General features: G+C 43.9%; 1 protein-coding gene across 1 annotated transcript; it reads left to right on the top strand.

The window, feature by feature from the left end:
* Positions 1 to 82,994: 82,994 nt before the first annotated feature.
* LOC147674007 (uncharacterized) lies at positions 82,995 to 723,159 on the top strand. Its single transcript, XM_086945549.1, has 18 exons — positions 82,995 to 83,120; positions 115,480 to 115,587; positions 138,443 to 138,550; positions 210,243 to 210,353; positions 213,224 to 213,334; positions 245,940 to 246,050; positions 247,964 to 248,074; positions 262,525 to 262,635; positions 318,894 to 319,004; positions 327,301 to 327,411; positions 354,584 to 354,646; positions 357,487 to 357,597; positions 388,000 to 388,110; positions 445,613 to 445,708; positions 485,663 to 485,890; positions 551,682 to 551,909; positions 631,588 to 631,797; positions 722,875 to 723,159. Exons 1-18 carry the CDS (start codon positions 82,995 to 82,997, stop codon positions 723,157 to 723,159), a joined length of 2,451 nt encoding a protein of 816 aa, XP_086801675.1.
* Positions 723,160 to 1,153,433: the final 430,274 nt, after the last annotated feature.

Consider the following 1,153,433-nt stretch of genomic DNA (forward strand, 5'->3'; position numbering starts at 1 on the left):
AGGGTGGTTCGTCTGCCGTGGCTGCTCCTGGCTCCATGGATAGCTTAGAAGCCGGAATCCAAGAGAAGGCCCTTGACTGGACCACGTCCTTCCTCTCCGGCAGAACCCAGAGCGTCCGCCTCCCACCTTTCCGAACCGAAGCCACCGACATCATCTGCGGCATCCCCCAGGGCTCATCTCTCAGCCCGACGCTGTTCAACGTCTACATGGCCCCCCTCGCACAAGTGGCCCGCCATCACAACCTCAACATCATCTCCTACGCCGACGACACCCAGCTCATCCTCTCTCTCACCAAGGACCCACACACCCCCAAAACCAACCTCCATGAGGGAGTGAAGGCCGTCGCTGACTGGATGAGGAGCAGCTGTCTGAAGCTGAACTCGGACAAGATGGAGGTCCTCATCCTGGGACACACCCCCTCAGCCTGGGATGACTCCTTGTGGCTGACCACACTGGGAACAGCACCAACACCCACTGACCATGCACGCAACCTAGGATTCATCCTCGACTCCTCCCTCTCCATGTCTAATCAGGTCAACGCCGTCTCCTCCTCCTGCTACAACACACTCTGCATGCTCCGCAGGATCTACAAGTGGATCCCGACCGAAACAAGAAGAACGGTGACACAGGCCCTCGTCAGCACAAGACTGGACTACGGCAATGCACTCTATGCATGAATCGCAGCCAAACACCTACGACGACTACAATGCATCCAAAACGCCTCAGCCCGACTGATCGTCAACGTCCCCCGCCGCAGCCACATCACCCCCACCTGAGAGACCTACACTTGCTCCCCTTTGACAAGAGGATCACCTTCAAGCTCCTCACCCACGCACACAAAGCATCCCACAACGCCGAACCAGCCTACCTGAACAGCAAACTCAGCTTCTACACCCCCACCCGCCAGCTCCGCTCCGCCAGCCTCGCCCTCGCCGCTGTCTCCCGCATCCAACGAACGACCTCTGGTAGCAGATCCTTCTCCTACCTCACCGCCAAGACCTGGAACACCCTCCCTACTCACATACAGCAGACTCAAGACTTACTCGCCTTCAGAAGACTCCTCAAGACCTGGCTCTTCGAGCAGTAGCAGCACCCCCCCTCCCCATAGCGCCTTGAGACCCTCACGGGTAAGTAGCGCGCTTTACAAGTACTCTGATTGATTGATTCATTGATTGATTGATATAGCTTCTGGTTCTGGAGGGGCACTTCGTTCTTTGGATGTCTTACAACAGATGATTAATTCTGCGGTGGCTGCTGCTTTGCAGGATAAGGTGGCTGTTCCTGGAAGCCTAAAGCTGATGCTGCTCCTGCTCTTGATTCGGAAACAAAGGAGGATGGGGATGCCAAGGGACGTTTTGTGCAGGGTGCCGACCTTAAGGTGGTGCTTAGTCACATTCGCAAGAATTTGGTTTTTCCTGATTCTGTTGTGAATTTGGAGGATGATTTATTTGCGCAGTATCAGCGTCCTGAGCCTGCATCTTTGCCACTTATTCTTCTGTTTTGAAGGTTTTGGAGACGGAATGGAAGGATGTGGCCAAGGGCACTTTTCCATGTTTTTTGAATAAACGTTATCCTTTGCAAAACTTTTCTGTGAAGTTTCCTTCTTCAGTTAAGGTTGATTCCTTGATGGCTAGTATGTCGTCTCATGGGGCCGTTCTTTCTGAGGATTCCTCTCCTGCTGACCCAGTGGATCGTAAGGTTGATAGTGCGTTGAAGCGCAATTTTGGTGCTGCTAATATTTCCATACGGGCGGCGGCCTATTCTTCTTACGCCATCCAATCTTTACTTAAAGACTTTCAATAGTTGGCAGAATTGATGGACCAGGGGGAAGATGTGTCTTCTAGGCTGGCTATGATGGAGCAGCAGGTTCGTCTGCTTTCTGACGTATCATTTGATTCTTTGGGGGCGGCTGTTGTGGCTCTGCTCGTGGAAGGCTAATGCTGCACAGAAGGGTCTGTTGATGAAAATTCCCTATACTGGTGTGAAGCTGTTTGGTTCCCTGTTGGATGATATGGTTAAGAAAACGACGGAAGACTGTAAGCTACTTGCACCTGACCGGGCTGGTCGCTTCCGTGCCTTTGGGTCACAGCAGGCTTTTGGTCCTTCAAGGAGGGGCCTTGCGTCTCAGCCCTTTCGTGAGAAGGGATGTGGCCAGGGAGCTCTTTCCTCAGACAGATCTCGGTTCTCCAGAGCTTCTACCTTCTCCTCTCCCGCTGCGAAGTCATGACTGGGTTGCTCCTGGAGTGGGTACGGTTCGGGGTTGTCTGAGTTTCTTCTGGGACTCTTGGAACAAAACTTTTTCGGATCAATGGGTCCTTCAGGTGGTTTCCGAAGGTTTTCATCTTGGATTTACCCGGACTCCCCCAGACTGTTTCAGGTCCACTCCTTGTCCCAGAGACGCTCTGAAGAGGGATGGCACTTTTGGAAGGCATTGATTCCCTAGTGCGAAAAAGAGCGGTGATTCCCGTGCCAGGGGATCAGTTGGGGTTGGGAGTTTATTCTATTTTGTTCCTGGTGTCCAACCGCACAGGGGATCTCAGACCTGTGATGGATTTGAAATGGGTGAATACTTTCATTCCTCATCAGAAGTTCAAGATGGTTTCTCTCCAGGTGATCCTTCCTCTTTTTCTCAAGGGGATTTTCTGGCCTCAATAGACCTACGGGATGCGTATCTCCATGTGCCTGTACACCCCAACTTTCAGAGGTTTCTCAATTTTGCGTCCTGGGTCGGCATTATCAGTTTCAGGTATTGCCTTTTGGACTATTGCCTTTTGGACCCAGAGTTTTTACTAAAGGTCTGGCTCCTCTTGTTGGCCATTTACATGGGGAGGGCATTAGTGTTTTTCCATATCTGGACGATATTTTGATTTCTGCTTCTTCTCTTTCTAAGGCGGAGTTGCATGTCCGGAGGGTGTGCCATGGCCTGGAAAATCACGGATTCCTGGTGAATGTCCCAAAGTCCTCCCTGGTTCCTACACAGGACTTGACTTACATCGGAGCACTTTTCAGGACTTAATTGGGGATGGTGTTCCTGCCCCCTGCTCGGATTTTGACTCTGATCTCTGCTGTTCGATCCCTGTTGTTGGGTCCTTCTCATCCTGTGAGCCTGTGGTTGAGGGTGCAGGGTCTAATGTCAGCATCTTTGTTGATGGTACCTTGGGCTCGCCTACACATGTATCCGGTGGTGTCCCACATTTTGTTGCATTGGGTCCCCTGTTCTCTAGATGTGAGTGTGTTGGTCCCTGTGCCGACCGAGATTCGGGTGGTCCTGGGTTGATGGTTGGAAGACGTTCATCTGTCTCAGGGTCGCCCCTTTCTGGTTCTTCCGTCTTGGATTCTCACTACCGATGCCAGGCTGCTGGGCTGGGGTGCTACTCTAGGGGATTCGACGACGCAAGGGGTTTGGTCTCACTCTGATATACTGTTCGTTGAACTACAAAGAACTTAGGCGGTTCAGTTGGGCCTGTTGGCCTTCTCAGATCTTCTGTTGGGTCACCATGTACAGGTCCGGACAGACAATCAGGTGGTGATGTCGTATATCAACCATCAGGGGGGTTGCAGAGTTCTTTCCCTCGGTTGCCTCAGTCGTTAGATTTGTTCTTGGGCGGAGTTGCACCTGGCATCCATGTCTGCAATTTATCTGCCTGGTCGGGAGAACACTGTGGCTGACTGTCTGAGCCGTGTGTTTCCCTCCATGGGTTCATTGTCCCTGACGCACTTGATGTTCATGAGGTTGAGGCAGATGTTTGGGTCTCTGATTGTAGACCGCTTTGTGTCCCAGTCCAATGCCAAGGTCCGCTGCTTTTGCACAATTATGCCTTGCCGGGATGCTTGGAGGGTGGATGCTCTGTCATTCCAATGGCTGCGAGGCCTCTTGTATGCCTTTCCCCCTGTTCCCCTGATTCCAGCTGTCTTGCAGAAAATCAAAAGGGAGGGGTCCTTTGTCCTTCTGATTGTTCCGGGGTGGAGTCGTCGCCCATGGTTTCCCCTGGTATTGGAATTGGCTGTGACACCGGGGTGGGCGTTGCCATTCGTGCCTTTCCCTCTGTTGGGCCCTCTGCTTCCGCTTCCGGTGTTCCAATCCCTGGGTCTGCGGGCCTGGCTCTTGAGAGGGATTCCCTGATCCGTGGTGGTTGTTCGGTGACTGTTGCTGGTGTTATTCAGCAGTCCCGGAGGCCTTCTAAGTTGAAATCCTATGCTTGGCATTGGGACAACTTTTCTTCTTGGTGTCTTCGTCACGATTTGTCTGTGGATTCTTTGGAACCGGCTCGTATTCTTGATTTTTTTGAATGAGGGTTTTGAATTGGGTTTGGCCATTTCTACTATTCGTGCTCAATGGGCCGCCATGCGGGCATTTCATGTCCTTCCTTTGGTTTCAGTGGCTCAATTGGTGGCGCAGCTTTTTAGATCTGTCTTTCCAGTGACCGCGTCCTATCCTATATCCTCCTCCTTGGGACCTTCCTTTGGTCTTGCGTTCTTTGCAATCAGTTCCTTTCGAGCCTTTGGAAACGGTTGATTTAAAATTTTTGACGCTTAAGTTCGTATTTCTTGTTGCTATTGCTTCTGACAGGCGTATTGGGGAGTTGGGGGCTTTCCTCCGGCCTGCTCCTTTTTTGGTTGTATTGTTGGATCGTGTGGTCTTGCGCCCTCATCCTACGTTTGTACCGAAGGTTGATTCCTTCTTTTATCGGTCTACGGAGGTGGTTCTTCCTGTTCTTTACCTGATCCTTCCTCGTATGAGGAGGCTCTTTTACATCTTTTGGATGTTCGACGTGCCTTGTTGATTTATTTGTCCCGCACGTCTTCCTTCTGTAAGGTGGACAATTTATTTGTCAATTTTGGTTTGTACCATCAAGGTTTGAAGCCTTCCCTTTTCACGGTCAGTCGTTGGATCAAGGAGACTATTTTGTTGGCATATGAATCTGTTTCCGAGGTTCCCTCTCTTCCTATTCAGGGACGTTCCACCAGGTCTGTTATGGTCTCCTGGGAGGCGTTTAAAGGGGTTTCCATGGAGGATGTTTGCCGGGCTGCCACTTGGTCATCACCTCATACCTTCATGACCCATTACCGTCTTCAGGTTTCAGGCTTGATCTCCTTTGCCTCTTCTGTGCTGACTGCTGGTGTTCCTTGAGGGGATTTCTTTTGTTTATCTGCCTAGTGTTATTAAACTTGTTGTTATACTGCCTTCCTGGTGTGGGCTGTTTTTCTTTCATGAAGCTGATATGCTTTTTAAATCGGCTCAATGGTGATTACTGTGGCGAGGAAGAGGGACGAGGAGGTAATGCCCCGGGTACTTACCGGTAATCTTCATTACTCCGAGTCCTTGTCTTCCTCGTTACAGTATAGTTTCCCTTCCCTCCCGGCCCTCTTGGTGGCTTCATGTATGCGGCTTAGGTTTCAGATAATTTTGCTATTTATGTGTCCCTTTATGGGATTGGCTGTCACCACCGGAGGCCATGTTGGGAGAGGGAGAGGGAGACTAGAATGATAACTTTTACTTGGAGTTTCTGTGGGAACCAGAGGCTCAATGGGGATTACTGTGGCGAGGAAGACAAGGACTTGGAGTAATGAAGATTACCGGTAAGTAACCGGGGCATTTAGCATGATTTAAATCTCCCACTTCAAAGTACATGTGAAGTTGAATTCACACACTGCCGATGAGCCAGCATTACCCGCTGCGAACACCATTCATCCCGTCATTACTGCCAGCCTCAATACCAATACCAATCGGCAAAAACTCCATATGATGAAAATCCGTTTGTCTCAATACTACCATTGATGTCAGTGTTGATGGCAGTTCATCTTACTACCAGCCTCACCGGCTCCACTTTGCTTCGCTTGAAAACTGCAATACACTTAAATAACAGATACATGCCCTGGGCTATACCGGACAAAAGGACACTGGTGGGGCACAGGACGTTCTGTTTCTTTCAGGCTTTTGATTTATATCTTCAGTAGTTTCTTCAGTGCAGTTTCTTGAATAGTTACTTCATGTTGATCCTCACGTGTAGTTTCTGTTCTCAGAATCCTTGCCAAAATGTAATAATGAAGTCCATTAGCCGAAGTGTAAGTTACATAAGATGATCTATTAATCTTAGTTACAGGTATGTATATTTATAGGTTTTTAGCTTAGATCTTAGGATCTCCCTCCCTCCCTGCTGCTAAGCCCATACTCCAACTGACACTCTGAACTTCGCAGGCACCTAAACATTCTATTGCATCACCATGCACTCCAACATTCCACACGGCACATTCAGACTGGCTGAGCAACAAGGACCAGAGTACATGGGAAGATGCATAGTACCATACAACAGCACATGTGTGGGTTGATTTTGTTTTAAGGTCTTCTCGTGTGTAAGAACAGTTTCATCGTGTGCTGAAGGCCAGGAAGGTATGCAGGAAGGTTGTATTTATATACAGACACTGACTGCTTTGGTATACATTTTTGATTGATGTTCGGTTATCAATTGTAAGTTTACTTTGTGTTTTATTTTGTTTTTGTTTGTTTTCATTTTCACCACCAATTCTGTATGTGGTAATCCACCACCATCATTTTTTAAGGGGCCGAATCAACCTGGTATGAAGTGGTAAAAATAGTTATGACATTTTAAGAACTAATTGTTAGCGATTAATGGGAAAGCATTTAAAATGCTCAAAGGTTTAGTGTTGAATTTAATGTGCACTGATGCAGAGGATATTTCTGAACCTTTCCCTCTGTTACTGACCCCACAGGGAACGGGGGCAGGTAATTACGATTGTTTCACGGAGGTGCTAGATAGACTTAAAAACTGATTTGTGGAGGAGCCACACATTGTCTCAGAAAGGTTTCATTTTTACACGCAGCATTAATTAATTGATGAGTCAGTTGCTTCTTACATATCTATTTTAAGAATACCTGCTTCTGATTGTGAGTTTGGCGCAAAAGTAGAGACATATATCAGGGATCAATTAATAATACTTTGATCCAACAAAAAGATTCAGCAACAGCTTCTTCAGCAGCATAATCCAAACGTTGCAGGAAGCTATGGAAATTGCAAAACTGTCCATTACCTCTTTTAATACAATTATGGGCACATGCATCAAGCTAAGGAATTGCGATTCCTTAATAGCGATTTGTAAGGAGTCGCTAATAAGGAATTGCAATTCCTTATGCATGTAGGGTTTGCTCAAATATTAGCGATTCCTAACCATTCTCTGATAGCAAATCGCAAAGTGCGATTTGCTATTAGGGAATGCTTTCCCATTCATTTCTATGGGCCTAGAGGCCCATAGGAATGAATGGGAAAGCATTCACAATTTGCAATCACCAAATAGGTAATCACAATTTGCGAATGAAATTTCAAGGGTGCTAGGGGGCCATAAGGCCCCCCTGATGCACCCCCCAAAACGGTATGTGTGCACATGTGGCACACACATGCCCTAAGGGCATGTTGTATGCGCCACATGGCGCTTAGAAAAACACATTTTTGTGCATTTTTCTAAGGAATTGCAAATTACCATCAACTAGAAGTTGATGGTAATTTGTGATTCATTCATGCAAAGTTGTATTCTGAAAATGCTTCTTACATTGCATTTAGGAAATCTCAATTTGCAAGTCCACTTTCGGGGTCTGTGTTTGACCTCATGGTCACAGGTTCAGATCCCGGCGGGTCCACTCCGCCTTCCTACCAGTCATCCTTCTGAGGATGAAAAAATTAGTAGAGCTGGGTAACGATAAACATTGGTGATTGCGCACAAAGATACCCTTCTGGGTGACCATGTGCTTTACAAACACACATTATGTTAGGTGGTTTGGAAAAAGAGTTATTCTGTCATATTTAATGTATATTTTTTATGTATGCTCTGCTTGCTGAAGGGAATTAACATGTATTGTTTTGTGTGTAATACAACCTGTTTGATAAATAGAATGAGACTGAAGTATTAACCACTTTATGCTTTTTAGAAAAGGAGTATTTCTGTCATATTTAATTTTCACTTGAATTGACGATGAATGTCCTGTGAATTTATATCTGTTAAAACTTGTGATGCTGGCAAATTATATGCACGGTTGCCATAGATTGATCTGTTTAAGATGACCACCATTTTAGACATAGGTCCTTATTCACAAAGGTAAAATTATACTTTTGGTGTAAGTTTACTATTTTTTTGCTATTCACATACAACTATTGTAGTACCTTTACGACTGCAGAGAACTCTGCACATGGAAAGATAGGACAATCTCAAGCTACGATCTGATAGGCTGCCAACACATCAACAAAGATATGGCAGCAGCCATTTTAGGATTCTGGAAACTCTCCCTGAGCAATTAACAAGCTGTATCACAGGCCACCTTACATTTTAAGGGGGGAGGAGGTGCGGCTCCCCTCCCTAGGTCATTAGGAGGCCCTACCGACCTCATCCATGGGGTCACAACACTTCTAATAATTTCACGGCTGCCCCAGAACCCACCAAGGACACACACAGCATTTGCTGCACATGGGGCCGCAGTGGGAGCCCCACAGCCTTTGCTAACTCTCCTGCCTGCATTCATCTCAGGTGTGGCAGGAGCCAGCTACATGTGTTCGCTTTCGCCTGGCAGAAGCAGCTTTTCCCTGCTTCTACAGGGCGGGAGCCAAGCTGTGCTCCCTGCCTGCAACGGTGCATGCAGGGAATGGAAGTTCTTCCTGCCCATGCTCTTGCAGGCAGGGAACGTCAGTCTCCTGGGTGATGAAGTCCCCGGGAAAATGCTACCATCGGGCCACAGGGGGTGGGGTCCTTGGGACCACTGGATGGCTCAGGGAGGTGGGTCCCATGCCCCACCCCCTACAAAATAATTTGTCCCTGGTGGATGGGGTCCCTGTGGCTCTTTGGAGGCTTGGGGAGGGGTCCCCATGCACCCCTCCACTAAAAAGAAAAATTGGCCCTGGGGGATGAGGTCCCTCCGGCCCTTAAGTGGTCCCATAATCCATTCCTCCAAGAAAAGGAACCTGTAGAGGGGGTCCCCTGGACCTTTAGATAGATCCGGGTAGGGGGCTGCATGCCCAAAAATAAATGATCTGCTACGGGATTTGAGGTCCTTAGGGCCCTTAATTGGCTTGGAGAGGGGTTGCATACCCCCTTCCCAAAAAAATAAACATTGGTACAAGGAAATATGGTCCCCGGGCCCTTTTGTTGTATGGGGAGGGGGGCAGCCCGCCCCTCCCCATTAAAAGGAGCAATCAGCCCCTCAGGATGGGGTCCCAATGGCCATGAACTAGCTCAGGGAGGGGGGGGGGCACACACTGTTTACCCTAATAAAAATGAAAAATTACAGTGAATGTGAAATGAGCAGATGAGCTCCTCATTTTACTTTCATTGCTCCAGCTGGGGAGTTCTCCACATTGCCCTGCAAGAGCTCTTTTTAAAATATTTTATTAGCTGATAGTGGTGCTCCTAGAAGCGTTTTTGTTTTGTTGAGGAGGGCTGTAGGGAGTGCAGCAGCACCCCAACAACAATAAAAAAGAGGGTGTCTCCTGGGTCATTGAATTCATGACCCTAGAAGAGCTTACATCACATAGTCAGCCGTGCACTACCGAGGAGGGTGAGCGTAGGACCTGGTCTGCGGTCAATTGCATACCACTCACTGCCAAAGACTGTGCGCAGAGGGGGGTAGGGTGCCCATATAGGTTGGGTTTATAAAAGGCAGTGAACTTTATTTACATATTTTATACACATTCCTAAATAATTGAATAGATACTGTGCTAGTACTTAGTAAGTAAAGTATGCATTATTGCATTTATCTTTTTTAAACAATGTTTACGTTGAGTTGTATTTTTTAGGTATTTATGTGGAACTGCATACAGCTTTTTCCAGACTTAAATGTGTAAATATTGAAAACATACTGTACTAAACGATATTTGTTAATCTCCTTGATATTACCACAAATCCATGCAGCCTGTCATGCCTTGAAAAACACGTAGGTCCTTATAATGAGTTTGGTGGTCTTGTAGCGAGCTGCCGTGCGAGCGTTCCGCTCTAAAACCGCCAAACCCATAAAGAGACCACCTGCTGGATTCTGACTGAAATCCAGGTTGGGCGGTCCTGCCGCGGTTGACCCGCGGTAGTGCAGTGCGATGGCTCATATGTGAGCCTTAGTTAGGCATGGCAATGGGACCATTGCATGTTCTTGCAGGGCATGGACTGTTAAGTCCATGCCCTGCAGGAACTGGAGGTGCATGCATACGGGGGGCACATCATGTGCCCCCCTCCTTGCATTCCCTGGCTCTGAACCCTTCACCACATAGGAAAAAGCACCCCTTTTTTGCCATACATGTAAACACATAAGTAAACACATCGTACCACCCCCTGTAGGGCCCCCTTAGTTTCCTCGCTGCCACACTTTTCATGGCTCTTGCCACCATGAAACCTCTGGCAGTGAGCAAACTAGTGATATGGTTGGTGGTGCTGCAGTGGCCCTGCCAGTATAATACCAGCCTGACACCCCTGCAAGACCGCCAAGGATCACGGATCCTTAGCGGTAGCAGTGGTTCTGTGGCAGTCCAACTGTGATAGTCAGAATATGGCAGATGGACCCCCAGTCTGGTGTTCCATGGACCACTACCACGACTACGGCAGTCCAATGGACCACCTTACTCATAATAAGGCTCTTATACAGCGTGTCTTTACAAGTTCAAAACTGCCCCATTTGCAAACATAGGCTGCTTTTTTTTAGCTCAATTGGTTTTATTAATTCGCTAATGGGGGCCACTTTTATTCTGGTACCCAGGCATACTTTCCGTCCAAGTCCAACTTTGTAAGTAAACACATCATACCACCCCCTCAAATGCTCTGAAGGGCAAGAAGGAACATCTCAGTTTCACATGAGGTGTGTCCATGCAAATATCTACAGTCTATACATATGTTAAGGTGTTGAATGTTAAATATTGCTAGTCCGGTGTCCGACTGCATTTGTTGAAGTACCAGCTTTCAGTCACCGTGTTTATATACTACGTTGATGATCATAGGTGCCGTATCCGTGCAGAGCCAGAATTCCGGCAGGTTTACATACTGGATGGATTCAGAACTGCTGATACCCTCGCCCGTCCCCTTCTGACTGATGCCCGACTAATCTAGAATGGTGATGCGTCACTGCGCTACGTTGTGATGTCAGTACGTGACGGAATACTTGCACAGTTGGAGCGCCGACAGAATTGTTGTTCGAAAAGCCTTAAAAGACCCGGTGTTCAAGATAACGTGATGCTAACTTCACAAATGGATCTCATAGGGCCACATTAACCGAGAATGGAGGAAGGAGGGGTAAGTCAAAGCTGGTGTGGGGGTCAGTCAATGGCTTGAATGGTCGAAGGATTTTTGTAGAGTGACATTTTACACTTCTCATTTAATGGACGTAGCTGGCCATGTGGGGTGAGTTTTCATCTCACAAATCTTCACCCTCGTCAACCAATCCCCTTTACTTGTCTTCGAGAGGGGTCATTGTTTTCTAAATTCACCCAATATCAGTATCAGTAGTGCAGCCCGTGCCCGGGGGTGAGAAAGGTCCTCTGGACTCCAATAATGCCGTGTTTTTGACACTCAACTGGCTACGGGACCCATTTTCATTTACTGCACGAGGGCAAGCCCATGACCCCGTACTAGGTCACAAGCTCCCAATTGAAATAAATGTAGAGTGCACATATGTCCAGGGAAGTTAATCCTAATCTAGAGTGCAGCAGAGAAAAAAAATATCATGCTTTTGTAGTACAGAACAAAACACTAAATACGATAGACGCGATTTTGAATTACACCAAACCAAAGATGGCCTGGCGCTTATCATATCTGGCTGCCTTGAAGTATCGCCACAATGTAAGAAGATCGTGGGAGGAGCAAAGATGGAGTGGGTAGTGCAAGGTACCGCCAACTGAAATGTCGATGTCATGTTGTTACCCCGTTTCAATCATTAATTACGAATCATATGGATACACTGCTCAATTTTGGAGTTCGGATGACATTCTGCTATTACGATACTCCATGGTTAGATCATTTTTACTGATAAGATATTGAAACTGTTAAAATAGTATGTGTTATTATTTTACTTTGATATCGTGTATGAAAATATGTTTTAACCTGGCTATGTTTCTTGAATGTTGAAACGGCTATTTAATCCAAATCAGCTTAATCTTTATTCGGATTTAACAAAGAATCCATAAAAGAATAAAAGCAATACAACACCAAGCCGAAAAATACATTATTAGCAGCTCTCTCATATGGGACCATAGTCATAAATAACTAAATTAAAACACTTACAGGCAGATGCATCAAAGAAAATACCAGGAGCAAACGGGCAGATTCTCAGAATCTGCCCGTTTGCTCCCGGTATTTTTGCATTTGGGATGCATCATCCCAAATGCAGAAATCGCAATTTAAGGAATCTCTAAATAGAGATTCCTTAAATTGCTCTTGCATTTAAGGAATCCCAAAATGAGATTCCTTAAATGCAATGCATGAAACCCCAAAAAATAGCGATTTCGCTAATAGGGGGAGCAAATTACCATGAAGTTGAACTTCGTGTTAATTTGCTAAAACTTTGAAAAATGCACTTTTGTGCATTTTTCAAAGTTACATGTTGTGCGCACACATGCCCTTAGGGCATGTGTGTGTGTAACATTTGTGCACAGGTCCATTTCAGGGGTGCAACAGGGTGTCCCTGGCACCCTTGAAATAGCGGAACATTACCGATTCGGTAATAGCTAATCGCTAATAAGGAATGGCTTTCCCATTCATTCCTATGGGCCTTTAGGCCCATAGGAATGAATGGGGAAGCAATTCCTTATTAGCGATTAGCTATTACCGAATCGGTAATAAGGAATCATAAGGAATCGCTAATAACATTGCGATTCCTAGATGCATCCCGTTTTGCGAGTCTTTATAGCGATTCCTTAAAATTCGCTATTAAGGACTCGCAAAACATTACTTTGATGCATCTGCCAGTTAGTAAATTGCATCAGAAAGTACATTAGAGGCATGATCTATAACACTTGGGATCAAAGGATACTCTGTCTAAAGGGCAAGTAGTCACAAAAGAAAAATCAAAGGAGATACAAATATACAAAAATAAAGAATAAACCGTTGTGCAGAGGTCTCTTATGTACAAACACAAAGGGTAATAGTCCAAATCTTATTTTAGTCTTCCTCATGGCGTAGTAGTTCTAAATAAGTAATTAACTTCTGCCTCCTGATTGTGGACTTAATGTATGTCAAGATTGCACAGCAAGTATAATCATCATTCAAATTACATAAAAAAGTAAAAGCATGTTGATAATGGATAAGTCTCTTCGATAAGAATAAGGGAAACAATACATATAATGTAAACGTAAAATTTACAAAACAACATGAAATGTATAGTGAATTGACTAGCTTTCCCATCACAGGGATACTTAGCGGATTTGCTGCCTTTTCAGCCGTGAGGGGAACGGCTTTCTTCTTCCTTGCCGGTGTGTGTCAGGAGCGGAGGGGCCAAACCGCGGACCGGGGAGTGAGGTATCACAACGCCGTGAGGGGAACGGCTTGACTAAACTACAGCCTCCAGAGTCCCCAGCTCGGCGCAGACCTGCCGAGGTCACAACAGCGACGCCCTTGCACCACTTAAGCGCTCCTGCCCCACGCAACGCGGGACACGCTTACCTTAGTGGATTTGCTTCCTTTTTAGCCGTGAGGGGAACGGCTTTCTTCTTCTTCCTTGCCGGTGTGTATCAGGAGCGTAGGGGCCAGACCTGGGAGTGAGGCATCACAACGCTGTGAGGAGAACGGCTTGACTAAACTACAGCCCCCAGAGTCCCCAGCTCGGCGTAGACCTGCCGACGTCACAACAGCGTCGCCCTTGCACCACTTAAGCGCTCCCGCCCCACGCAACGCGGGACGCGCTTACCTTAGCGGTATTGCTGCCTTTTCAGCCGTGAGGGAAACTGCTTTCTTCTTCCTTGCCGGTGTGTGTCAGGAGCGGAGGGGCCAGACCGCGGACCGGGGAGTGAGGCATTATGACGCCGTGATGGGAGCGGCTTGATTAAACTACATCCCCCAGAGTCCCCAGCTCTGCGCAGACCTGCGGACGTCACAACAGCGACGCCCTTGCACCACTTAAGCCCTCCCGCCGCCACGCAATGCGGGACGCGCGCCGACGGACCCGGGCGAAGCCTGGGCCAAGGTGGGCCCATCTTGGTCCGTCGCTGCCCGGAGGTGGCTGGGCTGGGCCACCCTTCTTTCGTCTGGCACCCACTGAATTAAGGTAAATACACGCAGGAGAAACGTGCATGTGCCTTAAAACGGACTCGCCCACAACCAGACAGACCCTCGCCTAATCTCTCCACAGCTATTGACCTAATGCTTCAGAAGGCGATTGGGGCAGTTACCTCGGAAATCGAATTCACTGAAAGACGTCTATCCATTACCCCTGATTTTCCTCCATTGACATTGTCACCTGTACCTATCTGTATAAACTCTCCAGAACCCCTAGTACATGGAAACAATCTTTTGCCGGACTCACCCTCAGTCTCTGTGTCTTGTACAAAAGCCAGTGTAGAGGGTTATCCTACTGCAATCAAGAAACCCAGAATAAGGAAGCAGGGGAGTTGCAAGGGTGCCAAGAGAAAAAAGGTAGAGGGGGAGAATGCGATAGGCGTGGTAAAGAGAACCATTAGTGAATCTCATAGGGGTAACATTCAACCTCCCACACTAACTCCTCTGTACCCAGTTTGGGCCCAAACCCTCCTAGCAGATCTCATTGCCCAATGTAGAACAATTGTAAAGGAAGAGGTCGCTTCCATCCTTGAATACATTCGGAAGTTAGTACCCACTGGGAGTAAAACACAAGTACTTGTACAACAGAAGCCTAATATTTGCATACCATCTTGCTGCCACCAAAAACTACTTCAGAATCCCCAAAATATACCTGAGACTTGAGTGTTTCAGTGACATACGGCAGCCACACCAGCCCGAGAACAACTAAATTGTAGCAGTTTGCCAGCCACCGCAAAAACTCCAGAAAAGATTACACCAACACTAGTTGGGCAAACACAGCTAAGTCCACAGGGGCAGATTTAATATCACCCCACCCAGGGAGTGAGGCACCAAAACATAATCGATGCATAGAGATAAACACAACTGGTAATGCTGCAATGTCTAGCGGAGCAGTCGGTAGCAGTGGGGTTGATACCTCGGCAGGAGAAATCCAAGCACCCCGCTCCCAACTATTAACCTACCTCCAGCGGCAGTGCCATATGTGATTATACTGGCTGGAATCCCTGAACGTAAGTATGGCCAGAAGGAATCACAATTAAATCTTAGAAACAAAATTTTATTCTGGATGGCCACACACAAACAGTTTCCCTATAACAGGGCTGGCGAGATTCTGATGGTACGGAGGGTGGCATGGGTAGGTCCTACAAAAAAATCAATACCAGGGGACTGTGTCATTGTAAATTTTAACAACCCAGTGGTGGTAAATCGATTAGTATCAAATAATCTCGATGCTATGGAACAAAAAACAGCTATTAGGGTGGTAACACTTGATTTCTTCTATCCCGCCGTCGGAAATAGGGGTGAAACTGACTTGGGTCATGGTAGGTGGCGAATGCATTACAATAAAACCTCTACTACCACCTACCTGCATCATACATCCTTATTTAATATCCCAGTGGCAAATCGCTTTGGGCCACTGGAGGATGTAGATTGACTGGGGGGTCCTGAAGTCCTGAAACACGATAATGTGGGATCACGGGACCCCGATATACTTCCCCATCCAAGACAGATTTACCAACATTGCACACCCAGTAATAGGACGGGGTTGGAGTTCCAAAACCGGACTATTCTAAACTGTAATAAAATGGGGAGAGAGTTGGAAAATGACGGTTCCATCCGATTGATTGGTCATAGACCAACTGAGGCACACACTGGGATGAAAACTATTAATGTATGTGGGGAAACTAGTGTCGGGGAAATTAGTACTGGTCTCCCCGCTTTAACTGTCCTGCCAAACCTTGCCACCCTGAGGGGGGAGATGAACCCGGCAAATAATCTAAGAGTTCTGTCAAGGAATGTGGCGGACTTAACTAAAAAAATAGCCTGCCCTGATTGGGGGGAATTTATAGATCAGTTCGATGTCTGTCTACTGCAAGAGACATCGGCAAGGGAGGAGATAGTTAGGCAGGGTTTTCCGTCCTATAATAACTTGGTGTCCATAGGAGACTGGGGCAGACCCTATGGGGGACTACTGCGTTTGGTGGCCTCCCATTTGGGCTGCGTAGTGAAGCAACTAAATACTCCAACTACAGACCTCCAATGTGTCACACTTAAGTTCCCGTCCAACTTAATGATCACTTTTATAAATGTTTATTCTCGCCCGGTTAGGCTGGGGACTGAATCCATTACTCTGGCCCTGTTGGATACTCTTATTCCTACTGTAATGGGAGGATCTAGAGTGTTCATTGCGGGAGACATCAATTGCCAATATGAGCCTTTACCCGGTATTGGTAACTCACTCACCAGAGAGGAAGATGAACAATGGTCAATCCCGGAGCTTCAGATTCCCCCAACTAGGGCCTGGTCTTCACTGGCTCTCCAGGTAAATTCCATAACAATGGCTTATTCTTTGAGAGCCTGCAATGGTTGAGCCCCCTCAGATCGGGACGGGAAACCCACATTTAATTGTGTTGGCCAGTCCTCCAGGATAGACTATATCATGGTAGAAAGAAGGTCATGGTCCTGGGTTGTTGACTTTGAGGTCCTTCTACGCCACGATAGTGACCATAATGCCCTAGCCCTCACCCTAAGACTTCCTGCGACAGGTATCGCTGTAGGGAGCAAAACCAGGGAGGGAAATGATTTTACACTCACTAATGACAGAAGAAGGCTTAAATGGCCCATGATAAAACAATCCCCAGATAAAATGTGTGCCCTTTACTCTACTGTCCAAAAGTATCTGGGGGAAATGAGTGTCTCTATTGAGTCTGGCCAGGAAAATTTGGTGGACACAATGAATAGAATTCATAAGGGTCTGGTGGCTGACCTAGCAGGCATACTTAATCCAATAGTGACGAAGCATAAGGTGAAACAGAAATCCCAAACATGGTTTGATTCCAACTGTAAGAAGGCAAAGTCTGCATTAATTAAGGCAATTAAAGCACACAACAGCACTCTAACAAAAATTAAGAGGCAGGAGTATAAGCAAGCCACAACAGAGGCCAGGCAAAGATGGGATAACTCTAAATAGGATAGCATAAAATCTGCGCTGGGGAATAGGAACATGCGGGAATTCTGGGCAATAGTGAGAACTGGATGTGGACATGGTCAGGTGGCGTATGAGCTGAGTATTGCACTCGAGATGTGGATTCAACACTTCCGGACGCTCTACTCGACCGAATCTGCTAATGCCAAGGTACTGAATAATTACTCTGTACAACACACCAGTTTCCTAAATTCCCCTGCATATGAGCAGGTACTGCCCAGAATGGAAATTGAGCGAGGGAGAACAATAACCCTGCTAGAGATGGATGGTGCGATTAAGAGACTCCCAATGGGCAAGGCACCGGGCCTCGATAAAATCCCCGGGGATCTTTTTAGGGACCAACCACAAATATGGATTCCATACCTTTGTATGATGTTTAATGCCATACTTCAGGGGTCAGCAATACCAGAAACCTGGTTGGGGGCTGAGATTGTCCTAGTGTTCAAAAAGGGCTCTCCACTAATCCCCCTAATTACCGTCCGATTAGTCTGATTGACGTTAGTCAAAAACTTTTCGCACGCATCATTCTTGACCAACTCCAGGCATGGATGGTGGAGTATGAGATACTGAGCCCATACCAAGGGAAAAACATCTACCGTGGACCAATTGCTTAGATAGCAACTTTTGTACAGGAAAATGGTCAAAGTAGAGGGTGGCAGCCTCTACTTGATTTTCGTTGACCTAAAGACAGCATTGGATCTGGTCCCCTGGGAACTCCTATGGGTGGTTTTGGAGGATATAGGGGTCCCTACGTACCTCCTTGATACTATCAAAAGGATGCATCTTATTAACTTTGAACAAGTTAGGAGTGGCAAAAGTGGCGCCTTAACATCCAGGTTCTCAGTAAACCGAGGAGTCAGACAGGGGTGCGGTCTCGCCCCCACCCTCTTTTGTCTTTTTATCAATGCGCTTCTCTCCCATCTGAGGGGAGTCAAAGATATCGATGCCCCGAAATTAGGAGATGAACAGGTAGTGGCATTGATGTTTGCCGATGACACCCTTTTATTATCAAAATCCCAGATGGGTATTCAGCGTGCCCTGGACAGCTTTTTTACCTTCTGTAAGAACAGGGGGCTTGAAATTAACACACAAAAGACAAAGTACATGGTCTGCAATCCACCCAAGACCACTCGCCCCAACCCCTCCTTAAATGGCACTACTTTGGAGAGGGTTACGATATTTGAATATCTGGGTGTCACGCTTACAGATAGTATTGACTGGGGCCCCCAGATTGCTAAGGCCAAACTCAGATTGACACAGATATCTGGGGGAGTACTAAAATTACATAGGGAGTCCACCTCCAAAGCAGTTGCCTCCATTCTTGAAATTTATAAAGCTCAGGCCAGAGGAGCTATAATCTATGGGGCTGTGCTGTGGGGCCATTCCTCATCAGACTCCATTCTTAAGGCAGAAAATTGTTTTATAAGATCGTTACTGGCTCTACCCGCCAGTACTCCCCTGGTTCCCTTGAAAATGGACCTAGGATTAACACCAATAGATGAACAAGTTGGTCTACGCCCACTAACATACTGGCGCAGACTGTGCGTCCCCCCAGAATTTTATCATTTCAGAATGGAAGTAAAAGAATTTATGGGTTTGCCTGGGACAGAAAGACTGCAGTGGTTTGCCTATATAAAGTACCAGAGCAAGAGGTTGGGCAAATTGGAATTATGGAGCAACCCTGAAGTAGCCTGTGCAGAGTTGTGACGTGCTGACCTGGTGAGACTCCATTGAAAACATCAGATGATGGATACCCTAGGCAACTCTGCGATGGGCTCTCTAACTACAAAGTTCCTTAATTAATTAATTAATTAAAGAGGAGTATAGAATGGAGCCCTTTCTGGATATGATCTTGCCCATTCCAGCAAGGAAACTCTATGTACAGTTCAGGCATGGTACATTACCACTCATGGCTCTCTCACATGAATGGTCCCAATCCAGGCTCCTCGAATGCCCAGCCTGTGGAGAATTGGAGGAAACCGAGCCCCATGTTTTCTTTTTCTGTCCTCATTACAAGCTTGTAGGACAGCGCTGGCTAGTCCAGCTATGTAGGAACCTGGGGTTCAAACATTATCACCAGGCCTTTAGAATTTTGAAATTTGAGACTACTCCGCCAATTGTATTTTCAGTTTCCAGTTTTTTGCTCGCCATGTGGCGCAGGCGCTGGTCTTTTATGAGTAATATTCCCTGATGAAATTGCTACCCTCAGCCCATTTTCTGGTTTGCTATATCTGTAATGCTCATTTTGCACAGTCTAGCCTGTTCCTCCTTTTTAATCATTTTAATATTTTTAATTTTTTGTATAATGCTTTTTAAACATTATCTTGCTATTTATGATCTCCACTCGCATGTTTTTAAATGGAAGAGGAAATGTGTTAAATGCTGTTTTATTGATTAAATGTCTGCATCTTTTATGGTCTATGACCGAAATAAAGATTATTTGAACTGAACTGATACTTAGGTAACTTTTGTAACCATGCCTCTGATTTTGGGAATGTGACTAAGTAATGAAGCATCATTAAACGTAGTCTGGTTAAATAAAATCTGTCCTAAGCATTTGTCACATTAATCAGGTACCCTTGTACTCCCTGTAGGCAGCAACTATCCACGTCCGACTTCACTCTTTTGCTCAATTGTCTATCAGCCTCCTTTTTTCCCATAAAGATGGTTCTTAATTCTTTTATTGCTATATTGCAGGTCGCTGATGGGGGAGTGATGCTCATATTATCGTCAATGTCCTCAAATAAGTTCTTTGCATACCGCAACCATGGGATTTTGTTATAATGTTCGAGTTCAAGTCAATCCCTAATTATGAGCCTAGTAAACTTAGTGTCCATCCTACTTCAGATGCTATCTCATTTGGCTATTGTGATAATATGGATAGAATCTTCTATGTGAAGTACAGCCAATTCTTTATGGGTAATATAAAAGGTGGTCCAAGAGGGACGTGGCCAAGACATCAAACATGGTGGACGTGTGATCTCAGAGCTCCATTCCGGTCCACAGGAAATCCTGACAATATTGCGGCATCCATTGACACACATGCGCTGGAACAGATCCCCACACCACACTACAGCATGGGGGGCACACCGGTGGTCCGTGACTGCCTCAGAGCAGCTCCAAAGAGCAAAACCAGGAAGTGAAGAGAGCACGGTCCAGCCCGTGAACATGCTCAACGTGAGGGGTGGAAGCACCATCCCGGCCAGCAGCAGCCCCGGAAATTCTCAGCCGTGTAGTGAGCTCCGCGATCCCCCAGGGAGGAGGTGCACGCTCAGAGCAATAGCGGAATGGAAGAGGAAGGTACCCTGCTTCAGATCTGCAGCAGGTGAGACCGGGAGCGTAAAAGCATTGGATCGAGCTAGCAGCACTAACACAGTGGGAGTACTCGATTGAGAAAGAGGCCTGAGGGAGTGGAGGAGACTGCAAAGAGAGAGGCCCGGAGACCGTGCCCTGCCTCCTGCGCTGGGTGTATTTCTCTAGACTCTGCCTAAAGCTGGGACAAGTGATTGAAGGCCATTGGGGTTCGGATTGAAGATTGGAAGGGGGGAGAGGGGCTTGCTGCTTTTCGCCTCCCGCTGGTCCGTGCCTGCGGCTGCAGAGTGGATCCAGGTGGTAGGGCCCAGGGAGAGCCCGTGAGCAGCAAGGAATGGTCTGAGGCCCCCAGGCACCATCATGCAATGGTGTGGTGATTGAGCCAGTGTGAGATGCCCTGCGAGATAACAGCAGCGGGGACCGCAACAACCCTGAGCTTGAACGCAGATCTGTGCAACAGTCGAATGGCGGCTGTACTGCGCTGGAAAGCCGAAAGGCCCAGGATTGGCCACCTGGAAGTGGCAACCCACAGCTGAGAGGGAGTTGTAATTAGTGGCGGTGCCACCATAATTGCTGTTGGGCATGGGCACACCGTGTCTCAGTGGCTGACTTGTCTGGGGGCAGCAGAAGAGGTCTTCCTCGGCAGAGAGGGCCTGAGGTGCAACAGTCTGCGCGGGGAGTGCCTGGATCTCCTTGGAGCTGGTAATGGGATGAGGCCAGACCAGAAGTTTTCACTCGTCCTAGGAAAACGTCGCCCCTTCGAGATATACCTGGGAACAGGCAAAGAATGGTGACGACTTTTCAGGGGTGCCCGCTGAGATCGTGGCCAAGTAACCAACAGAGTTCTGGGGAGAGTTGGAGATGGCGCCCTGGACTGGGCAGCCTAGGGTTCTACTATAGCCCTCACCCGACTCCACGGAGTAGCCCGAAATGAGGAGCAGCGGCACCCTCCCCCCACACTCAGTCAAGCCTAGATCAACACTGCAGGTGGCGCGTCTGAGCGCACTGTACGGGGAGAGGGGAAAAGCCCACCCAGAAGTAACCCAGCTGTGAAGCTGAGAGACATTGGTGCCTCACTTAGACCTTGGGAGGTCCTCTCGCCATGCCCCAGATGTGACAGCCATCACAAAAGGACCTACCAGAAGATAGGATGCCTAAGCCAATGCAGAAGTTGGGGGGACCCAATCTTCCACCAGGGAACCTTCACCTGTAGCGCAGGAGAGAGAAGATAATGAGAATACTGGCGAGGATGATTCCCTCCACTCACACCTAGATGGGGTACTGGCGACCCTCGCCAATACCAAGAACAGCCTACAGCAAGACATTGGGGCGGTCTCTGTGGGTCAGTCACTCTTACAAGCAGAGCATCGAAAGTTGGCGGACAGAGTCCGGGAAACTGAATCCGCACTAACTGAGATCGCGCTGGAGCAAAGAACACACACTGCCAAGATAGATGATCTCTCCACCTGAGTGGCAATCGTTGAACTGCGGACGGAGGACACAGAAGGCGGCAACCATAGAAATAATATCAGGCTCATAGGGATTCGGGGGTGGGTGGAAGGATCTAATATAGTGAAATTCCTGGAAACATGGCTACTCTCCGTGGTGGCCCCAGAACTCTTGTCTCAGTTCTTCGCACTTGATAGGGCGCATAGAGTGCTGGGCCGACCTCCTGCCCCGGGGGGCTCCCCCCAACTGGTAATTGAAAGGCTTCTTCATTTTAGAGACCGTAACACGCTCCTCCGGCACTCACGCAATCATGGCCCGTACGTCATAAAAAACAGCAAGGTGTCCATATATCCAGATTTTACGGCTAGGGTGCAGGCCTAACGGGAATCCTTTCTTGAGGCCAAAAAAGCCCTCAGGAATGAAGGAATACAATACTCCCTAATATTCCCGGCCAAGCTGAAAATTATGCTCGATGGCACTTCGCACTCCACTTCGGCAAATCCCTAGAACATGGATGGAGGCGTATAAGAAAGGTGCGTCTATGCCTAAGAGATCGCTATGTACAGAGACAGGGCTAAAGCCATGCAGACCGGACAAAAGCGAAGCCTTAAGGCAACGCAAATTCAAAAGCCCACGGTCTCGCAAACCTACCAAGACAGACAGGCTGCACTGCAGGCAGTTGCACAAATCATTTCGCCCCTGCTTCAAGATAAAACCTCAGCGACATTGGTTGTATCCGCTGATGCATCGGCTGGATCTGTGGACTCCCTCAAAACTGCCCCCCCTGCAGAAACTCACTACCCGATTAGCAGATGACATCTCCTAGCGGAGGCGGATCTCTGGGACAACCCCTGAATTGACATATGTCCTATACCCCCAAAAATACATGCAGGAGAGGCAGGACCATCATCGGAATCGGTAGTGGGGGTGCTGCAAGTTGGCGATATGAATTAGAGACTAAGTACCGCTGCCTGAGGCCACAAGCACGTGATGGAGCTGGGACGAGGCGCTCCTACCACACCCGAATTCTGCACTCACCTCAACCAGAAGGCTTTGCCTACCGATTCAGAGGCGGTGTTCTGACTTCACGTACTGTTTGATTCGTAAGGTTGGGCGGTTAGCGGTTGCGCTGCTGCCCTCATGTGGGGGTGTTGGGTGTTTATATGAGCGCTTAGGTAACAAGACATAATCGCAAAAGTTTATGGCAAACAGTTCACAATACTAGGCTCACATGACAGATATAAGCGTAGGCCCTAGAGGGATCAAATTCCTTACCTGGAATGTTGGGGCATGGGCTCACCAGCAAAATGCCATGAATATACTCAGTTACATTAGTCACAGAGGGGCACAAGTAGTCATGCTACAAGAGACCCACCTGACCCGCGTGGAAGGACATTGACTCAGGAGTAGATGAAGAGGCCAATTATATATGCCACATCATTCTCTGTCTTTTCCAGAGGGGCCCTGGTGTTGGTACTTCCCAGAACCCCCTTTGAGGCGGTACAGACCCTAATCGAGTCCGAAGGCAGATGCACGTGTATTAAGGGGAAGTTATTTGACAAAGAGATAACAGTGGACTGCATCTAGGCCCCTAACCAAGAGCAACAAACATTTTCTTCGTACACTCTCCAACCCGCTTGCAGAGTTGGCTACACAAGATGTGGTGTTGGGGGAGACTATAACTGTGTAGTAGATATCACCATGGACCAATCCACACCACCATTGAATGGTGCACTGGTTAAATTCCAACGCGAAAGCCCTTAGAACATGGATAAAATACTGCGCCATGACCGGGTTAGGGACTACTCGTGTTATTCCTCCCTGTACCATCTACTCACTAGGCTGGATATGTTTCTCTGCTCCTCCCATATTAGCACGAAAATATCTATCTCAAAATATCTAGGACGCGCACTATCTGACCATAGTCCCTTGCTCCTGACGCTCTCCCTAACACCCGAAACAACAGCTATTCCGACTTGCCGCCTCAATGCCACTATGCTGGAAGACACATTCTTTAGACAATCTTTGCAAACCGCTATAACTGACTATTTTTCCAACAATCCGGACACGGCCAGCTCCTCGCTGGTGGAGTGGGATTCTTTTAATGTGGTCATCAGATGATACTGTATGGGGGCAATTGTGGGGGCTAGACCGGAGATCATGAATGAACTCCAGAAACAAGACCCTGAGATCCATGCGCTTGAGCTCAAGTTGGGGCCTTCAGCAGACACCCACATGCAACAAAACTGAGCCAAGAGCACCTACAATAAGTCACTGGACAGACTGCGGCTTCTAGATTGTAAGGAATATCGGAAGAAACAACACATTGAGGGTGGGAAATCAGGTAGGCTAATGGCCTGGCTCATTCAACCGGAGACTAGGGGCTCCCCTATAACTAAACTGCAGACCAAAGATGGCTTAACAACCTATTCCCCTAAAATAATAAATGCATGCTTCCTACATTATTATAAGTCTCTATATGAGCGCCGACCGGCTATTCCGGAGAATCAGATCTAGGACTACCTGGACAGGACCCCTACTACAGGCCATTGACATTGCGGCCCGGGAAGACCTGGGGGGCGCCATAAATATACACAGAATCAGAGCAGCGTTTAAGGAATTGGCAAAAGGGAGACCACAGGCCCAGACAGCCTTCCAGCCGAATTTTATGCGGCATAAAGCAACCAGCTTGCACCCCACCTCAGGAAGCTATATGCTGACTTTCTGGACAGTGGCCACTTGCCTACATCGACTAGAGAGGCCCTGGTAGTGCCCATTCCTAAGACTAAAATGGACACCCCTAGGGTCACAGAATTCAGGCCACTCTCCCTGTTAAACCTGGACTTTAAAATACTGAGTAAAATATTAGCCAGCAGGCTGCTCCCGCACAAGCGGGTATTAGTCCACACAGGACAAAATGGGTTTTTCTCCACTAGATCCACATCGGACAGCCTTAGACAGCTATACTATGCACTGTTTCACCCAGGCTTCTCAAACTACCCGAACGCAGTGGTCATGGCAGTGGACCCCAAAAAAGCTTTTGATTTCTTGCGCTGGGACTTCCCTCTGAAGGTAATGCAACCCATGGGGCTGGGGGAGGGATGGATAAGGTTGGTGGAGCTACTCTACACTCATATTAGTTAGAGTTAAGACAGGTGGCATCATCTCAAACTCCTATGAGGTATACAGAGGAACCAGGCAGGGATGTCCCCTGTCACCCCTCCTATTCGAGCTGGCTATGGAGCCACTAGCTGTGGAGTTCAGGGCAGAGTGCGTCCGCCTCGGCCTGATACTGCACAGGAGGGAGTACAGATATCCCTTTATGCAGATGACATCCTCCTGTATCTGCGGAATGGCGAGTGAGGGGATAACGGATTCAATAGATATTCTGAATGCCAATATTATTTTAACTGGTTTGAAAGTAAACCGTCACATATCTTCCCCCTAGTCCCTACAGCCCCCCTGCCCCCTGACACTCCCGGTGTGCACCTGGTGGACCCTCATGGTTTTTCAGATACCTAGGTATCCAAATATTCCATGACCAAAACAACCTCCTAGAAGGTAACCTAAACCCAGAACTTTGCTAACTCAAATCAACAGTGGCATTCTGGTGTTCCCTCAAACTTCCCACCATGTCGAGAATAGCGCTCTCTAAAATTGTCATGCTACCATGCCTCCTTTATTTCATTGCAAACCTAACGGTGGTCATCCCGAAGTCCTGGTTTAACACCTTCGACGCTTACGGTGCTAGTGTGCTCATGACGAGCTGAGCTCGTCATGACCGTTGGAACGCTCGCATGCTGGGCTAAGTCCCCTGCTATGCGAGTGTTCTACAGGAACGGGTGTGGTGAGTGGTGATGACGAGTTCAGCTCGTCATGAGCACACGAGCACCGTTGATCATGACGAGCTCAGCTCGCATGAGCCGCGGGCGTGTGTGCCCTCCCCCCTCCCCCCAGCCCAGCGGGGGAATCAGCCCCGCATGCAAGGGGTGAAAGAATTGGACATGCTACTGAGAGACTTGATCTGGGACAGGGGCCGAAACAGTGTCCTTAGCCATTGTCCAGACATTGCTAGAAAGCGGAAGTTTGGGAGCCCCAGGTTTTGAGGCATACTATTTGGCTGTCCAGCTGCAGTGGTTGGCTCACTGGCTTGAGGGGATTGGGCTGGAGTCACTTGACTACCCGCCCAACACTGACCTAAAAGAGAAACTGCTGGCTCTGATGATGCTCCCTAGGAAGCGGGTCCGGCCTCAGGGCGCCCTGGTCACAGTGGTCTTGAAATGCTGACGAAGGAGCCTTGTGCGAACACCAGGAATCACAATGTACTCACCTGACCTCCTGCTAGTGAGACTGCCGAGAGGGGGTGCCAAAACCTACTTCTTTACTGCGAACAAACTAAGGGAGCGGGAAAACGTGGGGCTATCAAGGGAGGGGGACCTGTATCTGGAGGGAGCACTGATCTCTTTGGAGGACCTGATTGCCCAGTCCGATTTGCCCAGTGGGCAATTCTTGACCTACCATGGGATGCAGAAAACTCTCCAATATTCATGGGGATCGGGAATACACGCACCAAAAACACACAGGCTTCTTCATGTCATGACCACATTGGGAATGGCAAGGCACCTTATTTAAAGGCTCTATCGGGTCCTGAGAGGAATGGTTGAGAATCAACTACCTATAATAGGACGGAAATGGGAACTAACCATAGAGCGCATCATCTTCGAAGCAGAATGGAAACGAATGCTGAGTCTACTAAAACGATCCCCAGAAACAACATTCTAGTATCAATATTCAAAAATGTAGATAGAGGAGGTATTATCATCCAATAGCTTTATTAGACAGTTAGGCAGGGTTTTCCGTCCTATAATAACTTGGTGTCCATAGGAGACTGGGGCAGACCCTATGGGGGACTACTGCGTTTGGTGGCCTCCCATTTGGGCTGCGTAGTGAAGCAACTAAATACTCCAACTACAGACCTCCAATGTGTCACACTTAGTTCCCGTCCAACTTAATGATCACTTTTATAAATGTTTATTCTCGCCCGGTTAGGCTGGGGACTGAATCCATTACTCTGGCCCTGTTGGATACTCTTATTCCTACTGTAATGGGAGGATCTAGAGTGTTCATTGCGGGAGACATCAATTGCCAATATGAGCCTTTACCCGGTATTGGTAACTCACTCACCAGAGAGGAAGATGAACAATGGTCAATCCCGGAGCTTCAGATTCCCCCAACTAGGGCCTGGTCTTCACTGGCTCTCCAGGTAAATTCCATAACAATGGCTTATTCTTTGAGAGCCTGCAATGGTTGAGCCCCCTCAGATCGGGACGGGAAACCCACATTTAATTGTGTTGGCCAGTCCTCCAGGATAGACTATATCATGGTAGAAAGAAGGTCATGGTCCTGGGTTGTTGACTTTGAGGTCCTTCTACGCCACGATAGTGACCATAATGCCCTAGCCCTCACCCTAAGACTTCCTGCGACAGGTATCGCTGTAGGGAGCAAAACCAGGGAGGGAAATGATTTTACACTCACTAATGACAGAAGAAGGCTTAAATGGCCCATGATAAAACAATCCCCAGATAAAATGTGTGCCCTTTACTCTACTGTCCAAAAGTATCTGGGGGAAATGAGTGTCTCTATTGAGTCTGGCCAGGAAAATTTGGTGGACACAATGAATAGAATTCATAAGGGTCTGGTGGCTGACCTAGCAGGCATACTTAATCCAATAGTGACGAAGCATAAGGTGAAACAGAAATCCCAAACATGGTTTGATTCCAACTGTAAGAAGGCAAAGTCTGCATTAATTAAGGCAATTAAAGCACACAACAGCACTCTAACAAAAATTAAGAGGCAGGAGTATAAGCAAGCCACAACAGAGGCCAGGCAAAGATGGGATAACTCTAAATAGGATAGCATAAAATCTGCGCTGGGGAATAGGAACATGCGGGAATTCTGGGCAATAGTGAGAACTGGATGTGGACATGGTCAGGTGGCGTATGAGCTGAGTATTGCACTCGAGATGTGGATTCAACACTTCCGGACGCTCTACTTGACCGAATCTGCTAATGCCAAGGTACTGAATAATTACTCTGTACAACACACCAGTTTCCTAAATTCCCCTGCATATGAGCAGGCACTGCCCAGAATGGAAATTGAGCGAGGGAGAACAATAACCCTGCTAGAGATGGATGGTGCGATTAAGAGACTCCCAATGGGCAAGGCACCGGGCCTCGATAAAATCCCCGGGGATCTTTTTAGGGACCAACCACAAATATGGATTCCATACCTTTGTATGATGTTTAATGCCATACTTCAGGGGTCAGCAATACCAGAAACCTGGTTGGGGGCTGAGATTGTCCTAGTGTTCAAAAAGGGCTCTCCACTAATCCCCCTAATTACCGTCCGATTAGTCTGATTGACGTTAGTCAAAAACTTTTCGCACGCATCATTCTTGACCAACTCCAGGCATGGATGGTGGAGTATGAGATACTGAGCCCATACCAAGGGAAAAACATCTACCGTGGACCAATTGCTTAGATAGCAACTTTTGTACAGGAAAATGGTCAAAGTAGAGGGTGGCAGCCTCTACTTGATTTTCGTTGACCTAAAGACAGCATTGGATCTGGTCCCCTGGGAACTCCTATGGGTGGTTTTGGAGGATATAGGGGTCCCTACGTACCTCCTTGATACTATCAAAAGGATGCATCTTATTAACTTTGAACAAGTTAGGAGTGGCAAAAGTGGCGCCTTAACATCCAGGTTCTCAGTAAACCGAGGAGTCAGACAGGGGTGCGGTCTCGCCCCCACCCTCTTTTGTCTTTTTATCAATGCGCTTCTCTCCCATCTGAGGGGAGTCAAAGATATCGATGCCCCGAAATTAGGAGATGAACAGGTAGTGGCATTGATGTTTGCCGATGACACCCTTTTATTATCAAAATCCCAGATGGGTATTCAGCGTGCCCTGGACAGCTTTTTTACCTTCTGTAAGAACAGGGGGCTTGAAATTAACACACAAAAGACAAAGTACATGGTCTGCAATCCACCCAAGACCACTCGCCCCAACCCCTCCTTAAATGGCACTACTTTGGAGAGGGTTACGATATTTGAATATCTGGGTGTCACGCTTACAGATAGTATTGACTGGGGCCCCCAGATTGCTAAGGCCAAACTCAGATTGACACAGATATCTGGGGGAGTACTAAAATTACATAGGGAGTCCACCTCCAAAGCAGTTGCCTCCATTCTTGAAATTTATAAAGCTCAGGCCAGAGGAGCTATAATCTATGGGGCTGTGCTGTGGGGCCATTCCTCATCAGACTCCATTCTTAAGGCAGAAAATTGTTTTATAAGATCGTTACTGGCTCTACCCGCCAGTACTCCCCTGGTTCCCTTGAAAATGGACCTAGGATTAACACCAATAGATGAACAAGTTGGTCTACGCCCACTAACATACTGGCGCAGACTGTGCGTCCCCCCAGAATTTTATCATTTCAGAATGGAAGTAAAAGAATTTATGGGTTTGCCTGGGACAGAAAGACTGCAGTGGTTTGCCTATATAAAGTACCAGAGCAAGAGGTTGGGCAAATTGGAATTATGGAGCAACCCTGAAGTAGCCTGTGCAGAGTTGTGACGTGCTGACCTGGTGAGACTCCATTGAAAACATCAGATGATGGATACCCTAGGCAACTCTGCGATGGGCTCTCTAACTACAAAGTTCCTTAATTAATTAATTAATTAAAGAGGAGTATAGAATGGAGCCCTTTCTGGATATGATCTTGCCCATTCCAGCAAGGAAACTCTATGTACAGTTCAGGCATGGTACATTACCACTCATGGCTCTCTCACATGAATGGTCCCAATCCAGGCTCCTCGAATGCCCAGCCTGTGGAGAATTGGAGGAAACCGAGCCCCATGTTTTCTTTTTCTGTCCTCATTACAAGCTTGTAGGACAGCGCTGGCTAGTCCAGCTATGTAGGAACCTGGGGTTCAAACATTATCACCAGGCCTTTAGAATTTTGAAATATGAGACTACTCCGCCAATTGTATTTTCAGTTTCCAGTTTTTTGCTCGCCATGTGGCGCAGGCGCTGGTCTTTTATGAGTAATATTCCCTGATGAAATTGCTACCCTCAGCCCATTTTCTGGTTTGCTATATCTGTAATGCTCATTTTGCACAGTCTAGCCTGTTCCTCCTTTTTAATCATTTTAATATTTTTAATTTTTTGTATAATGCTTTTTAAACATTATCTTGCTATTTATGATCTCCACTTGCATGTTTTTAAATGGAAGAGGAAATGTGTTAAATGCTGTTTTATTGATTAAATGTCTGCATCTTTTATGGTCTATGACCGAAATAAAGATTATTTGAACTGAACTGATACTTAGGTAACTTTTGTAACCATGCCTCTGATTTTGGGAATGTGACTAAGTAATGAAGCATCATTAAACGTAGTCTGGTTAAATAAAATCTGTCCTAAGCATTTGTCACATTAATCAGGTACCCTTGTACTCCCTGTAGGCAGCAACTATCCACGTCCGACTTCACTCTTTTGCTCAATTGTCTATCAGCCTCCTTTTTTCCCATAAAGATGGTTCTTAATTCTTTTATTGCTATATTGCAGGTCGCTGATGGGGGAGTGATGCTCATATTATCGTCAATGTCCTCAAATAAGTTCTTTGCATACCGCAACCATGGGAATTTGTTATAATGTTCGAGTTCAAGTCAATCCCTAATTATGAGCCTAGTAAACTTAGTGTCCATCCTACTTCAGATGCTATCTCATTTGGCTATTGTGATAATATGGATAGAATCTTCTATGTGAAGTACAGCCAATTCTTTATGGGTAATATAAAAGGTGGTCCAAGAGGGACGTGGCCAAGACATCAAACATGGTGGACGTGTGATCTCAGAGCTCCATTCCGGTCCACAGGAAATCCTGACAATATTGCGGCATCCATTGACACACATGCGCTGGAACAGATCCCCACACCACACTACAGCATGGGGGGCACACCGGTGGTCCGTGACTGCCTCAGAGCAGCTCCAAAGAGCAAAACCAGGAAGTGAAGAGAGCACGGTCCAGCCCGTGAACATGCTCAACGTGAGGGGTGGAAGCACCATCCCGGCCAGCAGCAGCCCCGGAAATTCTCAGCCGTGTAGTGAGCTCCGCGATCCCCCAGGGAGGAGGTGCACGCTCAGAGCAATAGCGGAATGGAAGAGGAAGGTACCCTGCTTCAGATGTGCAGCAGGTGAGACCGGGAGCGTAAAAGCATTGGATCGAGCTAGCAGCACTAACACAGTGGGAGTACTCGATTGAGAAAGAGGCCTGAGGGAGTGGAGGAGACTGCAAAGAGAGAGGCCCGGAGACCGTGCCCTGCCTCCTGCGCTGGGTGTATTTCTCTAGACTCTGCCTAAAGCTGGGACAAGTGATTGAAGGCCATTGGGGTTCGGATTGAAGATTGGAAGGGGGGAGAGGGGCTTGCTGCTTTTCGCCTCCCGCTGGTCCGTGCCTGCGGCTGCAGAGTGGATCCAGGTGGTAGGGCCCAGGGAGAGCCCGTGAGCAGCAAGGAATGGTCTGAGGCCCCCAGGCACCATCATGCAATGGTGTGGTGATTGAGCCAGTGTGAGATGCCCTGCGAGATAACAGCAGCGGGGACCGCAACAACCCTGAGCTTGAACGCAGATCTGTGCAACAGTCGAATGGCGGCTGTACTGCGCTGGAAAGCCGAAAGGCCCAGGATTGGCCACCTGGAAGTGGCAACCCACAGCTGAGAGGGAGTTGTAATTAGTGGCGGTGCCACCATAATTGCTGTTGGGCATGGGCACACCGTGTCTCAGTGGCTGACTTGTCTGGGGGCAGCAGAAGAGGTCTTCCTCGGCAGAGAGGGCCTGAGGTGCAACAGTCTGCGCGGGGAGTGCCTGGATCTCCTTGGAGCTGGTAATGGGATGAGGCCAGACCAGAAGTTTTCACTCGTCCTAGGAAAACGTCGCCCCTTCGAGATATACCTGGGAACAGGCAAAGAATGGTGACGACTTTTCAGGGGTGCCCGCTGAGATCGTGGCCAAGTAACCAACAGAGTTCTGGGGAGAGTTGGAGATGGCGCCCTGGACTGGGCAGCCTAGGGTTCTACTATAGCCCTCACCCGACTCCACGGAGTAGCCCGAAATGAGGAGCAGCGGCACCCTCCCCCCACACTCAGTCAAGCCTAGATCAACACTGCAGGTGGCGCGTCTGAGCGCACTGTACGGGGAGAGGGGAAAAGCCCACCCAGAAGTAACCCAGCTGTGAAGCTGAGAGACATTGGTGCCTCACTTAGACCTTGGGAGGTCCTCTCGCCATGCCCCAGATGTGACAGCCATCACAAAAGGACCTACCAGAAGATAGGATGCCTAAGCCAATGCAGAAGTTGGGGGGACCCAATCTTCCACCAGGGAACCTTCACCTGTAGCGCAGGAGAGAGAAGATAATGAGAATACTGGCGAGGATGATTCCCTCCACTCACACCTAGATGGGGTACTGGCGACCCTCGCCAATACCAAGAACAGCCTACAGCAAGACATTGGGGCGGTCTCTGTGGGTCAGTCACTCTTACAAGCAGAGCATCGAAAGTTGGAGGACAGAGTCCGGGAAACTGAATCCGCACTAACTGAGATCGCGCTGGAGCAAAGAACACACACTGCCAAGATAGATGATCTCTCCACCTGAGTGGCAATCGTTGAACTGCGGACGGAGGACACAGAAGGCGGCAACCATAGAAATAATATCAGGCTCATAGGGATTCGGGGGTGGGTGGAAGGATCTAATATAGTGAAATTCCTGGAAACATGGCTACTCTCCGTGGTGGCCCCAGAACTCTTGTCTCAGTTCTTCGCACTTGATAGGGCGCATAGAGTGCTGGGCCGACCTCCTGCCCCGGGGGGCTCCCCCCAACTGGTAATTGAAAGGCTTCTTCATTTTAGAGACCGTAACACGCTCCTCCGGCACTCACGCAATCATGGCCCGTACGTCATAAAAAACAGCAAGGTGTCCATATATCCAGATTTTACGGCTAGGGTGCAGGCCTAACGGGAATCCTTTCTTGAGGCCAAAAAAGCCCTCAGGAATGAAGGAATACAATACTCCCTAATATTCCCGGCCAAGCTGAAAATTATGCTCGATGGCACTTCGCACTCCACTTCGGCAAATCCCTAGAACATGGATGGAGGCGTATAAGAAAGGTGCGTCTATGCCTAAGAGATCGCTATGTACAGAGACAGGGCTAAAGCCATGCAGACCGGACAAAAGCGAAGCCTTAAGGCAACGCAAATTCAAAAGCCCACGGTCTCGCAAACCTACCAAGACAGACAGGCTGCACTGCAGGCAGTTGCACAAATCATTTCGCCCCTGCTTCAAGATAAAACCTCAGCGACATTGGTTGTATCCGCTGATGCATCGGCTGGATCTGTGGACTCCCTCAAAACTGCCCCCCCTGCAGAAACTCACTACCCGATTAGCAGATGACATCTCCTAGCGGAGGCGGATCTCTGGGACAACCCCTGAATTGACATATGTCCTATACCCCCAAAAATACATGCAGGAGAGGCAGGACCATCATCGGAATCGGTAGTGGGGGTGCTGCAAGTTGGCGATATGAATTAGAGACTAAGTACCGCTGCCTGAGGCCACAAGCACGTGATGGAGCTGGGACGAGGCGCTCCTACCACACCCGAATTCTGCACTCACCTCAACCAGAAGGCTTTGCCTACCGATTCAGAGGCGGTGTTCTGACTTCACGTACTGTTTGATTCGTAAGGTTGGGCGGTTAGCGGTTGCGCTGCTGCCCTCATGTGGGGGTGTTGGGTGTTTATATGAGCGCTTAGGCAACAAGACATAATCGCAAAAGTTTATGGCAAACAGTTCACAATACTAGGCTCACATGACAGATATAAGCGTAGGCCCTAGAGGGATCAAATTCCTTACCTGGAATGTTGGGGCATGGGCTCACCAGCAAAATGCCATGAATATACTCAGTTACATTAGTCACAGAGGGGCACAAGTAGTCATGCTACAAGAGACCCACCTGACCCGCGTGGAAGGACATTGACTCAGGAGTAGATGAAGAGGCCAATTATATATGCCACATCATTCTCTGTCTTTTCCAGGGGGGCCCTGGTGTTGGTACTTCCCAGAACCCCCTTTGAGGCGGTACAGACCCTAATCGAGTCCGAAGGCAGATGCACGTGTATTAAGGGGAAGTTATTTGACAAAGAGATAACAGTGGACTGCATCTAGGCCCCTAACCAAGAGCAACAAACATTTTCTTCGTACACTCTCCAACCCGCTTGCAGAGTTGGCTACACAAGATGTGGTGTTGGGGGAGACTATAACTGTGTAGTAGATATCACCATGGACCAATCCACACCACCATTGAATGGTGCACTGGTTAAATTCCAACGCGAAAGCCCTTAGAACATGGATAAAATACTGCGCCATGACCGGGTTAGGGACTACTCGTGTTATTCCTCCCTGTACCATCTACTCACTAGGCTGGATATGTTTCTCTGCTCCTCCCATATTAGCACGAAAATATCTATCTCAAAATATCTAGGACGCGCACTATCTGACCATAGTCCCTTGCTCCTGACGCTCTCCCTAACACCCGAAACAACAGCTATTCCGACTTGCCGCCTCAATGCCACTATGCTGGAAGACACATTCTTTAGACAATCTTTGCAAACCGCTATAACTGACTATTTTTCCAACAATCCGGACACGGCCAGCTCCTCGCTGGTGGAGTGGGATTCTTTTAATGTGGTCATCAGATGATACTGTATGGGGGCAATTGTGGGGGCTAGACCGGAGATCATGAATGAACTCCAGAAACAAGACCCTGAGATCCATGCGCTTGAGCTCAAGTTGGGGCCTTCAGCAGACACCCACATGCAACAAAACTGAGCCAAGAGCACCTACAATAAGTCACTGGACAGACTGCGGCTTCTAGATTGTAAGGAATATCGGAAGAAACAACACATTGAGGGTGGGAAATCAGGTAGGCTAATGGCCTGGCTCATTCAACCGGAGACTAGGGGCTCCCCTATAACTAAACTGCAGACCAAAGATGGCTTAACAACCTATTCCCCTAAAATAATAAATGCATGCTTCCTACATTATTATAAGTCTCTATATGAGCGCCGACCGGCTATTCCGGAGAATCAGATCTAGGACTACCTGGACAGGACCCCTACTACAGGCCATTGACATTGCGGCCCGGGAAGACCTGGGGGGCGCCATAAATATACACAGAATCAGAGCAGCGTTTAAGGAATTGGCAAAAGGGAGACCACAGGCCCAGACAGCCTTCCAGCCGAATTTTATGCGGCATAAAGCAACCAGCTTGCACCCCACCTCAGGAAGCTATATGCTGACTTTCTGGACAGTGGCCACTTGCCTACATCGACTAGAGAGGCCCTGGTAGTGCCCATTCCTAAGACTAAAATGGACACCCCTAGGGTCACAGAATTCAGGCCACTCTCCCTGTTAAACCTGGACTTTAAAATACTGAGTAAAATATTAGCCAGCAGGCTGCTCCCGCACAAGCGGGTATTAGTCCACACAGGACAAAATGGGTTTTTCTCCACTAGATCCACATCGGACAGCCTTAGACAGCTATACTATGCACTGTTTCACCCAGGCTTCTCAAACTACCCGAACGCAGTGGTCATGGCAGTGGACCCCAAAAAAGCTTTTGATTTCTTGCGCTGGGACTTCCCTCTGAAGGTAATGCAACCCATGGGGCTGGGGGAGGGATGGATAAGGTTGGTGGAGCTACTCTACACTCATATTAGTTAGAGTTAAGACAGGTGGCATCATCTCAAACTCCTATGAGGTATACAGAGGAACCAGGCAGGGATGTCCCCTGTCACCCCTCCTATTCGAGCTGGCTATGGAGCCACTAGCTGTGGAGTTCAGGGCAGAGTGCGTCCGCCTCGGCCTGATACTGCACAGGAGGGAGTACAGATATCCCTTTATGCAGATGACATCCTCCTGTATCTGCGGAATGGCGAGTGAGGGGATAACGGATTCAATAGATATTCTGAATGCCAATATTATTTTAACTGGTTTGAAAGTAAACCGTCACATATCTTCCCCCTAGTCCCTACAGCCCCCCTGCCCCCTGACACTCCCGGTGTGCACCTGGTGGACCCTCATGGTTTTTCAGATACCTAGGTATCCAAATATTCCATGACCAAAACAACCTCCTAGAAGGTAACCTAAACCCAGAACTTTGCTAACTCAAATCAACAGTGGCATTCTGGTGTTCCCTCAAACTTCCCACCATGTCGAGAATAGCGCTCTCTAAAATTGTCATGCTACCATGCCTCCTTTATTTCATTGCAAACCTAACGGTGGTCATCCCGAAGTCCTGGTTTAACACCTTCGACGCTTACGGTGCTAGTGTGCTCATGACGAGCTGAGCTCGTCATGACCGTTGGAACGCTCGCATGCTGGGCTAAGTCCCCTGCTATGCGAGTGTTCTACAGGAACGGGTGTGGTGAGTGGTGATGACGAGTTCAGCTCGTCATGAGCACACGAGCACCGTTGATCATGACGAGCTCAGCTCGCATGAGCCGCGGGCGTGTGTGCCCTCCCCCCTCCCCCCAGCCCAGCGGGGGAATCAGCCCCGCATGCAAGGGGTGAAAGAATTGGACATGCTACTGAGAATCTTGATCTGGGACAGGGGCCGAAACAGTGTCCTTAGCCATTGTCCAGACATTGCTAGAAAGCGGAAGTTTGGGAGCCCCCGGTTTTGAGGCATACTATTTGGCTGTCCAGCTGCAGTGGTTGGCTCACTGGCTTGAGGGGATTGGGCTGGAGTCACTTGACTACCCGCCCAACACTGACCTAAAAGAGAAACTGCTGGCTCTGATGATGCTCCCTAGGAAGCGGGTCCGGCCTCAGGGCGCCCTGGTCACAGTGGTCTTGAAATGCTGACGAAGGAGCCTTGTGCGAACACCAGGAATCACAATGTACTCACCTGACCTCCTGCTAGTGAGACTGCCGAGAGGGGGTGCCAAAACCTACTTCTTTACTGCGAACAAACTAAGGGAGCGGGAAAACGTGGGGCTATCAAGGGAGGGGGACCTGTATCTGGAGGGAGCACTGATCTCTTTGGAGGACCTGATTGCCCAGTCCGATTTGCCCAGTGGGCAATTCTTGACCTACCATGGGATGCAGAAAACTCTCCAATATTCATGGGGATCGGGAATACACGCACCAAAAACACACAGGCTTCTTCATGTCATGACCACATTGGGAATGGCAAGGCACCTTATTTAAAGGCTCTATCGGGTCCTGAGAGGAATGGTTGAGAATCAACTACCTATAATAGGACGGAAATGGGAACTAACCATAGAGCGCATCATCTTCGAAGCAGAATGGAAACGAATGCTGAGTCTACTAAAACGATCCCCAGAAACAACATTCTAGTATCAATATTCAAAAATGTAGATAGAGGAGGTATTATCATCCAATAGCTTTATTAGACACATCTAACAAATTAATGGACATAATATTACAAAGGTTAGAAACTTATCCTTGAGAAATGGAAAGTTAACGATTTTCCAAAACACAGTGGAATCACCATTTTCAGCCGCTTGTTTAAAGCTAGCCCATGAGTCTTCTTGAAGGTATTTTTTCCTTATGGCTATAGCTAGTTTATTGATCTGTCTTTGACCTTCTATCTATTTCTTTGATTTGCCTGTAAAACGTTTCTTAGATTCTGGTTTGCCCTGGTACAATAGTTGTCAAACCATCCACTGATCTTTTTAGTTTTGCTTAGTTCCTTATACAGGGCTCTTAATTTGTCGGCGATAGCTGATGTAATATTATGAAAAGCCGCCAATAGCCTGTTGAGCTTCACATCCCATTCTATGCAAGTAATGAAGGCCTCAAGGTTTTCCTTAACTACTGTTTCTAGAAGTTTAGTTCCACTGATACCTGCCCATTTCAGCCTTACTCCATTACTGACTACTATTTCATTGAGTTGTGCTAATTTATGCCCCTCCCTTTGATTGGTAGTGATATTAAGGGTGAACTTTAGCATAGAGTAATTACTGAAATTAGAATGTTCTGTTTTAAGGGATTGAAGCAGGTTCAGTTCTTTAACAGATTAGAATGCCATCAATTATACAACAATGGGAGGGCGTGGCTTAGGGACCGAGGAAGATGGCGACTCGTTAGAGGGTCATCCGGCTCCGGGTCCAGGATGTAGCCTGAATATCCGTACATTCATCCGGTCAATCCACCCATTGTACCGGCGAAAACACTTAGGAAAAGCGGGGGCATAAATTGAGACAAGCGCCACCCGTGGGACGCGAGGATTGTGCAGAAACGCGGATCCGAGGGAAGTAAGGCCTGTCACCAAGAATCTGCATGACTGTCTCCATTTGGCTGGCAGCGGCTGCAAAGTGACCACAATGTGAGGTAGGAGCAGGCAACGGTGGAGCCACCTTTGTAGATAGGCGAAGAAGTGAGCAGGATTTCCCCCTCACGGCGATTGGTGCTGGATACCTGGGACTGGTGCGGAGGACAAGGGTAGCTGAGGGAGGAAATCGCGGCAGGCCGCCAAGGCCTGGCAGTGTCCACAGCAACATCTTGGAAAGGGGCAGCAGCAGATGTGAGTACATCTCTGAGGAGAGAGTGGTGAGCTGCGGTAGAGCGTCCCACGGTGCAGACGACAGAGGAGTCAGTGGCGGCCACTGCGGGTCCCTGAATCAGAAGGAGAGGAGCGCAACGGTTGAGCCTACAGCGTAGGTGACATCTATCCCTGGGGTCTGGGCAGCTGTATAGGCAGTTGTGTGCCCAGAAAGTGAAGGCAGGCCGCTGGGGCAATCTCCGGAGGCAGAGTGGTGGTCCCATTGAATACTGAGTGGCAAAACAGGGGATTGTGGACCTGAAGGATAAGCCACTGCAAATAGAGACAGAGCAGCAGAGTGCCAGACGGTTCCCAGTGGAGGGGGGAAAGCACTGATGTGCCGATTCACAGCATCCACAACCCAGTGAGGGGGTGAATGATATATATTATATCAAGGAGGCGCCAAGTGGGAGACGTGGTGGAGGCAAGAGATCCGTGGCTGAGCGCCATGAAGAAGGGGGATAGAACAGGGCCACCGTCTGTCGGACACCCTGGGGTGCCATTGAGAACGCGCACTTAGGGTGCCCATGCCCAAACTTAAGCCCGGAGCCCCACCCAGAACAATTATTGTCCATATCCTTAATTTCAGGGACAGGTCCGCTAGCCTGCAGGCAGCACGCACACATGGAGACCTACAACACGAAAACGCAGTGATTTGTTTCTTTCCGGACTTTACCTTACAGGTCTAGCGCTAAGGCAAACATTTGAGGGTGTCAAAAGAGAACTGCGCAGCAAGGAGATCAAGTATTAAATGCTGTTTAACTATACCGGCACCCGCTCAGCTGCATAAAATGGGCCTCTCCCCTAGCGACAGATTCTTGCGCTGCTCCGCTTCTGCGGCAGATTTCTCCCACCCCGCTTGGCTGTGCCCTAAGGTCTCAGGATATTGGCGCGACGTGTACACCAGTATCACTGAGATTACCTCTACGCCTGTCGTGCCGGACCCACTGCTATGTCTCCTAGGCTTTGTGAAATTCTGCCCAGATGCTACTAGCCTGCTGACTGCAATGGTTCTCGTTCTCGGAAGGTGCTGGGTCTCCATGCGCTGGGGTCGCAGGTCTCTGCCCAAGGTTAGCGCTTGGCTCAAGGATGCTTCACGCTGTCAGACACTCCAGTCGGAATTTTGGGACTTGGTGCGAGCCACTTGCCGCCCGATCGATATTTGGGGTCCCCTAGTCTCTTATCTCCAGCGCCGAGATGCCTTGCCCTCTGCAGCCTCTCCCGTGCTCCACCGCCGGCACCCCCCGTCCGCAGCGGCCGCCGGAGTTGGCTCGTGAGGTGCTGCCTCCCTGCCCACACACTCTCCAGGCCCCCTGCACCCTCTTCCATCTGCATGGGGCCTCCCCCAGGTGCTCCCCCCTGCTCCCCCTGCTTCACCTCAGAATTTCTCTTTTTGGGTAATGCAATGGGTTTCTTGCATATGTATAATGTATGTAACAGATGTGATCTCCTCTGTGATTGCGGACCTTCTACCTGCATATACTGTAATTTGAAGTGCAATTTTTTTCCACAATAAAGGTTTTCAAAAATCAAAGAAAAGAAAGTATTTAATGCTGTTTCCTGTAAAGCTGAGAGTGGTCGCTGAAGGGAATTTTTTTTATTTTAGCACAGCAGAGGAGGCCTTGGAGTGGCTGAAGGGATGGTGCACAGTGGGTCTCTACTCCCAAAACGACAGGCAGAAAGGACCATAGAAAGAGAAGCCAGGAAGATCGGAGGCAGAGGGGACTCATAGTTCGGAATAGGACAGGCACAAGAGGGAGGGGATGACCTAAGACTACACCGAGCATGGGTGGCAATGGGATCTACTGGTGTAAGATTAAACAGCATGCAATGAACAGGAGGTGGAGATAGAACATTGTGATTGAGGCTGCACCCACAGAAAGAGGTATTTTACCATTGTTCTGATGCAATGTCGGTGGACTTGGTATCGAACTCAGGGAGGGATGGGGTATGTCGGGAGCGGGGTTACAGATTGCTCGGCATCTGCCAACCTAGTTTAGTTCTCTAGTTCAAGAGCAACAGGCACTCTGCGAGTTGGGGTGGTGGGGTGTTGTTGAACCCGCCAGCAGTGTAGTGGGGAGGGGGGAATACATATAGTTGGGAAATGCAGTGTTTTTGTTGTCATTTTAGATATGTTTATCATCTATGGTTTAGATGTTAGATTGCAGTATTAGTGCGGATGTTAGGGTGCGTAGAGACAGGAATGATCCCTATATGGTCATGTGTACAGCAGCTATACCTCAAATGGGGGATCAAAGTGTAAAAAGGCAGAACCGGGGGAAGATAAGCAAGATAGCCACCTTAAAGTACTTTCTTGGAATGTGAATGTTCTGGGCAATCGAATTAAACATACAATTGTTTTGCAGTATTTGCATAGACATGCCCCCGACCTGGTATTGATTCAAGAAATACACCTGAAGGGCAACAGACATAAAGCGTTGGATAGATATGGATACAAGCTAATAGCTAATTCAGGGTACACAACAGAATTGCAAGGAGTAGGGATAGTAATTAAGACAACTCTCTTCTTGGTGGTGAAGAGGATCTGGCATGACCCGTTGGGACAATATGTAGTGCTTACAGGGACATGGGAAGGACAGACTCTAAACATTGTCTTATGTTATATACCACCAGCTATGCACATGGGGGCACTGTCAGCGGTGGGAGCTCTGTTGGTGGACCTACTGTCAGGTCTCGGGATATTAGGGGGTGACATGAATTCCACCATGAACCCAGAGAGGGATAGGGAAACTAGGACACATAGGAGACGTGAGGTGGAGCCACTCCAATCATTTGTAGAGGCCATAGGTTTAATAGATTTATGGTGTTTGCACAATCCTCAAGAGCAACAATACGCCTTCTATTCTGCAGCACATGGTACTTACTCTCATATTGACAATATGTTAACACAGAGGAGAAGTGAGGGATGGTTCTGGAGCGCCCATATAGGACCACGGGGAATATCAGATCATTCACCAGTAGAGGTGACTGTGCCGGCCCGACTCAGATCAATGTACTGCCACCCAGAATAAACCTGTGGGTGTTCAAGGATAAGCAACTTACCAGCCAAATACAGGAAGGGGCTCAAATTTATTTTCAGGAAAATGAGGGATCGGTGGAATCGGCTTGCACCTTATAGGAAGCATTCAAGCCAGTAATAAGAGGGCACATTCAGGACCTCCTCGGGCCACAAAAAAAAAAAACAAATTCAGTTTGACGAGAAAGAGGTAACATCACTGGAGGCTAGGGTATTAGCAGGGGAGCGGGCTGATCTACCGCTCGTGCACCGCCTTGACATTAAAAGACAGGAAATTAAGGACTTGCGGACAACACCGCTAGGTCGGCAGCCTTAGCAACACATAGGATGATATATGATTTAGGTGATAAAGCAAATTAAATGATTGCATGGTTGGAAAAAAGGGACAGGGAACGAACCTTGGTGGCTGGAGTATATGATCCTCAGGCAGTATTGCACACCTCTGGCGCTGGGATAGCGAGGGCCTTCGTGGATTATTATGAGGGGGTCTATGCCTTCTACTCTAACAGAACAGACACGGATTGTTGGGAATTATTGGAGGCTGTTCCTCTCCCCACACTGTCCGATGAGGATAGGGAAGATATGGAGAAGAACATAACAGAGGAGATAGTGGGTGCCATTCAAGATTTGCAGGCGGGCAAGGCCCCGGGGCCAAATGGTCTCCCAACTTAATTGTTTAAGGGCACAGGAATATACTGGTGCTGTATCTCCTGGCAACGTTTGGTGAAGCTAGAGAAAGGAGCTGTCTACCGCTAGACCAATGAATAGCCACCATTGTGGTAATACCCAAGGTGGGTAAGCCACCGGATCAATGTGGTTCATAGAGGCCCATATCCTTATTAAACTTAGAAGTTAAAAATCTGGCTAAAGTTCTGGCGAGCCGTCTAGTGGGGTCGATCACGTCACCCGTACACCCCGACCAGTCAGGATTTATTCTGCGCCGGTGCACCAGACGAAATCTAAGGTGCTTGAATGGCGTGATGCATTTGACCAAATCCCGTGGAGGAGGAAGCAGTACGGCTGTCATTGGACACACGGATGGCGTTCAACAGCATCGAATGGCACTACCTACTAGCAGTTTTAGAACGATTCGGATTTGGACCTCAGTTTCAGTCCTGGAACAAGTTGCTATATAAGAACCCGCTGGCTAGAGTACAGGCGAATGGCTCTGTCTCCCGGTCCTTCACCCTCCACAGGGGATGAGACAGGGATGCCCACTGTCTCCCATGCTATTTGCCCTGGCGTTGGAACCGCTAGTGGCGTGGGTAAGGGGAGAATCCGATAGTGTCAGGAATTGTGGGGGTGGACAGTGGAAGAGCTTTGTATGCGGATGATGTCCCTCTGTAAGCAGTGAGGCCTTGATTTACTATTAGCTGGCTACTGCAAATCTTTCACCTAATTGAGAGGTATTCAGGATACCAGATTAATTGGGATAAATCCCCGGAGTTCATGCTCTCAGATGGGCCGGCGTCTGCTCTCCCTGCAGGGATGCAACTCCAGTTTAAGGACTATTTCAAATACTTAGGTATAAATATCACTAAGACGGAAGCAGATTTTATGGAAGGAAACCTGGTGCCACAGCTGGAGCGTCTGCGTAGGGATGTGCTCATTGGAGGACTCTGTGGATCTCCCTGATGGGGAGAACGGTATTGTTCAAGATGATGTCATTACCACAGATGTTATATGTTCTCCAAAATACTCCATATGCGGTGTCTGATTTTTTAGAGAAGAGGACAGTGATTGCGGAAACTGCAGTGGGACAGAGGTGGGGCTAGAATAGCACTTGTCAAACTCCAAAAAGGAGTGTATGAGAGCGGCCTTGCCGTACCAGACCTCAAAAAATATTATTGGGCATCACAATTAATAACAATTAATGACTGTTTTTCACAGATAGAAACGAACCAGCATTCAGGGTAGACTACTTGGCAATGGGGTTGAAAGGATACCCAAATGCATTGTATAGATGAAAGGCTGGAAGGTTCATGCCCCCGCACACAAAGACAGTCCTAGAAGTATGGGAGAAGGCAAATAGGCTCCTTTGGTGGAATAATAAGTTGACAGAGCAGACCCTGTTATGGCACAGTGACTTGCTGGAGGAGGTAGGCAACCTGCAGGATTTTAATAAATGGAAGCTGCTGGATATAGTACATCTGGAAGACATATGGAGGGGTCTGGCTAAAATGTTGTTTAAAGATCTACAGAAAGAGTATCAATTAGCAGACTCAGAAAGATATAAGTACATGCAGCTGGGGCATGTGCTTTGTAGACATATCAGAGAAGGGGAACGAACTGCTGAATATAGCCCACTGGAGGATAGAATCCTATTAGATCGAATCCCAGAGAAAATGATATCATTCACATATAGGAAAATCATTAATAATACACCTGATCCCCTGAAAAAGTTGTGCGAAACCTGGGAGCCTGATATTGGCCTATTGGAAAATGTTGATTGGGCGGAGGCCATACAAAGCCCAAGAGAAGTAGCAATTAGGGCAAGATTTAGATTGATACAGCTAAGGATTCTATATAGATCATACTCCACGAGCAAAGGTATGCACAAGTTACTACGCAAACACACAGATAGATGCTTATGCAGCTGCGTCCAAAAAGGTACCTTCTTCCACATCATTTGGGAATGCCCAGTTATACAACAATATTGGGGAAAGGTAATACGAGTAATGTCAGACGTCTTGGGACTGGAAATCCCCCTGGATGCCAGATGGCGTATACTATGTGTCACCTGGGAGGAGACGTGGCCTAGATCTCAGAAAATTTGGCTGCTAGTGGCGGCCATGGTGGCCAAGAGGAACATCGGCAGGGCGCGGGGGGCAATAGTTCCCCTGAAGGTGGGTCAATGGAAAACCGATCTTGATTGGTACAGTGCAGCAGAAAAGGTAGTATATGAGAGTAGGGGTTGCCCACGCAAATGGGAGAAAGTATGGCATCAATGGAGGGCATATAGGGGTCTGTGAGGGAGGAGGCTTGGGAAACACTCGGGTCAATGAGGGGGGATGATGGCTGTCAACTAACATAGGGGAAGGGAAAGTATGATTTGGAACAATCGCTAGAAACAGGAATCATAGAAATGTATGCGTCGACCTATGTATGTATGTGTACAAATGTCAGTCGAAATCAAACTGTACACTGTAACTGGCATAGGTTTAATAAAAAGATGGTTTTAAAAAAATTATACAACAATGGCCATTACCATTCGAAGTGGTCAACAGGGCTCTATTATCCTACTTATCCTGCTCGATCAGTTCTAGGTTTAACTTATACCTTAATTAATTTATGGGCTCACCATGTGTATCATTAGGAAAGAGTGGCTGTCCTCTCCCAAAACAATCTATATAGCCCAAACCACACTGGATGTGTATTGACATTTACTAATGTTAAAATCCCCCACCGATATGTACACATAACCAGTGCAATTTCTCTTAACAAATTGTTCTAATTCTTTTCCCAACTTCATGACAACCAAGCTTCTTGTAGTATAAACATTTTTATTATAAACATTTATCAAAATTAGCTTGTATTTCTGGTCAATTTTATAAAAAAGACCAGCTGAAAGTAGGGAGAACTAGTGAATGATTTCCTATTAATGATGGGGGCTAAGGTTGACATAAATGTCTCCAGACCCCCTTTTCTCGCACACAAATCAAGGAGGTAGCTGGAGGGAGTATAGGCACATAACCATCAATATGACAACTTTCTGTTTGCCAAGTTTCCTGTAAACATATCAGTTATGCGGAGCTTATGGTGGTTACCCAATACAAATTCTCTAATTTGTCTTTTACTCCTGCAACATTCCAGGATTTTATTGCCATAATATTCTCAAGATTATTGATGTTTACAGGTATATCCCCTTCATATTGTTGGCGCTCCTCAGGAGCTGCATCCTTGGATACAGTGTTCGTCCTTATGAGCACCAGCCGTCCATCATGTTAATTTAGGTTAGACAGGGGAGCAAATCTGTTCACTGTGGCTAGAGGGTTCAAAGTGACAGGAACTAGGTGTCTGGTGTGCTACGTGGTGACAGCTAAGTGTCTGACGAGCTATTAGGTGTTCCAAATAGATTCGGTCTATGTGGGTACACAATGCCAGAGTCATCAACCTGGGGGATTTATAAGGTCTATGAAAATACCGTAATGGGAGTGCCCTGATTTTACTTGTTGGAAATGTCATTCTAGCAACATGAAGATAAAGATTATTGTTACACTGCCCCTGCAGGGTCTCTTGATGAATGCCCAGCCAGGGGGCCCTTCTTACATGCACTACTCCCTGAGCTTGGTTCTCTGTTCAGCTAGAATTCGTTTTAAGCCAGAATATTGACTTCTTTCCCATGGCCATATAGTCTTCTCCTTTCTGTGGTGGTAGCACAGGGACGGCCTTAATAATTATTGGGTACGGTGTACATTCCAGAAGCAATTGGGGATAAGTGATAGAAAGGCAACCAATGGAGTTAGATGTATTTCTAATGATGGAGTCCTCCATAGTTTGTTCATTCCCAAGGCACAGAACTCAAACCACTAAGTTTTCATTAGCTGCCTGACATTTGGAGCTTGAGGTATGTTTGATGGATCTACTGGATTGGTTGGAACCTTTATTATTTTGGGCTACCTCACATGCTGCACCTGCTCCAGGAACACCTGAGGTAACTGACAGGTTGCATGCATTCTCCTAGGTGACAACAAGGTTTTTAGGGCCACATATTGAGACTTTACGGAGTAAAGCTATGCAAGGAGGGGAGAGAGTACCAGCTTTATTAAATTCTTGATGCGTTCAAGGAATAGTTGATTAGGAAATAAAGGCCCGTACTCCCAACAGGAGATGGAGGAGAGGTGGAGATGGTTTTATGCGACCTCTGCGTTGCTGACTGAAGTTTATTCTGCAATTTTTTGGATGCTCTCTGTACGTTACCGGTTTATTTGATCCACACAATAAAGCAATTAAAATTAACTGGATAAAGACAGTACCCAGGATGGAGATGGTGTTTGCGTTCAGTCTGCCTACTTGTGAAAAGATAGTGGCGAATTTAGGCAATGTTCACGAATGGAACAATATCAATTAAAATAATTGATTTGTTGCACTTTAGAGTATCCATAATTTCTGGTTGTTTTTACCTCTTTCTAAAAATGGGGGAGGGGGTACAAGGAGCTGGATATAGGTCCAGTGACTCGTGCTCCCGAAAAATCGTATCGTCACTGAGTGGAGTCACAGTTCCTAAGAAGGAGTAAGGAAAAGAGATAGGGGAGTGCCGTTCTTTAAAGACAATGGTAGGAGACAGTGTGTTCTTTACTTGATGCCCTCACACACCCCAAAAGATGTCATGCTTCATAATGGGACAGTGCGCCTCGTCGGGCCTGCGCTGCAATGCCCTACGGATCCCCCGAAGGGTCAATTTGTCGGAGATCTTTTGAGTGATCTAGCCATATGTGTGTGTGCAGGTCTGAATATAAAGTGGTGTAAAGAGAAAATATTAAAAGATGGCTAGAGGGGAGTCAGGGTAGTACAGTTTAATAGAAAAAGTCCAACAGTCATCATTAAAAAAACAGAAGGTTGTGTGCTGCTCGAGGGTTATAATGGACAAGTGTGGAGTCTGTTTTTGGACAGGGGTAGCGTCGACATCTCACGCCCAATGTCATCGTCTCAGGAAGAGATCCTTCGCGCTTCTTTAGGTCCAGGAAGGTAGTGAAGTGAGTGCTAGGGTGATGTAGTAGCCTAGTGAAATTTAGTAGTGCCACTTGTTGGAATTGTAGAATGATCCTTTCTCGAACGACAAAGAAACAAGGAGAAACACATACAGTAAATGTAAAGAAACCCAACATGGGGTATTATCTCTGGGCCTCATTTATGAGGTTTTGCAGTAGGGAAGCACAGCAGGCCTTCCTGCTGCGCTTCCCTGCGGCAAAAGAAAAGGGCAGAATGTGAGGTATCTATAAGATACAGCGCATTCCTGTCCTTTTCCCTGGCGCCGGCGCACAATGGGCTGCCTGCGCCACTGCAGGCACCTTTGCACCATGGTGTAAGGGTGCCTGCTTTGCGGGGATGAATATTTTTGTACAGGAAGGAAAACCTTTCTGTACAAAAATAATCACAAGAGGCTTTTCCTCTTTCTAAGTGTGCTGCAGAATGCAGCACACATAGAAAAAGGAAAAACGGGGAGAAATAAAGATATTTCTCCCCGTTGCGCCTCCCTTACGACTCCTCTCGGGAGGCGTAAGCTTTTGGCACTGCCTCAGATTTACGATTTCTGGTAAATCTGGGGCAGTGTCAAAAGGTCATGGATGTTGCAGGGAACGACCCTATTAACTCCCATTGCACGCCCCTTTAACACAGAACACTGCGATAAAGGGACTGATATTTACCAGGCAGCATTAAGCCAAAAAAGTGGCTTAGTGCTGCCTGATAAATATCATGCAGGCTTCTGCTCCAGGGAACGTCACAAAAAGTGACGTTCCGATGGCGCAAGGGGCCTCATAAATGAGGCCCTCTGTGTATAGCGAAGGTTCCCCATTGGTTGACCATATGTGCTCAAAACAGCCAACTACTCATCACACCCAATCATTCTGTTGCTGGGTGAGAAGTGTGGGCTGGTTAATAGATGGGTGAGTGATGAACGAACTAAAACATTGGTTAAGTTGCAATTATTGCTGTAAAATGATACTGGTATTGCCAGGCACACATCACAAGAAATACAGCATGTTACTCTCAAAATGTCGCATAGTAGGTAGAGAGAGCGTGCCCACATTTTTATCTGGTGATCATGAAAGTATCGAGAGTGAAATTACGCAGTGGTTACCCTTTGATGGCAAATCTTCAAGACACAATATGCTGACTAAGGTTGAGTGGGAAAGAGCCGCTTACCTATTTAATGTGTGCCTAATGTCCCATAAGGTTCGGCTGAGGGTTATGCAGTCACAATAGTTGCGTCGGTTTGTGCAGGTGCTTGTACCTACCCAGCCTCTCGCCGCATTGGGAGGTGTTCAGTGCGGCTCCTTCGGTATTTGTGCTAAGCGGCCGGTCAGGCAGGGGGGCATGGCTGGGCACACATGCATTCTGATGCGGTGTCATGTGTGTATGGGTGTGATTCAAGGCGAAAAGTCCCAACATAGCTGAGCCTTCTTGTAATGGTCTCAGAATCAAGGTGTATCTATGTGAAAACTCAGTTTGTTTTCAATGCGATATACCGTATAGCGTCAGGATTTACAATAGGTTACCACATTACATATGTGGTTGGGGTAAGAGTAAAGCTGATTGTGTGAATGTAGGCCATAATAGCATGCATAATTTATGGGTTCACTGTCAAAAAGGGGGGGTTGTAATGTGGTAATGGTAGAATACAATGTTAATAGTCATAATCAGTTGGATAGTGGAGGTCGGTAACAGTATATGTTGGGAAAGGATGTCACTGGAAAGGACAGATTTGAGGATCAACTCTGTAATTCTATCCAGGGAGTCTCATCGTTCAATCCATTGATGTTAGAACATAGTCGGAACACTCAACGTTGCTCTTTTCGGAACAAAGGGGAGGCGTTCAAAGCGGGATTGGCCTCCAAAATAGTCCATGTGAGTTGGTCAATGATGTGGCATTGTTCAATGAAATGATTGCTAATTTTGCGTATATTGCTTTTGCGTTCATTGATTCAAATTTTTACTGGTCTGGTGGTCATTCCTAAGGAGTACAGGTTGCATGGGCATCTGATTAGCCCCTTCGATGCTCATGACGAGCAGCTCGTCATGAGGTACACCTCTCTCCAACCCCAGCACCGGCAACAACGACATCACCTCCTCACAAGATCTCTGCGACTCCCTTGCCTCGTTCTTCCACCGCAAGATTGCCGACATCCACAACAGCTTCGGCACACCATCCTCGCACCCAACCGTCAAACCAACGCACCCCATTGCCACTCCGGATCTCCGACTGACCCCTGCCCCCACCACGTCTTCAACAAGGCCGACTCCACCATCGCACCCCAAATCCGAGACGTCATCAACACCTCCTTCGACACCGCCACCTTCCCGGAGAGCTGGAAGCATGCCGAGCTCAGCTCCCTACTGAAGAAACCAACAGCGGACCCCACCGACCTCAAGAACTTCCGCCCCATCTCGCTCCTCCCTTTTCCTGCCAAAGCCATCGAGATGATCGCCAACAGACAGCTTGCCGCCTTCCTCGAGACCAATGGATCCCTCAACCCCTCGCAGTCCGGTTTCAGAGCCAACCACAGCACCAAGACCGCCCTCATCGCAGCCACCGACGACATCCGAGCCCTTCTCGACAACGGGGAAACAGCGGCACTCATCCTCCTGGACCTCTCCGCTGCGTTCGACACTGTCTGCCACTGCACCCTAGTCCAACGCCTCAGCAACACCGGCATCCAAGGGAAGGCACTGAAGTGGATCATCTCGTTCCTCACTGGAAGAACACAGAGAGTCCGCCTCCCCCCGTTTTGTTCTGAGGCCACCGAAGTCATCTGCGGCGTCCCGCAAGGATCATCACTCAGCCCCACCCTCTTCAACGTCTACATGAGACCTCTCGCAGCCATCGCACGCCAACACAACCTCAACATCATCTCCTACGCCAACGACACCCAGCTGATCCTCTCCCTCACCAGAGACCCCGACACCGCCAGAACCAGCCTCCACGAAGGGATGAAAGACGTCGCCGAGTGGATGAAGAACAGCCGCTTGAAACTGAACTGACAAGACGTAAGTCCTCATCCTTGGGCCATCACCCACCGCCTGGGACGACTCCTGGTGGCCCCCAGCCCTGGGCACCGCCCCCAAGCCGACAGACCACGCACGCAACCTGGGCTTCATCCTGGACTCCTCCCTCTCGATGACCAGACAAGTCAACGCCGTCTCCTCTTCATGCTTTCACACCCTCCGCATGCTCCGCAAGATCTTCCGATGGATCCTGATCGAAACCAGGAAGACGGTCACTCAGGCCCTCGTCACCAGCTGGCTGGACTACGGAAACACCCTCTACACCGGAACCACAGCCAAGCTACAGAAAAGACTACAACGCATCCAGAACGCCTCCGCCCGACTCATCCTAGACATCCCTCGTCGCAGCCTCATCTCCGGCCACCTGAGGAACCTGCACTGGCTCCCCGTCAACAAGAGGATCACGTTCAGGCTCCTCACCCACGCACACAAGTCTCTCCACAACCTGGGCCCCAAGTACCTCAACGACCGCCTGACCTTCCACACGCCCACCCGCCAGCTACGATCCGTTAGCCTCGCCCTCACTGCCGTACCACGCATCCGAAGAGCCACCACAGGAGGCAGATCCTTGTCCTACCTGGCGACCAAGACATGGAACTCCCTCCCCATCCACCTTCGGCTGACCCAGGACCACCTCGCCTTCAGGAGACAACTCAAGACCTGGCTGTTCGAGCAGTAGCACCCCCCCTCCTCCCCCAAGCGCCTTGAGACCCTTTCGGGTGAGTAGCGCGCTATACAAGTGTTATGATTGATTGATTGATTGATCTCGTACACTCATGACAAGCTGAGCTCGTCATGAACAATGGGAATCAATCATTGTCAGCGCACAGGATAAATCTGCACCTCACCGATGGTGTTAGGTAAACACAACTCTTTGTGTTGCAATTGGTATGTGTTGTTGGGGCCAGGTCAGGTTGCCTATCTTGAGGTTTTTGGTGTGGCTGGTGGTGGCGCATGCATTGCAATTGACATACGGGTAGTAACCCCGGACGTGGGGAAGGTCACATAAAGTAGTCTGGGTAGTTGGTCTTCTTGTCTGGGTCGAGGGTGAACCAGCATGCCTTTGAGATTATGAGTTCTTTAGAAGACAAATCTGGGAAGTTCCAATTAGAGTTCTCCTGTGTTGAGAATGTTCCAATGTTTGAGAATAATGTTCGTCACTTGACTGGATGTGGGGGTGAATGTTGTGACACATGTCATGGTGTCTTCTTGTGTTTTCGTGATCGTTTCCAAGAGTGCTTTGAGGGGATTATTTCGGGCTCCCTTCCTTGCATTTACAATGACCTTTTTTGGGTAGCTTTTCTTATGAAGAGTGTTACTGAGAGTATCCGCTTGAGCCTCATAGTCGCTAGTGCTACTGCAGTTCCTTCTTAGTCTCAAGAATTGTCCGTATGGCAAGTTCTTGCGCTGTGCCTTGGGATGATGACTGTTGAAAGGAAGGAGGCTATTGCAGTCAGTTATTTTTTTTGTATGTTTTGGTTTTTAGAGTTCCTTGATCCAGGGAAATAAGGAGGTCCAGGAAAGGGATCTCCTTGTTGGTTTTGGAAAGGGTAAACTTAAGGTAGGGGTCCTTGGTGTTGATCCAAAGGTGGAATTCGTCGCCCAAAAAATCTGAATATCGTCAATGTAGCGTTTCCATTGCACAATCTCTATCAGGTATGGATTAGTGTCCGTATGCACGTGAGGATTCAGAATTCGCCATATATAGGCAGGACAGGCTGGGCACGAAAGTGCTGTCCATGGATGCTCCATGTTTTTGATGACATAGTTGGTTTTTATATTGAAGAATTAGTTCTTGAGGGCTATACCAGCACACTCCATGATGAACTCTACAGGTATGGATGAGGCTGTCGTAGATGACCGCAGGAGCTCGTCAGTGACCCTGATGGTGGCATCCTGAGGAATGTTTGTGTACAGTGCCTCCACATCCAATGTGACAAAGAAGGTTATCTCATGTTGATTGGAAATATTGTAGATGAGGCAGAGTGTTTCTTTGCAGTTTCTTGGGCGGAAGCGCAGTACCTTTAACCTATTTTAGATGCTTTTTAGACATTGTTTTATTGAAAATTGAATATTTTAAATTTAATTCTTTGCGACCTTGAGCACACTCACACCGACACTCTGTCTCACCTGTTATCACTACATCCTCCATCCAGCAGCTTCCTACCGCCCCGCTCCCTGGTCCATCGCGGGATGACCCGTTTGTGTGGAGGGAGCAGGTGACAATTTGGAGCGGCACTTCCGGGCTGGAGGTAGGGGGCGGAGCCTATGGTTAGCAGTTCATAAGGGGCCATAGACCCTGCCCATTTTTCTACAGGTAAACGCGTATAGGTCCCTAAGTATCTCCATTTCCTCAGAGGTATTGTACCTGAAAATTGTTTTCATTCTTTATGCCCATCCAAGAATGATAATACCTGTTCATACTGATTATATTTACACCCTCTCTTAAAGCTCAATCTGTAAATAAGGAACATGCACTTTATAGAATGTACCTTTTAAATTGTAGATCTTTGACAAAACATGCAATGGAAATTTCCATTCTCCTAGAGGATGAGCTCCCTGACGCCTTATTCTAAACCGAAACCTGGCTTACTGATGAGTCTGACCCAGTTCTCGCACAAACTCTTCCTTCTGGCTACCTCATCCAGAGATCAGACCGCAAAAGTGGTAAAGGGGAAGCGATCACTTTTATGTATAAAGATTGGTTCAAATGCTGCATTACAACCGACCTGCTACCTAACTGTGAGTACTTCGCATTCTCAATCAGCTTTTCACCTACTTACACATTTTCAGGATTCTTGATTTACCGCCCCCCACGGAACACCGGGACAAATTCTCAAAGCATTTGGCGAAAATGTTGCCAACTTAACCAGTTATCTCTCCAATTTCACGGTTTTGGGAGATCTCAATCTGCACTTAGACTACCCCAATAACTCTGTTGTGTCCGAGTTAGTCGAAAAAGTGTCGGAAGGTACTCATATTAAAAGCCATCTCTTGGACCCGATCTTCACTAACAATGAGGAACTCTCAGTAGGGGCACCAACTCAACTTCCATGGTCCGATCACTTCTTGATCCTCCTGTCATGGGCCACCAATTAGTCAGGAATGTCCATGGTCCAAACCTTCCCTCGAACAGTGGATCTGAGCTCCTGATGCCACAAACCTTCTAATGATTCAAACCCGACTGTGGCCAATGATATGTTTAACAAATGGATTGAGCTTTCGTTAGATCATGCTCTCCCTAAACAATCATGCCTCAAAAAGTCAGGTCTAAGATTTTGCCATGGTACTCCCGAAGCTCAGTGAACTTAAACAAGCTAGTAAAAAATTAGAAATAGAATAGAGAAAGGACTATGCAGCACCTAGTAAACCAAAATATAGAGAGGCTATTAAAATTTATCAAGCCGAACTTAAAAGGGCACAAGCTGCATACTATGGCGAAAAATGTGTTCTTGCCTCCAACGCATCGTGGGAAATCGTCCGTATTTCTAAAACCCTCATTAAACCCCTGAGGTTCCGTGACGGTTCCGTGACGACTTGAACCCGTGTTTTCAAGTTTGTCGGAAATACATAAAATTAGTATCAGCGAACCGCAAATGATCCATTTAGTATATCCTAGTGTTTTCGCTACGCTACGAGCAAGAGCACTCCTTCCACTGACACATTTCTGATATACACACGGCATCCATCTTAGATCGTGGCCGCCATTTTGTGGTTCCTTGCCCTCACATATGCAATAGCCTCTGATCATTTCATTCACTTCACTTTGATTAAAGACACGTAGCCTTAGCCGGAGATTCACCTCTTACATGACACGTGCACCTTAAACCAGATCACGCTGAAGCTGCATGACTCGACAAAGGCTGCCTCCTCTGCCCGAGGCCAGCCCACCTGAACTGGTTTTCCTGTCCATTGTATCTGATCATGATTAGGCGGCCGAAGCCGGTAGCCTTGCCCATTTACAACCCACAAACATCTCTTATCCCGCTTTTCTATCTTCTGCACCTGGCTCTGCTCCTTTCCTTCTGGGCCTTTATTAGGGGGAGGTAACGAACTTTACGATGAGGCGGTCCGGGTCTTGAATGCAATATTGACAAGGGATTGTGATGGACTGGTGGGAACCCCTCTTCGTGATGTTTGGTATCAGATATTATCGACAGTTCCTGTGTAACGCCAAATATTTATTGTTTAGAGACACAAAAGGTTTGGGAATGTACCGACATGTGAAATATTTGCCTAGAGCACAATTTTTGGTATATAAGGAGCAACCCACTTTGTACAAATCGAACAGTCTCCTAGATTCTGCCCGTGTGTAGATTCTGTGACTTCTGTGTCCCTGCAGTAATAAACCTTTGGTCTTTGACGCCACCATCGAGAAGCCCGTGTTTCTGTTCATTTGTGCACCAAGGCAGGTGGGACTCCGGGGTCTTTGGGTGTTGTACCCTGACACCTCTGGACGGAACCAAAAAGTCCAGAACTCCAATTGGCGCCCAACGTGGGGCGACGTCATTCGGTACCGGTCCAAAAGCCTGAAGAGTTCGAGAAGCTTCGTGTGAAGATTCCTGAGGGAGGCGCCCCACTTCATCGATCCCGGCATATCGCAAAAGTGGCCCTGAAGTTCTCTTCCGCGAGGGTTCCCGTTCAGGACGGCTGCAGTGGGCCGTTGCCTTGACCGTCGCCCTGTCTTGGACCCGAAGTGGTGCAGTCCTTAGTACGGCGAAACGTGACGGGTTTCTCCTTGGTGACGTCTTCAGTGCCTCAGTTAAGTATTTAGTGATAGCTAGCTGGTTACTTTTGTGAGGATTGTTAAAAATCCTTGATCGGTTCTTGGTTTGGTTTGGTTTCGTAAGATTATCACTAGTTGTTCTGGTTACGATAATCTATTTGGTTCAGTTTTGGGTATCGATACATCAGTTCGTTTTTGGTAGGCCTAAGTTCTTGGTTCGAGTGCACAATTTGTTCCGTGTTTGTTTGTTTTGTGTTCCAGACTGAGAATGGTAAGTCGGAAAATGTTGTCTTGTTTTAGTTGCAACAGTGACTCACAATTAGAGGATTCCTGTCTGGTTCCTCCGATTGGGACTCCCCTATATGACCTATATTGTAAGTATGGTGTGGGTCCTATAACTTATAATGAGATATGGGTCCGTTATTGTAAGAAGGATGGTGTCCTTAGCTGGCCACTGCATGGTAGTTTTGAACAAGAGATTCTCGACAATTTAGAAGCGAAATTGTTTAGGAAGAAAGCCCGGCCGGCAATGTTTGACTCTTTTCGTTATTGGCGGAAAGAATCCAAACAGAGAGAAATGAAAAGGTTGAAAAAAGAGCAAAAAGAACTAGAAGAGTTAACTCTAGAGCAAGCGACTAAGCAGTTGCAGGCTGACGAGTGTGAGAAAGCCATAGATGTAGCCATTAGAGAGCGTAACTTAGCGATTGACAAGTGCTATCCTGCCTTGCCATCGAAAATGGCTAAGATACTGGAGGATTCCGAAAACGATCCTCTGCTATCTTATCTGTTACGGTCGCCTCCACCGTACGCACAAGGTGCTGCGGCTCCACTTATACCGGATGTTCAATTGCCGGTTGCTGGACAACCTGGTGTTCCTGTTCCTCAGAATCAAGTTCCTTTACCTCCTGTGGTGAATGTAAATGTTCCTACAGCTCCTCCTCTTCCCGCACTGCCCGCTCCTATATCTACCACTGTACCTATTGGTCCTCAAACTATTTTCCTCGATACTCCTACTGTTTCGTCATCTATTCCTACCTCTACTGCGTTCTCTATGTCTGCGAGTGTACTAACTCCACTTTCTGTTCGTCGAAGAATTACTGATTCTGTTACTAATATGCTGTCTCCTATATATAAAACCTTGATTAAGACTCCTACTCCTGACTCTGTTCAGAGACGGAGTCAGCTTCCAAGTACTGAGGAACGGGGAGTTTTAGACTCCACAGCTCTCAGATGGATTACAAAAGTTAGAAGATATAGTACGAAAGATGTGTTAGAGACATTTATGCAATGGGGAGAGCCAACGCAGCGATACGTCTTCGACGAGATGTGCTCGTTGTTGCGTGAAGAGATAGAAGAAGACGATGTCGAATCAGATTTGGAAGATTTAATTAAAATTCAAAAAGAGTTTGCTGCTGGAATGATAGTGGGCGATAATATAAAGGAAGCGATGGAACTCATTTTGAGTTTTAGGATTGATCCATCTCTTCGTTCCCCGAGAGATTTAGAGAAAGGTAGAATGAAGCCAAGTCGCCAATATCCTATGAGGGAAGTTCCTCCAATTTGGCGCGAGGCAGTACAACGTGATGATAATGCGGGAATTGCAGCTGCTCCAGCACAGTTCCAAAGAGTATGGATACATCTTCCGTGGAAGCGAGCAGAAGTGTTAGCAGTGAAACAGGCCTTGCCAGATCCACGTAAGAATCCAGCCGGATATTACAAGGAATTAACACAGACAGTTGAGGCTTGTATAATGAACTTAGCCGACATTGATATGTTGTTTGGTAATGTAGTTCCACAACCAGTGTGGGCTAAAATTCGTAGAGAGGATCATCAGGCTGCTTTAGGTGGTGATTGGGCAGCTATCACTGCAGCAGATGCTCAACAAACAGGTGGTGCGAAACCCGAACCCCTAATTGCTAATCTTCCAGGTAGAATAATAGATTTAATGAAGACTCTGATGCCAGCATTGCGTGTTAATTGGGATAAATTATCCGCATGCAAGCAGAAGAAAGACGAAAGTGTCTCCGACTTCTTCACGAGGTTCGAAGAGACTTTTGTAGACCATAGTGGTCAGGATATGAGCACTGAAGGAGGACAGAGATTGTTTGTCGATAAATTTGTGCATAATTTGTTACCCGAATTATGCAATAAATTGAAAGACTCAGAAAGTGCGTGGGCTGTATCTACGACAGCGCAAATACTTGCGACTGCACAGTACTATGAAAATAGGGATAAAGAGGAAAAGGAGAAATCAGAGAAGAAAACGAAAGATTTAAAGACTAAAGTTCTTTTACAGCAGGCGTATCCGCCTCGCACGAACCAGACTAATATGCAACAGAATTCGTATCAAAGGACAGATTATAGTACATCAAGGCCTCAATATCAGTGGAATCAGTGTGCGTACTGTAAGAAAGAGGGTCACTATAAAAATGATTGTCAGATTTTAGCGCAAAATAATGCGGCAGCAGCTCAGAGAGGTCGTGGTGGTTTTGCACAGAATTCTAGAGGACGAGGACGAGGTGCTATGCCTCCACAAACGAATGATCGTCCTTCTAATCACTTTGATCAACAAAATGTACAGTCAGCTCAACAGAATAGATCTCAGCAATATCTTGTTGAGGATTATTGTGAAGTTGAAGAGGGATTTCAACAAAATGGGTACTAGGACAGCCATGGACAGAGAGAGGGAGTAGTATCAGTTCCAGTGGATCAGAGTGGGCCTTATGTCGCAGTAGCAACATCAGGTGTAGTCGAACCGTTTCTGTTGGATACTGGTGCCGCAAAAAGTTCTATCATGCATGCGAAACTCCCTGGCGCACCTTTGTCTGGCTCAACAAATGTTTCCGTAGGTTTTTCAGGCGCCCCTGTGTACAACCCGATATCTGGTCCTTTGTCTATTTCTGTTGGACCGTGTCAATTGAAAGCACCCTTAATTTTGACGACAGGTTGTAATGAAAATCTGCTTGGTTTAGATTTGTTAAAACGACTATATGCGACATTGTACTGTTCTCCGGAAGGAGTACAGCTTACTTTGGGTAAAAGACTCACCTCTCCGATGTACTTGTCAATGGACAAACTCCCGCCGGAGCTACGTTCACTCCCTGATTCTCTTTGGGCGACTGGTCCCAATGATGTAGGTCTACTAGAGATTCCACCGTATGTAGTAACTTTGAAAGCGAATGTGAAATTTCCAAGAATTCCTCAATATAAAATATCGAATGAAGGTGAGCGTGCACTCTTATTGATTGTGCAAGATTTGATTAAAAAAGGTGTGGTTGAAGAAACGCGAGGAAATGTTTGTAATAGTCCTGTATTGCCGATTTTGAAACGAACAGATCCTACAAAGCCTCCAGTCTATAGGTTTGTCATAGACCTTAGAGAAGTTAATAAGATTGTAATTCCGCAGTTTCCTGTAGTGCCAGACATTACTGCCTTGCTAACATTGATTCCTGCTACAGCCAATTGGTTCTCAGTCATCGACTTGAAGAATGCCTTTTTCAGCATTCCGATAGCCGAGGAAAGCAGAGATATTTTTGGCTTCTGTTTAGGAGGTCGCAGTTTCAGATTTAAACGCGCTCCACAAGGCTACTGTGAGAGTCCATCTATTTACAGTCAAGCTTTAAAAAGCCAGTTAGATTCTTTTGTCCTTCCTCCAGGTTCTGCCCTAGTACAGTACGTAGACGATCTTTTGGTGGCTGCCGATGACAAGGAAACTTGCAAGGCAGCTACAATTTCACTATTGCATCATTTGTCTAATTTGAATCATAAGGTGTCACCTTCCAAAATGCAATATTGCTGCCAAGAAGTAACCTACTTAGGTCATCTCTTGTCAAAGGAGGGAAGGAAGTTGACCCCAGAAAGAATAAAAGCAATTACGCAGATGAGTGTTCCACGCACACAGAGGGAAGTACGTGCCTTTCTAGGTATTACCTCTTACTGTAGGCAATGGATCCCAAATTTTTCACTTTTAGCAAAACCGTTGGTAGCTTTGACTGGGAAAAATGTTCCGAGTCCGGTGCCATGGTCTGATGAATGTCAAAAGAGTTTTGCTGAATTACGAAAAGCTTTGTGTTCAGCTCCTGTATTGGGCACACCTGATTACAGTAAGCCATTCACGCTCTACGTTCACGAAAGAGAAGGTTGCGCGTTGAGTGTCTTGACACAGAAGTTTGGTGATAAACAACGCCCTTGTGCGTATTTCTCATCAACATTAGATCCGGTAGCTAGAGCATTGCCTAGTTGTTTGAGGGCTACAGCGGCAGCTGCAGCTTCCATTCGACAATCTGCTGGTTTGGTGATGAACAATATGCTAGTGGTCATGGTTCCTCATGCAGTGGACACACTCATGAACCGAACGAAGACACAACACCTTACTAGTGCGAGATTATCTGGTTACGAGCTGACGTTATTAGCGAGTCATATTCAGATCAAAAGATGCAATGTATTGAACCCAGCAACATTGTTGCCGACTGATCAAGAGTCGAGTGATTCTGAGCCACATGACTGTTATTTCAAAACGGAGGAAGAGACAAAAGGTCGTATCGACTTGAGAGATACTCCTCTATCCGACCCAGATGGTACGCTGTATGTGGACGGGTCATGTTTTAAATTGGAGAATGGTGATGTGACTGCTGCCTACGCGGTAACGACTTTGAAGACGATTGTGGAGACTGCAAGAGTGAGTCAGAATTCTGCCCAAGCAGCAGAATTAATAGCTCTTACGAGAGCGTGTGTTTTAGCTGAGGGAAAGAGAGTGAATGTGTTTACAGATAGTCAGTACGCATTTGGCGTGGCCCATAGTTTTGGCCGGTTGTGGAGAGAAAGGGGTTTCATTACGTCCCATGGGACTAAGATTCAACATGGTCAGCTAGTTAACGACTTGTTAGAATCTCTAACCTTACCGACTGAAGTTGCGATTGTGAAGTGCAGTGCTCATAAAGCAATCACGGATGATGTTGGTCGGGGAAATGCCTTTGCTGATGAAACCGCTAAACAGACAGCTAGAGACATGATGAGTAGAATGTATGTTGCTACGTCTGCAAGATGGATTGCTGAGTCTGGAATGTGTGAGGACACAATGGAAAGTGTGAAAGAGATTCAGAAAGAAGCGACTGAGGAAGAGAAACGCGTATGGAGAGAAAGTACGGGCAAATTGGACTCGAATGGATGTTGGATCGATTTGACAGAACAGCAGCGTTGGATGTTGCCTGATGCGTATGTGCTTGCAGTAGTGACGATGGCGCATGGAGTGGCGCACATAAGTTCTAAAGGGATATGTAAGATGTTAGCTCCGGTTTGGAAGAATGAGGGAATCAGTAAGTGTGCAGAGAGAGTGGTGAAAAATTGTATGGTGTGCTTGATGCATAATCCTGGCAAGGGAACTCCAACTCCAGCTGGTCATTTTGCTCCTCCTTCCTGTCCCTTTGAAGTAATACAGTTAGACTTCATTCACATGGAACGCTGCAACAATTTAAAATACGTCCTGGTGGTAGTTTGTGCTTTTTCCAGGTGGATAGAAGCATACCCACTAAAGGACAACACTGCTTTATCAACTGCCAAAATTCTTCTCAAAGAATTTTTCCCTAGGTTTGGAATGCCACGGATTGTATGGTCAGATAACGGAAGTGAGTTTATAGGGAAAGTTATGCAGAGTGTGTGTGCTGGTCTAGGATTGAAACAAAAATTTCATAGTGCGAACCATCCCCAGTCTGCTGGTTTAGTCGAGGGTTACAATGGCACCCTCAAGCTTAAAATAGCCAAAATTCAAGCATCCACAGGTTTGGCTTGGCCAGACGCACTTCCTTTGGCCTTGTTATCAACGAGAGCAACAGTGCATTCTAGAATAGGGCTTTCTCCATATGAGATTGTATTTGGCCGCCCGGCAAATGTCTGGGGTGTGCCAAGGCCTAAACAATTCTGCTCCATTGAATATCCTATGTTGATAGACTATCTTTATGACTTGACTGCTAAATTAAGTCTTATTCATCAACAGGTCTTTGATGCTTTGCCAAAACCTCCGGAGAGTCCAGGGCATCAGCTGAAACCCGGCGACCACGTGGTGGTCAGAAATTTTGCGAGGACAAAGAATCTTCAGCCTCGCTACATCGGCCCCTTCCAGGTCCTGCTGGCGACGAGGACAGCTGTACGTGTTGCTGGTCGCAAGCACTGGATCCACGCTTCTCACGTAAAGCGTGTTCCACTGCCGCTGCCCTACGACGACTGGGTGAAGAAGGGAATTGGTGCCTCCGAATCTGAAATAACTCCGAAATTTGTCCCTTTCAGCGATGCCGATTTGATTTCTGACACTTTGAAACGTGACTCTCCTCTTGAAAAGACTACTTTGAACATTGAACATTTGTCTCCAGCATCAAAAGAAACTTTGCTATCTGCGAACTTAAACTCTGCAACAGCTGCTAGTGATACACTATTTTCCGATCAAACAGTACCAGCAAGGAAAAGATACAACCTTAGAAGCCATAAAACGAACTTATAAAGCAGGCAACTGCATATTGTGATTTTGATATTTATATACATTGGACTTTTTTGCTTTTCAGCCAGGAAGTTTGCTATTGTTTATTGTTTTTAATAAATTGCCTTGCCGTCTGGGTAGCCGTAGGGTCGTGGCTGTGTGCCTAGTTTGAATTTGCAGGGGTCTGACACAAGGTCGATCTTTCTGTTAGTACTGGGAACTCCCAGGGCTGACAGAGGCATTTTCATCTACGTACACATCATCAGTGGTCGCGAGCGGATTGTAGAAGATGGAACTTCCTGCGCTGCAACGAGAAAATGTGATTTACGTTCGCAGAAACAGACTAAATAGAATTCTTCATAGCAAATGTTTCTTGATGCAATGTGCCATTACATTTTTGATTGTTTTAGCAACACTGGTGGGTGGAATTGTCTTTAGCATAAATTTGATTTTTGTGCCAGTATCTACAGTACCTCCCCTTGATCCTGCTATTTCTACTGTTTCTTCTATACACTCTTTTCACTCGTTTCCGGAACATGAGCAAGCTCGACGCTCAGAATTCATTAATAATACTTTTGTACAGCTCTTGCACCAACACCAACTGGTAGTTAACACGACAGACTGTTGGGTGTGTGGCTTGATACCCCACACTATGGATAAAGGTATTCCCTATTTGGTTTTGCCTTACAGCTATAATGGATCATTTCAGGCCCTTCAAACCATCTTTGCTTATGCTCTTGAGACCTATCCTCCACGTCCACCACGCTCCACTAAATATAACTCTGCCAACAAAGCTTTAGTCCAGGGAATTATTGACATGGTCAAAGACGTCAATAATACTCCATCTTACCCTAGAGACGAATTGCGAGTATATTTAAGTTGGAATACTTCAGAGTATCGCCTTAGTTTAGGAGAAAGCAAGCGTAAAAGCTCAACTCCAATCTGGGTCGTACCTCACCGAGGTCAGGTCTGTTTGCAAGGTAATGGGAGAAATCCGAGAGCTCAGCTAGGGAGGAGTGAGTGCGTAGAGACTTATGTGTTTCCGGCTAACTCTTCCCCTGCCTTTCTTACTGCTAGGGGTACCTATTTCATTTGTCGAGACAGAGCTTATACATGGTTGCCTGCCGACTTTTCAGGTTCATGTTATATTGCTCGATTGTTGCCTCCGACATACACTGCTTCACCGGATTACCACAGAATAAGAGTAGCTAGAGGTGTTTTCAGTAAAGAAGATACCGCTGGTCAGGAAGCTGGAGACTTCTTCAAAGGCTTCCTTCCGTTCTGGGGGCCTATGGCCAATAGTAGAAACATACGTCAGCTAACACGGGTAGTTGAATCTACTATTACCGAAACTGCTGGTGCCCTTAGCAATCTGACAGCTGAGCTTCAGGCGGATAGGCTCATGACATTGCAGAACCGTATGGTTCTAGATGTTATACTTGCAGATCGAGGTGGGGTATGCAGAATGATCCAATCGAGCTGCTGTGTCTTTATTCCTAATAATGCTCCAACAGTTTACGAGGCGATCTCTAAGTTGCACAAGATTTCGGACTCCATACATGTAGATGAGGGAAACTGGTCCTTTATGGAGTGGGTTTGGACTCTGATCTCGGCGTGGGGATGGAAGGTTCTAATGGTCATTGGTGTCATCTTAGTATTACTATTCTCATGTTGTCTGATTATCCAGTGTGGTCCTGCTCTGTGTAGTCTTTGTGCTACAACCTGTTTTAGGAAACCACCTGCATTTGGAGAAAAGACACGAGAAAGGATGATGATACAACAACATGTCACTGACCTGATGAGCATAGAACTAGATTCTGACATAGATTGAGTAATTGCCTATGTAAGGGCAAAAGGAGGGTCTGAGGTTCCGTGACGGTTCCGTGACGACTTGAACCCGTGTTTTCAAGTTTGTCGGAAATACATAAAATTAGTATCAGCGAACCGCAAATGATCCATTTAGTATATCCTAGTGTTTTCGCTACGCTACGAGCAAGAGCACTCCTTCCACTGACACATTTCTGATATACACACGGCATCCATCTTAGATCGTGGCCGCCATTTTGTGGTTCCTTGCCCTCACATATGCAATAGCCTCTGATCATTTCATTCACTTCACTTTGATTAAAGACACGTAGCCTTAGCCGGAGATTCACCTCTTACATGACACGTGCACCTTAAACCAGATCACGCTGAAGCTGCATGACTCGACAAAGGCTGCCTCCTCTGCCCGAGGCCAGCCCACCTGAACTGGTTTTCCTGTCCATTGTATCTGATCATGATTAGGCGGCCGAAGCCGGTAGCCTTGCCCATTTACAACCCACAAACATCTCTTATCCCGCTTTTCTATCTTCTGCACCTGGCTCTGCTCCTTTCCTTCTGGGCCTTTATTAGGGGGAGGTAACGAACTTTACGATGAGGCGGTCCGGGTCTTGAATGCAATATTGACAAGGGATTGTGATGGACTGGTGGGAACCCCTCTTCGTGATGTTTGGTATCAGATATTATCGACAGTTCCTGTGTAACGCCAAATATTTATTGTTTAGAGACACAAAAGGTTTGGGAATGTACCGACATGTGAAATATTTGCCTAGAGCACAATTTTTGGTATATAAGGAGCAACCCACTTTGTACAAATCGAACAGTCTCCTAGATTCTGCCCGTGTGTAGATTCTGTGACTTCTGTGTCCCTGCAGTAATAAACCTTTGGTCTTTGACGCCACCATCGAGAAGCCCGTGTTTCTGTTCATTTGTGCACCAAGGCAGGTGGGACTCCGGGGTCTTTGGGTGTTGTACCCTGACACCTCTGGACGGAACCAAAAAGTCCAGAACTCCACCCCGCACCAAAAAGCTACCACAGATGCTGCACTCACCCATTGCAATAACCTGGCAGAATTCTTCTGCAAGAAAATTCACAATATATGTCTTACATTTCCTTGCGCAACCACTCACAAGGAATTGTATTACATGGAGATGCACCCCTCGGGTACTCAAGCAACGCTGAATCATATCCCTTTATCTGATCTTAACTCTGTAGAATCCATCCTGGCCCAGGTTAAATCTGCCCCCCCCCACATATGTTCTGAAATTAGTGTCTGGTACAATTCTCCCAGTGATCCGAGAATTGATCAACACCTCCATCTCGAAAGTGGTTTCTCCACCATGGTAATATGCCATGGAAAAGGCGTTAAAAAAAAACAATCTGGACCCAGGGACCCTGAGGAATTATCAGCCTATTTACCTCCTTCCAGTGATCAGCAAAATCCTTGCGAGGCATGTTAACTCAGTGCTATCAGGGTTTCTAGAATCAAATAACTTGCTTCACTCTTCACAGATGGTTCCCGGCTTGTACATGGGATGGAGACAGCACTCCTAGCAGTGGTTGAAGAATGCAGGAGGATCTTGGTCAGGGTGGCATAGCGGATATCATTCTCCTGGATCTCAGCGCCCCATTTAATACCGTCAACCATAATATCTTGACCCTCAGACTCACAAAACTGGGAGTGTTAGGGGGTGTTATTACTTGGCTATAATCCTTCTTAGAAGAGAGATCCTTTCAGGTCTTCGAAGGAGAAGTTGTGTCTAAGTGTATGGCCCTCAGCTGCGGTGTGCCACAGGGATCCTCCCTGAGCCCCACGTTATTTAACGTATACATGTGGCCGCTGGCTGAGCTAGTCTAGCCATTTGGCATAAAAATTGTAGCATACATCGATGATACACAACTTGTCAAGGCCTTAAACCGCCCAGAAAATTAATCTGCAAGCTTAGGCCCTTGCTTAGAGTAGGTTGACAAATGGATGTAGCTCTCTTGCTTATAATTGAACGGAGGCAAGACGGAGCTCATGCTCCTAGGAAACTCCCCAACTTCTAATCCAGGGTTACTGTGGCCAAATTGTTTTGGTCCTGTCCCACCACCAAAGAATCAGATTGAAAGTCTTGGCATGTGGCTGGATTGCTCCCTGACTCTTGGGTACCAAACAGCGAAACTGTCTGCAACATGCTACTGCATCATGAGGATGCTTCAGAAAGTTCTTCCTCTCCTCCCGTTCCTGGCAAGAAGGATAATGATCCAGGCTTTGATTCTCTCATGCATGGGCTATAGAAATGTGCTCTGTCTAGGAGCTCCTAATGCTACAACAACCAGAATACAGAGCATTCAAAATTGTGCAGCCCGTTTGCTCCTAGATTTCCCTTATCGGCAAACGACCACACCTGCATTGAAAACTGTACACTGGCTGCCAATATTAGAGAGAATCAAATTCGAAGCACTCTGATTGATTGCTGGTCCCTTCCCCCAGAAAGACTTATGGGTAATACAATCTATGATCATTCTTTACTACCCTAACAGAAGCCTCAGCTCAGCGAACATGTCCCTCGCCACAGTGCCAAAAATAAAGAGAGCAAGAAGCGGCGGCTGCTCTTTCTCCTATAATGTGGCTAGTTTGGGGAATACCCTTCCACCCCACATACATCAGGAATCCAACCGTCTGTCTTTTCGGAAATTATTTAAAACGGGGCTTTTCAAATTCACTGTTCAGTAAAGGTGTTGTCTTGGTCTGCACCTGCAAACAGGGCTGGGATGCCTTAGGGTAGCTATGCGCTCTATAAATGTTTCTTTCATTTAATTTTGTGTCCTTGAGGAATGATGGGGTGCTCCGGGCCAAGAGTTGTAAAAAATGGTCACAGTATTGGCTTAGGGGTTTTAGCAGGGAGTTAATGCCAGACACAATGGGTCTATCCGGTGGTGATTGTATGTTTTTATGAATCTTTGGTAGGATGTAGAAGTAAGGGGTAGTGGGTGTTGTTTTTACCAAGAAATCTGTTTTGTTCCTAGAGATTCAGCCATTGGTGTACGCTTCATTGTCAGTGATACTTATTCTCTTGGTCAGGGATTCAATGGGGTCTGAGTCCAGTTTCTTGTAGTATTTTGTGTCAGCTAGTTACCTGTGGCATTCAGTGTCATAGTCGTCAGCATTGAGAAGGACAATGGCCCTGCCTTTGTCAGCTGGATTTGTGCCAATGTGGGGGTCGTTGTTAAGATCCATGATGTCTCTTCTTTCTCTTGCCGGTAGGTTGTCAAAAGGAGTTGTGGATGTGAGGTGGTTTATAGCCTTAAGAATGGCCTTCTCGAAGGTGAGGATCTTACTGGGAGTCATGACCGCGTTAGGTGTGAACCTGGATGGGTTCCTAAGTCCAGAGAGTGATGTAGTTGCATTCTCACGATTATTAAAAAACTAGGGCAATTAAATTTTCTGAAAAAAATGTGGAGTTCTCCAGTGAGTTTAAAATGATCTTCTTTTGGAGTCGGTAGGGTGTTAAAATATCGATAACAAAAATATAGCTGACATAAATATCGTTGCAAAAATATCGTTTACAAAAATATCGACACCCTATACTTAAACAGGTAAGTACATAAATATCGACTCCAAAATATCGTTGTAATTAATATAGATGTAAAAAATATCGACTTTTTAAAATAATTAAAATTACATTAAATAATAAATAAATATAAGTACTATTAACAAAATACATTACATTACTTTTATTTTTTAACTATTTCAAACAAATTTACTACACTTTTTAATTATAAACTTAATAAATGTGGACATATAAATTAATTTTACACATTACTTTATATAACAACAATAATACATATATATAATTAAAATACCCCTTTACCCAAAAACCCAAAACTGACCCTGAACCCTAAAAATACCCCTTTACCCAAACACATTTTCACTAAAAAAATCCTGTACACACACCTAAAATTAATTAAAAAATTTACATAATTAATGACATAATTATTATTCAATTAACTAATTAAAATTAATTAACTATTATTTATTACACTATTTATATTTATTCAAAACATTAATTAATCTATTATTTCATTATATTTAAAAACCCCTTTACCCAAAAACTGAAAACTGACCCTGAACCCAAAAAATACCCCTTTACCCAAAAACTAAAAACTGACCCTGAACCCTAAAAATACCCCTTTACCCAAAAACTAAAAACTGACCCTGAACCCTAAAAATACCCCTTTACCCAAAAACTGAAAACTGACCCTGAACCCAAAAAATACCCCTTTACCCAAAAACTGAAAACTGACCCTGACCCCTAAAAATACCCCAATACCCAAAAACTGAAAACTGACCCTGAACGCTAAAAATACCCCTTTACCCAAAAACTGAAAACTGACCCTGAACCCTAAAAATACCCCTTTACCCAAAAACTGAAAACTGACCCTGAACCCTAAAAATACCCCTTTACCCAAAAACTGAAAACTGACCCTGAACCCTAAAAATACCCCTTTACCCAAAAACTGAAAACTGACCCTGAACCCTAAAAATACCCCTTTACCCAAAAACTGAAAACTGACCCTGAACCCTAAAAATACCCCTTTACCCAAAAACATTTTCACTAAAAAAATCCTGTACACACACCTAAAAATAATTAAAAAATTAACATAATTAATTACATAATTATTATTCAATTAACTAATTGAAATTAATTAACTATTATTTATTACACTATTTATATTCATTTAAAACATTAAGTAATGTATTATTTCATTATATTTAAATTACTTCCCACCCTACTCCCCTATAAACCCACAACCCGCTACGGAACTATTAATACTAAATTCAACTGAAAATACATTATTAAATAATAATATACTACTAAAAATAGTACTTTGACTAAAAATAATCATTAAAAACACTACATTACTTATAATTATTTAAAAAACGATATTATTGTAAACTATGTTTTTGTAAACGATATTTATTACAACTATATTAATGTTAACGATATTACTTACCTGTCTGTCGATATTTTGGTCAGACGATATTTTTGTCATCGATATTTCTTCCTGTAGATATTTTTGCGGCGATATTTATGTTAGGCGATATTTTTGCGGCGATATTCCTGCTCTGTACCTTTGGAGTCGTGATAAAGCCTAGTACCCTCCGTAGTACCGCTATCTTGTCGGTAGTCAGTTGTCTTCTGAACATGTTGACGACTAGTTTTTCTTCGTTGTCTGGCTCCTGGGTTGCCGTTGATTTCCAGGGTCCATCCATTGGACCTGTTTCTGGTCATTTCTCCTTCTTCCTCTTCCTCTGCCCCTGCCTCTGTTCCAAAAAGGTGGGGGTTGCTGGTGGTTGGTAGAATTGTTGAGACGGAGGTGGTGGTACATGGAAGCCGGGATACCACAGTGATGGTGCCTCTGGGTATCCTGGTTAATGGTAGCCAAACATTGATGGTGTGGGTAGAAGTCCTTGTCCTCCCTGGTTGCTTCTCCAGCTTCCATTGCTGGACGTACTGTTTGACCTGCTAGACCTAGTGGCAGTGGAGGTGTTGTCACCCGAAGAGGTGTTGTTGGTTGATGTCAGGTAGTCCTATTTGGTGTTGGGGTAGATCTTTTCTTTCTCGAAGTTCCTAATATCATTTTGAAGTTTGTTGATCTTTTTTCTGCATGAGATAGTCCTTATGCTCATTTCTTTCTGTGTTGCTTTCTGAGAGTTGAGACGAATGCTTAGATGCTGATGCTGGTCTTAAGAGCATTCTCGGCTATGTTGACTGTTATGATGAGTGCCTCAGACAGGCGTTTTTTTTTTTTAAGGAGAAAGGAGTTAGGTCCTTAGAAAATGGGGAAGGCTGGACCTTGTAAATACTTTGACACAAAAATTGCCGCCCCACTTGTTCCGTTAGCCCTTGGTTATAGGCAACACATCAACTTTGGTTGGATATGTTAGGTATTTTATTTACCTTTGTTTTCAAATCTTTTTATGAAAAAAATCATAACTTCTCATGACAGAGAAGGAGCACTGCACGTATAACACATAAGTACATCAACTAGAATACAACATTTATCAAATGAAAGAAATCACAAAGTGAAACATACAAAACAACTGTACCAGTTTCAGACTGTTCAAAAAAGGCAAGTCAAATTTACAAGCCTCAATAACCATCAATGAACGAAATTTTAAGAACAGTATTAGACAGAATCACATTAACAAGGAGATATCACAGTGCACAAATGATATGAGTCTAAAGCTCTCAATGATCATGGATTTCATCTCCTTTCATGCCGCTCTCAATGATCATGAATTTCATCTCCTTTCATGCCGACGCGTTTCGAACTCCAAACAGTAGTTATGGGTTCTCTTCAGGGCCTTGTCACTTTCTGTCTGTATGTATATAAGAGAAAGGTAACAGTGTGTAAGTGTGACTGGCTATGGCCTCATTGTTTTATACTGCTAGTGGTATCCCACATTCAAATACCATAGTACCTTATTTGTAGCTGTAGTTATCCTATGGGTGTTTGTGCATCTTTGGAACTGCCGTCTAAAGGAAATTAAAATCAAATTGTCATTTTCAAGTAGCGTTCAACGCTAGCTCTGCGGTATCCTCGTACCAAAACACTGCTGAACGTACCTTTCAATATTTTTTGGTCCGTGTGTGGGCCATCCCTATGGTGCGGTGAAGTTTTTGAACCTAGGGGGAAGGCGGGGATAGGGTTACTATCATTGTGCTTATAACGTAATCTCACTGGGTATAGTAGATTGTGGAAACAATCCTACCTTGATCGCGTACACCGCGGGCTTAGGGAGCCGCTGGCTCCATTATCAGCTGGTAGCGCTCGGGTTCTGTTTAAACGGATCCCGTGTTTAGTCCCGTAGTATCCTTTCGAGTCGCGCACTGTTAAAAGACAGGGGAATGAGTTTGTGTCCCTGTAGCGGGAAGCATTTGTATCTAAAACCCTCTATTCAGCTCACCTCGTTTGCCGCGACTTGCTCTCACTCGGACTCCGTTCGCTATGGAAGGCGGCGGCCCGGTTGCCTAGTGACTAAAAGCAATTCCAGGACCGTGGGTGTTCTGGGATATGTAGTTGGTTGGGAATGCGCTAAGCCCAGCAGACTACGAGAGCATTATTGTGATGTCCCCAATGTTCTACCCTTCAGTCAAGGGGGCCATAACACCCCCCGTGGAGCCCCACGCAATTATGGCATTATAACCTAGACACTTCGGAGAGCGAGTTTAATCCGTTTTGTGTGCTGTTGAATTTTAGAATGAGGTATGCCTCTTTCCTAAGAAGTGTTTCTTCAATGTCAATTGGACCTTTATTGCCAATCGGCGCTATTGTCCAGAGTACAGTCCACTTGAAGTCCATTTCACTGTGGTTTAAATCCAGGAAATGTTGGACCATAGGAGCGCTTACAACTTTCCTCTTAATTCTTGATCCGTGTTGAGTAACTCGGCTGTTAACCTGTTGGGTAGTTTTTCCTATATAGATCTTCTGGCAGGCGCAAATGATCGCGTAGACCACATTTCGTGTTTTACAATTAGAAAAACTGGCATGTTTACATTTGACTCCCCTATGGTCAAACTCGGACCCTTCAATTGTGGAGTCACATGATATGCAATTTCCACACTTGTGGTGTCCTTCAATTGGCTTAAGGCCCCATATTGATAGTAAATCGCTTTTGGGCTTTGGAGTTGACACGTCTGCTCTGATGACGTCCTGGCCAATACTTTTGTTTTTCTTATATGCGAACAACGGTCGCGGAAAGGGGCATTCACGTCCTTCAAGTAGGTGCCAGTTTCTCAGGACCATTTGTCTTACTTTATGTGTGTCTGGTCCAAACGTTGTCACACAGACTAGCCGGTCCATATCTTGTTTAACCGTTCTCTCAAGTAAGCACTCCCGGGGGGTATACTGTGCCCTTTTCTTAGAATTATTTAGTAATCTCTTAGGGTAACCCCGATTCTTCATCTCGTTGCAGAAACGAGTTGCATGTTTTTCATATTCTGTCACCTCCGAGCAGTTTCTTCGTATCCGAAGCAACTGCCCGTAGGGCAGATTGTCTCTCAAGCTTCTTGGATGTGCACTTCGGTGGTGGAGGATAGTATTTTTGTCCGTCTTCTTTCGAAAAAGAGAAGACTTCAAAAGCCCATCCGTGCAACTTATCTCAAGGTCTAAGAATGTCATCTTCTCATTGCTGGACTCCAGTGAAAACTTAATATCACGATGTCTGCCATTAATCCAAAGGTGGAAGTCCACCAACTCTGCGCGGCTCCCCTGCCACAGGAGCCACACGTCGTCGATGTACCTCAACCATTGTTTAATGTGTTTGCTGAAGGGGTTGTTGGAGTAGATAAATCTATTCTCATACTCCGCCATGTAAAGTATGGCCATCTCCGGCGCATACGGACAGCCCATGGCCGTACCTTTGATCTGCATAAAAAATTGGTCATTGAACCTGAAGTAGTTCTTTTTGAGCGTTAGTTCAGCTAATTTCAGGATAAACGAGGTGGGGACCTGGTGGGGCCTGTCTCTTTTCTCAAGGTATAATTCTAGCACTTCTAGTGCTTCATCTTGAGGAATTTGGGTGTACAAGGACGTCACGTCCATTGTCACCATAAATTCCGTCATTGGGTCAAATTGTGTTCCCTCAACTTTTAGTAAAAAGTCGGTGGTATCCTTCAGATACGATTTTACACCACCGACAAAGGGCTTCAAAAAGAAATCAATGTATTTCGAGAGGGGTTCCAAGCAAGACTCGCACCCGGAGACAATTGGTCGTCCTGGGGGCTCCTCCGGGTTCTTGTGGATTTTGGGTAAAAAGTATCAAATCGGCGTTCTAGGAAATTTCTTTATCAAGAACTCACTTTCTTTTTGTCCCACAAATCCATCTTCAACACCACATTTTATTATTTCACAGATTTGTCCCTGGATGGCCCGAACCGGGTCCTCTGGGAGTTCTCTGTACCATTCAGAATTGTTAACCTGTGTCGCACCTTCCTTGAGATATTTATCCTTGGACCAGATCACCACCGCTCCGCCCTTATCCGCGGGTTTGATGATGACCGACGGGTTACATTTCAAGTTTTTAATGGCTATGCGTTGGCCTTTGGTGATGTTTGGTTTAGTATATTTCTTATTCTTTTCTAGTTTGTTGATTGCTGAAAGCATGACCTGTTCAAACGCCACCACCTGCTTCGGGATATTTTGGTAGGGAACAAAAGTGGATTTGTTCCTCAAGCCTGTTACCTCTGTGTCCGTACTTGGTGGTTTATTTGCAAAAAAGGCTCGCAGACGGATCTTCCTACAAAAGGCAATGGTGTCTAGTTTAAGTCTGGTGAAGTCTGTTCGCTGACTGGGGACAAATTTCAGACCAAGGTTAAGGACAGCTTCCTCATCTCTAGTAAGTACTTTGGTGGAAAGGTTCACTATTGTCGATGGTGTGGGTTCTAGGACTTGTAAAAGTTTCTGCGGGTGCGCATTTCCCATTGTGGTTTGAACCGAGTTTTTGCCTGTGGGCCTTGTCTAAAAAAGGCCCTTTCTTGTTTGGATTATTCCCTCTCTCCTCAGGACCTGATGAATTTGAGGAGGATGATGTATCAGAGAATGTTTTATAGCGATTTCTTGATCGACCCTGGAAATTGTATAGGGCTCCACGTGACTCTGTTTGAGTGTAATAATCCTCCTTGAGGAATGGGTAGGCCCTCTCTAGTGTAAACGCTTTTGAATCCCTCTCGTATTGTGCAGATTTAGAGTTTATAGTTATGTCTCTAAAGGTTTGAATATCTTTCTCAATTTTTTCGAGCAGTGCTTTGGCATCAGAAACCGCTGGGCTTTCCTGAAGACTTTTAGTAAGAACCTCGATTTCTTCTAATTCCTTCGCACATAGTCTTTGAGCCGTTTCGATGGTATGGACCATCAGGTCCCGGCTACACTTACTGTTGATGCAGCTAAAACCTTTTTTATATTCACTGTCCTCCGTAAATATAACAGGGACGTTTTTAACCTGAAGGCCCCATGGGATGGTCCCACCCCTGAGGTGTTTCAGGAGAAAATGTCCGTGAAGTTCGGTTCGGATATGTTTTTTCTTAAGTCTGATAAGTTTATCTGACTCGTTCTGTTGTTGGGCGGAGGTGCTCAAGGTAATATTGTCAAAAGCAGATGAGGCACATAGGTTCTGAATATGTGCTTCAGAGAAGGATAAAGTGTCTTTCTCTGCCATCACCTTGGGAGGACCTCAAGATCCCCCCACAATTATTATGATGGGTAGTTAGGGCGTGACTTGTAATGCCCGTATTCTACTCTCGCGAGTATGCACCCGCTCTCAATTTTTAAGGAGAAAGGAGTTAGGTCCTTAGAAAATGGGGAAGGCTGGACCTTGTAAATACTTTGACACAAACATTGCCGCCCCACTTGTTCCGTTAGCCCTTGGTTATAGGCAACACATCAACTTTGGTTGGATATGTTAGGTATTTTATTTACCTTTGTTTTCAAATCTTTTTATGAAAAAAATCATAACTTCTCATGACAGAGAAGGAACACTGCACGTATAACACATAAGTACATCAACTAGAATACAACATTTATCAAATGAAAGAAATCACAAAGTGAAACATACAAAACAACTGTACCAGTTTCAGACTGTTCAAAAAAGGCAAGTCAAATTTACAAGCCTCAATAACCATCAATGAACGAAATCTTAAGAACAGTATTAGACAGAATCACATTAACAAGGAGATATCACAGTGCACAAATGATATGAGTCTAAAGCTCTCAATGATCATGAATTTCATCTCCTTTCATGCCGCTCTCAATGATCATGAATTTCATCTCCTTTCATGCCGACGCGTTTCGAACTCCAAACAGTAGTTATGGGTTCTCTTCAGGGCCTTGTCACTTTCTGTCTGTATGTATATAAGAGAAAGGTAACAGTGTGTAAGTGTGACTGGCTATGGCCTCATTGTTTTATACTGCTAGTGGTATCCCACATTCAAATACCATAGTACCTTATTTGTAGCTGTAGTTATCCTATGGGTGTTTGTGCATCTTTGGAACTGCCGTCTAAAGGAAATTAAAATCAAATTGTCATTTTCAAGTTACTAAATAATTCTAAGAAAAGGGCACAGTATACCCCCCGGGAGTGCTTACTTGAGAGAACGGTTAAACAAGATATGGACCGGCTGGTCTGTGTGACAACGTTTGGACCAGACACACATAAAGTAAGACAAATGGTCCTGAGAAACTGGCACCTACTTGAAGGACTTGAATGCCCCTTTCCGCGACCGTTGTTCGCATATAAGAAAAACAAAAGTATTGGCCAGGACGTCATCAGAGCAGACGTGTCAACTCCAAAGCCCAAAAGCGATTTACTATCAATATGGGGCCTTAAGCCAATTGAAGGACACCACAAGTGTGGAAATTGCATATCATGTGACTCCACAATTGAAGGGTCCGAGTTTGACCATAGGGGAGTCAAATGTAAACATGCCAGTTTTTCTAATTGTAAAACACGAAATGTGGTCTACGCGATCATTTGCGCCTGCCAGAAGATCTATATAGGAAAAACTACCCAACAGGTTAACAGCCGGGTTACTCAACACAGATCAAGAATTAAGAGGAAAGTTGTAAGCGCTCCTATGGTCCAACATTTCCTGGATTTAAACCACAGTGAAATGGACTTCAAGTGGACTGTACTCTGGACAATAGCGCCGATTGGCAATAAAGGTCCAATTGACATTGAAGAAACACTTCTTAGGAAAGAGGCATACCTCATTCTAAAATTCAACAGCACACAAAACGGATTAAACTCGCTCTCCGAAGTGTCTAGGTTATAATGCCATAATTGCGTGGGGCTCCACGGGGGGTGTTATGGCCCCCTTGACTGAAGGGTAGAACATTGGGGACATCACAATAATGCTCTCGTAGTCTGCTGGGCTTAGCGCATTCCCAACCAACTACATATCCCAGAACACCCACGGTCCTGGAATTGCTTTTAGTCACTAGGCAACCGGGCCGCCGCCTTCCATAGCGAACGGAGTCCGAGTGAGAGCAAGTCGCGGCAAACGAGGTGAGCTGAATAGAGGGTTTTAGATACAAATGCTTCCCGCTACAGGGACACAAACTCATTCCCCTGTCTTTTAACAGTGCGCGACTCGAAAGGATACTACGGGACTAAACACGGGATCCGTTTAAACAGAACCCGAGCGCTACCAGCTGATAATGGAGCCAGCGGCTCCCTAAGCCCGCGGTGTACGCGATCAAGGTAGGATTGTTTCCACAATCTACTATACCCAGTGAGATTACGTTATAAGCACAATGATAGTAACCCTATCCCCGCCTTCCCCCTAGGTTCAAAAACTTCACCGCACCATAGGGATGGCCCACACACGGACCAAAAAATATTGAAAGGTACGTTCAGCAGTGTTTTGGTACGAGGATACCGCAGAGCTAGCGTTGAACGCTACTTGAAAATGACAATTTGATTTTAATTTCCTTTAGACGGCAGTTCCAAAGATGCACAAACACCCATAGGATAACTACAGCTACAAATAAGGTACTATGGTATTTGAATGTGGGATACCACTAGCAGTATAAAACAATGAGGCCATAGCCAGTCACACTTACACACTGTTACCTTTCTCTTATATACATACAGACAGAAAGTGACAAGGCCCTGAAGAGAACCCATAACTACTGTTTGGAGTTCGAAACACGTCGGCATGAAAGGAGATGAAATTCATGATCATTGAGAGCGGCATGAAAGGAGATGAAATTCATGATCATTGAGAGCTTTAGACTCATATCATTTGTGCACTGTGATATCTCCTTGTTAATGTGATTCTGTCTAATACTGTTCTTAAGATTTCGTTCATTGATGGTTATTGAGGCTTGTAAATTTGACTTGCCTTTTTTGAACAGTCTGAAACTGGTACAGTTGTTTTGTATGTTTCACTTTGTGATTTCTTTCATTTGATAAATGTTGTATTCTAGTTGATGTACTTATGTGTTATACGTGCAGTGTTCCTTCTCTGTCATGAGAAGTTATGATTTGTTTCATAAAAAGATTTGAAAACAAAGGTAAATAAAATACCTAACATATCCAACCAAAGTTGATGTGTTGCCTATAACCAAGGGCTAACGGAACAAGTGGGGCGGCAATTTTTGTGTCAAAGTATCAGACAGGCGTTTGGCAGTGCTAATGATAAGGGTGAGCCAATCTCGCGTACATATCCATGCGATTTGGCTCCATTCTTTCCTGAAGATCAGATCTTCTAGGAAAATCCGGGGGTTGCTGTTACAAGAAGTCCATTGAAAGCTACGTTGGCCCATAAATATTCAGTCATGATAGCCCCATGCATGGCTATCTTGACTTGTTGTTTTTTGAGTGAGGATATATAGTTCCAGTCTCCTTGGGGTGTACTGGTGGAGGCTGTACCATCTGCCCCAAGGGGATGGTGTGCCTAATATTTCGGAGACTATGTTCTCACCGTAGCTAAGTCTGAGATGCTCATCCAAGTTAGAGGGGGAGAGGGTAGACAGAATAAAAGAATAGAGGTGTCCCTCGGTTGAACAGCCGTACTAAATCACAAAAAATGGGGGAGGGGGGACTAGGGGCTAGATATAGGTTCAGTGTCTCATGCTCCCAAAAAATTGTATATTCATAGAGGAGAGTCACAGATCCTCAGAAAGAGTGAGGAAAAGAGATAGAGGAGTGTCATTCATTAAAGACAATGCTAGGGGACAGTGTGTCCTTTACTTGATGCCCTCACACACCCCTAAGGATGTCATGCTACATCATGGAGTGATGCTCCTCATCGGGCCGGCCCTGCAATGCCCTACAGGTCCCTCGAAGGGTCACTTTGCCAGAGATCTTTTGAGTGATCTAGCCCTATGGGTGTGTGTGGGTCTGAATATAAAGTGGTGTAAAGTGTAAATGTTAAAAGACGGCCAGAGGGTAGTCGGGGTAGTACAGTTTAATGGAAAAAGTCCCTCTGTCATCATGAAAAAAACAGAAGGTTGTGTCCTGCTTGAGGGTTATAATTGCCCTCAGTAGCTAGACAAGTGTGGAGTCTGTTTTGGACAGGGGAAGGGTCGACATCTTTCGTGCAGTGTCGTAGTCTCAGGGGGAGATCCTTTGTGCTTCTTCAGGACCAGAGGCAAACACAAGGAGATAATGGCAGTACGGGCTGGACTGTTCCCATGAGGGACAAGGTCAAGACTGATTTGCATATAGCTGTGTCTGAACTGGGGTGGCAAAATGAGCTAAAGAACGATGATAGATTCAACCCAGATCTGTGACTGGGGGTGAGTGTCTGAAAAGTTTAAGCACTCCGTCCATCATCTCCTGTGTTAGCTCTGTAAACTATAACTGGTAAATCTCAGTGTTTTATTTTGATGTTGAAAGTTTAGTTTCTGTTTTGTTTCAACACCTAACTATAACTTCAGTTTACCCTTTGATTTTTCCATTGACATTATATAAATATTACAAAGTGGCGGTCACTACTGTGTAGTTATAATGAGGTCAGTGTAAAAATGCAAACACACAAAGGAAAACAATGATCCTGGTAAGTTTATTAAGCAGCAATTAATGGAGGCCACAAATGCACATTCTGCTCTGCCGGCGTCTGTGAGTAACTGAGCAACAGTCACACTGAACACAGGCAAGGCAGGAAGCAGAACTTGGAATCCAGATTGTGCATCAAAATACAGCATGAGACAAAACAGCAACATAAAGCATGAGAACAGACTGCAAGAGTTAGTTCAAGTTTATTACATCACCTTTCACCTTCCAAAACAAAACAAAACAAATGTCCCAAAATGACAATAACAAAATGCAATAAACAGCAGTCATACCAAATGTGAAAACAACTAAATATTCATTATAAACCGATAAAGTTCAAAGCATGTAATAAGTTCAAAGCATGTAATAATCTTTAAACTTTACAGGAGCATACACATTGTGAGTGGGTCCAGCAACATTTACCTGAGGGACAATTGCATTCCAGAAATCAATGGTTACATTACCCATTGAGGCCCCACTTGAAACTGGAACCGAATTAGAAAGAGAAAAGGTATCTCAAACCACTTCTTCAGAACCATTAGAAAAATCACACAAATCAGCTGCCTAGTGGGATCTTTACAACACATCCCTAATAGAACAAGCAGGACCACTCTCTTCAACAATCCTTCAACAACTATCAGTATGAGAATCTTTTGATCTTTTCACACACATACTTTTTTAGCTTTACAACACTCCGCCTTCTCCACCAACTCTTCCACTCCAACAACACTGCTCCTTTGGAAACTTTGCTCACTCAGACAGACAACATAAAACTGGAGTCTGCTTTTCTGAACCTGTTGGCTTTCTTAATGAGCACACAATCCCCAATTTCCATAGCCAAACTCTCTGTGACATTTGTTTTCACAAAATTAGATTTCATGACAAAGTGTTTGCTTTTAACTCTGTCTCCAATATAAAATCTGAACTCCAGATTAGAAGAACCACTTTTAAGATCTTTAAACCAAGAAGGGCGTAAGGTAAATCTAGGAATTCATATGTCTAATTACTTGAATGGGGAGTCACCAGAGGTACTGTGAGGATTCATCAAATAATTCCATATCCTTTTCCTCAAGGACACCTCTATGGCAACACCTGACTACAAAGCTGACTGTACCCATTTTTCTACAAATCTATTCATGCACTCAACTAAACCTTTAGAAGAGGCAACCTGGAAATGCTTGATCTGAAAACATTCTATGAAACTCTTCATTGTAAAGGATTTTAAATTTGTACAATTATCAGTATTTAATTGCCTGGTTGGCCCTGCAGTGTTGGAAATCCTCTATAAAAAAATAATACAGAAGATATATTTGGAGAAGGATGAATTCAAAATAAACCCACTTCGAAAAGAAATCAACAAGGACTAACATATACTTTTTGCTAATTGGCAACAAATCAAAAGGCCCATCAAAATCAAGTGCCAGTTTAACCCATCCACCTTCTGGCAACAGACCCAAGTGTAGGGAGTCTTAAAGGTCTTCTAGTGCTTATCCCAAACCAAATATGTTAAATAGGTAGACACCCAATTTTTGACTTGAGAATCTTTGGATGGCCACCCACCAATAAAACTGTTTAGGATTGCAAATGGTAGCAGAAACACTAAGATGACCCTCATGAGCCACTTTTAGTAATATGGCCCTTAAATCCACATGTTGAACAAGAACATCATGGCGTAATAGAACCCCATTCACTAATGCTAATTCACAAGTAACTTGAGCAAAATGCTTTAAACTGCTCTACAGGGTAGAATTACGGAACGTGGCCCAGATAGTGAGCAGATATGAAATGCTTTGCTTCGTCTCCCCGCTTTCAGGTGCCCAAATCTGCCCTGAATTGAATTTTTCGCCTCCCGAAAGCATGGAAACGCAGGAGACATCAACCCCCAGCCCAATAGCAGCTTTGAAACTGTGCTCAATGTGGCTGGGGGCCAGAGAGCTTAACTAACCTCTACACAGCGAGCTATGATGCAGTATGTCGGAAATGGTGCCCGGATCCACTTGCTCTAACAAAGGCAGCTGAGACGCACTGGGAGCATCACGGGCGAAGATGTGACAGTTCAGAGCCCGTCGGAGGCTGGGATACAGCAAAGGAAGGTGGGCTGGTCGGCGAGGGCGGGCCCCAGTGACGAGGCACCAGAAGCGGAGGACGAGAGCCGGCCGGTGGAAAGGAGCCTAACAGGCCGAACAAGGCCTACGCCACAAGTAGCTGGGTCGGTGCGGGGAAGCGGCGGTCCGCCAGCGAGGGGCCTTGGCCAGACTCATCGACTGGCGCCCTCAGCGCTGACACAACGCAGAGAGCGGGCTATCCTCCCGTCTATCACTGAATCAACGGGATTACGCTGCTTGTCGAAACCTGGGCTGAACCGGAGAACTGCAAGTAATCACTGATGCTGTAAGATGGGCACTGTGCTGGCCGGTGGGGAAGATCAGCGGCGCAGGGGGTTATCGGAAAGATTTATCGGCTGGCTCCCAAGAGGAGATGTTGCGGGCCTGTAGCAGCAACCCCAGAATCGGTAACCCACACCATACCTTCCGCCACCGGGGGGCTCAACATAGAATAGCCAGGCATGGGGGGTGGAACCCCCTGTGAGCAAGGCCCTGCTGAGCTGCGAAGTCCACCCTGATAGAGTGCGGCCGTAGGCACTGCGCTGCAGGAACCTGTAGGGGGGAATCCAGAGGCGACGGTTGGACAGGAAGAGATAGTGAAGCCTGGTAGGCTGCAAGACGTTCTGACGCAAAGGGCCCGGGGTCCCACACTATCTAACAGTCGCACGAACACGGCCTTAAGGGAGCACCGGCCTTGGAAGCAACTGGCACCTTGGACTGGACACTCTGCTGCCTCGCCCTCGCGGCGGATGTGCCCCAATAGCTGTTGGGTGGGCACGGCAGAGGCCAGATCCCTCAGAGAGGCTGTATAGTAGTTCCTATATCCCTGATAGGCTCTGCACATTGGAATAATATACACTATAGTTTTGACATAGGACTGAGGTCAGTATGTCTCTATTGAGTACATTACAACTGAATTACTTATGTGCGCCAGTTAACTCAGAGGTCACTAGAAACTTCTTGAATGAACAAGAAGGGATTAGTTTCTGACAACCACATAAACATGACAACTTCGTTTCCCTTAGAATCGGAACAATCTTAGAATCGTGGAAACAATAGATAACCGTTTCACTCAGTCAATCGTGCATGCTTTGTTTCTACAGAATTGCACAGAAATAGATAGATGGGCGTTTCAAAAAAAAGGGTTTATTGAACAGTCTTATTTCTCAAGCAGGAGATATGAACTGCTACAATTATAAGACAGAATGCAAAGTACAATATGTACAGCATTTGCAGTAATATAAAATAATACTGTAATAGCATGGTTTGTAGATATGACATATATTCATAAAAATACATACATAAATAACACAGGCTAAAAAAATCATCTGGTGCTTATAAAATAATCCTACCCCAGTGTACCTAACCTAAGTGCAGTACGAGGGAAGAAGTAGGTGCTGTATAGTTATAGTCTAGTTTAGCTGTAGTTGCCAAGAGTCCCTCTAGGTTTTAGTCTGCTACATACCTTAGAATGAGAGAGGTTGGAATCTCTTTCCCAGGTCTCAATCTCTAACACCCCGCAAGCGGAGTCAGAAACACTGGAGCTGGATTCTCTAAGAGGAGGATGGCAGCGTCTGGTCAGTGCATCAGTTAGGGACTTGACTTCCTTCCGAACTTGCCGTGGTGAGCCGCGTTGTGTAAGTAGGCAGTTGAACCATGGACCGAACTATCGTTTGTCATGGCAAGTGAAGGTATATTTATACTTTGAAGGTGTTTAGGATTGTCAGTATTGACGTAAAAGTCGGGAATAAGAACATCATGAATGAACCCCTAAGGAATAGATGTTCATGCATAATAAATGAGTTCTTGGAGAAATCAATATCCAAGCAAGGGGAAGTCCTGATGGCTTAAGAGTCTGGTTTTCCAAAAACTCGTTGTGACGTAGAGGAATGGATATAGGTGGCCATGCCTGTATTTGGTAAGCATGAGCAATGCCTATATAAGGGCTGGATTTCTATGCCTAAATAAGGGCAATGTGAATTGTACCTATATAAGGGCATAAATCGGGAAATCTATAGGGAATCTAAATCAACACACAACAAGGCCTTACGGGGGACAAGGATTGCAGAGGGAGGCAGACAGGGCAGCGTGGCGACCCGCCATGCACAGACAGGCATCTAAAAGGGATCGAGCTAGGTGAATCTGCAATAAGGAATATTAGTGGACAGACCAGAAAACCAGCAGACAGCAGAGGCGGCTGGCATTATTGCGCCCGAGAAGTGGAGAGAGATCCGGGAAGCGAATGGGCCCGGGGTTCCCAGGCGAGTCGACCCGTGAGCGGGGGCAATAAGGCAACAAGGCATAACTTGCGGATAGGCAGCAGGCTCAACAACAGGGTGACTGAGACACAGGAGACAAGGGAAAGGCTCACTCACCGGGAGCAGAGGGGCATCATCCAGGTCCACCGACTGGCGCCCATGAGTCTCCGGGGGCTTGGAAAGTCATCCTGACAAGTACAGGGGGGGAGCCAGTCGCCCATCGAGGCGAGCAATCCACACACGCAATATACCACACAGCAGCACCAGCGCGGGAGCGCCATTTTACATCATTCAGAGCTCATAGGGGCCATCTGACTCTTCCCACGCTGGAGGACCCAACTCCCGAGACAGGTAGCTACGTGCTGTGGCACAGGCCTGTTCAGAGCTAAATCTGCCCAACGTTTGCATCTCAGAAAGTGGGACTGCATACTGCACAGTGGACCCCCAGGAGAGAGATCTTCCAACTCAGAAAAGCAATTCTTAAGGGCCTGACGATAATACACTCACGCCCAAGGTACAGGGGCAGACGGAGGCACACAAAGACCTACTCCAAGGGTGGTACGTACATTCCCGAGGACCCCACATTGCAGGCATGACCGTACAGCAGGCGAAGAAAGACATCATTAAAAGACATGCTCATCAAACCTCCACAAGGGAGTCCCAAAACGGATGAGAAGGAGGCCCTGATCACACAAGCTTTCTTAGAGACATTGTTCAAAACCCTCCGAGATGACTTCCACACCCAGAAAAGTGAAGTGGTGGGTGAGGTGAAAGAGATCCGGTGAGACGTAGACAAGCTGGAAGATCGAGTGGCCGCGATCAAAGACCAAGATCAGGCAAGAGAGGATGAGATAACACAACTCCAACAGGAGGTGATCTGCTTGAAGGACCAACAAATTGATCTCCAGGCCCGCTCGAAGGATCTTGAAAACCGCTCTCGGCGGAACAACATTCACGTACCGGCGGTTCCAACGAATGCAGAAGGAACTGATATAGTCCAATATTTACAAGACATGTTTCGGGAGATCCTCGAGGCCCCACCAGAACTGGAGATCCGCATTGATAGGGCCCATATAGTGGGGTTGTGGCGGAGGGCCCTCGCCCCTACCGAACATCTTAGCCTTTTTGCCAGACTACCCCCTCAAGGAACGCATCCTCTGGGAAGCCAGAACTCAACAAAAAATTAAATACCAGGGCCAACACATTGCTCTCTACCAAGATTTAGCAGCCATCACCTTACAGAAACAAAGGGACTTTCGAGCAATGACCTCCCATCTGCTAGTCAAGGGTGTGGCATACTCCTGGGGTCATCCCTTCCTGCTAATTTTTAAATGGGACGGCAAATTACAACAGCTTAGATCTGTACAGGAGGCCTGCAAACTACACGGCCTGCCATTTCAAAGCCCTGAAGATAAGACCAATTCAAGTCAACAGCTGTCACAAGAGCGCTGGCAGAAAGTCAGAAGGAGATGTCTCTTTGATACTACGCGGGGGCCCGACCCCTCAACTCAGGCACAGGAGAGATAGGCAGCGCTAGAGACAGTCCTCAAGGATACTGCGGTTCAAGATGGCTCCTGATTTGGGAGGGATGAACTGAGATCTAGTGTGAAATGAGGGGCGGGGGCATGGGAGTGGGGAGACGGGGTTTATTTTTCCTTGCTTTATTTATTGCTTTATGCAAAGGACACGGACAAGAAAATGATCTCTGAATTGTATGACATGCTACGCCCTCGGGGCCCCAAGGAACCCACTGCCAGGCAAAGACGTTGGGCGAGGGATCTGTGAAGGGATCTCACAACAAAGGAATGGACAGATATCTATTATCATCCTAATCACACTGCGTGAAACACTGCCAGCAGAGAGGCTGCAGTCAAGATGACTATGTATTGGTACTTGACTCCGGTCTACCTTAATAGGGGGAATTCTGATTGTCGCGGTTGTGGGGAAGACGGCACGCTAGTACACCTGTTGTGGGAGTGCAACGAGTTAGCGGACTATTGGACAGCGATCCTAGATGATGTCGACCGACAATTTGAAACTCAGATCCCAAGGTTCCCTGACTATGTAGTGCTGGGATTACCCAACCCCTTGACATATCTATTAAGATGTCAGAGGGGAAAACAAAAGGGACAGACATTGGGGGCGGCACTCCAACACATCTTACTGCATTCGAGAACAAAGGTGAAGCAGACATATTTAGGGTGGTTACATAGATTATGAATACAGGCCTCTCTCACTGAGGTTTTGTAATTCTCGAGTCTGACTCCATGTTTTTCTGTGCCACCATTTTGTGTTGCCCTCACGTAAGCTGGTAAAGGTAGCCTGGCGAACAAAGTGGCCTGGCCTTCCTAGTTCATGCATAAATTAACTAGTTTTCTTTTTGACTCTGAAATGAACTATAAGAAACTGACCTCTTCACCTGAAACTGACCTTGCAAAGCCAATTTCCCTGATCGATCTTTGTCTGACATTGCCAATCAATGTTCAGGACATCATTCACTTTTATTTTCCTTGCACACGCCTTATCTTGTTCAGCATCTGTTACTGTTTCTTTTTTATGTTTCTTCATTACGTGGGTTATGCTTTCAATTATAGGTTTGTCCGGCTTGTGGAGACTGAATCTGGGACATTCCTAATAATTAACTTTTGGGTTGGTATACTGTAAATTGAGTTTTTGTTATGTGATACTTTGTTTGAAAATGTACCTTATTGGCTAGAATTTTGTGCAGTGGGTGTACATTTATAATGTGAATATTGGGTATAAAAGGAGACGTCTCGCCTTAGTAAAATGAGCAGTCTCCTGAGAATTTACACCGTGATGTATTTCTAGGATCACTGTTACTAGCTGCAGCTAATAAACTTGGTCTCTGATGCCATCCAGAAGTATTCCGTGTCTCTGTATACCAGGACAGGTGAACTCGAAGATCTTAGGCGTGCCCCTGACGCCGCTGGGTTAAACCCCGGTTCTTCAACTGGTGCCCAACGTCGGGCGACTTCAGCGGTACTGGTCCAAGCCCGAAGATTGTGAGGAGCCCCGTGAGGAAATTCTGGAGGACGGCCGCCACTTCATCGACCCCTGCATGTCAACGTGGACTTAAGGTTTTTTCTGCGAGGCTTCCCCTTTCCGACGGCTGCGAAGGACTGCTGCCCTGACTGTCGCCCTGTCTTGGACCCTCTTGTGATGATTTGTAAGGCGAGATGTTAGACGGTCTTCTGGTGGCGTGACAGACATTTTGGTTAAGTATAAGTGGGGTCGCTCCCACAACTTTGTTTTGTTTTTTGGTTTTGATTCGGCCATTGCAATAGTCGAAGCCGAGGGGTTTGTATATTTGCGAGTGTATAATTTTTGATAACCATTTGAAGTTTGAAGCAAGACTAGTGAGCTAAAAGATGCCTGGTTTTAGCAAATTTAGGAAATGGTTTTGTTGTAGTTGTAATAGGGATTCTCGATTGGAGGACTCGTGTCTGATACCTCCGGTTGGAACTCCAACTTATGAGCTCTATTCAAAGCATGGTGTAGGTCCCAATACCTTTAATGAAGTGTGGGTCCGTTATACAAGGAAAGATGGTGTTTTACGATGGCCCCAACATGGTAGTTTTGAATGAGATGTTTTAGATAACCTAGAAGTTGCGCTATTTAAGAAGAAAGCCCGGCCAGCGATGTTTGACTCTTTCCACCTTTGGCGTAAGGAAGCCAAACAGCGAGAAATTAAGCAAGCTAAGAGAGATAGGAAGGAAAGGAATATATCGGTAATGCAAGCTGCTAGGCAGTTTAAGGAAGATGAAGAAGATCGTGGGATTGAAGTGTCAGATAGACAACATTGCATGGCCATTGACAAATGTTACCCGGCCTTGCCCCCCCCCTTTCAAATGTGACAGAAGACCCTGAAAAGGATCCTTTGATGTCACATTTACTGAGATTACCACCCATGTGCAGGGTGCTACTGCACCTCCGTTACCTCCAGTTGTTGCACCCCTTGTTGTCGTTCAACCCCCTGTTGTTGTTCAGCCACCCGTTGCTTCACAGGTGGTTCTTCCTCCCCCGGCGCAGCCCCCTCCAGGGCCGCCAGCCTTGCCACCAGCCTCGCCTCAAACTCCTTTGCCTTACACCCCTTTATCTTCGACTTCTCTTATTTCTGTCCCAACGTCTCTGTCGCCTCAAAACACTTTGTCCCCTGTCCTCATGTCAACTTCTTCTCCTTCTGCTTGGCAACGAATGACTGAGACTGTCACTAGTCTTTTATCTCCTTTCTTTTGCTCACTGAATATGATCCCTGTTTCTGAACGTAAGCAGAGACGTAGTCAGCTCCCTGGTCCCGAAGAGCGGGCAGTGTTAGATCGCCTTGCTCGTAGATGAGTTTCGAATACCTCCAAGTGCAGTCCACAAGTGGTTATGGATATCTTCCTACAGTGGGAGGCACCAAAACAAAGGTATGTTTTTGATGTCATGTGTACCTTCCTTCGCCAGGAGTGGGAAGATAATGAGTTGGGTTCAATTCCACTGAAATTGCTTAATGTTCAGTCTGAATTTGCTAAAGGGACGATAGTGGGTTCCGATGTTGAGGAAGCGGTAGAGACACTACTCACTTTTAGGTCTAGACTTCCACCTCGGTCATTGTTCGAACCTGACCCTTCTGTTAGAAGAAAAGTGAAGCAGTATCCTATGAGAGAGGTTCCCCCTGTATGGAGAGAGGCAGTTGTGGCTGATGCCGCTCATGGTATTGCGGCTGCATTTTCAGCGAGTGTGGGTGCATGTCCCTTGGAAGAGAGCTGAGGTCCTGGCTTTTAAGCAGACCTTGCCTGACCCCCATAAAAATCCTGCTGGTTATTACAAGGAGTTGTCTCAGACAGTTGATGCATGTGTTATGAATTTAGCTGACATAGATATGTTGATGGGTAATGTAGTTCCTCAACCCTTGTAGGCGAAGATCCGTCACGAGGATCACGCGCCAGAGTTAGGAGATATGTGGGTTAATAGTACTGCTGCAGATGGCCGGCAGGTAGGAGGTGCCAAACCTGAACCCTTAGTTGCAGAACTACCTGGTAGGATTATTAATTTAATGAAAACTATGATGCCTCCTCTGCGGGTGAATTGGGACAAGTTAGCAGCATGCAAACAAAAGAAAGACGAGAGTGTGTCTGATTTCTTCACAAGGTTTGAGGAAACATTTATTGATCATAGTGGTCAGGACATGAGTACTGAAGGTGGTCAGAGGTTGCTTGTAGATAAGTTTGTTTTTAATTTACTTCCTGAACGTTCTAATAAGTTAAAGGACTCTGAGAGTTTATGGGCTGTTTCTTCTTCGGCCCAGAATTTGGCTACTGCACAATACTATGAGAATAGAGATAAAGATGAGAAGGATAAAGTAGAGAAGAAGACTAGAGAATTAAAAACGAAAGTTCTTCTGCAGCAGCCTTATCCGCCTCGCCCTAATCAGCGTCAGTTTCAGCAACCTTCCCAGTTTCAGCAACCCCCACAGTTTCAGAAACTGTTGCAGAAGCCTGAGTCTTTTGCTTCGCGACTCCCGCTAGGCCCTAATCAGTGTGCTTATTGTAAAGAAGAAGGTCACTTCAAGAATAGTTGCCCGATTTTGCTACAGCGTGTGAATGGTATGTCTGGTCTGAGAGGTCGTGGTGGTTTCCAACAAGTACCTAGGGGTAGGGGACGTGGTACGTTTCCCCAGAATGAACGTTTCTTTTCCCCTCAGAATTCTATGAATTATTTTGACCAACAGAATGTTCCGACCGTCCAGTCCGCTCAGTACTACACTGATGATTATTATGTTGGAAGTGAGAGTGCTGGTTTTAATGATAGTTAGGACAGCCATGGACAAAGGGAGGGAGTAGTGTCAGTTCCAGCAGACCAGAGTGGACCTTATATTGAAGTGATTACATCAGGTGTGGCAGAACCTTTTCTTTTGGACACTGGTGCAGCAAGGAGTTCTATCATGCACTCTAAACTCCCTGGCACACCTTTGTCTGGCTTGACCAATGTTTCAGTAGGATTTTCTGGCGCCCCAGTTCGTAACCCAGTTTCTTGTCCTTTGCCCCTTTCTATTGGTCCGTGTGAATTGGAGGCTCCCCTTATTCTAACGACTGGCTGTGGCGAGAATCTGTTGGGTTTGGACTTGTTGAAAAGATTGCATCAACATTATATTGTTCTCCTTCGGGAGTACATCTTACGTTGGGTAAGAAAGTGATTTCCACGATGTATTAGTCTAAGGATCGCCTTCCACTGGAACTGCATTCTCTCCCTGATACACTTTGGGCTACAGGTCCCAATGATGTTGGTTTCTTGCAGATTCCACCCTACGTTGTTAACTTAAGTCGAATGCTAAGTTACCTCGCATTCCTCAGTACAAAATTTCCAGTGATGGCGAAAGAGCTCTTTTAGCGATTATCTATGATTTGGTTGAGAAAGGTGTGGTTGAAGAAACAAGAGGTAATGTGTGTAACAGTCCTGTTCTGCCTGTCCTTAAGAGTACTGACTCCTCTCAGCCACCTGTGTATCGGTTTGTGATCGACCTCCGAGAGGTCAATAAGATCGTTGTGCCACAGTTTCCTGTTGTCCCGGACATTACTGCTTTATTGACTGTGATCCCTGCCTCAGCTGCTTGGTTTTCTGTTATTGACCTGAAGAACGCTTTATTCTGATTGCTGAGGAAAGTAGGGATATTTTTGGCTTCTCTTTAGGAGGCAACGATTGACCCCAGAGCGTATTCAAGCGATTGCCCAAATGACTGTGCCATGCACACAGAGAGAGGTGCGTGCCTTCTTAGGTATCACCTTGTATTGTAGACAGTGGATTCCGAATTTTTCTTTGCTAGCGAAACCTTTGTTGGCACTTACTCTTAAGGACACACCACACCCTCTTCCTTGGTCTGACGAATGTCAGAAGAGTTTTTCTGAATTGCGTGATGCATTGTGTTCTGCTCCGGTGTTGGGTACCCCCGACTACAGTAAACCTTTTACACTATATGTACACGAGAAAGAAGATTGTGCGTTGTCAGTGTTGACGCAACAATTTGGAGACACGCAGCGTCCATGTGCGTATTTTTCAGCTACTTTAGATCCTGTAGCAAGGGCGTGGCCTAGTTGTCTAAGAGCTACAGCAGCAGGGGCTGTTTCTGGTTTGGTATTGGATAATACATTGATTGTGATGTTCCCACATGCAGTGGATACCCTATTAAATAGAACGAAGACTCAACATCTTACCAGTGCGCGTTTGTCAGGTTATGAGTTGACGCTTTGGCTAGCCATGTGCACATCAAGCGGTGCAACACATTGAATCCAGCTACATTGTTGCCGATTTTTGTAGAGACAGATGCTCAGGAACAGCATGATTGTTTTCTCCGGACAGAGGAGGAAACGAAGGGTAGAGCTTGTCGTAATTGGCCCGATCGGATTAGCGATTAGCTGAACCTACACGTTTCGCTTCTTAACTTGGCTATATACGATAAACGCCATTTTGAATGTTGCAGCGGCCATCTTAGACCATGAGCGGCCTCGTGGCCGACGTGCCCTTTAGTCCTTTGTCCGTTCCACTGACCACTCTCATCTGCCCAGCAACAGGCTATTTTTAGTACTGGTCAAGCCACACATGCGCAGTTCTCACTGACCCGTAAACCTTCAGGAATGTGCCGCTAACTGACCAGTGGGTTTGAAACTCTCCAATGAGCTGGCAGTATTCCAAAACATGACCATATATGTCTCTAAAACTGTGTCTTAACTTATGCCGCCTATCTTTTATTGCCCCAAAATTGTATATAAACGGGGTCACACCGGTGTTCGGTGTGATACCTCTTGCATTACCGAAGGGTGCTGTTTGAGTGTACCACCACCCCATGGGGTCCTAATAAACTTGTTCTTTGCATTTTACAGTTTCCGTGCCAACAGTTCTTGTGTAAGTGGGTAATCTCTGGAGCGTGTAGGCCTTGGGAACCCCGAAATACTTCAATTGGCGACCACGAAGGGACTCATCGGCGACTCGGATGCCCGAAGGAGAGGTCGTGACGAAGGCTTGGAAATCCGCCATGGGCGCGCGCTGCCACGAGTGACCCGAGTCTTGGCTGCCATGGTGTTTTTTCCTTTCCTTCCGATCTGACCTTCCAGGTGGCGCCGGTCTCCGACTGAGTTTCCGAAGTGCCCGCATCACTGAGAGAGTGCCGTTTGGCTGATTTGGCTTACAAGACCTTGGCAGTTGGAACCTGGACAGTTGAGTATTTGGTAAGAATTGTGTTCGGTAAGGTAGTCTTCGGACGCTTACTGAAGTTCTACGAATTGTGTTCGGTAAGGTAGTCTTCGGACGCTTACTGAAAAATCTGTGCTTTGTGACCGGTGAGGACGCTTGCCGAATTCTATGAACTTTGATTTGAGTTAGCTAACATTGTGAATTTGTGATCTTTGAACTTATATGTGTAGTGCACTTCACATAGGCAGGCATGTAGAGATGTTTCTCTAACTTTGTTTTTTCCCTTGAGCGGCACGATCGTGTGGAGAATTGTAAGTGCCATTTTTTTCTTGGTATCACGCTTTCGTGATACTTTTTCGAACATGCCTGTTTTTAGCACACTCCGAGGAATGTGTTGTTTTGGAGAAGGTGCCTCAATCAGGTTAGCGGAATCACAGCCGGCTCCCCCAGAGGGGACTCCAAATAGGGAAATGTATATCAAGTTCGGCCTCCCCCCTATTATGTACAGTAAATTGTGGCATAAGTACACTAAGGCCGATCCCGAATTGCAATGGCCCCTACACGGGTCATACGATTTGAGTAAAATCCAATTTGTGGAGCAATGTATGTTTCAGCGCAGGTCTAGACAAAACATGTTTGATTGTGTGCGAATGTGGGAGAAAGCGGCGCGTGAACGAATGAAGCGTGAGGTTGCCTTGGCGGACAAAGAGCAGCGCAAGGCTGCTCGGGATAAGGCTTTACAGCTTGAGGAAAAGGAGGCTCAGGAGAAGAAAGAAAGGGAGGAACGGGAACGTAATTTGCAAACTGCTGGTCAGTTTCCTATTCGCCGACCACTTTATCCTGTCCTTAATAATGAAGTTGATGATTTTTCTTTGTTAGATCGGTCACCGCCTCCGTATGTTACGCCGACGGCTCCAGCTGTGGACTCTGACGATGACGGACGGGATAAGTCGGGCAAGAAGGGTGTATCGGCTCTCAGGTTTACTGCGGAGAGGTCCGCTCATTTACGTAGTTGGGCTCGCAAAGTGAATAAGCATAGTGTTACTCAGGATCAATTGATATCAGAGAAAGCAGGGTGGACGGATCTTGAAGTGATGTATTTTTTGTCTTCCTTGGCTGATGAGGTTGTAAGCGCATATCGAGATCTTTCTGATACGTTAGAGCCAAAAGTGTTGTCGGTGTACCGTGAAAATTTAGCTAAAGGTGACTTTGATCTTTCAGATGTTGACGACCTGTTCAAGCAATTGATCAAGCTGCGAGACGAGACAACCCATTTGAGGCAGGAACGGAAACGGAGGCAAAAAGAGTCCGAGCCGGGAAATGACGGGGCGGTTAAGGAGTGTTCTCTCCGTGGTTCAGATAAGAGCTCTGCGTTGCATGTTATGCCTATGCGTGAAGCCGCGCCTTTGTATGTTCCACCAAAAGGGGAAGGTACGGATGATGATAAGTTGTCGAAGGATGCGAAAGGGTATTTTGTGTATAATTGGGTATATACGCCATGGAATAGGGCAGATGTCATGGCACTGAAAAATTCTTTACCTGATCTCCGAAAGAACCCAGCGGCATTTTATGAGGGGGTGGAAGGAGCTATATCGTCTTGTGTGATGACTCTTGTAGATATAGATTTGTTTTTTGGGCTAATTTTACCACCTGATATGTGGAGGCAAATTCGTAAAAATAATGACGAAACGATTTTGGGGGGGACATGGAAAGAGATAAATGCTGCAGATTTAGATAGAGAACCAGCATGTAAGCCTTGTCAGCTAATTCTAGATCTTCCGGCAGCTATTTTGCATAAATTGAAAACGCTTGTTCCCGCCAAAAAGATAGATTGGACCATGTTAACGTCGTGCAAACAGAAACCCGATGAAACGGTCTCAGATTTCTTTACCCGCTTCGAGGAGGCATTTCATGATTACAGTGGTCAATCTTTAACTGACGATACGGGTCGGCATTTGTTTGTAGATAAGTATGTGGCTAATCTCCTACCAGAGATTGCAAAGCGATTGAAGTCGAGTGAGAGTTCCTGGGCCACGGCGACCCCTGCGTCCTTGTTAACTATGGCTCAGTATTATGAGCGGCAGGAAGTGGAGGCTAAAGAAAGTGTAGAGAAAAAGACGAAGGAATTGAAAACGAAGGTGATGTTGGCGCAGGTTCGGGGAACACAGGGTAGAGGGAATGAGAGAGGTAGACGAGGTGGAGGTAACGCATCATATGGTCGTACGGACATTGCGGAGGATCAGTGTGCTTATTGTAAGGAGTTTGGGCATTGGGCCGACGATTGTCCGGTACTTCGTGAACAGCGTAGTCAGCGTGGTCGAGGTAGTGGAAGGTCAAGAGGAGGTTATACTGGAACAAGAGGTGGTGGAGGTGATCGTAGACAGGCTGAGGAGAGGGGCCGTGGCCAGGACGAACGAAATACGTTTGATAGACGGAATCAATATCAGATTTCAGAAGGAGAGAACGTGGAACATCAGGATTATGTGCATGCATAGGATTGCGTAGGATGGGGTAAGGAATCAGTTGAAGTGCCAGTAGATCAGCAAGGTCCATATGTAACAGCGGGTATTTTGGGTTCTACTGATCAGTTTCTAGTCGACACAGGAGCTACTCGTAGCGCTCTGTCGAAAAACTTGGTTCCGAGGGCTCCCCTGTCTGGCGAAATGATTACGTGTGTAGGGTTTGATGGCACACCCTCCCCCAGCCCATTGTCCAGGCCCCTTGCACTATGCATTGACAAATATTTTAGTTTTGGCCAATTTTTGTTATCGCCCCATACCCCGGATAATATCTTGGGCATTGACTTGCTTAAATATTTTCGAGCAACAATACGCTGCGCTCCAGAAGGAGTGCGGGTTATTCTGAATGACAACTACCCTGACCCTGACGATTGCCCCGACCCTGACAGATTTTGTGTCATTTTAGATATTCCTGCTCTGGCCTCTCTGCCGCACACGTTGTGGGCGACATCAGATACGGATGTGGGAGAGATGCGCATTCCACCAATACACATTACTGTTAAGGAGGGGGCCCCCCTACCACGAGTGCCACAGTATAAGATCTCGAAGGAAGGTGAAATTGCACTGACGCATATTGTTCAGGATTTGATTTCCGCAGGGGGGGTGGAGGAGGTCCCTTATAATGTTTGTAACAGCCCTATTCTACCGATTCTTAAAAGAGACTCAGATGGCAAGATCTATCGATTTATTATTGATTTGCGTGAAATAAATAAAATTGTCATTCCCCAATACCCGGTGGTGTCTGATATTACGACCTTGCTTACCTTGGTTCCACCGACAGCCACCACCTTTAGTGTTATTGACTTAAAGAATGCGTTCTTTTCCATCCCTGTTCACCCAGATAGCAGATATCTGTTTGGTTTTACGCTCAATAATAAATCGTATAGATTTTGTCGTGTTCCCCAAGGTTATACTGAGAGCCCTAGCATCTACAGCCAGGCTTTGAAACGTCAACTAGATTCCTTTACATTGCAGTCTGGCGTGGCACTCATCCAGTATGTGGATGACCTTCTGCTCGCCGTCGACTCCTATGCACAATGTGAACAGAGTACGCTTGCGTTGCTTTCCTTTTTGGCACACAACAATCACAAGGTTTCCAAGAAAAAGCTTCAATACTGTAGACCCCAGGTGACCTACCTCGGTCATCTGTTGTCTAAGGAGGGGCGGGCATTAACATCTGATCGAATTCAGGCAATTTTAGACACACCAGTCCCCCGCACGCAGAGAGATGTGCGTGCCTTCATAGGGTTGACATCTTTTTGTAGACAATGGATCATGGGTTTTTCACATATCATAAAACCTTTGCTAGCATTGTTGTCCAAAACTACACCGATGCCTCTTGAGTGGACAGACGAATGTCAGAAAGCCTTTGAGCAGTTGAGACAGGCTCTTTGTTCTGCACCTGTGCTAGGAACACCAGATTACACGAAACTTTTCACACTGTACGTGCACGAGAATGATGGGTGCGCATTGTCAGTGTTAGTGCAGTTACACGGGGATAAGCAGAGACCATGTGCATACTTCTCTGCCATTTTGGATCCTGTAGCACGAGGGTTGCCTGGGTGTTTTCGGGCGGTAGCGGCAACAGCAGTAGCCATACGACAGAGTGAGGGCATAGTGTTATCACACAAACTATTGGTGTTAGTTCCCCACGCAGTAGATGCCCTGTTAAACCAAACAAAGACCCAATATCTTACGAGTGCACGACTTACAGGATATGAGCTGACGCTTTTAGCGCCTCACATAACATTGAAAAGATGCGCTACTTTGAACCCCGCGACTTTATTGCCCTATCCGGCCGAGGAAAGTCAGGAAGAAAAACATCATGACTGTGTTTTCCTGACTGAGGAACAGACAAAGGGTCGTGTTGACTTACAGGATGTGCCACTTCCTGATGTGGATGGGGAACTGTGGGTTGATGGATCGTGTTTGAGGCTGCCAGATGGTACGACTTCCGCAGCCTACGCAATAACGACGCTTAAGACAGTGGTAGAAACATCTAGAATACCACAAAAATCGGCTCAGGCAGCAGAGCTGATAGCCTTAACAAGAGCCTGCGAATTGAGTGCTGGCCTATGTGTGAACATATACACAGACAGCCGGTACGCCTTTGGAGTGGCCCATGACTTCGGACTTCTCTGGAGGGAACGCGGGTTTCTGACATCACACGGAGAGCACATTATGCACGGAGAGTTAGTGCGTGATCTCCTAAACGCGTTGCTTTGCCCCAAGAAAGTAGCAATAGTGAAGTGCAGTGCCCATAAAAAGATCACGGATAAAGTGGGTCAAGGAAACGCCTTTGCAGACAACATAGCAAGGCAGACGGCCATGTCCCGAACTAGCTCCCCTATGTACGTGGTACAATCACAGGCCGAGAGATGGAGTGATGCTAGAGCAGAGATACGGGATATTCAAAAATCAGCTACAGAATCTGAGTTTGCGGCTTGGGCAGCAGATGGGGTGCTAGATGACGAAGGTTGTTGGAGAAGCAAAGACATGGAGAAGTGGAAATTGCCTGTGGCTTACTTACAGGCGATGGTCCAGATGACTCATGGACTGGCCCACGTCGGAGCTCTTGCAATAACTCGGCTTTTAACACGAGTTTGGGAACATCCCGAGATTGCGAACACCGCAAAGAGAGTAGTGCAGACCTGCCTGGTATGTTTGCAACACAATCCTGGAAAGGGGGCCTATACTCCGAAAGGAGGGTTCGTTCCACCTTCTGCACCGTTTGAAGTGCTTCAAATGGATTACATCCAGCTCGAGCGCTGCAATAACTTGAAGTACGTCTTAGTGGTGGTGTGTGCTTTTAGCAAATGGGTTGAGGCCTACCCCACGAAAGACAATACGGCTTTGACAACAGCTAAGGTGTTGCTTAAGGAATTCTTTCCTCGCTTTGGAGTTTGCAAATTTTTGTGGAGCGATAATGGGCCCCATTTTGTTGGGAAGATTGTGGAATATGTACTGAAGGGGTTAGGGATTCAGCAAAAGTTCCACGCTGTATTCCACCCTCAGTCAGCAGGTTTGGTCGAGCGGTACAATGCCACCTTGAAGCTTAAGCTGGCCAAAATCGTGGCGTCTACATCGTTGAAGTGGCCAGATGCATTGCCGCTAGCACTGCTCTCTCTTAGATCAGTACCCCACTCACGAACAGGCCTTACGCCCTATGAGGTGGTGTTTGGCCGCCCCATGAATATCTGGGGGGTGCCCAAGCCGCGATTAATACATGATGTGCCTTGTGTTATGATGAATGATTATTTGGCACGATTAACAAATGATTTGCTCTCTATTCATCAACAGGTTCGAGAAGCGCTCCCTGATAACTCCACTGGAGAAGGCCACAATCTTCGTCCTGGGGATCATGTGATGATCCGCTCGTTTGAGAGAGCAAGCAGTTTGGAGCCCAGGTGGAAGGGCCCCGAGCAGGTCCTCTTGGCGACCCGCACCGCAGTACGAGTGACGAACAGAAAGCGGTGGGTGCATTCGACCCATTGTCGCCGTGTCTCTCCGGACCTGGTGACTCCTGCTGTGCTGACTGATTACAAAGAGATCTTGGAGAAAGAAAAGAGCCCAGCTGTGACGTCGGCCGAAGTGGAGGGAGTCTTCCCGGACCAATCTGCTACTGGAAGAGAGCGCTACAATCTACGACCGCGATAAAGAAGATTTTTGTTCCTTTTTAGACTGGTTGGTAACCGCTCCAGGTTTGTGAAACGGAAACCGGGAATTCCAAGGGGGGGGGATCAGTTCTGCCAGAGTAGCGACACCCGTCTTGGCCCGGAGAAGAAAACAACGGCTACCTCGGAGTTCAGCACCGTATTTTTTTTCTTTTTTTTAGGGTATACACGTACGTGTATCAGAGATTATTTGTGAAAAACTGTGAACAATTTGTGTCGTTCGAGACTTTGCACAGACTTCCTTGAACTATGGCATCAACGGCATCGCGTGATAAGAAAATACTGGGTGCCTTTCTTTTTGTTTTCACGATTGTGGTGATAGCTGTTATAGCTTGGGTAGTTGAACTTGTGGTGCCTGTACGAGAACACTTGCTGCCGACTACCCCGGCACCGTCTGAACATTTCCATTTTACATTGCCAAACGTACTTAAATAACAGCTTCATTCAGATTCTTCACCACACGCATAATATGACCAATACCTCTAACTGCTGGGTGTGTGGAATGTTGCCTGGGCACCAGAAGAGAGGGGGCACCCCACTTATTCCACTCCCGTTTTCGCACAATGGGTCATGCAATGCCTGGTACACCCTCCTCTTTACTTTGAGATGGCCAACCAAAGGGGGGGTGCTTTTCCGTTTGAATAAAGTATGTTCCCATGATAAGGATGGGTTTCCCCGGGCTGAGGGTACACGCTTTGAGTGGGAAGAGTATAGGCCTGATAATGTATCTGCTCCACGAATATATAGCAATCAGCGAAATGTGAATGTATCCAGTGCTCATGTCATAAATGTCATTGCCACAAAGGCCGATTTATGTATCCGAAACAAGGGCACGATTGCGGTGGGGAAAAGCGAATGTAATATTACTCTCACGTTTGATAGCCCGAATGGCATTTCATTTGTTGCATCTCGAAACACCTACTTCATCTGTGGAACGAAGGGGTACCATCAGCTTCCAGTGGGGTGGTTGGGCACATGTTATGTATCGTTTGTGCTACCTCCTGTATTCATTGCCCCTCCGATGTACCACAACGACTATACTCTGTATCACGATTTTGTTCTGAATAGAGTTAAGCGAACTGTTGCTCTAGAGGATATTGATCAAACGGACACTGCTTTACAACAATATGTGGATTTCAATCTGGGACTATTCTCCTTTGTGGGGGCTGCATTGAACAGCCGGAAAATCAGACGGCTGACTCGCGTTGTCGAGGCTGTTGCGAATGACACTGCTGTTGCCCTGGGGAATATTACCGAAGAACTGCAGATTTCTAGAATTGTCACCCTCCAAAACCGGATGGTGCTGGATGTTGTTTTGGCTGATCGTGGGGGGGCATGTAGAATCATCGGAAGCAGCTGTTGTGTCTATGTCCCTGATAATTCTCCATCTGTGTATGATGCGATTTCCAAGCTGCATAAAATCGCTGCCGAAATACACCCGGACAATGGAACTTGGACACTTTCTGGATGGTTCTGGTCCATGATTGCAACTTGGGGCTGGAAACTGTTGACAATTCTTTGTATACTTGTGGGAGCAATGTTCTTTATATGCTTGTGTATCCAATGTGGCCCTGCCTTATGTTCAATGTGTCTATCAGCTTGTTCACCATCGAGACGAGCTCTTGCTCAGGATAAAATGATGCTACACACAGAGGTGACAAAAATTATGTTAATAGACATCGAGGACGAACATCCAGACTATGTTCATTATGAGGTAGATTCAGCTAAACGCTAAAAGGGTCGTCTGTCGTAATTGGCCCGATCGGATTAGCGATTAGCTGAACCTACACGTTTCGCTTCTTAACTTGGCTATATACGATAAACGCCATTTTGAATGTTGCAGCGGCCATCTTAGACCATGAGCGGCCTCGTGGCCGACGTGCCCTTTAGTCCTTTGTCCGTTCCACTGACCACTCTCATCTGCCCAGCAACAGGCTATTTTTAGTACTGGTCAAGCCACACATGCGCAGTTCTCACTGACCCGTAAACCTTCAGGAATGTGCCGCTAACTGACCAGTGGGTTTGAAACTCTCCAATGAGCTGGCAGTATTCCAAAACATGACCATATATGTCTCTAAAACTGTGTCTTAACTTATGCCGCCTATCTTTTATTGCCCCAAAATTGTATATAAACGGGGTCACACCGGTGTTCGGTGTGATACCTCTTGCATTACCGAAGGGTGCTGTTTGAGTGTACCACCACCCCATGGGGTCCTAATAAACTTGTTCTTTGCATTTTACAGTTTCCGTGCCAACAGTTCTTGTGTAAGTGGGTAATCTCTGGAGCGTGTAGGCCTTGGGAACCCCGAAATACTTCAAGCTGATCTGAAAGATTCTCCTCTTTCGAATCCTGATGGTACTCTATGGGTAGATGGTTCATGCTTTAAGCTTCCGAATGGAGAGACGACTGCAGCATATGCTGTCACAACTTTGCACACGATTGTTGAAACAGCACGTATTGCACAGAATTCAGCGCAAGCAGCGGAGTTGATAGCATTGACTAGAGCGTGTGTGTTGTCAAAAGGAAAGAGAGTGAATGTTTATACTGATAGCCAATACGCATTTGGCGTGGCTCACAGTTTTGGTCGCTTGTGGAAAGAGAGAGGATTTCTTACTTCCCATGGTACGAAAATTCAGCATGGACAATTAGTGAGTGAACTTCTTGAATCGCTTACTTTGTCGACCCAAATTGCGATAGTGAAGTATAGTGCGCATAAGAAGGTTACGGATGATGTGGGTCGAGGGAATGCGTTTGCAGATGAAGTAGCGAGAGAAACGGCGAAAGATGTGACGAGTCGGAGGTATGTTGCAGGTCCTGCCAGATGGGTTGTGGAAGGAGGAATGTGTGAAGATACAACAGAAAGTGTGAAGATGATTCAGGCAGAAGCTACTGAGAAAGAATTGAGTATGTGGAGAGAAGGTACGGGAATGTTAGATTCAACAGGCTGTTGGGTTGAGTTGTCAGATCACCAGCGATGGTTGTTGCCGAATGCATATGTGCTTCCGGTGGTTACTATGGCTCGTGGGTTGGCTCGCATTAGTTCAAAAGGGATATGTAAGTTGTTGGCTCCGGTATGGCAGAGTGGTGGAATTCCTAGGTGTGCTGAGAATTTGGTTAAACACTGCATGATTTGCTTGATGCATAATCCTGGAAAGGGAACCCCAACTCCAGCGGGTCATTTTGCTCCTCCAACGTATCCGTTCGAGGTGCTGCAGATAGACTACATTCATATGGAAAAATGCAATAACTTGACGTATGTCCTTGTGGCTGTTTGTGCCTTTTCCAGATGGATAGAGGCCTACCCCCTAAAGGATAATACTGCCTTGTCTACAGCCAAGGTTTTGCTCAAAGAATTATTTCCCAGATATAGCTTGCCAAGGATGGTATGGAGTGATAATGGAAGTGAATTTGTGGGTCAGATTATGAAGAAAGTATGTGCGGGTCTGGGCATCAAACAGAAATTTCACGCTGCAAATCACCCCCAGTCAGCAGGCCTGGTCGAGTGCTATAATGGCACTCTGAAGCTGAAGTTGGCCAAGTTGCAAGCGAGCTGTGGTCTTAAATGGCCCAATGCCTTACCATTGGCACTTTTGTCCATGAGAACGACAGTACATTCTCGCGTGGGACTTAGCCAATACGAGATTGTTTTTGGACGTCCGGCGAATGTCTGGGGTGTGCCAAGGCCTAAGAAGTACAGTGATATTGAGTACCCTATGTTGGTTGACTACTTACATGATTTGACTGCTCAATTGCGTGTTCTTCACCAACAGGTCCATGACACTTTGCCTTCAGTTTCTGTAGACGCAGGCCACATGATTCAACCTGGTGACTGTATTCTAACAAGGAATTTCCAGAGGTCAAAGAACTTGGAACCAAGATGGACGGGTCCATACCAAGTCCTGTTATCAACTCGGACTACTATTAAGGTGTTCGGCAAGAAAAACTGGGTACATGGTACCCATTGCAAGAAGATACCTTTGCCCTTACTGTACGATAAGTGGGTCCGGGAAGGTGTTGCCGATTCCAAGAGTGAAAGGGTTCCGAGATTTGTACCTTTTAGCGATGCACATCTGGAATGGACTCAGTCAGAACGTGCGGATGATGAAGTCTTGCAAGAAGCTTTGCCGCCGTGTTTGAGACTTGATACTACGCACCCAGAGACACTCTTTCAGGATCAAACTGTGCCTGGTAAAGAACGCTACAACTTAAGGCCTAAAAAGGACAAATAAAATCTGATTTGTTTTGCGAATTACACTCTTTCAGACAAGAGACTATTTTTCTTTTTCTTTTTCGAACCACCATCCGGGTTCAGCTGCAGGGTCGCGGTATAAGACTTAAGGGGTGGCCCGCGTATTGACGAAAGGTCTGCGGTTCTAGGGACGTCTAGGATGCCTGGACGCACACTTAAGTGAAGAAGAAAAATTGCAGCGAGCAGCACGTTAGAGGACGGAGTCTGTTGTAACTGAAAGAGATGTTGAGAGAATAGATCTTAAGACAAGATTTTGTACATTGATACATAGCAAATGTTTTATAATATTGTGCTTTTTGATGTTTTTAAGTATCACATTAGCTTGTGTGGGTTGGACTGTCTATGCTACACAACAGACATCTGCACCCACCTCCCAACCTATGCTTTCTTTCACTACTGTTTCTTTGCACCAGTTTTATACGTTGCCTGAACATGAACAGACAAGGAGATCAGAATTTGTCAACAACTTGTTCATACAGTTGTAGCATCATCATCAGTTAGTAGTAAATACCACTAATTGTTGGGTTTGTGGTCTTATGCCTCATACGGCAGATAAAGGTATGCTATATTTGGTTTTGCCTTTTTCTTTTAATGGGTCTGTGTGGGCTTTTCAGACCATGTTTATCTATGCAAATGAGGTACGCCCCTTACGTTCCCTTAAAGATAACTCGAGCAATAGTGCATTGATAAGGGAAATAGTAGCTATGATCCAAGATATTGATGCATATAATGCTATCCCTAAGGATGAGGTGCAGGCTTACGTTGGTTGGAACGTGACTGGATATAGTACCAGCTTGACAGAGAAGGAGAGACGAAAAAGGTCTCCCCCTATTTGGATTGTACCCCACGGAGGCCATATTTGTTTGCAAGGTAATGGCCGAAATCCGAAAGCTCAGCTAGGTAAGAGTGTGTGTGCTCAAACCTATGTCTATTCACCTCAGACTTCTCCACCGTTTTTAACAGCTACAGGCAGATATTTTGTTTGTCATGACAGAGCCTACACATGGTTGCCACCTGATTTTTCAGGAACGTGTTATGTGGTTTTTATGCTTCCCCCTACAAACACTACTGCTTCAGACTATCATAGAACGAGATATGGTAGAGGTGTCTTCAATCAGGAAGATACTGCAGCACACGAAGTAGGAGATTTCTTCAAGGACTTCCTGCCCTTTTGGGGTCCTATGATCAATAGAAGGCATATTCGACAGCTTGTCCGCGTTGTTGAAGCTACTATTAATGAGACAGCAGGTGCTCTTAGTAATGTTACAGCTGAGCTACAAGCAGACCGCCTTATGACTTTGCAGAACCGTTTGGTATTAGACATCATACTTGCAGATCGAGGAGGAGTATGTAAATTGAATGGATCCAGTTGCTGTGTTTACATACCAGATAATGAGATAATGCCCCTACAGTGTACCAAGCCATCTCTAGGTTGTATAAAATCTCTGAGTCTATCCATGTAGACGAAGGAGACTGGTCAATGACGGGATGGTTTTGGGGACTGCTGTCCAAATGGGGATGGAAGACTCTGACATTCCTTGGTATGGTTTTAATCATCCTTTTCTCTTGTTGTCTTTGCATCCAGTGTGGTCCCGCTATTTGTAGTCTTTGTGCTACTATGTGTGTTCGGAGACCTGTCCCGAGAGAAGTAGAGAATAATAAGATGATGCTACAGCAACACCTTGATGACCTAATAAATATCGACATAGACCTAGATTCAGATTCACATGAGTCTTAGGTTATTGCCTACGTAATGGCAAAAGGAGGGTCTGAGGTTTTGTAATTCTCGAGTCTGACTCCATTTTGTTCTGTGCCACCATTTTGTGTTGCCCTCACGTAGGCCTGTGAAGGTAGCCTGGTGAACAAAGTGGCCTGGCCTTCTTAGTTTATGTATACATTAACTATGTTTCTTTTTGACTCTGAAATGAACTATAAGAAACTGACCTCTTCACCTGAAACTGACCTTGCAAAGCCAATTTCCCTGATCGATCTTTGTCTGAGATTGCCAATTAATGTTCAGGACATTGTTAACTTTTAGTTTCCTTACACATGCCTTATCTTGTTCAGCATCTGTTACTGTTTCTTTTTTATGTTTCTTCATTACATGGGCTATGCTTTCAATTTTCGGTTTGTCCGGCTTGTGGAGATTGAATTTGGGACATTCCTAGAAATTAACTTTTGGGTTGGGATACTGTAAATTGAGTTTTTGTTATGTGATACTTTGTTTGAAAATGTACCTTATTGGCTAGAATTTTGTGCAGTGGGTGTACATTTATAATGTGAATATTGAGTATAAAAGGAGACGTCTCGCCTTAGTAAAATGAGCAGTCTCCTGAGAATTTACACCGTGATGTATTTCTAGGATCACTGTTACTAGCTGCAGCTAATAAACTTGGTCTCTGATGCCATCCAGAAGTATTCCGTGTCTCTGTATACCAAGACAGGTGAACTCGAAGATCTTAGGCGTGCCCCTGATGCCGCTGGGTTAAACCCCGGTTCTTCATCACCAACTCTATGACAAGCTTTGATGACACCTGGCAACCGTTAATTTCATTGCTGCCATCTGAAATGAATGAGATCACTTGTCCGAAATACCTCTGCCTCCTTCGTCTCACAGGCCCGGATACACCATCTCAACCAGATTGAACTACACCTTGGCCTGCGCAGCCCATGGCGATTTGATCAGCTAGACCTCAAGCACACCAGTTCAAGGGAGGGGGGAGGAGAAGGGGGGGTATTCTGGTACTGTTGTCACCTTTTCATAATCTTTCCTGTGTTTTTAATCGGCATTGCTGTATAAAAGTGTTGGTATCAGACTTCTGCGCGCATAGAGACTTTAAGGACACCATAGTGAGCCCCTTCGGGGATACAGAGGGCGCTACTCACATTTAGCCCACCACATTATAGACATCTGGTACAAAAGGGGACGCATTGCGGAGGTAATGGAACTATTTTTGGAAATGCATGTTGTATTATTGCAGAATGCCAATAAAAACAAAGTTAAACCTACACTGCTCTTCAGATTTTTTCCTTCTTAGCCAACCAGTCTTCACATACTTCAACAGGAGGCCAGATTTATCAAACTTTAACGCAATGTAACAGAGCAAGACACCTCACTGCGCTGCGCTGTGTGAAAGGGAGAGGACAGGAATGTGCCATATATAACATTATGTGGCTCATTCCTGTCCTTTCCTTGTGCAGGTGCAAAATGGGCTGCCTTGTGCCAAAGCAGTCACCTTTGCAGCATGTTGCAAGGGTGCCTGCATTGCAGGCAGGATTGTTTTGTGCAGAAGGGGGCACCTTCCTTCACTCAAACAATCCTCTGAAACGTTTTCCTCTTTCTATCTGGGCTGCAGAATACACCAAACGTAGCAGGAGGAAAAAAGAAGGAAAAATAGGCATATTTCTCCTTGTTACACCTCCCCTGGGAAGGCGTAGCATTTTTATGCATACCACTAATGGTAAATCTGGGCATGCACCAAAATCCATGAGTGGATGTATGGGAACATCCACCCTACACCCATGGAACACCTCCCTGGGGCAGAGTAACAATGCAGCAACTGGCACTGCCTTGCGTTGCTCCAGATTTACCAACCACTGCAAGGCCATGCAAGGTGGCCTTGCATTGCTTGGTAAATTGGACTTTAGTGTTGCTTTTCTATGGTAAATCTGGCCCAGGCTGTTTAATGGTGTGCACTGCTCCTACTGTTTATACAATGCTTGCTAGACCTGGCATCTTTTGGTGTGTTTCTCCTGTCTTTGTGCTTTCTGACCTCCCAAATTTGACTCTGTTTTTGCTGGTTTAGTGTCTCTGCGCTCTTTCTCACTGCTGTTCAGTGTTAAAGTGCAAGTGCTCCTATTGTAAATTGTTATTATGGATTGGTGTTTCCATGATTGGCATATTTGATATATTGATAAGCCCATAGGAAAGTGCACTGAGTGTGCCAGGGCCGGTAAATCAAATGCTACTAGTGGGCCTGCAGCACTGATTTTGCCACCCACATGAGTAGCCCTGAAAAGGTATTTCAGACCTGCCACTGCAGGGTCTGCATGCAGTTTGTAACTACCATGTCGACCTGGCAAATGCATTCACTTGCCAGGCCCTAATTTCCCCTTTTCTTACACAAACCTCACCCCCTAAGGTAGGCCCAAGGTACCCCTGTGGACAGGGTGCTGTGTATGTTAAAGGTAGGGCATGTACTGGTGTGTTTGACATGTCCTGGTGGTGAATTAAAGTGAATTTCGTTTTTCACCACTGCAAGGCTGTCTGTCCCATAGGAAAGAATGGAAGTTTTACTTATAACGTCTTAAAAGCATAACTTCCCATTGGGACCAGATAGGGAAATGGAGTTTAGTATGTCTTGACTCAGAGTGTAAATTCACATCTTTTAGTGAAGATGATTTTCAAGTTCTGTGTTTGAAAATACCACTTTTAGAAAGTAGGTATTTTCTTGCTTAGCCATCCTGTGTCCCTCTGCTGGGTTTGTGGAGTGACTTTCTGGCTTTGGAGTGACAGGGGCCGGGGATGTGTATTCTCTTCAGACATCCACTTGGGGGGGGGGGTCGAGTTGTGTTCTGCCTTTCTTGTATGAGTCAGGGCTAGACAGAAAATACCTGGGTTGCATTTAGAGTAGTGGGAGGAGATTTCCTTGCACCTTAATGGGTCTGGTCTGACTTGAACAATGCTGTCTCCGTCTCCTGCCAGGAAGCTAGGCCAGAGAGGACAGAACTGGTTTGGACTAAGCACAGACACTCACTGCCTGAGAGAACAAAGGAATTGTAAGTATAAATATTGGGGCCCAGACCCCAGAACTTTAGAAGTCACTGGAATCAAGGAACCTGCCAAGAAGAGGAGCTGGAAGACCTGCCAGGTGGAGTACTGCCCCTTTGCTTTGTTGTTGTTGCTTTGTTGGGTTGGCCTGCAGTTGCTGCTTCCGCCATTGGCAGTGAAAGGACTAGACTTAACATTCTTTACTTGTTCTGAGTGTTTCCAAGGGCTTGAAGTAGAGCTTGCTTCCTGTTCTGAAGTCTCAGGGACTGCAACAACTTCACCAACCTCTGGGTACTGCTTCTGGAACCGCTGTTTCAGTTGTCACGAAGAAGAAAAACGCAACCGACTCCATCACCGACTCCGTCGCCAGGTCTGTGTCCTGACGGGACTGCAGAAGGCACCCTCTGCATCTCACACCACAACCCTGGTCTCACCGCCGCTGAGGACCACTGCCGCCGCCACCTAGCCACTGCTTGCACCATGACCTGTGGGCACCACACTCTGTACTGCCTTGCTTCACTTCGCCATCCTGTTCTCACTGACGCCGTCGTTGCTGCTGACTTCGACACCCTTGACGGCAACGTGGCTGGGGTTACCACTTGTAAGTTTCACAACACACAGCCTCATCCCTCACGGCAGTCTGGGCCGACCGACGCCAGCTCCCACTAACCAGATCTGTCGCTTGCACTGCAACCTACCAGCAACGCATCGAGCACCGCCTCGCCCTGCATCGTAAGCCCTGGTCTCACCAATGTCATCTGGACAACCTTCACAGGGCTGCTCCTTGCACCGCATTGTGAGGGCACCGCACCCTGCACCGCTTTCATTTTGCAATGCAACAGCAATGGTTGCCATGGCCGGCTCACACCAACGTGCAAGCCACAATGAGAAAGCTACGGTTCATGAGTCTGTCCACACTTTCACTGGCCTCTACCGAATTCAGATTCAAATTCAAATAAAGCTTTATTTCAATATGAAATTACATATCATAAAAGCATACATTTAAAAATACATCGAAATCACCATACAGATTTCACTATATATCACAAAAAGCCAGTATCATTACAATTATGGATGAGAAAATGGGAGATAATAATCATATTCATACACAAAAAGTACAATAAATACTTTAAAAGATTATTTGAGATTATGCAGTTCAGAGAGCCCTATGGGTTAAAACATTTATATATAAAAAGATATATACAGTCAATTCATTGAATTTCTAAATTTCACCAATAGTTTCAAAAATTCAATTAGAGTAAAAATAATTTTCGGTGTTTCCATTCTTTGTAGTTTAAGAAATGCCTCTCGGCAAGAACGGATCCCCCACTCTTTAACAATTGGTCTTAACAGGATTTTTCTAGGAACATGATAACATTTGCAGAATAAAGTGCAGTGCAAATTTGATTGGAGGGCCACATCATCAAAAGGACAGGGCAGGATTTGTCTCAACCAATCATTACAAGATGGAAATGTGATCAGTCGAAAGAAGGAACCCATTCTGAATCTGGATAAAAGCATTCTAGCGTAGCTATTAATATCACTATTAAGATATAATTGTGGACCCCGCTCGGGAGTTATATTTTGATAGGCTAGGACAGACTTTTTTAGTTTCTCCGTCTTCCATCTTTTATTCTCTAGATGGTCCATAACCATTTTGCGTAGCCCTTTCCTTCATATTGATTCCATGGTAGAGGGGTTCTTGAAAAACTCTGGATGCCCAATGTCACTCATCATATTTTCAACTGTCGATAGCCACTTAACACGCTTAACGCCATCCAATTGTAAACAGTCGGATATGATGTTGCGATTAAAGGCAGTTTCAGTGGTCAGCCAGAGTTTATGCCATAGAAGGATGGGTTCCGTCATAATAATGTCCGAGATGTATGCAAGGCCGAGTTCTATGTGTATAAAATAGTTTGGGGTGGATTTTGGTACCCCTAGGAGGTACCGGAGAAAACGATTCTCTGTCTGTTGTATACAAAGTGCCGAATCAATTCCCCACACCCCTGAACCATAAATCGCCGTAGACACACATTTGGCTTTATAAATGACAATCAACTCTTTGAAAGGTCTTCCACCAATTTTAATTGCAAAATTCTGCAAGGCACCAATGGCCTTGGAGAAAGCTAATTTTCTCGCTAAAATAGCTTGTTTCCAGGTGGATTTACGATGAAAACAAATCCCCAAGTACGAGAATTGGTCTGTAATCTCTATTTTTTAAATTATCTATGAAGACAGGGCAGGGTCTTTTCTTTATTCCCTGTCGACAAGACATAGAGTAAGTTTTACTAATGTTGACCTTCAATCCTTTCTCCCTCATAAAAAGAGTGAACTTAGAGACTGCCCTCTGAAGGCCCAGTCTGGTCTGCGATAAAATTGCGGCATCATCCGCATATAAGAGGATGGGGACAGGGGAGCCCTGCACAACAGGGTAGTCATAAGGAAAGCTGTTGAGGTGATCACCAATTTCATCGATATAGAGTGAAAAGAGCAGGGGTGCCAAAATGCACTCCTGTCTTACCCCCCTCCTAATCGAAAATCTTGATTAGCACTCTCCCTGTTGTCCAAAGCGAACCCTCGCTCCAGCATCTTTATATAATTCTTTAATAAAATTGAAAATGGAAGGATCCAGATCGAGACTTTTAAGGGCAGCCCATAGTTGTTTGTGTTCAACGGAATCAAATGCTGAACTTAAATCTATAAAAGTAATAAAAAGGTTCCCTTTTTTTGCTATGGTGTATTTAGAAGTTAAAAGATGTAAATTGAGGATCTGCTCAACCGTCCCCATGCCTTGACGAAAACCATACTGAAAAATCGAGAGGATATTCGATTCTTCAATCCAATTTTGCATACGTTTTAAGATAATTCGCCCCGCTACTTTCATTAGAGCATCAATCAATGAAATTGGACGGTAGCAGGACGGATCGTGCCTGTCCCCTTTTTTAAAAATGGGGACTACTATAGCTTCTGACCAAGTTTGTATTAGGCCATGGGTATTAGCACAGTTCTTCACTAAAGCTAACAGTGGGGCCCAGAAATCTAGAATAGCTTTAAAAACATCTACTGGTATGCAGTCTGGACCCGGTGCCTTACTGGCCGGGCTTTCTCTAATAGCCAGACTCACCTCTTCACATGAGAAAACAAGATCCAACGGAAGATTATTCATGTGAGATTCGGAGATAGGAGGAAGTATAATGCCACCCTCAGGAGCAATAAATTGAAGCTCCTGTCCCTCGTACAAATTTTTAAAGTGAGCGACCCAGGTATCCCCGTCAATGGCAAGATCTATCATTTCCGGTTGGTTGCCTCGCCAAAAGGGGGCATTTACTGCCTTCCAAAAAGCTGTGGCATCTTTATTTCTTGAGGCAGAGATTAGAGTTTCCCAGGCCTTTTGTTTCAAGGCTTTTTCTTTGTTCTTAATAGCCCTGCGATAATTACATCTTGCCTGTCTAATAGCCTCTGTAGATCGCGGGGTGGTATGTAACGCCTTTTTCAGATTTTTTAAGGCAGCGGTACAATATTTATCAAACCAACCTCTCTTGTTATTAATTCCAGGTTTAGGTTGCCGTGTCAATAGGGATTTAAGGGTTTGCTAAATTTTGTTAAACGAGTCTAATATTTTTTGCGGGTCTTCTAATGGAGATAGGCATATGTTAATCTCCGTACTTCTCTCAGATAATAAATTTCTAAAAAGTGTTTCAGGGATGACTTTATCCCATTTAATAGTATAGCCATTTGTCCGTCCCATGGAAATAACCGGTTGATAGTTAATAGTATTTGTATTCGTTTGTGACCTCTCTATATGTTTTCCTATGTTAAACCTTAGAGCGTAATGGTCTCCATACACCTCATCCAATGTTTTCCATGAGGAGAGCAAAGTGGCATGTGATTTAGAAAAAAGGGTAAAGTCAATCACAGAACTTGAGTCTCTTCCGTGGAAGGTAGTTTGAAAAGGTAGTGACGGTGAGCATAATTCGTTTACAAAATCTAAGTTAAAAAAGAAAAGAAAACTATTTAAACTATCCCCTAGTTTTGAATGACTAAAATGATTCGGGGTTTCATCCATTATACAATCTAGGCCACAGAGTTCCTTTGGCCCATACTGGCAGGGATTGCAATTAAAATCACCCAACCAGGCAATCATACATTCCTTGTTGGTACGTTCTTTCAAAGTGACAACTGCCTGAGTTAGATCATTTAAAGCTTGGTTTAAAGCTTCAGGAGCTAAATTATTATAAAAATGTATTAGGATAAGATTAAGGGAGTTACCCCATCCAATCATAACTATCTGGTAGGAATCTTTTGGGATGTGTGTCAGCACAGTTAGTCCACTATTAATACTAAGATATGTTACCAAACCGCCCTTGCTTCTGCCATGGTTTGTCGCCAAGGCCGGAGCATGGAAGGTCTGGTACCCTAGTAAATGCACAGTGTTTAAAGCCCAGGTTTCTTGAAAACAGAGGATTGAGTGGGTGTTCACCATATCCAACCATGGTTGTGATGCAATTTTACTTGCAAGGCCGGCCACATTCCAACTAAGTATGGAATATACAATATAAGCAGGGGTAGGAGTGGAGATATTAGAAAGGGCCTCTACATTGATCTGACCACCAGGAATACATTTTTCAGGAAGGGATACAGTGTCAACAAGTTATTCATTTCTACCGATACCCTCCATGTCACTTGCCGTAGAATTAGTAGGAAAAATTAAGCACTTTCCACTATCCAAATGGATACAATTAAACATCATTGGTGAGGCATCGTGCAATGAACCCTCCGCCCCACCCCACTCAACCTTTGTGTCACTGGAAGTGGGAGTTGTATCCATATCGTGCAAATTCCGTGAACAAAGATTGACATCATTACTAATTCCACTTTTCTCCACTAAAGGAACATAGGTTTTCTCCCACATATTAATATTTGACTCGGCGGGACTACTTATTAATGGAGAAGTGACAATAGAAGGGGCAGTTTTGTTGGCTTCATCTGATGTAGGAGAAACACTCAAGCAATCGCGGGTATCCACTTTATCGAAAGTTGTCTTATCCAGTCATTCATTGGAGTCGAACCCAGAGATTGGTTCATACAGGTTCTGTAAGGGGATGTTCCAGAACTTGTTAGGATTAACAGGGCGGCCAAAATTGGTATTCGGAGGAAAATATCTGGGGTGAAATTTACGTCCAAGAAAAGGGGAAAAGTTAGTTGTATAATTAGCAGAAAAAGAAGGATGTAAAAGATGGTGTCCCAAATTTAAAGGATATGGAGCACAATGTACTACATTTAAGGGGTTAAAGTGTTGACGATTTGGTGGTTGGTTGGGGGGAATTAACAGAGCTTCAGGGTAAAAATAACTTAGATTACGAGTAGAAACACCTCCCTCCGTTCTTCCTGGAAACCAATCACTAATGTGCGTGACCACTCTGTGATCCCTAAAGTTAACTATCACGACATCCCCCTCGATGTCTTTAGGTCTGGGGCCCACCCACTCACATCATCTAACGGAGATTATGTCTCCGTTTAGGTGTGGGGGAAGGGGCCTATTTTTTCCCAACCAGAAAATAACTTTGTTTTTAAGATTAGCGTTATGTTCGATGTTTCCGTTTGGAACGGTTGGGACTCCAGTAAGAACTATCACAAAATTGGCTGACTCTGGTGGCAAGTCCACTGTATTCCTAGAGTTTGCTCTCTGCCTTATTGTTGTCACAGGCTTCGTACTTGGAATCTTTGTGGGAGGGAGCGTTTTTTTGGAAGCCGGCATTACCTTCTCTTTATGTATAGCCTGTGCAACTGTTGGGGTGGACGGGTTTGTTTTATTTTTCAATACAGAGTTTTCTTTCTGGGGGATCTTTGCATTCGCCTTATTAGAGGTTAACTGGTTATTTACTGTAGAAAGTGCCTTAAGATTACTGGTATTGGGATTTACGGTAAGGTTGGAGGCTGCCATGATGCAATCCATTTTTTCCCCCAACCTTTTGATTCTTTCCGTAAGTGGGAGCAAAAGAGATTTTAGGAGATGTTCAAACATCTCCATAGTCTCTTTGGTCAACGAAATTTGTTCCCCTGAAATTGATGATATTTGAGGCCCTTCTAAAGCATCCCTCTCCGGTTGACCAGATGGTTTATCAGTAGAGTCAGCCGGAGGGGGAGTGACACGTGAACTGATTTCTCCTTTTTTAACCCCACCCTTTCTCCTTCTTTTCCTTGGTGGAGAAAAGTGTACCCTCAGAGGTTTCTTAGAATTGACTTTACTCCTGCTGACAGTAACTGATGGAAGTGTCTCTGTCGGGATGTCAGCATTAGGTAGTGGATTAGGGGAGGTTAAGTGTGATTGAGAAACAAGGTCCATGACTACCGGAGAGTTTAAGTCTATTAAACAACTAGGAGTAGCCGATGGGCCATTTACAGTACCATCATTAGTAATATCAATAGATATAGGTGAGGAGTTGTGCTCTTGAAAAATGAGGGGAATATTATCGGTACTAAATAGCTCAGCATCTTCGTTCGAGTTACTTAAATTGTCAGGTAGTGACTGCGTAGATGCCTTCGGGGGGGGGAAAGTAATGGTGTCTTTTTAAGTAAATCAATTGAGAAGCGGCGCTCCGCACGTTTCTCTGCTAACAGCAGTTCTTTATCTATTTCTTTGGTTGCCCTTGCAAAATACTTATCCAAGGGACCCAGTATAAAAACCCCAACAGCGGCGGGTAGTGAGTTAGGTACCTCTGTAGCCATCCTTTCCGTTTATACTAAGCAGAAGACAGCTCCCTAAACCGTGTGCTCAGATCTATGGATCGTGTTCTCAATCAGAAAGAGAGTGCCACAGCCAAATTGCTAGTATGATTTAAACAAGAATAGAAGCACCGATATCCCACCCCCCAAACTCCCACCAAATAACAAGTAAATGGCGAATGAATACCAAGGAGTAAACGTTAGGGGATGGGCCCAGCCCAGCCTCCTGCAGCCCCCGACGGCCACAGACGGCCCGCCCCTTGCCCGGGCTCTGCCCGGCGCACTCCTGCGCGCGCCCCGCGTGCGCGTGAGTGGGTGAGGCTAAATAGGACAAACAGCTTCCACAATCCACAAGCCTCGAGCGGCTCCCACGAAGCGGGGGCCGCGAGGCGCTAAGAACTGGAGAGAGGCGGGCGGGAAGAGGGGCCAGGTGCGGCTGATGACTCGCCGCTAGGCAGCCTGGCCCTCGCAGTCCCGTTAGCGCCGGTAGTTCAATGCCCCTCGTGTCAATGTCCCGAAATCAGGAGACAAACAAACAGCTTCCACAATCCACAAGCTTCGAGCGGCACTTTTGTTCTCCTCCAACTTTTCCAATTCATCACTAATTCTCCAAGTTGGGGCAGAAGGAATGAGGGAATGAAGAATTACTGGTCTTTACAGTCCCCGTATCAGCTTACTCCACCTCCCCAGCTTGTGTACTCCTCTCCCCCACAGATTAGGTCACTTGAATCTAAAGATGTAAAGATATTAATGTACCTTTTGAACTAACAAGCAACCAAAGAACTGCAGGATCCTGGAGCACCAGCCGTCAGGGTTAAGCAGTGGAGGCTGGTAGAGACCGAGTGGCGTTAAACGTTTAGGCGATCAGCATTCTCCACTCTCCTCTCTTTCACTGGGCCACCGCTCCTGTAGCTCCTATAGCTTCTGTTGCGGTCGCATTCGCGGTGAGACGCTGGAGAGCTAGGGGGGGAACGGTCAAGCCCCTTACTTCTTACTCGCGCAGCTCAACTGACCACTGGCACTGGCACTGGCACTGGCCGCCAGCAGCAAAACATGGACTGGAGACGAGTAAGGACTGTAGATGCTGCTTCTAGAATGCTCCTTTTGCTATGTAGCCTCGCTGGAGTCACTGCCTCCCTGCAATCCCCCACTGCCTTCAGAGCTGCCACAAAGTTTTTCCAGGAGCTCCTGTGCCCCTAGCCGTCTGGTTGCAGTAAAGCCTGCAAAGAGCCTTGCAGAGCAGAACCTCGCAGAAAGCCTCGCAGCGGCTCCCGCCGCTACCGGGCCGCTCCTGTTTTTTTGTTTGTTTGTTTGTTTGTTTTTTAGTGCCCACTAAGGAGACTGCAAACTCAGTCAGCCTCCTGCATTCACGCCCCCCGCGCTCCGCACCTCGGGGCAGGAACAGGCTTCTGCTACGGATGTACCATGTTACAACGCATACCATTACAACTACCTACCGTTACAACGCGACCATTACAACGCATACCATTACAACGCATAGCGCTTTGAGGTGCTGGATAGTGGTAAGTATAATTTACTATTCTAACTCCAGTCCCCGTGGACCCTAGGGAAGGTGTTGGATAGTAAATTATACTTATTCCCTATCCTAGAGCGCCCCCAGCGCCATGCGTTGTAATGGTATGCGTTGTAAAAGTCGCGTTGTAACAGTAGTGCTTTGTAACAAATGCGTTGTAACAGGTGTATACCTTCTGCTACGTTCAATTCCAGCGGCGGTAGCCGCGTTTGACAGGCAGCTTTAAATCCACATTTCACAAGCGGATTCTGCCGGGATTCAAAAATCCAGGCGATGCGTAGAATCCAGATGTCGTCAATCCATCAACAGGACTCTCTGCTAGCACACCAGCCTACCACACGCCGAAAGCACCGTTGTTGGAGAGGGGGCACCTTGGCAGAGCACAGCAGAGCTTTTTTAAGGGCTCGGCAGGCGGCAGGGCACAGCAGGGTAGGGGATGGGCAGAGGTGGGTGAAAGCAGGCAAAGCAGCGAGGTACAGCGCGGCGTCCTCCTCGTGCTGCTCAACTCTCACTCTCAGCGTCTGTCAACAGGCCTCTACCGATGCAGTCGGCTGAAACTGTTGGACTCCGTTGTTTTCAGCGTCGCAGTAGCCCCGGATCGAGCTACCGACTCGTATGAACTGTGTTTTTGAGATATCTCTTCAATTTTGAGGATATCTTGCAAAGTATAACTTTTTAAGCACTGTATGTTGGATTCTTATCGTTTCGGTCTTGTTTTGGATATATACAAACATTGGATCTTTTTCTAAACTGGTGTTGCTTACTTTTGTAGTGTTTTTACTGTATTACTGTTGGTTATGTGCAAATGCTTTACACACTGCCTCTGAGATAAGCCTGACTGCTCGTGCCAAGCTACCATGTGGTTGAGCAGGGGTTATTTTCGGAGTGTAACTCCCTTATCCTGACTACGAAGAAGGGTCCCTACTTGGACAAAGGTGCAAACCATTGCCAACTAGAGACCCCCATTTCTAACAGTGCTATTATCATACCCACCTCCTCACAGGTCACCCCTTGACTTGCATCTTCACATTGTCCAGTCTATGCACTTTGACCCTGGCTGTCATCATCCTATCCCACAAGCAGCCCCTGTACATAACAGATACATAGGTATATTCATATGTACTGTCCAGAAACATCATTACTGCTCACTCAAACCCCTGAAATTGATTAAATCTCATTGTTCCCCTCCTTCATTTGCCCATTCCCCGCATTCAGTTACATTTCCCACGTTTTAGACATACCTCACGTTTTGCAGTTGTGTACATGGACTAATGCAAAACCATCTTTTTTAGAGCCTTGCTTTTTGGCACCTTCAGGTACTGTGGTTTTCTCTCTACAGCAAACACTTCTAAAGAAAGAAATTGATTTATGAATTATATATGGACATTTGCAAGCTGAATGCAGAACATTGTACACAGTGAGCCTTTAGTGTTTACTTCTCTTCCTGCAGGTGTGTTGTCCAGAGTCAAGTCCTCATTCAATACAGAACAGTGACAGTTTCGAAGAGCTGTTTGAAAGTTTTGACTTCAGCAGTGATGAGGAATGCAAAGAAAAAGAGGTATGGTGTTAACAACCTGATATATGGAAACCATGTTAGTGTGAAGTGTGTGAGATTATCAGTGACCAGTGCAGCCCCAGCATGTAGGAAGCTTGCAAGGATCAAAGATTAAAGAGACTGGAGAGGTAAAACTGCCCTTGACGCACCATGACTTTAACCGAGAAAGGAACTTCCTGTGAGTCAAGATTAGGGCGAGGGTGCTCTCTACAGGGAGCTTGACCAGACATAATGCGATGTGATGACAGACAGGGGTGCCATTTTATATTTTACTGGATGGATGTTTGGCAGTCAGGGCTACACCTCCGCTCGCCAAAATATGAAATGACCACCAAGTCAACAGTAATTTCTTATTCATTGCCAGGAAACTGCCTTCACAGCAGTTCATATCAATGCTTTTTGCAGTTTGACACTCTGCTCCATCAAGCATGATGGAGCCATAGAGTGAACTATTTTCTATTTTCTTTTCAAAAAGTAAATTATGGAGCGAGAAGTTTAAAATAAAATGTTTAAAGAAAAAGACAATTCTCCCCTCACCCTGGGAGTCCTTTCCTCTGGCGATGGGATTTTATTTGCAGTTTTCACTGCCCCTTACCAACAGGATTTTCCTGGTGGTGATAGGAAGTGAACACTGACCTCTAATTCCACCCATCTAAATTAGTTGGGTGGAGTTAGAGGTCAACCTCTGATAGCCCTTACTCTGTCAGGCTGTCAGAGGGTTTTAACCATGGAAGAGACGGAGTAGTCTCTGCTGTGATTAAACGAAAGGTCCGCCTGCATTTACATTGGGTGGGTGTATCACAGTCTTGGCGATATGGATACCCCGTTGTGACAGAGTATCCATACCACCATGATATAAATCAGGCCAAGATTGGAATAGAATGGTGAGAATTCCTTAAGCACATAGAGAAAGTAACAGAGGCGTGGTGTTTCTGAGGAAGGTTTTATTGGCGTCTGTAAGGAGCTTGGCCTATGTAAGATGCATATGTAAGATGCCTTTGAAAAGGGCTGTCTTTGTGAGGGTGATTTATGTGCGAGGGCAAGGTTTCTGAAAGTAGGATGTCTCTGTGTAAAAGGCTCTGTTTAAGGATGCATGTGTGAAGGATTGAGTGTGCTCAAGTGAAAAATGTGTATATGAGGGCGGTATATGTGTGGGATGGGGGAGGTAATTTCAAACTTCACAAGCTTTGCACTGTGCTGGGCTCATGAATTGTAAAACAAATTGCAAAATTGCAATTCAGTAGATTTTACAACTTCTCACACCCCATGAAAGGATTCCCTGAGCATTTGCAGCTCAAATTTAAAAGATGGTTTAGCACATAGAGGCTATCAGCTGAAAAGCTGCCTCTATTATCCATGCCTGTAGGAACCAAACAAGTCTTTAGTTTAGTCTATCTACACAGTAAAGGTCTAGAGGAGAAACTGGAGAATGCTGGCTAGATGTCAAGAGCAGAACATAGCTATGCAGAGGCAATATGAACATGGTGTTTAATGGTGTGCACTGCTCCTCATGTTTATTCAGTGATGTGATCCTACCCGCCTTCTCCCGGGTTCCCCCTGACTTGCACACTCACATTTTCCAGGCTATGCCCTCAGGCCCTGGCTGTCATCAACTTAATCTCTAAGCAGCCATAGTAAAACAATAGAAATGAGTATATTCAAATTTACAGTTCCAGAAACATCATTCCCACTCACTCTGACCCTTGAAATAGATAAATGTCCATGTTCCACTGATCCAGCGGGACACCAACCTGCAGACAATTTTCACTAAATACTCATTCGGGCCCATAATTCACACACACTCACAATCTGGTCAATGAAACCCTGCTGGGGATCAATTTTACGACTAAATCTATATGTCCGTTTACCTCTCAGCCTTGAGCCTATTTAATACTAAGCTCTTTTCTATACAATTGGATCCATTAGTTGATTATGTTTGGTAATTTTGACATTGCAGCGTTTATGTTATGTAATGTTATCTGGTATTTATAGAACGCGCAGTTACTCCCAAGAATGTCCCGGCGCTGAGAGAAAAAGACCGCACAATCGCAAACCGAAAACCCGCCCTCGCCGTAGAATCGGATAGGCCTAGAGCTGGAATAGCCATGTTTTCAGATTCCACCTAAAAGTTAGGAGGTACGGGATCTGTCTCAGAGGGAGAAGGAGTACATTCGGTAGTCGAGAAGCTACTGCTTGAAAATATCTTCCCACTACCCGTTCTGTTCATTAATAGCCACAGACTCGTATAAGATTTAAAGGTTTTATCTGAATTTACTTTAGTATATCAAAGACAAATTACAGTGTTAACTCCATCATTCTGAAGAGGTAAGATTCAATTTATGTAAATAAATTATACATTTCAATGACAAGTACCTCAGGAAGAGAGGATAGAGAGAAAAGGCACATTGACACAATACACAGAGTTATATTTACCTAGGATGCTGCAAGATCGGACCCCTCTGGCCAAGAAAACGGACCTCTTAAAAAATTCAGATTATAGGTTCAGGACAGGTAGCCTCTTCTGGATTCGACTCCTGCGTCTCACCCCTCTCTGATACTAATTTCCTCCTCGATTCTTCCTCGCTCTTCTTTCTAATTCAATTGCCTCCTCGATTCTTCCGCGATCTCCTTTCTAATTCTATTTGTTTGACAATTTTTATTCTGTTATTTATATTATATTGTGGCACAACTTGATTTTCTTCGTCTTCTGAATCCCTCTCTAGTTGACCGAGTTCAGGACTTCTTGAAGTGCTACCATTCACCTGAACATGTTCCGCATTGTCTATCTGTTCCTGTTCTAAGTCTTATTTAGTCTATTCCTCTTCCTGAACTTGTTTCTCTATTTGTAACTGGTCCTGCTCAGGTCTTAATGTACTTGACTTGTTTTCTGCCTAAACTTGTTCTTCTACACCTATCGGTCCCTCCTCAGATTTGTGAAAATCCATGCTCATCTGAGTGTATTTTTCATTCCCTATCTGTTCGTGCTCAAGGTCTTCAACAACCTCGAATTCTGTTTCTGGAGCTTGATCTTCCATACCTGTCTGGTCCTTACTAGTTTCTAGCTTCTCTAATTTTGTTTTGCTTCTGGTTCTTATTTCTATAACAGGTTTGTTAATTTCTGGTACCCAGTCCTCCTGACTAGTGCTTGGTTGTTCTCGATCAGCTACTTCAGAGTATGTTATTCTAGGCTCTTCAGCAGTATAACCTTCTGCACCCTCAACTCCAATTTCCTGTCAAAGGGTTTCCTCATCAGGGGCTGGTATTCTTTTGGTATGGCGGGCTTATATTCAGTCAGGCAATCCTGCACATTTCACCTGCCGTTGTTGTGACCAGTATAACATGTTTTGAGGTACTCCACCTGGGTGCCAGACACGTCTCTCAGGTGTGATTCTTTATCACCACCCAGTCTTCAGGGTTTAGATCATGTGCTTGATCTGGCTGCCTGGCCTCTGCATCCTCTCCAACTAGTGAGAGACAGAACACACTAGGTCAGCCAATCTTTTACAATAGTCCAATACCAGAACATCAGTTATGCTTAACAGTCTGTGTCCAATTACGAAGGCTAATCTCATTGTTTTTCCCAAGAGTACTGCATGAGGACTTAACCCTGTGTTTCTGTCAGGATTGTTTCTGAGTCCCATCAGAACAAGAGGCAATGCAGCTGGCCAACACAGTGATGTAGATGCGCACACCTTTGCCAATCTTGATTTTATTTTGCCATGCAGTTGTTCCACCACCCCAGAAGCCCTTGGGCCGTAAGCACAGTGCAATTTGTGTTCAACCTTGAATGCTTCACATATCAGTTGAATTATTTCATTATTAAAGTGAGATCCTCTATCTGATTCCATAATTACTTGAAAACCAAAACGTGGTATGAGTTCTCTCAATAATAATTTGGCAACTATTAAGCTGTTATTTCTCCTGGTGAGAACAAACACACTATGACAAGGATGTACTTCAGTCTTGAACTGAATGAAATCAACCTGGAGCCTTACAAATGGTCCTTCTGCCTTTCCAATTCTTCCCCAGCTGACCACTGTCTTCCTACCTGGGTTATTCTGTTGACAAATTAAGCACCTCTGGCACAGGCTCTCTGCGATAGCCCTAAACTGCGGATTGAACCAGTCCTGTTTAAAAAGTCTGATGATAGCATCTCTACCTATGTGGGTATCTCCATGGTACATTCTTGCTTGTGAGAGTAAACAGTCTGGCATGACTGGCCTGCCATCTGGATACATCCAAACACTATCTTCTTCCCTCCTTTGACATCCTGTTTTAATCAACTCTTCTTTTTCACTTACTGCTACCTCATCCGGTAAATGTCTCACTTCATCCCAAGTTTCTATGGCTGAGATAAGCATAAGTTGGCATCTGATTCCTGTAGTTTAAATTTTCTTGTTTATTGCAATTTAGTTTTGGCACAATACTGAGCAATTTGGTCAGCATAACGATTACCAGCAGTCACATAGTCATTCCCTGACTGATGTGCAGCACATTTGACCACAGTCATTTCTTTTTGTCAATTGTATTGCTTCTAAAAGCTCTTTTACATATTGTCCATTTTTGATAGGGGTTCCTGAGGAAGTCATGAAATTCCTTTGCATCCAAAGTCATGCACAACCTCATAACCATACTGACTATCAGTGTAAATGGATACTCTCCAATTTTTCCCAATTGTACATAATTTAATTATACCAATCAATTTGGCTATTTGTGCAGACTTGACTCCAGGTAAATATGATGCTTTGACTATTCCAGAGAATGTACAAACAGCATAAGCAGCACTCAGTCCTCCTTCCTCGTGCCTCATGCACGAGCCATCTACAAATAGTTCATTTCCACAATTGTTATGGGGCTCTTCCTGTATGTCTGGGCGAGGTTTGGTACAATATTCAGTAACATCCAGGCAGTCATGTTGAACGGCATCCCTCACTTCTTCTCCATACACATGAGGTAATAAGGTTGCTGGATTCAGATCCGTACACCTGATTACTGTTACATTTTCTGCTCCCAAAATAATTCTTTGATATTTTGTCATTCTACTTGGGGTAAGATACTGAGATCTTGTTCTGGTCAAAAGAATTTCCACTGAATGAGAGGCATATACTTTCACAGGATGTCCCGTTACAATAGATTCACTTTGTTCAAGACTTGTGTACACAGCAGCCACTGCTTTCAAACAACCAGGTAATGCAGAAGCTACAGGGTCCAAAGTAGCAGAACAATATGCCACTGGACGTCGCATCAAAACATGTCTCTGGGTTAGCACTGATCGTGCACAATTATCTCGTTTTCAACAGAATAATACAAACTCTTTCGTGTAATCTGGCATTCCAAGAGCAGGGGCTTCACACAGACAATTTCTTAATTTTACAAAAGCTCCCTTGCTTTCGCTATCACACTCTACAGGATAATTCTGATTTCTTCCTGGGTCCGAGGTAACTGCATCTGTTTTATTATTCTAATCCTTTCAGGTGTCACTTTCCTCACTCCTCTTTCTAATTGATGTCCCAAATATTTACCTCGGTTTTGACAAAATTGTAGTTTTTCTGGTGACACCTTATGCCCTTCATCGGCCAAATGGTTTAACATTGCAATAGAACCTAGGACAGAGTCTTCTCGTGTTTTTGAGGCGACTAATAAATCATCTATATATTGGACTAAAACTGAACTTTTGGGCATCAGTAATGTTTCTAGACACTTTTTCAAAATCTGATTAAAGACTGAAGGGCTTTCTGTGTACCCTTGAGGAAGTTGATTCCACACATAGATACGATTTTCAAATTAAAATGAAAAGAGATATTGACTGTCTGGGTGTAACGGAATGGAGAAAAATGCATGTCACAAATCAATAACTGTGAACCATCCTGCATTCCATGGTATTTGATACAGAATTACTGCTGGGTTTGGCACTACAGGACAACAAGGCACCACTATTTTGTTTATTTTTCACAGGTCCTGCACTATGCAATATTTCCCGTTAGGTTTCTTACTGCCAATTATGGGTGAATTACAAGGACTGCTCATTATTTCTTTTTTTTTAAAGACCTTTATTGACTTCATTTAGAACTGACACAGCAAAGTGCCTACATCCCAGCGGGCTGGCATTGCAATTTGATTGTTTTCACCGAAGGTGGTGAGGGACGGAACACAGCCAGCCGCCTACAACCTCATCAGGCCGGCCGCATCAGGGGGGCATACATTATTATTTGCTAGCAACTCACGTCTCAAACAGGTACAACTTAATATTAAGATCAAATAGCCACTTTAATCACGCCAACGGTCGCCCATTATGATCAACCGCTGCCAACTACTCTTTCAGTCATTATTCTTCACCTAATTCTATTCACCCATCGTGTGCAAGCAAAAACACACCACATATCAGATTAATCAGATCGCTCCGATCCCTGGGGGAATCCTCTGCCGTGCTATGTCCTTCCCCATCGTGTGTATCATCCTCTTCAGGGCAAGGGCAAGGGCCAGGGACCAAGTCCTCGGTGTCCGAGCGTTTCAAGAGGTATGTTTGAAGAGGAGTCCAAATATCTCGTGGGCGGGAGGAGGGTGGAATAAGATCAGCATGGATGTGTAACTGTTCCTGGCAATATATAAGGTCGTTTAGCCAGTCTTTGAACTTGGGGGCCCCCGGCTTCTTCCCCATCAGCAGGCAATGCGTTGTTTCACCAAGAGGAGAGCCAGGGAGGCGTATCTCCATATTTTGGTGGGAAGCTTTTCTGTGTAACCCAGGAGAGCGGTGAGGGGGTCATCAGGCTCGTGTTTATCCGTCATGCCACCTATGGCGTTAAGAACTTCCCTCCAGTATTCATGGACAGAAGGACAGTCCCAGGCCAAGTGCCCAAACCCAGCACCCCCCGCTCTGCATCTATCACAGCAGTCATTATCTCCCTGATGCAAGCGGTGTAAGCGAGCTGGTGTATAGTACAGTCGATGCAGATATCTATAATGTAGGAGGCGTAGTCTGCTATTGGTGGAGATTTTGCCAGTCTGGTGGCAGCAGAATGACCACTGCTAGTCAGTGAGGGGATGTCCCAGTTCCTCCTCTTACTTACCCCTGGATGGGGCAGGGTCTCTTTCCCATTCCCTTTGAGTGGTGCAATAAAGCAGTGACACAGGTGCGAGAAAAATTCCTAGGACATCTAGGTGTATGAGTGTACAATTAGGTCAGACCAGTTATCAAGAGGGAATAATCGATAAGTTTTTAAACTTGTTTCATTATTTCTGTGATTATTCCTATGCCCTTGTCTGTTTATTCTTTTACCTTGTATAATATGAGTTTGATGTAATTTTTTACTGTAATTGTATGTAACTGTGACAAGAGAATTTTAATACCCATCATATTGTTTGACCCCTTGGTCACTCCTAATATGATTTTTAATTATATTGAATAAAAATTTACTTTTTATATAATCTTGACAACGTCCCCCTTTTTTTCGATTATTCCCTCTTGATAACTGGTCTGACCTAATTGTACACTCATACACCTAGATGTCCTAGGAATTTTTCTCGCACCTGTTGCTACCCTGCCCTAGGAGTCTACAAATCTTCACTACCCAGGGGGTCCTTGTTGCTTTCATTTATAAAGCAGTGACACTACATGCTCAGGGGAGGTCTCCTGTAAGAGAGTGTGAAAGGGGAGCATTACGGGGAGTTCAAGTGTGAAGCATTGTGTGAGGTATCGCATTTCCTGTCTGAGTCTCACATAATAGAAGCGCTCCAAGGGAGTAGAGGAAGTAGCACCGAAGAATTCCTCACTAGTGTGGAATTTCCCATGCGTGTATAGTTTACCCAAGGTAAGGCAGGATAGTTTACGCAGCATGTGGCGGCAACCCCCCTTCCTGTGTGACTGGTAGGTAGTGTCTCCCCTGTAGCGACGCTAGCGGTGAGTAGAGTACGGGCCATTGGAGTCTATGCGCCAGATCGCGCCAATCGCTGGTGGTGCATTGTACAGTGGTAGAGGCTAGGTGTCTAGGGACTGCGGGGGTGCTTAGGTAAGCTGTGTAAGGTGTGGGAGCCATGTACCCATCTTCTATCACCAAATGAGGCATGTGAGGGGGGTGCATCCAGTAGGCTGCAAAGTGAGCCTGGGCACAGATGAAGTAGAGTTCCAGAACAGGGACCTCGAAACCGCCAGCGTCAAAGGGACGTGTGAGGACATCCCATGTCAGCCTGGGCAGCTTACCACCCCACACCAAAAGGATTAGCTGGGTTTTAATACTTTTTAAAAAATGCCGGCTTGCAGCATGAGGGATGTTAGTGAAAAAGTAAAGCAATTTGGGCAATAGTACCATTTTGATCAGAGACCCTCTGGCAGCCAAGGATAAGGGGAACACAAGCCATGTTGTTATCTTATCTGTCAGTTGGTCAAGTGCGCTTCCATAATTGGCCTGCATCAGCTCCTCTCGGAAACGGGAGATTCTGATGCCCAGGTATGTGATTGTATCTGCACACCATGCAAGTGGGTATTCCGGCTCAAACCATCTGGTGAAATCTGTAAGGGGGAATATCTGGGATTTCCCTCAGTTCATGCTGACCCTAGAAAGTCGTCCGAATAGGATGAGTAATCGGAGATTTGGGTTAAGGCTAACGACGGGGTCTTGCAAATACAACGTCAGATCGTCTGCATATAAAGAGATTAGAATCTGTCTCTCTGGGTAAATTAAGGCATAGTTCTGGTAATGTTGTCGGACCTTGGCTGCCAAGGGCTCGATTGGTAGAGCAAAAAGGAGGGGTGAGAGGGGGCACCCCTGACGGGTACCTCTTGTTATCGCGAAGGGGGATGATTGAACCCTGTTGATCAGAACTTTATCTTATAATCCTGAGTATATCAGGTTAATCCAGGCCAGGAAGTGGGCGGTAAATCCCATACGTTGTAGGACAAAGGCGAGGTAATCCCACTCCAGGGTATCGAACGCCTTAGTGGCATCCAGAAATATAGCTGCAGTGTTCATGACGGGGTCGATGTCCTGCAGCATCGCGAACAATGTGCACAGATGGTGAGAGGTGCCTCTGGTGGGCACGAAGCTCGAATGGTCGGGGAGCACTAGCGCAGTCATGAGGGGACTGATACGGTTGGCTATTAATTTCGCTCAGATTTTTGCATCAACGTTTATTAAGGAGAGATGTCTGTACGAGTCGCAGTATAAGGGCGATTTCCCTGGTTTAGGCAGGGAGATGGTGTGCGCCTCTCGCATAGAGGGGGGAAGTATCCCAGTTTTGCGAGCCTCTTCATAGACGTGCCTTAACACCGGGATGAGTAAGTGATGGAATGTTTTATAGAATTCGACCGGGAGGCTGTCCGGCCCGGCGCTTTTCCAGATTGCAGTTGCATTATGGCAGCTATCTTTTCTTCATCCTCCTGATGTTCCAAGATAAATTTTCTCTGGCCATTCCCCTTCCAAGTCCGAAACAAGCCTCTCCACCTCCTTCAGTCGGTCTTCATGTTTGCCCACTCTATGCGTGACGCCATCTAGTCTTGCATTTATGGAGTCCATTTTGGATTCTATGGAAGTCAGGCTGGAATGCATAACTACTAGCAGGTCCTTCAGGTCTGAAGTAGAGGGCGCCGGTGACTCAGTAGGGTCATCTTTGGGGACCATCTGGGAGCGAGTGTTCTTCCATGCTTCAAAGTTGATCTTTTGACGCCCATCCGGTTTCCCCATGACGTCTGGGAAGTAGGTTCTTCCCAAAGGGGCCAAGCTAGGGAGCTACTGCGGAGAGCCCATATGAGCGGCAAAGAGTGTATGGGATAGTGATAAAAGCCGCAGTCGGTGCCGCTGGTCAAGAGCGGGGTTGTCTCGGGCCACTCGCCTTCCTCTTTGTGTGTTCCTCAGGCACCCCTATGAAAGAGTTATCCTTCTCACGTTTTAAAGGGAGATTCTTCTCCTATTCCCTAGTATCGTTGGCTGAGGTACCACTGTGAAATGCCCACGTTCAATTAGCAGCACTCCTATTGGTTCCAACCAGTACTAATTTGTTATGGTCAAGCTACTTTCACCCTAATTGTACTGATACAGACAGCTGGAATGTATGTATCCTGCACAAGCTGCTGTAATGGGTGCCGGGCACACACTTCAGCGTATGATGCGTGGGAAGGGTTGTATGGCTGGGCCCCAGAATGCAGGCGTCAGTTCTCCCGGAATCTGCAAAGTATGCCTCAGCCCCCCGACAGTGAGACAGGGCATGCAGCAGGCCCAGGCAGGCGCACACGGTGATCCTTACTTTCTCTGCGTCAGTACCTCAGCGCGAAGGAGTGGAGAGCTGGTGTCAAAGTATCTGGAAATCAGAGCGGGATTCTCTGGGCCGACCGCATCCCGCCAGGCCAGTCACGGCAGCAGCGGGGCAGCCGCCGCTCACGGGTCAATGAGCCCTGGGGCCCGCCAATCACTCACCGCCTCTCCTCCGCTCCACCAGGTCTCCCGTTGGTTGTCAGTGCAGGCGTGCAGGGGCACCGGTTGCGTGTCACGGCAGCCGCCGCTCATGGGGTCAGTCAGTCCCGATGCCTGCGAAGCACTCACCGCCTCTCCTCCGCTACGCTAGTCTCTCCGTTGGTTGGCAGGGCAGTCAGACGCCCGCCCCCGCGGGGGTCCGGACGGCGATCCTCATGCCGAAGCGCCAACCAGGCGTTGGGGTAGAAGAGGGAGCAGTGCCCTCAGTCCTTCCTGGGGGACCCAGCTGGCTGTTCCGTCGAGGCGATCCCAGCAGCACAACAAACACAGGTAGCCAGGTCCAGTAAGTCGCTCCAAATCTGCTTGGTACAGCTCATGCGACCTGCGCAGCCGCAATTTCATGCAGCACGGTCGAGGAAGCCAGGACCTGGATTATAAGACTTCACAGGCTGGAATGTCGTCAGCTTTGTCTGCAGGGTAGCGCAGCTCAATTTTGTCAGCCGATTTTGTGCTTTCAGAGAACTTGTCGCCCAAGATGACAAGGATATCAGCCGGACGATAGCCCGAACTGCAAGAGCCTCACACAAGTGCAGACATCTTGCTTGGCGCCCTCCCGGACTGCTCATTATTTCTTTCAAAATGCCTTACTGAATCATTCATTCTATTTCTGCTATGACACCTGATTTAATTTCTGGGCTCATTTTATACTGTCTAGTATTTGGAAAAATAGCACCTTCTTTTACAGTCATTTTTACTGGGTCTACACCTGCGATCAACCCTACTTCTTTTTCAGTGAAATCCCACACTTTTGGGTTTACTGTCAGCTTTAATTCATTAGGTAGGTCATCCTTTGTCATCACTGAATACATTTCATCTACCACCGTACCCTGTTTTGATAGCATTAATTTGTAAATACTATCTTCATCAGGGGTCTGAATTGTCACACCATCCGGTGTACAATATATTGTACAGTTCGTCTTACATGGTAAATCTCTGCCTAACAAATTTACAGGAGTGGAGTCACAGGCAACAAATTTGTGCATTTCTTAAAAGCTACCAATACACACCTCCATAGGGTCTGTGACTGAAGTTGTAATCTGTCTATTAGAAACTCTAACTACTTGTATGGCTTCACCTGAGAGGGGTGGGTTTGGGATGTCTGCTGTGCTCACAGTAGAACAGGTAGCACCAGTGTCCAATAAAAAGGTAATATCTTTTCCTTCTACTTTTCGATCAATATATGGACCTGACTGATCTACCAGTAAGGATGTGCCAAGTACGCATTCCTCTTCCCCCCTCCTCCAGCACCGTCATAACTCATCCTCCGATGAACTACCGTACTGTAAAAGAAATTGTGAAGTTATTGAATTTAACTTACCACTTTCTCCTTGAAATCCGGCGTCCACACTGTACTTTGCTCTGTTCACCAAATTTTGCATAGAGGCAGGTGGTAACTGACTCTGCGGATTTACAACCAGTTGTGCTTTACTCAATATCACCTCATTCTGCATCTGGGGATTTAAATTTTGATTTGGGCCATTATTAGTTTGAATATTTTTACACTTGTTTTTCTAATGCCCCATTTTTCTGCACCCATGACAAGGAAACTTTTTCTTTGCTTCTTCTCTATTCATTTTCACTCTTGGTTTTCCCCCATTATTTTCATTCTGTCCTGATCCTCTATTTTGTTTATTATTCTGATTATTTAATTTGAGTTCTTTCTGTTCTGCCAATTTTACTTGTGCCCACATTCCCTTTTCTTCTAATTATTTTTGTCTATTATCTATCTCATCTCCACAGTATTTTGCAAACTTTAAGAATTCATCTATGGTTTTCCCTTGCCAACACAACATGTGTGTTTGGATCATCTGACAAATCTCTGGTCTTAATCCGGATACAAATCGATTTAAAAAATGTCTCATACCTTTGTCACCAATATTCTTGAAACCACTATACTGCTTGAATGGTAAACAGTCATAATATTGACTCCAAAATATAGAATGGACATAATATCGAAGTAAAAATATAGAATGGACAAAATATCGAATGGACACAATATAGTGGTTAAAAATATCGAATTTAAGGTAAGTAATATCGATTTTCTAAATATAGAAGTATACAATATAGGCATTAATTATATCGATTTTTTAATAATATCAATTTTTTAAAGTGTTTTGTATGTTAGTATATGTGTGAAAAGTGTATATTAATTTTTGTAATGTATGTTTAATGTATTTTAAGTAATGAATATTATGTTATTTAATTTTTGCGTAATTTAATTCTGTAGCGGGTTGTGGGTTTATAGGGGAATACGGTGGGAAGTAATTTAATTGTAATTAATTAAATATGTTTATTTATTTATTGGTATTCATTTTGAATTTATTGTTATTTTTGAATTGGTAATTAATTTTTATTAATTGCCAATTATTTTGTATTAATTGATTATTTGTTAATTATGTTAATTTTCTAAATTTATTTTCTGTAGCGGGTTGTGGGTTTATAGGGGAATAGGATGGGAGTAATTTAATTGTAATTAAGTAAATATTTTTTTTCATTTATTGGTATTGATTTTAAATTTATTGTTAATTAATTTTTAATTGGTAATTAATTTCTATTAATTGGCAATTAATTTTTATTAATTGGTAATTATTTTGTATTAATTAAATATTTGTTAATCATGATAATTGTATTAATGTATTTTCTGTAGTGGGATGTGGGTTTATAGGGGAATAGGGTGGGAAGTAATGTAATTGTAATTAATTACATATTAAAAATACTTTTTGTGTATTGATAAATAATTTACTGTTAATTTTTAATTGGTATTAATTTTTATTATTAATTAGTTTTTGTTATTGAAAATTAATTAGTTGTTAAATAATTATGAATAGGTTATTAATTTTTAATAACTAATATGTAGTTGTATTTCTAATTAATTATTACATAATATTAAATTGGTTATTAATTTCAATTAATGTTTTATTGGTATTGATATTTAATGCATTTTTAATAATACATTAAATCATTACTTTCCCTACTGTTAAACTCACTGGAGTGGGAATAGTAATTCTTACCCCTACGCTATCCAACGCTTTCCCTACTGTTGCACTCTCTGGAGTAGGAATAGTATTTTTTACCCCTACGCTATCCAACGCTTTCCCTACTGTTGCACTCACTGGAGTGGAAATAGTATTTTTTAACCTCCCGCTATCCAACGCTTTCCCTACTGTTGCACTCTCTGGAGTGGGAATAGTAATTTTTACCCTTACGCTATCCAATGCTTTCCCTACTGTTGCACTCACTGGAGTGGTAATAGTAATTTTTACCCCTACGGTATCCAACGCTTTCCCTACTGTTGCACTCTGGAATGGGAATAGTATTTTTTACCCCTGCGCTATCCAACGCTTTCCCTACTGTTGCACTCACTGGAGTGGGAATAGTATTTTTTACCCCTACGCTATCCAACGCTTTCCCTACTGTTGCACTCACTGGAGTGGTAATATTAAATGTTACCCTCCTGCTATCCTACGGTAAAATGTTGTAAATTTTTTATTAATAACTTAAATTAATTTTAAGTATGTTTTAGTTAATTATATTTATTATTTCATTAATTTTAAATTACTTTTAAGACATTTAAAAAAATTCGATATTTTGACTGACTATATTTTTTACAGACTATATTTTGGATTCGATATTTTTGTACTTACCTGTTTGTAGATAGGAATTCGATATTTTGGCATTCTATATTTTGGTGACTATATTTTGGTAAGTCTATATTTTGTCAGTCTATATTATGTCAGTGATCCTGCTTGAATACCTGTAACAGATGCTTATAGTAAACATGTGCAGTCTAATTTATTTCTTGTTTAGTTCTGTCTATTTGTATCCAATCTGTCTCATTTGGGGGAATTTTCTCTTTCAATGAAGTAATCACCTGGTTATATATATTTTTTTTTCTGATTTCTTGGGTATTCATCACTAGGCCTATCAACTGCAATTTTACATTTTGTCCATAAATGAGCAGGTACCACTATGTCAAACAGACCATCCAAATCTTTCAATAAAACTTTAGAACCTTTCACAAACCTTTCAACCTGTCTGTACCATTCAACTGGTTTCTCTCTTAATTTTGGGAAATCATTTGTAAAGGATAGAATATCTTGCCTAGTCCATTGAACATGTACATATCCTCCCCCTGGTGCTTCTCTCATGGGATATATTCTTTCTGTCTATTTAGGTTCTCTTAATAAATATTCTGATGTCGTTTTGTTTACCTGAGCTTCCTCCTTTTTCTTAGTCCACCTTGTTTTCCACCTGTCTAGTTCTCCCCATTTTTGTAAAATTGTCATTAGTTCTTTAATCTGTAATTTCCTTCCTGACACATTCATATTTTATAAATCGTTGTCAGTAAATTCTTCTCCGTAAGGTTTCTGCAGTACTTTGAATTTCCATATTTCAATTCTCATCTCTGATGCAAGCTCTGTTAATTTCTCATGAAATATTTTTACATTTCTGGTTATACTTCGACATATGATTAATAACTCTTCTTCACAGTACTTATTTAGTCTGTCTATTCTCACATTTCCAGCTATAATTTATTCTAGTTCTACATTTAATTTATAAATGTCCAAAATCTTTGGTTGTGGAACTGCTTAGTCCATGCCCTGTGCCCACCTTTCTAATTCTTCTGGTGACACAATTTTAGCATTTTTAGTTCCTGTGGAGGTTTCCATTCGTATATTTTATGACTAGCTAGGTATAACTCTTCTTGGGGTTTCATTTATCTGTTCTCTTATTGGTAGATCCATCAGTGATATTACTGATTTACATTCACTAGCTTGATCCTCAATTATTATGTTCTCTTTCCTTGGTTCGATTACAGGAGTGGCTATAACTGGTAGGTTTGTACAGCTTCTTTTATCCCCATATAGTGGGACAACAGGACCTATAGTCACTGGTATGGTTAATGCTTCAGGGTGTACACTCAATGGGTTTATTTTCTGAATTAGGTCATCTTTATTTCTATTTATCGCTTCTCTTTCTTTTTCCTATTATATTCTTTCATTTACTTAATCATACAAAATGTGGGGAACTAATGTGATCTCTAAGGCAGGAGCACTCTGTATATTTCTTTTGGGTTCTTCCTGATATGGTGGAGGATTCTTTGTTAAAATATCTTCCATAACCTCATCTTCTGATTCTCCACAACCTGTTATATTTTTAGTCTTCCTTGAACACTTGCCTCCGGACTGCTCCTCTGACATTAATACAGGATACAGTCCTTCTGAAACCATTGCTTGTCTCCATTGTTTCATCTGATTTTCATGTGTATCATTCATTCCTTTGGGATAGGACCGTCTATAACCCCTAGTTCTTCTCGATCTGTCTCGATCAAAAGCCTCCATTTCCCATTCTTCCAAAGCTTCATACTGAGTTAATCTCGGTCTGGGCTCTAACTCAGTCATTTTTGACTGAAGAATTCTCCCATTAAATGTACCATTTTCTGGGAAAGCTAATATTCCGTCACCTTTTGTATATTCAATCCAAAGTTCTTATCATACACAGGTATGATAACCTCTTTCCATCATCATAAATGATGATGGAAATGAGGCAGGAGTTTTTGTCGGTGGGATAAGAATCCGTTCTCTAGTTTTTATGGGTTAATCTTTCTTGAATTCTCTGCATGAACTAAATTTTTCTTTTCTCTCCGTACATTTTAGGATTATATCCTCTTATGTATTCTTGTCTAGCAAAACCTAAATATCTTCTATCTGGGCAATTCCCTATTAAAGTTGGATCGTATTTCCACATATAAACTCCATTGTCTATTATTATTACTGCTTCTAATTTATTAACCAATTAATTTTTTCTTTAGACTCAGGGTTCTCCAATCTTATTGCAGCTTTTATTCTTTAATCCAATCAAGCTCTAGTTTGTCAAATTCGGTTAACCAATACTAGCACGTCTCTAATGTGATGTCAGTATTCACTCCTCACAACTGACATCTCCTTTAAAATCTTCCGTAAATCACACGCCCGCTGTTTCGACCAATCCCAGCGCGGCACCTGATGAGGTCAATGCGACAGCTGACCCCTCCTTTACAATTCCCTGTCTTTGTCACCTACCTGCTGCTTCAACCAATCCCAGCGCGGCACTCTGTGACGTCAGCTCAACTCCAGCAGCTGACCCTCCCTTTACAAGGTAATACAAAACTTACTTTCTTTTACGTTTTTCGCCCAACATTTTTTCATTAATAACAACATAAAACATTTGCTACTCTGTCGATCCTCATAAACCAAAGACTCCTTGCTAACATTTACTCTCACTTATTCACAACTTAATTTCTAGAACTGACAAGAAACCTCACTGCAGTGTGATTTCCATTCATCACCCGCTATATACTTCCCGGAAATTTCCAGACAACAAAAAACAATATACAAACAGGTTTGTTAGTACATAAATCTGTAACTCTATCTTAATTCTATAAATCTATAACCAATAATCACCAATTAATCAATAATAACCATACTTCTGGTACCAGCAAACTGATCCAGCGGGACACCAACCTGCAGACAATTATCACGAAATATTAATTTGGGCCCATAAATCACACACACTCACAATCTGGTCGATGAAACCCTGCTGGGGATCAACTTTAGGGCTAAATCTATATGTCCATTTACCTTCCAGCCTTGAGCCTATTTAATACTAAGCCCTTTTCTTTACAATTGGATCTATTCGTTGAATATTTTTGGTAATTATGACATTGCAGCGTTTACCTGTTCTGTTCAATAATAGCCGCAGACTCATATAAGATTGAAAGGTTTATCTGAATTTTTCTTTAGTAAATCAAAGACAAATTACAGTGTTAACTCCATCAATCTTAAGAGGTAAGATTTGATTTATCTAAATAAATTATACATTTTAATGACAAGTACCTCTAGATGAGAGAATAGAGAGAAAAGGCACATTGACACAATACACAGTTATATTTACCTAGGATGGTGCAAGATTGGACCCCTCTGGCCAAGAATATGGACCCCTTAGAAAATTCAGGTGATCGGTTCAGGACAGGACAGATAGCCTCTTCAGGATTCCACGCCTGCGCTTCACCTCCCTGAGATACTAATTTCCTCCTTGATTCTTCTGTGCTCTTCTTTCTAAGTCTATTGCCTCCTCAAATCTTCTGCGATCTTCTTTCTAATTCTATTTGTTTGAAAATTCTAAGTCTACTTCTTCAGGTATTTTCAATCAGCAATCTCTATCTCTATCTTTCAGCGTTCTGGCAGCAATTGAGCTAACTAATCTAACTAACTACTCCAATTATACCTTTTTAGTGCATGTTCCACCCCTAAATTTTAAACCTTATGAAACTAATAATTCTAATTGGATAAGCCGAGGGGATGATCCTCACACCATGCTAAGTTTAATACTCTTCTTAAGACCATTGTCTTATGTTTGTATTTGTATTTTATTACTTATAAAGGGCTAACAATCATCCAGAGTAGGATATCAGGGCACTATAGCAGCTATGATTCGTGGAGGAAATTCGCATAGGTTGAGCTAGTTTAGTCCGGTTTAGGGAAGAGGAAGGTTTTGAGATGTTTCCTAAATGCCAGGTGGCAGTCAATGAGTCTGAGAGCCGCGGGCAGTTCGTTCCATTTGATTGCGGCTACGTGGGAGAAGGCACGCTCTCCCATCCTAGCTCTCTTCACCCGAGTAGTTCTTGCTCTTGCCGTGAATTGAGAGCGAGGATTTCGGGTTGGAGCATAGAACTGAATCCTGTTTCTAAGAAAAAGTGGACCTGTATTGTGCAGTGCTCTATGTGTTATACACATCATTTTGAAAGTTGCTCTCTGCTTCATTGGCAACCAATGAAGTTCATTTAGGCAGCTCTTGGATGAGTCAAACTTTATTTTCTTGCAAACGGCCTTAGCCACTGCATTCTGCACTATTTGTAATTTGGTGAAGAGATATTCTGCCATGCCTACGAACAGGGAGTTTCCGTAGTCCAGCCTGCTCATTAGTAGTGACTGAACCAGGAACCTTCTCCACTCTATGGGAATCCAAGGGAAGACTCTTTTAAGCATCTTTAATACAGCAAATCATTTGCCGCATATAGAGGATACGTGAGATTTCATAGACAGGGTAGTGTCCATCATTATTCCTAGATTTCCTGCTGTTAGTGTCAGAGTCAGTGGAGTGCCCAGGGATTCAGGCCACCAGCTGTCATTCCACAATTGAGTGTGTCCACCAAACAGCAATATTTCTGATTTGTCTGCATTCAATTTGAGACAATGGTTGTGCATCCAGTCAGACAGTTCTGAAAGACAGTTTAGTAGCCTCTCCTTGGGGTCATTCCTCTCGTCAAGGACTACAGTTAGTTGGGTGTCGTCTGCATACGAGCAGATTTCGACACCCCACTTTCTGCCTATTGCTGCCAAGGAAGACACAAATACGTTGAACAACGTTGGGCTTAATGAAGCCCCCTGTGGGACCCCGTATTTGAAGTTCCGGTGCGGGGATGAGAAATTGCCCATGCGCACAGATTGCGTTCTGTCTGATAGGAAGGATTGCAACCACCCCAGTGCTTTGTCTCGGATGCCTTTTGCTGCCAAAGTTCTTAATAGCAGTTTGTGTGGTACGGTATCAAAAGCCGCCGAGAGATCCAATAGTATCAAGGAAACTGTTTTTCCCTGATCCACATGCATTCTGATGTTGTCCAGCACAGACAGGAGTGTAGTTTCTGTGCTGTTGTTGGCCCTGAAACCTGTTTGTGAGATATCTAATAAGTTATTTGTTTCAAGAAAACTGGCCAGTTGCCTATTAACCAGTTTTTCAAGTACTTTAGATAAATAAGGTAGTTGAGATATGGGTCTGTAATTGGCTGGATTATTGATGTCTAAACCTGTTTTTTTTAGGAGAGGGGTAACTGTGGCGTTCTTCCAGCTGATTGGGAATTCCGCTGTTTCTAGCGAGTGGTTCAGCAATTGAGTCACTGCTGGGCAGATTATTGGGGTGAGTTGCAAAAAGATATGGTGGGGACAAGGGTCCAGAGGGGAGCCTGATTTAATTTCAAGCATGACTTTGCCCACTTCTTCTTCCGAGAATGGGCCAAAACTGGAACAACAGACCAGGGGGAGGGGCGACTCAAGGTCCTCTGAGCCATCCGAATTGAAGTTGGAAAATGAAGAATAAATCGTGTCAATTTTCTCACAGAATTTTATTGCAGCCTACTTGTGAGGGAGTCAGATTTGATGAGAGGCTGGTAGGACTGCATAGTTCTTTGACTATTTTGTAGAGTTCTTTAGACGAGTCTTTATTTTCTGTTATTCTGCGAGAGAAGTATTCCTTCTTTGCTTTCCTAATGGCTTTAGTATATTGTGTGAGTTCCTTCTTATATGCCCTTCTGGTGTCTTGAGTTCTTGTTAGTCTCCAGTTGTGTTCAAGCAGTGTGCATTTTCTTTTTAGTGACTTTATTTCTGGCCCATACCATTTTTCTGACGTGGTACGTCTGGGTTTGGTATTAGAGCGAAGCACTGAGCAATGCTCCAGTGCCTTCGTGATGTGGTCCTGAAGCATATCTGTTTCTTTGTTAATGTTAGTTTTTCCTACATTGGAATAGGTGAAGTGTTGCTGAAAAGTTTCTACATAAAGTGTGCCCAACTCCTTCTTTGGGTCGCTACTGGATTTGAAAGTCTGGTATTTTTAACAGGTAGGTGGATGTTGAACATAATCAGTGAGGGATCCGTCCATGCCATTGACTTTATCTCTTTGATGAAGATTGGATTTATATTGGAAAACACCAAGTCTAGGATATGTCCGGCCTTGTGTGTTGGCTGTTCGATTCTCTGGGATAGCTGTAGGATTTCCATATTCTCTACTAACTGTATGGCAAGGGGGTCATTACTATCATCATAGTGAATGTTAAAGTCCCCTAGGAGCAGAATATTTTTGTTGTGAAGACAGACTGGCATGACTTGCGCAAGGAGTTGAGTATTAAAATCAGACGTGCAGCCTGGTGGGTTATAGATAAAGACCCCACCGAGTAAAATATTGGTGTTAATGGACACTGAGAATGCCATAGCTTCGTGACTGCTAGCCTGAGTAATCACCTCTTGTCTGCAAGTGAGGGAGTCTTTATACAGCAGTGCTACCCCACCTCCCTTTTTTTTCTCCCTGTTCATGTTAAGGATTTTATAGTTATCAGGGAGGGCCGTGGCAATATCCGGGGTGCTGTGGTTGTCAAGCCACGTCTCAGTAATGAAAGCTAGGTCTGGTTTATCAGTGTTCAGAGTATCCCAGATTTCGATTGCATGCTTCGGAAGGGATCTTGCGTTGAGATAAATACATCTCAAAACCAGGTCAGGGGTGCTAGTATTAGTGGGGCAGTGCCGGAGATCACTCTCCCATTTACAGTTCTGGCAACCGACTGGCCCCATAGTATTCAGGGGTCCCAATTGAACACATGACGCTCTGCGCATTGCACCTAATATATTCAACTTCCTAAGCTCACTGCTCGAATAAGTAGTGACATTTGTAGACATAGTTGAAGTTTGGCTGGTCAGTAGGGCAGGGGTTGTGGCCCCTGGTCCCGGCCTGTCGCGGACGGGCATAGACGGGCTTGCCTTTGGCGCGCCCGCTGCGCCCGTCCGCTGCGCTTTCGGGGTAACGGCCATTTTGTAGTGGCGAGGGCGGGAGGACGGGAGGGGCCGAGTACTAGTCTGCTCGCCCTGTTCCTGCTCCTCACCCAAGATGGCGGGCCCCTCAGCAGCACCTGCTCGGCAGCAGTGTGGGTGGTCTGGGAGTGATTCCGATTCAGGGTAGCCACTTCAACTCTGCAGCGGTCCACAGCACGGCAAAGCGCACCGCTGTAGCCCCGTGACAATTGGGTGGCGCGGTGAGTAATAAAGGAGAATATCTGTTAACTCGTTTAAATCAGTAAACAGTTTTAAAAGCGGCGATGAAATTTTTAAAATCACCAAAACAATGAGCAATTGTATCTCCTTACTGGTCCCGGCTTTCTGCCTCAGGACGCTACATACAAACACACCACATGCATTAGCAATCAATGAGGGTGTGAAGAAATGGGCTTTTTGTAGTGGGGAGGGCAGGAGGGGCCGCGCACTAGTCTGCTTGCCCTGTTCCTGCTCCTCACCCAAGATGGCGGGCCCCTCGGCAGCACCTACTCGGCAGCAGTGGGGGTGGTCTGGGAGTGATTCCGATTCAGGGTAGCCACTTCAACTCTGCAGCGGTCCACAGCACGGCAAAGTGCACCGCTGTAGCCCCGTGACAATTGGGTGGCGCGGTGAGTAATAAAGGAGAATATCTGTTAACTCGTTAAAATCAGTAAACAGTTTTAAAAGCGGCGATGACATTTTTAAAATCACCAAAACAATGAGCAATTATATCTCCTTACTGGTCCCGGCTTTTAGCCTCAGGACGCTACATACAAACACACCACACGCATTAGCAATGTTCCCGCCCAATAAATTGTTTCTCCCAAGCTTTATTTCCCACCCATGTTCATAATGCATTATCAACAATGTATACAGTTTGTACAGTTGTCCATTGAGTCTTCAGGATGTTCAGCTGATTCCCAGGACATGTGGATAGGGTGTCCTTGATCGGGTTCCAAATTTGAGCTCATGACTCCGGAGATGTCTCTACCTCGCATGCGGAAGGGTGTCACATGCCTGTCAGCCCTTAGCTCCCTTTAAGGCCCAGATATGAACTAACAGATAAGTAAAAAAGACAAGATGTTAGATTCAAATAAAATGATTTCACTGTATACCACTCATCTCTACTGCAATCCCAGTTAATTATAAAGACTATTTATGCATTAGCACTTAGTATATAACGCGATTTCGTTTCAGCAGAGCAGATGCTTAGCATGTGAATTCTTGAGCAGCCATTTTAACTGTCATTACTCAGAAGCAAAGCTTTCCCTCCAAGAGTTAAGACGTCATGCAGTTGACACATGCTCAATGCATTTTCCTGCATTAGCAGCCATCTTTAGTTGCACTCGGGTTACTTGTTAGTAAAACACATAGGCAAGCTTCCCCCTTTTCAAATAAGTGTAAAAATGTTGTGTAAAATTAGTATTACAAACATTATTAATAATTTATTACGAGGTTATATGAGATAATTTTTTCCGAGCAAGTTGCTTATTTACGAAACCTTGCTTCATCACCACTCCTTTGTTTGCCCATTCCTTGCTTTCATTTGCATTGCACTTGTTTTACATATGCTGCATGTTTTGCACTTGTATACGTGGCCTAGTGCAAAACCAGCATTTTATTTAACTGTGCTTATTGGCACCTTCACACACTGTGCTTTTCTCCCTGAAGCAGACACTTCTAAAGCATAAAAACAGTTTGTGGATTTTATATGGATCTTTGCAAGCGTATTGCAGGGCAGGTACACACAGTGAGAAGCATTTACTTTTCTATCTGCAGGCGTGGCGTCCAGAGTCAAGTATTCCTTCAATGCCAAACACTGACAGTCTTGAGGAGCTGTTTGACAGTTTTGACTTCAGCAGTGAGGATGAATCCAAAGAAAAAGAGGTATGGTACTTCCTAACGTGATAGATGGGAACCATGTTAGTTTGAAGTGTGTGGGGATATGAGTGACCAGCCTCAGCACATAGGAAGCTTTCAGAGATCAAAGATTGTAGAAAAATGGAACCGCACTTGGCACATAATGACCTTAACCAAGATAGGAATGTCCTATGAGTAGGGGGAGAGGGCCCCCTACCAGGAATTTGACCAGATGAGATGTGATAAATGAGTGAATTAGAGATGTAAGAAGCCCCTGGCATATTACTGTGCACAAGATGTAGATGAGATTGTTTTTTTTTAGACAATGGAAGTGCATTGCTGACTTTGCAGAAGCTGAAGGGAGGAGAAGTAGATAGTGAATTGGGGAAAGAGGATACAAAGCTCTTTCAGAAAATCAGTTAGTTTATTTGGCCTTAGAGGGGCTGCTGATTAGTTTGTCTTTAGCATAGCCATTTGTTAGATGGTTGTGGTAAAATGTGGGACTACATTTTCTGATCCTCTTGGTGAGAAGAGTCCTCTAGGTGATGCCTTCCTTTTGTCTCCTTCTTGATCACTGTTCAGCATAGCTGTTGATAACCAGTGCAGAGAGCTCTCGCCTCCTTGTTGTTGGCACCCTTGGTTGGAGACTCAAAGGTTGTGTCTGGAGAACAACCTGGAGAAGACACATGAAAGAAGAACCACTCCAAACCGGTTATGAAAGTGCAGAGAATGTGATACCCTCTCTGCTGTTCCTATATCAATGGCAGGCTCTGACCCACTTGTGGTCCCAGTTTTAAGTTACATTTGACCAAGTATCCTTGTCTGCAAAGTACTCAGAGGAGTGATGTGCAACCAGAGCTTGTGTCTACATGAAAGCCAGCTTCTGGGAGGGAATGGGATATCACCTAGGGTCTTGTCTAGGAGTAATAATCTGTGACCCATGACCAGAAAGGGCCCGAAATCAGCCAGCCTGCTGAGAGAGGGCTTGAGCCTACCAACTCTGCAGGGGATGGGAATCTGAGCAATCTACACAAATGACTACTTGCTAAATTCAAGATTCTGTTTTCCGAAATGTATAGGTTTCCGGTTTTTCCCATGGGCTTTACACCTATTTTCACAACAAACGTCTAGTAGTTTAAAACTGCAAGAAAAATGCAAAAATGAAAAAACTGTAAAAAATATTTTTTTACAAATCTTGCTCATGAGAGCTGGACAGTTGGTGATCTCAGTTGGTGATCTCAGCACAGTAGAATTGTGTTGGTGCCATATTTAGGAAAAAAACATGTTTTCTTGCACAGCACTTTTTTCCATTTTCAAACAAAAACCAGAATATTGCAATATTTTGGTAATTTACCGTCCTGGGGAATCTACAAAGCCTGGATACATTTAGAGAACCAAATACGTCAGGGGGGAAATAAAAAGTTGACCTGGAAACATGTAGGAAAAGAGTTATAAAGACCTATGCTTGAACTGCCTCAAACTTCAAATAAGGGCTAAGAACTGAGGGGTGGGGTGGGGAAGAAAAGCCTCAGCAGCTAAGGGGTTAAAGTCTGATTGACTTCTTGCCTGTTTGATATTCCAATATGTTATCATGTTTCACTGGTAACACTAATAAGGGAGGAAAAATAAAACATTTTAGTTAAATGCGGATAGGCCTACAAAGGCTGTTACTATACAAGATAGCACTGAGGCAACAACATGATTCATCAAAATGGTCAATAATTTAATAAGAGGATTTTTATCCATTCCAGTTATCCACTAATGTAAATTGTGATTTGTTGCAAAACAAGCATTGTTTTACATTGTGTGTGCTGGTGGTCGATCAAATGACGTAGCACATCCAACACATGAATGCTGTTTTTCATGCTTTAGAAGAATATCAAAGTTTAGGACTGTCCTTCCCATGCATATTTCTTCTATCTGAGTTTACCATGTTTACAGCATCAAGGGCGTTGACTTTCGTTGTTGGCAGAAACAAACGGAGGTTTGTCTCTGAAAAAGAAAAAAGAATGCATACTGAGTGAAAATAACATGGAGGGCGGTTTGGCAGACATGCTTTTAGCAATGCCCTCCAAGCATGCAGGGGTCTCTAAATACTGTGGATGGTCTTTCATCTGGTTCAGAGGTAAAGGCCTCTCTGACCTGGTGGGATAACTCACCCCCACCATGGTGTCTATTACCCTTGTAGTTCTACTAATTTACCATAATTACCTCCCACTTCCTATGTTTCATTTTTTTTCAACTGTGAGGAGTCACATTTCGCTTGTGAGTAAATTGTTGAGCAAATTCGTATTGATGCATTTTCCAAAGTAGTCGAGTGTTTTCTGTACAATCTATCAATTAGGTTATTTTTTTAAATATTGATCTACATTTGCTAAATAAAGCAATACCTATAAAATGCTGAAGTACTCTTTTTCATGTTGAGGCTGGACTGAGACTTATCCATAAAATATTAATGGTATGTCCATGTGAAGGGCTTCCTGTAAGACTCACAATTGTATTGTAGGCCCCACATTGTCTTTTTGCAAGCATTATGAAGAGTACACTTTAGACTTTTTTGTCCCAGAAATCTTGGAGGTCAGAATGGTGCTGTATGAAGGAATTTGGATTTTGCCTTGTGATTGCATGCTTTTTGTTGAGGTTTCTTTGATACAGTGTTTTAGTGCAAATATTAAACTGTTTATTTGTTCCTTTTCTAACACTAGCTGTGGAAATCATATTTACATTTAGCATAATCAATTATTGTTTATTTACTTCTTCTTGTAGCCTGAGGCATTTCTGTGTAATTGAAATTGCAGTATTTTTTCAGGCAATATTTATTTAACCTTTTTTTGATATTCATGTAAAGTTGATTAATCAGATTCTAAATTTGGTACATCATTAAACCATAATATTTTGTGAATATGGGGTGCTCCTCATGCCTGACATTCTCTACACAAAAAAGTCTGACTTATCCAAGTGGTTGATATTTTGTTTTAGTGCAGATAAACTTCAACTTGGCGTGATATTTATTTAATAAAAAGTAAACATTTATGGTTCTAAGGGGCATAACTGTGTGAGTACATTGGTTTTTGTTTTATGACATATTAGCATTTGCCTAACATATAAATGCAGGTAATTCATCTCACACTTATTCTGTACAAATTAATGTCACATACAAAGTTCAAGGTACTAAATAATGCAAAAAACTTCATACTGCTTTCGATACCAGTGTTTCTTTTCCTCCAATGTTTGCTAAAACATTACCTATTTTTCTGATAATTCAGTTTTTCATACTGTTGTAGAGTGTCCTATATTTTAAAGTGTGTGCAACTGCATGACACAAAACCAATACCTCTAACATGCACAGTTGAAGAAACATACAAGTTATGGTTTATTGAAGTCTTGTGTCTTTTGAGTACATGTGAGATGGATGATATTCTAAAACTGTTAATGGCAAAGGCCTGCATTGAAGCCTACTAATTTGACCATCACTGGAACATAATCTGGTGCTAATGTCCCCCCCCAAAAAAAAAAATTAAGTGGGTGTTTTTTAACTTTTGTTTATGGATTTCTATTGTATACTAATCATAAATGTTTACCATATTTTCTTTCTTGACTTTTTCAAACTGCCTTCAAGGGTTGTGTTCACAATTTGGTGTTCTAGAAGACAGCACTATTTTAATTTTTGAAAAAGAGACTATGTGCCACTTTTGAGTTCACTGTAAGTGTTGTTTGTTATAGTCTGTTGGAGCCCCATGTGTTAATGTGAACACTTTATCATCAGTACTTGCCAATGCCATTCCTAAACTTTCTGTATTATCATCAGCATCCTGGGGTGGATAGAAACATTGTGATGTTGTGCTTTTATTCCTTAATCAGTATTTTATGTCTATTTGTAATAACATCACAGTTTGAAAAGAGCATGCAATCAGTATCGTGATACTTTTGTGCACAATGTGTTACTAAACAGCTTTCTTGATATTATGGGAACAGTTTTTTTAAAAATTTGAATAACAAAATTTACAGATTGTCTCATAGTTTCTTCAACTGTATTTTCTTAATGATGACGAATCTGTAGCCATCTGATAGTACTTGTTATTTGAATCAAGGCTCATTTGTTCAGCAATTTTATTTTTTGTACTTGTAATGGATGGAAAGCAAATATCTCATGAAAAATAAGAAGCTGAAAGTAAATATTGTTATTTGGAATGTTTCAATTGGCTTCAGTGATATTACTTCCTGGATAAATAGTATAGTACTTTGTGTGATATTTTATTTTTCTGCTACTGTTCTTTTCCTCTAAATAAGTGGTTGTTTCTACTTATTTGTTTTCTTGCACATCTTTTTTGTTCTTTTTCATAAATAATTTCTCAATCTTCACAGATATAGAACTTGTTTTTTTGCATAGTACATCTGACACACTATTGTGCGTGTTTCATCATAGTATGGCATCGTTGCTTAATCAAGCAAGGGAGCATCCTTTTATTCTTCTTATATGCCGGACTATATATTGATCAGTTTTTTATAATATTTGTACGTTTTTTATTTTGGTAGTACTGAAAGCTTTTCTAAAATGTGTTAGTAGTAAAAAGAATGTTTTCCAGTTTTTGCAAATTGAGCTACATATCTGGTGCAATACTGTTGTCCTTCAATCAGAGCCTTTCTTCATCACCTGCTTGTTGTTTGTCCCTTCTAACAATTTCTTCCCCTTTTCTAATTGCATAATAGTGTTTTTTAGAACTTCAACTGCTCTTTTTTATTGAGAACTGAAAAGCAAACTTTTGCTTTGGTTGTGAGTTTCATTTCAGAATTATAGGGCTGAATGTCTGAAAGCCTTTTGTGGTCACAAACCGTGTGATGGGCTAAACCCAGGGGCATGCAAGTACAAAATGCCTCTTTTGATTTTTCCAAATTGCAAAATTGTGCTCCTGACCCACACAGATTCTCAATTTGGAAAGGACAAATATATGGTTTCCATGCGCACTTAGTGTTTATAGTATGTAACAATGGTTTGTAGTTGGATTTCAGTCTCAAGCCATTGATCAGTGCCTCATTCCAAATTTGGGGTGGTAGTTGATTTGCAAAGGGGAAGGGGTCCCTTTTGGTCCCCTTTCTCTTTGGGAATCGTGGTGGCTGCATGGTGGCTGCTACAATGGTGGGGAGCACACAGTGTTCTTTAAATACCCCTCACACACCAAAAGGACCCTTGGTGTCATGCTTCATCATTGGGGTCTTCGCACACCTTTTATTATTTTGGCTATGTGTGGTGCGTGTGTTTTTTTTATCTGTATAAGTGAGTGGTGGGTTCCGAAGGGGGAAAAAGTGAAGTTAAAAAGGCAACTGGCACGTGAGGTCTAGAAAAACTTTAATGGGCCTCCATGCTGGTACTGTTAGAAGGGTGATTGTGATGTATTATGTATGTTAATGTACAACACGTCATGTGTGCGTCACACATGAGGTGTTGTAAATAATAAAAGTGCTCCCACGTAGTCGTCGGTTAGCAGCAAGCCACAGCCCGTAGAGGGGTGCGAAGACCCCAATGATGATGCATGACACCAAGGGTCTTTTTGGTGTGTGAGGGTTTTTTAAAGAACACTGTGTGCTCCCTACCATTGTAGGGACCACTCTAATAACATCTATATGTGGATTCTTTTTGTTCAAATAAATATGCAAAGGGGGAACAAATCCACTTCTTCCCTCCTCTCCCATGTTGTTATATTTATTATGCATGGTGGCTGCTTCAGAGGAGAGGGCAGTGATCCAAATGACCACCGTCTGCTCTCACAGAAGTTTCCCAAAATGGAAAACAATTTTTTAAAACACCCCCAGTTCCTATAAGGAAAACAGTTTTCATTTTAGAATGCAATCACAGAGAAGGTGGCCTGTTGTCACAGGTAAGCCACCATCGCTGTTTTTGTAGTCAATTGCAGTGGGTCACAAATTCCCACCTAAATATTGGAACACATGAACAATAATCTAAAATTGCGATTTCCTAATTGCGATTCTTACTGCATTGCATTTCGGGAATTGCAATCCCTGATGTAAGAAAACATACATAGTATGCAGCTAGGAGGTTTTTAAGTTACCAGAGTAATTAGGCGCACAACCTGAGTGGCCGCAAAGTAAATAGTGATATGAAGTAGATGGTAAAGGCAATAGGGCGAGCGGTAATCCCTCACAACCGCTCAAGGTTGGACCAAGATGATCCACACAAATAGCAAAAAACAACAAAGCCCCTGCACTATACAAAATTAGAACATTCTTGGTAATGTTGGTGTCATTAGAGATGATTAGTTGTGTACATCAACACTTTCGGAGTGACTTCTTGAGAATTACAATCCTCCAATTAGAAATATAAAAGTTCAAGAAAGACGTTCTGTTCTTGGTGTGAGGTGTCATTTTATTGTTCCTTTAATTAGGCCAACACGTGTTTCATCGCAGGGAACACACTGCGAATCTTCAGGGCTGGATAAAAACATAAAAAGTGCATTTGCAACAGGTTCTTGTCTTGTAAGCAGTATTCTAGTGACTTATCGTGCATACCCAAGTGAAAAAGGTAGGCATGCCATAGGTGACTCTGTGTCACTGTGACTCAAGTTCAATGGCTGAGTGACTTAGTGAGCTATGAAGTGTCCGTGTGGTTGGGTGAATCTGTAGTGACTTTTTTAAATATTTTCTATTAATTTTCTTAGTGCAATTGTCCATTAAAAAAAAGGGAATTTGAAGTAAACATAAATTAAGTCTATGTACTGACCGGAAGAAAAATAATGTGACAAAGTGAAGAGAGTGTTGCTGTGTCAGAGAGGGCGGTATCCCCAGGTGACTCACGTGATATTTACATATAGCTAGGTAGCATAGTAGTTGTGAATATTTATATACACTTGTAATCTCATGCTCTAGCTAAATACAACAATGCTTATTCCCGTTAGTATTCCTAAACATCCTTTCGCTCAGATCACTGCAATTATTTTATTCAAGAAATCTATCATAGTTTCCAACTGATTATAATCTTCCAGTTTCCTGGGGTATGTGATGCTTTGTCAGGCGTTTACAGTGTAAAGAAAGACAGTCAGTGGCTAGACTTGGTAGGATGGTTGCAGAGAGATTATGTGAATGGTTATTCTAGAAACGACAAAGGAGGAGAATGTTGGTTGACTATATTATTTTTTTTATTTTTTTTTAAAATTGTTAACACTATTTTTTACGAACTCGGGCTATAGTGATTATATTGTGGAAATTATAGATGGCTCCAAAAATAGCTACACGAGAATGAACATACCTCAAAAACTATACACGCACTCACCCTCATGTGGACACGGGCAAATTCGTGTTGGTTATACCCGTTTAGGGCGGTGCTTCAATTTATTTGTTTTTGGGTAGTCAAAGATTTCGGAAAACGCTGTCCACGTAATGGTTGAATCTGGATAGGAACATGTGTTGTTAGTTCCTACTAAACTGTTATGTTATTGGCAAAGGATTCAAACAAGAGTAAGCAAATCCTACCTTGCTCGTTAGTAGTAGGAGCTGTAACCGGGAGGAGTTGAAAAAATATATATAAAGTAGTAATGCTCTGGTTTCACAAAGGCGGGTACACCTAAATGAAAAAGAAGACATGGGGAATGTATTTGGAAACGTACTGGCTTATTGGGAGAACGTTAGGTCTAAGGTCCTATTTTGCGGGAGAGAGCTCGCTTACCTTGTTTGTGTTATGCTCCCTCTTGAGGTTCCCGGCGCCGTTTGCCAAAAACGGTCACGTGACAGGAAGTCACTCCGAATAAATACCGGTGTTCCGTTTTTGATTACACAAAAAGATAGAACGTTAGTTGCTACCTTGTAGTGACAAGGAATGGCAACGAGAAGAAGAAATACTTAACCCCTTCCATATTCAAAGTGAAGAGAGAGGGTAGATTTGTTAAAAGTCCCGTTTGTTAGGAAAAAGCTCATGATTTAGATTATAATCTGAGCACATTGTAATTTTATAGCCTATAGTAACGTAAGAAAATCTGTTGCGTGGGTGGATTATTTAAAATCATGAGAGCTGGTGTGGGGGTCAGGGAGTACATCCACACTGAAATGGGGTTAAAGATTACTTAAGCCAAAAGTGCGTGTCCATCACCCATGTCTGGCAGAGATAGTGAGAGTATATAAAAGGTAATCACATGGGACAAGGTTGTGATTGGGATGAGTCCGTTCCAAAATTATATTGTCATACTTCATGACAAAGATGGAAGTGTGTATCCTGCTTAATGGTCTTAATTAGTCGTTATGGAGCCATAAGTTTAATTAATACATGACATTTGTGTGTGTTAATATTCTTGGGTTATGAACAAAAATGATAACAAAATGGTTTATGCAGACAACAATATGTCACTACATTATATAAACAGAGCTATCTTAGTATTTATCCAGTATGTGATTGGAAACAAAATGTTTTCGTTATGATGTTTTTGGATTGTTACAGCTAGAAATATCAGCTATTTGTGCAGTTCTAACAAGGAGAGAACACATAGACAGTGATTGTTTCAGGGCTTATTATACTAGGAAAAATTGTAGTTCAGGGTCATAATTGAGCCCATATTCGATGCTGCGGAGACGCATAATCCAGGTGGCTTCTTTTCGTCTTAATGACAGTTCGCGGTTGCCGCCTCTTACATGGACGGGTACTGTTTCAATTCCGTAAAACGAGACACGAAAATCCTCTGTGTTGGCCTGGCATTTAGCTACATGAAGGGCTACTGGATATTTGGGATCCTGTTTTTGGATGGCCCTCATGTGTTCCGATATTCTGTCTTTCAACATCCTGATGGTACTTCCGACGTATTTTTTACCACATTGGCATTCAATTATGTATACCACATATTTCGTGGTGCAGTTGATGTTGACTCTAATGTCATAGTTCTCTTCATTGGGTCCATGGAATTGCTTGGTTTTATGTTTAGCCCATTTACACATAGTGCAGAAGCCACATTTGAAAAACCCGTTACTGCGTTTTGTCAACCAGTCAGGGGTCAGATCTATTCGTGGAACAGTGGGGCTTAGTCTATTTCTCAATGTTCTCCCTTTGCGAAAAATGATTTGAGGAGTTACTGGAATCAATTCTTTAAGTACTGGATCATCTTTTAGCAGACCCCAATGTTTGGTGATGCTGTTTCTGATTAAATGGTGTAGACCATTGTACTCAGTGATCATTCTAACTGTAGAGTCTTTCCCCTTCTTGGAGTTGGTCATTTTCAAAATATCAAGTCTTTTGATTTTATCAAGTCTCTTTTTAGCTGTAGATAGGGTAGCCTTTGGATAACCCTGTTTCGCAAATCTTGATTCCATATCTTTTATAGTGTTTTCAAGATCTGTATCATCACTGCAATTCCGTCTGGCTCGGAGGAATTCTCCGAAAGGTATTGCCCTGATCTGGTGAAAGGGATGAAAGCTATCAGCACGAAGTATAGCATTGCAGGATGTGGGTTTTCTGTAGAGTTTGCTTTCTAGTTTGTTGTCTTTCACATAGAGTTCTAGGTCTAGAAATTCTATGTTAGATTTGCTGGACTTCATGGTAAAGCTTAATTCCCAGTTGTTGTGGTTAAGGTGGTTGGCAAATTGCTGTAGTAGCTCATCTGTCCCTGTCCATAGTAAAATACAGTCATCTATATACCGACCCCAAAATAAGATGGAGTCGGTATATGTGCTGCCTTGGGTGCCCCAAATGTGCTCTGCTTCGAATGCACCCATGAAAAGATTGGCGAAAGAAGGAGAGAATTTTGAGCCCATGGCTACTCCACGTTTCTGTTGGTACCATTGCTTCTGAAAAATGAAAAAGTTATTGTTGAGGATCAAGTTCATCATAGAGATTAGCATTTGGGTGTGTGCCCAAAGGGATGCTGGTCTGTTGGAAAGAACACGGGTAATTGCTTCTACACCTAGTATTGGATTGATACTGGTGTAGAGTGCTACAACATCCATGGTTAATAGGGTGGTGTTTGGTTGCCATTCTAGGTCACTCAACAGGCTCAGTATATGCTTGGAGTCTTGTATATAGGATGGAAGATTTTTGACTAGTGGACCTAGAAACACGTCCACATATTCTGCCAGTCTTTCAGTAGGGCCCCCTATTCCAGAGACAATAGGTCTGCCTGGTGGAAAGGGGAGATCCTTGTGGATTTTTGGGAGGGTGTAAAGCCATGGGTATGTAGGTTTAAGTACCTTGAGGTAAAGATATTTGTCATCATTCAGGAGACCATCCTCTTTCCATTTGCGTAGATGGTCGTTGATGGTCATAGTCAGTGGACCCATAGGGTTATGTGCAAGTGGTTCGTAGCAAGTTGGATCTGCTAATTGATTCGATATTTTGTTGTTGTAGTCATCTGTGTTCATAACCACGATATTGCCTCCCTTGTCTGCTTCACGAATAATCAATATTGTTACCACCAGGTAATGTAGGTGTCCAAGTAGATTTGCATTTGAGACCACTAACAATCCCAAGCTCTGTATCTATATTAAGTTCTTCCAAGAGTTGCCCCATTTCTACAGGGCTATCTTCCAGTTCGGTGATAGACAACAGTAAATGAGTAGCTTGTATATCTTTTATTGTTAGTTCATCATTCAACACAGAATCAGGAATATTTGGCACATTTCTGTTACTAGAAATTTTACCTGCAAAATGCTTTTTCATTTTTAGGCTGCGGACAAATTTAAAGAGATCAATCTTGGTTTGGCAGATGTCCCCAGTGGAGTAAGGATTAAAGTTAAGGCATTTGGAGAGAAGATTGTTCATGTCTGGAGTTAGTGGAAAAGAGGAAAGGTTGATTACTTGAACCTCTTTATTCTCGCTATCTATTTCCTTGTCGTTCCTGATCTTAGTTTTTTGCGGTAATCTTCGTTTACCTCCCCTACTGCCTCTGTGGGTTTTGGTTTTGCGCCACCCTTTGGGGTTGAGTCCTGTTCCCTTTGCGGATTCGTTCCATTTCTACTAAAAAAGGGAGACTGTTGGCATCTAGACTCTCACCTAATTCTAGTTCTGGCTCGCTTGTGCCTGCAGTATTCAAAGATGTATTGCTAGATGAGACAGAACTCGGGGCAGATGCATTGTTTCCGGATTTTTTGGAATTATTAGGCTGAATCATTGCATCATATTTGCGATCATAGGTAAAAATTCTACCATGACGGTAGTCTGCATCGTCTCTTTTAATTTGCCTCGCTTTCCTAGTTTTGATTTCTTCCTGGTGTTTCAATAAGACCTCGTCTAAGATGGTATAGTTTTTAATTGTGGGTTCTGGTAAATTGAGATCCTTGATCTCTTGTTCCAGTATCGCAATTTCACCTAGTAGTTTAACGGATTTGCGATCTGCACTTTCTATTAAGATGTCGTTTCTAGAATAACCACTCACATAATCTCTCTGCAACCATCCTACCAAGTCTAGCCACTGACTGTCTTTCTTTACACTGTAAACACCTGACAAAGCATCACATACCCCAGGAAACTGGAAGATTATAATCAGTTGGAAACTATGATAGATTTCTTGAATAAAATAATTGCAGTGATCTGAGCGAAAGGATGTTTAGGAATACTAACGGGAATAAGCATTGTTGTATTTAGCTAGAGCATGAGATTACAAGTGTAAATAAATATTCACAACTACTATGCTACCTAGCTATATGGAAATATCACGTGAGTCACCTGGGGATACCGCCCTCTCTGACACAGCAACACTCTCTTCACTTTGTCACATTATTTTTCTTCCGGTCAGTACATAGACTTATTTTATGTTTACTTCAAATTCCCTTTTTTAATGGACAATTGCACTAAGAAAATTAATAAAAAATATTTTAAATAGTCACTACAGATTCACCCAACCACACGTACACTTCATAGCTCACTAAGTCACTCAGCCATTGAACTTGAGTCACAGTGACACAGAGTCACCTATGGCATGCCTACCTTTTTCACTTGGGTATACACGATAAGTCACTAGAATACTGCTTACAAGACAAGAACCTGTTGCAAATGCACTTTTTATGTTTTTATCCGGCCCTGAAGATTCGCAGTGTGTTCCCTGCGATGAAACACGTGTTGGCCTAATTAAAGGAAAAATAAACTGACACCTCACACCAAGAACAGAACGTCTTTCTTGAACTTTTATATTTCTAATTGGAGGATTGTAATTCTCAAAAAGTCACTCCGAAAGTGTTGATGTACACAACTAATCATCTCTAATGACACCAACATTACCAAGAATGTTCTAATTTTGTATAGTGCAGGGGCTTTGTTGTTTTAAGAAAACATACATCTTAGATGTAGAAATTCCTAGTGGGTCGGAAATCGACCTACCTTATGAAAATTAAGGAGGTAGGGAGCAATTTGCGACCCATTAGGAATCGCAGCAATCTCAGGGATGCTGGCATGCTGAGTGCTGTCGGGTATAAACAACAGTGATTTATCCAAACAATCCTTTTATACAATTCTCCAAAAAGAACCAACGAACAAACCCCCTCTGAAAAAGAAGAAATCAAGGCAGGTCCTTGCAATAAATGAAAAGGAGAACCTACGTATTACTTTGTATCATCTTTATACAATTCTCTGAGTCAAGAAGTCATTTCTATACATTCTATACAATAACTGTCAATATATCAAATATAGTGCAAAAAATAGTGACAATAGTGAATAGTGAGCAAGTGACATAAACAAAATATATCCAGTTGAAGTAAACTCTAAACATAGAAAAACTATACAAGTATGTACAGAGTCTTATTTCATAAAGGCCATCCGCTGATATAGTTTTTTTAGAACCCTATATTTTCTTCGTTGGAGTTCTAAATTTATGAGGCCTGTGGATAGATGTCGACGTTTCGACCCTTGAGGTGCCATTGTATACGGTCACAGCGGGTCTTTCTCAAGACAGAAATACAAGGCACAACAGTCTACAAAGTGAGTGAAACTAAAGGAATAATCAGGAGGGTTTTTTTGGGGGGATGGTTGGTTCAACTAAAGTTGGGTGTAGTCAAGAGTACTCACCCTAACGTCCAAGTGCATATGAGTCACATGGAAACAAGTGGCGAAACCGTCCTTTCATCTAAAAAGAGGAAGGGAAAGGTGTATAAATCCCTGGAATAGCTTTAAACTTAAGCACAAAAGATTTACTTGTTCTGAGGGACACAGGGTCAATCCCGTTGTTTTTATTAAAAAAAGCGATACAAAAGGGGGATGATGGATGGAGCGTTTTAACAAATCAAACACTCTACCCCAGTCAACTGATCTGGGTTTAATCTATCACCATTCTTTAGCTCACTCAGCCACCCCAGATCAGACATAGCCATGTGCAAATCAGTCTGACCCTGTGCCTCATGGGAACAGTCCAGCCCGAACTGCCAAGCCATGTCTTCCCTGGACTGGAAACAAGCATCCTGGGACCGGTTTCGGATTCATAATCCTCATCAGCCAGGCTATCTTGAATCCAGTGGCCAAGTGAGCAAGGGACTCACGTCTGAGCATACCCTGCCAACTTAGGGTGAACAAAGCGATACAAAAGGGGGATGATGGACCACTTGAGTCAAGCTATCCAGGCTGATGAAGGCTGATAGCCAGAAACCCGTCCTTGGATGCTTGATTCCGGTCTGGGAAAGACATGGCTTGGTAGTTCGGACTGGACTGTTCCCATGAGGCACAGGGTCAGAGCTGATTTGCATATAGCCAGTGTCTAACCCAGGGTGGTGTGGAGTGCAAAAAAACAATGGATTTAGGCCCAGATCCTTGTACTGGGGTGAATGTATGACATTGGTCTACATTCTGCCCATCAACTGTGTTTTTTGCAATTTTCACCCCGAGTGTGCTGGGTATACTCAGACGTGAGTCCCAGGCTCTCCACACCACTGGAGTCAAGCTATCCAGGCTGATGAAGGCTGATAGCCAGAAACCGGTCCTTGGATGCTTGATTCCGGTCTGGGAAAGACATGGCTTGGTAGTTCGGACTGGACTGTTCCCATGAGGCACAGGGTCAGAGCTGATTTGCATATAGCCAGTGTCTAACCCAGGGTGGTGTGGAGTGCAAAAAAACGATGGATTTAGGTCCTGATCCTTGTACTGGGGTGAATGTATGACATTGTTCTACATTCTGTCCATCAACTGTGTTTTTTGCAATTTTCAACCCGAGTGTGCTGGGTATACTCAGACGTAAGTCCCTGGCTCTCCACACCACTGGAGTCAAGCTATCCAGGCTGATGAAGGCTGATAGCCAGAAACCGGTCCTTGGATGCTTGATTCCGGTCTGGGAAAGACATGGCTTGGTAGTTCGGACTGGACTGTTCCCATGAGGCACAGGGTCAGAGCTGATTTGCATATAGCCAGTGTCTAACCCAGGGAGGTGTGGAGTGCAAAAAAACGATGGATTTAGGCCCAGATCCTTGTACTGGGGTGAATGTATGACATTATTCTACATTCTGTCCATCAACTGTGTTTTTTGCAATTTTCACCCCGAGTGTGCTGGGTATACTCAGACGTGAGTCCCAGGCTCTCCACACCACTGGAGTCAAGCTATCCAGGCTGATGAAGGCTGATAGCCAGAAACCGGTCCTTGGATGCTTGATTCCGGTCTGGGAAAGACATGGCTTGGTAGTTCGGACTGGACTGTTCCCATGAGGCACAGGGTCAGAGCTGATTTGCATATAGCCAGTGTCTAACCCAGGGTGGCGTGGAGTGCAAAAAAACGATGGATTTAGGCCCAGATCCTTGTACTGGGGTGAATTATGACATTGTTCTATATTCTGTCCATCAACTGTGTTTTTTGCAATTTTCACCCCGAGTGTGCTGGGTATACTCAGACGTGAGTCCCAGGCTCTCCACACCACTGGAGTCAAGCTATCCAGGCTGATGAAGGCTGATAGCCGGAAACCGGTCCTTGGATGCTTGATTCCGGTCTGGGAAAGACATGGCTTGGTAGTTCGGACTGGACTGTTCCCATGAGGCACAGGGTCAGAGCTGATTTGCATATAGCCAGTGTCTAACCCAGGGTGGTGTGGAGTGCAAAAAACGATGGATTTAGGCCCAGATCCTTGTACTGGGGTGAATGTATGACATTGTTCTACATTCTGTCCATCAACTGTGTTTTTTGCAATTTTCACCCCAATTGTGCTTGGTATACTCAGACGTGAGTCCCAGGCTCTCCACACCACTGGAGTCAAGCTATCCAGGCTGATGAAGGCTGATAGCCAGAAACCGGTCCTTGGATGCTTGATTCCGGTCTGGGAAAGACATGGCTTGGTAGTTTGGACTGGACTGTTCCCATGAGGCACAGGGTCAGAGCTGATTTGCATATAGCCAGTGTCTAACCCAGGGTGGTGTGGAGTGCAAAAAACGATGGATTTAGGCCCAGATCCTTGTACTGGGGTGAATGTATGACATTGTTCTACATTCTGTCCATCAACTGTGTTTTTTGCAATTTTCACCCCGATTGTGCTTGGTATACTCAGACGTGAGTCCCAGGCTCTCCACACCACTGGAGTCAAGCTATCCAGGCTGATGAAGGCTGATAGCCAGAAACCGGTCCTTGGATGCTTGATTCCGGTCTGGGAAAGACATGGCTTGGTAGGTCGGACTGGACTGTTCCCATGAGGCACAGGGTCAGAACTGATTTGCAAATAGCCAGTGTCTAACCCAGGGTGGTGTGGAGTGCAAAAAAAGATGGATTTAGGCCCAGATACTTGTACTGGGGTGAATGTATGACATTGTTCTACATTCTGTCCATCAACTGTGTTTTTTGCAATTTTCACCCCGAGTGTGCTGGGTATACTCAGACGTGAGTCCCAGGCTCTCCACACCACTGGAGTCAAGCTATCCAGGCTGATGAAGGCTGATAGCCAGAAACCGGTCCTTGGATGCTTGATTCCGGTCTGGGAAAGACATGGCTTGGTATTCCGGACTGGACTGTTCCCATGAGGCACAGGGTCAGAGCTGATTTGCATATAGCCAGTGTCTAATCCAGGGTGGTGTGGGAGTGCAAAAAAACGATGGATTTAGGCCCAGATCCTTGTACCGGGGTGAATGTATGACATTGTTCTACATTCTGTCCATCAACTGTGTTTTTTGCAATTTTCACCCCGAGTGTGCTGGGTATACTCAGACGTGAGTCCGGGGCTCTCCACACCACTGTAGTCAAGCTATCCAGGCTGATGAAGGCTGATAGCCAGAAACCGGTCCTTGGATGCTTGATTCCGGTCTGGGAAATACATGGCTTGGTAGTTCGGACTGGACTGTTCCCATGAGGCACAGGGTCAGAGCTGATTTGCATATAGCCAGTGTCTAACCCAGGGTGGCGTGGAGTGCATTTGGGCCCAGATCCTTGTACTGGGGTGAATGTATGACATTGTTCTACATTCTGTCCATCAACTGTGTTTTTTTGTTAATAAAAAAAATGCATGCTGAGTTCAGCAGATCACCATGTCTGTAATTGCTTTTTAATAAAGCAAACTCTTTTTTTCAAATGCAGTCCATTTTCCTTAAAGGAAAATGGGATTGTTTAAAAAGAAAAAAATGAAACTTTGTTGTTTATTTATTTATTTTAAGAGTAGGCAGTGGTCCCTGGGACCACTTCCTGCTCTTAAAATATGTTTTAACATTCTCAAAGAGGAAGGGTGCCCAGGGGACCAGTTTCCTTTTGCAAGTGCAGTACCACCGGTTTTAAACTGGTGGTAAAGTATTACTGTTTTACGACCAGAATCTGGTCGCAAAACAGTAATACTTACTATACCGATTTGGTATTTGGAAGGGACACCCTAAGCATGCCCCTTCAAAATACTGAATTGCTAACACAATTTGTGCTTTAGTACATTTAAAAAGTATTTTTGCGGTCGCAAAGACTCGATTCTGTGAATCGGGTCATTTCTGATCGCAAAAATGCTTTGTACATCTGGCTCATCATTCCTTGATTTGAGAATTCACCTATTACTACATAGGTTAGTTTACACTATAACATTCTGGTTACAAAATGTCAATGTGAAATTTGAGACCAATTTTTGCAACCAGGAGGTTAGTTTGTCTGGCCCATAATTCCGTATTGTCACTGTGTTCCATTTTCTATCTGATAATGTAAGGTTATTCTCATTTAATGTTTTTATTTATTTGGTTTGGGTATCTAAACTCTAAGGCAATGGATTGTGTTACTATTTGTAATGGAATTTCTTACAGTACATGCTGTATGAACAATGTTTTAAATTATTATTAATTTGTTTTCCTTATACATCATACTGAATGTATGGATCCTTTTACATCTTTCATGGAATTAGTTAGGATTCTTTCTTGAAAAGGTTTTCAAATAATTCCTTAATTTGTGAATTTCTTGTGTTGAAATGTCTCTCCCTATTTTGAAGCTTGTGTACAAATTTCTAGTTTTTATGCTATCCTGTGTTTTCGATGCTCTTTTCCTTGTTTGAGGGCTGCATTGTTATTGAGGAGTATTTTTCAGTTTTTTAAATGTGGAGTTGCTTTGGCGTTAGTAATTCTATTTCTTCAGTTTTTGCAAAGTGCAGCATGGTGTTGTTTAAGATTACATTTAAAACAAACATACTCTTATTTTCTTTATTCTAACGGATTTGTTTGGTTGGATTTTCTTTTTTTTTGTTTGTTTACGAATCAGTGAAAGCATAAACATTTGTATTTCCTTTATTTGGCTCGTGTGCATTTTTTCCCTTTATTAGGTTTACAGTAACAGTAGCATTACTGATAGCTAGAGTAAGTGAATATATTAGGTTGTATACTAAGCTACTAAGCACTATATTATGTTACAAGAATGATTACTTTAGGCTGATTTTATGTAAATACAGGATTATTGGTGTTAATTATGAAGATTAAACCTGTTCAGCTAGAGATACTTTAATTAGCATGCAACATACTAAAACAGTACATTGTTGTGTAATAAGTAATGCAACTTATTGTTAGAAGAAGGAACCAGTGTTTTGTTTAGACCTTGTTTGGCTGCTTAATTTGTACTGCAAAACATGTCTAATAGGCACTATGTGCACAATGTATACATACAACAATTTTGTGTTTCCCAAGCCTGCGATTTGCTAACTCACAAGCTTTGTCACTGCAAAAGAGTATTTCAAAATGTACAAAAGTTACTTTCCAACTCACAAAGTACTGATGTGACCCCATCTGAATCTCTATTAGAAGTGGCATGAAACATGTCTCCACATTTATTTGTGATATGCAAACCTTATTTAAAATCTAACACCATTGACAAGTTACTCAGCCCCGTTGGTTTGGTAAATTATTTTCAATGGGGAAGGTGACATTGCCGGGAAACAGACAGTGGCCTAGGCGACACCTGCATGCTCCATGTAAAGATTCTGTCATCCGGCTAGTTGAGGTTACTCAAAGAGGCACTGTGGTATACTTCTTTTAACCTGACCATGTCAGAACATTCTCCAGCACATTGCACACCTTGCTTCACAGTGTAATCCAACCCTGGTTTCCAAATTATCCTCCTGGGGCTTTATGGTACATGTAGTTCATTTTGTTGCCGAACCTTACCCGCTCATGTACAATAGGTGAAGTTTTCCTTAGTATCACTGTTCCTGGCTACTACAAATTCACTGGCTCATTAAGTCATGTTCCCTCAATTTAGGTCACTCTCCGGTCCAATCTACACTCTGTTTTTGGGTTTCCTGTTTCCCTCCTTGTTACTGCTGTTTATGTACACTCTACCCTTCATTAATGATTTGTTGATTCTCTGCACCCGGTTGATGACTCGCACCTGATTTTCACCATCTCTGCTCCTCCCCTGAGCTACCAGCATTTTTGGCCCCATGAGCTCAGTGTGCAACCGCTCACAACAGTCTTCACTGTTGAGACTCCCTTCGTACACATGCGGTATTTGTTTACTCTGATTTCAGACTTGCCCCTTGACTCTGGGTGTATTGATTTTCTTCATTATATGTTCTGCATTTCCTGTTTGGTTCTTTGGCTTATCTGTTTCTGTTCCTTGTAGATAAATCTTTCCTGTCCCTATTGTATGCAAATGTTTCTAGTGATATCTGCATACTTCCAGCCCTGCTATTGTTTCTTGCAGAATTATTTGTCTTGGTTTGCAGCGTTCCGAACTCTGTGTGCTAAGTTTTGCACCTGTCCTTGCATGTGTGTGGAATACTTTATCCTCTACTTCAGTGTGCCTTGATCTGCAAACTTCTAGACCAGCCCTTTTCCTGTGTTTCCCTGAGCCAAGTTACTGTATTCATTGTTTCCTCCACCATTCACTTATGTTATCTCTTGTCTTTGAGTAAAGATCTTGATTATTGTTTTCGAGAGTGTTGGTGAGACTCTGAGCCTCTTCTTCTTTAAGTGGTGTTGGGTGCCTTCCAAGACTCTGTGAGAGTGAGGCTTCTCCTTGCCCATTTTGAAGATATTTTCCCTCCAGAGAGACATCACTTCAAAAAGAGCAAGCAAAGTATAATTTCGGATGATTTATCGATTTTTCTTCTGCATTGTAACTTTGGATTCCCTTCCTATTTTCTGTTGTACAGTATGGGGCACATGCATCATTGTGTAGATTTGCGATTCGTAATTTGCGAAAATTAGAGAATCGCAAATTACGAATCGCAAAATGGAATGCATGATTATTTTAGCAATTTTTTACCGATTCGGTAAAAATCGCATACATTTGCGAATCGCATATATTTTTGCGATTTTATTGCAAATTCGCAATATGCGATTTCGCACATTGCGAATTCGCAAAAAAATCGCATTTTCATGCATCACAGCCAGGACACACCCAGGAAGCCAGGAGCCTGATTGCACACACCTGCGAAGCTGATTCAAACAGAAAACAGGCAGTTGGTGCATTCAGCTCTGTTTGTCTGCAGTGGAGGAGTGTTTTGGAGTGCTGCTGTTGAAGAAATGGAGACAGAAACTGCCAGTCAGGATTTACAAGTCAGAAAACGCAAAATTAAGTTCAGTGAGCAAGAACTTGAGATACTAATTGAGGAGGTGACTTCGCGCCACGACCAGCTGTTTGGGAAGCTGTCTTTAAAGATCCCTGAGACTGTGAAAAGAAAACTTTGGCTAGCCATACAGGCTAAAGTGAATGCAGTGGGGGTTGCCCACCGGGACATCACCAACCTCCAAAAGCGTTGGTACGATTTACGCTCACGCGCTAAAGAAAGTATTGCGACAAGAATGAAGAGTTGCAAGAAGACTGGTGGAGGCTCCCCTAACAACAAACCCACAACTCCCCTTGAGGATTTGGTTGAGGGGACACTTGTAACAGAAGCTGTAGTAGGAGTGACAAACATAGACACCTCTGAGCATGCTGGCACTTCTCAAGGTAAGAGAAATTTGTAAACAAATGCAAAATTTAATGAAATAGGGTTGCAGGATGTATTTAGACATGTATTTGATGCTGTAACATAATTATAATCTTAAGTTACATCCTCACTTGCATGGCACTAGTGTAAAAGGCAATTTCATTGAACTGTGCAATGCATCATGGGAGTTGTAGTTTTTAAGTCAAAATTATTATTCATGAATGCAATATGAACATAGTCAGTTTGCTTAACAATTAATTTTCAAAGACATGGTAAATGAAGATTTAAAAGGCGTCCTTCATCTGGAACACATGTTGTCTTAATTTATAATCTATTATCAGAGAAGACATTACATTGATATCATGCATCATTTTTTCAATTTTAGATTTACAAAAGGAAAATGAAGCAAACGTTTTTGATGATATCAGCATGGATATACATAGCCAATCAGACAATAATACTGTGAGTTCTTCACCCTCTGTGCACGTTAAAAAAAATAGAAAATCAGTGCGTAAAGTACAGGAATTAGAGTCTGAGGAAGATGCAAATGTCACAGAAATGGTGGTTGATGATTCAGAGAAGCCTGCCACTTCAACAAAACAGTTTACTGGTCGTAGAAGAATCCAACAATTCTACAGAAGAAGGCCTCACTCTTCCAATCAAAGAGACTCCACAGTGGATGATGTCCATGCAAGTACAGTTGAGCTCAAATTATTGAAAGTGCAGCGTCTTCAGGGTAAAGATCTGAGAGTAATAAAGGGAAAAATGAGTCATATGGTTGAAGACCTCAGTGGAATAAATAAGACACTGAAAACATTATCAAAGGTCATTGAAGGGGCGCATACTGCCTCAAATCTGAATTTTGAGCGTGTAGCAAATGCTTTAGTGACAATATCTGATGTCTTTCAAAGTCAAAACATTGCCAATTGTAATAGACATTTGAGAACTGTGGCAAGTATGCACACTTATGCCCGGGCTCTGAATAGGATGACCAGCAGCAATGCACGTCTCATCAAACACACAATGCGCATGCAAAAGGAAATTAAAAAGTGTTGTTCAGATCTATGTGAAGGATTTAAAAATATGAAAAGTGGGGTTAATGTGCTGCCACCTGATGACAACCAGAATACTGCTCATGAAGGCAATGTTATCAATGAATCTGCAGGAACCAGTGTTGATGCACACACCAATGAGGTGTGTGAACGCCGTAGCAAAAGAGGAAAAGAAATTAATATTTGCCCTGTCAGGGTTTCTGATTCGGTTAAAAATCAAGCTTTAGGTTTGCGTGGAAGGAAGAAGTGATTACTTTTTATTGTTGCATTTCATATATTACATTTTCTCTGTACAATGATATGGACTAAGGATTACATTAGGCCAATATCTTGTTTTTTTCCTTTTTCAGAAGTCATGCTTTGAATTGTTTTTTCTAAATACTATTGTGTGAAACATGGTATAATAAAAAGTTTATTCTTGAAAGCAAAAAAAAGTATTTCCTACCTTTATTTAAAAATAATGTTGTGTAATTTCGGCACTTCTTCTTCTCCCTTCCGCTGCGTCCGGTCCATGAACTCTTGCATGTGGTTGTTGTGGCTGGTTGAAATTATTTGGTAGCAGATCATCTACATCTAGTTCAAGGCCTCTCCTAGTTGCCAGGTTGTGCAACACCGTGTAAGGCGGCCGCTCCACCCTCCCTCCTGGATTCATAGCTCTGCTTGTGGTATCGTAGCGCTGCTCCCAAACCTCTGGCATCATTGTTATTTAACTAATTGGATCTGCACTAGCTCTATCTGCATAGCGCTCAGCATTACTCTGCTTGTAGTGTGTTGTACATGTGAACTGTGATCTTGCGCATAGTTTAGCCAGATTTGCTTATAGCATTTAAGAAAGGTGTGCATTGCTCTCACTTTATTCAATCTGTTACTGTGCCCGTTTCCCAGCGCCAGCTCGCACTTCCCGGTCCTGTTGTTTATCTCCCCTTCCATTTTGTTGTGCCTGCAGCCCGTCCCTCCCCCTTCGCTCCCGCCTCCCACCTCCCCCTCCCACCCACGAGATACCAGGGACGTCTCAGCTGTTGAACCTTTGTGACTTGCCTGACTCCGTGTGAGGCGGCCGCTCCACCCTCCCTCCTGGATTCATAGCGCTGCTTGTGGTATCGTAGCGCTGCTCCCAAACCTCTGGCATCATTGTTATTTAACTAATTGGATCTGCACTAGCTCTATCTGCGTAGCGCTCAGCATTACTCTGCTTGTAGTGTGTTGTACATGTGAACTGTGATCTTACGCATAGTTTAGCCAGATTTGCTTATAGCATTTAAGAAAGGTGTGCATTGCTCTCACTTTATTCAATCTGTTACTGTGCCCGTGTCCCAGCGCCAGCTCGCACTTCCCGGTCCTGTTGTTTATCTCCCCTTCCATTTTGTTGTGCCTGCAGCCCGTCCCTCCCCCTTCGCTCCCGCCGCCCACCTCCCCCTCCCACGCTCCGCCCCCTCCACCATCCATATATGACTAATGCATCAGCGCGCAGCGTTCACGCGCAGCGACCGCGCCCAATCCGCGCCGAAGGTGCGCCAAAGGTAAGCCCGTCTACGCCCGTCCGCGCCTGGACCGCGCCCAGCGCCAGACCCCCTGCCCCTCGCACTGCCCAGCCCTCCCGCATTACCTACGATGCTACCACGCTCCTAGCCCTTAACCCCGGTCGCGCCCCCAACTGCGTCCAAACCGCTCCTGGACAAACCCATGGACCTTTCTCCTGCTACTCCTGCAAATTCAGCGGCACCGACAACATCTCCGCTACGCCCACACCACTGACTCCCGACCCCAACCACCTACAATGCATCCTTCTCAACACCCGCTCGGTCCACAGACACACCATTGACCTATGGAATCTACTAGACACCATTTCTCCAGACATCGCCTTCCTAACGGAAACATGGATGAACGCTTCCTCCGCACCAGACATCACCATTGCCATCCCTGAAGACTATAAGATCACTCGCAAAGACCGTACCAGCCACACAGGAGGAGGAATCGCTATCGTCCATAAGAAATCAATCCGCATCTCAACCAGCTCTGACGCCAACCTCGCCAACTCCGAACACCTTCACTTCCAGATCCACATCGACCCCAAAACCACACTCAGAGGCACCCTCCTCTACAGACCACCAGGACCCCGCGCAAAATTCAGTGAAGACATCACGGACTTCATCACTCCACACGCGCTCCCCTCCAAAGAATACATCCTTCTGGGAGACCTCAACTTTCACCTTGAAAAGATCAACGACCGCAACACCACCACCCTCCTGGACAACCTCGCCAACCTCGGACTTAAACAACTTGTCACTTCCCCACCCACATCGCAGGTCACACACTCGACCCCATCTTCACCTCCAGCAATCATGTCTCCTTCAGCCACACTACGGATCTCCTCTGGACTGACCACAGCTGCGTTCACTTCACCTACAACAAGCCCAAACCCACCAACCACCTCCAACCAACTCTGCAAAGAAACTGGAACAAAATCACCACCGACCAGATCTCCTCATCGCTCCTTCTAAACACCCCAGCCCACTCCTCGGACCCAAACCTAGCCGCCGCCAACTTCACCCTATGGTTATCCAACACCGCCGACACCTTAGCACCACTGAAAAAACGTCAAAGCAAACCTGGCAACAAGAAGGCCTCATGGTTCAACGATGATCTTAAGAAGTCCAAGAAACTCTGCCGCTCCCTTGAAAAAGCTTGGAAAAAAGACCCAACCACCAGCACCAAGAACGCCTTCAAAAACGCCACCCGCACTCACCACCAACTAATCCGAAAGGCCAAGAAAACAGCATTCGAGGATCGACTTGACAACAACGCCCACAACAGCAAGGAACTTTTCAACATCGTCAAGGAGTTTTCCAATCCCTCGGCCAACTCCAACGACATCACCCCCTCTCAAGCCCTCTGCGACTCCCTAGCCTCATTCTTCCACAACAAGATTGCAGACATCCACAACAGCTTCGACAACCAACCCGGAGTCCAACCCACCCAACCACATGCTGAACACTCTCCCCCCGCGAACACCCTTAACAACTGGAACCCAATCTCCACTGAGGACACCATCCGCCTGATGAACTCCATCCACTCAGGATCCCCCACAGACCCATGCCCTCACCACATCTTCAACAAAGCAGACTCCGTCATAGCACCGCACCTCCGAGACGTCATCAACTGCTCCTTCAACTCCGCCACCTTTCCGGAATACTGGAAACACGCTGAACTCACCGCCCTTCTGAAAAAACCCACAGTGGACCCCACCGAACTCAAAAATTACCGCCCCATTTCGCTCCTTCCATTCCCGGCCAAAGTAATTGAGAAAGCTGTCAACAACCAGCTCGCCGCTTTCCTCGAAGCCAACAAATCCCTCGACTCCTCACAATCTGGCTTCCGAGCAAAACACAGCACTGAGACCGCCCTCATCGCAGCAACAGACGACATTCGAACTCTACTGGACAATGGAGACACAGTCGCCCTCATCCTCCTCGACCTCTCTGCAGCATTCGACACAGTCTGCCACAGCACCCTTTTACAACGCCTCAGCAACATCGGAATACAAGGAAAAGCACTTGAATGGATCACCTCGTTCCTCACCGGAAGAACCCAGAGAGTCCGCCTTCCACCATTCAAGTCCGAGGCCACCGAAGTCATCTGTGGCGTACCACAAGGATCCTCTCTCAGCCCCACCCTCTTCAACGTATACATGAGCCCCCTCGCGACCATCGCCCGCCAACACAACCTCAACATCATCTCTTACGCGGATGACACTCAACTGATCCTTTCTCTCACCAAGGACCCCAGCACCGCCAAAACTAACCTACACGAAGGAATGAAAGAAGTTGCTGAATGGATGAAACACAGCCGTCTGAAACTGAACTCAGATAAAACAGAAGTCCTCATCCTAGGTACATCCTCCTCTGCATGGGACGACTCTTGGTGGCCGGAAGCCCTTGGAAAAGCACCCATCCCGACAGACCACGCACGGAACCTAGGCGTTATCCTGGATTCTTCACTCTCAATGAACAGACAAGTCAGCACCGTATCCTCATCCTGCTTCAACATTCTTCGCATGCTCAAAAAAACATTCCGCTGGATCCCCACCGAAACCAGGAAAACAGTCACCCATGCTCTGGTCACGAGCCGACTGGACTACGGAAACACCCTCTATGCAGGCACTACCGCTAAACTCCAAAAGAAACTCCAACGAATCCAAAACGCCTCAGCCAGAATCATATTAGACATCCCACGCAACAAACACATCTCTGGTCACCTGAAAGACCTCCACTGGCTACCCGTCAATAAGAGAATCACTTTCCGACTGCTAACCCACGCACACAAATCACTCTACGACATCGGACCAGAATGCCTCAACTCAAGACTGTCCTTCTACACCCCCTCCCGCCAACTACGTTCTTCCAGCCAAGCCCTCGCCACTGTACCTCGCATCAACAAGACCACCATGGGAGGCAGATCCTTCTCATACCTGGCTGCTAAAACATGGAACTCACTCCCCAATTACCTTCGCCTTACCCAGAACCACCTAGCTTTCAGAAAGCAACTTAAAACGTGGATATTTGACAAGTAATCCTCCTCCCCTTCCTTAGCGCCTTGAGACCCTCTGGGTATGTAGCGCGCTATATAAATTCTCTGACTTGACTTGACTTGACTATTTCGCAACACACATCTGGCCGATATTGCAAGGCTCCACCAGTCTTATGCAGTATGCGGAACCTGGACTTCATGACCCCAAACGTCCTCTCTATTATGCTGCGGGTTGAGATATGGGCATTGTTGTACAGTTGTTCTTTGCGGGTACTTGGAGTCAGGTATGGGGTGAGAATGTAAGACCTCACTCCATATGCACTATCTCCTAAGTTGAAAGATGATTTATGTAAATAAACACACATTGCAATGGATGTCAGAAACATTACAATTGGCAGTAAACAAAATCAGTTTACCTAATAAATATCCATCTCCAAATTCTCCAGAAAGTAGGCGATCATGAATGGCACTATGTTTGAAAATGTATGAATCGTGGGCACTACCTGGGTAGCTGGCAACTAAGTCAGTGATGATTCCTTTGGAATCACAGATTGCTTGTATGTTTAGAGAGTGGTAATTTTTCCTATTTCTAAAAATGTACTCATTAGCAGCTGGGGGACAAATGGGGACATGTGTTCCATCAATACATCCTATGACATGTGGGAAGTGTGCCACGTTATAAAAGTCTAACTTGGTCTGCAGCAACTCCTGATGCGTTGAGGGAAAAAGTATGTGGTGATTTATCCTATGGAGCATTGCATTCAGGAAGTCATTGAAAAATCTTGACAATGCACTCTGTGAAATACCCCCTGCAACTGCTATTACACCTTGGAAGGAGCCAGAGGCTAAAAGGTGTAGACAACATAAAACCTGCACATGGGTGGGTATAGCTTGAGTTCTACGCGTTTGCCTTTGCAGTATGGGGTCCAACTCTGCAATTAGATCAATAATGGTGTCTGCATTAAGTCTATACTTATCATATATGTCAGCCTGTGTCTGCCCAAGCAAAGTAATGCGCAACCTAAAAACCCTTTCACTGAGTTCTCTTCTCCTCCTCCCTGCTGCTCTCATCCATCCGCCATCTACGTGCTAGGAAAATTGCTGCTGCCATCCTGGAAGAGATCCAGAGTCATTCTGAAGTCCCTTTTATATGTTGCTAATCATTTCCACATGTGTAGTGTAAAAAAAAAAAAAATACCACCTGCTCTCACCTCTTCCTATTTTTACACTTCCTAAATGTGTTTTCTTAGAATTACTGACATGTGCGAAAATTGATGCATTCCGTTTTTCGCTAATTTTTAAGGATTCCTTAGATTTGCGAATTTTTAAGGAATCGCAAACAGGATTGCGAGTTTTTAAGGAATCGCATTTGGTTTTGCGATTCTTTAAGGAATCGCAAAAGTAATTGCGATTCCAAAATGAACAAAAAAATGATGCATCACATTTTCAGATATTGCATTTGCAAACGGCCGAATTTTGCGATTCGCACCATTTGCGAATGCAAAATCTGTTGATGCATGTGCCCCTATATGTCTTGTCCGCCTGGTTTTGCCTTTACAGGTATTACCCACTTCAGGTCAACAGTCTCTATCCCAGTCTGTTACAACCTGTTCCAGTCTCCAGCTTCAGTCCTATCCTTCTATTTCCAGACCTTTATGGACTTCCTTGTGCACTAAATCCTTCCACAGAATTTCCGTGTCCCTGCAGAAGCAAAGTTCTCCCTGTTAGTTAGTCTAGTCTCAACCTTGGGGAGAGGATGTAGCCTTATGGCTAGAGCGGTCGACCTCGGACCTGGGGAACCGGGTTCGGGTCTTGGCATGGAAGCTCATCATCCTGTGATTCTGGGCAAATTACTTAATCTCCACGTGCCTAACAAAAAATGTATGTGTTCCTCTGTAACAAAACTGGTGCTCAAGTAAAGCACTCTGATACCTGAAGTCTCGGGTCTAGTTCATGCAATATATAAATCTCTAAAAAAATTAAAAAACTTACCACATCATTCTCAGTGGGTGTGGGAGGGGGTGGAGGGGTCTAAGAATGTCACCTACCTGATTAATATTCTTTAGGCAGCTGGTTCTTTAATCACCTGTAAAAGAGAAAATGAAATAATGAATGGTACGATCTTTAAAGTGTGACAACCACTAAACTAGAGAATCCCCATAATTAAAGTAGCAATAAAGCAAACATTAGGGTAGTGAAGAGTAAACTAGTTTAGTTTATTTCGGAAGCTCAGCAAAATAGCCACAACTTTGTTTGTGAAATGGAATGTGGTTAGATTCTAGTATGATGCTAGGTGGTAGGCACTCTGCAGTAAGATGCATGGAGCGGCCTCCGATTCAAAATCTTTTCACTCTTGGTATGAGTACCAAGCAGAACGTATAGTGCAATTTGGGCAGTCAGGCAGAATGCAAGGCCTAATGGTAGTAAAGGAAAAGGCAGATAAAGGCTTATGAACAACACACAATGCATTAAAAACAAGCCAGTTCTTTATTGTGAGTAAGTATAGATTATGGTGAGAAATGGAACAATTTGCTTAAACGCCTAACAAAAGCTTGGCTGTGCTATTCTGTATAAAGTAAACTCTGTTACGAAGCTTATTTGTTAGTCCAAGATTAAGTGAGGTACAGTAATGCAGGCAGGGTAGCACCACTGCCTGTATTACTGTTTTATGCTGTTCCATGGGAAGCAAAGATAAACCTTTATGCATCAAGTGTAGATAGTGAGAACATGTAAAGCCTAATTTGTTCATCTGAGGAGCAAAGGAGAGAGCGCTATCAAAAGTCACACCTACATGTTTTGCAGATACTGAGGGTGCTAGTATATGGAACAGTTCTTATAGCTACCAACTATAAGACGAGATGGAGGGAGGCTCACCAAAGATTAGCACATCCGTTTTTATTGCTACTTAACTTCAAGGAATTGCTAGTCATCCATCTTGCTAGCACTAACATGCTAGATCAAAAGTTGTCTGCTATAATCTGACAGTCTTCCTTAAATGAGCTGATATCTGAGTATCATCTGCAAAAGTTAACAATAGAAATTCAAAGCTTTGAATAAAACCAGCAAGGTTTGAAATACACACATTTGGAAAATGTAGGGCTAAAAAAAAGGTCTGTGATAAACACTCTTGTTGGAGCTGCCCCTCTGTGAAGGGTCACCCCCAAACATTTTGCCTGTACCCCTCCTGCTTTGCTAAATTAGTTGTTGTTGGCTTTAGGACTGCTAACCAGTGCTGAAGCGCTTGTGCTCTCACCCTAAAATATAGTATATGTACACAAGGGAAAACCAAAGATCGTAAGGCAGCAAGTGTACTTGAGTAATTCTAGAGACAACGGCCCCTTAACAAAAAATGAAATACAGTCAGTCTGGATACAAGAATCAGTTCCATAAATAGATTCAATGATCACAGTTTTCAATTATATTACTACAATTTGAACAAAAATGTGCATTACTCCAGCCGGAATAATTTCAAAAATCAAAGATCAAGAGAGCAAAAAAATAATAAACCGAAACAAACAATGAGCAAAAAAAAACAATAATGAACAGAAAAACAGGTGTTAAAAACTCACAACAAAAAACATATAGACATAAATAGGCAAGCACACAGTGATCAACATTAATATAACACATTTGGTTCACTTCTTATTAAAAGCAAAACCCTACTGCACCCAAAACAAAAATACTACAAAGCATAGTGTGACGGGTCAGAGTGTATTTCGACAATGTTTTGATCCTGTAAAAATATGGGATCATCATCAGGACTGAGGATCAGTTTCCTGGCATGGTATCAATTGATATATTACATGAAGCACCTGATTTTTCAACAATCCGTAAGTAAGCAAACAAGCTTTTTCAACTCAATTAGTGCCTGTTCATAATTAAGCAAACAACAGGCTTTTTCAACACAATTAGTGCCTGTGCATGTGTATCATATGAAGATGAAGCATCTAAAACAAAAAAGTAGGGAAAAGGAAGGGATGGAAATGAGAATTAATAGAATGAAAAATAATTTTTAGTTTTAAGATATGTATATTAGGGCCATGCACCTAGAGAGATGTGTACTGCAAACGTTTTTCTTGAAGTAGTGGAAGCAAAGGACCAAAAAACAATCATGCATGAACCGTGAGACAAGGGCAACATTCTATCTTGTGACCTGGCAACAAACGATTATTAGTAACACACCAATCAATAATCCATAGCGTAAAGGTGACTGGTAAGAGTGTGATTGCAGTCCCATGAACGTGTGAAGAATTGAAAAATATAAGGGCAGATATACCTGCAACAGTAGTGCATTGTTATATCCCAAGATTGCGGCGGATTTGGTAGAAATTCAAATATACACCCATATAACGATACAAACAATTTCTAAAATTGAGTGAGTATAACGTATATTTTGGTGTAAGAGGCTAGTATAGTAATAATTCTAAAAACCCTTACTAGTGCTGCTTCTATTAATACACGTTTTCAATACAATTCAAGAGTTAACCCCAAGTGGGAATCAATGCCTGTACAGAGATGAATTACACTGATCTAGCATGAGAGCAATGTGTAAAAAATAGCTCCTTCGATTATGGAGAGCGTCTTTTCGGCTGTGGTTATTCAAATTATTGTTCAAATTGTAATAATAAAATTGAAAACTCTGATCATTGAACCTGTTTATGGAAGTGATTTTTGTATCCAGAATGACTGTATTTCATTTTCTGTTAAATGGTTGTTGTTTCACCCTAAAATATGGTACAATTAGCCTGCACCTAATTGGCACTTTAAATTTATTTGCAAGTCCCTTGTAAATGGGTGTTCGAGGCATATGGGCTGCAGATGGTACATTATGAATAGATCGCCATCTGGTGTTGGGCTCGGATGATTGCACTTTGTTTTTCTCTTGGAGAGTCTTTTGTATCTTGGTGACTCCTCCCTTGGTTGGTAGTGCGCATGGGCATCGGCTCCATCCTTAGATTGTTTTTTTCCGCCATCGGGTTCGGATGAGGATCGAGACGCTCCAGATCAACTTCAGAGAAAAGTGATTAATCGGCGCGTATTCCCTTTCCAATTCGACGGTATTGTTATCGAACGCGTTTCATTTCCATTCCGACGCGTTGCAAATTCAAAATCGAAGAAAAAACTTAGACCTACGTCGACGAACAGGAGAACTTTCTCGACGCAGTCAAGCCCGGAGTCCATGGAAAGGACTCCATTCAAGAAATGTCCAACGTGTGGTGCTAAGTTCCCACACAAGGACCTACACGAGGTGTGCAACCCCTGTCTATCGCCTGAACACGAATCCAGGGACTGCGAAGTCTGCGCAGCATTCTCCTCCAAGCTAACGATTAGAAATCGTCGAGCTCGAAGACACGAGGTTTCAAGAATGCAGTCGGAGGCGATCCCGGAGCTGTTCGGAGACGAGCTAATGGAAGAAGAAGAGGATCAGTCGGGGTCGGAAGGGGACCAGTCGGAGGTTGAAGAACTCAACGAGCAACAAACCGTGAGTGACGACGTCCCCTTACCGAAAAACCGACCCCGTGCGGTAACGACCCCGCCTTCGAGCCCGGTCAAACCGCAGAAAAAAGTTTCCGACGCCCCGCCCTCGGGCCCGGCAACGAAACCGAAACTGAAACCGAAACACTCGGACTCCCACCATGTCGGATCCGAGAAAAGGGCGACATCGACTTCGACACCGAGGCTACATACAAGGGAAAGCTCGGTACCAAAACATTCCATGTCGAAACATAAACATGGTTCATCGTCCAAGATTCACTCGATACCCAGGAAGTCGGAATCGAGTAGACACTCGGTGCAGAAAGCACCGAACACTGACGATCGAAAACATAAGCACCTTTCGGAACCAGGGCCTTCGGTACCGATTCAGGAGCAACAGACAGATCCCAAACAAAAGATCTTGTTTATCGATCCGCAAACTGGCAAAGTTGTGACGAAGAAGAGAAAGAATGAACAGACAGAAGATAAATCTCTTCCTTCAAAAAAGAGAACACTGGGGACAAATACAACTCCTCCTACTTCTCCTAGACATAAAGTCACACCCTCTTCTCCTATTCCTCACACTATGCCAAATATTCCTACACCTTCCACACCAAGACCATCTACACCTCAGTCTGATGTAGACAGTGATCTAGGGGAGGGAGAACCTCAAGGGGATGACGAAACCATCCCAGATGAGGAGGACCCATGGGAAAATTATGACGTAGGGTCAGATGAAGACAACGACCCAGAGTTATATCCCTCAAAGCCTTCACCACCTGATGATAACACAGGGTTTGCGCAGCTCATTAATAGGGCAGCAAAATATCATAAGGTAGATATACATACAGAACCCCAAATAGAGGATTTCCTGTTAGAGACGCTACCTAATGCACAAAGAACATCAGGTACTCTTCCTATGTTGAAGGGTCTTCTCAGTCACACAGAAGAAATATTCAAAGACCCAGTGAGGGCTAGGGTGTTAAACCCAAGAATTGATAAAAAATATAAGACGGCTCCAAAGGATCCAATCTTTATTAAAGGACATGTACCCCTGGACTCGCTGGTGGTCTCAAACGCTCGTAAAAGAGCAAACTCATTATCTACAGGAGAGGCTCCTCCACCTGATAAAGAGTCAAAATTAATAGATGCATCAGGCAAAAGAGTAGCATCACAGGCGGCAAATAGCTGGCGTATAGCCAATACACAAGCATTACTCGCACGTTATGACAGGGCACATTATGATGAATTAGAAAAACTCATCACACATCTCCCCAAGGAACATCAGAAAAAGGCAGATCAGTTAATACAGGAAGGTAAAATAATAACTAATACTTCCATTAAGTGCGCCCTAGACGCAGCAGACACTGCAGCAAGATCCATAAACACCAGTGTAATGTTGAGGAGACATGCATGGCTTAGAATCTCAGGATTCAAACAGGAAGTACAAACGGCACTACTGAACAAACCATTTGATCAAAAGACACTGTTTGGTTCAAGCACAGATGAGACCTTAGAGAAAATGAAAAAAGATACAGAAACGGCTAAGTCAATGGGAGCATTGCAACAGCCAACACAAAGAGGTTCCTTTCGTAGATCCACCTATAGAGGGGGCTCAAAGAATACAGGAACAAATCAGCAATCCACCTCTTTCACACCAACATCACCCAGAGGAAATTCAAGAGGAAGTTACAGAGGTAACAACAACAAGGGTAGAGGCCGCGGAAATAATAACAACCGCAACGCCTCAACCCCAAAACAGTGACTTCATAGAACTCCCCCCAGACCACATAACACCGGTCGGGGGACGTCTAGCACAGTTCCTACCTGTCTGGGAAAACATCACATCAGACAAGTGGGTGAGACAAATTATCCAACATGGTTATTGCCTGGAACTCACAGCTACCCCACCAAACATCCCCCCCAAACAGCGTCCAATGAGTCAAGATCATCTGACATTATTAAGAGAAGAAGTACTAGCACTTCTACAAAAGCATGCAATAGAGAAGGTCCCAAAAGATCAACAGGGAACAGGAGTATACTCTCTATACTTCCTAATCCCCAAAAAAGACGGGTCCCTAAGACCAATATTAGACCTCAGACCTCTCAATGCTTACATAAATTCGGAGCATTTCCACATGGTCACGCTCCAACAAGTACTCCCTTTACTGAAGAAAGGGGACTTTCTTTCTACACTGGATCTAAAAGACGCTTACTTTCATATCCCAATTCACAAAGCCCACAGAAAATACCTAAGGTTTGTTTTTAGAAGGACAACACTATCAGTTCAAAGTCCTTCCGTTCGGTGTCACAACGGCACCGAGGGTGTTCACAAAATGCCTAGCTGTGGTGGCAGCACACCTAAGAAGACAACAAATACATGTCTTCCCATACTTGGACGACTGGCTAATAAAGGCCAAGTCAAAAGAGGAATGTCTTCACAACACACAGAAGACAATTCAATTGCTGCACCACCTAGGGTTTACGGTGAACTACAAGAAATCACACCTGCAACCAAACCAGATTCAGCAATACCTGGGGGCTACGATAGACACAGAAAAGGCAATAGCATACCCCAACCCAATCAGGATACAGACAATGGTCGGGTTAATACAAAGATTTCAACCACAACACTCACTACCAGCACGAGTGTTTATGCAACTATTAGGCATGATGTCCTCCTGCATACTGCTAATACCACATGCCAGGTTACAAATGCGTCCACTACAGGAGTGTCTAGCGACACAGTGGAATCAGGCTCAAGGTCAGATTACAGATCTGGTGTTGGTAAACGACCGGACGTATCGCTCTCTGAAGTGGTGGAACACAGAAAACATTTCCAAGGGACGGTCGTTCCTAGAGCCAATTCCACAAGTGATAATAACAGCGGACGCATCGCTCTCCGGATGGGGAGCGCATATGGACAAATACACAGTGCAGGAGAAGTGGAGTGTGCAGCAAAAGAAACTGCACATCAACTACCTAGAATTATTAGCAGTATTTCTAGCACTAAAAGCTTTCCAAATACAGATAACAGGCAAAGCAGTCCTGATCAGAACAGACAACATGACTGCAATGTATTATATTCAAAAACAGGGGGGGACACACTCTCTCCAACTATCCAAACTAGCACAGGACATATGGAGATGGGCCATTCCTCAAAAGATCTACCTGTTAGCGGAACACCTACCAGGAGTTCAAAATCAGATAGCAGACGTCCTAAGCAGACAGTCAGAACAGGTACACGAATGGGAGCTGCATGACCAAATACTGCAGCCATTCTTCCAAAAATGGGGGCAACCAGAGATAGATCTGTTTGCCAATCATCAGAACGCAAAATGCAAAAACTTCGCATCCAGGTACCCACACCAACGGTCCCAGGGCAATGCACTATGGATAAATTGGTCCAACAAATTTGCTTACGCGTTCCCTCCTCTACCACTAATTCCGTTACTGGTTCGGAAACTGCAGCAACACTCAATGACAATGATACTAGTGGCACCCACGTGGGCAAGACAGCCTTGGTTCACCACGCTGCTACAACTCTCACAAGTACCACATCAAAAGCTAAAATTATTACCCATGCATCTTACACAGAACCATGGAGAAATAATGCACCCAGATCCCAAACAACTGAACCTAGCGATCTGGCTCCTGAGGTCTTGGAGTTTGGATATTTAGATTTACCTCCAGAATGCATGGAAATCATTAAACAAGCAAGACGTCCTACCACCAGAGCATGCTATGCAGCAAAATGGAAAAGGTTTGCTATACACTGTAACAGTAAGCACATCAACCCTCTGGACGCATCCACTAAACAAATCATTTGCTATTTACTACACTTGCAGCAATGTAACTTAGCATATACCTCTATCAGAGTTCACCTTGCAGCCATAGCGGCGTACCTACAAAACAGGCAACATCTTTCACTGTTTAAAGTACCAGCAATTAAAGCTTTCATGGAAGGACTCAAAAGAGTCATTCCACCAAGAAGACCACCTTCCCCAGTCTGGAATCTCAACATAGTACTTACCAGACTAATGGGGCCACCATTTGAACCTATGCATAGGTGTGAAATACAATTCCTCACATGGAAGGTGGCATTCCTCATAGCTATCACGTCACTTAGAAGAGTAAGTGAACTGCAGGCTTTTACGATTCAAGAACCATTTATGCAGTTACACCAAAACAAAGTGGTTCTTAGAACAAACCCAAAATTCTTACCAAAGGTAATTTCAGCATTCCACATCAATCAGTCAGTGGAATTACCGGTTTTCTTTCCAAAACCACAAACGGTAGCAGAAAGAGCCCTACATACATTGGATGTTAGAAGGGCCATATTGTACTACATAGAAAGGACACAAACTTTCAGAAAGACAAAACAGCTATTTGTGGCGTTTTCTCCTACACATAAAGGCAACCCCATCTCCAAAGCGGGCATTGCCAGATGGATTGTAAAATGCATTCAAATATGCTACTTAAAGGCAAAGAGAACATTAACTGTTCCTCCTAGAGCTCACTCTACACGTAAACTAGGAGCATCTATGGCATTTTTGGGAAACATTCCACTAGATGACATATGCAAAGCAGCTACCTGGGTTACACCGCACACCTTCACAAAACACTATTGTGTAGATGTGCACACAACACAACAAGCTAGAGTGGGACAAGCAGTATTAAAAACCTTGTTTCAAACAGTTGCAACAGACACGGGCAACCACCGCTAGGGAGAGAACTGCTGTATAGTCTATTCATAATGTACCATCTGCAGCCCATATGCCTCGAACGGAATATGCTACTTACCAGTATGCATCTGTTCTTGGCATAGAGGGCTGCAGAGTGGTACATGCCCTCCCAGCCTCCCCGGAAACCTGTGTCTGTTCCAACATTATCTTATTTAGATACACTTACATGGGCATTCTTATCTGTATTCTACTATACTACTCCATCTAACCCTACTATGGCAAAACAATCTAAGGATGGAGCCGATGCCCATGCGCACTACCAACCAAGGGAGGAGTCACCAAGATACAAAAGACTCTCCAAGAGAAAAACAAAGTGCAATCATCCGAGCCCAACACCAGATGGCGATCTATTCATAATGTACCACTCTGCAGCCCTCTATGCCAAGAACAGATGCATACTGGTAAGTAGCATATTCCATACCCAGAGCCTGTAAATAAAATGCAGCTAGTGGGCCTGCAGCACTCATTGTGCCACCTCCTAAAGTAACAAGTCTTAGGTCTGCCACAGCAGCCTGTAGTGCAGTTTTAAACTGCCAATTGAACCTGGCAAAAACAATTGTGAGGCATAAACCTTCCTTTTTACTACTTACAGGTCACCCCTAAGGTAAGCTGTTAAAGCGGATGTATGATGATACAACGCGTACCATCACAATGCGGTATGTTACATTGCGGTTTTGACAACGCAAGTCGAAGTAACGACTTGCGCTGGAGGGCGCTAGACTTAGGAATAGTGTGAATTACTATTCCAACTGCAGTCTACGTACAGTAGGTAAGGTGTTGGAATAGTAATTCACACTATTCCTTAGTCTAGAGCGCCCTCCAGTGAAAGTCGATGTAATGACTTGCGTTGTTAAAACCACTATGTAACCATAAGGCGTTGTAATGGTTTCGTGGTAAAGCTCATATGCAGGGTGCATGGAATTTAAAAAGTAAGCCAAGTGGGTTTCAGTTTTACATATCCTGGTGGTGAAAATCTCCTAAAGTTGCTCTTTATCTCTCCCATTAACTAATACTGGGTTACCTTATTACATTTAATAAGTTATAACTTTAGATTGGTAGCACGTAGAAATATACTGTTTACATTCAAATACATTGTATGTTAAAATCATCATTAATGGTAAAGTTAAATTTTAGGTCACAATTCTGAAAGTTCCACGTTTAGAAAATTGGCATTTTCTTGTCATAACAATTTTTGCCTTCAGTCAGTGTCCTGGGTTACATGACTGTGGGTGGTTCTGTTCTAACTGTGTGCATATTAATCCCAGACAGTGACACAAAGGGATCTAGACGTTGGCAGGATGGGCCATCTGGCCAGTATGGCTGGGAGCAAAGTTGTGCCCTGCCCCACTTGCACTTCAGAGGGCTTGCCTCTAGCACGCACAAATAAACCCAACACTAGCCTATGGTCACCTCATACTTCTTGGAAACTTGACAGCAAAAAGGAATGTATGTTGCAGAACCAGGGTAGTATATTGAATTCCCCCACACAAAGGCTGGCACCAGGTATAAATAATAGACCACAGAAGCCACTCATCAGTATACACCTGGATTGTGGACATTACATATGGACTGCCCTGCAAACAGGGCACTGACCTGCTGCTACCAGAGGACTGACCTATTGTTTGAGGACCGCCTTCCTCTCTGAGAAGGAAGACTGGCCCTGCTCCCTTCATCTCAGGCTAACCTGAGCAACTTCAAGGGTCAGTTGACTGACCTGCTGTCTGAGCTACAGAGACACAGTAAGCACCAGATGCCTCCCTCCAACTGTCCTGCTAAGCTGCAGCACTGGACCTGCCTGGACCAGCAACTGGACCTGCTTGGCCACTGCTGGCCTCTGCTGGACCGAGTTCCAGATCTTTAAGAGGTGCCTTTGCAGACCCCGGACCGTTGGCTGACATCAGAGTGCACTCCTCCCTGTTTAATTGTGATTTTCATCAGAACCTATGCAGCATGATGTAACTCTGCGCCAGACTTCATATTGCTGCCCCTTGGAATCCCTGATTGGTGCCACATCAGCACCGATGCGGTGTAACACAACTCAGTGCTGGACCTCGCATAACAGCTTCTGATCAGCAGCCAAATCTGAACCGATGCAGCGTGATGCAACTCCACACAGGACTTTATATCACAGTCCTCGCTGCTCCTCATTGGAACCAACACAGCGCAATGCAAAGCCTTGCATCAAGGACATAAGGTACTACAATTCTCAGTGGGACGAACCTGGCCTCTGTATCTGTCCCACACTCCATCGTGGTGAACTTGAATTTGTGACTTTCTCCCTGTCCAGTGTGATCACAGCTAAGCTAAGCGCTATTTTTAACTAAAACTTTTAAGTTACATATCGCTGGGACTACTGATTGGATTTTGTCATTAAAATGTACTCAATTTTTCTAAATTGGTTTGAGATATTTCTTGTGTTGTGTTTTCACTTGATTATTGTTTGTGTGTTGCATGATTACTCTACACATTGACTCTCAGTTACACTTGACTACTTTTTTTTAACCTAGCTACAAGAAGATTACGCACAAGTTAATTTAGTGACTTTTGTGGCTCACCCTGACAAGGATTGTGGTGGTTGCCTGAGTGGAGCTTCCATTCCCTCAACCAATAACCAAATTTCTTACAACCTTACTATGTGGCTCATGGAGAGGAACAAAAAGAGGCCAGATGACCTGACTGAGACTGACTAGATAGATGAAAGCAATGTTAAAGCTTGTTTTAGAATTTCAGGAGTGCTTAGGCACTGTAGTAATAGTGAGAGAAATGGTTTCAAAAACTGCCCCCAGAGCCTAAAGGATGCTTGAAGTTTCACAAAGAATTACTTTAGATTAGAGACAGATAGAAGGGCATGTTCGGTATTATGCGAGTCCCTGAACCTAAATTAAGAGCGGTCTAGCAATTCTTCAGAAACAATGAAAAGTGACTTTTGTGGGTTAAACTCTTTTTTTCTGAATTTTAAAAGGCAGTGGCAATAATGATAAAGGTATAAACTTGAAATAGAGGAGCTACCAAGGCATGCCTTCAAGTAGAGGGAATATCTCTCTTCTTCAATAACTTGATTTCGGTCTCAATGGACCATAAAAGTACATGATAAAATACGAACCTAGCAACAATTAAAATAATAAATACCATTACAAATTCAAATTCAAACACATCATAAAAATACACATAATTAGAGCTTTAAAACTATAACCCCAACCAGTGGCTAAAAACCTGATTAAACATTTTAGTTCTTTATCGAAGTATTTCATTACAGTTTAAAACAGAATATTTCCTAGCGCACGATTGCTGCATCAATGAATTTCCTACGTCTTTTCCCCATACCATTAAAAAAACGCGATACAGCAAAGATGATAGGAGGGTGCGTGTCATACTTAAGGACCCTGGATGCCTGGGCACACTGGCGGAAACCTAGATTTCTACAAATAGGTATCACCCATCTTTTACGTGCAACTAGATACGCTGGGCAGAAAAAAAGGACGTGAGTTTCATTTTCCAAGTGATATTCACAAGCTGGGCAATCAGTGCTCTTGTTGCTGTCCCATTTGCAAGTGAACGCCCTTAATGGAAGAGTACCCAACCTAAATTGCATATATAGTTTTCTTGCTCTAAAAATCCGTCCTGTTTATTCTCTACTTTAACTTGGAGAAACTCAATAGTCAATCTCCCCCTTTCAGAACTCGCATGGAGGGTTGCTAAATTGTGGTCCCTGAACTGGGAAGCCAGATCGGCCTTAGCTAACACTGGGCAGGCTACATCGGGTATTTTCCAAAGTTCTGGTAGGCCAATCTTGATACAAGTAGCCTTAATTGGAATAACCACGAGATTTTCTTACTTTTAAAAACATCCCAGATTTCCCAGAATTCATTCTTATAGCAGACAAGTTTAGGCACAGACCATAGTATTCTCCAGGTCATTAATGTGCGTAGTGCCATTACCTTCTCAATAGGGAGTAGCCCTAGATCCATGTGAAGGGGTACAAGAGAGGTGCTCATTGGAAGACCCAGTAGATTCCTCAAAAATGCATGTTCTACATTCGCAAGGTTGGTGGATTTTTGCTGCCCCCACATTTCGGCCCCATAGGGAGCGGCCGATCTAGCCTACATGTTACAGATTTCAATAACAGGAGCAGTGGGCTTCAACTCAGACCTTCTATGGAGTTTCTGGATCCCCCCACCACTTTAGTTAACTTAAGTGCTGCCTTGGCTATCTGGGTGTCCCATTCCAACTGTTCAACATCTTCATGGCCCCTCTTGCCAGCATTATCCACACCCATGTAATTAATGTATTACTATATGCCAAAGACACCCTGTTCATACTCCAAGAACATGCTGAACATCTGAACCAACTCCTCTCTCTGCATTATAGAAGTCACTGGATGGATGAAAACCAACTGCCTCACACTAAACTCTAACAAGATGGAATTTGTGATCTATGCCAGCCACCTTTCACTGTGTGTTTCCATCTGGTAGCCTGCAGAACTAGAACTAACTCCCCCTCACAACCTATGCCAAGAACCTTGGGATAGTCATCTACAACCAGCTAACCATGACCGACCAAGTAGAAGCAGTCTTCGCCTCCTGCTTCCATGCACTAGAAGATCTCGACCACAAACTACTCATCAAGGTACTTCAAGAAAGGGTCGGAGCTGAAATGGGGGTCTTGCAATGGTGTATCTCCATTCTGCAGAACTACAACCAACGTATACAAATCAAAAACTCCATGTCTGACCTACTCCCCATTAACAGGGGCGTCCTTCAAGGGTCAGTCCTCTCCCCACAACTATTCAACATCTCAAAAAAGCCAATATTCCCTTCCACCTCTATGTGGATGATACTCAGATCTATCTAACTAGAAACGTCCTCCATCTGTGACATTCAGAGACTAAATGACACACTAAAAGAAGTTCAACACTGGCTATCCCCCAGCCACCTGAAACTCAACCAAGATAAGACTAAAATCATCAAATAAAGAGCAGACTCCCAAATCACAGAATGGCTTAAATTTGTTGATGCTCTCAACTGCTGGCTCAGTTAAATCACTGGAAATCATCTGGACCCAAAATTAGACAAGATCAAACATATCAAGAACACTGCAAAGAGCGCCTTCCTCAACCTAAAACTTCTCTACCAAATAAAACCCTTCATCCCTACCAACGACCTCAAACAGGCAACTCAGTCCCTGGTGTTGTCCAGGTTGGACTACGGGAACGCAACCCTCACAGGCACAGCAAAAGCCCACCTTGCTCCCCTCAGATCAACTCTTAATGCAGCATCCAGGATGGTCACCGAAGTAAAGAAATATGAACACATCTCCCCTGCTCTCAGAGAGCTGAAATGGCTCCCAATCGAAATGCGTGCCAACTTCAGAAATGCCTGTCTCACCCACAAAGCTCTGCACACTGAGAAACCTGCCTACCTGGCCACCAACCTCAATAAGGCCGGCCAGACTAGAACCCTCAAGAGTACTAACACTCTACTTCTCATCCCCAAAGACTAGCAAACAAAAAACCCTATCACGCTCCTTCTCTGGAAACGCTCCCAAAATCTGGAACTCCATTCCAGTCCATATCAGGACCATCCCCTCCTTCTTAAAATTCAAAAGTCAGCTCAAAGACCTCTTCTACTACCGTATTCTCCCGAATGGTGAACTGCCCCCAACAGAGAATCATGCAGACCGCAGCATTTAGCAATGTGGATAATGAAGGTTTCCACACCACCTACCTCTCGACGTGCTCCTCTGTTCCCCCTCCTTGAACTGAACTCATCGTGACTCATTGTTTACTAATATTTTACTGTGTGTACGACTGCCATACTATGTGTTCGATTTCTTCCCTATAAATGTTGTAAAGCGCTCCGATATCTCCGAGTCTGGCCAGCGATATATAAAACTCTTAAATAAATAATATTAAATAAATCTTCAAATGGCTCCCCCACCAACTCTTGGAGAACCATCTCTCTAAGCCATTATCTCCAGCATACTGAACTATGGAAAGACCCTATTTGCCAGAAACAACACTCAACAGATTAGACAACTCCATACCATGCGGAACTAGAGGCTAGGCTCATTCTCAACCTCCCGTCCCGCACAAACTTCACTCCGCACCGCAAAGAGCTTGACTGGCTCCCCATCTACAAATGAGCATTTGTCAAACTCCTTGTGCATCCATTTAAAGCTTTATATAACATGGGCCCACAAGCCTCAACAATCCCTCCCTCCTTCCACAAACCTACTAAACACCTGTGCTCTGCCAGACTCCTACTCACACACATCATCCACATATGCAGATCCAGATTCTGCAGATGCTCCTTCTCCTATATCAGTCCTGAAGCCTGGAACCACCTGTCCCTGCACATCAGAACTGCCTCCTCAATCCTTAAATTCCTCAAAAAGCTGAAGACATGGCTCCTCAAACAGGACAGGTCTAGGCTTGGCCCAAACTGCCCCTACAATAGCGCCAGGATACCCTCCCAGGTGATCGGGCGCTCTACAAATACACATAATACAATACACAGTAGCTGTGATGGAGAGATAGTAACTACAAGATGTGGACCGGTGCATAAATTGTAAACAACTTAGAAGATCCGACTATTACGCGTGGACGCAACAAGGATAATACAGGGACTTAGAATGGTCCATTAATGACAAAATCCTCGACTTGCTACTTATTGGACAACGTGTCACTTGAAAACGTGTTTGATGAATCATTTGCAGGCAGAGAGTCTGCCTATATATATTCATTTTTTCACCAATATCTTCATCACGTGAACAAATTTAAAAGTATTAGAGCTTGAAGACCACTTCTCTCCCATCTCTCTGTTGTGAATATCAGTTACGACTGGCATCGGGAGGCTCTCTAAACGAATGATTGGTCTGAGCATTACAAGTCTCTTACAACATTTGGCACAATTTTGAAGTTATAAAACTTGAAACATTGAAAAAGTCACCTTTGCGATGAAACACGTGTCGTCTGTTGTGTATCAACGAACATTTCTACACTAATTGGATTTGGAAAGAATTTTTTAACACCACATTGTGAAAATTGTAACTGATTAGATATATGTTCAGGGGATCATTAAAACTTGAAATATGAATCAATTTTCTGTAATTTGTGAACCAGTGAAAAGTGAAAAATTGTGTTTGGTATCTCTAAATATATATGACTAAATATAAACAACCTGTCTAAGTGCCGGGGATGCTATTTAGAAGATATTTTTTTTTATATTGTGCAAGGGCATTTCTAATACCATTGGGACTTGGGCAGTTTTCTTTCTCCAAGAAATGCTGTTAACTTACATTGTAACAATTGTTTATACAATACTCTAGCTTAATGCAAAAACAAATCCTTCATTGAAACATGAGAACATATTACTCTTTTTTTATAAGTGCCCCACACACCATAATCCTTTTACCACCTAACCAACACCCCTATACATCCACCTTTCGCCACCGCAGTAGGGAGGTGATCACATCAGCCCTGAAACTTCTCTTTCCCATCCTGAAAAATCCAGAATCCAATGAGGAGTGCTCTGTCCAGCAAAGGTCTAGCGGTCTATTACAGCCTTCCCTCCATCCCCTCCTTCACCCACCTAAGTTTTTCACTCTAAAAACATATTGTATGGTCACAAATCACACTGATTTCTTCCATTGGAAAGCAAAACATCCTGTGATGGATCTTTTGGGCAAACGTGCTGGTAAACCACATCACTTTGTTACAATTCTTTCGGCAAGTGTGTGGTCCCTTGGAGCATGAACTTCCTTTGCTAGACATTGAAATACTGACAACCTCTGAAATTCTGGACATTAGACCTAATGAGGGGACCAACGGTGCGAAAGAAGTATGTTAATGCTTGATAAATGTAAAGACAAGTATACATGCCGGAGGTATACTCTGCTGAAAGGGTGGGACTGCCAATGCCCAAAAGAACCTTAACAGAAGAAAGAATAATGTGTGAGTTAATGTAATTGAAGGGCTCTAAGGTCTCCTGTGAAGCTTTAGGTACAACAATCACCCCTCAGGTAGCAAATCCCCAACATAATCTGTCTGTGGACAGCACAGTTATCACTTGGATTACTGAGGTAATACAGACACATGTACCTGACAGCAGCCCTGTGCTTCAGGGGACACAGATTTCACAGGATAAGGCTCTCAGAGCAGAGCTATCTCTAAAGTCACATAGATGTTGAAGGCTGCGGTCATTGAGAGCCCTGTAATCCATTGGGACTATTCATCCTACTGTGAGCTAGATGTTGTTAGTAAAACCCGAACTTCTCACAATCATTGTGAGACACTATTAAGACTGGAAGCTTTTGTAAGCTTTTATATTTTTGTAGAATTGAAGCTTTCTCTACCAATAGGTGAATGTTTACGGCTATTTGTTACAGCATTTTGTTGTGAACCGTTAAAAGCAGTGATCTCCGTTTTCACTTAGAATTCTTATTAATCACTGCTTTAGGAGCAAAATGATGCAGGTGGAATACTGTTGTATACTTTGATCAATTACATTTAAAAATGCATCTTGTTTCCTTTAGATAGTCATTATTAGAAAATTAAAAAATAATAAATATGCGCTTCCAGAGTGGCTAGATCCTATGTAAATAATGCGATTTTAGAAGGTGAGAAATATCTTACTGTTCAATGCACATTAATAAAATAGTAGCCATTTGGCATTTAGTGCTGCATGTAGTTCGGACATAACACTGTTGAAAAGACATAAATGCTACAAAATGCCTCACAATGCAAGTGATACAGTTCCAAACGTACCGATAGAGGAGCCTGTGCGAGGGTCATCTTAATCTTGAAATTATAATCTTTCAGACTCTTAGGAATGTTAGATATTGTCTTTTCACAGAGGCGACCCGGTAAAGTGAAGGTCATGTTTTAATTGGGTAATGCATTGAAGAGCTGTGCCTCTGCCAATCATGTAGAGGTAGCGTGAATGGGGAATTTCAAAAAACTTCATTCACACTCCTAGCAACCACAGAGGAGGGCAGTAGAAGAGTTGAACCCCCCTTCAATGGGGTCTTTGAAAGATGAAGCCCTGGGATAAAGGTGACTTTAACTATTCGTAAAACATCACTGTGCACTCCTGTTTCGTGAGGACTGAATCAAATGAAATTGGAGGAAATGGGTCTCTCCACTTTTGTGAATTAGTTGCATTTCTGCTTGTTTGGCTTCTTTCAAGGGTGTTTACCTGAACTGGTGTCACTCTTCCTGAACGCCCAAGATGTATATAAACAATGCACTCTTTCTTGTCCTTTATTTGTATTTTCCACCCCATAAGTAACTCATCCAGGGTAAACGTGCTTTTTGTGCTTGTAACATATTGCCTTAGCGTAAACATCTATATGCACCTCTCTGTGAATGGTGTCTCATGCTCTTCCCTATGGACGTTGTATCATCTTTCATCAGCTAGTTCATTAAGAAGCAACATATCCTGCAATGGGTTTGAAATCCCTCTGGTGTAATATGTTGGGATTGGGCACCTATAAGCCCCATCACTTTGTTTCAGCCTTATTTGCTGGTGCGTGGTACCTTAGAGAGTGAACGTACCTTGACTGTGCTGATATCCTGTACAAGGGTCTGGACATCAGCCCTGAGACACTGAGGAACAATGGGAAAGAGGTATGGTACTTCATGTCAACAAGTTTCAAGAAAAACATATGGATAGTGTTAGAAACAGGGTAGCATGGTGCGGAGCGGGTAGGCTAAACTCCAGGGTATTGTGTAAAGCATCTGCGCAGCACACTCACAGGCGACACACCGGACTCACTACGAAAGAGACTCCACACCAAATTAGGTGAAAAAACAGCATATGCATTATGCAGAACATGTCATAAGGCAATCACAGTTCTAACACTTTGCCAACTGGCACCGGGTAGCAGTATCCAGGGGACTATTAACAAGGCAGGGCCAATCGGGACGCTGCCAGAATCATCACAAGTCCAGTGAGAAAAAAAATGTAAGCATCAGTAATTAACGTAAAGCAGCCCCTGCCTACTGGTGAATAACTGAATACAGCTCAGCACATTAGCATTAGGCATAAACATCAAACATCATAACATGGCCATAAATCAGAGGGGGCATAGACCTGTGAACCTAGAGGTATCCTTAGTAGCCTAAAAGCATGAACACACATTCGGCGTACCATTCCTTAGCATGAGTCACGTTTGCAGGAGGCCTGGAGTGAAAACATCAGGTCTGATAAACATCATAGCAATAAGCATGCATAAAGTTCACCAGCATTATAGGGCCCACCTTAGTACGCAAAGCATAAAGCATACCCCCTTGACTTAAACCGAGGCCTATCTCAGGCCAGGCATAGGGTAAAAACATTCTTGCATGAAAACATATTGTGCATTCACAGTAGTATAATCCCACTTGGTATAATCACATGAGGTCAAGGACCAAACGTAGGGAGGAAAACACATTAGATCAGGCTTCCGGTGAAACCATCATTGCAGGAATACTCTAGCATGGAAATACATTAGGCCTACGGTTAGAAGGGTGAACCTTGTACATGCACAATCAATACAACAATTGCCACCAATACCCGGAAGTACTGTCTCTCACGTGGGTAGTACTGGGGCACCCAAGACAGTTCTCGACTGTATAAGATTAGGTTCTGCTGGCAAGGTTGGAGACCCTTCTGGGACTCCGGAGTCATGAAGTAGTGTTGCTCACAACGTTGCAACTACCCACTATCCGGTGGGGCACTTGTGGAGACTTAAGTCAACACGGGTCCCACCCATGTGTCCAAATGAGCCCCATCCCTCCGGGACTCCTGTAGACCAAGGTGCCACTATGTTGCAGCTGTGGAACCTAGTGCAGCACTCACAGTGCTTGAAGAGCCCCACTGGGACTCGACAAACAGAATGCCCACCGTGGCAGCTGCCCGTGCTCTCATGGGGTGCAGCTGTGTCCATAGGTCAGCGCGGGCATTCCCAGTGCCTCGCTCACCAACAACTCCTCACCTTGGGGTAGCGCTCTCCTCGGTCTCTGCTTTGATGGCAACAACTCCGCTCTTCACCCAGGTCCCTCTCCTGAGGACCGGGACTTCAACCTGGAGCCGACAGTCTCCAGACTCTTCTGCTCACCACCACAGGGCTCCCTTCACCCGGACCACCTCTTGTGGGGCCCTGGACTTCTGGGTCTACTTGTGGAGGCGGGGTAGGCTCCCGTCCTCCTATCCGCTCCCCTCCAAGCAGCCGTCAAGGTTTCCGTGTCTCGTCGTCGGCGCCTTTTCTCCCCGGGACCGCGGCGTGATTTCCGGGCAGTTTTAAAGCGCGGGGTAGGCTCCCGCTTACATTGGCAATAAACCCGCGGGGTGGGCACCCGCTGGGTTTCTAATTAGGCTGGAACGCGGATAGGCAGCCGCTGCAGTTCCAAGCGGGGTGGGCTCCCGCGTCTTCAGGCCACCAACCGTGCGCACACATGCGGGGTGGGCACCCGCCCAATTCAAAGTAATAAGCGGGTGGGCTCCCGCGGTATTTTTAAATCAGTCGCTCTCCCCGTGGCACACGGGGTGGGCACCCGCTCCTCCGGTACCACAATGCAGGGTGGACACCCACTCAACTCAAGCATGCCACAGTGTTCATAAAGGCAGGAAAGCACGACAGAAATGTGGGATGGGCTCCCGCTGTTTCAAATAAGCGCCCAAACAAGGGGTAGGCTCCCAACGTACTTTTAAGTGAAACCCCTCTCCCTGGCAGCACACACTGCAGGTCCCACGCACCTTCTTATGGGCAGTACACAGAAAGCGCTCTCCTTGTGTAGAAATAAAGGTGCAGCTCTAAGTCCAACAAAAATAAAGTTGCAGCGCTCCTCTTTCCCTGGCACTTTACATGTAGCGCTCCTCTCTCCTGGCAATGTAGGAAATGGTGCCCACACTCATCACCTACTTCTGGGCACAGTCACTGCTGGAATAAAGTTGGAACGCTTCCCAGGCGCTAGGTCCCCCCAACTAAAGTTGTAGCCCTCACAAGGTGCTAGGGCCTCACAAGGCGTTAGGGAGTCAGGCAAGTATAGTCACTGGAGATATAGCGCTCAAGGGGTGCTAGGAGCCTGGAGACAGTTATTGCAGGGTGATATCAGCAGGCAGTAGGGCAGCTCACCAGACCTGAAGCAGCAGTTCCTAGGAGGGGTCATCCTCCATTACGATGGCAATCCTGCTAGCGCAGCAGTCTCCACTCCAGCAGAGTTTCTCCCTAGCCCTGTAGACAGTAGAGGGGTACATATGGGCACAAGGGGCCAGCACATAGGCCCTTGCGTTGGTACCTCCTGGCAGAGTGTCTCCTCTCGATCAAGTCCACGCTCAGTCTGAGCACATGGAGGCACAGCCCCCCTATATATACTCCCTCATCCCACCTATCGGAAAGGGCTAGAACCTTCTAGAATGCTCCTGGCAGTTCCAGTCCCAACTGCCACTGTGGGGGAGGTGTAGGGCAACCTGTCACTTCGAACACTAGACCGTCAACCCACCGCAGGCAGGCGGCACAAAGCACACAGCAATGGCGTCCAGTTTAAAAGTGAAGTTACTTCAATGGTGGAAATAAAGGTGTGTACACCATTACACAGCATTTATTATTTTCTACTCACAACACACATGGCATATACATTTCCTACCATGGGGGAGATGTCCCCTAAAGGGGGAGGGATCCTAATATAAGCCTATGTAAGGCAGAAAGCACACACACTTGGTACTGCTAACCAGCGCCAAAGTGTTGAACGTCCTACAACCACTCATTCCACAACAGTAAAAAGGCTGGGGGGAAAGGTGAATAGTTCGGGATGACCCTGCAAGCTGGGCCAAGTCCAACAGATAGGGAGAACTATTTGTTTAAAAGGGGACATGCCATTGCACAAAGAAACCTTAACCAACAAAAGTGTGTGAGTGTAAACTAAGGAGATATGAGAGGTCTCATACCTCAGGGGAAGGCCTTAGACCCAGGTATCAAGGGGCAGATTTACAAAATTGCCAGGCAGTGCAGGGTAGCAAGCAAAGTTGCTATGATGCGTTACCTGAAAAGGAGACAATAGAACTGCACCATATCTAATAAGATATGGATAATTTCCGCTGCCTCCTAGCACTGGTGCACTGTGTGCTGCCTAGCACCAAAGTAGGCACCCTTGCCCACAGTGCAAGTGTGCCTGCATTATGGCCAGGATTGTTTTTTGTGCAGAAAAGGGCACCTTCCTGTTTTTTTGCAGGAAGGCTCACTTTCCTAGACAAAAGCAATACTTAGAGGCATTTTACTCTTTTTATGTATATTGAAGAATGCAGAGGAAATCATGAAATAACAAGGAGAAATTAAGATATTTGTTACACATTACTTGGTAAAGCGTAGCATTTTGACACATTCCCAGGTTTACAAGTCTTTTTAAATCCATGGGTGGAGGCATGGGAATACCCATGCTTCACCCATGAAACGTCTCAGAAGCAGCAACACCACGCAATTTAGGCCTTGTGTGGCATTATACATAATATTGAAGCTTTTGTCTTGGCTTTAATGACGCAAGTACAACGCAAAGGCTTCATAAGTATGGGCCAAAATGTCCTACAGGTGTTGTCTAGGGACAGCAAAGCTCTTTCCGGTTCTGCATATCTTACAATCTTGGGTATCTGGCAGCAAACATTACGGTTACTCATATCTCACAGAAAAAGCCGCTTACAGTAGGACTATGTGAAAATGACCTAGATCTTGAGATCTGGGTCCAGTGAGAGTACAGCAATCTATTGAATGACAATGCACTTACAGGATCAGGCATCTGCCAATAAACATACCTTCCGCAAATTTACATAGGCCTAGCAGGAGATAGTAATATGAAAGCAAAACTATTGTTGGAAAATGGCCCTCTCTGAAGGGTACCCCAAACCTTTTGCCTTCCTTTTCCTCTTTTTCTGGCCCTCTTTGTGTTGGCTTTAGAACTCTGTGCAGTTTACCACTGCTGACCAGTGCTAAATTGCATGTGCTCTCTCCCCTAAACCTAGTATAATGGGTTTTATTTGGCTTATCTGATTTACTTGTGAGTCCCTTGTAAAGTGGTATACCATTTACTCAGGGCCTAAACATTAAATTCTATTAATGGGTCTGCAGCTCTGATTGTGCCACCCGCAGAAGTATCCTTTCAAACTTGTCTCAGGCCTGCAACTGCATGGCCTGTGTGTGCAGGCCACATTGCCTTGGCATTTAAAACTACTTGCCAAGCTTGAAACTCCCCTTTCAATTACACATAAGTCAACCCTAAGGTAGGCGCTAGGTTGCTCTAAGGGCAGGGTGCTGTGTAAATAAGTGGTAGGAGGACATGTACCTTTGCATGTTCTGGTAGTGAGAAACAGCCTATTTTGTTTTTCACTAATGTGAGACCTACTCTTCTCATAGGTTAGCATTGGGAATTCCTTAATAATCTGTTAAGCTGTTATTCTTGATCTGGGAGGAGTGCTTTTTATTGTTTCATATGTTTGAAATGGTGACATTGGATTTAACATTACTGTTTTAGAAGTGCCACATTTAGAGAGTAGACATTTCTCTGTGCTTAGAAATATATGTGCTTTGCAGGCTGTCTCCAAAACACGTCCAGGATGGTTGATACCTACTCTTTGTGCATTCCCTCTAGACAGCCACAGTGCATGAAGAATAAGTGTGCCTGAGCCCATCTACATACATATGAATTCTGATGGCCTTGACTGGGCAGGATGGAAGGGAGGGGCTTACACTTCACTTGCATAGGTAGTTTCCTGTCCCCACACAATGGACTGATTACCCCCACAGATAGCCTGGCAGACCGGGCTGGGTTGTAAAACGGATACGTGTGCACTTTGGTGAGCTGCTTTGAAGTCATGCCCCACATCAAAAACCAATTTTGGTATAAATACTGGGTCTCTGACCCCATCAAATAGGACATTAATGGACTTGGAACGGAAGCTCTGACAGAAGACCTTCTGTGATACTTAAATTACTCAACTGGTATGCTGATCTGGAAAGCCTGCTTGTCGGCTTGTTGCCCAGCTGCCTGCTGCTCTGTGACTCTGCTGAAGGAGAGCTGGAATCTGACTTTTTTCCAAGTGATCTCTAAGGGCGTGTTGGCTTGCCTCCTGTTTTCTGAAGTCTCAGGGACACAAAAGACTTCCTGTTATTCTGTTGGTGCTGCTGGACTCTGCCCTCTGTGAGCCATGCTGTTACCTGAGGTCCATCCACGTTCTGGGCCTAAGAAGTGGTTTCTTCGTCTGTTTTCCTACAAAATTGATGCATCATCACCACTGTGCCAATTGGAACCGATGTAGTGCCCTTCGACGCTGATGCATTGCAGATCCAGAGAACCCTGCACAGCTCAACAACGACACAGGCCCTGATTGTGAGGTTCGATGATGACGCAGCGGCGATCGAGGGTCCAGACTGTGGGTTCGACGATGCAGCGATGATCCGAGGTCCCGACAGTGAGGCTCGACTTTGAGGCATTGACCCAACTGCATGACTCAGAACGGACGCATTGCCGTCACTGCATGGAGAATATCGACGTATTTTATAGCTTGCGCCAAGGAAAGGTACTTTGTTCACAGGGGCCCTCAGCCGGCTTGTGTTTCCACGAGGTTGGTCCCAACTTTGACTTTACCCCGGTCCACATACCCTAAAGTAGCCTTTTGGCACAACTTACTTCTAAATGCTTTTACTGCATTTATTCCATTAAAATTCAGTATCTCAACTTATATACATTCGATTTTTGCCGTTTTGGTCTTGTTTTGTTTATTATATAATAATCTAATTTTATAAACCTGTGTGGCATCTTATTGTGGTGTATTCATTGTGTTACTGTGTATGTGTGTGTATAGCAAACATTATGTAAAAATGATCCTTTAAAATGTAGTGCCTCAACCTCTATACATTGGATTTCTGTCATTTTGTTCTTGTTTTGTTTACAATATAATAATACATTTTTATAAACCCAAGTGGAGTCTTTTTGTGCTGTATTCATTGTGTTACTGTGTGTGTTGCACAAACACTTTACACATTGTCGCTTCAGACACGCCTGACTACTCTGTGCCAAGCTACCAGAGTGTGAGAACAGATTATCTTTTAGTGTGTATCTAGCTTACCCTAGTGAGAGTGATGGTTCCTGCCTAGCCTGGGTGCATGCCTCAGCCAACCAGAAGTCCCATTTCTAAAAGCTATCCTGCAAATTACTAAGCTGGAAAACTAATCAGCTTCTTTTTTTTTGTATTCAAGCTTGACAAAACATAGGCATTATACAAGAACATAATGAACCGTGGCAAAACATTATACATAGCAGACAAGGCACAAAAAAATGGTAGAAACATCAGAAGAAGGGGGAATAAATACATTTATGATCGTAAACAATAAGGGAAGAAATGGCAGAGGGGACAATAATGAACAGAAGCTAAGATCAAGGGAACAGACGGCATAGCAGGCCAACAAAATACCGGGAGTAAATAATTAAGTATCCTAAGGAGATATAATTCCTTGCTAGTCCCTAAGCCACTCCACCGAAGGGGCCCAGATCTTCTGGCCCATCTCTTGCCTCCTTCTTCCCCATCTCTGAAAGACTGCTGACTCTAGAGTATGAAGGGCCAGGATCCTCGCTCTTCAACTAAAATAAGTAGGAGCATCTGGACTAATGGATTCTGAGGTAATACAGAGCAGGACTAGGGACATAGCAATGATCAGGAGGGCAGAGGTATGCCTCGATCTGTCTGGCGTTTCAAAAGACAGTGGTCCCAAACATTAGCGAGAATAAGACAATCAAAATGTATATAGACCAAAATTGGAATCTATATTTTTGCTGTCCAGCCCGACAGAATTTAATAGTATAAATATTTATATATATGACAAAAGATGGAAAGCAATTACCAAGCGGGACACAGCCTGTGTCCTGCTATCACATATGACATACATGTAAGGCAAAAGGGAGAAAGGGCAGTCTGTGAATACTTCAATTTTGTGACAGACGATGGTAAAAATACACTTTGCGTGATCTTTTCAATACAATATATAAAAACCATCAAGTGTATATTGTCGACGACGTTTCGATCCCTGTTAGTATGGGATCATCATCAGGCCTTATAAATACATGCCTTAAATAATAATTATTGTCCAACAAATAAACAGACCAAAATTACATTTACATCCACATAACATTCAGAATTTGAAAAAGGAAGAAAAAGGGGGGGGGGGGGGACAAAATGACATAGATTAGAAATATTGATAGTTATACCTTTGAAGATGTCTGACTTAGCTCCAAAAAGGAGTTGGAGCATATTGGAGCAACCACACAACCCAAGCAGTTACAAAAATTTGCATAAAAATCCCGTGAAGCCTTGTAGTTTCAAAGTTAGTGCCACACTCAGAAAAGACGCTAGAGAATTTGTTCAGCGTGATGAGAAGATGTTACCACTGTATAACCGATAGTTTAAAGAGCAGAGCACCCGTGAGAGAAATACTAAACTAGGATGGCCGTCATTGTGCAGTATAGTTGGAACACAAAGTACGAGGGACATACCTCGATGTCAAGCGAATTGACAGGGTCGTCAAATTTTAAAATAACTGAAGCATATAGGGACCTATTATGGGAAAAAGAGGAAATTATTTCCCAATCTTACTATTGCTTGAAACGGTAATAGCGTTTCGTAGTCAGGCTTACCGTTTTAATTTTTGCAGATGGAGAACAGGTCCTGAAGACCAATTAGGGAAGATATCAATACGCAATCTACTCAGAAACGGGAGTAGCCTAAGAAATGATTTACAAGTAGGGCGTTTACCCAAAAAAAGGTCTATTGCCGGTCTTGGTGATGCTCGGATACCCTGGGGAGGTAATGATAAGGATTGCTAAGAGGCCCGGTTGCAACAATCAATTTACGTAAGGCCGAGAGCTTCAAAACCAGTATGGTAATCATGGGGCTTACCGGCAAGGAGAACAGGCTCCACCACGATGGGGGTCTGTCAAGTCGGATGAGTGAATACTCGTTCCGCAGAAGCTGACAGAAAGCGCTGGCTATTTAATCAAGCAACAGGAAACAAAGTGCCGAGGTCATGTAACTGATAGGCACGTGATGGCTGTGCAGAAGCGACGGCGGCCATCTTGTAATAGGCAATTCTAATGGCAAAGTCAAGGGCATACCAGTTACGAGGATATGTGGGCTTGCGAGGCTATGTGGGGTTACCAAATCCTTAAGTCCCTTCTAAAACAGACAACAACCATTATAGTCTATTAGCAGATTTGCAAAAAATGTAAATGCTTAACTCAATTCCGCATATATAAAAGAAAGAAACGGCGGCCATTTTTGAGTGGTTAATCTCGGAATCAGAAAGAAAAGAGATTGTAGAAATAGTATAGGAAAACAGAAATCGCATGAATATAACTTTAGAAATTTTCATCCAAAAAGTACATATTTCAGAAAATAAGTACATATTTCAAAAAAGAGAATATAGAACTTTGTGATGTTAGAATGAGTTCATAAATTCTCAACCATATATATGCAGCTGCTATACCAGTTGGTAATATGGGCACAGAAATGGCTTAGCTCATTTGGACAAATCAGTAAAGGACAGCCTCGTGGTAAAACACGAAGTGTCTAGAAAAGAAAAGAGAAAACTCAGATGGGAGGGACGACACCAAAGAAGTTTTTAAGAACCCTCACTCACCAACCTAGTGGTGACATGCTTCATCACTGGGTTCCCACTGGAAAGACCTAGTGTCTTTCCAGTGTGCTTCAACGCCTGTTTACAGCGGAGCTGGTTTTGTGTGTGTTGAAGGTGTATTGTGAAGCCAAATCAAGCTAAGTGAGTGCAAAAGGATGAAAAAAGGATAAAAAGTGCAAGTACGTGACTTTCAAATATTTTATTACTAGTCCGATTTGCACTGGTTAAAAACAAGTGTGAATGGACCCATAGGTGTGGCCTCAGTTATGGTAGACCCCTAGTCCATAAAAGTGAATTTGGTCGACATGTTTCTGCTTATGGCGAGCCCGAGTCGCTCAGCTTTCTTCAGGACCTTAAAAATGTGATCCTCCGGTGGTGTACACACCCTAAGGTGCACCCTGCCGTGAGGAATTTGTGTGAAAAAAGGAAATATTGTCTTTTTTCCAAAAAAGTATGTTGATACATACGGCTGTGAAGCCGTTATCGACCCACGCAGCAATTTTGCTGGAGTCGTGTACCTGTGGGAAAGGAATTTTTTTTATAATTAGAGAGCAATATCCCAAAAAATACAGTGTTACACCTAATTAATATTGGTGTGTCCCGTCACCCAATAGGGAAAACACCTATATAGTGAACTAGTCATAATAAGTGTTTTATAACCTTGGTCGCATTAGTTTAGTAGGTGTAGGGTATCATTCCAGCCTCTAAATAGTTGTATGCGCCACTGTGTCCCAAATTTTAGATGACATCATTATTCTATTTTGAGAATTACATAAATGGGTCTAAATCTAATACGTCCTCAAGACTCATGAGACGATATTTTCAGCCCAACACTTCAAAAATTTTTGGACAGTGAGTGAAATAAGAGTTAACAACAACTACAATTTATAAAGCTGCACTAATCTTATCTTGCGCAAAAAATGGAATATTTGCACATTCCATGGTTTAAAAAGGTATCAGAACCACATGCACAACTGAACAAATGGAAGAACAAAGAACCCTCTTAAAACTCACAGGAGGTACAGTAATACAAAACCTCATGGGCACATAACGCGGTGGGGGGTTATCTTCACGCTGCCAAACTGTGCAAAACGAAAACACAAACCGAGATACTCCGTTTATATATCGGTTCGAAAATCTCGTAGGATCATGATGGCATTTTTAACTATGGGCGTGAGAGGCTTCCTCGGTCACTTACTTTCATGCCAGCGACTCCCCTCTCTGTACCTGATCAAACACCACCGCGGCCCGGACTGAACGCCGAGCTGCCGGTGTTCTCGGTAATAGTTCTTCCTGGTTATACCACGTGACTCAGAAGGTCACGTGGTCTATCCCAACAGAGTGCTAGAATTTTAAAGGGAACGTGTGCAATTACCAAGTATTATAAAATATTCAATTACCCTTCACACGCAATGAAGCTATGCCTAGGACAGCTGTATTAATCATTATACACACGTTATTCAAGGGGGCCAAGTGTGCAATTACCAAGTATTAAAAAATATTCAATTACCCTTCACACGCAATGAAGCTATGCCTAGGGCAGCTGTATTAATCATTATACACACGTTATTCAAGGGGGCCAAGTGTGCTGGGGTCAGATGGTAGGGATCCCCTATGAGCTTCAGAAAGTACTGGACAAGGTATGACCAGTGTCTCAGACAGAACATTGTAAACCAAATCCAAACTAAGGATTTCTGTATTGTTTGGTCAGTATTTTAAGTATATTTATCAGAGCCTACAGATCGCTATGCAAGCTGCAGGATCATTATTGATGAATTACGCTATAATGATGAATAGGTTTTTTTACTTAATTCTGGGTGTATTTCAACAGAGCCCGGAGGTCGCTACGAGCGTTCCAGGATCCATGTTGCTGAGTTTTAGCCGAACTATAGCTATACGGTCCCTCTATATAAAGTTGTTTTTGTAATTCTGGTGGAATTAGTATGGTAAATTCCAAACTCTATGTTTCATATTAGTGTTACTTAAGGGGCCTGTGCAGTAATCTTTAGGGGAGCATATCAGCGTCGTAAGACCAGTCCCCAAGGAATATCATCATTGAGGCCTGAGCAATGGCTGGATAAACGGTGGATCCACCGTTGCTCCTTTTCAAAAAGCATCTTCTCATCACCCAAGACTCGTTCCACAATAGTCCACCGCATGTCGTTCGGTGTGTGATTCTTTTCTATAAAATGGGCAGTCAGCTTGGTGGTGCTCCGTTTGCATCGAATATTGCTGCGATGCTCACAGATTCTGAGCTTCACACGTCTTGTGGTCATACCAACATAATTTAAGCCGCATGTACAGATGATCAGATATACGACATTGCTGGTATTGCAGTTGGTATGGCTTCGTTGTTCCCATTGCTTGCCTGGTTCCAATTCAAATATTTGGTGTGGGTGGTTAGATGGCAGATGCTACAATCGCTGCATGGAAAGTGCCCCGTTACTGGTGGTAATCTCTAGGAGGATAGTATAGTGGATTCCTGTTTGTTCTGTGTCTTCTTGGGACGAGTATGGACTAAAGAGTCCTTTAAACTGGTAGATCTTTTGTAAGAGAAGAGGGGTTTTTCCCAGTTAAGTTGGTTACTCGTCACGATCCTCCAATTCCTTTGGATGCTGCGACTCACTACATTTGACAAGCTATTGTACGTGGTTACACATGTTAGAGGGATTTCCTCGGTGTTCTTTGGGTATGTCTCCAACAGGGCATCCCTGTTCTGATTGGTCGCCCTCTTCCGGCTTTTTTGAAGTATTTTCTTCGGGTAATCTCTGTCTAATAACTTCCCCGTCAGATCATCTGCTTGTTTTTTGTAGGTGTTCAGCTCACTACAATTGCGCCTCAGGCGACGATACTGTCCATAGGGGAGATTCTCCCTTAGAGGACGAGGGTGAAAACTGCTGAACAGCAAGAGATTATTCTTGGTTGTTGGTTTGTAGTAAGTTTGGGTCTTGAGAAGATGTTCATTCTTGTTGATCGTAATGTCTAAGAAAGTGACACTTTCTCTGGCGTATTCAGATGTAAACCTCAAATGTTGATCACAGGTATTCAGCCAAACGAGAAAGGGTTGTAAGGAGGCTTCATCTCCTTGCCATAGCATCAAAATATCATCGATGTAGCGTTGCCATAGAACGATGTTGGTGGAGAATGGATTGGTGGGGGTCAAGATGTGTTTTTTCTCAAAACTGTACACATACAGTCCTGCCACCGAAGGGGCAAATGTGCTGCCCATAGATGTCCCGGTTGTTTGAAGGAATATTTGATTTTCGTATTCGAAGTAATTCCTTTTCAGGGCAAGGGTAGCACAATCCACCACAAAACCCCTTGGAACAGTGAAGTCCCAGGGGGCCTGGTCAAGAGTGTCTGCCACTACCTTGATGGTATCATCCTGTGGTATACAGGTATAAAGGCTCTTGATGTCCATGGTGACTAGAAGTATGGTTTCATCAGGTATCTCAACGGTCTTAAGCAAGGCTAACAGGCTTTTGGTATCCTTGATGTAAGTCTCGGTGGATTGGATTAAAGGCTTCAGGAAGAAATCGCAATATTGCGATAGGGGTTCCAATAGTGAACCAATCCCCGAAACAATCGGGCGTCCAGGTGGAGGTTGGACGTTCTTGTGTGTTTGCGGCAGAGTATAGAAATAGGGTACTCTGCCAGGGGATGATGTTAAAAAGTCAGCTTCTTGTTTTGAAATCCAACCATCAAATTCAGCTTGTGAGACTAGTTCTAGGATCTCATCCCGAAGATTATCAGTTGGGTCTTCATTCAGAATAGCATAGTTATTTGCATTACTCAATAACCGTTTGCATTCGGTGTCATAGGCTTGTTTATCCTGCAGCTTATTAACACACAAGAAGGTCCAACCTCCACCTGGACGCCCGATTGTTTCGGGGATTGGTTCACTATTGGAACCCCTATCGCAATATTGCGATTTCTTCCTGAAGCCTTTAATCCAATCCACTGAGACTTACATCAAGATACCTGATGAACCCATACTTCTAGTCACCATGGACATCGAGAGCCTTTATACCTGTATACCACAGGATGATACCATCAAGGTAGTGGCAGACGCTCTTGACCAGGCCCCCTGGGACTTCACTGTTCCAAGGGGTTTTGTGGTGGATTGTGGTGGATTGTGCTACCCTTGCCCTGAAAAGGAATTACTTCGAATACGAAAATCAAATATTCCTTCAAACAACCGGGACATCTATGGGCAGCACATTTGCCCCTTCGGTGGCAGGACTGTATGTGTACAGTTTTGAGAAAAAACACATCTTGACCCCCACCAATCCATTCTCTACCAACATCGTTCTATGGCAACGCTACATCGATGATATTTTGATGCTATGGCAAGGAGATGAAGCCTCCTTACAACCCTTTCTCGTTTGGCTGAATACCTGTGATCAACATTTGAGGTTTACATCTGAATACGCCAGAGAAAGTGTCACTTTCTTAGACATTACGATCAACAAGAATGAACATCTTCTCAAGACCCAAACTTACTACAAACCAACAACCAAGAATAATCTCTTGCTGTTCAGCAGTTTTCACCCTCGTCCTCTAAGGGAGAATCTCCCCTATGGACAGTATCTTCGCCTGAGGCGCAATTGTAGTGAGCTGAACACCTACAAAAAACAAGCAGATGATCTGACGGGGAAGTTATTAGACAGAGGTTACCCGAAGAAAATACTACAAAAAAGCCGGAAGAGGGCGACCAATCAGAACAGGGATGCCCTGTTGGAGACATACCCAAAGAACACCGAGGAAATCCCTCTAACATGTGTAACCACGTACAATAGCTTGTCAAATGTAGTGAGTCTCAGCATCCAAAAGAATTGGAGGATTGTGACGAGTAACCAACTTAACTGGGAAAAACCCCTCTTCTCTTACAAAAGATCTACCAGTTTAAAGGACTCTTTAGTCCATACTCGTCCCAAGAAGACACAGAACAAACAGGAATCCACTATACTATCCTCCTGGAGATTACCACCAGTAACGGGGCACTTTCCATGCGGCGATTGTAGCATCTGCCATCTAACCACCCACACCAAATATTTGAATTTGGAACCAGGCAAGCAATGGGAACAACAAAGCCATACCAACTGCAATACCAGCAATGTCGTATATCTGATCATCTGTACATGCGGCTTAAATTATGTTGGTATGACCACAAGACGTGTGAAGCTCAGAATCTGTGAGCATCGCAGCAATATTCGATGCAAACGGAGCACCACCAAGCTGACTGCCCATTTTATAGAAAAGAATCACAGACCGAACGACATGCGGTGGACTATTGTGGAACAAGTCTTGGGTGATGAGAAGATGCTTTTTGAAAAGGAGCAACGGTGGATCCACCGTTTATCCAGCCATCGCTCAGGCCTAAATGATGATATTCCTTGGGGACTGGTCTTACGACGCTGATATGCCCCCCTAAAGATTACTGCACGGGCCCCTTAAGTAACACTAATATGAAACATAGAGTTTGGAATTTACCATACTAATTCCATCAGAATTACAAAAACAACTTTATATAGAGGGACCGTATAGCTATACTTCGGCTAAAACTCAGCAACATGGATCCTGGAACGCTCGTAGCGACCTCCGGGCACTGTTAAAATACACCCAGAATTAAGTAAAAAACCTATTCATCATTATAGCGTAATTCATCAATAATGATCCTGCAGCTTGCATAGCGATCTGTAGGCTCTGATAAATATACTTAAAATACTGACAAACAATACAGAAATCCTCAGTTTGGATTTGGTTTACAATGTTCTGTCTGAGACACTGGTCATACCTTGTCCAGTACTTTCTGAAGCTCATAGGGGATCCCTACCATCTGACCCCAGCACACTTGGCCCCCTTGAATAATGTGTGTATAATGATTAATACAGCTGCCCTAGGCATAGCTTCATTGCGTGTGAAGGGTAATTGAATATTTTTTAATACTTGGTAATTGCACACTTGGCCCCCTTGAATAACGTGTGTATAATGATTAACCCCTTCGACACTCATGACGAGCTGGGCTCGTCATGGTGTAGCCCGCTCGCACACTGATGACGAGCCCAGCTCGTCACGCAAAGTGCGATTTTGAAAAACCCAGCGCGCTAGCGGAATTCCGCTAGCGCGCATGCGGTTAATACAGCTGTCCTAGGCATAGCTTCATTGCGTGTGAAGGGTAATTGAATATTTTATAATACTTGGTAATTGCACACGTTCCCTTTAAAATTCTAGCACTCTGTTGGGATAGACCACGTGACCTTCTGAGTCACGTGGTACAACCAGGAAGAACTATTACCGAGAACACCGGCAGCTCGGCGTTCAGTCCGGGCCGCGGTGGTGTTTGATCAGGTACAGAGAGGGGAGTCGCTGGCATGAAAGTAAGTGACCGAGGAAGCCTCTCACGCCCATAGTTAAAAATGCCATCATGATCCTACGAGATTTTCGAACCGATATATAAACGGAGTATCTCGGTTTGTGTTTTCGTTTTGCACAGTTTGGCAGCGTGAAGATAACCCCCCACCGCGTTATGTGCCCATGAGGTTTTGTATTACTGTACCTCCTGTGAATTTTAAGAGGGTCCTTTGTTCTTCCATTTGTTCAGTTGTGCATGTGGTTCTGATACCTTTTTAAACCATTGAATGTGCAAATATTAAATTTTTTGCGCAAGATAAGATTAGTGCAGCTTTATAAATTGTAGTTGTTGTTAACTCTTATTTCACTCACTGTCAAAATTTTTTTTGAAGTGTTGGGCTGAAAATGTCGTCTCATGAGTCTTGAGGACGTATTAGATTTAGACCCATTTATGTAATTCTCAAAATAGAATAATGATGTCATATAAAATTTGGGACACAGTGGCGCATACAACTATTTAGAGGCTGGAATGATACCCTAAACCTACTAAACTAATGCGACCAAGGTTATAAAACACTTATTATGACTAGTTCACTATATAGGTGTTTTTCCTATTGGGTGACGGGACACACCAATATTAATTAGGTGTAACACTGTATTTTTTTGGATATTGCTCTCTAATTATAAAACTTTTTCCTTCTCCACAGGTACACGACTCCAACAAAATTGCTGCGTGGGTCGATAACGGCTTCACAGCCGTAAGTATCAACATACTTTTTTGGAAAAAAGACAATATTTCCTTTTTTCACACAAATTCCTCACGGCAGGGTGCACCTTAGGGCGTGTACACCACCGGAGGATCACATTTTTAAGGTCCTGAAGAAAGCTGAGCGACTCGGGCTCGCCATAAGCAGAAACATGTCGACCAAATTCACTTTTATGGACTAGGGGTCTACCATAACTGAGGCCACACCTATGGGTCCATTCACACTTGTTTTTAACCAGTGCAAATCGGACTAGTAATAACATATTTGAAAGGCACGTACTTGCACTTTTTATCCTTTTTTCATCCTTTTGCACTCACTTAGCTTGATTTGGCTTCACAATACACCTTCAACACACACAAAACCAGCTCCGCTGTAAACAGACGTTGAAGCACACTGGAAAGACACTAGGTCTTTCCAGTGGGAACCCAGTGATGAAGCATGTCACCACTAGGTTGGTGAGTGAGGGTTCTTAAAAACTTCTTTGGTGTCGTCCCTCCCATCTGAGTTTTCTCTTTTCTTTTCTAGACACTTCGTGTTTTACCACGAGGCTGTCCTTTACTGATTTGTCACTCTTCTGTTGTTTATTAATAGTAGGAAAAGGGGTGTGAGAGTGAACATTCAAACCCTTTCTCTCCTGTTGTTCTTGGTTGGTTTAGCTCATTTGGATCCAGATTCACAGGATGAAGTGCGTACTAATATTATATGAGGCCACAGTTGGAAATTCATGTTAATTCAAAGAATTCAGATCTTGAAACAGCGCATAAAAAATCCAGAGCAATGTAGCGAAGTGGAACATCCCACAAGGGCAACCAATTGTCTTTATACCAGAGAAGTCCAGTCCTCCAGTCGATTCAAACCAGTATGGATACTTTTAGTTCTCAGGATCCATTTAAGTTCCTCTTTATTCAACAGGGTGCTCAAATCACCTCCTCTTGGAGGACTTTTTATTGCATCAATAATTGTCCATTTCAATTCAGTTTCGCTGTGGTTTTTTTCAACAAAATGGTCCACAAGCGGTGCGTTAGGAGTCCTGCACCAAATTCTACTCTTGTGTTATCCAATTCGGAGTCTGGCTTTTTGACTAGTTTGTCCTATGTATATTAGTTCACACGGTCAAAAGATAGCATAAATTACATTAGAACTGTTACAGTTTGTAAGATGTTGCCTGTGAAAAATAATCTGTTCAAACAAGAAGTCTTTTCCTTCAATTGTACTAGCACAGACACTGCATGAACCACATTTTACATGCCCAACTACTCGCGGTAGCTCCAATAGATCATCAAGAGTGTTTCTCGTGTTAGCTGTGGGTAATACTGCTCTTACTAAGTGCTCTTTAATGTTTTTAGACTTTTTAAAGGCAAATAGGGGCTGTTCAAGATTTGCTTTTTTTTGAAAGCATTGGAAATGGGTAAAAATGTAGTGACACATACAATACGATTTTGTGTCTTTTTTTCTTTGGGTTCAAGGAGTGTTTCTCTGGGACAATACCAAGCACTTTTGAGAGAACGCCAAATCAACTTTTTAGGGTAACCTCTCGCTGTTAACTTGTTGGTCAAAATATTGGCTTCCCTGAAATAATCTTCCTTATAAAAACAATTCCGTCGGAGACGAAGGAACTGTGAAAATGGAAGTGAGTCACGCAAAGCACGGGGGTGGTGACTCTGATAACTTAAAAGGGTATTCCATTCCGAGGGTTTGCGGTAGAGGCTTGTGACTAATCTCCCATCGCTATGGATAATGTTTAGATCAAGAAACGGGATTTCCTGCTTGTTAGTAGTCAAGGTGAATTGTAGGCAATTAGAATTGTTATTAAGCCAATGTTGAAATTGTAAGAGGAGATCATTAGATTCATGCCATATCAGAAAAATATCATCTATATATCTCCTCCACAATGAAATACCACTATGGAAGGGATTTACAGGTGACAAGATACAGTGGCATTCCAAGTGGTCCATATAGAGAATAGCTAAGCTTGGTGCAAAAACTGCTCCCATGGATGTACCTCTCACTTGTCCATAAAACTGATCATCAAATACAAAGAAATTTTTAGTGAGGCAAATCTCAAGCAACTGCAAAATAAATAAGGTCGGCACTGCATGCGGTCGAGGTCTGGTATCCAGAACTTGTTGAATGACCAACAGTGAATCTCTTTGGAGAATATTTGCATAAAGTGATTCCACATCTACGGTGAAAGCATCTCAGAAGTGGAATCAAAGGGATAGTCCTCTATCAAGTTAATCATACCCATGCTATCCCTTATATAGCACTGTGTTTTTGGCACAAAATCTTTGATAAAATGGTCAACATAATGACCCAAAGGCTCAAGGACAGACCCACAGCCAGAGACTATGGGCCTGCCCGGTGGATTGTCAATATTTTTGTGGACTTTCTGCAGTGCATACAACACTGGCGTCCTAGGTGATTTAGTGTTCAAGAAGTCATACTCCTTTTTGGAGAGATATCCAGAATCAAGAGCCTCAGTGGTAACCTTAGATATTAAGTCCTGAATTTTTATTTCGCAAAAATAAATAAAAAATAAAAAAAGTTCTGAATCTCTCTGGCAGGATTAGACAGGAGTTTACAGTAATGTGCATTATTATTTAGTTGGCGCAAATTCTCATTTTGGTATTTATCTTTTTCTTGAATCACAATACCTCCGCCCTTATCGGCTGGCTTAATAATGACCAAATGATTTTTCTTAAGGTCTGCCAATGCTTGTTTTCCAGCCAAGGAGATATTGTATGGAATAAATAGTCTGCTGTTCTCAATTTTTTCAAAGTCCTTCAATACAAGTTTCTCAAAAGTAATAATTTCCCCAGGTATCATACTTCCAGTAGGTGAAAACGTGGAAGGGGGCCTGAACGGAGTGTTAGCAAATGGAGGATAAGAAGGATTCAGATGGAAAAAGCTGTGAAGTCTAATCTTCCTAAAACATCTCAAAAGTTCAGTTTGTGTTTCTAGGAAGTTAGGTCTAACAGTTGGGACAAATGAAAGCCCTTTATTGAGAATTGATAGCTCATAAGGCGTCAAAGGATGTTTAGTTAAATTAAAGATAGGCAGTACGGCCGTGTTAGGTGTGTCAGTATTGTTCACAATGTCATGGGGATCAATATTCACGATTGGTAGTGCTGTCTGCGAGTGAACCGTTCTCCCAGTGGATTCGGCCATCGTTGTGGTTGTTTGCCTCTTCCCTGTTTGGGTTGTTTTGTTTGGCCTCGCTCTAAAAAAGGAGTTCCGCGGGGAGTATTAGCTCCTTCACTATTATCTGAATTATCAGAAGATTCAGCAGAGCTATCAGAGAAGCCCACAATATTTCTTTTTCTATTGAAACGCCCCCAGGGGCGTTGGGTTTGAGGACCACCGTAAGATCTATTAGAGTAAAAGTCCTTTGAAAGATATGGATAAGCACGCTCAAGTGAGAATTGTTTTCTATCCTTTTTTACTTTAGTGGCTTTTTTATTTGATTCAATTCTGTCCAATTCATCAACAGTATTTTGGACCTCCTCATGAAGTTTTTTAATATCAGCGGGAGGTACTTGCTCTTTAATTTGTTTCTCTAACTCTTGAATTTCTTTGACCACCTTTTTATGTTCCTCAGTAGCAATTTCGATTCCAAGCACCATCCAGTGCCTGGAACAAGTGGTACTGATATGGCTAAACCCCGTGGTATATTTGGGGTTATCTGTAAAAACTCCAGGAATATTACGCATCTGTAGGCCCAGTGGAATAATTTTCGCACGTAAATATTCAGTGAGCAATTTTATCCTTAATTCCAGTCTAACTAATTTCTTTTTGCTCTTTTCTAGCTGTTCCCCTAATGTGCTCTTTGTAGGGTTTGTGACATCTGTAGTGTCTGTAAAAAGTGAGGGTCCTGTCATAAGTTTTTGAATATAATCTTCAGAATACGTGGGTGTATGATCAGACATAACGGGGCGAGAAAGACAGAGGGGCAACACCAACACCACAGTATGGATAGAGGGGTAGGGAGTGAACCCGCTTGGGAAAATCTGTCTAGCGGGCCAAATATCACCACCTCTGGTGAAAGCACAACCGGAATACTGGGCCTAGAATTTATAAATCGCTCTACATCCAGAAGAAAGAGCCCCAATTTTGTACAGCCAAAGAACATATGTACATCATTGGCAGCTAAGAGACTGCATCTCAAACAGCAATGGCCTTCACTGCCCCCCATTTAGAAATTTTGGCCGGCGTATAATACAGATCGAGTAAATCCATGTAGCTTTGAGAACATAAACTTCCAGATACTAACACGCTACTAGCCAGTTCGAGAGCCTGAATAATGTCCACCCCTGTCATACCCAGCTTAGCCTCCCACTTGGCGTTCTGTAGAGAAAGATCATCCGGCAGACCAGAAAGTAAGTGCTTATACACTACACCGATTCTTGACCTCCTCAGGATCAATTCAATCAGTGTGATCCTATCTAACAAAGTAGTAACTTGGCCCTTCATTTTATCAACATAACTTCGGATCTGCATATATTTGAAAAAATCATGTGTATTAAGATGGAACTTAACCTTTAAAAATTTAAAAGAGGCCATTTTCCCATCAAAGCCTAAATCACTCAGAGCTCCTAACCGTAGCGACATCCACGTAAAAGTGGTCTGGTCTTGAAAAATTGTCAGCAAGAGTCTAGCAGCGGTGAGAGGTGTGTTAGAATTAATATTGGGAATCGATCATTTAAGCTGGATCTTGCGCCAAACTGAGAACATTGCCCCAATGACCTTGAACTTAGTCTTCTTATAATGACTGGGTTCGAGAATCTGCAATAAGATCCCCTTAGCATCCTCTCCTAGCCCTATTTCATAAATAGAAGGTCTACAAAACGACAGCACCATCGCCCTGTCCCCAAGCAGTGGCAGACCAAGATGTTGGAGCAGTGCGGACCAGCAATAGAGCAAAAGGTTCGGGACTGAGCAACCCCCCGATCTCTTGGGAGGCACATCCACTTCAATGCCCTACGAGGGCGATGATACCTCCAAAGAAATCTATTACAGGTCCTTTCTGCTCTGGCCAGGCTTAGTTGTGAGAACTCCAGTGGAATGGTTCCGAATTGGTATAAAAACTTAGGTAAAACCAGCATTTTAAGGACGTTACACCTACCATGCAAAGAGAGATGTAGGTTGTCCAATCTTACTAAGGTAGAGTTGACTGAATCAATAACTGGCAAAATATTCAAGTATGGAATATTGCTAACTAGGGAAGTGATTTTAACCCCTAGATATTTTGCAGCTTGAACCACTAGGGCTCGAGAAGGGCCCATGGTGCAGTTTGAAGAACCTGGGTTTTGGTGACTTTAAGCTTGTAGCCAGAGAGCTGACCATACTGTTCTGCTAAGTTCTTTAGGGCAGGAAAAGCAGATGCGACATCCCTGGTCAAGACTAAAATATCGTCAGCGAAAGCCAGCATCTTGTATTCTGTAGCATTGACCCTAACCGGCAGAATATTTAAGGGGCACTCGATTTTACTTAAAAAGGGGTCAATGTACAGGGTAAAAAACAGGGGCGAGCAGGGGCAACCCTGCCTAGTGCCCCTGCTAATGCTAAATGAAGTTGACACTAAGCCGGAGACACATAGAGTGGCCACTGGAGCAGTATAAAGCGATTGGACTGCCTGGATAAACTCAAGACTAAAACCCTTCTAACTGAGAACTGCCCATAAAAACCCCCAAGCGCCCCTGTTGAACGCCTTCTCGGCATCCAACAGGATCGCTCCAAGGGGAGATTCAGTAACCCGAGCCCAATCTAGAAGTGTGAATACCCGTCAGACATGGTCGGCCCTATCCCTACCCAGGATAATGCCATGCTGACGTAATGAAACCAATGGAGAGATCACCGAGGCTAATCTGGTGGACACAATTTTGGAATAAATTTTACTGTCTGTATTTATAAGAGATATAGGGCGAAATGAGGAAGGGTCAAGCTCTGGTTTATCTTTCTTCTTGAAGAGAACGATAGTAGTTTGGCGCCATGAGTCCGGTATGCAGCCGTCCTGTGCCTCTCTTAGAGCTGAGAGAAGATCCACCCAGATCTCCGAGCGGAGCACATAAAATTCCAAAGGGATAGCGTCTGGGCCTGCAGCTTTATCGTTGTCTAATGAATTAACTGCTAGCTCAACCTCTTCCCATTCTGTGGGGGAAGAAAGGACTTCATTCTGTTGGGTCGTAACATGAAGGGTGTTGATGTCCTGAAGGAAAACCCCAGCTTCGGACTCTATGTCTAAACCAATATTTCCCTCTGCATAAAATGTGCAATAGAACTGCTGAAAGACAGCCATGACCCCCTCCGGTGTGTCGTGAACGTGGCCTTGAGAATCTTGGATCTTAGTAATGCAATTGGCCAAACTCCTCTCCTGGAGTCGTTTGGCCAAGACCCTGCCAGATTTTTCACCAAACTCGAACATCATTGTACGAAACTGTAAGAACTTCGCAGCAAGGTCCTGACCAAAGAACTCCAGCAGGCCAGCCCTGGTTTTGGCAACCAGTAGCTGACTTTGAGCTGTGTCCCGACCCTCCTTGATAGCACCTATTAATTGGACCTCTGCAACCCTCAGCTCCTCGATGCGCCTTCTGGTTTGTTCTTGGATTGTCCTCCGTGGAAAGCCGAAAAACTCTTCGTTTCCCCCCGGACAGCAGCCGTAAGTGTATTCCAGACAGTGGTACCAGGGGCAGTCCCCCTATTAATATTTAAAAATTCAGATAACCAGTTCCTCGTGTGATCTAAGTAAGACTGTTCTAATAATAGTTTTCTTTCAAATGTCCAGACCCTTGGGACACTAGGCCCGTGAAAAAAAGGACATTCAACAATCAGGGGATTATGGTCTGACAAAATTCTTGGGGGGGCTGAAATAGAAGTGAGCTCAACAAGCTGATCCGACAAAAGAATAGTCAAGCCGGGCCATTTTATTATGGGGGGCAAAGTAATGTGTAAAGCCATCTTGATTTTTATTATGGCGAAACCAGAGGTCAGTCAGACAGTGCTCTTGAACCAAAGCTTGGAGCGCCCTAAAGACTCTAGGCTTCTTGCCTACGTAGCTTTGGCCCCAGCTAAATTAAAATCAGCAGACAGATTAATATTCATATCCCCACAGAAACAAATAGGATAAGGCCATAATGCCAACTCTACATTCAAATAATGTAAGACTGCCGGGTCGTCTAAATTTGAGCAGTCAGATGTGCAGATGGTTAAAGGTCTGCCGTTGATTGTCAACTCGGTGATTACCCATCTCCCTGCGCTATCTTGACTAGTTTCCCTACATGACCAGGTCCCCAGTCTCAATAAAATTGCCACCCCTCTAATCATAGAGGTCTGGTGGGAACATCCGATTCAATCAAACCCTGGAATTCTCAAATAATTGCGATTGCTCCAGGGGACATGCGCTTCTTGCAAGCATAGTACATCTATTCGTAAAGCCTGAACAATTCTCGAGAACGGGGACCTTTTCTTACCATCGTTCAACCCACATATATTCCAAGAGCCTAGGCAAAATTTACCCTGCACCCTTTGCTTTCATAAGAGAGCCTAACCCAACAAGCACATACAGAACAATTTTAATCCACCCTTCTAGAAATGAACATGCCCTAATGATACCAGTGTCAGCAAAAGTGCCACGATTTTACTGTAAATTCAAGCATTTTGTTATCTTAGAAAGCCAGCCCCTACCCCCCACTCCCCCAGACCACCTCCCAACCCTTGACCACCCTGACCCCACCCCCCTGAAACCCTCCTACCCTACCAGTGATAGAGGCTGCCGAGAGCTTTGGAGATACAAATGCAGGCTGTCCTCGTTTGTTCTTAATGGGTTGCTGTGGCGTCTTATTCTTGTTAGCCTGTGGTTTGAACATAGCCGGGAGGGTCTGTCTGGATTTCACAGTCACTGGGGCCATCGTCTCTACAGGAGCCTGTCGGCTGCCCCCCGCATCCTTACACGTTCCCGCCCCGATACCTGCACTGCTGGGAACTGCTCCACCACGCAGGCTAATTTTGAAAAGCCAGCCCCCCGGGTTGTCGAGGAGCATCCTGCGGTGATGGAGACAGGATTCTCCCCCTAAACGTTAGGCGCATACTTGGGCGTGAAGAACGAAAAAGCTGAGACGCGGAGCCGCAGCCAGAACAGCAGATGGAGAAGTGCATCGAGGGGAGAGAATCCAAATGGTAAGTCGATTCCTAGACACAAGGCGCCACCACAGCATAGCGATTCTTCCCTTTTATTTTTAAAATAAAGTTGCTGAAGTTTGTAGAATAGGTTTGCTGAAATCCCGTCTAATTTCAGTCTTCAGGAGCCATAGTACATCATAGATCAGCGAGTTGACTGGGAGAGAGCGTTTCAACCAGCTTACTCGGCCGAGTGACCTGCCGCCATCTTGCCAACAGCAAGTAAACTAATCAGCTTCCTGGGAGTTAGATATTCTTAGTTATAGTTGAATGGTTAAACCTGTACTGTTGGACACTTTTTTGTAGGGAAAGCTATGAAGGCTTTCTCTTTTCAATGGCTATTCAATTGAAGCAATCTCTATAACTAGGTGAATGTGTCTTTCTATAGGTTTACGCTATTACTATTGTAACTAGCCAAAGGCAGCGAGCTCAGTTTGCACTCATATATTTCGATGTGTAAGAGAGTAATGTAACACTCAATTCGATTCAAAGACTTTATTTCGATCTCTGCGGATCATAAAAGTACACCATAAAAAAGACAATAACAAAAACACAATACAAATAAAATATATCACCCTAAATAAACAATCACAATCTGTCTACAATCTTGATGTTATTAACAAATCAAAGTGCGCTAGTATTTGTGCAAGAGGGAAGTTGCATAGAAGCAGCATAATTATACAATTGCATTATTGTTTATAAAAACAAACTTCATGAATATTCTTTAAAACAGAAAAACCAATTGCATATGTTGCAACTTCTTTTAAAAAGAAATTTAAAATGTTAAAAAATAAAAAATTGTGTGTTACATCTTAGGTACCATTGCATTGTCACTTTCAGAAGAAAACTTGGCACGCCTTAGCCTTCATGCCATTAGAAACTTGCTATGCAAAAAACAATCATGCGTGTCGTGTTGGTATTCATTATTACATATGCCTCCGTATATCTCCTTACTCCCAAATTTCTACAAAGGGGAGCTATCCATTTAAGTCGAAATCGGGAGTAAAGGAGGCAAAAAAATAAAACATGATCAGGAGTCTCAGCAGTCCCTAAACAACAGGGACAACACTCTTCTTCACCACGCTCCCCTTCTCTACTCCAATTTCTTCTAAAGTGGTTTAGAGGAAGACATCCATACCAAAACTGTAAATATAGTTTTCTCGCTAGAAGGGGTTCAATTTCATCCAATGTGGGCTCAAAATGAACAGATTGTTTAAAATTCATAAAATCAATTGAAAGTGACCCCTTACAATTCAATATCAGGTAATTTTCAATAATACCCCAATACATCGTTTTAAGGCTTGATTTATTTATCTGAATGAAACACACTTAGCATACAATTTAACACAATGATTGAAACTAGTTGAAAATGCAAATGGCTCTTGCTGCTTTTAACTGTTCATGATTAGAAAAATGTAAACTAATATACACTTCCAGCTATTTTTTAGGGTGTTGGGAGTGTGAAAAGAAATCAGGGGAATGGTCTACCTGCTCAAAGCTCCGTGGTATTGATATACACATAGCCTTTTTTTGACATGTATTGCTAAATGTAGGGTGTCCAAACATCTCCAAAGAGCGATCAATTAATTTTTCAACTATCCATGCATTAGTGGGACATATCTTTTGGTGGATATTAAATGTACCCTTGTGTGGTTCATTAGGGATGGGTGCACACAAATCTCATTACTTGCTTCTACTCATTTTGCAGGTGTGTGATACCATGGTGGGTACAGTTACTTTGCTGGACTCTGACAGTACTGACAGCCTATCAGACGATCTGGATTCCATGCATGAACAGGGGACAAACAGTGTGACAGAGGTATGGAAACTCCTAGCAAGTTTAAAGGAAAATCATCTGTGTGTGCAGTATAAATTAGTCGGCAGGTAGGATTGTCTTATGCACAGAGAAACCTTATCCAAAGAAAGAACAATATATGAGAGTAGACAGAGGAGACTCGAGTGTTCTAAGATCTAGGGCCAAGGTTTCAGACACAACAACTATCCATCAGGTTACAAAGATCCTATAGAAGCATTATGCGGATAGCAGAGATTTCTTACAGAATCCTGCATATGACATTAAACATATCCTCCAGGTTGCACAGATCTCATTGGCAAGGACCCTCGGAGCAGAGATCTTGCAGACCAAGGTGACAACGGCACACTTAGAGGATGGGCTATAGGGTTCTTACAGATTCAGATATCTGGCCATAAAACTATCCTTCAGTTTACTCAGCATACAGGATTAGGAGTGTGGCAGTAAACCTATGGCTCAGGTTACTACTCTACAATGCTACATGATCTTCTGTGGTGTAGATTGTCTTTAATGTAAAGCAAGGTTTCAAGACTATCATGAGATACTATTATAATTGAGAAGCTTTTGAAGGTTTTTCCTTTTTTTTCAAATCAAACCCCTCTCTAAGAATAGGCGAACACAGCAGCCCTTCGATATACATCACAAAGGCAGTTCATTTTGAACTGTCATCAACACCTCCATGATCTCCACTGGCTCCCCATTGAAAGAAGAATAACCTCAAGCTCCTCGCGCACGCATGCAAGGCCTTCCACAACATCGGACCAGCATACCTAAACAACCTGCTCTACTTCCACGCACACAAAAGAAACCTCAGATAAGCCCAGTTCTCTCTAGCCACCATCCCACACATCTTCAAGATCAGAAAGGGTGGAAAGTCCTTCTGCTACCTCGCAGCCAAGACCTGGAATGACCTCCCTCTCCACCTCCGGCAAAGCCCTACACTGCTGCAGTTCAGAAAGGACTTCAGACCTGGCTCTTCAGATGACCCCAGAACCTAACGGTGCCACCCCCTGCCCCTCCCAGCACCTTGAGACCCTCACAGGTTAGTAGCTGTGATTTACAAACCCCTGATTGATGGATTGATTATCCTTCAATGCATAAAAGAGTAAATTAATGCAAACAACACTTGTTTTACACATTGGTTGATTACAAATCAAACTGTAATATTATTATGCTTCACTGAGATGTCCATAACTGAAAAAGGCATACAACAAAATACACACAAGTGCCTGGTCTTTCAAAGTTTTTCTATAGAAACATAATGTGAGTGAGCATAATGTGTAGTGTCTACCCGCTCAAGGCTTGTTTATTCTGATAAAAAAACACTAGCAGCCTTTGTTGACATTTAGTGCTGGATACAGCACGGAAAAAAACATCCTTGAGAAAGCTTCTATAAGCAAGAAAATGTGTTTCAGTGCAAACAATACTGACACAAACATCCATAGAAAAAAATACTACAAAAGAAAATTAAGGTGTTGTCCATTAGAAAAAAAATTGCTTTCACGAGTGACATATTCACATGGATTCGAGAGATTTCAGCTTTAGCGCACATGAGATTTATTACAGCCAGATTCATCATTGTAAAATCGGCTCGCGAGTGCAATTTTTGCATTTGGGATTCATCATCCCAAATGCAAAAATCGCAAATTGCGAAATCGCTAAATTGCGAGGAATTGCATTTAAGGAATCTCTATTTGAGATTCCTTAAATGCAATTCATGAACCATTTTTGAATTGTGAAATCGCTATTTTTGGCCGCTATTTACAGTGAAGTCTGACTTCGTGGTAAATAGCGAAAAGTTTGAAAAATGCACTTTAGTGCATTTTTCAAAGTTGTATGTTACACACACACATGTCCTTTGGACATGTGTGTGCGCAACAACAGTCTACATTTACATTTCAGGGGTGCTACAGGGTGTCCTTTGGACACCCCTGGCACCCTTGAAATCGCATCCTTATTTGCGATTAGCAAATTGCTAATCGCAAATAAGGAAAGTCTCCCCATTCATTCCTATGGGCCTCTAGTCCCATAGGAATGCATGGGGAGTCATTCCTTATGTGCGATTAGCAATTTGCTAATCGCAAATAGGGAAGCTGTAGAAATCGCAAATAATATTCCGATTTCTACATGAATCCCGTTTTGCGAGCCATTAATAGCGATTCCTTAATAATCGCTATTAAGGACTCCCAAAACGGGACATTGATGAATCTGTCTGATTGTTTCTTTATAAAAGAGACATGCAGAGGTAATGGTGAGTGATTCAACAAATGACATATTGAACATTACTGTACATGTAACACACTCACACAGAAGATCCAGAGTGCATAGGTTGTCTTATAAAGCTTCTTTCACACTCAGGACATTCTGTGGACAGGCAGCATGAAGCTTCTGGTCTTCCTACCTTGGTAAATGTAAGGAGGAGGAATGACATTGATCATGACTTAAATATCACTGCACTGTGGTGTGTTGAAGAGGCAGCCTGTGAACGTTTGAAATTGAAGCTAATACATTGCTCTATTTTTTAGAGAAAGGTGCATTATTGTGGGCTGGGTTTCCTTCAAAGTGATTTCCTTAACCTAGTTTGACTGTTCTTCGACACCACCATTTTATACATAAAATGTACTTCTCTCCTCTCCTTCATTTGCCTGTTCCAAACCATGAGGTTTAGTGCTTGCAGAGGATTGCCCTATTGTAAAACCAATATGCCCCACATTGTCAACTGTTCTTATCAAAATCTCTGTACATGATGCCTTTTTTTTCAGCTGACAATCCAGGAGGCAGCAGGACATCCTGTGATGGATTTTAAACTTCCATGTGTGATTTGCTGATCATGGGTATAGGGGAACCTCATCACTCTATTTCAAATTTTTCTGCAGGTTTGTGCCCCCATAGAGAGCGAACTTACTTTGCTGGACCTTTACAGCAGCAACATCCTGTGCGAGATTCTAGACATCGGTCCTGAAGAGGGGACGTACAATGGGGAAGAGGTATGGTTACTTTTGACTAGTTTATAGAAAACTATATGAAAACGGAGTATGATGAAATAAAAAGAGGTAACTGCCATTGCACACATTATCATTAACTAAATAAACAAATATGTGAGTGCAGACCAGGGCAATCTGAGAGGACTCAAGTCTCAGACGGAGGACCCAGGGATCACACTCGGCAACTCTGGGCATTAGCATGCCTCATCTCTACAACGGCCCCCCACATTCGCCGGGGATGCCTGGTTTCACCTTGGAGATACCCAGTAGGGACCATCTCACAGGGAAAGCCAGGACGGGTTCCCCAGCGGTCTACAGCACCACGACGCCTCAGGTCAGCAGTGCGCTTTACAAGACCACATACATTACATTACATTAACTATGGATCAGGTAGGATATGTCCTACAGAAGCTGATAGTGGACAGCAAAACTGTCGTTCAGGTTACCAATATCATACAGTGTCAGGTATTTGACTGCAAACCTGATCCGGTTACACAGATCTTCACAGAATTAGTGTCTTAGAGTAGAACTATCACTGAAGTGATATAGAAAATGTGGGCCGATGCCAATGCCAGAAGAGCAATCTACTAAGTGACAGTGATCATATGGACTCAGGCATCTGCAGTAAACAGAATCCTTGCCTTAGACAATGCTGTGCTGTGCTTTAGATTTAGATTACTAACTTGGAAAACTAGTCAGCCTTCTGTGAGTTTTTTGATCTTAGTTATACCCAAAGGACTAATAGCTATAGGGCGGATGTATTAAGAAATCCTGCAACGCAGTGCAGCAAGGCAAGCTTGATTAGGAGAGAGATGTAAAGAGCTCTTCAGTTGTCTCCCTGAACTGGTGCACTTGAGGCTGCCTAGCATCAATGCAGGTGCCCTTCCACCCTAGCGCAAGGGCGCCTGCATTACAAGCAGGATTGTTATTGTGCAGGAAGGCACACCTTTCTGCACAAAAACATTCCAAAGAGGCATTTTCCTCGTTCTATGTTTGATGCAGAATGCATCAGACATAGAAAGAGGAAATAACGAGGGGAGAAAATTGCTTTTTATCCTTGTTACACCTCTCTTTGGTAGGCATACCAATTGTAGGCAATTCCAGGCTTATAAACCTTATCATATGTGGAATTGCGAGAAATCCATGGGCGGATGCATGAGAAGTCCTATGCTCCACGTATGAAATACCTACCACTAAAAAATGTAATGCAATGATGTGCAAGCTGGTGCATTGTGTTAAATGTCTCTACAAAGCCATGCAAATCAAAGCTTGCATGGCCTTGTAAATAAAAAATAAGCCTTTGTAATGCCCTTGGTTGCAATAAGGATAAGTAAATCGGCCTCTAAATTCTGGCACACTATTGTGGAATAAAGGGTTTGAAGTGTTTTACTTGTGAAGAGAATTGAAGCAGTCTCTACAATCAGTGCAAGCAGTGTGGCGTGCCGAAATTCCGCCGCTTGCACAACTCAGCGGAATCTTGCTGCGTTTTTACAGAACTTCATGGAATTCCGCACAGTAAAACTCCGCAAAGTCTGCCCACTCCTAATTTTGAACTGATATAATTCATTGTGTATTAGAATTAAATATTGAGATATAGCAGACCTTTTTTATATATTGATTCATTGCAAAACAAAATTCAACAGGACCATGTAGTTTTCAGTTCTTATGACTGGAAATATATAAATCCATAAAAACTAATGTGCACGTATTTTTTTCACAGTAGTTAGTTTACAGAAACCAATGTTTGACCTGGGATCATAGCTATTATCCACAAACTCGAAACACCTTCGTACTGTTATAGAAGAGAAGCCTTTTTTAAAATGTATTCCTGGATGTAATGTGGAGAAAAATTGGTTGAAATAAATTACATTTTAGCAGCAATAAAACGTGTTACAATGAAGGTGATTGTAAATAACCTGTTAAAAGCAGGTTACACGAGGGTAATGCAAATCTGGGATCAAGAGTTTTAGCAGCATGGGTGGCTTAGATAACATTCCTGATTAAGAGAAACATTAAAATGAAGGGAGTATTTTCAATTATTGATGCAGTGCACATTTCAATCACACCAAAGAGGGAATGCCCACGGGGCAACTCAAAACCTTTAATTCACCCTCAGTAAGTTTACAAAGCAGGCATAAGCAGGTCTGTGGTCACAGATATTAGGAGTCCCTGAAATGTGGAGACATGAGCTACACTCAAGTTTGCTTATAAAATAAAATATTATTGTATGCTCCTGTTCAGGAAAGTGAAATTTGGGATCTTGGAAAGTTGGAGCCAATACGTACCTCCACTCGTGTGAATTAGTTGCATGACTATTGATTGGTCTTCTGGCTTCCTTTGTGTTTATTTCAAAAAATTGAGTTGATGTTTCTTTCAAAACCCCTTTTTATACCAAGTCTACATTTTGTGATTGTGACACATTATCTTAATATAAGAAAATGATGTACTTATTTGGGGATTGTTTGTATGGCACATCTCCATGGGTCGTCTATTCTTTTAACCACCTATCCATTAGCAAGCAACATATCCTCTGATGGATATTACATTTTCCTTGTGGGATGCATTGGGCATAGGTACTAGCAAGTCTCATCACTTTGCTCCTTATGCTTTTTGGAGGTGAATGGTCCTGTCGAGAGGACACTTACCTCAATGGACATTGACAATATTGACAGAGTATCAGAGAGTGTAGACACTGGAAATTACAAAGGAACAACTAATGACAAACATTTACAATGCAATAGGTCTCACATTTGCGAGAGTTAGTGCTATTGCCTTTATAAATGACAATATCTTTTATTTATGTGTTTTGGTTTGGAGTGTAGTGGATGTATGTAGTGTGTAGTGGAATTATGTGAGTTTTATTAGAATTGTTAGATGTGGAATTGTGTGGGGTGGAATTTTGTGGTGTGGTGAATAGACAAGGGTGGGAGTTGCACAGAATAGAAATGAAGATAGAGAGGGATAGGTAGTTTTTGCACTATTGGTGAATGAATTCGAGACAGAGGAGCAGAAAGAGTGTGTGAGAAAGATAGAAAAAAGGGGATAGCAGGCCACAGACGCCTAAAGAAGGAGAACCTGTGTACGCAGAAGACACCCTAGAGAAGAGAAGAGCATGGGTTTGAGGGATGGAAACCTTGAAAAGGCATGGGAAAGTAACTGTGCTTAGCATGTGTGAGCAGTCAGTATAGGGAGTGTCTCACTTTTAAGTGTTTAGCTGGAGCTTTTAGCTCTGCCAAAGTGTTAAAGTTATGTTGTAGAGCAGTGAGTATAACGTGTTAATACACGGAGTAAAGCTAGCTCAGCATGTTTGACAAATGGGGTGCACTGAGCACAGCATGGTTGACACATAGTCAAGGCCACTAGCCTTTTTAAACCTTATAAGTGTGTAGCCTTGCAGTATATTCTTCGCCGTCATTCCATTAAATTGCACAGTAATAACATTTCTGATGGATACATCTGCCAGTGGATTCCTCACCTTGTGAATATCCCCCTTTGGCAGCAACATTCGGAAATTCTTTTGTATCTCTTCACACTGACGTTGACGACGTCACAGAAGCACAACATCGCGCGCGGCTCCGCTGACATCACTGACTCCATAATAGGACTCAGTCGGCGTGATGACAACAGTTCCCTTTGTTCCGCGTCGTCTACGCTAACGGTTTTTCTAGGGATCCTCAGTAGCTCGTGGGTAACTCTGTTACTGTTGATTGTTTTGAGTGCTTTCTTGTTTCTTTGTTTCCTGTTGAGATGTCTTCAAAGAAAACTGGATTCAAGCCGTGCGGAGAGTGCTGGAAGATGATGTCCATAGTGGATCTGCACGAAGATTGCGTATGGTGCCTTTCTTCTGACCATGATGTCCAAGGGTGTCCATGCTGTAAGAAGATGAACCCTAAGGCACTGCGAGAAAGAAAGGCTAGGCTTCTTGTGGCGAACATGAAAGGCAAGAAAGATAGGAAGAGTTCGAAGTCCCGCTCGAAGTCGCGTTCAAGGTCCCGCTTGAGGTCACCTTCGAGGTCGTCTTCGAGGCATGCTTCTCGATCCAAGAAGAAGTATAAGCAGAGGAAGCACAGGTCTTGAAGTCATTCTGAGAGGGAGTCGGCCCTGAAGTCGAAGTCTCCAGGTCCTAGACATCGGAAGGATTATGTTTCTCCATCACCTGTTGATCAGGTCCCTGAAGGTGAGCCTTCGCCTGTGGAGTCTCCGAGCATTCTCCGGCTCCGGCATCGAATCCTTCTCTGGCGCCAACACACTCTCCACCTCAAGAGGAGGAAGAGGCTCCATTGCCAGAGGGTCTGGCTGACACAGTTCCTGCACCTCAACAGGAGCAGCCTGTGGGTCAATACCCTCCATTTCCAGGCCCGGGACAGGACCCTACGCATAATTAAAAACAATGTATGGTGTCTTCTCGAGAGCCATGTACCCCTCTGGAGCACCGGCTGGTCCCATGGGTCCGATGGCCTTTAATCTGGCATCCCTCAGGCATATGCACCGGCGCCATTTATGCCTTTTATGCCGACGTCGGTCCAGCTTGGCAATTTCTGGCTCTGAAGTAATCGATGCCGGTTCCATCTTCACCGGCTCCGGTCCGACCTTGTGCGCTCCGGACTGATCCACCGGCTCCGAGTTCGACGCTGGCACCGGCTCCGTCGGAGTCGGTTGTGGCTCCGTCGACGCCGACCCCGAGGATGAGGTCTAGACGTGAGGCTCAAAGGCTTTTGTAGGAGCAGAGATTTAGAGCGGAGGAGGTGGAAGAAGTAGAGCTGCAAGACTCAGATAACTTATTTGATGATCTTAAGGAAGCTAGTGGTTGGGAGCTTTCCTCAGCTCCTAACGTCCCTTTGAAGGATGTAGTGCTATATCACTTGGTTATTAGAAAGGCAGCTGAACTTTTGAATTTGAATCTGCCTACTGCGGAGTTTAAGTCGAACATTTTGACTGAGGTTCTGCTTTCTCCTTCTTCAGTGGTGGAACCGATGCTGCCTTTTAATGAGTGTGGAAAAAGACCTTTTCTTCACCTACTGTATCAAGGGCTGTTGCTAGGAGATATAGGGTGGCTCCTGGAGATCCTGACTTCTTATCAACACATCCGTCTCCAGAGAGTTTAGTTATTCAGGCAACCTGTTCCAAGACATCAACTGGTGCTTTTCCACAGGTACCTGGTGACAAGGAGTCTAAGAAGCTGGACCAATCAGCTAAGAAGGTATTCTCTTCGGCTAGCGTGACTCTCAAGTCCACTAATGCTACGTGCCTTTTAGGATGCTATATACACGGTTTGATGGACTCTGCAAAACAGTTGGTACCAAAGATACCGGAGGAGGACAGGCAGAACTTCAGTGAGGTTCTTCCGGATGCTCAGGCTGCTACTCGCCAGGTGATCCAGAGCGGTTTGGATACAGCTGACTCTGTGGCAAGGGTCATGGGATCATCTGTTGCCCCCAGGAGGGCTGCTTGGTTGAAGTCTTCTGAATTTTCTCCTGATGTACAGGCTACTTTAATAGACCTTCCATTTGATGGTTCCGTCCTGTTTGGAAAAAAGGCGGATGCTGCCTTGGAAAGGTTCAAGGATGGTAAGGCGACGGCTAGGTCTTTGGGTCTTCTGAAGAACCGGGGTTTAACCCAGCGGCGTCAGGGGCACGCCTAAGATCTTCGAGTTCACCTGTCTTGGTATACAGAGACACGGAATACTTCTGAATGGCATCAGAGACCAAGTTTATTAGCTGCAGCTAGTAATAGTGATCCTAGAAATACATCACAGTGTAAATTCTCAGGAGACCTGTCCTCGGATGCTTGATTCCGTTCTGGGAAGGACATGGCTTTTGTAGTTCAGACTGGACTGTTCCCATGGGGCACAGGGTCAGAGCTCATTTGCATATCGCCATTGTCTAACCCAGGGTGGTGTGGAGTGCAAAAAAACGATGGATTTGGGCCCAGATCTTTGGACTGGGGTGAATGTGTGACATTGATCCACATTCTGTCCATCACCTGTTTTGTTTGTAAATTCTCAGGAGACTGCTCATTTTACTAAGGCGAGACGTCTCCTTTTATACCCAATATTCACATTATAAATGTACACCCACTGCACAAAATTCTAGCCAATAAGGTACATTTTCAAACAAAGTATCCACAACAAAAACTCAATTTATAGTATCCCAACCCAAAAGTTAATTATTAGGAATATCCCAAATTCAATCTCCACAAGCCGGACAAATCTATAATTGAAAGCATAACCCATGTAATGAAGAAACATAAAAAAGAAACAGTAACAGATGCTGAACAAGATAAGGCATGTGCAAGGAAACTAAAAGTTAACGATGTCCTGAACATTGATTGGCAATCTCAGACTAAGATCGATCAGGGAAATTGGCTTTGCGAGGTCAGTTTCAGGTGAAGAGGTCAGTTTCTTATAGTTCATTTCAGAGTCAAAAAGAAATCTAGTTAATGTATACATGAACTAAGAAGACCAGGCCACTTTGTTCGCCAGGCTACCTTCACAGGCCTACGTGAGGGCAACACAAAATGATGGCACAGAACAAAATGGAGTCAGACTCGAGAATTACAAAACCTCACTTCAGACCAGAGGAACATCGGGTAAGAGATACAGAGGATTTGGGAGATCTTCCTTTCGCTCTTACAAGAAACCACAGCAGCAGCAACAGCAGCAGAATTCTCTGTACAAATCGTACAGAGGTAGAAACAGAGGCCGCCCTAGAGGTCGTCAATATTCCTCCTCCTCCTCCTCCTCCTCCTCCTCCTCTTCCTCTTCCCACCCCCCTCCAACCACAGCAAAGCAGCCCTAGATCCGCCATTCTGGATCATGTTGGTCCTGTAGGGGGTCGGCTTACTCATTTTCTACGGGATTGGGAATCGGTCACATCAGACCTTTGGGTTCTCAATCTCGTGGAGAATGGGTATGCTCTTCCCTTTCGGGAGTTTCCCCCAAATTATCCTCCTTGCCAAGGATTTTGCACAAAGGACCCCAAAGGACCACCTGCTTCTCCTGCAGGAGGAAGTCCTGGCTTTAATGAGAAAAGGTGCGATAGAGGTGGTTCCGGAGCAGGAAAGGGGTCAGTGATGCTACTCCTGGTATTTTCTGATACCCAAGAAGGATGGCAGACTTCGTCCAATCCTGGACCTCACGGTCTTGAATCTCTTTCTGAAACAGGAAAAGTTCAAGATGCTCACCGTTGCGCAGGTTCTTCAAGCGCTGCTGGAAGACGACTACATGGTGTTGATGGACTTGCAGGATGCGTATTTTCATATTCCCATCCTGAAGTCACACAGGAAGTATCACAGTGGTATCACAACATTACCAGTTTGCGGTCCTTCTGTTTGGTCCTACTACTGCACCTCGAGTCTTCACCAAGGTGATGGCTATGGTGGCAGCACATTTCAGAAGGTCAGGGATACCAGTATTCCCTTATCTGGACGATTGACTGATCAAAGCAGAATCTCCGGAGAAGGTGCTCCATCATCTGCAAGTCACAACTCAGTTGTTGTACAGATTGGGCTTTTCGATAAATGTGCCCAAATCTCACCTGGTGCCCTCCCAGCTCAACCTGTTCCTAGGTGCGGTACTGGATACTACTGTGTGTCGGGCATTCCCTCCTCCGCAAAGGATTCGCAACATACAGGATACAATTCCTTTATTTTACAATGGAGCGGTCCTGAAGCTCCTTCGTCTGCTCGGTCTGATGGCTTCCTGGATTCTGCTGGTCAATCATGCACGCTGGCACATGAGGGCACTCCAGTGGTGCCTCCGCAGGCAGTGGTATCAACACAACTGAGATCTCAGGGAGTCAATCAGGATCTCCAGAGAAGCTGCGGCGGATCTGTCTTGGTGGAGCGTGGAAAGCAATCTGACTCAAGGGAAGCTGTTCCACTTACCTCCATTGGTGGCCACGGTGATAACTGATGCATCCACCCTAGGGTGGGGTGCTCATCTGGGGGATCTGGAGATCAAGGGTCTTTGGTCTCCAGAGGAAAGGTTGTTTCACATCAACCATCAAGAGTTACGGGCGATACGTTTGGCACTTAAGGCCTTCCTCCCTTTCCTTCGCGGTCAGGCGGTTCAGGTCCTGACGGACAAGTCTACCGCGATGTCGTATGTCAACAAGCATGGAGGAGTGGGGTCACAATGTCTCTGCAGAGAGGCTCTTCGACTCCGGTCCTTCTTTCAGGACCATCAGATTTGTCTGATGGCAAACCATCTGGTTGGAGTTCTGAGCGTGTGTGCAGACAGTCTCAGTCGGCAGTTCTTGGCCGACCACGAGTGGAGGCTTCATCCGGAGGTGGTTCGTCATGTCTTTCAGACATGGGGAACTCCTTAGGTGGACCTGTTTGCCACTTACGAGAATGCTCACTGCCCGTCGTTCTGCAGTCTCCAGTATCCGATGCAGGGAGCTTTGGGGGACGCGTTTCAGTTGAGTTGGGACTTAAAACTCCTTCACGCGTTTCCTCCCATACCCTTGATTCCTCGGGTTCTGAGGAAGCTAAGCCAAGACCGGGCCCAAGTCATATTGATCGCCCCGGATTAGCCAAGAAGGGTGTGGTACACAGATCTTTTCCACCTCTCCTCGTGCACGCCGCTCTGTCTCCCTCTCAGGGCAGACCTCCTCTCTCAGTTGGAGGGACAGGTTCTACACCCCCACCTCCAGACCTTACACCTTTGTGCCTGGAGATTGAACGGGACAACCTGAATTCTTTTCCTCTCCCACATGACGTGGTGGATGTCATCTGATCAGCCAGGTATCATTCCACCAAGTCTATCTACTCTTATAGGTGGTCCAAATTTGTCTCTTGATGTGGGGAGAAATCCATTGACCCTTTGAAGGCTCGATTGTCTGACATTCTTCGATTTGCACTTTCTTTTGCTCAGCAAGGGTTTGCTGTAGCTACAGTGAAAGGTGATCTATCGGCTTTGTCAGCATTTCTCTGTCTGCCGGATCAGCCGTCCTTATGTAAGTCTCCTATTGTCTTAGGATTTTTAAAGGGCCTTTCAAATAAATTTCCTCCTACTCCATTTATTGTGTCACAAAGGGACTTGAATCTTGTGCTTGCTTTCTTAATGGGTTCTCCATTTGAGCCTTTGCACAGGTGCCCCTTGAGGCTTTTATCTTTTAAAATGGTCTTTCTGATTGCGATTACCTCGGCAAGGAGGGTAAGTGAGCTTCAAGCTCTGAGTTCAAAACCCCCATTCTTGACCATTCATGGTGAAAGAATGGTACTCAGGACCAGAGCTGCTTTTCTGCCTGAGGCGGTAACTCCCTTCCATCTAGGGCAGTCCATTACCCTCCCTACCTTCTATCTTCCCCCTCACCCTTCCAAGGAGGAGGAGAGACTTCACCATTTGGACCCTAAGAGGGCGGTGAGCTTCTACCTGGACAGAACCAGAGAGTTCAGAGTTGATGACCAGCTCTTCGTGGGTTTTGTTGGTGCCAGAAGAGGCCATTTGCAGGGTGGCAACTTGGGCCTCCCTCCACACTTTTGCAAAGCATTATTGTTTGGATGCAGAGGTGAGGAGGGACGGACACTTTGCTTGTTCCGTCCTTAAGGACTTCTTGGTATAGAAGGGTGGACACCCTCCTCCGGGAGTGGGACTGCTGTAGGAATCTATTCTCAAGGTGAGGAATCCACTGGCAGATGTATCCATCAGAAGAACAAGTTACTTACCTTCGGTAACGCTTTTTCTGATGGATACAGTATCTGCCTGTGGATTCCTCACTGACCCACCCGCCTCCCCATTGTCCAGTCTTCTATACCTGCATTAGTGACATTGTTTTAATGTATATATTTTACTGTCAAAGGAAATGTATTGGTATAATTGCTTTTAAGTATTGACTGCACACTGTGTGTGTTATCTTGGTTATTTGGCACTGTGTACATTGTGTATATATCTACTGTTGACGGTCCGTCCGTGTGCCTCGAGGGCACGGAAAAAAGGGCGGAACTGATGTCATCACGCCGACGGAGTCCTAATATGGAGTCAGTGACGTCAACGGAGCCGCGCACGATGCCGTGCTTCTGTGACGTTGGCCACGTCGGCGTGAAGAGCTACAAAAGAATTTCCGAATGTTGCTGACGCAGGGGGATATTCACAAGGTGAGGAATCCACAGGCAGATACTGTATCCACCAGAAAAAGCATTACTGAAGGTAAGTAATTTGCTCGTCTACATTTATTAAGTGTTTGAAGCGCCCGCTTGTGATCTGGTTTGTGAATAATTCATGCAAAACAAAGGAAAGCTAGGCTAACTTCAAACCCTAGTTAAGAAGGTAACAAAACTTGAATACAGATAAACCAAAAAGTACATTTTTCTCTCTGAAAACAGCCAAGAGTGAGTTTGAAAACAAGTTGTGGATGCAAAAAACACTATTCCGACACGCTAGATAATAAAGGAATTATAATTCCTTTTATTTCCATATAAAGCATATTATTTTTCACTGTGATTATAATAACAAAAGGAACACAGCCAAAAGGTTACTTCCACACATACATTTTCAAAAGTAGCTAACATCTCTTCAATTTGTAACTAAGGTATAAAGTGACAGTGAACAAATTGTGGCTGATAAAAACTATGTACTGTGCACTCTAGTTCTGAGATAAGAAACCCTTTCAAGCTGTTAAACTTTTTGCCGCTCTCTACTCACTTCGCAACTAAAGTAGATGTGAGCGCATTTTAAATAAAGGAAGCCTAAAGCCTTCCTTTAAAATAATTCTGATATTTTAACCATCTGAAGCACCACCCCCCCCACCACGGAACGGAACAACACCAAAGAGCAGACAAAAAGGGGTAGATTTTCAAACATTTTGTGTTACGTCACAAAAGTGTGTTTTTTTTGCAAATTTACTTTCCAGCGCAAAACTTGTTTCACGTTGGAAAGTACCCTACATGTATCACAAAGCAGCCCGAACCATTGCTTTCAGTTACTTAGCGCCATGGGGGGGGGTCGTTACATGGATACTACATGGGCGTTCCCATCCAACCACCCATGCCTTTTGATTCAAAACCCTATCTACAAACAATTGTAGATAGGGTTTAGCGCCCAAACTTAACGACATCTGAAATGAGGCATTAAGAGGAGAAATTTATTCATTTCTCCTTTCTTTTCCTACTTTGCATGTGTGCTGCACTGTGCAGCATACATACAAAATGGGAAAAGTGTTTGAACTTGTCTAGGCATAGTATTTTGTACAGGAAGGATACCCCTCCTGTACAAACCATATGCTAGTCTGAGGCACGCACCTTAGCACTACAGTGCTAAGGTGTTTGCTTGGCGCATAGCAGCTGAAATCAGCGTCGGCGCTAGGGATACGGTAGGAGAGAGTCATATCTCTATAGATATGGCGCTTTCCTGCTGCTCAGTGTGCATAACAAGAATAGTTCGAGGTCAATTAAGCAACTTTATTAGCGCAATGAGTTTACATTAATAAAGCGATTAATTTAACCTGCAACTTCATTTAATAAAACAAGCTAAACGTATTTAGCAGTTTACAAACACACACAAAAGAATAAATCAGTCTTTTCCTAGGTGAAGTTGATTATTTTAAAGAACAGGGTGCCAGGAACCAACACTGAAAGTATACCACTTAAAACTTAAAGATGGCCTAATATGGAGTAACAGTTCAGCAGAGTAATACATAGGAAATAGTTTCCTTATAAGAGGTAAACAGGTACCACTGCCTATATCAGCACGGGTAATATATATATATATATATTCACTGAAAAAACCATAGGTTATAGACCATATATAGTTAGGGATTAGCATTTACAAAACCTTATTTTACTCGCACAAAACCATTGAAATTCGCATATATAGTTAGTTGCACTAACTATATATCGCGCACCCGCAATCCACTGCTGATGATGTCACATATTACATCATTCATGACATGGTCAGTGACATCACTGATGACATCACTGTTGACAACTCAAATGACATCACTGACAACATCACTGATGACATCATTCATGTGATAATACGATGAACCTCTTCAGACTCTAATATAACCTTAGATACACTCAGTGTAAACAGATACTCACAGACTGTCACTCATCCATGGAGTTACTCACACACCTAGTCAGTCATGCAAAGAATCAATCACACCTCCATTTCCTCAACTATACAGTTATACAAACTTTACTTATTCAAACATATACTAACACATATTTACTCTCTTATACAATCCTTGATTGAAGTTCACAATGATCCATACAGCCACTCACACATTCACTGGCTCTTATGCACAGTTATTTATATATGTCAACTCTCACATGTACTGTGTTTTACATATGTACTTACTTTGACATGTAGCACTGAGATATCCATTCACTCACCAATACACTCATGCACACAGTCAACTGCCCATACAGCTGTTTCCACATGCACTTTTGAACCCATACATCTAGAGAATCAACTGCTCACACATCTATGCACAGAGTCATACACCTCCCAGCCACCCACACACATACTCAGTCTCCCATACAAATACTTGGGCAACCAATCAATAACCCATATAGTTACTCATATAGCTACTGATTAACACATGCAGCAGTTTACAGAACAACAGACATAATGCTGCACAAATTAAGACAGTTTAGTCACTAACCCATGCACTCAGTGAGACACATTTAATCACTCTCTCATACAGTCAGTCATGCACCTACTAAATCCTTCATCCAGACACTTATACATCCACTCATTCTTCAATATGTAAGACATATTTTAACTTTACAGAAACATACAGTTACTGGATGATGTCATCAGTGATGTCATCAGTGATGTCACTGACCATGTCATGAATGATGTAATATGTGACATCATCAGCAGTGGATTGCGGTTGTGCGATATATAGTTAGTGCAACTAACTATATATGCGAATTTCAATGGTTTTGTGCGAGTAAAATAAGGTTTTGTAAATTCTAATCCCTAACTATATATGGTCTATAACCTATGGTTTTTTCAGTGAATTTTTAAGGTTTTGTAAATGCTAATTCCTAACTATATATGGTCTATAACCTATGGGTTTTTCAGTGAATTTCAACGGTTTTTTAATAGCAAATATCAAAAGCTGTAAAATGTATTCTTATTTTAATGCAAAAATATATTTTATATGTTTGTAATATAATTTTTTTATTTATATATATTTTTTTGTTTCGCTACCAGTCCGCGCACCGGGTAGCTTCCCGTTAGCTCAATTTGGTTCCACGAACCGGTAAACGTTCCGTTAACGCAACTACCGCCTTAGAAAACAACATCGTGACGCGTCGCGTAAGCGCGACGTATCGCGTTGCCGCGTAGTGCGTCTTATGACACGCCGCGTTAGCGCACCAGGAAGCGCTCCGGAGCGCAAACCGAGGCGCGAAGCGCAGCGCTCCGGGTGCGTAGCGGGACGCGTAACGTAAGGATAACAGGTCATGTGACTTGTTCATAAAACTTTTCATTGGTTCATTTTACTTTTGGTTTCCTAATGATGTAAGGCTAGGTCATATGACCTAAAAATAACACTTTTCATTGGTTTAGAACATTTTTTTTTCCCAAATGATGAAAGGCCCCACCTTTTTTCTCACTCTGACTTTCAACTTTCTGAGAGGAAGACCTATTTTGATTCTAAAGAAATGGCTTCATTAGTAGCTGCAGCTGGTGGGACCCCACCACCACCACCACCTCCTAGGAAGAGAGGACCACCTCCTCAGGTTATCCTTCAGCAAGAGGAGGAACAAGAGGAAGAAGAGGAAGAGCAGCAAGGGACTAGGGAGTTTTTACCTGAACAGCCGAGGAGGTCCCATGTGAAAGAAAACTACACCTGGCAATTTTTCACGTTTCCCCGGGGCCAAAAAAAGGTAAATGCCCGCAATGTTACCTGTCTGATCTGCAAAAAAGATCTGTCAAGAGGGACTGAAAAGAAATACAGCTATGGCAATTATACCATGCATCGGCACATGGACAGGTGGCACCCTATAAATTATAGTGCTGCGCAAGTACGTGACCTGCAGGATAACCCCCCACCTGTGGCCAGTACATCCAATGAAGAGGCACTAACGGGACCAGAGGCGAGGGAGACGGTCCCAAATATCCAACTGAAGTTTGGGAATGTGAAGCATGTGTGCATTTTTTGTGGCCAATTGATTTGCTACAGGGAGAGTAGCATAGATTTAATCAACACAGCTATTGACAATCACAAATGTCCAAAACGCCCCAGAAAATAAATTATCTTTTTTTTTTGCTCCTGTTGAGCCCTTTATAATGAATCATTTTCGTTTCCCCCCCCCCAAAAATACAAAAAAATATAAAACCGTTCAAAAAATACAAAAAAAGTAAAAAAATGTTCAGAAAAATAATAAAAAAAATATAAAACAACAAAAATAATTAAAAAAAAGTTCTTTTCAGAACTACCTCCCATTTATAAGAAATTGCTAGAATGTTTAGCACTCTGGCAACCTCTATTTCTTTTGGTTCACTTCCCGGTTCGCGCGCCGGTACGCGAACCGGAAGCGAACCAAAATTTTTTTTTTTTTAAAAAAAAGAAGAGTAAGTATAAGGGAAGTAAACAGAGAATAATGTTAAAAGAAAGACAGCTAGAGGGAGTAACACAGAGATACTGTTTAAAGAGGGACTGAGAAAAGGAGTGGAAGGAGTAGAGTAAGTAAGTAATAGAAAAAGGAATGAGGGAAGTAGCAAAGGCAGGAAACTGAGGGTTAAAGAAATGAAGCAGTGGAACTAAAAGAAATTAAATGTGATAGAGATGCAACGGAAAGAGTACAAAACACTTACCTTATAATTGTCGTTAACTTAGTCACTTGTTATTTTTATACTTTCAATCTGTGAAAGAAAGAACAAACATTTAAAAATTGATAGAAAGTAGTAAAAGATGAGTGAGCATGAGACAAGATGAGTACATATTAAAAATCACAATTCAAAGTACAGAATTAATTATACATATTAAATGGTTTATTTTTGCTGTTCTCAGAATATATCAAATTTCACTAAAAACAGTGAGTTGAAGGTATTCATCATATAACAGCGGGGAAAAAAAACCCAATCAAAATGATTGTGTTTAAAAAACCCATATAATATAACCCATCAGAAATCAGAACTCCTCAAAAGTAACTTACTTTCCATGACGTCAAAGGATGTCCTATGAACAGCTTATACTCTGTTGTGCTGTTATTATTTTCTGCACGCCACTTTCGGAAAGATAAGCTCCATCGTTTTAAGAAAAATGAGACATACAAAGCAATTTAAAACAGAACACTAAATTACAGCAACACCCAGAATCATTATAATCCAGTTACCTACCCTAAATTCTCACTTCTGAAAACAAGTCAAAAGGCAACATTGCTTCACACTCAAATAGTAATCATTGCCGAAAGACCAGCCTTTTTTACATTTCAAATAAGCTGTGTAATATCCTGATGTTGTCAAAGGACCATCATGTCATTTAATAGCTGCAGTTACAAATGTTCTTCCTGAAATCGACGACTGTGTAGCCAAAACATTTTTAATTAGACTTGACAACTTATTTACATCCGGTTTATATAGTTGGAATTGTGAAATGACATTTCACCCATAAGTTTCCATAAATAATGTGGACAGCATTGCAGACTTACATTACCTCTACTCCTTCTTTTGATCTGCTACTTGAATTAGCTTATTAAAACAAACAATTTTCGCTCTGTGCTACACTTATCCACAAGGCTATATAGTGTAGGAGCCATTAGAACCTCTTGAAATTCCTCTGAACAAATCCCGAGATTCCTTCCCTAAAATTTTGGTTGTAAGAACACCAGGTAAGAATTTTTAAGGTGAAAAGGCAATCTTTTTTTGAAAGTTAAAACAGAATCATTGCAGAATGACCAGCCGTTTCCAGACTTCAAATAAGTTGTGTAATGTCCTGATGTTGTTGAAGGACCCTCATGATATATAATTGCTGCAGTTAGAAAAGTCCTTCCTGATATTGACAACTGAGAAGCCACAAAATTTTTAATTAAAGTGTCAATTTTGTTCCATCAGGCCTACATCGTTGGTACATTAAAATGACATACTGGCCATATCTTCGTATAAATAATGTGGACAGCATTGCAGACTTACATTGGCTACACTCCATGTTTTGATCGGCTGCTTTTACTAGCTTATTAAAGGATACTGATTTAGTGTCTGGCAAAGTTAAATATATAAATCTTTCTGAGTCTACACTAGTAGTACTTGATAACGTACAATACTCGCAGTCATGCTGCCATTGATAAGAAAGGCCAAACAGATGATCTACATCTACACCTTCATCTTGCAATACATTAAGCATATACATTAAAAACTCCTGACAATCTTGCTGAATATTTTGAGAGAATTGTGTTTGACCTGAACATTTGTCTAACAGATTTCGAATTTCAGACACACTTTCTACTCTTGTTCTATCAGCGCTACATTTCTCTAACACAGAATTCAACAAACAGCAAAAACTTTGATCCGAATTGATCACAATCTGTTCTTTTAAAGTTTCTAGAGAAAAGACAACATTAACCACTACATTAGCATAGCAGTTCACACCAGAACTATTTTCAAATTGAAAACCAACAACATCTTCAACAGAATTCATTTTCTTTCTGCTTACAATTTTGAGTTCATCGACTTTTGGTCTTTTTGCTACAACCTCCCTACTATTAGTGACATTTCTACGATTCCGGCCTACTACACGTTTCTCAAACAAAGGATATTGAGGCAAATGTGGAGCATACTCTCTTCTTAACCTATTGTATTCCATAACACAATCTAGATCCGCACAAATGTTTGTGACATCACACTCAATCAAGTACAAACCCGATAAAGTTCTGACTCATGACAATGCTACATAAGCCATACCCTCCTTGAACACAGAACTGCCTATATGCACCAAAGCACTGTCTACACTTAAACCTTGTGATTTATGGATTGTCACAGCATATGCCAAGCAAACAGGAAATTGCTTAGGCAAACATATAAGTCTTTTACAAGCAAAAACCTAGCTGTGCAACGACCAATTAGCTGTACTTCCTCAATGCCATCAAATTTAATTTTTAAAAATTCAATTCCATCTCTATTTCTGTATTTCTCAAAATCAACAACATTACCAATTATTCCTTATTCCAGACCTCTTTCAACATGTAAACTCCTTCTCAAAATGATACGGCAATTTAAGCACACATTCAGAGTCTTTTCAAAACCAGCAGTTTTAGATATAGTCTTCTCTAATGAATCCAATTTAGATTTCAAATTCTCAGACAAAACAATTGTTGCACCCATATGCTCTATTCTGTCAATAGCTTCCAGTTTCACAATCTCTTGGTTTTCTAAATTCAACATTTTGTTGTTGAAGATGGAACATTCTGCAAGAGTTGGCATCAAACATATTCCCGATTTCTTCTCAGTAATTTTATGAAAAATATTCTCTGGCAGAACGTCTTCTTCTGGATACAAATTTGATAGTAATCGTGCATGTAAAGCTTCTTTCCCACCCTCAGTCACTTTCCCGATTCTAACATCTTGTAGAATATTCTTGTAATCTTCATCCTTCGCCTGATGCATATTTTCACGCAGCTCAGCATAATTGAAGTTTAACCATATGTTAACGTTGCCAATGCTCCCTAGGAACCTCCTGGTATCTTCATGCGTAAGCAGTTTAAACACTGGTTGTCCTTTCACTGGTGCCAGCTGCAGAAGATCACCGAAAACAATGTGTTTGCCACCAAATAACACATCATACTCTGTTTTAAGAACTTCCTGCATTCTCAAATGCACAAAGGCAAGCATGACATTGGAAACCATGCTTACTTCGTCAATGATAAGAAGTTTCATCTTCTTCAGGACTCTAGATACTTCACAACAAGCATCTCCCGATAACTTGTGGTATTGTAATTTGTTATCATGCTCCACTGGCAGCATCAGTAGCCGATGCAAAGTAATACCTTTAATATTATGTGCTGCCAGTCCAGTTGGAGCGGTGACAACACAAGACAGTGATGACTCAGTTCTTTTCTGCAGATAACATGAAATTGCTTTAATGAGGAAACTTTTTCCAGTTCCTGCTTCTCCACTCATGTACAGTCGGACAGGCTTCAACGACGTACATGAGCACTCTTTCTTCTCATGACTTAATCCATGATCAATTTGGTTGGTAACTTCGTCATATATTTTCCTCTGCTCAACGTTGAGTTGTCTTTCCAAATCTTCTAAGTTAACCACATCCTCCTGAGCATGAGCCATGGCTCTTTCCACTTCAATCATGGCAGTGGCAGCTTCATTTTCGATAACTGGTCCTCCTAGTGGATCCTGACTCAATGAAACAGAACTCTGACTGTCCTGAGAACTGTCTCTAGCAATCTCGGCTGCTATTGTTGCTTCCTGCTCGATTTCTGCATTCAACATTTCTAGATATTTTGGGAAAACAGGACATTCTATGGACTCCTTGGCTGCATTGAAAGAGTATTCGTAACAGAGGAAATATCCAAGCAGTTCCTCTTCTGCACGCCAAGGCTTGAAAAGTTGCAAAAGAGCTAAATAGAAAAACTCTTTTCTTTCTGGAGATTCGCAATCCAATTTTCAATGATTTACCAATAGACATTTTTTTTGCTTGACCAGACATCCCTCACTTCCAATTACAGCATACACTCCTTTATCAATATATTCTGTGATGTTCCTCTTGAAAATGTAATTTTGTGGAACCTCATACAGACAAACATTCTCCAGGTGACTGCTTCTATTTGGATAATAAGTATCCAACATGTTGGTCTTCAAAATATCTGTACTGCTTGGCTCCTTCCCTGCCAAATACTCAATTTCCCGTACAGGTTTGAAAACTCGATTACGTGTTGCAGCAAGACCAAGACTTTCCCAAATGATACTCCTAGATTTGGCATAGAGACTTGCTGAAGATAACCAGTCAAAACATTCGTAAGCTCCGATTTCTCGATGCGACAACATCTTCAGACTGAAACTGTACAACTTCTTACTGAGGCTCTTTTCATGGGAAATGTCCTCCCACATATCCTTGAGTTCTTTCTTTTCTTTTTTTGTGATGTAAGACGTCACATACCGAGCCACAGCCATACAGTTGTCAGCCACAAACTGTATATCCATGTTAGCATTCCACATGGACAAAATCACTGGGTTGTAGTCATTGATGTTCTTGGACTCTTCGTTTCTCTTCAAATTGTATGTATTTTTGGGTGATTTCCTCGTCACATTATGTCGCAGCGAAGACATCAAATTGTTCACTCTTCCTTTAGATATCACTGATCGTGGAAATCCAAAACGACATTTTGTATAGTACTTGTTCTTGTTTCTGAATTTACGAAGACAGTACTTTCCACAACGATGGCTTTGAAACCGTAAAACTAGTTCTCTTAGACTGTTGTCTTCCTTTGTCTTTGGAACAGCACATGTAGAATACTGTTCTATGAAATTCATCACTAAGTCATCCGGATCAGTTCCAAATTTGGGTGCATCTTTGATCCATAGCAGCATATGTATATGAGGAGCACCTCGTGCTTGATACTCCTTTCTCCAGAAGAAATCCAACACCTCTCCAAGAGGTGGATTTTTCTTGTTCGTGATGAAAGACATCATAGCTTCAAATCTATGATTGAAGTACCTGCATACATTCACTGGAACCAAAGAGCACAGTTCTCCTGGTGTCTTGAATTCAATATTTTCAATGTTTTTATTTGCCTCTCGTAGAAATTCAAGTAAGTCTTCCCAGCCATACTCAGTACAGCTGAGAGTGAGGAACCATGTGGGAGTTCCTAAGTTCCTCAGCATACATTTTAAGTCACCATGACGACGGTACCAATACTCATTAGTACCACGCTGACATACCATCAGATTAATCAGGTGAGAATCCAAAATACTGTCTTGCACATTGACTTTATCCATAAAGTCCCTTGCTGAGATATTTAGCAGTTGTAGACCACTTTTCAGGATGTGGTTTACTGCATAAGACAGTCCAGACAGATCACTTTCAAACAATAGATGAAACAAATAGGGAATGCATTGACGAAACCTAGGATCTTCTGCATACAATCGTAAAGTCCAGTATTCAGAAGCAGAAATTTGATCAGGTCGCTCATCATATCGTCCTCCTCGACCTGTGGGAAATAACTGTGGAAAACACCGAGCTTCCAAACTTTCCTCCCAAACACTAATGGGACTCCCTTTGGCTTGTTTCATTTGAAACCACTCAATAGCATTCCCCATGACTTCCTTGGAATGCAAAGGATGAACACTATAATGTTCATATATTTCTTCATTTTTAGAGGCTTCTACTTTCTCAATTTGTCCAGCACACAATTCGCTGTCTTCTTCTTCACTTACTTCCTCTTCTGCAACACATACATTCTTGTAGTACTCATTGTTTTTTATCAAATACAATGTTGCCTTTTTGACTTTCCTTACATCCACTAAATCTTGCCAGATTTTCTTACTCTTTGTCGGAACCCCATTAACTAGGATAACCAGAGGTTCCTCTTCCACTTTCTCTACTCCAATTGTAATAATGTTTTTCTTCAAATCTAAAGGCAAATAAACAACTCTTCCCTTTAATCCTCTCTGTAAATCTGATGGAGGCAATTTCCCTGTCTTTGGCTCCATTCGTACAATAGCCTGAAAGGGATGCACACTTTGAATCAAAATAGATTCATAAGTATTTAAATCCTTCAATTCAGAAGGAATGTCAACCAATTCCAGATTATTATGAACCGCTCTAGCAGGCATCCGGTTTTGGTTTAATTTGTTAAAACAATAAGTACACATACGTTGGCCCGATCACAAATCAAAACAATTTTCTACCATCAAGTATGTGGCAAAATCCTTCCATTAACTATTGTTTTCCATTTCATTTTTTGCATATAAATCCACTAACTTTGTCTGATTCTAATAATAAGTCCGTCGACAACATACACAAGTGAAATTAGGCCTCTCACTGGATTTCTACTGAAAGATGGAAATTTCCTTGTGAAACTTATCTATATTAGAAATCTGTACACTCTCTTCCACATTACCTTCTTCTACTGGGTCAATTTCAACATTGTTCTCTTTACTAGCAAAGTAACAGAACTCAATTTCTTCACAAATATTTTTCACATGTTGTTCTGAACCATGCAAAAGAGCACTGCTCAATTGTTTAAGCATAATTGCTGGACACTTAGCATAATACAACATTCTCACTAATTTCCTCACTTTATTATGATGCACTGCTAGCATCCTGAAATGATGAAAAACACTCTGGCATACTCTTCTGGAAAGACAAGCCAGTGAATGCCCATGCAAACCTGTTACTTCTCTCACTCTGCAAGGATCTAATTCTTGCAACAACTTCATTTTCTGTTTTAAACTTTTCTTATTAAATGTACGTACAAAATCACAAAACAAATTGATGGAATCCTGTCGCACACTACAAATGCTACTACATTTCCAGGTGTAGACTGGTCCATTAGGACGTCTTCCTAAAACCTCATCACCTAACACCTCTTCTGCATCTGCAGACACAAGTTTTTCTTTTTCAACCGGACAACCATCTTTTACCTCATATGCTCGACCACTGGTGTCAACTGCATGCACCAAATCATTGTCCTGAAAGTAACTCTCCTCATTGAAAAATGCCTCACAACTTGAACTATGCATCCCTTCTCCTGAGAAAACTTTACAAAAATTACTTCGATTAACTACTCTCTTCCATCTACTATTTGATTTGAAATCAGAAATTACCTTGTTTAGTTTCCTAATTCTATTGATTACCAAAATAAATAACTTTCGCTTAATTTCAAAAGCCTGATCAATAATTTTCTCTACATTTTTCTTTTTCTTATAAAATGTCACTTTCTGTTGGCCTTTCTTAAAATTTTTTAACAAATTGACAATTATCCTGTTGCGGAACATTCACCTACGAATGTCCCTGAATTGATTTTCCCTTCTACTGCCATGCACAGACTTATCTCCTGCTCTAGCAGAAACTTTTTTGACTGGCCTTTCCTTTTCCTTTAAATTGTCTCTCTTCTTATGCACTAAAACATGTTCAATACTGGTATTTTTTTGTCTGCAAATTGTTTTTAAAAATGATTTTATTTTCTTACCGGGAGCTTTTTTGGCGACTTGATACGATTTAATAGTAGAGGACTGCTGCAAATCTTTACCAAGATGGAGTGTAAGTCGCTTTGCTTCTTTTTGTTTTCTCTGCCTTGAGGGCATTTTTAAAGTTTTCTAAAGATCTTCAGGTAAATCTGTGGAAATTTTTTTTAAAAATTGATATTAACCACTATTACCAAACAGTAAACCAATAACAGTAGGCAAACAATTAACACACTAGTTGTCAATTCTATCTACAGTAATTTAACAACATAGACAAAGGGGGCATATTTACAAGGCACTTGCACCATGGGGGAAGTGAGTTAAAATTCCAAGAAGACATAGGGTCGTATTTACAAGGACCTTGCACCAGGGGAAAGTGACTTAAAATTGCCAAGCAGACATGAGGGCGTATTTACCATACCCATGCACCAGAGGGAAGTGAATTAAAATTGCCAAGCACACATGAGAGCGTATTTACAAGGCCATTGCACCAGGAAGAAGTGACTTGAAATGGCCAAGCACACATGAGGGCATATTTACCACACCCATGCACCAGGGGGAAGTGAGTTAAAATTGCCAAGCACACATGAGGGCGTATTTACAAGGCCCTTGCACCAGCAGGAAGTGACTTAAAATTGCCAAGCAGACATGACGGCGTATTTACCACACCCATGCACCAGGGGGAAGTGACTTAAAATTGCCAAGCAGACATGAGGGCGTATTTACCACACCCATGCACCAGGGGGAAGTGAGTTAAAATTGCCAAGCACACATGAGGGCGTATTTACAAGGCCCTTGCACCAGGAGGAACTGACTTAAAATGGCCAAGCACACATGAGGGTGTATTTACAAGACCCTTGCACCAGGGGGGAAGTGACTTAAAATTACCAAGCACATATGAGGGCGTATTTACAAGGCCCTTGCACCACCATAAGGTGTGGCCTATCCAGAGGTATGCTGGATTGTCTGTCTGCCATGGTAAAACCAAGAAATATCTAGGAGAAAAAAGGCAGGTCTTGCAGTCACAAAAGTTTGTTTGCGGTGAGGACTACTCAGGGTTGCAGATGAAATTTTGGCTTGTTGAAGAGTACAGAGGACATAATACATGTGCAGGCCAACAGATGAAGTGAGTCATGTCCACTGCACACTTCAACAAAGGCCAGACCTCCTCTGTCTCCCTGGACAGGCCTAAACCTCATCTGCACAATGTGATTAGTAATGTTAGGAAACACAGGTGATGTAATTGAAAAACGTGCAAATATTTTTGCTCATTTCCCAATCACATCACCTGTGTTTCCTCAGCTTAGGTATCTCATTGAGCAGATATAGTCTAGCATATCCAAGAGTACGCAGAAGGTGAGGACTGTATGCAGCAGTGCAATGTACATAATTCTCCTCCAATGACAATTACAGAAGCCTCAGCATATCCATGCCCCCTAAACAGTCCTAAAAGTATATCATAATTATCATAGTGACTAAGAAACTCTAGCAGTACATATTGTGAAACCTAAATGACTTCAAGAAACGAGTTTTTAAACCATCAAACAAGCAAATTATTCTCCCATATTCATGTTGAGAAATGAAATATTTATTTAAAAAAGCAGACCCCTTGTTGTCCTTCTCATAAATGTGAAAAGTATTTCTTTAAAAAAAAAAGATTTTCTGGTCATAATTTCAAAACACAGCACAGCTCCTATGTACAAGCACACCCTAGCTGGCTTCCTTATTTTCTCCAAAAAGCATACTAATCTCTTTCTAAATTAAAGGAATCTTTTCTCACCTTAGCACGATTTTTAAACACATCATGTAAGCAAATTAGTCTCCCAGATTCATGGGAGAAGTACCTTAAAATTGTCTAGCACACATAGGGGCATATTTACAAGGCACATGCACCAGGGGAAAATGACTTAAATTTGCAAAGCACTCATGAGGGTGTATTTACAAGGACCTTGCACCACCTTTAAAGTCACTTTTAAAATGGGGAAAATGACGTGAATGTGTCTCATAAGCCTTGTAAATATGCCCCCATGTTGACTATGTAACTCTTGCAAACATATTGTGAAACCTAAATGACTTCAAGAAACGAGTTTTTAAACCAACAAACAAGCAAATTATTCTCCCATATTCATGTTGGGAAGTGAAATATTTATTTAAAAAAGCACACCCCATGTTATCCGTCTCATAAATGTAAAAAGCATGTCTTTTTGTTAAAAAACGATTTTCTGGTCATAATTTGAAAACACAGCACACCTCCTATGTACAAGCACACCCTGTCAGTACTAATACTTCATATTATCTATAATTATAATTTGTCAAAGAAGCAAAATCTTTTTGGAAAAAATAATGAAAACACTTGACACAAAACAACATTTTAAATGTACAGCTGGCTTCCTTATTTTCTCCATAAACTATACTACTCTCTATCTAAATTAAATGAATTTTTTCTCACCTTATCAAATGCTTTTTGAATTTCAAAACAGTCTCAGAAACACACCAATTTTTCTTTAGCAGAGCAAAAGGTATGCACTCCAGAGGCTGCAACCAACAAAGGCACTGAAATGCTGAAATTCATCACACATATCTCTCATGTGACCCAATCAAAACTCTTCCCTCACTTTTTTCAAATCAACACCCTTCCCCCCTCTGCCCTTTCTGGCCTTTTTCCATAGCAACTACCTCCTGCCAGACCTCTCATGTTTACAAGTTCACACAACAATGTTTCAAATGAACTCTGAACTCTCAGTACACCTGCTAATCCACTGCAATGTTTCTTAAAATCATAATAACCATAATAACCATTCAAATTACATGTTTCAAAGAACACATCCATGCACCCTAACTTTCTGTTTTCAGCAATGGAAATCCACCAATCACTGCTACTGAATCATTAGCACTGAAACTCCACAGTTTTTTTCTTTACAAACTCCTACTGTTTCAACTGCCATTTCATTCCCACACTTCATCTGACTGCAGCAGAACCTCCTCTCACCATGTTTTCTGTCTGGATTGTTAGACATAGTTACATCCACTGGGCTCACAGGTATGCTGATAACAGAAATTTACACAACCTCAATTTACAAAATGTGGAAATCAAATGGATTGGCCAAAGAGGATTGAGATGTCACCAATTGATACCATTGGTGAAAACCTTTTTACATTTGCCAAACCCTGACCTCATAATAGTGCACTGTGGAGGAAATGATTTGGGCACTTTGACTGGGGTAGGTCTGGAAATGCTCTTAAAGGACACCTTTGAGCAATTAATGGCACTTTTCCCTCAAACTGCCTTGGTATATTCCAATATATGCCAAAGACAGAAATGGAGGTGGTCCAATCAAATTTGACCACAAATTGAGAAAGCGAGGAAGCATGTAAATAAGTCTGTTTCAGCTTATATGAGAGACCATGGAATGGGCGCCATCTACAACAATAACTTGCGTTACTATATGCAAGATATCTACAGAGGAGATGGTGTGCACTTCTCAGATGAGGGAAACAGAGTTTTCATACAAAATTTAAGACTGTGTATTGGTACCTACTTATAAGTGCCTAGAACTTACACAGAACCCAAAAGCTCTTTTCAGAGCTACCTTGACTATAATTACTCTTTTAAAATTTCGAATGTACCTTTTTTCACTAATTTTCACTTATGTTCGCTTCCCGGTTCGCTACCCGGTTCGCGAACCGGCAGCTAACCGCGCGAAAAATTAATTTTTTTCCCCGACATATATGAGCCTCCTCAGCTACCCTCAGAAAACCTAGGGGGTCAGGATACGTCTCCCGTGCCCCGTACCCATTTCCCACATTGTTATTCCTCCATCTTGTTATTAAATTTGTCCAAAACACAAAATGGCGAACTCCCGTTACGCTACCGGTAAGCTACCCGGTTCGCGTACTGGGTAGCGCTTCTACCGCGAAAAATCGATTTTTTTTTTATTTTTTACCCCACGGGACCCTTTAATAGCCCCCACATCATTCCTAGGGGGTCAGGAGGGGTCTACCTTGCCCCCTTTCATTAATTTCCCCCTTCGTTTTTCTCCACCTCTTGTCTCTCGATCCTACCGAGAGACAAGATGGCGGCCGATCCGGACTGTTTAGAATGTTGACAGACACCGGAGAGCCAATCAGCTTCACTTCGCGAAGTTCCGTTACGCGTCAGGTACGCGAACCGGGGCGCTAACCGGAGCGCTGTTACAGATATATCTGTTTTTTAAAACGTTAACTTCTCAAAATCCACTGGACCACATATATTGAGACATAGCAAAGGTACGTCGGGCAAACTATATCTACAATTTTGCCAAGTTTCGTGTAAATCCATTCAGCCGTTCGAGCTAAAAGTGATTCCAACCGCCCTATGGAAAAATGAATGGGAAAAACGTGTTTTGGGACCCCCCTTTTTTCTCGGCCCCCTTGACGAAACCCCCCCAAATGCTCAGAAACAAAATGTGCAATTTTTCTGAAAATTTCAGCCAATTCCGTCCACAAACGCCAAAGTTATTCGACATAGAATTTTCAGAAATCCCATAGGAAAAAAATCCTAACTATATATACCTACTGGCGACCGCCAGCAGGTAATATACATATATATATATATTCACTGAAAAAACCATAGGTTTCACACCAGTTATAGTTAGCTGGAAATTTTACTGACATAAAACCATTGAAATTCGCAGGTTATAGTTATTTGGACTCACTATAACTTGCGCGCCTGCAATGCACTGCTGATGACGTCACATATTACATCACTCATTACATGGTCAGTGACATCACTCATGACATCACTGATGACACCATCCAGTGAATGTGTGTCTTTCTGAAAAACATATATGTTTTATATATGTATTTGCAAAGGACGATGGAAGAATAAATGGTTAAATAAGTGTGTAAATGGATGTTTGTTTTTAAAAGAATTGATTGGGTAACTGCCTTATTAAGTGTATTTTAGTGAATACATATATTAGCAAGTAACTTTTAAATATTGAAATGTATGTATCAGTGTTTCACTTTGTGTATAAGTGGCTGTATGGGTTGGTGACTGACTCACTGTTTGTATGTGTTTTGAAGACAGCATATGTACAGGACTGTATGGATGGATGAGTGTGTATATGTGTATGTTAGTGAGTAAACGACTGTCTCAGAGACATTATAGTTAAGTTCCAGTGAAATTCAGGAGTTCTAGTTAGCTGAGCTGACTATAACTTGTGCCCCAGCAATACACTGCTTATGGCCTCACATATTACATCACTCATGGCATGGTCAGTGACATCACTGATGATATCATCCACAGAATCTCTGATGCACCCACATACACCCCAATATAATCTTTCATACACCCACTCCAACATCCACACTACCATTCTCTTTTTTTAAATTATTTTTTATATGATTTTACCAAGAGTCAGAACAGTCAATACAGCCACTTACATATACAAAATATAACAACACGAAAGAATGCAAGAATGCAAGAAAAAAATAAGACCTGGCATTGTAGATTAACCTAACATATCCAAGAATGTGACTACAATCATACAATAAAGTAAAAGAGACAGTCGGTTTGGCCCAATGCCAATGTGACCATATTTTTCCCGCCTTTTTAAACTCACCCACTTGAAGTAGTTGGGATCCATCAACCTATGCAAGAAAAATCTAAAGCCCATGCCTAGTGCTTATTGATACCCATATGCAATCTGCCTAGCCTTACTTCCAACCAATAAATTTGAATACGACCAGAACATGATGCGCCTAAAAATCATTTATAATCCGGTAATTTGAATACGCCCTGCATATAGGCTAACTTCAAAAAGCGAATAGCACGCCTAGGCCTCTTATAGCCTCATATGAAACTACTGACTGCCCCGTCCAAACATTCAAAAAAGGAATCAGGAACTTGTAGCGGTATTGAACAAAATAGATAGAGGAACTTTGGCAATATGTTCATTTTGATGATATTACATCTACCTAATATACCCAAAGGAAGCTTATGTCATTGTCACCGTTTGCTATGTCTAGTTTCAAAAGGGGTTTATACCTAAGTGTGATGATGTTCTCCACATGGCTACGCAAATGTATACTGAGATACATAGCAGTGTCTGTCATGTATATTGTAAAACTAGGTAATTTAACATTTAGAATGACCTGCTTCTTAGAGAGATTTAACTTATACCCAGAGAAGGTACTACATTCATCAGCCTCCTTGAATATTACATTACCAGCATCCCTTGGATTGCTGGCAAAGACTGCTGCATCATCAGCGTAGCCCATTATTTTAAGATCAATACTATTTAACCAGACAGGTTGTATGCCCTTGTTCAGAATAACATGTCTTAAATAAGGTTTAATATAAAGGTCAAACAACAAAGGAGAAAGTAGACACCCCTGGCTTGTGCCTCGACCTATTGAAAAAAAAAGAGCAGTGGCCTCCCATCAGCGCCTTAGCGCCTGGTTCTAATAGAGCATCTGTACTAGTGTTATAAAACAATTAACTAACCCACACATATCTATGATCAGCCAGAGCGCTTCCCAAGTAACTCAATTCAAGGCCTTCTCTGCATCCAGCATAGCATTCCTATGTTATCCTTATTTTTGCCAGCCACATCAAATGCCGCAATTGCAGTATTAATATGTGCCGTAGTATCTCTACCAGGGATGAAACCATGTTGCTGTTCTGAAACCAAATTATGCATGACTGGAGCAAGACACAAAGCTAAGGTTTTAGAGAAGACCATTGCGTCCGCGTTTATCAGGGAAATAGATTGATAAGAGCTCTGTTCCTCAGGAGGTTTATCTTCTTTGGGAAAGACCACGATATTAGTCTGTTCCCATGATAGTGGAGCAGCATCTCCATTACTAATAGAAGTTACCAAATCAAAGACCTCTGGTGCAAGAATATCCATAAAAACTTTATAGAATTCCAAAGGTATGGAATCTTCCCCAGCTGCTTTCCCTTAGAGTAAAGCATTTATAGCTACCTCAACCTCCTTTAAAGTTAACATTTTTCTTCAGGACACATTGCTGCTGGGGATCGAGTCAGGACATACCACTCTCCTGCAGGTACTTACCTGCAGCCTGGTGATTATTACTATCAGGTCTACGATACACCTTTTGATAAAAAATTGCAAATTATTCCATGACTGATTGAGAATTTGCGTATACTACACCACTTTCCACAATAATCTAATGTATAGTATTGTTCGCACTTCTGTCAGAGATCTGGTGAGCCAGCAGACGCCCCACGTTTTCCCTATACTCGTATTGGAATGCCCTATTTTTATAATAACTGGCAGCCACCTTCTCCATTAACCCCCATTGAGCATTTGTCGTCTGTCAATTAGCTTTAGATATAGTAACTGCTCCTGCAGGTCATTTAAAAGAATTGACTGCGAAAGATTTTTTTCCAAATCCAAATACTCCTGCTGGAATAGGGTCTCTTCTTGGTGTTTACACCTATTCTGATTCCAAATAAACGGAAGCGTCACCCCCGTATATGTGCTTTCAAGCAACCCCAGACAGTTGCGACCGAAGCTGTGCCCTTTATTATTTGATATAATTTCTAAAAGAAGGCGCCTCATATGTCCGCGATATTCTATACTAGCAAGCAGGTATCTAGGAAATGTAAATAGTCGTCGACCATTCCTACCCTCAACTGACCTAGGCTGCATATTGAATATAATGGGGTTGTGGTCTGTGGTAATCTTTGGACAAATCTCGATAGATACCCTTCCAACACCTGTACTTGCACCAAAATCAAATTTATGCGAGAATACTGTCTGTCAGATGCAGTATAAGTATAACCAGGTATCAAAGGGAACAAAGTTCTCCAAACGTCAACTAGGCAATGCGATCTCATTATTTCCATAATAGATGCCCTTGTTTTGGCCATCCTAATACTAGCTTGCCGATTAGTAGTTTCTATACGATAGTCCACCACACAAATAAAATCCCCCATTCAGATCAAATTTCCAGGCCAATCCACCGGTCCCCAATTTAAATAATTAAAGACTGCAGGATCGTCCAAATTAGGGCCATACACCACACAAATGGTATATGTATGTCTATTAATTATATGCTGTGGTATATATAGCCCATCTGTCCCTACTATCAGAAACAGTTCTCAGAATCCTAGCGACTAGCTTCCTAGCTTTCATTATGGCAACCCCCGTATAGACACTGTTTGAGAAGTGCATATAAGTGTTTCATACCCCAAACGCTTCAATACTTGCTGATCTTTAAATACCAAATGAGTTCCAGTTACCCTACAATTTGTGGCTCCTAAGTTGCTAGTTCCTCACATATTAGTTGTCACATCCTCGCCTGATTTAGGCCTGCCACATTCCAACACATTAATTTTAAACTAGTAATTGATTAATCCGACTATCAGGCCTTGTAACATAACCACCAACTCAGACGGCCACCCTTCCCCCTCTCTTATGTTGTATACTAAATACAATTTCCAGTTATTCTGACTCTTAAAGCTACCCCCAACCCCACTACCCCATACTGTGTAATTCACATACCATTTGCCACAGCCACCCAACAAGAACCCCCCGAACTCCCCAAACTCCACCCAACCCACCCTGCAACTATGAAAGGGAATCATCCACCCCCCCTTTGCTGTCTGCATTGTGGGGGTGAAGGTTATAGTTAGTGCAGCTAATTTTAACTGCTGAATTTCACTTGGTTTGCAGGAGTGAAACTTGAGCCTAATTATAACGTATCTGTAACCTATGTTTTTTTGAATATATATATTTTAGAAAAGCAATGTTTTTGTCTATATTACATTCCACAATAATTTTTTTCGAATATTTTGGTCATTTCCATTTTAGGAACAGGATATTGTGGCAAATAATATTTTTGACACAATATTCCATTGCAAGGGATAAAATCTATTCAAATAGGAAATTTCAGGCATTTGCAATCACATTTGTTTACTTGGAGGCTGGTACCCTCCATTTATCAGCTAAGTTAGCAAGTTCCTTGCCAAACAAAAGTGTTGTCTGCTTGGCTAATTTGTTATTGCCATCAAAGTGCTGCTTAAGGTTAGGTTTCAGTTATGGTCTTAGTGATAGCGGGAAGGCTAAAAGCATTTTCCTCATGACAAAATACTTTTTTTTCCTCTGAGGAATGTGGATATTCCTTCTAACAGAGATTTGAATACCCCATGGAGAGAGTTCAGCTGCCTAATGGAAGTGGGATTTATGTGGTCATTTTGTGTATTTTTGCATTACTTAAACTGTAGCTTACTTGGCAATGGAAGGCATGGTCAGAGACAATTAGCTTGCTTCTTTTACCAACAGTGAATACAATTGTCTCAACTAGAAAGTGTGTGTTTCAAATACCCAATTGCATAATAAAAAGAAAAAGAAAAAACCCTAAAACGTCAAAACCCATAAAACCCAAGAAAGGACCAACTGCTTGTTAAATCAAACACAATCAAGCATCAAAAATTGGGAGAAATCATCACGAGAGAGCCCAGAAAAAGTCCAAAGAAGCCTTTGACTCATACTAAGATCCAAATTAAGCAAACCTGATCTGTCTTAATCCAGGTTTTTGGGGGTTTTTGATTGGAGGAGATGAGCCTTCCCTTGGCCAAGGCTTTGACCGGACCGAGTTTGCAGCATGACATTCTGCGTGCAGCTCAGATGGGCTTTTAAATAAATGCACTCCACCCCTAGCTGGGAACAGAGAGAGGATCTGGTAGACGCTGGCAGTAAAAAGGTTGTCCGGGATTATAGCACCAATGGTCATCTCCTTCAAATCCACCTGGCGACAATTCCACACACTCTTATTTACAAGGAAGGTGCACAGAGATTGGGCAAGAAACATGTCCCACAATGTCACTCCCTTTAGCACCCAAGGAATGGGTTGCATCAATGATGCACAACACTATAGATGGCCAGGTGGACTTTTCACATCGATAATTCTTGTCTCTAGCTAGACACATGGCCAATTCCATTTGATGCTAATAGTCCTGAAGGTCCTCTTGGACTTGCAGACCTTATCTTCTCTGAATCCAGTCAATGATCCATCCGCACTTTGCCCTTTGCCTTTGAGGTAGGTGGGCAATGGGGTGTCAGTAAAGGTGAGGACACAGTCACTTCTGGGGCTCCCAAAGAGTAGATGGCCTGGGAGAGGCACAACTACCGATCCACCCGAGGTGAGTTTATCCATTTAAAACGCCCACCATTGCTTGGGTTAGCAGGGATAAGTTCCGCCCCTAGTTGGACACAATACAGTTCCCAATTGCAGTTCAGAATTTCTTCTGGGACTTGCAGACACAATGGTTCACCTCCTCTGTAGCCACAAGGCAACACACCCGGACTGTTTGGGTTTGCATCCATTATATATATTGTGCTCCTAACACAGCCCTGACATAAAGCAAGATACACTTCTTTATGAATTCTGCGTTTTGCATAATAGGATCAAAACATTCTGAGAAGTATTTTAATTCACCTTTGTTTGATTTGTTGTGCATATGCATTGGAGTATGTCATTGCTTTGCTTCTTTTCTTTTTACAGGTGTATGGTTCCTTAGAGAGTGAGCTCGCTTTGCTAGACATTGAAAGTGCTGATAATTTGTCTGAGATTATGGAGATCAGACCAGAAAAGGAGAGGAACAGTGGGAGAGTGGTATGATAACCTTTTTCAAGTTTTACGAAAACTACATGTGTATGAATTTTGATAATTTGAAAAAGTGGATTTTCCAATACATAAAAAACCTAAACCACCAATACATAAAATAACCTAAACCAAAGGAAGCATAATGTGGGAGCATAGAATAAGGAAGTTCAAGTGATATGTGGTATCAAGTGTAGATCTCAGACACATAAACTATCCATCAGATGACAAAAATCCTATATAAGCAGTCTCTGGACAGCAAAACTATCACTTAGGTTAAACATATATATTATGGTAGCTGAGGCTGCAGCAAATCAGAGTGCTGCAGCCGCAAAATGTGAGTCCTTTAAAATCAAGGGTGAGCTTCTTTGGAGCACGCCTTTTCCATCACAGTTGTCCACCCTCATTATTTTAAATACTATTTCAAAATCGCTTTAGAGTTCAAGACACAAATTTCTAATGCACCACTCGGTGAATGATATCCATGGTTTTATGAATACTTTGCTCATTACCTTTGGTGTTAATAAAATTTTTTCAAATGTGCACAGCATATCAGGCAAGTCATGCCGTGTCATGGATGCTATTTAGCCATGTAACATTTTTCATTCTGGAACTTCTGGCTACTCTTTTAAATTGTCAGAATAGGCTGAAAAACTCCAGCATGCAACATGCTACAGGATGAAAAGAGGGATTAGCTGAAGGGGTAACATGTGGCATGCAGTCATTTGGCACACAATGGTCTTGGTACATCTGCTTTAATGATCCTGGCAGGACTGTGAAATTAGTCAGTCCTGTGACGTTACCTGTAATTCACATGTACAGTGTCCATAGAAACTCCTGAATTATATTTAGAGTTCTCCCCCCACCCTTTGGTTTTACTTATTTTTTGTATGTGTGTGCTCCGTGTCCGTGAGGCATCTGTTTTAACCAGTGTTTCAGATGGACAGATACTGATACCTGCACTTCTTTAGTTTGTGAGGGAGAGTACCAGCACCTCCCTGCAAAGGTGCATTACTTTTTAATGGGAAAGTACGGCCCTTTCTTAGAAGCAGACAGATACTCTCACATAATGTGAATCTGAACTTTTTATATTTCCATTTCAAGCACTTGTTGTACCATGACTATGGCATGGCAGCAAAATCAGATCCTATAGCGAACAGCCATGTGCTGCCCACAGGCCCTGTGTTCAGGGGGAACAGCTTCGAAGGAGGAGCAGACTTTGCACATTACTGGACCCATCAGACTCACATACTTGGGCCTTCTGGCTGGTTATTGGTGATAATGGTGGAAAATCTGCACTTAGACCTGGACTATTCTGGTGGATGATTGACAAATATGTGTAGCCCAGTGATATACGGCCATATTGTGGTCATGACTATTGGTGTGCAAGCTCTGCTCACACAGAAAAGAGACAACATTCTTTTAATTGACCATCATTACTTTCACAATTCAGGAATAAGCAGATCTGTGGTCATCATATTTAAGGGTTCTTGGAAAGTGGTGGCTAAGGCCTACACACAGCTTTGCCTATGACTTAAAATGTAATTGTAATCTCCTGGTCTGGAAACTGGCATTTGGCGATCTTGTGAAGTTGGAGCCAATGCGTGGCTCCACTTATGTGAATTAGTTGAATGTGGTTGGTCTTCTTCTTTTGTGGTTGTTTCATTAAACTGATTTCCTTTGTCTTTAAAACCCCCTATTTATACCTAGTCTACATTTTGTGACTGTGACAAAATGTCTTCATATAAGAACAGGATGTACCTATTTGAGAATTGTGTATATTGCACATCTCCAGCGGTGGGACATTCTTTTTCAACCACCTATCAATCAGCAATCAACATATGCTTGGATGGATATAACAGTTCCCTTGTATGGTGCAGAGGCACTGGCAAGTCTGATAATTTTGCTCCTTACACTTTTTGCAGGTGTGGGTTCGTGGCGAGAGTACATCTACCTTGCAGGACTTTGAAAGTATTGACACCCTATCAGAGGATGTGGACAGAGGAAAAGACCAGGAGACAAATACTCAAAAAGAGGTATGGAACGTTTTAAGGAGTTTCAAGAAAACCATATAGGTTCAAAGTATAATGGGTTGAAAAGGTAGGACTGTCCTTTTCAGCAAGAAACCTTATCTTAAGGAAGAGTATATGAATGTAGACTAAGGAGATTTGAGAGGTCTAAAGTCTAGTGTTAAGGTCGCAGACACAACAACTATCCATTAGGATACATTGTCCCACAGAATGTGACTGCCAAAGTACAACATAACCATAAACCAAAACAAGACCAATGTGTGAGTGAAGCCTGGGTGGATCTGAGAGGTCTGAGCCTAAGGTCTCAGACAAAATAACTATCTATCAGCTAACAAATGGCTATAGAAGCAGTCTGTAGCAGTGCTTGCTTTAGTCAGTGGTTTCCGGTGCTCAGCACCAGCACTTAATCTTCAACACCAGTGCTTTTCATTAGCACCAGTTGAGGACACATTCATTTATGGAGAACTTATCTGATTTACCCAGAATCACAGGATGTTGAGCAGGTACCAAGACTCAAATCTGGTTCCCCAGCTCCGAAGTCAGCCACTCTGGCCATTACACCACAGCCTCTCCTCACTTTCACGGTTAGCAGTTGATTATGGTTTAGGCAGGGCTAACAGAATGGGCCGGTGAAAGCTGCTTTCTAAGGAGAGCCCCAACACTTCTTTGTTTACAAATTAACCACTGATCTGTAGACAGAAGACCTATCACTTTAGTTGAATATTGCTTGCAGTTTCGGGTATCTGGCAGCAAACTGCAATATTAGACAAATCTCACACAATACGTGTCTCAGATTAGAGTCTAGATATTGCAACCGAGGCCAAAGAACAGCAGAGCAATCAACTCGGTGCCAACATTCTTAAAGGTTCAGCGAACTGGTAGTAAATCTGGTTCTTCAGTTCAAAATCATGAGAACAAATCTATGCTTCAAGTTACTAAACTGGAATTCTCTCTGGCATTGTATGGGATAAATGTCATTAGTTATCACCAGCTTCTTAACTCTTTTGTGTGACATTTGTAAGGATGGAGGTCTTGAAGTGCTTTACGTTTCTATTGAACTAAAGAACTCTCTAGAAAAAAGTGAGTGTGTATGCCTATAGGTTTATATCATTATAACTGTGAAGAGCCAAAGACAGTGAGTTCACTTTACAGTTTGAATTGATACTAATGTGTAAAACAGCAGAATCACATACATAGTATATATTTTCACACATTGATTAAATACACTTCAAACTGGAACAGGAGCTTCCTACCTTTAGATCCTCAAAATTAAAAAGATGTACAGTATCAAATATTCACTTTCATCCATTCTTTCAGGTCAGTTATTTTGTGTGCAACAATATGTGATTTAGGATTTTGAGCCTCAGTTATATACAGTGCTGGATGTAATGTGTACAAAACATTGATGATAAAAAAGTTAACAAAAAGTGTCACAATGCAAGTGGTGCTGATCAAATCAACTCAATATAAGAAATCGTATGAAGGTAATAATAATCTAGGATCAAGAACTGTGAAAATCATTAATGTTTTAGATTAAGAGATGTTACAAGGCGAAGATAAACTTTTTTCACACAGTAGAGGCAGCTCCAATGTGGCAGATAAAAAGCGTAATATACACTCAGAGGATACAAAATGCATTGCCAGATCTCTAGGCATCCTAGTTAGGGGTATCCTGAAAGGAAGGGCCCATGGGTAAGGGGCGACTTTGTCCCTGCCATTTAATGTCACTATGTGCTTCTTTTTGGGAAAGTGGTATTTAGCAATATTTTGAAACTACAGAAAATATGTAGTTGTGAGATGAGCTTCTTTCACAGGTTCCTGTCTAAACTGGCTTTCCTCAAAACACCCTAAAACGCCTCCTATACATGTTGTTGTTGCAATGTAAAAAACAACATGTGCCTGTTTATGATGAAAAGTACATATCGTACATCTCCATGGGTGGTCCATTGTGTTCAGCCATCTGTCCATGAAGCCTAGTGTAGTCTAGCATAATTTCCAGCATTTCGCATTACGCTTCTCAAACTCAATGCCTGAAATTATGGTGTTACACCACATGGCGAAACTGAGGGTTCGTTTTGGTAAAAAACATTTTGTGGGAGCAATGAAGCAATGTGAATTATCTGAACATGAGTGACTGCTGTTCACGTCACATGCAATTTTAATTTTTTTTAGTGCAAAATGTGTCCTTGTATTCAAACTATCCATTGAGGGTTCATTTCACAATTACAAATTGAGTAAAATGCTAGATATATTCAAATCGGATCACTGACATAATATAGAATGACAAAATATAGACTTACCAAAATATAGTCACCAAAATATAGAATGCCAAAATATCGAATTCCTATCTACAAACAGGTAAGTACAAATATATCGAATCCAAAATATAGTCTGGAAAAAAATATAGTCAGTCAAAATATCGAATTTCTTTAAATGTCTTAAAAGTAATTTAAAATTAATGAAATAATAAATATCATTAACTAAAACATACTTAAAAATACTCAAATACCCTTAAAATTAAGATATAATTATTTAAGTTATTAATAAAAAATGTACGATATTTTACCGTAGGATTGCAGGAGGGTAACATTTAATATTACCACTCCAGTGAGTGCAACAGTAGGGAAAGCGTTGGATAGCGTAGGGGTAAAAAATATATTCCCACTCCAGTGAGTGCAACAGTAGGGAAAGCGTTGGATAGCGTAAGGGTAAAAATTACTATTCCCACTCCAGAGAGTGCAACAGTAGGGAAAGCGTTGGATAGCGGGAGGGTAAAAAATACTATTCCCACTCCAGTGAGTGCAACAGTAGGGAAAGTGTTGGATAGCGTAGGGGTAAAAAATACTATTCCCACTCCAGGGAGTGCAACAGTAGGGAAGGCGTTGGATAGCATAGGGGTAGAAATTACTATTCCCACTCCAGAGAGTGCAACAGTAGGGAAAGCGTTGGATAGCATAAGGGTAAAAATTACTATTCCCACTCCAGAGAGTGCAACAGTAGGGAAAGCGTTGGATAGCGGGAGGGTAAAAATTACTATTCCAACTCCAGAGCGTGCAACAGTAGGGAAAGCGTTGGATAGCGTAGGGGTAAGAATTACTATTCCCACTCCAGAGAGTGCAACAGTAGGGAAAGTGTTGGATATTGGAAGGGTATAAATTACTATTTCCACTCCAGAGAGTACAACAGTAGGGAAAGCATTGGATAGCGTAGGGGTAAAAATGACTATTCCCACTCCAGAGAGTGCAACAGTAGGGAAAGCGTTGGATAGCGGGAGTGTGAAAATTACTATTCCCACTCCAGATAGTGCAACAGTAGGGAAAGCTTTGGATAGCGTAGGGGTAAAAATTACTATTCCCACTCCAGAGAGTGCAACAGTAGGGAAAGCGTTGGATAGCGTAGGGGTAAAAAATACTATTCCCACTCCAGAGAGTGCAACAGTAGGGAAAGCGTTGGATAGCGGGAGGGTGAACATTTCTATTCCCACTCCAGTGAGTTTAACAGTAGGGAAAGTAATGATTTAATATATTATTAAAAATAAATTAAATATCAATACCAATAAAACATTAATTGAAATTAATAACCAATTTAATATTATGTAATAATTAATTCGAAATACAACTACATATCAGTTATTAAAAATTAATAACCTATTCATAATTATTCAACAACGAATTAATTTTAATTAACAAAAACTAATTAATAATACAAATTAATACCAATTAAAAATTAACAGTAAATTACTTATCAATACACAAAAAGTATTTTTAACATGTAATTAATTACAATTACATTACTTCCCACCCTATTCCCCTATAAACCCACATCCCACTACAGAAAATACATTAATACAATTATCATAATTATCAAATATTTAATGAATACAAAATAATTACCAATTAATAAAAATGAATTGCCAATTAATAGAAATTAATTACCAATTAAAAATTAATTAACAATACATTTAAAATCAATACGAATAAATGAAAAAAATATTTACTTTATTACAATTAAATTACTTCCCACCCTATTCCCCTATAAACCCACAACCCGCTACAGAAAATAAATTTAGAATATTATTATAATTAACAATTAATCAATTAATACAAATTAATTGGCAATTAATAAAAATTAATTACCAATTACAAAATAACAATAAATTCAAAATGAATACCAATAAATAAATAAAAATATTTAATTAATTACAATTAAATTACTTCCCACCCTATTCCCCTATAAACCCACAACCCGCTACAGAATTAAATTACGCAAAAATTAAATAACATAAAACTCATTACTTAAAATACATTAAACATACATTACAAACATTAATATACACTTTTCACACATATACTAACATACAAAACACTTTAAAAAATGATAATATTAAAAAATCGATATATTTAATGCCTATATTGTATATTTCGATATTTTGACTTCTATATTTTGAAAATCGATATTACTTACCTTAAATTCGATATTTTTAACCACTATATTGTGTCCATTCGATATTTTGTCCATTCTATATTTTTACTTCGATATTATGTCCATTCTATATTTTGGAATAGATATTATGACTGTTTACCATTCAAATCAATGGTGGGGGAGGTAGAAGGAGCTATGATCCATTCAGCTTCCTTATAGTCAGTCAAAATCAATGGCGAATGGATCACTTGTTACTGCAACCAGGGTCTGGATGTTCTAACCGTCCGTACTTAAAAACCCTCATTCACGTAGACAGGTCGTTTGGTGGTTTATCTTGATTCTCCGCCTGTATCAGATATGTGACAGCATCATCATTGGGTCTCTTTTTGTATGCTTCCTCCACCTGGAGGGAACCACTGGTTATTACAGTAGTGATCAGTAATGGATTACGAGTGAAAGTGCTCAAGTGACGTGAGTTGGTTAAAAAGTGATCCTCATATTACCTAAACTGTTACTTATTCAGTTTGGTGCTTGGGGAGAGTTTAAAAACGGTGTTGTGCAGAAGGGACCTATTTATAATAGTTCAATTAAATGGTCGACATGTTTCAGCTCCTTTGGGTGTCCCTAAAGGGTCGGGGCTTCCTTCAGGACCTAAAAATCAATATGGGAAATAGGTGATGTCCTATTCCTAAGGCAAATATTCAGAGTATTGTTTATCTGTATGAGAGGTCAATAGTACCTGGATTGGGCAAAAAAGAGAAACAGATGGAGAAAAAAAGGGGTGATACTGAATGTGAGTTTTTAGAAGGTTAAAAACAGTTTAAAAATGCTCTAATGATGATGGTCATATTGTTCAACTTGAACATGTCATTAGGAAAATAAATAAATAAGAAAAATGGCAATTCTTTATATGCTGTACATTTAAAAAAAAAAAAAACAGTACCACAATAGACAAGCGGGGAGATAAGCTGTCCTATGGCTGTGTAATTTTAACTTATGTGAGCGCGGACTGTAATAGTTAGTATGTATAGCATGCTCTTAGTAATGTGAGCATGATTGGAAGAGGTATTATTAGGAAATGTTTATGCTCAGTTGTTAAATATCAGTATCGCATTGTGGGGCTTGTTATGGGCAATGCCATGATGCATACATACAGCGTGACATTGTGCGAAGTTATAAGGCATTGCGTAGCTTTTTTTGCCACCATTGTTTGAAAGTGCGTGTCTCATCAGTGTTAGCGCGGAGTTGAAAGGCTCAATGGCGTGTGAGTGGTCAACGTGCAAGTTATAGAGATCTGCATATAAATGAAGCAAGTGGGAATAGTGTGGCACGCCATATTAAGGCATGAATTCTGTATCAGCGGCATCTAGCATGAGTACAGCTTATTTGCTCGAGAAATAGGTAAGGGTACTGATATTTGCACAATGTGGCGCGTGTACTTCAACCACAAGTTTTATGGCATTCAAATTGTCAATGCAGCCTCATTATTGAGACAAACAGGGGTTCGCACAGTGTGGCGTGTGTGTTCAGAGTGCGAGTTCTAAGCGAGGTACAAGTCGCGTTCAAGTTTTGAGTAAGGCGTTTGTATTAAGGAGACAATCAAGAATACACACAGCGGGGCACGTGTCATTGAGGTGTGAGTCCTTTGTGCATACCTTACGGAGTCCTAATTAGTGCTTCATCGGGCGACTGACAGCGCTGGGCCCTGCTGAGAGGTTTAAAAAAGGTTACCAACTAGCGGTGATCAGGGCATAATACATTACGTGCGCTCTGGTGAAGTCCTTCAGCTTTCCATACCTAATTCAGCAGGCTACATGACTTGTGCTGACTCTTCTGTCTGGCTCGAGAGTTGTTGCGAGCGGCCATTAAATAACAGAACTTCCAGTTATTAGTGAGAAAGAATACTAGAATATCCGAGCACCAGTTGTTAGTGAGTAAAGACTCCAGAAAAGAGACTGCTGGCTAAATTTAAATGTAATTTTGAAAATAGTTATCTTGGGTCTAAAGTATTGGGTAAAACAGGGGTGTCTCCATCTGTTTCCCAAAGGGGCTGAAACATGTTCCATATTGATTTTTAGGTCCTGAAGAAAGGCCCCAACCCCTTAGGGTCACCCAAAGGGGCTGAAACATGTTGCCCATCTAATTGGACTATTGAGTGCAGTGGACTCATAAATAGGTCCTTTCTGCACAACACTTTTTTAAAACTCTCCCCATACACCGAACTGAATAAAGTTACAGTTTAGGTAATGTGAGGATCACTTTTAACCAACTCACTTCACTTGAGCACTTTCACTCATCGCCCATTACTGATCACTACTGCAATAACCAGTGGTTCCCTCCAGGTGGAGGAAGCATACAAAAAGAGACCCAATAATGATGCTGTCATGTATCTGATACACGCGGAGAATCAAGATAAACCACCAAACGACCTGTCTATGTGAATGAGGGTTTTTTACCTACTGACGGTTAGAACACTCGGACCCTGGTTGCAGGTACAAGTGATCCATTCCCCATTGATTTTGACTGACTATAAGGAAGCTGAATGGATCATAGCTCCTTCTACCTCCCTCCACCCTTGATTTGAATACATTTAGCAGCGTGCAGCTGTGGGAGCATTTTCCGACTTGGAATTTCGAAATCCAGTCTGGAGACCTTTCTCTATACAAGCCACCAAATAGGTTGGCGGTACCCTAAAAAGATTAATAATGGATGAGAACTTAGGTCTAAGTTACTTAGCAGATGAGATTAATGCTATTCTTTCCCTGCCCTCACTACTACAAGATAGCAACCTATGTCAAACTCTTGCATAAAATAATGACTGTTAAGATCTGTCAGAAACTAAGAAAGAACAAGTGCAAACTGCTATTCATGGCGTAATCATGACTGAATATCTTCACGCGAATGCAGCACCCAGAAGCCTCTGGGTACACAATGCTCCACCCATCTTCCTTCAAGATCTAGCATTCCGCAAAGATTGGCCAGCCATCTCCTGGAAATGCACCAGAGACTACCTAGTTCTGATCATAAAAACTGTGACTAGATTAACAGAATAGTATGTATAGCATGCTCTTAGTAATGTGAGCATGATTCGAAGAGGTATTATTAGGAAATGTTTATGCTCAGTTGTTAAATATCAGTATCGCATTGTGGGGCTTGTTATGGGCAATGCCATGATGCATACATACAGCGTGACATTGTGCGAAGTTATAAGGCATTGCGTAGCTTTTTTTGCCACCATTGTTTGAAAGTGCGTGTCTCATCAGTGTTAGCGCGGAGTTGAAAGGCTCAATGGCGTGTGAGTGGTCAACGTGCAAGTTATAGAGATCTGCATATAAATGAAGCAAGTGGGAATAGTGTGGCACGCCATATTAAGGCATGAATTCTGTATCAGCGGCATCTAGCATGAGTACAGCTTATTTGCTCGAGAAATAGGTAAGGGTACTGATATTTGCACAATGTGGCGCGTGTACTTCAACCACAAGTTTTATGGCATTCAAATTGTCAATGCAGCATCATTATTGAGACAAACAGGGGTTCGCACAGTGTGGCGTGTGTGTTCAGAGTGCGAGTTCTAAGCGAGGTACAAGTCGCGTTCAAGTTTTGAGTAAGGCGTTTGTATTAAGGAGACAATCAAGAATACACACAGCGGGGCACGTGTCATTGAGGTGTGAGTCCTTTGTGCATACCTTACGGAGTCCTAATTAGTGCTTCATCGGGCGACTGACAGCGCTGGGCCCTGCTGAGAGGTTTAAAAAAGGTTACCAACTAGCGGTGATCAGGGCATAATACATTACGTGCGCTCTGGTGAAGTCCTTCAGCTTTCCATACCTAATTCAGCAGGCTACATGACTTGTGCTGACTCTTCTGTCTGGCTCGAGAGTTGTTGCGAGCGGCCATTAAATAACAGAATTTCCAGTTATTAGTGAGAAAGAATACTAGAATATCCGAGCACCAGTTGTTAGTGAGTAAAGACTCCAGAAAAGAGACTGCTGGCTAAATTTAAATGTAATTTTGAAAATAGTTATCTTGGGTCTAAAGTATTGGGTAAAACAGGGGTGTCTCCATCTGTTTCCCAAAGGGGCTGAAACATGTTCCATATTGATTTTTAGGTCCTGAAGAAAGGCCCCAACCCCTTAGGGTCACCCAAAGGGGCTGAAACATGTTGCCCATCTAATTGGACTATTGAGTGCAGTGGACTCATAAATAGGTCCTTTCTGCACAACACTTTTTTAAAACTCTCCCCATACACCGAACTGAATAAAGTTACAGTTTAGGTAATGTGAGGATCACTTTTAACCAACTCACTTCACTTGAGCACTTTCACTCATCGCCCATTACTGATCACTACTGCAATAACCAGTGGTTCCCTCCAGGTGGAGGAAGCATACAAAAAGAGACCCAATAATGATGCTGTCATGTATCTGATACACGCGGAGAATCAAGATAAACCACCAAACGACCTGTCTATGTGAATGAGGGTTTTTTACCTACTGACGGTTAGAACACTCGGACCCTGGTTGCAGGTACAAGTGATCCATTCCCCATTGATTTTGACTGACTATAAGGAAGCTGAATGGATCATAGCTCCTTCTACCTCCCTCCACCCTTGATTTGAATACATTTAGCAGCGTGCAGCTGTGGGAGCATTTTCCGACTTGGAATTTCGAAATCCAGTCTGGAGACCTTTCTCTATACAAGCCACCAAATAGGTTGGCGGTACCCTAAAAAGATTAATAATGGATGAGAACTTAGGTCTAAGTTACTTAGCAGATGAGATTAATGCTATTCTTTCCCTGCCCTCACTACTACAAGATAGCAACCTATGTCAAACTCTTGCATAAAATAATGACTGTTAAGATCTGTCAGAAACTAAGAAAGAACAAGTGCAAACTGCTATTCATGGCGTAATCATGACTGAATATCTTCACGCGAATGCAGCACCCAGAAGCCTCTGGGTACACAATGCTCCACCCATCTTCCTTCAAGATCTAGCATTCCGCAAAGATTGGCCAGCCATCTCCTGGAAATGCACCAGAGACTACCTAGTTCTGATCATAAAAACTGTGACTAGATTAACAGAAGCACTGACAATTAAAATACAACTGAGTGAGGCAAAATTGAAAAATATTGTACACATAACTGTCTAAAAAAAAAGACTAGAGGAAATCAACCATGAAATGAATGAGACGAAAGAATACATAAGCTAGAACAAGATACAGAAATTGGGCAGAGAACTCAAGCGGTTCTCCATGGAGAAAATGCATCCATACAGCAAGGATGACTACAAAGCACCTGAAAACTAAACAGATAATGATACCAGTGGCAACTCAACAGCCAATTCAGACTGGAGTGGTGATGAAATAAGACAACCAAGGAGAAATAGAGGAACAAACAGACATCAACAATGCTGCAGACCTAACAAATGGCGCAACCCACAATATGGAGGCCAACCGCCACCCCCTTTCCAACCCTTTTCACTGAATTACTATGGATGGATAAACCCATGCACCGCAGGACCACCACCAAAGGGACCATTTATGGGACCATACATGTATTAACCGCCTTTTATAGGGAGAGGCCAACCCAACCAAAGGGGACGAAGAAAAGGAGTCACCTGGACAGATCAAGAGAGACAAGTCCTAACCAGAAGCATGTCGAAAGAAAAACCAGGAACAAGCACAACCCACTTGTAATCAATTTGACGGACCTAACCCTGACTGAAGAACAAGAGAATGTACTAAACAAAGGTTTAGGTTTCGTGACAATGCCGACACTTGGCATCTTTAAAATACAATGTGAGGATGCGTAATTCTGCAGGAAGCTAAAACTAAAGGCCTTTTTCAATGGCAAAGAGGAGAGAACCACAGATGGCGACACAACACTACAACCCAAATCCACTTTTTGCCCACTGAATCATCAAATTCCAATAGAAATCCAAACTTTCGAACAGGCTGTTATGAAGGAGGTGGAAGATATCAGGAAACAAACCAAAAAACTGTTCATGAGTACTACCAGGGCTGAGATACAAGCCTTAGAGGAAGTCAGACTACACAAGGACCATACAATCAAACCTGCCAACAAGGGCTGAGGGATTGTCCTTCTAAGCAAAGACGGCTATGACCAACAATGCCTTGAACTTCTTTCTGATGAAAATTTCTCAGAATCGTCAAAACTGACCCTACTCCTAGTCTACAACAAACAATCAAAATGATGGTGGAAGAAGCAGAAGTCAAAAAGTGGATCCCCAAAAATGAGGCAGACTTTTTAGGACAAATTCACCAAATGCACCCTACTTTAATTCGCTCACCTAAAATACACAAGACAAGGAGACCACCGCCTGGCCGCCCTATTGCGTCAGAGATAGGATCAGTCCTCGAACCCCTTTCCCAATTTGCTGAACAATACCCGAGACCTATGGTACAAAAAACATCAACTTACCTGAAGGACACGCATGACTTACTCAATCTCCTGAAAGAAGAGACTTTCTGGAACAACACCATGCTCCTTGTCAGATTAGACGCAGAGAGCCTATATACTAGCTTGTCCAACAGAAAACAATGGAGACATAGGAGAAAGTGCTCTTTGAACAAAACTGGCCTTACCAAACACCCAGACACTTGGTCCTGGAATGTTGCAAAGTCGCTCTTACAGAAAATTACGTTGAGTACAATGGGACAATGTACCAACAATGCCACAGAACATCCATGGGAAGCACATTTGCCTCTAGTGTGTCTGGACTCTATGTGAGCAGCTTCGAGAAAACATTCATACAGAATGCCAACAACCCCTACCTGTCGAAGATCCAATTCTGGAAGCGTTAAATAGATGACGTCATTGTGATCTGGGAAGGCAATGAAGACAGTCTACACAGTTTTCATGACTGGCTGAATAAATGGGACCAATTCCTCAAGCTCACTTACACCACTGACAAAAAAACTACTGGACTTCCTGGACCTAACCATTTACGTGGAGCATAACATCATCAGAGCCAAGACTTTCTTCAAACCAACTAATAAGAACAGCCTCCATTCCTACTACAGCTTCCACCTGCGCCCACTCAGAGACAATCTACCTTACACCCAGTTTCTTTGCCTCAAAAGAAACTGCAGCGAACTAACAGATTACAAAATGCAAGCCAATGATCTCTGCTCAAAACTATCAAGAAGGGACTACCCAGCCAAAACAGTGGCAAAATGTCAAAAGAGGGTGAGGAACCAACCAAGAGAAAGTATCCTCGAAACAAGACCCCAAACCTCTACACAGAACACATTGACCTGCGTCACCACATACAGCATAGCGAGCAACGCAGTCAAAAATATAATAAATAAAAACTGGCGCATAGTAACATCAGGCTCACCAGACTGGCCAAAACCAAGATTCGCCAACAGAAGAAAAGACATATCAAAGATATCCTTGTGCATACACGACCCCAAAAGCCTAAAACGAATGAAACCTTCAACACACAATGGAATATGCACCAGTCACTGGCCACTACCCCTGTGGACATTGCTCAGTGTGCAAATTAACCACCACCACAAAATGCATCCAACTAACACCAGAACTTAAATGGACAATTAGGCAACACACTAACTGTAACTCAATGCATGTTGTCTACATGATTACTTGTCCCTGCACCCTCAGGTACATTCAAATGACTTGTCGCAAAATAAAGCAGAGGATTTGTGAGCATGGGAGTAATGTAAAGTGCAAGTGTGGACCGACCAAAATGAGTAACACTATATTGAACAAGAGCACTTCATTGACGACCTACACTGGGTTGTCATTGAAACACTAATCGGTACTACCCAAAATGCAGAAAGAATTCTCTTTGAGAAAGAGCAGAGATGGGTACACTGCTTGAAGACAGACTCAACAGGATTAAATGACAATATTCCCTGGCTCAGCATAAAATAAACTTTGACCAACCCCCAACCTACCACATTTGGTTAAGGTAATAATATTCATCTTACTGACCTAACAACTAGGTTATTACAGATTCATTACCTATTACCCAATACTTTAGACCCAACATAACAATTTTCAGTATTACATCTAAATTTACCAGCAGTCTCTTTTCAGGAGTCTTTTCTCACTAACAACTGGTGGTTCAGATATTCTGGTAGTCTTTCCTCACTAGCAACTAGAAGTTCTGTTATTTCATGGCCGCCCGCAACAAGTCTTGAGCCACCCAGGATCCTGACAGAAGCGTTAAAGTCGTGCAGCCTGATGAATTAGGTATGGAAAGCTGAAAGACTCCACCATCACCAGAGAGCACGTAAAGTATCATGCCCTGATCACCCATAACTGGTAACCTTTTTTAAACCTCTCAGCAGGGCCTAGCGCGGTCGGTCGTCCAATGACACCCTAATTAGGACTCCGTAAGGTATGCACACAGGATTCACGCCTCGATGACACGTGCTGCGCTGTGTGTGTTCTTAATGTCTTCTTAATACAAACGCCATATTCAAAACTTGAATGCAACTTGTACCTCCTTTAGAACTTGGAACACACATGCCACACTGTGCAAACCCCTGTTTGTCTCAATAATGACGCTGCATTGACAATTTGATCGCCATAAAACTGGCGTTTGGAGTACACATGCCATATTGTGCAAATACCAGTACCCTTACCTATTTCTCCAGCAAGTACACTGTACTCATGCTATATGCCGCTAATGCAGAATTCACACATTGACATAGCGCGCCACGCTATTTCCACTTGCCTCATTAATATACAGAACTCTATAACTTGCATGTTGACCACTCACGTGCCATTGAGCCTTTCAAGGCCTTGCTAACACCGATCAGACACGCACTTTCAAAGGCAAAAAAGCCATGCAATACCTTACAACTTCGCACAATGCCACACTATGTGTATGTATATTGGCATTGCCAATAACAAGCCCCACAATGCGATACTGATTTTTAACAACTGAGCGTGAGCATTTCCTATTAATACCTCTTCAAATCATGCTCACATTACTAAGTGCATGCTCTACATACTACCTATTACAGCGTGCACTCACATAAGTTAAAATGACACAGCCATGGGACAGCTTATCTCCCCGCTTGTCTATTGTGGTACTTTTTGTTTTGTATTTGTAGTATGTACAGCGTATAAAGAATGCAGTTTATCTTATTTGCTTATTTTCCCAATGACACGTTCAAGTTGAACACTATGACCATCATCATGAGACCATTTTTAAACTGTTTTAACCTTCTAAAAACTATAATTCAGTATCACCCCTTTTTTGGTCTCCATCTATTTCTGTTTTTATCCCACCCCAGGTACTATTGACCTCACATTCAGATAAACAATACTCTGAATATTTGCCTGAGGAATAGGACATCACCTATTTCCCATATTGATTTTTAGGTCCTGAAGAAAGCCCCCGACCACTTAGGGGCACGCAAAGGGGCTGAAACATGTTGACCATCTCATTGGACTATTGAGTGCAGTGGATTCATAAATAGGTCCCGTCTGCACAACACCGTTTTTAAACTCTCCCCATACACCAAACTGAATAAAGTTACAGTTTATGTAATATGAGGGTCACTTTTTGACCAACTCACTTCACTTGAACACTTTCACTCATCACCCATTACTGATCACTACTGTAAAATCTAGCGGTTCCCTCCTGGTGGAGGAAGCATACAAAAAGAGACCCAATGATGATGCTGTCACGTATCTGATACAGGCGGAGAATCAAGATAAACCGCCAAACGACCTGTCTACGTGAATCAGTTTTTTTAGTACTGACGGTTAGGAACACCCGGACTCTGGTTGCAGGTACAAGTGATCCATTCCCTGTTGATTTTGACTAAAATGCTAGATCATCAATATGCACAGTAATGCATCATTGCAGTTTGCATAATTTTGTAGCATTTCCACAAAGGATAACATGGTAATTATGCCCAGCTCTACTCTCCATTATTGTGCAACATATCCTAAAATGAATTTTAACATTCCCTTGCGTTATGTGTTGGGTCTGGGTGTTGGAAAGTCTCATCACTTCGCTCCCTCCTTATCTGCAGGAATTTGGTCCCTTAGCAAGTACATCTACCTTGCTGTACATTAACAGTACCATCAACCTGTCTAGCGTTGTGGATGCCAGAACTGACGAGAGGAGGAACAAAGGTAAAGAGGTATGGAGCTTCTTGATGGCTTTAAAGAAATCCATATGTGTGCGGTGTAAAATGGTTTGAATCGGTGGAAGTGCCCTATGCATCGATACACCCTACCCAGAGAAAGAACAAAGTGTTTGATTAGACTGAGGAAATCCAAGAGGTCTAAGATCTCAGGAAATGGTCTCAGTCCCAAAAACTGCACGTCAGGTTACACGATCCTACGGAAGAGTTCTGTGGGCAGTATAGCTATCACTAATATCAGATATACCTTACAATATCCGAATTTCAACGGGAAACCTGTCCTACAGGTTGTAATCGTCTCACTGATTAAACCTACCATCTTTAAATTGCATAGATCTTTCATGCTAAGGCTGATGAAAAGAACTGCTAACTATTGTGGGAAAAGGATCTTAAAATCTCAAATCTAATGTGTCTGGCATGCATCTTCTCACTTAAGTTACAACAGTCTAACAAATTAAAGAGCATTTTTATCAATCGTTTGGTCCACCCTTGCACCATGCAAGGGCGACACAAAACCTAGATGGGATTTACTAAGCTAAACAAGACCATCTTGCGTGGCCATGTGGTGCTTTGTAAATCTGGAGAAATGCAAGCCAGCGCAAGGTGCTGCCTTGCGGTACTCTGCCCCAGGGAGGTGTTCCATGGCTGGAGCATGGGTGCTCCTGCGCATCAAATCATGGATTTGGGCACATTCCCAGATTTACCATGAGTGGTAGACCTGGGAATGCATCAAAATGCTATACCATCAACCCATGGATTTTGGCACATTCCCAGATTTACCATGAGTGGTAGACCTGAGAACGCATCAAAATGCTATACCTTCCCAGGGAAAGCAAAACAAGGAGAAATATCTTCATTTCCTCCTTTATTCCTCCTTCTATCTGTGCTGCATACTGCAGGACATGTAGAAAGAGGGAAAAGCCTCAAATGATTGTTTTTGTGTAGGAAGGAGTGCCTACCTGCACAAAACAATTCTGTCTGCAACTCAGGCACACTTGCATCATGGTGCAAGGGTGCCCACGTTGGTGCTAGACAGCCAAAAGTGCACGAGCTGACTGCAAGAATGCACTATATCTAAATAGATATGGTGCATTCCGTTCTGCCCTTTCCTTTTATGTAGTGCAGCACAGCAAGGTGTCTTGCAGGCGTTGTGTGACAAAATGATAAATATGGCCTTTAGTATTATGACAGCCAAACTATGCTTTAGATTGTTAAAATGGAAAACCACACAGCCTTCTCTGTGCTAATACATATGTGTGTTGGTGTGTGCTGTTTGTTTTGTGGAAACCTAGGCCAAAGGCAACGGGTCAAAGGTCAAGATACAGTCAATAAGGTGTAATTTCAATAGTACTTACATTTATGACCAAATTTACCTTTTTTACACCTTCCAAGACCTTGCAAGGGTATCCCTGGCACGCATAAGTTGTTGTTACATGTGTTAATTTTTCCACAACGAGTGCAGGGACATCTGGACATGTAAATCCTACTCAAAGGGAGGAAGAGCAGATTCCAAGTCATGGTTCACCTTAGAAATTTAGGGACGCCAGCAAACATGCACATTTGAGGTTATCCCCATATTTCATACCATTCTCCACCCTGGAAATGGTTGGAGATTTACTCTCACATGGGACCCGCTTTACTCTCCTCCTAGGTTGGGAAGTCAAATGGATTACTCCCTCATTTGTTGGCTGTGAAGGAACTCCCCAAACGGAAAATGTTTTCCCGGTGGAGAAAAAACTGATGTACATTTGCACAGAGGGCTCCATTCCCCATGTGAGGACTCCTCTGCTGTGACGAACACAACACATGGAAGAGTATAAGACTTTTAAAAAAGTCAAATGACATTCTCAGACCTATGCCTGGAAACCTGCACATGGCACAGCTTTTCAGATATAGGTTTTGGAATGTTTGTGAAATCCCAAAAAGTTGTAAATCTGCACCGTTTTATAGAAATAAGGCTACGGGTGCGGATGTAATACTTCTGTGAATCAAGCTCAATAAGTGATTAGAAGGCAATGGGTGCTCTGAGAGTGGAGGAGGACTCATTTTTATCTTGTCGAGATGTAGAGTTTTAGTTAATCCAACATCTCATGACTGTATTGTGTGACACTGATATAGCTGCAAAACATATAAAAGCTTTTACATGTCTAAAAAAGTAACATTCTTTAAAATAGGTGCATGATTTCTTCAGATACATATATCACCACATTTGTGAGCAGCTAAAGGCAGAGAGCTCAGTTTGCTCTTTCTGTTGATATCAACCAATGCATACAAATGTAATATCCTACAGACAGCATTCATTTTAACACAGTGATTGACTACAGTTAAACCCCAGTATGAGCTTGCTGCCATTAGCTACTTAAGACTGGAAAAAGGATAACTAAAAAGTAGAGGTGCACGCCTATTCTTTCAGAGTGGTTAGCTGCCATAGAAAAATATATGACTTTTCATCAGAAAGCAAGAGATACTGATCCAAAAAATGCTAGACATTACTCTATTTTTTTTATTGTTATTGTCCATTAGCAAAGATGCTAATCGTAATCCATTCACAATGTATTAGATATTTTTTTCTTAATCTCGCATCAAACTGTTATCACCGTCATCATCGATGCTTAAAGCTGTCAAAACGTACTTATTCTACCAATTAAGACAATACATTTTTACTTCCCATTAGTCATTTATAACACCCTCTCTTATACCAAATTAAGTTTTTGAGAGTTTGTAGATATGCCATTTCTCTCATATGCTGTCATCTCTTATATATTTGCGTTTTTATTTGTAACAATATTGTGTTTTTCTAATTTTCTTTATAATAACTCAATGAACTAATGTTTTACATGTTGTTTCACTATAAATGGTAATTTTTTTTATATAGATCATGTATTTGACTGCAGTGTACATTTGACTCACACAGAGGTTCCAGTGTGCCTGAGGCATCTCATTAAGTGTCATTCATACTCAGAACATTCACAGTGCCAGACTCCTCATCACCAGTGGTGCTGGAACATTCACCATAGTGTGGATACTGGTCCCTGACTTCAAATTTATAACAGTCATGGTGGCTGTAAAATATCAAAGTAGTACATACATTCCAAGTGCAGCAAATGAGTCAAACTCATTTATATAGAGAGTGGGGGGTTTGTGGTTTGCCCCGTGGTGAATGTTTCAGCACATCTTACAGATGTACAGCTGGAATGTAGTAGAGTATTATCATTTACATAGAGCACAATCTTTACCAAAATGGCCCTTCTGTATAACTAAATTCTTCAGAAACAGACTGTAAAGTCAGTTTTGGTTGGTATAGAGTAAGGTCCTAATTGGTCTTCATATGTGTTGAACCATTGTATCTGCACACATTGATACCGTCCTTTGAACCTTCCACTCCAGATCAAACGGGTTCTATCCCAGCTTTATCTCACCTCCAGAGGTGTCCTGACATCTGAGAGAGTCCGCATGAATGGTAACACCTATGTTAAGGTCTTATGCAACATCTTATGTGCTGTTTTTAGTTATTGCATTTGTAGAGCCCAGCTGTCACCAAACTGGTATCCTGGTGCTCAGCTTATCGATTATACAAGTGGTAGATCCCTCACCTACATAGTATGGCATGCTTCATCACAGTGCTTTCCCATCAATTAATAGGGAAATAGCCTATGGTTCTTCCATGCACATCCTACTTCAGCCATCTAGCATGCTTAGATTTTGGATTAAATAAGGAGCTATATAGGAGATCCGGAAGATGGAGTATGCCACACTGTGTTAGTGAGTGCTCAGCTGACTGTGTGACCAAGAGCACATCCAATGTTGCATTTAACCTTAAGAAAGGGTTTCAGGCTGGAAGGGAACTGTTTAAGATGTCAGATCACCTCACATCTTTACGCGACAGGATACTCCTGAGTAATTGAGCGCGCTATAAAACCACCTATGACATAACATTAATATGCTTAGGTTTAATCCCAAGCTCATCTTGTGACTTCTCCAAATTCCTGGTTGGTGTACTTTGAAGGGTAAACAAAAATAGGGTGGGGAGGGGCCTACAGGGAGTTTAGAGACCTAGCGATGACATGTTCCCTAATAGACTCAAAATACAAATAATGTCACCGGGTCTAAAGAAAGAAAGTGGTACTATCGTCGATGTATTGGAGAAATTACATCTATGTGTTTGTCAAGTTAAGTGGGCACCTCGTGATCTATAACAGGGTTCCCATCAGTCACCACTCGGAACCGCCCTTCATCATTTGGGATTCCTGTATAGCCATTCACCAGGAACCGGCATAGTGGAGGAGATATTAAACCTCTGTTGTTACCGATGCCGTCCTTGATGGACTGAGTCTCACAGGCTATTTTAAAGCTGGAAACAAAGATGAGAGTGACTGATTGTGCAGTGCATATGGTGAGAGTAAAAGTGAAGAGTGAAACTAAAATTGGGTGAGGGGGCAAACAAATTACTTTATTCCGTGTTTTGCCTACTCCACCAATGTTAAAAAGCAGTGGGGTAAATTAAACAAATATTCACCCAGAAATTTCGGTCAACATGTTTCTGCAACTAAAGGACCAAAGAGTCCAATGCATTCATCAGGACCTATCTATTCTTAAGCTACTGCAATAGTGAGGAAAAAAGTGACTACAAAGGTAAATCTGCGACCTTAATGGAGATAACCTGGATCCTTTGAGTGTCATCTGGTTCCGCAGTTTGTTGTATGTCACTACTGAAAAGACAAACATAACAGACAATAGTGACCACATAAATTTACATGCAGTTAAAATGAATACACATATAACTACATAGCCTTATCCTTTTACAAGGGAATATGATTAGGTTTAGCAGTTTTTCTGACACATAAAGACTTTTACTGATCTTTTATGGCAGGTTACTTCATCTTACCATTATAGACAAAGTAGAAGGCTGCGCCTCGCCTGGCAACGGCTCAGGACTCGAGGGAAGCACCGCTCTAGAGAGGGAAAGGAAGCAGAGAACAGGAAATGTCACTGCTCCTTTGAATAGTCCAATATTAGTGTGAAGGCAACTGTAAGGCTTTGTCAAGTATTTGCAAAAAGAAGAAAAAACGGCCGACCGTTATATCCCTCAGCCATATGCAAAACTATCCAGTTGGTTGTTTTGGTTATTTACTGAGTGCTGTGAAAGACACACTTAGCGTGTCCATGCAACTCGCGCTGCCAGTCTGCTGCAGGCGATATGAGAGTAGATCAGCAGAACATAATGAAGGCGCCAAGACTTAAGCAAACCATGGGGATTAAGCACCCAAAGAGATAAAGTGTCTGTGGGCATGTGTAGCGCTCACCTGTCCATCGGTACCTCGCCGCCTTCCTCTGAGCCGATGGGGAGGTAGCGAGGTACCGCAGGCGCATTGCTTAAGAGCGCATCACTGATTGGACACGCGGCGGTCACGTGGTGTCCAAAAGACCAATAGGCGTGCTGCTAATATTTCCGTGTAAGATACGGAGCTATCTGCACTGTGATTCGCTGACGCCCAGTCACGCGGTCCGGCTTTAGAACGAGTGGCTTATTTGGCTAAAACCTTCGTTCCTATGGGAACGGGAAGTAAACAAAAACACGAACTATTCCTAATCAGTTGTCAGGACGAGAAAGGTTATTCTGTGACCGGTAGTCACTGTTAAGAGTGAAAACGAGCCAAGAAAACAGATATCTTAGTGTGGTTTGCTTCATATAGTGATGTTCTTTTGGAACAATGCTAAAGGATCTTGTCCTGTGATAGTATTGGATAGAGACACTTTTCTGTGACGACTTTCCATATGGGGTGTATGTTTGCGAGATTTGTATAGAGAACCTGGCTTGACCATTTGTTCAGGGGGACAAATAATAATATGTGTTTTCTCATAATGAGTCTCTCGCTGGTATACAGATGTAGAGAACACATACACCAATGGTCTTATTAATTAAAGTGAGGACCAAGGGATCTCATCGTTAAGGCCACCTCTATTCGTGCCCAGCCTGAACACCCATTTTTGTTCTCTCCGTATAAGAAAAGTGGTTCGATCTGTTACATGTGGGGGTATGTATGGCTGTTCAAGAACAGTCCACATAAATGCAGTGGGATCATGACTTCTCTCTATGAAGTGATTAGTCAGTTTGGTGGCTTGCCTTTTTCGTCGGATAGTGCTTTTATGTTCAGAGATTCGAATCTTCACCTTGCGGGTGGTCATTCCGACATATTTTAGCCCGCATGGGCATGTGATCAGATAAATTAAATTGTCACTGTTGCAATTCGTGAATTTATCTTGTCTCCAAGGTTTGTCGGTGCCAATGTCTATCTCCGTTGATTTTGTAGTTTGGGGACAGGCTTGACATGTGCCACACGGATGGTGGCCTCTTACTGGTGGCAAATCCCAGATCGTTCCTAGAGCCCTAGGTGTATTGCCCCGTGGTCTGGTATGGACAATATGATCTTTTAAATTCGGACCTCTCTTGAAGGAGAATAGGGGTTTCTCAATATGGTCCCTCCCAGAATTGAGAATAGACCAGTGATTCCGAATTATCTTTTGGAGGTCGTTTGAGAGAGTTCCAAACGTGGTGACACACGTAAGTCTGTCCAGTGTGGTTTTTTCTGCAGGTGGTTCTAGCAGGGCCAATCTGTTGTTGTTACTGGCACGCTTCATAGATTTTTTGACCAATTTGGGAGGGTATTTGCGGTTTATTAGTTGTTGTTGTAAGGCTTTGGCATGTGTTGTGTAGCCTTCTTTGGTAGAACAGTTTCTTTGAACTCTCAAAAATTGGCCATATGGCAGATTCTCTTTAAGCGATTTCGGGTGGTGACTGTCAAAACAGAGTAAAGAGTTTTTGGCCATTGGTTTTTTGTAGAGCTCAGACTGTAAGCCTGCTGGGGTGGAGAAAATTTTTAGGTCTAAAAAGGCAATGGCTGTCTTACTTGTTTCAACCGTGAAGCGTAGAAAGTTGTTTCTGCTATTGAGCCAATGATGGAAAGTCATAAGATCCTCTTGTGTCCCTCTCCAGATTACCAGTATGTCATCAATATACCGCTTCCATATGATTATGGAAGCGATATACGGATTGGTGTCTTTCAAGATGAACTCCTGTTCAAAATGATGAACATAAAGGTTCGCCAGGCTGGGGGCAAAAACGCTCCCCATGCTGGTACCAGACGTTTGGAGATACACTGTTTCCTCGAATCTAAAGAAATTTCTCTTCATGGCTATGGTGGCACAGTCCATGATGAAGCTTATAGGTGTTATGCTGTTTAGATCCCTTTGCCCCAGGAGAGAAGAGATGACTTCTAATGTCTCATCCTGGGGTATGGACGTATACAGTGACTCCACGTCAAATGAGACAAGATGGTCAGTGTCTACATTGAATTCAATTGCTGGAAGGAGGCGCAGCACATCAGTTGTGTCTCTGAGATAGGTGGGCATCTCCAGGACCATAGGGCGCAAAAAATGGTCCACAAAGGTGGACAGTGGCTCAAGGACAGACCCAATGCCTGATATTATTGGCCGTCCGGGCGGGGGTCTTTGTTCCTTATGCACCTTGGGAAGGCAATAGAAATAGGATGTTCCGTGCATAGAAAAGATGCTTCATTCCGAGTTATCCAGCCTTCAGCCAGTGCTTCCTCCACCATTGTTTTAATCTGCCCTTGTATTTCTTGAGTTGGGTCTTGTTCGAGAGGGCAATAGGCGTCTCTGTTGTTCAATTGTCTCAAACACTCTGTGCGGTAGTCGCTGGTGTTCATAACGACTATCGCACCGCCTTTATCAGCTGGTTTGATGGTTAACTCATTGTTGGCAGTCAAAGTTTTGAGAGCTTGTTGTTCAAGCTTTGAAAAATTGTTGTAGGTCTCCTTATTGGTTGAGAACAACCTCTCAATATCTTTCTCAACGGCTTGTTCAAATGCCAGCACTTGCACAGGGACCATCTGAGGTCCTGGATTGAATTTCGATTTGTTCTTCAGACCTGTATTAGTTTCTTCTTGTATTGAATCACCTTGGTTGTTTTTGGAGAAGAGAAAGTGTAGCCGGATTTTCCGGAAGAATTTTGCCATCTCGATGTTTGTTGCAAAGTGGTCGTTCTTTGTTGTAGGTACAAAGCCTAACCCTCTGTTTAAGACTTGTTCTTCAATCGGGGTAATAGAATGGGCACTCAGATTGATGACGAGCCCGCTTCCATGTTCGATTGTACCGTTGTTTTGGTCTTCGTTGTTGCACTCCTCAGGTTCCTCGTTGCTGGTGGTGGACTGAAGTGGACCTGTGGCTGTGCACCTCTTCTTCGTCCTCGAGATCTCCCTCGGCCAAACCCTAAAAAAGGCGGTTGGCCTGCAAACCCATTTCCAAATTGTTGTACAGGGAATGGTCCCATTTGTTGGGGATAAGGACCCATTGGAGGAAACATTGGCCCTCCGAATTGCCAGGGAGCTGGTTGCCACCATGTTTGATTCTGGTGTTGATTACCTCGCCAGTTCTTCTGTGATCGATTGCCTCGGGTCTTTTGTTGAAAATTACCTTGGTTAGATGAATCTGAATCTGTGGAGTTTCCATCCGAGGAGCTGGACCCATACGAGGATCCAGTTTTTCTTCCTCTATTATTTGAGTCGGGAGGTACATATGAGCTACTTGTATAAGGATATACTTTCTCGAAGCTGAATCTCTCAAGATCTTTTTTGAATTTTTCCATTTTTGTGAATATAGTGAACTCTTTGAATTCCTGGTTGTTCTTATTGGACTCATCTTGACCCTGTTTGAAGAGTTTGGATGTTAGAGTAGTTTTAATCTGAGACTCAAGAACCTGTATCTCTATGAGGATGGTGTCTGCTATTCGCTGTGATGTTTGAATGATCAACACCAACCAGTCTCTCGTGCACCTCCATGCTATCAAGGACCAGTTTTTTAGGAATTCTTTATCGGTGAGAAATAGCCTCGGAGTGTTAGTGACTATCAAACCTGATGGTGCGCAGTTTTTCCTTAGGTACTGGGCCATGACTACCCCATGCAAAGACGTGCGAGTTTGAGATTTTTTCAATGCAAGGATTTTACCCCAGTCGTCTGTACTGTTGCTGGGGGCTACGGGTACAGAATCCAATAGGTTTGGATGTTTATCTAAAGCATCCTGTACATCCTCCTCGCCAAAAGCCAGTCCATGATTCTCCGCCATTACGTGAGAGTGGCAGGCGATTCGTGTGTAATTATTTGTTTGGTAAGGAAAGTGTCAGCCAAAGTTACCGAACTGTATTGGACTACCCCTGTCACGAGCGAATCAATCTCTCTTTTCGGGGGATTGAAAGAAACAAAGGATGTGTTTCTTTGAATGGCAGGCCCGCAGCTAAAAAGCTGCTCTAAACATAAACAAAAATAGGGTGGGGAGGGGCCTACAGGGAGTTTAGAGACCTAGCGATGACATGTTCCCTAATAGACTCAAAATACAAATAATGTCACCGGGTCTAAAGAAAGAAAGTGGTACTATCGTCGATGTATTGGAGAAATTACATCTATGTGTTTGTCAAGTTAAGTGGGCACCTCGTGATCTATAACAGGGTTCCCATCAGTCACCACTCGGAACCGCCCTTCATCATTTGGGATTCCTGTATAGCCATTCACCAGGAACCGGCATAGTGGAGGAGATATTAAACCTCTGTTGTTACCGATGCCGTCCTTGATGGACTGAGTCTCACAGGCTATTTTAAAGCTGGAAACAAAGATGAGAGTGACTGATTGTGCAGTGCATATGGTGAGAGTAAAAGTGAAGAGTGAAACTAAAATTGGGTCAGGGGGCAAACAAATTACTTTATTCCGTGTTTTGCCTACTCCACCAATGTTAAAAAGCAGTGGGGTAAATTAAACAAATATTCACCCAGAAATTTCGGTCAACATGTTTCTGCAACTAAAGGACCAAAGAGTCCAATGCATTCATCAGGACCTATCTATTCTTAAGCTACTGCAATAGTGAGGAAAAAAGTGACTACAAAGGTAAATCTGCGACCTTAATGGAGATAACCTGGATCCTTTGAGTGTCATCTGGTTCCGCAGTTTGTTGTATGTCACTACTGAAAAGACAAACATAACAGACAATAGTGACCACATAAATTTACATGCAGTTAAAATGAATACACATATAACTACATAGCCTTATCCTTTTACAAGGGAATATGATTAGGTTTAGCAGTTTTTCTGACACATAAAGACTTTTACTGATCTTTTATGGCAGGTTACTTCATCTTACCATTATAGACAAAGTAGAAGGCTGCGCCTCGCCTGGCAACGGCTCAGGACTCGAGGGAAGCACCGCTCTAGAGAGGGAAAGGAAGCAGAGAACAGGAAATGTCACTGCTCCTTTGAATAGTCCAATATTAGTGTGAAGGCAACTGTAAGGCTTTGTCAAGTATTTGCAAAAAGAAGAAAAAACGGCCGACCGTTATATCCCTCAGCCATATGCAAAACTATCCAGTTGGTTGTTTTGGTTATTTACTGAGTGCTGTGAAAGACACACTTAGCGTGTCCATGCAACTCGCGCTGCCAGTCTGCTGCAGGCGATATGAGAGTAGATCAGCAGAACATAATGAAGGCGCCAAGACTTAAGCAAACCATGGGGATTAAGCACCCAAAGAGATAAAGTGTCTGTGGGCATGTGTAGCGCTCACCTGTCCGTCGGTACCTCGCCGCCTTCCTCTGAGCCGATGGGGAGGTAGCGAGGTACCGCGGGCGCATTGTTTAAGAGCGCATCACTGATTGGACACGCGGCGGTCACGTGGTGTCCAAAAGACCAATAGGCGTGCTGCTAATATTTCCGTGTAAGATACGGAGCTATCTGCACTGTGATTCGCTGACGCCCAGTCACGCGGTCCGGCTTTAGAACGAGTGGCTTATTTGGCTAAAACCTTCGTTCCTATGGGAACGGGAAGTAAACAAAAACACGAACTATTCCTAATCAGTTGTCAGGACGAGAAAGGTTATTCTGTGACCGGTAGTCACTGTTAAGAGTGAAAACGAGCCAAGAAAACAGATATCTTAGTGTGGTTTGCTTCATATAGTGATGTTCTTTTGGAACAATGCTAAAGGATCTTGTCCTGTGATAGTATTGGATAGAGACACTTTTCTGTGACGACTTTCCATATGGGGTGTATGTTTGCGAGATTTGTATAGAGAACCTGGCTTGACCATTTGTTCAGGGGGACAAATAATAATATGTGTTTTCTCATAATGAGTCTCTCGCTGGTATACAGATGTAGAGAACACATACACCAATGGTCTTATTAATTAAAGTGAGGACCAAGGGATCTCATCGTTAAGGCCACCTCTATTCGTGCCCAGCCTGAACACCCATTTTTGTTCTCTCCGTATAAGAAAAGTGGTTCGATCTGTTACATGTGGGGGTATGTATGGCTGTTCAAGAACAGTCCACATAAATGCAGTGGGATCATGACTTCTCTCTATGAAGTGATTAGTCAGTTTGGTGGCTTGCCTTTTTCGTCGGATAGTGCTTTTATGTTCAGAGATTCGAATCTTCACCTTGCGGGTGGTCATTCCGACATATTTTAGCCCGCATGGGCATGTGATCAGATAAATTAAATTGTCACTGTTGCAATTCGTGAATTTATCTTGTCTCCAAGGTTTGTCGGTGCCAATGTCTATCTCCGTTGATTTTGTAGTTTGGGGACAGGCTTGACATGTGCCACACGGATGGTGGCCTCTTACTGGTGGCAAATCCCAGATCGTTCCTAGAGCCCTAGGTGTATTGCCCCGTGGTCTGGTATGGACAATATGATCTTTTAAATTCGGACCTCTCTTGAAGGAGAATAGGGGTTTCTCAATATGGTCCCTCCCAGAATTGAGAATAGACCAGTGATTCCGAATTATCTTTTGGAGGTCGTTTGAGAGAGTTCCAAACGTGGTGACACACGTAAGTCTGTCCAGTGTGGACTGTTCTTGAACAGCCATACATACCCCCACATGTAACAGATCGAACCACTTTTCTTATACGGAGAGAACAAAAATGGGTGTTCAGGCTGGGCACGAATAGAGGTGGCCTTAACGATGAGATCCCTTGGTCCTCACTTTAATTAATAAGACCATTGGTGTATGTGTTCTCTACATCTGTATACCAGCGAGAGACTCATTATGAGAAAACACATATTATTATTTGTCCCCCTGAACAAATGGTCAAGCCAGGTTCTCTATACAAATCTCGCAAACATACACCCCATATGGAAAGTCGTCACAGAAAAGTGTCTCTATCCAATACTATCACAGGACAAGATCCTTTAGCATTGTTCCAAAAGAACATCACTATATGAAGCAAACCACACTAAGATATCTGTTTTCTTGGCTCGTTTTCACTCTTAACAGTGACTACCGGTCACAGAATAACCTTTCTCGTCCTGACAACTGATTAGGAATAGTTTGTGTTTTTGTTTACTTCCCGTTCCCATAGGAACGAAGGTTTTAGCCAAATAAGCCACTCGTTCTAAAGCCGGACCGCGTGACTGGGCGTCAGCGAATCACAGTGCAGATAGCTCCGTATCTTACACGGAAATATTAGCAGCACGCCTATTGGTCTTTTGGACACCACGTGACCGCCGCGTGTCCAATCAGTGATGCGCTCTTAAACAATGCGCCCGCGGTACCTCGCTACCTCCCCATCGGCTCAGAGGAAGGCGGCGAGGTACCGACGGACAGGTGAGCGCTACACATGCTCACAGACACTTTATCTCTTTGGGTGCTTAATCCCCATGGTTTGCTTAAGTCTTGGCGCCTTCATTATGTTCTGCTGATCTACTCTCATATCGCCTGCAGCAGACTGGCAGCGCGAGTTGCATGGACACGCTAAGTGTGTCTTTCACAGCACTCAGTAAATAACCAAAACAACCAACTGGATAGTTTTGCATATGGCTGAGGGATATAACGGTCGGCCGTTTTTTCTTCTTTTTGCAAATACTTGACAAAGCCTTACAGTTGCCTTCACACTAATATTGGACTATTCAAAGGAGCAGTGACATTTCCTGTTCTCTGCTTCCTTTCCCTCTCTAGAGCGGTGCTTCCCTCGAGTCCTGAGCCGTTGCCAGGCGAGGCGCAGCCTTCTACTTTGTCTATAATGGTAAGATGAAGTAACCTGCCATAAAAGATCAGTAAAAGTCTTTATGTGTCAGAAAAACTGCTAAACCTAATCATATTCCCTTGTAAAAGGATAAGGCTATGTAGTTATATGTGTATTCATTTTAACTGCATGTAAATTTATGTGGTCACTATTGTCTGTTATGTTTGTCTTTTCAGTAGTGACATACAACAAACTGCGGAACCAGATGACACTCAAAGGATCCAGGTTATCTCCATTAAGGTCGCAGATTTACCTTTGTAGTCACTTTTTTCCTCACTATTGCAGTAGCTTAAGAATAGATAGGTCCTGATGAATGCATTGGACTCTTTGGTCCTTTAGTTGCAGAAACATGTTGACCGAAATTTCTGGGTGAATATTTGTTTAATTTACCCCACTGCTTTTTAACATTGGTGGAGTAGGCAAAACACGGAATAAAGTAATTTGTTTGCCCCCTCACCCAATTTTAGTTTCACTCTTCACTTTTACTCTCACCATATGCACTGCACAATCAGTCACTCTCATCTTTGTTTCCAGCTTTAAAATAGCCTGTGAGACTCAGTCCATCAAGGACGGCATCGGTAACAACAGAGGTTTAATATCTCCTCCACTATGCCGGTTCCTGGTGAATGGCTATACAGGAATCCCAAATGATGAAGGGCGGTTCCGAGTGGTGACTGATGGGAACCCTGTTATAGATCACGAGGTGCCCACTTAACTTGACAAACACATAGATGTAATTTCTCCAATACATCGACGATAGTACCACTTTCTTTCTTTAGACCCGGTGACATTATTTGTATTTTGAGTCTATTAGGGAACATGTCATCGCTAGGTCTCTAAACTCCCTGTAGGCCCCTCCCCACCCTATTTTTGTTTATGTTTAGAGCAGCTTTTTAGCTGCGGGCCTGCCATTCAAAGAAACACATCCTTTGTTTCTTTCAATCCCCCGAAAAGAGAGATTGATTCGCTCGTGACAGGGGTAGTCCAATACAGTTCGGTAACTTTGGCTGACACTTTCCTTACCAAACAAATAATTACACACGAATCGCCTGCCACTCTCACGTAATGGCGGAGAATCATGGACTGGCTTTTGGCGAGGAGGATGTACAGGATGCTTTAGATAAACATCCAAACCTATTGGATTCTGTACCCGTAGCCCCCAGCAACAGTACAGACGACTGGGGTAAAATCCTTGCATTGAAAAAATCTCAAACTCGCACGTCTTTGCATGGGGTAGTCATGGCCCAGTACCTAAGGAAAAACTGCGCACCATCAGGTTTGATAGTCACTAACACTCCGAGGCTATTTCTCACCGATAAAGAATTCCTAAAAAACTGGTCCTTGATAGCATGGAGGTGCACGAGAGACTGGTTGGTGTTGATCATTCAAACATCACAGCGAATAGCAGACACCATCCTCATAGAGATACAGGTTCTTGAGTCTCAGATTAAAACTACTCTAACATCCAAACTCTTCAAACAGGGTCAAGATGAGTCCAATAAGAACAACCAGGAATTCAAAGAGTTCACTATATTCACAAAAATGGAAAAATTCAAAAAAGATCTTGAGAGATTCAGCTTCGAGAAAGTATATCCTTATACAAGTAGCTCATATGTACCTCCCGACTCAAATAATAGAGGAAGAAAAACTGGATCCTCGTATGGGTCCAGCTCCTCGGATGGAAACTCCACAGATTCAGATTCATCTAACCAAGGTAATTTTCAACAAAAGACCCGAGGCAATCGATCACAGAAGAACTGGCGAGGTAATCAACACCAGAATCAAACATGGTGGCAACCAGCTCCCTGGCAATTCGGAGGGCCAATGTTTCCTCCAATGGGTCCTTATCCCCAACAAATGGGACCATTCCCTGTACAACAATTTGGAAATGGGTTTGCAGGCCAACCGCCTTTTTTAGGGTTTGGCCGAGGGAGATCTCGAGGACGAAGAAGAGGTGCACAGCCACAGGTCCACTTCAGTCCACCACCAGCAACGAGGAACCTGAGGAGTGCAACAACGAAGACCAAAACAACGGTACAATCGAACATGGAAGCGGGCTCGTCATCAATCTGAGTGCCCATTCTATTACCCCGATTGAAGAACAAGTCTTAAACAGAGGGTTAGGCTTTGTACCTACAACAAAGAACGACCACTTTGCAACAAACATCGAGATGGCAAAATTCTTCCGGAAAATCCGGCTACACTTTCTCTTCTCCAAAAACAACCAAGGTGATTCAATACAAGAAGAAACTAATACAGGTCTGAAGAACAAATCGAAATTCAATCCAGGACCTCAGATGGTCCCTGTGCAAGTGCTGGCATTTGAACAACCCGTTGAGAAAGATATTGAGAGGTTGTTCTCAACCAATAAGGAGACCTACAACAATTTTTCAAAGCTTGAACAACAAGCTCTCAAAACTTTGACTGCCAACAATGAGTTAACCATCAAACCAGCTGATAAAGGCGGTGCGATAGTCGTTATGAACACCAGCGACTACCGCACAGAGTGTTTGAGACAATTGAACAACAGAGACGCCTATTGCCCTCTCGAACAAGACCCAACTCAAGAAATACAAGGGCAGATTAAAACAATGGTGGAGGAAGCACTGGCTGAAGGCTGGATAACTCGGAATGAAGCATCTTTTCTATGCACGGAACATCCGGTGATGCCCTATTTCTATTGCCTTCCCAAGGTGCATAAGGAACAAAGACCCCCGCCCGGACGGCCAATAATATCAGGCATTGGGTCTGTCCTTGAGCCACTGTCCACCTTTGTGGACCATTTTTTGCGCCCTATGGTCCTGGAGATGCCCACCTATCTCAGAGACACAACTGATGTGCTGCGCCTCCTTCCAGCAATTGAATTCAATGTAGACACTGACCATCTTGTCTCATTTGACGTGGAGTCACTGTATACGTCCATACCCCAGGATGAGACATTAGAAGTCATCTCTTCTCTCCTGGGGCAAAGGGATCTAAACAGCATAACACCTATAAGCTTCATCATGGACTGTGCCACCATAGCCATGAAGAGAAATTTCTTTAGATTCGAGGAAACAGTGTATCTCCAAACGTCTGGTACCAGCATGGGGAGCGTTTTTGCCCCCAGCCTGGCGAACCTTTATGTTCATCATTTTGAACAGGAGTTCATCTTGAAAGACACCAATCCGTATATCGCTTCCATAATCATATGGAAGCGGTATATTGATGACATACTGGTAATCTGGAGAGGGACACAAGAGGATCTTATGACTTTCCATCATTGGCTCAATAGCAGAAACAACTTTCTACGCTTCACGGTTGAAACAAGTAAGACAGCCATTGCCTTTTTAGACCTAAAAATTTTCTCCACCCCGGCAGGCTTACAGTCTGAGCTCTACAAAAAACCAATGGCCAAAAACTCTTTACTCTGTTTTGACAGTCACCACCCGAAATCGCTTAAAGAGAATCTGCCATATGGCCAATTTTTGAGAGTTCAAAGAAACTGTTCTACCAAAGAAGGCTACACAACACATGCCAAAGCCTTACAACAACAACTAATAAACCGCAAATACCCTCCCAAATTGGTCAAAAAATCTATGAAGCGTGCCAGTAACAACAACAGATTGGCCCTGCTAGAACCACCTGCAGAAAAAACCACACTGGACAGACTTACGTGTGTCACCACGTTTGGAACTCTCTCAAACGACCTCCAAAAGATAATTCGGAATCACTGGTCTATTCTCAATTCTGGGAGGGACCATATTGAGAAACCCCTATTCTCCTTCAAGAGAGGTCCGAATTTAAAAGATCATATTGTCCATACCAGACCACGGGGCAATACACCTAGGGCTCTAGGAACGATCTGGGATTTGCCACCAGTAAGAGGCCACCATCCGTGTGGCACATGTCAAGCCTGTCCCCAAACTACAAAATCAACGGAGATAGACATTGGCACCGACAAACCTTGGAGACAAGATAAATTCACGAATTGCAACAGTGACAATTTAATTTATCTGATCACATGCCCATGCGGGCTAAAATATGTCGGAATGACCACCCGCAAGGTGAAGATTCGAATCTCTGAACATAAAAGCACTATCCGACGAAAAAGGCAAGCCACCAAACTGACTAATCACTTCATAGAGAGAAGTCATGATCCCACTGCATTTATGTGGACTGTTCTTGAACAGCCATACATACCCCCACATGTAACAGATCGAACCACTTTTCTTATACGGAGAGAACAAAAATGGGTGTTCAGGCTGGGCACGAATAGAGGTGGCCTTAACGAAGAGATCCCTTGGTCCTCACTTTAATTAATAAGACCATTGGTGTATGTGTTCTCTACATCTGTATACCAGCGAGAGACTCATTATGAGAAAACACATATTATTATTTGTCCCCCTGAACAAATGGTCAAGCCAGGTTCTCTATACAAATCTCGCAAACATACACCCCATATGGAAAGTCGTCACAGAAAAGTGTCTCTATCCAATACTATCACAGGACAAGATCCTTTAGCATTGTTCCAAAAGAACATCACTATATGAAGCAAACCACACTAAGATATCTGTTTTCTTGGCTCGTTTTCACTCTTAACAGTGACTACCGGTCACAGAATAACCTTTCTCGTCCTGACAACTGATTAGGAATAGTTCGTGTTTTTGTTTACTTCCCGTTCCCATAGGAACGAAGGTTTTAGCCAAATAAGCCACTCGTTCTAAAGCCGGACCGCGTGACTGGGCGTCAGCGAATCACAGTGCAGATAGCTCCGTATCTTACACGGAAATATTAGCAGCACGCCTATTGGTCTTTTGGACACCACGTGACCGCCGCGTGTCCAATCAGTGATGCGCTCTTAAACAATGCGCCCGTGGTACCTCGCTACCTCCCCATCGGCTCAGAGGAAGGTGGCGAGGTACCGACGGACAGGTGAGCGCTACACATGCCCACAGACACTTTATCTCTTTGGGTGCTTAATCCCCATGGTTTGCTTAAGTCTTGGCGCCTTCATTATGTTCTGCTGATCTACTCTCATATCGCCTGCAGCAGACTGGCAGCGCGAGTTGCATGGACACGCTAAGTGTGTCTTTCACAGCACTCAGTAAATAACCAAAACAACCAACTGGATAGTTTTGCATATGGCTGAGGGATATAACGGTCGGCCGTTTTTTCTTCTTTTTGCAAATACTTGACAAAGCCTTACAGTTGCCTTCACACTAATATTGGACTATTCAAAGGAGCAGTGACATTTCCTGTTCTCTGCTTCCTTTCCCTCTCTAGAGCGGTGCTTCCCTCGAGTCCTGAGCCGTTGCCAGGCGAGGCGCAGCCTTCTACTTTGTCTATAATGGTAAGATGAAGTAACCTGCCATAAAAGATCAGTAAAAGTCTTTATGTGTCAGAAAAACTGCTAAACCTAATCATATTCCCTTGTAAAAGGATAAGGCTATGTAGTTATATGTGTATTCATTTTAACTGCATGTAAATTTATGTGGTCACTATTGTCTGTTATGTTTGTCTTTTCAGTAGTGACATACAACAAACTGCGGAACCAGATGACACTCAAAGGATCCAGGTTATCTCCATTAAGGTCGCAGATTTACCTTTGTAGTCACTTTTTTCCTCACTATTGCAGTAGCTTAAGAATAGATAGGTCCTGATGAATGCATTGGACTCTTTGGTCCTTTAGTTGCAGAAACATGTTGACCGAAATTTCTGGGTGAATATTTGTTTAATTTACCCCACTGCTTTTTAACATTGGTGGAGTAGGCAAAACACGGAATAAAGTAATTTGTTTGCCCCCTCACCCAATTTTAGTTTCACTCTTCACTTTTACTCTCACCATATGCACTGCACAATCAGTCACTCTCATCTTTGTTTCCAGCTTTAAAATAGCCTGTGAGACTCAGTCCATCAAGGACGGCATCGGTAACAACAGAGGTTTAATATCTCCTCCACTATGCCGGTTCCTGGTGAATGGCTATACAGGAATCCCAAATGATGAAGGGCGGTTCCGAGTGGTGACTGATGGGAACCCTGTTATAGATCACGAGGTGCCCACTTAACTTGACAAACACATAGATGTAATTTCTCCAATACATCGACGATAGTACCACTTTCTTTCTTTAGACCCGGTGACATTATTTGTACTTTGAAGGGTTCCTCAGCCCTCCAAGAGTAGTGGCATTGTGTGTATGACATTTCTGTCCAGTGCCGTCGACCATCTTTCTGTGACATGCAAGCACTCTCCAGAGGCTGCTTGGAACTTTCTCCTGGTCCGTGCTCCTACCCTTTATCAATTGGATTTCCTGCTACTGCTGATGGACGGACAACTGGAGTCCCTGGATCTGCATAAGGGAAGGAAGATCTACGGAAGATCTTCTGGTGGATCCCCACCGAGACCAGGAAGACCGTCACCCAGGCCCTCGTCACCAGCCGCGACTGGACTACGGCAACGCCCTCTACGCCGGTACCACCGCCAAGCTCCAGAAGAGACTCCAGCGGATCCAGAACGCCTCAGCCAGACTCATCCTCGACATCCCACGAACCAGCCACATCTCCGGACATCTGAGAGACCTTCACTGGCTCCCCGTCAACAAAAGAATCACCTTCCGCCTCCTCACCCACGCACACAAAGCCCTACACGACCAAGGCCCGAGCTACCTCAACAGCCGAGTCAACTTCTACGCTCCCAAACGCCACCTCCGATCTGCCAACCACGCCCTCGCCGCCGTCCCCCGCATCCGAAGAGCAACTACAGGAGGAAGGTCCTTCTCCTACCTGGCCGCCAAGACCTGGAACTCCCTCCCTCCCGACCTGCGCCTGACCCAAGACCACCTCTCCTTCAGGAAGAAGCTGAAGACCTGGCTGTTCGAGCAGTAGCGGCTCCCCCCCCCCCCCAGCGCCTTGAGACCCTACGGGTATGTAGCGCGCTTTATAAGTGTCACTGATTGATTGATTGAAGTGAGCTCTTATTTTGGGTCTTCTCTGCTGCGCGAGTAGTCAAGAGCCGGACAGACTCTAGGGTCTAGGCTCTTGATGGGGAGGTAAAGACAGGAGGGTTGTGTTTAGGAATGTGAGGCTCAGTGGGATAAAGTGCATCGGGTAGCCAGTTTTTAGTGGCAAGGAGAGGTGCAGCTCTAAGCATTTTGGGGCATAGTGGCGGTGGTATCCCCTAGTATGGCTTGTGGTTTGTGGCCCAGGGAGCCCTCATCGTGGTCTTAGTACTATGCTACATAAGTATAAAAAACAGGAAGAAGATGGAAGCTTATGTGGGTATACTCCTTTTTGTGCTGTAAAAGTTCTTTTTGTGAATGTATTTTTTGTAACCAGAGTTTAATGAGGCTTTTTATCAAGCACTCAGTGCAATTACATACGAACAGCATGTTTGTAATATGGTTCTTAAGTCATCAGCAATTTAAATTGTATTCAATCCTTGCATAGTAAGAAACAGTCCTGCCCTTCCCTCCCTTCTGAGTCAGTACCGGGTCATGCATATATTGTGTCAATGTGTCGTTTCCCCGAGTGCCATGAGGTTAGTGCTAGGAGCAAGCAGGATCCGTCTGGTTGACAAGCGAGCTGGATCCCCTCAGTAACCTTGGTGTATCAAAGATATGCCCTTTCATAAGAAGGTCTCATTGTGGACAAATCACAGGGGACCCTGATGGGGAGGGTATAGGAGTGTCAGATTTGGGAGTGCGAAGTTAGCCACTACGGTATCCCAGGCTCTGGCCATGTCCACTGTACCCACCCCGCACCTGGCTTCTATTAGGAACAACCTCCCCTCACAACCCGCCCACTACTCCACTTCCCTCCTCCATATGCTATTCAGGGCCCTCCCAGTGTCTTCCAATTGCTCTGATTTCTCGCTTGGATAGAATAAACGCCAAATCCTGGAATTTACTCATGACCTTGGTTTTGGCTGTGTGTAAACCATCCCAATAGGCAATGGGCTGTGGAGTCATGAACATCTCTCGCCATGACATTAGTAACCGTGGTCATAATTTCCCCCTAGTAAGCCCTAAGCAAGGAGGCATGGCCAGACATATAAAAAAATTGGGCTCCCATTTCTCCACATCGGAGCAAGCTCCATCAGCCAAGTAAAAGTATCTCATGATGCGCCCAGGGGTTAAGTACAACCTGTGAAGGACATAATAATTGATAAGCTTAAAGCATGCATTTCTGGACGATTTCAGAGTTCTCTCCAGTATGGTGTCCCAGGCCTTAACCTCAATAGGGGTCCTACGACCTCCTCCCACCACATGCGCAGGCGTTCGCGCGGTTGCTGAAGGTCCTCCCATATTGCCTTATACAAACACAATACCGCCTTTATGGTGTAAACAGAGAGGGCCATGTAATTACAGGTTTGAAGTGATATCGGCTAAGAGGTACCAGCGCCCAACTGTTCCCTGTCTTGAGTGCTCTGTTTAAAAAGAAATGGCTTTGTGGTAGGCAAAATTCCACGAGAAATTCTTCTAACAGGAGCATTTCCGAGTACCTAAATAGGTCTCCCATCTTTGTCACCCTGCCTCCATCCAGGAATCTAGTCCCCCCAGCATCCATCATGGAGTAGTTCTCTTAGCATGACAATGGGTATGTCAGGAGAGTGTGGAACCTTGCTATGCATTTTTTGAAAGCAATGGTTCCAGCATTTAGTAATCTCCTGCAGCTCCTGCATGTCTCCAAGAGAGATGCACTTCACTCCAGGGAACACATGAATGATATCAGTCAGGGTCAGCGTAAATGGATTTTGGGGCTTGGTTGGATCCTGTCTGCACGCCATTCACCGTACCAACCATTGCAGCTGGGCTATGTAATACGCTTCAAAGTCGGGAACCCCCAGTCCACCAGTTGCCGTCGAGTGCTGCATTGCAGCCACTGCTGCGCGTCTTCAGCCAGCGCCCCGTGTGAAGGTAGTTATCAAGGATTCAAGGTCCTTGAATAGTGCTTGCGGGATTAAAAGTGGGAGCGTGCCAAAGAAGTACAAGAGGCGGGGTAGGGCCACCATCCTTAGCAGGGTTATACTGCCCACCACAGAGAGCGGTAAGGTCCTCCAAAATTCTATGCGTGATATCAACAGCATAGACTGCTGCCCTATCACGGTCACACCGCTTGGCTTCTAGTATAGCCAGGAGCCTATTGATGTAGATGGCAGTGTTGCGCCCAGGTATAATTCCTGCATGGTCCGGGTATATTAGTTTAGTCATGTAATGAAGTGGTCTGGTCACCAGTGTTGTTCAACTAAGAATCGTATAGTCAATGTTCGGCATTAAAAGTGGTTTGTATGCTGTGGGATCAGATGTTGGTTTTACTGGCTTCAGTATGGGGACAATAAGCGCTTCACAGAAGGTGTCTGGTGTCCTTGGCCGCAGCATAGAGGGTCATCAGACTGGGCATCAATTCCACAGAGTAGGCAGCTAAAACTCTGCTGGGAATCCATCCGTTCCAGAAGTCTTATTCCGTGCCATGGATTTTACGGCACCCTTTATCTTCTGTGGTATTATCTCACCACCCAGCTCCTCTGCTTCGTCCACAGTAAGACGCAAAAGATGCAAGTCTCTAAGATAGGTCTGTAACACTATGCTATTGTGTGTTATCATACTTTTGTAAAGGTTCAAGTAATATTGAGCAAAGTGGGAGTTAACCCCCACCTGGGAATATTTCCTGTCCCTTCCCTCCACCTCCACCTCCAGCTCCATTAAGGGTGAGCAATGTTTCGTGAGGTTAGCCAACCAGGCCAAAAGGGATCCCGTCCGTTCATACTCAGCATGTGTTCTGTCCATCTATAAGTGATAGTCGAAGCGTCAAAACCATTCTGTCTGAGCTGCCACAGTATCCATAGCATCTAGAAGACAAGGCTGTAATTCCGATGTCCGGGCCTACTTTCTTCAATAGCTCTCAGGTGATCCTCACCTATCAGGATATCCTGCAGCGGAGTATGCCTGACTCCCTTAGAATCAGCTATATAATGGCTATGAATAACTACTTTAGGCATGTTCCATTCCACTTGGAGAGACAATGCTGTGTTAGTATTAATGTTAAAATATTGATTCAATGTATCTCTAATAAATTCTCAGAATGTCCGGTCCTCTAGAGACTCAGGTTTTATTCTCCATGTGGGTATGGAAGGGCAAGCATGGGTCCATTGGAGATGCAGCAGTGTGAGATTATGGTCCGGGATTGTGCGGGCTAGGTGTTCAACCACATATACAGACCTATGGACATCTGGAGTGCAAAGGAATGGACTTCATGGAGACTAGAGAAGAAGAAGTAATCCCGCCCCTGTGGATGCTTCTGCCTTCAAAAGTCAAGAATTCCCCAGTGACATTGCCACTCCATAAATGCTTGGGCTGTGTGATTAGTTTGGGAGTTTTACAGGTGAGGGTGCAATCTATCCACTTTTGTATCCGCCACATTATAAAAATCTACCCCCATACTGGCAGAGTTGGTCATGTGTGGTGCAAGGGGCCCAGACAAACATGCAAAGAAGGTGCCGTTAACCATGTTTGTGGCATTAACATTTATTATTATGAGGTCCGACCCGCCAGACAACCACAAGTCACTACGTACCTACCCTCCAGATCTATCAGGGTGCCAAGGCACTGGAATGGTACTCCCACTTGTATCCCTATGAGGACCACCCTCAAATCCATATTAGGACCCCCCTCGCATAGGCCGAGTACGTGAAGTAATACACTTGGACTCCCCAGCCTTTCCCTCCTTAGAATATCTTCTGTGGTAGAGCAATTTGGATACCACTCCTATTGAAATAGGAAAGCACTTTATAGCACTTTGACATAGTGTGCATTCCACAGATTTTTCAGGAGAGGTAATTATAAGTTAGTGTGGTCGCCATCCATAATATAGGTCAATTGTATTAGATCCTGCATTTACCCACTGTTCCGCTGCCCCCCAACACCTCCAGGTACAGTACAGATACTGCAAACTGCATTTTACGACTCATGTATCTCCAACAACTTAACCAGAAATAACAATCCCAACACTCACACCCCAGGACAAGCAGGTTGCTACCCCCCACCCAAACCAATAATCAGTGAATACTAAATTTGGGTAAGTGCCCTGCGGTTGCTGGGGGGCTGGGCAAGGGATATCCTGGGCAGCAGTTCTCTGTCCAGTATTGTTCTTACAATTTGTGTCCCCAGCCTCGGGAAAGAGCATAAGTAGTTTACTTAAGATCATAACAATCAAAGTAGGGATGAGGGATTCAATTGTCCATTCAATTCCCCCTTGCAATACATATAATCAAAAATGGTGAATAGACACTTGTAACCATTAAGCATGGGCGTAAAATCCGTTCCACTCGCGGAATTTGCGGATTTTCGGTAAATTCGCAATCCGCAAACTCTCATGAATTTGACGAAAATCCGCAAATTCGCACGCAGCGGATTTTTTTGCTTGGTGATACAATATTGCGGCGCGCGGCGTTCACTTACCGTCATTCAGCGTTTGCCAAGTTGTTTTTCTCGATATTTTGCGTGTGCTGCACCATTTTGGATCTTGCTGCGGGATCCCGCGGGAGTTTGGCGACCGCAATTACGTCATCGCGGCTTGCCACCTTGCACAGCGAGAGTTTGTCAACGCGAGTACACCGTGATCACGTATCGCGGGAGTTCGCAATTGCGAACACGTAGACGCGGCGGGCAGCAACAATCTCGCACTCGCGAAATTTCAAAATTTGCAATTCTGCACAAGAAATCCACCAGCACGCAGCATAAACCTTCTGAAAATGATGATTTTTATCAGAATAACTCCTCGGATTGACATTTGCCTGCACTTTGTTTTGCAAGGAGTCCATTTTGGAGGGGGGGAAGGAAGTACCCCACAGTCTCCAACTTCCTGTTCCTCTCCAGCAGGCTCCTCCCAGTGCTTTCTTCATGTGCTGGTCATTTTCATTCGGATCTTGACCTGGAAAGATTACTTTTTGTGGATGCTGCTGGATATTTGGAGTTGAGGCCTTTTTGACTTTCTTTGGATCACTTTTGGATTAGAAATTTCACAAGTAAGTTTGTTTGGGGCATTACAGTTGCTGCAACTACAATTTTGGAATTTTCGATTTTTGGGCTGTTGTTGGGGCCTTTTGCCCAGGGGTAGTGAGTGGTGCATGGACTGAGTCTTTCTGTGGGGTCTCTTTAATGTAAACATCATGGAGGGCATGGATGGCATGGGATTGTGCTGATTTTTGTGTGTTTTTCGATTTTTTTGGCTGCTGTTGGGGCCTTTTGCCCAGGGGTAGTGAGTAGTGCATGGGCCTAGTCTTTCCGTGGGGTGTCTTGAATTTAAACATCATTGAGGGCATGGATGGCATGGGATTGTGCTGATTTTTGTGTGTTTTTCGATTTTTTTGGGGTGTTGATGGGGACTGGCCATGTGGGTGGTGGCCATTTTGAGTGCTGGTACAGGCAGACCCTGGCCATGTGATGGGGGCAAGGGGACATTTTGAATGCAGGCAGTGTTCTCAGTCCTGCACCCATTTTGCCTAGCTTTCATCCATTATGCCCAGGGGTAGTGAGTGGTGCATGGGCCTAGTCTTTCTGTGGGGTGTCTTGAATTTAAACATCATTGAGGGCATGGATGACATGGGATTGTGCTGATTTTTCTGTGTTTTTCAATTTTTTTGCCTGCTGTTGAGGCCTTTTGCCCAGGGGTAGTGAGTGGTGCATGGGCCTAGTCTTTCTGTGGGGTGTCTTGAATTTAAACATCATTGAGGGCATGGATGGCATGGGAATGTGCTGATGTTTGTGTGTTTTTCGATTTTTTGGGGTGTTGATGGGAACTGGCCATGTGGGTGGGGGCCATTTTGAGTGCTGGTACAGGCAGGCCCTGGCCATGTGCTGGGGCAAGAGGCTATTTTGAATGCAGGCAGTGTTCTAAGGCCTGCACCCATTTTGCCTAGCTTTCATCCATTTTGCCCAGGGTTAGTGAGTGGTGCATGGGCCTAGTCTTTCTGTGGGGTGTCTTGAATTTAAACATCATTGAGGGCATGGATGGCATGGAATTGTGCTGAATTTTGTGTGTTTTTCGATTTATTTGGCTGCTTTTGGGGCCTTTTGCCCAGGGTTAGTGAGTGGTGCATGGACTGAGTCTTTCTGTCGGGTCTCTTTAATGTAAACATAATTGAGGGCATGGATGGCATGGGATAGTGCTGTTTTTTATGTGTTTCTCGACTTTTTGGGGGTGTTGTTGGGACTGGCCATGTGGGCGGGGGCCATTTTGAGTGCTGGTACAGGCAGGCCCTGGCCATGTGCTGGGGGGCAAGGGGCCATATTGAAGGCAGGCAGTGTTCTCAGGCCTGCACCCATTTTGCCTAGCTTTCATCCATTATGCCCAGGGGTACTCAGTGGTCCATGCGCCTAGACTTTCTGTGGGGTGTCTTGAATTTAAACATCATTGAGGGCATGGATGGCATGGGATTGTGCTGATTTGTATGTGTTTTTTTACTTTTGGGGTGTATAACTGATGTTCCTCTGTCTTCCATTGCTTTTAGGTGCACAAGAGAACCACCAGTGCCAGGAAGAAGTCCTGCAGCGGTGTGTGTGCAGCTTAACGTCACGCGACGTCACATGTGGCCACAGACAAGACAACTCTGCAACTCGTGCAACTGCGGCCTGCTGTTCTGACATCTGAAGAAGATGGCCCCAAAAAATGTTCCCCGTAGCTTCTCTAGCAAGAAAGTTGCCAGTAAGGAGCAGAAGAAGCAAGTTACCAAGGAGACTGGAGTGCCGCCCGCCACATGTAACTCATCTGACGAGTGTTCAACAACCACAGCCGCAACAACAACCACATGTGCAAGTACAAGCCCAAGTACATGTGGAAGGAGAGGCAGCGCAAGGAGATGCGCAAGGAGAGGTGCATGGAGGGGCACAAGTGCCCACAATAGTTGTTTCTCCCGAAGTAGGAGCACATCGGGAAATCGACATTCAAGCCGAGCTATCATTTGAGGAAGCCACTCCTCCTGATCATTCATTGTCTTCCACATCCCTAGCAAGGAAAAGATCAAGGATGGTGTCTACATCTTCTTCAAGCCCCCTTCCTTCTGATGATATGGATGACAATTGGGAACCACCACTGCCGTCTGAGAGTGAGGCACACCATGATCTGACAAAGTTAGCTAAGCGTAAAAGGAAGGTCCCCGAAAGACTCATTGTTATGGGGTGTGATGATGACGCTGAAGAAGTGGCGTATACTACTCCTGCTGATGAAGACTCTCACGACGACGCAGTCATCATAAACGCCTCTCCAGCCTCAGCGGGCATGCAGCAAACAGACATTTTGACCCTAGCCCGAAAAGCTGCTGAGCGTGATGTTGTCGACGAGGAGGCAATGGGAACACCATCATTGGAGTTAACTAGTACACCACCACCTACCGCTTCCATATTTTTTTCTCTCCAGAAGGGACCTCCATCTCCGTCTCTCTCAATTAGTGGTGGTGCAAGTGCACAACGTAGTAAAGTTCGGCGACACACATCCTCCACTTCATTCGGCATTAGCAGCATGACCACCAGTATCGCCTCCTCCGCGCCCCACGGATATTTGAAGTCCGCAGTTTGGGACTTCTTTAGTGTTTGCACAACAAGGGAAAACATAGCCATTTGTAGCATTTGTAAGCTTGCAGTTAGTCGTGGTAAGCTTGGTACCAACTATGGTATCGGAGGCCAGAGAGGTCATCTTGAGAGACAGCACACTGTCCAATGGCATGCGCACCTAAAGGAGATCAATGAAGCCCGAATTGGAAGTCAACAAACTGTATACGTTGATGTTTCATCTGATGATGACGAGGAGGAAGAAGCGTCAAACATTTCTTCACTTACACCCTGTACCCCTGTCAGCAGCACACCCCCTGTGAGCCACACTAATAGTGTGGGAGAGAGTGAGACACCAATGCGAAAAAGTTCATCATCACAGAGCGTAACTGGGTCGAAGAAGTCATCATCATCATCCCATAAAATAATGGTCCAGCCCACTATTAGAAGAATGTTGTTTTCAGAAGCGCCATTTAAACGCAAACACCCACTGACGCGTCTGTATAACACTAAGCTGGCCAAAATGCTAGTTCTGGACCTTCTCCCTTTTTCTTTTGTGGAAAGGGTTGGTTTTCTTGAATTAGTGGCAACGCTCAGCCCTAAATGGAAGGTTCCTAGCCGGTTCTATTTTGCCAGAGTTGCGGTTCCAGCACTACATGCAGATGTGCTGGAGGTGATTGGGGCAGCTTTGCAGAAGAGTGCTGTTCACACTATACATCTGACAACAGACATGTGGACCAGTGGCGCGGGCACTGATTACATGTGCATCACTGCACACTGGTCTCTTTTTCAGGAGTTACAGCAAAGCTAAGGGCAGGTGTTGACCCGGACAACGTTTTTAAAGCTGCTCGGAAACATGCAACACTAGCCATGTTTGGCATGGAGACAAGTCATACAGGAGAAAATATTTTGAAGGAGTTTAACACCAAGGTCTTTCAATGGCTGTCCCCAAAAAAACGCAAGATTGGTTATGTTTCCACCGATAATGGCGCCAATGTAGTTAAGGCCATGGATTTGGGTAGATATTTCAGAGTGCCGTGTTTGGCGCACTGTATAAACCTGGTTGTTAAAAAATTCTTGAGTGAAGAAAGTCCAGTGTGCAAGTTACTGACCACCTACCGAAGAATGTGCACACATTTCAGCCATTCTTTTAAGGCCCGGAAGCATCTGAGGGGCCTGCTACATGAACGTCGACTGCCAGTGAAAGCACTCATCCAGGAGGTGGCAACACGTTGGAACTGAACCTTCTACATGCTTGAGCGTCTGTATGAGCAGTTATTGATAGTCGATCAGTATTTCTTAACACTGGGTACAGCTATGAAGGACCCGAGGCTAGATGCGGAGCAATGGGAGCTAGTTAAAAGCCTGACAGACATGCTTCGTCCTTTTGAGGTCTTCACGCGTGCAGTCACCAGGGAGGACTGTAATTTGGGAAAAGCTATCCCATTGTTGTGCATGCTAGAGCACCAACTGAAGGCGGTGTCTTCTATGTTTCAAAAAGATGAAGAAAAGCAAGAAGCTTTTGATTTGGCGGAGAAATTATTACAGCACCTACTTGCCGATTAACGTCTTCAAATGATCCACTTAGAACAGCATTACATTTGTGCTACTATTTTGGATCCACGGTACAAAAAGGCACTGGCAGGCAGAGTATTCTTTCCTTTTGATGACGCAGAAGGTACAAAGTACAAACATTGGCTAGCTGTGTCAGCCACTCGGTTTGAAAGAGAACGGCAGGAAATTGAAGGAAAAGGCAGTACATCAGCATCAGCAGGCCATCCCGAGTCAAAAGAATCCACTTCTGCACCTGTGGCTGTGGCTGTGGCAGAAGTGACCTCTCAGCCGTTAAAGACACCAGCAACCGGATCATCTGCACCAGACACAACAGTAACATTGTGTGAAGAAGAGCATTGGCTAACTCAGATTGGGTTTGCTTCTCAAAAGGTCCCAGCAAAAAGTAAGCAAAGTGGAGGAACCGTGGAGAACCTTGAGTCGATGGTGCAGGACTATCTGAATGACTCAACAGAGGTCTATGTTCATGATGACCCATTGGCGTATTGGCATGGGAAAAAAGAATTATGGCCAGAGATCTCCAACCTGGCTATAAGTTATTTGTCTTGCCCACTCGCAAGCATGTCTTCTGAACGTGTTTTCAGTGCTGCTGGTGGCATTGTAACTTGCAAAAGGACCCGCCTCTTGCCCAAAAATGTGGAGAGGTTAACAATGATCAAGATGAATCCGCACCTCATACCACCAGATTACAAAGTACGAGAATACACGCCGGAAGAAGACGAGGAGGACACCAACTTAGATGAGGGAATTTCTTCTCTGTTAGGTGACCTACTCCCGCCTGAATTCGAAGAGTATGAGGACGAACTCTTCTTCCCTGACACCGAGCCCTGAAAATGAGCCAATAATTTTCTTTTTCGTCCTTATTCACTTTTATTCCTGTGTGTATGTCTTTCTTTGTTTTGCAAAGTCATTATAAATAAAAACTTTAATCACCTGATCACAAAAACAAGCCCATCAGCAGAACTGTCTTCACTTATTTGCTTATTGATTTGAAGGTGCCGCAGTCGGCATTCCTCAGGTTCACAAGTTCACAAGAACATGCTCCTCTATCCTCCTCCTCCAGACTCCTATTTCCCTCAAAGCAGAGGGCTGGATTACGCCCAATGAAGAAAGACTCTGCAATTGTGGGGGTGTTCTACTTCTTTGCGGGTGAGTTGACGGCTCTGGGGCCATTGCTGGGAAGGTCTAATACCGGATAAAAGTGGTTTGGCGAAAATCAGACTTGAAAAAGTTTTTGCCTTTTTGCTCACTATCATGTTTTCGGGGGCCTGTTTGGGGGGCTTCCTGGTGTTTGTTGGTGGGTTTCGGGGTCTGGGAGCACTGCTGGCACAGTCTAATGTTTATTGCATTTGTTTTCTAGGACATCCATGGTGGAAAAGTGGAGTCATGACCTAGCTGCACAGCGCGTTTGGACAGAAGGCCGAAAAATATTGTAAGTATGAGATTTTCCATTTTTGCTTTTTGACTGTTTGGGGGTGTTGTGCTTTTTTGCGGCTGGGTTGGTGGGTCTTGGGGCATTGCTGGGAAGGTCTAATACCGGATAAAAGTGGTTTGGACAAAATCAGACTTGAACACGTTTTTGCCTTTTTGCTCACTATCTTGTTTTCGGGGGCCTGTTTGGGGGGCTTCCTGGTGTTTGTGGGTGGGTTTCGGGGTCTGGGAGCACTGCTGGGTATAGATACTTTTGATTGCAAGAGGTTTGAAGAAAATCCATGGTGGCAAAGGGGAGTTAGGGCCTAGCTGCAGAGCGCGCGCGGAGTGATTTTGGCAATTGCTCTGAAAATGACTAAGTCCCCATTTTTGTACTTTTGCTTTTTGGCTGTTTGGGGGTCTTCTACTTGTTTTCGCCTGGGTTGACGGCTCTGGGGCCATTGCTGGGAAGGTCTAATACCGGATAAAAGTGGTTTGGACAAAATCCCTGAGGAAAAAGTTTTTGCTTTGTCTGACATTTTGCTCAATTTAGCGTTTTCGGGGGCCTGTTTGGGGGGCTTCCTGCTGTTTGTGGGTGGGTTTCGGGGTCTGGGAGCACTGCTGGGTATGGATACTTTTGATTGCAAGAGGTTCAAAGAAAATCCATGGTGGCAAAGGGGAGTTAAGGCCTAGCTGCAGAGCGCGCGCGGAGTGATTTGGGAAATTGGCCTGAAAATGACTAAGTCCCCATTTTTGAACTTTTGCTTTTTGGCTGTTTGGGGGTCTTCTACTTGTTTTCGCCTGGGTTGACGGCTCTGGGGCCATTGCTGGGAAGGTCTCATACCGGATAAAGTGGTTTGGACAAAATCAGAGGCAATTTTTTTGCGTTTTTGCTGACTTGCTTGTCTTTGAGGTGCTATTTGGGGGAGTTCCTGGTGTTTGTGGGTGGGTTTTGGGGTCTGGGAGCACTGCTGGCACAGTCTAAATGTGATTGCATTTGTTTTTCAGGAAATCCATGGTGGAAACCGGGAGTTATGGCCTAGCTACACAGCACGTTTGGACAGAATTGAAAGAAGGCCGAAAAATATTGTAAGTATGAGATTTTCCATTTTTGCTTTTTGGCTGTTTGGGGGTGTTGTGCTTTTTTGCGGGTGGGTTGGCGGGTCTTGGGGCCTTGCTGGGAAGGTCTAATACCGGATAAAAGTGGTTTGGACAAAATCAGACTTGAACACGTTTTTGCCTTTTTGCTCACTATCTTGTTTTCGGGGGCCTGTTTGGGGGGCTTCCTGGTGTTTGTTGGTGGGTTTCGGGGTCTGGGAGCACTGCTGGGTATGGATACTTTTGATTGCAAGAGGTTTGAAGAAAATCCATGGTGGCAAAGGGGAGTTAGGGCCTAGCTGCAGAGCGCGCGCGGAGTGATTTTGGCAATTGCTCTGAAAATGACTAAGTCCCCATTTTTGTACTTTTGCTTTTTGGCTGTTTGGGGGTCTTCTACTTGTTTTCGCCTGGGTTGACGGCTCTGGGGCCATTGCTGGGAAGGTCTAATACCGGATAAAAGTGGTTTGGACAAAATCCCTGAGGAAAAAGTTTTTGCTTTTTCTGACATTTCGCTCAATTTAGCGTTTTCGGGGGCCTGTTTGGGGGGCTTCCTGCTGTTTGTGGGTGGGTTTCGGGGTCTGGGAGCACTGCTGGGTATGGATACTTTTGATTGCAAGAGGTTCAAAGAAAATCCATGGTGGCAAAGGGGAGTTAAGGCCTAGCTGCAGAGCGCGCGCGGAGTGATTTGGGAAATTGGCCTGAAAATGACTAAGTCCCCATTTTTGAACTTTTGCTTTTTGGCTGTTTGGGGGTCTTCTACTTGTTTTCGCCTGGGTTGACGGCTCTGGGGCCATTGCTGGGAAGGTCTCATACCGGATAAAGTGGTTTGGACAAAATCAGAGGCAATTTATTTTTGCGTTTTTGCTGACTTGCTTGTCTTTGAGGTGCTATTTGGGGGAGTTCCTGGTGTTTGTGGGTGGGTTTTGGGGTCTGGGAGCACTGCTGGCACAGTCTAAATGTGATTGCATTTGTTTTTCAGGAAATCCATGGTGGAAACCGGGAGTTATGGCCTAGCTACACAGCACGTTTGGACAGAATTGAAAGAAGGCCGAAAAATATTGTAAGTATGAGATTTTCCATTTTTGCTTTTTGGCTGTTTGGGGGTGTTGTGCTTTTTTGCGGGTGGGTTGGCGGGTCTTGGGGCCTTGCTGGGAAGGTCTAATACCGGATAAAAGTGGTTTGGACAAAATCAGACTTGAACACGTTTTTGCCTTTTTGCTCACTATCTTGTTTTTGGGGGCCTGTTTGGGGGGCTTCCTGGTGTTTGTTGGTGGGTTTCGGGGTCTGGGAGCACTGCTGGGTATGGATACTTTTGATTGCAAGAGGTTTGAAGAAAATCCATGGTGGCAAAGGGGAGTTAGGGCCTAGCTGCAGAGCGCGCGCGGAGTGATTTTGGCAATTGCTCTGAAAATGACTAAGTCCCCATTTTTGAACTTTTGCTTTTTGGCTGTTTGGGGGTCTTCTACTTGTTTTCGCCTGGGTTGACGGCTCTGGGGCCATTGCTGGGAAGGTCTCATACCGGATAAAGTGGTTTGGACAAAATCAGAGGCAAATTATTTTTGCGTTTTTGCTGACTTGCCTGTCTTTGAGGTGCTCTTTGGGGGAGTTCCTGGTGTTTGTGGGTGGGTTTTGGGGTCTGGGAGCACTGCTGGCACAATCTAAATGTGATTGCATTTGTTTTTCAGGAAATCCATGGTGGAAACCGGGAGTTATGGCCTAGCTACACAGCACGTTTGGACAGAATTGAAAGAAGGCCGAAAAATATTGTAAGTATGAGATTTTCCATTTTTGCTTTTTGGCTGTTTGGGGGTGTTGTGCTTTTTTGTGGGTGGGTTGGCGGGTCTTGGGGCATTGCTGGGAAGGTCTAATACCGGTTAAAAGTGGTTTGGACAAAATCCATGCTGAAAAGCCTTTTGGCATTTTTTGTAACTTAGGGTTCGTTAGGGTTAGCACTAGCAGCAGTATTCCATGTGTTTGGGGGTGTTCTAGATTTTTGCAACTGGGTTCTGGGGTCTTACAGCACTCATGGGAATGTGTAATCTTGGTTGCAAGTGGTTTGAAGAAAATCCATGGTGGGGGATTTGGCCTAGTTAAAGAAAGCATTTGCCTCTATTCTTAAATTAGGGCTCGTTAGGGTTAGCAGTATTATATTGCATGTGTTTGGGTGGGGGGCTGTTTGTGGGGGGGTTTGCGAGTCTTGGAGCGATGCCGGGTATGGATACTTTTGCTTGCTTGCAAGCGGTTTGAATACAATCCACGGTGGGTAAGGGGGGATTTGGCCCTACTTTACTTTCAAAGTACATTTTGTCACAATTTTTCTACTAGGCCTCGTTTTTTGAGATCTAATTGGGGGTCTTCTACATTTTTGCGACTGGGTTTAGTAAGGGTCTGGGAGCACTGCTGGGAAGGTCTAATTTTATTCTAAATCACAGTTTACAGTACACCTAGCTTGAGGGGAAAGATCCGCTAAATTAATTCGCCCATACTTATTTATCCTTCAAAAGGAGACTCAGACAGAGTACGCACTTTCAAAAATATTGTACTGTCTATTAGGAAACTCAAAGTGTGACTTTTTGCACTACACAGCATACATACCTTATATTTATTTGTTAGTGGTGTTCTAATATCACTTCCTGTTTTTCCATCAATAATTACAGGCCGGGTTTCAGTCTGTGCAATGGGAAAAAAAGGATGAAGTCAGGCTTCACATTAGCGAGCCGCAATTCAGCATCCGCCAGGCAGGCAGTGGACAGGGTGTCTTCTGGTCACCAACATTGATGGACGGAGCGTCAGCTGGAATGGAGGAGTCCCGCTAATAAGAGGAATGGTTTGATGCATGCAACTTACCAAATTCAACAGGACGACTACAACAACATACAGATACAGTATCCGTTCTTTTCTACTTATCTTTTAAGTAATTTTATTGCTGTGAACTTCTATGAGTGTGACTCCGCATTTCTTTGATCTCTGCTTCTAAATTCATCCCTACAGCCATTCTATAGGTTTTACTTGTGCTATTTTTTAAACCTAATTTTATGTAAGAAGTGTTTCTCTGAGTGCAGAGATAGGCAAGTGAAAACGCATAATTAGTACTGCAGCCCTGTACTGTTTCATTCTTTCATTCACAGATGTCGAAAGTTGTGCACAGACATAATATCGAGTCCAAAATATTGTTTGGACAAAATATCGAGTATTTAATATAGACTGGACAAAATATCGACAAGACAGAATATAGACAACAAAAATATCGTTTTTAAGGTAAGTGAAGTAATATCGACTGTAAAAAATATAGATAGTTAAAATATCGAAATATATAATATAGATAGTTAAAAATATCGATTTTTTAATAATATATAATATTTTATAGTGTATTTTTATGTTATAATATGTGTGAAAAGTGTGTATTTATGTTATAAATAATGTTATTAAATGAAATTTGTTTTTATGAATATTGCGTAATGTAATTCTGTAGCGGGTTGTGGGTTTATAGGGGAATAGGGTGGGAAGTAATTTAATTATAATTAATTAAATCTGTAAATGTATTAATTGATAGTAATTAGTAATTAATTGTTACTTAATTTATATTTGTTAATTAATTTAATTAGAATTTTCAAATCATTTATATTAATTGATTAATTGGTAATTATGTACATTTTACTAATTTAATTTCTGTAGCGGGTTGTGGGTTTATAGGGGAATAGGGTGGGAAGTAAATTAATTATAATTACATGAATATGTAAATGTATTTATTGATATTAATTGTCAATTAATTGATATTAGTTTATTATTTAATTATAATTATTAATTTATTTATATTAATTGATTAATTGGTAATTATGTAAATTTTACTAATTTATTTTCTGTAGCGGGTTGTGGGTTTATAGGTGCATAGGGCGCAAAGTAATTTTTAAATAATTAATTAATTAATAAAATTAATTGAACGTTATTTATTTGGAAATAATTGTGAAATAATTTTTAAGTAAAAAAAATCATTGTTAATGTATAATTAATTTGTATTAATAGGTGATTAATTACAATAATTATTGTTAAATAGTAAATTTATAATATTATTTATTCTATTAGATAACATTTTTATTTACTTTTTATTAATTATTAATAGATATTCATTGTTAGAAGTTTGAATAATATATGAAATATTTACTTTCCCTAATGTTGTATTCTCTGGAGTGGGAATAGTCATTTCTACCCCTACCCTATCCAAAGCTTTCCCTACTGTTGCACCCACTGGAGTGGGAATAGTAGTTTTAACCCCTACGCTATCCAACGCTTTCCCTACTGTTGCACCCACTGGAGTGGGAATAGTAATTTTAACCCCTACGCTTTCCAACGCTTTCCCTACTGTTGCACTCTTTGGAGTGGGAATAGTAATTTTAACCCCTACGCTATCCAACGCCTTCCCTACTGTTGCACCCACTGGAGTGGGAATAGTAATTTTTACCCCTACGCTATCCAACGCTTTCCCTACTGTTGCACCCACTGGAGTGGGAATAGTAATTTTAACCCCTACGCTATCCAACGCTTTCCCTACTGTTGCACTCTTTGGAGTGGGAATAGTAATTTTAACCCCTACGCTATCCAACGCTTTCCCTACTGTTGCACTCTTTGGAGTGGGAATAGTAATTTTAACCCCTACGCTATCCAACACTTTCCCTACTGTTGCACCCACTGGAGTGGGAATAGTAATTTTAACCCCTACGCTATCCAACGCTTTCCCTACTGTTGCACCCACTGGAGTGGGAATAGTAATTTTAATCCCTACGCTATCCAACGCTTTCCCTACTGTTGCACTCTTTGGAGTGGGAATAGTAATTTTTACCCTTACGCTATCCAACGCTTTCCCTACTGTAGCACTCTTTGGAGTGGGAATAGTCATTTTTACCCTTACGCTATTGAACGCTTTCCCTACTGTTGCACTCACTGGAGTGGGAATAGTAATTTTAACCCCTACGCTATCCAACGGTTTCCCTACTGTTGCACTCTTTGGAGTGGGAATTGTAATTTTTACCCCTACGCTATCCAATGCTTTCCCTACTGTTGCACCCACAGGAGTGGGAATAGTAATTTTAACCCCTATACTATCCAACGCTTACCCTATGCTTGCATTCTTTGCAGTGGGAATAGTAATTTTTACACTTTTGTTATTGTACGTTAATAATATTGGCTATTATTTAATTATATTTTCTTACTCTATATATATGTTTTAAGAAATATGATTAAAAAAATGTATTTTGACTTTCATTAAATATTTAATTATTATAAATTAATTTAAGTATTTTTAAATATATTTTAGTAATTAATTATTAATATTAATGTAATTTTTTTTTTAAAGTCGATATTTTTTACAACTATATTTTTGTAAACGATATTTAAAACTCAATATTTTTGTACTTACCTGTTAGTACATAGAAACTCGATATTTTGACATTCTATATTTTGTCAACAATATTATTGCAACTCAATATTTTTGCAATCGATATTATTTCAGTGATCCGTCGAAAGTACTACTTACTTTTCAGTAACCATCCATGCAGTAGTGCATGCACTTCCTTTATGTCACTTAAAAGATTCATGGTTAGCTTTGTACCAAAGATTTCTTTATCTTCAATTATTGTTTGTCCATGCTGTGCTTTTTTTTTTCTCTCGACAAAACTTTCCCAAAATCCCCCATTCCCATCCATTTTCCAAACCCTAACCCTCTTCCCCCGGGCTGTGTTCAGTTCAGTAAATCTTTATTTCGAAGAATAAAAATTCCTCATAAAGGCACATTACATAAAATTTCATTAGATTTCATTACATTTCATTCCTGAACTTTTCATGTTAAAAACAACAATAGAGAAGAGAGGATATGATTCACGGGGCAGGTATGATTTTACAACACGAATTAATTTCTTGTATTCCTCAATCTTACTGCTACTCCGGGCTGTGTGGTTTTGATTGATGTGTGACTAAATGACACAATAATTCCACACACTTGCTGGGGAGGATAAGGTCATAGCAACAGGCTGGTGAAGGAATCCGAGGATATATTCTATTCTTACTCAGCTTGACACTCAGTCACTATTGGCAAATGAAAGCAGATTTTCATGTGCGCCATCAACTTGATTGGTCATCAAGAGCATCCTCCTCCTAGACGTGGCAAATTATTACGCTGCTGTGTCCTTCACCTTCGGTACTATTTCTTGTAGTAGTAGCCAATGTCAAAGAAATTCAACGCAAGTACTAGTTATACTTTCAATACTTTACCATTTGTTAGGCTACATTGTGGCACTGTTCTAGTGTACTGTCACCTGCTATTCTCTATTGTACCGTTCTAATGCTACGGTAAGGACAAACAAGGTTTCATTTTCTTTTTTTTCAGATGCTTCTACTGCCACTGTGTAACACCACTAGTACCACCGCAATGATGACATTTCATCCTCCCAGGATTGCCAACCTTAATCGCCATTTGCCGTGCAGCCAGCCCTGTGCCTAGCCCTATTTCCAAATACAAATTACAGGTAATATAAGCGTTTGGGGGGGAGGAAGAATAATGGAGTATTAGGAGAGACGAGAGACGAGAGACTGACGCTAGTACTAGTAAATTCCTAGGACTATTGAATTCACTTACTCTGTGAGAGGCACTTAGTTTTGAAAACATTTGGGCAATTAATTACACAACTTGAATCAAGATGCCACTTAAGTTTCAGGAAAACAAACTTACTGTTAAACCCCCACCCACCAGCCTCAAAAGCAGTAAAAAAAAACACGTATGCTAAGATAAAGTTTAAAGTATATTTATATCCCTAACAAAAATAATCTCCTGCAAGACCCAACCCACCCCCACTCCCTAACCCCAACAAATGTCAGTGAAAAGTCCAAAAAACCCAACTCCCATTTCCCACCCCCCAGAAGTCTTTAAAAAGGGGCAAGGGACAGTCTCCTCCTACTGCTGGCTGCTGCTGTTGACTTTCCGGGCCAGGTCGGCATGCTCCTTGCGGAGGGTCCCGAGCAGGGTTTTGGTGTTGAGGAGCTCCTGCTCGAGGTAGGAGACCCTCAGGGAAAGGCAGTGCATCCTTTTTTTGTAACTGCTGTGGGGGCAGCTGATTTCTTTGATGCTCGGCGGTGGCGGGTGGCTGCGGTACCCCGGCTCTGTACCGCTGGAGACGTGCTGCGCTGACTGGCTGACCCAGGGAGCGCGGAGGAGGATGCAGGTGTCGCCATAGATGTTGTAGACGTACTCTGCGTGGCCTCCTCCTCCTGGGCCACCAGCCGCCGATATTCGGCGACAGTGGCCTCCAGCCTCCGTTGCCAGGCCCATCTAGCCAGCTCCTTCTGTGTTGGTTTGGAAGGAGCATCTATATGAAGAAAGAAAAAGACATAGTCTTTAACCAATGCTCTTTAAGATTAACACAAAATGATTCAGCAGAAAGTTGTGTCACAGTAGAACTAGCAACTTACAAGCGCAGTACATAACTATTGTGGCCAGTATCTATCTAACCTCCCACTTCTTCATCCTTGTTATAACATTAGTGGGAGTTTAAGGAATCAGTTCTACGAGCACTATGGACTCACTCCATTAGAGTCGACTATGACAGTACACCAGTCTTATTCTTCTTCTTCCGTCTTGTTTAGCAAAATTGGTACGTTAACTTCTGCAGGCTGGCATAATGCCAGCACAGTCAACTTGCACCCGAGAGAAACAGACGCCCGCCATGATGAGTGAGACAGACTTGCGTTACTGTACCAGTCCAGTACATGCAGGTGGTGATGCTCCTACTTTTCTATTATGGGTGGCACTGAGAATACTCTGTTACAAGGTCTACTGCTTAATTAATTTAACTTTCACCCTACAGTGCCAATGAATACTAGAAAAGGAAAATGAAGAAGATAAATAATCTGATTAACTATCACTGCACATGGTATGTATTTGCTTACATATGGGATGACTTTAGGTGCTTTGCTTTTTATTGAGTGACCAGTGATACATCCACACATGAATGACCGAGTTCTACTAAACTTATTAACAGAGGTAGTGAGTGGCCATCGTAATAGCCGGATATATGCTGTGCTTGCAATACAAACTACTGCTACTATTCATGGTAGTATTCGGACAAAATTACAACTTCTTTTCCTTGCCTTTCCTACACTGGGACGGAAGTGCGGGTGCGGTGTTACATGCTCTTCAAAGTAACACTTAGTTCATCCAGTGACCGTCTACTCTCTCTAGATACACATATACTATCTAAGAGTCAGATAGTACCATGATCCAGGCATCCATCGATTCAAACTATATGTCAATCATTCTTCTTCATGTCTCTCATCAAGACAAACCTTACGTTTTCTCACGGGGAGCACACTATGCAGTCTGCAATCTCAATAAGTAAGGAATATAAGAGCTTACCACTGCCCGCCACTACCGTGGCAACCCGCACAGCAGTTTGGTCCGGCACTTGCACCGCCTCCTCCCCAGAGCTTTCCTCCTCCTCCTCCGCGCTGAGCCCAGCACCAGATGTTCCACCTACAAAGTACATTTAAGAATGTTAGATGTCATAGACATACACCACTCACTGGTATTTTGTCTAGGAATGAAGAAATGTAAATACAGAAACCAATCTAATAATTTGTGACTTTCTACTCTAAAGTAAAAATGTCCCTTTTTCCAGGGAAGGGTGTTGTCTTGCTGCACTTTTTGACACAACTGATGAATGCTTGCTTTTTAACACGCACCATTTTTCTCATAACAGACAGAAGCTTCACTTCTAAAAACAAATCATCATCACCACTAGGACAGAGGGACCAACGATTCAGCACCAAAAAGAAAAATTAAAGTTCAAACCAGGTGAGGGCTCGGCTCGCCCACAAGAAATGTGTGAAATATCACTATAAACACTTTTCCATTTTTAATCAACCGTTTATGTTTTATGACAAGCTTGATTTTAATAAATATTTTTACTTTTAATAAAGCTTTAAAACTTAAATAGACTCTGTGGTTTTTGGTCATAAGTGAATGAGCAAAAGGTTTTGCAATTTGCAAGCATCAGTCCGTGCCTCTGACACTTCTGGACTCTGACTCCGTACTCTTGTCCTGCGTTGGATAATCATCATTGGGGATCAATCATCAATGAATTCGGGAGCTAAATGACTCTGCCACACTATCTAGTCAGTAAGGAGATTGGGGGTTCTTCAAAGTCTGATATCACTGAGGTATGTGGAAAGTCTACCTGCGCCTATTATAATTGATAAACAATGCACTATTTACTGTCCATAGTTCTGTTTGTGCAATTTGTCCCTGCAACAGTAGTAGTATGGATTGTCCTCCTATCCAAACCAAAAGTAAAGTAGTATCTTATTCTTTCTTGGTGGTCATTCACCTTTTTATTGTTGGTAATTGTCAAAGCATAAACATTTAGAAGACTTAAAAAGACATTATGGACAATCCCAGAGGACTGCACTCAGTGCATAGAGCTATTGCTGACTAGAATGGGAGTTTTGTTTTACACCTTTTGCCAAATGTGCAATCTTAGTTAGCTACACAGACAGACTAATAAGAATAATCTAGTAATACCACAGGCAGTCATAGTCGAGGAAAGATAAGAATTTAGATACAGTCTACAAGAAGATCAAAGACGATTTAGAAAAAATCGAATGAGGAACGCTAGGAAAAAATAGGTAGTCTATATTAAAATTAAAACTTACCGGGGCCAGCAAAGGAGCCCTCGCCTGACCGATCCTGGCCTTGTTCAGCAGCAGCAGCAGCCTCCTCCAATGCCCTCTTGCCCCTGGGGGGAGCTGATGTACAACATGAAAGAAAGAAAGACAAGAAAACATGGATGATATTTGTCAACCAAATCAAACATTTCAAAAGAACAATAACAACATTTTTTGGCGAAATAGCAAATAGACAACTATTCCACGGGATATATTGACCTATCTCATGTGGTCTACTACGATATTAGTATTGCTTGATTTGCGGACAGTCGACTTGGAAAGTTATGTAACTCACTAAAGAAACTACTAAAAAGGTTTGTCTAGGACTGGCAGGCAGCAGTCCGCAGCCCGCGAAGTGACAGACAAAGTCCATCTTGATTGCAGACCAGCGACAACACTAAAAAGTTTCCTACTACATTAACCAGTCATTAAAATACTCAAACTATCAATCCACCACCACTATTTCTTCTTATTGCCAGGTGTACAAAGGAAGGACTGAACTTGAGTCTGTAGGGGCAGATTTAGAAGCCCCTTGCGGCTCTTTTGCTCCATTGTTGCGTGACTTTTGTGACGCAGCGGCAGAACAAAAGAGGCGCCATGGTGCGCGTATATTAACAACGTGACGCATATGGGAGATGCATCACGTTGTAAAGCCCTGCGCCATCAGGGGGCTTTCCAGCGCAAGGGAGGGCGTTCCTGCGCAGGAACGCATCCTAAAAGTGGCTGAGGGAAATCTACAAGATTTCAATCAGTCACTTTTAGGACAATGATGCGTGACTCAAACCCTGCGCCTGCTTGAAGCAGACGTATGGCTTGACGCAGCATTGGGGAGATAGGGCACCCCAGAGCATTGCTGGAGCTGCGCCATCGTTGCGACGCAACTCCAGGAATGCGCCGCCTTTACGGCACAGATGCGTAACGCTTCGGTGACGTTTTGAGCCCATGGTGCACCGCATTGTAAATACGGCACACCATGGGTGGTGGTGGCGTGGCGCACAATTACTGGCGCATCCCTGCTACTTTGCAGGGATGCGCCGGTAATTAAAAATCTGACCCTTAGTGTCTAGCATTACGCAGTTCTTTAAACTACACTCATACATAATTTCTCAGGCCATTGAAATGAACACAATATCGAAAACAAATAAGCATAGTAGCAACGCTACTGAGAAGGAGAGCAGTGCACCTGAAATGCACAGAATATTTTGAAATATAATTTACCTACAATGTAATCAGCAGCATTATTGCTCTTGGTAAAAAACAAAAATTTGCAATATAATAACACACAGAGCAGGAGAAAACAGAGTAGTGAAGAAATAGCTACTACTACTCACCAAGCCCGGGGATCTCAAGGCTGAGCAGGTCGATCAAGTCGCGTTCCCGGTCCAGGAGATCCGTCCAACGGTGGGTGGCCTGGTTGTAGGTGCGCTGGACCCGAGAGTGTTGGTACATGGCCCGGCACACCTTCTCCCACCGCTTCCGGCGCTCCCGGATCCCGTACCCGCTAGCAATCTTTCCGCCTGCCATGATGGTCCTGGGGAGGCGGCGCGGAACATAAAAAACTAGTGCGGCCACCTCCTCCGCGCTGAAGATCTCCCGGGCTGTGACTGTCTCCCACTTCAAACGCCCGCACGGGAGCCGGGCACGGGGTGCGGGACCCTTCCCCTTCTCAGGATGCTTCCCGGCTCCCTTTACCATGGTCTGGGCATAAAGGAAGCTAAATAATAAAGAAGAAACAGAAAAGGGAATAAGAAAAGAAAAGAGTTTAAAAAAGTAGTTTAAAATTAACCAAAAGTAGCAGAGAACACAAAAATATAGAGCTAGAAAAATAGAGGGATAGATAATAAGTAAAATAGAGTAAAAAAAACTTCAAACAAGCAAAGGATGACAGAGATTCAGAGAGGATACAGAAAGCATGCCCAGAACCATAGCAATGAATGAGAAACAAGATGGCCGCGCCCGTTCACGACCGCGTGGGTACGTTCGCGCGAGATTTCCCTCGCGATCACACGCGAACTTGCACTAGCGAGCCGCACACTTTGCGAGATTACACATCGCGCCCGGAAACGGAAATACGTCATGCAAACAAGATGGCCGCGCCCGTGAACGACCGCGAGGGTAACTTCGCGCCGTTGCGCTACAAGCGGCTCGCTAAAACCGCCAAAACCTTGCGAACTAACACGCCACAAAAAACCAAATCGCATATTCGCACGAATTTGCAGCTTCCGAATTCGATCTCGCGCAAATTTGCGCCCCGCGAACCCCGTGAAATTGCAGAAAAACGAATTTTGCAAAACTGAAAGCACTCAGCAGGGGCAAAAGTCCAAACTCATAATTAGTAACCATTCCCTGTAGTGCTTCCTGAGGGGCCCCTCCAGAGTTCAGTTGCCTACTTGCAACTATTCCATGACTCTGCTCTGACCCTCACAGCAGGCTCATAGAATAGCTACAAGTAGGCCACAAAGGTCCTGTGAAAAAAAATTGCACTGCAACAGAAAGCAAATTACAGATAAGGAAGCAGGTGCCAGACTGGAAGTTTAAATTCAGTGACACATTAATCAACCCCAAATTAATTCATATCAGTTGAAGCAGGGCAGGTGTGCTTGCTTTTCCCCCTCATAATCTACAGTGATGAACCAGAGGGTGGCAGTGATGTACCAGAGGGTGGCATGGGTGAACCAGAGGGTGGCAGTGGTGAAACAGAGGGTGCTGTGAACCTGTGATGATGAATCAGACGTACAAACAACATAGTCGCGGCCGTTGCGAGCCGACAAGTAAGTTCGCAATTGCGAACTGGTACAAAACCCTTGCGAACTGGCACAAACCCTTGCGAACACAAAAAAAGAAAAATTTGCGAGAGTTCGCGGATTTTGCGGATTGCGAATTCGTGAATACACAAATTCGCGAACCGCGAATTCGCAAAATTCGCCCATGCTTAGTAACCATGTTACAAACAGATTTGATGGATCACCCTCATAAACGCTATGTTACTCGTGCGGTTTATATTGTTTTTCCGCCCCACATATGCGTTATGGCATTATCATTGGGTGTTCCAAATTTGTGCTATATGCCAGCCTCAAGCCTGAGGCAATCTCTGGTGTAGCGTGGTAGTGTCCAGAGAAGAAAAGGGCGGGCCCCAAGTGAAATGGAAAAAACTCACTAAAACACACTCTCACCTGGTTAAGTTTTTAATTGTCAGGTGCGAGTTTTCATAATTTAAAAAACAAGGGGTATAATGGGAGATCATGTTAATGAATCTCTTTATATCACTTCAGAGAGAGTCGACATGTTTCTGTCCCATCTTGCCCAGATGTCTGAGGGACATTCGTCAGGACAAAACACATAAATAGAGAAATGTTAACAAAAAGATGTTAAAATTTACACACAATTCGTGTGATATATAGTGATTATGTAATCACTCTGTATCCATATAGGCTTGTTGCACCTGCTACGGAAATGACCTTTATTTCACAGGAGCGTAGGTTTTTCTGTTCCTGAGCCGCACTTGGAAATATTCCGGCTTTAGTGCTCGCTCTGCTCCCGAATTGTGTGTAAATTTTAACTCTCTCTGAAGTGATATAAAGAGATTCATTAAAATGATCTCCCATTATACCCCTTGTTTTTTAAATTATGAAAACTCGCACCTGACAATTAAAAACTTAACCAGGTGAGAGTTTGTTTTAGTGAATTTTTTCCATTTCACTGGGGGCCCTCCCTTTTCATCTCTGGACACTACCACGCTACACCAGAGATTGCCTCAGGCTTGAGGCTGGCATATAGCACAAATTTGGAACACCCAATGATAATGCCATAACGCATATGTGGGGCGGAAAAACGATATAAACCGCACGAGTAACATAGCGTTTATGAGGGTGATCCATCAAATCTGTTTGTAACATGGTTACAAGTGTCCATTCACCATTTTTGATTATATGTTTACTTAAGATCTCCAAGCATATCTGCCAGTCCACAGTAACCGACCCCCCACCTGTTAACATTGTGTTCAAGACGCTGTATGATGTAACCTGACAACCTCAGGGTTACTTTAGGTACATGAGACTCAAACCTGTTGACATGTTGGAGTCTCAGTCAAAGTCCGAGTCCCTTGCAATATCCTCATCTTCAGGTGTCAGTGGTCCTGCCCCTCCTCTGCTCAGCAAGGCCACTACATCTATCAACTGCTGCCTCTCGAGTGGCGCTTCATCCTGTAAGGGGCCAGTAGAACAGGGCATCGACTTCCTTACCTCAACTTGGATCTCCGCAGGCTCTGTGGCCATGGGCTCTGTTCAGGCTCCGTTCTCGGCTTGGGTCCAACAGTCCCATATTTCCTTCAGGGAGTGAAAGAATTTGCCACCATAAAGCACCTCCACTCTCAGTCGGGTGAGGAACAGCATTGCATAAGAGAGGCCCATAGCTGTAAGCATCGTTTTGCATCCTGAAAGGAGGTTCTCTGTCTCTGTAACTACCTCGAAAAGTCTGGGGAAATCTGTATCACTGCATTTTCAATTCATAGCTCTCTCTTGCTCTGGGCTTACGTTAGGGTATGGTCTCTATCTTTGAAATTGAGTAACTGGGCCACCACTGGTCGTGGGGGAGCCCCAAGTAGCATGTTGCATGGATAGTACTCGATAGACTGGTTTGAGCGCTAAAAAGGTGGAGTGAACTTCCATCACCACCTCTTCTCTCAGCCATTTTTCCAGGTAATCTAGCATGTTGAAGTCTTCAATTATTTCGGAAAATCCACCACCCTGATGTTGTTGCGGCGGGAGCGATATCCAGCAACCTCTGCTCGCTGTTTGAGTGTTTGAACTTTAGCCTTTATTTTAGTCACCTTCTTAGTGGTTGAGGTGAGTTTCCAGTGGTATCAACACTAATGTACGCTCATTTGCAGTGAGACTTTCCACAAGGCGTTTGTGGTCGTCATGCAGGAAGCCAAGGTCGGATCACACAGTGTCTATTTTAGTCTCTTATGCCTCCTGGGAGGAGGTAACAGCCAGTATAACATCTTGCAGTATGAGGTTCCCAACCTGCGTTGCTGGGGCTGCATCATTCAGGGCACCCGTTGTGTTTCCAGGGTCCTAGTCCCTTCTACAGCTGGTTTTATCCATGTTTGTTGTGGGTCAGGATGGGCCATTAAGGATATGCACTGTACACCGTTATTGCTGTATACGTGCTGTGTTCGTTGTCAGTCCATGTGAAGGGCCAGCAGTAAGTTGCCCCTGCTAGTCAAGGGCCAGGGCATCAGGCCCAGGAGTTGCAGTCTCATGACATCACTGCAAATCCCTGAGGTCCCCAGGTGTAAATGACACTCATATCTCTACCCGTTCATACTGGTCTGTCTCCCTCAACCGAGCCAGGCAGGGTCAGACCCAGGCACTCCAGCAGTTCACTTCTCGTCACTTCTCGCTAGTCTCAGCAGGGAGGCAAACAGGCTTGACAGTGGCTCCCAGGGAGAAAAGCGGAGCAGCAGGGCAACATGGGCTCTCTCAATACTGCGTCACTCAAGTACCACTCTCAAGGCAGGCCAAGCAGTAGTAGTAGGAGTCAGGTCAAAGCTATTAATCTCATTACCTCAATAGCTCCATCCTGCAGACGGGCTTCTAGGTGCTAGCTCCAAGTCCCCTGATATCCTCCTCTCAAGACTAAAGAGCAGGCAAGTAAACCTCTAGCAGCCCCAAGGTCTACACAAGGGTAGCGGCCATCCCTTAGCCCCAATCCAAGCATGTGGTGTCCCCTTTGGCCCCGGCCAGCAGTTCATCAGCTTTGATTTCTGGGGCTGAGGCAGGGGCTTAAGTCACTCCAGTCAAGTCAGTGCTGGGTAGTCCCCTCAGATGAGGGTCAAGGTCACCAGTTTCTCCCAATGTAAAGGAGGCTCAGGGCATCAGGTGCACTCTTTGTCTCACACACACCATTTACCCTTAGTCAAATTGGATTCACACTGGGTGTTTTATGGCCAGCGTCAATTAGCCCGGACAGCTAGGGCACCCGCTGACATATGAGCTGATAGGCCCAGTCGTCTGTTTTCCCCTGCTAGATTCTATGCAAGCCGGCACTGCCTGAGCCTTCCCATCACTTACTTGTGCCCTTAGGGTGCGGGCATGGGTGCTTGATCACACATATCAGGAGCTCAGGTGCAACAGAAAGGGGGTGGGGGGTGCTCTGCAGTGGCCCCTTCCATCAGGCTCAGGCACCACACCAGTCTTCTTCACCCTCTGAAGAGGCACCCAGTAGGAGTAGTTCTGTTCAAGGCCGCAGCACTCCCTCCAGTCCTGGCAAGCCGTCCATTCAGGCCTCAGTAGCAGCAGGCAGGGCCATGACAGGCCTGGTAGACACAGATGTCGGGGAATCTTGGCAGTCCTGCAGCCAGGGGCCTCCGAAGCACCCCCTCCTCGAGCCCATCATTCACCGGGGGCATGCCACTCCATCCACAACTACGGGGTCACCGCCACCATCTTGGGTCTCAACCTGGACACTCAGAGGAAAGAATCAGGCCATGCCAGGCCAGCCACTGCCAGCAACACTAGCAACAGGTACCCCCACAAATGGATGTGGGGAGGACAGCTTCTGGAATCCCGGGGCTGTGTTTGTTGGGGCAGGATGTAACTGGATGGGGATTGGACGTGAAGAGCTCCGATCAAAGCTGCTCACTCCATCGACGCCAGGCCATGCCCCCCTTGTTGTGAAAATTTAGAACAATCAAATCAACCCTCAAGGATTATTTGCTTGAAGTGATTGTTTCTAGGAATTTTTGTTCAGTCATTATTAAGTTTTGGGATTGAGTGAGTTACAGAGCTAGAAAGCACTGAGGTTAGTCTGTTCCAAGGAAGCGACATTAAAGAGCTGCAACTAAGATGAATTAAAAAAAATTAAGAAATAGGAATATAGTTTTAAAGTATACTCTCCCATGAAATGATTCTGGAAGGTCACTTTAGATCCACAGAAGATCAGCACATATTGGCCCTTTGGTTGCCTTGCTTCAAATCTCATCTTTCTTCACAAAAATCGGAAAGGGAAGATTGGATTCAATCCCTTAAGAGTTTTCTGTTGCGGGCAATACCAACTTAAAGCAACTTCAATTAAAAATAAAGCTTTTTGCTCCACCAGTGGCACCTGTACCAGAAATGACACATAATCAGCACCAATCTGAGGCTCACCTTGAACTCAAGTAGGCAAATTCTCTACCACATTTGGCACCCTTAGATTTCACCCTGCTGTATATTTAGCCAATACCTTAAACTCACCCCTAAAGGGAAAAAGAAAAAGGAACTCCAAGAGATCTGGCCAATAGACCAATGCCACAAGAGACATTCACCTTTTTTGAAAGTAGATCATTCCCTTAGGAGGAATTCTACAGAGTTTCCTTTACATTCTAGTGTCCATCCCCATAATGATTAAGCCCTACATGTTTTATGCCCATTGTGGACTCCATTTTAAAATTATTAGAAAAAACGGCACTCAACTCATCATATTTTAGATACAGTGTCTCTATCCTTTTATCACTTACTTGTAAGGGTGAAGGGTTGGTCCAATTAAAAGAACTTTTACATAACTCCTCCACGCCAGCAGCTTTATCACAATCATGTAACATGTTAAATGCTTCAAGGGGTGAAAATCATGGCTGTCCAAGTGGGTGAATCCATAGGGATTAAAGAAGTTAAGGTGGAAAATAAGCAAAAAGAAAATATATATTCCCTCACTAATCTTTTCTTTCAAGATTCCTTTGTTCATACTGACAAAATGCAGTGACTCCTGGTTCCCCGCTAGACGATGTTCAACTGGCCATGTACCCAGTGTTTAGAAAGAAAGTAAAAAAGTTCTGAGTTCAAATTTTACCTCAACCAAGAGTCCTGAAAAAAAATAATAATTCAGACAAATGTCAGTGAAGCAAGGAAAAAACAAGGGAAATTAATAAAAAGGAGTATGATGAAAAAAAGAAAGCACCAAGATTACCAGCAATTGAAGTGGCTACATCAACTCAAGGGAGCAATGAGGATAATTTCACTGATGGCTGTCTGACTCTTGTAGTCCATGGTCAATCTCAGAATATAGCCATGGTAGAATCTATGAGTTTGCTAAAAGCTAATGTATTTTCTACCGCTCCAGACCAATGCTTGAACCCTGTAGTAGTGATTTCTGCATACATAAGGCACAAAATAAAATTGATACTCGTACTAGGCTACGAATAAGAACCCCTGGGGCAATTTAACTCTTACTAAATGGGGATGTACAGTAAGAAAGAATCAGAGCTTTCCTTTCGGTCTACTAATATGATTAAATTCAGCACTATATTCACAGGGAATCTGGTTCTTTAAACAGAGTCAAGATTTTCAACTAACAACATTTATTTTCTCCATTGAAATCCTGATTTTGGCTGAATTTAGAAAGTTGTCTTTATAAGATAAAAATGACTTGCTACTCTCAAGACTCAAGTTTTGGTCAAATTTAGTCCCAGGAATTATCTTGAGAAACGATTTCTTCAGAAAGAATAGATATGCTTTATCACCCAGGGAGGCTTCTTCTGAAGGTACCACACTGAGACATGAGGTATTTTCTCCACTGAGTCCTGAAACCTCTGACCTGGAATCTAATAGCACACTCGAATGACTCATTCAAAATGTGTCAGGCTCATAAATTGTAGAATGAAATCACCATGTAGATCTATCACAACTCGCAATCATATTACAGTTTATCAGCAGTCACATAAGGATTTAGGTCCAAATATAAGAATATTGCTCGCAACGCAACGCAGCAAGACACCTTGCTGCGCTGCTCTGCGTGAAAGGGTAAGGGCAATAATGTGACTTTTCTATAAAGATGTGGTGCATTCCTGCTCTCTGCCTATTCTGGTGCAGAAACTGCTTCCTAGTGCCACCGCAGGCACACTTGAACCATGGTGCAAGGAGTCCTGAAATACAGGCAGGATTTTGTTTGTGCGGGAAGGGACACCTTCCTGCAGAAAAACAATCCCCTCAGGCTTTTTTTGCTCTTTCTATGTTTGCTGTGGAATGCAGCATGCATAGAAAGAGAAAACACAAGGAAAAATAAAGATATTTCCCCTTGTTATGCTTCCCCTGGGAAGGCATATCATTTTGATGCTTTCCCAGGTCTACCAGTATTGGTAAATCTGGGATTGATTCAGAATTCATGGGTTGGTGCATGGAAACACTCATTGCTCCACCCATGGAACACCTCCTTGGGGCAGAGTAATGCAAGATGGTGAATTGAGCTGCCTTGCATTACTCCAGATTTATCAAGCCACTCAGGGCCACGTACGTTGGCTTTCCGTGGCTTGGTAAGTCTCATTTCGGTTTTGCCTCACCCCTGCGTTACCTTGCCTTGCTCAAGGGGGACATAAAATGTTGATAAATAGGACCCTACACAGGGTCTTGGTTATCGGGAGCATTAATTAGAAATAATATCAACATCTGACCTATTCAGCCATGAAATATCTTTCCTTTCTTGGAACTTGCCGGGGCTAAATCAGGAAAAAAGACATTTTTTGAAGTCTCAATAAACTTGATCTGTTGCTGATTTCTAGTAAACTCCTCCTATGTATTTCATAGCCCTGCTTTCTACTCCACACATCACCATGCAAAAGTAGGCACTGCTATCCTACTTTCAACTAACTATGACAGGGAAATCCAGTACTTTTCTCCCAGTTACAATACATTTCAATGCCTACAGATTGATTTTACAACTACTAGTTTGCAATACGTCTGACAAGCTTTTAGAAATAAGGATCTTGTACAGAGCTGGAATACCTGAGTCTAAGTTCCCAAGTACAAGTGAAGAAAATATGTGGGCGGGGACATTGCTGCTCAATGAATTTAATTTCTTAATAGCAATAATAGTCAATGGAAGCAATAACTCCTATATCCCGGCCAAGATGACCAGACAAGGCCCTTATGGTGTCTCAGTTATCAATTATATGAATGTATCATATAGAGTAGTTTAGCTGGTCCAAGAAATGGGTGCCATAAGTACCATAAATAGCGACCAAGCTTATTTTGACTCAGTTTCCGAAATTCTGCTTAAAAGACTGTTGATTGGTTGCTAGTAACTGGTTCTGGTTTTATCAATGTTCAATATAAAAATGCAAGATTACATTGCAATCCTCGCAGTATACATTTGTTTCATAAATTGGTTACGAATGGCTCTGTATGATGTTTCTACTGGCAAAACTGTTAATATCTATAAAATATTAATGAAAGATTTAGTTAAACATATAAAAGGCAAAACTAATTGTAACTTTTACCTCAAGAAGCTAGAAAAGGATTATGAGGAAGTTCAATTATCTGTTGCACTGAATAAGTTATTGGAGAACAGTTTACTTTATTTCCTTCAGTGTAAAATGAATTATTTCATATAGAAAAAAAACTGAAAAATATGTTATGGCTCATTGAAAAAGACAATGTGATTTGAATAGGTACTTCCTCCATCGAGCTGCGCAAACTGAAAATTCAAAGTCTGTTTGGTGGATTATAGCTTTCAAATGAGAATCTAAAGGGAAAATGTCTTTCGATGTGATCTCTGTTCTGATTTGAGTCAACTATATTTACAACCTTCACAAGAAGAATTCTGAGTCTGGGAACCCCATCCTAATAATCAGTTGAATGATATTTGAACTTTGAGGCTACTCTTTGTACACTGTTATGAGTCTAGTGTTATTCCTGAATAATGGAAAGGGGCGTTTTTCAAAGGCTATCTCACCCCTGCTTAAGTGAAATGCAGGAAAAACTGAGCTACTTTGTTTGGTACAAGATCAGATGAGCCATGGCAGTCCTTTTGGATGGAGGGTGCTCCCCCCTCCATTAAACCACACTAGCTCTGTCAAAAATCTTGACATCAAGTTTGATGTTGATCTTTCTTTTCTGTCACAGGTTAATGTAATAGTAGGGACCTGGTTTGGTCTGCTACGGGTGCTCAGAAGATCCTCCAATTTCAGTCTCTCTTTACTAGGAAAGTGGAAGTACAAGCTTGGTTACGGCAATGCACTGTATCTGGGCCTACTTGATTACCTTATCAGTAATTTGTAGGTGGTCCAAAATGCAGCAGCCTGATCGCTTCTTACTTTGACACTGAGAACTCCGGTATCCCCCCAGCTTAGAGAGCTGCATCAGCTTCCTATTAGGAAGAAGATTCTTTTCCAGACCTTACTACGGATCCACAGGGCTCTTCAGCAGTCTGGTGCATGGTACCTTTGTGCAAGAATTCGTTTTTATGCTCCTTCCAGGCGTCTGCGTTCAGCCAATCTCTTTCTGGCCAAAAGGTCCAGGATTAGTCAGTCCAGAATGGGGGCAGGTCCTTTTCATTTTTGGTACCTTCCCTTTGCAATAATATTCCCTTTGGAGTTAAGATGTAGTTCATCTACCCCCTAGATACAGTAGAAATTGAAAACATGGCTCCGGAAGTGCAGAGCGCCAGGACACTCCTCAGAGTAACAGTACGCTTCAGAAATGACTTTCACATTACATTATGCTGCATCACATAAAGTGGAGCTAAAAAATCCCCAGATATTATTGACCAACAGCCCTTATTCATGAAGTTGGAAATATTTTTGGTAGGAACATCTTGGAACATATGGAGTCTTGAGCCTATGACACAAATATACCTGTAACAGTCATCAGGCTTCAGACCAAACCATTCAGTATTGACAATATAAAAGGAATAAAGTACCCCCTGTATACATCATAAGGATATTGCATCATCGCAGAAGAGTTGCACAACCATATAGCGGAACAAGGCCAAAGGCCAAGTTCCTTTATAAGGTTCTGGAACTCTGAGGTGATTTGCAATATTATTATCATGTACGTCACGGGATACTTTATCCCATATACTACATGGTCACACCATCACCTTTCCCTCAAACCACGAAAACCTTGATGCGTAGTTCTTTCAGAAAGAGGGAGTATGTTTGCAAACGTGAAGAATACATATAGAACCTCTAGTGCAAAATTAAAAACATCAAAAACCTGATAGTTATTTGTTGCAAAAAGATATTAGAAACAGTCCAATGCAAGTCAGTTTTTTTAAGCTGCAGCAACTCAGAATGTACAGAAACATGCAGAAAGATTTTGACTTTTCTGTAATTATGTAAGGAATGCAAGAAAAATCATGTTCTTTCTGCTAGTCACTGTAAACTAGAAAAATAGAGCAGAAAGGTAAAACCAGCATTTCATTTTCGTTGCTTTTAAATAGCTGCTTTATGACCTGACCTTCTTTTCACCTTAGCTGCTGGCTCTGGAGGGAGGCATTGCGACTTCAAATTCAACTGCAATAACTTATTGCAATTGAGTTCTGGCATGTTTTCTGCATTTTCGACGGCTGAGTGCATCACTAGGTACTGGTTGTAAAGAAATTAGAGATATGCATTTATACATGGATAGCAGAATCCCATGTATTTTAGCATTAATACGCACTATTTTAGAAAAAATAAATTGTATATATACTGCTTTTATCGATTTTTCAGTAGCGGTTAATTGAGACCACAGGCCTACACTACATCGTACTTTAGAGTCACTTTGTATTCCAATTAATTTATTGTTATTCATTATTCCTCTTCATTCATCAACATAGTGTAAAGTTCTGCTGAGGGTAAAAAAGGTTTTCTCCACGTATTGACATATTAACACTAACAACGGCTTAGGGATATTTATTAGCACCACTTTGGTTTCCCCTCTATATGCCTGGCTTTAAAAAACAATTCTCACATGTAAATAACTTTCCACTAAAATTGTATGCCAACGATGTTGATTTAACTCTTCTAGGTTTACAAAAAAATTGAGGGAATTGAATAATTATGTCCTATGTTGAAAAGCATTTTTAAAGATAAATATCTCAATAACAAAGATTTTACACTTTGGTGGAATGAATTATTAAAGGTACATGGGTCAGGATAAGTAGTGAAAAACTATGTTTCTTTGGGTAGACCTTTATTCCAGTAATTTGGACAATTGGTTGCATTCCTCTAATAGGGCAAAAAGCAGTGGCTTTTGCAGGTGCTCTTAAATCATTTTTTAAATCTATGGGGAGAAGGCACTCGTGGCAAATACTACAAGTTTATGAAATAAAAATGTGACCACTCCAAGTTATGCCCTAGAATATACATCCATTTCCTGTTGGTCTTTCTTAGACATACATGAGAGGAAGCTTTTGTGGAAATGTTGTACTTTGAGCTCGCCCATCCCTGTACAAATTATTATATTAGGAGATTGGGCTCTCTAGGACATATGCCAAAGCTTTGACCAACACAATTAGTTTGAAATAGAAGTTTCTCCTTGCACAAGTGCCATATTTAAGAGCTCTCCTCAGTGATAATGTTGTTAAGGGAACGGTTGATCAAATGACCTTTGTATTTAACTTAAACTTTGCACTCAAAAGTTTTAGTTGTAATATGGAGTTATCCCCCAGATATTTTTGATTATTTTTTAAAACACAAACTCCCAGTGTAAGTTTCTTCTTGGACAGGGAACATTGTATTAATTCAAAAATGTATCAAGGCTCACCCTCTGACATATTGTTTGTTCAGGTTCAACCTTATCTCTCTTTTCAAATTACTCACAGTGTTAAAAACTTGATAATGATCAACTGATTGGGTATTCTACTCTTCAAGGCCTTGTTTGGAAGATGGATTAGTCATCCTGTGGAATCTTTTATCTTTAATCTATGTCAAGCAGATCCTCCAAATATTTTTCACGTGTTCGATCCCTGCCCACTCTTTGGGGACTGCCAAATTTGCTATTTTCATTAATTAAGGTATAATTAAAGCTCATCATGAACGATTTCACCTAATTATGCATCCCCTGAATGAACAGGTTTGTTTGATGGTGTTTAAATTTTTTAGGAGTTTATTTTCCAATAAATTAGATGTTTTCCATTCAATTTTCGCAGCTAATGAAATTAAATGTAAAACAATGTTTAATTGGTTTGTTTGGGTAAAAATATGTATTAATTATTGTAAATAAACTTGAAACTTCATCTTCAAACTTTCAGTATCAGTGTATGTAATCCAAACAAATTTCCTCACCAGATTGGTACACCAAATAAATTGTCTGCAATGTGGTGACGGAGTACAGGAGCTTATAAATAAGCCTTTTTTCTTTTTCTCTCTCTCCATATGTCTCTGCCTCTTTCTCCCCACCCCCACCCCTCTCTCCCTCTTTCTATTTACAGGACTGCTACCATTCCTCAGTGTTCAATCCAAATCATGTGACGCAAAAACTAGAGAATTCACTTGCTTTTGTCGCAACAGTGTATGAAACAAGATGTGTATAATTCTATGATTGGATAGGTCATAGTTCTCAGGCCACCCTGTATGATTGCCTTCCAATACATTTGGCGCTTTTTATTTTGTTACATGTTTGCATCTTCCTCCTTACAACATACAAATAGATTGCACAATGATATAGCCATACATGTTTTTTGGGTAAATTGATTTACTGATTGATTCAATTGCAACTTGACTAAAAGTTGTTAATAAACCTTCTTGGTTTAGACACCATCCTCTCAGTCGTTTTTGTGGAGCCAAATTGGTCTTCCTGCAATCGAAATGTTTTGGTGATACTAGCTCCCTTCATACATGACCAGTCGACAAGCAAAGGTCCATACGTCCAACGGAGGTGCCTGTACAACGATTATACTAAAGAATTTAGGTACAAGGGGATACACCGGATCCCACCTATAATACATTTTGTGTTTGTACCACATCGACTGGCATAAAACAAGATACAGCTATTTATGAATTCTAGGTCTTGCACATATTGCATATTAAGAAGCAAACCATTCTGTGAAGTATTTTCATCCCCCCTTGTTTGATTTGTTGTGCATAGGCATTCCAAAATCTCATTGCTGTGCTTTTTCTCTTTCTACAGGTGAGTGACCCCTTAGGGAGTGAGCTCACTTTGCTAGATATTGACAGTGCTTACAGTCTGTCTGAGATTCTGGACTTCAGACCTGAAGAGGAGATGAACTATGAGAAAGCGGTATGATAATGCTTTACAAGTTTTAATACAACTGTATGTGTATGTATTACAATAGGTTGGAAGGGTGAATTTGTCAATGCACAAAGTAACCTAAATCATGGAAAGAACAATGTGTAAGAACAGTGTGTACATGTATAATGCGGAGAGTCAAGTGGTGATTGGCATCAAGTGATGGTCCCAAGAGAAAAAGTTACTTTCCTTCGGTAACGCTTTTTCTGGTGGATACAATATCTGCCTATGGATTCCTCACCTTGTGAATTACCACGGAAACTTTTCTCCATAGCTCTCCCACATTGACAAGGACATCACAATGGAATCTCACACAACGTCATCAGAGCCATAAGATGACCTCGTCAGCATGCTGACGTCAGTTCCACCCATTGTTTCTGTGCCTTTGAGGCAAACAGGTGAACCGACAACATTTCACAAGTATGCACAGTATACAACATTTCCACTGGGAACATTTTCACAGTGTATGTTTTAAAGAAAGAAACTTGAAATTCTAAAATATAGACATTTCCTAGTGACAAACATCATAATATTTTGATATGACCATAAAGTACATAAATATCATGGCAAATATTTTTTTCGGTATAAACAGGCAGGCAGAGGGGAGGTGGGTGGGTCAGTTAGGAATCCACAGGTAGATAATGCACCTCCAGGAAAAGTGTTACCAAAGGTAAGTAACTTGTTCTTCTGATGGATACATTTGCCTATGGATTTCTCACCTTTTGAAATGAATCCTCAAGCAGTCCCCCTCTTGGAAGATGGTGCCTGCCTACCTATACCAACAAATCATGCAGCACAGAATGTGCAAAGTGGCCGTCCCTCCTCACCTCCAATCTAAGCACTAGTGCTTCTCAAAAGTGTGGAGGGAGGCCCAAGTTGCTGCCTTGCAGGTGTCTACAACAGGAACACCTCTAGCTAGAGTCAAAGAAGAAGACTTAGCTCTGTTACAATAAGCTTGAATACCTTCAAGAGGTTCCTTCTTGGCCAAGGTGTAGTAGGTCTTGATGCAGAGGATGATCCACCTGGACAGTGTTGTCTTGCGACAGCCTTGCCCTTTGACTTGCTAACATATTTAATAAAGAGTTGGTTGTCCAACCCAAAGTTTTTAGTCCTGTCCAGGTTCAAACTGACTGCTGTCTTAGGGTCCATGCGGTGAAGTCTCTCCTCGTTCTTGGATGGGTGAGGGGGAGATAGAAAGTAGGTAAAGTGATAGACTGTCTAGGTGGAAGAGAGTGACCACGTTAGCCAGGAAAGCATCTATGGTCCTAAGAACCATCTTATCTGCATGAATAGAGGTAAAAGGAGGCTTAGTGCTAAAGGCCTGCAGCTCACTAACAGTCCTGGCAGAAGTAATCGCTATCAGAAAAACTGTCTTAAATGCTAGAAATCTAAAGGGACAACTATGCAGTGGTTCAAAGGGGAACCCTATCAAAAAAGTATGGACTAAATTAAAATCCCACTAAGACATAATAAAAGAAGTGGGAGGAAACGTGTTAAGAAGACTCTTAATGAATCTCATGACTATGGGAGACTTAAACGAAGAGGGTTGGTCTGGTAAGCAAAGAAAGGCAGACAAGGCAGACACGTAGACCTTAACAGTAGCCACTACACAACCCTGTTGCCCTAGGGAAAGAGAGAAACTCAGAATATCAGACAAACAGGCCTGCAAAGGATCAATTGATCTCTCTCCACACCATTTAACAAACGTGACCCAACTACCAGAATAGACAGATTTGGTGGAATGTCTCCTGGCTGATAAAATAACATCCACCACATCCGGTGGGCGAGAGAAAGAACTCAGGTTGCCCCGTTCAATCTCCAGGCATAAAGGCTCAGGTTCTGGGGTTGGGATTGTAAAAACTGATCCTGCAACTATGAGAGGAAGTCTGCCCTGAAAGGGAGATGGAGCGGACGGTGCAATGAGAGGTAAAGGAGGTCTGCGTACCACACCCTTCTTGGTGAGTCCAAAGCGATCAATATGACTTGGGCCAGGTCCTGGTGAATCTTCCTCAGAACTCGAGGAATTAAGGGTATGGGATGAAATGTGTAAAGAAGCTGCAAGCCCCAGTTTAGCTGAAACTTGTCCCCCAACGCTGCCTGCATCAGATACTGGAGACTGAAGAATGATGGTCAGTGCGCATTCCCGAGTGGCAAACAAGTCCAGCCTAGGAAACCCCCACATCTTGAAAATTTGGCAGACCACTTCCAGATGGAGACGCCACTCGCTATCAGCGGAGAACGGTCGACCAAGACTGTCTGTATGCACATTCAGCACCCTGGCCAGATGATTTGCAGTCACACACATCTGATGGTCCTGAGCCCAGGATCAGAGTCACAGAGCCAATACGACCCTATTCCTCCCTGTTTGTTTATGTACTACATTGCAGTAGTTTCGTCCATCAGGACCTGAACTGACTGAACCGTGAAGAAATGGAAGAAAGGCCTTGAGAACCAACTGTAAAGTCCGCAAATGTAGAAGAGTGATGTGAAGAAATCTTTCCTCTGGAGACCAAAGGCACTTGATCTCCATATCCCCCAGATGAGCTCCCCATCCCAGAGTGGAGGCATCCATTATCTCTATAGCCACTGGAGAAGGAGGTTGAAACAGCTTCCCTTGAGGCAGGTTGTCTGAAATACTCCATCATAATCGCTCCGCTGCATTGTCTCTGGAGATCTTGACCGCCTCCCTGAGATCTCCATTGTGTTGAAACCACTGCCTGTGGTGGCACCACCCGAGTGCCCTCTTGTGCTAGCGTGCATGGTTGACCAACAGTATGCAGGAAGCAAACAGATCGAGCAGGCATAAGACCTTCAGGACTGGAACAACCGTTCCATCTTGAAAAATTGGAATCATAGCCTGATTGTCTAGAATCTTCTGTGGAGGTGGGAAAGCACGACTCACAGTAGTGTCCATTACTGTCCGTAAAAACAGTTTGCGCTGAGAGAGCACCAGGTGAGATTTGGGTACTTTTATCGAAAAACCCAAGTTGAGCAACACCTGTTTTTACCTGCAGATGATGCAGCACTATCTCTGGAGACCTTGATTTGAGCAGCCAGTCGTCCAGATAGGGGAAAACAGGAATCCTTACCTTCTGAGATGTACCACTACCACCTACATAACCTTTGTGAAGACCTGTGGTGCGGATGTAATACTGAACGGAAGGACCACATTTTGGTAGTGTTAAGACCCCACCATAAAACAGAGATAATTCTGATGCGACTTCAAGATGGGAATGTGAAAATACGTATCCTGTAAATTGACGGACACCATCTAGTTTTCCTTCTGCAGCGCCAGAAGAACCTGAGCTAGGGTCAAAATCTTGAATTTCTCCTGCTTGATATAAAAGTTCAAGATCCTGAGGTCTATGATCGGTCTCAATCGCCTGTCCTTTTTGGGGATTGGGAAATACCGGGAGTAGCATCCCTGACCCCTTTCTTGCTCCAGAACAACCTCTATTACCCCTTTCTATAGCTAAGACAAAACCTCTTGTTACAGCAGCAACAGATGGTCCTGTGAACACCAGCCCTGTGGAGGGGGGAAAGGAGGGGGAAATGCCTGGAAAAGAAGTGCATATCCATTTCCTACAAGATCTAACACCAAGAGATCTGAAGTAACAGATCTCCAATTTCATAGAAAATGGGACACCCAACCTCCCATGGGACCAACATGCTCTAAGATGGGGGATCTAGAGCTGCTTCCCTGCAGTATCAGTTGGGGGAACAAGAGAGGAGGAGACTTGTTGGTGACCTGAGCCTTGCAGGCGACCTCTACCTTTCCCCCTGTATGACCTATACAGTGGATTTGCCTGCTGTTGTTGTTGTTGCTGCTGCTGGGCCTGAAATGAAGTAGCCTTGCCAAACCCCCGAAATCTACGGTAATCAACGCCTCTAGGTTGGGACTGCAGGCCTAATGATCTAGCAGTGGCCCTACTATCTTTAAAGCGCTGCAGCTCTGAGTCTGCTTTGGTTCCAAAGAGTCGCGAGCCATCAAAGGGTAAATCCAAAAGGGTGGCCTGCACATCCGGATAAAAAACAGACCCGCTTAGTCAGGCGTGTGTCCTAGTTGCCCCTAAGGAACCCATCTCTCTAGCCACAGAGCACAGCTGTGTCAAGCCCAGATTGAATAACCTGGCGAGTCCCAGCTTGAGGGTCTGACAGAACCTCTGCAAAGTGGCCCTGAACGTCCCCTGGAAGTTTAGGGATCACCTCCATAGCCGAATCCAACAAAGCATGAATGTAGCGACCCAGTTGGCATGTTGCATTTGTCAATTTTAAAGCCATACTGGCTGATGAAAATACCATCTTATCTGATTGTTCCATCCTTTTTGATTTCCTGTCACCAGGCATGGATGGAAAAGAGCCAGAGGATTGTCTTGTAGAGCATGACGCCTGAACTACCAAGCTCTCAGGAGATTGATGTGCAGATAAAAAAGCTGGATCCGCAGATGCTACTTTGTACCATCTTGCCCCAGATCTGGACACAGCAGGGGCAGTCATAGATTTCTGCTATACTTCTAATATGGGTTCCGTCAAATCCTCATTAAATGGGAGAAAAGGCTCTGTCACAGATGAAGGATAGTGGGCAACTGCAAGTCCAGAACATCAGCCAACTTTATGATAATTGAGTGGTAAGAAGAGACCTGCTATGAAGGAAGGCCCTTAGGAGAAGAGAGTTCCCACTCTGGAGACGTATCTAGCCCACTAGCTTCCGGAACACCCTCAAACCTCTGCATGGGATCAACAATGTCACCCTCTTCAGCCTCTTCCTGTTGCTCCTGGAATTCTTCCTCCCCCAGAAGCCTCTGTGCCTCCCTTCTTTATCTCAACTTGGGTATAGGCATCGGCAGTGCCAGATGTAGTGCCTGCAACTTTGGGGTAGGCGTCGATGGGGGCTCTACAGGGATATTTGAAGGTGCTGTGTAAAGCCGAGGCGGTGCCAGACTGAGCCCAACGGTGCCAGAGAATATTCTATTCTTCCCTCCGGGGATTGCACCAGCATCCAGAACCTCGGCGCCGGGATAGGCCAACTCAGGGTGATTGGCAAGAACAACATGGAAGGTGCCAGTGCAAAATGAGGTGGTAAGCCTCCCAAGTTGCAAGACAGCGGTCCAATGGGGCCAACAGGTGCACCAGAAGGGTTAGTCCCCCTGGCGAACATGCCATACATCGCATTTAAGAAATACAAAGGATCCGTACCTGGAACCGGAAAGGCTGGGTATGGATCCGGTACTGCCTGTTCAGGAACAGCTTGAGGCTGTAAGACTGGTCCTCACTGCGGAGCCAGAGACACTGGAGCTGAATGCGGAGTGGTCAGAGGTGAAGGCGTCGCTTTTCTGGGCATCAGAGAGCCTCTCGGAGTCAGAGAGTGAGTTTGAGTCACCTGAGGGGAAGGGGAAGATGAGACTTCATCCTTTCTGTGATGTCGTGGAGTTGGGGACCCTGACTATGGCGACTTGTCCTTAGAAGAACGACATCTGGAGCCATGATGTTGCTTCTTCTTGTGCTTCCTCAATGACTTCAAGGAGTGCAGAGTCGGTGACTTGGACTTCAATCTTGTCCTTCTTCGGCCAGTCTCCTGCTTCTTCACCCTGGTCCTTAACAACTTGGCCTCCCTCTCTTTGAGGGCCTTCAGATTCATATGCCGGCATGACGAACATCCTTCGACGTCGTGGTCAGATGACAGGTCCAAAAGACAATTATCACGGGGTCTGTGATGAACATATGACCCCTGCATTTCCTAAAAGGTTTAAAACCAGATTTCAGCAGCCACTGCACTGCTACCATTTCAGAAATGGAGAGCCCTGGAAAAACTGTTACACGTCGACGGCACAGAAAAAAAGGGAACTGACGTCAGAACGCCAATGAGGTCTTCTTATGGCTCCAATAACGTTGTGCAGGGTTGCGAGCTGAGCCATTCCATTGTGACGTCCTTAGCGACGTGGGAGAGCTATGGAGAAGAGTTTTTGTGCAAAGCTGCGCAAGGGGTCATTTAAACGGGTGAGGAATTCACAGGCAGATGTATCCATCAAAAACAGCGTATAAGTAGCCTCTGGACAGCAAAACTATCACTTAGGTTAAACATATATATTACAGTGGCTGAGGCTGTCCTGCAGTGAATTAGAGTGCTGCTGGAGCAAAGTGTCCCCCCTTTGAAATCAAGGGAATGCCTTTTTTTTTTAGAACCAGCTTCTTCTATCAATTTTCCCCATCTTCACTATTCTATTTTAAATAATGTTTCAAATGTATTTTTCAGTTCAACACATAGATTTCTAATGCACCACTCTGGTGTTTGTGATCCATAGTAGCCTTTTTTGCTAATTACCTTTGGGGCTGTTTCATTATTTTCATATGTGCACAGCTGCCATGCCATGAGAGGCTATCAGACAACCTTGCTACTTAGCCGGTAACATTTTCTATTCTGGGACTTGTGGGTTTGCTTTACACTTGTCAGAATAAGCTCAAAAGCTCCATACCTGTACTTCACAGATACACTGTTTGTAGAGACACTAGCATTATATTTCTAGTTCTCCCACCACCCGTACATTGTAATTATTATTCTTATATGTATGTTCAATATCAAGTAACACAGTTTATATGTGACCTATGTCTGGGCATTCCTGTAAGGCCAAACTGGTCCTGGGTTGCTTCTTTGCTTCTATTCTATTGGAGCAGGGTCAAGACAGATTTTCATATGGCTAGGTCCTAAGTGAAATGGCACGGTGAGGCAAAAAGCAATAGACTAGTATGGGGACTGAGCTATTGCCAGTGGCTGAGATTAATTCAAGCATTCCATCTATCACCTTGATTTTTATGCTTATCACCTTGATTGTTATGCTCTAGGTGTGATGGTATGCCCAGATGTGGAACATATGTTCTCAGTGCTAGAGGAACCAACTATTACCTGGCTGATGAGCCCTAAGGAGGTTATAACGGGTCCTGGGTTGCTTATGTTCTGGCTCAAGGAGGACCTGGCCTTAAAGTTCAAGCTGGACTTTTACCATTGGAGGAGGGTCAAGACAGATTTGCATATGGCTGTGTCCCAACTGAGGCGGCATGGTGGGCGAAAAATTATGTAGTAGAATGTAGCCCGAGTAATTGCCTGTGGCTGAAGATTAATTCAAGTATTCTATGCATCACCTTGTTTTCGATGCCCTATTTAGAAGAGTGCCATTCGATGATCTTGTGAAATTGGAGCCAATGTGTGGCTAAACCTTTGTAAATTAATTATATATCAGTGGGTTTGTCATCTGGACTTCGTTTGTGATTGTTACACTAAGGGCCTACTCACGATGGTGGTCAAACAAGCATCTGACCACTGTTGTTTTAGAGCAGGAACCATCTGACAGTCAGTCAGTGGTTCTGTCGGTGGTTCTGCGCCCCCTATTACAATACGACCGCCATGCAGGCAGTCGTAAAATGCATTTTCCAAGTGTGGCTTGTGCTGCGTCCCTGGAAAAGAGCCATAGCACGAGCCACACTTCAAAAGGCATATTGTGCACATCAATGCACTGTGTGTAAGGCACCACGTGGTGCCTTACACACAGTACAATAATTTGTGTGGGGGGCCCTACATGTGTCCCCCAGGCCTAATAGCAGAGGCCAATGGGTAACGGGGGGGTCCTGCTAGGGGCCACCAAAGTCCCACTCCAGCTGCCTTTTCATGGCGGGCGGGCAGACCGCCATGAAAAGGTAATCAAAATGGGCCATCGTAATCCCTACTGTGGTGCCTCTGCAGGCACCACCCCGATTGTAGGGAATGCAATCTGACTGATGGGCTCAAGCATCGGTTGGTCCCTCCGATAGATGCAGTCCGACCGAAAGCATCATAGTGCGGCAGTCGGACTGCCCTACTGGATGTCGGTTGGATCACCAGCGATGGCTTGTCGGTAGTGATCCTACCATCATCGTAATCAGGGCCGGACTGAGAACCAAAACCGGCCCTGGTAAAGAGCTCGGCCGGCCCCCTGGGGGTGCGACCGAGCTGTTTGTCGGGCCGGTTTTCGGACGATTTTGTTACAGGCCCGGTTTTGAAGCTATGCTGCAAAAACGGCCTGTAACAAAAAAACGCCCCCCTGGGCCCAAAACCGGCCCCCACCCTTGTGGCACACCGGGGGATTTCCCGGTGCCCGCAACGGTCAGTCCGGGCCTGATCGTAATCACGCCCTAAATTAAGTTGACATTTCTTTAAAACCTCAATTTTTAATGTGTCTACGTTTTGTGATATATGTGATGCTTTGAGCATGGGTACTGGCAAGTGTCATCAGTTTACTTCTCATCATTGTTGCAGTTGTGTGGTTCCGGTGAGAGTACACCTACCTTGCTGGAGATTGACAGTACTGACAGCCTATCAGAAGTTATGGACACAGGAAAAGATGAGGAAACAAAGAATGAGAAAGAGGTATGGAACATCTTGATAAGTCTGAAAAAAAATACAAGTTTGGATTTTGATGTGTTTAAAACTGGGACTGTCCATTGCAGAAAGAAATCTTGTCTAAAGAAAAAATATATGAATGTAGACAGTAGAGATTCTAGACGTCTAAGATCTTGGGCTAAAGTCTCGGACAGAACAACCATCTATCATGTTACAAGATCCCAAGATCCCTCAGACGGGGGCAGCCAATGTACAACATAACCGTAACCAAAGTAAGAGCAATGTGTGAATGTAGATCTGAGAGTTCTCAGGCTAAGGTCTCAGAGAATACCTATTAATCAGCTAACTAATGGCTATACAAGCAGTCTGTAGACAGCAGAGTTATTTCATGGTTTCACACAATGCGAACCAGGAACGTGAGACAAATTGTGAACCTCTATCTGTAATTAATACTGATGGCAGCTGATGAGAGTATGCCTCATGGTTCATAAACAATGAGATCAATCATGTGCTGAGCATATTTTTCACAGTTGTATTAGGTGGCCCATATAGACAGATGATCTACTATTGTGAGAACAACAGTTGTCCCATCTTGAGCCTTGGGTAGTTCTACTAAAAAGCCCATTGCCACAGTACGCTATGGTCAAGGAGATACCAGACGTGGGTACAATAATCCAGTGGATAGTACATGAGGGGTTTTCCCTTGGATGCTAGAGGAACATATCTCTACATATCGCTACCTAGGATATGGATGACCTCCAACATTTTCTTTTTAGTATTAATGTTTTCTGGGGGTCCTGGAAGATTAGTCAATATACAATTGTGACACATGTGCAAGGCTTGCAATTGAAAAGATCTGTCACATAGATACAGGCAATTTTCCAAATAATAAAGTCCTTTCTTAAATTCCTAGTTGAGGATTGACTGTTAACCACTTTTCTTGAGTATTTTGATCAAATATTCTTGAAGATTTTTTCAGAGATATTTTATTTTTCATGGGTGATATGTGATTACAAAATCATAATCACTGAAGAACAAAGCCCAGAGTAATTGTCTAACAGTAAGTGCTCGAGCTGAGTTGAAGAATTGCAAATTTCAATGGTAAGAATATATGGTAAGACTATTGACACCATTCTTCCAAAAACTGCTTTAATTTTCAGTAATTTAAGGTCTACGATTGGGTAATTAAGATCTACAGGAAGGAGCTTTATTGAGTAAACGGCCACTGGTTACTATTTATCTGTATCCTTATTTCATTGAGATAAGATACCTCCAATAGCAGTTAAAGAGGCATCTATTTCAATGACATAGGGTTGAGTCAGGTCTGAATGAAATAGCAAGGGGGCTGTGGGCTGTGGTGAAACTTTTGTTAACCTTTGGAATGCCTGCTCAGCTTCTAAATCCCAATGACGTTGTTCTCCCATGCCCAATAGAATGGTATTTGGTGGTATGATTGCTGAGAAATATTTGATGAACTGCAATTAAAATTGATGAATCTCAAAAAGGTTTACATCTAACACACACAAGGAGAAGATGTCCAAACCCCAATTGCTTTGATCATTTTTTGATCCATCCTAAAACCTTCCAGTCTAAATATGTATCCCTAAAATGTAACTAGTGTGGCATGAAAAACTCCCTTCTCTAGTTTTGCATAGAGATCATGTTGGCGCAGTCATGTTTGGCATGGTACGGTAGTGACTGAGAAAAAATGAAGATGTCATCTATGAAAACTATGCAACAAACATCAATAAACTCCCAAAGCACTTTATTGATGAAAGATTGAAAGACTGTGAGGTTATTGCAGAGCTTCCATTTGTCACTCTTTTGGACTTTAACTAGATGATAGGCAATCTGCAGGTCCTCATTGGTATTGATTACTGTATCCCTGATTTGGTCTAAAAGACTAGGGATAAATGGCAGGGGGTGTTGGTTTTTAACATTGATTCACGGCACAGCAATCTATTCAAGATCACAGTTCTTCCCATTTTTGGGAACAAAAATAGTGGGGATAACACAGGCGAGTCTGAATGCCTCTTGAAGCAGTTGACCAGATAATCATCAAAATACTGGAGCAAATGCTTGTTTTCTGACTTGATCAAGCAATAAACTCGACTACACAGTAAACTGGACTCATGAATTAAGTCGATCCTACAATTGCAGTCATATTATAGTGGTAGAGTATTTGCCTTTCTTTAGCAAATATATCTGCTAAATCTTGGTATTACTCCAGAAGATTTTCTATCACAGGGGTTTCTCTGGTTGAAGACTACAACTTGTGTACATGAACTAACCACTCTCCAATTCACTGTCCAGAACTGGAATCATTACAATATGTTTTACCAAAACTAGCTCCCAAAGTTATTTATTTATTGGACCAATCTATCTGAGGATAGTGTGTTATCAGCAATAAAAAGCCAATAATGACTAGGAATTGAGGTGCACTGATCAAGTTGAAGATTATCTCTTTCTTATCCTGATTTTCACAAACCATTATTAACTTCAGAATATGGTGTTGAATTATTCCTGGAGAAAGTTCCTTAATGTCTCCTACTCTTATTGTCTCCGACTTGTCTTTAGCTACTGTGGGATACTCAGATTTCTTTCAAATTTGATCTCTAGAGAATTTTCTGCAGCTCCTGAGTCTATTAAGATTTCTACCTTCCAAACTCAACTGGGCTCCAGGAACAATTTTGTAGGAATATTTAGGTAGTGATAAGCTGGAACTATGAGGTGTTTGGAGGTCAATCTCAAAGACAAACCAGGCTGGAAGACCTCCTTTTCTAGTGAGCAATTTTGTTTTTTGATCCACCAACTGTGGCTGCGGCCATAGTTATTGTTTAGGAAGTTTTTGGCTTAGCAGGTCTTAAACCTTAATAAAATGGCCACTTTTGCCACAATATAAACACTGGCTCAGTTTTCTTCAGTTTTCCTTTTCCTCTTTAATTAGAGAACCACAAGTTCCACCAATTGGCATGGTGTCCTTCCCCTTCATCACTTATGTATGCATTTTTTCTTGGAGTTTGATGACTTTACTGTCAGATCCTTTCTACTTTTCTGAGTTTCTCTCCAAAATTCAGTGATTTAACGTAATACTTATTGAATAAACTCATAATTTCAATCATCTGAGGATCTACAATTTGAGATAAGAGTTCTTTTAAATCCTTTCTAAGGCCTCGCTAGAAAAGAAAAGTAATTTTTTCTTCCAGCCAATTAGTTTTCACTACTAGACAGTTAAAGGTGGACATATAATGTAACAGGTAACAGAAACATTGCTTTAGATGTAAAAGCTTGTTATCTGCTACTTATACAAAGTTATAACAAGCAAATAATTTTCACATTTCTTCTGTGAAGTTGTTATAGTTTTAAAGAGGGGTCTTTTTCTACAAGAGGGAAGTACCATAAGACTGCATCCCTACCTTAGGTAGTAAAGTACAAAGGCCACCTTGATGGCCTCATCAGGAAAGCCTAAAGGACGCACCATAAAGTGTAGGCAATACTTGTTTAAAAAAATTCTAACTTACCACTATACCTATAGACATGTTCTGGCAAAGCTAAGGTGATTGGAGATGTGAAGACTTGAATTTTTGTATTTTTTGGTGATGAAGCCCTTAAGTCTGATGGCAAACCCTTGTATTGGGGATCTGAAAGCTAGCTGGTTTTAACAATGTTTTGTTCCCTACTAGCATTGGGTGTGGTCTTGGCCAAGCCCCCACAGGAGTGGGAATTAATTGTGCTTGAATGGCTGTGATATCTTGTCTCAAGCTTTGATTCTCAGTGTGAATAGCTGTTAACTTGAAAGCTTAATGCAGGAGATACAATATTGTACAGGGGAGGATTATGTGGTGGGCTTTTTCTTCTTTCCAAATCCAAACCATGCAGACTCACACATGATTTTGCCTGCATCATTATCCTGTAGGGGCAATATGAATCCCTCTTCACATGTTCGTCCTACTCTCTAGTTGATTCCACTTAGCAGCCAGAAGGGAAGCTCTAGATTAGGGAAGAGGGCAAGCCAGCATTGTTGTTCATGAAGAGCTGGAGCTTACTACTGTTGAACCTTTGGAAAATAAGTGCAACATTTGCCTAGTTGAAAGCTATTTTTCTAGCCCTTGGGTTTTCTTTCGCTAAGTAGCCTCAGACCCAAGAACTCTTGCCTCTCCTGACTTGAAATTAACTACTTGCTCTTGCTGGCTTTCTTCTCTCTTTAACCGCTGTTGTTTTTGGGGGCACAATTTGCACTCAGCAAACCCTGGTGGGACTGCTGTCCCAGGGTTTAACACCTTTACTCCTTGCTGCCCGCATATGTTCAGGATCCTTCAACACCCTGTTGGGAACTACCAGTCCCAGGGTGGAACACTGTTCAACCCGGAACCATGAGCGAGGGGGAGGCATTTGTTCTACTCTCACGCATAAAGTGCTGCCTAACCCCCGCGGTGCGGCCCACGCCGGGGCCCATCCAGCACCCGTCGGCAACAGAAGGAGGTGGGGCAGCCCACCCCCTTGCGTTTGCCCTCGGGATCATCATCTAAGTGATAGCTGTGGAAATAACTAGTCCTATGGTGAATCGTATGGACTGTATTACAACACCCGGATCACCCAATTGAACTGCCAACACAATCGGAAAGTAAAGCACCCAAAATTGGGAAACAAGGTACTGTCTCTCAACACAAAAAGCACCATTTGCATCTGGGGTATAGCGCACCCACGCTACATAAAAACATTTACATGAGGCTCGCTTTGTTGAAGAAATGTAATATTCTTCTTGCATAGATTGTGGGGCTGTGGTTCTTGGCTTATTTATTTATTTATTTGTACATTGTCAAACTGTGATAAAGGTTGGACCTTATGTGTGGCAAGTTTTGGCAACATTTTATTACATAAATACAGCTGAACAGGGCACTGTTAATTTAAAGCTTTCCAAGATTCCCCCCCCCCTTACTCCATAATCCAAACAGTATTTAACCCCCTTACAGAAATGGGAAAGAGAAAGTATAAAGCCAGGTTACTTCAGATAAGTCCCAAAATACGCTCCTGAAGTATATCACAAGGCCCATGGGGGCGATCGAAAAGCAAATATCAACGGTCGAGGAGGCATTACATATAAATAATGATTGTGTCTCTACCTTGAAACCCGCACCCTATGAGCATCATGATCCCCAAGTATCTGACCATACATCAGAGAATCACATTAGCTGTGTTGACAATACTAATAAAGATACTGGCCCTAGAAAAGAGCATAATAAATACAGTAAAACTAATGTAAACAGTTGCATCCAATACCAGCCCGAAACAATTTCTCCATCAAAGTCCAATTCTCCCCCCTCCCGAAACAGGTCAGAAAGCCATGGATCAACCCCCCTGGAATTCGTACAATACCAGAGAAAGTGCGACCAAAACAAGTTATTACCCACCCACCTGCCACAGAACATCCGGCCCTTACCCCGGTATATTCAAATATAGACTCAAGGGCTGCTAATAATTGATAAATTAGATAACCTAGCTGAAAACATTAAAATATTAGACCACCATGGCAATGATATCTTGGGTTCCATACATTCCCGGCTTGCTAAGGTTGAAACAAGAACTTACTCATGTCCAGAACTCCTGAACATTCGTGCCACCGCCAATGTTCCTAAAACTCGGGATAATGTGTCACACTCAGATTTACTTGATACTTCAACGCAAACTGATTCAGAACCAAGTTATACATTAGCAAATGGGTTTGGTTCACAAGCCTTTAACCACCTAGGCACACATACTAATAGAATAGTGGGCAAGGTGACCACAACTGCACACGCATCCCAATTGGAAGATAGAGGAGGACGTAAAAGTGGCAATGCTGTAACACCTCGAGTTTCAAATGATCATCAAACTGATTATACGGTGCGTGCATCGGATTGGTTGGATCGACGGCCCGCAGCTACACCGTACGTAGTATTATTAATGAACGTTCCTCCCCTTCCTAAAGATAGCAGAGAAAATTGTGTTTCGTTAAGAATTAAATCATTGAACTGGCTGGGCGCCCGAACAGAGTTAACCAACCACTTATTCATTGAATTGAAAATGGCAAGAAGGGTTAAATGGGTAGGGAGTGGAGTAAAACCATTACCTGGTGATTGCATTGTTTTAACCTTCAAGACACCACTGTTAGTTGAAACTAAGCATGAGCGAATTTTGCGGATCTCGCGTTCGCGAATTTTGCGGATTTGCGGATTCGCAATCCGCAAAATCCGCGAATTCCCGCGAATTTGCGGATTTTTTTTTTTTGTGTTCGCCCGTGTTTCTGCCAGTTCGCGAGGGTTTTGTACACTTTCGCAAATTGCGAACTTACCTGTCGGGTCGCAAGTTTCGCGAACTTGTTGTTTCTACGTGTCCAGCCTGTTTGGGACACTCTTCTTCATCACTGCCACTCTCTGTCACCACTGCCACTCTCTGACTACTCATGCCACCCTCTGGCCCACCCATGCCACCCTCTGTTTCATCACCACACCCTCTGGTTGTCCAGTGTACATTATTTTCGGCAAAGCAAAGCACACCTTCCCTGCCTCAAGTGACCTGAATTAATTTGGGGCTGATTAATGTGTCACAGAATATTTTTTTAGCTGGCACCTGCTTCCTTAGTGCGCCCTGATTAGTGATCTTTTGCACTTGCTAAGTGCTTTCATTGTTGCAAAATTAGTTACAACACCTGCCCTGCCCCAACTGACAATAATGAATTAGGGGCTGATTAATGGATTTTAACTTCCAGCCTGGCTCCTGCTTGTCTCCCTTAGCTGTAATTCAGGACCTTTGTGGCATATGTGTAACTATTCTGAGGTTCAGAGCAGGGTCACATAATAGTTTCAACTGGCAACTGAACTCTGGAGGGGCCCCTCAGGAAGCACTACAGGAAATGGCTACTAATGATGAGCCTGAACTTTTGAACCTGGTAAGTAGTTACTTTCAGTTTTGCTAAAATCGTATTTCTGCAATTTTGCACTTATTCGCGGGGCGCGAACTCACGTGAACTCACGCGAACAGTGCGAGCAGTGCGAGCAAAATCCGCTGCTCGCGGATTTGCGGATTTTGCGGGAGATTCGCAAATCTCGCGGATTGCGGATTTCCCGAAAATCCGCAAAATCCGCGAGCGGAACGGATTTTCCGCCCATGCCTAGTTGAAACCATCCTGAAAGGAACTAGAACTACTAACATACACTCAGATATGATTGCAACCATCCCACTAGGATATTTTTACCAACCGAAATCCTATACCAATGATGTAAGACCTATGCCAATATCTGTACAGAGGTCAAGGATGGATCATAGTTATCCTGTTCAAACCTCCAATTACTTTCACTGCTTAGCATCCTTAGATGTTTTAGACTGACTTGATGACCATTTTTCCATGGGTAACAGAGAGATCAGTAAGACGTCACTCCATGGATAAGGTTACTGAGGGCAAATCCCTTAATTTGGCAATTAAGGAAGCTGGACCATCTATAGAAGTTACGATAGACATAGAGAGGATAAATGTGAACTATTAGGATTCCTAAGCTGGAATGTGGCCGGTCTGAAGAGGAATAGGTTTAACACAGAATGGATAGAGTTTGTAACAGGTAATCAAATCCTTTCCTTGCAGGAGACGTGGCTCACCGAGCCTCTTCACATTAACGGCTTTAGGACGTATTTTACTTCGGCCATCCACTCAACTCAAGGGCGGGCAAAGAGGGGACTGTGTATCTTCGTGTCGAAAAGTGTTCGATGTACTAGTATAAAATGGTTATCTATAATCCATTTTATGAATTACTATTATGTAAGTCGCAATGGTCAACAAGACTAGCTCTAATCAATTGTTATAATATTGCCACAACAAGGGAAATTATAGATACCCTGAACCGTTTGAGTATGGAAATGGAACACATTATAACAGGCAGCAATACCCAAACTATCATTTATTGGGGGGTCACTTTAACATGCAACAATGTCATACCCAGATGGATAAAATATGAGGTCTGGTGCATCAAGAAGGTGACAACCAGCCCCATTTTAGCCACAGATGTTATGGGGGCAACCTTAATGAAACAATGTCCACATTCAGTTTGGTTTTTGCTAATGAAATTACCTCCCCGTTCGTGGCTCGTAAGACAACTTTTCATGGTAGGAAAAGTCAGCGTATTATCGATCACATCCTAATCTCCTATAAGTATTTAGGCTACCTTTTTAACTTTAATACGCACTCAATGCCACTTAGTGACCATTTCCCACTGAGTATACACATTAATATGGCACTATTTATTAGTATTAAATTTGTTTATTGACAAGAAAAACCCGGGCATAAGAAAATCACAATCAAGTTCGCCTACAACCCAGCGGGCCGGCGTTGAAGCTCAGTTGTATGACAATGCAAAAATAAAATCCCAAGGGCTATCAGAAATTAAACACAGCAAGCCGTCTACAACCCTTACTGGGCCGGCCGCGTATTAAAGCTAGGGGCAAGGCGGTAAGAGGGCTGCATGCTAACCGGCCTATCCAGAAGGCCGTAATAATGCTAACTGGCCTATCCAGAAGGCCGTAATAGACCGCAAGCTCCCTCCACACCCATGCGACAACCCCACAAACTTACACGGGAAGGGCACAAGCCGTGAGTTCCTTCCACCGGCCCTGGGCACGCATGCAAACTGGGCAAATAATACAAGCAGGAAAAGGAGCCCCAGAAAGAACAACGCCCCCCACACCCAAACCGACCCAACCCCAGCCCCCCTACCCTCCCCATCCCCACTTGGCCCTGAGGTTCCGTGACGATCGTAAGTGGTGTTTTCGACTCGCACGAATATGGTCGAGTCTGGTATCTATGAACCGCAAATGACGAGTTTAGTGGGTGTACGCGTTTTCGTTGTGCTAGCCTAAACCGTTTGTTTGTTTCGTGGGTTTCTACATCCGAGCCCACGGGTTCCATCTCAGATGCGGCATCCATTTTGTCTCTTGCCCTCAAGTAGCCAGCGAACGGACGTTGTCCGCTTCGCGACCCTGGGATTCCCAAACTCTTGCGGAAGACATGCTTCCTTTGAAAGTGTCTTTATGATGAGGGGGACGGCACTGTAAGGCAGATGGCCCGCTCGAGGCTCATCTTGCCGTGCCGGTCTATTGTCTTAGTTGTGCATTCATTAAGCACATCCCCTTTGATGCCAGCAGCTCGTGTTTCCCGATACCACCCCTTTTACACCCTTTCGGATCTCCCCACTGTTTCTGTCTTCCTCTGCACCTGTTTCTGTTCCTTCCTCGATCTGTTTACTGCTGATTGGAATGTACTAATGGTGGGAAGATGGGTTTTTACAGTTGGGAGCTAGCAAACGTTTCTGTACTTATGTTCCGGGCCTTGAATACATGAAAAGCAACCCCTTATGGTCTTTACGATGGGAACCGAGTTGTAAACCTTTGTGTACTATGATATTCAATGCGTTAGAACTGTATAAAAGGAGCGGTCCACAGAGGCAAGTCGAATCAGACTCCTCGAACCTACACGTGTTGTACTTCCTGTGACTTCTGTGTTCCCTGCAGTAATAAACCTCGAATCTTTGACGCCGAAGGAAGTGTCCCGTGTCTCTGTCATTTGTACGCCGGAACAGGTTACCCACGAAGGTTTCAGGTGTTATCCCTGGCACCGCTGGGTCTTAAGAAAACCCAGTCCTTCACCCCCCCCACTACCCCCCAAGGTCCATGTCCACCACACACTGTTAACCTGCCGATCATCCCAATTCCATCCAGCTGACCCTATCTATGCCTCCTTACCCTGTGTCCGTAAGACGCAGCAATCGGAGATATCTGGGGCAAGTGACCTCCAGAAACTCAGAAGCCATCAGAGACAGGAATGGTTGCCACAACTCTGCATATCTAGCGCCCTCACCTGCTCTTGAGAGCGAGAGTTTTTCCATGCCAAGCACCATCCAGAGGCGTTGAAGCCACCCATGGTAAGTGGGGACTTGGATCGAGCGCCAGAGTGGCAAGATGTTCAGTCTCGCTGAGCCCATGGCAATGGCTTTTAATCGGCCCTACGAGAATGCAACTGGTAAGTTAAGGGGTTGGGGAGTCCCAGAAGAATGTACGAAGGAAACTGGGTATTTCCGTGTCAAAGTGGGAGTCCACATCGTCCAGGACCTGTTTCCAATACCCTGTGAGCAACGTGCAGTCCCATAGCGAATGCACCAATGTGCCCACTTGACCGCAGCCGCGCCAACATAGGGCGTCCTTGGCAGGATCCATTTCGTGTAGGCACTCAGGGGTGGTCAGGGGTGTAATACCAATAACTCGCCACCTTGGTGAGGGTGTCAGTGAGCCCCATATGGAACGCTGAATGGCGCACTCTATAGTATATCCCCTCCCATTCTTTATGTGTAAGTGTCCTCCCCAATTCCCTCTGCCAGCGCACCCTGCCTGCGCAGTAGGTATAAGTGTGTTTGTTCTGAAGCATCTTGTATGGATCAGAAATCAGTTGCTTGTCTGTTCGGTTCGTAATCAACCAACGCTCATAGGGCGTTAGTTGTCGGTTTGCCGACGAGCGCACCTGGTCACTGAGAGCCCAGTGCCGCACCTGGAAGTAACGGAGCCTCTCCGATTCCAGCATCCCGAACTCCTGACAGAACTGCACAAATGGAAGAATCCCCTCTGGGCTGTACTTGTGATAGAGGAACTGGCAGCTGGAAATCTTCCACCTAGCGAAGGCCACCTCGTCCAATCCCGGCTTAAAGTCCGGGTTCCCGAGTATGGGGGTGAGGGGTGAGGGAGAGTCGTGAGGTTATGGCTCACGTTCGTATGATCCCAGATCTCCAGCGGGACTCTCGTGACATAGGAGGCGTACAGGTTAGGAGGTCTGTGCCGTCTATGCAGAAAAGGGATCTCCTGTAGGGTTCTACCAGCAATGGCTTGATCATGGAACAACCAGTGCTTCCCCGACTCCCTCCTGCTCCACTCAACCAAAAAGCGTGGCTGCGTAGCTTGGAAGTATGCTGCCAGGTCCGGGACCCCGATCCCGCCTTGTTCAGGGGCCAGCATCGCCAGACGGAGTTTCAGAGGGGGCTTCCTCCCATTCCAAATGAACTGCGACAGCTCAGATTGCACCTGCTTTATCCAGCCCAAAGGAGGGTGGAGAGGGATTGTGCGGAAGAGATACAGAATCTGTGGGAGGCCAGAATCCCGGTATAGAGCTTGAGGTCGGCGTTTAGCAGTGAGATAGGTCGATATGCCCCACATGTCGTACGGTCCTTACCCGGTTTGGGTATCACCACGACTGAGGCCTCCAAGAGGTCCCTCAGGGATCGCACTCTGCTCCGAAAAGGAATTAAAAAGGAATGTAAGCATTGGTGCGACTTGAGCACAGAAGATCTTGAAAAAACTTGCTGGGAAGCCGTCCTGCCCAGGGGCCTTTCCAACTTTAAGACGGCAAATGGCCAAAATGACCCCCTCCGGTCGTATATCCCTCTCCAAATTCTCCACCTGCTCCTGTAAAAGAGCCAGGAGGGGGATCGAGGCCAAAAAATCAGTTTCTTCCCCGTCAACCGGGGGTTCGGTTGAATAAAGGTCCGCATAGAAGGAGCTAAAGGAGCTGGCAATGTCAGAATCCTCCATAACCCGCGTGCCGTCCTCTCGAACTATCTCCCGCACCGTACGCTGTTGCGTCACCTCCTGCAGCTTGTGCGCCAACAGTCGCCCACTCCTGCCCCCGCCTGTGTAATATGCATGGCGCAGCTACAGAGCCACGTATTCCGCCCGATCTAGGTCTAACGCTGCCAGCTGCTGCCCTACTGCCTTCAACTGTCGCCATATTCTCGGGGCGCCCGTTCTCCTGTGTATCTGTTCCAGTTCCCTGGTCCGTTGAGTGAGGTCGTCTCTCTTAGCCTGACTCTCTACATTCTCCGCTGCTGAGATAGCGATAAATTTCCCTCTGAGAACCGCCTTAAGCGCAGCCCACTGCATGTAGGGTGTTGTCTCGTCATTGTGGTTATGTAATAGGTAGTCTGTAATCACCCGCTGAATCTTAGCAACCACCTCCTCCCTGTGTAATAAAGTTTCCCGCAGCCGCCAAACCCTGCCACAGGCCTGAAAAGGACCAATGTTACTGGGGCGTGATCAGAAAATGAGGCAGTGCCTATGTCCACCTTAGTAACAAGCGCCTGAGTAGGCGCAGATGCAAGCAAATAATCTAAACGCGCATAGGACTTATGTGCATTGGAATAATACATATAATCCCTCTCCCCAGGGTGAAATTTGCACCAAAGATTGTGAAGACCCATTCCGCCAAACGTTCCAAGTCCTCTGATGAAAGAGCCCCCGTCTGGGAAGTACGCTGACACAACCTATCTAGGGCATTATCGAAAACAATGTTCAAGTCACCCCTAAGCACTATATAACGTCTACTGCGATCGTGATCTCTGTAAGTGCCCTATGGAAAAAATTGTCTTGGCCCTCATTGGGCCCATATACAGTGCCTATAGTGAGTGTGGAGCCCCCAATCGAACAACTGTAGGCTAACAGTTTCCCCTTGATCTCCGCAGCTTTGAGTAACACCCTGCCCCTAAACTTCTGAGCCAACAAGATTGCAACACCGGCCTTCTTAGTGGGGCTCGAGGAGAAGAACTGAGAGGGGAACCTACGAGATCGTAGGCGATGACAATCCTTGGGGAGAAGATGTGTCTCCTGTAGGAGACAAATGTCGGCCTGTGAGTGCTCTAAACATGGCAGTACTGCCCTGCACGTGACTGGGTTGTTCAGCCCTCGAACATTAAGTGTAAGTATTGTAAGATCCCTGACAGGCATCTAACCAGTAGAACACCCGACCAGCGATATCAAAGCCATAGAAGCAGACGGTGTAGCAGTATGTGAACACAGCCCCGCCCAGGGGCCCCTGGAGTAGAAACTAACTACAAACCCATACGGTCAGTGGACCATGGACCATTCCCCCCCTCTCCTTACCCAACCCCCAGAACCCCCCAAACAACAAAAGCACCATAAGTCCTTTATCTACAGATGATAGGGAAAATGTGAAACGGGGTAGTACACCAAAACTTCCAGTGGCCACTCTCCCGCCAACATCCAGGCATCAAATTAGGAAATCATAGCTCAACAATGAGCTTGACCAGTCAGTCATTGGGGTCCGAGCTGCCGCCTGTGGCCACCGCCTCCACCGCAGACCTTCGGCCTTCCGTTATTTCCTTCGCTAGGAGTTTCTTGACTCTCCATCGTCGCCTCTGTTGTCGCCATCCGGGCTTGGAGTCGTCCGTCTCCTGTACTGACCGCTGACCTTCCTCCTCCTCGGTGGGCGGATCGATACCCAACAAACGGCAGGCCTCTGAGACTGAGTGGAGCTGGCATTGCTTGTTATCTAGTCTGAAGACCAGACGAAATGGATGACCCCAACTGTAGGGTATCTGCTGCTGTTGCAAATGGGCCGTGACCGGTTTAAAGAGACGCCGCTTGTTTAATGTGAGGGCTGCCAAGTCCTGAAACAGCAGTGGGGAGTGGCCTTGGAAGGAGAGGGTATGCATCTGTCGCGCTTTCTGCAATATCTCCTCCTTCGTGCGGTAATCCTGGACGCAGACCAGAATGTCCGGTGGTGGAGCCGGCGAGGCCCTCAGGTGCGCCCAGTCAAGGCGTAGTTCAGATTCCAATGGGCGACCCAGGACGTGATTAAAGATTTCCCTTGCAAACTGAAACAGGCCCTTGGTGGTCTCCGACAGTGCCACATTCCGTTTGCGGATGTTATGCCTCCTAGAAGGGTTCTCCAGATCTTCCATGTGCAGTTGGAGGTCTACTTGCTGATCGTGGAGCCGTACAATCTCCTGCTGTAGGGCGGCTAGTTCAGTGTCTTTATCGTCATTCTTGCTCTCCAAGTCCGCCACCCGCTCGCCATTCCCGTCCACGTCTTTCCTCACATCCCTGATCTCTCCTGCAAACTCAGTTTTTAGGGCATGGATGTCCTCCCTCAATGTCGTGAAGAGGTATTCAAGGAACGCTTTCGTGATAGGCTCCGAGCTTGCCTCTGCCTCCGGCCCCATCTGTACCACGGCTGACGCCATCACATCCGTCTGCTGGGCCGTTTGTGCTTTCGCGAAGAGCTCCTTTACCGTCTTTTCCTTGCAGCCTCTGGCAGTAGACATGGCACGTCAGTCACTCCGGTGCCCACCTCCTGCACTCCTTCACCACCCACTAGATCGTACCCTCGGGAATGACCAGGCGTGCGCCACTATGGATGAGCTCTCCGCACCACTTGTTCCACCAGCCGGCCCAATGCGGAATGTCTCCAGCAGCACCTCTCCAGCTCCGGGCTGCTCCCAGCACCGCCGCTCCACCTGCACACCCGGCCCGCTACAGGCCCCAGCCAACCGCAGGCCCTGCACTCGCCGCTCCCCACCGCTTATCCTTCCCGTAGGCAACCAGGCCTCACTGCTGCAGCGCGCCCTCCAGAACCATTGGCCTACCACTCCACAAGTCCACTTCTCGTTGCAGGACTGTCCACGGTGACCCACCTCTGGTCCCCTGCCGCCGCTGTCCAAATCCAACGTCTCAATCTGTATCCCCAGGCAGCCCAGCACCACTTCGGCCCCCGGGATCACTGGCTGTCAATGCGCTGGTCCGGCCTCTGGTGTGCCTGCCCCCACCACAGGGCAGACCCCCTCCACTGCTCCTCACCGGACGCAAGTGCAGACTGATTCCAGGCCAGAGCGGCCCCTGCTCACCAGCCCCTGCTGCCACGCTGCTCACAAATCTCTAGTAGGGGGCCCCCCGCACCGCTCACCGTACTGTTGGCGTCGTCCTGTCTGTGCGGTCACCCCGGGGCACAGCCGTCACGCTGAGATCTTCCTAGTGGCAAAGTGGGAGCCCCAGCCAACTCCACTCGCCAACCACTCCCGGCTCTGCTCCGACGAGCTCAAAATGGCGGCCAGCACTTTCTCTGACATCCCCAGACACCGGTTGCCGCCGTCCTCTACCTCCAGGCAGTGCCAGACCCCGCCACTGCCTCTTCTCTTAGGGCCCTGCACCAAGGGATGCCAAGTTGGGCCAGACCCAGGGCGGTAGCTGCTTACTGGTCTCCACTCACTGCCCCCTGCAGCACACTACAGTCCTGGGGCAAGCCGCAGCCCCTCCGCTCCACTTGCCGCCTCCTAGCGACTCAGCAGTGTCGCACTAGCTTCCAGGGCCACAGCCGTCTCGATGGAGTCGCTCCGGCACCACCGGGAAGTCCTGGCCAGCACCACTCGCCTGTTCCTCACGGCTCCGCTACGCCGGGCCCAAGATGGCGGCCAGCGCTTGCTCCGAAGTCCCCCAATCGCTGAGTACCTCCGTCTCCGCCTTCAGTCGGTACCAGTCCCTGCCGCTGCCTGCTCCCTCAGGGCCTCACAACCAGGGACGCCTCGCCGGTCCGGTCCCCAGGCGGCTAAAGCACACTCTCGTGGCCTCTTCTCTCCGCCGTTCACACCACCCTCGGAGTCCAGGGCAGGCCGCGGCAACGCCACTCCGCTCTCCGCCGCTCCGCTTTCCGCCTCCTGGCGACTCCACACTTTTGCACGGCTGCACCGGAGGCCCCACTGGCACCTCCTGACTTCGGCTACACCTGGTCTCCCAGTCTAAGCACCACGGGAGGACCGGGATTTGCAGCTATATCGGTCGTCGGCCAGAGCACGGAAAACCTCCATCTGCTCACGTCGCCATCTTGGCCACGCCCCCCTGGCACTTTTTTTTAAACAGAGACGTAGTAGTATACAAACAGACAAGTGAGTATGACTCAAGCTCAAACACCGAAATTACGACGCCAGCAGTCACCACTCACTCCACGCCAGTGATCACACACCTGCTTCCAGGCCATCCCGAAGCCGACCCTTGGACCCTTCTACTGCCAGAACTGCCACTACAACAGCCTCCAACCCACCACCACACCCACTGAGGTAGGTCGCAACAGCCTCTGATGCCTTCTACTCAACACCCGCTCCACCCGGCATCGAACTCTGTGACCTGCTCGACTCCACCTTTCTAGACATCGCCTTCCTGACGGAGACCTGGATGAACCCCTCCTCGGCACCCGACATCGCCATAGCCATCCCTGACTGCTACAAGTTCACCCGCAGGGACCATACCAACATAACAGGAGGAGGAATCGCCATTGTCTACAGAAACACCCTTAGAATCTCAACCAGCACCGACGACATGCTTATCACCGCCGAACACCAGCACTTCCAGATCCACACCGACCCCAACACCACCTTCAGAGGAACCCTCATTTACAGACCACCCGGTCCCCGGCCACAGTTCAGCGACTCCATCGCCGACTTCGTCAGCATGCACACCCTTGTGTCCATGGACTACATCCTCCTTGGAGACCTGAACTTCCACCTCGAGAACACCAAGGGCAGCAACTCAACCACCTTGCCAACCTCTGACTCAAACAGCTCGTCACGACCCCACCCACTACGCCAGACACACGCTCGACCCCATCTTCTCAGACAGCAATCATGTCAACTTCAGCCACACCACCGAACTCCACTGGACTGTTACCTCTGCGTCCACTTCAACTTCGAGAAGCCCACCATGCACCACCACACACAACTAGCCCACCACCACAGCTCGAGGAAAGTCACCGAAGACCAACTAGTCACCACCCTAGCCCAAAACCCACCAATGAACACTACTGACACCGACTCCGCTGCCCTCAACCTCAGGCAATGGATCGACGACTGCGCCAACACTCTTGCCCCGATAAAGAAACCCTCGAACAGATGCTTCGACAGAAAAGCCATCTGGTTCACAGCCGACCTTCAGGCATCCAAGCAGGCCTGCCGTAGGTTCTAGAAGAAGTGGCACAACTAACAGACACCACACAGCAACACAGCCTACAAGAGCGCCATTCGCAGACACCACTAGCTCATCTGTACCGCCAAAAGGACATCCTTCAAAGAGAACATTAACAACAATGCACACAACAGCAAAGAGCTCTTCAACATTGTGAAGGAACTCTTCAACCCCAGCTCCAACTCAAACGACATCCCGCCATCACAAGACCTCTGTGACTCCCTAGCCACCTTCTTCCACCGCAAAATCGCAGACATCCACGACAGCTTCAGACACCAGGCCTCCCTGACTGACACAGACACTTCAGACTCGCCGCCCCCCAGCTACATCAACATCGACCCCCTGCTTTCCTGGACCCAATGACGAAGACACCATCAAAATCATGAACACCATCCACTCCCATTCACCATCCGACCCCTGCCCGCACCACATTTTCAACAAAGCAAGCTCCACCATCGCACCTCATCTCCGCAAAATCATCAACAGCTCCTTTGAGACCATCACCTTCCCAGAGAGCTGGAAGCACGCCAAGACCAACGCCCTACTCAAAAAACCCAAAGCTGACCCCAAGGACCTCAAGAATCTCCCTATCCCGTTCCCGGCGAAAGTCATCGAGAAGACCGTCAACAGACAACTGACCTCCTTCCTCGAAAAGAACAACATCCTGGACCTGTCCCAATCCGGCTTCCACAGCAACCACAGCACCGAAACAGCCCTCATCACTGCAACCAATGACATCAGGGCCATGATGAACAATGGAGAAACCGCAGCCCTCATCCTCCTGGACCTCTCAGCCGCCTTCGACACCGTCTGCCACCATACTCTCCGCACAGGCCTCCACAACGCAGGGATCTGTAACGAAGCACTCGACTGGACCACCTCCTTCCTCACCGGCTGAACCCAGAGTGCCCGCCTCCTCCATTATGCTCTAGAGACGCCAAGATCATCTGTGGCGTACCCCAAGGATCGTCCCTCAGCCCGACACTCTTCAACATCTACATGGCACCGCCTGCCAACATCGCCAGATCGCATGACCTCAACATCCTCTCATATGCCGACAACACCCCGCTGATCCTCTCCTTCACCAAGGCCCCCACCACCACCAAATCCAACCTCCAGGAAAGAATGAAGGCCATCGCCAATTGGATGACGGTCAGCTACCTAAAACTAAACTCGGATATAACGGAGGTCCTCATCATCGGATCCACTCCTTCGGGATGCATGGGACGACTCATTGTGGCCGGCTGCACTAAGAGCTGCACGACGCCCACTAACCGCGCACGAAACCTGGGCGTCATCCTGGACTCACATTATCAATGACCCAGGAAGTGAACGCCATCTCCTCCTGCTTCAACACCCTCCGCAGGCTGCACGAGATCTACAGATGGATCCCCACCAGTACCAGAAGGACAGTCACCCAGGCCCTTGTCACCAGCAGACTGGACTATGGCAACGCTCTCTACACAGGAACATCAGCCAAACTCCAGAAATGACTACAACGCATACAGAACACCTCTGCACGCCTCATCCTCGATATCCCCCGCCACAGCCAGATCACATCCCACCTGAAAGACCTACACTGGCTTTCCATCAACAAGAGGATCACCTTCAAGCTCCTCACCCATGTTCACAAAGCTCTCCACAACACCAGACCAGTATACCTCAATGAACAAATCACCTTCTACACCCCGAACCAGCCGCATCAATCGAGCGACCGCCAGCAGCAGATCGTTCTCCTACCTCGCCGGAAAAACCCGGAACACCGTCCCCATCCGCCTACGACAGACCTAGGACCTGCTGGCCTTCAGGAGACTCCTCAAGTCAAGACCTGGGTGTTCGAGCAGTAGCAGCACCCCGCCCCCCCCAGCGCCTTGAGACCGTCACAGGTGAGTTGTGCGGATGTACCATGTTACAACGCATACTATTACAACTACCTACCGTTACAACGCGACCATTACAACGCATACCATTACAACGCATAGCGCTTTGAGGTGCTGGATAGTGGTAAGTATAATTTACTATTCTAACTCCAGTCCCCGTGGACCCTAGGGAAGGTGTTGGATAGTAAATTATACTTATTCCCTATCCTAGAGCGCCCCCCAGCGCAATGCGTTGTAATGGTATGCGTTGTAAAAGTTGCGTTGTAATGGTAGTGCGGAGTAAAAGATGCGTTGTAACGGGTGTATACCGAGTTGTGCGCTCTACAAATGTATTGATTGATTGATTGATTATTACAGCTTACCTATCGATAACAGAAGGCATTAAGGTGGGCCTCTTTGTTGCAGGAGGCAAGGCTGAATCTAAGGAACATGGATGGTTTGACTCAGCGTGCTCTGAAACCCTAAAAAAATTAAAGAAGGAGCTCCACAAAATGCCTAGAAACCCTAGAGAAGTACGTAAATGTAGGTTTGAATACAAGCAGGCAATAAAATTACAAAAACTAAGCCTAAGAGAAAAGGCACGGGAACAGCTACAGGAAGCAAGCACCAGTAATGATACAAGAGCTTTCTGGAGGATTATTGACTCCACACCTATTGGAGGGCGCTCGACCTTGGACCTGGGGAACTGGGTTTGAGTCTCGGTAATGATGCTAAAACATCCTATGATTCTGGGCAATTCACTTAATCTCCCCGTGCCTAACAAAAATGAATGTGTGTCCTCAGGTAACATAACTGGTGCTATGTAAAGCGCTCTGATACCCGATTCGGGTCAAGTTCGCGCTATATAAAACTCTGCAATTTTTTTATTTTGTTTTAAATGGATGCACTCCCTGACACCAACCAACAAGAGGGTCTGTTTATAATTATGTTGAAAATGTCACCCCACTTCAAACATCTCCCATTACTCCCTTCACATTGGAAGCCGTTAAAAACGCTATTTCAGTAAGATTTGCAAGGCTCCAGGACTGGATGCAATACCGGTCGACTTGTATAAGGGACATATTGATTTATTGGGGCCCATGTTAACCCTGGTATTGAGGGCTTGTTGTTTAGAAGGGAAGCTGTCCACGTAGGGAGAGTCAATCATCGTTCCGATTTTTAAAAAAGGAGACCAGCTTAACCCTGCCTGCTATAGACTTATTTCACTCTTTGACTCCCTTGTTAAGATAGCAGGGCGTGTAATCCTAAAAAGGCTGCAGGACTGGGTGGAATCACAAAATATCCTGTCAGATCTGCAATATGGCTTCTGCGGGGATAGGCATGATTAAGCAGGGCCTTAACCTAAATAAGTTAATCCGAAAGTACGTTCACACTAAGAAAGACAATTTATATCTAGCCTTTGTCGATTTAACATCAGCTTTTGATTGTGTCATACAGTCAAAACTGTGGCAAAAACGAATGCATCTGAGAGTGGAGGCGTCAATCATTAGCTTATTGAGGGACCTATGCTCAGACTGCAGGGCCAAGGTTAGATACGGTAATGGGGAGAATGTACTAAAGCATGCAGTGTCAATAGAGGGGTGAGGCAGGGATGCGTTCTGGCCCCTTCCTGTTTTCATTATACATTAACAGTGTAGGGGGGGTACTTGCAATGTCAACTAAAGACTTACAACAAATAGGAACGCGCCCAGTCCCGGCCCTCTTATACACTGACAACGCTGTTCTTATGGCTTGCACCCCCTTAGCTCTGCAGTCCTTGTTGTCTAATTTTGCACATTACATGATAGATCTTGGTCTCTTAATTAATATAGGGAAAACATTTATCAGTTTGTAAACTTTATTTCGATTTAAAAAAAATCACAAAAGTTTTCACAGACAAACATCAAATCCGGGTTATATAAACCAAAATGCCACTTTAAGGCCATACTTATTTGAACAAGACATATACCATTTATAAAAAGATAAATATTAAGTAATACAATAAAATATCCTCGTTTGATTGGCGGGAACGTGCATAATAAAAAGCAACCATAAAAATCCTAAAAAGAGCATCTAGTCACACGTTAAATTCATCACATATTATAATAGAAGGTAAAGAACAGTAAACATAGGGATGGTCTCAGTTAGTAGTTATAGAGATGGCTTTGTCTAATCTCCTGTCCATCCATCTAGTTAACCATACCCGTTCCAAAAATGTAGCTATCGCTATCATAATCGGACCCTCTACTGATGTTTTAAATAATCTAAAAGCCTCGAAATATGACCTGGTACCCACGGCAATACAAATGGGGTTCAACCAGCGTTGCCTCGGGTTGCTGTAAGCAGGGCATGCAAAAATAATATGAGGCACTGATTCTTCTTTATCTAAGCAGAACGGGCAGTTACTACTACTGTTATCCACTTTGAACCATTTTGAAATAAAGGCATTGGTGGGTAGAGTTCCTAATCTAAACTGATGGAATAATTTTCTGTCCCGTGTACAAGTGATTTGGTCCCAATACATCTCCAATTTTGGTTCGTGTTTAGTCCCCAGGAAGATGCTAGACAAGGTAGATTTGGGGGTAACAGTATACCGTTTAAAATTGATCATATGCCCATAGGCGGCCTTTAGCTCAACTTTACTTGCAAATGTGCTGACCGCAGTGTTAGTCCGAAGATGTCCTAGCCCCATTTCGCAGAGAATGTTTTTAAAGCAACTAATCCATACAATGTTTTTGTTTACATCCAGCTCCCGAACTTCCATCAAGACCAAAGCATAACTGGCCAGCTCTGGGGACACCCAGAGCCTCCTCCAGTATATCAAAAGCCTATAATGTGCAACATCCCTAATGGCCTGACAACCCAGGTCTAAATATAAAGGGATCAATGGGGTTGATTGCGGGATGCCAATTACTGATCTTAAAAACTTATTTTGACCCACCACCAGAGAGTCCAGATTTGCATACCCCCACAGTTCTGCTCCATATAGGATAGAGGCACTTATTCTGGAATTATAGATTGGGAAAATGGGGGCTACAGGTTTAGTATACGAACATCTATGCTCTTTAAGGAGCGCACCAGAAAGTTGAGCATGTCTCACCGATAGGCTGTCTATTTGCGGCTTCCAACTTAATTTTTTGTCAATGTGTATCCCTAAATATGAAAATGTCTTGGCTTTCTCTAACGAGCCCTCCGACATTCTTACTTCACCGATGGATTTGTTTGAGTTCTGGAGAACCATAAATTTTGTTTTAGCTACATTAATGACAAGATCATGGTCTGCACGGAACTCCTCAAATCTCAATAATGCACGTTGAAGTCCCTGTCTTGTTTTAGATAGAAGAAGGGTGTCATCGGCGAACATTAGAAGTGGAATCTTACTTCCTAGCAAGGTCGGGGCATCCGTAGGGTAATTTTCAAAATATTTCAATACCCCATTGATGTATATTGAAAATAAGGTAGGAGCCAATACACAGCCCTGCCTTACACCCTTTTCTACAGGGAACTTCTCTGTAGTACTACCCGCCATGTCCCATCTGACTTGGGTAAAGTTATCTGTATGGAGTTTGATAACAAATGTCAAAATGTCCAGAGGCATCCCCAATTTTGAGAGGCAATGCCAAAGTTTCGTGCGGGGGACTAAATCAAACGCGGACCTTAGGTCCACGAAGGCAGCATAGATTGAGCCGTTATCCAATATGACAGTGCACCAGTAGATTAGAACAAACCTCAAAACCTGGTCCACTGTGCTAACGCCTTGACGAAACACTGCTTGTAAATCAGAGAGTATGCAGCATTCTTCTAACCAAATCTGCATTCTGGCTAAGATCACTCTGGCCGATACCTTTTGAATGCAATCAATCAGGCTTATGGGCCTATAATTACCTGGCTGAGAACGGTCTCCCTTTTTAAAAATGGGGAGAATTACCGCACCTGCCCAGGAGCTAGGAATTGGAACTCCCTTATCAATTGCATGCATTAGCACCTGAATTTATGTTGCCCATAAATCTATATCTTGTATAAAAAGATCTGCAGGAATGCAATCAAGTCCTGGAGCCCTACCCTTTGGGATCTGTCGGAGAGCATTTACTACCTCTTGCTTTGTAATGTTGAGAGCAGGGGGAGAGGGAGGCATTGTAAAAATTAACTGGGACCCGAACCCTTTTCAAACTGGCTTTTGAAATGACGGACCCACAGATCCGGTTCCACATGATTGGTTGGCACTTTCCTCGGATCCCCACTCCCCCATTTAACTAGTTGCCAGAATTTCATCATATCTCTCCCACTACAAGCACTAAGCAAATCTGCCCAATGTGCTTCATCCCACTCCCGTTTAGCCTGTAATTTTACTGCCTTGTGGGCCTGCCTCTTCTCTTGTATGATTGGATGTTCTTTATTCCTGATTGCCGCTGCAAGAGACTTATAGGCCTTACGGCAATTCGTATTGTACCAGGCCGCAGCCTTTTGGTTTGACATGGTAGGACTTTTTTTACTCTTAGTTATAAAAAAATCTTTAAGTTGGTTAAAAAGATGTTCATGAGCCCAACCAACTCTGTCTAGATTGACCCCCTGTGCAGTAACTTCCTTAACAACAGTTAGTGTATTAGCTACCAGATTACTCAAATCTAGCAGTTTCTCGGGGTTCAAGTCAATCTTGGCCTAGTTAAGGCGTCTTGTGTCATTGGACAATTGGCCTGCTACGAAGGCAGCATGGGGTGGTAGTGCGTCAGCATACATAATCTTCAAAAACCGTAGCGTGACCACGAGTGGATTATGATCACTTTCTGGCCGTACTTCCACCTCCATGTCTAAAAAATTAGGTCAAAACTCCTTATTTAAGATAAATTAGTCGATACGACTAGATCGATGGCCACTGAGATATGTTGACCTCCCCTATTTATCAGAGTCTGTACGACCATTTGCTGCCCTCAATCTATGCTCCAAGCAAAATACTTTCATTTGAATTGCGGCACAGGTCCATTTTCTTATGGGAGGACGTTCCTGGGGTGGGTTTGCCCATTGGTCATCCTCCTCAATAGTAAAACTCATGTCTTCACAGTCAAGGGGTTCATGAGTACAATTAAAATCCCCGGCAATTAAAATGATGCTGTGACCTCTTTGATTGATTAGAAAAACATCGAGTTGGGTTACAGTATTCGAAACCTTGCTGCCTTGAAGACCCCTAGAATATACATTTGTAAGCAAGACATCAAGGGTACTACCCTGAGTTATCCTTAGAATAATAATGTCTTCAGAGTCGATAGCAATCTCTTCCGTCTTAAATTCCACAGTCTGCCTGATCCACAGTGTCAAGCCCCCTTTCGGTCTGCCACCATCACTCTTTATGGCGGGTTTGGAATAGTTAATATATCCTTCACAAAAAACCTGTTCAACTGCCCAAGTCTCTTGGAAGCATATTCTATCCAGATTCTCAATATATTGTAGCCATTTGCTAGAGGCCATTTTGCCACTAAGTCCTGCAATATTCCATGAAGCTAATTTTAGAACTGTACAGGGGTCACTGGGTCCTCTACTTTGGTTAAAATCTCCTTGTGAAGGGTTTAACAAATAAGGGACTAGGGCTTTATCAGTAAATTTAGACTTACAGGCGAAACCAGACACCTGTGGGGTAGTAAGTACAGAATGACTCGTAAAATCAATTGACTTCCTGGGCTTGAAAACACATGGGACTCCATCATTACTACCACAGAGAGTCATGCCCCTGGATTCGCCACAATGAACACCCACACCTGGTGAGACATTATCGAATATACTTACAGATTCAAGTCAATCAATATCCTCTAGGTTCATGATTGCTTCAAATCTATTGTGTGTTGGAACCGAATACTCATACATTCCCTGGGCATGAGCTACTCTCAGATTATCCAGCCCATTCCTTCTGAAAATAGGAGGGTTTTGATAGAAAAACCCTAGAATGTTAATACCTTCACTGTTTAAATGCCTTGATCCTGCTCTACCTAAAATGAGCTTCACAATCCGGGGAGACCCAAAGTTCACCACCACACAGTCAGCACTGTTTAGTTTCCTTGATTTTCCTACCCAGGGAACTCTATGTATCATTTTAAACCCCCTAAATAAATGCCCACCTAGGCCAGTTTAAACATTTAACAAATGAAGAGCCTTGTTTTTTTAGAGAAGCCCAATGTTCCTCTTGGTCAGGTTACAGTGGGGGTAAATTCATCAAATCAATAGTATAAGGCGTATCATGAAACGCGGCAGGGCAAGCAAAAAGTATAGCGAGACTAGAATAGAAGACACTACAATTTACTTTACTAGGACATTCTCTTACCTGGGAGTCCTAGTTGATCAAGATTGCCTATGGAATAAATCTATTGCCAATAGGAAGCTCATTTTTACTAAAGCCTGTATGGCACTCAGAAGCTTTACAAAACGTTTGGGTACTAACCCCAGCCGAGGTAATGATGCAAATATATATGGCCAAGGGCCTAAGTATAATGACATTTGGGGCAGGTACAAAAATTGTATTGACTTACAAACGGTGGAAAACAAATTTATTAGATATTTGCTCACCTTTTTTAAACGCACTTCTGACTATGTCATCCATGCGGAGCTGGGGACATAACACGTTACAGATGTGATAAAGTTGCATCCAATACTCCTCTGGCACAAAATCTGGACCTCAGAGTATATAGTACTGAACCAAGCAATCATAAGGGACTGCATGAAATTGAGTCAGCATATAAGAATTTTGTGGTTCACGTACGTTCAAAGCCTGTTTCAAGCTATGGGATGCTGTGAATACTATGAGAGACCTGAAACCCTGTGCACCATTAGTAAAAAAAAGCCTGAAAGAGAAGGGCCAGAAGCCCTAAGATGGACACTTGAAACATCAAAACCTAGTGTACTAAGGAACCAATTAATTATAACAACTTTTAATATGCAACCTTATCTCAAATCTGTCTTGTTTGGTAGAAATAGATTTGTTTTAACCTGTCTGAGATTGGACATTTTCCATCGATTAGTCAGTTTTCCAAAGATGAATGACTGGGCAGTACATTTGATGTACTGCCCTTGTGATAACGTCATCCCAGAACACATTGCAGGTGGTCCTTTCTTGCAAGTTTTACACTAGACAATGGAAAAGATACATCGTCCCAATATTAAAACAGCATGGCTTTACCCAATGCCGACCTGCATACTTATTCCTGCAAACTCTACGTTCTTTAGAAATGTGCTGTTATAATAGTGTCTTTTTTATAGACTTTTTTTACAGCAGAAAGAATATAGTCTTAACAATTTGATTAGATCAAGCTGTACCACATTCTAAATGTTTTATATGAATATTTGGCGGCATCTAGAGCTGTGCAATATAACATATTTATAGACATAATTTTAATCTTTTCATTAATATATATCACTACATAGGCACTTTATAAAATTATGCTAGACAGGTTAGCCAATAAAGTTGTACACATGGCAGATTCGGATTTGTACATAAGTATAAAAGGCCAATATAACTGGTATTTTAAGGTTTTTAACATAATTTGTGTATTTTTCTCTGACTATAGTAGGTTATGTTCACTCTCGAATATGTACTTTATAATGCTGCTTCAATGTTTGGCATGCTTTTATGGATGTGTATTTTGCATTCGATTATAGACTACTTGACTTGAAAAAAAAATGACTACTGTGCTCAGGATCATGCTTTCTCTCGAACCATCTGTTCTGGATTATGAAGTGGAGTTCTACACTGTGCTTATCTCCTTCAGCATAGTGGTCTGGCTTTCTATTGGTAAAACATAACAAAAGTAATTAAACACTGCCCAAACAATTGCTGATAAGAAGTATTTTCTATGACTCTTTACAATCTACTCACAAATGCAGAGGCCTAAAAACCTAATAGTGCATCTCTCTTTCTCTTTACTGATAATTGTGGAGAAGTGTGGCTCACTGGTTAGAGGAGGCAGACCTGGAAGCAGAGGTCAGCCCAGGACCAGGGTTCAATTCCTGGCTCGGCGGGGTCTTGAGTCCTAAAATGTCCATGGACTCGACAATTCTCGCTCCGGTGCCTACTCGATTCATGGGTTCATACTCTGTGACTCTGGGCAATAGCTTGCTTAATCTCCACAATGGCCCCTTGCGGCGGGATGCCTGGCTTTCACCTTGCGGATACCCTGCCGGGGTTATCTCACAGGGGAATACCAGGATGGGTTCCCTAAGCAAGCGCTTAGAGACCAGTTGGTGATTTGCGCTATATAAATTCCTGTACATTTACATTTACATTGTCCACTTGTTAATGCCCCAAAGATTATAACTTCTTGTAAAGTATGGTTTGCCTCTATATTAAAATATACAGTTTGTAGTTTGTAAATCGTCTTTTTGGAAGAAGCGCTCAGGTAATCACAATAAGTTGTTCAACAGCATCAAAAGTCTCCTGACCAAGTTATTCAAATTACTTGTATTGTCTCTTGGCCGCCGTTCCTTTACTACTTATCTCTTAGATTAAGTCTTACTCCGGTCTTGATGTATTTGTTTTTTTGCAGATGGCTCTGGAGTCTGTGGGTGAAAATTGGAGGGTATCCGCTATGGAAGATACTGGATCTCAGGTAAGTCTTTCAGGAGAGCAAAACTCCCTGTGATGCTTGGGCCAAATCCTTGAGGCAAAGCGTGGGTTACACGATCATCAAATTTCACAAGGGTAATTTGAGTGAGTTCCTGTGAACTTCGCTTGATGTACAATTGGGTAATACATCAACATATGTTTTGAACAGGATGTGAGTGACTTTGGGCTTAGATACTCGGTTGGGAAGCAAATGTCAGTTTTTGGGGGCTCAGATTCATGATTTCAACAATCATGTGCGGGGCAGGTACTATGTTTGGGGCTTGGAGATATGTGCTTGGTCATTATTGGAAAGTGTGTGTATGGGACTAGTGATTATTGGGGATGCATGTGTTGTAGTGTAGTTCCTATATTCTCAATAGGCTCTGCGCATTGGAATACCATATACTATAGTTTAGACGTAGGACTGAGGTCGACTAGGTCTCTATTGAATATATTAGACTTAATTGTGAGTGCCAGCTAGCTCAGAGGTCACTAGAAACTTTCTCGAATTCACAAGAAGGGATTCGTTTCTGACAACCGCATAAACATAACAACTTTGTTTCCCAAGAATAAGAAATCAATCTCTAGAGTCGCAGAAACAATAGATAGTTATTTTACTCAGTCAATTGTGCATGCTTCGTTTAACCAGAGGTGCTGGGAAATGTAGAGACGGGCGTTTTCAATAAAAAGTATTTATAGAACAGTCTTCTTTCTCAAGCATAAGAAGTGAACTGCTACAATCATAATACTGGTTATAAAGTGCAATGCGTACAGTAAAAAGAGTATTATAAAGTAATATTGTAAAAGCATGATATGGTTTCTAAGCCATATAAAATAACATAAAATACATACATTAATAAATAAAGACTGAAAGTACTCAACTGGTGCTTCTAAAATATGCCTACCCCGGTGTACCTAACCTAGGTCTAGTACAAGGGAAGAAGTAGGGGCCATATGTATCATACTACCGTTTGGCGAATTCCAAATAGCGAATTTTAAGGAATCGCTATTTGGAATTCGCTAAACTGTATGTATGTACAAAATCGCTATTAAATAGCGATTCTTTACCATTCCTAATTTGCGATTAGCAAATTGCTAATCGCAAATTACCCATTAATTTCCATGGGCCAGGTGGCCCATAAGAATGAAGGTGCAATTTGCGATTAGCATTTAGCTAATTGCAAATTAGGAATTTCTTCAAGGGTGCAGGGGTGTCTCAAGAACACCCTGCTGCACCCTGAAAAAGACATTTGGGGGCATATGGCGCACATACATGCCCTAAGGGCATGTATGGGCGTCATATGGCACCTTTTGTTTTTTGGAAAAAAGCTTTTTGAAAAGAATTCGCAAATTACCGCCAACTAGAAGTTGGTGGTAATTTGCAAATCCTTAATGGCATTTTTTGAATATTTTTTGTTTGATACATTGCATTTAAGGAATCGCAAAATTTGCGATTCCTTAAGTGCAATCGCAAAATAAGGAATTGCAAATTTTGCTATTCCTTATTTTGCATCAAACATGTTTGATACATACCATTTGTCAAATTAGCATTCGCAAAGGCCGAAATTCGCAGAATTTCGGCCTTTGCGAATGCTAATTAGCTTGATACATATGGCCCTTTGTGAGGTGTAGCTTAAGTTTAGTATTTCTTTTGCCAAGAATCTATTCCAAGAATTCTCTAAGGGTCTAATCAGCTCCGTACCTTGGTTTAGAATGAAGGAGGTCTTGTATCTCTCTCTCAGGACTTGATTTACCAACAACCCGCAAGGGTAGCCTGTAAACACTGGAGCTTGATTTCTCGGCAGGAGAAAAGACAGCGTCTCTCTCAGTGCGTCAGCTGGAGGGTCGGCTTTCTTCGGCTTATGCTGTAGCAGGGCGTCGGGCAAGTAGATAGTCGAACTGCTCCAAACCACTGTGTCTTTGCCTGGGCAAATGTGGGCATATTTATACCTTGAAGGTGCTGAGTTTGATGTAAATTTGGACATAATAACGTCATCAAAGACTCAGTTCTTTGAAAACTCCATGAGTTCTTGGATAAATCAATATTCATGCAAGGGGAAGTCCTTGAGTGCTAAAGGTGGGTTTTTCCAAGAAATCGTTGTGGATTCTCGGAGCTAGTGGAAGTAGCAATGCCTTATTTGGGCTGCATAGGCTAAGTCTAAATATAGTTATGATTTCTATGCCTATATAAGGATAGGGTGATTTATACCTATATATGGGCATGAATCTGGAAAATTACACTAGGCTTCTAAATTCATATCCCACAGTGTGGGACTACCGACAGCGATACACTTGTTTATAATGAAAACTGCATGTATCTCATCTCCAGTGTTGGTCCATTATGTTCAACCATCTATCCATTTAACCCGGAAATTTTTTATTTTATGCTGCTGTAACCTGGCATAATTTTCAGCATCTCACATTATGCTTGGCATGCAAAATATCTGAGATTAAGATATTACAGCATGTCACATAACAGATTTTGTTTGGGTAAAAAGCCTATTGCGGGAACACTGGACTAATGTGATTGGACAGACACGATTTATTGTGATGCATGTAACATGTGATTTTGCGTCCTTGCATCCAAAATGGTCTGTGAGAATTCTTTTCACAGTGAAAAAATAGCTCAAAATTCCAGATCAACATTTCCCATAATAATGCTTCATTCTGCATCATTTTATGGGATTGTAGGTAATTTACACAAAGAAAAGTATGTGAATGTCACCCAGCTCTGCTATCCATTATCATGCAACATATTGTTAAATGGATTTTTAATTGACTTGTGTGAAGATGTAGGCCTGGGCGCCTGGGAGTCTCATCACTTTGCTCCTTCTCTGTCTGCAGGAGTCTGAACCTTTAGACAGTACATCTACCTTGCTGGACATTAGCAGTACAGTTAATCTCTCTAAGGTTTGGGATGCCAGAACTGATGAGAGGATGAAGAAAGGGAAGGAGGTATGTAGTTTCTTGATAAGTTTAAAGAAAACCATATGTGTGTGGAGTATAATGGGTTGGAAAGGTGGTGGTGCCTTATGCACAGATACATTTTACCCAAAGAAAGAACAATGTGTATGTTTTGACTGAAATCTGGACAGCAAAGCTATTATTTATGTCACATATATCTTACAGTATCAGATATCAGATAGTGAAACTGCCCTTCAGATTAAACAGGCCTCACTGGTTAAACCTGTTAGAGAAGTGTAATCCCTCAAGTTGCAGCTCTTGTAGGTCAGGACTAATAACAGCACAGCTAGACTTTATGACAATGATCTTACAGTCTAATGCTTTTGGCATGCAACCTCTACTTTGGGTTACACTAATCTAACATATTTTACATTAGGACAGCAAAACAATGCTTCAGATTATTAAACTGGAAACCCACCCTGCCTTCTCTGTGCTACAATGTATGCATGTAGGTGTTTGGTGTTTGTATAGTGCAAAACTGGCCCAAATACTATGAGTCAAGGGCTAGCATACAGTAAATGGGTCCTATGACAATGATAAATCCAGTCATAAACTTTCATTCATAACGAGATTTACTTTTTGTTCAATTTCCAGCAACTCAGAATGTTATTCTTGGCACCCATAGATTGTTTTACAAGTGCCTATGATACCTGCTCTTGTATAACCCATGCAAGAGATAGGAGAGAGGGTTTCAAGTAGGGTTTGCCTTGTAAAATTAAGAATAGCATCAAACATGTTCAGTTCTGGGCATCCTCAAACTTCAGTCTGATACTTTTAACCCTGGAAGTGGTTGGAGAATAACTTCACCACTGTTCTGGCATACCTCACCTTCCAGACTGGGCAAAGGAATAGATTATCCCCTCATTTTTGAGGGCATCAGAGAAGGAACTCTCCAAGGAGAAAATAAAACTTAAAAGAGTCATAGAACACTCCCATGCATATGCGTTGAAACTGACAAATGGTACAGTTTACCAGGCGTAGGTCTTGGAATGGTTGTGAAATTAAAAAAGTAGTTCATCTGCACCCATTTATAGACATAAATCTAAGGGTGCAGATTTAATACTTTTGTGAATAAAGCTCAATAAGTGATTAGAGGGGAAGGCATGGACAAAGAGGGCAGTTGCCCAGGGCCCCTCGGATAATTAACTTTTTCTCAATTTCACTTTGTCTATTTCTCTATCTCAACCTTTAGCATATCATTCAATGTTGTTTGCCATCATGAGGCTTGAACTAGCAGAAAATGGAGGGGCCCCAAGCAGACAACACTGTGGGAAGGGATATCCTGACAGAAGAGGCGGGCTGTTTGTTACCATATTGTGTGATATGGTTAGAGATGCAAAATGTTTAAAGGTTAAAGGTTTTTACATGTCCAAAGGAGTAGTGTATTCATTAAAATAGTTGACTGTGTGTTACTGTTACTTTACTTGACCACAACTGTGGGCAGCTAAAGGCAATGAGCTCATTTTGCCTTTTTCAGTTGCAATCAATCAATGCATAAAAAGCAATATAATACAGATAGCATTTTACACAGAGACTTATTAGCAAAGGAAATAAATTACGTTAAAAGAAGGGTTCAGAGTGGAGGTCTGCCTATCCACAATCCTGCGGTAGGGTAGGAGCAGGAACAGGGTGGCAGCTGAGATATGAGGGTTCCAAAGGGTGCAGAAGGTCATTCTCTCTTTGGAAAGCGCTCACTAGGGGAAGAGGCAGAAGCTAGGGGAATGGAGGGGGTGTCAAGGGTTTGCACAGGGTGAAAATCAGGGGGAAAAAAGCATCATACTTGCTATGTTTTGATCAAACAGAAAGACATTGAATATAGTTTATAGGTGATATATGAATAGCATACTTAAAGACTGGCTTAATGATGGAAATGATTATGATTGCAACATATAACGCTAATGTGATTCTCAAGAAGCAGATGTTTGGGTCAATTTTGAATTGGTTACGTCTTGAAAAGCTGATGCGAATTTTTTACTAGAGACCCATTTAAAAAAACAGATATCTGAAGGTATGGGCATTTCAACGGTTTTCAGATGCCTTCTTTGCATCTTCTTATTCAGCAATATGGGGGGTTGTGATCTATCTATTAGAAGTTTAAATTGGCATGTCATGGACATCAAAAGAGACGACAAGGGTAGATGGATCTGGGTCAGTGTTAGAAATGGAGGGGCCTATAAATCAGACGCTTTCCTGACACTCCAGTGGCGCACACCTCTCAACCATATCTGCGAGGCCACAAAAAGCCCCTTTGTGTAGCTTTTCATGGCTTCATCAAAATGGACTAAGAAAAAACAGTGCAAGTCACTACATTATCCTACTCTGCGCCAGGGAGGTGTTCCATAGGTGTTGCGGTGGGTTTTCCCATGCAACACTCATGGATTTTGACGCTGCCCCATATTAACATAATCATGTAAACCTGGGCCAGCGCTAAAACCTTACGCCTCCCCAGAGCTGGTGTAACGAAGAGAAGTATTTTTATTTTGCCTCGTTTTTACCTCTTTTTATATGTGCCACATTCTGGAGCACACATTGAAAGAAGTTTGGACTGTACTTGTGCAAGATGGTTTACCCTTCCTGCACAAAAACAATCCTGCATGCAAAGCAGACACCCTTGCACCATGATGTAAGGGTGCCTGCATTGGCGCTAGGCAACACTGTGCACCAGCACTGGCGGAAATTACAGGAATGCAAGTATTTCATAAAAACAGTGCATTCCTGCCCTTTCACATTGGCATAGGGCAGCACCGCAAGAAAACTTGTGGCACTGTCCTATTCCAACCTCCTGTAAATGAGGCCCGGGGTTTCTAGTTATCAGAGGTATGTACCCTGTCCAGGTAGGAACCACCACTCTATACAGGATAAGTCAGATACACATCCTAAATTAACATGTGCTCACCTCTGGTAGCTTGGCACTGAGCAGTCAGGCTTAACTTAAGAGTCAATGTGTAAAATATTTATGCAACACTTAAATTACATAACACAGTGAAAACATCACAAAAAGACTCCACAACACTTAAAAAAATAGGGAATATGTATTGGATTAAAAAGAGACCAAAACAACAAAAATGCAATAAGTAGAACTCAAGAGATGAATTTTTAACTGTGAAAACAGCGTTTCAAAGTCTCTCCCTGTCAAAAGGTTATTAGACGTTGCGAGGGACCAATGAAAATCCAAAGTTTAGATTAACTGCAATGCAGGGCAGACAGGCTACAGGACCCAGACAGGTACAGATGAAGATATACCGTGGGTGGAGCAAGTGTCAAAGTCAAGAGCCTGCTGCATTGTTTTTGGATCCTTGCAGTGGGGGTTTTGCATCATCGTCGAGCTCCGCTGAACTGCAGGCCCTGCGTCATCATCGAGCCACGCAGGCTGTCGTCATCTTGGGTCTTCATCGTGTATGCTGTTGTCATCGAGCCTCATCATCCTCATCAACAGTGAAAACACTGTTGTCAAGCAGCCACTGCGCCGGCGCCTAAGCGGGATGCATTGGTGCCAGTTGTTGCAAGGCTGCTGCTGCGCCAACATTCAGGGTTAAAACTGGTGCAAAACCCACTTCTGAGGTCCAGGACTGGAGAGGGGCAGCACAAGCAAGGGTGGAACCCCTAAGGTGGCAGAGACCAGCAGCACCGGAAGAGTTGCAAGAAGTCTTTTGTGTCCCTGGGACTCCCAGGCAAGAAGCAGCAGGCAGCAGGCCAACACAGCAGAATAAGTTGCAAAGTGGCAATCCCTCCTGTAGCACATCAATCAGCAGGCAGCAGGCCAACATAGCAGAGCAAGTAGCAGAGTGGCAGTCCCTCCTGAAGTTTGTCTTCCAGGCAGAATGCCCTTGGTTCCAGCAAAGTTCTAAGTTGGTGGTGTCAGGGGTCCAGTACATATAGCCCAAATGTACCTTTGAAGTGGGGAAGACATCATTGAGGCCTTTGAAGATCACAATGTCCCAGCCTTTCCTGCCCTGGCTCCATACACACTATGCAGCCCTTTGTGTAGGGACAGGCACATCCCTATTCAGGTGCAAGTGCCAGCTCCTCTCTCTCAATCTACCGCAGGCAGACCAATCAGCCTGGTGATGGGCCATCAGGATGCAAATGTCACACACACCCCTTCTCCCTCTGTGTGACTGTTTAGAGGGACTAGATGTCAACCAGGCATGTATTCAGAGACAGAGACACAGAATGGTTAAAGTAAGAAAACACCAACTTTCTAAAAGTGGAATTTTCAGGCTTCCAACTCAAAAAATTCTTTCACCATAAGTTGTGTTTTAAATTGTGAGTCCAGAGACACCAAACTACACATCTCTGTCTGCTTTCAATGGGAAACTAACTTAAAAGATGTAAAAAGCAATCCCAATGTTAACCAATGGGAGAGATAGTCCTTACAGTAGTGAAAAATGACTTGAAGTATATTTCACTACCAGGACATGTAAAACTTAAAAGTACATGTCCTACTTTTCAAACGCATGTCGCCCTGGCCATGGGGCTACCTAAGGCCTACCTTAGTGGTGACTTATATGTAATAAAAAGTAAGGTCTGGGCCTGGCAAGAAAGTTAACTTGCCAGGTCAAAATGGCATTTCAAATCTTCACACAAAGGCTCTGCAGTGGCAGGTCTGAGCTATGTTTAAAGGGCAACTGAGAGGGTGGCACAATCAGTGCTGCAGGTCCACTAGTTGCATTTAATTTACAGGCCCTGTGTATATATAGCACACTTTACTAGGGACTTATAGATAAATTAAATATGCGAATTATGGATTAGCCAATGTTACCATATTTAGAGAACAGAGTACATGCACTTTAATAGTGGTTATCAACGGTAAGGTGCCCAGAATCCTAAAGCCAGCAAAACTAAATCAGCAACACGGAAGGTCAGAAGACAAAAAAGGGAAACTAAGCTGAGGATGCAAGGTCTTACAGTCAAGGTCTCAGAAGAGAGGCTATATCTTAATATGGTAAATTACTATTGTCCAATTGAGGAAAACACGGATGTATAAACTTGCACTGGAAATGGAAGGTTCCATAATGCTAGGTGGAGATTTTAATTATATCCAAAATCTAAAACTAGATTCTTCAAATGGCCCACAAAAACAAACAAAACCAAAGATTGCAGCATGGATTCCTGTCTTTAAACAGCATTTTGCATTAGTTGACCCTTGGCATCTTGATCATCCCTTAACTAAATGTTTTCCCTGTTGCTTAAGGCAGTTTCACACTGGGTCCTGTCTAGACATTACTCTGATTAACATCTATGGCAAACAGAGGCTCTTCTGAGATCATTGAAAATGACTTTACGGATCATTCTGTGGTCTCAGTGAAGATTAATATAGGCATTGAATGAGGCTCTAGGTGAAAATGGCAGACTGACAGAATGCTTCTAGCTGATAATATCTGGGGGGCATGTCAAGGTTCAGATTGCTGAGTTTTTTGAGAGAACCCAAAATACTGCTACACATTGTATAGTTTGGGATGCCTTTAAGGCTACATTTAGAAGGTGGGTGAAACTAAAACGAGATCACTCAATCTAGAGGATGTTTGATGATGATGATTAGTATGAACTTTATTTTTTGTCACGATATTGTGATGAAATAATCAATGAAAATGCACTTATTTCAAAGGTTACGAGCATATTGCACTTTAATGTTTGTTTTTTGGGGTTATTTCCATTTTTAAAAGAGCTTAAATTAGATTTGATCAATTGTATGACTAGAAATGTCATTATCAATTATTTTGTAATATTGCACAGGGCCACTTTAAACCAAAATGTAATATTGAAGTTGAGACTGTGGATTGATTAACGCTGCCGTAATATATTTATCCACTCTGTCATGTTTTAGCGAGTTTGGAGACATGCTCCTTATCTCATAAACTGTCATCTCTTGTTTTTTTTGTGTTTTTATTTGTAACATTATTTTGTTTTCATTATTTCCTTATCAAAACTAAAATGTGGTTTAGAAAATGTTACATTATAAAAAGTAATTTGTATTTTTAATAAAGTATGCATTTAACAGCAGTACACCATTTCAATCAAAGAGAAGTGTTGATGTGTCAGGAACATCCCATTAAGCTTCATTAACCTTCACATTGTTATGTTATGTTATGTTACAAGGAACTTATCAATCGCTCATTCACCAGCGGTTTCTTGGTGCTGAGGGAGACGTGAGAAAGCAAAAGAGGATAAAGACCTAGGTATCATATCCCTGGGAGAACAGCCATGTCTTCAGTTTTTTTCTGAACGGTGCATGAGAGGTGGCCGTCCTGAGCTCCATCTGGAGCGAGTTCCAGAACTGAGGAGCTAAAACTGCAAATCGAGAACCACCATGTTTCTTGTGTTTAAAGGTGGGGGTAACTAGCAGATTCAAATGAGAAGATCGTAAATTATGAGTGGGGACATAACGTAGGATCTTGGATGAAATAAAAGCTGGACTGTTGTCATGAAGACCTTTAAAGATTGTGCATCCCACCTTGAAAAGGCCACACATAACCACAGGAAGCCAGCGAAGACTTTTCATCAGGGGCTGGATACGATGCCATTTATGTTGATGGAAGATCAGTGTGGCAGCCTGATTCTAGACTAGCTGGAGGCGTCTAAGTTGGTAAGCCGGAATACCTACACAGAGAGAATTGGAATAGTCCAGTCGGGAGATGACCAAAGCCAAGATCATTAAGATCAGAGCTTCCCGAGACAGAAATCAGCTAATGTTCTTAATTCTGCATAGTTGAAAAAACCCTGCAGAAACCACTGAGCTGATCTGAGCTTTCATTGATAGATCAGTGCTTAGCACTATACCCAAACTCTTCGCTGAACTAGCCGGGAGGGGAGGGTTGCCTAACGTAGATGGCCAAAAGTTGGAGTTCCATGGATTAGCAAGTCCACCAGTGAGGATCAGCTCAGTTTTATCAGGGTTGAGCTCCAGTTGATTTTCTTTCATCCACTCACTTATGAAAATCATAGTGTCTTGAAAATGAGACACAGAAGATGGATAATGATTAATGTCAAAGGCTAATTGAAGGTCGTCTGCATAGTTGTATGTCACGCCTTTCCTTTCCCGAAGAGAAGAGATTAAAGGAAGGAGGTACAAATTAAAAAGAAGCAGGGAAAGGGAGGAGCCCTGTGGTACTCCACAAGGTAGTTCCATCTTCTTTGAGGAGAAGTTAGCAAGACGTACCGATTGAAACCAGTTACTAAGAAAAGAGGAGAGCCATTTTAGGGCCAGGCCCTGGATGCCGGCACAACTGACACGGTCGATCAAGATGTTATGATCGACCATGCAAAAAAGCTGCTGACAGATCCAGGAGAACCAGGGCCTGGGTGAGCCCTCTATCTACGCCCCCTCTAAGGTCGTCAATAACTGTCAGGATGACTGATTCTGTGGAGTGGGAGGGTCGAAAACCAGCCTGATGGGAGTCCAAGACATGAAACTGTTCGACAAAGGTACTTAGTTGGGTTGAGACTGGTGCCTCTAGGACCTTATCAAGGTGAGGGTATAATGAGATTGGGCAGTAGTTGCCAAGAGTCGAAGGGTCCGCACCTGGTTTCTTCAAAATGGGAATGATTTCTGCATTTTTAAAGAGGTCAGGAACTAAGCCCGACTCAAGTGATTTATTAAGAAGAGAGAGTGGGGGATCTGGGCATTTGGAAAAGACTTCCTGAGAACATGTGGAGGACAACTATCCGTTGTGTAGCCAGAGCCAATTCTTTTAAGTAAACCGGGTATGTGGCAAGAGACCGCTCTTGCCACATACCTGTTGTGCCCATCGTTGTTGTTGCTGCCCACACCGGAGAAGCCTCGACGCCTGGGGAGACTACACTACCCAGGATCCCTTGCGGCTGTTGACGCAGAGCTTCGCGCCAGGAGGCACTTAAAGGCCATCCAGGGCTCCTGCGGCGCTGGAGACCGCTCTTGCCACATACCTGTTGTGCCCACCGTTGTTGTTGCTGCCCACACAGGAGAAGGACCGCGTGCTGTGCGCTGAGGGACGCCATTGTTGCATTGACGCCTGGGGAGACTACACTACCCAGGATCCCTCGTGGCTGTTGACGCCGCGCTTTGCGCCAGGAGGCACTTAAAGGCCGTCCAGGGCTCCCACGGCGCGGGAGACCGCTCTTGCCACATACCTGTTGTGCCCACCGTTGTTGTTGCTGCCCACACAGGAGAAGGTTTTGACAAAAAAGGGGGTAACCCTGTGTCCCTCAGAACCTGGGTAGGAGTGGTTAACAACAAAAGTGGTTCTGTCGGGTAACCGGATAAATTGCTTTTAAGAAAAGGCTGGGTTAGCTCCAAGACACAATGTAATACTTCAAGTGCAATTAAATTGAATTAAACCTCTCTGAAAACAAATATAGTTCAAGTTATTTATATAGGAAAATAATCACATTTGTAGAATACAGGAATTACTTCATTCCATTTCAGTTTATACAAATTCTAAGAACATGTGAAAAAGTGACTAGAGGTGAACAAAGTGAATAGTGCAGTATATTGAGCGACACTTATTTACAATTATATACAGTACTATACACGGGGAAGGGAAGGAAAAACAATTTTGAATTGGTGGTCAGTGTTCTTAATTAAAACTCCAAGGAGACAGATGGTTACTATGATCGTTCCTGGAGATATCTTGACCAGTGTTATGCGTCGACGTTTCGACCCTGTTGTGCCCCGATTGGTGGTCACGGCGGGTCTTTATCAAGACAAGAGGGGGGGGGGGTACAGGGGGGGGTTTCAGGGGGGATCACGGAGCCTCCGTGATCCTTGTCAGACGGGACTCTGATGCCCCAGAGTGAGCAACGCAAATCTTTCGCCTCTTCTAACTAAGGATTGACCTCCAGCTTTCCATACCAGGGTGTGACTCATTGCCTCCTGTGATTCCTGAAACCCCCCCTGTACCCAAGCAATTTATCCGGTTACCCGACAGAACCACTTTTGTTGTTAACCACACAGGAGAAGGACCGCGCGCTGTGCGCTGAGGGCCGCCATTATGCATCGACGCCTGGGGGGACTACACTACCCAGGATCCCTCGCAGCTGTTGACACCGCGCTTCTCGCTAGGAGGCACTTAAAGGCCGTCCAGGGCTTCCGCGGCGCAAGACGCGCACGACCGTCTTAGGCCTTCGTAGGCCGGAGGAGGCTGGGCTGGGCCCCCCCTTTTTATTTGTGATTGTTTGAAGTATCAAGACTACCAAGGACCTGGTTAGTGACACTTAGTCTAACTTACATTTCTCTGTGGCCCCTATGGCAACTAAGCGAAAAATTGGACAGAGGGTGGTTGGAACCCTGGACGCTTTCTTAAACTGGGCTGAATCCGTTTTGCAGCATAAAATAATTCTAACAGAAAAAAGACTCTCCTTGGGTATGCCTATGGGGCACAAAAGGTCATCCTTAGGGGCTATTAGCAAGGCAAAATCCCCAGTATTGGTTTCACAACCCATAGTCTATGCCAGTACTGAGCAACAGGATTTAGGGCCGGGCAACATTGATACTATAGATTTAAATTCAGAAGCTGACATAATTGAATAACCAAATTTGAGTGATTTTAGTGACCAGATTCCTGACCAGCGACTAAAATTAACAGACACTTTGTATACAGTCCCATTGAGTCCAACAATCATAGCTTCAAATATCTCACGGCTATCTAATACTCCCACTATTCTTCCATTAGACATGCATGAAGATGTTAGTTGCGCAACTAGCCCTGCTTTATCATCAAGGTTGCGCAAACAAAGGCCAGTATTGGGGAATAAGGGTCAAGACTGTCGGTCAAAAAAGAAAGCTAATCCCCCTCCGCCGAATTATAAGCCTAGGAAAATGGGGGGGGGGGGGGGGGGGGGGGCACTACAAATGAATAAATCAAACTGCGAGATGGTAACCAAAATAGTGCCAAGAAAATCAATGAGCACATAAACCGAGTTTGATTACGTACTATACACCCCCTGGTTAGAAAAAAACAACTGGAAGTTAGAGAATAAGATAAATCTCTCCTTTGAAATTGTGATCAAGGACAGAATGGATAAAGTAGAAGATCGCATGAGAGCAAGCCTTTGTCAGCTGGATAATAAGATAGAGCAATTGTGTAAATTAATGGGGAACGCTGGAAGGGGCAATGCCCCCATTTGCTTAACCGCCCATGTGGGCGGTGGTTATGCACACCCCCCAAACAAAACCGCATGGGGAAGCCGGCACTCTCCTTGATAAAGACACAAGGGAAAGGATAGATATTGGGCAGAGAGATTAAAGTTTGATAAGATCAAACAACACCATACAGCAGATAAAGGGACATATTGAGGGTGGGCATCTGTGACCAGCCTGACCCCTGCAGTAGCGGTCGCTCCTCCCTGGTATCTCCTCTTGGTATCGTAGCGCTTTGCTCCCCACTGCTGCCAAAAACAATTCTGACCAGCCTGACTCACATTTAATTGTTGCCTGCTCAGTTTTGTAGCGCTTAATTGCCTGCTCAGTTTTGTAGCGCTTAAATTTGCTCAAGCGCTCGCATTGCCTATAATAATATTTGTGCTTAATTGTGACTGTGTACTATCATAGCGCTCCACTGCTCGCATTGCCCGCATAGCTTCCTTAGTTTAATTTGTGCCTGATTGTGCCCATAGCTGCATTTTCACATCGTGCCCCAGTCTTGTTCTGTTTGCCTTGTTGTCGCTGTCATTTGGTGGTTGTGCCTCCAGCCCGTCCCCCCACCTCGCTCCCGCCTCCCAGCTGCCCCTCCCTCCCTCCGCCCCCTCCAATATCCATTTATGACAGATGGACCTACGCGCAGCGGACGGGCCCCATGCGCGCCGAAGGCGCGCCAAAGGTAAGCCCATCTACGCCCGTCCGCGCCTGGACCGCGGCCAGCGCCAGACCCCCTGGTCCTCGCAAAACCCACTCCTCCCGCATAACGTTTGACGCCGCTACCCTCTTTGCCCTTAACCCCGGACGCACACCACAATGCTGCGAAGCTGCCCCAGGACACACCCATGGTCCTTTCGCCTGCCACTCCTGCAAGTTCGCCTGCACCAGGACCCACCCCAAATCCACTACCTCCAAACACAGCTCCAACTCCAACCACCTGAAGTGCATCCTGCTGAACACCCGCTCGGTCCACAGACACGCCACTGAACTCTGGGACCTACTCGACACTGCATCGCCAGATGTCGCCTTCCTTACGGAAACCTGGATGGACGCTTCATCAGCGCCCGACATCGCCATAGCCATCCCGGACGCTTACAAGATCATCCGAAAAGACAGCACCAACCAAACAGGAGGAGGCATCGCCATCGTCCATAAGAACACCATCCGAATCACGACCTGCTCCGACGATAACCTAGCGACCGCCGAACACCTTCATTTCCAGATCCACACCGACCCTAGGACCACAATTAGAGGCACCCTCATTACAGACCACCAGGAACCCGCACACAATTCAACGAAGACATCACCGACTTCATCAGCCCACATGCCCACATGCCCTCACCTCCGAGAACTACATTCTACTGGGAGACCTCAACTTCCACCTGGAAAAGAAAAACGACAGCAACACCACCACCCTTCTGGACAACCTGGCCAATCTCGGACTCAAACAACTTGTTGACACCCCCACCCACCTTGCCGGACACACGCTCGACCCTATATTCACCTCCAGCAAACACATCTCCTTCGATCACACCACTGCTCTCCATTGGACAGACCACAACTGGGTTCACTTCAGCTACAAAAAGACCACGACCCACAACCCCCCACAACCTATTCCTCGAAGAAACTGGAACAAAATCACCACCGACCAACTCTTCACATCGCTAAACCAAAACCCTCCTGCCATATCATCGGACCCAAACCAAGCTGCCACCAAACTCACACAATGGACCACCCACAGCGCTGACGTATTAGCACCCTTGAAAAACCATCAGATCAAACAAGGTAGCAAAAAGGCCTCCTGGTTCAAAGATGACCTTAAGAAATCCAAGAAGTTATGTCGTACCCTCGAGAAAACCTGGAGAAAAAACCCAACCTCTGACAACCTGACCACCTTCAAGGACGCCACCCGCAAACACCACCAATTGATCCGATCCACCAAGAAATCAGCATTCAAGGATCGACTCGACAACAACGCCCACAACAGCAAGGAACTATTCAACATCGTCAAAGAATTTACCAACCCCACCACCGGCACCAACTACATCACTCCCTCCCAAGACCTCTGCGACTCTTTATCCTCTTTCTTCCACAACAAAAACGCCGACATACATAACAGCTTTGAAAACCAGTCCGATGAACAACCCACTCCACCCACCTCCGAACCAAAACAGCACTCTCACAACCTTTTCGCCTGGAACCCAATCACCAGTGAAGACACCATCCGCCTGATGAACTCCACTCACTCAGGATCGCCAACTGACCCATGTCCCCACCACTTCTTCAACAAACAGACTCCATCATCGCACCCCATCTCCGCGATGTCATCAACTGTTCCTTCAACTCCGCTACCTTCCCGGAAAGCTGGAAACATGCCGAACTCAGCGCCCTTCTGAAGAAACCCGCAGCAGACCCCCCTGAACTTAAGAACTACCGCCCCATCTCACTCCTCCTATTCCCTGCCAAAGTCATTGAGAAAGCCGTCAATAGTCAGCTCGCCGCCTTCCTTGAATCCAACAATTCCCTCGACCCTTCACAGTCCGGCTTCCGAGCCAAACACAGCACCGAAACCGCCCTCATCGCAGCTACAGACGACATCCGAACGCTACTGGACAACGGAGAAACAGTTGCCCTCATCCTACTCGACCTCTCCGCCGCCTTCGACACAGTATGTCATAGCACACTCATACAACGCCTCAACAACGTCGGAATACAAGGAAAAGCTTTGGATTGGATCATCTCGTTCCTCGCCGGAAGAACCCAGAGAGTCCACCTCCCCCCATTCAAATCAGAGGCCACCGAAGTCATCTGTGGTGTACCACAAGGATCTTCACTCAGCCCCACCCTCTTCAACATATACATGAGTCCCCACGCATCCATCGTGTGCCAACACAACATCAACATCATCTTCCTACGCAGACGACACCCAGCTGATCCTCTCCCTCACCAAAGACCGAAACACCGCCAAAACCAATCTACACGAAGGAATGAAAGAAGTAGCCGAATGGATGAAGAACAGCCGTTTAAAACTTAACTCGGACAAAACGGAAGTCCTCATCTTAGGATCATCCCCCTCTGCCTGGGACGACTCATGGTGGCCACCGGCCCTGGGTACAGCACCCACACCTACAGATCACGCACGTAACCTGGGCTTCATCCTAGACTCCTCCCTCTCGATGACCAGACAAGTCAACGCCGTCTCATCTTCATGCTTCAACATCCTACGCATGCTCAAAAAAATCTTCCCTGGACCCCCACCAAAACAAGAAAGACAGTCACCCACGCACTGGTCACCAGCCGATTGGATTATGGAAATACCCTTTACGCCGGGACCAGAGCCAAACTACAGAAAAAACTCCAACGCATCCAAAACGCCTCAGCCAGACTCATACTGGACATTCCCCGTCATGCTCACATTTCCGGTCACTTGAAGGATCTCCACTGGCTCCCCGTCAAAAAGAGAATAACGTTCTGTCTCCTCACCCACGCACACAAGGCCCTCTATGACCTAGGACCCGAATGCCTCAACACACGACTGTCCTTCTACACACCCACCTGCCAACTACGATCATCCAATCAAGCCCTCGCCGCAATTCCGCACATCCACAGATCCACCATGGGAGGAAGATCCTTCTCCTACTTAGCGGCCAAAACCTGGAATTCTCTCCCCACTCACCTCCGACTTACAAAGAACAACCTCTCCTTCAGAAAGCAACTAAAAACCTGGCTATTCGATAAGTAATGCACCCACCCTCCCTCAAGCGCCTTGAGACCCTCTGGGTGAGTAGTGCGCTATACAAATTCCTGAACTTGAACTTGAACTTGGGTACCCACAACACCCAGGGGAGCTTTGCTAGGAGACCGCAAACACAAATAGCCCAGAGAACTTAAGTATGCACCCTGACAGGATAGCAATACATAGCCCAAAAGGAACTGACCTAATACCTAATACTGACGTCCTACAGCTACCACCGGCATCCTCCCCATATGTGGTAGTGTTAACTGGAGTCCCGACTCTAAAAAGAGAACAAAAAGAAACTTGGTCTAATCTACGAAACAAAACAGTGGATTGGCCTACAAAATTAAAACAATCCCATCCAGTAATACCAGTGATATTTTGATGGTTCGTAGAGTCGGATGGTTGGGTGATTCTCCAAAGAACATTAGAGGAGACTGTGTGGTGATAAATTTTAGACGCCTGCAGTTAGCTAGGAAAATATTAGAGTTTCGGGATGAGATCCACCCTCAAAGTACGTGCATTAGTACCCTATCATTGGGCTATTTCTATAAACCAGTTGTTGGAAGTAACAGCAGTAGTTTGGTTCCTCATGTTCTACTAGCAAATAGATTTGATGGTTTATCATCATTGGACTATTTAGACTGACTAAGTGGTACAAGTGCTTCTGTTTTTCCCTTGTAAATCACTGTAAGGTATCATACCACTATCAGAATGTACAGATAACACCTATTCCACAGGGGACAAATGAGTCAGTTAGAGGGTGGGGACTAGAGATTGCCCCGCCCCCACAAATATCTAGCTCTGAATCACAAATAGGACATACAGAAGTTACTAATGTATCAATAAATTTGGATGTGCATGTGGATTCTGAACTACTGGGAACAAGTAGGAATCTGGAAGTGAAGCTCACCTCTTGGAATATAGCAGGTCTCAATAATAATTTATTGGATATGATATGGAGTGATTATATAGATCAGAGTGATATAATCCTCCTACAGGAGTCCTGGTCATTGGAAATCCCTCACAGATTGGGTATTAAAACATTTAGTGTGAATGCTATCCCCTCTGTTAGAGGGAGACCATCAGGGGGTTTGGTAATTTGGATAGGGATTACCCTTGAAATCGATATTATTCCATTGTATATCCAGTCCCAGGATTTTCTGGGAGTAAAAATTGTTACACGAGATAATAAGGACCTATATCTAATTAATATTTATAATAGGATAAAGTACACCCAACAAAGAATTGTTGGCAATAGAGCAACTTGACTCTTTTTTAGACACAATAGGGCCCATGTCGCGGATCATTGTTGGTGGCGACTTTAATTACAAATTTGAACCGATATTGGGCTTTGATAATCTTTTTGCAGAGCAAGACATGGCAATTAACATTTCGACCATAGATAGCAGCAGGGAGGTAAAGTGTACTGTTGCAGCGGTATAAATCTTAAAGCTTACTGCAGGACATGACCTGAGAGCATGTAATGGGCGTCTGCCGTCAGATAGACCCACGGCATTTACATTTTTTAGAGGTAGCTAACAAAGCCAGATAGCTTTTATAGTGGTTTAAATAAGCTTGTGGCATTATGCCATTGATTTCAACATTTATCCCAGAATGGAGAGCGATCATTATCCCTTACAACTGATATTAGAATCCCAGCTTTTTAAGTCTATTATATCTGGGACTGAAGGGAATGATTTAGCTGCCTGTGAGCTCCTAACAAGTAATAATAGAAGAGCCCTGAAATGACCTTATATTCTAGCCAAAGATGCAGTGATGAAAAATATTTATAATACCTTCGCTGACATTGTTACACCACTCCAAGATTTCTCAGTAGGGGAATGTCGCATATTGGATATGTACAACAATTTGGTAGATGCAATGACCTCGTTTTTAAGCAACATCTACAAAGAGAAAAACTGTAGGAAACCCCTGGTACAACAAAGACTGCAGACTAGCTAAGACTACCCTAATTAGGGCAATTAAATGCAAGAACATAGTAGAAATAAGGGAGAGAAGGCATAAATATAATAGAATGCTTGTAGAACCAAAAAAAGCCTGGGATGATGATATTTGGACTGACTTAATTACTGCAGCAAAGCCCAAAGACCAGGCCGCCTTCTGGAGTCTAATAGCGAGGGGGAATAAGACAGGAAGGACTGCTAAAGACCTTTTTCTAGATGAAAATACTTGGGTGGAACACTTTTCTCGTCTGTATTCTGATAACATTGGTGAATCTCCTACCACAGAAAAAGAATTGGATTTTGCAGCAAAGGCCGCTGATATGCACTTTAGCTTAGAAGAGACCATAAAAGCAGTACAGGCCATTAAATCAGGGAAGGCTCCTGGGCCTGACAAAATTCAAGGAGATTTATTGAAGCATGACATGGAAGTCTGTGGTCCGTACGTACATTTCTTATGTAATTCAATAGTTGCAGGTACGCCAATTCCTGATACATAGAAATGGGCAAAGATTGTGACAATTTTTTAAAAGGGTAATCGCTATGATCCGGCAAATTATTGCCCAATTAGTTTAATTGATATTTTACAGATAGTTTTCGCTAGGCACATTTTAAATAGTCTATTAGAATGGATGGATGAGGCAGATATATTATCTTTTTTGTTTTGTTTTTTTTAGACCCCCTACATTAATAGTACATATCCTAATGTCTGACATTATTGACAAAGTTGCTTTTCCTACAATGTCTGTTATCCATGAATCTAATACTAACTAAAGTCATACTCATTTCCATCTCAACATTTTTCTTTTTTTTACACCACCCTTTCACCCCCTCGACCCCCTCCCCCATTCCCTCTCCCTCTCCCTCTCCCTCCCCTTGCCACGCTCACAGACGGAGCTTCTCCCCTCCCACCCCCCTTTTTCAGAGGCGCTCAGACCCATGGTCTGTGCACGTGATGGTTCGCAGCCCTGATTGAGGAGATTAACACCTATAACCCATCTTTAATACATATGACCCCACAAAGCCCGCCACCTTATTCAATGCACACCAGCCCACACTGTGTTACTGAATTTAAATTTGACCTAAGCTTGACAAGGCATCCCTTTTGCCTATAGATTAATCACATCACATCTATTGTACAGGACATTGTACAGGACATTTCTAAACACCCTGCGACATCAGAAATTCTTTGGCCTTTACTTCGGAGGAGAAATATAATGTTCTTCCAACCTTAATTATTTTCAACTGAGCAGGATTTATCAGGTATGCCTGCATACCCTTGTCCTGAAACGGTTTTATCATCTGCCGTAGTCTCCAGCGTCTCTCTACCGTGACATGACAAAAGTCAGGGCGAACAAAGAAAGAATAACCATCAACATTCTTTTTTTTGTCAGGTCTCGCCCTCTCTGAGATTGCTTGCCTCAAGTTAAAGTTACTAAGAAAAATTAAAATTGCTCTGGGCTTGTCTCCCTCTTTAGCATTCTTGTGGATTTTGGCAGGAATACGGTGTGCCCTCTGAACCTCCCTAGACCAATCCCAATCCTTCAGTTCAGTGAAGGCATGTTCGAATAATTTGACCACGAAGTCTTTCATGTCTGTATCTTCTGATCCTTCAGGTATTCCCAATATGCGCAGGTTGTTCTGTCGCGATCTGTTCTCCAGTGCCTCCAATTTCCATAGTATATCTGTTAGCTGCTCTCCTTGTAAATCTGCCTTGCTAGACTCCGCCGCTGACTCAGCTTCAGTTGAAACAACTCTCTCTTCCAAATTATTAACCCGTTCTCCCAGGTTCACACACACCTTAGTCAGCTTCCTCACCACTCCTTGCATTTTTCTGACTGCCGCCTGAGATTTGCGACTTTCCTGTCGTGCTTCTTCCCTGTGTGCTATTATTTCCTGGTGTATCACTTCCAGGAGAGACATTTGTGCCGCTTCCCCTCCGGGACTATCCTGGATTGAGTTGGCCGTCGGCTGTTCTCGTTTTTGACAGTGTATTTTCGCGCCTGCCGTGGATTTCACCGCGGTTATCGGGGGACTAAAATCATCCTGCTCCAAATCGCTGTCTGTATCTGAGCCACTGGCCTCTTGCCCCAGGCTATCATCCTCTTCCTCCGACCATTCACCGCCCTCTGAAACTAAAAAGAATGCTTCACTGGGGGCTTCTTTTTTGTCGCTTGTGTCTACCCCAGCCTCTTCCTCCAATATCTCTTCTAACACCCGGGGTATTACCAACACATTGTCCTCAGCTTCTCCTGCTGGTTCGCCTGCTGAATCCGTTCCCCCTTTCCTGCACTCCTCTATGCTTCCGGAGATATTCGGCTGAGCAGATGTATCTGATCCATTTTGGGGTACCCCCCCTGTATTATTGGGGCTCCCATCCTCATCAGTCCTTGCCATCGCCTCACTATTAGAGTCGTTAGAATCCTTCGTTTTTACTAATTTTTGAAAAATGTCAGATATTGGGGTGGTGCCCTGAGTGTCTAGGTTACCTTTACTACCTCCTTGTTGATTAGCCGTTTTTTTAACAGGGGAAACTTGCTTCTTCCTCTTATTGCCCTCTAATTCCCTATCTGCCATTAAATCCGCTTGTTCAGCTGCAGCCTTCCTTCTTGCGGCAGCTTTGGCGCTTGCACTGATCTTAGGAGCCATGATTTCTCTCCTCCTTTCCACGAGCCCAAACTGCTCCTTACCGTCTGTCGTACTGCCCAACTTCCTTTCCTCTGTGTTTAGGTCTGCAGGGGACTCAAGGGCGTTCAGTATTCTCTCCCCAGCACTTTGGTGAGAACACGCTTGCAGACTTGACTGTAGCTCTGACTGCCGAGGTTCCCCTGGCCAGAGCTGTCTCCTCCGCTGCGGGCTCCGTCCACTCCGGGGGCTTCGTGAACTCCACGCTGTTTGTTTGGCGAACTCCCCTCCGTCTGCAACCTCCACAAGCAGTCCCACACCTGCCACGCCTCTCAACCTCCGAGCCATCTGCAGCAGATTCAGAAGCAGCCGCTTGAGCGGCCGGCGGCAAGTAAGTCGCATCCGGCGGTGTCAGCTTTCCTTTTAGCGTTTATTGAATTGAGCTCTTGCTGCACCTCCCGTCTCCCGCTTCGCTAAAAACTCCGTTTCTCCATACTCCGTGGCTCCATGGTGCGGGTCTGCGGAGTCATGCAGCTTTACTCCGGCATCTCCTCAATCGAGCTGCTTCCCGGCCGTCCTACGCGGCCGCCATCTTGCCTCTCGTCGGAATTTGTGATGAATTGTCAGTCAGTCAAATCCATCTTTTTCGAGGCAGATATATTATCAAAGTATCAAGCAGGGTTTAGAGTCAAAACAAGTACCATTGATCAAGTGTTTAGATTCACATGTATTTGTTGGAAATATATGGTCCTCAGGAAGGGCAGTCTATATATTGCCTTCGTAGATCTAAGGGCAGCCTTGGAACTGGTTCCCCGGGGCCTATTGTGGGACTCATTCAAACATACCGGGATCCCAGAAGAACTACGCCTGCAATTGATTAGGCTCCATGTAGGAAACTACGCAAGAGAAGGGGTGTAAGACAGGGGTGCGTGTTGGCAACCAAACTCTTCTCACTGTATGTAAACGATATCCCCAAATACCTAGAAAGTTGTAAACATGATTCTCCACAACTCAGGGCGAAATTATTCCAGCATTATTATTTGCTGATGATACATTTTAATTTCGCAAACTCCCAAGGGATTTCAATGTCTAGTGGACTCTTTTAATACTTATTGCACTACGAAGGGCCTTGAAATGAATCCAAGTAAAACCAAATATATGTTGATAAACCCACACAAATCATTCAAGAAGAATTTAGTTTTAAACAACCAAAAATTGGAATATGTGGAAAGTTTTAACTTTAGGAATTACCCTGGATAGCAAACTGTCATGGAAGGGGCAATTAGAAAAAAAGGATAATGTTGCTCCAAAATTCACTGCCAATATTGAAAAAACATGGGGCCAGTTTTTCTAAGGCTGTTTCTCCTGCTTTGGAAGTTTTTAAGTTCAAAGCTCAATCAGCCGCGCTCTACAGGGCAGAGATTTGGGGGCCATATTGTAAAAAGAATTTTGAACGGGAAGAAAATAACTTCTTCCGGAAATTATTAAAACTCCCAACTAGAACGCCCTTAATCCCAGTACTGATGGACCTTAATATTAAATATACTGATCATCATGCAGTGCTAAGACCACTACTATTTTGGATCAGGATTTGATCAACTCCTGAGCTGTCTCACTACAGAGAAGACCTGGAGTAGATCTTGAAGATAAGTCGAAGTAAGGACATTCCCTGGCTAAAACATGTTATATTGTGGATGAAGAAGTTAGGCCTTTCCCAATATTGGGAGGATCCATTACAGTTGACGTCATCTTGTAAGCAACATTTAAAGTCTATTTTTTGGACCTACATGATTAACAACATGTTACATAGTTCGTCTGTTGGGTCCTTAACTCTGAAATGTATAGCTTATAAAGATGTTGCTCAATTCAAACCTTTTTTGGACGAGGTAGGTCCCCCGCTAACAAAATCTCTATTTCTGCTGTTTAGATATGGGGTTTTACAAATAAATGCAAACATATCTAGATGGGACAGAACCAAGGTGGATAGCAGATATGATTTGTGCTCCCTATGTACAAAAGAGGTTAAAGAAAATGATGTGCTTATACTCTTCTTCTGTCCTGCAAATAAATAAGCCGGGGGACGATGGATTAGGTGCCTCTGTAGGAATTTGGGTGTTAGAAGTTGTAGTGAGGCCGAATGCATATTGAAGACTGACACCTCACAACTAGTCGTCTTCTGTGTAAGTAGGTTTCTATTTAATGTATACCTGATAAGGAAGAAAGTTGGGTTAAAGCTCTAGAGTCAAAAGTTTTTATTCCTATATCAAATGCTAAGTAGAAGAGTTATTGCACCTGCACTTTCCAAACTGGTTAAGTTTATTATGATTAATGTCTCATCTCCTTTTGAGATCTTTTTAAATTTTTGATTGCATAACTTTTAACACGATATAGAATGCTTAGTTTTAAATGTTTTTTAAAATGTATTTATGATAATAGATAGGTTTTATGGCTTATTTGGAACAGATCGTATACATTGTACATCAATTGCTGCCCTTTTCGTTCTGTACCCCAACTTTTGGAATAATTGGTATTGTAAAATTGCATTTTTAATGTATCTTTTATGATTATAATTGACCGAAATAAAGATTGATGAAGTAAACCCAAAAAGGTCTCCAAAGGAATAGTGGGAATCAAAGTCAGCTGAGGCGACAATCCACGGATATTGAGAACATTTACGGGAGTAGCAAAGGTCAGAATACTAGCCTTAATGGTAGTGATTTTCTCCATAAAATATGAATTGAGAGATTCACAGAGGGGTTGTGAAGGGATTGGTTTCAGTACAATTCTGTCAGGTTTAGAAAGCTCATTGACTATTTAGAAGATTTCTTTAGATTTGCTAGCTGTTTTTAAGACTTTATTAGAGAAATATTCAGTTTTGGTTTTTCAGCAGGCTGGTGTAAGTGTTCTTATCAGCTACATGGTAGTGAAGTCTCCATCTGCGTTCTGCTTGTCTCAGTGTCAGCTTCTTAGTTTTAGGATCAGCAGAGAACCACCGCTGTGCATCATGAGGTCTGAAGGTTTTTGTAAGCTTGAGAGGGGCAACACGCTCACATGTGGACTCAAGCCATAACTTGAGGTTTGCAGCCTGTGTGTGAGTCGGCTCTGAGACAGACAGGGCCATAGCGGTTAAAAGAGAACACAGATGGTCAATATTGGTACTTCTCCAATTTCTAGACTTACAGTTTTAAGTCTGTTGGGTTTTAGTGGGGAGAACGTCAGCGGGGGTAAGAAAAATGAGGTGGTGATCCGATCAAGTACACAGGAAAATCAAAAGGGGCGGAATCATCAAATTAGCTGTCCAGACCTGATCTAAAGTGTGTCCCTTGATATGAGTAGGTTCCTGCATATGTTGGGTGCAGTTCATTCCGGACAGAAGATCTTTCAGCTCTATAGAGCTGGTACTCTCCAGTTCGTCTTGCCAATAATTAAAATCACCAATAATGAGAAGTCTAGCGTGAATGATGGCCAAATGGGAAATCATTTCACCCAGAGTCTGGGGAAGGTAGGCATATAGCAAGGGGGTCTGTAAAAAAGAGCGCAGGTGAAAGATGACTGGGGGATTCCAATTTAAAAACTAAACTGTCGACAGAGGGCAAAACCTTAAACTCTAATATCTTAAACCGATGATCCTTAAGGAGGATAGCTTCCACCCCACTTTCCCTGGGGGGCAGTTAGCTTGCCGGATGTAGAAATTATCTGACACAGCTGCCAAGATATCAGGGGTGGACTCTTCAGTAAGCCAAGTTTCCGTAAGGAGAAGTAGACCAGGCTTTTCAGACTGTAGAAGTTGAAAGATCTCAAGCTGATGCTTCACCATGGACCGTGTGTTCAGGTAAATGATTGAAAAACCCATTTTTTCCTGGCTATTATGGGTATTAAGGGCATGCAGTGTAGTGGGTGGGGCGGAAATAGAGTTAGATAGAATTTCAGGGAAAGCAGCTCTATGTAAGGATACTTGACTCATTTAAACTGAGGCGGATATGGTCAGCTCCATCATGGTTCCCATGCTACTCCTTCAACTCCATAGCTGAATATCTCAGCAAATGTGCATAATTTTTGGCCCCTGGACTCATATGGCCATGGACAGGTGCAGGCTGGCTTGCCTTTTGCGTGTCTTCGGCGCGCCGACGGCCGGGTCCCCATCTGACTAAATACACGTCAGAGCGGGCAGCAGGAAGTGGGGGAAATGCAGGGGGAGGAGTCGCGTCCCCTCTGTTCAATCGGCACAGCAAGCCGTGACGGATCGGGGGACAACGAGCAGGAAATGGCAAGTAAGTATTTAGCAGCAGCTAAGCAACCGTTTTTAGAAAACACAATTACAATTTACAGTTCACTAAAAACTCACAATAAAATGACTGGCAGGCTCAGCCTCCTGGGGCTCACTGCTCTCCACTGCGCGGCCGGGTCCCCTTCTGAGTAAATACACATCAGAGCCAGCAGCAGGAAGGGAGGGAAATGCGTGGGGAGGAATCACGTCCCCTCCGTTCAATCGGCACAGCAAGCCGTGACAGATCAGGGGATAACGAGCAGGATATGTCAAGTATGTATTTAGCAGCAGTTAAGCAACAGTTTTAAAAAAACGCAATTACAATTTACAGTTCACTAAAAGATCGCAATAAAATGACTGGCAGGCTGAGCCTCAGGGCGCTCACTGCTCTCCACTGCGCAGCCGGGTCCCCTTCTAACTAAATGTACGTCAGAGCCGGCAGCGGGAAGGGAGGGAAATGCGGGGGGAGGAGTCACGTCCCCTCCGTTCATTCGGCACAGCAAGCCATGACGGATCGGGGGACAACATGCAGGAAATGCCAAGTAAGTATTTAGCAGCAGTTAAGCAACAGTTTTAAAAAAACACAATTACAATTTACAGTTCACTAAAAGATCGCAATAAAATGACTGGTAGGCTCAGCCTCATGGCGCTCACTGCTCTCCTATTAGCATCAATAGGAGACTCCTGGTCACCAGTGGTGCTGGAACATTTTTCAGAGTGTGGGTGCTGGCCACTGACTTCATATTACTAGTCATAGTGACTTTAAAATACCAAAGTGGTATATGAATTCCCAAGTGAACTAAATTAATTGAACTTATTCAGCGAAAGAGTGGGGGTGCTACTTTGGTGCCCAGTGGTGAATTTTCAAGCACACCTTACAAATGTACAGCTAAATTGTAGTAGTGTAGTATCATTTATATAGAGCACAATCTTAATCAAAATGGTCTCTCTGTGTAATTAAATTATCAGAAATAACTACTAGACTGTAAACTCAGTTTTGATTTGGATACAGTAATGTCTTAATTGTTCTTCACATGGGGTGAACCACTGTGCCAACAAAATTTGATACTATGCTATGAATCTTCTATTCCAGATGAACAGGTTATCTCAGTCTCAATCTCCACCTCAGGTGATGACCTGTCATCTGAAACAGTCCACCTGAATGGTGCCACCTTTGTTAAGGTCATATGCAACATCTTATGTGCTCTTCATCAAACAAGTTGCACATCCTTCACCCACATAGTATGGCATGCTTCTTCATCGTGCTTTCCCTTCTAGCACTGGAGAAAGAAACAGTGGTGCTTTAATGCACATCCTTTGCCCGCCATCGCTACCCTTATATAGGTATCCTACCATTTATGTCTTCAATCCAAAAACGAGGGGTAAAAATTAGAAAGGTCACTTGTGTTTATCACTTCAATTTTTGGAACAAGATTTGAATAATTCTTTTGATACGTAAGTCATACTTCGCTGGCCGCCTTGCATGTTTATCTTCCAGTACACTCCGAAAACCTTCCATCTTTTGAAAAAAAAGCATATCTGCAAACAAGACAAGAGCAATGAAGTATTTTTGTCAACTATAGACAACTAGAATGACCGAAGACCCCATTCTATCAGTAAAATGTTTAACTGGCAGTCCTGCTTTGTCCCAATTACCTTGTTTCTTATGAAACACACTGCTCCCATGGGAAATCTTGGAAAATCTTTACAGTAGCCAACCCCCATACTCATCTAGTGGTTTGTGCTGTGTACTAAAGTCCCTACTAGCAGTATCAGATTTCTTGAATCCTTTGAGGAAAAATGGTGACCAATATCAAGCAGTCCTCAAGACTTTCAGTTGCGGTATATTATATGGATGAATCTGCATTTTTGAATTAAAAGACAAGATTAAGTGAAGGACCCTTTTGACATGGTTACCCCCTCTTTTTGCCTGGTACCCCATGCAATTTTTATATCAGTGCACTGGATTCCTGGTAACCATATCCCCAGTGTCAGATCTCTTTCCCTAAATCTGTACAATTTTTCCCCAATTGACAATACCTTTAGCACTCCATATAAGTCCCTAGTAAATGGTACCACAGGTACCTAAGGCTGGCAATACTAAAGAGGGCCCCTAAGGGCTGCAGCATATATTGTGCCACCCTTAGAGAACCCTCAGCACCAACATGCCAATTGCCATTGCAGGCTGCCATGGTGCAGAGAAAAGTAAAAAATGCTAAAAGATCAAAAGAGTGACAGAATGCAGAACAATGTCATACATTCACCCCAGAACACAGATCTGGGCCTAAATCCACCATTGTTTTGTTCACCATGCCATTCCAGTTTGGACCCAGCCATATGCTAATCAGTCTTGACCCTGCGCCCAATGGGAACAGTCCATCCTGAACTGCCAGGCCAGGTCCTTCCTGGACTGGAAACAAGGATCCTAGGACCGGTTTCAATAGAGAAAAGTGATGATACAACATGGCACACCTCCAGGAATTGGCTTGGTAGTTTAGTCTGCCCTGTTCCCATGATGCACTGGGCCAGGGACAGACTGATTTGCATATAGCCAGGTTCTGAGCTGGGATGGGGCAGTGAGATAAATAACGGTGATGGATCAAGCCCTGATCTTTGGACTGGGTAAGAGTGGTCTGCTCAATTCAGACACTCTGTTCATCACCACCCCCTTTTGTAAATCGATTTTGGCCACTATAGGTGTGGCAGGGTATACTCAGACATGAGTCCCTTTCTCACTGCTCCATCAGGATTCAAGCAAGCCGGGCCGAAGAGGCTGTAATGCCAGAAACCGGTCCCCGGTAGCTTGTCTCCTTTCTGGTAAAGAATTGGCTTGGTAGTTTAGTCTGCCCTGTTCCCATGATACACTGGGCCAGGGACAGACTGATTTGCATATAGCCAGGTTCTGAGCTGGGATGGGGCAGTGAGATCAATAACGGTGATGGATCAAGCCCTGATCTTTGGACTGGGTAAGAGTGGTCTGCTCAATTCAGACACTCTGTTCATCACCACCCCCTTTTGTAAAATGACTTCAGACTCAGCATGCAGTATAGGCAAGTCACCCTACAGAAGCCGTTACAACCCTAAGGGAGGGTGCCCTACACTACATGTGAGGACAAATCTGCATGAGCAGATATGCCCCTGTGATGTCTAAGTCGATTTGTAGATACTACATGTGATACTACATGTGAACAGGGAAGCCATTTGGCATCCATGTGCTAGACACTGGCATGCACAAATTCCCCAGCTACATGATGGCTTCACTAAAATAAGAGATGTTTGGTATCAAACATCTTGTATTAATAAAACCACACTGATTCCAGTGACAGATTAAGTAATAGATGCACCTGGAGGGCACCGTAGAGGTGCCCCCGGGAAAACCTACAGACTATTAGTATACTGGCTGACTGGTGTAGACCAGCCTGCCACTACAGACAGTTTTCTGACCCCCTTCCATCTGAGAGCCCACACTCTCTGAGGGCAGAAACAATGCCTGTTCCGGCCGCAGGTGTTGTCACATCCTCCAAGCAGGATGGCTATGAGATCATCATATTAAGGCAGGAGGCTTTAAAGGCCTCTGCCGCCTTTGATATGGAACCCAAGGATTCCTCAGACAGCGGAAATGCCACCCCATGTCCTGGGCCTTAATGCACCAAGACAAGTCGTGGAAATGAACTATACAGGAAGTGTGCCCCCCTCTCGGGCTAGTACCACCCCTAAGGTGGGCTTTCTGAAGTTGACATGACTTTGTGAATTCCACAATCTTAGTTTCGGTGGAATCAGGCTTTCTGGGTGAGGTTTATGCCCACTTTCCACAGGAATTGGTCATATAGAGGGTGTAGACACACTAAAGATCAGAGATCTTTTGGAAAAGACACAACAGGAGAGTTGGGAAGCAGGGAGGATTTACCATTTTAACAATGGATAGAGGATTGGTAATTTATAGAGTGTGGGCGTACCGGTTACCTGTAATGATAGCAAAAGTATTGCAGGCTCTATAATCAGACTGAAGTAGAGTAAGAACTAACACTGCTGGTGGAAATTAGAAATAATCTTCAGAGTTTCTTTCAGGAACTCTGTAAGGAGGATTTGAGATCTAGCCCAGAGATGGTCAGGGAATGGTTTGAGTATATACACTTGTCGTATCTCTCGGGGGAATCTAGGGCAGACTTTGTCAAAGAGGCCATTAAGGGTATTAGCGTTGGGAAAGTGACAGGACCAGATGGGATACCAGGGGAGTTTTATCAACTCTTAAGTGAAGTGATTAGCCCTATTTTAAAAACACTCTTTAAGGATGTATTATTCTTAAGGCAGCCTCCTCCAGTCATAGCATGAGGCATCCATTAAATCAATCTTGAAATCTAACCAAATATCCAAGAAAATGCAAATCAAACCACCCTATTTCATTATGTAACCCAGATTACAAAATTTGTACAGGTATATTGGCAAAAAAGTTTGATCAGATTGCCAGTGAGGTAATTCATCAAGACCATCAGCGTTTTATGAAGGGGCGCCAAATGCATGATCTAACACACTAACTGATCAGGACTGTCGACTTGACTGTTGCTGGAGCCATCTCCTTAGCGATATTGATCTTCAAAGTGGTCTAAGCATTTGACCAGGTGAACTGGGATTATCTATGGCTTTGTTTAGAGAGGTTTGGTGTCTTGAAACTATATGTACAGGCCTTGAGGGCACTATTATGCAAGACCAAAACTAGAGTACTGTTTAATTAGGTTTTAACGTATAGCTTTGCTGTAAATAGAGCAACCTTTCAAGGGTGCCCCTTGTCTCCTGTATTACTTAACTTTTATATTGAGCCTTTGGCCCCAAAAATGAGGGAAGATCATGTCATTACCCCCTATCAGTCTCATGGATACACAAAAAAGTTAGACTTTACGCTGATGATTTGATTTGGTATACGCCAGTACCTAGCTCTGCCCTGGAGAGGTTTGTCAAGTTGGCAAATTAATTTGGCACATAAGGAAGAATCACGAACCTCAGGGAACACTGAAACAGCCTTACAATTGGCTGGGGTCAAGAAAGAAGTTATCAAATGGTACGGACTATTGTGTGAAATGGGCGACCAATTGACACCACCATCCTACATGATCTAGAGCAGATGCTTGCCGAGCAACCAGTTGGAAACCTTATGGCAAGTATCCTTTTGCACTTTTTATAAGGCGGTCAATTCTGATATGCTTAAAAGGAATCACTTGCTTACGTTACACAGACCATACTGGACTCCACAGAAACGTTCGAAATTTCCTGGCATGCCTGAGTGGTCCTGTAAGAAATGTGACAAGACCAGGGTGGATGATCTCCACCTGCTTGTGGAATGTCCGATTTGAAGTCTTTTTGGGAGAAAGTAAGTTAATCTATGGCGGAAATGACCAACAAAATGATCAAGGAAAGCCTTGTCTAGTGTCGTTTGGCATATTCCAAGAGTCAGAAGAAAAGCCCAATAATCAGAAAATAAGAAACCTAATTTTTTCTTTGATAATAATAGCGAGGAATACTATCTGTAGAAAAAGGCTGGATCCTGACACCCCTACACGGAAAGACTGGTTAATGTTAATAAAGAGAGTGTAATTGATGGACTTAGGAAATCAAAGACGAAAGAACAAAGTTGATTTATGGTCCCCGGTGGTCGAATGGTTTCAAGATAGGCTTGGTGAGGTCCTATGATTAAGAACATCCCCTGAGTGCTCTCCTTCCTCTCAGACTGGATCAGAGCAATACCCCAAGACCTGCTGTGAAAAGTAATGGCCCTGTTTCCTGAGCCCTGGTGGGTGAGGAAGCATGCTGCTGGTTATTGCCAATGAGATGGTCAAGTGTGTTTGGCAAGCAGGACTAAAAAAAATAGACAAAAACCCTGCCTGATGCACTAAGTCTCGAAAATCATGACCCAGTGTCCAGTCTACCCAGTTGCCGCTACCTGGTCAGCCCGATTCAGCAGCCCCAGGAAGAGGACCCTGTGCTCCTGAAGGTCAGATCTGCCCTCCCACCAAGTGAGAGGGCTCGAGGACTAACAGGAGCCACACAGAACCAATACCTGGGGTACCGGACCCCTTGCAGCAGGCGAAGACCATGAGAATTCAGTTGAGACATCAGCAGAGCCATCCTGATTTTTGCACCCTCTAACGGCGACACCGACTACTGCGAGGCTTCAGGAAACACAGAGCCCAGCTGATCTTTCTACTCTACACCAGAGCACCCCAACCCAGGTACCGATAAACTGACTGTGCCTCCTTGTTGCCAGGACTCATTTGACCCCAGCCCCTTGTTGGGAGCTCCCAGGCATGTCCCCAAGTATCCCTCTGCAGCAGGTTTCTAGGTGGCCCCCTTTCTTTCTACCAGTGTAACGCACATAGCTATCAACCTGACCAGCACCTCTCCACCCAGATGCCCCAGGACAGGTAACATGTAACTACTGGTGATACTTTGGACCTTGGCCCTCTACGACTCCAAGAGCAGAAGTAAACCCAGAGAAACTGCAAGCAAATAACTGTATGCTATACATGCCTTTTCTACCAAAGGAAGATGCATTTATTGAACATTTTACATACCTGCTAAAATCTATTTTTTTTAAAGTACTTACTTGATAATCAAGTTCTTCGTATCAAAATTTCCATTAAAAAATGACTTCATTTTCTAAATTGGTCCCTTGCTTTATTGTTGAATGTTTGTTTCATTTATTGCCTCTGTGTGTGTCAACAAATGCTTGCACTACCCTGTGATACGCCTATCTGCTCGCCCACACTACCAGAAAAGAGAGCATTAGTATTATCTAATTTAGCCTCTGTGTACCAGTAAGGGATCCACTGGACTCTCTGCACAGCGTACTTCGTTTTAGTACACTGTATGGAGAACCAGCTTCCTACACTGAGTCTTTCTAAAATTATGACTTATCTGTGATAGTGATGTCATGGGGCATGAGGCTGATCTGTAGGAGGTCCTTTTTCATCAGTAGCTTACCTGGCTTCTGAAGATTTAATATTGCCTGATTAGCCCTCTCATGGCTCATCATGTGTTGATGGTGGGATGGGTGTATCTATTTGCTTCTCTGTTGACTTCATTACGAGTCTGGTAGAGCTCGGTCTTTAGGTAGACACACAGGCTGAGGTCAACTCCATCTGCCCCTAGAAGTCCTGAAGGTCTTCTGGGACCTGCAGACCCTCTAGGTGACCCTTCCCAAAATCCACTCACTGACAAACCCATAGTCTCCCCTTTGAAGAGCAAGTAGGTGAGAAAAGGTCAGTGGAGGTGAGTAACACAGTCACGTCCTAAAGAGTAGGTGACCTGGGAGGGTCACAGCAGTTGACAGGGCTGAGGTGGTTTATCCATTTGAAAAGCTCAACTGATCTAGTATAAGCATAGATATGCCCTAACCCTTGCTGGACGCAGTCCTGTTGTGGCTTGCAATCTAGAGGGTATTCCAGGCCTTCTAGTTCCAATAGTTCATTTTTTTCATACAGTACCATAGCCACACATTTTGTGTTTGCACCAATTATATATTTTGTGCTTGTAACACACAGCCTTGGCATAAAACATTACACACCTCTATAAATATCACATATTGCATATTATGAAGCAAACATTTTGTGAAGTAATTAAATTCCTCCTTGAATGGTTTGTTGTGCTTAGGCGTGGTAGAATCTCAATGCTTTGCTTGTTCTCTTTTCTACAGGTGAATGGCCCCTTAGGGAACGAGCTCAATTTGCTGGACATTGAGAGCACTGACAATCCATCTGAGATTCTGGACACCAGACCTGAAGAAAAGGCGAACAATGGAAAAGTGGTAGAATAATGCTTTACAAGTTTTAGGAAAACTATATGTATATGAATTATGATGGATTGAAAAGGTGGTTTTGCCAATGTACAAAAAAACCTAAACAAAAGAAAGATCAATTTGTGATTGTTGAATGAGGAGATTCACATGATCTTTAGTATTAAGTGAAGGTCTCAGACACAGCAACTATTCATTAGGTAACACATGTCCTGCAGAAGCAGTCTCTGGACAGCCAAACTATCACTTAGGTTAAATATATATCAGTGATGCTGAGCCTGCAGTATATAAGAGGGCTGTATCATCATAGTGTCAGCCCTTTGCAATCAGGAAAGGCCCTGTTTTTTGCAACATGGCTTTTACATCAAAGTTGCAAACCGTCATTATTTAAATAACATTTCAAAGTTGCTTTTGAGTTTAACACATGGATTTAGTATGCACCTCTCTGGGTTGTATGATCACCAGTGTTAATATTATTTTGCTCATTAGCTATAGATTTATTTCATTATTTTCTTATGTGCAGAACACAGCTGCCAATGTGTGCCATGTCATGGGTGACTTTCAGCTAACTTGTGGGTCTGTTTTTAACTTTTCCGAATACCTCAAATTCTCCAGCCTGCAACTTGCTGCTGGATGAACAGGAGGATTAGCTAAAAGTGTAATTTGTCACATGCAGCCCATTGGAAGCTTAGCACACCGGGTTACCGATACATCTACATTAATGATCCTGGCAGGACAGAAATTAATTTAACCTCTGCAGATACCTGTGCTTCACATATACACTCTCTGCAGAGACACCAGAATGGGATTTCTAGTTCCCCCACCACTCTATGGTTTTAATTATTATCCTTATGTGTGTGTGTTCAATGTCCTGAGGCACATCTGCTTTACTCAGTGCCTTAAATGGGCACATAGTGAAACCTCCACTTCTTTAGTTTGAAAGAGCAGGCACCGACACATCCCAGCACAAAGCATTGCTTTTTAATCGGAAAGGACTGCCATTACTCAGGAACAGCCAGGTACTCTGGCATAATTTTAATATGCCCTTGGATATTTTCATTTCAGCACTTGCTGTACCATGAGTGTGACAGAGCAACAAAATCAGCTCCTTTAGTTAACATCCCTGTGTTGCCTGTGTGCACTTTGCTCAGGGGTACAGCATCCGTGGGGGAGCTGAAGTTTTAGTAAGCAAGAAGATGTATTGTCTGAATTAAAAGCATCATCGCAAATTATAAACTTATGTGCATAAACACCTCAAAGTTAAACATAGGAAATAATTTATCTTAACATGGAAAAGATCATGCAGATTCCATAAAAACGGCAATTGCCTGTTGCAGAGAACACACTACTATTCGTATATTCTCTATGCAAAGACATTCAGGCACATTAAGATGAGAGTGACCAGCAAGAATCCATGCAAAACTTCAAAGTGCCACGTGCTTATAAACAAATAGCCTATTTGTTGTTTGGTCAATAAAAACACCCCAAAATTAGATTTTACAGTACAAGCAAAGGAGCATATGCAATGCAAATAACACCTGTGAGAATAAAAAAATACCATAATTTGGGCATACAAATACTATGATCCTAATAAAAAGTGCCATATGCTTTGGTACAAGATATAACCGTAAAGATCAGGTCATATAATTTATTGTGATAGTAGCCAAGAAGGTGCCAAGGAAATACACATGAGAGAGGAATACAACCAGAGCCTCATAGTAGAAAAATATAGCACTTGTTTTGAATAATACTTTAAAAAGAAAGTTTAAACTACAGATGCAAGCATTCTTTCTGCAATAGTTTGAAACATTAAGAATGACAGGGTAGTGAAATTGAAGCACCAGATAAGCATAAAATAGGTGCCTGATGAGCAGATTTCACAGCTATATTGACAAAACAGGGTTTTAACAGGATACAACGTGCATTGAGCAGGTTTGAGCAGGTACAAACAATATGCAATAGAATTTCTTGTGAAAGCCCACACAGTCTACAATCACTGGTTGTGCATTGCTGGATCCATGTTGGTATGCCAAGTCATACTTTTAAAAATGTCCCCCTCATACATGATAGAATGGAGGTAGTCAGATAAGGATGAATTCCCAAACTCTGATACGGATTGATTACTCTTCAGGTGTGCTTCTTAGCAGCTAAAGCCTCTTTATCTACAATGAATGACTTTGTCTCTCTATTTAAAAGCTGTTTAAAACTAAGCTTATTGGGGAGACGCGCGCGACGTGGCAGCCAAGATGGCCGCTCCTACGTGAGCTCCGTGTCCTCGGCGGCGCTCCGAGCACGAAGGGACTGTTTAAGATCGGCGTTTCCCTCTGAAAAAGGCTGATTTGCACGTCAGAAGTCCTCCTGTGCCCCCAGATATGCGTGTGGCTCTCAATGCTTCATCCTACATGGCACTATGAGGTAAAAACGGACTTTTCCGATATCAGACGCCATTTTGTTTTTTTTTCTTTTTACCTCTACAACTCTACTGGCATTTCTACTTGAACCATCTTATTTTCAATGGCGTTTTTCCTCAGAAAGGTCTGCCTTAACTGCTGGCCACGCTACTGTTGGACTGTTGCTCTCTAAGCTCCCTTTTTCACAGATTTACATGTGAAGGAGTTGATTTCTTCGACAGTGACCGCCATTTTGACTCTTTGAGGGTGAAGGAGGAATTACATTTCTTTTTTTTCTCTTCAATTTCACTGACATGGATTGGTTCCCTTCTTGCCTGCCTCATTGTGCCTAAAACCTTCGCTTGTTCTGTTTTTTTTTTCATAAATTCAATGGCCTGTACGCTGCTTGAAGCTTCTCCTAACTCCTTGTGGTGTTCCTCCTCAATAGACTTGCAGTATAATATTTTACCCTGCTAATTTTACGGCTTTGTATGAGCTCTTGCTTGCTCTACGCATTTACTGCATTTCTTTTTTTGGGGTTGTTTTTTTTTTTTGCTTCCTGTGGTGGCCTCCTTGTATCTCCTTTTTGTCGGTGCATTTGTGTGAGCTGCCTGCTCACTCCCTTATATTGAGCCCCTCGCTCTCACACAATGGAACCCACGCAGAATTCGGAGGCTTCCTCTGCGGCAGCTGTAGCACGCAAAGACTCTGCATCTTCTGGCAAGCGCCTCAAAAAAGATCCTCCTTCGCCTTCCAAGTCTCCACCTCCTGTGACGCTTGAGGATATTATGGAGGAACTTCGTCATATCCGCTCCTTCATGGCGGATACCACCACAACTCTTCAGAGACTTGATGAAAAATGGTCTACTCTAGACAGAAGGGTAACTGATGTCGAACAACAGATAAGTGATGCCCGGGATGTTGCCGCCAAGGTTGTCAGTCTCACCAAAGAAGTTGAAATGCTCAAAAAAATCTCTGAGGATTTGGAAAATCAAAATAGACGCAACAATCTACGCATTTATGGTGTTCCAGAAAATTCGGAAGGGTCGGATATCATCAATTTCCTGAAGTCTCAATTACTGCCTATCACTGGTATCCCTAAACATCTGGATGTCAATATTCAGAGGGCGCACCGTCTTGGCTCTAAAAACTATTCTGCTTCCTCAAAACCCAGGGGCATTATTCCATATTTTCTCCTCTACTCAGACTTAATGACTATTCTTCATTCGGCTAAGCAGCATAAGCAGCTAGTGTGGTCTGGTCACAAGTTATTTGACCCACACTTCGTTCCATGAATGCCAGATATGGTCTCATCCATCCGTGTTTCTTCAAGGTCACATACAAAGAAAGGTCTTTTAGCTTCGATGATCCAGAAGATTTGCGGAAGTTCATCAACACTCATAAGGAGGATTCCATGGAACATAGTGGCACTTGATGTCTTATTGTCTCTATCCTTTTGTCCTGAAGATTTTTGCTGCACCTTTTCGTGTTCTGATATGTGTTTTTCTATTCCTTTGTTTTTCAGATACACATTCCAAGTGTTTTATCCTACTTCTCCTCCGTTGTGTTGTCTCACCGTATGATTTTTTTTTGTCACACCCCATTATGCCGTCTTTCCTCATGGTTGTCTGGTAAGTTTCCTTCATTTGTAGTACATTGTCAGGCTTAGTCTCCATCTATTCGTGTTATTTTTCTTTTTCCTCTTATGTACTATTTTTTATGAGGCTTTGTCTTTGACTTTCCTTTCTGTAGTAGGGCCGTCTTTCCCTGTTGCTCCCGCTCCATTGTCTGTTTTGCTCCTGATGTGTATGGCTAAAACCCCTCGGTTTTTTGCCATCCTGTTTTTTTCCTCTTATCTTATGGGAGTTTCTGTCTCCCATTCCTCTTTCCTCTTTCTTCTCTTTTGCCTTCTCTTTCATCCTTTTTTCTCATTTAGCCTTTTCTTTACTCTCCTTTTGCTTACTTTCCTTATAACTCTTTTGGTGCTTTTTTCCGGTGGAATGCTCTCTCCTTCTCTTTTTTATACTAACTCATTTTGGCTTTTCATGCATTTCTTTTTCTATTTTCTGTGCTTTCTATCTTCTTCTCTATCTTTCATCAGTTTTCTTTCATATTTCTCTCTATTCTTTCTATTTCTGGTTGAATGAAAGGTCTCAGAATAATTTCCTGGAATGTTAAAGGACTTCGCAATCCAATTAAAAAACAACGTGTTCTTTTCTCACCTAGCGAGACTGACATGTCATGACATGCTCTTTTGCAAGAAACGCATTTGACTTTGCAGGATTTACCTTCATTGCGTAAACAATGGGTTGGAGCAGCTTTCAGTTCCACAGCTGTTCATCATAAAAATGGTGTTATTCTCTTGTTTCACAAATCGTTAAATGTTCATGTATTGCATGAATCTCAGGACTCTGATGGTAGATGGTTGTTTTTAGAATGTATGGTTAACAATGTTAAATTTTCCTTTTGCAATATCTATGGTCCGACTGGCGTCGATAATGCATTTTGGAAAGATTTTTCCTCCCTTCTTTCCTCACACACCTTTGAAAACCTCATTTTAGGGGGGACTGTAATCAGCTCATGGACCCCTTTTTGGATAGGAAGTCCAAAACCAGGTACATTCCCACTAAAATGCAAAAGTTTTTTCATAAGGCAATCACATCCAGAGGCCTTATTGACTCCTGGAGAATATCTCACCCTGACTGTCTCGAATTCTCCTTTTTTACCCCGGCTCATACCTCACACTCCCGTATTGATTACATATTTCTCACTCAACATGCATTCCAGTTCATGACTAATTCAGAAATTGGCTCTATTCTTATTTTTGATCACGCTCCCATTATTCTGGATATGGATTTTCCCTCTCCTATCTCCACTTCCAAACGCTGGCGATTCAATAATTCCCTCCTCTTAGACCCTTTATTTGTTAAGCATCTAACTTTGTTTATGACAGAATTTTTCCACACTAATCTTCACTCTGTCTCTGAATTCTACTTTCTATGGGATGATTTTAAAGCCGCTGCTAGAGGTTGTATTATTGATTTTGTGTCTCGCAAAAAGAAAAAAGCCATTGCCCAATCTACCCACATTCTTACACAAATTAAACATTAGGAGCACTTATATTTTACTACTAATTCCCCTGATACGCTGTCTTCTCTTATTCAAGCCAAAATGCAGTTTAAAAAACACTCATGGGCCTCCGCCTCTGATAATCTTCTTAAATTCAACGCAAAAATGTATGGTGGTCGCAATAAGGCGGGGAAATCGCTTGCCAATTATCTTAAAATTAAAAAGCAGAAGACCAATATTATTTCTATTAGGGATTCTCAAGGTGTCTCTCATTCTTCTGATTCTAAAATTCTTGAATGTTTTGTTGATTATTATTCTAATCTTTATTCTCCAGAGTCCACTCCGTCTCCAACACAGATTGATTCCTTTTTCCAATCCATACCTAAATCCTCTTCAGATGTTGTTGATCTCTCCTCTTTAGACGCCCCTATATCTGATACGGAAATTCCTAAGGCCATTACTCTTTTACCCAAGGATAAAACGCCTGGTCCTGATGGTTTTACTGTGCCTTTTTATTTGTATTTTAAATCTATTCTCATACCACACCTACTTTCCTTAATTAACTCCTTTCTTACTAAAGGCGAGTCACAAGGTTCATTTACTCAGGCCATGCTTTGTCTCCTTCCTAAAAAAGACAAAGACCCCACTCTATGTAAAAATTACCAGCCTATCTCCCTTATAAATACTGATTGCAAAATGTATGCAAAAGTCTTAGCCTTGCGGATTAACCAAATCATCCCTGATCTCACAAACATATATCAATCTGGCTTTGTTAAAGGATGCTCCATTACGGATAACTCAAGAACTCTTCTCAACATCATTAATCTCGCTTCTAAAATGAAAACCCCTATTGCGGCGATTACATTGGATGCCGAGAAGGCTTTTGATCATGTTAATTGGGACTTTATGTTCGGGGCCTTAAGATGGCACGGTTTTAGTCCTCATATCATCCGTTACATTCATTTGCTATATTCTGCTCCCTCTACTTCCATTTGGGTCAATGGTGCACAATCCAATTACTTTTCTCTTCATAGATGCACCCGGCAAGGTTGTCCTCTTTCACCCCTTTTATTTGTCCTTGCTTTAGAACCATTCTTAGAAACAATTCGTCGATCCTCTTCCTATTCTGGTTTTCTTTATTAGAATGTTGAGATTAAATATACAGCTTATGCAGATGATATTATGCTATACGTCTCCAATCCATCCACCTCATTACCTTCCCTTTTTCCCTGTTACAGGCCTATTCCTTAGTCTCAGGTTATAAATTGAACGTTAATAAATCTGAAGTTCTACCTCTTAATAAATTTTGTCTCTCTCGTCAGTTTCATGGCTCTGGTTTTGAATGGATCCCTACTCACATTAAATGTCTTGGTATTCTTTACGCTAACACTATCAGGGACACCATCAGACTTAATCATAAAGAAGTTCTTAACAAACTTACTTCTCTTAGTAATGGTTGGTCTCCCCTCTTTTTATCTTGGTGGGGTCGTCTCACAACAGTTAAAATGATGCTACTTCCTATTGTTAATTTTTGTCTTTCAATGCTCCCTATCTCTCTTCCACTTTACTTTTTCAACTCTATAAACCGTCTGCTAACCAAATTCATATGGAATAATTGTAAGGCTCGTTTATCTCTTTCTTGTTTACAACAGCCCAAAAACCTGGGTGGTGTAAAGTTCCCCAATATATCCCGCTTTCACTCCGCTTTCGCTCTTAAACAGATTTGGTCTTTTTTGGATGATTCAGTTTCTCTCCCCATAACTGCTTGGAGCTCATTGGAACTTGAGCAAATTGCTCCCTTTTCTTTCCTTAATGCCACTCGTCTCTCTCATCCGCCGGCACGTTTTCTTGCCCCTACTCTCAAACATTCTAAGACACTCTCTTTATCTCTTTTCCGCGCTTTTTTATCGCAAACTGAATTACACTCTCTTACTCCTATTTGGTATAATAAATCCCTTAGACTCAATAACAAAGCGCTATTCTGGAAGGAGTGGATCGATAAAGGCATTAACAATTATACTCAAATATTCAAAGACAATACCCTTCTCACTTTTCCTCAGCTCTGTGATACTTTCCATATCTCTAATGCACATTCCCCTCAATATTCTGCTCTCACACTTCCTCTCACTGATTTCATTTCTCAGCAATCCTCATTACCTACATCTTCCCCTACTTCTCTTTCTTTACCAAACTTTTCACTTCCCCTCAAAGCAGCTGTTATTTATAAGACACTCTTTTTTTCCGACGTTACGAGAACTAAAACTAAACTGGAATTACTCTGGGAACGGGACCTAGCTCAGGAATTTTCATTTCAGTCATGGGATGCTATTTGGTCTAAAATACATACTGTATCCCGTTCCGCCAGTACCACACAGACATGTTATTCTTTCTATAATAGAATCTTTTTTACCCGTCAAGACTTATGCAGATTCAAATTACTTGAGACTCCAAATTGTTGGTCCTGTTCTCATAATACTGCTGATCTTATGCATATGTTTGTTCATTGTCCTCTTGTTCACTCTTTTTGGTTGAAAGTTTGGTCGCAATTGAACAAAATCCTGAATACAACTTTCCTTTTGAAATTGTACACATTTTCTTGGGTGGTTCTTCATCTATTTGGAATGTTCATTGTGATTCTCGCAAGTTCATAGACCTTGCCTTGGCAATTGCCTTTCAAGTCATTACCACCAATTGGAAAGATGCTTCTAAAATCTCATACATTGCTTGGTGGAACTTGCTTTGTCATCATCACAGACTTGATCATGCATTTGCTACCATGACCACTTTGTTAATCAAAAGGGATATAATATGGTTGCCACTAACTGATTTTCTTTCTAAACATGTTTGAAGTTTTCTTGCCATGTGAAGCACCTTTTTCTCTTTTATTTATCTTCCTAATTTTTTTTTTGTCTTATTATATTGTATTCTCATTCAAATGTCTCAGCTATTTTGTTAGGCTATTCCCATCTTCTCTTCTATTCTTCTTTTTCTCCTTTCCCCTTCTTTTCTTTTCTTTCTCTCCTTTTCTCCCTTTCTTCTTCTTTTCCCATTCTTTTCCCCCTTAAATAAAATCTTTAAAAGCTTTTTCCCTTAGTAATGTTTTTATGTCCCTTATGGGGACATTTTCTTCATTGGCATATTTTATTAATCATACTTTAACTCTATTATTTTTATATTCACTGTATTGGTGTTTACATTGCCTATTTACTTCAATAAAGCTTTTTAAACTTAAAAAAAAACTAAGCTTATTCATCTCAAGAGTTTTCGACGCAAATCAAAGCTTTGGAAACATGTTGAGATGTCGGATCTCCAAGCCCCAGCATATTTAGAGTGATTTATTTCGTACAAACAGTTGTTTGCTCAGGAGACAGGGCCAGATGGGGACAATGCATGTATGCATTTCAGAAATGACCCTTGCGCCACCAAGGACTGTCGTCCAAGATCAAATTCCAGGTGGATTTCCGCTTGGCCAATTGATTTAGGAATTCCTAAGAGGGACTTGCAAGCCTTAATTAACAATAGACCCAATAATTTAGAGTATTTTCCCTTGGTGATAGGTGAGCCTTAAGCAATAGTCGGTAGTAGCTTGGCTCCCATAACTTTAAGAAAATGTTCATACGATTGGTTTCTTAATGTTTTATGTAATGACTTAAAAGCATATATTAAAGATTATGTTTTTGCACCTAAAACGTTAAAATGACTTTTAAACAAGACTTAATTATTAAAATACGTGGCCAGATACTTGTATGTCACCACAGCCTCAACTGGCCCTCCTCTTGATTTTCGAAGTCCTATCTCAGAATTCACTGGGCCAATTTTCATGATCTTGGTTTTCTTGACATTCAACTCCAAACAATTGGCTGTAATGTATTCATCAAAAGCAGTGATTAGTCATTGTAACACCATTAGGGTTTGACTAAGTAGAATTGCATCATCAGCATACCGAAGATATTTAAGGTCATCCATGGAACTTTTGGGCATTAACAGTTTCAAAATGCTGCAACAGATCTGAGATAAAGAAGTTAAAAAGGCATGAACCCAATACACAGCCTTGTTTTCGATCATTGCAGGTTTTAATTCTTCGAGACAACCTAGATCCATTGCCTAACTTAACCTGCACCTAAGTGTTTGTGTACAAAAGTATAATAGTATCATGAAACACTTGGTGAATAGCCCATCCAGCGTGTTTACGCCAAAGTATGAATCGTGGAACAGAAACAAATGCAGCTATTAAGTCAATAAAACGGATATATACTTTTTTTTCAAAATAGTTCTACCAGTATGGTGAGGGTTAATAGGTTGATGATTGTGGATTGACCCTTACAAAATCCCGACTGGTTAATTATGATTATTTCCTGTGATGTTGCCCATTCTTCCAGATAGGGCAATAATCTGGAGGCAAATACCTTGGCCTTTACAGCAGTTAGAGCAATTAACCGATAATTTGAAGGGTTATCTGCTAGGCCGCTTCATTGATGACCCCAACCAATGCTTTGCCATTGTTGGTCTTGGTAGCATATATTAACCTAAGCTATAGCACCTGTTGATATTGTGACTTCGCCTTCCAGACTTCCTGTCTATAGGACCTTCTCAGTAGCTCCAGCTTTTTATTAACAGAATGATAGGTTAACCAATATCGATGGTTGAAAACGGCCATTGATGCCCTATAAAGAGCCTTTTTCAAGTTAAATCGCTTGGGTGAATTCCACCTATTGGTTGTCGAATTCAAGGGGTGCACCTTAACTAATTTTATTGCAATGAATTTCACCACCAATGATGTAGAAATTAATTTCGATTTGGCCACCATCATTCCCCCACTCAACATACTTTAGGCACTATGATTGATTAAAAGGTCAATGAACTTCAATATTTAAGACTGATTGTTGGATTGCCAAACCAAGCATTTCAAACTATCAGTCGAAGTGGCTGAATGTTGAAGCACATTTGCTTTATGATTACAGTTTATTGGCAGATCCAAGGTTAACCTCTGGGGGTTTTGCTCACTTTTGACTCTTGGAATCACCTTGTAATTGTTTATATTCGGACCAAAATCAAATAATATGAAAGTATAGTCGATAATCGAGCTATATTTAGAATTTTTAAAAGTTGAAATTTCCCTTCATTTACAAGAAATTGATTCACTGAGCATAATCAGACTAAGCTGCTGCAGGTTACCATGACACAGCTTAGAGTGACCATTGCTTGACCAATCTGAGAATTAAAGTGAGACCAAGTGTATCTTGACATCACCAGAGATGAATAGGCTGGCCATTTGATAGTGTACTGCTAAAGATTTTACAATATCGCACAGGGTGAATAACTGAGTCATTTTGTTACTTTTTCTTGTACGTACATACATGCTCAATATTATCATGAGACGAGAATCAAACTGTAGGACAACACTGTGTATTCATGTCAGCTTCAAATCAAATACTTTTTCCTTCACACTCAGCTCTGTTGCAATATAAAATGAAAGTCACCCCTTAGTGATTCCTTGGTTAATTGAACACATAGCTGGAAGAATACATTCCTTGTAGCCAAGCAATCAGTATCCTGTTACCTCCATGTTTCCTGAAGCATCAACATTTCAAAAGAATGTAAAAAGGAGATTGTATCTGGGTCGGCCATCAAGAGAGCAAGACCATGAACATTTTAGGAACAAATTCTATTGCTTATTTTTTACTTTGCTTTTATGCAGACTTTAATCCCCACCACCAGGTGATGTGTTTGATAGGGTTGCCAGGAGACATGCCCAATCTTCAGATGGCATGTTATTTTTGGTTAGTAAGTCACAGGTGCAGACTCCTGATGGCATATTTGTGATTGAAAGGTCCATGATGTTTCTTATGTTACTGAGGAGCCGAATCACACCTCTAAGTAGTGGGATTGATTTTTCACTATACCCTTTCTTGTATTAAACAAAACAAGGTTATCATCCAGACATAGGGCAGATTTGTCACCATCTTTTAGTTTCTTGGAGGACTTTGGTGACTTGGGCGACTAAGGTAGCCTTTGGTTTTGTTGGATGTCGTTTAGACATATGACAGAATCATCACAATCTCTCAAAACAGCTATGCTGTTTTAACCGTACCTGTGTTTTTCACCAACTGCCTTAGACAGACAGCTTTGTTGAATGGGTATTGCTGTAAAACCTAACAATGAATTGGAGGGGAATGAGAAGGAAACACAGTACTCAGGATCTGCATGAATGTGTGCCTTAACTATTGTTGCATGTTACCCCCCACTCTTGAATGGAGCAGCCATTGTAAAGCATGTGTCACAATCAGTGGACTGTGTTAAACAATCACCCTGCACAGCACATTGCAAGCTGCTTCTGCTGATGCACCTAGGCCTGCTGGAGCAGGTATAGGTAAAGACCATCGTCGTATTGAGCTTTGTCTGCCTGTTTAAAATAATCCATAATATGGGACTGGGAGGGCTTGTTCAGGGTATTGTTGGAAATTTTATTTCACTGGTATGAAACACTCCCACCGGGGCTTTCTTAGGGATCTTATATCTTTGGTGTGACTGTAAGGTCCCTTGTGATTTCCCAGACCTCATGTTCTTTAACAAAGGTGAGGAAACAGCGAGTATCTAATCAAAGAAGTTTTACAACCACAGAAATCTCTGGAGTGACAAACCAAATGTTGTATAGGTAGAAGGAGGGAGCATTTGAGAGGCTTTCCGCCCACACCTGGTCCTAACCAGACCATCTCTGCTACCCCTCAGCTTTACTCTAGTACAACAGAGGCTAATGCTGCTGCCACACCAACCCATTTCAAATCTTAATCATAGCACTACAGGGTACATTGAAAAACAGTCCAAAAATGACAGATAACACAGATAGCAATTGTCACTGGCCACATAGGGCCTTCTACAAGGACACAATAAGATAGTGTAGTAGCAACAGTTGTGGTAACAGTTGATGTAAGCCAGTGCTACCTCCTCACACACCGATGGAGCTAAAACACATCAGAAGAGGCACGAGCACACCAGCAAATATGATGGGGCCTTAGGATTTTAGCACACCCGGGCCCTTCACCCTTGCAACTCTCAATTAAATAAGTTCCGCAAGTAAGGTGAACATTTTCTGAGCTGTATCCATTGTTAGACTGGTGCAACCTACCTGTACGCACGTTAGGCACAGGTCATGTTACAGAGGGCACAAGCACACCAGTCATCCAATACAGGCAGGACTAAAGGTTTATAATTGTTATTGTTTCTTGTCTGCTGATAATGCAGATGCATGTGCACTGGTCTTCTTAGCGTGGAAAAAGCAGCACCGCCTAACGACAGCCCCTTCTGTACAACTGCCGAAGAGAAACCGAGGTTTGGTGCCAGCCACACGCTATTTCCAAATATCCCTGGTTGTTGGTCGCTGGACTACTGTGGGCTGAAGAGCCAGCAGACCGTCCGCCAACCAGCTACTTGCTGTAGCGCCACTGGACCCATTTACTTTGATCTTAAATTTAACTAGCACTACTCCTCAGAGTCATTGACTTTGGTCCTCTGATAGATCTTGAATCTTGCAGAGAGGGTCGGATATAGAGGATTAAATTTAGCTATCCAATGAAGTCCAGAAATTGGATAACTGACTTATAATCAAGTAATTAGATTCATATATATGACTCTCAATACCACGCTATACAGGTACAGAATTATTACTGCTTGGCCGCCATCTTGGGAAAGGCGCTCTCTAGCAGGTGGGAGGAACTTGCTATAAAACATGCTCGCTGCGTGGATGCAATTGCCTAGGTGAGAAGGGAGGTTAGTTGCTGTCTCCCAGGGGTTTTGTTGTCTTGCTTTTTGCAATTGAGGTTTTCTTGCCACTCGTTTTCTTTTTAACTTGATCCGTGTTTTAACTGTGTTTATTTCTTTGTTTTTTAAACACTATTGCTGCTGCTATTCTTCACACAACTGTATTAGTATTTGGGAAGCTGATTGTGTGACATTGTTTCTTTTTTTTAAAAAAACGACCACTCACCTGCACTTTGCTCCACATACACATTGGAATCTCGGTGGGATACTTCCTGCTTGGCCGCCATCTTGGGAAAGGCACGCTCTAGCAGCAGGGGCAAACTTGCTATAAAACATGCGTGCTGCGCGGACGCGCGCTGGTGCTCCGAAGGCGCACCTAATGCAAGCCCGTCTGCGCCCGTCAGCATCCCGGAAACGGTCAGCTCCAGCCACGCTGCCTGCTTTCCATCACAGGTGCATGCGGAACGCAAGTCATGGAGCGGAGAGAAACTAGGATTAATTGATGAGTCCCTGAGCAGGTGCGCTCATGTTTGGACCGTGCTCGAAAATATAGATAGCATTTGTCCTAACTGCACAGTGGGCTCTACACCCTTACCCAACCATACTCCTTCTACCCCTTTGGTCGGGCAAAATATTAAAGCAGCCCTGATTAATGCGCTCTCTATGGTGAAGCAAGCGTCAGATACCTTTGAGCTTCTGGTTGATAACCAGCTTGATCTTTTATTTATAACCGAGACCTGGTTAATGATTGCTCCGCCCCGGTTATTACATTGGCTATCCCTATGGGGTTTAAAATTACCAGGGTGGATCGAAAAAGGGGTCGCGGTAGTTTATAGGGAAAGCTGGATTTTCATGCAGGTGAATTTCCAGGATTTTATGGAGGGCGGAGTGTTTGATTTCTCCCTCACTATTTCTCCTCATTTTCTGATGGGAGGTATGCTTATATATCGTCCCCTGTGTCCCTTAGTTCTTTTCTCAAAATTCTGGATGAAGCCATTGTGCATTGAGCTTTAAATTCTCTAATTATTTATTGCTCAGAGATTTTAATATTTTTTTTTAGTGTAAAGAAGCTCCCGATACTCCCGATATGACACAGTGGATCAAATCCCCCACTCATAGGGGTGGTCATTCTATTGACGGGATCTGCTCTAATTTTCCGCTAATGGTATTTGACCCTCTTCCGGTCACTTGGTTGGATCATTCTTTAATTACATTTTCTTGGTCCATTCAGCCTTCCACTTCCGCTATGAATACTCCTGTGGTTAGACCTCCTCCTCGTGTTGAGCCTGCTGCTTTTGATACTCGTCCAGATATGCCAGGAGATTTACTGGGGATTTACTGGGAGCAGTTGGTAGACTTAAGATTTGGTTGGCCGGAGAGGTGGAGAATTTCTCTGGTCCTCTAGGTCATAAAAGAGAAAGAAAGTCTCTGTCTCAGCCCTGGTTTTCTAAGGAGTTAAAAGAGCAAAAATCTGCATGTAAAAATCTATAACGGGTTTGGAGACAGGCTTACAGTCCTCTAGCCAAAACAGACCTTAGGAAAGCTCAGAACAACTATTACTCTATGGTGAAGGTTGCCAAAGGCCACTTCTTTGCAGAGCGCATTGCCCAATCAAAAAATAATTCAAAATAAATATTCTCAATTGTTCAAAGCTTCCTTGATCCCAGGGCTCATGAGAGGACTTCTCCTGGTTCTAATGATTGGTGTGAACAGCTTTCAGTTTTTTTTACAGATAAAATTAAAGCCATACAAGATAGCTATGGCTTCGTCAACCAGACTCAGGAGGTCCAGCTCCATCCTAAAACTGTAAGGCTGGGTTTAGTGTGCCCTTCTTTGGCTACATTTTCTACTATTCCACTGTCTGACACCCTGACTATTCTTAAATCGCTCAAATGAGGCTCTCCTACTGACCCCGGCTGAGCAAGGCTACTGGCAGCAGTTGCGGATATAGTCAACCCGGAAGTTAACAACATTGTTAATATGTCCCCTCAGACTGCTATGATCCCACGTGAGTGGATGCAGGCAAAACTTCTTCCCTTGCTGAAAAAACCCTCACTTAATCCCACAATCCCGACAAGCTACCGTCCTATCTCACTTCCCCCGTCTATGGCTAAGGTGTGTGAGAAAGCTGTCCATAAGCAGCTCTCTGAGTTTGTTGAGACCTCGGGCGCCCTCCACCCTGCCCAGTTGGGCTTCAGGGCATTCCACAGCACTGAGACGGCCTTGGTTGACATGGCGGAGGTTTTTAGAGAGTGTCTTGATGCTGGCAGGAGAGCAGCATTAGTGCTTTTATATCTCTCTGCTGCGTTCAACACCGTGCCTCACCAACAACTCTGGCACGGTTGACCCACATCGGCATCTCTGGGCAGGTATGGAAGTGGACTGAATCCTTCCTAGCCAATAGATTGCAGCAAGTAGTGTTACCTCCTTTTTCTTCTACTCCTAGAAGTCTGAATACGGACGTCCCCCAGGGCTCTACACTGAGCCCTCTTTTGTTCAAGGTTTATATGACGCCCCTGGTCTACTTGGCAGAGGAGCTGGGTGCTAAGATTATAGCTTATGCTGACGATACCCGGCTCCTCTTCACGTGGAACGAAACGGACTCCTCTCCGACCATTGCTAAGAATTGTCTCACTGAGGTCTTTAAGTGGCGAGCAAAGGCCCAACTGAAGTGCAATGAGGAGAAATCAGAAGTGCTTCTCTATGGTTCCTTCCCCCCACATTTCAGAGAAGATATTTGAGCTGTAGGCTATCCTGTGCCCAGTTCTTCCGGATGTCCAGCAAAACATCTGGGGGTCTAGTTTGGTGAAGATTTGAGATTTCTGCCTCAGATTAACAAACTGGCGGGTGTGTGCTTCGGCACACTGAAATGCCTAAAGAGGTTTCTGCCTCTGTTACCTAAAAGGGCTAAGGAAATGATGACCTGCGCGCTCATCCTGTCAAGGTTAGATTATGTCAATGCCCTGCACACTGGTCTCCCGGCATATCAGCTAAAAAAGCTACAGATTGTCCAGAACGTGACGGCTAGAACCTTGTTGGGTATGCCAGGCAGATCCAGCTCTAGTCAGAACCTTTGAGATCTACATTGGCTCCCGGTTGAGCAGCGGGTATTGTTCAAGGCTCTGACATTAGTCCATGGTGCCCTCTACAAGGTAGGGCCTCAATACCTTAGGAGACTGTTTTCATTCTATGAGCCATCTCAACATCTTTATTCTACAGGCCAATGATTTACTGTGGTTCCTAGGTTCAGGCAGGCTAGGTCAGGCGGTAGCTCTCTTTCTGTTAAAGCCGCCACAGCTTGGAATGCCCTGCCCTTTGAATTATTAAACCTCAGGGTGTTTAAAAAACAGCTAAAAAGCCTGCTATATAAGTAATCTTTTGCTAGGCTATTTCTTTTTCCCTTCTCTACCATTTGGCTTTTGCGCCGGGACACTTCAGATTGGTCATGCGCATTATAAATGGAGGCTAACATAACATACCTGCTAAACCAAATCTCCTGAAGAAATGTAGACAAGCTAGAATCATACACACAAGTAATTCAGATAAAACTATACAAAATAGTAACATTAGGACCTGTTGACTAAAGGCCTCTCTATTAGAATCCACATCCCTCAATTAGACTATGGAAATCCACAACCAATTTCTGAAGACCAGTCATAGAGAGACAGAAACAGGATCTTTAAATGGTTAGAATTCATCAGTATTTTTAGGAAGTAGATTTTCCAATATTAGGCATTGAAAGAGAACAGAATAATTAAATTCATCACTTTAGGCCATTACTTACTGAAGTTCTCGAAGGCGTGTTCAGGAAAGGGCATGCAGCATGCCTGCTTAAAGATTCTCTCCCATGGGAGAAAGAAGTCCGGGAATAGTGCACACAGTGTATGCACAAGCCAGAAGAGTCCGTCAGCCCAATAGTTGACTCTCAGTCCAATTGAAGCATTCCTCCTGGGGAATCTGGTGATCCAATTATCAATCCAATGGAAAATATCATTTCTCAGTTACGGGGTGGCAGCTCCTAGGTTACCACATCAGATGAGACCATTCAGTCCATTGGTCAGTTTGTATAGGATGCTTGTCATGAGACATAAAGGATACACATTTTAATGGGAATATAGTCATTTCAAGTTACATAAATGATCAGGACATCTGGTAGAGGTGGACCTTTAAACAAAGATCCTTTAACAAGGCGCATGAGCAGATGTTCCTGGTGTAAGAATAATTGTATCAAAAGGTCCTTGTAAGCACATGGAACTCCTGAAACAGGATACAGTTGTAATACATTTGAAATAAATAGATATGCGCTTGTGGAGACAGAGTCGAGGAAGAGAAAAGGAAAAATATACATGAATAAGCAGACAATCCTATTTGAATTTAGGCTAATATAAGCAAGATTGTAAGCATTCAAATAAGAATTTTCAATTTGAATTATGACATTAAGATATGATTTGTGGTGTATATATGCTTGAGGCAAGTTAGTCCCATTGTATATGACAAGCGTAACTATAACGTACTACTGGATTTCAAAATTACCAACATGTAACTTTTTCACAAAATCTTAACAACAATTTTAGTTTTAGGCACATTACATTAGTACAAATATAAAGATCATACTGTAAAGGGTTCACTGAAGTCAGAATTAGCATTTACGTGCAACATCATTTATTTTTCTTAGTTGGTTAACACTTTAACCCCTTCGCTGCTAGGCCTTTTCACCCCATGTGCCAAACTTAGGGAAACCTAGCAAACCTATACATTTTTTAAAACTAGACACCCAGGAGAATCCAGGATGGGGTGACTTGACTGCCTTCCACCAGACTGTGTTACCCAGAATCCCTTGCAAACCAAAACAATTGTCAAAAAACCCACATTTTCCTCACATTTCTGTGGTGGAAAGTTTTGGAATCTGCGTGGATCCACAAATTTCCACTCACCCCGCGTTCCCCAAAGTCTTCCGAGATAAATGGTACCTCACTTGCATGGGTGGGTCAAGGACCCATGACAGGCACTGGCCCAAAACCTATTGAGGAGACATCAAAATTACCTATCACAAAACAACCTGGATTTGCAAGGGGGGTCACCTGAGGTTTTGGCCTGGGCTCGGCGGCCATCTAGGGTAACATACCAAACCCACACATTTCTGAATAACTAGACACCCGGGGGAGTCCAGCGAGGTATGGTTTGCGGTGGTCCTCTAACGTTTTCCTACCCTCTATACCCTGCAAACCTTTTTGGGCCCTTGCCTGTCGCGAGTACTTGACCCACCCAAGCAAGTGAGGTACCATTTTTATCCGGAGACCTGAGCGAACACTGGGTGGTAGGAAATTTGTGGATTCACGTAGATTCCAGAACTTTCCCACACAGAAATCTGAGAAAAAGGTGGGTTTTTCAGCTAAATTTGAGGTTTGCAGGTGATTCTGGGTAGGAAAACGTTGGGGGACCCACACAAGCCATACCTTGCTGGACTCCCCCGAGTGTCTAGTTTTCAGATATATGTGGGTTTGATAGGTTCCTAAGATGGCCGCCAAGCCCGGGGCCAAAAACCTGGGCGACTACCCTTGCAAAACCAGGTTGTTATGTGATAGGTCATTTTGATGTCTCCTCAACACATTGTGGGCCCTTACCTGTTTTGGGTACTTGAACCACCCATGTGTGTGAGGTTTTTGGCCCTGGGATAGAAGCAGTTCTCAATTGGCCTAGTCCATCCACGACTAAACAAATTTAAAGTTTTTTAGGATTCACAAATTGTTATAGGCGATTTATTTGTGATTTCTCTAAAATAATAACCCCTATCACCAGATTACTCTGTAAAGGAGTCACATTTGAATGGAATGATCCATTAGAAAAAGCGTTTCAAGAATTAAACTCACAATATACTTCAGCACCCATACTCATGCACCCTGACCCTTCTCGTCCATTTATCGTTGAAGCAGATGCTTTATAATTTACCATAGGAGGAATGTTGTCACTAAGGCATAATGAAACTAAACAAATGCACCTAATAGTCTATTATTCCAGGAAATTGTTACCTGCTGAAAACAATTATGCAATAGCAGATAAAGAATTATTAGCCATCAAAGCTGTATTTGAAGAAGGGCGTCACTACTTGTTAGGAGCTAGGCATCTGATTACTATTTATACGGATCACTGTAATCTCCAAAGTTTACGATCTGTAAAGGCTCTGTCTGCTTGACAACTTCGTTGGACATTGTTTTTTAATGATTATAATTTCATTATTACTTATCGGCCTGGAAAAGAAAATAACAAGGCTGATGCTTTGTCACACATAGGCATAGAAAACAAATTTGATCAACTAAAAAGCTCACAGTCAATTCTCCAGTCCCATTGCTTTCAAGCCAGCATTTACAAGGAACTAGTACAAGAAATATGATCAGAACTAAAGATAAAGTCATTTGAAGAGTTGCAAGATCAGTACCCCTCGCTTATGTGGAAAGATGAACTCCTGTGGATGAGTGCCTAACTATTTGTACCAAGAACAACGTTACAGATCACTGTTAATCAGTTAAATCATGATTCCCCATTATCCGCACATCCAGGCCTTACAAAAACCTACCAATTATTAAAACATAATTTTTGGTGGCCTTCCATGTGTCATGACATCCAAAAATATGTGGAGACATGTGCCTTGTGTATCCAAAATAAATCCTCACATCAAGCTTTCAGTGGCCTGTTACAACCATTACTGAAACCTCCGCAACCTTGGCACACGGTGTCCCTTGACTGTATTGTTGACCTCCCAATCACTAAAACTGGTTATAATACAATTTTAACTGTGGTTGATTATTTTATACGTATGTCTCATTTCATACCTCTAAAAAAACTCCCTTCTCAATCAGAGAGCACAAATATTCACTCAAAACATCATTCAATTACATGGAATTCCCTCCATTGTTATTTCCTATTGAGACCCTCAATTTATTTCTCATGTTTGGCAGCATTTGAGTAATCATTAAACATGGAAGTATGTACATCATCAAGTTACCATCCTCAAACAGATGGTTTAACAGAATGCACCAACCAAACCTTTTGAGCAATATTCACGCTGCATGTTAATTGACTGTGATCAACAACGGGTAGACATTTTGTGGGCTGTGGAGTTTGCTTATAAAAACGCTGAACATTCATCTATTGGTATGTCTCCATTTTTCTGTGCACAAGGCTTTCATCCTAAAAATATTCCTGGAAAGACCCCATCCAATATATCCAGCCTATCCATTTGTGAGGATGTTAACAAATTAACACCTGTAAAACAACACTCACAATTTCAGTTGGCAAAAGCCAAAGAAAACCAAAAATAATTCCCCAACCACTATATACAATAGGTGACAAAGTTTGGTTATCCACAAAAAACTTGAACCTTAAAGGCAATAAGAAATTCTTTCCTCGTTTTATAGGGCTGTTTCCTATCCAAAAAATAATCAATCCAGTGACTGTACCATATCATCCGATGATCAGAAAAAGTACCCCACCACTTCCAATTGATATAGAAGGCGTACCCGAATATGAAGTACGAACATTGCTTGATGCTAAACGAGTACGTTGCAAATTATATTATTTAGTAGATTGGAAAGGTTATGGTCCCGAGGAACACTCTTGGGAGCCATTGGTCCATTTGAAAAATGCACCGCGACTTGTCAAAGCCTTTTATAGACGTCCTGATAAACCAAAAACAATTCCTTCGGTCTTGGGAGGGATTTTGCGAGGGGGGTACTATTATGATTTCCCACAAGACCATCAGGAAATGAACCTGTCAGAAACCAACGAAACCCCTCTTAAGCATAGGGCACTAGTCTAACCTGATGCCAGAAGAGGGTCCATCCATAAACCCAGCGACCAGTTCATCCCCAGTAAAAAAAAAACACCCTATCCCGTGCAACCAGCACTAACTAAATGTGGCATGTTGTGAATAATGTACATTGATGTAGGGTAAAACATTTTTAGGATTGTCTAAAATGTATTTGGTTTTCTGTGGTGCTACGATTATTGTAGATTCATGATTTGATATGTGAGCATTATGGCCAAAGAACAATGCTGCAGAAAGAAGAAAGAGTAGCTTACTGACTCGAGCCATATGCCTTGCGGTCAGTATTGCTTGATGAGGGAAGAGGAATGGCATTTAGTAACGCCAAGTAACGCTACGTGAACGTTGACGTGGAGCACATCTTGGGTGTGGCAAGACTATTTAAAGCCACATCCGATTCTGGATAGTGCTTAGCTTTCCAGTCTGTCATCCATAGCGATTTTGTATCCAGGGACGCTTACCTGGAAATTGATGCGGCGTTCATTTCTCCATCTCCTGATCTCCAGAACAGCACATCACCCCGTTGGACATCGAAACCTGTGGAAAGACAAGAAAGAAAAGAGATAAGTGTAATTTACGATTTTAAGGCACCCTTCGGAAGAAAGATTTAGCATTTAAAACTCAAGTTCTAGAAATCACAACTAATTGTTGGAACCTTCTTTTTAAGATCAATATTACTTTTTGAAAAGGATTGCAAAATTGTTTATTTCTAACACCAAGGACAATGGTTGTATATAGTAGTACTTTACTCCAATTATAGTGGTGGACCTTTTGTATTTGCATTCTAAAAAATTTGTAAAAACAAGGAATTATGCAGTGGTGGAGATCGATACAGTAAGTATAATCGTAGATGGTGTTTAATTATAATAACGCAAGGAACCATTGTATGTTACTGGTGCAAACTTGTTGGTATCTTTATAGTATTACCAAATCGATGAGCCTAGTGAAGTGAACTACACCATAACCATACCACTTCAGAACGTCTAGAAAGCCACTTCAAAACTACACGGATGCTACGTACCACATCCTTAGATCGCAGGTAGGAGCATGTATTGAAAGAAGGGCATGTACTTATGTAAAGGTAGGGAACAGCAGTAAAGAAGTGTTTGAAGAAACTGAAAAAAACATTCTTGTTGCCTCGCAGGTCGACAACAAGGATTCTTACAGCGTCCACTATCTGTCCCTCCTCCGTGAACCCTACTATGTATTCCTAGTGAATTACTGATTACACAGGTTATAAGGTAGGGCACTGGGAAGTTGGTCCATAAAGTCTCCGCAAAACACTGCCTTGTGGACTTAAGGTAAGAACACATGGTCATTCTGACACTATGTTCAAACCCTGTTGTGACAGATGTGGGTCTCTTCTGTCCTCTTTGTTTAGTTTGTTCAGACCTGAGGTTCTGGTGTCAGCGGTGACACTTAAATCCTAGATTTGGGGGAGTTAGGGGTGTGGGAGAAAGTAGACAATGGGCTGCTAGTCCCTACAGCAAGTCTGTCCCTGGGATGACCACACCCGGGGGTCTGAGCCACCTTTTCTACCCAGAACCCTCTATTCTGCCACATCTCAAAATGGCAGAACCCTTGTTCCAGTGTACACACCGAGCTGCCCACCTTGGAGGAGCCACCAGCCTTCTGGGGGCATAAACCTCCTTGAATAACTGATTTCCAACCTGCCTGGGTGAAAATGTGCCTGGGGTAGGGAAAGGGCTGTATCCGCCTCTGGGAGTCTGCACTGGTGCATATCAAAGAAGGTGTAAGTTTGAAGCTCACTGCTTTGATGTGCCACTTTACTAGCCTGCCTGGGGGTGGGAGGATAGGGGAGTACAATTTCCCTCTGCCAAAGCCTTCGTTTTTGACTCCTGGGAGTGATCACACTGCCTGGCAGGAGGTCAGAGCCTTGTCTTGGTGGCAGCAAGTGCAGTAAGCACAGGATTGCCTGCCAGAGTACAGAGAAGCTAGGACAACTAGTTGGGCAATCTCTAAGGTTGCCACCTGGGTGCATGCCACATAACCTTTGACATGAGATTCATGTCAGGTGTGAAAAGGCACATTGATTGATCTTAAACATGATATGTTTAGGTAGTACCATAATGAAGCTGCTGCCAACCTCAGGTTTGCCTGGTAGTCAGCCTATGTTATCCTTATGGACCGCCTATCACTTATAGTGGAATAGCACTCGTTACTTTGCATGCATTTACTATGCATGCCATTACAACGTGGTTGTTAGAACGACCGCCTTGTTAGTTCAAATACCTTTACTACGCAATTCGGAACAACAAATTGCTGTAGGGGGAGCAGGATGTTGGAATAGTATCATTTACTATTCCAACTCCAGTCTGTGCGGACACTAGGGAAGGTGTTGGATTTTGAAATCCTTTTCAAAAAACAAGGGGACCCAATGAGTACCAAAGGACCTTGGGCAATCAGCTATTAAGGAGAACAACGGTCCTTAGGGTTAGAGTTTTCAAATTCAAATGAAAATATAGACTCCAATCAGTACTATATCAGTCAATTTCTCAGTACCCAGTCGGGCCTGAAATTTTATTCAAATATAATCATAGATAAAAAGACCACTAGAGGGGTCTAATTCGGAAACTGATAGGGTACAAGCCTGTACCTATCCAGAACACACTCGAACAAAGTTCGGGGGTGAAAAGGTAAAAGAAGAAAAGAAGTAAAGAATATCAGGCAAAAAGGAAAAAGGGGAGCCAACTGTCCCTTGCATCATTAGCACATTTTGCAAAGCAAGCTCAGACAGACAATTGCTGTAACAAATATTAACACAATGGCAAGGTTACAGAATTGTAAGAGTGTCGACGGCGTTTCGATCCCTGGCTCCTAGTGAACTGGGATAATCATCAGGACTTTAAAATATATTGCCTGTATGTACCTTTTGTGAAAACCTGTTATTAGTAGGGAAAAACAAGATGGGAGAAAAGAAAGAGAAGATTCTTATTTACATAAAGCACTTGTATCAGGTACTATGCACTTAAATTCACATGTTATACATGCGTATCATTCCAAGGTACTAAACGGTAACTTATGCCCATTTGTGTTGACATCATATTTCAAGTCATCCAATCTCATGCTTTCAGAGAAAGTGCACACGTATCATTCCAGGTGCTTAACGGTAACTTATGCCCAATCATGTTGACATCATATTCCAAATGGACCAATCTCATGCTATCAGAGAAAGTGCAAACGGATTTGTAAATTAGCACGAATCGGTTCATTACACTGTGAACCTACCGCCACTAACGTGATTGTGGCTAGAGTGTCGATTCCAAGTGTGGAACAGTGGTGGCTACGACGTGTACATGCAGAGCGTTAAAATCAATGAAACCAGCGGGATTATTTCAGTGCCTATAGTGATTTGAACATTATTAATGTGATCAAGGGACAAACCTCTCAGAGCGAGGTATACTCCGCTCCTGTGGATCAAGGCGGTTTGGATTGGAGGGAGGACTGGTGCCTAAAATGAAGAGAGTTGGTTTATAATCGAGTAATGTTACATGCAACGACTAGCAGTGTGTGAGCGCGGGACGAGTGATTACCTCTGGTTCCTGTTACGAAGACTGGTAACTAATACTGTTATCCCGTTTATAATGATTCATCCGGGAAAGAGGAATACGATATATCCAATCCACACAAGGGTGGGTGCTCAAGTGATTTCAAGGTCTGAAAGGAAGCGGGATTCAGGTTAGGTGGGGGCAGTGATTGCCTGTGACAGGGAGGCAGGGGGAGAACCTAATCAACCTTACCTTAAGTGCCTAGACGATGCTGTCTTGCTCACGATACGAGCAGGATTCACTCGGCGTGCTCAATGGCACAGCGCCGACTCAACGCGGATCCGGAAGTGAATTGTCGGCCAGTACCGTGTATTTAAATGAATAGGTGAAAGGGAGTGAGGAGGGGTGTCCCTGTGGCGGCCATCTTAGAAAGGTGTGAGTTGCATAGAATGTCTGGTGATACAAGTGATATCGCTGCTTTCATTCATACATCTGGAGTGTTTTGATTCATTATCAAAGCAAATTCAATGACAAATACACTCTGTTATCAGTAATCAGAAATTGGCTTATGAACATTTGGCAGTTATTTCCGGAATCATAGTACAGTTACCTTTCATTATTGAGTGTGAACATCATTTAACATTATTCGAAACCAACATTGAAACAATTTATCTTTAAAACAATCCCTGAAGCCATGCCAGGTTTCCATAATTGTTGGAATATCCAAATAGTCTTTTGAGTCTGTTTCTCTTGGACAGTCTCTCAAGAAATCATATGAGAAGTTAAAGCAATCCAGCCCAGTCTTCAGTGCAATTCAGGCCATTCTGTATTGTATCCAGGAGTAAAATGCATTTCAGTTCCTCTTTATTAAGAAGTTGGGTCATGCTCCCTCCTCTAGAAGGCAACTTCAATGCCTTCAGCACAGTCCAGCGTAACTCATCTTCCTTGTGCTTGGCATTAGTGAAATGTTCAACAAGAGGGGCATTGGGAGTTTGGCAGCGAATGCGACTCTTGTGCTGGCAGATCCTTGTTTTTACCTTCTGTGAAGTTTGACCTACATACATTTTCTTGCATGGGCATTGAACCATATATATAACATTGCAGGTGTTACAGTTTGAAAGGGAAGAACTCGTAAAAGTGATATTGTTAAATACTCTTGTCTTTCCTTCAATGGTCATATCACACACACTACAGTTACCACATTTCACATGTCCAACAATGGGGGACAGACCCCATATGGTTTCAAGCGTGGAGGATTGAGTGGGACTTGGAAATGCTGCTCGGACTAAATGGTCCTTCAAATTTTTGCTTTTTTTAAAAGCAAACAGAGGACGTTCAATTTCCAGTACGCCTGCATTAATGATAGGCCAGTGGTGGAGTATCATTTTCCTCAATTTGTTAGACACTGGGGAAAAGGTAGTAACACAAGCAAGTCTTTCTTGTGATGTCTTTGGAGTAGGTGACAGCAAGGTTTCCCTGGGTCTATACCATGCTCTTTTGAGTGCATTTTTAACAATTCTCCTTGGGTAGCCCCTGTTTTTGAGTTTGTCCGCTAGAATGGCACTTTCTTTGAAATAGTCCTGCCTGCAGGAGCAATTTCTCCTAATTCGCAGAAACTGGGAAAATGGGAGTGAATCACGTAGAGCCCTCGGATGATTACTGGAATAGTCTAGCAGTGTGTTGCGCTCTGTAGTTTTTCTAAACAGTCGGGTCAGAAGAGCCCCCTCCTGGTGAAAGATGGTAAGATCCAGGAAATCGATAGAAGTTTTATCAGATGTCAGGGTAAAATGAAGGCCACAACAGTTATTATCCATCCAGTGTAGGAAGTGGTGTAGATCACTGACTTCACATCTCCAAATCATGAAGATATCGTCAATGTATCCAACACCTTCTCCCCCCTAACATAAGTCGTTGTTCCGACTCGCTTAGTAAAGGTATGCGAACTAACAAGGCGGTCATTGTAACAACCGCTTTGTAATGGCATGCAAAGTATCGCATGTGAAGTATTGCATGCAAAGTAAACGCTGTTTACCCTTATAGTGTCCTTTAATGACAAAGGGCAGTCTAGGGTCATATAAGCTTTCACTTACATTTCCACACCTTTGATATTTTGCACCTGGGCTTTAGGAGGCCTTCCTTAGTGGTCATTGACATTTATCAAAGATAGTGCTTTTGACTTTGCCACACATGGTGAGGGCAAATTCGAGTTCAAGGAGTTTGTACTGCTCCTGCAGTCTGCAATGGCAGGCCTGCTGTCAGTAGTTTACTTGGGTCACTCAGGGTGGCATAAAACAGTGCTGCAAGCCATGTGGACCCCTTAGCCACCATGGCCTTGGTACCACTGGTACCATATACTAGGGGCTTAAAAGGGAGTAAAGTTCTTGTCAATTGGGGTTGGCAAGTACACACATCAGTTTTGGGGAGAGAGCACTGGATACGGGTTAACAGGCTTCAGTGCACTCTCAGAGTAAAAAACTAGCATCTAGTAGTCCAAAAGGGGGCAAAAAGTGGAGGTACATCTGCAAAAACCCAATTTTTCTTACACAATTCTATTGTTCCTACAGGTGTGCGGTCCCTTAGAGAGTGAAGTTACTTTGTTGAATAATGATAGTGCTGATAACATGTCTGAAATTCTGGACATTACACCTGATGAAGGAAAGAACATTGGGAAAGTGGTATGTTACCTCTTGAAAACATTAATGAAACCATGCATGAATGGATTATGATGGTTGAAGAGGTGGAATTGCCAGTGCACAAGGAAACCTAAACCATGAAAAGAACAATGTGTGAGTGTAGAACAAGGAAATTCAATTGGTCTAACCTCAAAAGTGAAGGTCTTAGAAACTACAACATAGGTAACAAATGTCTTATGGAAATAGTCTGTGGACAATAAAGCTGTCTTTTAGATTATATATATGGTACAGTATCAGGTACACGGCAGCAAATGTATCTTCACATTAAACAAAACTAGTAGGCTAAGCTGCACAGAGAATGTCTCTTGCAGGCTGAGGCCACAGACATCACAGAATTCCATTTGTGCTGGGTGTCTACAGGCTCATTCGTCTGGCAGTAAACCTATACCTTACATTATGTAGATGTAACAGGCCAAAGAGCTATGCTTCAGTTTATGTACCTGGGAAAATGTGAGGTAAATGTTCTTTGTAATAACCAAACATTTCAAGACTGTATTGTAGGACACTAGTATGCTTTTATGTTTACTTACTATTGAAGCCCTTTCTTCAAACAGGGGATGTGTGTAGATATAGGTTTATATAATTTCACTTTTAAACAACTATCTACAGTGAGCTTCATTTGCATCTTGAATTGCTACCAGACAATACACAAAGGAGCAAGATATCTTACATGTTCAGATATCTGTCAGCAAACCTGTCTCTTTAAGACAACAAAAGTATGCTTCAGGCTACCAAACCAAAGTAATCCAGTTTCATTTGGGGTGGATGTTCTTAATCGTAACCCATGAACACTATTATTAATAGAAATCTTTAAAGAACTTCTTTTTCTCTAGAATTGGCACACGTACAAAATAGGTGCTTGTGAATGTGTATATTTTGGTATATGAATGTCGGTAATGGTGTGCAGGTGTGTTGCCTTCCCTGCATGCCCAACCACAAATATCTGGTATCCCAGTTTCTGGATTTTATTTGCTCAAACCTCACCCTTACCTAGTGTGTGTATATGAAATCCTAGGTCTTCCTTTGACCTGCAACTAGTCTTGGGCCTATCCTGGATCTGGTGGAACATCCAAAGCAAGCTTTCAATAGTGACAGAAGACAACTGCCCCTGTCACAGGTTCATGGGGGTAGCATGGTGGAAACAATATACGATGTTTTGTAGTGACCCTAGTGTTGCCAGGCCATGCATCATATGAGTTAGAGGCTACTGGCCAGCACATTCATAGAAAATCTAATGGTGAGACCGGAATCCTAGCTTTGAGATCTTGAGCATCTGGGTGAATGCATATGGGTATGACAAGTATGGTATACACTGACTGATTGTTTGAATGAACCGGAGTGGCACAAGCCTGCAGGTTTAAGTTTGGAAAATCCTGGCGTGTGCATGTACACAACATAGAGATGAGGCTGATTTCCCAGAAAGTGGAAGTTTATTGCTGATATTCCTGGGACTAGAGAGAGGGTACCCAGGCACAGAAGTGAGGAGAGAGGAGACAGGCCTCCCATCACAAATGTGATTAGGCTCTTTCTCATAGAGAGGACGGCTTATTATTATTCCTGAAACTACCATTTAGTGGGTGGCAGGGGTGAAGGTAGGAATGCAGTGTTTTTGTTAAAGTGTGAAAGGTTTTATTTAGAAGGGGAGCAGCCCTTTGTCTCTTACTGATCACATTTAGATGTGGGTATTGTTTGATGCAGACTGCTCACACCTCCTTGTGTCTCTGTTGTGGGTGCTGCTGCCTGGAGACGACCTTGCTGTGAAGAACATCACTCAAGACAAAGGCTGAGTTGGGAAGACAGGCTAAGAAGGACCAATGAAATGAGAACCGACCTAAACGAGTTTTGAATGGGTAGACTGGAAATCCATTTCCCTTCTCTGTCTTAGACCCTCTTCTTGTTTCAGTTCCAAGTTCTATCTGACCAAGGAGTGGGTGCTCCAGAAAGTACCCAAAGGACTACTGTGCAACCAAAGCTGGTGATTGCCTGATGGATAGCTTCCCAGGAGTGAGGGGGCATCACCTGGAGTCTAATCTGGAGGAAGAACTGATTGTCTTATTTCAAGCTTATCTAGTGATTTCTGCATTTATAACTGTGTTGCTAATTCAGTTTATATTTATCTTTATTGTATTTATTTATACCTATCGCAAGACTTTTTATACTGTATACGCATACAGTATGGCTTATGTCCATAATCTGACACAATAAAGTAAAGTTAAGTCTTATCCTGGAAGCCTAAGGAATCCTGCCTGAGCAATATGGAAGGAGCAAGCAAGACCTTCAGGATGAGCTGACTGTTAATGTGGACAGAAGTAGTTAATTTTGGTGCTGTGGTCCTCCCTCTTGAGACTCACAAGCTGGGTGGCTGGCATGCTCTAGTCTGGGAAGAATAATGGCACTTCCAAAGCATGGCTGAGAGGTTCCCTGTCTTCCCTGTCATTGCAACTGTGGCATGTTCCAAGTATGACTTATCAGTGTGCCCAATTGAATTTGGGATCAACGTTGTCCCATAGCACCCACTGTGTGCTCGTGATTTAGATAGCTGCAAACATGACACTAACTGCCCTGTGCCTGAGTGGGCCCTGCTGCACCAGAAGAAGAAGCTTGCAACCTGTAGTCTGCACCTCATGGTACCCACCAACCAGCATTAGTGACTTGTTCCAGATTGATTCGAGGTGTGCCGAACATGCAACTCCAATGTACTAAGCTGCTTCTTTGAAAAGCTCTGTGCCAAAGCGCAGCCTGCTGCCATGTCGCTAGAGACCTATGCATTTGATTGGACTAGGCTACTGTTCCCCAAAACTCCTTGAATCCATTAAGTTGTTGTCTGGAACCCTCACCTGGGGACAAGGTCTGCAAGATTGTCTCTTCAGAGGGAGGTCCCGGCGCAACTGTCGCTGTGACTCACCAGAGCAGAGAATCTGGGCCTGCTAAAACAGCGGGCTCATCTGCTGTCAACACTTCCGATACTCAGAAATGGGCCACTGTCAGAAGCCAGTCACTCCTACTGCTGCCTTCAGGATCTTTTAGAGCAGTCTGCGCCAGACCTACCAGAGCATGACACAACCCCGAATCTAAAACAGCTTCTGGAACTACACTGTAACAGTAAGTCCTATAGCAACCCTTAGCCACCAAGAGGAGTGGGCAAGAGACTATTTGACTGTCCCAGAAAGAGACTATCTGCTACATAAATGTAGGAGAGCTGCATATGAACCACAGGCCCTAGACTATTAGACAACAGGAGGATGGCAGAGTTCTTTGGGGTGCCCACCTTGAATCGTAATGGACTTGCAGCCATTAATCAGGTATCTGAGACATTTTTATGTTTAGTGTAGTACTGTGCCTTACTGATAGAGTGAAGTATTTTCCTTTTCCAAAAGAGTAAAAGAGATAGCTGAGGTAGACAATCACATTATTGAGCTTCTGGGTACCAGATGGGAACCTGTCGTGCTATCCACAGTAACCTCCCATATCAGAGTGTGACTGTTTGCCATCACCACCGCTGAAAGTCAAGTGCTGAAGAAGTTGTTCTTGGCCCAGTTTTGAATTACCATAGTAGGATGGACCGGGCCAGTAGAGGGAAATAGTCCCAATCCCCTGCCAGTACTGTGGCCCCCCACATAAGATATGACCATACCGATTGGTTGTCATCAACACATCCGAGAGCTACTGAAGGCTACAAGCTCAATTTGCATTTTGAATTGTTATCAATGCACAAAAGAGCAAAATAATAAAAACATATACCCATTTACACATTGTTTAATTACCATTCAAAATGCCATGTGAGCATGCTGCTATTAGCTGTTCATTGCTGTAAAAATGTAACACAATAAAGATAGGCTTACATCTATTCTTTTAAAATGGACAGTTTCCATAGAGAAATTTAGGTCACCGGAGATAATTGGAATTGTTCACTGCTCAAAGCATCTGTATGCTGGTATAATTTTGCAGACATTTTGAGGTGCTTGGTACAGTATGAATCAAACTGTAGAGAAGGATTTTAAATCCAACAAAATGTGTCAGAATGCAAGTGATACTGACCCAATCAGACCTAGAAATAATTATAACAGAAAAATACATGGGTGCCAATTAGAAAAGAAATAGCTTTCACCAGAGATATGTTCATCTGGAATCATAATATTTCAGCAATAGAGGTGAAGTTCTATTTTTATTTTTTTATTGCAATCCAGAGTTTTAAATACATACAAATGTATATTACAGATGAGGTAAGCATCATATAAAAGTCCATAATATTTCCAAAGAGGTTAACATAAATTTCTTTACATAAATTTCTTAAATATAAAAGCCACATAGCTCCTGAAAAACCAACCCAAGGCGACAATACATAATTCATTTCATATTACTCCGTTATGTGGTTTATCACAGGGCCCCAGATTGACAAACCTAGTTTCTGTGTCCGTATCCCGTTGAGAGCGTATAAGCTGTGTTCCAAATTAACAATAACAAAAAATCTAGCTCTCCAGATTTCAAAGGTCGGGGACTTCCTTTTGGAGCCACAAGTAGGCTATGCATAGACGGGCTACCACTACTGATATATACATTAAATATCTAAATTCAAAAGCTAAACGTCCCTCAGTCTGATCTTCTCCTATGCCCATCAACATAATGGACGGTGTGATATTAATTTCCGTAATTTCCGAGAGGAACTTTTCTATATGGTCCAAAAGTTGAGTCAACTTTCTACACACATCAAAAATATGTATGATGTCAGTCAAGTCTGCCCCACATCTAAAACATTTCCCATCATTAAGCGCCCCACCCCCCATTTCATCATCTTTGCAGGGGTGTGATACATTTAAAATGTTGTGTTCTTAGATTGGCTGATATTAGGATTTCCCCTGCCATAGCAACTGATTGTTCTATATGTATGTCTTGATCTTCAAAACTGTTCCTCCATCTTATATTTTGCACCTCTAGATCTTCTCTCTGTGTATCTATTAAGCAGCTATAGATCCCACCAATCCGTTGCTTCCGTCTAAAGACCTCGACTAACAAGTATGGCTCTATTGTCCTTTGTTTTTTTTATCAAGAAGTCCTTCATCTGGAGGAATTAAAAAAATTCAGTTTTGAGGAGTTTATATTTATCTGCCATTATCTGAAAGGAGAGCAGACCTCCGTCCTTATACAAGTTGGCTATACATGGGACTCCCTTATCTTTCCATTTCTGAGCAACTCTGTCAGTGAAAACCGCAGGTAGTAAAATGGGTGTGTTTATTGGAGTGTAATAGCAAACCCCCTCGATTCGTAACTTCTTCCGTACTGTTCTCCATACCTTGTAGGCAGCTACTACTACCTCAAAACGCGTTCTCTGGAAGTAGTTAGACTCCATTTTTCTAAACAGGCAATTCCTTATTTATGCCTCCAATTACATCTGATATATAGAGGGGCATTCTGCTGGGTTAGCAATATCTTCTCCGGTATGCATTATCCTGATGTTTTGCAAAAAACACGCATAATAATAGAATGTAAAATCAGGTACAGCCTACCCACCTTTCTCTCGAGACAGCGACATTAAATGCATTGCTCTTCGTGGGTTTCACTTGGGCCCATAAAAATCTCATACAACACGATTGTAGGTGCTGTAACTGTCCCCTAGATAATTCAAATGGAACGGACCGAAAAAATATAAAACTTTAGGTAAAATTTCAATTTTTAAGACATTACATCTCCCCACCATTGTGAGGTGCAATCATTCCATTCTGTCTAGTTATCTCTTCACACTCATGAGAATAGAATTCCAGTTGACTTCTACCAATTCATTTAAACATGCCCTAATTTTAATCCCAAAATAACTTACTTCATTAGTCACTCTAGGGCCTTGGACACAGGTCTGGTTGGCACATAATATTTGTGTCTTGGACGCATTAAGTTTACACACAGAGACAACTCTGAACTTATGCACCATTCGTTCTATCCCAGAAATTGCTATAGCCGGGTCCGTTGTTACAACCACCCTGTCATCTTCATATGCTAACACTCAAAGTTGTTCCAATCCACATTCTACAGATTTAATTCTTGGGTTTCCTTCTAACATCGTCAGAAATGGGTTTATATATAATGCGATGACTGGCACAAAGGCTAAACTCTAAAGAGGCTTCACAGAGAATCGTAAATATTAAGGATAGACAGGGTAAATTAGTGGAAACCCCACAGGAGATATTGAAAGTATTTCACTCTTTCTTTAAACCATTATACACAGTAGATAACCAGGGGAAAACATTTTTCAAGGATTTAGATTGTGTAAAATTGGGGCAAGCAGAGGCACATCTTCTGGATGAACCCATTACCACGGAAGAATTAGAAGAGGCAATAAACAATATGAACAGTGGCAAAGTGGCGGGTCCAGACAAGCTGCCTCTGGAAGTTTACAGAACATTCTTTCAGGAGCTAAAACTTGAACTACTGACTTCCTTACAACAATGACAGGTGGGGATAGTTTCCCCATCATGGGAGGAAGCAAACATTATTGTTTTTGGAAAAAAAGGATAAATTAGCAGAGCCCCCAGGGTTGTTTCGACCAATTTCCTTAGTAAATGCCGACAGGAAGATATATACTAAAATTTTAGCCACTCGCTTAGCGAATGTTATTACCCCACTTGTATCATTGATACAACATGGGTTTATACCCAACAGGGGTACTGTAAACCACATTAATAGGATGGTACCACTGCTGGACAAAGCTAATGTACAGGGAACTACCTTAGGTCTAGTTCTATTAGACGCCCAGAAGGCATTCGACCGCCTGTCATGGAGCTATCTTTGGGGGACACTACGATCTAGAGGTGAGGTTTTAAGTGAACTTAAAGTGTCTTCATTATAGTAGGACAATATCTAACACACTTAGATATTGTCTTACTATAATGAAGACACTTTAAGTTCACTGAGAAAAGGCAGTGCACGAGGCAGCTGATATAGCTTAATTCATTCAGACCATTCACAGTGTGGGCACCAGCAACTAGACACATTTCTGTGGCCTAGGCATTCGTGATGTTTGTTTCCCTAATATGACTTGCCTTTTTTTCAACATCTCCATTTTATATATCCACAACACCCTTGCTTCATTCTCCCCTTCCTGTGTCCCTTACACCCTTTCATCTGTCCAGCCAGAGCAAACTTTCACAATTTGTGCTGTGACGTATTATACATTTTGTGTTTTACGGGATAATGGCGAAGTCTAAAACTCAGCTGACCTTGTTATGAGGTTTGTGCATTCCACATCTCTGTGGATCTTGCACTATTCTTTCAAACACTAATTCAATAGAAAAACACACATACTCTGAAAGATTTTAAATTCCCAAGGTTTGCTTCTACTCTTTTTGCAGGTGTGTGGTCCCATGGAAAGTGAAGTTGCTTTGATAGATTGTGACATCACCAACAACCTGTCATAGATTCTGGACATCAGAACTGATGAGGGGATGGACAGTGGGAAAGAGGTGTGGAGGTCCAACAAGTTTAAAGAAAACCAGACGTCTGTGGAGTATAGTAAACTGAAATGGTATGACTGCCCTGTGCACAAAGCAGCTCTAACCAAAGAAAGAACAATCTGGTTGAGTTTAGACCCAGGATATTCCGCAATGTTGCTGGAACAGGTGTTAGAATTGTAAACTGTCTGCCAATATATTTGCACTTTCCATAATATGAAAACTCACAGAAGATCCAACAGTCTCAAACATCTCAGACCTGGATGTACAGCATCTACCTGACGCTGAACCACACAGAGAAAACTCCCAATATTTGCCAAGACCAACAAATAGGGGCTGTTACACACCTTGTTCAATGGTATTAAGCTTGATTCTTTTGAATTCTGACTTTCACCAAATGCCACATTAGGGGCCAGATGTAATTTTGGCCGTTTCCGACCGGTATTTGGAATTTGAGATGTAGGTGCCAAAAATGTTCAGAATCGGTAAATAAGAGTCGGTATAATTCCGAATCGGAATTCTCCGAATCCTTATTTACCGAGTTCTTATTTACCGATTCCGTAAATAAAAAATGGTAAAAAAGGCCCATTGAGATGTAGGAAAGGGAAAAAGTACCAAATTCATTGAAATTCGGTATTTAAGAGTCGGTATTTACCATTGATTGAAAGCATGTGGTGACCAGGTTCAGACTTTAAAAAGGGGCCTAAAATGCAACAGTTTTGCAAGAATGGCGGCATTCTATGTGATTGCGAGGCGGCAACGGCTACAGGCAGCTGGAGAGAGGGTTTGGAGAAGGGAGGAGCAGGTCTACAGGCAGAGGATCACCCTATTCCAACTGACTGAGCCAGAGATACTGCAGAGGTACAGGCTACACCCCAGAACCATCCTGGACTTGATTTGGGATCTCCACCCATACCTGGATCATCCAACACCCAGGGCCCACGCCATCCCACCCCATGTGCAGGTGCTCTGTAACCTACACCTGCTTGCCTCTGGGAGCTACCAGAGTGTGATTGCTGCAGTTGGTGATGTGTCCCAGAGCTGCCTATCATGATTTTTCTGGAAGTTCCTGGAGGCCATGACGCAGAGAATGGAACATTACATCCGGTTCCCTGACACACCTGTGGAACTTGCAAAAACAAAAACTGATTTCTATAAACTGGCACACTTCCCTCACGTGATAGGCTGCATAGATGGCACCCACATTCCACTCTGTTCACCTCCAGCCACTGAACACATCTACAGAAACCGTAAGTCAACGCACTCCATCAATATGCAGGTGATATGCAATGCTGCCAACATCATCACAGACATAGTGGCCAAATTTCCAGGTAGTACCCATGACTCCTACATCTTCCAGAATAGTGGGATATACACAGGGCTTGTTGCTGGAGATTTTGGCGACGGATATCTGCTAGGTAAACAACAGTGACACACCCTGATAGTTATGGCAGATGTATGTGTGATGCATATGTAACTATTGGCGCTCTCTTTTTCCCCATAGGCGATAGTGCATATGCCTTGCTTTCCTTTGTGCTCACACCCTACCTCAATCCAACTACCAGGAGTGAGAGGCGTTATAATGTGGCTCACAGTTCAACTCGCAAAGTAGTAGAGCGCACATCTGGACTACTCAAAAGCAGGTTCCGCTGCCTTCACAAGAGTGGAGGTGCACGGCAGTACACCCCCATCCTGTGTTGCAAGATAATAGTGACCTGTGCCATGTTGCACAATCTTGCCACCAAAGAAGGCACAGAGGTGGAGGTGACACATCATGAGGACATTGATGATGACCAAGAACAGGCAGAGCCCAAAGCAACAGGAACAGCAGCAATAGATGGTAGATTGCGACAGGCAGAGATCACACATCGATATTTCTAGGTAATTAATGAGACACAGACAGGTATAGTGTTTGAAAAATGTGGTTTAAATGTCACTACAGCATGCAAATGAACAAACGCCATTGTCCTACAATGTCTGTGTCCATGACTGCGTGTGCACAGTTACCCTCACTGTGAGCAGTCCTGTGGGGTGAAGGCAATGTTTAATGTTTACGGCCACGCACTACATTGCGGGATTTACGAGACTGGGTATCCATATCTTGGCTGGGGGCTGACTCAGCATTGCTGCGCCTGACGCTCCTGCGCATCTCTGGTACAGGTGTACTGGAACCACTCCTGCTGGTGGACCCTTCTGTCTCTTTCACACCTGTGTCACCAGCAGTGCCAGCTTGATTCGTGAGCATCTGCTCCATTGCAGAGATGACTCTACCCATTTCCCTTGTTAAGTCTGTGCAGCAGTGCACTAATGCATCCTGCATGGTTATGGAACGCCGGCACAGCAGTGATGTTGCTGTGGTAAAGCGGTTAAGGGCCTTGGACTGCTGCCGCATACACTGCCACTCTCTGCGACGCTCTAAGTGGTCCCTGTCCAACTTGTCAGACAGAGCACCCATGTACTGAGTGATGTCTGACATTCCCTTAGCAATTGTCTCCATGCTCCCAGCAATGTTGCCTATTCCTTTGTAAATGTAAATGTACATGTATTTATATAGCGCAAATCGCCCACATCGCAGGCATCTATGCGCTTGCTTAGGGAACCCGTCCTGGTATTCCCCTGTGAGATACCCCGGCAGGGTATCCACAAGGTGAAAGCCAGGCATCCCGCCGCGAGGGGCCGTTGTGGAGATTAAGCAAGCTATTGCCCAGAGTCGCAGAGTGTGAACCCGTGAGTCGAGTAGGCACCGGAGCGAGAATTATCGAGTCCATGGAATTATTGAGCCCAACCCCCGTCGGGGCGGGGAATTGAACCCTGGTCCAGGGCCGATCTCAGCTTCCGGGTCTGCCGCCTCTAACCCCAGAGCCACACTTCTCCACAATGTGTGACAGTTTGTAATTGATGCTGCACACCTGCCTGTGCACAGCCAACATTGCCTTCGCCTGCAGGCGCTGTACTTTCACCATTGTGGACTCCAGGCAACAGAAGACGCTCTCTCCTTCCTGCCCCTCGCCACTCTCACGTTCCCTTCTGCCAAGGACACTGGCTCGCGCAGCGCCTGCTGAACTCTGCTGCCTGGCCTTGTCAGCCACAGGTGTAATGCTTTGTATTTCTCCCTCTTCATCCTCCTCATCTGAGGTTAGCAGAATCCGCAGAGGGGGCAAATCAGGCCTCCTTGCCCTTCCCTGCATGGACGACTTGGTCGTTGGTGTTGGCGAAAGCGGTGGTGCTTCAAACTCAGGGGTTCCGAACAATAGAGGGGATTGCGGCAGAGGTGTTGTGGCTCGCTCAGGTGTTGAGGCTTCCTGTGATGTGTTGTTGTCTCCATCTACAGCAGGGGTCTCCAAACCGGTCCTGGAGGGCCGGATCCATGTCAGATTTTTAAAATTACTACATGTATCTCAATGGGGATATCCAAAAAATGTGGCCTGGATCCGGCCATCCAGGACCGGTTTGGAGACCCCTGCTCTACAGCGCTATGACCTGGGCTTTTTTTTTTCTTTTTCCTTCCTTTTAGGTGCTGGTGCCCTCTCCTCCCTTTCTGGTGCTGTGCTGCGTGAGGACTCTTCTGTGAAACCATATGGACATAGGGTCAATGGTGTTGTTCACCTGTGTGTATTTCTTAAATAAATTGTTTACGCACATTTGCCTAGTGTACATTGTGTGCTTGAAGTTGTGTATGGCATGCCTTGCTGAATTGTATGGTGTATGCATTGCATGTATGTACCTATGACTACGTCTCCCATAATGCATTGCTGGCCCCCAGTAAAAGCTGTTCAGGAGTGTAATGCTTACACACAGTGGAGAAGGGGGTCAGGGTAATGGGTGGGGTTTAAGGTCCATGCATCTTACCTTGTTTCTTTGTTGCTCTGGCAGAACTATCCAAGTCACCAATTCCATGGATGCATTCTGGCTCCAGGGTTGATTCTACGAGCTCCTCAAGCTCAGTTAGTTTTGGTGCTCTGTTTTTTCCACCTCCTGTGACACCAGCTTCCTCTGTTTGGGCAGCAATCTTCTTCTTGGTGATGATGCCCAGGTCGTACCATCTTTTCTTGATGTTGTCAATCTCCCTGTGCGTCACCCCAATGGCATTGACCTTTGTTTGTATGTCAAGCCATGTATTTCTCTTAACAGACTCTGCAACATGCAGAGAATGTTTCCCAAAAATTTGGGTGTTGTACTTTACAATTTCTTCCACAAGCACCTGCAGTTCTGCTGGGCTGAGTTTTATTTTTCTTTTGCTCTCTCCACCATCCTTTTGCCCTTCCTGTGACTCCATTCTGATGACCAGGTAAGCTCTGCAAAGCCAGCTCCTCTCAATTTCCGCCTGCTCTGCAAATTGTTCAGTTGCTCTGCACCTACATGGGTGTGGCCACTCCCAGGTACTGGAGAGGATTGCTTCATTCTGATTGGTTGGTTACTCTGGGCCTTTGTTGTGGAGTGTGGTGGGTGTCCCTGATTGATTGGCAGGCTCTCATGTCAATATTTCAAACTGCTGATTCGGTATTTTCCGATTCGGTATTTACCAAATCGGTATTTACTGATTCGGTAAATACCGATTCGGTAAATCCCATTCATTCCTATGGGCCTTCTGGCCCATAGGAATGAATGGGATTTACTGAATCGGTATTTACCGAATCGGTAAATACAGATTGAATATTCCGATTGATATCGATTCGGTGAATTTTACCAACATTTTACCTACATCCCGTTTTCCGATTCTGAAATACCGGAATGAAGTTTTAGGGCTGTTGTTCAAACTCCCAAACACCCTGCTCCCTGGCCTGACTTCACATTGGCTCCCCTTAAGGGCAGCATGTTCCATCCAGTGTCAAAAGAAATATAAACACTTCACAACCATAATGACAGAACTCCATTGGCTCTCCTTGCATGCCCACACTACCTTGAAAACCAGAAGTCTCCTGCACAAACCATTTGGACTAGCACCCCTGTTTCATAGTCATAGTCATAGTCAAAATTATTTTTTCAGCTGTATGCCAGTCATAAAAGAAGACATCTTAAAAACATTTCATACAATAATAAACAAATAAATCAAATGGCAGTAATAGTTAAAAATAACCCAATGTCAGTTTCTTGTAGCAAGCTGATCACTAATGACTATGAAACCAAAATGTAGCAGCATGTTATTATAATCAGTGCCGGATACACGGCTTAACATCTGTGTGCTGAGACCACATGAACATTTAGCAGACACATTCTTTTATTTAAAAATCGTAAAAGTGGTTTTAAAAAGGCACGTCTGAATTTCAGATAGAGTTTACAGAAAAACATAAAATGCAAAGTACTCTGAGCTGACTTCGAATCACATGGGCACAAGTCCAGATCAGCATCACAGGACGTATTACGTGGATATGACACTAGTAAATGAGAGGTGCCCATCTTGATTCTTATCAGGTAAAACATTTTGACATGACTAAAGTAAAAAGAGAGATAAGGCGCACTACCTGGAGTGTAAACTAACTGAGAATTTTCAACAACCCTTGTTCTTTCTCTTTCCAAGTAATCTCTAGACTAGTATAAATGGGTTAAAAATCTTTTTTCAGCCTGCTTTTGGTGTTTTGGCTATATTTCCATGGTTTTTAGGACTATCTGAAAATCCCAGTTTCTCAAGCTGATTGCTAATATAAGTGATCCAGCGGATTTTTTTTAAATTATCCAACTTCAGACGATCTAAGATAAGTGCACGGTTCAAGGCCGCTTCCTCTTTAGCCCAGGTATTGCACCGAAGCAATAACGGAGCTAGTTGTGTGCGAAAAGACAGTGGGATCACACCAAGTTCATTATGGCAAATTATTGCAGCAGTACTTTTAGGTAATGTCAAAAGTCGCTTCATGAATGTGTTTTCTGCCTTCTGCAGGCCCTTGGCATTACTAGTGGCCTAGACTCCAGTGCGATACATAGTGACAGCACACGTGTGGACTTTATAGACGTCAGTAATGGCTTTGATGGGCCTCGATCCCAGCTTTTTAGTATATTTAAAAATGGCCTCCACGTTTTGATTAAAGCCCCTAATCGTGGCCTCAAGTAGGTGGCACCAAGAATTTTTTTGAGCAAACAGAATCCCCAGGTAAGAAAATGTCAGCACATACAACAATTTTTCATTTTTAATGAAACATGTCTTTAAAGCTTTGGGAGATTTAGACACAACCATGATATGAGATTACTCTACATTGGATTTTAGGCCCAGATGGTTCATAAATTCATTAAAACTGGTCAAAAGCCTCTGTAGCCCCACCCTGGTTCTGGACATCAATACATAGTCGTCCGCATGTAGAAGCGCTGGTAGTGAGCTATGACATACCAGCGGAGCATCCACATTTCCTTTTTTGATTTGGGACTCTAAATTATTTATATATAAACAAAATAAAAAGGGTGCAAGGAGGCAACCGTGACGTACCCCGTGGTCCATCCTCAAAGGGGCAGTAAGTTCCCCATCTGCTCCATAGCAAACTCTCCCCGTCACTCCCTGGTGCATAACTGCCAGGAAATGTACAATGGGCGGATCAATGGCAATAATTAACATTTTCTCCCTCAACCTCCCTCTCTGCACCAAGTCAAAGGCAGACGTCAAGTTCAGGAATCAAAGGTAAAACAACCCAGGCTTGGCTAAGGTGTATTTACCTATGGCCAGGTGCCGGTTGAGGCGCTGTTCGACTGTACTTAGGCCTCTCTTGAAGCCGTATTGGATATCAGAAAAGCTCCCACTTTCCATGACCCAATTCTCCAGTCTTTCCAAAATCAATTGCCCCATAAACTTGCAGGTACAGTCAATTAGAGCTATTTGCCTGTAGCATTTGGGGTCCAACCTGTCTCCCTTTATAAAAATGAGAATTATTGTTGTTTATCTCCATGACTCAGTTAGCCCCTTGACCACGTAGCATTTAAGCATGTTGTTTAGCAGAGAGAGCCACAAGGGAATATTTGTGAGAAACAGGTCCGCCGGAATACCGTCAGGACCCGAGGCCTTGTTTTTCAAGGTCTGGGATAGTGCCCTTTCCATCTCATCTATTGTCGGCGGTAAGAGAGTTGAAGTACCATATTGAAGTTTCATATCTTGGGCAGAGTCACTGCCGGTTTTATATAGGCCTGAAAAATGCTCTACCAAGATATCAGGCATTGTTGTGGCATCTATGGTTCCATTATTTTTGTTGTTAAAATAGTCCTGATTAACCGTAAACCCAAAAAGTTTAAAATCTTTACTCCTGCACTCTACATGGAGTTGCTCCCAAGCGTCTTGAAAAATGTCTTGCTTGCGTTTTCTAGCGCTTGCTTATATTCGAGTCGTGATTTTTTTACCTCAACTGGGTTTCGAGGTCTAACTTTTAAGGGCTTAATTAGGTTGTTATATAGTTGTGTGCATTGGCTTGCAAACTACCTTTTTTTAGTTATACAGTGGTTTATCTCTTCGTTTCTTAGTCAGTGCTACCTTAATTGTTTCTGTTATGGCTTCAAAGGAATTCATCATTGCTTGAGGGTTTATACTATCTTCCAAACAAATTAAGACTAAATTAATTTTTATTATTTGACTCAGAACTAAGTCATGGTCTATAGAGCACCACTTATGCGTTAAACCCCTATTTTTATCATAATTTAGTCTGGCAGGTATAGTTGACTCAACCAAGTGGCTCTCTAACACCACAGTTAATGGATAGTGATCACTAAAACACATTTTACGTATGTTAAAAATCACAGCCTGATTGTTAAAATAGTCAGATAGGGCAATACAATCTATTAATGTTCCTTTGCCTTTCCCAATGTAAGATACTAGGTCATGGCCAGCCATTTCAATGAGATTAACAGTTAAAAAAGGGAGAATTTTGACCATAGTGAGTTAAAAATATCCCTACAGGGATGATTATGAAAATGGCAACTGCCATCTTTGTCCCCTGTTACTGGATGACATATTGATTGTTTCGCAAGGGGACATAGTTTGCAGTTAAAATTGCCTCCACATATCACCACAAAATCCATATTTATTGTAGCATCCTGCTAAAATAAACACAGACACATGTAATTATCTAAACTGGAGCTTTATTCAGTACTTCTTACTCCTGCCCTGTCCCTACTCTAACTGCCCTCTTCCTGTGTCCGCTCCTCCTCTTCCCCTGGCCCCTTATCTCCGCCCACTCCCAACTACTGGTCTGCTAACTTCACAACATCTCCCCCCTTTGTGACAAAACAAACAAACATACTGACTTCTCAGTCCATCTCTGTGATCAGTCTCTTGGGTGGACGTACGTCGCGATGAGGTCGTGACGACCTGGCTCTCGGACTCTGAGTGCTCAGTGTCTCACTGATCGGAGCAGTGCTCTCACGATCATCAGAATGCAGTTCTTCTGAACTGGGAGTGTCCATTTCACTCACCATGGTTCTGGAGATATCTGGTGACAGCTTCTTGAAGTGCGAGATATTTCTCGTGACTCGCCGCTGCTCGGACTCCGCCGTCAGCATAGTTACTTCCCTTTTCGTGACCACCAAGGGGTCATCCTTGAATTGACAGTCAGTCTTTTTCTGCGGTTCCTGCTTGACAATGACGTTGTCCCCTTCATGTAATGATAGTGACCTCGCTCTTCTCCGGTGATCGGCGTAGGCTTTCATTTTCCCTTTGTTGCGTTCGTCAGTTGCTCTCATTTCATGTGTGTCCTTTGCCGATGAGGATGCTTCCAAGGCCCCATCCCACGTTGGAATGCGATTCCTCATGGGACGTCCCAACATGAGGGTCGCTGGGCACTGGCCAGTCGTTGCATGAGGAGTCGTGCGATACGCTCGGAGGACTTCATTGAGGGCTGCTTGTAGATCCCTGCCTTCCACGGTAGCATGTTGAAAGGTTTTCTTGAGCGTGGCCATGAATCTCTCAATTGTCCCATTCGCCTGTGGCCAGAGGGGCGTGATCCTGCGGTGATGAAAGTCTAGATGTTTCGCAAAGGCTGCAAAGTCTTTCCCATTGAACGGGGGCCCGTTGTCTGATTTAACTGTCTTGGGAACCCCCCACGTCGCAAAGACTTCATCAAGTACTTTAAGAGTACTGGATGCGTTTGTGGACGGTACAAAACATGCGATGGGATATCTGGAATATTCATCGATAATGGCCAGAACATGTTTGCCCGATGACAGGGGTCCATAGAAGTCAATAGCGACCTCTTGCCATACACCACTGGGCAGGGGTGTCATGTGTAATGGCGCAGGGGGATCACTCTTGCTAGTGAGTTGACAGAGATGACAATCCTTCAAAGTGGTTTCCACTAGTTGATCGAGGTATGGAAACCACACTCGTTCCCTTAGTGCTCGTTTGGTTGACACAATCCCGATGCCCTTCATGTGCAAGAGCAACCACTCCTTGTCTCAGTTGAGTGGGGATTACAATCCTCTGGTCTCGCAACAGTATGCCATCCGTGGTAGCCGACAGTTCGCCACTCACATGCCGGAAAGCCTGCATTTCACGTTGGACAGAGGAGTCGGTATTCTCATCTTGAGAGTCATGTCTCCATCGATTGTTTCGGACCTTGTGAAGGACTTTTTGCAAGATGACGTCCTGTGCTGTACTCTCCCGAATGGTGTCCATGGGGATAGCTGGAGGTAGAGCTTGGTCCGTCACAAAGTGAATGTACTCTTCCGCGATGGATGAAATGGAAGTTGATGATGGAAGCGGGTGCCGGGACATGTAGTCCGCTGGATTTTCAGACTTCCCTGGTTTGTGGATTATGGTGAACGTGTATTCCTGTAACCGTAGGCCCCACCTTTCAATCCTCGGGGGCATCTTAGATCGTGGGTTGCCATAGATGGTGATAAGAGCTTGATGGTCTGTAATTAAAGTGAAGTGTTTGCCGTATATGAAGACATGAAAGTGCTCACATGCCCATACTACGGCTAAACTCTCCTTTTCGGGCTGCGAGTAGGCCCGTTCCGGGTCAGTCAAGCTCCGACTCGCATAGGCAATGATACGGCGTTGATCTGAGTCATTCTCATATTGTGCCAGGATTGCTCCAAGCCCCACGGGGCTGGCATCCACGGTTATCTCCGTCTTTCGTTTCGGGTTGAAGTATGACAGGTGATCCGCTGATTCCACCGCTTTCTTGATTGCCTTGAATGATTGCTCACATTGGGGAGTCCATTCAAACGGTTGACCCTGTTTGGTCAGCATACGGAGGGGATGGCTGATCGTTGCGTAGTCCCTGATATAACGAGCACAATAGCTGGCCATTCCAAGGAACGACCTGAGTTCGCTGACATCATGGGGACTCTTGGTGTTGTTTAAGGTCACAATTTTGTCGGGGTCAGGCTTCATGCCAGCTCCAGAAAAGATGTGCCCAAAGAACTTTAGTGTGGCCTGGTGAAACTCGCACTTCTCTTTGTTCAGGGTCAGGTTTGCCGCCAATAGGGCATGACAGACCCGATTGAGCGCGATGTCGTGTTCTCGGACATCAGAGCCATAGACAAGGATGTCATCGCTGTAGTTGAGCGTGTTAGGAATGTTTTGAATGACTTGCCGAATTGTTTCCTGAAATATTTCGGCCGCTGAGGAAACTCCGAAACTCAGTCTTTTATATCTAAACAACCCCAGATGGGTTGCAAAGGTGGTGATATATCTGGACCCCACATCCAGTTCCAATTAATGGTAACCTTTATTCAAATCCAACTTGGAAAACACGGTGGCCCCATTAAGCGCTGCGATCATGTCGCTCAAATGTGGTCCCGGGTGTCGCTCTCTTTCGATTGCAGTGTTGGGCAGGCGCATGTCCACAAAGAGTCTGACTTTGTTGGCCGTGCCCTTCTTTGGGACAATAACTACTGGTGATACCCATGGGGTCGGGCCATCAGTGCGCTCGATGATGTCCGCAGCTAACAAATCCTGGAGTTCTTCCTCAACAGCAGTCTGTAGATGAAATGGTACCCGTCGAGGGTGTTGGGCGACGGGCCTGACTTGTTCATTAATATGCAATCGCACCTGACAGTCTTTCAATTTGCCCAATCCCTGAAACAATCCGGGAAACTGGCGAGTCACATCTTGGTTGTCGCTGACCTTGAAAAGAATTTCTACCAGGTGAAGCCGTTCAGCGGTTGGTAAGCTCAAAAGACAGTCTGCTTCGGGGCCCTTGATGACATGGATGACCGCTGATATAGTTGTGTTGTCGTGTGTAAAGAACTTCCCCAGGCAGGGAAGTGGCTTCTTGGCCATCCACGTGAAAACCCTCACAGGTGCAAATGTCAGAGGAGGTCGTGGGCTCATTCTTTCGTATTCGGTGACTGGAATGTAGTTTAAGGATGCACCAGAGTCTAGTACAAACTTTGTGTCGTGATTTCCAACTTTGATATCCAGCCGAGGGTATCTATTAAGCTGGTCCGGATCTGCCGCCAAGTTCAGATATTCAATAGTGTATGCTGAGTCTCGGGACGACGGTCTGGATTCTCTGGAAGGTGACCTTCGCTCCCACCTGGACCGACGTGACTCTCTGCTAGAGTGTGACGATCCAGAGGACTGTTCCGTCTGATCTTGGACAGCTCGCGCGTGGTGTCTTCGAGTTTCGGACCGAGACATTCTTGGGGCTCTGCTTCGTGTGTCAGACCGTGTTGTCCCTGTGGTACCACTTCGTTTCTCTTTATTGTAGTCCCCACACATCACTTCGAAGAGGTTAGTTCGACCACACTTCCGACATCTCTGGCCCATGGCAGGGCAGCTGTCCACATGAGGGTAATCATACCCACATCGGTAACACTTTCTCACTCTTTCCGATTTTTTCTCCTTCCTCCATGGTTCTCGTCGTTGATATCTTGATTGCTCTTGACGGGAAGACGTGTGCGACCTCCATTGTTTGGCTCTTGAGCTTCTTCGACTGTCGCTTTTGACGTGCACACGTCGCACCTGTTCATGACTCCCTTTGTGTTCCGTTTCAATATCGGCTGCGTACTTCTCCGCCTGATCATAAACTCGTGTCATTTCCTCTATTTCATCCAGTCCATGTACTTTTCTCAGCAGGCGCCTCCTGAGTTGATCAGAATAACATCTGTCTATTATTTGTGATTTGATGGCGTCATCTGTGGAGAAATTATCAAATTCACAGTGCTTGGCTAGTCTCCGCAGACGCATCATGAAGGCGCTCATGGGCTCATCCTTCCCTTGCCGAGCGGAGTGGAATGTGTGGCGCTCGTAATCTACATTTCGTTTGTGAAGAAACTTTTTATTCAAAACCTCACGTGCCTTAACGTAAGTATCCACGTCCGTAGCAGGAAGGTCTTTGAGTATTTTAACTATCTCTCGCCCCGCCAGGTTGCGCAGAGCAATCAACTTCTTTTTGTCTTCTACAATGTCTGAACCTTCAGTGTAATCTTCAAACTCTTCCAGCCATTCTTGCCATTTGGGGCCCATGCTCCCTCCAGTTGTCACCTTGAGAGGCGCGGGTGCCCGCAGGAGCGACCCACTTGGTGGAGGCTGAGCGTTATCTTCGTCGGACATTTTGCAGCAATCTCACTTGGTTTCACCAATGCTTGTTTCCTTGCTAATATTTGATTACTTATCAATGCTTGTTTGTTCGCCAGTGCTTGTTTGACTTTCGGTGTCAATGCTTGTTTATTTACCAATGCTTGTTCCTTTGCCAATGTTTGTTTTATTTCTGTCGCCAATGCTTGTTTGTTTGCCAGTGCTTGTTTTATTTCAGTTGCCAATGCTTGTTTGTTGGCCAATGCTTGTTTCTTCTCCAATGCCTGACTTCAAGATGGCCGCCTTTACTCTGCACAGGGTTGTCCTTCCCAGACGCCTGACTTCAAAGTGGCCGCCGTCACTGCAGGCACACACGAGGCTGGCTCTCGAGACTCATTCATTCAAGGCCACTCAGGACTCACCGGCGGTCGGTTTCTGGGGCAGTCCACGCCAGGATTTACTCTTCCTCAGCCACCGTGGACATCAGGTGAGATTGGGGTGGGCTCCCGACTCACTTTTGCAGTTCCCGCTCTCTCTCGCGCCGATGACCTGCCAAACCTCACGCATCAGGCGTGAGGTTTTCCGATGTCCGATGGCGCCCGGGCTCCGATTGCAGCGCTCTCAGCAGCGCTTGCTGGCGGCACGTTGTGGACGCCGTCCACAACTCTGGGGCATTTCTTCTACCTCTCTGGGCACTCCACAGGGTCGGAGTGGGCTCCCGATTCCTGCTCACGGGCTCTTCACCCAGGGCACACGCTTCCAGCGTGAGGCGCTTTTCAGCGCGACGGACTGCTTTGCTTTCGAGCGGTTCAGCGCTCGTTTCTTTGGCCCCTCTGCTCCCTCACAGACTTTGGGGGTCACTCTTGACAGCTGCTGGCCTCGACCTCCAGGCGGCAGCGTGGTTCCATTGAGCAGCGTTTTCGAAGCTGCTCGGGACAGGGCGTCCTTGTGGGACTCTGCACACAGTGGGGCTTGCTCTATCCCACCCTCGTCGCCAGTTGTAGCATCCTGCTACAATAAACACAGACACATGTAATTATCTAAACTTGAGCTTTATTCAGTACTTCTTACTCCTGCCCTGTCCCTACTCTAACTGCCCTCTTCCTGTGTCCGCTCCTCCTCTTCCCCTGGCCCCTTATCTCCGCCCACTCCCAACTACTGGTCTGCTAACTTCACAACATTTATCTCATCAATATGTCTTCAAAGTGCAACTTCCAACTCTTGGTAAATACTGATGTTTGTGTTGTTCAAATTATTGTGGTAAAAGTTTGCAAGGACCATTGTCAAATTATTTTTTAGCAGAATATTAATGATTTGAAAATGAGGTGAGTCAAGGAACATTTTTCCTACTCTACCATTCACCATTCAATGTCGTAGAGGCCAAAGTTAACAGGCCCCCTTTATCATGGCCACCTATTGGGGTTTTAGCTGGTGTGTGGATGGAATAGAAACCATTTAAATGCGCAATATCTTGAATCCAGATTTCCTGTAGTCATATAATACTATGTTTCCCAATAAAATCAGCCCATTCTTTAGATTCAAGTTTAACTGATAGTCCAGAAATATTCCAAAAGAGGATACCATGTGTTAACATATTGCATTGCCCACTGTGCCTTCCCTTTGTACTCCAAGCGTCCGACATGACTTTTAGTGGTACAGGCGAATCCAAACCACCAGTTGATAATTTATTAAATTGCACAAGAGAAATATCAATTTTCAAGAAATCAATAAAAACTTGGCTTTTTAATCTGGATTAACCTGCTGCACTTTCTGGTGCTAGCAGGTCACCCTGCATGCCACCTGCTGCTGTAGCGCCGGGACACCTCCTAGGAGCTCTATAAATTACAGTATTATTATTATTATTATCATCTGGTGGACCAGGAGAATTCCGATTATCTGTATTTTGCCAATTAGGAAGGATTAGATTGTCCCTATTGCACACATGTGAGAGTGCAGGTGGAATACCACCTTGTAAATCATTGTCCAAAATTAAGGCACCCCTGTTTATTTCAAGCTCACAATGTCCAATAGCGCTTGCTACACCTGCTGCCAGAACATTTTTTCAGAAAAGATTTAGGGCCTTTTCCATCTTTGCATACAGGATCTGGAAGAACATCCCAGTAGTCTCAGGACTGCCCCAAAGCTGCTGCAGTTTAAGGAAATAAAATATGCACTGCTGCATCACAATGGAGTAACAGTACACTTCTGCTACTAGACCCAGATACCTCTCCTATCATGCACTGACTGTTTGCTTGCCTTTGACCCTCTACAGTGCTCCACTGCTTTTTGGCTAGGTTTGCGCTGTACAAATAGCACATGCATGAATTTATACAATATATTTGGGACTGGAATTAGAATAGTATATCTGTGCCTCCCCTAAAATGTATGCACTTTCCTCATTGCTTCTGGGACTGGGTTAGATTAGTAAATCTGACCATCACCATTCCCCAAATATACATCTTCCTCTGTATTTGTGGAAATGGAGTTAGAATAGTAACTCTGAACTCCAACACCCAAATGTATGCACTTTCCAAAATAATGCTAGGACTGGAGTTAGAATAGGATATCTCACCCCAGCTATATGCATTTGGCCCAGTGTTGCTTGAATTGGAGATAGAATAGTAAATGTGCTGATTCCCTTTAATGGAAGCATTTCTCTCAAAGTTTATAGGGCTTGAGTTAGTTTGGTAAATGAACACCTGCTTCAGCAAAAATGTGGATATTCCCCAATATTTGGGGGACTGGTAGTGGAATAGTATGTCTTCCATTTCACCCCAAATTTATGCACATTCCCCAGTGTTACTTTGTCTAGAATTCGAACAGTAAATTGACACCCCACTACCCCGAATGTATGCATGTTCCCCAATGTTCGTTGTCTTTGAGGTATATAGCAAATCTTATCTCCGACATCAAATTATATAATTTTTTATGTATTTAGTAATGTAATTAAAATGCTATCTTTTTAACTTACTGGTAGTGGCAGGATGGGCGTCTGGCCCCTAACGAACATCAGCATCTAAGGGAAATTCATTTGCCTAATGTGCAGGGCACCAGGAAGTGCTTTTGTAGTGAAGGAGATGGGCCTCTTTTCTTCATTTCTTTCTTTGAAACCATTTGTATCTGCTACCTGGACCAGCATGGGGGAAGCAGAGAGTGCAGGAGAGTGGCTCAAAGGTGCCGCTGGGCTCCACTCTAGATGGATTTCTTCAGAGTGGTGTGGCTAATCAGCGAGGAAATAGACTTGGCTGAACGCCGACTACCACTCTTGTCTTCCCTAACCTCGCCCCTTCTTTGTGATCCTAGGTTTTCACCAACATCAGTGGCTGAGATCTTTGGCTCCTATCACTAGCTTGAGAACAGGGGACTGCTCAATCGTTTGAGTGTCCACAGCCCCATCAAAGAAGCCAGAAGGGTCCCCAGCGCAGCCATCAAATTCAACACTGCACCATGCAAGAGCTGAGTCATTTAAAAGGAATAAGGAGGCAAAAGGAATAGGGTTGTTGCCAATACCAAATCTAAGAGGCTGTGCACTCCCGCCCAGTTGGCAGTGGGTGCATTTGAAGATGGGGAAATACCCAAGATATATGAAGGATCACAAGATTTGTGTGATAAGCTCATTTTAACTGTGCTGGACAAGTTAGATCCCATATACCAGCATTTGGGTGTGGAAGAGTCTGAGATTCGGAAATTAAATGACTCACTAACCACCAAGAACATAATGGCTGAACCCTGGACAATGCTCTCTATTGATAAGGTGGCCAGTCTTTCTTTGTCAATTAGGGGGGCTCCGATGAGCCAGCAGCTGCAGCCCACAGTTGGAGTACCTGCAGGGACACATACCCTCCTTTCTGGAGAGCCAGGAGGAGTGGAATGCCGCCCTCCTGGTCAATAGAAAGAACAGAAGGGGTGGTGGAAGGGCAATAGGGGCACCGTGACTAAACAGGGATCTAGTGCAAGGGTATAAACCAACATCATTGAACTTGCACCAGATACCTGTCCGTATGTTGCCATATTGTCTAATGTGCCTTGCTTAGCAAATAGTTCTGAGGAATCCTTTTCCTAACTAGAAAATAAAACCCTACACTGGCTTTGTACATGTACTGGCCAGTCCTATTCGAACGTCCGGCATATATTGATGCTTAGGGGGGTTGATTGGGTAGGGCCTTTGCCTAAGCTTTTTAGGGGGGACTGTATTGTAGTAAAGTTTAGGGACCCAACCATTGTCCACTACCTTCTTAATACTTGTACACATCAAAAAATGTCAGGATCTAATATCTCCTTCCTATCATTGGGGTTCTTCTATTGCCACTGATCGAACGGCGTGGGCCTACCCATCAGCCTTTTCCAGCATGTCAGCAAAGTTGGACACAGGGACAAGTGTTGGCCAGCGGGACATCCCTGTTTTAACAGAGTTTCCTCTCCATTAACAGAAGTTGATTAACTTTGTATTTACCCGATGGGTCACGGTAGCAGTGGGACATCTTGCTTAGATAGCCCCAGCCACAGCTTGAGCCTAGCTAAAAATTACCTTGTGCCTTTAGACCACAAGATAGGATCTATCCCCGGTGCACTAGGTCCATCACCCTACTCATATAACCCCCTATGGCCCCCAAAACAGTATACTGTCCTTTCTTTGATGCTATTGATAGCCCCTTGCAGCATTCTTTCCCCCATCTTCACAAATGTCTCTATTCTATTGGAATGTTTCAGGAATTAGGGGTAAATTAGGTGATGCTGACTTGGGCATCTTCGTTGATGATCATGACATTTGTATATTTCAGGAGATGTGGGCAGTAGACGGTGTAAATATGAATGACTGTAAAAGTTACAGTATACCAGATATTAAATGTAGTGCTGGATGCCCCTCTGGTAGATTGCTAGTCATGGTTCTATCTACTCTATCATACACATTCACGACTCTCCATGTGGGTTCCCCTGATGTCCAAGGAATAATTTTCTCCTGGTCAAATTAACAAACCCTCATAATATTTAGCATCTATAATAGGAGTTCAAGTCACAAGCCAGAATCGAAATCCTACATTTACTGGATAGAGCTCTTGTTGACTATTCAAGCACCCGCTATGTCCTTGTGGCAGGGGATTTTTAATCTCGCATTTGAGCCAAGTAGTTGGGCTTGTGATTTGTCCAGTGACGAGAACTCAACTTGGGGTGTCCCGGATCTTGTTTGTCCTACTACAAGGAATCTCTCTAGAGCAGCACTCCAGGTTGTGGATGTCACCTTAACGCATGGAATTCAGGCCTGTAATGGGCAATCCCCTTCTGACAAATAACTTGCACTGGCATTTAGATGAGGTCTGTACTATAGTAAAATTGATTACATCCTCCTGGAAGTCAGATAATGGAGCAAACTGGATGACATGGCGGTGGTAGATCGTGAGGAGAGTGACTCTAATCCCTTGTCACTAAAATTGAAAGAATACATGATCCTCCCACATCCGGCAGATGCAGAATGTGCCCAGATAAATCTGACGGAGTTAAAGCTTTATATTTAATCCTGGCCACCCATATGGACAGTATCTATACAAACTGAGGAACAACTACCTGATCTTAGCTGAGCACAACATGGTATTTTCTAAATTAAGGTACCTGCTTACTAAAGAATCTATGGGGTGTTTAAAACCAATGGCTACAAGGGGTTGGTTTAATGGTCTCCGCAAAGAGGCATAGGCCAACCTGTTAAAAGCTAAATAAGAGGGGAAATACAAGTAATTAGAGAATATAGGGCTATCTTCTGGGCTATTGTAAGGGAAGCAAAAGCAGCCTGGGAAGATGGCATTTGGTCTGATCTCTTGAATACCGCTGTAGCAAATGACCAGAAGAAATTCTGTTTTTTGGTCAGTATGGGCGACGGGAGATTGGGTAATCCTTTGGAAACATCAATCCTACCCTGTGATTCAGTCTCCCATTTTTGGAGATTGTACTCCCCATCCACTTAGGTTGTCCTCAGGTTTCGGGTTCCCTTTAGCGTGATAAGCCTGAATTTTTCCCCAGTAGTTTTCTGCTTTGAAGAAACTGAGTGAGTCATGGTCTCGTTCAAGTCTGGCAAAGAGCCAGGCCTTGACAAGAACCCTGCAGATGTTTTTAAATCAGATCTTATGGTCTGGACATCAATGTGGTTTCAAATGCTATTTTGATGGAATGGGCAATCCCAATATCATGGAAGGGGACAAGCTTGTACCAATTTTCAAAAAAGGGGATCCCAGCCTTGCCGCCAACTACCACCCAATTAATTTATTAGAGAATCTGCAAAAGATCTTTTGTAAGCAGGTTCTTGAGCAGTTGTTGGACTGGTGTGAGGAAAAGCAAGCAGGATTAGGCCAGAGGATCAGCGCAGTTGATCAGGTCTTCCGGTTCCTGTTGGTTAAATGGAAAAGGGTGTACCTGGCCATGGGCAAGTTCTTTGTGGCATTTATCGATGTTTGCAAAGCATTTGACCTGGGGCCAAGAGGGAAGCTGTGGGATGTGCTTATCAGGATGGGGACCCCTCCAAACTTTTTGCACTTAATTCGACTTCTTCTTGAGGGGAAGTTTGCCAAAATAAGGTGCAGCATGAATGAAGAATTAACCAACGCCTTCATTGCAGACCAAGTTGTGCGCCAAGGCGGCGCCCTTGCCCCAACTCTTTTCCTCTTATCTATAAATTTCTGCATTTCCTATCTATTTAATTGTGTTAACAATTCCTCTACTCTGGCTGGGGAAAACATACTAGTGTTCCTTTTTGCTGGCGACACATTGTTGTTGTCCAAAACTAGGAGGTGCCTTCAAAATCTGATTGAAAGCTTCAACCAGTTTTGTGGAGACTTTAGTCTTAAAATTAACACGTCCAAGATTAACTATATGACCTATATCAAGAGAGGCAGGGTGAAAGGGGTCATTAAGGTGGGATATGAAACTGTGGAATGAGTTTGGGAGTTTGACTACCTGGGCATTAGGCTAGATGGAACTGGATCCTGGGATGCACAGATCTTAAAAAGCATTCTAGTAGTCAAGCATAGAGCTGGAGCCATAAATACATTTGCCAAAAAGGCCAATTGGTACCCCTTAAGCCCACAGTTAAAATCTATAGGGCCCAAGCTAGGGGTCAGCACTTCAAAGGGTGGAACAATGGGGACCCTGCAATACCAGCTCCTTGAGTGTAGCAGAAAATGCATTTTTCAGAGGTCTCCTTGGTTTGGGGAAGGGGACTCCACTGGTTCGACTGTGCTTGGATCTTGGCATTCATGAAATAACAATGTTGATAGCGATAAGGCCCCTAGTGTATTGGTTCCGCATTGGAAGCACTTATGAATGGCTTCATCTTAGGGAGGGCTGCAGGAAGTCATCAAGGCCAACAGGCGGGCAAAGTTAAATGGCTGGGATCGATTAAAAGGGCCTGGATCAAACTGGGCTTGGAAAATCTTTGGAGAGAGCCCCACTTCATCCGCCCAGGTGAAGCACTTAAAGTAAAAAAACTGGTACAGGAAAAAGCCGCTCAGGTGACGCATTTAAAGTAAAAAAAACTGGTACAGGAAATAGCTATCATTCTATGGGTGTACTCAGCCTCCATAGGTAGTCTAATAAGTGCCTTTTTACTTCAGTTATATGTGTTATGTTCAATGTTATCTTTATTAATAACTAATTGTTGTATAGTTATTCTTTTATTTTTTTCTTGTTTAAGTAAATTATTAAAGAATGTAGAAAAGTGTAGAAATATCTTATCTAAATTATGTACTTATTGGTTGCAAGCATATTGAGCATGTCTTGTGAGATATAACAATTGTGTTCAATGTGATCCTAATTAATAATTAACTGTTGGTAATTTAATTGATGCTCATTGAATTTTCCTCTGTGTAAGTAACTTATTAAAACATTTAGAAAAGTGTAGAAATATAATGTATTATTATTTAACTGCTGTCTTTTGGGGTTGCAAGAATATTGAGCATAACTTGTGAGGTATATGGGTTGTGTTTTAATTTTAAATTAATCAATTATTTTATATTTTAGGTTTTTGAAAAACAATATATTCAAGGATCATTGAAATGCTTGTTGTTTTATTAATGTTACAATTTGTTGTAAAACAATTAACCTATTACATAAGTTGCTTTTTAAATATTAAGGGGGGCTATTCACAAAGGTAAATTTACATGTGATAAATCTTCAAATGCAAATTTTGTCTCACACTTTTTTTGTCTATTCACCATTTACATGTTTGAAGTTAACACAAAGTGTAGACTTCTTTTCTCCACCACCTGCCTGAATTCAAGAGGTGGAGCCAAATTTACTAATGTAAATTTACTAGTAATTATTGACACATAGAAGGAGGTATTCATCACTGGGGCGGGCGGTTCGCTGTGATAAATTAAAGTTGAAAAGTAAAACATTTATTAAACATAATAATAATTAGTATTCTTATTTTAATGTTGGGTATCAATGTACATCATTTTGATATATTTATCCTAAATATATAACTGAATAAAATAAATGATACAGCACTATTAATTTTGAATTGAACATTTAACTAATTTAAATATATCTAATTTCATTAAAGCTCTTTTCTAAAGATCTATTAAAAATAACCACTATGTAGTAAACATTACTTAAAGTTATGTACACAATTATTTTAAAATATTTAATATTTTAAAGTTGCATTTATTTGTAAATTAAGAATGTTTTTAAATATATAACAATAATATGATACATATTTTGTATTTATGTATATTTATGCCTAAGCCAATTAAAGCACTCTTTAAAATCAGGTAAAAGTGTGTGTCTATTTATTTTTGTTGGTACAATTATGAATTGCTAAAGACATCAATCTTACTTTGAATTGTGATCAAACAGTGCATAAAAGAGACAATTAATACAAATAGCATACTTTGTGTACATTGATTGACTGGAATTCTCAGTACAACATATATTTGCTTCCTTCTGCTGTTCACAATTTGGAATGATATAAACAAAAAAAGGATACACACTTTCAGCTATTCTTCAGACTGGTAAGTTTCCATAGAAAAATGTATGACTTGGGACCATGCGAATTGTCTAGCAGCTGTTAATAGCACCTGGATGCTGTGATGCTTGATGATGTTTTCATAATGGAGCAAATAGATTGTTACACTTTTGTCAATTAGGTGAGTGTCTGCAGGTCTGAATTCTTTTATTGGTATTTCCCTAAACTGGGTTGACATTTCTTTCAAACCACTTTTAAGTACCACTTGTGACAACTATTTCAGTCACTAATCCATCCTCAAGCTACATATCCCTTGATTACATTTTAATCCCCCTTGTGATATGTTTTGTGCATGGATACTCAATAGGTGTCTCACTTTGCTTCTATTCTTTCTATAGGTATGTTCTTTCCTAGAGAGTGAACTTACCTTGACAGACATTGACAATAGCGACAACCAGTTAGACATCAGGAACATCAAAACTGGAGAGGGGTCCAACAATGGAATGGTGGTATGGCACTTCTTTACAAGTAAAAAAAAAAATAATGTGTATGGAATATGATGGGTTGAACATCTGGGATTGCCCTATACATGAGGAAACTCTAACTTCAAAGAGAACAATCTATGCGTGTGGACAGTAGAGATTCTTTAGTAAAGTAGGTAAAGTGAATGCCGAGATAGCACTGCTCAAAAGACACAGTAGTCTTAGTTACAGGTGCAAAGCAAACAGATTATAGAGCTAGACTAGAAGAAATGGAACTACCTTAGGCACAGTCCATACTTAACCAAACAGAACATGAGTATACATCGTTGCTTAGCACACAGTGGATGTAGTCAAAGGAGGAAGGCTTTCAAGTATTTAGACTAGGGATATATGAGAGCTGAGAGTGCCCTAAGCACACAATGGCTCCAATCACAGGAGGAAAACTAGAGGTGTGTATACTGGGAACACTAAAGTAAAGGGGAATACCTTAAACACAGAGGTCCTTAACTAGAGAAAGAAAACACTGTGGGTAAAGTATGTCAGGTTAAAGAAGAGATGAGCCACCCCTAAATACACAAGTGCCATAGAAGAAAGCAATTTATGTTTTGGCTGAAGTGGCAGTACAGGTGTACTGCTTTAATCGCAGAGCAACTTAAACCAAAGGATTAAGGCCTTGCCTATAAAGATTATCGTGTTAAATGAGACAGGAACCTGTCCTAAACATTCAGGTGTCTTAGTCTTAAAATGCTATAAACATATAGACCCATGATATGAGGCCTGGCTGATATCATGTCCACAGGGACTTTTACCAAAAGAAGAGCATCACCTGAGTAAAGATGTAGGAGAAAGGAGAGGTCAGACTGTCCTATGCAACTTTGACCTTATTGAGAGCAACAATTCTATATTAGTTTTGAGTATTAGATATGAACACTTGGCGAGTTCAATATTTTTCTTTTGTCCTTTCTGCAGATGCAAGGCCGGAGACCGAGTATGCATACTTCTCAGGATAGTGACTGTACCGATTTGCTGACCGAAGGTTCAGATGAGGAAGAAAAAATGAAAGAGGTATGGTGTCCCATGAAAAGATAGACAAAACACCTATGACAATGGGGCATGGGCAAATAAAAGAGGTAAACAGGTAGGACAGTACACAAGGGTATTGATATCAATCAATATAAGGAACAACACCCTGTGAATACGGAGTAGGGTACATTGGAATGGCTTGTGCGGTCCTATGCACACAGGGAACTTACGCAAAGTAAGTCGGTTTGAGTATACTGGACAAGTACACCACTTGAGACTCATAAAAATGTTAACTAACATTTGAGGCAACACAATGCAGCAAGACAACTTGCTGCGCTGCATCAAATGGATGTCTTAACACCTTCGATGCTTGTGACAAGGTCAACTCGTCATGGGTGTTACCTGCGCTGTGCGTTTGACGAGTTGACCTTGTCACATAACATGGGATTTTAAAAATTGCAGCGCAGCACGGGAATGTGCTGTAGCAATGATGCGGTTAAACACATTATAATATGGCTGCTGAAACTGTACTGAATATAAACATAGACACAAACTGGACCCACCTTCACTAATGTCAGCTGCAGAGTGGACCAATCATGACATTCCATGGTGTATTGTTGCACTCTTTGTGTCGGATCATCAATATATATTTAAAATATACCCTGGCGCATGATCAATTACTTGTTTTACACGTACCAACATTAAGCAAAACACTACATTGTCAAGTATATTATCAAGTTCAATAGGTTGCTAACACATTATAATATGGCTGCCAACACTGCACTGAAATAAAACAGACACAAGCTGGACCGCATCCATTGACGTCAGCTCCAGAGTAAGTCTATTATGACATTGCATGGAGGCACACTGAAACAGCTGAGGGGGATTTTTCAATTGAACCGCATTTAAAAGCTGACTGCTTCCTCTGCTCTGTCTAGATACGGGCAGGCACAGGAGGGTAGGTTGCTTGCATCACACGTTCATGGACTGAGTAAGTACTTGTGTCCCTGGTGCCCGTCTGGGGCGTTGTCCAGTACACGTGGCTTCGTGGCACAACTGCCTTACTGTAGTTACCTTTTTATGCTGCAGTTAGCAGCTACACACTAAGCTTTGCTTTGACCTATGGGACTAGACTGGTCAATCTAAAGGGTAAGACCAACTAGTCACAACGATAAACGACTTGTCACACTATGATTCACTGTGTGATACCTACACAGGTTCTTATGATTAGGTATACATTTTATGTCTGTCCACCTGCCTGTTTTGTGTACATTCTGGTATTGGGGAAAGTGATTGAGATGACACATTGTGCCAGACACCAAAATATGCAGAATTAAATCTGTTATTTAAAAAATAAAATGTATTCTTCTTTCTGCCTCTAAGGTTTGGACGACTGTTTTTAAACTTTAACCAGGTACTTTTCCTGTCACAGGGTTTACCTTTATGACATAGCGTGACATAGGTGTGGGGTAGGTTCTCTGCCACCTTTTTTGGTCCTGAGAGGCACCATGGATCATTTTCAGACCGTAGGGCATGAAACATGTAGATGTGATTACAATACACCGTCAATCTTGCAGCTACTTGGGTACATCATACCCTCATAGTAGCACCAACCTTGTTTATGGTTTTTTAACCCTACCAGGAGGATACTCACATTAAAGATTATTTTGATATCTCCTAGAAAGTTTTAAATAAGTCACTTTCACCCACACTATTGATCCAGCGAAAGGCCAGGATAAACATTTCACAAATCAACCATTACTCAAAATGTGCCCATATACACATTCAAATTTTCTGACTGTTTCGCTGGGGGTCAATTTCTATTTCACTTTGATCTGAATTAGTCAATGTCTAACTAACCTTCACAGATCAACACTCTTCCTTTGGTCAATGGACCATTAGTCGAGTAGTTGATAGTGATGTTAACAAATTCATTAATCTATCTCATAACTTTTAATGAAAAATATTCCAAGACTCCAAGTAATATTTATTAAATGTTATCTAACAACTTATTAAAAAATGAACGCTCATTTGTACAGATTCACAGTGCAAACTCCATCAACTTTCATGGGAGAGAAAAATTCATTTATCAAATAATACTTCAATTACACAAACCCATTCAACAATCTTAATGCATTAGGAGTAATAGATGAAGAGGCAAAAGACACAGTAATTCATACTTTACAAAGGATATGCAAATTGAAGACAGAAATATAATTACAGAGTGGTGAAATGGGGAAACCCAACCCCTGGCCAAAAGGATTGGTGGAGGTCACCTGATAAAGAGTCAGGAGACCAAGACTAAAGGACAGGTACAGGATAGGATTATGCTTACTACACTTCTCTAGAACCAAACGCACTGGCGCGCATCCCTCTCTTGCACTATCTCCCTCCTCAATATTCTTCTGCAATTCTTCAATCTAATTAGGCAATCTTACAGTATTGCATCTTCTCAGTCTGTTCTTCTCCAGCAGCTGCTCTCGCCTCACTCAGTATCGACGGCAACCCCTCAATATTCTTAACTTTTTAACAGATGTTATTTTCTCACATTTGTTATTATCACTGTTCACCACCCACTTCTACTCTATCCCATGTTATTTTTTTCTTGGTTAAGAAAAGCATTTTCAGCAACAGCTTCTTTCAAATACAGGCAGGCATATGCCAGGTACGCGGTGTCTTGAGACCTACAGTTATTGACTCCTTGTGCATGCACAAGAGTTTTCCTATCACATGGGTTTTTCACATGGTTATTTGCGTGGTACTGGTTTGCACATGCGCAAGACGATTTTTGGTTTCAAGCGGGATTTCAGTTACGAAGCAAATTATTCTTTGTTATTTAGGCAAGCATAAAGCCTTTTCCCCATGTATGGATGTCGTGTGTATGTTAAGTTTTTTTTATCTACCATTTCTATTTGTTAGTATCTGTTAACAGGAGGTTGATCTGAGCAAGTTTCTTTTGCTCTAATCTTTGCTCCATCAATCCCCCTCATTACCAATTGCAAAGTTTGATATTGAATCTTAGTGTCTAAGTTAGTTGTTACACGTTCTTTATTTTTCTCTTTTATGTTCATCTCTTTCATTTTACCATAGAGAGTGTCTTTCATTTGTACTAACTCTATCTCCTCCCATTTTCTCTTCCTTCCCATTCTTTTGTTCTTCATTTCAATCACTGATCTTGATCTCATTTTTTCCTTACAACATTTATAGGTCATTATTATTATTAATATCACTAGTGCTATCTAAATCATGGAGATTAATATTTTTCCTAATAACCTATTTCCAAAAGCGGAAAACCAGTTACCTATTTTAAAAAGACTTTTATAATTTTTTTTCCATGCACCGTCAACCTCCAGTTGGGTCAAATCATTATGAATCTTCATAATATTTTTGAAATATCCCTCAATACCTTTACTTTTTTCCGGGATATATGTAAAGCAATGTTGAACTTTCAACATGCCACAGACTCCACCCTCCTTTACCAAAAGAATATCAAGGGCAAGTTTATTCTGCAAAACCATAGATCTAATCGCAACCATTTCAGTATTGATCATTAATAATCCTCCAACAATATCTGTTGATACACGGTCAATTACAGTGGACAATAGACGTATCTTATGAGAATTTAGTGTGGCTCCAACTGACGGTAGCAATGTACCAAATATATAATCTACTATTTCTGTAAAACTTGATCTTCTATTTCTTGTTAGTCCTTTGCTTATATCACTCATTTCATTGTTCCTAGTAATGTGCTATACCTTCGGAAATACAATGGCAATGTAACAACTGCCATACCATCATGCAGGTAGCCTATAATAGGCATTTTTACCGCACACATAATAAATTCACTGAAATACAGGATCATTTCCTCCTTTCAGTCCCCATCCCCCCATTATTAGGAAGGTATGTTCACATTCGCAATATCAATGAATATACTATCATATTTAGTTTTTAATCTATGAAGACAGAATTTCCCAAATTTTGACAAGTCCAGGGATATTGCAGCACAAATGTCGCCTTTCTTATGTTCCCCTTCTAAAGCAGCCTATGGATGTATATGCGTCTTTTGCTTAACTGCTTTCTTTTAAAAATCCTGCCATCTTTCTTTTACTATATTTAAAAATCGTATTCTTTGTCACGCAAAAGGCATGTTAGATGATTTCTATGTGCATGTGTTATGTGAATGGGATTCGTTGTTAAAAAGAATTCTCCCATGAACTCTGCATTTCTAGCACTAAGTACTGGATTCATATTTTTTCTAATAGGAATTTCGGAAAATACTAAATCCATGTTGCTGTAGTAATGTTGCCACTTACCAGTAATGTAACACAAGCTAGGTACAACACTACAAGAGACAGCATAAGTTAATGGAAGGTGGTGATAGATCACACCCTCCAAGACAGACGTAGGTAGTTTCATGCAAACATTACAATCACTCACATCCATCTTCTCCACATAATGATAAAGGAGTTTAGTGAATACATTTAATGGCGAATCACTATTTGATTTATCATGATAATACATGCGTTTATCTACTTGTGTTAATTCTGTAGTAGTAGTTCTCTTAGTAACTACACTTACTCTCTCACTTACATTTGTATTATTCTGATTATTAGTTATCATTAGGACAGGTATCACAAGTGTTAACAATAACCACATCAGTATTAATATTGTAATACTACATAGACAACATTTAACACAACATCGTTTTAGGTTAGATTTTGGAGGTTTAGTCACTTTTATTTCTGCCATTTTAAAATTTCTAGAGTTAATCATACATTTACTTTCTTTCTAAAAATAAAATATGTAAAATCTTTGTGTGATCCCACACTTCAAAATCTTTCCCCTTTAGTTAGCCATTTTTATAGGGTCCTTGTTTAAAAATATTCTCAATAGAATCCACCTTTTATGCAAACAGGAAAAGTCTTTCTTTAAGGTGATCTCAATTCCTTTCCTCAGACCCTTCAAAAGTGTCACTATTTGATTCTTCATTTAGATCAAGTTTTTCAAAATCCTCAAGGATGATGCATGTCCACTTTGGAGCCTTGTACACTCTACTTGGAACCTTACCTCTTTTCGATGACCTTAATGATCTTCTTCTTGTTTGTTCTTGTTCAGCTTGACTTGATACCTCATCTACTTGCTCTAGTTCTTTTGCTGTTTTTTTTCTTAGAATGTATTTCAATCTATTCACTCCACCTGGCCAGCGATCGTCTTTTCTAACTCTTTTTGTCTGTACTGCCCTTTCACCTTCTTCACCTATTCCTTTCACCTTCTCTACCTATTTCAAGTGTCCTCTAATTGTCTCTTTCCATCTGTTGGGTTTGTTCTGAATTCTCTACTTTTTCTTCTTCTGTTGTTTGTTTTTGTTCCTTACTTTCTACTCTTCTTTTTTCTTCTTCTGAAGGCCTCAGATCTCAATTTTCTTCAGCTGATCCTTTCCCTTTTCCTAACTGAGCTTGATTTGAGCCTTTAGCAATAGACTTCCCTTCTTCTTCTAGTAACTGAATTTGATCTGAGTTTTCTGCAATGAGTTCTTCTTCTATTTCTGATGGGGCTGAATCTGGGATTTCTGCAACAAATTCTCCTGGATTCTGCTTACTTTGTTCTAGTCTTTCAAGTTCAAGCTCCCCTCTGGTCTTTACAGCAGACTTTTTAGTCCCAGTAGCTTGTGCCCACTCGACTTGACTTCTACCTGGTTGTTCGTTGTCAATGCGTTCTTCAGAGACTGTTTCTCTGATTTCTTTGACATCACAACTCTCAGCTTCTTGTTCTTTTCTTTGTTCTACCAGTTGCTGCTCTGGTCGATCAGGTGGACTTGGGACTCTTTGAGTATGACTGGCGTGGATCCAATTTGGAACCCCATCACACTTCACTGCTGTTGTCATGACCAATATGACTTGATGAGGTCTTTTCCACCTGGGTTCCAAGCACAACTTCCTTGTATGCTTCTTTATCATGACCCAGTCTACAGGGCACAAATCCTGAGCTTGATTTGGCTGTGCTGCGTTTGGATCTTCTCCAGCCTGGTGAGACAGAGAACGTACCAGATCAGCCAGCCCTTTGCAATAGTCCAATATTAAATCAACAGTTATATTCATCAATTTGTTTCCAGGTATAAATGCTTGTCTCATTGCTCTTCCCAGGAGTATTACATTTGGACTTAATCCTGTTCTTCAATCAGGAATGCTTCTAAGGCTCAGCAATACAATAGGCAAATGAGCAGGCCATTTTAGTGAAGTGAATGCACACACTTTCCCTAACCTGGATTTTATTGTGCCATTGAGCTGCTCAACCAACCCAGAGCCTTCTGGTCGGTAGGCACAATGTAACTTCTGTTCAATTTTGAAAGCTTCACAAATTAGATTAATGATCTCATTATTAAAATGAGGTCCTCTCTTTAATTCCAAAGTGACTGGAAATCCAAATCTCGGGATAAGCGATCTTAATAGTAATTTAGTAACTGTGAGGCTGTTGTTGCTTCTCGTGGGATGGGCTTCCACCCATCGAGAAAACAGACAAACAATGACAAGGACATACTTCAACCCATTGCTTGGTGGCAACTCAATGAATTCTAGTTGCAATCTTGTGAATGGTCCTTCCGCTTTTCCAATTTTTCCCCAACTAACCACAGTTTTCCTTCCGGGCTTTTGCAGTTGACAGGTCAGACATCTTTGGCAGAGACTTTCTGCAACCATCCTGAACTTGGGATTAAACCGCATCTGTCTGAAATGTCTGATCATGGCATCCCTCCTGACATGTGCAATTCCATGATATGCCCTAGCCATTTGTGACAACAAGCTATCTGGCATTATCGGTCTACAATCTGGACACACCCACACTTCATCGTCAGCCCTTCTTGTGCAACCTGTTTTTATGCAGCGTTCCTTTTCTTTCATTTCTGTCTCGTCCTGTGATTGCCTAACTTCATTCCATGTTTCAAAAGCCAAGAAAAACATTTGTTGGCAATTGGTAACTTCTTTTTCCAGCCCTCTCTTCCAAAAAAGTGTTTCTTGCACAAAAGTGTGCCACTGGTCTGCTTTTCGATTACCCAATGTCACATAATCATTTCTTGACTTATGTGTGGCACATTTGACCACTGCAATTTCTTTTGGCAATTGTAATGCTTCCAGTAGTTATTTAACATCGTTGCTATTTCTTATGGGAGATCCTGAAAAAGTCAGAAATCCCCTCTGTAGCCACAACTGGACAAAATCATGTACAACCCCAAAACCATATTGACTGTCCGTAAATATGGTGACTCAAGTTTTTCCCAAATTTACAAGCCCTCGTCAATGAAAAAAATCAGCTATTTGGGCAGACTTGACTCCTCTTAGACAGGCAGCTTCTCTGATACCTGACACAGTACATGCAGCATAGCAAGACATCAGTTCTCCATTCTCCCTTCAAAAACATGACCCATCAACAAACAGTACAAAATCTGACTCTGCCAGAGGAACATCAAAGAGATCGAGCCTTGGCTTTGTACACATCTCTGTCACATCCAAACAATCATGCTCAACTTCCTCTTTCACTTCCTCACAATAGAAATCGGGCAACAATGTTGCTGGACTCAACACGGGACATCTTGTCACACTTACATTTTCAGGACCCAAGATTACTCTTTAATACTTAGTTAGTCGACTAGGGGTCTAATGTTGAGTATGAGTTCTTGTTAAGAGAATCTCTACTGAACGTGGCGCATATACTTTGACGGGATGTCCCATCACAATCAATTAAAAAGCCAGGCAATGCTGCAGCCACTGGATCAAGAGTAGCAGAAAAATATGCTACGGAAAGTTGGGACAATCCATGTGTCTGGGTTAACACCGAAAGTATACACCCTTCTCTATCACAACGGAACAATGCAAATTCTTTCGTATAGTCTGGCATTCCTAAAGCTGGGGCCCAAAAACTTTTCAGTTTTATAAAACCTTCCTCACTTTCATCATCCCACTCAATCGGATCTGTCATCGCCTTTCTTGTCAACCTTATTAAAGGTTTTGCCAGCAATAAAAATCCACTTATCCATTGACGACAATATCCAACCACTCCCAAAACATTTGCACTTCCTTTTTAGTTTTAGGCTTACTCATTTGTCGAATCACTTTTATTCTTACTGGTGTCACCTTTCTGACTCCTTTCTCTATCTTATGTCCAAGGTATTGAACTTTTTGTTTATAAAATTGTAATTTCTCTGGGGACACCTTGTGTCTTCCTTCTGCCAAATGGTTCAGTAAATCTACTGTGTCAGTGACACAAGCTTCTCGTGTATTTGATTGCATCAATAGGTCATCAATGTACCGAACCAAGACAAGAGTTTCCTGGCATTTACTAATGTCTCCAAACATTTTTTCAAAATCTGATTGAATATCGATGGACTTTATGTGTACCCTTGAGCAACTCTGCACCATGCCAAAGCACAGTCTCTAAACTGGAAAGCAAAAAGATTTTGGCTAGCTGGATGTAATGAATTGAAAAGAACGCTTGGCACACATCAATCATAGTATACCAATGAGCATCCCATGGTATCTGATAAAGAATCACTGCAGGGTGTGGTACTACAGGACAACAGGGTATTACTATTTTATTGATTTTCCTCAAATCTTGCACTATTCAATGGTTTTCACTAGGTTTCTTAAGTCCCATAATTGGCGATTTACAAGTGATCCAGCGGCCCACCAACAACAGATACTCTATACACACACACTTACACTTAGTTGAGGACACCAACCTGACTGGGGCCACTATCAAGCAGCCTCCACTGCAGCCATGAGGTGAACGGCTCCATTTGCATTCCCGACAATGAGGGGAACGGCCCAACGGAACTACACTTCCTAGAGACCCCTGCTCTTCCGCACCTGCCACCGCGCCGGGGGGCACGATAAAAGGACACCGGCCTTCCCGCAAGGCGAGACACCAACCTGACTGGGGCCACTATCAAGAAGGCCTTTGCTGCTGCCGTGAGGAGAACGGCTCCATTTGCATTCTCGGCCATGAGGGGACCTGCCCAATGGAACAACACCTCCCAGAGGCCCCAGCTCTTCCGCACCAGACACCATGCCGGGAGGTGCGATAAAAGGACACCGGCCCTCCTGCAGCGAGGGACGTGCACAGGCGTGCCCAGGCCAAGGGCGGGTCCGTCTGAGCCTGTCCGAGACTGACCTAGGCTTGGCTGGGCCACCCCCCTAAAAAATCACGCAATGTGAGTAATAAGATTGAATGACTGGTTATTTGTCAATACTTGTTGAATGTGGGATAGTATTTGGGGGTTGTAAAAAGTAAAGATTTGGGATTACACTCTTTGAAGTATTCTAGGGAGCCTGTCAGCTCTACCCAATTGACCCAGCTACTTCATAACCATGGGGGAGAGTATCCCTCCATCTACAAGGCCAAACACTAGACAGAAGCTCTCTGTGCGATCCCCCACTTTGAAACCAACAGCTATTGATAAAATGTTATGCCAGGTAATTGGGGCTGTTTCTGGTGAGATTGAACGCACTGAGAGACGTCTCTCACTAACACCAACAATCCCAAGAATTACACCAACCTTGGAAACAGGAGTCTTTGATTCTTCCCAAATAGTAACCCTGGGCGGGCAGCTACGCTCCGTGCACGGAGTGCGCGTAGTGCTGGCTTCTACGCATTTTGCGTAGCATGCGTATCTGCCAGCACTACGCACGCTCCGCAGACGGTGCCCTCTCTAAATCCACCTCTTAAAGTGTAAAATGGCATAAAAGTAAGTTTAAATCACTTACCTGGTCCGCAGCGCCTCCCGGGGCTCCCTCTTCTGTTTTGCTGCACGTCGTCAATCCCAATGTGCATGCGCGGCCGTCCGCGCATGCGCATTTCTCGTGACAAATGTGCATGCGCGGGCTGCCGCGCATGTGCATTGGGATTGACGACGTGCAGCAAAATAGAAGAGGGAGCCCCGGGACGCGCCGCGGACCAGGTAAGTGATTTAAACTTACTTTTATACCATTTTACACTTTAAGGGGGGGATTTAGAGAGGGCGGGAGGGAGGCGGGTGACGCGTAGTGGGGCTACGGGGAGTGTGCGGGTGGGCGTAGCTTTGTGCCCACTTTGCGTAGCTCCGCGTAGCCCCACTACGCGAACTACGCCCAGGCTTACCAAATAGTAAATCTCTCAAATACCCCTGTCCTAATGTCTCTCCAAGAGAATGTAACTCCTGAAAATCCAAGCAAAACGGACACGGGGGGCAAATAGGAAAGGTGGCCAGCGGAAGCAAAAAGATCTCAAGGGGGAAGCAAGCAAACCGCACATTGAGGGTAGCTCCAAAACAACAGTCAGAGGGCCATGTACCTGGTACTAACAGTATAGAGTCAATGGAGCCCCCACTATGGGCCTCAAATCTGGTTAAAGAGCCTAAATCCCACTTTGAAAGGCTTATAAAATCTAAGCAATAAAGCTGTAATGAGTCATATATAGAAGCAGACCTCATTGGTAGATACGTGGGGGAGCAACATAGACACTGTCCTGAATAATTTTGAAACTAATAAACTGTTGGACAAAGCCCCTGTTCACCAACGCATACATGCGGTCCCACCGGTCACTACTGTATCACCTGCATCAAACCTGCCAATTGGGCCTATCCCTGTCATTCATCAAGCTGTAGACCCAGTTGTCTTTCAAGAGGGGGCAATACAAGCTGGGAAAATTGCCCATGGCTCAAGAAATACGCTAACAACCATAGGCCCTTTAGTGGATCAAAATGTATCTAGTGATCGCAAAGGAGACAATGGAAATACTTGCCAACCTTACCCAAGGGTAACAAACCTTTCCCCGCGACGTATCGATTTACCTCTAGCTTCTACTCCTTATGTTGTTATTTTAGCTGGAGTACCAGAGTTGGAATCAGGCAGCGGGGAGTTTTATCCTGAGTTGAAGAACAAAATAATTTTTTGGCTAAATAAATACAGACCCCTTCCCCCTGATACAGAGTGAAATATTATTTGCTCGCAGGGTCAGTTGGTTGGGACACAGGCGGACAGAAAAAATTCTGGGGGATTGCGTTTTGATCAACTTTAGGGTCACCAGGGTGGTCCAGCACATTCTTAAATGGGGATCGACCAGGGAGAACAGTGTTATCCAGACACTCCCCCTAGGCTACTTCTACCCACCCAGTCCCCTGCTAAAAAAGATGGGAAGTGTATACAAATAGTAGGAATTGAGAGGACAGACTGTAATTCATGCCAAACATGGGTCAGGGCTTGGAAAACATCTTGTCTTTCAATATCCTAGTTATCAACAGATACAGCTCCCTAGATCTAGTCAATTGACTGGATCCTACAGTTAAACAAATAGAAGGTACACCTATTCAGCCAGTTGAGCATCACAACTGTGAAAGATCTGAGTCTGTGGGTCTCCCTCTTAGGAAAATTTGTGAGGCTATAGTGGCACCCGGTAGCTCTGGTGCCCCTATTAGTACACCAGGGGAGTCCCATGGTACCACACAGGGTTGAGAGGGATACCCTGCCAAGTGTTTCACCAGGAGGTGCGACCTTTGCACACACAGATTGATACTGCAATATACGCGCAGAATACTAAGATCTTATCCTGGAACATAGCAGGTCTCATTTCTAAAATGGAACTCCCAGATTGGGGAAAATATATTGATACACATGAGCTATGTCTTTTTCAGGAAACATGATCTACCTTACCACTGTACAGAGTAGGCTATGTTGCATACTCGATTCCAGCCCTTCAGGGGCCTAGGGGCAGAACCTCAGGGGAACTTTGTATTTGGGTTGCTGTACATCTAGGTTGTACTATTAAGTTGATTGCCACTGATTCCCTGGACATTTCTAGTATCCTCTTTTCTTTTGATGACGCATCCAAGTAGGCTATCATTAACATGTATTCTGGTCCAGTGAGGGTGGGGCAAACCTCCTAGACCCTAGATTCTCTGGCTTCCTTCCTCTCTACTTTACCTGAGTGTGTACACATAATAATTTGAGGGGATTTTAATTGTCATTTTGAACCTCTTAATGGCATAAGTACCACCATTACCAGTGAGGAGGCATCGGTCTGGGCTATTCCAGAATGTAATATCTATCCAATAAGGGGGCGGACCCCAATAGTCCTACAAATGAACACTCTCACCCTCACCAATTCACTTAGGGCATGTAATGGTCGACCCCCCGCCGACAGTCCGGGAAACCCTACTTTTAATAAATTGGACAGACTTTTACAATTGACTACATCTTGGTAGATGTTGAGATTTGGTCTCGAATCAAGGATTTTATGGTCCAGCCTCAAAGTGAAAGTGACCATAATCCTTTGGTGTTAGAGCTAGTTTATTCCCAATCTAGTGATGGACAGGGTTTTCCAATTCAATCTGTCCCAAACTTAATTGCAATAGAAGGAGGTAGAAGAGTACGCTGGGGAACTCTTGTTGCATCTACTGAAAAACTGGCCTCCCTGTACACACAAACCATTCCTTTTTTAGAGATGCCTGTGGGATGCCTGATACCAATCAAGGCGATGAACCTCTGTTGTTGTTAAGTAGAAACCACCAGGATATGGTTGTAAAGTTAGCGGAGTTTTTTTATAATAGTGAAAATAGCAACTACTCTGACCCTAAACCTAAACATCCCTGGTATACTAAAGCGTGTAGGGAAGCCAAATGCGCATTGTTACTCAGGATTAGGAAGAAGGACACCACTTGTATTAATGCAAGCAGGCTACATTATAAAAATACCCTAGCTGAAGCTAAAGCAGCATGGGAGACCGAAAAATGGGAAGCAATAAAGAAAGCTCTAGATACCAGAGACATGAGAGGCTTTTCGAACCTAGTCAAGACTGGTAACTCCGAAGGCAGCTCCGCTATTGAACCAAACCTGGGGAACAAGCTTGGAGATCCCATTTTAAAGTTTTATATTCAAGGGCTCTAGATGACGTTTTAGTATATAGGGCAATAGACAAAGACCAAATACCTCTAAACAAGGGTCCACCACCCAGCACATTGGCAGGTCACTCTGGCGCTGGGCAAACTGCTACCTCATTTTTTTTTTTGTAAACAATTTTGTATTGCAGATCCAATCACAGAATATATCAATTACATAAGTATCATCAGTGTGAAACCCCCCTGTCATTTGTAAGCCCCCATCCAGTATACACAGCCGTTCAGCCCACATCCCGGAGGTCGGGCGGCAAAATCACAGATCGGTGCAATCCTCACAATCGGAGGTCATTGTACGGCGCATGGGGGGGTTCCACTGTCTGCTTTTTAGTTTTCGCCCTAGGCCCCACCCTCCCTGTAGTGTCTATAACTGAACATCCCAATTTCACCGCCGGTAAGGGATTCCCCCCCCCTCAGAACTCGCCCTCCCCCCCAAGTGTCACCAATCGTTCTCATTAGGAATTAGGTCTGTATGACTGCAATCAGAGGGCTGTAGTTATCTACTGTGTGTGTGTGACTGGTGTTGGTGCTGACATCCCGTGGTAATTAGTTGTAGCAGCCATCACTTCTCGTTCATCCTCCTCCTCATCTAATGCGCTATCTCGCAGTGCTTGCACTAAGAGTTCCCATTCCATAGCCACCTCCAGGGCCCGCTCGTCTGCTCTTCTACGCGCCAACTGATATCTAATCGTGCTCTCGCTCGCCGCCCACTTCAAAAACTCAGCAAGCCATCTGCGATGTGTCGGGCTCGTTTTTGACTTCCACCCCCTTGTCAATTCCCGTTTGGCTAAGAGGAGGCCCATATCAATGAACCTGCTTGACATCCTATTTTTTGGTGTATGCGGAAACCAGTGTAGAATGCTGACAGCTGTAGTATATTGGAGGTCCCTGTCCGCGGTCTCGTTCAAGGTGTCGCCGATATCTCTCCAGTAGTCCTGTAGGTGGGGGCACTCTCTGAGCATGTGAGTCAGATCCGCCTCTAATGTATTGCAGCGTGGGCAAGCGGCCTCCTCCGCTCCAAAATATTTCTGTATGTTACCCGGGGTAAGGTAGGCTCTGTGGAGAATATAAAAATGAATGAGCTGGAAACGTGCGTTCCTCGTGCTCTTCCTAGCCCCTCCCACCAGTTGCATCCACGTGGTGTCCGGGATCTCCACCTGCAGATCTGATTCCCACTTGGTCTTCAGAGTAGTCAGCGGCTGCAGTGTTTCCCTCAGCATTCTCGAATATAAGCACGTAACCGCCTTATAGGTGCCTGCCGACATCATAGTGTACTGGCAAGCCTGGGCTACCGGTGGCTCTGCGAGCCCCCTTCCCCAATGTCCCTGTACGGCTACTGCCGCATGCAATAAATAGTCGCCTCGTGGGAGGTCGAAACGTTCTTGCAGCGTCTGATATGGGACCAATGCTCCATCCTCGAACAAGTCCCCCACCACCTGTAGTCCCGCCTCTTCTCAGCCCTGTAGGTGTGACCAGTCTCCCCCATGCGGGAGCGCCGTCACCATGCCGAGGGGGATCTCGGGCGCATATGGGCATTTAGTCCCCGCGCGCTTCGCCGAGCGGTTCCAGCATAGGCGGAGAGTTCGCTCCTCTAAGGACAGGTCCCTCAGTGGTAACCTCTGTTGCAGGGCAATGAAGGCAAGCACATGTCGGGGGATGCCGCTGTTTCGATCTTGTTCTGGACCGCGATAGACTCTCGCAATTTCTTGCATTAGGGTCTGGAGCTGGGCTGCTAAGTAGTAGAGCTCAAAATCTGGGACAGCCAGGCCCCCCTCATCCTTCGGGCGGATCAGAGAGGATAGTGCCACTCTCCTCCTGCCCGTGCCCCATAGAAAGGAGATAATCATTGATCGCAGTTGCCGGAAAATCGCGTCTGGGACCCAAATAGGCAAGGTCCGGAAGTGATACAACAATCGGGGCAATGCTATCATCTTAAGCAGCGATATGCGGCCCGTGACCGATAACGGGAGAGTGGCCCAGAAGGACATATTGCCCTTCAGGGCCCGTATACAGCGTCCGACGTTCCCTTCCAGCATGTCTGCCTCTTCATGGTAAATATGCACTCCTAGGTATTCCAAGCAACTGGGCTCCCATCTAAGTAAAGGCCGGAGGAAGGGCTGGATCTCGTGCTTACGTAAGGGAAATAGGCAGGTCTTGGCCCAGTTAACCCTCAGGCCAGATATCTCCCCAAAGCGCTCTAGGAGTCTTTCCGCCCCTGACAGCGCCTCATCGGCATCTTCCAGGAAAAGAAGGAGGTCATCCGCGTATAGCGAGATGAAATGGTGAGTCCCACTGTGGGCCAAACCCCCATAGTAGATGCCCCTCCTAGCCATCGCCGCCAGAGGTTCTACCGGCAAGGCAAACAGCAGTGCCACGCAGCACTTCAAATTGATCCGATATCAGGGTGCCCACCCTCACCCTCGCCTTCGCCTCAGTATATAATACTTTCGTCCACCGTATGTAGCCCTCCAAGAGCCCAAAGCACCGCAGCACTCTATAAAGGTAATCCCATTCCAGGCTATCAAAAGCCTTCTCTATATCCACCGCCAATACTAGGGGAGCTCTTGCCTCCGGCGGTGGGCTGCTCAACAGGCAGGTCAATCTCCTTCTATTGTGACTGGTGTTTCGCTTGGGAATAAACCCGGATTGGTCTCTGTGGACCAGAGTCTGCATGTGCTGTAACAACCTGTTTGCTAACCCCGTGCTCAGGATCTTATAGTCGGTGGTCAACATTGACAGCGGTCGGTAGGACGCGGTATTAGTGCTCTCTCTCCTTGGTTTCAGGAGGGGGATCATTAAAGCTTCACACATTGAGCATGGTAGTCGTCCCTTAAGCTTAGCTTCAGCATAAACAATTTGAAGCCGCGGGCCTAGCTGATCGAGATATCGCCCATAGAACTCAATCGGCAATCCGTCTAGGCCTGGGGTCTTATTCCGGGCCATCCGCTTCACCACCCCCCTGATTTCCGTTAATTCTATCGGGCCCCCCAAAGCTTTCGCCTGGTCCTGGTCTAGCTGCGGCAGCTGCAGGTCCTTTAGGAAAGCAGCTATGTCCCTTTCCTTATCGCTGAGGTCGCTCCTATATAGTTGTTCATAATAGGTCCTGAAGCTATTCAGGATCGCCGATTGCGTGGTGCATATGCTGCCTTCTCCCTCTGAAATGGCCAGAATCGGGTGACTGCGTCTGGTGGGGTTGGGCAGCCAAGCCAGCTGAGTCCCCGCCTTATCCCCTTCAGCGTGCGTTTTCACCAGATACGTCTTGTAATCATAACTGCGGAGGCGTTCTAGTTCTGTCGCCATCGCCTCCCTTGCCGCACAGAGATCTCCCTGGAGGTCAGGCCGGTCCGGGCGCGCCCGTTCAATCTTGCGCAGTTTGCGTTCCGCCTTGTCCAAGTCATCTAATAATGTTTTGCGGGCCCCCGCGAATTTTCCGATACAATGCCCGCGGATTACTACCTTAAGGGCGTCCCATTCCGTGGCTCTGGAGTTGGTGGACCCTTCGTTCTCTGCAAAATATTGCTCAATTCTGTCCCCCAACGCCTCGTGGAATGGCAGGTCATCCAGTGTGTCCGGGCGGAGCTGCCACGTCGGGACCTTAGAGATTTCAGTCATCCAGTCAAGCGATAGTAATAGGGGGTTATGATCCGAGATCGTGCGCGCTAGGTATTCAGTGCGGGCGACCGCAGGGAGCACAAGCGGAGAGCACAAGAAGGCGTCTATACGGACGTGGAGGTCGTGGAGGCCAGAGTGGAATGAGTAATCTCGCTCTAGTGGGTGCTGCGTGCGCCAAGCATCAGTTAACCCCCATTGTCCCTGCCAGTCTAATCTGCATTTCGCCAGTCTGCGTACCAGGGATGCGTGTAACGGGGGGTGCGATCTGTCTAGGTCAACATCAATTACCGAATTATGGTCCCCTCCCAACAGAACAGGGCCTGCAAGATAGCTAGCCAGTGTCCCGGAGAGCCGCGCATAATACGCAGCTTGGTCCACATTGGGCGCATACACGCTGCAAAGCACTATGTGACGCCCTCTAGGAGTACCCTCCACCGCCACAAATCTCCCTTCTGGATCTACCACCTGCCGAGTGACTTGGAATGGGGTACCCGCCCTTATCCAAATCAAGGCTCCCCTAGCGAAGGCCGAATATGTAGTATTAAACAAGTGTCCCCTCCATCTACGCTGCAGTGCTATTCCCTCTTTGTTTCGTCAGGTGTGTCTCCTGCAGCAGCGCTATATGAACCCCTCTGCAAACTAGATAGGCGTGTATGTTGTGCCATCTGGTCATGGTGTGCAGCCCCCTCACATTCCAAGTCACACACTTTATCATCCCTGTATTAGTCATTGTCCCACGCGGTGTGGTACTGTGCACTGTATCCGTACCCCCGATCACTCATGATGACACATTCCCTCCTCCCTGCAACAACAACCCCCCTCCCCCCTCCCACAACTGTACCTCTGGCTGCCCCAACTGCCTCAGGTTCCCCTCCCTCCCCCAGAACAGGACCTAACTGTGCTAGAGTCGCTCCCATCCAAACCATGTGCGGGCAACCTTGCCCTACTTCCCACCTAATCCGCAGTCTGCACTGCAGAGGCCTTATGGGCCTTAAGAGGCGCGGGTTGGCTACGGGTTTTTGGAACCTCCGTCCCCATCCCCCGCCCTAAAAACAGTGTTACTCACAACATTATCGTGCAAGATCTGCCTGCTCCGGCCTTTAGTCCGTTGCTCGAGCTTCTAACCCCGAGGCTCGTTCCGATTGAGTCAGGACAGCACCCGACAAGTCAATTACCGCCTGTAGTGCGGCCTTCCGTTCACTCTCCGTCTACGAGACCGTTGGTTTTCCAGTCTTCCGTTTACGGCCCCGCACTCTCCGAGATCTTCGCAGTGGCTGCTGCAGCCGTTCTTCCTCCTCTGTCATATGTGCTCCATCAGTTCCAGCTTTGTATGTGTCCCGCCAGGCCCATGCCTCTGCTGAGGTAGGAAAGAACAAGGATTTCTCATCCACTATCACCCGCAGCCAGGCCGGAAAGAGTAGCGAGTACTGCAGGCCCTCTGTCCTCAGTTCTTTTTTGATGGACAAGAAAGAGGCTCGCAATTTCTGGGTCTCGAAGGTATAATCCGGAAACAGCGTCACTCTGCAATTGTCCACTTGGAAGGGGCCCGCTGTTCTCACTCTCTGCAGTAGCCAGTCCCTGTCCTTGTAATGTAGCAGTTTGATTACTGCAGGTCTGGGTGATTGTCCCGGACTGGGTGGTTTGGCTGGTACCCGGTGAGCCCTTTTGATGGTGAAAAAAGGAGAGAGTCCCTCAGGTGCCACTTCCGTCTGTAGCCAGGTGGTCAGGTAGTCCACAATGTCTTGGCCTTCTTTATTTTCCGGAAGGCCCAGAAGGCGCATATTGTTGCATCTGCAGGGCCTGTATTCGGACCAGAGCTTCCGTTAATCGTCCTTCGACGGATTTGTGCGCGGGTACAAGCTCCTTCAGGGCTAATTCCGTGGTTTTGACCCTGTCCGACAGTTTCCCATGGTCCGCTCGCAGGAGTCCAAGGCTCGTGGCCACTTGTGCTATGTCCTGGTGCAGGGCGTCTTTTGTGGCGGTGATGGCCTCTAGGATCCGGTCCTGCATCTGCTGGAGATCCGGTGGGGCCGGCAATGTGTCGTCAGGAGCCTCCGAGCCAGCGCCCCCCTCTCCCTTCGGGCCTCTAGGTTTCCCCATCATGGGCTATTATTCGCAGACCGGGGCAGTATCGCACCGAGAGCGATGGCTGGCGCTCGTCCCAGCAAGGAAAGCAGCCACAGTCAGTAGGGGCCGATAGGTCGGTGGACTCAGGAGTAGTGACAGGTTCTCGTTCAGGGCCTCCGACCCCACGCAGCTCCCAGATATCCAGTCCCCCTCCTCTTGTCACTCTTCGCTGGCAGTTCCAAGCGCCGTTCACCAGCGTACTCCTCGTGGCTGCAAGGTAATGCCGGCCCGATGCTCCCCCACCAGTGATGAGCGCCCAAGAGGATGTATGCGGGGGGCAAGGCAGCGGTCCAGGCGTGTGCGCCAATGTTTCCTTTTCCGCGCACAAGCTCCGGGGGCTAAGACCAGGGGGGCTCTCCCAGTACGGCACTCAGCAATGCCAGTTCCCCGTTGTCTCCACTGAGGTGATGGCCTCTAGTGATGGCCGGAGATCAGGCGCAGGTCAGAGGGTCCTCGGCGCCCCACAGGCATTGTTCTCTCGGTAGGGCCGGCCCTAGGACATCAATTGGGTGTCTCTCCATGTGTGTTCCCTACAAAGCTCGTGGTCATCTGGTGAGGCTGCTGAACAGGCGGCCCCAACGTTTTGCAGCCCCAGGCAGGGTCGGTGGGCCGGTGGTCGTCCGTTTCTGCGGGTACCGGCCCCAGGGAGCCGCGTCGGTGGTTCGCACTGCCGAGGCGGTTCAAAGTGTTCCCGCCCCCGGTCGCTCCAGGCCGCCACAGGCCGAGGCCCCAAATCAGCGGGTGTGCGGGGTGGGGAGGGGCGGTGTCTGTAGGCCCAGAGGCGAGCTGCGCTTCCGCTGATTCTACAACGGGGCCGCCACTCGTAGCCGGCGTTCCCGCGGTCCCAGCAGCGCAGCCCGGCCTGCCGTACCTCCGGCCGCTGCAGGCCCCTGAAGCCGGGGAGTCGAGTTGGTCCGCTCCAGGCAGGGGCCTCGCTGGGGCCGTGAAGCGGCGGCAGGCACGGCTCCTGGTCAGGGGTCCGGCGATAGATGCTCGTTCCTCCGGCTTGCGCCTCGCAGCAGATCAGCCCTCGCTGGCAGTCCTCAGGGGTGGGCGGGCCGGCAGATCGGGAAGTGGCTCCTCGCAGGTCACGGGATCGCCGCCATCTTATGATCCGGCAGATCAGAGCTCCGTCGCCAGTTCGTCCCTTCTCCGCGGTGGTAATCAATCACCTCCTAGACCTGAGCAGGCACAGGAGCGTCCTCTGGGATCACCCAAATTTCGGTGGGGATCCCAGGGCTGCAGTAGGAGAAAAGGACGGATTAGCGGGCGGGGGGCCGGGAGCCTCGTTAGGCTGCGACCATCTTTGCCGGCTAGAAGCCCCGCCTCCCCAAACTGCTACCTAATAAGGCACCAGGGTTGGACAGAATACCTGGTGACCTGTTTAGAAATGAACAAGTAGTGTGGGCACCCTACTTGCAGATTTTATTCAATGCTATCTTTCAAGGTATGGCACTTCCTTCGACCTGGGTTGGCGCGAAAATTATCCCTATTTTAAAAAAAGGCTCACCACACAATCTGGCAAATTATCGGACAATAAATCTTATTGACGTTACACAGAAGATATTTGCCCGTGTCCTCTTGGGTCAATTGCAATCATGGATGGACGAGATGAATGTTTTAACTCCTTTACAAGCAGGATTTAGGTCCAGAATCTCGACCATTGATCAGATATTTAGATTGCAATTGATCCACTGGAAAACTGTAACTTTGGAAGGTGGAAGCCTTTACCTAACCTTTGTGGATCTTAAGTCTGCATTCGATATGGTGCAGCGCGATCAGCTCTCGGGTTTACTTCACAACATGGGAGCCCCTGTTTACTCATGCCAGCTGCTGAAGCATTTACATGAAGGCACCTATGCGATGGTAAGATTTGGTAAGAAAGGAGAACTGACAGCTCCCTTCCCTGTGGAGAAAGGGGTGAGCAGATATTGCCTCTCAATGTTGCTGGCTTTCCCTCTCTGAAGTTCATGCATTAACTAGAAAAAATTCCAGGTTTTATGAATGAACTTTAGCAATCTCAAACACTAAAAAAAGGTTCTTGACTCTGCATTGACTAGGTTATAGGTAAGAAGGCAATCCGGTGTCATCTGAGACCTGTGTGAGCAAATGCGTAAGGAACAGTGCTCCCAAGACAACAGATATCACAATCAATGTACAAGTAGTTCAAATTATCAATGTTTTCAATTCGATATAAAAAACATTAAAAACAATGCAACGGTGCAGTGGGTGTGTGCGCAACTCTTTTTACTGCTGTAAGACACGGCAAACTCTGACTGTTAACCATACAGCCAAATTGGCGCTGTCGTTTTTTTCTTAAATCAGCCTGACTCAGCTTCCCTCTATCAAAACCAGTAACAGAGGATCTTGGTATCTAACGTTCCACTGACTCAATGTAGAGACGGGTCCCAAGACCACAGATATTACAATCAATGTACAGATACATCAAATGGTTAAATTATTCCATTGTATATAAAAAACATTAAAAACAATGTGCTTGGGGTTCTCACACAAGTTATAAACATGTGTGACAATATGTGATCAAGAGTGTGTAGCAAGGAAAAACAAAACAGCTAATTGTATTCTTATGTATTATCAAATTGGACCCGTAGAACTAGTCAACAATGTTTCGATCGTTTAGACAGATAGAAGGATTATCATCATGACTCTAAGAGTACATGAGCCCAAGAAAAATAGAGGATTGACAAAGATTCAACATCTGGATGGAAACAAGCCTTTGTGAAGGTTTCCCGCCAATTATTGCCCCCATTTGGACTAGTTGTGGGTGTTTCAACTCTGAGAGTGAACTGAGGCCTGCTAATCAGACCAGTGTTCTGACCTATTGCAAAAGTTATGTCAAGCTGGAAGTCCCCAATTGGCAAGTACTGACTTACTTATAAGTCTCTAGTATATGGTACCTAATGCATTTAAGGCAGAGTGCCCACCCAGGCCTGCAGCAATGTTTGTGCCACTCTAAGTGTGACAAATGATGAAATAGTCCCCACCCTGCCACTGCAGACCTTGCCATTGCCATTAAAGACAACACCCTAACTTCCCTTACTGTTCTATGTAAGTCTACTCTAAGGAAGGCCTATGGAGGCCCATGTTGGGACCTATATATTATTAATTAGGGCAATATGTTACATATGTCTTAATAGCAACACTTCCAAATTGACATTCATGTCTTTTTAGTCTTTTTTGTTTTAGGCTCTTTGGTTTCTCTATCCCTGATCACCTCCTAGGTGTGTTCACAAGTTCAATTAAGCAGTGGTTAGTTCTGGCTGTAAAATAGGTTGTTGTATTCTCACGACTCTGGGATCCCCCTTAGGCTTAGGCCAAGGAGGAGGCAGTAGGAGGGTTCTCTGTGGAAAGGGGGGTCAAGAGAAGGGTAGGGGTCACTGTGTGGGGAGCAGTGGGAGAAAAAACAAAAAAATAAGTCCTCTTCGTTTAATCATGATTTTAGGCATCCCTGATGCACTTAGTTAATGGGACGGGGTGAGCCAGGACCAGAGCTCTCGTACTGAGTTCTTGTCATGGAATACAAACAGGCTTAGAGTTAAGTATAGGAGGGAACAGTTTTTGCAGTATTTACGGGATGTTCCAGCCCAGATGATAATTTTACAGGAGACTCTAATGACGGGTCAAGAGAGGAGAGAGATCTTTACATTTAAAACATGGGTGAAAGAAATTGTTTTTACTACCCAGCAGGTTACTATAAAAGGTGTGGCGATCTTGGTTTAAAAAAAACCTTATATCACAAGAGAGGAGAGTGGAGTAGACAAGTTAGGCAGGTGCTAGATGAAAGTGTTACCATCAGATGTATACAGTTGTTGATTACTACAGCCCTAACTCAGTTGACCCTGGTCCATTTAGTGGTTTACTGACAGAGCTTTTAGATTTCCTATACCAAATTGTCTTAGCAGGAGATTTTACTGTGGTGCTCGATAGTATTTTGGACCACTCAGTCAAGAGCAGAGCGGTAGTAAAGAGCAAGATGCAGGCTCTAATAAAAACTACTATGAAGCAGTTGGGGTGGTGGGATATCTGGAGACTGGAAATGGGGGTCGTAAACAGCATTACCTTTAATAATAAAAAATATGGTCATCAATCAAGGATTGATCTTTTCTTGAATGATCAAGAATTAAAGGACCAGGTTCAGGGAGTAAGGCATGTAGGAGCTCATCTGCCGGACCACTCAGCTGCAACCTTAGTTTTAGAGGCTGAAAAAAATGCACCTCAGAGGAGATGGACTGTGGACAGAACTATATTACTGGACGATGCAGTAATTGAGAAATTAGGTTTAGAACCCAAGGAGTTTTCTGAGGACCATTGGGATAGAGCCGCAATGGGGGTTGTCTAGGATGCGTATACAGCTTTTTTGAGGGGGAGAATCACCTCCATCCAAGTATTTAAAAGCAAAAAGTATAGATCTGAGACAGAGGAAATTGAGGGTAAAATCCATTAGAAGGAAGCATTGCTATTAATGAGCGGGGCACAGCAGGGGCAGGGACCGGGACAGCTACATATAGATCTTCAAGCCCTAAAATTAGACCTAATGTGTGTAGTAGATGAGAGAGTATGGAAAAGATGGTAAGCAAGCAGACTTCCTCATTTTGAATACGGAGAAGGGTGTGGAAAACTCCTAGCTTGGCAAGTGAAGAAAGATCAGGCAAAACATGTCATTAAAGAAGTTAAGTGTGAAGAAACAGGAATGCTAAATGTACACTAGGTAACCAGGTAAACGAAAGGGAGCTCAACCACACATCTGGGTCAGAGTATCAAATCGTAATTCGTAAATAAAATGGTGCTCGCTGGGGAAGAAGGGTCGGTTACCTCCACAACCCTGCCCCTATCCGCATGTGCGGATAACAAAACTAAAATAAAAATCCTCGCTGAGCACACAGAATGTATATAATCCACAAATATAGGTTTTAATGTCTATAAGTGTATTCTTCTTGTCTTTAAATAAAGATAAAGTATTCTTCTGTTTGCACAGCAGGCTTCTCTCGTCTCTACATCTAAAACATTCAATTAGGTATTTCTTAAATATAAACAAAATCCTAAGCAGCCAACACGTGTTTCGTCATGCTACATCAAGCATCCTTGACTTCTTCAGGGCTGCAAACCCAAATAGGCAAAGTATAAGCACAGCAAAATATTGTCTCTTACACAATGATACAGACACCTCTTACCTTCTTATTCCTTGCCTAGTTATTAAGAAATAACAGAATAGCATTCAAGGTGTCATAGTAAACCATCAACCAGTGTGACATAGAATAAAGTCCCAGGGGAAGCTATAAAAAGTAATAGCACCAAATATCTCCTATTTCAACACCCAGAATTGTGAAAGCCCAAGAGCAAAAACAAAGTTTTTATAAAAAATTATTTTTAAATTATAAGCGCATAATCACCTGAAATTCAGATTCCAAGATACATAACTTATAAATTGGTCCGTATCGGTATCAAACGCACAACTCTCTATCTGTAAAATCAAAATTCATACATCAGCTACCTTAACCCAAATTAGAAAAACTCTAATCAAAATCAGATAATCACCCCATCACAAATTTTAACCCCTGTTTATTCTATTAAGCAAAGAGATCATGTAAGTGACTCTTGATGTCTGCAAATAACAAACACTCCTCATATCCAAAATTAACAAAGTAATCATGTGGGATATCATGGTAGTCTGAAACCCACATTAATTATTCCGTTATACGAAGACATCCTCACAAGTAAGCATGTATGTGCCTTTTGTTCTCTGAAAACCGAAGCTATCATTGCATCCTAAAGTCAAAGACAACCCTGTAGGATAACACAATGTTCTGACACCCACAAGGATGAAGAAATATTGTTCACAATCAAAGTTATAAACCACTCTTAGCATTTACCCTTTCTCTCTTAATATAGTCCGAAACCTTCTTCGTCAAAGCTCCGCATATTATCAAAATTATTTTCACTAGCGGTAATTCCACTTAAAAGAATATCTTTATGGTAGAGAGTTTCGGTCTTTGAAAGTAACAAAAACATCAAAAGTACTATTTAAATATATAACAGCTCCCTTCTTTACAAAAAACAAAATTTAGGCCATTTCTGTAACAAACATAAATTCATGTTGTGTATTCTTTCACAATTGCATACAGAGCCTTCAAAAGAATATGTACCTGATATTAAATCCATTCAATAAGTCGAAAGGTAATCTTACCCTTCCTCCTTCGTATCCACAACTTCAATGTCCTAAATCTTCAGACAGTCTCCAAATCCCACGTGTATGTGATCTATAAGTGAGACAAAAAAATTAATAAGTAAAGTGATCACTGTTCACGAATTAGTTACACATCTGCAAAACATACCAGTCCCCCAATCACCCAATCTCCGTTGTAAACCTCACAATCGTAATGGGAAACCGGCATTCTACTCGGGCGCCATATTGTCACTGCCATATATATCAGAATGTGACGGGCGCCATCTTAGAAAGTGCAATTAACACGTTGCCGGACTCACAGAGCTCTCGTTTGCACTGTGGTTCTGTCGGAGAACCAAAATTAACTCAGCAACCTACAATATAAATCGCCAACCTGATTTCAATTAATCTTAGGGAGAATCCAATAAAGTCAATATTCCACTAGTTTAGCAACAATCCTATCGAAATCCTATCATACCGAGTACATTTTTGCGCCATGTTTTCACCGTCATCTATTTTTCTAAAAGTAATGGGCGCCATCTTGGAATATGCATATATTACATTACTTGATAAACTGAGCTCTCTGTAATACTGAAGTTATGTCAATAACCAAAATCAACTAATAACAATCCAAATCATAAATCACGAAACCTGCTTTAAATTATTATAAAGTTTAATCCAATACATTCATTATTCAACTCGGGTTATAACAATAATATCGGCATCATAAAGTACCAAGTCTTCATCGTGAGTGTAAACTCACCCAAAGTAAAACATACAAATCATCTACCAATCATCAATTAATCCATTCTGTCCCTTGATGTCACTGTACACAATTGCCAATAAAGTTTTACAATTCCCGCTAAGTCAGTTTTTGCCTGCCAAAGTAAGTCCACCATCTTAAAATGGGCAATGTACCACCAAATACTATTAGGGTCCAGAAGGCATAATTCCAGAACCAGTCATATTCATACGTTCGCATACTATGTAATGAAAATACATATTCCAATAAATGTCAATATTACAATTTATCGATCGTGGTCTCCTATATGTCCACGATCAGATCTTTCCATCCATTATCAATAAGCTAGACTCTGAGGTAATGTTGATTGTCTAAACAATATGACATAGTTTAGAGAGAGAGAAACCTCCACCACATTTGTAAAGAGAAAAATGATATAATTATTGACAGAAGAAAACTGAAGGGAAAGGAAGTGGTAAAATCGTATTGAGACATTAATTTATTCTTGGTGAGGGCAACAGTAAATTAACATTAATTTCTCCCACATCTGTAACAGCTCACAAAGCTAAAACCTTGTAGAATTTCTCACATATAAAATCTATACAGTTTTACATAATCTGCAACTGTTTCCTCACATTCTTATTATAATTCATAATTATTAATCGTAATCTAACCTGCATACGGTTCCTGAAAAGTCAAAACTGTACGTATACCATAAATAAATCATAGGTACAAAATACATTGACATATTAGAATCAGAAATGTTACCCCTCATAAGTATAATTTCTTCAACATAGAGCAGCATGATGTCACGGTTGATAAGGTGCATAATCAGTTCTGCCCTTAAAGAGTATCACCCAGCACCTTTCAAGGCTTGACCTCATCAAGGAAATTGTCTAGTCTACATGGTAAGAAAAACTCCTCAAAAATATATGAAAACTGGCATCTCAATAATTAAAATTAAAAAACAATGGATTAATTTTACCTACTAAACATTGCAAATTTCTCAAAATTTACTGATATTCTCAAGCTGAGTTTCTTCTAACATATACCAAGGCACTTCACTGTCCCAAAAAGTACTGTAATTCACTATCTATATTCATTCCAATTTCTACGGCTTTCATTTTCATTATCCAAATCACTTCTTTGCGCCTCAGTTGCAAATGTCTATTGCCACCACTCTAATCCATTTTCACATGATCTATACCATGGAATCTAAATTTATGTTTCTCTTTCTTTTGATAGTGGTGTACTGCATGAGCCACAATAGGATAACAGGTATCTCCATTATTTAAAGCCCTAAAGTGTTCTGTCATCCTGTTGCGTAGTCGTCTAATAGTGCTTCCAACATAAATCATCTTACAGGTACACACAATAACATACATAACATAACTGGTATCACAATTGATAAACATGTTAATCTTGTGTGTCCCTGTGTCATTGTAGTTAAAAGTTGTTACCTTATTCATAGCCCACCTGCACAAGCTACTTCGTCCATATTTATAAATCCTCTCATTTGATTACTAAGCCAGTTCAAATTATATTGTTTCCTTGGCTAGCTGGGACTAACAATATTTGCTAGAGTTAACCCTTTTCTAAAGGTCAAACTAGGTCTATCATTCAGATACAGCATAATATCCTTCTCCGCTCTAAGAAGATGCCAGTACTTATTGCGTGTTGAATACAATTTATGACTGTCTCAATTAAAATTAGTAATCAGTCTAACCTTATCTGTAACTTTATTCTTGTTGTCGGTATTCTTGTTCTCAAGAGTAACATCTCTGCTGAGTTTCTGTGCCCTCCTCTTAGCATTGTTAATCACTCTCCGGTCATATCCTCTAACTGCGAATCTATGAGCCATGTCCTCCAAATTGGTCTCCAAATCCTTCTGCTCTGAACAATTTCTTCTAGCCCCTAACATCTCGCCATAGGGTATGGCTTCAATTTGGCTCCTCGGGTGACAACTTTCTGCGTGTAGTAATGCATTACAGCTAGTCTCTTTGCAGTCCATTCTACTACACAGTTTATCTTTATCAACGTACAACTCCACATCTAAAAAGATAATGCGATTGCTGTCATAATGCGTTGTAAAACTAAAATTCAAATCATAATCATTCAAATAAATAAAGAAATCCTCAAGTTCACTGCTAGTTCCAGTTCAATAAGGAGACAGTCGTCAATAAACCGTCCCAATAGTAGATGCTTAGGATTTAGTTTATATTGAAGAAATACCTAATTGAATGTTTTGGATGTACAGACAAGAGAAGTCTGCTGTACCAACAGAAGAATACTTGATTTAAAGACAAGAAGAATACATTTATGGACATTGAAACCTATACTTGTGGATAAGAAACAGGAATGCCTCTTTCGGGCAGGGATGGAATTGAAAAGGCCTTCCTTAAACATTTGAGTAATTATATCAGTTCTGATCACTACGGAGGAAGAGATGGAGGGTTGGTTGGGTGAGGATACACTACTTAAAGTTAGCAAAGCAAAGGAAGAAGCCAACAATAGAAGAATCACAGAGGGGGAGATCAGAAAAGCAATAACGGGGGGGACTAGGTAAATCTGCTGGTCCGGATGGATTACCCATCGAAGTATATAAAAACTAGATGAGTTTATTATACCGGCATTGGCAAAGCTATTTGGAGCAATTTTTGAAAATGGCAGTGAGCTGCCAGCTTCATGGAAGGAGGCCATATTGGCCCTGATCCGCAAACCAGACAAACCGCTGAATATATGTGACTCCTATAGGCCCATTTCACTGCTGATTTGAGATTATAAAATCTTCACAAAAATATTAGAAGAAGGATTAAACAGGGTGGCAGGGGGTCTATTAAATGAAGATAAAAAAGGCTTTGTCAGGTGAAGGGGGATCCAAGACCTTACATATAATCTAATAGGAGTGAATGATATAGCTTCTGCTTATAAAGTCCCCCTGGTGAGTATTACTTTGGACGCCATTAAGGCTTTTGACAGGGTGAATTGGCTTTAGCTTCTGAAAATATTAAGGGTGACCAATCTGGGTGAAAACCTTTGGAGGACTGTGGAATCGATTTATAGGAATTCCACAGCCTGGGTCCTGGTGAATGGGAATCTTTCCAGACCTTTCATGATTTCAAGGGTTACCAGACAAGATTGTCCACTGTCTCCCCTCCTATTTGACCAATATATTGAACCCCTTTGCAGTACAAATCAGGGAGAATGAAGGAATACGTCCCTTTAGGTATAGGGGCTGGGAGAAAAAGGTGGGGCTGTGTACGGACAACCTAGTGATTTATACGTCTCATTTGTTTGCCTCGGTCCCGTTAATATAATAAATCAATCAATCAATCAATCAGGGTACTTGTAAAGCGCGCTACTTACCCGTGAGGGTCTCAAGGCGCTATGGGGAGGGGGGGGTGCTGCTACTGCTCAAAGAGCCAGGTCTTGAGGAGTCTTCTGAAGGCGAGTAGGTCTTGGGTCTGCCGTATGTGGATATGGAGGGTGTTACCGGTCTAGGCAGTGAGGTAGGAGAAGGATCTGCCGCCAGAGGTTGTTCGTTGGATGCGGGTGAGAGCGGCAAGGGCGAGGCTGGCGGAGCGGAGCTGGCGGTGGGGGTGTAGAAGCTGAGTTTGCTGTTCAGGTAGGCTGGTCCGGCATTGTGGAGTGCTTTGTGTGCGTGGGTAAGGAGCTTGAAGGTGATCCTCTTGTCGATGGGGAGCCAGTGTAGGTCTCTCAGGTGGGGGGTGATGTGGCTGCGGCAGGGGACGTTGACGATCAGTCGGGCGGAGGCGTTTTGGATGCGTTGTAGTCGTCGTAGGTGTTTGGCTGGGATTCCTGCGTAGAGTGCGTTGCCGTAGTCCAGTCTTGTGCTGAAGAGGGCCTGTGTCACCGTTTTTCTTGTTTCGGTCATATGATATGACTTCACGATTTGGCCGCATCTCTGGTTGTGAGGTGAATGAATAAAAAAACAGAATCAATGGCCTGGAATCTGAATAGTGTAAGAAGGAAGGATTTCTCTTGAGAAATGACTATCCGGGAAGTCAAATGCCACCACTTCATAATCAGACACACAACCTTAGGCTCAAAAATATACTCAATCAAGACCCTGTGATGGGTTGGGGTCGCCTAGCAGGAAAATAAAGCAAGAAACTGACTGGTGGTCTGCTATACCTGTCTCCCCTACTCTTCTTCCCTTCCAGCATGACGAGTGGATATCGGAAAATAAATCTTTATTGTTCCCTGCAAACACCGAACAGGAGGACCGCACCTTTAACTGTGGGTTTATGCCAGATGTAACTCCGCCTACAATTGACGTCTGCCCGCGCCCATCGTTATCTGCGAAAACTTCCTGGATCCTTGTGTGCCCAGACACCGGAGGAGAGAAGGAGTGGAGTACGGGAGCGTTCGAGGTGACGAGAGGACAAGAAGGAGAGAGCGAGGAAGACCAAAGACTGGGTCCGGCTGAAGCCGCGACAGAGCTAGGAGGCCAACGACACAGAGACCCGCCGTGCCACGCCCCAGGAGGAGCGTGGCTAGAACAGATACGGAGCAAGTTTTTGGAGTGGGTGGAAAGGAAGGAGCGTAACCCGGCCACCGAGACACCTCCAACCCCCACCAGTTTTTAAATACCCCTTCAGCACACCCGCATGAGCACAGACCCAATCCTTTCTTCGCATGTCACCCAGTGCACTGTGTGTGGTTTTTCTCCTCACTCTTTAGCCCCTCACATCACAGGCTCTGAAGAGCAGGAGTCCTGATATCTTTGTTGTGGTTTTTCTTTGTCCTGCAAAACATTCATCTACCTGATGGGATCCCGGGAGCCAAGAGCCTGAGACCAGGAGCCCCGACCATTCAAGTCAAGCCAGTTCCCAGGAGAGTGGGATCCACTGCTACCATGGATCCTGACACCTTTAACAAAGAGAGACTTACTCACAGACAAAAGCGTACCTTTGGAAAAATATAACCTTATCTGACCCAACCTGGCCTACGTCCTGTTCTTTCGACCCCCCCACAACTGGTGTCAGAAGTGAGATTGTCATCCCCATCCATCAGTCAACCCATGATGGAGACTCTCATTCAGCCTCTCATCAAAGGCCAGGAGAAGTTGAAATGGGACATAGAAAAGCAGATGACCTCAGCGCAGGCCGATCGCGATGTCTTCAAAAATACCATTACATTGCACATTGAGAGCATGCAGAAGGTTGGACAGGTCCCCGGCACGTCTTTACAAGTGGAAAGACGTGCCTACTTACCGAATCCGTCAGGAATAGCCCTCCAGAAGTACCTACTAGGGGAGGATCCTGACACCTGCTTACTGAATTTTGAGAGGGCGGCGCGAGCTTGTGGATGGCCCTTCTACTTGGCGCCCCTCCTAACCGTAGAAGCCCAGTTTGCTTACCAGGTCACCAACCCCACAGGGGATACCCCCTATCAGAGGATCAAAGATAATCCTCGACCACCTAGGACTAGACGCCGAAGCCTACCTGGTGAGATTCCGGAAAGAACAAGGAATACCAGGCGAGAACCCGAAGACACTATTCTTCCACCTTAAAATGGCCGCTGACAAGTGGCTGAAGTCGACCTCTAGCACAAAGGAAGAGATAATGACAAAAGTATATCAAGAGCAGTTTATGGAAGCACTCCCCTACGGGACCCAAAGGTGGCTGAAGCAACACTCTAATCTCACGGCCGAACAAGCCATCGAGATGGCTGCAAATTAATCGAGAGCACAACCAGAAACAATGACCTGGGATACCGAGAAATCTCACAGAAGTGTTCTACCCCAGAAGATTGACAAGAAACCAAAACCTCAATTGGACCTCCCAAAAACCAAAACAGGCCGAATGGAGATACCCCCATTCAGAGGGCCTCAGTGCTTTGAATGCAGCGAATGGGTCCACATAGCCCGTCTGTGCCCCCGAAAGAAGCCAGCGGAGGAGCCCATGGAGGTTGGGTACATCCCGAAGGCGGTACCATACTCAGAAGAGATGGGGACATCATTTTATGTACGTGTGCAGATGAACGGTAAAACAGTAAAGGAACTGTTAGATTCTGGATGTTAGCAGTCAGTGGTTCAGAAAAACATCATCCTTCCCTCCCAGATCATTCCCGATACCTTGGTCCACATACGTTGTGTACACAGGGATGTAAAACCTTACCCATTGGCACTAGTCACTAATGTGCCCTTGGACAGAAGCCCGTGCACGGTAAGGGTGAGAGTGGTGGATTCCCTTCCCGAAGACATTATTCTGGGGGTTGATAATCCCAGGTTTCTCTCTCTGTTCCAGGATAGAGTAGGGAGAGAAACAGGAGTACAGGCAGATCCCCTTCCAGCTTTCACCTCCGCCAAGCCTTGGTTACTGGATCGTAGCTTCTGCTTTGCACAAAGCAATGATCCCACGTTATATAATGCTTGGGAAAACGCCCAAAGAAATCAGGGTAACCCGTCCCCCTCTTATCCCCGGTTTCTGATCAAAAACAACCTCCTGTACAGAGAAGGTCGTTCAGGAGATAATGCACAACTACTGTTCCTGGCACCATTCCGAGAGCAGTTCCTGTTTTTCTCACACGTATATATCACCGCAGGACATACAGGTACGGAGAAAGCCACTGAGAATGGTTGTGCCATTTCTTCTGGCCCGGTATTTACAAGGACATCCAGAAGTACTGTCAGACATGTGAAATATGTAAAAAAAAAAGAATATGCAAAAACCTCCAGCACAACCGCTTCAACCCCTACCCATTATAGGTACACCCTTTGAAAGAGTCGGTATGGACTTAATAGGACCCCTACCTAGAACTTCAAAAGGGAACCTATATGCATTAGTTATCGTGGATTACACCACCAGATTCCCTGAGGCGTTTCCCCTCAGGGCCTCTACTACCAAGAATATCGCAGAAAAATTTGTGGAGTTGTTTTCCAGGGTGGGCTTCCCCAAAGAAGTGCTTACGGACCAAGGAACACCCTTCGTGTCCCACCTGATGAAGGAGGTCTGCCGATCACTGGACATACATCATCTCCGCACCTCTGTATACCATCCTGAGACGGAAGCCTCGTCGAGAGGTATAACCGGTCCCTCAAACCATTCTGAAAAAGATGACTAGCGTCGAGGGACAGGATTGGGACCAACTCCTACCCCTAGCCCTATACGTGTTAAGCTCTCAAGTACAAAGCAGCCTGGGATGTTCGGCATTCAAAATGTTGTATGGACGACAGCCCAGATCCCTCCTAGAAATGACCATGGATGTCTGGGAGGCCGAAGAAGAAGGCAATCAGCGTTCCCTGTCAGAATACACCCAACTACTAAGGTCCAAGCTAGGAAAATTAAGGGATCTGGCTTACTCGAATCTGGAAAAAAGCAGGAATAAATAAAAGAAATACTACAATTCCCCCCATTGGGGACTGGGTGTTAGTACTACTGCCTTCTTCCACTCGTAAATTCCAAAGTAAATGGTTGGGCCCCTACCGGGTAACAGAAACCCTAAGCAACACAACTTATCAAGTACAGACAACACCTAACAAGACAAAATGCTACCACATAAACATGCTGAAAAAGTGGCTTGGACCCCCACCGAAAGCAGACCACCTTTCCTTGCCTACTGCCCCTTCCCAGAGCTCCACTCTGGACAAACTTGTGGCCAACGAAGAGCTTTTGGACAGAATAATAGAAGACCTACAACAAACCCTCCTCCCCTTTTCAAGCATTTTTTCGGATGTTCCAGGAAAGACTACCATAACCGGAAACAAGATCGAAACACCAATGGGCAAGACAGTAAAACAAAGATCCAACTGGATACCTGCAGAAAGGAGGGTGGCCGTAAGAAAGGAAGTACAGGAGATGTTGACGCTAGGCGTAATACGACCCTCCAACAGTGATTGGTCATCCCCGATAGTAATAGTCCCAAAACCAGACGGATCAGCGCTTTTGCATGGACTTTCGGGCCCTTAACGCTATCTCTACCTATAATTCCTATCCTTGCAGGTGCCCCTCCGTGAAACAGACCAAAAGAAAACCGCATTCTAAACTGATGCCGGGTTGTTCAAGTTTAATGTCCTCCCGTTCGGTCTCCATGGGGCACCTTCCACATTTCAAAGGCTGATGCATACTATTCTACAACCATACCCCTCCTTCTGTTCAGCATACCTGGATGATATTGTGGTCTTTAGCCCTACTTGGTTGGAACACTTGAGACACCTGGAGACCATTTTGCATGCACTCGATAGTGCATGTCTGCACATCAATGCAAAGAAATCACGGGCAGCATATCCAAGAGTGAAACAACTCGTATAACTCGATACTGTCACAAATAGGGAATGACGGACTTGAACATCCAGTACTATTTGTTAGTCGAAAATTGTTTCCCCGGGAATGCAAATACCCCACAAAAGAGAGGGAGTGTCTAGCTATTAAGTGGGCCATTGACAAATTACAGTATGACCTAGAAGAGAAACCATTCATCCTGTACACAGACCATGCCCCTTACTCAGGATGTGTCAGAACAAGTCCCAGAACCCCAGGGTACTCCGCTGGTTTTTATCCCTACAGCCATTTGCCTTTGAGGGGCGCCATCATAAGGGGAAAGACCATGGGAATGCTGATTTCCTGTCCAGGGTTTCCCCTCTCCCCGATCGGGTCCCTTGGGGGAGGAGTGTGACGGGTTGGGGTCGCCTAGCAGGAAAACAAAGCAAGAAACTGACTGGTGGTCCGCTATACCTGTCTCCCCTACTCTTGTTCCCTTCCAGCACGACAAGTGGATATCCGAAGATAAATCTTTATTTTTCCCTGCAAACACCGAACAGGAGGACAACTCCTTTAACTGGGGGTTTATGCCAAACTTAACTCTGCCGACAAATGACGTCAGCCAGCGCCCGGCGTTATCTGCCAAAACTTCCTGGAACCCTGTGTGCCCAGACACCGGAGGAGAGAAGGAGTGGATTACTGGAGCGTTCGAGGTGACGAGAGGACAAGAAGGAGAGAGCGAGGAAGACCGAAGATCGGGTCTTGCTGGAGCCGTGATGGAGCCAGGAGTCCAATGACCCCGCGACCCGCCGTGCCACGCCCCGGGAGGAGCGTGGCTTGAACAGGTACGGAGGTGGTGGGAAGGAAGGAGCGTAACCTGACCACCGAGACACCTCCAACCCCCACCAGTTTTTAAATACCTCTTCAGCACATCCGCACAAGCACAAACCCAATCCTTTCCTCGCTTGTCACCCAGTGCACTGTATGTGGTGTTTCTCCTCCCTCCTTGGCCTATCACATCACAGGCTCTGAAGAGCAAGAGTCCTGATATTTTTTTGTGTTGTTTTTCTTTGTCCTGCAAAACACCTATCTACCTGACGGGATCCCCGGGAGACCGGATTCTGAGACCAGGAGCCCCGACCATTCAAGTGAAGCCAGTTCCCAGGAGAGTGGGAACCACTGCTACCACGAATCCTGACACCTTTAACAAAGCTCAGACGAAAGAAAGATAAGGGGAGTCTCTGTTTATCGGATTTGTCTTATTATGCTTGTGTTTTTCTTTGAAAAAATTGAAGGATGCTCCTGAACGATCCAGATGGATCAGACTCTGGTTAAATGCTTAGGGCAATGTTATTTGAGGTGAAAGGGGAAGCACAATGGTTCTTGCATAAATTCAGAGATCAGAGATTTTTTGTTAAAAGCGCACCTTAAGACTCTACAAGGATTTGCTGCCACATGTTATAGAATCTGAAAGGAGATGAAGCTCAGCTATTATAGTGGGCGGGCACCTATTTGAGATGCTCCAGGCTCCCCTGAGTGGACCAAGAATAGCCTGGCCACAGATTTAAAAGCAGCAGAGGTACTAAGATGGGATCAGATAGACAGGTGTTTGATCCAATGGTAGTAATGGCAGGAGATCACCAACAACAATCTATCCAGGTTTAAATATCTACAAAGTAAAAGTTGGCACCACTCGGCTGGGGTAGACATTGGCTCCTCGAGGGAACTAGAGACTTTGATGACTAGAAATATCAAAAAGAAAAAGGAAGTGGCTAACTCATATTGGCTTCTAGTGGATTTAGCAGACGGCGACTTCAGACTACTAGCGGACCCATGGGGAAGAGACTTGCCGGTGATGGAGCTAGAAGACTTATGGCCATTATCCTTTAACATTCTGTACTCTACAGTTCGGGCTGAAAATTTAAGGAGGAACCACTTTATCTGTCTTCACATGTTGGACTCCTCTAAGGCTGTCTAAATTGGGAAAGAAGCCACTCCAGGATGCTCAAAATGCGATCAAGAAAAGGTAGATAATATTCACATGTTTCTGGAGTGTTCTGGGACCCATTGTTTTTGGTCAGATGTGAGTAACTTTATGTCTGGGATAGTCAGTAAGATGCTTCAGGTAAGCAGAGAACTGGTTTTCTTTGGGGCTTCAACAGAGTATGAGCTGGCACCAACCAATGTAAGAAAATTGATCTTTTATTTGGTGTTTTTTGCTTGTAGTGAGATTTGTCAAAACTGGATAAAATCTGTCCCCCGACTAAGGTAGACTGGATTAATTCTGTAAAATATACGATCTGGTTAGACAGAGCTTCTGAAAACAAGAGAAATTAGTTTTGGGTGCTGTGTGAACAGTGGGTAAATGCTCTGGATTCAAATACAGTCCTATGATTAGGCCTTTATTACTTCACTACTCTAGTGGCCATCTCACAATGGCTGTGCTGGAGTGAGTAGACCACGGAAAGAGACGTTCTGTGTAAATTGCTTTGCCCTTGGCTCAAACAGACAAAGATCTCTGGTTGGGGCTTTGTCAAGGGGTGGGCCACAGAGTAGGTTTTCTCTTTGCTTCGCCAAGGCGAATAAGGACTAAAAAATAAATAAAATAAATTAATTACATTTTGCTGTGGATAGGTTAGAGCCCTGTCGGAGGGATAGTCAGAAATTAAAGCTAGGAGGCGGTATGTTTTTATCAATGGTGTGAACGATTTTATTCTCACGTTCAATATATGGTTACAGGTAGCATGAAATGGTTGGTTCACCGGGTGAGTCTCAAATTCAATATATGGGTATAGGCAGTATTAAACGGTTGGTTCATTGGGCGGGAGTAAGGGACTTCTGCCTCCTGCATCATTGGTTCTTCCCTCTTGGTGGTGGCTCCCCATGATGCTTGAAGGGAAAGAAGAAAACAAAGTGGTGGTAAGTTTCGGAATCTCAGGCACTCTTGCTTCTATGGTACCCTTCACCACTCCTAGTGAAGGCAGTGCTTTGAATAAGAGAACAATGGTGTGGTAAGTGAGGGATGGGGTGTGATGGGTTTATAAGGGTAGTTGTAGGCAAACTTTTCCCAGACCATACAAGGGAGGAGAGTAGCAGGATCTGGTTCAGTTGTCTCCATTAATTTAGGAGTATTCGCACTCGCCTACATGCCTTGGCAATTTAAGGCGAAGTAGGAATATTCAGGCCCAACACAAACGGAAAAGAAAGGAAAGAAAAGGACACCCAAAGGAAACAAAGATAACAAATGAAAAACAAAACAGGACTATTCCCGCGGCTAGCAGAAGTCCGTCCCGGTTTCTACAACGGTTCCACATCTCTCTCCCAAATTCACCTGTCTCTATCCACCTACAGCCAATGCCGTAACTCTCCTAAGTTACGGCGGAAAACTCGCGTCTCCTGGGGGTATCCACCAGTCTTCGCTCCACGTTTTCTCCTCAGCAGCGTTCTTGTGGTCCCCGTTTCCAGCTCTCCAGACTCTCTTGACTTCCAGGGCCCATCACGTTCTTTCCCTCTGCGTGTCCAGATGCACTGTCTACATCCTCGTCCACTTCCGCATTCCCCCTACCCTCTCGCGAGAGGTTCCTTTTCTGCGCCTCTACTGGCTCTGATTGGTCCTCTCATAGGCGATCTTTGCATCATCCTGTAGAGGAGAGGATGTGAGGAAACTGTTAACCCTGTGGATGCCGTACCCTTTCATCTTCGCAGGCAAGTGCTGAACACCCGGGCTTGCAGCACTGGGTTCCCATTTGGGCTCTTCTTGACAAGCCCCATTGGCTAACTTAGGGTTACCAGCTGGCATCCCAGCCTGGTTAACTTCTGAATGGGACTACCTAAATGGGTATTATAAAGTATCAAATTAATCATTGCATTACATCCCACTTGATGTCCAAGTAGAGATTTATGTCATTTTTAAAGTTTAGCAACTTTTAGACAGTTGCCACTCTGTGATTCAGCTGGTCCAGTGGCTTTGCACAAGCCCTGGCCTAACTGACGGCTTTCGGCCTGCCTGGGAAGACATGTGAATGACTCCCAGACTCAGAAACAAAGGCAAAGGCTCCTCTCCCAGGAAGGCTGCTCAGCATATTAGCCCAAAAGGTGAGCTTCAAAAGGGAAGCTGCCTTTGCAGGGCCGGCTGTGACAACACTCCTGAGCAGCATTCCTTCTGTTCCTGTAGGGAAGCTGGAGACAGGGCCAGAGAGGGAAAACCCAGCCCCAAGCCAGTTTTCTTGTAGGCTTGTAGCCCCTAGGAAGCCACACCAATGGGGTGGGCTACCAAGCTCCTGACAGTCGAGAGAAGGGTCGGACATCTTGAGAGGGGCATGAATATTGCAATCTGTGATTTCCAACTGCCACACATCATTGAAACTTTGTCAGCAAAGAGGAGAGGACCTACTAACCCATTGGCGAGTGACTGTGTTGTCACTTTGGGCCCTTTCAGGTTTAAAATCGATACCCTTGGCACCATGAAACTCATTACACCATAGATTTGGAGAGAGGGCCAAGAGAGGAGTATACTGCTGCTTTTGAAGCTGCACGGAGAGAGACTGTACCTTCAGAAGGACTGCACCTGCTGATCTTTGGGCTACTGCATTTAGACTGTGTTTATGGCTCCTGGCTCGGGGAAAAGTTGGTTCCTGGCCCCAGATTGAAGCAGTGACTCAAAGGGTCAGTCATCTGGACCTGTGGAACAGCACCAAGGACAGCAAAGCTATGGAAGCCCAAACTGACAAAGCAGTAGACATTCCTCAGGCATCACTGCTGGTCGCCACCAGGTACATCAAGAGACAAGTCTGAGATAGCCAAAAGCTGCACTTATGTCTGCTGGACCTGGGAGTGATATCAGAGACACTAGCCCCCACCAAGGATATTGACTGTGACCGCTGTGTTGCAAGATCATTAGCCCAGCCACCGCTGGCCTTCTGCTGTTGCAAAGAAGACATTGTGGGACCCCAAGTGCTTTGGTCAAAGTCCCCTCAACACACCCATGGACCGAGGGACCAACTGCACTTCACCCCCATCAACCACACAGCACCAAGAGCATCCTTTGTGCATCTTTTGCCTCTATCCTCAGCATCAGTACCACTCCATTGATGTCTATAATCTTCATCCTGTAAAATTTGAAACTTGCCTCAAAAATGCTCTGGTTCCCAGGCAATTGTCCTAAGTGTCCTTACTGGAATCCTAGACCTCCGCCCTATTGGATTTGGATACCAAGTCGGGTAGAGTTGCAAACTAACTGTTTCAAACTTTTCTAAAGTTTGCAAAGTGTTTGTTGATCAATGCTTGTTTGTGGGTACATTTAAAAGTATTTATTGCTTAAAAAACCTGTATCTCCTAAACCCTCCACTGGTTTTGATGACCAAGGACACTAAAATGTATTTCAATTTGCTCTATGTTTATAAATTGGATTTGTGTCTCTTGTGTGATGTTCTTATTTCGTTGTTAAATGCTTTACACAAAGTTCCTTGGCCAAGCCTTACTGCTCGCACCCACAGCTAACTAGAATTGAGCTTACGTTAAGTAAACGAGGCTGACTGGACCCAAAATGGTATTTGCGAGTGTACTCCATGATACAGCCCCACAGCCATATCATAGTTTACACCCAAATCCTCACAAGATCTGTATCTATTTGAGGACGTTTTAAGGTCTTAGTTAGAGTCTGGTCTTTGGCATTGCCTCAATATAAAATGTGCCTTTTTGTCAGACTTAGCAAACAGGCGCACGTTGACAAAATTTACTTGGTTTTGGTTGGGCGGCCCTTGAGTGGCCTTCCAACATTTTCAGGTGTTGTCTTACATAGCTCGAATGCTTGACGTGTTGGTAGATTTCTCCTCTTTCATCAGCATTGAAGGGGTATTCTGTTTGTTTTTTTGGAATTTTGCATATTTCTCTACAACATTTATTGTGAGTCCTGTGATAAGAAAAAGAGGCAATCCTAACTTCTCCTTTTTTTCTTTACTCTCCCATTTGCGGCTTGTCTCATCCATTGTTGCAGTACTGTTTGGGGATTACTAACTGAAGTGGAAATCTAAACATTTGATTCATTGTTAAAAAATGGTTTGGTTTGTTGGTTAGTATTTTGAGAACATAACTCACACTCAGAGTGGAAAGGTAGTAATGGTGACTTTGTGCACTGACGAGTAGCACTTTGCTGTGCAATGATTTCTTTCCATTTTCATTCTTTCAGAAAAATGGCCCAGATAACTTCAAACGAAAATGTATTAACCAAGATGACTTACCATGTGCTGAGCATCACACGCACCTCAGTGTCTCCAAAGAACAGCTCAACATTGTGGTCAAAAGCGAGAAAGAGCAAGGTTATTTGGAGAATGAGGGAGAAAATGTATACCCTGAGTGGAAAGAAAGTGAGGCCACATCTTCCATCTCTACAGTCAGCATACCAAAAAACCACCAGGTATGTCAATGACAAGATTATTTGCTTTTCAGCATTTTTCTTTCACTGTTTGTTAGATCATTTGGAGCCGCCTGTCTGCACTTATTTTATCATTTGATGAGGTCATGCAGAGAAACCAAGGGTGGGCCTGTGTGCCATTTGTTGAGTAAACACATATTTTTAACTCCATTACTGAATCTTTACAGAGAAGGCTGCTCCTACATTTTGTAAACCCAGTGCCTTGTTCACAAAATTGTCTCTAATGATGGGCAGTGCAATACAGCGTAGGAATCTGTAAAGTAATGTAACAGTAACACGTTATTTGCCGCATGCTGAAATTGCAAAACCTGTAGTGTAGAGCTCGAAATAAAAAACTGCTACTTCTTAATGGGTTCTTTACATTTCCTGCATTCATTATTTCTTTACACGCCCCTGCCTTCACTTTTTTCATACAAGGAGACTACTAAACCTATGGTCTATGTGTTGTGGAGTCTAAGGTGCAAATGAAGTGCTTATCAAATTCATAACTTTTTATTGCTTAGTTAATAGGAACAATCATAATGCTAGAATAAAAAGAAAGCAGGAGGTCTCATAGACATTGTATTATATAACTAATGCTAAAAACATTTAATAAAAGTGCATGAAACAGTTATTGGCAATTGTCCCCATTTAGATGTTCAGATCATAATAAAACAAATTGGCGCCTTTTCCAATCAGCACCAGTAGCTTTTCACCCCTTTGGTCTTCAAAGAAGGTCTCACCTATGTTGTTCTGTTTGAACACCACTATTGTTTTGGAAGAACGTACTGGCCTTGTTCACTTTCGAGGGGAATAAACAGAAAAAGCGCCTCCCTTGCTGGTCTACGTGGACTGAATCTGACTTAAATCTGTACTGCATTTTGGTTGAAGAAGGGCTTTTGGAGGGCATCAAGCGGCATAATGAGCATTATTGTGCAAGTAGCTTATAAATTCTCTTCACATTAAACTGAAGTGCAGTGAGGCAGGCAAAGGTGGCATCAGTATGGAGAAGTTGCTTAATGCTCGTCGGAAAACTAAAACCTGACGAGCCCAGGCAAAGGAGGCTAAGGAAGCGGCTAAACTGACCTATAAGGAGAATTCGCTTGACCTTGACTCAACTTTTGAGAGCTCAGAGAATGAGAACCACACTCTGTTCTGTCTCTTGATCAAGCTAGTATAGCAGATGTGACATTTGAGAATATAGCTGAAAATATAGCTGCGCCCAAAATTTCTTCACAAGAGGTCTTGAGGTCCGGGGGCCCCAAAAAGGTGAAAGGAATGAAGACAGGCAAAAGACACAAAAGAGGCAAAAAATGTACACTATTTGTGAAAAAGGGTACCTTGCAGTCTCCTCTTCCTGGTCCAAGTTCTGCCCTGAAATTCTCTAAGGATCCCATTTCCCCTTCCGCTCGATCAATTACAACTGCTGCAGATCTGACTCTCTCAAGTTTGGTTCATCTGCAAATAAATTCGAAAGATGCTCTCTCCACAGCAACTGAACTACATCTGGGCCAAACACCCGATCAGACTGGGTTAGCAGCTTTAATTCCACTGCTTAATCAGGAAGGGAGACCCGCTGGACATTTAGAATCAGAGGAGTATTTAGAAAATTCAGACGTTCTTGATCCAACTACAATTAGACCTAGCCCCCCTAGTACAATTATGACTCCACAAGTCAACTCACAGCCTCAGACCCAGGCTCAGGCTCAGGCCCCCCTCTGAGAGACTGGGTCCTCAATTCCAGGATGCTCCTCTTCAACTATAGTCCCTGTTAATGTTACCCCAAGGTCCGATCCGGAACCAATCGATCAACTTCAGATGAGTATCAAGGATATGTTAAATCTTATCCTGGAAGAAATCCGTGAGCTAAAAAGGACCCAGAAAGTCGAACTAACCTCTATTCATCAACTTCTAGAGACAATTGAAGGCACAATGTCATCCTTTCCAGTTAGATTGCAAGAGGTTGAAAGCAGGATCTCTGCCTTAGAGGACCAGATGGTCATCATAATGGGCGAGGCCAAAGCAGCAGTTAAAAGCAAGCATGCCCTCGAGAGCAAACTGGAGGAGTTAGAAAATCCCTGAAGGAGGTCCAATATTTGGATAGTGGGAATTCCAGAAGGAACAGAGGGCTCTCAAACCTTACAGTGGGTTAACTTATTTATTAAACAAAAATTCATCCCAGAGTTTGAAGGTGATCTCACTATCACCAGGCCCCATCGTGTTCCTGCCCACCCTTTTCCAAATTCCACGTTACCATGGACGATTCTGTTAAATTTTGCAGATTTTTGTATAAAAGAGAGGATATTGTCCAAGGCCATCCAGCCGAGACAATTTCCAGTAAATGAGACTGTGAAATGTCGCATTCTTTCCGATATGACGGGCGCTGCGGCTCAAAAGAGGAAGGAATTTGTGAAAATGCTTCATTTATTTAAAGCTAATGGGGCAAAAGCATCCCAGCAGTCCAAATTGAGGGTCCTGGTGAAGGGCACATTTTTTATGTTCTCTGATTTGGATGAAGCCCAAGAGTTATTAAAGGAGATCATGTAGGGCTCTGGGATGTAGGGGAAAAGGCTGTCTATTGTGGCATCTATCTGGGCAGGGCCACAAGGTGGTAGGTGAGTTGGTGGGTCAATGGGTCGTACAACGTCTTCTTGTTATCTTTCTTTCCGGCAGGATCAATTAAGGCAATTGGGCTGTATTGGCTATCATTTCATGATAGTAGATGTTGTAGTCTCAATGTGCATGCCTGCTTGCCAGTACATATTCATTGTTTGCTTTTCTTTCTTCTTTTTGCACCTTTGCTGGGGGGGTCAGGGGCTAAATCATTGGCACCCAGGTTAGAGGGGGGGGGGGTGGAAATGTGGTTGGTGTGGTTGGTGTGGTTGGAGGGGGAGGCTCCACATTTCAGGTAGGTGGGTCGCACGGGGTGGGTGGGGGTTTAAAGAGCTAAAAAATTAAGTCCTTTTCTTGTTCGCTGATTCCATTCAGGCTATTGAGCCTATCCAGGTCCTATACTTTAGTTCTGTAAGCGTGACTCTTGCTGGCAAATTTAAGGGGCTTAAAGCTGATTTAGATATTAACCATTGCTAGTAAAGAACTGCTGAAAGTGGTATCTTTTAATGTTAACGGTCCTAATAAAAGCGTGCAATTGAATCGTGGATCAAATCAGAAAACCTGGCAGTGATTTTATTGAAAGAGACTCATATTCCAGCTTTGAATTTGCCCGAATTTTCAATGTCTAGATCATGGGCTGCCTATAGGGGATTTTCTTCATCTTCAGCCTCCCACAGAGGAACAGCAAACGTTCTAAGTAAAAAAGCAGAGGTTGTCAATTTTGATAAGGATTCACAGGGGCGTTGGTGTTGGGTTACTTGTTCCCTTAGGCAAAGTAAGAGACCGCTAAAGTTTGTTAGTATGTATGCTCCGGTTGAGGATAATCATAAGCCCTATGAGGATCTCTTTCAGTCCTTAATTCAGGTTCCTGGGGAATTGGTTGTGTCGGGCGATTTCAATATCTTATTGAACCCAAAAATCGATTCATCAGTGAAGGGTAAAAAGCAGCCGAAACCTAAATCTTTGAGAACCTTGCAACATTACGAGGCAACCTTGGATTTTCATGATCCCTGGCACATGGATTTTCCTACTAAAACATCATATACCTGCTGGTCAGGCAGATTTCGTTCTTCGTCACGCATCGATGTATTTTTGGTTTCACATATTTTAAGTTTTTGTCAGCAAAGATTTCTCCGTAACGGATTCTCTGATCATACCTTGCTGGTTCTTGAGCTATCTTTAGGTAATTGTCCTAGGCCTCCTCAAAGGTGGTTGCTGAATAAACAATATTTAAATTAACTTGATTGGGTCAACTCTATGGGGGTTGAGATAAGAGAGTTTGTATCACGTAATATTGCGTCGGCTTCTCTGAGTGTGGTATGGGACGCACTTAAGGCCTTTGTTCATGGATTAATCATTGGCAAAGATGCTGTAACAGGTAAAAAGGTTAAGGAAGATGAGAGAATTTTGGAGCAGAAGATTCAAATGTCTTACTCCACTTTTTTAGGTAATCCCTCCCCCTCGAATCGGTGGCAGTTGGACCAGTCTAAGCGTGGACTCAGTGCCAATTATTATACCCAGAGTGATGCCTCGTTTCAGCATCATTGCCAAAAAGTCTATGAGGAAAGCAATTTTACTGGTTGGTTTTTAGCTTGGCAGGCCAGGGAACAAGCTGCCTCAAATCAGATTTACTGTATATAGCCAAGGATCATCAGATCACAAGGACTCTAGTGCGCATCAACTGAAGTATAAGTATTTCAAATTTTTCATTTGTCTTGTGTTTTAATTCAACCATATATTTTAACTTGTTTCATTTTAAATTCAAATGAACATAGTGCAGTTCATTACAATATATACATATAAACGACATACAGTTAATGCCATTGACAATACATTTTTTTGCTCAAAATTTTAAACACAACACAGTTTTAGTCCACAACCCAATGCATTTCGGGGTTTGAACCCCTTCGTCAGGGGCCTATAAAAGAAAAGAAGAAAAAGGGAAAAGAAGCCTAATTAGTTTCGATGCTAAAGTAAGTGTTACTAGTTGTTCAACTGTTAGGGATTTTATTCTTACCGAACTGACTGGTTGGTCTATGGGTCATTGGTGGTTAAAAATTTCCTTTGTCGATTCTGAAAAACATTTTTAATTCTACCATGAAATTTCTAGGCTTAACAGCTTATAGGAGGCAATGTGTGATAATATATGTCACCGTGTTACCTTTTATGTCTGGATAACAAGAGCTACCGCCTGCGAAAAATTATATAAAAAAATTAGGACACTGTCCATTTATAACTGTCAACAACAAACCAACAATGTTTGGCATGAGTTGAAATAACGCTCACCTGTTGGCCATGAGCGTTAAAGTTGTGACGCTGAAATAATCTAGCAAGAGAAAATAATACAAAGTTGAATGTCGGGGCCATATGAGCCCTCTATCTCTTAACGTGTATTTAAGTAATTGCAGTATGCAAGTTAACGCAAGGATCAAAATTTACCTGCGAGCCTTGTGTTGTTTTCAACAGGATCTCGCTAAAAGTCCGCGTTTTTCAACTCTACATAAGACAAGTAAGGAAAACCAATATCCGTTTTAGTACTTGATGATAGTAACGCAACTATCTTCGTGAAACAATCTCCTTAGTGAATGAGCTTACCGGGAACCTGGAACGAAGTCGCATTGTACCGGCGTCAGCCTCCGCGTTGCTTGTAAACAAGCTTTAGTGCGTTATTTATGTTGGTGTACCGAACCCGATACTACCACAAAGGACGGACTGCAGAAAAAAACCAAAAAACCAAAAATAGAAGTCGGACTATATCTCCTAATTGCAAGACACCCTATTACGAGACCTAAAGGACGGACTTGGATTTGCATATAGAAACCGATTACGGGAAAGCAAATATCGGCCGAATAGGAATTTATGCGCATTGTCGCCATGTTGGAAAAAAAGGCGTATTATACGTTATTAAACTATTATGTTAGTGTGACTGCAAGCCATGCTACGATCTCAAATTGCGATAGAGTCAATGTTTTATATTTTCCACATAACTAAATAATAGGAAAAGGAAAAAGAAGAAAATAAGTGCATGAAAGATATCGAAAGTGAATAGTATACATTGCATATTTTCTTGGCAAAATAATAAGAGTGTAGACTGAATACAATGAATACAATACTGTACATGAATTCACAACAACGGAATAACAGAACCTTTGTAATCAATTCATTCTGCAGAAACATGAATATTTATGATTGGTTATACTATGTGTATGTGAATGTGCGAATGTGTCACATAAAACTCTCCAGTGCCTGATATCGCTATGCGAATGAAAAACTCATGGGTGATCAAATACTGACTATACCTTATGCTCAGAGGAAGCATACCATATCAAGTTTGTCATTGAGCCCATCTGGGACTATTGTCTGTAATCTACGAATCCAGTATATTTCTCGTCTAAGTAGGATTTTGGCATTGTCCAACCCTAGGCGCTGTGGGATTTGTTCTATAATTTGAAAGCGGACTTGTGCTATAGTGTGGTTTTTCTCAATCCAATGCCTGGCTAGTGGTGAAGTTATGTTTTTGTTGCGAATTCTAATTTTATGTTCGGCCAAGCGTGTTTTCATTTTCCTGTCAGTTTTGCCGACGTATAATAGTCCACAAGGACATTTTATGGAGTACACTATATGTTCTGCATTGCAGTTTGCTGAATGCCTAAGCCCTATTTGTTCACCTGTTTTCGGGTGCGATATTTTACTGCCAGTAATTACATTATTGCAGTTCTTTAGTGCAGCACACATATCGAAAAAAGTGATTACCCAATTTGATTATTAGAGTGCAATACCACCAACCATTCAATCAAATCAGATTTAAACACTGAAATGCCCCTGAACCGCTTTAAGTATAAACAATTCTGCTAAAATTGGCGAAATAATGCTACGGCATTACGAGTCCATCTATGGTCAACACCAGAGTGTGGACCTGACCTTGTTAAAAGAATTTCTTCTGAACAACAGCCCCCCAACACTTTCCTGTGTTGAGAAATTATCTATGGCAAGCCCTTTCACTATGGAAGAGCTGGAGGGTGTTACTAAAACCTACCAAATGGGAAACTCTGTGGTCCGGATGGGTTTCCGCCTGAATTCTTTAACATCTTTTTTAGTTCAATAGCGGACATCTTTCTTTGTATGGTGAATTCTATTCTAGAAGGGGGGAAATACCAGAGTCCTTTAGACAGGGCAATATAGTCCGCTTCCATAAAAAATGCAAGATCAGCGAGGATCTAAACTCCTACCGACCAATAACGTTGTTGAACTCTGACTACAAAATCGTTACTAAATTGTTGTCACTTCGGTTCAATCATTATGCGGCACAATTGATAGATCTGGATCAGGACTGTTTTATTGCAGAGAGGCAACTAGCATTTAATACCCATTATCTGTCGGAGGCGTTAGATTGTTTTGAGACTCAAGGAATACCCCGGTTAGTTCTTTTGATAGATGCCGAGAAGGCTTTTGACCTTGTTGTTTGGGAAACTGTGTTTAATATTTTAGATCACTTTGGTATTTCCTCTAAGATCACAGCCCTGATTCGTAATTTGTATGATAAGGCGGAAGCAAATGTAATTATTAATTACTCGGTGGTTGGACGGGTCAAAGTAAAGCGGGGCACAAGGCAAGGGTGCCCCTTGTCACCGGTTTTGTTCGCCTTTTTTATCGAACCACTGGCGATAGCTATGAGAAACTGCTCTGATGTCCGTCCCCTATCCTTTTCATGGCGAAATTGAAATTATACGCTGATGATATCATGCTGTTCATCAAGCCAGAATTAGAGGTTCAGGCCAAAGTTTTCCAGGTTTTCGAAGACTTCGGGCGCTTGGGGGGTATCGTATTAATAAAAAGAAGACCGAAATATTACAATGCGGCGATGCAGGTTTGGTTCTGCACCCCGATATCTGGGCCTGTGCCAAAACCTTCCTAAAAGATATTTAAGAGTACTTTTTTCTGAAAGAGTGTCTGATTTATATGATCTAAATTTTCCGCCACTTCTGCGGAAAATCCAGGCATTTTTTGCACGCTGGAATTCATTGCCGCTATCTATTTTGGGTCGGGTGGCCTTGATTAAAATGTCTGTTCTCCCTTTGTTTAATTTTTTGTTTTCAACCATCCCTTGTTGTCTGTCATGTGCTTTTTTTACTCAAGTAGAATCTATGTTTACATCTTTTCTTTGGGCAAAAAAACACCACGTATTGCACTTAGCACTTTGTATGAAGAACAGGGCCGGAAGTTCTATCCTATGCCGATGACACTCAGATCATGGTCTCCCTTTCACAAACTGTGGACTTCACGCCCAAAAATTTCAGGAACTGAATGGAAGTAGTTGCAGGCTGGATGGTGAGGAATTTCCTCAAATTAAAGAAAGACATTGAAGACCTGGCTTTTCAGGGAGGCCTATCTATAACTGGCGCATTTCCCCTCTTTCCATACAGCATTTCCATCTTTAGCGCCTTGACGCCCATGGGCATAGTTGCGCTATATAAATCCCCATTCAATTCAATTCAACAGGACCAAGGAGGCTTAGCCCTCCCTAACCTTAGGGATTATTACTACGCTTACTTTGGACAGTATTTGTCTAGATTAAAATCTCCGCCTCAGTCACACTTGTTTATTAACTGCTTTATGGATTTAATGTGTAAAGAAACCCAAATTCATTCGCTGTCAATTCAACTACCTTATTAGCTGATATTTTACCATTAGCAGGGATCACACAATCCTCAGAACTTACTTTAAAATGGGCATTTTTAGGATTCTGTAAGGTTTTAGATTTTCTGAGGAATGGAAAATGGCTGTCCATGCTCGAAATGACACAGTTAATAGCCAATGACTTCATTCTTTTAGGGTCTTACAATATCCTTATTAAATTCCTCATTGAGTTAGATGTTTCTCAGATTACAGAACAACATCAGCTAATTAAAGAACTTTTAGAAGATCCATGTACGAGGAAACCAGTGGCTTGGAAAAAGCGTCTACCCTTAGTTAGGGCCACAGATCTTGGGCAGAAGGCAATTAAAAAATGGAAGGATTGTGAAAATCTAGAAATTTCAGCCAATTTGTGGTCATTTGTCAATAACCTTAATTTTAACACGCTTGAGGTGCAAATTGACGCAGGATGTTATTTTACAGTAAATGGCAACTGTATTGAACCCCTGCATCTTTGTCAAAAATGTATCCTAATCATTCACCTCATTGCTTTCGTTGTGTTAATTTTCCCTTTGCTAACTGGTCACACATAATGTCACAATGTCTTAAGATCCAGAACTTCTGGAAGGATATCTTCCGTTATTTGGAAGTCGAATGTGGCACTCAAATAGCAGTGAGCGAGTTGTTAATCATAATCGGCTATGATCCTGAACTTTGTTTTTCTCACTATATGGTTACATTTATATATATTGCAATAGCTGTAGCCAGATCGCTTATATTGCAAAGGTGGGTCACCACTGTTATTCCTTCTGTCCTGGAGTGGTTCAACAAAATGAAAGCAGTTAGGAAAAGTGAACGTTCTTATGCACTATGTGTCGGGGGTCTTAACAAATTTGTAAAAATATGGGCTTCTTACTTTGACTGAGATTGTGAGGGGGGATTACTTTATTTTGTTATTTATCTCTCTTCCGGTCTTTTTCTCTTTTGTCCCTGATTTGATATTGTTTTTTGCATTTTTGTTTGCTAAAAAGTATCCTCTGTGGTTCATTTTATTGGCTGTAATGGATCTATTGTACTGTACTGTTTTTTTTTCCTGGACTTCAATAAAAATATCACAAAAAAAAGAGACTACGAAACCTATGTTCTATGTGTTGTGGAGTCTTGGTGCAAATGACGTGCTTATTAAATTCATAATTTTTATTGCTTAGTTAATGAGAACAATCATAATACTAGAATAAAAAGAAAGCAGAAGGTCTCATAGACATTGTATTATATAACTAATGCTAAAAACATTTAATAAACGTGCATGAAAAAGTGATCTGCAATTGTCCCAATTTAGATGTTCAGATATTAATAAAACAAATTGGCGCCTTCTCCTCTCAGCACCAGTAGCTTCTCACCCCTTCAGTCTTCAAAGAATGTCTTACCTATGTTGTTCTGTTTGAACACTGCTATTGTTTTGAAAGAACCTTTCATAGCTGCTGCAGATGCAGCACCCATTTTGTGCTTGTACTGCTTTTTTAGCCGGTGATTGATGGATTGTTCCACAGATGCTCCCTGTACAAAGTATGAGACACTTCGTGTTATATCATGATGTGTGGAGAAGTGTGGCTCAATTATTAGAGCGGCAGACCCTGATGCAGAGGTCTAGCCCGGGACCAGGGTTCAATTCCCTGCCTTGGCGGGTCTTGGGCTCAAAAATTCCACGGACCTGATAATTCTCGCCTCTGTGCCTATTCCAATCATAGAGTGCAACTCTGGGCAATAGCTTGCTTAATCTCCACAATGGCCCCCACAATGCTAAGGATGCCTGGGGGTGCCCAGGAGTGTACACCTCACAGGGAAAGCCAGGACGGGTTCCACAGCGGTATTCGTACAAGCGCATTGAGACCCTTGCGGGTGAGTAGTGCGCTATACAAGTATCAATTTACATTTACCCTCAACAAAGAAAGTGAGCTGGCCCAGCACATACTAGAAAGGTTTTGGGAGGAGGGGGGGAGGCTCTTACACATCTGTAGGAAATATTTAATCCAATGGGGCTAAAGGGTGCAATTCACAGCTCATTTTGTAAAGTGTGTGGACACGAACCAACAGGCTTTCTCTGTAGTTCTACGTGGACACTCATGAAATGATCTGAAACATCTAGGACTGCCTAGTGAAGGCGAACTTTGCCTGGGACGTAGTGAAGTCTATCCTTTGCATGAACATTTTGAAAACATGTGACTACATTGAGCACTTTTCAATTCAATGTGACTAGAAACACATAAGGCTTTACAAGAACTTCTGAAGAGGCCTCGACAATATTTTGCAATCTTTGATGACATGTAGCTTTATACACAATGGTCTAGAATGCAGCCCGCAGCAATTGCCAATTTCACTCAAACACTCCGTCAATCGTTCGTTTAATTTTCTCACTGAGGAGTAAAGTAAGTTCATACATTTGTATCCAGTCTAGTTTTTAGCAGCATACCAGGACATATAAACCCTGCTTGCTGAATAGTAGTCATGGTAGACAGACCTGATAAAGGTTTAATTCAGATATGTAAAGCATCTATTGATACAGTGTGTTAAACTCAATCTAAAATAGAATGTATTTAAGCATTTGTATAATATCGCGATTAGTTAGAAAGTAATTCAGTGTAATCTTACATGTCTAAAAGAACTTAAAGGGGACCCTGGGCCTTCCAAATAGGCTATTCTCTGTGATCGCTAGAAAGAAAACTGGTGCCTTCAGTATCTGTGTCCTCATTATTTTACATCTAGGAGGAAATGACATTAGGAAAGGAAAGGCAGCATGTAAACAGTAGCAAGAAAATAGCTGCACATCACTGCATTACTGGTTTGGAGACAAGACAAAACACAGATTTGTTGAGATGTCCTGTGTTTGATGTGTGGGAAACTGGTGCTGGGTTTATGGGGGTGCTACGCCTGTGTGCGTGAAATATGGCTCCAACTAACATAAAAAGTGAAATTTGGTATTTAGGATGTAAAGTAAATAGAGGTCAGTGATTTTATTTTCATAATATATGGAAAGTCAGAAGGAAGAAACATAATTATACTTAATAGAGAAAATGTGAGGAGGAGATGTGGCCTAATTACTATAACATAAAAATGAAAAAAAAAACAGGATAAAGGGCTTGCTCACAAAGAGGGTTCTGTAAGTGAGTATATCTTAGCAATGCCTTACTCCTATATTTGCTGGAGTAAATCACAGGTACTCATCAAAATAAAGCTTTGTGCATCGATGCCAGAGTTTGTAGCCATGGCGGTACATGTTTGAAGGTACACACCTCGGCTCAGATTTATTAGGAACCAGCGTGTCCTTGCATGACGCTACTGAATGCAAGCCTTAAATGGGATTTACAAAGTCATGGAAGGGGCACTTGCGCTGCCCTATGTGACTTTGTAAATAAATGTAACACAGCTGCTTGCGTTGAGTTGCATTACATTTGGTTGTGGTAAGCGGTCCATCGGCGGAGCATGTGCATTCTCCTGCATCCACCCATTAAATTTGACGCAGTGTCAGATTTACTAATGGCAGTACACATGTGATTGCACTAAAATGGTGTGTCTACAAAAGAGAGGTGTAACAAGTAGAAATATATACTTATTTCTCCTTGTTACTTCCGCTTTCTGTGCATGATGCATTCTCCATCAAACATAGAAAGAGGAAATTGCCTTTTAGAAGTGTTTTTGTGCTGTAAGATGTCCCTTCCTGTACTTTGATTAATTCAAGCAAGGTATAACTGTCTTGTACAAGCTTATAATGACAGTTTAAATGAGTTCCTTGTGAACATTTTTTTTGCTTAGCATTAATACCCAGTTCACAAGGACATATGGGTCGCTCTTATTGTTGTAAGAATTGACAGGCAGAACAATCTCAAGGGGTAGAGGGGGAAGGTAATAGGTAAGGCAGCCCCCCCACTCGTACAGTATTCAAACAATTGAGGCCTCACTTATATGCAACCGCATCCATATATAGGACCAGGAGACAAGGATTGACTATCAGTATCACTTCTCAGGATATGTCTTGTAACATTAATCCTTGGGTCAAGATTCGGAATAAAAAAATTGACAGGCACCCTTGCTGCATGGCGTAGGGGTGCCTGCATTAGCGCTAGGCAGCCTCAAGTGTGCAAGCGCAGGTAGAGAGCTGAAGAGCGCCATATCTCAGTAAATATGGAGCTGTTTAGCTCTCTCCTGTTTACACAATGCAACTCAGCAACTATGCTTACTGTCCTGAGTTTTGTGAATGTTTAATAAATATGCCCCTTGTTAGAAATGAGGGTCTCCAGTTGGCAGAGGTAGTTACATTTGTCCAAATAGGGACCCCTGCTTCTAGTCAGGGTAAGGGGGATTCACACTTTAGATAACCCCTGCTCACCCTTGCTCACCCCGGTATTTTTATTTTATTTGTTATTTATTTTATTTCCACAGTTCAGCACTATCAAAAAAACACAAGCAGAGTTACATCCAAGATAATAAAAATATGGTAAAATGTCAAAGACGAATAAGAAACCATATCATTCATTCATATGAGCAGCAAAAAACTCCCATATATACAAACTACATTTTAGCCCGCCAAACCTCAAACCTTGGAGGCTCGGGGCATAACCAATCCCCAGCAATACATAAACGAGCCGTTGTCATTGCTACAAACAACAAAAATCGATGCTTATAAAAGACACTCCCTCTAGTGACAACTCGCCCCATCCCTAATAACATCAATGCTGGAGTAATACTGGTTGATTGCTTTATTTCGATATGCATATATCATAAAAGCATTACAAAGAATAAAAACAGCATGTCGAAAAATGTGACTGTACATTAAGAATAAAAAGAATAAAAACACAATTGGTCAGAATAAATTAGCTAAGACAGAATTAAATTGATATGGACAGTCTTTTTAGTCGAATCAACCAAGCCCATTTTAAAAACTTGGAAACGGCACAGACAATGGGAGGGGCTGTATTAGTTAATAGAATCCGGAGGGCGACCGTATGCTGGCGAGTGCCCAGTTCTCTGCAAATTGGTTTGAGCCATCGTGATCTAGGGCGCCCATAGTCCGGACATTCGAAAAGAAAATGTGGCACAGTCTCTGGTTTGTCAGAACATAGGGCACAATGGCGTGATGCTGGCTGGGACTTGTTCCACCTGGAGCAAAGGTCGGCAAGGGGTAGGGTTCCTAATCGGAATTTAATGTACAAAGACCGGTCCATGGCGATGGTAATTAAATCCATGTAGGGCTCGAAGGCAACAACATCTTTTATTAACAAAAATGCTGCGGTGGCTTTGCAGTGCTGCTGGTTGCTGATGTGCTTCGCGAAGACCCATTCCCAATATAGTTTTTTTAGGGACTCCTTTGGGGGGGCTGAGTGGCTGAGCCAACAGGATTCCAGACCTAGATCCCCTAGAAGTTGTTTGATGTCCCTGAGCCATTTAATCTTCTGCCAACCATCAGAGCGCATCACCTCTGCTAACCCGTCAGCGTAGGATTTTAACTCCGGAACCCTCCACAGGCGAGCCCAAAGCAAGAGAGGGCGAAGGCGTGCCTGGTCCCCGATTGCTTTGCAGCCTACATCCATTAAGACCGGGACTGTCGGAGTGCTCATCGGGATGGCAAGGAGGTCTTTAATGAATTTGTTCTCGGCCTTGCTCAGAGATTCCAATTTACCTAGGCCCCACAGTTCGGCTCCGTAAAGTGACGCGGATACAGCTCGGGCTTTGTAAATGTCTATTAATGGGGCAACACATTGTTTGGTTGAATTGCTGTACTCCTTGAGGAGGCCCCCCCCCACCCTTTTATGGCCGATTGTCATTTTGTTGATGTGGGCGGACCAGCTCATCGCATCACTTAAGCGGATTCCCAGGTAATCGAATTCTGCCACTCTTTCAAGGGGGGTGGAGTTCAAAATAGGGGGACGGCCAAGTTTACGAGGGGGGTCCATGACTAAATACTTGGTTTTGTCCACATTGATGACTAATCCTCTGATGGTGCAAAAGTCCTGGAAGCGGTTCAGGAGTTTCTGGAGTCCTTGGGGGGTTTTCGAAATGAGGAGGGTGTCATCGGCGAACAGCAATGTTGGAATTTTTACGCCTCCCAAAGTGGGGGCGTCTGCTGGTTCGCCGAGCAGGTGCTCTACCACCCCATTGATGTAGAGGGAAAATAGGGTGGGAGCCAGAACACAGCCCTGCCGCACTCCCCTCTCGACCCTGATCTTTTCGGTCTTTTCCCCATTCAGACCCCATCTAACCTGGGCATAGGTGGCATTATGCAATTTAATGAGAAGGTTTAAGATGTACGGGGGCATCCCTAGGCCATACAACACCCTCCAGAGTTCCTCCCTAGGAACCAGGTCAAAGGCAGTCTTCAGATCTATAAAGGCCAGGTAAAGACTGCCTTTGCCTAGCTCCACCACCTTCCAGTACAATAACAAGAGCCTGAACACTTGTTCAATAGTTCCGGTTCCTGAACGAAACCCGGCTTGCATATCAGACAGAATGTGGTTGTCATCCACCCATTGTAAGATCCTCCCCAAAATGCTTTCCCCGCCAGTTTCTGACTCGAGTCTATTAGGCTTATGGGCCTATAGTTCCCAGGTAAGTCCCGGCAACCCTTTTTGAAAATTGGGACTACCTCAGCCCTTTTCCAGGAGTCTGGCACAGATCCTTCCTCGATGATTGCGTTAAGAAGGACCGAGATCAGTACCCCCCATTCTTTTGGGTAGGCTCGGAGGATGTCTCCTGGGAGACCGTCCGGGCCAGCTGCTTTTAATGGCACCAGGGTTTTAATCTGCTTTGTAACATCCTGTACCGAAAACAAGTCCAGGTCTCTATCTAAGGTGTATGGCGGAAGGATGAAGGGATCATTAAGTGGGCCTTCGATGGCGGAATAGAGTGTTTGAAAGTGGGTAAACCATGTCTGGGCATTAATGCTGCAGGTCCTCAGTGTGTCATCGGGACGATTCCTATTTCCCACCAAGTCCCAAAAACATTTAGCATCTTTCCCTTGACTGGCAGCCCAAGGTCCTGCCAGTAGTTGTCCTCCCACTCCTTCTTAGCATTTTTTTGGCAGAGGGAATAGTGCCTTCTAGCCACCCAGGTCCTAATGGGTATTTTAGATTTAACTGCTTCAATGAGGAGCGACTTCGCCTCCCTGCACTTCTGGTTAAACCAGCACTGTCTAGCCCGTGTACGGGGTTTCCTCCTGTTGGTACTAGCTGGGACTACGAAAAGGTCACTGATAGCCTGAGTTAGGGTGCAGAACCTAATAGTCACCTCCAACAACCCATCCTCGCAGGAGTCAAGGTTATCTAGAGCTGTGGTAAGAAGCTGCCTTATGGCAGAGGTTTTCTCCTCTGAGAGCGACAGCTTCGCCCACTTTAATCGTCGTCCACAGTTGGAGACTGCTGTCAAATCCGGGGCGAGATTGCAAGCGGTTCTACTCTCAGTGCCAGATATCCACCTATGGGACAATGTGAGCGAGAGGAGATTGTGATCACTCTCCACGGATGGTAAGATCACCATATCATTTACCATGCTCCACAAGTTTACGTCAAGAAGAAAATAATCAATTCTTGACGTATGTCCAGGCCTGTTGTAAGTATGGGCTCCTGCTTTATCAGAACCAGTCCTGCCATTAGCGGCCCTCAGACCAAACTCCATAGTTATGGAGTTAATCTGGAGGGCCACTTCTGTCCACTTTTTGATTGGGCTGAGTTCTAAGGACGGTATCCCCCACCTATTGTCGTGTTCCTCTTGATCTTGTAAAATTTCGGGGCCCAGGGGCTCAAAGGTGCAATTAAAATCGCCCACCACCAGAGTGCAATGCTTGTGAGGTGACGAACGAAGCAGGGCTTCCAGGCAAGCTATAACTGGGGATTCTCTACCCCCCTTCGTGCCTCGGCCATAAATGTTGAAGATGTTTAGAATGACTCGACCCTGAGGGTTTTTCAGGGAAATGTTGAGGAGGTCCGGGCATTTAGTATCCCGCTCCACCACCCTGCAGTTAAGTTCAGAAGCCACCCAGATGAGGAGGCCGCCTGAAGGGCGACCCCTACCAGTTTCTGAGTGGACAGCTGGTAAATAGTGGGTAGAGTATCCTGCCTTGTGTAGGGGCTCCTTGCTCCAGGTTTCCTGGAACAGGCATATGGAGTATTGTTCCACAAGCGAGTTCCAGTCGGGCAATGCCAGCTTTCTCTCGAGGCCTGCTACGTTCCAGCTGAAAACCCTAATGAGTGGGTCCGCCACAGCCGCAATGCTACAGGTCTCGACAGGAGCAAATAAGTTCACAACACCCGCAGTTGGGGAGCCAACTGAGGGGTCAAGTGGCGCCCTCACCTCCCCTGGTACCCCTGAAGTCTCGACAATGACCTGATCTTCTGGTGTGGTCGGAGGGCTATACATTTTGGCAGAAGGGGGGACTCGACACCGGGACTCCAAGTCACCAAGGCCTCCTCAGGAGCGTCACGAAGTCAGCAGCCCCAGAAGCCCCAGTTCGGTAGTGGTGGAACTGTATGCGACTGCGCTACAGTAGTTCCTGGGAAAAATTGGCCATGGACGTTGTTTTGGGGAAGGGGCCCGGGATGGATGAAAGGTATAATCGGGGCCGGCCGCGGGTAGAAGAATGATAGATCAACTGCATCAACTCCCGGGCCGGCCACGGATCGCCCTTGGCAGCATATTGAATGGGCAGCTCTTGTGTCTTGGAAATTGACCACCACACAGTCACCCTCAAAAGGTTTTTTCCCGTGTCCGATCCAGCCCACCCTACGTACGCCAAGAATCAGGCCATCCACGCCCAAGGGGTCTATTGGTTTTCAGCCAGTGGATGATCTTGTTCTTTAGCGCCTGGTGAGTTTCCTGCTGAGTATCTTTTAGGGGGGGAACTTTGATAAGGACAACAACATACGGGTGGCACTCAGGGGTGAGGTTGACCGGGGGGCACTTACGTGTCGGTTTCTGCGGAATGGCCACTGGGGAGGGATTTTTAGGCGGAGCGGTGGTAGGTTTAGCCTTAGAGGTTATGGCTACTCCGCTGGCTTTAGCGAGTGGAGCAGCCAGGGATTGAGAGTTTGGACCAGTCCCTCCCTTCTGTTGCTTCTTATGGGCAGGATTAGGCACAGGTATTGTCACTGCTGGGGAGGGGGTAGCATGCACTTGAGCAGCATGAGTGGAAACACTTGGCCTTGCCTGCTTCGCACCGGCCTGGGAAGCTGGTGTAGGAGCATTCCCTGTAGCTAGTGACTTAGCTGGCAGTGTCGACTGATCTCCCAATGGTTGGCTCACTGGAACCCCCTTTCCAGCATTCCTGTCTGTGTTGTCCTCACTAAGCTTTGGCTGTAGTTTAAACAAGGTTTTCAGGGAGAAAAAATTGTCCCTGGTAACCTGTTCAAATCTGTCAAGCCTATCCCCCAGACTCTTAACTTGGTCAATGAGTGGTACCAGCAGAGACTTTACCAGTTTCTCGAGGGGCTCGAGTGAGGGGCCCTCGTTTACTGGAACAAGTATTGCCGGGACCAAGGGGGGAGGTTGCAGGGTGTCGGCTGCAAGCTGAGGGGGGGTGGGGATCCCAGGTGATTCAGGCCCTCCGGAGTCTGAGTGTGTAGGACCCCTTTGGGCCTGAGTGTGTAGGACCCCTATGTGTTGACCTAAGAATGATTGATAAAAACTTTCGATGTCTTGTAGGAACTTATTCAATTTAACACAACTGAAAAATATATGCAGACTATCCGCAATGTCACCCCCGCAACGAAAACATTTCCCATCATAGCGGTCACCCCACTTATGCATACGTGCCGGGGTATAATTAGGTGTGGGCGGCCAGCTAGGCTCCGTGCACGGAGTGTGCGTAGTGCCGCCCACTCCGCATTTTGCGGAGCTGGCGGAGCCAGGCGGCACTACGCACGCTCCGCAGACGGAGCGTAGCTGGCCGCCACCCGCCTCCCTCCCGCCCTCCCTAAATACTTTAAAATAAAGGAATGCAATAATTTAAAAAGCACTTACCTTGCCGCCGCTGCCCGCCGCGTCCCCGGGGCTCGTTATCTTCCGTCTTCCGTCTTCTTCAGTAATGCGCATGCGCGGGCGGCCGCGCATGCGCATTTTCACGAGAAAATGCGCATGCGCGGCCGCCCGCGCATGCGCATTACTAAAGAAGACGGAAGAGAGCGAGCCCCGGGGACGCGGCGGGCAGCGGCGGCAAGGTAAGTGCTTTTTAAATTATTTCATTACTTTATTTTAAAGTATTTAGGGAGGGCGGGAGGGAGGCGGGTGGCGGGGCTGGCGGCCAGTGGTTTTGCGGAGTGGGGCTACGCGGAGTGCGGAGGTGGGCGTAGTTTCTCGCCCACTTCGCGTAGCTCCGCGAAGCCCCACTCCGCCAACTCCGCCCAGGGCTAGGTATAATATAAATTAAATACAGTTTTAAAGAATTGTACTTTTAAATTTGCAGATAAAAAAACTTCTTTTGATCTTACAATTGCGTCTTCTACTGACACGTCGGTATCAGTTTCTCCCAATATCAATGCCCATTGTAAATTATGTTTCTCCAAATCATTCTTTTTAAATGAAGACAATACTTTATACAGCACTCCAATTTTGCTCTGAGATTTGATAGCTTCGATGAGAGGATTTGGACATAATTTCAATTTTCTACGTATCAAGAAATCCCGCATTTAAAGGAACTTAAAAAACTGTGCCTGAGGTAAATTATATAAAATTACTAAGTCTATATACGGCTTGATAAGTCCCCCCTCCTCCCCTCCTCATAAACATCTCCTAAATGAAGAACACCCTTGTTTCCCCAACCAATAGCCACCTTATCATAAAATATTGTTGGGAGCAATTTGTCCGCGTTCATAGGTGTATAATAGGTTAACAAAACACGAGTGACCCTACTCAGATTCACCAAGCTGCACAGCCACACATCCGAATGAATCAAATGAATTAAATTCAGATAGTTTGATCCTCTGTTCCGAATGAATCAAATGAATTAAATTCAGATAGTTTGATCCTCTGTTTATCCATATTTTCCACTTTTTAAATCCTTCTTTTTTTCCATTTTTATTCAATTCGCTTTACTCATTCACTGGAATGAGTAAAACGAATTCAATAAAAATGGAAAAAAAGAAGGATTTGAAAAGTGTATAATATGGATAAACAGAGGATCAAACTATCTGAATTTAATTCATTTGATTCATTCGGATATGTGGCTGTGCAGCTTGGTGAATCTGAGTAGGTTTCCTTGTGTTTTGTTAATATTGCAGCGCAATGGGGCGAAGCGCGGACAAGCTTGCACGCCTTTAAAGTTCTGAATTGGTTTAAATACCTGTTTAAATACTGACAAATTGGAAAATGATGATGTGCATCTCACCACCTCCAATGTACAGTATAATAGGTTAAGCCTTCTAATACAATTAATGTACGTAGCTTTTTCCAAGTTTTCATCGCTGCTTCCAAAACCTTAAACCTGGTCCTTTTGTAATAATTTTCCAGAATAAACTGCGTTTTGCTACAGGTCCTAATAATAAACTAAATATAGAGCTTGTTGTTCCTGTGGGGCCAGCCGCCTTTCCAGTCAATAGTATACCCATTTTCTGCAAAAAACTAACATAATAATACGAAACAAAATCAGACGCAGAAAAAGCGTTTGACCGTGTAGAGTGGGACTATTTATGGAGATTAATGGAAATTGTGGGTTTTCGGAAAAGTTTTATGACTGCTCTACAGGTTTTGTATGCTTCACCAGTAGCTATCAATAATGGGATCAACAGAGGCAATTAAAATTACGAGAGGAACGAGACAGGGATGTCCGTGTTCCCCTTTACTCTTTTCTTTATATATTATTCCCTTTGTTGAAATGCTCTCTGGGAGCCATCTGATTAAGACTTTCTTTGTACATGGTATCCCCCATACAGTATTTGCATACGCAGATGATATCGCGGTCACAACTGAGGATCGGGCGAACTCACTTTTAGAGACTGAACGGTTAGCATTGAAATTTGGCCAGGTGTCGGGTTATAAATTGAATGTTACCAAAATGCAACTTGTATGTACTGAGAATGTTGTTTTACAAGATCCAAGGGTCGTTGCTGAAGCGACATACTGAGGTAATATGAATTTTCATGGTCAATTGTGTCCCCTAACGTAGACCCCAACGGCTCCATGTACGTGCTTCAAGTACATGTATGTTCCCTCCACAACCAGCTATGAAGACGCAAATACATTTGCGTCCAACGTTAACATGTCCTCTTTCAGATCCACCATGAATGGGTCGAATATTCAGTTCCTAAGTATGCCGTGCCACCGTCTTTACATGGTGCACTTTCACGTTTTCCTGGCTCTGGCGAGCTAGGCCCTGATTTCTGCCATCGAGCCCTTTCTGCCTTCTGCCTCTGAAAGCTGCAGCCTGGATCTGCATCCATGACCCTTACCCTACTCCCTGTGTGGCGAGCGGTGCCCGGCTCGGCCTGCTTGCCTGCCAAGACTGTATTTCGCCTTCAAGTTATCTGCTCCGCTCCTCGAAAATACATTCCTGTCTAGTGTTTAGGTAAACATCTCCCCAGCTGCCGAGCAAAGGGCCCGGCTTTTCTGTCTCCGTGTAAGTTAATTCATTACTCCCGTTACCATGGTAGGCCCATGGCCCCTCGCATTACACGTAGACACGTAGTCACATATGCATGCACTAGCAGTCAGTATAGAATAGCCTCTGCCCGAGAGACCTTTCCTTCTAGATAATACAGTTCCTCAAACACAAGATATTAGATATGATTTGGGTTTAGGTTGTTCTGACACGCCAGACTTCTGTCTCCACGTATAGTGTTAAATGTCAAGTCCCCTTCACCCTCCAGTTCCACGTCAATCACACGTCATGCTGCTGCGCGCGCATCTCTGCCATATATTTCTGCTGACATTGCAGGATTCCTCTATGGATCCACCCACCTGTGACACTCTCATGTGACGTTTCTAGCACACACCTCCGTGTACGCCCTCGTGCACGCCTTCTGTTACGTACATGTGTTCTTATCTTTTTCTCTCAGCTGTTACGCCTTCTGTATCCATCACCATTGTATGCATTTACTATATATATTGTACTCTGTTAATAAAGCATTGTCTATCCCTTCCTGAACCTTCGTGGTGATGGAACATGATACCTGGTTCGAACCAATTCCATTTTATGGAATAAAACCCTTATAAACTCAGATGCCACGGACTCTGCCTCTCATTTTTTGATTGAGCTATTTTTATAGAACTTTACCGCATAGAAATTCCGCATAGGTAAATCTTTATTTACCACAATACTTAGGTGTAAAAATCAGGGCATCTATGACTACATTAGTAGACACAAATTAGGGGTTATTATGCTGCAATATTGCAAATTCTTTGGAGAGATGGGGTAGGTTACATTTTACTTTGATTGGTCGTGCAAATGAATATTCTGCAGTGGGCATTATTCCTATTCAGAGCTATACCTCTTGAAATATCGCCAATTCACTTGCAGAAGTTACAAGCACTTTGTTCAAAATTTTTGTTGGCCCCTGGAAAACCTCGTTGAGCTATGAGACTCATGTCTCTTCCAGTTGTAAGGGGTGGTTTAGCAATACCTGCTCACCCCGTTTAGGAAAAATAGAGTATCTTTTCTTTTTATTAAAATTCTTTTTATTAACACCAAAAGGGAATGTATCACATGACAGTTATTTTGACGTACCATGAGCAATAAATTGTATACATTTGGTAATATTTACTTTCACATTACTGGGTAGACTTCGTCTCTGACCGTTGACCTGAGAAGGATTACGGGGCAAAAGTCCATTATACATAGTATTAATAATTATTAACAATGTCAGGTGATTGTGCAACACATTTATCCTCCCTTATTTTTACCTTAGCATTAGGACCTATAATGTCGTATTGACAACTTGTGCTGTTGAGGCTGTTCATGGGTTGCCTCTGCATGTATTCCATTTGCCCCACATCCGCTCCCATTTCCTAGGGCATACCTTGCTCTCGTACACCTATCTCTCTGCCACCATGCACCAATCCATGTCTCCCTTTTAGCCGTTCAGGGAGGAAGTAGCAGTCACTCCCCTCTTGTGCACGATATTGTGCTTGGCAACCATCACACCCAATGCTACCCACATTTGATCTGCACGTGTCAAACCTGTGGCTTCCCAAATATTGAGTGGCATAATTTTGCCGATGATCTTATAGCAGTACCGGTGACCTCACTGATGCATGTTAACACCCCATTCCAGTATGTTTGGGCAAATGGGCATTCCCACAAGGTGAGAAAGAAAGTCCCTACTTCGCCACATTTCCTAAGGCCCCCCGCGTCTATCTGTCTGCCCATTTTTACCTGTTTAGTGCAGGAGACGTAAACTATGTGCAGAATTTTTAACTGTACTAAACTGAAGCGTAGTCTTACAGCCACCATTCACGGGGAGACAATTCTGGTAAGGCTTCATCAGAGGTAAGTACTACCAGGAGAGCGTGCCTGATTTGTAGTTAACAAAAAGCCTCAGTAGGGGCTAATTCATATGTACTTTGTAAATCCGTAACTGGAATTACCCCTCTGGTTTGTGCATATATCTCCCACTGTGGAGATCCCTATCAAATCCCAAATATCAAAACCGTGTCTGCGACCCATCGTGCCCAAGAGTTCTGAATCCCATAGAGGTGTAGCGTGTGTGAGTTTCTGTAGTAAGTTCCTCAGACTTCATTGTTTAAAATGTAATTTATTTGCTCTCAAGAGATGTACAGCAGCAGCGGACAGTACAACAGTCTAATCAGGAATAACTGTCAAAACCTGCACCACCACATTCTACAAAGGAATCCATAACACTATAACCTATTCATTCTAACTACAGGTGCCTAGGTGGTCAGAACTAAACACAGAATATTACAGTTTCCCACTCTAATTTGCGTAGAGCGGAGTACCAGAAGGCAACTTTTAGGGCCGTTGGCCCCTCTAAGGATAAGTGACATGGACTGGTGTACAATGCACAACGGTAACCCCCAGGCTGGGAGACCAGATGGTCCATTCGATAGGCTAGTTCTTCTCTGGGATGGTGGGCCCAATAGTTGATTGTTGTCAATGGGCTGCTGTGTAGTAAGTTTGCAAATCAGGAAGGGCTATCCCTCCTTCTTACCAACCTCGAGTCAGTTTTGAAAAAGCTATACGAAGGGAACCTCCATCCCACAGCAGAGTCCTGAGTTTGGTATTGACTATTTTGAAGTAAGTGTCTGGCATTGGAAAGGGGGAGTTTGATAGGATGTGAATGAAATGAGGCAGAGCCATCATCTTGAACTGTGCTACCTTTCCCAATAAGGAGAGTGGGAGGGATCTCCAATGTCGGACATCACTTTCGATACGTGTCAGGAGACCCGTCAGGTTTTTGGCAGTAAATATCTTGGGGTCAGTGGTCATGTGTATACCGAAGATTCAAAAACTCTCCACGGCCACTCGTATCTCGCAGCCCAGGGGAAGGTGGGGCTCCAGATTTATACTAGTTATTTAGGAACCAAAGTATTCCCCAATGATCGAAAGGATGTTAATTAGCCTGGAGACAGTGGACCTGGGAGAGGCGATGTACAGGAGAATGCCATCAGCATACAATGATATTCTATCCTCCCAATTCTCCGTCCAACACAAGCCTTGAATCAAGGAGTCCTCTCTGACCCATACTGCTAGTGGCTCAAGAATCAAGGGAAAGACCAGGGGAGAAAGGGGGCAGCCCTGTTATGTTCCTCTGTGGAAAGGAAAACCCGTCAAGACCCTACCAATAACTACTAATTGTACTGTGGGCTGTGAGTATAGGAGTTGTAGCCAGGAAAGGAATTTTGGGTTGAAACCCATATGTTTGAGCACAGCAAAGAGATATGGCCATGTAACCATATCGAAGGACATGCGCGCATCAAGTGAGAGTATCATCGCATCTTCTTTGATTCTGTGTGCTCGCCCCAAGACTACCTGAGTCTTTGTAAATTTAACGTCGTGCTTCAGTCAGGAATAAACCCTGATTGATCAGGATGGACCAGTTTTTTCATCAATGGAGTCAAACAGAGTGCAAGGGTTTTGGCTAATATTTTCAGCTCTGCTTTGAGCAAGGATTTGGGCCTATAAGAGGCACTGTGATGTAGGGGCCTGCATTCTTTCTGTATTACTACCACTGAGGACAGTCGCTGTTCCTCAGGAAGCTTGCCTTCGTGTCTGCTCTCCTCAAACATTTCCAAGAGATAGGGTACAATAGTTGATGCTGTAAGTTTGTACAGTTCTACTGGCATTCCATTAGGTCTCACAGCTTTGCCTGGCTGTAGTAATCGGATGGCTAGTTTGATTTCCGTCTCCGTGACGAGGCTTTTCAAAAGTGCTGCCTCATCCAGATATAGAGCCGGGAGGGGTCTATCCGTTCGGATGTCAAGGAATCTTGTTCCGATGTTGATGCATCATAGGAGTATCTTTGTGAGTAGTAGGCAGCGAAAGTGTTGGCGATGTCTTGTGGGTCTTTCAGACAGTCTCCGTCCGGCGACTTCATTTCTGCCACCCATCTGTTAGCCAAGTCTTGCCTTTCTAGCCAGGCGAGCAGTTTCACTAATCAATCTCCCAGTTCCAAAGAATCCACAGTCCAACTGATGTCGAATGCCCTTCATTGGATGACGCAAAAACTGAATGGCTAGAAGGGTAGCTTGGGTAGGCCCTGCAAGGAAAGAGATATTGGGAGATTGCGTGGTTCTAAAGTTTAAAAATGAATTTATCATTAGACCTTTGCTAGAGTATCTAGGTAAAGTTTCCTCCAAGAGTTCCCAGATTATTGTGTTACCGCTGGGATATTTTGACAGACCCTTTCTCCTGCTTGTCCCAGGAAGTAATTTACAGTAGAGGTCGGACCAGGCGTAGAAGCATTCAGTGGGAAATTCTGGGACACCAGACATAAGCCGGAGACTAGATCGCTAGCTAACTGAGAGAGTCCCTGTCACCAGATATAGCCCACAGTCATCTAAACCACAATGTGGGGGTAATTAAAATGGTGCCTAAGATAACCTTGTGATAATAATTGGTAGAAAATTTGGCATGATCACAACATTGCATGCTTCCAGGAGACCTGGTCTACGAAGCCAATATTCATAAATGGCTACCTCCTTTTCAAACCCTAGCTAAACCCTGTACTTCGGGGAGGGCCAAGGGGGGTATTTTGACTTTGATCCCAGATAACTTCCCAGCAAAGGAAATAAAGTTTGAATCTCCGAATTCACATTTCTATATTCTCACACTTGAGGTATACCAGGAAGGCATGTGGCTTTTAATTAATTCTTATAATATTGAGTTTGGCCGAAATATGCATTCTATTGTTGGAGAGGTCGATAAGGTATTGTACAACTCCTTATGCAATATTAGGAATGAGGCAGTCAACATCATTTGGCAGGGACATTTTAATCTACATCCTGCAAACACAACTCAGTCCCTGTATGTGGCTTAGAGGAAATTGGGGGGAACCCCATATAATATTTTACCCACAATGAATACGGCAACTGCTTAAATAGGATATTATCCTTCCAAAATATGGTAGTAACCTGTGATCCAGAACCTCTAACAGGTAATTTGGTGGGAACCTTCCAGAGAAACGGGTCAGAGTCAATTATTGACTATATATTACTCACCACCCCTATCAGCATAAGGGCCACTAGGTTGGAAAATCAATTCACAATTTTTAGTGACCATGCCATTCTATCCCTCCAGCTAAAGCTATCCATAGGGGACTCCTCCTGCCACCATAACGTTAGTACACCAATTGTGGCAAGAAGAAACGGAGTAAACTAAAGTGGGCCCTTATTGATTAAACTAAGATGACTTCAGAAATTATATCAAGCACACAGAGTAATATATCTATATATTTTTAACCAGATGCTGAAGCAGGGGAAATGTTGTCCACCTTTTGTGGCCTTTTAGGGAAGGTAAAACTGTTCCTCACGCGCACAAAAGCATTAAATACAGCGATTGGCATGGGCTGGTTTAACCCTCCGTGTACAAAAGCAAGGAAGGCTTTGTTGCACGCCCTGAAAATTAGACCCTGAATCCCGGACCAAATAAAAGTGCTTGAAGAAATAGAGAAATGGTTATTAGGGAGGAGATTTGGGCGGAACTTGATGAGGCAGCCAGAACGGGTAATGAACATGATTTCTGGAAGTTAGTAAATACACCACACTTAAAAAATCCCAGAGATCCCACATTAGAAAATAATGTAGATGAGGATGCATGGGTCGCCCAATTTGAAAACATCTTTGCCCCAAGTTCTTACTCCCGAACAACACTTTTGAACACGGAAACAAACCCTTATGCTTCTCTTTCCTTCTCATTTACTGAAGTGGAAAAAGGTTTGATATCAGGAGCTCGGGAAAGGCCCCAGGACAGACGATGTGCGAATTAATGTTTTCCAAGGAACACCTTATTAACAACAGTATAGCTCTGGCAGGCCCCCCCCTTCATGGTCAGCGGGTGTCATTGTGCCAATCTACAAAATAAGGGACAGGGCCAACCCAAAAATTATAGACCAATTTCCCTGCTGGACAGTATTTCGAAGCTCATGGGCTGGCTCTTCCTCTCTGAGTTAGAGGGGTGGGCCAAGGAAAACAACATCTTAATCCAGGCCCAGTATGGCTTCCAGCAGGGAAGGGGTACCGTGGACCAGTGCTTGAATTAAGCACTGATAATAGAAAAATATACCAGAGTGAAGGAAGGAAAGATCTACATGGCTTTCATGGACCTGTCGGCAGCGTTCAACTGTGTGGTCCATGTAAATCTCTGGAACATGAGGGAGGAGATTGGGGTTGACCCAGCTATAATAAATTTCATCAGACACCTGTATTTAAACCCCACGGCATCGGTCCGCTACACCAAAAACAGGGACTGCACTCTCCCATTTAATATCCCCTGGGGAGTAAGGCAGGGCTGCGTCCTTACCCCATTCCTCTTCTCCATTTATACAAATGGAGTCGAGAATGCACTCACCACGGTCACATGGGATGTCCCCATATTTGAATCCCAACTGCTACCTATATTGGCTTATGCGGACGACACGGTGCTGATCGCTAGAACTGTGATGGGTCTGCAACGCTTGATAACCGCGTATGTATCCTTCATGGACTCAATAGATCTGAAGGTAAACCAAACTAAGTCTTTTGTATTAATAGCTGGGGCAAGAAAAAGAGACAAAACCCCTTACACACGGATACTGAGAGAATAGATGTGGTTGATACCTTTCCCTATCTAGGGGTTCTCTTTGATAAAGATTTATCATGGTCATGTTGCGTGTTTATCTAGGTTCCTGATCGATACTGTGACCTTATGCCCCTATTCGGCTATAAATCCATTTATTCCCTATATTGGCATAACCGTTCAAGTGCGATTTTCTGAAAAGTCATCTCTGGCCTCACACGAACAGAGCCACATTCCAGCATGACTCTCTGCCACTTCCTTTGTGACCAATTAGTGCAATGACAGAGCAGTAGTCACTATCTGATATTCCTAGATAACACTCTGAGTTCTTCAACAAGATAAAAACTTAGCAAACATGGAAATCCCCGCTTGCTATGTTTTGATTAGTAATGGAGCTCTAATGAGCAACTGATAACTATCACTTCCTAGTGACATCTTTAATTGACGTCTTATGTCCAGCAAACTTGCGTCAAACCCGGCACCTGTCAGGTATAAATATTACCAACGTTGCCTTGAGCAATGCGAGCCTGTTGCCCGGTTAGGAGCTGTTGTGAGCTGCGAGCTACTGATGCTGGCTGCCTGCATGACCCTGTGTTGGTAAATCTAGCACTCTGTCGCTGCAGCCTGCTATCCTGTGGTGGTGAAGCTGCTGATTACCATTATCGCCGCTACAGCGCGACCTATGGTGCAGTACGCTTAAGGAGCTGAACAGACGTCCCTCTGCGAAGACATCCAGCAGATTCCAGCTGCCCGCGGACGCTGTCCCCCCTCCTTCCTCGACGCGCTGAAGAGCAGCCGCTGCCTTTCTTGTGCAGAGAAATCCAGTCCCGGCGCTTCCGGTTTACCCTCGTGGGTGACTGGGATATCGAGAGAGACCCCTGAAGGAGATACCAATCCTCCATCATTCTATTCAGAGGTATGGTGTTGACTAAACCCTTATACGAGAATTCTTGAAACAAACCTTGGCAAAACCAACTTAACTTAAAGCTACTTACTTACTCCCCTTCTCACGTGTTAGGCTTAGGTCAGGCACACTGGGGTAGGTTTAGTTAGAAGCACCAGTTGAGTATGTTAGCCTAATGTATATATGACTGTATATATGTTTTATTACTTTTAAACCATTGTATGGCTAAGAAGCCATATCAATGCTTTTACAGTTCTATTTCGCAATACTTATCTTACTGTACGTACTTTTTATAATAACAATTATTGCAATTGTGGCAATACATTTCTCTTGTACGAGAAGAAAGACTGTTCAATAAATGTTAACCCTTTATTGATACACGCCCGTCTCTCTATTCTCTACATCTCTTGAAAGTAAACTGCACTAGACTGACTGAGTGAAATACATGTCTATTGTTTCACACGACCCTAGAGATTGACTCTTGATCTGAGGAGCAAAGTTGTCATGTTGCACGGTTGTTGGAATCCCTTCTTGTCTGTGCCAAGGAAGCTGAACACAACCCAATTAAGTTTAGCATAGTCAGTGGAGGCCTGGAATATAAGCAGTTCCACGTCGATACTACTGTTTATGTTATTCCAATGCGCAGGGCCTAGTGGGAAACTAGGAACTACACTACATGGCGCCCAAACGTTTGGTAAGGCGATAAACTAACGCAAGACTTGTAGAGTAACTCAGTCGTGCATATTTCACACCCCTTTCTCCCGTAAATACTCCAATAGACGTCTGGAGTGGGTGAAAGGTTAAAATCCGCCCGACCTTAGTAGGAAGAGATTCCTATGTAAAGCTCTGGTTTATTCAACGTTGAAGGATACAGTGTTCCAAAATATTGTGCACCTAATCTTTGTCTCCTTGGAGACCTACTCTGCAAAACCTGCATTTTTAAAATGTTAGACAGTGAAGAAGAAAGGGAAGCAGCTAGGCTGGCATCCCTACTAATTGAGGAGGACTCGAGTCTCCTACAGACAGACCCGGATGCTATTATCATCCCGGTCCACTTAAGAAAATCTATAACTTCAAAACTTATAGTAAACGGACTGACACCTGAGGGTGGTACAGTAATTTTCGTGATAGAGGCTCACGAGGATCGGCAGACAGAGGTATTCTATTCATGGATAAACTTTCCAGTGGTAAACGCTATAACAAAAGAGTTTCACTATTACAAAATAGAGAAACCTCCGGAAGAGTACGCTCCTTTCGAGGAGATTGAAATTCCACTTAAACTTCAAGAGCACCTGCTCTGGTTTAATGGCGCCCTAAAACACAATGATCACATAACCAGGCTCGGTCCACTAGGTAGACCAGGAGCCACGTGGCCGGTTCTAGCCAGCTACACACCACATCCTGACATTGCAAAAATGTCTAAGGAAGAGCTGTTAGTACAGCTAAAAACATTAATAAAAATACATAGGCAATTAGTCCAATATGTAATGCGGACTGCAACAGTCCAGCCAGCTGTTAATACACCACAGCTGACCCCTCATCAGGGGAACACAAATAAAATTACACCACAGAACATACAGTCATGTCTTGGTAAAACACCCGTAAAACGGGAACAAATTCCTTTCTGGTTAGCACAGAAAATCACTCAAATAGAGGCAGTATTTCCTGATACTACCCCTATTGAGAAACACAGAATCTTGACCATCTGCCTTCCTATGGGAATCGCACCACACGTGGAGGACTGTGACACTTGGGGTACAGTCTTTGCTTCCATTTACACAAAAACACACGGTGTTCCGTCTATGGCGGTAATACCAGAAGTGCTAAAACAGATTCAAAATGAATTCGGTCCAGAGCCCGCTTTAAATCTAGGTATGAAATTACTGAAAGACTTCAAGCAGGTCACGGCTATATTATTAGCCAATATAAAAGGAGAAGCAGCATCTGTGGCGATCTGCCAGAAGTTGAGGGAAACAGATATAAAAGATCCTGTTGAGCTTGCAAAAATCATAGAAAAATGCTATGAAGAATTAGGTAGAGACAGCTTGGGTGGGAAACCAGTAAAGTCCCAACTGCTCGAAAATCCTGAAAAATTATTTATTAAAAATAATTCAAACACTCCTAAAAAGAGCTGGGATGGAAATAAACAATCCACTCCCAAGGAAAACGTTTTCCAGTCTAGAGGAAGGTCTCCTCGACGGAGGGAAAGAACTCCGACTCGAGAACGCCAGTCTCCCCAACGGGAGCCCTCTGAGAAAAGATATAACCTTAGAAATAGGGATAATATAAAAAAACCTGATAGATATCAAAGTATTGATACACGTCCCTCTCGATCTTTTCCACAGAATTCGGAAAGAAGAGGACAGTCAGACCCAGGAGAGCACACCAAGTCCAAAGACAAGGAACCTGCTCAGAGTAAAAAATCTCAATTTCAGAAAAAGAAGGTAGCCAGTATTAGGGTAACCAACCATGCCGAGAATACTGAGGACACAGTTGAAAAACGGGGAGTGGGCATTGACAATGTTGGACAGTGCAGCAGAAATCAGTATAGCGCGCAAGATCTTGATGAGTCATCTGGAGACAGTGGACACGAATGAATACATTCAGGTTGAAACTGCCGATGCCAGACTTAGCGAGCCCCATAAAATATACGAAATAACATTGCGTATAGAGGGTGATAAGACTAGGAAAATTAAGGGTCTATTTTGGGATAAGCTCTCAAAAGGCTATGATATTCTGTTAGCTGAAAAAGATTGGCCCCCAGAGTTTGTCAGGGAGTGCCCTCGTGGCGAAGAAGTGATTATGCCTGCCTTCTCGAATCACATTCCGATTCATAAAAAATACACATATGCAAGGAAATGGGCAGTGGCCCAGGCACCTGCATTATATAAAAATCATGTAGGATGGGATGAGGATTCACCGCCTCACAAAATCCAATTAAAAAGTGAACCAACTGCCCAACGGCAGTATCCCATAAAGCAAGAAGCTAAAAAACAGGTCAGGGAGATTTTAGATCAACTTGAATACCAGGGGGTGATTGAAACATGCACCTCTCAAATGAACAATCCTTTGTTTCCTGTCTCCAAGCCAGACAATTCATATCGTCTAGTTTTGGACTACAGACATCTTAATACATGTTGCAAAACTTTTGCAGTACAAAACTCGCATAGTGCAGCCCTAATGAATAACATAGTTAGGAAAAAATGTAAAACGACATTAGACATTTCTAATGGCTTCTTTTGTCAAAACATTGCACCAGAAAGCAGATACTTGACCGCTTTCTCTGCATTTGGGTCACAGAAAAAATTCTGTCGACTCCCACAGGGGTTCAAGAACAGCCCAGGACTATTCTCAGCTAGGGTAACAGAGTTACTACAAATCTATGATGATGAAGCATTGTCTTACGTAGATGATATTTATCTCACAGACGACGACTTGGATACTCACTTGAAAAGAGTGAACACCATTATACTTGGGTTCGCAGCAGAGGGTTACAAATTCAACTTTAAAAAGTCCCGAATTGCCCATCTGACAGTACTATTCTTAGGGTACGAATTATCAAGTGAAGGGAAAAGCCTAGCGGACAACTTCTTAGAGAAGTGCGCTGTACTCCAAGCTCCAAAAACGCTGAAGTATTTACAATCCATACTAGGTTTTCTGAATTTCGGAAGAACTTACATCCTAAATTACGCAGAGAGGGTTAAACCTCTCTACGAACGAATAAAACCTGATTTAAAACAAATCAATTGGACTCAAAAACACACAGAAATTTTGAGATCACTGCAAACAGACATGTTAACAAAAACAAAATTGGATACACGTGACAACACACGTGATCTTGTAATCTGAGTCATCCCAGGAAGATGCGGATTCACGTACCTAACCTCTAATGAGGGAGAAAAGGTACCAATTTCAATTAAATCTCACTTGTACACACAAGCAGAAAAAGCATTCAGTCGCACAGAAAGAACTGTGAACGCAGTGCAAATCGCATTAGCAAATGAACGAGAACTAGCACACGGCAAACGGATTAATATCCTTACAGCGGAATCCGCCTTCGAAGCGCTATTCAGCCCAGTAAACCTGCCTACAGTGTCACTGGATCCGAAATGGATACAGTGCATAGATTCTCTAGGAGCGGAAGACGTGAAATACTATTTCGCCCCGCAATTTGAAGAACTGAATGATTTAGAATATGAGGAAGAATATCCTCTGCCAATCGAAATTCTGCCTCTCCCACAATACGCCTGTATAATCTATACAGATAGCTTTGTACAGCATTTCAACGTAGAGAGAAAATCCTACGATGCAGCATGTGCGATCATTAAAGGTCGTTGGCTGTGCGGTAAATTCAGACCGAAAGTAACAAAAACTGAATCTGTAAGAAACTGTTCGGTTCAAAGAACTGAAATCAGATCTTTAAAGATGGCGCTCGAAAATGCAGAACGTGAATTCCCGACACTTATAGTGTGCGATTCTCATTTCTGCGTCAACTCTTACAACAATAAACTGCAGAGTTGGATCGAAAACGACTACAAAGATGACACAGGTGCCACAATAAAGCATAAATTGCTCTGGAACGAGGTAGCTCTTTTACACAAAGAACTACAACAGACTCACGTGATTCACGCACAGAGTCTTCAACGTGATGGCGTTCACGTTGCAGGGAATTCATTGGCTAATACAGCCAAAGCGGAAGCAACTAAACCGGCTTCCGTAGCCACAAAAAAGCGTACAGATAAGTACATAGACGGGGAAACCATGTTGGCAGTAAAAACGACCGTAAAAGGCGACTGTGCAGCATTACCCGTAAACTATCCACTCAATTATGCATACATAATCGATGCAAACTCCGTTCCTTTTGCTCGAATCCCTGGAGTGGGGGATAGAGTAATTCCAAACACGAACAGGAGAATATTTTTAATAGCAAACGCACACATGGGTTTGGGTCTAAGGCACAGAGAGATCAAGGAATCACTGACTGAATTACAATCAGTATTCTGGTGGCCGGGAATGAGTGTAGAACACCAAATATATGCAAACAACTGTGAAAACTGTAATAGGGATCGCAGTAGCGAACCTTGCTACCGGCTACCAGTCAGAAAGAGCGTAACGCTGCCTACACCCCATCCTGCGTCCTATTAACAGTTAAGACGAAAAGCACTTAAAATAATGAGGCCTCCAGCGCTCGGCTGACGCTAGAACGGTTATAAAAGATTTGCGAGTCTTTATCGGCACATACGCAATTACCACGTTCCATTCTGACCAGGGTCCTGCTTTCAGCTCTCGAGCTTATAAGGAGGCCATGGCCAGCATGGGAATTGGGTTGCGGTATTCTTGTCCGTCGCACCAAGAAGGGAATAGTGTGGTAGAAAGAAAAAACCGTGACATAAAGCAATCTATAACAGCGAAGGTATTAGGTTCAGGCGCTGGGTGGGTCAAACATTTAATAAGTGTCCAAACTAGTCTTAACAACATGCCAAGAAATTCTCTAAAAGGTTTCAGCCCATACGAACTATTGTTCGGAATTAGAATGCGCGTTCAGGACTCGATAGTCAGATGTCAGTGGTACAAGAAGAAACAACGCACTTTGATGTAAAAGACCGTTTGGCTGTTTTACAGGAACTGAATGAAACAAGAAAATCCTTAAGCAACATAAAGTTAAAGCCACAGCCAAGTACCACTGACGAGGCACCACCCGCAACAGCTCCAGCAAGGCCTGTCTGGATTCCAAAGATTGGGGATCTAGTCAGAGAAAAGATCGCGGTGAAGAAGGAATTTGGGCCTTCTTACAGAAAAGCAGTACCTGTCTTAGCAGTCACCGGAACAAGATCAGTTGTGCTACCGCCCCTTGCTGGTAAAAAGGAGAACAGAGTCGTGTCTATCGATCTGGTAAAACCACAAGCATGTGGCCTATAATCAACAGTAGGCCCAGTGGACTCCCAAGAAACAACAGAATACCCAAACTTGCAACAATCCAAGAGGTTCAAACTGAAAGACTCATCACATTCGATCAGCCTGCAGTGCACAATGAAGGACTATGCAATAATGCCATGGAACTCGTGCCTCTTGAAACACAGATTGAAACAGTTCGTCAAGAAACAACACCAGTCTACAATGATGTGGCATCAGAAAGTGCTACCGAGAGACAGATTGAAGGAACAATCCCATCAATTGACAGAACTGCCTCTGGTTATTTCATCAACTTCGACAACTTCTCTGAAGATTTAAATGACCCCGAAGTGATGCCAGAAACGAAAAAGTATTCTAAAGAAAATACAACAGGACTCCTTCAACAAATCAAAGAACTATATCTGAATTCACCGTTGATTGAGCATTGGATTATCTCAGGGGTATTCATACTCCTACTATGCCTAATTTTAGTTTTAATTTTAGGGAAGTTCATTACAATTGAATGGACACAGCAAGTCAGAACATCAACCTAGTCCTGAAACCACACAGATCATCCCACGTGAAGAAAAGAGAACTGTCAACGGTAAATGTCACAGCAATTCCAATACCTGGTGGGGTAGTATGGGAGAAAACAGACTATGAGATCTATGGTCCGGTCGAAGTCCTGAAGTATCCTCATCAACTAAAGGTTTCCTTAAGTGACTTTGTGACACCTAGTACATTCTCTGATGATTGGGACTTTAACAGTATTAATGACATGATGTCTGATTTAGTAATGTCAGCTAGATTCACAGATCATGATTATTTACAAGGTTCATCTAGTTATGAGCAGTTATTCTGTTACACCCACTATGGGGATCATTACTTGCATAAATCTGCACAGCCTAGAAATGTTTTTATGTATAATCAATGGGAACATTGTGCTACACCACCTAAAAGCAGTTCTAAAGCATTTTTTGAGAAATTCAAATACTTCTCAGGGTTTAACACCAGTAATGCAGAAACGTTTTATTACAAACTGTTAGATAAAACAGGAATGAAAACAATGCTGACAAATTCTAAATTGATATATTCAGAAGCATTTTATGACAAAATGATGACATTTGGTTTTGATTATTGGAAAAATAATATTGAAACGAAAACAATTTGGGGTACAAAAGATTGGCAGGTGCAAGGCATTGAAGCACTTTTTAGAACCTGCATGATACCTGAACAAATGTTATTTTTAAATGACACAATACACCAAACATCTTGTCTTGGCCTAGCTAAGAACAAAGACCTTAAAACACCGTCTATACCAAAGCCAATACCTGAAAATGCAACCACAGATATTGAGTTAGACGTGTCACAAATTTTAAATTTCAACAGAACACATCCTGATTGGAAAAAAGTGGTTAATCTGGCCTACAGACACAAATAGCTGTCAAGATAGATTCCTGAATAAAACACAGGGGTTAAAAATGACCAGATTAGACCCTAGATACTCCCAGAGACAACATCCAGGGATTATAACAACATACAGTGTAGGTAAACTCTGCCTTGAATGGCTAACCTCGTCCACACTGGCTGAAATTAAGCAACACTTGTCTTTATTAAAAGATGGTGCTGATTTGCGCGATTTCATTCTTGGACCACGCAAACAGCGTCAAAAGCGTTTCATAGCGACCAGTATCTATGCTGCTTACAACGAGGCTTGGAAAGTAAAGCAAATTGAAACTGCTGAAAAAATACGAGAAATTGATCGTATTAATTTGGAGAAATCACTTTCTGTGGTAGACAATGGGTTAATGACTCTGTCTTCCAGAATATATTCGTTGGACAATATTGTATCCTCTGCCTTTGATGTGATAGACAGAGATTTGCTAATGTTACAACATGGCCAGTCTCAATTACGCTCTATTATAGAATTAGGCTGGACGCTGCAAAATCTTCGTTCAGGCTATGTGCCTTGGCGTTTAATCAACACGACGTCATTATTTTCCAGTTTTAACCTTACTGATAAACAGATCAGTTTGGCACAGAAAGGAGCAGACTATACAATCCTGAGCATCGAAAAACTCGAGAGATTACCATTGACAATGTCAGAGAGTCCTGTCATTGAATGGATAATACACGGAATTATCACAATTCCGATAACAACTTTCCGATTTAAAAAGTGCCTTGAGTACATACCTGCTGGCCAGTATGAACAATTGGGTAAAGGATATGTAAAATCCGAATGGAAATTACCATACACTCATTCTTGCTATAGTGACAGTGACAAATATGTATTTCTTAGTGGTGACAACTGTAAACACTCACTAAGCGGTATACTTTTGTGTCAGGGTATTAATTTACACGGAGCATGTGATGGAAATTCAAACAACCTTTCATGCCACCAGCTAGTCACACCTGCAACTCAGATAGAGCCCTTCTTTATGCAACTCGCGAACGGGAGTTACATTCTTAGAACGGATCACAGATGTTGTGGCCTGACGCCAGGGAAAAGTTATCTAGTACAAGTTACGTCCATGGTCAAATGTTGTATGCAAGCATTGTTCCCGAGCGGGCCTCCAGACATAGTGACTCCCCTCTGGCCTCGTCTGAATCTCTATTCTATACGAATTGATACATTAAGCAAAATGAAATCTGTACTTTTACAGACAACAGTGCCTATAACGTCATCTAAAGAGACGTATGATCTTCTAGTCGCAAGGACGGCTACTGAGGTTCATGACCTTTTGTCAAAAAATTGCCCCGTGCATTTCGTAGAAATGTTCAGCCAACTCCTTAACATGTCTAGTGCAAGAAGCATCCCAGGCATATTTAAGACAGTCTTTACGGGACTGCTAACACCCTTCCAGGCAATTTTGGGAATCTTTCCTAATTTTATGCACTCCATTTTTGGCGGCATAACATTATTTTTGGGACTCGTTGCAGGGATTCTATTTTTGACCCTCCTGCTACGTTATGGCAAGCCTCGGCTCAGACATAGCTCCCATGGGAATGGAAGAGACAATCCTAGCAATGCGCTACAGGGACAGGATAACTAACGTCCTCGGATTGGCCAGGCTGAGAGATCTAAACATGACCTGGTTCCTTTCATTCAGACCGATATGGCAAAATTGCATTTTACCTGTGCTACGGTGTATGCTTTGCGGCGATGAATGCGTGTTGGACATCTGTCTTTCACTTCCATCAGCAGTACCAATGGACGTCGATACTTTGCTCAGTCCAATAACGGCTCACGCATTGTGTTGTCCCCAGCGGCTACCAATCCTGATGACGGCATTCGTGGAGACTCCTGTACTACAGCCAAGTGGTAACAGTGGAGCGAGTGACAAAAGCAACATCATCCAGGTACAACGTTCTGTGAGCATTGCTGGTCCTGCCTTCGATGACAGCAATCATTCTCACACCTGCCAAGTTACAGCGCTATCTAATTTGGTTGAACTATCACCTGATTTTGTAGACCAATTCTTTGAGAGCCTGTCTGATACGATGTTCTCACCCATAGAGAAACAATAACTTTGAGAAGCTTTCCGACACACAGCGTTCCCATGAACTCTGAATTCGGCCTTCAGTTTTGATCAACAAAAACTGCCAAGAGCTTTGGAAATATATTTTTTTCTTTGAATTGGACAATTTTTTCTAATATTGACCATTTTTTGGCACGAACAATTCTTTGCTTAACGTAAAAACTATTCTTAGAGAACAGAAGCTTCACACTTCTATTTCTAAACACATCTAGAGACATAACAACATAACACCAGCCTCTAGCACACATGTTATTACAATGCATTTTTATGTGATGATTTATCTCGCTTTTCTTCTGTCAGAGATACTTCATGTGTAATTCCTTTTGCATAATCGTTCATTGATTTCATATGCAATAATTTTTTGAATGATTACTATGCTTTTAAAAAACGTACAGTACCTAAATTCCATGTATTACAAGTACGCCTATTTCGAATGCATTTATGTATTTTGGGGTGGGCAATGTTACACATGCATCTAATTGCTTAGTTTTAGTAATTTTGATGGACATTAACCCGTGGAGTGAGTGTTGCGTGTTTATCTAGGTTCCTGATCGATACTGTGACCTTATGCCCCTATTCGGCTATAAATCCATTTATTCCCTATATTGGCATAACCGTTCAAGTGCGATTTTCTGAAAAGTCATCTCTGGCCTCACACGAACAGAGCCACATTCCAGCATGACTCTCTGCCACTTCCTTTGTGACCAATTAGTGCAATGACAGAGCAGTAGTCACTATCTGATATTCCTAGATAACACTCCGAGTTCTTCAACAAGATAAAAACTTAGCAAACCTGGAAATCCCCGCTTGCTATGTTTTGATTAGTAATGGAACTCTAATGAGCAACTGATAACTATCACTTCCTAGTGACATCTTTAATTGACGTCTTATGTCCAGCAAACTTGCGTCAAACCCGGCACCTGTCAGGTATAAATATTACCAACGTTGCCTTAAGCAATGCGAGCCTGTTGCCCGGTTAGGAGCTGTTGTGAGCGGCGAGCTACTGATGCTGGCTGCCTGCATGACCCTGTGTTGGTAAATCTAGCACTCTGTCGCTGCAACCTGCTATCCTGTGGTGGTGAAGCTGCTGATTACCATTATCGCCGCTACAGCGCGACCTATGGTGCAGTACGCTTAAGGAGCTGAACAGACGTCCCTCTGCGAAGACATCCAGCAGATTCCAGCTGCCCGCGGACGCTGTCCCCCCTCCTTCCTCGACGCGCTGAAGAGCAGCCGCTGCCTTTCTCGTGCAGAGAAATCCAGTCCCGGCGCTTCCGGTTTACCCTCGCGGGTGACTGGGATATCGAGAGAGACCCCTGAAGGAGATACCAATCCTCCATCATTCTATTCAGAGGTATGGTGTTGACTAAACCCTTAGACGACGAATTCTTGAAACAAACCTTGGCAAAACCAACTTAACTTAAAGCTACTTACTTACTCCCCTTCTCACGTGTTAGGCTTAGGTCAGGCACACTGGGGTAGGTTTAGTTAGAAGCACCAGTTGAGTATGTTAGCCTAATGTATATATGACTGTATATATGTTTTATTACTTTTAAACCATTGTATGGCTAAGAAGCCATATCAATGCTTTTACAGTTCTATTTCGCAATACTTATCTTACTGTACGTACTTTTTATAATAACAATTATTGCAATTGTGGCAATACATTTCTCTTGTACGAGAAGAAAGACTGTTCAATAAATGTTAACCCTTTATTGATACACGCCCGTCTCTCTATTCTCTACATCTCGTGAAAGTAAACTGCACTAGACTGACTGAGTGAAATACATGTCTATTGTTTCACACGACCCTAGAGATTGACTCTTGATCTGAGGAGCAAAGTTGTCATGTTGCACGGTTGTTGGAAAACTGAATCCCTTCTTGTCTGTGCCAAGGAAGCTGATCACTCCCTATGCAGAGAAGAAAGTTTCCAGTGACCTCTGAGCTAGTTGGTAACACAACCCAATTAAGTTTAGCATAGTCAGTGGAGGCCTGGAATATAAGCAGTTCCACGTTGATACTACTGTTTATGTTATTCCAATGCGCAGGGCCTAGTGGGAAACTAGGAACTACACTACAGTCAAAGTTGGTGGAAGGAAGAAAGTTGGTAATGGAGAGAAGCCTCTCGGCCGTAAAATCCTACACCCAAAAACTGGTCGCAAGGCCACTATTACCGATAAGAAACATCTATCAGGCTAAAGTTAAGGCAGCAGTAACGTATGGGGCTGGAGTCCTGGGCTTGGAAGCAACTCACGCACTTCAAACTTTTGAAAATAATTTTCTTAAGTCTATAGTGGTTCTCCCTCTCTCTTCTTCAAATTACATTTTACACTTGGAGTTAGGCTTGCCCTATATTGCAGACCCAATACATTTAGCCCCGATTCTCCTGTGGCACTCAATCTGGCGAAGGGACACAGTGACATTGAAACAAACAATAATAAGGAACTGCTTAAGCATGGATAACCACAGAATGTCTAGGTGGCTCGGTTATGTAGAAACAGTCCTGCAGGAAATTGGCCTCCCTGAATTATTTTCAAGGTTTCAAAACAAAAGATCACTAACATGTTTTTATTTATTTTTTTAAAATTTTTGAAAACCTTTATTGAGACCAGAACACACAGCTATTCAGCCTGACATCCCGGAGGCGAGGCAGCAAGAGCAAAGGAGACAAATAGTGTCAAACAATTGAGACATAATCATCAAAGGTTAAATTTTATGATAGAAAAACAACAACAGGCGCCCGCGGGCGCGAAAGTGGCAGTGTATAAAGTGTGACGCTGGGTGTCAGGGATGGGTAGGGAATAAGGCAGGAAAGCACTCAAGAAAGACAGATTGCAGAATGGGAAGGAGGGGGGCGGGGGCAGACATCAGGAGAAAGAATTACATTAAAGCTCAGTTGGCGTCACAGGTTAGGGAGAAACGGTATCTTGTTGACCAATTGGTTCAGGCGGTAGACACACATCCCCCCTATATTCGTTCCATGCTCCCCAAATTTTCGTCCAAGTCCGAGGTTTCCCTCTGGCCACATAGACTGTCTTTTCCCTGAACATACACCAGTCCATGTTGGCCTTCCACTGCACCAATAGAGGGGCCTCATTCGCACCCCATCTCTGGGCTATGTCCCTCTTCGCCACCATGTTCCCAAGGGTAACCCACCTAGTCTGTGCAACGTTGTGGTCGGAAGGCTCCCATACATTCAAGAGGCATCGACGGGCCTCCGCCTGGGAAGCCACGCCAGTAACCTCCGCCATCACTCGGTGGACCCTTCTCCAGTAGGAGGCGATCACCGGGCAGTCCCAGAGGATATGTAGGAAAGTGGCAGGGGCCCCACAGCCCCTGTGGCAGAGACCATCAGGTGAGAAACCCATACGCACCAATCGGGGCCCAGTCACGTACACCCGGTGCAAGACCTTAAACTGTACGAGGCGAAGACGGGAAGAAATGGCAACCTCCTTAGGAGAGGAAACCGCACTCTGCCAATCCTCGTCGTCCAACTCAAGGCCATCCGCCACCCACTGATCTCTCAAGCCAAGGAGGAGGTCTGTGCGTGTATTGATCAACTTCTTGTATGAGAGGGGGATTGCACTGTCTGGCATATGCCCATCCAGGATCCTATCTTCCAGCGGGGAACTTTCAGGAATGACGCCGTCCGGCGGAGAGGCCGAGACCAGCGCATGTCTCAGCTGTGCATAACGGAAGAACTCCGTCGCGCCCAGCTGGTACTCAGCTTGCAACTGGGGGAAGGTCTTAATCAAACCCCTAGAGAGCATGTCCTCAACCCTGCTGATGCCAATGAGGTCCCACCTATCAAAACCCTTGGTGTGCCACAGTCTACCCAGGATGTCGGAGTCAAAGAGGGGAGTGAACCTCTTAAGTCTGCCCTGCCATCCTTGCGCCTTGGTAACCGCTTTCCAGGTGCGAACTGCCGTTCGGGTGGGGCCCGTTAACTTGCGGTCAAAGGATTTGGAGTATAGGGCACGGTAGTAATTACCGCCGCCCGTCAGCCACCTATCCATGGCGTAGCCGGGGCTCACCACTGGGCCGTAGAACCCATGGTTCAGGGCAACTAGCTGCGACGACCAATAATACCGGCGCACGTCAGGGAGGGCAATGCCCCCATCGTACCAAGGGAGCGTGAGTTTGTGGAGGGCGACGCGGGGGCGACCCTCCCAGAGGAGGTTACGAAGAAGGCCTTCGATCTCACGGAAGTAGCGGGCCGGGACAGGGTCTTGCGTGTTTTGTAGTGCGTAAAGGAATCTGGGTAGGGCCATCATCTTGAAAAGGGCGGCACGGCCAAGGAGGGAGAGTGGCAAATGGCGCCAGCTGTCGACATCACGTCGCAGCCGCTGAAGAGGGGGAAGCAGGTTGTTGTCATACCGGAGCTTGGCATTACCGGAGATATAGATACCCAGGTATTTGAAACCGCGCGAAGCAATCTGAATACCGCAGCCCCTAGGGAGGCGCGGGGTATCTCCTTTGAGGACGTATAGAGAGGACTTGGCCCAGTTAATAACCAGGCCAGAGTACCGCCCAAAGAGTTTGATGACGTCACAGGCCACAACAAGGGATCTACCAGGTGAAGACAGGTACAGCAGTATGTCGTCAGCGTACAAGGAGACCCTGTCCTCAAAACCAGGGGCCCATTTGATACCCCTCAAGTCGGGATGTGAACGCAACAACGCTGCAAGAGGTTCGAGAGCCAAGGCAAACAATAGGGGGGACAGGGGGCAACCCTGTCTGGTACGGCGACGTAGGGGGAATGGCGCCGATAGGCGGCCATTGACTGTGACATTGGCCATCGGGTCCGCATACAGGAGCTTCACCCAGCTAACGAAGACGGGGCCAAACCCGAGCTTGGCCAGAACCGCCCATAAGTAGGGCCATTCGAGCGAATCAAAGGCCATAGTGGCATCCAAGGACGCCAACACAGCCGGCTCTTCAAGAGTGTGGGCCCGGGCCATGACCCCATGAAGGCGGCGCAAGTTCAGGGCAGTGTTACGGTGGGGGATGAATCCAGATTGATCGGGGTGCACGAGATCGCCAATGACTCCAATCAAACGATTAGCCAAGAGTTTGGCAAGGACCTTGGGCTCCGCGTTAAGGAGGGAAATAGGACGGTAAGAACGACAGACGTCCCGTGGTTTGCCCTCCTTGTGGATGACCACAATGGTGGCCAATCGTTGGTCCAGGGGGAGAGAGCCTCTCTCAAAGGATTCCAGGAACATCTTACGGAGATGCGGGGAGACTGCGTCCGAGCGGATTTTATATAGTTCCACTGGTATACCGTTAGGCCCGGAGGCCTTACCGGAATTAAGTGAACGGATCGCAAGATCAACTTCGTCCGCGGTGATGTCCCTATCCAGGTCCTCTCTTTCTTCCTCGGAAAGACTGGGCAGGTCGATATCGGAGAGGAAGGCCGTCGAGTCCGCCTCCGAGAAGTCCGAGACAGACTCATAGACCCCCCGAAAGTAGTCTGCGAAGGAGTCCACAACGGCGCTGGGATCCGTAAGGATCGCACCGTCGTCACCAAGAAGCTCCGGCACCACCCGGCTGGCCATCTCCCTTCTGTCAAGCCAAGCCAACAGCTTCCCGGCCTTGTCGCCCACATCGTAAATGCGACCTTGCTGTTCCTTGGCCAGGACAAGAGCGGCGTTAGTGGCCAGGGCGTGATACTCCGCTTGTTTCAGGGAGAGATTGTGAAGGACCAAGGGGTCCGGATTGGATCCCAGTTGAGCCTCGAGGCGTAACACTTCCTGCTCAATAGTCAACATATCGGAGTCTCTGTCACGACGGGTAGCAGCGATAATTGCCTGGGCCTCGCCCCGGACCACTGTCTTAAAAGCTTCCCACAGTGTAACGGCCGACTTCACCGAGCCCACATTCTCGGAGAAGTAAAGATCAATGGACTTGGCCAGGAGGGAGCGGGTTCTGAAATCACGGAAATACCATGGATTGACTGCTGCCGGGCGCTCCGACAGAGTCACTCCAAAGTCAAAGGAGACCCACAGCGGGGAGTGGTCGGAAATGCCCCGCGCAAGAAAGCGGGCCTCGGACACGGCGAGTGCATCCGAAGCCAGCGTAAGGACATAGTCGATACGCGAGAGACTCCCATGCGCGCCCGACAGGAAAGAAAATTGACGGAGCGTGGGGTGCAAGAGCCGCCACGCGTCCACCAGCCCAGTAGACTCAAGGAAGGACGGCAGCCACATCTGTGGCCCACGTAGGTCGCGAGGCGGCTGACGATCAAGGAGACCAGAGCAAACCGAATTAAAGTCACCCCCCACTATCAAACGACCAGCCGGCATAGACAAGATGGCACCACCAAGGTCCTGAAAGGTACAACAACGTAAGGGAACGCCCTTCCCATCTCCCAGCCACGGCGGCGTACCTCCCCCTATCATCAATCAAGGTGGTCTCTATCTCTAGGGGAAGGGATGCACGCACAAGAATTCCCGCCCCCCTGGAGCCGGAAGAGAACCCCGAATGCGCCACCATTTTATATCCTTTGCGATTTAGGGCTTTACAGGCGTTGCCCACCAAGTGCGTCTCCTGAAGAAGTACAACATCTGGCATATGCCGTTTAACCAATTGTATAACCACCCCTCTCTTGATGCGATCACCCAACCCGTTAACATTCCAACTAAGAATTTTCAATACCCTACCCCTCATCCCTCCACCTCCCGCCCCACCCATCACCCAAAGACACTTGCATCAAAAAAAGTCCAGGATCGCCATTGTCCGTTTGCCACAAAAGAGAAAGAAAAAGAAACACAAAACAAATTAGAACTGTACCCAACCAACCCCCCACCCTGCACCCCTGCATTAGACTAAAAAGCCCCCCCAACCAGCAGTGTGCCTGTCGCCCCATTAACTACTCTACAGAAGACCCAGAGGAGTAAGGAATCCCCGTGAAATCGTCCCGCCACCCACCATGAAAATAAAGGAGAGAGTAATCGCACCAAAAACACCAGTCCGGCGGTCATTCGAGGCAGGGGTAGCCCCGGCTCCCAGTTCATTCTTGCCGCTCCGCTCCGCCCGAGGCGCCTCCAACATCTTCCTCATGCTCTTCCCGCTCTGGTGTTACAGTGTCCAGCCACTCGCTCACATTCTCAGGATAGTCAAAAAAGTAGGCACGTCCCTTAAGTTCCACACGGAGCTTCGCCGGGAATTGCATAGAGTACTTGAGACCCATGTCTCTGAGGCGTCTCTTCACGCCCGCGTAGCTCAACCGTTGGCGTTGTACCAGCCTGGTGAAATCCGGGTAGAAATGCACCTCCGCATTCTGATAGTGTAGCGGCCCATGCGATCTGGATGCCTGGAGGATCGCATCTCGATCTCTAAAATTGAGAAGGCGCGCCACAATTGGTCGCGGCGTCGCCCCCGTTTTAGGTGGTCCCCCTGGCACACGGTGGGCACGTTCCACTGAGAAGAAGTTGCTCAGTCCAGAGGGCGCCAGATGTGTCTTGACCAATTCTTCCACAAACAGGTCCGCTGCGCCATTTTCGGACCCTTCCGGAACCCCCACTATACGGACGTTCTGCCGCCTGGCTCGCCCTTCAAAATCCTCCAGCCGCTTTGAGAAAAGATCGGCAGTCGATCGCAGGTTACGGACCTCAGTCTGCAATTCGGAGACATCCGAGGTCAGACTAGTGGTCTTGATGTCAAGCGCTCTCACACGATCATTTGTCTTGCCCAAGTCGGTCCTGATGAGGGAAATATCAATGGCCATGGAGTCCACTTTATGGGACAGAGTCTCGTGCTGCTGTTGTACATCGGCACGGAGGCTGGTGATGGCACCCATGATGTCCATTAGGGTAGGATCCGAGCCGTCCGGCGGGCCATTCACTGGGGTCCCTTTGGAGATGGCCCCCGATGTAGGTGGCGACTTGAGATTCACATACCGCTCCATGCGGTTGTTCTGCGTTTGCGGTTTGCCCCGACCACCTTTATTTGATGCCCTTTCCGGATCGCCTCTGCCCGCCATGATGGGTTCCCGAGAACAAAGGACAGGCGGCCGCAGGTCAGGGTCCACAGCCGAGAGCCAGTCGGATCAAAAAGTCACAATCAGGCCGACGAGGGCAAGGCAAGTACGCAGTGTCGTCACAAAGGAGATAGCAGGCAGGGCCCGTGTAGTCCGATCGGGCGAAGTGACGAAGTGGCGAAGTCCGGCTAGACAATGGCACCGTCACGGAGCGGAGTTCAGCTCGACGTAACTTTGCCCAGGAGTCACCGATTTGGAAGCCGATTGCAGTCCCCGCCTCAGTAGGCCGTCAGCATGACAGTTCCACCAACGTGGGACAGGATTTCAGGCAGGATAGTTGCGGTGGATCGGACGGTCCACGGAGCTCCGAGCTTACGCGGCCATCTTGGTCGCCCGCGAAGCTCCTCCCTAACATGTTTTTATTGATGGCGGATTATAAGCCTAAGGAATATCATGAAGAGAAACAAGCAGTCTGTACCTATCGCCTGAACTCCCCACTGATAGAGAGAGGGTACTTCTATCTAGCAAATGTTACTAGTCCGCAACACAGATTCATACTATTGAGGTTTCGCATGAATATGATTCCACTGATGTTAGGCTATCCAGATAAAACCTATAATCATACAGATCTAAGTTTGTGCCCATGTGATAATCTTGCAATACAAACTGAACTATATCTAGTTTTGTTCTGCAGGCTCTATGAGAAAGAAAGGAACGACTATCTTAAGCCAATTTTAAAGCAAGGAAATTTTAATCAAACCTGGGTAGTATTATATTTTTTTAAATCGTTACCTGACCCCCTGGTATGCTTTTTGGTAGCTACGTTCTTATGGGCCTGCATAAGAAAGAGGAAGAGGGAGGCTGGCAATACTTTTGGGCCTGCCTTTCGGTAACTCCTTTGCACAATATATAGGGCTGCTTAGGAAGTTAGAGTTTTTAGTATGTGGAAAGATTTTGTTGTAGCAGGGTTTTTATTCTAAGATAAAATACGAATTATTGATGGTCCTTATTTACTATGAATTTTTATCATGTATTTATCCCTCCTTTTAGGATCATTTTTAACTGGATCGAATAAAGAAATTGACTATGACTACTTGCAAGACACACCTCACAATTAATCAGCTAGGACCAAAAACGGTGCTGATTTCACTCTGGAAAAGATTTAAGCGCCTTTTGACTTAACTTGACCACTTTAGAGGCTGAATATTGTCCTAGAAATAACTGAATATTGGGTTGATACACAGCAGTTTTCAGTGAAGATGTGGATATAGTAAAAAACAGCTGGCCAATCCAGTTGAAACTTTATTCGTTCAAAACATTCTCTGTTAACAATCCACTCCCCTTTTTTTGTAGTCACCCAAGGCCCACTTTGAACTTTGCAGTGTCCAAGGCTAGTCTATACATGAATAATTCAAAAACATGTGTTGGACCATCCCAATTTGGATCTTTCTTTAGTACATGCATATTTATTAACTATTCACTTTGTTTTTACTTGAGATTTCTTCACAAGAACACCCTGAAGGCTTGCGTCACATGCACAGGCCCACAGCCTGTTCCTTATATGTAGAACATGTCATGTATCATATGAATATGAAATGAATGCACATTAAGTGATGTATGAATAACTAACGAAGAAATCAAATACATTTTAGAAACACAATGGGCAGAGAATACACTACCAGGAATTGAGCTATGTGGGCACTTGCATGGCTTAAAACGAGCGATTTAGTAAACAATTCTATCCGGGTGTTTTGCAGGTCATATGTCGCAGTAGCCTTTTATAATGATGACATTAATGGAACATTCCTAGGATACTATAAAGTGATCTAGCAAAAGCACTCTTTCACTTTGATTAATAGAATATGTGAATAAACTAGATGAAGGGCAAGTAAAACTAATGGGAAACAATGTGAATATCACACAATAGGTTAACTGTGTGTTAATACTTTATTTAAATCCGAATAAAAAGGCAGTGGCCACTGAACCAAATATCAGCATTGCTACTAAGCCATGTAACGAGGAAAGTTTCATAAGCGTAAGTGATGGATCAGCCACCAAAACCCACCGCTAGAAGAGGTCAGGGACTGTGTCTGTACATGGCAGGATAAGGTTGGCACATAGAATAGATTAGGTAGAGTACATGGCACCCCGGAACCGAATGAGGTGCCCAAAGAGACATGGCTTTAATTTTACGATGTGACCTATGTACTAATAGGCCACATTGCAAAATTCCCATTCATGGGGGCCCATTACTTAGACCAGTCACTTTTTATTATTCCCAGCTACTACTATCTGTGCATACAGGGCTGGTGGCAGGCACGAAACAGCCCACCACCGTCCCTGTGTTTGCTTTGCAAATCGATTTTTTAAATAAAATTAGCCCATACACGGTAAAGGGACAGATCCTGCTTTAAAAAGAAAGGTTTCCCTTTAGGGTACATGTCCCAGAGTGCAGGCAGTCCAGATTTCATAACACACTCCATTTAGCAGGGGCACTCCTATCATGCCCCATACTAATTGTGATGCAAAATAAGTTGTAAGTTATAAATGCTTTTTTGAATGCCACGAGGTATGTAGAATATAGAAAAAAACGGTAGGATTGCAACTCGTCTAATTTTAGGATTCATACGGTTTGGCAGGGTTCCATATTATACTCTATTCACAAAAAAAAGTTATGAGACTGACTTCCCAAATGAACCCCTAATAGCCCACCTCAGTTCTGAGTCCCAAAACTATGCATCCATCTTATTAGAAGAGCTCTAGGCTTGGGCTTCAGAGGCAAACATCTTGCCCTCGTATCAGATATGTTTTAAGCCAGACTGCGGTGCTGCGGCCTTTCACTGCATTGAGAGATGTTTAAAAGGGTCTAGTTTAAAGAATGGGTATTCTCATCCAGAATATTGAGATTTCTGGGTGAGATTTCAAATGTTATATCATAACTAAGTGGTAAAATTGAATGACAATCTCGTACTGACAGGCAATATTTATATATTCTATATATTTATTCACATGTAGAGCGCATGGTTACACCAACGGTGTGTCCCCGCGCTGAGACCTATCTAAATGAGAGTGACTGTACTTTTAATGTGGTTCTTATGTTGTACCGTCCTCGGCTTTTGAGAGCAGCCATGTCTTCAGCTGTCTGCGGAATGAACCTTCATTGGGTTCTGTTCTTATGGTGATCGGTAGGGTGTTCCAGATTTTTGCTGCCATTGTACCTAAAAGAGCGAGCCCCCATACGGGCTTTGAATATTCTTGGGATGCTTACTAAAGCCATGTCCATGGATATCAGATTTCGTCCTGGGGTATATTTAGTCAGCAGAGGTTGCAGGTATCTAGGGCTTTTATGTGAGAGGATGCGGTGACAATAGCACAGTGCCTTGAACATAGTTCTCTTCTCTACTGGTAGCCAGTGTAGGGTGGTCAGGGCTTTCTTAGTATTAGCTCTCCTTGGAAGGCTGAGTACCAGGTGTGCGGCAACATTTTGTATGCTCTGTAGTTGATCAAAGCCTTTTTTGGAAGCGCCTAAATACAGTACATTGCCATAGTCTAATTGTGAGGTAATTACTGTGTGTACTATGGTTTTCCTGGCTTTAGATGGTAATAGATCTATGATTTTCCTCAGGGTTTTCATGGCACCATAGCACTTCCCCGCTACCCTTCCGGATCTGATTGTCAAAAGACAGTTTGGAATCGAACCATATTCCGAGATTTTTCACCTCAGGTTTAGGGTGCGGGACTTGGCCCAGTGCTTCTGTCCACCAGGCAGATGACCAGATGGTAGGTGTCTTACCCACCACCAATACATCCATCTTATTCCCGATTAGCTTGAGGCAGTGGTTTGACATCCAGTCAGCCACCTCCTCTAAACATTTAGAAAAGCGGTCGCTGCCTGAGCTTTGTTTTGGGAGAGCATTACAATTAGCTGCGTGTCGTCTGCATAAGACACTATCAACACCTCATGTTTATCTACACACTCTGCTAGTGGTCCCACATACAGATTGAACAGGGTGGGACTCAAAATGGATCCCTGTGGGACCCATTGAGGCAGAGGGTAGTTATCAGAACGATGCCTCTTTTGGGTAACTTGGAAGCTTCGAACTTGGGTAAAGGTTATAGCACACTAATGAAAATTAACTGGAGAACCACTTAAAAACCCACATGTAAAGGACTAATCACCAAATTAAATCCAAAATATTTATTATATTTTTAATTATTAGTTAAGAAATTGTTTTGCAATTATTGCTTGTATTTCATACCATTGTGTTTCCAAAATCTAATTCATTATTTACACAGCAACAACATGAATCTTCATTAAAATCACATAATAAACATATACATTACATAAAACATAAAAGACGATAGAGGCAAAACAGTGAGTAGACACATGAACGACGATGGAGGCAAAGCGGTAGATAAGAGCACTACGCGGGTTTCGGCTTGTAAGCCTTCATCAGGTGCTGTCTATTGTACTACAATTAAAAATAGGTGATTAGTCAATTATGTACAGTGGGCATTATGAAAATGACAATAATTAATATAAACAGTACATTTATATATTCTCAAAGACAATAAAAAATACAGATACATATTTACAGAACTACACATGTAATATTTACAGAGCCACTTATTTAATGAAGATGTATCTAAGCTAATATATACATATACACACTATATACAAACTTCAATTAATTGACACATCATGAAAGAAAGAAAATTGTTTATTTGCTTCACTTCAAGAACTTTATAGAACATCATCATTACCAGGACAGGAACCTAAATCAGACCTATGGATGCCTGTTAACCTATATGATCAAAACAAGGTTCACAAAGAAATGACATAAATGGATGGAAACATATGAGTATTTTGTGGTGTCTTAAAGAAAGAATCCATTATGTTCAACAGACGATAAAAATAATATAGTGATTAATAAATAATACTTACAAAAAGACACACAATTGGAAAATGACTTTGAAAGCAGCCAAACGTCGGCAACAAATATATCTGTTTAAAAGACAAGATAACCAGAAAAAACACAGTAGAAACAGGCGTAATGGTCTAAAGGCAATAAGGGGCTATATGTAATGACCGCATGAACATACAAGTTTCATACATTTAAAGAAAACTTAAACCAAACACCAATGCCGGTGACTAAAATAAATTTGTGAATTAGGTGCACGTGAAAGAAGAAGCAAGAAGAAGAGAAAATATACCGGAAACAAATTATTCTCATTTTCATAATGCCCACTGTACATAATTGACTAATCACCTATTTTTAATTGTAGTACAATAGACGGGCACCTGATGAAGGCTTACAAGCCGAAGCGCGCATAGTGCTCTTATCTACCGCTTTGCCTTCATCGTCGTTCATGTGTCTACTCACTGTTGTGCCTCTATCGTCTTTTATGTTTTATGTAATGTATATGTTTATTATGTGATTTTAGTGAAGATTCATGTTGTTGCTGTGTAAATAATGAATTAGATTTTGGAAACACAATAGTATGAAATACAAGCAATAATTGCAAAACAATTTCTTGACTAATAAATAAAAATATAATAAATATTTTGGATTTAATTTGGTGATTAGTCCTTTACTTGTGGGTTTTTAAGTGGTTCTCCAGTTAATTTTCATTAATGTGCTATAACTTGTCTATAGACCTTTACCCAAGTTAGTTTATTTCCCTATGTATAGCAAGTTCATTAATATATAGGGGTCCCCTACTTCTAAAACAATAACTTGGAAGCTTTGTTCCTCTAGAAACGAGGTCAGCCATTTCAGAGCGTTGTTTCTGATGTCACAGGCGTCAAGTCTCTGAAGTAGCAGAGGATGCGAAACAGTGTCAAATGCCACGCTGAGATCCAGCAATATCAGCACGGCTGTCTGTCCCTCATCCACATGTTTCCTGAGTGTCTCTGTCGCCATAAGTAGCGCTGATTCTGTTGAGTGTGCCATTCTAAAGCCTGACTGTGAGGGGTGAAGTAAGTCGTTCATGTTGATGTAGTCTACCAGCTGTTTGTTTGTGATTTTTTCTGCGACTTTAGCTACAAATGGAATTATTGAGATAGGACGCAGATTGTCTAGTTTGGTATAGTCTAGTGAAAGATTTTTCTTAAGAGGTCTAACAATGGCCTGTTTCCATTTCTTAGGAACTATACCTGTCTGGAAAGAGCGGGAAATAAGATCTGCGATGTATGGTAGGATTGTGTCCATCCCCTCCATCATTTTCTCTGGTTGAGCCGGGTCTCGAGGAGAGCTGGATTTTATTCCTTTTACTGTGGCTTTTAGATCCTCACTTTCCTGTATTCTAAAATTATCCAGCGTTACTCCTACAGAGTTCACAGTTTTAACAACAGATGCGGAGGTACCAAGTCGCACCTCTGTAGGAAAGGTATCATATATGTTTGTTACTTTGTTAACAAAGAATTCTGCTATCTCATTGTAGAACTCTTTCGTGGCTGAGATATCCTCTTTCTTCTCTTCTTAGTTTTTGAGAGATTTCAGAATTGTAACCAATTCTTTTTATGAGTTATTGGATTTGTCTATTTTATCTGTATAGAATTCACATCTGATTTTTTTGATCAGTAAGTGATAGGCTTTCAGTTCTTTTTTTTTGTCTTCTTTAGATTTATTGCAGTAATTTTTCTCCAGATGCGTTCTAATTTCCTACATGATTTCCTAGCCTTCCTTAGCTCGTCATTATACCAGGGTGCTGTTACCCTTGGTCTTTTTAGGATTCTAGTGCTCCAGGGTGCCACCTTATCTAGTGCATCAGTAATCCATGTCTCTATCTGGTCATTGGCTCTTTTGATATCATTGTCCAACCTTGGTTTCTGCTCCTTTAAAGCTTGTTTAAATGAGGTGGCATTACATTTATTCCACTTTCTGGTGGTTATTGCCTCCCTGTGATATTGTGCCTTCAACCTCTGCGATGGCACAGTAAATGGGACCAGATGGTGATCTGACCACGGAACTGGCCACGGTACTCCCATTTCTAATTCATTGCAGTTAGGAAAGATAGTGTCTAAAATGTGGCCCCCTGATGAGTTTGAGAATCTACTTTTTGCGCCAGATGTAGTGAGAGAAGGTCCTTACAGATAGCACTTATTTCTTGGTTTTCTTTGTCATAAAACTGTATGTTTAGGTCCCCCAGTACTAGAAAATTGGTATATCTCAATGCTAGATATACTATCCCCAGAACTTGTCACAAACTTTGTTATTTGGCCAGGAGGGCGATATATAAGGAATCCTGCTAAGGTGTTGTCATCTGTTATTGACAGCATAAAGAAGAGTGGCTCACAGTTATCTAGACCAGTTTGTTGTATCTCACATTTCATCTTGTCTTTATGGATTATGGCAATTCCCTCACCTCTTTGGCCTATCCTGTCTTGCCTAACTAGGCGGTAGCCATTAGGGATGGTGTCTATCACATCAGGTGTTGAATTCTCATTAAGCCATGTTTTGGTTAAAAATAAGACTTCCAGAGATTTTTCACTGAGTAGATCGCGTATCTCATGCTTATGTTTGGCCATGGACCTGCAATTTAGTAGTGCTAACTGTATTCCTAACTCCCTGGTGGTGTGTGTTCTAATGGTGAGTGTTGTATTGCAATGCCTACATGTGTGTGCCATGTTCTTTACATGGATTTTATGTCTACATGCAAAACCAATGGGTTTATTTAGTTCTAATAGTGCTACTTTTGAGTTCTTAATCCTCTCTAAGGTCCTCTTGGAGCCAGGGTTCCTGGCCCCTGGTCCCTGCTGGTCGCGGACGGGCACAGACGGGCTTGCCTTTGGAGTGCCAGTGGCGCGCCCGCTGCACGGACGCGGGCACATAGATTTAAATAGGGGGGAGAATTGAGGCAGAAGGAGCACCTCTGTCTGATAGACCGAATTTGACACGCTCTGCTCTGCCCTCCACACAAACGGCACACAGCCGGGGTAGACCGGGGGGGGGGGGGGGGGGGGGGGGGGGGGGCAGGCAAATACAGGTGAGTGAACACTTCCCCTCCTTACGTTGTGCAAGAGCACAGTATCGAGAGCTAGTGCAATTTAAAAACATTCAGACCAAGTTTAAAAACCATTTAGGACAAAACAGATATTTCACGGACATAAGCGCACACTCAGTCTCACCTCGAGTGTCTCATCGTGTCCAATCTCCCCTCGGTATTTGTAGGCAATCAGGCGGAAGGAGCGCCTCTGCCTACTAGACCGGATGTGACACGCTCTGCTCCGCCCTCCACACAAACGGCACACAGCCGGGGTTGACCGGGTGGGCAGGCAAATACAGGTGAGTGAACATTTCCCCTCCTTACGTTGTGCAAGAGCTCATTTTTGAGTGCTAGTGCAATTTAAAAACATTCAGACCACGTTTAAAAATCATTTAGGACAAAACAGATATTTCACGGACATTAGCGCACACTCAGTCTCTCCTCGAGTGTCAAGAGAGGCAAAAGAGTTAACAAAAGATGTGCTTTAGCGCTCTTAATATTTAACATTTTGATTGCTGATACTGATCCTGCTCTTACCTGGCATGTCCATCAAAGCTGTGCGTCTTCCCATTGCTTACAAATAGTTTTTTAAGTTAACCATCGAAAATCTAATGTGGTGGTATTTAATCAAGGGGATAAAAAATACACCTATTGGTCTCAGAATGGCACTGAAATTGCTTGTGCACACAAATAAATGTACTTAGGTGTAACATTTCACATGAAAAGCTCTCACTGGCTCATTTAGAAATGATTGCTATAAAGGACATCTCGCTCGCATTCGTAAAGCATCAATTCTCAGAAAAATGTTTAGGTCCTTCAGTAAAACTTCTGATGAATGTAGGCTTTGTGAAATTTCTTTCTGCATTGAAATATGGATTGAAAGTCTTTCCAGGCCAGGTTAAGTAATGCTGGGATAGAGAATAGTACAACCGTTTTCAGAACATTATGTGGTCTTCCTCAAAATACACCTGAGCACTAAATCCACATGGGGCCGTATCATGAACAGCTGTATTGGCTCAGTGCAGATCAACACTCCTGTTTTTTGGAGTGTGTGGTGTCTAATGTTCATGCATAGAACTCAGAATTGTTCTAGGTTAATGCAGGAAATGCAGAGGGTATACGTTTGAGACAGTGAGCAGAGATTGCCTCTCAATGTTGCTGACATTTTCTCTCTGAAGTTCATGCATTAACTGGAAGAAATTCCAAGCTATATGAATGAACTTTAGCAATCTCAAGCACTACAAAATGGTGCTTGACTCTACATTGACTAGGTTATAGGTAAGAAGGCAACCCTGTGTCATCTGAGAACTTGTGCAAGCTGATGTGTAAGGAACAGTGGTCCCAAGAACCCATATATCACAATCAATGTACAAGTACTTCAAATTATCAATCTATTCAATGCTATATAAAAAACATTAAAAACAATGCAACGGTGCAGTAGGTGTGTGCGCCCTCTTTTTACTGCTGTGAGACATCGCATACTCTGACTTTAAATTGGCGCTATAGTTTTTTGTTAAATGAGCCTGACTCAGCTCCCCTCTATCAAAACCAGTCTTGGTGCCAGATGTATCAAGCTAAATTGCGTTCGCAAACGCGTTTGCAATCACAATTTAGATGTGTGCAATGTAGGTAAGCAAAAACCTACTCGCAAAATAAGGAATCGAACAAATTGCAATTCCCTATTTTGCGCATGCATTTAGAGAATCACAATTTGCGATTCCCTAAATGCTATGCTAGGATGCATCGCAAATTGCAAAATTGCCTTAAGGAATCTTAAATTACCATCAACTTCAAATTGGTAGTAATTTGGGATTTCCGAGAAAAAAGTACTTTTTTGCTTTTTTCAAAGTGCCATGTGGCGCACATACATGCCCTAAGTGCATGTATGTGCGCCACAGGTGCACACATGCACATTTCAGGGGTGGAACAGGGTGTTCTTTTGGAATCCATATACCCTTGAAATTGCGTGCGCAATTTGCGAGTACCTACTGGGTACTTGCAATTTGTGCGCACAATTCCATTCATTCCTATGGGCCTCTTGGCCAATAGGAATGAATGGGAAGGGATTCCTTAATTGTGATTCGCTAGCTGCGAGTCACAATTAAGGAATGTGTAGAAATCACAATTATTATTGCGATTCCTAAATACATAGCATTTTGCGAGTCCTCTCAAAAAATCGCTATTAATGACTCGCAAATCTGTTTTTTCATACATATGGCCCTTGGTATCTAACGTTACACTGACTCGTTGTAGAATTGTGGTCCCAACACCATAGATATTACAATCAATGTACAAATATATCAAATGGTTAAATTATTCAATTGTATATAAAAAAACATTAAACATTAAAAACAATGTGCTCGGCGCTCTCACACAAGAGGAGAGAGTGGAGAGGCCAGGGCAGCGGACTTTGGAGCACAGGGTTCACGGTTCGATCCCTGGCTCCTGCGGCAGCTCAGTTCAGCACCATGTGACTTTGGGCAATAGCTCACTTAATTTCCGCGACGGCCCCCAGCGCCTTGAGACCTGTAAGGGTGAGTAGTTCGCGCTTTACAAATACGGATTTACACAAGTGATAAACATGGGTGACAATATGTGAGGAAGAGTGTGTATCAAGGAAAAACAAACCAGCTAATTCCATTCTTATGTATAATCAAATTGGGCTCGTAGAACTAGTCGACAATGTTTCGATCCTTTAGACAGATAGAAAGATCATCATCATGACTCTAGGAGTACATGATCCCAAGAAAAATAGAAGATTGGCAAAGCTTCAACATCTGGAAGGAAACATGCCTTTGTGAAGATTTCCCCCAATTTTTGCCCCCATTCGGACTATTAGCTGCAGGTGTTCCGTCTCTGAAAGTGAACTGAGGCGTGCTAACCAGACCAGTGTTCTGAACTATTGCAAAAGTTATGACAAACTGGATGTCCCCAATTGGCAAGCACTGACTTATTTATAAGTCCTCAGTATATGGTACCCAAGGCATGTAAGACAGAGTGCCCACCCAGGCCTGCAGCAATGCTTGTGCCACTTTAAGTGTGACAAATGATGAAATTGTCCCCACCCTGCCACTGCAGGCCTTGCCATACAATATTAAGTAGGTCAATATTTTAATATTTTAATAATTGACATTTTTGTCTTTTCACTCTTTTTTGCTTTTAGGCTCGTTGGTTTCTCTACCCCTGATCACTTCCTAGGTGTGTTAACAAGTTCAGTAAAACAGTGGTTAGTTCTAAAGGGGAAATTAGTTTTTGTACGCTCACAACTCCAGGGGCCCCCATAGCTTTCGGGCATGGAGGGGGCAGCAGGAGGGTTCTCCATGGGAAGGGGGGAAGGGTGAGGTCACAGGAAGGGTAGTGGTCACTGGGTGGGGAAGAGTGTGAGAAAAAAAGTCCTCTTCATTTAATCATGATTGTAGGTATCCCTGAGGCACTTAGTTTATGGGACGAGGGATGAGCCCCTACCAGAGCGCTCAAATTGAGGTCTTGCCATGGAATGTAAACAGGCTTAGAGTTAAGTATAGGAAGGAAAAGATCTTGCAGTATTTACAGGATCTGCCAGCCCAGATGATAATTTTGCAGGAGACTCACATGATGGGTCAAGAGATGAGCGAGATCTTTAAATCCAGAACATGGGTGCAAGAAATAGTTTTTACTACCCAAGAGATTACTATAAAAGGTGTGGCGATCTTGGTTAAAAAAACCTTCTATCATAACATAGGAGAGTAGAGTAGAAAAGTCAGACAGATGTGCTATCCCTAGATTAAAGTGTTACCATCAGATGTATACAGTTCTTGGTAACTACAGCCCTAACTCAGATGACCCTGGTCCATTTGGTTGTTTAGTGACGGAGCTTTTAGATTTCCAGGACCAAATTGTCTTAGCAGGAGATTTTAATGTTGTGCTCAATAGTAATTTGGACAGCTGAGTCAAGAGCAGAGCGGTAGTAAAGAGTAAGATGCAGGCTCTAATAACAACTATTATGAAGCAGTTGGGGTGGTGTGATATCTGAAGAGTGAAAATGGCGGTCGCAAAGAGCTTTACCTTTAATAATAAAAAATATGGTCATCAATCAAGGATTGATCTTTTCTTGAACGATCAAGAATTAAAGGACCAGGGCCAGCTTAGTTTTAGAAGCTGCAAAATCCGCACCTCAGAGGAGATGGACTATAGACAAAACTATATTACTGGAGGATGGGGTAATTGAGAAATTAGGTTTAGAATCCGAGGAGTTTTTTGAGGACCGTTGGGACAATGCCCAATGGGGGTTGTCTGGGATACGTATAAAGCTTTTTTGAGGAGGAGAATTACTTCCATCCAAGTATTTAAAAGCAAAAAGTATAGAGCTGAGATAGGGGAAATTGAAGGTAACATCTAGCAGACGGAAACGCAGCTATTAATGAGCGGGCACACCAGTGGCAAGGACAGGGACAGCTCTTCAAGCCCTAAATTAGACCTGGTGGGTGTAGTAGAGGAGGGAGTACGGAAAAGGTGGCAAGCAAACAGACTCCTTCACTTTCAATATGGAGAAGGATGTGGAAAAATCCTAGCTTGGAAAGTGAAGAAAGATCAGGCAAATGGTTTCATTAAAGAAGTTAAGTGTGAAGAAACAGGAATGCCTCTTTCGACCAGGGATGGAATTGAAAAGGGCTCCCTTAAACATCTTGAGAAATTATATCAGGAAGATCTGATCACCACGGAGGAAGAGGTGTAGGGTTGGTTGGGTGAGAATGCCCCCTTAAAGTTAGCGAAGAGGAGTGAGAAGCCATCAATTGAAGAATCACAGAGGTGGAGATCAGAAAAGCAATAAATGGGGTACTAGGTAAAGCTGCTGGTCCGGATGGATTACCCATTGAAATATGTAAAAACCGGGTGAGTTTATTATACCGGCATTGGCAAAGCAATTTGGAGCAATTTTTGAAAATGGCAGCGAGATGCCAGCTTCATGGAAGGAGGCCATAGTGACATTGATCCCCAAACCAGAAAAAACGCCGAATATATGTGACTCCTGTAGGCCCATTTCGCTGCTGAACTGCGACTATAAAATCTTCGCAAAAATGTTAGCAGGAAGATTAAACGGGCTGGCAGGGTGTGCAGGGTGTCTATTAAACGAAGATCAAAATGTATTTGTCAGGGAAAGGGGGATCCAAGACCTTACATATAATCTAATAGGAGCGATTGATATAGCTTCTGCTTATAAACTCCCCCTGGCGATTATTACCTTGGACGCCATTAAGGCCTTTGACAGGGTGATTTGGCTGTAGCTTCTGAAAATATTAAGGGTGACCAAGCTTGGTGAAAACTTTTGCAGGACCGTAGAATCAATTTATAAGAATTTAACAGCTAGGGTCATGGTGAATGGGAATCTTTCCAGACCTTTGAAAATTTCAAGGGGTACCAGACAAGGTTGTCCCCTGTCTCCCCTCCTAATCAACCTTTATATTGAACCCCTTTGCGGTAAAAATCAGGGAGAATGAAGGAACACATCCCTTTAGGTATAGGGGCTGGGAGAAAAAGGTGGGTCTATATGCGGACGACCTAGTGATTTTTACGTTTGATCGGTCCCGTTAATATATGATATGACTTCACGATTTGGGCGCATCTCTGGTTACAAGGTAATTGAACACAAAATGGAAATAATGGCCTGGAATATGAATACTCAGCAAGACCGTATTAAAGCGTAAATTAGATACTTAGGCATCAGAATTACACAAAATATAGAAAGAATTCTGGAAGTTAATTTCTGGAAGATCAACAAGGAAGTTTGTAAGTTATTATCAAGTTGGGCCAATTAACAATTATCAGAAGAGTAAGTTTTGTAAAAATGTCGATTCTCCCAAAATTCACCTTCCTGTTTTAGAATAGACTCATGGTTTTCAAGGAAGAGTGGCTCAAAAAGCTTCAGGCTAAGATTTCTAGTTTTATTTGTGCCTCTAAAGAAGTATGATTGCCTGGAAAAAACTCAGACAAAAGAAAGATAAGGGGGGTCTCTGTTTACTGGATTTGTCTTATTATGCTTGTGTTTTTCTTTAAAAAAATTGAAGGATGCTCCTGAACGATCCAGTTGGATCAGACTTTGGTAAAATGCTTAGGGCAATGTTATTTGAGGTGAAAGGGGGAGCACAAGGATTCTTGCATTGATTCAGAGATCTGAGATTATTTTAAAAAAGTGCGCCTTAAGACTCTACAAGGATTTGCTGCCACATGTTATAGAATCAGAAAGGAGATGAAGCTCAGTTTGGGATGCTCCAGTTTCCCCTGAGTATGTCAAGGATAGCCTGGCCACAGTTTTAAAAGTGGCAGAGGTACTGAGATGGGATCAGATAGACGACAACGGGTGTTTGATCCCATGGGAAAAATGGCAGGAGATCACCAACCAGAAGCTATCCAGGTTTAAATATCTACAAATAAAATGTTGCCGCCACTCGGCTGGGGTAGGCATTGGTTCCTTGAATGAACTAGAGACTTTGATGGCTAGCATTATCAAAAAAAAAAAAGTGGCTAACTGGTGTTGGATTCTGGTGGATTTAGCAGACGGTGACTCCAGACTACCAGTGGACCTGTGGGGAAGAGACTTGCCGGTGACGGAGCTAGAAGACTTATGGCAAGTATCCTGTAACACTCTGTACTCCACGGTTCGCGTTGCAAATTTAAGGAAGAACCACCTTTTCTGTCTTCACATGGCTTATTGGACTCCTCTAAGGCTGTCTAAATTGGGAAAGGAGTTAAGCCAGGATTCTCTAAATGCGATCAAGAAAAAACGGATGATATCCACATGTTTCTGGAGTGTCCTGGGATCCATTGTTTTTGGTCAGATGTCAGTGACTGTATGTCTGGGGTACTCGGTAAGATGCTTCAGGTAACTGGTTTTCTTTGGGGCTTTGAGAGAGTTTGAGCTGGCACCAACTAATGTAAGAAAATGTGTCTTTTATTTGGTGCTTCCTGCTTGTAGAGAGAAAAGTGGATAAAATCTGTCCCCCCGACTGAGGTAGATTGGATTATTTTTGTAAAATATACGATCTGGTTAGACAGAGCTTCGGAAACAAGAGAAATTAGTTTTGGGTGCTATGTGAACAGTGGGTAAATGCTCTGGATTCAGATACAGTCCTATGATTAGGCCTTTATTACTTCACTCTTCTGGCGGATATCTCACAATGGCGTGAGTAGACCATGGATAGAGTAGTTCTGTGTAAAGTGCTTTGCCCTTGGCTCAAAAACACTAAGATCTCTGGTCGGTGCTTTGTCAAGGGGGGGCCCTAGAGTATGTTTTATCTTTGTTTTGCCAAGACGAATGAGGACTAAAAAAATAATTTGCCATTTTGCTGTGGAAAGGTTAGTAGCCCCATTGGCTAACATGGGGTTACCAGCTGGCATCCCAGCCTGGCTAACTTCTGAATGGGACTTCCTAACTTGGTACTATAAAGTATCAAATTAATCATGGCATTGAATCCGACTTGATGTCCAAGTAGAGATACTCCACTGGATTTTGATGATCAAGGACACTAAAAAGTCTTACAAATATGCTGTATGTTTATAAATACAAAAACAACAAGTGATGGACCGAATGTGGATCAATGTCACACATTCCCCCAGTCAAAGGATCTGGGCCCAAATCCATCGTTTTTTTGCACTCCACACCACCCTGGGTTAGACAATGGCGATATGCAAATCAGCTCTGACCCTGTTGCCCCATGGGAACAGTCCAGTCCGAACTACAAAAGCCATGTCCTTCCCAGAACGGAATCAAGCATCCGAGGACCGGACCGGTTTCGAGGTAACACCTCTCATCAGCCCGGCTAGCTTGACTCCAAGTGGTGTGGAGTGCCTGGGACCCACGTCTGGGCATCCCCAGCGCACTTAGGGCGGCAATTGCAAAAACAACAAGTGATGGACCGAATGTGGATCAATGTCACACATTCCCCCAGTCAAAGGATCTGGGCCCAAATCCATCGTTTTTTTGCACTCCACACCACCCTGGGTTAGACAATGGCGATATGCAAATCAGCTCTGACCCTGTTGCCCCATGGGAACAGTCCAGTCCGAACTACAAAAGCCATGTCCTTTATGTTTATAAATAGTTTTTGTGTCTCTTGTGTGACGTTCTTATTTCGTTGTTTAGTGCTGTTAAATGCTTTACACAAAGTTCCTTGGCCAAGCCTTAGATGACTTAGACGCAGTGGTCGGAGCGACCACTGCGCCTTCATCGGCCTGGTCGCCCCCACGCTCCTCGTGCCTCCTGCTACCTGGTTTCTGCCTGCTGACTTCTCCTACGCCGACTGCTTCTTCCTGCAAGCGCCCCAGTCGCTGCTGAGCCACCCGCCATCCCGCACTCAATTTTCCCGCCGCTGCCTCCCTGCGGCCCCGCCAGCCGATTGGCTCCCACGCTCCCGCCACCCAGCACTGCACCCGCCAAGCCGACACCCAGCAGCAACCACCTCCAGTGCATCCTGCTCAACACCCGCTCCGTCCACAGACACACGCCGTGGAGCTCTGGAACCTCCTCGACTCGACAGCTCCAGACGTCGCCTTCCTCACGGAAACCTGGATGAACGCCTCCTCAGGGCCGGACATCGCCATCGCCATCCCGGACGGCTACAAGATCACCCGGAGGGACCGCGTCAACCAGACGAGAGGAGGCATCGCCATCGCCCACAAGAACACCATCCGAATCACGACCAACACGGACGACACCCTCACAGCCGCCGAACACCTGTATTTCCAGATCCACACCGACCCCAAGACCACCCTCAGAGGCACCCTCATCTACAGACCGCAGGGACCGCGCACACAATTCAGCGAAGACATCGCCGACTTCATCAGCCCGCTCGCCCTCCCCTCCACCGACTACATCCTCCTCGGGGACCTCAACTTCCACATGGAGAACAACAACGACCGCAACACCACCACCCTGCTGGACAACCTCGCCAACCTCGGACTCAAGCAGCTGGTGACCACCCCCACCCACTACGCCAGCCACACGCTTGAACCCGTCTTCTCCTCCAGCAAGGACATCTCCTTCAGCCACGCCACCGGACTCCACTGGACGGACCACAGCTGCGTCCACTTCAGCTTCAAAAGGAACACGACCCACCACCACCAGCAACAGGCTCCACGCAGAAGCTGGAACAAGATCACAGCCGACCAGCTCGCAGCATCCCTGAGGCAGAACCCTTCCGCCACCTCAGCAAACCCCAACCATGCCGCCATCAACCTCTTGAGGTGGATCAACAACTGCGCAGACGACCTCGCTCCACTGAGGACCCCTCCCAGCAGACCCAGCAGCAAGAAAGCTTCCTGCTTCACCGACGAACTCAAGAGCTCCAAGAAGTACTGCCGAGCCCTCGAGAAAGCCTGGCGCAGAGACCCGACACCAGACAACATGACCACCCTCAAGCTCGCCACTCGAAAACACCACCACCTGATCCACACCACCAAGAAAACAGCATTCAAGGAACGACTGGACAACAACGCCCACAACAGCAAGGAACTCTTCAACATCATCAAAGAGCTCTCCAACCCCAGCGCCGGAAACAACGACATCACCCCATCGCAAGACCTCTGCAACTCACTCGCCTCGTACTTCCACAACAAGATCGCAGACATACACAACAGCTTCAGCACACAGCCGACGCACCCTATGACCGCACCAGCACCCCCCACCACCACCCTCCGCGCCTGGACCCCGATCAACACCGAAGAGACCATACGCACGATGAACTCCATCCACACCGGATCCCCAACCAACCCCTGCCCTCATCACGTCTTCAACAAGGCAGACTCCGTCATTGCACCCCATCTCTGAGACATCATCAACGCCTCCTTCGACACCGCAACCTTCCCGGAGAGCTGGAAGCATGCCGAACTCAGCGCCCTCCTAAAGAAACCATCAGCCGACCCCACCGACCTCAAGAACTACCGCCCCATCTCGCTGCTCCCGTTTCCTGCCAAAGTCATCGAAAAGACTGTCAACAGACAGCTGGCCGCCTTCCTCGAGACAAATGGATCCCTCGACCACTCGCAGTCCGGCTTCCGGGCGAACCACAGTACCGAGACCGCCCTCACCGCAGCCACTGATGACATCTGAGCCCTGCTTGACAACGGCGAAACAGCGGCCCTCATCCTCCTGGACCTCTCCGCAGCGTTCAACACTGTCTGCCACCGCACCCTATTGCAACGCCTCAGCAATGTCGGAATCCAAGAGATGGCACAGGAATGGATCGTCTCCTTCCTCGCCAGAAGGACACAGAGAGTCCGCCTCCCCCCGTTCAGATCAGAAGCCACCGAAGTCATCTGCGGCGTACCACAAGGATCTTCACTCAGCCCCACGCTGTTCAACATCTACATGAGCTCCCTTGTGGCCATCGCACGCCAACACAACCTCAACATCATCTCCTATGCCGACGACACCCAGTTGATCCTCTCCCTCACCAACGACCCCGCCACCGCCAGAACCAACCTTCACGAAGGGATGAAAGACGTAGCCGAGTGGATGAGGAACAGCCGCCTGAAACTGAATTCGGATAAGATGGAAGTCCTCATCCTGGGATCGTCACCATCCGCCTGGGACGACTCCTGGTGGCCTCCTTCCCTGGGCAGAGCACCCAAACCAACGGACCACGCACGCAACCTGGGCTTCATCCTGGACTCCTCCCTCTCCATGACCAGACAAGTCAACGCCGTCTCCTCGTCATGCTTCAACATCCTACGCATGGAACGGAGGATCCCCACCGAAACCAGTAAGACGGTCACCCAAGCCCTCGTCACCAGCCGACTGGACTACGGCAACTCCCTCTACGACGGAACCACTGCCAAACTCCAGAAAAGACTTCAGCGGATTCAGAAAGCCTCAGCATGACTCATCCTGGAATCCCCCGACGCAGCCACATCTCCGCACACCTATGAAACCTGCACTGGCTCCCCGTCAACAAAAGAATCACGTTCCAACACCTCAGCCACGCACACAAAGCTCTCCACAACCAAGGACCAAGATACCTCAACGACTGCCTCAACTTCTACACTCCCACCCGCCAGCTTCGATCGACCAGCCACGCCCTCGCCGCCGTCCCCCGCATCTGAAGAGCCACAACGGGAGGAAGGTCCTTCTCCTACCTGGCCGCCAAGACGTGGAACTCCCTCCCCACCCACCTCCGCCTGACCCAAGACCACCTCGCCTTCAGGAAGCAACTTAAGACCTGGCTGTTCGAGCAGTAGCAGGCCCCCCCTCCACAAGCGCCTTGAGACCCTACGGGTGAGTAGCGCGCTATACAAATGCTTGATTGATTGATTGAGCCTTACTGCTCGCAGCCACAGCTACCCAGAGTTGAGCTAAAGTTAAGTAAACAAGGCTGACTGGACCCAAAATGGTATTTGCGAGTGTACTCTATGATAAAGCCCCACAGCCATATCATAGTTTACACCCAAATCCTCACAACATCTTTATCTATTTGAGGTCGTTTTGGGGTCTTAGCTGGAGTCTGGTCTTTGCCATGGCCTCAATATAAAATATGCCTTTTTGGTAGACTTATCAAACAGGCGCAAGTAGCCAACATTTATTTGATTTTGGTTGGGCGATTCTAGAGTGGCCTTCCCACATTTGTAGGTGTTGTCTTACATAGCTCGAATGCTTGACATGTGTTAGTAGATTTCTCCTCTTTCATTAGCATTGAAGTGGTATCCTGTTTGTTTTTTGCATTTTTGCATATTACTCTATAACATTTATTGTGAGTCCTATGATACAAAAAAGAGGCAATCCTAACTTCTCCTGAGCCCTGCCTATAGTCATCTTGGTCCTGGTTTCTTTTCTTTATTCTCCTATTTGCGGCTTGTCACATCCATTGTGGCAGTACTGCTTGGGGATTACAAACTGAAGTGGAAATCTAAACATTTGGTTCATTGTTAAAAAATGGTTTGGTTTGTTGGTTAGTATTTTGAGGACATAACTCACACTCAGAGTGGAAAGGTAGTAATGGTGACTTTGTGCATTGACGAGTAGCACTTTGCTGTGCAATAATTTCTTTCCAATCTCTTTCTTGCAGAACAATGGCCCAGAAAACTTCGAACGAACATGTATTAACAAAGATGACTTACCGTTTGCTGAGCCTCACACACACCTCAGTGTCTCCAAAGAACAGCTCAACATTGTGGTCAAACGCAAGCAAGGGCAAGGTTATTTGGAGAATGAGGGAGAAAATGTATACCCTGAGTGGGAAGAGAGTGAGGCCACATCTCCCATCTCTACAGTCAGCACACCAAAAAAACACCAGGTATGTCAATAACAAGGTTATTTACTTTTCAGCATTTTTATTTCACTGTTTCTTAGATCATTTGGAGCAGCCTGTCTGCACTAATTTTATCATTTGTATGTGGTGATGCAGAGAAACCAAGGGTGGGCCTGCCTGTCTTCCATTTGTTGAGTAAACACATAGTTTTAATTGTATTACTGAATCTTTACAGAGAAGGCATCTCCTACATTTTGTGAACCCAGTGCCATCTTCACAAAATTGTCTCTAATGATGGGCAGTGCAATGCAGCATAGGAATCTATAAAGTAATGTAACAGTAACACGTTATTTGCCGCACTCGGAAATTGCAAAACCTGTAGTGTAGAGCTCGAAATAAAAAACGCTACTTCTGAATGGGGATAAGAGAGCACTGATTGTTCATTGCAATGGCACTGGGAAGTACTAGCGTTCTCACTGACTGGAGCTGTTATTATGTTGACCTCTGCTCCATACACCCGATTATTTAATGTAAGCATACAGAACACCCTCAGAGGTGCCTAGTAATACCATTGTTCAAAGAATGTTTGTATTTGTGAGTTAAGGTTACACATTTGGCAATCTCTTACATCACAATGGCTGCTAGAACAAGAATCTCTTTCCTAGGAAAATTACAAATTTTATACATTTCCTGCATTCATTATTTCTTTTTACGTTCCTGCCTTCCATTTTTTCATGCAAGGAGACTACGAAACACATATGCATTCTATATGTTGTGGAGTCTTGATGCAATTGCCGTGCTTATCAAATTCATATTATTTATTGCTTACTTAATAGGAACAATCATAATACTAGAATAAAAAGAAAGCAGGAGGTCTCATAGACATTGTATTATATAACTGTTAAAATTAAGTACTCGGAGGCAGAGGTGAGTACAAAGTCTTTATTCTGTCATCCACTCTCCATAACTGACAGGCTAGCCAACATTCTAAAGCCAACTCTGACGGAACGTTTCAAGGGAAGGAAGGGAGGAGGGGCAGTGGGGAATGTACCAAGGGGGGAAGGGGAAGGAGAGGAAGATTACAACACATCTCCCTACGGCACAGGGAAAATATAGGTTGATATTGGGGAGCCTGAAAAATGCTAAAAAACTCAAGAGTGCATGAACATGTGGCCTAGTGGTGCGGGGATTAACGCAACTGCGCCATACTATGAGGGAAAGAATCAAAACAGGATTTACATTTACACTGATGACTCGAATAAAGGTAAATTAGGGGATAATAGTTTTGACAATCGGATCTCTTCCCCTGATGGAAGCAAAAGGGGTTACTCCCGTGACCAAGTCGGAAGAGGTGTGATATGCCCAAATGCCTTCTCTTAACAGTTTATCCACATCCAGATTGTTGACAAAAGCTAGTTGTGTGAGATTTTAAATCAAGAGAATTGACTTTTGAATGGGGTAATTGTCCCTGTGGCAATGTAAGGAATGCCTTCATTTCAATTGATGAGAATTTTACACCATTGTTAGTGACTATGGAAGCTGGTACACCTTCACATGCAAATGAGTCTCTTAAGAAGTCGATGAGAGTTCTTGTCGAGATGTATGACACAAACTTGTATTTGATCCAATGGGAAGTGTAGTCAATGAGTGCAATCAAAAATCTCTTCTGGACTCCCAATTGAACCATGGGGCCGATTAATTCCAATGCCAGATTAGTCCATGGGATTTTTGGAACTGCTGTAGGATTTTCGGACATGGAACAAATTTTCTCTATATGCAAACTTGTAACACATTCAGTTTCTGTTAACCACTTGGATGCTATGCATCTTCTGGCACTTCAATGTAATTTCCATTGAAATCAATGGAAACTCCATGACGAGTTACCCTTGTCATTAGCACTGAAGGGGTTAAAGTATGACACATTCCTGGCATCCCCCCTTCTACAGGAGCTTTCGAAACTTGGTTTGTGATGATGTTCACCCCCACGGGTGGTACACTGCAGGTAGTACTATTTACATTGTGGCCTTTTCCAGAGGACAAATCTGGATATATATTAACATTTCTGCTGGTTCCTTCCTCCCGCTCAGCTAGGAGGACTTGATCTTTAATATTTGGATCGAGCACAATCCCCAACTTGCTTTGATGATGCCAACCCAACAGATTGGAACCTTTGCTTACCATGTACACTTTGCCATGTGTAGTTCTCCCTTTGAATTTAATACACATCGTCAGCATCCACTCTAATGGAATGTTTTCTTCAGCATATCCTACTGCTGAAATGTCAGGTTCTAGCATGTTGAGACTAGAGGTATCAAACAGATCATTTATGACATCTATATTAAATCTATGGGCTTATTATTCACAAAAATGGTGCATTTGAGATATTCAATAGATCTGTGATCTTTGGAGTGTCCGGGAGAATTTAGAGATTCATGACATTCCATAGCTTTTACTTGGAATACGCACTTAGGGGACAAGTCCCCTTCACTGTAAACAACTTTCACTGACTGTTCTCACCATTTTTGCAAACTCTTGCAGGGTGCCCCTTCTTCTTGCATCTAATACATGTGACATTGCGGGCAGTGCAATGAACATCGTTTGCAAGATGATTGCTGCTGCCACATCTATAGCATTTTAACCCTTCCGTTTCTCTGACTGATTTGTCAACCTTGACTTCTCCGAATCTAACCTTGAGCACCTCGTTATCACTGTAATCATCCTGTGCACCACTGGTATTCCAAACATTTGCAATGAGCTCATTGGGAGTCTTCATTTCTTTGATACACTTAACAGTGTGTTCTATAGATACTGCTATGCTAATCGCTTCTTTTAAGGTAGGGATTTTTGCCAGGAGCTTTTCTTGTATGCGACTAATATTTGTGCACCTGACTAGTTGGTCCCTGTTAAGGGAATCAGTGAGTTCACCAAAATCACATAGTTTGGTCAGGCCTCCGAGTGCCGCTATGTAGTTGATGACAGATTCCAGTTTACCTTGGACACGGGTAAAGAATTTATGCTGCTCCAAAACTACGTTTACTCTGTCACCAAAATGCATCTCTAATTTTAAAAGGGTAACTCTAAACTCAACAATATCCTCCTCACCCACTTCTAGCTCCGGTTCAAGTAAGGTGTCATATATCTTTCTACCTTGAATGCCTAGGTTATGTAACAAGATATGTTGCTTGTGAACAGCAGAATATCTTTGGAACCTATGGCAATAAGGTATGAGGTAAACAAATGAATCCATTCCTTCGAGTGAATTTCCGGTTACCAGTATTAGGGTATCTTTCATAGATTCACATGCCTGAATCATTCTCCGTCGTCGGAATGGGAGTCCCCAGTACATAAATAAAGTAATGTCTCATTAGACATATAGAGTAATAGGCCAAAGGCCCCACATTAGTAACCTTTGGTAAAAAGGACCAAACTCTAGAGAAGAGCCAATCAGCAATCACCCCCACTAGAACCTTCCTGGAAGGAGCTCCTGTTCCTCAGACTTTTTACTGCACGTCCTGCTAAGGGAGTCTCCTCTGAGCTCTGCTCAGTTTACTTCTCATCTGGTTTTCCAGTGTTTTTCTGGCTTTATATTTCATTTTCTGACTGAAGTTCCTTGGTATCCTCATGGCTGAGACACCTAAGAAGGGACTTTTTAGGTCCTGTGGTTCCTATGGGAAGAAGAGACTACATGTAGATGACCAACATCAAGATTGTCTCTACAGCCTCTATCCGGACCATTCTTCTAAGGATTGCAAGCTATGTCATACCTTCTCCACAAAAACCCTCAAAGATCGGGAGGGGCGCCTGTTAATATGGCTATAAAGGCTGAAAGACAGAGACCAATTGGAGTCTTCTGAGGAGAGTGAGGGCTCTTCAACATCCTCTAAAGCCTCTCAAAAAAGACCAAGGGTGGCATCTCCGGGCCCTTCGTCAAAGGCTCCTCAAAAGAAGATACTTAAGAAGTCTTCAGAGGTCCATTCTAAGGCTCTACCATCGAAGGTGTCCTCTCAGGAAGTTACCACCTTCAAAAAGCCTTCTTCCGCTTGTCGTCGACGACAACTTCAGCGACGTGGAGATCTGTGGCTACAGCCTTATGTGTCACTTAGTCTACGGCAACTGTCTCCACGTCGATGGCGACGTCGTCATTAACCTCGTCGACGACGACAACTCCATCGTTGATGACAGGTAAGACTGTGTCATCGACCATAAAGATCAAAAAGACAACGTCGATGTCGAAGCAACCGTCGACGCTGCGATCGCGGAAGACTGGGTCGTCGACGAGCTCGACGACGAAGTCAACCCCTTCGACGTCCACACCATTGTCGACAAAAACTCAGTCGGGGGAAACCATACCGTCGACGAGATCTCCATCAGTGATGACGACAGTGTCGACTACGACTCCTGTCGATGTTTCACCATCGACGACCGCACCGTCGACAGGCTCGTCCAAATCTGAAAAGCACTTATGTGGATCTAAGAATTACGCAAAAGACGTTGACGCCGGCCCTAACATCTCCAAGTAGGGTCCAACCACTGCCTCCAGCATGTCTTCTGGAAGAGGAGTATTCGGATGAGGGAAGCATGTTTCAAACGGCGACAAGCCCCTCTGAACCCAATGTAAAATATCAAAAAAGTTCAGATGAGGAAGACCAGTATCAGGAGAAAGAATATCAACCTCCTCCTCCACAAATGGTTTGTCTTCCAGCCTCCTTGGTTACGGATTTACAATAACTCATTACAGACTACAAACAGAGGTTTGCAACATCTCCTAAACCTCAACCCCCGACGGTGTCTCCACCACCAAGACCACGGCCTCCACCTTTAAATTTACAACCGGAGTCTGTCATTTTGCCGCATCCTCCATCTACTGATAACGACGAGGAGGAAGATCAGCATGAAGAGGGGGAACTTCATGACAACCAGTCTAACCATGATGAATGGGACGACTACTTCATGCCCTGTCCTGCTTCGCCAGTGCCTACACAGGCTGACTCACCACCTGAAGACATCGGGGTTCCATAACATTTTTGAGAGAGCAGCTCAACGTTTTCAAATACCCATGACTTCCCACCAACAGGTTTGCTTCTTGTATGATTTTAAGGAGCCTTTCAAGAAGTCAGTGAGATCTATACACATATTAGAATACTTATGGGGTCAGGGGGTAAAGATTATGCAAAATCCTTCCTCTGTACCACCGGTGTTGCCTTGCCTGGATAAAAAATACAAGGTGCCTGATTCTGCACCAGATTGTTTAATAGGACATCTCAAGCCGGACTCGGTTATAACGTAGGAGGCTCAAAGAAAGTCCAAAAATTCTTCTGCCCCCGTTAACAGCTTCGCCAGATAAAGAAGGCCAAAGGTTGGATAACATCGCAAAGTGTTTTTCTTCAATGTCTGCATTGACAGTAAGAGCGTCCAATGCTTTAGCACTATTGAGACGATACAATAGGCAGTTATGGGCAGACATAGCTCCATACCTGGCAGCCTTACCTGAAGACTCAAAAGAGGAGGCTAAGAAGATATTGCTTGAAGGGGAAAGCTCAGCATCGGAAATAATAGTTTGCGCGATGGATATCGCGTCGACTGGATTTCGTCAGCTGGCTGGCGTAGCAGTATTAAGACGACAAGGTTGGTTGAAGGCAACTTATTTTAGACCTGAAATTCAAACGAAGATCTTGGATATGCCCTATGATGGCCAGTTTCTTTTTGGGTCACAAATTGATGAGTCTCTCCAGAGTATAAAGAAAAGACACAGCCAGAGCTTTAGGAACCCTCCAATTTAAAAATACTTCCTTTCGTGGATCAAGAGGGAGAGGGCAGTCCTCTTTTAGAGGTGATTACCAATATTGGTCGTCCTACTCTTCTGGTCAACAACATCGACCACAGTATCAACAACATCAGCAACAGCAGCAATCCTCTTATGGTAAATCATCCTTTCGTGGAAAAGGTCAACAAAAAGGCACTGCTCGACGACAATGACCCTTCACTTCAGCCAGTCTCCAGTTCATCTCTGCCCTCAAAAATTGGAGGAAGATTCTCCCATTTTTAAACAAATTGGAAACAAATTACAACGGACCGTTGGGTTCTGCAATTAGTTCAATTCGGTCATTCACTGGAATTTGTCCACATCCCTCCCCAAACCACTCCCCGACCTATGCTTCACAAAAACCTACGTTTACTTCTCTGGGAGATTTCTCTTATGCTCCAGAAAGGAGCGATAGAAAGAGTTTCTCGTTTTCAACGGGGGAAAGGATTTTACTCCCGTTTTTCCTCATTCAGAAAAAGGAGAAAAAATGGATACCAATTTTAAACCTGAGATCCCTCAACAAATTCTTGAAAAAGCAGTTGTTTCTGTCACGGTCCAACGGCTCCTCCGGATCGAATGATGCTATAAGGGTTCCACCTCCAGCTTTCTCCGTGCTCAGGAAATAAATCTGACAGAGCACGATAGTAAGCAGGCGAGGGATAAAGGGTCCGGGACTGGAAACGAGGGTAGATGAGGTCTCTGTAAGGATACAAAGAACACACAGTAAGACGAGAATCCTATGCTTCCTTTTCCCTAATGAATTCTCTCCCTTCTGACCACTTCCTACCTGATACGTCTCAGGACCTCTCTCTTCTACCTGTGAGATACTTTCTCTCCACGAATACGTTTTTTCTGGAAAACACAAGAATACGCACACAGGTTACATACACTTCTCCCCCCGCTAAGCTGAATACAAATCTTGGCGTGGTGTTCCTATACCTACCCGTTCTTTCCCAGTCCCTTGTTTTAAAAGGATTCTACTAGGGCCTTAAGGTTATGGATACCAATGCCACAATTTCCTCGGAAACCAAAAGAGGAAAATGTTCGACGGTTCTGGTTTGATACCAAGTACACTCTTCACCAGATAATACGAGTGGTATGTTCTGCCCACACCCCAGCAATTTGGCAACTCTTACAAGATACTGGATCCGAAGAAATGTTCCTCCGAAACCTACCATGACCCCATGACCATGAGAGGGTGCAATCCCACGTCTCTCACGTCAAACGGATGGAAAGGGGCGACCATTCGGTCCCCCCGAACGTATGGCAGAGTACCACGATCCCCCCGGGAAGCCATCTTGGGCGGGAGGCGAGTCTCGGCTGGTATGCCCGAAGCGGCGTAGCCGGGGCGCGCCTTTTCCCGCCCTGGAAGTGGGCTGGCCTAGACACTGACGCGGCCGGGCCACGCCCTCGGGGCAGGCCGGGGCGGGTTTACGCCCGCCCTGAAGACGGATAAAAAGAGCAACAAGCCCAGGAAGCATCCTCTTGTTCCTGTGCAATTGAATGTACTATTTAGGGCAAGACATGTCCCGGGGGTGATGAACCAGGCGGCTGATGCGCTTTCTCGTTTTCATATGCAGGCCTTCTGGGGTTTTCTGCCCACAGCGGACCCGGTGGCAGCACCCTTTCCCGAAGCTCTCTGGTCTCTCGGTGCCCAGAACTACAGAACCTCGTGGGAGAGAGTTTAGCACCCAGGACGAGGAAGGCATATGAAGGGGCGTTCCGTTCCTATTGGGCCTTTTTGGGGGCGGCTAGAGGGGAGCTTTGGGGCCAGGAGGAGTTGGTAGTGAAATTCCTGCTGTCTTTACGTCACGCAGGCAAATCAGTGGCTACGGCCCAGAGGCATCGGGCCGCCATTTCCTTTGTGGCTAGGGCTCATGGGATCCAGGACCCGACAGCGTCTTTCGTTGTGCAAAAAGCGCTACGTGGGTGGCAACGCCTTGAGGGTCGCAGAGTAGATGAAAGGCGCCCGATAGGTTTGGATAGGTTGGCCCTGTTATTATCTAGACTCCCTGCAACATGTTCATCCCAGTATGAAACGGTGTTATTCCGAGCCGCTTTTACGCTGGCATTTCATGGGGCTATGCGAGTAAGCGAACTAGTGGCGAAGAACAAGCAGGACGTGATGGGGGGACTGTGCCGAGAGCACGTTCAGATCAGAGGGGAGACAATGACTCTCTCGTTCGTCAGGTCCAAGACCGATCAGGGTGCGATGGGTGATTGCATAATCATACAAAGGATCCCCGGGTCCTCCATGTGCCCGGTGAGTTGTGTAGAGGAATATTTGGCACAAAGGGTGGCATCATGGGGGGGGACCTTGTTGAGACACGCTGACACCACCCCACTGACGAGGTTTCAGTTTCAGCGGGTGCTTGCGATGTCGATTACTGCTGCGGGCTTGAACCCGGGCGAGTTTGGGACCCATTCCTTTCGGATAGGGGCTGCTACAGAGGCTACAGCCAGGGGTCTGAATGTCGAACAAGTTAAACGTGTGGGGCGTTGGTCCTCCAATTGTTATAAGAGGTATGTGCGGTTGCACATGTTGTGAAGCTGTAATGATGTACTCACGCTTCTTGTTTTTGTTTGGTTTCAGTTGCGCAAGCCTACGAGGCGGGGCGGACTATGCAGTCGACCCAACACCGGGCCAGCGGTCAGACTTCACCGGCTGTGAGAAAGGAGGTGTGGGTCGTGGGCCACTCATACGTGAGGCGTGCCGCGGACGTATTCAAAGCAGGTGACATGATTCACGTGGCTGGGGAATACGGGTACAGTGTGTCCTTCTACGGAAAGGGCGGACTCTGTATTGACCAGTTTCAATCATTTTTTGAGGGTTTGCTAGGGCGGACGAGGTCACCGCCGGCTATAATCATAGTACATCTTGGGGGCAATGATTTGGTCACCACTGGTAGACGACTTCTTCTTGAGGCGATGCTTTCCACTGTAAGTTGATTGGCGAGGAGAGTTCCAGGGTGCACGATTGCATGGTCGCATATGATCCCACGAAAAGTATGGCGGGGGGCTATTTCTGTTTCTGCTCTGAATCATTCAGTAAGGAAAATTAATAACAAAGTGAGTAGATTGTTCCGTTCCAATACACTGCATTCTATTTCGCATGGTTGTATTACTGGTGACAGTATGTATTTGGGGGATGGTGTTCATTTGTCCCGGGTGGGGAACGAGTTACTCATAGGAGACTGTATAGCTTGGCTAAAGACTTTAAGACATGACCTTTAGGTAGGAGTGTTGTGGGGGGTCCGGATAGCCGGTCAACTATCCGGCCTGTGGCGGTAAGGTCATGATCGGTGAGCACTAATTGGAAGATCCCTATGAGTGGGCGTCACCCATTACGGATGGGAGCGCTCGAGGGAGGTGGCCATTGGCCCCTCAACGGGGTAGGCGGTCCCTTCTAAGGATGGGCCGCCGAAAGGAAAGGAAAGGCGGTCAAGGCCCCTTCCTGGGTAGGAGGGGCTACAGCCCCCTCCTGGAGAATTTCCCGGGGCCAGGTCATCTGCGACGGCAGATGCGGTAAGTTGTGTGGGGTTTGGGGGGGGGGTCTACGCTACCTTCTAGATACCTCACACGATTCCTCGGACGACCTTTAAGTGGCGTCGAGTTTATTGGGGCCCCCGTCAAGTCAAGGGAAATTGGTAGTTGCACTCGAGGTACACCTCTGTGCGGTCGCCCCTCACAAGTGAGGGGGATACTTCTGGTTTAGGGATCTTGACACCGGTTACGACCTTGCCGTTGGCCCTTAAACGTTAGGATGTACAATTTCAAAATTTCAAGTTAAAGGTTTTGTAGGATGTTAGTTCGGCTAGGAGAACCTTTGTATTAGAGAATATGTTAAGGTTAGCCAAACATCGCAATGTGGTAATGAAATTGTACATAATATGAAACTGTTATTTTAATGTTTTAATTTTGTTTCATATTTTAATAAATACGGCCGGGAGGGTCACTCCCTCCTGTCTTCCAAAAGTTCAGAACTGTTTCCGGTTTCCCATCCTTGGGGATTGTGTTGAGAGGGGGTGGCGGGTATCTCAGCCATATGGAAAGGGGCGACCATTCGGTCCCCCCGAACGTATGGCAGAGTACCACGATCCCCCCGGGAAGCCATCTTGGGCGGGAGGCGAGTCTCGGCTGGTATGCCCGAAGCGGCGTAGCCGGGGCGCGCCTTTTCCCGCCCTGGAAGTGGGCTGGCCTAGACACTGACGCGGCCGGGCCACGCCCTCGGGGCAGGCCGGGGCGGGTTTACGCCCGCCCTGAAGACGGATAAAAAGAGCAACAAGCCCAGGAAGCATCCTCTTGTTCCTGTGCTCTGAAGCTGCACCACCTCGCTGCACGTGAGCTCGAGACGGAACGAAGAGCCAATTTTGACCCACCCACCAGCCCCTGAGGACAGCAAGTGGTTTTGAATAAAGTTTGATGTGATAACTCTTTTGTTTGCAGGTACCGGATTATTATCGTGATAATTTTGAATATGCAATAAAGAAATGGTCAATTGTGGTATGTTTTGCAAATAAAGTAATCCTGCTCTAGTGTTGATCAGTAGCATGCTTTTAATAAAGTGGTTGCTTTTAACTGTCTTTTAAGTAATTTAGTCATTTAGTTTAGAACTGTCGTATTTATTTTGGTCGGGCGGTAAGGTCATGATCGGTGAGCACTAATTGGAAGATCCCTATGAGTGGGCGTCACCCATTACGGATGGGAGCGCTCGAGGGAGGTGGCCATTGGCCCCTCAACGGGGTAGGCGGTCCCTTCTAAGGATGGGCCGCCGAAAGGAAAGGAAAGGCGGTCAAGGCCCCTTCCTGGGTAGGAGGGGCTACAGCCCCCTCCTGGAGAATTTCCCGGGGCCAGGTCATCTGCGACGGCAGATGCGGTAAGTTGTGTGGGGTTTGGGGGGGGGTCTACGCTACCTTCTAGATACCTCACACGAGTCCTCGGACGACCTTTAAGTGGCGTCGAGTTTATTGGGGCCCCCGTCAAGTCAAGGGAAATTGGTAGTTGCACTCGAGGTACACCTCTGTGCGGTCGCCCCTCACAAGTGAGGGGGATACTTCTGGTTTAGGGATCTTGACACCGGTTACGACCTTGCCGTTGGCCCTTAAACGTTAGGATGTACAATTTCAAAATTTCAAGTTAAAGGTTTTGTAGGATGTTAGTTCGGCTAGGAGAACCTTTGTATTAGAGAATATGTTAAGGTTAGCCAAACATCGCAATGTGGTAATGAAATTGTACATAATATGAAACTGTTATTTTAATGTTTTAATTTTGTTTCATATTTTAATAAATACGGCCGGGAGGGTCACTCCCTCCCGTCTTCCAAAAGTTCAGAACTGTTTCCGGTTTCCCATCCTTGGGGATTGTGTTGAGAGGGGGTGGCGGGTATCTCAGCCATATTCAAACGGGTTCCAGAACCGATCAACCTCTTGTCGAATAGAGAGGGTGCAAATCCAGCGTCTCTCTCGAGAGCCACAAAATCCCAACACCAGTGAACAAAATAATATTACCAAAACAGTGTCGCACTCGGGAGGGTGAAATCCGGCGTCTCCCCGAATACACAAAAGAAACGTGTCCAAACAAAGTTCCCGAAATTCACGAGAGGGTGCAATCCTGCGTCTCTCGGTTCGGGTAGATTCAATTTCCCAAGAAAGGTAACCCCGCAGCCGCGGGTTACGGAAACACACAATGGAGCACTAGTAATCCAGAATACAATCCCTGGAGCTCTCGACTCTGATCTCCGAAAAGACAAAATTACGTGCACCGCACTCCAGTTCTCACGGGTTTTTATGTCCTCATCCCGACTCGATGCTCGCTGAGCTTTCTGGGAGTTGTAGTTCCACTATTACTGGGTAGGCACAGGTCGGATCCTGACAGTATGCCCCCCTCCACCGTGCCTCCTAGCGCCCGGCTTCCCGGGGTGACTGCGGTAGAAAGCACGAACGGCTCTTGGAGCATGAACAGCCGTACTCGGTTCCCATGAATCATCCTCAGGTTGGTACCCCTTCCATGAAATGAGAAACCACAGCTTGCCCCGGCGGAATCTTGAGTCCAGAATCCTCCGGACCTCGTACTCCAACTGCTCGTCCCTCAGAACCGGAGGAGCCGCTGACCTTTTCGCCCTCCCAGCGGGTTTCAACAAGCTGCAATGGAATACTGGATGTATTCTTAGATGCCCCGGAAGTTTGAGTTTGAATGCCACCCGATTGACCTTCCGAAGTACAGTATAGGGCCCAATGAAACGAGGATGGAACACGCTGTGATAGCGGAACCGAATATTCTTAGTCGAGAGCCATACTCTGTCCCCGACTTTGTATTCAGGCCCATCCTGCCTATGTTTGTCCGCCCAAGCCTTATAAGTTGTTTTCGATCTTTTCAAGGTGGTTTGGATGACTTTGTGGATTTTGACCAACTCCTCCACATGGGCCGCCACAGAGGGATGATTCTGCACCTCACCCGGTATCACAATGGGCAAGGTCTTAGCATGAAACCCGTTGTTGGCCCTGAATGGTGTTTCCCGGATGGAACTGTGGCAGGTGTTATTATATGACAGTTCCGCGAGCCACAACATAGAGACCCATGATTTTTCCGCCTCCTTTGCATAACACCTCAGATATTTCTTGAGCGTTTGATTCATCCTCTCCGTCTGACCATCTGATTGCGGATGGAAGCTGGTGGACAACGCATCTTCCACCTGTAGGGCCGCGCACCACATGTGCCAAAACCGGGCGATAAACTGGGGCCCTCTGTCAGATATAATGACTCGAGGAATCCCGTGCAGACGCACTACCTGCGTCAACAGTAGTTGTGCTGTTTGTTTGGCTGTTGGAAGATTGTGGCATGGTATGAAATGCGCCATTTTTGTAAGGCTATCCACTACCACTAATATGGCGTTACATTGTTGATCTGTTGGCAGCCCCACTATGAAGTCTACACTGATGGTATGCCAGGGATGGGAAGGAGTTGGAAGTGGCATGAGTTTCCCTTTTGCCCTACTCTGCTCCCCCTTGGCCCTTGCACACACCTCACACTGTCCTACCCAGTTCTCTACATCTTTACCCATCCCCTCCCACCAAAAGTGTCGTTGTATCAAGAGAAGGGTCTTCTTTATCCCTGTATGGCCTGCCACTACCGCATTGTGACACCAATTAAAGGCTTGTAACCTGAGGGGCTGCGTGGGTAGGTATAACTTTCCGTTCCATAAGGGCACCCCATGTGTCAAGGCTCGATTGAAATTCTGAGTCGCCCAAGTAATCCACTGCTGTGGGCTTTTCTGTTTCACCACTTGAGACACAAACTGCTCTATTGCATTCGCACATAACACTTTCTCTGCGGGTATGATGGCCTGTGCTTTCTGTAGCGATGTTTCTTTTTCTGTCTGTCTTGACAGTGAGTCAGCCTTCTTATTGTCCGCCCCAGGACGGAACGTGACCACAAAATCAAAACCCGCAAAAAACAACATCCACCTCATCTGTCTCTGTGACAAATGGCGAGCAGTTTTCATGTAGACCAAATTCCGGTGATCCGAATACACCGTGATGGAATGTCTCGCACCCCACAAATAATGCCTCCACTCCATGAAGGCCTTCTTTATGGCGAACAATTCCTTCTCCGCCACGGTATAATTGGCCTCAGCGGATGACAGCTTTTTCAATTGAAAAGCCACCGGGTGCAATTGTCCAGTGTGCTTGTCCCTTTGTGAGAGGATAGCTCCGACCGCGGCATCCGAGGCATCCGCCTCTACCACGAACGGAACATCCATTTGAGGATGTTTCAAAATGGGCGCCGTACAGAACGCTTCTTTCAATGTATTGAAAGCCACGTCCGCCTCATTCGTCCACTCAAAGGAAGTTCCCTTTCTCAGCAATCGAGTAATTGGAGCCGCCACTGCTGAGAACTGTGCAATGAATCTTCGGTAATAGTTGGAAAACCCCAAGAAACATTGCACTTCCTTCACACTCTTGGGAGTTGGCCACTGCTGAACTGCCTCCACCTTGCGATCTGCCATGCGGAAACCCAACAGGCTCAATATGACACCCAGAAACTCCACCTCCTCCACTCCGAACTCGCACTTACTAAGCTTGCAATACAGGCTGTTGTCCAGTAGCCTCTTCAGAACCAAAATGACGTGACTAGCATGTTGAGGAATAGACCTAGAATACACCAAGATGTCGTCGATGTATACGATGACAAACTGGTCTATATAATCCTTCAACACGTCATTCAAAAAGTATTGGAACGCCGCAGGGGCATTGCAAAGCCCGAACGGCATTACCAAGTACTCGAAGAGCCCGTATCGAGTCTTGAAGGCCGTTTTCCACTCATCCCCACTGCGGATCCTCACCAGATGGTACGCACCCCGGAGGTCCAACTGAGTGTAGATGTTGGCCTCCCTTACTTGATCCAACAGTACAGGGATGAGTGGCAACGGATACCGATTCTTAATGGTCTGTCTATTCAACAGGCGGTAATCAATACAGGTTCGTAGCTCCCCGTTGGCTTTAGCTATGAAAAACAGAGGCGAAGCCGCCGGGGACCGTGATGGCCGAATAAACCCCATGGCACAAAACTCTCTCAAATACTCCTGCAGGTGTTTGGTTTCAGGCTCCGAAAGGGCGTATACTCTACAAGAGGGAATCGCTGCTCCTTCCACCAGATCAATACGACAATCGTATTCCCGGTGAGGCGGTAAGGACGCAGCCTTGATTTCACTAAACACCTCACTATACTCTTCGTACTCTGAGGGGAGGCTAACCTCTTTCTCAACAGCTGTCGCTACGTGATACCCCTGTGATGGAGCAAGGAGATGATGGACCTTTTCCCTCATGCAAGATTTTTGGCATTCTATCGACTGAAAGCTAATGGTTTTCTTTTTCCAATCCATAGTTGGATTGTGCAGTCCTAGCCAAGGCATGCCTAGAATAACCTCATATTGAGGTGCTGCGATAATATTCAGCACAATGGTTTCTACGTGTTCCAGAGGGTCTCCCGGGAGGTGCAGCTCCACTTCCTCCGTGTGTTCGATGATAGGGCCGGACTTCAGCGGCGTTCCATCTACTGCCAGCACCCTCTCTGGTTTCTGCATCGCCACTCTCACCAACCCCAAACGTGCTACCAACCCTTCGTCTATGAAGTTACCCGTGGCTCCAGAGTCTACCATACTATGTACTGGGTATAGAGTCCCTCGCACCCGCAACAACATAGACAGGACGATGTGCGCTTCCGTGGTCGTGGCGGAACCCCCCGCTAGCGATGGCAACCGCCACCCTTGCTCATCAGGGTTTTCCTCCAACCCCAAGGATGCATTCTCTGAATCTCCCTTCACCGCTGGAACCGCCTGGGTCCTTCCCATCGGATACGGACGGCCTTTCTTGGGTTTTACCGTACAATCCTTAACATAATTATTATTATTATTATTATTATTTATTTTTATAAAGCGCGATAGTCACCCGGAGGTATCCCAGCGCTAAAGAGACCCTAATTTAGCCAGATCTGAGGAGCACGTGGGGCAAAACAGGAAAGAAATACAGAAAAAAGGAGATCAAGAGACGTATGTTTATGGGAAGAGGTGTGTTTTTAGCCGTTTTCTGAAGCGCAAGTATTGTGGCTCAAGTCGCAGGTCATGAGGGAGAGAATTCCACAGACGAGCGGCTTGTACCGAGAAACGTCTTCCTCCTGATCGGGTTTTCCTAAATCTGGGGGTATTGATCAGGTTTTCCGCGTTGGACCGAAGGCATCTAGCGGATATGTAGGGGGTAATAAGTTTGCGGAGGACTGGGGGGCCTTGGTTATGCAGTGTCTTGTGAACAAGACACAGGGCCTTAAATTTGACTCTCTCTCTAATGGGGAGCCAATGAAGGAGTTTGAGAGCTGGTTTAGCGGACGATCTGGCCGGTGTGTTTGTGATGATCCGGGCGGCGGTGTTCTGGATTCTCTGCAATGTGGTAAAAGTCGACTCGGGAGCACCCAAATATATCACATTACTAAAATCCAGTCTCGATATTATGAGACCTTGGATTATTAGTTTCTGGGATTTGGGGGGAAGAAGGGGCAGGACTTTCCTTAAAGATTTTAAGAGACCAAAGCAGGTCCCTGCCACCTTTTTTGCCTGCGAAGCGAAAGTCAGATCAGAGTCAATCCAGACACCCAGACTTTTCACTTCTGGTTTAGGGTCCGGGGGAGGACCCAGACAGTTTGGCCAGCTGTCCATGGGGAGTGAAGTTCCTTTTGGGCCAAGAATAAGGACCTCGGTTTTTGTCCCATTAAGTTTAAGGGCAGATCTATTCATCCAACCATGGACCTGCGTAAGGCAGTTGAAGAGATCGGCTTTCTGTTGTTTAGGGTGGGACAGGGATACCACTAGCTGGGTGTCGTCAGCATAGCTGACGACGCTCACTCCGAATGGGATGATAACCTCCTCCAATGTGGACATGTAGATATTAAATAATGTGGGGCTCAAGGAGGAGCCCTGAGGCACGCCACATTGGAGGGGTATTTCGGAGGAGCGAGCGTTCTTCTCCCAGATCTGGTAGGACCGTTGGGCCAAGAAGGATGAAAGCCATGATAAGGCTGTACCTTCCACTCCAACTCTAGCCAGTCTGTTGATAAGGAGTTGGTGGTCTACGGTGTCGAACGCCGCACTAAGGTCGAGGAGGATCACTGCCACTGATCCTCCCCCATCCAATAGTGCTCTTGCATCCTCGACCGCAGCCAGGAGGGCGATGTCCGTGCCCTGTCCTGGTCGGAAGCCCGTCTGGGAACTTTTTAATTTGTCATTGGCCTCTAGAAACTGCGAAAGTTTCCTATTGACTAACTTCTCTGCGATTTTACTAACTCCTGGGAGTAATGAGATGGGCCTGTAGTTTGCTAAGTTCTCAGGATCGAGCGCTGGTTTCTTCAGGAGGGCTTTTACCACGGCCTTCTTCCAGCTCGTGGGGACAATTCCCTGTTGCAGTGAGGTGTTAATCAGCTGGGTAAGGGAGGGCGTGATGATTGAGGCTACCTCCTTGAGGATCCGCAGAGGGGCAGGGTCCCTAGGGGAGCCGCTCTTCATAGAGTTGAACGTGTTTCTCACCTCGTCTATCGTGACCTGGCCCCAAGTGGACAGACAGGTGGAAGGGTGTGGAGGATCGATTTCTTCCTCCGGGCTAGAGGTGGGAATTGATTCCATGATTACTTGAATTTTGTCATGGAAAAAATTAGCCAATTGTTGGCACTTCTTCTGGTCAAGTTCCGGATCAGAGGGAGATCCTGGTCCTTGTTCTGGGGGTTTTGAGAGCTCTTTGAGGATGGAATATGCTTCCTTACTGGAGCCTCCCGCCTTTTCTATTCTCTCCTGAAAGAACAAACTTTTGGTTTTAACAATGGCGGTTTTGTAAGTCAAAAGAGAAATAGAGTAGATGTTTTTTTTGGTATCTGTTTTGTCCCGTCTCCAGGAGCGTTCGGTTTTTTTACACTCTTGGCGCAGAGCTTTGAGCTCTGGGGTGTACCATCCCGCCGGGGGTATTCTTTTGGTTTGTTTGAAGGTGGTAATTTTCGGGAGCATCGTATCAAGGGATGAAGTAATCCAGTCGCTGAATTGTTTATCAGCTGTATTGGGGTCAGAGGAGAGCTCGGGGATGGAATCTGCAAGAGAGGCAGCCCATTTCTCGGGAGATAGTTTGCGCCATTGTCGGTCGGTGATCTGGGTTTTAGAAATTGAGTGCGTGGGTAGAGGGATTTCCCAGGAGAAAGGGACCAAAAAGTGATCCGTCCATGGAAGAGTCACGGGTAAGTTAGTTGTTACTGTTGTTATATCGGTAAGGATAGGGTCCAGCAGGTGGCCCTTGTCATGGGTAGGCTCATTATTCATTAAATGAATCTTTAAAGAGTTTAGATCACGTTTAATGTCCGAGGCTGCTCGGTCCATGGGGTCCAAGAAGTGGACGTTAAGGTCACCTAATATGAGAAAATTGGAGGTAGAGGAAGCTAGTTGGGACACAGATTCAAATACAGCGTTAATAAAGTTACCTAAGGCCCCTGGAGGGCGATAGATCAGAAGCCCTGCCAGGGTAAGAGCAGAGGAAATTTGGATGGTGAATTGTCCGCTCTCACAATCTTCAATGCCGGCGTTAGTCATCCGACAGGGGTATTGTTCCCTATGAATTATAGCTACCCCGCCTCCTCTCCCTTTAGGTCTATTTAGTGCTTGACAGACATATCCAGTGGGAAGGGCCGTGACAACGTCGGAATCGGTGTTGTCTGAGAGCCAAGTTTCCGTAATGAACAGGAGATCGAGCTCCTGATTCTGGATCAGGAGATTCATTTCTGTCGCATGTTTGGGGAGGGAGCGGCAATTAAGAAGTCCCAACTTCAAAGCAAATGAAGACGGTTTCAGACTGGGGATCGGGTTACACCGAGGACAGGTTGTGAATGCCTTACCTGCAGTGAGGGTGTAGTAGCAGGCAAGTGAGTTTTTAGGTCGTAGGGCACATAATGCCTCCGGTGTATATGTTACTCGTTCCTGAGGGTTGACCGGCAGAGTAACGGGGCCTAGGGCCGTCTGGGCCCGGACGGGCGCAGACGGGCTTGCCTTAGGCGCGCCTTCGGCGCGCAAACGGCGCTCCGCTGCGCTCGTCCGCTGCGCGTCCTATACAGACACATTTATGGGCGACTTCGGGGGCGTGGCCTAAAAAAGGGGCGGAGTCAGCGTGCACGCCGTTGTTGATGGCGGCGGCAGGCTGGAAGCGCTAGGAAGGGCGCTGAATCAGGTAGGACGCTTCGTTATTAAAATAACAAGTGATCAATTCGTGACACCACACAGAGCATAACAATTTTAAAATACAGAGCAAGAGTACCTCCAGTGTCCCGGCTTCCGCCTCAGGACCTGGGTCAGGGTTTCTGGTTAGCCGCTCATAAATCAGCGGTATTTATGCCAGGATCAGGGGGCGTGGCCTAAAAAAGGGGCGGAGTCAGCGTGCACGCCGTTGTTGATGGCGGCGGCAGGCTGGAAGTGCTAGGAAGGGCGCTGAATCAGGTAGGACGCTTCGTTATTAAAATAACAAGTGATCAATTCGTGACACCACACAGAGCATAACAATTTTAAAATACAGAGCAAGAGTACCTCCAGTGTCCCGGCTTCCGCCTCAGGACCTGGGTCAGGGTTTCTGGTTAGCCGCTCATAAATCAGCGGTATTTATGCCAGGATCAGGGGGGCGTGGCCTAAAAAAGGGGCGGAGTCAGCGTGCACGCCGTTGTTAATGGCGGCGGCAGGCTGGAAGCGCTAGGAAGGGCGCTGAATCAGGTAGAACGCTTCGTTATTAAAATAACAAGTGATCAATTCATGACACCACACAGAGCATAACAATTTTAAAATACAGAGCAAGAGTACCTCCAGTGTCCCGGCTTCCGCCTCAGGACCTGGGTCAGGGTTTCTGGTTAGCCGCTCATAAATCAGCGGTATTTATGCCAGGATCAGGGGGGCGTGGCCTAAAAAAGGGGCGGAGTCAGCGTGCACGCCGTTGTTGATGGCGGCGGCAGGCTGGAAGCGCTAGGAAGGGCGCTGAATCAGGTAGGACGCTTCGTTATTAAAATAACAAGTGATCAATTCGTGACACCACACAGAGCATAACAATTTTAAAATACAGAGCAAGAGTACCTCCAGTGTCCCGGCTTCCGCCTCAGGACCTGGGTCAGGGTTTCTGGTTAGCCGCTCATAAATCAGCGGTATTTATGCCAGGATCAGGGGGGCGTGGCCTAAAAAAGGGACGGAGTCAGCGTGCACGCCGTTGTTGATGGCGGCGGCAGGCTGGAAGCGCTAGGAAGGGCGCTGAATCAGGTAGGACGCTTCGTTATTAAAATAACAAGTGATCAATTCGTGACACCACACAGAGCATAACAATTTTAAAATACAGAGCAAGAGTACCTCCAGTGTCCCGGCTTCCGCCTCAGGACCTGGGTCAGGGTTTCTGGTTAGCCGCTCATAAATCAGCGGTATTTATGCCAGGATCAGGGGGGCGTGGCCTAAAAAAGGGGCGGAGTCAGCGTGCACGCCGTTGTTGATGGCGGCGGCAGGCTGGAAGCGCTAGGAAGGGCGCTGAATCAGGTAGGACGCTTCGTTATTAAAATAACAAGTGATCAATTCGTGACACCACACAGAGCATAACAATTTTAAAATACAGAGCAAGAGTACCTCCAGTGTCCCGGCTTCCGCCGCAATACATGCAGAGGCCCAAGGTACGGCGGCTCTCTCTTTCTGCTCTCGATAAAGGAGCCCTAACCGCCCCCAACTCCATGGGCTCGGCTCCACCACCCTTCTCCGGGGGTATCCCCCCTTCAACTTTCTTCTGTCCCCCAAGGGGTTGATACCCTCGTCTCCGTTCACCCACACGATCCGCTCGACGATGGTCAAGCCTCAGCGTCAGGTTAATCAGATCGGTGCAATTAGCAGGCTGCGGATCGATTTGCGCCAGAACATCCTTCAACTCGTCTGAAAGACCATGATAATATGAGGCCATTCTTTTCTCCTCTGGCCAAGCTGTTTCTGCTATCAGACGGTTGAAGGCGGTCATGTACGTAATTAAATCACTCCGCCCTTGTTTCAAATCTAGGATATCCGTGTCTGCACTTAGGGTCGTGGCTCTTCGATCGAAAACCCTTTCGAATTCTCTTCGAAAAGCCCCCCAATCCGATAGGAGAGGGTCATCATTTTTCACTAAAGGCCCTGCCCAATTCGCCGCATCCCCTGTGAGATACGAGATAGCAAAGGCTACTCTGGACATATTAGTGGGAAATGACGCAGGGCGGCATGAGAAATGCAACGTTATTTGTGTCAAGAAATTTTGGACAGATGTAGGACTCCCCGAATATCTCTCGGGACTGGCCAATGGAATAGGCTGAGGGACTGTGACCTGAACCTGCTGCACACCTGCAGAAGCATTAAAGGGATTCCTGCCCTGTCTCTCCACCTGTTCCTTCAGAGCAGCTGCTTCTGCTCTTGATGTGACTAATTCTTGTTGTACCAGCAACAAGGCAGCCATTACGTCTTCCAAGGTAGCCATCACTATTCGATCAAGAGGAGGTTATTTCGTGGGCACGTAATTCTGTCACGGTCCAACGGCTCCTCCGGATCGAATGATGCTATAAGGGTTCCACCTCCAGCTTTCTCCGTGCTCAGGAAATAAATCTGACAGAGCACGATAGTAAGCAGGCGAGGGATAAAGGGTCCGGGACTGGAAACGAGGGTAGATGAGGTCTCTGTAAGGATACAAAGAACACACAGTAAGACGAGAATCCTATGCTTCCTTTTCCCTAATGAATTCTCTCCCTTCTGACCACTTCCTACCTGATACGTCTCAGGACCTCTCTCTTCTACCTGTGAGATACTTTCTCTCCACGAATACGTTTTTTCTGGAAAACACAAGAATACGCACACAGGTTACATACACTTCTCCCCCCGCTAAGCTGAATACAAATCTTGGCGTGGTGTTCCTATACCTACCCGTTCTTTCCCAGTCCCTTGTTTTAAAAGGATTCTACTAGGGCCTTAAGGTTATGGATACCAATGCCACAATTTCCTCGGAAACCAAAAGAGGAAAATGTTCGACGGTTCTGGTTTGATACCAAGTACACTCTTCACCAGATAATACGAGTGGTATGTTCTGCCACACCCCAGCAATTTGGCAACTCTTACCAGATACTGGATCCGAAGAAATGTTCCTCCGAAACCTACCATGACCCCATGACCATGAGAGGGTGCAATCCCGCGTCTCTCACGTCAAACGGATTCAAACGGGTTCCAGAACCGATCAACCTCTTGTCAAATAGAGAGGGTGCAAATCCAGCGTCTCTCTCGAGAGCCACAAAATCCCAACACCAGTGAACAAAATAATATTCCCAAAACAGTGTCGCACTCGGGAGGGTGAAATCCGGCGTCTCCCCGAATACACAAAAGAAACGTGTCCAAACAAAGTTCCCGAAATTCACGAGAGGGTGCAATCCTGCGTCTCTCGGTTCGGGTAGATTCAATTTCCCAAGAAAGGTAACCCCGCAGCCGCGGGTTACGGAAACACACAATGGAGCACTAGTAATCCAGAATACAATCCCTGAAGCTCTAGACTCTGATCTCCGAAAAGACAAAATTACGTGCACCGCACTCCAGTTCTCACGGGTTTTTATGTCCTCATCCCGACTCGATGCTCGCTGAGCTTTCTGGGAGTTGTAGTTCCACTATTACTGGGTAGGCACAGGTCGGATCCTGACAGTTTCGTATGGTGACAATCCAAGAGATTACATGGTGTCTTTGGATCTTCAGGATGCTTATTTTCATATACCTATTCACCGGAATCACAAAAAGTTCTTAAGGTTTGCAGTAGTGGGCAGACACTTCCAATTCCGCGTCCTACCTTTCGGGCTCAAGTCTGCACCACGCATCTTTACGAAATGCCTTTCTCCTGAGGCTGTATATCTGAGGCAACAACACCATCAAGTTTTTCCATATCTGGACGACTGGCTAATCAAGGTACCATCCTTAGAAGACGCGTCCAGGTCTTCCAACGTTGCCCACAGCTTTTCAATTGTTTGGCACTCACACTCAATTGGAACAAATCAGTCCTTCTGCCTACTAAGCGTATAAATTTCCTAGGCGCTACCCTCGACACAAAACAGAAAAAAGCTTTTCCATCTCCGGAAAGAAAGGACAAGCTTCTGTCACTGGCTATTCTCATACTTCCAAGAAGTCCTTGACAGTTCGCCTCTTCAAGTCCCTACTCGGTATGATGTCATCATGTATCTTACTGGTTCCACACTTCCGTCTCCGCATGCGCCCTCTCCATGAAGCGCTCTCAGCGCAGTGGGTCCAATGCACAGGTTTCTTCGACGATATCATTTGGATGACCCCTCAGATGGTCAATGCTCTGCAATGGTGGATTTGTCCTTAGATCCTTTCGCAAGGCCTGCCTTTCTTGCTTCCAGCTTCGCCACATATCATCACAACAGACGCCTCACTGGGAGGTTGGGGAGCTTTCCTCCAAGAACTGCAGATAAGTGGGAAGTGGTCCCCTTTCGAGAAAGAGCTTCATATAAATCTCCTCAAACTACGAGCGGTCTTCCTCGCCCTTCAAGCTTTTCTTCCAAGGATCAGGAATTCTGTAGTGCTTGTGCGTACGAACAATACCACGACAATGCACTATCTCAAAAAGCAGGGAGGAACTCGCTCACTAACACTCTCTCGCAAATCACAAAAAATCTGGAACAGGTTGATCCTGCACAAAATCTCCCTTCGGGCGGAGTATGTCCCAGGAACGGACAACGTTCTGGCCGATTCACTAAGCAGGCAACACACAACATGTCACGGGTGGGAATTGGACCAGGGGATCCTCAACAAAATATTCTAATGATGGGGCACTCCTCTCATAGATCTATTCGCTACAAGACAGAACACCAAATGCCAACCAGACAGTACTAACACGACATACTCTTTAAAGTGGAAGTGTTGAACTCAGAAAAAACATCCTTTTTCTTCTTCTCCAGTACATATATTGCCATACCTTCTCCATTTGGCAAACTCAGGTCTGGCTCATGCCTCAATCAGGAATCACTTGGCGGCAATATCCTGTTACAGAAGATCTGCTGGCCCTTCTTACTGGTATGACAGATTGATCATACAGTTTCTTAAAGGCCTCTTCAGGACTTTTCCTCCTGTGAAGACTACCTCCTACTTGGCAGCTCAACACAGTCCTTAATCAGCTCATGATCCCTTTGAGCCGATACACAGAGCTGATCTTAAGTATCTCTCTTGGAAAACGGCACTCCTTCTTGCCCCTACTTCAACAAGATAAGTAAGTGAGCTCCAGGCTTTCTCAATTAAAGAACCTTTTCTGCAATTTAAACAAGACTGAGTGCTATTGCGAACAAACCCAAAATATCAACTGACAGTTTCGTCGGACTTCCATCCCAAAGAGCCTGCAGTCTTACGCTCTTTCTTTCCAAATCCTCAAACAATGGCTGAGAGGACTCTACAATCTCTGGATCTTAAACGCTGCCTAAAGTTTTATATTGAGAAGACAAAAACCTTCCGCAAATCCCACCAGCTCTTTGTGGCCTACAGTAGACCTAGAAAAGGCCTTCCACTCACTAAACAAAGTCTTTCTCTCTGGATCTCTGCAGCTATTTCATTTTGTCACAAACAGGCGGGACAAACCCTGCAATCTAAAGTACGAGCTCATTCCACTAGAGCAATGTCTACATCCATGGCGCTTTTCGCAGGTGTGCCTATCATAGACATTTGCGGAGTGGCAACATGGAAGACGCCGCATACATTCACTAAGCATTACTGCTTGGATACAGAGCTCATGCTGCAGTGGGCCAATCAGTACTTTGTCATCTATTTCGATAGAGGTGAGCCTTCTTTTCATCCCACCATCCTTTCTAAAATACGCACATTTCTTTATTGTATTTCTTGAAGGTAGCTTTGCTTACATTTTGATATTGTCTATTTGTCACTTTGATATTTGATTATCTGGTGAATTTGTATAGGCTGTATCATCCGAAATGTGCTTATCGTTGCTTGCTACTCTGATTAAGGCATGTGAATCTATGAAAGATACCCTAATACTGGATAAGAAATGCGTTACTTAGCTGTAACTGCAGTTATCCAGTATTGGTATCTTTCATAGATTCACATGCAACCCTCCCGTCTCCCCTGGAAGGACTCATCTAATTCTCTCAGTAGTACGCCTACTTAGCACGGGGCTAATGAAAATCTGAGGGACAGGAGCTCCTTCCTGGAGGGTTCTAGAGGGAGGTGATAGCTGATTGGCTCTTCTCCAGAGTTTGGTCCTTTTTACAAAAGGACATAGATATGTTACTTATGTGGAGCCTTTGGCCTATTACTCTATATGTCTAATGAGACATTACTTTATTTATGTACCAGGGAATGATTCAGGCATGTGAATCTATGAAAGATACCAATACTGGATAACTGCAGTTAGAGGTAAGTAACGCATTTCTTTCCCGAGTTCATTTAGAAAGAAAGGAGGTTGACTCATAGCTGGTACAGCCATCGTGGGGTGGGGTATGCAACGCTTCTACTCTGCAACAAGTAATTACACAGATCACCGGAATACAGGGTAAACAATAAAAGGCTTACAACTGGTGGAGCGGTGTGCAGTAGGTATGCAAGTCAAAGAACATGGGTCCCAGGGCTACTATATGACGATCACCTTTATAAGTAACATGGGTAGCAGTCCCACTTATTGGGCAGTCTAATTAAATGAAGCATGCATGAAAAACTATGCTTGTAAGGCTGTAAGACCAGTAATAGGTACAACACAGTTGCAAAGAAGAAGTTATATATTCCAAACTCTGGAAGTTATTTGCACCAAGAACATCGGATCACTAGGATGCTGGAAGGAGGCGAATAAGTAAAGTGCACTATGAGAGGCGGGGAGGGGGTGTGAGAAAAAGTACTCAAGGTAGGAGTATCACAAGAAAAGGGGAGGATAAATAAAGGGTAAGGTCAGGAAGGTGTGACCCACAAGTAGCGTACACACACACTGAGGTTAAGAGAGGATGTGATGCAATAGGGCCAGATAATGGGGAGGAGAGGAGAAGGAAGGGAACCAGTTCTGAACAATAGGTGTGTAAGGTGGGTACCAGTTGAAAAGAAATTATGGTGTGTGTGTCACCAAGTATGGGTGCACACACATAGTATAGACTCAGAAGGTTTGATCACCAATGCTGTAGGAAGGTGATGATGTACAATACTTCAGTGGTAAAGGTGTGTGTGTCACCGAATATGGGCACCCACACAATGCCAAGGGAATAAATATGTGCGTGTCACCGTGAGCAGGTGCACACACTGTACCAGACTAGGAGGAATGAATATTACAGTACCAAAGAAAAATGTACAATAATTCAGTGAATGAAGGTGTGCGTGTCACCGTGTACGGGTGCACACACTATGCTCTGACCCAGGTGGAATGTGTACATAGGCAGTAACAGGGTAGGGCAAAGATGTACAGTCCCTCAAGCTCTCCTCAAGCAGCGACGGATCTCGCCCTTAGCGGAACAGAAACTTTGCCTCGATGCACAGGCATGGTAAAGAACTCTGCTGAAGACAAAAGTGCCTCACTATGAGGGGATAATTCTCTCAACTGGCAACAGGTTAATATCGCGCCTTGAAGAAGTAGACACTTGACCTCAAGGAGCGCAGGCATGGTGAGGCGCTCTGAGAGGAATAATACCCTCAGATGGCAAGTGACGAATCTCGCACCATTGAGGAAAGTCACACTTTTACCTCAACCAGTGCAGGCACTTATGGTGATCTCTGCTGAAAAGACGGAAGCGCCTCGCTCTGAGAGGAATATTTTCCTAACTTCAAGATGCACCGGCGCACAGATGCCGTGAACGTTGAAGCCGGCGGTACACTGCCTTTGTGAGGGAACACCCACGTTAAGCGACAGATTAGCAGACAATTAACGCCTAGACTGGGAGAACTGGTAGCACGATGCGGAGTGAGCCGACTTGCCTCCGAGACTTTGATATGAAGAGGCAGACTCCGGACACTTGAGGCTGACGAGGGACTGCCACTGAAGCTGAAGGCTCTTCATGTTGTAGCGACCACCAGCAAAATCCTCAGCGGCATCACCAGTAAAGCTGGGAGAGTTACGATATAACACTGCGCACCTGGGCCGGCAGGACAGTACCACGCAGAGAAGGGCACAACTCACTCCGGTCACACTGAGGCAGACTTTCAGGAAATACGAAGAACCAACGACCTGGAGCGCATATCAGCAGAGAAGACTTCCTGCAGGCGACCTAGTGACCTCGGAGAAACCCGGCAGGTGAAGGCAAACTTAGTGCCCGATAAAAGTGTCACAAAGACAAGGAAAAGATTGATAGAGGGCGCTGGAATGTTCACCCCTTCGGTCAATATCCTACAGGCTTCAAGCGAGACTTCCAAGACACCGGGCATACGAAGAAAAGGATGGGTGACGGTACAACGCGTACCGTCACAACGCGTGCTGTTACAACGCGTCCCTTACAACGCAAGTCGTTACCACGACTTGCGTTGGGGGCGCGGATATCGAATAGTATAATTTACTATTCTAACACCAGTCCCCGTGGACACTAGGGAAGGTGTTGGAATAGTAAATTTACTATTTTTAATCTTCTAGCGCCCTCCAGCGCAAGTCGTGGTAACGACTTGCGTTGTTACGGACGCGTCGTAACAGCACCGCGTTGAAACATTCGCGTTGTAATGGATGTTTCCCGAAGAAAATCCCCAGGGCAGACGCTGGTATATTCTTTTAGGAGCAAGTAAACTGTAGTAAACCAATCTTCTTCACAGTTTTTCCACAGAAGCTTCTCGGGATTAATCATTTCAGAACTGAAGGATCAGCATGTAGAAATGTAGTAAGGGGAGATGACATAGCTGGCCCACTTCGCCAATTCATCGCCAGTGTTAAAATGAAGTACTCGGAGGCAGAGGTGAGTACAAACGTCCTTATTCTGTCATCCACTCTCCGTAACTGACAGGCTAGCCAACATTCTAAAGAGAACTCTGACGGAACTTTCCAAGGGAAGGAAGGGAGGAGGGGGGGGGGGGCGGGGAATGTACCAAGGGGGGAAAGGGAAGGAGAGGAAGATTACAACAATAACTAATGCTAAAAACATTTAATAAAAGTGCATGAAAGAGTGATTGGCAATTGTCCCACTTTAGATTTTCAGATATTAATAAAACAAATTGGCTCCTTCTTCAATCAGCACCAGAAGCTTCTCACCCTTTCAGTCTTTAAAGAAGGTCTTACCTATGTTGTTCTGTTTGACCACTGCTATTGTTTTGGAAGAACCTTTCATAGCTCCTGCAGATGCTGCACTCATTTGGTGCTTGTACTGCTTTTTTGGCAGGTGATTGATGGATTGTTCCACAGATGCTCCCTGTACAAAGTATGAGACACTTGGTATCATATCATTTGACATTCAACAAAGAAAGTGAGCTGGCCCAGCTCATAATAGTAAGGTTTTTTTCGGGGGGGGAGAGGTCTCTTACACAACTTTAGGAAATATTTAATCCAATGGGGCTAAAGGGTGCAATTCAGAGCTCATTTTGCAAAGTGTGTGGACAAAAACCTACAGGCTTTCTCTGAAGTTCTATGTGGACACTCATGAAATGATCTGAAACATCTAGGACTGCCTAGTGAAGGCGAACTTTGCTTGGGACGTAGTGAAGTCGATCCTTTGCATTAAAATTTTGAAAACTTGACTCCATTGAGCACTTTTCAGTTCAATGTGATTAGAAACGCAGAGGGAGGTGATAGCTGATTGGCTCTTCTCCAGAGTTTGGTCATTTTTACAAAAGGACATAGATATGTTACTAATGTGGAGCCTTTGGCCTATTACTCTATATGTCTAATGAGACATTACTTTATTTATGTACCAGGGAATGATTCAGGCATGTGAATCTATGAAAGATACCAATACTGGATAACTGCAGTTAGAGGTAAGTAACGCATTTCTTTCCCGAGTTCATTTAGAAAGAAAGGAGGTTGACTCATAGCTGGTACAGCCATCGTGGGGTGGGGTATGCAACGCTGCTAATCTGCAACAAGTAATTACACAAATCACCGGAATACAGGGTAAACAATAAAAGGCTTACAACTGGTGGAGCGGTGTGCAGTAGGTATGCAAGTCAAAGAACATGGGTCCCAGGACTACTATATGACGATCACCTTTATAAGTAACATGGGTAGCAGTCCCACTTATTGGGCAGTCTAATTAAATGAAGCATGCATGAAAAACTATGCTTGTAAGGCTGTACAACCAGTAATAGGTACAACACCGTAGCAAAGAAGAAGTTATATATTCCAAACTCTGGAAGTTATTTGCACCAAGAACATCGGATCACTAGGATGCTGGAAGGAGGCGAATAAGTAAAGTGCAATATGAGAGGCGGGGAGGGGGTGTGAGAAAAAGTACTCAAGGTAGGAGTATCACAAGAAAAGGGGAGGATAAATAAGGGGTAAGGTCAGGAAGGTGTGACCCACAAGTAGCGTACACACACTGAGGTTAAGAGAGGATGTGATGCAATAGGGCCAGATAATGGGGAGGAGAGGAGAAGGAAGGGAACCAGTTCTGAACAATAGGTGTGTAAGGTGGGTACCAGTTGAAAAGAAATGATGGTGTGTGTGTCACCAAGTATGGGTGCACACACATAGTATAGACTCAGAAGGATTGATCACCAATGCTGTAGGAAGGTGATGATGTATAATACTTCAGTGGTGAAGGTGTGTGTGTCACCGAATATGGGCACCCACACAATGCCAAGGGAATAAATATGTGCGTGTCACCGTGAGCAGGTGCACACACTGTACCAGACTAGGAGGAATGAATATTACAGTACCAAAGAAAAATGTACAATAATTCAGTGAATGAAGGTGTGCGTGTCACCGTGTACGGGTGCACACACCATGCTCTGCCCCAGGTGGAATGTGTACATAGGCAGTAACAGGGTAGGGCAAAGATGTACAGTCCCTCAAGCTCTCCTCAAGCAGCGACGGATCTCGCCCTTAGCGGAACAGAAACTTTGCCTCGATGCACAGGCATGGTAAAGAACTCTGCTGAAGACAAAAGTGCCTCACTATGAGGGGATAATTCTCTCAACTGGCAACAGGTTAATATCGCGCCTTGAAGAAGTAGACACTTGACCTCAAGGAGCGCAGGCGTGGTGAGGCGCTCTGAGAGGAATAATACCCTCAGATGGCAAGTGACGAATCTCGCACCATTGAGGAAACGCACACTTTTACCTCAACCAGTGCAGGCACTTATGGTGATCTCTGCTGAAAAGACGGAAGCGCCTCGCTCTGAGAGGAATATTTTTCTAACTTCAAGATGCACCGGCGCACAGATGCCGTCAACGTTGAAGCCGGCGGTACACTGCCTTTGTGAAGGAACACCCACGTTAACCGACAAATTAGCAGACAAATAACGCCTAGACTGGGAGAACTGGTAGCACGATGCGGAGTGAGCCGACTTGCCTCCGAGACTCTGATATGAAGAGGCAGACTCCGGACACTTGAGGCTGACGAGGGACTGCCCCTGAAGCTGAAGGCTCTTCATGTTGTAGCGACCACCAGCAAAATCCTCAGCGGCATCACCAGTAAAGCTGGGAGAGTTACGATATAACACTGCTCACCTGGGCCGGCAGGACAGTGCCACGCAGAGAAGGGCACAACTCACTCCGGTCACACTGAGGCAGACTTTCAGGAAATACGAAGAACCAACGACCTGGAGCGCATATCAGCAGAGAAGACTTCCTGCAGGCGACCTCGTGACCTCGGAGAAACCCGGCAGGTGAAGGCAAACTTAGTGCCCGATAAAAGTGTCACAAAGACAAGGAAAAGATTGATAGAGGGCGCTGGAATGTTCACCCCTTCGGTGTCAATATCCTACAGGCTTCAAGCGAGTCTTCCAAGACACCGGGCATACGAAGAAAATCCCCAGGGCAGTGTGAGAAGTTGGCCCGATATGCAACGTTCGCTTTTCTAGCGACCGCTATGTATCGTTCCAACGACCCTTATGGTGTTTGGTTGTAAGTCAACCTATAGACCAGCTATCCTAGTAGCGTGGATACGAGCAGTCTAAGGCTAAAGACTCGAGAGGGCGCGTTAAGCCAGCTGTTTACCACACATGTACCCCTTGAACACCCAGTGAAAGGACACCACACAAGTGTTATGAAAATAAACAGTATTTATTAAGAATCACAACAGCCCTGTACTCTTTATGAGGACAGGGTACTAAGCACAAACCAAATCTCTTTAGCAAATATTTCAAGTGCACAATTAAAACAAGTGTCCGAGGACACGGAAAGGTTAAGGTCTCGGGCGGACCCGATAAGGCAAGTCGGAAGCGAGGGACTCGGGACCCTAGAGTAAGGAGGCTATGCAGGCACCGAAATGCCGAGTTACCTAGCCACGAGGGCTGCGGCTGCACAAGTCTTACAGGCGTCGGGGTCTTCGCTGACGAGCCAGGAGCCGGAAGAAAGGAGTTGCTGGCCGGCGACCAGTGCTGAATAGTTCGTAGAGATCCAAGCCTGGATCGGAGATTGATGAAACCTGAAAGCAGAGGGGACCAAGTTCGTACTACTAGCCAGTAGTCAGAGGGTACCAGGAAGGCACCGGTTGGCCGTCACCTCGACCAGGTGAGTGGGCGACGCTAGGCTCTGCAGTCTCACGGACCAGGAGGCGTTGTCGGCGACCACGGTGGAGGTGCGAGCTGTCCCACGAAGGATGATGCTGTCGGCGTCGCTGGGCCCAGGATGGGGCAACAAGCCTTGGCAGATCTCAGGGCCACGTGGTGGGCCTAAGATGGCGTCTTGAGTGGACCAGGAGGGTCCGGGGTGCTTCTCGCAAAGATGGAAGCAAGGGCCAGTCTGGAGCAACCAGACCAGCAGTGATGATTCTCGGATGTCGTCACAGAAGGGCACAAGCCAGCGGCTAGTGACCAGACAACAGGCTGAGCAGCGAGCAGAAGGGCCCCACGCAGATCGTGGAGATGCTGGGAGACTGCACTTCGGTGCTGGAGCGGCTCAGGGTCGGGGCTTCTCGGACCCCAGAGCACTCACCGGAGAGTTACCTCGATGGTCGTGCTGGTTTTTAAGAGCGTGCAGGTTCTGATGATGGCCGGTCCCTCGAGGTCTCGTCGCACCCACAGATCACAGCTGAGCTGATGACGTGGGTAGAGGTCAGAGGTGCCAGGGAAGCCGGTTCTCGTCGAGCTGGGCCGTCGGATTCCTTGAGGAAGGACTTACAGCAAACCGCAGAGTTCTTAGTTGGTGCCCGCTGATGCAGGGTGACTACTCCTTAGTCACAAGGGAGAAATCTTGAGAAGAGTCTTGAATGTCCTTTCGTAGAAAGTAGTTCTTGAATCAAAGATGATCTAATTTGGAAGGGTCCCCGCTCCGGTCTTTATTCTAAAGAAAGGGGTGGGTACATGACTAGGTCCTGCCCTAAGGGTGGGACCAGGAAGGGGGGTAGTTACACCCCTCTCCCCTGCCGGGCTTTCTCCAGGCCAGGGCTGTCGCCCCTGGAACTGGTTCTAACCGGCAGATGCGTAGTGAGCACCGGGGTGCCACTCCGCAGTCACCTTCTCGCCAGAGCCCTACCTACCCAGAATACACAAACCCTGTCTGGGACGGTGCGAACACCGCCCTCGACAGGAAACCCTTTGTCCAAGTGCTCCTCGCTGGAAGGACTCCCAGCAGCAGGAGGTCAGACTCGTGTCTGTGGTGGCAGCATCCATTTTGTGGAGCTGAGGCTTCAGTTAACTTTAACCGGGGTTCACAGTTACGTACATGTCGTGTCCCTCTAGAAGGGTGGGATGCTAACCTCATCGCCAGCATTGGTGAGAGGGGAGCACCCCGATTCGTATGACACCTTACTCGACATGCCTTGATAGCGCGACACCGGAGTTACCGATATGGTACGCGTTATCATGGAACAGCTATTGGGTCTTGATTCCGCAAGCTGCAACCGGGCTCGGCTCGGGCCTGAACCTAGCTCACACGAGCCCACGCACTCTGCCTTCAGGATTGTTAAGGCCTGCCATAGGAGTGACTGATAGGAACTCGGGTGTCCATTGTATGGTTAGATATAGAGCTACTATACCTAAAGCAAAGTGTGATTACACGACGTCGCCCCAGCTGTCATGCAGCCAGTTGTGTCAAATTTAGGAGGTCAGCCAGGGGTGGCATAATACATGCTGCAGCCCCTGGCGGCCCTGGGTACACCTATGCCCTGCGTTACGGGGTCTGATAGGGTGGCCCAGTACCAATTGGAAATGTACCTAGGGTACATGGAATCCATTTTAAAGAGAGAGCAGTAGGCCTGGGGTCCTGATTGGCAGGGTCCCAGGTCGACTATGTCCAAAACCAGCTAAAACACAGGGCAAAAAGTTGGGGGCAACCATAGTCAGGATGTACCTTCCTACACAACCCCCCCCAAACGAAAGGAGATAAGGCTATCCTTGTCCAGGTAAGCCTCTATTACCTAAGTGGCCATATAAAGAAGGACCAGCTCTGGCTTGGTTTCCCCCTGTGTCATGGTCCACTAGGCAACCCCTCACCCTAAGGGTATCTGAGGGTCTCCACCATAGGGAATCTCTGTCTCTGGTGTGTCTTGGGAAAGAAGAAGGCTGATGCTGGGATGGAGTACTGAAGTGAGGCTCCTCTACCTTTGGGCTCAACTTCCTCCAATCACCATTCATCATGTGTGCCTTTCTTTCTTTAGCTGAGATGCACTGAGCTCTCAGGGTCAGCCTCTGGCTACCTAAAGCTGGAGGCTGAGTCCCTCTGTTTGGCTTACTGGAGGGACAGGTCAGGTCTGGGGTTTTTAGGCCCCCTGTTTGGCTGTGCCCAACAGTGTCCAGCTGTGGGAGTTCCCTAACTACTTTTAAGGGGGATCCCTCAGGAGTCTGTTCTATTTTCACTTGGCTAGGGTTACCAGCTTCAGTGATCCTAATCTGCTGATTAAGGGGTTCTTTTGGACAGGGGGCCCTTTGGGGTCCACCACTGGCCTCCCTGATCTCTTCAGCCCTGGGCTGACTGAGACAGGGTAGAGAGGTGCAGGTTACCTGCTCCAGACTGGGTCCCACCTGGGAAGGGTCCACTGCCATCAGGGGCTCTGCCAGGCTAGGCCTGACTACCTCTGGGGCAGTTCCTTCAACAGGGGTAGAGTCAGTTCCCTGAGGAGGCTGGCTCTCACCTAGTGTCTGGGAGGGGGAAGACTCTTCTTCCTCCTCAATGCTCTCTGTTTGAGTGGAGTGATCCATTGTTTCAGGCTTCACAACCTCACTATCTGTTTGAGTAGAGGCTGAGACCATTTCAACCTTGCCAACCTTTTCAGGAGGGCACTCAGTTTGTGTTTGGGCTGTGACTGTCACAGCCCTCCTATCCTGTTCTGGAAAGTCTGTCTGAGCCTGGGCAGTGGCTACCACTGCCCTTCCAACCTGTTCAGGGAGGAATGGTGCTTGGACTGGGGCTGTAGCTATTACTGCCCCACTAACCTGTCTGGATAGGCCTATCATTCTGGAATGAGTCTCTTGTTCCACCTCAGCCCATGCTGAGAGTTCCAGGTCATTCCCCAGTAAGCAATCTACAGGTAGGTTATCTGTCACTGCCACTCTCATGGGCCCTGTGACATTACCCCAGCTGAGCTTGACTACTGCCATGGGATGCCTTCTCTTCATTCCATGAATGTCTGTCACCTGATAAGTAAAACCAGGGGTCAGTTGAGCAGAGGGGACCAGATGGTCACTCACCATGGTAAGGCTGGCCCCTGTTTCTCTGAATGCCTCAACTTTCTGACCATTCACTAAAACTTCTTGTCTATACTTTCCCAAAATGTGGGGTCCAGTAGTGAAGTTGGCAAACCCCATGCCAGTCTCACAGACAAGAGTGTGGTCAGGGAACCTGGCTAGGCCATAGTCCTCCTGATTGCCCAAAGTAATGCCCACCACATTCTTGGGGGCACTCCCACCACCTGGGGGATTACCACTAGTGGTAACAGGAGGTCTGGGAGTGTTACTTGGGGGTATATTTTCCTTATTGCTATTTTTAGGGCACTTGGCATCACTTTTGTAATGGCCCACCTGTTTACAGGTATGGCAATAAGGTTTCTTCTGTTCTGAAGGAGTGTTCTGGGACCCACCACCCTTGTTGGAGTTTTGGGGCCCTTGGGAAGTCTTCTCTGTGGATTTATCCCCACCCTTCTCTTGAGGCTTGGTTGATTCCTTTTTCTGGTCACCACCCTGGTTTTTAGGCCTAACCCTGGTTCTGACCCATTTGTCTGCCCTCTTACCCAATTCCTGTGGAGAGGTCAGATCAGAGTCTACCAGGTGCTGATGTAATAACTGGTTCTGACAATTATTTAAGATTTGCTCCCTTATAATTAGATTATACAATCCTTTAAAATCAGTAACCTTACTACCCAGCAGCCAGCCTTCAAAAGCCTTAGTGGCACAATCAACAAAGTCAGTCCAATCTTGAGACTGAGTTTTCTGGGTGTCTCTGAACAGCATCCTGTATTGTTCAGTGGTTAAATCAAACCCATCAACCAGTACATTCTTCAAGATTTTGTAATTGTTAGCATCCTCCACCCTTGTGGTGGGGAGCTTATCTCTACCTTTACCATCAAAGGCATCAAAGGAGAGCCACAAGATAGTTGCCCACTGACTTTGGGGAACACCCTGCACAGTGCAGGCTCTCTCCAAAGCAGTAATCCATTTGTGGATGTCATCCCCTTCTTTAAAGGGGGGCACTATCTTATTCAGGTGCTTTGTATCAAAACTCCTTTCCCTATTGCTAGGTATATTGCTGCCACCAGTGGGGACTGCCCCACTCAACTGTTGCTCTCTAGCAAAGGCAAGCCTCTCTTTGGCCAGGGCAAGTTCTTCCCTTTCGATCCTCAGATTAGCTGCCCTTTCCTTAGCTTCGTACACTCTCCGCTGAGGGGACGTCATCCCTCTTTGAGAAGAGTTGTGAGAGCCATTGGTTTGAAGGGATCTGCCAGAGTCTCTTGACAGAGATCGGGCTCGTCCATTCCCAATGTTAAGCTGACCTGATAGTGGCCCCAGGGGTCCCCCAGTACCGCTATCATGTTTGCTTAAGTTGGACCTGCTTAGTCTGACGACTTCTACCTGTCCCTTATCTGCCTCATCCCCAGAGAGATCCTCATCCTCATCCTCCTCCACATCTTCGTTCTCAGTTGCGAGGTGGATGAGGTCAGGATCGTCTCGGGTTCCCTCGAGGGGAGGCATGTCTCCTTCTGGATTAGAAGAGCTACGAAGTTTCTCAGCTCTTCTGGCATCATAAGTCTCCAAGAGACCAATCAGAAAGGACGTTGTGGGGTTAGACCCCTGCTGAATCTTCCTGGAGTGACACAGTCGTCTTAACTCCTTGAAGCTCAGCACAGTATATCCTGAAGGGATGACCTGTGGAGGGTCCACTGACACAAGGGGAGACCCAGAGTTTCCTCCTTTGTCCGACATACTGCTTCTAGTGTGGTGTAAGTGATGCACCTACCTACACTACGTGTTTACCTACTGTACCCTTGCTAAGAGTTGTAGCCAAGGTGTGCTAAGCCTTGAGGAGCTACAACAGCTGGTTCAGTAGAACTCAGAGTATTCTAAGCTTTTAGTTATATGTACTAACAGTACTTGTGCGATCTTTCAACAAGATATTCTTAGGATACGTGTGGCAAAACAACAGCAAGCTCAAATCCCAACCGCTGCTCACCAATGTGAGAAGTTGGCCCGATATGCAACGTTCGCTATTCTAGCGACCGCTATGTATCGTTCCAACGACCCTTATGGTGTTTGGTTGTAAGTCAACCTATAGACCAGCTATCCTAGTAGCGTGGATACGAGCAGTCTAAGGCTAAAGACTCGAGAGGGCGCGTTAAGCCAGCTGTTTACCACACATGTACCCCTTAAACACCCAGTGAAAGGACACCACACAAGTGTTATGAAAATAAACAGTATTTATTAAGAATCACAACAGCCCTGTACTCTTTATGAGGACAGGGTACTAAGCACAAACCAAATCTCTTTAGCAAATACTTCAAGTGCACAATTAAAACAAGTGTCCGAGGACACAGAAAGGTTAAGGTCTCGGGCGGACCCGATAAGGCAAGTCGGAAGCGAGGGACTCGGGACCCTAGAGTAAGGAGGCTATGCAGGCACCGAAATGCCGAGTTACCTAGCCACGAGGGCTGCGGCTGCACAAGTCTTACAGGCGTCGGGGTCTTCGCTGACGAGCCAGGAGCCGGAAGAAAGGAGTTGCTGGCCGGCGACCAGTGCTGAATAGTTCGTAGAGATCCAAGCCTGGATCGGAGATTGATGAAACCTGAAAGCAGAGGGGACCAAGTTCGTACTACTAGCCAGTAGTCAGAGGGTACCAGGAAGGCACCGGTTGGCCGTCACCTCGACCAGGTGAGTGGGCGACGCTAGGCTCTGCAGTCTCACGGACCAGGAGGCGTTGTCGGCGACCACGGTGGAGGTGCGAGCTGTCCCACGAAGGATGATGCTGTCGGCGTCGCTGGGCCCAGGATGGGGCAACAAGCCTTGGCAGATCTCAGGGCCACGTGGTGGGCCTAAGATGGCGTCTTGAGTGGACCAGGAGGGTCCGGGGTGCTTCTCGCAAAGATGGAAGCAAGGGCCAGTCTGGAGCAACCAGACCAGCAGTGATGATTCTCGGATGTCGTCACAGAAGGGCACAAGCCAGCGGCTAGTGACCAGACAACAGGCTGAGCAGCGAGCAGAAGGGCCCCACGCAGATCGTGGAGATGCTGGGAGACTGCACTTCGGTGCTGGAGCGGCTCAGGGTCGGGGCTTCTCGGACCCCAGAGCACTCACCGGAGAGTTACCTCGATGGTCGTGCTGGTTTTTAAGAGCGTGCAGGTTCTGATGATGGCCGGTCCCTCGAGGTCTCGTCGCACCCACAGATCACAGCTGAGCTGATGACGTGGGTAGAGGTCAGAGGTGCCAGGGAAGCCGGTTCTCGTCGAGCTGGGCCGTCGGATTCCTTGAGAAAGGACTTACAGCAAACCGCAGAGTTCTTAGTTGGTGCCCGCTGATGCAGGGTGACTACTCCTTAGTCACAAGGGAGAAATCTTGAGAAGAGTCTTGAATGTCCTTTCGTAGAAAGTAGTTCTTGAATCAAAGATGATCTAATTTGGAAGGGTCCCCGCTCCGGTCTTTATTCTAAAGAAAGGGGTGGGTACATGACTAGGTCCTGCCCTAAGGGTGGGACCAGGAAGGGGGGTAGTTACACCCCTCTCCCCTGCCGGGCTTTCCCCAGGCCAGGGCTGTCGCCCCTGGAACTGGTTCTAACCGGCAGATGCGTAGTGAGCACCGGGGTGCCACTCCGCAGTCACCTTCTCGCCAGAGCCCTACCTACCCAGAATACACAAACCCTGTCTGGGACGGTGCGAACACCGCCCTCGACAGGAAACCCTTTGTCCAAGTGCTCCTCGCTGGAAGGACTCCCAGCAGCAGGAGGTCAGACTCGTGTCTGTGGTGGCAGCATCCATTTTGTGGAGCTGAGGCTTCAGTTAACTTTAACCGGGGTTCACAGTTACGTACATGTCGTGTCCCTCTAGAAGGGTGGGATGCTAACCTCATCGCCAGCATTGGTGAGAGGGGAGCACCCCGATTCGTATGACACCTTACTCGACATGCCTTGATAGCGCGACACCGGAGTTACCGATATGGTACGCGTTATCATGGAACAGCTATTGGGTCTTGATTCCGCAAGCTGCAACCGGGCTCGGCTCGGGCCTGAACCTAGCTCACACGAGCCCACGCACTCTGCCTTCAGGATTGTTAAGGCCTGCCATAGGAGTGACTGATAGGAACTCGAGTGTCCATTGTATGGTTAGATATAGAGCTACTATACCTAAAGCAAAGTGTGATTACACGACGTCGCCCCAGCTGTCATGCAGCCAGTTGTGTCAAATTTAGGAGGCCAGCCAGGGGTGGCATAATACATGCTGCAGCCCCTGGCGGCCCTGGGTACACCTATGCCCTGCGTTACGGGGTCTGATAGGGTGGCCCAGTACCAATTGGAAATGTACCTAGGGTACATGGAATCCATTTTAAAGAGAGAGCAGTAGGCCTGGGGTCCTGATTGGCAGGGTCCCAGGTCGACTATGTCCAAAACCAGCTAAAACACAGGGCAAAAAGTTGGGGGCAACCATAGTCAGGATGTACCTTCCTACAGGCAGACGCTGGAATATTCTTTTAGGAGCAAGTAAACTGTAGTAAACCAATCTTCTTCACAGTTTTTCCACAGAAGCTTCTCGGGATTAATCATTTCAGAACTGAAGGATCAGCATGTAGAAATGTAGTAAGGGGAGATGACATAGCTGGCCCACTCCGCCAATTCATCGCCAGTGTTAAAATGAAGTACTCGGAGGCAGAGGTGAGTACAAACGTCCTTATTCTGTCATCCACTCTCCGTAACTGACAGGCAAGCCAACATTCTAAAGAGAACTCTGACTGAACGTTTCAAGGGAAGGAAGGGAGGAGGGGGGGGGCGGGGAATGTACCAAGGGGGGAAAGGGAAGGAGAGGAAGATTACAACAATAACTAATGCTAAAAACATTTAATAAAAGTGCATGAAAGAGTGAATGGCAATTGTCCCACTTTAGATTTTCAGATATTAATAAAACAAATTGGCTCCTTCTTCAATCAGCACCAGAAGCTTCTCACCCCTTCAGTCTTTAAAGAAGGTCTTACCTATGTTGTTCTGTTTGAACACTGCTATTGTTTTGGAAGAACCTTTCATAGCTGCTGCAGATGCTGCACTCATTTGGTGCTTGTACTGCTTTTTTGGCAGATGATTGATGGATTGTTCCACAGATGCTCCCTGTACAAAGTATGAGACACTTGGTATCATATCATTTGACATTCAACAAAGAAAGTGAGCTGGCCCAGCTCATAATAGTAAGGTTTTTTTCGGGGGGGAGAGGTCTCTTACACAACTTTAGGAAATATTTAATCCAATGGGGCTAAAGGGTGCAATTCAGAGCTCATTTTGCAAAGTGTGTGGACAAGAACCTACAGGCTTTCTCTGAAGTTCTATGTGGACACTCATGAAATGATCTGAAACATCTAGGACTGCCTAGTGAAGGCGAACTTTGCTTGGGACGTAGTGAAGTCTATCCTTTGCATTAACATTTTGAAAACTTGACTCCATTGAGCAGTTTTCAATTCAATGTGATTAGAAACGCATAAGGCTTTACAAGAACTTCTGAAGAGGCCTTGGTGATGTTTTGCAATCTTTGATGGCATGTAGTGGCATACACAATGGTCTAGAATGCAGCCCGCAGCAATTGCCAATTTAATTCAAACACTTCGTCCATTGTTCCTTTAATGTTCTCACTGAGGAGTTAAGTAAATTCATACACATGTATCCAGTCTAGTTTTTGGCAGCATACCAGGACACACAAACCATGCTTGTTACAAAGTAGTCATGGTAGACAGACCTGATAAAGTTTTAATTGAGATATGTAAGGCATCTTTTGATACAGTGTGTTAAACTCAATCTAAAATATAATGTATCTTAGCATTTGTATAATATCGCGATTAGTTAAAAAAGTAATTCAGAGGAATCTCACATGTCTAAAAACACTTAAAGGGGACACTGGGCCTTCAAAATAGGCTATTTTCTGTGATCGCTAGAAAGGAAACTGGTGCCTTCAGTATCTGTGTCCTCATTATTTTACATCTAGGAGGAGATTATATTAGGAAAGGAAAGACAGCATGTAAACAATAGCAAGAAAATAGCTGCACATCACTGCATTACTGGTTTGGAGACCAGACACATGACAGATTTGTTGAGATGTCCTGTGTCTGATGTGTGGGAAACTGGTGCTGGGTTTATGGGGATGCTACGCCTGTGTGCGTGAAATATGGCTCCAACTAACATAAAAAAGTGAAATTTGGTATTTAGGATGTAAACTAAATAGAAGACATGGATTTTATTTTCATAATATATGGATAGTCAGAAGGAAGAAACATGATTATACTTAAAAGAGAAAATGTGACGAGGAGATGTGGCCTAATAACTATAACATAAAAATAAAAAGTAAAACCAGGATAAAGGGCTTGCTCACAAAGAGGGTTCTGAGTGAGTATATCTTAGCAATGCCTCACTCCTAAATTTGCTGGAGTAAGTCACAGGTACTCATCAAAATAAAGCTTTGTGCATCGATGCCAGGGTTTGTAGCCATGGCGGTACATGTTTGAAGGTACACACCTCGGCTCAGATTTATTAGGAACCAGCGTGCCCTTGCATGACGCAACTCATTGCAAGCCTTAAATGGGATTTACAAAGTCATGGAAGGGGCACTTGCGCTGCCCTATGTGACTTTGTAAATAAATGTAACACAGCTACTTGTGTTAAGTTGCATTACATTTGGTTGTGGTAAGCGGTCCATCGGCGGAGCATGTGCATTCTCCTGCATCCACCCATTAAATTTGACGCAGTGTCAGATTTACTAATGGCAGTACACATGTGATTGCGCCAAAATGGTGTGTCTACAACAGAGAGGTTTAACATGTAGAAATATATACTTATTTCTCCTTGTTACTTCCGCTTTCTGTGCATGATGCATTCTCCATCACACATAGAAAGAGGAAATTGTTTTTGTGCTGGACTATGTTCCTTCTTGTACTTTGAGTAATTCAAGCAAGGTATAACTGTCTTGCACAAGCTTATAATGACAGTTTAAATGAGTTCCTTGTGAACTTTTTTCTTTCGCTTAGCATTAATACCCAGTTCACAAGGACATATGGGTCGCTCGTGTTGTTGTAAGAATTGACAGGCACCCTTGCAGCATGGCGCAGGGGTGCCTGCATTAGTGCTAGGCAGCCTCAAGTGTGCAAGTGCAGGTAGAGAGCTGAAGAGTGCCATATCTTAGTAAATATAGTGATGTTTAGCTCTTTCCTGTTTACACAATGCAGCTCAGCAACTATGCTTACTGCCCTGAGTTTTGCGAATGTTTAATAAATATTCCCCCTGTCTGAAATGAGGGTCTCCAGTTGCCAGAGGTAGGTACATTTGTCCAAATAGGGACCCCTGCTTCTAGTCAGGGTAAGGGGGATACACACTTTAGATAACCCCTGCTCACCCAGTTTAGGAAAAATAGAGTATCTTTTCTTTTTGTTTAAATTCTCTTTATTAACACCAAAAGGGAATGCATCACATGACACTTATTTTGACGTACCTTGAGCAATAAATTGTATACATTTGGTAATATTTACTTTCACATTACTGGGTAGACTTCGTCTCCGACCGTTGACCTGAGAGGAATTATTGGGTTAAGGTCCATTATACATAGTATTCAAAATTATTAACAATGTCAGGTGATTGTGCAACACATTTATCCTCCCTTATCCTCCCTTATTTTTACCTTAGCATTAGGACCTATAATGTCGTATCGACAACTTGTGCTGTTGGGGCTGTTCATATGCTGCCTCTGTATGTATTCCATCTGCCCCACATCTGCTCCCATTTCCTAGGGCATCCCTTGCTCTCGTACACCTATTTCTCCATCAACATGCACCAAACCTTGTTTCCCCTTCAGTTGTTCAGGAAGGGAGTAGCCGTCACTCCCCACTTTTGCCCGATATTGTGTTTGGCAACCATTACAACCAATGTTACTCACATTTGATCTGCACGTGTCAAGTCTGTGGCTTCCCAAATATTGAGTACCATAATTTGGCCAATGATCTTATAGCAGTACCAGTGACCTCACTGATGCATGTTAACACCCCATTCCAGTATGTTTGGACAAATGGGCATTTCCACAAGATGTGAAACAAAGTCCCTACTTTGCCACATTTCTTAAGGCACCCGTGTCTATCTGTCTGCCCTTTTTTACCTGTGTACTGCAGGAGACGTAAACTATGTGCAGAAGTTTTTTAACTGTACTAAACTGAAACATAGTCTTACAGCCACCATTCGCGGGGATATGATTCTGGTAAGGCTTCATCAGAGGTAAGTACTGCCAGGAGAGCATGTCTGACTTGTAGATAACGAAAGCCTCAGTAGGCATTAATTCATATGTACTTTGTACTTTAACTGGAATTACCCCTTCCTAGTGTGCTTATATCTCCCACAGTGGAGTTCCCTGTCAAATGTCACCTCTCAAAACCCTGTCTGCGAGCCATTGTGCCCAAGAGCTCTGAATCCCATTGAGGGTTAGCATGTGTGTTTGCCAACCAAATTTGCATAGGATTGAGTGACAGAGGGCAACTTTTAGGGCCGTTGGTCCCTCCAAGGATAAGTGACATGGACTGGTGTACAATGCGCAACGGTAACCCCCAGTCTGGAGGACCAGATGGTCCATGCGATAGGCTAGTTCTTCTCTGGGATGGTGGGCCCAATAGTTGATTATTGTCAATTGGGTTGCGTATGTAGTATGTTTGCAAATCAGGAAGGGCTATCCCTTCTTCATACCAACCTCGAGTCAGTTTTGACAGAGCTATACGAGGGGAACCCCCGTCCCAGAGAAGAGTCCTGAGTTTGGTATTGACTATTTTGAAGTGAGTGTCTGGCATTGGAAAGGGGGAGTTCAGTAGGATGTAAAGGAAATAGGGCAGAGCCATCATCTTAAACAGCACTGCCCTTTCCAATAAGGAGAGTGGGAGGGATCTCCTATGTCGACAATTACTTTTGAGATTTGTCAGGAGACCCATCAGGTTTTTGGCAGTAAATACCTTGGCTCAATGGTCAAGTGTATACAAAGGATTCAAAAACTCTCCACGGCACTCGGATCTCACAGCCAGGGGGAAGGTGGGGCCTGGCCGTGGAGGAGGAACATCACAGATTTAGACTAGTTAATTAGGTACCAAAGCATTTCCCAATGGTCGAAAGGATGTTTAATAGCCTGGGGATAGTGGACCTGAGAGAGGTGATTTACAGGAGAATGTCATCAGCATACATTGATATGCTATCCTCCTAGTTCTCTGACCAGTGCAAGCCTCAAATCAAGAGGTCCTCTCTGAACCATGCTGCTAGCGGCTTAGAATCAAGGGAAAGATATGGGGAGAAAGGGGGCAGCCCTGTTGTGTTCCTCTGTGGAGAGGAAAAACCCTCAAGATCCTAACATTAATTACTACTCATGCCGTGGGCTGTCAGTATAGGAGTTGTAGCCAGGAAAGGAATTTTTGGTCGAAACCCATATGTTTGAGCACAGAAAAGATATATGGCCATTTAACCATATCGAAAGCCATGCGTGCATCAAGTGACAGTATCATTGCATCTTCTTTGATTGTGTGCGCTCGCCCCAAGACTCCATGGACTCGTCGTAAATTTAATGTCGAGCTTCAGTCAGGAATAAACCCTGATTGATCAGAATGGACCAGTTTTGTCATTAATGGAGTCAAACAGAGTGCAAGGGTTTTGGCTAATATTTTCAGCTCTGCGTTGATTAGGGATTTGGGCCTATAAGAGGCACTGTGATGTGGGGGCCTGCCTTCTTTCTGAATTACTACCTCTGAGGCTAGTCACTGTTCCTCAGGAAGCTTGCCTACTTGTCTGCTCTCCTCAAACATTTCCAAGAGATAGGGTACAATAGTGGATGCTGTAAGTTTGTACAGTTCTACTGTCATTCCATTAGGTCCCACAGCTTTGCCTGGCTGTAGTGATCGGATAGCTTATTTGATTTCCTTCTCCAAGACATTGCTTTCTAAAAATGCAGCCTCATCTGGAGATAGGGCTGGGAGGGGTGTATCCGCTAGGAAGTCAAGGAGTCTTGTTCTGATGTTGATGCATCAGGGGAGTATATTTGTGAGTAGTAGGCAGCAAAAGTGTTGGCGATGTCTTGTGGGTCTTTCAGACAGTCTCTGTCCTCGACTTCACTTCTGCCACCCACGTGTTAGCCCAGTCTTGCCTTTCTAGCAAGACAAGCAGTTTCACTGATCGATCTCCCAGTTCACAGATCTTGTGCTGGGTGACTTTATGCTTATTCTTAGCCGCATCTGTCACTAAGTCCCTAGCTTCACTAACTTGGACAATCTGAGCTTCGACAACTCTCTAATGGTTCCCTGGTCTGACCATGCACTCCTTTCCTTTTCCTGGACCCCCTATGAGTAGGCATCCCCGGCTCATATAACCAAAAAAGTGAGCCGAATCTTGTCCAAGTTATCTGCAGAAGAGTGGACCGTAAATCTGAGGAAAACTATACCCACCGGTAGAACTGTTCCGTTAGTGGCCAATGCCCTCTTTAATTATTGGCTGGAGTCTACATTGGATACTACTCTGCCCAAAACCGAATTTTGCCATCGGACTGGCACTAAGAAAAAAGCATGGTACACCCCTGAACCTAAATCTCTCAAACTAATCTGTAAGCAGCAGGAGAGAAAATGGTGGAAAGACTACTCTGAATCTCGTAAAGAGAGTTATAGAGCCTCACTGCGGACTTACAAACAAAAAATCAAATCAACTCAGTCCAGTTATTATGAAGGAAAGATAGCCTTAGCCTCTAACTCCCCCACGAAATTTTTACAATTTTTCAATCCCTGGTCACTCCCCCTTGCGCCCTCAGCGATCCACAACTTGCTTACACTCGCTGTGAGGAACTAGCAAACTTCTTTGCCTCTAAAGTGGCTACTATCTACACCCTGTTTCACCAGACGGTCCCAGATTCATTTCGCCCTCCCCCTCTGGGTACGACTAGGTTTGAGGAGTTTATCCCGCTCGACTGCTCGACGGTGCAGCTCCTCCTGGGAAACCTCAAATCAGGGTCCCCGGTAAGCATGGGCGAATCTTGCAAATTCACGGTTCGCGAATTTGCGTATTCACGCACTCGCAATCTGCAAAATCCGCAAACTCTCGCGAATTCGCTGATTTTTTCTATTTTTTTGTGTTGGCAAGGGTATCTGCCAGCTCGCAAGGGTTTTGTACCAGTTCGCAAACGTGAACTTACTTGTCGGGTCGCAACGGTCGCAACTATGTTGTTTCTACGTCTAGTTCATCACAGCACCCTCTGTTTCACCACTGCCACCCTCTGGTTCACCCATGCCACCCTCTGGTACATCACTGCCACCCTCTGGTACATCACTGCCACCCTCTGGTTCGTCACTGTAGATTATGGGGGGAAAAGGCAGCACACCTGCCCTGCTTCAACTGACATGAATTAATTTGGGGTTGATTAATGTGTCACTGAGTCTGGCACCTGCTTCCTTATCTGTAATTGCTTTCTGTTGCAGTGCATTTTTTTTTCACAGGACCTTTGTGGTCTTACTTGTAGCTATTCTCTGAGCCTGCTGTGCGCGTCAGAGCAGGGCCATAGAATAGTTGTAAGTAAGCAACTGAACTCTTGAGGGGGCCCTCAGGAAGCACTACAGGGAATGGTTATTAATGATGAGGTTGAACTTTTGCACCTGCTGAGTGCTTTCAGTTTTTCAAAAATCGTTTTTCTGCAATTTCGCGGGATTTGCGGGTTGCGAATTTGCACGAGATCGAATTCGGAAGCCGAGAATTTGTGCGAATATGCGTTTTGTTTTTTGTGGCTTGTTAGTTCGCAAGGTTTTGTGCGTTTTAGCGAGCCGCTTGTAGCGTAACGGCGCAAAGTTACCCACGCGGTCGTTCACGGGTGCGGCCATTTTGTTTGCGTGACGTATTTCCATTTCCGGGCGCTATGTGTAATCTCGCAAAGTGTGCGGCTCGCTAGTACAAGTTCGCGTGTGATCGCGAGGGAAATCTTGCGCAAACTTACCCACGCGGTCGTGAACGGGCGCGGCCATCTTGTTTTTCATTCATTGCTATGGTTCTGGGCATGCTTTCTGTATCCTCTGTCAATCTCTGCCATCCTTTGCTTGTTTGAAGTTTTTTTTAAATCTATTTTACTTATTATCTATCCCTCTATTTTTCTAGCTCTATAGTTTTGTGTTTTCTGCTACTTTTGGTTAATTTTGAACTACTTTTTAAAACTCTTTTCTTTTCTTCTTCCCTATTCTATTTCTTCTTTATTATTTACCTTCCTTTCTGCCCAGACCATGGTAAAGGGAGCCGGGAAGCAGCCTGAGAAGGGGAAGGGTCCCGCACCCCGTGCCCGACTCCCGTGTAGGCGTTTGAGGGGGGAGACAGTCACAGCCCGGGAGATCTTTAGCGCGGAGGAGGTGGCCGCACTAGTCTTGTATGTCCAGCGCCGCCTCCCCAGGACCATCATGGCAGGCGGCAAGATCGCTAGCGGCTACGGGATCCGGGAGCGCCGGAAGCGGTGGGAGAAGATGTGCCGGGCCATGTACCAAGACTCTCGGGTCCGGCGCACCTACAATCAGGCCATGCACCGATGGACGGATCTCCTGGACCGGGAACGCGACTTGATCGACCCGCTCGGCCTCGAGATCCCCGGGCTTGGTGAGTAGTAGTAGCTATTTCTTCACTACTCTGTTTTCTCCTGCAATAATGCTGCTGATTACATTGTAGGTAAATTATATTTCAAAATCTTCTGTGCATTTCAGGTGCACTGCTCTCCTTCTCAGTAGCGTTGCTACTATGCTTATTTGTTTTCGATTTTGTGTTCATTTCATTGGCCTGAGAAATTATGTATGAGTGTAGTTTAAATAACTGCTTAATGCTAGACACTAAGGGTCAGATTTTTAATTACCGGTGCATCCCTGCAAAGTAGCAGGGATGCACCAGTAATTGTGCGCCACGCCACCACCACCCATGGTGCGCCGTATTTACAATGCGGCGCACCATGGGCCCAAAACGTCACCGAAGCATTACGCATCTGTGCCGTAAAGGCGGCGCATTGCTGGAGTTGTGTCGCAATGATGGCGCAGCTACAGCAATGCTCTGGGGTGCCCTATCTCCCCAATGCTGCGTCTAGCCGTACATCTGCTTCAAGCAGGCGCAGGGTTTGAGTCATGCATCATTGTCCTAAAAGTGACTGATTGAAATCTTGTAGATTTCCCTCAGCCACTTTTAGGATGCGTTCCTGCGCAGGAACGCCCTCCCTTGCGCCGGAACGCCCCCTGATGGCGCAGGGCTTTACAACGTGATGCATCTCCCATATGCGTCACGTTGTTAATATACGCCGCACCATGGCGCCGCTTTTGTTCTGCCGCTGCGTCACAAAAGTCACGCAACAACGGAGCAAAAGAGCCGCAAGGGGCTTGTAAATCTGCCCCTACAGACTCAAGTCCAGTCCTTCCTTTGTACACCTGGCAATAAGAAGAAATAGTGGTGGTGGATTGATAGTTTGAGTATTTTAATGACTGGTTAATGCAGTAGGAAACTTTTTAGTGTTGTCGCTGATCTGCAATCACGATGGAGTTTGTCTGTCACTTCGCGTGCTGCGGACTGCTGCCTGCCAGTCCTAGGCGAACCTTTTTAGTAGTTAGTTTAGTGAGTTACATAACTTTCCAAGTTGACGGTCCGCAAATCAAGCAATACTAATATCGTAGTAGACCAGGTCAATATATCCCGTGGAATAGTTGTCTATTTGCTATTTCGCCAAAATATTTTGTTATTGTTCTTTTGTAATGTTTGATTTGGTTGACCACAATCATCCATGTTTTCTTTCTTTCATGTTGTACATCAGCTCCCCCCAGGGGCAAGAGGACATTGGAGGAGGCTGCTGCTGCTGAATAAGGCCAGGATCGGTCAGGCAAGGGCTCCTTTGCTGGCCCCGGTAAGTTTTAATTTTAATATAGAGTACCTATTTTTTCCTAGCATTCCTCATTTGATTTTTTCTAAATCGTCTTTGATCTTCTTGTAGACTGTATCTAAATTCTTATCCTGCCTCGACTATGACTCCCTGTGGTATTACTAGATTATTCTTATTAGTCTGTCTGTGTAGCTAACTAAGATTGCACATTTGGCAAAAGGTGTTAAACGAAACTCCCATTCTAGTCAGCAATAGCTCTCTATGGGGAACATCCTTTACGACGCGGATTTTACTCCGCAGTACCCTTACAACGCGTCTTTTACAACGCAAGTCGTAACCACGACTTGCGCTGGAGGGCGCTACAGGACAGGGAATATTTTAATTTACTATCCAACACCTTCCCTACTGTATTTAGGCTGGTGTTGGAATAGTAAATTAAAAAATTCCAAAGTCCGCACCCCTCCAACACAAGTCGTGGTAACGACTTGCGTTGTACAAAACGCGTTGTAAAGGTACGCGTGGTAAAACCATGTGTCGTAACGTCGTACATCCCTCTCTATGCACTGAGTGCAGTCCTCTGGGATTGTCCATAATGTCTTTCCAAGTCTTCTAAATGTTTATGCTTTGACAATTACCAACAATAAAAAGGTGAATGACCACCAAGAAAGAATAAGATACTACTTTACTTTTGGTTTGGATAGGAGGACAATCCATACTACTACTGTTGCAGGGACAAATCTGCACAAACAGAACTATGGACACTAAACAGTGCATTGTTTAATAATTATAATAGGTGCAGGTAGACTTTCCACATACCTCAGTGATATCAGTCTTTGAAGAACCCCCAATCTCCTTACTGACTAGATAGTGTGGCAGAGTCATTTAGCTCCCGAATTCATCGATGATTGATCCCCAATGATGATTATCCAACGCAGGACAAGAGTACGGAGTCATAGTCCAGAAGTGTCAGAGGCACGACTCATGCTTGCAAATTGCAAAACCTTTTGCTCATTCACTCTTGACCAAAAACCACAGAGTCTATTTAAGTTTTAAAGCTTTATTTAAAGTAAAAATATTTATTAAAATCAAGCTTGTCATAAAACATAAACGGTTGATTAAAAATGGAAAAGTGCTTACAGTGATTTATTTCACACATTTATTGTGGGCGAGCCGAGCCCTCACCTGGTTTGAACTTTAATTTTTCTTTTTGGTGCTGAATCGTTGGTCCCTCTGTTCTAGTGGTGATGATGATGATTTGTTCTTAGAAGTGAAGCTTCTGTCTGTTATGAGAAAAATGGTGCTTGTTAAAAAGAAAGCATTCATCAGTTGTGCCAAAAAGTGCAGCAAGACAACACCCTTCCCTGGAAAAAGGGACATTTTTACTTTAGAGTAGACAGTCACAAATTATTATATTAGTTTCTGTATTCACATGTCTTCATTCCTAGACAAAATACTAGTGAGAGGTGTATGTCTATGAAATCTAACATTCTTAAATGTACTTTGTAGGTGGAACATCTGGTGCTGGGCCCAGCGCGGAGATGGAGGAGGAAAGCTCTGAGGAGGAGGCGGTGTAAGTCCCGGACCAAACTGCTGTGCGGGTTGCCACAATAGTGGCGGGCAGTGGTAAGCTCTTATATTCCTTACTTATTAAGATTGCAGACTGCATAGTGTGCCCCCCGTGAGAAAACGTAAGGTTTGTCCAGATGAGAGACATGAAGAAGAAAGATTGACATATAGTTTGAATGGATGGATGCCTGGATCATGGTACTATCTGACTCTTAGATAGCATATGTGTATCTAGGGAGAGTAGACGGTCACTGGATGAACTAAGTGTTACTTTGAAGAGCATGTAACACCGCCTGCACGTCCGTCCCAGTGTAGGAAAGGCAAGGAAAAGAAGTTGTAATTTTGTCCGAATACTACCATGAATAGTAGCAGTAGTTTGTATTGCAAGCACAGCATATATCCGGCTATTACGATGGCCACTCACTCACTACCTCTGTTAATAAGTTTAGTAGAACTCGGTCATTCATGTGTGGATGTATCACTGTTCACTCAATAAAAACCAAAGCACCTAAAGTCATCCCATATGTAAGCAAATACATACCATGTGCAGTGATAGATAATCAGATTATTTATCTTCTTCATTTTCCTTTTCTAGTATTCATTGGCACTGTAGGGTGAAAATTAAATTAATTAAGCAGTAGCCCTTGTAACAGAGTATTCTCAGTGCCACCCATAATAGAAAAGTAAGAGCATCACCACCTGCATGTACTGGACTGGTACAGTAAAGCAAGTCTGTCTCACTCATCATGGCGGGCGTCTATTTTTCTCGGGTGCAAGTTGACTGCGCTGGCATTATGACTGCTTGCAGAAGTAAACGTACCAATTTTGCTAAACAAGAGAGAAAAAGAAGAATAAGAGTGGTGTACTGTCATAGTCGACTCTAATGGAGTGAGTCCATAGTGCTCGTAGAATTGATTCCTTAAACTCCCTCTAATGTTAGAGCAAGGATGAAGAAGTGGGAGGTTAGATAGATACTAGCCACAATAGTTATGTACTGCGCTTGCAAGTTGCTAGTTCTACTGTGACACGACTTTCTGCTGAATCATTTTGTGTTAATCTTCAAGAGCATTGGTTACAGACTATGTCTTTCTTTCCTCATATAGATGCTCCTTCCAAACCAACCCGGAAGGAGCTGGCTAAAAGGGCCCGGCAACGGAGGCTGGAGGCCACTATCGCAGAATATCGGCGGCTGGTGGCCCAGGAGGAGGAGGACACGCAGACTAGTACGTCAACAACATCCACGGCGACACCTGCATCCTCCTCCGCGCTCCCTGGGTCAGCCAGTCAGCGCAGCAGGTCTCCAGCGGTACGGAGCCGGGGTACCGCAGCCACCCGCCACCGCCGAGCAGCAAAGAAATCAGCTGCACCCCACAGCAGTTACAAAAAAAGGATGCACCGTCTTTCCCTGAGGGTTTCCTACCTCGAACAGGAGCTCCTCAACACCAAAACCCTGCTCAAGACCCTCTGCAAGGAGCATGCCGACCTGGCCCGAAAAGTCAACAGCAGCCAGCAGTAGGAGGAGACTGTCCCTTGCCCCTTTTTTAAAGACTTCTGGGGGGTGGGAATTGGGATTTGGGTTTTCTACTTTTTTGGACTTCGTTTTCAGGGACATTCGTTGGGGTTCGGGAGGCGGTGGAGTTCTGGACTTTCTGGTACTGTCCAGAGGTGTCAGGGACAACACCCGAAGACCCCTGAGTTCTACCTGTCTCGGTGCACAAATAAACAGAAACACGGGCTTCTCGATGGTGGCGTCAAAGACCAAAAGGTTTATTACTGCAGGGACACAGAAGTCACAGAAACTACACACGGGCAGATTCTAGGAGCCTGTTCGATTTGCACTAAGTGGGTTGCTCCTTAAATACAGAATATTTAGCTGGGGGCAACATTCTCCACATACTAGCACGTTTCTAAACCTTCATGTCCTAAACAATAAATATTTGGCGTTACACAGGAATCGTCAACAATATCTGATGTCAAAACATTACCAATGAGAGGTTCCCACTGTTCCATCATAATCCCATGTCATCTTTACATTCAAGAGCCGGACCGCCTCATCGTAAATTTCGTTACCTCCCCCTAATAAAGGCCCAGAAGGAAAGGAGGCGAGCCAGGTGCAGAAGATAGAAAAACAGGATAAGAGATGTTTGTGGGTCGTTAATGGGCAAGGCTACCAGCTTCGGCCGCCTAATCATGATCAGGCCAACGAACACGAGAACCAGTATAGCAGGACTGGCCTCGGGCAGAGGGGGCAGCTTTTGCCGAGTCATGCGGCCACAGCGTTTCTGTCCTAAGGTGCACGTGTCACTAGCAAGGTGAATCGCCGGTTAAAGCCCACGTGTCTTTATGTGAAATGAAGTGATCAGAGGTCACTGCATGTCCATTGACTATGTGAGGGCAAGGAGACAAGATGGATGCCATGATCTAAAATGGATGCCATGGGTGAATCAGAAATGTGATTATAACAGGAGTGCTCTTGCTCGTAGCATAGCGAAAACACCAGGATATGCTAAATGGATCATTTGCGGTTCACTGGTACAAAAATTGTGAGTTTATGACAATGTTGAAAACACGGGTTCAAATCGTCACGGAACCTCAGACCCTCCTTTTGCCCTTACATAGACAATTACTCAGTCTATGTCAGAGTCTATCTCGATGTTCATTAGGTCAGTGATATGTTGTTGCATCATCATCCTTTCTCGTACCTTGTCTCCAAACACAGGCGGTTTTCTGAAACAGGTTGCAGCACAGGGGCTACACAAAGCGGGACCACATTGGATAATAAGGCAGCACGAGAATAGGAATACTAAGATAATACCAACGACCAACAGAACCTTCCATCCCCACGCTGATAGTAGAGTCCAAAGCCACTCCATTAAGGACCAATTTCCCTTGTCTACGTGAATAGAGTCGGAAATCTTGTGTAGCTTAGAGATCGCTTCGTATACGGTCGGAGCATTATTGGGTGTAAAAACACAGCAGCTCGATTGGATCATTCTGCATACCCCACCTCGATCTGCAAGTATTACATCAAGAACCATACGGTTCTGCAACGTCATGAGACGATCCGCCTGAAGCTCAGCTGTTAAATTACTAAGGGCACCAGCAGTTTCTGTAATAGTAGATTCAACTACCCGTGTTAGCTGACGTAGATTTCTACTATTGGCCATAGGCCCCCAGAATGGAAGGAAACCTTTGAAAAAGTCTCCGGCTTCCTGACCAGCGGTATCTTCTTTGCTGAAAACACCTCTTGCTACTCTGGTCTTGTGATAATCTGGGGAAGCAGTATATGTCGGAGGCAACAGTCGAGCAATATAGCATGAACCTGAAAAGTCAGCAGGCAGCCATGTATATGCTCTATCCTGACAGATGAAGTAGGTACCCTTAGCAGTTAGGAAGGCAGGGGAGGAGTTCGACGGATACACATAAGTCTCAACACAGTCACTCCTCCCTAGCCGAGCTCTTGGATTTCTCCCATTACCTTGCAAGCAGAATTGACCTCGGTGAGGTACGACCCAGACTGGAGTGGAGCTCTTACGCTTGCTTTCACCCAAACTAATACTATACTCCGTAGAATTCCAACTCAGATAAACCCGTAGTTCATCTCTAGGGACAGACGGGGAGTTATTGACGTCTTTAATCATGTCAGTTATTCCCTTTATCAAGGAGGCTTTATTAACGGATGTATACTTAGCGGAACGTGGAGACGCGGGGGATAGGTCTCGAGGGCATAGACAAATACAGTTTGGAAGGCCCGACATGATCCATTATAGCTAAAAGGCAAGACCAGATAGGGAATGCCTTTATCCATAGTGTGTGGTATCAACCCACATACCCAGCAGTCTGTTGTGTTAACTACCAGTTGGTGTTGATGCAAGAGTTGTACAAAAGTGTTATTTATAAATTCTGAGCGTCGAGTTTGCTCATGTTCAGGGAACGGGTGAAAGGAATGAAAAGAAGCAACAGTAGAAGAAACAAGATCAAGGGGAGGTACTGTAGTTGTTATCGGTGCAAAAATTAAATGTATACCGAAGACGATTCCACCCACCAACGTTATTAAAACAATCAAAAACGTAATTGCACATTGCATCAGAAAACATTTGTTATGAAGAATCTTGTAGAGTCTATTTCTGCGAACATAAATTACATTCTCTCGGTGCAGCCCAGGAAGCTCCATCTTCTACAACCGCTCGCGACCACTGATGATATGTACGTAGTTGAAAATGTCTCTATCAGCCCTGGGAGTTCCCAGAACTAACAGAAAGACCGACCTTGTGTCTGGCCCCCGCAGATTCAACTAGGCACCACAAAGCCACGACCCTACGGCTACCCAGACGGCAAGGTAACAGAAACAACAGAAACAAACAAAGAAATACAAAACATGAATAGCAAACTTCCTGGCTGGAGGTAATGTGATAGATCAAATGTGAAAAAAATGCAGTTTCCTGCTTTATTTGTCCTTTGAGTGAGAACGTAAGTTGTATCTCAATTTTCCTGGAGTAGTTTGATCCGGAAATAGTCTATTTTCAGCAGGAGTGACAGTGTTCGGGTTCGCAGATGGCAAGTGTTCGTTCGACGCAGAGGACAAATGTTCAGTGTTCAAAGGAGCAGTTCCAGAAGGGGAGTCAGAGTTCGATGAATCATTTATCAGTTCTGCATCGCTGAAAGGAACGTATCTAGGAACTGGTTCGGTTTCAGAGGCACCAATTCCTTTTCTCACCCAGTTATCATAAGGGAGTGGAAGGGGTACACGCTTAGTATGTGTCGCGTGGACCCAATTTTTTTCTACCAGCCACACGTACAGCAGTCCTTGTTGCCAATAATACTTGGAACGGTCCAACGAATTTGGGTTGAAGATTTCTGGTCCGTCCGAAGTTCTTTATGACCACAAAGTCTCCGGGTTTCAGCTGATGACCTGGACTTTCCGGAGGCTTTGGCAATGCATCGAAAACCTGTTGGTGAATGAGACTTAATTTAGCAGTCAAGTCAAAAAGGTAATCGATTAACATTGAGTATTCCAGCTGCCTGAACTCCCTAGGTCTTGGTACCCCCCAAATATTGGCAGGGCGACCGAACACAATCTCATAGGGACTGAGCCCTACTCGGGAATGCACAGTCGCTCTTGTGGATAACAAGGCCAAAGGTAAGGCGTCTGGCCAGGACAAACCCGTGGAGGCTTGTATCTTGGCCAGTTTAAGCTTGAGGGTTCCATTGTAGCCTTCAACTAAACCTGCTGACTGGGGGTGATTCGCACTGTGGAACTTTTGTTTTATCCCTAAGCCTGCACACACACTTTGCATAACTTTCCCTACGAATTCACTTCCATTATCTGACCATACAATCCGTGGCATGCCGAACCTGGGAAGTATTCTTTTAGAAGAATTTTGGCAGTGGACAGGGCAGTATTGTCTTTGAGTGGATATGCTTCGATCCACCTTGAAAAAGCACAGACTACCACTAGGACGTACTTAAGGTTATTGCATCGATCCATGTGAATGAAATCTAATTGAATCACTTCGAAGGGGCAGGAAGGAGGAGCAAAGTGACCAGCGGGTGTGGGGGTTCCCTTGCCAGGATTATGCATCAGGCATATCATGCAGTTTCTCACCACTCTTTCTGCACACTTACTAATTCCATCATTCTTCCAGACTGGAGCCAACATCTTACAAATCCCTTTAGAACTGATGTGCGCTGCTCCATGCGCCATCGTTACCACCGCGAGCACATACGCATCAGGCAACATCCAACGCTGTTGTTCCGACAAATCAATCCAACATCCATTCGAGTCCAATTTACCCGTTTTCTCTTTCCATGCAAGTTTTTCCTCATCAGTTGCTTCTTCCTGAATCGTTCTCACACTTTCCATTGTATCATCACACATTCAGCAATCAGTAACCCATCTTGCAGACGTTGCAACATACATCCTACTCATCGTTTTTCTAGCTGTCTGTTTTGCTGTCTCATCAGCAAAGGCATTTCCTCGACCAACATCATCCGTGATTGCTCGATGAGCACTACACTTCACAATCGCAACTTCCATTGGTAAGGTTAGAGATTCCAACAAGTCATTAACTAGCTGACAATGCTGGATCTTAGTCCCATGGGACGTAATAAAACCTCTTTCCTTCCACAATCGGCCAAAACTATGGGCTACGCCGAACGCGTACTGACTATCTGTGAACACATTCACTCTCTTTCCCTTAGCTAAAACACATGCTCTAGTCAGTGCAATTAATTCTGCAGCTTGGGCAGAATTCTGACTCACTCTTGCAGTCTCCACAATCGTACTCAAAGTCGTTACTGCGTAGGCAGCTGTTACATCACCATTCTCCAATTTAAAACAAGACCCGTCAACATACAACGTGCCATCTGGATCTGACAACGGAGTGTCTTTAAGATCAATCCGTCCCTTTGTCTCTTCCTCGGTTCTGAAACAACAGTCATGTGGTTCAGAATCACTTGACTCCTGACTAGTCGGCAACAATGTTGCTGGATTCAATACATTGCATCTTTTAATCTGGATATGACTTGCTAGCAGTGTCAGCTCATAGCCTGATAATCTAGCACTGGTAAGGTGCTGTGTCTTGGTTCGGTTCATGAGTGTATCCACGGCATGTGGAACCATGACCACTAGCATGTTGTTCATGACCAAACCAGCAGATTGTCGAATGGACGCTGCAGCTGCGGCTGTAGCTCTCAAGCAACTAGGCAACGCTCTGGCTACCGGATCTAATGTTGATGAAAAATACGCACAAGGGCGTTGTTTATCACCAAATCGTTGCGTCAGAACACTCAACGCGCAACCTTCTCTCTCGTGGACATAGAGTGTAAATGGCTTACTGTAGTCGGGTGTACCCAACACCGGAGTTGAACATAGTGCATTTCGTAACTCAGAAAAACTCTGCTGACATTCGTCAGACCATGGCACCGGATTCGGAACACCTTTCCCAGTCAAACCCACCAACGGTTTTGCCAAGAGAGAAAAATTTGGGATCCATTGCCTGCAGTATGAAGTAATACCCAAAAACGCACGCACTTCTCTCTGTGTGCTAGGAACATTCATCTGCGTAATTGCTTTTATTCTCTCTGGGGTCAACCTTCTTCCCTCCTTTGACAAGAGATGACCTAGGTAGGTCACTTCTTGGCAACAGTATTGCATTTTGGAAGGTGACACCTTGTGATTTAAATCAGACAAATGATGCAATAAGGAAATTGTAGCCGCTTTGCAAGTTTCCTTGTCATCAGCAGCCACTAGAAGATCATCGACATATTGCACTAAAGCAGAACCAGGAGGAAGTACAAAGGAATCTAACTGACTTTTTAATGCCTGGCTGTAAATTGATGGGCTCTCACAATAGCCTTGTGGAGCACATTTAAACCTGAAGCTTCGGCCTCCTAGAGAGAAGCCGAAAATATCTCTGCTTTCTTTGGCTATCGGAATGCTGAAAAAGGCATTCTTCAAGTCGATAACTGAGAACCATGTGGCTGTAGCAGGAATCAACGTTAACAATGCAGTAATGTCTGGAACCACGGGAAACTGTGGGATCACAATTTTGTTAACCTCTCTAAGGTCGATTACAAATCTATAGACTGGAGGCTTTGAAGGATCAGTGCGTTTTAAAATAGGCAGTACAGGACTGTTACAGACATTTCCTCTAGTTTCCTCTATTACGTCTTTCTTGATCAAATCTTGCACGATCAATAAGAGCGCACGTTCACCTTCACTAGAGATCTTGTATTGTGGGATTCGTGGAAATTTGACATTTGCTCTCAAAGTTACTACATATGGCGGAATTTCCAAAAGACCAACGTCGTTAGGACCAGTCGCCCAAAGAGTATCAGGGAGAGAACGCAGCTCCAGTGGGAGCGCATCCATTGATAGGTACATCGGGGAGATGATTCTCTTACCCAATGTAAGCTGTACTCCTGACGGAGAACAGTACAAAGTCGCATATAGGCGTTTTAACAAGTCTAAACCAAGCAGATTTTCATTACAACCAGTCGTCAAAATCAGGGGTGCTTTCAATTGACGAGGTCCAACAGAAATAGACAAAGGACCAGAAACAGGGTTGTGAACAGGGGCGCCTGAAAAACCTACTGAAACATTTGTGAAGCCAGACAAAGGTGCGCCAGGGAGTTTCGCATGTATGATAGAACTTTTTGCTGCACCAGTATCCAACAGAAACGGTTCGACTACACCAGATGTAGCTACTGCGACATAAGGCACACTCTGATCTACTGGAACTGATACTACTCCCTCTCTTTGTCCATGGCTGTCCTAGTACTCATTTTGCTGAAATTCCTCACTAACTTCACAGTAGTCTTCAACGTGATACTGTTGAGATCTAGCTGGCTGTGTAGACTGACCATTTCGTTGATCAAAATAATTAGAAGGGCGATCATTCGTTTGTGGAGGCATAGCACCTCGTCCTCGACCTCTAGAATTTTGCATAGAACCACCACGACCTCTCTGAGCAGCAGCAGCATTATTTTGTGCCAATATCGGACATTCATTTTTGTAATGACCTTCCTTTTTGCAATAAGCACACTGATTCCATTGGTACTGCGGTCTCTGTGAACCATAGTCGGTCCTCTGATATGACCCTTGCTGTGTATTTGTTTGATTCGTGCGAGGCGGATATGCTTGTTGCAAAAGGACTTTAGTTTTTAAATCTTTCGTTTTCTTATCTGATTTCTCCTTCTCTTCTTTATCCCTATTTTCATAGTACTGGGCAGTTGCAAGTATCTGTGCAGTCGTAGAGACAGCCCACGCACTTTCAGAATTCTTTAATTTATTACTGAGCTCTGGTAACAGATTGTGCACAAATTTATCAACAAATAATCTCTGGCCTCCTTCCGTGCTCATATCCTGACCACTGTGATCTACGAAAGTTTCCTCGAATCTGGTGAAGAAATCAGAGACGCTTTCGTCTTTCTTCTGCCTGCATGCGGACAACTTGTCCCAGTTAACGCGCAATGCCGGCATCAGAGTCTTCATTAAATCGATTATTCTACTGGGCAAATTAGCAAGTAAAGGTTCAGGTTTAGAACCCCCAATTTGTTGACCATCTGCCGCAATTATAGCTGCCCAATCACCACCTAGAGCAACTGGATGATTTTCTCTACGAATTTTAGCCCAAATTGGTTGTGGTACTACATTGCCAAATAGCATATCAATGTCCGCTAGATTCATTACGCAAGCTTCAACCGTCTGAGCCAACTCTTTGTAATATCCGGCAGGATTTTTACGCGGATCTGGCAAGGCCTGTTTTACTGCTAACACTTCAGCTCGCTTCCACGGAATGTGTATCCACACTCTCTGGAATTGCGCTGGAGCGGCTGCAATACCATTCACTGCGTCAGCTTGAACGGCTTCGCGCCATATTGGTGGAACCTCCCTCATAGGATATTGTCGACCTTTATTTGTGCTTCCTTTCCCTGAATCTCTTGGTGAACGGAGGGAAGGATCAACTCTAAAATCTAAAATTAGTTCCATTGCTTCTTTTATCTCCTGACCAACTATCATACCTGCAGCAAATTTTTGTTGAATATGAATTAATTCGTCTGGAACTTGTTCAGAATCATTCTCATCCCATTCCTCACGCAAAAGGGAACACATAACATCAAACACATAGCGTTGTGTCGGTTCATTCCATTGCATAAATGTATCTAGTACATCTCGTACATTATACTTTCCAATTTTCGAAATCCACCTAAGAGCAGTGGAATCTAATATTCCTCGTTCCTCAACACTAGGAAGCTGACTACGTCTCTGAACTGATTTAGAGACAGGACTTTTAATCAGAGTTTTGTAGAAGGGAGATAGAATATTAGAGACAGATTCAGTAATTCTCCGACGAACAGAAAGCGGAGTCATATAGCTAGAGGAAGTTTGAAGTAGAGTGGTAGTTGGGACAGAAGAAACAGCACCAGTAGGAGTAGGGGGCAAAGTAGCTTGCGAAACAACAGGTATTAGCGGTACAGGCATAGGCAGAGGAGCTGGCAACCCTGGAAGAGGGGGTGCCGGAGGAACATTAATATTGACCACAGGAAGTACAGGAGCTTGATTCAGGGGAGCAGGAGCAGGTATACCAGGCTGTCCAGCAACCGGTAATTGAACATTCGGCAAGGGTGGAGCTGTAGCACCTTGCGCATACGGTGGGGGTGACCGTAACAAATAAGACAACAGAGGATCATTTTCAGAGTCCTCCACTATCTTAGCTGTACTCGATGGCAAAGCAGGATAGCACTTGTCTATCGCTAAATTACGCTCTCTATTGGCTACCTCTATCGCTTTCTCAGATTCATTGAGTTGCAACTGCTTAGCAGACTGTTCTAGAGTCAACTCTTGTCCTTTCTGCTCTTTCTTCAACTTTTTAGTCTCTCTCTGTTTGGATTCTTTTCGCCAACAATGGAAAGAATCAAACATTGCCGGCCGGGCTTTCTTTTTAAACAACTTTCTTTCTAAATTATCGAGAATTTCAGGTTCGAAACTACCATGTAGTGGCCAACTAAGGACACCATCTTTCTCCGTGTAGCGGATCGATACCTCGTTATAAGAGATAGGGCCCACACCGAACTTGCAATAAAGATCATAAAGAGGAGTTCCAATCGGAGGAACCGAACACGAGCCCTCCAACCGGGAATCATTGTTGCAACCAAAACATGAAAACATACAACTTTTCCGACTTACCATTTTATAAACCGGAACAGAGAACAAACACAAACAACAGTGCGCACTCGAACTTAGGCCTACCAAAGTGAACAAATGTATCGATACCCAGACTAAACCAAAAGATTATCGTAACTAGAGCAACCAGTGATAATCTTACAAAACCAAACCAAACCAAGGAACTAAAAGGATTATCCAAACCCTTACGAAGTAACCAAACAACTAGCAACCACTTAATACTTAACTGAGGCACTGAAGACGTCACCAAGGAGAAACCCGTCTCGTCTCGCTGTACTAAGGTCTGCATCTCGGGTCCAAGACAGGGCGACGGTCAAGGCAGCGGACCACTGCAGCCGTCCGAACGGGAACCCTCGTGGAAGAGAACGTCGGGCCACTTTTGCGATATGCCGGGATCGATGAAGTGGGGCGCCTCCCTCTGGAATCTTCACACGAAGCTTCTCGAACTCTTCAGGCTTTTGGACCGGTACCGAATGACGTCGCCCCACGCGGGGCGCCAATTGGAGTTCTGGACTTTCTGGTACTGTCCAGAGGTGTCAGGGACAACACCCGAAGACCCCTGAGTTCTACCTGTCTCGGTGCACAAATAAACAGAAACACGGGCTTCTCGATGGTGGCGTCAAAGACCAAAAGGTTTATTACTGCAGGGACACAGAAGTCACAGAAACTACACACGGGCAGATTCTAGGAGCCTGTTCGATTTGCACTAAGTGGGTTGCTCCTTAAATACAGAATATTTAGCTGGGGGCAACATTCTCCACATACTAGCACGTTTCTAAACCTTCATGTCCTAAACAATAAATATTTGGCGTTACACAGGAATCGTCAACAATATCTGATGTCAAAACATTACCAATGAGAGGTTCCCACTGTTCCATCATAATCCCATGTCATCTTTACATTCAAGAGCCGGACCGCCTCATCGTAAATTTCGTTACCTCCCCCTAATAAAGGCCCAGAAGGAAAGGAGGCGAGCCAGGTGCAGAAGATAGAAAAACAGGATAAGAGATGTTTGTGGGTCGTTAATGGGCAAGGCTACCAGCTTCGGCCGCCTAATCATGATCAGGCCAACGAACACGAGAACCAGTATAGCAGGACTGGCCTCGGGCAGAGGGGGCAGCTTTTGCCGAGTCATGCGGCCACAGCGTTTCTGTCCTAAGGTGCACGTGTCACTAGCAAGGTGAATCGCCAGTTAAAGCCCACGTGTCTTTATGTGAAATGAAGTGATCAGAGGTCACTGCGTGTCCATTGACTATGTGAGGGCAAGGAAACAAGATGGATGCCATGATCTAAAATGGATGCCATGGGTGAATCAGAAATGTGATTATAACAGGAGTGCTCTTGCTCGTAGCATAGCGAAAACACCAGGATATGCTAAATGGATCATTTGCGGTTCACTGGTACCAAAATTGTGAGTTTATGACAATGTTGAAAACACGGGTTCAAATCGTCACGGAACCTCAGCGGGGTGGGTTGGGTCTTGCGGGAGATTATTTATGTTAGGGATATATAAATATACTTTAAACTTTATCTTAGCATACATGTTTTTTACTGCTTTTGAGGCTGGTGGGTGTGGGTTTAACAGTCCAGAAACTTAAGTGGCATCTTGATTCAAGTTGTGTAAGTACTAATGGCCCAAATGTTTTCAAAACTAAGTGCCTCTCACAGAGTAAGTGAATTCAATAGTCCTAGGACCGTCAGTCTCTCTCTCTCCGAGTCCTAATACTCCATTATACTACCTCCCCCCAAACGTTTATCTTACCTGTAATTTGTGTTTGGAAACAGGGCTTGGCACAGGGCTGGCTGCACGCGAAATGGCGATTAAGGATGGCAATCCTGGGTGGATAAAATGTCATCATTGCGGTGGTACTTGTGGTGTTACACAGTGGCAGTTGCAGCATCTGAAAAAAAAAATGAAACCTTGTTTGTCCTTACTGTAGCATTAGAACGGTACTATAGAGAATATAGCAGGTGACAGTACACTAGAACAGTACCACAATGTAGCCTAACAAATGGTAAAGTATTGAAAGTATAACTAGTACTTGCGTTGAATTTCTTTGACATTGGCTACTACTACAAGAAATAGTACTGAAGGCGAAGGGCACAGCAGCGTAATAATTTGCCACGTCTAGGAGGAGGATGTTCTTGATGACCAATCAAGTTGATGGCGCACATGAAAATCTGCTTTCATTTGCCAATAGTGACTTAGTGTCAAGCTGAGTAAGAACAGAATATATCCTCGGATTCCTTCACCAGCCTGTTGCTATGACCTTATCCTCCCCAGCAAGTGTGTGGAATTATTGCTGTCATTTAGTCACACATCAATCAAAACCACACAGCCCGGGGGAAGAGGGTTAGGGTTTGGAAAATGGATGGGAATGGGGGATTTTGGGAAAGTTTTGTTGAGAGAAGAAAAAAAAAGCACAGCATGGACAACCAATAATTGAAGATAAAGAAATCTTTGGGTACAAAGCTAACCATAAATCGTTTAAGTGACATAAAGGAGGTGCATGCACTACTGCATGCATGGTTACTGAAAAGTAAGTAGTACTTTCGACAACCGTGAATGAAAGAATGAGACAGTACAGGGCTGCAGTAATAATTATGCGTTTTCACTTGCCTATCTCTGGACTCAGAGAACCACTTTTTACATTAAATTAGGTTTAAAAAATAGCACAAGTAAAACCTATAGAATGGCTGTAGGGATGAATTTAGAAGCAGAGATCAAAGAAATGCAGAGTCACACTCGTAGAAGTTCACAGCAATAACATTACTTAAAAGATAATTAGAAAAGAACGGATACTGTATCTGTATGTTGTTGTAGTTGTCCTGTTGAATTTGGTAAGTTGCATGCATCAAACCATTCCTCTTATTAGCGGGACTCCTCCATTCCAGCTGACGCTCCGTCCATCAATGTTGGTGACCAGAAGACACTCTGTCCACTGCCTGCCTGGCGGATGCTGAATTGCGGCTCGCTAATGTGAAGCCTGACTTCATCCTTTTTTTCCCATTACACAGACTGAAACCCGGCCTGTAATTATTGGTGGAAAAACAGGAAGTGATATTAGAACACCACTGACAAATAAATAAAAGGAAGTTACGCTGTTTAGTGCAAAAAGTCACACATTGAGTTTCCCAATAGACAGTACAATATTTTTGAAAGTGCGTACTCTGTCTGAGTCTCCTTTTGAAGGATAAATAAGTATGGGCGAATTAATTTAGCGGATCTTTCCCCTCAAGCTAGGTGTACTGTAAACTGTGTTTTAGAACAAAATTAGACCTTCCCAGCAGTGCTCCCAGACCCTTACTAAACCCAGTCACAAAAATGTAGAAGACTCCCAATCAGATCTCAAAAAACGAGACCTAGTAGAAAAATGGTGACAAAACGTACTTTGAAAGTAAAGTAGGCCCAAAACCCCCCTTGCCCACAGTGGATTGTATTCAAACCACTTGCAAGCAAGCAAAAGTATCCATACCCAGCATCGCTCCAAGACTCGCAAACCCCCCCATAAACAGCCCCCCGCCCAAACACATGCAATACAATACTGCTAACCCTAACGAGCCCTAAGTTAAGAATAGTGGCAAACGCTTTCTTTAACTAGGCCAAATCCCCCCTTTCCCGCCATGGATTTTCTTCAAATCACTTGCAACCAAAATTACACATTCCCACGAGTGCTCTAAGACCCCAGAACTCAGTAGCAAAAATCTAGAACACCCCGAAACACATGCAATCCTGGTGCTAGTGCTAACCCTAACGAGCCCTAAGTTAATGTGCCAAAACGCTTTTCAGCATGGATTTTCTCCAAACCACTTTTATCCGGTATTAGACCTTCCCAGCAATGCCCCAAGACCTGTCAACCCACCCACAAAAAAGCAGAACACCCCCATACAGGCAAAAAGAATAAAATGGAAAATCTCATACTTTGAATATTTTCGGCCTTCTTTCAATTCTGTCCAAAGGCGCTGTGCAGGTAGGCCCTAACTCCCCTTTTCCACCATGGATTTCCTGAAAAACAAATGCAATCCACATTAGACTGTGCCAGCAGTGCTCCCAGACCCCAAAACCCACCCACAACAACCTAAAGGCCCTCCAAACAGCACCCCAAAGACAGGCAAGTGATCAAAAGCGCAAAATCTTTTTCTGCTCCGATTTTCTCCAAACCACTTTTATCCGGTATTAGACCTTCCGAGCAATGGCCCCAGAGCCGTCAACCCAGGCGAAAACTAGTAGAAGACCCCCAAACAGCCAAAAAGCAAAACTACAAAAATGGGGACTTAGTAATTTAAATCTCATACAATATTTTTCGGCCTTCTGTCCAAACGCGCTGTGCAGCTAGGTCATAACTCCACTTTTTCACCATGGATGTCCTGGAAACCAAATGCAATCAACATTAGACTGTGCCAGCAGTGCTCCTCCCAGACCCCACAACCCACCCCAAACACCAGGAACCCACCCAAACAGGCCCCCGAAAACACGATAGTGAGCAAAAAGGCAAAAACTTTTTCCTCATGGATTTTCTCCAAACCACTTTTATCCGGTATTAGACCTTCCCAGCAATGGCCCCAGATCCGTCAACCCAGGCGAAAACTAGTAGAAGACCCCCAAACAGCCAAAAAGCAAAACTACAAAAATGGGGACTTAGTAATTTTCAGGCAAATTTCCCAAATCACTCCACGCGCGCTCTGCAGCTAGGCCCTAACTCCCCTTTGCCACCATGGATTTGCTTCAAACCACTTGCAATCAAAAGTATCCATACCCAGTGTTGTTCCAAGACCCCGAAACCCACCCACAAACACCAGGAAGCCCCCCAAACAGGCCCCCGAAAACATGATAGTGAGCAAAAAGGCAAAAACTTTTTCCTCATGGATTTTCTCCAAAGCACTTTTATCCGGTATTAGACCTTCCCAGCAATGCTTCAAGACCCGCCAACCCACCCGCAAAAAAGCACAACACCCCCATACAGGCAAAAAGCAAAAATGGAAAATCTCATGCTAACAACATTTTTCGGCCTTCTGTCCAAACCCGCTGTGCAGCTAGGTCATAACTCCACTTTTTCACCATGGATGTCCTGGAAAACAAATGCAATCAACATTAGACTATGCCAGCAGTGCTCCCAGACCCCACAACCCACCCCAAACACCAGGAACCCACCCAAACAGGCCCCCGAAAACACGATAGTGAGCAAAAAGGCAAAAACTTTTTCCTCATGGATTTTCTCCAAACCACTTTTATCCGGTATTAGACCTTCCCAGCAATGGCCCCAGATCCGTCAACCCAGGCGAAAACTAGTAGAAGACCCCCAAACAGCCAAAAAGCAAAACTACAAAAATGGGGACTTAGTAATTTTCAGGCAAATTTCCAAAATCACTCCACGCGCGCTCTGCAGCTAGGCCCTAACTCCCCTTTGCCACCATTGATTTGCTTCAAACCACTTGCAATCAAAAGTATCCATACCGAGCATTGCTCCAAGACCCCGAAACCCACCCGCAAACACTAGGAAGCCCCCCAAACAGGCACCCGAAACATGATAGTGAGCAAAAAGGCAAAAACCTTTTCCTCATGGATTTTCTCCAAACCACTTTTATCCGGTATTAGACCTTCCCAGCAAAGCCCCAAGACCCGCCAACCCACCCGCAAAAAAGCACAACACCCCCAAACAGGCAAAAAGCAAAAATGGAAAATCTCATACTTACAACGCGCTGTGCAGCTAGGTCATAACTCCACTTTTTCACCATGGATGTCCTGGAAAACAAATGCAATCAACATTAGACTGTGCCAGCAGTGCTCCCAGACCGCAAAACCCACTCCCAAACACCAGGAACCCACCCAAACAGGCCCCCGAAAACACAATAGTGAGCAAAAAGGCAAAAACGTTTTCCTCATGGATTTTCTCCAAACCACTTTTATCCGGTATTAGACCTTCCCAGCAATGGCCCCAGAGCCGTCAATTCACCTGCAAAGAAGTAGAACACTCCCACAAGTGCAGAGTCTTTCTTCATTGGGCGTAATCCAGCCATCTGCTTTGAGGGAAATAGGAGTCTGGAGGAGGAGGATAGAGGAGCATGTTCTTGTGAACTTGTGAACCTGAGGAATGCAGACTGCGGCACCTTCAAATCAATAAGCAAATAAGTGAAGACAGTTCTGCTGATGGGCTTGTTTTTGTGATTAGGCGATTACATTTTTTTTTATATAGACTTTGCAAAACAAAGAAAGACAGACACACAGGAATAAAAGTGAATAAGGACGAAAAAGAAAGTTATTGATTCATTGGCTCATTTTCAGGGCTCGGTGTCAGGGAAGAAGAGTTCGTCCTCATACTTTGCGAATTCAGGCGGGAGTAGGTCACCTAACAGAGAAAAACTTCCCTCATCTAAGTTGGTGTCCTCCTCGTCTTTTTCCTGCGTGTATTCTCCTATTTTGTAATCTGGTGGTATGAGGTGCTGATTCATCTTGATCATTGTTAACCTCTCCACATTTTTTGGGCGAGAGGCGGGTCCTTTTGGAAGTTACAATGCCACCAGCAGCACTGAAAACACATTCAGAAGACACACTTGCGAGTGGGCAAGACAAGTAATTGATAGCCAGGTTGGAGATCTCTGGCCACAATTCTTTTTTCCCATGCCAATACGCCAATGGGTCACATTAACATAGACCTCTGTTGAGTCATTCAGATAGTCCTGCACCATCGACTCAAGGTTCTCCACGGTTCCTCCACTTTGCTTACTTTTTTCTGGGACCTTTTGAGAAGCAAACCCAAGCTTAGTTAGCCAATCCTCTTCTTCACACAATGTTACTGTTGTGTCTGGTGCAGATGATCCGGTTGCTGGTGTCTTTAACGGCTGAGAGGGAAAATCACTCACTTCTGCCACAGCCACAGGTGCAGAAGTGGATTCTTTTGACTCCGATGGCCTGCTGATGCTGATGTACTGCCTTTTCCTTCAATTTCCTGCCGTTCTCTTTCAAACCTCATGGCTGACATAGCTAGCCAACGTTTGTACTTTGAAACTTCTGCGTCACCAAAAGGAAAGAATACTCTGCCTGCCAGTGCCTTTTTGTAGCGTGAATCCAGAATAGTAGCACAAATGTAATGCTGTTCTGTGTGGATCTTTTGAAGACGTTCATCGCAAAGTAGGTTCCCTAATAATTTCTCCGCCAAATCAAAAGCTTCTTGCTTTTCTTCATCTTTTTGAAACGTAGAAGACACCGCCTTCAGTTGGTGCTCTAGCATGCGCAACAATGGGATAGCTTTTCCCAAATTACAGTCCTCCCTGCTGACTGCACGTGTGAAGACTTCAAAAGGACGAAGCATGTCTGTCAGGCTTTGAACTAGCTTCCATTGCTCCGCATGTATCCTCAGGTCCTTCATAGCTGCACCCTGTCTAAAGAAATACTGATCGACTACCGCACACTGCTCATACAGACGCTCAAGCATGTAAAAGGTTGAGTTCCAACGTGTTGCCACCTCCTGGATGAGTGCTTTCACTGGCAGTTTATGTTGATGTAGCAGGCCCCTCAGATGCTTCCGGGCCTTAAAAGAATGGCTGAAATGTGTGCACATTCTTCGGCAGGTGGTCAGTAACTCGCACACTGGACTTTCTTCACTCAAGAATTTTTTAACAACCAGGTTTATACAGTGCGCCAAACACGGCACTCTGAAATAGTTTCCCATATCTATGGCCTTAACTACATTGGTGCCATTATCCGTGGAAACATAACCAATCTTGGGGACAGCCATTGAAAGACCTTTGTGTTAAACTCCTGAAAAATGTTTTCTCCTGTATGACTTGTCTCCATGCCAAACATGGCTAGTGTTGCATGTTTCTGAGCAGCTTTAAAAACGTTGTCCGGGTCAACACCTGCGTTTAGCTTTGCTTTAACCCCTGAAAAAGAGACCCAGTGTGCAGTGATGCACATGTAATCAGTGGCTGCGCAACTGGTCCACATGTCTGTTGTCAGATGTATAGTGTGAACAGCACTCTTCTTCCAAGCTGCCCCAATCACCTCCAGCACATCTTCATGTAGTGCTGGAACCGCAACTCTGGCAAAATAGAACCAGCTAGGAACCTTCTATTTAGGGCAGAGCATTGCCACTAATTCAAGAAAACCAACCCCTTCCACAAAAGAAAAAGGGAGAAGATCCAGCGCTAGCATTTTAGCCAGCTTAGTGTTATACGGACGTGCCGTTGGGTGGTTGCGCCAAAATGGCGCATCTGAAAACAACCTGCTTCTAATGGTGGGCTGGACCATGATTTTACGGGATGATGATGATGATGACTTCTTCGACCCAGTTACGATCGGTGATGATGAACTTTTTCGCATTGGTGTCTCACTCTCTCCCACACTCTTAGTCTGGCTCACAGGGCGTGTGCTGCTGACAGGGGTACTGGGTGTAAGTGAAGTGTTTGACGCTTCTTCCTCCTCGTCATCATCAGATGAAACATCAACGGATACAGTTTGTTGACTTGCAATTCGGGTTTCCTTGATCTCCTTTAGGTGCGCATGCCATTGGACAGTGTGCTATCTCTCAAGATGACCTCTCTGGCCTCCGGTACCATAGTTGGTACCAAGCTTACCACGACTAACTGCAAGCTTACAAATGCTACAAATGGCTATGTTTTCCCTTGTTGTGCAAACACTAAAGAAGTTCCAAACTGCGGACTTCAAATGTCTGTGGGGGCGGAGGAGGCGATACTGGTCATGCTGCTAATGCCAGATGAAGTGGAGGATGTGTGTTGCCGAACTTTACTATGTTGTGCACTTGCAGCACCACTAATTGAGGAAATGGAGGTCGAGGTGGATGGAGGTCCCTTCTGGCGAGAAAATATGGAAGCGGTAGGTGGTGGTGTACTAGTTGACTGCAATGGTGGTGGTCCCATTTCCTCCTCGTCGACAACATCACGCTCAGCAGCTTTTCGGGCTAGGGTAAAAATGTCTGTTTGCTGCATGCCCGCTGAGCCTGTAGTGGCATTTCTGATGACTGCGTCGTCGTTGTGAGAGTCTTCATCAGCAGGAGTAGTATACGCCACTTCTTCTTCAGCGTCATAATCACACCCCATAAGTACGAGAGTTATGGGGACCTTCCTTTTATGCTTAGCTACCTTTGTCAGATCATGGTGTGCCTCACTCTCAGACGGCAGTGGTGGTTCCCAATTTAGATCCATATCATCAGAAGGAAGGGGGCTTGAAGAAGATGTAGACACCATCCTTGATGTTTTACTTGCTAGGGATTTGGAAGACAATGAATGATCAGGAGGAGTGGCTTCCTCAAATGATACCTCGGCATGAATGTCGATTTCCTGATGTGCCCCTACTTCGGGAGGAACAACTATTGTGGGCACTTGTGCGCTCCATGCACCTCTGCTTGCGTATCTCCTTGCGCTGCCTCTCCTTCCACATGTACTTGAGCTTGTACTTGCACATGTTATGTTATGTTAATTTCGATTTATATAGCGCCAAATCACCCACAGGTCTCTTAGCGCTTGCTTTGGGAACCCGTCCTGGCTTTTCCCTGTGAGATAACCCCTACCGGGCATCCCCAAGGTGAAGACCAGGCATCCCATCGCAGTGGGGCTGTAGTGGAGATTAAGCAAGCTATTGCCCAGAGTTGCAGAGTGTGTACGCATGATTCAAGTAGGCACCGAGGCGAGAATTATCGAGTCCGTGGACATTTTGAGCTCAAGACCCTGCCGCGTCGGGAATTGAACCCTGGTCCCGGGTCTGACCTCTGCATCAGGGTCTGCCTCCTCTAACCAGTGAGCCACACTTCTCCACATGTGGTTGTTGTTGCGGCTGTGGTTGTTGAACACTCGTCAGATGAGTTACAACAACCTGTGTTGATTGAGGGATGCTGCTACTTTCTTGCGATGAGCCAACATCACTGGTCGATGGTGATTGAACGACTAGACTGGCTGCCTCTTCTTCTGCTCCTTACTGGCAACTTTCTTGCTAGAGGAGCAACGGGGAACTTTTTTTGGGGCCATCTTCTTCAGATGTCAGAACAGCAGGCGGCAGTTGCACGAGTTGCAGAGTTGTCTTGTCTGTGACCACAAGTGACGTCGCGTGACGTTATGCTGCACACACCGCTGCAGGACTTCTTCCTGGCACTGGTGGTTCTCTTGTGCACCTAAAAGCGTTGGAAGACAGAGGAACATCAGTTACACACCCCAAAAAGTCGAAAAACACACAAAAATCAGCACAATCCCATGCCATCCATGCCCTCACTGATGTTTAAATTCAAGACACCCCACAGAAAGACTAGGCCCATGCACCTCTCACTACCCCTGGGCATAATGGATGAAAGCTAGGCAAAATGGGTGCAAGCCTGAGAACACTGCCTGCATTCAAAATGGCCCCTTGCCCCCAGCACATGGCCGGGGCCTGCCTGTACCAGCACTCAAAATGGCCCACACCCACATGGCCAGTTCCCATCAACACCCCAAAAAAATCGAAAAACACACAAAAATCACCACAATCCAATGCCATCCATGCCCTCCATGATGTTTATATTAAAGAGACCCCACAGAAAGACTCGGTCCATGCACCACTCACTAGCCCTGGGCAAAAGGCCCCAACAGCAGCCACAAAAATCGAAAAACACACAAAAATCAGCACAATCCCATGCCATCCATGCCCTCAATGATGTTTAAATTCAAGACACCCCACAGAAAGATTAGGCCCATGCACCACTCACTACCCCTGGGCATAATGGATGAAAGCTAGGCAAAATGGGTGCAGGCCTGAGAACACTGCCTGCATTCAAAATGGCCCCTTGCCCTCCAGCACATGGCCAGGGCCTGCCTGTACCTGCACTCAAAATGGCCCCCACCCACATGGCCAGTCCCCATCAACACCCCAAAAAATTGAAAAACACCCAAAAATCACCACAATCCAATGCCATCCATGCCATCCATGATGTTTACATTAAAGAGACCCCACAGAAAGACTCAGTCCATGCACCACTCACTAGCCCTGGGCAAAAGGCCCCAACAGCAGCCAAAAAATCAAAAACACACAAAAATCAGCACAATCCCATGCCATCCATGCCCTCAATGATATTTAAAGTCAAGACACCCCACAGACTAGGCCCATGCACCACTCACTACCCCTGGGCATAATGGATGAAATCTAGGCAAAATGGGTGCAGGCCTGAGAACACTGTCTGCATTCAAAATGGCCCCTTGCTCCCCAGCACATGGCCAGGGCCTGCCTGTACCAGCACTCGAAATGGCTCCAACCCACATGGCCAGTCCCCATCAACACCCCAAAAAATCAAAAAACACACAAAAATCCCCACAATCCAATGCCATCCATGCCCTCCATGATGTTTACATTAAAGAGACCCCACAGAAAGACTCAATCAATGCACCACTCACTAGCCCTGGGCAAAAGGCCCCAACAGCAGCCAAAAAAATCGAAAAACTCACAAAAATCAGCTAGTTGCAGCAACTGTAATGCCCCAAACAAACTTACTTGTGAAATTTCTAATCCAAAAGTGATCCAAAGAAAGTCAAAAAGGTCTCAAATCCAAATATTCAGCAGCATCCACAAAAAGTAATCCTTCCAGGTCAAGATCCAAATCAAAGTGACCAGCACATGTAGAAAGCACTGGGAGGAGCCTGCTGGACAGAAACAGGAAGTTGGAGACTGTGGGGCACTTCCTTCCTCCCACCCCCCCTCCCCCCAAAATGGACTCCTTGCAAAAAAAAGTGCAGGCAAATGTCAACCTGAGGAGTTATTCTGATAAAAATCATCATTTTCAGAAGGTTTATGCTGCTTGCTGGTGGATTTCCTGTGCAGAATTGCAAATTTTGCAATTTCGCGAGTGCGAGATTGTTGCTGCCCGCCGCATCTACGTGTTCGCAATTGCGAGCTCTCGCGATGCGTGCTGTGCAAGGTGGCAAGCCGCGATGACGTAATCGCGGTCGCCAAACTCCCGCGGAATCCCGCAGCAAGATCCAAAATGGCGCAGCACACACAAAATATGGAGAAAAACAACTTTGCAAACGGTGAATGACGGTAAGTGAAAGCCGCGCGCCGCAATATTGTATCACCAGGCAAAAAAATCTGCTGCGTGCAAATTTGCGAATTTTCGGCAAATTCGCGAGAGTTCACGGAATGCGAATTTGCCGAAAATCTGCAAATTCCGCGAACGGAACGGATTTTACGCCCATGCTTAGCCCCCGGTCGATGCTGCTCCTCCTACCATTCTAAAAAAGGTATCAGAGACGGTTGCCCCACTCATCCAGGAGGTGATCAACTCTTCTCTGGCTACTGGGCTAGTGCCTCCTTCTTGGAAGCAGGCGAGAGTAAAGGCTCTCCTAAAAAAAACTAATTTAAATCCGGAGGACTGGACAAATTATCGCCCCATCTCCTTGCTCCCGACCATCAGCAAGCTGGCTGACAAGCACGTGAACACCTTGCTCTCTGCTTTCCTGGAAAATAATAATAAGTCCTTACATCATACCCAGACGGGCTTTAGGTGTAAACAGGGCACAGAGACCGCCCTTATTGCAATGGTCGAAGCAGCTAGAAAGATTGTTGATCCTGGAAGCTGCGCAGCTATTATACTATTAGACCTCAGCGCGGCCTTCGACAGTGTCAATCATTCCATCATGATTCAAAGGCTTAGTGATGTAAGGGTTTCGGGTACAGCATTGAAATGGTTTCATTCCTTCCTCACTGACAGGACTTTTTCTGTTTACGAGGAGGAGGTAGTCTCCACTCAGATGTCCCTTCAGTGTGGCGTCCACCAGGGATCATCCCTCAGTCCCACCATGTTTAACATCTACATGACGCCATTTGCTGAGGTGGTGTTACCCTGACGGGTGCAACTGGTCACCTATGCCGATGACACACAGTTGGTAATCTCTCTCTCTGGGCAGGGCTCAGCCTGTAATAATCTTTCCTCATGTCTCAGTGATGTCCTTGAGTGGATGGATGAGTCTTTCCTGAAGCTCAATGGTACTAAAACTGAGGTCATGATGCTCGGGCACAATGCACCTTCTTCAGTGGATGCATTGTAGCCTAGTAGTCTTGGTCAGCCCCCTCCGCCCAAAAAGCAAATTTAGAGCCTGGGTGTCTGGCTTGACCCAACCCTTAACTTCATGGTGCAAGCCTGGAAGGTGGCAGCCACCTGCTACTCCCCAATAAGATTATTAAGAAAAATTCTCAAGCTCCTCCCGTTTGAAGCCAGGCGGATTCTGGTACAGGCCCTAATCCTATCGCGATTGGACTACGCGAATGCTGTGTATCTGGGGGCCCCTCAGGGAACGATCAAGATCTTGCAGACCGTACAAAATTGTGCAGCCCGCCTGCTATTGGACGTCCCTCGGCAGAGCTCAGCTAAACCAGCATTACGCCAACTACACTGGCTGCCAGTGCAACAGAGGATTCGGTATAATGCTATGACTATCATGCACAAAGCGATGTCTGATGCTGGACCCGCCTTAATCCAACCCATGTTCTGTCCTCATCAGACCTCTCGAACCTTAAGGCCAAACAATAAGAATTTATTAACGATCCCTAGGATCAAGAGAACCCGTATGGGTAGCAGACGCTTCTCTCTTCAGGCAGCAAAGCTCTGGAACCAGCTCCCTGATTCCATCCGACTGGAAGTTAACCATCTCAGGTTCAGGAAAATGTTAAATTCTTGTTCTCCTGAGCTGTTGGGAAATGACTCAGTTACCTAATGCGCTGGGATGCCTCCGGCGAGCCATGCGCTATATAAGTGCGTAGTCATTCATTCATATTCCTGTTGTTTCAGTGACATGCAATTTAGTGTGTCTGCTTGTGTATGTTGTACCACTTGTTTTTCTAGCATTAGCATGTTTTGTTTGAGCTTCTCCACTGTCACATTTTTGTCTCTTTTGTGTCACACCATCAGAGACAGGGGCTGTCCCCTGATCACCAACTTATAGGCTTCCCAGAGTGTTAGGGAAGAAGTAACTGAGTTTTCGTTTTCTTGGAAATAATGGATAGTCTGTTGTTGAAGTCCCTCTCATATGGTTAGGAGTTTTAAAAACCATGGATTTATGGGAATTGCATCCTTTTCCCTTGGACTACCCCACAGTATCTTGCCCACATGGCGGAATGGTTTGATGTTCCTCTCGCTAGATGTTTCACCTTTCTAAATTTCATGAGAGATGAGGCAGGTGAGATGAGCAGGTCAATACAAGACCTGCTACAGTGGACCCCATAGTTAAAGGTGAAATGTTGTATGAACAGGTTGAGCGCCCTCCAGACATTCATGAGCCCCAGCGCCATTAGAAAGTTTTCTAACTGAGTGATTGAGGGGTAAGTCCGTCTGGGGTGGTGGTCGTCCAGATTGGCGTCCAATGTCATGTTGAAATCGCCCCCTATTAAACCCTCCCATCTGGTGCTTGGAGCAGGAGCGACCAGGAGTGTGACAGAATGGAGACCAGGGGGACATATGCTGATATTATATTAATCTGTTCCCCCTCCCAAACGCCTGTTAGTGCAGCAAACCTGCCTTGTCTGTATGACCACGTCTTTAGGATCGTGATTGGGAAGCTCTTCTTAAGGAGGATACCCACCCTGCGGGAGCTAGAGGTACACCCCGCATGAACTGACATTTTGTATCCCCATCGATCAAGTGCCTTGCATGTATTTCCTAGGAGGTGTGTCTCCTGCAATAAGACAATGTCTGGGGAATGTCGTTTGATGTACTGTGACACTATCCCGCTTTTAATTTGGTCCCCTAGTCCATTCACATTCCATGACAAAATGCCGAGCTCGGGGAGATTTGTGTCTGTTTCCGTTGTTATTTACCTTTATGGAAGTCATATTCCTCCTACCACAGCCCTACTTCTGGATCACCAACACTGTTATTTTGTGCCTCTTGCGAATCTGTCAACCAATATTTATACAGAGAACTGATGGTTCTACCCATAGACATAAACAGCCATGTAATGCAATAACATTCCCCAGAAAAAAAGATATGAAAAAACATTCTGGATGAAAGAAGCCCTTTCACCCCCTCCCTGCTTCCCTGCATGATAGACATAGAACTGCCCACTCCCCCAACATCTGAAACTTTAGGGCTTGTAGGCCATCCCCACAGCCCACCACCCATCCCCAAGTTCAAGATAGTTGATACCACACATTGAAACAATAGTTAAAAGTCTGACCTTCGTAGATCATGTTGGTCCACCCTGAAGCCCCCTAGGATCCCTCACCCCCAGGCTAGCCTGCAAGTCCTTTGTGTCTCCTGTGGAACCTATGCTGTGTTCTTTCCGACAGGGCGTGAAGTACCCCGGGATCCTTCCCACCACTCTCATCAGTCTTTATGCCTTTGCTGTGTTTTCACCTTGTGCTGGGAGCTTTCTTTCAGTTTGTAGTCCTTGTACTGCCTTGATCCTTCTGCGGTTCTCTTGGTGCCACCGATGGATCGCCAGCCTTCCAGCCATTCCCTGGCCTCCTCTGGGTGGTAAAGAACTAGATCTTTCCCTCTGATTCGATGCGTAGTCTTGCCGGGAAGAGCATTGAATATTTCACTTCCTTTGCTCGCAACGCCTACTTGACTTCAACAAAACTCTGTCTTTGTCACTGGACCTTTAGCGTGAATTCTGGGAAGAAGGTTATATGCACATTTTCATATAGGACAGATGGAGCTATACTTGACGTTTGGAGAATTGTATTGTGCTCTCTATAGTGAAAGAGCCTAGCGAGCAGCGTTCGTGGTGGGGCCCCCGGATGGGGGTGACCCCCCAGCACTCTGTACGCCCTCTCAACAGATGGAGTTTGGAAAGTCTGCAGGGTTGAAGATACTGGCGGACGAGGTCCTCCACAAACAGATCCGCTGCTGGTCCCTCGGAGCGCTGCGGGACCCCCAAGATTTGGACATTTTTGTGCCCGGATCTTCCTTCATAGTCTTCAAGTTATATCTAGAAGTTTATTAGAGGCCTCCAGGTCCTTCACATGTGTTTTAAGGTTACATGTCTCTTGCCCTATGGTGGACACTGAGTCCTCGATTTCTTTAACATGGGATCCCAAGTTACGCAGGTTCACACACATCAGAGAGACTTCTGTTGTGACTGTGTCTATCTGGACTTCTAGGGCAGTATGGACTCCCTGTACTGGGGCCATGATGTCCTGTAAGGAGACAGAGGTCTTGTCTGGTTCTTCATGAGTGTCGGAGATTGAGTGGTCCTGAGAGTCTGGCAAGTTGTCTGCCCCCTAGAATGGACACATGTGGCTACTTTTGTTTGGTGGGACCCCTTCATGTCTTTCCCACCTGTCATTCTGTTGGAATGAAGCACTTGGTCGTGGTGTTGGAAATCTGGTTAGACAGCGTAATGTCCTTGATGCAGAGGAAACAGGATCACTGCACCTCGCCACCTCCCGGCCACCGCACCACCACTACTCACTACTCGAGCGGTTCCCGAACTTTGTTGTTAACCATATAGATATGGCATCTGGGCCAAACATTTCATCATCGAGCTTCCAGGTGCGCTGGGGCATACGGAACGCGATGGGCACACCCCGTCCAGAAGGATTTGTGCTTGTCAAATCGTACTCTCTGGTGCCCTTTGGGGGTCGTGAGATGCCAGTCCTCTCAGGTTTCTTTGGGTGGGCACCCGCCAACCCCCCCCCCAGGCTCCCGCCCACCTTTGAGGCCTCTGAGGCCAACCCTGCTACACCATGTGGCTCCAAAGTCTTTTCCAACCAACTCAAGCAGGTCAGGTTGTTGCTTCCACAGCTTCAGGGCTGATGCTTAGACATTGCAGCTTCGCTGCAGCTCTGGGGGACAAAGATTTCTTCCCCTGGCCGCCCACGTGGTCACCACCCCTTGGTGATGCTGTGTGTAGTTGCAGGGTAGCACCCCTTGGAGAAAATTGGTAGGAGCCAGTCCTTTTGCGGGCCACTGCCTCACCGCACAACTGCCACCCCAGGACCCACTCTCTTCTCAGGCCTATGAGAGGTATGGCTGTACTTCAATCATCCTACAGACAGGAGGGCCAGTCAACCTCTCCCTGATACTCCCTCGGTCAATGCCTACTGACTATGCTGGGTCAAGGGGGGAGGGAAGTGCCACCCATCAGGTCCTCTGCAGGCAGAGCAATCTCCAGCCGTGATGTCTGTGGCCAACAGGATGTAGCGTCTCAATGCTGTCTTTGCGGCACCCAATCAAGTCTCCACACCTCTCTCTCACAATGAAGGAGGGGACCAGAGGTCTGTCCCTGAGCCCCCTCATAGGAGCCCCAGTCGGCGGTGTTAGCTACAGGAGGGGGCAACACTGCCCAGTGGGGCTCCAAGCAACCAGTGCAACTGAGGCCGCGGCTCCACCAGGTCGCCACGTCCTCCGCCCTCCTGTTGCTGCTGTTTGTCAGCTTCTAGCGGGGGACGCCCTGGAAGCCACCTCTAACCGTCTTCCTTAGGCGTCAAACACCTTCGGTGCTCGGATAGTTGCTGAATTGCTGGGTATTTACTGTGACGAGCCTTGGAGACTATTCAGTAAGTGGTCATCAATGTCGGCTGTTGGCCACACCCACCAAAATAAAGTATCTTTATCTATTGTCAACAAGAAGGCAGAGGCACATAGAATGGTTTGACAAGAAATGCCTACTTTCTAAAAGTAATGATAAATTGCAGCCGTAATGCACTCAAGAAACAAATTTATATACAGTAATCACTTGGATAATTTTATACCAAACATAAAACAAATATGTGTGCAACGGGTCATGCCAACCAGTAACGTGAAAAAAGTGTAAATGTTGGGGAATTCGTGAACACACCGCAACACAAAAATAAAGAAAAGTAGAAATTCCGAAGTGCTCTTACTGCGATCAGCTCCGTCACCAACCATAAGAAATGTCACTTTCTAAAAGTGACATTTTCAAGCACACAATTTAAAAACCATCTTTACTAAAAGATGCGTTATTAAATTCTGAGTTCAGAGAGCCTAAACTTTATTTCTCCATCTTGTCCCAATGGGAGGTAATACTTGTAAGATGTTACAAAGTATTTCCCATTCTATCCCATAGGACAGATAACCTTGTAATAGTGAAAAACAAAATTGGCTGTATTTCACTATCAAGACATTTCACACACACCAGTACATGTCCTACCTTTCACATACACTGCACCCTGCCCATGGGGGTACTTTGGGCCTACCATAGGGGTGTCTTACATGTAAGACAAGGGAATTTTAGGACCTGGCAAGTGGGTGCACTTCCAGGTCGACAAGACACACACTGCACATAGACACTACGGTGGCTGGTCTGAGATACCTTTTCAGGGCTACTCATGTGGGTGGCATAATCAGTGCTGCAGGTCCAGTAGTAGCATGCGATTTACAGGCCCTGGCAGACTCAGTGAACTTTACTGGGACTTACTAGTAAATCAAATATGCCAATCAGGGAGAACCAATTGTAATCTACACAGGGAGCACTTGCACTTTGACACTGATCAGCAGTAGTAAAGTGCCCAAAGCATCTAAGCCAAACGAAAACCAGCACAGCATCAAAAATACAGGCGGTGGAGGGAAAAATGGCTGGGGAAACCATGCCATAGATGCCAAGCCTAACACTCCCTAATGTTTAAAGGTAATTATTTTATGTCACTATAGAAAAAAACTTAAGAAGATTGCTTTGCACAGTTGTAAACAAGGTAAGAAACTTTTTTCCACCAGTTGGGATTCATGAGGCAAATGTTGCCTTTCCAAAGTACCGCACAGAGGTTGTATAGATGAGGGACTTGTATAGAAAAGAGTTTGTATAGATAAGGGAGCAAGAGGTGTTTCTGGCAATCTTACATATTAAACTGCAATGATAAGTTATAAGTAGAAATGCTGTTCATTGGATAATGTATTGTTTAAGAGCGCATATTTTGTATGAAATTAGAATGGGAATTCTCAGCAATTCCGGATGTCTGGATGTCAGGTGTTCTGAATGCCAGATGTTTGTATGTATGCTATTGTTTTCTGTTTCTTAGTTTTTTGCTTTGTACTTCCATCTAATGGTATTTTATGGTTTGTTGGTGATGCTGGTGGCCTGTAAAATGGTCCTATGATAGTATTAGTTTAAGAGTTTATGATGACAGTTTCTGTGCCTGAGTCAATGGTTAATGCTTCTGGTTTTTGCGTTGGAATTGGTGTCCTCTGAGTGATACATGCTTTAAGAAGGACTGTCAAGGAGAGCTGGACAATGGCATGGCACTTCTTTATATTTCCTCACTCTGATCCTTATTGCACTGAGCTCTCATCATACTGGATTCCTGCCTTTGTTCTTCCTTTTTGGTCTGTCACATCAACTTTTGTAGGCTACGACTGAGGATTACAAACATGACTATAATGTGAAAGGTTAGGTGTTCATGTTCTTGGAGAAATGAAATAATAAATATTTGGTCTAATATAAAACAATGGTTTGGAGTCCTGATCAGTGTTTCCTTACGTAACCCTACACTCACACTCCCAGAACTGTGATGAGGTGAGTTTTACACTGATTGGCACTTTTCTGTCTCAAGATGTCTCTTGTTTCTCCCTCTTGCAAAAGGATGGCTCGGAAACCCTCATCCAGGCTGCTTTACCAAAGTCTGACTCCCAGGCCAACCTCCATGACCAAGAGGAAGAGTTCAACGTTGTAGGGAAATACGAGGAAGCACAAAGCTATACAGAGTCTGAGGAAGAAAATGCACATTGTTTCTATGAACAAAGTGAGACTTCAGAGCCGAGCTTTAAAAACAACACACCAGAAAACAATCAGGTATGTAGACAAAATGTTTTCATTCCAACAGTTCTCTTTCACTTCTTTCATTGTGTTTGGAGCAGCTTGGTAGGCTTCACAGCTATCATATGATAAGGAATTACATAGAGATTAAGACAGGAACTGCCATCTTGCGCTGCACACAACAGAGTTTAATCTCATTTTTCTTTTTTTACATTCCAGCGAATTGGAACAGACATTGCAACTTTTTGTCATTACTCTTCATCTACTATTCCATTTCCCTTCTATTGGAGTTTCCCTCATTCGCCCTATATTTCCTGGACAGTCTCTCTAGTAAAGCATAGTACTTTCCATTCATTAGCCATTTGCAGATGTACTTTGTGCAGCATGACTTTTATCTACATTTTGTGTTGACAATTTACTGACAGAGGTGCTAGGTGTGGTTCGCCCTTTTGTGAAGCTGGTAACTCAATGAGTTGCCAAACCTTTTTCCATCTCCTTCCACGGCACATAATCTTTGGAGGAACAGGAAGTGTTATATCACATTTAGAGCTAGCCGAGCCAGCAAATTATTATTTTTTTTTTAATGAAGAGGGGAGAAACCAAGTACAGATAATGTAATTTAATAGTGTCCTTATAAAAATGATATAGATAATTAAAAGCTGTAAAAGAGATTTAGGGCCTGACGGCTACATCATATGCTTTCCACCAACATACTGGTCCACCTGACAAATTTAGATGCAGGCAGAACTTTGGTTTAATCACAGCAGAGACTACTCTGTCCCTATCATGACTAAACATTCCCAATGGCCCTGTCGACTACGGGCTCTCAAAGGCAGACCTCTAATTCCGCCCACCTAATTTAGATGAGCAGAATTTGAGGTCTGTTTTCAAACCCCATCACTGCCAGGAAAACTGTTGTGATAAAACGTTCAATAAATTGCAGTAATCTGACTGTTTGCTTAAGTATTCATTTACTAGTAACGAGCTTGCGAGAGGAAAGGGAAAACACAGCTGTGCGGAAGGTGTGGAGTCAAGCCCTGACAGGTTGCCGACGTCACATGAATACAGATACCAACATTCCAATGTGCGTCATACAATGAACCAATAACAGTGGAGGGAGAGGGACTGTGTGGAAAGACTAGACCTGCAACATCTCCCTTTTTCCCTTGCAAACATGAGGTAAATTAGACTCACTGTAATTTGTAATCTTTGAGGCCCACAGGTAACCTAGATATTCTGCCATACCTGGTACAAGTTCCTTTCCAACCTCCATGGCATTGTGTGTCATTTTATTTAACTAAATTAGGTGCAATGAATTCAGACCCAGAATCATCATAAGTGACAAATTGACCTTCGCCTGCAATGTCATCACCACACTCTTCCTCAACGTTGGTAACAGAATTTCTGCCAGAGTAACTCAGCACACACTCCTTGCTAACCTCAACATGTTTACCGCCAGCATTTTCACCAAGAACATGTAAATCACGATCAACTTCGCCTGAATAAGTATTGACCCATCAAAATTCCCTATCCAATGACACCCTTGAATCACAAATCAACTTGATTTTTTGTTAACCTTATAGCACACTCTTATTGAGCCACCCCATCTGTCTGAGACAAATGGCACTTTCTGAGACATTGACAATTTCTTCGGGGTCATAGTACTTAGACTCCCCCTTAAGTTGACCATCGTGTCTTTTAATAAGCGCCCACTCTCCCTTGCAGAACTCTTTGTTAATAGCCTTGTGTACCTTGTCGTGATAAGCCTTGGCTTTAACTTGGCAATCAACTATCTTTTGCTTGACCTGAAGTTGATCATCATTTATGAACACTGTATCAGGTAAGTATGACTCAAACCCCTCAATTTTCAGAACAATGTCACTATCACATCTTCTTCCCCTCATTAAAAAAAACAGGGAAAACCCTGTCACACTGGTGGGAGTTGAATTGTAAGCAAATACTCTCTCCTGAATGAATTTCTTTACAGGAAGTTTTGAAGCCAATGCTAATTGGATGCCGTCTTTTATGAAGTGATTCACTCTTTCAATTTGCCCATTAGACTTTGGTGAATACAATGGAGTTTTCTCCTGGCAAATGCCATGCATTTCCAAAAAGTTAGTCATTTTTTAGAAGTAAGCTGTTTCCCGTTATCCGATACAAGTATGCGTGGGCTTCCTTCACTGGAGAAACAATTGTTCAAAAAGTGAATGACGGAATCCGAGTCAATTGTTTGGACAAACTTATGGTATATCCATTTGCTGTAGTAGTCACTAACAACAATGAGGAATCTAGATTCTCGCTCCAAAATCTGAAATGGTCCGGCCATGTCAATAGCAATTTTATACCACGCAGTATTAGGAATTGATACAAGTTGCATCTCTTGAACTCTGGGCTTCCAGTGTTTATCAGATATGATACATACAATGCATCTCTCTACAAACAAATTTACATCAAGGTCCATTTGGGGCCACCAATACAGTTCCTTTAGTCTTTTCTTAGTCATGGTAGCACCTAAGTGAGTATTATGAGCAGTAGCTATCAATCTGTTTCTAAGTTTATATGGGGGAACCAATAAGTCACCCCTCATAAGAAACCCTTCAACAACACTTAACTCATCAGACACTTGAAAGAAAATTTTAAATTCTGAAGACAAATTGCGAACAGGGGGCCAATTGTTAGACATGAAATTTTTAACTTTTATTAACACCGCATCAGAATCTATGGCTTCCAACCATTCTTTTTCCAAAATTGCATTGTCAGTCTTCTGAAAGCTAGCTATAGATGAGACTACACACTCCGTTTCATCCTCATTCTGAACCTCAACATTCTCAGTGGGCAACCTAGAAAGAAAATCTGCACAGATGTTGTCCTTAACTGAAATATGCTTTATAGAGAAATTGTATTCTTGCAATTTAGCAAGTAACCTCACCAACCTGGCCGAAGCCTTTCCATTGCCTCTCCCATACCCATCGAACATGAAAGTGAGAGGCTTGTGGTCAATTACCAATTCAAACTCTTTTCCCCACAAATACATTTTAAGTTTATCCACCGCCCAAACACATGCGAGAGCTCCCCTCTCAATAGTACTGTAGTTTTTCTCAGCCTCGGTCAATTTTCGTGAAATGAAAGCTACAGAGTGAACCAACTTATTGACCTTCTCGGTAAAAACCGCACCTAAGCCCACTGAGCTGGCATCTACAGTAATCATGTTGGCACCTTTAGCATCAAAAGGTTTCAAAGTGGGTGCATTTACAATAGACTTTTTAATTTCTGAAAATGAGTCATCATGGTGAACATCCCATGTAAATTGTTGACCTTTGCGTAAAAGAGCTCAACTAAATTGGCATAATTTTCTATAAATCTAGAATAATATTCGCTGAGTCCTAAAAATGACCTCAATGAATCTCTATCTTCAGGTTTGGGAGCATCAGAAATTGCCCTAACTAAATTCATTTTCGGTTCGATACCTTCATGGCTAGGAACATGGCCCAAATACTCCAATTCGGTTTTCAGAAATTCTCATTTGCTCTTAGATACAGTCATACCCCTCTCTTGAAACTTACCAAGCACTGAATCCAAAATAGCATTGTGTTCCCTTACCGGCTCTGCATGGATGAGAATGTCATCCTGAAAATTCTGCGCGCCTACCATTTCCCCAAACATATTTTCCATTAACTTTTGGAAGACGCTGGCTGAAGACGCCAAACCAAAAGGTAATAGTGTATATCTGAATGCTCCAAGGGGAGTGATAAACGTGGTCAATTCTTTAGATTAGTCGTCAAGTTTGACCTGGTGGTACGCTGATCTGAGATTGATAAGTGAAAAATATTTAGAACCTGCCGTAGCAGCTAGAATTTCCTGAATCCTGGGAAGAGGAAAACAATCTACCAAAATGTTTTTGTTGAGTGACCTTAGATCAGCGCACAAACGAAATTTACCACTTTTATTTTTTATCAAAACAATCCCCGAAATCCATTCAGCAGAATCTGCTGGTTCAATAATTTCTTCACTGACAAGTTTGTCTAGTAATAGTTTCAAATCACTTTTGACTGTTAAAGGTAGAGACCTAACTTTGTGTCTAACAGGCACAGCGTCCTTTTTAAGTAAAATCTTATGTACAAAACCTTTTACACATCCTATCCGATCCTCAAATAGTGATTCATATTTACTTAAAATAGTGGAGATACTTTCGTTTTTGCATGTAATTAAAGAAACGTCAATACTTGGTATAAAGCCCTCATCAAGTACTATGGGGTCTTCTGCACCGGGCTTCAAAATTATCTTTAATTTCGCCAGATCTCTCCATCCCACAATGTCCCTGCTGCATTCAGCGACATATATTTTAGTCTTCACACATCTATTTGTTTTATTTTTTTATATTCTTTTTATTAAGTTTTTTTACTTTTTTCCAAGTATTCCAATACATATTACAGCACAAATAATCAAAATACACAATAACACAAACAATTTCATTTCAATTTCTTGCATTAGCTATGGCTTCATCCCCGGACCCAGCAGTGGAGATCCCCCCACTATCCTGCCCTTTTTTCCACTGATCTATGGGTTGCCATATCTTCCTCCCCAATGTTCTCGCCCTTCTGCCCTTCCTGTCATATAGTGCCTTTTCCAGATTGTACGTAGAGAGTAATCTTGCTAACCATGTTTGGAATGTCGGTGGTGCCCTGTCAAACCATGCCCTCGCAATACCAATCCGATATACTGCAGCTTCCATAAACAAAAATTCTGTGGGGAGGCCCTCTAACCCTGCCATCACCCCCAGCATTTTTAGTTCATTTGCCATTTTTGTTCTAATCCCTAACAATCCTTCCAAAAATGTCTCAATTGCCACCTTTAATGAATGCAGTTGTGGACACTGCGCAAACATGTGGACAATATCCGCATTACTTAAATCGCATCTCGGGCAAGTTAATCCTGTGACCCCCACCACTATGCAATTCTAGCAGGAGTGTGGTAAAGAGAATACAGTGTTTTGTAGTACTGTGCTTGTAGCGTCACTGAGCATAAAACTGTACGCCCCAAATCTAAAGATATCTGTAATCCCTTAGGGCAAGACCCCACTTTCTCCACCCACTTACTAGCGTGTTTTTCCCTATCGTCATTTTTTAATACATAAAGCTCTGCGTACAGTTGCCTAATTGTACAGTGGTTGCTCCTTTCTATGTAATCCATTATTCTGCAATGGCCAAACCCTATCAAACCTCCCTGTTTGTTTGCAAAGTAGCTTCTTACCTGTAAATACTTAAAGAAGCTATTATCAGATATCTCAAATTTTTCCTGTAGTTCCTGGAATTGTAAAATCCTCCCCTCCATATCCAATAAATCCCCTACCTTCTTAATCCCTTTATTATCCCACTCCTTCATAACTGAATCCCTAAAAATATCCCCTGGGAGTGAATGACTTGTGTGTAGTCGAATATATCTATTGTATCTACCTATTCCGAGCTTTTTTGCGGCTGCCTTCCAGATATTATATGCCGCTCTTAAGGTCTTAAACCTGGTGTGTTTGAAGTAGCTATAATCAATCGTATTTAATAAACCATTCTCAGCCTCCCCCCCCACCAGTGCCCTGTATACATTCGTGAAGCCAGGTCTGTCACCCCTTTGCTTGCTTCCCCCTCCACCTATCAACCCTTGAAAGTACTGCAGGGCCGCGGCCCAGTAATAGAGTCTAAAATCTGGGGCCCCCCTTTTCCCTGGGCAGTGTCATAAACCGAGAAGCTCTCCTGGTCTTCCCTTGTGCCCAGATAAGCCAATTGAGTATTACTTCTAGTTTACTAAACCATGCATGGTCAAAGAAAAGTGGTATAGCCCTAAATATGTACAAGAATTTCGGGAATGTTATCATCTTGATCACATTTATGCGGCCCATTAGAGTCAAGTGTAGGTTATGAATCCTTTCAGTATTTCTCTTTACTTTTTCTAATAATGGTTCCATATTTAGCCCCACTAATCTGTCTAGATCGGCGGTCACTCTTATCCCTAGATATGTTGCTTCGGGCACCACTCTAGCGTCCTGGTGTATTGTATAGCTATTTTGCCCTATCTGGGTCTTCACTTTGTTAATCAGGTATCCTGATACTGCCCCAAAATTCACTACCTCCTGTTCTATTTCAGCTATTGCCCTCCCTGGATTCGGTATTATAATAGCCACATCATCCACATAGGCGAATAGTTTGTACTCAATTTCATGCAGCCTGACCGGGGGAATGTTGTTATTACTAGCTAGTCTCCTTAGCATAGGATCCAGACATAAAGCGAAGAGCAGGGGCGAGGCTGGGCAGCCCTGTCTAGTCCCGCGTCTTATCTGTACTGCCTTTGTGTAACTTTTATTAATTCTTATCCTTGCAGTCGGCCCTTCATATAGGGCCTGAATCACTTTAATGTATCCCCCTCCTATCCCAAACCACTTCATAACCTTCCACAGATAGTCCCAGGAGACCCCGTCGAAGGCCTTCTCCGCATCGAGAAATATAGCCGCGACAGGGTCTCCTGCAACCTCTGCGGCATCCAAGATAGTGATCATTTGCCTTGTATGCTGGGTGGTCCCTTTCCCTGGGATGAACCCATGTTGCGAGGTGCTGACTATACCTTCAATGACCCGGCTCAATCTTTGAGCAAGCGATTTAAAAAAAATGTTTGCGTCCGCATTAAAAGGGTGATTGGCCTGTAAGACCCTGGTTCTAGCGGTGGTTTATCCTTTTTTTAGAATCACTATGATGTCTGCCCTTGCCCAGGAGTGTGGTACTGACTTACCTAACTGTGCCTGCCTAAAGGTCGCCAGCATGTCCTCCCCCACTGTATCCCAAAAAGTCCTATAAAATTCTGCCGGCCCTGTAGCTTTCCCCGATGGAAGATTAAACGCAGCCTCGCGTACTTCCTGTAAAGTTACAGGGAGGTCTAGCTTCTCTTTCCCCTCAGTACTTAACATTGCATGTGGTATCTCTGCTAAATATTCCGTGATCTCAAAATCAGTGCTGTTTTGGCTCTGTTCGTAAAGATTTTCATAAAATTTCCTAAAGACCTCCTGCACCTCTTCCACCTTGTTTACTGTCTTACCTGTGCCATCTTTTATTTCCTTTATTTCGCCTGCTGCTAAGCTTTGTCTAGTCCGAATTTGCCAGTAGGTGAGCTTCCCTTTCGTTATATTCATAACATTTTTCTTTTTTCACCAGGAACTTTCCCGCCGCCTTCCGTGCCAAGGTTTCCCCTGCCTCTGCTTTATTTAGCTCTATTTCCAACAATATCCCCTCTATTGGTTCATGATTGGTTATGGCCATGATTAAACTCTCTTCTAGCTTCACAAAAACACATCTATTTTAAATGTTTAGGATATCTTCAAAGTACCCAAAAACATTGATGTCAAATTCCCCAAAAGCTTTTGGGTTAACATCAGACTTAAGCAAATTAGCGTGCGGCCAATGTTGAAGAAACTTTTTGTCAGAAATTATTTTAATTGGCGAACCGGAGTCAGCCATAATGTGAGGTTGGACCTCACCCACATTGGCCAACCCCAATGGGCCTTTGATATTTTTGTACTCGTCTTCAATGGTCAACACAATGCTAGAACACATACTCTCATTGAAATCTTCTACACTACTTACTTTTGTAGGTATAAAACGTTTTTGGCCAAATGTACCACATACACCCGCAAAGTGCCCTACCTTTTGGCATCTTGTACATTTCTTCTCAGTTGCTGGGCAACTCAAAGAATCAGCCTTGTGTTTGCGAGAACCACATCTAAAACATATAAATTGAGATGTGTTAACATTCGTATTCGCTCTTAATTTTCTTGTTCGAATAATTTTCTTTTTTCTTTTTGTCATTTACAAAATATACATTGGAATTATTACTTGAAGCTCCTGCTATTTCCCTTGAACCTTCTAATGATCTTTCAATACCTTTGGCAATGTCAATTGCTTCAGAAAGAGTAGGTCTTTTGCACGCTAAAAGCCGTTCTTGGATTTTCCGTTCATAACAGTGGAACACCAACTGATCACGTATGTACTCATCTACTCTATCTTGATAACTCTTAAGCTTGCTATGTACTCCTCAACCTTCTCATTTTCAGTTTGCTTTCTCATCACAAATCGGTGTCTGCCCACCATAATATTTTCTTCCTCGTCAAATTGCCTTTCAAGCTTTTTGACAGCTTCTTGAAATTCATCCGAAGGAATAAATTGGCCAGGTTCTAGTTCATAATCTGGCAGACTATATAACATTTCTTGCCCTGCCACACCTAAAAGTCCAACAAGAATAGCTGTCTTCCTTTCAGCATCAAATTTCTTACCATTTATGGCAATTAAATAGTTTTCAAATGCCCTGTACCAATTGCGCCACTTCATAATTGGTTTACCAGGTTCATTAAGGAAAGTTGCCGGAGCGTTGAAATTTGACTCACTGGACATAACTTCCTGCTTTAGTTCGGAAGTCTCTTTTTTTATAAATAAATACATTTTGGCAGATTAATTAAACAATGCCTGTTTAAAAAAACAAAACTGAAGATAGTAAGTTGAGCACTTTGTATATAACTTCCGTGTGTGTCTCTGTGAGGAAAATGGAAACAAAATGGAGTCACGTAAGCCACGTCGATGACGTCATGATGTGAAAGCTAGGATCACCGGCTGAAGCGCAGCTGAGGAGACTGAAAATTACAGTTTAACTGACTCGCAGCTGTGAAGACCGAAGAATGACAGTTGGAAAAAACTGTCAACAGCTTCTGCATTTTTCAACAGAATCCAGTTACTCGCTGTGAAGACATACGAAATCCAATATTACACGATGTCAATTTCTGCCACGAAATAATGAAATACGTAACTTGCCTTTAAGTTTCTTTATGGAAGCTTAACACCAACTAGAATTGCCGCTTTGAGCGCACTTCGTCAGCCCATAAACACGACGTGAGAAGCATCATGCTCGAGAATATGCAGTTAATCTGAGAAATAATGGAAAAATTGAATTCATATATTTTTCCGAATACTTATAAACAAATCGAAATATAAGCACTTGCCTTGAAGACTTGGCACAGCGGCTCCGAAAAGAATCCCTGCGCAAGCCCGTCACTCAAATTCGCATCCCGAACTCGTCGCCATGTATGTTGTGATAAAACGTTCAATAAATCACAGTAAACTGACTGTTTGCTTAAGTATTTATTTACTAGTAACGAGCTTGCGAGAGGAAAGGGAAAACACAGCTGTGCGGAAAGTGTGGAGTCAAGCCGTGACAGATTGCCGACGTCACATAAATACAGATACCAACATTCCAATGTGCGTCATACAATGAACCAATAACAGTGGAGGGAGAAGGACTGTGTGGAAAGCCTAGACCTGCAACAAAAACCCTAGCAGTTTCTTACTCCCCATCACTGTCAGTAAAAGTGAAAACTGCTAAATGCCCCCCTCGCCACGGGGACGACTTCCATTGTCAGGCGAGCATTTTATTTTTATTTTCAAAAAGAAAATCCTGCTATTGTATTTTATTTTTGAAAATAAATAGAAAACAGTTTGGTGCAGATCTTCATCAACATGACGAATCCCTGCTCCAAACTTCAAAAGCCATTGAGAGAAACCACTGTGACAGCGGTTCCTGAAGAGGTGAGAAGCGCCTGGCACCCCTGGACCCATGAGAAGAGTGAGGGGAGGCCTTATTACAGACACTACTGGGTGCTGTGATGGTGCTGGCATGGAGTACACTTCCGTCTCACTCCAATGCTCTACGGACCTCGGGTCGGTGGTCTGCAGGGGGCTCCTTCATGTGCAGTCACTGGCCCTCTGAACATTGTCGGCGTGAAGGACATTTCGGGCTTAGGGCCTCTAGTAGGAGGCCACTGGGACATCGAGCTTGGGGGTTCCTAGATGGCTTCCGGTAGCCCTACCGGAGACAACGGCTGTTACTGCAATGATGGCGGGCCATTGACACTGGAGGTGCAGACCACCAGTCCCACACTGAGTGACCCATGAGCCTGTTGCCAGCAATAACCGAACTGAGGCATCTTTTGGGGCATTTGTAGTTGCTGTCGGCCTCCTCTCGTGTGGTGCCCCGGGCAGAACTGCCCCCCCCCCACCTTGCTTTACAAAATAAACTCCTGGGTGCAGTGGAGTTGCCCATTGCTGCTACAGACCAGGTGGAAAATTGGCCCCTTACTTACCTGGTAGTACTGCACGTGGTTCGCTGGGGTATGGCCTGCTCCCTTCCCCCTGGCTCTCTTGCACTGCCTCAGGACTGCCCCCTGATGATTTGAATAGTCGCTCCCCGGCAGACCACTGAGATGGATTGTGGCTGATCCGGGTCCACTCTCTTTAAGTAGGTTCACAGGGGCCACATCCAGCACCCGCCAGGCCTAGTGCTAGGAGGTTTGAAGTGCCCACACGCTACAAATCTGCTGTACTGTCAACTATTCTTCACACTACAGAGGTGGCACAGCAGACTAAATTTGACCAGTATTAGGTGCAGGCGGTGGATACTGAGGACGGATCCTTCATGTAAATCTCCCATGAAATTTGAGAGCACGCATATGGATTCTACCTGGAATATAGCATGTTACATCGCATGCTATTACATTGCGTTCCGTTACAATGCGGTCGTTACAACAACCATGTTGTTGGAACACAATACCTTTACAACGCAAGTCATTAGATCGACTTTCTGTAGGGGGCGCGCTGGACTAAGAAATAGTATAATTTACAATTCCAACTCCAGCCTGAGTAACTGTAGGGAAGGTGTTGGAATAGTAAATTATACTATTCCTTAGGTTAGAGCGCCCCCTGCAGCTTGTTGATCTAATGGCTTGCGTTGTAAAGGCATCGCATTCTAACAACGCGCTCATTGAGACGACCGCATTGTAAAGGAACTGCGATGTAACGACTGCGTTGTAAACGTTGTCTCCCCTGGAGATTGGACTTTTGCAAGTTGACATCCTCCCTAGCTACTGAACAAAATGTGTCTGAACTGCATGGCGAGGTCTTTACTCTGAAGGCGGCTTTCACTGATCTTTCTGCCAAAGCGGCGGCTCTTGAGTGCAGAGCAGAATATGCAGAGGGCCTTTCCCAGAGATGCAATCTTTGAATTGTTGGGTTCCCAGAGGGAGTGGAAGGTAAGACTCCTGAACTTTTTCTCAAAAACTGGATTAAGGCTGCATTCCCTTCAGCTGTTTTATCCTCCCTTTTTGTGATAGAACATGCTCATCATGCCCTTGTGCCGGCACCCCCGGTGGGAGCACTGCCTCGCACACTTATTGCCAGGATCCTAAAGTATAGTAACAACTTAATCCTTGAAGAAGCATGGCAGGCCGGCGACTCCACTTTTGACAATCATACCATCCGTATGTTCCCAGACTACATGCGTTTGGTATAACAACAGAGAGCGTCCTTTGGTGAAGTGAAACAGAAGTCGAGGGCGATGGACCTCCAGTACATGCTCCTTTACCCTGCCAAACTGGAAAGCATACTCATTTTTTCACTACCCCGGAAGCTGCCTGGGATTGGATGGAGGTGCGGGGTGATAGACGGACTCTGTTCTTGAGGGGGATGTATGGGCAGCCCCTGGATGCACACAGCTCACGAAAGGCATGTAGACAGGCACAACAGAGCAGCCGTGCCTCTCGTTCCTCCCAGCAAATGGTGGTATAGCGAGAGGGTTCCTTGGACCAGGAGTGACGAGACTCAGTAGGTGAGAGGAGGTGACTGCTTTGAGTGGATTCAACACTGCTACAGGCTGAACCTGAAGTGGCTAGAGCGCTGTGGAGGAAGTCACCCCCTTTAACTCTGGCACTAGTATGGGTGATGTAGAAGAAACCTGCCAAACTTCTGACCCCTTAATAATTGGAGAAATAATCGACTACATGAGTTTGCTGCTGGTTGTTGGCATGGGGGTACCATGGGTTTAGCTCCCGCAGTGGAGCACACATGATGACCAGCATACAAATGTGTGTTTGATGATGAGTCTCTGGGCTACACGTTGCATGTGCAGGATGGGCACTAGAACAACACAGGCTGGCTTCCCCCTCCCCTACAACTTTTTGTTGTTTCTTCCTTCATACTAATTCTTGTTCTTTTTTCTTCCTTTTTAGCAGTCATGAGTCTAAAGTGATGGTTGTGTGATAGAGAGTGACTGGGATATAATTTGGAAGTAGTGGATCAGACACTACTTGAGGTACAAGTGGAGTTACCAACTTTTGAAGGGCAAGGCCACTGCTCCATAATCGATCACATATTAATCTCGGCCCACGGTCAGAATCAGATAGTAAAAATTGAGGTTGAAAAAACCTGTCTAAGCGACCATAACCCAGTATTCTTAACTGTCAGAATAAATGATAGTCTTTGTGGAGGACCGTGCTTAGCACCAAGCATAAAAACTCCTCAAGGAGAAAATGGCATATCGATCAAATGGTCCAGGATAAACCAGACTGATTTTGTAGAAAGACTATTGATTGATTGTAAAAATCATATAGAATAATGTAAAAAGGGGAAATCAACAAATGAAGAGATAATTGGGGCTTTCTGTAAAATAACTGCGCGATTTCCCAGGGTCTAAAAACAAACTAAGAATAAGAACAAAAAGAAAAAGATAGTTGGTTTGACTCAGAATGTACTGAGGCAAATCACCTATAAAAGAAGGCTTTGAAAATTAGACCAAAAGATAATGAACAGATCAAAAATTGGAGGATGACATATAAACAGACAATGGCAAGAAGAAAGAGGGAGATTCTAAGTGAAGTATGGGAGAAGCTTACACAGACAGCTAAGACTAGGGACTCTTCCCTTTTTTGGAAAACGATAAACCCCCCTATTTTAAAGATAGTAGTGCTGTAAAAATTGAAAGCTTAGTACAACCCTAAGAGTGGATTTATCAATTTTGATTTGGACCCTATTACCTTAGATGAAGTCACATCGGCCTTAGAAAAAAGTGTAAATGGAAAGACACCTGTGGTTGATGGTGTCCCTATTGACATTTTTAAAATGAGTGTGGTTTGTGGGGTCCGTTGATACAAAATGTGCTAAACACTATTGGATTTATTAAGTCTTTGTTTGGACCATACTGATCATAAAAGACAATAAATAGATAATATCGCCAAAAAAGTACATACATAATCACCAAATCTTAACAATAACAGTTCATGACAATTGGTAATACTTGATAAAAATCAAACAAGCTTGTATTTAGTTAAAATATAACTTATACATTTTTTTAAAAGGTTTGAAATCAGTACTGGCCATTGACAATGGTTAAAATAAATTACCTTTCTTTACACCTAAATTCTAAAACCATTTAAAACTAATCATACTATTTGCTAGGGTCCCAATACTGGCTGAGGGATATAATACATGACAGAGCGAAAGAAGCAGAATGGAAGGGATCTGTTTCTTCTCTTACTGGTGGTACCAAGTGGGGCCCATCGGGGTGAGGTGTTGCCAGCTTGCGGCTGCAACGGAAAGTCTCCGCAAGATCTGGCACACTTTTTATTTACCTGCCCTTATTACATAATACCTCGGAGGCTATATTTAAAACCTTGCCTCAAAAAACTGAATTTTGCACAGATATAGCCAGCACTTTATTACCTTCAACTTTTGAAATCCGATTGCACTTTATTTGTTTGTAGTTTTCTGAAACTAGCAATTACCTTCAGGAAAAGTATGGAGGGATAATTATGCTGCTAATGCCGTTAGGTATTTTTAACCTTTTTATTGTACTGTAACTATTTATATATTTTTTAAAAAGTGTTTATTCTGCCTGTTACTTCTGTCTTTCATATTGTCTAAAGAAATATTTGTCCCATAAATGTAATAGCTGGATTGTTTTTAACTGTATGTTTATGAATTGTGCTTTTATGATTGTAAGGTTTACAATCGAATAAAGATATTTGAAATTGAAAAAAATTGAATGGAAGGGAGCAAATAATCACTGCCGCTGTCTACCTGCTTTCGACCTTATGTCGGATTCTCCACACCCAACCTAAAACTTTTGCAAGGGCGATCATGATTGCCTCCTGAGTGCTTGTCTTCAGTATTCGCAATGCAGTAGCACTCGACCTGGTGCCCATATTCGAGCAGATTGGTTTAAGTAATTTGCTCCGTGGGGAACTATATGCTGGACATACAAATAAGATGTGAGCAATTGTCTCGTCCACATTCTGGCAGTAGGTACATTTACTGTCTTGGGAGTGGTGCCAGATTTTGGTGAAATCTTTGATCAGTAATGTACCTTTTCGAAACTGAAAGAAACGTTTCCTGACAGTAGGCTTTGTTATGATGTCCCAGAAGTCTTCATACAAAGGTTCCGACTTATGCACCAGGAAGATACTGGTCAGAGATGATAAGCTAAAAGAACACAAATTGCCAGTTCTAATCATTGCCCGGTATGCTTCTTTAAAGGTTTTTTTTTGTCGATAGGCTATTGTGTTTTAAAAGCTTTTTTGAGGGGAAACATGTTATTCACCAGGTCTTCCCACAGGTGCCTCATGCCCATGTTCACTAAGGAGCTTTTCAACCGCTGTAACCAGCTAATCTTGTGAGAGGTGTTGGGATCTCTAATGTCTTTGAGTGCTTGGGCATAGTGGGCTAGCTCCGGAGAGGACCTTAGTCTTCTCCAGTAGGCTGATGGTCTAAATCTAGCAACCTCTGCCAGGGTTTTACACCCTAGATCAAAATATAAGGATGTGAGCGGAGTACTTTGGGGAAGGCCAATTAGACCTCTCACAAATCTGTTTTGGGGAGGACTAATGGGGACAGATTTTCAAATCGCCAGAGTTCCGCATCCTAGAGAATAGAGGCCATAACCTTGGTATATCCATGCCTTTTGAAAAGATAGGAAGGAACGTTGCAGCTGCCTGAGCTTGTGCAGCATCGCTGAGAATAGCACAAATGGGCCCTGGCACAACTGTGCCCTCTGGGTGTTGCTGGGGCTCTAATATTGCCCTTGTTGGAGCCACACAGGGCTCTAAAATAATTCTGCCCAAGCGTTGGAGCCACGCACGGGCTCTGAAGATAATTATGCTCCATCGTTGCAGCTGACCGCTGCAAAGTGGGGCAGCTGGAGAGAAATGCCCAATATGGGCAGCACAGGCCCACAGGACCTCAGGACCCCCTGGTGGCCCTTTAAAAAATATCACCATGTTAGAGCGGTCCGCTGCACAAACGGGGCCGCTCTGACCAGGTGCCTCTGCCAGGCACCAATGAACGCGAGGCTCTTTGCCGGCGAGGATCCCTGGCATCTGGGGAAGGCCTGTGGGGCTTCTCTCCTCTCACGGGAGCCCCGCTCGGCCTCTGCTATCTTCCCTCTTTACCAGAGGCTCGCAGCAGCTCAAGGGAGCCCCGTTGGGGCCTGAGCCGATGACTTCTCCTCTCGGCAGCTCCATGGGCGCGGGCTTCCTGAGGAAGGCTGAAGTCCAGCACCACGCCAGGCATGACGCTGCCTGACTTCTGGCCTGGCCGCGGTGGTGATTCACAGTGGCCAAACGCGGGGTGGGCACCAGCTCCATCAAACAAAAGGGTGCCAGTATGCAGGGTGGGTATCGCCCGGACACCCGCCCCCAGAGTAAAAGCATCAGCAGAACGCGGGGTGGGCACCCGCAAATCCGTGTAATTACAAGAAAAAGTGGGGTAGGCTCCCGCTATCGCATCATCATGGGCGAATCCCTCCGGTGGGGATTCCCTCTCTATCCCTTCAGGCAGCACGGTGCTCCAAGGGAGCAACCTGAGTACTCCCCCTCAAAACAAAGCCATCTTCCCAGCAAAAGAAAGCAGGGTACTCACAAGGAGCCACAGCTCCAGTAGCAGGCAAAGATCCAGGAGAGGCTCCAGGGGAAGAGCTGGGCCCAGGGGCCAGCACACAGGGCCTTCCAGCAAAGAGGCAGCCCCCATGGCGGTCCATCCTGGGCCCCAGCAGCAGCAAGCCCCACCCCCTCCATCAGGATCAGGAACAGAACTGAACAAATTCATTGGGACACAGCCCCTATATTTATATTACATTTTCCCTTTGTGACACAGCACAGGACTGGGGGGGAAACCAGATGCAACTGGTTTGGGGAGCTTTGAAGCACTTTGTTGTGCTCAGCTCCTTTCTCCATTGTCAGGTGAGGGCTAGGTGCTCAGATGCACCACAGGGGCGGAGCCAGCATTGTGGAGGGAAGGCACAGCCCTATTCAGGTCCGAGGTGCAACTCCTACCTCCCATCTACATGTAGATCTCCCTATTCACCACCGGGCAGACCCATCCTAGACGCAAGTCAAAGAATAATTCCCTTTGGGCGAATTGACATTAATACATAAGTACTTACAAACATACAGTGAATTGACCAATACCCAACATATAACAAGGAAGCAATGAAAATAGGTGATAACTTCAAAAACACGTGAAAACACTCTGGAAAAATAAAGTATTTAAAACAATTTATTAGCATACATTACATTAATTAGAAACTAAAAATTGGGAAACACATACAGGACTGAACAATAATCAATAAAATCAACATTCCAATAAAAAGGAGCTACAGGGAGAAAGGACTAAACTCAAACACAAAACAGTAATTTTGAATTTTCCTTAGTTTATAATCCCGGATTTACTCCTTGGGCATCGACGCGTTTCGGCGGTATAATCAATTTAAAACCACCTTCATCAGGACAGTGAGTACAAATGTTTCCCAATACTTCTGAAAATTAAACAAGATCAGTCTTAGTCATAACTTATAAACACAACAGATCAAATTTAACAACAGAAGGAAAGAATAATATCCTTAAAAAACATAATGTATTCAGCTCAGTTTTTTAACACACATGGACATTGCTTCCAATATACAAGACATACAACATCATCAAATACATATACGGCTAACCAATTGATAACCAAAGACCAATAAATTCATTTCATCACATAGCTAAATTCCTCATGTTTGGCTGTAGTATAGAAAACCTTTTCTTTTATTGCCTAGCTAAAAAACCAGGAACATATGATCAAGCATTATTTCATGATCAGAGTTTTAGTAAAGCAAAGCAAACAATACGCTTGTAGAGGAGAGGTGGCAATGCGGAGAGTCATGATATGTCACCTACCTCAATCAAGCAAAGGGTCTGGCAGTGTATCATAAGGGGTATGCTGCCTCCTTATGGTTTGGTAGAGATATTCGTCCAGCGAATTATCTTCTTTATCTACACAGAATTCCTAATTGCGAAATGAATGAACATCACATTTAATGTATGTCAGGGCCAATGTATCCTTTTATAGCTAACTTAATTGGCTTATTACTTTGCCTCAGTAGCATGTATCTAATTTGCCACAAAAAACTTTTTGTCAATCCAGGACATTGACATTTCCGCTAAGGTATTGATAAAGCTGAAACAGCGAGCATACCCCTCCTAATAACATATCTTATCTGCCACATTTATAAGTGGCAATGTATTGTCCTAGAGCACGACTATATTGCATGAAATTATCAATGACTAGCATGGTCCTCATAGCTATATATGCACATGGCGTGCCAATGATATCAAGACGGAAAGAGAGCGTCATAATGGATCAAACAAAGATAGTAATGCATATAGAAATAAGTTTGGTTCTCCACCCTTTTACTTACTGATTTAAAATAGTGGCGAAACCCTTTATAGAAGTTTCAGTATCGTTGACGCATCCAGCATAATGGCTGGGAGCTGAAAATAAAGGACATGCCATTATTGGCTAGGTCGCAACCGGATATAGCCTATTAATATTAACACGAGTCACTAGGTATACTTACAAAAAAGTTAAAATCGCTGCGTCCAATGCACGCGGTAATTCTATTATCAATATCGACTTCCACCCATCAATGGAGCGGTTTGCGACATTGGAGGAGTTCCAGTAGAATACCCACGACACGAGGCAATTTCCTCCGTGTTAACCCTGCATTTTTAAGAAAGCAACAAACAGACACAAGCTGTGTCAGAAAGCGTGTCCCTCTCGTAGCAGCGCGTTTAGAATAATGCCACCCATTTCGTTCCTTTACCTCTTGTGTTAAGACCTCGAACGTCCCGCGTGGATGTCTGCTCGTCTTTCCGGCTAGCACCAACTACAAAATCCGCGCGGTAATAAATACCCTGAACTTGATTGTCAGTGGGCGTCTTTAGTGACGAACGCGGAAGTAATGGAAAAGGATGAAAGACTACCCGAAGTGTCTACCGCGTTTCTTTCTCCATTGTCGGGTGAGGGCTAGGTGCTCAGATGCACCACAGGGGCGGAGCCAGCATTGTGGAGGGAAGGCACAGCCCTATTCAGGTCCGAGGTGCAACTCCTACCTCCCATCTACATGTAGGTCTCCCTATTCACCACCGGGCAGACCCATCCTGGACCCTGGAGCCACCCACATCATCCAGCACCTGCCAATCACAAGCCAGACATGCAATTCACATCAAGCAGGCAGACACACAGTACACAGAAATGCCAACTTCTAAAAGTGGCATTTCTCCACCAGTCACCATAAATCTGCGCACACCATTGCGCAGCATTTATTCTCACGAGTTCACACATACTGAACTCGCCCCTGCACTCCTCTCATATCAGGAATTACCATAGACACACATCTCCCCCATGAATTCCTATGGGAGGGCGGCCAAACTCACACCGCACACTGAGAGTGCGCACACACTTTACACTGGGACACAGTGCGAAAGTGCGTAGAGGCCAGAAACCACTATCACTATGTCAGAGCTTAAGCAGACCCTCCAGTTTATCGCGATTTCGCGATTCACGAAAAAATCGCGAAATCGGCAGACTACCGCGATGGCCGCGATAATAACCATATTGGCCGCGAAATTTAGAAAAAAGTGTCTCTACCGGCGGGAGACTGCAAAACAAACAATGCCTTTAATTGGCTGTGCGCCCCTCCCCACTCGTGTGTGTCAGCAGCTTCCCGGGGACACAGAGAGACAGTCTGTTTTTTAGCTCCCACCCGCAGCCGAGTACTTAATAGGTCTTTTAAAAGACCTTTCACTTGTTAATGAGTCTTTGTGTTTCACCCTTTCTTTGACCTCTCTGCCTAGGGCTGGAATAATTAACCTCGGGCGATCAGGACAGTCGATGTAAGCCACAACTCTTGGAGCCTTATCTTCCCCGACTCTGAAAAAAGGGAAACGGACTGTTAACCAACACTACAACAGCACTACAGAGCACAAACTATACAGATTAAATTTACGAAATCTTCTATCGAACAAACCATGCAAATAAAATCAGATCTCAGTTAATGAGGGTTGACACCAGGTCTCTTTTTACAACCGAGCCTCACCAAGACAACAAATGCGCGAACAAGGTATTAGTAACTTCTCCGCAGTATAAAAAATGCCTTTAACAAAAAAAAATTGTATTATATGCATTTCCATTATTGAGACAAGATTAGAGACAAAATGCATGTCTTAGAAGACTAACGGAAAATGATAGAAATCTTCAACGGGAGATGCTACGTTTTCCAAGAATGCTGCCTCACAGCATGGGCATCAGAAAGATGGCTATGACAATAGAGTTATGTTATATTCTTCATTCATATGTATTGTTTGTCTGCTTTTTGTATAATTAGAAATGCATCTCACATACACGAGCCGAGGGGAGCTGGGGGGGGGGGGGAGTGGCTGTAGTGTAGCCTTTTGAGCTCAATGGATGTTGCACACCTGGAGCTGTGGGTCCCGTGACACGTCCCCCGCCCCCAGCAGGGAGGCACAGAGATGCCCTCCCATGAGTGGGAAAGAAGAAGGAAGACGACGCAGAGAGATACTGATTCCCCCCCCCCCCCCCCCCCCCCCATTGAGAGAGGCACAGAAAAGGTGGGTGGATGAATGATGGGTGGATGGATGGATGAAAGGCTGAAGGATGGATAGATGTGTGAAAAGGTGGGTGGATGAATGATGAGTGGATGGATGAATGAAAGGGTGGATGGATGAATGATGGATGGATGGAAGGATGAAAGGGTGGATGGATGAAGGATAGATTGGTGAAGGATAGATGTATGGGTGGAAGAATGAAAGGGTGGACGGAAGAATGGGTGGATGAAAGGGTGGATGAATGATGGATGGATGTGTAAAAAGATGGGTGAATGAATGAAGGGTGAATGGATGGATGAAAGGGTGGATGGATGAATGATGGATGGAAGGATGAAAGGGTGGATGGATGAAGGATAGATTGGTGAAGGATAGATGTATGGATGGAAGAATGAAAGGGTGGACGGATGAAGGATGGATGAAAGGGTGGGTGGATGGATGAATGATGGATATGTAAAAAGATGGGTGGATGAATGATGGGTGAATGGATGGATGAAAGGGTTGATGGATGAATGATGGATGTATGGATGGAAGGATGAAAGGGTGGATGGATGAAGGATGGATGTATGGATGGATGGGAGGATGAAAGGGTGGATGGATGAAGGATGGATGTATGTATGGATGGGAGGATGAAAGGGTGGATGGATGAAGGATAGATTGGTGAAGGATAGATGTATGGATGGAAGAATGAAAGGGTGGTCAGATGAAGGATGGATGGATGAAAGGGTGGATGGATGAATGATGGATGGATGGATGTGTGAAAAGGTGGGGGGGATGAATGATGGGTAGATGGATGGATGAAAGGGTGGGTGGATGGATGGATGAAAGGGTGGATAGGTGAAGGATGGATGTATGGCTGGGAGGATGAAAGGGTGGGTGGATGAAGGATGGGAAGATGAAAGGGTAGATGGATGGATGAATGGATAAAAGGTTGCATGGATGAATGATGGATGTGTGAAAAGGTGGGTGGATGAATGATGGGTGGATGGAAGGAAGGGAGGATGGATGTATGGATGGTTTTTCCCCTATTCACAAACCTAAAATTATACTGAGAGAGGGCCCTTTTCAGCGGCGGGCCCTGGGGGGATTGCTTTGGGGCATTTATTCATTAGTTTATGTCCTATATGCAGCCTTGAAGCCAAACAAAGTGTCTACATTGTAAATAAACCAAAAATACATAGTTTCATGTTGTTAAACAACTAAAAAAACGAAGATATCTGTGTTTGTTGTAGGAAAAACCGCCAAATAAAATGCTGCTAAATTGCCGCTAAATTTCCATATTTGTGCCGCTAAATTTCCATTTTTGTGCCGCTAAATTTGCTAATCCATGCCGCTATATCCTGGGGGGTCTGCTTAAGGCAAAAAGTTCAGGGGTGAACCTGCCAAAAGGGCAAAGTCCAACAATTGTATTGCCATACATTGGATACACCTTTCCCCTCCCCCCCCGGTTGGATAAATGGATGACTGACATGTGCGAATGGGGCATTGCTGAGGAGCGTCGCCTGAGCTCATTTTGCATGGGTGAGAATACAGAAAACGATCTAGAGGTTTGGGGGAAATGTTGGAGAGCCTACTGTCAGATGAGAGGCCAGAAGTCACATCAACAGTTTCACCCCAAGCAGCAAACTCCAGCTTGTCTTCATTAACATCGGAGGCTGGACCCTTGATTGACTGACTGACACTGTCTGAAGTTTGTGAATGTGGAGTGTGTTCACGGGGGACACGGCCCGCAGCACAACTGAATGTGGTAGAGTTGCCGACCCAAGGCACAAGTCCAGGGGACTTACATGGGACGGGGACATGAGTACCTGTGAGATGTTATTGAGGATTAGATAGCTTATACACCTGTGGCAGATAGAACCGTTCCAGACTGGCACTGCATGTCTGCATTCCTGTTGACCCTAAACTCGGGTGGGACAGCGGTCCGCCCTTGAAGTCAGGGGAGATAGATTCGAGTATATAGTTAAATCCATCTCTCTGATCAAGGATTCTATAGGGAATAACACCCAACTTCCTGTCGCTGCCAAGTTTTTTGTTTGTTTTGCTTTTTGTTGTACATTTATCTACATAATTCATTTTTATGGGAATTGTACGTATGTTCAGCATGAAGACATGTGATTTATAATGCTACTCCAGGTGCAGAAGTATAGGCAAGTCCTGGGGCCGCTGCAATTGGCTGAGATAGTAGTCTGATATGTATGATACTCCTTTATCATTTTACTCATGGCTAATTCACTGTGTGAGACAACAAGTACTGTGATACTTGTACAATTCTGAATAAAAACAAGTTGACAAGTGACCTTGTTCCATTGTTCAACATGAGGATGGTCTTCAACTGGTTTCAGCGGAACAGCCTCAAAGCTAATTCCAACAAGTCGGAGGTACTGTATTTTGGCTGTGCCTCGGACCCTGATTGGCGAGCCTGGTGGCCAATGGATATGTGTCCCCCTGCTCAGGCATCCCAGGTGGCAAAAAATCTGGGAGTTAAGATTGATAATAATCTGACGCCTAGATCACATATTCTTGGTTTGACGGGCACATGCTTTGGCATTCTGAAGATGCTCCGGAAGTTCCTACCTTTGCTCACAGAGGAGCATAGAAAGATTACTGTGCAAGCCTTAATTGGCTCCAGACAGGACTATGCCAACGTCCTTTATTTAGGTCTTCCGGACTATCTTGTTCAGCGGCTGCAGGTTGTGCAGAACTCTGCGGCCCGCGCCATTTTCGGCCTCCATAAGCGAGCGAGAGTATCCGGGTTGGTGCAGTCACTTCACTGGCTGCCCATCCGGAAGCGGATTATGTTTAAAGCGTTGACCCTGGCTCACAAAGCGCTTTTTGGCTCGGGAGCAAGGTACTTACAGCGCAGGCTCGTCTTTTATCGCCCGGTGCGATCTCTGCGGTCGGAATCTTTGTTTTTGGCCGTGGTCCCCCGAGTGAGTAAGGCCCGTACCGGGGGTCGCTCCTTTGGTTTAAGGGCCCCTCAGTTGTGGAACACCTTGACTCTGGCCTGCGGCGCACACCTAATCTACTCCTGTTTAGGAAGAGCCTTAAGACCTGGCTTTTTAACCTTTAAGTTGTCTTTCTTTTCCTTGTCTGTCTCTGTTTTATGGTGTTATGTTTTTACACTGAGCTGCCTAAATAAAGCGCCGGGACACTCTTACTGAGTAGCCGTGCGCTATAGAAATAAAATATAACATAACATAACATAATATGACCCCCGATTTCAAGAAATTTTTCGAGAGCCTTTTTACTCTTCTAATCATTAGTAGCACTCCCCAGTTGGTACTACTACCTTAATCTATTCCACCTTTGTCTGATACGGGGGTTCTTTCTCCATATGTGAGCAATACATCATCTAAACCAAAACAGGTGATGGACCGAATGTGGATCAATGTCACACATTCACCCCAGTCCAAAGATCTGGGCCCAAATCCATCGTTTTTTTGCACTCCACACCACCCTGGGTTAGACAATGGCGATATGCAAATCAGCTCTGACCCTGTGCCCCATGGGAACAGTCCAGTCCGAACTACAAAAGCCATGTCCTTCCCAGAACGGAATCAAGCATCCGAGGACCGGACCGGTTTCGAGGTAACACCTCTCATCAGCCCGGCTAGCTTGACTCCAGTGGTGTGGAGTGCCTGGGACCCACGTCTGAGCATCCCCAGCGCACTTATGGCGATAATTGCAAACAAAACAGGTGATGGACCGAATGTGGATCAATGTCACACATTCACCCCAGTCCAAAGATCTGGGCCCAAATCCATTGTCTTTTTGCACTCCACACCACCCTGGGTTAGACAATGGCGATATGCAAATCAGCTCTGACCCTGTGCCCCATGGGAACAGTCCAGTCCGAACTACAAAAGCCATGTCCTTCCCAGAACGGAATCAAGCATCCGAGGACCGGACCGGTTTCGAGGTAACACCTCTCATCAGCCCGGCTAGCTTGACTCCAGTGGTGTGGAGTGCCTGGGACCCACGTCTGGGCATCCCCAGCGCACTTATGGTGGAAATTGCAAACACAACAAGTGATGGACAGAATGTGGATCAATGTCACACACTCACCCCAGTCCAAGGATCTGGGCCTAAATCCATCGTTATTTTGCACTCCACACCACCCTGGGTTACACAATGGCGACATGCAAATCAGCTCTGACCCTGAGCCTCATGGGAACAGTCCAGTCCGAACTGCAAAAGCCATGTCCTTCCCAGAACGGAATCAAGCATCCGAGGACCGGACCGGTTTCGAGGTAACACCTCTCATCAGCCCGGCTAGCTTGACTCCAGTGGTGTGGAGTGCCTGGAACTAACGTCTGGGCATCCCCAGCGCACTTATGGCGGAAATTGCAAACACAAGTGATGGACAGAATGTGGATCAATGTCACACACTCACCCCAGTCCAAGGATCTGGGCCTAAATCCATTGTTATTTTGCACTCCACACCACCCTGGGTTAGACAATGGCGATATGCAAATCAGCTCTGACCCTGAGCCTCATGGGAACAGTCCAGTCCGAACTACAAAAGCCATGTCCTTCCCAGAACGGAATCAAGCATCCGAGGACCGGACCGGTTTCGAGGTAACACCTCTCATCAGCCCGGCTAGCTTGACTCCAGTGGTGTGGAGTGCCTGGGACCCACGTCTGGGCATCCCCAGCGCACTTATGGCGGAAATTGAAAACACAACAAGTGATGGACAGAATGTGGATCAATGTCACACACTCACCCCAGTCCAAGGATCTGGGCCTAAATCCATCGTTATTTTGCACTCCACACCACCCTGGGTTAGACAATGGCGATATGCAAATCAGCTCTGACCCTGAGCCTCATGGGAACAGTCCAGTCTGAACTACAAAAGCCATGTCCTTCCCAGAACGGAATCAAGCATCCGAGGACCAGACCGGTTTAGAGGTAACACCTCTCATCAGCCCGGCTAGCTTGACTCCAGTGGTGTGGAGTGCCTGGGACCCACGTCTGGGCATCCCCAGCGCACTTATGGCGGAAATTGCAAACACAACAAGTGATGGACAGAATGTGGATCAATGTCACATACTCACCCCAGTCCAAGGATCTGGGCCTAAATCCATCGTTATTTTGCACTCCACACCACCCTGGGTTAGACAATGGCGATATACAAATCAGCTCTGACCCTGAGCCTCATGGGAACAGTCCAGTCCGAACTACAAAAGCCATGTCCTTCCCAGAACGGAATCAAGCATCCGAGGACCGGACCGGTTTCGAGGTAACACCTCTCATCAGCCCGGCTAGCTTGACTCCAGTGGTGTGGAGTGCCTGGGACCCACGTCTGGGCATCGCCAGCGCACTTATGGCGGAAATTGCAACCACAACAAGTGATGGACAGAATGTGGATCAATGTCACACACTCACCCCAGTCCAAGGATCTGGGCCTAAATCCATCGTTATTTTGCACTCCACACCACCCTGGGTTAGACAATAGCAATATGCAAATCAGCTCTGACCCTGAGCCTCATGGGAACAGTCCAGTCCGAACTACAAAAGCCATGTCCTTCCCAGAACGGAATCAAGCATCCGAGGACCGGACCGGTTTCGAGGTAACACCTCTCATCAGCCCGGCTAGCTTGACTCCAGTGGTGTAGAGTGCCTGGGACCCACGTCTGGGCATCCCCAGCGCACTTATGGCGGAAATTGCAAACACAAGTGATGGACAGAATGTGGATCAATGTCACACACTCACCCCAGTCCAAGGATCTGGGCCTAAATCCATCGTTATTTTGCACTCCACACCACCCTGGGTTAGACAATAGCAATATGCAAATCAGCTCTGACCCTGAGCCTCATGGGAACAGTCCAGTCCGAACTACAAAAGCCATGTCCTTCCCAGAACGGAATCAAGCATCCGAGGACCTGACCGGTTTCGAGGTAACACCTCTCATCAGCCCGGCTAGCTAGACTCCAGTGGTCTGGAGTGCCTGGGACGCACGTCTGGGCATCCCCAGCGCACTTATGGCGGAAATTGCAAACACAACAAGTGATGGACAGAATGTGGATCAATGTCACACACTCACCCCAGTCAAAGGATCTGGGCCTAAATCCATCCTTATTTTGCACTCCACACCACCCTGGGTTAGACAATGGCGATATGCAAATCAGCTCTGACCCTGAGCCTCTTAGGAACAGTCCAGTCCGAACTACAAAAGCCATGTCCTTCCCAGAACGGAATCAAGCTAGCCGGGCTGATGAGAGGTGTTACCTCGAAACCGGTCCAGTCCTCGGATGCTTGATTCCGTTCTGGGAAGGACATGGCTTTTGTAGTTCGGACTGGACTGTTCCCATGAGGCTGAGGGTCAGAGCTGATTTGCATGTCGCCATTGTCTAACCCAGGGTGGTGTGGAGTGCAAAATAACGATGGATTTAGGCCCAGATCCTTGGACTGGGGTGAGTGTGTGACATTGATCCACATTCCGTCCATCACTTGTTGTGTTTGCAATTTCCGCCATAAGTGCGCTGGGGATGCCCAGACGTGGGTCCCAGGCACTCCACACCACTGGAGTCAAGCTAGCCGGGCTGATGAGAGGTGTTACCTCGAAACCGGTCCGCTCCTCGGATGCTTGATTCCGTTCTGGGAAGGACATGGCTTTTGTAGTTCGGACTGGACTGTTCGCATGAGGCTCAGGGTCAGAGCTGATTTGCATATCGCCATTGTCTAACCCAGGGTGGTGTGGAGTGCAAAATAACGATGGATTTAGGCCCAGGTCCTTGGACTGGGGTGAGTGTGTGACATTGATCCACATTCTGTCCATCACTTGTTGTGTTTGCAATTTCCGCCATAAGGGCGCTGGGGATGCCCAGACCTGGGTCCCAGGCACTCCACACCACTGGAGTCAAGCTAGCCGGGCTGATGAGAGGTGTTACCTCGAAACCGGTCCGGTCCTCGGATGCTTGATTCCGTTCTGGGAAGGACATGGCATTTGTAGTTCGGACTGGACTGTTCCCATGAGGCTCAGGGTCAGAGCTGATTTGCATATCGCCATTGTCTAACCCAGGGTGGTGTGGAGTGCAAAATAACGATGGATTTAGGCCCAGATCCTTGGACTGGGGTGAGTGTGTGACATTGATCCACATTCTGTCCATCACTTGTTGTGTTTGCAATTTCCGCCATAAGTGCGCTGGGGATGCCCAGACGTGGGTCCCAGGCACTCCACACCACTGGAGTCAAGTTAGCCGGGCTGATGAGAGGTGTTACCTCGAAACCGGTCCGGTCCTCGGATGCTTGATTCCGTTCTGGGAAGGACATGGCTTTTGTAGTTCGGACTGGACTGTTCCCATGAGGCTCAGGGTCAGAGCTTATTTGCATATCGCCATTGTCTAACCCAGGGTGGTGTGGAGTGCAAAATAACGATGGATTTAGGCCCAGATCCTTGGACTGGGGTGAGTGTGTGACATTGATCCACATTCTGTCCATCACTTGTTGTGTTTGCAATTTCCGCCATAAGTGCGCTGGGGATGCTCAGACGTGGGTCCCAGGCACTCCACACCACTGGAGTCAAGCTAGCCGGGCTGATGAGAGGTGTTACCTCGAAACCGGTCCGGTCCTCGGATGCTTGATTCCGTTCTGGGAAGGACATGGCTTTTGTAGTTCGGACTGGACTGTTCCCATGAGGCTCAGGGTCAGAGCTGATTTGCATATCGCCATTGTCTAACCCAGGGTGGTGTGGAGTGCAAAATAACGATGGATTTAGGCCCAGATCCTTGGACTGGGGTGAGTGTGTGACATTGATCCACATTCTGTCCATCACTTGTTGTGTTTGCAATTTCCGCCATAAGTGCGCTGGGGATGCTCAGACGTGGGTCCCAGGCACTCCACACCACTGGAGTCAAGCTAGCCGGGCTGATGAGAGGTGGTACCTCGAAACCGGTCCGGTCCTCGGATGCTTGATTCCGTTCTGGGAAGGACATGGCTTTTGTAGTTCGGACTGGACTGTTCCCATGAGGCTCAGGGTCAGAGCTGATTTGCATATCGCCATTGTCTAACCCAGGGTGGTGTGGAGTGCAAAATAACGATGGATTTAGGCCCAGATCCTTGGACTGGGGTGAGTGTGTGACATTGATCCACATTCTGTCCATCACTTGTTGTGTTTGCAATACATCATCTAGACATAATGATAACAATAAAAACAATGTCCCTATATTTCCACGGAATGCTCTTATAGCTGCCCAGCATAACACATTGTTTGGTCAGTTGTATATTAAATCGCTATATATATTACATATTACATTAACATATTTTCAATTTTTGTCCAAAATGCTAATAAACAAAAGCCATCTATAAATATGTGTATGTCATCATCAGCTGGAAAATTACATTGAGGACATCTAGAATGATGACTGACTGACTGAATGACGGAAGGTATTTGTAGAGCGCACTACTGCTGAGGTGTCTTTGGGCTAGGTGTTATGCAAAAACAGTAGCCGACATGTTCAGGGTTGGGAAAAGAGCCATGTTTTAATTTCCTCCCTGAAGACAGGTCTGTTTGGCAGAAGTCTCAGGTGTGTGGGCAATGAGTTCCAAAGTTTGGATGCTAAAAAGGAAAAGCATTTCCCTCCACACCTTGCTCTCTTTATCTTTGGAAGTTTTACCAGACCAAGGGAGGCTGATCTTAAATATCGTGATGGTACATATCTGGAAAACAAGGATTGCACATCCATGGCCCCACCACCAAACAGGGCTTTGTGCACGAGACATGGAGTCTTAAAATCAACACGTGGCCGCACTGAGAGACAGTGAAGTTGTTTTATACTGGTCAATGTAGGGTGATGTTTGGGTAGTTTGAGCAATACTCTAGCTGCCACGTTCTGAATTGACTGAAATTTGGAGAATGGAGCAGCACCTGCTCCTAGATAGAGAGCATTACAATAGTAAATTCTAGATAGAATCGTGGCTACTACCACTGTTTTCCTCAAGAAAAGCGGGATAAATGGGAGAATCTTCCACTGGCCTTTTAGCATAAAGAAGAAAGCTGATGAAACTTGGTTAATCTGAAGAGCCCAAGTGAGGTCCTTGTCAACCATAAGACCAAGGTTCCTGGCTTTATTGACCGGAGCCGGATAGATACCGGCTGCAGTTGGCCACCATAATTGGTTCCAGACCAAGATTATCTGGCCAAACTCTATCACCTCGGTTTTATATACGTTCAGTTTTAAGAAATTGGCGTTCATCCAGGTCAGAAATCAAATTGGGCTGCCATAGCATCCACTGACTGTGTTACCGACACTATAAGCTGTGTGTCATCAGCGTATGACATCAGCGTAAAACCTTAACTTTTTATTAGTCTAGCCAAAGGGGCTACATATATATTGAAAAGCGTAGGAAATAAGGCCGAGCCTTGTGGGACTCCACCGGGGAGTGTGAATTCCTTGAACTGATATCCATCCCAAATAATCACTTGTTCCATGGACGATAGATAGGAAGAGAGGAGTGCAAGAGCCGTACCACTGATACCTACATCCTGTAGCCTTCGTATTAATGCCGCGTGGATCACAGTATCGAAGGCTGCTGTTAGATCAAGCAGGACCAATGCAGCCCTTCCTCCACCATTCATCACCTTGCGTATTTCCTCTACTGCCATAATCAAGGCTGTCTCAGTAGAGTGTAGTGATCTAAAGCCATGTTGAGTAGTGTCAAGGATGTTATTGGTCTCTAGATATGATGTTAGTTCCGAGTTCATAGCCTTCTCAAGGACTTTTGCAGGTAGAGGCAGACAGGAGATGGGACGGTAGTTTTTCTCGTCTAGGGGATCCAGCTTGAGTTTGTTTAGAAGAGGGCAAATACAGGCTTTTTTCCAGATCATTGGGAATACTCCTGAGGCTATACTTTGGTTTAATATCTGGGATAGTGGAATACTTATCTCACCTGGAGCCAGATGTAGTATATGCAGAGGGCAAGGGTCTAGAGGAGAATCATATTTGATTTTTACCAGCATGTCAGCCACTTCTCCTCTCCCAGCAGTGGGAAATGCGATAGGCCGCAATGAGAGACCTTGTCCTCAGGCTGGGCTGAGTCATTACTCGGTATGTCCTTAGCCGATTTTAGGAGGTGATTATATACAGAATGGACCTTGCTTTGAAAAAAGCCTGCCATCTTATCTACAAACTTTTGATCTGGTGTGAACGTAGAGTTCAGCGGACACTTTAGTAATGCAGAAACCGTTTGAAACAGTTCTTTTGGTGAATTTGTGGCCTCCTGGATTTTGGTGGTAAAGTAGGCTGTTTTAGCTTGTATAATTGCCGTTTTGTATTCTTCTAGGGCAGCACAATAAGCTTTACTTTGTGCAATGCTGTATTGAGATCTCTAGATACGTTCTTACGTTCCAGGCACGATATTTAACGGCCAAAGGTCTGTTCCTCCGACCACCATATAAAGCTGCTGGCTTGATGGTAAAATCCTCTCCAGAGTGGTCGGAACAGGGTAAAGGACAGACAGTTTAAACTTGTATAAGAGAGTTATTGGAGAAGATACCATCTAGTGTATGTCCTGTTAGATGAATGGGCTCACAGACAATTTGGTTTAATCCAAAACTAGCTAGTTTATCTAGTAAACTGAAGGTGTCCGGATTATTGTGAGCTTCCAAATGGAAATTAAAGTCACCTAATATGGTATATGATTCGGTGTCTAGGCATGACTCGAGATATGTCTGAAGGGAGGTCGTAAAAAATGATCTGGGGCCAGGGGGTCTGTAAATTAACAAACCTGGAAACACTTCTAGATTGTTAAGTTTTATACTGAAAGACATTGCTTCGGCGTCTAAGGTGCTTTCTGGGTTAAATCTAACCGTTTACTGAGATCGATGGATTATCGCAATTCCACTACCCATCACCCCCATTCTGTCAGAATTAGCGCCAACATAGCCGGATGGAATTGCTGGGTGCCAGTCTGGATCACTATATTCATTTGCCCAGGTTTCTGTGAGAAAAACAAGGTCTGGATCCTTTATGTGGATCAAACACTCCAAGTAGAGTTTGTGTTTCACCATTGACCTGGTGTTAAGTAAAATACACCTAATAACTCAAAGGTTCTTGTTTGTGGAGGCAGAGGTCTGAGCGATTGCGAGAGCGTCATTATTGTCACGCAGTGGGTTAATGGTGCTTATATTGGTCAACCCATATTCATCAGTATTTATAGTCATAGGATTGAAGGTTGTGTTTGGGCCCACCCAGTCACAAATGTTGCAATGTAGGGGTAATGGTTGAGTTAAGTCTACCTGCAGTTTGTGGGACACACATTTTTCAGGGTTCAGACATAAAGTTGGCTGTGCGAATAGATGTACCTTGTGAAATGGGTAGGGGTTCTGGCGCTGGTCGCGTTCCGGGCGTAGACGGCTTGACTTGGGCGTGCCTTCGGCGCGCCGGCCGACCACCCGCTGCCCGCGCAGGGATCGTTGCATCTGAGTTTATGTAGGAAGTAGGAGTGCTAAGGAAAGCCAACAACTAGCGCATTAACCTTCATGCGGGTCCGCTCTCAGGCAGTTGCAGGTAAAAAGTGCAGGAAATAGTTACCACAAATAAAACGAGTTTCAAATTAGTTGAAAGAAGAAGTACAAATTCAATTTTAAAATAGCAGGAGAGCCCGAACACATCACACACCCTGTCAGCGCTTTGTGAGAACACTATCAGAATGATTAAGTGCCTTTAATTAATATAGCTTCCCCTGGTGTATACTATACTATATTGATCACTGCTGAATTTGCAAATGAGTGCATTTAGGTATGGTATTTTCCTTTGTGACGGCAGCCTCCATATCTTCCCGGTGTAGCAAAGGCCCTAATTTGCCAGAGTATTTTTTCTGCTTTTGTATTAAGTTCATCCTTAAATGAATCAGAAAAAAAAACTACATTGCCATTGCATGTTCACCTTTTCCCCTTGTCCCTTAAACAACTCCTATCAGTAGTATTAAGGTTGAAATGTTATCTGGTATACCAATTTCATTAAGATACTCTGCAATTTGCACATATTTGAAAAAACTAATGTTAGGAAGTATATATTCTCAATGTAAGTCAAAAAAAGACTGTAACATCCCTCCTTACTATATATCGCAAATAAATACTACTCCTCGGTGTGCCCAAGTATAGTAATATGAGTTATTTAAAAATATCCAGTGTTGATAAAGGGCTCCAAAGAGGAGTAGATATATTGAAATTAAGGAGAGAAACTGAGATCTAAGTGTGATCCATATAGTGATATGCTGTCTAGGCAATTTTAAACTTTTGCAGGGATTCTGCACAAACACAGAACTATGCTCAGGATTATGGGACCTCAGTGTATAGGGATTGGGTCTTCCTACCACCACCTAGTACCCATGAGCCCAGAATCGACTAGCTATAGTGTCTCAGATGCTCTCCTACTCACGAACAGAGAATCACATGATTAGAACGATCAGAACACAACACTCCCAGATCTCTCAAGAATCACAGTAACAAGACACACCCTTTCGCTCTCTGTCTTGTGCTTGTCCACAATTAGATCTGACAGAGACACAAAATAGTTTAAAATATTTATTTTAACTAACGTGCCCAAACATAAAGTATATGTGCCACAACAAGCAGGAAAATGTATGGTACAAATACAGTCAGCATAGCAGCTAGTCCATATACCATAATGGGAGATGTCATCATAAAAAAACAATGGAGAAAAGACTATAGTGCCTAACCTCCCTCCCCTTGCTAAGAAGAAGTATTAATATATATTAAAAGATCTCTGGACTTTGTCAGCAGACCCCATACCTTAACCTATTGGGAGTAGATCGACATCATAGGTTCTGTCTTGCTCTTCTCCCCGGAAAGGTCCCTCTTCAAGTGCATGTTACCTATTTGTGTATTCTAAAAAGACCAGAGTGTCTTTGTCCAAACAACAGTTGCATCAGTGTGTTTTGTAGAAGGGCTAAGGCCTGAGCAGAACATGCCGAGAGTGGACACAGTGATGACATCTCATGTCAAAGCAATCATTGAAATTATTGCAAAAATAAATATGTGTTGGGACGTTCACAAAAGTAGCAGGCAAGCTGCAGAGTGCTCATGCTAAGTTCGTAAAAAATGACAATTTCCTTATGGGCCACGTGACAAAACCTCACCCTTTTAAAATATCCTGGGTCAAATTATCTAAGTAATATTCAGCCCACAACTGTGGCAAAACACATCTGATACATTTATTGAAATCGACCTTCTGTGTCTTCTAGTATTAATCATTGCATTTTTGTAACATTGCAGAACAGCAGTACTTTTTATAATCTGGAAACCTCCACTGCCTGCTCTATAAAGGCAGCTTCAAAAGCCTAATGATATTACACTGTTATTTGTGTTTCCAAATAAACTAATCAATCGAATTTGTTAAAGATGTATGTGGCACCAAAATCAGAATAGAGCAAGACAGATACAGGAGTTCTGGAAATAAGATAATTTTGACAATATTGCATCTGCCCAGAATTGTTAAAAGTAGTTTCTTCGAGTTATAACATTTTCCAATGCGTTCTTTTAATATTTCCTCGTAGTTTTTTATTCTATCCTCCTGACTATCTGTTGTAATACTAAGATAAATTGCTTCCCTTACAATCCAACAATAATTTTTGCATTCTTTATAATTAATCACCATCTGGGTCTTATCAACATTCATTTTATATCTGGATATACATACCCACATTTTTCTGCTATCTTTTCAATAGATTTCATAGCCGGTAATACTTTTGCAGAATATACTGACACATAATCTGTGTAAGCAGAGATCTTGAACTGTGCTATATTCAATATTACTGGTTATTTGAGGGGTAGCTAATTATTTGCCAGATATAGGGTTCTAAATACATCACAAATAGGAGTGGTGAGATCAGGTATCCCTGATGAGTTCCATGAGTAATAGGGCATTGTTGTTATTCTATCCTTGAGAGCAGCATATAATACTTGTATATGCGCAATAAATTTACCAAGTACTGCAATTGATCCATGACACCCCATAAAATCTCCAGGATAGCTGATCAACTGCTTTCTCAGCATCAAAATAGAATTATGCCAGCGGATTGTAAGGTGCTATCTTGCACATCAAACCTTGAAATAGCAATGTTAATATGTTCTGTAGAGTCTCTACCAGGAAGAAACAAATGTTGTTCATGTCTAACAATTTTAGTTATCATTTTGTACAGTCACCTGGTCAGTACCTTTGAGAAGATTTTAACATCAGTGTTAATCAATGAAACTGATCGGTGTAACCCACAGTTACTGAATGGATTATTCTTCAAAAATATTGACTTAATTCCATAATTGAAGTATTCGCTTACCGACATCAACTCCTGTTGCAATCTGCACCATTATGTGTGCTAATGTCTCTGAAACTGTTTTGTAAAACTCAATAGGTAATCCATCTATTCCGGGAGCCTTTCCAGATGACCTAAATATACTTAAAACCTTTTCAATAGACATTACCCTATTCTGCTCATCACTAGTTAATTCTATGAATGAGATCTCCTGTACATATGAGTCTTTAGTTGTATGTGAGCTCTGGCTGTTTTCTGTGTATAATTTCTCATAGAATACCATAAGGTTTTAAGTGATATTATACAAATCTGTTATCTTAATTCCATATTCATCCTTAATTTTTGTATCCTGTTTATATTATCTTTAACCCTGGTGTTGTATGTGAGAAGTCAACCAATTGATTCTCCGGATTAAAGTTCTTCACCCTTTTGTGCTGTAAAAATTTATCAGTGGGTCTTTTTCTTAATTCAGCACTCAATTCAGCTACTTGCATCATTACATGTTGATAGATCTTTCCCTCATGAACCGCAGCATCTTATAAAGCTACGGCATTTGCCCCTTCCAAATTATATATTGCCTGCAATTTTTCTCTTGCCCTTCTTGTCACTTTTTAGCAGAAAATGTAATAATACATTCTGTGACATATGGTTTTAAAGCATCCCAAATAATATTTAAAGGTGGTATGCAAATATCGGCTAAGAATGATTATCAAATCTCCACCTAGATATAGCCTGATATGAAATCTTTAATCTGATCGTTGTGGAGGTGAAATTATGATCAGAAAATCATTGCCCCTAAGTTGATTAGTGTATCAGTTAAAGGTCGTCAGAATGATTATGTCAATATGTGAATAATGCTTGTGTGCACTGAAGTAATTTGTGAAGCCAGGGTCATTAGGATGTATTTGTCTCCAAATCCTTATAAAACTGCCTAATTGTAGCTTTAAGTTTAATCATAAGGGTTGGCCATTCGTAGTATCGTCACTAGCGTCCATAATACAATTAAATCTGCAAGCTAGATGGCTTCCCCATCCCAATCTAATGATTCCACTGCAAGATCTTCCATTTTGCTAGGTTCATCATTGCTTGGTCCATGTATCCCACAAATATGATTTTTTTACTGGTTTGCGAGTATCTGCAAAGTAGTCCATCTGCATGTGTGTCAGCTTTAGTTCCTAATATTCTTACTTTAGCCCCGGTTCTCCCCAGAAATGCCACTCTTTACTGATACTTGTGCTGTAAGTACGATCACATTCTAGTCTCTTTGCTTTAACTAAGCCCTAGCGTTGCAATCAATATGTCTTTCTGTTAGACATATTAAATCTGCCCTGTAAGCCAATTAACTTTTTTTATTCAGTCTAAACTACTGGGATTTTTTAATCCATAAACATTACATACAATGATCTTAAAATTCATCATGGTAAATTTGTTAACCCCTCCCCTTTTCTAAATAAATAATTCCATTTCTTAGTTAACCACATTTACTATGTCGTATTCTTATCATCCTTATGATTTCTGTTACTTCCTTGTTGTTACTATGTACTTGCCTCTCTTCTTCCTTGTTCATTTTAATTGTATCCTGCCGACCTAGTTCTCATCCACCCTCCTCATTCCCAAACTATCTGCCTTTTCCTACTCTTCCCACAGATATCGGATTTCAGTAGAAAATCAGCTCTATGACAGCCGTTGTCTCAATCCTAAAAGCAATGGAGCCATCTTCAACCTCGCCTCCCCCACCTCTTCCAAAGCCCAGTACATTTCCAAACCATTCCATCTCCCCCCAGCATCTAAGATACCAAAGGTATCAGCAGATATCAGCAGGTGTCAGCAAACCAATTAACATTGTTGAACCATGTCATCAATCATAAATCGTACGATCATATGAAATAAGTTATCCTTCCATCCAGCAATTCATCCAGCCATTTAACCTTCCATAATTACTCCTAAGTACCCCTGAGCTGTCGTTTAATTATTCATTAAAATCAGTCTATTATAGGTACTATTCAACATTGCTCAGGGCACCCTTAGCAGTGTTTTTATTCTCACCCTTCAGCCTTTACAATAAATCCTGGCCATTGAATTAACTGTTAATAAAATATTACTGGCTTTTTAAAATACTTTTCAGCCTACAGGGTGATTCAAGATAGACAGTGGCACAAATCTCTTAAAATCAGGATATATATTTCCTGAGTTTTCATCTTGTTTCCATCGTTTGCAACAAACATCAGATCAAAGAAAGAAAGATATATCCCTTAACTTGGACAGCATGTTACCTTGCATCTCCTGGCCCAGAAAAAAGGTCCCTAGATACACGAGTGTTGTCTTAGGTTTAATGTGAGCTCTTTTCCGAAATGCTTTGTGTTGTGTATGCTCACCTCATTTGGGAATCAAAATCCCAGTCCTCTAAATCAGGGAAGCTTTTTTTTAAAGAGGTTGACAATGAACTTGTGCTCATCTTTCTCTTTTAATCCTTCTTGTATTCCCAAAGTATGCACGTTCTTGCACCTCTGGCGGTTTTATGAATCCTCTGACTTATCTTTAAGTGTTTGGAGCAAAGCTTCATGCTCTGTTGTTGTCTCTAATATTCGTGTATTGGATTTTTATTTCAGCAAATCCAGTTTCTAAGACCAACATATGTGCTTGTGTGTCACCAATAATATTATAAATCACTTGTACACAGTATTGCATCTTTTCCCGGGTTTCTGTATTAGCGGATACATTTCTAACGAAGTAGATTTTCCACAGGGGTTCACAATTAATACAAAACAGATTCAAACCTCTGGATGCATGGTTTCAATATACCTCAGTTAACGATGACTGTTGCATGATGTTGTTTGTTCTGTCTGTCTTGGCCATGTAAGCCTGTACCCACTTTGTTTTGCACATTACCATGCCATTTAGAAGATAAATAAAATGGCGGCCAGATATACCAGTTTTTCAAGCAGTGCAGTAGCCACAAATGCTGCGCTGCATGAGAAGGAGAGAGCAGGAGAGTGCTATATTTCAAGAACTATTGCACTCACCTCCCCTCTCCCTAACGCTGATGCAGAAATGTGCAGCCATGCGCTACGGAAACACCTTTTCAACATAGTGCAAGGGTGTCTCTGTGAGCCTAGTATAGGTTTTGTACTGGAAGAATTCCCTTAGAGTGCAAAATACTATGATTAGTCTTCCTTTAAATCTACTTTGTATGTGTGCTGTACAGTGCAGCACAAAGCAAAGTCAGAAAAGAAAGGAGAAATAAAAGCATTTCTCCTTCATAGCATCTATCTTAAAGGGACACTAGTTTCTGACGCTGCTAAACCTTGTCTACTTGTTTAAGTAGGTTAGCATCAGACACCTTGGGTGGTTGCATGGAAACGCCCATGCACCACCCATGGTTAAGCATGAGCGAATTTTGCGGATCTCGCGTTCGCGAATTTTGCGGATTTGCGGATTCGCAATCCGCAAAATCCGCGAATTCCCGCGAATTTGCAGATTTTTTTTTTTTTGTGTTCGCCCGTGTTTCTGCCAGTTCGCGAGGGTTTTGTACACTTTCGCAAATTGCGAACTTACCTGTCGGGTCGCAAGTTTCGCGAACTTGTTGTTTCTACGTGTCCAGCCTGTTTGGGACACTCTTCTTCATCACTGCCACTCTCTGTCACCACTGCCACTCTCTGACTACTCATGCCACCCTCTGGCCCACCCATGCCACCCTCTGTTTCATCACCACACCCTCTGGTTGTCCAGTGTACATTATTTTCGGCAAAGCAAAGCACACCTTCCCTGCCTCAAGTGACCTGAATTAATTTGGGGCTGATTAATGTGTCACAGAATATTTTTTTAGCTGGCACCTGCTTCCTTAGTGCGCCCTGATTAGTGATCTTTTGCACTTGCTAAGTGCTTTCATTGTTGCAAAATTAGTTACAACACCTGCCCTGCCCCAACTGACAATAATGAATTAGGGGCTGATTAATGGATTTTAACTTCCAGCCTGGCTCCTGCTTGTCTCCCTTAGCTGTAATTCAGGACCTTTGTGGCATATGTGTAACTATTCTGAGGTTCAGAGCAGGGTCACATAATAGTTTCAACTGGCAACTGAACTCTGGAGGGGCCCCTCAGGAAGCACTACAGGAAATGGCTACTAATGATGAGCCTGAACTTTTGAACCTGGTAAGTAGTTACTTTCAGTTTTGCTAAGATCGTATTTCTGCAATTTTGCACTTATTCGCGGGGCGCGAACTCACGCGAACTCACGCGAACAGTGCGAGCAGTGCGAGCAAAATCCGCTGCTCGCGGATTTGCGGATTTTGCGGGAGATTCGCAAATCTCGCGGATTGCGGATTTCCCGAAAATCCGCAAAATCCGCGAGCGGAACGGATTTTCCGCCCATGCCTACCCATGGTATGCCCCCTTGGTGCTAAGTAATGCAAAGAAGTGGTTTGCGCTGCTTAGCATTACATTCAAGTTATTTTTCAGAGTATAACAAGTTTTTCGCTGGAAAGTAAACAGGTTAAAAAAAAGTCTAGCATCAATTTTGTGATGGAAACAGCGTTAAATCTTAGTAAATAGCCCACTGGGTGTTTTGAGACCTGCAGATAAAGAGCTATTTTTCTAGTGTAATCAAGTCAGATTTTAGATTATCACCTTTTGGTATGTTATCCACTTTCACCTTTCTCTCTTTTATCGGTCTGCTCAGTTAAATTTTTAAACCACCTCTCAAGCCTGTTAGGCCTGTAAGTCTTAAGTCTAGTCCCAAGGCATTGTAATCCATATACCTTGAATCTCCTTATCTGATGCCTGTACACAGAAAGCTTTGATGATGTTATTATCTATACTTTTATCAGATGTCAATCCATTCACTACCTCCTGGCCAATACTGCCTCCTGGCCAGCAATCGGCTGCTCATTGCACCTCCCAGATCCAGACAAACTTAATTCTCCGGAGACAAGCGTTAAATGATTTGCTTTTTTTCTACAATTTTTGTCCACTACTTCACAGCTTTAAGACCCCCTCTTGTCTTTGCATGCAGTATCGGGCCCTGCACTACCAGCTGCTGCAAGATGAATGGGTAGGAAAGAGATCTCTAGAATTGGAAAAACCGTAAAGAGACATACAGAGGTGTCAGTCAATTGGTATTCTTCCAATTTTATACATGTGACTAGTAAATGTTATAATAATGCACCACCCAGTACTTACCTCTAAGCTGCCAACCAGCATTAAGAAACAATAAGCATAAAATGTTAACCATAATGCAAAAGAACGAATAGTGTCACCAAAAGAAATTGCACCCCAAGATAGTTTCAAGTAATTAACAACCCACAATCCCACATTCAGAGTTTCAGAATGTCATTGAAAGCAATCAATGTATTAATCATTTTACGCTCGTAATGCTTGTCTCAGGTAATTCCCCATAGCAACCACCTTGTTTTTCACATTAGGCACAGCCTCTATGGAGATACATATTGAAACATTGTTTGAGCATGCTACTCCTCCCAGATGTCTGTGCTGTCTCTGCACATCTTGCCCGGAGACTCACTTTCCCCTGCAATGGCTCTGGGCTTCACCCTTGTCCTACATTGCTGATTGCGGGATGTCATTCTGAAGCTCTGCTTCCACTGCCTCTGCTGCCATATTGAAGAAGATGAACCACAAAGCTTGTGATCGTTTGTTGAGGTGGCGCCAGAGCAAGAAAGCTCCAGGCCAGCTCTGATATTTCACACATGCTGGACTTGGCCCTTTTTGAGGGTTATCCCCAAACGTTTTGCTTCTTCCTCCTAATTTTTCTGATCTGCTTTTTTGGCTATAGAACTCTGGGCACTTTCCCACTGCTATTCAGTGCTAAAGTGCCTAAGCTATATGTGTAAATTGTTATTACATTTGGTTCTCCCTGGTTGGCATATTTGATTTACTGGTAAGTCCCTAGTAAAGTGCACTGAGTGAGCCAGGCCCTGTAAATCAAATGCCACTAGTGGGTCTGCAGCACTGATTGTGCCACCCACATGAGTTGCCCTGAAAAGGTATCTCAGACCTGCCACTGCAGTGTCTGCGCACAGTGCTAAACTGCCATGTTGACCTGGCAAGTGCACCCACTTGCCAGGCCCTAACCTTCCCTTTTCCTACGTGTAAGGTAGGCCCAAGGTACCCTCAAGGACAGGGTGTAGGGTATGTGAAAGGTAGGACATGTACTGGTGTGTGTGACGTCATGATAGTGAAAAACTGCCAATTTTGTTTTTTTACTATTTAGAGGCTATCTGTTCCATAGGATAGAATGGAAGATACTCTGTAACATCTCACAAGTATAACATCCCATTGGGACAAGATGGAGGAATAACGGTTAGGCTCTCTGAAATCAGAATTTATTAACACATATTTTATTAAAGATGGTTCTTAAATTGTGTGTTTAAAAATGCCGCTTTTAGAAAGTCAGCATTTTCTTGTCTAACCATTCTGTGTGCCTTGCCTGTTTGCGTACTAGCTGTCTGGTTTTGGAGTGACAGGGGCTGGGGATGTGCATTCACTGTGGACAACCACTGGGCGGGGGTGTTGAGGTGTGCCTTGCCCTTCCTGGGTGACACAGAGCTGAGCTGAATAGACCTTGGCTACATTTAGAGTAGTGGGAGGAGTTTGCCGTGCACCTGAATAGGGCGTGTCTCCCTTGCACAATGCTGTCTCTATCCCCTGTGGTCATAATGCACCAGTGAGGACAGAACTAGTTTGGACTGGGCTCCGAGACCCCTGAACAAAGAGAACAAAGACAAAATAGCTTATAAGTAGTAGGCCTTTAACCCCAGAACTTTAGATCACTTCTGGACTCAAGAGGAACCTTTGCCAAGGAGAAGAGCTGAAGAGCTGTGAGGAGGAGCACTGCCCCTTTTCTGTGTGCTCTGTGGGGTTGGCCTGCAGTTGCTATTTCTGCCAAAGAAAGGAAAAAAGACTTGAACTTTCCTGTGAACCTGCTTGAAGAAGAATCTCCAAGGACCTGTTTGTGCTCCTGTTCTGAAGTCTCAGGGACACAGAGACTTCACCCCCAGCTCCCCTGAACTCTGATGCTGAGAGCTCTGACTTGCCTGGAGGTGTCTGTTACAGTTCTGGGCCTATGAAGATTGTTCTGCTGTTGGGAGCTGGAAGAAAAGAAGAACTGAAGAAACCAACGCATCGCTCTTTTTGCGGCTGCAGAACCGACGAAACGCCTGTCATGGCTACAAGAACCAATGCATCGAGCGATCAAGGCTGAAGAAGCCAACACAGCGCTGCTCTACGCCGCCGCATCGGTCGCCAGTGCATCCCGGATTTCCATGCATTGCACCTGTGCAGCAAGTTTTCCAGACACAGCACCTGCAGATCAGAATTATCTTGGAGTCGACGCATCACTTCCCCCTACAGACTGGATTTGGCGCATCACTTCTCCTGCGTGCAGCAGAACAGTTGCATCGCCTTCCAAAGGTCTCAGGAACTGACGCATCTCTTTTTTCCATCTCTGCGGCAGTTTGGCCTTGTGAATTTTGATGCATTTGTAGGAACTTTGTGAGAAATCATGCATCCATAGTTTTCTATGGACGAAGTTGGTTAAAACCTTTGAAAAGGCATATTCGTATTACATGTATGTTGGATTTTTTTTGCTTTGGTTGAGTTTAGAAAAAGATACTTTATTTTTCTAAACTATTATGGTTTCCATTTGTGGTGTTATCACTGTATTACTGTGTGTTTTGAGTACAAATACTTTACACATTGCCTTTGGATAAGCCGGTCTGCTCGTGCCAACCAACCCAAAGTGTGTGTCTCCCTTACCCTGCCTAGAAGCAAGGGTCCTGATTTGGACAAAGGTACCTACCTCTGCCAACTAGAGATCCCCATTTCTAATAACCCACAGCTATAAATGCTAGCCGCAATAGTAGAATTGCTTCTCTGCCTGAGAAAGCAACCATAATCAGCATTTATTTTAAACAGTTTTTTAAAATTAAGTTCATGATGAAGTAGTCATTGACACAATATATTTATGGCATTACATTTTGCATGAAGATGAAGTGAGTGAATCACAGATTTATATGATAGTGAATAAGAAAGAATAAACATCTGCCAGAGCAGAAACTTGTGTCGCTGTTGAACTAAGATACAGAGCTAACAAATTAAAACTCAAAGCTTGCTCTGAAGCTCAATATTACTTTATATATCAACTGTGCGGAATGTCAAATCAAAGAGATGTCAGGTTGTCACTGGGGTATCAAAGTTGTCATTAATGTAACCCAATTGAAGAAAATAGTGTAGGTTGCCCTCCATGCTCTTGTGGCTGTCAATGCGCTGATGGAGAGGAATGGATGGGCGATGTAATGTTCACAGTTTTGAGCAAGTATTGTACTGATTGGTGAGGTTTGACAATATGGATACCCCTCACTGCGACATTGTGTCAACTTTTTGTTGTTTCTTAAACGTGGATAAGGCCTCGTCCTATTCTGATGCTATGGGCCAATTCAAGAGGCCACTGACCTCCTCTTTCTGCAGGGAGTTCACGTGTTACTGTGACATGCCAATAGGCAATACCTGGGTGGAGAAGGGTTCTTCTGGTGCATGGTGAGGGTATGTTGTGCAAGGAGAAAGGCCAGTTCCAGGAACCAACTGTTAAGTTTCCCCAACTTAGGGTGCTTGTAGAGACCCAAAATACAACCTTCTAAGCTCTTCACACAAGTGTGAGTGTATTATTTATTTCATGCCAGAAGGTGATAGCGATTTGAAGGTCCCAACACATGTGTTTATAATCTGCAAACTGAGCTCAGCAGCGATGGCACGGAGTGTTTTTGGTGTCATAAATTATTCCTAGACATGCGGCGGTGAGGTAAGCTCAATGTAGAATGGTGAATTGAATGCATTGAAATCTAGCATTTCATGATGTCTTGTGAAGATGAGAGATTATAGATTCCTATTCCTTTTGTGTAAAGGTGCACCCCCTATCAGTTCCTCATTTAGCTCGAAAGTGTTTGGGGGGGGCAGGATCTCTTTAGATTGACTCTAATCACCCATGAGACAGGCATCTACCAGTTCTTACTTTGAATTTCGTCTGTATGGAAGAATGGGCTGTGACTTCTGTTTGCAATTTGTCCCAAATATCCCTAAAAGCTACCAGAAGACATTTTATATGTTAGAAATTGGCCCATTGGGATCCCGATTTGCTCAGCCAATGAGATCAAAAGGAATGAGATACCATCTTGGAATAAGTCTCCCACACAGTACATCGCCGAGTTGTTCATAGCCTCAGCTACAAGGGGAGTAACGCTCTACCTGAAGCATTAGAGACTGTGGAGGGGCAGGAGCATAACCTATTGTTTTGAATAAGTCATGACCAGTATCAATATTGTGGTGGCAGCTCTGACAGCTGCTTGGAGGACCACTGAAATGATTCAGTGCTCTGTCATCTCGGTCCCCTATACTTGCATCAGGTACAACATATTTACAACAAGGGGTGGTGAGGGACAGAGTCTCTGAATTAAGCAGAAAGCTCTCACCCAGTCAAGAGATCAGGGCTAGATCCAACACCGTTTTTTAGCTCACTGCACCATCCCAGTTTCAGAACCTGGCTGTATGCAAATTAGTCTGTTCCTGTCCCAGTGCATGATGGGAACATGGCAAACCAAACTACAAAAGCCAATTCTTACACTGGGAAGGAAACAAGCTCCCGGGGACCGGTTTCTGGCATTACAGCCGTCTTCGGCCCGGTTTGCTTGAATCCTGATGGTGCAATGAGCAAGGGTCTCACATCTGAGAATACCCTTCCACGCTAAGGGTGGACAAAAATATTTACAACAAGGGGTGGTGAGGGACAGAGTCTCTGAATTAAGCAGAAAGCTCTCACCCAGTCAAGAGATCAGGGCTAGATCCAACACCGTTTTTTACCTCACTGCTCATCACCACCCCCTTTTCTAAATCGTTTTTGGCCACTATAGGTGTGGCAGGGTATACTCAGACATGAGTCCCTTTCTCACTGCTCCATCAGGATTCAAGCAAGCCGGGCCGAAGAAGGCTGAAATGCCAGAAACCGGTCCCCGGTAGCTTGTCTCCTTTCTGGGGAAGAATTGGCTTGGTAGTTTAGTCTGCCCTGTTCCCATGATGCACTGGGCCAGGGACAGACTGATTTGCATATAGCCAGGTTCTGAGCTGGGATGGGGCAGTGAGATAAATAACGGTGATGGATCAAGCCCTGATCTTTGGACTGGGTAAGAGTGGTCTGTTTAACTCAGACACTCTGTTCATCACCACCCCCTTTTCTAAATCGTTTTTGGCCACTATAGGTGTGGCAGGGTATACTCAGACATGAGTCCCTTTCTCACTGCTCCATCAGGATTCAAGCAAGCCGGGCCGAAGAAGGCTGAAATGCCAGAAACCGGTCCCCGGTAGCTTGTCTCCTTTCTGGTGAAGAATTGGCTTGGTAGTTTAGTCTGCCCTGTTCCCATGATGCACTGGGCCAGGGACAGACTGATTTGCATATAGCCAGGTTCTGAGCTGGGATGGGGCAGTGAGATAAATAACGGTGATGGATCAAGCCCTGGTCTTTGGACTGGGTAAGAGTGGTCTGTTTAACTCAGACACTCTGTTCATCACCACTCCCTTTTCTAAATCGTTTTTGGCCACTATAGGTGTGGCAGGGTATACTCAGACATGAGTCCCTTTCTCACTGCTCCATCAGGATTCAAGCAAGCCGGGCCGAAGAAGGCTGAAATGCCAGAAACCGGTCCCCGGTAGCTTGTCTCCTTTCTGGTGAAGAATTGGCTTGGTAGTTTAGTCTGCCCTGTTCCCATGATGCACTGGGCCAGGGACAGACTGATTTGCATATAGCCAGGTTCTGAGCTGGGATGGGGCAGTGAGATAAATAACGGTGATGGATCAAGCCCTGATCTTTGGACTGGGTAAGAGTGGTCTGTTTAACTCAGACACTCTGTTCATCACCACCCCCTTTTCTAAATCGTTTTTGGCCACTATAGGTGTGGCAGGGTATACTCAGACATGAGTCCCTTTCTCACTGCTCCATCAGGATTCAAGCAAGCCGGGCCGAAGAAGGCTGAAATGCCAGAAACCGGTCCCCGGTAGCTTGTCTCCTTTCTGGTGAAGAATTGGCTTGGTAGTTTAGTCTGCCCTGTTCCCATGATGCACTGGGCCAGGGACAGACTGATTTGCATATAGCCAGGTTCTGAGCTGGGATGGGGCAGTGAGATAAATAACGGTGATGGATCAAGCCCTGATCTTTGGACTGGGTAAGAGTGGTCTGTTTAACTCAGACACTCTGTTCATCACCACCCCCTTTTCTAAATCGTTTTTGGCCACTATAGGTGTGGCAGGGTATACTCAGACATGAGTCCCTTTCTCACTGCTCCATCAGGATTCAAGCAAGCCGGGCCGAAGAAGGCTGAAATGCCAGAAACCGGTCCCCGGTAGCTTGTCTCCTTTCTGGTGAAGAATTGGCTTGGTAGTTTAGTCTGCCCTGTTCCCATGATGCACTGGGCCAGGGACAGACTGATTTGCATATAGCCAGGTTCTGAGCTGGGATGGGGCAGTGAGATAAATAACGGTGATGGATCAAGCCCTGATCTTTGGACTGGGTAAGAGTGGTCTGTTTAACTCAGACACTCTGTTCATCACCACCCCCTTTTCTAAATCGTTTTTGGCCACTATAGGTGTGGCAGGGTATCCTCAGACATGAGTCCCTTTCTCACTGCTCCATCAGCATTCAAGCAAGCCGGGCCGAAGAAGGCTGAAATGCCAGAAACCGGTCCCCGGTAGCTTGTCTCCTTTCTGGTGAAGAATTGGCTTGGTAGTTTAGTCTGCCCTGTTCCCATGATGCACTGGGCCAGGGACAGACTGATTTGCATATAGCCAGGTTCTGAGCTGGGATGGGGCAGTGAGATAAATAACGGTGATGGATCAAGCCCTGATCTTTTGACTGGGTAAGAGTGGTCTGTTTAACTCAGACACTCTGTTCATCACCACCCCCTTTTCTAAATCAGGTACAACATAGCCAGCATATCTAAATGCTGTATTACATACATGGCCTTAAGATATAGTGCACTAGAATGTAGTGGGGTATTTCTTCTAGTATATCCTGCAATCTTGGGTGTGAGGTTGGGGGTTCAAGGTCAGCTCATGCGGCAGCCTCTAACTGGCCGGCATCTTTCCTCAAACCAACAAATTAACACGGGGAGCTCCCCCACAGCTCAGACAAGGATCTTGTTTGGCTCCAGGAAACAGTAAGTAGTGCAATAAACATCATGTAAAACATTACAAAGATTCATCAACATTAAAAAAGTGTATTTCTTTAACATTTAGAAGAGCTTTGTTTTAGTACATTACATGATATCAATGATGTGAGTGGCATTTTATGGAAGTGGTAGTCCCTAAACATGAATTTAGAAACATTAATTCAACAAGGGACAAGTAATTTGCCGACTTTGCTTGCTGTCCTTTATTACATTAACTTTTAGTAAATCTGTGCCCATACCTCTTATTGTAGAAAATTGCGCACATTAGCCACTCACAGAGGGCTGGGAGAGCCCACAGATTTACAGGTGCGCTGGGCACAAACAGAGAAAGTGTGTCCTATTACATAAAATTTGCTGCCTCCAGTTTAACCTCGAACTTGTGCCTCCATTGGGGCAGCGCATTCAAGTGAAAACGTGAGCGGTTTTGAAACAGCTACTTCATGTTTTACCGTGTCTGCACTTTGAAGGGAGATTAGAGATCCCTTGCAGGTGGGTGCAATTTGTGACTGCACCCGCCGGCAAGATGATGTTATGAGGGTCCATAGGACCCCTTTACTCCCTGCAGAGGGCTGCTCTAAGGGGGTGCAGTGACAGTGCACCACCTTTTAAGTGGCGCACTGTCAGTGAGCCTCCTGACATCTTCTTTGCCTCTGTGCCCGCTTCTATAATATGGCATGGGAGAAGAGGCGAAGAGATTCCCTCGCCCAATGCAAATAAGGGAATACCCCCTGCAGATAGCGCTGGTGCTTTATGTGCTCCAGCGCTATTGGTATTACAGAATTGGCAGCACAAGTGTCTGTGGCCCTTTTTGTAATACCAAAGTGGCCCGGGGGGGCACAAATTGGGCGCAAATGACTCTCTGTAATACTACGCCTGATGCTCATTTTCAGGTCTATAAATACCCTTCGCACCCTCAGGTACATGGATCAATCAATATCCCTTAGTCCCTTAGCCTTTGCTTACCCTAACATCCCTGAATGCCTTTCTATTCATCAGGCCCTAAAGCTCCGGTTCACCATTGAGAATCCTAACTTGTCATTCATCAACAGGACACTAAAGGACCATTTTCACCCTCTGGCCTGGAGACACCGTCAGGATCATCTGCACCCTGCTCACACCAAGGCTCTGAGGCTCCTGCTCACCCCTGAAAGGCACTGGCTTCCACTCACTGTCAAATTCACAGCAAGGGCTTTATTCAATTCATGTCCATAGCTCTGACTCACTCTCAAGGGTTAAAGCATTTGCTCACCATCAAGTCCCTGAGGCTCCTGCTTACCTTTAGTTTTCAAGCCTCCTGCTAACCCTCGGGTCCCAAACCTCCTACTTACTCTTGGTTCCCTGGGCTTCTGTTCAATTCAGGTCCCTGATGCTCCTGGTCACCCTCAGTTTCTTGAGGCTCCTGCTCACCCACAGTTCAGTGAGGCTCCTGCTTACCTTTAGTTTTCAAACCTCCTGCTAACCCTCGGCTCCCAAGCCTCCTACTTACTCTTGGTTCCCTGGGCTTCTGTTCAATTCAGGTCCCTGATGCTCCTGGTCACCCTCAGTTTCTTGAGGCTCCTGCTCACCCACAGTTCAGTGAGGCTCCTGCTTACCTTTAGTTTTCAAACCTCCTGCTAACCCTCGGCTCCCAAGCCTCCTACTTACTCTTGGTTCCCTGGGCTTCTGTTCAATTCAGGTCCCTGATGCTCCTGTTCACCCTCAGTTCCTTGAGGCTCCTGCTTACCTTTAGTTTTCAAACCTCCTGCTAACCCTCGGCTCCCAAGCCTCCTACTTACTCTTGGTTCCCTGGGCTTCTGTTCAATTCAGGTCCCAGATGCTCCTGTTCACCCTCCGTTCCTTGAGGCTCTTGCTCATCCTCAGTTCCCTGATGCTCATGCTCACCCTGTTACCTGAGGCCCCTTTTTTACCTTAGTTCCTGAGGCTCCTGTTCGCACTAGTCCCCGAGGCCTCTGTTTACCCTCAGTTCCCTGAGGCTGCTGCTCATTCTCAGTTCTTTGAGGCTCCTGCTCACCCTCAGTTCCCTGAGGCTCCTGCTCATCCTCAGTTCCCTGATTCTCCTGATCACCCTCGGTTCCTTGAGGCTTTTGCTCATCCTCAGTTCCCTGATGCTCATGCTCACCCTGTTACCTGAGGTCCCTTCTTAACCTTAGTTCCTGAAGCTCCTGTTCGCACTAGTCCCGAGGCCTCTGTTTGCCCTCGGTTCCCTGAGGCTGCTGCTCATTCTCAGTTCCCTGAGGCTCCTGCCTAGCCTCAGTTCCTTGAGGCTCCTGCTCTCCCTCAGTTCCCCGAGGCTCCTGCTTGACCTCCGTTCCTTGAGGCTCTTGCTCATCCTCAGTTCCCTAAGGCTCCTGCTCACCCTCCATTACCTGAGGCCCCTGCTTGAACTCAATTCCTGACGCTCCTGGTCCCTGAGGTTCCTGCTCAAGCTCAGTTCCGTGAGGCTCCTGCTCATACTCAGTTCTCTTATAGTCCTGCTCACCGTCAGTTCCCTGAGACTCCTGCTTAACCTCAGTTCCTGAGGCTCGTGTTCACACCATGTCCCTGAGGCTCCTGTTCACGCCATGTCCCTGAGGCTCCTGTTCAAGCTCAGTTCCTTGAGGCTCCTGCTCATACTCAGTTCTCTTATACTCCTGCTCACCGTCAGTTCCCTGAGACTCCTGCTTAACCTCAGTTCCTGAGGCTCCTGTTCACACCATGTCCCTGAGGCTCCTGTTCACGCCATGTCCCTGAGGCTCCTGTTCAAGCTCAGTTCCTTGAGGCTCCTGCTCATACTCAGTTCTCTTATAGTCCTGCTCACCGTCAGTTCCCTGAGACTCCTGCTTAACCTCAGTTCCTGAGGCTCCTGTTCACACCATGTCCCTGAGGCTCCTGTTCACGCCATGTCCCTGAGGCTCCTGTTCAAGCTCAGTTCCTTGAGGCTCCTGCTCATACTCAGTTCTCTTATAGTCCTGCTCACCGTCAGTTCCCTGAGACTCCTGCTTAACCTCAGTTCCTGAGGCTCCTGTTCACACCATGTCCCTGAGGCTCCTGTTCACGCCATGTCCCTGAGGCTCCTGTTCAAGCTCAGTTCCTTGAGGCTCCTGCTAATACTCAGTTCTCTTATACTCCTGCTCACCGTCAGTTCCCTGAGACTCCTGCTTAACCTCAGTTCCTGAGGCTCCTGTTCAAGCTCAGTTCCTTGAGGCTCCTGCTCATACTCAGTTCTCTTATGCTCCTGCTCACCGTCAGTTCCCTGAGACTCCTGCTTAACCTCAGTTCCTGAGGCTCCTGTTCAAGCTCAGTTCCGTGAGGCTCCTGCTCATACTCAGTTCTCTTATGCTCCTGCTCACCGTCATTTCCCTGAGACTCCTGCTTAACCTTAGTTCTGTGAGGCTCCTGCTCATACTCAGTTCTCTTATGCTCCTGCTCATCGTCAGTTCCCTGAGACTCCTGCTTAACCTCAGTTCCTGAGGCTCCTGTTCAAGCTCAGTTCCTTGAGGCTCCTGTTCGTACTCAGTTCTCTTATGCTCCTGCTCACCGTCAGTTCCCTGAGACTCCTGCTTAACCTCAGTTCCTGAGGCTCCTGTTAACACCATGTCCCTGAGGCTCCTGTTCACGCCATGTCCCTGAGGCTCCTGTTCAAGCTCAGTTCCTTGAGGCTCCTGCTCATACTCAGTTCTCTTATAGTCCTGCTCACCGTCAGTTCCCTGAGACTCCTGCTTAACCTCAGTTCCTGAGGCTCCTGTTCACACCATGTCCCTGAGGCTCCTGTTCACGCCATGTCCCTGAGGCTCCTGTTCAAGCTCAGTTCCTTGAGGCTCCTGCTCATACTCAGTTCTCTTATACTCCTGCTCACCGTCAGCTCCCTGAGACTCCTGCTTAACCTCAGTTCCTGAGGCTCCTGTTCAAGCTCAGTACCTTGAGGCTCCTGCTCATACTCAGTTCTCTTATGCTCCTGCTCACCGTCAGTTCCCTGAGACTCCTGCTTAACCTCAGTTCCTGAGGCTCCTGTTCAAGCTCAGTTCCGTGAAGCTCCTGCTCATTCTCAGTTCTCTTATGCTCCTGCTCACCGTTAGTTCCCTGAGACTCCTGTTTAACCTCAGTTCCTGAGGCTCCTGTTTACACCATGTCCCTGAGGCTCCTGTTCACGCCATGTCCCTGAGGCTCCTGTTCAAGCTCAGTTCCTTGAGGCTCCTGCTCATACTCAGTTCTCTTATACTCCTGCTCACCGTCAGTTCCCTGAGACTCCTGCTTAACCTCAGTTCCTGAGGCTCCTGTTCAAGCTCAGTTCCGTGAGGCTCCTGCTCATACTCAGTTCTCTTATGCTCCTGCTCACCGTCAGTTCCCTGAGACTCCTGCTTAACCTTAGTTCTGTGAGGCTCCTGCTCATACTCAGTTCTCTTATGCTCCTGCTCACCGTCAGTTCCCTGAGACTCCTGCTTAACCTCAGTTCCTGAGGCTCCTGTTCAAGCTCAGTTCCTTGAGGCTCCTGTTCGTACTCAGTTCTCTTATGCTCCTGCTCACCGTCAGTTCCCTGAGACTCCTGCTTAACCTCAGTTCCTGAGGCTCCTGTTAACACCATGTCCCTGAGGCTCCTGTTCACGCCATGTCCCTGAGGCTCCTGTTCAAGCTCAGTTCCTTGAGGCTCCTGCTCATACTCAGTTCTCTTATAGTCCTGCTCACCGTCAGTTCCCTGAGACTCCTGCTTAACCTCAGTTCCTGATGCTCCTGTTCACACCATGTCCCTGAGGCTCCTGTTCACGCCATGTCCCTGAGGCTCCTGTTCAAGCTCAGTTCCTTGAGGCTCCTGCTCATACTCAGTTCTCTTATAGTCCTGCTCACCGTTAGTTCCCTGAGACTCCTGCTTAACCTCAGTTCCTGAGGCTCCTGTTTACACCATGTCCCTGAGGCTCCTGTTCACGCCATGTCCCTGAGGCTCCTGTTCAAGCTCAGTTCCTTGAGGCTCCTGCTCATACTCAGTTCTCTTATAGTCCTGCTCACCGTCAGTTCCCTGAGACTCCTGCTTAACCTCAGTTCCTGATGCTCCTGTTCACACCATGTCCCTGAGGCTCCTGTTCACGCCATGTCCCTGAGGCTCCTGTTCAAGCTCAGTTCCTTGAGGCTCCTGCTCATACTCAGTTCTCTTATAGTCCTGCTCACCGTTAGTTCCCTGAGACTCCTGCTTAACCTCAGTTCCTGAGGCTCCTGTTTACACCATGTCCCTGAGGCTCCTGTTCACGCCATGTCCCTGAGGCTCCTGTTCAAGCTCAGTTCCTTGAGGCTCCTGCTCATACTCAGTTCTCTTATAGTCCTGCTCACCGTCAGTTCCCTGAGACTCCTGCTTAACCTCAGTTCCTGAGGCTCCTGTTCACACCATGTCCCTGAGGCTCCTGTTCACGCCATGTCCCTGAGGCTCCTGTTCAAGCTCAGTTCCTTGAGGCTCCTGCTCATACTCAGTTCTCTTATACTCCTGCTCACCGTCAGCTCCCTGAGACTCCTGCTTAACCTCAGTTCCTGAGGCTGCTGTTCAAGCTCAGTTCCTTGAGGCTTCTGCTCATACTCAGTTCTCTTATGCTCCTGCTCACCGTCAGTTCCCTGAGACTCCTGCTTAACCTCAGTTATGTGAGGCTCCTGCTCATACTCAGTTCTCTTATGCTCCTGCTCACCGTCAGTTCCCTGAGACTCCTGCTTAACCTCAGTTCCTGATCCTGTTCAAGCTCAATTCCGTGATGCTCTTGCTCGCCCTCAGTTACCTGAGTCTTCTGCTGTTATGTCCACAGATGGTCCTACTCATACAGAGGCAAAGCCATGGGTGCACACATCAACTGAAATTTGGAACTGAAGAACATTGGGAGAGCTGTGTTTGCATATCGTATGTGCAGATGAGAAATTAAGTTTATTGGCAGACCTTTCTGTGCACAGATAATGCTCAGTAGGGATTAGGAGGCACTGGCCGAGCTGTGTATGTGCAGCACACCTACAGGTCAGGGCTGCCATGCGCTGACACTGGTAATAGTGCAAATTTATTGTACATGTTATGAATGAGGTGCAATTGCAGAGTTGAGAACACTGTATCTGCACATAAGGAATGGGGCAAATTGGAAAGTCTGGGTGCACGTTGTGCATTTATATTTATCTTATATTTTTAGGGCAGCCTCAGCCTGGAACCTGCTTCCCTTGGACCTCCGCAGCGTTCAGGACCCCAAGCTCTTCAGGAAGAGACTAAAGACTTTTCTTTTTATCTAGTAGTCCTTCTGCCTTTTCCCCCTTCGGGTTCACGCCGGGACACTCTTTGAGTAGCTGTGTGCGTTACACATTACATAAACATAAACATATATCATAACTGAGGTGCACTGAAGAGCTGACAGATATTTGTGCACATGGTAAATGCAGGTAATGATTGAGGAGCACTTGCACCACTTTATGTGCATGGGGGATAGGGTAAGGCAAGCCGGCAGGGGTGCTGCACAGGGTATGTATGGGCCAGGGTAGAGGTGCACTTTTTTGTGTGCAGCTTGATATAGCACGAACTCGACCCGAAGGTTTTGGAGCGCTTTACATGAGCTTCAGTTACGTTACACAAGGACACATTCATTTTTTGGTAGGCGCAGGGAGATTAAGTGATTTGCCCAGAATCACACGAAGCTGAGGCTGGAACCTGGTTCCCTGGCTCCAAAGTCGGCAGCTCTAGCCCTGAGGCCACATACTCTCCTCTGTATTGGAAGACCTGTATGTGTACAGGTCATGTGTTGTCACGGATGGAGTGCACTGGCATATATGTATGTCGCAAAGATAAGTGCAGGTCATGGTTGAGGAACACTGGTAGAACTGTGCATGATTAGCGTGTGTGCAGGCCGGGGGTGAAGGACAATGGCACAACTTGTGCACATTGCACATGTATACAGCAATTCCGATGCAAGGGGACAAGTGTGTGCACACAGAGCACATGCAAGTCAGGCTAATATGCAAAATAAAAAACATTCAAGCTACTTGATGATTATTGGCCAAATTATGTGTGACATTGTTAGTGTTCCATTGTATTTGAGACCAAACGACACACTGTCTTCTGTCAGTAAGCTAAACCCTTGATAGAGATAACTGTCATGATGTTACTGTGAAGAAAACAGAAAAAGGATAACGTTATTAGTAAAAAAATACTATAAAGCAAAACAATGGATACATTTAACATTTCAGTTTCTCATGAAAAAATATCACATCATGAAATTATCGGGGTACTATTTTAGGACGAGGGAGATGTACCCTAACTATGAACTGCAAGGTATCAACTGATAATGAATGTTATATATATAATGTAGATTATAGCATCCTGATGGTGAAGTAGGTAGTGCAGGTCCGTCCCCCTGTGGTCTCTGACAGCTGAAACACTTAAAGAGCAAGATACAAGGAAACGGGAGAAAGATAACCCTATCAGGGCTAAATAGCTGCATTCCGAGTTAGATGGCTATGTCTTTAGATTTTGTATGGAGTGAGAGGGCAAACCTTAAGGAGGGATGTTTCAAGTTATGATGAGGAGTGCGAGACTAGTATGGAAAGTGAGAAATAGTCATCGGAAAGTGAGCTTTCTCTGTAGTGAGAGTGAGGGGTACATAGCCTCTTGCTATCAGCCACCCCCTCTCAGCCAACTCTCACCGCAGCTCTCTCCCCCGCCACTCTCTGGCCTGTCATGCTCCATAGATGCAGCAGCTTCAATAGGCCTCTCTGTTGTGCGTGGAAGGAGCCTGAAGGTAGGAAGACCACATTCTGTGCCACTCAAGGCTGGTCGGTTGTCATTTTAAGCATGACAATGACGCAGGCTCGCAGCACACAACGCGGAACATGAAAGACGCCAGTATTTCATGGTTGCAGCAGCGTTGAAGCTGACTCAAGCAGGCAGGGAAGGTCAAAAATCCCCCCGACAACCATAGAGTATACAAAGTCTTTTCACATACCTCGTAATTATTCTCGGTGTGTAACAGGTTACTCGGTTTTACGTTCTTATGCTTGCTCGCCTCTTCATAGACCTTTGAGGATTTTCGGCAATTCAACTTCTTTAAATTGTAAAACAATCCAGGACTCATATACTACACGAAATAACCTGTAAAGTTATTATGTGATTTTTATAATGTGTAAACTGAGTGCATCTTAAAAAACACTTGGACATAACTCACGTAACATAAATGAGATAATCTTTCAAATCTTGAACATACAAGAGTGCCACAAACATATATATACATACAGAAATGTCCATTATATGCCACAAACATATATATACATATAGAAATGTCCATTATATGTTTGCACAAGAAAAACATTAAAAGAGTCCAACATATAATGGTAATTTTAAATTTCTCTTACATGTGAAGTCAATAGGCCCTCCGGGGTTGGAACAAAAGGAATTGAATAACGTCTCTTCTAGACATTCAGTAGTGCAAAGTTTGTGAAATAATTAGTTTAATCTATGGTTGGCGGGTGTATGCAAAGCGTCCTTACCCCTTTCATTTAATTGGATTCAAACCCGTTTTTCGAAATCCCAAGCATGTAGGGGCCAATTCATTCTTAGAATAGTATGTCTTGCCTATTCAACCATAGTAAAGGGCAGAGCTAGATTTGAACTTAAACCAAGTCCTGGGCACACGTTAAAGGAAAAGTGAAAGAGTGTCAATCCACTCAAATTGTTTGCAAGCAGAATAATCACAAAGGTTGACACCAGTGGACACTTTCGGAAAGTGAAACGGATTCCAGGAGAACTTTTGGACGCACATAGGACGGACGTACCCACCCGCCTTTACAGGATCCGGTCTCCACGGGGAAGAGACCTACCTGTCCTCCCCCCTATTTTTATTTTATTGGCACGCTGCGCCTTCATTTATTTTCACCCATTACCCTTACGTACCGGGTTGGAATTATCACTGGTCCATCGATTCTGTGTTTATTTTTTGCCATTCAGCCCTGAAGAGTCACGGGTGAATACCCAGGTGATGAAACACGTGTCGGCTGGTTTTTCCTATGATGTTACTGTGGGATTGTGAGCGGTCTAGTAGTTGGGTGGGCGGAGTTAGTGGGCTGGGGAGAAGAGGAGGATCCAGGGGATTGGCTGGGCAGTTAGAGTAGGGACGGGGACCTGAGAGCACATGTTGAATAAATCTCTTAGATACATAAAGAAGTAGTCTGTCAGTATTACGAGGAAGACACGACAACTGGCGACGAGGGTGGGATGCACAGCTCGCTGTCCCTGAACCCGCAAATGACATTCGGTCCCGTTCCTAGAAATTGGGAAGGAAGTCGCTGTTGAGACGCAGGTGCCCCAAGAAGAATTGCCGTCCAGAGAAGAGAAGCCAGCAGGTCGTATCTGTTCCGTGATCGGGAGATCGCGTAGAGCCCCAGCGAAGAAGCGCAGTCGAGCATTGGTGAAGTTTTGAATTTGGCTCGGTACGCGCCTGAAGCGGTGAGAAGCTAAGAGGTCCGGCGTGGTATGAGGCCTACTGGCAAGCTCTGAAGTCACCTAGTACCACCGTGCTACGAAATCGTAGGAAGTGTGACATCAGGATGAATGCGTGGAAAAGTACTGAACAGATGAGATAGCCCGCCACAAGAGACCCTCACCCCAAAAGCATGCGAAGTGGCATGCGCGCGAAAAGCCGAAGTTTGAATTGCGGCCCAAGCGTACCTGGTGAAGCGGAGTGGCCGGCGAGAGACAAGCAGACGATTGGAGAGATCGTTGTGCCAGCAGTGTGGTGGCGACCGGTGAGTCCCAGTTGCAACGCATCATGCGAGTGAAGAGTGCATGTTGTCGGACATCGCAGAGTGAAAGCCGCCAGTCGAGCGGCCATATGGAAGTCAGGCAAGACGGGAAGGACCTCCATGGTCAATAGTGAAGTGGCCATTTTGGAGTCAGGCATCAGTGCGCGCCATTCAGTTAAAGAAATTCAAGCACAGTAATGATCGAATAACAGACTGTACCAAGAGCGCATCACCCCAAGAGGCAAGACAAAGAAGGACACAAGCTTTTGTAGTGTTGCACAGAATTGCAGACATAAAGTGTCATGAGTACAGTGTACCGACGAGTCACATGAGTGAGGTGACCCTGTTGCATGAAGACAAGCTCGAGACATTCCAAGCCACACTGTAATGAACTGATGAAAACATGGATAACATGAGAGGATGGCTCAGCGTGAATAAGGGCATCACTTGAAACTGTGAACAGTGAATCACACAACTGCCCAGAGGCAGCGACAGAGTTCTTGAACAAGCACAAGACAATCCAAATGACCAAACGTGGTCAAGAGAGATAGAGTGTCACAGGAAACAGGAACATTAGATAAATCATTCATCATGTCAACGCACAACTCACCACAAAGAGAAGCCAAGCCAATCCTGGTGGGCATGACCCACCTGAGGCCCCCAGAGCCATTGACTCTGATAGCTGGTGGAAGCATGGGTCCACGGTGGCAGGAGTGGGTTGAAGACTTCGAGGACTACATCAAAGGGTCCAAGGTAACGGTGGATGAAGACCAGTTGATTGCATTGCGTAATTTAGTTGGAAAAGACATTAGCAAAGTAATAAAAGAATTGCCCCCGGCTGATGCCAAAGTTCGTGAAGCCTTAAACAAAAAGTTCCTGCACAAGCGTAATGTTGATTACGAGAGATACATGTTTTACCAGGCTCGACAGGACAAAGAAGAGCTGATGAGCACTTACTTAACATGACTGCACCGACTATCACAATATTGCAATTATGACACATTTTCCACTGAAGATGCCATACGGTTTCGAATCATTGACGGGTGTCAATCCGAAGCACTTAGAAGGAAGCTGTTAAAGAAAAGTCACAAACTTGATGAAATTGAGGAGATGACAAGGGTGCGCGATCAGGCCGAGGAGCATGCCAAGAAGATGGAGTCAGGGTGTGCGGAGAAAAGAGAGCAGGCCAACAGAGTCCAGAATGTCAGATCCCGCAAGCGTTCCAGAGAAAGGCCCAGAAGAAACAGGTAATCTGCCTGGCACCAGCAAGCCGGACACCGGCGCCCTGAAACCCGTCGCTAGACAAAAGGGCGGATCGTACCAAGAAATGCTATTGTTCTGGTTATGAACTCCCACATACAGACGCCTGTCCTGTGATGGACCAGCAGTGTCAGAAGTGCAAGCACAAGGACCATTGGAAGCTATGTGTGGAGATCCTCGAGGTGAAATGAGGAATGGTGCAGCTCGAACGTCCAGGCCGGGCGCTCGGCGACACCACGTGCGAACCTCACAAGATCACACTCAATCATTGCCTGAGTCCCCAAACTCTAGTAGAGAGTCGAGACGATCTCAGTGGGTCTGCAGATCGTCGGTCAGCATCTTGGGAACCTAAATACACCAATGAATATGCAAGCATGGTGGCTAACCCGGACCAGTTGAAAAAGTACCCCCGACTCGATATCCTCGTAGGAAACCATAACACTAAGTTTGTGCTAGACAGCGGAGCGTCGCTAAATTATCTCCCAGTGACTGAGTATAGAAAGATGAAACCAATGCCCACCTTGAACCCAGCACATGTCCGGGTGTACACATGGATGGCTAAAGAGCCACTGAACTGTCTTGGGCAATTCTCCACGACACATAAATATAAGACTGAGTCCATATCAGCTGTCATACATGTTATTGAGTGTCCAGTGGCGGACTGCCTTCTCAGCTTGACGACCGCTGAACACCTTCGCCTAGTAGAAATTCTGTATCAAGTCAACAATGATCCTGAGATAATTCATAAATTTCCAAAGTTGTTCTCCGGCCTGGGGAAGATGAATAAGTGTCAGATTAAACTTCACATAAATGAACAAGTCCGTCATGTTGCTCAACACTCTCGCAGGGTGCCATTCCATCTCCAGCAGGCCATCGAAGATGAACTGCAAGAGTTACTGAATGCTGACATCATTAAACGTACGCATGGTCCCACGCCCTGGGTGTCACTGGTAGTGATAGTTCCCAAGAAAGGAACGCCCGAGAGAGTGCGCTTGTGCGTGGACATGCGAGTGCCTAACACGGCCATAGAACGGGAGCGCCATCCAGAGCCTCATCTAAGTGACATGATATCTGCCTTAAACGGCGCAAAAGTGTTCTCCAAACTTGATCTAAAGAAAGGCTATCATCAGTTAGAACTGCATGACAAGTCGCAATATATCACGACCTTTGTCACACACCTGGGGTTATTTCGCTACAAGCGATTGAGATTTGGCATGTCCTCAGCAGCGGAAATATTTCAGGAAGCCATTCCTCAAACCATTCACCATATACCCAACACCCTGAACTACAGTGATGATATACTGGTGTATGGGTCTACCACTCAAGAACATGACAAGGCACTAGATCGAGTTTGCCATGCATTGTTGGAAGCCAACCTGACCTTGAATCGAGAGAAATGTGAGATTCACCGGTCCACACTCAAGTTCTTCGGGCACATTTTTTCAGCAGCCGGGATGAAGCCTGACCCCGACAAAGTAGCTGCCATGAATGACGCCAAGAGACCACAGGACGTTGGAGACATCAGGTCATTCCTGGGCATGGCCAGTTATTGTGCCATGTATATCAAAGACTATGCTACCATCAGTCATCCTCTTAGAACCCTCACCAAGCAGGGTCAGAAGTTTGAATGGACCCCCCAATGTGAGCGAGCCTTCTGTGAGATCAAAAAGACAGTAGATTCTGCCTCCAACCTGGCATATTTTGACCCCAAGCGCAAGACAGAAATCACTGTGGATGCCAGTCCGGTGGGACTAGGTGCCATACTTGCACAATATGATAACGACACACACTGATCAAAGACACATTGTGGCTTATGCGAGTCGCAGTTTGACAGACCCAGAAAAAGCATACTCACAACCAGAGAAAGAAAGCCTGACGGTTGTGTGGGCGTGTGAACATTTTCACGTCTTTATATATGGCAAACATTTCACGATGGTGACTGATCACCAGGCCCTTGGGACGATATTTGGAAACCCTCGAGCGAAGATGCCGCCTCGCATTGAACGGTGGGGTTTGAGACTACAAGACTACATCTATACCGTTGTGCATAAGCCTGGGAAGTCGGCCAATCCTGCTGACTATATGTCACGCCATCCGCAGCAGTCTCAGATCAGTGGGCCATCTATGGCTGAGGAGCATCTTTATTTTGTGGTGGATCAGGCCAGGCCACCGGCAGTTCCCCTCGAGGTCATTCAGAAAGCCACTAGAGATGATGCAGCGCTGCAAAAAGTTATGAGCTGTTTGCGAAACAACCGGTGGAGAGACATTGATAAGGAAGGGGAGAGTGAGCCACAGCTTCGGCAAGAACTGCAGGCATTTCAGCACATCAAAGAGGAATTGTCATCCACCTCCAAGGGACTCCTGTTAAGGAATCAGAGAATTGTCATTCCCAAGAAACTACGCCAGGGAGTCATCAATCTGGCGCATGAGGGTCACCGTGGCATTGTAGCAACTAAAAGGGCGTTGAGAGAAAGAGTCTGGTTCCCTCTATTAGATCACATGGTCGAACTCACATTAAGAGATTGCCCTCAATGTCAATTGGACAAGTCTGAAGATCTGCCACTGCAAATGACTAAATTGCCTCAAAGAGTGTGGCAAGAATTGGCAATGGACTTTTATGGCCCGCTGCAATCTGGCAAATATGTCCTTGTGGTGATTGACAAATATTCACGATTCCCAATTGCTCAATTTGTATCGTCCACCAGTGCGTCCAGCACAATTGCAATGCTAGAAGAGGTGTTTGCTGCCTAGGGTGTTCCTAAAGAACTGAAAACAGACAATGGTCCCCCATTCACTAGTCAGGAGTTCGAGGACTTTGCAAAGCATTTAAATTTCCACCACCGGAAAGTCACCCCATTGTGGCCACAGGCTAACGACACTGTGGAACGATTCATGGCCACTCTCAAGAAGACTTTTCAACAAGCAACTTTGAATAAGCGAGATCTCCAAGTGGCTCTCAATGAAGTGCCTTGGGCCTATAGAACCACCCCACATGCCACCACGGGCAAGTGCCCAGCGACATTAATGCTGGGTCGACCTATTCGGACCAGAATTCCCACATGGGAAGGCGCGCTGAGACCCGTGTCCCCTGCCCGCATTGATTCCGAAGTCCGAGCTGCCGATGGAGCGAACAAAGAGATCATGAAATCATATGCTGATCGACGCCGGCGAGCCAGACCCTCCTCCCTGCAGGAAGGAGATACTGTTGTGGTAAAACAAGAGCAACAAAAGAAAACGGACTGTCGATTCCGAGACGATCCTTTGACCATTATGCGCCAGAAGGGCACCATGGTGACTGCAGAATCAGACAGCCGGAGAATTACCAGGAATATATCCCATTTCCAAAGATGTACTCCAGCTCTGAGAGAGGCTCTCACTAGAACAGTTGAACCAACCAGTGGTGAATGCAGTGAGAGTTGTGACCAAATAAGGGACCCTTCAAATGTGGACGCTCAGCTTGAGAGTGAGACTGCCTATGATGGAGGCTCCCAAAGGCCTCGACAAGATGTTCGACGGCCTAAACGACTAATTGAGGAACTATGAATTAACTGGTTATTCCATTTTGTTAAGAAAGGGGGAGATGTGGGATTGTGAGAGGTCTAGTAGTTGGGTGGGCGGAGTTAGTGGGCTGGGGGGAAGAGGAGGATCCAGGGGATGGGCTGGGCCGTTAGAGTAGGGACGAGGACCTGAGAGCACATGTTGAATAAAGCTCTTAGATACATAAAGAAGTAGTCTGTCGTTATTACGAGGAATTGCAAACAAAACAGGTGATGGACCGAATGTGGATCAATGTCACACATTCAACCCAGTCAAAAGATCTGGGCCCAAATCCATCGTTTTTTTGCACTCCACACCACCCTGGGTTAGACAATGGCGATATGCAAATCAGCTCTGACCCTGTGCCCCATGGGAACAGTCCAGTCCGAACTACAAAAGCCATGTCCTTCCCAGAACGGAATCAAGCATCCGAGGACCGGACCGGTTTCGAGGTAACACCTCTCATCAGCCCGGCTAGCTTGACTCCAGTGGTGTGGAGTGCCTGGGACCCACGTCTGAGCATCCCCAGCGCACTTATGGCGGCAATTGCAAACAAAACAGGTGATGGATCGAATGTGGATCAATGTCACACATTCAACCCAGTCAAAAGATCTGGGCCCAAATCCATCGTTTTTTTGCACTCCACACCACCCTGAGTTAGACAATGGCGATATGCAAATCAGCTCTGACCCTGTGCCCCATGGGAACAGTCCAGTCCGAACTACAAAAGCCATGTCCTTCCCAGAACGGAATCAAGCATCCGAGGACCGGACCGGTTTCGAGGTAACACCTCTCATCAGCCCGGCTAGCTTGACTCCAGTGGTGTGGAGTGCCTGGGACCCACGTCTGAGCATCCCCAGCGCACTTATGGTGGCAATTGCAAACAAAACAGGTGATGGACCGAATGTGGATCAATGTCACACATTCAACCCAGTCAAAAGATCTGGGCCCAAATCCATCGTTTTTTTGCACTCCACACCACCCTGGGTTAGACAATGGCGATATGCAAATCAGCTCTGACCCTGTGCCCCATGGGAACAGTCCAGTCCGAACTACAAAAGCCATGTCCTTCCCAGAACGGAATCAAGCATCCGAGGACCGGACCGGTTTCGAGGTAACACCTCTCATCAGCCCGGCTAGCTTGACTCCAGTGGTGTGGAGTGCCTGGGACCCACGTCTGAGCATCCCCAGCGCACTTATGGCGGCAATTGCAAACAAACCAGGTGATGGACCGAATGTGGATCAATGTCACACATTCAACCCAGTCAAAAGATCTGGGCCCAAATCCATCGTTTTTTTGCACTCCACACCACCCTGGGCTAGACAATGGCGATATGCAAATCAGCTCTGACCCTGTGCCCCATGGGAACAGTCCAGTCCGAACTACAAAAGCCATGTCCTTCCCAGAACGGAATCAAGCATCCGAGGACCGGACCGGTTTCGAGGTAACACCTCTCATCAGCCCGGCTAGCTTGACTCCAGTGGTGTGGAGTGCCTGGGACCCACGTCTGAGCATCCCCAGCGCACTTATGGCGGCAATTGCAAACAAAACAGGTGATGGACCGAATGTGGATCAATGTCACACATTCAACCCAGTCAAACGATCTGGGCCCAAATCCATCGTTTTTTTGCACTCCACACCACCCTGAGTTAGACAATGGCGATATGCAAATCAGCTCTGACCCTGTGCCCCATGGGAACAGTCCAGTCCGAACTACAAAAGCCATGTCCTTCCCAGAACGGAATCAAGCATCCGAGGACCGGACCGGTTTCGAGGTAACACCTCTCATCAGCCCGGCTAGCTTGACTCCAGTGGTGTGGAGTGCCTGGGACCCACGTCTGAGCATCCCCAGCGCACTTATGGCGGCAATTGCAAACAAAACAGGTGATGGACCGAATGTGGATCAATGTCACACATTCAACCCAGTCAAAAGATCTGGGCCCAAATCCATCGTTTTTTTGCACTCCACACCACCCTGGGTTAGACAATGGCGATATGCAAATCAGCTCTGACCCTGTGCCCCATGGGAACAGTCCAGTCCGAACTACAAAAGCCATGTCCTTCCCAGAACGGAATCAAGCATCCGAGGACCGGACCGGTTTCGAGGTATTACCTCTCATCAGCCCGGCTAGCTTGACTCCAGTGGTGTGGAGTGCCTGGGACCCACGTCTGAGCATCCCCAGCGCACTTATGGCGGCAAATGCAAACAAAACAGGTGATGGACCGAATGTGGATCAATGTCACACATTCAACCCAGTCAAAAGATCTGGGCCCAAATCCATCGTTTTTTTGCACTCCACACCACCCTGGGTTAGACAATGGCGATATGCAAATCAGCTCTGAACCTGTGCCCCATGGGAACAGTCCAGTCCGAACTACAAAAGCCATGTCCTTCCCAGAACGGAATCAAGCATCCGAGGACCGGACCGGTTTCGAGGTAACACCTCTCATCAGCCCGGCTAGCTTGACTCCAGTGGTGTGGAGTGCCTGGGACCCACGTCTGAGCATCCCCAGCGCACTTATGGCGGCAATTGCAAACAAAACAGGTGATGGACCGAATGTGGATCAATGTCACACATTCAACCCAGTCAAAAGATCTGGGCCCAAATCCATCGTTTTTTTGCACTCCACACCACCCTGGGTTAGACAATGGCGATATGCAAATCAGCTCTGACCCTGTGCCCCATGGGAACAGTCCAGTCCGAACTACAAAAGCCATGTCCTTCCCAGAACGGAATCAAGCATCCGAGGACCGGACCGGTTTCGAGGTAACACCTCTCATCAGCCCGGCTAGCTTGACTCCAGTGGTGTGGAGTGCCTGCGAGGAAGACACAACAGTTACTATCTGAAGAATTTCACTAATACAAACCGAAAAAAGTATCCACTGGTGTCGACTTTTGTGAATATTTTGCTTGCAACCGATTTAAGTGGATTGACACTCTTTCACTTTTCCTTTAAGGTGTGCCCAGGACTTGGTTTAAATTATACAGTGCTGGCCCATGCCCTCATTTTCAGGGGTTGTTTGGGTTCCCCCTGACCAGGTTAGCACCGTATCTAGTCTGTAAATTTTCACCTTACTGCTTACTGTTTAGAACGCCCTTTTTTCCTGATCACTTAAAACCCTACGCAGATTTGAACTTGTTTGGCTAGCCATCTTATAATCATATTTTGCCTTGTTTGGCACGCATTTGAATGTATGGGGCTGATTTAGATTTAGATTGTGGACATCAGGACGCTGTCGCAAACGTGAGTGTCATGTCCATCAAATTCTCGATCTGTCCGCCGCATTTAGGGCCATATGTATCAACATTCCGTTTTGCGATTCCTAAATAGCGATTTTTAAGGAATCGCTATTTAGAAATCGCAAAATGGTATGTATGTAGAAAATTGCTTCTTTTTAGCGATTCCTTAAAATTCCATAATTGCGATTAGCAAATTGCTAATCGCAATTAGGGAATCATTTCCCATTCATTTCTATGGACCAGGAGGCCCATAGGAATGAGGGGGAAATTGCAAATCGCAATTTGCTAATCGGAAATTGTGAATATTTTCAAGGGTGCAGGGGTGTCTCAAGAACACCATGCTGTACCCCTGAAAATTACATGTGTGCGCATATGGCGCACATAGATGCCCTAAGGGCATGTATGAGCGTCACATGGCACCTTTTGATTTTTAAAATAATGCTTTTTTGAAAGAATTCGCAACTTACCACCAACTAGAAGTTGGTGGTAATTTGCGATTCCTTAATGGCATTTTGGAATGTTTTTTTCCTTGATACATTGCATTTAAGGAATCGCAAAATTAGCAATTCTTTAAATGCAATGGCAAAATAAGGAATGGCAAATTTAGCGATTTCTTATTTTGCCACAAAAATGTTTCATACATACCATTTAGCGAAAATAGGTTCGCAAACGCCGGAATTCTGCGAATTTCGGCGTTTGCTAACCCATTTTGCCTTGATACATATGGCACTTAGAGATCATAAGTTTCGGTCAGTGAAAACCCTATTGCTCCATTTACAGAAGGCTTAGAATGACGGCCCAACAGAGTGGGTGCTGTTGGAATAAAGCCATCACACTGCCCATACTACTTATAGCAAACAGTGTGCTATTTTTTATTCTGTGTGTCATCACCAAGAAAAACCTGGCGATGAGAAACAGAAAGAAATAAAAATTAACCACACATCCTGGGATAAAACTTCCAGGGTGTAGGTGTCATTGGATTTTCTTTTTTCAGAAACAAACTCCTGCTTTCGGAGTTAGTTTAAAAAAAAACAAAAATAGTAAAAGGTTTGGTGAACGACTGTCAAAACCAATGGGAGCCTTGCACCAAACATTTTGTAATTCGAAGGCCGAGACAAGGATTTCTATTGAGGTACAGAGATGATCGGTGGACCAGGGGGTCATCTCTAAATTTGACAGATGAAGTAGCCTTGGACTTGCAGACTTAACATCCTCCACCAACCTGATGGATGCTACTCCCCTCATCAAGCTCTAAATCTGGCCCTATGTTTGTTTTTGTCTTTAACAACAGGGAGTGCACTCAATCAATGAACTTGTAGAGCGCACTACTCAACCGTGAGGGTCTCAAGGCGCTGGAGGGAGGGGGTGCTGCTACTTCTCGAAAAGCCAGGTCTTAAGGAGCTTCCTGAAAGTGAGCAGGTCTTGTGTCTGCCGCAGATGGGTGGGGAGGGTGTTCCAGGTCTTGTCAGCAAGGAAGGAGAATGATATGCCACCAGAGGTTGTTTGTTGGATGTGTTGGATGGTGGCGAGGGCGAGGTTGGCAGAGCGGAGCTGGCGGGCGGGGGCGTAGTAGTTGAGTCTGGTGTTCAGGTAGGCTGGTCCGGAGTTGTGGAGTGCTTTGTGTGCGTGGGTGAGGAGCTTTAAGGTGATCCTCTTGTTGACAGGGAGCCAGTGCAGGTCTCTTAGGAGGGAGGTGATGCGGCTGCGTCGAGGGATGTTGAGGATCAGGCGGGCGGAGGCGTTCTGGATGCGTTGCAGCCGTTGTAGGTGTTTAGCCGGGATTCCTGCGTAGAGTGAGTTGGATATTCCAGCCTGCTGCTGACAAGGGTTGAGGTCAGTAATGATTAAGGGGCATATTTATGAAGGTTTTGTGTCGCTCTTGCACCACACAAGAGGGCACAAAGGTGATGTAAAACCTAAGTCTGATTTATTAAGCAATGCAAGGCCACCTTGCTTGGCCTTGCATGGCTTGATAAATCCAGAGCAACGCAATGCAGTGCAACGCAAAGCAGCGCAATGCAGCAAACTTTGAAAGACGAAAATGCCTCAGGGAATTGTTGTTGTGAAGGAAGGCATTTCTTCCTGCCCCCAGAAATTCTGCTTAAATGCCCCATATTACAAGGGTGACTTCATTAGTGCTAGACAGCATATTGTGTGCCAACTCTGGGTAGTGATAGACAAGGGCATAACAAAGGCCCCTGTGGTGTGGGGGGGACTAGACTTACCCATACTGAAGGGGGGGCCCTTAGCTCTCTACTGAAGTGAGTGTGAGGGGGGCCTGTTCAGTATATTTTGCAGGGGGCCCCCCTCACGTTTTGTTACACCACTAGTGACAGGAATGTGCCATAGATTGTGGCACTCCTGAGCTTTCCCTACCAAGCAGTGTAGCGCAACAAGGTGACATGCTGCACTGCGTAATTCCTTCATAAATATGTCCCTCAATCTTTATTTCTACTAGGGGATGGTGTAACTCGCATAATTCCAAGTTGTGTAATTGTGGGGAATGAGTTTAAAATTCCATGAGATTATGCAGAATTACACATGAAGAGTAGTTCAGCATTTAGCACTTTTTTCACGGATGCATTTTGCACTAAGAAATATCATTCGATACAGCAGAACATGAATAGCACTTCGAGCAACTGCACGTGCTCTTTAAATGTGCTAATGGGTAGGATTTTCCTCCAATGCACTCCCAGCATTTAGCACTATTTTTTTAGTGCAAAAAGCATCCTTGCATTCAAAGTGGATGTGAGGATGCATTTTGCTTTAAGGAAACAGCACTAAATGCAAAACGTCATGAACAGCAGCATGAGCAGTCACTCACACTTGCTAAATTTGCTGGTTCTGTGCTAATTTTCCTCCTGATTGCTCTTAATTACGTGAGCAGCCGTAATCACATAATGCTAATTATGAGCAAAGAATAATATGGATTTAACAAAATTACTCAGCTTAAAATTACTCCCACGCCTAGTTTCTGCATCAGGCACAATAATATGCCTTCTATGACGAATAATCTGTAAATGACCTGATTTGAGATGGAAAAGGTCATAACTAGTTATAAGACCTCTGCTGATAGTAGGAAAACATAACTTCACATTAGATATAATATGATTCAATACTGGTAATTTAGGTATTGTATTGTGAGTAACCCTGGCACTGTTATACAAAAGGTCAGCGCATGCAGAATATCAGGAAAGTGACAGATATGCAGAGGCTGAAAAAAATGTTTGGTGCGATTCATAATTTCTTTTCTATGAGTGAGTGTGTGTTGCTCCAAACCTGGGTGTGAGATATATGTACCTAAGTTTAAAGTCAGGCAAAACATCACTCCTGGTCTGGTGGTTCACCATACAATGGGCTGCAAGTCATGATGGGACTCGCCCTGACCTACTAAGGCTAAGCAAACAACAACCCTTTTCCATACCCAATAGTGCCATGTGAGCCATGGTGGTTCTGAAATGGGAAAACACGAAATGCTCCGCATACACAGGGAAAAACTCCCAGAGCATCAGGGCTATTGGTTCAAAATCAACCGCCTGCTTTTTTGGATTGTTTCCTAGAAATGCAAAAGTGGGGCTGAGCTGGCACAACAAATATAGTGTCAGATTGGTAAAGTACCTTGCCTTCAGTAAATACACCTGGCTTTCAGGGATCTCTATTATGGAGGTAAGGACTGGCAGGCCATATGGCCACCCATTACGGTCTAAATGCTTTTTCCTTGCAGACAGATGCACAAAGAACCTGATGCGTTACTAACCTATTATTGTGTAAACTACTACAGCAAGTGAGACTTTTACTTGTGGTCATGGAACAGTACTTACTGGACTTTAACTTGTGTGGTGTCAAAGGGTCAGCTTCAGTACTGCATTACTTGTGTGGTGTCAAATGGTCAGCTTCAGTACTGCATTACTTGTGTGGTGTCAAATGGTCAGCATCAGTACTGAATTACTTCTGTGGTGTCAAAGGGTCGGCAATCAGTACTGCATTATAAATTAATAAATTAGAAACTCCTTAATACCATTCTCCAGGGGAAGTGAAGTCAAGCAGATATGGCTTACTTTAGAAGGTGGTAATGGTTTGAAATGTAGGCACAGTATGGTAACGTAAATAAAATATAATGTATTCAATTTCTTTACAGGGAAATAAAACCAGACAATTAACATATGATCTACATAAAAGACACAAAGCTCTAGTTTCTTCTTCGGACAAAATATGACCACACATGTAGGAGAATGTGGATTATTATTAGGGGTGAATAGTAGCCCACCACAAGTAATAATGCCACTATTCTTATTAGGTCCAGTAAAGGTTTCAGTTATTTAAACTTAAGTTGGCACTCCAGTATGGCAAAACTCCTGCAGAACCAAGAAGAAGAAGGAGAAGATATTTGAAACCCTATAGCTATATAAAAGGAAAAGAAAATAAGGAAATAAACCTATATTCCTGCTTTTAACTGTTCTGCAGTGTCAGCCCGGTAATGCCACAACGTTCCCACACAAAAATGTGTGGAAAAACAGATTTTTTCAGCTAAATATGAGGTTTGCAGGGGATTCTGGGTAAGAAAATGTTGGGGGATCCATGCAAACCATACATCCCTGGAATTCCCTGGGTGTCTAGTTTTCAGAAATGTGTAGGTTTGTTAGGTTTCCCTAGCTGGCCGCCGAGCACGGGCAATAAACCCAGGTGACCCCCCTTGCAAAACCAGGTCGTTTTGTGATAGGCAATTTTGATGTTGCCTCAATACGTTTTGGGCCCTTGCCTGTCGCAGGTACTTGGGCCTCCAATTCTAGGTGGTAGAAAATCCAGTGACGCCACAACTTTCCCACACAAAAATGTGTGGAAAAAAGTGTTTGGGTTTTTTCAGCTACATTTGAGGTTTGCAGGGGATTCTGGGTAAGAAAACGTTGGGGGATCCACGCAAGCCATACCTCCCTGGAATACCCCGGGTGTATAGTTTTCAGAAATGTGTGGGTTTGGTAGATTTCCCTAGCTGGCCACTGAGCACGGGTCCAAAAACCCAGGTGACCCCCCCATGCAAAACCAGGTTGTTTTGTGATTGGCAATTTTGATGTCAGCTCAGTAGGTTTTGGGCCCCTGTCTGTCACGGGTCCTTGACCCACCCACACGAGTGAGGTACCATTTCTATTGGGATACTTGGAGAAAGGCAGGGGTAGGACATTTGTTGTTTCTTTCTGCAGTATGAACATTTTGGCAAAATAATGCAAGGAAGATATGACAGACTCCAACTCCTTTACAGGCCATTAAGAGACCTTTTATATGTGATACACACAAGACCATTCACCCTATCAGGCACAAAACCAACACATTATAACATTCACAAAAAGGGACAAGGTACCCCCTGCTTGAGAAAGACAGAAAAGACAAATATTTCTGCACAACCACCTATTCTTTAAGCACACAGACATACTGGTTGGATTTGGCACAAGGGTGAGTGATGGTTCCGTACATACAGTTTTATTAACCAGAGATTTCACAACAATGAAATGCACTGTTCATAATTGAAAGGACGAGAATCTGAACCATTGACTCACAGCTTGTGAGCTGTAAAGCCACAACAAGGCACCCACCGCTTTACAGGCCATTCATACACCTTTCATACGTGTGACTCATAGAAAACCATTCACACCACCAGTCGCGGGCCCAGCACATTACAACACTCACACCAGCAGACAGTGCCATTCAAGGGCCCATCAATTTCCCATGCCCACATTCCTGACACAGCAACCACAGCAGCTCACAGATTGCGTGGAGTGGCATTTAGCTAGCAGTGTGTGTAGTGACCAGCAGCAAGTCACTAGTACTCACACACCGCTAGCCAAGTGCCCATCCACGCACACCACCAGCCAAGCGCCAGTCCATGCACACCGCCAGCCAAGCGCCAGTCCATGCACACCGCCAGCCAAGCGCCAGTCCACGCACACCGCCAGCCAAGCACCAGTCCATGCACACTGCCAGCCAAGCGCCAGTCCACCCACACCTCCAGCCAAGTACCAATCGACGCACACCACCAGCCAAGCGCCAGTCCATTCACCACCAGCCAAGCATTAGTCCACGCACACCGCCAGCCAAGCACCAGTCCATGCACACCGCCAGCCAAGCGATAATCCACGTACACCACCAGCCAAGTGCCAATCCATGCACACCATCAGCCAAGCGCCAATTCACACACACCGCCAGCCAAGTGCCAGTCCACTCACAGCCAGACAAGCGCCAGTCCATGCACACCGCCAGCCAAGCGCCAGTCCACACACACTGTCATACATTTTTTTAAACAAGAAAGAAAACACAAACCAATTGCAACTAAATACAAAACTATAACTACAAAAACAACAGCAGTAATTAAAGACATCATTCTACTGCCAAACGTTAAACTGAACAACTATATAAAACCATAAAGACCAGGCAGTACACTATTAGACTCACGGTTGCTCCCAAAAACTCTTTTGAGTGTGATGCAATCTGAAACATGTGGGCACACACATCCCAGGATTAGAAGGACAATCGGCACAGTGCATACAACTCTCCTTCCACACACCTTTTCACAAGCAGACTCTACATCTCTTACAGGGATTGTTTTTTTGGGGCGTGGGAGGAATTACATCAGGAAAGTGGTGATCTTTCAATCTACTCACATACTCCACGACTCCAACTCTAGGAACACTTGCCTGTTCAACAACAACAAGGCTACCTATCACAGACTACTGAAACTGAACCAAAGTCAACTTTGACGCAGGAGAACACTCCTTGTACACAACAAAAACATTGAATGTTGCTAACTTTGAAGAGATGGATGGCCAACTTCTTATACCAAATGCAAGCCTTACGAATAGCAGTAGGTTCCAACCTTTGATCTACTCTATCAACACCACCCATGTGCTTATTGTAGTCTGAAATGCACACAGGTTTGCACACTCCAGCAATCTGACCCCAAAAAGCCACAGGTGAAGTACTCTTATCACGGGTGGTAGTCCGTATGTACACATCCCTTCTGTCCACAAATTTCACAGCTAGTAGTTAATCACTACGCAAAGAACTGCACGGTCCCCTCTTAAGTTGTTTTGCAAAGAAGCTCTTTTGGATAACCTTTACAGTTAGAGCGGATTGTGCCACAAGCAAAAGTGTCAACTTTGAACAATTCCTTTAACAATTTCACAGCAGTGTGGAAGTTATCAAGGTACAATTGGTTGCGTCTGTTAAACAGTCCTCTTGCAAGATCCCACACGCTTTTTTCTTTGAAGCTCCAAAAGTGAACGGACAACCAGGGGGGTCAATAGTGGAATCCCTGCCAGTGTACACCCGGAAATTAAAGACATATCCTGTCCTACTCTCAGACAACATATACAGCTTAATTCCATAACGTGCCCTCTTGCTAGGAATGTACTGCCTAAAAACCAAATGGCCCTCGAACAGAAACAAAGACTCATCAATAGCAATTTCTTTCCCATGGAGTATAGATCTCTGAAAATCGATCTACATAGTGATCAAGAACAGGCCAAATCTTAAAAAGACTGTCACAGTCAGGGTATTCTCTTGGCATTGCCAAAATATTATCGACAAAATGCAGCATCCAAAGCAAAAGAAAATACCGATCACGACTCATAATTGCAGGAAATATGGCTGTTGCCATCAAGGGACTGGTAGACCAATATAAAGCCATGGACGGCTTCCTTATCAAGCCATCAAAAAGTCAAACCCAAAAACATCTTTATCTCTTCCAGATTTGTGGGAGTCCACCAGGTAACTCTAGAGTGGGTCCTAAGTCAGGCACTGTTGTCCGTCAAAAACTGTTCAACATACAAATTAGGCTGCTCAACAATCTCAGCCAAAAATACATAATCCACAAACAACTGAAAAAACTGTATAGGCAAACATTTTTCACAATCCACTCTACACCCTGCGTCCAAACTAAAGGCACCATGTTTGGATCAACCCAGAGTTCAGCACTTCCAGTAGGAAGCCTTGCATTCTCAGTCTACAATACCGATGTCTCTTGCTGCACCATCGGCACATCAGTGTCCCCCTCTAAAAGAGGCACTTCATCTGCACTGAGAGTAGCTTCATATGCACTGAGAGTAGCTTCATCATCCGATGATTCCATGTGGAGAGAAAACTCATTGCCTGAATCTTCCCCTCCCTCCTCTCCCTCAGTTTCATAATCTTGCTCAGAGGAAGATTCAAGAAGCATACCAACCACCTGCTGAGCAGTAATTCTACGGCTAGCCATAATGCTCACTAATAAAGATAATTTGTCAAACAAGTCAATAACAACAAACCCCTTGTAAAAAAGAAATAAACAAAATGTATCTTTATCACAAAGACCTATATATTCCGACACTAGACCACTCACTTGCCAGAAGCAGCTAGACTCACCACCGCCTACTCTGCACAGACACAGTAAGGATCAAGAATATCCCACTAAAAAGAAAAAGAAAAGAAAATTACACATAAGACAATGCAAAACACATCGCAAAGAATTTCATGCTCAAACCACTAACTAAATATGCTGCCATTATGACACCACTAACAAAAAAATTCATTCATGCATGACAATAATACTCATTTGGAGTAAATACAACAAAACTGTTTTTCTTATCAAAAAAATGTAAATACGGAAAACTGAAGATCAACCACTGCCGAAACTGCAAACCGGAATCAAAAGCTTTATACTAGAATAAAAAGGAAAGAAAAAAAGATTACAATCACATATGCAAATAATGCACTAGTCCACACACAATCCACCAGCTAAGCTAAGGGGTAGGTGGGCCTAAGAGTATAAATTAAATACTCATCCCCGTAAAATGGGAGCAACCCTTGCCCTTAACTCCTTGCATGCTGATGACGGCCCCCGTCCGTCATGCACTACGGCGCTCGTGTGCTGATGACGGCTGGGGGCCGTCATAAACCTGCCCACTTGCGATTTTGCCACACAGGTGCAGAATCGCGGCCGCATGCAAGGGGTTAAGGCCACTCCCTAACACAATAATGTAAAACCCTTGTTGTCTAGTGGCTTCTGCTGCCCTTGGGGGCAGATGGGCCTAAAACACATAATGCTAATCTGCCACCGAAGGAGGACAGAAATGGCCACAATCATCCTCCCATAAAGGGGAGTGACCATTGTCCAAGAAGCCGCTACCCAACATAAAAATAAAAATAACCATGGTGGCATAGTGGCCATATAAAAAAATAAGCCAGCCAAACTGCCCATCAGGGGCAGAAATAGCCAAATGAATGCTCCCCAAAGGGGAGCAACCCTTGCCCAAGGCAACACTCCCCACAAATAAATCCCTGGGGCCTAGTGGGCCAAACATGGCAAGACACAGCCCCCAAAGGAGAAGGACCCTTGCTCAAGGGGTCACTCTCCCCCCAAAAAATCCCTGGTGGCCTAGTGGTCCTAGATAAAAAAAAAAGGCAAGATATGCCCCCCCCCATGGGCCAGACAGCCAAAAACATAGCCCCCAAAGGGGATTGACCCATGCCCAAGGGGCCACTCCCCAAAATGTATTCCCTGGTAGTCCAGTGGGCCACTAAAAAAATGGCAAAATCTGGCCCCCCAGTGGCAGACAAAGCCAAAAAACATAGCCCTTATAAGGGGAGTGACCCTTGCCCAAGGGGCCACTCCCCACAAACAAATCCCTGGTGGTCTAGTGGGAAAAATATGGCAAGACACAGCCCCCAAAGTAGAGCAACGCTTGCCCAAGGGCTCACTCTCCCCAAAAAACATCCCTGGTGGCCTAGTGGGCCTAGATAAAAAAAATAGGTGAAATCTGGCCCCCATGGGGGCAGGCAGCCAAAAACATAGCCCCCAAAGAGGTCACTCCCCACAAAGTATTCCCTGGTGGTCCAGTGGGCCACTTTCAAAAACATTATGGCACAATCTGCCCCCCAGGGGGCAGACAATGCCAATTAATAATGCCCCCATAAGGGGAGCGACCCTTGCCTAAGGGGCTGCTCCCCCAAACAGTAAACCAATTTCTAAATAAAAATAATCCCTGGGTCTAGTGGGCATTCCTGCTGCATGATCACATAATCGTGCAGCAGGAATGCACAAAAGAGGCATCAGGGGAAAGGAAAACCCTTTCCTTTCCCCCGATGCCTCTTCTGTTTAAATACCCCCCTCCCATGAGGAGAAACTTGCCTCCTCTTCTCTCCGGCGTGCTGGAAGCAATGGCTTCTAGTGCGTTAGAAATCCTCTAATGATGTCAGCCCGCAGACATCATTGATTACGTGGAGGGGGGTGGGGAGACAGGGGAAGGGCTTTCCCTGCCTTTCCCCGTGGGGGCACGTAGGTGGGCTTCCCACGGGGGGAGTGCCAGCGCTTCCCCCGTGGGTGGGTGCTAGGATGGCTGTGAGCCGTCCTGCGCACATGCCCACCAGGACGTCAGGTGCTCCTTGCCGTCTGGTGCACGGAAGGGATTAAATATCTCACACATGTTAAGGATGATTTGAAATGGCAAGTCAATGAACTGTTCTATCTACACTCTCAAGACTCCTGAATATTGCTAATGAGCTGGAGAATGATTGTTCAGAGGGGGACAGAACCATGCTTGGATTTGAGCCGCATCGCTGGGAACTACAACTCTCGCCATCCTCCTGGTATTTCTTAAGCGCTTAAAAGCCCGAAGAACGCGTAGAAGCCCGAAGGAGGCTGGGCCCGTCTCTAATGTGTGGAACTCCTTATCACATCTCAAGACAGCAATCTTGAACTGAGTAAAAAAAGTCATTCCATCGGGCTCCGAGGGGGGGATTATATTGATGTTAGATTCTTTCCTGGTGAATGCATCAACTGCTACATCTAACAAGATTACTTTGACGGAAAGAAGATTATCACTGGGTGGTCCTAGTAGTACGAATGGGGGCCCTTTGGTGTTAGAAAATCTGCTGTCTGTGAAGGATACGCTAGATGTTGTTTCAAATACCCCCACTACGGACCTACACACCTCACCTCAACCCTACCCTTAAAGTATTAATTTTGCAGGCTAAAAAAGCTTTCACTAAGAGGAAAAGAGAGTCCCTTAAGAGAACCTCTGCCGAGCAAAAACAGAAAAGTTGAGGAGGGCATCACCTAAACAGTCAGCAACAGACAGTCAAATTCAATTACAAGGCTTGACTAGCCCTAACCCTACCTTGAACTGGGACGATTTAGGTGTCAAACTATCTACTACAACCCGTACTGTCACATCTGGCTGCAATAGAATGCTTGTTGAAAGAAATGCTAAATAATAAGGCAGGTTATGAAAGAGTGGGGTCTGTCCGAAGCAAATCCCCCATAATGCCACCTAGACCTTCTACAGTAAGGGCACGAGATCAAGAGGAGGGTCCAATCAGGGAGGAAGGTCCAAAACCGGCCACAATTTTTAATTATTTGAAGGGTGTAAATCTAGACCAAGGTATTTCCACTACAGGCGGCGCCCTAAGGGCTTAAGTTCAATTCAAGACCCATTGGTCGATAACGCTAGTTGCAGAGAATCACAGAGGAGGGCTAGTAATTAAAGAGCTCCTGAAAACAATAGAGTGATGGACACGAAGCCTCACTCAAGGCTAGATACGCAGGAAGGATCAAACAACCCTCATTATCATAATCGGACTATTTTTAATGCTTACAATTGTTTAGATTTACCTCCAGCCGTGACACCTTATGTGTTCATTTTGGCAAATTTTCCTTTTCTCTCTACATCTACCCATGAATCTTGGGACTCATTAGGAAATAAATCTCTTAATTGGATAAATACAAGAGTGGGGCTAGGGGGATCCCATTTTTGCAGATATGAAGATGGCAAGAAGAGTTAAATGGGTTAGTAGGGGCCATAAATTACCACCTGGAAATTGCGTGGTGTTATCTTTTGAAACCCCAGAACTTGGTAATGCTCTATGAGACAGAGCAAGCTCGCCTTATTGGAATCCACACCAAATAACTGTTGTACCACTTGGTTTCTTTTACCAGACCCACAGCAAATTGCGCATGCAACGTCATTCACCGATGCAAACTAATCATCAATTTGAATACTTAAATTTGGCTCAACCATGTCCGTTGATATATTCCATTCCAACTTCTAATAAGTATGATGATCTCTACTTCTTACGGGCTGGATTGACTGAGCACAACTGATCAAGAAAGTAACAATCCCTACGTAGGTTCACCTAAAATTTCCACCTACCCTAAGGGTACACAGATTGGTAGTCAATCACAAAACCTTCAGACAAATGGCAAATTAATTCCCCTGGCCAGCACAATGGACCTCCCTCATGTATTTTTTACTTTATGCACTACCACTTTGGAATGTGGCTGGACTACATAGTAAATATAAGAGAGAGTGGTCAGATTTGTTATCTAATTTCTTAATTATTTGCCTGCAAGAAATGTGGACTGCTGACCCAATTCATATAAATGGCTTAAATACATTTCATACCCCAGCAGCTCCAACAAGATGTGGTAGATCTAAAAGTGGCTTATGCACACATGTCTCAAATAAGTTGGCCTCCTCAGACCTGGTTGTTACTCTAACAAAATTGTTTTATCAAATTGTTTCTATCCTAATTCAATCCTCTACATTGTTGGTTGTTATATATTTTTATACTAACCCGGGTGGTTTGAATCTTTGATCATGCCCATTGCCAGCCAATAAGGTTTACGGCTTGGTCACTTCTATGAATGACAGTGTTACCCACTGCTTACATACAGAGTATGGAGGGCAATTCAATGAATTACTTTTTAAATATGATCTGGGTTTCTGTAATGATATGAGTTATTTCCCAGTTGATGTAACTTGTACATTTAATGGGAGAGGTGGAAATAGTGTCATTGATCATCTATTGTACCCAAACCATTACTCTGCTGTGGTAATCTAATTTATAGTACATGATGTCGCTATAAGTGATCATTTTCCCCAGAGTATAGACTTGGAAACCAACCTAATTATCTATCAGGGTTCAGTTATCGTGTCACATCAGCTGAGAATATCGAAATGTCTCGCCTCAATGGCTACACTTTGCGTTGGTCTATGGTAGATCCTAATATATTTTTAGAACAACTGATCACCAAACAGAGGAGAGCTTTTGATATCTGTCTAGATTAGACAGTAGTGGCAACTAAAGTTAATAAAACATTCAATCAGATTACTGAGGGTGTTAAAGAAGGGTTAACTGCACACCAGAGGAGTGCTGGTGCAAAGATTAATGGTTGATTTGATTTTGCTTGTTCACTGGCACACAAGAATTTGAAATTAGCCCTAAAAAAGCAACCTAGGATTTCTTTTGAAATTCCAAATTGTAGATATACTTATAATAATAATATTCTTTCTTCAGCATATAAAAATATGACCATAAAAGAGACAATTTAAAATACACATACATCAATCAATCAATCAATCAGACTTTTGTAGTGCGCGCTACTCACCCATGAGGGTCTCAAGGCGCTTAGTGGGAGGGGACGAAGAGGCAGCTACTGGTCGAACAGCCAGGTCCTAAGCAGTCTCCTGAAAGTCAGCAGGTCCTGTGTCTGACGTAGGTAGACGGGGAGGGTGTTCCTTGTTTTGGCGGTGAGGTGGGAGAATGATCTGCTGCCGGCGGATGCGCGGGACTGGGGCGAGGGTGAGGCCGGTGGAGTGAAGCTGGCGGTTTGGAGTGTAGAAGGACAGTCATTCGTTGAGGTATGCTGGCCCAGCACTGTGGAGTGCTTTGTGAGCGTGGGTGAAGAGCTTGAAGGTGATCCTCTTGTTGACCGGGAGCAGACCTCTCAGGTGGGTGGTGATGACGCTGTGGTGTGAGAGTCCAAAGATGAGGTGTGCGGAGGCGTTTTGTATGCAATGGAGTCTTCTCTGGAGTGTGGCCATGGTTCCTGCATAGAGGGCGTTGACCTAGTCCAGCCTGCTGCTGACGAGTGCTTGGGTGACTGTCGTTCTGGTTTCGGTGGGGATCCATCTGTAGATCTTGTGGAGCATGCAGAGGGTGTTGAAGCAGGAGGAGGCAACAGTGTTGACTTGCTGGGTCACAGAGAGCGTTGAGTCCAGAATGACCCCCAGGTTGCGTGCATGGTTGGAGGGTGTCAGGGCAGTTCCTAGCATGGCCGACCACCAGAAGTCGTCCCATGCGGAGGGGGTGGGGCCGAGGATGAGGACCTCTGTCTTGTCCGAGTTCAGTTTCATCCGGCTAGTCTTCATCCAGTCTGCTACGGCCTTCATTCCTTCGTGGAGGTTGGATTTGGCTGTGGCCGGGTTCTTGGTAAGGGAGAAGATCAGCTGGGTGTCTTCGGTGTACAAGACGATGTTGAGGTGGTGTGCTTGGATGATGTTGGTGAGCGGTGCCATGTAGATGTTGAAAAGGGTCAGGCTGAGGAATGATCCTTGGGGTAAGCCGTAGGTGATCGTGGTGGCTTTGGCACTGGAGCGGGGAGGCGGGCCCTCTGGGATATGCCGGTGAGGAAGGACGTGATCCAGTCCAGGGTTTTGTCTTGGATCCATGCGTCATGGAGGCGTGTGCATAGGGTGTGGTGGCAGACGGTGTCGAAGGCGGCCAATAGGTCTAGGAGGATGAGGGACGCGGTTTTGCCATTGTCCAGTAGGGTTCTAATGTCGTTGGTGGCGGCGATGAGGGTGGTTTCGGTGCTGTGATTGCTACGGAAGCCGGATTGGGAGGAGTCCAGGACGTTGTTCTTCTCCAGGAAGTGGGTCAGTTTTCTGTTGGTGGACTTCTCCATGACTTTCACCGGAAACAGGAGCAGGGAAATAGGTCGAAAGTTCTTGAGGTCTTTTGGATCCGCCTTGGGTTTTTTGAGTAGTCCTTTAAACATTTTCCATGAAACAACAAAGAGTACCAGGTGAGATAGCACGAGATCCATGGTATATTGTTATCCTCATTGGTCTCTTAAGTTCATAGTACTTCCAACAGCCCTTTCTTCAATTAAAAGTATGATCAATAAAATCCTAGTTTTAACATTAATTTAACATGTGAAAACCACACCTGATGCTAAAAAGTGACCCACATTTCAAGACTTTTATAGCAGCCTTAGACAGTGCAAAATGACTATCAGTCACCTCTAATGGTTCTTATCCTTAAAGCAGATCTCAAAAAGTTAGAAACACAAAACAGTGTAAAATCATTGGGTGAAAGTTGTACAAACAGTAAGGCAACGCATTCCTGCCTAAATCTAAGCTTTTATAAAAGCCCCTTAAGGAACACACGTCTAGGATGTGAGTAATATGGACAAAGGAGGACAAAATGTAAGGTATCCTGTGGAGACCTGTTGTCGCAGCCACAGGGTCCTCTATGTTCTGCGTGCACAATGAAGCCGGGGGGTAAAGCCAGTAAGTGATAAAATAAGTTAAATCTAAAATGTGTAATTAAAAATCTATCATGAGCACTTGTTATAAGGGATAAATAGGGTTCTATGCCCTGCACTGACTTTGCTAAAATGTGCTCTCTGACCATGGGTTTCTTGATCTCCCTATCCTCACTTGTGCAGTGACATGTTTAAGAAACAAATCTTTGATAATTGCTTTTTCCTGAGATCCCACCTTGTCATAATTAGTAAACAGATCTGCACGTCCTAGAGCAGCGAGAGTGTCCTTTATATATTTTAACCACTGGATTCTTTTTACATATAATTGAAGGAGAGGCAGTCCTGGATTACTAGTCTGTTAAATCATGCCTCCTCATTGGAACAAATCTTCATCCAACACAGAAGGGGTCTAACAGCCCCCAATAAGAGATATATTTAGACCCCAATTCCTCATGTACAAAGTACGCAAGGGTACTATGAGGAACTTTCAGCATCCGCCTAAAATATTTATTTTCTTCATTTTGTAAATTATTAACCACCTTATATCCCCATACCTCACTACCATATACAACTTTAGAAGTCCAGAAGGAGATGTATAACTTTAAAATTGTCCCAGGTGACCACTTGCCTAATCTATGAGCATAGTTTACAATTGCTCCAGTAGACCTTGTCATTCCTAGACACTTCTCTTCTAATAAGTGTTTAAAACTCAATTTCTCGTCAAATAAAATACCTAGATACAAGGCCGGTACTTTCCCTAGACTATGTGTGTCTAGTCTGTATGTATTGGGATTCCTGCTCTGCTTTCCAATTTCCACTATATAGGATTTAGTTAGGTTAGGTGACAAATCCATTGTATCCATAAAAGTCACATACCCATCTAATAAAAGCTGCAAGCCCTTTGGGGTATGTGCAAGGAGTACCACGCCATCCGCATATACAAAACCGAGACTGGTCTTGTGCCTATCCTCAGTCCAGACCATTAATGTATACTGTGAACAAAAACAGCGCTAATATACAACTCTGTCTGACCCCACTAGAGCAGTTACAATGATCCGTGGTTTTCCCCTCCTTTGTGTATCTGACCACTGCTATAGTGGTAAAATGTAGGGCCAATGGAGTATTAGGTATTGCCGGATCCACCCCAAGCTCTCTAAAGAGTTTCCAGAGTGTACAAAAGTACACCCGATCAAATGCCTCAATGAGGTCCATAAAATCTAGATACAACGCCCCCATTTAGCTATTGTGTATTTTGCAATTATAAGGTAAAGGTTGAGACATTGATCTGTAGTGGATTTACCAGCTCGGAACCCATATTGTACATCTGATATTATTTGGGTGACCTGTGCCCATTCAGACAACTAATTCAGTAGCACCCGACCCAGAACCTGCACTGTGTGGGAAGTGGGGCTCAATGGTTAGAGCGGCAGACCCTGATGCAGAAGTCTGACCCGGGACTAGGGTTCAATTCCCGCCTTGGCGGGTCTTGGGCTCAATTTCCTCGGACCTGATAATTCTCGCCTTGGTTCTAATCATGGGTCCCACTCTGCAACTCTGGGCAACAGCTTGCTTAATCTTCACAATGGCCCCAACGCTAGGATGCCTGGCTTCACCTTGGGGGTGCCCAGGAGTGGGCACTTCACAGGGAAAAACCAGGAAGGGTTCCTCAGCGGTATTGGTACAAGCGCCGAGATGCCTCCGGGTAGTCGTGCGCTATACAAGTACCTCTACATTTACATTTACATCAATAAGAGATATGGGATGATAACAATGTGGCTGTCCCTATCTTCCTTCTTAAAAATCAATACAATGGTGGCAGTAGACCATGATGCTGGCATTGCTGATGCTACTGCCACATTTAAAACCCTCACTAGGAGAGGGGCCCATATTTCTGTATAGCACTGGAAAAGGTCAGGCGGGATCCCATCTGGTCCCGGCGCCTTATTGCGCGAAAGTCCCTCAATTTCCTAGTCTCACCTCATCCAAAGTAAAGGTAATGAGATCTCTGATCAGGGCTTAGTTCCTGTAATTGCTCCTCTCTGTGGGAATGATTATACAGTCCCTCAAAGTGAGCCTGCCATTGCTCGGGTAAAATATTATGGCTAGCCCAGGTTTGTTCAAATCTTTAAAACATGGTTTGTTAATAACCCTCCAGAAACGGGTAGAGTCCTTTAGTTCAGATGCCTCTGTTAGGTCCTCCCAGGCTTTCTTTTGCAGTTGGCACTTCCGCCCCTTGACAGCTTGCTTGTATATTTTACGGCAGGCCTCCACTCGACCCCTCTCTCAGTGTTTGTTTAAGGGCCATCTTAAGATCTGTAAGGGCCTGAGAGCAACGCCCGTCAAACCATCTTGGGACATCCATGCTGGGAGAGTTTGCCGGCACTGTTAATAAACCGCCCATTGATTGTGTAAAAGCAATAAATGCAAGAACTATTTCTTCCCCCTGCAGTTGTGGGTCCAAGCATTTCAAAATCTCCTGTTTGCCTACACTAAAAAGTGAATTATTAAAAGCAGCACTATCAACCTGTACCCAACGTAACAGCCTACCTTGGTCAGTTGCCGAGATCTTACCCCCTGTTATCCTATTTGTACGGGCTGATTACCAGGGGTAACAAGTGACATGGTTACAGGATTATGGTCACTAAATATACTATGGTTAATATAAAAAAAGGATATAAACCTCCTCAATGTAAGTGACACAAATATGAAATCAATAAATGAGGAGCAACCTCTGCATTTATAAACTGGGGTACAGCTGAATCAGGGTGGGTAGCGATCAATTCCTGAGTATGAGTTAGGCCATAAGTGTTTAGGAGGACATTCAAATCCTGCCCTTCCTGAGTATGTTCCATATGCGGTCCCTCACTTGATGTGCAGGTCAACCAGACTCGCTGAGTCACCATTAGGTTGGGATAAAGATGGCAATTGAAGTCTCCCACTAGGAATAATTGAGACTGCAACAGGCTGTCCCCCCTGGATTTGTGCCAGCCATCTACCTAATTCGTCAAGGCTAGCCGATCCCTGTGAGTGTGATCTTGCATTATAGAAACTAATTTGAACCAATCGATATGAGCTACTCGATAATGTGAGTGTTTGAACGACATCAGAGTCCCACAAAAGGGTATTCCACCTACAGTGAATCCTGAGGTCTACAAACACAATTACCCCCCCCCCTTGCTCTCCCTGCACTCAACCTTATTGCTGGGCAGAAAAAAGTTTTATAACCCTCGATAAAAAGTTATTACCTGGCTCCCATGTTTCCTGAATAAACATTAAAGGAAAATCTCAGATGTATTGGAGCCACTGCTCATCCAAAAACTTACTGACTAAACCTGCCACGTTCCACAAGGAAGGAGGCTGCAGTGGTAGCCAGCTCTGCATTACATAGTCCCTTCTGACTTTGGTCCCTGAACTCAGGAGAGATTCATGTTATTTCCCCGAAATTGGTCTCTTCCGTCACACATGGTTCACCAGCGGGTTTGACCCAAATGTCAGTAATTCTGCCCATACCCTCCCCCACTTGTAGTCAGTCTATATAATTTAGATCCCTCAAGGGGGCAAATGCATTGTGTAATGTCGATAATCCCCCGCCCAGGGTAGAACCCTCTTCATGCACAACAAAGCGTTGGGGTGGTATAAAACTAAAAGGTGGCCTATAAAAAAAAAACAAAGGTAATGGTTTAATCCCCGATTCTACTGAAAATTATTGCAGGGAGTGAGACAGGATCTTGTGGGCCAGTTCTGGGTGCCTAAGTGTGACAATCACGCTATCTCCTGTAAATGTTTTCTTGGTCCTGCCAATCCAAGCTACCCTCCTGGCCATCAGAATGGGCATGTGCTCAGTCATATTAAACCTAGCATATTTGCATAACCAGTGTGTTACTTTATTAAGCAACTGGTTGGTGGACTCGTCCTTTGCGCTATTTAGTCCTGATACACCTGCCAGGACCACGGTTTAAGAGCAACGCGTGTGGGAGATCTATGACTGGTAAGTCTGGGGTATTAGGGGCAAAACACTATCCCTACTTGTTGGCCATTGTTGTGGCTTGTGACCCCTTTGATTCAGCCCACTATTATGGGTTACCACTGGTCCGGGTAGACTTATCCCAAAATTCAAATGACTGTGTCACAAACCCTGTTACGCCAGGGATTACATGAGGGATCTGAGTTGCAGAGTGTGCCACTACATGAGGAGTTACTCGTTGAGCATCCTTGTAATGGGAAACTGTGCTCTGCATGATCTGGATAAGGGGAGACAATGCTTTATCAATTTTACCAAGTGTGACTCCGGTGTCATTCAAAACTATAGCGATTTCATTTATAAAGTTATTCAATAGACCAGTCAATGTTTCCACAATGTTTTGTTCCAAGGGCACCTTAATTCTTCAAAGACCTGGGCGTCCTTAATGTCCAAGCCTGCAGTGCCTTCCACTTTCTTTACCGGAATCATTTTTTTATTTACTTTCCATTGTTTCTTAGGAGCGGGGGCCACTAAAATCCCCAACATGGGTAGGGGTTGTCATGGCCCTATCCCGTGTGTTCTGACCAGCAGCAGTGTTAATTAGACTTGTTCCTCTTCCTGACCTTGTCCCAGGGCTACCTCTAAAGACTTTTCAGCCGCACGGCCGAGAACTCCCCCAGGAGAAATGATGCTGCCCCTGCTTTTTCCAGAGAGAGGCACCTCTCTGTCTTGTCTATTTCTTTAGTAATTGCCCCCACTGCTTTTACCAAGAATGAGTCAATGGTTCTCTTATTTGAGTCCTCTGGGGAGCATGGGGTGTGCCTTTCTTCTTCCCCATGGACCTTTTAACTTATGAACCCACCTCCCAGACCTGGGCAAATTGATTACGACAATCCAGAGGAGTTGGAAAAGTACTCACATGAGCTGGTTCTACAATCGATGTCCTGTGGTCAGTAGTCAACCACAAGCCATGTCCTTCCCCTCCTAGCTCCTTCCCGATGGTAAACAATGCAAAGACGCTATGGCAGGTGCTGCCAGCTGTTGTCCCAATGTTGTCCTGCTAGCATGGACTACTAGCATGGAATCAAGAAGGTAAGCCCAGGCCGACTGCGGATGGGCTAAGACGGGCATGACCTTGGCGCTGCCCGGTCACTCCCACGCATGTTCAGGGCAAGCCCGCGCACGGCACGCGCTGCGGGAGGACCTGGCCCCTAATAAGCACCTTCAGGCGTGGACGATGTGTCAGGTTGGTAGCACTCGGGCCGCAAGGAATGCTGGGGTCTGAAGTCACCTCTGGATTGAAACGGTATGCTTATAGACTTGCAATCAAACATTGAAAAAAAGTTTGAAAGAGGAAATGCGGGTACATTTACGTGAGGCCTGCCGCAATATTGACAATACGGCCTTTTAGAATGTTGTCAACTCCCCTTTTTTAGGAGATGATGTTAGGCCCCATATTAAAATTGTAATTACAGAGGAAGATTGGTTTTATCATTAGTCTAAAGTACATTCTAATGTGACGGAAGGCATTACCTCTGTTTCCTTGGCTGATAACCGCTTCTTATCATACTTCGATTAAACTCAATTTTACTCGTGAAGAAGTCATTGCTGCTTTAAAGACGAGTAAGGGGGTTTAAGCTCCGGGACCAGATGGTTTCCCGATTGATCTCTTTAGAGCAAACTTCGATTTTTGGGGCCCTCTTTTTAACCTTGTTTTTAGATCCTGTCAGAGTGCAGTCTTTTTAGATTCCAGGTCTGAGCCACATATTGTGCCCATCTTTAAGAATGGCGATTGCAACTTTCATGCTCATTTTAGACCTATTTCTTTACTTGACTCTTTAGTTAAAGCGGTTGGTCGCATACTTTTGCGCAGACTACAGGATTGTGCTTATTCTAATAATATAATTTCAGACTTACAAAATGGTTTTCAACCAGGAATTGGGACAAAGGAATAAGCTTTTAATTTGAAATTACTGATAGGAAAATAATACATATCAAACGTGGTAATTTGTTTCTGCTATTTGCTGATTTGCTCTCTGCTTTTGATTGCGTTATACACAAAAACTTTGGACTATGATGCTTACTATGGGGTAGATACCACCATAGTTAACTTACTCAGGTACCTATATTCGACAAGTACAGGAAGGGTACGCTATGGTCTTAAAGGTGACTGTACACAGCCATTTAGCATGAAGAGATGAGTCCGCCAAGGGTGTGTACTTGCCCCCTTTTTATTTCACTTGTATATCAACAGCTTGGGTTGCACCTTAGTGATTAAATGTCAATACCTTTCCCAAGTTGGGCATCAACCTGTCCTGGCCTTCCTCTATGCAGATGATGTGGTGCCTATGGCCTGTACTCCGTTGGCACTACAGTGCCTACTGACTGAATTTGTCCACTATATGCAGAATCGGGGGGTGCAAACCAATTTAAGTAAAACTTTTGTCATGAAAGTGGGTGAAAGAGCTGCAAAATGTTGTACCATTCAAATCAATACCATCACTATAATTGATACATCAACTTTCTCTTACTTAGGGATTTTATTTGATCGGGAGGGGAGCTGGAAAGACCCAGTGAACTCTAGGTGACTTCAATTCGTCGAATCTACCATGGCCGTCCTCAATTTTTCTCAGAAATCAAGCATTAAACATCCAAAAGAGATGATGATTATGTATAATTCTGAATGTCAATATATTTCAATGTACGGTTCTGAGCTTTGGGGCTATGTAAACATTGATTCCTTGCAACTGATAGAAAATGCCTATGTTCGAAGTCTCTTCGCTCTTCCTAAACGTTCCTCTACCTTCGTCTGCCACTAAAAACTGGGAGCTCCATTTTTGGTAGATCTGATAAAAGTTGAGCCAATCTTGCTCTGGCAAAAAATCTGGATATCGGCCCATACGTAGCTCAATCAAGCCTCCCTGAAGGATTGCCTTAGATTAAATTGTGTTTCCAAAGTTCCTTGACTGAAGTATGTCACCCAATTTCTGTCTGACATTGATCATTCTGAATATTTCGATCAACCAGAAATGCTGATCAGTAACTTAGAAAAGCTCTCACACAGGAGTGCCTAGCATTGCTTGAGGAAACAAGGTTGTCCAATGAAATTATCAAACCATCCTTACTTAAAAAATCCGATGACTTTAACCACCTTTGATTGACAACCCTATTTAGCAAGTGTACATAATGCTCAACATAGATTAGTTTTGGCACAAATCAGCCTCAACATTTTTCATCCTTTAATCAGCTTTCCTAACATTAACAATTGGTCACGTGAACTAGTGCATTGCACTTGTGACAGCTTATCTAAACAGTCTACCATGCACATATTGTTCTTTTGTAAATTTTATTCAGATGTGAGGCACATATTTATTAAACCACTGGTAAAACCCTTACATTTTATGCAGTGTCGTCCTGCTTTTTTCTATTTACAATTACTTCCAAATTTGTATATATGTGCTGTTCTATCAAAATCTTTATGGGACAGAGTACTGTTATTCCTCTTTCAGCTTTATCTGCATCTGTATCCTATCTGGTTTTTAAAAAGCATATTGTATTTTATCTTGTACACGTATATGCTTTTATGATTCATACTGGGATATCGATTAAAGCTTATTTTGATTTTGAAGTTCAATCCTTGGTAGCTATGGCACAAAGCAGACAGGCTTGACTTAAGAAAATGTGCAAAGCATTTAGAAGTACCAAAACACTTAAAAAGTTGAAAACACAACGCAATAGAATCCCACTCTAATGCATGAAAACAGAGAGGTGAACTGGAGATATTAATTTCTTAAAGTGTTAAATGAAAATAGTATCAAAAATCATTAGGCGCCAACTTCAGTAATCTGGTTGTGCTTGACTGGGACCTAGACGCAATTTAAGACCAGAAACAATGTTCGTCCCGATCAGAAGTTTTACCTTCCTACTTAGCCTCTGAAATAGAAGTGACATGTCCTCAGCGGGGCAAGGCAGCAGGCTCTGGCCGAGATGGGCTCCAGAAGGCTGGATAACCATCAGAAAAGGTCCCAGTGTAGCCATTGACTCTTGTCAGGAACGCTCAGAGTGAGAGAAATTAAAAATCTGCACCCAAGACAGGTTCCTCGCCTGCCGTGTACTTTGGGCCCCTTTGCTGAGTGAAGAAGATTTCTTCCTTTGGACTTAGTCACTTTTTGAAGCTCAGATTCTCCTAGTGGGGAAAGGCTGCAAGCTGTAGACGCACAGGGATTCACAAGGCTGGATACCTTCTCCATGATATCCTGCTGAAACGGATTTGCTGAATGCTAAAAAAGTCTGATTGGGAGCAACCAGAATCTTTGGCTCAGCTGCAAAGCTCCTTTGTCAAATTGATTTGGAAGGTTTTTTTCTGGCTCCCTGGAGGTCCTTGGAGCCCAAAGGTTTCTAAGTCACAGGTACTTCAGTATATTAGGAGGAGTGCACTTTGACACAGATTGGGGTACCGGGAGCTCAGGAACAACACTTGGGAATTCAAGAGTTACTCTAGCAGAAACTACCAGAAGGGTCCAACGCAGGTCCAGTTGGAACTGGTTTGCTGGGATATACAAGAAAAAGGCTTCTAAAAGCTTTTTTTTTCCTGTAGCTTAACAGGAGGTCAGCCAACTGACTCTTGGAGTACACTTCCTTGTTCTGGGTACAAGTGACAACCCGTTCTACCTCACAGGTCCCCTCACCAGACTCAACAGCAGGTACAGTCCATCCTTTGCCTTCCACAGGCCCAGTAGTGTTCTGAAGAGGGTACCCAAATGTGATATATTTATGCCTGGCACTAGCTTGTGGGTAGGCCCGACTCCGATATGGAAAACATTGCCAGGGGTAACGCTCTCCACTTAACTAGCAGTTTCTGTGTGGTGCACTGCAAACAATTCCGCATGGCACCTCTGTACCTAAATCAAATATGGTGGAACCTCTATTCTCCTGTGCAGAGCGCCTATGCCCACCCTAGAGGTGTGGCCAGGGAAACTAGCAAACCCTCATCTGTGGTCACTCAAAACCAGTTCTGGTTGCAGATTCTCCCTCACTGGGATTGGCTCCTGGCTGATTAAAGGGTCAGGGGAGGAGACAGAACACATCTTCACATCCAAGCCCTTTATCTCAGCTCTGGGAGCAAAATCACCGTAAAAATATTTATTGCAAATTGTGAAGTGGGCTTCTAATAAATATTTTAAAAAGTCCAAGAATTAACTTAGTAGCTGCGTTCAAGGCAGGGATATCATTATTACATTTAATATTGTATCCCAATGCTTTCCTATGGAACAGCTAACCCTGCTACACTGAAAATAACTGTTGGGGTCTTGTCACTGTAAACACACGTATAACATAAAACTTCTGATAGAATTTTTTAACCACAGATTCCTTACCTTAGAATTATTACCAGGCGTCAGATTGGATCTGGATACCGGAAGCACCAGTCCAAAAAATGGAGAGAATCATACGAAAAGAGGCATTTTCCTAAAAAGTGCATATATGGTGTTTAAATGAAAGGCGCATTAAAGCTAAACAATTCAGTGGCTTTGCGACCCCTATGCCGTAATTTCAGTAAAAACAGTCCAAAAGCCCACTAATTAGACATCAATCAGGGTACTATCCTTTTCAAAACACATAGCTTACAAGTAGGAAGGTCATCATTTCCACAAGGTCTTGTTGTCCAGTTAAAGGGGGTCTGTTGGTGATGGAGTCATCTGTGTTCAACTTGACACAGTTCCAGATGAAAGCAATGGGACTTGTTTTAGAGTCTCTCAAGGGTTTTAGTTGGGAATAAAAAGTTGGAGTGTTTCAAAACCTCCTTACAAAGCACTGCTTAAGCGCAGGTAACTCAAAATGGCCACTTGCAGTCAGGATTTTCCAATTTGTCATGGCACCTAAGGGCATGGCCACCCACTTGGTCCAAAGGCTTAACCATTACTAAATGGGAACTAATAATTAAGGTTAGATTTCAACTACAAATTCAGTGAAAATTGTCTGTGTCCCAATTGAGGGTAGGTATTAATATGTTAAAGTACGTGATTTCAGGCATTGGGGCAGGCTCCCTAAAGTTGCCTACTTAGAAAGTTTCTCTGAAGGTCCTCCTTCTCAGTTGCCATTTTGTCTTTAGTCTTGGATTCTGTCCAGCTATTTTAAAGGCATTGTTCAACTCTTAGTGATCTAAGCTGAGGTGATGTTCCATAAGTGAACAGGGCTGTATGCAGATCTTATCCGGTCCATTGAGAAAGGCTGCAACTAGCATGATCTTGCCTATGGCAAATTCATCCTTAGCACTGGAGTAAAGAATCCCCACAATATTTGATGAAGCACAAATTACTGACTTGGGGTTTACCCTACCCTATTGGTAGAAGTAGGGCGATAGAGCCAACCAAATAGCAACCGTGAAATAAGATACAAATTCTGTCAGATCAGATGACGGTAATTTGTGAATTAGCGGCACACTGGTCTTACCAAACAGCTCTGATTATAAGGTGATAGCCTTCATAATACAATAAATGGAGTACATTTCAGAGAGAACAGGAAACTATATAAGAAAAGGGTTGATGATTTGTCCTACCCATTCCATTGCAGAACTATACTTTAAGGCACTGGCCTTTGAACATAGTCACAGTCAAAATGCCATGCTCATCGTGCTACAGAAAAAGACAGCACTATTTTATTTTGATTGCGCCTAGGTAGATACCGGTTCCTGGATATTCACACATGCTTACCGGTCCTGGTTATTCACACATGCAACAAACACACTACATACATGATGAAAGTATGGTCATCAGTTATGGGTAATTGATAAGGTCTGTACAGAGAGGGTGGTAGGCAGCCACCCCAGTAGAGGATTCAGTTAAACAGCCTAAAACGCTGAACTATATTAGGGTGCACCATCGCCACTCATTAACAATGAGGTTGTAGGTACCCACACTTTTATTTAAAGTACATTTTGAGAATACCTCCTTTCAGGGAACCTTTGCATAAAAGGTGGAATATCTTCAGTGGATTTGCAGACTGTTAAATACTCTGAGAGAAAATATAAAGCAGGTCAGAAAAATGAAAAAAGGGCAGGCTTGTACAGCATTTTGAAGCCGCATGTGGAACCTCTTTCCCATCAGATCCAGACAGACATGGTCAAATGTGTTCATACAAAGAAAACGTGGCAAAATAAGTGACCCAGAGGTAAAACATCAGTAGATCCCGCTGTCATCAAAGTTGATGCTGCCGCATCCTACCTATATACAAAATACAATGAAGATATATTGCCAATAAGCTAAATCAATTTTCTAGCATGACCTTACTGTAAAAACATATTCATAAACTAGTCATTTTAAAGAAAAGATCAATTAAAGAGTGGCTCTATCTTTCAACAGTGACATGTTTTAATCAGGCAGGAAATAAATCCAGGTAGTGAACATGGATGTCATGGTAAGTGGGATAGATTTCCTCTGAAATGGAGTGATAGGTAAATTTCGCCCCCTCTCATGCTACGTTATGATTTGCCCTTTTCTAGGAGTGTAAAGAGGGACTAGGTTATTGAACCTAGATTACTTATGACATGACTAACTCATACATGAGGTCTTCAAGAAAGGTAATCCATCAATTTCAAAATATTTCAGCTTTGGTAACACACAAAATATCCACAAATTGTCAACAATTGTTCAGTGTTATAATCCTACTTTGCAGATAAATGTTGGTGAAATTGAATGATTGGGGAAGAAAAAAACATATTATGCAGTCTGAACAGAAAGCATGAAACACTCATTTTAGAACCCTGCACACAAAAAAATTAAGTTAACAATTCAATTTTTTATTTTCAGGGGTTTGTTTTGTTCATTGAACTTAACATACATCCAACAGTAGTAATCCCACGTGCAGATGACAAAGTTATTGACATCACGGGTGATGGAGACTCCACCAAAGAGGAGGAAGATCTTGAGGAGAGTGCCATGAAATGCTTCAGCTTCAACTGTGTTTCGAAGAGAATCCACAATTTCCTCAAACATCCACATGTGCGAAATAGAAACAACACTGTTGATAACAAGCAAGCAAGAAGGGACAGTCGTTCGCCACACAGTGGGAAGAACCGTGTGGTCCCCATGTAACAATTGTTCACCTTCTTTACCTTCCAGCCACCATCCTTCTCAGACAAAATGACATCCTTAAATACGAAAATATTACATTTACATATATGTATGCCATGGGAAAAGATTAGTGTTAAACTTTTTTTTAAATGCACAAAATATCTTCCCATGGCAAACACTATGATAACGCAGAAACAGCTAGATATCTATAATAATCTCTCAAATTTGTGATCAGTGAGAAGAAGAGCACTAAACCATGCCCCACAGTTGCCGTTGCCCATGTGGAAATGTTTTCACTTGATTCCTGCTTCATAAAATCCACAATATTACCTCTCACTCTTAAATGAAAGGAAGGGATGGGAGAGCGGTTAGAGGTAAGATGATCACAATGGACACTTCTGATCAACTAAGGGATTGAAATGAAGTCACTATGGAGAATTGTGGTGGTTCTAGCTTCACAGCATCTATCTGATGATTTTTTTATGGCAGTTTATTATGAAAATGGATGATAAACAAAATCAAGAGTTTTTCCAGGTTAGAGATTGCCAGAACAAATAGATGTTGTTTAGACTCATAGACTGAACACATATTGGCCTAAAACAAACTTTATTTTGAAGCTATTTAGGATTATGTATAATATGCCTAAAGAATTGTAGGTGGCCTTTAGAATGTGATTTTATTATACTGAATTGTTTTACTCAAAATTGAAATAACTATATTAAGGAACACTAAAACGTCTACAAATTTATAGAGGTGCACAATGATTCTGTATCTAATAAGTGATATCTCTTCTCCACTGGGCACACTACATTGCATTTTGGAACTTTTTCACCATCCTTTGTTGCACTCCAAAGCTTACAATAGATGACTTGAGTAAAATAAAAACAGTTTATGTCTGTACCAATGAACATTTCTTTCATATTTAGTTACAAGCTATTTGGTTGTAGCTAGGTTTGAGTGAATGTATTCTTATCTCTTTGCAAATATTTGTGATCCCCTTGGTATCTCAAGACTTTTGACAGCTTGACTGACCCTAAGAAATGCTGACTAGCTTCAGTGTGGAGTCCTATTTGTGTGTCGTCATTCTTCAGTGATGGATGAATGGCTCTTTTTATGTATTGGACATTAAGGCAGTCACCGACAGTGCCACCTACTGGTGCGTATCAATCTTGGATACTCTGAATGTAGAGATAGCTACATGACTTGGAAATTGAAAGGAAAATATGCCCCACCTAGTCTCAAGAAATATCCTGAGCCAGTCCTGAGAGACTAGTGCATTATCAGCCAGTTACATCTGTAGGAAAATATACAGTTTTGCAAACATCACGGTTTTCTCACACAAAATGTACTAGTTTATTTGGTTCTTGCTACTAGGCAAAACCTAAAAGCGCTCTGTGCCCTGTCCTGCGCTTTGTACATGGTCATTCAACATATCCGACCCTTAAGGAGGGAAAAGTTAATATGGTGCAGAACATGCAGCAATGGCCTATGATCAAATGTCACAGTCTGGTATTAAACTACCCATATGAGTGCCTCATACAACAACATGTAATCAGGGATGTCCTGCTGGTTGTAAAGTAACATTTTATGATATGTGTCTATTTTGTGTGAAAGTTTGATATGCCAAATGTAAGACAGGACTGTTACTGCAAAAGCAGCTTTTACATTTGTTCATGCATGTAAAAGACATATTTTCCATGTGGACTTAAGCAACAATTTGAAAAATCAGCATTTTTGTGGCTTTGTGATGTAGAAAAGATTTAGTAAGTGGGCACCAACGTTGACTTATCAACGTTTTAAAAAAATGTCTTTATTATTGAGAGTTCATTACACAATTGTTCATATACAAAAAGAAAGTACTTACAGTGTTCAGTTTTGGTTGACACAATTCATCCAAGCATCATCAATCAGTAAAACATATCACTATAACAAATGCTGGTAAGAAATAGCATAAAAGCACATAGAAAACCCACATATTCACAATTTACCTTTAGTGCTCCCACTTATCTAATTTGCTCTCTAACTCCTATGGATTTCCACTGTTTCTCAAATTTTGTGTACGTACTCGACCTTGTTGCATAGCGTCTCTCCAGCTCTCTCACTCTATGCAGTTTTGCCTGCCAGGCATGGAAAAAGGGGATATTATCACTTTGCCAATTCTAGAGAAATAGTGTTCTTGCCACTGAGGCCAACATATATAAACATTCCTCTTGCATTTTGTCCACGTTATGTTTTGGAAACACCCTAGGGTAGCAATCAAACTTCATTCTACAGTTTTTCTCCATTTCTTTCCAAAATTGATTAGTCTTTGAAACAATATGAGTCCAGGTACCTCGCCCTTCTGCAGAGCAGCTAAAACATCTATCCTCAATCTGGGGGTATATGTTGTGCAGAAAAGACGGAGGCCTGTATAGTAACCACTTTGTGTAGAATTGCATTCTGAAATTGATGCCTCTTATTAATGTAATATTAAAATTCTTAATTCTATTCCAGACCACCCTTGGGATCTGAAGGCCTTCTTTCTCTTGCCATTTATCTTGGGCTTTTTCGTACACATTATTGGTCCTATATGTATTAAAAAGTTTTATCCAGCTACTTATTGACCTCTGTCTCGTTGTTTCTAGCAGAGCCTCACTGAGTTCTAGAGTTTCTCTTATTAGAGATGGATCAATATTTTCTAAAAAGTTTCTTATTTATATAAAAGACCATTTGAACATTTCTAAAGAGTGACATAGACCTGTCTCTATCTCTGTCCATCTTTTCCAAGTGTCTGAATTAAGAAAATCTCCCACCTGCCTATATCCGTTCTCTTTCCCATTGCTTTAACATACCAGGTGGTATCAGCCTGTTTGTTTCAGAAACCACTGGAAAACCTTATAACGTACTTTCTTGGGATTTTTGGGATTCCTGACTATTCTCATAGGATCTATAATTTTATATTCATTCGGTATTCTTAACATAAAAAAAATTATCCATACCTTGGGAATTAAGATGGTTAGAAAATCTATGTGTGTAATGTGCAAAGTTTGCTCAGTTGTATTCCCTCAGATTTGGAAGAGCAAGACCCCTTCCTCGTTTGGGTTACTTAATGTGGCTAGTGCTAATCTCTGTACCTTGTTGGCCCATATGAAAGATGAGAATAGACCATCTATTTCTTTAAAACAATACATTTGTAGTGCACAGGGGATTGCAGCAAATAGAAAATTAAATATTGGGAAAATTGACATTTGTAAAAGTGCTACACTTCCTATTATTGAAATTAGGAGTGGATTCCATTTCGCGAATAAGCTCAAGACTTTTTGCATTAGGGGGACATAGTTTAATGCAAAGAGTTCATCCACATTTCCCGATACATATATCCCTAAATACCTCTTGGGCTTCAAATTGTATAGTAGCTGAAAATATTTTAGTAGTGTCAGGCCTGAGCAATTGCAAAGTAAAATTTCCGTCTTAGCATTATTAATTTTAAACCCACTCAGCACTAGAAATTCTGAACAAATCGGTAATATTTCCTTTTGAATGCTCTTCCCAGGTTTAAGAAATAGAACAAGAGTGTCAGCGTAAAGTTTTATATATGGCACACAGTGTAGAGGTGCAGTTTGTAGTGCTTTTTGCCTAATGGCTATTGCCAGAAGATTGGAGATAGAGGACACCCTGCCGTGTACCCCTACTTATTCTACAGCTACCTACATTTCTAGAATTGATTATTATATATGCCATAGAGTCCTTATACAGATATTTCACTATGCAAATAAATCTTTCTGAAAAACCAAATCTAGCGAGAATTTAAAAAAGACACTCCCAGGACTCAAAATCAAAAGCTTTCTTGTAGTCTAAAAATCACACTTGTGCCTCTATTTTGTTCTGAGTAAAATAGTCCAGAGCTTCTATCAGAAACTTTGTATTCGAGGAAATCTGTTTTGCCAGCTCAAACTGATACTCCTGAATTCACTCAAATAATGCAGAATCCATACCCTAATTATTAGGACAGCCTGGAAGCTGCCAACGTCCCAGAGAACACTCAGATGATAACAATGTTCCATGTGTGATTTTTATGATTAATGGTAAACCTGCATTCTGCCTCCTAAAGACGAGCACCAGTTGATGTTTCTTAAAAGCCTCTAAATTCCCGTCATTACCCCTCTCAGTCTAGGCTAAGCTATTAATGCAAGTAGCATTTTCAGTACTAAGGTTCTCCACTGTATAACTGATGCTTCAATTAACCATAGCTGATCAACATGGCTTTCTGGTAAGCCCTACTTTACATATGAACCTTCTGGGAAGAGACACTCAAACATTGAACTGTATTTTATACTGTACTCATGAAGGTGTTTACTTAAATGTGCATAAGACTAGTGAAAATACGATTTTCATTGTTTTATGTTTCTCAGAAAATTGGTATGAGAAATCTGATAATCGAATAACAGAATCTGCTAATGATATACTTACAAAAGTACCTTCTACGTTATGGTCTACAAATACAAATAATGGAGTGTGTGACCTTTATGATGATCCTATCTACCTCAAAATGTATCCTATGAAGAAGCTGTCTCGGATCCTTCAGTGTCCTTTCCCCCTTACCCCTGAAGCTAGAACTCAGCCTTTCAACATGGCATTGATAAAACAGGGAGTTGTGGTGCCTACAGTGAATGTATGCAACACAATAGGAAGGCAGTTAAGATTGTTTACCACTTTGTTCCAGATTTGTGAATGATAAATATTTTCCCTGTAGTGCCTAACCCTGCTACTATAATATCATATAGCTCCTAAACTGCTAAATGGTTTACTGTTGTTGATCACTGTTCTGTATTCTTTTCTATTGCTATATGGAGGAAAGTTAAATCCACTTTACATTTACATTTTTCCTCAGGGCTTTACATAGTCACCCTAAATCTTTTCCTGGGCCATTAAAAAGGATCTTGACACCTTAGTTGTTTCAGAATGTTGTACATGGGTCTGGTATGCAGATGATGTTTTACTTGTTTCTGTCACTCTGAGCCAATGCAATGTTGATTCACTGAATTTGCTCACTGAGTAGGACCATTGTTTTAATTAAGGCATTCAATTTTGGCCTCTGATAATTTGGAATGCTAAATGTGTTTACTTCATGTTTTTGAGCTTGTACAGCTCTTTTATCTTTAGTTTGTTTAAACACTCACCTAATTAGAGCTTTCTGGGGAGCAGTTGGTCGGGAGCACCTTTGAGGGAAAAGTGTTTTTTCTTCTTAAACAGACTGATGCAGAGTATGCACCAGCCCGTTTGCTGCCATCTTCTCTCCTCACAATAGAAACAATCCTAGTTGCCATTTTAGGTTAGAGATGGAGTTGTTCAGTTTGATTCGGAAAGCCGATCGTTAATGGTTTATGGGCATTCGACAACGCGAGTGTCGCCAATAATATAACGGCAATAACTCTACTAAGACTACCATAAGTAATCCTTCATTGGCTACAATTGCGATGAGCCTTTCATTTGGACTATCTATTCATATATCCTTACCTGTTTTTATTTCAAGGGTCTTCAGTCTACATATGAACTTTTTGTCTGGATGATGGCCTTCTAGATGCTACGCAAGATAAGACCGAAACGTCAATATTGATAACACATTTTCATTTATATTGTTATGTAGGAGTTAATCATTGTATTTCAAATGATGATTTCCATTTGCAAAATAGTGCAAGAAATGGGTTTTCACAAAAGTGATCATGAGACAAGATCATTGTAAAGACTATCAATCTCAGTCCTTTTTGTGTGACTGTGCTTGTACTCACTTTTCTACATTATTTATTTACATACATTTGCAAAGAAAAGGTTTACACCCATCTGTTTGTTCTTTTTGGTTTAATCCTATGTGAGTTTTGCAATTGATTTCAATAATTCATATATTTGAGGCCACTAATTTGGGCTCTCATGTTCATGTTCAAAAGCTTTATTTCGATAAAGAAATACTATTAAAGCTGTACAATTGAATAAAAGATCACAAGAAAAAGACATACAGTACACATCTTAAAAAATCATAAAATACAGTATGTATAAAACGTTTAAAAACAGGTGATACACAAACAATGAGCAATGGGATTACAGTTTTTGTTTATAAGAAGAGGCTTACTATGGACCTTTGTAGTGGCGGAGGGGAGTGGGACAATATAATCGCAGAGTCCATTTTCAAAGTTCATGCTTCAGGGCTTAGACGTTATAATCCTTGCTCTAATGCCCCATGCCCGTTTGAGGTATTTGGGAAGACCACAAGCAGAGATCCAGAGAATCTGATTTTAGAATGCGCAGAGCGGCGTGGTGGCTGCCAGTGCCCATCTTAATGCAAACTGGCTTCAGTCAACACCTCCTGGGGACCTTGTAGGCTGGACAGATGAACATAAAGTGGGAGATTGTCTCGGTCATAGCCTCGCAGCATGGACAAGAAGCTGTGGTTTGGTGTGGAGGCCACCACTGCGCGGTCATTTCTCTTAATCGCAGTGTGCCTATCCTAAACTCAAAGTAGAGAGCTCTATCATGCGGTTGCTGAATGAGATCTAGATAGGGCTCATAGCAGGGGGATGACTTATGCTGCATGAACTCTTCTGTGAGTCTGCCTAATCTTGTATTTAGAGCATCGTTTTTGGTGACCCACTGCCAATACATCCTCTTGACCTCGGCCTTAGGAGGGGCATATCTGTTCTTCCAATCCTCACTAAGGCACAAATCGCAAAGAAGTTTCTTTACATTTTTGAGCCAATGGATTTTCTGCCACCCGTCCATGTCCATGATCTCGCCCAGACCAGTTGCATATTTCAATAACTCTTGGGCCTGCCACAGGTGCACCCAGCGCAAAAGTGGGCAAAGTCGTGCCGTGTCCCTCAGTGAATGGCAGCCTAAGTCATATAAAAGGGGCTTGGTGGGAGCCCTCTGGGGGAGCATCATTAAACCTTTTAGAAATTTGTCCTCCGATTGTGTGATTTGGTCTATATTGGAGAAACCCCACAGTTCAGCGCCATAAAGTGCTGAGCTTACTGCCTTGGCCTTGTAAATTGAAAGGGCAGGGGCGATTGGTCTACAGAACGAAGTGCAATGTTCTTTTAGTAATGACCCCACCACCCTTTTATGGGCCTGGAGCATTTTCTGGGTATGCGAAGACCAATTCATGGAATCGGAAATGCGTATGCCCAAATAATCAAAGGTGGTTACCCTTTCTAGCTGGACGGTATTTAACCCAGGAGGGTTCCTAAAAGTTTTGGAAGGGTTAAGGGTAAGGAACTTTGTTTTTGTGGTGTTAATAGAGAACCCTCTCGCTGTGCAGAAGCATTGGAAGTTGTCCAGGAGGGTCTGCAATCCACTGGGGGTTTTGGAGATGAGGAGGGTATCGTCGGCAAACAGGAGTGTTGGAATCTTTTCGCCCGCCAGGGATGGTGCGTCAGATGGTGTTTGCTGTAAGAAGTCAACCACCCCATTCACATACAAAGAGAATAGGGTGGGAGCTAACACACATCCCTGGCGAACTCCCCTGTTCACCGGTATCCGAGAAGTTTTTTCCCCCTGTGACCCCCATCTCACTTGGGCAAAATTGCCCCAGTGTAGGCGAATTAATATATTTACAATATGCGTTGGGACCCCCTGCTCTACCGGGACCTGCCACAGGCGCTCGCGTGGGACCAGGTCAAAGGTCTTAAGGTCGATAAAAGCAAGGTAAAGACTGCCTTTGCCAATTCTCACCACCTTCCAGTACAGGAGGAGCAACCTGAATCCCTGCTCGATTGTCCCCATACCTGCTCTAAAACCGGCCTGGTAGTCCGAGAGGACTTGATTTTCGTCTGCCCAGGCTAGGCTTCTTTCCAGCAAAACACGTCCTACCACCTTTTGCGTTGAATCTAAGAGGCTTATAGGGCGATAATTTGCGGGATTATCCCTGGCGCCCTTCTTAAAAATTGGTACCACTTCTGCCCCTTTCCAGGAGTCCGGAATCGGACCACCCCTATCAATTGCATTTAAAAGTAGTGCTAAAAATTTGGCCCAGGTTGCGGGATCTGCAACCTGGGTTATTAGTAATGAGCTCAGAGTCAGGGCGCGTTTTTTTCCTCAGTAAATACCAGAATAGATTAGCATCCCTTCCCAGACTAGCAGCCGATAGAGACTGCCAGTGCTGCTCCTCGAAATCTTTTTTTGCCTTACGCACTGCCACCTTATACTCTTTTCTTGCTAACGTGATGCCAGTGCCGGACTTACTTTTAACGGCAAGATGCCGTAAAACCATGTACCACTTGGATTATTCCTAAAATGTATTTTCTTACTATTTGTGTTAAAAAATGAGCTCAGGGTTTTAATGGTTTCCTCATAGATTATGGGTATCTTCTGTGTGGCATCAGTATCGTTTGAAATATTTTGTCGCCCTAATAAGGCTCCAGTTAAAGTAGATCTAATGCCTGATAGTTTTGACTCATCAAGAGCCACTTTGCTCCATTTAAGGTGCCTCCCAGAGTCAGAAGGTATTATTTCTCTAGTCTGTTTTGAATTGTTTTATTCACAGAATTTTCATGCTTAGAAGACCATTGCGATTTAAGCGAAAGACTTAGGGGATTATGATCGCTGTCAACATTTGTAAGAACCTCCATATCCAGTAAATTCCTCCAGGAGGTACAATCAAGTAAGATGTAATCAATCCTGGAGGAATGCCCAGGCCTACTAAATGTGTGGGCTCCCAGCAAATCCGAGTTTGATCTTCCATTGGTAGCCCTTAACCCGTATTCCAAGCATAAGGAGTTCATCTGTATCTCTACTTGGGGCCACTTTTGCACAGGCTGTAGATTCAATGGGGGAACTCCCATCTTAGCATCTTCCTCGTCTGTACCTAACATGTCATCAGAAGCTAGCGGTTCAAAAGTACAGTTGAAGTCTCCCGCTACCAGGGTTTGAGATTCCGGGAGGCAGCAGGAGAGTTCAGCTTCCAGGCACGCAATGATGGGAGATTGTGCACCACCTATTCTGCCGCGAAGATAAATATCAAAGATCTCAAATGTCTTCGCGGTCTTATTATCCTTCAGAGATATCCTAAGGAGGTCAGGGCATTTACAGTCTATCTGTTGGACTGAACAGTCAAGTGAGATGTTAATCCAAATCAACAGACCACCAGATGGCCACCCCTTCCCAGATACTGATGGAACTAATGGAATGTGGTAAGTAGCAAAACCTACTATGTGATGGGGTACCAGGCTCCAAGTCTCCTGAAAGAGACAGATGTCGTAGGTTCCAACAAAACTGTTCCAATCAGGAAGAGCTAGATTCTTTTGGAGCCCAGCAATATTCCAAGACAAGATGTTAAGGCTTGGAAACCATGGCTCCTGTATCACTCGTGTTGGACCCCAAAGTGGCCTGCATGGGGGTAATTTCAGTTATACTGCCTATTGCAGTGCATTTGATGGATGATGGGGCTAAATTTCAAGGATTGGTAATTCTACTTGTAATGTCCGAAGGCTCAGGTTTTTGTACCAGGGCCTGAGCATATGTAATTAGGAAATTACCAATTCCAGGGTCAGTCCTAAACAGCGGCTTAGGTGAAGTGCGCCCACGGGTACAGTTGGGGGCGTTTGTTAGTCAGTCGTTTTCACTTAGATTGGACCCCCATTTGAGAGTTACAGGCTGGGTAAGTTGGCGCTACGTTTACACCCAGGATAGTTGTGGATGCTCTAAATTGGATATTTGATGTACTAGGAGGGCAAGTCCTAAATTCCAAATCCAAGAGACCCTCAACCAGAAGAGGACAAGCCAGTGTGAGTTCAATTGCATCTACTTGATGGTTGTGAGTAGAGATGTTTGTAAATGTAAATGTTTTTGTACTTGTATAGCGCACAGCTACCCGCTGTGGGTTTTCCCGGCGCTTGTACGAATACCGCAAGGGAACCCTTCCTGGCTTTCCCTGTGAACTGTCCACTCCTGGGCACCCCCATGGTGCAGACCAGGCATCCCTCGCGTTGTGGGGGCCGTTGTGGAGACTAAGCAAGCTATTGCCCAGAGTTGCAGCGTGGGACCCATGATCAGAATAGGCACTGAGGCGAGAATATCCGGTCAGGGGAATTAATGAGCCCGAGACCCGCCGGGGCAGGAATCGAACCCTGGTCCCTGACCAGAGCTCTGCATTGAAGTCTGCCCGCTCTAACCATTGAGCCACACTTCTCCACCTTGCTTTTAGGATATCCTCTCTTATCAATGATCGACACCCCCTAACGTGTCTGATCCAATGGGTAATCTTATTAATAAGAGAGTCTTCCTGTTCCCGGCCCAAGCATTTAGGGACGTTCGTCCCTGTGATTCTGGGCAAATCACTTAATCTCCCCATGCAACAAAAATGAATGTGTGTCCTAATGTAACGTAACTGGTGCTATATAAAGCGCTTTGATACCCGATTCGGTTCAGGTCTAATTTGCGCTATATAAAACTCTGTAAAAAAAAAAATATACACAGTCTGTTTGCTAGGATGGATAGAAGGCACTGAAGGATTTTGTACGGGTCTTCTAGTAGGATTCAAGAAATGCAAGACTGGAGAATGGGACAGTTTGTTGCGGGTGGATTCTGCTGCAATACTTGTATGCCTTTTATTTTGGCTCAGCGGTGGTAATATGGGAGGGCCTGTGGCTGGATTGGGTAAAATGGGGCATGTGGTGCGAGACTGGAGATAACCTGCCGATCTTACTGGTTTAGTTTCGGGTTTTGCCATTTTGGAAGGGTGAGAATTGGCAGAGAGAATAGTTGGCAGCTGAGGGGGCGACAATTTCTTGACAGTTGCTGTAAGTTCCAACACTACATCTTTTAAATCCCTCACCTGGGTAGTTAGGCTATTTATTAAAGATATTAGCATCGGACCACTTGCGCCCGGCACCATAATCCCCTCCATCTGAAAATGGGTCAGTACCTCAGGTGCTGGAGCAGCACATGGATCAACCGATACGTCTGGATCTGGATCAATACTCAGAGCTGAAAATCAGTTAGAGCATACTACAACAGAGGGTTCAAGGGGGCACGGGTTTGGCTGAGTTAGGGGCGGCAAGGGCATTTGAGTGTGCATAGAGCATGCGAGCTCAGAGGTAGGAGATCCAGGGGGTGAGTCAGTGTTGTCACTGGGTGGCTTTAGATACAATGATTTGGAGAACATTTCGAGTATTTTGGGGTTTGTAGCCTGCTTGCACTTATCATTTTTGTTAGCTTTGCTGTTTTGTGCAGGTATAACTTCAGCCCCCGAGGCAGAGTCCTCCACTAAAATAGCTTTGCAATCATCGACAAGTTCTTCAATCCTGTCCATAATGCAAACTCTATTCAGCGTTTTTTTGCTACACTTCTTGGCCTTCTTCAATTTGGTTGTACCCTGTACAGAGTTTGTTCCGAGAGCCCCCCCCCTGTCCCTCCATAGTTTTTCGCTTCCCCGTGCCAGTAGAGAGTTATAAGTACCTTTGATAGTAGTTACAAGCTGAAATGGCTTGATCCTGAAGATAACAGGCAGCAGACGTCAGAGGGGTGGCCCTGCCCTGGATTTTTCTGGCTGTGACGAGCGCGGACAGGCCCGCCCTTGGCCCGGGCTTCGCCCAGCGCACGTCCGCGTGGTGGTGGACTAGTCTTTATTAAAATACTTCTGATATGAAGGAGAGGCGGGGCGGTCTCCTCACTGCCCCCGCAGCTCTCTGGACCTTTGAGTCCTTGGCAGGTGTCCCCGGTGCAGGCAGGCAGACCAAATCCCAGGCACGCAGCGTCTCCCGCGAAGCGGGAGGCGCATGGAGTATTTCAAGTGCTGCCCGGTGTGCAGGAGAGGCGGGGCGGTCTCCTCGCGGCCCCCGCAGCTCTCTGGACCTTTGAGTCCTTGCCAGGTGTCCCCGGTGCAGGCAGGAAGACCAAATCCCAGGCACGCAGCGTCTCCCGCGAAGTGGGAGGCGCAAGGAGTATTTCAAGTGCTGCCCGGTGTGCAGGAGAGCGGGCGGTCTCCTCACAGCCCCCACAGCTCTCTGGACCTTCGAGTCCTTGCCAGGTGTCCCCGGTGCAGGCAGGCAGACCAAATCCCAGGCACGCAGCGTCTCTCATAACTTGTATGTTAAAAATCAAGCTGAATTGTGTTTAAAAGAAATCCCTTGTAGGTACTGTTACCTGATACCTAGTTCCTATTACCCAAGTATCCATGTATGTATTGGGTTGCCGAATTTCTTGAGTAGCATTATTTTAATTATGGCTTTCAATTTTGGCATCTGATAATTTGTAATGCAATGTGTTTACTTCATGTTTTTGAGCTTGCACAGCTCTTTTATCTATAGTTTGTATGAACACTCACCTAATTAGAGCTTTCTGGGAAGCAGCTGGTCAGGAGCACCTTTGAGGGACAAGTGTTTTTTCTTCTTGAACAGACTGATGCGGAGTACGCACCAGCCTACTTCCCACCATCTTCTCCCCACACAATAGGAACAATCCTGGATGCCATTTTAGGTTGGAGATGCTGTTGTTCCTGTCCCAGTCATGTGTAGACAGGAAATGGTCTACATAAACAAGACAGCTGTTTGGCCGTGCCAAACCAAGGCAGCCTGCGCCCGTCCATGCTCAGCACCAGCCTTGTGGCCAGTTTCCCTGGACCACATAGCTCATATAGCCATGGTGAATACTGATGGGAGATTTACTCTAACTAGGCATACAATGGCTGGGCCCTGATCAATTTGCTGCCTGCACCAAGCCTCTTTCAATTTTCAACACCTGTCCGAAGACCACAGAGAGATGGGTCTTGGCAGATGGTGGACAAGTGGGTTTGGCAACTTGTAGACATGAATTGTTGTTACCTCATGTAGGGGCATGAGTGGCTGAAAGGGGGAATAAGAGGAAATATGATCAAGTATGCCACCTGAATTTAGGTCAACAGACCTGCATAAGAAGTCTGTAAATGTGTGCCTTCATTAAGGTTTGGTCTGCTGTAAAACAGGAATATAAATCTTTGAGCTACTTATTCAGGATGGGTTTGTAGATTTTGTTTCCGGTACTTCTTCCCCTGATATCGCAGCACTATGCCCTACAGGTTTTAATATTCTGCACCACCCTCACCTTCTTAAATGGGGTGGGGGTGTGATGTAGCAACTATAGCAAGACCTTGTTATTCAATTAGAGAATCCCTTGTTAAGGATGTACCCTCATGTGAGATATTAGGCTTTTGTATTGCCTCTCCAGTCTCTGTTCTGGTGAGTGGTGTTCTCTGCTAATGCCCATCAGGGTCTATGAGGTAATTTTTAGAATATTTGCTCCCTCTTCCCTCTTTTCTTCCCTTTGTCTCTATGGCATGCAAACTTTGTAGACATGGGGGACTTTATAATCTGGGCAGAACTGCCTCTTAGCCCTCAGACCTTGAAGGGTCTTGATTCAATTGCAACTTTAGAGTTAGCCCATTTCCAAGAAATTCTACCACAGGTATAGTCTGATCACTGTCTGGGTAATATTGCCATCACTTTTGTGAGAAATTGCATAAAAAGTGTAGTACAGTTCCTAGTAATTAAGTAGGAATGTGCGTTTGGACAACATATGCATGTCTAAATATGGGGACAGAGTGCGCTCACATGATCAGAATGTTGCCCCAATTCCTGGCTTGCACAAAGTGCGCCATCTGAACCCTAAACCTGGCAGGGTATTGGATAGTGTCTGGAACCTCAAAACATTAGCACTCTTATTCTCCCAAGGAAATCATGGAAACAGATCTACCCTTTTGTTGTTACCTTAGGCATGCCCAAAGGGAGACACAAGTAATACACAAAGTAGCATTTCAAACATTTATTGAAGCAATTGGAATCTTGTGTAAAATGCTTGAGCTGCAATTATCATTAAAAGGATTGTTATCAACATTGCAAGATTGGTGAAAAAGATGAATATTTCAAACCTTATAATTATTGCAGTGATTATATGAATATATATCATAATGACACTTCTATCTAACATTACCTGTAATATAGAGCGCATAGTGAGAATGTGTTCTGCCAGATCGCTTGGCGTAACATAACTCCCAATTATCTGTGTGTGATGTTTTGAGAAGCCAGGCTTTGATAAAACAGGCCACCGTAATTTGCAGGATAGTGATGGGAGTCAGCAGGGCTAGAACCCTGTCATGAGTGAACGTCCAGAATAATTCTTGGGAGGGGTCCTCAGGGGAGCTAAGCCCAGAAGCAGTTTATATAATAAAAGCTAGTTCCATTCGCACTGTATCTGAGGTTCAATGCTGGCATTGTTTTTTTGTCTGATTCAGAGCTGTCTACAAATGGACAACAAAATGTAAAGGCAGTAATTCTCATCAAAGCTTTATTTCGATATACACGATATCATAAAAGCACATAAAAAATTTTAAATTTAAAAGAAAAAAACACAATTCATAGATCTTACATTTTGCAAAATTGGTTACAATGAAAACAATCATGTTACAATAAATAATTTAAGAGGCATATTAAACATTAGCAGCTTTGTGGATATGAAAAGGTTAATTAAAACTGAATCATCTCATAGCTTTTGCTCTAATTATCCAAACCCAGCTCAGAAATTTGGCAACCCCACACACTAAGCTTGTGCTAGTATCAGTCTTGAGTATTCTAAGTGCTACGGAATGATTCCCGGTTCCGAGCAATAAGAACGCGGGTTTTAGCCATTTCTGCCTCGGTTTTACATAGGCTGGGCATACAAAAAAGACGTGAGTGATACTTTCAGTGACGCCTTCACAAATTGGGCAGTCAGGTGGGGTTTGGTACGGGGTTTCCACTTACAGGTGTAATCATGTAAGGGTAGGTTTCCCAGCCTGAACTGAATGAATAGGGATCTATCCCTTGGTTTTTTGATAAAATCCAAGTAAGGCTCCAAACGAGGCTTGGGTTTGTGCTGTTTAAACTCTTCGGTCAGCCTTCCTTGGTTTAGGTCCCTTAGATCTTGCTCGTCCACCCAGGGTAGTAAGCTCAAAGTACTTTATCCTTGAACAGAATGCATGGTGTCTTCAGAAGAAACGGGCTTGTAAGCAGAAAACTTTCTCTGAGAATGTTATCTTGTACGTGCAAAGCATGTAAAATGTTACAGTCAAAAAAAGAGGTCAAGTTTAAAAGTAAACTTGTAAAATTAAAGCTTTTGTGCAATGGCCCAGTTGAACCCCATAACAACAGCTGAGACCTACTAGGGCCCATCTGAAGTGTCGTGGGCTTGAATCCTAAAATTGTTGCCCTTAGCAGTAAAATCTTTGAGAAGCATGTATGCAGGCTGATTTTAGATTTTTGGGAGTAACAGCAGATTCTGGAAACCATAAGGCCTAGGTTTCGACCAGCACACAGTATGGAAACACCACTGTTATCTGTCCTTGTTGACCTTAGCATGCTGGTATACATGGAAGAGTCAATGGCCTGAGTGCTACTCTATTTGTCTGTTGCATTCGATTCAGACTCACACTACATCCTGCTATCCAGCATGTTCCTGCAACTCCATCTCTCTGGGAGCTTCTCTAGCATTGCTAAATCAAAGAAGACCCAGTGGATTCAAAATGCTACAGCTAAACTGGCTCTTGGCTTACCTTGATATGCATCTGCTTCAGCTATATTGAATACACTTAAGTGCCTTACAGTGAATAAGAGGATTATTGTTAAATCCCTTTGTCATGTTTACAGAGGCTTTTATCACTTTGGATATCTCTACCTTAGAAAACCGTTTACTAATATGTTCACAACTGTCCTCTTTGTTCCATTGACACATTCCTAGAGGTAGTTTCAATGTTTAATCAGGCTCGCCATGGAGCTAGGTCCTTTTAGGTATCAGCAGCCAACTGTGATATCCATTCCTTGGGTCATTGCACAGCATGCAAGCACTATTGCACTTTCGGAAGGCTTTGAGGACCTGGCTATTCGGGCAAAAGAGTTCACTGTGTTCTTTCTTATTTAAGCTCAATAACTCTCTCAGCGCCAGGACACCGTTATAGCTTTTTGGGCACTTAATAAAACCTTTACCATAGCATGAATTGGTTAGGAAAGGGCACTAGGCCCTGAAGACAAATTACAATGTTGTGCTCCCTTTGTTCCATATTTGAGTCACAGCATTTTGACTAGGGAGTGTAATCTTTCTGCAGACTGGATCACATCTTTGTTAAGTTACCACACCCAGTCACAGTTTCCTCAGTATGCCATTTTGAGGATATTGTGTCACTATAGGCAATGAATATTAGAGTTTGCCTCACTTAAAGATTATGTTAAAAAGCACACATCAAAACTCTTGCAATTAGTGAGGAGGTAGAGCAGGCTTTTATGGAAGTGAAACTGGCATTATCCTTGGTCCCTGCACAGGGAGATGGCTAAATGTACCAATCCTTTACTTGAATTGACATTAATTTATGGGTTTGCTCTTGGGCTGTTTGTGCAAGTTTACAGAGATCAAAAGAAAACAGTGCCATGTCACTCTCCATCCCTTGATTCCAAGACTGCAGGTCTCACATCTTGCTTGAGGTCTGTGGCCAGGAAATCTCTTCTGCTAGAAGTATTGTCCTGTGTTACACTCTCATTGTTGCCTTGTTGCTCACAATGGGAACTCAGAAATTACACATCGCAAAAAAGTGTACCATTATGATCAGGTGTTGCTCTCTGTGTCCCACATTGAGCCCAGCTTAACATAGGCCTTACTTGCAAGGTGGTGTCCCACATGTTTGTCTACTGATTGCACATTTGATAAAACCCAGAATTGATTTATCTGAAACACACACCCAATAGTGAGAGTGTTTATTATGTGGATGGTTCATAACTGAAATCACCCTTGTAGCCCAATACATTATGTATACTCTGAATGACGTTGTTGAAAGCCCTCACCATCTCACGTCCAATCTGCTCAGGTTGCAGAACTTGTCACCCTCACAAATGCCTGTATTTTAGCCAAGCAAAATATTATCATTGTTTTGCTGATTCCAAGTATGCTTTTTTTTGGTGTTGCCCATGACGTCGGAATGTATGCAAATGGGGTTTCTTACTTTTGCAGGGACATCCATAAATAATTGTGTTGATGTAAACAAATTGTTAGATGTCCTTATGTTGTCATTCAAACGTTCCATTGTCATACAGCTTCTATGACACATTATTGAAGAAAGCATAATCAAAATAAATAAATATTGCCAAAAATACGGATTGCTTACTATCAGCGTTGTGTACTTAAAAAGAGAAAACAATATCAACTTCAAAAATATTGCCTATATATCCAAAACAGAGAAAAACGAAATATCGCCACCACAATAAATCACCACAATAAAACACACTCAACATGACAAAAATATTGATAACTAAATCATCAAGAACATAAATATTAAAACTAACTACCTGAACTAAATTAAATACAGACAATTATGTTAAAATAAAAACAAAGGACTAAACATTAAACAAACAAAAATATTGAGAAACATATAATAACATTTGATACATTACTATATTAAGATTTAATGTAATCTATTATTTAAAATGTAAATACAATTAACATGAAATCAAAATGCCATTATAAATTAAAACAAAAATAATATATAAATAGATCACCCCCTAAGCCGCTCCTGCCAGCGCCCCGTTCCACCACGGGATCTCCTGTTTGTCGTGCAGGGCGCAGGCAAAATATTTTCTTCCCCGGACCTGACTGGCTGCATAGGGTCACGAGGGCTTTCGATACGTAGGTCCAACCTTATTTAGAACGGATCTCTGGAATTTGTCCCGGTTGGTTCTAAGGAGCCGGGTGTATGATTAGATGCCTCATGCCTAATGCTGGGACATTTGTATATTTTGTAGCTGCATGATTGCTATGTTGTCTACGATTTTTAAAACTTGTCAAATAATTACGTTTTTACTGTTTCGATATTCTGTGTTTCTTACCCCCTACGCCGCTCCTGCCAGCGCCCTGTTCCACCATGGGATCTCCCGTTTGTCGTGGAGGGCGCAGGCAAAATATTTTCTTCCCCGGACCTGACTGGCTGCATAGGGTCACGAGGGCTTTCGATACGTAGGTCCACCCCTATTTAGAACGGATGTCTCTCTCCACGCTCAGCGGACGCGCGCCAAAGTCGCGCTTAAGTCCAGCCCGTCTGCGCCCATCCGCGCCCATCCGCGCTGAGGACGGACTGGGGAACGGGGCTGGCGGGGAGAAGGCTATAATTTCTGCTGATAGGCGAGTAAGTCCGACCTATACCTATTGCGATCTAGTCGCACTGAAACCCATTCCTCTGCTCTGTCATCACTCTCTTCCCCCTGAGACTTTCCTGGGGCTTCCCCGGTTGTTGTTGTTACACCAGGAACACTGTGCCCTTAATATCTGATACTGTCAATGATAAAATACATACTCCCTATACCACAACTATGGAGGGGGGTTTCCTTATTAATGCTAGGTCACTGGTGAGGAACAACCTGGCGTTTAGGGATTTTGTCTCTGTCAGGAAGCCCACTTGGGTCTTCATCACAGAAACTTGGGCCTCTGATTCCTCTGGTCCTGAACTCGTGAACGCTGTTCCTGATGGATATGTGCTAGCAAGGTCGGACAGAGTGGGAGGTAGGGGTGGAGGGCTGGGTATCCTATATAAGGTTCACTCCATTTGTTGTGTCAAAACTCTCTCCTCTCCCTCGGATCCCTTTCAAGCCATTTATTTTTCTATAGCCTCTTCCCCCTCAGTTTCCTTCTCTGGCCTCCTGATCTACAGACCTCCGGGCCCTAGAGCTGATTTTAGCCAGGATTTACTGAACTTGTTAGAACCCTATTTCGGTTGTGTCCATCTGACAGTTATGGGAGATCTGAATTTCCACTTAGAGGATCAAGGTTCCAGTGATACTCTCACCATACTGGACACCCTGGCCGCATGTGGTCTTCGGCAATTGGTAGAGGTCCCCACCCATCGAGCTGGTCACACACTAGATGGGGTCTTTTCCAACGACCCAAGACTTACGACAGGCCCTCCCTTTCCCCTTGTGTGGTCTGACCACCTAGCGGTCCCCCTGGAATTTAACCCCTCCTCTCCTCAGATGTTGTCGTGTGACCCTGGGAAAAGGGAACCCAAGCGGAACTTTAGGAGAATTGCTAATGATACTCTGGCCCCCCTCATGGCTCACGTCAGAACAACCCAGCTGGGGGATGTTAGTGCGGCCGCACTGGAGTTATCTAACTCCATTGCAAGTGCAGTGGACCTCCTGGCCCCTGTGTCGTATCGCTACTCTGCTAGGAAAAGACCCTCAGCCCCCTGGTTTTCGGAAAGACTCAGGCTTCTAAGGCAGGGTTGCAGGAAACAGGAAAGGCTTTGGCGAGCCAGCTGGGATCTCAGGGAAAGGGAAAAACATAAACTCCTCCTTAGAGACTATAAAGCAAAGGTAATTGAGGAAAAGCAGGCCTATTTTTCCAATCTAACGACCTCCCTCACCTCTCCTAGGGAATTATTCAAAATTGTTGACTCTTTGTGCACCCTGCATACCCCTGATCCTATTATAGGTTCTCAAGAGTTATGTGACAAGATCTCCCTATTTTTTCATTCTAAAATAGTGGACATTCATGCCACTCTTGAAGTACAAAGGGACATGCTGGGTTCTCCTCTCCCTTTGACCCCGACCCTTACTGAAGACTGCCTAACGGACCCTTATAGGAGCCTGTCCAATTTCCCCCCTCACCTACCAGCAGCTAGATCTGCTTTTGAATAAAACTAAATCTGGATCCCCTCTGGATCCATGTCCTCTTAAGATCTTGAAGGACTGTAGGGAAGTCTTGCTGCATCTCTAACTTGAAGTGATGAACCATGCTATGACGGAAGGCATTTTTCCTTCCTCCTGGAAAAAGGCAGTGGTCAAGCCTTTGCTGAAAATGCCGACCCTTGACCCAGAGATATTAAAAAACATTCGTCCGATATCTCTGCTTCCGGCCCCAGCAAAGATGCTTGAGACACACCTCAATCAACACCTTACGGCCTTTTTAGACACCTCTGTTGTAAATAACATTTGTGCGAAGGTCGGCCAGGGCCAGACCACTTTGCTGGTCCTACTCGACCTAACAGCGGCATATGACACCCTGTCTCCCTCTATCCTAACAGCTCGTCTTAGGGAGATAGGGGTGGAGGGCCCTGCGTTGAGTTTCTTAGCCTCCTTCCTCACTCAGAGGGAGCAGAAAGTCAAGTTAGGAGAGTTCCTGTCCCAAGCTACACCTGTGCAATGTGGGGTCCCGCAGGGTTCGGCTCTCAGCCCCACACTTTTCAACATTTATGTGGCCCCACTTGCCAGGTTGGTAAGATCCTTTGGGATGGATGTGGTGTCATACGCCGATGACACCCAAATTATGGTGTCTCTCTCCCACTCGGTGAGCACCTCCGCTTTCAGCTTCAGGAACTGCATGGAGGCAGTCGCGCAGTGGATGATCTTGAACTTGCTGAAGCTGAACGGAGAGAAAACCGAGGTCCTGGTCTTCAGCGGAGACCAGGATGTCTGGTCTAGTGACTGGTGGCCTCCATCTCTTGGAGCCTGTCCCTCACCCACGAAATCAGCGCGGAATCTGAGCGTTTTGATTGATACCTCGCTTGATATGGTCCAGCAGGTAAACAGGACGGTCTCCACATGTTGTGGTATCATCAGGATCTTGAGGAAAATCACACATTATCTCACCCTCGAAGCCCGCAAACAGGTCGTTGTTGCTTTGGTCGCATCACGGCTAGACTACTGCAACACGCTCTACGCGGGCATCAATAAAGGCCTGATTCAACGCCTGCAGATCGTCCAAAACGCGGCAGCTAGGTTTGTCCTTGCCGCCCCCAGCCTCTCCTCTGCCACTTCTGCTAGGAAAAGCCTGCACTGGCTCCCGGTCCAGGCAAGGATCACTTTTAAGATCCTGTGCCTTGTTTATGGGGCCCTGGTTGGCGAAGTTTAGGAAGGTTTAAGATCCCTGCTGGTTCCTTACGTTCCCATCCGAAATCTGCGCTCCTCTAGCAAGAATCTCCTACACGTCCCCCGGTTTCGCAGAGTCAGGTGGGGGGGAAGGGCCTTTTCCTCCCTGGCCCCCAAACTCTGGAACACCCTCCCCCCTGAATTGAAGACTCAACCTTCTATTATGCTTTTCAGAAAAGCATTAAAAACGTGGTTCTTCGCCGAGGCATATCGATAATCCAGCACATGGCTCCGGTTTTATATTTTTCTGCATCATATTTCTCTGATAGGCGCCTTGATGCCCGCTGGGCTAAGTCGCGCATTACGAGATGGCTTTTGTTCATTCATTCATTCATTCATTCATTCATTCATTCATTCATTGAGATAATATTTGAGCTAAATATATATACAATTAATACATTTATACATGTGTTATAAAACATGTATGCAATAAGACCAAGCACTAATTGCTAGTCACTAAATAAGGAAGAAAAAGTTCAAACAGCAAAGAAACCAACCAATCCCATTAAACGTTAAAACTGCTAACCAACTGCAATAATTTAAAAGAGTATAGAAATGCAACATAACCATTCAATAAACTGAAGAAAAAGCAATACACCAATCCTCTGCATTTCAAGAAGCTAAAAAACTGCTGAAATCCCGAGTCACACAAAAATAAAAGGATAACTCCAAAGAAAATAAAAAACGTATGTGAAAGAAGTTAAATACATTAAACTTAAACTAAATTAAATAAACAAAAACTGAAAACACATGATTTGCTTAACTACTTAATATATACTTATTTTCTTGTTCCCACAATACTGATCAATAAAACAAATCCCAAAAAAATAAACAGCACTGATATGTAATGTAAAACTTTAATACATATTTAACTGCCAATATCTCTTTCAAAACTAAAATCAAAAAGCCTTAAAGCATAAATATAAATTAATTAATAACCACTTAAAACTAACACTACCATCCAGCAGTTAAAAAGACATGCCTGTGGTAAAAGCCATCTAGATTAAGAAACAATTAGTTTAACATTCATAAAAACACCACAAACATCAAAATCACGTGTATAAAAATGTTCTACAAGTGTATCACTATGTATCTAGTAAAAGAACTACAGTTACTATTAATTTATTAATAATTTTATATTCTATAACCCACAGATACAATGCCTGATAGAGCCACAGACACAATAGTTCAGAGAGGAACATTATTTTTTTAGGTCACTATTACTTTATTTTGCCACTACACAAATGGCAACAAGCATACTATATACAATAAGAATAAAAACATTCAAGCATAAAATTACATAAAACATAATTCATGAATAATATCAGTTATAATTTACCATTCCAGTTTAGGTTTTGTTTTAAATACATCATCATTTAAAACGCGGCTATATGGCACGTGCGGGTCACTATAATCATACACAGCACCAATTAGGTTTCCTCTTTTTGAAAGCATACTGGAGAAAACTAGCCACACAATAGCAGGTAAAAGTATCCATTAATAAATTGAAATATTATAAAGCTGGGAGACATTGTCTAAAATTCAGCCTAAACAATAAAGGGGCAATGTAAGACTTCCTTTCCGTAATATAGAGAGTGCAAGAAAATAGGAGCTGAATATCGCATTGAGGGGAATGACAATCACATGGACAGGGCGGGAAGGCATCAACAGAAAATATATCTGTTGGATAACCCAGCATAAGGGGAAAATAATTCAACCTCGTTAATGGAAATCTATGCCTAGGATGTGTTACAAAAGTTAAGTACGAGGGAAAGGTTGAATCTATTCTTGATGTTGACAGATATATTTTAATACTGGGCTTAGTATGACTGAGTACCCATCTTTCTTTCCCATGCTTTTCTAGTTATAGATCTTTTAGAGCTGTCCTTGAGATTGAATTACATGTAATTGATCATCAAACAACTTGGCCAAGTTTAATATTAAGGAACATTATTATTAAACTACATGGGTGAGGATTACAACAAAGAAAGTACAAGTAGGGAGAAAACACACTGGAAATGTACAAATATTCTAATACATGTTATGGGAAGGCAGCTGCAAAAAATTACATTGGTGAAAATTTTAACATAGCGGTCCCCCAAACATAGCAGAAACTGAAGTAAGAAATGTATTGCAGGACTTCAGAGAAGAAAGTAAAACTCACTAAAACCTACTGGCACAGTTGGAAAAATATCCTTTCCTTCCCCTCCTCCCCTTAAGGTTAATCCATGCATTATGTACATTGGTAAGTATTTGCTTACATTATCACTTAGATTATCACTTACTATATCAAATTCCATCAGACACATCTGTTCATATTCATTTTATGGCTTTCCATTTCTTAATCTTCTCAAATGATTCTTTTCAAGCACTTTACATTACACTTTTTTTTACAATTTTAACTACTGTGTTTAATCCTTTTATGGGTCAGTCTAGATCTTATTGTTTATACTATTGATATTTCCATTTCCATTTGCTCTTGGATTTTCTTATATTACTTCCTTCTCCTTCTTTCAATTCTCCCCCTATCTTCCTTTTCATTTTCTTCTAGGTTCACTACCAAATTAATAATTTATAGATTTATATATTTAAATACTTTGTTAATTGTCAAGAAACCTAAATTGTATTTATGTTTTCCAACCTATTCATCTATCTATTGTAAACTGTAGTTTAAGTTATTGTCCTCTTGATGAAATTATAGGCAAAAGTTTAATTAAAAATTACAACTTGAAAAGAAAAATAGAATACGTAATGTCCCAGAAAATACTACAGGCAGGCTCATTACAATTTCTAATGTAAAGAGACTCATGCTGAGCCAGAACCAGAAAAACACCTGGTGCTTTAAAAAGATTTAAGGACATAAATGTCCCCTAAAACGTTGCTTTTTAACATACACAAATGAAATGTTCCCTTTATATAACAATGGTAACAAAAAGAAAAGAATAATTATATATGCTACTTACAATAGCGTACTAAAACTCACCCAGAGCAACTCGTGGGTGACGGAGGGCATCATGCCCTTAATTATTCACACAAATTGACACAATTCATAGAGAATACCAAAACCCCAACATACCTTTAAAGTTAGCCTATGCACCTTCACCAAACAAACCAAGTACAGCATACCAAGAACTATTAAATGAATTAAAATCCAAAACCAACATTTGCAATCCACAGACAATAATTATTGGCTTTGAGCAAGCAATTATTTCAACTATTTTAAAAAATACTGCTATTCAAGAGTTTTAACATCACTTTTATCAAAGTATCTAAAGACGTTCAAAAATCAGCATTAAGAATACTCCACTAATGCTGAATTTGCCCATGAAATAAAAAAAGTCAAAAACATGCCAAAATGTAACCCCTTTAATGGACTGCTATGGAGATACATGAATTGACAGACTGCACTGTTCTGGCCACAGACATAAACCCAAGTATCTCTTACCATAATGGAATGCTTATGATAATTCCATTGGAAAAACCAGCAATGCAGTGGAAGGGTGGTGCATTTTCATTTAAGGAAGTTTAAGATGACGTGACACAACACTATAACATTTGTTTGAGATTTCAAACCAGGAACAAAGTATCAAGAACTAAGATTGAAACAATCAATAATCCAACTAAAATCTAAAGTCTCAAAACAAACAAATAAACAACTTGTTTAAATGCAAAGATAAACTCTTTTCTACCAATCAAGGCCTACCATACCTAAATTCCATAGAAAGAACCATATTCTAAACAAACCATAACAAAACATAAAACACCAGATAGTGCCCACAAGATACCGAAAACTATGTATTTATTATTATTTAAATTTTCCTCCGAAAATCAATCTAAACCACAAAATAAACATGCAACATTATTTAGTAAGATTAGACTTTACATTTGTTTTAAATGATCACATAACTAAATATTAAATATCACAAATAACTTAACCACAACAATAACTCCAAAAACCACAACACATAAGACAAAACACAGTAAAAAATATACAGTGAATAAAAACTTTAACAACAAGTCCATCATAGTATAATACAAGAACATATGCCACCCAAAATCTAAAATATTAAATTTCTTACCATTTTGTGATTGAAGACATCATGCATAATAATATTCCAAAAAGCCAAAATTCTTCCATATTAGGAAATTAAACCACCCCCAAAAATAAAAATACTCTAAAAAAGTAATAGCAATCCATGTGTCCCATCCTAAAAAAGAAAAACAAATGTTCGTAGAAAACTGAAGAATCAAGGAAATGAACAATAGCAAAATATAAGCAAATTCTTTTCCTCGAATAAAATACATATAAAAAATACATTCCAAAAGCCAAATAAGAAACCTTTAAAAGAACACAAAAAACCTGCCCACACAACACATGAACCCCGTTACCATTACAATAAAATAAAACATGAGAAAAAACTCATACACTCAATACATAACAAACAACCACAATGTACCAATAACTATAATATAATAAGGCCTACAACACTCAACTATTACAACTACAATGCTTTTTTAACACTAACAAAATAAAACACTAAAACACTAAAGGGCCTAAATGTGATGCCGATTGAACCGAACTGCCGTGGCCACAATTTAATTCTGACCACCAAGGCTGGGAAAGTTCCCCCCACCGTATTATGATGCAACTGCTGCTGCCGCGGCTGTCTCATCTACGGTGATAGACATACCCCTGAATATGCTGCTGTGAGTTTGTGCAAAAACACAGGAAACATGTGATGTGTACACACATGCATGACACATGTGGGAGTATGCCTTGTGCACCATGTACCCCAAAGCTAGTGTGGCAATCTGTGCACAGTCCAGTCAATTGGAATACATGCTTTCTATGGACCTACCTACATTCCGGTGCCCACGGGGCCGTAGTCTTGGAGTTCAGCTGCCACAGTGTAGGGGGGACCTGAGGAAAGGAATCCACATCAGAGACTGCCTGGAAAAGTCGGCTTTGGATGAGTATGCACCCTAAATCCATCATTTCCGATGTCTCGAAGCAGGCGGTCAGACCACCACGGTAGAGTTGTCCTAAACACAAATCATAATACGGATGGCGGTCGAAGATCCCTGTACTACTCTATGGATGGTGTTCTTCTCCAACCGATCTTGGCAGTCAGAGAAAAGCTGTCGGAGTCGGCATTCTCTTAGGGATCAGTCGGAGTATGGGATGCATGTATTGTACTCCGCTGAATGGACTGACCTCTTCTGATAAGACCGTGGTGGTCTGACTGCCTCCGACAGGACTGGGAAACCCAATCCGACGGCATTGTAATCAGGCACTAAGGTACACTAACTAAACTAATCCCAACCACATACTTCTAATACACAAGAAAGGTAATATAAAAGTGATCTTACTGAACACAACCACGTACAGCCAACATAGAGAAGATAAGCGGCAAAATAAATTTAGTTTTAAAAAATGCCCACTAAATAAACAATAAAAAGACTCAAGCAATGCAAAATAAAAATATATTATCTCTTAATACTTTGTTTTAATATATAAAAATATAAAAAAGTTACAAATATAACAAAGATGCAAATGGACATAAAATGTAAACATATATGAAAAAAATTTAAACATTATTTTTTAAATGTAATACAAATATTTCTTGCTAAAATGTGCTGATACAGCTTTAACAATTTAACAATTTAAAATATTCACCTATGTTAAAAAAAGTATGTGGAAGACAATTCATGTTAGAAATGTTAATATTCATAAAAATGTATGTTGAAATACAAATGCATATTAAAAGTAAAGAAAACAGGTTATTAATATGACTACCTGAAATGACTACCTGAAATAAATAAAACATACCTTAAAAAAACAATGGTGCCGATTATGATATTGGACGGAAGGCCACTGACAGCCTGTCGGTGGTGGTCCATCCGTTATCTGGATCCACAGTTCGATCATCACATTATGATGTGCGATGGTTGGAGGCAGCTGGCGGAGGGACAGACTGACACTTCCCATGGGCTCAAGGAGCCCATCTGACCGTTGGTTGGAGCATAATACCCTACAAGGGTGGTACCTGCTCAGGCACCACCGTAAGGATTTTGATGGCCCATTCCGACTGCCTTTTCATGGCGGTACGACTGCCAAGAAAAAGCTTCCAGAATGGGACTTTGTGGGTTCTTAGCAGGGCCCCAGTCTACCGTGGTCCTCCGCTATGGGACCCCAAACTTGATGTCCTGTGTGCCAGGCACCACGTCCTCCCTGGCACACGGTGTATGGTTGTTTAAAATCACCACTTTTTCCATTGTGGTTTTTACTGTGGCCCTATTCTGGTCACAGCACCAGCCACAATAGAAAAGGTTATGATTCTGACCGCCTACATCGTGGTTGCATCATTATTAGGTGGGTGGGACCGCTGACTACTTGTCGGTCGGTCCTAATTGTGCTACGATGTTGGTTGGACGCTCATCTGACCGGCATCAAAATGAGCCCCAATATGTCATTCTTGTATTTTCATTTGATACCCTAAAGTGTAAAGCAAAGTATAGTGTAAAAAACAACACATACATATACACACTACTTTCACCTGCAGAACTACACCCAACAAAATAAAAAAAATACAATCATTAAAAAAAACTATATTTCCTCCTAACAAAAGTTAAACACAGTAAACCAAGTATGCAAGTACATTTAAGTTTCCAACTCCCACTTAAAATACAATGTAGAGCTTTTAGACATTAAAGCTTGTGCATTTAATATTCCTACTGAAATTTAAACCCCGTTGGGTTAGCTGTTGGACTTTGAAGGGTGTACATTTATTTCATGCAACCCAATCCAAGCCACATTGGGGAAAGGGTTGGACTATGAAGTGTGCTGATTTACTATTCCCATTCTAACCTAAACTACACTGGGGAGCACATTGGACTTTTTGGGGTTTAGATTTACTATTCCCTCTCCTTTCTAAGCTACATTGGGGAAAGTTTTGGATGTAAATTAACTATTCTCACCCTAATCTAAGTCACATCAGGGAAACCTTTGGACTTTGAGTGTGTAGTTTAGGGGTGTGTGTAATTCCCATAATTTGCTTTTGTGTCATTATGAAAAATGACTTAAAATTACGCCAAACTATACTTAACTACACAAAATACAAATCCATCATTTTGTACTATATTTATGTGCAAAATGCGTTCTCAAGTCCGTTTTGGTGCAAGGATGAGAACTAGACAAACTTATTTGTGTACACATGATTATGGAACTTGCACTTATATGGTCATATGTGTTGCCGTTTTGTTTCCATACGTTTGCATTACAGTTGGGTGTTTCTGGATGTATCCAGTGGCACGAAAGTGGACCACAGCATCCAATTTATTTGGTAAGACATAGTAGGCCATTAACATACTACAATGTTTCAATGACACATAATTGTGCCTGTGTCTTTATAAATACATACAGCATGCACTCATGTATGCTTAAGCAACAATGTGTGAAATGTGACATCACTTAAATCCTTCTTTTGTTTGTTACTACTTTCAGAACCTTGTTGGACCCCGAATGCACATGGGCCATCGCATTTCTAGCTGTCTTGATGGGCCAGTATAATATTTGATTTAACTATTTTTTCACACAATACTGAGTGACTACAAAGACATAAATGTTTGGTCCTGATGAAGGCTTTGGATCCCTGCTTAGGGACCACTAATAGGAGGAACATGTCAACCTAAAACCTTTGGAAAGGGTTATATATACATTTTCAATAACCCAAGTCCTCTTTATAACCCTATTCCCAGTGGACCATGGAATAAAATTTATTAGGTACCCTGGAGGTAGTTTTAAATCACTTTCATGTGATTTTTTGTACTCTGTCTCTCACTTACCTCTAATACTATCACTCATCGTAAAACACCTCAAATCCTCACCACTCGGAGAGTAGTAGCTCACACCATGGACCTTGCAGTCAGGGTGTGAGGAGGGAACCCAATGATGAAGCATGTCACCCTCGGGTGAGTGAGGTTTCTAGTTCTAAATTTCCACTCCAATCCAAGCCACATTTGAGAATTCATTGGATTTTGAGGGTAGAGTTGCTAATCCCAGCCCAATTAAGCCACATTGTTGAAATTGCTAGACTAGAAGAGATATAAATTAAGTATTTCATATCCAGTATAAACCATATTAATGAAATATAAACATTCACTGACAATAATTAACCAATAAAATAACAATTTTAATTTAAACAATTACAAAATATAAATTACATTTTTAAATTTCTACAAAAAATGTTTTAAATCAATAAAATGTTTTAAAAAAATCTTGCTTCAAAAAATATACTTTGACACAAAAAAATCAACAAAAATTTTAAAAATAAAACAAATTTAACATATATGCAAATGATATATACTTCAAAATATTAACATTTATATTTTCAAAATGTTTATACAATCAAATTAAAAACAATTTCTATATTTAAGATAAATCACAGTAAAAATCAATTCATGAAACATTTTTTAAATACAAAATTGTATGCTTAAAATAGCAATTTAGAAAATAAATATCAAATAATCAAAATTGTAACAAAAACCTTCTATTTTGTTTAAGAATGGAATGAACTTGAAACAGTTATTAAAACTCTCATTTAAAAAAATACACTCTCATTTTCCCCTACAAACTCTACATTTCACACCTAAAACAAATGTTGCAGTGATACTATCGATGATGTCATAGAAGGTGTCATGAGTGATTTTATATGTGGGGTAATTAGAAGTGCATGGTGAGGGCGTGAGTTATAGTTACCTTAAGGCATGAGTTATAGGTATTTGAAATAACTATCTTAGAGCTGCATACAGTGTAATAGCATAGAGTGGACTGGCATTGAGTGGAGTTGAGTACAGTGTAATAGGGTAGAGTGGAGTGGCACAGAGTGGAGTGTAATAGCGTATAGTGGAGTGGTGTACAGTGGGGTGGTGTAGACTGGAGTTATGTACAATGGAGTGGGTAGAGTGTGATAGAATACAGTAGAATTGCATCCAATGGAATTGCTTATAATGAAGTGGCATAGAGTGGAGTAGCACATAGTTGAGTGGTATATAGTGGAACAGCATTCAGTGGAGTGTTGTAGAGTGGAGCGGCATATAGTGTAATGTTATAGAGGGGAATATCGTATAGTGGTGTAGCATCCAATGCAGTTGCATACAGTGGAGTGGTGCATAGTGGAGTGGTGCATAGTGGAGTGGTATACAGTGGAGTGGTGTTGATGGAGTAGCATAGAGTAAAGGGGTGTCCACTAGAACGGTGTGTACTGGAATACCATAGAGTGAAGTGCAGTGGCATACAGTGGAGTGCCATATGGATGATCTAGGCGAAATTTAGCAGCAATGCTGATTATGGTACGCAGAGTAACAAAAAACCTTAAATTGCGCTGTCCTGCTTTTCTCCAGATTTACCTATCAAATCAGGGCCATGCATTGCTTTGTAAATCTGACTTAAGTATTGCATTACCCATGCGACACCATGCATGATGAAAGGGCACCGAATACAATAGTACAGCTAGGCCTTAGTCATATTTTGGGCCTCGTAAACTGTAGTAACTTTGCTGTATATCATGGTACAAGGTGAGGATAAAACAGCATATGACTGGGTCATTGCTGTTTTTGTAAAGGCAGCCATATTGTTTTACTACACTTTGTCTGTGTTCTGTGTTAGGGCCTAAGCTATAGATAAGTAGTGGGTTTTATTGTAGTTCCCTACCTATTACCAATTTATTAATGTAGACATAGATAGGGAAATGTATTTATATTTTTGGCATGTTTTTATGTCACTTATGGAGTACTGCGCTAGTACAGAGTAAGTTCCTTATATTTTAGGAAATTCTTTAAAACATGTTTTAATTATGTGACATTTGCATGGTATTGTTTAGGTATTTCTATGGTAATCCATGCACTTTTGTTTACAGAATTATATGCATTGTAAATACACTGAACTACACTATATTTGTGAAAGAATGTGTATTCTGTAATGTAATGTAAAGGACATTTCTACCGCGCGACTTTCACTCCAAGGAGTATCTTGGCGCTCACACAACTCAGATGGAGGAGTTGGAAGGGAAAGGGGTGTCCTAAGTTCTACACAAACATTACACTAAGGTCCTACAAGTGGCGTCAGGCAAAGAGAAAATCCAAGTTTTAATGCCTTCCTGAAGGGGGCTTCTTGAGAAAATGACCGTAAGAAAAGAGGAAGTTTGTTCCAGGCTTTAGTACCCAGTACAAAAAGGGATTTGCCACCCTTTGTGGCCAGCTTGAAATGAGGGGGAGTAACTAGGTTCTGGTTTGCAGATCTCAGACAACGCGTTGGATGATATCTTTTAAACCCGTTGCATAAATAGTTTGGGGCTTGTTGGTGAAATACCCTAAAAGTGATTAGAAGAAGTTTAAACAAGATTCTTTTACCTATTGGCAGCCAATGTAGGGTGTTTAGTGCTGCTGAGGCTGATGACTTACGGGACTGACGCAGTACAAGGCGGGCTGCCGCATTTTGGACCATTTGTAATTTGTGGAGAACAGTTTTGTTAGCTCCAACGTATAGTCCATTACAATAGTCCAGCCTAGAACTTATTAAGGCCACTGCGACTGTTTTCCTCGCCGATAGTGGGAGAAGATCAAAAAACGTCCTTAGTGCTTTTATGATCTGAAAGCACATGCCTGCTACTGCTACAGCCTGGGGTTTAAAAGATAGTTGGTTGTCGAATTTGATGCCCAGATTGTGGGCGGATGCAATTGTATTGGGGGGCACTTCGGCTTCCGCTGGCCAGCACACTGTTGGGGAAAAAAGATTGTGATTCCCTATAGGTAGAATTTTGGTTTTTCCGGCGTTGCACTTTAAATGGTTGTTCGTCATCCATTTAAAGGTTGCTGCAAGACAGTCCTTAAGATCTTCCTCGGCACCTGGCCGCTCCCTATCCAACACCAGTATAAGTTTGGTGTCGTCAGCGTATGAAATAGAACTGATCTTGAATGACGCGATCAGTTTCATCAGGGGTACCATATATAGGTTAAAAAGAACAGGGCTCAAGCTAGAGCCCTGAGGAACCCCTGAGCTGACGTCTTTGGCCTCAGACTGATATGGGCCTAGCACTGTTATTTGGCATCTGTTGGTAAGGAAGTTCCTACACCATGCCAAAACCTGTCCTCCTACCCCTGCGGCAGCCAACCGGTCCACTGAGATGTTATGTGAAACCGTATCGAAGGCTGCCGACAGGTCAAGTAGGATAAGGACAGCCTTCTTTCCTTGATCCATTGCTGCCCTTAATGTTTCTGCAGTGAAGAGTAAGGCTGATTTGGTAGAATGTTCTGACCGGAATCCTGACTGATTCTATTTTTAAAGATTGTTGTAAGTACTTCAATTCTTTTCCAAGTAGTACTGCAATACTATGTAACATTTTGTTTAGAATATATAGAAACTTATCATTATTGTTCACCACCTATTGCCGCTTTACCAAAGTGGTAATGGGTAGGGAAAAATCTAAAACCTAATAATTACCTACATCTAAGGCCCTAAGCCAAACTACTGGCAAAGTGGCCTTAAAACGACATGGCTGACTTATACTTTTGTAGAGGTAGTAATTATCCAGTCAGATAATGACTTGTTATTGCCATGTATCACAGTAATTGTGCAAAATATCATGAAATTCCGCTAAAGTACAGCGATCACAGATATTACTAACTTTAAATGCCTCATAACATACAAAAATACTTACTCTACTTAGCTGCAGTACCCAAAAAGGATCATTTGTACACCATAATGGATGCTCCTGCCAAATTTCATGTCAATTCGTTTAGCCGTTTTTGAATCAAATACAATAGTCCATGGAAAATTAATTTATGGAAAAACATGTTTTGGGCCCCTCTTTAATCTTACCACCCCTTTAATGATTCACCACAAAAATAAACATCATCCCTTAGGGCCAGATGTAGGTAATTCCGATTTACCGACTCTTAAATACCGACTCATACCGAATCGGTATTTAAGAGTCGGTAAATTGGAAGGAGGCAGATGTAGGTAAAAAATTACCGATTCTGTAAGAGTCGGTATTTACCGATTCTGTAAATACTGAATCTGTATTTCCCATTGATTCCTATGGGCCTTGAAGCTCATAGGAATCAATGTGAAATACAGATTCTATATTTACAGAATCGGTAAATACCGAATCCTGGCAGGGGGAACGGGGTGTCACTTTGACACCATGTAGCACCCCAAATGCAGGCTTGTGTGCTATGTGGCACACATACATGCCCTAAGGGCATGTCTGTGTGTCACATGGCATAGGTGTACATGCACAGATGTGCATGTACACTGGAATTCCGTATTTTACCACCCAATAGGATTGGGTGGTAAAATAAGAATTCCTAAGGGCCTGTGGCACTACAAACTGTGCCACCTACATATGGATTTACAGAATCGGTATATTTACCGATTCGGTAAAATACCGAAGTGCTAAATTTACTGAATCGGTAAATATACCGATTCTGTAAATTCTGACCCACCTACATCTCGAAAGCCAAATACTGGTCGGTAACAGCCGAAATCGGCCGTTACCGACCGGTATTTGGCTACCTACATCTTGCCCAAAATGTAGAAAATGTTATAGGTCTGGAAGGTTTTGTGGTCATTCGTCAAATGGGTTTAACATTATTAGGGAGCAAAAATCATAGGAGTTCTGAACTCTGGGAAACCTATTTTTACATATTTAATGTGACTTCTTTCGTTTTATCTATTGTATTTGTTATGTATTTCCTTATTGGTTTACATAATCATGTGCAAAAAGAACAATCGATAGAAAGAATGCAGAATAATTTCATACATTCACCCCAGTACAGAGATCTGAGCCTAAATCCTTCATTTTTTTGCTCACCATGCCATTCCAGTTTCAACCCAGCCATATGCAAATCCGTCTTGACCCTGCATCCATCATCTCCTTGTGTTTACTTTACATAATCATGTGACCATAAATGTGTCTTTCAGTTGTTCGTGTAGTAATTATGAACTTTACATGAGTATTCTAGTTTATTTTTTTAGGCTTCCTTGCTACTTTTAGTGGTATTGTGCTACATATGAAGCCCACTCCGTCCATCACCACCCCCTTTTGTACCGCTTTTGGCCGCCATAAGTGTGGCAGGGTATGCTCAGACGTGAGTCCCTTGCTCACTTTGCCACTGGATTCAAGCAAGCCGGGCTGAAGACGGCTGGAATGCCAGAAACCGGTCCTCGGAAGCTTGTTTCCGGTCCAGGGAAGACATGGCTTAGCAGTTCGGGCTGGACTGTTCCCATGAGGCACAGGGTCAGACTGATTTGCATATAGCCATGTCTGAACTGGGGTGGCAGAGTGGGCTAAAGAACGGTGATGGATTAAACCCAGATCTTTTGACTGGATGTGAGTGTTTGATTGATTCAGATGCTCCGTCCATCACCACCCCCTTTTGTACCGCTTTTGGCCGCCATAAGTGTGGCAGGGTATGCTCAGACGTAAGTCCTCTGCTCACTTTCCCACTGGATTCAAGCAAGCCGGGCTGAAGACGGCTGGAATGCCAGAAACTGATCCTCGGAAGCTTGTTTCCGGTCCAGGGAAGACATGGCTTGGCAGTTCGGGCTGGACTGTTCACATGAGGCACAGGGTCAGACTGATTTGCATATAGCCATGTCTTAACTGGGTTGGCAGAGTGGGCTAAAGAACGGTGATGGATTAAACCCAGATCTTTTGACTGGATGTGAGTGTTTGATTGATTCAGATGCTCCGTCCATCACCACCCCCTTTTGTACCGCTTTTGGCCGCCATAAGTGTGGCGGGTATGCTCAGACGTGAGTCCCTTGCTCACTTTCCCACTGGATTCAAGCAAGCTGGGCTGAAGACGGCTGGAATGCCAGAAACCGATCCTCGGAAGCTTGTTTCCGGTCCAGGGAAGACATGGCTTGGCAGTTCGGGCTGGACTGTTCCCATGAGGCACAGGGTCAGACTGATTTGCATATAGCCATGTCTGAACTAGGGTGGCAGAGTGGGCTAAAGAACGGTGATGGATTAAACCCAGATCTTTTGACTGGGTGTGAGTGTTTGATTGATTCAGATGCTCTGTCCATCCCCACCCCCTTTTGTACCGCTTTTGGCCGCCATAAGTGTGGCAGGGTATGCTCAGACGTGAGTCCCTTGCTCACTTTGCCACTGGATTCAAGCAAGCCGGGCTGAAGATGGCTGGAATGCCAGAAACCAGTCCTCGGAAGCTTGTTTCCGGTCCAGGGAAGGCATGGCTTGGCAGTTCGGCTGGACTGTTCCCATGAGGCACAGGGTCAGACTGATTTGCATATAGCCATGTCGGAACTGGGGTGGCAGAGTGGGCTAAAGAACGGTGATGGATTAAACCCAGATCTTTTGACTGGGTGTGAGTGTTTGATTGATTCAGATTCTCTGTCCATCACCACCCCCTTTTGTACTGCTTTTGGCCGCCATAAGTGTGGCAGGGTATGCTCAGATGTGAGTCCCTTGCTCACTTTGCCACTGGATTCAAGCAAGCCAGCCTGAAGACGGCTGGAATGCCAGAAACCGGTCCTCGGAAGCTTGTTTCCGGTCCAGGGAAACATGGCTTGGCAGTTCGGGCTGGACTGTTCCTTTGAGGCACAGGGTCAGACTGATTTGCATATAGCCATGTCTGAACTGGGGTGGCAGAGTGGGCTAAAGAACGGTGATGGGTTAAACCCAGAACTTTTGACTGGGTGTGAGTGTTTGATTGATTCAGATGCTCAGTCCATCACCACCCCCTTTTGTACCAGTGTGAATAACAGCCAATCGTTATGGTTATACAATTTTAAATGAATATCCTTTTTCCTAGTGGCCAATTATAATGTCCTCTATATAGTAGTTTGTGTAGCCCACTACTAGGTCACTTTTCCATTTTATTCCATAGGAGTGCATAAGGAACATGTTTTTTGTTTGTCTTGGTTTTATTTTGTGAGCAAGAGAGCATGCAAAGAAAACTTATGTTGATAAGATGTATTCTATTAGCATGTGACCAATAATGGGTCTTTCAGTTGTTCATGTAGTAAACCTAGTTAATGTTTTGGACTTCCTTCCTTGATAGGTTTAGTAGTATTGTGCTACATATGAAACAGCAGATACCAGTAAGTTTATTTGCCCTATAACCTACCAACCGGTAAACCAATGTGGTTGCCAAAATCTGTTTTGGGACCCCCCTTTTAAATGGGTATCCCTTGACAAATCTCTTTGAAACTGTCTATCATCTACCAATGTACAATGCGAACCAGTTCTGGAAAGTTTCGCAGAAACTTGTCAAATGGATTGAAAGTTATTTTATGTAAATATTTATAACTTTCCCAAACAAATGTTCTTCCAACTCATCTCTGGACCTGAAATGTTTTGGGGCGATCTGTCAAGTGGGAGCCAGGTAAAAGGGAAGGGGTCCCAAAACGCATTTTCTCTGTTCATGTTTCCATAGCTGAAACGCCTGCACAGACGTACACCAAATTTGGCAGAACACTAGCTCTTGTTCCAAAAAGCCTGCTTTGTGTGATTTGGTGTAAAACTGTTCAGTAGTTTTAGAGCAAATAATGCTCAAAAACTTTGCATATTTCACGTCAAGGAGGTTCTACAGACCCAACAGATTTCAAGCTGAGAACTGTTTGGCTCAGCCCCAAGTCCTAAGAAAAACGTAAAAATGAAAAAAATGGGGGCAGGGTAGAGATGAGGCCTGGGGCAAATAATGTTTTTTTAATTTGCTGTGAATGTCCGGAGGATTCATGAAACTGCTGCAACATTTTTAGAAAAGACACAGGCTCCCATGCTACTGAAACAAACCAGGAACTGGAGTGTGGGTGTACAGCATTAAGTGAAGGGGGCCATGTGGCCTTCCTGCCTAAGCCTCTGGGAGGCCCCATAGAACCCAACCCCAGGGGCCGAGCCTATTCAGAAGAAAAGATGGGGCTTGCGCCGCCTACTGAGCCTGAAAAGGGCCCATGGACCCCATTTCTCGGGCCAGATAGTAATAAAGAGGACAGTGCACTGGCTCCCCTCTTCCCTTGAACCTTTGTGGGACCCAGGGATCCCATCCCCATGGTCAGGTATCAATAGAAAGGGGAGGGGACACGCAGCTCCCTTGTACAAGCTTCATTAGACCCTAGGGGCTGAACATTCATTAAAGGGACCCAAGCCTGTAAAGGGCCTGGGGACCCCAACCCCAGGTCCAACTCAGTCACTTCATCCTGGGGAGCCTACCTCCTAGGCCCACAAGAGCACAGGCAGGGAAACATATGTGCACTCCCTCCTGGCAAGATCATTTTTAAAGTTCTGCCGGGTGGGGGCAGATATGCCTTCTCAGCCACAGACGAGTCATAGTTACTTTAGAGCACGAGTTACTTGAGTTAACTATTACTGGTGAATTTCAGTGGTTTTTTTGTTTAAAACAGTGTATTTTAACTGAAATTTTTACACAACTATAACATCCCTTTAACCTTTGCTTTGTTGAGAATAAATATTTATATGTGTTACCCAGTGGCGTCGTTATAGTTAAGTTTGCGTTTCTATAGGAAATGCCTTTTTTTGTTTGATAATACCTTTGATCCCGTTTGACTAATCTTCACAAAACTTTCTAAAAGAGTACTCTTTTTTGCTTAGTTTTTGTATGGAAAGTTTAGGGGTAATCCACAAAGTGGGGCAAAGAAAAAGGTGGAGTCCCAAAATGTAAAATCCTCATGCAATTTCCATAAGGATTGTTTAAAAGAGCTACAGCCAAGATTGTTAAATGGAATCACACCAAGTTGTGCAGGAAGCTAGATCTTGGTCCAGAAAGTGTGATTTTTGTGATTTGGTTTAAATCAGTTTTGGGGAGTTTTTTAAGTTAGAAAATATTTGTATATCTGAATGGTTGGGTTCGAGGGAATCTTGTAAGAGTCCTATGGGTATGTGAATTTAAAAATGGAGACATCTGCTATTTTTCCCATCGCCCATCGTGCCCCTGCAGGAATTAGAGATGCCAGTGATTCCCATGGGAATAAGCGCTCTGACTGGCTCACTGTTGGATGAACAGAAACAAAATGACTACCATTACTGCATATGGGGAAAAATGTCTTGTGTTGTGAAACTGCTCATAAAAACCTATATCAGGGGTCAGGATAAATGCATCCTGTCCCTTGCTAATTGAGAGCAGATGTATAGGACCCAAGCATTTTTATCATATTCTCAAATCACAAAATGATTTGGTAAAAGTATTAAAAAACAAGGGCCTCATTGTGAAGCTTTTTCTGGCGACATCATTTAGTCAATCCTGTTGCATAATTTGGTGCTCTCTTTTTGCATATTTCCAGTGACCTTACTGATAGCACTGTGAGTTTTCACAAGGAGAATCCCTACAACATAGTCGCAGTGATGCTATGTGAATGTGTGCTTCTTGAGATCTAAGGTAGATATCTGGCTTCAGGAAATTACTTTTTTACTGGCAATGTCCTGGCATCTCCCTCAACAAAAAGGTTTTGCATAAACAATGACAAGCGTATGCTGTTGTATTTGGTGATATGTGGTAAGGTGACACATACCCATCGACTGATTTAGAACTATACTTCTGATTCAATGTAGAACAGTATTTTAGAAGGAAGGTTTTAGCCAGTCTGCAAAGATGGCTACTCGGTGAGTGACTGCTACCAATTATTTTCATGCTTTTTAGTCTAATTTGTCTATTTGAACTAAACCAGAATGATTAATTCCAGAATGCACTGATTTGCAGCAGAAAAAGAGGTGTTCTGATAACATAAAGCCTTTTTGGTAATCCTATATCTAGCCCTGGTGCATTCCTAAGGGACCGTGAGTAAGAGTGAGGATATAGCTTTAAAATAATAAAGAGATTTAATTAGTCTTGCAAAAGTTCTAATCATCTTGATCATTAGTCACCTCTGCAGGTAAATTTAAAGTTGTAGGAGCATTTGTGGAGCCGGAGACCGCTCCATAAAGGGCCTCTCAAGTCGTGATGTCTTGACCCTTGGTGTATTTGTGACATCTGGATGTATTATATGACATGACAGTGGGGCATTCTTATGGAACCACTTCCAAAAACTGTCTTGGGTTTGGTCAGGCTTATTTGTATAACCTTTGCGCAACCCGGCAAATCTGGGCTGGGTTGGTTGGAGCACTCCTTTGCACCTGTCCTTTGGGTAGCGCTGGGATTCCCCGTTGCAGGGGCAGCTATGCGGTGTATAAATCCCTAAATAAATAAAATAAATAAACTGCGGGTATCTGTGGCTTCAAGCAACAAGGCTTGACAAAGGAATTTAGTGTACAGCAATTAACAGTATGGATAGTATTCATGTGATTGGACAATGCAATCAACCAATAAGATTACATAAAATGGCTGTTGCTTCCAGGTCCGACCTTGTTTTTGGATCAGTGGGTAGAACATGAAGAGGCATTTGTCTAATGTGATTAGACAATGCAATCAACCAATGAGCTTACCTAAAAGTATTGTTCCTCTCTAATCCGGCATTTGGCTTGTAATGGTAGCATTAGGAAGGATTGACATATTTCTCTTATATTTTTGTATGCACATTGGTTGAGAATTGTTTAACCAATGGACTATATGGATAATAGTTTTTCCTATCTGGTCCGACTGTGGCTGGTGCGGAGTGACTGGTTGTTTTTTAACTGAACTGAACGGTTATAGGTGCCTTCTTCAAAGCGTTTCGTGCTACCCGGTCTAAGTTTACAGGTCAGTGGCTAAAGGTGCTTTTTGTTGATATACTGGTCGGTAGTTTGACCTTTAAATGTAGATTATTTATAGCATGTGTTACCCCCTATAGATACTTTTAGGTTAAGATAAGCAATTTTAGAGAAGATTAATTTTATAAGGATTCAAAATGGATCATTTTAGATGTCATAGTAACTTATGATTTTTTCTTCATGACTATGTGGTCCTATTGGATGATATTAGATTGTTTTAATTTTACTTTTTAGGGACAATGATTTATATTTTCTTGAGACAAAGAAGTATTAATGTTGAGGGTAACCTCCTTTTCCTGTTTTTATTTTTCTGAACCTAATGTGGTGTGGTTATTAAGCTACATTATTAATATATGGCCTTCAGTTATTGATCTACAATGATATAGAAGCAATACGAGTGTTCCAAGTAAGTAATATAACATTTTATTCTTTCGAAAACTAGAAAGATATTACATATGAAGCTAATTACAATAGGATCTCTAGCTATTATGGATAGGTTTTAATAGAGAAGACTAGCTCTATAAGTTTCTCAATAATATTCTTCAATGCAGTTAATAGGAGTCTTGTACCACTCCATATGTCTTGTTACTTTAGGATTCTCTGGGAGAACTAATTCCCTCACACTTAGACTTCGATGTAATATTGCTGCAAAGAAACACATAAAGTAAGTTTATTAGATTAGACATCCAGGGTGATGATGGGGTAATTTATTAGTGACTAATTTGAAGTAAGGTATTGCATGCAGTACCAGGATTTGGTAAGGAAGATAATAAAAGTCCATTTTTAAATAAGTTTGGGATTGGTGGGTGTGTTCGTTTTTAACATTAGAATTATGTGTAACGTTGTGATAGAAGAATAATGTACATGTATTAAGTGATGTACAGAACTGTTTTTAAACATGTTTTGTATGTACAGTGGGTTGGGTGGGAGCCAGTGTTTTGTTTTGTATCATTGTTCACATAACGTGATGTAATGATGATCAATTTGTATCACAGTTTCTCAGACATGTCTGTAAATATGTACTTGTTTATTTTTTACAGCTCTAATGAAGTTCTTTCCGAGGACAAAGCGCATTGGCAGGACTGTTACATTGATGTTTTGGAGAAAAATAAAGAGAATTGTTTTGAGACTTCATACTATGGCTCCATTGTTATTTTGGTCTTGGAGAGGAGTATATTAGGATCAACACCATAGAATTATGTGTTCTTTGTGAAAGGAGGAGAAAAAAAGAGAACAAGATCTATAATACAATTGTTGGACTCTTAAGTCACTCCCTTTTGTGTGTGTTTGTCTGTTCATTTGCATTTATGGTTGTTGAGTAGTTGGATCATTAGAGGGTGAGTGCATACAAATGTTACCTTACAAGACTAGTATTTGTGCGGCTGTTCGTAGCCAAAACTACTCTTGCTTTGGGATTATTTGTATTCAGATTTTTGAAGCCATAAATACTTTTAATGCAACCGCAAACAAGCTTTGATTAACAGAAAGTTTTTTAACATTTTAAAAGCTTGAAAGAGTTATATCATCAATTCCAGCCCGGATGTGGACCAAGACCAACTGGATGGAGGTTTAGGGGGCCTGAGGGGATACTTCGGACAGTTACCTGGCCACCAGAGTTTTTTTTAAGCAAGTTCCAAACTTTACAGGATGATGGCTCTTGACCTAATGGAGCGGCATTGATACTGATGAAACAGGCGAAAGGCTGCTCAAGGATTCTCCGATTGAAGTGTGGTTGACGGGGTGTCTTTGTGGTGAACCTTGGGGGGTCCATAGGTAATGTAGTGCAACTTTGGCCACAGAGATTGTGATCCCTCGAAGTAACCTTTGTTGCAGTAGCTGGTAAGCCAATGCTGGGCTACTGGTCTCCTTGCATCCTGGTTGGGGTAAAATCCTTTGTTGAGGGCTGATGTCCCTCTAGGTAGATGAATCCAGACTTTGGCGACACTCCCAAATACAGCAGACTTGGGTGCAACTTTTGGCCATTGAAGATTGGTAATTTTGTATGCCGTGGCAGGTAGCAACAAAACCTATGCAGTGGCCACCATTTTCCCAGTTTGGGCTTCTTCAGCTCTTGTGTCCCTGGAGCTGGTTCCAGGGGATTAGCTGACTGATCCTTGGAGTCATTGCTTTGACTAGTCCTGGGAATCAACTTGTACCTAGGTCAGGAGCCATAGGCACAGTTTAACCTTCATTAGATCAAAGTACAGCAGTTGTAATTGTAATTGTAATTGTAACGGTATTTATTGAGCGCGATTGCTGCCCATAGGCGTCCAAGCGCTGAGTTGACCAGTAAGTGATGGAGGGGGAAGCTAAGGTACATAGGATTTGACAAACAGCAGTGTTTTTAGGTTTTTACGGAATGAGAGGAGATCTGAGTTGGACCGGAGTGAGAGGGGAAGATCATTCCAGAGCCTGGCGGTGTTCAGCGAGAACAGTCTTCCCCCGGCCCTGGTTCGCTTTACTCTGGGAACAACGGCAAGGAAGGCCTCCGTTGATCGCAGGTTCCTATTGGGATGGTAGGGGGTGACAAGATTACTGTTGATCGCTGGGCCTGTTTTCCAGAAGGTGCGATGCGCCAAGCACAATACTTTAAAGGCCACTCTCTGCCTCACTGGCAACCAGTGGAGACTTTTTAGAGCAGGTCTGGCAGACTGAGTGCGCGGGATTTCCAGCAAAGAACGTGCTGCACAGTTTTGAACAACCTGTAATTTTCGGAGGGTAAACTCAGGTGCCCCCACGTAAAGGGCATTGTTTGAGTCCAGGCGGGACTGGATAAGACCTTGAACCGCTACCTTTTTAGCCTCTAGCGGAAGCAACGGGAGAACCTTCCTCAAGATTCTAAGTAGGCCAAAGCATGTGGCAGATAATTTTGTGGCCTGGGTGGAGAAGGAGAGTTTGTTATCCAGCCACACTCCCAGGCTCTTCACGCTTTCCTTGGGGATGGGGGGGGGGACCCAGTGCATTGGGCCACAAGGAGGTGAACGGCACTGGGGAGGATGGGCCTAGGAGCATGAGCTCCGTCTTTTCTCCGTTTAGTTTGAGGGAGGAGTTGGTCATCCAACCCTTGACATCCTCTAGACATTTTAACAAATCGGCTGGGGAATGCCTGCTGTTCTCGGTAGCCAGCGAGACCACAAGCTGGGTGTCGTCGGCGTATGACACGATTTTAATGCCATACGGTTCGACGACACTCGCCAGTGGCCTCATGTATACGTTGAACAGTACAGAGCTTAGGGAGGAGCCCTGTGGTACTCCGCAGCTCAGGGGTTTGCTAGTGGATACTGTCACACCGTCGAAGATCTGAAACGACCTCCCAGACAGAAAGGAGTCAAACCACCTTAGAGCGTCACCTGAAACTCCGATGTTGTGGAGACGGTCCAGCAAGGTGGAATAGCTGACCGTATCGAAGGCGGCACTTAGATCAAGGAGGATCACTGCCACTGAACCTCCCTGGTCCAGTATCCTTCTAGTTTCTTCGGTGACTGCTAATAAGGCGGTTTCTGTACCGTGCTGCGGTCTAAAGCCTGTCTGGGATGTGTGTAGTAGCGAGTGGTCCTCCAGGAACTGAACCAGCTGTGCGTTTATGTGCTTCTCTAACACCTTGCTCGCCCAAGGGAGAAGTGAGATGGGGCGGTAGCTGGACAGGTCGTTTGGGTCTAGGCTGGGTTTCTTTAGCAGCGCCCGTACCATGGCCTGCTTCCAGGCTGTGGGGACAGAGCAGGCGGAAATGGACGAGTTTAGGAGATCCAGGATTACAGGCAGGGTGGCTTTACTTGCCTGCATCAGGACGTCTGGAGGAGCAGGATCACGGGGGGAACCCGACTTGACCGAGCGGGCCACTTTACTTAAAGTGTCGAGGTCGAGAGGAAGGAAATGCTCGAGAGAAGGCGGTCTGGGTGAAGGGGTGGTCTGGGGGGGAGTGATTTGATCGCTTCCGGGGGTGTAGCTGCGGATGGGAAGGTAGAATAGATTTTTAAAACTTTGTCATGAAAGAAATCTGCAAGCTCGTTGCATTGCTCCTGGGTTTTGTTAGGGGGGGGGGAGCCGTGTTGGCACTAGAGCATTGTTTTATAATTTGGAAGATTTCCTTCGGTTTTGATTTCGCTCCTAGTATTTTCTCAGAAAAATGAGTTGCCTGGGCCGTTCTGATCCCTTCTTTATAGGCTTTGATCGCCTCTTTGTAGGCGGTCTTTATATCTGGGAGGAAATCTAAACGCCAGGCTCTCTCGCGTTGTCTGCAAGTGCGTTTAAGCTGTCTTAGAGAGTCAGAAAACCAGGGAGCAGATTTCTGTAGTCTCTTCGAAAAGGATCTGCGAAGCGGGAGAGTCGAATCTAATGAATGGGTGATCCAGTATCCGTAGTTGTCATTTGCCACATTAGGATCTAGGCAGGGTGAAGGGCGGGCGGAGTCCAGTTTATGCAGCCAAGACTCCAAGGGGAGTTTAGACCAGTTCCTCCTGATGGTGACTTGGGGGGGTGCTTGGGGGGTCTTATGTGTGACCCAGGTAAAAGGGACCAGAAAGTGGTCTGACCATGGAAGGGGGATGGGTTGATCGACAGTTAGATCCAGGCAGTTACTAAATATGGGATCAAGTAAGTTGCCTTTTTCATGGGTCGGAGCAGCCACCAGTTGGGAAAGTTGGAGGGCTTCCAGATCTTCTTGTAATTCCTGAGCAATGTGGTCTGCAGGGGAATTAAAGTGAAGATTCAAGTCCCCTAGGATCGTGTGGTTAGCGGACGAGAGAATTCTTCCCGCTATAATTTCTGGCAGGGACCTGTGGACCATTTTTACAGGCTCAGGGGGGCGGTAGATCAGGGTACCTGAGAAGGAACTATTTGCATTGAATTCTATGCAGAATGCTACACTCTCACAGTCAGGGATAGTATCTGCTGTAGTACGGCATTGGTACTGGTTCTTCAAAATGATCGCCAGACCTCCGCCTCTCCCCACTGGTCTATCCAATCTAAGGATATGGTAGCCTACGGGTAGAGCTTGAACCACGTCTGGCTCGGAGTGAGCAGTGAGCCATGTTTCTGTCAGGAGAACTGCGTCTGGCTTTTCCTCCTCGAGCAGCATGGCAATCTGGGTGCAGTGTTTTGGTAAGGAGCGGCAGTTTAATGCGTACATGCGGTACGTTAGTACCTCGGCCGACGGAGTTTTGCGAAAGGAGTGCTGGCACCCCAAACATAGGGCAGGTAGTTCTGTGGGGGCATATGTATGGGGGCACTGGAGGGTGACGTTCCTACCTATGCTGCGTAAGGCCGCCGAGCTATAGGTCCTGCTCTGGGCAGGAAGGGGACCAGGGTTTGTGGCCCTGGGTCCCGGCTGGTCGCGGACGGGCGCAGACGGGCTTGCCTTAGGTGCGCCTTCGGCGCGCAAACGGCGCTCCGGCTGCGCTTGTCCGCTGCGCTTCCTGTGTATGCACATTTTTAGGGCGAGGGGGCGTGGCCTCTAGTGGGCGTGTCCGGCGAGCGCGCCTGCTCTAATGGCGGCCGCTTTGTTATTGAGGATAGCGCGACAGCGCATGCACCGCTGTGTGCTTCAAGAAGTAGTTGGCAGTTTTTTAAAAGTTACAGTGCAAGTCCTTCGATGGTGCAACCTCCCTCCATGAAGTTTCAAGGTCAGTAGTACAGTCGATCATGCAAATACAACACTATCTGATGAACAGCATGCCAGGGTTGCAATCTTTATGCCAGGAAGGTGGCCTTATGGGACCACACAGTCACTAGTCAGTGGGCTACTAGGTCCCATCCTTCCTAGCGATGTGTTTCCAGTAATGTGTGTCACCTGAAAATACTGGATTACCACTATTCAACCCACTCTCAACAAGTCTGGACCCTTCCTCGGTCACCAGGAGCTTGGTAGCTCACCCTAGAGGTGTGGCTACCTGTGGGCTACACGCCCATGGGAAAACTGGTTTGTGGAATGTTTATTCTTTATGTCCCTGTCTCCAACTTGTCTGCAGGAACAAAAGGCATCTTTCTTGGGGTTGTTGTCACAGTCAATTGCAGCTGCCCCTTTGAAGCTCGCCTTTTGAGCTACACCCTGAGTTGCCTTCCTGGGCAAGGAGGCAATACCTCACTCTGCAGCAGCTGTCTTTGTTCCTAGGCCTGGGAGTTATTCACAAGTCTCACCAGATGGCCAGAAGGTTGTCTGTGTGCTAAGGCCTTTGTGAGGCCATTAGACTAGCTGGGCACAGATTGGTAACTTTATAAAAATTGCTTATGAGATATTATTTTCAACCTTGCCATCAAGTCAGGATTTAAAGCCACGATTAATGTTATACCTTGTAGTACCCAGTTAGGTAGTCCCATTCAAAGTTAGTCAGGCTGGAATGCCAGCCGGTAGCCCTGTGTTAGCCAATGTGCTACTCACTTTTCCCCAGCAAAAGAACATGGTCGAAGTGTTGCTGTTATAACATGAAAACTTATATGTCCTAATTAACAATATATAGCTCTTTGCCATAGGGCTCCATAGGAGTTCCTTAGGGGAGACTTACATGTAAGGTTAAAGGAGTGATGGCTTTGCCCTGGGTTTCTATTGAAAAGTCAAACTAGCAGTGTGCATACACACTGCTCTTCCTATCTGCAGCGACAGGCTGGGAGCCATTTTGTCCTTTGTCATATTCAGGGTGGCAGAAACAGTGCTGCAGCACTGGGTAGACACTCTGCCTTACATGCCCTTGTTACCCTTGGTATCATCTACTAGGGACCTATAAGTAAGCCAGTACTTGCCAATTGGGCACAGCAAATTCGAAATACACTCTTAAGGGTCAGAACACTGGCACTGAAGTCTGGTAAGCAGGCCTCAGTGCACTCTCAGAGTAAAAATCTGCAGCATCAGTCCAAAATTGTAGGGGTGAACATGCAAAAAGAGGCATTTCCTTACAGTCTTGTCAAAATAACTTGGAAAGATTCAAACAATTGGGGCCTATAGGCCTATAGGTTTGTGCCTGCATTTAAGCCGGTTTTAGCTATATGGACCTTATGCTCCAAGATCACAAAATGTGTGATCACAAAAGTGTTGATCATTATGTACAAAACCCTTTTTGAGTTGGAAAATTATTTTGACTAGGACTTTTGCGTTTATTTCTGAACTGCAAATAGGAGGGTTTATGAAAGGGGTTTCCTACATCCCCTTTCCAATTTGGAAAGGAATTTATTGATACTGTGTGACTGCAAATGCTGTTGCGAACCATTGATGAACTAACAGCCCCAAATTGGGGTGTTAATTAATTTGCAAAGGGGGAGGGGTCCACTTAGGACCCCTTTCCCATTGGAAAATATGTTGGCAGCCTATGGGGGAGAAGTTTTCCAAAACTGAAAACATTTTATTTAACCCAGAACTGCTTCCTTTACTGAACACAGCCGGCGTTGAAAAACAAAAAAATATTGTCCAGTTTGGAATGCAATCATGGAGATGGTGGTTTTCTTTCCCTTGCAGGCCACCATTCATGTAATTACAGCCAATTACAGAGGGTCCCAAAATGGCAATTTACTAATGAAAATTAATTAGACAGGTAGTTCTGCAGCCCTCTGCTATTTTGTATTTTGTGAACCGACCGAACTGTACATAGATCAGTTTGCAAAATACTGCTACATTCGCACAAAGTATGTGCAGATTTTGTGGCCACTTTTTAAGAATGAAATAGTAATACATCAGGATCCTATCTTTCATAAGGATATGGATGCCAATTGTGTTTACTTCTTCTTTGCAATTCTACCTAGTGTAAGTACTTGTTGAAATCAGCATAAGGCATAATTATATGAAATTTAAGCTATTTAGACAGCTGCTGGGTAAATATTAATTTTCCTCGGATATTTGCATAGCTATGGCTACATTTTGCATTCTGTCTACTATTTACCCAGCCACCAGGTGATACTGAAGTTTCTTTTCAATTCAATTCAATTCAATAATCTTTATTTCGTTGCAATAGCATCATAAAAGATACATAATTAAAATCATTTTATTACAATTTGTAATTTTCTAAAATACAGAGTAGGTAAGGGAAATCGACTTGATATCACATGGTAATTAGAGCTCTTTTCGTCCCGGTATACATCATCTTGTTTATGTGAAATTTCATAACAATCTTATAATTATGGTTTGGAATCATCACACGTTAAATAAATATACAATTAAAATATGAGCAACCTTTTTACATGATAAAAAGTGATTAAATAGGTAACCACCAAGGCATAATTTTAAAACTTATACACTACGAAATGTCAAAAAGTAATACATGGTTGGTGTACTTCACAATGTAGTTTAGGTACCTTGCCATCCTACGCATTTTGGCATGTTTAATGAACATGAGAAGTATAAAAATTAAACCTTAAGGTTTAAAGATGTAGACCCGACTTTATTCTAATAAAGTTAGCAGCGAGAAGAAATCTACTAAGACCAAACACAATTACCTGACTAGTGTCAGTTTTCAAAATTCTGCCGGCCTCCTTGTAGGAGTTTGAACCAATGTTGCGACAAATTGGCACTATCCACTTTTTCCTTGGTATTACATAACTGCAGCAAAAAAATAGAATATGTAGGACATCTTCCCTTGCGTTATTAGTACATAAAGTGCATAGATCACTGTTAGACTTCACCCAACTTTTTTCAAATTCCTTAGTTCTTAATGTTCCATATCTATATTTTATATACAAGCTTTTTGCTAAAGGCGGCTGGATCTCATCCAGAAAGGTTTCAAAAAGTGGCAAATCTTTGATCAATAAAAAAATTTCAGTTAAGGGACCATGGGATTTTATCTACGCAGAATCATAGCTCATGTACGACCAGAATGATAATTTGACAATTTTCCTGGAGCACGCTTTCATAGCCTCTGGGTCACTCCAGAAATGGGATAATCCTATTTTGGCTAGCAAGGATCTTACATGCTTAAACCAATAGATTTTGCTACCGCTGTCGAGATCCATGACTTCTTTCAACCCTTCCTTATAATCAGACAGTTCGGGAGTTATCCACAATCTGACCCACAGCAATAACGGTCTTAATACCGCATGTTGGTCCGTGCGTTTAATGTTCATGTCCAAGAAAAGGGGTGTCAACGGGGTGCTCGCAGGCAGTTTTAACAATCCCCTAAAAAACGTATTTTCGAAAGTTTCAAATGTCTTTCTATATACTGGTCCCCATAGTTCTGCTCCATATAGCACTGCTGATTTAACCTTGTACCTAAAAAGCTCTAGAGCTGGAGTTACTGCCTTATTCAAGCATTTATTGTGTCTTTTCAAAATTGGGAAACAATTTTGTTTAAACACTATTTTTGTCTTTTCTAACTGTGGTCTCCATGCTAATGATGAGTCTATTAATACACCTAAATAAGTAAAATTCTGCTCATGTTCTAATTTTTGGCCGTTTAACATTAGATTATTTTTAAAACTTTTATGCGGGCTCAGAGCCATGTATTTGGTTTTTTTAATATTAATTTCTAGACCTTTCGAAATGCAGTACGACTGGAACCTTTCCAATAGGTTCTGGAGACCCCGAGGTGTTTGCGAAATGAGAATAGTGTCGTCCGCAAACAGGAGGGACGAAACCCGTTCACCTACCAATCTAGGTGAGTCATTATCGCACCTCTCCATGTAAGACGGGATATCATTAACAAACAGGGAAAACAGGGTTGGGTCCAATACACACCCCTGTCGTACTCCCCTTTTTATTGGAATTGGTTGTGTTAGTTCCCCGTTTTGGCCCCACCTAACCTTGGCATAGTTCTCTTTGTGTAAACCCATGACTAGTTTTAATAGGTCCATTGGGAGTCCCTGATTTTTCAATGATTCCCACAAAAGTTCTCGAGGGATAAGGTCAAATGGTGCTCGTAAATCAACAAATGCCACGTACAGGTGACTATTTCGGAGAATGACGTATTTCCAATACAAGCAGCACAGCCTTAGAACCTGGTCTATGGTTCCTGTTTTAGCTCTGAACCCAGCTTGATATTTTGTTAAAACTGATTCTCCTTCCAACCATGTATTAATACGATTTAATATATGCCTGGCATAGATTTTTTGGGTTATATCTAAAAGACTTATAGGGCGATAGTTAGCAGGATTGCTTCTATCGCCCTTTTTTAAAATAGTGATAATTTCCGCACCATTCCATGTATCCGGGATTGATTCACCAGCCGCGACTGCATTACACAAATGGTTTAAATATGGTGCCCAAACATCCAGTTTATGCTTGAAAAGGTCACCTGGTATTTTGTCAAGTCCTGGGGCCTTCCCTTGTTTGACAGAATTAATAACTAGTTCTGTTTCTTGTAGGTTAAAGGTTATTTGTAAGGGTTCAACATCTACAGGCGACAGAGCATGCTCTTCCTGCACTATTTCTACGGGCTGTTGGGCCGCGTAAAGGTTCGTAAAATGGTCAATCCATGTAACCTCGTCAAGAAAGACCTCTCTAGAGCCCTTCTCCCTTTTGTTTCTCTTGGCCACTATTTCCCAAAATAACTTCTGGTCCTTTGTTTTAGCTGCCGACAACATACTGGACCAAAGCTCTTCATCCCAGGAATACTTTGCATTTGCCAATGCCTTATTATATAGTTTCCTTTTTTCCTTAACTACTAGTGCACTTTTGGCTTTGACTGCTTCAATCAATGAAGTTTTTGCAAGACGGCATTCTTTGCTAAACCATGGCTTACCTATAGGCAATGCATTAACAACACCTGTCCCTTTTTTTGGCCTTTTTGTCGTTAGTTCTAATAATTTATTGAAAAAGAATTTATGCAATTTTTAACAATTGACTAAATTCACATTCAAGGGGATTATAAGTGTCAAAAGTTTCTGTAAGTGAGCTATAGATATTTGCCAGTAACTCCTCTGTTTCTAGGATGTATGCCCATTTAACAGACCGTCGGTTATTACTCAGTATAATATTATCTAGAATAACTAGTTGTTCTCCCTCTTTAACTTCCAGCCCCTTTAATAAACTCTGTAAGAAGCTGGTTTCAAGGGGACGATGATCACTATCAAGTCTATCCTTAACCATCAGGTCTTTTGTATATGGCCATAAATCTGACGAAACAATGACATAATCTATTTTACTTTGACAGGTACGCCTCAAAAAAGTGGGCGCTTTAGGGCTGTCAGATGGCAAGCGCCCATTACATGCCCTCAAGCCGTGGCTTGTAAGTACCCTTGTAATCTGGAGAGCTAGGATAGTCCCAGCAACCACCCCATTACTAGCTAGAGACGGTATTCCATTAGCAACATCTTCTTCTTCGTACAATTTTTGCATGCCTACAATGGGTTCAAAATTACAATTCATATCCCCACAAATAATTACACTTGCTTCCGAACCCAAAGTGTCCAGAATTATCTCTAGTTTGTTAATACAAGATGATTCCTTGTGAGATGGGCCTGGTCTATTATATACATTAAGAAGATTAATCACCCTTTTGTCATCAGTGGTCATTTGCAAACCAAGTAGATCTAAAGAGTCAGTGTTTAGTTTTTTTATACCAATATTAAGAGATACGCTGACCCATATTAACAAACCTCCTGAGTCACGACCTCTAATTGATGGGACGGCCTCTAGCTGGTAGGTTCTAAATCCAGCTCTGTGCAAGGGTTTTGTGGCCCACGTTTCCTGTAATACACATATGTCAAAGGAGTTTATGTAATTGTTCCAGTCAGGATCACTTATTTTTGCACTCACTCCTGCTACATTCTATTATATAATTTTAACTAGCGATTCCCCGATGTTTAAATTGCTACTACTTGGTGGTAAGGCTTGGGTTGGGCTTCTAACTACCCCTGTCAGAATAATGTCATCTTCACCCACCACTGATTGGTCTATACCATCTATTCCTATCGTTGGTACTATAACCTTTTCAGCTTCTATTGGATAGCTTGTGGGCTGCTCTGAGATGCCAATGAACAACATTCGATCCATTACCTGATCTATGCAGGAACATGATAATCCCTTGATATCTCTGGTTCCCTCTCCTTTTAAATTAGGTACCCTTTTGCATTTTAATACCTGATGCCCATCTTCTGAACCTGGTGACAGTGAGGGTACAAGGGGGAGGGTATCTTGCAGTCAGTCAACTGACTCTAAACAATTAGAGCGATTGTGAGTAGGGATAGAATCCAACTTTAGGGATGGCATTAACCATCCCCCCGGTTGGAGGCCCCCTTACGCTGCACACTCGTTCAATCATCTGCCCATGAAGAGAAATGGCCTGGTGGATAGAAATAGGTTAGTTGGAAGGGGCGAACGGCGGTGCCTAGACTGGGGTACCTCCAATTGCAGATGTAATTCACAACTCTAGGGTTATCAAAATTAACCAAAACACAATCCCCCTTTATATTTTTTGCCAAATGTCCTACCCAGGGTACCCGCCGAGTAGTAAGAATTCTGCCCATCATATGTGGGGGCAGTGGTCTATTTACATCCAGCCAGTCGACAACCTTGTTCCACAAGGTGGTAGAGGTTTCCACCTCTTGCTTGCCCAACTCCGGCACTCCAGCCAGAATGACCACAAATGGGCAGGCCTCAGGGGGTAGATTTATGGCATCTACAATAGTTTCCACTCTAGAACTTTTTTTCGTTACAACCCTGAGATGTGTTACTTTTACTTGGCCTACTTGCTTTGGTATCTTTTGCATCCTTGTCTTTGACTGCCTCGGGGGTCACCTCAGTTATTATTGGTACTGAGGGATCCCCGGGAGCAGCTGGGGCCTTGGTATTGGTAGCCCTGACCTTCGGTAGTGTGTGAATGGCAGTGGAGCTAAGATTCTTTAGGGAGGATTCAGTAATTCCCTTGATATCTCTCTCCATCCGTTTTAAGTGTGCCTCTATCTTGCTCAGCCTATCTTCAAGAAGACGTAGGAGGAGTTTGAGTGTATCAAAAATAATATTTGGCTTAGCAATCTGCGTCCCTTCTGTAGCCCCCATAGTTAGTTGCCCTCCTGATGCTTGCATCATGTCCCCTACATCTATTGCATCAAGAGCCGGGCTTGTGGGGTTTACAACAACAGGCGTTTTCACAATGCCTGGGCTTGGCACAATATTTTTTGCACCCTTCTTCTTCCTTCCACCATGATTGTTCAATAGCCCTGATTTCACCTTAGGAATAGTCCCGGTGTTTGCTCCTTTCTGTTGTCTTGTGTTGTGAACTTTAACCACTTTAGGGACAATGGGCAATTTATGGGGAGATAGTAATAATGACTCTGATACAGTTGAATAACTCCCATCGGTCACATGTAAAGCGTCATAATTAGATGCCTGCAGGATGATTGATTCTAAAATTGGCGAAACGTCAATCTCCCCATGAGCTACAATATTACCCAGGGAAACAGGGGTTTGTGCGTTGGCAATTTGGCCTAGTGAGGATCGTCTTGCAATAGCCAATTCCTGGGAAACCCGTCGCTCCATGATGGAAATACTTTCATCTACAATGGAATTCATCCTTTTGATGAATTGGTCCATTGCTCCCGTGAATACAACAGTGTCGGCTCTTCCCTTGACCTCCTTAGGTGGCATTGTTTGTAAACGAGTCAACAGTATCTCCAAGATATATTAAAATCCACAGTACTCACAAGACAGGGTGTGGGTTGTCAGTGGGGTAGCCTGTCCCGGCCTCTTCCGGGCTTAAATGGGCCCGTCCCGCGTTGCGTGTCCAGGTGAAGATTTAAAGCACCTGGGGGAGGGCGGTGCAGGAAGGAGTGTCTATGCCCCTGAGCCTTCTGGGCTTGGTAGTCCGCCCTTCAAGGAGATAGCACCAGAGTCAGAACAAACGACCGTTTCCCGCGGAGCGGGAAACGCGAGAAGTGAAGTGAAGTGAAGTGATGGAGGTGCGGGTTCACCTGCGTATCGTAGCTCCCGTTTTCCGCTGCTGCAAAGCCTCCCGCAGCAAAGAGTGTCTCACCCGCGTTGCGCGTCCAGGTGATTGATACCTTTCGGGTTCTCTTTGGCTTTAAGCATTTTCTGTCCAAGTGTGGTTATTCTGCTGCTGCCCACGCTGCTCTGTTTAGCAGATGGAAATCCGCCCCTCACGATGTTCAGTCTTGCCGGTAATAGTCCACCACCATTGCGTTTCACTAAAAATGGCAGAGGAGCTGTCAGCAGTTGCAGGCTCGCCAGCACGGACCCATATGTTCCAGATCGCTGTAATCCGGACGCGTGCACTGAAGCTTCTGTGGCCACGCCGAGGATATGCGGATGCCCGCGGGGCCTGCAATTCAGCAGTGTCAGGCAGCTCGAGCCCGCTCATCCGTTCCGATAAGGAACAAGCCGGTCCAATACACCAACCGCCAAGTCAAGGTGAGATAAGGGCCGCTCTGGTCCGCTCATGTCAGAGTCACGTTGAAAGTGGCGTGGAGACAGCTTCTTTTCAAGTTATCTGCAAGGCCACCAGCAATAAAGTAAATTATGTCTGCCATTTAGCCTCCTGCGTGGTAATTATTGAAAATGATTTTCTATATTACAAGCTACTAGATACATAATTTATTTTCTGCTATTCAACCAGCAGCCACGTAAATATTTAGGATTATTTGCTATTTGCATGGCTGCTGGCCTAATTGCACATGTCTGCTGTCTGACCAGCGCACACACATATTGGCCAAAACCGCACTCTTAACTTCGAAATCATAGCTTGATAGTGAAGAATTTACCTCATTCTTCACAACAAAAACCAACACCCTCCAACTCAAGTTAAGGTCAGCAGCAACTATCTCAGCCACCCCAAAGAACATACAAGATGAAAATCCTAAACAACTTGATCTACCTTTACCCAAAAATAACTCTCACTGGTTTTCCTTTAAACTTTTCGATCTCAGTGACATCACTAAAACATTAGCAACTATCAAACCTGACAACCACTTTAATGACCATGTACCCTCAAACTGCTTACACCACATCTACCATATCATCTCCCCTCTCTGGACTAAAATCATCAATGCCTCGCTAGCGCACGGTAACATCCCAGATTGCCTTAAAACTGTTTGTCACCCTATCCTAAAAAAACAGACAGCAAACACCTCCGATCCCAACAATTTCTGACCTATAACTAACATTCCATTCTAACCAAGGTCTTCGAAAACTTTATTCAGCAACAACTGAACCAACACATTCCGAAGTTCAAACTACTAAACTTACTGCCAATTGGGTTTCAGACCCATTCACAGCACAGAAACAGCCATTCTGCTCATAGTAGAGGACGCCCTCTTCGCTCTTGACCGTAATGGAACCTGCCTACCAGTGCTGCTTGACCTCTCATCAGCATTCGACATAGTCAATCACAACAAAATTCTAAGAAGACTGGAAATGAGTTTATCGGGCACAGTCCTTCAATGGTTCAAATCTTTTCCGGAAAACAGAACGCGTTTGTTCATGGTAAACAAAAATCTCTCCCCCTCTTCACCCAACCTACTAGGCATACCACAAGGCTCACCCCTATTCCCGTGGTATTCAACCTCTATGTCAAACCACTAACCGAACTACTGCAGCAGGCGAACATCTCACACCACATGTACGTGGATGACACTCAACTGTACATCAATTGTACATCAATATTTCCTCCGTTGAAGAGATAAAGATGAATAATCAAGCTCTTGAAAAGACCGTCTACTGGCTAACAACCAACTTCCTCAAACTAAACTCACAAAAAACTGAATTTCTATTAATCTCCTCCCTAAAAACTCTCTAGAGATTAAAAAATGGACCAAGATGATCACTGCTCTGAATTGCACGCTGACTCAGTGGACTTCACCAAATCACTTGGAATTACACTGGATCAGAACCTTAACATGCAAACATACATCAACTTGTTAGCTAAAAATGGCCGCTTTTACCGCAGTTATCTCAGAAAAATTAAACCACTCATCGAGAACCACAATCTCAAAACCGCAGTGCAGGCCTTAATCATTTGAGGTTGGACTACGGATGTACTACCATCTTGGGGCTTCCCAAAATCTCAACAGCCCATTTAAAAGCCAGTCTCAATGCAGCAGCTAGACTCCTAACAGGATCTAGGAAATTCGACCACATGTTGTCACACCTGAAAGCACTCAACTGGCTACCGTATGAAGCTAGAATCCACCTAAAGATGGTATGCATCACTCATAAAGCCCTACACCACAATACCCCACAGTACCTAACCCAAAAACTTACTTTATCTGGAGGAAACAGACACTCTAGGAGCTCTGACAATATACTCCTGAAACCCTCTGGTTTCAGCAAGAAAAAAATGACTGATAGAGCATTCTCCAGAGCGGCACCAAAAATATGGAACTCTCTCCCGCCGTACATCAGGATAATCGCTACTACACCACTATTTAAAAGGAAAGCAAAATCATTCCTGATGAGCAAATTCCTCCCCTAACTCTGCACATTCCTCACCATATGGGACCTCACCTCCACACCAGCTCTCTCTGACCAGCAAGTAACTGAACCAGTCTATGACTCCAAACTTGTATCTTCACTTTCCTAAGGACACCGTCGCCCCTTTGACTTACACTTACTTGAACTTGTTCATACTGCACAGAATAAATCATCTTCCTTTTGGTTCTGCTACCTGCCGAGGTTGGTACAAATATTTTGATACTTTGTATGCTCCGTTTGGTGCAAAATATCTCTATGATTACTATGTTTCTTTGTAAAGCACTCTGATACCCTACCCTGGGTCCTGCACGTGCCATTAAAAACTCAACAAAATAAAAAAAGTTTTTTTTGTGTGCTTGACTGCTAGGCAGGTAGTACAAAACATCTGTCATTTAGCCTGTTACAGAAATTCTGCTGGTAAAGCAGACCTATGTGTTAGGACGACTGGACATCAAAATATAGTGACTGAGTCTCTCTCTGCTCATGGTGTCTTACCTGGACTCCTAACCTTCCCGCAGTAACAGGTGATTTTGGCAACCACAAACATGACCCTCTAATCACCAAGGGAAACGTGGAAACAATTCCTCCCATTTTGTTATTCACCCACTCATGAATGCCCATAGTAAACATAAAAGAGACACAAACAAAGTTTCCAATACATTTAATGAAACTATCATAGTCTATTATGAAGCAAATGTGCTATGATCATTAGGGAAATGCAACTAAACAAAATAACAAGTATTATTAACGGGATATATAATACGAACATCCCAACCATGGCATATTAGCTATCTGACTAAGTTTACCCTTACTGTGTGAGCATAGTAATATATCAGTGATCTTTGGGATTGGCCTCAGACCCCATACCTGGTGAACGTAGCTAGTAGAGGGGCAGAGGGAATTGTACCAGAATTCTCTTCTCTGTCCCAAGTGAAACAGCTTTGTTGCTGCTTACCATCTGTGGAGGAAATGCTTTTGTGGCAGCGAGAGGTAACTTCCAAGAAGTCCTTGTGGCCTACTGTTTACCATTAACCACATGATGCCATTTAACCTGATCAATGGAGACAAGCTGTTTGTCTTAACAATCACCAAGCAGTGACAATACAATGGTTCTTGTACCTTAAACGCCAATTATGGGCCAAAGCCCTTCTTCACCACTATCTTTTCACAAATGAGTTCCCCACAATGGTGAATCTATCCAGAAGGCATTGGCTGCTCCTTGGTTGTGTTAGAAGTATACGTTTTTATCTGTTTGTTAGTTTTGTCATCACTGATGGGGTAGAAATCCTGTAAGACAGCAGAGCGATCATTTATGTCAAACTGCATCAGAGCTGCCATGATGTCTGGGCCTTCAAGGTCTGGAACAAACATTTTGATGCCAAAAAAGGTCCTTGTATGGGGTCCAGCCACCCAGAGATCTTTTAGGGAGAATATTAAGTGCTTTTTATACCCAGTATAAGTGATGGATCCAGCTACGCCCTGAACCTAATACTCTAGCTGTTAAGTATTGCTTTGAATCATGGTTCAGAACTACGGCATTTCCCTCAGGATGGTGGGGGAGGAGTAAGGAATCTCTACACCAGGGAAAACCATTGAATCCCTATATGCTTTCAAGGCAAAAGCAGGGCCCTGGTCTGAGTGAAATATAGTACATGCATATGTTCCAAAAAACACATAGAAATCTTTAATAACAGTAGAAACATAAGCTGAACGTTGTGGCCACACCCAGAGGAATCATGAGCAAAAATCAACTGCAAGTAAGAAAATGTAAACGCACCATCCAAATTAAAAAGGATCAGAATGGTCCATATTGTCAGGGCTTCCGTTGTTGATCCTCGGGATTGTATTGATGCTATAAAAGGGGCCCTCCTCTAGATCATCCCAAGTCTGGCAATCAGGTTCACAGACTGTTAAGGAGATCAAGCGGGGGAAAAATAGGTCCAGAGGGGAACAGCTGGGCGGCTGGAACTGGAGATCTGAAAATATATAAAGCATGAAATAAGTGGAGCTGTCACCCTAGTCTGATAACCTATGCTATCAATATGCTAAGCATTTCCTCACCTGAAATATAAAACAGGAATACTGAAGTAAGAGAGCAATAGAATAGGCTTCTTCTCATTCCCCAGGTTTTCCTAATTAGATAGACAAATGAGAACATAAATATTCAACTTCCATTCCACCACTGGTGTAAGTATTTCAAGTAGAGAGGATATGGTGGAACAAACCTACCCAAAGTTGAATGAGGAAGACAGGGAAGCCCAGAAGACTACTTGTATGGTCTCCTATCACTCTCCTCCAGGTATTAGCTAATACAGCTCTCGGAACGTACTAGTTAAATACACCAATTGTTTCTTATAATCCCCTCCGATGTGGAATAAATGATAAATAGGTCAGGGGTCAGAACAGTACTTGCACATGAGTCAAACACCCTTCACGATTCATACACCACCTGCTATGGAGTCTGTAAGTATCGTTCCTCTACCATCCAACAAAAGAAAAGAAAAGCAGCCCAGCACAAAACAAAAGGCAGAACACGGCTTATCTGCAGATACGTCTCTGCAAAGTTAAAGCAGGGACGTGACTCCCTCACTTGTCAATGGCGCCCAAACACTAGGTGTCCCACAGGAACAGAAACCAACCCCTATCTGATGCAGGATAGATGAAAAAGGTGGTTGGAAATAATGTACACCAAACAAGAACACCACGGAGTAAACCTGATCCGAAGGTTCGGACACGAGCTGCGGGCGCTTCCTAAGCCCCTCCAAGTAATCCAGGGTTCTGAGGCACAAAGTCCGAGGCGACGCAGGTGTTTACAGAGCCCCACTGGATATATCCAAGAAAGCAAGCACCCTGCTGACCACACCTCGGGCGCTTCCAAAGCCCCTCCAAGTAATCCAGAAGGTACCACGAACAGACGACGTGAGCTTACCTCAGCCCACACTCTAAAGAACAGCCAAGTACCGGAAAACCGAGCAATCCACACTTGCTCGCCAGGAAGAATAATCGGCAGCGCGTCTCCCCGCGAGTGCTGTATTATCCATTTCCCTGTCGCATAGCGTCATCCCGACGCGCCGTGCTAAGAATCATGGGTATTGTAGTTTCGAAGCCCGCAAAGTACTCGGACCGCAGGCAGTGATGTACCAGCGGCCGGGGAATCCTGACACATATAAATGCAGCCAAAAGGTTTGTTGGAAATCAACAGGTGTGTCTGTGGTGGGGGAGCCACAGTAGATCATTTAATTTGTTGACAAATGTCACAATAAAGAACATACTTCTTGGCTTGTTTGTATATGCCATGCCACCAATAACATTGTTGTAATAAAAAAATTATGGTCGCCACACCAGCATGTGCAGAAGCAATATCTTCATGTGCAGCTATCACTAAGGCTAGCTTGCAGTCTTGTTTGGAAATCACACGATCACCAATCCTGGAATTGTAGGAAAGGGAACATTTTGATCACGTAAATGGTATGTATATTTTGCTGGAAAACCCCTATGCAAAGTGGTGCTGTTGTGTGTAGCTTTAACAGTAGCCAGTATATCATCATCTACCCTCATATGAGAATGAATAATCGCAGCAACTATTGCAGTTGAAACTGCAAATGTGGTAGCTTCATCTGCCAAAGAATTCCCAACAATGAGTTTTTCAACATGCTGAAGACTCAATATGTGAATTACATGAGTTGGCGGCAACCTATCTTTGAGGTTAGCACCTTCATCCAAAGCAATGTATGCTTTATTGTGTTTCCACAATGGCGAGGATTGGGCCGCGTTTAACGAGGCTCCCGCAGTCCGGTGGCCTATAAAACATTTATCCTGCATATACGGACTCTGAAGCCATGGCAAATGGTGTAGTAATGTGTCGGAACTGATGCGCTACTGAATACTACCAGTTTAGGGGGAAAAAAACGGTGCTGGAGGCCCAAATCGGGAGGTGATCTGCTGCAGCGAGCCGGGCTGCGGAACTGGCTGGCGTTGGGCACGGGAGGCGGAAGCTATGCGAGCGCCGCAGCGCCCACGATGTGCCCAGGCCAAGGAGGACTGAACATCTCTTCCAGAGTTCCTGACACGGCGGTGAGTGTTGGAAACGAGCTGGAGTTGGGGCACAGATACAACGTATGCTGGCTGACACCCGGAGGCATAATATGGGTAAAATAAGTCAATTGTGGCGGTGGTGAAGGAGACGAGGGAGGCAAAGTGGCGGCCATCCTAGGATTTTAAGTGCGGACTGTCGGGCCTAGAATTGCTGCAAACCAGCCAGCCGGACATGGGAAGTAAGTGACGGTGAAGCAGGGTGCTGGCGGAGTGGCATCGGAGGTAGTGCCTGATTTAAATAGCAATACAGGGGACTGAAATTGCCTAGTGCGGGATATGAGCGGACACCAGCGGTTTCAACGAACTCAGGGCCCGAATAGTGCAAGGTCTACCTGGGCTAAACAGGCTGCTACCTGCTTACGGAGAATATTGAGGCGACAAGGGCAGAACGGCGGGCTACTACTACCACCCGCACTGCACACACCAAGACTGAAGCCACTGTAAGTTGCGTATCAGGGGCTCTTTGTAAATTGTGCCAGCTGCACATTGGGACAACGATGAGCTGCGCCTGGAAGGGAAGGCGTGGGGCGAGCTAGGCCTGGAATCGATCGGACAGGCCTCACCTATACGGCATAACACATAGCGCGAAACAGTTAAGGACCCCCATGTCACCGCATCGAGACTAAACCCCCTTGCCGATATTTGGTCCCTACTCACAGCCCGACAAGAGAAAAGGTGTCAGAATACCTATGACCGGGGGCTCACAGCACGACAGCACGGAGATGGACAGCCTGCATAACTTCTCGCTCTGAATCTGCATGTGTCTGTAACTTATAACCCCCACCTATTACCTACATTGAGAGTGCATCAGATACACCGAGGTCTGCCATAAGCGGCGCAGAAACATATCCTCTGGAGCGACATTCTACAGAGGTGTTACACCCACAACTAACAGCACTGCCACGTAGGAGATATGGGTCGCCTGGCCTCCCGACAATCACGACTCACATTTGAGGCCAAAAGGCCCCCAAGAAAACACCTCCTGTGGATGGGACGGATGGTGAGGACTTGCTGGCCAGGACGCCGACAGAAGCTGGTAGGGAACTGCAAACAATACTTGCGGAAATGCATCAAGGATTTGCTAACATAGCGTCAAAAGTGGATACGCTAACAACTTGGATAGATAGAATGTCCCACAAACTAGAGGGCCATGACAATAGACTCAAGGAGGCGGAACAACGGATATCTGGCACTGAAGATGTCACTGAGCAGCTCAAAACGGCTGTGACCCAAATGGACAAACTAATGCAAATAATAGACGCTAAGAACAAGGATATCAAAGCCAGAAGCCGGCGCAATAACGTGCGCATCCTGGGAATACCCGAAAGTACCAACACGGTCCGCCTTGAACAGTACGTGGAGAGGATGCTTATGCCAATCACAGACGAAGGTGCCCTATCACCCCAATTCATAGTGGAAAGAGCTCACAGGTCGCTGGGACCCGACCGCGCCCGGGAGCGACGCCTCGCCCCATAATTGCTAGACTGTTGATCTATCAAGATCGTGATGCGGTGTTGAAGGTGGCGAGGGACAAAAGACAACTTCACTATTTAGGGGTGCAATTCACAATCTTCCCAGATTTCACGGCCCAAGTGCAGGAAGAGCGCAAAAAATTCAATGGAGTGAAACAGAAACTATGACAGGAACAAAGAGATTATGCTCTTTTGTACCCGACGCGGTTGTGCATTAAGCACCAGGGTAAACAGAGTATCCACACCACGACGCAATCGGTGTAAAAATTCCTAAAGGAACTGAAAAAACAGATCACCACCTCCACGGCAGAAACTGACTCTACTCAAGGACCCCTCTCGGATGTGGAGTGAGCTGCAGACAACTGGTAGGAACAGACGGGCGCTGACAAAAGTATCGAACTACGACTCAGCCTTGGGCACGAGAGGGACTGCACCTCAAAAACTGTAATGTATATGTGTGACCCCTGGGCTGGCATGATGAATATTACTCATTCTCAATGTTATCAAATGGTATACGGCAAGCCTAGAATGTATAATGCATGATTACATAACACCGAACACCCTTGCCTGCCGAGGTCCTGCTATGCATAGCTGGTACCCGGGGTTATGGCGAGGTTAACCTGCGCCATCTGGAGTGCGACCCCATGGGTATACTCCTATTGCATCGTTGTTTGTTTCAGGTTGGGAAAGGGAGGGGGAGAGAAGGAATGTGGCTGGCATGATTGGGATGCTTCAGTGGGAAGGGGAGGGGGCTAGGGGGGATGACCACTTCGAACAGACAGCATTACTGGGCAGAGCTGGGGCGGGGAGGGTGAGGATGGCTCGATTGGGGAACAATTGTAGGGGGGGAAGCAGAGGGAAATGAATGTTGCAAACCAGTTTGTTGTTAAGATACGTGATGACATGTTGGGTAATATATAGACAGGAAGATTATCACTGTGGATATGGTTGACAAGGAATATATGGTGCAATTTTCTTCCTGATGGGTGAACGCTCAGCATCAACTTGCATGATACTTTCTTGGAACATCAGAGGGCTTAAGGATGCTAAAAATGCAGACAGGTGCTAGCATACTTAAATAGGCATAGAGCTGACGTGGTAATGTTACAGGAGACGCACATATCACCACACACAAACCCCTCTTTTGCCAATAGATGGGCGGGAGTCAGAGTGTTCTCCAACTACTCCTCCTATGCTAGAGGAACAGCCATCCTGGTGTGACGAAAGGTCCCTTTCACACAATTGGGGCAGCTGGTAGACAATGCCGGACGCTATGTGATGATATGGGGGAGATTGGGTACTAGTACAGTCACCATAGTCAATTGCTACGCACCGAATACAGACACACCAGAATTCTGTACGCTACTCTGGGGGAAGATACTAGATATTGGATCCAGAAAACTTATTTGGGGTGGTGACTTCAATGTAGCAGTGGCACCAGTAGTCGACAGGGCGGATGGTCAAGCGCATTATCACCCTAAGATGAGAGAGGCGCTGAAGGGAATCCTGGAGGAGGGAGAGTTGATAGACAGCTGGAGGCACTTATAACCTACATGACAGGAAGGCACACATTTCACTTCTTATACGGGCACATGGGCGCGACTAGATTACTGTTTTGTGTCCAAAGAAATGGCTCCTGACATAACTGTGGCTACAGATTTGGCTAGAACCCATTCAGATCACTGTCCTGCATTGATTAAGTTGGATATGCCCGGCTATAGTCATCCTAGAAGTGCTTGGCGCCTGCAACCTACTGCCCTCCTGGACCTTGTATTTCGGACACAACTTGAAGCTGACATAACAGACTTTTTTTCTCGGAACAAAGATACGGTTGATGATGTGAAGCGACAGTGTGGGAGGCCTTCAAGGTCACAGTGAGGGGATGTTGCATGGTGAAGAGTTTCGGGGTATTGAGGGATATACAGCGCACAATCCACAAGCAGAAGGATGAGATGAGGGAGTTAGAAGGAGAAAGGCCAGGAAGGGCTTTAGCGGATGTAATACGCAAGGCACGAGGCACTAACACTATTATGGAAGTTGAAACTTGTGATGGAGAGGTCCTTAGGGATTATGACAGTATTGCTGATGAGTTCAAAACACACTATGAGCATCTTTACACCACACAATCCACAGGGAGGTAGATTTAGACGGATTCCTGGGAGACGTGGCACTATGCTGGCTAAGTGACATACACAGGAAATTTCTGAGTGCTCCTCTGGAATTAGATGAAATTAGGGATGCCATCATGTCGCTGAGTAATGGTAAGGCCCCGGGCCTAGATGGTATACCGGTGGAATTTTATAAGTGTTGTATAAATATTATGGCACTGGTACTTAAGGAAGTATTCAAGGACTCCTTAGAGGTGGGAATACCACCCAGATCAATGCGCGAAGTGGTAATTACGTCCCTCTTGAAGCCAGGTAAGGACTCTAGATGCTGTGACTCCTACAGACCGTTGTCACTAATAAATTGTGATGTGAAAATCTTGGCCAAAGTGCTTGCTACGCGGCTCTCCCTTTTAATCACAAAGATCATACTCCCGGATCAATCGGGTTTTGTCCCGACCAGAGCAACATCACACAATCTGCGTACTCTATTTTAGCTTATACAAACAGTAGCTCCCCAGTTTCCCCGTGCTGCATTTTTTTAGATGCCTCCAAGGCGTTTGACTCTGTGGAATGGCGATATCTCTTTGTTGTGTTATGGAAGATGGGGTTTCCGCAGACATTCCTGGCCTGGGTGCAACTGTTATACACAGAGGCCACAGCGAAAATTCCAATAAATGGGCACCTGTCGGACCCACTAACCATAATAAGGGGTACACGGCAGGGATGTCGGTTGTCCCCACTCCTCTTCGCCATTGTGATAGAGCCCCTGGCATGTCGAATACGACAGTTACATCGGGATAGCGCTTTTCGCTGTCTGCAACGCCAAATATCAGTGTTGCTTTATGCTGATGATGTCACGTTATATGTAACTGACCGTCAGAATAAATTAAATGCTTTATTGCGAGAATTTGTGATCTTTGGCGGACTATCAGGAGTCACGATAAACTGGGGCAAATCGCAGTTCTATCCCCTAACTCCTGCCATTGCCAGACTTTCCCTTAGATTTCCCCTTAGAATGGTGTCGCACTGACCTGAGATATTTAGGCATACAGATCTCCAGAGATAGGGAGGAGACGCGGCGGCTAAATTATCGTAAGGATATCTTGAAATTGGGGATACTGTTACGAGATGGTTAGCTCTTCCACTGTCGATGGCTGGCAGATTGTCACTCATTAAAATGGTCATTCTACCCCGCTTTTTATATTATTTCCTCAACATCCCATACTACCGAGGGGCTTACTTCTTTAAGACACTGAGAACAGAATTGATCAGATTGGTGTGGGGTGGCCGACAGTCGCATTTAAAATGGGCGGTTATGGCACAACCATATAATAAGGGTGGACTTGACATACCAGATTTCAAAGCGTATTATCTTAGTGCGCAAGCCCACTATCTATACCACTGGATAAAGCCCACCCCATTTATGCCTCAAATTGCTGCCGAAGACTGGATTGCTAGACCTCTACCCCTGAATGGGGTTATATATTCCCCAATCCAAGCATTGGACACTCCTTTGAATACAGTGACCAAAAACACCACGTATGCCCCTTACTTATCTTCCCTGGTGGAATTATTGCGCGAAAATGGGTTTCAGACTATGTGTCGACGGCTGCAAATAACCACGTGGGGGGATCTATTTATGAATGGCTAATTTCGCTCAAGGGACCTATTTTTTGGGAATACCTGTCCTACTCCATTGGAGGTTTTCTACTATATTAGACTGTGGGAGGGTATGAAGGCGTTGCTTCCTGACTACCCCAAGGAACCGGAATGTGTGAGGCTGCTGCACACTGCACTAAGTAGCGTTGATGGGGGCATTTGGTGTCACACATCTATAGCAGCCTACGGGCACATACACCAGAGAGATCAGGATCGTCCAGAGGACACTGGAGTGAGGATCTAGAGAGAGAGGTGACTGATGACCAATGGGACTACTGTTGCGGTATCACAGGAACATCACATCCAGTTGCCGCTTTAAAATAATACACTATAAGTTTCTGCATAGGATATACTCCACCCCAGCGCGCAAACATAGGTTTAATCTGGCGGACACTGAGTGTTGTGAGCGATGCAAGCAACCTGGAGCGGGCTTTTTCCATATATCTTGGGAATGCCCTCAAGTAGAACAATATTGGGAGCAGATTCGTAACGCATTGGAATTAATGTTAGACACTAACCTTACCAAAGACCCCTTGACCTTGTTGCTGGGCTACACGGCGCAGATACCGAGAACTTACAGAAAATTCCTGGATGTTGCTTTATTACTAGCTAAGAGACGACTTGCCTGTAGATGGGGGAGAGGAAGGGCCCCAAAGTTCAAGGAATGGTTGCAGGACATGCTTTACTGTCAGGAACAGGATAATATTATGCAGAAACTCAACCACTTGCGTCCAGACCTAAGGATATCTGGGGGCCCTTACAGGACAATATGTTGCAACAGGGAACACCAACAGCAATAAAAACCCCAGATGAGTAGGTATGAGAGAAGGTATTTGGCTACACTGCCCCTCGATATGGACATGATGAACAGACATAACTTAGCCAGCGATACATTAAGAGTAAGAAATGTTAACGGCTTCTTCTACAACAACTTCGATGTCCCTTATATGCTATACTGATCTGTACTTATGATGTGTGCACTAAAAGCGTTATATATGCTGATGTACTTCTGTGGCATATTTCTATGTGGTTGATGCCTATCTGCTTTGTGCCTGTAACACTGGACCCTGATAAGAAACTTGATGTTTACCATAATTGTACCTGACATGCGATGAGACTGTATGATGTGCCTATTATGTTTTATATCTTGAAAATGACAAAAATAAAGTAAAAAAAAAAAAGAATCATTGAATGCATTCTGGTGCCAATAATGTAATTTTTTTGCGAGAGGCTCGCAGCGAGAGTGAGGAAGCAAGCAAGCAGGAGAGAGCGGTGGCAGCTGCCGTGGTATTGACCCCACGAATCATGAGGGGGTGAGAAGTCATAAAACTGCACACCTGGAGCAGAACCGGCACTGTGAAGCTTTGGCACCGTGTTGTGCCGCGTTGGCGTTGTGGTGTTATGGGAGAGCATCGAAGCATCGGAGCCCTCGGAGGCTGCACAGAGAGTGCTGGTGATCCCTGGCAAGCGGTCTGAGCTTTGGACTGAGCCTGCAGTCTTCCGGGTGGCCAGCAAGGCGCCCATCCAGGCCCATCCAGGCCGCAGGTGAACAGGAGCGCGGAAGGGTGCAGCGTGAAGTGAGAGGCAGGTGAGCAGAGAACAGTGCAGAGGTGTGGTGGGTCAGTGAGACTGGGAGAACCGCCATCGCTGCCAACACCGCCACCCATAGCTCACACACAGTAGAGAGCAGCAAACGCCAGAAGCCACAGACCACAGCCACGAGCAGCCGTGAGTGAGGAGAGGAGACAAAATAGCTCCGGCGGCGGTCTGCAGCGGTTCTGAGGGAGCCTGAGCCATAGAGCAAAAGCAAAAAGAAAGGCCGGAGCCGGTGCCGGTGCCGGAACCGGTGTTTAGAGCGGCAAGAAAAACGGCTCTGAGCATCGCGGTGGAGCCAAGACGCCAACGGCCCTGAGCACCCGGGTGCGGCGGCGGCTCGAGCACCAGGTACAAGCGGCAATCAAATTGCCTGCCAGAACTGTGAGAGTCACGGTTGCTGCGACTGCGCTGCGCTGTGAGAAACTCAACGGTGCGGTTGCGGTGCAGCAGGAGCCCAAATCGGAGCCTAAATCGGCTGAATCAGCTAAGTCTCCGGCTAAGAGGCTGAGGAGAAGTCTGGCCACGGCAAGTTACAGAGTTACGGAGCGGAGCAGAGCAGAGCTCGGAACTCAGTGGAGAGGTGTAGTTAGAGGAGCGGCGGAGGAGGTGACAGCGGCATTGGCGGCGTCAGTCGGGGAAGGTGAGCTGCCGCGACTCGTGACTCGTTGCCTCGCTGCCTGAAGCATCAGAGCCATTAGAGCGACACCTAACGCCACCAAAAATGGCTATCACAGGCTACCATTAGCAAACAAAGGCTTGTGGACCGCGGGTCACTCCCTTCCCCTCAGTGGGGGGAGGTAAAACCTTGATACTGGGACATTGCGAGACTGCGTCCCTCCCCCCTGCATCTCACTCTTGTGATATCAGACACTGAATAAGCTTCCTGGAGCAAAGCCTGCATAGCCAACCACCTTTCTCAACTTATTGGCTTAACTTATTGGCTTAATCAAAGCATGAGGTCAGGCAAGAAATGGGTCTACCTCGAGAACAAGCCCAAAACCAAGTCAAAGGCAAAGCAGAACTCCGCAGCTATTGCCAATAAAAAGGAAAATGTAAACGAGGCCAGTGGGAGTCAGGATTCATCTCTAGGAGAAATTGGTGTGTGTAGCGATCAAGCCCAACAAGCTGCGTTTTCTCGCCCCAACCTTCGACAACCAAAAATTACATCAAAATTTAATTTTTTGAAGGATCCACGCTCCACTATCTTTTCGACCAGTGGAAAAATCCTGGGCCTCCAGGACTCACTTCTTCCACTATCCCCCTGTGAACTGGAAAAAGACCAATCTTTGGGTCAAGCAAGTGGTATTACGAACTGCTCTCCCACAACAGATGGCCTACCTGCACCGGGTTCACCTGCCGAGGGCAAAACAGGGCGCGTGGGTGAAGGCGAGCTTACAAAGATGGCCACTCATAGCCCACCAGCCCCGCGGTCAGGTGACAGGGGGGCTATGTCCGCCCTTCACTTATCTTCCTCTCTCAAGCACACCAACTCCCCACCTACACCAACTACTCAACCTTCACTTTTAACCAGTCAGAAACCAAAGCATTCCTTGCAAAACCTCACAACATACAGTGGCAAGGACTTCTATCTATGGTAAGAAGCTCTAAGCAGTGATAACCCAGACAATCCAAATAACTCGTTGATCACTGATAAAAGCCTCCTGGACCAACTGGATAGCTCAAAATCTCACCAACAGCCAATGGAAGAAACCGCAAAAGACCAGAGCTCCGACGAACACCGGAAGGAGGCTGTGGCAAATATACCGAATCTTGGGAGCGACGGCCCCGCCAACTTAACCTATTTGGGATCACAGGAGTGGGCCGAATTAGTTGCCTCATACCTTCCGACCACGCTGGCTAAACCATCCCTGCCAACAGAGGAATCAACTAACAAAATCCAGTTTACCAAAAGGGCTCTGACCGGGAGGGTATTTTCTCAAACTCAATCACCCTACCGAATTCCTCTCTGTCGTCAACACCCAACAAATTGACAACCCAAAAAGGGTCCTTACCAAGAACTCAAGCATCAGACGTGTCAAACATGTGGGACATTTTTCTAAACACCATGCAACAAACCGTAGATACTCTCCACTTCCAATATGACAAAATGGACCTACAACTGACTCTACCTGACACCATGGCTGTCTTTGTTGGGCGGATTGATGAGAAACTTGGCCAATTAAACTCTCTAATTAGCAGAGCCCAGCATGAGGCAAAGTTGGTATGCAGCTGCGGTCCTATCGTCGACAAACTGGCAGCATTCCAGAAATAGAATCCTCTCTGATAGATGGGCTGCCAAAAGGGCCTAATGAATCCTGGCGAAACAACCTTCCTCGCACCACTAACAGGAGGGGCTACTACAGCCAGCACCGCAGACAAGGCTGCACTGGTGCCAGCACCGGGCCACCTGACAACATGCTCCTCTTCACCTCCAAAGGTTAACACGCCGACCCTGAACGTGAAAGGTCGGCGGCAGCAAAGAAGGAAAGGCCGCAAAAAACTAATAACTACAAGCATGCCAGAAGTTTACCCACTATTTAGGCCAGGAAAAAGACAGGAGCAGCAAGACCTGGGCCCAATTACAGTAAACAACGCCAGCGGAGAACAAATCTCTATGGTGCACAGATCTTCCTCCTCAAATGGAGTACACGCGGCAGCTACCATAGGGGCACCTACGCAGGAGGGTGGCAGGGCTCCGCCTAGCAGCGATACTGGAAACCTAAGTACGATAGTAAACCGTGGACCGGAAAAAGAAAACGACGCCAGCCCCTTCAAACTACAATCAACATTCGAACCACGGGTTGCACGGCCAAAGTATAGCACGGACTCGGCACGAGAATCTTCAATCACCACCCACTGTGAAAGATCCCGAGCTCAAGAACCGAGGGAAATAGGGCCCCTGTACCCCCAAACTCAGCTATATTCCACCATAGTGGGTGTCCCTATATTTCCCTCTGTTCCTGATTTCAAGAATCTCTCCTCCGGGGACACTCTCATAGAAATTTTACCACAGTCTGACAATGACAACAGAATGACCCAAGTCTTTACCAACCCGCCAACAGCTCAGTCGAATGATCCAAATGGAACTCTACCATCATCCTCTTTACTCCAGAGTACGAATCAAAGGGCCCATTCGATATACTGAATAGAGGGAACCTACTTTGGCTACTTAGCACCATACCAGCTTTAAATGACTTATCCTCAGCCGACCTTCTTTCTATAGAATTCATAAAAACTGATAGGACATACAGCAACGAAGCGACAAAAGCAACATGGATTTCGTCCGAAATTGTAAATAAAATCTTAGAAGAGCAAATCTCCTTAAAGCATGGGGGATTAAATTTGCTGTATTCCATAACATAGGATATCCGCTGCCCTTGCTCAAGAGACCTAGGCACGGACCACCTACAACAAATTCGAAGACAATATCTGTGCTAAGAGGCGCACTGGGTCGATCCCTTACAACTGCTCAGGCGACCATTGATCAAAAATAGCTCAGCGGTCGCCAACTTGTACAGCTCAGTTGATCATCTGCTTTTCAGAATAAGCAATACACCAAGCAATCCTCAATGACAAGAAAATCTAACAGAGGCAGGCATGCGCTCGGCCGCACCACATCTGGAACTATGCTCGTGGAACCTAAATGGGCTCAATAACAAAGCAGCAGACACCGATTTCCTACAATATGTGAAATCATTCGATATCATCCTCCTCCAGGAAACATGGCTGGAGGAGCCGGTTCACATAGAAGGCTATACCTGCTACCACTCCCCAGCCACAAAGAAAAGCAAGTTCGGACGGCTGGCAGGAGGCCTAGCGACCTACATCAAAATCTCATCTGTCAGGAATATGCAGGGACTCACCACCAACTCTCTGGCTATAAACACAGTGGGGATTTCATTACACCTTGGGGGAAAGAAGAAAGAGGTTCAGCTGATTAACACCTACATCAATCCAAAAAAGAAGAAACAAGAGGTGAAACTCCTAATGGATCACTTATATCATGTCATGACTACGTAACTCTCATCCAATCTAATCCTTTCCTGAGTCTTCAATCAATGCATCTTACGGTCATCCTCAAACAGTGACATTCAGGCCCAGTCTTACTACTGGAATATTCCAATCCAATCCTACAGCAGCCAAGGCAAAATCCCCAAGCATGCAAAGGAGCTGCTGGAAGACCTGGAACATACTGGCCTGAGGGTTCTAAATGGAAGATTCCCTGAAGATTCTCCATCTGTGGCCTCGTTTAACTCAGGCAACGCAACCTCTACAATAGACTACACGTTAGTCTCCCACCTTTTCACCACGTACTGGGCTTCAGCCTAGGGGACATGGGAGATACTGACCACCGCCCCCAAGAAGTCTCTTTTTGTGCCCTTCCGGACATAATTTTCTCAAACCCAACAGGACCACACGCCAGTCACACCATAAACCTTAAGCGAATTAAAACCTCGGTCGCAAACACGGTGGAGGTACTTCAAGCAGCAAAATCTCAACTAAACAGCTTAAATTATCCTTTGCGCAACCCAGTAGCTGGATGGGAAAATTTCACGGCCGAGTTTGCAAACAAATATTCAACAACAGTACGGCACTTCCCATCTTCTGGCTCCAGGGTCACATGGAAGACCTCAAGCACCCAGAAACTAGCCTTAAAAATCCACAAAAAAGCGATCAATAAATCCCTAAGACTATTGAGAAAAAGCCCGGGCGATGGGGTTCTTATTGCACAGCTTCACAAGCACCGGGCGGCCCTCAAAAAAGTGAAATGGGTGGTCAAAAGATCCAATGAAGAAGACTTCTGGGCCAAACTTCACCATGACTCAAAGGGAAACAACAGCGCCCAGTTCTGGTCCACAATAAACAAAATGTTAAATTCTAGACAAAGCAGAATAACATCTCACATAACCAAATCCTCATCGGAATCTTTCTTAGACACACATTTTAACCAACAGGTCACCATATTGAGCAAGGCCCAGGTTGCTCCGGAGGGCCAATCCCCACAAATAACAACACCATGTGAAAAAGTCAAAATCGAAACTACTGTGGCTATACTCAGGAATTTAATCTCCAAAGGAAGGAAGGATAGCACAGCAGGGCCAAACGGAATTCCTCCGGCTCTCTTTAAACTTGAGCCGGAGTACTGGGCAGAAACGCTGAGCCCCCTCTATATGTCTGTCAGCCAATCTGGGTGACTTCCGGCTTCATGGAGGGGCTCAATCATCTCACCAATATATAAGGTGGGTGACAGAACACTACCAAAGAACTACCGCCTGATAGCACTTCCGGATATTGAGTCAAAATACTTCGCCGGGCTATTACTGACCGAGCTGCGCGAAGGGGCAACAAACTGCAACATAAATCCATCCAGTCAAACGGGATTTTGCAGAGACACAGGAACAACAACATATCTCTTGGCAATATCGCTACTTATCGACAAGGCAAAGGTGAGTAAACAGGCTCTTCACCTTTGCTTTGTGGACTTCAAGGCAGCATTTGACAATGTCAATTGAGGCAACCTTTGGAGAAAACTGGCCTCTTTGGGGATCCCTGCGCCTCTTCTAAACCTTTTGATTGAATTGCACACTAACACGTGGGTTCAGGTGAAGCTCGGGAACGGCTCACACCTGTCTAGGCATATTACGACCACAAAAGGCCTAAAGCAAGGGTGCGTTGTAGCGCCCACCCATTTTAATCTATTTACAGCTGACCTGCCACCTGCTCTAGAGGCTTGCAATTCGCACGCTCCGCGATTGGGGGGTAAAGCGCTGCCCAGCATATCCTATGCAGACGATGTGGTTTTGGTCAGCCACATGAAAGTAGGTCTCCAGAATCTTATCAACACGCTGCATGGATATGCCGAAGGAAATCTACTGGAAGTAAACATTGACAAGACCAAGGTCTTGTCAATAACTGGGAAGAAAAAGCCGCACACTTGGCTCCTTGGAACAAAGGTAGTCACAAGCTGCTCGGGATACTAATACCTTGGAATCCTTGTCGATAAAGGAGGTCGCTACTCAAATCATCTATAGGCCTTAAAGAGGAAAGGTATGCTAATAGCTACATCACTCAAACAATTAAAGCCAAACTTGAACAGTCCCACTCTTCTGCCACTGCTCCGCGTGGCTCAAGTTAAAATAGAGTCATCTATCACGTATGGTAGTGAGGCACTAAGAGGTACAGATGCGAAACTTCTGGACTTAATTATCTCAAAGGCCTACAGACTCCTTTTTAACCTGCCAACCTATACCTCACAAGCCCAGATCTGGTTAGAATTTGGACTGACCTGCCAAATGCTTGCACGAAGAGGGTCATATATAAAGTGCTGGCACAAAAAAAAGAACGCACCTGAAAACACATTGAACCATCAGCTCAGGCAAGACCTGAGCAGCTTCTCCAAAAATCCGTCAAAAAAATGCTTGGATGAGTCCCTGACTGTTACAGGACTGAAAGAATTATGGGAAATACCACTATCGCATGCGCAATTTAAGCACATAGTATAAAGAGACACGCACATGTGGAAGATAAAGCTACCTTTTCCGACAGGCGTCACGCCTGGATGACTCTGTGCACATACAAATCACCGGGGCAGGAAAACTAAAGAAGCCTTTTTTTAAACATAGGCTAGGAATCCTACCAGCCATACCACATCTACAACCATGGCTGAGAAGGAACTGCGGGAAAAATTGTAGGGAATTGCAGGAATTTGTAGCCACATTCAGTAAATCCCAATATTATGTGGTCTACTCTGGCTAAAAGAGTATTTAACTCATCATCCATCAGGTAGATCTACTTAGGACAATGCGTCTTCATCAGTCTCATATAGAATTGAGACAATGCCGGCAGCAAACAGTCCAGGACTGTTCTTATACCCCATGGGGAATTGACAAAAGTAACTTTGAGAGTCTAGCACAGAGAAGAAGGTCCAATCGCTGATTTCAGGCCCTATATTCTACAGAAATAGCAGTTGGAAAGAGCCACGGTTGTGTTATATTTTTTATGGGTATTTTATTATTGATAAATGCAATACTATGTGTATTTTGTATTGCAAAAGTGCATGCATGACCATTTAAATGTCCATAGTCTAAGATTACGGTATGAGTGGTCCAGCTTCTCCACTGGAAAAAGAAGGGTATTAATTTGAGAAATACATGGCTCAATTACACCCCAGTATTCTAATTGTATGAGTGTTTCTCTGATTGCGGTATACGCGGGGGCTTGTGCAAGAGCCCATTGAGATGCATATGCTTGTTTGACTTCATCAGTGACAAGCTCAAAAAATGAATGGATTATGACATTCTCACCTTGTGGGGATTTGCACACAAATTGCAAGGGCCAATCGACCTCCGCCAAGAGAATGTCATATGATAATGTTACATTTTTCCGGAATATTACCCATATGGTGCATTGCATGTCACCCTCAATTTGTATATCCAAATAATATAATCTATCTGGAGGGCCTACACAACAGTCTGGGTCTCCACTCTGGCGCCTTTAAACAACCTTTCAGAATGTCTAGACCATCCATTATATTCTGGTGAGTGAACTCATTTCAGCAGGACTGACAGATTTTGAGGTCATAGACAGGGCTGCAAGTGATCACAGACCATTGAGGGCCATGTTACTAGTAGAGGCACTGGTAGCTACCTCCTATAATCCAATAGGTGAGACGAGTGGAGAAGAAACATACAAGGTACCTCAAAAGACAAAATGGTCTGCAAAAAGTGGAGCTAAATTGCAAGCATGGATTGAAACTAAGCAGAATGACACTAAACCACTAATACAAGTTTCATCAATAAAAGGCTGGGAGAATACAGTAGGGAATATACAATTATACCTGGGTAACACACAACAAAAGCGCCCAAGTAACAAGCCCCTTCCAATTACTGTCTATCCATGTTACTTGAAGGATATAATCCAATGTAAACGAGCCATACAAAAGGCCCTGATAGTCAAGAAAAGAGGGAGCATTTTACCTGAGAGTTGTTCCATCACAGACCTGAGGTCAGCTTACAAAAAGAAAGTTTGGAAGCATAAAAAATACCATCCTGAAAGGAATGACTGAAAGTATTCTCCCTGATGAAAGAAAAAAATCTCAGCTGGCTCTGGAGGCACATTAACCAGCTGAGTAATCTTGGAGTGTCAAGAGAGAACCGGGTTGCCGAGAGTCATTGGTTAAGCCACGTAAAACAATTATATACGAGTAACTGTATGGAAGAAGGCACCACAGAAGCGAGAAAGTGGGGAGCAGGGCATCGTGGTTTAGAAAAAGTAAAACAATACTACTTGACTTTCAATCTTGACTACGGCTACATAGCACCGAATAGCCCAGAATCAGAACACTGTAGGTCCCCAGGCACAATAATAAAAGCTGACATAGACATCAAGACAATAAAGAAAATGAGGAATGATGGAGCACCAGGGCCAAATGGGGTACCAGCACCGATATTTATATTGGCACCGGACATTTAGGCAGCAGTTCTAACCCCGCTTTTTAATAATATCTTCTTAACAGCAAGGATTCCGGACTCCTGGAGGGGCTCCATAGTCTTCCCAATTTTCAAGAAGGGCGACCGTTCCAAACAGTCATGGACAGAAGAAAAAGGTGTCTTTCCGTTTTATCAATCAAGATTCAGGTCACACTCTTCAACTATGGACAACGTCATAGCACTAGCCCACTTATCAACTCAGGCGGTTAAGAAGAAGAGTATCCCGCTGTTCTGTTGTTTAATGACTACAGCCCGGCTTTCAACAAAGTGGACCGAAGAAGGCTTTGGTGGCAATTATCCAGCTGAGGGATCCTACCAACTTTATTAAAAGCAATAACATCACTCTGCAAAGATACTTGGGTTAGGGTCAAAATAAGTGCCAACATAGTGACCTCAAAAATTCCTACAAATAACGGTCTCAAACAGGGCTGTGTACTGGCTCCTCTTCTGTTCAATCTTTAGACCGCAGATATGGGGGGCGCTTTGCAAAATGTCAGCCTAGTTTCTCCAAGGCTAGGCAGGATGAGGATGCCGGTACTACAATATGCAGATGATACTGTAATAATGGACCATACTAGAGTTGGCCCTCAGAGAGCCTTGCATGTGCTGGATCGTTTCAACCAGGATAACCATTTACTGATTGTTAGACCTAGCATCTTTGGCATGGTTTCCCCCTACCTTTTTTGCCTCCACCTCCTGTATTTTTGATGCTGTGCTGGTTTAGAAGCTTTGGGAACTTTGCCACTGCTGTTCAGTGTCAAAGTGCAAGTGCTCCCTGTGTAAATTGTTATTGAGATTGGTTATCCATGATTGGTTTATTTGTGTCACCAAGAAGTCCCTAGTAAAGTGCACTGAGTGTGCCAGGGCTGGTGATAACAAATGCTACTAGTGGGCCTGCAGCACTGATTGTGACACCCACATGAGTAGCCCTAAAATGGTATCTCAGGCCTGTCACAGCAGTGCCTGTGTGCAGTCTGTGAACTGCCATGTCCTCCTGGTCAGTGTCCCCACTGACAGGCCTAACCCTTCCCTTTCTGTACACATTGGTCACCCCTATGGAAAGCCCAAGGTACCCCCTTGGGCAGGTTGCAGTGTATGTGAAAGGTAAAGCATGTACATGTGCAGGTGACATGCTCTAGTAGTGAATTAAAGCCATTTTCGTTTTTCGCTATTGTAAGGCTATCTTGCCCCATAGGCTATCATGAGGGATGCTGGCTACAGTGGCTACCAGCATATCTTCCAATAGGAGCAAGATAGGACATAAAAGTCTGGTATCCCTGCACTCAGAATTTAATAACACATCTTTTAGGAAAGGTTGTTTTTAAATCCTGTGTTTGAGGACAGCACTTTTAAAAAGATGCTGTTCTCTTGTCTTGTCTGACCCTTCTGTGTGGCTTGGCCTGTTTGTGAATTGGCTGTATGGTTTGAGAGTGACAGGGGCTGGGAGCCCCTAGGAGGCTGGCTGAGTCAGCCCTAGGCTGAATGACTGCATCTGCATCTTGAGTGGTGGGAGGGGTTACAACTGGGCCTGAATAGGGCTGTGCCTGCCTTCCACAATGATGGCTCTACCTCCTGCTGGGCGGCTGATGACCCTGCCCCTCTCCCTGAAAGGAAAGGAGAGGCCAGGAAAACAAAGTGTTTAAGAAACACCCAGAACTGGTTCAGACCGGGCTCAGAGCCCTCCTGCACAAAGGGATCAAATACTTTTAGGGGTATAAGTACAGGACCCCTGACTACAGAAAATTAGATCATCCTGGAATCAAGAAGGAACCTCTGCCATAGAGAAAGCTGAAACTGAAGAAGGAAGACTGTCCTGCTGTTGCTCTGCTGGAATGACCTGCTGTTGCTTTTATGCCGAGGAGAGGGGAAGGATTTTGCTTTTGGCGCTGTGTCCACTTGCTTGAAGAAATCTCCAAGGGCCTGAGAAGAGCTGGCTCCCTGTTAAGAAGTCCCAGGAACAAAATGACTTCACCCCCAGCTTCCCTGAACTCTGCTGAAAGAGTTCTGTCCTCCCTAGATTGCTTGGGCCAGTTGTGGTGCTCTGGAAGTTGTACCTGTGTTGGGAAAGCTGCAAACCAAGCTTTTAAAGACTTTCTGCAGCCTGTTGCCGAACACCAATGAGGGAAGGGCACCTCTTTATGCGCCTTGAAGAATTCCTCCCTGGAGGGCCCACCTTCTTTGCTGCCAATGGGTCAGCTCAGGCAGATCGCCCAGTTCGCCCACCTGTTCCCCAGTAAGTTCCAGGGCATCCCCCTCAGGTTCTGCTTCTTCCTGGACTGTGGGAATGGCTGGGGCTGGTTTCCCGCGCCCCCTATCTCTTCCTCTCTTGGAAGGTCTCTGGGCCACTGTTTCAGGCTCCAGTTCTGCTGAATCACCCCTATTAGCTGCCATAGCATGCGTGGTCACACAGATCCACGCAGGCAAACCTAACATCTCCAAATGAGTTTGGTGTTCTACATTCTTCCATGGAGAACTCTCCAGGTCATTACCTAGCAGACAGTCTACAGGCAAGGCATCACTGACAACAACTTCCAAGAGACCAGAGACCCCTCCCCATTCAAAGAGAACACACGCCACTTTGCAGAGGCGCACTGAGCTGTCAGCTGCCACTACAGGGTGGAGTACATCGGGAATGACCTGCTTTTCAGACACACACTGACAACTCATGGATGTCACGCTGGCTCCTGTGTCTCTCAGAGCCTCTAGCTCTCTCCCATTGATGAGCACCTTCTGCCCGTATTTCTTAGTGTTAGGGGGCAGTAAGGTTTCCTAGACCATCTCTTGGTCTCCTAAAGAGACAAGGGTCATACCTGCTAGTCCCTCCTCCCCGCTAAAAATCCAATCCACCCCCAAAGCTACACTTGCTAACCCTGGGGCTGGAGCACCAGTGGGTGCTGGAAGTTTCTTGGGACATCTAGGAGCAAAGTGACCCACCTCATTGCAGTGATAGCAGGTAGGGGGCCCCCTGTTGCCTCTATTGTCCCGCCTGCCCCTAGGGGGCCATGGCTGTCTAGATCTGGGAGATTGGGATTCCTTTCCCTGGGAACTATTTGGGGGCCCTTGCGAGAACTCCTTTTGGTTACCTTTGTCCCCCCACTCTTCTGCTGGGGACCCTGCCTGCCTTTGGCTGTGGTACCCACAATTCCTCTGTGGGCCCTGGCACTGGTCCAGCGGTCCGCCTCCTTAGCAAGCTCAATGGGGTCTGTCAGCTTGCTGTCTAAAAGATGCGGGTGCAGCTCTGGAACACAAAGACTACTCAAGTGCTCCCAACTAATTAAATGCAATTATAATCAGTTACTTTGCTGCCCTTCATCCAACCTTCCAGTTCACGTGAGTACAAATTCACACACTCCATCCAAGTCTCAGACTCTCTCTTCTTAGAGTTCCTAAACTGCAGTATGTACTGCTCTGGAGTAAGTCCATACCTGAGGCATGAGGCCTCCTTCATATTGGGGTAGGTCATGGTACCTGCTAACTCTAAGGGCTCTAGAGCACTCCTCCCAGAAGCCTCAAAATGTTTCCACAGGCCTGTCCCCAAAGCTGTTCAGTCACACCATTCATTCTCAATGCAATTTCATAAGAAGTAACCCAGGCATAAATATCCTCATTCCCATGGTAATTCTGTACCAGATCCTTGGGAATATATACTTTACCCCCCTGCACTGGCTATGCGCTGCCACAATTAGAACTGGAATCCACCTGCTGGGCCTGGAGATCCAGTTCTCTCATCCTCACTTCATGAGCCAAAAGCAATTTCTTCTCCTCCAGGGGACGGGCATTTTTGCTCTCCTCCGCTGCCCTTTCTTTTTCTACCTCCAATTGCTTCATTTTCATTCTCAAGATTTCAATCTCATGATCTCTCACTTTTTGATTTTCTTCTAACTCTTCTGGGGTCAGACCCCGGCCAGAGTGGTTGCTGCCAGCCCTTGAATCTGGCTGGTCTGCTCACAGGCAAATCATGGGGCTGAAACCCCTCCTTTCCACTTGCACCATTCCCTTCTTGGGCCTCCCAATAGACATTCAAGATGCTCTGGAAGCCCTCCTTCCTGAGGCTGCTTTTTATGGGGAACTCAAACTGGCTGCAGAATTGTTTAAGCTGTGCAACTTTGTAGGAATACAAATCCTCAATGCAAAATTCCAATTCTGCCTCTTCCACACTGTGTGCCTTTCCATTCACAGACATGATGCTTTGAAGATTTAATCAAAAATAGAACCAACGAAAAAAAACAGTAGTATGCGGTGGCGTAGTGGTGTGCACTCACTAGTGATGTACACCAATCACTATGGGTCTAGACAAATACAAGTTCAAATCCCACCGCTGACCAACAACGTTAGAACTGGGGGTCTCTAGTTGGCAGAGGTAGTACCACTGTCCAAATAGGGACCCTGAATAGAAGCAAGAGTCCCTATTTGGACAGTGGTACCTACCTCTGCCAACTAGAGACCCCCAGTTCTAACACTGATCAATCAGGGGATGACCAAGGTAATTGAAACACCAGCATAAAAGGCAAGCCCACTGGTATCTGAATCGACACAGTAGCAGCCTATAACTACCTTGGCATTTAGCTCTCACAAAGGGCCATCTCAAATGTTCATCTAAAACATCTCAAATCTAAGTCCAACAACATCATTCATTTGTTAAGACAACTCAGCCACCATCTACTAAGTCACAGCTGAGCCGATTCTGACTGTTTTAAGAGCAAAACCGTTACCTGCCCTCAGCTATGGCCATTTAGCTTTCCCCAGAGTGCTGGACAAGTTCCTAAATACAACTCAAATTAAGGCATACAAATCAGTGCTGCACATTCAACCAACAGCTAGGAAAACAAGGCTAAGAATGGAGCTTGGCCTTCGGAGGCCAGACCTGATAGGCCAGGGAGACCTGATAAAGTTATGCATCAAGACCTTGAGGGCTCTGGAAGACTCACTCAGATACCAACTGAGGTCCTTTTTCAATGAGACAGGCACAGCCTTGGCCAAGCCATTACAATCTTAACCCCTTCGATGCTCATGACGAGCTCAGTTTGTCATGAGGTATACCTCTTGTCTGCTCATGACGAGCTAAGCTCGTCATGAACACACCCATTTACATTGAGGCCCAGCACAGGAGGGGAATCTTGCACGCAGCAATGGTGTTAAGGATAGGGCAGCAAGCCTACAATTATCTGAAATCCATCAATCTTCCTGGAAGAAAGCAGTGAACAAGCAGGTCCTGAAAACATTATTTGCTCTAGACATCGAACCCCTCAGCCCTACTAGCTCACAGAGCCACTGGACAAATTATATAGTCTGGGAAAAGCTCAACTCTACTTACTGTCAATGGAAGTTCATAGGAAAATACTCTTCGTAAGATTTATCACGCTAGGTATCACAGATTTCAATCCAGCATGGGGTCATATGGGGAAGAATGTTGAGGGCAGGCTATGCTCCTTTGCTAAAGAATGCTGGCTACACCTTTTGTGCTGCTGCCCAAAATTAACAATGAGCGCCAGAGCCTTCTTTGCCTGTTACTCATTGCAAATGGAGCAAGGACCTGAAGGGGGGTCTTGGCCTTGTTTTTCTCAGATTCAACAGCAAGAAACCTAGCAAGACTTGGGAAATGTACTCATTTAATCATGATTGCCATAAAGTAGGCGTCACAAGAAGATGTCTCTCCTATGTCCGTCTGATGTCCTTTTCCCTATTTGGCAAGCTGGGTTTTACAAAATGCCGAATGTGGCAGTGCAGACCCTGTCAGGCACCAGAGAGGCCAATACTTTTACCGAAAGCTCTGTCTCAAAAATTCAGAGTTTATTGCCCTAGTTTTAAATTGTTTTTACAAGTAAATCCAGAGAAAGTGCTCAAATTATTTAAGGAATGTAAGACGTTCATAAGGACAATGGCACTGAACGGTTGGGGAGGGGTCAGAGGTGAATTGTTTTTAACAATTAAATCAGTTTTAACAAAAGTTGCTTTTTTACTGTAATGATTTTCATTAATCCAACAGTTAATAAGTTCATTCATTTTGTCTGGGGTATCAACCATTATATATTTATCAATTGCTCTCACCACCAGAAACTCCATGGAGAGTCTGGTGCACTATAGTGTCACTACCCACTCCTGTTTCAGGAGGAGAGTTCTTAGTGTTTCTGGCATATTTTGCAGTAGGGTTGCAACTTTCCTTGTCAGAAATTGTGGTTTAAATAGTGGAAATTTCTCTTCCTTCTTTATCTTCATGTCAGACGGGCATTGTGAGTTCTTTTTCGGTTTCACATACTATTCTTGCCTGCTCTCAGAATGTCCTCCTCTGTCATATGGTTTATCTTATGAGCGCTGAAAGGAACGAGAAGGACAAGCATCAGAATATTGGGACCTATCAAGGGGTTTTAATCGTGCGCCGTCAAGCAAATTATAGCGTCTGTCAGAGTGCTTTGGTTGCGGAGAACCTCCCAGAGACCTAGCTTTGCTTTAGGTTTGGATTTGCCCCATCATTTTTAGCATACACTGGTTTCAGCTTGTCAGTGTCCTTGTTGGAACCAGGTTTTCCAAAATGCGATTTATTTGGTCTGGCCCCCAGATTATTGCGACCCAGAGCGGTATACACCTCAGCGATAATTATAGGTAGCTCACATTAACAGGTGCAGCCTGCATGATCCGTGGCGTTTAGCCAAAGATGCTGCTTCACCTTTAATGTTGGCAAGAATCATTGATGAGACGACAGGAACATTTCCCATTATTTCATCCCCGAATCCAGGGTAGAAGCTGCCCTGTGTTCATTCTGTATTTGTTTCAACACCTCCGACAAGACTGACGGAGACTGAGTACTATGTGGAATGTTATAGAATGCAGCAAAGACTGTGCCCCAAGTGAGGCAGTCTCCTATTTTGCAAACAATCCCGAGGGGTAAACACATACTTAATATTCTATGTTTATCTTGTGGTCCCATAGGGGGGCAAAACTGCTTCAATTTGATTGATTCTTTGAGCTATCCCGAAATGAATTGCATCATGTTTTGTGGGGGTTTTACCCATAATCGCATTAATACATACAGGACTAATTGTAGGTATAGGAAGGCAACAGTGGTTGCCCTGCTAGAGCTGCCCATGTTGGAACAACCAGTGAGATGTGCAAAACATACTGAGTTAGGTGTCAATTCCGTGTAACTAGACCATTTTATAATTGTCGTATCTCATTAGCATTGAGGTTTTGTGTGTAAGGATATGGTTTATATCTAGCTAGTGCTAGCCAGGTGGCACTTTCATTACTAAGTTGGCCTGTACATACATTTTGTATGATGTGTCTGAGGGTACTGTGGAACCAATGTTGATGGTCCCAAACAGACAGTGGTATTTCTAATTGCTGATATGCTCTGTGTTGTTGCAGTGGTGCAATGTCAGTGTATGTATGAAATGTTTGTGTGTTAGCATCCAGGGCTGGAAAATTGAATCAAGAAGACAACACTTTCAAATGATAGGCAACGTAGACTTCAACCATGAAGGTTGCATCACCACCCACATTGCCAAGTCCATGTAAAGTTAAATGTGCATGGACTTCAGGTCTGCAATTAGCCGCCGTAGGTATAGGCTGCAGCATCGCTATCGCTAATAAAGTAAAGGAAACAGATCGGAAACACTACTATGGATATTCTTTTAAATGTCCAAGCATGAACAACCAACAGAAAAAGTTTAGATTCCCTAAAATACTGTGGAGGATAAATACCTAACACCACAGACGTCTCCGGTAATGGTCAATAGGGTACTGAGGGCACACACAAGTACTACACAGGGAGACCTTTTAAATAAGTACCTGTCCAATGTTGGTAGTGTCACGTTGCACGGATTCTGATGGTAAAGCAGAACTATGTATGTTAGGACTGAGTCTCTCTACAATGTCAGTACCGTGTTGGCCCAATCCTAGCTAGCTCTCAAAATCTCACCTGGACTCCAAACCTTCTCAGAGTAACAGGTGATTTGGGCAACCTCAAGCATGACCCTTTAGTCCCCAAGGGAATTGTTGAAACACATCCTCCCCTTTCGTTACTCACTCACTCACTCGTGCAGTCTATTATGAAGCAAATGTGCTGCTATCATTAGGCAGTTGCAACAAAAAATTAATGTACATCACTAACAGGGTATATAGGACGAACTTCCCAACCATAGCAAATTAGCTATCTAAGTCTTCCCTTACTGTGTGAGCACAGATATATATATATATATACACACATATACCGAATCTTCACAACTCCATAAGTCCTTGAGTTATAAACGGATCGGACATCAGTTTTTCTTTGTGCAAGCAAGTTTATTCAATTCTGTGCTATTCCGCTATATATGCACAAACTTGTTTTAGCACTCCAACTGCTCCACCAGGAAAAAAACGAGCGTAGACCCAAATTGCGTGCCGTTATATTTTATTGCCAGTCTGCGATGATCCGTTTCGGGCGATCCCGCCCTTGATCCAATAACACAGTTTAGACATTCACCCCGCTATATAATGGGCGAGTGCAAGTGACTTCACAATGGACATAGAAAACATATTCCTTAGAAATGACCCACAAATTACTGCACGTAAATGTTGTATCATTGTCACAATATCTTTCAAACTTGAATGTAAAGGGGTCACCACAAAATACAATCAATATAGGATAATTTTCATAATAAATATATAAATACATTGTTTATCATATTAATGGCCTAAATGCCTTATAATTATCCTAAACACATTCCAATCCACTTGTGAGGCTAAAATTATTATAGTGCCTTCCCAAAACCTATTAAGTATGTGCAAAAACTATAAAATTAGGTGTCTGATTCCAGATTTAAGATACTATTGTAAAATAACAGATAGCAGTATATACTACTGCAATCAAATTTGCGTATATATACCTCTATGCCCATGATGAGATATTCCTCTAAAAATACTCATAGTGGCAGGTACTAAAGTGCTAAGAGAAGCAAAAGTGCAACAGTGCTTAGGAGTCCATATTTTTGTCACAAATCCATATATACTTAATAATTCATAGTTAATCCCCAATAGATTCATAAATACATCGGGAAACAGCCTTAATCACAAATATTTTACAACGACGATACTAAACAACGAAGTTTAACAACGACCTTTCCTGAAAACCGACTTGATTAAATCACGGCCTTCATGAACGACGACTACATGAATAACGAAATAGGTTGTTGTAAAAATTAGTTGTTTATTACCGTCTATTGAAAGATTTGTGTTTAAGGCTGTTTCCCCTCCACGGAAGGATCTCAATTCTCGATCCATCACCATCCACAATGCACGCTGATACCTCTGCCAGCCTCTCTTCCTTTTTGTTTACTACTCTGTCAGGCTGTCTATACACCCTCCACGATACGTGATAAAAAAAAGATGAGTATTTGTCATTTGGTTACATTGGTAGCTGAGTAAAACAAAATGAAAGTGTGATGATGGAATGCTATTTTCAAGTCTTGGGTGATCGGGAACACTCTCAACTTACCTGCTTTAATCTTAGGGCAGCGAAAGCATACAAGGTGGCGCCTCCTTGGACAGGAGTACAGCATCAAAGTTACATGCCGACCAGATCTGCAACGTAGATCAGCTACTTCATGGTTTGGACTGGAGCGAGGTGGAAGTAGTTTGCAGCAAGAACAGGCAAACAGCTTAAAAGTTTTACCTACGGTCTTGGTTTGTCGTGTTTATATCTAGGACCCTAATTCGATATTCCAGATGTATGCCCTCGTGAGGTTATAATCAATATTATCCTGATAAAGGCATAAGAATCAGATCCATATTCAGTAATAGCCCATGCAGTCCAAACCACAGCACGGCTACTCCCATCGACTCCTAGAAAGCACAACGCGTTCTTTAAACAAACCAAGCCTCCAGCAGCCCGGGAAAATCCCCCCTGCTTTTGTTTTGATTTGAACAAGAACTCCTGAAGTCCAGAAAGAACTGTTAGTTCTTAGTGACGTCTTATGTCCAACCTTACGTCAAACCCGGCACCTTCCAGGTATAAAATACGAACAGTTGCCTTAAGCAAACACACGGTGGTTTGGAGCAGAGCGGCCATCTACTTGCCCGAGTGCCCAGCTGATGCGAGAGCCCACGGAAGCCGCCCCTCCCGTTTGACCCGTTTGACACACTGATAGAGACGCTGTCTTTTTCTCCAGCTGAGAAAATCCAGCTCCGGTGTTTCCAGCCTACTCTTGCGGGTGGCTGGGAGATCGAGTCCTGAGGAAAGAGATACCAGACTTCCCACATTCTATTACTAAGGTACGGAGCTGACTAAACCCTTAGAAGATTTTTTTTTTTTTAAATATATTTTTTATTTTTCAATTTACGCAAGCTTTAAACATTATACATTTTTCATCATTAATTATATTTCCATTAATTCATGTCAATAACAGATATACAGTATCCAATACATTTTGTTATCTTAGTTATAATTAAATAAAAAAAGAGAAAAACACCATACCCCTAACAATTTCAACCTATTCTCTCCTTCCATCTCCTTATAGGATCCCATATTCTCAAGCCCATCGTTTTCCCTCCCCTTCCTTTTTGGGCATATATATTCTTCTCCATGTTGTATGACGCTAATAAGTTAGCCAACCAGCACTGCATTGTCGGTGGGTCCTTATCCAGCCAGGCCCTAGCTATTGTTAATCTGTATACCGCCATTGCCACAAACATGAACTCTCGCTGTACACCATCATTATCCATGCCAACCCCTAATAAAATCCAAGACGGAGTAAGCTTGATTTGGATCCCTAATGCTCTACCCAGAAACCCCTCAATGTCTCTGAACAACGTATGGAGTTGCAGACAGGTGACAAATATATGTATACTATCAGCTTCAGCTGCATTACACCTAGGACAGGTAGTTCCCATGGTACCTCCCCATTGTGCTATCCTGGCTGGAGTAAAGTAGAGTGAATTTATGGTTTTGTAGTGCTGAGATTGAAGGGGGATGCACACAATATCGTTCGACCTAAATCTAATGATTCCTGGAACCACCCCATTTCCCCACCTGTTTTCTCCGCCCATCTATTACTATATTTTTCTAAATCATTGGTTTTCTCCTTTACCAGGCTTGCATATAAAGAGCGAATCGTTCGATCCCCTGCTATTCTTATTTTTTCCAAAATTTCATTCTTGTTAAATCCTGCTGGTCCTCCTTGTTTATTGACTAGAAAACTCCTGATCTGGAGATACTTAAAAAAGTCTCTATTGCTCATATCATATTTATTTCTAAGGTCCGTAAACTGTACCATCCCCTCCGAATTCAATACATCTCCAATTTGTACAATACCTCTTTCCGCCCAATCCAACATAATTTGATCTCCAAATATTTCCAGAGGGAATGACCTCTTTTTATACAATATAACATACCGATTATATCTCCCAAATTTGGACTTTTTCAGAAAAACATTCCATACTTTAACAGCATCCAAAATTGTCTTAAACTTCGTTCTTTTGAAGTATCCATAGTCTATGCAATTTAAAAAAAAATTCTGACATCCACGCCTACTACCGCTGTATATACCCTTGTGGAGAAACTATTAACTCTTGGATCACAATCATTTCCGCCTATTAACCCCTGCATATATTGCAAAACGGCTGCCATATAGTAGAGTCTAAAATCCGGGACACCCCACCCACCCCTCTTTCTAGGTAGGGACATAAATCTGTAGGCCCTGCGTGTCTTACCCTGTGCCCAGATGAACCTATTACAAATAGCCTCCAGAGTGTTGAACCAGCTGGCCTCAAAAAATAAAGGGATTGATCTAAAAAAATAAAGAAACTTGGGCAGGATCATCATCTTGATAACATTGGTGCAACCCACCAGCCACAAATGCAGATTGTTCATCCTCTCCAAATCCGCTTTTACTTGCGTCATTAAGGGGGTCATATTGTTTCCCACCACCTGATCCAAATTTGCTGATATTGCCACCCACAAGTATATTGCTGAATCAACAACCCTATCATCATTTCAGGTCAAGTAACTATTCTCAACAATCTGTGTTTTGGACCTATTCAAGCTGTATCCGGAAACCTGTCCAAAACAATGAGCTTCTGCTTCCGTCGCCCTAATTGTAACTAAAGGATTGGGTGTCAAAATGGCCACATCATCCGCGTATGGCAGTGTTTTTACCCTACAGCCATTTATGTTCATTGCCGGTATCCCTGGATTTCTTTCTAATCTGCACAGATAGGGGTCCAAATATAGAGCGAATAGTAGGGGAGATGATGGACAGCCCTTTCTGGTCCCTCTGCTGATTCTAACAGCTGTCAAATGTCCCCTATTAACTCTAATCTTTGCCATTGGATTTTTGTACAGAGTCTGTATAGCTCTTATGAAGCCTTCCCCTATGCAGCTCCAGCTCATGACCGACCATAAGTACCCCCAGTAGACCCTATCAAATGCTTTCTCTGCGTCTAAAAACAGCGCTGCCATAGGGTCTCCTAGGGGACTTGCTGCATCAAACATAGTTATTACCTGTCTGACATGCTGTTGTGTCAATCAATCAATCAATCAGTGACACTTGTAAAGCGCGCTACATACCCGTAGGGTCTCAAGGCGCTTGGGGGGGGGGGGGGGTGCCGCTACTGCTCGAACAGCCAGGTCTTCAGCTTCTTCCTGAAGGAGAGGTGGTCTTGGGTCAGGCGTAGGTCGGACGGGAGGGAGTTCCAGGTCTTGGCGGCCAGGTAGGAGAAGGACCTTCCTCCTGTAGTCGCTCTTCGGATGCGGGGGACGGCGGCGAGGGCGTGGTTGGCTGATCGGAGGTGGCGTTTGGGAGCGTAGAAGTTGACTCGGCTGTTGAGGTAGTTCGGGCCTTGGTCGTGTAGGGCTTTGTGTGTGTGGGTGAGGAGGCGGAAGGTGATTCTCTTGTTGATGGGGAGCCAGTGAAGGTCTCTCAGATGTCCGGATATGTGGCTGGATCGTGGGATGTCGAGGATGAGTCTGGCTGAGGCGTTTTGGATCCGCTGGAGTCTCTTCTGGAGCTTGGCGGTGGTCCCGGCGTAGAGGGCGTTGCCGTAGTCCAGTCGGCTGGTGACGAGGGCCTGGGTGACGGTCTTCCTGGTCTCTGTGGGGATCCACCAGAAGATCTTTCGTAGCATGCGTAGGATGTTGAAGCACGCCGAGGAGACGCTGTTGACTTGCCTGGTCATGGAGAGGGAGGAGTCTAGGATGAAGCCCAGGTTTCGTGCATGGTCTGTCGGTTTGGGTGCGGTGCCCAGGGCGGGAGGCCACCAGGAGTCGTCCCAGGCGGAGGGTGAGGAGCCCAGGATGAGGACCTCCGTCTTGTCCGAGTTCAGTTTCAGGCGGCTAGTCGTCATCCACTCGGCTACCTCTCTCATCCCTTCGTGCAGGTTGGCTCTGGCGGCGGCGGGGTCGTTGGTCAGGGAGAGGATCAGCTGGGTGTCGTCGGCGTAGGAGATGATGCTGAGGTGGTGTTTGCGTACGATGGCCGCGAGGGGGCTCATGTAGACGTTGAAGAGGGTTGGGCTCAGGGATGATCCTTGGGGGACGCCGCAGATGACTTCGGAGGCCTCTGACTTGTACGGTGGTAGGCGGACTCGCTGTGTTCTTCCGTCGAGGAAGGAGATGATCCATTCCAGCGCCTTGTCCTGGATTCCGATGTTGCTGAGGCGCTGTATTAGGGTGCGGTGGCAGACCGTGTCGAATGCCGCGGAGAGGTCTAGGAGGATGAGGGCCGCTGTTTCTCCCTTGTCCATCAGGGCTCGGATGTCATCGGTGGCGGCGATGAGGGCGGTCTCGGTGCTGTGTTTGGCTCGGAAGCCGGACTGTGAGGGGTCGAGGGATCCGTTCGTCTCGAGGAAGGCGGCCATCTGCTTGTTGACGGTCTTCTCGATGACTTTGGCTGGAAACGGGAGAAGCGAGATGGGGCGGTAATTCTTGAGGTCGGTGGGGTCCGCTGTTGGTTTCTTGAGTAGAGCGCTGAGTTCGGCGTGTTTCCAGCTTTCGGGGAAGATGGCGGTGTCGAAGGATGTGTTGATGATTTCTCGCAGGTGGGGTGCGATGACAGTGTCGGCCTTGTTGAAGACGTGGTGAGGGCAGGGGTCGGTCGGTGATCCGGAGTGGATGGAGTTCATCGTGCGGATGGTGTCTTCGGTGCTGATCGGGGTCCAGGCATGGAGGGTGGTGGTGGGGGGGGTGGCTGGTCGGTCGTGGTGTGCGTTGGTTGGTTGTTGAAACTGCTGTGTATGTCCGGGATCTTGTTGTGGAAGTATGAGGCGAGGGAGTTGCAGAGGTCTTGCGATGGGGTGATGTCGTTGTTTCCTGCGCTGGGGTTGGAGAGCTCTTTCACGATGTTGAAGAGTTCCTTGCTGTTGTGTGTGTTGTTGTCCAACCGGTCCTTGTATGCTGTTCTCTTGGCGGCGCGGATCAGCTGGTGGTGTTTCCGGGTGGCAAGTTTGTAGGAGGTCCTGTTGTCCGGTGTCGGTTCCCTTTTCCAGACTTTCTCGAGGGCTCGGCAGTTCTTCTTGGAGCTCTTGAGTTCGTCAGTGAACCATGGGGCCTTCTTGCTGCCGGGTCTGCTCGGCGGGGTCCTCAGCGGGGCGAGTTCGTCCGCGCAGTTGCTGATCCACTTCGTGATGTTCTCGGCGGCCTGGCTGGGGTTCGCTGAGCAGGCAGGAGGGTGTTGGCTCAGGGAGGTGGCGAGCTGGTCTGCTGTGATCTTGTTCCAGCTTCTGCGGGCGGTGTGTTGCTGGTGTTGGTGGGTCGTCGTTCTCTTGAAGGTGAAGTGGACGCAGCTGTGGTCCGTCCATTGAAGCTCTGTGGCGTGGCTGAAGTCGATGTCTGTGCTGGATGAGAAGACGGCGTCGAGTGTGTGTCCGGCGAGGTGGGTGGGGGTGGACACCAGTTGCTTGAGTCCCAGGTTGGCGAGGTTGTCGAGCAGGGTGCTGGTGCTGTGGTCGTTGTTGTTCTCCAGATGGAAGTTGAGGTCTCCTAGGAGGATGTAGTCAGCGGAGGGGAGGGCATGCGGGCTGATGAAGTCGGCGATGTCCTCGCTGAATTGTGTGCGTGGTCCAGGTGGTCGGTAGATCAGGGTGCCTCTGAGGGTGGTGTTCGGGTTGGTGTGGATCTGGAAATGCAGGTGTTCGGCGCTGGTCAGGGTGTTGTCGGTGCTGGTCGTGAGACGGATGGTGTTCCTGTGGATGATGGCGATGCCTCCTCCCATCTGGTTGGCGTTGCGGTCCCTCCGGACGATCTTGTAGCCCTCTGGGATGGCGATGGCGATGTCGGGAGCTGAAGAGGCGTTCATCCAGGTCTCCGTGAGGAAGGCAACGTCAGGGGCTGTGGTGTCTAGAAGGTTCCAGAGTTCGATGGCGTGTCTGTGGACGGAGCGGGTGTTGAGCAGGATGCACTTGAGGTGGGTGCTGCTGGAGTTCGCCTTTGCGGGTGCTGGTGCGGGGCTGGTCCGGATGCAGGAGAACTTGCAGGCGTGGCAGCTGAAAGGGCCTTGGGTGAGTCTTGGAGTGGCTTGATGGCATTCTGGGAGTCGGCCGGTGTTGAGTGCGGTGAGGGTGGCGGCGGAGTACGTCAGGCGGGTCGATCGGGGTCTTCGTGGGCCAGGGGTCCTGGCGCTGGTCGCGATCCGGTCGCGGACGGGCGCAGACGGGCTTACCTTTGGCGCGCCTTCGGCGCACAATCGGCGCACCCGCTGCGCGTGACCGCTGCGCGTTCGCACGGTCGCCATTTAAGGCGAAGTGCGCGGGTGGGCGGGGCAGCTGGGAGGCGGGAGCAGAAGGGAAAGGGGGCGTGGTCAGCGGTGGTGGCGGGAAGCGGGGAGCGGGGAGGGAAGGCGGAGGGCGTCGAGGTAGGCGGGCAGACAGGAAGGAGAACGATAAAAACGGACAAAAGTGCCTAAAACAGCAGGCACAAATGCTCAAACAAGACGCTAACACAGGAAGTCAAAATACAGTAAAAAACGAGCACAAATGTTGTTCAGAGGCAAAACAAAACAAAACAGACTGCAGCGGCGTCAGCCGGCAACGAGGCAAAGGAACAAGCACAAATGATTTTCAAAACAAGACAGACTGCAGCGGCGTCAGCCGGCAACGAGGCGGGCAGCGAGGCAGAGGGCAAAGCGGAGTGGCACACGCAGCAGCTGGTGGCCGTGCGGCGCGGGGGTGTCCCACAAGTGGGTCCCTTTTCCCGGGATGAACCCATGCTGGGAAGGGCAAACCAGACTTTCTACAACCCTTGATAGTCTTTTAGCAAGCATTTTGGAGCATATCTTCACATCCGAGTTCATCAGAGTGATCGGGCGGTATGAGCCTGGAGCGGTCACCAGTTTCCCTTTCTTTGCAATTACTATGATGTCGGCCCTCTCCAGGATTCAGGTATCGATTCCCCCTTATGTGCCAATAGCATGATATTAAACATATCCCCCATAAGGATTGTTTGAAATGTCCTAAAGAATTCCAGCGGAATCTGGTCCGGACCTGCAGCCTTCCCCGAAGGTAGGCTGCCTAGCGCCGAAACAAACTCCTCTAGCTGAAATGTAGCTTCTAGTTGAGCCTTGTCCTCCAGAGAGAGCTTTGAAGGGAGTACCTCACTCAGATATCCTTCTATGTCCACCACACCCCCGTGTTATCTGCAGCATAAAGATCTGAATAAAATTGTCTGAATACTTCCCTTATCTGATCTGGTTCTTGAACAGTGTTTCCTCGTGCATCTATGATCTCCTTAATATCTGCTGCCGCTCCTCTCTGCCTAGTCCGAACAGCTAAGATATGGCCGACCCGTTCGCTAAGCTCATACACGCTCTCCCTTTTGGCCAAATACTTTTCAGTTGTTTTCTTGGCAATCCCTTCCAGCGCCTCTGCCCTGAGTGCTATACCCTTAAGCAGTATCTGATCTAATGGGGAATGCTGTCTGATAGCAAATGCTAACTCTTCTTCAACTCTCAGGATGCTTTTACGCATCTCTTCTACCTTCAGCTTCTCGCTCCTCTGCTTTGAAAAAACAAAAATCACTGTCTCCCCTCTGACCCTGGCCTTAAACGTATCCCCTGGGGATGCTGTCTCCCTGTTTATATCCCAAAAGCTCTTGATCCAGCTTGCCATGGCAGCTCTATATTCCTTGTCCTGCAGCAATGCCCTTTCAAACGTCCATTGTATCTCTTTCCTTTGAACTTGCCCCAATTTAACTGTTAATACTAACGGGCTGTGATCCAATATAATGCGTTGGTGCCTTTCTATTTTTGACCCTGTTACCAAACTATTTGAAATTAAAAAATAATCCAGTCTAACCAGTACCTGGTGGGGAGCTGAAAAAAAAGTACTACCATCTAAGTTTGGGTGCCATTTTACCCATAGATCCACCAAAGCATTATTTAACACCATCTCTGACAGTGCTCTATAGGTTTTTTCTTCCTACCTAGATATTGGCTCCCAGGTTGCAAAAATGAACTAACTGGGTCATGCAAATTAAAATCACCACAGCATATAATTGGTTCAGGCCATTGTGCCAATTCCACATCCAAGTACTGAAAGACATCCGGGTCATCCTCTGTGGACCCATAGACTGAAACCAGCGTAATTGTCTCCCCTTTAAAAACTAATTCCAGCAGTACCCACCTCCCCCATTGGTCTTCTTTTTTCCTTTTCACCACCGTGTCTTTATTTCTAGCCAACACTACCACCCCTCTAGTATTTGTCCCTTGGTTTGTTTTTGCTAAAACTACAAACCCCAGCTGCTCCATAAGATATGCCTTGTTACCTTCTATGTGCGTCTGCAGAGTGTTCAGAAGTGCAGCCACTCTATAGCTTTTATTTATTTCGTTCAGCCCGCATGCATTTATTGAGGCTATTCTACACGCCATCGGGGTTGCTTCTGTAACCAACAAGTACCCCTACTAATCCGCTAGGTAGAGAATATGACTGTTGATACCATGCATTTCCTTCCGTATCCTGTATATCTTGTACATATGTTACCATATTTCCTATCTAAGTGTGCTGTGCCCAACTAAAATCACCATACCTTCGTGAGCCCTTTCTCCCCCCCTCTTCCCTCCCCCCCTTCCCCCTCTTTTACCTCCCCCACCCCCTACCCCCGCCCCCTTACAGGCAAATATGTTTTGAGACCTCTGTGTGGCTGCATCAAATTGTGCAAGTCGCTTCCCTCCCTGCTCCATTCTATCCAATGGTGTCTTGTGTTGCTCTATTTTCAAAGTTTACCACAATCAAATAAGCAAAAAGGAAAAAAGAAAAAAAGAACACTTAAACCCTAAAACTAGTATCAAGGATTCGTCCGCCCTACCCCTGATCCAGTTTTCTGGTTCTTAATCTCATCTAGGAAGTGCTGGGCTTTGATCTCTGAAGAAAACATCCAGGCCTTCCCTTTTACCACTACTTTGTGCCTTGAAGGATACAGGAGATATGCTTCTGCCACTAGGGCCTGAAAGGGTGCTATCATTTGCCTCAAGTTCCATCTGCGCTCAACAGTGGTGTGGCAAAAGTCGGGCCTTTTGAAAAACGTGACACCCTGAAATGTTTGCCTACTGTCTGGCCTTGCTTTATCTATGATCTCTTGCCTTAACAAAAAGTTCCCTATGTTGACAAGAATTACCCTAGGTAATGCACCCTGACCTCCTGCGGCCTGCCCTTTCTTTAACACAAAGGGGAACCAATGTGCCCTCTGCACCTCTCTCTCCCACTACCACTGGGATTATGGAAAGGCCCCCTTTAACAGGTCTACAACAAATTGCCTTACATCCTGCCCTTCTTCCCTTCTGCCATACCTGAAATTCTGACATTGTTCCGTCTCTGTCTATTCTCAAAATCTTCCATCTTCCAGTGCAGGTCCTCTGCCATCTTGTCATGTTCGGTTTTAAATGATTGCCAGCTCCCAACATCGTCCTCCAATTTTCCTGTATGCTCTTCTACCTCAGTTACTCTGCCCACTACTTCTTTATACAATTTATTTACTTTCCTAAGAGATCCTTGAATTTTCTTAGTGTCCTGCCTTGCTCTGTGGCTATCGGATCTTGCTTCGGCTTGCATCTGCTTAAGGGTGGTGAATAGAATTTCAAAAGAGTCACTTCAAAAGGGGGCCTCAGAAGAGGGGCCCCCAGCTGCACCATTATCCTGGTATTTCTGTGATGTAGCCGAATAGTCCCATACTAAACGATTTTCAGGTTGAGATGGAGACCCAGAAACACGCCTCCTCGATCTGGGGATTTATTTTCGTTGCGTGGAGTCTTTTCCAGAAGTATCAGAGCCTGAATCTGTTCCCTCCTCCTCCTTCTTCTCCTCTGGGCTTCCTGAAATTATAGATTAGGATTCTGTGTCCTCATTCACAGAAAAAAAGCACTCCCCCTCTATTGAACCACCTTCACCCCATTCTGTTAGATTCTTAATTCTGGTTCTCCCCTGATTGCTTTTGCCAGTCAAACTATCCCTGCTGCCCCAGGTACTGTTTGTCTGCTTCTGGGAAATCATCTCAGCTTCCATTAACAGCAAAGCCCCCAGCATATCCGCATTCCCTTGGTCTGTGTCCCCCAGAGTCTAGTTGGTACCTCCTACCGTTATTTGCGCCACCTTGGGTGTTAATCCTGCCATACGAGCCTCTGGTACTTCCTTCATCCGCGAGCCATTACCATTAACAGCCTGTTGCCCGGGTGTCTGCGCCTCTTCTGAGCCTCGCACTGGATCCATGCGTTGCCTAGCAACTTGATTCCTCGCGTTCACTTCTGCTTCCGTAACGTCCTCGAGGACGCTTCCACCGGCCTCCAGCTGCTCCTGTACTCCTTCGGACTGCCCGGGAACCTTCGTGGAGAACACTTCATTGAGGGTAGGTTGTCGCATCCCTAAGTCTTTAGTTTTCGGGGCATCTGCTCCTTTCGCTGTTTTGTCTGTTCTGCCCGCTTTTTGGTTCCGAAGTTCTGCAGTATTAGCCAGAGCGCTTCCCGCCGTCTCCGCAGTCTTGCCGCGAAGCTCTGTCTTTCTTTTTACCGGGAGAGCCGGGATAGCCGGGACCTTTCATATCGCCCCCAGAGTTTTCCCAGCCTTTCCAATGCCTGAATCGGTGCTCTGTGTACCCACTGCCTTCTTTGCTGCCGATAAATCCGACATTTATTTCAATTTGTCCTGCTTAGCAGGCCGAGGGGGCATCTTGTAGACCAACCCTTGATTCTTTTCGCAGTCTACAACGCCAGCTCACCGTACAAGCTTCATTCTCAACCAGTCCCAGCTTAGTCCAACCCTGGGAAGCTGCTTTATAAGCCGTATATATTCTTTTAGTCCTTGATGCCACCAGTATTCACCAGCCATATAGAGTCCATCTAGAGTCCACAGCATTTTAGGCATACCATAACGAGCTTAAGCAGGAGAGGGAAATAGTGCGACTTCTCAGCACAACTCCTCAGCGGCCATCTTGCCTCCAAGTTTCTCCCCTTAAGAGAATTCTTGATGCAGATTCTTGGCAAAACAATCTTAACCAACTTAACTTAAACTGCTACTTACTCATCTTTTCCCACGTATTAGGCTTAGGTCAGGTAAACCGGGGTAGGCTTAGTTAGAAGCACCAGTTGAGTACGTTAGTCAATGTATTTATGTAAGTATATATTTTATCCATTTTAAAGTATCATATGGCTAAGAAACCATATCAATGCTTTTACAGTATTATTTCCTAATACTACTTTTACTGTACGCACTTTACTTAACTTTAAGTATTGCAATTGTGGCAATTCATTTCTCTTGCATGAGAAAGAAGACTGCTCAATAAATAACACCTTTTATTGAAAACGCCTGTCTCTCTATTTCTCTGCACTCTGGTGAAATTAAGCATGCATGGTTGACTGAGTAAAATAGCTGCCTATTGTTTTCAAACGACTCTAGAGATACACTCTTATTCTGAGGGAGCAAAGTTGTCATGTTTATGGGGTTGTCGGAAACTGAATCCCTTCTTGTCAGAGCCAGGGAAGTTCATCCCTCCCTATTCCTTCAAGAACGTTTCCAGTGACCTCTGAGCTAGCTGGCGCAAACCTAAATTAAGTTTAACATAGTCAGTAGAGACCTAGATGACCTCAGTCCTACGTCTACACTGCTGTTTATGTTATTCCAATTGCGCAGAGCCTATTGGGAAAATAGGATCTACACTACATGGCGCCCACCGTTTGGTAAGGCGATAATCTAACGCAAGACTCTAGAGTAACTCAGTCGTGCTTTTTCACATAGAACCCTTTTTCCCGTAAAAACTCCAATAGACGTCTGGAGTGGGTGAAGAGATAATATCCGCCGGAACTTAGTACACTACATGGCGCCCACCGTTTGGTAAGGCGATAATCCAACGCAAGACTCTAGAGTAACTCAGTCGTGCTTTTTCACATAGAACCCTTTTTCCCGTAAAAACTCTAATAGACGTCTGGAGTGGGTGAAAGGATAATATCCGCCGGAACTTAGTAGGAAGAGATTCCTATGCATTAGTTTTTGTTTTGATCAACGTTGATGGATACAGTGTTCCAAAATATTGTGCACCTAATCTTTGTTTACTTAAAACTCGATCTGCAACAAAAAACTTTCAGTCAGTAAAATGGCAGAAAGTGACGAAGAGAAAGAAAGAGAAGCCTTAGCAGCTCGGCTCTTAGAGGAAGACATAGCCCTCCAAGAAAATGACCCGAGTGTTATAATCATTCCGGTCAATATAAGAAGAACTATAACTATTAAACTTATAGAAAATGGACTGACACCAAGAGGTGGTACAGTCATATTCGTGATGGGGGCACATGAATATCGGCAGACAGAGTTATTCTATTCATGGATAAATTTTCCAGCAGCACACGCTGTGACAAAAGACTTCCACTCTTACAAAACAGAGGAACCTCCAGGAGAATACACTCCTTTCGCGGAGGTCGAAATCCCACTAAATTACCAAGAGCACCTGCTCTAGTTTAATGGTGCCCTAAAACATAAAAATAACATCACCAGGCTCGGTCCACTAGGTAGACCAGAAGCAACGGGGACGGTCCTATGCAACTATGCAACACACCCAGACTACGAAATAATGTCAAGCGAAGAACTCCTAGTTAAATTAAAAGAATTAACAAAGGCAAATAGAGAATTAGTTCAATTGGCAAGGGACAATATAAAGAACCTCCAGAAATTGAAGGAAACAGATATAGCAGACCAACCATTTGAACTCGCCAGAATCATAGAAAAATCCTATGAAGAGCTAGGAAGAGATAGTTTGGGTTGGAAACCGGTAAAACCCCAACTAACTGAAAATCCTGAAAAAACATTTATTAAAAATTATTTAAAAACTCCAAAAAAGAGTTAGGATGGTAATAGACAATCCACTCCCAGGGAAAAACATTTCCAGTCCAGAGGAAGGTCTCCTCAGCGGAGAGAGAGATCTCTAGACAAGTTTCCCGAAAGGGAGCCCTCTGAAAAAAGATATAACCTTAGAGATAGGGATAAAATAAGAAAACCTGACAGATATCAAGATATTGATACACGTCCCTCTCGATCCTTCTCACTCAATCTTTCTCGATCTTCCTCACAGAAATCAGAAAGAAGAGGACGGTCAGAACACAGAGAAGAGCACGTCAAGTCCAAAGACAAGGAACCTGCTCATCAAAGTAAAAAATTACAATTTCCCAGAAAGAAGGTAAAAAGTATTAAAATTAAACATGCTGAGAATTCTGAGGACACAACTGAAAAACGGAGAGTGGGCACAGACAATGCTAGACAGCGCATCAGAAGTGACCATAGCTCGCAAGATCCTGATGAATCTTCTGGAGACAGTGGACACGAATGAATACATTCAGGTGGAAACTGCAACAACACGAGTAAGTGTGCCCCATAAATGATATGAAATAACATTACGTATAGAGGGAGATAGAACTAGGAAAATAAAAGGTCTGTTTTGGGAAAAACTTTCTAAAGGCTATGACATCCTGTTAGCTGAGAAAGACTGGCCACCAGAGTTTGTCAGGGAGTGCCCTCATGGCGAAGAAATGATTATGCCTGCCTTCTCAAATCATATTCCGATTCATTAAAAATACACATTGGCAAGAAAATGGGCAGTGGCTCAAGCTCCTGCTTTATACAAAAATCATGTAGGATGGGATGAGGATTCGCCTCACCACAAAATCCAGTTAAAAAAATCAGCCCACTGCACAAAGGCAGTACCCAGTTAAACAAGAAGCTAAAAAACAAGTCAGGGAGATCTTAGATCAACTTGAATATCAAGGGGTGATCGAAACATGCGCCTCTCACATGAACAATCCTTTGTTTCCTGTCTCCAAGCCAGACGATTCATATTGTCTAGTTTTGGACTACAGACACCTTAACTCATGTTGTAAAACATTTTCAGTACAAAACTCACATAGTGCAGCACTAATGAATAACATTGTGCGCAAAAAATATAAAACAACATTAGATATCTCTAATGGATTCTTCTGTCAAAACATTGCACCTGAAAGCATGTATTTGACCGCTTTCTCAATAATGGGTTTGGAAAAACAATTTTTCCGACTCCCACAGGGATTCAAGAATAGCCCTGGATTATTCTCAGCAAGGGTAACAGAGTTACTACAAATATATGATGATGAAGCATTCTCATATGTCGATGACATCTATCTCACAGATGTTGACCTGGAGACTCACTTAAAAAGGGTGAACACCATAATACTTGGGTTCGCGTCAGTGGGTTACAAATTCAACTTTAAAAAGTCACGAATTACCCATCTAACTGTCCCATTTTTAGGATATGAATTATGAATGATATGAATTATCAAGTGAAGGCAAAAGCCTGGCAGACAATTTCTTAGAGAAATGTGTTGTACTGTACTCCAAGCACCAAAAACGCTGAAGAATTTACAATCAATACTAGGTTTCCTGAATTTCGGAAGAACATACATTCTAAATTATGCAGAGAGGGTTAAATATGATAAATATGATTAATAAGACCAGATTTCAAACAAATCAATTGGATTCAGAAACACACAGAGATTTTGAGATCATTGCAAACAGACATGTTAGCTAAAACAAAAAATTACAAACTCGCGAAAACATACGCAATCTTGTAATCTGAGTCATCCCAGGAAGATGCAGATTCACATCTCTGACCTCTAATGAGGGAGAAACGGTACCTATAGCTTACAAATCTCATTTGTACACTCAAGCTGAAATGAAATTCAGTTCTACAGAAAAAATTCTGACTGTGGTTCAAACTGCTGTAGCAAAAGAAAGAGCCCTAGCCCAAGGCAGAAGAATACCTGTTTTCTCATCAGAACCAGCCCTTGAGGCGTTAACAAGTCCGCGTAATCTGATTAAAGTGGCATTAGATCCAAAATGGATAGAATGGGAAAATTCCTTTGCTACAGAAGACGTGAAATACTATTTTGACCCAAAACTGAAAAAACTAGATGATCTAGTATATGAACGAGAATATCCTCTGCCAGCTGAAATTCTGCCTCTAGAACAATACAACTGCGTAATCTATATGAACAGATTCGCACAACACTACGATGTAGAGAAGAAATCGTACGATGTAGCGTGCGCGATTGTTAAAGGTCGCTGGCACTCTGGTAAATTCAAACCAATGATTACCAAAACTGAATCACTCAGGAACTGTTCAGCTCAGCGAACTGAAATAAGAACTTTAAAGATGGCGCTTGAAAATGCAGATCGCGAATTCCCCACACTAATAGTGTGTGATTCGTATTTCTGCGTCAAATCATACAACAGTGATATGCAGACATGGAGCAAAAATGGTTACAAAGATGACACAGGTGCCACAATAAAGCATAAAACGCTTTGGGAACAAGTAGTTCTTTTAAAGAAAGAACTTCAAAAGACTCACGTGATACACGCACTGAGTCATCGACGTGTTGGCGTTCATGTCGAAGGGAATTCATTGGCTAACACAGCCATAGCGGAAGCGGTTCAACCGGCTTCCGTAGCCATGGAAAAGCGTTCAGAAAAACAAATAGATGGAGAAATCATGTTGGCAGTAAAAGCCTCGATAAAAGGCGATTATGCAGCTTTACCTCTCAACTATCCACTCAGTAATACATACATAATTGATGCAAACTCTGTACCGTTTGCTCGAATCCCTGGAGTGGGGGATACAGTAATTCCACGAACGGAGAATCTTCTTGCTACAAGAAGCACATATGGGGTTGGGTCTGAGGCACCAAGAGATCCTGAAATCTCTGATGGAACTGCAATCAGAGTACTGGTGGCCGGGAATGAGCGTAGCTATCTACTATTTTGCAAAAAATTGTAAGGACTGCAACAGAGATCGCAGTTGTGAACCGGACCAGCCTGTAGCCCAGATACCACTATTAGATAGTATGAGGCTATCTGTAGCGCAGAAATCCAGTCGGAGAAATGCATCCGATAATTAATACAGACTTAATTCACTTAAAAATGTGGCCCCAGCACTCGGCTGACGCCGGAACTGTTATAAAAGAGTTTCGAGTCTTTATCGGCACATACGCAATTGGCATGCTACATTCTGATCAGGGTCCTGCGTTTAGCTCTCGAGCTTACAAAGAGGCCATGAACAGCATGGGCATCGCATTGCGGTACTCTTCTCCCTTCCATCCTGAGGGAAATGTGGTTGTGGAAAGAAAAAACCGGGACATAAAGCAATCTATAACTGCGAGGGTATTGGGTTCGGGTGATGGGTGGGTCAAACACTTAACAAGTGTCCAATGTAGTCTTAATAATCTGCCAAGAAATTCTCTAAAAGGTCTCACTCCATACAAACTATTGTTCGGCACTAGAATGCTAATTCAGGACCTTGATTGTCACACTTCAGTGGTAGAAAAAAAATCCTTTGATATCAAAGATCGTTTGGCTGTTTTACAGGACTTAAATGAAACAAGAAAAAACCTGAGTAACATAAAGTTGAAACAACAGCCGACAACCACTAAAGAAAAACCACCTGTCCCAGCAAGACCTGTCTAGATTACAAAGATTGGGGATCTGGTCAGAGAAAAGATCGCTGTAAAGAAGGAATTTAGGCCTTCTTACAGAAAAGCAGTACCTGTCTTAGCTATCAACGGAACAAGATCAGTTGTACTACCGCCCCTTGCTGGTAAAAAGGAGAACAGAGTTGTATCCATCAACCTGGTAAAACCACAATCATGTGGCCAATAATAAGTAGTAGGCCAAATGGACTCCCAAGAAATAGCAGAATACTGTAATTCGCTACAATCCAAGAGGCTCATACTGAGAGACTAATCACATTTGATAAACCTGCAGTGAATAACAAAGGACTATGCAATAATGCCATGAAACTAGTGCCTCTTGAAACCCAAATTGCAACAGTTCATCAAGAAACACCAGTCTACAATGATGTAGCCCCTGACTATGCTAATGAAACAAAGAAAAATGCAAAAAGCAAATGAAAATCCGGAAAAAATTTCAACAATTGACAGAACTGCATCTGGCTACTTCATCAATTTCTACGACTTCTCTGAAGATCCAAGCGAGCATGAAGAAACGCCTCGAACAAAAACTTTTAAAGACAAAGTAATTGAACTTTTTCACCAACTAAAAGAAACATATCTAATTTCACCATGGATTGAATTTTGGATTGTGTTAGTTGTACTTACTCTCCTGCTTTGGCTCATCATGGTTCTATGTTTGGGAAAATTCATTGATGGAAAATATAGTACAATGGACACAGCAAGTCAGAACATCAACTTGGTCCTAAAGCCTCACACTTCCTCCCACATCGAGAAAAGAGAACTGACATCAGAAAAACATCTCAGCCAATCCAATACCCGGTGGGGTAGCATGGGACAGAACTGATTATGACATTTTTTGCCCGGTTGAACTCTTGAAATATCCATATCAGTTCCAGGTTTCATTAAGTGACTTTGTGACACCAAGTACATTCTCTGATGATTGGGACTTTGAAAACATAAATAATATGATGTCAGGTTTAGTAATGTCAGCACAATTTACAGAACATGATTACTTACAGGGTTCATCGAATTTTGAACAGTTATACTGTTATAACCATTATGGTGATCACTATTTGCATAAAACTCAGCCTAGAAATGTTTTATCTTATAACCAGTGGGAACACTGTCCAACTCCACCAAAAGGCAGTTCGAAAACATTTTATTAGAAATTCCAGTACTTCTCAGGGTTTCATAACAGTGATCCAGAAACTTTTTATTTTAAAATGTTAAGTGGAACAGGAATGAAAACAATGTTGACAAATACTAAACTGATTTATTCTGAAAATTTTTATGACAAAATGTCTACATTTGGTTTCGAAAGTTGGAAAAACACCATTGAAACAAAAACGATCTGGGGTTCCAAAGATTGGCAAGTACAGTGCCTAGAAGCATTATTTAGGGCCTGCATGATCCCAGAACAAATGATATTCTTGAATGACACAATTCAACAAACTACTTGTCTTGGCCTAGCTAAGATAAAAGACTTAAATACACTGTCTATTCCGAAACCCATAACTGATAGTGACAGCACTGCAGATGTGGAGATAGAAGTATCCCATATTTTACACCAAAACAGAACACATCCTGATTGGAAAGAGTGGTTGATCTGGCCAACAGACACGAATAACTGTCAAGATAGATTCCTGAACAACACACAGGGGTTCAAAATGACCAGACCAGACCAGACCGTAGATACTCCCAGAGACAACATCCAGGGATAGTTACAACATACAGTGTAGGGAAACTTTGCCTTGAGTGGGTAGAGAAATCCACACTGGCTAAAATTAAGCAACACTTGACTTTACTTAAAGACGGTGCTGACTTGCGTGATTTCATAATGGGACCACGCAAACAGTGTCAAAAACGTTTCATAGCGGCCGGTATATACGCTGAGTATAACGAGGCTTGGAAAGTAATGCAAATTGAAACAGCAGAAAAAATACGAGAAATTGATCGTATAAATTTGGAAAAATCACTTTCTGTTGTGGACAATGGGTTAACGACTCTGTCCTCCAGAATATATTCACTGGACAGCATTGTATCATCTGCTTTTGATATAATAGAGCAGGACTTACTATTGTTACAACATGGTCAGTCTAAATTACGTTCTATTGTACAGCTTGGTTGGACGTTGCAAAATCTGCATTCAGGCTACGTACCATGGCGTTTAATCAACACAACGTCATTATTCGGTATCTTTAACCTTACTGATAAACAAATCAGTTTGGCACAAAAAGGAGCAGACTATACGATTCTGAGCATTGAAAAACTTGAGAGATTACCATTGACAATGTCAGAGAGACCTGTCATTGAATGGATAATACACGGAACGATTACAATTCCGATAACAACTTTCCAGTTTAAATACTGTCAAGAGTATATACCTGCAGGCCAGTATGAAAGGCTGGGTAAAGAATACATCAAATCAACCTGGGATTTACCTTATACACACAGATGTTATAGTGAAGGGAACAAGGAGGTATTTCTTAGTGGTAAAAATTGTAAAAAATCACTAAGCGGTACACTTCTGTGTCAAGGTATTAATTTGCATGGAGCCTGCGAAGGGTCTTCAAATAACCTTTCATGTCACCTGCATGGCATGCCTGCAAAACGGATAGAGCCATTTTTTAGACCACTTTCTAATGGCAGTTACATTCTAATAAGTGACCACAGCTGTTGTGGCATGCTGCCAGGAAAAGCCTATCTGACAACTGTAACTTCCAGGGCCGTTTGCTGTATGCAAGTATTGTATCCACACAGCAATCCAGATATGAGGCTGCGTTATGGCCTCGGTTGAATATCTCTTCTATTCGAATTGATACTTTAAGCAGAATGAAGTCCATTCTTTTACAGACAACTGTGCCTTTAACGTCATCCAAAGAAATGTATGATCTGCAAGTGGCAAGGACATCGGCAGAGATACATTCCCTTTTATCGACAAATTGCCCGGTGCATTTCATAGAAATACTAAGCCAAATCTTAAACATGTCTGATACCAGTGGCATCGCACATGTATTTAAGACCATTTTTTCGGGACTGTTAGCAACCTTTGAAACAGTTCTGGGCATCTTCCCGAATTTTGTCCATTCTGTCTTTGGCGGCCAACCCTTAATCCTGGGACTCGTGGCAGGACTTTTATTTTTACTCCTTCTGCACCGATATGGCAAGCCAATCCACAGACAAGACTCTAGCAACGATGGAATAAACGATCCTAGCAATACGATACCGAGACTGTATCACTAAGGTCCTCGGATTGGCCCGGCTGAGAGATCTGAGTAAAACCTGGTTTCTTTCATTCAGACCGGTCTGGCAAGATTGCATCATACCTGTGCTTCGATGTCTGCTATGCGGAGAAGAATGCGTGTTGGACATCTGTCTTACACTACAATCAGCAGTACCAATGGATATCGATACTTTGCTAGGTCCTGTAACGACTCATGCATCGTGTTGTCCCCAGCGGCTACCGATTTTGATGACGGCATTTGTTGAGACTTCACCACTACGAATAGGTGGTGGTGAGGTACGAGAGGAAAGCAGCACCGATCAGGTACAACCTTCTGTAAGCATTGCTGATCCAAACATCGATGATGCAATCATGCAGAGAACTGCAGAGTTGCAGCATTTTCGAACTTGGTCGAACTTTCACCTGACGTTGTAGACCAATTTTTTGTGGGTCTGTCTGAAATAATGTTCTCCCCAGTCAACGAGAATAACTCTTAATAAAAACAATGAGCACACAGCGTTCCCTGAACTCTGAATTCGGCCTTCAGTTTTGAAAAACAAAGCTACAGAAAATATTTGGAACTATTTTTTCCCCTGAAAGCAAAATTATTTTTGTCCATTTTCCAAAATATTTACCTTTTTTTGGCACATGGTACTCTGCTTAAAGTAGAACTATTCTTAGAGAACAGAGCTTCTATTTTTAGGATACTAGAGACAATATTTTACCTCAGCCTCTAGCACATATACTGCATTTTGTATAAATATGTGATGGAATGGTCTCGACCTTCTTTTCTGTATTCAGAGCCATTTTATGTGTAATTTCGCAATTCATTCAGCTGATATATATATGTAAATTTCTGAATGATGACACTGCTTGAAAAGCGTACAGTACCAACACTCATTTTCGTGTATTTACCAGATACCATTTCAAATGCGAAATATGTATTTTGGGGTGGGTTGGAAAACACACATGCATCGTTAAATGTTTTTTATTGCTTAGTTTTTTAGTAATGATGGACATCAATCCGTGGAGTGGGTGTTGTGTTTATATCTAGGACCCTAATTCGATATTCCCGATTTATGCCCTTGTGAGGTTATAATCAATAATATCCTGATAAAGGCATAAGAATCAGATCCCTTTTCAGTAATAGCCCATGCAGTCCAAAGCACAGCACGGCTACTCCCATCGACTCCTAGAAAGCACAACGCGTTCTTTAAACAAACCAAGCCTCCAGCAGCTCGGGAAAATCCCCCCTGCTTTTGTTTTGATTTGAACAAGAACTCCAGAAGTCCAGAAAGAACTGTTAGTTCTTAGTGACGTCTTATGTCCAACCTTATGTCAAACCCGGCACCTTCCAGGTATAAAATACCAACAGTTGCCTTAAGCAAACACACAGTGGGTTGGAGCAGAGCGGCCATCTACTTGCCCGAGAGCACAGCTGATGCGAGAGCCCACGGAAGCCGCCCCTCCCGTTTGACGCACTGAGAGAGACGCTGTCTTTTTCTCCAGCCAAGAAAATCCAGCTCTGGTGTTTCCAGCCTACTCTTGTGGGTGGCTGGGAGATCGAGTCCTGAGGAAAGAGATACCAGACCTCCCACATTCTATTACCAAGGTACGGAGCTGACTAAACCCTTAAGAGAATTCTGGATGCAGATTCTTGGCAAAACAATCTTAACCAACTTAACTTAAACTGCTACTTACTCAACCCTTCCCAAGTATTAGGCTTAGGTTAGGTACACAGGAGTAGGCTTAGTTAGAAGCACCAGTTGAGTATGTTAGTCAATGTATTCATGTATGTATATATTTTATCCATTTTAAAGTATCATATGGCTAAGAAACCATATCAATGCTTTTACAGTATTATTTCCTAATACTACTTTTACTGTACGCACTTTACTTTACTTTACTTTAAGTATTGCAATTGTGGCAATTCATTTCTCTTTCATGAGAAAGAAGACTACTCAATAAATAACGCCTTTTATTGAAAACGCCGGTCTCTCTATTTCTCTGCACTCTGGTGAAACTAAGTATGCATGGTTGACTGAGTGAAATAGCTGCCTATTGTTTTCACACGACTCTAGAGATACACTCTTATTCTGAGGGAGCAAAGTTGTCATGTTTATACGGTTGTCGGAAACTGAATCCCTTCTTGTCTGAGCCAGGGAAGTTCATCCCTCCCTATTCCTTCAAGAAAGTTTCCAGTGATCTCTGAGCTAGCTGGCACAAACCTAAATTAAGTTTAACATAGTCAGTAGAGACCTAGATGACCTCAGCCCTACGTCTACACTGCTGTTTATGTTATTTCAATGTGCAGAGACTATTGGGAAAATAGGAACTACACTACAGGTTCTGGCAGGAGGATTCACGAAGGGAGACCAGCTCACTTTATCAGCAAGAAAGGGGAGGTAGTACATTGAGGAGATTATGTACATGAAAAGGAGAGGGAAAGTGGCAAGAAGGGAAGATTCCCCAATATAGGATAAAAGGGCATTTATGCCCTGCCATTCCAGGACAATGAGGTAGGAGCTGAAAGTTTTCAGGTAGGAAAAATAAATGTATTGAGACAAAAATAAAATGTTTTGGAGGAATTAATTTATTAATATTGTAAAATGATATTAAACATGCGTTTTTAAAAGCACTGAGTAGTATAATCGGATAATGAGATAATTGTATATTTTTCGTGATTCAGGAAGTCGTTGTTAGGAATGTAGTGGTTAAGCATTGTTCGTAGTTAAGCATTCGTGGTTTAGAAATTCGTTGTTAAGGAAGTAGTTGTTTAATCATAGATTTAAATACATAATGTCATGTATAGAATACATTGTGTGAATATTATATCTAAAATTCAACTATAAAATATATATATATATATATATAAAAATATTTAAAACCGTGTACAATAACAATGAAAAGTCCTAAAAAGTTTCATTTAATCATTCAGTATATTTAGATCATTGTGAGAGGAATTTACGATTAATTCAGGCCATGATTATACTCCATATTACATACCATATGTATCCTTCTTCTATTTTAATCTGATATCCTCAAAAACAGTAAACATATATCAATAAAATATATATATATTTTCCCTACTGGCGGTCGCCAGTAGGTAGTTATAGTTAAGACCTATTATCCAAAGGAAATCTGCAACATTCTATTGGCAATAACTTTGGCGTCGATTGATGAATCTTCTTGACATTTTTTTAACTTTTGGTCAGCTCGGTTCCGCTCCATCCCTGAAAGTTTGGTGGTGATTGGTAAAGCGGGGGATGAGAAAAAAGGGGGGTCCCAAAACATGTTTTCCCCATGCTATTTCCCATATGACCTTTAGCCACAGCTACAGCTTGAATGACCGAACGGAATTACACCAACTTTGGCAGAGAGGTAGTCCTCAGTTCTGACTTGTGCCTTTTGCATATCTGTTGTCAATCTGTTCAGTAGTTTCTTTGAAAATTACGGTTAAAGTCCTTTATATATCTATGGGCGCAGAGGATCCGCGAGGATTGGCCTCAAAGGAAAAGCGCACAGTCCGATCACGCGCTCAATTCTAATTGGCTGTCAAGCGGTTGTAAACATTCAAAATCAGGAACTGTTGGCAGCCATTTTGTGCCTCGATAGAAGCGAGGCTGAGGAAGTCATTGAAATATGTGTGGAACGTGTGAAAAGGCGGCAGGGTAGACACACCCTGACCCCCTAGGCCTTATCAGGGGGTCACATAAGGACCCGTAGGGCCAAAAAAGTAAGATAGTATTTTTCTTTTTTTTTAAAGTCACAGGATGCGCGTAGGATCTTCGTATTTCGCTGCCGAACATAAAGAAGCATGTATTTTTGAGATATACATCAAGCTTTTGTGTATAGATGTTGGGTGGCTCTAAAAAGAGCCCTTGTGTTTATTGAGAAATTTTAGTACTTACAAGTAAGTACCGATGCAGAGTCTAAAGTTCATGAGAAAGACTCTCTTCCCTTCATCTGTAAAATGTACAGCATCTCTTCTATAGATGCCATACATATTGAAACGCAGATTTTTGTGGTACATGGGCACCATTATATAGTCTCGGTGAAAAGTAGAAACAGATTTATTCACATTTTTTCCTAGCTTTCTCAATCTGTGGACAAAATAGAATGGAGTAGTTCAATTTCTGCCTTTGGCATATGTTAGAATAGACAAAGGGAGTTTGGGGGAAAAGTGAAATTAAAACAGAAAAAAATTATTGGTTGTTTGACAACATTCTACATAGAAAACTAGGGTGCATGTTTTTGTTTTTTAAAAGCATGATTCTTATTGGTTATCAGAACGTGATTGAAAATAACATTATGTAGGATAAGGTAGTATATTGAGAAGTCGAGCACACTTGCTGTTTTTTTTGCAACATTGTGTGATGATCTTTTGCGTTCTTCGGGAGCCAGTATTGCTTTTTTGCATGGGTAGATGCTAATTTGTATATGGAAATGCAATCTGCTTTGGATTTTGAAAGTGAGAATAGATTTCACTGCTCTGTCTTTCAAAATGCAAACTATGTTTGCTATGGGAGGGTGGGAGTCGTGAGAGTCCCGCTCTGTCAAAGCAAACAGCAGTATAGCGGGGATAGGCACCCGAGACACTGCAGGAGCCGGTCGTAGTAGTTTCCAGGGCCCTCAAGGGCACCAGGCGGAGGGCCACGCAGTCTTCCTCCCGTAATACACAAATTCTCGGGGTGGTGATCTCTGGAGCTTGAGGGGGGTTGTTGAGGCTCAAAGACTTGTAATTTTGTAGGGTGGTTTGGATGCAAAAGTGGTGCAAGGGGGTTGTAAATCTGGTACACCTTGTTTTGTTTTACTTTGATTTCATTTCTGTCATGTAGAGGATCCAGGGTAAATATAACGGTTTCTGTACAGCCAGTAACTTTTAACCCTAACCCCAAACAGCTTTCTGCCTGTTACTATAGTAACAGTTCATGGAACACTTACGTGAGCACAGAAGTTATAAGTTCACCACACTATGTTGCTAATGGCGTTGTACTTTTTATTCTTTTGAATTGGAACCATATGTTGTAGCTATACACTCTGGTAAAGATCTGGTGAAGAGCTAGTCTCAGAATTATACTTCAAATTATAAATATCATTTCTATTGTGAAAAAAGATGTATGCACCTTTTTAATTAACTTTCTCTAGTGCTTCTGCTTCTGCTTCTCGCACTACTGCCTCAGACCCGGCTCCATTTGCTTCCCCTCTACCTGCACCAGTCATAGGGGCTAGAGCTGTTAGCTCTCCAGTCCTGTCTATTTACTCCGTTTCTGCTGATATGCCTCCTTTCACCCCTACTACACTGACTCCCTACAGGAAGCGAATTGCGCAACAGTGCGAGACCGCATGGAGAAAGTGTTGGTGCGTTCTGCTATGGGTTCTGAGGAAAGGAAAATGGTGGTGAATCAAGCAGCTCAGTGAGCTCCAAACTCAATCTATAGTGTGGAAGATGTGTGGAGTGTGATGAAAGATTATGAGCCCTTCATACAGCAGCATGCTCTTAAGCACATGTCGGCCACGCTAATAGGACTATGTGAACAAGGTTTTCAGGGTGTTGCACAGCAGATCATCTATGACATACAAGACAGGGTATGTGCTACAGGTATGGCTCCCAATGAGGTTTTCAGCAATGTAACAACCCCAGTGGTTTACGGCGGCATAATGATCCAAAAGGTTCAGACAATAGGGTCACAGCACCCTATGAGGGAAGTCCATTCAATTTACCATCCTGAAATACCAGAACTGCGTGACTACACAGACACTGTAATTACGCGACGGGTTGATGCTCGGTTGTTCTTTGGTCTGCTAGTACCGGTAGACATATGGAGGCAGGTGCATATGCAGGACCATTCTCTGGAGTTGGGTGGCACATGGGATGAGATCAAGAAGTGGGATAAGGAGCGTAAGCCCGGCGATGAGCCGAAAGCGAAGCTCCCAGCTTTACCGGGCATATTATCACTTACATGCACTCCCTTATCCTGACAAAGAGAATGGATTGGGATAAGTTGACTGTGTGTCATCAGAAGAAGGATGAAAGCGTGTTGGATTTCTTTACTAGATTTGAAGGGGTGTTTCTGGATTTTAGTGGTCAGGACCTGTCACAGGAGGGTGCTGTTCGTTTGTTTGTTAACAGATTTGTCACTAATTTGCTTCCCAAGATTGCAACTAGGTTGCAGGCTTCAGAAAGTACTCATCCCCATCAGTGATTTTGAGTATGGCACAGTACTACGAGCATAGAGAGAATGAGGACAAAGAGAAGGTGGGGGAAAAGTCAAAGGATATGAAGACGAGGGTGTTGATGCAGCAGGTTGCGAGAGGCAGAGGTTCGAGTTCTGCAAAGCGGTTAGCTAGTTCTAATAGGGGTGGTGCTTTGGGTGCATCCCTTGGGCTTAACAAATGTGCATATTGTAAGCAGGAGGGACATTGGCAGAATAAATGTCCAGAGTTGTTGCAGAAGGTGAGGCCCCGAGATGTAGGGGGTTTAGAGGACGTGGAAGAGGAAGATCACACAATCAACAGAGTGGGAACTATTTTGATGACCCCTGAGGCCGACAGTACTATCACGATGACTATGACATGGCTAAGGTGTCGGGATTGTCCATAGCTAGGACAGCCTGGGACAGTGTGAGGGACCAGTTCCGGTGCCTACAGATCAGCGTGGACCCTATGTTACGGCAGGTTTGCAGGGTATGACTAAGAAATGTCTAGCTGATACAGGGACAAGGAATAGCTCTGTTTCCCGTTCACTGGTCCCGGGGGCAGTTCTGTCTGGCCAAAATAATGTGTCAGTAGGCTTTTCAGGCATGCCGGTTGTTAGCCTCATTTCCAAACCTCCTGCTTTGACTATTGGCCCCTTCACGGTTGCTTCACCATTTTTACTGATGTCCAATTGTGGGGGGAATTTGTTGGGATTGGATTTGTTAAAAAGGTTACATGCAACAATATTTTGTTCTCCTGATGGTGTATACAGGACTATTGGACCACAGGTGGCCTTTGCAAAGCAATGCTTCGCAAAAGATGCTCCTATCCCCACAGAGTTCAAGAACGTGCCATGCATATTGTGGACTACAGGGGACACAGATGTGGGGTTGCTCCAGATCCAACTGGTCTCCATTCAGATAAAGGACAATGCCAAATTGCCACGCATTCCCCAGTACAAAATCTCACAGGCAGGAGAAAAGGCCTTAATACAAATAATACAGGATTTGATTTAGTCTGGTGTGGTTGAAGAGACAGTGGAGAATATATGTAATAGCCTTAATCTTCCTATTCTTAAAAAGACACCCTTGGATTCTGCTGATGCCCACCCTGACGTTTACTGCTTTGTGATCGACCTTAGAGAGGTAAATAAGATAGTGGTTCCCTAGTACCCTGTAGTCCCAGATGTTACCACGATCCTGACAATAATTCCTTCATCTGCAAAATTATTTTCCGTCATTGACTTAAGGAATGCTTTCTTCAACATACCAATCCATACAGATAGCAGATATCTGTTTGTATTTGCAATAGCTGGTCGGAGCTTTAGATTATGCTGTGCTCCACAAGGCTATACAGAAAATCCTAGTATCTATAGCCAAGCCTTGAAAGCTTAATTGGATTCCTTGGAGCTTCTACCTGGTAATGTGCTGTTGCAGTACGTTGACAACCTCCTTGTGGTTTCGGACACTGAGGATGGTTGCACAGAGGCCACAGTTAAATTATTGTTGCATTTGGCACATCATGGACACAAGGTGTCACTTTCGAAATTTCAATATTGTAGACAGGAGGTCACCTACTGTCGAAGGAGAGTCGCAGACTAACACCTAAACGCATAGCCGCTATTACTAATATGCCTGTTCCTAAGACCCAACGTGAGGTACGCGCGTTCATTGGGATAACATTGTATTGTTTGCACTGGATTCCTAACTATTCCCTTCTACCAAAACCCCTTCTTTACCTGACCACCAAAGATATGCATGAACCCCTGCCTTGGACACCTGCCTGCCAGCAAGCATTTGAGCAATTAAAGTTTGTTTGCTCCGCTCCTGTGTTTGGTACTCCTGGTTACCATAAGCCTTTTGTGCTCTACGTGCATAAGGCAGACGATTGCACGCTTTCTGTTCTAATACAGGGTTTTGGTGGTAAGCAGAGACCCTACGCCTATTTCTCTGCCATGCTCAATAACATTGCCAGAGCTCTCCCAAGCTGTCTGAGAGCTGCCGCGGCAGTGGCAGTTTCTATCAGACAATTGGCAGGGCTCATCCTTGATACTGGTCCCACAGAAATGGTACCTCATGCTGGGGATATGATTTTGAATAAGATAAAGACAAAGCACCTTACTAGTGCACATCTGACTGGATATGAGCTGACCTTGTTTGCTTCACACATTACCATCAAAAGTTGTGCCATTCTGAACCCAGCCACGTTACTGCCCCTCCCTTCAGAAGAAAAGGACAATGATGTCCATGATTGTTTATTTTGGATTGATGAAGAAACGAAAGGACGGGTAGACCTCAATCAATCAATCAATCAGAGCATTTTATATAGCGCACTACTCACCCAGAAGGTCTCAAGGCGCTTGGGGGAGGGGGGGTCCGCTACTGCTCGAACAGCCAGGTCTTGAGTTGCTTCCTGAAGGCGAGGTGGTCCTGGGTAAGGGGGAGGTGGGTCGGGAGGGAGTTCCATGTCTTGGCGGCGAGGTAGGAGAAGGACCGTCCCCCTGTGGTGGCTCTTCGGATGCGGGGGATGGCGGTGAGGGCGTGGCCGGTCGATCGAAGCTGGCGTTTGGGAGCGTAGAAGTTGAGGCGGCTGTTGAGGTGTCCTGGACCTGACTGATGTTCCCTTATCAGAACCCCAAGGGGAACTATATGTCGATGGCTCTTGTTTCAAACTACCAGATGGCACCACCACTGCAGACTATGCAATCACAATGATACACACTATAGTTGAGACATTTCGTATCCCACACTAAACGGCCCAAGCTGCAGAGTTAGTTGCCCTCCTCAGGGCTTGTGAGTTGAGTGAGGGACTGGCTGTTAATATCTACACGGACAGCCAGTATGCCTTTGGGGTGGCCCATAATTTTGGGCACCTCTGGGAGGAGAGAGGGTTCTTAACTTCGCACAGATTGCGAATACAGACCGGCCCATTGATACATAGATTGCTGTCTGCATTGACACTTCCTGATAAGTTAGCAATAGTAACATGTAGCACTCATAAAGCCTTCACAGATGATGTTGGGAGGGGAAATGCATTTGCAGACCAGACAGCTAAGGAGACAGCTCAATCAAAGATGAAAAAGATGTTGGTGGCAGGTCCCACTAGGTGGGTCCCAGACAATGGAATGTTCGAGGACACATTGGTAAATGTCAGGGAAATTCAGGGTGAGGCGACTCTAGATAAATTGGCAATGTGGGAGGAGAGAACAGGCCGTTTGGACGAGGATGGATAATGGACTGACTTGTCGGGGAAACAGTGATGGTTGCTGCCCAATTCATATGTTCTGCCTGTTGTTACCATGGCCCATGGCTCAGCGCATATTAGTGCCAAAGGAATATGCAAGCTACTACACCCAGTATGGCAGAATGATAATATTGCTAAGGTAGGCTCACATCGAGTGAAGCATTGCATCATTTGTTTGAAGCATAACCCTGGGAAAGGTACTCATACACCTGCTGGTAACTTTGCCCCACCTTCCTGCCCTTTCAATGTTCTCCAGATAGATTTCATCAAAATGGAACGAGTTAATAATTTGAAGTATGTGCTAGTAGTGATTTGTGCATTCAGTAAATAGATTGAGGCTTGCCTCACTAAAGAAAATACAGCTATGGCAATGGTGAAGGTACTTTTAAAAGAGTTCTTCCCATGCTGTGGATTGCCACGTGTGATTTGGAATGACAACGGAAGTCCCTTCAATTCAAACGTCATTGAATTGGTGTGCAAAGGCTTGCATATTAAGCAGACGTTTCATGCAGCAAATCACCCCCAGTCACCAGGCCAGGTTGAGAAGTACAATGGTATTCTCAAACTGAAGCTAGCAAAGATTCAAGAAAGCACAGGACTGCGATGGACAGATGCATTACCCTTGCCCTTACTATCTACTAGAGCGATCGCGCATTCTAGGACAGGGTTGTCCCCGTATGAGGTGGTCTTTGGACGACCCGCAAATGTCTGGGGCGTCCCGAGACTCAATCGCTTTTCCGAGATAGAGTACCCTCTGCTTGTAGACTATTTGTATGATTTGTCTAAAGATCTTTGTTCTCTTCACAAACTGATACACTCCACGCTGCAACCAGTACCAGAGGGGCCCGGGCAAGGAATACAGCCCGGAGATTTTTTTTTTATTAAAAATGTTCAACAAAAAAGCTGTCTGGAGCCGAGGTGGAAGGGGCCTCTTCTCGTACGTTTCGTCACTCATACAGCAGTGTAGGTAGACGGCAGAAAACACTGGTACCATTCATCTCATGTTACGCGGGTGCCTCTCCCACTCCCGTATGACCGTTGGGTCAACAACGGCATCACTGATCAGGAATGTGAGAGGTCCCACACTTCATTCCCTTCTTTGATGCCCAATTGAGGTGGACGCAGATGGAGGAAGAGAATGATGCAGCCCTGTTTGAGGCGATCCCCCAGAGATAAGGGCTGCCTCGGATAACTCGGTTTCCAATACACCCAACTCTGAGTCTTTTTTTGTTGATTAAACAGTGCCTGCATTGACAAAATATAATCTGAGGCCCTGAAAGATGGACAGTGCACCAGCTGAACAGTGCAGGAGTTAGGGAAGGACTTGTGCTTAGGATGCAGGTGCTGTGCCTAAGGTGCCTGTATTAGACTAGAATGCGCTACACTGGTGCACTGCCCTGGACACTGGACCGGATGGTTGAGGGTACTTGCCAAGGAGGGAGGGTGCCCTATCCTGAAAGAAGAGGGTATGTTTTCTACAAGAGCTGCGATTGCACAGCTCCTCCGTGGGAGTGCTTCACAGCACCGTCGCTGGTGAACAATAGGAGCCTACCAGCGAGGCTCTAAATGGACGCTGAGTTATTTGTGCCCCCTGGTGCTGTTGTTGCAATAGTGGCTCCAGCTTGTGATTTTCTTCCTTGTGACACATATAAGTTGCCCTTAAAGTTTTATAAATGCATCACTTTGGTCACCTATATATGATGAGGAGCAGCCCTTTGCGGCTCCGCTTCCCACTTCAGATTGGCCTGTTTGGTTCTCTTGGTCCACTAAGAGTAAATAGGTGTTTGATGCGATAATTTTGCTTTCCTTGCTATTCGTATTTGGGGTGCTGTTCTTCCTAGAAGAGAAACCTTCTGTGCATGCTTGGATAAGTACTACACCAAACCCTCCTTAACATATTTTGGTACCTTAGCGCCTCACTAAAAAGACCACTGGAAGTCCTATAAGGACAATGTTTTTATTCAGACGTTGTACCAAATGCATGCTGTTCATAATACACGAAATGTTGAGTGTGTGGGTTGTTACCTTCTGTCAAGCATCGAAGTGAGATCCTATGTTAATAGTTGTGAGGTATGGTTCACTTTACTTAGTTTGATACGCTCATTCTCTCAAATTGACTCTTTGGAACAAAGAGGCAACAGTTCCAGTTCTTTGACAATGAATGTATATTTCCAACATAGGTTCCCACCTGGTGATTTCCCTGGAGATGGGCGGTTTGTTTGAGTGTTCTTGAATACTTGCCTCAGGAAGGCAGATTGAGATAGAAAGGCAAACAGAACAGAGATGGACAGAGATAGGTTCTCACAGTTAAATGTATCAGAATATTACCAATCCTGCCAAGCACACAATTTCACAGAAGATAAGTCCATACCCCTGGCGGTACTAGATGTACTGGCTACTTTTTGTGTTCAAGGGGTGGGAGACATAGAGGTGGGGGCCAGTAGATGCAACACCACTTCCATATTGAGGATGCCCAAAAGTACATCATTGATCCCACCACCTAATGTTTATTTTGTTTGTGGTGCTAGCGGTTATGTCTGGCTCCCTGACGGTTAGTCTGGGTGGTGCTACCTTTCTTTACCTCCTTCCCCCTGTCTATATAGCCCCTCCCAACTACCACAAAACTCATTGCCTACAGCGCAGGGGTGTCGTAGCCCCCTGATTTAAGAGAGTAGTCAATACAGACGATATTGATCAGACAGATACCTCCTTACAGCAATTCACTGACGTAATGAAGGGCATTCTGTCATTTTGGGGTCCCATGTTCAACAGCTGTAATATCCGTCACCTTGCTAGAGTAGTTGAGGGAGTTATTATTACTACTGCAGGAATACTGACCAATATCACAGTCGAGCTTCAGGTTACGAGGCTCATTGCTCTTCAAAATCGGATGGTTTTAGACGTCATTCTGGCTGATAGGGGTGGAGCCTGCCACGTCATAGGCAGCTGTTGCTGCGAGTACATTCCTGATCACGCCCCCAGTGTATATTCTACCATACAGAAGCTCCACAAGCATGCATCTGATATCCACCAAGATGTTCCTTGACAGGGTGGTTCCTGGGCCTGCTGACTTTGTGGGGTTGGAAGATACTAATGGTCTTAATAGCTATTGCAGGGGTTATCTTCACATGTTGCCTATGTATTAATTGCCTTCCAGCCTGTTGCACCTATTGTGTGAGCAAGCTCACCCCTTCTCCTCAGTTCTCAGGACGTGATAATAAAGTGTCCACTATGATGCTGCAGGATATTCAGGATATTATGCTCATGGACAAGGGGATTTTTGAGTATTAGTTGGATTTTCATATTAAGTGTGTTGTTTTCTTTTACATTGTTACATGATTGTCACATATGTACTTATGCGTTTGCACCCCCCCCCCCTTAGAATTGTAAAGACCCTTCCGATAGCAAAATAAAGCATTTAGCCACTTCTGCTGAAAGGAGGGTCTGTTAAGTTTGAAATTTTCATTCCTGCAATGCACTTGTTTCATGCGATATTAGGTTAGTAGTTTGTGGCTAAATAGAAGCCACTTTCATTCACGTTATGCAACCCACTGAGTTATCCCCATAATGTGCAGGCTTCAGTTAGCGAGTGTGACTCCATTTTGCATTTCGTAATCCCTAACAGACTGCTTAGACTGTGCCTGAACAAGGCCCTATTAGCCGTATTGCTTGCCTCTGCAGAACCCTGTATTTTGTTATTTTCTCTTCTGTCCAATGCCATGGGAAACATCCCACATACATACATTATGTTTAAATATATTATCTGGACAAAGAGGTTAATTTGTTGCCCATTTAGATCTAATTAGTAAAACTTAAAAACTATAAAATGAAAGTCTGATCCCTGAGTCAAATGCCCAAATACAAAATAACATTGAATAACAATTTTAAATGAAAGTGGAAAGTACGAGTCAACAATGTTATGAATCTGTTTAATAGACTCAAATAAATATTTAATCACTTTGGGATCCATCGGTGTTAGCGCAGACAGTGATAGACATCTCTAGACATAACCATTCTTTGTAGTTGTCATTATCAGAAGAGAGTAGCCATTTAGGTTTCAGATTGCTTGTAATTCCGCTTATTGTTTAGTGCGCACAGCACCGCACTAATCATGTAGAGGAATGTCTTGACTTATCAGCAAAACAGCTGTAGTGGGAGCGGAATACAGGGGAACCCCAATAGTTATAATGGAGAGGGAGCCCACTGCCTACATCTCAGAGTCCTTGTTCTCCCCGCTGTTTGCTGATAGTTGCAGTTCACAATAATTTAAGTTCTTATGAGTAGAACTATTCACAATCAGTCAAATCGCAGCCAGTGGTGGACATCTCTACACGCGTTTAGGGGTAATTGGCATTCATCAGCACAGAGTAGCTATTGATGTTCGAGGTTGCTTTAAATGCGGCTGATAGTTTCTCAGATTAAGGTGCATCTCACCACTTATGAGCCAAAGAGGGAAAGATGTCCAATTTGGGGTTATGCTCCTCAGGTGAAGCAAAACATCTAAGTTGAAAAAGCACCATGTTACGTTATGTTAATAACACTTATATAGCACACAAATACCACTGGTTTCTTGATGCTTATCTGAAGGTTGTGATACATGTTACTGTCAAGCTTGTTTACATAAAAAAGTTTTCAGTCTTTTCTGAAAGGGGAGGAGAGCGGGTTCTTTCCTCAGTCTATCTGGCAATCCGTTTTAAGTCCGAGGTATCAAAACTGAGATTTAAAGCGTGGACAGGTCAGTAAGATCGTCTCAGAGGAATGTAGGCAATTACTGGGCACGTAGTTCCTCAGACGTTTCTTAATGTTAAATGGCACGGTACGATACAGTATCTTGTGCGCAATGCAGAAACCCTTGAACATGACCCTCTGTTTGACTGGTATGAAGATGTTGTAGCAGCGGTATGGCATGCGCTCATCATTTTGGTTGTTTAAGCAGCAATCTTGCTGCATTATTCATTGTCACCTGGAGCTTGCCCAACAGCTTATTGGGAAGGCTGATCCAAAGGGCAGTCCCATAATCAAGCAGTGACAAAATCAGGTAGTTGAATTTGTCTTCCTGCAGCTGATGCTTGATGTGAGGCCCTCGGATGTTCTGGGTAGATTGTCTGAATCAGTGCAGAACTGGAATCTCTATCCTGATCTATGAATGTTTCTCTCAAGGATAATCTATGGTTCTATTCTGGATACTGTTGTATACTATAATGCTGTTGACTGATAATGCCTTTGACAATGTTGTAAAGCGCTCTGATGGCCTGGGTTATTGCCAGCGCTATATAAAACTCTTGAAATAAATACATAAAAATAAAAGTTATCATTTTTAAGCTTTGGCAAGCTTTTTCTCTTCTGTGCCTCAGTCTGCGTAGAGCCTCTGTGTCACAGCTTTGGTGACAGCTGGTGTGAGCAAACCATGAAGAGGACTGAGAATAATGCCTTTACTATAGACCACAGCAGCGGTTGCAGATATTTATGCACCCCACAGATGTCTGTAGGTTGCAGACACATGCATATATTAAGGACTTCGGAATAGAAGACCAGAACTCAATGGAGATTACCACTTTGTATTCCTGTCAAAGTAATTAATTAATTTAATGACTTCCTTAATCACAGAAATCCATTAATTCATCCTATGTGGAAGTACACTTGTCATGGAGTTTGTAAAATTGGAAATGCTACCTGGGGGGCTCTACTGCTCAGTAAATCACTCCGCCAACTGTTGGCCTCTTGACATTGCGCCTTTTATAGCTGTTTCTAGGGCGCAGCTTCTCCCTGCTGCAGCCAGGACCTAAACATGCTTGGCTACCCTAGCCTGCTGCATGACTGAGCAGACACCAGCTGTTTGACACTGTGCCCTAAGGATTTCACATTCATTTTATAAAGCTGAGGTATATTTCACAGAGTTGAGTCAACCTGGTCATTGATGTTAATGGCAAGCATGCCTCCACAATTCTAGTTTCTACTGAAAAAATCAGAAAAACTTTTGTTTCAGAGGATTATTTTCTTAAAGTCATTGAGGAAGGGAGGAACGCGGGAGAGAGGAAAAACATCGCCCCTCCCCCCACGTCTGCCCATTAAGGAAGCTGGTGCGGTGCCTATTGATTTAGCATTATTAATGAGCCCCAAGGGGTTAACGTATGTTGGACCTCGAGGGACTCCCACTGTGGCCTCATTAACTTCACCCACATGCATTTTGCGGTCGTGGCTTAGAACCGACATCTTTTTCCGCTCTGTTTCTTTTCTCTGATTGTATTGAGCAGCGGTAGCTGACAAATAATGAACTTTTACCAAGGATTGCACACGGGCCTCTTGTAGACCTGAATCAATAAATAAAACAGCGTATTATAATTCCTGGCCTGTCCAGTTTAAAGGAATGGCACTTCACCCCCTATTAATTATGGTGTTGAGTTGAACAGCTTGCTTCAACACAGAGACAAGATCTGAGGGGCGGCTTTATAAATGGCGCCATTATAACCGTGAAACTGTCTCTTCATTAGAGGCACTTCATTTCAAATGCTAACTGACTGAAAGCGTGGTACGCGACACAGTAGGATTGCACTTATGACTTTTTTTTGATCGACTCTCGTAAAGCGCTCTTGTGCACGCCAATGATCAGAATAATACAAGCAAAACACACTCTGTGTGGTAGGATTTACGCATTTTATGGTGTTTCCAGCGCTCCTGCGTTTCAGAGCTAATGTTCCTAGTAAAGGAAAAGGCCTCCGAGCTTTGTTACCATCCAGGGCACGAGGAAAGAACATGTGGTTTCTTTGTTCGAATGTAGCTGTTCTTGTCAGATTGATTTATGGGTATTTTGACATATTTGAAGCTGACAAAAATTGACTGAATCAACGACGAAATGCGTTGTTGCTTCATATATTTTATTGCTAAATTCTCAAATGGGAACATTTGTATTAGCATAAGTCGAGTGCTTGGCTGACATCTCTTTCTATAATAACAAACGGGAGAATTTTAGCACTGAAAATCTATTACATATTTCAGAGGTGAATTAAGGGATCCCTTCCAACACGAGCCGCACATCCTCTCTCGGCAACCAATGTTGTACAGTTAGCATTAAAATGAACATCAGAGCCGGACAGGCCTTTTATTCTATTTCCCTGGTGGACTGGAGTCCAGACCAGTTATGAAAGCCCAAATGTACAAAGCGTTTTTGCAGTCGCAAAAGCTCCGATTCGCAGAATCAGGAAGTTTCGGATCGCTAAAAGTATTTTCATCATCTATGAAACCCAAATTGCAATTTGGTAATAAGGTACCAAATCACAATTTGACTTTGCAACTAAATACTGATTTGGTATTCGGAAGAGGAGTGTTTAGGGTGTCCCTTCCAAATACCGACTCGGACTGGTATGTATTAATGTTTAGCGACAGAAATCACATTGCAAAATATTAATACTTTACCCAGGGGATACCTGCCGATCCTCTCCTGGAATTTGGAAGACTTACGTAGTAAGTTCAGCGACCCATTATGGGGCGATTTTATCGATTCTTTCTATCTCTGCCTTCTCCAGGAGACCTGGGCCACAGAGCCGTTTCATGGATTCGGCTTTGCAACCTTTTCAGTTGACGCACTCCCTTCTTCCTCTGGGGGCCTCTTGATATGGGTCAAATTCTCTCTTAATTGGAATATTGGGTTTCTCCAAATCAGTGTCCTAGGGTTGACTTTAAAGGCTAGTAAAGAGCCCTCTATTAACAGTGATAACATTTACAACCGTAATGTGAGTTCTAACTGTTCATTTCCTGTATTGTCTGTCCTTGACAATCACCTAGAGTCCTTGAGGTACAAACCAAAGCTTATCGTAGGAGGGGATTTTAGCACCACTTTTGAGCCGCTGGACTACAGCTTGCTGGTAACTAAAGCAGGGGATTCAGCAATGGGTATTCTAGTATTGAATGCCCCCCCTTAAAAATATGCCCTGTAGTGGCTGCGGAATTGGCCCTGTTCACTAGTGCCCATGGAGTTCGGGCAGGTAAGGCGATGGTGGCTGGCACGGATCGGGATGGCGGTGTGGGGAGGTATGAAGAAAAAAATACCATTATCTTTTCATTGCAACTTTCTTACATCATCTTGTCGCGTCTCTTCCCGACAAGTCCAGCCGGAAACAGCAGGAAGAACCCAGGTTCCCCTAAGCCAATCGCAATGCTCTTGTCAGCAGCGTCGTGATTGGTGGTTCGCCGTTCAGACAAGGACTGGAAGCCTATGCATGTTCTCCACCCAACCTGTGCAGTACAGCCTAGTGGAGAACATGCTAAGTGAGCATGAATGCTTGGCTAAACTGTCATGCGCACTTACAGAGTGTCCACCACTCCTTCCCCTGCTCTGTGAAGAGAGCAGCCCACCCCCACCCTGCCCCACAAAACTGCCTCAGCAGGGAAAAATAAAATGAAAATAACATTGTATTACCATTTTATTTTTCCTTTTTTACACTGCTGAAAAACAATGGGAAAGCGATCCTCTGCCTTAGCAGAGGAGCTGCCACTGATGTAATGGAAGGAAAGATTCTGACTGGATTAGGGCTTATACATTCTTCGGGGCCTAACCAAAAGTAGGATTTACTGCATATTGTTATCTTTCGACCTATGGGAATGGTTGGTTGACTTTCGTGTTACTTATTGTTAGGCCAGAGAGTGATCACAATCCTCTCCACCTTCACTGCATGAAATTCTAGTTCAGCCGACATTACCTGGGAATGTAATCATTGGGAATTCCAGGATGTCCCTTAAGTTAAATTAATTCTTGCCCTTTGTGGGTTGCTTCTATCTACAATCTCTACAATTTAGCTCTCTCTCCATATGAGGGTTTTAATATAGATGACATCCCTATAACTATTATTCAGGACAACTTCTTCTCTTCCTTAACCTGCCTTTTTGAGGTGGATGTGAGCGTGCAATCATTAGAGGGCCACCTCTGAACCAACCCCCTGGTTCTCTAAAGACTGCAGACAGTCCAAATTAAATCTACTAACTGCTAATAAATTTCTATGCCCCTAGCAGATTTGTGAGGCAAAGAACATGTACAAAAAAGTGCTAGAGGCCAGTAACAAGAGTTGGGATGAGAAAAATTGGAAGGATCTATTAGAAGCTCCCAAAAGGAAGGATGTCCCCATAGCAGTTTGGAAGTTCGACCTCCTACTGCCCATCATATTAATACGCTGATCTGGGTCAAACATTTTAGTAATCTTTATTCTATGCCCTCCCTAGCCCAGCTGCCTTGTAGTTCAGTCTTGCACTTGCAGGTTAACACAGATCCAGCGATGCTTGACACTATTACCTTTTTTCTCTAGTGGATACTAAGGAAGCGATTTTATCATTAAAACCGCACCAGGGCTAGAGCTTAATCCTGGTGACATATATCATTTATCTGGGACCTTAACATCAGCATCCTGTCCATTTCCATCATGTCAGGTGCTCTTCTCCCTAATTCATGGAGAGGAGCAGTAGTTATTCTAATTTTTAAAAAGGGTGCTAGATGAGCTCCAAGCAATTATAGGCTGATCAGCCTTATTGACGTCTTGCAGAAGGCACTTTTCTGGCAGGTCTCGGCTAAATTCCAGGCAAGGGTTACCAACTTTGATGTCCTTTTACCGTTCCAGGTGGGTTTAGATACCAGGTAATAACTGTGGATCAAATAGTTAGATTTTCCTTGATACTCTGGAAGTACATTAGGATCTTAAAGGATCATCTACATGTTACCTTTATTGATCTGAGAGCAGCATTCAATCTTGTCCCTCAAGCTAATCTCTGGGCCACTCTCAGGTCGATGAGGGTTCCACCAACCCTGGTAGGGATCTTGGAGAAGTTACATGAGAACAACTTTGCCCAAGTGCTTTGGAATAGGGACGCGGCACTAACGGAGAGGATTAGCATCACACGGGGATGCACCAGGGCTGCATATTGGCACCAACACTGTTTCCCTCTATCTCAACAATGTGTTTAATTACCTCCATGATTGCATCAATGCGGCACCTAAACTTGGTGGTGTTGCCTTCCCTGGCCTGCTCTTCGCTGATGATACACTCCTTATCACCAGATCACCTGTGGGAATTAAGAACTATTTAAACAAATTTCAGGAGTTGTGTAGTAATAGGGGGCTCAAGGGTAATGCAAAGAAAACTACATTCATGACTCTAAGGCCACCCAGGTCCTTCCATAGGAACTTAACACTGGGGGCTGAGGTAATTGAGGAAGTTAAACACTTTGATTATCTTGGTATAAGGTTCAGCAGATTCATGACGTGATAATCCCATATCAAGAAGCCTAGGTCTATTTTATTACATAAATCAGCGACTATATGAAGGATGCACAAAGATTCTTCCTAGAAAGCAGTCTCCCTAGTAGTGGAGGTTTATACGTTTGCAGTCCAGTCGGCTGCACTTTATGGTAAACACAACAAGATGATGGATGGAGTGCTGAAACTTTTCAACCACTCACCCCCAGTCAAGAGATCTGGGTTTAATCCATTGTTCATTTGCTCACTATGCCACCCCAGATGTGGGTCTCTTGCTCTCCATTCCATTGGATTCAAGCTAGTCTGGCTGAACAGGTGTGATACCCCGAAAACCGGTCATAGAATGCTTGTTTCCGGTCCAGAGAGGACATGGCCTGGCAGTTTGGGCTGGACTGTTCCCATGTAAATGTAAATGTAAATGTATTGCGACTTATATAGCGCACGTATCACCCGAAGGCATCAAGGCGCTTGCCTTGGGAACCCGTCCTGGCTTTTCCCTGTGAGATAACCCCTACTGGGCATCCCCAAGGTGAAAGCCAGGCATCCCGCAGCGGGTGGGCCGCCGTAGTGGAGATTAAGCAAGCTATTGCCCAGAGTTGTAGCGTGGGACCCCATGAATAGAGTAGGCACCGAGGCGAGAATTATCGAGTCCGTGGACATTTTAGCATGGGGAGCATGGTGTAGTAAGGAATGTCCACACGTGGATATGTTTCCAATGAACTTTATTCGGTATCAATCATTAAAAGGTGCTCCCAGCTTGACAGGACCAAATCTAACAACATTCTATGGCTGCCTCCAGAGACAGCTACGGGTCATACCAAGTGTGCATGAGGAGGGAGGGGGGAAACAGGAGAGAGTGGAAGATACCAAAGCCCAAGTTGCAACACATCATCCCCCCTAGGGAGACAATGGGAGAAAAGGTGGAACAGCAAAGAGAACGGGTTGGGTGAAGGGGAGAGAGAAAGGTGAAAGGTGAGGCAATGAGGGAATGAAAGGAGGATGATGGGAGAGAGGTAAAAGGTTCGATGGGAGGAACAACAGAGGAGAAGGAGCCGAGAAATGCGAGGTGGGGAAAAGGGGAGGCACCTCAAACCCAGAGCCTGAAAAGGCTGTCCCCACTGGGTGGAACTGTGTGAAAGTAACTATAGAGGAGCATTTAACCACCTCTTTGAAGAACTTGCGGAGGAGAGGGGGGCCAGGTCGGGACTGGTGACCCTGTACCACTTGGTCCCACGCGATCTACTGGCTAGTGACGCAATAGGGTAAGCAGGTGGATGTCAAAGGAGGGTTGCAGGAACTTCCCCTCTCTATGGCGCGTCCTCAGACACCTCCCCCTCTTCTCTTTGCATTCTAATTGATGGACATCAACAAAACGGAGTTCTGCACTAATCCTGCCAGTCCTTCCATCTCCCACTGGGGAGATGTCCCAGGAAGAGATGCTCCTATTAATTCTTTAAACAGAAACTTGAACCCGGGCAGTGCCCGTCAACTTCTTCGGGCACACTATGTCTCTATTGCAGTAACATCAACGGTGACTGGTCTCGGCGCTCTTTTGTCCTTCCTTCCTTGGCCACTACCAGCCACTAATACTCTCTTGACCTCCTTTTCCAATAGCTCGCGCTGAACGACGTGATCCACCACTGCCCTGGTTCCGTCCTCTTGTTTCATCCTGCATCTTCCCTTGGAGAACTCAGAGGTATTTCCTAGATCCTGAAACTTGTGCTTGCACCTATCATCATAACGCGGACCCTTATGTCCTGACTGTACATTTGGCTGGAAATCGTTTAGTATAGCTCTTTGCATTACCTTGCTCTCTCTCTCCACCGTCCCACAGTAGGGCCTACGAGGGTATTCTCCTTTCTTCTCCCTCTTCCAACTTGAGACCACTTCACTTTTCTTTTGATTATTGACTTCATACTCCTCCCTCACTTTATTCTCGAGTTCAGATGGCGAGGTCATTTGCCCCATCCCTTTGCTATTGTATGGATTACCCTTACATTTAGTTTTTTTTCGCTCATTTACTAATGCCCTAGTGTGTTCACCCTTCCTTTCGGATACTTCTTCTTCTCCTCCTAAACCTTCTCTACTTTTGCCTTCTAGTTTCTTACGTATTTCTCTCTCATCCACCATACATCGGTAAGATTCTCGTTTTCCTTTCAAGTTTCTTATGGTGGTAATTTCCCTTGGTACTTTAATACTGGCAGCCCCATCAAAAACTTCAGCACCCTTGGGGGGCGGCGTAGGGTTCTTTGACGCACCTCCCTTTGTTGCCCTCATGCTTTGTTTCTGTGCCTGCTCCCTCATATGTTCTCTTCTTCTTCCTTTGTATGATATTTTCAGTTCCATTTGATCCTTCCACCCCAGGAGGGTGGGTCCACTTTCTGTTATGTAAATAGTGCTCCTGGACTGATTTCCCATGTACATTAAATTCATGACTTGGTAACCTATTACTTTAATCTCCTCTCCTGTATTAGACTTTGGGGAAATGTTTGCCTCTTTGAATACGTTTCCATATTTATTAACTAATTTTCGGTTCCATTCCCTCTTGCTCATCATACTATGACAGGAACCTGAATCTGTTATCATGTCTGTCATCACTCCGCCTATACAGATGGTACATCCCGGGTTTATTTCACTTAGATTATCTTCGTCGTGGCCACCCCTCCTTTCCTTCTTTACTTCTTCGCTTTGTATTTTTCCCAATGAGTCATGTACATAATGTTCATCCAATACGCTCAAGATGTCCTCATAAACATTCCTGATCGTACCTATCATGAAGGCCTTTTCCATTTCTCGGTACTTTTTCCGTCCTCCAGTTCCTAAGCTGTAAAGCAATATTTCAGCCCTTTCCTTAGGCCCAAAGGATACTGCCTCTTCCTCAAAAATTGACATGTGGTTCTCGAAATACTCTTTCCACACACTCCAATCAGTGACATTTTGCTCATCCTCCTCCATAAAAGGCAAGGGTGGCGGAAAATTGTACTTCTGGCCCCACTCCATGTTGCCCGTGCTGTTGTATCTATGATAGCTCATGAAGGTGCAATGTTCATCTCCCTCCAACAGATGTCGGGACGAGAGTGTCTCGTTGTGTGCTCCTTTGCCACAGATGGATAAAAGGAATGTGCTGATGGGGAAAGTTCCGCTCGGTAAGATCGCACTTTCAGGCCTGTGGGTAGCGGGTTCCTCCTCCTCCTTTTATTTTTTTATTCCAATGAAACAGGAACGCAGTCTACCCTGACAAGCTCTACTGCCCCCTTCAGCCTCGCCAAATTTCCTCTTAGAGTACTACTCTTCACAAACGTGCTCATGTAATAATAAGTGAACTCCTGTGTTTATTTATAATTTTTTTTTTTTTTACGTCTTTTAGATGTCTCAGCCCTTATTCCTTCTTCCCCACTGCAGGTTTGTTGACTAGAGTGCATTGAGCAGAATAGCCCACTGGGTGGCAGTACAATGTGACGTCTGTACCATTTACAGTCTGTAGGGGTGACACTGGCGTCTGTGAATCTTCACGATTTAACTTTTCTGGGAAAGGGAATTGTTATTACAAAACCCACTCTCGGATGCTCCTCACGCTCAATATACTAGGAGCACGCCTGTGTGAGTCAGGGAACAGTCTCAGTGCCCAGTTGAGCAATCTTGCTATCTCACGCTTCACCTCCCGAGATCTCCCTTGGTTCCTCAGTAAATCTCATAACCAGAAGCGTTATTTTATACTTCAGAGACGTTTGTAAAGGTTTAACTTAGGCTTCATTTACAACCTTTCTTTCCTCAACACATATCTTCCTCTTGTGAAAGCCAAATGTTTCATGAAATCGTACCTCAACTTCATCGGGGGGAAAATAGTACCGCCCACATCAGCTAAACTAGGGACGTTTTCTGCCTGAATATGTCTCTGGGTTAAATGCAGAACAATGTGTCTCTTCAGCGCAGCTCACGGCTGGAAACGCGTGACAGCTTGCCTTTGACACTTCTTTACTTATCACCTCTCACCTCTACTTGACGCTTCCTCCCGCGATGACGAATCTCCACTTCTTCGATTTTCCTTTTCACACACCCAGGAATTCCCTTCACCTACGCCTGCTCGGGCTCCGCCTGAGGCACCCTCCGGGGTGTTTACCAAAGTCGCTTCTTCTTCCTCAACTCAGATCTGCTTCCCGCTGCATTGTGGTGACGCACTACCGGGGAGAGTAGCGACGTGCTGACTGGCAGGGATTCTCACCTCAGGTAGGGTCTTCCACTTATACCGGGGTTAAATTACCTTCCTTTCCACCAATGCTCATGAGGTTAACTTTCCGATGCGGTGAGAACAATTTTATGATACTTTCGTTCCTCATCCGCTAGGCTCTCTTTAGGATTCCAGATGCTCACATTACGGACTTCCGCCTCCTACAGAATTCACCAGTCAGGTTAACTTTGGGAGCTTGTCCTCACAGAATGTCCATTGCTCTCTTCATCTAGCTCAGGAGCGGGAAAGGTGTCAGGCAGAGTGTTGCTCGATGAATGACAACCTCAAAGCAAACACGCCGCTCCACGCCGGAGACCTGACAGAGAGTCAATGTTTACTTTTGCCTACGCGCCATCAGTATAGTGTTCCTCAAAGCGCAGAGCGCAGCGCGTACCCTTTACTAGTTTTTTTACTTTGATTCTTTTCAGGAGCCGTCCTCGCCTTCGAGCTCCGCATTCACGCCTTCCCTGTGCCCGAAATGACACACGACTTTGCACCAGCGCTCCGATTCCCACAGACTACTTCGAGTGGGTGATGGGAAATCACGGTGCCCGGCCCGACACCCGATTATCGTTCTCCCCCTCACTTGGGGGATCTATCAGGGGCTGATGCGCAGAGAGATGGTGACTGTAAAAGCTTTTACTGGAAGATCAATTGGTGTCAGCTCCCTTGTCACCTCACGCCGCTTTATATTCCTACGCTTCAATCCGTTTTGTTTTCTCTTCCCCTTCTTAAACTGGTTTATGTTAATTCATCAGTTACAACTGCTCACCCCACGAGCTTTCGTCTCTGTCACAGCTCTTCAACTCGGGTCTTACTTCTCCTCACACACTCACTTTTCAAAAGAACGCCCGATGCAGATCATTTCTCCAAATGCTTCTGCCGCTACTTTCAATGAACTTCTCTTTCAGAGCCGATTTCTCAACTTCTTGACCAAGGCTTTTTTATTTCACTTCACAACGCGGTGGGAACCATTATCTGCAATTTCATCTCCCGCTCCGCTCAGCCTTCCTCATTTGCTTCAGCTGCTCACCTGATGAACTTTTTCTTAGTTTAAAATTCATCCACTCGGGACTTACTCCTCTTCTGTTTCTTTTCACACAAGAACGCCCGACACAGCTCATTAACTCAATTCTTCACACGTTGTCCATGTCCAAGCTTAACTTCTTCCAGGGGAGAGCACCCCACTGACCCTGGCTCAGCTCCGTTTCCCTCGTCGCCACAAATGTAGTAAGGAATGTTCACACGTGGATATGTTTCCAATGAACTTTATTCGGTATCAATCATTAAAAGGTGCTCCCAGCTTGACAGGACCAAATCTAACAACATTCTATGGCTGCCTCCAGAGACAGCTACGGGTCATACCAAGTGTGCATGAGGAGGGAGGGGGGAAACAGGAGAGAGTGGAAGATACCAAGTGCCAAGTTGCAACACATGGTCAAGACTGATTTGCATATGGCTGGGTTTAAACTTTAATGGCATGGGAAGCAAAACAACAATGGATTTAGGCCTAGATATCTGTACAAGGATGACTGTTTGAAATTGTTCAGCATTCTGTCAGTCAATTGTTCTTTTTGTGGCTGCCCTTTATGAGGCTGAGGTTTAGGGCACAAGTTCTATGGACAGCTTCTCTGTTAGAGAAAACCATTTTATGAGGTCCATATCCTCCCTCTCCCAATCCACGCCACTAGTACCCCCGTATTTAGACTTGGAATTAAAGCAGATTGGTGATTTAGCTGTTCTGAGACCTTTGGTATACTGGGTTAGGCTACGGTCATGCCATGAGCTTGAATCGTATATGCAAATCCTACGTGAACTAATTATTTTGGATGGGGACACAATTGCTCCTTGGCTAGACCACATTCAGAAATTGCTCCTCAGGTTAGGTCTGGAAGCTCTGTCGATCAATCCCTGTGCCATCTACCCTTCAAAAAAGAGTCTTGTGACAAAAATATTTTGGGGGAACATAAATACTGGGTGTATACAGAAAACTGACAGCGGCAGCCTTACTGGGAGGTTTCTGTTCGTAAAATGAGCTCCTCTGTTTCAACCCTATCTTGATGAGGTCGTTCTGCAGTGGGCAAAGATGCTTTGTATGAAATTTAGGGTCCGTACTCTAGTGGTGAACAGCTACACTCATAGATGGAACAAGACGAACCTCCAGGCAAGTGACAAGCGATCATGTTCTATTTGTCCAGGGAGGGTAGACACCATAGAATATATCTTATTTCGTTGTTCACTGTATGTTGAGTGCGGGCAAAATAGCTGAAACCCTACTGTCAGAGTTTGGGGTTTAATCACTTTCAACTTGCTTTCCGAATCTTGAGCTCGGATAATAGTCAACACGTTTGTTTGTTGTATAAGTAGATTCCTGTTGGCAGTGGCTGTGATTAGGAAGCGACTAGTCTTCCACTTTAACATTAGAATTCTGCATTTTTAGTTTTTTCGGTAGTGGGTGGGATGAGGACGTAACAAGGCCTTTTGCCTGAGAAATAGTGCTCTTGCACTTTATCTATTACAGTTGCAGTCCGGGACAGTGCATGGTTTGCACATGCAAAATGCTGCAGTGAGGGAGTCATTGTTGTCATCGCCAGTTTATGTTCTGTCCATGTAGTTATATTTTAGGCAAATGGTCCATTAATTTGATCCCTGCCAATTAATATGTTTACTAATGAACTTATTGGTGTAGGCCTTTTTATTGTCAATTGTTTACTTGGTCTGTGACTGCACTTAGCTTAAGCTGCTACTTACATTATGATATGCATGAACCTTACTTTTAGGCATGGCGGAGCATGTATTTTTTTGTCTATGATTTGTGCTTGTGGATTATCTTTTGTGCAATCAGGCTGATTTTGAAACATTCTTATGTAATATTTTCTGTTATTTGCTGTATCATTTTATGAAATCTATATATTGTGTTTTTAACAATTGTATTATGTTACTTTAAAGGCCTATGGCCAAATAAAGAGTTTTTACTTTTACTACTAATACTTTACCTACTACAGACATGTAGTGGAAAATAATTTTCATATGGTAAGGGGTCCATAAGGTACCCCTGTCACTTTGTAAATGTAAAAAAGAATTTGTTTAGCAATAGGCACTGGTCCCATAACTTATTCTTAAAAATGTTACTGAAACTATTCATTTTTAGGTCAAGCGTAAGCGTGAGACCTCTTGTATACTTTAGTATACATATATCTCTGTGATCCAAATGCCATTCCTTGCTTCTCATTTGTTTGTGACGATGTCCTTTAAAAATCCTTGCTCACTAGTGGCCAGCCCTGCCTCTTTGTCCCTCCTTTTTCCTCCAAGGAGCAGGGACTTAGTACAATATAACTAAGATTTGTTCTGTTGATCCGCTCATCGGGGGGACTATTTTATTATATTTTCTACCTTGTGTTACACTGTGGGTGCTCAGACATAGCTGCTTACATTTTATTGCAGCAATCACACTTACAGTTCCTTCGATGTGGCTGGCATCCTTTTGAAGTCTTCCAGAAGACAGCTACCAGGCTGGCTTTGAATGCAAGCAGTTAATTATTTGCTAACTGTTACGTTGGTGGCACTCAAGCTTTAGCTGTATACATCGTAAGCTAAAGCGCAGGTGCCCAGATTGCTTACAAAGTAAAGAAATAGATTACTTTTTCTATTTCTTTACTTTTCAAGCAATGAGGCACCCGTGCTTTAGCTTACGAGGTTTACAGCTAAAGCTCGAGAGCCACTAAAGCTTGTTTCATTCGTCATTGCTCAGCAAAAAAGTCTGTGTTGGAGTAACTGCTTGGGCTGTGAATAGCTGCAAACTCGAGACAGCACCAGCTCGAGGCTCTCCAGGGCCCCACAGTTAGTGAAGACAAGGCTGCATTAGAGGCCCACATATATTTGTGAAGCAGGCTGACAGAGCAGCAGCACAGAATGGCACAGAAGAAGAAGTGTGCTGCAAGGGCTGAGTGAATGACCAGTATAAGGTATGATAAGTCATTCATTAAAGGATGTTAGCGGCCAGGGCGACTGACACTGGAATCTGGGGCTCATTGTTCGAACCCCGGCACTGGCGGCAGGTCAGCACAGCACTATGTGACTCTGGACAATAGCTTGCTTAATCTTCCAGAGGGCCCCCAGCTCCGGGACACCACTTCGGAGGTAGCTGTGCACTTTACAAATACTGGTATTTCATTTCATGTGTAGAGTACCTTTATGGCGCTTTTGGTTGACTGTTGTACATCCAGCTTATTGTAAACCGAGAAAGTCACCTCTGAGTAATCGTCTTTGGGGACTGAGAAGTTAACCTAGAATCCACCTAAGGAACAATTTGCAGAAATAAAGGGCAATTATAAAAAAAATTACAAAACAGGTACGTGTTGACATTTCTTTGTTAAAACTCCCAAGCACAAACCATGTAATTGTAGATATGCTAGTGTTTAAACATACAAAGTCAGTATTACAAATCAGGAATCCGTGATAATGCATCTATGACATAGGGATTGTTTTTAAAAGGTGTTTTAATAGTGTTGCAACCCTTCACACTTCCACTCAACTATTTGTTGTCCTAAAGTTTATTAACAGGGCCATGTTCACGTGAATAAATTCCTCATTAATGTCAGTGAAAACAAGCATTTTTCAATGCAATAGGTCTCTCATTTACGCAAGTTTAAGCTAATGGCATTGTAAATGACAATGCATTTTGTTTATGTTTCAAAACCAAAACATAACTAAAAGCCATTGTCATTTACAATGCCAATAGCTCAAACTCGCGGAAATGTGAGACCTGTTACATTGCAAATGCTTGTTTTTAAATGGATCCTGTTTTCCTTTAAGGGTAATGGGCTACATTAAAATCAAATCTTTATTTGTAAGCAATCACAGACATGATGGCCTGCTGACCTTAGCAGGCAACCATGTATTTATTTGAAAAGTTTTATATAGCGCTGGCTAGACCCGGAGGTATCATAGCGCTTTACATGAGATCCCTCTGGAGGCTGCAATTAATAGTGGGTTGCAATTTGCGACCTATCTCATTATTATGCATGAGGTAAGTAGGTGGAATTGCTACACAATTGGGTTTTCTGCAACCTGACCCTTTAGTACACACGAAAGTCTGGTTATTCATTAGGATTCGTAATAATCTTGTAGTCCTCTTTCTTCTCTTCATATATTATTCATATAGATTATATATATGTATGAGTGCAAACTAACTGTGATTATAAGGCACTCCAAATGTTAATTTAAAAACGCCCAAAATACTCTCCTCCAATTCCCCCTCTGATTGTGTATCAAGCCTTCACCAAATTATTATCATCTGATCAGATGTCTTATCAGATGGACAGATCTAAAACCTGGTGTTTGCAATTCTCTTTCTTTTGAACTCTTCCATTCATTTCAAATCATGATGGTACTCCTCTTGTGCCATTTCTTATCATATTGTACCCAATTTTTGACTCTGTCCCTACCTTTCTCTGTATTTCTTGTGCCCTTTGACAGCACCCACCAAGGTTAAGTGCACAAATGGCAATGCTAAGCAAAGGTTTCAGGAATGAGCCAACTATACCACTTCCCAGGTTTGCAAACCAACTACCAATAGCACTAAATTCCTTTCCAATTGAATCCCAAACTCCTTCAGTTGCCAAGCCACTTAGGTCCTAGTGAAGGTCAGTAATATTCTTGATATACTTTTGTAAATCTCTACTCTTATCAAGGGATATCAGTGCAACACTGCTGAACCTTAAGTATCCGGCACATTCCACCTTCTTTTGCAAGCAGGATGTGTAAAGCAAGATAGTTCTGCAAACCATTTATCTAAAAGCAGCCATCTCAGTAGTTAAGAGCAACATGGATCCTGCAGTGCTGGTAGACAACTTATCAATCATGGTCGATAGTTTCCTAATCTTGACGTCATTATGGATCACACCCACACTAGGTATAATAGCCCAGAAAATATCTCCCACAATCTCTCCTGCACTCAAACCACATTTATGTCTTGATTTCTCTTCCCAAACCATATGGTCAAAATCGTCCACATGATAGATTTTTGGGAAATACCATACCCAGATAACAAGTTTCGTACCATATACTGGGTAGTTTGAAAAAACCATTTCTCCCACAAATGTAATACACCCTAGAAATCACTGGGTTCAATAGGAGAGGTATGTTTTGTTTAGTATTGTTTATGTCAGCAGTAAATGGGTAGCTGAGATGTGTTTTTCATTTCGTTACAGAGACCCCTGACGAAGAGCAGGTCAGGCTCGAAATGCATTGGGCATAAGTAATGAGTCATCTTTGCTGCAAGTTTTTATCTTGACCTTTATTTTAACGTGCTACTGTGAAATGCCTTATGAACCCTCAGTGGACGTATTAAATAATTAAATAAAGAAACAGGATGGAACTTTGCTGTCTCTGCAGTGACTTATGGAGTTCTGAAGAGTGATGGAACTAGGAACTGTATAATGTTGGGTTCTAAAATGTTTTTAAAATGGTTAAAATGGATAACTTTATAATAAGTGTTTAATATGAGGGAAGTCTCCCCTACAGCAGTGCGACAGGAGGGTGCGCCAGTTTGTGCCCGAGTTTTCTGTTTCCACAATATATTTTACCACTTTACCCATGCTCCCTAGTCAGGATGTCTTAATTGAACCACAAATATAGAGTGACCAAATATGGTCAAACCAATCATCGTGCATTTTACATTTCCCATTGGCTATATCTACCTTTTGGCCACAGCCTGTTGAGCCTACTTCACAGAAGGCTGTATTGCCTTTTCAAAAATAGCTGTTTGGAAGTATTTCAACACTTCTTACTAGCTGAAAGTTCTTTATGCTTCATAAGATTTTCGTAAATTGTCTAGAAAGGCTCACCAACTGATCATCAACTAGTCTGAGAGCATGTTGCAGTTGTCTTATCAATTTGTTCATTATCCTTTTATATGAATGGACATTAATATCATAAAATACACTATACTTCTCAATAGTTTTAGTGTTCACCAGATGCTTTGCCATAATTATACTGCATATATCATGTCACTGTATTTGTCAGGACTAGATGTTTAACAAAGATTACCTGATATAATGTTTCACCTCATGCTCTGAAAATCTGTCTTTCTAATGGCCTCACAAAGTACTACTAAATTGGATTTCCAAAGAGTCAATGAGAGTTCTCCTTAATGTCAGAACTCTCCTCCAGCCCCTTACAAAAAACAAACTAACTCTCTATTAAAGGACCAAGCAGCAACTCTCAGAGATCAGTTTCAGCTGCAGCTAGGAGAGCCTCCTTAGTGAAAAGAACCCAAGCAAAGGGTATGGTACCCGTTACCCGATTTCCTCCCAAGAACACGCTAACCCTAAACAATTCTTCCTCACTTTTATTTCCTTTTTCCAGAGAAATCTTTGACCTCAGTAACTAGCCGAAGGCACAGCAGGCCTATTAGCACACACTAATTGTGATTAATTCTAATACAGGATACAAATTATCAGCTGGAAGGTGAGTGAATCTTCAAGACAGTGGCTTTGAAGTGCATGGAGTTTACTTGACTCCCCTGCCCTGGCTCTAAGCTGGCTGCAGGGACAATGTGGAGGTGATAGGTCCTTTGTGTGACGGCAGAGTACTCCCTATTCAGTTGCAAGTGGGGATGTGCACAGCTCAGCCTCGTCATCCTGCCAGTAGGTGACCAATACAGGCACACCTAGTCTCTCTATTATGCCACTGTGTGGGAGAAATTCACAAAGTCTAAAAGTCAATTACAGTTAGTCAGGAGACACAAGACATGCTGCAGGCACAAAAGGGCTAAGCGTTGAAAATGCTAACTTTCTAAAAGTGAAAGACACAAAATTGATGGACGGAATGCAGAACAAATCAAAACATTCATCCCAGTCAAGAGATCTGGGTTAAATCCATCATTTCCTTGCTCACCATGAAACCCCAGTTTAGACCTGGCCATATGCAAATCAGTCTTGACCCTGTGCCTTGTGGGAACAGCCCAGTCCAAACTGCCAAGCCAGGTCCTCCCTGGACCAGAAACAAGCATTCTAGGACGGGTATTGGGGTTTCACCCCTCACCAGCCAGGATAGTTTGAATCCAGTGGCACAGTGAGCCCGGGACCCATGTCTGGGCATACCCGGCCCACTTAGGCAGAGGAAGCAAAAGACACAAAATTGATGGATGGAATGCAGAATAAATCAAAACATTCAACTCCAGTCAAGAGATATGGGCTAAATCCATCATTCTTTTGCTCACCATGCCACCCCAGTTTAGACCTGGCCATATGCAAACCAGTATTGACCCTGTGTCTTTGCAGGCTGTACTGTCTTTTTTTGGGAGTGTACTGTAGTTTACTATTGCAAACACAGGGAGATGATGGGCAGAGTGCTGAAACTTGTCAGACACTCACCCACAGTCACAGATCTGAGTTGAATCCATCATCGTTCTTTAGCTCACTTCGCTACCCCAGTTCAGACCCAGCTATATGTAAATCAGTATTGACCCTGTGCCTCATGGGTGCAGTCCAGCCCAAACTGCCAAACCAGGTCTTCCTGGAGTAGAACAAGCATCCTGGTACCAGTTTCTGGGTATCACCCCTCATCAGCCAGGCTAGCTTGAATCCATTGTCATTTGTCACCCCAAAACCAGGCCTAGGATGCTTGTTTCCAGCCCAGGGAGGACCTGGTCTGGCAGTCCCGCCTGGACTGTTCACATTGGGTGCAGGGTCAAGACTGATTTGGATATGGCAGGGTTCAAACTGGAATGGCACAGGGAGAAAAAAAACGATGGAGTTAGGCCCAGATCTCTGTACTGGGGTGAATGTATGACATTGTTTTGCATTCTGTTGCAACTTTCAAAAAAGTGCATTTTCAAAATTGTAATAAAAAACCCAACCCATTAAATAGTGTTTTTCATTACAATTCCAAAGACACCAAAAATGACATAGCGACCTGCTCCCAATTGGATATTGCAGCTTATTAAATGCAAAAAGGGATCTCCAATGGTATTGTGTGGGAGGGGTAGGCCTCCCAGCAGCGCAAAACTAATTTAGGAGTTTCACTACTAGGACATGTAAAACGTAAAAATACATGTCAAATCTTTTAATTACACTGCACCCTTCCCCACGGGCAACATAGGGCCTACCTTAGGGGTGATTTATATGTAATAAATGGAGAGTTTAAGATTCGGCAGGGTGGTGTAAATGCCAAGTCTTCAATTAGGCTTCCATAGCAGACCTGGGACATGGGAAGTGCTACTTACGTGGGTGGCAAAATGAGTGCTGCAGGTCCACTAGTAGCAGTTAATTTACAGGCCCTGGGTATATAGTATACCACTCTACAAGGGATTTACAGGTAAAATAAATAAGCCAGTTGGGTATAAGATAATTTAACCATGCTTTAGGGGAGTGAGCACAAGCACTTTAGAACGGGTTAGCAGTGGTAGAGTGCACAAAGTCCTATGGCCAACAAAAAGCAAAATGGAGAAGGAGAGGCAAAACATTTTGGGTACAAATCACCCTAAGGCTGACAGGTCTTACAATATACATCCCACAACATGTTCTCAATAATGCACACAATATAGTTTTCTAAACTCCTGATTTCACAGACCTCCTCACTTTTCACAAGCTTGATGCACTCTTCATCACAGAATCATGGCTCAGTCGTACATTGTTGAACATCCTAAATGTTCCTACAGGGAACAGCATCCACAATGTTGATCATGCATATAAGAAGGAAGGAGCCCTTGCTGGTCATAAAGTCTTTCTGGTCCAGCACCATTGACAAGCATGCAACATAACTCCATAGAGCTCCTTACATGCCACTTTCCACTCTCTGCAACTTCGTCTGACACCTTCCATCTCATTCACATGTCTCGCAAATAGAACAAGGACATTATGAATTAAGTTGCTTATTTTATGGCCACCTCATCCATCTGTGACACAGACACCACCTTCCTCAGTGACTTCAACCTCTCAGACAACTCAAGCATGAAAAAAGAAAAAGACACCCTTCTCCACCTCGTTGATACATTCAACATGGTACAGATCGTTATTCAAGCAGCACAATCCCAAGTCCAAATCCTCACCCTAATATACTCACCATCACCAACTATCCAGTGCAAACCTCCCTCACAATGGGACTGAAATTTCCACCTTGCTATGCTCATCACCCTGCTCAAGGTCCAATCAACACATGCAGGTCAACTCCATAGAGAACAATATATCTTCACATTCTTCAAAGACGTCCCGAAACACATCTTTTGCCATTTTATCTGCAAATCTGACATCAGAACCCTTCTAAATGACCTCAGCACATTTATGGAAAGCCAAGTGAGCACCAACACTCCAACTAAAACAAGCAAGTGAATGGTAAACTCTTCAGCATCTTTGATACTCCAAACACTTCAACAATGATAAATGTTTCATCTGCACATGGGAAAAAAAGGAAGCACAACAGAATTGCAGATGATTTTACACTATTGAAGTTCCTCCATAAAACATGTATGAAAACAGGGCTTTTTGCATATCCCCCCCAATGTATGCCCCATGTGGGCTACTAGATGCTAGTTTTCGACTCTGACTGTGCACTGACATCTGTTAACCAGGCCCCAGTGGCAGTGCTCTCTTCCTCAAACTGTTAGGTATAAATTGGCACTCCCACTTGGCAAGAACTTTACCCCCTTATAAGTCCCTAGTATATGGTATCAGTGGCACCCAGGGCATGGATGGTACAGGGGGTCTCCAGGGCTTGCAGCACTGTTTGTGCCAACCTGAGTGACCGAAGTAATCTACTGCCAGCAGGCCTGCCATAGGATAACATGGGCTGACACCGGCACAAACCTGAGGTTTGCAGCTCCATTATGGCACTGCCTAAATATGTCATGTTTGGTATTTGGTATTAAAGAATGTGCTTTCTCACTCCTGACAGAAATCTCACGTCGAGAGCGATGTGGAATGCACCCAGATGGCTACCTTAGAGGTTGCCTACCTAGTTGCCCCAGCTCCTCTGTGCTGTGGTTGCCAAGCTCATGTTGCCCGAGTTTGCTGCTGCTGAGATAGGATTCTGACCTACTGCCAATCAGTGTGATCGCTCTCAGGAGTCATGAACAAAGGCTTGGTCAGGAAGGAGCTCACACCTTTCTCCTACCAAGCAGGCTAGTTAAGTGGCCCATCAAGGTGGTGAGCTTCAAGGGTTGCACTGCCTCTGATAAGCATCAGGGCTGACTCCCAAAGGAGGAAACAGCCTACTCCTGACTCAGGCATATTTGCACCTGTACAGGTGTAAATTAATTAGTCAATGACATGACAACCCCGAGAAGGCTGTACACTAAAATTAGATTTCTGCCATCTTCATGCATGTAAGAACAGAGGGTTCTAGGTAGAAAAGGTGACCTACACCCACGGTTGTTGTTAACTCAGGGGCAGATTAGCAGCAGGGACAAGTAGCCCATTGGCTACCTACACCCACACCCCTAACTCCCCTACGTGTAGGATTTAAGGGATCCCCCTACACCAGAAGCAGAGTTCTGAACAACCTGCACCAAAGAGGACAGAAGAAGAGACCCATGTCAGTGACAACAGGGCTTACACCAAGCAAAAAAGGGTTACCATGCTCCTGTGGCAACACTCCTGGAACTTCCTGATGTAGACTCATCCTAGGTCATCTCTCAGTACTCCCAGACATAGGGACCCTTGTGGAAGCCTGAAGCACCCTCAGACTCCCCCGGACTAGTGACACTAGTCCCCTGCAAACTACAGGTAAAACTACGCTCCGGATCCAAAGAATCGCTAGCTATTGAGCCCTCCGAGTGATCACCCATATCCAGATGATCTAGTGCATTGTGTGAAGTGTAGTCCTGCCTTGTACGAAGTTACAGGGAGTTACTATGATCCCTGGGACCACCAGACACCAAAGTTACAGCTTGTGGGTCGCCAGTCCAGCAACAGACCCCTTTACCTGGTGCTGCACCTAGAGGAAACTCTATCCACCTTTCACTGAAGTCAGCAACCACTGCTTTGTTGTGTTTTTGCATCTTTTCCCCCCATAGAGCCCTTTCAGCTGTAAAAGAAGCTCTCCCGCAGCCCCCATTCAGGACCAGCTACAGCCAGGACAACTCTGCACCAGGGCTTCACAGGCCAGTTAAAACTGAACTGACTGCTGCAGCATGGTCCTGAGACTCACATCATTGTTACCCTGCAAGGGTACAACACAACTTGACCTGCAAGTGACCAATTGTCACTTGAGGTTTTTCTCATTAACCACAATGTTACATTTTCAATGTATTATTTTTCACAGATTTTATATTATTTCAAAAATCTATAACTCTAGTTGTATGTCTGCTATTCTGATCGCTTTGGTGCCTAAATTAAAATAAAAATACACTTTATTTTTATTTGGTGACAGATTGGTGTCAGATTTCTCTCGAATCATGGCAATTACTTATCGTCCATTTTGCTACTCTGAAATGCTTTACACGTGTTCCTGTTGTAAGGGCTCACTACTCTCTGCCTCACTACCAGGACGGAGCTATAGATTTATTAGCGTAAATCCAAGGACCATATCTGGGGTATCTGGAGTATCGTGATATTAATTAATGACGAGGTCTAGCCCCTACACCACATAGGGGTCGATTCCGATTCGGGAAACGAATCCGTACGATGATTAGTATCTGTAGCCGTTTCCGTACGAATCATACGAATACGTCTGAATCGCGTAGTATGATCCATTGTGAGAAAATATGTCGGAATCATTGTGAACCGTACGAAAATGAAGGTTCAATCCGTACGACATCGACCCGCACAGTGAACCGTATAATTTGTAAAAATGCCATACGACCCGCCAAGTACGATCCGGACTGGGGAATGAGTATGCGATTCATACCGTAAACATCACGTATGAGCAATTCGTATGGAGGGCAACACTATCACATACGCACGGTACCCCTGAAATCCAGAAGTGTATGCACGGGGTGTAGGCACGGTACATCTACGACCATGGGGTGTACGAACCGTACCCCTACGGTCCGTACACCTACGATCATGGGGTGTATGCATGGGGAAATACGCACAGTACCCCTGAAATCCAGGGGTGTACGCACCGTACCCCTGCAATCATGGGGTGTACACACCGTACCCGGGGGGTCCGTTTCATACGCATTTTGAGGCAAAATCTGCTTTTACAGACGTTTTGAGCTCCCATAGAAAAAGAGTCGTACGGAGTGTTGTCGATACGATTCGTACTTGCTGGGTCAGAAAATGCAGCTTCGATTCGTACGGACATCACGTACTGCGCGTTCCAAATGCGATTCGTACAGGTTAGTGAGTTGTACGGTCTTCTGTATGATTCATACAGAGAACTGCTTTGGGTACACATCGTACTACATCCTACATACGGGTGCGGTTCTGCCTACGATTTGTATGGGAAAAAAGCTCCTTACGGCTATTCGGAGGGCATTTTACCAAATCGGAATCGGCCCCATAATATTCCACTTTCCTACAATTTAGAGGCCTCATCACGTCAGCCAAAGGCAAACACTATACAATCATGTTTAATGAAGCTGTCAACAGAAGCAGAATGCTCTTCAAGACAATCAAGGACTGCATCATCACTCTCCTTGACTCTGCAATCCTACACTTCAGAGACATGTGTGGTGCCATAAATCTCCATTTCAAAAGATCAGGAGCTCAAAGAGCACATTAACAACGCCATGCCTGCATCTCCTCTGACATTCACAACTACATGCTCTATCTCACACAAGTCATTGTTCAAGTCTCAGTGTCTCCAAGGTTTTGCTGACCTCCCTAACTCTCCAAAAGCCACCTGTTTTGTTGATAATATCTTAGCCTAGTCTTCAATAAAGGCTTTTCAGGAGACTCTCTCTCAAAGCTACTCACCATCTTCAACATGTCACTCACTCATGGGTTTTCCCAGAAGCACCTAAGGAACACCAGATAATCCAACACCTCAAGAAACCCTCACACATCCCTGGTGACTTCGCAAACTTCTCATCTATCATTCGCCTACTCTTCATTGGCAAGATAACTGAAAAGGCAGTCTATACACAGAGTCAAGACCGCATATGAACTGCGATATAAGCTATCTGACTTTTTATAGAGAAAATCAGAAAAATGTAGGCACTTTAACAGTTGATGTTATGCTGATGAGCCGAGCTTGCACCATGGCATGCAAGCTTTTACAGTTCAAACACCTTCCACTAGAAGAGTGGACAAAGCCTATTTTGAGCTGTAAATCTGTCTCTCCAGTGGAACTGTGACCCCTTCGCCCCTAGCATGAGGCAGCAAGGTTGTTAACCCAATATTCAATCAGCTTTTCAATATTTCTTTACAGAATGCATAGGTTCCAGTTAGCTGGGAGGAAAATAAAGAAATCCCACTGCCAAAAAACTTGAGGCAGACCAGTCTCAGTTGGAGAATTTTCACCCTGTTTCGCTTCTCCTGGCTGCCTCAAAAATGTTAGAACATTTGAACAACAGTCAACTCTCAGAGTATCTTGAGTGATTTAAGTTGTTGCACCTCTCCTAGTTGGGCTTCCGACCCCGGCACAGCACCAAATTAGCTCTTCCTAAAGTATTTAATTCCATCAAGCCGCAGTTACGTCAAGTACAAAATGCTGCCTTGACCTTATTAGATCTCTCTGCAGCGGATCACTGACATAATATCAAATACCAAAATATAGAATACAAAAAATATCGGCGTAAAAAGATTGATTACAATAATATCGAATGCTAATACCTATTTAATAAAATACAAAAATATCGAGTACAAAATATCGTAGTTAATAAATATCGAAATACACAATATCGAAAGAATAAATATAGATAAAATAATATTGTTACCAGTAAAATAAATACAAAGCAACAAAAATATTGAATGCAAAAATATAGATGACACAAACATCGAATTTTTAAAAATATCTACCCTGTAAAAATAAGCAAATAAAATATAACTCCAACAAACCAATATATATTTACATTATAAAACACTGCACAACAATTACATAACATAAAATAATCCATTACTAATACATATACATATAAAAATCAAAATGTCACACAGAAAAATATTTAAATTCTTTAAAAAAATAGCTCACAAATATAATACTTGCACAATGTAATTAATCGAAAAATTTCACATATATTTAAAGGAGGAAAACGAAAATAAAATATTTTTACACTAATCAATAACTAACTAGCATTTCCATTAAATTAAAACAAACAGCCAATTAAATAAAAAAAAAACAACCAATGAAATGCTCCCATTTCTGAATAAACCAATAAAATGAAGCAACTAATCAAATACACAGTATAAAAGAACAACATTTTTTCATCTATTTCCAACTTCTAACTCTAACGAAAAAAGAAGGTGAAACTCTACCCAACTATTTCCTGAAAGAACAACTCTTCAAGAAAATAATATTGCAGAACTACCCAAAGTAAGTTAAACTATTCTTAAAATAAAACAAAAGTAGTAGCCTAGAAGTAAAACTCGTTATAAGTTCAATTTACTAACCTCTATTTTATACCATTTATATCTCCTCTACAGACATCTCCTAAACACAGCACAAAACTTTCTACATTTTCCTCAGAAAAAATAAATAAATGTAAGTATATTTAAAATTTCTAAAACACACCTACATTTTTGAAATAAAAAGCCTCTACTAAATATTTGATTTGTTTTCTATCTCTTTTACAGGAAAATTGAAAAACATCCAAAACGTACTTCTTCAGACTAAACAACTCCACAAATTGAAAAAGTAAGTGTATATGTTTCAGTTATTTTAAAATCCTAAAATGCTAACTCCAAAACAGCTTCTTTGAAAAGAACAATTGCCAGACAAAAAAGGGCAACAACAACTACTCTACCTAATCCTAAAACCCTAGAAGAAGTTGTGATTCCCCCTGAACTAAGCGTAACCCACAATAATGAACAATTTCGGCTTTTTGACAACAAATGCCCTTCCAACAGAATAATAATGTTTGTTACTGCAAACAATTTATTGAAATTAAAACAATGTCACAGCTGGATGATGGACGGAACTTTTAAAACCTGCCCAAAACCATTTTGCCAGCTCTACACAGTACATAGATTATACCATCATTCTGATATACCATTTATCTCGTGCCTATTACCAAATAAACAACAAAATACCTATATAGATGTACTAAATACAATAAAATAAGAAACCAATATTTATTTCCCCCCAAAAATAATTATTAATTTCGAATTGGCAATGATAAATTCTATCTTAAAAATGTTTCCACATACAGCAATCCAAGTCTGCTATTATCATTTTAACCAAAGCCTTTGGAGACATCTCCAAAAATGTACACTAAGGGTCCGATTCCGATTCAGTAAAATCCCTTACAAATAGCCGTACGGAGCATATTTCCTGAACGAAACATACCCTTAAACGTCCCCGTACATACGATGAAGTACGATTTGGACCCAAAGCAGATCTCTGTATGAATCGTACGAAAGACCATACGACTTAAAAATCCATACTAATCGCATTCGGGACATGCAGTACGCGACGTTCGTACAGATCGAAGCAGCATTTTTTGACCCAGCAAGTACAATTCATCTCGTCAACCCTCCATACGAGTCTTATTCTATGGGAGCTCAAAACGTCCAGAAAAGCAGATTTCAACTCAAACCGCATACGAAATGGACCCCCCCGGGTATGGTGCGTACACCCCATGATTGCAGGGGTACGGTGCGTAGGGTTGCAGTGCGTGCACCCCATGATTGCAGGGGTACAGTGCGTACACCTCAAAATTGCAGGGGTACAGTGCGTATGTGATTGTGTGGCTCTCCGTACGAATCGCTCATACGCGACGTTTTCTGTACGAATCGCATTCTCATTTCCCGGTCCGGATAATACTTGTCGGGTCGTACAGCATGTTTACGATTCGTACGGTTCACTGTGAGGGTCCGTGTCATACAGATTTTCCCTTGCTTTTTGTTAGGTTCCCAACGATTCGGTCGTATATATTTCAAACTAATCGTACTACGCAATTCAGACGGAATTGTGCGAGTCGTACGGAAAGGGCTACGGATTCAAATCGGTCGTACGATTGGTTTACCGAATCGGAATCAGCCCCTAAGCGTACAATATGCTACAGATAGCACTTTTGCCTACCAAGTTAAATGAATGAATGAATGGAAACTTGTATTGCGCTGACTTAACCCCAAGGGGCATCAAAAAAGCTAATAGCCCTAGCATATGTACCTGTCACTGACGTAGCAGAACACTACAGTATACTAATTGATAGCCCCTATTACAAAAGAAATGAAGAGAAATTAGCACCACTCTGAGACTACTTTGAAGACACATGGGTGGGAAGACTGCACCGATCTGGACATAGATGACAACCAAAATTCCACATTCCTTGGTGGAATGTGTACCTAAGTACACTAAACCAGGAAGCCAAAACAAATATTAGTGTTGAAGGATGGCACAATACCTTCCAAGCAACTACAAGTAGAGAGAAACCTACCCTACAAAAACTACTGCAATCTTTACAGAAAGAACAAAGCTATCAGGAGTTATGCATAGAACAATCTGTAACTCAAATTGGTCCTAAATTAACCAAACATACTAAACAAATGTTTAAACTACTTCAAGGGAAGGTGACCCTATACCCATCAACACGAGGCCTAGACTATCTATCTCTAATAGCCAAAAGCCTCCTCAAATTTACTTATCCACAAATAAAAATACACAATACTATACAAAGTAATATTTTACCAAACATAAATAAATATTATATTTTCAGAAATGATATATAAGTGTCATACATATTTTTTTCAATAAACTAAATATATATGTACAATTATAAATTATTTCTCAAGTTGTAATAACCATCACACACAAATATAATAACATTTCCCACCCACTTAATGTAAAATAAATAAACTTACAATTCATGTAGCAGTAGAAGATGTAGTCCAACAACATGCAATACTTATACTATACTGGTAGTCTGCGGTAAATCCAAAAAATACCCAAAAATAAAATGCAAAAATGCAATATCACCAATAAAAATAGATCCTCGATAAATCCAATAGATCAAAAACCCAAATAAATATAAAAAGAGTAAAAAAACGCTCCAGGAAATCCCAAAAATAAGAAGTGTGGTAACTTTATTATTTAAAGTAACATACACACATTTTTTTTTTTTAAACGCGTCTTCCTCTCCACCATAAATTCGAACCCCTTAAAAATCCGAAATAAGAATTAAACAAGTAAATAATCCCTCCAGGAAACCACAAAAAAAGAAAGAAAGTGTAACAATATTAGTTTAAGCAACTAATACACACTTTTCTTTAAAAAAAAAAAACGCTTCCTTCTCCGGCACGTAACCGTGATAAACAGGAACCTGCAAAAATATTGAAAACAAACCCACCCACACAAAGCCCCGAATACATTGCAATAAATAGTATAACATCAATGTAAAACATATAAACAACACATATTTCATTACACAATAAACTAAATACACTAGGCCTAAAAAAGTAACTCACGACACCACCGTAAAAAATTACGAACACCTAAAATATACAAAAATCACGACCAGATAACTAAATTAAACTACCAACCTCCTAACTACACTTAAACATATGTATTTTCCAACATTTAGGGGCCGATTCCAATCTCGGTTGGAAGGGATCCGAATCGGGTTTGGGATTAGCGGGTCGGATTCAGAGGCTGAATTTCCGTCCAGTTCGTACACGGGTCCGGACGACGAAGTACGATGCGAACAAGCGTGAAATCTCTGGCCAAATCGTTTCCGGGTCCGAACCGCTCCGTACATCTTGTCCGTAAGCTAACCGTGGCGTGCAATGGAGGCAAATTCCGACCGAGCAGTACGATGCCTGATTCGGTCAGCCGGATCGAGTCAGAGCTTCCGGCTCGCAATACGCAATAGCTCCCGGAGCTGGTCTTTGGGCATCCGCATTGGACCCCCTGGTACCCGCAGCCTTACAGCTCGGACACAGGGGGAGACCCATGGGTCTCCCCAACACAGGCATGTACGGTGCGGATCGCACTGACGTGTACACACTGTAGGGGGCGCACTTGTCCAGAATGTACCAATTCCGTCAATGGGAGCCGACGTACGGGTTGTATGACCGGCTCCTATTGACTTCAATAGGAGTCCAACCGAAATGAGTCTGACAGCATACGGCCGCATCGTACTCGCTCGGTCGGACTCCAGGAGCCCGGATCGGTCAGAAAACACCCCGGATCCATCTTGGTCGAAGTGATTTCCGACCCAGATCGGAATCGGGCCCATAATAGTTACAATTCACCTTACCTTGCCCAACGCGACATAGCTTCCAACCGCAAGCTTCTCCAGTACTAAGTGAAGCAAAATAACCTTACGTGGTTAGAATATAGTCCCAGTGATATCAAAATAGCAACTTTAATATATTTTTAAAAATGTTAAAAATGAAAAACATATATTATACTTAACTGTAAATATTACAAATATTTTTCTGTATGTTTAAAAAATATTGTGTAATTTACCCTTTGTAAATTAATAATAATAATAAATACCAAATTAATAATAATTATTATACATTTTTTTATGTATAAAAATGTTTACAAAATACATATCAAGCATGTAAAAATTGTAACAAAATGATTACCTGTTTTCCATTTTTTTTATATAATAAAAAATGTAATAATAATATTAATATATATTATATATTAATATCATTATTGAAATATTTAGGGGTCAATTCCGATTCGGGAAACAAATCCGTACATTTCGTAATCGTAGCTGTTTCCGTACGAATTGTACGAATCCGTCTGAATCGTGTAGTACGATCCGTTCCGAGAAAGTACGTTGAATCATTGCGAACCGTACGAAAATGAAGGGTAAATCTGTACGGCATCGACCCACACAGTGAACCATCCGATTCGTAAAAATGCTGTCAACCCGCCAAGTACGATCCGGACCGGGGAATGAGTCCGCGATTCATATGGTAAACATCGCCTATGAGCAATTCGTACGGAGGGCAACACTATCACATACGCACTGTACCCCTAAAATCAAGGGGTGAACGCAAGGGGTATATGCACCGTATACATATGACACTGGGGTGTACGAACTGTACCCCTACAGTCTGTACACCTACGATCATGGTGTGTACGCACGGGGACATACGCACCGTACCCCTGAAATCCAGGGATCAACGCACCGTACCCCGATGCACCGTACCCCTGCAACCATGGGGTTTACGCACCGTCCCAGAGGGGGTCCATTTCATACGCATTTCGAGGCAAAATCTGCTTTTACAGACGTTTTAAGCTCCCGTAGAAAAAGAATCTTACGGAGTGTTGTCGATACGATTCGTACTTGCTGGGTCGGAAAATGCAGCTTCGATCCGTACGGACATCACGTACTGTGCGTTCTGAATGTGATTCGTACAGATTAGTGAGTTGTTCGGTCTTCGGTATGATTTGTATGGAGAACTGCTTTGGGTACACATTGTACTACATCGTACGTACAGGTACGGTTCTGCATACGATTCGTACGGGGAAGACGCTCTGTACAGCTATTCGGAAGGCATTTTCCTGAATCGGAATCGGCCCTTTAATGAAAAACAATTACAATTTTTTTCTGAAGCTGTAAGTTATTGTGAATAACAAAATAATTATGTTACAACATTTTTCTAATGGGAAATATACTTTATATATTTATGACAAAAAACAAAAATGTTATTAAAAAATATAATAGTTGAATTAAAAAACTGTTATAAATGGTAAATAAATATATATGTATTTTTCATTGATTCTAAATACTTATGGTATTAAAAGTTATAATGTGATAAACTGTGTTTACCTAAAACTTCAACATTAATGAAAATATATGTTCATATTTTCTTTATTTTGACTAATGTAAAATCCATACTGTAAATAAAAAAATTCAAACTATTCCTCTCTACTTGCTTCTACAAAAATAAAATGTGTATTCTAAAAATTTTTATTTTTATTTAAATATTTATGTATTAATATATATTTCACTTACATATGTTTATTCTACAAGTATATTTTTATTACATTAATTTTAAAAGAATATTTTTTTCACTAAACTGGTAACCATATATAACTTACTATTCATACTCCAATTAGGTGAAAGTGAGGGAAGGTGCAAAACACTAACCAAACATAATTTACTATTCCCACTCCAGTTAGGTCAAAGTCAGGGAAGGTGCTGGACGCTGACCATATCTAAATTACTATTCCCACTCCAGTTAGGTGAAAGTCAGGGAAGGTGCTGGACACTGACCCAATATAACTTACTATTCCCACTCCAGTTAGGTGAAAGTTAGGGAAGGTGCTGGACACTGACCATATATAAATTACTATTCCCACTCCAGTTAGGTGAAGGCCAGGGAAGGTGCTGGACAATGACCATATATAATTTACATTCGCACTCCAGTTAGGTGAAATCAGGGAATGTGTTGGACACTGATCATATATAATTTACTATTCCCGCTCCAGTTAGTTAAACTCAGGGAAGGTGCTGGACACTGACCATATATAATTTATTATTCCCACTCCAGTTAGGTGAAAGTCAGGGAAGGTGCCGGACACTGACCAAATATAATGTACTATTCCCACTCCAATTAGTTGAAAGTCAGGGAAGGTGCTGGACACTGACCCAAAATAATTTACTATTCCCTCTCCAGTTAGGTCAAAGTCAGGGAAGGTGCTGGATACTGACCAAATATAACTTACTATTCCCACTCCAGTTACGTGAAATTCAGGCATGGTCCTGGACACTGACCAAATAAAATGTACTATTCCCACTCCAGTTAGGTGAAAGTCAGGGAAGGTGCTGGACACTGACCCAATAATATTTACTATTCACACTCCAGTTAGATAAAAGTCAGGGAAGGCGCTGGACACTGACCCAATATAATGTACTATTCCCACTCCACTTAGGTGAAAGTCAGGGAAGGTACTGGACACTGACCATATATATTATACTATTCTAACTCAAATTAAATAAAAAATAAGTGAAGATACAAGACACTAAGCAGCTGACTTTTGTGAATACAAAATTAAATTTAGATAAAAATACAAAATTTTAAGTAATTTTAACATGATAAAAAATGTAAATTTCTTAATACACATTCTACAAAAAAACACTACATTAACACCTAATAACACAACATCCCATTCCCAAAAAACTAAAAATTATATTATTTAATTAAAAATTAATTAAATGTAATTTGAAAATTACAAAAATATTTTAAATTTCAAAAACAATTGGAAATTAAAAAATTTAATTTTTTTTCTAAATTACAAGAAATTATTTTTAAAACACTAATTACCCTTATCACCTAATAACCCAACATCCCACCCCTCAAATATAAATATAATTCCCGAACAAATCATAATAATTTTGTATTAAAATTTACAATTACAAAAATTTCTATTATCAAAAATTTACAAATTCTGAATTAAAGATGTATTCAAAATTCAAAAAACATTCTCTAATTTCAAAAATATTTACATTTAAATTTAAAATTTTAATTCTAAATTAAAATCTAATATTTTGAAAACACTCCCCACCCTTATCCCCTAATAACTCAACATCCCACTCCTAAAAAATTACTATAAAATCGAAATTTTAATTAGCATTTCTACATATATGATTTTGAAATTATGAAACAAATTTTATATTTGTTTTAAATTACATTTTTGAAATAATATTTTTAAAAAAATTATAACAAATTATTTTAAAACATTCCCCACCCTTATCCTCTAATAACCCAACATTGTGCTCCTAAAATATTAATACAAATTCAAAATTGTAATTAAAATTTCTACAAATATAATTTTGAAATTATAAAAAATTTAAATTTTAATAAAATTAAAGATTTGAAATAATTTTTATTACAAATGTATAACAAATTCTTTTAAAGCACTCCCCACTTTTATCCCCTAATAAACCAACATCCCGCTCCTAAAACATATCTTAAAATTCATTTTTTTTAAATAATTACATAAATTAAAATAATTATAAATTAAAAAACAAAAACTAAGTATTTAGATATTTACTAAATCGATATTTTAAACATTCTATATATTTATTTTTGATATTTTAAACATTCTATATATTTATTTTTGATATTTTTCACAACACTAAAAAATCGATATTAAAGTAAAACGATATTATCAATTCGATTTTATATACTTTGATATTTATTACTTTAAAAATGAAACGATATTTAAAACATCGATATTCTATTATTCGATATTATGGTAATATCGATATTTTTACTTCGATATTACCTACATTCGATATTAAAAATTCGATATTATGTCTACTTACCCTCTGCAGCCCCCACTTAATTCTTCTACAGAGGGTGGAATGAGATACACTCCACACATCCTTCTACAAAGTGGATTTGCTCCTTTTTAAGAGATAGCGGTCAGGCTATATGGATGACATCTTTTTCTTCTTCTTCTAAAGCTCTTAACCTTAGGCTGCTTAAGGGCTCATCTTTGAGACCTACTTTATTTAACGCCTACATGTTCCCTTTGGCCACCTTGGTAGAAGCTTTTGGTGTGATGGTTATTTCCTATGCAGATGATACACCGCTGTGTCTCTCGACTGAAAGTTAGTCCCCTCCTGCTCAAGAGTCTTTTAAACTTTGCCTTGGTCAGTACTGGACTTGATACGGGCCAGCAACCAACAATGCAACTCTGAAAATATAGAATTTTTCTGTCTGTGTCTTCCCCATCTCTGTGGTGGGAGAATTCTTGGCCATTCTTCATGCCACCTCCTCCTCTGCCTGCCTTAGTGACTTGGAATTTGGAAGTTAAGTTTGATTGTCAGCTCTCATTTAAGCCTCAGGTAGCAGAAGTGGTGGGTCCTTGTTTTGTTCAGCTTTAGTCATTATAGAAATTTCTTTTTTTCATCTACCATTTAATTCTATGAAAACCATGATCTATTCTGTGATCTCAAGATTGGACTATGCAAATGTTTTGTACATGGGTTTACCAGCCTCTCTCTTAAACTGGCTACTAATGGTATAAAATGCGGCTGCTCACTTGTTGTTATAAATCACTTGCTGAGACCATATTTCTCAACACCTCATTGCTTTGCATTGGTTACCAATCAAGAAAAGAACTTTGTTTAACACTTTGGGGTCGATTCTGATTCGGGAAACAAATCCGTACGATGATTCGTATTCAAAGCTGTTTCCGTATGATTCGTACAAATCCATCCGAATCGCGTAGTACGATCCGTAGCATAGAAATACGTCCAAATCTGTGCGAACCGTATGAAATACAAGGCTATATCCATACGAATTAGACTCTCACAGTGAACTGTACGATTCGTAAACATGTCGTATGACCCGCCAAGTACGATCCGGACCGGGGTATGAGTACGCAATTCGTACGGAACACGTTGCGTATAGGCAATTAGTACAGAGAGCCACACATTCACATATGCACCGTACCCCTAAACACAAGGGGTGTACGCACGGGTGTATGCACCGTACACCTACGGCCTTCGGGGGTACGAACTGTACCCCTACGCGCCGTACGCCAACATTCATGGGGTGTACGCATGGGGACATACCCCTGAACTCCAGGGGTGTACGCACCGTACCCAGATGCACCGTACTCCTGCTATCATGACGTGTACGCACCATACCCGGGGGGTCGGTTTCATACGCATTTCGAGGCGAAATATGCTTTTACTGATGTTTTAAGCTCCCGTAGAAAAAGAGTCGTTTGGAGTGTTGTCGATACGATTGGTACTTGCTGGGTGGCAAAATACAGCTTCGATCCGTACGGACGTTGCGTACTGTTTGTTCCGAATGTGATTCGTATGGATCAGTGAGTTGTACGGTCTTTGGTACGATTCGTACGGAGAACAGCTTTGGGTACACATCATACTAGGTCGTACATACGGGTACGGTTCTCCATACGAATTGTATGGGAAAAAAGCTCTGTACGGCTTTTCGGAGGGCATTTTCCTCAATCGGAATCGACCACTTTGTTTTTTGTTTTTAGGGCATAATAATATTGTGGCCGTCAATACTGAATTGATGTTTTTTACATCATGTTGTGGTTTTCTTAGTATGTAAGTTATTTTCCCTTAGCGCTGGGACACTCCCAAGAGTAGCTAAACTCATTAGAAATGTTAGCATTCATTCATTCACTAGCACATCAGTCTCAAACCTGCTCCTATATAACTACCAATCTAGCCTCAAATAATTCTGCATCATGGAGACAGCTACAGTACATATCATAGAAATACCCTCTTGGTCTCAGATAAAAAAAATAGCCTCTGCGTCCTGCTTTTACTGGACCTCATAGACACATTCAGAACCGTTGATAAACTCACCCTTATCCACACCCAAAGTCTTGAATGAGATAGTCTAGAAATGTCCTTCAATGGTTCTCTTGCAACCTATCCAACCAACACCAGTTTATTTACATGGGCACCTCCAGTTTCCAGAAGGTCGCTATCACCTGTGGAGTACACCAGGGTTCCATGTTGTCTCCCATCATCTTTAACCTCTACATGAAGCCCTTCTGGATCTAGTTGCAGATAACAGCAATAAACTTCCTTCATCAATATTCCAATAACACACAACTCGGCTTGAAAAAAAATGCCTCTCTGGATGGTGCATTTCATTGCTCCACAGCAACCTAGAGCCCTCTTTTCTTCCCTTTAAATGATTCTACGTGTTGCAGTACACCTTAAACAGGTCCTGAACCATGAATATATCACCTCCAACCTGATGGATCTTAATTCTCTTCCCTTGCCAGCCCATGCTATTCTGAAAAGCCAGTTGTATCATCTCCAAAACTATTATAACCAGCGAACTCGCCTGACAGGATCACCACTTGAGAAAACATACATGCAGCCAAGGCACCATAACACTGGAGATGAAGAAGTGAAACATAGGAAAAAACAAGGCAAGATGACTTCTCCATTTAAGCATCAAGAATTGAACCATTGCTTCATTCTAGGAAAGAGCAGAAGACACATCTGTTTAAAAACCTCTTTGAAGCAGATTACATCACAACAAAGTTGTGATGTAATCCCCCATTCTCAGAACCCTTCTACCACGCCACTCAATGATAGACTGCAACTTTGTCTTTGACCCTGTACAGAGCTCAGGCACTCTTTTGGTTAGATTTTCAGTGTACGAATACCATATAAAGACATAGATACATTAGTAATTACCAGAATCAAGGCTAATCATCGTCCACTTTCAGTGGGCTGTTAGCATTCCTAGAGATAGGGATTTACATTTATTTATTTATTTATTTAATGCAATTTTATATAGCGTAAACATTACCCGAAGGTGTCAGATCGCTTTACAAAAGAACCAGTTGTGTTACAAAAGGACTTTGTATTACATGAGTTACATAAGAGATACAAACAGAAAAAAATGTACAAGTTGTAAAGTCACTAAAGGAAGAGATACACTCTTAGATCACATAGGAGTGGTAGTAAGTACAAAGGTCTACTACATATACTAGTGGTTAGAATTATATATATACAAATTGCAAATTCCCTGAGGATTACATTTTAACAGTGATTAGGCTTGGACAATTATATATTGCATATTTACAGAGCAGGAAATTCTAGCCATCGTTCAGCCAGGTGTTCAGGTGGTGATGCACTTAGGGGCAGTGGTCTTGGGTCTGTAGGGGTCCCCGGGGAAAACGTTACCTAAAATTACAGCTACATTGGTTTCTGGTTCAGATAAATGATGTGTAAAACAAGACCAATGGAGCAAGCCAAGGGGTAAAGTACTGGCAGGGAACACCATAAAGGTCAGAAGTTGACAAAACCAGCGGTGATTCCTGAGAGCATCCAGTGTGAGGCGGGTCACCCTCACCGCGTTGGACTGCAAAACAAAGATGTAAAGGGTGCCTCATTGGGATAATGCTGTGAAAGGGTAGGATTCAAATATGGGCCTAAACTGAGGGCGATGGTCAAAGGGCGGAAGGAAGAGGCTGACCAACAGTGAGGATCAGTCCAAGAGTCCAGGTCATGGAGGTAAATACCTCACACAAAATGGCGGGCAATGCGTGCAAAACCGAACCGACTTAAAAGTCAGAGAGAACACCTACCCCAGGAACAAGGCTGAATGGGAAGTCAAAGTCACCAAAATTTGCAGGAGGAACAGCAGGGTGTCGTCGATCCCTCGCCGGGCATCGAAAGTGTGAGGAGAAGTCAGTGCAGGCTCGGATCCGTAAGGAAATGGCAGTTGCGGAGTCAAGGGGGCACGACAAAGCCAAAGGGGAAAACAAGCTTGGAAAGACGGGCTTCTGCGTCGCAACACTCTCCAGGAAACTCCATCCCGGGTCGCAAGATCTACACGATTCAACTGCAGCCCCAAAGCAGCGCCGCCGGAAGATAGGAATTCGCAACAAAGGTTTGGGTAGGCAAGTGTAGATCGACAGCAGACACTTCTGATTTTTAACATATTTTCTACAGTCCACATGACATGGTGTCCGTTTTTATTATTTTTCCATTCTTTTCACTTACTATGCATTCTTTTGGTGCCTGCTTGTTTGAATTTATTAGAATACTCTAATCACCCACTATCTCACAATATTACCCCAATTTCTCTTTTATCACAACTTGCATTTTTTAATTGCCCTACTTGTTTTTTGCCATAAGACCTTTTCAATTGCCCACTTTGTATATGGAGTTGACTTTAAGGTTTGTACTATTTTGTTGACCTATACTTTTTGCACTGATTAAATCCTTTTTTGTTACCATGTGCTTTTACAAAGCCAATTGTAAATGTTTTATATTTCCACATTACTATTATCCCATTGCTTTTTTTATTGCCCTAATAGGCAGCAGGGTAGTTTCAGGAGGGGTGTTTGGGGTGTAACACCCCCTAATAAATGCAATATCTAGTAGTTAGTTGGGTACAGTCGGGTATGGTAAGGTGTCTGTCGGATTTCACTTGGGATTTGTACATACACACAGACAAAAACACACACAAGCACTCTCTCTCATCTCGGTTTTCAAAAATATTACTTGTAAAATATTGTGTTTTGTATGCCCCCAACAATCCGCACTCCTCTCCCCTCCCACTTAAGCACGCGTCATGCCCTTCATCTCATGTAGTATATTTTAATATATGCCAGCATGATTGTTGGGATATATGAAGCTGACATCCCCCCAAATCTTACTGACTAAGCTACGCCCGTGCTAATAGGTAAAATGACCTATGTCCCACTGATCTGTCTCTCTCTGCTCTTTCTTACCTACTGTCTCCCCTGCTTTCATGGACTCCATGGGAAAGTCTCACAAACGAAAAAAATCGGATCGCAGGGCGTGCTTTACAAACCACCAAAGAATTAATTTCTGAAACCTTTCTCCAATACCTAACCCTGGGTTCCACGTGGACCTTACCCTCTCAGAGGTATGAAGTTCTAATATTCCCCATGATCTTTCACAAGCCAAAAAAATGATCGAAAGCACCTAAACAGGACCAGCGAGTGAAGAAACACAAATGCTGATTTTAAAAGGCTTGTAAAATGTCTTTGCTCCGGACTACACCACCGGCTTTTGATTTAAATAGCAGCTCTTTCATTGCTGATCTTCATAAACGCCCCTTTCAAGGGTGATTAATCTTTTATTGTCAATACGCACACTGGCACTGTGAATGCCCGCAGAAGTGTTCGTGATGCCGGTGAGCTGTCTTTCTGCTGTGTACCCTCTGCAAACAAGCGATAAAAAGAAGCGACGCTAAACCTCTTAGCTCTTGTGTCGACAGTGCTTTGACGTAAGGCTCCTGGGAAAGCAGACGGCAAATAGGCCTCTTTTAACACCACGCTGTACCTGCAGTGAAAGTTTGCCAATACATTGGGACTCCAATCGATCGGCGGTCCTGAGAATTGCGGGGGTACGATAGGGACATATGCTAAACACATAGGTAGGGATATATGTATTTAAATTACAGTTTTTAATTAATTTCTATTTCAATTTTCAGAAATTTTAAAATGGAGTTGATCCCTAGGATGCCACGTTGTCTGTTTCTGTTTGTCAAGTTCAAGTTCAAGTTCAGGAATTTGTATAGCGCACTACTCACCCAGAGGGTCTCAAGGCGCTAGAGGGAGGGTGAGAGCATTATTTATCAACTTACTTGTCACCGTCAATCGAAGTCCTACAGAGAAGCTAAAAAGCAAAGGGTGCACTTAAGTCAACCTGCTCTCTCGGGGGCACAGCTAACAAACAGTGCAGCAGGTGGAGTGGCACTGGGCCTTAAATAAAGGTAGGTTAAATAGCTGTTTAATGAGTTCAGCAGCGAGGCCCCAGTCTCATTGCGGCGACTTTCGAATATCTTCCCTGTGGGTAAACTTTGTGAACATCCTGTGATGGCTATACTGCAGTTTCCTAACTGGCAATGCATTTTTGCATGCTGTCACACTAGCTGAGCATGTTGAAGCTTGCCTCTAAAAACATAGCACATTTAACAGCTATAAGTTCGAATTTCAGCAAATATTTCCGACACATGGATGGCCTGACCGGGATTCGAACAGGTGAACCAAAAAGCTGCTGTGTTTTAGAGGCAAACTTTCAACATAATTGGCACTTGTATTTAACAGAATTCTCGGCCCCCCAGCCCCCTCAACCCCGTCACGTAGTTATATTTAATTTGCGCAACTTTATTTAATGTATTTATTTGCAATTTTACATAGTTTCAATAAGACCCAAATGAGTGACAAAGCTCTTCACATAAGAACAGTCACAATACAAGGGAACATAAGGTTCGTTAAATTCCAATGTGATTAAAACAAAAGCAAAGAGACACAAACTCAGAGTTACAGTTAGCAAGAAAGGGAGATCATGTATTGTATTGTATTGTATTTAATGCTTATTAAGCGCGGCTGTCACCCGAAAGGGTATCCTGGCGCTGAGACCGTATCTAACCATCAGGCGGGGTGTATTTTACATTGCTCTTGGGAACAGGTAGGTCTTAAGGTCCCTTTTAAAAGAGGGCAGATCTTGGCAACTCCTTAATGCCAGAGGTAAGGTATTCCATAGCGTGGCGGCCGTGAAAGTGAAGGCACGGCCGCCCATCCTCACTCTATTAATCCTGGGAGTTCTCACCAGGAACGCCGAGGATGATCTCAAAGGTCTGGCCGCTTGGTACCATGAGAAGAGATTTTGAATTGGTATTGGTCCTAGTCCATGCAGGGCCCTAAATACAAGGCATAAAGCCTTGAAGGCAATCCTCTTCTGGACCGGCAGCCAATGCAGATCAGCTAGTGCTGCAGACGATGAGGCTGATCGTGGCAAGGATAGAGCCAATTTAGCAGCCATATTTTGGATCCTCTGCAACTTTAGGATCAAGGTTTTAGGGGCTCCCAGAAGTAGTGCGTTGCAGTAGTCTAACCTACTGAGAATAGAACTCTGCACTACCTCTGCTCTGGCGTCCTGGGGAAGTATTGCTAAGATCTTGCGTAGGGCACGCAGCAGGCCCATGCAAGTCGCTGCCGTCCTATTTACAGAGGCGTCGAGCTGTAAATTGGGTTCAAACAGAACTCCTAAATTACGAGCCGATTCAGCAGCTTCCACCGAGCCCGGGATGGAGGTAGGCCAGAAGTTGTCCGGTGGCCCACAGGGGAGGCGGTCTAGGGAACAGTGGAGTACTTCCGTTTTTGATCCATTAAATTGGAGTGAGTTAGCTCGTAACCAATCTGCTGTCGCCGACATGCAGCGGTGAAAGGTGTCCCTCAAAACTGTCTCGGTGCCCTCAAGTGAGAAAATCAATTGAGTGTCATCGGCATAATTGATGACTGATATGCCGAATGACTTGATTAGGTCTACCAGGGGTCGGAGATATAGGTTAAAAAGAATCGGGCTAATCGCCGACCCTTGGGGGACACCTTGATTCACCTGACGTGTGGCTGATCGAAATGTTGGTAACGCCACAGCTTGCTGTCTGTTGCTAAGGTAAGATGTTCTCCAGCTTAGGGCCAGACCGTTTACTCCCACGTTTTGAAGACGCGCCAAGAGGACCTCATAGCTCACCGTGTCGAACGCGGCAGACATGTCAAGCAGCATTAAAAATGCTGACTTGCCCCTGTCGACACGCGTTCGCAGATCGTCCAACACGGTGACCAATGCGGTCTCGGTGCCATGGGCCGGTCTGAAGACAAATTGGGCTGCATCCAGACAGAAGTTTGTTTCCAGAAAGTTGGACAAGGCTCTCGTCACCCATTTCTCAAGAACTTTTATCGCAAATGGTAAGAGCGATATAGGCCTGTAGTTGGTCGGGCAGAGTGGGTCAAGAGAAGCCTTCTTTAGCAATGGAGTCACTATTGCCAGCTTCCAACTGTCTGGAACTAATGCTGTAGTCAGTGACTGGCAGCAGATGGAATGGAGTGGAGGAAACAACTCAGCTTTAAAAGCCTTCCAGATCTTATGAGGCATTGGATCAAGTGGTGAACCTGAAGATACGCCATTGGCCAGGACGCAGAATTCCTCTAACGAGGGAATAGGAAAACAGGACAACCGAGAGGGGCCTGCCTTGTTTTTATCCCATACGGGTACCGAATGACAGGAGGATTTCAGGGGGAGGGGGGGATGGAGATGGCGCAGACTGTCCGGCACTGAAAGTCCATTCAGGATGTTCCTAATTTTTTCCTCAAACGCGAGGGCCAATGAATCACAGAGTTCCTGGGAAGCCGGAATGGCTGACACTGTGCAGGATGGATTAGATAAATTATTAACCAACTTAAAAAGAGTCTGCCATTTATTAGCGGCCTTCGCCAAGGTATCTTCTAAAAATTTGGCTTTTGCGCTTTTTAGCTGGATCTTATATGCCTTCAGGGCCGTTTTATATGCTGCCCTGTCCAGCTCCTTGTACCCTCTCCTCCAAGTACGCTCCGCCTGTTTACAGCGGAGCTTATTCTATCCAAGATCAGCATTGAACCAAGCATTAGCTCCTCTTGGTCTGTCCTTTACCTTTCACATAGGGCCAATTCATCTAAGGAGGTCAGGATTTGCTGGCAGAGAGCATCATACCTCTTATCCACACTATCCTCCACCCGAAAGGTCATAGGTAGTAGAGTTGGTCGAATCGACTCCCTCAGAAGACGGGACCATTGTCGATTAAACTTAGTGCCATTCGAGGTACTTGATTTTAACGGAATGGGCATGACAAAGGACATATTGATCAGTGAATGATCAGTCCAGCACTGAGCCACGACCTCATTCACCACAACCAATTCCTTATCGGCAAATACCAAGTCTAGGGTATGCCCCTTGTCATGGGTAGATGGTGAAACCAGCTGTACAAGTTGTATGTTGCAGCAAGCTTGGCAGAGTTCCCAATAGTCCAGATCATGAGGGCCGGAAGGCCAAAGATTGAAATCACCCAGAACCAAAAACTTGGCATGGGAGTTTGAAAGGTCATAGATTAGGTCGATCAGTGACTGAAGGGCTGATGTGGTTGACGAGGGAGGTCTATAGCATAAGAGGCTTGCTATCAAGGTGCCGCCCTGGGCCATAATGGAAAAGCCCATGAGCTCAAACACTTCTTTTACAATCAGTACTGAAAGGGAGATTAAATCTCTATAGATGTAGCCCACTCCGCCCCCCCTACCAGAAGATCGGGGAGTGTGTCTTATGAGGTAGCCCGGTGGGCAAGCCCAACCGAGTTCCATCCCACAGTCCGCCGTAGTCCAGGTTTCTGTTATGAAAAGTATATCCAGTTGTGAAGATTCAATTAAGAGAGCAATCATTCCTGGCCAACAAAGAGACAAAAACTGACGGATGGGGGCATCTCGACATGTCTGCCCCTTCGGTATGCAACCACTATCCGTTTAAAAATGGCACCACCAGTCTTCAGACTCACCTGCCACTTGTGCTGTCAGGAACAATGGAATACCCATCAGGGGTCCCTGGAGTTGCATTACCCATCTTTACAGTTCAAGGTCAAATGAACGAAGAGATAATCTGTTTACGATTTCAAGATTTGCAGTATAAGTTGACCTGAGGTAGTAGTAATGATGGTCATTTTCCCATCCAACGTGAGTGTTGTAATGTATAGTTATATATGTATAGTAGACGAGTTAGCAGTCAAATTGCTCAGAACTTCCGTGGCCACAAAATGGCAGCCACCAGGAAACCATGAGGTCCAGCACTGGACTTTAATCATCATGAGCACGCATGCTTGTGATGCCACGTGTAGCAGGTGTAAATAAACGCTCTCGCAAAAGAAAAGCCAAGCACTTCCTGAAGCCATAAATTTAAGGGAGATGAAAAATGTGCCTTGAAACTAACACTAAACATGTTGTTTGTTCAGACATTCTACGCTTCTACCAAGCCAAACAGTCGCATTTTTAAGGAAGGCTTCCCCTTCGTTTCAAAATCAGTGTGGCCATGGTTGAAGTACGAGGAAACACTTAATCCAAAATGAATCAATTCCCCAGGTTTTCTCCTTGAAAACCACACTTTTATTATAAAGTATTTGAAGAATCTTTGTTAACCCTAAGTCAAGCTTCTTTGAGTATGACAAAGTCAACTTAATTAAAGTCTCGGGCAGGCTGGTTTGGCTCATGATGACCTGGAAGGCATTAAGATGTAGAGTTAAGATCAGTTAACGATTTACCTGCATATATGAGAAGAATACTCAGATGTAAACTGTTCTGGTGGCTTGAGGTTTATTCTTGACACAGGTGGCTCCTGGAACATTGATAGAGCTATAGCATTGAAAAAGTAAGCATGGTTGATTTTAGACCAGGAACAAACTGCCAGAGGGGCAGAAAGGATGGGTTTTGTGACAAGAAAAGAGGAAAGTGGAATAGAAAAAAGTAAGGTAAAGTGATCTGTTCAGATAATAAGGAGAGCTGTCTAAACCTAAAAGGAGCTGAAGATAGTGAAACTAGGATCAACTACATAACTAGCATGGTGGGTGGGTGAAGTCTCAGTTTGAGATAGATCAATGGTACTCATGGCTTCAATGAAAGTGACTGCATCAAGATGTCAGTATTCTCAAGTTGGAAGTTCAAAGCACTGTGGTTTGTAAACTTAGTCACTTTGAGATTTTTAATACGACACAAAATACACAATTTCAGAGATAAAGTTGGGCCTAAGCAAGTGAGAAGGGTATACTACAATTCCTGAATAGGCCCTGGTAGGGCTAGGTTTAAGACAGTATGCTACATATTCTCCATCTTGCAGGGCATTCCTATCAAGGAGTGTACACAATATGCTGAAGTAAGATATAATCATTAGGCTTTCACTAGTTTTATTATGACTATCCTTATGTATGATACAGTATTCAGTAGGGACAGTGGTGGCAATGTGTGGGCCCGGAGGGTCTCACAGCCATGTGTCCATATTGAAAAATGCATCAGGTTTGTGTGCTTTTGTAAAATCAATAACATATTATTGATGTTTTGGAAGTGACCTAACATTGATAACAAAGCAGTTAACTGTGTCAATTTAGACCATAGGAAATGAACTACTAAGTTGTTGGAGAAGAGGCTTTATGAGAAAGCAGAATTGGCAGAAATATATTAGAAGTGGTAGTATCAGCAGTAGTAAAACCACAAAAACAGCAGACCATAGGATATTGTAGGGGCTGGGGGAGAACATGGCCAGCAGGTGCATAACTTACCTGGGGAGCTGAGAGACTAGAGTGCTTTTGAATAATACATGACACTAGAAGGCTGATGGGTGTAGGAGAACCAGGGTTTCTAATGGTGGGCACAATTGAGCGAGGTACAAGGAGAGATGGGCTTGCATTTGACGTGCCTTTGTTGTGCCATTGGCACAGTCGTGCACCAACACAAAAAATAGACTACCTTTTTTAAATGCTGGTGCATGTCTGTTCTAATGGCACAACCAAGGCACGTCAAATGCAAGCCCATCTTTGCGTGGGCTCTGCTCATTCGTGCCCACCATTAGAAACCCTGGTTCTCCTGCACCAGTAGAACCAGGGTTTCAAAAATAGACTACCTTCAAGTGGTCCGATATTCAGAAGCTCCCGTCATGCTCTGTGACTGAAGGTGGGGAAGGTTCGTCGGCTGGCAGCTTCAGCATGGAGCTGCTGCAGATGAGACAGGACAGTGTTTGTCAAAAGGCAGCGGGAGAGCTCACGCCTTTTCGGCAGACGGGCCGACTAGTGCGGTCACAGCCTGGCTCATCGGACATGAAGCTGCTGCAGCAGAGGAAGGACCAAGCCAGAAGCGAAAACTAAAGGCAGCAAGGGGAGCTCGATCCATTTCGGCAGATGGCCTGACATGTGCTGTCATAGTGGACTCAGCAGACTTGGGATGGTCTGCTGTGCTTAGTGGTGCCTGCCAGCATATGGAGCTGGGGAAGACGCCGCACAGAAGCCAAGAACAGCCATGCGCCTCTGGTGCTGGAAGGATGTGTGATTAAAACACACAAGTTTAGGTCAGAAAAAACCTGCTTTTACTATTTTACAAATGATATTGCCATAGTGCCTGCTGCAATAAATTTACACCGCCAGTGCTACCAACATTGGATTTCAATACCTCAGGTGCGGGCATTAGGCTGCCCTCGCAGCAGTAGACAGGGGGGTTGGTGCGGAAGCAGCCTAGCCAGGTTTAGGAGCAGCTTGCGTCCCCTCTCATGTAACCTTCTCAAAGTGCTACTCTACGAGGAACATGAAGAGAATCTCCAGAGACAGCACTGTTAAAAACCGCCTAGTAGCAAACTCCACGCAGGGTACTAAGAATCGTAGCCAGAATCCTTCTACTAAGGAAATAGAATTTAGGATATTAAGGTGGTAAACCCTGGAGTGACTCCTCCAACGAGACACTTGGGCAATTGGGCTATAGAACGTCTGATTGGCAACAGGGGATGAAAGATCCAGTAGCTGTTTGGAGACCCTTGCTAGTTAGGGATGCCTGCAATGTGATAGAGCCTCCCCCACATGCATCAAGCCCTGACTCTCGCCTGAGAATGGATGAATTAATGACAGTACCAAATGAAGTTCCAACAACAAAGGCCCTCTCTGGCGGTAAGCAGAGGGCAGCAGTACTATTATTTACAGGTCTCACCAAAAGGGATCAGCATAAATCGATCAGTCATATAACAGCAGAGTTAACTCCAAACCTTGATATCCAGGATGAGTGCTCTTTTGGGGAAACCTCAGTGAACTTAATTATGGACTCCTCCACATGGAGGTCCGGTCATGCAGGTCAGCTGCTTTCGGCTGCCAGCCGCTTACCCACTACCTTGCCATATCAGAGCACCCCAATTCATGGAAGGGGGAGGATAGGTAAGGGCATGGAGTGGGGGAGGGTAGTGCAAGTGAAGTAGGAGGGGCCACCCAGGGAACCCTGGCCCGGGGGTTTCCGGAGACAAGGGGGCCCATGGTAAGAGGGGTGAGGGGTCTCAGGGGTGGGGGAGGACGATGGGGAGGTGGAGACACTGGAGGGAAATCTTTTTAGCAGAAGTGTGGAAGTTCAAGGACATGATTGGGGAAATTTCATTCAGTGCCTACTTTATTTGAAAGATGTCTTTTAGGCAGCTAAAGGTAGTAGCGTGCAATGTAAATGGTTTTAACAGTAGAGTGAAGCAACGTTCTACGTTGGCTTGGTTTAAAGGTATACAAGCTAACAATCTTCCTACAAGAGACACACTATAAGGAAGGATATTGTTGTATATGAATTTAGGACCCTAGTGTAATTTTCCTGATTCATGGCCATATATAGGTACTAGCAGCCCGTCCCGACCTTGTCCGGGAGCAATCAGGCTTCCCCGACCTCCGCAGCAGCCCGAGCCCCCGGCCGCTCTGTCCCCCGCCTGCCCCGACCCCCGCCTGCCCTGACATTGTCCCCCGGATGTCACAAAGGCCCAGTGTTGAGGCGCTCTGCATAAATCTCCATGGCTGATGCTGTAAGTCCCCGTCCCCCGCCAGCCACCGACTCCCATCTGCCCCGACATTGTCCCCCGGAGCCTTTCCTCAGCCGATGTAAATTGTACCCTTCTGTTTTTGTTAAAACTCCCCGTCCCCCACCTGCCCCGACCCCGCCTGCCCGACATTCTCCCCCGGAGCCTTACCTCAGCCGCCGCTTCTCATTTCACCGCTCGTCACCGCTCCTCCTGCCGGTCCGCTGCTCCTCACCTCCTCCCCTGCGCCATGTCGACCGCTCGTCACCGCTCCTCCCCTGCGCCATGTCCGCCACTCCTCCTCGTGCTCCTGGATGCCACACCTCCCCGCGCTCCTGACGTCAGCACACAGGTCGCGGCTGGCGCTACTTCGAGGGGACTACTTTTTTTATAATGTAAATTTTTTAAATATAACGTACTTTTCAACTTTATATAGCCTATGTCCATCTGCACACCCTGAGGATTACAACGATGTATCGGGTGTGTGGATTGGCGCTGTGGTTCCCGAGTTTACCCGCCCAAAGCCTCAAAGTTCCTCCTTTATAATAGTAGTATAGATAAATTACCCTATCCTTATATAGACATAGCAATCATAACCATATTTAGACTTGGCCCATACAATCCAAATACGGCATGGCTACTTCCACTAGTTCCGAAAATCCACAACGAATATTTGGAAAAACCCGCCTTCAGCAGTCAGAGACTTCCTCTTGCTTGAATAATAATTTATCCAAGAAATCATGGAGTTTTCAAAGAACTGAGTCTTTGATGACGTTATTATGTCCAACCTTATGTCAATCTCGGTACCTTCAAGGTATAAATATGACAACACTTTCTCAGGCAAACACACAGTGGTTTGGAGCAGTTCGACTATCTACCTACACGACACAGCTCGCCGCAGCAAGTGCCGAAGGAAGACGACCCCTCCAGCAGACGCACCGAGTGACGCTGTCTTTTCTCTTGCCGAGAAATCCAGCTCCGGTGTTTCCAGGCTGCCCTTGCGGGTTGCTGGGAAATTGAGTTCTTAGAGAGAGATACAAGACCTCCTTTATTCTAAAAACAAGGTACAGAGCTGATTAAACCCTTAGAGAATTCTTTGAGGGATTCTTGGCAAAGAATACTGAAACTAAGCTATACCTCACTTACTTCTTCCCTTGTACTAGACTTAGGTTAGGTACACCGGGGTAGGCGTATTTTAGAAGCACCAGTTGAGTACTTTTAGTCTTTATTTATTAATGTATGTATTTTATGTATTTCATGGCTTAGAAACCATATCATGCTTTTACAGTATTATTTTATAATACTCTTCCTACTGTACGCATTGTACTTTGCAACCAGTATTACGATGGTAGCAGTTAATTTCTCCTGCATGAGACAGAAGACTGTTCAATAAATACTTTTTATTGAATACGCCCATCTCTCTCTTTCTCTGCACCTCTGATGAAACGAAGCATGCACGATTGACTGAGTGAAATAACTATCTATTGTTTCCGCGACTCTAGAGATCCGTTTCTTATTCTTGGGAAACAAAGTTGTCATGTTTATGCGGTTGTCAGAAACTAATCCCTTCTTGTGAATTCGAGAACGTTTCTAGTGACCTCTGAGCTAGCAGGCACTCACAATTAAGTCTAATATATTCGATAGAGACCTAGTGGACCTCAGTCCTACGTCTAAACTATAGTATATATTATTCCAATGCGCAGAGCCTATTGGGAATATAGGAACTACACTACATGGCGCCCAACGTTTGGTAAGGCGATAATTTAACGCTAGATACTAGAGTAACTCAGTCGTGCTTTTCACACAGACCCCTTTTTTCCCCGTAAAATACTCCAATAGACGTCTGGAGTAGGTGAAAGGGAAATATCCGCAAAAACTGAGTAGGACGAAAATCCTATGTATTAGTTTTTGGTTTGTTCAACGCTGAAGGATACAGTGTTCCAAAATATTGTGCACCTAATCTTAGTTTCCCTGAAACTTGTTCTGCAAACTTTCAGTCAACAAAATAATGAATTGTGACGAAGAATTAGCTAGAGTTGTTCAAGCAGTTTTAGACGACACAAGTCTCCAACAAAACGACGATGATACTATAATCATCCCGGCAAATGTAAGAAAAACAATAACTTACAAACTCATAAATAATGACGTATCATCGAGAGGTGGTAAAGTAATATTCGTCATAGAGGCATATGAATATTGGCAGACAGAGGTATTCTACTCCTGGAGTCAGTTTCCTCCAGCAAATGCAGTAACGCATGAGTTCCACTACTACAAAGTAGAGGAACCTCCAGCGGAATACGTTCCTTACGAGGTCATTGAAATTCCATTAACTTACCAAGAGCATCAGCTCTGGTTTAAAGGCGCCTTACAAAATCAAAATCACATTACCAGGCTCGGTCCTCTAGGTAGACCAGGAGCAACATGGCCGGTACTAACCAGCTATAAACCACATCCTGACATTGAAAACATGACAGGTCCAGAACTGTTAGCCCAGCTAAAACAGCTAATTAAAATACATAGACAATTAGTTCAATATGCCATGCGGACCGTAACAGTCCAACCTACTGTAAGGATTCCACAACACACCTCTCACCAAGGGAACACAAACAAAATCAAACCACAGACTATACAATCAGTCATTGGTAAATTGCCCGCAAAAAAGTAACAAATTCCGTTCTGGTTAGCTCAAAAAATGACTCAGATGGAGTCAGTATTTCCTGATAGTAAACCCCAGGAGAAACACAGAATTCTGTCAATCTGTTTACCAATGGGGATAGCACCACATGTGGAGAACTGTGACACTTGGGGTACAGTCTTTGCTTCAATCTACACAAAAACACATGGTGTTCTGTCTATGGCGGTAATACCAGACGTCGTAAGACAGATTCAAAATGAATACCGACCAGAACCTGCCTTAAATCTAGGTATGAAGTTACTAAAAGATTTTAAACAGGTCTCGGCTATACTATTAGCAATATTAAAGGAGAAGCAGCGTCCGTGGGAATCCACCAAAAACTAAAAGAAACAGATATAACAGAGCAGCCATATGAACTTGCAAGAATTATTGGAAAATCCAATGAAGAACTAGGAAGAGATAGTTTGGGGGGGAAACCAGTAAAACCCGAACTAACAGAAAATCCTGAAAAGGTTTTTATTAAAAATAATCGTACTACTCCTAAAAAGAAGTGGTAAAATAGTAAACAAACACTTCCTAAAGAGAAACTTTCCCAGTCCAGAGGTAGGTCTCCCCAACGGGAGCGCTCTGAAAAGAGGTATAACCTCAGAAATAGGTATAATTTGAGAAAACCGGATAGATATCAAGATACTGATACATGTTCCTCTCGTACCTTTCAGACTTCCTAGCAGAAATCCAAAAGAAGAGAACAATCAGAACAGAAGGAAGAACGCGTGAAGTCCAAAGACGAACAGCACGTTCCTAAAAATAAGAAAGCTCAATTCACAAAGAAGAAGGTAGCAAGTGTAAAGATCAGACATGCAAAGGATCTTGAGGACACAACTAAAGAACGGGGAGTGGGTCCAGACAATGCTAGACAGCGCAGCAGAAGTCACCATAGCTCGCAAGATCCTGAATGATTATCTGGAGACAGTGGACTTGAATGAATGCATTCAAGTTGAAACTGCCGACACCAGGGTTAGTGTACCCTATATGTTATACGAAGTAACACTCCGGATGGAGGGGGGCATACCTAGAAAAATAAAGGCACTCATTTGGGAGAAGCTATCTAAGGGTAATGACATTCTTCTAGCTGAACAAGACTGGCCACCTGAATTTGTCAGGGAGTGCCCACATGGTGAAGAGATAATTATGCTAGCCTTCTCAAATCACATTCCAATTCATAAAAAATACACCTATGCCAGAAAATGGGCTGTAGTCCAGGCTCCAGCATTATACAAAAATCACATAGGATGGGATGATGACTGTCCTCATCATCAAATCCAGTTAAAAAATCAACCCATTGCACAAAGGCAGTATCCAGTTAAACAAGAAGCTAGATATTTCAAATGGTTTCTTCTGTCAAAACATTGCACTTGAAAGCAGGTACTTGACCGCTTTCTCAATTATGGTGACACAGCGACAATTTTGCCATCTCCCCCACGGATTCAAGAATAGTTTAGGGTTATTTTCAGCCAGAGTAACAGAGTTACTACAAACGTATGATGATGAGGCATTATCTTATGGTGATGACACCTATCTTACAGATGATGATTTGGACGTGCACTTGAAAAGAGTGAACACCATAATACTTGGGTTCGCTTCTGAAGGGTACAAATTCAACTTTAAGAAATCACGAATTGCCCACCTCAAACGTCCTATTCTTAGGCTACGAGTTATCAAGTGAAGGCAAAAGCCTGGCAGCAAACTTTCTAGAGAAATGTGCGCTGCTCAACCTCCAAACACGCGGAAAACCTTACAGTCAATTCTAGGTTTCCTGAATTTTGGAAGAACTTACATTATGAATTACACAGAAAGGGTTAAACCTCTCTAAGAACTAATAAAACCTGATTTTAAACCAACAAATTGGACTCAAAAACATGCAGAAATGTTGTGATCAGTGCAAACTGACATATTAGTAAAAACACAATTACAAACATGCTACAACGTGCACAACCTTGTGATCAGAATCATCCCAGGGATATGCGGATTCACATGCCTAATCTTTAATGAAGGTGAAAAGGTAACAATAGCATACAAATCACACTTGTACACACAAGCTGAAGTGAAATTCACTTCTACAGAAAAGATTCTGACAGCGGTTCAAACTGCAGTAGCAAAAGTAAGAGCCCTCGCACAGGGAAAACGCATAATGATCGTTACACCTGTACCTGCCTAACAGGCAGTGACAAAAGCGAGCATTCCAAATGCTAAGGCTTTACATCCGAGATGGATACAATGGGTTAATTCTCTTGCTGCAACAGACGTTAAATACTTCTTTGACCCGTACTTGAAAACACAAGAATTTCTCCAATACGAACACAAATGTCCTCTGCCGACCGAGATTCTGCCTCTAGAACATTACGGATGTGTAATATATACAGACGGATCAGCACAGCCCGAAATTGGGGGTAAACAAGCTTATAGTGCTGCGTGCGCGATTGTTAAAGGTCGCTGGCACGAAGGTAAATTCAGACCTATGGTCACTAAAACTCAATCACTCGGAGACTGCACAGCTCAGCTAGCTGAACTTCAAGCTTTCAAGATGGCACTTGGAAATGCTGATCGCGAGTTCCCCACACTCATACTGTGCGATTCGAAGTACTGCGTTCAGTCTTACAATTAATATCTGCAGAACTGGAATCAAAATGGTTTCAAAGACTCAAAAGGTGGCAAAATTAAGCATAAAATGCTTTGGGAACAAGTAATTCTATTACAGAAAGAGCTACAAAAGACTCACGTGATTCATCAGCATGATGGCATTCACGTTGAAGGGAATTCATTGGCTGATGAAGCCGCAAAGGCAGCTGTGTAAAGGGCTTCCGTAGCTGCAATCACTCGTTCAAAAAACAAAAATAGATGGCGGCATAATGCAAGCTGTCATTGCCTCAGTAAAAGACAATGGTAAAACACTCCCGAAAGGCTTTCCAGTAAAGTACTCATATATAACTGATACAAATAATGTTCCTTTTGCTCGAATCCCAGGGGTGGGGAATAGGGCAATACATAACATGGAACATAGGTTAGGACTGATCTTGGCAGCACACAAAGGACTCGCCACTGCACACGCAGGAGTTTCTGCCACAGTATCATTATTAAAACAGAGATATTGGTGGCCTTGCATGAGGAAACAAGCTGGAAACTATGTTCTAGAATGTGAAATCTGTCAAAAAATGAAAGTTTCTACAGTAAAAACGACCTGTGCAGACGCCCTTTCTGATTTCAGATAAACCATTAGCGTGTGTTTACCTGGACCACTGTGGTCCCTTACAAAGGGATGGCAACTATAAATATATCATGGTCACAGTGGATTACTGCACAAGATTCATTTGGATGTGGCCTCAGCTCTCTGTTGACGCCCGAACTGTTATAAAAGATTTGCGAGTCTTTATCGGCACATACGCAATCGGCATGCTACATTCTGACCAGGGTCCTGCGTTTAGCTCTCAAGCTTACAAGGAGGCTGTGACCAGCTTGGGCGTTGCATTGCGGGACTCAAGTCCATTCCATCCTGAGGGAAATGCGGTAGTGGAAAAAAAAACGTGACATAAAGCAATCTATAACAGCGAGGGTATTAGGCTCGGGTGATGGGTGGGTCAAACATCTACAACAAGAAGAGGGCTCCCTCTTGACCTATAACTACTTATACCATAGGAGTTACCTCTCACACATAGGGCATATACCAACAATATCTACACAAGATGAAAAAATATTTTCTCATTTTATTTCATTTTTGCAGTTAAAAAGTCTTTTTTTCTTCTTTTCCTTTTTTATATCATATTTTTCAGATTCATCAATTATAAAAATATATACATTCTGCACAATGGCTACAAGAAAAACATTTGACAACACAATCAAGTTGTCCTTATTTCTTCAAATTCATGTAGAACACAGAATCAATTAAATGTGCACAACCAGGTAAAGAGCCACACATACACCACATACATACTCCTAAACATCCATTCCATCACAAAAATAACAAAAGAAGGAGATTTCCTATAGCATTGAAACTGTAGTCCAATAAATGACCAAAGTCATTTAGATTTCAAAAGAAGAAGAAGAAAGGTCAAACATCTAACAAGTGTCCAACGTCGTCTTAACAATATGCCAAGAAATTCTCTGGGTGGAGTCACTCCATATGAATTACTGTTTGGTACTAGAATGATAATCGAAGATCTCGATTGTCAAACTTCAGTGGTGTAACAAAAACCATTTGGTATCAACGATCGTTTGGCTGTTTTACAGGACTTAAATGAAACAAGAAGAAATCTGAGTAACAGAATACAGAAGCAAACGACCACTGAAGAAAAACCACCTGTCCCAGCAAGACCTGTCTGGATTCCAAAAATTGGGGATCTAGTCAGGGAAAAGATCACGGTGAAGAAGGAATGTGGGACTTCCTATAGAAAAGCACTACCTATCTTAGCTATCCACGGAACAAGATCAGTGGTACTACCGTCCCTTGCTGGTAAAAAGGAGAACCGAGTCGTGTCCATCGACCTGGTCAAACCACATCATGGGCCGATAAGCAGTAGTAGGCCCAGTGGACTTCCAAGATGTAGCAGACGACCAAATCTTGCTACAATCCAAGAGGTTCAAACTGAAAGACTTATCACCTTTGAAAAACCTGCAGTGAGAGAAGAAGGACTATGCAACAAATCCATGGAACTTGTGCCTCTTGAGACCCAAATAACAGTTCGACAAGAAACTCCTGTCTACCATGATGTAGCATCTGACTATACTAATATGACAAAGGAAGAAACAGCCCCAGCGATTTCAAACAATCCTGATGCAATTCCAACAATTGACAGAACTGCCTCTGGTTATTTTATCAACTTTGATACATTTGCTGAGGATCCCAGTGAACCTGAAACTACGCCAGCAAATAAAACTTTCACAGAAAAAATAACAGAACTCTTTCATCAACTTGAAAATACATATCTGGTTTCACCATGGGTTGCATTTTGGATTGTGTTAGGTGTACTTGTTCTCCTACTTTGGCTCATTCTTGTTTTTTGTTTGGGAAAATGATAGATGGAAAATACAGTTCAATGGATACAGCAAATAAGAACATCAACTTGCTCCTGAAACCTCACAAATCATCTCACCGTGAGCGAAGAGACCTGTCATCCGTGAACATCACAGCCGTTCCTATACATGGTGGTATAGAATGGGATACAACTGAATATGACATTTATGGCCCGGTGGAACTGTTGAAGATTCTACACCAATTTAAGGTGTCTTTGAGTGACTTTGTCTCACCCAGCAAATTCAGACCTATGGTCACTAAAACATTCACCCAGCACATTTTCTGATGATTGGGACTTTGAAACTGTTAATAATATGATGACAGATTTAGAAATGTCAGCTAAATTTACTGAACATGAATAATTGAATAAGACAGGAATGAAAAACATGTTGACCAATACTAAACAAATTTATTCTGCAAACTTTTATGCTCAGTTGTCTACATTAAGTTTGAATTTTTGGAAAGACAACATTGAGACACAAACTGTCTGGGGCACAAAAGACTGGCAGGTGCAAGGTTTAGAAGCCTTATTCAGAGCCTGCATATCCCAGAGCAAATAATGTTTTTACATGACACTGTTCAACAAACATCTTGTCTTGGCTTGGCTAAAATAAAAGATTTATACAAACTGTCAATACCTAAGCCCACACCTGACAAACATAACACTGCAGATGAAGAGGTAGACGTAAAACAGATTTTACAACAAAACAGAACTAATCTTGAATGGAAAAAATGGTTAATCTGGCCCACAGACATGAATACTGTCAAGATAGATTCATGAACAAAACACAAGTGTTCAAAGTGAATAGGCCAGATCCAAGATATTCCCAGAGATAACATCCAGGGATAGTAACAACATACAGTGTAGGAAAACTATGCCTTGAGTGGCTATAGAAATCCACACTTCCAGAAAATAAACAACATTTGACTTTACTCAAAGAAGGCGTTGATTTAGGAGACTTCTTACTTAAACCTCGTAAACAACATCAAAAATGTTTCATATACCCCGTTATATACGCTGCTTACAATGAAGCATGGAAAATCTCGCAAATGGAAACTGCAGAAAGAATACGAGAAATTGATCGTATTAATTTAGAGAAAGCTCTCTCTGTAGTAGACAATGGGTTAACGACTCTGTCCTCCAGAATTTATTCTTTGGACAGCATTGCATCCTCTGCCATTGACATAATAGAGCAGGACTTGCAAATGTTACAACATGGCCAGTCTCAATTACGTTCTATAATGCTTTTAGGCTGGACGTTACAAAATCTCCGTTCAGGCTACGTGCCATGGCGTCTAATCAACACCACTCATTGTTTTCTGTGTTTAACCTTACAGATAAACAAATCTCTTTGGCACAAAAAGGAGCAGACTATACGGTGCTGAGCATAGAAAAACTGAAAAGATTACCATTAACAGTTTCTGAGAAACCTGTCGTAGAATGGATAATACATGGCACCATCACGATACCAGTGACGATTTTCCAGTTTCAGTATTGCTTAAAACACATACCAGCATGCCTGTATAAAAGGTTGGGTAAAGGGTACATTAAGTCAACCTGGACTTTCCATACACACACAAATGTTGGAGTGGGGGAAAGGAAGTATTTCTTAGTGGTAAAAATTGTAAGAACTCACTAAGCGGTACACTTTTATGCCAAGGTATTACATTACTCTGAGCCTGCGAGGGTTCTTCAAAAAACCTTTCTTGTCACCTGCACGGTTCACCAGCAGCAGTGATAGATCCAGTTTTTAGGCAGCTATCCAATGGTAGCTACATAATGTTGAATGATCACAACTGTTGTGGTATGTTGCCAGGAAAAGCCTATCTAGTTAGTGTCATAGGAACAGAACAGGGTCTAGGCTCCTCTACAGCAAGGCTAAGCCTACTTTAATCACAAAAACAAAACAACTGCCAATACTGGATTACTTTTTTCTTTATTTTTCAAAGATCTGCTATGAATAAAACATAGCAATCTATTCTTTCTTTTATTGCTAATTTATTATACTCGTTTCTTATTGTCAGAACGCTTTTTCATTTTCTCATTTTCTGAAAATCTTTTTGTGCATATACAAACTGTACAAATGTACAAAATATACAAATTTATACAAAATTTACAATAACAGTCTGATTCCTAAACAACACATCCATACCAGCAAACCGGATATTAATACCGGGTAAGCCGTGTAAACAAAAGGCTACGGCAATCTTCGAATTGTGCTTTCTAAGGCTGACAAAAGAACAACGGTTCTGTGTTTTCTCTCTTTTTTGCTCACAGGCACCCCAGGCGATCTTCAGTTGCTTGCGAGGTGAGTGCATTTATTAACAGCCAAAGTCAGTAGCACCCGCTCCCATAGAGCAGGAATAGCCTGTAATGTATTTGTATTCTTTTTTGTTACAATGTATTTAATACAACACCCTCACCAGTCCTGAGAGACACCTTGAACTTGAGTCAAAATGTATGTTGGTTTTAGCCGGCTGGCGGCTGCACTAGAGAGTGATTTTGGACATTAATAAACAAGGTAGTCTAACTTTGGAACATATTTCTCTTCTTTTCATAGAAATCGTGTTGATCCTGAGGAGAACCCCGCAATTCGGGTGTTCGAAACGCGTAGATCTTTTGTGGTTTTTGTCAACAAATAAAAAAGTTTAGAAAGACTGGATTAATATATAATTTAATTCGAATTGTTTGAAGTATTAGAACTCCAAAAAAATTGTGACTCATCAAATTTGTTTAAACTTCTTGCAATACAAATAATTTCTTCTTGACATTGACCTATACCTCAGAGGTAGCCTCTGTTATATGTGTGAATGTTATTTGAGTGTTTGTAGTGTGAAAGGTATGGTATGAATGTGTTGTTTAGGAATCAGAAGACTATTATTGTAGACTTTGTATAAACTTGTATATTTTGTATATTTGTACAGTTTGTATATGCACAAAAAGATTTTCAGAAAATGAGAAAATGAAAAAGCGTTCTGACAATAAGAAACGGGTATAATAAATTAGCAATAAAAGAAAGAATAGACTGCTATGTTTTATTCATAGCAGATCTTTGAAAAATAAAGAAAAAAGTACTTCCAGTATATCTAGTTAGTGTGTCAGCCAGTGTCACTTGTAGTATGCAAGTATTGTTTCCAAAAGGCAAGAAAGACAGGGAGTCGGCGTTACGGCCTTCACTGAATATCTCTTCTATACAAATTGATACTTTAAGCAGAATGAAAGCCATTCTTTTGCAAAAAACTGTGCCACTGACCTCGTCCAGAGAAACGTATGATCTGCAAGTCACAAGGACTTCTGCAGAGATACATGCCCTATTATCAACAAACTGCCCAATACATTTCGCAGAAATGTTAGGTCGTTTCTTAAACATGTCTGATACAAGTGGTATTGCACATGTATTTGAGACGATTTTTTCGGGACTGTTAGCACCCTTTAAAGCAGTTCTCGGCATTTTTCCAAACTTCGTGCACTGTGTGTTCGGTGGCCTGCCTCTCATTTTGGGACTCGTAGCAGGAATTCTATTTTTATTCCTTCTGCTCCACTATGGCAAGTCCAGTCAACAACGATACCCAGGCTACCATGGAAGACGCTCTTCTAGCCATGCGGTACCGTGACAGAGTTACACAGATTCTTGGCTTGGCTCGTTTAAGAGATCTGAATACCATCTGGTTCCTTTCCTTCAGACCAATCTGGCAAGATTGCATCGTACCTGTTCTATGATGCCTGCTTTGCGGAGAAGAATGCGTGTTGGACATTTGTCTTACACTTCCATCAGTAGTGACATCGGATATTGACGCCTTGCTAGGTCTGGTAACGACTCATGCATCATGTTGCCCCCAACGCCTACCAATCCTGGTGACGGCATTCATTGAGGTCTCACCGGCAAGTCTAACTGAGGGTGAGATACTTGGAACAACAGGCATACAGGTACCACCTACTGCGAACATTGCTAATACGACTAACGCTGACGGTGATGCTTCTCATCTGTGCACATTTGATCTACTAACTGAAATAGTTTCACTTTCGCCTACTATGGTAGACGGTTTCTTTGCCAGCCTAGATGATCTGATGTTTTCTCCTGCAACCGAGAACCGTGCCTACAGAGTTCCATGAACTCTGAAATCCGACCTTCGCTTTTTCAAAACAAACATTCTCAATTGGGAACTCTATTTTTCTATGATTCAATTTGAACTTTATCCAAATAAAAAAAAAAATGGGGGGCACAGAATAATCTGCTTCAAAGTAGAACTATTCATAGAGAACAAGAATTCTTTTTAAACACATCCTAGAGACAATATTTGGCCTTGTCCTCAAAACCAAAACAGTTTAAATATTATGCTATGAGATGGTCTCAACCTTTTTTCTGTATTTAAGAGCTATTTCATGAATATAATTTGATGATTCATTAGGTTAGCATTAATCATTTCATGCTATATATATTATATAGTTGAACACTTTTCTCAAATGCGTACAGTTTATACTCATTTTGTGTACAGCCGTTTCAAAATGCAAATTTTTGTATATTGGGTGGGACTGTAAACACATGCTTTAGATATGTTTCAAATACTTATAATTTAGTAATGTTGAACTTAATAAAGTGGAGTGGGTGTTGTATATGAATTTAGGACCCTAGTGTAATTTTCCCGATTCATGCCCACATATAGGTATAAATTACCCTATCCTTATATAGGCATAGAAATCATAACCATATTTAGATTAAGCCCATGCAGTCCAAATACGGCATGGTAACTTCCACTAGTTAAGAAAATCCACAACGATTTCTTGGAAAAACCCACCTTCAGCAGTCAGAGACTTCCTCTTGCTTGAATATTAATTTATCCAAGAAATCATGGAGTTTTCAAAGAACTGAGTCTTTGATGACGTTATTATGTCCAACCTTAAGTCAATCTCGGTACCTTCAAGGTATAAATATGCCAACACTTGCTCAGGCAAACACACAGTGGTTTGGAGCAGTTCGACTATCTACCTACACGACACAGCTCGCCGCAGCAAGTGCCGAAGGAAGACGACCCCTCCAGCAGACGCACTGAGTGACGCTGTCTTTTCTCTTGCCGAGAAATCCAGCTGCAGTGTTTCCAGGTTGCCCTTGCGGGTTGCTGGGAAATCGAGTTCGGAGAGAGAGATACAAGACCTCCTTCATTCTAAAACCAAGGTACGGAGCTGATTAGACCCTTAGAGAATTCTTGGAGGGATTCTTGGCAAAGAATACTGAAATTAAGCTACACCTCACTTACTTCCTCCCTTGTACTAGACTTAGGTTAGGTACACCGGGGTAGGCGTATTTTAAAAGCATCAGTTGAGTACTTTTAGTCTTTATTTATTAATGTATGTAGTCTATGTATTTCATGGCTTAGAAACCATATCATGCTTTTACAGTATTATTTTATAATACTTTTCATACTGTACGCATTGTACTTTGCAACCAGTATTTCGATTGTAGCAGTTCATTTCTCCTGCATGAGACAGAAGACTGTTCAATAAATACTCTTTATTGAAAACGCCCGTCTCTCTCTTTCTCTGCACGTCTGGTGAAACGAAGCATGCATGATTGACTGAGTGAAATAACTATCTATTGTTTCCGCGACTCTAGAGATACATTTCCTATTCTTGGGAATCAAAGTTATCATGTTTATGCGGTTGGCAGAAACTAATCCCTTCTTGTGAATTCGAGAAAGTTTCTAGTGAACTCTGAGCTAGCTGGCACTCACAATTACGTCTACTATATTCGATAGAGACCCAGTCAACCTCAGTCCAACGTCTAACCTATAGTATATATTAATCCAATGCACAGAGCCTATTGGGAATATAGGAACTACACTAAAATCTTTAATGGATAAAGTTCCAGGTTTTATTCAGCATGAGTTCTATGCTTCCTCTAATCCAACTATTAGGGGGAGGCCATATTAGTAGCTAAAAACTTACAGTGTGAAATTACAATGGTGCATAGAGATCATAGTGCCAGGTGGCTTTGGGGACTTGAGGATTTTCATACAGCTTTTCAATTTTGTGAGCTATTATGGACCCATTGATGACTTTGCTGTAACAATACAGTCGCTTTAGGATTTTTTGCAACTGCGCAATTGGGGTGTTTTGTGATAGATGGTGATTTTAGTTTACTGCTAGACCCAATTATTGAATCTTCAAGGGCTCACAAAACGAAAACAAAACCTAAGTTGATACGGCTGTGTCAGGATCTAGTACATGATTTTGCTTTGCTCGATAGTTGGAGAGATGAATTTCCAGGTGAGAGAAATATACATGTCATTCAGGGAGATTCCACTCTTCCTCTCGGATTGATTTGTTTCTTATTTCCCATTCTCTTCTAAAGACGGAGTCTGAGATATATGGAAATCCCTTTTCTGACCACACAGAAATTTCAGTTAAGTTTAAAATTAAAACCCTAGACAAAACTGGGTGTAGATGGATATTTGATAAATCCCTGTTAACTGATGAGTAGTGGGTCACCCTTATGTGCCTGGCTTAGAGGAGTTTTTAAAGCGAAATGTTAATAAAGCTTCGGAATTCTCAGTTTGGGGTGCTCTAAAAGCCTTTTTTAGAGGGGAAGCAGCAAGAGTATGAGGAAAGACTGCAGCTAGAAAAAGAACTTAATACAGCAACAATATATTACTTAGACAAAAAATAAGCAAAAGCAGTGTAGGCCCTACTGTTGCACAAGTTAATATTACTAAATATCATCTGTGATACCACGCTCAACTTTTCATGGCCCCACTGCCTAGAAGCCACAACTATTCAATTTACACCACAACAATTAGAAAAGGAGTGTCCGCTGTATTTTTTTTGTTTCCGGACCAAATTCAGGCAATCCAATATTAACAAAAAATGATGAACAAGAAGTGAGATTTAATTGTCAGGAGTCCTAAGAATGCCTGCCCTTAAAAAATTGAACAACAACACTTCATTTTTTTATTAATGCATCCCATTTTCCTTTAAGGAAAATGGTATATGTTTTTTTAAAAACCTGCTTTATTGAAAAGCAGTCCCAGACATGGTGGTCTGCTGAGCCCAGCAGGGCACAATCCATGGGAGGGCCATCCATTCCCAATGGGGTCGCAAATTGACAGTGGCTCATTATTATTCATGAGCCTTGCATTTTGTGACCCCATTGGGAATCGCTAACAGTGTCTGAGGCACTGTTGTACATCGTGATTTGTGACTCGCAAATTGCGACTCGCAATTTGTCACAATTTGTGAGTCGCAAATCACAATGTTCGTACATCTGCCCCTGTATCTCCTTTTGGAGAGCTCCTGTTGAGGAGGCCCACTCCTGGATTGAGATCTATTTTCTCTAAGTTTTTTTTTATGGTTATGATCTCATTTCTTCTTAGAAGTATCAGGTGCTTGCTTGGTGTTATCCTTCTCAGGACCACCGATGACTTGAGGTTTTGTTGCCCTAGTTCCCAAACTATCTCTTCCTAATTCAGCATAGGTTTCTGTGATAATTTTAGGTAATTTACGTTCCTGTTGTAAAGGAGTGAAATTCTTCAGGCGTTTGCGTATTGCCATTGCTGCTGCATCCCCTTTTAGATTTGCTAATATTATAGCTGATACTTGAGTAAAATGACCTAATAATTTCATCCCTTAGTTCAGAGCAAGTTCTGCTCCATACTCAGTTTGTAATTGTCTTAATATGTCTGGTATTACTGCTAATGATGGGATATCATGTGTTCTGGTATATTTGGCAGAGAAGACTGTACCCCAAGTGGTACAATCCTCTATCTGGGGAGCTATCTTCATGGGCAAGCAGTTTGTTAGCGTACTGTGTTTTTCTTGAGGGCTTGTGTGTGGAAATACTGCCTCTAGCTGTGTTATTTTTGAGCTATCCAGAATGGCATTTACTCATGTTTAGTTGGCATTCTACCCATAACTGCGTGTAGCGTTTGTGGAGTAATTTTAGTCATTGAACTCTGAACTTGATTTGTTTGTGTAGCTCTTGTTGGCTGAAGTGTGAGTGTTCTTATCATGAATTGTGTCATGTTCCTGTAGAGTTTTATTACTTCTTTGTGAAGTGTATATAAGTCTGCTACTGGCATTGTGTCAATGTCTAGATGCAGTGTGTAAGCTGCAAGGGCAGGCCAAGTGGCCCTGTCTCTTCCGAGCGGACCTAGTCTGCCTTATTTCTTGTATGGGGAAGGGCGCCTTTAAACCAGTTTATGTGCTCTTGGTAGGTGAGCAGAATTTCAATGTCCTGATATGGTCTGTATTCCTCTGTTGTTTCATCTTCAGAGTAAGAATTACATGTATTTGATTTTGAATCTGCTTGTGGGAATTGAACCCATGAATAGAACACCTCTGTTCCATATGACTCGTGAGCCTCAATCACTAAAGTTACTGTCGCACCCCTAGCTGAGACCCCATTGTCTGCTTGTCTTAAGGTAAGGGCAGTTGTAACATTTTCTGAAATGTTAATTTCCCCTTCTTCCTCGTCCCTGACCATGACAGGCTGTGTTCGCACAGCAGCGTCTTTGTTAGCTATTGTTATGAAGAAGGAAGAAGTTTCATGGAAACTAAGATAAGGTTTTGTGAACAATAGGAACTGTCTGTCCTTCCAGCTTAAAGACCTGCAGCCAATAAATAGGATTTTAGCCTACTCAGCTGTGGTGGATAATTTCCTTCCCACTCCAGACGTCTCTGGGGAAATGTGAGTAGGGGTCTTTGAGAATAGCACGACTGAACAACTCAGATTATACTGTTAAATACGTACAAACCAATGTTGGCGGTGCTATGTTGTGTAGTTCCTATAAACCTATATAGGATCTGCACTTTTAGACAACATATACTATAGGATTGAAGTCAGACTGATTCTGGACGCCCCTACTGAATATGTTAGCATGTATACCAGCAAGCTCACAGTGCCACTAGAAACTCCTCTTACCAAGGAGAGAATAGTTATTTCCAGCTATCGATCATGACAACCCTGATCCCTCAGAATCGTGGAAACAGTGTACTACTTTTTTCTCAGTCACTCGTGCTCATTTTCTCTCAGAGAGATACACAGAATAAACGGTGGGGACGCTTTTCAATAAGCATTTATTGAACCAGCGTCATTCTAGTATAAAATAAGTGTGCTGAAACAACCATTAGACAGTAACAGATATAAATGATTTTAAGCACTAATAAAGTAAAAGGATGGTAGATTTCTACCAGTGAGCTAAAACAATTAATACAGGCAAGTATATGAAATACATGACAGTAGTAAAATGTGTACTCCTACTATGCATCCCTAACTAGATGTACCTGATTGTACCTAATATATGTGTGGGTATAAAGCCAAGAATCCCTCTAGGATAAGGGCAACCCCATTACCTGAAGTGAGAGAGTGTGGGACCCCGTCTTGGTCTCGAAATGAACACCACGCAAGGGATTTCAGACCACTGCAAGCTGGAGTATCTCCGTTCAGGAGCCTCAGTGTCTCGCATCAGTGTGTCGCTATGGAAGTCCTCTTCTCCTCTGTCTATCTCAGCAAGAGATGATGTATGTATACCCAAAGTGGTACCCCATGGAGATATACCTTGCTGTGTCATATCGGACTGGGATGACGGAAGGAATGACCCTTATACATAGTTATCATGCAGGAGATGGTAGGCCTTCTGTCCTGCTGTGATTCATGGAATCCTTGTGTGTAAAGAATGAGGCTTAAGCTTTTCGGTGGAAACCCCATGTCATTTTTGGACATTACCGTAACTAGGTAAAAGGTCATAACTAAGAATCTTTATGTAGTGTAATGGTAGGGAGAATATAGTTGATGGGTTAGCTGACTAACTTAGCCTATATTAGGGTACCTATATGGAACATAACGTTAAACAAAAACCATAATCTTTTTAAACAATGGAAAAATCTTCCTATAACAATCATGAGATGAGTGGCTCTTATTAAGATGAGTATTCTACCACTGTTTTTTATTCCTATTTCCCATTAATATTACTAGGGTCCCTCAGTCTTTTTGTGATCATATCTGTTTAGAAATAAGACAATTTATATGGCAAGCAAAAAAATACGAGATTGAGACTACAGACATTTCAGTTAGAAGAGGAAGAGGAAGAAGGAGGTATTGCCTTACCTGACTTTAGTTTCTACTACCAAGCCTTGCTCATTAACTGGCTACACTATAATAATGCATGGGATATGTCTGCTGCAATTTTGTTTTGGTCTTAATGCTTATGGAATATAAGAATGGCTTTGATTCTTTTTTACGAATCCCCAAATTACCGAATAGGTCTTGATATAAGATCCCAGGGTCATAAGTACGCATTTCCATAGAATCTGGGAAGCACACAGAATCCCTGGGCTCCATCCTCAGCTGAATCTTGCAGAATGTGTTCAATTCCTAGAATGGTGGTCAGTGAGTAAAGTTGGGGTTTCATAACATACAAGACTTTTATAAAAAGAAGAATTTCTTATCCTGGCAGGAAATTGTAGTCCATATAGTAACATAAGCATGCTTCGTGTTTTTAACTATGCACAGATTAAGCAGTTCTGCTCTAGATTAATAGTTACATAAAATAGTGATGGAATGCACCTTGGAAAAGCCCATTTAGTACTAAGAACTAAAGGGCTGGGGAACTGGCATAGATAATGTAAGTCTGCAGAGAACAAGCAGGTGATTTTGGATCATCTAGAAAGAGTCTGCACATCTACGGGCTGTCACTTTAATCTTTAACAGTGGCAGGGTTATAAAACGAATGAGCTGCAAGGCAGTAAGAGCAGGTAATTTAAGAAGGATGGCATTTTTTAGGAAATGGATGATCTACTATACCCCTGCCACACTCCACAAAATCTACCCTGCCATGGATCCTAGGTGCTTCAGATGCAGACAAGCAACTGGGGATTGGGTACACATGGGATTAACATGTAGCCACTTATTGAATTTCTGGCAAAATGTGTTTTTAGAAATTGGAAAAAAACTTTCAATAAATTTTTCCCCTGATTCTCCAGCCGCTTTCTTAGGCACAGCAGATTCAAGAGAAGAGCTAATTTTTGGCCAGCACCAATTCATCTTTATTGCCACTTTAGTAGCAAGATCGTTAATCCTAGCCAATTGGAAATCCAAGACGATTCAGACAGTCTCTCAATGGCTTATTAAAATGCAAAGAGTTTTTAATTGGAACTATGTTTGCAAAAAGGGACTGAACGAACTGTCGGAGATTTATAAATTATGACAAGGGAACTCACTACCCTTTGAGAAACTGATTACATTCTGGGAACTTTTGAGATTTTTACCCCATGATAGCCCTGACTGATATGTTTAATCTGAGAAATAATACAAATTGCTACCGGATTGCACCCATCTATGGGTTGTACAGATGTATCTATATGGAGGATTGTCATACAATCTGCACAATATTAGATCCATCTTTTATTGCCCAGAATAGTATGGGAGTAGGCTGATGCGGAGCATAGACATTCAGTCAGTCAGAAACCTTTATTCGATTCCAGATGAATCATAAAAGTTCACAAGGAAGACATACAATCATAAAATAAGACAAAACTTACAAAAAAGCATAAATCATATCTTTTGCAGACAATAAGACACCCAATTACGTACTTTTATATTGCATATTGTTTCCTTATTGTAAACATTTTTTATAAAACTAAGCATAGAGCTACAAATGGAAACAATTGATAGGGAATGCAAATAATTAAAACCCTCTCTATGGGAGCAGAAACAATTTTCGTTTAAAATTGGTTTAAGAAAACGCGCCCTGGGGTCTTTATATAATGTGCAAAATAACATAAGGTGCATAGTATTTTGTTGGGCTGTGTTGTTACAAGGACAGGGGAGTAGCCTCTCACACCACCCCACCTGTTTTGGAAAAGCCACAAGAAAGTGCAGTGTGCCTAAACGAAATCTAGTCATTAAAAAACGTGCATTTCCCTGTATGCTAAAAGACAGATAAAATTGTTGCTGTTTTAAAAAAGGGGGGTCCGGTCTGTCTGTGGACCTAGAAAATATACTCAGCTCAGATTCAAAAGCTTCTTTTATGGACATTTTCATGTTTGGCGCTATACACTCAGGCTTATCATAAAAATCTTTTAACCCTATTTTATAAAAAGTTTGTTTAACATAGCGTAACCAGGGTACCGCTATTGCATTGTCTGGATTCATGCAATCTTTTAAGACAAGTTGGTAGAAATTAAATTCCTCTGAAGACCAGATTTTCCCCCATAAAAACAGTGCTGCCATGTGTATTCTCCCTGTAATGTAATCCATGCCCACCTCTGAGTGACAAAATGAGGTAGGCGAACTAGACGGGATAAATAGAAGGGTCTTCAAAAATGTTTTCCCGGATATGTGTGATATCCCCACACTCCTGCACCATAAGTTGCTCCTGACAGACATTTTGATTTGTATAGGGTTATCAGCTCTGCAACAGTCTTATGACAAAGTTTGGCCGCAAATCGAAACAGCCCCTCAATAACTATTGAAGCTTGTTGCACCCGAGATACAAAAAGTTGGCCCCAATTAAGGTCAGAATTAAAAACATTTCCCAGATAACAACATTTTTTTATCTTCTCAATAGCTGTCCCATTCACTGTGTATTTTCGTTAATTTGGGCCTGCATACCATGACAAAGGGTTTCTTATAATTCACCTTCAAATCTAGTGACGTCATATATTCAGTGAAAGCATCCAAACATCCCTGAAGGATGTTGGCAGTCAAGGCTATCAGGACCATATCGTCAGCATACGACAATAAAGGTACTTGGGCACCTGCTATTTTTGGGAAGTCCAAATGTTTGTGTAACAGAAACTGCTCCAGCCCATTTGTATAAACCAAAAATAAAAATGGGGCTAGGATGCAGCCTTGCCGGCCACCCTCTGTCGACACGATGGGCTTTGTCTTCTCTCCCCCTGAGCCAAACAGGATGACTACAGAAGTGGGAACATGTAGTGTGCGGAGGAGAGTGACAAGTGGTTCCTCGAAACCCCATATCTTCCATCAGCACCCAAAACTTGCTCCTGCACACTGCGTCGAAGGCACTGGACAAGTCCATGAAAGCCAGGTGGATTGATGCTTCCCTGCACTTCCTGTACTTGCACATGATCATCGACAAGTTAAAGCACTGTTCGACAGTTCCCATTCTTTTCCTAAACCTATATTGGGTTTGTGATATTAGTTCAACATTCTCAGCCCATAACTCCAGGTGTGCCAGAATCAACCTCCCCATCACCTTACATGTGGCATCTTGGCCTGTAACAGGCCGGATCGTTTCTATTTCCCTTTTTGAATATTGGCACTACAACAGCTTTCTTCCAAGATTGTGGGGTCTGGCCAGGTATAACGGCTCTAAAGACATTTATTAGTACAGGGCCCAAAGTGCTGGATTTCTTTTAAAGAGGTCCAAAGGTACCCCGTCTGGGCCTGGGGCTTTAGAGGCTCTGCCCATTCTAAGAGCCTCCTCCACATTCAAAGTAGCTTTTACCTGTGGAAAGCCGCCTACGATCAGGCCCTATATATTAGTTGCATTGAAATCACCCGTACTAGAAAGGGAGTTTAGCATTTACACCAAGAAGTCTCTAGGGGCGCAACTAAAGTAGAAGATGACTACATTGCCCAAGGTGCAGTGCGCACACGTAGAACCGTAGCTTTCACGTTTTATATGCTGATGATTCCGCATCAAGCCAGCACCAAACTTCTTGGTGACCTGCGAAGATAGATACAGCGGAGGACTTGCTTTGAAAGGTACGTGTTTAGAGAGTCATCGTATGTGTAAGAGGACAAGATAGCAGCTTGCATGCGATTGAGCCATCCGGCTTAAACACAGAGGGCCCTCGTTACAATTCGGTTTAAGCTGTTGTCAGAATGCTAGCCAGTTTTTAAGAGTGAAACCGTGAATTTAGCTTAGGTTAAATATGACTCCTTTATCTTCCCCTTTTAGGAAACAGGCCCGAGCCACAGTGCACTAATAAATTCCACCCTCACGTCCATTCAATAAAAGGCAGAGTAGTCGGTATAAGTAGTGGGGCTTAGTCTCCTCTTCCTTTTTGACTACTATCCACAGTTTGGTAAATTGGTTTCTTTCTTTTGTTTCTCGAGTCCAAGGCAGTACTCCTTAAAGGATAAAACCCCTTATACAATGCAGTGGGGACTAACCTTGTGCGGTTCATGATTTAACAGAAGCTTAGAATGACTGATATAGTGACTTGATTGAGCTAAGTTGACTGTGGCTATCGGGGTAGGGCAGGAGAGAGGGGCCATTGATGTGTTCTAAAAAATCAAGGTATATGTCTTGTGTTTTTTGTTGCAGCTTGTCGGTCCTGAGGAGAACACCAGACTTTGGGGGGGTTCAAAACGCGTTGACCTGTGTGTGGCCAATTGCGTGTACGTAACATGTTAAAAATTGGAGATTTTTGTAAATGTTTTTGAATTTATTCTTCTTTGGCCTTTATTGTAATTGATTTTCTGAATTGGGTATTGTCTTGTATTTGTTCAAAGTGGGTTGGGAAGAAGGCTGCTGGAATGTATGTTGAGTGGGAATAGTGGATGATTGTGAAAGGATGTTGGTAATGGCTGGAAACAATGTGTATGAAAGTGACTTGACGGTGGGGGGAGGTTTGTCAAAAAGAAGAATCAGTGTGAGTGTGGTGAACAGAATGTTTTTTAATGCTTTTTAATTAAATTCATGAATTCATAGAAATGAATATGTTGATAAATGAACTTTTATGAACTCATATGGAAACAGAGGTCTTTTGGTTACATTGTTTTATTTCAATGTGCTGTTGTTAAGAGGCTAATTGGTTATCAGTACCAGCATTTTGTTGTTCATTGCTGTACAATTGCAGAAGCGCAACTGATCTGATTAGTTTCTGAGAAGGGACTTAGGGCCTGCAATGGCAGGCTGCCCTCAGATAGACCAAGTGCTTATACATTTAATAGAGGATCTATTAAGAGCAGAATTGATTACATAATGGCCACTGTTAATTCCTGGTCTAATATACTCGACCCAATAGTTGATACCAACAATGATAGTGATCACTATCCATTGTGCCTAACAATAGCAGGATCCCTCTTTGAAAGTAGGAATTTGAGAAACAATGTTAGTACTATAACCCCAATTCAACCGATAGTTAATAATTACCGTAGAGCCCTGAAATGGCCATCGATCCAAGGTAATGGTAAAGCTATGACAAGGATCTATACTACTTTTTCAGACGTCATTGCCCCTTTATCAAACTACCTACTCCAGAGATCCCTAAAGTGCAGATTCATTACACCATGATAGATAAACTGAAACTGATCCCAAGTAAACTCCCCAGAAAAGATGAGGTGTCCTTGGCAGCTATTTACCCCTCAGCTTTCCACTGGTACAATAGTGAGTGCAGCAAAGCAAAGAGTGAGTTGCTAGTGACTATAAAATATAATGATATTGAGGCATTGAGGGATAAAAGAGCAAAGTATAAAAATGAATAATACAAACAAAAAGAGATTGTGATGATCGCATCAGGGACGACTTGATCATTTCAGCTAAGACAAAGGACCATGCGGGTTTCTGGAAATTATTAGCCAAGGGCAACAAAACAGGTAGAACCAGCATGGATCTCTTTTTGGATTCAGTTGCATGGTTTAGTCCTTTTTCAAAACTATACTCAGAGGCTACTATAGAACGTATAAGTAATCATTTAAGACACACAACAAGCCCCCTAGCAAACACTCAAAGCAGACAAATGTATGCCCCATATTTTAGCATAGAAGAAACCTTGGCAGCCATTGATGCGGTTAAGCCAGTGTACAAACCTGGTCCCGATGAAATACCTAGCGACCTGCTAAGACACCACAAAGCAGTATGGGGACCTTTTGTAAATCTTCTTTGTAAAGCTGTGGCGCCGGGAGCCCCATTACCAGAGTCATGGAAAGAGCTGAAATTATCCCAACTTTTATGATTTAACTCTTTTTGTTAGAGAGACAACCAAAATATCACAGCACAGTGTGCAAAGCAGCAAATAGTGGGCTTCACAGAGCCCTGGCATATGGCTTGGTATTTTAAACAGACTAAACCTAATACGAAGGGATAACAAAAAAGAGAAACCCCCCTTCCCTTATCCCCCCCACGTCCACTGTGATTTGGAGATTGTGCTGAGGGTGTAGCGTTACCAATTGTGTCAAACTTCACGGAGCCTTAGTGTCAGGTGTGATAAGACACAGTAGGCGCAAGTATCTGGGGCAGGTTAGTTACTGAAACTCCTGGACAAGGATGGCCAAGAGTGGTTGCCAGAGCTCTCCAAATGTCAAACCCTTTCCATCTAGTTTCTAGGGATATTTTTACCATCCCCAGAATGTGCCAACGGCGTCGAGCTAGCCTGAGTGAGTAGGAATCCGGGAGGTTTTCCAGTGGAGTAGAATATTTTAGGAAGCAGTGCCCAGAGCGATCGCTATCTGGTGGCCTCTTTTCAACTTGAGTGGGTATGTTAGGGGGTTCGGCACTCCCAAAAGAATGTAGGCAGGGAATATAGGGAGCTCGGTATCTAAATGCTTATCAATTTTGTCTAAAATCTGGGACCAGTATTGTTGCACGTATTCGAATTCCCAAAGGAGGTGGACTCTTGTTCAGTTTATTTCCCACAATACCTTCAACACTCCGCACTTTGCGTGAGGTCTGCCTGATGCAAGTGTACTGGGGTGTAATACCAGTAGGTGTCTAATTTGGTAAAAGTTTCTGTGCAGCCCATGTTGCTTACTGTGTGCTGTGCCCTGTAGTATACCCCCTCCCAATGCAAAAAGGAAGGGGACCCCCTCTAAAGGTACAGAACAAGGTCAGGGAGAAGAGGGGAAAATGATCAAACCTAAAGAATAATCTTCCTCATGACCAAAGTTGTTTATACATAGAAATTAATCCCAGAAGCCAACTGTGAGCGCCCAAGCTAATATGTGAACCCACTCAGAGAAAATTATAACAACATACCTGAAAAATATATAATTTTTATTTTTATTTCATTTTATAAAAACACTTTTTCATGACTTATACAAATCCATAAATATTTTTACAAATAACATAGTTCAACATAATTAATTCGTAAATCGGTAGAAATGAGAAAAACAATACATATAATCAAATTATGAAAACCTGGGAAGAGAGAACCAGAAACATCACAGCAACCCATTCAAACCCAACTCACACATATCCAGACACACCTTCACATTCATATTCTATCTGGGGAACACAATTACAGAATGACAAAGTAACTGGGATGACCAAAGACAAAAACTGCACAAGGGCAGGATGTTATAGAGGCTGTGGTCGCCGCTTTTCGGTGGCTACAAGCTGATAGAATGCCACCTTCATCAGGACCTGCCAGATATACTACCCCAAAGTAGGGGGGGGAGCCACTCCACCTGGGAAAGGTAAAATAACATACTCCAACAATAGGTGTAAGCACCCTCTTAATAAGTGCCGATATACGTCTTTAAGTATAAAAACCGGGTTTGCAAAGCAATCTCAGCATCTGAGGGGATTAAACCCCATAAATTATTCCTAGAGGGACAATTACTCAAAATTCGGGAGCCTCTATTACTGTATCTCGCATATTTTCTTTCTTTATTTCTACCGGACGTTTTAGACACTGGAATAGTATGGCGAGACGATGATATTGCAACACCCAATGAAGGGCATCCAATACTTCAAATGCTGCGATCGGTCCACTAGTCCTCCTCCTTCTCAATCTTCCAAAATTGTCTACGCTTCAATATATAGTGGACTCTAAAACATGGTCCGATGTCTTCTAAGAGTGCCGCCTGAAACGTGCTTGCATACCCCCTCCCCTTCTTTACTGCTCAGTTTGCGTCCCAGATCTCTCTCCCATCTTGAGCGGTTAGCATTGTATGTGTGTTTGTATCGGGAAAGCAGCATCTTGTAGAGGTCTGAGATCAGTTTCCTATCAGATGATCTTGTCATTAGCCATCGTTCATATGGGGTGAGATGTCTCCGTGAGTGAAGCCTATTGTCAGGGTAGAGCCCTCAGTGTCGTAGCTGCAGGTAATGGAGCTGGTCAGACTCAAGCAGTCCAAAATCAGACCTGAGCTGGGGAAAGGGAATCACCCCTGGATATCAAAGAAATGTCCCAGTGCTCGGCATTCTGTGGCTCACCACTGTATGATGGAAGTCTCAACCATCCCTGTGTTAAAGTCTGGGTTGTCAAAGAGTGGGGTAAGAGAGAAGGGAAAGGTCATCAACCCATGTCTTCCGTTGGTCTGGTCCCATATTGTTAGGGTAGTACGTGTGATGTGAGAAACATAGAGGTTGGGGGGTCTGTGCGGCTTCTTGAGAAAGGGAATCTTCCTGAGAGATGTACCCACTACCGACCGATCTTGAAATAGCCAATTCTTATATCCCAATTTTTTAAAAAAGGAAACTGACAAGACCCTGCCAACTATAGGCCTATAAGTATAATCAACACTTTACAAAAGATTTATGCTAAGCAGATATTATCAAAACTTAGGGGGTCATTAGGATGACGGGTGGACTTAGTCCACCCCCCATCCCATCAGGGGAAGGGACTGCCCGCCATAAGGGCCGGGGTCCCGTGGGGGGTATTGGGATATGAGGTTCCGTGAATTATGAACCCGTTTCATAAAGGTCATAGTTTCGTTACAAATTTGATAGTAGCGAACCGTAACTAGTGAGTGCGGCAAGTACGAGTGTTTTCGCCATGTTAGACCGATGGATTCACTAGGTATTTAGGGATTTCGTTCTGAACCCTTGGGTTCCATTTTGTGCATGGCAGCCATTTTGTGGTAGCCCTCACATAGGCCGATGACATCAACCGAACGAGTCTTTAGTACACGTACACTTTAGCTGACTTCTGAATGACCTGAGTGAACTGACCTCGTTGCCTGAAGCTAACCTTGCTAAGCCAGTTCCTTGTCCAGTAGTTGATCGAGATTAAGGATCAGAGAGCAGGACGTTGTAAAGTTTGGTATGCACAAACACACCCCTTATCCTACTTCTCATCTGTTTCTGTTCCCTCTTTTATGGTCTACTTATGGTATGGGTTGTGGTCTTTTATTATGGGTTTGTCCGGCCTGTTCGAGAAAGAATGTTGGGATTTCCCGTGTAATTGATGGTGGGATGGACAACTGAAAAGTGGGTTTGTCGTCATGTGATACCTCTTGTAATGATGCTTATGATTGGACAAATTGTAACTAGTGGGTGTTTGTCCGGAATGTGATTTTTAGCATAAAAGACGATGTCTCGCCTTACGAAGATTGAGCAGTCTCTGACAAACCTACTTGTGTCGTACTTCGTAGACTTCTGTTCCTGGTTGCAGCCAATAAATTTGATCTTTGACGTCACCGAGAAGTATCCTGTGTCTCTGTATTCTAAGACAGGTGAACACGAAGACTTTGGGCGTGCCCCTGGCGCCGCTGGGTTCTAAAACCCGGTTCTTCAGATACGCCCACCACAGTGGCGGTCACATCATGCATGTTTAACATTGTGGCGGGCGGTGTTCTCAGCACCGCCCGCCACAATGCTAAAAATGCTTGTGATGCTTTTGCATACACAAAGCGGCAGGTACCGCGCGGTGCCTGCCGCATTGTGTATGCAAATGCAGGGGGGGGGTACCACAGGTACCCCCCGTGTGCGCCCCCCCCACCTCGCCTTCACCAATGGGGCCTGCAGAGGGCCCCCATAGTGAAGACCGCATGCTTTCCAAGCATCTTCAAAGGCCCATCCTAATATGGCTGGTGGTGTCTGATAGACACTGCCACCATATAAACCCTGTGAAATGCGGCAGATGGTCTTTCTGTTCGCCGCGGACCCCCACGCCATACTAATATGGCGGGGGTCATTCCAGAGAGGATGGCGGGCGGATTGCGAACTGTGGATTGCCCCCGCCAGGCCAGCGGTAACCACCGCTGGCCTGACGGGGGCAATCCGCCCGCCATCCTAATGGGCCCCTTAATGTCTGGATAGAGGGAAATAACATTCTATCACAGTATCAAGCTAGGTTTATAGCAAGAACCAGTACAATTGACCAGGTCTTCAGACTGCTCTGTATAGGATGGAAATATACTACTCTAACAAAAGGACACCTTGCTCTTATCCCCAGAGATTCACTTTGGAGTTCCCTTAAAAATCAAGGTGTGCCCGAAGATCTTCTCATACAGATAGTTAGATTGCATGAAGACAGCCATGCTAAAGTCAGATGGGGACCCAGGGCTGAACTTACTGAGCAATCCCTATAAGGAGAGGAGTAAGGCAGGCTGTGTGCTGGCACCTACCCATTTCTCATTATATTTAAATGATGTTGCGAATTATCTTCTAGGGTGTAAACATGATTTGCCAAAGTTAGGAGGGGTGCCAGTACTGGCTCTTTTATTTGCTGATGACACTATTTTATCATTACAAACCCCAAAGGGTCTACAAAACTTATTAGATTCTTCTAGCGAATATTGCGATTCAAAGGGCCTCAAAATGAATTCTAGCAAAACAAAATATATGGTCGTAAAACCTCATAAATCTTTAAAAAAAATATCATAGTCCAAAAACAGAAGCTAGAATATGTGCCCAATTTAAGCTACCTAGATATTAAACTAGATACCAAACTGACACGGTATTCGTACCTGCAAAACAGCAAGGCTTTTTTGATTCAAAACACCTTGCCAATATTGAAAAAAACATCAACATAGTGTAACCAAGGCTGTGTCCCTAGCACTTGAAGTTTATAAATATAGGGCGCAATCTGCTACCCTCTATGGTGCAGAACTTTGGGGGGTTACTATCAGGAATACGTTTGTGGGGGGTCAAAAGTTCTTCAGGGTGTTGTTACATCTTCCGGCATGTACACCCATGATCTCTATTAGCCTAAATCTGAATATATAAACGCATAGATCATCAGGCCATATTGAGACTGTTGTTATTCTGGGTCCATTTGTGGATTTATAAAGAGGGGTTTATCGAGATCTTAAGACTTGATCAGCATGTTATCTTCCAGTGGGTTAGGCATGTGTGCTTATGGTTCTGTAAACTAGGGTTAAATCATTAGTGGGATGCACCCAATTTATTAACACTGTCCTCAAAAAAGATCTTGAAAGTTACAATTTGGGCATTCATGGAAAATAATATCTCCTACAGTCCCGATATTGGTAGGTTGACGTTGCAGTTCCTGTTAATAAAACCATTTTCCTTTTTTGAGCATTATCTGGATGATGTCCAACCGCAAATGGCAAAATCCTTATATATGAAATTCCGCTATGACGTTTTGTAATTTAATTTTAATACAGCAACATGGACACGCAAAAGTGGCAATGATTCCTATTTACTATTTTTCTGCCCAGCTTTCGCCATTCTAGTATTCTAAAAATAGACATCGAAGAAAATTGTTTTTGTGTTAGCAGATATTTATTTGCTGTCAATTTATTACAATAAGAAAAAGGCATGACATTTTAATTTTTATAGGTCAAGATTTTTAATTGAAATGTTTTAAATTTTATGTGCTGCTTCAGTATCTTTTGCACTTTTTAGCACTCACACTTTATTAATTCTTGCCTTGAACCCATTACTCTTTTTATGATAGCAAATTAAATAATAGTCTTAGTATACTGAATAGTAGGCTTAGCATTGGAACTATGCATTCCATTAACTGGTTATATATTGTAAAGGCAACATTTTATTCATTGTGACTGCTAAGGGGGGAACCTGGGAATGATTAATCTTGACTGTGTTACCTTATATGTATGAATTGTTTTTATATGTATCCTTAATGGGTTTTTTATAAACCGAATAAAGATTAATGAATGAATGAGTTACCCTGGATCTTAGACGTGGTCCTTGGCTGGGGCTTTTAGAGGCATAAATAAAACTGATCTCTATAGCCAAAAGTGAGTACATTGTATATACCTTATACCATAATTGCCAACACTGAGAGGTAGTTCAATTCATATTTATGTTTGGTTCCATTTTAACCAAATTACTGGAATTGTTTTGCTGAACACAGAATAAGCATGAATTATTATGGAGTTTTCTTGATCGAAGTTTAATTTTATAAAGGCAGGCCCAAGTTATTTACTTTTGACTATTTATTTGAGTCGATTCACATCATTAAAACGTGGTAAAATAGATTTGGCTGCTAAGCTCACAGTAAAGGGTGACTGAAAAATTATTCAACACCTTCGGCGCTGCAAATTAAACAATCCGAATGACATATTTATTTTTTGAACATGTCATTTTAGCTGTTATCCAAAATAATGTGCAGTAATAAATAAAGCAGATTACACTTCTCATAAACGTGAAAGTCAATAAATGTGAAGTGAACGAGTGCCAGTCATTTTCATCAGCATATATTTACTCCTTTACTTGAAGAAATGTAAAGCAAACTGACCGTATGCCTTTCATATATCTGGCTTAGTGAGAGGTTTAGCTGTTGCACCAGCCTCATGTGGTGAAAAAAAATATACAAAAAATATATAAATGAATAATTATGGATGTGATGTGTTTTTTTTAGCAGTCATTCAAACATTGTCTATCAATTGTCATTCACATTTTGCTCCACCCTCTGCAGCATACTGTATGAGACAATGGATCAGCCCACCTCAGCCATTTAGCCATGGATGCTCTTTACTGTGAATGATGACAAATTGTCACCTGTGCACATCACTTTAGAAGAATGTCACTTCAGAGCCAGAGCTGGTGGTCTAATACTTTATTAGCCCGATTTGTATTTCCTATTATTTACGCTTTTGTCATTCTTATGTCTTTCATGACTTCAGGTTACAGCAGTTCGAAGCTCAATAGTACATTTATTTGCACCAAACAGGATAATATGATATGCAGTAAAAACAAAAAAAGGGTTCTGCATGTAGTATAAGTACACCTGGTGCTATGAAATTATCCATAATGTTATATTAATAATTATATAATAATGTGCAATGCTTATTAATAATTGAAAATATTTATTTTAAGCATGTTGTCACCATATTTTTCTTCTTTTACGTTTTTTGGCATATGCTTGCAATAAAAAAATAAGACAAAAATGTAACCACTATGTATAAAAAAAGAAAATAAATGCAGAGAGACTGCTACCGAATGCCAGGGTTTCTGGATATCAAGGCCTTCTAGTGTTGACTACACTTTGTACCCCTTTTGTCCGCCACCCAACACTTACGGTCTCTTTATCCCAAATGAAGGTTCTTTTTCTTCCTCGCTATCTTCCTTTTCACTGTTGTCTCTTTCATGCCCTTTCTGACAATGTTCCTTGTACACTGGTTCAGTATTTGATAATGAAAAATAAATCCTGTTCCCAAATATGAGTGCTGGTGCCCACTACCGCTATTATCAAACAAATTAGGAACGTCCTTTTTCACATTTTGTCAAAGTGTAACCAATTGGCATGTATCGCAAGGTGATGTTTTTGTAATATTTCACAAATGAAAAATGTATATGAGGAGTGTTCACTCCTCCAGAATCTCACAAGTTAATAAGACTCCGACTTGAATGTACCTTGATTTATTGTGCATTTTAAGAGTAAAGCTAACACGTATGATGACTCAGGTAGCTGACTGTAACCTTCCACAGACCGTGGATGAACCTTTTCCCCAGTGCACAGTGTCTTTTCATAAACGCATCAATGCTAATGTTGTGTCCCCAGCATCCGAGGAGGTAGCTGTTCAATGAAAGGGAGATTTAATGTAGGAGCAATGTTGTCAAATAATTGCCAGACCTGCAGTCTAAAGCTTGACCTTCAAGTGTCCTTCCCCTTTCGAGCTGATTAATTTGGGCACCTTTTTGACTTTATAGTAGGTGTGTGTTATAATCATGGTTAATCTGCACTCACATTTATTGTGTGTGATTCATCTATGAAAAGAAGAAAGAGGAATACAAAATGAGTAAGTATCCTCATGAAGTACACAACTTTTGTGTGAACTTTAGAAATGTAACTAACCAGGGGGTCCACTAGTATTGTGCTAAGGGATAACAAACTACATGTGTTTGCTGATTTCTTTAATATTACACTCATAACGCTAGTATATTAAGACTTGCTACTTATAACTGTATAAATGTGCTAAAAGTATTCCTTATTTGTTTTTAAAAGTGAGCACTTAATGTAACCTGTGCATTGTTAATTTAGCCTAAATGTAATCCTGAAATGCATCTCTAATGCATTTTCCAGCTAACATTTGAATTTGTATATTGCTTGTATTTTGGAATGTTGCATGTATTTTGCGTACCCACTACAGGTGGCCAAGGCTTCATTAGTAGAGAGAAAGAGTTATTGTTCCTAGTAGACACAGTGGCCTGAGAAGCAGAAGTGCAATAATGGTTGGGGGACGGGTTCTCATGGGAGAAGGAGATGGCACCAAGGACCTATGAAATATTTCAGTGTGTGAACATGGAGGCAGAGGAAGTAAGTTGGAGGGTGCTGGAAATTGAATTATTACTGGTGGCACTATGTGAGGCACCTTAATTCAGTATTTGCGTATGTTGTAATGTAGTTAGGGACATCTCAAACTGCTTTAGGATGCCTTAGGTACAAACCTCATCTTTGGCTGTTTGGCGTCATGCTACATGATCCTGGTTGGAGTTACTTCTTAGGAAGGCTCATTTTTTCCCCACCTTTGCTAAACTTGCTTTGGGTTATGATTTCCCTGTTAAATTAGCGTAGGGACAGTTAGGGATTTGTAGGGCCTTTGCTTGAAACTTTGATGCAATACAAAGTTCATTTTGACTTTTGATAACATATGCTGCGGTGATCGAGTTCGTTGTTTTCATTTTGTTATACCGACTGAATCCGTTTCGGAGATTTAGTTTCATTCTGTTTACTTTGTATTTTTACACAATAATGCTCAGATTGGCGTATATTAATCTGTTTCAGAATTTGAATTAAACAAACTTACTTGAATTTGGCTGTCAACCTAAATTCTTACTTGGTGAGGTGGACTTTTGAAATCTAGGTATTGTGAAGGGATTTTTCTCTTTACCTCTCATGCTACTTAAAACAAAATTAAGTCAGATTATTTAGGAGTACAGGTTCCAGCTTTCCCAGATTTTCCTCCCTCTGAACCTCCCAGTCTGTGTTTGGTTTTTACAGGGACCATCGGTATGGAGACCTTCTCAATAGAAAATCAGGTGGTCCCATTACTGTTACTGTGCAGAACAATACAAAAGGAGGCTCAGTTCTTCACTTCATCATGCAGTACTGCGAAGGGGCAGCAGAAAAGTCATAAAACTACAACAGACAACAATATGGGAAATTGTAGCGAGCAAAACATCATGAAAGCAAAGAGGAGGTACGAGAAGGAAAAGCATAAGCACATACAAAGCTAACATGTTTCGCATTTCTACACATAAACAAAGATCATTGGTTCATGTGCATACACAGATAAAACAATACACACACAGATATCCATGCACATACAGACTAAGAGAAGTCTGGACGCTGAAGGACACAGACCATTAAAGAGCCAATCAGGCACATATACGTTTATTAACCCATCTACATAGACCACTTGACATTCAGGTAGTCATACTTAAAGACCAACAGAAATGATGTGTTATGTTGGCTGTTTGTAAAGTGCTTAATGGCACCTTAAAGTTCAAGATGTGACAGGAGAGTGAAAGTGAGAGAATTAGAAAGGCAATACAAATGAACTTCTGTCATGTAATGCTATTCTCCAAAATGGAGTGGTAGTGAGTAATAGGTCTTAGTAACGGTTGTATGATGTTACAATGCATGCAATTACCCCGCATGCTGTTGCAAAGGAAATCTTTACCCCGAATTGCTGTCTGGGGTGCGCTGGAAGTTGTAATAGTTTAATTTACTATTCCAACTCCAGTGTGGGCAACAGTAGGGAACGTGTTGGAGTTAAATCCAACACCTTCTACCCCCTGCAACACACCTTTTGCCTTGCAATGGCTTGCGGGGTAATTGTATGCGTTGTAACGATTGCGGTGTAACAGCTGTTTCCCCTTAGTAACATGTTTGCAGGGAGAATGCAGGAAGGAAAAGTAGGGTTCCCTTGAAGAATGAAGGAGAACAGGTAGAAATCATTAGGATGGGGGAAACAATGTGAGCTGTTTGGCCAAAGTTCACATTTACAGAGATGCCAGGGCAAACCATGTACACAGATGAACACACAGATAATGAAGCACACAGGCACACAACATCAGGACACACATTCATTTAAAAAAAAAATACAGATCAGAACAGACAATAGGTAGATACATACACACAGGGAGAGGTGTATGAACATAAAAAAGGGAGGAATAATGGATGGTTTCTCAACAAATTAATAAAGGTGACATGTCCACTTGATCGTTAGCTCCAGTGTGGACAAAATCAAATTTGAGGTGCAGATATGAGTGGGGTTAACACCTATTCGATTCTTGAAATGGGAAATCCTCCTGCCATGGCTGAAGTTTGCTTATAGGAAGGTGTCTTAGGAGAGTGTCGGGTTTTGCCCTTTCAAACATCTGTATGGCCACCTTGTCTGAGGACCTCTCCGCCTTGTGAAGGAGGGACGAGTACAAGCTCCCAAGAAGGCCTCCCAAGATGTAGTAAGCTACATGTTGGCTCTAAAATCGCAGTTGAAGGGGTTTTGGAAGAAAGCCATTGAGAAATTAGCAGCCAGTCAGGAAGTCAAGTAACTATGGTATGTCCAGAAGGTCACTCTTTTTAAGTTACAACTTATCAGAGGGTATGGGTAATGGAGCCAGTGGAGCCCTGGGCCTTGCTGGACAAGTGGTCTAGACCATATGAGGTAAAAGAGTGCAAGAGGGTGGGTACCTACCTGATGGACCTCCAGACCCCCAGTAACCATTTAAAGGTCTTGCCTGTTAACCCCCTTCAAACCACACTTTGAGAAGTCTGAGGTAACTAAGCTCTAGGTAATAGATGGAGGTAAGGAGGAAGAGAGTGAACCTCTCCCGGATCTCCTCTCCTCAAAAGATTACAATGGATCAGTAGGGGGAGTAAACCTCTTCCCCTCTCTGACTTCCCAATAGGAGAGCGACTGCTGATCTGTCTAGTTCTGAGAGGCCTTGGACTGATCCACTGTTCATTTTGTCAAGCCCTTTTTTTCGCAAAGGTGTCTTGTCCAGTTCAACTGGGTAAACCTCCCCTGGTTTTATGCCAGTGGTCTTTCTATTCACATATACTTACATGATTTGACAACATCAGTCATTTCATCCTTTTCAGAATTATGTAAACTTCTGTTTATTGAGCTAATGAAATTCACCATAGAGATGATTTTGCATTGTATTATGTTCTGATTGTATACCAAAGTACAGTAACATTTTGCACCAGTAAGCAGTGCTAACTGTTTGATGTACTTGTATCAAGGACACATAGATCAGTGTTAACCACAAATCATATATAGCACCAATGTCAAATACAGCCGCAGAGTTTCCAAAATGACATTCCTTTGAGCATTTATTTCCAAAACATGCATGTTCCCCCTTCACTTAACGCCTTTTCACATTGTATATGATACAGTAATAGTGCACTGCTCTGTACATTTGTACACATTAAGCACTCCTTACAAAGTAAAACAGGACTACAAAGACATGTTAGCATGTTTGCTGTGCATTCACATGCTAACCCCATCACAAGCAATAAAATGATAGCTGCCAAGTAGACCCATGTAAGAACTCATTTTGTACAGAGAATTTGGACCGTTCGGCTAAAAGCATTCTCCATTTTAAAAGTTGGGATGTGGAGCCTGCAGTCCAAGCATGTACCTATACACAGGGACATAACTTCCATTGGAGCAGCAAGTGCAGTGGCACCGAGGCCCAAAGGCTTGAGTGGGCCATTGAACCCTGATTATTGTTGTATTTTGTAATTCAAACAGCAGCTAGGGACTCATTTCCTTCCTTGGTATAGGGCCATTGACACACTAGCCACACTCCTGCCTTTACAAAAAGAGAGAGGGTCCCTGAGGTAAGGATAAGCAGGCAGGTAAATCAGGGAAAAATGACATGCTGAAGTATATATAAACTATCCTGGCCGCAAACTTCATTAGTTGGCGGAATCACTCGCCATCAAAACAGATCATGCGGCCGGCCGATTTGGGTTGTAGGCGATATGCTGTATATCGCCCCTTTAATCTCAAGCTATCCATTTTATGTACTGTGAGCTGTCTGTCATTATGCTTAGGATTGCAGTGGCCGGCCTGGTTGGGGTTGTAGGCGACTTTCTGTGTAACTGTTTTGATTTATTTTTTTGTCAATAAAAAGATTTAATCTTAAAACAGAGCTCGATATGAGTCACAAATGAGGCAAAAAAGCTGTGCTTAACTGTACAGACAGATAAGGTAAAGACGCATATATCTGAGAAAAATCATACAGTTAACACACTTGTATTAAACAACGAAACAACAAAAAGGATACATTTTCATTTTTATTATAGATGCCAACTAATAGAAACTTAAATGCCTAATAATCACATCAAAGAAAAATTCTATATACGTCAAGTCAATACAATATAAGGAAGCAACACCAAGACAAAGAACATGAACATCGCTGATCACCAACTTCCACACATACCACATTCATACAACATACAGTTAATACATTCTAAAACCAATAAAAGACACATAGAAATCTGGGAAGACGAGTCCGCTATAGTGTACATACAGAAACCTTAAAATGTGATGTCCGCTTATATAGGAATAGATCAGTCTCAGTATCTTTAGAGAATGCCTATGGCAAACAATGATTATGTTAGATATTGCTATTTAACACAGGTAACACTTGATGAATACATTTTCCTAAACAGATGCACTTCAAAAACACATATTGGTTTGTTGATAGAGCAGACATAATATATAGCGGTTCTATCTTGGTGGTCTCCACAGTGTGCGCCTATGCGCGTTTCAGTGATGACCCACAGATGAGGGCACACCTTTCTCAGGACACTAAAAATCATAGGGGAATCAGGGAGTATTGGTATCAACAGTGGACGAATACTGCAAATTAAAAAATCCATTTTAAGCAAGTTTCTTAGCTCAAGTTATAAATAAAGGCTAAATGGATAAAGAATGGGGAAAGTGTATAAAGCAGCATGGGAATAGAGTGCTTAATTTCGAAATAGAAATAGTACTGAGTGAGTCAAGTCTGGAAAAGAGAAAGAGAAACACTATCACCCGTGGGCCTTAGTGTAAAAGATGTGGTTGTCGAATGGCACCAAAAGAGTAAAGACATAGCCATATGTCAAACCCAAGGAGATGAAAAAAGGTTGTGGGACACATGTGGTACATGCCTCCAATAGGTGACAATAAACCCATGTGAGTCTACAGGTAATCATAGTCGTGATACAGAGTAACAATCTAGAAGACTAGATACTTACCTGGCCTAGTGGGAAAGCTCCATATAGAGGGATATAGGTGCTACAGGATGAAGCACAAATAAGAGGGAACCACACAGAGGTATGGATTGCCTTAAAAGGGCCTGATGGAGATAGATAGAAACAACTTCAATGGATCTGAAAAAACTAGTAGATGGAGAAAAAAGCAACTACAGACAAATCAAAGGAGGACTGCCCAAGCTCACATACCTTCAAAATAGTCTCTTGGAGCATAGTCTTCAGGGCAGTGTAGGAGAGGCCAGGGACCTAGTAATATGAGGCTGATGGAAGGCTTAGGTAGATTAATATACAAGACTAAGAATATTCACAGGAAGAGGCAGAATGGAGACTATTCGAGGTAGTTATATGGCTCGATCTGGGGAGTGAATGAACATATTTCAGCACAATAAACACACAACAAATGAGTAGACAAATGAAAAACAAACCATACATAATCTAAACCAAAAAAGTCAGTAGGCATACTTCGCTATCTTAGAAACCGAATAAAAGCAGATTATAAGATGAAAATGTGGGAGGAGAAAATCAAATATATCAAAAGTCAATGGTTGCTTATCTTTAAGTTTTAAAAAACCAACGATCAATCCAAGTTCTGGAACTTTATTAGCAGACTTGAAGGGAAATGAGCACCCACAGAGTGAAAACTGAGAAAGCCCTGACAATTGGTTGATTCCTGGTGCAGCTCTATTGTTTCTCCTCTACAAGATCGCTTAATTGCATTGCTAAATACACAGGGAAAAGCATATTCAAAAAGTTTACTACAGGAGCTTGAAAAAGGGTTGAATGAAGACAGCACCATTCCTTTCTTCCAAACAGGTTTCAGACCTAACCATAGTACAGGGATAGCGCTGTGACACTATCATTTTTGATCAATTGTGCAGTCAACAAATAAAGGCCACATCATTTGCATGCTTTATACAGCAGCTTTTGATTAGGTTTATTGCTGGATTCTGTGGAAAAAAGTGGTTGTTGTGGGCTTTCCGCCCCTCCTACTTAAAGCAATTATATCTTTATAGTCCGAAAGGTGGGTGCAAGTAAAACTTGGTAAAGTCCGCAATCTCATAGAAAATGTACATGGACAGGGGCTTGAAGCAAGGCTGCATATTTGCCCCCCTCCTCTTCAGTCTCTACACAGCAGACAATAGCTCATCGTTAGGAAAAGCCAGATCATTTCCTTCAAAGATACTAAATCATCACCTGCAAATTATACAGTACGTGGATGATATTATCATATTAGATCATACCTACATCAACCTGCAAATGGCCTTAAACATTTTAGATTTTTTTTAAATCTTGAAAACAAATTCGAATTGAGCCAGTCAAAAGCAAAAGATATGCTCTTTGGCAAATGTGAAAAAAATTGAAAAAGTATGATACTCTTGTCACCTCATCTTGAGAAACGCTGCATCTCACACATATCTGGGCATATCTGGCTCACAGAAAAAGGTACGCTGAGATACCTTTTGGCAAAAATTAGGCACAGAGGAGCCAAACTTTAACGATCAGTATTGTATCAAGACTTCACAGATCCCTTTGCATCGAGACTGAAGTTAAGACAGTGCAACACTTGTTGAAAGGCCCTCTAACCTTGGAGCTCCTTGATACCAGAAAGATGACTAGAATTTGGATTAGTCCATCAAGATTTGCATGTAAAGTGAACTACTTGGCATACTGCTCATTGGTCAAAGCCAAGAAGGGAACACTGAAAGAAGTTTTCAAGCCAATTCTCACAAATAACTGTCTCAGTGGGAATCTCTGGGCTAAATATCGAACACACTCTATCAAGAACCGGAAGGCAAAGTCAATCTACCAAAGTAACATGTCATACTCAGCACCTAAATCTCCCATAAACACACAAGTCATGCTGCTTAGTCATACTGTTGACATTCTGGATATGCCAAAACAAAGATTTGCAATATACCTTGTCAGCATACAAAACCTTGATCACTCAGCTTTATCTAACATAGACAATACACAAAACAGTAAGACTATACATTGTTTGTACGAGTTTTCTGTTATTCCCAATATAGGAACTTAGACTGTCTTGGACCAATCATCAATTTTCTAACTTCAGGTGCAGATTTTGTGACCACGACACATAATCTATATTGCACCTTCTCTGCTGCTGTCCCGGGCAGTGTATTAGAGGCAAGTACTTGTTAAGCAGATTTTTCTGATAAATAACATTAGACAATGCAAGGAAGCCTTAAAACACAGTGTTAACTCACAAAATATCTCAGATCTCTGTCAAGTTGCCAAAGTCTTGAAGGAGGTCTCCAGGAAATTCACTTCATCCTCACAATAATCAATTATGGAAACTGCATCTTTGCAATCTCAACTTGCAATTGGCACTGCTAATCGGGTTTTTATAAGAATTCAATTACCGTTTTATCTTTATGATGATTGGTTTGAAATTCATTTTAATGTGTTCTTTTTTGGCTGATGCACAGAATTACAGATTATATTGGATTACTTAATTTAACTTGAAGGAAATCATTATGTTTTTCTCCTTTGGGCAGTGATAACTTTTAACGTCACTTCATGAAAGATTTTATTTAATCAAATATGGTAAATTACTTACTTATTTTATTGGAAGACCGGAGGCTAGATTATGCATTTACCTTTAATGCAGACCCAAGCAGCCGCATACATCACAATATAAACGTTCCAAATAGAACAAAGGCAACAGCTAAAGGCCATGAGGCAACAACAGACAGCCTCTTTTAAATGCAGCTCCTAAGCGGATAAGTTCAACTTTGCTCTTTCCTTTACTTATCTGTTTTAATATGTATTTAGTTAGTTTTGATATTTGTATTTAGGGTTTGATCTCCCCCCTGATCCCTTCACACCCCCTCCCTTTACCAAACTCCAATTTATGGAGATTTACCCTCCTTATTTCCCTTCTAGTATGCCTTTGAATACGAAGAATTTCACTTTCTCGTGCCTTACATTGTATGTATGTGGACATTTTTGCCGCGTAGTGCCTATCTGCCACTTTCGGCCTCCTTCCACTGAATTTTATTAATCAAGCTAAATACGTTATAATATATACATGGCTGCAGTGTTGTGCTCTCGTTCATCATGAGGTTAGTTTTGGCGATAACCATCGTTATTTATTACCTTTACTGGATGCTTTTTCCTTCGGCCTGTTTTTCACCGTTTGCTCTCCTAACATCAACGGAGCATTAGAGGAAAGTCTGTTGGCAAAGGCGACGATACGTCGTCCTGTTGCTAGGGGCATTTCTCTTCTCCTCCGGCTCTCGCTAAAGCAAATGGAGTCCGGAGGAAATTTGTCATAGCAACCTGTCAACTCTGCGCTTGAGCTCAGCGCTTCCTTTGCTTTTCTGTCAGTTGAGTCGAGTTTGGGCCCGTATATGGAATTTTTGGATCTGGTATTTAATATTTGCCCTAATCAAGCAAGTTAATATATTAAACAGGCTTACTCGCTCTAATCAATGCGAGTATATATATATATATATATATATATATATATATATATATATATATATATATATATATATATATATATATATATATAAATCCAATAGCACGATCTCGAACCTCCAACCAGTGGCGAACAAAGACCAGCGAGTCCCAAAATAAGGCAAAGATGTTTTTTATTGCACTAGTCTCAGGAAGTGCGCAGCGGACTGACGCATTTCGGGCGGATGCCCTTGATCACAGTGAAATGCAATGGTGAACGCCTTATTCTTAAATGCTGTGAATAACACCATGGGATTAATGAAAATAGACAACATACTTCAAAGTCGAAGTCATTCCCACTATGAACAATACAAAGGTCCTTTGTAGTGTGAATTCTTGATACAATAATTCCATGTTTGTCATTCGTATCTTTGCATAAATATGAATAAATTCATTGGTATTGTTCTATCTGCATGAATGCAATGATGTGAATACCACCCTCAAATATTTTTGACCCAATAACAACAGTACATGATATTATAAATACATTGTAACAAAGCAGCATGATTTGATGTGCAAAATGTCGCATTTGTATAACATAAATAGATAAATAGATAAAATGCATAATAAAAACGGCATGTGTTAAAAAGTAATATTATGAATACTTTAAAAACACATTTTGTTATCAAAGATTACTCTAAAAGCCATTTTTTCCAAAGTTGGAATGTGCAAATATCGCAATGTAAACTAATTAATGCATTTGATGACTGTCATATGTTATGGGTTGAATAATTATTGGGGACATCTACAGTGGATGGCAACCCCACAATTTAATAGAAAAAAAGGGGGGGAGAAAAAATTAATTAAATAAAGGAGGGTGGTAATGCAAAACCAAAAAACTGATAAGGTTAAATCCAAGTGATACAGTCGACAAAATTGTAAGGGAAATTCTACAAAGTACAACCTGAAAAGAAAAAGTGGAATATACCTATACACCTGGATTTAATAAACCAATGTATTATACCCCGTGTGTGTCTTTTTGTTATATTAAAAGATACAAATAAAGGAATGAAGTGTCAAGAATAAGAAAAAATGTTACTGATCATTTCATAAAGTATTGATGTTTCATAGTACTTAATCTGGTGTGGGAGGTTTGAAAGTCAAGGATTAAGGATGTCACTATCAGTAATGTCTACCTGCTCATTATATGTTTCACGCTTCCCCTCATTTTCCATAGAGCCCTATAGAAAATGGTAAAGATCTTCCGTCGTGTTTAACCCATTGGGGACCTTACTGTCTAGCTCCAATATCATTCTGGATTCAAGACGGCGGAGCATTTTGTCCCTGTCGCCCCCTCTGCGGGGTTTTGGCACCGATGTGAGTACAAAATACGTGAGACACTTGAGATCATTGTTATGTATCTTTTTAAAGTGTCTCGCGACAGGGTAGGCACTGTCATTGTTGACAATTGCCCGAAGATGCTGCAATATTCTGGCGTGCACCTGGAGCCTGGTGCTGCCAACATACCTCAGGCCACAGGTGCACCCCAGAACATAAACAGCATACTCCGTCTTACAATTGTAATTCTCCCTGATGGGTAATGGCGCGGCACTGAAAGGGGTGCTGTAATGGGTGGTGTTTATGCCGAATCTACAGGCTCTGCAACTTGAACATTTATAAAACCCCGGCCGGGGTTTAAACCAAGATGGACTTTTGGCAAGTTCAGGAAAAGGTTTAGATAATAGTGCCCGCATGGAGGGACCCCTACGGAATGTTATCGTGGGGTTCTTGGGAAGTTGGGAAGACAAAACCCCATCAGTTTTTAGAATTGGCCAACTTCTGGTCAGGATCGCCCTGATTTTTCTTTCCTGGCTACTAAAGGATGTGATAAATCTGATGTCGCATTGAGCCGTGTCTGTAGCAGCGGTTGTTGTAGAAGGTTTAGGTAGAAACAAAGATTCTCTATTTATTTGTTTTGTTTTGTTAATCGCTCTATGCAATATTTTATCCTTATACCCTCTTGCTTTAAATCTAGTTATTGCATCAGAGCTGCATTCGGCAAAGTTCTGTTCATTGTTGCATATCCGTTTTAGACGAAGTAGTTCGCCATACGGTATGTTATCTATCACGTGGCGTGGATGTGAACTACTCGCATGTAACGTGGAATTCCCAGCCGTGTCTTTCCTATGGAGGGTGGTAGATAATTTGTCGACATTCGAGGATACCCTGACATCTAAAAAGTCTACATGATGTTTACTGATATGAGATGTAAACTTTAAATTTATAGAATTATTATTGAGGTCAGAGATGAAAGATTTGGCACTCTCCTCATCACCCTTCCAAATTAAAAACACGTCATCTATATAACGGACCCATAAGGTCACATGTTCCAAAAAAGTCTGAAAGTGTTGCCCCATGAGGACCCACCTCTCCCACCAGCCTACGTGCAAGCACGCATAGCTGGGGGAAAAGCAGGCCCCCATGGCAACACCTCTCTTCTGCAGATATACCTCTTTCCCAAAGATAAAATAATTGTGCTGGAGACACCATGTTACAAACTCTACAATCATTTTGTTGTGGTTATAACAGTGGAGAGGCCGTGTTCCTAGGAAATATTCTAATGCTCTTAAGCCTGCTTCATGTTCTATGCTCGTATAAAGAGCTTCTATATCCAAAGTTATAAGTAGCAAGTTTGTAGACCACGGAATGTTCTTAATTTTTTTCAAAAAATCCCCAGTATCTTTGATGAAAGTGGGCAGTTTGGTCACCAGTTCTTGAAGGAAATAGTCAATAAATTGTGCCATGTGTTCCGCCATACTCCCAATGGCAGAGATTATTGGTCTGCCAGGCGTTGTATATATATATATATTAAACATTACTTACTCGCTTGTAATATTGACCTTTAAATTTAGCCTCTGTCTAAGCAACAAGTGCCCCTAAAGGTTAGCCCCTTGGCATATCCTTATCAATACTATGTACAGCGCAGAATCAGATGAAGCTTCCGCCCCTACACCAAATCTGGACAATGATTCATTCAAAAAAATGCTCCATCTAGAGATAAAGTCTTGTATGATGGAGAGCCTTTCACATCTTATGGCTTCAAAACGTCCTCCTCAACATGATGAGACGACACTGATTACAGACAATCTATCGGGCTCTGGAGGTAAGAGATTGAAGAAGAGCAAACATAGTGATATGGGCATGAGAGGACTTAGCACCTCATTAAATAAAGGAGGTCCTAGCACCTCATGGAGTGATGGAGGTCTTCGCACCTCGATCGCATGGGTGTCCGTGGTAGCACAAAAAGTATAGGTGTCCTAAGCGACACACATATAAGAAATGCTCATTATGGCACTGATGATGGTGAATCAGAAAACTCTGGATTTAAAGATGAATATGTCCTCGATCTCAACGAGGAGGACCAAGATTTCGGAGATGCATTCGATGATGCACCATCCTCCTCAAAGGACGTGATTCGTAACCCTCTAGGTGAAGAAATGCTTTCACCTCAGAACCTGAAACACCCTCGGAGCTCAGAGTGGTGTCCGCAAGAACATGTTGCGAAGTTTATAGGAAAATGGATTAGATATCCCTTAGAAAGGGAAACACGTAACATTTTGAGCGCAGAATGTTCTAGACCCTCTGTTGGTGATAAAACCTGTTACACCCCTAACCTCGACCCTGACTTGATTAAATTCCTTTTTAAACTAGGGCTTGACCATAGAAAAGGTATTGAGAAATCTTTTAAAAGTTCCCAGGATCGTCTACTCGAAGTCCTTGGTCCTCTCACAATAATCCTCGACTCGGCGAAAGAGAGCCATGCACAGGGCACCCATCTCGATACAGAGATGATAAGGGGTTGGACCCAGAGGTCCATTATTCTCTTAGGAAATGCAAATGCGAGTATCAACGCCGAAAGGCTTAGAGTTGTCCTTACTCAGATCAACCCCAAACTCAGCGATCTCGCTGAGAAAGAACCCTCTAAGAACGAGAAAGGACTTCTCTTTGAAGAAGATCTCATTAATTCACTAGGGAAATACATTTCCACATTTACTGCCCTCAACAGAGCGCAACAAAACATGCGCAAGGTCTTTAACACTAGTAATAACCTTTTCAGAAGGGCCGGAAGACGAGGCCAATCTTCCAGCCGATACAACCAAAGGGACAATTTCAGAGGACATGGGATTGGAAGAGGCTATCAACAATAACAACAATCCCACAATCCACAGTTCTACCCCCAAAGGATGTATGACGGTACCACGCGTACTTTTACAATGCGTACCGTTACCACGCTACTTTTACCACGCAAGTCGTTACAACGACTTGCGTGGAGGGGCGCTGGATAGTAAATTATTTAATTTACTATTCCAACTCCAGTCCCCGTGGACTCTAGGGAAAGGAGTTGGATAGTAAATTAAAGTATTTACTATCCTGGAGCGCCCCCCAGCGCATTTCGTTGTAACGACCTGCGTGGTAAAAGTAGCGTGCTAACGGTACTGCGTTGTGAAAATGCGTGGTAACCGTTGTATACCACCCCCAAAGGTGAGTGTTCCCCCTTTACCTCCCCATTCTTTCCCCTTAAAGGTGGGCGGCAGGCTAAAATATTTCCTAAAAAATTGGAAATTGATTACTCAGGACAGTTGGGTACTGAACACAGTAAAAAGGCTTTACAATAGACTTCAAACACACACACACCCAGAAGTCCTTCCCAAAGGGTATTCCCTTATCTCCAGACCAATAAAGTATCATAGATGAAGAAATATTTTCAATGATTCAGAAAGGTGCAATTTTGAAGATTCCTATGGAACTACTGGGCTTTGTAAGCAACCTCTTCCTGGTCGAAAAAAAGGAGAAAGGTTGGAGGCCGGTCATAAACCTGCGAGAACTGAACAGATTCCTTACATACAGACACTTCAAGATGGAAGGAATTCACCTTCTCAGAGACTTACTTCCAGAAGGAGATTGGCTAGTCAAACTAGACCTGAAGGACGCCTATTTTACTGTTCCTATGGCAGAAATTCATCAACACTTTCTCCAGTTTCTTTGGAAAGGTCACCTGTACCAATTTCAGGCACTTCCATTTGGTCTCTCTTCCGCACCCTGGTGCTTCACCAAGGTGATGAGAGCAGTCGCTCTTACCTAAGGTCAAGGGGTATTCGTCTAATCAACTATCTGGACGATATTCTCATTATGGCGCAAGATTATTCACATCTAATCCAAGATCTGAACTTTTCGATGAATTTCCTAGAGAGTCTAGGTTTCATCATAAACAAGGAAAAATCATGCCGGACTCCCTCATGATTTCTAGAATTTCTGGGCTTCACGGTCGACACAGTCCGTTGCCTCCTCCTTCTTCCTTCAAAGAATATATTAAAGATAAAAAAGCAAATAAAACACGAACTCAAACGTCAAACCCTCTCCCTCAGGGACTTGGCCAGACTCCTAGGCCTCCTTTCATCTTCCATACAAGCCATTTTTCCCTGTCCCATCAATTATCGAGCTCTTCAGAGAAACAAAGCAAGAGCTCTGAGATCCGGACTTTGGTACGGGGATCATATCTCTCTAGACCAAGAGTCTCGTTCAGAATTGAGTTGGTGGCTGAACAACCTAGAGGCATGGAATGGGAAAGCTATTTTTGGCTCAACCCCAGAATTCGTCTTGGAATCAGATGCCAGCCTGCATGGCTGGGGTGCCTGTCTTCTGGGTCAGAACACTGGAGGACTTTGGTCTCCGGAAGAATCTCTCCACCACATACATTACCTAGAATTGACCGCCGGGCTCTATGCACTCATGAGCTTCAGACATTCCCTTCACGGGAGATCTGTCCTTTAAAAGATGGACAACATGTCAGCAGTAGCCTATATCAACCACCTAGGAGGAACCAAATCTGCGGACCTATCAGATCTAGCAAAGAAGCTCTGGATGTTTTGTCTCGAGCACAAGATTGCTCTAAAAACGGAATATATTCCGGGAGCGGTGAACACCTCTGCAGACTGGAATTCGAGATTCTTCATAGATTCCAATGATTGGAAACTGGATCCTTCCGTTTTCAAAACCCTGAACAAAATTTGGAGACCTCTGGAGGTGGACTTCTTTGTAAGCAGACTCACCTCCCAGCTCCAGAGTTATTTTAGCTGGATGCCCGACCAGGCTGCTCTGCCAGTCAACGCCTTCCTTCAACCCTGGAAAGATATCCGAGGATATGCTTTCCCCCCTTTCGCGATGATTCAAAGGGTCCTTCAGAAAGTGAGACTAGATCAGTGTTTTTTTTTATAACACCCTTCTGGCCTTCCCAGGCGTGGTTCCCTACCGTTCTGGAACTGACTTGCAGTATCCCCTTCTTGATTCCTTCCCTAGAGAATCTTCTCACAGATGTAGATGATCAAATACATCCTCTAATTCTCAACAGGAGTTTATCCCTTCTTGCCTGGAGAGTGTCAGGAGATCTAACAAAATCTCAGGCCTTTCAGAAACGGCTTCAACTCTCCTCCGGTAGTCTTGGGCACCAGGCACACATTACAGATACAATAGAATCTGGAAACTTTGGGTACGTTTATTTTTATTTTATTTATGGGTTTGTATATCGCTAGAATCGACTACCGAAGGAGTATCTCTGCGCTCAAATCAACAGAAAAAGAGTAGATGGTCCTGAGGTCCTAAAGTGTTTACTAAATTTGAAAACAGAAAACATTTTAACAGTTTCCTAAATGTAAAGTGATCCGCACATAACCTAAGAGTGGCAGGAAGTTTATTCCAAAGTCAGGGGCCAAGGTAGGAGAGAGCCTTTCCTCCAAGTCTTTCCTTTCTAATGGGGGGAACTTTAAGGAGGGATTGATTCCTGGAGCGAAGAGCACGTTCTGGAACGTAAGGGACAAATTTCTCCGCCAGATACGTGGGGCCCAGATTATGCAGACCCTTGTGAATGACACAATAAGTTTTAAATTTAATATGTTGGTGGATAACCAGCCAATGGAGCTTTTCCAAAAGGGGGCGCAATGACGATCTGGGTGGTGCATTCAAGACTAACCTAGCAGCAGTGTTTTGGACCACCTGAAGTCTGCTAAGTGAGCTGTCATTCACTAAGATCAGTAGCCCATTGCAATAATCCAAGCGACTAAGCACTAGAGCTTGGACAAGGGTTTTCCTGGTAGAGTCCGGAAGTAGTGGAAACATTCTTCGGAGTAACCCAATAATATGAAAACAGGAGACAGCTGTTTGGTTAACTTGCTCTTTTAGGGTTAAACCTTGATCCAAACGGACACCCAGGTTTTTCACCACCTGCTTGGGGATAGGGACGGGGCCCAGATCTAATGGCCACCAGTCCGGCGTCCACAACAGTGGCGCTTCCTCAAAAAGCATCACTTCCGTTTTCCCTACATTACACTGCAGGAAATTCAAGGCCATACATTGTGATACAGCCCTCATGCCATCGGAAAAGGACTGTTTAACCGCCATGGTTAATGTCCTGAATGGGAAGAGAAGCTGTGTGTCATCGGCATACGACACAGGGATGAAACCGTATGACCTCATGAGACAGGCATGGGGGCCACATAAATGTTGAAAAGTGTGGGGCTCAAACAAGAGTCCTGCGGCACCCCCTTGGTCAGCTCCACAGGTGCAGAGCGGAATGAACCAATACTGACACTCTGCGTACTGCTGGATAAAAAGCTACTCATCCATGACAATGCCGAGCCCCTGAGTGCCACCTCTTCCAGTTGACTGAGCAAGATATCATGGGAGATCATGTCAAACGCTGCGGTCAGGTCCAACAGCACCAGAATCATAGAATTCCCTTTATCCAGGGGCATTCTGATATTACCAGTCACTGAAAGGAGCGCTGATTCGGTGCTATAGTTAGGCCTAAATCCGGACTGGAAATGATCTAAACCTCCAGTTAGCTCAATAAACTTCGACAGAAGGATGTTAACATGCTTCTCCATTAGCTTGCTCAGATACGGAAGAAGAAAGATAGGTCGGAGGTTAGACAATTCAGTCCAGGGGATGCTAGAGTTCTTGCGGATAGATCTCACCTGAGCCGCCTTCCACTCCTGTGGTACCTGGCCCTGGGAGAGGGAAAGATTGACAAGGGACTGGATGATGGGATCGAGCAACTTGACCAAAGATGGAACAACTCTTGCAGGGATAGGGTCTAAGGGGGAGCCAGACTTAACTTGACCAATTAATGCGTCAACCTCACCCAGGCTAATAACAGGAAACGCAGTAAGCAAGATGGAATTAGTAGCCGTAGAATTCTGTGATGACAACAAAGGGCAACTCATAGGGTTGCTCGTCCTTATGACCTTATCATAGACCATCTCTATCTTATTGGTGAAATATAGAGAGATGTCATCACATAGTTGTTGTGAGGGCAGATCAAGGCTCTCACAAGCCTTAGGGGTAGTGAAGGATTGTAAAATCTGATACAATACCCTAGAAGAATTACCAGCGTCGGCCAGCTGTAAGGCAATATGGGCCTTTCCGGCGAATTTGATGTTTTTATGGTAACTGGCCCGGGCGACATGATAGCAATTATTATCCTCCTCAAAGTGAGTTCTCCTCCAGACCTTTTCTAACTTTCTACATGCTTGCTTTTGCGAACTTAGTTGATCTGTATACCAAACTTCCTGACACTGTGTGGGACGCTTCCTGCAAGGTTTCATGGGAGCTATGGAATCAACCGCAGCGCTGATAGCAGAATTATATTTAGATAAAGCCATCTCGATATTATCCGAGGCCTCAATTTGGGGTTCAGTTAGTACATTTTGAAAACTTTCCAAAGAAATCTTGTACCACTGTTGGTGGTGCGTTGGTGCTTGGAAAGAGACCTGGATCCCTTGGAGGCCCCTATTGTTGACATAACCAGTTTTTTTTTTGAACAATTTGAAAGGGGACTTAGTTATAGATCCATCAACTGTTTTAGATCTGCGATCTCTACCATTCATACTCTTGTCAATGGCAAGACTATTGGTAAAAATGTCATCATCTCTAGAGCTATGAAAAGTATTCGTCTTAAGAGACCTCCTAAAGCAAGATATGAATCGCTTTGGGTTGTTAATTTGATTCTTGATCTCTTAAATAATTGGCCCTCCAACTCTTTCCTTAACAGGACGAATCTTTCTATTAAACTAGCTACTCTCTTATGCCTGGTTTCTTGCAGAAGATCTTCGGATATCAGGGCTCAGATATTTCCTATTGTTCCTACAATATGTTTGGTGTTAAATTTGACATCCATAAAGGAACTAAGACTATGTCTGACTCCATTTTTTATCCTCGTTTTGATCTTTGTCCCAACCTGCACGTTGTTGAATGAATAAAAGAATATGATCTTAGAATGTCTGAACTCCGTCCTTTAGGTGTTAATCAATTGCTTATCTCCTTTATTAAACCACACAAAGGAATTAGTTCCTCTTCTATCGCTAGATGGATTAGGTCCGCTATGAGCTTAGCTGGTATTGACTTAAATACATTTCAAGCTCACTCCCTTAGAGGTGCTATGGCCAGCAAATCCCTTTGGTCCGGAGGTAAGTTGGATGACATCCTGAAAGCTGCTGACTGGTCTAATGCCAGTGCCTTCGCTCATCATTATTGTAAACCTATTCAATACATGTCTGATGCTGTTTTAGGGATCTACCAACATGCATAATGTAGCCTCCGGTCTTGTAATGAAATTGCGATTCTCATATTAACATGACTAGAGAATCTGGATTTCATTTAAGACTCAGAGGCTGACATTATCCACCCCTCCCACCTCTGGTGGCATTCCAATTAATATTGTTATCTTATACAATTTATTGTTATGCTTTATACTCTTTATGGCATGTTTTATGCTTTTTTGTATTTATATATTTGAATCTATATGACATGTTTGAATTTTTTATTTAAGTTATTTCTTGGACTAATTTCCTTATGTTTTCAGATAACCCCCGATTGTGGTCCCTGATTACGACTTTTTGCTTCGTTGGATTTTCCTGCATGAATCTCTTCATTTTCCTGCTTCTTCCATTCGAGTTATGAAGACTGTTTTAGGATTTTGATGTCTAAGTTTATTAAGAACGTATCTTTGTCCATTTAAAAGCGGCTGTCTGTTGTTGCCTCATGGCCTTTAGCTGTTGCCTTTGTTCTATTTGGAACGTTTATATTGTGATGTATGCGGCTGCTTGGGTCTGCATTAAAGATAAATGCATAATGTCAGTCTCCGAGTCTTTAATGAAATCCAGATTCTCTAGTCATGTTAATATGAGAATCGCAATTTTATGCCACTTTAGTGCTAACCTTATATTTTGGGACAAGTATGTCTTTCACAATATAATATATATTTGTTAACCAAAACAGGTGTCATTTTTGTTAAAATTTTTTGTAGAACTCAGCTCTATACCCCAGCCACTGTAAAGTTTGATGACTTTTGATTACTCCCCAAAAATATTTTGATTACTCCAAAATATAGTCATTTTAAAAAATGTAGGTGTTTAGTTGAACTTTATGTTCAAAACAAAAATGTGATGGCTGGCGCAAAACAAATGTTCTTTTTAATACTGTTGTCAACTTCATCTTTCTCTATATACAACTGCTGTGATATCTACCTGTAAATTGTTTAGCATCTCGAAGTAGATGGTCAGCCTCATTCTGAAGAATGTGATCATTGTGTGCAATCTCATTGACTTTTGCCCAAAGAGATAAAAGTGCACTAGTTTTCGTAGATTTTTCATAAACTCTACTATATTGCTTTTCCTTTGATTTCATCAGTATTTCTATATTAATACACACAATGAGATTGGTGAAGCATGAGCGAGGGAAAATTATCTTCTTGGTTCAGACAGAATTGACTCACTGCGTACATGATCCAGACTCCCTGGTAATTCAAGATGGCCCTCAAATCTGTAATAAGTACCCTTCATTTACCTTTGATTTTCTGAGGCATCAATTTGTGTCTCAAATCCCAAATCAAAGAGGTAATTGCGTTTGCTTCCAGGTCTCTAACGCCCATGGAAGAAAAGTATTCTGTGATTGAGAGGGAGACATTAGCTGTTGTTTGGGGGCTCGAACACTTTAGGAAATTTGTGTGGGGTAAGTTCTTCTACGTTAGATCTGATCACAAGCCACTTACAAAGTTACTGACTACTGATGGTCTTTTGAGAGCTACAGCTAGAATAGCCAGGCTATCGATGCATTTGCAAGATTTCCTGTTTGAAGTTAAGTATGTCCCATGGGCGAAAAATGTCATTGCAGATTTCTTGAGTAGATTTTCCTTACCTACTATTGAGGCTGATAGGAATTCTTGGAATGATTATTCTGTGGCTAGTGTTGTTGCCTATGACAAAGTCTTTGATTCTATTTCTTCTGAGCAATAGTTTGCAGCTGATTCATGTGATGATATTTTGAGTATGGTCAAATCTAAAGTTGTAAATGGTTGGAATGACTTTTCTAAAAAGAATTTGGATGATGTCCTGAGAGGTTTTTGGGAGGTCAGGGACGAACTCTCTGTTTTTGATAATTTTCTTATCAGAGGTGATAAAATTATTCCTCCAGAATCTTTAAGGGATAGAATTATACAGCTGTCTCACGAAGGTCATCCTGGAATTTCGAGAACTAAGTCTAGAGTAAGGGATCCGTATTGGTGGCAAGGAATGGAATGAGAGAAGCTTGTTAGGGCGTGTGTCAATTGTGAGACTTCAGATAAATCATAAAAGACTTTTAATCCACCTCTGGGTGAGGTGACTTCTCCGAATCTTCCTTGGGAGGATTTGGCAATGGATATTATGGGTCCTATCAACTGGTTTGATCAGACAGTGCAATTTATTATTGTGTTGGTGGATCTGTTTTCTAGGTGGTTTGAGTTAAAGGTGGTTAGCAAAGCCAGTGCTGTTAATATAATTGAGTTTTTGGAAAACATTTTTGTACAGGAATGTTGTCCATCTATTCTCACGGACAATGGTGCACAATTTAAGTCCAAGGAAATGCATTGTTTTTTCTTGTCCAAGGGATTAGACATAAGTTATCTCCACTATATCATCCTTCTTGCAATGGGGTTGTGGAGAGACTTAACAGAATTATTAAGAGTACTCTGCAATTGTGCATCAAGTCCAAACTTGAATGGGACAGTGAATTATTGAAAATGTTATGGGCCTATCGTGTGACACCCCATCCATCTTTGGGTATGAGTCCATTTTCACTTATGAGATGTAGGAAACCGTTATCTAAAACCAATCCTAGTTGGATGAAGATGAATGATATGTGTTTTTATGATATTATTGAGGTTAAATCTAATCTTGCCTTGTCGCAAACTAAAAATAGGATTTATCATGATAGAAAACATGGTTCTAAACCGGTCAAATTAGAATTGGACAATGGGTTTCTATTAAAAATCCTAGGTTGGTTTGTAAAGGTCAGAGCAAGTTTAGCTCTCCGAGGAAAATTGCTAAGATTCATCAGAATTCAGTTACCTTGGATAATGGTGAGAAATGGCATCTTAGTCGTTTAGCCTTGTCACAACCATTAGTTGTTAGTGCTCCGTGTGATCCTGGTCCAACTTCCATGGGAAAATCTCGTGGACTTTTTTGGTGTTTTGATAACCAAGAGCATGATAAAGAGAATGTGGATGACAGTGTAAGTGACTTGTGATCAGATCTAACGTAGAAGAACTTACCCCACACAAATTTCCTAAAGTGTTCGAGCCCCCAAACAACAGCTATTGTCTCCCTCTTAATCACGGAATACTTTTCTTCCGTGGGCGTCAGAGACCTGGAAGCAAACGCGATTACCACTTCTTGATTGCACTCAGAATTTTGACTCAAAATAGCTCCCAACCCCTTGGAGCTAGCATCCGTAGTAATAAATGTAGTGGCAACTGGATCAAAACCTTGAAGATTAGGAGCACTACACACATCTTTCTTAATAATGTCAAAAGCTTGTTGACACTCTTGAGACCATACAAAAGGAACCTTGTTCTTTAGTAAACTCCTCATGTGATATGTTTTTTCAGAAAAGTTAGAAACAAATTTAGAATAGAATTCAGCCAAGCCATATAGAACGTGGAACATGATGTTCAAAAGGAAAGCTCCTTTTTGAAGCTCTGACACTGTTTAGGCCATGTATTCATGTGAATCTAATATACAGGGTGGTAACTCCTAAATCATCATCAACTTTACTTTGATCACTATGGATCATAAAAGTATGGACAACAAGACAACCACAATACACATATACATATAAATACACATATAAATATCAGTACATAAAAGTTGGCTGTTAAAATACACAATATAAAAACCACAAAAAATCATGTCACAACCATTAACTTAAACTAGCAAGGGACTAAACCACAGATAAAATATAGAGCATAAAAAAGCCCACCACGTAACTTCATCAACATCAAGTAATTCATATCAAAGCTCAGTGGTAGACTGTAAGAGTTTAGCTCGCTTAATCCAAAATGCACACAAATCGTCAGATGAACCTTTTTCCTGTTGCCATCTGCACGTAAATTATTTTATGGGTAAGCTGCCATACCTGAATTGGAGATTAAGTTTCCTCGCCAATGGAGGGATGATTTCATCAATAGTGGTTTCATAGGCTGCTCTTGGTTTCCGGTCAATAAAAGACACTGATAGGGAGCCCTTAAACTCTGTGATATTATCAATTGCCACACTTTCCCAAGTCCCTTCGGGCTAGCCTTACCAATCTGGGACATACTCTCTGGTAAGGTACAATATTCATCCAATTTTAAATCTTAGAAGTAAGGATTTGATCCCACAGAGCCACTGTATTTTCCGTGCATACAGTGGGACCAAATGTTAATACCATATCAGGGTCTCCAGGGTAGATGCTATTCAAAACCTATGCCAATAAATCAGAACTCTGCATTCAATCGGGGCAATTTCGTTTTGGGCCATGTCTACATATAGGGGAGTCAACAGTGTACTGGTAGAGAGATACAATAGGGCTCTAAGAAACCTTTGTTCCACCACAGAAAGAGACTCAATATGTGAATAGTCCCACAACTCGGCACCATATGAAACCGCCCGAGTCCCATCTTATTATAAATTTTCAAGGTTGGACCTACCCTTCTTGATGTTGTTTTTCTATGAATTTACCTTAAATGAGTAGTATACTGGATCAAAGATAGGTACGCTTTTGCTACCTGTGGTGCCCAACATAGATTCTTGTCAGTTTAGTGCTTAAATACTCAAATCTAGACACTACATCAACAATTATATCACCAACTAGCTTCCTGCACTTACAGAAGGTCGACTTCTGACTGGTGAAAATCATGCATTTGGTCTTAGAGTTATTAAGCGCCAAGTTCCACTCCACACAGAACAATTGGAAGGAGTTCAGAAGTTGTTGCAACCCCTGTGGTGATTTAGAAATTAACAAGGTGTCGTCCACAAAGAGGAGAGCGGTAACTATCTGACTTCCTATCTTAGGTGCATCACACCCATCTCTGTCCAGTGAACCAGCTACACCATATATATATATATATATATATATATATATTACCTACTGGCGGTCGCCAGTAGGTATATATAGTTAGGATTTTTTCTCTATGGGATTTTTGAAAATTCTATGTCTAATAACTTTGGCGTTTGTGGACAGAATTGGCTGGAATTTTCAGGAAAATGGCACATTTTGTTTCTGAGCAGCCCCTGAAAATTTGGGGGGGTTCGTCAAGGGGGGGGCGAGAAAAAAGGGGGTCCCAAAATGCATTTTTCCCATGTTAATTTTAGTTCGAACGGCTGAACGGATTTGCATGAAACTTGGCAAAATTGTAGGGACTGTTAGCCCGATGTGCCTTTGCTCGGTCTCAATATATGGGCTCCAGTGGATTTTGATAAATTAACGTTCAAAAAAATATATATATCTGTGACAGCGCTCCGGGTAGCGCTCCGGTTCGCGTACTTGTCGCGTAACGGAACTTCGCGAAGCGAAGCTGATTGGCTCTCCGGTGTCTGTCAACATTCTAAACAGTCCGGAGCAGCCGCCATCTTGTCTCTCGGTAGGATCGAGAGACAAAAGGAGGCCAAAATGAAGGGGGAAATGACCATAAGGGGGCATAGTTGATCCTCCCTGACCCTCTAGGTTTGATATGGAGACTTTAAAAGGGCCCCGCGGGGCAAAAAAAAAAAAAATCATTTTTTTGCGTGGGTATTGTGCAATGGGCGGTGGTAATCTAAATGATGAGGAGGGGGGCATCGTTCAAAGCACATCAGCGTGCATAAACAAGAAAATGTTTTTATTTACCACGTACTTGACTTATCTCTCTGAGATGCATTCCCTTGTGTTTCTGCAATGGTAGTCTGTTCATTACATAGATCGCCCGAGGGCGGTAGTACAGACCGCTCGTAGGAAAGGGTCAAAAGCCAGGGGTATAGGAGTATGTAACAAGCGAGCCATTTAATTGAAAACACTAAACGTGACAAACGGTTGCAGGATCAGTGAAGGTTGATTTTATAATTGAAAGTATACAAGGATCAGTTACAATAAAATCGTCCATACGCACACCATGGGCGAGTATCATGGGTAACATTATTTCGATGCTTTATTAATACAATAATGAAAAATCGACATCAATAGGGTTGTCTGTATTCACAGTCAGTACCCTTCCCCGCCCGCCATGTGCACAAAGACCGCATACATCACCCATAACGTCAAGGCTAAGTAACTAGAACGTCATAAGGAGTTGCAAGTCGCTCCCATACTGGCGCCATTTTGGTCGAGGCCAGGCAGGTTCAGAGTATAGTTCAATGTCTCCAATAAGTAGCGGCAGGACCAGAATCCCTTTCGGCAGTTCTGGCTTCGTCATTACAAGCACTAGAAAACAAGACATTCTGGGCAATACCACCCTTGACGCAGCCCTTTATTCCTCAAGATGGTGTCTTTCAAAAGCCAGGGGTATAGGAGTATGTAACAAGCGAGCCATTTAATTGAAAAAACTAAACGTGACAAACGGTTGTAGGATCAGTGAAGGTTGATTTTTTTATTGAAAGTATAACAGGATCAGTTACAATAAAATCATCCATACGCACACCATGGGCGAGTATCATGGGTTACATTACTTCGAAGCTTTATTAATACAATAATCAATAATGAAAAATCGACATCAATAGGGTTGTCCGCATTCCCAGTCAGTACCCTTCCCTGCCCGCCATGTGCACAAAGACCGCATACATCCCCCATAACGTCAAGGCTAAGTAACTAGAACGTCATAAGGAGATGCAAGTCGCTCCCATACTGGCGCCATTTTGGTCGAGGCCAGGCAGGTCCAGAGTATAGTTTAATGTCTCCAATAAGTAGCGGCAGGACCAGAATCCCTTTCGGCAGTTCTGGCTTCGTTATTACGAGCACTAGAAAACAAGACATTCTGGGCAATACCACCCTTGACGCAGCCCTTTATTCTACAAGATGGTGTCTTTCAAAAGCCAGGGGTATAGGAGTATGTAACAAGCGAGCCATTTAATTGAAAAAACTAAACGTGATAAACGGTTGTAGGATCAGTGAAGGTTGATTTTTTAATTGAAAGTATAACAGGATCAGTTACAATAAAATCGTCCATACGCACACCATGGGCGAGTATCATGCGTTACATTACTTCGAAGCTTTATTAATACAATACTCAATAATGAAAAATCGACATCAATAGGGTTGTCCGTATTCCCAGTCAGTACCCTTCCCCGCCTGCCATGTGCACAAAGACCGCATACATGCCCCATAACGTCAAGGCTAAGTAACTAGAACGTCATAAGGAGTTGCAAGTCGCTCCCATACTGGCACCATTTTGGTCGAGGCCAGGCAGGTCCAGAGTATAGTTTAATGTCTCCAATAAGTAGCGGCAGGACCAGAATTACATTTATGAAGAATGTTGAAGAGTAGTATGTTGAAAATCTGAAGCCATCGTTCTACAAACTCTCAACCAGCCTTGGATGGAAAAATCCTGAAGAATGTACAAACTGAAAGCCAGTTTTTGTCTGCATTGCATCAGCAGCAACACTTGAGTCAGCTTTCTGTGAAGCCGCCATCTTGATCCAATCAATACCGTCCCCTTGCACACATTCAGGGACCAGGCCGCAGGACGTGTCTTCAGATCAAACGGATTGTGGGACAAGGTCCAGAATGGAAGAGTCACCAAAAGGCAAAAAGTTCCGCCAGGCCCCGGGAGCCAGCCGCCTATGTCGGGGGTGATCTCAGGCCACACCAGGGCAACAAGACTTAGGGAGGGGGCAGGAGCCAAGCGTCCCCTCCCAGTCCGCGCTACCACACCGCCCCTCGGGGGCCTCCGTCAAGTGGTTCAGGGAGGCACCGCAGGCAGCTGTTCTTCAGATCAGTGGCTCCCACCGGCAAAGAGCTGCCCGTCTGCGCCCGTCCGCGACAGGACAAGTCGACGGGGCAGCGGTTCCGCACTATGCCGCCCATTTGCGTGGCCAAACCCATCAGGTATGAGGCATCATCATTATTAAAACTAAGGCAACCTATCTCTCCCTGCTATACAAGTGATAATTGGCCATGCCCAGAGGGACCCTTCTCATGTTTAAACTGCCATTTTTCCACCACTAATTATTTTGTTTCACATAAACCAAGGACATCATCTGATGATTTGCACTGCATTCTCATAAATGCTCGATCAATGCCCAAACACCAAATCGAGATCTGGGACCTGGTACATTCCCCGACCCCGGATATCTGTTTCATTACTGAAACTTGGTTAAAGCCTCACACAATATCCGCTATTGCTCTGGGAGTACCAGAGGGATACAAATTCCACCATTCAGACCGCCCTGAAAAAATAGGTGGCGGCATTGCCATAATTTATAAAGAGTGCCTCAAACTAGATATCCTAGATAGGCAATGCTGTAAAGAACTGGAAATAATGGTCTATAGAATCACTTTCCCCAATAGAAAGACCAGTAAGGGAGCACTTATTTATAGACCTCCAATTACATGTCCAAATTTCTCTATATCCCTCTTAGAGACACTAGGCCCACATATACGGGCTAAGGAGGATTTCCTTCTTCTAGGGGATTTTAATATACATACCGATCAACCTGAATCAGCGGAGACTAAAAGCTTGTCTGTTGATCTGGCGACTATTGGCCTTACTCAAAAAAACCAGGGTCCCACACATGAAGGCGGACTTTGCATTGATCTGATATATACCAACTTTGATAATATATCCTGCAATAAACCGACCCAATTTAACTGGTCTGACCACTTTTTATTAGAGTTCACTATTTTTAAAGTTAACAAAGGCTCCTGTAAGAAATCCATACCCCCTACTATGCGCAGACAGTGGCATAAACTCACATTGGAGGCACTACAAAAGGTATGGGAAAAACCAGATATTAAGGACACTGATGAAGTGGAACATAGCTTAACAACATTTCACGACTCACTTACTGTAGCCATTGACAAAATTGCCCCCCTGAAAGCATTTAGACAATTTCCTGTGGCTAAACAGGAAAAATGGTACACCGAGGCTCTCAGAAAGGAGAAGCAAGAATGTAGGAGGATAGAGAAGAGGTGGAGAAAATTCCACTCGGAGGATAACAAGAAGGCCCACCGTGCAACTCAAACAAATTACTATAAACACGTTAAAGCTGCCCGTAAAAACAACATAGCCCAACAACTTACGGAAGCTGGCAATTCTCCGAAAGAACTCTATAGGATTCTTGAGACATTTGTCAAGCCTATGGCATGTGTAAGTCCGGATGACTTCTCACAAAATCTATGCGAGGAAGTCTCCCTATACTTTGAAAACAAAATAGAATCCATTTATGATAAAATCCTAGCATCTCAAACAGATAATGGCACTCTGATTGCCCCCCTCCCCATTGAAAACACTAATTTCATGTTGACCACTTTTCCTCCTATCAATTATAGAGAGCTTCTAACATTAATGACCCATGTAAAATCCGGGTCCCCGGATGACCTTATTCCTGCTAAAACTTTAGCCTCCCTGAGTACTTTGTTAGGCCCCCCATATTCAAGGTGTAATCAACCAGTCTTTGAAGAAGGGTCACGTACCAACTGAATGGAAAAGAGCGGTGGTGAACCCCATCCGTAAGAATGCTGCTCTCCCCTGGACGGAGCTCTCCAATCTCCGACCCATCTCCCTCCTACCATATCTGAGCAAGCTGGCCGAGAAACATGTCAACGCGCACCTGTCCAATTACATCGAGGCAGCGGGCGGCCTAGACCACTCTCAATCTGGTTTTAGGCCAAACCATAGCACAGAATCTGCCCTCCTGTCAGTGACTGATAACATCAGGATGTCACTTGACGGGGGGAGCTCAGTGATTCTGGTGCTATTGGATTTGTCCGCTGCCTTCGACACGGTGTCGCACAAAATTCTTCTCGCCCGCTTGAGGGAGGGGGGAGTAAAAGGGACCGGCCTTGCGTGGCTTGAAAGCTTTCTTGCGGACAGGCAACAAGGTGTCAAATTAGGCTCCCACAAATCTATCTGTAGGAAGCTCACCAAGGGAGTGCCACAGGGCTCATGCCTGAGCCCCACATTATTTAACGTATATGTGGCCCCCTTGGCAGACATCATAAGATCTCACGGGTTCTCCCCAATCTCCTACGCTGATGACACCCAGCTGTTGTTTCCCTTCCAAACAATCACACCTGCAGTCATGCAATCCTTTCAAAATGGTATGAGAGCTGTGGCAGGTTGGATGGCCCAGAACTTCCTCCAATGCAATGTGACTAAAACTGAAGTCATGTTGTTTGGAGGGGCCACCCTGCATTGGTCCCCGGACTGGTGGCCACTTGAGCTAGGACCTGTCCCCGTGCCTAAACAGACCATCAAAAATCTGGGAGTGCGCCTAGACCAAACATTGATACTAAAAGACCATGTCAATCAGGTTACGGGAACCTGTTTCCGAGTAATTGGGCTTCTACGATGCATTTTCCCCTTCCTGCCCGACATCCACAGGAAAACTCTGGTACAAGCACTGGTCATCGGACGAGTAGACTATTGTAACGGTCTACTCATCTCTGCCAATCAAGAACAACTGTGCAGACTGCAAGTGGTGCAGAACACTACAGCAAGACTCATCTTGAATGCCCCCGCCCAAACCCCATCTCGCCCACTCCTCTCTCACCTTCACTGGCTCCCGGTGAGACAACACATCAACTTCAAACTATGTTGCATAATGCATAAGTGTATTTACGGGTCCGGTCCCAAATACCTAAGAGATATCTTTGTCACCTACTCTCCTGGACATTCTCTGCGCTCCAGTAACACCATGTTGATGCAGGTGCCCAGAGTGACCGGAGCAAGACAGGGAGGCCGGGCCCCCTCACTCAAAGGCCCCTTGCTTTGGAACTCCCTGCCTCCAGAGTTGAGACAAATCCCCAATCTCCTAACTTTTAGGAAAAAATTAAAAACATACCTTTTTACCCTAGATTAATTCCCTCCTGCTCCCCTACACTGTCATCCCTAAATATGTTTCTCATCCCTCACAGAAGCTACGCGCGGAGATACCCCTTCGGGGCTGATCAGGCGCGTTATAAGAATATAAATAAATAAATAAACAAGGCTCCCCTCCGTTAGCAGCTATCGTTGGCGCTGTGGTTGCGGCCGGAGGCCCCGCCTAGTCAATGCCCCGGCCTCTCCATGTCGTAGGCCACAAGAGCAATCGCAACTCAGCTGGCCGAGCGAGACTTGGGGAGGGGGCAGGAGCCAAGCGCCCCCTCCCAGTCCGCGCCACCACACCGCCCCTCGGGGGCCTCCGTCAAGCGGTTCAGGGAGGCACCGCAGGCAGCCGTTCTTCAGATCAGTGGCTCTCACCGGAAAGGCTCCCCTCCGTCAGCAGCAATCGTTGGTGCTGTGGTTGCGGCCGGAGGCCTCGCCTAGTCAACGCCCCGGCCTCTCCATGTCGTAGGCCACAAGAGCAATCGCAACTCAGCTGGCCGAGCGAGACTTGGGGAGGGGGCAGGAGCCAAGCGCCCCCTCCCAGTCCGCGCCACCACACCGCCCCTCGGGGGCCTCCGTCAAGCGGTTCAGGGAGGCACTGCAGGCAGCGGTTCTTCAGATCAGTGGCTCTCACCGGCAAGGCTCCACTCCGTAAGCAGCAATCGTTGGCGCTGTGGTTGCGGCCGGAGGCCCCGGCTAGTCAACGCCCGGCCTCTCCATGTCGTAGGCCACAAGAGTAATCGCAACTCAGCTGGCCGAGCGAGACTTGGGGAGGGGGCAGGAGCCAAGCTCCCCCTCCCAGTCCGCGCCACCACACCGCCCCTCGGAGGCCTCCGTCAAGCGGTTCAGGGAGGCACCGCAGGCGCCCGTTCTTCAGATCAGTGGCTCCCACCGGCAAGGTTCCCTTCCGTCAGCAGCAATCGTTGGCGCTGTGGTTGCGGCCGGAGGCCCCGCATAGTCAACGCCCCGGCCTCTCCATGTCGTAGGCCGCAAGAGTAATCGCAACTCAGCTGGCCGAGCGAGACTTGGGGAGGGGGCAGGAGCCAGGCGCCCCCTCCCAGTCTGCGCCACCACACCGCCCCTCGGGGGCCTCCGTCAAGCAGCTCAGTGAGGCACCACAGGCAGCGGTTCTTCAGATCACAACAGAGTCTCAAGCTCGATCGATTGAGCTGGCCGAATCAGGCAACAAGAAGGTGTGGGGGGGGCACCTCTTGCTCAACCACCACCTGAGGAGGTGGTACTCTCTTCCTAGGAGGTGGTGGTGGTGGTGGGGATGCACCAGCTGAAGCTACAACACTTGCTATTGCTAAGTGATGAAAAAAGGTCTTCCTCTCACAAAGATGAAAGTCAGAGTGAGGAAACAAGGAGGGGATTTCATCATTTGGGACAAAAAATAGTTCTCAACCAATGAAAAGTGTTATTTTTAGGTCACATGACCTAGTCTTACATCATTAGGAACCCAAAAGTGAAATGAACCAATGAAAAGCTTTATTAACAAGTCACATGACCTGTTATGCTTACGTTACACGCTCCGCGCCGCGCTCCGGATCGCTTCCGAGAAGCTGCGCTTCGCGCCTCGTGCACCAGAGCACTTCCGGGTGCGCTAACGTGGCGCGTCATATGACAGAAGGGACAGGCAACAAGAACCATCAGTCAAAGAGGGAAGGGCAAGTTCTTCTCTACCGGGTCACGTTGGGGCTCCACCGGAACTGTTTGAATTGGTAGTCTACAGTGTTTCTGGATGTTTCAGACTGAAGCTGGCGTCAGCATGAGAGCATTCCGTGGCTATGTCGTGGCCATTCCGCGAGCAATGATGGCAGTCGCTCCCCACCGGAAGTCTGCGGGAGTCGGGGGCCCCGGTGACTCTTGTAGAATCTTCAAGGCTGAGGGGACGCTTTTGGGAATGGGGCCCATGCCCTAGCAGTCAAGCGTCCGAGTTCCAGGGTTGCCAAGAGCCATCCTTGCAGGCCAGGCCCAAGTCTGTGGAGCCGACCGCCATTTCCTGAGCTCCGTAGCAGCTGCCTGTCACTGTACCGCAAGAGTGGGTGCAATTCATCCGGATGGCGGGTGAGACGCTGTAATAACAAGAGCAGGCACAATTCAGCTGGCTGAGCGAGGCTCTGTGCCGCAGGAGCGGGCGCAACTCAGGTGGCCGAGTGAAGCGCTGGGGTGTAGCTGAGAATCCTCCACCTGGGGAGGTGGGGGAGGCTAGTTTGCGCCGCCTCTCCCTTCCAGTGCACCCCACGCCGTCTCCTGGCGCAGGTATATGTGATGGTTGGACCAGGGCACCGCAGGACGTGTCTTCAGGTCAAACGGATTGTGGGACAAGGTCCAGAATGGAAGAGTCACCAAAAGGCAACAAGTTCCGCCTGACCCCGGGAGGCAACCGCCTATGTCGGGGGCGATCTCAGGCCACACCAGGGCAACAAGACTTGGGGAGGGGGCAGGAGTCAAGTGCCCCATCCGAGTCCGCGCCAGCACACCTCCCCTCGGGGGCCTCCGTCAAGCGGCTCAGGGAGGCACCACAGGCAGCGGTTCTTCAGATCAGTGGCTGTCACCGGCAAGGCTCCCCTCTGTCAGCAGCGATCGTTGGCGCTGTGGTTGCGGCCAGAGGCCCCGCCTAGTCAACGCCCCGGCCTCTCCATCTCGTAGGCCGCAGAGTAGTCGGGGAGAAATCCCGGGAACGGGGGTATGCATTTGGATCGATGTTGCAGCAGGCTGCCATGTAAATAGTTATTTAATAAAACGTTTAGCCAGTTACTTTGCTGGTGTGTTGTATATATTTATAATATTTGCATAGGGTTTGTCGTTATTTTGGGCGGGGTGGGCGGCGGAGCCGAGCTGTCTTGCAGCCATCATGGCGTCGAGCTCAGTTCCTCTCACTAGTTTCATATTTCTCTTGAGGGGTTGTTCCTAATGTTTCTATTTTAGCGAGGTCAAAAAGAGATCCCATTAGTGGCCTACTGATTTTGCTTGATTCCTTTTGTTTTTTCTAACGATTTTTCACTATCTGTAAAGACTAAACAGAGTATTGGGACTCTGTGCTTGTTTGTAAATAGAGAATGAACCAAAGAGAACCAATTCCAAAACAGTAAATGCTTGGATAACAATCAATCAAATGGAGAGGGAAGCAGGCACGACGGATTACAACGGGGGCAAAGGCCTGCGATACCTACCCTTCACTATCTGCAAAGAGAGAATACTCCTAAAAGAAAAGAGGGGGGGGCAGCGTTCAAAGCACATCAGCGTGCATAGACACGAAAATGTTTTTACCTACCACGTACTTGACATTTTACAGCTTTTGATATTTGCTATTAAAAAACCATAGGTTATAGACCATATATAGTTAGGAATTAGCATTTACAAAACCTTGAAAATTCACTGAAAAAACCATGGGTTATAGACCATATATAGTTAGGAATTAGCATTTACAAAACCTTGAAAATTCACTGAAAAAACCATAGGTTATAGACCATATATAGTTAGGAATTAGCATTTACAAAACCTTATTTTACTCACACAAAACCATTGAAATTCCATATATAGTTGGTTGCACTAACTATATATCGCGCACCCGCAATCCACTGCTGATGATGTCACATATTACATCATTCATGACATGGTCAGTGACATCACTGATGACAACTCAAATGACATCACTGATGACATTATCCAATGACTGTATGTTTCTGTAAAGTTAAAATATGTCTTACATATTGAAGAATGAGTGGATGTATAAGTGTCTGGATGAATAATTTAGTAGGTGCATGACTGACTGTATGAGAGAGTGATTAAATGTGTCTCACTGAGTGCATGGGTTAGTGACTAAACTGTCTTAATTTGTGCATCATTATGTCTGTTGTTCTGTAAACTGCTGAATGTGTTAATCAGTAGCTATATGAGTAACTATATGGGTTATTCATTGGTTGCCCAAGTATTTGTATGGGGGACTGAGTATGTGTGTGAGTGGCTGGGAGGTGTATGACTCTGTGCATAGATGTGTGAGCAGTTGATTCACTAGATGTATGGGTTCAAAAGTGCATGTGGAAACAGCTGCATGGGCAGTTGACTGTGTGCATGAGTGTATTGGTGAGTGAATGGATATCTCAGTGCTACATGTCAAAGTAAGTACATATGTAAAACACAGTACATGTGAGAGTTGACATATATAAATTACTGTGCCTAAGAGCCAGTGAATGTGTGAGTGGCTGTATGGATCATTGTGAACTTGTATCAGGGATTGTATAGGAGAGTAAATATGTGTTAGAATATGTTTGAATGAGTAAGGTGTGTATAACTGTATAGTTGAGGAAATGGAGGTGTGATTGATTCTTTGCATGACTGACTAGATGTATGAGTAACTCCATGGATGAGTGACAATCTGTGAGTGTCTGTTTACACTGATTGTATCTAAGGTTATATTAAAGTCTGAAGAGGTTCATCGTATTATCACATGAATGATATTATCAGGGATGTTGTCAGTGATGTCATTTGAGTTGTCATCAGTGATGTCATCAGTGATGTCACTGACCATGTCATGAATGATGTAATATGTGAAATCATCAGCAGTGGATTGCTGGTGCGCGATATATAGTTAGTGCAACTAACTATATATGGAATTTCAATGGTTTTGTGTGAGTAAAATAAGGTTTTGTAAATGCTAATTCCTAACTATATATGGTCTATAACCTATGGTTTTTTCCAGTGAATATATATATTATAAGTAAGTTACTGGATCTGCGTGATTTCCTAGGTCGCTGCGGTCGGAGCCTGGGAGGTCACACTTGCTTGATATATATATATATATATATATATATATATATGCAAACAAACTCTTCAAACAGCACACTCCAGCCGTAAATGAAGACACGGACCACGTAGGCTGCAGTAAGGGAGATTTTAATCAAAACCTCTCAGGTTACGCGTTTCGAGCAACTTGTGCTCTTGGTCACACACCGCGCACCTGGTCAGCAACAAATTTATACACTTTTTTTGCGTGATGCTCCACCTATTCAGTGAGTCACATGGTGTATAGACATAAAAAACACACTATAGTAGTTTTATATAAGTGCACACCATCAAACAAATATAAAACAGTGAGAAGGGCACTGAAGACAAAATAGCTGCATGAATGCAAAAACTTATGTCTGTAACTTCATATATATAATTGGTATAAAGTCATGTTCATATCGGATGTGTTAGAAAAAAAGAAGGATCTAACTTAAATACGAAATAAAGTATAAACATATAGAAAAATATAATATCTATATATACTCATTTCCTATGTACAAAAATATATATATACATACCCTCTATCTATTTACAATACTATATACATATTCACACATCATGACTCGATAAACCTGTACCATCAAGTAAGGTACCTCTCCTAGACTCACAATTCATTTGTGTGTAATATCTTCATGACTAGGATTTAAAAAAGTACATTATAAGTGCCTCAACTCATATACCAAGACCCAACGTGATTCTTGAAAATAAGTAATAAAGTGATTTAGTGAAAAGCAAAGAAAATCCTTGTTGATATCAATTAACTCACTTATCAACAGTATATACACAAAGTTTGTACAAGAGACATATATTTACAGGGAACAATTCAACTCAAGATCTACAAAATTAAAGAATCTTGATTAGATTTCAACGTGGTGCAGTTTCAGCGCAGTTAGAGTTTTCTTTACAAGTACCAGTTCTTACATTATGCAGGACCTTGAAAAGAATAAATATGAAAAAACCGCGTGTGAATACTCTCTAGATCTAATAAGAGAAATATGATCAAATAGCATAGCACATGATGGTAATAATATGCCTAATCACAACAAATGATGCAAATCTTCCGTTGTATTTAACCCGTTAGGGTCCAGCTCCATTATATACTCAGTTTCTTTTTTCCTTAGCAGTCTTTCTCTGTCACCTCCTCGTGTGAGGGGTGCTACCACATCAATGACATAGTATGTTAAATTAGACAAGTCATTGTTGTGTGTGGACTTGAAGTGGCGTGCTACCGGGTAGGTATTGTCATTATTTACTATCGCACGTAAGTGCTGCAAGATCCTGACGTGCACCTGAAGTTTGGTGCTGCCCACATAACGAAGGCCGCAGGTACACGTCAGGACATATATAGCATACTCACTATGACAATTGTAATATCCCCGGATATTTTTCCTGATGGAACTAAACGTGTATGATAATGAGAGGTGTTAACACCGAATTTCACGCCCTACAAGAGGAACATTTGAAGAAGCCTTTCTGTTTGAGCCAGGCACTGCCACTGCCCAGCTCAGGGCTACTTTTAACCAGACAGTTGTGCATACTGGGGGCCCTTTTGTAGGTTATGGTAGGGGCACTGGGAAGTATGTCACTCAGGAAACTATCCGTCTTAAGGATAGGCCAGTGCTTCCTAACAATAGACCTGATTTGTCTCTCCTGTTTGCTATAGGTCAGAATCAGGCGGGGGCAGAGTTGTCAGATTCCAACTCTGCTGTAGCAGATCTCAAAAGAGCATCCCTAGGTTTATCTCGGCTACGTCTGAGAGCACTATTTAAAATATTGTCTTTGTAGCCCCTCGCTCTGAGTCTGCTGATGGTATTTTGGGCCTCTTGCTCAAATATCTCAGGAGTGCTGCTGATCCTTTTAACACGCAGCAACTCATCGTATGGAATGTTCGCAATAACATGCTGAGGGTGTTTGCTACTGGCGTGAAGTATACTGTTACCTGCCGTAGGTTTACGGTATAATGATGTAATAACAGTATTATTGTCTACGGTTACATGGACGTCTAGGAAGTCTGCCTGCACTTTACTGATGTTGGCCGTAAAGAAAAGGTTATCATTGTTCGTATTAAGTGCATCAACAAAGGAACGAGCACTTTCCTCATTCCCCTCCCATATGCAGAACACGTCATCAATAAACCGTTTCCAGTATTGAACATGTTGAAATCCCGGTGTGTTGATGAGACCGCGCTCCTCCCACCAGCCTACGTGTAAACACGCATAACTGGGGGAGAAGCACGATCCCATCGCCACACCCCGGACTTGTCTCCATACATTTTTAGCAAACATGAAGTAGTTATTATGAAGGCACCAATGCACTAATTCACATAACATTTTGTTGTGCGCATAGTATTCACACGATCGTAGACCAAGATAGTGTTTGATAGCATCCAAACCCTTAGAGTGATCTATTGAAGTGTACAATGCCTCGATGTCTAGGGTTAATAAACACCAATTTTCTTGCCACTGAATGGAGTTCAATTTGTTTAAAAAGTCCCCTGTATCTTTAAGATAGCTAGGTAAGTCTTTCACAATGTCCTGCAGAAAATAATCAATATATCGTGAGATATTTTCTCCGACACTATTGATGGCCGCTATGATGGGTCGGCCAGGTGTAGGAATTTTCTGTTTATGTATTTTAGGGATCAAATACAAGATAGGTATCACTGGATGTTCAATGTGGAGATAGTCAAATTCAGTTTGTGAGATCAAATTGTTTCTTTTAAAAGAGATAAGCATTTTTTTCAATTCATCTTTGGCTCTCTTATATGCCATCCCATTTGATCTTTCGTAACAATTGGGGTCATTTAACTATCTCATGGCTTCAGCCGTGTATTCTAAGCATGGGCGAATTTTGCGAATCTCGCGTTCGCGAATTTTGCGGATTTGCAAACTCGCAATTCGCAAAAATTTTTTGTGTTCGCGCGTGTTTCTGCCAGTTCGTGAGGGTTTTGTACAATTTCGCAAAACGCGAACTTACCTGTCGGGTCGCAAGTTTTGCGAACTTGTTGTTTCTACGTGTCCGGCCTGTTTGGGACACTCTTCTTCATCACTGCCACTCTCTGTCACCACTGCCACTCTCTGACTACTCATGCCACCCTCTGGCCCACCCATGCCACCCTCTGTTTCATCACAGCACCCTCTGGTTGTCCAGTTTTACATTATTGTGGCAAAGCAAAGCACACCTTCCCTGCCTCAAGTGACCTGAATTAATTTGGGGCTGATTAATGTGTCACAGAATATTTTTTTAGCTGGCACCTGCTTCCTTAGTGCTTCCTGATTAGTGATCTTTTGCACTTGCTAAGTGCTTTCATTGTTGCAAAATTAGTTACAACACCTGCCCTGCCCCAACTGACAATAATGAATTAGGGGCTGATTAATGGATTTGAACTTCCAGCCTGGCTCCTGCTTGTCTCCCTTAGCTGTAATTCAGGACCTTTGTGGCATATGTGTAACTATTCTGAGGTTCAGAGCAGGGTCACATAATAGTTGCAACTGGCAACTGAACTCTGGAGGGGCCCCTCAGGAAGCACTACAGGAAATGGCTACTAATGATGAGCCTGAACTTTTGAACCTGGTAAGTAGTTTCAGTTTTGCTAAGATCGTATTTCTGCAATTTAGCGCTTATTCGCGGGGCGCGAAGTTGTACTGGGAAGCCGCGAACTCACGCGAACAGTGCGAGCAAGCCATAAAATCCGCTGCTCGCGGATTTGCGGATTTTGCGGGAGATTCGCAAATCTCGCGGATTGCGAATTTACCGAAAATCCGCAAAATCCGCGAGCGAAACGGATTTTCCGCCCATGCTTAGTGTATTCATCCTTCTTCCACAAGACAATGTTCCCACCTTTGTCAGATTTATTTATTACCACTTCCTGATTTTGACTCAATTTTTTCATTAGTGTATTGTATTGATTAACCCTGGCATTGTCTTTATATGTTTGAGCCTGCACAATGCGGTTTAACTTTTTAAGATCTTCCGTGACACATTCGTGGTATATGTCTACCGCGTCTTTTGGCATAACAGGCATAAACGTGCTTACCGGCTTGAAAGGACTTTCTCCAGCTCCTTTTTGGCATATATCCACATTCATCAGTTCTCTCTGGGTGTTCGGAACAACTCCATCACTTGATGTTGAATCAACAGCCTCCCCTAGATCACACAGGGTAAGTAGCAACCTGGCATCCCGTGCTGCTGGGGCTGTAACGCTGGTCGCGGTCTTTGTATTCCGTTTAGTATTGCTTTCCTTTTGTTTGGATAAAGTAAGGTTTTGTAAATGCTAATTCCTAACTATATATGGTCTATAACCTATGGTTTTTTCCAGTGAATATATATATTATAAGTAAGTTACTGGATCTGCGTGATTTCCTGGGTCGCTGCGGTCGGAGCCTGGGAGGTTACACTTGCTTGATATATATATATATATATATACATATATATATATATATATATATATATATATATATATATATATATATATATATATATATATATATATATATTACCTACTGGCGGTCGCCAGTAGGTAGTTATAGTTAGGATTTTTTTCAATGTTAAATCTGAAAATTCTATTTGGAATAACTTTGGCGCCGGTTGACGAATCTGCCTGAAAATTTCCTCACAATGGCCTCGCGGCGTTCCGGTCCTTCCCTGAAAGTTTGGGGGGGATTCGTCAAGCGGGGGCCGAGATAAAAGGGGGGTCCCAAAACGCGTTTTCCCCATGTTAATTTCCATAGGGCGGTCGATTTCACTTTTAGCCCGAACGGCTGAATGGATTTCCACCAAACTTGGCAAAATTGTAGGGACTGGTAGCCCGATGTGCCTTTGCTATGTCTCAAGATATGTGCTCCAGTGGATTTTGAGTAATTAAGGTTCAAAAAAATATATATATCTATAGCCGCGCTCCGGTACGCGCACCGGTACGCGCACCGGGCGCTTACCGCGACTTGCGCGCAGAAAGCTGATTGGCTCTGGGATGTCTGTAAACATTCTAAACAGTCCGGAGCGGCCGCCATCTTGTGTCTCGGTAGGATCGAGACACGAGAGGTGGCCAAAACAAAGAGGGAAAGGACCATAAGGGGGCAGAGTAGACCCCCCTTGACCCCCTAGGTTTGATGTGGGGGCCATAAAAGGGCCCCGTGGAGCAAAAAAAAAATAAAAAATTTTTTGATTTTCGCGGGGTGAGCGCCCGGTACGCGCACCGGTACGCGCACCGGTAAGCGTACCGGGGAGTGTACCATGGGGAAAAAGAATGACAGTTTTAAAAGTAGCTGTTTAAAAAAAAAAATGTTTTTTTTTTTTTTTTATACATACACATACATATATATATAAATGCATATGCATATATATATATGCATATATGTGTATATGTGTGCGTGTAGAGAGAGGTAGAGAGGTAGAGGTGTAGAGGTGTAGAGGTAGAGAGGTAGCGGTAGAGAGGTAGAGATTAGTAGAGAGAGAAGAAGAGAGAGGTAGAGAGGTAGAGAGTAGAGAGTGAGTAATAGAGAGTAGAGAGTGAGTAGTAGAGAGTAGTAGAGAGCAGTAGAGAGAGTAGCAGAGAGTGAGTAGTAGAGAGTAGTAGAGTGAATAGTAGAGTGAGTAGTAGAGAGTAGTAGAGAGTGAGTAGTAGAGAGTGAGTAGTAGACAGTAGTAGAGAGTAAGTAGTAGAGTGAGTAGTAGAGAGCAGTAGAAAGTGAGTAGTAGAGAGTAGTAAAGAGTGAGTAGTAGAGAGTGAGTAGTAGAGAGTGAGTAGTAGAGAGTAGTAGAGAATGAGTAGCAGAGAGAATAGTAGTGAGTAGTAGAGAGTGAGTAGTAGAGACTAGTAGAGAGAGAGTAGTAGAGAGTCAGTAGTAGACAGTAGTAGAGAGTGAGAAGTAGAGAGTGAGTAGTAGAGAGTAGTAGTGAGTAGTAAAGAGTGAGTAGTAGAGAGAGTAGTAGAGAGTGAGTAGTAGAGAGTAGTAGATAGTGAGTAGTAGGGAGTAGTGAGTAGCGAGTAGTAGGGAGTGAGTAGTAGAGAGAGAGTAGTAGAGTAGTAGAGAATGAGTAGTAGACAGTGAGTATTTGAGAGTAGTGGAGTAGGAGAGAGTAAGTAGTAGAGAGTAGTGGAGAATATTCCAAAGTTTGGCACAGCACCACTTTCACAATGAGTCCAATCAAATCATATCACTTAGAGTCCTTATTGAAGCGCTGAATCTTGGTGTATATTCAAATGCTTTTATTTTCCTTAAGTTTATGTACCACAGCCAGCCGAAAGGTTTCGTTCTGTACAACAGAACTTCTTCAGGGCGTTCTTATTTCCTTCAAGTTATGTCGGTATCCAGTTGTCATATAACTAGATATTTCTTCCAAATGTTAGACGAGACATAAGTATATTCTTATTCAAAGTGACTAGGTATCAATTTTACCCACACAATTCGGGCAGACTTGAGTAATTTATAGCATCCTCAAAGTCAGTCTTTCAAAAATTCCAAAGTATAGGACATGATAATCCAAATCCAAATGTTTCTCAAGAAAAGTAATTTACAATCGTTCGGAATATCGGTGTTTGGGCAGATATGATCCAGGGACCCCCAGTATGCAAGGGGAATTAGTCCCCCCTCTACAAACGCGCCAGTGGCCTGCATTGCAGAGAGGTGTAACAAGGGTGTGGCCTCATTACACTTCTCTGCAATGCAGCTCCCTCGCGCATACTGGAGGCTCCTGGTGGACCAGTTGACCCCAGGGACCCCCAGTATGCAAGGGGAATTAGTTCCCCCTCTGCAAACGCGGCAGTGGGCTGCGTTGCAGAGAGGTGTAACAAGGGGCATAGTCTCATTACACCTCTGCAATGCAGCCCCTGGCGCATACTGGAGGTTCCAGGTGGGCTAATTGGCCCCCAGGGGCCCCCAGTATGCAAGGGGAATTAGTTCCCCCTCTTCAAACATGCACGGGGGCTGCGTTGCAGAGAGGTGTAAAAAGGGTTGTGGCTTCATTACACCTCTCTGCAATGCAGTCCCCTGGCGCATACTGGAGATTCCTGGTGGGCTTTCAGGTCTTATATAGTTAGGAATTAGCATTAAAAAAACCTTTGAAATTCACTGAAAAAACCATAGGTTTCACACCAGTTATAGTTAGGAATTAGCATTTAAAAAACCTTTGAAATTCACTGAAAAAACCATAGGTTTCACACCAGTTATAGTTAGGAATTAGCATTTAAAAAACCTATTAAATTCACTGACAAAACCATAGATTTCACACCATTTATAGTTAGCTGGAAATTTTACTGACATAAAACCATTGAAATTCCCACGTTATAGTTAGTTGGACTCACTATAACTTGCGCGCCTGTAATGCACTGCTGATGACGTCACATATTACATCACTCATGACATGGTCAGTGACATCACTCATGACATCACTGATGACACCATCCTTGTGACAGAGTGACAGACCTAATTTCAGTGTAATGTAACGCTTGAAACACATATTCAAAAATAGAAACAAACATTTTCAAAAAAATGGAGATACCCAAACCAGTAACAACAACCAATTCAGTAATTCCACCATCTATATACACATCCACTCATTCACCAACAGTTCTATATAGTCACTCATATATATACTCACTCATCATATGTAGTGATACACCTATACATCCTGTTACACATCAGCAGTCATCCAAAAGTTACTCACACACATACTCACACATGCAAATAAACTATTGAACATCCATTTATTTGCATATACATTTATACACACACTACCACCTTACTTCTAAGGAAACTTACCCATACTTACTCTCTTAAACAATCACTTATAGAAACTCATACTTATATAAAAAGGAACTCTAACAATCTCTCACTCTCACATATACTCACTTATATACATCAATACTCACATATACTAGATTAAAACATATGTCGTTACTAATGAAGACACTAGTGAGACAGTCATTCACTCACTAACACACACATATACACACTCATCCACCCATACAGTCCTGCACATATGCTGTCTTCAAAACACATACAAACAGTGAGTCAGTCACCAACCCCTGCAGCCACTTATACACAAAGAGAAACACTGATACAAACATTTAAATATTTAAACAATACTCGCTAATATATGTATTCACTAAGATACACGTAATAAGCCAGTTACCCAACCAATTTTTTTTTAAAAAAACATCCATTTACACACTTATTTAAACATTTATTCTTCCATCGACCTTTACAAATACATATATAAAACAAATTTATTTTTCAGAAAGACACACATTCACTGGATGGTGTCATCAGTGATGTCATGAGTGATGTCACTGACCATGTCATGAGTGATGTAATATGTGACGTCATCAGCAGTGCATTACAGGCGCGCAAGTTATAGTGAGTCCAACTAACTATAACGTGGGAATTTCAATGGTTTTATGTCAGTAAAATTTCCAGCTAACTATAAATGGTGTGAAATCTATGGTTTTGTCAGTGAATTTAATAGGTTTTTTAAATGCTAATTCCTAACTATAACTGGTGTGAAACCTATGGTTTTTTCAGTGAATATATATATATATATATATATATATATATATATATATATATATATATATATATATATATATATATATATATATCTAGAGTAAAGAGAGTGGGCGCGAAAACACACCCCTGTCTGACACCCCCAATCAATCTGGATTGGGCCAGTCAGAGCCCCATCTTGCCCCCACCTCACCTGGGCAAGTGTGTCAGAGTGTAGTCTCATAAGAGTGTTCAGCAGGGGAGTTGGAAGCCCCATCTCCTAAAGAGGTAGATCGAGATAAGGAATAACCCATTGGTTGTTCTGTTCTTGTGTTAGGTCAAGAATGAAAACAGCTAAAGGTTCGAAGGTGGCATTTAAATCCCCATCCACCAAAAGCTAATCTTTGTCCAGGTTCTCCAGAACCACTTGCTCCACAACACTATTTATCTTGGTCTCCTTGCTATTGTTCTCCACTCTATTATTAACATTGTAGATTCTTAATGTCAACCTAGCTGGAAACACCAATCTAACTTTTAATATGTCACTAGAAGCTACAGACACTGGGGTTATTCTACATTGGAGTGTTGTTTTAATCCACATGCGCAACTCCCTGAGGGTCCGCCTTACAGATTGATTTGCATTCACACAGAAAGATGTATACCCACTTTTGCGGGTGGGACTAGGCACCATGTCTCTTGGAAGAGACAGATGCCAAATGTGTCAGTGAAATGACCCCACTCATCCTCCTCCAGTAGCTCGGTTAATCCTGCTACATTCGATGACAATAGTTTGATATGGGAATCCTGGGGCTGTAAGATCCCATTCAAGAAAGCGGGGACTGATTCCCCTACAGTGCTTCCCCCAGTACCTGTAGCCGGAGGCACACTCTCTGAAAACATAGTTAGGTCCATCTGATTTCTGTGTGTTTCCCCCTACCCAGGTGAGGTGGATCAGTCAGTGTGTGGGCGGTTAAAGGGTGAATCAGCTCTTCCTCCAGAGGAAACCTACCTAGCTCAAGGTCTTGACCCCCTGTGTTGTAACTTTCTAGACATAGCTGGGTCTTGACACTTAATATGTGTGTTTGCATTGGAGATGGTACGAGCTTCAACTGCCATGAGACCTTCCACCAAATCATTATTGACAACTGAAATACACAGTTTATCAGTGCAATGAACAGTGGTACACAGACTTTCAACCCCTATATTATCACTCCTAATTAGTGCATAGCAGTGTCTTGTCGCTCTGAAACAGTATATTACCTTGTTAATTAGGGAGTCTGAATCTTCTCTAACCCCAGAGGCTAACTTAGGAACCCTATCAAGAAATATCATGGCAGGCTGACCCCCCACAGTACCCAGGCTGTAAATTCCCTCTTGAACATTCCTTCTTGGCTGACATCTCCTTACTTCGGCAGAGATCTAAATACAAGCATATGGCGGGAATGCTGCCGCCAGGCCACTGTAAAAGGTTTCCATTCAAATAGACTCGACCTTGGATGAGAGGATTGGGGCCATCCCTTCCTATCTGCTGTACCCACCCTTGTCTCCACTGTAGGCCGAGCTAATACTGTCTGAAAATCAATATTGTTTGTCTGTACCTGGGGAACATCTGAACCGGGGCGTGAATCGGTGGTCATCCTAGTACTTGTAAAGAACCCCCCCCCCCCTGCCCTGCAGGGATGGACATCTGATCCATTAGTTTTTGCCCTCCAGACTCTCAACCGTCTTCTGAAGTGTTTTAATCTGATCCCGTAAATCCCTGATAATATGTTGCATCATATTTGGAAGTAGAGCAACTGTCCTTGAATTAATGCAGCCCTGGCCATCTGCTTGTGAATTCACATTTGTCATAGCATTTTCCTCAATTTATCATTTTCAAGTCAGACTCAGGGTTCAGTAGACGATCTGGTCTCTAAATGACCTCTGCAGGGAAAGCCAGAGGAACTTGAACCAGAAAAAAAAATGAAATGACCCCTCACAACTTGGAAATAAACTCAGATGGTCATTATTTTGTTTTTCAAAAGCCAACTCCCGCTTTAGGAGTATGTTTTTAAAAAACTAAAAAGTTTGCTGAGCGGCTTCAACAAACATGCCAGCTGCTCAGCAAACATTCAGTGACTTCGGAAGAGCTGGTGCGGCGATGGCCGCTCAGCAGGCATAGAAATCCCTGTGGGTGTCAGTGAACTCTAAATATGGTGGGGGGATAGTCCAGCCAGGGTGGACGACTTATGCCACCCAGCCAGAAGGCCGGACACCTGCCAATATCTAAACCGGGCCCGGTATTTTCTAGTTTGTCTCTAAGAGTTATTGGACAATTCCGCACAATCGAGATGCTACTTAGGAAAGTAAAATCCCCATTATTTTCGTGTGACATCTAATCTTATTTCACTGCTTGCTGCCTTGGGCCGCTTGCTTCTGGAAACAATTAGTATTGGAAAGGTGGGCATTATAAGTAGCAAAGCTAGGAACAAAAATGAACGACACGTGATATTAAAAAAACTGCATTGTGTCTACTAAGGTCAGCGTGGTGAGAGATGCTTTTCGTAAAGATATATTCAACATGTCTGCAACTAATGCAATTTGAAAAGACCTTGGTATTAATTTCATGAAGAGACATGAATACAGAATAGAACAAATATTAGATTTGACTTTCTGTTCATCACTTAATGTTAACCATGTACACCAGCACATGAGGAGGATAACACATAGATTTTAGAACTGCTCATTTAGTTTAAACATCTCCTGCTCACCAGCCATTGCGAAAACTACATTAAAAAGCATGTGTGCTGTGATGGCAGCTGAGGTTACAAAAACCAACTCTCATAAACAATATTACATGTTCATGCCGCAGCCGTGGTGGGCCACAAAAGAAATTGTCAGTTGCTGTTTGTTATGTCTCTGCTTTAACTTGGATTATTTCCAACCTCTGGGATTCTGACATACTTGAAGCACAAAGCTTATCTTTTGGGCCTTGAAATAAATACGTGTGGTTCCTCTCTGAGCAATTCTATCCCAGGGGATGCCTGGATGCCCCGATAAGAGTGTGTCATAGATGAGTTGTCTTCTTATCTGAATTTTCTGGCAGACTCAAATACAGTTATTTAGTCCCTGAATGCCAACTCGTTTCAAAAGATGAAAAAAAGTAAATTGCCAAATGTCTTCAGAGCTGAATGAGCTAGGAGGCATTCTTTCTCATGACGAAATATTACATAGAGAGATACTATTTGGAAATGTGTGTACATTTTCATACTGTGCTAGCAATACATTGCATATTGTAATGGTTGAGACGATTGTATGGTGGCAATCTTCATCTCCGTGAGTCCTACTCTCCCCTTGTTACACCGCCTCATTTCCAGAAGGGAGCCTGTCCTCATGTAGTGGCCTACAGCATACACCCCACTCCTAGATTCCACTATTGCTTAATATTCCAGCATCACCCAAGAAAGGGTCAATGCCAGCCAGCTCAGGAGGGATGAAAGGTCATAAGGACTGTAACACATGAGAGTAGGACTCATTGTAATGAAGATTACAGCTCAGTATTTAGACCAGCCCTTTGCCTCATTTCTTGCTACAATCCTTCAGTATCATGAGGCAATATCAACCAGTTAACAAGCACTGCTTGCAGATCATTAAAGCCAGAGACAACATGTTCCTGTTAATACACACTTGATATGTTATTCCAGGCATAACAAAACATATTTAAGGTAACACAGAACCCAAAACACGTAGGCACATGGTTGATAGCATGTATACCTCTATTAAAGGCAGCCAGTAATACAAAATACAAGTAGAGAGGTACCCTGAGTAGCTTCCTTAAATATGTGACTGGAGCACTGCCTGAGGGAGGAAGTAGGGTAGACCCTGAATTGAGTCCCACTTTACTTCCACAGAAGAACTGAAGAAGCAGCCATCTCACGTGCATCTGCCCTGTACCAAGGTTGGCCCTGAACCTCAGCATGAGTGAACGTAACGCACTGTTTTAGTGTTGCTATTGAGGGTATTTGTTCTCCTTATCTAGCTGCTCAACTCATTACAAACAAACCACTGGTACTCCAGGAAGGTCCATCCTCTACATGTTTACCTCAACTTCCCTCTTTGCATTGAATAAACTTAGGTTTGACTTTCTCATGAATTTCCAGTAGTAGTATATAGTAATTCATAGGCCTGACTTGCAAAGCGTTTTTATTGTAGCAAGCCTTATGTTTACTATTCCCTCTCATTGGGGTTCATAAATCTTCATTCATCCTCCAAGATTTTAAATATTTTAACCAGGATAACATTTTGATAGATTTCATATTCTGGTTAACTGTTTCCACTGATCTAGCTAAAAGTGATTTTAAAATAACATTTACATTTCCAACTAGAATAACCCTATCCCAATCGCTTTAAGGAAAGAGTAGTAGTATGAGCTTTATTCGATACAAAAAAATATCATGAAAGCATATACAGTTTAAAAAGTTCAGGTATTAAAAAATTTACAGCAAATAAAGTGCATTGTGCTTCATACCATACTTTACAATTTACATTACATATTAAAATCCATTCGTTTAAAAAATACAGAGAATAAGAAAGGGCACCCATTTCGCAGAGTAAAAGTATTATAACAAAAACATGAAGGCTATTGAGCTAGACATTAATCACTCTGAGCCTAGGTCCTGTTCTCGCTGTTAGCCAAGCGTATCGAAGCTATTGGGACATATCACCTTTTTTGCCAAGATCTTGTTTCGTAGCAACCATGCACAACCTAAAAACTTAGCTACTCCGCAAATCACTGTCAATGATGATGTATCAGTGGATAAGATGCGGAGTGCGGCACGATGATTCATTGGGCCAATCAGTTGACAGACTGGCTTGAGCCACTTGGCTCTAGCCAATCTGTAAGCCGGACAGGCGAATAAAAGGTGTGCAATAGACTCATTATGGTAGGCGAAGCCTGGACAGGGTATAGGTGTTGAACTAGACCTTTTCCAGGAAGCTGTCACACTGTTGATGGGAAGGGTCCCTAGTCTCAGCTTCACATACAGGGCCCTATCCCTAGGGACCTGTATAAAATCCAGGTAGGGTTCCAATATACAGATGGATTTGTGTTCAAAGAACCCCTCGGTAAGTTTCCCTATTTTGGGGTTCAAAAACACGTGTGACTTCACCCAATCCCAATAGATACGCTTCAGATCCTGCTTTGTGGGAGGGACCTGGCTAACCCAGGCCTTCTTAAAACCTATGTCTGTTAAAATAGGTCAGTTATCCATTTAATCCTACTCCCTGTGTCAGCTAATATCAGTTCATCAAGAGCAGCCGCATAGTTGGACAATTTAGCGGTCCTTTTTATGCGTGCCCAGAAGAGCAGGGGACACAATCATACAATATCCCGAATGGAGCGCCTTCCCATATCATAAAACAGAGGTTTCAAGGGGGTCGAGACAGGGAGAGAAATAAGATCTCTTATAAACTTATTTTCAGATTTGGCAAGTTCACTGACGTTCTCGAAGCCCCAGAGTTCAGACCCGTATAGGGCCGAGGGTAATGCTTTGCCGTCGTAGACTGCAAGCGCCGGGGCAACTAGCCTACTCCCAGATAGATGTTGCTCTCTAATGATAGCCCCAGACACCCGCTTATGGCTTAGGAGCATTTTGGCTAGATGGGAACCCCAACTCATATTCTTAAAGACACGGATTCCCAAGAAGTCAAAAGACTCAACAGTATCCAAGGGGGAATTGTTGAGAGTAATACCATTTCTAAAACGTTTGGACGGGTTGATGGTCACAAGTTTTGTTTTAGTCGTATTAAGTATCAACCCTCGAGAATTACAAAAATGTCCAAACCTGTTTAAAAGTTTCTGGAGATCACCCGGTGATTTGGAGATCAAAAGGGTATGGTCGGCAAATAGGAGGGTAGGTGTCATCTCCCCAGCAACTGTGGGAGCGTCTGCTGGTCCTTGCCTTAGATAGTCAACCAACTGATGTATAAAGAAACCAGGGTGGGGGCCAGCACGCATCCCTGGCGGACCCCCCTGTTCACCATGAACCTCTCTGTCAGTGGTCCCTGTGATCCCCACCTAAGTTTTGCATAGTTGTCATTATGCAGGTGTTGTATGATATCAAGAACCTGGGGGGAAATGCCCAGTTGTTTGAGGACCAGCCAGAGTTTTTCCGAGGCACCAGGTCGAACGCAGTCTTCAGATCTATGAAGGCCAAATACAGACTACCTTTCCCTAAGATCACTGTTTTCCAATAGATTATGAAGAATCTGAGCACCTGGTCCATTGTTCCCACCTTTTGCCTAAACCCCGCTTGATAGTGGGACAGAATACTACCATCCTCCATCCATGTTCCAATCCCCATAAGGAGGACCCTGCCCACCACCTTCTGGATCACATCGATTAAATTAATCGGACGGTAGTTTGCAGGGTCCTCCCTATTCCCCTTTTTGAAAATTGGAACAACCTCTGATCCTTTCCAAGAGTCTGGGACAGGTGATCCCCTCGCTATTAAGTTCAGTATCAATAAGATGAAGAGGGCCCAAGGCTTTGGATCATGCAATAGCAGGTTCCCGGGGAGACCGTCAGGTCCCGCAGCCTTACCGGGAGTTATGCTGTTTATTGCTAGCTCCACCTCATGGAGCTCAAAGCAATCTAAATTATGATGGGGACCTGTTGGGGTTTGGGAGGGCTCAAATGCTAAGGGCGAAGAGCATTCATCTCCCGAATAGAGATTGGAGAAACGCTCCTGCCATTGCTGGCACGTAATATGGTTAGGGATTGGGACAGAACTTCTGGTCCCACTGATGATTAAGTCCCAAAAATGTTTTTTGAGTCCCTCTGCATGGAAGCATGCTGTAATTCCTGCCAATGGTTCTCATCCTAATTTCGCTTTGCTTTCACCTGTGCCCTAGAGTACTCCTTTCTTGCTATTCTCATTACTAGGAGATCTTTATTCCTAACTACAAGAGATAGGGCCTTCCTCTTTTCCCTGCAGCCCGAGGAATGCCATGGGTTAGAGGGCCTTGCCTGGTCTCGCCTTGGGCCCGATTTCCCCTCAACAATAAAAAATGAACTCAGTTTGTCAATTGATTCTTGGTAAAACAGATGGAAATTGGATTGCACCCCCGTTTCACTAGAGAGCACCGCTAGTTCCTTGTTCTTAACCTCTAGAACTCCCTTAATGCTTTCCAGTTTGTGTTCCTGCTGGGAAACTTTAAGCCATTTAAGGCGTCTGTTGCAGTTAGAAGGAGCTCCCTCTCTGGTGGACAAAAAGGGGGGGCTATAAGCCTCTGCACCAAGAGATCGCCAGACATTATTAATTTGTAAACAGAGAGGATTATGGTCGCTATCTATGGAAGATTCGACTACCATGTCCTGAAGGTCTCTCCATAATCGGACATCAATAAGAATGTAGTCTATACTGAGCAGGGAGCTTACCCTGTTAAAGGTATTTGCTCCGTGTAAATCGGAGCTTGTCCTTCCATTTACAGCTCTTCAATTAAATTCCAGAATGAGGGCATTGATTTGAATGGCCCTCTGAGGCCACTTCTTGATAGGGTCTAGGTTAAGTGGAGGGATAGCCCATTTTGAATCCTCTTCGGTGATACCCAGGAAATCCTCAGCACTCAGCGGTTCGAACGTACAGTTAAGGTCCCCTGCTACAATGATGTTAGAATGCAGCGGGGTGCAGGATAGCATACTTTCAAAAGTTATTACAGTCGGGGATAGCTGGGAGGCTGCAGAACCTCTTGCATAGATGTTCAAAAGTTCTAATGCTGTGCTGTTAGGTGCACCTCTAACAGTTAGGTGCAAGATGTCCCATGAGATGAAGCTTTTGGTAACGATTGTCCAGTTCAAGGTGATACTGACCCAGATTTGTAGCCCCCCCAGAGGGCCGGCCCTTGCCTGAACTAGTTGCCGAAATGAAGTTCGTGATATAGCCTGATTTATGAATGGAGGTTAGACTCCATGTTTCCTGGAATAGACATATCTCGAACTTTTCGACAAATCTATTCCATTCAGGGAGCAGTAGTTTCTTCTCTAACCCCGCTACATTCCAGGAAAGGAGGTTTAGTGTGTTTGTATTAGTCGTGGCCTCTACTACTGTGTTAACTAGGCCATCACAAGATGTCCACACTCCTTCAACATCCTGACCCTGGGCAATTGGAAGTCCTAAGGAACAAGAATTAGCAGGGACGTTTATCTCACTGCATCTGGATCCTGATATAGAGATATTACAATTTTCGATAATACCTGGATTTAGTCAATCTACCCTATTCAGGCCTGACCCCCCTCTAGATCTCCCCAGCGTTTCTTGATCTCTCATCCCAGTTGGTGACCAAAGCGGTAGGCGTCTAATCTGGATGGTAGAGTGCTCTGGGGAAGGGGTATGAAATTCCAGGGCCAATAAATTCTCAGCGAGAACAGCTTTAGTTAGCAACAACTCGATGCAGTCTAGCTCAGAGTTATGTGACACAATCCTCCTTGCTCTCACAATGACTTCCCGGATTAGAGCTCTACATCCCCTGACATGGTGCAGCCAGTGTATGGCCTTATTGCGGAGGGATTCATCACTTTCATACCCCTGACTAGAAGAAGAATTTGGGACTTTCACCATATGAACTGTGGTCTGAGTATTTGTCTTCGTACCTACGGGATAATGTCCATGTAGCCCCCTGATGTTGGGAGTATTATTACGAACCCCAAGGTGATGTCCCTGTGACCCCATGATGTTAGGAATGGTATCGCGAACCCCAGGGACTTTCAATGTTTCAGCATAAGTCTTCTTAGAGCTAAAGACAGGGGCCCTAAAAGTGGAAAGGATTCCTCGGTCTCGCGGCCCGGGGGGAACCCCGCTTTCCCCCTCAGGGGGAGAACCGGTCAGTGGCCTAGTCCGATGCGGGGACAATTAGCCGTAAGATTTAAGGCATCAACAATTTTCCTCAGGGAGTCTACCTCTCTTTTGAGAGCTTCCACTTTCTGCAATAGCCCCTCATGGGAGTCTCTACATTTAATCCCTTCAGTGCTCATGACAAGGTTAACTCATCATGGGTTTTACCTGCGCTGTGCTTATGACGAGTTGACCTTGTCATGAACAATGGGGATCCTGAATACCCAGCGCAGGACGGGAAAACCCCTTAGGAGCATTTCCTTCCCCATCGCGCTGCCTGTAAACTCAGCGCCTCCGTGACACCTGGACTTCTGGACCTCGCCCACGGACACCGGCGATTGCACCCCATTGACACTGACCACCAGGGGCACTGTAGCGGCAACCGGCAGGGCTGCGAGCACCAGCAGGGACTCCAAGGACCAGGAGTCCCTGCGCGCCCTTGTGACCAGCTGGGCTGCTCTCCCTGCCGGCCCCGCCCGCCCGCTCCTGATTTTAAAAGTCGGCTGAATAAGGGAGTGAGGGCATTTCCATCCCCATCGCGCTGCCTGTAAACTCAGCGCCTCCGTGACACCTGGACTTCTGGACCTCGCCCACGGACACCGGCGATTGCACCCCATTGACACTGACCACCAGGGGCACTGTAGCGGCAACCGGCAGGGCTGCGAGCACCAGCAGGGACTCCAAGGACCCGGAGTCCCTGCGCGCCCTTGTGACCAGCTGGGCTGCTCTCCCTGCTGGCCCCGCCCACCCGCTGGTCCCCATAGCAGTGAGCTACATAAAGGAGACGTAGATCCCGCAGCGCGGGAGCGCCGGGAGAAGCCCGGGACAAGGGCGGGGCCGTCTGTGGCCGTCCGGGGCCAAAGGAGGCCGGGCTGGGCCCATTCTCTTAGACCTACCCGCCAACCTACTTGTCCCAGTAAGTTATCTTTATTACATCTTGCCTACACGCCCTGTTTACCGCCTTACTGCCTATAGTGATGTCGTCTTCTGAGGCAACGCAGGCACCAGTCACACAAGGGTCCTCTCTGTTAGGCCCTTTGGACAAATTCTTTGCCAAAATCAAGACTGACGTAGACCGGGAGCTCCTCTTGGCTGAAAAAAGGGCGGGTCGATGTCTTTCCATTGACAGGCTGAAATCAAAACCTTTAACACTTTTGGATCCAACAACAGCTAGCTCCACTTATATGGATTTTACTTCATCAGTAGACCATGTCAATATTTCACCTCCCATAGATGACATTCCTCTCATTTTTCAGACCAAACCCACTGTACAGAACGATATCATCATCATTTCGGATTCCATCAATTCTCAGGCACTTGACATCCAGTCAATAGACCTATGTACCCCCGCTGTAGATCCAGCCCCTCTCTATGATCCAGATATTCCATCTCCCGTGTTCACACCAAGCATATCTGACCACCACACTAAGTGCACTACCGTGGGCCAGCCTCCATTGCCATCACCCAGGGGCACTACTAAAAGCCCTAAAACCCCCTCCAGTAAATTCTCCTTTGGCTCCCCACCTAGGAAGCGTAAAAAGAAGCTGACAATTAAAAAGAGAGTCGTGCCCCCTAATCAACCGTCACCTTCCATATTCACTATTCCAAATAAGGTTGGGGCTGTAGACCCCGCGAAAGAGATTACTTCCAGCTCTATCTCGGTACCCAGTTACGCGGGTCTACTAAATGACATCGACTGCCTTATTAAGGCATTGATCCTTCCCCTTACTGAAAGGATCAAAAGATTAGGGGAGAATGTGGAAAAACTTCTACAAGGGCATTCAGTGCCATCTTCTTTGAACTTGAATGCCCCTAGAGTTCCAACACAGCCATCTAAAGAACCTAAAACATCTAAAACACCTAAGACAGTGTCTGGTACACCCAAGGCAATTGCACTCCCAACACCAGGGCCACGAAAACCGGCCCAGAACTCCATATCACACGTTAAAAATAGTAATAAAAGTAACAGTCAAACAACTGTATCAGCAAAACCTCCGACTGTGGATAAACCCAACTCTCCTATAATGCTCCACACTACGCGTCCCAACAATAGCACTAATCCAAAACCCTCACCCACCGTGCTACATCACTCAATCAGAAGAACACAGAATAACGTAGATCTGCCCCCAGAATGCATAAATTATGTTATAGCCCTCACAGGAGTGTTGCCCCCGCCAGAAGGTAAGCGCGAACATCAGGCCAATCTAAAAAATAAGGTCATCTATTGGCTGAGGAGGAATAGACCACTCCCGCCTCACCTTAATGGCGACATCGTCTCGGCCAGGCGATGCCATTGGGTAGGTACTAGACCCAAGGATATTGAAGGTGACGTGATCCTAGTAAACTTCAAGGATCACAGATTGGTAACCTATATTAGTGATTGGTACCCTGGAATGGGGGAGGGGGGAATTTCAACTCATAACCTGAGTTATTTCTACCCTGAGGCTATGCTGAGGAAACCGCCACCCCAGCCCAGACCTTACCACCCTGATAGCTATGGTCGCCCAAAAACCCCCGGTGGTTTCAACACCCCTATATTTCATAACCAGCACAAGGGCCATAACACTCTTTTTCCCTACCATCCGAATACTTTCGCCCCATTGCCATATAGACCTTCCGGCCGAGATAGTCTAGCCTATGCTAAGACATTAAGAGATCAGAATCTATTCGAAAACATCAATGACTTCTGGCAGCAACCCAGTCAGGCACCATTACCACCTAGGAAACCCCATAATTCCAACTTTCATTGGGGTGAGCCACGTCATCACAATCCAAAAGAATTCTGGAATATACCTCTGTCCAATTTTTACCATCCATTATCAGGATTAGATGACAATGAATGACTCCATAAACCACCTATCGCAGAGAAATCCTCGGATGGCCTGTGGACTAGCCATTGCACTTCCATCCATTCCTCGTTATCCAGCCCTCTTAAGAGCAATAGTGGCAGAATAGAAGTGGGTACGGACACACTGAATGAATTACGGTCACCGGATCATCCACAGTCTCAACAGTCCGTGGATAACGGCCCCATTTCCAATGCCTTGAACCCTTCCCATACTTCTATTACCAGAATACAACAACTTGACTTACCTTGTGTGAATCTAGGCAGTCCTCATGGAGACATCAGCAATGCCACTGCCTCTGGTTCACTCATCTCATGGAATGTGGCGGGACTAGCCAGCAAGGCTTCCAACAAAGCTTGGCTGAATGTTGTCCATATTTATGACATCTTATGTTTTCAAGAGACCTGGTGCTGTGAGGAAGTGCATTTACTGGGGTACCAAACTTTTCATTCTCCTGCCATACCATCAGCCCAGGGCCACAATAAGGGGGGGCTCTGTGTCTATGTTTCAACAGTAGCTAAGGTTAAGATCCATAAATTCCTCTCTAATACCCACTTTCAAATTTTACTCCTTAAGTGGGGCACATTAGAGAACATAGTACTGCTGAACTTTTACAATAATATGGCTGATATTGAACTGGAGACCACTATGTCAAATATATCTCGTCTGTTGTCACACATTGTGGATCACCTCGAGGGGGCAACAATAATGTGGGTAGGGGATTTTAACTGCACCATCTGTCCACAGTCCGAATCCCCCCTGTGTGGTATTGCGGACCTTGGCGAGGAAAACCCAACTCATTTTGTGCATACAAAGAGGGGGATGTTGTTAAACACTTTTGTCCTTAAATTTAATCTTTGTTTTGCCAACTTGCTCTGTCCCTCACCCGTGCAGTTTGAGCCAACGTTTTTTGGTAGAGACTGTAATTCAATTATTGACTCCATTTTAATTTCTACTGCCAATTCCGGAATTCTGACCTCGTGTGTGGTTGGCAAGGATGTATTTAGTGACCATTACCCCCTTTCTATTAGTGTAAAAACAAAGGAACGTAATTCCAAGAACCCTACCCTTTCCAGGTATCCCTATAGTGTAGATCTATCCAAATCTAATGGCTACGCTGTGAAATGGGAGAGGATTGTTCCCGCTGCATTCTTGAAAAAACTACTCTCCGATTCCGCAAACGATGTTAACCTCTGTCTAGAGGAACCGGCGGATTCTTCTTCTGTTATGACCGCCTTCGGCAACATCCAACAGCGGATAAAAAACTTGCTGACCCGGGCAGCGAATAATAACTATTCACCAAGAGAAGGGTGGTTTGATGGGAAGTGCACAAAAGCATTAAAATCTCTCAAAAAAGCTTTAGCCCTCAAACCTAGGGACCCCGAAACAATTCGTAGTGCTAGGAAAGCATATAAATGTGCATTAAAAGAAAGAACCCTGGCCCTAAAAAAGCAAGCGTGGGATACACTAAGAGAAGCTTCTGCCCAGAAAAACCCCACCAAGTTTTGGAGGCTTGTTAAGTCCTTGTACCAGCCCATTAATAATGGCAATAAAATTGATCTGGCAATAACAGGTGACAGATGGTTGACACACTTTAAGCAGCTGTATACGGACACAAAGCCAGCTGAAACCATCACTCCAATAGGGCATGTCCCAACTGTCCCACAAATTATAGACAGTAGGAGAAAGACCGATCCCCATGTTTCTGCATTCCCTATTGACATAATATTCACGGTGGGGGAGATGTATGATGCAATTAGGGACAGTGCATCGGGAAAAGCTCCTGGGCCAGATTGCACCCCGGTAGATGTGTACAAGGCTGAACCAGATTTTTGGGCCCCCTTGCTCACAAATGTGCTGAATAAAGGCAATCAACAGGGGTTTATAGATAGCTGGTCGGACGCAATAGTGGTCCCCATTTTTAAAAAGGGCAGGCGTGATGATCCAACCTGCTATAGGCCAATATCTTTATTAGATGGCCTTATGAAATTAGCAGGGAGGATTATCTTAAAGAGACTCCAAGAATGGGAGGAGGAACATAATGTAGTCTCGCACCTCCAATATGGATTCAGGAAGGGTATAGGGACTGCTGAGCAGTGTCTAAACCTGGCCCTTCTCTGTGCCAAATACACGCAGGCTAGAGGCGGATCACTTTTTATTACTTTTGTTGATTTGAGTTCGGCTTTTGATTGCGTGGACCATCTTCTGTTATGGTCAACATTGGCCGAAATGGGTATTGACGCACGCCTAATTACTTTTATTAGAGAATTATATCATAACTGCGGGGCAAGAGTAAGATTTGGCAAGCAAGGCGAATGTACTGACAAATTCGCCTTGTCAAGAGGGGTCAGGCAAGGGTGTATCCTAGCCCCCAGGCTATTCACTTACTATATTAACTCAGTGGGCCATCATCTTTCTCTTTTTCAAAACGACTACCCTACCGTGAAAGGTCTACCGGTCCCGATCCTTCTGTACGCCGACGATGCGGCTATAATGTCCCAGACCCAAGTGGGACTGCAGAGGGCAGTGTCTAAATTTGCAGGTTTTATGCAGGATAGAGGGCTGAAAGTAAATATTCAGAAGACCTTTACTATGCCATGCACTAACAAGCGCAGTAAGGTGCCTTGTAAAGTGCTTCTGAATAAACAGAATTTAGCCACCGTAGAAAAATTCTGCTACCTTGGTATAATGTTTGACAGGAAATGTCGTTGGAAACAGGCGATCGAAGCAAGAAAGCTGGCCTTTATCCACACTATAGGCGCCCTACGCGCCTTTTCAAACAGAGTGGGTGGTAAACCAGCCAAAGAACTGGTTCAAATATATCAGGCGAAGTGTGTGTCCACAGCCACCTACGGGGCGGGACTTTGGGGCATCGAGAAGGACCAATCCTTGCAGAGCTGTGAGAACCAGTTCATCAGCTACCTTCTGGGTGTCCCAAAGACTACATCCTCATTTATGACACACATAGAGGCGGGAGTCAAGCACCTGGGCGACACAATTAAGATGGCCCCAATTCTCTTATGGCACAAGGTATGGACAACTAGAGAGGCCAGTTTTAATAGGGACCTCCTGGAGGACTGCTTGGCCCTAGATGGGGTCGCAAACTTCCGGTGGTTGTCGTACGTAAGATCTGTACTTAGTGACATAGGTCTCCTGGACTATTATGTAAATCCCAGGAGCATGGAGGGCGTACCTAGATCATGTCTCAAGAAAACACTGACCACCCATCTGGAAATTTTGAGATGGAACACTGAAAAAAACAAACAAACCATCCTAAATTTCCAAGAAATCACCCCCATCGAAGGCATGCAAAAGTATTTAAAAGTGGACCCCAGCCCTTATTATAGAATGCTTTTGACCCGTTTACGTCTTGGTATTTTCTTTCGTATTGTTTCCATCCCGGAGATGAACAACTGGTCTACATTGACTTTGATATGTCCGTGTGATAACATCGCACTTCAATCTAACCTGCATTTAATGTTCTTTTGTTCCTTTTATTCCACCCCCAGAAAACTTTATTTGAAACCTTTGTTAAAACGCTGGGGAGTAAGAAATTGCAGGCCTGCTTTCTTAAGACTGTTAAAATTGGAAGACGAGCATGTGATCTTTGCGGTATCTCGTTTTTTAAGATCTGTCATGCTGTTGCGGAAAACCATGCTGTAAAACACTTCTGTCTGGGTCTTTCCATGTATTTTGTGCCGATTAGTATTAACTGCAATTCAAATTGAATGGTATTGGATGATTTTAAAGATTTGATTATGACTGCAGCTCTTTTTAACTGTTAAATTTAATATATAAACTCCTATTAAGTGTGATGCTTTTACATGTATTTGCTGTGCTTTTATGATTTTACGCAAATCGAATAAAGCTTATTCTTACTTACTTACTTACTTACCCCTTAGGAGCCAAGGTGTTAAATGAGCTTACTGCGGCCACTGTGCCAGTAACACCACAAACCTTCCCAGCTGTAGTTACAATTCCCTCTTCCATACAATCAAGCGCTGCAAAATGATTAAAACAGGGGATTGTTGGAGAGGGCTCATTAGCGATTCTCTTGTCACTTATACCCCCTATATCGGTTAGATTTAAAAGTGGCGCTGGGGGAATAGATGTGAAAGGCACCCAGATAGTGATACCCTCTACCAATGTGCTATGAGAAGTAGGGTTAAGTTGTTGGTTTAGCTTTTTTTTAAACATAGATGGAATTGACCTTTGTGGATTGATACCAAGACCCTCCTCCTCCTGTTCACCACCAACATTAAGTACTGCATTATTACCTCCTAAAATTTCTTCACACTCGTTTTGTGGTAAATAAAATTACTGGGACTATTTTTCTATACATTAAATGACAATAAGGATAGCTCAATAGAAATGAGAGGCAGAGTCCGTGGTATCTGAGTCATACGGGCTTTAATTAAGTATCTCGAGACACTGGACATCGGGTTCCATCACCACTAAGGTTCAGGAAGGGATATTCAACATTTTATTAACATCACATATTATATATAGTAAAACTGTATAATTGAAATGAATACAGTAGGCGTAACAAGTGAAAAGAGAGATAAGAACACATGTGCGTAAGAGAAGGCGTGGAAAGAGGCGTACACGTAGGCGTGCACTTGATGAGTCACAGAAGTGTCATAAGTGGGTGGATGCAAAAGGAAAGTTTGCAGGATCAGCAGAAACCTTTACCACATATGCGCGCGCAACTGAGCATGACGTGGTGTAGACGTGTAACTGGGGAGAGCTGGGGGCTTGACTTTAGCACTAGTAGATAGAGACTGGTGTCTGGGATGTCAGAACGACCTGCACCTATAGCATATCTGGTATATTGTGTTTAGAGGATGTATTATCTGAAGTAAAAGGTCTCTCGGGCAGAGGCCGTTCAATACTGAATGCTAGTGCGTGCATATGGTTCTTCATGTAATGTACGGGGGCCATGGGCCTACCATGGTAACGGGTTCAGTAAATCACTTGCAAGGAGACAGGAAGGCCGGGCCCTTTGCTCTGCAGCCGAGAATATGTTTACCTATTTCACTAGACTGGAATGTGTTTTTGCGGAGGCTGAGCAGATAACTGTAGGCAAAATACCGTCTTGGCAGGCAGGCCAGGCCGAGCCGGGCACCGCTCGCCTGGGCAGGAAGTATGGTAGAGGTCAGGGATGCATACCTAAATTGCAGCTTTCAGAGACAGAAGAGACTCGGAGCCTCAATTAAGGGCCTGGCTCGACTGAGCCAGAAAAACGTGGAGAACGTGTGTCTTGCAATATTTAAAAGTGCAACATGTAAAGACGTTTTTCTGGGAGGACTGAATAACTGACATGTTAACGTTGGACGCAAATGCAAATGCGTCTTCATGGCAGGCACGGAAAGAGAATTACATGACATACATGGACCATGGGTGCATGGCTAGGGTGCGAGTGGGGGTCACAATGACTACCTAAAAATTTCTATTTCCTCATTCCCTCCTTGGCCCCTACTGCGCCCTTTAGGATATATCTATTTTCATGAGACCATCTATTTGTTCGTATAACATCATTTGCTCATCTTTCTTCATTCAGGAACGGGAACGTGGACGTGGACGGGGAATACAAGCAGTGGCGCACAAGCCGCAAATCGCTGGCCCACATTGCAGACAGAGACAGCAACTGAATATAATGAGCAGTATTATTCCTAGGAATGACAGTACTTTCCATCCCCAGGCTGATATCACACTCCAGAGCCAACCGGACCATGTCCAGGTGCCAGGATTCTGGTGTATCTGATGAGCTATCTTATGAAGCCTTGTTATTGCTTTATACACTGATGGCGCGTTAATAGGAATAAACAAGCAACAACTGGATCCGATCACTCTACAAGCCCCGCCCCTATCGGCCAGGATGACGTCAAGAACAAGGCGATTTTGAAGAACAACAAGTCTCATAGCAGACTGCTCTTCGGTCAGGTTACCTAAGGCAGAAGTAGTCTCATTCACTACTGCTTCCAAAGTTCTGGTTAATCTACGTATTAATTTACTATTTTGAATGGGGCCTATGAAGAAAAAGAATCCTTTATTGAAATCGGTATATTGCTCCACTGTTGTTTCAGTCTGATCGACAATCGGGGACTCGATCTCCCTTCTATGTCTTATATGTACGAGGTGTGAATTTCGATGATAATCAGATGGGGCTAGGAAAACAGGTGGCAAAAGGAACGCAATATAACACTTTCCATCCCAATCCAGGGGCAGATGTACATAAGCTGTCTGACCACAAATAAAATAGGAATGGCGAGAAGCTTTGAAAGTAGACTTTCCTTTATCGCTGAATTCGACCACAGTATTACAATCACTGTGTCCTAAATGTACTGAACCATTCTTTCTAACGCATAATTCGCCTTTCACTGGTAAAACTGTTATAAACGGCAAGTCCGAATTAGTCTCAGACTGGACGTTCAGAATCATGAGGTTGAGGGAAAAATTGCCTAATTCATACACTTCATTTTCTAGATCGGTCCCTTTCCTTTGGGGAAGACCGTCTGCGTCTGGAAAACATGCTTTATTCATGACTGTATTCAGGTTCCCCCATATCCAATTGCCCTGGGAAACCTTGGACTTACTATCTAAGGAGGACATTAAAGCAAACCATCCTTCGCACGAACCATTATGCTTAAACGGGTAGGGAAAGAGGGGCAGAGCTCCCTTGTATTTCTGATAAGGTGGGAGTCGGCCGCATACCCAGCAATTTGTGGCATTGCTGGTCTGGTGAGTATGATGTAACATACGAATGAAGGTATCGTTGCGCATTGCTAATCGATAGGATAGTTCGTGAGGGGGCAGGTCACTGAAGGTGTTCTCTGTGGTATCATTAAAAGAAGAATGTACATGTGAACCAAGAGGAGGAAAGAAAACATGTAGTATCAAGCTTATACATATAATCGATATACTCAGAAAAAACATAATGATTAAGAAAACAATGCATCTGCTACGCAGATTCTTACAGTATTTGTTTTTCTTGACTTTCTGTCTATCTCTCTCACTATTTGGGTCTATCTCATACATGTCAGGAACCCGTCTAACCGCTTCACCCAAAGGGGACTTAAACAATTAAACGCTGTCTGACTTACTAGACCGTAGTTTTCTTCTATACTCCTGTTGCAGAGTTTTTTCTAACAAGGGGAGTTTAGTGTCAGTATCGGAATCAGGGCAGTCCTTGGGAAATGTCTCTGGACACAGTCCATGGAATCTTTTTATGTGGCTGGAATGGAGCCAAACTTTTCTTCCCTCTACTTTAACAGCGGTCCTCATGGTCATCAACACCAGCTTCGGCTCCCGCCACCTGGGCTCCAAAGGGCTTGAGCGGTCGAAGTTCCTTATACAGACATAATTACCAGGAACGATTTCATGCGGTTTCACTTGGGTGTTGTCCGGGAAGGCAGCCGCGACCTGTGAACGACAAGAGAGTAGTGCAGACATCAAGGAAGTCAGGTAATCTGTCAGCATATTACTATCAACATCGGTGATCTTACGCGGCATAGGTGTACCCCACATATTCGGTGGTCTCCCAAAGACCACTTCGTACGGGGATAGTCCGGTTCTGGAATGAGCTACCATACGCATGTAAAAGAGGGCAACCGGCAAGGCTACCATCCAATCTACACCTTTTTCTGCACAGACCTTCGCTAACCGTGTTTTCAGAGTCTGATTATGTCTCTCAACGAGTCCAGCTGCTTCGGGGTGTCGTACGCAGTGAAATTTCCACTGGTATCCTAACAGGAGTGATACCTGTTTCATGAGTTCGGACGAGAATGGCTGTCCATTATCTGAGTACACGACACGGGGCAAGCCGTACCGCGGGAAGAATTCACAGACCAACTGTTTGGCAGTGGTCACCGTAGTGTAATCTGGGACTGGGTACGCTTCTGTCCATCTGGATAGGGCACATACAACTATGAGGACATACTTAAATCCTCGACATCGTTCCATCTGGATATAATCCATCTGGAGGACTTCGAAAGGGTGGTCAGGAGGATGAAATCCACCTTGTTCCACGGGAATTCCTTTGCCTGGATTGAACTGACAACAGATCATGCAGGTACGCACTTTCTGTTTTGCTGCTGCTCGTAAATGTTTGTTGGACCAAATATTTTGTATACTGTCTAACATGGCTTTTTCTCCTAAGTGTGCTGGACTATGTGCTGTATTTATGATAACTTGAACCATAGAGTCGGGGAGAAACCATGTGGCTTTTCCCTTCGTCATCCATCCCTGATCTGTCTGGACCCCTCCTTGTTCTATCCATTTCTTGATTTCGTCTGGAGTGGCATGTGTCTGTATGTCGAGTACATCTTGTATGGGATCCTTAACTGTCATACAATGTGTCTGTGATGATACTTCAGTCTTTGTCGGGTCAGTCGGTATGTCTGTTTGAGTCTGAGCTGTGAATTTAGCTGTTCGATCTGCCAGGTCGTTACCCTGGGAAATGGTGTTAGTAACTTTCGTATGAGCTTTGCACTTCATGATGGCAATGGCTGTAGGTAAGTGTATTGCCTCTAACAGAGATTGAATGAGGGGACCATGTTGTATCTTGGCTCCATGAGAAGTCAAAAAACCTCTTTCTTGCCAGAGGACACCGAAGTCGTGTACGACTCCGAATGCGTACTGTGAATCTGTGTATATGTTTACTTTCAGGTTCTTGGCTCGTATGCAGGCTTGGGTCAGAGCGATGAGCTCTGCTGCTTGGGCGGACAATGTGTCAATACGATGTGTTTCTATGACTTCAGTTTCAGTGGTCACTGCATATGCGGCCACTAACTCTCCTGTGCTTGTTCTCATACATGAACCATCCACATAAAGTGTCAGGTCTGGGTCGGGCAATGCAATGTCTGTCAAGTCTTGTCTTGGTTTTGTTACAGTATTAATGACTTCCACACAGTCGTGTGGTGTATGGTCAGTTGTGCTCGAGGGTAACAATGTGGCAGGGTTTAAAATATTGCAACGTCTGAGCTCTATGTGTGGCTGAAACAGTGTCAATTCATATCCTGTCAGTCTTGCTATGGTCAGGTGTTGTGTCTGGGTTCGGTTCAGGAGAACTTCCACGGAGTGTGGGACTTGTACTGTCAGGGGATGTCCTAACACTATGGAGTCGCTTTGTCTGATTGCTAGACCTGTTGCTGCAACGGATTTCAGGCACGCAGGCAGAGCCTGGGCCACTGGATCCAATGTACTAGACAAATAAGCACAAGGCTTGTGTTTTCCTGCTTGATCTTGTGTGAGAACAGATAATGCTGTGCCATCGCGTTCAGTGACAAAAAGTGTAAAAGGTTTACTGTAACATGGTGTCGCTAAAACAGGTGCTTGACATAAAGCTTTCTTCAGTTCATCAAAAGCTTGTGTATGTTCCTGAGTCCAAGGGAGGACAATCGAAGTCGCTGCCTCCTGTGTTGTCAACTGTATGAGTGGTTTGGCTAGATATGCATACTGGGGAATCCATTGTCTGCAGTAAGAAGTGAGGCCAATAAAGGCCCGTACTTCCTTTTGTGTCTTGGGTTGTGGAAGATGTGCAATTAACTGAATGCGGTCTGGTGTCAACTGTCTACCCCACTTGGACAGCAAGTGTCCAAGGTATACCACTTGCTGGGCACAGAATTGCAGCTTAGAAGGGGACACCTTATGCCCCTTCTCGGCCAGGAAGTACAAGACTGTCAGTGATGCACGTTCGCAGTCACGTTCGGTCCGTGCTGTAATCAATAGGTCATCTACATACTGGAGTAGGGCAGTGTCAGTAGGCATGTGAATACTGTCTAGTTGTCGTTTCAGGGCTAAGTTTCGTAACGATATTCGTTTAACTTGAGGAGGGGTGGAGAAACCTCCTCCCGGGGCTCCTAGATGTGAGCCGCCGGGACTTGCAGGCTGCGCTGGCACTGGTAATATTGGTGCTGGTAAAGTAGGTGTCGGTATTGTAGGTTGGTCCTGAGTTACAGGTACTGTGTGAAAAGGATTGGGAGGGGGATTGGTAACAGGTTGAACAGTGGGGGGAATCGTGTTAACAGGGTTGTGAGGATGAACATTTGGAGGAGGATTTGTATTTGCATACTCTGGGACAGTGTCATCTAAGTAGGAAGAAAGAAGAATTTCCGCTGCGGTCTGTTTATGACGCAGTTTAGTCGGGACCAATGGTGGCAGCAAGTTACAGGGTACTTCCGGGGTCACTTTGGGTAGGCCCTCGGCAAGAACAGGATACATGCCTGTATTAAGGGCATTTCTTTGTCTGTCTAATTGTTCTATTTTAACTCGTTCACCTTCATCTAGTAGTTCTCTTTCTTTAGCTTTTTCAGATTCTTCTCTACTTCTCTCTGCTTTCTTTATTTCTTTCTCTGTTCTTCTATGCGCTTCTTTACGCCATAATTCTATGGCATCTTTCTGAGATTGCCTGGCTTTCTTTTTCCATAGTGCTTCTTCTACTCTCATGATGCATTCAGCATCCCATGTCCCTGAGACAGGCCATCTATACTTCTCTTCCAGATCCTTGGTATAGTCCACCCATAAATCTAAGTACAGTATGGCATCTAAGCCATGTTTATGGTACATAAAATGACCTGGAGTATCCCTAGGCGGGACGGGAACTGCCTCTTCGAGTATCCCCTTCCTGGTTCCTATCTGACGTAATTTCGAAAACAGCGGCATATTTGAACTGACTTGAACGTGAACACAATAAACACAGTAATGAATCGCAAACAATCATTCATACCACGACATTAAACACATTAAAACATTTCGGACAGATACTACCTAGTACATAGAAAAACACAATTCTGAAAATCTCGAGATACACCACTAAAATACTGAATTTCTAGATGCACTGCTAAAACAGTACAGACATACCGGTCCCATAAAGAGACACGTCATACCGTATCCACCTAAGTGAACACGTCTGGACCGGGTCTGTGTACCCAGACCCGTCTTGACCGGGCACAATCTAATGAACCCATCTATATGCGTCCCCAACAACGGTACTCACCGGGAAGCAGAAACTGAAGGCCTCGGATACTGGACTGGACTGGACTGCTACGACGTCTGGCTGCTACTACGCATGCGCTTCAGAACAGGTGGGCCTCCGGATACCTCGAACCTTGCTCTCTCGGCTTGGGCTCTGGTCGGGACTCTCCGCATTCCTCACCGCCTCGTCTAGATGCCGGGTCGCAGTCTCCGTCTCCTCCGTGGGCCTGAGGGAGATAGCAGGAAAACCCGCAGGTGTGCACAGGAGTCCGTCACGGCTGTAGAAGGGGTCAGGAGCCTGCGTTACATCGCCGGCGCGAGGGGAAGGGGAGGGGTCCCTGTTCGGGCGCCAGATTATGTGGTAAATAAAATTACCGGGACTATTTTTCTATACATTAAATGACAATAAGGATAGCTCAATAGAAATGAGAGGCAGAGTCCGTGGTATCTGAGTCAACCGGGCTTTAATTAAGTATCTCGAGACACTGGACATCGGGTTCCATCACCACTAAGGTTCAGGAAGGGATATTCAACATTTTATTAACATCACACATTATATATAGTAAAACTGTATAATTGAAATGAATACAGTAGGCGTAACAAGTGAAAAGAGAGATAAGAACACATGTGCGTAAGAGAAGGCGTGGAAAGAGGCGTACACGTAGGCGTGCACTTGATGAGTCACAGAAGTGTCATAAGTGGGTGGATGCAAAATGAAAGTTTGCAGGATCAGCAGAAACCTTTACCACATATGCGCGCGCAACTGAGCATGACGTGGTGTAGACGTGTAACTGGGGAGAGCTGGGGCTTGACTTTAGCACTAGTAGAGGAGACTGGTGTCTGGGATGTCAGAACGACCTGCACCTATAGCATATCTGGTATCTTGTGTTTAGAGGATGTATTACCTGAAGTAAAAGGTCTCTCGGGCAGAGGCCGTTCAATACTGAATGCTAGTGCGTGCATATGGTTCTTCATGTAATGTACGGGGGCCATGGGCCTACCATGGTAACGGGTTCAGTAAATCACTTGCAAGGAGACAGGAAGGCCGGGCCCTTTGCTCTGCAGCCGGGAATATGTTTACCTATTTCACTAGACTGGAATGTGTTTTTGCGGAGGCTGAGCACATAACTGTAGGCAAAATACCGTCTTGGCAGGCAGGCCAGGCCGAGCCGGGCACCGCTCGCCTGGGCAGGAAGTAAGGTAGAGGTCAGGGATGCATACCTAAATTGCAGCTTTCAGAGACTGAAGAGACTCGGAGCCTCAATTAAGGGCCTGGCTCGACTGAGCCAGAAAAACGTGGAGAACGTGTGTCTTGCAATATTTAAAAGTGCAACATGTAAAGACGTGGGCACCATAGGCCTAAAAGCCAAATTAACGTGGTTTTCTGGGAGGACTGAATAACTGACATGTTAACGTTGGACGCAAATGCAAATGCGTCTTCATGGCAGGCACGGAAAGGGAATTACATGACATACATGGACCATGGGTGCATGGCTAGGGTGCGAGTGGGGGTCACAATGACTACCTAAAAATTTCTATTTCCTCAGTTTACTATGATCTCAATACTATCCAGAACACAATTGCTGGCTGCGTGACTAACTTTTTTAACCTTTTTACCTCTTTTGTTTCCAGCAGCCCCCCCCACCTTCCATTGCTTTCCTCTTGCCCATTAAATGACTGTGAGTGTCCGAATGGGGCTTTGGTGGTTGGCTTACAGTCAGAACATTTTCTTTTTTTCTTTTTTGTTTCCCCAAAGTTCACCACAGGGTGGTTATGTCAGCGTTAACAAGCCCCCAAAGATATACAGGAAAAGTCATACGGCGATGGAATCAGAGACAATACATTGCGTCCTGTTGCCTCAAAGTAAGGGGGGGCCCTGCCCTGCCTCTTCCTGGCGATGATGGGCTAGGACGGGCCCGCCCTTGGCCCGGGCTTCGAACGGGCAGCGCCGGGCACGCCCGCGCACGTCCCATGCTGCGGGAGCCCAGCGATGATTTAAGCTCCTCCTGGTGCACTTAGCGTGATGTGGTGTGGGCGGTGTAAGCGGCATTTCTGCTGCCGCAAGCGGGGCTGGGATCTGTAGTTTCCGCCCGGTTCGGGGCTTCCGCTCAGCACCCGGGACCATCGCTCCAGGCTGCCCAACTGACACGTCTGGCGGTGGGCGGCAATGATCAGCAGTTCTTCAGGCGCCCCTCCTACGAAGCCCAAGGGCCTTTAGGTTGACGTCAAGGTGGAGCCTTTGTATCACCAGTGTGAACCGCCCTTCATGAACATGGTGCAACACGTGCTGCCCTTTAAGGAAAGATGTATCGTGTCCAAAATTAGTTGTATAATTGTTTCCAATAACAAGCAACACACCATCTAGAAGTAGCTTAATAAATATGACTTCACCTTCATGATTCATAATCTTTTCCTCCTTTGTGTACCTACCTTTGCATGCATAGTAAAATTGATGCCCATCTTGATTTATTCTTCAATCAATGTAATAAATATAGTTCTATTAAATTAATGTTTTTCCACTAACTGTAAGTCAGTTTGAAGCGGTGGGTTTCAGCAACAAAAAAACCCACAAAAAATCAACAAATTGATTGTTTCTCTTGCAAGTTTCCTAAAAATAATAGGAAACTTTGGGCCTCATTTAGAGTTTGGTGAATCGGATACCTCATTAAAACATGCCTGATATCCCTTCCATCGTATTATAAGTGCCATAGGCTACACTGCACTTGGAGTATGGCTGATCCGACTTCAACCACATTAGTAACGGAGTATCCTTTTACACCAAACTCTAAATAAGGCCCTTTATCTCTTTAACATTGAAAAAAAGATAAAGTGAAATTGAAATTCGAAGACCCATCCTTATAAAGTAGCAATAAAAAATAAAGTCATTACATTTGTCAATTTACTTCTCTTTGAGATTCATTTTAAGCATCACATTAAGACGTATTGACCAACCCAACCTATATTATGGTATGCAGTTTGGAGAGCACCCTATTACCCAAGAGGGTACCCTGGCGCTGAGCACGTGTGACTCTAGTCAAACAGAGGGCCTAGTGGAACTACTCGAAAAAAAAAAGGTCTTCAGATTCTTGTGGAATTCAAGAAGTGAGAAAGAGGCTCTCATGTTTAGGGGCAGTGTGTTCCACACTTTAGGAGTGATGTAGAAGGATTTAGACTGCCAGATCTGTTTATCTTTATGTGTGTAAGTAAGAGTTCAGACTGGTGGATGTGTCAGGAAGGTTTGTGAAAGCAGAAGTGATTGTTGAGGGATGTTGGGGCAGGGTTATTGATGCCTTAAAAGAGTAGGTGAAGAGTTTGAATTGTGCTCATTTGTTTGTGGGGAGCAGTGGAGCCCATTCAGGTGTTGTGTGATGTGGGTGTGGAGTGGGAGGTTAAGAGTAGAGTTTCTGAATGGTCGCAAGCCTTCTAGCGCAGTTTTCTGTTGATCCCAGTACAAAGGGGTTTCCTATAGTCCACTGTGAGGGTTTAAAAAGTTGTTATTCAACATGAGGCACGGTCCAATTGCCATTTTGAATCATTTTTGGTACAGTCCAAAAAATCAATTTTCTGACGTAAAACGATGACCGCAGAGTTGTCAAACGTTCCCAAAATGGTCAATTTTTATGAAATTTTAACATTTAATCTTTTGGCTGTAAATTACTGTTGAATGTGAATTATTACTTTTCAACTCAAATAAGTGTGTTTAAAGTCATTTCTGTGCCTGAAATTGGTCAAAATTGATGCTTCTGAGTAAGCAAAACTCTGTAAAAATGGCAATTTTGGTCACTTGTGACAAGGGTGTGCAAGATGGTTTCCTGTATTCTGATTGGGAGCCCTGTGCCTATCTTCCTCAGCATTTTCAGGGTGTGGAAGCATGAGATGTTGATCGCGTTGACTTGGGTGGTCATATTGAGTTTGCTGTTGATAATGATCTTGAGGTGCTTGCTGTGGGGGGATGGTGAGTGTCAGTCCGAGCTCCAAACCCCTTCTTCTATGATAAAACACACTAAAAAGATAGACACAAAAGGCAAGAGGCAGGCAGTGTGTTGTAAGTTCAGTAAACATGAAAGTGGAAGTGATCACTATTTGTCCATGGTAAATAAAACAAAACAAAACCAAATAGGGCGATCTCAAGAGAAGCACAACAAAAATCAAGAACCATGAACTTCCCCACTATTTTTTAGTGTAATACGGTAATACCTGATAATAGTAGAAAATACAATATACCAAATACCCACTTGATGATGAAAACTCTCAAAGGAACATCGAGTGCACACCTGAATTGTAATCATTCACCCTCTCCATATGCAGTCCTAATTCTTTGTGTATTTAGATTTGCATTCATATACATCCCAGTAACAACTATTCTTCAATGAAGTGTAATGTATATGTGTATAAATACTTTTTTGCAGGCTTGCCCATGGGGTATGATTGTTGAACTCTGGCAATACAGACAGAGATGGTTTAATGCATGGGTAAAGTGGGCACTGGCTCAGGGCTCCAGTATTTCACCCCCCCCCCCGTTATAGAGCCAGCTCTGTACTGCAGAGTCTTAACCTGATCATCTTGGATAATTCTTCAACAAATTGTTTGAAAAATAGAGTTTTCCTTTAATGTTTTTTCAATGTGAGTGATGTATGGGAGTCTATTTTGGACCTTTTGCAGACAGAGCCATGTTGTGTTTATGTTTCATGCAATATTCATAGAATTAGCTTCTTTTACAGCAAACAGGACTTCACATAGGACAAATGGGAGGCAGTCGCAGAGATTATTTGCAATAATATTAGGGGCATAATTATGAGAGGAGTTGCATCACTCTTACACCAGGCAACGTGGTGCAGGAGTGACGCAAGTCCAAAAGGCAATGTATGAAGCCATGCAAGGCCACCTTGCGTAGTCGAGTTGCTTCATAAATCTGGAGAAACACAGCACAGATCACTGTGTTGCGTTACTCTAACCTGGGAAGGCATTCCATGTGTGATTTGTGGTTGTTCCCACACAACTCCCACTGTTTTTGACGCATTCTCAGATGTACCAAAAGTGGTAGACCTAGGAATGCGCCCAAAAGATAACCATCTCAGGGGAGGCAAAACAAGGTGAAATATCTTTATTTTTCCTAGATACTTCCTTTGTCTGGGTGCACTGCATTCTGAAGCACACATAAAATGAGGAATATGCCTCAGGGGATTGTTTTTGTACAGGAAGGTGCCCATTCCTGAACAAACACAAACATACAACGCATGCAAAAAAGGCACCATGGGGCATGGGTGCCTGCATTGGCGCTGGGTAGCCAAAACTGGACCAGTGCAGAGACAAAGGCAGGATTGCAGAGTATTCTTTTAAATAGTATACACAAATGCCGTGGCACACAGGGTAAGTCTCCAACAAACATAAGGTCAAATAGTGACATAGATGGTAAAAAAAATAAGTCCATCAGATTTTTCTTATTCTTTTATTTTCTTTTCTTGATCTCAAGTGTCCACACACAAAAACACACTGGCATCCGACACATGTTTCGTCCAGCAGGACTTTTTCAAAGCCAGTTCCAATAATATGTATGTTTGGAATAACAGTAGGACAGTGTACCGGACGTGTAGGATGTATGCATGTAATCTGATCCTATGGAGAGAACACGATCCGTCAAAGCAAGCTTCGTCCTCTAGGTTCCTCCAGGTTTCCAAGCATAAGCCTAAATATGCAGTATAAAAGATCCTATGAGTTGTACGTAGTATGGCCCACCTTCTTGTAAGTTCCTGCACTTGTGTTATGGAAACCTCTTCCAATAAACCCAGTTCATATGTCAAGTCGCAGGGTAGGGAGCCACATCCAAGTCCCTCAGATTTCCCTCTGTTTTATGACCCAGAGTAGTATGTAAACTCAAGAAGGCGTTGGCCCGAGAACGCCCAGTTCCTATCCAGGTCAAACCCCTCCACTGGCTTAACTGTTAGTCCTGCAGCCTGTAAGCAGAACTATTGGTAGATTCCAAAGCCCTGATAAGCTTTAACCTTGCAAACTTTGTGTGCGAGCCGGCAGTCTCCCGTCAGTCCATGGAATGCAGTATATGGTGTACTCCTGCCTTTTCACTGTCACACAGGGCAGCAAGGTGAGTCGCTGTGCTGCACGATTTTCCCTAAATATGTCCCTCAGTAAGATTCTGCTGTGTTAGAACATTGAAAACAAGAAATCCCTGAATATTAGATGTAAACAAATTTAGTATTTGGACCAAAATGCCTGTGCACTGTCAGTGACCTGTGAAAGAGAGCATGAAAGAGCTGAAAATTGATTATAAATTCAAAGCTGTTCTGAACAGGCGCCCCCAAAGTCCTTAAAATGCCCCTCCATAAGGAATCCAACATTTGTTAAAAATTTGTTCTGTATAATAATATGTATCCTACATAATGCAATATAACTCCCTATACATATTTAAAAATTGTGAAATGTTCAAGACTCAGTTCTTAAAGGTATTTAGGTAGTAATATTCAGCTTACTCATGCAAATAACCATAGTTACGAGTGTAAAACCCCTTTTATCTTTCAAAAAATGTTGTTTTACACGTTACGCACAGGCACTATTACACAAAGGTGGTTTAATATTATCCTGTAGTTTGTGACACAGGACAGGAATATGCTGATAGTTTAGCAATATTCACAAACTTTCTAGAATGTGACTACTCAGAAGCCTCTTGTTTACTTTTTTGCATGTTTCCTCTGGAAATGGCTGGAGATTATTCCCGTAAAGGGCATGAATGCAATATTTTTCATGGTGGGAATGGGAATATTTCAGGAGAAAATTGAGGATGGTGATTGGTTCCTCCACAGGGAGACATAATATTGCCACAGAGTCAAAAACAAAGTTACCAGGTGAATTGTAAGATATTAGTTCATGCACAATCATACAATATGCACAATTGTACCTTACACACATTTAAGCATGTCGAAAAGGCTTCACAAGATCGTAAATGGTAATTTCCTGCAGTATTCCTGAAAAAGTTTGATTGTCACAGCTTTCCATAAGTACTGTCTCTTGGAGATCTTTGTGAATTCCCAAAATTCCAAACCAAACATGGGAGTAAACTTAACTGGTGTAAATGTATGATATTTTTTTTAAAAAGCCAACTCGTGGATGCTTGAGTCTCTGTCCTCCTATTTCATAGCACTATTTGCTCTAAGGAGTGTGTCTTTAATATTTTAGCTTTAGAAAAAAGGATAGTGGATTAAGCGCCTCTGGACCTAAAAAAAAGGATGGGCAATTGCGTTGTTGCCTTAACTGCTCTCATTAACTGGATTATATCGATAGTAAAATGTTTCATTATTTTTTTACTAGCTGTAGGTTTCATTTGTACAGTTGATTTCACAAGCTTTGTAAACGACTGCTTTCAGCAATTTGCAATGAGATCATTCATTTCTGATGTTAAAGGGGTCTCTGAATGTTGAATTAATATTATTTGTGACCTGTACACAGATGCTTCAGCCTGTGTTCCTTATGGGAGGAATGGTGAGTGCACAAGGCCATTTAAAATTGCAAGAGGCGTGAGGCAGAGGTGCCTTCTCGCCCCCTTCTTATTCACACTCTATACTAATGGTGGAATCCGCATTGTTGGGTTCTACACCATATGTCCCCTATATTAACCTTTTCCATGCTCATGATGAGTCCAGCTCGTCATGCTGCACGGTGGTCGTGTGCTCATAGCGAGCTGGACTCGTCATGCTGCCGTGGCGCCTCCCAAGCGTGGCAAAATCCCCGCCTATGTGGGCGTTCTAAAAGAGTGGGCGGAGTCATTACGAGTCCAGCCCGTCATGAGCACAGCTCCACTGTGCAGCATAACGAGCTGGACTTGTCATGAGTACTGCGGAGCCGTGCGAGGCCCCTCCCCACCCGCACCGCGGGGGAATTAGCTCTGCGTGGAAGGGGTTAATTCAGTCAAGTGCCATTTTAATTATATGCAGACTACGCTGTACTCTTAGCTCCTACTAGTAATGCACTGCGTCGTCTAGTCCAGGATTATACACAATTTATGTGTAATTTAAGCATGAAAGTGAACTATTTAAAGTCATTTATTTTAGTAGCAGGTTCAAATTATCGAAACTATCTGCAAATCACTACAGAAGAGGGAAAACTGGGGGTTGTTGACTTATTTTGGGATTATGTTTAATTCTCAAACAAAATGGCAAAAGATGATTACTAATAGAGGAACGCAGATGGAAAAAAACATCGGGGCTCTAACTAGGTTTATAAAAAAACCTGGTTTAAAACCAATAGATCTAATAAAAACAGTGTACTAAGACAAGGCTGTATCTACTGCTACCTATGTGGCAGCTGTTTGGGGCATGAAAGACTGCACAAAACTGCAGATTATCGCAGATAATTTTCTAAAAAGGATCCTTTTGTTACCACAGTCATGTGCCAACTACAAGTGTCACATGGAACTAGGTGCCCCTTATATAACTGATATAATTGCAATGGCCCCTATCCTTATGTGGCACTCAATATGGCAAAAGGAGTCCCCTGTCTTGACAAGAGAGATTATCAAAGATGTTCTGAAACTAGATGGAGTAGGTAATATTGCTTGGCTAACTTATGTCGAAATAACATTGAAGGAGGCTGGGCTTCATTACCTCTTCTTGGAACCTTCTAACTGCGGTTCTATATTGAAACTGACCTAAAAGCTCGGCTGCTTTCAAATCGCCAGATAAAAAGGAAGATTAAAAATATTAACAGTTAAACTTACCTGGCATGACCCATCATAGAATTAACGAACTCAAATAGAACTTATCTAACCTTCGTTACTAATCTGCAACATAGGTATGTCTTGGTGAGGTTTCGTTTAAATTATATTCCGTTAATGCTGGGTACTCCTCGCAATGTTTTTGTTCTTTCTGAACTCCCATTTTGTACGTGATAATCAATTTACGCAGGATGACATGCATTTCTTGTTTTTTTGTAAATTTTATTATAATGATAGGAAACGTTTCATTATCCCTATTATGAGTAAAATTAATTTTAAACAGTGTCGCATGGCACTTTATTATCTCCAGCTAATTCCTGATCCTTTTATCTGTTTTTTCTTTAGCTTCTTTTTTTATTACTGGCACTAAAAAAGAGATCTATAACTACCTGAAACTATTTTTCTATAAAACGAAATGATTTTATGATTGTGTAAATGATCATGAACTTGTATCTGTGTTTTTAAACTAATGATTTTTTCCTATGCGTGTTGTAATGTTGTAAACTGTCTTTTATATGTAGTACACTTTTTATGCCTACTTTGTGTTGGTGAAATAAAGTTTCTGACTGAGTGACTGCTGTCAGCACTTTGCAATGAGATGATTCATTCCTGATGTTAAAGTGGTCTCTGAATGTTGAATGCCTTCATACTGCAGACGCCTGAGGACAACTTCCCTTTCATACTGCAGACAACTGAGGACAACTTCCCTTTCATACCGCAGATGCCTGAGGACAGCTTCCCTTTAAAGCCTGTTGGGGACTGCTCGGTATACTTTTTGGCAAAATGGCACAAGGAGTTATAGCGCTCACTGCTGGTATCTTACAGTGACCTCAAGGTCACAGGGTCAAATCCCAAAAACATGTAGACATTTCGGTGTGTGTGGGCCGTACACTGAGTAACATTAAACTCGACAATATTAACACCTATTGTACTGAACAAACTGTTACAATAAACATGAACTATTAGGAATTTTATCAGAATATTATTATCATGTAAACAATATGAAGACCCTTTATGAAGAAGCTGAGTGTAACAACCAATCAATTGCAAATAAAATTAAGGTTAAAAAAGGATATATACGGATATGTTTTTAAAATGCACGGGAGGTATTAAAAACTATGAAAAATTGTGAACATACTTTTATTAAAGCCTAATTCCTGAAGCTTAGTAAGGCCAACATAAGCAAATAAACAATATACACAGATTCTATACCTTCAGGTTCAACCTGAAAATATTTATATTTTTAGAACTGTTTCAAGCAGGTAGATGAAAGACAAAAGGGTTGGCAGATATTTTGGATAATGCCAATGCTTGGGTAAATACACTGTATCAGTAAAACTGTCCTTTATAGATGACGACATAACTTACATTTTCTTTCCAATTGGTTTAAGTAATTTCTTCCCGAGATGTAAATCTTACTCTGTCTAAATTCATAAAAATATTGTAGTGATGCTGTAGAGATTATCCTGTTTTATATTTCAACAGTCTTTTGCATCTAAAGTATTTTAATAATCCACTGCCAATGAAAATACATGCTTTAGTTTTCAAGACCACTCTTTGTTTTCTTTTCTTCAGATGCATGTTGTATTCAAGAAAGAACAGGTTATCAGAACACTCTGAAGCTACTAAGTGAAATAAGTGTATTCAGGTTGTCTCTGACTAAATAGTGTTATACCCATGGTGGAGCCACAGTGACTGCATGTCAATGTCAAATCTTCCAGCCGAATTATAATGTAGATGAACAGCGCTCACTGACAGTTTACTCTCTTGGGTGACCTATAAAAGTGCTTTGCCTTCTAAATTTATTGCTGGCCCCAGTACTTACTAAAATGCGTTAAAGTTACCACCTTCAGTTCTTGGAACCTCCTATCCAGGCCTCTTTCTTTGCCTATTTTCAAAGAAGATATTCTGACCTTTATTTATTTATTTTATTTATTTATTTTGAAGATTTTCTATTGCCTGAACAAGACCCTTGCAGGTATCAGAGTGCTTTACAACAAATATAGGTAATAGATCTATACATAAAAAATACTATGAGTTATATTCGTCCAAAAGTGGTAACTATTACCGCATTGCAAATATCTACAAGACTGCATATAATAGTTCAAGTGAATTTGGCCAGGGGAATCAATTTCACTTCTTTTTTTAAAGATGCCCTGTGAGGGTTCTGTCTTGTTTTCGGGGGTAAGGCATTCCAAATCCTGGGGGCCATTCCTGAGATGGAACAGTTATATGTTTTCTTCTTGGTAAATTGTTTTGGTTTCAGTAGAAGATTATAGGAACTCCTGGTGGTTCTATTACCACCCGATAGTACTAATTTCTCCACTAGGTATCTTGGGGTTTTGTGATGCAATGCCGTATGTGTCATACAGGCGATTCTTTTTTTTTACCTTATTGTTGAGTTGTGTGTCGTCTGCGTACATGTGGTATTGGTATTTAAAGATAGATAGGAAGGAACTTAGGATACTGGAAAAAAAATTCTCGAATCCAGGACCAAGATTTCCCCTTGCGGAAAAGCTCAGTTCTCCATATGGCCTCAGCGTGGCAAAATTAACTACACTATCCCTATATTGATAGGCTACCTAGTTGTCTGCTAAGGCGCAAAGTACTAAGATTGAGAGTTGGGTTTAATCCTTGTTACGCTTATAAATGGGTAAAAAGCTTGATGATAATCAGCAAAGGAAAATGCACCTGCACTTTAGAAACTACTTGTGATATTTTGCATTTATTATTGGATTGCCAGAAGGTTTTAGAAATCCGAAGAGAGGTTTTATGTCTGATTTTGAAAAACTATGATGTTAAAAATAGGATGCAAGCTGTAAACCTCTTAGTGAAAATGATCAATTTAGACATAGCTTGTGCCTTGGGGAAATACATAAAAAAGTGAAAGAGCTCCTCAAATATAATGAGTACTGATGGTGGTTAGATCTTTAAGTCACAAGGAGAGTGAGCCTTTAAAGGACAACAGTAATGTGTAGAGAGATATTCAAAGGACTACGCCCCTTAAAAATGAAATTGTTGGTTTTAATAATTTTTTTTTTTTTAATGATTCAAGGATTTTAGGCCCAAGAGTGAGTATTGAGAATTCTATGATTCTGATCTAGCTTTTTTATTGAATGATATGTTGTTTATTTGTATACTTTTTTTTGGATCAAATGTATTTTATTGAGTTCCACAAAGCAATACCATACATACAGTAATTGAAATGAACAAAGCTGCAGCACCCACCCCCGAGGCATCGCATTACTGAACCGTCCATCTGTTAAGCGAGGGGTTGCCAGGTGTCCATGCATGCTCGTATGATGGTAGACAAGCCTCGCCCTGTCCGCAGGAACTCTTTTCCACCATCCCCCCAAGGTGCCCCACCCATCCCAACTTACCCCAACTGTACTCAACTCCCTACCCCTGCCAACCCTCCCCTACCCTCCCCACTCGGTGTGTTCCTTGTAGCATTTAGAGGTGACCCTACGGGGTGTAGGCTAACCCTTGTGGCCTCCCTTGGTCGTCTCGTCGCGGAAGCCCTCCGCCAGTTTCAGAACCCTGAGGTACTTCGGGCAGGTGAGTCCCGTGAATTCTTGGGATAGCAGGGAGATGAGTGGCTGCCATACTTCTCTAAACGTTTCTAAGGTCTGTGTGAGTGAGGCTTGTATCCTTTCCATCCCCATGATATACCATAATCTATGTAGCCAGCCCGTATGAGTGGGCTTCCTTGTGGTCCCCCATAACGACAGGATGTATTGGGCTGCAGTCCCCATTGCCAATCCCATCTGTTTAACCCTTATGGATTTGAGCGGGAACATCAATCTGTTGGGGAGCCCCAGTATCGCATAAGCAGGGAAGCGAGGAATGTCGGTGTCGAAGTGGGTGTCTATGTCCTTAAGCACTGATTCCCAAAATTCCTGTACCTCGGTGCACTCCCATAAAATGTGTAGCATGGTCCCCGTTTGTCCATACCCTCTCCAGCAGTTGGGGTCTTTACTCGGGTTTCCCCAGTGTAGTCGTTCCGGAGTCAGGTGCCAATAATAGGCGATCTTCACCGCCGCCTCTTTGCTAGCTGTGTTTCTGGCCGTGTGCTGAGCCCGATAATATATGTCCTGCCATTCCTTGTCAGAGTGGGCACGCCCCAGTTCCTTCTCCCATCTTTTCTGTCTGGCAGATTCCCCCTTGGGGGAGGCGGGGACAGCATTAGGTAAAGTTCCGTGATGGACCGTGAGTCCGACGTTTTGGTCATAATCCACCTCTCATAGGGGGTGAGCGGGCGACTGGCCAAGGGCGCTTCGTCGGCATGTGTCAGCCAATGCCTAAGTTGGAAGTATTGGTAGCGGAGCGGTTTGTCAAGTGTGCAGTCCGCTGTCACTATGTTCCAAGCCAGAAAGCCCTCTGTATCAAACAGGTGGCCCGCGGAGCGGCACTCAGACTGTCGCCACTGGTGGAACGAGCCCGGCGGTCTGCCCGGGGGAAACGCCGGATTATCTAGCAGGGGAGTCATGGGGGAGGGGAAAGTCGTCAGGCCCTTCGGGACCGCAGTAGCGTCCCATACTTGTAGGAGAGTTCTGGTGATAGGGGATTTCTTGAGGTATGTCGGTCTATTAGGCCGTGCCAGAAAGGGGACCTTCCACAGGGGCAGACCCGCCATGGCCCTGTCTTGAAATAACCAGTGCTTTTCTGAAGTCGGCCTAGACCACTCCAGAAGGTATCTGAGCTGCGCTGCCTGAAATTAGCACCGCAAGTCTGGGACGCCTAAGCCCCCCTCTGCCGTTACCCTCATGGTCAAGTCGCGCCGCAGCCTGGACCTCTTGTTAGCCCACACATAATGGTTCAGGACGTCCTGCAGTTTCTTCAGCATCCCCAAGGGGGGAGTGACCGGGATGGTCTGAAATAGGTACAGGATCTTGGGTAGAAGGGACATTTTGATGGCTGCCACCCGTCCCAGCCACGAGAGCGGCTGTTGTTTCCACCGCGCTATGTCCCCCTGGGCTCGTGACAGAAGCTTAGTGTAGTTAAGGTCGACCGTCTGGGCAGTCGCCGGCGTCAAGTCTATCCCCAGGTACTGTATTGTGGTGCTTACCTCGAGACCCCCTATGTGCAGCGACTCTCTGTTAGCCGGCCGGGTGTTGCTACCCAGCGGGAGGACAACGGACTTTTGTACATTCATTTTGAAGCCCGACACCGCTCCGAACGCCTCCATCTCCGACAGAAAGGCCGGCAAAGAGGTCCTTGGATTGTCCACCGCCACAAGGATGTCGTCCGCGTACAGGCTCAGTGTCTGCTCCAACCCCCCAAACTTGATCCCCGTGATGGAGCGGTTGTCCCGAACACGCTGGGCAAAAGGCTCAATGTAGAGAGCGAACAGGAGCGGTGAGAGCGGGCAGCCCTGCCGCGTGCCCCTTTGAATGTCGAATGGCTGAAGCTAACCCCATTTACTTTGATTGTCACCCTTGGTGACGAATAACAACCTGCCACCCAGGAGCGGAAACGGGGGCCCACCCCGAATTTTGTCAGCGTGTGATCTAAGAAACTCCAGTCCACCCTGTCGAATGCCTTCTCGGCGTCGACCGATAGTAGTGCTGCATCAGAGGCGTTGAAGTGAGCCTTGTCTATGACATGCATGATGCGTTTAGTGTTGTCCGCGCACTGCCGGGAGGGGACGAAGCCTGCCTGGTCCGGTTCGATGATGCCTGGCAGGCAGGGGCCCAGCCGAGAGGCCAAGATACCCGTGAAGAGCTTGAGGTCGAGATTGAGGAGCGATATCGGCCGATATGCCGCACATCGCGAGTGGTCCTTGCCCGGCTTTGGTAGGACTAAGACTTCTGACTCAAGCATCTCCTTCGGGATCGATCCCGGGCCCCCAAATGAATTAAATAGTTTTGTGAGGACCGGCGCCAAGAGAGGGCAAAAGGTCTTATAAAAGCCCGCGGAGAAGCCATCTGGGCCCGGGGCCTTCAGGGGTTTTAGGCGGGCAATGGCCGATATAACTTCCTCCAGGCGGATAGGGGCATCTAACGCCTTGGCGTTCGTGTCATTGAGAGCGGTGACATCCATAGTCTCCAAGTAGGCCCTCCCCGCCTCCCCCCCGGGGCCGGGTCCGCAGCATAGAGCCGTGCGTAGAAGGCTCGAAACACCTCCGCTATGCGGTCGTCCTCTCGGACTTCCTCGCCATCGTCTCAGCATAGAGCGGGGATTTGGGAGCGAACAGTTTTAGCCTTAAGCTTACTGGCTAGTAGGTGACCAGTCTTGTCGCCCCCTACATAGTACGTATGGCGGAGGCGGAGCGCCGCATATTCTGCCCTGTCCAGGTCCAGACTCGCCAGTTGTGCCCAGGCTGCTTTCAATTTGCGCCAGATCCGGGGGGCCCCTGTCCGGCAATGAACCCGCTCCAGCTCTAGCACCTGAGTCTCTAGTTCCCGCCTCCGGTCCTGTCGCTCCTTGTTATCCGCCGCCGCGATCGCAATGATGTCACCCCGAATGACCGCCTTGAGCGCCCCCCACAGTGGCGCCTGGGCCACCTCCCCGGTGTCGTTTTGGTCTAGGTAGCTGGTGATGCTTTGGGACAGTTGTTTTACCTCCCGCTCGCGGGAGAGCAGGCTCTCCCGGAGACGCCATTTGCCCCTATGTGGAGGTGTGCACGGGACTGTCGGCTGGAGGACCACCGCCTCGTGATCTGAAAGCACCGCAGGTGTAATGTCTATGTCTTGAATCATGGGGATCATGTCTGTGGAGCCCAGAAAGTGGTCTATCCTAGCATAGGTGTGGTGCACATGCGAATAAAAAGTGTATCCCGGGGCGGTATGATGCCGTTCCCGCCATATGTCAATCAGCCCTCTGTCCCTCAGCCACTGCCTCCCCGACTCCGAGAGTGCCCCCGTGTCCCCAAACCTCTTCACGGACCTGTCCCTTTCATTGTCCATGACCAGGTTTATGTCCCCGCCTACCAGAACAAGCCTCATGTCCCCCGACAGCGCCTCGGACAGCGCCCCCTTCAAGAAGGCCTCCTGTTTAGTGTTGGGTGCGTAGATAGAGCCCAGTGTGAAGGAAGAAGGGCCTATATGAACTGTGTGTGCTAGGAGCCTGCCTTTATTCTCGGCTACTTTGCAACCCACCCGTCCCCTAAAATGCTTGGCTACCAGTATAGCTACTCCTGCTTTTTTCTCAGTAGTGGTGGAGTAAAATTGATGAGGGAAGGCCCTTGCTTTCATGCGGTGCCAGTCTTTTTGCTAACAGGTGTGTCTCCTGTAACAGACAGAGTTCCGCCCCAGAGCGTGCGAGGAACGAGAGAACTGCCCTCCTCTTGATAGGATTATTAAGTCCCTTCACATTAAGGGAGATGATGCGAATACTGTCAACTGTCATAGATGTGTGATTGGTCCGCTTGCCCTAGTTTGTGCCCCGAGCCACCATTCCCCAGGACGCCCGGCCATAGTCCGCCTTGAACACACCGAGTTCCCACCCCCACCCCTACGCCCGCCCTAACCCCAACTCCCCCACCAACCTTTGCCCCATTCCCCCTACCCCCCAACAGGTGAACATAGTCCCAGGCCAATCATTTGACAGTCTAGGCCTGTGGTAAATGAGTCAAAGTAAGGGTGTGTGGCAGTGGCAGCCCTTTGGCCCCCCGACCCCCCCCGACCCGGAGCAAAAACTTAGCTGTTGTCGACCATCGCTGAAGTCGTCTCACGAGTCTGCACCAGTGTCTTTGGATACTACTTGGATCGCTGCGGCCTGTTCCTGGGCTACTGTGTCGGGATTAGGCTTAAGTGACTTCTTCTGCTGCCTGCCTCGCCGCACTTTCTGCCAGCCGTCCCCCGTCGTCCGAGGGGAGCCAGATGCGTTCCCAGATGACCGCCCCTCTTCCGCGTCATCCTGCAGCGGCTCCTCATACGGGATGTCCAGTACGGCGCAGGTGTCTCGTAAGGATCGCAGTTGGTGCAGGGCGCCGTTCCACTTAAAGATGATACGGAAAGGGTGCCCCCAGGAGTAGGGGACCCCCTCCTTGCATAGGAAGGCTGTGGCAACCCTAAATGACCGCCGCTTCTGTAGGGTGATCACCGATAGGTCTTGGAAAAGTTCCACGTTGTGGTCTTGGAAACGAAGGGGCTGCTTGAGACGTGCCGCCTTCAGTATGCGCTCCTTTAGGGGATAGTCCGGCAGGAAGGCCAAGATATCCGGGGGAGGCCCCTGGGTCCAATGGGCCAGGCCCACCTGGTGGGCTCTATCGATGCGAATCACAAAGTTATCATCTTCGCCCAACACCATCCGGAAGAGTGCTTGTAGGTACCCTGCCACGTCGTCACCCTCTGCCTTGGGTGGCACGTTCCGGACTCAGATGTTATTCCGTCTGGAGCGGTTCTCCAGTTCCTCCGTGTGGGACTGGAGGTCTGTCTGCTGGTCGTGGAGTCGGACGATCTCCTGTCGGAGGAGTTCTATTTCTTCACTCCTGGCGTGGCCCGAGAGCTCGTTGGCCGCCACTCTCTCCCCCAGATCGTCGACATCGCGCCTGAGTTATTTGTACTCCCCGGTCATTTCCTGACAGAAGGTCTGGATGTCCTCCTTAAGGGAGGTGAAGAGGGCCTCCATGAAAGCCTTGGTCGCCGGGGTCTCACCTTCTGAGTGGTCATTCCCCTTAGGGGGGGGCACCGGGGCCGGCTTGTCCGGTGTTTTGTCGCCCTTGGAGGAACCCTTGACCAGCATGTCAGAAATGTTGTGGTTCCCTTTGCGATTGTTGGACGCCATGGTGTTCCCAGTCCTGGCCGGGGGCCGCAGCTGAGTCGCAGTCTCCGGCAAGACTGCAGACTGCTTCGGCGTGCCTGGGCCGGTTAATTGGGGGGGCGATCCGTGCACGCACAGTGCCTCAGTTCCGCGCCCTGATCGACTCCGTAACCTCCGTGCCTCGGCCGAGGGCCCTCACCTTGAAGCTCCCTCCTGTGGGTAGCGCTGGCTGTGGCGCACGTGGTAATCCCCGGTTTCCGCTGGGCCGCTCAGGCCTCCACCTCCCGAGGCCCCCTGACGCCTCTGTGGCCCGTACACTCTCTCCTCCTCCTGTGGGCCTCTGACCCCCTTTTGCCCCTTTCTGCTGGCCCCTCGTGAGGAGTCGGGCGCTGTTGCTGGCATTTAGCCGCCTTGTGGGCCACGTGAGGACTCCTTGCTTGGGGCGCTCCTTGCTGGATTCCGGTGTGGGGATCCCGGCTGTGCCTCGGGCGTCTCCTGGCCGCCTATAAAGCTCTGAGGTCCCCCGTGCCCAGTGCGCCAGGGCCCCACCGCCGTCCGGTGCTTTCAGCCCTCCACCCGGGCCACGTCTGTTCTTGCGGGGAGGGAGTCCGCCCTCTCGGCTCCGCGGCTGGGCACTAGCAGGACGTCGCTGTTGTCCCCTGGGCTCCTCACCCTGCTGCGCGCCGGTCTCTCCGGCCGACAGAGAGGCCAAGCTGCGCCCACCGCAACTAGGCCCAAGCCGGGGCCTCGAGTAATCCCGGCAGCCGGCGGACCCGGCACCCCGCCGACCGCCTCAGTTCCGCCGGGCTCTTTGTCCGCCGCAGCCAGGTCTCGCCCCCCGGCCTCCGCGAACGCCGTGGGTGTCCCCGACTCTTCTGCTCCGGTGGCGGGAGCGCTGTGGGGGTCCTCCCCGGGTCTCCGTGCGCCTAGTCCCAGGTGCTACCTTCGCGCCAAGTCGCGGCTGCGGCCGTCTCTGCTCTGCGGCACCTCTCGCCTGCTTCAGGCCCCGTAACCGGCCCCCGCTTCACAGCGGCAATTGCGGACCCTGTCCGCCGATGGTGGCCGGCTCGGTGGAGGCGATGGTCCGCTAGAATCCCAGTCGGGGGATCGGGTGCAGGGCGCCACCGCGGAACACGTCCTACCGAGCCGCCATCTTAGCCACGCCCCTCCTATTTGTATACTTTTATGGTTGTAAAAAACCTAATAAAGTTTTATTGACTGACTGATGTGGTATTGGACATTTGGGGAGTTGAGAAGCTCAGTGAGTGGTTCCATAAACAGATTGAAGAGTGTCGGGGAACTCTTAAAGTGACTGGAGTGGGCTTGGATAAAGATTGATTGGTCTTTAATCTTTGTGTTCTGTTTTGAAGGAAGGAAGTGAAACAGTTGAGGACGGTTCCAGATAGTCCCATTCTATGTTTCAAGAGGTCTAGTAAGTTGTAATGTTTGACGGTGTCGAACGCAGAGTATAGGTCAAGCAGGATTAGTAAACAGGCTTTGTTTTGGTGCAGTATTTTTGATGCGTCGTCTATTATGTGGGTCATGGCTGGTTTGGTACTGTGCCCTGTTCGAAAGCCTGATTGGAATTTATTGAGCAGGTTGAAGTGGTCTATGTAGTTGTTAAGCTGCGAGTGAACACATTTTTCTAATAATTTGGCTAGGGTAGGGATTATGGATATAGGGCGATAGTTATTCAGGTCTGACGGGTTTGCCAATGATTCCTTTAAGATGGGGGATACTTGACCAGCTTTGAGGATATCTGGGATGGTTTCTTGCAGCAGAGAGGTGTTTATAATCCTGGTCTATAGAGGCACTAACACTTGAATGAAGTATTTTAAGTTGGTTGCTGGGAGATGGTCCATGAAGTGATTGGAGGGAGGCCGTGAGTATTTTTTGAATAGTTTCTTCGCTGTAGAAGTTGAAGGAGGTCCTGGCAGCGTTGTTTGAGCTAATAGATAATTGAGAAGGTCTGTCTTTAGGTTTTTTGTTTTTGTTGTGAAAAAGGAAGAAAATGCCTCAGTTGGGCAGTGTTTCTGAATTAACTTGAGGGGAGTGGACGACACCCTTATAATGAGCTTTGATTATTTCGAATAGTTTTTTGGGACGATTCGTGGCTTGGTCTAATTGTTTACTGATGAAGTCAGTTTTTGATCGTCTAATTTTTCTGAAATAGGCATTTCTCGTGCTTCTTAGTAATTGAGGTGAATAGAGGATGGTGCTGGTCTCCATTGTCGTTCAATTGCTCTTAGTGATGTTCTGTCTTCATTTAGTCTACCATCATACCATGAGTTTGAGTCTTTTTTGGAGACTCTTTTCAATTGTAGGGGAGCTATATTGTCTAATAACATGTTCATAGAGTGGAAGTCATGATTAGTCATATCATGTATGTCATGTAAACTACCAGGTGTGGGAGTGAGGATAGTTCTAGCAGTTGCGAGTGAAATAGTATTGACGTTTTTTAGGTTCCTCTTTCAGGTTTTCATTCTCTTGGGTTGGACAGAGAGTAGTTTAACTGCTTTATTGATGTGGAAAGTAATGATGTGATGGTCAGACCAATCACAGGGGAGGATCGATTTCAGCAGGGTCGAGTTGGCTTTGGAAATTATTCTAGGTTTGCGCCTTTTTCATGGGTGGGGCTGTCACAAATTTGGGACAAGTTAAGGTCAGTTAAGAAAGCTTTGAGGCTACTGACCTCAGGGTTGTCAGGGTCAATCCAGTGGAGGTTAAAGTTTCCCAGGAATATCTGAATGCTCTGTTGTCCGACATTTATGGCTAGGATATCCATTATGTGTTCAATGACGGTATGGTTGTTTCCTGGTGTATGATAGAATGAGAGTAGTGAGAATATTGGCTTGTTATTGTTAGTGATATCTAGACATAAATATTCGCAGGAAGAGAGAACCAGGGAGTTGGGATGGTTCACAGAGAGATCGTTCCGATGAAGGCAGGCAATACCACCACCAGTTCTATCAATTCTATCTAGTATTGTGATGTGATAGTTTGGGGGAACTAGTATGTTCAGGAAGGGCAAGGATGATTAGTTTAGCCAGGTTTCCGTTAAGATTTACCTCTTAAAACCCCCTTAGCACCCACACTTCCTATTTATGTTTGGTACCTCTGTGATCTTAGTCTTTACTGTATAGTCTATTGAGAGTTGCCGCCAGGGCATGCTCTCAAAGAATTTTATGGAGAGGAGAGAGCTGCAGTCTGAGGCAAATTTGGAAACTGCTGTGATGTAAGTGGGGAAACAGACAGCATTATATCTGCTCATGTAGAACCAAGGATGATCCATGGTGCCCCGCCATACAGCATCTTGTCACCTTACTCTGTACACAACATCAACTATAACTTGCCATTTCTCTATGTACTTGATATATCTTTGCATATTATATTAAGTATAGCATGTCAAATGATAGCATACATACTAACACTTATGACATCCTAACTGACATATTTTCCAAGAGCACAGTGCATGGTAGAGTGGCAAGTTGCAGCTAATGTAGTGTAGCGATTGAGATGACAAGACTGTGTACAGAGATGCATGACTTATAGTAAATTGAAGGTGATGCATAAATTATAAATTGAAGTTGCAGCTGGTGTTGTGAAAATTATAAATTTAAGCTGTAACTATACCTTTAGAATGTCTAATGTGTGTATGGTTTACGTTGGGTTTGCATAGAAGGAAAAAATAAAGTTTTCCTAACTATACCATCCTTAACCTTGTTGTCATTGAATTTGTATTTTTCGTTTTAGTAAAAATGTGTTTCAAATCATACAGGCTAGTGTCATTGAGTGGAGTGTCGTTATATGGAGTATCATACAGTACAGTATCATAGCCAATGTAGAATAAGGAATAGGTCTGCATAGGTTTGTGGAGAGTCATCAAAAGAGAGCAGAGGTATTGACAGTCAAAAAAGAAGGATTCTTAACTCAGGCCATTCTTACTATAACTACAGAGTGGCTACCACCACTGGGTAGTTCGGTCAGCGTTTCCATAGGAAATGTGTTTTTTGTGTTGCTAACAACTTTAGCCCTGTTTGACTAGTCCCCACAAGATTTTCCAAAAAGGTGCTACTGTTTGACTAGTTGCTATATGGAAAGGTTCAGGGTTATCCAATAAGCATGGGTCATGAAAAAAGGGATTATAAAACTCAAAATCCTCATGCATTTTCTATTGACTCCTTCTAGATCTTGATCCGCAGATTGTGCTTTCTGTGATTTCGTGCAAGTTCTTTTGTAAGTTTTTGAGAAATTAAGATTTAAAAAATAATTGTATTTTTGGATGGTTGGGTCTGCGAAAGGCTTGAGAGAGTCTCATGGGAGCACCAGTTTCACATGAGAGCACTCTGATTGGCACAGGGAGCGTTTTTCCACTTGGGCAATTTAAGTGAATTGTATTTGTAATGGCATTAATGATGCTTCATAGCTATATTTTACTTACTTTCAGGCCTATAATGCCATACTAGTTTGTAGAGTAATGTGTACAAAAGAAGCCTGGATGATGTCATTGGTCTCATTGGTGGAGAAGTGTGGCTCAATGGTTAGAGCGGCAGACCCTGATGCAGAGGTCTGGCCCAGGACCAGGGTTCAATTCCCCGCCTCGGCGGGTCTTGGGCTCAAAATTCCATGGACCTGATAATTCTCGCCTTGGTGCCTATTCTAATCATGGGTCCCACTCTGCAACTCTGGGCAATAGCTTGCTTAATCTCCACAACGGCCCCCACAACGCTAAGGATGCCTGGCCTCCACCTTGGGGGTGCCCAGGAGTGGACACCTCACAGGGAAAGCCAGGATGGGTTCCACAGCGGTATTCGCACAAGCGCCTTGAGACCCTTGCGGGTGAGTAGTGCGCTATACAAGTATCAATTTACAATTGGTGATGTCATCAATGATGTCATGAGTTATGTCTGAAATGGTGTCATAGACCATGTCATGAGTAATGTAATAATTAATGAGATCATAAGCAGTGCATGATGGGGGTGTAAGTTAAAGTTAGCTTGGCCCCTCTTCCCTGGGCCAATTTTGGCCCCACGGACACCATCCCCACCTTTCTTTTATAAATAAAGGGAAAGGCCCCCACGGGCCCCCTCCCGGGCAGAATATGGCCATGGAGAAACCATCAATCAGGGCCTGCCTCATTTTTTGGATTTTTTTTCTTTTTAAAAGGGAGCGGGCTGCATGGCCCCATCTCGGGGGACCAGCCTCAGGGCACCCACTTGTACTCAATTGGTACCGTGGGGGGAGCCTAAAGGACCACACACTCTCTGCCAGCTCCCTACGTCCTGCTGGAGCCAGCAGAGGGAGCTGCTGAACATGCAGCTCAGACCAAAAGCAATTCTGCACCGCTTTTAGCAGGCAAGAGCATTTTCTATGCTTTTGCTTGCTGAAAGTGGAGCAGAATTTGCTATGGCTTGAAAGAAGTGGTAATGCTCCTGCCAAGTCTTAGCTACAATGTCCTGGGGTGGGCATCCAGGACATTGCAGGAGTCTGTTCTAATTTCTTCCGGGAAGGTGGTGGTCCCCAGGGCTGCCGGAGGCCACAGAGCCCTAGTGCATTACATTTTTGAAAAGACCCTGGGGAGGTGGCTGACCCTGGGGCAGCAGGTCGGTACACATGGCCCCCAGTATTCCGTTTGACAAAAGCCCTGGGAGGTGGCCATTTCTGGGGCTGCGGGGAATCTGCGTGGCCCGCATCAATTATAATTAAAGCCACGTGATGGTGGCAGGTCCTGCAGCTGCAGGGTGGCCGTGTAGTTCCTGCATCAATTACAATTAAAGCCTGGGGAGGTGGCACCCCTGTGGCTGCAGGGGGTGAATGCAGCCCCCGCATTTTGCAAACATTAAGCACCAAGGAGGTGGCAGTCCAGATGGCTGGGGGGTCCGAGAGGCCCTGGGGAGGTGGTGGTCACCGGGGAAGCGTGTGAGGCCTCCAATTTCTTCCACAATGCAACCCAGGGAAGGTGGTGGTCCATGGGGCATATTAAGCCCCAGGAAAGGAGGCCCGTGTCCCCCTCATTTATCTGCATAATGCCCCTGGGAGCTGGCCCACCTGGGGGCCCGTAATTAACAAAGTGTGAAATTCTACCAAATTATTTAAAAATATGCATTTTGGGCACTGTGGGACTCAGTGGAACCCCCCCCCCCCGCCCCCGCCCAGAGGTCTAGGGGGTCAGAGTGTTTCTGCCCCCCTTTATTTTTTTTACATCTATTGTGGGACTCGGCTTCAACCCGAGTCCCAAGATGGCTGCCAACACTTCATGGTGTAAGTGTTGGCAGCCACTCAAATTTCAGTAGGATTTTGTGCTCTCAGATATCTGTATTTTTTAACTTAAATATTCCTGAAACTGCTAAATGTATTTACACCAAATCACAAAAAGGCACACTTTCTGCAACAAGATCTACCTGTCCACCAAATTTGGTGTAAGTCCAGTCAGCGGTTCGGGATGTAGTCATGTTCAAAAAATGAAAAATCCCCATATACATAAAATGAGGAAAATGCCTTTTGGGACCCCCCTTTTTTTCTCAGCCCTGTTTGACAGATCACCCTGAAACCGTCAGCACAGCAGCTGAACTAAAAAGGGGTAATTTCTTTGAAATTTCTTGAAGATTTTTTAAGCAGCATCAAAGTTATTAGCAAAACAAAGAATGCTTTCCTATTGAAACCTTGGTCCTAACCGTAACTACCGACTGGCGACCAATAGTAGTCAATACATATATATATCTGTATAACCTGCCTATCTGTGCAGGTGCCTGCTGTAGTGGCAGAAGCCTCCCAAATTTTCAAAGCAAATCCAGTTTGACGGACAAAGGATGCGGCGCACCAATCCAATACTCTTATTTATTTTGAGAAAAAACAAAGAGTTTTGGTCAGGACTGCCTTTGTCAAGTTACATATGATGCTACATGCAACCTAGAAATACATTAAAAAACTCATAAACAAAGAAGCAATCTTTACACGTCAAATTAATTCAAACGATTACATAATAAAATGCAGAAATTATGGATAAAAATGTGAAATACATTTTCATTGTGCAAATAATCAATGATTTTTAGTCTTTCTTTCTGTCAATAGACATAAGAAAGAGACTTCCTTAAATCCATATATTTCCTATTCCATTGTAATGTCATCTCTTAATATTCAGTAAGAGAACGATAATTCTATTATTTGCTGTAATTCATAGGGTTAAATGCAAAATACATTTCCATTTTTTTCACCCACATTATAAAGCGCATAAAAGTGAAATACTTAAAACCACAACATCATGGATCCCAAAGTGGTAAAAAGTAATACATATTTCAAATTATATAAAACTGTATATGGACATAATAATTGTTCATGACATTGACTTCTCATGCATTTAAGTTCATTATGGAACATAACATATCACTGCATGATAATGACCTGTCTCATATCAGGCAAGTGCCCCAGTTAATCCATTTTTCCATCTGCCAATGGGCAAGTGCCCAGTCATGATTAATGTGGATTTTAATCATACATGTGGTCAAATGTAGTGTCTTTCAAAAAAGAAAAAGGAAAAATGAGCACAACTAAAAAATATATACATATGTTAATTTATAAGCTTATGCAGCATTATATAATCAGCATATGAGTATCTCATGAGTGCAAGTGGACTATAGTCCGATATATGTTGCCAATTCTTCTTCCTTATTCCTACCACATCGCATCTCGGTATACAAGTCAATTATCTACTGCGACTCAAGGACAAGAAATTGCTTTTCCATGTTGCCTCCCCTAATATGCTTCATAAGTCGATTTATGCCAAAAAACTTGAATAGTTTAACCTTGCAATTATGTATACTGTAAAAATGTCTTGCTACAGGATAATTAAAATCCTGGTTGGTTATGGCAAGTTGGTGTTTAAGAATAATTTTTTTCAGTGGCAACTTGGTACTTCCTTCAGGCAATAGTGAAGCTCTCACTGCGGACCTTGATACACTGCTGGAAGCCTGAGCACCCCTGCACGCAAAGAAAAACATAGCGCCTCGCCGGACCCGCTTCGCGGGTCCCGCAGCGCTTGGCTGATTGTGGGAGCTGCTCTCAGGAAGTTTTGTGGAGCGCGGGGCAGGCGAGTGTGCGAGCGGGGCTGCGAGCACTGAGGCAGGGACTCCAGCGTCCAGGAGTCCCTGCGCGCCCAACCAGTTACACCTGGGCTGCTCTCCCCGCTGGCCACGCCCCCCGCCAACGGAGACAAAAGCGGAGCCAACACCCGACTCTCTGGGACCCTCCAGGCAATAGTGAAGCTCTCACTGCGGACCTTGATACACTGCTGGAAGCCTGAGCACCCCTTCACGCAAGGAAAAACGTAGCGCCTCGCCGGACCCACTTCGCGGGTCCTGCAGCGCTTGGCTGATTGTGGGAGCTGCTCTGAGGAAGTTTTGTGGAGCGCGGGGCAGGCGAGTGTGCTAGCGGGGCTGCGAGCACTGAGGCAGGGACTCCAGCGTCCAGGAGTCCCTGCGCGCCCAACCAGTTACACCTGGGCTGCTCTCCCCGCTGGCCACGCCCCCCGCCAACGGAGACAAAAGCGGAGCCAACACCCGACTCTCTGGGACCCTCCAGGCAATAGTGAAGCTCTCACTGCGGACCTTGATACACTGCTGGAAGCCTGAGCACCCCTTCACGCAAGGAAAAACGTAGCGCCTCGCCGGACCCGCTTCGCGGGTCCCGCAGCGCTTGGCTGATTGTGGGAGCTGCTCTAAGGAAGTTTTGTGGAGCGCGGTGCAGGCGAGGGTGCTAGCGGGGCTGCGAGCACTGAGGCCGGGACTCCAGCGTCCAGGAGTCCCTGCGCGCCCAACCAGTTACACCTGGGCTGCTCTCCCCGCTGGCCACGCCCCCCGCCTATCAGCCCTCCAGGAGGGTGAGGCTGTGTACAAAGGAGTTCAGAGCTTCCGCTTCGCGGGAGCGCGCCGGGAGAAGCCCGGGACAAGGGCGGGACCGTCTGTGGCCGTCAGGGGCCAAAGGAGGCCGGGCTGGGCCATATCCCTTACATTTTCCCTACAACCTCGGTTGAACTGTGATTCTAACTAGGGTGATGCCCTCACCGGCACCACGTGAAACTCCATCAAGGGAGGGGGGAAGCAATACAGGGACGCTGGACAATTACTTTAAATCCGCCAAAGGAGATGGGGGCAAAGAAAACTCCCTGGAGAGACGTAGGGCGGAGCGCCGGCGCTCCATTGAATCAATGAAGAGTAGACCCCTGACAGAAATTATCCTGTATCCCATTTCTCAAGAGGAGGGTACCCCCCCCAATAGCCTAAATCTACCGACCCTTGAGGATTTTCCCCTCCTACTTCGGGAAATCCCAAGCACCCCTGGTATGTTGCCTGAAAAGATCATAGACACAACTCCATCCCTGTCATCCAATATCCCAGTGAACTTGGTTACCCAAACTCCCCCTTCGAACATAAATAAGAAGAGCAAGCCAAAGCAAAGTGTTGTGGTGGAGTTGCACAGGCCTCCACCTAGCAAACGCAGTAGGAAGTCAAGGGGGGGGGGGCTGGGGAAAACCAAACTATCCCATCTAGATTTTGGTAAAAAATATAAAAATGCGCTCCTATCTGGCAAGGATAATGAGACTGCGCCTATCGCTGCCCCCTCTAAGGATCTAAGTCCCAACACAGCTGTTACTAATAGCGATCTAGTGGCTAATACATCTAATATAAACCCCTCTCTTACATCTATAGGGAGTATAGAATTTTTATTTTGTTCCCTTTTGCAGCCCATTAGTGACAGCTTGAAAAAAGTTGAGATCAGGCTTACTATTCTAGAGACATCTCTTACTACCTTGAACACCTTAGTTAGTAAGCAATCCAAAAATGTGGGACCTAACCTCCCCGTAGGAAACCCCCCTAAAACAGGAGTCTCACAGGGTGCCAATAAAGTCTCTCCTCAGGGCGCTCCCACTGCCCCCCCCCCCCTGCAGCCACTAATGGCTATTCCAGTCCAGGCACCGCGCAATAACCCAACTAATAGGCCTCCACAACTAATAGACCCTGCCCCTTACAGCTCTCAGACAGGGACTAAAGCTGTCATCACTCCCTCTCCCTCTCCGGGTCGGCCAGTCCCAAGACCACGGAGACCAGATTTGCCGCCAGAAGCCAACAGACTAACGGTGGTGTTAGCAGGTGCCCCCCAACTACGAACAGGAGAAAATGAAGATTTCCAATCCCTAAAGAAAAAGGTCATTAAATGGCTAAATTGGAACCGACCCCTACCACCACACTTCAACAATGAGATTATCATGGTTAGAAGGGTCCCCTGGTTAGGGAAAACCAGAAAAACAATAATAGGGGACTGTATTTTGGTAACTTTCAAAGATCCGGGCACCGTTTTGCATATTTGTGAAGGAGTGAATCGCTCATTGGATTCCACTATTCAGACCCTGCCAGTATCCTTTTTCTTCCCTCCTATTCACATGCACTACGATCCACCTCATGATGAATGGATAAGGGTGGAACGTAGGCGCAGACATAAGGATTATGCACAACGCCCAAACTTTCAATTGCCTGACACACCCTATTTCCATTTTAACCGTTTTAACTGCTTGAAAGGTTTGGATGGGGTGGACTGACTTTCCGCTCATAACCCAGTGACTCTGGAAAATGGCTCCTGCAGACTTCCTGAGCCATCTGCCCCCACTGTTGGTAATGTTCCTGATCTACCGAATGATCCAGTGCCTCTGGATAATGGCCCCTGCAGATTCCCTGAGCCATCTGCTCCCACTGTTGGTAATGCACCTGAACTATTGACTGAACCAGTGTCTGAAACCATCTCCTCCAACCCTCTTGGCACGGCAACTGACACCCCTGAACATTTGAGGTTAATCTGGTGGAATGTTGCTGGACTGGCCAACAAATTGGCTGACCCTGACTGGGCAAATTACATCGAGACTGGAGACGTTTGCATGTTCCAGGAAACCTGGGCTAGAAAGGATTATGGTCACCAAGGCTACATGTCATTTTTCATTCCAGCTAGGTGGGAAGGCAAAGGCCATCCGTCAGGGGGGCTTACGACCTGGGTTGCATCTCATCTAGGCTGTGTGGCAACACAGTTGTCGGCTACCTCCGATGACATCCTTGTGGTTTCATTATCCTGGCCTAATCAAGCTAAACTTGTGTTAATTAATATATATTTTAGCCTAAGACAAAGTAGGCGGGCCTACAAGAAACTCGTGGCCCACGCTAAGGCCGAATGGGAGGAAAATCAGTGGGAAGAACTTACCAAAGCCCTAGCGATCAAAAATCATCGTCTGTTTTGGAGGATAGTGAGTGGGGGGTCGGGAAATCTCCAATCGGCAATAGAGCCTAATATTGCTCCAGGGGTGTGGCAGGCACACTTCCAGTCCCTATACAGTTCTGAGCCGGGAGAATTTTTTGCTGCTACCGGGGTTGGTTGGCCAGATTATGAAGGGGAGCTAATAACGCTGGGTGAGGTCACTGCTGCCATTGCAGGTCTTGCCTCTGGAAAGGCACCGGGACTGGATGGCCTACCTGGGGACTTGTTTAAACAGGAGCCCATTGTTTGGGCTCCCTACCTTACCGCTCTCTTCAACGGAGTTCTTAGTGGCATGGAAATCCCTAGTACTTGGCTGGGGGCAGAGGTGGTGCCCATTTTCAAAAAGGGCTCGCCCCTCCTCCCAGCCAACTACAGACCCATCAGTTTAATTGACGTAGCACAGAAACTGTTTCGCAGGGTTTTGCTGAATCGGCTCCAGGACTGGATGGAAGAGGTGGGTGTCCTTAGTCCCTATCAGGCGGGATTTAGGAAGGGTGTATCCACAGTGGACCAGGTTTTTAGATTAAACATCATCTATTGGAGGGCAGAAATATTCGAGGGCGGTAGTCTCTACACAATCTTTGTGGACTTACGGGCCGCCTTCGACCTGGTGCCCAGGGGGAAACTCTGGAGCATCCTGGCAGAGATGGGCGTTCCTATCAATCTTACAGAGGCTGCACCATAATAATTATGCCCGAGTGAGGTGTGGGAGGTCCGGGGAACTTACCGATAGATTCCCCGTTGACCGAGGGGTAAGGCAGGGTTGTGTGTTGGCACCGACCCTGTTTTGCCTCTTCGTCAACGGGGTAATCGCCCACCTGAATGCCACTGACTACATTGACGTCCCTAAATTGAATGGCAGCAGGGTGCCCGCAATTATGTTTGCGGATGACACCCTGCTGCTATCCAAACCCCTATGGGGATACAGAGGATCCTCGATTCATTTGTAGCCTTCTGTACTGACAGGGGGCTAGAAATCAATGCGGCCAAAACTAAATTCATGGTTTAGAATCCGAGCCAAAAATTGCGGCCGAATCCGCAATTGGGAGCAGCACGGCTCGAGAGAGTTGCCACCTTTGAATATCTTGGTGTGACTCTTAACGAAACCATGTCTTGGGGATCCCATCAGAGTAGGGCGAATCTCAAACTCACACAAAATACGGGGGGCATTGCCCGGATGATGACCGGCTCCTCATACCGCCCGTTGGGGGCGCTAATCCAGATATACAAGGCCCAGGCCAGGGGAGCGACCATGTACGGGGCGGAATTGTGGGGACACACACCTTGCCGGAGCCTGTCACTAACAGAAAATAAGTTTATAAGACAGATAGCCGCGCTTCCGCCCAGCACCCCACTCCTTCCCTTGAGGCTTGATCTGGGTCTACGACCATTAGCTGATGAAATAAGCTTGAGACCCATAGCTTTCTGGCGTAGGCTGTGGAGCAGTAATGATCTTGCAGCATACAGGGCGGAATTGGTGGAACTACTGAACCACCCAAAAGCGCTCCGTATCCCCTGGGTTAAAAACATCCAATCCACTTGTATGGAAATAGGGCTCCCTGATCTATGGACTGACCCTGCGAATGCCGCACTCAACATCTCCAAAAGGTCCCTGGCTAATGTATACCATGAACAAAAATTAGCTAGGGCCCTAGATGCCCAGGCAGAAGGGTCTTTATCCTCTGTGTTTTTGCAAAGCAAGGACCTTTATAGGTTTGAGAGGGTTTTGGATCCTATTTCCCCCGTGCTTTCCAGAAAGCTGTTTCTCCAATGGAGATACGGCACTTTGCCCTTTCGGTCTTTTACTAGTACCTGGTCATCGCCTCCCACCACAAAGCAGTGTCTGGCCTGTGATGCCATGGAGGAAACCAACTTACACGTGGCTTTCTTCTGCCCAGCCTACATGGCAGCGAGAAAGTATTGGCTCCTCCCATTGATTAGAAATATGGGCTGTAGGGAATATGCCCCAATGTACAGGATTTTAAAATCTGATGTCCCTGGCCCAACTGTCTTCGCATTGACAAAATTTCTTACTAATGTCTGGCACACGCCGTATTTTAAAGGTGTTGGGTCCCTCCTAAATTTTAGACGCATAGTTTTTTACAGTATTTTTAGCATATGCATTTCCAATGTTTTTATCTTTTAATGCATTGATCTATTTGTGATTGTATATGTGTATTGTTTATCTTTTATGGCCAATGGCCGAAATAAAGATTTGAAATGGTACTTCCTATATATATGTATGAGGCCAAAAGGGGACTCCAGAATATATACCACGAATTCGATAGTGCAAGTAATAAAAAAGTATTATAGTATGTTGAGTGAATAGTTAAGTGGTGGTTTATTAGAAGAAGATGAGTATCGGTTTTTAAAACCAACAATCCACAATTAGACTGCTTACATATTTTGCCAAAGGTACATAAACATCCAACTAGATCACCAGGGAGGCCTTTTGCATCCTTCAATGAAGGTTAATTAGAAAATACAACAATTTTCCTTGATCATTTTTTGGCACCATTTGTCACATATTTAAGATCGTATTGTCGTGACAGTACTGACTTTCTGAGAAGGATACATGAGATAAAGTGGGAAAGTACTTACCTGATGAGATCCTTGGATCTCCGCTCACATGTATTGCCCAGAAGAAAGGGGTAGATGCTTGCATGTATTTCTTTTGAAGTAGGCCCATATCAATATTAGATCACACTTATATGCTGGAAAAGATGGTTATATTGTCTAGACAAAATGTTTTCCTATTTGACAAAACAGTGTATCAACAAAGATCTGCTACAGTGATGGACTCTGCTTCACCCCCAGTCTAGCAAATGTATTGGAAAATATTGTTTGTACTTACCTATAGCTTTGGCGCAATTTGGTGACTTTTCACAATATTTTCCCAAAAAAGTGTCAAGTTAGGTTTAGTTGTGTATGGAATGTTTCAGGGCTATCTGTCAGGTGGGGGCTGAGTAAAAAGGGGGTCACAAAGTGGGACGTTTTTCCATGTTAATTACCGTATACTTTTAAGACACTCTTGCAGCCTGAACCGCTGGATGAATTTTCACCAAATTTGGCAGAAAGCTAGCTTATGGTCTGGAGATTGTGCTTTTTGTTATTTGGTGTAAATCCATTCAGCAGTTTGTAAGATATTAAAAGAAATCCAACTTAGACTATCTGTGGTCGTGAAGCATTCACGAATAACAATGAGCGTGTGCAGAGATCTGCAGAGCTCCGATTGGTTTGCAATATTTCAACCAGGAAGTGTTGGCAGCCATCTTGGGACTCAGAGTCAGTCAAGTCCCAAGAAAAACCACAAAAAGAAAAGGGTGTGGGTAGGAATGCCCTAACCCACTAGCCTTGGTCCTGGGGTCACAGAGGGACAACGCCAGGTCAAAAAAGTATTTTTTCCACAAAATCATGTAAATTCATGAATCTGTAGTCTCCTGCGCTTGTTTTCAACGAAAGCACCTGGGTGGGCCTGGTTACAACAAAATGGAGGGGGTGCTCAGGGCCCCCCTTCAAGGGCTTAATATTGTCCCAGGGACCACCACCTAGTCAGGGATTATGTCAATAATACTGGGGGGCCTGGCGGACCTGCCCAGGCCCCAGGGATATTACTTCCACAGGGATTTGTTTTATAAAAGGAGAAGGGTGCGCGGAGTCCCCTCCTATGGCTTTAAAAATTCCTGGGGATCACCAGTTCCCCGAGGCACATATATATATTTATATATAATATATCTTTTTCAGTGCGATAGGCCGATCTAATCAGCCTCATGTTGAAATTGTAGGTGCTCCAGCCGATCAGATCGGCCCTGACCACCACCCTCTAGTACACAATGTTTTTTCTTCTCTGTCTCACTCATATGTTGCAATTGACTCCATCTCATGGCTCCTAACACCTTCACTGACCCCTCTATCACATATATCAAGCTAAGCTTACAAACAAAACAATTGTGCATGTAAAAAGATTTTGCTGTTATTATGTAGGCAGCACGTTTTTCATTAGCGAGCATACCAGACATCTTCGCACTGATGTTCAATTTGAGTTGAGTGAAATGAGGTAAATATCTAAAAGAAAAAGAACAACCAGTGTACTTGGCTGAGATCGGACGAAGGGGAGGAGCTGTTTTGCAAAATGAGGCAAAGGGCGACTATCCCAGATGTGGTGGCGTTTGAACAATGCAGCAGGCTTTATGTTGCACAAAGCCCATTCTGAGCAGAGTTACACCAATCCCCAATCCTGTCCTCAGATGGCAGCTGCCATTCACATGCCAAGCACGACCAATTTGGGTGGCAGCCTATCCAGCTCTGGCATCTCCGATATGCACCAATGTACAGACTGCTACAGTAAGCTCTCAAGCTGGAAATGTGTTTGGAAGTTATCAGTCAGATTGCATGTAATTGTATCCATTTTACAAATGAACTGCGGACTAAATGCTTGCAATTGAGTTGTAAAATGTGTAAACGTAAGTAATGAGCTGATGTTGTGTGTTTTGTTATGCAGGCTCAGCTGAGCAGCGTGCTTGCAGCAGTAGTGCACCATCCCCGAGAGATCAAGGAGCTCTCATGTATATAGGATTTGATGTAGAAAAGTGAGTGGTGCTTTTATTTAAATTTCGTTTTTTGTTTTGTAAAAGCAAGGGAGACGGGTTTCTTACAGCGTCGGCAGGAATGAAAACTGCTGTGCAGGTTCAGACAGCAGGCTAAAGTATGCAAGATGCATTAATTGCAGCTTGTAAAGTACCCATCTGGCATCTGCTCACTCTCCCTTTTTCCCAGTCAGTATATGCATGATAACTTTGCAAAAGCAGCAGAGAGTACGCATGCCATCTGCAAGTTGCTAATTTTCAAAGTTCCAAAGCCTGGAGAGGTATTAGCAGGTGCAGGGCATAGATTCACTGTCTACCCCAGCAACAGGCATCGCTGCGGAAGGGAGTGACAGTGAGGGATTTTGTAAAAGCCACTTGCTCCATCGGCGCGTCACTTGGGAAGAAGTGACATGGCGAAAGGGACTTGTATATAGGTGTTCAGGGGCGAGGAACACATCATGAAGGATGATGTGTATACTCCCGGGGCCTGTATTGATTGACCCATATCCTCAAATATCCATCCTGCAGCAGGCACTTTCTCTGCAACTATGCTGGGGTGACCATGCTCTGCTTTCTGGACTCCTGTTGTGCGCCATTTCTGTGTCAGGTACTCACACCATATTTTGTCTCTGTAGGTATTCAGAGGTTGAATAGCAGCATGTTCTTGTAGAAGTTTGCATTATAATTTCCTGACTGTACGATAGTTCAAAGGAAAACGTCTAATAGATGGCCTAAGTGTGAATGAACTTGGGAGCATTTCCTGTACAGGCTGTGTGGAAACTGAATAAGACGGAGTTAAGTTGACTAGCATACTAGAGAGTGAGGCTACGTGCAACAGCTTTCCTTAAAGTCCCTTGCAATATTTGGCTCTATAAGCTATGTTTTCTTCAATCATTTACCCACCTCCAGGCTGTGTTTGTGTGCACATGCCTTTTCTGTAGCTTACTGGATCCCTCCCTCTTTTATCTTCTTTAGGGTGTAGTCACCAACAGTCACTCTCATACTAGAACCAGCTATTTTCCAGGAGGGTTGGTGGTTTTTATATTTTATTTTACATCTATCAAATTGGCAACATCAAGAGACTTCTGAGAAGAGGAGGAGCAGACCTTGTGAGAAGAAGAGGATGAATCCCAAAGAAAGAAAAAGAGCATTGTTTGGGAGTTCTTTACAATTCCAGAAGGAATCAAAAAAAGTAAATGATAAGGTACATCTCCAAATGCCTGCATGCCACATCTTTGCTTGTAAAAGCAATTTGATTTTCAAACAGAGAAAGCTGATCCCAAACATGCAGCTCTGGACATTTCTAAATGTAAATATAATAAGAATGATTCATATCACAGTACAACTCTGTGGGGAACTGATGATTTTAATTAGGCCTCTATATAAGAATGCTGTTTTCCTGTTTGCCATAAGTGGGCAAGGTGACAGAAGCCTGTTTGTTTTTCAGGACATCTCTTCTGCACTTAATTTGCAGAAGAGGTAGTCGGCACATTGTTTTACTACTTGTGTTTTTTGTAATTTGCATTATTGTTGTTTACAAGCGAAGTAATTCGAGGATAGTTCTATTTCCAGCAAGCTGCACCTTTCCATTCTTTTGCTCAAAAAAGAAATATTCTAGGGTCACAGGTTTCTGTAGAAAGTAAATACTCTTCAAATCTGATTTCCAGTTGTAAATCAGCAGGTCAAGAATGGGCAAAGGCAGACTGAACCATAGGATTTCAGGGGTGCACACTCTTTTAGCTCTTTGTTACAGTCAGACTACTTATGTGGCCCCAGAAGATGGAATCACTGCTCCACCTGTACATGAGAGGTGTAACGATTTCCCCCATAAATTATTCTTAAATATCAGGATGCTGTAAAGAGGCTTACTTTAAAAAAAATGTTGTGTGTCCCATCTCTCAGCCACGGATATTTGGTATGGTATTTCCAGTGCCTGGGAAGAACAGGCCCCTTCTTCGTGCTGGTGACTAAACGTTTGCAGACATGTGTCATCACCTTCCAATTCCCTCTCAGCTGTTGTCATGAGAGATATATATATATATATATATATATATATATATAGATATATATATATATATATATATATATATATATATATATATATATATATATATATATATATATATATATATATATATATATATATATATATATATATATATATATATATATATATTATTCAGTTTTTCCGAGGGAAGGTTTTTCCTCGTGCACTCCCGTGTGTCAAGATCAAGAAACCACACCGGGTTTAAAGTTGATTAGCAATTTTCTTTCTTTATTTTCAGCATCCAGCAAAACCTAACGCGTTTCGGTCTCTACGGAGACCTTGCTCACAGGTTAGTATGTTGTGGGAACAGTTTGTGTTAAATAAACAAAAGTGAAAAGGGGTAAACACTATGAAGTTACATCACTTCCTGTTTGTAACATGGTATTTCTGGGACATGTAGTTTTAGTGAATTAACAAAAAACAGCTTATTATGGATTTCCTCTGTTTAAACACATAATAACACAGAAAAATAACAGCCCTGTCAGTATTAATCATGATTGCGTTTTAAACGTATTAGTTCATAACCTTGCTTAACCACAATTCAATTAAGGCCCTCTAGTGGGTAGATTCTATGTGCATTCATTTCATATTTCATATGTACAACCGAAGGGACGATTGTTGCATTAGATCCAGTGGGCAAAAACTATTATGCATTTTAGTTCATACATTAACGCTTGATTGGGCATTTAAACTACACATTTTCATATGTCCAGGATAGAAAGCAAATTAAATGTAAATTCAGTAAGTTTAAAAAGGAAAGAGTTAGCATCAGTTCCTGTCTGATAAATGTATCAAAACTGCTTTACAGGTGGCAATGCAGTTCTTCATCCTGATTATGCCCAAACGGGCTCAAGGTCCGAAAGTTCATGATATGTTTGGACTCCTTTTGCCTCAACACCAGTTCGCGATCACCACCTCTTCGATTTGGTCCAACGCTTTCGATTCCATAGAAAGATAGGGATTTCCAGTCACCCTTATGTTCTTTTTCCATGTGTCTGGCCATGGCATTGCTGCGATCACAATTGATGGTTGCACGGACATGCTCCAAAATTCGGAGTTTCAGTTCTTTTTTGGTGCTTCCAATATATTTTTGGGAGCATGGGCACTCCAGGGCATATATCACAAACTGAGTTTTGCAATTGATTAATTGTTCAATTTTCCATGTTTTTTTATTGGCCATTTTTATTTCTTTGGTTGTCTTTGCGATGCAGCATACTTTGCATCCTGAACATTTATAAAATCCTTTCGGTCTATGCCAGGCTTCTGGTTTTTTTTGCTCTTGAAAGTGGCTGTGAATCAGTTTGTCCTTTAAGTTCTTTGCCCTTCGATAGGTTACATTGGGGTGATCACCAACAATTTGAGATACTGTGGGGTCCATGTGAAGAATATGCCATTTTTTTTTTTTTTTTTTTTTTTAAGAGTTCTTGTAATTGCTTGGTTGGCCGTTGAATGAGTGGTGATGAAGCGTATTTTTTCTGGTTCAACCTCTGTTGGTTTTTGTTTGTCCTTCAATAAATCAGTTCTGTTAATCATAGTAGAACGATTGGAGGCAATTTGTATCCAAGTTGGATTGTATTTTCTTTTTAGGAATCTGGTTTTTGCTGAATCCTGATGTTTTTTCCAGTCATTTTCATTTGAACAAATTCTTTTGATCCGGAGGAACTCTCCATACGGGATATTTTGTAAGAGGCTGGGTTGATGAAAACTTTGCGCATGTAGCACCGCGTTTGTCGCTGTGCTTTTGCGGTGTAGTGTGGTGTGTAATACATTATCTTTGACAAAGATCTCTGTGTCTAGAAACACGACCCTGGAATCACTGATCGTATAAGTGAAGTGTAAACCAAAATTGGAGTTGTTCAAAATTTTGAAATACGTTTCAAATTCCTCATTTGTTCCTTCCCATATTAGCAGCAAATCGTCAATATATCTCAACCATGCTATGGTTTTTTGGACTGCTTGGTTATTTTCCGATCTCCATGCCCATGTCTTTTCCCATTGTCCCATTGTGAGACAGGCATACGATGGGCTAAAGGAAAAGCCCATCGCGGTGCCTTTTGCCTGTCGAAAGATTTCATTTCCGAATAAGAAGATGTTTTGCTCCAGGCACATAGAAATCATCTCTAGCAACATATTGTTGTGATCAGCGAGTTGTATACTTCTGTCCTTAAGGAAGGCTTTACATGCTTCCATACCAATTTTATTTTCAATGTTGGAATAGAGCGATATTACGTCCATTGTTATTAATTTGTACGTGGGTTGCCATGGAGTATCCTGTAATCTTCTGAGCATGTCGCCCGTATCCTTTATGTACGATGTTAGGCCCTTTACATAGGGTAAAAGGAATACGTCGATGTAGTTAGCAATGGGTTCCAACAATGCCCCTTTCGCAGAAATTATAGGTCTGCCTGGTGGTCTAGTGGCATGTTTATGAATCTTCGGCAAGAAGTAAATTGTTGCCATTTTGGGATGTTTGGTCTGTAAATATTTATATTCATCAGGATCCAGTAGTTTTTGTGAGAACCATAAATCTAATTTTGTATCCAATTCTTCTTTCAGTTTAGGTAAAGGGTTGGTTTTTAGTCGTTCATAATATTCTGTGTTTTGGAGTTGTGAATAAGCTTCCCGCATGTAAGCCTCCTTGTCCTGAATGACGACGTTGCCACCCTTATCAGCGATTTTGATTTCGATTGTGTCATCCTGTTGTAGCGAGTTTAGGGCCTGGCGTTCTTGTCTAGATAAATTGTCTTTAGTGAATGGTGTATTTAGTTGGTAAAGATCTTTTACAACACATTCCTGAAAGAAGTCAATTTTGTTTCCAGGTGGTAGTTGTGGGTAGAATCTGGACTTAGGTTTCATGTTGGAGATTCCAGCTCCTAATTGTACACAATATGCTTGTACATGTCCACCTCCTTCCTGGGGTGCTTGGCTTAGTTCCATGAGATTAACAAAATGTTCAGCATCTTCAATGGGAGTTTGAAAAGTAGGTTGTATAGTTGTTCTCCTGTAGGTAGCCATGTTAGGTTTGTCGATGAATAGTTTGGCGAGTTTGATCTTTCTAATAAATTTGTAAAGACCTATTCTGGTTTCAGCTAAATTCATGCCACTGGTAGGGCAGAAGTTCATACCACGTTTGAGGACTTGTAATTCAATGTCATTTAGTTGTTTTGATGACAAATTGATCACTTGTAATTCCTGATTATGAAGAGTGTCATGTTCGGTAGTGTCAATGTTAGTTATGTTTGAATCCGTTTCCAAGATTTCTTCATTTTCGATTAAACATTCCATTTTTTTCTCATATTGCGGGTCATTGTTCCTATGCGGTCTGTGCCAGAAGCTTGTGCCGTATTTTCGTTTGCCTCTCCTTGTTTGTTTTGGGGTGTGCTTCCTCGTCCTCTTCCCCTCCCTCTTCCTCTTGGGTTTGTGTATCTGGGGGGACCCATTGTTTTTTCCCAAGTCTTTTGGTTGAAGGCCAGTTTTAAATCGCCTAAAAAAGAATTCCTCGCTCTGGCTTCTCTTTGTTCTTCTTCCCCCCCACTGAGGCTTGGTTCTGTTGAAACAATGGAGGAGACAGAGGACATACTTCCGAATTCACTATTTCTGAATTTTTCATATTTTTTGGCATAAGTGAAAATACGTCCATCCTCATAGTCTTCCTTATCCATTTGGAATTTGGTTTGTTTTCGGATTCTGACACTTTCCTCGTGTTTATCAATGAATTTTTCCAGGTCCTCTTTGAATTTCTTCATTTCTGGATTTAAATCTATTGTGGCCAGTTCTTTTTCTAGATCTTTTAATTGTTTAGTAATTTTTTCCAAAGCTATTTCTACATGTTTTACAAGAATCTCCATTAGTCCTAGTGAAGATTTCAAAATGTATTCCCCCCATTCTGTTAGTAGTTCATTGCTAGTATCTTGGTGGCTTGGCATGAGATTGATGTGTAGTCCACGCGGTATGCTTTTCACATCCAAGTATTTTTTCAGGGCTGCAACCTCCCACCACTTGTTAATTTCTTTTTTAGACAATTTTTCCCATGCACGTAGTATATTCCTTACATCCGATTTACGTGCGCCGGCTCCATTACTGGTAGTAGCTACATCATCCTCAAAGCAAGTTTGTATCAGGGTTGTGCGTGATGCTTCTCTTTTATCCATGTTTTGCTGGAAATAAGTATTTTCTGCTGTATTTCAACAAAGGTTTATAAAAATTGTAAATTTGCACACGGCTCCTGCAGTCACTGTGAAACTAGCGTCAGTTTCATTACACTGTAATTTTAAAAGGATTTTGTTCCCCGAGTTTCGTGTCACTCGTATAGCATGAAACCAATGAAGTTGACTGTTCAAGAGACCAACCGACAGTTCTGTAATAGTGCAGAGAAATGTTATTGTGTTTTAGGCGGAAACACGCCCAGGTTGCTTACCGGCAGCAGGGTACTTCGGACAGACTCGGTCCCCTCCGGAACCGCCGTCTCCCGTTTCCAGCCTGCGCCAGCAGGTTCCCTTTCCGTGTTGCTTCGCACGCGTCTCTCTCCAAGTTGTCAAAGTCGGCGTTCACCCGAGCCTTCTTTGTAAAATCGATTCCGTCTGGCCCAGATGCGGAGGCTCTCGGGCGCTCTAAGGCGGTGCACGCGAGGCGCAGCAGGACCCGCTGCGATCAAATTATTCCGTTTTTCCGAGGGAAGGTTTTTCCTCGTGCACTCCCGTGTGTCAAGATCAAGAAACCACACCGGGTTTAAAGTTGATTAGCAATTTTCTTTCTTTATTTTCAGCATCCAGCAAAACCTAACGCGTTTCGGTCTCTACGGAGACCTTGCTCACAGGTTAGTATGTTGTGGGAACAGTTTGTGTTAAATAAACAAAAGTGAAAAGGGGTAAACACTATGAAGTTACATCACTTCCTGTTTGTAACATGGTATTTCTGGGACATGTAGTTTTAGTGAATTAACAAAAAACAGCTTATTATGGATTTCCTCTGTTTAAACACATAATAACACAGAAAAATAACAGCCCTGTCAGTATTAATCATGATTGCGTTTTAAACGTATTAGTTCATAACCTTGCTTAACCACAATTCAATTAAGGCCCTCTAGTGGGTAGATTCTATGTGCATTCATTTCATATTTCATATGTACAACCGAAGGGACGATTGTTGCATTAGATCCAGTGGGCAAAAACTATTATGCATTTTAGTTCATACATTAACGCTTGATTGGGCATTTAAACTACACATTTTCATATGTCCAGGATAGAAAGCAAATTAAATGTAAATTCAGTAAGTTAAAAAAGGAAAGAGTTAGCATCAGTTCCTGTCTGATAAATGTATCAAAACTGCTTTACAGGTGGCAATGCAGTTCTTCATCCTGATTATGCCCAAACGGGCTCAAGGTCCGAAAGTTCATGATATGTTTGGACTCCTTTTGCCTCAACACCAGTTCGCGATCACCACCTCTTCGATTTGGTCCAACGCTTTCGATTCCATAGAAAGATAGGGATTTCCAGTCACCCTTATGTTCTTTTTCCATGTGTCTGGCCATGGCATTGCTGCGATCACAATTGATGGTTGCACGGACATGCTCCAAAATTCGGAGTTTCAGTTCTTTTTTGGTGCTTCCAATATATTTTTGGGAGCATGGGCACTCCAGGGCATATATCACAAACTGAGTTTTGCAATTGATTAATTGTTCAATTTTCCATGTTTTTTTATTGGCCATTTTTATTTCTTTGGTTGTCTTTGCGATGCAGCATACTTTGCATCCTGAACATTTATAAAATCCTTTCGGTCTATGCCAGGCTTCTGGTTTTTTTTGCTCTTGAAAGTGGCTGTGAATCAGTTTGTCCTTTAAGTTCTTTGCCCTTCGATAGGTTACATTGGGGTGATCACCAACAATTTGAGATACTGTGGGGTCCATGTGAAGAATATGCCAGTTTTTTTTTAAGAGTTCTTGTAATTGCTTGGTTGGCCGTTGAATGAGTGGTGATGAAGCGTATTTTTTCTGGTTCAACCTCTGTTGGTTTTTGTTTGTCCTTCAATAAATCAGTTCTGTTAATCATAGTAGAACGATTGGAGGCAATTTGTATCCAAGTTGGATTGTATTTTCTTTTTAGGAATCTGGTTTTTGCTGAATCCTGATGTTTTTTCCAGTCATTTTCATTTGAACAAATTCTTTTGATCCGGAGGAACTCTCCATACGGGATGTTTTGTTAGAGGCTGGGTTGATGAAAACTTTGCGCATGTAGCACCGCGTTTGTCGCTGTGCTTTTGCGGTGTAGTGTGGTGTGTAATACATTATCTTTGACAAAGATCTCTGTGTCTAGAAACACGACCCTGGAATCACTGATCGTATAAGTGAAGTGTAAACCAAAATTGGAGTTGTTCAAAATTTTGAAATACGTTTCAAATTCCTCATTTGTTCCTTCCCATATTAGCAGCAAATCGTCAATATATCTCAACCATGCTATGGTTTTTTGGACTGCTTGGTCATTTTCCGATCTCCATGCCCATGTCTTTTCCCATTGTCCCATTGTGAGACAGGCATACGATGGGCTAAAGGAAAAGCCCATCGCGGTGCCTTTTGCCTGTCGAAAGATTTCATTTCCGAATAAGAAGATGTTTTGCTCCAGGCACATAGAAATCATCTCTAGCAACATATTGTTGTGATCAGCGAGTTGTATACTTCTGTCCTTAAGGAAGGCTTTACATGCTTCCATACCAATTTTATTTTCAATGTTGGAATAGAGCGATATTACGTCCATTGTTATTAATTTGTACGTGGGTTGCCATGAAGTATCCTGTAATCTTCTGAGCATGTCGCCCGTATCCTTTATGTACGATGTTAGGCCCTTTACATAGGGTAAAAGGAATACGTCGATGTAGTTAGCAATGGGTTCCAACAATGCCCCTTTCGCAGAAATTATAGGTCTGCCTGGTGGTCTAGTGGCATGTTTATGAATCTTCGGCAAGAAGTAAATTGTTGCCATTTTGGGATGTTTGGTCTGTAAATATTTATATTCATCAGGATCCAGTAGTTTTTGTGAGAACCATAAATCTAATTTTGTATCCAATTCTTCTTTCAGTTTAGGTAAAGGGTTGGTTTTTAGTCGTTCATAATATTCTGTGTTTTGGAGTTGTGAATAAGCTTCCCGCATGTAAGCCTCCTTGTCCTGAATGACGACGTTGCCACCCTTATCAGCGATTTTGATTTCGATTGTGTCATCCTGTTGTAGCGAGTTTAGGGCCTGGCGTTCTTGTCTAGATAAATTGTCTTTAGTGAATGGTGTATTTAGTTGGTAAAGATCTTTTACAACACATTCCTGAAAGAAGTCAATTTTGTTTCCAGGTGGTAGTTGTGGGTAGAATCTGGACTTAGGTTTCATGTTGGAGATTCCAGCTCCTAATTGCACACAATATGCTTGTACATGTCCACCTCCTTCCTGGGGTGCTTGGCTTAGTTCCATGAGATTAACAAAATGTTCAGCATCTTCAATGGGAGTTTGAAAAGTAGGTTGTATAGTTGTTCTCCTGTAGGTAGCCATGTTAGGTTTGTCGATGAATAGTTTGGCGAGTTTGATCTTTCTAATAAATTTGTAAAGATCTATTCTGGTTTCAGCTAAATTCATGCCACTGGTAGGGCAGAAGTTCATACCACGTTTGAGGACTTGTAATTCAATGTCATTTAGTTGTTTTGATGACAAATTGATCACTTGTAATTCCTGATTATGAAGAGTGTCATGTTCTGTAGTGTCAATGTTAGTTATGTTTGAATCCGTTTCCAAGATTTCTTCATTTTCGATTAAACATTCCATTTTTTTCTCATATTGCGGGTCATTGTTCCTATGCGGTCTGTGCCAGAAGCTTGTGCCGTATTTTTGTTTGCCTCTCCTTGTGTGTTTTGGGGTGTGCTTCCTCGTCCTCTTCCCCTCCCTCTTCCTCTTGGGTTTGTGTATCTGGGGGGACCCATTGTTTTTTCCCAAGTCTTTCGGTTGAAGGCCAGTTTTAAATTGCCTAAAAAAGAATTCCTCGCTCTGGCTTCTCTTTGTTCTTCCCCCCCCCACTGAGGCTTGGTTCTGTTGAAACAATGGAGGAGACAGAGGACATACTTCCGAATTCACTGTTTCTGAATTTTTCATATTTTTTGGCATAAGTGAAAATACGTCCATCCTCATAGTCTTCCTTATCCCTTTGGAATTTGGTTTGTTTTCGGATTCTGACACTTTCCTCGTGTTTATCAATGAATTTTTCCAGGTCCTCTTTGAATTTCTTCATTTCTGGATTTAAATCTATTGTGGCCAGTTCTTTTTCTAGATCTTTTAATTGTTTAGTAATTTTTTCCAAAGCTATTTCTACATGTTTTACAAGAATCTCCATTAGTCCTAGTGAAGATTTCAAAATGTATTCCCCCATTCTGTTAGTAGTTCATTGCTAGTATCTTGGTGGCTTGGCATGAGATTGATGCGTAGTCCACGCGGTATGCGTTTCACATCCAAGTATTTTTTCAGGGCTGCAACCTCCCACCACTTGTTAATTTCTTTTTTAGACAATTTTTCCCATGCACGTAGTATATTCCTTACATCCGATTTACGTGCGCCGGCTCCATTACTGGTAGTAGCTACATCATCCTCAAATCCTCAAATATATATATATTACCTACTGGCTGTTGCCAGTAGGTATATATAGTTAGGATTTTTTCCCTATGGGATTTTTGAAAATTCTATGTCTAATAACTTTGGCGTTTGTGGACGGAATCGGCTGAAATTTTCAGGAAAATGGCACATTTTGTTTCTGAGCAGCCCTTGAAAATTTGGGGGGGTTTCGTCAAGGGGGGATCGAGAAAAAAGGGGGGTCCCAAAACGCGTTTTTCCCATGTTAATTTCCATAGGGCGGTTGGCCTCACTTTTAGCTCGAACGGCTGAATGGATTTGCACGAAACTTGGCAAAATTGTAGGGACTGTTAGCCCGATGTGCCTTTGCTAGGTCTCAATATATGTGCTTCAGTGGATTTTGAGAAATTAACGTTCAAAAAAAGATATATATCTGTAACAGCGCTCCGGGCTGCGCTCCGGTTCGCGTACTTTTCGCGAAACGGAACTTTGCGATGCGAAGCTGATTGGCTTTCCGGTGTCTGTCAACATTCTAAACAGTCCGGAGCGGCCGCCATCTTGTCTCTCGGTAGGATCGAGAGAGAAGAAGAGGTGAAAAACGAAGGGGGAATTTAATGAAAGGGGGCAAGGTAGACCCCTCTTGACCCCCTAGGAATGATGTTGGGGTTATTAAAGGGTCCCGTGGGGAAAATAAAAAAAAATTGATTTTTCACGGTAGAAGCGCTTCCCGGGCCGCGAACTGGGCCGCAAACTGGTAGCGAAACGGGAATTCGCCATTTTGTGTTTCGTTTTAATTAAATTACTAGGTATAAGGGGGTGCGGGAGACGTATCCTGATCCCTTATGTTTTCTGAGGGTGGCTGAGGAGGCTCATATATGTTGATACATGTCTTCCAGCGGCTGTGCGTGAGCGTTTGTTTTTTTTTTGCTGCGTGACGTCTGTTAACGTTCGATTCGATGGAAATCAGGAAGTGTTGACCATCAATTTGTCACTGCGATAAAATATTTTGTTATAAATGAATCCTTATTGATAAACATTGTCTGCGCCATCTTGCCTTTTTTCCAATGCCACAATTTTGTCATGCACGGCAGCCATTTTAGATGCCTTGACCAGACCCACTCTCTGCACGCCGTCGATTCTCAGCACGGCTCCGCACCCTCGCAAGCATCTCCCCCATGCACTGGTCACCCCCGCTCTCTCTCTCATGCATGGGCCATAAACCTCCCCCCATCTGCGCTGCTCTTCCCTGAGAATCACACCCCGTGCCCGCCCGACACCTCCCTTTCACCCTATTCACTACCGCACCCTCTGACACTCCTCTTCCTCTGTGTCCGATTGTCCAGGCCGGTCCCAGGCTATCACCTAGCCCTGCGGATGTAGTTTATGGCCCCAGCTGTAGAGATCCAGACATGCCAACCCTCCCGATTCAGGCGTGAGACTACCGATTTCAGTGCTAGTCTCCCGCCTCCCGATTCCTGCAAGCAAAAACCCGATTCCTCGGGGGTTTCAGCTGACAGGGCTTGGAATGGTGTTACGTGCTAATTCTTCCAGGAAACGTCAGAGGGCCGATGCAGGGGCTCTAGAAGGGGTGATAAACCATTTAAGCCTCATTAACAAGCGCATGGTCGTTTAAAGATCTGTGAAGTACTCGGGGCGGCGGTGTGTGTGTGCCCTCTTTCAGGAGCGGGCGGGGGGGGGCACTGCCAGCAACTTGCCAGGCCAGGCAGTGTTCAACACTTGCATCACCCTTTCTCTGCCTGCTATTGCGCTCCATGCTTCGGAAAGGTAAGAAAAAGAACGTGCATTTGAGTTTGAAATGTCCGATCCTGCAGCAGCACACTTCCAAAGCCCACACATGACAATCACCCGATTCAAGGCCCCATTCACCCGATTTTTTAAAAATATATAGCACTCCAACAAAGTAGTAGGATTATAAAACTTTATTAACTTATAAATATATAGAATGCAACAAAAACTGTAAATACATTTAAACATTTTTGGGGAAAAAGAAGCAACAATGGTCAGTAGCTGTCTTTTGTGCGAATAGTCCCAAGGCAGCACAACGTGCTGAGTTCTGGACGGCACCCAGGTGATGTTACCTGGGTGCCGCACTGGTTTTTGGTATCCTACAATGCAGCTCAGAAAAACGGCGTGGGGCGCCCCGGGGGGTGCGCGGGGAGGCCTTGTCAGTAGCGGTCTGTTGTGCGAATAGTCCCAAGGCAGCAGAACGCGCTGAGATGTGGCTGGCACCCAGGTGATGTCCAGTAAGTTGCCGCACTGGTTTTGGTATCCGACAATGCTGCTCCGAAAAATGGCGTGGGGCGCCCCGGGGGGGGCGTGGGGGAGGCGGCGTGAACGGGCCTCCCCAGGTGGAGGCTCGTCTGCTGTACTGGGGCGCCCCTTTACCGTTTCAGTTGCCATTCTGCCCGCTTTTGCTACACTGTGCCTCATCCTCCATTCAGCTGTTTATCGCCCGCTCTTGCGGCTACAGCGTCTCGCTCACCATGTAGTTGAGTTGCGCCCACTCTTGCGGTGCAGCGATAGGCGGCTGCCATAGGACTCTTAAAATGGCGGACGGCTCTTCGGATTTGGGCCTGGTCCACTAAAATGGCCCTGGGACACCTTGGAACTCGGACGCTTGCCTGCTAGGGCTTGGGCTCCATTCTCGAAAGCGTCCCCTCAGCCGTGAAGATTCTACAAAAGTCTTGGGGGCCCTCGACTCCTGCAGGCTTCCGGTGGGGAGCGGCTGCCATGATTGCTCGCGGAATGACCACGACGGAGCCACGAGATGGTGGTGCTTTCATGCTGACGCCAGCTTCAGTCTGAAACATCCAGAAACAAGGTGGGGATTTCATCGTTTGGGAAAAAAAAATGTTCTAAACCAATGAAAAGTGTTATTTTTAGGTCATATGACCAAGCCTTCCATCATTAGGAAACCAAAAGTAAAATGAACCAATGAAAAGTTTTATATACAAGTCACATGACCTGTTATGCGGCATAAGGCTATAAAAAGCGTAGAAAATCCGTTGGCACGTGAGGCGGCGTCAGTAGCGGACCGATGTGCGAATAGGCCGAAGGCAGCACAACGCGCCGAGATCCGGATGGCACGAGTTGGTGTCCAGCAAGTTGCTGCACTGGTGTGGCTATCCTACAATGCTGCGCCGAAAGTTGGCGTGGGGCGCCCCGTTGGCCTGTGAGGTCGCGTCAGTCAGTGGGGGCTGTGCGTCTCCCCCAAGATGGAGGCTCCTCGGCTGCAGTGGGGCGCCCCTTAGCGTTTCACTCGCCGTCCAACTGAGTTGCGTCCGCACTTGCGGCTACAGTAGGCCGAAGGCAGCACAGCGCGCCGAGATCTGGATGGCACCGAGGTGGTGTCCAGCAAGTTGCCGCACTGGTGTGGCCATCCTACAATGCTGTGCCGAAAGACGGCGTGTCCAGCTGAGTTCCGGTCACTCTTGCAGTACAGTGACTCGAACGCGCCGAGATCCGGATGGCACCGAGGTGGTGTCCAGCAAGTTGCCGCACTGGTGTGGCCATCCTACAATGCTGCGCCGAAAGACGGCGTGTCCAGCTGAGTTCCGGTCACTCTTGCGGTACAGTGACTCGAACGCGCCGAGATCCGGATGGCACCGAGGTGGTGTCCAGCAAGTTGCCGCACTGGTGTGGCCATCCTACAATGCTGCGCCGAAAGTCGGTGTGGGGTGCCCCGTTGGCTTATGAGGTGATGTCAGTAGTGGATCGATGTGTGAATAGGTCGGAACCAGCACAAGGCGCCAAGATCCGGATGGCAAGTCCTGGATGTTGAGTGCCATAGTTGAGAGTTCTGAGCAGTGTTTGTAACACTGTCTGAAGCTTATTTGCACCTGCTGCAGCTTCACTATTGCCCTGGTGTGGCCAAAGATCGCCCATGACATAGGCGGCCGGCTCCCGAGGTCCGGCAGAACTTTTTTCCTTTTCCTTTCTGCATCTTGTCCCACAATCCGTTTGACCTGAAGACACGACCAGGTCCCTGAATGTGTGCAGGGGGACGTTATTGATTGAATCAAAATGGCGGCTTCACACAAAGCTGAGTCAAGCGTTGCTGTTGATGCTATACAGACAAAAATTGGTTTTCAGTTTGTACATTCTTCAGGATTTTTTTTTCCATCCAAGGCTGATTGAGAGTTTGTAGAACAATGGCTTCAGATTTTCAACATACTACTCTTCAACATTCTTCCTAAATGTAACAATGTGAGACTCACTAGGAGAACGGCTGTTTATCTTTCCTTTCAAAATGCTGCCAACAATATTTTCTGAATGGAAGACACCATCTTGTAGCATAAAGGGCCGAAAGGGGTTCTGGTCTGGCCGATGGTTGGTGGAGACATTTTGACTATATCTTGGACCTGCCCGGCCTCGCCCAAAATGGCGCCGGTATAAATGGGACTCGTAACTCCTTGTTGTGTACTGGTTGAACAACCTTGATATCACGAGATATGAATGCAGTTTTGATGCTCATGGCGGGCGGGGACGAGAATTGATTGAATATTTCGACATCCCTATTGATATTAAGTTCTGATGTGTTATTGATTACTGTACTATTGAAAGTTCGAATTAACGTCACCCATGGTACTTGCCCGCAAATGTATATCTAGATAATTTTTTTGTAAGTGGCCCTGTCGTATTTTAATTACAAAATGTACGTCCACCGATTCCGCAACTGTTAGACACCTTAGTTCTTGCAACCTAATGGCCCGCTCGTTACGTTCCTCTATAATGTAAATGTCTCCTCATCATATACGATTTCAGTTTGCTCCGTGGCCGGCCCATGTGGTTATAGGCCCGTATTTGTATACTGACATTTTCACAATAAAGGTTTTTAAAACAAAACATGGTAGTAGTATTTACATTGGTAAAGTTTTTACTTTTAGTCACTGTTTTCGAATCAGTAAAAGGCAAGTGAAATAAAGCAGTCCAATTACATGACGGATAAAAGGTATAATACGCAGGAACGCAGTAAAGATAAATGGTCAAGGGCAGTTGTGTTTTCCACTCCTGCAACATAAAGTGATCGATAAGAATCTGATAATCAGGCGTATCGGCGACTAAGACAGCAGGCCGAGCCTCTTTTGCTCAACGGCTCCCTCATGGGACGAAGAAACGCCCTTTTTCTCGAAAAAGGAATATATTTTACTTGCAGGACAGTTGTAAATTTTCCGGGAAAGTACATTAGCCTGGAACATTATAACATATATGTTTAAGAAAAAATAATGTTCGAAACCAATAAAAAGCGTAATTTTTAGGTCATATGACCAAGCTTTTCATCATTAAAATAACAAAAGTAAAATGAACCAATGAAAAGTTTTATTAACAAGTCACATGACCTGTTATGCTTAGGTTACGCGCTGCGCGCCATGCCCCGGATCGCTTCCGGGAAGCTGCGCTTCGCGCACCGGAGCACTTCCGGGTGCGCTAACGCGGCGTGTCATATAACGCATTACGCGACAACGTAGGTCAAGAATATAGTCAAAATGTCTCCACCAACCAGCGTTCGGAACACAACCCCTTTCAGCAGTCTAAAAAGTTCTGTTAAATGACAACAGAAGGGACAGGCAACAAGAACCATCAGTCAAAGAGGGGAGGGCAAGTTCTTCTCCACCGGGTCATGTTGGGGCGCTACCGGAACTGATCGAATTGGTAGTCTACAGTGTTTCTGGATGTTTCAGACTGAAGCTGGCGTCAGCATGAGAGCACCACCATCTCGTAGCTCAGTCGTGGCCATTCCACGAGCAATCATGGCAGCCGCTCCCCACCAGAAGCCTGCAGGAGTCGGGGGCCCCCAAGACTTTTGTAGAATCTTCAAGGCTGAGGGGACGCTTTCGAGAATGGGACCCAAGCCCTATCAGGCAAGCGTCCGAGTTCCAAGGTGTCCCAGGGCCATTTTAGTGGACCACGCCCAAATCTGAAGAGCCGGCCGCCATTTTGAGAGTCCTGTGGCAGCCGCCTATCGTTGCATCGCAAGAGCGGGAGCAACTCAACTACATGGTGAGCGAGACGCTGTAGTCGCAAGAGCGGGCGGTAAACAGCTGAATGGCGGAAGAGGCACAGTGTAGCAAAAGCGGGCGGAATGGCAACTGAAACGGTAAAGGGGCGCCCCACTACAGCGTGTCTTCAGGTCAAACGGATTGTGGGACAAGGTCCAGAATAGAAGAGTCATCAAAAGGCAAAAAGTTCCGCCGGACCCCGGGAGCCGGCCGCCTATGTCGGGGGCGATCTCAGGCTACACCAGTGCTATAAGACTTGGGGAGGGGGTCGGAGCCAAGCGTCTTCTCCGAGTCCGTGCCATCACACCGCCCCTCGGGGGCCTCCGTCAAGCGGTTTAGGGAGGTACCATATCACATTGTTTTCAAATGCAGTCAGGTCCACAAACGGCCCTCACTTACTTTGAGAATAGTGAAGCTGCAGTAGGTGCAAATAAGCTTCAGACAGTGTTACAAGCGCTGCTCAGAACTCTGAACTATGGCACCCAACATCCAGAACTTATGCCATTTGAGAATGGCAGTGACATTGAAGCAACTCAGGGACCAAAACCATGAACGTACACTCACGTATGAAAATCTTACTTGGGGAGGGGGCAGGAGCCAAGCGCCCCCTCCCAGTCCGTGCCACCACACCGTATGTTGAAAATCTGAAGCCATCGTTCTACAAACTCAACCAACCTTGGATGGAAAAATCTAGAAGAATGTACAAACTGAAAACCAGTTTTGGTCTGCATAGCATCAGCAGCAACGCTTGCTATCAGAGTGCATGAGTTTCATGCTCGATCGATTGAGCTAGCCGGATCGGGCAACAAAAAGTATAAAATAGTTATGTAAATAGTTATTTAATAAAATGTTTTACCCTGTTACTTTGCTGGTGTGTTGTATATATTTTTAATATTTGCATAGGGTTTGTCGTTATTTTGGGCGGGGTGGGTGACGGAGCCGAGCTGTCTTGCAGCCCTCATGGTGTGGAGCTCAGTTCATCTCACTATTTTCGTATTTCTCATGAAGGGTTGTTCCTAATGTTTCTATTTTAGCGAGGTCAAAAAGAGATCCCATTAGTGGCCTACTGATTTTGCTCGATTACTTTTATTTTTTTACACGATTTTTCACTATCTGCAAAGACTAAACAGAGTATTGTGACTTTGTGCTTGTTCGTAAATAGAGAATGAACCAAAGAGAATCAATTGTAAAACAGTAAATGCTTGGATAACAATCAATCAAATGGAGAGACAAGCAGGCACGACGGATTACAACGGGGGTAAAGGCCTGCGTTAACTACCCTTCACTATCTGCAAAGAGAGAGTACTACTAAGAGAAAAGAGGGGAGGGGGGGCAGCGTTCAAAGCACATCAGCGTGCATAAACACGAAAAAGTTTTTACCTATCACGTACTTGACATTTGACAGCTTTTGATATTTGCTATTAAAAAACCATTGAAATTCACAGAAAAAACCATAGGTTTTAGGCCATATATAGTTAGGAATTTGCATTTACAAAACCTTGAAAATTCACTGAAAAAACCATTGGTTATAGACCATATATAGTTAGGGATTAGCCTTTTCAAAACCTTATTTTACTCACACAAAACCATTGAAATTTCATATATAGTTAGTTGCACTAACTATATATCGCGCACCCGCAATCCACTGCTGATGATGTCACATATTACATAATTCATGACATGGTTAGTGACATCACTGATGACATCACTGATGACATCTCAAATGACATCACTGATGACATCTCAAATGACATCACTGATGACATCACTGATGACATCTCAAATGACATCACTGATAAAATCACTGATAACATCTCATTTGACATTACTGATCACATCACTGATGATATCATTCATGTGATAATACCATGAACCTCTTCAGACTCTAATATAACCTTAGATACAATCAGTGTAAACAGACAGTCACAGACTGTCACTCATCCATGGAGTTACTCACACACCTAGTCAGTCATGCAAAGAATCAATCACACCTCCATTTTCTCAACTATACAGTTATACACACCTTACTTATTCAAACATATACTAACACATATTTACTCTCTTATACAATCCCTGATACATGTTCACAATGATCCATACAGCCACTCACACATTCACTGGCTCTTATGCACAGTTATTTATATATGTCAACTCTCACATGTACTGTGTTTTACATATGTAATTACTTTGGCATGTAGCACTGAGATATCCATTCACTCACCAATACACTCATGCACAGTCAACCGCCCATACAGCTGTTTACACATGCACTTTTGAACCCATACATATAGTGAATCAACTACTCACACATCTATGCACAGAGTCACACACCTCCCAGCCACCCATACACACACACTCAGTCTCCCATACAAATACTTGGACAACCAATCAATAACCCATACAGTTACTCATATAGCTACTGATCAACACATGCAGCAGTTTGTAGAACAACAGATATAATGATGCACAAATTAAGACAGTTTAGTCACTAACCCATGCACTCAGTAAGACACATTTAATCATTCTCTCATACAGTCAGTCATGCACCTACTAAATCCTTCTTCCAGACACTTATACATCCACTCATTCTTCAATATGTAAGACATATTTTAACTTTACAGAAACATACAGTCACTGGATGTTGTCATCAGTGATGTCATCAGTGATGTCATTTGAGATGTCATCAGTGATGTCATCAGTGATGTCATTTGAGATGTCATCAGTGATGTCATTTGAGATGTCATCAGCGATGTCATCAGTGATGTCACTAACCATGTCATGAATGATGTAATATGTGACATCATCAGCAGTGGATTGCGGGTGCACGATATATAGTTAGTGCAACTAACTATATATGAAATTTCAATGGTTTTGTGTGAGTAAAATAAGGTTTTGAAAAGGCTAATCCCTAACTATATATGGTCTATAACCAATGGTTTTTTCAGTGAATTTTCAAGGTTTTGTAAATGCAAATTCCTAACTATATATGGCCTAAAACCTATGGTTTTTTCTGTGAATATATATATATATATATATATATGTATATATATATATATATATATATGTATATATATATATATATATATATATATATATATATATATATATATATATATATATATATATATATATATATATATATATATATATATATATATACATGTCAAACAGCACTCCTGACAGCTTTCGAAGCGGCAACTCAGCAGGCGAAGACCTCTTCTAATTGGCTCAAAAGTAAAACACCATCACACCATCAGATAAAGGCAGTGGAAAATGAAATTGCAAAAGTGCAGAGCAAGTGCTCTCCTCGACGCCTTTCGCTCCGTGGGAGGAGCTTGGTCACATGACGCGCCCAAAGTAGGTGTAACAATAAATAGTGTGCAAAGAGCTCTATCACCCGTAGAAACAGGATTAAAAGCATAACAAAATCGATAGGCATAACATCAATTCATGAGTTCAAAGTATCTTTCTGTTTGTGTATCGAACAAAACAATTGCACATCAGAACAAATTAAAGCATAGTGCTTAAGTCCATACAATGAAAAGATCAACATTGTGAAGAAAATGTGCTTCAGGAAAACAAGGTAAAAAGGACACACCTAGAAGCAATCCAAGCATAGTGCTCATGTGTATACGTGTGAGGTTGGAACACATTATTTGTAATTCATTATGAACGTTTCCACAATCAAGTATAGTATATTGACAAATTTAGTCGGTATTCATTTCGAAGAATTACATTCGAAAATATAGCTTGATGTCATCAAGAGTATGATACTAATCCAATATGTCATCCCACAAGCTCAATGCAAAGATTGAAGAATTGTCAATAAATCAACTGTTGACCCAACCATGATTTTGAAGAAAGTGTGCCTCCTTGAGATCACTATACTACACAAAACATGAAACATGATCTTGATATGCCAACAAAAACAAAAAGTGCTCATGTGATTTGGGTGAAAAAACTAAAATTATAAACAGTGTATGATATGTAATGGTTAAGGCTGAAGCACATGATTTGAAAATCAACATAATTCATTTAATGAAGCACTAAACCCATAAATTGTCTAATCATCGTGTACTTAGTTAGACTAACTTAGGGTGAACCTTCTCAAAAAACTCAAACACAATGAATCTATTTTACCATTATAAAAAGTTATGCAGTTCATCAATGGCGTTTAAACCATTTGGTGCCTTAGAATCGAGCAATAAGATGAAATAAGTCTCTTTTTGTCTAAGGAGTTTCTCTCTGTCTCCCCCCTGTCCGGGAACTGACCCTAAAAGTGTGTAATGCAAGTCTTTTAATCTGTTATCATGAACAGCCTTAAAGTGGCGAGCCACCGGGTAATTACTGTCGGAATTTACAATCGCACGTATATGCTGTAAAATACTTTGATTGGCTGGTAGTTTGGTGCTGCCAATATAGGCAAGATTGCATGTGCACTTAAGTTGGTAAATTACATGGTCACTACGGCATGTCAAATATTCTGTAATCGGGAATAATTTGTCATTAAATGCTGACTTGTAGTGCGTCCCATTCACTGCGAACGTACACGCACAGCAGGACGTGCATTTAAAGAAACCTGTTTTGGCCAACCAAGTACGTTTCGGTGTTAATTCAGGTTGGGACTGGTCCAAAGCGTCCTTCATGGAGGGGGCCCTCCTGAAGGTGATCGCCGGTTTCTGAGGTAAGATCGGACCTAAAATGACATCCGTCAGAATAATTGGCCATTCTGAGTTGATAATCCGTCTCAGCTTGTGTTGTTGTGAGCAGTAGGTGGTAATGAGACGAACTGACTTAGTATCACTCTCCTCAGAAATAGTCACAATTTTGGGAGCCAGTAATTCATCCCTCGAAAGTAGAGATGCCTTCGAGAGGGCGCGTTGCAAAAGATCAGAACTGTAACCGCGCTCTTGAAATCTCTTAGTGGATTCCCTCAGGCAAAGATCTGCTGTAGTAGGATCACTACATATCCTTTTGATGCGAACAAATTCACCGAATGGTATACTGTTAATTGTGTGGGAGGGATGGGCACTCCGGGCATGCAAAATTGCATTGCCCGCTGTTGTTTTTCTGTGAAGCTTGGTGTGGAGCCTACCCTGTTCAATATACATCTGAACATCTAGAAACTCGGCCGAGTCTAATTAAATAGTGGCAGTGAATTTCAAATTACGAGTATTGGTGTTAATCTCATTTACAAATTGTTGAGCCTGAGCTTGTGAACCCTTCCATATGATACAGATGTCGTCTATGAAATGCCAGTAGTGGGCAAGATGTGAAAGCCACTGGCTGTGGGTTTTGCCTAGCACGTGCTCCTCCCACCAGACAACATGTAAACATGAATAACTGGGGGAGAAGCACGAACCCATGGCAACACCCCGTTCCTGATGGAAAAACTCATTTTCAAACTGGAAGTAATTGTTGGTTAAACAGCTGTTCATAATTTCTACCAGCATGATGTTATGATTACGCAGAATGGCATTGCGAGAGTCTAAATAGTATTTGGCTGCCTCCAAACCTTGAGAATGATTAATGCTAGTATACAGTGATTCAATGTCCATCACCAAAAAACAGAAATCAGAACTCCAATTAACATGTTTGATTTTAACCAAAAAGTCTGTAGTGTCTTTGAGATAAGAAGGGAGTGAAGTCATGTGGGGTTGGAGGAAATAATCAATGTACTTAGAAAGATTTTCATTCATACTACCACGTGCCGAAATAATAGGACGACCGGGAACAGGAGTGATGCATTTATGTACTTTGGGGAGAAGATAGAAAACAGGCGTGATTGGGTGTGTAACGCTGAGAAATTTGGCCTCTTCTTTGGTGATGAGACTTTGTCTTTGCCATTGATGGATCTTTTTTCTAGTCACGTCATTGCTTTTCAGCATGGCAAATTTGGTGTTCTGGGTGTAACACAGGGGATTATCCAATTGTCTTTTTGCTTCCCGGATATAATCCACTTTGGCCCATAGTAACGTGTTACCGCCCTTTTTCTGCGTTTTTAACAATCACTGATTGGTCGGTTTGAATTTTCTTCATCAACAACCAATATTGCTCGGTATTATGGTTGTATTGTTTTTTCTTTCCCAAAGTAGTCCTATTCAGTTGTTTCAGTTCAGCTATGACTCGGTCGCTAAAAACGCTAAGGAGAGGAGTGTTTGAAGGCCTTCGAGATTTCTTACTTGCAAGGGAGCAGTTGTTGACTCTGGTAGTATACTGCTGCTGGTACTTGCTGAATCATCAGGCTTAGGGTGCAATTGGAAGTATTTCATCAATTTGATCTTCCTGATGAATTTAAAAACGTCTATGCATGTCTGAGTTTAAGAAAATTTAGTCGTCGGACAAAATGAGAGGCCTACCGACAAAAGTTGCTCCTCAGCTTTAGACAAAACGAGGTCTGTCAAGTTAATTACCGTGTTCTGTTGCCTTATTGGGGTTTGTTCCAGTTCCTCCGGGTGTTGCCCCGTGCTGCGCCTCGCTTTGTTGTTGTTGAGGGTTGCGGAGGAGCAGAGAATACCTCTGGTCCTCGCTGACAAAATACAGCTCATCCACCACGGAAAAATCTGTCAGGTTGCAGGCATCCGTAGAAACCACTGATCTGTTATCTTCAGAACCACTATTGGAAGTGAAGGATGCATTATCGAATTCTGTGGCCTCGTTGTTGACATTAACGGGTTGGCCCGCCACCTGCTCGGTTTTCTGTTGTCCAGACATGGCTTTTCGTTTGTAGGAGTCATATTTGCGGGCAAAAGTGAATATGCGACCCGTCGCATAGTTGCGTTGGTCTCTCGCAAATTTTTGGATTTTCCGTTCCTGAATAGACTCCTCGTATTTTTTCAAACGAGCCTCGATCTCCTTCCTGGATTTAGCGATCAAGTCAGTTTCTCCCGTGGCTTCTAATAAACCATTGATCCGTTCTATTTCCACCAACAGGGTCTCTCTGTCAGTTTGAGCGTATTTAATTAAGATATGCAGCATATTCCTTGAGGCTTGTAAATTGTTGTCAGCCCATTCTTGTAGCATCTTGGGGTCCGGGTTGTCGTAGGTGGGGACGATTAATACTCTCAGACCCCGTGGTACGCGATTAGCATCACAGTATTTCTCCAGGGACTTTTTTCCCACCATTTTCACAACTCATTTCGAAGTAACTTCTCCAAAGTCCTCAACAAATCTTTCACATTGCTGTTGGTAGAAGCACCCTGATTAGTTGCAGGCGGAGCATCGTTAACCGCCGGAAGATTTTCATACAGCGCTTCAGCCGCCGTTTCTCTACTTTTCAGCGCGTCGCTGGAAATCATGGCTGCACAGAAAATATTGGCTTTTGAGTGATGTCGCCACTTCAATGCTATAGGATGGAGAAATATATTGTTCTTATCATAGGTTATGAGAAGACCCGCTTTCAATCATAATACTGCAGACGCTTTAGCAAACGGTGTCTTACCAGAATCGGCGTTCCAGGCTCGCAAAGTCAAGTCAAGTCAAGTCAAAAAGATTTATATAGCGCGCTACATACCCGGAGGGTCTCAAGGCGCTTGAAGAAGGGTGGGGAGTTACTTGTCGAATATCCAAGTTTTAAGTTGCTTTCTGAATGCTAGATGGTGCTGAGTGAGACGAAGGTGAGTGGGGAGTGAGTTCCAGGTTTTAGCTGCGAGGTAGGAGAAGGATCTACCGCCCATGGTGGTTTTATTGATGCGAGGTACGGTAGCAAGGGCTTGGTTGGAGGATCGTAGCTGGCGGGAGGGGGTGTAGAAGGAAAGTCGTGTGTTGAGGCATTCGGGTCCAAGTTCGTAAAGTGCTTTGTGTGCGTGGGTTAGGAGTTGGAAAGTAATCCTCTTATTGACGGGGAGCCAGTGAAGGTTTTTCAGGTGACTAGAGATGTGGTCTTTACGCTGGATGTCTAGTATGAGTCTGGCTGATGCGTTCTGGATGCGTTGAAGTTTTTTCTGGAGTTTTGCGGTGATACCGGCGTATAGGGTGTTTCCGTAGTCCAGGCGGCTAGTAACCAATGCATGGGTGACCGTTTTTCTGGTTTCGGTGGGGATCCAGCAAAATGTTTTTTTGAGCATGCGAAGAATGTTGAAGCAAGATGATGAAACGGCGTTGACTTGTCTGTTCATAGAGAGTGAGGAGTCCAGGATGACGCCCAGGTTCCGTGCGTGGTCCGTCGGGATGGGTGCTTTTCCAAGGGCCTCTGGCCACCAAGAGTCGTCCCAGGCGGAGGGGGAGGTGCCTAAGATAAGGACTTCTGTTTTGTCTGAGTTCAGTTTCAGACGGCTGTGCTTCATCCACTCGGCTACTTCTTTCATTCCTTCATGTAGGTTGGTTTTGGCGGTGTTGGGGTCTTTGGTGAGTGATAGGATCAGTTGAGTGTCATCCGCGTAGGAGATGATGTTGAGGTTGTGTTGGCGCGCGATGGTCGCGAGGGGGCTCATGTATACGTTGAAGAGGGTGGGACTGAGTGAGGACCCTTGGGGTACGCCGCAGATGACTTCAGTGGCCTCTGAGTTGAATGGTGGGAGGCGGACTCTCTGGGTTCTTCCAGTGAGGAACGAGGTGATCCATTCCAGAGCTTTTCCTTGGATTCCGATGTTTCTGAGGCGTTGTAAAAGGGTGCTATGGCAGACTGTGTCGAAGGCAGCGGAGAGGTCGAGGAGGATGAGGGCGACTGTGTCTCCATTGTCCAGAAGAGTTCGAATGTCGTCTGTTGCTGCGATGAGGGCGGTCTGCGTGCTGTGTTTGGCTCGGAAGCCGGACTGTGAGGAGTCGAGGGATTTGTTGGTTTCGAGGAAGGCGGCGAGCTGGTTGTTGACGGCTTTCTCAATGACTTTGGCCGGAAATGGAAGGAGCGAGATGGGGCGGTAGTTTTTGAGTTCGGTGGGGTCCGCTGTGGGTTTTTTCAGAAGGGCGCTAAGTTCTGCGTGTTTCCAGCTTTCCGGGAAGGTGGCGGAGTTGAGGGAGCAGTTGATGACGTCTCGGAGGTGTGGTGCTATGATGGAGTCTGCTTTGTTGAAGATGTGGTGAGGGCAGGGGTCTGTGGGGGATCCTGAATGGATGGAGTTCATCAGGCGGATGGTGTCATCAGTGGAGATTGGGTTCCAGTCATTAAGGATGTTCAGGGGGGGTGAAAGTCCTGCAGAAGGTTGGGTGGGTTGGTCTCCGGGTCGGTTGTCGAAGCTGTTGTGGATGTCTGCGATTTTGTTGTGGAAGAACGAAGCTAGGGAGTCGCAGAGGGCTTGAGAGGGGGTGATGTCGTTGGAGTTGGCTGAGGGGTTGGTAAATTCTTTGACGATGTTGAATAATTCCTTGCTGTTGTGGGCGTTGTTGTCTAGTCGGTCTTTGAACGCGGCTTTCTTGGCAGATCGGATTAGTTGGTGGTGTATGCGGGTGGCGTTTTTGAAGGCGTCCTTGGTGTTGGTGTTTGGGTCTTTTTTCCAGGCCTTCTCGAGGGAGCGACAGAGTTTTTTCGATTTCTTAAGATCCTCGTTGAACCAGGAGGCGTTTTTGCTGCCTAGTTTGATTTGACGTTTTTTCAGCGGTGCTAGGATGTCGGCGCTGTTGGATAGCCATTGGGTGAGGTTAATGGCTGCTTGGTCGGGGTTTGAGGAGTGGGCAGGTGGGTTTTGAAGAAGCGATGAGGATATCTGGTCGATGGTGATTTTGTTCCAGTTTCTTCGCAGAGTAGGTTGAGGATGGTTGTGAGTTGTGGTCTTATTGTAGATAAAGTGTACGCAGCTGTGGTCCGTCCAATGGAGAGTGGTGGTGTGACTGAAGGAGACATGTTTGCTGGAGGTGAAGATAGGGTCGAGTGTGTGACCTGCGATGTGGGTGGGCGTAGTGACAAGTTGTTTGAGTCCGAGGTTGGCGAGATTGTCCAGAAGGGAGGTGGCGTTGCTGTCATTGTTCTTTTCTAGATGAAAGTTGAGGTCTCCCAGCAGAATGTATTCCTCGGAGGGGAGGGCGTGTGGAGTGATAAAGTCAGTGATAACGTCGCTGAATTGTGCACGGGGTCCTGGAGGTCGGTAGAGGAGTGTGCCTCTGAGTGTGGTTTTGGGGTCGGTGTGGATCTGGAAGTGAAGGTGTTCGGCGCTGGTAAGGTTGACGTCTGAGCTGGTTGAGATGCGGATGGAGTTCTTATGGACGATAGCGATGCCTCCTCCTGTTTGGTCAGTGCGGTCCTTACGGATGATCTTGTATCCTTCCGGGATGGCAATGGTGATGTCTGGGGCTGATGAGGCGTTCATCCATGTTTCGGCCGACCTCGCTGACTCCCCGAGCACCCTGCCGAATGACAACCCGCTGTCGTTTTCAATGCAGATAGTCTCTGGTAAGCGGGGGGCCCAGCACAAAACTCGTCCGAGTTTAAATTACAATACTCCGAAGGGTAGCTGGCTGGAAGAGACGCCGAGCCTCTTTGGAAAGTGGGCAGGTCTTGCGAAACCGGAAACAGCCAAAGTCCGGTGATAGGAATCAAACAGCACTCCTGATCGCTTTCGAAGCGGCAACTCAGCAGGCGCAGACCTCTTCCCAGTTAGATTAATTGGCTCAAAAGTATATATATATATCTTATAGTTGTGGCACGAATACCAGAAGGAGAGTGAAAAGATAAAGCAGCTTCTGAGTTGATAGGATGAAGGAATAGGTAATTGAGGACAGACAGAGCTATACAAGAGTCATGTAGTGATGTTATATATGACATTATCAGTAGTGCATTGCGGAGGCGTGAATTATAGTTAGCTCAGCTAACTATAACGGCTGAATTTCTCTGGTTTTGTATGAGTGAAATGTCAGCCTAACTATAACGTCCCTGAAACCTGTGTTTTTTCCAGTGAAAAAAAAAATAATATATATATATATATATATATATATTACCTACTGGCGGTCGCCAGTAGGTATATATAGTTAGGATTTTTTCTCTATGGGACTTTTGAAAATTCTATGTCTAATAACTTTGTGGACGGAATCGGCTGAAATTTTCAGGAAAATGGCACATTTTGTTTCTGAGCAGCCCCTGAAAATTTGAAGGGGTTTTGTCAAGGGGGGGCCGAGATAAAAGGGGGGTCCCAAAACGCGTTTTTCCCATTCATTTTTCCATAGGGCGTTTGGCCTCACTTTTAGCTCGAACGGCTGAATGGATTTGCACGAAACTTGGCAAAATTGTAGGGACTGTTAGCCCGATGTGCCTTTGCTAGGTCTCAATATATGTGCTCCAGTGGATTTTGAGAAATTAACGTTTTAAAAAATAGATATATCTGTGACAGCGTCCCGGGTAGCGCTCCGGTTCGCGTACTTTTCGCGTAACGGAACTTTGCGAAGCGAAGCTGATTGGCTCTCCGGTGTCTGTCAACATTCTAAACAGTCCGGAGCGGCCGCCATCTTGTCTCTCAGTAGGATCGAGAGACAAGAGGAGGCCAAAACGAAGGGGCAAATGACCATAAGGGGGCATAGTAGATCCTCCCTGACCCCCTAGGTTTGATGTGGAGGCTTTAAAAGGGCCCCGCGGCGCAAAAAAAAAATAATAAATCGTTTTTTTTTACGTGGGGCGCGCCCGGTACGCGCATCGGAAAGCGGTCCGGGGAGCGTACTATAAGGAAACAAGAATGATAGACTTTTTAAATATTGTATGTTTATTGATTGTTCGTTTTGTTTTTGTTTATTTTTATTTACGTAGCAACATGTAGGTACCAATGCAGAGTCTAAAAATAAATAAACGCCGTCTCCTTTGTAGATATCTTGCAAGTTGTTTCAGAAGTTATTGTGGTATATGGAATTCATACCATAGTCTGTCTGGAAAGCCGAAACAATATGGAGGCAGGAGATGATAAAGAGATGTTAAATACACATTGGAGATAATATAGTTGGAGAAAGGAAGTAATTATGAGCAAATTTACTATGTAACACAAACAAGTTGTACAGTATATTGTAAGTCTCACTTTATATTATATCTATTTTGGTACTATTTCATAATTTACATATAAAAAAGAATAATGTCTCAAACAATTTTTAATTTTAAAATTTAAATTTATTGTTCAGATTTTTCAAAATCTAAAAGAATTTGTAACATCAATTCATCAGGTATGTCCTCCTTTTCATTCCATGATTCATATTCTTCTACACATTCAATTAATTCTTCGTCTAATGTGTCATCCAAAAAGTCATTTTCATCCTTTTCTTCATTTGGATTGTTTTCAATATTTATTTGAAAGGAAATATTATTTTCTTTCTGTTGTGCTTCCATTTTCTTGCAGTAAATTGCATAAAAAATAAAAATATCAGTAGAGATAGGTTACTGTTGGGTTAAATTTCAGGCAGGTACTTGTGAGTTTTTAACAGTGAAGTTATCTTTGGGCACTGTATGGATTCAGGCAGGAAGTAGAACTATTAAAAAGTGCCTGTGATGAAGACTAAGTAAATTCATAATTATACCATAGAAGCCTAACTTAATCCATAATTATAACAGAGAAGCCTATCTCAATCTCTTACTCTTACAGCGGGACAGTATATAACTATCTGAAAACGTTTTCACAAATTATCATAACATAGTTCTCATTTCAAATTTTTAAAATAACTTCTTACCTTTCAAAAACAAGTTTAAGATGTCAATGATAATGTTCTTGCAATGTACTTCAGGAAGTAGTAGTCAAAATGGCTGTGTTTTTCTCTCTTTCTTTATATATATTCAGGTAATAATCAATCAAATGTTAGGTTAAAAAAGTAGAAAATGAAAGTAACATTTTAATTGGTTGTCAATTTCAACACTTCCAATGTGTTTTGTGAAGTAATTTACCTCAGGGAATTTAGAGAGGTCTACATGCTAAATGGCTAAATGGAATTCCAACCAAATTTGTGAAAATGGTAGGGATTGGTATGTAGTATGAGCTAATGTATATTTGGTGAAAGTGTCTCCAGTGGTTTTTCTGTAAATTACTTTCCCACCTTTTTTGAGCGAGTGCTTGTCAGTGCGTGTCCCGGTACGCGAACCTGCAGCGTTACGGGAGTCCTCCATTTTGTGTTTCGGTAGAATTGAGATACAAGATGGAGGGTAAATAATGTTCAGAATGGGTAGAAGGGGGCACAGTAGACGTATCCTGACCCCCTAGGTTTTCTGAGGGTGGTTGAGGAGGCTCATATATGTCGAGAAAAAAATATTTGAATTTTTCGCGCGGTTAGCTGCCGGTACGCGAACCGGGTAGTGAACCGGGAAGCGAACATAAGTGAAAATTAGTGAAAAAAGGTACATTCGAAATTTTAAAAGAGTAATTAAAGTTAAGGTAGCTCTGAAAAGAGCTTTTGGGTTCTGTGTAAGTTCTAGGTACTTATAAGTAGGTACCAATACACAGTCTTAAATTTTGTATGAAAACTCTGTTCCCCTCATCTGAGAAGTGCACGCCATCTCCTCTGTAGATATCTTGCATGTAGTAACGCAAGTTATTGTTGTAGATGCAGCCCATTCCATGGTCTCTCATGTAAGCTGAAACAGACTTATTTACATGCTTCCTCGATTTCTCAATTTGTGGACAAAATTGATTGGACCACCTCCATTTTTGTCTTTGGCATATATTGGAATATACCAAGGCAGTTTGAGGAAAAAGTGCCATCAATTGCTCAAAGGTGTCCTTTAAGAGCATTTCTAGACCTACCCCAGTCAAAGTGCCCAAATCATTTCCTCCACAGTGCACTATTATGAGGTTAGGGTTTGGCAAATGTAAAAAGGCTTTCACCAATGGTATCAATTGGTGACATTTCAATCCTCTTTGGCCAATCCATTTGATTTCCACATTTTGTAAATTGAGGTTGTGTACATTTCTGTTATCAGCATACCTGTGAGCCCAGTGGATGTAACTATGTCCTAGAATCCAGACAGAAAACATGGCGAGAGGAGGTTCTGCTGCAGTCAGATGAAGTGTGGGAATGAAATGGCAGTTGAAACAGTGGAGTTTGTAAAGAAAAAAAACTGTGGAGTTTGAGTGCTAATGATTCATTAGCAGTGATTGGTGGATTTCCATTGCTGAAAACAGAAAGTTAGGGTGCATGGATGTGTTCTCTGAAAGATGTAATTTGAATGGTTAATAAAAAATGATGCTATGAAAGATTGCAGTGGATTAGCAGGTGTACTGAGAGTTCAAAGTTCATTTGAAACATTGTTGTGTGAACTTGTAAACATGAGAGGTCTGGCAGGAGGTAGTTGCTATGGAAAAAGGGCAGAAAGGACAGAGGGGGGAAGGGTGTTGATTTGAAAAAAGTGAGGGAAGAGTTTTGATTGTCTGACATGAGAGATATGTGTGATGAATATCAGCATTTCAGTGCCTTTGTTGGTTCCAGCCTCTGGAGTGCATACCTTTTGTTCTGCTAAAGAAAAATTGGTGTGTTTCTGAGACTGTTTTGAAATTCAAAAAGCATTTGTTAAGGTGAGATATCGTTTCTTTTTTTAGATAGAGACTAGTATGCTTTTTTGAGAAAATAAGAAAGCCAGCTGTGCATTTAAAATGATGTTTTGAGTCATGTGTTTGCATTATGTTTTCAAAGAAGATTTTGTATTCTTTTACCAATTGTAATTGCAGATAATGTAAAGTATTAGTACTGACAAGGTGTGGTTGTACATAGGAGCTGTGCTGTGTTTTCAAATTATGATCAGAAAATCGTTTTTAAGGAAAAGGAATGCTTTTAAAATTTATGAGAATTTATTTACTTGCAATGTGACTCCTGCAATGCGTCGCTTTTGCGGAACAGATGCATGATGCATCTGTGTTGTTTTTGCCCCATGGTGCTCCACAGTGTACATGTTAAAAATGATGCATAAGTGGTGCAAGGGCCTTGTAAATACACCCCTATGTGTGCTTGGCCATTTCAAGTCACTTCCCCCTGGTTCAAGGGCCTTGTAAATACGTCCCCATGTGTGTTTGGCCATTTGTAGTCACTTTCCCCGTGGTGCAAGGTCCTTGTAAATACGCCCCCATGTGTGCTTGGCAAATTTTGATTTTGATTGTTTGAGTTACATAGCCATGTTAAAAGTGAGGGAAGAAAAGGTGCAAGGACCTTAAAAAAACGTTTCCATGTGTATTAGGGCATTTTAAGTCAGTTCCCCATGAATGTAGGTACATAATTGTTTTACATAAAAGCTTTAAAAACGTTTTTTGAAATCAATTAGGTTTCTTGATATGTACTGCTAGTGTTTCATAGGTTGTTTGGGGCATATTTACAAGGCCTTTGAGTCCCTTTGATGTAATTTTTCCAATTTTAATTTAAGACATTTCCCCTGGAGCAAGGTCCTTGTAAATACGCTCCCATGTGTGCTTGGGTAATTTAAGTATTGATAGGGTGTGCTTCTACATAGGACGTAGACTACAACTGCACAATGAGATAACTAAGCTGAAGAAATACAGGTGATGTGATTGTTAAATGTGCAAAAATATTTGCACGTTTTTCAATTATATCACTTGTGTTTCCTAACATTACGAATCACATTGTGCAGATGAGGTTTAGGCGTGTTCAGGGAGATAGAGGAGGTCTGGCCTTTGTTCAAGAGTGCAGTGGACATGATTCACTTCATTGGTAGGCCTGTACATGTATTACCACCTCTGTACTCTTCAACAAGCCTAAATTTCATCTGCAACCCTGAGTAGGCCTCACCTCAAACAAACTTCTAGATAGTCCACACCTTATCGTCATCCTGAATCAATCATTTAAAGTGTTAGGGGCAGATTTATGATGGCTGTGCGCCTATTTTGTGCTGCTGTTGCGTCACTTTTATAATGCAGGAGAGATTTTCAAGATGCACCATGTTGCAAGATAGCAGCCGCGGGTCGTGGAGGGATTTACGGTGGGGCAGGGAGGCGGGGAGGGGCAGTGTGGAGGGACCTAAACACTGGCATATGGATTATTGCAGGTAAGTACACAATTTAATGTGCGTCTTTCATGTGGGCTTTTTGTTGCAGGGTGGGCAGTCATTTGCATGAAAGCCCTGTAAAACTATCACAGTAAAATTAAGAAGATTTCACTGAATCATCTTTATGGCATTGCTGAATCAAATCCTTACTGTTATTGATTTACTGTTTGGTAATAGTGGTTAATAACATTTTTTATTATATTTTACCACAGATTCAACTGCAGATTATTTAGAAATTAGACAATGCCGTCTAAGGATAGAATCCGAAAGGCTACGAAACGTCAAAGACAGCAGATTACTAAATGCTTGCAGCAGTCCTCTACATTAAAATCTCGTCAACGCATGAAGAAAGCTCCGGGTAAGAGAACAAAATTATTCCTTAGAAACATTTGTAGAAACAAAAGTATAACTATAGAACAAGTTTTAGTCCTGAAAAAAAGAGCCAATTTAAATGGAAAGGAAAGGCCCGTCAAAAAAGTTTCTGCTACAGCAGGAGATAACTCTGTGCATGGCAGTAGAAGGGAAAATACATTCAGGGACATTCGTAGGCGAATGTTCCGCAACAGGGTAATTGTCAATTTGCTAAAACAATTTAAGAAAGGCCAACAGAAAGTGGCATTTTATAAGAAAAAGAAAAATGTAGAGAAAATTATTGATCAGGCTTTCGAAATTAAGCGAAAGTTATTTATTTTGGTAATTAATAGAATTAGGAAACGAAACAAGGTAATTTATGTTTTCAAATCAAATAGTAGATGGAAGAGAGTAGTTAATCGAAGTAATTTTTGTGAAGTTTTCTCAGGAGAATGGATGCATAGTTCAAATAGTGAGGCATTTTTTAATGAGGAGAGTTATTTTCAGGACAATGATTTGGTGCATGCAGTTGACAGCAGTGGTCGAGCATATGAGGTAAAAGATGGTCGTCCGGTTGAAAAAGAAAAACTTGTGTCTGCAGATGCAGAAGAGGTGTTAAGTGATGAGGTTTTAGGGAGACGTCCTAAGGGACCAGTGTACACCTGGAAGTGTAGTTCTATTTGCAGTGTGCGACAGGATTCCATCAATTTGCTTTGTGATTTTGTACGGACATTTAATAAGAAAAGTTTAAAACAAAAAATAAAGTTGTTGCAAGAATTAGATCCTTGCAGAGTGAGACAAGTGACAGGTTTGCATGGTCATTCACTGGCTTGTCTTTCCAGGAGAGTATGCCAGAGTGTTTTTCATCATTTCAGGATGCTAGCAGTGCATCATAATAAAGTGAGGAAATTAGTTAGAATGTTGTATTATGCTAAGAGTCCAGCAATTATGCTTAAACAATTAAGCAGTGCTCTTTTGCATGGTTCTGAAGTAGATGTGAAGATTATTTGTCAAGAAATTGAGTTCTGTTACTTTGCTGGTAAAGAGAACAATGTTGAAATTGACCCACTAGAAGAAGGTAATGTGGAAGAGAGTGTACAGATTTTCAGTACACATAAATTTCACAAGGAAATTTCCACGTTTATGGTGAAATCAAGTAAGAGGCCTAATTTCACTTGTGTGTGTTGTCGACGGACTTATTATAAGAATCAGACTAAGTTAGTGGATTTATATGCAAAAAGTGATATGGAAAACAATAGTGAATGGAAGGATTTTGCCACATACTTGATGGTAGAAAATTGTTTTGATTTGGGAGCGGACCAACGTATGTGTACTTATTGTTATAACAAATTAAACCAAAACCAGATGCCTGCTAGAGCGGTTTATAATAATCTGGAATTGGTTGACATTCCTTCTGAATTGAAGGATTTAAATACTTATGAATCTATTTTGATTCAAAGTGTCCATCCCTTCCAGGCTATCGTACGAATGGAGCCAAAGACAAGGAAATTGCCTCCATCAGATTTACAGAGAGGATTAAAGGGAAGAGTTGTTTATTTGCCTTTAGATTTGAAGAAAAACATTAATACAATTGGAGTAGAGAAAGTGGAAGAGGAACCTCTGGTTATCATAGTTAATGGGGTTCCGACAAAGAGTAAGAAAATCTGGCAAGATTTAGTGGATGTTAGGAAAGTCAAAAAGGCAACATTGTATTTGATAAAAAACAATGAGTACTACAAGAATGTATGTGTTGCAGAAGAGGAAGTAAGTGAAGAAGAGGACAGCGATTTGTGTGCTGGACAAATTGAGAAAGTAGAAGCCTCTAAAAATGAAGAAATATATGAACATTATAGTGTTCATCCTTTGCATTCCAAGGAAGTCATGGGGAATGCTATTGAGTTGTTTCAAATGAAACAAGCCAAACGGAGTCCCATTAGTGTTTGGGAGGAAAGTTTGGAAGCTCGATGTTTCCCACAGTTATTCCCCACAGGTCGAGGAGGACCATATGATGAGTGACCTGCTCAAATTCCTGCTTCAGAATACCGGACTTTACGATTGTATGCAGAAGATCCTAGGTTTCGTCAATGCATTCCCTATTTGTTTCATCTACTGTTTGAAAGTGATCTCTCTGGATTGTCTTATGCAGTGAACCACATCTTGAAAAGTGGTGTACAACTGCGAAATATCTTGGCAAGGGACTTTATGGATAAAGTCAATGTGCAAGACAGTATTTTGAATTCTCACCTGATTAATCTCATGGCTTGTCAGCGTGGTACTAATGAGTATTGGTACCGCCATCATGGTGACTTAAAATCTATGCTGAGGAACTTAGGAACTCCCACATGGTTCCTCACTCTCAGCTGTGCTGAGTATGGCTGGGAAGACTTACTTGAATTTCTACGAGAGGCAAATGGAAACATTGAAAATATCGAATTCAAGACACCCGGAGAACTGTGCTGTTTGGATCCAGTGAATGTATGCAGATACTTCAATCATAGATTTGAAGCTATGATGTCTTTCATCACGAACAAGAAAAATCCACCTCTTGGAGAGGTGTTGGATTTCTTCTGGAGAAAGGAGTATCAAGCAAGAGGTGCTCCTCATATACATATGCTGCTATGGATCAAAGATGCACCCAAATTTGGAACAGATCCGGATGACTTAGTGATGAGTTTCATAGAACAGTATGCTACATGTGCTGTTCCAAAGACAAACGAAGATAAAAGCCTAAGAGAACAAGTTTTACGGTTTCAAAGCCATCGTTGTGGAAAGTACTGTCGTCGTAAATTCAGAAACAAGGACAAGTACTACACCAAATGTCGTTTTGCATTTCCACGGTCGGTGATATCTAAAGGAAGAGTGAACAATTTGATGTCTTCGCTGCGACATAATGTGACGAGGAAATCACCCAAAAACACATACAATTTGAAAAGAAACGAAGAGTCCAAGTACATTAACGACTACAACCCAGTGATTTTGTCCATGTGGAATGCTAACATGGATATACAGTTTGTGGCTGACAACTGTATGGCTGTGGCTCGGTATGTGACGTCTTACATCACCAAAAAAGAAAAGACAGAACTGAAGGATATGTGGGAGGATATTTCCCATGAAAAGAGCCTCAGTAAGAAGTTGTACAGTTTCAGTCTGAAGATGTTGTCACATCGAGAAATCCGAGCTTACGAATGTTCTGACCGGTTATCTTCAGCAAGTCTCTATGCCAAATCTAGGAGTATCATTTGGGCGAGTCTTGGTCTTGCTGCAACGCGTAATCGAGTTCTGAAACCTGTACGGGAAATTGAGTATTTGGCGGAGAAGGAGCCAAGCAGTACAGATATTTTGAAGACCAACATGTTGGATACATATTATCCAAATAGAAGCAGTCACCTGGAGAATGTTTGTCTGTATGATGTTCTACAAAATTACATTTTCAAGAAGAACATCAAAGAAGATATTGATAAAGGAGTGTATGCTGTAATTGGAAGTGAGGGATGTCTGGTCAAGCAAAGAAAATGTCATTTGGTAAATCATCGAAAATTGAATTGCGAATCTCCAGAAAGAAAAGAGTTTTTCTATTTAGCTCTTTTGCAACTTTTCAAGCCTTGGCGTGCAGAAGCGGAACTGCTTGGAGATTTCCTCTGTTACGAAGACTCTTTTAATGCAGCCAAGGAGTCCATAGAATGTCCTGTTTTTTCAAAATATCTAGAAATGTTGAATGCAGAAAACGAGCAGGAAGCAACAATTGCAGCTGAGATTGCTAGAGACAGTTCTCAGGACAGTCAGAGTTCTGTTTCATTGAGTCAGGATCCACTAGGAGAACCAGTTATCGAAAATGAAGCTGCCACTGCTATGATTGAAGTGGAAAGAGCCATGACACATGCTCAGAAGGATGCGGTTAACTTAGAAGATTTGGAAAGACAACTCAACGTTGAGCAGAGGAAAATATATGACGAAGTTACCAACCAAATTGATCATGGATTAAGTCATGAGAAGAAAGAGTGCTCATGTACGTCATTGATGCCTGTCCGACTGTACGTGAGTGGAGAAGCAGGAACTGGAAAAAGTTTCCTCATTAAAGCAATTTCATGTTATCTGCAGAAAAGGACTGAGTCATCGCTGTCTTGTGTTGTCACCGCTCCAACTGGACTGGCAGCACATAACATTAAAGGGATTACTTTGCATCGGCTACTGATGCTGCCAGTGGAGCATGATAACAAATTACAATACCACAAGTTATCTGGGGATGCTTGTTGTGAAGTATCTAGAGTCCTGAAGAAGATGAAACTTCTTATCATTGACGAAGTAAGCATGGTTTCCAATGTCATGCTTGCCTTTGTGCATTTGAGAATGCAGGAAGTTCTTAAAACAGAGTATGATGTCTTATTCGGTGGCAAACACATCATTGTTTTTGGTGATCTTCTGCAGCTGACACCAGTGAAAGGACAACCAGTGTTTAAACTGCTTACGCATGAAGATACCAGGAAGTGCTTAGGGAGCATTGGCAACGTTAACATATGGTTAAACTTCAATTATGCTGAGCTGCGTGAAAATATGCGTCAGGCGAAGGACGAAGATTACAAGAATATTCTACAAGATGTTAGAATCGGGAAAGTGACTGAGTGTGGGAAAGAAGCTTTACATGCATGATTACTGTCAAATTTGTATCCAGAAGAAGACGTTCTGCCAGAGGATATTTTTCAGAAAATTACTGAGAAAAAAACTGGAATATGTTTGATGCCAACTCTTGCAGAATGTTCCATCTTCAACAACAAAATGTTGAATTTAGAAAACCAAGAGATTGTGAAACTGGAAGCTATTGACAGAATAGAGCATTTGGGAGCAACAATTATTTTTTCTGAGAATTTGAAATCTAAATTGGATTCATTGGAGAAGACTATATCTAAAACTGCGGGTTTTGAAAAGACTCTGAATGTCTGCTTAAAATGCCGTATCATTTTGAGAAGAAATTTACATGTTGAAAGAGGTTTGGTAAATGGATCAATGGGTAATGTTGTTGATTTTGAGAAATACAGAAGTAGAGATGGAATTGAATTTTTAAAAATTAAATTTGATGGTATTGAGGAAGTACAGCTAATTGGTTGTTGCACAACTAGGTTTTTGCTTGTAAAAGACTTATATGTTCGCCGTAAGCAGTTTCCTGTTTGCTTGGCATATGCGGTGACAATTCATAAATCGCAAGGTTTAAGTGTAGGCACTGCTTTAGTGAATATTGGCAGTTCTGTGTTCAAAGAGGGTATGGCTTATGTAGCATTGTCACGAGTCAGAACTTTATCGGGATTGTACTTGATTGACTGTGATGTCACAAACATTTGTGCGGATCTAGATTGTGTTAAGGAATACAATAGGTTAAGAAGAGAGTATGCGCCAGATTTGCCTCAATATCCTTTGTTTGAGAAACGTGTGGTAGGCCGGAAACGAAGAAATATCAGTAATAGTAGGGAGGTTGTAGCAAAAAGACCAAATGTCGATGAACCGAAAATTGTAAGCAGAAATAAAATGAATTCTGTTGAAGATGTTGTTGGTTTTCAATTTGAAAATAGTTCTGGTGTCAACTGCTATGCTAATGTAGTGGTTAATGTTCTCTTTTCACTAGAGACTTTAAAAGAACAGATTGTGATCAATTCGGAACAAAGTTTATGCTGTTTGTTGAATTCTGTGTTAGAGAAATGTAGCGCTGATAGAACAAGAGTAGAAAGTGTGTCTGAAATTCGTTATCTGTTAGACGAATGTTCAGGTCAAAAACCATTCTCTCAAAATATTCAGCAGGATTGTCAGGAGTTTTTAATGTATATGCTTGATGTATTGCAAGATGAAGGTGTAGATGTAGATTATCTGTTTGGCCTTTCTTATCAATGGCAGCATGATTGCGAAAACTGTAGGCTATCAAGTACTACTAGTGTAGACTCAGAAAGATTTATATATTTTACTTTGCCTGACAGTAAATCAGTATCCTTCAATAAGCTAGTAGAGGCAGCCGATCAAAACATGGAGTGTAGCCAATGTAAGTCTGCAATGCTGTCCACGTTAATTATACAAAGTTATGGCCAGTATGTCATTTTAATGTTCCAACGATGTAGGCCTGATGGAACTAAATTGACAACTTTAATTAATAATTTTGTGGCTTCGCAGTTGTCAATATCAGGAAGGACTTTTGTAACTACAGCAATTATATATCATGACGGTCCTTCAACTACTTCAGGACATTACACAGCTTATTTAAAATCTGGAAACGGCTGGTCATTCTGCAATGATTCTGTTTTAACTTTTAAAAAAAGATTGCCTTTCCACCTTCAAAATTCTTACCTGGTGTTCTTACAACCAAAAATTTAGGAAAGGAATCTTGGGATTTGTTCTGAGGAATTTCAAGAGGTTCTAATGGCTCCTACTCTATATGACCTTGTGGATAAGTGTAGTACAGAGCGAAAACTGTTTGTGTTTATAAGCTAATTCAAGCAGCAGATCAAAAGAAGGAGTAGAGGAAATGTAAGTCTGCAATGCTGTCCATATTATTTATGGAAACGTATGGGTGAAATGTCATTTTACAATTTCAACTACATAAACTGGATGAAAAAAAGTTGTTAAGTCTAATTAAAAATGTTTTGGCTACACAGTCAACGATTTCAGGAAGAACATTTGCAACTGCAGCTATTATATATTAAGATGGTCCTTTGACAACATCAGGATATTACACAGCTTATTTGAAATAAAAAAAGGCTAGTCATTCAGCAAACATTACCAATTGAGTATGAAGCAATGTTGCCTTTTGACTTGTTTTCTGAAGTGAGAATTTAGGGTAGGTAACTGGACTATAATGATTCTAGGTGTTGCTGTAATTTAGTGTGCTGTTTTAAATTGCTTTGTATGTCTCATTTTTCTTAAAACGATGGAGTTTATCTTTCAGAAAGTGGCGGGCAGAAAATAGTAACAGCACAACAGAGTATAAGCTGTTCATAGGACATCCTTTGACGTCATAGAAAGTAAGTTACTTTTGAGGAGTTCTTATTTCAGATTGATTATATTTTAAGGGTTTTTTAAACACAATCATTTTGATTGTGGTTTTTTTCCCCCGCTGTTATATAATGAATACCTTCAACTCACTGTTTTCAGTGAAATTTGATATATTCAGAGAACAGCCAAAATAAACCATTAAATATGTATAATTAATTTTGTACTTTTAATTGTGATTTATAATATGTATTCATCTTGTCTCATGCTCACTCTTTTTTTACTACCTTCTATTAATTTAAAAATTTTTGTTCTTTCTTACACAGATTAAAAGTATAAAAATTACAATTTACTAAATTAACGACAATTATAAGGTAAGTGTTTAGTACTCTTTACGTTACATCTCTATCAAATTTAACTTTTATTAGTTCCACTGCTTCATTTCTTTAACCTTCAGTTTCCTGCCTTTGCTACTTCCCTCATTTCTTTTTCTATTACTTACTTATACTACTATTTCCACTCCTTTTCTCAGTCCCTCTTTCAACAGTAACTGTGTGTTACTCCCTCTGTTTGTCTTTCTTTTAACATTACTCTCTGTTTACTTACTCTTCTTTTTTTTAAAAAAAAAATTTTTTTAGTTCGCTTCCGGTTCGCGTACCGGCGCGCGAACCGGGAAGCGAAACAAAAGAAATAGAGGTTGCTAGAGTGCTAAACATTCTAGCAATTTTTTATAAAGGGAAGGTAGTTCTGAAAAGAACTTTTTTTAATTATTTTTGTTGTTTTATATTGTTTTTGGTTTTTTTGGGGGGGAAACAAAAATGATTCATTAGAAAGGGCTCAACAGGAGCAACAAAAAAAAAGAAAATTTATTTTCTGGGATGTTTTGTACATTGATGATGTTCAAAAGCTCTATTGATTAGAGTTACACCCCTCTCTCCACAGGAAATTAATTTGCAGCAAGTTAAACAGGTTAATTTCATTTGGCCAAAGTTCTTTTGTAGATTTGGGACCGTTTCCCTTGCCTCTGATCCCGTCACTGCCACTTCATTGGTGGATGTACTGGCAGGTCGGGGGTTATCCACCAAATCACGTATTTGGGCAGCACTGTAATTTATCGGGTGCCACCTCTCCATATGGCGATGCATGGTATAATCACCATAACTGTATTTTCTTTTGGTTCCTCTGGACAGTTCATCGTGGCAGATCAGGCAGGTAACGTACCGGGCATTTACCTTTTTTTGATGTGGGGGAAATGAAAAAAATTGCCAAATAAAATTTTCTTTTATATGGGACCTCCTTGGCTGTTCTTTTAAAAACCTCCCTGTCCCTTGCTCCTCTTCCTCTTCTTCCTCTTCTTCCTCCTCTTGTTGGAGGACGACCTGAGGAGGTGGTCCTCTCTTCCTTGGAGGTGGTGGTGGTGCTGGGGGTCCACCAGCTGCAGCTACTACAGATGCCATGACTGAACAAGCAGAAACAGGTCTTTCTCTCATAAAAATGAAAGTCAGAGTAAGGAAAAAAGGTGGGACTTTCATCATTTGGGAAAAAAAAATGTTCTAAACCAATGAAAAGTGTTAATTTTAAGTCATATGACCAAGCCTTCCATCATTAGGAAACTAAAAGTAAAATGAACCAATGAAAAGTTTTATAAACTAGTCACATGACCTGTTATGCTTACGTTACGCGCTCCGCGCCGCGCCTCGGAACATTTCCGGGGTGCTGCGTTTCGCTCCTTGGTTCGGGTTCCGGAGCGCTTCCGGGTGCGCTAACGCGGCGCGTCATAAGACGCATTATGCAGTAATGTGATACGTCGCGCTTATGCGACGCGTCACGATGTTGCTTTCTAACGCGGTACTTGCGCTAACGGAAGGTTTACCGGTTCGCGGACTGGGTCGCGGAACAAATTGAAGCACATTTTACAGCTTTTGATATTTGCTATTAAAAAACCATTGAAATTCACTGAAAAAACCATAGGTTATAGACCATATATAGTTAGGAATTAGCATTTACAAAACCTGGAAAATTCACTGAAAAAACCATAGATTATAGACCATATATAGTTAGGAATTAGCATTTACAAAACCTTATTTTACTCACACACAACCATTGAAATTCGCATATATAGTTAGTTGCACTAACTATATATCACGCACCCGCAATCCACTGCTGATCATGTCACATATTACATCATTCATGACAAGGTCAGTGACATCACTGATGACATCTCAAATGACATCACTGATGACATCTCATTTGACATTACTTATCACATCACTGATGATATCATTCATGTGATAATACGATAAACCTCTTCAGATGCTAATATAACCTTAGATACAATCAGTGTAAACAGACACTCACAGACTGTCACTCATCCATTGAGTTACTCACACATCTAGTCAGTCATGCAAAAAATCAATCACACCTCCATTTCCTCAACTATTCAGTTATACACACCTTACTTATTCAAACATATACTAACACATATTTACTCTCTTATACAATCCCTGATACAAGTTTACAATGATCCATACAGCCACTCACACATTCACTGGCTCTTATGCACAGTTATTTATATATGTCAACTCTCACATGTACTGTGTTTTACATATGTACTTACTTTGACATGTACCACTAAGATATCCATTCACTCACCAATACACTCTCTGCACACAGTCAACCGCCCATACAGCTGCTTCCACATGCACTTTTGAACCCATACATCTAGTGAATCAACTGTTCACACATCTATGCACAGAGTCACACACCTCCCAGCCACCCATACACACACACTCAGTCTCCCATACAAATACTTGGGCAACCAATAAATAACCCATATAGTTACTCATATAGCTACTGATCAACACATGCAGCAGTTTACTGATCAACAGACATAATGATGCACAAATTAAGACAGTTTAGTCACTAACCCATGCACTCAGTGAGACACATTTAATCACTCACTCATACAGTCAGTCATGCACCTACTAAATCCTTCATCCAGACACTTATACATCCACTCATTCTTCAATATGTAAGACATATATTAACTTTACAGAAACATACAGTCACTGGATGTTGTCATCAGTGATGTCATCAGTGATGTCATTTGAGATGTCATCAGTGATGTCATCAGTGATGTCACTGACCATGCCATGAATGATGTAATATGTGACATGATCAGCAGTGGATTGCGGGTGCGCGATATATAGTTAGTGCAACTAACTATATGTGCGAATTTCAATGGTTTTGTGTGAGTAAAATAAGGTTTTGTAAATGATAATTCCCAACTATATAATCGTCTATAACCTATGGTTTTTTCAGTGAATTTTCAAGGTTTTGTAAATGGTAATTCCTAACTATATATGGTCTATAACCTATGGTTTTTATTCATATATTTATTTTTATATATATGTATGTGTAAATATTTAAAATATAAATATGTAATAAATATTTTTTAAATGATTGAACTTTTTTTAATTACAGTTGTACATATTTTAAAATATTTACTTTAAACAAATAAATATATATACACACACATTTATAAAATATGTGTATATATATATATATATATATATATATATATATATATATATTTATATATTTTTTTTAAAAATAAAAACATGGAGTCGTGTACCGGACGCAAATCCCTGCACATTGCCAACCGTTAGTTCCAGATCAGCGTATAAAACGCAGCTCCTGCGTGATTTTTCATTTTCACATATATATTTTTCATATATATATAGACAATAATAATATTAAGTTCAAGGTTAGAGGTTTATTAAGATAGTTTCTAAACTTTTATATTGATCAATGATTAAACGTTTTTTTAATAGTAATTTCAGGAATCGCGGTACGTCCGAGAAGTTTGCAACTTCCGGATTTGTGTATGGGACACAAATCTATCGGTTTTAAAAAAAATTATATTGTATATAAATGTATATTTATTTACTGTTATTTAAATGAGGAGGTACAGTCATTTGCAATTGAAATATTAAAACCTACAACCTAATGTTGTTCAAATGTAAAATAAAAAAACAATGGAATCGCGTCCAGTACGCGGTGGCACCCTGTAGGAGCCGAGCAGCTCATGTGACACATAAAAAAGAGGTTTGATTGGTCAAACAACATGTCATCATTAAACTTGCTGGATCCCTCCCTCTTTTTTCTTCTTTAGGGTGTGGTCACCAACGGTCACTCTCATTCTAAGACCAGCTATTTTGCAGGAGGGTTGGTGTTTTTTATATTTTATTTTACATCTATAAAAATGGCAACATCAAGAGACCTGCAAGAAGAGGAGGAGCAGACCTTTCTCGAAGAAGAGGATGAACCCCCAAGAAAGAAAAAGGAGAGCATTATTTGGGAGTTCTTTACAATTCCAGAAGGAATAGAAAAGGTAAATGCTCAAAAGGTGACATGCAAAGTATGTCAGAAGGTGCTGTCTCAGGGCTCCGAGCGCAAATATTGTTGCGGCACGTCCTCAATGTGCAAACATTTGAGGACGATGCATGGAAACGACATCACCCGAGCCGAACTGGCAAGACTGAAGAGTGCTGATGAATGAGAAGGCCCATTAAATCGAATGGGGTGGCCCAGTGACCCTCAGAACCTGGGTTCTAAGATATATACAAAAACAATGGTTCTGTTGAGAATACACTAATTTCTTTGTCAGATTCAAATATTTATATATAGCCCTTTGTTTATATTTCACAATAATATTCTTGGAAATACTTTTTACATTGTTTGGAAAGGGAGAGACAACATAACCTTTTGAAAATGAAAAGGAGAAAACATACACACCAAAGTTTTGATTTTCGCAAATTTTTTCTTATTTTGAAAACCAGGCATGTGTTAATCATAATGATTGCGTATCAAGAGAGAGAGAGAGGACCAGAAAGCTAGTCCTTATCCCCAGGGTTTATATATAATTTAATCAAAAGGAGACTAGCTCATGTATTACGAAATTAACAAATGTAAGAGACTCTGGTATGTTTTGTTAGGGGTTAGGAACACCTGGTAAGGGTGCTCATGAAGCCCTCACCCACCAACCTAGTTGGTGGCATGCTTAATCATCGGGCCCACCCAGTGACACCTAGCGTGTCCCGGGTGTGCTCCGACGCCTGATTACAGCGGAGCAGGTATGTCGCTGAGTGTGCAGTGAAGAGTGTTATGGAGGTGATTTTAAAACAGCTTGGCGGGGGTCCCAGTACCCAAAGGGTACTGGGACCCCCGCCAAGCCGCTCTGGACCTGTAGTGCCTCCTTCGCATACCGGTATGCGAAGGAGGCACTACAGGTCCAGAGCGGCTCCACCCAGAAAAGCTGGTCAACCCCTTGCCACTTCTCAACCTTGGAGCAAAAACTGCTAGAAGGGAATCCCCCTCTCACACATAGAAAAACACTTTAGGGCGTATATACACATAGTCTGAATTACACACCCACTAGTTTAATCACATACACATTTTTTACTTAGGTCCTCAAGAAAGCCAGCATATTCATAAGGCACTGGCTGAAACATGTTGACCCACCACTGGATGTGGGAGGTTGTAACTCGCCTCTAACATCCAACAGCCTTATTTTTAACCGCTGACGGTGGCCCAGGTATTAAAGTTTAATTTACCTTTGGGTACTGGGACCCCCGTCAAGCCGTTTTAAAATCACCTCCATAACACTCTTCACTGCACACTCAGCGACATACCTGCTCCGCTGTAATCAGGCGTCGAAGCACACCTGGGACACGCTAGGTGTCACTGGGTGGGCCCGATGATGAAGCATGCCACCAACTAGGTTGGTGGGTGAGGGCTTCATGAGCACACTTACCAGGTGTTCCTAACCCCTAACGAAACATACTAGAGTCTCTTACTTTTGTTAATTTCGTAATACATGAGCTAGTCTCCTTTTGATTAAATTATATGTGTTAATCATAGACAGAACTGAACACGGGTTGTCCAAAACATTAATAACATAGATATCACAATTACAATAAGGTGCTCAAGTGAGTGATAGTGACAAGTAATGACTGTGTGGTGACACAATAACATATAAAGATATACATATGTATCAATCCATAATTTGAAATCAATAGTTCCAACAAACACGTATATTTTTTCTTTTTTGGTTGAAACTTAGTATGGACAGGTAGGTAACACAACGTCGACGTTTTGACCCTAGTAAAAGGTGCAGGCTTTCTGGCAACCATATCGGGTCTTCATCAGGACAAACAACAGGGGACAACCTGGGGAGGAATAAGGGTTTATTTTAGTTCTGGGTGTGTGATCAGGGTTCTAAAACCGTGAGTCAGTGCCAAGTCTGGCGTCGCTCACCTGAAGGTTTTGAAGGTTTTCCTGCTTTTTAACAATCGTCTGGGGAGGGAGGGCGTCAGCCAACACCCTCAGCAGTGGATCCGTCAAAGGCAGAATCTGCGGGTAAGGTTGATAATCAATACCCAACTAGTCATAGGTATTTAAGGAGGTAAACGTTCCTATCCATACGTACCTTGTGCACTAAATGCTGTGAAGAAATTTGGAGGTAGCGGTTGTATCTATCAACTAGGGGGTAAAGTGGAGACCTGGGGTAAATGTAGGTCTCATATAAACAACCACAACCGAAGTAAAGGTGGACCCGCCCAGGTTGGTGCTATCTCCAGGAGCACTAGTTAAGTGTCCCACCTCTCATTCAGAACGCTGTAAATATCAAAAAGGCTGCCGTGCGTCTAAGACGATTCGTGCATCCTTTAACTAGCCAGTTTATTGATTAATTTAAAATCTGGTTGAGTTGTGCATCTTCTAGCTGATGAATGAGAAGGGGCGCAGTCATCAAATACCCAAACTGGTGACAAGGTGAAGAGCATAGCACCAAATTGCACTGTTATGTCTAAAGTGCAAAACTGTTTAAGTGTGTTGTTCAAACAAATCTGGACACTTTAAATGCTCATCATTGTTACTTTTTTATTTTTGTTCCTGCAGTTGCGCACACTGTGTTGTGCTTGTTTTTTTAATTGTTAAAATTTAAACTGTAAAAAACAGCAAAAAAACTACAAAATTGTTTTAAAAACAAAAAAATATATAAAATAGTTTTTCAAAAAGAAGAAAAAACTGTTCTTACGGAACCAAATATTCTGGTTTAAAAAAGAAAAGCTATATGTTGTATGAATTCATGAGTCAATAGATAGTGTCTGTGTGATGCATTCGTGTGTATGTAGTTTCTGAGTGATTGGAAGAGTAAAGGAGCAGAGTTTTAATGAATGGTCGAGTGCAAGAGTAGTGCCTGTGTGAATGGATGAGTGCATAGGTTTTGCCTGAGTGAATGCTTGAGTGCAACAGTAGTGCCTGAGTAATTGCTTGAGTGCATGGGCAGTGCAGGAGTGATTGCATAAGTGCAGGTGTACTGCCTGGGTGATTTGGTGAGTGCATGGGTAGTGCCTGAGTGAGTTTGTGAGTGCAAGGGTAATGACTGGGTGCTTAGATCAGTGCATGGGTACTACCTGAGTAAAAGGATGACTGCAAGAGTAATGTCTGAGTCATTGGATGAGTGCTTGGGTAGTGCATGAGTCATTGCATGAGTGCATGCGTAGTCTTTGAGGGAATGGCTGAGTGCACATGTACGGCCTGAGTGAATGGTTGAGTGCAAGAGTAGTGCCTGAGCGATTGCATGACTGCACGGGTAGTGCCCGCGTGATTGCATAACTGGAGAAGTAGTGCCTGGGTGATTCAATAAGTGTATGGGTAATGCCTGTGTGCAAGGATGCTTACTGGGGTAATGCATGAATCATTAGATGAGTGCATAGGTAGTGCCTGAGTGAATGATTGAGTGGTGCAAGAGTGGTGCCTGAGTGATTTTATGAGTGCATGGCAGTGCCTGGGTGATTACATAAGTGCAGGGTTACTGCCTGGGTAATTGGAAGAGTACATCGCGAGTGCCTGAGTGCAAAGGTAATAAGTGGGTGCTTAGATCAGTGTGTGGGTGGTGCCTGAGTAAAAGAATGACTTCAAGAGTAATCCCTGGGTCATTGGATGACTGCATGGGTAGTGCTTGAGTGAATAGATGAGTGCATACGTTCTGCCTCAGTGAATCGTTGAGTGCAATAGTAGTACCACAGTGATTGCAATAGTACATGGGTTGTGTCTTTCTAATTGAATAACTGTAGGGGTAGTGCTTGGGTGATATGGCTGAGATACCCGCCACCCCCTCTCAACACAATCATCCCCAAGAATTGGGAAACCGGAAACAGTTCTTGAACTTTTGGAAGGCGGGAAGGGAGTTACCCTTCCCGGCCGTATTTATTAAAATATGAAACAAAAATAAACATTAAAATAACAGTTTCATATTATGTACAATTTCATTTCCACATTACGATGTTTGGCTAACCTTAACAGATCTCTAATACAAAGGTTCTCCTAGCCGAACTAACATCCTACAAAACATTTGACTTGAAATTGTACATCCTAACGTTAAGGGCCAACGGCAAGGTCGTAACCGGTGTCAGATCCCTAAACCAGAAATACCCCCTTCACTTGTGAGAGGAGCGACCGCACAGAGGCGTACCTCAAGTGCATCTACCAATTTCCCTTTGTACTTGACGGGGGTCCCAATAAACTCGACGCCATTTAACGGTCGTTCGAGGACTCGTGTGAGGTGTCTAAAAGGTAGCGTAAACCCCCTCCCGCACCCCACACAACTTACCCATCTGCCATCGCAGATGTCCTGGCCCCGGGAAATTCCCCAGGAGGGGCCGTAGCCCCTCCTATCCAGGAAGGGACCTTGACCACCTTTCCTTTCCTTCCGGCGGCCTCTCCTTAGACAGGACCGCCTCCCCGTTGAGGGGCCAATTGGCCACCTCCCCCGAGCGCTCCCATCCGTAATGGGTGACGCTCCCTCATAGGGATCTTCGAATTACTGCTCACCGATCATGACCTTACCGCCCGACCAAAATAAATACGACAATTCTACCTAAGTTACTAAGATTACACAGCAAACATCACTTATTACCAAGCGTAAATACTGATCAATCCTTGTTACAAATTACTTTATTTGCAAAACATACTGAAATAACCAATCTTTATTGCATTTTAAGAAATTTCACGACAATCATCACAACCTGTAAGAAAACAGAGAAAACAAAAAAGATACTATATCAACTGTATTCACAATGAATCGCTGTCCTCAGGGGCTGGTGGGTGGGTCAAAATTGGCTCTTCGTTCCGTCTCGAGCTCACGTGCAGCGGGGAGGTGCAGCTTCAGAGCACAGGAACAAGAGGATGCTTTCTTGGCTTCCGCTCCTTTTATCCGTCTTCAGGGCGGGCGTAAACCCGCCCCCGCCTGCCTCCGAGGGCGTGGCCGGCCGCGTTGGTGTCTAGGCCAGCCCACTCTAGGGCGGGAAAAAAGGCGCGCCCCGGCTACGCCGCTTCGGGCATACCAGCCGAGACTTGCCTCCCGCCCAAGATGGCTTCCCGGGGGGATCGTGGTACTCCACCATACGTTCGGGGGGACCGAATGGTCGCCCCTTTCCATATGGCTGAGATACCCGCCACCCCCTCTCAACACAATCATCCCCAAGAATTGGGAAACCGGAAACAGTTCTTGAACTTTTGGAAGGCGGGAAGGGAGTTACCCTTCCCGGACGTATTTATTAAAATATGAAACAAAAATAAACATTAAAATAACAGTTTCATATTATGTACAATTTCATTTCCACATTACGATGTTTGGCTAACCTTAACAGATCTCTAATACAAAGGTTCTCCTAGCCGAACTAACATCCTACAAAACATTTGACTTGAAATTGTACATCCTAACGTTAAGGGCCAACGGCAAGGTCGTAACCGGTGTCAGATCCCTAAACCAGAAATACCCCCTTCACTTGTGAGAGGAGCGACCGCACAGAGGCTTACCTCAAGTGCATCTACCAATTTCCCTTTGTACTTGACGGGGGCCCCAATAAACTCGACGCCATTTAACGGTCGTTCGAGGACTCGTGTGAGGTGTCTAAAAGGTAGCGTAAACCCCCTCCCGCACCCCACACAACTTACCCATCTGCCGTTGCAGATGTCCTGGCCCCGGGAAATTCCCCAGGAGGGGCCGTAGCCCCTCCTATCCAGGAAGGGGCCTTGACCACCTTTCCTTTCCTTCCGGCGGCCTCTCCTTAGACAGGACCGCCTCCCCATTGAGGGGCCAATTGGCCACCTCCCCCGAGCGCTCCCATCCGTAATGGGTGACGCCCCCTCATAGGGATCTTCGAATTACTGCTCACCGATCATGACCTTACCGCCACAGGCCGGATAGTTGACCGGCTATCCGGACCCCCCACAAAACACTCCTACCTAAAGGTCATCCTGTAAACTCCTTAACCAGGCTATGAAGTCTCCTATGAGTAACTCGTTCCCCACCCGGGACAAATGAACACCGTCCCCCAAATACATACTGTCCCCTTTGATACAACCATGCGAAACAGAATGCAGTGTATTTGAACGAAACAATCTACTCACTTTGTTATTTATCTTCCTCACTGAGTGATTCAATGCAGTAACCGAAATAGCCCCCCGCCACACTTTTCGTGGGATCATATGGGACCATGCAATTGTGCACCCTGGAACTCTTCTTGCCAACCAACTTATTGTGGAAAGCATTGCCTCGAGAAGAAGTCGTCTACCAGTGGCCACCAGATCGTTACCCCCAAGATGGACTATGATTATAGACGGCGGTGACCTCGTCCGCTCTAACAAACCCTCAAAAAAGAATTGAAACTGGTCAATACCGAGCCCGCCCTTTCCGTAGAAGGACACCCTGTACCCGTATTCCCCAGCCACGTGACTCATATCACCTGCTTTGAATACGTCCGCGGCACGCCTCACATATGAGTGGCCCACGACCCACACCTCCTTATTCGCAGACGGTGATATCTGACCGCTGGTCCCCAGGAGTCGGGTCGACTGTACAGTCCGCCCCGCTTCGTAAGCTTGCGTAACTGAAAATCAAACAGAGACAAGAAGCGTGAGTATATCATTAGAGCTTCACAACATGTGCAACCGCACATACCTTTTATAACAGTTAGAGGACCAACGCCCCACACGTTTTACTTGCTCCACACTCAGACCCCTGGCTGTAGCCTCAGTAGCAGCCCCTATCCGAAAGGAATGGGTCCCGAACTCGCTGGGGTTCAAGCCCGCGGCCGAAATAGACATCGCAAGCACCCTCTGGAACTGAAACCTTGTCAGTCGGGTGGCGTCAGCGTGTCTCAAGAAGGTCCCCCCCCATGCTGCCACCCTCTGCGCTAAATATTGCTCTACGCACACCACAGGGCACATGGAAGAACCGGGGATCCTCTGAATGATTACGCAGTCCCTGATTGCACCCTGATCGGATTTGGACCTAACAAACGAGACCGTCATCGTCTCCCCCCTGACCTGAATGTGCTCCCGGCACAGTCCCCCCATCGTATCCCGCTTGTTCTTCGCCACCAATTCGCTTACCCGCATAGCCCCATGGAATGCTAGTGCAAATGCGGCTCGGAACAACACTGCTTCGTACTGGGATGAACACGTTGCCGGGAGTACGGACCATAACTGGGTCAGCCTATCCAGACCTATCGGGTGCCTTTCATCTACTCTGCGACCCTCAAGGCGTTGCCACCCACGTAGCGCTTTCTGCACAACGAAAGACGCTGTCGGGTCCTGGATCCCATGAGCCTTTGCCATAAAGGAAATGGCGGCCCGATGCCTCTGGGCCGTAGCTACTGATTTGCCTGCCTGATGTAAAGAGAGCAGGAATTTCACTACAAACTCTTCCTGACCCCAAAGCTCCCCCCTAGCAGTACCCAAAAAGGCCCAATAGGAACGGAACGCCCCTTCATATGCCTTCCTCGTCCTGGGTGCTAAGCTCTCTCCCTTGAGGTTTTGTAGTTCGGGGCACCGAGAGACCAGAGAGCTTCGGGAAAGGGTGACGCCACCGGGTCCGCTGTGGGCAGAAAACCCCAGAAGGCCTGCATACGGAAACGAGAAAGCGCATCAGCCGCTTGGTTCATCACCCCCGGCACATGTCTCGCCCTAAACAGTACATTCAGTTGCATGCATAACAACACAATTTCCTTGAGCAGTCTCAGAATCAATCTGCATCGTGCTGCCTGACTATTGATACACTCCACCACGGTCATGTTATCAGACCAGAACACCACAGAGTGATCACGGAAACCCCCAGGCCACGTTTTCAGGGCCACCAAAATAGGAAAAAGTTCGAGAAAAGCAATGTTACTCGTCAACCCGCACTCATGCCACCAAGACGGCCATTTTTGAGCCGACCATTGTGTACCAAATATGGCACCAAAACCTATACTCCCCGCCGAATCTGTCCAAAGGCCCAGCTCCTCGGAGGACACCGCTGGTTTGTTCCAGACAATTCGACCATTGAAATCCGCCAGAAATGCCAACCAAATGCGCATGTCCTGGCGAACCTCTGCCGAGAGTCTCGTGCGGTGATGTCCTTCCTTCAGGCCGACCATGGCTTGTGCGATCGAGCGGGAAAAGGGGCGCGCCATTGGTATCACTCTTAGGGCAAAATTCAACTGACCCACCACCTGTTGCAATTGATGCAGGTTTACTTTTGTTGCACGAATACATGTCTCAAGGGACAATCTGAATTTCAACACTTTTTCTTTGGGTAATCGAAAACAACCTTCCACCGAGTCGAGCTCGATCCCCAGAAACTCGATCAAGGTCGAGGGACCCACAGTCTTACCTGGTGCCAATGGCACCCCAAATCCATTCATTAAGACACAAAATTCATGTAAAGCCTGTCCACACTCAGGATCCCCGGCTGCCCCCAAAAACAGAAAGTCATCGAGATAGTGCATAACATGTTGAAAACCTGTCTTCCTTGTGAATACCCACTGCAGAAAACAACTGAACTTCTCGAAATAGGCACATGAAATCGAGCACCCCATTGGCATACATCTATCCATGTAATAGCGACCCTGAAACATGAAACCAAGAAGACGCTGATCGTCTGGGTGTACCGGGAGCAACCGGAACGCTGACTCGATGTCCGATTTCGCCATCAGCGCCCCGGGCCCCAGGCGATTCAACATGGCTACGGCCTCATCGAAAGATGCATACCGCACTGAACACACTTCCGGGTCTATCGCGTCATTCACGGAAAGACCACGTGGGGCTGACAAGTTATGTATCAGCCGAAACTCACCCGGGTCCTTCTTGGGGACCACCCCTAGAGGGGAACAAACAAAGTTAGCAATCGGTGGTAAATCGAATGGACCGGCAACACGACCTCGAGTCACCTCTTTCCCAATCTTTACCTGTACCACCGCCGCGTGCTGCAAGACCGACAGTTGATTCTTACAGTTTGCTACACCCTGAAAATCCCCCACTGGTATGCGGAAACCATATGAGAACCCGTTTCGCAACACCCCAGCAGAAGCATGATCCGGGTATTCGTTGAGCCAAGGAATCATTGCCATGGTATCAATCGGGGTAGGTAAAGGCGCCCCTCGGACTATATCAGACCTGTTTGGCGCCTCCCTTACCACCGTTATCACCCGTTTTGGCTCTGCACAAGGACTCAGGATGGGATGGCTGCCCACACCCCCCAGACTCATGTCTGAATTTGCATGACCCCTGGGGCCTCGTACATTTCCCTCTGTTAAAATTCCAACAGATCCCCCTTTTTCCTGTGTTGCCACTCGGTTTCGAGTGGTACTCATTACCTGCACCCGTTCGAAAGGGCGTCCCAGAGTTTTGGCGGGAAGATTCTCCTCCGTTACATCCCACCAATGGTACCTTCAACATTCCTGTACTCTCCATTTTTTGCCATGACACGGAGTCGTAACAATCCCAAGTCAACAAAGGGTTGTGTTCCTTAGCTTTTCTAAACAGATTGTCATAGCAGAACCACTGATTGCCCCCATATGCCACAGAATACTCCATAATACGCGACTGATAAATGGGTAACTCGGTCAGCAACTCGGGCCTGCGCTCGCCCATGATGGAGGTAAATATGCCCCACGCTCTGCCCCAAGTACCAATGGTCTCATCAACCTTAAAGGCGGCCATTTTTGCGCGCCAAACACTCGGGTGCATGAGCTCCTTTTGGCTCTTCACATGCTCTATCTCGTAATGGTCGGTAAGCAATGAAAACATGTTTACATACTTATCCGCCCAAATCAATTCCTTAATTTCTAGCGGGACATGCTGGGCAATCTTCTCCCTTCGAGAAGGTACAGACCCCTCCCCCGCAATCGGCAATGGCCGCTTACCTGAAGTAGACCCCGTGCTTGTCGCCGAACTTGGGCCTGCTGTACTTCCAGCCGCCGGAACCTGTGGGGGAACAGAAGATGTTGCCTTCGCAGCCTCCCTAGATTCCCGCAGTTGCCTCATTACTGCCCGGGCGTCGTCAGCCGTGGCGCCCTCGCTATCTTTCCCCGACCACGCTGCCAATTGTGCCGCTAACTCGGGGGGCATATCCTCCCTGTTCACGGGGGTGACCACCACAGGAATTGGATTCCCCTCTTTCGGCACCGGGATTGGCTCCTCACGTGGGGTATCGGGAACCGGGGTGTCTCCCCCAAGTGCTCCCCTTCTGGGCCTCTTGCTTTTTCCACCGGGGACAGCTTCCTGCAAAGGCCGTTTCGATACTCTCGGCCCGTCCTTAGCCTCCACCTTTTTCTTCAGATCGGCTATCTCCTTCATGAGCATGTGGAGCATCTGCTCGGTACCGACCCGCTTTCCGACTTTCTTGGGCATTCTCCGACGGGATATCTGTAAGACAAAAGAAAGATTACCACGCTCAAAATTGGCTCTTCGTTCCGTCTCGAGCTCACGTGCAGCGGGGAGGTGCAGCTTCAGAGCACAGGAACAAGAGGATGCTTTCTTGGCTTCCGCTCCTTTTATCCGTCTTCAGGGCGGGCGTAAACCCGCCCCCGCCTGCCTCCGAGGGCGTGGCCGGCCGCGTTGGTGTCTAGGCCAGCCCACTCTAGGGCGGGAAAAAAGGCGCGCCCCGGCTACGCCGCTTCGGGCATACCAGCCGAGACTCGCCTCCCGCCCAAGATGGCTTCCCGGGGGGATCGTGGTACTCCACCATACGTTCGGGGGGACCGAATGGTCGCCCCTTTCCATTCTATAAGTGCATAGGAACTACCTGAGTGAAAGTATGAGTGCAGACATGGTAACTTGAACAGATGACATGGCAGCTGATAAAGACATCATCGGCTCTTTTGTCGCCATCTGTACTCAAATTAAGGAGGATTTCAGATGTAAAAAAAGCGGGAGGCTTCAAGCCAACCTAGGTGGTTTGATGCTAACTGCGCAAAAACTGATAAGGAACTAATGTCAGCCTTAAAACGAATTCCCAGGAATCGCACGCTTGTAGCTGGGCGAAGAAAGAGCTACAAGATGGCGATGGCGAATCGCAGAAAGGCCATAGAGAGGGAGGCCTGGGAAAATCTTATGTCAACTGATGTTATTGAAAATTGCAGTAAATTCTGGGCTACGATTAATCACTCATCCTTTACGGGAACTTATAATTTGGTCACGGACTGTGTGATCGCTGACGAGGCATGGGTTGATCACTTCAGCAAGATATATGACAGTGAGGAGGGCGTTATGAAAGAGCTGGGTTTTGCACCCACGCACCCAGTTACTCCATTACGCTTTAATGAGGTTGAGGTCCTAAAGGCCATAGAGGAGATGACAAAAAATAAGGCACCTGGCCCAGATGGCATGCCTGCTGATGTATACAGGTCTCTGCCTAAGTTTTGGGCTACAATACTAACAAACGTCTTTAACTCTACATTGACAGCAGGGTTCCCTTTATCATGGGCTACCTCCATTATAATACCCATATACAGAAAAGGCTCGAGGAGTGACCCCACCTGCTACAGGCCGATCTCACTGATTGACTCTGCCGTTAAGATCTTGGGTAGAGTCATTCTACAGAGACTTGGAGACTGCCTGAAGGAGAAGGGGGTCCTCTCTGAACTACAATATGGGTTCAGGGCCAAGCGAGGTACACTTGATCAATACCTAAATCTTTACATGCTGATTGGTAAATATACCCAAGCCAAGGAGCGACTGCTATACTTGGCCTTTATGGACCTGACATCGCCTTTGACCTTGTCAATCGACCTAAGCTGTGGTCCATTCTGTTTAATCTAGGGATAGATCCGCCATTGGTGAACTTCCTAGCTGTACTTCACCAATGACTTTCAACTGCCATTAGAGTAAATAAGGAAGGGGGATGTACTAAGTCTTTTAGATCTAAACGTGGTGTCAGAGAGGGGTGCATTCTTGCACCCCTTCTGTTCACATTATACATAAATTCTCTTGAAGAATCCCTGGAAGGGGTCACACCAGACATACCGCGAGCTGGTAACTATGCGGTACCAGCCCTTCTTCACGCGGATGACGCAGTGCTTTTAGCCCGCACAGGCTTGGGGTTGCAGAGACTCCTTGATGCTTTCGGGGAGTTTATGCAATCCCTTGACCTCTAGGTAAACAACAAAAAATCTCATGTCATGGTGGTGGGCAAACGACCAAAGACTGCTAAAATAAAATGCTTTACCTGTAATAGTGAGGAGGTATCGAGGGTCCCGGTATTCTCATACCTGGGTGTAATTTTTGACGAAAAGGGTACCTAGGCCCCCCCAATTTCAAGCAAAAGGTATAGCTGTCACTAGATCCTCCTCAGCGCTAATGAGCTTCGCCAAACGACTGGGGTCCCATCCCACTGAGGCTCTTCTAACAGTCTACAAATCCAAATGCCTTTCAATAGCATTATATGGTGCATCATTATGGGACATTCTACCGCAAAGCAAACTGCAGACCATAGAGAATAAATTTTTAAGATCTATTTTAGCAGTCCCCCAATCAACCCCAGTATTCTCAATACACTCAGAGCTAGGACTTGGTTACAACTCTGACAAGATACAAATAGCTCCATTAATCTGCTGGGCCAAAACATGGTTGAATATCGAAATCACTCTCAATCACACCATCCTTAATGAGTGCATGGCTCTAGACAGACTAAATAAAATCCCCTGGTTAGTATACATCAAGAACTCTCTGTGCAGATTGGGCCGGCCAGATCTATACACTTCCCCAAATCTGATACCTAAGGGCGACGTTAACTGGATTAAGGAGAGCTTTCTGGGATTAGCCATGCAAGAACGGGAAGCAGTGGAGGTTCTAAAACCCAACATCAGAGCAAACTACATGCTTCTGACCACTCCAGCAATTGAACCCTACCTACGGATTGTTACCATCCCGTTCCATCGACACCTTCTGGTTAGATTCAGATTTAACATTATACAGTTCTCTTTGGGCCACTATCCAGTATGGGGAAAACCCGACCAGTCTATTCCCTGCAGCTGTGACAATTTTTCTGATCAATCACTAATGCCTTTTATCATGTTTTGTGACCATTTTTCTAACATCAGAAAACTGTTTTTGCTTCCACTATTGAGAGAGGCGGGTTTCACACAAGTGCGTCCCGCACTGCTGTACTTACAAGTGCTGGGTAGTGTTAGGGTGATCTTTGAAGTTGCAAGTTTTCTGGTTGCTGCTATGCGTATCAAGGCAAAAAGGTCGGCTGATGGACAATCTCGAGGTGTGATCTCATTTTAATTAACTTTTTACCCATTTGTATGAGGTTTCTTTTTAATTTTTTAATCATTTTTAACAGTACATTTATGAAGATGAATTGACTCTTTTTTATATATGAATCGTCTGTTTTTATGTAAAATGTTATGTGATTGCTTTTATTATTTTAATTAATCGAATAAAGCTGATTTGACGTGACTTGACTTGGAGTGCAAGGTTAATATCTTGGCCATTGGATGAGTGCATGCGCCATTGCATGAGTGCATAGGTAGTGCCTGGGTCATTCCGTGAGTGTGTGGGTAGTGCCTGGGTGATTGCATGACTGCAGGAATAGTGAGGGTAATTGGATAAGTGCATGAGAAGTGCTTGAGAAGTACTTGAGTAGAAACATGGGTCTAAAGGTAATTTCTTGGTCATAAGATGAGTGCTAAGGTACTGCCTGAGTGAATCAAAGAGTGCATGGGGAGAGCCTGAGTGACTTTATGAGTCTAATGGTAATGAGTGTGCGCATAGATCAGTGCAGGAGTCCTTCCTGAATAAAAGGATGACTTCCAGAGTAATGCCTGAGTCATTGGATGAGTGCATGGGTAGAGCATGTTTCATTGCATGAGTGCATGGGTATTCCTTGAAGGAATGGCTGAGTACACGGGTACTGCCTGAGTGAATGGTTGAGTGCAAGAGTAGTGCCTGAGTGATTGTATGACCACATGGGAAGTGTCTAAGTGATTGCATAACTGGAGAAGTAGTGCCTGAATGATTCGATAAGTGTATGGGTAGTGCCTGAGCGCAATGATGCATACAAGGGTAATGCCTGGATCATTGGATGAGTGCATAGGTAGTGCCTGACTCAATGGTTGAGTGGTGCAAGAGCAGTGCCTGAGTGATTTCATGAGTGCATGGGCAGTGCCTGGGTGATTACATAAGTGCAGGGGTACTACCTGGGTGATTGGAAGAATACATGGCTAGTGCCTGAGTGCAAAGATAATAACTGGGTGCTTAGATCAGTGTGTGGGTAGTGCCTGAGTGAAAGAATGACTGCAAGAGTAATTCCTGGGTCATTGAATGATTGCATGAATAGTGCCTGAGTGAATAGATGAGTGCATGTGTATTGCCTCACTGAATCGTTGAGTGCAGCACTAGTACTAGAATGATTGCAAAAGTACATGGGTTGTGTCTTGCTGATTGAATAACTGTGGGGGTAGTGATTGGGTGATTCTATGAGTGCATGGGAACTACCTAAATGAAATGATGAGTGCAAGGCTAATGTCTGGGCCATTCTATGAATGCACGGGTAGTCCTTGATGGAATGGATGAGTGCATAGGTAGTCCCTGAGTAACTTTGTGAGAGCAAGGGTAATGATTGGATACTTAGATCAGTGCATGGGTACTGCCTGAGTAAAAGGATGACTGCAAGAGTAATGCCTGGGTCATTGGATGAGTGCTTGAGTAGTGCATGACTCATTGCATGAGTGTATGGGTAGTCCTTTAAAGAATGGTTCAGTGCACAGGTAATGCCTGAGTGAATAGTTGATTGCAAGAGTAGTGCCTGAGTGATTTTATGACTGCCTGAGTAGTGCTTGTCTGATTGCATGAGTGCAGAAATAGTGCATGGGTGATTGAATGAGTGCATGGGAAGTACTTGAGTGGAAGCATGGGTTTAAAGGTAATGCCTACATCTTTCTTTTTTTAGTTCAATAAAAGTTTATTAATCATAATGCCTACATCTTTGATGAGTGCATAGGTAGTGCCTGAGTGGATGGGCAGTGCTTGAGTGAATACTTAAGTGCAAGACTAGTGCCTAAGTAATTGTGTGAGTGGTTGGGCACTGCCTGGTTGATTGCATAAGTGTAGGGGTACTGCCTGGGTGAATGGTGGAGTGCATAGGTAGTGCCTGAGTGAGTTTATGATTGCAACGGTAAGGACTGAGTGATTAGATCAGTGCATGGGTACTGCATGAGTAAAAGGATGACTGCAAGAGTAATGCTTGGGTCATTGGATGAGTGCATGAGTAGTGGCTAAGTGAATGGTTAAGTGCAAGAGTAGTGGTTAAGTCATTGCATATATGCTTGGGTAGTGCCTGGGTGAATGGATGAGTGCATGGATACTGCCTGGGTGAATAGATGAGTGTACAGCTTGTGCCTGAGTGAATGGTTGAGTGCAAGAGTAGTGGCTCAGTGATTGCATAACTGCATGGGTACTGCTTAAATGATTCCATGAGTGCATGGTTAGAGCCTAGGTGATTGCATGAGTGCAAGAGTACCCGAGTGAATGGATGAGTGCATGGGTACTGCCTGAGTGAATTGTTGAATGCAAGAGTAGTGCCTGGGCAATTAGATGACTGCATGGGCACTGCCTGGGTGATCACATAACTGCCGGAGTACTGCCTGGGTGATTGGATGAATGATTGGGTAGTGCCTGTGTGAAAGAAAGAACTAAAGGATAATGACTGTGTTTTCCTATCAGTGCAAGACTTGTGCTTGAGAGAATGGATAAATGCATGGGTAGTGTCTACGTGAAAAGATGACTGCCTGCCTGATTATGTAAGCAACACAATGATAATTTTCAAGTAGTCTAAAGGACCAACATTATTTATATTAGAAACAAATAACATATATTTAAATATTAAAAAAGTTTTACGTTATCATGCCTATTATATTATGTATTCTTACCTTTTAAGTAATTTAGACACATTACTCAGTAGAAGTATTTTAGAGTAGTATTCACCTAAACAGCATTAAAAAAAATCCAAACTTGAACAGTACCAACTATAAAGAAGAACAACTGTTATTTAATGATAATATATTAGAGAAATTATAACATTATATTTTTAAGAACACAACACAAATTTAGAAATACATAATAGTTTCTCTTTTTAGCTGTTATCAGATTCAACTTAACTTCACCATACACAGTGATTTCAATGTAGTGTCATAATTAAACATCGGGGGAAAAACAATCAAATTGATTGTAGAAAAAACTAATTTGCATAGATCATCATTTTCAATATGTGCAGCAATGTGTTTTTCTATCTACACTTTGTTAATTACTTCCTTCATCTACATGAACTCTATTATTCATCTCAAATACATTTGCCAAAATCTAGATTCTCTTGTAAATCTGGTATAATATAGATAACAAATATATCAACTATTTGCTTTGTACACAATTTTCCAAATGCAATATCAATTACCGTAAATAATAATCCAAACACTAATTATAAATACTAGTAGTTTGCACTCCTATCTACTCTCTGTTTACATCTTTCCAATAGGCCAAATGATGTACTCAAAACCGTGGCTCAAAAAAATAACACATATGAATGTGGTCATTCATAAGGCAATCTACGTTTGAATTCCAAGTGGGCATCTTTGCAATGTGTCCATCCTTTATTACACTTTAAATACACAGTATATTGTCCAGATGTTGAAGTAGGTCCTTCATGGAAAATATTAGCCACTGCTATAAAAGTTCTTCCTGAACTAGATATTTGACTCACATTAAAAACATTTATTTTAATTTTCAATTTTCTTCCATTTGTTCTCCAACATTGTAGCATTTAAATGAGATATTTTCCAAATCTTTTTATATGTAATGCAGACAACAGCTCTGATCTAAAACCAGAACATAAGGATTTCAAATCCTGATTGGCTATTTTTATCAATTTGTTAAAAGTCACTGAGTTGCAGTCTGATATCGTAAAGTATATGAACCGTTCTGTTTCTATTTCAGTAGTAGAAGTAAATGAACACTCTTCACATTTATGATCCCATCTGTAACTTAGTTCAAATAAGTTTTCAATCTATATTCCATCATGTTCTAATACTCAATGCATTAGGATTAGACATGTGTGTGCATCTTGTTGTGCATTAAGAGTAAATGTCAAAGAACCAATAAATATATCCAAAAGATGCTGAATGCCAGAATCAGTATGAATTTTACTTCTGTCAGTTACCAACTGTTTAAATACATGATGTAGTAAAGAACAGAATCTTTTAGGATGAGTGTACAGGTAGTGCCCGAGTGAATGGTTGAGTGCAAGAGAAGTGGCTGAGTGATTACATAACTGCATGGGTACTGCTTAACTTATTCCATGAGTGCATGGGTAGAGCCTGGGTGATTGTATAAGTGCAGGAGGAGTGCCTGCGTGAATGGATGAGTGTATGGCTACTGCCTGAGTAAATGGTTGAATGCAAGAGTAGTGCCTGGACAATTAGATGACTGCATGGGCACTGCTTGTGTGATCACATAACTGCAGGGATACTGCCTGGGTGATTGGATGAGTGCATGGGTAGTGCCTGTGTGAAAGAAAGAACTGAGGGTAATGACTGTATTTTCCTATTAGTGCAAGACTTGTGCTTCAGAGAATGGATAAGTGCATGGGTATTGTCTACGTGAAAAGATGACTGCCCGCCTGATTAGATAAGCAACACAATGATAATTTTCAAGTAGTCTAAAGGATCAACATTATTTATATTAAAAAGAAATAACATATAATTCAACTATTTTAAAAAGTTTCACATTATCATGCCTATTATATTATGTATTCTTACCTTTTAAGTAATTTAGATGCATTACTCAGTAGAAGTATTTTAGAGTAGGGCTGAGAGCAAGATGGCTCTAGTGTGAGCTCTTTTCATTCAGCCGCCACGCCGTGCCGGACATCGATAATCAACTGCTCTTACCTGACGTGATGCTGGTTTTCAGATCGTTCAGAGTGAGGTATCGGACGCCGTGCAGGAGGACGTATGAAGTTCGAGTGGCGGTTCGTTCTATTGCCTGGTTTGTGGGAGATGAGCCAGAAGCCACAGGTTGCTTAGTAGTGTGTGTCCTGATTGGAACGCCTGAGGACCCAGATACCTGTTTTCTGACCCGTTTGGTTTCTGTTGTCTTAACAGCAGCGTCCCAGCGCAACATCAGGCAAACGTTGACCCGGGGAGTGAGTAGCGTTAAAGTGAAAGCAGCTCTGGCCAGCGCGGCTCAAGGAGAGGCCGAGAGGACAGATACTCTTCCCAAGGGTAAACGGGAAACTGGTGGTCCGAAAAAGATGGCAGGGAGACTTGGGGGCGGAAGAAGCATGAAGGATGCTACTGATGCAGATTTCGGTCTTCTGCCCTCAACTACAAAACATTTCCCTGCATTTAAGGTGCCAACTCCCCTCACTGCCTTTACAACAGTGACTTTGACAGATGGGAGCGCAGTGCATCCAGGCGATCCCCAGGAGGCTGCCTGTATCTTTGTTTAATCTGGGCGGGCTTTAACAGCTGGGGTCAAACTAGACAGCCAGGATAGCTCCGAGAAATCCAACAAAGACATAGACCTTTCCTCAGCGCTTTCTTTGGAAGCTTCGAGCCTAGGCAGGCGATTGTATCCACCTCTGGCTCTTCTGATTCTGTCCCTGCGCTTGTGGCCAGCCCTGTGGAGGTAGGCTTGGAGGACAAACTCGGCACCCAGGCTTCCAAGACTACTGAAATTATTGGAGAACACTTCTATTCAGGCTCTGATGGTTCTTTAACAGAGGATGGCGTGATCAGCTCAAGTATTGACAGTTCTTCTAATAATAACAAGTCTGAGCCCTCCTTTTATACCGGAACTGTTCAGCGGCAGAAAAAAATACACATTAAGGCTAAAAGACGTAGTCAGCTCAAATGGGATTTTTCGGACTCTCAGTTGCTTTTTCCTCTGACGGATGAAACAGCCAAAGGTGTGCACTGTGAGAGTGCTGAATCAGTACAGCATACATGGCAGAACCCTCTTTAACCTACATATTGACTTCCATAAAACAATTCCAAGACGAGGCTCGCTCCAGTAGCCGCCTTGCTAAAGGGGCCACCAAAAAACTGCAGGGAGGAATGCATAAGCTAAATAAAATATTTACTGACATTGGCAATCGTATTGCTATGGTGGAAGGCCGTACAGAAAATCTGGAAGTTGAAGTAACTACCCTAAAAGAACAAGACACTTCCTAAGCTGCATGTTTGATCGATGTCATGTCAAAGTTGGAAGAACAGTAAAATCGACAACGTCAAAATAATATTTTGCCTTCTGGGGATTCCTGAAGGGGTAGAGGGGAATGACCCAAGGCTATATATTGTTAAGCTTTTACGAGACACCTTTCCAGATTGTACAAACTGGAACTGGGTCCATGAGATCCAGAGGGCACATAGTTTCCCTTTCAATCGAAAGCCACAATGGGATGGCAGCAGCTTCAGTGAAGCAAAACCCAGGGCTTTTTTGTTTTTTGGGGGGGAACTCTCTCCTTAGACAGTTGGTCTACGACCATGCTTGCCCTAATTCCCAGAAGGGGTCAAACGGAGTGCTGTTTTTGCAAAGCATGACTTTCATCACGTTACAGTGGAGTGGAGGTGGCATCTTTGCCTGCTTATAGGTCCTTTTCAACAGCTAGGTGCTCAGTTGTTCCTTATGAACTCAGCAAGACTAAAAGTGATCTTAAATGGGTTTTCGTAGATTTTTCTGTCAGAGATTAAAGCTGGGGAACTTTTGAAAGAAATCAAAGGGAAGAAAGGGCTGAGTTAAGCTGTATTACTTTCTCTCTCTTCTGATTAAGGCGAATTTCTTAAAACTCCTCTGTCGCTCTGTTAGCTATAGCCTTAAATACTGTAGCCACTGTTTGGTACATGGGAGTAGTGATGCAAGGGTACTAGTAGGCTTGCTCAACTAGGGAAGGGCACTATAGGTTGGGGTTAAGCTATCGCTCTTTATTCTCTCTTTTTTTTTTTTGAAGCTTGGCAGTTAAGCCCGGCATGGCCTGGTGGCACAGGTTCAAATGAGATGACCGTCACTCAGGGTTCCCTGATTGCTCATTTTGGGGGGGATGGGTGGGATGGGGAGACAACCATACGTTAGTGGGAGAAATGATGATGTTTCTTTTTTTATAGGTTGTAGCCTATCTGAAACTGGTCTTTGGCGGTATGGTACAAAGGGGCGGGAAAACAAGGGAAGTGTTTGGGATGGAAAGGGGGAAAAAGGAAATGAAAAAGGGGGATAAACAACAAAAAAGCATGTTAATAAAAAGAAAAAAACTTTCTAGATTTAACTGTTCACAAGATAAAAAAGAGTGTCATGCCCAGAATGGTATAGGTATTAATGTTGGGTTACAGGGGTTGTTTTTGTTTTTCTTTCAACGTAACCTATTGGGAATCGAAACAATGTTTAGTCGAGCTCAACTGGCCCAGACTCTGATACGAATATGATGAGTAATCTTAGAATAGTTTCTGTAAACATCTGCAGCTTGAAAGACGCTATGAAGAGACAAAAGGTAGCACAGGGGCTATGTATGTTGGAGGCTGACATTGTCTGTCTCAAAGAAACGCATATTGAGGGAGAGCAGAGACATCTGTTGAACACGCTGGGGTATAAAGTCATTGGTGGAACTTCCCAAGGTGCACGTGTGAAAGTAGTAGGGATTATGATTCAGAAGAAGTACTCACTGAAAATCTTCAGAGTAAAATCTGACTCCTTAGGGAGATGGGTTATAGCTGAATGCTGCTTACCCTTCATATCCGCTTTTACTTTATGTCCCATCTATGGGAACAATTTGGATGATCCAGGTGTAATAAACTAGCTCACAAGAGAACTGGCTCACTGGCCTCTTCTAATTATTGTCTGTGGCAATCTTAACATCAATCTGCCCAGTAATTGGTGGGCAAGGGGTCAATGGAAATATAGAGGTCGGAAACCCAAAGTATATCAGGCCATATCAAATGTAATGCATACTCATAGACTTGCTGATGCAAGGGCCAATTTAACCAAGAGGGGTTCACCTATTTTTCAGCCCCTCATCTATCTCTTGCAAGGCTGGATTATTTTCTGATCTCTTCTTCACTGATGCATGATTGTTCTATTGACACTGCTCCGCAATTTCTGTCAGACCACAATCCACTAGTTCTAGAGAAAAAGTTTCGAACTGGAGCTTTGAAAATGCACTCCTGTATGAAGAAGGATATAGATCATACATGCATGGCTGGATTCAAGAGTTCCTTGAGTTTAATATTGGGACGGCCTCAGCTACAATGGTGTGGGACACCCTAAAAGCAGGTGTCCATTGAGAGACGCTACTGTTTTCCATTAGGAAAAATAAGAAAGAGAAGATGCAGGTCTTAGACTTACAAGATAAAATGAAAAAAGCAGAGGAGATATTAATGCAGGCAGTTCAGCTGGGGGCTGAAATTGAAGTTGCACAGATGGAGGTAGTAGCTGTGAAGGCCGAAATTGAGTCTATTGTTTGCAGTAAGAACAGCTGCAAAATGGGCGTCAGCCCACAAGAGCACATATGAGTGCAGCAAAGTCATAGGCAACCAGCTGGCCATCAGGACCAGACAACAGGTTTCCATCAATGCAATACTTTCGATTCAAACTGCCACTGGAGATACGACTGACAGAGTTGAGATACAGAGGGAATTTCGAGAGTTCTACAACAACCTCTGTACCGAAGAGAATACCTGGTCCTCGGACCTGAGAGATCTCCAAATATCTTAACGATATATCATTATCTCAACTTAGCGAGGAAGATCATACTCAGTCAGACAATCCTCCAACTTGGGAAGAAATTGCTATATCACTGGCAAGTTTACCGGATGGTAAAGCTGCTGGCGTTGACTGTTTTCCAGTCGAGTTTTATAAAATAAATTTGCCTCAAATAAAAGATTTCTTTGCAGATCTGGTCAGTACTATATTTAATGGGGCCTCCTCACCCGTATCTTGGTCTACAGCGAAGATTGTGATCTTCCCGAAAAAGAAGAAGCCACCAGTAGAGAGGGGCTCATATAGGCCTATCACTCTTATTAATTGTGATTCCAAGGTTTATTCTAATATCTTTGCATCTAGACTATCCTCTAGGATCGAGCCACTTGTCTCAAAGTGGCAGCATGGGTTCATTCCTAAAAAGAGTACCATAGAACACATCCAGCAAACTATCACCCTATTTGACACTGCTCAAGTGTCCGGAGACCCGATTTAATTAATCTTACCCGATGTTGAAAAGTGTTTGATCGGGTCTCCTGGCAATAATATTTCTGGGGTGTTATGAGGCGGATGCCTTTCGGACGCAAGGTAATTCAAGCTATTCAAGCTCTTTACCTAGATTCCACAGTCAGAATTTTGATAAATGGGAAATTGACAGAGTCAATTATAATGTCAAGTGGGACGAGGCAAGGCTGTCCTTGCTCTCCATTGCTCTTCGCCATCTATATTGATCCCTTTATTAAGAAAATAGAAACCAATCATGATACTCTGGCTGTGAATTGGTTTGGTGCAGAAATTAAGATTATCGCTTATGCCGATGATCTAGTCGTGGTGACTCCTGACCTGGAATCAGCTATTAAAGCTATGGAACATGAGGCTCAAGAGTTTGGGAAAGTATCCAGCTATGCACTCAATAGAAAAAAAACGCAGATTATCCTAAATGAAGCAATTAATTGGGAGGACAGTAGGATTATTCACAAAGCCAAATATTTGAGGGTTACCATTGTCGCTGATATTGATTCTGTTGTAAAAGAAAATCTGACCCCGCTGGCTGTGGAAACAAGGAGAGCACTTAGCCGGATAAATAACCTGCACTTGACCATAGTAGGGTGTTGCAACGTTTTAAAAATGGTCTGTTTCCCCAAACTGCTCTATTTCTTTAGGGCTATTCCTCTAGAGGTTAACAAACTAACGCTTCAAAATTTGAGCAACTCTTTTCCCAATACATTTGGGCCTACTCTCAGCCAAGGAGGGCTTTTAAGCTGTTCTCTCTTCCTCTGGACAGGGGGGATGAGCGCTTCCCTGTTTAAGACTATAATACTGTGCCACAATACTACAATATTGTACGGAACTGCTACATGAACATCCAAATATGTCTTCCTCGTGACTCCCATCTCCCTTTACTCTATTACTTGGAGAAGAGGCTCGAGGGTGTCTTTGGCGGCAACTTGAATTTGGTTACTATAAGCATGTCAAATTCAAGACCCTAATAGGTGCAAATAGGGTATTTTCTAATATACGCAGACTCTTTGGTTAGGTAGAATAAATTTCTAAACTCCCATTAGCAACAATACTAATTTACAAGCTATTATTGGGAAAACATATCTCCAAAATTGGTATAAGGTAGGAATCTCAAAGCTTGGAGACTTACTTACTTCCGAAGGAGCCCGGCTGTTTAGTGACCTTGGATCACAAATTAATTTGAATAAGACTCAGGCTTTTAATTATATTGCTATAAAGAATTTCCTGTCTTACAAGGCTGGTGGGTTGGCGGGGTTTGCAAAAATAGATCTTGTCGATAAGTTACGGGGTCCTGTTTTAACTCGTATTCGGCGTTGAATAGCCGAATGTCTGACGATTTGGCCAAAATAAATAACAAATGGCAACAGAAACTAGATGTCCCTTGTAATACATTTCGTCTCGCTCTAAGCTTCACTCAGAGTGATTTGTGATTCTATAAGACTGGTTTCTTTCTATATATCACACCCAGCAGAATTGCTAAATGGGGAACTAGTAAAGGAACGCTCTGCCCTAGATGCTCGGAGTTTAGTGCAGATTCAGTTCACATGTTTGCTACCTGTTTGAAACTCGAACCACTACTTGATAAAATACAACAATTTATAAGTAGGATTCTATTGCAAGACATCCAGATTACCCTAGCTATTATTTTGTTAGGTGTACAAGATACATTTAATGAAAAGAAAGAGGGAGCACTAATATTTGTAGCCATGACTACACTTAGGATCTGTATAACCTCTTCTTGGATAGACCCACACCCCCTCTGTTTTCTCAATAGTTGGTCAGATTGGTAGCGACCTGCAATCTGGAAAAGGCTATCTAAGCCAAGAATGGGATTTGGGCAAGGAAAAAAGGATTAGTGAATTGGGAACCATTAAGTACATGGCTTAGTCAGAAAAGTACTTAAGGTTTTTGTAATTTTTTTTTTTCTGTGTTATACCTCAACTTTACCTGGGAATGGTTATTTAATAATTGTTCTCTTTTCTCTGTTGTTTATTCAATTTCCACTACCTCTGCAAAATTTGCACACAGACTTTATAAAGTTGCCACATATCTGCTATATTATGTCTACTCTCTTTTTTAAGAATTTTTTTTAATTTTAAAATTTTGTGTATATAATTGTTATACCAAGTGTTACAGCAGCATAATACAATCCAATAATTTTTAACATGTTGGGCAATGTTTTTAGTCACATTTACACTTCCTTAATAGTTCTAATAGTGATAATTCCCTATATCTTAGGCAAAAGTAATAGAAATATGAAAATAAAAGTAAAGAAATTGAAAAAAGAAGAGCATTCACGTTTTAATTATACAGTGCAACCGTTCTTATTGTCTTATCCAGGCGTGCCAGACATTCCCCTTTTCCATTGTGCGACGGGACTCCAGATTTTAATCCCCAGTGCTCTGGCCCTGCGACCTTTCCTAGCATAAATCACTTTCTCCAGATTGTAAGTAGCCAGCAACCTGGCAACCTAAGTTTGGAAAGTTGGGGGGGTCTTATCTAGCCATGCCTTTGCTATACAAATGCGAAACACTGTCGAAACAATAAAGAGGAACTCTGTAGCCCGACCTCCTGTTTCTCCTGCAACCCCTAAAATGATTAATTCTGGTGTCAGGGTAGTCTTAACCCCCAGCGACGTATCCATACATTTCTCGATTGCCATGAGAAGAGTGTATAATTGTGGGCACGTAGCAAAGATGTGGATAATATCTGCGTCTGTTGAGTGGCATCGGGGACAGGGTATTCCTGTTGTGCCCCCCACTGTGCTATTCTAGCGGGGTGTAGTACAGGGAGTACAGGGTTTTGTAATGTTGTGCCTGTAGGGTGGCTGAGCAAAGTATAGTACGTCCCAAATCCAAGGAACCCTGAAATCCCTCCTGAGTAGAGCCTAATTTCTCTACCCATTTAGCCGCATATTTGTCCCTATCGTCCGTTTTTAGTACATTCAGTTCTGCATATAGCTGTGGAATTGAGCAGTTCCCCCTACCCTCTATGCTGTCTAATATTCGATTTTGGCCAAATCCTAAAGGCCCCCCCCTGTTTGCCAGCAAAGAAACTTCTCACCTGTAAGTACTTAAAAAAACTCCTACTGTTTATATCGAACTTAGACTGTAGTTCCTGGAACTGGAGCATTCCCCCAGGGCCCAAAAGGTCACCTACTTTCTGTATGCCGCTGTTCTTCCAATCTAGCATAACTGGATCTCTAAATATTTCCCCTGGTAGAGAGACATTTGTTGTCATGCGGGTGTATCTATTGTATCTGCCAAGCCCAGCTTTTTTAGAGAAGGCCATCCAGATTTTGTACGCTGCTTGTAAAGTCTTAAACTTAGTGTGTTTATAGTAGCTGAAGTCAATAGTGTTTAAAAAACAGTTATCTGCGTCTTCACCCAGCAAAGTGATATATACATTTTTGCAGGTAGGCCTGTTTCCGGGTTGCACACTCCCATCTCTTCCACCCCCTATTAACCCCTGGATATACTGTAGCGCCGCCGCCCAATAATATAGCCTAAAATCTGGAGCTCCCAGCTGCCTCTTTCTCTTGGTAGGGTGATATAGCGATATGCCCTCCTTGTTTTCTCTTGTGCCCAGATGAATCTGTTCAATATATGTTATAATTTATTAAACCAGGCATGCTCAAAAAACAGGGGGATCGCTCTAAATGAATACAAAGATTTCAGCAGGATGAGCATTTTGATAACATTAATGCGCCCCACGAGAATTAGATGCAAGTTGTGTATCCTTTCGAGATCCCTTTTGACCTTGGTTATTAGTGGCCCCCATGTTTATCTCTACTAATCTGTTCAGGTCTGATGTTACCCTGATCCCTAAATATGTAGCTGCTGCGACCACCCTCTCTTCCTCACACACAGTGAAACTGTTTTTAACTATTTGTGTTTTTCCTTTGTTAATCGCGTACCCTAAGATTGCCCCAGGGTACAGATTGCCTCTGATTCAATTTCGTTGATAGCATTAATTGGGGCTGGGGTAATAATGGCCACATCGTCTGCATAAGCAAATGCTTTGTACGCGATGCCATGCATGCTAACTGGGGGGATTTTGAAGTTAAATTCCAACCTACGAAGTAGCGGGTCCAGATACATCGTGAACAACAGAGGTGAAGAAGGGCATCCCTGCCTGGTTCCCTGCTTGATCTGCAGTGTGCCTGTGAATCCTTTATTAATTTCTACCCTAGCCGAGGGCTCTTTGTATAAAGCCTGCATTGCCCTTATGAATCCTAACCCAATGCCGCACCATTCCATGGCCTTCCAGAGGTAGTCCCAGGAGACCCTGTCGAAGGCCTCCTCTTCATCTAAGAAAACAGCCGTGGCAGGGTCCCCTGAAACATCGGCTGCGTCCAGTAATGTAATCATCTGCCTCGTATGCTATGTGGTGCCTTTCCAAGGGAATGAACCCATGTTTCGTGGTGCTGACCGGGCTCTCAATTACCCTCCCTAGTCTAGTTGCCAGAATTTAAGAAAAGATTTTAGTATCTGCATTCATCAGCGTAATAGGTCTGTAGGAACCCGGTTCCAGGGGAGGTTGGTCTTTTTTTAAAATAACTATTATGTCCGCCCCCCCCATAAGCAGGGAATCGAGTTCCCTTGCTGTGCTTGTATTAGGGTTGTGTGAAAATCTCTGCAGAGTGACCTCCTGAATATTTTGTAAAATTCAGCGGGAATTTGATCCGGGCCTGCTGCTTTCCCCGAGGGGAGATTGTCCATAGATTCCATCAATTCCTGCAGTGTGATTGGGAGATCTAACGCCTCTTTTTCCTCCTCAGCAAGTACTGAATGTGGAGTATCTCTGAGGTACTCCGTGACCCAGTTTGCAGAAATTGACTGTTGTTGATCATATAGGGTCTCATAGAACCCTCTAAAGACCTCCCTAATATCCTCAGGGCTGTTTACCACCCCCTTACCGTCTGAGATTTCCTTATTTCCCCTGCTACCAGTTTCTGCCTTGTTCGGATTGCCAATATATGCCCAATACGCTCGCTAAACTCATAGCATTTTTCCCTCTTGGTTAGGTAATCAGTATCTGCCTTACTCGAAATACTTTCACTGGCCTCTGCTTTGTTGAGGTCAATCCTTAGGAGAATATCCTCCAGGGGGTCCTTTCTTTCTATAGCCCTTGACAGTTGTTCTTCTAAATCTGCTAGGTCTATGTTTCCCCTCTAATGCCGGCTTTAAATGCATCCCAGGCGACCCCTGGGGGGGGCACTCCCTCTATTGATTTCCCACAATGACACCATCCAATCCTGCATATGTTTGACATATTTCTCATTTTTCAAGAGAGCTCTCACAAATGTCCAGCTGGATTCTTTCTTTGGGGTATTTCCTAATCTAAGTGTTAGTACTAGTGGGTTGTGGTCTGAAATAATTCTGGGTAGCTTATCTAGCTGGCTACTATTTAACAGAGAGCTGGAAATCAAGAAGTAGTCCATTCTAACGGTAACCCTATGGGGGGCCGAGTAAAACGTACTTCCAGAGCCAGCTGGATTGCACTGGGCCCACAGATCCACCAGAGCATGGTGACACGCCAGATTAAGTATTGCTTGGCAAGTCCGTTTCTTCTGGCCAGAATACATCTGTCCGACTTCCGTACCAAAACCATCCAACCCGTTAATATTAAAATCCCCACAGCAGATGACTGGTTCTGGCCACAAAGGGAGTTCGGAATTCAAGAATTCAAATAAGTCTGGATCATCCTCAGTGGAACCATAGACAGAGACTAACGTGAAGATTTCACCCCTGGTTTTACCTTCCAGCATTACCCACCTGCCCTATTGATCTTCTTTTTTCCTTCTAATCATGATATCCCCCTTTTGGCAAGTATGGCTACCCCTCTTGTTTTGGTCCCCTACTTTATGAGTGTCAATACTTCAAAACCTAGCGGTTCCATCAAGTATCCTTTGGTTCCCTCAATGTGGGTCTCTTGGAGACAAATGATATCTAATCGCAATGTTCTCAAAAGTGCTGCCACCCGCTGCCTTTTATTCCCATCATTTAGACCACAGACATTAATAGAGACTATTCTTATGCTCATCTATGCTTGCTGGAAATTTGCTCCTCCTCTGCCAGTCCTATGCCGTTCTTGCTCACCCAGTGCTTGAGAGTGTAGATAGAGCCTATGTGATGCTGTGCTATGCTATCATGTGCTGCACAAACCAGTCCACCAACAACTTCCCCACCCATGCCCCCCCACCCTACCCTCCCTACCCAGACCCCCCCTTCGCCTGAGAACCCCCCCCTTTACAGGCAAATAGGTCACACATGACCTATGTGTGGCTGCGATTGGATCTCAGTTGTCGCATCCCTCTCCCTCCCGGACCTACTCATTCCTGTTGTGCTGACCCCTCTCCCGAGTTTGAAGCCCCTCCTGCTTCTGCTGAACATCTGATAACTTTACCTACCCTACCCTTCTGTCCTTTTAATTCCTCCAGAAATTACTTCAATTTAAAATCTGAGAAAAACATCCTCACATGTCCCCTTGTGATAATCTTAAGCCTGTCTGGAAACAAAAGGTATTCCTCTGAGCCTAATGCCTGAAAGGGTGCAATTAGCTGCCTAAGTTTCCACCTCCTTTCTACTGTGACATGGCAGAAATCTGGTCTTGCAAAGAAGGTGGTGCCATTGAATGACCGTTTGGAGTCAGGTCTAGCCTTGTCAATAATCTCCTGCCTCAACAGATAATTAGCTACATACACCAGCATAGCCCTGGGCAAACTTTCCAGACCACATCCCCTTCCTTTCTTCAAGCTAAGGGGAAACCTATGTGCCCTTTGCACCTCGCTCTCCCATTGCCACTGCGCTTCTGGAAAGGCCCCCTTTAGAAGATTGATCACAAACCCCCTGGTGTCCTGGCCCTCTGCCCCTTCTGCAACGCCAAGCAGTCTAACATTGTTTCGCCATTGGCGGTTTTCAAAGTCCTCCATTTTCCATTGTAATCCTCCGCCAGTTTTTCCTGGGTTGATTTAAAAGACTGCCAGCCTGCCATGTCGTCCTCTAATCTTCCAGTCCTTTCCTCCACATGTGCAACTCTGTCAGTCACTTCTTCATATAATTTATTCACCTTCCTAAGTGAGGTCTGAATTTTTTTAGTGGCCTGCCTTGCCCTCCGACTCTCCGTTCTTGTTTCCCCCTGCATTTGTTTTAGGGTGTTAAACAGCAGGTCCATTGAAGCATGTTGAGGTGGGGTCTTGGCGGGAGTCTCCCCTGTTACTGGTGGCAGGGGGTTATCTTCCTGGTATACGTGAGATGTGGCGGAATATTCCCAGAGGAGTTTTTTGTTCGTGCTTGAGGGGGACTCTGAGCCGTGCATCCTTGCCTTGGATCTCCTTTTTTCTGGGTGCTTTTATCGCCTGAGGTGGTGGAGTATGTGTCCGAGCTACCCCCGAGCTTACTTCGCTGGAGACTCAGAATCCTCATTTAGTGAGTAAAAACAATCTCCCTCGGGTGAACCTCTCCCTATGTACGGCCTCCCCTGTATTTTGTCCTCTGAATTTAAGTTCTGCGCTGCCAGACTTACTTCACTCCCCCATTTACTTACAGTAGGATGTGGGGTGCACAGGCCCGCCTGTACCAGTAGCAGTATTTACAACAAGGGGTGGTGAGGGACAGAGTCTCTGAATTAAGCAGAAAGCTCTCACCCAGTCAAAAGATCAGGGCTAGATCCAACACCGTTTTTTAGCTCACTGCACCATCCCAGTTTCAGAACCTGGCTGTATGCAAATTAGTCTGTTCCTGTCCCAGTGCATGATGGGAACAGGGCAAACCAAACTACAAAAGCCAATTCTTACACTGGGAAGGAAACAAGCTCCCGGGGACCGGTTTCTGGCATTACAGCCGTCTTCGGCCCGGTTTGCTTGAATCCTGATGGTGCAATGAGCAAGGGTCTCACATCTGAGAATACCCTTCCACGCTTAGGGTGGAAAAAAATATTTACAACAAGGGGTGGTGAGGGACAGAGTCTCTGAATTAAGCAGAAAGCTCTCACCCAGTCAAAAGATCAGGGCTAGATCCAACACCGTTTTTTAGCTCACTGCACCATCCCAGTTTCAGAACCTGGCTGTATGCAAATTAGTCTGTTCCTGTCCCAGTGCATGATGGGAACAGGGCAAACCAAACTACAAAAGCCAATTCTTACACTGGGAAGGAAACAAGCTCCCGGGGACCGGTTTCTGGCATTACAGCCGTCTTCGGCCCGGTTTGCTTGAATCCTGATGGTGCAATGAGCAAGGGTCTCACATCTGAGAATACCCTTCCACGCTTAGGGTGGACAAAAATATTTACAACAAGGGGTGGTGAGGGACAGAGTCTCTGAATTAAGCAGAAAGCTCTCACCCAGTCAAAAGATCAGGGCTAGATCCAACACCGTTTTTTAGCTCACTGCACCATCCCAGTTTCAGAACCTGGCTGTATGCAAATTAGTCTGTTCCTATCCCAGTGCATGATGGGAACAGGGCAAACCAAACTACAAAAGCCAATTCTTACACTGGGAAGGAAACAAGCTCCCGGGGACCGGTTTCTGGCATTACAGCCGTCTTCGGCCCGGTTTGCTTGAATCCTGATGGTGCAATGAGCAAGGGTCTCACATCTGAGAATACCCTTCCACGCTTAGGGTGGACAAAAATATTTACAACTAGGGGTGGTGAGGGACAGAGTCTCTGAATTAAGCAGAAAGCTCTCACCCAGTCAAAAGATCAGGGCTAGATCCAACACCGTTTTTTAGCTCACTGCACCATCCCAGTTTCAGAACCTGGCTGTATGCAAATTAGTCTGTTCCTGTCCCAGTGCATGATGGGAACAGGGCAAACCAAACTACAAAAGCCAATTCTTACACTGGGAAGGAAACAAGCTCCCGGGGACCGGTTTCTGGCATTACAGCCGTCTTCGGCCCGGTTTGCTTGAATCCTGATGGTGCAATGAGCAAGGGTCTCACATCTGAGAATACCCTTCCACGCTTAGGGTGGACAAAAATATTTACAACAAGGGGTGGTGAGGGCCGAAGACGGCTGAAATGCCAGAAACCGGTCCCCGGTAGCTTGTCTCCTTTCTGGTAAAGAATTGGCTTGGTAGTTTAGTCTGCCCTGTTCCCATGATGCACTGGGCCAGGGACAGCCTGATTTGCATATAGCCAGGTTCTGAGCTGGGATGGGGCAGTGAGATAAATAACGGTGATGGATCAAGCCCTGATCTTTGGACTGGGTAAGAGTGGTCTGCTCAATTCAGACACTCTGTTCATCACCACCCCCTTTTGTAAATCGATTTTGGCCACTATAGGTGTGGCAGGGTATACTCAGACATGAGTCCCTTTCTCACTGCTCCATCAGGATTCAAGCAAGCCGGGCCGAAGACGGCTGAAATGCCAGAAACCGGTCCCCGGTAGCTTGTCTCCTTTCTGGTAAAGAATTGGCTTGGTAGTTTAGTCTGCCCTGTTCCCATGATGCACTGGGCCAGGGACAGACTGATTTGCATATAGCCAGGTTCTGAGCTGGGATGGGGCAGTGAGATAAATAACGGTGATGGATCAAGCCCTGATCTTTGGACTGGGTAAGAGTGGTCTGCTCAATTCAGACACTCTGTTCATCACCACCCCCTTTTGTAAATCGATTTTGGCCACTATAGGTGTGGCAGGGTATACTCAGACATGAGTCCCTTTCTCACTGCTCCATCAGGATTCAAGCAAGCCGGGCCGAAGACGGCTGAAATGCCAGAAACCGGTCCCCGGTAGCTTGTCTCCTTTCTGGTAAAGAATTGGCTTGGTAGTTTAGTCTGCCCTGTTCCCATGATGCACTGGGCCAGGGACAGACTGATTTGCATATAGCCAGGTTCTGAGCTGGGATGGGGCAGTGAGATAAATAACGGTGATGGATCAAGCCCTGATCTTTGGACTGGGTAAGAGTGGTCTGCTCAATTCAGACACTCTGTTCATCACCACCCCCTTTTGTAAATCGATTTTGGCCACTATAGGTGTGGCAGGGTATACTCAGACATGAGTCCCTTTCTCACTGCTCCATCAGGATTCAAGCAAGCCGGGCCGAAGACGGCTGAAATGCCAGAAACCAACCGGTCCCCGGTAGCTTGTCTCCTTTCTGGTAAAGAATTGGCTTGGTAGTTTAGTCTGCCCTGTTCCCATGATGCACTGGGCCAGGGACAGACTGATTTGCATATAGCCAGGTTCTGAGCTGGGATGGGGCAGTGAGATAAATAACGGTGATGGATCAAGCCCTGATCTTTGGACTGGGTAAGAGTGGTCTGCTCAATTCAGACACTCTGTTCATCACCACCCCCTTTTGTAAATCGATTTTGGCCACTATAGGTGTGGCAGGGTATACTCAGACATGAGTCCCTTTCTCACTGCTCCATCAGGATTCAAGCAAGCCGGGCCAAAGACGGCTGAAATGCCAGAAACCGGTCCCCGGTAGCTTGTCTCCTTTCTGGTAAAGAATTGGCTTGGTAGTTTAGTCTGCCCTGTTCCCATGATGCACTGGGCCAGGGACAGACTGATTTGCATATAGCCAGGTTCTGAGCTGGGATGGGGCAGTGAGATAAATAACGGTGATGGATCAAGCCCTGATCTTTGGACTGGGTAAGAGTGGTCTGCTCAATTCAGACACTCTGTTCATCACCACCCCCTTTTGTAAATCGATTGTACCAGTAGCAGGGCATCCATCATGTCTGAATTGCCAGTGCTTATCGCTTCCACCTCTGTGACAGCCCTTGTGCTCACCTCTTGACTCCTTCTGCCGCTTACTGCCTTGCCCGGCAGTGTATCCGCCTCTTTCCCCGCTGCTGGAGTCGGGCCCTGTTGTTGCTTGGCAACCGCACTCCTAGCGTCCTCGAGGACGGCTTCTCCGCGGCCTGTGCTGACGTCCGTGTGAGCTGACTGTGCTGATGTCGGATCTGGGGCCAATTCTGCTGGCTTGATATTGAAGGCTTTGGTAAGGGTAGACTGTCACAAGATTGTATCCTTTTGTGTCGTGCCCTCCTTCACGGTTCTTTGTAGCTGCTGCATTGGGGCGCATCGCCTCTCATCTGCCATGGCTAGGTCTGCTGCCATAGCCCGCTGCTCTGTCTTCTTCTTCGCTGCTAGGGCTGTCGGCTTCCTAGTCATGCAGAGGGGACGCAGAGTCGATCCCGGCGTCACAGTGTCTTTTTGCTTACTTTCTCCGCCGGACTTTTTACGACGCTGGAGAGATACATTGATACCTTCTTCTGTCTCTGGGAGCGAAGGGACATTGTAAAGGCCGCCTTGTAGCTGGTAACGTACCGGAGCAGGTTAAGCAAGCTCGATCTCAATATTGCGAGGCCAGTCGAGATCCCAAAGTGGGTGCTCCGTGCGTTTACCAATCTGTAGGCCCTCTTGCCTATTATTGCTCAGTTTTCCAGGCTTCTGTGGGAACACAGCATACTGGTTTATACTTCCATCAGCATCTTAGTCAGGAGAGGGATTGAGTGCGACTGCCCTCTACGATCCAGGTGCGGCCATCTTGCCTCCCATATTATGTCTACTCTCAGCGGAATCAGTATTTATCATGTGGACTTAAGTTCATTCAATGCTAGTGATTATTGTGCAAAGGAGACAGTTTCTTTTTTTTCTCCCACTGCTGGCAGAATCTATTGTACTTATTTCTCAGGTGTGGGGTGGGGGGTCTGGGGTGGTAATGAATTTCTCAACTTTGAATTTAATCTTTGTACTGCATCAAATAAAATGTTTTTTTTTTAAAAGAAGTATTTTAGAGTAGTATTCACCTAAACTGCATTAAAACTCTTCTTTAAACTTCAACAGTACCTACTATAAAGAAGAAGAAATACTGTTATTTAATGATAATATATTAGAGACATTCTAACATTATATTTTTAAGGACACAACATACATTTAGAATTATACAACATTTTCAGTTTCCCTTTTTTGCTGTTCTCAGTTTTCACTTAACTTCACTATACACAGTGATTTCAATGTAGTATCATCATTGAACAGCAGGGAAAAAAACAATCAAATTGATTGTAGAAAAAAAAACAAATTAGCGCAGAGCATCATTTTCAATATGTGCAGCAATGTGCATTTCTATCTACACTTTGTTAATTACTTTCTTCATCTACATTAACTCTATTATTTATCTCAAATACATTTGTCAAATATAGATTCTCATTTACATCTGGCATAATATAGACAACAAATATATAAACTATTTTATATACAATTTTCCAAATGCAATATCAATTACCGTAAATAATAATCCAAACACTATTTATAAATACTAGTAGTTTGCACTCCTGCCTACTTTCTGTTCACATCTTCCCAATAGAGGCAACACTTTGGCCTTAAAAATTACAAATATGAATTTGGTCATTTATAAGGCAATCTAAGTTTGAATACAAGTTGGCATCATTGCAATGTGTTCATCCTTTATTACACTTTAAATACACAGTATAGTGTCCATATGTTGAACTAGGTCCATCATGGGAAATATTAGCCACTGCTATAAAAGGTCTTCCTGAACTAGATAATTGACTTGCAATAAACATTTTAATTTTCAGTTTTCTTCCATTTGTTGTACAATGTTGAAGCATTAAAATGATATATTTTCCAAATCTTTTTATATGTAATGTAGACAACATCTCTGATCTACAATAATAACATCTCATATCCTGATTGGCTGTTTTTATCAATTTGTTAAAAGTCACTGAGTTGCAGTCTGATATCGTCAAGTATATGAATCGTTCTGTTTGTATTTCAGTAGTAGAAGTAAATGAACAATCTTCACATTTATGATCCCATCTGTATCTTAGTCCAAATAAGTTTTCAATCTGTAGTCCTTCATGTTCTATTACTCCATGCATTAGGATGAGAAATTCCTGTGCATCTTGTTGAATATTAAGAGTAAATGTCAAAGAACCAGTAAATATATCCAAAATATGCTAAATACCAGAATCAGTATGGATTTTACTTCTGTCAGTTACCAGCTGATGAAATACATGATGTAGTAAAGATCAGAATCTTTTTTCACGATTTCCCCTGATTTCATGATGAAGATCTTGTAGATTAAACACAACATTCAGAATCACTTTAGCATAACAGTTGATGCCTGAACTATTTTCCAGCTGGTATCCTACAATGTCATCAACAGTTTGCATTTTCTTTTTCTTTACTCCTTCAAGTTTCTCTTCATTTGTTTTCTTTTTTTGAACCTCAATTTCATCTTTTATATATTTTCATTTTGGACACACTATTTGTTTCTTATATAGGGGATATTCACCTAAATCAGGAGTATAAAGACTTCTTAAACAATTGTACTCTCTTATACAATTTGCATCAGTACTAAACTTTTTGTCCTCAAAATCTATCAAATACAAACCAGACAATATTCTTACTCGAGACAATGCATCATATGCCATTCCCTCTTTGAATACTGTACTTTCAATAATTACAAAAGCTCAGTCTATAGTATACTTAACCCTTGAGATTTATGAATAGTTAGTGCATATGCCATAGACAGAGGAAACTGTTGTCTACGAACATTCACATCTTTTACAAGCAAAAAATGTACAACACAATGCCCAATCTGTTTTACCTCTTTAATCTGATCAAATTTCATATTCAAAAAGTCTATTCCATTTGTGTTCCGAAATTTTACAAAATCAATAACTATTCCCATTGCTCCATTTACTAAACCTTCTTCTACATTCAATGTACACCGTAGAATTACACAACAGTGCATACATACATGTGAAGTCTTTTCTAAGCCTGCAGTTTTAGATACAGACTTTTCCAAAGAAATCAATTTAGCCTGTAGTTTCTCTGTAAGAAGAATAGTCACTCCCTGGTGTTCAATGTTATCAATAGCTTATATTTCCACTATTTGTTTCCAATTTGAGAAGTTGTTGATTAAATATAGAACACTCTTGCAGTGTAGGCATTGGGCAAACTATAGACTGCTTGTCCCCATGCATCTTACACATTACTTCAGCTGATGTGTTTCCAGTTGTAAACAAGTACCTTAGTAGTTGACTTTCTAAAGCTTATTTACCATGTTTTTTAAGACACCAATTCTTATGTCTTGAAAAATATTTCCATAATCTTCATAACTTGCTTGTTGCATATTCTTAACAAACACTTTCCAAAGATTTCCTAGTGTCTTCATGAACAAGTGTTTTAAAAATAGGTTGTCCTTTAACAGGAGTAATTTGTAGTAGATCTCAGAATACAATTAAAGATTTTCCTCCAAACAGAAAATCGTAATCTGTTTTTCTAATCTTTTGCATTGTTAAATGTATAAATGCAAGCATTAGGTTTGAGACCATGCTCACCTCATTAAAGATTAACAGTTTCATTTTCTTCAGAACTCTTGAGACTTCATAACAAGCTTCTCCAGATAGCTTCTGGTATTCCAATTTATTATCATGTTCAACTGGTAGCATAAGTAATTGATGTAAAGTAACCCCGCTTAATGTTGTGTGCTGCTAATCCAATTGGAGCTGTTACAACACAAGATAAATGTAATTCTGTAGTTTTGTGTAGATAACTGGTCAAAACTTCAATTAGGAAACCTTTTCTTGTTCCAGCTTGACCGCTGATGTACATTAGATTAGGCTGAAATGATGAACATTGGCATTCTTTGTTTTGTGCAGCAAACCATGTTATATCTGTTGTTTGAAATGTAGATATATTTCTTCCTGTTCCATATTTAGTTGTTCTTCTAACTTTTCCAACTGAATAATACCCTGTTGTGCTTGTTGCATTGCAGTTTTTACCTCATTCATGGCTATTGCTGCTTCATTTTCAATAGTTGGTTGTCCCAGTAGATCTTGACTGAGTGGACCAGAACATTGACTATCTTGAAAAATTCCTCTAGGTATTTCTGCTGTAATAGTACTTTCTTGTTCAATCTCATAATTTAATATTTGTAGATATATAGGGAAAATTATGCACTGAATACAAAATTTACTTGCATTAAAAGAATCTTCATAGCAGTAAAAATCTCTAAGTAATTCTGTTTCACTATGCCAAGGCTTGAAGAGTTGATGAAGTGCTAATTAGAAAATGTCCCTTTTATCTGGACTTTTGCAACTCAGTTTTCTGTGGTTAATAAGATTTCCTTTGGCATGTTTACCAAACATCCATCACATCCAATCATCGCATATTTTTCTTCTAATATATTTGCTGTAACTTTTCTTTTAAAGCTGTCATGTTGAAGTTTTTCATAGAGAGATAGGTTTTTGAGACGTGGACACCTTTTGTGATAGTATGTATCCAACATATTAGTTTTAACAATACCTGTACATTCTGTTTCATTATTTGCTAAGTATTTGATTTCTTGTAGAGATATTTCAATACTCTATTTCATGTGGTGGCAAGACCTAGACTTATTCAAATGATTCCTCTTGACTTTCAATATAAACTGGCTGAACTCAAATGATTCGAACATTCATAGGATCTGATCTCTCGATGGGAAAGCATTTTCAAGCTGAAGCTATACAATTTCTTGCTAAGACTTTTCACTTGTGAAATTTCTTCCCACATTTTTTTCATCTCTGTCTTTTCAGATCTGGTAATATATGATGTAACATAGCGAGCTATAGCAATTGAATTATATGCACCATACTAAAAATCCATGTTTGTACTCCACATTTTCAAAATAACTGGATTGTAGTAATTAATGTACTTTGAAGCTTCTGTTCTTTTTAAGTCATATGTATTCTTGGGAGATTTCTGAGTTATTGCATGCCTTACTACTGACAATAAACTATTTACTCTTCCTTTAGAAATTATAGGATGTGGGAATCCAAACTATGGCCTGAAATGGGTATACAGATTGAATAAGAACAGACTCATATGTATGTAAATCACCAGTTCTTGAGCAATAGGTACCAACTCTAAGTTGTTATGTACAGCTCTAGCTGGCATTTTGTTTTCTTCTAATCTGTTGTAACAATATTTACAACTAACTTGATCAGTACCCAATTCAAACTGATCTTCTACCAACAAATAAACACCAAAATGCTGCCATTTATCATTATTTTCTTTTTCACTTTTTAAATATAAATCAACATCCCTAGTTTGACTTCTATAGTGAGTACGACAACCACAACTACAAACAAAGTTTGGTTTTTCAGATGAAACTGTCCTAAACTTTGTAATTTCTTCCACAAACTCATCAATACTAATCTCTTTCTCTTGTTCTTCAACACTTACGCTTATCAAACTCTCAGTTCCTCTACATCCGTCTTCTGATCCAAAAAACAATTCTGTATATCATCACAAACTTTCTCTAAATCTGATACAGAACCATGCAAAAGTGCTGTGTTCATTTCGCTTAAACATAATGCAGGAGTTTTCACATAGTACATTCTACTTACCAAATTCCGCATTTCAGACTGGTGTACAGCTAACATTCTTAAATGATGAAAAGTACGTCGGCAGACTTTTCATGAAAGACAAGCTGGAGAATGACCTCGCAAATTAGTATATTTTCTTATTTTACATGGATCGAGTCCTTGTAACATCTTAATCTTCTGTGTAATAATTTTTTTTGCATGTTGTCATAAAATAAATTGCAATAGGTCAATAGATTCCTGTTGAATACAGCAAATACTGCTACAATACCACTTAAATACAGGAGCTTGTTTATGCCTCCCTTGAACTTCTTCAGCTAATACTTCTTCTACATTCCTAAGAGCAATTATTTCTCCTGGAATCGGAAAACCATCTTTCAGCTCATAGCATCCACCACTAGTATCAACTGCATGTACTAATGTGTTCTGTTGAAAATAGTCTTCTTCATTAAGGAAAGACTCAGTACTAGAAGTGTGCTTCCATTCACCAGTGACATTTTTACAAAAGTTACTTCTATAAACCAGTTTTTTCTTATTCGTTTCCCCTTCATAAACAGCATTGTTTTATTCAATGTTTTCATTCTCTTCAATATTAATATAAATTATTTTCTTTTTATTTCAAAAGCTTTATCTACTACACTTTCAATCTGTTGCTTTTTCTTATAAGCTGTTGTTCTTTTTTTTTATATTTTGTACAATCTTTCAATACATTTTGCAGTACTCTACTTCGAAACATTCTCTTCCGTATGTCTTTATGCTCTTTCAACCTTTTTTCAACATGCATTCTTTTTCCATAATATGCTTTTCTTTATTCATCTCCTTTTTTCCTTTCCTTCTGATTTTTTGTTCACTTTTTCTTTTTCTTTTCAATATTTTCAAATTGATTTACATTTTGTAAAACTCTTTTAACAAATTCTTTAGTTCTCTTACCAGAACTCTTTTCTTCAGTATAAAATGTTGCACTTCATCTAATTTCCTCTTCTCTCTATCCTTTAAATAGTACTGGCTTTTTTTCTTGTCTTCTCTTTTGATCTTTTTGTCCCATTCTCAATGATTTTTACCACTAAAAGTAAATATCCGAAAAACAAAGATAATTTCAATAGTTTGTTAAATAATTTTAAACTTTTGAAATAATTAAATATTAATTTTCATAACATTAAATAAACAAATAATTTGAATTATATTGCAAATGTCTCCATAACACTTACATTTATAGAATGTTGTACTTTACACAATAGTAAACCTGCCACAAGAACATGCACCTGTAAACAGTAACATGGTTCAGATTGCTGTTTTAAATTTGGCTATTTCAAGATTCTCAGCAGTTGGTGAAAACTGAAACTTCAACAGAAAAGTTAGGTTTAAGACATGTTAACAAAAGAATTAGAGATTGGGCTACTTGCTATGAGTTTGTGGAAAGGTACACTTCAAGTAGGCTGTATACACATTTATGTGTCTGCTTGAAGTGAGAAATTTAGTCTGTCAAATTTATAACTTCATGCTGTTGTGAGTGAGGTATGTGTCTACTTCTACATCTATTGTCTCATGTATTATTCATCTGAAAATGGTAGCTTGAAAACCTTGTTGGTTTGGCTACTGGTGGACAAATCTCTGAGTTCTCCTCTATCATTCGGTCGCATAGCCTCAATATTTTCTGTTTATAGGTGTTACGGAGCCTCTCAAATAGCCTATTCAATACTCAGGTGCCATGTTTTACAAGCTGAGAGGAATATATAGACTTTTTTTAAACAAATTCAGAGACCATACGCACAGACTGATGTATGTATGCTTTAAGAAATATGGTGAGGCTTATTACTGATATATAGTTGAATACCTGTGTTTAAGAATGCCTACTGTCTATATTTGTTAGAAAAAAGTATATGTATTCCTGTCTGCTCATAAAATATGGCATCTGGGTATTCAACAAGCTATGTGGGAGGCTCCGCAATATATTAATTCAAAAGACATCACAGGCTCTGCGACCGAACGACAGAGCAGAACTAAGAGATTTGTCTACCTGTAGCCAAACTGACCAGGTTTTCAAGCTACCATCTTCAGAAATATAACACATTAGACAATAGATAAATAGATATAGAAGTAGACACATACATCATTCTCAAGACCATGAAGTCCCTTAAACTTGACAAACTGCACCTCCCATTTCACGGACACACCTAAATTAAGGCAGCATACTTCAAGTGTACCTTTCCACAGACTCATAGCAAGTTGCCTAATCACTAACTAACTGCACAGAACCTTAGGCCTTGCCAAATTTAAAACACAACCCTTCCATGTCACTGTTATAAGTCTCACCGTGTTTTTCAAAGCATGCATGTGTTTGTACCTTTTTCTAGTGCCATCATTTAAAAGATACATATAAATACACGTATACCTCTCTCTTATATGTCTAGCATCTTCAAATGCATAAAACGTATGATAATACATGTGCAAGTAGACACATACCTCAGCCACAAGACCATGCACAACTTAAAACTTCACAGACTGCACTTCCCATCTCAAGCAAACGCCTACACTTTTGTGGTGTATTTCAAGTGTACCTTTCCAAAGACTCATACAAAGAAGCCTAATCAGTAATCCCTCTACCAACATGTTTTAAACCTCACTTTTGAGCTGCACCTTCACCATTCTGCACCCCCTTAGGGTGTTGGGTCTAGCCAAATATCAAGCAGTAACCCTTTGCATGTGTCTCTTTTAAGTCTCACCATATTCCTGAAACCATACATGAATGTGTCTGCACCTTTTCCTAGTGCCATCATATATAAAAGAAACATACAGATACACGTATACCTCTGTCTTATATGTCTAGCATCTTCAAATGCAGAAGACATATTAGAATACATGTGCAAGTAGACAAATACCTGTTACAAGACCATGCACACCATAAAACTTCCCAGACTGCGCTTCCCATTTCAAGCAGACACCTAAAAGTTTGTGGCGTATTTCAAGTGTACCTTTCCGCAGACTCATACAATGTAGCCTAATCAGTAATCGCTCTACCACCATGTCTTAAATCTCACTTTTGAGCTGCACTATAAAGCAGTAACTCATTGCATGTGTCTCTTGTAAGTCTCACCATATTCCAGAAAGCATACATGCATGGGTCTGCACCTTTTTCTAGTGATGTCATATATAAAAGAGAAATACAAATAGACATATATTGGTGTTTTTTACATCTAGTTTCTTCAGATACATAACAAGTATGAGAATGCATGTGCAAGTAGAAACCTAGCTGAGTCAGAAGACCATGCATACCTTAAATCGTCACAGAATGCACTTCCCATTTCAAGCGGATACCTCAAATTATGCTGCATATTTCAAGTGCACCATTCCACAGACTCATACAAAGTGGCCTAATCAGTAATCCCTCTACAAACATGCTTAAGCCTCACTTTTGTGCTGCAGCTGCAACATTCTACTACTAAGCAGGGTGTTGTGCCTAGCCACATATAAAACAGCAACCCTTCACATGTCTCTGTTGTAAGTCTCACCTTATTCCTGAAACCATGCATGGATGTGTCTACACCTTTTCCTAGTGGCATCATATGTAAAAGAAACATACAAATAGGTGTATACCTGTGTTTTATACACCTAGCATCTTCAGATGCATAACACATATGAGAATATAGGTGCAAATAGAGAAATACATCACTCACAAGATCATGCAGACCTTAAAACTTCACACACTGCACTTCCCATTTCAAGCAGACACCTAAAATGTTGTGGCGTATTGGAAGTGTACCTTTCTACAGACTCGTACAAAGTAGCGTAATCAGTAATCCCTCTACCTACATGTCTTAAACTTCACTTGTGCTGCAGCTTCCCTATTTGGAAACTTCTCAGGGTGTTGGGTCTGGCCAAATATAAAGCAGTAACCCTTTGGATGTGTCTACACCTTTTCCTAGTGGCATCATATATAAAAGAAACATACAAATAGATGTGAACCTGTGTTTTATACATTTATCATTTCTTCAGATGCATATTACATGTGCAAGTAGAGATATACCTCAGTCACAAGATCATGCAGACCGTAAAACTTCAAATTCTGCACTTTCCATTTCAAGCAGACACTTAAAATGTTGTGGCCTATTTCAAGTGTACCTTTCCACAGACTCTTACACAGTAGCCTAATCAGTAATCCCTCTACCAGCATGTCTTAAACATAACTTTTGTGCTGCAGCTTCCCCATTCTACTACTACTCAGCGTGTTGGGTCGAGTCAAATATAAAGCAGCACCCCTTCTCATGTCTCTGTTGTTAGTCTCACCATATTCCTGAAAGAATGCATGCATGTGTCTGCAATTTTTCCTAGTGGCAAAATAAATAAAGGAAACATACAAATAGACGTATACCTGTGTTTTATATGTCTAACATCTTCATATGCATAACGCGTATGGAAAGGGGCGACCATTCGGTCCCCCCGAACGTATGGTGGAGTACCACGATCCCCCGGGAAGCCATCTTGGGCGGGAGGCGAGTCTCGGCTGGTATGCCCGAAGCGGCGTAGCCGGGGCGCGCCTTTTTCCCGCCCTAGAGTGGGCTGGCCTAGACACCGACGCGGCCGGCCACGCCCTCGGAGGCAGGCGGGGGCGGGTTTACGCCCGCCCTGAAGACGGATAAAAGGAGCGCAAGCCAAGAAAGCATCCTCTTGTTCCTGTGCTCTGAAGCTGCACCTCCCCGCTGCACGTGAGCTCGAGACGGAACGAAGAGCCAATTTTGAGCGTTGTAATCTTTCTTTTGTCTTACAGATATCCCGTCTGAGAATGCCCAAGAAAGTCGGAAAGCGGGTCGGTACCGAGCAGATGCTCCGCATGCTCATGAAGGAGATAGCTGATCTGAAGAAAAAGGTGGAGGCTAAGGACGGGGCGGGAGGAACGAAACGGCCTTTGCAGGGAGCAGTCCCCGGTGGAAAAAGCAAGAGGCCCAGAAGGGGAGCACTTGGGGGAGACACCCCGGTTCCCGATACCCCACGTGAGGAGGCAATCCCGGTGCCGAAAGAGGGGAATCCAATTCCTGTGGTGGTCACCCCCGTGAACAGGGAGGATATGCCCCCCGAGTTAGCGGCACAATTGGCAGCGTGGTTGGGGAAAGATAGCGAGGGCGCCACGGCTGACGACGCCCAGGCAGTAATGAGGCAACTGCGGGAATCTAGGGAGGCTGCGAAGGAAACATCTTTTGTTCCCCCACAGGTTCCGGCGGCTGGAAGTACAGCAGGCCCAAGTTCGGCGACAAGCACGGGGTCTACTTCAGGTAAGCGGCCATTGCCGATTGCGGGGGAGGGGTCTGTACCTTCTCGAAGGGAGAAGATTGCCCAGCATGTCCCGCTAGAAATTAAGGAATTGATTTGGGCGGATAAGTATGTAAACATGTTTTCATTGCTTACCGACCATTACGAGATAGAGCATGTGAAGAGCCAAAAGGAGCTCATGCACCCGAGTGTTTGGCGCGCAAAAATGGCCGCCTTTAAGGTTGACGAGAACATTGGTACTTGGGGCAGAGCGTGGGGCATATTTACCTCCATCATGGGCGAGCGCAGGCCCGAGCTGCTGACCGAGTTACCCATTTATCAGTCGCGTATTATGGAGTATTTTGTGGCATATGGGGGCAATCAGTGGTTCTGCTATGACAATCTTTTTAGAAAAGCTAAGGAACACAACCCATTGTTGACTTGGGATTGTTACGACTCCGTGTCATGGCAAAAAATGGAGAGTACAGGAATGTTGAAGGTACCATTGGTAGGGAGTAACGGAGGAGAATCTTCCCGCCAAAACTCTGGGACGCCCTTTCGGACGGGTGCAGGTAATGAGTACCACTCGAAACCGAGTGGCAACACAGGGAAAAGGGGGATCTGTTGGAATTTTAACAGAGGGAAATGTACAAGGCCCCAGGGGTCATGCAAATTCAGACATGAGTGTGGGGGGTGTGGGCAGCCATCCCATCCTGAGTCCTTGTGCAGAGCCAAAACGGGTGATAACGGTGGTAAGGGAGGCGCCAAACAGGTCTGATATAGTCCGAGGGGCGCCTTTACCTACCCCGATTGATACCATGGCAATGATTCCTTGGCTCAACGAATACCCGGATCATGCTTCCGCTGGGGTGTTGCGAAACGGGTTCTCATATGGTTTCCGCATCCCAGTGGGGGATTTTCAGGGTGTAGCAAACTGTAAGAATCAACTGTCGGTCTTGCAGCACGCGGCGGTGGTACAGGTAAAGATTGGGAAGGAGGTGACTCGAGGTCGTGTTGCCGGGCCATTCGATTTGCCACCGGTTGTTAACTTTGTTTGTTCCCCTCTAGGGGTGGTCCCCAAGAAGGACCCGGGTGAGTTTCGGCTGATACATAACTTGTCAGCCCCACGTGGTCTTTCCGTGAATGACGCGATAGACCCGGAGGTGTGTTCAGTGCGGTATGCATCTTTCGATGAGGCCGTAGCCATGTTGAATCGCCTGGGGCCCGGGGCGCTGATGGCGAAATCAGACATCGAGTCAGCGTTCCGGTTGCTCCCGGTACACCCAGACGATCAGCGTCTTCTTGGTTTCATGTTTCAGGGTCGCTATTACATGGATAGATGTATGCCAATGGGGTGCTCGATTTCATGTGCCTATTTCGAGAAGTTCAGTTGTTTTCTGCAGTGGGTATTCACAAGGAAGACAGGTTTTCAACATGTTATGCACTATCTCGATGATTTTCTGTTTTTGGGGGCAGCCGGGGATCCTGAGTGTGGACAGGCTTTACAGGAATTTTGTGTCTTAATGAATCGATTTGGTGTGCCATTGGCGCCAGGTAAGACTGTGGGGCCCTCGACCTTGATCGAGTTTCTGGGGATCGAGCTCGACTCGGTAGAAGGTTGTTTTCGATTACCCAAGGAAAAAGTGTTGAAATTCAGGTTATCCCTTGAGACATGTATTCGTGCAACAAAAGTAAACCTGCATCAATTGCAACAGGTGGTGGGTCAGTTGAATTTTGAATCGCACAAGCCATGGTCGGCCTGAAGGAAGGACATCACCGCACGAGACTCTCGGCAGAGGTTCGCCAGGACATGCGCATTTGGTTGGCATTTCTGGCGGATTTCAATGGTCGAATTGTCTGGAACAAACCAGCGGTGTCCTCCGAGGAGCTGGGCCTTTGGACAGATTCGGCGGGGAGTATAGGTTTTGGTGCCATATTTGGTACACAATGGTCGGCTCAAAAATGGCCGTCATGGTGGCATGAGTACGGATTGACGAGTAACATTGCTTTTCTCGAACTTTTTCCGATTTTGGTGGCCCTGAAAACGTGGCCCGGGGGTTTCCGTGATCACTCTGTGGTGTTCTGGTCCGATAACATGACCGTGGTTGAGTGTATCAATAGTCAGGCAGCACGATGCGGATTGATTCTGAGACTGCTCAAGGAGATTGTGTTGTTATGCATGCAACTGAATGTACTGTTTAGGGCAAGACATGTGCCGGGGGTGATGAACCAAGCGGCTGATGCGCTTTCTCGTTTCCGTATGCAGGCCTTCTGGGGTTTTCTGCCCACAGCGGACCCGGTGGCGGCACCCTTTCCCGAAGCTCTCTGGTCTCTCGGTGCCCCGAACTACGAAACCTCGTGGGAGAGAGTTTAGCACCCGGGACGAGGAAGGCATATGAAGGGGCGTTCCGTTCCTATTGGGCCTTTTTGGGTACTGCTAGGGGAGAGTTTTGGGGTCAGGAAGAGTTTGTAGTACAATTTCTGCTCTCTTTACATCAGGCAGGCAAATCAGTAGCTACGGCCCAGAGGCATCGGGCCGCCATTTCCTTTATGGCAAAGGCTCATGGGATCCAGGACCCGACAGCGTCTTTCGTTGTGCAGAAAGCGCTACGTGGGTGGCAACGCCTTGAGGGTCGCAGAGTGGATGAGAGGCACCCGATAGGTCTGGATAGGTTGGCCCTGTTATCCTCCGTACTCCCTGCAACATGTTCATCCCAGTATGAAACTGTGTTATTCCGAGCCGCATTTGCGCAGGCATTCCATGGGGCTATGCGGGTAAGCGAACTAGTGGCGAAGAACAAGAGGGATACGATGGGGGGATTGTGCCGGGAGCACATTCAGGTCAGGGGGGAGACGATGACGGTCTCATTTGTTAGGTCCAAATCCGATCAAGGTGCAATCGGGGACTGTGTAATCATTCATAGGATCCCCGGGTCTTCCATGTGCCCTGTGGTATGCATAGAGGAATATTTGACGCAGAGGGTTGCAGCATGGGGGGGGACCTTCTTGAGACACGCTGACGCCACCCCACTGACGAGGTTTCAGTTCCAGAGGGTGCTTGCGATGTCGATTTCGGCCGCGGGCTTGAACCCCGGCGAGTTTGGGACCCATTCCTTTCGGATAGGGGCTGCTACTGAGGCTACAGCCAGGGGTCTGAGTGTGGAACAAGTAAAACGTGTGGGGCGTTGGTCCTCGAACTGTTATAAAAGGTATGTGCGGTTGCAAATGTTGTGAAGCTGTAATGATATACTCACGCTTCTTGTTTCTGTTTGATTTTCAGTTACGCAAGCTTACGAAGCGGGGCGGACTGTACAGTCGACCCGACTCCTGGGGATCAGCGGTCAGAAATCACCGTCTGCGAATAAGGAGGTGTGGGTCGTGGGCCACTCATATGTGAGGCGTGCCGCGGACGTATTCAAAGCAGGTGATATGATTCACGTGGCTGGGGAATACGGGTACAGGGTGTCCTTCTACGGAAAGGGCGGGCTCTGTATTGACCAGTTTCAATTCTTTTTTGAGGGTTTGTTAGAGCGGACAAGGTCACCGCCGTCTATAATCATAGTCCATCTTGGGGGTAACGATCTGGTGGCCACTGGTAGACGACTTCTTCTTGAGGCAATGCTTTCCACAGTAAGTTGGTTGGCAAGGAGAGTTCCAGGGTGCACAATTGCATGGTCCCATATGATCCCACGGAAAGTGTGGCGGGGGGCTATTTCGGTTACTGCATTAAATCATTCAGTAAGGAAGATAAATAACAAAGTGAGTAGATTGTTTCGTTCAAATACACTGCATTCTGTTTCGCATGGTTGTATCAAAGGGGACAGTATGTATTTGGGGGACGGTGTTCATTTGTCCCGGGTGGGGAACGAGTTACTCATAGGAGACTTCATAGCATGGTTAAGGAGTTTACAGCATGACCTTTAGGTAGGAGTGTTTTGTGGGGGGTCCGAATAGCCGGTCAACTATCCGGCCTGTGGCGGTAAGGTCATGATCGGTGAGCAGTAATTCGAAGATCCCTATGAGGGGGCGTCACCCATTACGGATGGGAGCGCTCGGGGGAGGTGGCCAATTGGCCCCTCAACGGGGAGGCGGTCCTGTCTAAGGAGAGGCCGCCGGAAGGAAAGGAAAGGTGGTCAAGGCCCCTTCCTGGATAGGAGGGGCTACGGCCCCTCCTGGGGAATTTCCCGGGGCCAGGACATCTGCGACGGCAGATGGGTAAGTTGTGTGGGGTGCGGGAGGGGGTTTACGCTACCTTTTAGACACCTCACACGAGTCCTCGAACGACCGTTAAATGGCGTCGAGTTTATTGGGGCCCCCGTCAAGTACAAAGGGAAATTGGTAGATGCACTTGAGGTACGCCTCTGTGCGGTCGCTCCTCTCACAAGTGAAGGGGGTATTTCTGGTTTAGGGATCTGACACCGGTTACAACCTTGCCGTTGGCCCTTAACGTTAGGATGTACAATTTCAAGTCAAATGTTTTGTAGGATGTTAGTTCGGCTAGGAGAACCTTTGTATTAGAGATCTGTTAAGGTTAGCCAAACATCGTAATGTGGAAATGAAATTGTACATAATATGAAACTGTTATTTTAATGTTTTATTTTTGTTTCATATTTTAATAAATACGGCCGGGAAGGGTAACTCCCTTCCCGCCTTCCAAAAGTTCAAGAACTGTTTCCGGTTTCCCAATTCTTGGGGATGATTGTGTTGAGAGGGGGTGGCGGGTATCTCAGCCATATGGAAAGGGGCGACCATTCGGTCCCCCAGAACGTATGGTGGAGTACCACGATCCCCCCGGGAAGCCATCTTGGGCGGGAGGCGAGTCTCGGCTGGTATGCCCGAAGCGGCGTAGCCGGGGTGCGCCTTTTTCCCGCCCTAGAGTGGGCTGGCCTAGACACCGACGCGGCCGGCCACGCCCTCGGAGGCAGGCGGGGGCGGGTTTACGCCCGCCCTGAAGACGGATAAAAGGAGCGCAAGCCAAGAAAGCATCCTCTTGTTCCTGTGCTCTGAAGCTGCACCTCCCCGCTGCACGTGAGCTCGAGACGGAACGAAGAGCCAATTTTGACCCACCCACCAGCCCCTGAGGACAGCGATTCGTTGTAAATACAGTTGACGTAGTATCCTTTTTGTTTTCTCTGTTTTCTTACAGGTTGTGATGATTGTCGTGAAATTTCTTAAGATGCAATAAAGATTGGTTATTTTCAGTATGTTTTGCAAATAAAGTAATTTGGATTGATCAGTATTTACGCTGGGTAATAAGTGATGTTTGCTATGTAATCTTAGTAACTTAGGTAGAACTGTCGTATTTATTTTGGTCGGGCGGTAAGGTCATGATCGGTGAGCAGTAATTCGAAGATCCCTATGAGGGGGCGTCACCCATTACGGATGGGAGCGCTCGGGGGAGGTGGCCAATTGGCCCCTCAACGGGGAGGCGGTCCTGTCTAAGGAGAGGCCGCCGGAAGGAAAGGAAAGGTGGTCAAGGCCCCTTCCTGGATAGGAGGGGCTACGGCCCCTCCTGGGGAATTTCCCGGGGCCAGGACATCTGCGACGGCAGATGGGTAAGTTGTGTGGGGTGCGGGAGGGGGTTTACGCTACCTTTTAGACACCTCACACGAGTCCTCGAACGACCGTTAAATGGCGTCGAGTTTATTGGGGCCCCCGTCAAGTACAAAGGGAAATTGGTAGATGCACTTGAGGTACGCCTCTGTGCGGTCGCTCCTCTCACAAGTGAAGGGGGTATTTCTGGTTTAGGGATCTGACACCGGTTACGACCTTGCCGTTGGCCCTTAACGTTAGGATGTACAATTTCAAGTCAAATGTTTTGTAGGATGTTAGTTCGGCTAGGAGAACCTTTGTATTAGAGATCTGTTAAGGTTAGCCAAACATCGTAATGTGGAAATGAAATTGTACATAATATGAAACTGTTATTTTAATGTTTTATTTTTGTTTCATATTTTAATAAATACGGCCGGGAAGGGTAACTCCCTTCCCGCCTTCCAAAAGTTCAAGAACTGTTTCCGGTTTCCCAATTCTTGGGGATGATTGTGTTGAGAGGGGGTGGCGGGTATCTCAGCCATATGAGAATACATGTGCAAGTACACACATACCTCAGTCACAAGAATATGCAGACCTTAAAACTTGACAGACAGAACTTCCCATTTCAAAGACACACCTAAGATTATGCTGCATACTTCAACTGTACCTTTCCACAGACTCATACAAACTACCATAATCACTAATCAATCTACCAAAGTACACATATTAGTATGCACAAATTATTTCAATCATCATTTCAGTACAATAAAACAAACTACAATACACATCTGTACATTTCGGAACATATTTCAAGCATCACACTTCTCAAATAATTTCAAAACTTTGGAAATAAAGATTTTCCAAACTATAAATATAACTACAAACAGTAAAGCACCACTACATAATACATAACACACCTTACACATTTTTAACTCACCTTTCAAATAGTATTGCAGAATATGCAATATCAAAAACTCATGAAAGAATTTTTTTCCCACATAATAAATTTTAATGAACCACTCTCAACAATGTAAAACCAGTAATGGCAAACATTCCCTCTCTTAAGGCACACAAATAAATATAAGTGACAAATCACATTCCTTCTTACATTATTTCAAATTGTGAAACACATTTCTATTTGTTAGACACATGAACTTTTTTTAACCGTCTTCTCAAAGTGCCCAAACTGGTTCTGTAATTTTCTGGAGTCTCGATCCCCGCGGTGCCGCAGTGTGGCTTCACGATGGAGCCGCAAACCCTTACAGACTCCTACACATAATACTGGCTTAGAAAAGCATAATTTAGTAACATATCACTTATGTATAAATTGCCATTTTACATTTTAAATCCACAGTTAACTTTCATCCCGTTCCCCATTCTGCTTAATCCCAGTTCCCATAGTATTCGTTTCTGCAACATTCAACTGTACTGGCATGTCACAAGTTCACCATATTTTCAAGTTCAACACAGTAGCTTTCAAATGCAAATAGCAGGTGTGGTTGAGTTTTGCAAAATATTTCCTTATCCTATTTACTGTACTTTAAAAAAAACTAATAAGAAATCTGAAATATTCTTCTTTAGGAAAGTAACAGGCATCCTATTTTTGAGTGTACAATGTCAATGAATAGCCAATCACCTATTGGCTTTTTCAAAAACAGCACTCTTCTCTACCATTTTAGATACATCTCATTCTACCAAATGACTACCTGAGCTACAAACAACTTTTCATTCCTTCCAGACATCCCTTCAAGATGCTTACAGTATGTATTGTAGAGCATAGCTATGTTTTCTGGTACAAAACATATGCTGAACACAGAGGTATTGACAACGACCTAGGTTTGTAAAAAGTGGATATTAAATGGATTGCACAGAGAAGGTTAAAGTGGCACCAATTGATGCCTTTGGATAAAACCTTTTTGCATCTCCAACACCCTAACCTCACGATTGTGTACTGTGGTGGCAATGCCCTAGGCACATTGTCTGATGTAGGTTTGGAAATACTAATAAAGGATTCCTTTGCACAATTTATGTTACTTTTGCCTCAGACTGTCTTAGTATACTCTAAAATATGCCAAAGACAGTAATGGAAGTGGTCTAATCAAATCTGCCTACAGATTGAGAAAGCTAGGAAGAATGTCAAGAAAGCTGTTTCTGCTTACCTCAGAGACCGTAGGATGGGCTCCAGCTATACCAACAATGTACGTTTTGATGTGCATGACATCTAAGGAAAGTGATGGAGTTCTCTTCACAGATGAAGAGGACAGAGTGTTTCTCAACAAACTTAAGCTGTGCATCAGCACTTACATTTAGTTCTAACAAAGCCATAATGAAAACAAGGGCTCTTTTTAGAGCCGCCCTATAACCCAACAGTGAATCTTATTTTGTTTTAGCATACATATTCTTTTTACATTTTTGTGGATTCCCAAAACCATCACAAATCCAGAAAACAGAAGCACAAATTCAATGCACTACAACACTATACCTTTTTCAAGTTTAACTTTAAGTTTTTTATTTTTTATAATATTAACTCTATGAAATTTAATGTGATTATTAACTTCAATCTCACTAACTCTATAAAAAAAGTCCACAAATACAACACTACCTTCAGAATTATATACTAAATTACTAATTTAAGGTAGATCCATGAATCCACTGTGATGTTACACTGGGGGGCCGCGCTGACAGCTGCGTTGAAGTCACGACTCCTATGATGAGAGAAATAAATAATAATTATTGCCCCCCAGTTCCATTTCCCAATATCAGACCCGGGTACCAAAATCCCCTGGGACTCTACCATCTTTGCTTTTTTTTAAAAAGCAGGGAAATTGGCCGCTTGCCCCCCTCCCGGGCTATTTTTGGCCCAGGGGACCCAGCCCCCAGGATTTGGCCTTACGTTGGGGACCGCGGTGAGCACCAATTCTCCCACAGTCCCTGCTTGCTTCCGGCCTCCTGCAGGAGCCGGCATTGCTTTTGGGCAAAGGGAGCTGCTTTCATGGAAGCAAGAGCAGTTTTCCTGCTCTGGCTTCCATGAAGCGAAGCAGATGTTTGCTATGAGAGGGTGTGAGCAGTGCTCCCGCTCTGCCATTGCAAACTGCAATGTTCCGGGGGTGGGCATCTTGGGACACTGCTGGAGTCGGCCCTGGGGGGTGGTGGTCCAAGGCCATGGATGGCTCTTGGAGGTGAGCTGCACGGCCCCAATCCCAGCATGTTTAAAAAGCCCAGGAGGTGGTGGTCCCCGGGGTAGGGGGGCGCAATGGACCCCTGTATTTACATAATCCATGCCTCAGGGAGCTCATGGTCCCCAGAGCAGTGTGGGGGCAGCACCCCCTCGCACCTTGTAAATTAAAAAAAGCCCCAGGGAGGTCACAGTCCCCGGGGCTACGGGAGGGGTGCAAGGCCCCCCGCATTTAAATATTAAAGGCCTGGGAAATCATTACCATAGCCCCGGGGAGATGGCAGTCCTCGGGGCTGTGGGAGGTCCCACGGTCCCGCACAACATAATTAAGGATTATCCTCGGGCCTCACCCACCCGGGGGCTTAAAAGAAATGAAGGGCAGGAGACCACACTTTTTTTTCTGTGGGATTTGCACACCCCATGTGAATCCTGGCTATTTTTTTTTAATACTTTTTTTGACCCTCAGGGTCCCTGTCTGACCCCTTGAGCAGGCCTAAGGGAGCAGAGTGTTTCTACTCTGCCCCCTTTTCTTAGTTTTTGACCATTTTTCTTCTGACTTGGTTCAACTAAGTCAAATTTAGTGTAATTCTGTTCAGCGATTTGGACTGTAGACTTTTCTAAAGTTTCCTTTGGAATTTAACATGGACAAATTGCATTTTGGGACCCTGCTTTTTTCTCCGCCCTGGCTTGACAAATCACCCGGAAACTTTCAAGACAAGAGCTGACCTGAGTGGGCCATTAGTTTTAAAACTTTTGCAAAAATTAATCAGACAGTGCCAAAGATATTGGCAAAAGAAAAACACGTTTCCTAGGGAAACTTGGTCCTAACTATAACTACCTACTGGCGACCGCCAGTATGTAATGTAATATATATATATATATTTATATATATATATATTCAATGAAAAAACCATTGGTTATAGAACATATATAGTTAGGAATTTGCATTTACAAAACCTTATTTTACTCGCATAAAACCATTGAAATTCCATATATAGTTAGATGCGCTAACTATATATCGCGCACCCGCAATCCACTGCTGATGATGTCACATATTACATCATTCATGACATGGTCAGTGACATCACTGATGACATCACTGATGACATCTCAAATGACATCACTGATGACATCACTGATGACATATCAAATGACATCACTGATGATATCATTCATGTGATAATACGATGAACCTCTTCAGACTCTAATATAACCTTAGATACAATCAGTGTAAACAGACACTCACAGACTGTCACTCATTCATGGAGTTACTCACACAACTAGTCAGTCATGCAAACAATCAATCACACCTCCATTTCCTCAACTATACAGTTATACAAACTTTACTTATTCAAACATGTACTAACACATATTTTCTCTCTTATACAATCACTGATACAAGTTGTCAATGATCCATGCAACCACTGACACATTCACTAGCTCTTATACAGTTATTTATATATGTCAACTCTCACATGTACTGTGTTTTACATATGTACTTACTTTGACATGTAGCACTGAGATATCCATTTACTCACCAATACACTCATGCACACAGTCAACCACCCATACAGCTGTTTCCACATGCAATTTTGAACCCATACATCTAGTGAATCAGCTGTTCACACATCTATGCACAGAGTCACACACCTCCCAGCCACTCACACACATACTCAGTCTCCCATACAAATACTTGGGCAACCAATCAATAACCCATATAGTTACTCATATAGCTACTGATCAACACATGCAGCAGTTTACAGAACAACAGATATAATGATGCACAAATTAATACAGTTTAATCACTAACCCATGCACTCAGTGAGACACATTTAATCACTCCCTCATACAATCAGTCATGCACCTACTAAATTCTTCATTCAGACATTTATACATCCACTCATTCTTCAATATGTAAGACATATTTTAACTTTACAGAAACATACAGTCACTGGATGTTGTCATCAGTGATGTCATTTGAGATGTCATCAGTGATGTCATCAGTGATGTCACTGACCATGTCATGAATGATGTAATATGTGACATCATCAGCAGTGGATTGCGGGTGCGCGATATATAGTTAGCGCATCTAACTATATATGGAATTTCAATGGTTTTATGCGAGTAAAATAAGGTTTTGTAAATGCAAATTCCTAACTATATATGTTCTATAACCAATGGTTTTTTCATTGAATTTTCAAGGTTTTGTAAATGCAAATTCCTAACTATATATGGACTATAACCTATGGTTTTTTCAGTGAATTTCATTGGTTTTTTAATAGCAAATATCAAAAGCTGTAAAATGTCAAGTACGTGATAGGTAAAAACGTTTTCGTGTTTATGCACGCTGATGTGCTTTGAACGCTGCCCCCCTCCCCTCTTTTCTCTTAGTAGTACTCTCTCTTTGCAGATAGTGAAGAGTAGTTAACGCAGGCCTTTACCCCCGTTGTAATCCGTCGTGCCTGCTTGTCTCTCCATTTGATTGATTGTTATCCAAGCATTTACTGTTTTACAATTGATTCTCTTTGGTTCATTCTCTATTTACAAACAAGCACAAAGTCGCAATACTCTGTTTAGTCTTTGCAGATAGTGAAAAATCGTGAAAAAAAATAAAATTAATCGAGCAAAATCAGTAGGCCACTAATTGGATCTCTTTTTGACCTCGCTAAAATAGAAATATTAGGAACAACCCTTCATGAGAAATACGAAAATAGTGAGATGAACTGAGCTCCACACCATGAGGGCTGCAAGACAGCTCGGCTCCGTCACCCACCCCGCCCAAAATAACGACAAACCCTATGCAAATATTAAAAATATAGACAACACACCAGCAAAGTAACAGGGTAAAACATTTTATTAAATAACTATTTACATTACGTTGGTTTATGAGATGATGTCAGTAGTGGACCGATGTGTGAATAGGTCGGAAGCAGCACAAGGCGCCAAGATCCGGATGGCAAGTCCTGGATGTTGGGTGCCATAGTTCAGAGTTCTGAGTTTGAGCCTTTTTCAATGCCTGTGCTTTGTTGTTTCCCCTCCATCAAAAACAAAAAAAATATATAAAACTGTGCAAAAATACAAAAAAATCAAAAAATGTTTAGAAAAGCAGTGCTTGTAAGACTGTCTGAAGCTTATTTCCACCTACTGCAGCTTCACTATTCTCAAAGTAAGTGAGGGTCGTTTGTGGACCTGACTGCATTTGAAAACAATGTTATATGGTACCTCCCTAAACAGCTTGACGGAGGCCCCCGAGGGGCGGTGTGATGGCACGGACTCGGAGAAGACGCTTGGCTCCGACCCCCTCCCCAAGTCTTATAGCACTGGTGTAGCCTGAGATCGCCCCCGACATAGGCGGCCGGCTCCCGGGGTCCGGCGGAACTTTTTGCCTTTTGATGACTCTTCTATTCTGGACTTTGTCCCACAATCCGTTTGACCTGAAGACACGCTGTAGTGGGGCGCCCCTTTACCGTTTTAGTTGCCATTCCGCCCGCTTTTGCTACACTATGCCTCTTCCGCCATTCAGCTGTTTACCGCCCGCTCTTGCGACTACAGCGTCTCGCTCACCATGTAGTTGAGTTGCTCCCGCTCTTGCAGTGCAGCGATAGGCGGGTGCCACAGGACTCTCAAAATGGCGGCCGGCTCTTCGGTTTTGGGCCTTGTCCACTAAAATGGCCCTGGGACACCTTGGAACTCGGACGCTTGCCTGCTAGGGCTTGTGCTCCATTCTCGTAAGCGTCCCCTCAGCCGTGAAGATTCTACAAAAGTCTTGGGGGCCCCCGACTCCCGCAGGCTTCTGGTGGGGAGCGGCTGCCATGTCTGCTCGTGGAATGGCCACGACGGAGCTACGAGATGGTAGTGCTCTCATGCTGACTCCAGCTTTAGTCTGAAACATCCAGAAACACTGTAGACTACCAATTCAATCAGTTCCGGTAGCGCCCCAACATGACCCGGTAGAGAAGAACTTGCCCTCCCCTCTTTGACTGATGGTTCTTGGTGCCTGTCCCCTCTGTTGTCATTTTACAGAACTTTTTGGACTGCTGAAAGGGGTTGTGTTCCGAACGCTGGTTGGTGGAGACATTTTGACTATATTCTTGACCTACGTTGTCGCGTAATGCGTTATATGACACGCCGCGTTAGCGCACCCGGAAGTGATCCGGGGCGTGGCGCGCAGCGCGTAACGTAAGCATAACAGGTCATGTGACTTGTTAATAAAACTTTTTATTGGTTCATTTTACTTTTGTTATTTTAATAATGAAAAGCTTGGTCATATGACCTAAAAATTACGCTTTTTATTGGTTTCGAACTTTTTTTTTTATAACATATATGTTATAATATTCCAGGCTAATGTACTTTCCCGGAAAATTTACAACTGTCCTGCAAGTAAAATATATTCCTTTTTCGAGAAAAAGGGCCTTTCTTCGTTCCATGACGGAGCCGTTGAGTAAAAGAGACTCGGCCTGCTGTCTTACTCGCCGATACGCCTGATTATCAGATTCTTATCGATCACTTTATGTTGCAGGAGTAGAAAACACAACTGCCCTTGACCATTTATCTTTACTGCGTTCCTACATATTATACCTTTTATCCGTCATGTAATTGGACTGCTTTATTTCACTTGCCTTTTACTGATTCGAAAACAGTGACTAACAGTAAAAACTTTACCAATGTAAATACTACTACCATGTTTTGTTTTAAAAACCTTTATTGTGAAAATGTCAGTATACAAATATGGGCCTATAACCACGTGGGCCGGCCACGGAGCAAACTGAAATCGTATATGATGAGGAGACATTTACATTATAGAGGAACGTAACGAACGAGCCATTAGGTTGCAAGAACTAAGGTGTCTAACAGTTGCGGAATCGGTGGACGTACATTTTGTAATTAAAATACGACAGGGCCACTTACAAAAAAGTTATCTAGATATACATTTGCGTGCAAAAACCATGGGTGACGTTAATTCGAACTTTCAATAGTACAGTAATCAATAACACATCAGAACTTAATATCAATAGGGATGTCGAAATATTCAATCAATTCTCGTCCCCGCCCGCCATGAGCATCAAAACTGCATTCATATCTCGTGATATCAAGGTTGCTCAACCAGTACACAACAATGAGTTACGAGTCCCATTTATACCGGCGCCATTTTGGGCGAGGCCGGGCAGGTCCAAGATATAGTCAAAATGTCTCCACCAACCATCGGCCAGACCAGAACCCCTTTCGGCCCTTTATGCTACAAGATGGTGTCTTCCATTCAGAAAATATTGTTGGCAGCATTTTGAAAGGAAACATAAACAGCCGTTCTCCTAGTGAGTCTCACATTGTTACATTTAGGAAGGATGTTGAAGAGTAGTATGTGGAAAATCTGAAGCCATTTTTCTACAAACTCTCAATCAGCCTTGGATGGAAAAAAAAATCCTGAAGAATGTACAAACTGAAAACCAATTTTTGTCTGTATAGCATCAACAGCAACGCTTGAGTCAGCTTTGTGTCAAGCCGCCATTTTGATTCAATCAATAACGTCCCCCTGCACACATTCAGGGACCTGGTCATGTCTTCAGATGAAACGGATTGTGGGACAAGAAGCAAAAAGGAAAAGGAAAAAAGTTCAGTCGGACCTCGGGAGCCGGCCGCCTATGTCATGTGCGACCTTTGGCCACACCAGGGCAATAGTGAAGCTGCAGCAGGTGCAAATAAGCTTCAGACAGTCTTACAAGCACTGCTCAGAACTCTCAACTATGGCACTGAACATCCAGGACTTGCCATTCGGATCTTGGCGCCTTGTGCTGGTTCTGACCTATTCACACATCGGTCCACTATTGACATCACCTCATAAGCCAACGGGGCACCCCACGCCGACTTTCGGCGCAGCATTGTAGGATGGCCACACCAGTGCGGCAACTTGCTGGACACCACCTCGGTGCCATCCGGATCTCGGCGCGTTCGAGTCACTGTACCGCAAGAGTGACCGGAACTCAGCTGGACACGCCGTCTTTCGGCGCAGCATTGTAGGATGGCCACACCAGTGCGGCAACTTGCTGGACACCACCTCGGTGCCATCCGGATCTCGGCGCGTTCGAGTCACTGTACCGCAAGAGTGACCGCAACTCAGCTGGACACGCCGTCTTTTGGCGCAGCATTGTAGGATGGCCACACCAGTGCGGCAATTTGCTGGACACCACCTCGGTGCCATCCGGATCTCTGCGCGTTCGAGTCACTGTACCGCAAGAGTGACCGCAACTCAGCTGGACACGCCGTCTTTCGGCGCAGCATTGTAGGATGGCCACACCAGTGCGGCAATTTGCTGGACACCACCTCGGTGCCATCCGGATCTCGGCGCGTTGTGCTGCCTTTGGCCTACTGTAGCCGCAAGTGCGGACGCAACTCAGTTGGACGGCGAGTGAAACGCTAAGGGGCGCCGCACTGCAGCCGAGGAGCCTCCATCTTGGGGGAGACGCACAGCCCCCACTGACTGACGCGACCTCACAGGCCAACGGGGCGCCCCACGCCGACTTTCGGCGCAGCATTGTAGGATAGCCACACCAGTGCAGCAACTTGCTGGACACTAACTCGGTGCCATCCGGATCTCGGCGCGTTGTGCTGCCTTCGGCCTATTCGCACATCGGTCCGCTACTGACGCCGCCTCACGTGACAACGGATTTTCTACGCTTTTTGTAGCCCTATGCCGCATAACAGGTCATGTGACTTGTTTATAAAACTTTTCATTGGTTCATTTTACTTTTGGTTTCCTAAAGATGGAAGGCTTGGTCATATGACCTAAAAATAACACTTTTCATTGGTTTAGAATTTTTTTTTTTCCCAAACGATGAAAGCCCCACCTTGTTTCTGGATGATTCAGACTGAAGCTGGCGTCAGCATGAGAGCACCACCATCTCGTGGCTCCGTCGTGGTCATTCCGCGAGCAATCATGGCAGCCGCTCCCCACCGGAAGCCTGCAGGAGTCGAGGGCCCCCAAGACTTTTGTAGAATCTTCACGGCTGAGGGGACGCTTTCGAGAATGGAGCCCAAGCCCTAGCAGGCAAACGTCCGAGTTCCAAGGTGTCCCAGGGCCATTTTAGTGGACCAGGCCCAAAACCGAAGAGCCGTCCGCCATTTTAAGAGTCATGTGGCAGCCGCCTATCGCTGCACTGCAAGAGTGGGAGCAACTCAACAACATGGTGAGCGAGACGCTGTAGCCGCAAGAGCGGGCGCAACTCAGCTGGATGGCCGCCACCTGGGGAGGCCCGTTCACGCCGCCTCCCCCACGCCCCCCCCCCCGGGCCGCCCCACGCCAATTTTCGGAGCAGCATTGTAGGATACCAAAACCAGTGCAGCAGTTTACTGGACATCACCTGGGTGCCATCAACATCTCAGCACGTTCTGCTGCCTTGGAACTATTCGCACAACAGACCGCTACTGACGAGGCCTCCTCCGCACCACCCGGGACGCCCCACACTGTTTTTCTTTGCTGCATTGTAGGATCCCAAAAACCAGTGCGGCACCCAGGTGACATCACCTGGGTGCCGTCCAGAACTCAGCACGTTGTGCTGCCTTGGGACTATTCGCACAAAAGACAGCTTCTGACAATTGTTGCTTTTTTTGTCAAAAATGTTTAAATGTTTGTTACAGTTTTTGTTCCGTTCGTTATATTTAAAAGTTAATAAAGTTTTATAATCCCACTTTGTTGGAGTGCTATATATTTTTAAAAAATCGGGTGAATGGGGCCTTGAATCGGGTTATTGTCATGTGTGGGCTTTGCAAGTGTACTGCTACAGGATCGGACATTTCAAACTCAAATGCACGTTCTTTTTCTTACCTTTCCGAAGCATGGAGCGCAATAGCAGGCAGAGAAAGGGTGATGCAAGTGTTGAACACTGCCTGGCCTGGAAGTTGCTGGCAGTGCCCCCCCCCTCCCCGCCCGCTCCTGAAAGAGGACACACACACACCGCCGCCCCGAGTACTTCACAGATCATTAAAAGACCATGCGCTTGTTCATGAGGCTTAAATGGTTTATCACCCCTTCTAGAACCCCTGCATCGACCCTCTGACGTTTCCTGGAAAAATTACCACGTAACACAATACCAAGCCCTGTCAGCTGAAACCCCCGAGGAATCGTGGGGCATATTATCAAGGGGGTTTATCTCCGCTTTTTTGGCTTTAAAAGCCAAGAAAGCGGAGATAAAATTATCTCCCTATTACCAAGCTGTCGCTAACACCAGTTAGTGACAGCTAAAAGGAGATAGCGACCATCTTGGGCCCCGCTTTGCATGTCAGTGATATTTATCACTAATGACATGCAAAGTGGGCGTGCCAAGATGTTACCGACTGGAAACAGTCCCTAACATCGCTATCTCCTATTACCAACTTTTGGAGATATTCGCGCTAAGCGCAAATATCTCCAAAAGCTAACACCTGACGTGAGCAGTTCTTAGCCATGTTATCCAATGGGAGGTGGATAACATGGCTAAGAGCATTTGCTCGATAATGCATGAATATCGCTGACTTTTCAGCGATATTCATGCATTGCGGCCGTTTTTTATCGCATTTGCGATAAACCTTGCTAATAGCAAGGTTTATCTGCGATAAAAATCGCCGATGTGCGGCGATAATTTTTGTCTCTAAACAAGTTAGAGACAAAAATTATCGCTAGTTGTTGGTAATATGCCCCCGGGTTTTTGCTTGCAGAAATCGGGAGACGGGAGACTAGCACTGAAATCAGTAGTCTCACGCCTGAATCGGGAGGGTTGGTATGTCTGGATTCTCTACAGCTGGGGCCATAAACTACATCCGCAGGGCTAGGTGATAGCCTGGGTCCGGCCTGGACAATCGGACACAGAGGAAGAGGAGTGTCAGAGGGTGCGGTAGTGAATAGGGTGAAAGGGAGGTGTCGGGCGGGCACAGGGTGTGATTCTCAGGGAAGAGCAGCGCAGATGGGGAGAAGTATATGGCCCATGCATGAGAGAGAAAGCGGGGGTGACCAGTGCGTGGGGGAGATGCTTGCGAGGGTGGGGAGCCGTGCTGAGAATCGACAGCGTGCAGAGAGTGGGTCTGGTCAAGGCATCTAAAATGGCTGCCGTGCACGACAAAAGTGTGGCATTGGAAAAAAAGCAAGATGGCGCAGACAATGTTTATCAATACGAATTAATTTATAACAATTATTTTTAACAATATATTTACTCGCAGTGTCAAAATGGCGGTCAACACTTCCTGATTTCCATCGAATCGAACGTTAACAGACGTCACGCAGCAAAAAAAAAAAAAAAAGCTCACGCACAGCCGCTGGAAGACATGTATCAACATATATGAGCCTCCTCAGCCACCCTCAGAAAACATAAGGGGTCAGGATACGTCTCCCGCACCCCCTTATACCTAGTAATTTAATTAAAACGAAACACAAAATGGCGAATTCCCGTTTCGCTACCAGTTTGCAGCCCAGTTCGCGGCCCGGGAAGCGCTTCTACCGTGAAAAATATTTTTTTTTTATTTTCCCCACGGGACCCTTTAATAACCCCAACATCATTCCTAGGGGGTCAAGAGAGGTATACCTTGCCCCCTTTCATTAAATTCCCCCTTCGTTTTTCACCTCTTCTTCTCTCTCGATCCTACCGAGAGATAAGATGGCGGCCGCTCCGGACTGTTTAGAATGTTGACAGACACCGGAGAGCCAATCAGCTTTCTGCGCGCAAAGTTCCGTTTCGCGAAAAGTAAGCGGACCGGAGCGCTGTTACAGATATATATCTTGTTTTGAACGTTAATTTCTCAAAATCCACTGGAGCACATATATTGAGACCTAGCAAAGGCACATCGGGCTAACAGTCCCTACAATTTTGCCAAGTTTCGTGCAAATCCATTCAGCCGTTCGAGCTAAAAGTGAGGCCAAAGGCCCTATGGAAATTAACATGGGAAAAACGCGTTTTGGGACCCCCCTTTTTTCTCGGCCCCCCCTTGACGAAACCCCCCCAAATTTTAGGGGGCTACTCAGAAACAAAATGTGCCATTTTCCTGAAAATTTCAGCCGATTCCGTCCACAAACGCCAAAGTTATTAGACATAGAATTTTCAAAAGTTCCATAGACAAATAATCCTAACTATATATACCTACTGGCGATAGCCAGTAGGTAATATATATATATATATATATATATGGTTGAAAGGGCTCCCGACCACAGTTTCTTCCTCCCAGGAACCACACAAACGACTTGCACACCAGGGTCCGTGTTCAAATTGCGTTTATTGGCAACGCGTTTCGACCAAACGGTCTTCTTTGAAAGCCAACCACATGTAAACACAGTCACCATTTTATACACCTAACAGTGCTCCAGGAGGTAGAGGAAACTGAGGTAGGACTACATTTTAAGTCAAGACTACATTTTCAAATGAACTACAAATGAGGTAAAAGACAGACTGTGTGGAAAAACGGTCTCGAATAACAAGTATAGCCATGATTTCAGGTGTACATTTAAACACAAATGAAATGCTTTCAGCTTGAGTTGAAATTAAATTTAAAATTAAAACACAAGCATGGACAATTACATACAATTATTCGAATTGTCGTATTAAACAATGCACAGTTCCTGTGAGTTTCAAATTCATGCCTGAAATTAAATAACAGATGTGCATAGAAACATATATTTTTTCTCCACAAATTATAGAGACCAATTATTACGGTCACAGATGTCTGTCTAGTTTGTGCCAGCCCCAAATCAGGTAGAATAGAGCCGGAATGGGAAAATTTTTGGTGTGCGCGTCACGGCCAAGTGGCCAATTTTTATTACTGCAGACCAATTTTATGAATGGTAGTCTAGGAGATCATTAAGACTTAAACAATTAAAGTTCACAATCCTCTAAGGAGGGGGGGGGTTTCCCCACAATCAGTGACGGATTTCTCCAATGCCATGTAGGAGCCGCTTCATAAGAAAACTAAAATAAATTTAAAGAAAATAAAAGGTGAGAGGGTGCTGAAATTCTTCTTTCAGCCCCGTGAACTATACAAAAAGTGAACCCTGTGCTGCCTGAGATTTGCCTAGCCAGACAAGCCATAATCAGACACATAGGTGTGATTGTGAAAAATAAAAATTGTGGAATTTAAAGGAAGTGTCCATAAAGGAACAGGAAAGGTCATTTATCATGATATTAGTGCAATATTGCTCCCGTGCCTGCCAGAGAATGGATTTGGCAATGGTGTTAGTAAAGATCTAATATTCTAAGCTCAGATGTAATGATGAAATTAGCTCACCTGCATCAGAGAGAGCCCTCTCTGCGCAGGATTCATGTGAGTGAGGGGAAAAAATGCAAACACAGAAGCCCAGGTTGAGGGATCCGGGCAAAAGCACTTAATAGGACATGGGTTGAACTGGTGCAGTATAAAGGCAGATCTTCCGGCTCAACATAAGGTTCTTAGCCAATGTGCACATACAGTTCCTCATCCTCGTTCAAACCAAAGGAGTTTCTCGAATCCAGGCGAATGATATATCGAGATTCCAGGACACGCAGCTGTTTGAGGCGGTTACCCCCTCTGGGGTTCGCTGGGACTCTGTCAATACCAAAAAAGGAAAATTGGTTTACATCGCTGTTGTGGACACGCAACCAATGTCGAGCAGTAGCATAGGACATATCAACATCCTTGATTGCTCTCATGTGTTCAAGAATTCGCTTTTTTATCGGAAAAATGGTACTCCCAATGTAGAATTTTGAGCATGGACATACAATTACATATACACAATGATCAGTGTTACAGTTACAGTTCATGAATTTACCTATATTCTCACTTTTTCCCGTGGGGAGAGGATAGGACTTAACATTCTTACTGGTAGCACAGGCCTTACACTTGCCACATTTGTAAAAACCTTTTTGTTCTTTTAACCAGTTCTTCTTCTTCACTGGGCCCTCAAAATAACTCTTAACCAGCATGTCTTTAAGAGATCGTGCCTTTCTGTAAGTAACCTGAGGTGAGCTGTTGACCAATTTTCCTATAGTGGGATCACTTTTGACAATGTGCCAATGTCTCTTCAAGATTTCTCGTACTCTACCTGCTTCCACACTATATGTCGTTACCATCCTGACGTTACTCGATCCCGGGCTATTGGGATGTTTGGTTACTCTCTTGCTTAGAAGTGACTCCCTATTCCTGGCTTTCACTTTCTCCCTAGCTGTTAGTAATGCCTGGTCTGAGTATCCCCTGACTCTGAATCTCTGGTTATTGTGTCCTGTGCTCTCTCAAAGCTATCATTGGAGCTGCAATTTCTTTTGGCTCTTAAAAATTCTCCGTACGGAATGCTGTCCTTCTGCCTGCTAGGGTGGTGGCTTTTCGCATGTAAGATGCTGTTCCCAGAGGTGGGTTTCCTGTATAAGTCTGTTTCAATCATCCCTTCCACTACTCTTACTGTGACATCCAAAAAGTCAATTTCCAGGGGATCTACCTTACTTGTGAATCTAAGATTCACATCATTTTTGTTGTTGTTAAGAAGGAATTTGTTTAGATCAGATCTTGTTCCATCCCAAATCAAAAAGATGTCATCTATGTACCTGGTGTAAAATACAATATGGCGGGTAACATCAACATTGTCCTCAGACCAAAGAATGTGTTCCTCCCACCTTCCCATTAGCATGCAGGCAAAACTTGGAGCAAAACAACTCCCCATAGCAGTCCCAACTTCTTGCTTGTACCAGTTGTTTTCAAACAAGAAGAAATTATTTGTAAGACAAAATTCCAGCATTTCAAGTAGCATTTCGTCTGGTTAAGGTAGAATATCGATCGGTCTCTCATAAAATGTCTGCAAGCTCTCAGACCATCGGTGTGTTTAATGCATGTGTACAGAGAGGCCACGTCAATCGTAACCATACAGAAACTGTCCTCCCATCTGATACCCTCAATCTTAGAAATAAAATCAGTGCTGTCTCTACAATATGAAGGAAGGTTCAAAACATACGGAAAAAGAAAGGTGTCCAGAAAAATGGAAGTACTTTCAAGGAGACTGTCATTGGCCGATACAATTGGTCTCCCAGGTGGGGATATTTTACAGCGCTATACATACCCGAGGGATTGGGAAGTCCGGTGTTTGCCACTACAGTCTGAAGAAGTGGGCGGTGTGAGGTATTTTACCTCCGTTGTGATGCTGTGAGCCTCATGGCTGCCCCCGCACATTGAGTTCCTATGCTGTTTGGTTGAGCAGCCCGAGGGGACCCGAGGAGGCGCTTTGGATCCTGGTTAATTACATGGGAAGGAGTCACGCCATCTAAGCCTGCTATAGACATTGGACTTATTTGATTTACCCCCCACACCGCCGACCCAGATGCCTGGACATTTGCATTCTGGGAGTTTGAGTTTGTTACAATGCGGAACTCTAAACAGGTGAGCAGCATCAGCTTGGGGAGGAGCCTAATATCGTCAACGCCATATCACATGCGGCAGAGCAGTGGGATGCATTGCAAGACTCTAATGGTTGCAGGGCGCTGTGGAAGGCATTTGAGATGCTGAAATGCATTCGCCGTTACCTACCTGTTATTCCTAAGAAATAAAGCGCTTCCAAAGTAACCCCCTCTGGCCTCCACTGTATCTCTTTGTGGGAAGGAGTTGTTTCACATATTTTCTGCGCCTTGGCAGTATGCACAGTACGGAAGGTCCTGCTTTTGAAGTAACTCGGACATTACTGGCATCGCACTGTTTTACAGCGCTATACATGCCCGAGGGATTGGGAAGTCCGGTGTTCGCCACTACAGTTGGAAGAAGAGGGCGGTGTGAGGTATTTTACCTCCGGTGTGATGCTGTGACCCTCATGCCTGCCCCCGCACATTGAGTTCCTATGCCGTTTGGTTGATCAGTTCGAGGGAACCCGAGGAGGTGCTTTGCATCCTGGTAATATGGGAAGGAGTCACCCCATCCGAGCCTGCTTTAGACATTGGACTTATTTGATTTACCCCCCACACCGCTAACCCAGATGCCTGGACATTTGCATTCTGGGAGTTTGAGTTTGTTACAATGCGGAACTCTAAACAGGTGAGCAGGATCAGCATCAGCTTGGGGAGGAGCCTAATATCGTCAACACCATATCACAGGCGGCAGAGCAGTGGGATGCATTGCAAGACTCAAGACTCTAATGGTTGCTGGGTGCTGAGGAAGGCATTTGAGATGCTGAAATGCATTCGCCGTTACCTACCTGTTTTGCCTAAGAAATAAAGCGCTTCCAAAGTAACCCCCTCTGACCTCCGCTGTTTCTCTTTGTCGGAAGGAGTTATATATATATTCACTGAAAAAACCATAGGTTATAGACCATATATAGTTAGGGATTAGCATTTACAAAACCTTATTTTACTCGCACAAAACCATTGAAATTCGCATATATAGTTAGTTGCACTAACTATATATCGCGCACCCGCAATCCACTGCTGATGATGTCATATATTACATCATTCATGACATGGTCCGTGACATCACTGATGACATCACTGATGACATCTCAAATGACATCACTGATGACATCACTGATGACAACATCCAGTGACTGTATGTTTCTGTAAAGTTAAAATATGTCTTACATATTGAAGAATGAGTGGATGTATAAGTGTCTGGATGAAGGATTTAGTAGGTGCATGACTGACTGTATGAGTGAGTGATTAAATGTGTCTCACTGAGTGCATGGGTTAGTGTCTAAACTGTCTTAATTTGTGCATCATTATGTTTGTTGTTCTGTAAACTGCTGCATGTGTTGATCAGTAGCTATATGAATAACTATATGGGTTATTGATTGGTTGCCCAAGTATTTGTATGGGAGACTGAGTGTGTGTGTGGGTGGCTGGGGGGTGTATGACTCTGTGCATAGATGTGTGAGCAGTTGATTCACTAGATGTATGGGTTCAAAAGTGCATGTGGAAACAGCTGTATGGGCGCTTGACTGTGTGCATGAGTGTATTGGTGAGTGAATGGATATCTCAGTGCTACATGTCAAAGTAAGTACATATGTAAAACACAGTACATGTGAGAGTTGACATATATAAATAACTGTGGATAAGAGCCAGTGAATGTGTGAGTGGCTGTATGGATCATTGTGAGCTTGTATCAGGGATTGTATAAGAGAGTAAATATGTGTTAGTATATGTTTGAATAAGTAAGGTGTGTATAACTGTATAGTTGAGGAAATGGAGGTGTGATTGATTCTTTGCATGACTGACTAGGTGTGTGAGTAACTCCATGGATGAGTGACAGTCTGTGAGTGTCTGCTAACACTGAGTGTATCTAAAGTTATATTAAAGTCTGAAGAGGTTCATCGTATTGTCACATGAGTGATGTCATCAGTGATGTGATCAGTGATGTCATTTGAGTTGTCAACAGTGATGTCATCCGTGATGTCATTTGAGATGTCATCAGTGATGTCATCAGTGATGTCACTGACCATGTCATGAATGATGTAATATGTGACATCATCAGCAGTGGATTGCGGGTGCGCGATATATAGTTAGTGCAACTAACTATATATGCGAATTTCAATGGTTTTGTGCGAGTAAAATAAGGTTTTGTAAATGCTAATCCCTAACTATATATGGTCTATAACCTATGGTTTTTTCAGTGAATTTTTAAGGTTTTGTAAATGCTAATTCCTAACTATATATGGTCTATAACCTATGGTTTTTTCAGTGAATTTCAATGGTTTTTTAATAGCAAATATCAAAAGCTGTAAAATGTATTCTTCTTTTAATGCAAAAATATATTTTATATGTTTGTAATATAATTTTTTTATTTATATATATATATATATATATATATATATATATATATATATTTTTTTTTGTTTCGCTACCGGTCCGCGCACCGGGTAGCTTCCCGTTAGCTCAATTTGATTCCGCGACCCGGTCCGCGAACCGGTAAACGTTCCGATAGCGCAACTACCTGAACAGCCAAGGAGGTCCCATGCCAAAGAAAGTTATATATGGCAATTTTTTTAATTTCCCCAAGGACAAAAAAAGGTAAATGCCCGGTACGTTACCTGCCTGATCTGCCAAAATGAACTGTCCAGAGGGACAGGAAAGAAATATAGCTATGGGAATTATACCATGCATCGGCATATGGAAAGATGGCACCCTATAAACTATAGTGCTGTACAAGTATGTGACCTGCAGAATAACTCCCCACTTGTGGCCAGTACATTCAATCAAGAGGCAGTGAGGGGACCAGAGGCGAGGGAGACGGTCCCAAATATACAGATGAACTTTGGGAGCATGAAATTTACCTGTATTTTTTGCGGCAAGTTAATTACCTATGGAGAGAGGAGTATAACTCTAATCAATACAGCTTTTGAAAATCATCAATGTACAAAACGCCCCAGAAAATAAATTATCTTTTTTTTTTTGTTGCTCCTGTTGAGCCCTTTATAATGAATCATTTTCGTTACCCCCCCAAAAAAACAAAAAAAATATAAAACCATTCAAAAAATACAAAAAACCTAAAAAAAGTTCCGAAAAAAAATAAAAAATATATAAAACAACAAAAATAATTTTAAAAAAACGTTATTTTCAGAACTACCTCCCCTTTATAAGAAATTGCTAGAATGTTTAGCACTCTGGCAACCTCTATTTCGTTTGATTCGCTTCCCGGTTCGTGCTCCGGTACGCAAACGGGAAGCGAACTAAAAAAAAAATGTTTTTAAAAAAAGAAGAGTAAGTAAACAGAGAGTAATGTTAAAAGAAAGACAAATAGAGGGAGTAACACAGAGATACTGTTTAAAGAGGGACTGAGAAAAGGAGTGGAAAGAGTAGTGTAAGTAAGTAATAGAAAAAGAAATGAGGGAAGTAGCAAAGGCAGGAAACTGAGGGTTAAAGAAATGAAGCAGTGGAACTAATAAAAGTTAAATGTGATAGAGATGTAACGTAAAGAGTACTAAACACTTACCTTATAATTGCCGTTAACTTAGTCACTTGTTATTTTTATACTTTTAATCTGTGTAAGAAAGAACAAAAAAATTTTAATTAATAGAAGGTAGTAAAAGATGAGTGAGCATGAGACAAGATGAATACATATTAAAAATCACAATTCAAAGTACAAAATTAATTATACATATTTAATGGTTTATTTTTGCTGTTCTCAGAATATATCAAATTTCACTGAAAACAGTGAGTTGAAGGTATTCATCATATATGACAGCGGGGAAAAAAACACAATCAAAATGCTTGTGTTTAAAAAACCCATATAATATAATCAATCAGAAATCAGAACTCCTCAAAATTAACTTACTTTCTATGATGTCAAAGGATCTCCTATGAACAGCTTATACTCTGTTGTGCTGTTATTATTTTCTGCCCGCCACTTTCTGAAAGATAAGCTCCATCGTTTTTAAGAAAAATGAGACATACAAAGCAATTTAAAACAGCACACTAAATTACAGCAACACCTAGAATCATTATAGTCCAGTTACCTACCCTAAATTCTCACTTCTGAAAATAAGTCAGAAGGCAACATTGCTTCATACTCAAATGGTAATCATTGCCAAAAGACCAGCCTTTTTTATATTTCAAATAAGCTGTGTAATATCCTGATGTTGTCAAAGGACCATCATAACATATAATAGCTGCAGTTACAAATGTTCTTCCTGAAATCGATGACTGTGTAGCCAAAACATTTTTAATTAGACTTCACAACTTATTTTCATCCAGTTTATGTAGTTGAAATTGTAAAATTACATTTCACCCATAAGTTTCTATAAAAAATGTGGACAGCATTGCAGACTTACATTTCCTCTACTCCTTGTTTTGATCTGCTGCTTGAATTATCTTATAAACACAAAGAGTTTTCGCTCTGTACTACACTTATCCACAAGGCCATTTAGAGTAGGAGCCATTAGAACCTCTTGAAATTCCTCTGAACAAATTTCGAGATTCCTTCCCTAAAATTTTGGTTGTAAGAACACCAGGTAAGAATTTTGAAGGTGGAAAGGCAATCTTTTTTTGAAACTTAAAACAGAATCATTGCAGAATGACCAGCCGTTTCCAGATTTTAAATAAGCTGTGTAATGTCCTGAAGTTGTTGAAGGACCGTCATGATATATAATTGCTGTAGTTACAAAAGTCCTTCCTGATATTGACAACTGCGAAGCCACAACATTTTTAATTAAAGTTGTCAATTTAGTTCCATCAGACCTACATCGTTGGAACATTAAAATGACATACTGGCCATAACTTCGTATAATTAAGGTGGACAGCATTGCAGACTTACATTGGCTACACTCCATGTTTTGATCAGCTGCTTTTACTAGCTTATTGAAGAATACTGATTTACTGTCAGGCAAAGTTAAATATATAAATCTTTCTGAGTCTACACTAGTAGTACTTGATAGCCTACAGTTCTCGCAATCATTCTGCCATTGATAAGAAAGGCCAAACAGATAATCTACATCTACACCTTCATCTTGCAATACATCAAGCATATACATTAAAAACTCCTGACAATCCTGCTGAATATTTTGAGAGAATTGCGTTTGACCTGAACATTTGTCTAACAGATTACAAATTTCAGACACACTTTCTACTCTTGTTCTATCAGCGCTACATTTCTCTAACACAGAATTCAACAAACAGCATAAACTTTGTTCCGAATTGATCACAATCTGTTCTTTTAAAGTGTCTAGTGAAAAGACAACATTAACCACTACATTAGCATAGCAGTTGACACCAGAACTATTTTCAAATTGAAAACTAACAACATCTTCAACAGAATTCATTTTCTTTCTGCTTACAATTTTCGGTTCATCGACTTTTGGTCTTTTTGCTACACCCTCCCTACTATTACTGATATTTCTTCGTTTCCGGCCTACCACACGTTTCTCAAACAAAGGATATTGAGGCAAATGTGGCGCATACTCTCTTCTTAACCTATTAAATTCCTTAACACAATCTAGATCCGCACAAATGTTTGTGACATCACAGTCAATCAAGTACAATCCCGATAAAGTTCTGACTCGTGACAATGCTACATAAGCCATACCCTCTTTGAACACAGAACTGCCAATATTCACTAAAGCAGTGTCTACACTTAAACCTTGCGATTTATGGATTGTCACCGCATATGCCAAGCAAACAGGAACCTGCTTACGGCGAACATATAAGTCTTTTACAAGCAAAAACCTAGCTGTGCAACGACCAATTAGCTGTACTTCCTCAATGCCATCAAATTTAATTTTTAAAAATTCAATTCCATCTCTATTTCTGTATTTCTCAAAATCAACATTACCCATTGATCCATTTACCAGACCTCTTTCAACATGTAAATTCCTTCTCAAAATGATACGGCAATTTAAGCACACATTCAGGGTCTTTTCAAAACCAGCAGTTTTAGATATAGTCTTCTCTAATGAATCCAATTTAGATTTCAAATTCTCAGACAAAATAATTGTTGCTACCATATGCTCTATTCTGTCAATAGCTTCCAGTTTCACAATCTCTTGGTTTTCTAAATTCAACATTTTGTTGTTGAAGATGGAACATTCTGCAAGAGTTGGCATCAAACATATTCCAGATTTCCTCTGGCAGAACGTCTTCTTCTGGATACAAATTTGACAGTAATCGTGCATGTAAAGCTTCTTTCCCACGCTCGGTCACTTTCCCAATTCTAACATCTTGTACAATATTCTTGTAATCTTCATCCTTCGCCTGACGCATATTTTCACGCAGCTCAGCATAATTGAAGTTTAACCATATGTTAACGTTGCCAATGCTCCCTAGGCACTTCCTGGTATCTTCATGCGTAAGCAGTTTAAACACTGGTTGTCCTTTCACTGGTGTCAGCTGCAGAAGATCACCGAAAACAATGATGTGTTTGCCACCAAATAACACATCATACTCTGTTTTAAGAACTTCCTGCATTCTCAAATGCACAAAGGCAAGCATGACATTGGAAACCATGCTTACTTCGTCAATGATAAGAAGTTTCATCTTCTTCAGGACCGTAGATACTTCACAACAAGCATCTCCAGATAACTTGTGGTATTGTAATTTGTTATCATGCTCCACTGGCAGCATCAGTAGCCGATGCAAAGTAATACCTTTGATGTTATGTGCTGCCAGTCCAGTTGGAGCGGTGAAAACTCAAGACAGCGATGACTCAGTCCTTTTCTGCAGATAACATGAAATTGTTTTAATGAGGAAACTTTTTCCAGTTCCTGCTTCTCCACTCACGTACAGTGTGACAGGCTTCAACGACGTACATGAGCACTCTTTCTTCTCATGACTTAATCCATGCTCAATTTGTTTGGTAACTTCGTCATATATTTTCCTAGGCTCAACGTTGAGTTGTCTTTCCAAATCTTCTAAGTTAACCGCATCCTCCTGAGCATGTGCCATGGCTCTTTCCACTTCAATCATGGCAGTGGCAGCTTCATTTTTGATAACTGGTTCTCCTAGTGGAGCCTGACTCAATGAAACAGAACTCTGACTGTCCTGAGAACTGTCTCTAGCAATCTCAGCTGCAATTGTTGCTTCCTGCTCGATTTCTGCATTCAACATTTCTAGATATTTTGGAAAAACAGGACATTCTATGGACTCCTTTGCTGCATTGAAAGAGTCTTCATAACAGAGGAAATCTCCAAGCAGTTCAAGGCTTGAAAAGTTGCAAAAGAGCTAAATAGAAAAACTCTTTTCTTTCTGGAAATTCGCAATTCAATTTTCGATGATTTGCCAATTTTCTTTGCTTGACCAGACATCCCTCACTTCCAATTACAGCATACACTCCTTTATCAATATCTCCTTTGATGTTCCTCTTGAAAATGTAATTTTGTAGAACCTCATACAGACAAGCATTCTCCAGGTGACTGCTTATATTTGGATAATATGTATCCAACATGTTGGTCTTCAAAATATCTGTACTGCTTGGCTCCTTCTCCGCCAAATACTCAATTTCCCGTACAGGTTTCAGAACTCGATTACGCGTTGTAGCAAGACCAAGACTCGCCCAAATGATACTCCTAGATTTGGCATAGAGACTTGCTGAAGATAACCGGTCAGAACATTCGTAAGCTCCGATTTCTCGATGCGACAACATCTTCAGACTGAAACTGTACAACTTCTTACTGAGGCTCTTTTCATGGGAAATATCGTCCCACATATCCTTCAGTTCTGTCTTTTCTTTTTTTGTGATGTAAGACGTCACATACCGAGCCACAGCCATACAGTTGTCAGCCACAAACTGTATATCCATGTTAGCATTCCACATGGACAAAATCACTGGGTTGTAGTCGGTAATGTACTTGGACTCTTCGTTTCTTTTCAAATTGTATGTGTTTTTGGGTGATTTCCTCGTCACATTATGTCGCAGCGAAGACATCAAATTGTTCACTCTTCCTTTAGATATCACCGATCGTGGAAATGCAAAACGACATTTGGTGTAGTACTTGTCCTTGTTTCTGAATTTACGACGACAGTACTTTCCACAACGATGGCTTTGAAACCGTAAAACTTGTTCTCTTAGACTTTTATCTTCCTTTGTCTTTGGAACAGCACATGTAGAATACTGTTCTATGAAACTCATCACTAAGTCATCCGGATCTGTTCCAAATTTGGGTGCATCTTTGATCCATAGCAGCATATGTATATGAGGAGCACCTCTTGCTTGATATTCCTTTCTCCAGAAGAAATCCAACACCTCTCCAAGAGGTGGATTTTTCTTGTTCGTGATGAAAGACATCATAGCTTCAAATCTATGATTGAAGTACCTGCATACATTCACTGGATCCAAAGAGTACAGTTCTCCGGGTGTCTTGAATTCAATATTTTCAATGTTTCCATGTGCCTCTCGTAGAAATTCAAGTAAGTCTTCCCAGCCATACTCAGCACAGCTGAGAGTGAGGAATCACCATGGCGACGATACCAATACTCATTAGTACCACGCAGACATGCCATGAGGTTAATCAGGTGAGAATCCTAAATACTGTCTTGCACATTGACTTTATCCATAAAGTCCCTTGCCGAGATATTTCGCAGTTGTACACCACTTTTCAAGATGTGGTTCACTGCATAAGACAGTCCAGACAGATCACTTTCAAACAGTAGATGAAATAAATAGGGAATGCATTGACGAAACGTAGGATCTTCTGCATACAATCGTAAAGTCCGGTATTCTGAAGCAGGAATTTGATCAGGTCGCTCATCATATCGTCCTCCTCGACCTGTGGGAAATAACTGTGGGAAACACCGAGCGTCCAAACTTTCCTCCCAAACACTAATGGGACTCCCTTTGGCTTGTTTCATTTGAAACAACTCAATAGCATTCCCCATGACTTCCTTGGAATTCAAAGGATGAACACTATAATGTTCATATATTTCTTCATTTTTAGAGGCTTCTACTTTCTCAATTTGCCCAGCACACAAATCGCTGTCCTCTTCTTCACTTACTTCCTCTTCTGCAGCACATACATTCTTGTAGTACTCATTATTTTTTATCAAATACAATGTTGCCTTTTTGACTTTCCTAACATCCACTAAATCTTGCCAGATTTTCTTACTCTTTGTCGGAACCCCATTAACTAGGATAACTAGAGGTTCCTCTTCCACTTTCTCTACTCCAATTGTATTAATGTTTTTCTTCAAATCTAAAGGCAAATAAACAACTCTTCCCTTTAATCCTCTCTGTAAATCTGATGGAGGCAATTTCCCTGTCTTTGGCTCCATTCGTACAATAGCCTGAAAGGGATGGACACTTTGAATCAAAATAGATTCATAAGTATTTAAATCCTTCAATTCAGAAGGAATGTCAACCAATTCCAGATTATTCTGAACCGCTCTAGCAGGCATCCGGTTTTGGTTTAATTTGTTAAAACAATAAGTAACCATGCGTTGGTCCGATCCCAAATCAAAACAATTTTCTACCATCAAGTATGTGGCAAAATCCTTCCATTCACTATTGTTTTCCATTTCACTTTTTGCATATAAATCCACTAACTTAGTCTGATTCTTATAATAAGTCAGTCGACAACACACACAAGTGAAATTAGGCCTCTCACTTGATTTCACCTGAAAGTTGAAAATTTCCTTGTGAAACTTATCTATATTAGAAATCAGTACACTCTCTTCCACATTACCTTCCTCTACTGGGTCAATTTCAACATTGTTCTCTTCACCAGCAAAGTAACAGAACTCAATTTCTTCACAAATATTCTTCACATCTACTTCAGAACCATGCAAAAGAGCAGTGCTTAATTGTTGAAGCATAATTGCTGGACTCTTAGCATAATACAACATTTTAACTAATTTCCTCACTTTATTATGATGCACTGCTAGCATCCTGAAATGATGAAAAACACTCTGGCATACTCTCCTGGAAAGACAAGCCAGTGAATGACCACGCAAACCTGTCACTTCTCTCACTCTGCAAGGATCTAATTCTTGCAACAACTTTATTTTTTGTTCTAAACTTTTCTTATTAAATGTCCGTACAAAATCACAAAGCAAATTGATGGAATCCTGTCGCACACTGCAAATAGAACTACACTTCCAGGTGTACACTGGTCCCTTAGGACGTCTCCCTAAAACCTCATCACTTAACACCTCTTCTGCATCTGCAGACACAAGTTTTTCTTTTTCAACCGGACAACCATCTTTTACCTCATATGCTCGACCACTGGTGTCAACTGTATGCACCAAATCATTGTCCTGCAAGTAACTCTCCTCATTGAAAAATGCCTCACAACTTGAACTATGCATCCATTCTCCTGAGAAAAACTTCACAAAAATTACTACGATTAACTACTCTCTTCCATCTACTATTTGAGTTGAAATCATAAATTACCTTGTTTAGATTCCTAATTCTATTGATTACCAAAATAAATAACTTTCGTTAATTTCGAAAGCCTGATCAATAATTTTCTCTACATTTTTCTTTCTCTTATAAAAAGCCACTTTCTGTTGACCTTTCTTAAAATTGTTTAACAAATTGCCAATTATCCTGTTGCGGAACATTCGTCTACGAATGTCTCTAAACAGATTTTTCCTTCTACTACCATGCACAGAGTTATCTCCTGCTCTAGCAGTTACATTTTTGAGGGGCCTTTCCTTCCCGTTTAAATTGGCTCTCTTCTTCTGAACTAAAACATGTTCTCTAGTGATACTTTTTCGTCTGCAAATGTTTCTTAAAAAATATTTTGTTGTCTTACCCGGAATTTTTTTGGTGACTTCACAACTTTTAATTCTAGAGGACTGCTGCAAAGGTCCATTATCTCCATTTTTACCAAGGTGGGGTGTAAGTCACTTTGCTTCTTTTTTTTTTCTTTGCCTTGAGGGCATGTTTGAATTTTTAAGAAGATCTTGTGTTGAATCTGTGGAAAATGTATTAACATTTTTTTATTAAATACTATTACCAAACAGTAAATCAATAACAGTAAGCAAACAATTGAATGGAAGGATTTTGCAACATACTTCATGGTAGAAAATAGCAATGGAATGGAATGCTTCTACATATGACCTGTGCTCTGTTATATGTTAATCTCAACTAATTTCGAGACTCTATTTCTATTTAGAGATTGTTCCAGAACAGACATTGTTGATGTTATTGTTATTGACTTAAAATTGCCAAGCACACATGAAGGCATATTTACTAGACCCTTGCACCAGGGGGAAGTGACTTAAAATTGCCAAGCACACATGAGGGCGTATTTACAAGGCCCTTGCACCAGGGGGAAGTGACTTGAAATGGCCAAGCACACATGGGGGCGTATTTACAAGGCCCTTGCACCAGGGTGAAGTGACTTAAAATTGCCAAGCACACATGGGGCGTATTTACAAGGCCCTTGCACCAGGGGGAAGTGACTTGAAATGGCCAAGCACACATGGGGGGCGTATTTACAAGGCCCTGGCACCAGGGGAAAGTGACTTGAAATGGTCAAGCACACATGATGGCGTATTTACAAGGAACTTGCACCAGGAGGAAATGAGTTAAAATTGCCAAGCGCACATGGAGGCGTATTTAGAAGGCCCTTGCACCACTTATGCATCGCTTTAAACATTCACACTGTGGAGCACCATGGGGCAAAAACAGCACAGATGCATCATGCATCTATTCCACAAAAGCGACGCATTGCAGGAGTCACATCGCAAGTAAATAAATTCTAAATTTAAAAAGCATTCCTTTTCCTTAAAAACGATTTTCTGATCATAATTTGAAAACACAGCACAGCTCCTATGTACAAGCACACCTTGTCAGTACTAATACTTCACATTATCTACAATTACAATTTGTAAAAGAATGCAAAAGCTTCTTGGAAAACATAATGCAAACACTTGACACAAAACATCATTTTAAATGCACAGCTGGCTTCCTTATTTTCTCCAAAAAGCATACTAGTCTCTTTCTAAAATAAAGGAACCATAGCTCACCTTACCAAATGCTTTTTGAATTTCAAAACAGTCTCAGAGGCCCTTGCACCAGGGGGAAGTGACTTGAAATGGCCAAGCACACATGGGGGTGTATTTACAAGGCCCTTGCACCAGGGGAAAGTGATTTGAAATGTGCAAGCACACATGACGGCGTATTTACAAGGAACTTGCACCAGGGGTAAGTGATTTAAAATTGCCAAGCATGCATGAGGGCATATTTAGAAGGCCCTTGCACCAGGGGTAAGTGACTTAAAATGGCCATGCACACATGGGGTGTATTTACAAGGCCCTTGCACCACTTATGCATCGCCTTTAACATTTACAATGTGGAGCACCATGGGGCAAAAACAGCACAGATGCATCATGCATCTATTCAACAAAAGTGATGCATTGCAGGAGTCACATCGCAAGTAAATAAATTCTTATAAATTTAAAAAGCATTCCTTTTCCTTAAAAACGATTTTCTGATCATAATTTGAAAACACAGCACAGCTCCTATGTAGAAGCACACCTACAGTCTCAGAGGCCCTTGCACCAGGGGGAAGTGACTTGAAATGGCCAAGCACACATGGGGGCGTATTTACAAGGCCCTTGCACCAGGGGGAAGTGATTTGAAATGTGCAAGCACATATGACGGCGTATTTACAAGGAACTTGCACCAGGGGTAAGTGATTTAAAATTTCCAAGCACACATGAGGGCATATTTAGAAGGCCCTTGCACCAGGGGTAAGTGACTTAAAATGGCCATGCACACATAGGGGTGTATTTACAAGGCCCTTGCACCACTTATTCATCGCTTTTAACATTTACAATGTGGAGCACCATGGGGCAAAAACAGCACAGATGCATCATGCATCTATTCAACAAAAGCGACGCATTGCAGGAGTCACATCGCAAGTAAATAAATTCTTATAAATTTAAAAAGCATTCCTTTTCCTTAAAAATGATTTTCTGATCATAATTTGAAAACACAGCACAGCTCCTATGTAGAAGCACACCTTGTCAGTACTAATACTTCACATTATCTACAATTACAATTTGTAAAAGAATGCAAAAGCTTCTTGGAAAACATAATGCAAACACTTGACACAAAACATCATTTTAAATGCACAGCTGGCTTCCTTATTTTCTCCAAAAAGCATACTAGTCTCTTTCTAAAATAAAGGAACCATATCTCACCTTAGCAAATGCTTTTTGAATTTCAAAACAGTCTCAGAAACACACCAATTTTTCTTTAGCAGAGCAAAAGGTATGCACTCCAGAGGCTGCAACCAAGAAAGGCACAGAAATGCTGATATTCATCACACATATCTCTCATGTCACCCAATCAAAACTCTTCCCTCACTTTTTTCAAATCAACACCCTTCCCCCCTCTGCCCTTTCTGCCCTTTTTCCATAGCAACTACCTCCTGACAGACCTCTCATGTTTACAAGTTCACACAACAATGTTTCAAATGAACTCTGAACTCTCAGTACACCTGCTAATGCACTGCAATCTTTCTTAAAATGATTTTTTTTAACCATTCAAATTACATCTTTCAAAGAACACATCCATGCACCCTAACTTTCTGTTTTCAGCAATGGAAATCCACCAATCACTGCTAATGAACCATTAGCACTGAAACTCCACAGTTTTTTTTCTTTACAAACTCCTACTGTTTCAACTGCCATTTCATTCCCACACTTCATCTGACTGCAGCAGAACCTCCTCTCACCATGTTTTCTGTCTGGATTCTTGGACATAGCTACATCCACTGGGCTCACAGGTATGCTGATAACAGAAATTTACACAACCTCAATTTACAAAATGTGGAAATCAAATGAATTGGGCAAAGAGGATTGAGATGTCACCAATTGATACCATTGGTGAAAACCTTTTTGCATTTGCCAAACCCTGACCTCATAATAGTGCACTGTGGAGGAAATGATTTGGGCACTTTGACTGAGGTAGGTCTGGAAATGCTCTTAAAGGACACCTTTGAGCAATTAATGGCACTTTTTCCTCAAACTGCCTTGGTATATTCCAATATATGCCAAAGACAAAAATGGAGGTGGTCCAATCAATTTTGTCCACAAATTGAGAAAGCGAGGAAGCATGTAAATAAGTCTGTTTCAGCTTATATGAGAGACCATGGAATGGGCGCCATCTACAACAATAACTTGCGTTACTACATGCAAGATATCTACAGAGGAGATGGTGTGCACTTCTCAGATGAGGGAAACAACGTTTTCATACAAAATTTAAGACTGTGTATTGGTACCTACTTATAAGTACCTAGAACTTACACAGAACACAAAAGCTCTTTTCAGAGCTACCTTAACTATAATTACTCTTTCCAAATTTCGAATGTACCTTTTTTCACTACTTTTCACTTATGTTCGCTTCCCGGTTCGCTACCCGGTTCGCGTACCGGCAGCTAACCGCGCGAAAAATTAATTTTTTTTATTCCAACATATATGAGCCTCCTCAGCCACCCTCAGAAAACCTAGGGGGTCAGGATACGTCTCCCGTGCCCCCTTATACCCATTTCCCACATTGTTTTTCCTCCATCTTGTGATTAAATTTCACCGAAACACAAAATGGCGAACTCCCGTTACGCTACCGGTGAGCGACCCGGTTCGCGTACCGGGAAGCGCTTCTACCGCGAAAAATCGAATTTTTTTTATTTGCCCCACGGGACCCTTTAATAACCCCAACATCATTCCTAGGGGGTCAAGAGGGGTCTGACTTGCCCCCTTTCATTAAATTCCCCCTTCGTTTTTCTCCTCCTCTTGTCTCTCGATCCTACTGAGAGACAAGATGGCGGCTGGTCCAGACTGTTTAGAATGTTGACAGACACCGGAGAGCCAATCAGCTTCACTTCGCGAAGTTCCGTTACGCGTCAGGTACGCGAACCGGGGCGCTAACCGGAGCGCTGTCACAGATATATCTGTTTTTTAAAACGTTAATTTCTCAAAATCCACCGGAGCACATATATTGAGACATAGCAAAGGCACGTCGGGCAAACCATATCTACAATTTTGCCAAGTTTTGTGTAAATCCATTCAGCCATTCGAGCTTAAAGTGAGTCCAACGGCCCATGGAAAACTCAATGTTAAAAACATGTTTTGGGACCCCCCTTTTTTCTCTGCCCCCACTTCACGAACCCCCCCCAAACTTTCAGAGGACGCTCAGAAACAAAATGTGCCATTTTCCTGAACATTTCAGCCAATTCCGTCCACAAACGCCAAAGTTATTCCACATAGAATTTTCAGAAATCCCATAGGAAAAAAACCCTTACTATATATACCTACTGGCGACCGCCAGTAGGTAATATATATATATATGTATATATATGTATATATATATATATATGTATATATATGTATATATGTTGCAAGAGCTCGTCCTGGCTCCACGAAACCAAACAGCCACACCAGCAAAAATCACATGACAACAGTGTCGTGGGATGCACCTCCTTTTAAAGTGCAAGTGCAGGAATGGACATAGAAGATATACTATTTATGAATTTGTTTTCATAGTGTAGCTCGTAAAATACATAGAGTAGTTGTAAAATACATTTCATGATGGCATAAAGTTCAATCTTTAAGACTAGAGAAGTATCAGTAAAATACATTGAATTATTAAAGCCACATGATCCATATATCCATTCATTAAACTTAAATTGTGCATCACCGTGAATCTAAATAAAGAGAAATTTAAAAAACTAAACACATTGGTATAAACGTGATAGCATAAAATCTCTTATTATACAATAAACAAAAAAACCGATACCCTTATGTGAAAAAAGTGTGTCAAATTGTCATATAATGTATCTTACCAAAAAACAGATAATAGTTAGAGAGACATTTAAGTTTTTCACAAGGATAAATGCAAGGAAAAAGTTATTGTGAATGGACTCATATACATATCTTTGTTTATCGAAGGGTACCTCCCATTTGTATGCAACAAACTTTATCTGTCAACCTGAGTGATTCCCACAATTGAGCAACCTGTACAAGGATTGATTCATTGTTATTGTTGTTCAATCCACTCATGATATGGTTAAAATTGCATAAATAGTTAAAAACCCATCTGTAATATCAAAAATATATATCCATAAATAATTTAATTATCTCCCCTCCTATATAAAATCCATATGTATAATACAAAAACAGGTTCATTGGGTATGTACATCTTGGAAGAAAATGGAAAAAATTGTTCGATTTGTCATTATGTTAGACTCAGTTAATGAAAGCTGTATAGGCATCATACTATCTTGTGCTGTCTGTGAATCATAGCTTCCTAAGGAATAGAAGATTTATTCTAAGAATGTATGTAAATCTTCAGTCGTGTTCAAGCCTTTAGGCTGCTTAGTATCTAGAGACAAGATGTAATGTGTCTCCAGTCTTCGCAGCATGCCCTCCCTGTCCCCTCCTCTTCTCTGCATGGGGACTGCGTCAATGATGTAGTATCTGAGATCTTTTAGATTACCACCATGGACCTCATGGAAATGCCTTGCCACGGGATAATTGGGGTCGTTGTTGGTGATCGCCCTAATGTGTTGTAGGATCCTCTTGTGGCTTGGGAGTTTAGTACTGCCTACATACTTTAAATTGCAGGTGCACTCTAGTATATAAACCACAAATTCACTTTTACAGGTTAGGTGAAACCTAATATTTTGTGGTTTGGAGCTAAAGGCAGTTAGGTAGGAAGTTTTGTTCACTCCAAATGAACAAGCTTTGCAGCTGGAGCATTTGTAAAAGCCTTTTCGTGCTAGAGACAAACCCGTGTTGTCCCTATACTCAGGACTGCTTCTCACCAGTACATCCCCCATCGAAGTGGCTTTTCTGTAGGTGATTAAGGGGTATTCAGGAAGGGAATCTCCTATTACTGGATCCTCTTTTATAAGGTGCCAGTTACGTTGGAAGATTTTGCGTAGCTCCCTATGCTGACGATTGTAGCTAACAATCAATCTGGGTGCCTCTTCAGATATTGTGCTGCTACCTATGTTGTTTTTAGGTGAACTATCAGCATGGTGTAGGAGTTCCTCTCTAGATTTTAACCGAGATTTGGCCATTGCCGCATCAATTGTTTTGGCACTGTACCCTCTGTCTAAGAACCTACACTTACTCTCCTGTTGGTGTCTCCTGAGCTCCCCCTCATCACTGCAAATTCTGCGTAACCGCAGCATCTCCCCGTAGGGGATACTGTGGATGAGATGTCCGGGATGTGCACTGCTGGCATGGAGCAGGGTATTTCCTGCAGTTTGCTTCCTATATAGAGTGGTCTTAATTTTGCCTTCATCAATTTTGATAAGAACATCAAGAAAGGAAACTTGGCAGTCACTTATGTCAGAAGTGAAACATAGATTGATGTCATTCATATTGATGTTATCTACGAAATTCTGTGCCTCATCTTTGCTGCCCTTCCACACAATGATTAGGTCGTCAATGTACCGTAGGTAGGACACTATGTTGTTGTTGCAAGTATCCCGGTATTGCTCCCTAAGGACCAGCTCCTCCCACCAGCCCATAAATAAACAGGCATAACTGGGGGAGAAGCTGGCCCCCATGGCCACACCTTGGACCTGACGGTACATTGATTTATTAAAGAGAAAGAAGTTGTGTTCTAAACAAAACAAAAGCATATCAATCAACATTTTGTTGTGCATCATGAACTCCATAGACCTTTTGGACAGGAAATGTTGAACCGCTTTTATCCCGTCCATGTTACGAATGCATGTATACAAAGAGGAAACATCTAGGGTTATTAACTGGTAACCACTTTCCCATTTAACCTTGGCTATTTTGGATAGGAAGTCCCCCGTGTCTTTCACATATGACTCCAGTTTTAAGACATGTTCTTGTAGAAAGAAGTCTATGTAGTGTGATAGGTTTTCAAGGGGTCCGTCACAAGCCGCTATAATCGGTCTTCCTGGGGGAGTTTCCTTGTTTTTATGTATTTTGGCTATGAAGTAAATCACTGGCGTGCGGGGATGCTCTTTTTTTAGGAATTTAAACTCCTCCATGTTTAAAAGTCCTAAACTTTTCCATGCCAGTAGTTTACTACTCAGTTCATCTTGCATTTGTTTATAATTGATTGGCGAGCTGTGGTGGTAACATTGGACATCGCTGAGCTGTTTGTGTGCTTCAGTCAGATATTGTGATAGGGGCCATAACACGATGTTTCCTCCCTTGTCCGAATTTCTTATTACCACTTCATTGTCTTTTTTAAGTTTCTCTACTAAATTATCATATTGAATTTGTTGTTTTGTTCTTCTTCTCTTAGTCGTTTGAATTTTAGTGTGTAGTTTTTTGATTTGTGTGACCACAGTTTCATTGAAAACATCAATGGAGTCCTTAGTTGTGACCGGTACAAATTTCGATTTTCTTTTGAACGGTGTTTCCGGTTTTTTGTTTACCAGACTCCTTATTTGTTGGGAACTGAGGACTGGAAAATCTTGTGAACTTTCCACATTTTGTGACTCCATGTTGGTTTGGGAACTAGACCTAGTGTTGATTAAGTCTTGGACTGATGTTAACAACTCATAATCTTGTGCCAACAGATTTATAGAGTCCGTTTGTGGATTATCTTGTATGGGCTTATTTTTCGATTTGTTTGTAGATTGAATTTTGTGGAATTTTCGAAGTTTAAGTTTTCGTATAAACAGGAACACATCGGCCCTGGTTTTGGTGTAATGAAAATTGCTCTCAGGACAATACGATAATCCTAGCGACAACAACTGTTTCTCCGCCGTTGTTAAGTCAATATTCGCCAGATTTACTATCGTATTTGAATTTGTGAGTGATTCCTGTGTTACTTCGTTTTTGTCCCCTGTTTGTTGTTCCAGGCACCCCTATATATGTATATATATATATATATATATGTATATATATATATATATATATATATATATATATATATATATATATATATATATATACATATATATATATATATATATATTCAAGGCTCGGACGAGCCGAAACGTTATGGCGACATACTGCAACAAATAAAGAAATCTGCACTTATCTACTGGTTTGTGTCCATGTTTCCTGTGGAAGTAGTGTAGAGATTTTGCTGCTGCCCAACTACGGATTCTGTGATATATATATACAATCCTTCATTGAAAAAACCAAAGGTTACATGGACGTTATAGTAAGGCTCAGATTTCACTAGCACACAACCAATGAAATTCAGCAGTTATAGTCACCTGAGCCAACTATAACTTATGCCCCTGCAATGCACCGCTTATTACCTCACATATTACATCACTCATGACATTATCAAGTGACTAAAAGTATTTCTGGGAGTTATGGGTGTTAATCATAAATTAATTGCACAATCTGTGATCATCTCGAGGTTGAACATATAACACTCTAAGATGGCGCCTAAAGCGACCTATGTGGGGTTGTCCTCTGTCTATTTTCATGTCAATAGAAAGAGAAAATGTCTTATTTAATCCACTGGAAAAATATGAATTGTTGTTACCCACACTGACGAAGGCAGCACGCCGAAACGCGTCTGTGTAGAGCGCCTGCGAAATAAAATCTTCATGGTAGAAAGTACCCCCCGAGTGCTGTTGTCTTCTTCAGATATGAGGAGGAGTTGGAGCGTTATGTTATGCGGCGTCCTGCGAGCCGCTGACAGCACCCACCCGTGAGTGAGCAACTTTTCTACGTAGGAGAGGAGCGTTTTAAAATACAAGCTGCGCACCGCCGCCTCCCGCCATCAACAGAGGGAAGCAATTTGCCGAGGGCGGAATACGGAGGAAGACGTTTGGCTGTTGAGCGCAGCTGGAAGCTTCCCGAGGAAGACGCCGTCTGGTAAGCGCTATCAAGGATTCTTACCCCCACTGTTTGTGCATCTGTACAGTGAAGCGGGCATTGCGGCAGGGTGTCCGAGGGCGAAATCTTACCAGCAGAAGCGCAGGCGCGCTCACCGGTCTCAGCATAGCTTCAGGCACAGAACGTCCCAAGCTACACTGCGAGACGTGGAACAACAATTCTGCAAGCAACAACCATCATGTTTACTGATGCCGAGCGCCATACAGCGGCACAAGGAATGTTCAAACGGTGAGAAAAGCCGTCGGCAGCAGCAGCAGGCACATCTGCAGAACCGTCATGTGACAAATTAACATCAGTTATGGTGAAACTTGAGAGGCTCTATGAGCGTGAGATACGCAAGTGGTGGGAGGCGACTAGCCTTACCAAATATGTAGAGGAAGGAAGGGTACCTAGGGGTCTCAGGGTACATACAGTCCCATCTTACGAGCACCCGGATCCACAGTTGCTCACTGATTGGTTTGAGCATACTGCCACGTACTGTGAAGGAACTTTAAAAATCTTGATCAAATACGCATGGAGCGACCGTGAAAAAGTATTGGCTGAGATCTCATCGATCAATGATGAACTTGATAAAGAAACCGACTCGAGCATCATAATGTTAATCACTGATAAAAAAGAACAAATGAAAACTCGACTGGTAAAGTATGAGACCAAAATAAGAAATCGGAAACAAGAAAAGTACAAACGGGACGCCAATGACTACCTGACGGGGCGCATCCTAACTTATGCCAAGAAATTCGACGCTGCACGCAAAGCCCTATTGAAAAGCTCAGGCGCAACTGCTGGAACATCCATAACAGCGGATATTGCCACCTCCGAGTCAGAGGTGACTGAAAACGAATCAGGTGATGAACAAGCTGAGCAATCACAGCGGGGACAAAATCGTGGAACACAGCCGGGTAAAAGTAAGAGAACTCCTTTTCAAGAGGAGTACGAGGTGATCAAGAGCACGTGGCTCCGGGGAGGAAAAAACAAACCCCCGGATGCGGAGGAGCCAGGAGCCGGAGCACCAGGAGGACGAGGAGGTCAGGGGGCGGAAAAAGGAGGAAGAGGAGGAATGAGAAACTCCCGCTGGGCCAACCGCAATCGCACCAAGAAATAGCGACTCCTGACACTACTGGCCCCAAGGAACAAGTAAACTTAACGGTTGTTAATCTGACATCAAAACAACTGACCGACCAGGAAACTGAAGTCCTCAGTTTAGGACTAACCTTCTGCCCCAACAAAGAACTAGAGTATACCCAAACAAGTATTGACTTGTTTCGCTTTACAAGAAAACTGAAACTCCACAAATATTTTAAACTACGTTCCCACACTCAAGACTCTAATAAGAAGGGAACAAGAATAACAGCAACGGATGCCTTAAGCAGCAGAGATCTAGCAACAGTAGAAGCTCTCGAAGACCTTGAGAGAGAAGAGATACTAGATGTAGAACATTTGGACACTGCTCAAAGGGCAGAGCTGCAAGGGATCGAACAGGAGAGGGAGGAGAGCAATTTCAAACCTCCTTCCATATTTGTTCCCCAATCTCCGTGAGACGCTGTGGATGCGTTTAGCGAAGCTATGATCAATGACCTCATGAAATATCGCAAGTCACACCACACCAGTCACAATTTCAACATCACTGAACAGCAATATGAGGCATTAATGAACCTAAAGAAAGACAACAACATTGTGGTGAAGCCTTCGGATAAAGGTGGGAACGTTGTTTTAATGAGTAGGGATTACTATAAGACCGAGGCATTGAGACAGCTTTCTGATGAAAACTTTTATATCAAGTGTACCATGAACACGTAACAACAGAGTATCAAAGAATACGATATTCTTATCAAAAAATGGTACGATCTTCAGATGCTGGGCAAAGATGAACACTTATTCCTACGCAACAACTGCCCAAAGATTCCCACCATTTACCACCTCCCAAAGCTGCACAAAAGCAAAGACAGTCCACCTGGACGCCCTATTATCTCTTCAATCGGCAGCTTGACAGAGAACATGCCGCGCTTTGTAGGCAATATCCTTTTTCCTCTGGTGTTGAACCTGAAATCTTACATCAGGGATACAAAGGATTTCCTGATGCGAATACAAGACCTACAGTGGAATCCAGGATATTTGCTTGTGGTGCTGGACATCACAAGCTTATACACAATCATTGAACACCAACATGGTCTGAAGGCAATAAGACATGCTCTAGAACAGCGCCAGATGCGATTCGCCAGACATAACTTGATGATATTGGAATTTGATGAATTCTGCTTAACCCATAATGTATTCCTGTTCGAAGAACAACTGTATTTACAGAAAACAGGGACGGCAATGGGTACCTGCTTCGCTCCCAGCTACGCGAACCTCTTCGTGGGCTGGTGGGAGGAGCAGGTACCCAGGAGCTGCAGGGTTGGGCAGGAGGTGGGCACTACCGTGTGTTGGCATCGTTACATCGATGATCTTTTCATCGTTTGGAACGGCAATGTTGCAACAGCTACTGAGTATATTAAGATACTCAACGACAACAATCTCAACCTTCACTTTTCAGGTTCTATTAGTCCGGTGGCAGCGGAGTACTTAGACCTGAAGGTGTTTGTTGAGGATGGACAGCTACACACGAGCTTATTTAGGAAAGAGACTGCTGGCAATTCTACACTCTTTGCCAGCAGTAGCTACCCACCACAACTTATCAACAGCATCCCCTACGGAGAGCTCTTGAGACTCCGTAGGAATTGTTCCAGAGACTCGGATTTCGAGGCGGCCGCCTCTGAATGTATATCCCGCTTTAAGATAAGGGGATATGGCGAAGACTTATTGCATGACACGCTGAAAAGGGTCAAAAAGATACCAAGAGGTACTCTACTCACTGCCAGATCTGATGGATCCGGCCGTGACAAGGATAAAACCACTAACAGCAATAAATTCAGGATGATCACCCCTTACTCTACCGGGGCGAATGATCTGAGAAGAATGTTCAAAAAGAATTGGCATATTCTGCAAACGGACACTGTATTAAAGGATGACCTTCCCCCCAATCCATTAGTAACATTCAGCAAAGCCAGGTCTGTCGGAGACATGCTCGTCACCAGTCATTTGGATAACCCCCCCCCCCAGGATAAATACCTTGAAGGATCAAAAAGGGTTTTTCCCCTGTGGGAGGTGTAAAGCCTGTGCGAGTAGTAAGAGGGTTCTCTCATACACAATACCAGATACAGGTAGGAGCATGCCTATTAGGAAGTTCATTACCTGTAGCACGCAATATGCGGTTTACTGTTTGCACTGTCCATGTGGCCTTCGCTACATAGGCAGTACAATTAAAGAACTAAAACTAAGGATAATGGAACATCTCAGGGCCATCGACAAAGCAGATCCCAGCTACCCAGTGGCCCGCCACTTCGCGGAGGTTCATGGACGAGACCGGAAATTATTACAATATTACGGTCTAGACACCATACCCCCAAATGTGAGGGGCGGAGACCGTCTAAGACGACTCCGTAGACTGGAATCTAGATTTACCATAGATCTCTCTACGAAGTACCCCAGGGGCTTAAACGCTGGGGAGGAGATGGCGTTCCATTTGGGCAATTAAATAAATAGAGTATCATCAAGATTATACAGTATCCAAGAAATTCCCCCGCTTGTAAGAACTAAAGAGGAGTATTGCAGTATGAGCTTTGGGTGATCAGACAGCCTATATGTGATCTTTCATATAGTCGTGATGTGATGTAGAACTTGACGTGTGTTGCAGTATTTGTTTCCCTTGGAACCAGTATACATGACTGCTTATCAATTGCACATATTTTTGCCTATTATCTCTGCATAATCTGTACGCTCATCAGATTAGGGCCGCATGCTTCGTTCAACGCATTTTGATCAATGCTTTGAGATTTTCCTTTGCTTAAGAATCAATATATGGTAAGAAATAGAATAATGTTGTGTTCAAGGGATCTTGAAATTCTTGCTTAGAAAACAATATTGATGAATTGATAATAAGCATCTGGGATGTACAGTTTTTGCGATTTATTTAGTAACATGATGGGTTTATTGCTTGTAGATATTGGTGGATTATTATTTGATAAATCTGGATAGAGGACCTTAGCCGATCCACAGCTTTATTTTGTCTGTTTAGAACACAAACATTTGATTTAATGTATATACCCGCTATTAGTATGGATTCGCCCATCTAAGGGCTTAATTGCACAATCTGTGATCATCTTGAGGTTGAACATATATAACACTCTAAGATGGCGCCTAAAGCGACCTTTGTGGGGTTGTCCTCTGTCTATTTTCATGTCAATAGAAAGAGAAAATGTCTTATTTAATCCACTGGAAATATATGAATTGTTGTTACCCACACTGACGAAGGCAGCACGCCGAAACGCGTCTGTGTAGAGCGCCTGCAAAATTAAAATCTGCATGGTAGAAAGTACCCCCCGAGTGCTGTTGTCTTCTTCAGATATGAGGAGGAGTTGGAGCGTTATATTATGCGGCGTCCTGAGAGCCGCTGACAGCACCCACCCGTGAGTGAGCAACTTTTGTACGTAGGAGAGGAGCGTTTTATATATATATATATATATATATATATATATATATATATATATATATATATATATATTACCTACTGGCGGTCGCCAGTAGGTATATATAGTTAGGATTTTTTCCCTATGGGATTTCTGAAAATTCTATGTCTAAGAACTTTGACGTTTGTGGACGGAATTGGCTGAAATTTTCTGGAAAATGGCACATTTTGTTTCTGAGCAGCTCCTGGAAATTTGGTGGGTGTTCGGCAAGGGGGGCTGAGATAAAAGGGGGGTCCCAAAACGCGTTTTTCCCATGTTAATTTCCATAGGGCGGTTGGCCTCACTTTTAGCCCGAACGGCTGAATGGATTTCCACGAAACTTGGCAAAATTGTAGGGACTGTTAGCCCGATGTGC

The sequence above is a fragment of the Lissotriton vulgaris genome, chromosome 12 (genome assembly GCF_964263255.1).
Source record: "Lissotriton vulgaris chromosome 12, aLisVul1.2, whole genome shotgun sequence".
Lineage (NCBI taxonomy): Eukaryota > Metazoa > Chordata > Amphibia > Caudata > Salamandridae > Lissotriton > Lissotriton vulgaris.

Excerpts from the sequence above, each read along its gene's own strand:
- LOC147674007 (XM_086945549.1), top strand. The coding sequence starts at position 82,995 with ATGCTCATCAAACCTCCACAAGGGAGTCCCAAAACGGATGAGAAGGAG. Across the intron at positions 213,335-245,939 it reads GGACGTACAATGGGGAAGAG|GTGTATGGTTCCTTAGAGAG; the intron begins GTATGGTTACTT and ends TTCTTTTTACAG. Across the intron at positions 327,412-354,583 it reads AAACAAAGAATGAGAAAGAG|ATGGCTCTGGAGTCTGTGGG; the intron begins GTATGGAACATC and ends GTTTTTTTGCAG.